At 44.7% G+C, this 1150000-nt stretch overlaps 4 protein-coding genes and 1 long non-coding RNA gene across 20 annotated transcripts; 3 read left to right on the forward strand and 2 right to left on the reverse strand.

The window, feature by feature from the left end:
- Positions 1–44674: 44674 nt before the first annotated feature.
- Positions 44675–542551, reverse strand: TANC2 (tetratricopeptide repeat, ankyrin repeat and coiled-coil containing 2). 12 transcript variants are annotated; one of them, XM_077252677.1, is made up of 30 exons: positions 542310–542551; positions 406183–406248; positions 403810–403930; positions 307942–308041; positions 203271–203342; positions 180382–180564; positions 98449–98559; positions 93312–93463; positions 92418–92586; positions 82274–82528; positions 80615–80740; positions 80177–80458; positions 76980–77101; positions 76268–76499; positions 74436–74602; positions 73659–74266; positions 70668–70776; positions 63369–63491; positions 61810–62046; positions 61149–61334; positions 60668–60761; positions 60416–60549; positions 60206–60329; positions 59094–59269; positions 58845–58977; positions 58042–58071; positions 55777–55868; positions 53457–53603; positions 52355–52455; positions 44675–52239 (listed from the first exon to the last, which is right to left on the reverse strand). In XM_077252677.1, the coding sequence occupies exons 4-30, from the start codon at positions 308006–308008 to the stop codon at positions 50313–50315; spliced, it is 6159 nt and encodes a 2052-aa protein (XP_077108792.1). In that variant the 5' UTR covers positions 308009–308041; positions 403810–403930; positions 406183–406248; positions 542310–542551; the 3' UTR covers positions 44675–50312. The 12 variants fall into 12 exon arrangements, with proteins under 12 accessions (XP_077108792.1, XP_077108787.1, XP_077108788.1 ...); XM_077252672.1 differs by lacking the exon at positions 403810–403930; XM_077252673.1 differs by lacking the exons at positions 403810–403930; positions 542310–542551 and adding an exon at positions 429443–429667.
- LOC143769149 (uncharacterized) lies at positions 531785–534983 on the forward strand. Its single transcript, XR_013214232.1, has 4 exons — positions 531785–532012; positions 533308–533440; positions 533521–533595; positions 534677–534983. It is a non-coding gene; the product is annotated as an uncharacterized LOC143769149 (long non-coding RNA).
- A 180481-nt stretch (positions 542552–723032) lies between the features above and the next one.
- On the forward strand, positions 723033–854334 carry MARCHF10 (membrane associated ring-CH-type finger 10). Of its 3 annotated transcripts, none has more exons than XM_077257730.1 (11): positions 723033–723187; positions 745774–745879; positions 752585–752737; positions 806203–806353; positions 823445–823594; positions 824587–825586; positions 826511–826677; positions 830166–830275; positions 831974–832078; positions 853377–853419; positions 853502–854334. In XM_077257730.1, exons 1-11 carry the CDS (start codon positions 723168–723170, stop codon positions 853528–853530), a joined length of 2034 nt encoding a protein of 677 aa, XP_077113845.1. In that variant the 5' UTR covers positions 723033–723167; the 3' UTR covers positions 853531–854334. The 3 variants fall into 3 exon arrangements, with proteins under 3 accessions (XP_077113845.1, XP_077113844.1, XP_077113846.1); XM_077257729.1 differs by having other exon boundaries at positions 752585–752743; positions 853502–853670; XM_077257731.1 differs by lacking the exon at positions 752585–752737 and having other exon boundaries at positions 853502–853670.
- An 84645-nt stretch (positions 854335–938979) lies between these two features.
- On the forward strand, positions 938980–945240 carry LOC143765720 (uncharacterized). Of its 3 annotated transcripts, none has more exons than XM_077252686.1 (3): positions 938980–941130; positions 943484–943532; positions 944271–945240. In XM_077252686.1, exons 1-2 carry the CDS (start codon positions 940405–940407, stop codon positions 943490–943492), a joined length of 735 nt encoding a protein of 244 aa, XP_077108801.1. In that variant the 5' UTR covers positions 938980–940404; the 3' UTR covers positions 943493–943532; positions 944271–945240. The 3 variants fall into 3 exon arrangements, 2 of the variants coding, with proteins under 2 accessions (XP_077108801.1, XP_077108802.1); XM_077252687.1 differs by having other exon boundaries at positions 944731–945240; XR_013213450.1 differs by lacking the exon at positions 938980–941130 and having other exon boundaries at positions 942231–943532; positions 944731–945240.
- A 16947-nt stretch (positions 945241–962187) lies between these two features.
- On the reverse strand, positions 962188–1084425 carry MRC2 (mannose receptor C-type 2). Its single transcript, XM_077252688.1, has 30 exons — positions 1084258–1084425; positions 1036297–1036689; positions 1033965–1034138; positions 1024711–1024875; positions 1022873–1022986; positions 1013827–1013964; positions 1002221–1002412; positions 999489–999643; positions 998527–998637; positions 994548–994663; positions 993699–993847; positions 993081–993295; positions 992188–992330; positions 991354–991456; positions 989985–990123; positions 983546–983578; positions 983257–983420; positions 981737–981804; positions 980466–980566; positions 978646–978791; positions 977957–978071; positions 977713–977870; positions 973744–973849; positions 973428–973666; positions 971330–971498; positions 970720–970869; positions 970073–970192; positions 967589–967768; positions 966270–966296; positions 962188–963312 (listed from the first exon to the last, which is right to left on the reverse strand). Exons 1-30 carry the CDS (start codon positions 1084364–1084366, stop codon positions 963089–963091), a joined length of 4416 nt encoding a protein of 1471 aa, XP_077108803.1. The 5' UTR covers positions 1084367–1084425; the 3' UTR covers positions 962188–963088.
- Positions 1084426–1150000: the final 65575 nt, after the last annotated feature.

The following is a 1150000-nucleotide window of genomic DNA, read 5'->3' on the forward strand; positions in this document are numbered from 1 at the left end:
ATCCCACCGCTACACGGGAGTGGGAAGAGAGTGGCCAAGTGCCAGAATAGGCGCATCTTCCAGATGTGCCTTTTCTGGGGTGGCTGGGGGCAGATGTTTTTAGCCACGGGGGGGCCAATAACCATGGACCCTCTCCTGGCTATTAATATCTGCCCTCAGTCACTGGCTTTACCATTCTGGCGGAGAAAATTGCGCGGGAGCCCACGCCAATTTTTTCCGCCATTTAACCCTTTATTTTAGCAGCTACAGCGGCCAAATTTTGCACATACACACTACTAACATTAGTAGTGTGGAATATGCAAAAAAAAGGGGGATATGAGATGGTTTACTGTATGTAAACCATGTCTCATATCCTGTCGGGTTTGTGAAGGAGAAATGCAAAGCCGGCAATTGAATTACCGGCTTTTCTATAGAACACCGCTGCGTATTTCTCGCAATGCACACGCATGGTCCGTGTGTAATCCGATTTTTTCTCGCACCCATAGACTTGCATTGGCGAGTCTCGGCCGAGATACGCTGACAATCGCAGCCTGCTGCGAGTTCCCTCGGATCCGAAATACGGTGGAGAAAATATCGGATGATGGGAGCTGAACCATAGATTAACATTGGGCCGAGTGCTATGCGATTTTTTATCGCATAGCACTCGTCCGTATTACGGTCTAGTGTGACCCCGGCCTTAGTGTTAGGCAACGAAGGCAAAGACACAAAGTGCGACATTTTTGAAAACTGATCAACAATCACCAAGATGACCGTGTTCCCAGCTGAGGAGGGCAAGTCAGTGATGAAATCCATGGAGATTTCCGTCCATGGCTTACTAGGTACCTCAAGAGGAAGTAGTGTGCCAACAGGACGGGAGCGGGACGTCTTCGCTCTAGCGCACGTGGTACAAGCTGACACGTATGAAACCACGTCCTGTCGGATCTTGGGCCACCAAAACTGATGTGACACCAACTCCAAGGTACCTCCAACCCCTGGGTGGCCAGCCAGGACAGCATCATGATGCTCCACCGAAACCTTTAAGCGGAGATGAAGCGGTAGAAAAGATTTGTTTATGGGAAGCTCAGATGGTACCTCCTGAGCCTCGGCAATCTCAGCCTCAACCTTGGTAGTGACAGCCGAAACCACAACACCCTTTTGGAGGATGGGTACTGGATCCTCCCGAGGTTCTCCCCCCCGGAAAACACCTGGACAGAGCATCCGCCTTAGTGTTTTTAGACCCCGGTCTGTAAGTGACAACAAAATTGAACCACGTGAAAAACAATGCCCAGCGAGCCTGCCTGGGGGACAGACGCTTGGCTGACTCCAAATACAGCAGATTCTTATGATCGGTAATAACAGTAACCTGATGTACCGACCCCTCCAAGAAGTGTCGCCATTCCTCAAAGGCCAACTTGATTGCCAACAACTCCCTGTTGCCGATATCGTAGTTACGTTCGGCTGACGACAGTTTCTTGGAGAAATAGGCGCAAGGACGCAAATCGCTCAAGGATGAGCCTTGTGACAGCACCGCCCCCACACCAACCTCAGACGCATTGACTTCCACAACAAAAGGTTTTGATACGTCTGGCTGCACAAGAATGGGGGCTGAAACAAAACTGTTCTTAAGAAATTCAAATGCGCGCACAGCAGCCTCAGGCCAAACAGAGAAATTGGTACCCTTTTTAGTCATGTCAGTTAGTGGTTTAGCAATGATGGAAAAATCCTTGATAAATTTCCTATAGTAGTTAGAAAACCCAAGAAACCGCTGAAGTGCTTTCAGGTTATCAGGACGTTCCCAATGCAGCACCGCTTGCACCTTAGCGGCGTCCATTTTAAAACCAGAAGCAGACACAATATAACCCAAGAAAGGCAACTCTTGAACAGAAAATACACATTTCTCAAGTTTAGCATACAGCTTATTCTCTCTGAGAAGCTGTAACACCTGCCTGACATGATCTAAATGAGCATCACGGTCGCAAGAATATATGAGGATGTCATCTAGGTACACTATAACGAATTTCCCCAAAACATGCGAAAACACCCCTTCCCGACCCATGACGCCTATGCGGCGTCATGGAATGATCGCATCCCTGCAGATCGGGTGAAAGGGTTAATTCCTATTTTACCCGATCTGCAGGGAGAGGGGGAGTTGTACTTCAGCCTAGGGGGGGTGGCTTTGCCCCCACGTGGCTACGATCGCTCTGATTGGCTGTTGAAAGTGCAACAGCCAATCAGAGCAATTTGCAATATTTCACCTATGAAAATGGTGAAATATTGCAATCCAGCCATGGCCGATGCTGCAATAGCATCTGCCATGGCTGGAAATCATGTTCTGGCCCCCCCCACCGCCCCCGATCTCCTCCCCAGTCCTCCGTTCTGTCCGGTACCCCCCTCCGTCCCCCTGTTCGCTCCCCCGTGCTCCTGTCCGCTCCCCCGTGCTCCTGTCCGCTCCCCCCGTCCTCCGCTCCCCCCCCCCCCTGTGCTCCGATCCACCCCCCCACCACCCCCGCATACTTACCGAGCCTCCCGAAGTCGGCCGGTCTTCTCCCTGGGCGCCGCCATCTTCCAAAATGGCGGGCGCATGCTCAGTGCGCCCGCCGAATCTGCAGGCTGGCAGATTCATTACAAAGTACATTTTGATCGCTGTGGTAGGTTCTACCACAGCGATCAAAATAATAAATAAACCCCCCCCTTTATCACCCCCATAGGTAGGGACAATAATAAAATAAAGAAAATATTTTTTTTTCTTTTTCCACTAGGGTTAGAACTAGGGTTAGAACTAGGGGTAGGGTTAGGGGTAGGGTTAGGGTTAGGGTTACGGGTAGGGTTAGGGGTAGGGTTATGGCATGTGCACACAGAGCGGATCGGCCGCGGATCCGCAGCGGATCGGCAGCGGATCCGCAGCGGATCGGCAGCGGATCGGCAGCGGATCGGCAGCGGATCGGCCGCGGATCGGCAGCGGATCGGCCGCGGATCCGCAGCGGATAGGCCGCGGATCGGCCGTGGATCCGCAGCGGATTGGCCGCGGATCCGCAGCGGATAGGCCGCGGATCCGCAGCGGATCTGCAGCGGATTGGCCGCGGATCTGCAGCGGATAGGTCGCGGATCCGCAGCGGATCGGCCACTGCGAATTCGAAGCAGTTTTCCATCAGGTTTACAGTACCATGTACACCTAAGGAAAACCAAATCCGCTGTGCCCATGGTGCGGAAAATTCCGTGCAGAAACGCTGCATTGTATTTTCCGCAGCATGTCAATTCTTTGTGCAGATTCCGCAGCGTTTTACACCTGTTCCTCAATAGGAATCCGCAGGTGAAATCCGCACAAAAAAACACTGGAAATCTGCTGTAAATCCGCAGGCAAAACGCAGTGCCTTTTACCTGCAGATTTTTCAAAAATCGTGCGGAAAAATCTCACACGAATCCGCAACGTGGGCACATAGCCTTAGGGTTAGGGTTGGAATTAGAGTTAGGGTTGGAATTAGGGCTAGGGTTTGAAATAGGGTTAAGATTAGGCTTGTGGTTAGGGTTACGGATAGGGTTAGGGGTGTGTTGGGGTTACAGTTGTGGTTAGGGTTGGGATTAGGGTTACGGTTGGGATTAGGGTTAGGATTAGGGTTGGAATTAGGGTTACGGTTGTGTAGCGGTTAGGGTTGTGGTTAGGGGTGTGTTGGGGTTAGGGTTGTGATTAGGGTTATGGCTACAGTTGGGATTAGGATTAGGGGTGTGTTGCGGTTAGTGTTGGAGTTAGAATTGAGGGGTTTCCACTGTTTAGGCACATCAGGGGTCTCCAAACGCAACATGGCGCCACCATTGATTCCAGCCAATCTTGCGTTCAAAAAGTCAAATGGTGCTCCCACCCTTCCAAGCCCCGACGTGCGCCCAAACAGTGGTTTACCCCCACATTTGGGGTACCAGCGTACTCAGGACAAACTGGGCAACAACTGTTGGGGTCCAATTTCTCCTGTTACCCTTGTAAAAATAAAAAATTACTTGCTAAAACATAATTTTTGAGGAAAGAACAATTATTTTTTATTTTCACGGCTCTGCGTTATAAACTTCTGTGAAGCACTTGGGGGTTGAAAGTGCTCACCACACATCTAGATAAGTTCCTTCGGGGGTCTAGTTTCCAAAATGGGGTCATTTGTGGGGTGTTTCTACTGTTTAGGCACATCAGGGGCTCTGCAAATGCAATGTGACGCCCGCAGACCATTCCATCAGTCTGCATTTCAAATGTCACTACTTCCCTTCCGAGCCCTGACGTGTGCCCAAACAGTGGTTTACCCCCACATATGGGGTATCAGCGTACTCACAACAAACTGGGCAACAAATATTGGGGTCCAAATTCTCCTGTTACCCTTGTGAAAATAAAAAATTGCTTGCTAAAACATCTTTTTTGAGGAAAGAAAAATGATTTTTTATTTTCACGGCTCTGCGTTGTAAACTTCTGTGAAGCACTTGGGGGTTGAACGTGCTCACCACACATCTAGATAAGTTCCTTGGGGGGTCTAGTTTCCAAAATGGGGTCACTTGTGGGGGGTTTCTACTGTTTAGGCATATCAGGGGCTCTGCAAACGTAACATGATGCCCGCAGACCATTCCATCAAAGTCTGCATTCCAAAACGTCACTACTTCCCTTCCGAGCCCCGGCATGTACCCAAACAGTGGTTTACCCCCACATATGGGGTATCAGCGTACTCAGGAGAAACTGGACAACAATTTTTGGGGTCCAATTTCTCCTGTTACTCTTGCAAAAATAAAAAATTCTGGGCTAAAAAAATATTTTTGAGGAAAGGAAACACATTTATTATTTTCACGGCTCTGCGTTATAAACTTCTGTGAAGCACTTGGGGGTTCAAAGTGCTCACCACACATCTAGATAAGTTCCCTTGGGGGTCTAGTTTCCAAAATGGAGTCACTTGTGGGGAGTTCCTACTGTTTAGGCACATCAGGGGCTCTGCAAACGCAACCTGATGCCCGCAGAGCATTCCATCAAAGTCTGCATTTCAAAACGTCACTACTTCCCTTCCGAACCCCGACGTGTGCCAAAACAGTGGTTTACCCCCACATATGGGGTATCAGCGTACTCAGGAGAAACTGGAAAACAACTTTTGGGGTCCAATTTCTCCTATTACCCTTGGGAAAATAAATTGTGGGCTAAAAAATCATTTTTGAGAAAAGAAAAATTATTTTTTATTTTCATGGCTCTGCGTTATAAACTTCTGTGAAGCACTTGGGGGTTCAAAGTGCTCACCACACATCTAGAATAGTTCCTTGGGAGGTCTAGTTTCCAAAATGGGGTCACTTGTGCGGGAGCTCCAATGTTTAGGCACACAGGGGCTCTCCAAACGCGACATGGTGTCCGCTAATGATTGGAGCTAATTTTCCATTCAAAAAGCCAAATGGCGTGCCTTCCCTTCCGAGCCCTGCCGTGCGCCCAAACAGTGGTTTACCCCCACATATGGGGTATCATCGTACTCAGGACAAACTGGACAACAACATTTGGGGTCCAATTTCTCCTATTACCCTTGGGAAAATAAAAAATTCTGGGCTAAAAATCATTTTTGAGGAAAGAAAAATTATTTTTTTATTTTCACGGCTCTGCGTTATAAACTTCTGTGAAGCACCTGGGGGTTATAAGTGCTCACTATGCATCTAGATAAGTTCCTTGGGGGGTCTAGTTTCCAAAATGGGGTCACTTGTAGGGGAGCTCCAATGTTTAGGCACACAGGGGCTCTCCAAACGCGACATGGTGTCCGCTAACGATTGGAGCTAATTTTCCATTCAAAAAGTCAAATGGCGCTCCTTCCCTTCCGAGCCTTACCATGTGCCCAAACAGTGGTTTACCCCCACATGTGAGGTATTGGTGTACTCAGGAGAAATTGCCCAACAAAATTTAGGATCCATTTTATCCTGTTGCCCATGTGAAAATGAAAAAATTGAGGCTAAAATAATTTTTTTGTGAAAAAAAAGTACTTTTTCATTTTTACGGATCAATTTGTGAAGCACCTGGGGGTTTAAAGTGCTCACTATGCTTCTAGATAAGTTCCTTGGGGGGTCTAGTTTCCAAAATGGGGTCACTTGTGGGGGAGCTCCAATGTTTAGGCACACGGGGGCTCTCCAAACGCGACATGGTGTCCGCTAAAGATTGGAGCCAATTTTTCATTGAAAAAGTCAAATGGCGCTCCTTCCCTTCTGAGCCCTGCCGTGCGCCCAAACAGTGGTTTACCCCCACATATGAGGTATCACCGTACTCAGGACAAATTGGACAACAACGTCCGTGGTCCAGTTTCTCCTTTTACCCTTGGGAAAATAAAAAAAATTTCGCTAAAATATCATTTTTGTGACTAAAAAGTTAAATGTTCATTTTTTACTTCCATGTTGCTTCTGCTGCTGTGAAACACCTGAAGGGTTAATAAACTTCTTGAATGTGGTTTTGAGCACCTTGAGGGGTGCAGTTTTTAGAATGGTGTCACTTTTGGGTATTTTCAGCCATATAGAACCCTCAAACTGACTTCAAATGTGAGGTGGTCCCTAAAAAAAATGGTTTTGTAAATTTTGTTGTAAAAATGAGAAATCACTGGTCAAATTTTAACCCTTATAACTTCCTAGCAAAAAAAAAATTTGTTTCCAAAATTGTGCTGATGTAAAGTAGACATGTGGGAAATGTTATTTATTAACTATTTTGTGTCACATAACTCTCTGGTTTAACAGAATAAAAATTCAAAATGTGAAAATTGCGAAATTTTCAAATTTTTTGCCAAATTTCCGTTTTTTTCACAAATAAACTCAGAAATTATCGACCTAAATTTACCACTAACATGAAGCCCAATATGTCACGAAAAAACAATCTCAGAATCACTAGGATCCGTTGAAGCGTTCCTGAGTTATTACCTCATAAAGGGACACTGGTCAGAATTGCAAAAAACGGCAAGGTCATGAAGGGGTTAATGAAATGTTGGAACACTGCAGGTGCGTTAGTCAACCCAAATGGCATCACCAAATTTTCAAAATGACCCTCAGGGGTATTAAAAGCCGTCTTCCACTCATCACCTTGACGGACTCTTATGAGGTTGTACGCCCCTCTGAGGTCAAGCTTGGTAAACCACTTAGCACCTGCCACCTGGTTGAACAAATCTGGTATCAGTGGCATAGGGTATGGATCACGAACCATAATCTGGTTCAATTCCCTGAAATCCAAACACGGGCGTAATCCGCCATATTTCTTCTTCACGAAGAAGAACCCTGCTGCCACAGGCGAGGATGAAGGCCTGATGTGGCCTTTGCTCAAACTTTCAGCAATGTAATCCTTTAATGCTTGTCTCTCCGGACCGGAGATGTTAAACATCCTTGCTTTAGGCAATTTGGCCCCTGGTTTAAATCTGATAGTACAGTCATAGGGGCGATGTGGCGGCAACTCTGAACAACCCTTCTCAGAGAACACATCCACAAAATCCAGAAGTGACTCAGGAACGCTTGAAGTCACAGCAGACACACGTGGCCAGGCAATTCTCCTGGCAGAATTCGCTCCTCTGAATTATGTCCTGAGTTTTCCAGTCAATTACCGGGTTGTGCATAGACAACCATGGAAAACTAAAAACCACCAGAGCAGGAAGATTCCTGAGCACCTTACCTGTAACCTGCTCGGAATGTAGAACCTCAATGTGGAGTTTCACCTCAGCCACAAACTCCGTAATCTGCCCCTGTGAGAGAGGAGCAGCATTGATGGTGACCACGCGGATAGGATGAGGCAGTTTTTCAATCCTAAAACCTGCTGTGCGCAAACTCCTCATCAATGAGATTTGTGGCTGAACCACTATCCACAAACACAGTAATTGGCAGCTCACTGCCAGCAATTATAACCTTAGCAGGGAGCATGCATTGAGAAACCACCATGGAGGATATACATAAGCTCAGATTGGTCTCCTCCACACCCTCTGAGCTTAGAAGTTTTCCGCCGTTGCCTTTTTCTTAGACAGTAGAGGACAGATGTTAATAAAATGACCAGTCTTACCGCAGTAAAAACAGGTTTCCTGAGCTCAGGGGCTCGATGCTTCACATGTGACACCCCTGCGACTTGCATAGGCTCCGTGGGCTCACCTGCAGCAACCACACGTGATCCTAAACCCTCTCCCATAGGCGGTGTCTCATGCTCCCCCTGACGCAAACGGCGATCAATGCGGACAACCAGACTCATAGCGGAATCTAGAGAAGTAGGAGTATTGTACATCAGAAGGGCTTTTTTAACCCTTCCAGAAACCCCATGAATAAGCTGACTCCGCAGCGCTGGATCATTCCACTGTGTATCGATCGCCCAGCGACGAAATTCAGAAAAGTAATCCTCTGCAACTCGCTCCCCCTGGCGAATAGTGCGTATCTTAGATTCTGCTAGAGCCATTCTGTCTGGCTCATCGTAAATATTTCCAAGAAAGGAAAAAAAACTGTCCACAGAGTCAAATGCAGCAGAATCAGATGGCAAAGAAAACACCCATGCTTGGGGATCTCCGCTTAACAATTATAACACCAGGCCCACACGCTGAGCCTCATTACCTGAGGAGATCGGGCGCATACGGAACTATAGTTTGCAAGCTTCACGAAAAGAAACAAATTTACTGCGTTCCCCAGCAAATTTTTCAAGCAAAGGAAACTTAGGCTCAGCAACTCTACCTGTCGCTCCAACTTGTACATTAGATACTGCTAGTCCCTGTTGCTGCACTGCCCTCCTCAACTCAGTGACCTGTAGGGACAGCGCCTCCAACTGGCGGGTTATGGAAGTCATTGGATCCATGACAAAACAAAAAAAAGGAAACCCTTTTTTTTTTTTCTTTGTTTTAAAGGCCGATTATAATGTCACGGGGAGACTAGGTGGGCAAGAGATAATAACCCGGGCCCCTGCAATTTCCCTCAGACTAGGGAAATCCTGACTGACCCTCTACCTAGAGTTTACACTGATGGTGTGCATGTCTAGGCCTCGACCGTCGCCCTGTCTCCTGTTTCAACCCTAGGCTGAAACCACCGCCCACCACCCAGTGAAAAGATACTACACCAATACCCACAGTAAGAACAGACAAGGATAACGGAAAATATACACCACGCCGCAGTCACTCAGGAATACACTATAAATGCGCAGGGCAAAATAAATACAAATATAGGAAGGAGTAAATAAGATAAAGGGAAATACACCACCAGCAACGATACTCCAACTACTAGCTCACCACTCCAGACCGAGATAACAACGCACAAGACAGAAGCTATAATCGGCGACGCCCAATGTTCAGAACTATATAAAGGCAGTGGGCATGGCCCAGCTTCCAATCCGAGCATCAGATAAATTAACCCCGGACCAGCTAGATAAAATCTAGCCGACGCCAATGAGCACATAGTGGTCAAAAGCGGAATTACCGCTGTCTGTCGAACGAGCTGGTCTGAACAGCGTCCGACATGACACACTGGCATTATAAGACAGACCCCCATTTAACAAAAAATTATTTTTTCCTCTTTCTTCACCAAATTTGGGGGTGCGTCTTATAATCAGGTGCGTCTTATAAAGCAAAAAATACTATATATATTATATAATATTATATTATATAATCTTGCAATATCGCTGATCTCAGTAAAAAATATTGAAGGAATTCTATACACACATATACGTAAACACACACAGTATATAATTAGAGCTGGGCAAAGTGTGTCCCTCCGGCCGTTCAATTCCTCCCCACAGCTACTGCCGATTGGCTGAAAACAGTGGTCCACGGGCTGCACCATGCCCGATGTCACAGCTATCCATATCCTCAGCATGGACACATCATCTCCTTTTTCCCCAATTGGCACAAGATGGCAGATGCAATGACATCATTACATTGCATCTGCTGTAGGCCTGTTTCACACGTCAGTGGCTCCGATACGTGTGGTGACAGTTTTCTCACGTACCGGAGACACTGACTCATGTAGATACATTAAAATCAATGTGTCTCTGCACATGTCAGCGTGTTTTCACGGACCGTGTGTCCGTTTGAAAAACACGGAGACATGTCAGTGTTCGTGGGAGCGCACGTATCACACGGACCCATTAAAGTCAATGGGTCCGTGTAAAACACGTACCGCACACGGATGCTCTCCGTGTGCAGTCCGTGTGCCATGCAGGAGACAGCGCTACAGTAAGCGCTGTCCCCCCAGCTTGTGGTGCTGAAGCCGCCATTCATTTCTTCTCTCCAGCAGCGTTCGCTGGAGAGAAGGAATGAAAAATCATTGCTTTTTTTTTTTAATTTTGCGGTTGAAATAAAGTTCCCGGTAACCAACCCCCTCCCACCCCCTGTGTGCCCGCCCGCTGGAAATAAAATACCCAGCTCCCTCGATACTTCCTCTCAGCGTCGCAGCTTGTCCTATATGAGCGGTCACATGGTGCCGCTCATTACAATGATGAATATGCGGCTCCACCTCCCATAGCAGTGGAGCCGCATATTCATCACTGTAATGAGCAGTACCACGTGACCGCTCAGAGGACAAGCTGCGACGTGGAGAGGAAGCATCGAGGGAGCTGGGTGAGTATTTTACTTCCAGCGGGCGGGCGCACAGGGGGTGGGAGGGGGTTGGTAACCGGGAACTTTATTTCAACCGCAAAAAAACAAAAAAAACATTGATTTTTCATTCCTTCTCTCTAGCGAACGCTGCTGGAGAGAAGAAATGAATGGCGGCTTCAGCACCCAAAACGGGACAGCGCTTACTGTAGCGCTGTCTCCTGCACGGTCCGTGTGGTACCCAGTCGGCACACGGCTGCCGCACGTGTGCCACACTGATGTGCCACGTGAGCACATGGACACGGATAACTCCGGTACCGATTTTTCCGGTACCGGAATTATCTGGACATGTGAGACTGGCCTTACAGAGAGTCAGTGCACCGGAGACAGGAACAGAGTGTGAAGGGAATGGGAGCAAGGTGAGTATGTGTTTGTTTTTCTTTCATTGTGTATGGGATGTTTGCATGTATATAGGAGGGCTAACACTGTATATCTGTGTATAGGTGGGTTACGTGGGTGCTCACACTGTATACATGGGGCTCACTTTATATAGTGGGCTATATTGGGGCTCACACTACATAGAAAGGCCATGTGGGGCTCTTACTGTATGTAGGAGGCTATGTGGGGGCTCACACTGTATATAGAGCGACTATGTAGGGGCTCACTGTAAGGGCTATGTGGATGCTCTTACTGTATATAGGACTATAATGATGCTCATATTGTATATAGGGGGCTGTTTGCTGGCTAATACGGTATATAGGAGGATGTCAGCATACTTAATTGTGCTCAATTAGGTGATTTTATTATAAATGTAATGAATGTTAATATTAATAATATCAGAATAAATTTCAGTCTATTGGTTAAGCCCTCCACAACAGTTTGTCTCTCGTGGCCTCTAAGGAAAGGAAACACTTAAAACAACAGAATATAACTCCAAGTAAATCAAACTTTTGTGAAATCTAACTGTCCACTTAGAAAGCAACACTGTTTGACAATCAATTTCACATGCTGTTGTGCAACTGGAATCGACAACAGATGGAAATTATTGGCAATTATCAAGAGACCCTCAATAAAGGAGTGGCACTGCAGGTGGGGACTACATCCCACATCCCACATCCCAGTACCAATGCTTTCTGGCTGATGTTTTGGTCACTTTTGAATGCTGGTTCTTTCACACTCGTGGTAGCATGAGATGGACTCTACAACCCACACAAGTGGCTCAGGTAGTGGAGCTCATCCAGGATGGCACATCAATGAGAGCTGTGGCAAGGTTTGCTGTGTCTGTTAGCGTAGTGTCCTGAGGCGCTACCAGGAGACAGGCGAGTACACCAGGAGACTTGGAGGGGGCCAGAGGAGGACAACAACCCAGCAGCAGGACCGTTACCTCAGCCTTTGTGCAAAGATGAACAGGAGGAGCACTGCCAGAACCCTGCAAAATGACCTTCAGCAGGCCACAAATGTGCATGTGTCTGCACAAACGGTTAGAAACCGACTCCGACTCCCAGATGGGGGTTGTGCTCACTGCCCAACACCATGCAGGATACTTGGCATTTGCCACAGAACACCAGGATTGGCAAATTTGCCACTGGCATCCTGTGTTCTTCACAGATGAAAGCAGGTTCACACTGAGCACATGTGACAGTCTGGAGACGCCGTGGAGAGCGATCTGCCTGCAACATCCTTCAGCATGACCGGTTTGCGGTTTGGCAATGGGTCAGTAATTGTGTGGGGTGGCATTTCTTTGGAGGGTCGCACAGCCCTCACTGTGCTCGCCAGAGGTAACCTGACTGCCATTAGGTACCGAGATGAGATCCTCAGACCCCTGGTGAGACCATATGCTGGTGCAGTTGGCCCTGGGGTCCTCCTAATGCAGGACATTGCTAGACCTCATGTGGCTGGAGTGTGTCAGCAGTTCCTGCAAGATGAAGGCATTGAAGCTATGGACCGGTGCCCGTTCCCCAGACCTGAATCCGATTGAACACATCTCGGACATCATGTCTCACACCATCCACCAACGTCACGTTGCACCACAAACTGTCCAGGAGTTGGCAGATGCTTTAGTCCAGGTCTGGGAGGAGATCCCTCAGGAGAACATACGCCACCTCATCAGGAGCATGCCCAGGCGTTGTAGGGATGTCATACAGGCATGTGGAGGCCACACACTACTGAGCATCATTTCCTTGTCTTGTGGCATTTCCACTGAAGTTGGATCAGCCTGTAACTTCTCTTTCCACTTTGATTTTGAGCATCATTCCAACTCCAGACCTCAGTGGGATATTAGTTTTGATTTACGTTGATCATTTTTCGGTTTTATTGTTCTCAACACATTCCACTATGTAATGAATAGTGTTGAGCGATACCGTCCGATACTTGAAAGTATCGGTATCGGAAAGTATCGGCCGATACCGGCAAAGTATCGGATCCAATCCGATACCGATACCCGTTACCAATACAAGTCAATGGGACTCAAGTATCGGACGGTATTCCTGATGGTTCCCAGGGTCTGAAGGAGAGGAAACTCTCCTTCAGACCCTGGGATCCATATAAATGTGTAAAATAAAGAATTAAAATAAAAAATATTGCTATACTCACCTGTCCGACGCAGCCTGGACCTCAGCGAGGGAACCGGCAGCGTTGTTTGTTTAAAATTCGCGCTTTTACTTGGTTACGTGAAGTCCCGGCTTGTGATTGGTCAGGGCGGCCATGTTGCCGGGACGCGGACCAATCACAGCAAGCCGTGACGAAATTACGTCACGGCTTGCTGTGATTGGTCCGCGTCCCGGCAACATGGCCGCCATTAACCAATCACAAGCCGTGACGTCACGGGAGGCTGGACACGCGCGCTTTTTAAAATACGCGCATGTCCAGCCTCCCGTGACGTCCCGGCTTGTGATTGGTTAATGGCGGCCATGTTGCCGGGACGCGGACCAATCACAGCAAGCCGTGACGTAATTTCGTCACGGCTTGCTGTGATTGGTCCGCGTCCCGGCAACATGGCCGCCCTGACCAATCACAAGCCGGGACTTCACGTAACCAAGTAAAAGCGCGAAATTTAAACAAACAACGCTGCCGGTTCCCTCGCTGAGGTCCAGGCTGCGTCGGACAGGTGAGTATAGCAATATTTTTTATTTTAATTCTCTCTTTTACACATTATTACATTAATGTTGTTGCGATACCCGATACCACAAAAGTATCGGATCTCGGTATCGGAAATTCCGATACAGCAAATATCGGCCGATACCCGATACTTGCAGTATCGGAATGCTCAACACTAGTAATGAATAAAGATTTACAACTGGAATATTTAATTCAGTGATATCTAGGAGGTGGGATTTTAGTGTTCCCTTTACTTTTTTGAGCAGTGTAGATAGATAGATAGAACTATGAAAATGGAAAAATTTCTACTTAAACATTTTAAAAAAACCAAAAACATTTAACATCAAAGTAATGGAAGTTAACGTTCCATAGAGGAGCCAAGTAAAAAAAAAAAAAAGTTAAAGGATTTTAAAAGATTAAAAATATGAAATGTAAAAAAATATACTAATAAATATGTATATTTATGTAAAAAGAGTTTTGTATCACCGCATCCTGGAGAAATCCAATCTATAAGACTGTGACACAATTTAAACCTTCAGTGAACACTGTAAAAAAAAATAAACGTTTCAAAATAATTATGCTTTTTCATCATATTGCCAAAAAAATTGCTTTAATCATACTGAACAAAAGAATAATGCTGCTTTATCGCTTTTACCACAGTTTTAACGGCATAAAAAATTAATTCCTGAATGGCTGGTTTTTGTTAATTCAGCCTCAAAAAAATCTGAATCGAAAGCAACTAATAATGCTGTGCTTGAAAATAGTACCAATAAAAGCATCAACTTGTACGAACTGAAGAATAAAGCAGTCCAATTGCTTATACGGCATGAGAAATGACGTAAAAATTAATAAAACCAATTCTTCACCTGCTGTGGATTTGTTCATTCTGCCTTCCAAAGTTCACAGTAAGGCTGAGCTCACATTTATTCAGCATTCTACGCCGAGAGCTTACATCAGGGTTTCCGTGTAAATCTCAAATTCGTGATTCAGATGGAACCTCCAGCAGAAGATTCCCTATAATGAGACAGATGGAGGCACTGTGGACGCAGTCTGGCCTATGAACTGGCTGTGCTGGTCTTTTTAAGCATGCATAAAAGCGCAGTCGGCCACAGTTTAGTGCATCTCCAGTCCAACTCAGTAACTCGGTTGCCTCATTATATTGAAAGGATCCCTTGGGGGATTCATCTGGATCACGTCATTCGGAGATTTAGATGGAAACCCTGTTGTAAGTGCTCAACGACGAGCACAGGCTAAATGTAATCCAAAATGTTATGTACATTTTCCCAATAAAAGCTCCAACTCAATCCACAAAAAACCCCACTGAGGCCCTTCATCTGTCAATGAAAATATAAGGCGCTTCCACATTACTGGTGGCACAACGGCTCTGGAAAAGTGCTATGGCTCCTCACCCCTCCAAAAGAAATCCAGCAAATTCCGCACTCCCAAATCCTAATGCCCCCTCCCTTCTGAGCCCCACAGTGTGTTTAAACTACATTTAGCATCCGCATGTTTGGCATTTCTGTAGCGATGATAGCTTTTTGGTGCATGTCTCCAGAAGCATGACCATGGCAGATTTGCAATTTTCACTTCTCGACATCCACTGCTGCTTGTTTTTGGAAAACACCCATAGTGAAATTGTGACTACATCTGTAGCTAAATTCCCAGAGAGGTGCAATTTCCAAAATGGGGTCACTTGATGGTGAAATCTGCTCTTTGGGCACTTAAGGGCTCTGTGTATGGAATCTGCAAACTATTCTACAATACTTTTTTTCTCAGAGTCAAATAGCGCTCTCTCCATTCCCCTCCCCCCCACGTCTAAGGCCGGAGTCACACTAGAGAGAAATACGGACGAGTGCTATGCGATAAAAAATCGCATAGCACTCCGACCAATGTTAATCTATGGGGCAGCTCCTATCATCCTTTTTTTCTCGTCCGTATTATACTTGCAAGTGAAATCGCAGCATGCTGCGATTGTCCACGTATCTCAGCCGAGAAACGCCAATGCAAGTCTATGGGTGCGATAAAAAAAATCGCACAGCACACGGACCATGTGTGTGACTTGCGAGAAATTCTCATGCATTGGGCAGGTGACAGGAAATTGGCTCAGCCATTATTTGCTCATTTTGCAAGTGTGTGAGAAAATCTCACCATACGGATGACACACGGATACTTTTTTGAGAAAAAAAAAGCATCCTGGCATTGCACACGGATGACATACAGAGGACATTTGTGTGATTTTCGGCAGACAAAATCAGATTTTTTTATACATTGTGTGTGACTCCAGCCTAACAGTATGGATAACAGTACTATACAGGCACATATGGGGTATGTGAAATCCAAGGCTAAAACAAATTTATTTGTGGTAAAACTGTAGTTATTTTTTCTACACTGCCATTTGGTATAAAATTCTGTGACGCACCCATGGTGTCAATATGATCACTGCACCCTTAGATAAATTCATTGAGGTGTAGTTTGTAAAATGGGTTCACCTATGGGGGATTCTAGTGTTCTGGCACATCAGGGGCTCTTCCAGTGGGTAATGGCACCATGTCAGCAAAGTCTGCACTATAATATGGCGCTCCTTCCCGTCTGAGCATTGTTGTGCAATTTCTCCTGCGTGTGCTATTACCCTACATGTAATCGGGAAATACTTTTCAGGCACAGTACAAACTATGAAGTCAATTTTATCCTATTAGCCCTCATAAAAAAAAAAAAAAAAAAAAAAAAAATTGGTGCTAAAATGACATTTTAGAGGTAAAAAATTAATTATGCTTATTATGACATAGCACCCTCAAACCATTCCAGCAAAATTCAATATGGCTTTTCTTCCCTTCTGAGATTTGCTTCAAAAGTAGTTTTCGACCACATATGGGGTATTGGCGTACTCAGGAGAAATTGTGTAACAAATTGTACCATTCAATTTCTCCTATCATTCTTTTTGAAAATTAAAAACTTGTGGCCAAAGCAACATTTTAGTGGAAAAAAATGGTAATTTTCCATTTATGCAGCCCAATATTATGCAATTCTGCAAATGGCCTGAGGGTTAAAAATGCTCACTACACCCATAGATGAATTCCTCAAGCGTGTAGTTTCCAAAATGGAATCACTTGTGGGGATTTCTGATGTTTTGGCATGTCAGGGGGCTCTTCAAATCTATTCTAGCCAAAATTGTGTTTTCCACCACATATGGGGTATTGGTGTACTTAGGAGAAATTGTACAACAAATAGTAAAGTCCATTTTTTTCTTTTACCCTTGTGAAAATGAAAAATTTGGGTCTGAAGCAACATATTTGCGGGAAAAATGTATTTTCCATTTTCACAGCTTTACATTATAAAATTCTGTGAAGCACCTTTGGGTTAAAGGTTCTCACCAGACCTCTAAATTCCTTGAGGGGTGTAGTTTTCAAAATTGAGTCACTTGTGGGGAGTTTTCCGTGGTTTAGGCACATCTGGCGCTCTGCAAACACGTGGCATCCACTATCTATTCCAGCCGATTTTGCATTCTAAAAGTAAAATTGTGTTCCTTCCCTTCTGAACCCTGCCGTATGCCCAAACAGTACCTTTTCCAGTCACCCATGACAGCACCAACGAGAGAGGTGATCTGCCCTTCTCTCTGCATCAGTGTTTTCCTGTCCCAGACCTGGGCCGGTCAGTTGCGGCAGGGCACAGTCTCTGCTACGGCCGGCGCCTGAGTTACTGGAAGCGCCGTGGGGGGCCCGATAGGCTCTCGGTCGTGCGGGAGTCTGCAGCGCCATCACTGCATAGTTAGCTGGCAGCCCTCCGTCTCGGCGCGTTCACAGGACACGGCCGGAAACCGGAAGACGCGCTCTGATGACACGGCCAGGACCTTTCACCCAGAAGAGCAGGTACAGGAAGCTGCAGGAGACGCCGGCCGGCAGATCCCCTACAAGTATACAATACTTAAGGGTAGAACGCCGGCCAGGCAGGGGCACCAGTGCAGCGCTGGATGCACCGCAGACCTCTCCACAATGGCAGCAACAGAGCCTGCAGCAGCATTTAGAGCCAGAACAGCTGCAGCGAGCCCAACGTCAGTTGTCACTGCACCAGGATAGGAGTTCTGGATGCTCCTTCTCTGTCTGGCCTTTCTGGTAGGATTCCCCTAGAAAATGTACAGGGAAATTGAAGCACAGAGCCTGCATTCTGTGCGGGCAGGATCTGGCTAGCACATGGCCCCAAAACATTATGCCAGGTGTGTATTAATGACATGGTGGCTAATGAGACCCCAGAATTCTCTTCCACCTTAAGAACCCTCATCAGAGCAGAGGTGGAGAACTCATTAAGTTCCCATTCCATCTCAGGGGAAACACCACGTAGGGATAGGGCTGAAGTGTCCCCTATGTTGTCGACTGCATATTCGGACTAGGGGGTTCTGCGAGATACTTCTGGATAATCCTTGTCAGAAAGCGACACGGGCTCGGGCTTTTGCTTCACCCTAGAAGAGGTGGACAATTTAGCTAAGGCCATAAGGTCCACAATGGGACTGGTCGGCTAGAAGGACAAAAAGTCTATCCAAGATATCATGTTTGGCACCTTGGACAAAAAAAACACAAATCCTTTCCTATGAATGAGAAATTGCTAAATCTCATTAATAAGGAATGGGAGAAGCCAGATAGGAAGCGTCTCCCTGCCATCCTCCTTTAAAAGGAAGTACCCTTTTGAGGAAGAAGCCACCTCGATCCTGGAGTAAAGCACCCAAATTGGATGTCGCCATATCCAAGGCCTCAAAAAGTTCATCCCTCTCCTTTGAAGACTCAGGATTACTGAAAGACCGTCTTGAAGGTTGACTCCTTTCTTAAAGCTATGTGGGATACATTGGCAGGGGCACTGAGGCCCGCCATCCTGGCAACCATCATGGTCTGGCTGAATAGATTGGAAGACCAGCTGAGCGAAAATCATCCAGAGACTCCATCAAGGGGGAAGCGACCTTCTTGGCGGATGCATCGGCTGACTCAGCCAGACTGGCTGCGAGATCTGCCACATTATCTAATGCAGGCTGGAGAGCGGTCTGGTTAAAGGGTTGCCCAGGGAAGTTACAGGCAAAAGGAAAACTGTGTTCTCTCTCCTGTGAAGGTCAATACTTGTTTGGCTCAGCTTTGGATGACATCTTAGAGAAAGCTGCCGATAAGAAGAAAGGGTTCCGAAAACCTCCCTTCTCTTCCTCCAGGCAGCCCTTTCGGAGGAAGAGATACAGCTGAAAGAGAATATCCACAGTACAGAGGAGGTGGGAGGATAAACCAAGGAAAGGCAAGGGGTTCCTGTTCTGTAATTCTTCCCAAAGTGGTAGAAAGCCCTCCAAATGACTCCTTACCCCAGGTGGGAGGCAGGCTCTCCTTCTTCCTTCCAGCCTGGGAGAAAATATCATCCAGCTTTTGGATTCTCAATCTGGTGAGGGCAGGGTTGAAGCTGGAGTTACGGAGACATCCACCAAACAGGTTCATCGTGACGGCCTCTCGAGCGTCCAGCTCGGAGCAAATAGCACAAGAATCAGAGGTATTGAGCCTCTGGGAGAAAAACGTTCTGCAGGATGTTCCAGCAGGAGATGAAGGGAAAGGCTTCTTTTCTCCCTGTTTCTAATAAAGAAGCTGGACGACTCATACATAACGATTTTCAACCTGAAGGGCCCGAACAAATTCCTGAACATTACAAAATTCAAGAAAGAATCAATAAAATCAGCAATACAACTGCTCTTTTCTGGTTTCTATATGGCCGTCCTGGACCTGAAGGACGCGTATTACCATGTGCCAACACACGTAGCGTTCCAGAAGTATTACAGAGTAGCAGTGCAATTAGGGGGCACCACAAGGCACCTCCAGTACAAGGCCCTCCCCTTTGGCCTGGCAGTGGCCCCTCGTGTATTCACAAAGTTAATACCAGAGATTACAGCCACCTCAGGGAAAGAAACAGACTGGTCATCCCATACCTGGAGGACTTCCTTATAGTAGGTCGTTCTTTCTTTTATTGCTGCAGTCAAGTGAGAGACATAACCACCATCTTAGAAAGCTTAGGGTGGTGTTTGAACCTAGAAAAATCAAGGTTAGACCCACAAAGGACACAAATCTTTCTAGTACTCTAAGCCCTCTTTCACACTTCCCTTGGTACGGGGCCGTCGCAAACCGTCGGCCCGACGGACATTGTGCACAATTGTGCACAACGTGGGCAGCGGATGCAGTTTTCAGACGCATCCGCTGCCCATTATGAGATCCGGGGAGGAGGGGGCGGAGTTCCGGCCGCACATGCGCGGTCGGAAATGGCAGATTCGACGGACGAAAAAATGTTCCTATGAACGTTTCCTCGTCACAACGGGCCACAAAATCACGACGCATCCATTGCACGACGGATGCGACGTGTGCCCATTCGTTGCAATCCGTCGTCAATAAAAGTGTATGGCAAAAAAACGGATCCTGTGGGCATATTTGCAGGATCCGTTTTTTTGCCAAAACGACGGATTGCGACGGATGCAAAAAAACAGAAGTGTGAAAGAGGGCTTTCTCGACTCGTGCCAGCAAGAGTCTCCTCTCCAGGTCAATACAAGATCCAGTGATGTCCCTCCAGGGCTCTCTGACCTCATGTATCCCAGCAGTGAAATGGGCCCAGATCCACTCAAGAAAGTTGCAGTTGTTCATGTTGGAAAGCCAACGTTCGTTGCAGGGGCATCTGGAAGGTATACTAATACTGCCTCGAGAGGTTATACATTCGCTCCACTGGTGGTTGGAGATAGAGTCCGTTCGGGAGGGGGTCCCATGGTTTCCTCATGTCACCAGGGTAGTTACCACAGATGCCAGTCCCAGGGGATGAGGAGCACATCTGGACAACCATCTGGTTTAGGGAACATGGTCAGCAGTAGAAAGGGAAGACTCCTCAAATATGTGGGAGCTTCTGGTGGTAGAGAATGTCTTACAGAGTCTCCTACCATTCCTACGAGGCCATCACGTAAAAATATTGTCGGACAACCAGGTCACAGTTGCATACCGGAATCATCAGAGGAGGACACAGTCCCGTTCCCTAATGTACAGTACAGACCAAAAGTTTGGACACACCTTCTCATTTAAAGATTTTTCTGTATTTTCATGACTATGAAAATTGTAAATTCACACTGAAGGAATCAAAACTATGAATTAACACATGTGGAATTATATACTTAACAAAAAAGTGTGGAACAACTGAAAATATGTCATATTCTAGGTTCTTTAAAGTAGCCACCTTTTGCTTTGATGACTGCTTTGCACACTCTTGGCATTCTCTTGATGAGCTTGAGGAGTGTGAATTTACAATTTTCATAGTCATGAAAATACAGAAAAATCTTTAAATAAGAAGGTGTGTCCAAACTTTTGGTCTGTACTGTATATTACCAAATGGATTTTCAGCCTTGCAGAGAGAAACATCCTTTCACCATCTGCACTTCACATCAGAGGAAAGGACAATATAACAGCAGATTTTTTTGAGCCGCAGACCACTTTTACAGGGCAAATGGTCCCCTTTTACAGGGCAAATCGACCTTTTCGCTACTCGGCAGAACAGCAAAGTGGAGAGGTTCTGCTCCCTGGATCCAAAAGAAAATCCTCAGGTGGTGGACGTCTTTAAGATCAGATGAGACTTCACCCTGTTCTATGCCTTTTTCCCAATTTAATACCAGCAGTTCTCAGGAAGATCAGGCAGGACAGGGCAAGAGTAGTACTCATAGTCCCATTTTGGCCCAAGACAAGAGGCCCTGGTTCTTTTGGCTGAGGAATATGTCAGTCACAGAACTGTGGGTCCTTCCAGAAATCCCGTACCTTATAGCTCAGGGGCCCGTGTTCTATCCTCAAGTGACTGGGCTGCACTTAACAGCCTGGAACTTGAGAGGCCAGTGCTAGAGGGTAAGGGGTTTTCTCCCAACTTGGTCTCTATCTTGCTTGCTAGTAGTAACTACAAGAATGTACGGTAGGACCTGGAAGAAATTCTTGTCATCTACAGGCTGTACTCTGGAAGGAAAGGTGCCCCGAAAAGAGATCCTGGAGATCCTTCAGAAGGGGCAGGAACAGGGCCTGGCAGTTAGTACCTTGAAAGTTCAGGTATCGGCCTTAGGGGCTCTGTATAATTACAACCTCGTGGGTAATCAGTGGATGGTCAGGTTTATTAAGGCATTTGCTAGATCCAGACCAGTCCCGGTGGCCAGGGTACTTCCATGGGACTTGAACTTGGTCTTGAATGCTTTGACCGAACCCCCCTTTGAGCCTTTAACTAAAGGGTCCATAAAGTTAATTACATTAAAGACTATACTCTTAGTAGCCCTAACATCAGAACGGAGAGTAAGCGATATACAGGTCCTATCAACAGACCCTCCCTTTACCATGGTGATGGAAGATAAAGTTTCAAAACCTGACTCAGCCTAAAGTAGTATCTAGGTTCCATAGGTCACAGGTAGTGTTGAGCATTCCGATACCGCAAGTATCGGGTATCGGCCGATACTTGCGGGTATCGGAATTCCGATACCGAGATCCGATACTTTTGTGGTATCGGGATCGAAACAACATTAATGTAAAAATGTGTAAAAGAGAGAATTAAAATAAAAAAATATTGCTATACTCACCTCTCCGACGCAGCCTGGACCTCAGCGAGGGAACCGGCAGCGTTGTTTGCTTAAAATTCGCGCGTTTACTTCCTTACGTGAAGTCCCGGCTTGTGATTGGTCGCGTGCCGCCCATGTGGCCGCGACGCGACCAATCACAGCAAGCCGTGACGTAATTTTAGGTCCTTCAGGATTTTAAAATTACGTTCTGGCTTGTGATTGGTCGCGTCGCGGTCACATGGGCGACGCGACCAATCACAAGCCGTGACGTCACGGGAGGCTGGACACGCGTGCATTTTAAAATGAGAGACTTTGCAACCAAAGGGGTTGAACATTGAATACAACCTCCAAGTATGTTTACCCTGAAGCCCCCTCCCTATATAGGGTTTGGGTCCCTCTTTTGTATTTTTGTACATATTTTTTGCTTGATATTGTATATTATGTATTTATGTTTTTTTCTTTTTCTCTTGTTTTTAGCTTACTATGGATTTGACATCCAGGGACATCAGGAGGATACAAGGGATATGCCTGTATTATTAGATCTGACCATGATGAGCGTTATGCTGTATCTTCTCCTTTTTCCTCCTTTCTCCTTGCTTGCCAAATCGTTGTGCGGCTATATTTTCAGTTTCAATCTTGTTTTCACACTATTACCCATGTATGTTTCAGTAGCCATGGATATGGCTGGTCCTTTCTCTCCCCGAGATCACGGGCCCAGCGCGGCCGGTGAGTGACAGGGGGTGTGGCTGAGTGCGTCACGCTCCAGCGCCTCCCTTCCTCATGTGTGTCTGCGTTGGGGATCAGGTGACTTGGGTGGGAGTGCTCGGCTCCTTGCTGCTGTGCGCGTGCGCGGTGGTTGTCACCTACGTTACGGTCATGTGACCGGTGACGTGGGTGTCCCTGTGCGCTTGCGCCGGCGTCCTGCAGCCGTTGGACTTCAGAAATGGGTTATGTGAGTTTTATGTGGCGCGCATATGATTGGCAATGTTGATTGGACAGCGTTTATACACAATATATGGTGGTCACTATGACAACAACGTAGCTAAGAGTGGATTGGTGGATTTTATCTTATGTGATGTCCTTTCTAGCTTTTATTCTTATGTATTTTGTCTAGTTTTTATATAATAACTATATTTCTGGTATGTTGAATTGCCGCTTTTATATTGATGTTCTATATATGTATATATTACGTGTTATTTGAGATATGTATTAAAGGCCGCCCTTATGTGGTGATTGGCCCAGATTTGGGCTCTGCACTATTTAAGATGGCCACTGGTGTTTTATTGTATGCTTGATAAAGGCTGGTTGCCGGCCGAAACGTTGCATCTTGTAATGGCAGAATAAAGACTTTATTTTTTCACCTGGATACGGATGCTGCTCCTTTCTTCATTATTTCTGTGTCCATAGAACAGATCTGTAAGGCAGCTATGTGGTTGTCACCTTCCACCTTTTATAGCCACTATAGACTGGTTCTTTCTGCCTCTTCTGATCTCACGTTTGGGAAGAGGGTTCTACAGGCTGTGGTCCCTCCCTAAGGCTAGGTTCACATTGCGTTAGGGTGATCCGTTTAATGGATCCGTTACTTAGCGGCACTAACGCAATGTAATGGATCCGTTAATGCGCCCTTAGACGTACATTATTGTAACGCATCCAAACACACTTCAAAATCGGCATGCATTAGCGGTGATGCGTTACTTTGTGACGCACCCTCGAACACGGTTTACCGCGTTTTGGGGTAAATTAGGTCTAATGCACAGCAAACAGATGCGTTAGGGCAATTGTAGCAAAATAGCGATTTTGGGCATCAGCATTAGCGCATGAGTTTAATGGATCCGTTAAATGGATGGCACTAACGCGATGTGAATCTATCCTAATAGAGTAAGTCTAGGTTCACATCGCATTAGTGCCATCCGTTTAACGGATGCACTAACGCTGATGCCCAAAATCGATTTTTGCTACAATCGCGCTAAAGCATACCACCATTACATTGGAATGCGTTCGCAATAGAGGTCTATGCACAGCGAACGCGTCCGTTTGCTGTGTGTTAGACATAATGTACCTGAAAACTTGTTAAACCACGTTCGAGGGTGTGTCTCAAAGTAATGCATCATCTCTAATGCATGCAGATTTTGACATGCATTAGGATGTATTACGATAATGTAAGTTTATTGGCGCATTAACGGATTCGTTACATTGTGTTAGTGCCGCTAAGTAACGCATCTCCCTAACGCAATGTGAACCTAGCCCAATTCTCTCGTTGGTGCGGTCATGGGTGACTGGAAAACACATATATTACTTACTGGTAATGTGTTTTTACGGAACCCATGACAGCACCCTTATATTCCATCCCGTTACTAAGCCATCAGCCTCTGGTTGATGGGTTATGGTATATACCACTTAGGGTGTGGTCAAGGATAATTTGTATAAATTTATACACATTTGTGTACACTAACTCAGAGGTCCTCTCATGCTCTGTAATCCACTGATGGGGAGAGAGGAGCCACCCTTTTTATCTTGAAGGTTTCCTGTCCTTGAAGGGCGGATCCCCTCTTTCGTTGGTGCTGTCATGGGTTCCGTAAAAACACATTACCAGTAAGTAATATATGTGTTTCCACTACATATGGGGTATCGGTGTACTCAGAAGAAATTGCAAAACAAAGTGTACAGTACATTTTCTCATTTTGCTAAAGCAACATTTTTGTTTGAAAAAAATAAAATTTTCATTTTTTTTTCTTCCACATTGCTTAAATTCCTGTGAAGCATCTAAAGGGTTAATACATTTCTTGACTAGAATGTGGTTTTGAAGGGTGCAGTTTTTAGAATGGTGTCACTTTGGGGTATTTTCTGTCATAGAAGCCTCTCAAAGTCACTTGGAATGCAATGTGGTCCCTAAAAAAAAAAGTCGTAGTTACTCACCGATAACGGTGTTTCTCAGAGCCCATGACAGCACTACCAGAGAGATGGAATCCGCCCTTCAGGGACAGGAAACCTACAGGATAAAAGGGCGGTACCTCTCTCCTGCCTCAGTTTAGTTTACAGAGCATCAGAGGTCCTCCAGGTTAGTGACAACAAGAAATACACATATATTTTTAGTAAAATACTTATGAAGATTACACCGTGTCTAAATGAAAATACACACTTCGTATAATAAAGTGCTCACCGCACACGTGATAAGGGGGGGAATAAGCAGGTGCTGTCATGGGCTCTGAGAAACACCGTTATCGGTGAGTAACTACGACTTTCTCAGTCGCCCATGACAGCACTACCAGAGAGAATTGCAGAGATTATTGCTTTAGGGAGGGACCACAGCCTGCAAGACCCTTCTTCCGAAGGTTAAGTCCGACGAAGAGGCTAAGTCTAAGCGATAGTGCCTAAAGAAGGTTGAAGGTGTTGACCAGGTGGCCGCTTTACAGATTTTATCTATTGGTATCTCCGACCTTTCGGCCCAGGAGGTCGCCATAGCCCTTGTAGAGTGTGCCTTGAGTCCTTCAGGAACTGCGTTCCCCGTGGACGAGTATGCCAAGGCTATCGCATCAGTGACCCAACGAGCTATAGTGCTTTTGGAGGCTTTGAGTCCTTTCCTAGGCCCCTGAAAACAGATAAAAAGACAGCCTTCCTTACTACACTGACGGGAGGACTCTAGGTAGTGTATTAGACACCTTCTTACGTCTAAGGTGTGGAATTTTTCCTCTTTTTGATTTTTCGGGTTTGGACAGAAGGAAGGAAGGATTATTTCCTGGGACCTATGAAAATTGGAAGGAACTTTGGGTAGATAAGCAGGGTCTGTCCTCAATACTACCCTATCTTCCATAATTTGTGTGAATGGAGGGTTCGCAGATAGGGCCTGAAGGTCACTAATCCTACGGGCAGATGTTAGAGCTGTAAGAAGGGCCATTTTCAGGGATAAGATTTTAAGCGGTATCGAATCTATGGGTTCGAATGGGGGTTCTGTCATAGCTGAAAGAACTAAATTTAAGTCCCAAGATGGAGGGCTTCTGATTTTTATTGGCCTAGAACGTGCAGCGGCTTTAACGAACCTTGCTACCCATGGGTTAGTGGCAACACTATGATTGTATAACGCCCCTAAGGCCGCAACTTGCACCTTTAAGGTGCTCACCGAGAGGCCCATATCCAAGCCTTTTTGTAGGAACTCTAATATTTTGGCTATTGGAACCCCATCTTGTAGTCTTACACCAGAGGTGGACAGGAACTTTTTCCAAGTTTTACCATAGATTCTAGTAGTTATTGTCTTCCTACTTTTTAACAGTGTGGAGACTAATTTATCTGAGAATCCTCTTGCCCTTAGCAGTGACCTTTCAAGTTCCACGCTGTCAAGTGTAGATTTGCCGACTGAGGGTGGAACACCGGCCCCTATGATAGGAGGTCCGGAAGATCCGGAAGAACCCAGGGATCTGTGATAGATAGGATTCTCAGCCAGGAAAACCAGGCCCTTTTGGGCCAGAAGGGTGCTATTAGAATGATTCTCGCCCTGTCCTGTCTTATCTTCCGCAGGACTGCCGGTATAAGTATATGAGGGGGAAAGGCATATGTCAGACCGTGAGTCCAGGGAATCGAGAATGCATCCAGTGTTCTGGGGTTCCCTCTGTGATCTAGAGAACAAAACTGTTTTACTTTCCTGTTCTCTATAGTGGCGAAGAGGTCTATTACTGGAACTCCCCAAATTTTTGTGATCTGATCGAAGACCCCTTGGTTCAGAGCCCACTCCCCCTGTTTTAGCTGGGTACGGCTTAGGAAGTCTGCCTTTTTGTTCATTACTCCTCTTATGTGTAATGCTGAGAGGGATAGGAAGTGATGTTCGGCTATGGTAAAGATTTGGGAAGTAGTTTCCATCAGGGCTTGGGATCTGGTCCCCCCCTGGTGGTTCAGGTAGGCCACCACTACTTGATTGTCCGAGAAAACCCGGACATGTTGTCCCCGTAGTTTGGGAAGAAAAACTGACAGAGCATGGTTCACTGCACAAAGTTCTTTTTGATTTGAGGATACCTGGTATTCTTGATCTGTCCAGACCCCCTGAGTAACGCTGTTTCCCAGGTGAGCTCCCCACCCCGTGGGACTGGCGTCCGTGGTAACTATTTGATGTACATCTATCACCCACGGAACCCCCTTTGATAGATTGTTGGAATCCAGCCACCAGTGTAGGGAACGAATAGCGTCTGAACTTAGAGTCATGCGATCTTCCAGGCGTCCCCTTAGTGTAACCTGATTTCTCAGGACATCCCACTGGAGGTCTCTCGTGTGGATCTGAGCCCACTGTACTGCCGGGAGACAAGCAGAAAGGGACCCTAGTAGAGACATCGCTCCTCTTAAGGTCATATGAGGATTTGAGCGAGCTCCAGACACAATGCTTAGTATTTTTTGTTTCTTCAGGTCTGGAAGGCGACATTCCTGTAAAACCGAGTCCAGAGTTAGGCCCAGAAACTCTTGCACCATAGTCGGTTCTAGTTTTGACTTCTGGAGATTTTGGAGCCAACCTAATTCTATTAGAGTTTTTATCACTCTGGTGCACTGTTGGCGACAATGTTGGGCTGTATCGCTGACAATCAGGAAGTCGTCTAGGTAAGGTATTATAATAACATCCTCCTCCCTTATATGGGCCATCATTTCAGCTACCACCTTGGTGAAAATACGGGGTGCTACTGAAATGCCAAACGGGAGGGCCTTGTACTGATATTCCTTCACTACTCCCTCCATGACTACTGCTAGTCTGAGGTATTTCTGTGAGTTTTTGTGGATGGGGACGTGATAGTACGCGTCGCTGAGATCCAACACTACCATGAAACAATTTGGAAACAGGTTTTTTATTGTAGATCTTATCGATTCCATTTTGAATGTTTGATTCTTTACATAGCTGTTTAATCTCCGGAGATTTATTATTGTGCGGAAGGAACCGTCCGGCTTTGGGATCAGAAATAGTGGGGAGAAAAAACCTTTCCCTCTTTCCGGTAGCGGAACTTCCCGGATCACATCTTTGGAGATGAGTTTCGAGATTTCTAGTTCCAAGGCCTGTTGTTGCCGCCATGAAGGTTTCAATGGAGTGACCACATAGTGTTGGGGAGGAAGGGTGGTAAAGTTTAATTGAAGTCCCATTTTTATTAGGTTTAAAATCCATGTATTGGAAGAGATTTTTTCCCAGGCCGGAAGGTATTGAGACAGTCTCCCTCCCACCCTGGGGGAGGTGTCACTTAGGGGCTTTTTTATTTCTGGGGGAGTTGCCAAAGAGGAAGCCCCTGTCTCTATTTCTCCCCTCCTCCCACCTGTTCTGTTCTTTAGGGGGGCGTCTGCGGAAAAATTTCCTGTTCCGAAAGGGCCGTCTGACATATGGTGGGGCCAGGTTAGGGAATCCCTTCTTTTTATCCCCTGCTTTTTGTAAAATGTCATCTAGGGCTTCGCCAAACAGAAATTTTCCCTCACATGGGATTGAGCAAAGTTTTTGTTTTGTTTGTAGATCGCCTGGCCAGTTTTTCAGCCACAGCGTTCTACGAGCTGCATTGGACAGGGCTGCTGATTTTGAAGTTAGTTTTATAGAGTCCGCCGAAGAGTCAGCCAAAAAGGCTGCCGCCCCCCTAATCATGGGAATTGATTCAATGATTTTTTGTCGGGATACTCCATCCCTTAACTGTTTCTCCAGATTGTCTAACCAAATCATTAAAGATCTGGAAGTACATGCGGCCGCTATGGCAGGTCTTAAACATCCCCCTGCTGACTCCCAGGCCCCTTTTAGGAAAGTGTCGGCTCTTTTGTCTAGGGGGTCTTTTAGCGTACCCATGTCCTCAAAGGGCAGAGCAAATTTCTTTGACGCCTTAGCGACTGCCACGTCAAGTTTAGGGGCTTTATCCCATGCTGTAGAGTCATCTTCCGCAAAAGGATATTTCCTTTTAAGGGAGGGTACAGATGAATTTTTCCTTTCTGGCTTCTCCCACTCCTTTTTAATTAGGGCCTGCACATTTTCATTAAGCGGAAAAACTCTGCTTTTTTTCTGGCCCAGGCCGCCAAACATAATGTCCTGAACCGTTTTGTCCGGACGTGGGTCTACAACCCCCATTGTAGATCTTACAGTCTTTACCAGGGCATCTATTTCATCTAAGGGGAAGCAGTGGCGGCCTCCACTCTCAGAGTCTGAGGAGGAGGAGGAACCTTTCTTGTCTGACACATCCTCACCAGAGCTAGAAGGATCAGAATGAGACAGGGAGACAGGTGTTCTCTCCTTAACCCCCTCCCCTTTAAGGGATTTGAATGCTGTTTCTACCTCTGATCTTATTACCGAGCGTAATTCAGAGGCAAAACTGGGGGTTTCTTCACAGAGGACTTGACCTATACAGGAACCGCATAGTTTTTTTTATCCCAGCTCTCTGACAGGGGTTCTCCACATAAGGGGCAGTCTCTATGTTTGTTTTTTTCCGTTTTTTTTTCTTGCCTAAAAAACAAACGGAAAGGGGGACCCTAATTATTTAGTGAACTTTCACGAAGATCACTCACCCATCTTGCGCAGCTACAAGTACCAGTTCTGGAGGAGGAACGGGATCTTGAATGAGACCCGAAGTAGAAGGTGTCGGCTGGCTGGACATATTGGAGGCTTTACTCTGCGGCGTAGAATGGCTCCTGGAGCGGGTACTTCGGGTGCCTGCAGAGGTCCTTCCGCCCGACTTGCCCTGGTGGTGACGCTGCTGTTGCTGCGGCGGTGGCTGTAAGGGCTGCGCCGGCTGGAGCTGCTGGTTGCTGTCCGCCATAGTGGGACTGCATGCAGCGACAGGTGCTCTCACAGCTGTGGTTTTTAAAAAGCGCGCTGATCACCCCTCCTCCAAGCTGCTTTGCAGGGAAGCGCTGGTCCCCAGTGCGCATGCGCGCTCCCCGGGACCCGGAAGTAGACGCATCTATATCCGGTGCGGCGGCCATCTTGGTGCTCTCACACACACCAGGCCGCCGCTCCGGACCAGGCCTCTCAGCAGAGGCACGCCGGGTCCCTAAAGCTCCTACCCCGATCCGGGGAGGCAGCGGCACTTCCCTCCGCTCGCTCTGCAGCCCCATCGGACCCAGAAGCGGCGGCGTCGGACACCAAGCCAGCGGTGACAGGGGCCTCCCCGCCGTCAAACCTCCACTGGTCGGCTCCGGATACAGGTACCGATCCTGAGGGTTCCCCTGTCAGGGACAGGAAACAAAACTGAGGCAGGAGAGAGGTACCGCCCTTTTATCCTGTAGGTTTCCTGTCCCTGAAGGGCGGATTCCATCTCTCTGGTAGTGCTGTCATGGGCGACTGAGAAATATTAATTTTGTTGTCAAAATAAGTTGCTGATAATTTTTTACCCTTCTAACTTTCTATCAAAAAAATTGTTTCAAAATTGGGCTGATGTAAAGAGCATGTGGCGGGGGTCGTGGCTTAACATGGCCGAGTAAAGAAGTGTTTTCTGCTGCACCTAACCACTATCCACCTTGCAATCTGTTCCAATACCTCAGCATGGGCAAATCAGCTGTTAAAAAGGCGAGGACCCGGTCCGCCACCTGTTCTGCATACCTCCCCAGGGTGATATTGAGCCTTTTCTCCCCAAGGCTCAGAGAACGGATTGAGCATCATCTCTGCCATCTCCACCTTTGCCCCCTGGAACAGAGGGAGTCAGGAGGACCTCACACACAGGGCGCAGCTTCTGCACCGGAGCCGGGGCACAAGTCTTCATTCATACCGTGAGGTAACTGAGGAGAGAGAAGGGTCTCCGGCGACATCCGGAAGTCCCAGCTGAGCAGAGCCCAGAAGACCCGGCGCCATTAAAAGATGGCCGGCCACCGCAGCAGTCCTGCAAGGTGTTACAAGCAGCGAGCAGGAGCTGCCAGTGTGTCGGAGCCACGGGCTGCCTGCTGTACCCGCTCTGACATGCTATGTGAGGGTGCTGGATCACACAATGAGGACATGAAGCAAACTGGGATACGAGGTGAGCAGAGGATTGATCACTTTAATCACATAACAACGGGCCAGCAATTTCAGGGGGACACACAGTCGTTGGGAAGCCCCACTTCTATGATTGGTGAGATATCTGGCTGTGCCTAAAGCACTCCACACCAGGAGTCTCCTCATGCTCCCCTCCCCACAAATTCCTTATATATCTACTGAGGGATCAAGCTTGCCCACCTTAGAAGGAGGAGAGCAACAGTGGATGAAGGCCCTGGATGAGACTCATCCTGCTTCCCCATCAAGATGGTCACATCAGCACATTCATCAGAAATGCTATAAACAATGTGGGCACTACTTCTTTAAATGCTTTGGACATTTTAAGGGGTATCATTTCTCCTTATGGAGAGTGACATACCATCTCTGGCTTGTCAAGGTAAGGAGGCTTATTTGCCGTACAATGCTCCTCTGGGAATTTAAATATGCAAATTGCCTCTTCTGAGAAAAAGAGGACTTAACTCTATAGCGCCACCTGTTGGAAGTAGCAACAAGTCACAATCAACCCTTTAACGAGTCGTGCAATATGACTTAGGATAAAAGCCAAATCAGTATCTCAATTCGCAGACACGGTGTTTCGGGCTGTTGGCCCTCATCAGTGCGAAGCATGAGAACTGATTTGGCTAGGTGAGAGGCTCTGGACTGGGGTCTAAGGGGTATCGTTTCTCCTTATGGAGAGTGACATACCATCTCTGGCTTGTCAAGGTAAGGCTTATTTGCCGTACAATGCTCCTCTGGGAATTTAAATATGCAAATTGCCTCTTCTGAGAAAAAGAGGACTTAACTCTATAGCACCACCTGTTGGAACAGGTGGCGATATAGAGTTAAGTCCTCTTTTTCTCAGAAGAGGCAATTTGCATATTTAAATTCCCAGAGGAGCATTGTAAGGCAAATAAGCCTCCTTACCTTGACAAGCCAGAGATGGTATGTCACTCTCCATAAGGAGAAACGATACCCCTTAGACCCCAGGCCAGAGCCTCTCACCTAGCCAAATCAGTTCTCATGCTTCGCACTGATGAGGGCCAACAGCCCGAAACACCGTGTCTGCGAATTGAGATACTGATTTGGCTTTTATCCTAAGTCATATTGCACGACTCGTTAAAGGGTTGATTGTGACTTGTAGGATTGCTACTTCCAACAGGTGGCGCTATAGAGTTAAGTCCTCTTTTTCTCAGAAGAGGCAATTTGCATATTGGACATTTTACCAATTCAATAACACACTCAACCCTCTGTAGCTATAGCTACATTGTGCAGGACATCAGAGCGATGCAAGCCTGATCTTTGAAACTCCACAACATAAAATGAATCACTACCCCTCCAATACACCTATGGTAATGACAGGCCTGTGTTTTTAGCAGATTTACAGGCTCTTCTCCAGACAATCCCAACTAAAAGTGACATTTCAGCCCTGACTTCTCAGGTGGTGGCAGAGTGTAAACAGCAGTTTGCACAATTTAGGTCCGATCTCTCCATCTCTTAATTCTAGAATTGATGTAATAACCCAAACTCAAGAGCCCAATGTGTCACCTATACAGGTCTTACAGGACACTGCACAAGCAGTCCCTACAACTATACTCACTTCAACAAATCTTCGATGATTTAGAAAACAAACAGGAGAAATAATCTCCGCATCAGAGGATTACAAGAGTCACTCAGTACTAAAGTTATCCCATTTTTTCAACCTTCTCAGATGACTCCAGGAACCCTAATAGAAATTGACAGAACGCACAGAGCCCTGTTCCCCCCATACCCAGATGCATCTCGCCCCAGGGACATTGTCTTGTCCATTTCTAGGTCATTAAAGAATCCATTCTTCAAGCTGCAAGGAGGAAGGCCAATCTTACATACCAAAATAAATCTATCAGAATTATGCCCGATCTCTCGCGTCATACCCTAGCACAACATTCAACGCTTAAACCCTTGCTGGATATCCTGCAGGAAAAAAAAAAAAAAGATTCCCTTTCGATGGGGTTTCCCCCTCTCTTTGGCAGTCAAAAGAGGATCAAAGTCATTTTTTTTCACTCACCTGAAGATCTACCGACATTTCTATCCAGTTTGGATTTGCCTAAAATTGTTATACGCCATTGGTCCAACTTTAGGGTTTAATTCAGCTTGCCCTGGAGGCGAGCAAGGAACACCTAGTGGTCCTTCCATGCATTCATTCATGCGACTCTTCATTTCATCCAGGCCTACCTCCTGGAATGGGGTGCCTGGGAGCTGGTTGCCATCCTCCTTCCGAGTATCAGGATTCAAGCAATACTGACTCTTAATTGCCCACTGTAAAATAACATACAGGACCACCTTTGCTTTTCATTTCCAAGGAACCTTTGGACTCTGGACATATGATGCCCATGCCATGTTTACATCCGTTAGGTTTAAATCGCCGATTGCTATTATTATCACTTTTTTTTTGTAGCAAATGACTTAAGGATTAGCTTATATATGATGTTTAGCTTTTGTAACCCTCATATAGGGTGGAAGCCTCTGACGTGCTCAATGCGGGCTCGCATACTCACGGTTTGAATTGTTTCCTACATAGTCTTCTTTGCAGAGGCTTTTCCTCTGTTCATGTTTGTTATTTCTTTGGTTAAGATTTTTTCCTCTCTAACTTTTCCTTCTCTGTATCTCCTTGACCATGAGGACAAGACAGTTTGGCCATCTCACATGATATCTATAGATGAAGAGTTTCATATTGGATATGAATGGCAGACCTAAATATCGCTTCTTTGAATGTGAAAGGATTCAACACACCTGAAAAACAAGCACAAATCCTTCACAATTTTCACAGGAGAAAGGTACATAATGTACTGTATGTTTCAAGGAGACACACTTTAAGAGGAACCATGCTCCTAAAATTAGACACAAATATTACACATTTTGGCACTTTGCTCATAACCCTGAATCTTGTTCAAAAGGAGTTGCTATGGCAATTCACAAATCGTTAACGCATCCGGTCATCAACTGTGTAGTAGATAAGGAAGCAAAGTACAGTATATTATCTTAGTGTTAGTTATAAGTGGCCAGTTATTCAAAATCATAAATGTTTCTACTCCTAATCAGGAACAAGCCAATGTCCTTGATAAGGTAGTAGACAATGCCCTCCCCTTAATCCAGGGTACTGTAGTATTTTGTGGGGACCTAAATGTTACCCTTGACCCGTGTTAGATAATTCTAAAAGTAGATCGCAACTTTCTTATGTGGTTATCAAGCATATCAGGAGAGCCTTTTTACTAATGCAGCTTTATGACATTTGGAGGCTCCAGCACCCATCAGATAGGGATTATAGTTTTTACTCCCATCCACATGATTCATATAGTAGGTTAGACTATATTCTCCTCCAACAAAATACCTTACCTTGGCTTTCAGATTCTTCTATTGGTAACATACTTTGGTCGGATCATGCCCCTGTATATTGCTCACTAAAAGTACCATCCCTTACCAAAACATCAGGGTCTTGGAGTCTCAATGAGTCGTTATTAGATACATTATGTGCCACGGACATACAAGCCTCCATCTCTAACTTTATTGTTGATCACAAAAATGACACAGCCCTCACAATTAAATGGGAAGCTCTCAAGTGTGTACTTAGAGGGGTATTTATTAAACAAGGGTCCTGAATCACTAAAGAGAGAAAGTCACTAATTTGGAGTTAATTTGTAGAAAGGCACTCTCCACTGGAACCCTCAAAGACCTTCTCAAAGCAAGATTAGAAGCTAAAAAGTTACTCATTCTTCATGTAAATGTTTATTTCAGCTAGGTCAGACTAGGTTCTACGAGTTTGTTAACAAACCAGGAAGAAAGCTAGCTGAAGCCCTTAATGCTAACAAGACCCAAACAAATATACCCAGTATTAAGAATACTCAAGATAAATTGGTTCATACCACCCCAGAAATTGCAGCTGTCTTCTATTCATATTATTCAAAGCTATATAAGTTGCCTACATCTGCTCTACATACGGGAAATTATATTAATACATCTACCCTCTCCAAAAAATTGGAAGATGAAACAGTAAAAATCCTGGAGATCCCTTTTCACATCAAGAACTAGAAGTCTCTGTTCATGATCTCCCTGGTAATAAACGTCCAGGGCCTGATGGTTTTACAGCTGAATTCTATAAAGTAATTTTTGAACAATTATCCCCGTTAATATTACAATAGTTTAATTCCATATCAAAGTCTACCTTCTTTCCTCCTCATTCCACAACAGCACATGGAGCAGTCATTCCCAACTCATGTAGTAGCTATATGTCTATATCTTTGTTAAATGTAGATTTAAAATTATATGCCAAGCTTTTGGCCAATTAACTTAAATCCCATCTTCCTCACTTACCGTATTTTTTGGACTATAAGACTCACCGGACCATAAGACGGACCTAGGTTTTAGAGGCGGAAATTTTGAAAAAAAAAATTGAAGCAAAAAATGTGGTCAATTATATACTTAATATCCCCATCCTGATACACATGGCCCCCTCATCCCTACCCTGGTATGCATGGCTCCTTTATCCCTATCCTGGTATGCATGGCCCTCATCCCCATCCTGGTATGCATGGCCAACTCATCCTTTTCCTGGTATGATTGTCCCTCACTCTCATCCTGGTATGCATGGCCCCATCAGAAAACTTTGAAAACAAAAACATTACACTTACCTTCCAGACGCTCCCTCGCAATATCTTGTTCCAATGCCAGCAGCTGCTTTATGCTTGTAAGCAGCGCATGGAAGGGGCGTTATGCGCTGCTTGTAAGCTGAAGGGCAGCTGCCAGAATACTCACTGCTCTGCACGTCGGGACTGTGTGCGCAGAGAGCAGTATTTATTGCTCTTTAGTAGCGCAGTGTCAGCTGGAGCCTTCCTGCAGCTGCCAGCGGTCACGTGTGCCGCCACTTATCAGAAATGAATATTCACCGCATTCCACTCCCATGGGCGTGGAATGCAGTGAATATTAATATCTCTTTAGCAGCGGACACAGGAGTTAGCTGCAGCAGCCGGCTCCCCTCTGTGTCCCTCTGCTCCGCCGCTACCTCTCCCCCACCACAGCCAGAGCTGGTACATCCAGACTATAAGACGCACCCTCCATTTTCCTCCACATTTTTGGAGGAAAAAAGCATGTCTTAGGCTAAGTTCACACGTTGCAGAATTGCCGCGGAAATTTCCGCGGCAATTCTGCGCCTCCTGCCGCGGGTATATCGCATGCAGAATTAGCATGCATATACCCGCAGAAAACTAGCGTTTTGCAAGCATAATTAGCTTGCAGAATGCTAGAGTTTTCCAAGCGATCTGTAGCATCGCTTGGAAAACTGATTGACAGGTTGGTCGCACTTGTCAAACATAGTGTTTGACAAGTGTGACCAACTTTTTACTATAGATGCAGCCTATGCAGCATCTATAGTAAAAGATAGAATGTTAAAAATAATAAAAAAAATAAAAAACATGGTTATACTCACCTGCAGACCTCAGCGGCGTCCGTTCCTATAGCTGTTGTGCGGTGAAGGGCCTGTGATGACATCACGGTTTGTGATTGGTCACGTGACCGGTCACATGCAGTCTCGCGACCAATCACAAGACCATGACGTCATCGCAGGTCCTTCACCGCCCAGCAGCTATAGGAACCGAAGCGGCAGCGTGCAGCGGAGAGGCCGGAAGACTGCGGGGGACATCGAAGGTGAGTATATCGCTATTTTTTATTTTAATTCTTTTATTTTTACCAATTATATGGTGCCCAGTGCGTGGAGGAGTCTCCTCTCCTCCACCCTGGGTACCAACCGCACATGATCTGCTTACTTCCTGCATGGTGTGCACAGCCCCGTGCGGGAAGTAAGCAGATCAATGCACTCCTATGGGTGCAGAATCGCCGCGATTCCGCAATTTTAATGAACATGCTGCGTTTTTTTCTGGAATGCGATTCCGCTCAGGAAAAAAATGCAGCATGTGCACAAAAAATGCGGAATGCATTCTGTTACATAGGATGCTTAATGGTAGCGTTTTTTTCGCGGTTTTATAGCGTTTTTATAGCGAAAAACCGTGAAAAAAACGCGAAAAATATGCTACGTGTGCACACAGCCTTATAGTCCGAAAAATACAGTAATACACTCAGACCAGGTGTGTTTTATACCAGGAAGGGAGGTGCGAGATAACACTTTGAAAACAATAGGTATTATTAATCATGCATCGAAAAACCCATTTAATGATCTTGTCATTTGATGCAGAGAAGGCTTTTGACAGGATCTCATGGTCTTCTCTCTCTCAAACCTTGAGTCACATTGGTTTGGGTCCCTAACCTAAAAAAATCTTAGCCCTCTGCCCTTCCCCCTCAGCCCAGGTCAAAATTAACAGCTTTGTATAAAGAATGGTACTCGACAAGGTTGCCCCCTCTCCCCAATGTTGTATATCCTGATAATGGAACATCTTATGGAGGCCATACATGCTAATCCTAACATACGGGGAATCAAGATAGCTCAGAGTATAAGTGTTTTGCATTTGCGGATGACCTGCTAATTTATCCAGCTAATCCACATATCTCGCTCCCTTTTCTGATGTCTGAGCTGGCACATTTTAGTAGATGGTCCAATTTTAAAATCAATCTCAAAAAATCTGAAGCCATGTTTCCCTACCCTTGCAAGTGGTGAATGTTCTGAAATCAAATTTTCCATTTAAATGGCCCTCAAATAATCATATTAACTACTTGGGCACCCTTATTTTGGCTGACTTATCAGAGTTGTTTGACTTGAACATTGGCCTTTTTTGTTCAGATTGAAGGGGGATCTTAATTCCTGGAACCGTGGAGAGTTCTCCTGGTTTGGCTGGGTTCACATCCTCAAAATGACTATTGCCTAGACTTTTGTATCTACTACAAACTATCCCGATATATATTCTATCCTCCTTCTGGAGGAAGGTCCAACGTAAGTCCAGTCAATTTATTTAGTCAACGAGCCATCCAAGAATTTGTAGCACTGTTTTGGTGCTAGGTTTGCCGGACTGCAGAACAGAGGTGTCAAACTGCATTCCTCGAGGGCCTCAAACCATGAGTGTTTTCAAGATTTCCTTAGCATTCCACAAGGTTCTGGAATCATTCTGTGCAGGTGATTAAATTATCACCTGTGCAATACAAGGAAATCCTGAAAACATGACCTGTTTGCGGCCCTTGAGGAATGCAGTTTGACACCTCTGCTGCAGAAGATACAATTTTGCATCCGTCCACCCATGCAAGAATTTTAGATCTTCTGCACTGCAGACAATCTAAACTGTGGGTGCGTATGGCCCATGAGTCTCGTCATACACCAGTTTCCACTCTACCATGGACGTGGCCTATTTTGGCCCGAAATAATATCCCTATTCCACTTAGACTCAGACAAACACTCAAAACTGTCCACATTCATAGTATAAAGGGAATTTTAACTGACCCATTAGGACCGTTATCCCCAATTACAGATGACCCAAAATAACCATCCGGTGTCTCCTCAAGCCCTTTTTTTGGGTAGTTCTAAGTAAAAGCCACTTGCGTCTTTGTCATGTGGCTCCTGAAGGTATATTGGTTCTCCTCTCAGTTATTTTAGATGATCGTCCACGGAAAGTGAGATATTTTGAATATATTCAACTAGGGCATTTTTTCTCTACATTTGCCAGTCACTTAGGATGGATGCGCCCCATTTCTTCGTTTGAATCTGTGTATGGCTCCCGCTAACCCTGTACATGCAATCTCAGATATCTATAAGCTTCTATTGGATAGTGATCCGGATAAGCTTCCCCCTTTTTGTAGAGCGCGGGAAAAGGAGCTCCATCAATCCTTTACAATATAACAATGGTATGTTTCCATCTCTCTCATAAATCTAATATAGCCACTAAAGCTCAGAAAACTAGTTACAAAATAGTGTCTAGGTGGTATCATGTTACTTTGGTCTTACATAAATGGTTCCTTGGAGTATTCAACTTGTGCTGGCAATGTGGGTTCGATGTTGCACATAGATGGGCGTGCCCAGCCTTGGCGGCCTTCTGGGAGGGTGTTCTTAAAGCAATTAAGGAAATGAAGTCAATCCCTGAAAGCACGGAAGCAATTTTACTATCATGTTTCCCATGCCTAGGAATGTTTTCAAGAAATATTTATTGAGGCACATTCTTCAGGCCGCTAAGGTGGTAATACCACGACAATGGAAATCATTTGACCCGCCTTTGCTAGAGGAATGGTGTGGAGAGGTGGCTGGAGTTCACCGGATGGAATCCCTGATAACCCATATGCAAACGGCAGCTAACAGAATGGTTGCAAAACGTTTTCATTGGGAATCCTTCTTATCCTCACCAATGTACCAAAATATGCTAAGATAATTTCTACCTTATTCTTCTACGATATTTGATATACCGGTATCATAGTACATACTCCGTCTGCCTCAGTGATTTGTCCTTGTTGTCCCTATCAACATTTCTTCTTTTCGCTTTTCCTTCTTGTTATTTAGTTTAAATAACAGGTTGTCAATTATATTCTGCAATCTACTGATGAAACCATATAGAGTTGCTTGATTTCTTGTAACTAAACAATTCTCTATTGAAGTAGCTAACATGCCATATAGTGTGTTCGTTTGAACCTGTTGATCTGATTCTTTCTGTTGTGTATTAGAAAATCAATACAAGTTTTAAATGAGAAAAAAGTTATTGTAAAGAACATATGTGGCAACTGCTTTATATTAACTAGTTTGTGTGATGTAACTACGGTATCTGGTTTAGGGGCATAAACATTAAAAATTTTGAAAAAATCCTAAATTTTCACCAAAATTCTGATATAAAATAAACGCAAACAAATATCGGCCTCAATTTACTACTGAGATAAAGTACAATGTGTCACAAAAACCAGTCTCATAATCAGAGGGATCCGTTGAAGCATTCCAGAGTTATTACGTCAAAGTGACACTGGTAAGAAATGTAAAATCTGGCCTGGTCACAAAGGATAAAACAGGCTCAAGGATGAAGGGGTTAATGTCACATTCCCTTTATTACCATCCATTGGAGTGCATTTAAAAGATTATTAGTGGAGTAATTACATATTATTTTGAGAAGCATGACATTCATAGAAGACACGAGTTTTGACAAATCAGGAATGTTCATTATTGTAGCAGAATTCACTTTGGCGTCTCGCCAGGTTGTTCACATTTATTTTCCATGCGTATGGGAATTGTGTGACTGTTACCCGGGTGGAAATGTGCACAGGAAGGAAAGTTGATCATACACAATAGCTGTTGATGATACCGTTCTTTGGCGGATAGCCATATACCGCAGCGACCTGATTTTTTTTTAACTTTAATAGCAAACGCTAATAAACAGTTATCAAACACTTCCTATATTACTTACCTTTTGATGAATCAAAGGATCAGATGGGTTAAAAAAAAACAATCTTTCTGACACAAGATGTGAGGGGACAGTCAGTGAAGCCTGCACCAAATAGCACCTCTGGAGTACCGCAAGACCTTATTAGACACCTTTAAGAGTATATAAATGCTAAATGTAAAAAAAAAATGTATTATGGAATTTTATATTTTTCTGTGTTTCTGTTAATTTGTAACTTTTTTTTCAGTGTTCTTTTGGCAAAAGTGTTAGAGAAAAAGTAATGAAACTTTGCAAGTGTGCAACCTTTTTGCAAAAAAACAAAACAAAAACCCAATAACACTATAAAAACTTGTGTTTAACCAGCCCCATTAGGACTGTGTAAGCCGCCTAAGTGTAAATGTAATTTAATGAGCAACAAATATAGAATTGTTACTGGGAATCAGAAACCAATAATGGTTGCTTAATTCAACCGTGCTAACGCCTACATAAAAGAAGCATTTCATTTATAAAGTTATGTTACTTATACACTTGGGTCACAACAGAGCTTTCTTCTTTTTGGATCCAATCCTAGACTTGGGAGCGATCAGGCACACTGGATTCTTTCAATAAATACTGATGGAAATAAATTGATAGAAATTTTTTTTAATATGATTAAAATTTGTAAAAATTCTGTAATCAACAGAAACTATGAAAAATATGTATGAAACAATGTATTCATTAATTCTAAAATAGTAATATTTCATATTTACTGTTTTGAAGGTAGAATTAGCCGATCCATTCTTACCGACTTAGGGCTAGTTCACACGGTGCGTTTTTTTTCTGCGTGTTTTTTTTTAAGGGTAAGAAAATGCTGCATTTTACAGTACTAGCCAAGTGAATGAGACTTCTCAAATCTCATGCTGCTAATAATTTCCTCCCAGATTTTAACCATTAGGCCACGTTCACACGTTCAGTATTTGGTCAGTATTTTACATCAGTATGTGAAAGCCGAAACCGGGAGAGGAACAATCAGAGGAAAAGTATAGCAGAAACACATCACCACTTCTGTATTTTTTTTACCCACCTCTGTTTTGGAATGAGCCTTCTATAAATCCCATCCACTTTCCGGGAACTGTAAAACGCTGTGTTTTTGATGTAGTGAATATGCAGCATAGAAAACTCACCGTGGCACACAGCCTAAGGGCCCTTTCACACGTCTGCTTAAAAAAACCGTACACCTGAGATTGTCCATTTTTACTATCAGTGTGTTTTTTTTGTTGGCCATCTGTGTGCACCATTCGTGTGTCATGTACCGGAATAGAACGCAGAATAGAAATTACAAATTTTTTTTATGTGTTCAAGATATTTAAAAATATATAAATAGATATCCGTGGCGAACGAGGGAAAGTGTCTTAGTTTAATTTATGCGTGTATGTGATCTTTTCAGGTTTCCATTCGATAGACTACATCAGACCGGTGTAGGATAGACATATATTTTTTTTAATACAGTGGTGAGCCAGGCAAAGTGTCGGGGAGTGTTTATTTCAATAAAGTATTTTGTGTGTGTTTGCTTTTTATTATTGGGTCAGTAATGGGGGTGTCTAAAAGACATCTCTCCATTACTAACACCAGGGCTTGATGTCAGCTGTGTTTTGGGGCAATTTACAGCTTTCATCAACCCCAAGCACCATTACCTCGATTGCCAATGCACCAGGACATTAGGAAGAGCCAAGGTGAAGCGCCAGAATCGGCACATCTAATGTGATACTCCACTTCTGAGACGGCTGCGGGCTGGTATGATGGGAAGGGCCCAATAATAATGGGTCTTCCCAGCCTGATAATATCAGCTCACAGCTGTCTGCTTTACCTTTGCTGATTTCAAAATGAGGAGGGACCCCAGTTTTTTTTTTCCCATTTATTAGGTTAATACGAAGCTGTACAATAGACTCCACATGCCAGGCACTAAAGGGTGCCATGTTATAATGTGTTGTGGGGTTGTGAAATTATATATGTGACATATCTATCTATATTTCTATTTATCTATTATCTTTGTATCCAGGTGAATGAACACGTAGGTGGCCTGCGCTGCTGGAGTAAATTAATTGTTCAGAAACGATGGTGAAAAAACGGCTTTTTTTTTCAGAATGCATTTCGTCGTCGTGCTGGCGTCTTTTTCAAGTGAAAAGAAAAAAAAACACAATCTTGCACATCTTTATCATATAAAATTGGTAATTTCATGAATTTATTCTATTCCCGTACATCAGATGGAAGGCCTACGGATGTCATCCATGTGTGGTACGTGTTTACACGGACCCATAGACGTTTACTGGCCTTTCTCATCCATCCTGCTGGTAAAAAACAGATATGTCATCATGTGGGTCACTTGGTGTGAAAACACGGACATCTGAGCAGCCCCATAACTTATGATGGGTATGTATAAAAACGGATGCCACACATACCGCAGAAATGTATGTGTGAAAGGGGCCTCAAATGCATTTTTTTCCCTTCAAATCTGCAGCATGTCAGTTCTTTCAGCTTGTAGCTTTTTTCACCCTTTCAAATGAAAAATACACAAGTAAAACTGCATCAAAAACGCACATAAAAATGCATCAACCTGTCACCACTGTGGTTCTTTGTGCAGAAAAATCTTCTGCAAGTGCTTAATGTGTTCACGTACCCTTGGTCTTCATACAAAATTTCCCGAGACTTCAAGGCCCTGTTCAGGAGTTAAACTCAATGTAATCCCTGAAACCATTTTTGTGGTGAGATGGCATGGCTCTGCCCTACAAGACCTGTACTACATAGTTCACATTTTTCTGGCAGAATTATTTTCTTACTGTTGGAAGACGTCACTTAAGATGTTACATAACCATTATCTGCACATAATCTTCTCCACATCCTGCAGCAACCTCTTATCATTCGGTTAGTTGTAGTTATTTCTGAAAACGTATCGAGAGATTTTTCTATTTAAAGAGAATCTGTCATTAGGTTTTTGCTAATTCATCTGAGAACAGCATAATGTAGGGAAATAGACCCTGATTCCAGCGATGTATCACTTTCCTGGCTACTTGCTGTAGTTTTCATAAAATCCCTGGTGTATCTGCTGCAGCTTTACCAGTTCTCTGAATGAAGAACTCTATATAACTCCACACACTGTGCATAGGCAGAAACCAACCAATCAGTGGTGGGTGTGTTGTTAGACTACATGAGAGCAGGTTCGCTAGTCCTCTAGGTTACCAAAGATTTTACTAAAACTACAGGAAGAAGCCCAGTAAGTGACATATTGTAGGACTTTAGCGTCTCTACATCACACTGATCTCAGATTAGACTGCAAAATCCTGGTGACAGATTGCCATTAAAATTTGTTAGAAAAAAAAGTTACCTCGAATACAACAAAAGATCCATTCGCAAACCAGCTCGTTTTACATCCATCAAAAACCGACGCTTTTTCCTCCAATGTGTCATGCGTTTTGCATCCATTTTGTTTCATAAGTATTTAAAAAATTGTCTGGCCATTTTTTTCATTAACACTTGGCAATGGATCAGTTCAAAACTGAAGTAAAAAGGATGTTTTTAGTTTTTTATTCATTTTTGATGGATCTCCATAAACTTGAGTCTGACTTGCAAAAACGGATCACAATAGGACTTGCTCCAAATTCTCTAAACTCGGTGGGTGAGTGTGCTCTTCATTTAAAAAAACGGACGCACACAGATAAGAAAAACAAATGTGTGAATGCAGCCTACGGATATCCTTAGGTGCTTTCTCTGGTCACTGAGCTATAAGGTCATAACACGTGAAGAGCCCACACGGACTTGCATACAAGCATATTCATTTGTATTCCATCCGTAATAAGGTGGAAATTCTAATTATAAAAATGCAGCATTTAAAAGGGTTTTCCACTTTCAGGAAAGTGGGCCACAAACTTTGTAAAATACCAAACCCAGCAGGTACATGCCCCCCCAGAGGCCAGAACTGCTGCTCCTGCCAACAGCGCGTCACCACTGTAGCTAAGCTCAGATGTAGTGCCAAGGTTGACGGCACGCATCAGAGATCAGTGCATAAACTGGCACTATACCTAGGGAGAGCGAGTACTTGACGAGTTTGGTATGTTCTGTGTTTTACAAAGTTTAGGACCCACTTTCCTGAAGTGGATAACCCCTTTCATAGAGTAAAGAACATACAAGAGGATCAAATACAAATCACATATGGATGCGTCAGTCAGTATGTCGTTCATACTGCCTCTATTTTTTGTAAAACTCCTTTGTAGTTCAGTTTCTGGCCTAGAACACAATCTAGCTCTAGTATTGATCAATCAAGTCCAATTTCATCAGTAATTCGTCAGTATCGCGGGTCCATAGTATAGACTGTTGGCAAGAGTGAAAGAGGCTTAACGGCTTACTCAGGTCTGACACCATGAAGAAAGTGGCCACCACGAGAAGTGCCACCGGGTATTGATCGTTTTCTGACAATCACGACACGCAGATAGTAGTTTGTTTTCAAGTGTAATTAACCATTTATAAATAAGTACATTTTCTCTTTGTCTCATACAGTTTTCTTATTAAATTTACAATTAAAGTCTGTATAGAGAAGGTGAATTTTAAAGGGGGGGAGGGGAGGAAAGACTTTTCACATCTATCTCACATCTCACATGTACAGACAAGAAAAAACAGAGCAAGCAAATACAGTGTAACTGAGAAAAAAAAAAATCAAAGAAAGAATAAAACCCAGGAGTGTTGAATGGAGGATGAAGTGGGTATTTTAATACCCAGCACCTTGAGTGCACCTCCCACCTCCTTTGCCATCAGTGACCGCTCTGCGCTGCATCGCAGTACATTCTGGAAGCAAAGGAGAGTTAATCAACAAATGAACAGAAATAAAACATACATTTTTTTGTCTTTTTTTCTTCACTTTTTTTCCCCCATTTTATTCTTATTTACAAGTTTAGTGCTCAAATCAGTGCTCCCCCCAGAGTCTGGGAGAGAAAGTGGGGTCACTGCATAAAAGAAACAAACAAAAACCAAAAAAAAAACAGACAAAAGAAACAAAATGTTTAACGGAAGAAAAATATTTAAAAAATGCAATAACCCCTTGACCTAAGCACCGCACAAAATATATATATATATGTATATATATATATATATGTATTTTATATACATATATATTAAACAATGGTTGTGTTCCGTATATTGATAAAGAGAACGGACCATGCATTGAATAAATAAATACACTGTACAGAGAAGAGTCCTTCTGACTTGGGGTTGAGAGGGCCGTGGGAAGGACGCCCCACACCCCTCACAAGGTTCCTTCAGTTTTTCTGATGTGTGCAATACAGCCGCAGCATGGAGGAGAAGGCAAGAGGGGTGTGCAGAGAGGAAGAGCAAGGGGTGGAGCGTTGGGGACGGCGTAGCCTGGGAGAATTTAAAAAAATAACTAGGAGTAAAACCAAACAATGTGATATGGACCTTGTGTGCAGTGCCATGTGCCTACAGTGAAGGCAACTCACTCTCCTACTTCAAGTAAATCATGCCCACTCTCACAAGCAATAAGGTCTGACTAGAGTAAAATATTTAGGGAATTATGAAAAAAGGACCCTGCCACAACCATGAAAATCCCTGAACTGTGAACTCTGAGGGCTTCATCTACTATAGGGCCATGAATACCCAAAAGTGCAGACATGTTCTCACATGGGGGTTACTGCGTGTATTGCTGTCAGCTGCACTCACGATACCTTCCTCCGACCTATAGGGAAAGTTATTATATGGTCACCAACTCACTGCCTAGAATTGTATGCATCAGGGAAGGCACCAAATGGGTTTTTTTTCCTTAAAGTAAGAAGATTAAAAAAAACTACTACCAACTAGCAAATGGAAGCCTGTTATGTACTGATAAGTGGTCCACGTCCATCACCCACGGCCAGGATGGGAGCCCTGCAAACCACATACCTGTTGGAATGGTCAACACTTTTTCCAATTTGTAAGCCGGGTACCACATCAACGTTACAGCATGATGCATGCGTTATGTAGTGCCAGGTCTACCGGATTCCGGTATGCAGGGCTCCCGTCCGGCCACCACGGACTACTTATATGGCTGCCGGACCACGGTCTTGGGAATTGATTTGGTCATCTCTGCTGCTAACTCTAGGTTACATAGTGGATACTCTTCAGTTTTTTCATCCAGATTTGCAGTTGGAAAGTCTGCAACCTATAACAGCAAAATAGATATTTTATGAAATCTCATCCAGAAAAATAAAAATCTACAGTGGAAGATGTGAAATCTCAATCTGCGCAAGTCAATTTAAGATGCAGATTTTTACAGTGGATTTAGCTCATTTGCAAAGCGCGTGGCAAATCTGGCAAGGCAAACAACAAGCAGATTTTTGTGTGAATTTAATTTGGATTCGAGGAAAAATCCGCAGTGAAAAATTTGCATGTATCAACGTACCATAAGACAAAGTCCCGTCTCCACAAAAAAAAAAACAGTACCCCTAGACCCGTGCCAATCTGTGCCATTCCATGTGATGAAAAGGGACGAGAACTCCAAAAAAGCTGGGGGGTTTTAGGGGTCTCTTGCTTTTAGACAAAATCAATTTGTGGCAAAGACGGTGACAGACTGGACTTACAGGTGGCACTAGAGAACCAGCTTTCTACCTTTTGAAAGAGCTAATTTGCATACTTTTTTCCCCAGGGAGCATTGTGTGATCTATAAATGTATGTATTTTCAGCTCTACTACATGCCCCAAGTGTAGATGGATAAATTCCCATTCTAATTGGGAATCCATGACAAGCGTTTGTTGTTTTTATTTTTTTTATTTTTGGGTGGGTAATATTTGTTATAACCCCCAAATTCAATGACAAATTTGCAACTGTTTTACCTTCTTCTTATGTCTTGCAAGCAAAACGATCAATTTTAATCCCTGCCAGAGAACACGATAATCAAAAAAATAGATACGGTATATATTGAATTTAGTAAGCAAATCTTGCCAGAAAAGTTGCTGCCAGACAAGTGTTTGCCATATAACACTGAAATATTGCAGTATGCTGTGATTTGCAGCACAAATCGGATGTCATGCACCCATTCATGTCTATGGGCGCGTTGAAATCATCAGACTGCGCTCAGACATACTCGATCCTATTCTCTCAGAGGAGAGAATATACGTTCGGGTGACTCCAGCCTCAAAGTGACAACCAATAAGGTTTCGAAAGAATATCGGCTGCAGAAAAAAGCCAATATTTGTGGAAATTAAAAAATTAATAAGTGTCGGCATCTGCTGCTTTAATGTTTTGGGGAGGAGATAATCATTTGGTGCGTTCCCCCTTTTATTCCACATACAATTAAATGACAGGTTACTTCCTTTTACCGAGTGTGATCAAGGGTTTTCCACCCCATAATTTATGAATGGAGAGTGACAATTAGACTTATCCCATAAAGTCGGACAATAGAAGTGTTTTTATTATTAGATCTTCCTTCTTGTAGAAAGCGTCATCGCGATGCGGCCCTGCAGTAAAGATGCCCTGGAACACATAAGCCCTTCTTGTTGAGCCTCTTATTACAGGCAATCAAGAACGGAGAACCTGCCGCTGTCTGTGGAAAGGTAACCAGACACCTGAGAACATTGGTGTTTGCAAGCAGAAAACCATGATGGGGTTGTAGCTGTATCTACTGCATGATGATGACTGCATGTGGCGCTTTCATCATTTGTTTATGCATCAAGTCTGGGCAAAATATGTCTGATTCATCTAAATAATCACAACTAAATCCACGCCATCTGTCCATGTGTACCTGTCCTAGGACACCTTGCTGCTGGAGAAGTCCAGGATCTTGAGTCACAAACCCATTTCTTTCAAAGGCCTGATTCAGTCAAGGTCTATAAGTAGACAGAAAGGAAAGGAGCTGCCAGTGCCCATGAGCACGCCGCAGCAGCCCCTCACCCGCTGTCTCTGGTGAAAGCGTTTTCCAAGAAATTTATGCCATTTATTTCTAATTGACATTGTGTGTTTAGCACAGATTACATTTTGTGATTGAGCCCATCATGTACCAGTAGGTAATTTTTCACTGCTCAGCTTTGAGTTTCGCATACTAAGGGCCGATTTTCTGGCCGGAAATTTAACTGCATATTTTAATATCAGCATTGTCAAAGTTATTTTCTGAAATCTTACCCACAAGCTTTGGAAATAATCCACAGCCTAAACTGACCTGTCGATTTAAGCTGTGAATTATGACTTAGGATTTCACGCACTGCAATGCAAATCCCCATAATTTCAGCAACCAATTTGCACCATTTCTTTGGATGTTACTGTGTGCACTTACTCATAAGTTTAAAGCTGGGAAAAGAAGTATCGCTTCTCCTTGCGGAGGGCGACATGTTAAGCATGTCGAGGTGAGGAGATTTAAAGCCGCAATGCTCCTCTGGGAAATATGCAAATTGTCTCTTCAGAGAGGAAGAGGACTAGAACTCTAGTGCCACCTATTGGAAGTAGCAATCCTAACAGTCAATGTCAACCCTTTTCACATGACTTAGGTTTTGCTTTTATCCTAAGTCATGTGACAAGACTCCTTAAAGGGTCAACATTGACTGTTAGGATTGCTACTTCCAATAGGTGGCACTAGAGTTCTAATCCTCTTCCTCTCCGAAGAGACAAGCTGGGAGAAAAAACACATTGGACAGCTGTTGGACAACTATCTCTTCCAACTGTCCCATATACATGAGCACTTAGCACAGCTGAGTGTTCATGTATTTTCAAAGGGCAGAGAAGAGAAAGCCACTGACAGATAGCTATGGCAGCAGCTTTTCTCACCTGAAAACAAATTGGCTGTTGAAATTCCCCCCTACACATCAGATCTCAATGAAAATCAGTTAGATTTGGCCAACTTTTATCGAATGTGTATGGGGGCCTAGAGTCACATTTAGTATCCAAAGACTAGCACCTCCCGTTAACCAAAGATTGCTATAAGCTTCTATGTAAGTTGGTGTCCCTGAACCCCAAAGCATTTAAGTCTTGCAGACATATGCCCATCTCTAAATGCAGCCTAGGACTTGAATCAGATATTCCAGGTAAGCGATGCAGGAAAGGAAAGTTGTGTGCCCCTCTTCCCTGTTGGTGTTGTTTTAGGAGGAAGATGCTCTACATCTTCTCTATTTAGCATGTATGACCTTAGACACAGCTATAAAGTGGATATCTGATTAGTCCATATAATTTTCTCAATCTCGACGGAATCTGTCACCAGAAATCTATTTGGAGACGTTTAGTTTGTCTTTATTTCTGATGCCAATTTGAAAGACTAGGGTTTGTAAAACAAGATCCAAACTGAGTAAAAACATTAAAAGAAAAAAAAAAAATCACACTACATGTACACAGTTAAAAAGTCTGTTATGGGGTAATTACATGTATGTTTAATGTTACAATGCGGAAATGTATAGAGCCCTTTGTTTACCAGGTTTCCAGATCCTTATTGTGCTGCAAGTGGCCTTAGAATTGGGTTTCCCTGTTCCCACATGCAGGGTAATAAGCAAGCCTCAAGCACATCGCCTGCTGAAGGGATATCACATGGAGAGAACACAATTTTGCTCCAACTAAGAGGGGGCTCAGTCCTGGAAGAATATCCTAGTGACCTAAGTGCAATTACTCAAAATTGAAATATAAAAACCCAAATTCAATTGGGCAGTTGAGAAAGCAAAGTGTCCATAAACATAGTCTGGGGACCCAAAGTGTTCATAGCACAATCTAAAGTACTAAAAGACCAGCTCTACCCAATGGGATAGGTCAGAGCAGGACACTAAAGTATAGGGACCGAGTGAGGAGTCCTAAGAAGAGTTGCTCAATTACCACCAGGTTTTTAGGGAGGTATTCGTACAGTGAAGGAAAAGAGTTGTATCGGAAAAGAAGGGAATAGGGAAAGGAAAGTATATTGTCCTACACGTTCGACTCCACAAAGGGTCTCTTTGGTTTGATGGGCGAAGTCTGGCCCTGCCGAGAGTCCCGAGACAGCTGCCTGTACAGGTTGTCCTGGTAAGCCTGTGCAACAGGCAGTGTTCTGGCCACCTTGACATCAGGATAGGAGGAGGCCTGTGTGACCCTCTCCAATATGTCCCCTCGAGAGCCATTAGCAAGCACACCGTGCGGACTATAGTAATCGTCTTCAAGCAGGTGCCCATTCTGTGCATTGTTGGTTTTGTTATAAAAGGCGATGTTGCTGATCGAGGAAGGGGGACTGAAGGATTCTTGTTGGGGCAAGATGCCAGGAGATGTGGGACTAAGAACAGTGTCAACAGAGGAGACAGCCCATGTCCGACTCTGCTGATGGTGGTGGGGGTGGGGGTACTGTTGAGTCCGTGCTGTCTTGTCAATTATGCCCATGAACGGGGTGGTCCTAGAGCGTGTTGGCTCACTGGGGTAACTTCCTTGGGGTGGGGACACAGGAGACAGCTCATCACAGAGTCTCTCATAAGCTGGCTTAAGTGGGATCTCCATCTGTTGTATAGATGCAGATGGTCGGAAAGTAGCAGAGAGGCTGGAAGAGGACGAAATACTGTTACTAGATGGAGAAAAACGGAGTCCTACACTTTGCGAGTGTAACAGTGGCCTTGGAGTAGGTGGATGTGACTTGATTTCCCCAGGGTTAATACTCACAGGCCTTCGTATAAGATGAGAAACATCTGGAGAACCTAGTTGGCTGGACTGGCGCTCAAGATCCAGCTTGGTGTGACATACTGGATAATAAGAGGCAGACTGACTGCGCCCTATTTGAGGAGTCTGGTTATATCTCATGCCACCTCGATAGGCTGAAGTTGGGCGCTGGGGTATGTCTTCCTTGGCAATACCACCATGCTGGCAAATAGCTCCGGCACTCAAACTAGCCTGCACATGCTGCATTGGACGTCCATCAGCTATAAGACCACCAAGAGAGGCTTGATATACTAATCGGCTTTGACTCATCTCTCCAGAAGATGTCTGGTATTTACTTGCCATACCATGTGCCACCTGTCCATATGTACCTCCGGGCATTACTGCACTAGAGTGCACTGCAGAACTGGGTTGGTTGCTACGTACTATTTGTGCCTTAGCTGGCTGCAATCTGTGTGCAGGTTGTGGAACTGGAGTGGGAAGCTGTGACATTTGGAAAGACCTCTGAGATATCTTGGACAGTGGAGACTTTGGTCTTCCAGGGTGCTGACTTACACATGGCTCTTGCTGATATCTAACTGGAGAACCAGATTGTTGTCTATACATACCAATAGTTTCACTAGGAGGGCTAGCTCTATACTGGGGGACCCTCCGTAAAGGGGAAGGTGGTGGGCTTGGATAGTCCATGATCTGACCACCTACAGGAGGTGGACTAAAGCGGTAGGAAGAACTCTGATGTGCAGGGGATGTTTGGGGAGGACTAGGGCGATAGTGCGAGTTCTGGTGTGTTGGAGAAAGTGATGGAGAGGTGGACTGATAGCCTTGCCGTGTGGGAGAACCAACAGAGCTATTTGATCTGAAGTCAAATACTTGATGTGATCCTGACATATAGGCAGAATCCCGATGTGCCGGAGACTGAGGGGGACTTTGCATGCCTGGAAGGCCCTGACATTGTCTTCCATCACTTTGTAACCCTACAGGAACACTGTCTAAGTCCTGTTCCAGGTATTCTTCCTCGTAGAGGTCTTCCTGTGTAGAGTCAATGTCCTCATTTTGTACTTCTGGTTCCGGCTCATCTTGAAGCTCCTGGACTTCCTCCTCTTGCTGGAGTTGCCTGCATTCCTCTTCCACTCGCATAAGAAGCCGCTGGATTTCTCGATTGTTAGGGCAGAGCTGGATTGCTTCATTCAGGTCTTCCAAAGCAGCTGTAAATTGTCTTTAAGATAAATGTGAAGAAAAAAACTATAATAATTAGACTAAAACCCAAGAAGAACCGAATGTACAGGTCATCAAAGTCAGATGTGATTGGTGTGGATCCAGTTCGGTCTTACCTGCTACTCCTTTTGGCTCTGGCACGAGCGTAGTACGCCTCATATGACTTTGGTTTCAATTCCAGAGCCTTGGTGGCAAATTCCTCTGCCATTCCAAAGTCCTGCAATATCAAACAGGTTATGAGAGCAAAGTCTTTCCATAAAGATACAGAGGAGAGCAAAAAATTCAGCACATAAGGAAATATGGAAGAGAGAATCAAAGGAATACAAAAGCATACTTAACTCCTAAAAACCTGAATAAAAAGACAAAATAACTTTACAAACCATAATAGAGAGGGCAGGGGAAACTAACACAGAGAAACAGACTACATTAACAATAAATTAAATGTATGTTTTAATTTTTGCTTTTAAAATTCCTTATGGCAAACAACTAACTTAGATGCAGCATAATGTCTCAGTAATGCAATACATAATGTTGGTGTACTGGGAAGGACATCTAGGTAAATTATCAAGTAGAACCATTTTTTTCTACAAGGATCTGTAGCTACATAAGACCCACATTAACAGAAAATATATTGTTCCTGAAGTGGAGGATCTAATTACATGACCACCGCAAATTTATCTTTATCAACCGATGCACAGACCATCCCAAAAAGGATCAAAATGCCTTCTTTGTCTTTACTACTCAAACAACTGACTTTCCTGCAAATTTATAGTCAATATTTGAATTACCTACTAGTGTAGTAAAAAAACACCAACCATACACATTAGCTGACTGTTGGCTAAACAATGCTTCAGCAGATCGTTCGTTCGACAGTCATCTTGGCCGCCTCTCCCATACACAGGAGCACTCATTCAGCTAATTACTTCTCTGTTCTCTATGAGAAAGCCATCGGCAGACACCTCTACCGGAGGCTTATCTCTGGGAGACCATGTGATCAGCTGTCAGAAATTAGATATGCCCAATTGGCATCTTCCATGACGATCAGTTGGCCAGCACCCTCATACACATTAGACTGTTGGCCAAACCAGACAATATCAATATTGGCTGATATTAATCTAATGTGTATGGAGAAGCTTCAGTACTCTTAGTGAGCTTGGTATGTAGAATGGAATAGAAGACAGACCGCAGGACGATTCATGCTATGAAGGGATAACTCACGTTCATCTTCCGACGACATCGGGACAGGTTGAGTAAAAGAGAAACCTTCAGTTCTCGAAAAGTCTTTAGATCTTCTCCAAAGCCTTCTCGAGGAAACTTCTTCATGGCGTACTGGTATCTCTGTGCAGCTTCTTTTACTTTCCCTTTCTGAGGGAGTAAAGGGATTCGATCTCACAAACATTATGTCCTTTATAAATACAACTCCTTCCTTACAAACAGGAAAAGTTTGGTTCATCGTTTTATCATCAGCCTTTCCCTGCTCCTCTTTTTTAGTAACTTTACCCGTACGGAGCCCAGATATCAATAATTCTGCAACTCATTTGTATCCAGAGGTTGGATCATCTCTAGGACTCTGTTCACAATGCATTAGAGCCTTCTGTTGGCGGTATATGTCAGGAGGATATGTGCACTGTAAAGGCGTACGGGGCAAAAATTGCCTGTAGTCTCCCATTAAAAAGAAATATATACCACGTGATACACATTTTTTTACCTTATGCCCCAGCATAGAATATCATAATTGTAAAAAATAAAAAGTATTATAAATATCAGCCTGATATTCAGTGGCAAATGTTCAGTGGCATACTGCGGCCAGAGTAACAGCCTATGGATACAATTGCAGCGTTAGTTGAATTCTCCCAGTATATAATGTAAACGTAGGGCTCTAATGCAATGCGACGAGAGACTACACTCCACCAATTCAAGCTCCCCCCCCAGTCCTCCTCTGCTTCTCATAATTTTGTGACTTAAAGGGAATCTGTCAGCAGGTTTATGTTACCCAATCTGAGTGCAGCATAAAATATGAACGCAGACACTGATTCCATAGCTTGGTCACTTACAGGACTTATTTTGTTTTTTAAAAAAATCACTTTCATCTGCTGCAGCTCTGCTAGTCCTCTCAGAGATTAGATCCATCTTACCCTGCGCATGCACCATGTTTTTTGCCGACACACTGAATACTTACCAAACCTACCAATTAATCAATGGGCTTGCGGATAGACAGAGATTATGGATATCGAATACTACATAGCAGGAGCTCACTGAGAACACTAGCAGAGCTGCATAAAGGCTTTATCAAAACTACAGCAAGGAGCTCAGAATATTATTCGTCATTGGAATCAGGGTCTCCCTTCAAAGGGCAGCAAAAACCTGGTGGCAAATTATCTTTAAGGTTTCTTTACCTGAGATGAATTTTCAAACCACTGCCGCATGTATGACTGTCTGTAAAGTCATGCACTGAGAAATTGATGGACATTTCCTTTAGAATAACGCCATTTGTGGGACAGCAAGGTTCCCATTTGCCTCGCAATGACCTTTGAGAAAGTTGTGCACTTGGCAGACAGTCTTCTAATAATGTGGCAATAATTTACTGATCATGCCGGTGATAATTTTATGATTTATTAATGTTTTTACTTCATCTACACTGACAATTATAAATCCTAAGAACTATTGGGCTTCGGGTGCCCGTACATGTGGCCATTATGAAACCAATTAATGCATGGCAAACACTGCCTGTTTTTTTGTGGCTACTACAGGAGTGAGGCCTGTGGTTCTCCTTGCTTCACCTGTATTTATTTTGGAAGTAGTAGAAATTATTAGTAAACTGAACACAGTTATGTCCTACAGCAATTACTGCGACGAAACCACCACTTGTATGGGTATGTTCTACAGTTTTTCACAAAATCACGGAGAATTGTCCAATTTTGATCAAAGTCATGAATCCTACTGCCCAATACAAGACTATAAGTCAGTGAAAAAAAATTGGACAGCACTCAGATGCCGTCTGTGTACTCTCCGATTCTGACATACTATTTGACAGGAGAGGCTTCATAACCCTAACTGATTAAACTCTGATGGTAAAAAAAACTGAGAAAGTGCCCAAACTGATGAAAATTGGATCAAAAACACAGATGAAACTGACTAATTTTTGTGTTCGAGAACAATCACTGACATCTGAATGAGACCTTACAAACTTAGTAACTTGTTTTAGCCAAATTATATTTATTCTTTGCCTTGAAACCGGGGTCATGTGTGGCACTGTATTTTCCTAGAAAGCACTGATTTGGCACAACTGGTAAAATAAATGTTGCATCAAAGCCATCTATAGCAGTCAAAGCCACCTCACAGTCTTTTAGCTGGACAACAATGACCCTTTTTCACTTAGCAAGAAGAAAGATCTTTCTGGAGGAAATGTACATCAGACTTACAGTATGAAGTACTTTATAGACCGAGCATAATTTTTCAGTGGCTGAAAATCTGTTGTGTGATCACCAACCTTTACCTTACACATTTCATCTTCCATAACCCAACCCACTCTTCTCACCTTGTAGAACATGTCTCCCTCCTCCATCAGTTTACTCAGCAGAATGACCATGATGTCTGGCTTGGACGTAGCCATGGCCCAGGTGGCTGGACCTGTAGTGTACAGGATGCATGATGGGTAAAAAAACTAATACAATGCAAGGGGAGAACCAAACAGGAGAAGGGAGGGAAAAAAATTAAGAGGAAGAAGAAGATACAACATTGGGATTCATACAAATGGGAGACAGAGAGGACCAGGTGAAACAAGAGAGACCAGGGCTAGATGTAGAATGGTGCAGAGATAAAAACACTGGGACCTGGGGCATAAATACACAGACAAGGGGCAAGAGAACCTCAAGGCCCCAATAAACAGAGTAGAGCAACGTTGGCAGAATTGACTCATTTTCATTTGCCGCAATTAAAGGACCATCTAATGTGTTTAAGGGACCTTTCAACAGGACGGGCATTTTTAAGGTTAATTTCCCTATCCTTTTATTCTCCCTGGAGATAAGCAGCTGCCCAAGGTGTCCGAGTGCAGCTTACGCAGAGAAGACATGCTTGCTCGGCAGGGCCCAGCGTCCATGCGAAAGGGGCCGGTCAGAGAAATAGCTGTATCTGTATGGTCAGTTTTAATGAAGAGATGGACAACCTCCACTAAAAGTGGCAAAAAAGTAAATTTCGGACCATAGTCATGACGACACATTTCTATCCTTACAAGATACATTTTGGCGATGTCAGGATTACCACTGGAAAGGCCAAGAAAATTATGTCGCAGGCCAATGTATTTGAGGAAATTACTCCAGAGTTTCACTGTTCATGGGATAATAGAAAAATTATAATTCAAATGATCTCTGCAAAACCAGCCCCATATAAATAAAGGCTTGGGCCAACAACATGATGCACCACAGGTACCAAAGCTATCCAATTCTGACACTAGTGAGTATTTAACACTTTTGTCAGGAATTATAATGCATATTTAAATCTCCAGAGGAGCACTGCATGGCATATAAGTCTTCTTATGATGGCTTGGCCACTCTCCACAAAGAGAAATGTTCCCCCTAAGACTCCCAGTAAGAGGCCTCTTATCCAACCAAATCAGATCTACTGATTTGCACTGATAAGAAGCAAACACCCCAAAAGATGTGTCTGAAAATGGGGTGTCTGGTTTGACTTCTTATCCCAAGTCGTGGCAAGGCTAGATAATGGGTCGATACTGACTTTTAGGATTTTTACATCCATTAGGTGGCGCTAACGTTCAAGAGCTCTTTCTCTCTGATGAGGCTATTTGCATATTTAAATTCCTGGAGGAGCATTGCATAGCCTACAAGTCTCCTTAAGTCAGCTTGGCATTCTCCACAAGGAGAAACGCTCCCCTTTAATCCACCAATCAGTGGCCACTCACCCAGTTAAATCAGATCTCCTTCTTTACACTAAGGAGGGGCAAGCATCCCGAAACACGTGTCTGCAAATGGAGTTTCTGATTTGGGTTCTTATCCCAAATCATGTGTTGACTGTTAAGGCTCAATAAAGGGAATCTGTCACCAGGTTTTTGATACCTCATCTGAGAGCAGCATGATGTAGCCATTCAGAGAATTTAGTGGCCCTCACCTGGGTGCCACCTCCCATCGTCCACAGCAGGGATATGGCTCTTTGTCTCGGTTTGTTTGCGAATAACCCATCACTAGAATGAAGCAGAGCTGAGAAAGCTAACCCCGCCCTCACCAGGCTCTCTATGTACATAGTCTATTGACAGTGAGCTGTTTATCACAGGAGGGGAGAGACAGACTAGCAGCTAGTCACAGCAATGATAATGTCCTAGTGATAAACCTGCAGTGCAGGTAAACAACTGCACACAGCTTCAGAAGTGTCACATCGTTGAATTCAGAATTTTAACCCTTCCTCCTGCTTTCCTCACATCACATAGCAAAAGCCTGCTGACAGATTCTCTTTAAAGGGTCGATATTGACTTTTTGGATAGCTACATCCAAATTGTGGTATTAAAGTTCAAGTCCTCTCCCTCCCTCTATTCTAAAATTAAAGTATCTGTAAGTCTGTCATCTCGCAAAATGGAGACACAAATATGGCCACTAGGGATCTAAAACAAACATGCAAAATGAATATCCGCCAGGGGGTTCATGTGCTTCCATATCATAATGCCTATATGTTAGATGCACCGGATGCTGCACCTATGTCAGGAGGTTAATGGGAAGATTAATTAGTCTTTCAGTGAATGGGTGCTTAGTATCTGGTAAGGCATGCGGAGCAAAGCTGTGAGCAAACTTCTAACCTTTTGGGCGGCTCGGTAAGGTCTGACAGCCTTAAAGCAGCAAATAGGGGCAGAATTGTGAATAAAACAGAAAAGTGAGAGAAAAGTGAGAAATGAGGAGTTAGACAAGAGGGGAAAGGGGATGGAAGCAATGTAGAATCATGAGAAAGACATGGTAGGAAGGAGTGAAGAGATATAGGCGAGGACATGGGAATTGTAGCAGAGAAGAGAGGTTGATTGAAGAAAAAACGGACAAAAAAGTGTAGCATTAAAAAAAAAAAAAGACAAAAAGGGGAGCAGAGAGAATAAAGGGAAGGGATGAGATGTTGACAAAAAGCAATTGTGACAAAGGTAGTGAGTGAGGGAGCGTAGGGAGTAACGGATGGAGTGACGGAGGAGAGAAAACAAACCATGTCGCAGGAGTGAGAAAGCAGCGAGCACAGAAGCTTAATGTCTGAGCAGCAGATAATAAACAAGCAGCGGTGACGCAGAGGGACGCAGCTAACCAGTGACGGACATTACAACACGCAGGGACGGAGATTAACAAGCGATCTTATTCTCCTCGGCCGATCACTGAATTGTGACTCGTATAGGGGCACTGCTGGCCAACATGCAATCCATGCTCTACTTAATAGCCGCTCTTCTGGTCTTTGGACCAAATCGAGACAGATCCACAATATGCGGCAGAAGCTGACAAGGACATGCAAGCCTGCGTATAGTGACATTAAACAGAATGGGAAACTTAACATCTGGACAGCTGCGTTTCCACTGTCTCCACCAAGGAGAAGGTGGCAGCGGTGGGAGGTCACCACGTTTCTCCATACCTATTTTGGCTCCTTTTTTCAGGAGAGCCACCACGACGGAAGTGTTTCTGCAGCCCACCGCTCTGTCGAGGGGGCGCATCCCGCTGTAGTCCACATGTTCAATCATCGCACCATGGTCCACTAGGAACTGCACCTGTATACAGAGGAAAGACCGGCTTTACTAATTCTATGTAACAAAGAATGGCGAGATCCATACGTAGTTAACGCCTTATCCCTAAAAGTTAGAGGAAGCAAAAAATATGGGCTTACCACATCAGCATCTCCATAAAAAGCTGCAAGATCCAGTGGCGTGCGTCCATTTTTATCAGCGTGGTCAGTGGCAGCTCCGTTTTCTACCAACAACCTCACCACGGCAAGATGCCCTTTTAGGCAGGCCCAGCTTAAAGCGGTCAATCCCTCCTTGTCCATGAGCCCGATGGAAGCCCCTTCAAGACAGGATGATAGATTAGCAAGTGGATAAAAGGACACAACCACCGCGTTCCCATTTCCCAGAGCTGTGCCAATATTAGAACAGAGTTAGCCAAACTCTTTTCTAACATGCTGTTAATTTCATTAGTTTGGCTTGCACAGCGAGGGTGGCGATATTTCATCTGGACAGAAAGATGAGGGTTTGGGTTTTTTGTGCACCATCCTCATGTGTAGGTTTTCTGCCCAACGGCTCCTTCACCTGTGCCATCAGAGAGAGATGGATTGGACAGGATGGATTTTTAAGTGGTTTCTGGCAGCCACTTATGCGTGATCAGCCAATCCGAGCATGAATGTTTATGGAGAACTTGAGCAGCATTGACAGTTTTCTCATGTCTAGGGCCAATTTGAATGTTTTTACATTTGACTAAAGAATGTACATTCATTAGGATGATATATGGCTCTGCTATCTCACCAAAAAATATAGTTGCAAATTTATAAATCTTCATTAAAGAAACAGGAAACTTTAGCATTTCATGACAGTAATAATAATAACAACCCTAACAGACTAACACCTGCATATAGGTTCCCCCATTTCATATAATTTTGGGGAATACAGACATTTTCTAAAAAGGCCTACAATCTCTATATAAAGCAGAATATCTCATCAAATGACTTTTTCTCTCCCTGCAGTCTTCCTTCGTTCTGTGTAACAATTATGCCTCATGACATTCGCAGTGACATAAGATCCCATGGCAAGCACTGGGCATATATGACCATGTAGTATTATGCAGTGTCACCTGATAAAATATTGCAAAATTATTATTTTTCTATTTTTCCTGGTACTTTTTTTAAATGTCAGATCTCAATGATCCATCTAGATGATTTGTCTTTGTTCTTAAAAAAACTCTTATGACTCTAGTGTGACAGTATTATAATCCTACAAGGACACCAACCTTGTGCCAGCAGAAACTCTACGGTAGCTACATGCCCCTCCGATGCTGCGGTCATCAATGGAGTACGACCCTGCTTGTCTGCCATGTTCACATCTGCACCGTGTGTGAGCAGCAAGTCCACAATCTGTAAGAGAGAAAAGATCGTTCTGTCCTCCACCCCGGCACTTTTATACGTAGGCACAAGGCATATTAATGAAGTCCTGTAATTACCTGCCAGTGTCCTTGTCGTACAGCGCTGAATATTGGAACTACACCCCTCCGGTTGGGTTGGGATACAGCTGCTCCTTGTTCTAAAAGTAGGCGGCAAACCTCGAGTTTTCCACGACCGGCAGCAGCTGTTAAAGCTGAAATCAGATGAAAAATCTTGTCAGAGGAGATTGAGATGGAAAGAAGAATCAGGTGGTGAGGGGCATACGAGAGGTGGCATCGCAAGTAAACATAAACCACTGCCCCGTCACTTACCCGTCTCTCCCCACAGACCATCAAAACTATTAATCTGAGCCCTCTGTTCCTCCTCCTCGTCTTTTTCTGGTAGATCCAGAAGATAGGAGACAATCTGGGGAAAAAAAAAATGTTGGGGATGTACTGAACATTTCATTACCTCGTGCAGCGGATCTGTGCACGGTAACAAAAGTCCCTTTAAGTTTAGAAGGAGAAGTCAATGTAGATTTGTGTAGTCGGAGAACAAGAAATGTTCTGTCTTGTTTTCAATTGTGCAGCTATTAGGATCTCAGGAGGTGGAAATGAGTTGTGTGTCTACCTGAATGTACGGCTACATCTCCCGCCATGGCCAGCATGAGCGAGCAGCGGGAACGGTCTTGTTCAGGCCTGATTGTTATTTCAGTCTTTGGTATATCTACCGAGGGGTGTGCAGGAAAAGCAGAGGCAATGTAAACCCTTCCTGGCAAGGAAATGTCCTATCTTTGGCCATGTTCCTTCTCACCTCGGAGTATCCCATGCTGGCCGCTGCGATCAGGGCTTGCTGTATGGCTTGACTTTTCTTTAGGACTCCGGATTGTTGTCCAGCCATTGTCCAGTCGCACTGGATGAGATATTTTACCACCTCCAGGTGGCCCCGGAGAGCGGCATGAACTAGCGCACACTGTCCGTTCTTATCCAGGAGATCCACCTATTGACACAGTACAGAGATGCTTAAGGGAGAAGGCAGAACACAATCTTGTGATCTAACGCTATTGTGTTTCCCTCTGTCTGGCTGCCAGAACGCCGTCAAGTGACTAACCTGCAAGTCTGGACAGGTTCCCAGGCTCTGGGACATGCGGGGGAGAGGACAGAATGCCTGTGCTGTATATAACCCCTCCAACTCCTGTCCTGCCATGGCCTTGCCAGTGTTACAGGCGTATACAGAGAGCGCATACAGCCGCCCAGAAATAAAACAAACCAGCTAATTAACTCACGGCAGCACGTAATTACGGCTTCTGCCTCATTAAAGACCTCGGGTAGGAATTGATCATTGTTTTATTTGGAGCGGATTTATCTATCAGAAGACCCTAAGGGATTTCTTTGCTGTAATTTGAGTTTAGAGAGTAGATTTCTATTCTGGGGACCTTTGTAGACATATTATTAATGACGGCTCATATACTAACCTTAGCTCTCCTCTTACACAGTAACATGACAATTGTCAGATGACCTGAGGCTGCAGCGTACGCTAGAGGGGTCATGCCACTCTCCGAACTGGCATCCACATTGACAAAGAACTCCAGCAGTAGCGCCACCATCTCTGTGTATCCCAGATGGGCCTGGACACACAGGATAGGGGCATTGTTCAGCACTTCAGTGCGGTAGTTCACGTTGGCTCCCCCCATGATTAGAAGGCGGCTCACCTGCAGGAGAATAGAAAGCTGGGTGAAGGCACTAGACAACGTAAAGGGGTTCATACTGATGACACTATCACTAGAATAGGCCATTAAAATCAGATTGGTCAGAGTCCGACTTTATATGGCGCCGTGGTGTGTGCGGTGCAGTCTTTTCAGTCTTTACATTGGGACAACGAAATAGATATGAATCTTAAATGTATATTCCCAGCCAGCTAATAAAATGAAGACATAATGAGCCCTTTGCTCTGTGCCACTGTAAATTGAGAGGTGGCAGCGGATGTGCGGCACTCCCCGTTTTTAAAAATAGCTGAGAAAGGCTATTTTTGGGCCACGCACGCTCAGCCATTCATAGCAGCGCTAGACAGGGCCCTGTTGTTGTTTTTCTTCTTTTTAATATTGTAGATGTGCTTTTCATAAATATCCAAAATCGGAATAACCCGTCAAAGGCCCAGTAACTTAAATGACTTGTCCCATAATCGTGACTGATGATTCGGCTGTTGGCGCGGCTGTGCTGCTGGTCAGAACTCTCCCAAAATGACGCAGCTCTGCTTCTGCGGTACTGAAGAAGTGCAGTAGCAGTGCAGCTGGCTAGGATTCAGTGCTAAAAGTGCACTCTTGTGATCCCCGCCTGCTTCAGTGCAGTGGCGGCTGGTAACCTAGACAATAAGCAGTAAACAATGTAATAAAAAAATCCCCCTGATCTTGGGAATGGAGAAGATTTTTAATGTAAAAGAAAATTGCAAAGTTACTTGTTTTAAAAAGAATTTAGCAATTTCTACATCTACATATATTGTTACATGGGACTAACCCGGCAAGTCCTGTTCTACTGTGTTTATTCATGAGCCAAACAACCAACACAATGACATGTGAGGACTCATAAAATCTAATAAGCTGGCACATTCTGCAGACTCAACTGCACACTGCATGCTGGCGCCAGGTTCACCTTCCCACATGAATAATGTAATAATCTTTTATTGTTCATTACACAGAGAGAACCTTAGCGGCAGGAATAATGCCGACATAACCAAAGTTACGTGTGCAGTTCTGGTAGGACGCGTGGTCGCAGGACAGGAGGACGCGTGGTCGCAGGACAGGAGGACGCGATGCTAGTATGGACCTTTATGATCTAGAACTACTACTGTAGTCTACCAGATGTGGTGTAAACTATGCACACATCTCCCAATGCGAAAAGTCTTGTACACATACCCCAGGTCATATACTGTTTAGTGAATGAGTCAGTAAGGCAGCAATCATTAGTCCCCAACAGAGCCGAGTGATTCGATTCATGCTGTCCAGTCCTAGGATCGTTCCCAGTGACCGTTTCTTACTTTGATGTTGGGAGTGTAGAGGTTTCTTAGAGATGCCAGTGCCATGGAAAGGCCGTCTGTGCTGTAGGAAATCCAAAGTGCTTGCAAGATAGATGAGGAGACACCGACCTTCTTACTAAGACCCTGAGTTAAGAGAACGACACTTGTCAGAATAGTCCTGTGCAAGGAATGTACGAAACATAAAATGGCAAATGCACATTGTGTACGTCCCAAATTTGCTTCTTCAGCAACACAAAATGTGAACATGTTGGATTCAGGATGATAAATTCCAGAATTGAAGCATATGGAATTGATACGACTCAGTGAATTTCTACAATGAATTTATTCAATAGAGACTGAGTAGTGACTGTAACCTCTGCCAGCACCTCCACCCCGATCATTGGCAGTAAGCAGCTGCAGGGAGAACAGAACGTCATTCTCTCCCTGTAGCCGCTGCTCCAGTAAGTCACTAAACGTACCTTCACACTAAGTGACGCTGCAGCGATACAGACAACGATGCCGATCGCTGCAGCGTCGCTGTGTGGTTGCTGGAGAGCTGTCACACAGACAGCTCTCCAGCGACCAGCGATGCCGAAGTCCCCGGGTAACCAGGGTAAACATCGGGTTGCTAAGCGCAGGGCTGCGCTTAGTAAGCCGATGTTTACCCTGGTTACCAGTGTAAAATGTAAAAAACCAAACAGTACATACTTAAATTCGCGTCCCCCGGGGTCCGCTTCCCTGCACTGTGTGAGTGCCGGCCCTAACAGCACAGCGGTGACGTCACCGCTGTGCTCTGCTTTTACTTTACGGCCGGCGCTCAGTCAGTGCAGGAAGCAGACGGCGATGGACGTGTGACAGACATCAGAAGGTGAGTATGTACTGTTTGTTTTTTTTACATTTACGATGGTAACCAGGGTAAACATCGGGTTACTAAGCGCGGCCCTGCGCTTAGTAACCCGATATTTACCCTGGTTACCATTGTAAAACATCGCTGGCATCGTTGCTTTTGCTGTCAAACACGACGATACACGCCGATCTGACGACCAAATAAAGTTCTGAACTTTCAGCAACGACCAGCGATATCACAGCAGGATCCAGATCGCTGCTGCGTGTCAAACACAACGATATCGCTATCCAGGACGCTGCAACGTCACGGATCACTATCGTTATCGTTTAGTGTGAAGGTACCTTACCTCAGGATTTACATGCCATTTACCTGCAAATTACTTCTGGACGTGACAGACTCCATTTAAACAGACAATTAACTTGAAGGCTGTGTATCTGCCCTCTTTGTCTTAAGGTACCTTCACACGAAGCGACGCTGCAGCGATAGCGACAACGATGTCGATCGCTGCAGCGTCGCTGTTTGGTCGCTGGAGAGCTGTCACACAGACCGCTCTCCAGCGATCAACTATGCCGAGGTCCCCTGGTAACCAGGGTAAACATCGGGTAACTAAGCGCAGTGCCGCGCTTAGTAACCCGATGTTTACCCTGGTTACCAGCGTAAAATCTAAAAAAAACAAACAGCACATACTTACATTCACGTCCCCCTGCGTCCACTTCCTGACTGACTGAGCGCCGTACAGTGAGAGCAGAGCGGTGACGTCACCGCTGTGCTGCTTTCACTTTCACTTTGCGGCGCTGAGTCAGAGGAGGAAGCAGACTGCAGGGGACGCAATGTGAGTATGTGCTGTTTGTTTTTTTTACATTTTACGCTAGTAACCAGGGTAAACATCGGGTAACTAAGCGCGGCCCTGCGCTTAGTAACCCGATGTTTACCCTGGTTACCAGTGTAAAATATCGCTGGTATCGTTGCTTTTGCTTTCAAACACAACGATACACAGCGATCGGACGACCAAATAAAGTTCTGGACTTTATTCAGCGACCAGCGACATCACAGCAGGATCCTGATCGCTGCTGCGTGTCAAACGAAACGATATCGCTAGCGAGGACGCTGCAACGTCACGGATTGCTAGCGATATCGTTATAATGTCGTTTCGTGTGAAGGTACCTTTAAGGCCCCGTCTCACTAAGCGATTTACCAACGATCACGACCAGCGATACGACCTGGCCGTGATCGTTGGTAAGTCGCTGTGTGGTCGCTGGGGAGCTGTCACACAGACCGCTCTCCCCAGCGACCAACGATCAGGGGAACGACTTCGGCATCGTTGAAACTGTCATCAACGATGCCGAAGTCCCCCTGCAGCACCCGGTAACCAGGGTAAACATCGGGTTACTAAGCGCAGGGCCGCGCTTAGTAACCCGATGTTTACCCTGGTTACCAAAAAAAACAAACACTACATACTCGCCTTTCGGTGTCCAGGTCCCTTGCCGTCTGCTTCCTGCTCTGACTGAGCCGCCGTACACTGAGAGCGCAGCGGTGACGTCACTGCTGTGCTCTCACTTCTCACTGTACGGCCGGATCTCAGTGAGAGCAGGAAGCAGACGGCAAGGGACCTGACGGACATCAGAAGGCGAGTATGTAGTGTTTGTTTTTTTTTACATTTACGCTGGTAACCAGGGTAAACATCGGGTTACTAAGCGCGGCCCTGCGCTTAGTAACCCGATGTTTACCCTGGTTACCAGTGAAGACATCGCTGGATCGGTGTCACACACACCGATTCAGCAATGTCAGCGGGGCCTCAACGACCAAAAAAAGGTCCAGGCCATTCCGACACGACCAGCGATCTCGCAGCAGGGGCCTGATCGCTGGTACGTGTCACACATAGCGAGATCGCTATGGAGGTCGCTGTTGCGTCACAAAACTTGTGACTCAGCAGCGATCTCGCTAGCGATCTCGCTATGTGAGACGGGGCCTTTACTTTAGGTCTTCTGGAATAGAAAGTAGGGGGTTGGTGTAGATTTGCTACAAATTTATCACTAATCTTATTAACCTTTCTCCTTTATTCCTACTATATGCCAGACTTTCCATATCGTAGCGGTACACTTTAATATGTTCTGTGTGAGGTTGATTTTTTTGTACATGGGGTATTTGGGTTTTTAGCATCTTCATTTTTATAAAATTGTTTAAGTTTGCAATTAAAAACACACACACACAAAAACAAATAAAATAAAAATAAATAAACACCTATCACCTACTTACGGGGGGCCCTGCATCCCCTACATCTTCTAACTTCTCCCATTGCAGCAAAGAGGAGCTTAAATCAACTATTACTCAAGTATGAGCTATGTTGCCCCATTCAGAGTCTATGGGGCTGCCATAAGTAGCGTGGTATTTGGCTGACTTGTCACCACTCCATTTATAGCTCTTACTCAGGTCAAACAGAGAGGAGGAATAGGGGGCTCAGGACCCCTGTACTGGGGATCAGTGGGGTTCTGTTAAATCATTTCCATTGTAAGAAAAAAAACTTTTTTTTGAAAAGTTGAAATGTTTTTAAAAGCTGTTTTAATATATACATACATACGCACACACACATATATATATATACAGTATATCACAAAAGTGAGTACGCCCCTCACATTTTTGTAAATATTTTATTATATCTTTTCATGGGACAACACTGATGATATGACACTTTGATACAATGTAAACTAGTCAGTGTACAGCTTGAATAATAGTGTAAATTGTGAAGCCCAAAGTGTCACTCTTGGGCATGGAGGTCACTAGAGCTTCACAGGTTGACACTGGAATCCTCTTCAACTCCTCCATGACATCATCACGGAGCTGTGGATCACGGTGGATGTCAGGGACCATGCGCTCCTCCACCTTCCGTTTGGCAATGCCCCACAGATGCTAAGTAGGGTTTAGGTCTGGAGACATGCTTGGCCAGTAAAGAACCTTTGCCCTCAGTTTCTTTAGCAAGGCAGTGGTGGTCTTGGAGGTGTGTTAGGGGTTGTTATAATGGCACAGGCCCTGCTATCCAGTTTCTGAAGAAAGAGGATCATGCCCTGCTTCAGTATGTTACAGTACATGATGGCATTCATGGTTTCCTCAATGACAGCCAGCAGCACTGATACAGTCTCAACCCATGACACTCCCATCACATGCTTGACTGACTGTAGGCAATACAAACTTATGTTTGTACTCCTCATCTGGTTGCAGCCACACACACTTGACACCATCAGAAGCAACTAAGTTTATCTTGATCTCATCAGACCACAGGACATGGTTCCAGTAATCCATGTAATTGCTTGTTTTCAGTGAAGTGTTTGCAGGCTTTCTTGTGCATCATCTTTAGTAGAAGCTTCCTTCTGGGACAACATTTACGCAGACCAATGTGATGCAGTGTGCGGCGTATAGTCCGAGCATTGACAGGCTGACCTCACACCCCTGTAACCTCTGCAGCAAGGATGCTGGCAGCACTCATATGTCTGTTTTGAAAAGATAACCTCTGGATATGATGCTGAGAACGTGCACTCAACTGTGGTCAACCATGGTGAGTGGAACCTATCTTATTAAACCACTTGGCCACCGAGCAGGAGCTTAGTTTCAAGGTGTTGACAATCTTCTTATAGCCTCTTTATGTGCAGCAACAATTCTATTTTTCAGCCCCTCAGAGAGTTCTTTGCCATGAGGAGTCTAGAGACCAGTATCAGAGAGTGTGAGAGCGACAAATGTTACACACGTGCTCCATATTCACACCTGAGACACTGGGAGGGAGAATGGCTATTTGGGCACAATTTGACCATTTTCACTTAGGGGGTACTCACTTTTGCTACCAGCGGTTTAGACATTAATGGCTGTGTAGAGGGCACCAAACTTTCACTGTTATACAAACTGTACACTACTTTACATTGTATCAAAGTGTCATATCATCAGTGATTTCCCATGAAAAGATAAAAAGATATAATTAAATATTTACAAAAATGCGAAACGTGTACTCACTTTTTTTAAACATACTGTATAGATGGATAGATACATAGAAAGATATGGAAATAGGACAAAAATTAAAACATAGCTGAGTCCTTAGGATGTTAATGACGCAAAACACTTTATAGGCAACCTCCACCAATAGCAACTGCCCCGATTATAGTAACGATGAGAGCAGCCTGCAAAAAGTTTAACCCTCCCATCTCCCCCCACTCAATCGGAGCGAGCAAAGGGAGAGCAGACAGAAGTGTAAATCATGGCTGCCAAACCTCTTCTGCAAAGCCACTAGTAAAACTAATAGGAGCCGCTGTGGGAGGCTTAGAGCTTAGTACCGCTGACGAGACCTCCTAATGCCCCTCACCCGGGAGATTTAATCTTTCGGCTCGTGTTCCGAATACTATGGAATCTTTCATATCCTCTTTGTATTCCAGCAGGCTGGAACCAGAGTACAGATACAGTACATGGAGATGTCAGATACACCGTACGGTCTCATACGACTCTTCCCACTGTCGTGCAATAGGGGGAGCTATTGCATCCCAATAACAGAAGAGAAGACCACTAATCGCTGCCAGCTCATCCCAGGAAGGTTATAGAGGAATTACGAGGAAATCACCTTTTACAATACCATAAGGTTTACTTAAGAAAGATGAATTACATGAACTTCTATTTTTGGGACATGTGACTGTATGTATAAAGGGTAATGTTCCTCTTTTTGGGCATAAGGAGATCTATAGGCCATGCAATACTCATCTGGGAACTTAAGTATCTAAATAGACTCCTCAGAGAGGAAGAGGACTTTAAGCGACATCAATTGGACTGCATATTTAAAGGGAACCTGTCATGTATAAAAACCACTATTACCCAGCAGATGTGGGGTTAATCTGTAGGTAATAGCATTCTGAAGCAGCCTGGGGCTGACACAAAGTCTGGCTACCTGGCAGAAATTCGCTTCATTCCTCTGGAATACATAGTGGTGAATGTAACTGTGCCCCAGCACTGACAGTCGCCTCTAATGCCATAACCTAACCGCTAAATCCCATATCTGCAAGTTAATAGCGTTTTTGTACATGACAGATTCTCTTTAATTTCCCAGAGAAAAATTGCATGGCCTATTAATTTTCTTACACCAGCTTGGCAACCTACACAAGAAGAAATATCCCCCTTTGGCTTCTTACCAGAGGTCTCTCATTTAGCCAAATCAAACCTCCAGCTTTGCAATGATGAGAGGCAAACACCCCAAAACAAGTGTCTGCAAATTGAATGCCTGGTCTGGCTTCTTATCTCAAGTCATGTGGCAAGGATCACTAAAGTATTGATATTAAAGGATATGTCCGGTCTTAATCGGCTTGTCCACTGCTAGGGACAACTCCTTCATCTAAATGTTTGACCCCGATAAAATAAAAAAGCCTATACACACCTCCTGTTCCGGCGTTTCAGAGGTGACGGTACTTGCGGTCTCAGGGCTCTCGTGCGGTTGTATGATACGTGGTGCCTGGCGCCCAATCAGCGCTGGAATCACTGACTCTGCTTTGGTACGAGGAAGGGAGAGATCAGCCACTGCCAAGACTTCCTCTTCACGTTCAATTCGTCCGAAGGTGTGGACAGTGACGCCAGCGCTGATTGAGTGCCGGGCACCACGTGTCATACAACCACACGAGAGCCTCGGGACCAAGAGTGCAGACACCGCTGGAACTGCACGGGAGGGGAATATAAGCTTCTTTATTTTATCAGGGCCCAACATTTAAATCAAGAAGGGATTGTCCTTGTCGCTGACAACCCCATTAAGCTACAAGTCTGCAGTCACTTTATGTGACTGCAGACTTGTGGATCCTCTTATCCCACGCACGGTGATATGCATACTCCCGGCCACATTACGACTAGATGGGTGCAGCCTCGACCTATGTAAGTGTATTGAGAGAGGCCAGAAACAGTCTAATCAGAATGTGGCCAGAGAATCCTCTCAGGGTTAACAAGTCTGCAGTCACATACAGCAACTGCAGACTTGTAGCTTCACAGTTTCATACCAGACAACCTCTAACGTCTAGGATTTCTACGTCCAATAGTTGGCGCTAGACTTCCTGTCCGCTTCCTCTCTGAATAGGGCTAGGTTGTTATTACCTCACACCTAAATATTCTCTTCATATGTCATGACTAGTACCTAAACCCTGCTGCCAGCATAACGTACATGTTGTAAGTAGTCACACTGCACGTCCCAGTGCTCATTTACGACAACATTGCACACAATGTGACAAGTGGCCATGGAGAACACTGGCAGTGTATCTGCACCAGTTCTGTCTGACAGCCATTGTATCAACGTAAATGAAGATTGTCTCAGAAGATCACATTTTATTGTTGTTCATACAGAAGGGAACGTCACCATGGTCTTATCCCTGCACTTGGGGAGATTCTAATCACTGTAATGAAAGTCAAGGTTACATATATGTAAAATACAGCCTGAAGTGAATGTGAATAGACTCCCAGCTCCGTACCTTGAAGATATGTGCTTTCAGGATGTGATGGCCGAGCTCGATGGTCTGTTGCCTGTTCAGCTTCCCCTCCTGACGAGAGAACCAGAAAGCCAGCAGGATATGTCCGCTCCTGAGGACAACATGTACGGTTATCACTTACATCCATCAGCAGCTCAGCATGGCGGTACATGGAGCCAGGCACCAGGCTGCTGGTGTGACCATTATGGCCATTAACACAACAGGGAGTTTTACAAGACCAGTGAACACTCCACTTCTCGGCCGGTCGTCCATTCTCCAGGATGACTCAGGTAACGTATACAACACAGCCAAACATAGCTGAAGGAAGCGTCGTCTTAGCACAGGATTTAATTAAGCTATTCATATGTGACCTGCAGGGTGTACACACAAATGATATATCCTGCGCTAAGACGACGCTTCCTTCAGCTATATATGGTTCTGTTGTATACATTACCTGATTATATATATATATATATATCGAGATTATTATACACATATATGTATGCATATTATACACACACACACACACACACACAGTGATGGTTAGGGAGAGGGATACATACATATACATTATATATATATATATATATATATATATATATATATATATATATATATATATATATATATAATATAACATATATATATAATCGTCTAAGGGGCACTTCCATCTGTTTGTCTGTCTGTCTGTCACGGAAATCCCAAGTCGCTGATTGGTCGCGGCCAGCCGGCTGCGACCAATCAGCAACAGGCACAGTCCGGCCGCGAAATGGCCGCTCCCTACTCCCCTGCAGTCAGTGCCCCCTCCATACTCCCCCCCCAGTCATCGCCCGCCACCCACATAGCGTTTTAGCAGTCCACTACACCGCGGCATAACGTGGTGTAACGCAGTCTGTTAACGCTGCTATTAACACTGTGTGACAAACTTTTTACTATTGATGCGGTCTATGCAGCATCAATAGTAAAAAGATATACTGTTAAAGATAATTAAAAAAAAATACAAAATGGTGCTATTAAACGCCACTTCGGTCATTGGTCATGCCCGGCCGCGACCAATCTGCGATATTGGCGCGGAATTTAAACACCGCTTCAGTGATTGGTAGCTCACGGCCGGCTGTGACCAATCAGCGATATTGGTGCGGCATTTAAACACCGCTTCGGTCAGTGGTCGTGCCCGGCCGGCCGCGACCAATCAGCGACAGGCGGAGTCCGGCCGCAAATTGGCGCCAGATTTGAACCACGCTTTGCTGATCGGCCAGCCGGGCACGACCAATCAGCGATACTGGCGTGGAGTTTAACCCCCACTCACAGCGCGACGTACATACATACATACATATTCTAGAATACCCGATGCGTTAGAGTCGGGCCACCATCTAGTACGTACATACATATATATATATATATATATATATATATATATATATATATATATATAGCAGTTATATATGAACAGCTAGAAAAAGAGATGTATAATATAAGCACACAAAGAGAAGGACGGGAGGGTCTGCATTGCTGTAGTCATAGCATTAATCATTGGCAATACATCTGCTCATCTCCCATCATTACATAATATGCTCGATGCCCATCAGTCAAGGTCCAATACAAGGAGGATCAGATGGATTAATAGCAGTTTATATACTCAATTTAATCTCTGTAATATTGCTGTGCTTATCTCTATGGAGGAAACCCTAGAACAATAATGACAGCGCATCATTGGCCGTATCACATGTGTAGATTTGATTCAAAACCCAACAAAAATGGTACAGAAGTCAATTTAGCTACTGCAGATTCTACTTCTGTAAGTATTTACAACGTGCACGGAGGTCGTCATCATGGCCCTAGTCACTGTATAGTCATAAGTATATTCCTGGCAGAGCTGCTGCAGACACAATGTGACGTGTTCACAATCCAGGGGGCATCATCATATGTGCTATAGCATATATCACTTGCCGATTATGTTCAATGCTCTAGAAATCAATGTGAGGGCCTTTCTTGAATACACTTCTAACTTTGGCTACAAAAATTGCAGTGGTGTTCCTTCAACCTCCACCCCCCCCCAAAAAAAAAAAACCCACATATATAGTGCTTGAAACCACCCCCTAAGGGTATATGCACACTTTCACACCCCACGATTGGCCCTCATAAAATGATAAAGCTTATACTCATCTCCCGTACCCGTGGTGTCAGCACTTCCGTGCTGTTGTTGTGACACCAGCGCCCAAACAGAGCTGGCGTCACTGTCCCCGTCTACTGTCGAATTGATCAGGAAGAGGAAGTCTGCTGCAGCCCGGACTTCCTCTTCACATTTGATGTATCCAAAGACGGGGCCAGTGGCACCAGAACTTATTGGGCGCCGGGCACCACGTGTCACAACAACTGCACAGGAGCCCTGGGAAAGCCAGTGCCGACATCGCGGGAAGGGGTTATATGCTTTATTATTTTACGGCGCCAAACAAGTCCTAGTAGCCAACATCCCCTTTAAGTATTTGCTTCAGACACTACTGCATCAAAAGCACCAGCACCACGACCTGGTACTTCTGCATTAGAGAACTACGGAATACTGTACAGACTCGCACACTAAATGTCCTTGGTACAGGAATGGATGTAGGAATTCACCAGGAGAAGAACAATTATTCTGAACACCCACTGTGGTTGTAAGATTAGTAATGACAGATCTAAGCCTAGTATAAGCATGCCAAGTATTTTTCTAGGAACTTAATTAGATGTAAAACATTTAAATTACACAATTTAAAGGAATTGTCCGGTCTTAAGATATCAAGGTTGTATCCTTAGACTGGAATAGGAGCTTTTCTGCTGTACTCCACAGTGTCCGTTCAGTTTCATATCTAACCAACGCCAGGGCTATTAACAGCTGATCAGTGAAGTATCACCGATCTGATAATGAGAAGTTATCTTGATGGGATACATCACCAATATCTTATGATCGGACAACCCCTTTAAATGTTTGTCAAAAATCATATAAGCCAGCGTTACCTGGGATCACAAAGAAACTTGGTTTTCTCTCCATCTTCTCTCCATATTAACCATTCTCTGAAGGATGGATGAACAAACATTCGGGTCAGGTCCCTCCTCTTAATCAAGAACATAGAAAGGTTCTCCATGCGCTGTTGAAAATCCTCCCACTCCAGACCTCCATCCACACTGCCCGCATTGATGGCCTGGAAGATGTGCTCATCCGTCAATGGGTGGAGAGAGGCCACAGCAACATTGAGAAGAGGAAGGGCCCGCTCAAAGGAGGATTGTGTTGGGAACCTCATATTACACTGCAGGAGATACACCTCGGACAGTGACACCGGAACCACTTTGTAGCTGGAGCTCTTAAGAACCAAGTAGCCCTTCTCTATGAGGTCAAACGTAAGCTTCAGGTATAGGTAGGAACCTTGGCTTAAGGTCTTAAGGTGGGAACTAAGTTTTCCAAATGTGGTGTTGTCCATTTTTCCATTGAGTGAGATATTGTTCTGGATTTCAGAGCTGCTGTGTATACGTTGCAGGATATAGGCCTGAAGATCCTGATCAATGGCCTCATTTTCTTCTAGTCGATCCAAGAAAATTCGGTGGAAGGGGAGAAGTTTGGTGATTTCCTGTTAGTGGACAATAAAAGATAATACATTGGAGAATCAAAGATGGACAAATAGTTAAGGATTATTCTGAAGATTTATGTAATTTGTGGTTGTAACAGGAGGTCAAATTCAGAACATGTGGAGAAATATGAAGACCATGAGATAGAATGGTAAGAAATGTCTGACCCACCTGTAGGGTGGTCCTCACAGTAACCATCAGCTTCAACCAGCGAGGGAATTTTCCTATCATCTTGCTTAGAAAGGACACAATGGTATCTCCGTAGTCTGGCTTGTGGAACTCGGCTTCATTCAGCCCATCGATCAGGATAATGTAATCCTCATCTGGAATCTTTCTCTCTAAATGAAAGTCAAAGTAAAAACAAAAAGTCATTAAATGAACACTAATTGCCAAATCTGTATTTCTGTAAGTACGTCTGGCACGGAAACATCCAGATGCTGAGCAGTTTGATTAATCCCTCTGCACGGTTTACAGGTCAAATCAGGGGCTTTGACTGCCTAGTCTCTGTACTCTCTTGTCCAAAATAACAGTATTAGTCAGTGGTGCCCATGTTAACCAAATCAGCCTTGTGGACGGATGCCAGATGACATAGGGAACGTCAAGAATCTGTAGTGTAAGCTGTCGCCTAAATGATGGTTCATCCGATCGTTTTGTTGGCAGCTCCCTTTCTCATACACTCGGCTGAGCGCTACCATGTTCCCTATTAAAGAGCCAGTGCCAGACATGCTGGATCCTTATCTCTCCTGAGAACATCTGTCGGGGACCCACATACATAAACTGGAGTCTGAACCCGTCAATATTGGCGGATTTGGCAGCCTATTCTACGGGTGCCTTCAAATATCATGCAATTTCAGCACCAGGCTGACAGGATAGGTGTTGCATAATTACAAGTGGAGGTCTGTTCCTTGGGACCCCTATGATCACTAGAATGGTGGATTCAGGTTTACCATTAAGAGTAATTTAATAGGTGTTGAAATTGAGGAAGAGAAGGAAGTGTAGGCGTATATGACAATAGTGATTACATAAAATGGGGAAGGGGCTTTTTGCAAAAAAAACAAAAACACATTGGGTTCGTCCCAACTAGATCTATATTGTCGTATCAAAGATATCAGGGACTTGGATACCGGGCAACCCTTAATGACAATACTGTAGAGGTTTAATCTTTTTTGGTCACCTTGGGATTCCTTTTAGGCCATGTTAAATATATATGACCTCTATGAGATGGATATTAATGTCAGAACATTCCACATATCCCTCCCTTTTCCTTTTGTCTGAGTCTGTGTTTGTTTGTGAGCTAAAGTATTATTATAGAATAAGATTGGTTGACAACCTATAAATGATAATGAAAAATTTTAAATGGCAAATTTTTCCTTCTTTTCCTGTAAAAAATGAAATTTGTATTTCAATAAAAATTACAATAATAACAAAAAATACATTGGGTTTGTAACAAATTAATAAGTAGTGATGAGCGAACGTGCTGGGATAAGGTGTTATCTGAGAATGCTCGTGTACTAACAGTGTCTTTGGCGTGCTCGAAAAATACATTTGAGTACCTGAGCCTGCATGTCTTGCGGCTGTTCGACAGCCATGAGACATGCAGCTAAGGGACTCAAACATATTATTCCAGCACGTTGAAGACATTCAGTTAGCACACGAGCATTCTCAGATAACACCTTATCCCAGCACGTTCACTCATCACTATTAAGAAGTAAAAATTAATAGACTGTGGGTTTTCCCATAAAAATAATTTCACTGATCTTTCAAGAGCAAGAATGATAAATGTATGATCACTGGGAGTCCGACCACTGGGCCCATCCATCAACACAATGGGTTCTTAAGTCTCCTATGTTATGTGTAATCACCGCTCCATTAACTTCTATGAGAAAGTGCTCAGCTCTACCTCCATCACTCCCATAATGATGCGTCTAGAAGTGTTATTTACATTGGTGGGGTAACCCCTTTAAATATGGTTCAGGGATACTAATAAAAAAGTGATCATTTACCTTTGTATAGATTTTCAAGTGGCTCAAGAACTCCCCTTCGAAAAGATGCAGCCGGGTCTTGCACGCAGGATCTTAGACTAAGCAGGCTCTGTAGATGTGGCTCACGTAGGAGCTGCTCCCGGTAAGCCACTAGCTGGGGTGCACGGCACAGCAGAGCAGCCACGTTGTGAACAAATTCAGGCACTAGGCACGTGTATGCATTGTCAGCCTGGCAGTAGTGATATGCCACCACCTAAAGGAGGAAAGCAGACAACACAGAAAAGAATAAAAGCAGACAACACAGAAAAGAATAAATTAATGATTACAAAAAACATAACACAATATGACAGTCCATCTGCTCCTGACCAAATCCATGTAATACTGCTATGATTTCATCAGAATATAATTTTCTCCCCTCCGCACCTAGTCTGTCAGCGCGCGTCATCTCAATTCATGGGCGCTCGTTAAATAGCACACTGCCTAACGAGCACCAGGACAATGCTGGGGATGTCACCCGCTAACTGGTCCATGAATGCAGAGGACGTTGTGCGATGTAAAGAGGAAGACAAGATACGATGAGAAGTAAAAAGGTTGTGTAAGAAAAATGTAGGGCTGATATCCTCCTTCATTCCACAATTATTATTTTAAGTCGTGAAATCATTGAGAAGGTTTTCTCTTTCAATATGTTCTAGACTTTCTTACTAAGAGGTCACCATATTGGGTAGTGGCATACCTGTGCTGCTATCCTCCGCATGGCTTCTTCTTGCCTCCTCCGCATCTCAGGAGTTCCAGGGCAGCTTCCACTAGAGATACCAGAATGTCCTGTCTGCGCCAATTCACGATTAGCCTCCGAATCTGAGTATGGAAAGAGAGAAAGATACATCCGGATGTATCACACCAAATATAAAGAGTAGCTCTACAGTGAGAGACCCCATTAAAGAGAACCTGTCCTGTCAAGAAATGATATTATTACCTGTAAGTATAGTAGTAACATAAAGATAAATAGAATTTAAAGCCTGTGTATGTGGCTGCAGGGAGGAAATTACATTTTATTTCCCCAGTAGCCGCTCTCTTCCAGTCATTGGGGCAGTGCAGGGTTGTTTTTTTACAGTCACCGAATACTATACTGTGAGTGCAGCTGTAATCCTCCAGACATTTTGATTGACAGCCTGCTCACACGCATGCTGCAGACACACTGCAGAGCAGGCTGTCAGTTACTGTTCAGGGCAGTGACTATAGCTGCACTCACAGTATTGTGAGTGGTGACTGTTCCCTGCACCGCCACCATGACTGGAAGCAAGTGGCTGCAGGGAGAAAAAACACCATATTCTCCATGTAGGTGCTGCTCTAGTAAGGCATCTAAATAGGATTTAAATGCTATTAACTGCACATTACTACTATATTTGCAGGTAAATAGCATTACTGGATGTAAAAAGGTTCCCTTTCAGCATTTCCCCATATCCCACTCCCTGGGGCCATTTGAATACACCACAGATAGGGAACCTTTCTTAGCTAAACTACAAAGTTGTAAAGGTGTTTAAAAAGTTTGACCCCTTTAAGACGTATATTTGTTACACCGAATGGAGTCTGGAGACAAAGGGACCCATAGGAAACCAAACAAATAGTTAAAAGGGCTTTCCCATAAATAGCAAGGTGATAACTTGGTAAATGTTGGGACCTGACAGCTAGGAGTCCCTCTGCATTGAGCACAGGGGCCTAAAATGCCCAGTAAGAATAGATCAATGTCAGCGCATATGAGCCCTGGGTCCATTCACAAAGTATGAGAGTGCAGGAGATGCTGAGTTCAGAACCGGCTACCTAACTGGGCATGTCAAAGTTCAGATCCGACAACTTAACTGGGCATGTCAGATTTCAGATCTGGCTACCTAACTGGGCATTTCAGATTTCAGATCTGGCTACCTAACTGGGCATTTCAGATTTCAGATCCAGCTACATAACTGGGCACGTCAGATTTCAGATCCAGCTACCTAACTGGGCATTTCAGATCCGGCTACTCAACTGGGCATTTCAGAGTTTGGATCTGGCTACCTAACTTGGCATTTCAGAATTCAGATAGGGGATACTTAATTGGGCATTTCAGAGTTTAGATCCGGCTACCTAACTGGGCATTTCAGACTTCAGATCTGGCTACCTAACTGAGCATTTCAGAGTTTGGATCCGGCTACCTAACTGGGCATTTCAGAATTCAGATAGGGATACTTAATTGGGTTTTTCAGGGTTTAGATCAGGCTACCTAACTGGGCATTTCAGATTTCAGATCCAGCTACTTAACTGGGCATTTGAGATCTGGCTACCTAACTGGGCATTTCAGATCCAGCTACGTAACTGGGCATTTGAGATCTGGCTAACTAACTGGGCATTTCAGATTTCAGATCTGGCTACCTAACTGAGCATTTCAGATTCGGCTACATAACTGGGCATGACAGAGTTCAGATCCGGCTACCTAACTGGGCATTTCAGAGTTTAGATCTGGCTACCTACCTGAGCATTTCAGATCCGGCTACCTACCTGGGCATTTCAGATCCGGCTACCTACCTGGGAATTTCAGATCCGGCTACCTACCTGGGCATTTCAGATCCGGCTACCTACCTGGGCATTTCAGATCCGGCTACCTACCTGGGCATTTCAGATCCGGCTACCTACCTGGGCATTTCAGATCCGGCTACCTACCTGGGCATTTCAGAGTTTAGATCTGGCTACCTACCTGGGCATTTCAGATCTGGCTACCTACCTGGGCATTTCAGATTTCAGATCCAGCTACATAACTGGGCATTTCAGAGTTGTAGTCGGGTGTAAGGGGAACAAGGCTTGTCCCACTGTCTCCCTACTTCTTCTATACCTCAGGTAATATAATCTGGATATGTTCAGCAACTATGCTTAATGTGGAGAAGGTCTTGGGATCTTTGTGGGATTGTGATGCCTAGGAAAGCCCTTTACATGCATGACTACTAAATGTGCAGCGTATGCTATGGCATCTTTGTCTCTGTCATGCCATACTCTTCACATTGCTTTTCTCCTTGGGAGCCTTATTCATGAGGATATTATAGAATAGCCATAGTTGCATTTACTCTCTCTAATTATTATCAACCTGCATTAAGGATTCCTTGGGAACGGCTCTTTTTGCTTGATACTGCATTTTCTATAGCATTTACCACTGGCTTTATATTTGACGGTTATAGGATGTTTCACCCCTAGCAGTTTGCCCCCAGCAGTTGGTCCCAGGGTACATCCTGTTTGTGACGCCAAGTTGAGTCGCCCGCCAGGGCAGTGGGGTACTCGGTACCGGGTCCGGTACTTGAAGGGGACGTCACGGTGGCTGCGACCCGGTCGGTGGCACTGGGTGCCCAAGTAAAGGGAAAGGTCTTTAAAGGGAGTTTAAGAATAAAGTTTGTTCGTGACGCCACCTGTGGTATTCGGGCAATAGGGAGCGACGCTGCTTTAAGGGGTCCTCTGGGGTAATGGTATGGCAGCTGGATGGTATAACTTCCCACAGGTGAAGTAAATGTACCAGGGGGCGAACTGCTGGCGGCGAATTGCTGGGGGAAAACTACTGAGGGCGAAACATCCAAATCCCATATTTGACACATCCATTGGCCCCCTCCTTTTTTCATTTCCTCAATTTTTGCTGTTTTTCCCCTTCCTTTTCAGAGTGTTTTTGACATGTCTTTTTATATTGATTGTTTTTATGTTTAACGAATGAAATTGAATGTTTTATACTGATCACTGTTGCAATCTCTTCTCATCTAACAGTCATATGCTCTATAAGATCATGTTGTATTGCTAATATCGAAGTGTCTAACATTCTCTGTTAGGACATATGGGAGAACATGCCACCAATGTATGAACTTATGTGACAATCCAGGTGTAGATATACAGGAAACAACATGCGAACATTGAAGGGTAACTTACGCTTTGGTGATGCATGGGGGCTGTCGGACGTGAGCTGCCTTAATCTTGTCCCATGGCAGCTAAGCGAGACCAGCCGTGAGATGATAGCAGTTTTCCCAAAACCAATATTTCCACAGATCACTACACCTCGGTTCACGCTCTCATCCTCACTCTGCAGTTGAGCATCAACCTCATGGAAAAGCCAATCTCGGCCAACAAACGTGGCATCGGTGGTAATGCTCGGCACCTCAAACAGTAGAGGTTTCAAGGAAATGTCTGGCGGACGGTAGGGAGCAAAGCGGACTGTAGGGGAAAACAGGAAAGATGTAATATGTGCTGCGTAATAACATTCTCAACTTACACCTGGTTAATAGCAATAAAGAAAATAATGTCATCTTCAACTAAGAGCACAATTCTATATCCAGTTTTATATGCGAGACATGTAAGACCTGCTCTGACCTCGGAGATCTTGTGGGGTGCGTGGCCCAGCAAGGGTCTGTCGTGGCATTCGTAAGGAGGTCCGCAGGGGTGTATGTCTCTGCTCATCCAAGTAAGCAAGGTCTTCTAAGTGTGCAGAGCTAGTGGCTGCAGACGAGAAAAGAATAGACGGAGGAAGAATTAAAAGTAGTGTTAAGGTGGGTTTACATTTCCTGATTTTGCAGTGTTAAATGACCGCCGATCGTTGAATATTTACCCACCGGCTGACGTATAATAGACTGTTTACACAGGCAGATCGTGCTTATTGCTCAGTGCGTATCATTGTGTAATAGATCAGTAAGTGTGCATAGGCTGCCATTGTTTCTCGGCAGCATAGGTCCTGTTAACACAAGACAATGCATTGCCAAGAACAATGAAAACCTAAAGATCATTTCACCCGACGAATGGGATTTTTGTTAATTCATCGGGTGATCGGCCGCCAGTTAAAACTGCGAAGTCATCGCGACGCAAGCATTCCCTGCCAGCGCTCCTTCGCGATAATCTTGCAGTGTAAATGCAGCTTTAGGACTCACTAACACAATGTGAATTTGATTATTATTTACATTTTGAAGCCAAAATTAGGAAGAAATTGAAAGGAGAAAAGTTGTATAAATCTTTCCAGTATATCTCCCATGTTTGGGATCCTGTACTGGTTTTGGCTTACAAATAGTTCCTAAGTCAGCTACTTAAGTTTAATCGTTTGCACCACGCTTATAGATTATTCCCTATCCATAGGGGATAACCTCCTGATTGCTGGAGTCTGACTGATGGGACTTGGAAGTATAGGTGCACATGCTCGACCCCCGTCCCTTTTACACAGGGAACGGGATCGCTGAGGATCGTAGAGATAGGATACACTAACGTAAAAACTCTTCACAAACCTAGGCAGTCAGCAAAAAATGAAGAGGGAAATAGTGATATACAGACACAGCAAACAACTCACTCTTTTTGCATATGTTCTCAGACAGAAAGGCCGGTGTCCTTGTACCTTGTAAAGTCTCCAGTATGGCCACAGACAGAAGATGCGGTAAGGGGTTTAGCGAGGCTTTCTGGGCACATTTACCATTTCTTGGTGTCCTATCTTTGGATGTATCAGATTTTAATGAATGATTCCTATCATGCAAAAAGTAAGTGGGGCTTCAAGGGGAATGCATTATTACGCCCGGATGCAGATCAGGTACATTTCAGTGGTTGAAGTCCTAGTCTGGGCTGGGGACTCCTTTAATCAGGCAATGTCACTGTGCGTCAAAGGCATTGCAGAGCATTAGCGCCTCCATCCACCTGCACTGCCGCATACCCCGTGCTGAGCTACAGACTGTTCTCAGCGATAAAGGGTATCCAGGACCAAGCCATTTCTCAGGAACAAGAGATGCAAGAGGTTTTTGTGCTCCTTGTTAACCTTTTCACTGCTATAGGGGACGGCAAAATAATTAACAGTAAAGGCTCATTTCGGCGTGCCTCGCTTCTCTCCCACCTTCTGCAGTCCTGGATCTTTTTCTTACTCCCCCTCACACCCACATAAAGTACGCGGCATTAACATTCAAGGCACATACATGGAGACTAGCGAGAACGCCACTACCCGACTCAACTTTAAGAGATAAAGAAGCAAAGCTAAAACTCGAAACATGCGTTTTTTCTCACCTGCGACAGAATTGGGCCGGGGCATGAGGTAGAGTGGGATGGACTGCACGGATTGGGAGAGGCCAGTGTCCAGTCCCCTCTCGGGGATTTTATTTAAGCTGAAGGTAGAGGCCATTATATTCTCATCCACCCGATAGAGACTTGAATCCATTGACTTCTGGCCCTGCTTAACGCACCCTCGAGAGCCAAGGTCCTTGTTGCTATCTGCGCCATACTTGGAACGGTCCATGTTCTCGGAGTAGCTGGTCAGGGTGGCTGCAGGTGAGTAGAGAAAGTCAGCATTATTATTCGAAGGTGCCACACACATAGGTTTACTGGATTCTGCCCTTTTCCCTCCAGGTTGGTAGCCGAGCCCATTCTATTGGGAACCCTGCAGATGGAAATTAAAAGCTAATATGTAACGCACACAGTCATGTGCCTGGTTTCTCATCATTGGCAAATTTACTAAGCAAAATAATGGGCCATGGAGGAATCTGACATATCGATTCATAATCTTCGATCTCCTGCTGCAACAAGAAGCTGAGAAGGAGATATTGTCACTGCTCTCCCCCTCCACTCCAGCAGCAGGAGGTGGAGAGGCAGATCGATGGCCTCTGAAGGCTGCTTCCCTGTTGAAATAACATTCTGTGTGCAGTAAAGGACGGCACACAGTGGCACAGACATTATACATCCAAGCCACGGACACACTGCGCACGTCAGTACATAGCGCAAAGCTAATAAAGGCTTCACCGGCACGTCCGACTAACCTTCTACTGACATCGGAGAGACGCAGAGAAGTACAATTCTGACATCTCCCCACTGCTACACAGCTCTGCAATATAATGCACCCATCTGCCATCACTAACACTATGTACCCTCTGGAATTACTCTCAGACATCAGTCTATTCCTATGCACCCCTATCAGATCATTCTAATCTAAGGTACCCCTGTGACATTATTCTAATTCAATGTTCCCCATTGTATTACTCTACAGACATTAGTTTAATCCTGAGCATCCCTCTCATATCATTCTAATCCAATGCACTGTGATGACATCATATAAAGCAATATACTGTGATGACATCATACAAACCAATGTACTGTGATCATATACAGCAATGTACTATGATTGCATCATGTAAAGAAATGTACTGTGATGACATCATATAAACCAATATACTGTGATGACATCACATAAACCAATGTACTGTGATGACATCATATAAAGCAATGTACTGTAGAATGTCCGCAAGAACAGGGTCTTCTCCCCTCTGTACCAGTCTGTCATCGTAAATTTGCTTACTGTTAACAATATCTATAACCCTGTATGTAACCCCCTTCTCATGTGCAGCACCATGGAATTAGTGGCGCTATGTAAATAAATAATAATAATAATACTGTGATGACATCATATACACCAATGCACTGTGATGACATCATATAAACCAAAGTACTGTGATGACATCATATAAAACAATGCACTGTGATGACATCATATACACCAATGCACTGTGATGACATCATATACACCAATGCACTGTGATGACATCATATACACCAATGCACTGTGATGACATCATATACACCAATGCACGGTGATGACATCATCTAAACCAATGCACTGTGATGACATCATCTAAACCAATGCACTGTGATGACATCATATAAAACAATGCACTGTGATAACATCATATCCACCAATGCACTGTGATGACATCATATAAACCAAAGTACTGTGATGACATCATATACACCAATGCACTGTGATAACATCATATACACCAATGCACTGTGATGACATCATATAAACCAAAGTACTGTGATGACATCATATAAACCAATGCACTGTGATGACATCATATACACCAATGCACTGTGATGACATCATATAAAACAATGCACTGTGATGACATCATATACACCAATGCACTGTGATGACATCATATACACCAATGCACTGTGATGACATCATATACACCAATGCACTGTGATGACATCATATACACCAATGCACTGGGATGACATCATATAAACCAAAGTACTGTGATGACATCATATAAACCAATGCACTGTGATGACATCATATACACCAATGCACTGTGATGACATCATATAAACCAATGCACTGTGATGACATCATATACACCAATGCACTGTGATGACATCATATACACCAATGCACTGTGATGACATCATATACACCAATGCACTGTGATGACATCATATACACCAATGCACTGTGATGACATCATATAAACCAATGCACTGTGATGACATCATATACACCAATGCACTGTGATGACATCATATAAAACAATGCACTGTGATGACATCATATACACCAATGCACTGTGATGACATCATATACAACAATGCACTGGGATGACGTCATATACACCAATGCACTGTGATGACATCATATAAACCAATGTACTGTGATGACATCATACTAATCTAATATACTGTGAGGTCATCATACTAATCTAATGTGCTGTGATGTCATCATACTAATCAAATGTACTGTGATGTCATACTAATCTAATATTCTGTGAGGTCATCATACTAATCTAATGTTCTGTGATGTCATCATGCTAATCTAATGTTCTGTGATGTCATCATGCTAATCTAATGTACTGTGATGTCATCATACTAATCTAATGTACTGTGATGACCTCAAACTAATCAATGTAATGTGATGTAATCATACCAGTCTAATGTACTGTGATGTCATCTTACTAATCTAATGTACTGTGATGTCATCATACTAATCTAATGTACTGTGATGTCATCATACTAATCTAATGTACTGTGATGTCATCATACTAATCCAATGTAATGCGATGTCATTATACCAATCCAATGTAATGTGATGTAATCATACCAATCTAATGTACTGTGATGTCATCATACTAATCTAATGTTCGGTGATGTCATCATGCTAATCTAATGTACTGTGAGGTCATCATGCTAATCTAATGTACTGTGAGGACATCATACTAATCTAATGTACTGTGATGACCTCAAACTAATCCAATGTAATGTATGTGATGTAATCATATCGATCTAATGTACTGTGATGTCATCATACTAATCCAATGTTCTGTGATGTCATCATATTAATCTAATGTACTGTGATGACCTCAAACTAATCCAATGTAATGTATGTGATGTAATCATATCAATCTAATGTACTGTGATGTCATCATACTAATCCAATGCACCCCACTGGTTTTACGCTACTCCAACAGACCCAGACACTGAGCCTTCTACCACCCCTTATTCAATGTAGCCTTCTGACATCATTCTAATACAATGCACCCATCAGAATGCTGTAATGCACCCATCAGAATGCTGTAATGCATACACTTGGCGTTACTCTTCTCTAATGGACCCATCACAAATCAGTTTAATCCAGTGCCTCCCTCTTATATCCTAAAATTGAACCCTTGTGACATCTTTCTAATACAATGCTCCTCCTTGATATCATTCCATACAAATATTCTAATATGATTCCCACCCCAAGATAATAAAAACAGCCATGTTTCAATCCACATTTATCATAGTTCCAATACATCGCAAAGTAGTGTTTCATACTCCTAACACTTAAGACAGGTATATATGCCAGCTAAGGGCAGCAGGGGCACACCAAGTAAATGAGCCCTAAATTATGTTTGTCAACACTGGCATGTTCCAACACCATGAGTGGCTAACCTCTTGAGAAACCAACCGAAGGTCTCAGCGCCAATGACTATCCAGAGATCCAACCACGTACCCCGCATCTTCTCCAACGCACAAAAGTCAGACCAAGCCTCACACAGATACCAGAACAAACGTATTTTCTAAAGAAAACATGACGGCCCACAACTTCCAGGTTAAGGACTATTTATCTCCCTTTCTTACAATTATGGATATAGCCGATCGTGCTTCTATAGAAAACGTGTATTTTCTGCGCACAGAGACATCACGTCTGACATATTTCCTGCTTCAATGGGTTAAAATAAAATTTTCCTCTATGATTGCAAACTAAAAAGAAAATTATAATAGCTGGGTGTACAAATTAATCTCATGCCTATTTAAGTGTGACAATGTACGTAAATTAGCCTCATGAATATGTAAATGTGCGTTGCCTGGTGTCGTGCATGGGGTAAGTCTACCACTGGGGAACAGCAGGAAGGAACAGGACAAGCCTGAAAATCACCGGGAATATTAAACGGTCCAGAGGAATTATGACAATGAGAAAAATGATGAGGAAATGAGCGATCGCAGATCCCTATGAACAAAAACAGAAAAAAAAACAAAAAAAAAAAACGTGTTTCTCCATTCTAAAAACTGACACCAGAACACAGAGGACCTCAATACTAATCAATGGGGTCCCTTCTGCTTCACTTTGCATCGGTTAACGGATGCATTTTGGACATAAATTCCATATGCCTGTTCTAGAACAAAACAGACAGATGTAGGTGTGAACTCAGCCTTAGGCCCCTTTCACACATCAGTTTTTTGCCATCAGTCGAAATTTGAAAGAAAAAAAAATGGATCCGGTGGACTGATGCCGCCGGATCCATTTTTTTCTCATAGACTTGTATTAGCGACGGATGGCCTCACGTTTCATCTGTCGGATCCGTCGAAAATTGTTTGTCCGGCGGCCAGAGACAACGGACAAAGTAACGTTTTTTGTGTACGTCAAAAAACCGGACAGCGACGGATCCATCGCTGTCCGTCGTTTGCTAGAATGAAAGCCTATGGCACTGGATTCGTCAAATGACGGAATGCGGTGACGGATTCAGTTTTTTTAACTGAGCATGCTCCGATCCAATTAGCCAGATCCGCTAAAAAAACGAATCCGTCGCATCAGTTTTTCACAAACTGCGACAGATCCGTTGAGCCAACGGATTGTGACTGCCGGCAAAAAACTGATGTGTCAAAGTGGCCTATTTGTACATATGTTTATGAATGATTACACAGAAGTTTAAGGTCTTGAAACATGAAGATAAGCTCTGCTACCTTTATCTGTGCCATCCACATGAATGGAGTAGTAAGGCGCATACTGCAGTTCCTTACATCCATTTTTGACCACAGCTTTGCCGCCAGGGGAAAAAAAAAAAAGGGAAACAAGTCCCACGTTCTGGCAACAGGTGGCGGTGTCAGCAATGGGATCCACACTGTCCTATCATATCACCTACAACCATGGTTCTAATTTGCCAAAATTTAACAGCAGGGCACCATATCCTACTTAAAGGGAATCTGTCACAAGGTTTTTTCTACCTAATCTGAGGGCAGCATAATGTAGAGACAGAGACCCCGATTCCAGTAATGCGTCACTTAGGCTGTGTTCACATGTTCAGTAATGGTCCGTCTGAACGTATCCAGCAGCAATTTGTTGGCAAAGAAGTTGTGCAGACAAAGCTTTTTAGACTATTTTTCAAAAACTGATCTCTGCTGGATTTGTTTTTATTTAACATTGAAGTCTATGGACAGCGGATCCGTTAGTTAGCCATCCATTGTTCTCCCATTTCTAATGGATCTACTTTTTGCTTGCTGTATCAGTTAGAAATGGAAACTAAGGGATGGCTATTTAACGGATGTTTTCCATAGACTTTAATTTTAAAATTTGGATCCATCAGAGATCAGTTTTTGAGAAACAGACTAAAAAGTTCGAATAAAAACTGGGAAAGAGAAAGAGCAATAGGGTCTTATCCAATCACAATGGGGTGTCAGGAAAAAGGGAGATACCCTTACCTTGCTGAGTTGCTAATTAGCAACACAAACGGCATCTAACAGCTGCTGCACAGATACCGGTCGAGAGGACGGCCCAGGAATAGAAGAAAATGAATGGAGGTATCACTTATGCGCCTCTGAGATGGAATATCCTTAGAATAAAAACATTTATTAGAACAGGCTAAAAGTCAACGTGTTTTGAGGTCACGCAGGACCTCTTCATCAGGACGACCTGGTCAAAGGTTTGTCCTGATGAAGAGGTCCTGCGTGACCTCGAAACGCGTTGACTTTTAACCTGTTCTAATAAATGTTTTAATTCTAAGGATATTCCATCTCAGCAGCGCATAAGTGATACCTCCGTTCATTTTCAGACTAAAAAGTTGTGTCTGCACAACTTTTTTTTACCAACAAATTGATCCTTCAACTGTTCCAACAGATCAGTACTGAAAATTTGAACACAGCCTTACTAGGCTGCTTGCTCTAGTTTTGGTAAAATCATGGTTTATCAGCAGGAGATTATCACTAGAAGACCAGTAAAACCTGTTGCCATGTAGTCCTCCATAGGCTTTCTGCCTATGAACAGTGCGCACAGAAATTTGCCAATCGGTGGTGTGGGCAGGGTTATACAGAGCTCAGCATTCATAGAGCTGCTAGATCTGCAACAGATAGAACAGTGGTTTTATCAAAACTGCAGTAAGCAGCCCAGTAAGTGACACATCGTTGGAATTAAGAGTTTCTTCCACTAGATCATGCTGCTCTCAGAAGAGGTAGCAAAACTTAGTGACAGCCCCCATAAATATTAGATAGTCATGAGCTCAATGATCATATGACACCTATTTTCCCTGAATACATGAACACAGCTCAGCAGTGGGCTCCCGTGTTCTGTATGAGAGAACCGCTGTCTGTCTCCTACAATAATGGGTTATCTCGTGGAAAATTTTAAAAAAGAATAGGCTTTTGGAAATCTAGCAGGCCAGATCATTCTCTCTTCTGACATCATCTGTTAGGGAAAAGTTTTTTTGGTCACTACAAAACCACACAAAACAACAATAAGGGTTCCTGTACACGTAGTTGTATGCCGCACTTCTAAGAACTGTACTGCAAAACCTCATGGGACTATACCGCAATTCACTAGAGTATTCTGCAGCCTGCACCGCAGCACAGTACCGCTACATGCATGGACACCCTAAGGGCGCTCCGTACAGAAGCTTGATGATGGTTTCAAGCTGCGGGAAAGAATTTATGTTACGCTTTGTACAAGCTGAAAACTGAATAAAACTAGAAAAAAAAACCATCAGTAGTCACATATTATAGAGGAACTAAAGTTTACAATCTAATTAGACAATAGCAGTGAGATGTGATAACATTTTAATGATGAAGGCGCAATTGAAATTCAGGAGATGTCTGCACATTTACATTGTGGTTAGCTAAAGTGAGCTTTGACAACAAATTTCCATAGAGATACGCTTCACCCCGCACCGGATCGTCTTCATCATTTATCAATCAAGTCAAGCCTCCTGACGAAGCCCAGTGCAGTGAAACGCGCGTCGAGGTGCTTGTGTGCCCCCTTCATTGTGTCTCACCCCGGTGATCAATACCACTGGCCTCATAATGTTTATAGGTAATGATCATACTTTATAGTTTTTTAAATCACATAGTTTTTATTAAAGCATATGACACGCCAGTAACGCAGTCTGACCCAATTTCCAGACAGGTACAATGAATACAAGACCTTTTAATCCATTTTCATTTTACTAAACACCCTTACCCCCTAACCAACCCCCCGACCCCCCTCCCTCCCCCCAATCCCTTGCCCGATATCCAATAAAATCATACTTAATAGTTATCTATTCCTTTGTACCTTATGTACTCTATGCACTTTATTTGACTGCTGCTATCAAGTGTGTTATTTATCTTAATACTCACTGCTATTATGACTTATGATGCACATAAGTTCCATATGACAGTGTTACTTTGTGTTTTGCTTTACTTAAACGCTAATGCCATCCTGTGTGCTTTATACCAAGACATTTTTTGTAGTGTACCTATGACATATACCTTGCCTGGGTTATATATAACAATGTTACTCACTTTGTTACATTATTCATTTGTTATCGCTTCACCTATTGCATCTGGATTATGACACATACGTCATTTTCTATACATGTTTCTATGGTGCTTTGAACACTGATATTTGCATTATTTCCTGCTATAGATCTCTTAAGGCCAGTTATTACTGTTCATATTGATTCATTGCATATATTATATACTGACCGGGGGCGTACTTTTCTTTGGGGGACCTATTGTATCTTTCTTTCAGTATAATTCTTTGTTCTTATATGTCAGCAGAGGGAAGCATTAAGTGCTCTAAAATTTTCTGGTAGACGGCTGCGCTGACTTTGGTCTTGATAAAACACAGTGGACCTACACCAGCAGATGACATGGCTCCCCAAACCATCACTCATTGTGGAAACTTCACACTAGACCTCAAGCAGCTTGGATTGTGGCCTCTGCACTCTTCCTCCAGACTCTGGGACCTTGATTTCCAAATGAAATGCAAAATTTACTTTCATCTGTAAACAACACCTTGGACAACTGAGCAACAGTCCAGTTCTTTTTCTCCTTGGCCCAGGTAAGACGCTTCTGGCGTTGTATATTGGTCATGAGTGGCTGACACAAGTAATGCGACACTTGTAGCCCATGTCCTGGATACGTCTGTGTGTGGTAGCTCTTGAAGCAATGACAGCAGCAACAGTCCAATCCTTGTGAATCTCCCCCAAATGTTTGAATGGCCTTTTCTTAACAATCCTTTCAAGGCTACGGTTATCCCAGGTACTTGTGCACCTTTTTCTACCACACTTTTTCCTTCCACTCAACTTTCCATTAATATGCTTGGATACAGCACTCTGAACAGCCAGCTTCTTTAGCAATTACCTTTTGTGGCTTACCCTCCTTGTGGAGTGTGACAATGACTGCCTTCTGGACATCTGTCAAGTCAGCAGTCTTCCCCATGATTATGGCGCCTACTGAAACAGACTAAGGGACCCTTTTAACGCTTAGGAAGCCTTTGCAGGTGTTTCTTGTTAATTATTCTAATTTACTGAGATAATGACTTTTGGGTTTTCATTGGCTGTAATCCATAATCATCAACATTAACAGAAATAAACACCTGAAATAAATCACTCTGTTTGTAATGACTCTATATAATATATGAGTTTCACTTTTTGTATTGAGGAACTGAAATAAATTAACTTTTTGATGATATTCTAATTTTGGGAGAAGCAACTGTAGGTAGTTTTTTGGTCATTTATAATCCATATTTTGGGGGATCACAATATATTTATAAGTGAAAAAACTTTGCAGGTTATGATTTATCTATCAAGTGTATTGTTTTCATGGTGGGATGCTTGGACATGGGGTCAGTAGTGGGGCGGCACACAGCTGGCTTAGTATTACACTTAAAAATGCTAAAGAGAGGGGTTCCACAATTTTATAAATGATTATAGTGTACCTCCCTCTTAAAGGGGGTGGTCAAGATATGGTATTATTCTTGGGATATGTCACCATTATTTGCTCAGCAGGGGTGTGACACGAAACAATCCCACCAATCAGCTGTTACCAGCTCTGCCATTGGATGCAAATAGTGACCAGCACAGCTCCATACAACATGTAGTGGCCATTCCTGAATACTGCAGATCAGCTCATAATGATATGGATGACCAAGCAGAAAGACTGTAATCTCAAATATGGATTAAAATATGTATGGTTGGCTACATCAACAAAATGGTAATGCGCCAGATGATTATTTGTTCAATGATTGTTCAAACGTCAACCTATTTTTATCTAATGTATAAGGCTTTCAAAATATAAACAAATGCAAGGTATGTCTGCTTGCCATGTGTAACACAAACATCAGCAATGGTTTCATCATATATACCGTATGTTGGGTGCAAAAGCGAAAATACTGTGAGATGGGAATAAGAAAGAAAACCCGGGGCATCGCAGAGTAAATCCAGAAAGGTAAGAGCATGCTGCGGCCACAAGAAAAACCGTTAACCTAAGGAGAAAGGGTAGGATAAACTGTATTGTGACTTGCCCTGTGTACAAAAGGGGTTACTCGCAGACCCTGCAGCCCTCTGGTAGAGAGAAATCAATCGTACATTGTAGATCTCTTTCTGCCTTACAAGTCAGGGCTCGGTGGGACCGCTCAGAGCGAGATGGGGCGTATGTGCGAAGACTGTTAATGTCAGATGAAGATGCAATGTGCAAGGACTAAGGTCATAGAAAGGGCTGGTGACTAACTACCAGTTCAAAGCCAGCTAAGCGCTTGGTAAAATAAGGACAGGAAACAGAATCCAGAGCCACAAATCAATATAAACAATGGAAATAGTGTAGCCTACAACCGCTCGGCACATCATGCCCGGCATTCGTATGAAGGTCCACTTACCAATAATGCCGCTGTCCCTGCTCTCCAGGGTGGAAGTGGGGCTGCAGTCTTTCGTGGGGACGGTGGTGTTGGGGGGCGGGAGGGTGGAGCATGGGCTGCTGGCCGGTGGAGAGGCAGTACTGCTGGTTAAGGTGGAACATGGACTAATCCGCTGGGTTACTGCCGAGCCCTGGGTAGGAGGCAAAAATTTCCCCATTCTTAGTGATTATGGAAAGCTATCAGCTATAGCATACTGCTGTCACAACTAAAAGGGCAACACATTTGGAAAGATCTGGATTTCCTCGTATTAGGATAATTGTACAACATCTTTCTCATGGCGGCACGTCCAAGTAATGTCACCAAGTACCTGGGTTACACAAATGACTTACCAAACCCCTGACAAATTATTACAAATTCTGCATCTGGCGAACATTTCTATAAGGCTATCCTCAGCTACTAGCAAGGATACCTCGTTCTGCCAGGCAGCAATTCCTTGAGTATTGGCGTACATCACTACAATTAACATTTGGTATAACAGAACTGATGAAGATGATTATTAAAGATGTGCTCCCACTAAGAAAATTCAATCAGAGTGGCTGTATAATGCTTTTTGAAAGTGCAGTGTAAACTGCGCCCATCTAGCCTGATTGACATTTCCTCAGTGTCCCTCCTGCCTGCTGCCAAGATCTCACACAGCTCAGTACAAGCTGCAGTTATCACGGAGGCTGCATAGGCAGAAACTGAATACTCAAACTCATGAGCTCTATCACTGGTCAGTTGGACATGAATATACGAAACAAGTACTCCAGTCTACGAAGGTCTAATATAGTTTGTATTGTGAAATCTGGTGACAGATCTGTTTTAAAATATAGTTTAATCGTCAATTTACCCATTATCACTAGATCCCTCTCTCACCTGGTTTTCTTCTTGTCCCTCCATGCTGTACTGGGGACCAGCAGCCTGGACTTCGCTGACTTTTTCACCCAGGAGGAAGCCCAGTCGGGTCATGAGGGTGTTGGCAGCCTCATCAACAGATGGAGGAGGGCCCAATACAGACTCCTCTTCCCCTAAGGAGGACAACATAGACAGTATCGATTAGTCTTGATCAGTGCAGGAACCTTAATAATGAGCTTTACTTTGCGTGAAAAGTAGGAATCGACTATGGGGCGCTCGAAAAACATGTGCAAATGAGGATGATCTGGTAACATATGAACATCATCACATTATATAGGTTAAACAGAACAGATCTCCATTTTATCAGTGGAATCTTATTAATGTGACTAGTGAGACCATCTACATTCATAAAAGTGGAAAATTGGGGATAGAGCATGTGTTAGGGGCTTAAGCCGCCCACTGAATCCATTAAAAAAATAATAGTTGTAGAAGCTCCATGTGCCACTGTATGGAGTCTCCAAGTAATGAACAACTTTCTGCAGAAGATTAAAAAAATTGAAAACATTATTTTCACGACACTTGTCAGATATACATGTACAAAAAGAAGTAGTTGACCTTTTTTTTTTGTTCTATTGAGAATAATTTTCTTTTACAGGCTTTCGAGGAAAGTTGTATTGAAACAAAGTGGTACGTTTCCACGTAAAGAGGGATTCCCATCTCAAAGATCCTATCCTCCAATATGTAGTAGGTGTAATAATAACAATATTAGCAAATGCCTCCAATTAGAAATGTAGTATAGTTATTCTGATTCGCTATGTCTCCTTTCTCATGTGCAAGCATTGCATGACCTTAGGTATCCATGGTTATGACCACTGATAGAGTGACAGGTAGCTGATTGCTAGTGGTTGTATCCATGGATACCTAAGGTCCTGCAATGCCTGCCCATGAGGAAAGACATAGCAAATCTGAAAAACTACACTATATACGGTATTTCTAATTGGAGGTATTTCCTAATAATATTATTATTACACCTTCTGCACGTTGGGATAGGATCTTGGCGATGGGAATACCTCCTTAGGTGGAAACGTACCACTTTGTTTCAATACACCTTTCCTCGAAAACCTGTAAAAGAAATTGTATGTTTTTGGTGGGTGAAAACAAGGTTTAGTCCGCTGTACCTCCCCTGAGAGCTGTCCCCAAACCCCCCCCCCCAAAAAAAATAATATATATATATATATATATATATATATATATATATATATATATATATATATATATATATATTACATATATATGTATGCACATATATATATATATTTTTTTTATAGAAAGTAATGACATTTGTAGATTAACTTATTACATACATTAAACTTATAAGTCAACAGTTAGACACACGTAGGTCGACGTATGGCACACGTCTGCATAACGTATATGTCCAATGTCTGCTGATACACAAATGTGAGCCCCAGCCTACCGCTATGACACAGCGCGCAGCAGGATGGGGCAAGTGATAACGGAGCAGTCCTGTAGACGTCTATGGGGTCAGCATTACATCCCTACGTGGGGACTACAGCAGTTTCTGAACCGTGTGACAAGATGTTCGCTCTCCAGCGCGAGTGATGAGAAAGACGACTAAAATGCAGGATGACTCAATCCTGCAGCAGTTGCAGGTCGAGTGACTGATGATCGGCCAGGAAAGCTGGATTCACTCGCTGCTGGTGGCTTATGGAGGTCAGTGACACTGACGTCTCTACAGACATCTTGCTGCTTGCAGCATATATTCTACGTAGTATACATGGTCACAGTGCATGGCCGCCCTTCTCCTCAGAAGAATGAATTCACAGCTAGAGCATGGCAGACCGGCCTTTATTTCTGTGATAACTGAATGATTTATTTAATCCTGCTCGTTTACAAAAATCAACTACTTGGTGTTGTCATCCCAGCAGTCGCTACCTCATGCGGGCCATCACCCAGAATGCTTCAGTGCTTGCCGCTGCTTGGTTACCATAGAAACTGTGCATATTTTATGCTGATTCACTTCGCAAGCTGTCGGTGTGAGAGCTGGGGTGAGGGATGAAGAGGGTGGGATGCGTCCGTTCCAACGTTACTTCCCTCCAAGGTGGGAGCTGGGAATGTGACTGTCGGCGAGGGCGACTTTTATGTGAACGGTCTCCAGGTTATGTGCTGGTGCAGCAGTAAAATAAAGGCGAGGTTCTGGTTTTAAGAATACATAAAAGCACATACAGTCAACACATTACAAAGTTCCCAGGTTTTGCTATTTTATTCCCGTTGCTCCTCTGAGTATTCTGTGTTTGTGTCTTTAAAATCCACCACACAGTGCCAGAGATATGGGCCTTTTTATTTAGTGCTACTTTTTATGATCTTTACCAAGGGGGAGTGTCTTTAGGCTGCTCTGTAATATTACCGTGGGCCACGCCCCCTCAGTAAAGGCCATAAAAATTAGCACCAAAGTTTTTATTCTCTTAATATATTGCAGTCATCATATTATATAGCACTGTGCACTTACAATTGCTCATTTTGCCTTTCTACCCAGTTAATTCTTCTCTCATCCATTAAGTCTATGACATCTCATGGTTAAAAACTGACTAGCTGAATCCTTCTAAGCTCTATGTAGAAACAGGAGGTCAATTTTCCCTGCATGAGTCATGAGTCCCTGCAAAAGTCCTTGGCAGGGGGAGGAGGTAGCAGCTGGGTCAGGAGTTGAAAAGGGGGGTGACAAATGAAGAGAAGAGAGACTTCCTGTTTCTACACAGAGCAGAGAAAAGATAAGAATTAGATGAGTAGAAAGGCAAAATGAGCAATTGTAATTGCACGGTGCTATATATTAAGATAAAAATTTTGATGGGTGTGCTTTAAAAAATAAATAAAACATTTCAGGGGAACAGTGGTAATAAAATGACATGGTGACAGGCTGGTTTTTCACATCTTTAACTCTTGTATCTGCCCATCTAAACTGGCAGTAATCACCTGATGAACGGCAAAACCAATTGTTCATTTGGTGGGATGATTTTTAGGCATGCATAAAAATTATAGGATTTGCAGCAATGGGGATGTGCTGCTGATAACACGTACTGTATTTGGGGACGAGACAACTGCATCAGCGATTGTTCTGTCGCCATCACAGTTAGGCCTATGCAAACAAACCAGTAAATGAGCACCAGATAATCTGCTTATAGCTGATCGGCGGTCATTAGTGTCCATTGGTCTGTCCAAATGGGCCAATACACTTGGATAGACTATTATCATTCCAAATTGATGCATATAAGTGGTCTATTGATCAGATTACAACCTGAGAAGCTTAAAAATCTGTCTGTTAATTACCACAAAGTAGAGCCGTGTGAACAGCATCTAAAAGAAACAACTCCGGTGTAAGGAATAGGACAATTTTCATAGAAGGCTGATCTGATGGTGGTAAATGTGTGAACACCCACCAATACCGTATAAGCATTAACACACATGTACGTCCAAAGAATCCTGCCTTTGTGATGACAGGGCTGTGCCAGTATCTGAAGTGTCAGCACTGCTTCTGCATTTGCTTTCATGCAGTTTGTAGACATCGATCGTAAGTCAACGCGTCACATAAACAGAATATTTTATTGCCTTCTCTGTCTTGCCCTTTTGAGGCGTATAAAAGTTATCTAGAGAACAACGTGATGTTCTCTCGCCTGCTGTCCCACCTCTGACCCCAATATTAATCTGGCCGCTCTCTTGTGGCATCATTATCCTTCATGGTGGAAAACTATCCAGTGTGTAGTCAGAAGTGCGTGCTCCGAATATACAGGAGGTGAAGGAAAGAGGATGACGGGGGAAGAAAAGGACAGGGATGATGAGGAAGAAGCTGCTACTGATCCACATTCATTTATTCCCTAAAATGCTTCTTAATGTAATTTACAAGTAATGAACATCTTAGGTTCCAGTTCTGTTTTTTTTGTCCCATATTTAAGCCATTACAGCTCTGCTGGATCCATTTTGATCCATTTCAGGTTATTAGGGTCCATTAGTGAATGGGCATTTTTTGGTGTCAAGAATAACAGTGCGAAATGTGCTACTCTTGGCATTAAAAAGGCTATTCCAATAGCATACCATCAATGTATGGTACAAGTGGGTCCAACCAATGGGACTTGCCTTTACCAAGAGAATGGGGGCACCATCAGTTGAAAGGTGGTCGAAATTCTCATATCAGTGAATAGGAATTACCATTCACTGCGTGTTGGTGGCACGAGAAAGAAGCAGGTCCCATCGGTGGAACTCACAGTGTGGCTATGCCATAAAAATAGGAGACTGCAATAACACTTCACAAATAACGGAAAGGCTAAATGTGAACAGAACCTACACGCTGGGAAAAAAAAACTGCACACGAAAACTAACACATTTTAAAAATTCCTATAGTCAAGAATTCAGTATGTGTGCACGGCATCTTTTTGAGTTATTAAAACAAAAGACACTTCGGGAACATGCCAGTGTTTTTCCTAAAGTATAATTTTTTATGGCAAAGTTGTTTTTTTTCTTTCAACTGTACCTATTGTTAGGGAGTGTCTTTCAAGTGGAAGCCACCAGAAGGACGGACCGTTCCCATCTTTTGAAGCCCCAAAACGGTTACAGAAATTAAAAAAGACTGAACAAACATACAGCAAGTTGTTTTTACATTGCAGTGCATATGTTCATTCTGTATGGCCTTTTTTCTTTTAGATTTTTTTTCCAAAAAGGTGGAATCCACCGGTAAACAAGACGTCATTGTGCACATATCTGTCATATGGAAGCTCTGACGGCTCAGCGTCCTGCAAGATTAAGATTACTGGGAGTATGTAATAGTCTGATCAGTAACCTACAATAAGTAGCGTTTCTTTTTCTAAGGATTTCCCAGGTGGCAAATACTCTCCTGGTATTTTAATGTGCTGCGGATATTGCCCCCACAGATGCAGGCAGATAATCCGCAAAGCGGATGAGATGGAACAAAATCTCATCCGCTCTGCGTAATAAATCTGCACAATAAACTGATGCTGCAGAAGCAGCAGCATTTCCACAGCCAAAAATCTGCAAAGAATCAGTCCGGTGTGGCGTATTCTTATCATACTGAAAATAGCTGTACTGTTCTTTTAGAATCAGTGGAAATCCACGTGGATGGGATCTCACTTACCCAACAGGTATGCATCGGCGTCCAGTTTCTGGGATGAGCCAAAAGTTGGGGATCCCAATTCAGATTCCGGAATTCTGGGGCTCTCCACAAACTTTGCTTTCCTCAGTGGAGCTGCGGATGTACAGATTGAGGGGTACAGATAAGGGAGGTAGGACGGATGGTAGGAAAAAGAGATTCATGGAACAGTAGGAATGACATATGATGAGAATAATGAGAAGAAGAGAAGTAGCAGAGTGGCAAAGAAAAGACAGATAACACAGAGGGGAAGAAAAGAAAATGCTCTGAGTTACTAGAATAGCCGGCAGATGGAAACCGTTAACAGCATGCAAGCAGTGTTCAACCAAGATCAAGTTACCCCTAATTTTTCCCCTTCTTTTGTGTACTGGAAAAAATAACATCGTCAGCCCTGCATTCTTTTCCAGGGGTGCGTAGCCCAAGGAAGAACGACCCTCTCCCCTCCCTGTGTCTGTGATGCAGGAATCGCAATGGTCTAATTGTACAGACACATCAAGAGAAACTGTTAATTAGGACTGTTTCAAAGAAAATATATCAGAAAAGGCGTCATGAGCCGGACTGCTGTGTCACTTCGTCCCTCCGGAGATGGAGCCAGAGATGAGCAGATTTAGGTACACGCAGCAAATTAATATTTTCCTTCTGGAGATATTTTGGCATGAATTAGTGAGATCCGGAGAGAACAAAGCGTAAAAATAAAAGATTCCCGAAAGTGCTAAACAACAGCTGCAACAGTATCTGTGAATATAAGGTCACCCTTATAATATGGTGACACCCCAACGATCTAGTCCAGTGTTTAGCAAACTCCAATCCTCAGGGGCTCCAACATATTGTGCTTTTAGGATTCCCTTAGTATTGCACAGGTGATGAAATTATTACTAAGGCATCAGAAAATTATTATTATTATTTATTTATACAGCACCATTAATTCCATGGTGCTGTACATGAGAAGGGGTTACATCAAAATACAAATATCACTTAGGCTACCTTCACACTAGCGTTAACTGCATTCCGTCACAATGCGTCGTTTTGCCGAAAAAACGCATCCTGCAAAAGTGTTAGCAGGATGCGTTTTTTCAACATTGATTTACATTAAGCGACGCATTGTGACGGATTGCCACACGTCGCACCCGTCGTGCGACGGATGCGTCGTGCAGTGTCGGACCGTCGGGAGCAAAAAACGCTACATGTAACGTTTTTTGCTCACGACGGTCCGCTTTTTCCGACCGCGCATGCGCGGCCGGAACTCCGCCCCCACCTCCCCGCACCTCACAATGGGGCAGCGGATGCGCTGGAAAAATGGATGTGCAGTTTGAAGGACAGGGCAGAGTCAAGGGTTACTCCAAGGCAGCGGATATTGGGGACAGGGGAAAGTGTGATTTCATTTATTTTGATAGATAGATCAGGTAGGGAAGATATGCGAGATGGGGGAAAGATAATTAGTTCAGATTTGTCTACATTGAGCTTGAGGAAGCGAGAGGAGATGAAGGAGGCTATGGCTCTCAATTCTAGATATTCTCTGATAGAAACTCTGGTATTCTGGACAGCAGAGAGGTGACATCTGGGCCCGAGAGGTAGATCTGAGTGTCCTCAGGATATAGATGGTACTGGAAGCCATAGGACCTTATGAGTTGTCCCAGGCCGAGTGTATAGATTGAGAAGAGTAAGGGCCCAAGGATAGAGCCTTGAGGGACACCAACAGAGAGGGGGTGAGATGAAGAGGTAGTATGGGAGTAGGAAACGCTAAATGTGCGGTTGGTAAGGTATGAGGATATCCAAGATAGGGCAAGATCTTTGACACCAAAGGAAGAGATGATCTGTAGTAGGAGGCAGTGGTCAACTGTGTCGAAGGCAGAGGACAGGTCTTGTAGACAGGACAGGTCTTGGAGGAGTATAGAGAATTGACTGTTAGCTTTGGCTGTAAGTAAGTCGTTAGTAATTTTGGTCATGGAAGTCTCAGTGGAATGGTGGGGATGGAAGCCAGATTGTAGGTTGTCGAAGAGAGAGTTATATGCAAAGTGAGAGGAAAGTTCAGCATGGACGTGCTGCTCAAGGAGTTTGGAAGCAAATGGGAGCAAAGATATGGGGCGATATCTGGACATAGCACTTGGGTCAAGGGACCGCTTTTTGAGGATAGGTGTGATTGTGGCATGTTTGAAAGCAGTGGGAAAGATACCAGAAGTTAGTGATAGGTTGAAGAGATGAGTTAGGGATGGGATTAGTGTGGTGGTGAGGTTGGGGAGGAGGTGGGATGGGGTCAAGTGCACAAGTGGTGAGGTGTGATTTGGAGAGAAGATGAGCAAGCTCCCCTTCAGTGATTTTGGAAAGGGAAGTTATGGGGTTTGGGCATCGGTCTGGTATACAAAGGGGTTGTGGTGGTTTGATAAAGACTTGCTTTGTTTGGTGAGACAAAATGTCACAGGTTTTCTCACCTGCGCAATACTAAAGAAATACTGAAAACATGATCTGTTGGGGGGGCCGTGAGGATAGGGTTTTGGAAACACTGATCTAGACGCACCATAAATCTTCCCAAGAGCAGGTTCCCAAGGCATGTCAGATAGTTCCTGTTAGGCAACCAACAGAAAGGGGCAAGAGTTATGCAGAGGCAATGGCAGCTAAGGGGTGCAATAATTGTGGTTTTGCCTTAAATTTTGTTTTTCCAACTTGCTTCTGTAACAGTTTAGATACTGGGGTACGATTACCTTTTTCTTTTAGTTCATCAATAAGCAAATGCTGAAGGTTACAGAAGATACTGACTTTCACTACAAGTAATCCACTGTGTACAGGTAAATAGAGGAAGGGAGTCTACACTATAACATGGCGGCAAGCCAGCACAATAGAGGGGATGAGAAAGTAAAGGGGGCCCTGCATCTTATATATCTCTTCAAATCCCTTACCATACATATGCACGTGCAGTTTGGCAGAGCATGCATGTGTTCTGCATAGGAAGAGTGCTTTCAGAAGCTGCTTCTGGCGACTTATTGTGTGGTAAAACATAAGTATCAGACATAAATATTCACTATGTCCAATACTTTAGTAGGGAGGTTTCAGATGCCTTTGTAAGGGTGGTGAACTTTGCTGAGGTGTTCCAACCCCTTAAGACACCAATCATGTCATGTGTATTGTGTAATATGTATTATATATTTTGTACATATTGTAATGCGGTAATGTACAGTGTTATAAGTGATGCACAGTATAGGGTGTATAGTGTAGGTCTAGGACATAGTGTATGAGATAAGTATTATAGGGATAAGTAAATGAATGTAGTATAGGTAGTGATGATAGGGTAATATAGGATAGAGTTAAGGTTTGGGATTAGCCCACAGTGGGAGGGGCTTTGTGTTAGGTCAAGTAACTGCTTTATGTAGTAAGACAGTGTTTGGAGTGAAGAGAGCAGTGCTGTCGTTGTGTGATCTACAGTAAACGGAGACTTAAAGGCAGGTATAGCGAGATCCTGAGGAGTCATAGTGGCCTTTTGGAGAAGGATCGGTGGATAGGACGCTGAGCCAACACAATGCTGGAGGTAATCTGCGTAAACAGGACTGAGCTTCATGGGACTAGTGGGGATCTGGAGAGGTAGATCCGGGGTGCCAGTAGTGGAAGAAACAGGATGCGGAACCGATGAGTGAGTAGACAGATTCGCTGATCAGGACTGTGGTGTTGAACATGGGTTGTGGTGAAACAGTGTGTTTCACCAGCCCTGGAGTAGACTACAAAGGAAGGATACTATGTGAAAGAGAATGCTGTATGCTTTAGAAGAAACAACTAAGACTTTGTACCAGCTATCCCATGTACATAACCGTTATCAAGTTATCTTTCAGTAAAGACTCTTATGTTTGTACGACGGTCTCCTTTATTGAACTGTGGAACCTATGGTCCTGGCCAGCCCATACCACTGGTTACATGTTTCCTACATAGGCGTGATGCCCTATCCGCAAAATTCACCACCCTTACACTTCCATACCCAACAGATGATTTGGGTATCAATTTTACACTAATGTACGAGCAAGAGAGAGAGGGAGACAACCTACAGTAGAGAGAGATAGGGAGAGTGAGACGACTCCGCTGACCATAAGAACGTACACTGCAGGAGAGAAATAGAGAGTGTGAGACATCTCCGCTGACCATAAGAACTTACACTACAGTAGAAAGAGAGATAGGGAGAGAGACAACTCCGCTGACCATAACGTACACTATAGGAGAGAGAGAAATAGGGAGTGTGAGACGACTCCGCTGACCATAAGAACGTACACTACAGTAGAGAGAGATAGGGAGAGTGAGACAACTCCGCTGACCATAAGGACATACACTGCAGGAGAGAAATAGAGTGTGAGACGTCTCCGCTGACCATAAGAACTTACACTACAGTAGAAAGAGATAGGGAGAGAGACAACTCCGCTGACCATAAGAACTTACACTACAGTAGAGACAGAGATGGGGAGAGTGAGACAACTCCGCTGACCATAACGTACACTACAGGAGAGAGAGAAATAGGGAGTGTGAGACGACTCCGCTGACCATAACGTACACTACAGGAGAGAGAGAAATAGGGAGTGTGAGACGACTCCGCTGACCATAAGAACGTACACTACAGTAGAGAGAGAGAGATAGGGAGAGTGAGACAACTCCGCTGACCATAAGAACGTACACTACAGGAGAGAGAGAAATAGGGAGTGTGAGACAACTCCGCTGACCATAAGAACGTACACTACAGTAGAGAGAGATAGGGAGAGTGAGACAACTCCGCTGACCATAAGAACGTACACTACAGGAAAGAGACAGATAGGGAGTGTGAGACAACTTTGCTGACCATAAGAACTTACACTACAGTAGAGAGAGAGATAAGGAGAGTGAGACGACCCCGCTGACCATAAGAACTTACACTACAGGAGAGAGAGACTTGCCCAGTGACTCTAGAGATGGACAAGGACTTTGCCGTACAAACTGTGCTCCATTGGGACCCGCTGATCAATAATGGCCAAGGGACTTACCAGCACTGTACAAGGTATGATAACCCGCTAGATGTCATAACTGCAGGGCATTATGGGAAGGCCGATGCGGCCACACAAAATGACAATAGCTCGCTCTGTATTCCTTCAGCAATGTGAGAAATGGTGCCAGGTAAGTTTTCTTCTTTTTTTTCGGTGAACAACAAATCAAATCTCAAAATGTTCGAATTCACAGTGAATTTGAGGAAATTCAACTCAAACTCATTCATCCGCAGATCGATCCGCTCATCTCTAACTGAAAGGTCTCAAAGATGTGCACCGACAGGTATCCGCAGACGAGACTTAATTAGCTCCACTTGTAAGCAAAGCCTGTACTTTAGGAACTGGTTGGAAATAAGGGGGGAGCATGGTGTAACTAAATTAATCTTTATGCAATTATCTAATAATCATGAACTTCAGGGGCCGATGATGATCGTTCTGCCTCAAACAGGCTCATTATACCTCGCTCTATCCACAGCTTTCTATCCTTACCTCTCACATTCTTTCCATACTCGGTCTCTCCATCTATAAATATACATAGCTGGAAGTGTACAATATCAGGAGTTTTTCCTTACCGCATTAATCAAAGTACAGATAGATTTCAGTGCTGGTATAGAGCATATCTTCTTCTCTACATGTGACTACGGCTATTATACCTTGTGGCTGGTGTCAAATGAGTTGTCACTCATTGGGATTTATAACCATGACAATCATAAGATACCTACAGCCATGGTAAATTGCTATTTGATTCTGGCTGTGCATTGCTGAAGCCTCCTGGCTAACGAGAAACCTCAATCATTTCTGGAGTCTTAGCCCTGAGAATACAGGAGGGTGATGAGAAAGGAAAGGAGAAGTACTCCAGATGTGTATATTAATGCAATGACCGATTCATTAATTTATGTAAAATCATATTACTGCAATTATCGCAGCTGTCTGACAGTTTAGGAGCTGAAAAACAATTAATAGTAAATGCAAATTGTATTTATAGTGTAAAGAAAAAGCCAAGTAATGCAACTGCCTCTTCCGCAAGCTTCCATTTCTGAGCAGTTGAATGGTGATGCAGATTTCTAGCCATTTCTTCAATTTTAAGAGCTTTAGAGGTTTTGATAAAAGACTGTATTAATAAACTATATATTCACTATAAGGAAAAAATAAGAGAAGGAGCACCGATACCAATGTGGGCTGTCACGTGGGTACTCCCATCTGTAAGAAACAGACAAAGAAGAGAGCAGATAGGAGTCTGTCTACACTTAAAGTAAAGAATTATATCGGTGGCTAAATTAAAGGTAGTCTTTGCAGAGGCGTAAAAGGAAGGGGAGTTTCCGGCGTCCATGAGAGAGGCAGTAGTTGTGGTTATTCTGAAAGAAGGTAAGGACCCGGGGTTGGCAGAATCTTATAGGCCCATTTCGTTGCTGACGGCAGATGTTAAGATATTGGCCATGTAGTGGCTAACCGCTTGGCGAGTGTGGTCCAGGACCTGGTCCATCCTGATCAATCCGGTTTTATGGCAAATAAGTCTACGGCGATAAATTTGTGTAGACTATTTTTGATCTTGCAGCTGCCGTCAGATAACGGGAGTAGTTGGGTTGTGGTATCGCTGGATGCGCGTGAAGTGTTTGACAGTGTTGAATGGTGTTATCTCTGGGAGGTATTAGGTTTTGGATTTGGGCCAACTTTTATATCATGGATGCGACTATTGTATACATCCCTGACTGCCAGGGTTAGGCCATGTGCACACGTTAAGTATTTTTCGCGTTTTTTTCGCGTTTTTTCGCTATAAAAACGTGATAAAAACGCGAAAAAAACGCTTACATATGCCTCCCATTATTTTAAGTGTATTCCGCATTTTTTGTGCAAATGTAGCCTTTTTTTCCGCGAAAAAATCGCATCGCGGAAAAAAAAGCAACATGTTCATTAAAATGCGGAATTGCAGGGGATTCCGCACACCTAGGGGTCCATTTATCTGCTTACTTCCCGCACGGGGCTGTGCACACCATGCGGGAAGTAAGCAGATTATGTGCGGTTGGTACCCAGGGTGGAGGAGAGGAGACTCTCCTCCACGCACTGGGCACCATATAAGTGGTCAAAAAAAAAGAATTAAAATAAAAAATAGCGATATACTCACCCTCGATGTCCCGCGCAGTGTTCCCGCCTCCACTGCATGCTGCCGCTTCGGTTCCTGTAGCTGATGTGCGGCGAAGGACCTTGCCGATGACGTCACTGTCCTGTGATTGGTCGTGAGCGGTCATGTGACCGCTCACGTGACCGTGACGTCACAGAAGGTCCTGCGCGCACACACCAGCTATAGGAAGACGAACGGACGCCGCTGATGAGATGTCTGGGTGAGTATAAGCATTTTTTTTATTTTTTTTATTATTTTTAAACATTCTCTCTTTTACTATAGATGCTGCATAGGCTGCATCTATAGTAAAAAGTTGGTCACACTTGTCAAACAGTATGTTTGACAAGTGTGACCAACTTGTCAGTCAGTTTTCCAAGCGATGCTACAGATCGCTTGGAAAACTTTAGCATTCTGCAAGCTAATTACGCTTGCAGAATGCTAAAAAAACACGAAAAAAACGCAAAAAAAACGCAAAAAAAAAAATGCGGATTTCTTGCAGAAAATTTCCGGTTTTCTTCAGGAAATTTCTGCAAGAAATCCGCAACGTGTGCACATACCCTTAGAGTTAATAGACAGTTGTCTGGAAGTTTTAATCTTTATAGGGGGATTAGGCAGGGGTGTCCACTGTCTCTGCTGCCTTTTGTGTTGGCACTGGAGCCCCTGGCGCAGACAATTAGAAATGCGGTCTCAGTTAGGGGGTTTAGGTATGGCCTAGTAGAAGAAAAAATAGCCCTGTATGCGGATGACCTGCTCCTTTTCTTGGAAGACTCTGGGGAGTCATTGCTGGGAGAGTTGAACACCCATAAGACATTTGGGAATGTATCAGACCTTGAAATTAACTGGGCCAAATCTAATATTCTGGTGGAGGATGGAAGTTGCGATGATATCCTGATAGCGGGGGAGGGTAGTAAGTTGGCAGTGGTCCAACAGTTTAAATATTTGGGTATCCAGGTGTCACTTCCCCTCTCGAGCTATGTGGACCTGAATTTATCCCCATTGCTGGATAGATTTAGAAGTAAAATAGGGTCATGGTGTACATTACCATATATCTCTCAGTGGTTGGAAGAATAAACCTGATTAAAATGATTCTCATGCCCCAATTACTGTACGTATTGCACAATACCCCCATATGGCTGCCCCAAATATGGTTTCGCACCATCAATTTTATATTTTGGGACCTTGTTTAGGGGAAAAAACAGCCAAGAATCAGGTTGAAATTACTGCAGAGGCCTAAGGACGGAAGGGGACTAGGCACTTCCGAACCCTTGTGAGATATGCTGTGTGGGTATCATTTTTGTGTATATAATAATAGTCTTTATTTTTATATAGCGCTAACATATTCCGCAGCGCTTTACACACATTATCATCGCTGTCCCCGATGGGGCTCACAATCTAAATTCCCTATCAGTATGTCTTTGGAATGTGGGAGGAAACCGGAGAAACCCATGCAAACACGGAGAGAACATACAAACTCTTTGCAGATGTTGTCCTTGGTGGGGTTTGAACCCAGGACTCCAGCGCTGCAAGGCTGCTGTGCTAACCACTGTGCCACCGTGCTACCCTTGCCCCCAGGTCCCCCGCCGTCCAGCCCCGCACTGTGCATAATGCATAACACACTGCGGGGCGGGGATTCAGTAGCTGGGTGGCCGCACTGCCAGCACAGGCGCAGTCTGCAACCCAGCAGGTGAGGTCAGACGGCCAATGCTCAATGCGCCTGCCCAAGGCCGAAGAGCACAGTGCAGGCGCCGGATTTCCGAGGAAAACAACGCTGAGGGGGCGGCGACCAGCGCCCCAGAAGATATGACTGACGGCAGTTTGGCGCTTCAAAGAGGGGGGTTCAGACCTGCCTCCAGCTCTAAAGAAAGGTATTTGGGCAGAATTATAAATACCTTTATTTGGGGAATAACAGCAACAAAAACTAAAAGAGCCACCCTGGTAGAATGCAGCATTACTGCTGCACAAGGTGGCTCTTTTAGTTTATAACGGCTGGAGGGGGTGACAGTGGCCCTTTAATATGGAGATTCATAAAGATATTCTGGTGGACTATGTGTGCGCGAAGGGGGGAACAAAAGGGGTGTTTTCAGATATTTACAAAGATTTGTGGTATACCTTTCTAAACAGGTACCCGATCACAACAAAAGAAAAATGGGAGGAAGAGTTGGGAAGGATAGAGGAGGATAAATGGGAAGATATTATGGAATATATCCCCCAAATATTATTAAGTGAGCCGGGTAGGCTCTCGCAGATATATGTGATCCATAGAATACATAGAACTCCAGATAGGCTGTATAGAGCCGGATTGAGACCGACCTCTGAATGTCCTAGGTGTCAGGAATTCTGCACATGTTATGGCAATGTCCGAGGCTGACCTCATATTGGTTAGATGTGGGGGAAGCAATTGAGAAAACATATGGTTGTAAAATTGAAAAGGACCCTGTGATATATATCTTAGATATCCGGGTGCATAATTGCCATAAAATGGCAATAGCCAGATTGCTGTATGTTGCGCGGAAATTAATCGCCAGACACTGGTGAAGAAGTGAAGAACCACAGACGCTGCAAGAATTTTATACACAGTCTGATATTATTGTTAATATGGAAAAAAGGAAAAAAGTATTTAAGAAAAAAGAAAAGAGGGGAAAACCTTTGAAACACTGTGGAAACCGTGGATGGAGAGGGGCTGATCCCAATAGGATGCTGTTTTAATGTATATTACTGTCCTGTTGCTGTTCATATATAATAAGGGGGGAGGGGAGGGGGGAGTAAGGGAATAATCGGAAATATGTAAACATGTGTATTTTGACAAAATTGCACTTGTCTGTTAATTTGAATTTTGTTAATAAAAATGTATCTGATTAAAAAAAAAGTAAAGACTTGCCATAAATATGTTGTTTTTTTTACCTGGTGTATATGCCGCTGTTCTTCTGAATCTGGCAATGTTTTTATATTGTTTCTGCGCCTCTGCATTCCTGAGATATGGCCCAGTCGTTCTTGCATGTAAATTAAGCCTTGTTGGCCAAGTCGGTGGGGTTCCCAACTTGTTTCTGTGGACTTAAGATAAACGCCCACTTGGTAAACAAGATTAAATTTATATATTTGAGAGGTCAATTTATTAGGAATGGTGAGGTACAGGAACCAAAGAAAAACAATGCCAGATTCAGAAGAATAGCAGGATTTACACCAGATAAAAAAATACAAATTGATTTCAAGTGGCCGGTCCTCTGATGGGTCTCTCTGTGATCAGCTTAATGTTGAAGGACCCTTTTAGCAAAAAGGGTGTTTGACATAGGTATCCACAGCACATGTTTTGGGGACAATGGTGCTCTTCGTGCCCACTGCCACTTCGCAAAGTGAACTCAGGATGCCAGTAGGTTGCCATGACTGTCAGGGGTGTGATGAAGACTCCTGTGCATGTTGTGATGGTTCACCTATGAAGACCTGTGGCTGGCGTTCATAGGAGACCATGATTTTTGCAGCATCTCTGTATATAGCACAAGGTTCAAGTCCCCTAAGGGGACTACAAAGTACAGTAAAAAATAAAAATTCTGAAAAATATGAAATTATTAAAAAAAAGTGAAATATATAAAAGCTTATAACGTCATATAGGATTAAAAAAAAAAAACAACAAAAAAATATATATGGTATTCCCACATCCGCAATAGTCTGATCTATAAAAAATGAAATTGATTAACCCAATCAGCAAACACTAAAATAAAAAAAATAAAATCAAAATGCTAAAATTGTGGGTTTTCAGCCACTACAATAGTGCAAAAAAACAAAAAACAACACAATCAACACACTGTATCTACCTCTAATGGCATCAATAAAAACAATCTCGCCAAGCAAGAAAAAAAACTAAAAAAACCATGCCCTCGCACAGCTCCACAGACAGAAAAAATTAAAACATTACGAGTCTCAAAAATGGAGACAAATAACTTTTTTATTTTACCAATTTCAAAATTTTTGTCACTTTTTAAAAATACACAAACTAAAAAAACTATGCATGTTTGGTATTCCCATAATTATACTGACTTGGAGAATGAGATTGCTGCATGATTTTTACTGCAAAAAAAATAATAAAACCCTAAAAACACAAGTGCGGAATTGTGCTTTTTTTTTTTTGCAATTTTCCAGTACTTGAAATTTTTTCTTGTTTTCCAATTGCATCGTAAAATGGGGAAGGGAATGGAGTAATTCAAAAGTACAACCTCATAGGGATATATTGAGGAAAAAATAAAAAAGTTACAGTCCTTGGAAAAAAAGACAAAAGCACAATAAAAAGACAATTGACCGGTGTGTAAGGTTTTTAAAATGCTTGGAAAACTCTTCCTACTCAATTCAATGGCAAACGCACCTTGCTTTTTGTATTAAGAGATGTTTGGGAAAAAAAAGTACAAGTCACTTCACTGAAACAGCTTCGGAAGGAAACGTCTCCAAACAGGGATACTGTTAGATCAAAAGGCTACAAAAAATGCTTCAGGGAAAAAAAAAAGTTTCCAAAACGTGATTCAGAAAAAAAAAAATGTCCCACAAATGGCAACAGCCTTAGATATGAATTATTTGATAATCTTCATTACGGACAACCTATATCTGTGGGCTCCAATCATTGTGGCTGCTTCAGAAGTCCGCAGCGTTCCCGAGTGCTTTTATCGATAATATCTAGCCACAGCCGTCAGCACAGCTCTGCTACTCCCCACATGAAAGCTTTAATGGAATTCTCCAACAGGTAATTGACTAATTAAAGTTGTTTTCCAGTCCACTAGACAAGTATTAAGCTATTTTTATTCCACTTAAAAATGGAAAATGCATTCAGCTAACACTATGTCATTTTCCTCAACTGCGGTTACCACCAATCCTGATGGGCTAGAGGAAAACCCCATCGGCAGGGTCATGCCAGTTATTGAGAAGAGTCTTCTGTAACACACTTCAAAACCCGAGTGAAGATGATCAGGTAATGACAGCAGGATGGCATCATCAATGCGGAAGCACAGGAGCCTCCCGCTGCCTGTATATGCACAATGGCAAAGGGAGAAATTAGCTGTTCTGGGGCCAATTGCTTTCAAGCAATAACATTATGTGCATCTCAAAATATAAGAGGCATCAGTCATACCCTCAGCACTGTGTTTGGCTGCATTCATGAATCCAACATGAAATGGACTGAAAAGTAAAAATATCTATACAGTACTCACCTATTCAATGCCCGGCGTTAAAGGGTGGGGGCACAAACTAAGCAATTGCTCTGGGCCCCCACCCCCTTAGGGCTCCATAGCATTTATAGCAGAAACTAAATTAATAGCAGTTCTGCATTAATCAGTGCAGTTTCGGATGTTGAGAGTGTTTCAGGACCTCTGGTTTCACCACTGTCATTTGTCAGGTTTGCTACCCTGCCGGAGTCTAGAAAAACTTAAGAAGAGGTGACAGTAGTAATTTCTCCACAGTGAGTGTATGTGCTCTGTGTTTACAAATCTCTGTATGTATGGTCTCCATGTACACAAATATCTCTGTATGTATGGTCTTCGTGTAGACAAATATCTCTGTATGTATGTGCTCTGTGTACATATGTATGTGCTCCGTGTACACATATACAGTATCTCTGTATGTATGTGTAAGGTGTAGACATATATATCTCTGTACTAGATGGTGGCCCGATTCTATATGTGTACATCGTGCTCCATATACATATATCTCTGTATGTATGTGTAAGGTGTAGACATATATCTCTGTATATGCTCAGTGTAAACATATCTCTCTATGTATGTGCTCCATTTACACAAATATCTCTGTATGTATGTGCTCCGTGTACACAAATATCTCTGTATGTATGGTCTCCGTGTACACAAATATCTCTGTATGTATGGTCTTCGTGTAGACAAATATCTCTGTATGTATGTGCTCTGTGTACATATGTATGTGCTCCGTGTACACATATACAGTATCTCTGTATGTATGTGTAAGGTGTAGACATATATATCTCTGTACTAGATGGTGGCCCGATTCTATGTGTACATGGTGCTCCATATACATATATCTCTGTATGTATGTGTAAGGTGTAGACATATATCTCTGTATGTGCTCAGTGTAAACATATCTCTCTATGTATGTGCTCCATTTACACAAATATCTCTGTATGTATGTGCTCCGTGTACACAAATAACTCTGTATGTATGTGCTCCGTGTACACAAATATCTCTGTATGTATGTGCTCCGTATACACATATCTCTCTATATAAACAAGAAAAGAGAACTGAGTCAATACTAGTTTAACATACAAAGTTAACAATATTTTATTTTGAACCCGTAAATCACACAAAGGTCAATACAAAATTTAAAAAAGCGACGTATAGAGCAGTACAAAGAACAACTGTATATACTGGGTCAGTGATAAAAAATCCAAGATGATGAGTACCGCTCACAATGCAAAGCACCATGGGCAAATATAGAAAAAAGAAAGGTATAATTACTGCTATAAATGTTAATTCATTAGTGGCTAATAAATTGGCTCAGCTGCGAGGCATATATTGGTCATAGTAGATTTCCAATAGGTGCAACCGGCTACCAGCAAAAAATTCAAAGAAAGGACCTCCTGACTCCAAACAGCTATATATATAGGCCACATTCACTATATACCACACATGAATAGACAGTAGCAAGATCAATAAATAAAGTTAAGTTTTATTACCCATAGTGGTGCAAAGCAGGTGAGCTGGGGCTCACTCCCCAATGTACGTTTCGGTACAGATCTCTTTCTTCAGGGGGTGGCTTGGAGAATGTTTTTCTATACATATCTCTCTATGTATGTGCCCCATGTACACATCTCTGTATATATGTGCTCAGTGTACACAAATATCTATGTGTGTATGGTATCAGTGTACACAAATATCTTTGTATGCATGTGCTCAGTGTACACATATCTCTCTATGTATGTGCTCTGTGTACATATATATGTGCTCCGCGTACACATATGTATGTGATCTGTGTACACATTTACCTGTATGCACGCTCTTTGTGTACACATATATCTCTGTATGTACGTGATCTGTATATATAACCCTGCCGCATCAAAACTGCCATTCCAGAGATGCTCGCCAGTCTCTCCTGAAGCAATCACATACTGTACAACATTCATGTGAGTGCTGCAGCGAATAACAGCAAGTGATTGGTTTCAGCAGTCACTTATAATATGTATGGCAGGAACTAAGCAGAGACCAGCAGGGACTGGAGAAGTGGTGGGGGACTGAGGAGGCGAGTATAGGTTGGTGTTTGTTTTTTTTAATCAATTTCTTGTTCTTCACTAAATTTTTTTTATAAATCCTGGAAAACCATTTCAAAAAAACAATCCGTACTCTAAAAAAAACAGGAAAGTAGTTGGCTTCCTTTAGGCCATTAATACAAGTTACTGTATAAAAACCACTCTGTCATATGGACGGGAAAATAGGAAAGAGCTTCAGCTGGGAAACGACAGATGTCCTAATGTGCATAGTGGCCTTTCAAAGGGCAGACTGGCAACAACTTTAGCTTAATGGCAAATGCCCTTTCTTGAGAAATGCCAACCTGTAGACAATAAATAAGTCTAGTTTAGCTTTGCGATGACATACGATAGCATCTCATTAAAAAGCTAGAATCCGTATGGCACTAAACCCTGTAATTCTTTCCACCTGTCGAACAGAATAAAGCTTGGCATGACAAAACAACAAACATGTCAACTGCTTGTGTCACCGGGAAATGCTGCCATGCAGGAACATTATAGAGGTCACCGGAGATCAGACAGAATACACATGGGTCACACCGCAAGGGACACAGTAACAGGTAAACAGCTGGAGGTGCATGGCAGTCTACCAAGAGCTTATTATTTCCCGACACAAGTGGCGGGTTGTCCAGTATGAAAAATAAACAATCATATTAGAGCACAGGGAGAGGAAGACGATTCTCAAGTCAAATAGTCTTTATAAGATGAAGGCCGAATTCAAAGGTTGACAAGAACACGGGAACATAATATATACAATCTCAAAATGTCCTCTACAAAGAGATACAGAAAACTCAAAAGTCCTTATCAAATACTAGTGAACAGGCATCCATCAAGTCCAATATTTCATGAAGATCATTATGTTACCCTATTGACCATTTTCACAATCAATTATTTCTTCTCATCGATGAGCATAAAGGTTGCCACCTTCTCTTCTTTTACATCAAATTCTTGTACCTCAAAAACTTTTTACATACACCAATCCCATTATAAGCAGCATTACGGTGTCACTGGCCGCCATTAAATTATCTTCCGTAAAAGATCCAAACAGGGGCTGGACAAGCTCTATCGGTATCCAGAACTCTAGGATTTCCTCCAACTCCACTAGTGTAGGTCAAAGCTCAACATTAAAGGAGTTGTTCAGTCTTCTGATAAAAGTCTGCAGTCACTTTATGTGCTGGTGAAAGCAGGCAGTCATGTGAATGCAAGTACACAATTTGCATATATGCGGTCACATGCCGACTAGACGTGCTTGGATTTACTCAACACAAGAGAAATGAGCAAAGCCGGACACTTCTAGTCGGACTGTGGCAGGAAGGATGCAAGTCGCAGAGTGGACACACCCTTTAAGCGTACCCAACCAACTGGTAGTCAGTGCCAATTTATTTATTTTTTATAGCGATCTTACAATTGGGAGCCTTATATGTTAAGGGGAAATCATCAGAATATTACACTTTCCTTTTAGCGTTCCTATAAGGGACATTCGGTGTATCCCATCATATAGTCCTAGTGAACCTACCGCCTCTTTATAAACAATAGCATTAATATTTGTCAGGTTTGTAATCACACCTGAGCCGGGTTGCCAACCGTCCAGGAATTCCAGGACAGTCCGTAAAAAGAATACACTTTTTTTGCCCTGTCAATAAAAAAAAAAATTAAGGGGGTTTGTGACTTCTTTGAATCTAAAGAAACTATTTTGACTGCGATTCTCAGCAATTTATAGTTTACAGTGAACGAAGCTGATGTCTTCACATGCGTATTATGGCCTGTAGACATGGCTCACCTACAATGATGATTTATTATGGTTTTCTAATGTGTCCATAAAATATTGCCTGAGTTTTTTTCTTCTGCATAGCTTCTCAAAAAAGGTCAAGTCTTGGATCTGACCTCCAGAACGCCCATGTGTTTCCCTACAATTTACCTAAGTACTCCATGGCGGCTCCGAGTTACTGTAGAACAAACGTGCTGTCACAAGGAGAATGTTATGAGGGTAAGAAATGCTGACAAAGCAGTAGCGCAATACAGGCAAGAAGATCAAAAGGAACATATAACAAAAAACAAAAAGGCAATGAGGGGAACAGAACTCAGACAAGATCACATAAAGCAACAGCGGAGAACAACATCTCTGCAAATTGTGCCGACAGCAACGGTGAGTTGTAGAGACAGACTGATAGATTTCCTACTCACACTGGTCTTCACCTTCAAGTACCAGATAAGATGATTATAACTGCACTAAAAGCGCATCCTGAAACATGTAGGACATATAATTAATAAGGACTTATAGGTTTAATTAATCTATAAAAGAATAAGACCCTGTGAAGCGACCGATTGTCTACTATTGTGTCTTTGGAGACATTATTATTTCCTCGATATCCAGAAATTACGGAAGTGAGGATGAACAAGATCAATATCAAGTGTAAGTGAATGCAATGAGATGAGCAGATCAGACCCACAATGTACTATACTGACAGTTTTTTCCTTAAATACATCCCCTTTAATGTTGCTTTTAAGAAAAGTTCAACTTTTCAATGGTGTTTTTCACAATACCATTTTTTGCCGTCAGATGTTGCTTTGTCTATGAGGAAACATAATATGTGCTGTATGCAATGCATATATGTCCACTTTTTTAAAGCAGATCTGTCAAAAGATTTCACAACATAAACTGCATACCTTAATAGAGATTTTGTAGACCTCATGAGACTCGTGTTCTTACTTTGAAAATCCATGTCAGAATGGCTGTATAATCTTTTATGAAAGGGTAGCTCAGTCTATGCCCACCTTTTCTGACTGACAGCTCCTCACTGTCCTTCCTCATGGCTGCTGCCGAGATCTGACCCTGCTCAGTACAAGCTACAGCTGTCAGTCTGCTGGGTGAGTGGAGACTGAATTCACTTGGGCTCATTAGCTCACTTTCTCTCTAAGGCCATGTTCAGTATTTGGTCAGTTTTTTACCTCAGAATGTGTAAGCCAAAACCAGGAGAGGAACAATCAGAGGGAAAAGTATAATAGAAACACGTCACCACTTCTGTTTTTATCACCCATTCCTGGTTTTGGCTTACATATACTGAGGTAAAATACTGACCAAATACTGAATGTGGGCTAAAATTCGATTTAAAATGCATCATGTAATATCAGGATTATACAGCTATTCTGACATGGGTTTTCACAATGAGTCCATCAGACTCATCAGGTCTTTAATCAGTTTGAATGATGAAATCTTTTTACAGTTTACACCAGTTTTTTATTGGTATTTATTTTAGGATAGGATAAAAACTGCTCCATGTTTTAAAGGACATGGGAAAAAAGAATTTGGAAAATACAATAAAAAAATGCCCAAAACAACAGTTTAGCACCTTAGCAGTTTGTTTTGTTCTATTAAAAAAAAAAAAAAGCCAAACATCAATGGAAGTAAAGTTAAATATAGCGGTAGAATTTATGGCTAATTATAGGGCAGAGGGTGGCAACCTGCGGCACAACACAGGGCCGGTATGGCGCAGCTTTTAGCTGGAGGATGACGGGAATGCAGGAAGGTGAATAGCGAAGAGCAAGTTCATTGTCAAGGTCACGGGTCACACCGCTCCCTAATGTAATCCCCTCCACACTGAATGTGACGTCAGTTATAATGTCAGTAATGAAGGGTCCACAGCATCTAAGATCAGCTAGACCAGAATGCAGAAGAAGAAACAAAAGACAATTCTGCAAAAGGAAATGGAGGAACTTACAGAAATAAATGCTGCCAGTCCACGTGCGGCACTCAGGCGCACTGCAGACAGATGGTGTCCTTGTATCTCCAGAATGTAACCCGCGCTGGATCCTAATAAGAGCAGATAATCACTTGATTGAAGTTGTATTAATGCATGTGGCTGGTCCGTGCAAACACACAGTAGCCGGCCGGCATTCCTATCAATCCCCTGGATGGCCACATAACCTTTCTCATCCGGGCGAGAACATTCCAGTCAAGCCCACAATTATTTATAGGACTCGTTGACTTACAAAAGACCATGGAAAGAGGCTCTTATGTTCGCCAAGGGCATTGTCATCACCTCCAAATCTGCAGAGGGGCGAGGACTCCGGAATGGATCCTATTAAAGTTGGTGTTGTCTTGACTTTTTAGAACATGATCAATAAGTTAACAAGTCATTTATGGGTATATAGCTGCCATTACATTGCCAGATATCTGAAAAACTATTCCTGGTAGGTATATAATGATATAATGCATTAAAATGCCAGGCAGAGGCCATAAACAGGCCAACATGGGCAACAGCCGGATCTCACTAACGCAATCCGTCATTTACGGGAACAGTCATATTGGCCGTGGTTGTCTGTGGGCAGTGTGGTATAATGAGGAGGAGATGAGCAGACGAATACATCAGTTTGTAAAAAAAAAAAGACTCAGGAGAACTTGTAATTTAGTAATATAAATCTCTGTCCACTCTAGGCTCAAAAGTCCAGTGGGCGGTCTTATCAGTGACATCGGTCCAAGCACGGACCGCTAATTAGCTTTATCGACCCGAGCCGGACAGATTCATATATTTTTATGAGGCTGTCAAGCTCGGGAAACCCACAGCAAATCAGTGTATTGCTTTCCGATATCAACTGAATATCCATGGACATCTGCATGAGACCTAAAAAAAGTGCATAAAGACCTTACTGTCAATCACTGATAAGACCGCCCACTGGACTACTAACCACAGAACAAGCAAAATGACTGCTTCTACTGAATATTATTCCACAAATCAATCTGCTCAACATGGCAGAGTCACATCGGGTCCTTATTGATTACGGTAACTCAATTAAAATATGCATAAAAGGCAAGAGCTCAATCGCATATGAAAATATGTAAAAATATGAGTACGCAAGGTAAATTACACTTTGACAATACAGAAATAAAAATTGAAGACTTTGTAAATCTTTGGTCCATGCTGCAACCCATTTCATCCATATTAGTTGTAATTTTAATTAAAAGAATTAACTACTTTCTTGCTGAATATGTAAAATGCAAGCCAGAAAAAAATAGAATTAATACATGTGATCTATGCAAACACCAAACATGCATCGTAGTCTTATTCGATATTATAGGATCTAACTTGTAGATAACCAAATAAAGGGGTTGTCCTTGATGTTTATAATGAATATTTTCTATGTCATTCTGCTCTTTAAGTTTCACCCTTTAAGGCATTTGCTGCATGAACAGCTCCTTTATTCTGTTTGGTGGAGGCCGTCGTTGATGTTTGGTACCATCAGTTAAAGAGTAACCCTCATTTAATTTTTATTTCATAAATGAATAGTACATATAGTACAGAATACTCTGTAATATATCTTATCCGATAAATCCATATTTTTCTGCCAAAACTGATCAGTCTCAAAATTCTCAATTCCATTTCCTTTCCTGAGATAGGAGATGGCAGTTGGTGCTCATAAGATTCTATGTAGAGGGAGGAGCTAGAGAAAGAGCTCCTCCTCCTCCTCTACCACCTCCCCTTGACATAGAATCTCATAGGCACCAACTGCCATCTTCTTAGCTGTCTTCACTGAATACAGATTTTACCCAGGAATTGAGAATTCTGAGAATAACTGATCGATTCTGGCGCAGATTTCTCTGATAAGATATATTACGGAGTTGTTTGTTTTCATGTGTACTGTTGATTTATAAAATTAAATTGACGGTTACTCTAAGTATTAATGACCTCTCACTAACATTAAGCCTGATTCATGAAGGTGTTTTCACCAGAATTCTGGCGTAAAACACCTTTTCATGTTGCAACCTGGAGCTGAGAACATTTGAAGCCTTTTTGTGGAGGGCTTTTGTACGCCAGTCCTGGCCGACTTTGTCTGTTTTGGCAGGTGAGTTGTGAAGTCCGCCTGTCAAATTCTTCAAAATTTACACAAATCTAGGTTTTTAAGTTACAATATGAAATGTACTCCTGACTGGAGGAACACTTCTGGCTGTGGCTCACAGCAGTTATAAGATGAGCTTAGAACTCGGGAACACGGGTGATGACACTGTTGGAACAGTGTCGGCACAGGAGGTGAATATAAAGTGTTTTTATTTTCTGGGCACCAAACACTCAGATCGAGAAGGTGTTGTCCTAGTAATGGATAACCCCTTTAATGAAGAGGGCCAAATGTGAGTTAAGTCTGACAGTCAGTGGTGACATCGCTTTCTTAATTCCAAGCCACTTTTTATTCACCGTACATGTGTTGTTCAAGTATGGTTTTCAAGGCACATTAGGGGCAGGTGAGGGACACTAGGGGACGTTCGCATCAACAGTTGATTCCAATTTAAGGATTCTTATCAAGAGGGCGACTTGTGCCCAACGCATGCTGGATATTGTCCTCACAGCAAATACACAAATCATATATGATAGGAACGCAAATGACTAATATCCATTTACCGCTAAGTGCACTGTAAGGACAGACAATGATTATCTATAAGCCTCAAGCAAGAAATTACAGGCTATTTCTGTAGATTCTGACAATGATTATAAAGAGCGCACAACAGTAAAAAGGTTTAGGTAGAAACATTACTGCTTTACTGGCAAATTGCATAAAAAACTCACATCCATAAAACACTTCATACTTTAATGGACTGTATAAATGAGTTAAAAAAAAAAAAACCGTATCAGTCCCATATACTAAAAACCACCTTCTTATCCTGGCCAAGTTACATCATGCATACTGGCCATCACTCTGGAGAAGACTACCTTTTCAGCAACTTTTTAATTGCTCATTGTCAATTGAACAAATTTTGCACAAATCAATAGTACAAGTGAATATAAGAAACTTTGCAATATATTTTTAATTGGAGAAATGAGCTTGTACTGCATTTGTGAGCCACTTTTTACCCTCCATCTGCCTCCTGAAATCATCATTCACTCTGAAAAACACCCAGGTCAATTCAGACAACTATTAGAGGCAAGACAGACTGCAAATACACTGAGGGGCCATATTATACAATCAATGAAAGGGGGAATGAGGAGCACTCCAAACACCAAGAGACCAGGCAGATCGTGTTGCAGTGTCTAGCGAATTTATTTTACTCCTGTGGTAAATTCACAGCCACACAGCTCAATACCTGCTGTATAATGTAACCTACACTGCTGCTGCTTCTCTCTGTATGCCATAGAGCCATAACAACAAGAATCCATCTCTCTATGTGGTACTGTATCTGAGAGACATCGTAGCAGCTAGCTTCCACCCACTAGCTGAAAGGCTACTAAAAATTAAAAACAGAACCTGCAGGGATGAAAACTGCCTGTTAAGAAAACACACTAAGTAACAGTGTCATTCTTCACATACACACATGACAGGTTACGGTATTTTAAAGAGGTGTTTGAAACAATAGGTACACTTTAATTACTTTTTTTGATAGCTGTCATCAAGTGGTTGAGCTGCATATATACAGTTGTGTGAAAAAGAAGTTACCCCAAGAGCGCAGCGACGACTCACCCAAGAGGTCACAAGAGACCCAACATCATCCAAAGAACTGCAGGCCTAACTTTCCTCAGTTAAGGTCAGTGTTCACGACTCCGCCATAAGAAAGAAACTGGGCAAAGAAGGCCTAAATGGCAGAGTGCCAAGGCGAAAACCACTGCTGAGCAATAAGACCATAAAGGCTCATCTCAGCTTTACCAGAAACCATCTTGATGATCCCCAAGACTTCTGGGAGAATACTATGTGAACTGACGAGACAAAAATTTAACTTTTTGGAAGGTGTGTGGCCCATTACATCTTTTGTAGAAGTAACACAGCATTTCAGAAAAGGAACATCATACCAACAGAAAATTTGGTGGTGGTAGTGTGATGGTCTGGGGCTATTTTGTTGAGGACCTGGAAGACTTGAGTCTACCAAAAAAAAAAAAATCCTGAAGGAGAATGTCCAGACATCTATTTATGACCTCAAGCTGAAGTGCAATGAGGTTATGCAGCAGGAAAATGATCCAAAACACACTAGCAAGTCCAACTCTGCATGGCTTAAGCAAAACAAAATTTAGACTTTGGAGTGGCCTAGTTAAAGTCCAGAACTTAATCCGATTGGCATGGACCTTAATAAGGTGGTTCATGCTCCGAAACCCTCCAATGTGGCTGAATTACGACAATTGTGCAAAAATTAATGGGGCAAAATTCCTCCAGAACGTTGCAAAAGACTCATTGCCAGTTATTGCAAACATTTGAATGAAGTTGTTGCTGCTAAGGGTGGACCAAACAGTTATTAGGTTTAGGGGGCAATCAATTTTTCACACAGGGCACTGTGGGTTGAATTTCTTTTTCCCTTAATAAAGACCGTCATTCAAAAACTGCTTTTCGTGATTACTTTTGTTATCTTTGTCTAATATTTAAATTTGTTTGGTGATCTGAAATATTTAAGTGTGACAACCATGCAAAAGAATAGGAAATCCGGAAGGGGCAAACACTTTTTCACACAACTGTATTTACATTCATTCACTCTTGCATTTACAACTTTGCAGACTATTGAATTAAAATCTCCAAGGATAAACTGTGCAGTGTCAATGTTTAAAGGGAACCTGTCACCTCCAAAAATGCTATTTACCTGCAGATATAGTGGTGATCTGTAGGCACATAGCATTAAAATCCTGTGTAGTGGCTTACTGGACCAGTGGCTACAGGGAGATAATGAAGTTATCTTGTCCCTGCAGCTGCTCATTTCCAGCCATTGGGATGGTGAATGAAGTATTGTGAATAACACAGTGAGCGCAGCTTTAGTCACTCTCTGGCACATTGAATGACAGCCTACTCTGAACACACACGGAGAAGCAGGTTGACAATATGAATGCAGGTGAGTGGTTATAGTGCACTCCCTGATACGCCCTCATGATGGGAAGAGGGCAGCAGCATGGCGAGTATAACTTCATTTTCTCTCTGCAGCCGCTGCTCCCGTTAGCTAGTTTAGGCATGACTCCAGTTATCTAGGTCAGTCATGACTTAAACGCCATTTAGCGGCATATAACCACTGTATCTGCAGGTGAATAGCTTTTCCGAAGGTTCCCTTTATAAAGCATTACAAGAGCTCCAGCTAGTGGAATTTCTGTTGATAAAGCAGAATTCTGAATGCAGCTGTGGGTTTGGACAACCTCCTCCAAGAATATCTGACTCAGAAGATCTACTTCCTACACCCCAAATTTCATAATCCTGTTTAACGGGGTCGCCCACTCTGCTGATCAATCAAGGAACATAAGGTCCCACCCTATTTGATACGACCCATCCTCTACAGTCTGACACAAGAAAAAGGAAGCGATGAGATGGAAATGAACAAATGTGTCATGTCCAAAATGAAATCACTGCAACCCCACCAATTAAGTGATGTAGGACTCTATCAACCAAATATTGATGATCTATAAGATATCCTGTGTTCTGAAGACATCTTTAAGTTCATAAAATGTAAATTGGCCACTGCTAATTCTGACTTTTCAGAAAAACAAAGTCTTCCAGACCAATTCACAACGTCCAAGAACACTTCAAATATACCCTACAGATAGATATCAATCTATTACTTTTATTCTCCATACATAGATACATACCTACATGCACATAGTACATCACCCAGCTTTGCACACAGACTTTCCTCTGCTCCTAGCATCCACATGGTATGCCTTTCAGCTAACCCCAGCTTTACCCCACCCGTGTTATTTATGACATTGTTTACTCTGGCTTGATTGTATGCATCTGAACCACTCTTAATTCTCTGACCATGATGAGCAGAGACCACTCCTCTCTGCCTCACACCTGACTGCACTTAGTTGTACATATATTGCATAGCTCAAGTCTGCATAGACTTCAGTCTGCAGTGTGATTCCTATAAGTATGTCCTAGAAGTGTGAAGATTAGAGTAGAATTAAAACCTGAATTGAACCTGAAGGGAACTGAAGGTAACTGGCAAGGCTACCTCCCCTAATCCCTACACCAAGTAAGCTGCCGCTCTATATAACACCACAATAGCTGTAGCTTTGGAATCTGCTGCCCCACTTACACATACCAAAGCTCGCAAAATCAACAGACAGCCCTGGCACACCAGCCTGACCAAAGAACTGAGGCAAGCTTCCAGGGCTGCTGAGCGCAGATGGAAAAGATCCCACTCCAACTAACACTTCATCGCATTCAAACGGTTCCTCACTACTTTCAAGACCACACTCGCCACAGCTAAACAAACCTACTTCTCATCTCTCATATCCTCCCTGTCTCACAACCCTAAACAGTTATTCAACACCTTCAATTCTCTCCTCCCTCCCCACTTATCTCAGCTGAAGACTTTGCCTCATTTTTCAAGCAGAAGATTGATAACATCAGAGACAGTTTTGGTCAACAACCCCTAGAGCCCTTCCTCCCTACTTCCCAGCCCTCCACCTCCAAAACCAACTTCTCCACCATTACAGAAGATCGACTCTCCACTCTACTCTCAAGATCGCATCTCACCACCTGTGCACTTGACCCGCTCCCATCCCACTTCATCCCAAACCTCACCAGTCTTCATCCCAACCCTAACCCATCTCTTCAACCTATCACTAACAACTGGTGTTTTCCCCTCAAGCTTTAAACATGCCTCCATCACACACCTATCCTCAAAAAGCCTTCTCTTGACCCATCCTCTGTATCTAGCTATCGCCCTATATCACTTCTCCCCTATGCCTCCAAACTACTGGAACAACACGTCTACCTTGAACTGTCCTCCCATCTCTCTTCTTGCTCCCTCTTTGACCGCTTACAATCTGGCTTCCGGTCACACCATTCCACTCAAACTGCCCTAACTAAGGTCACCAATGACCTCTTAACCGCCAAGAGCAAGTGACACTACTTTGTCCTCCTCGACCTGTCGGCTGCCTTTGACACAGTGGACCATTCCCTATTATTACAGACCCTCTCATCCCTTGGCATCACAGACTTGGCCCTATCCCGGATCTCATCATACCTAACAGACCGGACATTCAGCGTCTCCCACTCACACACCACCTCCTCACCTCGCCCCCTATCTGTCGGAGTGCCACAAGGTTCAGTCCTAGGGCCCCTGCTCTTCTCCATTTACACCTTTGGCCTGGAACAGCTCATAGAATCTCAAGGCTTTCAGTATCACCTCTATGCTGATGACACACAGATCTACATCTCTGGACCAGATATCACCTTCCTACTAACCAGAATCCCTCAATGTCTATCCGCTATTTCATCCTTCTTCTCTGTTAGATTTCTGAAACTTAACATGGACAAAACAGAATTCATCATCTTTCCCCCATCTCACGCGTCCCCCCCAAAAAAAACCTATCCATTACAGTAAATGGCTGCCCACTCTCCCCAGTCCCACAAGTTCGCTGCCTTGGGGTAATCCTTGACGCTGATCTCTCCTTCAAACCACATATCCAAGCCCTTTCCACTTCCTGCCGACTTCAACTCAAAAATATTTCACGAATCCGTACATTCCTCAACCAAGAATCTGCAAAAATCCTAGTCCATGCCCTCATCATCTCTCGCCTTGACTACTGCAACCTCCTGCTCTGTGGCCTCCCCTCTCTCGCACCCCTCCAATCTATTCTAAACTCTGCTGCCCGACTAATCCACCTGTCCCCCCGCTATTCCCCGGCCTCTCCCCTCTGTCAATCCCTTCACTGGCTCCCCATTGCCCAGAGACTCCAGTACAAAACCCTAACCATGAAGTACAAAGCCATCCACAACTTGTCTCCTCCTTAGATCTGTGACCTCGTCTCCTGGTACTTACCTGCACGCAACCTCCGATCCTCACAAGATCTCCTTCTCTACTCCCCTCTTATCTCCTCTTCCCACAATCGCATACAAGATTTCTCTCGCGCATCACCCCTACTCTGGAACCCTCTACCACAACACATCAGACTCTCCCCTACCATCGAAACCTTCAAAAAGAGCCTGAAGACCCACCTCTTCCGACAAGCCTACAATCTGCAGTAACCACCGATCGACCAAACCGCTGCATGACCAGCTCTATCCTCGCCTACCGTATTCTCACCCATCCCTTGTAGATTGTGAGCCTTCACGGGCAGGGTCCTCTCTCCTCCTGTACCAGTTATGACTTGTATTGTTTAAGATTATTGTACTTGTTTTTATTATGTATATCCCTCCTTACATGTAAAGCGCCATGGAATAAATGGCGCTATAACAATAAATAATAATAATAATATACCCCTATATAATGTGAAATAAATAACCTGAATTGTGAAGAGTGTCCTTAATGCCCGATTTGATGGCTTACTCCAGCCAGCTACATCCTAATGTCTGCACTAATTCAGCACAGCCACTACATCCTGTGTTTTTCTCCCAGATAAAAGTACTTTAAGTGCTGCAGTGTAATTGATCCTGAATATTCGGAAACAGATAACTGGTATTTAAAGCCAGTTACTTGGTAATCATTATGCGCAGGTCAATTGCTTATCAATCTGCACATCCTTTTCTGCAAGTTAACACTTTCTCATCTTCACAAGACAGTATTTCCGTCAGCAAGTAACAAGATTTTTCGATTGCATAGCCATTTCTGCTAATTTACTGGTGAATCTTTCACACACTTTTAATGGATTACTTTGTATAAGAAGTGCCCCCCCCCCCCCAATCCCAGCACACTTGGTCAGAGATGGACAAATATTGAGTAAGAATGCCAAAAGTCACAATATTTTAGCTCAGCCTCGAATTGTACCAAACACATGCGACTTTTTAAAGACTTTGATGAATCAAGCCTTATGTCTTTTTTCAACCTGTGGGAATCATCTTATTAATGGGGACAATGTACTACCCAAAGTGGACAATCACCTAAAAGTAACTGAAGCTAAATGAATATTCTAGAAAAGGTCTAAGCAAAGCTACGTGCAAAGAAAAAAGCTAAAAATATAGTAATACTGCATTCTCCTATGCTTATCAGAATAACCACATACTCTTTAAGGTACCTTCACACTAAACGATATCGCTAGCGATCCGTGACGTTGCAGCGTCCTGGCTAGCGATATCGTTTAGTTTGACACGCAGCAGCGATCAGGATCCTGCTGTGATATCGCTGGTCGCTGAACAAAGTTCAGAACTTTATTTGGTCGTCAGACCGGCGTGTATCGTCGTGTTTGACACCAAAAGCAACGATACCAGCGATGTTTTACACTGGTAACCAGGGTAAACATCGGGTTACTAAGCGCAGGGCCGCGCTTAGTAACCCGATGTTTACCCTGGTTACCAGTGTAAAATGTAAAAAAAACCAAACAATACATACTCACCTTCTCGTCCCCCGGCGTCCGCTTCCCACACTGACTGAGCGCCGTAAAGTGAAAGTGAGACATATGTAAGCGTTTTTTTCGCGTTTTTATCACGTTTTCATAGCGAAAAAAACACGAAAAATCCTGAACGTGTGCACATGGCCTAAATGTTTCTCTTTTCTTTGCTCTATGCTCTTTTTAGACTATTGTTGTCTATTGGTATTCTCAAATTGTCTCTTGATCAGCATACAAATCTACAGTCTCCTTACATTCTAGTTGCTGGGGTTGGCGGGTGCTCATCCTGCAGTGACAGTTCTGGTCAGTTTCCTTCTGATACTGTCATTGTCCTGAAGTCTACATTTGCATACAGTGATAACAGTGCATTTAAATAAGAACACTGTTAGGCCATGTGCACACGTTCAGGATTTTTCGCGTTTTTTTCGCGTTTTTTCGCTATAAAAACGTGATAAAAACGCGAAAAAAACGCTAACATATGCCTCCTATTATTTACAGTGTATTCCGCATTTTTTGTGCAAATGTTGCGATTTTTTCCGCGAAAAAATCGCATCGCGGAAAAAAAAGCAACATGTTCATTAAAAATGCGGAATTGCGGGGATTCCGCACACCTAGGAGTGCATTGATCTGCTTACTTCCCGCACGGGGCTGTGCACACCATGCGGGAAATAAGCAGATTATGTGCGGTTGGTACCCAGGGTGGAGGAGAGGAGACTCTCCTCCACGGACTGGGCACCATATAAGTGGTCAAAAATAAAGAATTAAAATAAAAAATAGTCCTATACTCACCCTCGATGTCTTCCCGCCTCTCAGCTGCATGCTGCCGCTTCGGTTCCTGTAGCTGATGTGCGGTGAAGGACCTGCGATGACGTCACGGTCTTGTGACCGTCCTGTGATTGGTCGAGACCGGTCATGTGACCGCGACGTCATGGAAGGTCCTGCGCGCGCACACCATCTATACGGAACGGACGCCGGTGAGGATATCAGCTGTCTGCGGGTGAGTATAAGCATTTTTTTTATTTTTTTTAAACATTCTATCTTTTACTATAGATGCTGCATAAGCTGCATCTATAGTAAAAAGATGGTCACACTTGTCAAACAGTATGTTTGACAAGTGTGACCAACCTGTCAGTCAGTTTTCCAAGCGATGCTACAGATCGCTTGGAAAACTTTAGCATTCTGCAAGCTAATTACGCTTGCAGAATGCTAAAAAAACGCGAAAAAAACGGAAAAAAAACGCAAAAAAAAAAATGCGGATTTCTTGCAGAAAATTTCCGGTTTTCTTCAGGAAATTTCTGCAAGAAATCCGCAACGTGTGCACATACCCTTAGGTGAGAGCAGTGATTAGGAGATCTTCTCTAGAGACTGTCAGCTCAGAAAAGTGAGAGCCATCATTAGGAGACCTGCTTTGGAAACAGATGCCAGAGGCCTGGATTTTGATTATGCAGGACTGATACCAGCTTGGTCTGGAGATGATGGGGAGATGTGAGCAGCTAAATGCTGTATAGAAATCAATGGGATGGAAAGATTTGACTGATATCTCATATGCTTCGCCTCTCCTGGAATGCAACTACTGTGCACACTGAGCCAGGCTCCTGTGGGTCTCCGTAGCTACAAGCTGTACACTGTGCAAGATAAAAGCTCTTACAGCAGGAGAATGCAGCAGATAGAAAAGGCATATCAATAGTAAACATTTTTTTTTTATTCTGTCTAACATACTACACCAATTTAATAGCACGTGACTAACGCACTGATTACACCCATAATCATATTAAAAAAAAAATAATAATCTACTATGACAAAATAAATGCAGATTAAATAAAATATGTATATTTATATCTAATAATATTTATTTGTAAAAAAAATAAATTATTATATGACATACATCACCTCTTAGGCTACTTTCACACTAGCGTCGGGCCGAGGTTCCCGACGCTAGCGTTGTCTCCGCCGCACAACGGGGGCAGCGGATGCATTTTTCCAGCGCATCCGCTGCCCCATTGTGAGGTGCGGAGAAGTGCGGGGAGGTGGGGGCGGAGTTCCGGCCGCGCATGCGCGGTCGGAAAAAGCGGACTGTCGTGAGCAAAAAACGTTACATGTAGCATTTTTTGGTCCCGACGGTCCGCCACAACACGGCGCAACCGTCGCACGAATTAAACAAAAATGATTAAATAAAAGATAGGTTAGTGTTTACCACCAACTTTGATAGACCAGCTCAGTACACAGTATCTGCAGAGTAAAGACAGCAGCTACGTCAAGGATTAAACCACTTAAAATGGTTTACCACATCCATGGTTACTGCATAATCAAAACTATACCTCTAATGATGCTGACCTACATTTACAAGATATCCTTGAAATCAAGGACTAACAAAAGCTTTCAATGATTAATGATTTCTTCTCGAAAATAACCTATTCTATTTCATATAGTCAACATTTCCAGGAGAACACATAACCAAGGGAGACCACTGAAGCCTCATCAGAAAGGCCTGATCTCCTACATAAAGCAGCAATAAAACGATGCAGCATACACAGTGCTACATGGGTGAAAGAGCAATGTGGATGGTCTTGGGTAGGCCTTGTGTATACCGGGTTTAAGTAATGTGCCATATTTGGCTTGTTTGCCATCTTGATTCTTTCTTAACCTCTTAAAATTCAATGTTGAAGTGAGACATTAAAGGACTTGTCCACTATTATAACATTGATGACCTTTCCGTAAGATCGATTGCCAATATATGGTCATGGGGGTCCAACACATGGCACCCCTATCAATCAGCTTCCTTTAAAAAAGGAGCCGATTTGCAGGACTTGGCTGTTACACCGTGTGAGAGCTGTGGCATTCGTTAAAATTCAGTCACTGCTTACACCCGGCCGGTGAAGGTGCCAGGTGTAGGACCTTTAACAATCGGATATTGATAACTTATCTTAGTTACAGGTCTTCAATATAAAAGTAGTAGACACAACCCTTTAAATACACTACAATGTCTACTCTTTAAAAAATGTAAGGTGGAGATTGTCCAAATTGGCATTTTGTGCTCCTATTTGCTTTGCCCTATGGTTAAAAATGTTTTTCTACGCATATTTCATATATGCGACTCTTAAGATAATCATTGGTAGTGGTGGGGTCGACAGCCATCTCTCCTAACTTCCCATACATCCTCAGCAACGCGTGCAAGGGTTTTCAATAGGGGGAGCATGGTAAGCCGTGGCCTGACATTTCTGACAGTAGCTTAGTTCTTAAAAGAACAATAGGATGGGGCACTGCAATTTGTTGTGCCCAGTACTTGTCAGATGATATCAGGAGGCTCCATACACATTTGAAGGATGACCTTTTCGGTCACAATCAGAGAGTTCAAACAATTTTTCTTGAGTGTATGGGAGCCTTTATGACATATCAAATAGACATCACAGAAGAAAGGCAGCCAAACATAGCAACACCAGGTCAGAATACTAGCGCACTACTAAAGGATGCGACCAAGATAAAGGTGGGGGGCAGCACAGGTGCAAAGTACTGATGAAACAGTTACTCACACGCCGACCAATTTATGGATTGCTGCCTGGTACACAGAAAAGGGGCCTGCTAATTTTGTGACCTGGTGTTGGTAAATTTTGGCAGCCTTTTTCTGTGGTATCTTTTAATTATATGTCCTATTCGGTGAGATGTGTTTCATTTTAATGTAGGGACTCGCAAGGCAATGAGTACTCTTGACGTACTTCGCGAGCTTGAGTATTTTTTTTTTTAAATATCGAAAAATACTTCATGCATCTTTTACATTTTTTGTCAAACATTCTTCATCATTTGTAGGGTGCAGACAGGCCCTATGGTGTTAGTTTGGGGGATTTTAATCAGTTCGCCTGATCAAATAGTATAGGTATTACTAATGGGTTGTAAACCAGACAACCCCCTCCATGATTGGTAGGTTTGCAGCCTCCACCTTTATAATAGCTCGCGCTGCATCCTGTAGTTAGTACATGTGACCTGGTGTTCGTAAATACAGCTGCCTTTTTTCTGTGAGGTTTATTGAATTTTATATCCTTATCGGTGAGCTGTCAAATAGACATGTCATAAAAAAGTCATTCAATTGGGGTCGAGTAGTTTGGACCTTCTCAGATAGAAAACTAGCAATTTTTAGTCTCCAGTCCTAGAAGTGAGGTGGCAACCATCGGCAAGAAGCGACGTCAAAGAAACCATCCAAGCTCAGACATGTACACATACATTCACAGTGGCTTGCAAAAGTATTCACGCCCTGGCTTTTCACCTATTTTGTTACATTACAACCAGTGTTTAAATATTTTTGTGTGTGATGCATCAGCACTAAAGAGTCTAAGTTGGTGAGATGAAGTGAGAAAAATATAGGCATAATTTACATTTATGGGATCAAATGACTACAAATTGTCATGTACATATGTATTAACCCCTTTTCCTATAAAGGCCCTAAAAATTCTGGTGCAAGCAATTACCTTCATAAGCCCCATGCTTAGTGAATATCCACCTGTGTGGAATCTAATTGTCACATGGGCCGTCAGTATATACACACCTTTTTTGAAAGGAAACTGAGGCTGCAACACCATTAAGCAAAAGGCACCACTATCCAACAACACAATGAAGATCAAGGAGATCTCCAAAAAAGTTAGGAACAAAGTTGTTAAGCACAAGGTTGGGTTATAAAAAAAAATACCAATCTCAGATGATCCCCTAGAGCATCATCAAATGGAAAGAACGTAGTACCACAACAAACCTGCCAAGAGAGGGCCACCCATCAAAACTCTAAGCCCGGGCAAGGAGGGCACTAATCAGAGCGGCAGCACAGAAATCAAAGGTAACCTTGAAGGAGCAGAAGAGTTCCTACGTAGAGACTGGAATATCTGTCCAAACAACCAAAATAAGTCATATATTCCATAGAGGTGACCTTTCATTAAAGAGTGGGCATAAAAAAGTTCTTTCTTACAAACAAAAACTGTGAGGCTAGTTTTGTGTTTGCCAAAAAAAAACATGTGGGAGACTCCTCAAATGTATGGAGGAAAATGCTGTGGTCAGAGAAGACAAAAACTGAACTTTTTGGCCACCAAGGTAAACGCTATGTTTAGCGCCAAACCAACTCAGCTCATCACCCAAAGAACACCATCCCCACAGTGAAACATGGTGTTGGCTTAATGCTGTTGGGATGTTTTTCAGTAGCAGGGACAGGGAAAGTGTCCTGGATATTATTGAGCAAAACCTGTTTCAGTCTGTCAGTGATTTGAGACTTGGACGGAGGTTCACATTACAACAAGACAATGACCCAAAGCATACTGCTAAAAGCAACAGTCGAGTGGTTTAAGGGGAACATGTAAATGTTGTGGAGCGGCCTAGTCAAAGCCCAGACCTTAATCCAATTGAGAATCTGTGGTCAGACTTGATTATTGTTCACCAGAGGAAACCATCTAAATGGAGCTGGAGCAGTTTTGCCTTGAGGAATGGGCAAAAATCTTAGTGACAAGATGTGGAATGCTCATAGAGACTTATCCAATGTGACTTGCAGCTATAATTGCACCAAAAGGAGGCTCAACAAAGTACTGACTTTATGGGGGTGAATAATTATGCACATCAAAGTTTTCAGTTATTTTGTTCTATTTGATGTTTAATTCACAATAAAAAAAAAATCAAATGGTCACAGTTGAAGGCATGTTCTTTACAAGACCTGATGCAAACCCTCAAGAAAACAGTGAAATTCCTGTTTGTGTATATAGTTATAACAGCTTTATATGAATAAACTCAGACATGCCTGATTTAATTTAACATTTGCATGTCCAACCCAAATGACTGATTGCTTTTAACTTTTAAATATTTTACAATAGATATTACAAGAAAGAAAAATAAAAAAAAGCCATTAAAAGAGCACTAAATTAATTCATAGCTCAAATAGAAATACAGCGTGTCCGTAAAGTCATGGTGCACTTTTGACCAGTCACTGGAAAGCAACAAAAAAAAAATAGAAATGTAAAATCTGCTCCAAATATAAGAAAAACTCTCCCAGTTTCATACCTATTCAGTGCAGTTCAATTTGGGCTCCATTTGTTGCCCTACACACATCCAAACAATAGCATAAGTTTGTGGTTGCATGATGTCACAGACCTGGCAGTGTATTAATCAGAGTTCAGTTTATCAGGGGTTAATCTGACTGGGGGCTCAGCAACAGCTTAAGGCCATGTGCACACGTTCAGTATTTTTCGCGTTTTTTTCGCTATAAAAACGTGAAAAAAAATGCTAACATATGCCTCCTATTATTTACAGTGTATTCCGCATTTCTTGTGCAAATGTTGCATTTTTTTCCGCGAAAAAATCGCATCGCGGAAAAAAAATCAACATGTTCATTAAAAATGCGGAATTGCGGGGATTCCGCACACCTAGGAATGCATTGATCTGCTTACTTCCCGCACGGGGCTGTGCACACCATGCGGGAAGTAAGCAGATCATGTGCGGTTGGTACCCAGGGTGGAGGAGAGGAGACTCTCCTCCACGGACTGGGCACCATATAATTGATAAAAAAAAAAAAGAATTAAAATAAAAAATAGTCATATACTCACCCTCTGATGGCCCCCGAAGTGTTCCCGCCTCTCAGCGCTGCATGCTCTCCCTTCCGTTCCTATAGATGCTCTGTGTGAAGGACCTGCGATGACGTCGCGGTCTTGTGATTGGTCGCGAGACCGCTCATGTGACTGCTCACGTGACCGTGACGTCACCGAAGGTCCTGCACGCACCATCTATAGGAACGGACGCCGCTGAGGAGATCGGCTGTTTGCAGGTGAGTATAACCATTTTTATTTTTTTTATTTTTAAACATTCCATCTTTTACTATAGATGCTGCATAGGCAGCATCTATAGTAAAAAGTTGGTCACACTTGTCAAACACTATGTTTGACAAGTGTGACCAACCTGTCAGTTTTCCAAGCGATGCTACAGATCGCTTGGAAAACTTTAGCATTCTGCAAGCTAATTTCGCTTGCAAAATGCTAAAAAAAAAAAAACGCGAAAAAAACGGGAAAAAAAACGCAAAAAAAAAAATGCGGATCTCTTGCAGAAAATTTCCGTTTTTCTTCAGGAAATTTCTGCAAGAAATCCTGACGTGTGCACATACCCTTAATGAGTTTGTGTTGTTTGATTTGTTCTTGTTATCTCTCCTCATGAACAGGTCTGATATAGTTGGGCCAGAGAAAGGGCGCCAAAATGTAAGCTATGAAAGTGTACCATGACCTTACGGACACACTGTATATTTGTATTCACGGTTTGTTAGTCTGCAGCATTTTCCACTAGGTCCTAAAATGTTCAGTCTTTTAGATATCCTGCAGAACATACAAAGGTCAAATCCTCTGATGGTCAGTTACATCTAATTTTCAGCCGGGGTAGGGGGGCTTAGCAATATTTTGTACTACTTTAGGCCGGTTTCACACGTCAGTGGCTCCGGTACGTGAGGTGACAGTTTCCTCACGTACCGGAGCCACTGACACACGTAGACACATTGAAATCAATGCATCTGTGCAGATGTCATTGATTTTTTGCGGACCGTGTCTCCGTGTGCCAAACACAGAGACATGTCAGTGTTCGTGGGAGCGCACGGATTACACGGACCCATTAAAGTCAATGGGTCCGTGTAAAACACGTACCGCACACGGATGTTGTCCGTGTGCAGTCCGTGTGCCGTGCAGGAGACAGCGCTACAGTAAGGGCTGTCCCCCCCACATGGTGCTGAAGCCGCCATTCATATCTTCTCTGCAGCAGCGTTTGCTGTAGAGAAGATATGAATAATCCTTTTTTTTTTTGTTTCTCGTGTTTAACATAAAGATCCATGTCCCCACCCCCCTCCCACCCCCTGTGCGCCAGCCCGCTGTTATTAAAATACTCACCCGCCTCCCTCGCAGTGTCCTGTCCTGGCCGCAGCTTCTCCTGTATGCGGTCACGTGGGGCCGCCCATTACAGAAATGAATATGCGGCTCCACCCCTATGGGAGGTGGAGCCGCATATTCATGACTGTAATCAGAGGCCCCACGTGACCACTCATACAGTAGAAGGTGCAGCCAGGACAGGAAGCCGGGTGAGTATTTTAATAACAGCGGGCGGGCGCACAGGGGGTGGGAGGGGGGTGGGGACATGGATCTTTATGTTAAACACGAGAAACAAAAAAAAAAAAAAGGATTATTCATATCTTCTCTACAGCAAACGCTGCTGCAGAGAAGATATGAATGGCGGCTTCAGCACCACGTGGGGGGGACAGCGCTTATCTCTAGCGCTGTCTCCTGCACGGTGCGTGTGGTACCCAGTCGGCACACGGGCGGCACACGTGTGCCGCTCGTGTGCCACCCTGATGTGCCACAGAAACGCACGGGCACACGGACACGAATAACTCTGGTACCGATTTTTCCGGTACCGGAATTATCTGGACGTGTGAGACTGGCCTAAGGCAGAGAGGGGGGAGAGGCTTCTGCTGCAGTCAGTTGACTTCCATCCACACACAAGACAATGCGGATGACGAAAAGGTTCTAGCAGAGCTGCTGAGATACCTAGAAAACATCCCTTCTGATTGCTTCTGCCTGATGAGTTGCTTCCTCCAGATTGCTTTTTGGGGAAGCAATTGGAGGGAATCTGAGCAACTAGACCCCCATAGATTGTTAGCATGTATGGGGGGGTGGGGATAAACAAAACATATACTTCATAAAAAGTGACAGAGCCTACCGCTCCTTGCCTCCATACTGCCATACTGACACATTAGTGAAAACTTTTGCCAAATCAGACGTCATCAGGAGTAGGAGGACATTATGCTCTGTTTACTTGCATATTTTTTTGCTACCATGAAGACTTTACATCTAGAAGATACTAGTTACATCGCTCTGACATTTCTTAGGTGGGGACAGAATGAATTTTGCATCTTATTATCTTTAAACTCCATTTACTAGAAACCAGACACATTGCTGGTGAACAACATTTCTGTTGTACTGACGGGTGGCAATCACAAAATGGTTGCCTCCGCTGAGAGTGGGCGTCAGGAGTAGTTTTTCCTGTACAGATTTTGTAGCTTGTATGTCTTCCTAGCTTGGTCCTTTCCTGCAGCAAACACCTGTCAGGGATTGAGCCGCCCTGAGCTGTGTAGGAGAAGAGAATGTTCATGTTCACACTACAGATGGCTGCTGGGATGGGAAAACATGCTGATAAAGTTCTCCTGACGGAGCGAAGAAATAGATATAGATACTCAGGGGATCCCTGAAGTTTTGGAGAAAGAAAGCTAAAGCTATGGTGAATAGGAATGATTAACTCCTACAATACAATAGTAATGGTGCTGCAAGGGCAATTTTCAAATTTGCCTCAAAATCGTATAAAACAGTAAATGATCAAATTAGTAAATCAAGCAAACAGCCATGTAATCTCCGAAGTGCTCAATGACTGACAACATGGCACTCGCAGAGGGCGTCATCTTCCCTACAAAGCCTTCTAGTCACATTTCTGCTCTTTTAAATCCGCTTTGGTGAATTCTATTGTTAAAAGTGAACCGGTTAGCAGGATTTTGCAAAGTAAACTACATGCATTGTCAGGCTGGCACTGTTAAACTGATTAAATGATACCTAGGGTGAAGAAATCCGTCTAGTGGTTCTTGTGTAATCAGTGTCAGCAGTTTTCAGTTAATGCCCCGCCCTCCGGGGCGGGACTGTAGACAGAGTCTTATCTTCCTGCTCTAAACCAGAGAAACCAAGGAAAGGCCTGCCCACAGGCTGCCCCGAAGCACGAACTTGTTCCTCATCATAGGAACTTTGGGGCAAGTCTCTTGGTTTTTCTGGCTTAGAGCACCACCCACATTCATAATGGGGTCGCCAATGGGCAGGATAAAGGAAGCGCTTCAGGGAAGCGTAAGTTAAATGCCGCTGTCAGAAATTTAACTAGTTAACAGCCGCGGCTTTTGCAGGCACCTGTTAGCTGTGTAGATCAGCTGTCGTGTGCCCGGAAAGGTGCGGCCTCAGTGCCACGCTGCGCAAGATTCCAATGATGTCTGCGCAATCAGGGAAATCAATCAAATGGAGTGGGCGGCAACGCCATGAATGAACAGAAACGAGCAGGTACTATATAACTATATAAAGTGCTTTTTGGACATCATTACAGCACTGTTTTTAAAGAAAAAAGTCTTTGTGGTACACAGTGCATCACGAACAACGCGCTGGGGATAGTTTAGTTGCTTTAAATGACGTGACAGGTTTCCTTTAAATATAGATACAGCTTTAGGCTATGTTCATACTGTTGTCTTGAGTTATGATTATATGACTGATATGACTTTTAATGGATTAAAACAATAACCAACTCTCTCCATTGCATTAGATTTGATCTACAGAGTTCTCTAATTTTTTTTTTCTTTACGACATGCAAGTTGTTCTTGATGTTAAAAATATTAGAAACCCCAATGGGATCACTACTGTTCTACTAAGCAAAGTCGTCCATAACAGAAGATTTCCTAGTAAGGAAAAACATGAGAGATATGGATAGGGACTCTAATCAGAACGACCACCTCATCAATCACCCCAAACTTTATTGATGTTTTTTTAGGTTGAATTATTAAGAAATCCTGTAGTTATGTTTAAAACTCTAGAGAAAAACTTTCCGACTAGGAATATGCAGCCCAGACTCATCGATGCTCAATGATCAGCGCATCAGGAAGGTCTTATGAATGTGAGATCCAGGTGTCCACAATCTTTCATGCCTTACTGTAAAAGGTTAAATCAATCTCCGATTACTTGTCTGTGACGCAGCGGTGTTCCCCTGACCCATGCCCATCTAGTCATTACTGAAAACTCAGCAGACAAGAAGCGATTAATCAGAGTGACGTACAATGGAGCAGGCGGGCGACAACACCAAGTGCGGAAGGGCGGCGTAAGACCAGAACGCCATCAATCTACCTGCCAAGGACTGTTCTGGGCACTTACTGTTCCAGCTTCTAGAGTTATATGTAGGACTCTGCTTTTCCGGTTGTTGATGTCCAAGGTGCCCCAGCAACCTCAAGATGACACTATGGAAAAATGATGAATGTACAGCTTCTGCAATCACATTACAAGGACACAGAAATGAGGCCATAACCACTACCCATGACCCGCCAACACCGCAACGTTAGAGCACTATATCAGTGACGAGGCTAGATCTGCCCATCAGCCAAACAAGCACAGAGCAGTAAGTCTATCACACCAATCCAATATAGTACATGTGCACTAGCAAAAAAAGAACCAGAATGCTCTGCTGGGGGTGCAAAGTGTGCACCTCATCCCGCAGATTATTCCTTTCCTTCTCTTCTAGAGACAGCCATCATGAGAGCATGTGTCAGAAGTAGCGAGTTCGGGTATCTGTGGACCTTCCCGTGAACTACCTAAGTGCTGACCAATAAAGAAGCTGTTACCTCTCTCGACATGTCTAAAATAATATTCAAATTACCCATGAAATCAATTCTGTTTTTTTATTTTATTTTTTTAAAGAATCCTGTGTTCTTATTCCTCCTGCTATAGTTTGATAGTGTAAGAAAATTTGGGCATGTGAATGTATTCCTCAAGTGGTCACTACTGTTTCAATAAACTCTGCATAAATCAATAGTACATGGGAAAATAACAGACTTTGATATATCTCTTATCAGAGTTCTACTTTTTTCTCCACATATGAGCCACTTTGATTTCTCCTCACTGCCTCTAAAATTCATTATTTTTGCTAAAAAACTGCTAAAAGCAATCCTGCGTAAGACTTCTTGCCAGCTCAACTGGGCATCAGACTGTTACTGCTTATTAAAATCTATAGAGAGAGGAGGGCAGGGACAGAGTGAGAGAGGTAGAGAGACAGATCCTTTTGCAGCTTTTCAATTAGAGTTTTTTCTCACCCCAGAGCTGGATTCACAACCACACTGCTCAATACTGATTTATAATGTCCTCCATGCTGCAGCTGCTTCTGAACATGTGCTACAGTCATGGCCAAAAGTATTCACACCCCTGCAATTCTGTCAGATAATACTCAGTTTCTTCCTGAAAATGATTGCAAACACAAATTCTTTGGTATTATCTTCATTTAATTTGTCTTAAATGAAAAACCATAAAAGAGAATAAAGCAAAAAGCAAAACATTGATCATTTCACACAAAACTCCAAAAATGGGCCAGACAAAAGTATTGGCACCCTCAGCCTAATACTTGGTTGCACAACCTTTAGCCAAAATAACTGCAACCAACCGCTTCCGGTAACCATCAATCAGTTTCTTACAATGCTCTGCTGGAATTTTAGACCATTCTTCTTTGGCAAACTGCTCCAGGTCCCTGATATTTGAAGGGTGCCTTCTCCAAACTGCCATTTTTAGATCTCTCCACAGGTGTTCTATGGGATTCAGGTCTGGACTCATTGCTGGCCACCTTAGAAGTCTCCAGTGCTTTCTCTCAAACCATTTTCTACTGCTTTTTGAAGTGTGTTTTGGGTCATTGTCCTGCTGGAAGACCCATGACCTCTGAGGGAGACCCAGCTTTCTCACACTGGGCCCTACATTATGCTGCAAAATTTTTTGGTAGTCTTCAGACTTCATAATGCCATGCACACGGTCAAGCAGTCTAGTGCCAGAGGCAGCAAAGCAACCCCAAAACATCAGGGAACCTCCGCCATGTTTGACTGTAGGGACCGTGTTCTTTTCTTTGAATGCCTCTGTTTTTCTCCTGTAAACTCTATGTTGATGCCTTTGCCCAAAAAGCTCTACTTTTGTCTCATCTGACCAGAGAACATTCTTCCAAAACGTTTTAGGCTTTTTCAGGTAAGTTTTGGCAAACTCCAGCCTGGCTTTTTTATGTCTCGGGGTAAGAAGTCGGGCCTTCCTGGGTCTCCTACCATACAGTCCCTTTTCATTCAGACGCCGATGGATAGTAAGGGTTGACACTGTTGTACCCTCGGACTGCAGGGCAGCTTGAACTTGTTTGGATGTTAGTCGAGGTTCTTTATCCAACATCCGCACAATCTTGCGTTGAAATATCTTGTAAATTTTTCTTTTCCGTCCACATCTAGGGAGGTTAGCCACAGTGCCATGAGCTTTAAACTTCTTGATGACACTGCGCACGGTAGACACAGGAACATTCAGGTCTTTGGAGATGGACTTGTAGCTTTGAGATTGCTCATGCTTCCTCACAATTTGGTTTCTCAAGTCCTCAGACAGTTCTTTGGTCTTCTTTCTTTTCTCCATGCTCAATGTGGTACACACAAGGACACAGGACAGAGGTTGAGTCAACTTTAATCCATGTCAACTGGCTGCAAGTGTGATTTAGTTATTGCCAACACCTGTTAGGTGCCACAGGTAAGTTACAGGGGCTGTTAATTACACAAATTAGAGAAGCATCACATGATTTTTCGAACAGTGCCAATACTTTTGTCCACCCCCTTTTTTATGTTTGGTGTGGAATTATATCCAGTTTGGCTTTAGAAGAATTCTTTTTGTGTTTTTTTCATTTAAGACAAATTAAATGAAGATAATAATACCAAAGAATTTGTGTTTGCAGTTATTTTCAGGAAGAAACTGAGTATTATCTGACAGAATTGCAGGGGTGTGAATACTTTTGGCCATGACTGTACATAGAGGCAGGAGAGCGGGAATCCTTCACATTTTGGTGTACTGCCTAACAAAACTGCTATTCTCCCCTCACTAGCTCAGGACAAAAGAATATTGGCAATATAACGTACAGAGGGGATAACTGGTGATAAATGCAGGATACAAGTCATACAATGGCCAGAAAGAGTGGACATGCAAACATACAATAGGCAATAAAAAAAAATCACCTAAAACAAGCATATTTAATCTACCTAGACATGCTTTGAACCCGAGATACTGTAGATTAGGTCATACTTCAGATACTTTATTACCGATAGAATCAAAGTTATGACTTGGGTGGTATTACGGGGGGTTAGCTGCGAAGAAACGGATCACCCATAAACAGTGATGATGTGTCAATGGAATACTATGTTCGAGTCCTTCTCCTGCATGTCTCGCGGCTGTTTGACAGCAGCAACATATGCAGGGATTGTCCGTTTGTTAGGCAATCCCCGCATCTGTTGCAGCTGTCGAAAAGCCGCAAGACATGCAAACGCGGGGACTCGAACATAATATTTGAACACGCTGAAGTCACTCTGCTAGCACTTGAGCATGCTCAGATAAAACCTTATTCGAACACGTTTGCGCAGCACTATCCCTTAATAAAAAAAACTAATAAAAAATAAATAAATCCATATTTTACTGTATCCTTCCAAGGTGTGTAGATGTCCATTAGACAGAAATAACAAAATAGCAAAGCCTTCCTTAGAAAATAGGTAAGCCAAATAATCAATTAAGAGGTCTTTATAAAATATCAGCGCTGCTGTTGTATCCCAGGCAGCAGTGTCATTACCAGGACCCGGCTGCTAGGCCAACACTAATCAGCTCAATGAGAGACAAACAAAAATCCTATATAACCATAGTAACCAGGACGGTCACCGATGAATGCAGGTTATTGAGGAGCGCTTTGTGGCCGCTTCTGTCACCACTGTGTTTTGGTCCAGTGAAGTCAATAAGAAAGCAATCATCGGGACATTTCCTGGACTCTTATATCTTCACACGTATGTATAGAAGAGTTCAGTTTGTCGTGTGCAACAGCTCCCAATTTTAGTAGTGTCATGTCACAGCGGACGCCATGTCTACACCACCCTCAGAGAATAATTCCCTACTCAATATAAGGGGGTTATCCGACGGCAGAAAAAGCCCATTATTGTTCCCAAATGTAAAATAGATACCGTACTTCTTGTAAGGGTGGTGCAGTACCTCGTGCTTCCAAGAGAGAAGCTGCAGCACCACGCCTGACAGTTGCTGACCTTTTGATTCTCGGCAGGTATCGTGCGCTTGCCTTATTAATTAAAATAGATCGTGTGCACAAGACCTGGTCGTCATCAGACGTCTGTCTCAACAACTCTTCAATTTGGCCAGCAGCATCCTCTCACCACATCTGTCAGAGTCAGTCCCTTGGTCACGGCTTTGAGAGAGGAGGGGGCTGGCTTAGTCCCCAGTTTCAGTCAGAACATTACTAATTAGAAGTTTAGAACTTCCGAAACTACATGACGAGCACTGGCGCTGAACATTTCTGGTCGGCACTTGTAGCAAGACAGCATTGCTCTGTAGTGGAGAATGTTCCTCCAAACAATAGCGCAAATTACCACTCAAATAGGCAACTAACATGTCAGCATGTGGAAAAAGACAGGACAGCTAATGTTTTGGTCTGTCCCAGAACTTCATCACGGCCTATTTCCTACTGTTAATAGCAGATACAGCGATTGACTAACTGCATATTTAAAGGGGTTGTCTCATGAACAAAGTAGATTTCAAATAGATAAATCATCTAATAAAAATAATTTCCACAACTGGATTTGTTAAAAAAAAAAAGTTCCTGTGCTGAGATAATCTTATAAATGTGCCCCTGCTGTGTACTGTGTAATGGCTGTGTCTGACCTTACAGGGACATGGTCTGATCATACCACATCTCCCGGCCAGAGGAGGATGCAAAGGTGTATACAGACAGGACAGCACGAGATCACAGCTGATTCTTTATGTGAGGTAAAACATTTCGCTGCTTGATTATAAACCTGTTTTACCTCACAGAAAGAATCAGCTGTGATCCTGTGCTGTCTGTCTGTGTACTTTCTTTTTCTTCCTCCCCTGCCCAAGAGATGTGGTATGACCAGACCATGTCCTTTAAGGTAAGACACAGCCATCACACAGCACGGGCACATATAAAATCTCAGTACAAGATTTTTTTTTTTTGTTCCAACTAATCCAGTTTTGGAACTTATCTTTATTCCAAGATCTAATAATTAAAAAAAGACTGTCTACAGGACAACCCCTTTGAGTATAATGGCATTTTGCACTATTTTTTGGGACAATGTTTATGCGAACACACCATGAGTAAATGTAAGCAAAGTGCCTGAAAAGCGGTGTTAAATTTTTCATAAAAATTCATGTTTCCTAAATAAAGTATTAAAGATTTGTTATCAACTTGTTGACCGGAACTTCTTGTCAGATTATTTATTTTAAGTTTACATATAGAAAACAATGATGAGCATTTTTTAGCTGGATAGACATCCGCTAAGTCACATCCATTACAATGTAATGCACAGTGCCGTCCCCCCAAATCTACCCTAACAATGCCAATCACACAGCGGAGCATGCCGGTTGCCAATAACTGGAACCACCTAATAGTGGAAATGTTGGAAGACCAACACATTATAAATCTGTACGTATACATAGGAGTGCAGGTAAAGCTTTCACCACAGACTATAGAACAGACTGATCAGTATACAGCCACATAATCGCCGGTACATATATAATTCACATAAAACATACAATGCTGGGGTCCTGGGTTCAAATCCCACCAAGGACAACATCTACAAGGAGTTTGTATGTTCTCCTCGTGTTTGCGTGGGTTTCCTCACACACTCCAAAGACATACTGATAGGGAAATTAAATTGTGAGCCCCAATGGGGACAGCGATGATAATGTCTGTAAAGCATTGTGGAATTAATAGCGCTAGTAAAATAAACAAATAAAAACCACACAAAAATACTAGCCACACAAAGGTCTGTTTAAAGGGTAGACCAACTCTCCAGAAAAAACAAACAATTTGAAACAATTCCTCTACAAACAAAAAAAGGTTAGTCCAAATGGAAACTTCATAGAACACAGCGACAAAACCCACGAGTCATTCATGTACGAGTCCTTCATGTGATGCCCATCCTCCTCCTTTGAAGGTGACCAATGACAAAGCTGTAAGAATAGATATAAAGCACTTCTGCATGAAGATATTGATATTCAGCTCATCATCTCTGCTACCACTTTCTATGTAATGACTAACCTCCTCCTTCCCATTATCCGTGCTCATCCTCCTCCTCCCACCAACACGATACAGAAGAACAGGAAAATGAGACTCGCTTGCTCATACTTCCAACCAGCAGTCCCCAGGGAATGCATCACCGATGTCCTACAGAGGCAGCCCACAAACCAAATCTAATGACCATCAGACAGTCCGGGAACTCAGCGCATCTCATCATTACTAACACAACCCATCAATCCTCAGTGTGCAATATGGACTCTGGGACAAGGATAACCACACAAGATAGAAACCCTACACCACAGCTTAAAGGAATTCCTTCAGCGTTACTAGAAATGTGCAAATTAATATTATAGAATTATTTTATTAGTAAGTACATTTGTGTCTGAAAGACAAATATGGCATATCAACGTGATTGATGGGCGCACAGCCACATGGAACTGGTCCGTACAGGAAAGTTCTATGGGAAATAAGGAAGCAACAAAGATCATTACTCATACTGTAGATGGTAATGGATGGTAATGGTCAGACCATCAGTAAAAGCAATTCTTGAACGATCGATCAAAGGACATGCTCTAACATGTAGCAATAATCGTATATTTGCTTGTTGATTGCTGTAGATTTGCTCATGCTTTTTCCCTTAAAAACAACATGTAGATACCGGTTTACAAGGGTGGATGTGCTAAGGAACAACAATGTTTAGGTCCAAATAAAACATGCAATCGACGATCATGAAGCAAATGATCGTCGCTCACTGAACATATTCACATCAATGATTGGGAACAATCATTCGGATGATTATTATCCGGTACTATTGCCCTTAATTTGCAGAACAAAGATTAGAAGGCAGGCACCCCGATTCTTCAAACAGTTTGCACAGATATGCTAGTAGAAAACTGTGAAATGGGGCTAACTTTTTCAGCAACTCACAGGTGAACAAGAATGTTGTCACTTTTAGCAATTTTTACGTCAGCTCACAGAACTTTTTAAAGAACAAATGGAGCTTAGTAAGGCTCAGCCTTGCTGAATACGGTCGACAAAATCATCATAATTTCATGGTATAAAAAGGGACCTTTCAGGTTGGATAATGCTATTAACCTGCAGTAATAGGGTTAATCTGCAGGTTAATAGTGTTATGAAAGTGCAGCACCAGGGAGAAAATGAATTTTACTCCTCTTGGAAGCCGCCGGCTTTCAGTCATATAAGTGTGGCTGCAGTCATCAAGTACTATACTGTGAGTGGCAGCTATGAGCATGTCTGGCAGCTTGCTCTGCACTGCTGAAGACCTGTCAGTCAGAGTGCCGATGCTTACTTACAGCCGACGATCACAGTGCTGTAGGCGGTAATTGTAGTCACGCTGGCACGACTTTGTGACTGAAAGCTGGTGGCTTCCGGGAGGAACAAAGTTAATTTTCTCCAGGGTTTAGGCACTTTCAGTACAATGGTTGGGCCCCTTCCTAGTGTAAACTGTAGATTAATCCAATATCTGCAGTTAACAGCGTTATCCGACCCGAGAAGTTCACAAAAGTCCATCAAGTTCAACTTGTAATCCACCATGATGATCCAGAGGAAGGCAAAAGGTAAAAATTCCCCGTATTAGGGTACGTGCCCATGATCAGGAACAGCAGCCTTTGACACAGGACACCTGTGTTGTGTCCAAAACGCTGCATTCTACGATATAAGCACAGTGGATGGGATTTGTAGAAATCCCAAGCCCACTGTGTTTCTATTTGACGCTGTGTAAACTCACCCGCGGTGCGGGTTTATGAAAAGCAGCATGTCAATTTCCACAATAGAATGTATGGGATGCGGTAATCTGCATTGTTCAACTTGGACGCAGCAAAAATACGCTGCGTCCAAAGCGCTGCTATTTTCTGATTGAGGGCATGTTCCCCCCTTAAGGAAAAAAAGCCTTCCTGGTGCCAAATATTGCAATCAAATTACTTCCCGTGGTCAACATCTTATCAGAAAACCTAGTACGCGTAACCTGTAAGGCATCCAGGTCCTCCTTGAACTTGTTTAGGGAATAGACCATTAGAAAACATTGCGGCAAAGAGTTTGATAGTTTACAAAAAGTAGTGTAAAATACAACAGAAATGGACCCCAGGCCTAGATTGGAGTATCGGATGTCTCTTATGCTGGTGCATGGCAGCTGAAAGATGTAGTGAATTCATTAAGAGGCACAAAACGTTTCACCCACCAGTCTTGATGAACTGGGGCCACAAATCTTTTTAAAACCACACGAGCCTAAAAACTTTTTCTAAATAAAACGAAAAAAAAAAAAAATTAATTAATTAAAAAGTAAAGAAATAATAATAATTACAAAATTATAGAATTTTTGTATAAAGTTGGATTTTGGCCCCTTTGTAAGATCCTTCCATCCAGTTTTCTCAGAATCAGACATACCAAAGACATGGCTTATAGTAGAATGTATTATTGCAGGTTGATGAATGGTAAATGTTAATTTATGGGGGTGAAATCTTGAAAATGACAGACATGAGAGTATAATAGGGTGAGTTCAACGCTGGTTTAAAGGACGCGTCAATTCATAACTGCATAAAAACAATTTTGCGATCGCTAATAAACTATCATTATCGGCCAGTATATAATATGGCCGACACTCAGCTACAGAAACTCCGAGATTAGAGTCCACTAAAAGCTTCAGTGCCTCTTTTGTGCCCTGTGCCAGTAAGATGTGACAGGCTCCATGTGTGAGAGGATGAAGAGAGTGGCAGAATTCACATTGTCAGAGGTGTGATAATAGGGTACGGGCGAGTCAGGCTGCAGCGAGCGCGGGGCTCTGAGGTTCCAGTGCCAAGCTGATAGCGGATCGGAAGAGGAGGGGGGTCTTCATTACAAACCGCAGCCTGTTGCTATGGAAAGGTCATGGAAGGACAACAGCATCTTCCAGGGAGAGTTGGCAATGTGTCCAATATTAGCCAGCAGAGTACTGACTCACCCCCAGCGCCATTCTGCAGTAATAGCTGGATCTTCACAGCCCATCGGATGCTCGTGTGTCTCGGAGCCGTAATCGAGGCGAGACATGACAGCCGCCTCTGCCAGGCCCTCACACAGCCCGGTGTTTCCTAGATCCGCTTCACCGACCCTATCAAATGGGATGAATGGAGGATGATTGAGACATTTTCCTCGGTGCAATTTAATGAGGCTTGTCACGCATCATGTACAGGACATGGGCCATGTCATCCTGTCATCTGTAAACCGCGCGGCCTGGAACGTGGTGGACACCGACAGGGTCTTAGCGACACTTGTTACGAAGAAGGCCAAGTGCATAAACCACAGCTATAAAAACGCACATCTCAACAGTATATGGACACAAAAGCAACACAACAACGACACAACAACTTGTGATTTCAGTACCTTATAGGCTGCCATAACAAAATCAGGTCCAGAACCTGGTAGTGTTACAAGGAGCCCAACATCTTTTATTAAAGGGAACCTGTCAACAAGAAAATGCCGTCAAGTCTGCCAACAGCTTTTTAGTGAGGAGATTGATATATAGGTTTATGGCAAAACGATTCGGTATGACATTCCATTAAATCTCTGCTCATTTGGTGCCGAGTAGTCTGGTGGGCGGTCCTAGTCAATAGGTGACACCACCCACTGGACTCCTAAACTTAAAATGAGCATAGATTAAAATTTATTTTTATCCCGAATCTTTTCCTACTTCAATATGTATCTCCTGCTCCTACACATTGGATAGTATGATTGTGAAGAAAAAGACGAGATGTGATTTTTAACCCTATTTACTGGAATTCCGCAGATCATTAAAATGCTTCCCCGGGGTCCATACAAGTCAATGGAACTGTAACCATTCTGTTAAAGCTGGTTAAGCAGAAGGAATTGAAGAACAGAAAAAGTACCTGTTCTTGAAATTGAGAGAGGAGTGCACAGTAACGCAACAGGTCAGCGCATTCAATAAAACTGAAAATTCTGGGGTGCGGCACTGTCCACACAATAGGAGGCTTTATGTACCTTAAACCAGGCGAATTAATCATTTCTTAGGAAAACAGTCCAGAAATAAACATTAGAATTACATCCAATTGTGGCCCACAGTAGTTCATGACCTCATGGTTATGTATAATAATGAGATATATAGAATTTTATCACCCAGAACAGTTAGAAATGTCAGATGATCAATCTGTACGCCATGTGGTTATAGAAGAAATAGAGCAGCGGTAGGTTCAGTCACGAGGCATAACCAGGTAATATTAGAGAAAAGATTAAAGCTTAATTCCTCTTAAAACTGAGCGCTCAGGTTTGAGAGCAGCTAAATGGGTTTTTCTACCATAAACACTGACGACATACGAATTACATGATCCTTAGGGGGCCAACTCGTGGTACAGGAGCGGCGATAAAACAAGGGAAAAAATGTAAAACAGCTGATGCATTTTACCAAATGATGAAGCCTATTTGATCTTGGAATCAATGGAAGTTTTGGTGATCGGTCGACTTTGAGTTTTAAGAAACTTAGAATATCAATATGCTATCAATGTTTAAGCTGTGAAAACCCCTCTTATCACAGTTGTCCCACACCAAGAGGAGGTAATCATCTAGCACAGTGTTCCCCAACTCCGGCCACCAACAGATCATGTTTTCAGGATTTCCTTAGTATTACACAGGTGATGGGATTCTTGGTCGTCCAGCTGATACAAGTATCACCTGTGTAATACTAAGGAAATCCTGAAAACATGACCTGTTGGTGGCTCTTGAGGACCGGAGTTGGGGGAACACTGATATCGCATGCACAGTGGGATTGGAACTCCAATTTTCTACACAATGCTTAGCTTTTAAGATGAGTAATCTATGGGAAAGATGAACAATAATACAGAAGCGGTAAGATGGGAAAATAAAGTGTAAGGTTCCCTTCAAACTAAAGGAATAATTTAGCTGTATGGAACAGAGTTGAAAGCATCTAGAATTTCCATGACTGGAAAAATAAGGGCTCAACAGGGTTTTGGAGTCAAATATAGGTTTCTCTTGATCTTTGTTAGTTGACATTTTGATAGTTAGGAAACTAACTTGCTGGTGAGAACATTGTTCCCACCAACACAGCTATATCAGGCCTTCATTGCATGGACAATGCAAAAAGGAGCCTATAGGCAAAGATTTCTGGACTGCTGTTGGCATAGGGAATGGTTCAGGCATGTACTATAGTACGTCTAAGCTATGTCCATGACCTTCTTACCCATTTAGCTGGTGGATCGGGTGCTCAGGGTGTATGCAATCATCCTATAGGTGGGGGACTAACCGGTGAAGACATTTATTGCATATTCTGTGGTTATATCAAATACCTGAGATGGAAACTCCCATTGAATGCAGAAAATTCAGAATTGTTGGACCTTTCGTAAATTAATATTGTTAATATCACAAACAATACCACACTGGCGCTAATGAGATAAGATATGTGCCAGCTGCTGATATCAGACGGGTGCCGTGACTCGCCCGTCAACCTAATAGTGAAATAAGAATAACGTCACACGCTGCAGTTCAGCAGCGGCGGCCATTCCTTCACACGCGCATCCAGGATCACTACCGGCCGGAGTGCTCCTGGCTCTGCGCGTTCGTAGAGCACACCCCTCTCCTTGGACACTCACTCCTGCCGCCGAGTGTTTAGCAGGTCCAGCTGCGGGCACCTTATTACCAGCATCGCTATATTAGTATAGTACGGGCTGACAATTGTCTCTGCCGCCTGGCACCGCAGGCTACGGACATCTACCACTTACACCGCTGTACCAGCTGGTACTTGCTTTAAGCTACCATTTAGGTAAGAAGTTTGGCTCTTAATTATTCATTCGTATTGTTCTTGGTATTTGAAGTAGTGGCATTCTACCATTACTGTTATCTAGTATTTCATATTATTATGATCTCATCATTTTCTCGTTAGTTTTATCATATTATTGTTATTTCTTCATTAGTTTATGGCATATTAGTGTAGGCTTCTATTGAATATAATAGGTGGGTTCAAATAAGCAGTGCTACAGCGCGATATCTCATTCTTTGATTATTGTTAATATCACATTCATTGAAGTAAACAACACTAATTACAGCAGGAAATAAGTAAATGCCAAGACCAGTGATCCTTTGAACATAACGCTTATGTATCAGGTGCACTGTCCGGCCCTTAGGGCTAAGGAGCTTGCAGTCTAGACTCTTCAGAGGTTAACATACATGGCTTTGCTTGTCCACAAAGCAACTGCAGTCTGCAGCTCCTATTATACTAATCTCTGCCCACTCACTTCTTTCACTGCATCAATAATTCCACCTACATCTCAGCTCCAGTCTTCTCTATACATCCACCCCCCTACCCTAATACACAAGCCTACATCTCTGGCCCTGACCTACATCGAGTCACCCCCCGAAGGCAAGCAACCAGAAATGCTGGTGTAAAGTGAATTGACAAAGAAGGAGCTATATGTGGAGTAGCGCTCGCAAGCGAGACATTTGTAGTGTACATCAATCTCTACACAAAGCTTTCAAGAGGGTAGATGTCTCTATTGTTTAAAGACGCAATCTACATCTCCTAAGGATTCATTTTGGCTATACATGGGCTGCATGCATCAGCCGCATTTCTTAGAGCTTGAGTGGCACAGAATGAATTGTCATCCGTCACTGTGCCTAAACAATGGGTGGCTTTATTGCTACTAATGAATTGTCTACTGCTCAAAGTGCGACCAATCCCATGGAGCAAGATCGATCAACCAACGTGCAAATCAAAAGGGATATACAGACGTGTGTATTATATACTTGTACACATCCTGGAAATATATAAGTCAACCTCATGGTGGATCATATGAGTAGCTAAACACTCACTGAAAACCCCCAGATGGCAGATGAACACCAAGATGCACATTCTGCTACGTCAAGATGCAACAGGTTAAGTAGCAGAACGTAAGCCTCAATGTTCCCGAGATGACAGAATCTGTATTCGATGGAAAACTACTGAATTTACAGATAATGGCAAAGGAGGGGGGGCTTGGTAGGTAATGAGGGGGTGGATGTCAACGGAGAAAAAGCTGTAACACAAATTGAATATTTTGGAAAGGCCTAGATCTCAAGATCTATGAATTTGTGTTAGGAGGTCTTTAGTTTTTGAAGAAAACAAATATGTTTGACCCAATGAGTTGACACAAAAGAATAGTGTACTGGTAAAACTCAAGAACCAACACCAGTTTTATCCGACCAGTGACAAACAGTCATTGACTGAAAAGAAGTCAGCCGTGGTTGACATTTACACCCAAAAGATGAAAGATCTTTCACTCATGAACGATCTTTGGTTGTTGAATTTCCCCAGAAATATTGTTCACCTCCAGGTGTCATTAAACATGAGGCACCAGACTGATCTACTGTAAGGGGCAATCTAGACTAAAAAGGAGTCTAGTTGCGTTGGCATACCAGAGGATCGTTGCCTCCTTCAATGGTTGTTCAACCATCAAACGACTTAATGTGTCCAATGGCAACAGAAGAAAGATGATTTTAAAGAAAGATATAGTTGGTAGATGAAAGTTCTTCACAATTTCAAACATGTCAGACCTCATGTAAAATTATCACCGTCTGTGGTAAAACAGTCTCTCCTAGTTAAATGTCACCTGACAAACGTTCATAATCAATAAGATTGTCACTTTTCAACTTTAGTCTCATGTATGGACGCTTCTACAGTCACACAAGGACTCCATATTTGCAGAGAAGTGCCCCCAAAAATGAAAAAGGGAATCTTTTTATGACATAAGAACATGGCAGATATTGACTAATTGAAGATACCTGTTGAAATGTTGTTCTGCCATTTTTCTTGTAGTTGAAAAAGGCCAAAAGACCAAAACATACCACAGATTATAAAAGATTGCCTCTTTGTTTTGTCCTCTCATGGCTACATCATCTAAGATATCAATGTTCAAAGACCAACAGCCAATCAGAAAACATCCATCTTAAAGGGTTGTTTATAAACCTGCCGACACTAGACGATTGACAATCAGCTACTTGCTTGGGGTTGTCTACTATTCATACAATCCCTATACAGTTGCTATATTCACCATTATAAAACAACAATCGCCTATACTCCCTGATGCACTGGCAAGGTCACACTAGCCCCTGTAATAGTATATGCTGCCATTGTTCTCGGCAGCACCGTTCCTGTTTACACAGGATAATTTGCTGCCGAGAACAATGATCTTGTGTGCAAATCAAAATATCAATTCTCCCAACAAAATACCCTCAGGTGATCGACAGCCTGGAGAAACTGCATGATTACTGTAAGACAATCATTCATGGGAACACCCTTTCACGATGATCGTAGTGTGTAAATGGACCTTTAAAACCAATTTATATTATTAACACTATGTAGTAATAAAGAAAACCATCAGACAAGATTAGAGTATTACTAATTTTATCTTTTTCTGTTAATTTCCACTTTAATGCAATTTCCATACTGTTCACGCCAGTGACCAGGTCCTGAGAAAAGAGGGGTTTAATCACACAATCTGTGAACTTGCTTCCACTAATGAGAATTTTCACAACACGGTAAATACATGTATGTAGATCCTCATTATCAAAAAGGTGACCCGAGGAACAGAGTGAAGATCGCAACTATAATAACCAAAACAAGGTCCCATAAATCTCCATCTCATTCATGTTCAAAGGCAAGATACATTATTAATATGACGGTCCACGACCAACCGATGCAGGCCAGGAATACATGATAATGCAGCAGATGTAGAAGACATTGTATTAAATGGGACCTAAGAAGAATCACAGTGAATAAGAATAAGGATAATTTATCTCCTATTTACCGTACTTCCCAAGTGCCGGGCTTACTCCTAATAAATGAATATAAATGCTCTCGGCTGATCTGTGTCACCGGCTGGATAGATTCACGCCACATGACCTTTAATCCGGCGCTGAGTATCTTGTATCTCATGGTGATCAATGAACCACTTTTACAAACATTCAGCAAGTGTTTATGGGCCAAGATCAATCCATCCGCATCTTACGAGCACTGTAAAAGCCTGAACCGGTTACTGGAAACAAGATCTGCTTTGTATGTGATCTGGAGGATTTCTTACACTAAAGACACAGAGGTATAAAGGAAAACAGGTGGGGGAAAATATTGCAGCACTGCCCACCACAGTCAGCTAGGCCTAAGTGGCAAATAGTGCAGCACTGCCCACTGCAATCAGCTAGGCCTAAGGGACATGTAGTGCCGATCTGACCACTGCAGAAAGTCAGGCCTTAGTGACACGTAGTGTAGCACTGTCCACTGCAGTCAGCCTGGCCTAAGAGACATGTAGTGCCAATCTACCCACTGCAGTCAGCCAGGCCTAAGTGACATGTAGGGCCAATCTACCCACTGCAGTCAGCCAGGCCTAAGTGACATGTAGGGCCAATCTACCCACTGCAGTCAGCCAGGCCTAAGTGACATGTAGTGCCAATCTACCCACTGCAGTCAGCCAGGCCTAAGTGACATGTAGTGCCAATCTACCCACTGCAGTCAGCCAGGCCTAAGTGATATGTAGGGACAATCTACCCACTGCAGTCAGCCAGGCCTAAGTGATATGTAGGGACAATCTACCCACTGCAGTCAGCGAGGCCTAAGTGACATGTAGTGCCAATCTACCCACTGCAGTCAATTAGGTCTAAGTGACATGTGGTGTAGCACTGTCCACCACAATAAGCTAGGCCTAAGTGACATTTTGTGGAGCTCTGCCCACTGCAGTCAGCCAGGCCTAAGTGGCAAACAGTGCAACACTGCCCACGGAAGTCAGTCAGGCCTAAGTGACATGTAGTACAGCTCTGCTCACCACAGTCAGCTAGACTTAAGTGACATGTAGTGCAGCAGAGTCCAGAAAGTAAAACCATGTACTAACCATGAACACTACCATTATTAAAATTAGGGTTTTACTGATAAATGCAACATTACATAATAAGATTCATATCTTTATGCACAAGGAACAAGATGTATATGTCTGGCCAGCATTGCCAAGATGTCAATAAATGTTACACCCTTTAATTTCCATCTGCATAAAATGGCATTTGCAGGCATAACTCACAATATACAATCACAGACCAATATTAATATAGAATTGCTCCCTACATCGTTGCTTTGGATATGGTTTTCCATCCCTTTAAATAAAACGTCAGTTGCTATTCTCGGGATAGTGTGGATGGATCTATGGCCTCGTGTGTTACAGACCGGTGTGTGCCTCGGTACATGAGCATATTCTCCCATAGAAGCATGTCTTTCAAAGGGAGATTTGTAGTTAAAATTCTGCGCTGCCGCTAAGATGAATTTCAGGAGAGTATAGTTGATTCACAGTGGTTTTATTCAACGCGTTTCAGGTGGTATTTCCTGATGAAGGGGGCATGAGACCCCTGAAACGCGTTGAATAAAACCACTGTGAATCAACTATACTCTCCTGAAATTCATCTTAGCGGCAGCGCAGAATTTTAACTACAAATTTCCCTTTGAAGACATTATTTTCTCTGGTCGGTGAAGACCTGTGGATCTGCAGCAGCCGCTATCTACATGCTCTAATCTCATCCTAACCAGGTGAACAAATTTGGTGTATATTCTCCTCTGTGTAACGTGGATAAGACCCTATTGCGCTCTTTGTCTCCCCATTGTTTTACAATAGTTACCCATAGAAGCATGGCATACCTGTATATTATGGCGAGTTCTGGAACAAGCCATGAAATCTAAGGGATATGACGGCAAAGAATGGCAGATTTCCATTGTCACCGCACAATGCAGACCTGTAATAAGACCGTGCGCACAAGGCTGAAGATGCCGGATTTCACTTGGCATCACCTGTTGGTCACAAGTGGTACTGCAGAATGGACTGAAGACCCTATATGTATGAGACTTCCATAACAATACCAACAATCCAAGGGGAAGCCATGAGCTAATGGAATTAATGAAGTAGGAGGAAGCTGGCTGTTAAACGGGAGGCAGGGTCCAGAACCACCAATACAGGGATTATTCCTAGAGCATTCTAGATAACAATGGAAGAACATTGCCGCCCAGCGTCGGATCATCGAGACAGACTGTAACCACATTGGACATCCTCCAAAGCACCCACACAAACACCAATTCAATATATAAAAGCAAATAGTACATACATGCTCCAATGTCGGCTTATCACATTATCTGTACTTGCCATCGTTCAGCTGAAATGGATTGTAAGGGAGCGCAGCACGCACTTCAATACCTCACTGGTGAATTACTGCCGGAGAGGAACATGAAATCATCCATCACTATATAAAATGTAATTTCAGCCTCAAGACCATCAGTTACGGAGCGTTAAGGAGCGCAGAGCCAGGAAAGGAGTAAAGCGGCTAATTATGTGAGTATATAGGATTGTATACCTATATAATATTATGTGAGACATCACAGAGGCACTTGGTGCCTCATCAATCAGATTGACGAATGCCTCCCAATAATTAATGGACAGGTTACACCTCTACACCTGTAGGTGACCACACCAACGTCAATTGCATGCGCCATAGATATGCCTATGCCTTTATGGCTGTGTTGATTGATGGCAGCATGATTTTTATCATAACTGCAGATTAAACATTCCATCTGAAAATGGTCAGAGGTCAGAGGTCAATAAAATGGCTGCCTCCAGAAGAAAGCAGCATAGCACACAGAAAAGGGGTAAAAAAAAATTGGTCCAGTTCCGGCAATGAAAAAAAAATAATACTATGCCACCAGTTAAAAAAGAAAAAAAAAAAAAAAGCATCCTTCACTTCCATCACATTGGCCCAGTGAATCTTTAAGGATTAGAAAATGGCTGCAGGGCCTTCAGAACAAGCTGAGGGTAGACTGATGTGCCTCCAGAAAACCTGAGGTAGGCATGCTGCAATAATGCAGGCATTTTTTTCAATGAGGCAGCAGTATGACAAGACAGAATATATAGCAAACATAAAGAGTTAATTTATATGTAAATCAGTAGCGGCCTTAACACGTAGGTGGCACCAACATCACGGTCAAGGTCCTATCACTTGTACAGAGCTACCTGGTCACAGATGGACCAAGTGGACGGACTCTGGCGTGCCGCACCTCGGTGCCTTGAGGTCCTCCAGAGCATGGAGTCCTTAAGAAGCAGTTCTGAGTTTTACATTGGCCTCCATTAAGCCTCGTGCTAACATCGGTCCATCTCATGAATAAGTCACCAAATTTCTATAGCCATGATGACTATCGCAGCTCAAGAGCAAGGTATGAAAAACCACGACTTGGAACAACTCATGCGTGAAATGGCAAGACATCCATCATCTCCCCGATCACATGTGGTTCTCCCACCCCACCATGTCCTAGAGAAATTACTTACACAGAGGGTGGCTACAGCAATCTTGGAAAATCCCAAGCTCCAGGATAGCGTCACTTGCTCCGTCCTGCCACTTTGGAAGACGCGGCAGTGGCGCCCGTCCTTGCTATGCACCCGAACCCACACATCTAGGTTGTCACCGGTCCAGCTGTGTCCTGACCTCCCACGGGTCAGTCCTGTCTCCAGCAGAGCAGGCACTGATGCTCAATCTGCAGACACATCTGTACCTTCTCCTCCGCGATATGACAAGCTAGCACTCCTCTTCCTCCAGCGAGGCTGCAGAGGGCATCAAAATTTGTATTACTGTCCCCCCTTAGTCCTCCTTCCTCCCCTCCTCCTAGGGCAGCACACAGGAGGGGAGTGGGATGGTGCAGAACAAGCACGGAGGGAGAGAGATGCAAAAGGCGGCGTAGGGATGCAGTTCGGTCCTGAGCTAATGAATGGTGCAGTGCTCTTGTTGTCATGGAAACGCAAAGAGGAAAAAATTATCGCCATATAAGGAGCGGTGACATGGATTCTGGGAACAAATTAGAATATATAAAATAAAAAAGGAGGAAAAAAAAAAAAAAGGAAGGCTGCCGATGTACGCTCCATGAATGTCGGATGGAAATCTTAACTTACTGACTGCAGAACGGTGAAGCTGAGGGAAGTGAGCGCACATCCCGGCACGGCTGTGCGTGCTAGCAAGGCCCTGCTGCGATCAGAAGGGAGCGATAGCACCAAAGGAGGGGGGGGGAGGTTTCTGCGACAGGTGGTCCGCTGACAGGGAGAAGCAGCCTGTCCACGCCACCACCGGCACAATGAAGCTGAAGGAATTTTAACCTCTTCCTAACCCATCAGCGACTTTTTTTTTTTCTCTGCACGATCAGATCTTCCTCGTGGGCATAGTATAAAGAGACTCGTCACAGTAGATATACACCACGAGGCGCTATCAGCCCCTTTTAGAAGTACATTTATTGGATTAGGCAGCCAGATCCATGTAGTCAAGGTTCCAGGGAGGAAGGAAAATAGTCCATTATGCCAAGATCAACCCTCCCATGTCTAACGCACGGGTAGCATGTACCGAGGGCAGTAATATCATCTGATAATGATGGAAGCCCAAGTGATGTCATATGGAGGCCGGAGAGGCGTCCTGGGGAGTCACTGTATGAACACAGCAATGCTTAATACACAGGATTCATGCTGCTCCAGATGAAAAGTAGTCAGAGTATTGTATGTGACTGGGAGAGCGGACATCACATAGGATGCTATGCCCCAGCACCGCTCTCCTGCAACACTGAGCCAGTACCACAAAGCTGCTGTCAGGACTCTGAACATTTTTTACCTTTTGTGCATTACTGCCCTCTTCCAAGATGGCATCTTTGGTCTCATGTGCACTGTGTCTTCCTGCTATAAAACTCCACCCCAGCCTTCAGTCTGTGCTAGAGTATTCTGCCTTGCATCCAGCTCCTGACCTCTGATTACTCCCTGGCTATACACCTGCTCCTGTGAACCTGTGTGGTGATCCTGCTACTCTGCTCTGAGTTCCTGCTGCATACACAAGTTTCAGTAATCCTCCTCCATCTGCTGTTCGTGTTTACTTCATCTGCATTTGCTGGACATGTAAGCTGCTGCTGCTTTGCTATAACCTGAGACTATTAACCAGGCCTCCCTGGTTGAGCTAAGATATGATTTGAACTGCCTATAAGCTTATCTATCTGTGTTTGGACTAAGACACGGATTTATTCGTGTCAAGTATCCTCAAGAATAATTGTGCTTCATAGACTTTCTGCGTGATTGCATTTTTCTCTGAAGACTGCTAAGCTGCGTTTATTATTTGCACCAAGTGTTGTGGACTTGAGTTTCTCTCTGCACCTGTTTGAATCACCGTGTGATAATATAGACTTTACCACTTATAAAACTGTGTCCTGTAGTTGTCTTGTTCCACGCAGAGTCTCCTAAGTTATCCCCTATAATTATTACAGCTGCCCTAAGGCCAGGTCTAAAACGTCAACCGAGACAGAGCCCATACTTGACTGCAGGACGCGACATTTTGACAAATTTACAGTGTGATTTGGATTAAAAAAATGCTCATTTTAAGACCGGAATTATACAGGCATGCTGACATAAATGTTCAAAGTAAATACAACAGCCTCTTCAGGTCTAAGAGACAACTTTTTAATATGTATGCAGTTGTATGTACGTTTCATATTTTAAGAAAAGTTCCTCTAATTTGAAGATATCAGTGCCGACCTAGTGTCCCAGCATTTCCAGCTCTGGCTTGTGTCTGACACAGGAGGATAGCTGATTAGCTCAATTTCACTTATAAGCCCACCCTCTTCTGTGTCTTTGCATCAACCTTGACATTGAAGGGGCTGGCTTAGCTACTGGAGTGAACCAGTCAGCCAATCTAATTTGTACACAGCACTGGTTATGCACAATCCCAGGAAGCTCTCTCCTGTGCCAACCTCAAACCTGCTGAGATCAGTAAGAGACAGCTTTATATCAGGGCTCATTTTTCAGAAGCACCTCCCATTTATCCTAAATATGTCAATTTTTCTATTGGATTTAAATGGTGCTATTCATTTTTTCTCCTGTCCTCACTGTTCCTGAGATAATGTTCCCCTGTTCCCTGTATATAAATCTAGTGTTTTTTTTTTTAATCCAACTGGGCGTGGTCCTCAAGAACACTCCCACAGAGTAGAGTTGAAGACCATGCCCACTTGGGGAAAAAAACCTAGATTTACATAGGGGGAACAGTGGGCCATATTTCAGGAACAGAGAGGCAGAGGAACAAAAGAAAAAATGCTGTATTCAAGCGAACAGTGGCATTTACAACATTTTAAAAATACATACCTATGGCAAAAGACGGGTCCTATTTAACACAGGTACATTCCAAATTCTACTATCCTAATTTCCTAAATTCTAACTATCCAAATTACTAAATGTCGATAGAGGATTTGTATTTATTCTTGTTATCAATAATTCTATTCACACTCGTTATTGGCCGCACGTTCTCAAATACTTGTACAAACCACAAAATGACAAATGTGTGCTGGTGGCAAATGCACGTAAAGGGGCAGTGTACTTAAAATCTATAGATTCTCATTAAGTCATAAAAATATAGTTTACATTCGTGCTTGTTCTGGGATTGCCATGGTGGTATAAACAGACTACGGTAATATGACTATAGACTAGACCTGAGTATCATTCGTACTGCTGATTTTCAACATTTCGCTTGATGTACACTAAGCTACATTTCTACTTTATTGTTGAACCAATTTCTACAAGATCTAGTTTGTTCGCAATTTGCGGTTACTAGCAGGTGATATTCCATGCAGTAGCTTCATTCTCTTCCCTCTAATAAAAGGAGCACCTAGTACAGTTGGGTCTGACAGCTGTGCAGCTTCTAGCAATCGTCCATAGAGGGGAGAATAGAATAGGATATCCAGGCACTTTTTTAAACATTTGGATCCCTTTTACCCGAAATATATCACCATGCTTTTGAGACCTAATCTAAGAGCAGCATAATGTAGCGGAAGACCCAGATTCCAGTGATGTATCACCTACTGGCTGCTTAGTGTAGTTTTCATAAAATCTCTTTCATCAGAGGACTAATAAACCTGCTGCCAGGTAGCCAAGCATATTCATGAGTTCTGCATAACCCTGCCGCCGCCATTGATTGGAAGCACAGCCTACACAGGAAGCTACCAATCAGTGGTGTGGGTGGGGTTATACAGGGCTCAGCATTCAGAGAACTGCAAGATCTACAGGAGATAAAACAATTATTTTAAATCAAAATTGCAGCAAGCAGCCCAGTAAGTGATACATCTTTGGAATCAGGGTCTCTTCCCCTACATTATGCTGCTTTCAGATAGGGGATGTAAAACCTTGTGACACATTCTCTTTAAAGTACAATAAGCCTTTATATTTTTTTTCTCTCCGCAAACTAGAGGACCTAATACTAAAAAGGTTTTAAGACACAAAAGCAATGAAGTAATAAACATGCGATGATGCATGAATGCTTCCTCCAAGCAGGCTTATAGCGGTGCGGTGCCATCATCTTGATTACATAAATTATTGTATAAAAGATTCTCGAAGGAAATGAAAGCAGAATACAATTGACAGGGAACAATCGGAGAGCACCGCCGTACGTGTGAGAAAGAAAGCCTAACGCAATAGAAAGCGCTCTTGCGCCAGTAGATTATGAGAAGGGTGTGGGTGAGGGGGTGACAGAAGACAAATAATACCACAGCAATGGAGGGAGGGCTGATTAATACCTCGGTGCGCACGATTCACTGCTCGCTGACACGCTCCTCATTTCTCTGAGGTCACAAACCTTGCCTGTCTCATTTTGCTGTAACACTGCACTTAGTAAATTATTCAGCAGGAGTTGAGAGAGGCTTTCGCCCACTGACGGTAAACCAGTAAACGAGTGTTAATAAAGTGGAGGTGCTCGATACGTTGTGCTGTGACCCTTGTGCCTGGCGAAGTCAGTCACCGATTGATGCAGTTGGACTGCGGTGGGCGAGCTTTCTTCACCAGACTCTATTCATTATACAGGATCCCAGCGACCCTCAGGTGGACCATGTAGAGACTCCACCAGTCTATGGTCACTTCCTCCAGATAGACTTACAGAATGAGCACACTTTTATTCAGGAGTCTTTCAGAGTGGGTCCGCTACAAAAGATGCCTCAAAAACGCAGGAAAGACACTCCCGATTAATTTCTACTATAAAATTACCGTACTTAGACGTCATACGTACAATCTTTGGAGTGTACTTTTTCCAGCTATAGAGATTGAAAAATGCCTCATGTGGGAAAAAAAAAACAAGGTGCAATTCAACTCTTTAGCCTTGTTCACATGCTGCTTTTTTTTTCACATACCCACACACACTTTTTTTCCTTGCGTACCCACACACACACCCTTTTAAGAAGTGTCTTCTGACGGTAAACACTTCAAACGGTCCTATCAAAAGGCCTTGACAATGAAAAACTAGAAAACTGCTCCAAAGGTGGAGTGTTCCCTGAAGCAGCTTCCACTAGAGAACTCGTCCTTTTAGACCAAACTAAGTAGGTGTTGGACCCCCTTCGATGTCATATTGAGGAGATATCCCACAAATAGCTCAGTAGGTTTTCATTTCCTGACAAACCCAGTAGGCTGACCATACACAATAGACAGAAGTAGGCGGATGGTTAAATAAACCAGCACCTGAAGAACAATCGTTTCGCCGATGCAGCCAGACATTTCAGTCCGTTGTTCTACCGGGTCATACATGTAAAAAATTACTTGGAAGAACTATTTTTCTGGGGCTTTAATGTCAAGGAAAGATAATTCTGGGTCAAAAGATTTATTTATAGGATCATTATATTTCACCAAAGGATCCCTATGCAGAAACAGCTTATTTTCAACTGTTTCAGTGAAATCTATGTGGGCACCTCACCTAAGCTACGTCACGTATGAGGTGGTGTCAGACACCAGATAATGATCATAGGAACAGCGCTCCCTTACGCAATGTAAGAACACAACTGCCAACCTGTCCTCAGCCCAAAGCTGCTGGTAAAAAGGGGGAAATCAATTGCATTGACCTGTAAAGCAGATATAGAAGAGATAGGTTAGAGGTGTAAATGTGTCACGGGAGACCTAGGTATGCAAGAGCTAATGACCCGGGCCCCTGCGATTTCCCTCAGACTAGGGAAACTCTGACTAACCCTCTCCCAGAGTTTACACTGATGGTGTGCATGTCTGGGCCTCCACCCTCACCCTGTCTCCTGTTTCAACCCTAGGCTGAAACCTTCACCCACCACCCAGTGAAGAGACCACACACCAATACCCACAGTTAGCACAGACAAGGATAATGGAAAAATATGCAACACGCCGCAGTCACTCTGGAATATACTATAAGTGCACAGGGCAAAATAAATACAAATATAGGAAGGAGAAAATAAGACAAAGGGAAATACACCACCAGCAACGATACTCCAACTCCTAGCTCACCACTCCAGACCGAGATAACCAAGCACAAGACAGAAGCCATAATCGGTGACGCCCAATGTTCAGAAGAACTATTTAAAGGCAGTGGGCGTGGCCCAGCTTCCAATCCGAGCACCAGCTAAATTAACCCCGGACCAGCTAGATAAAATCTAGCCGACGCCACTGAGCACATAGTGGACAAAAGCGGAATTACCGCTGTCTGTCGAACGCCCTGGTATGAACAGCGTCCGACATGACAAAATGGCGCTACAAGGGTAAAGACCCCAGGATCTGATGGGTGACCTTGATGGTTACTCATTTGATGACAATATTTGCAGGTCACATGAACATGGTCTCATAATCCCAAGGGGAAGTCTGGGTTTATTGCCATAGAACAGCCTAGACCTTCTCTAAAAGTAAAGTAGATAAATTAAAGGGACACTAAAATATTACCTATTTACTGTGAATCAAATAATTTTTTTTTTTTTTTTTTTTTTTTTTTCTCTGAGCTTAGTCTTCTAATGAGTGGTTATTGATGTTATTGATGGATATGTGATAGCCCCGTTTGTGCTTTTCTATATCTGTGTCGCTTGCCCACCTTAAGTATGGTGCCCCCTAAAAAATCCCCCTCCTCTCTTCTGCCCCTATTAGGGGATTGAAGGGTTTGTATTTCCAATCTGGGGTAATACCGTGGTTTGTTGGTGGGGTGTTTATATATTGTTCTCCTTTCTAAGTTCAGCCTTCTAAAGAGCGGTTGTTATTGATGGGTATTTGATAGCCTTGTCTGAGCTTTCTTTATCTGTGCCTCCTGCCCACTTAATGTACAGTATGGTGCCCCTAAAAATCCTTCTTATTTTTTCCCCCCCCCTCTTTTCTCTTCTTTCTGCCCCTATTAGGGGTTAAAAGGTTTTTATTTCTATCCTGGGGCAATCCCTTGGTTTGTTGGTGGGGTATATACATTGTTCCTTTTTTTCTTTTTACTATTTAGCATGTGCATTGTAGGTGCTTGTATGGCAACTGTTAAGTCTGCCTAAATAGTGGCAATATTCTCCAGCTGCCAAATATTACGCTAATACTTTAAGCGGATTCATGCTGCTATTCTAGTATTTGTCTTCTATTTCCTTCTTTGCGCAAGCGCTCCTCACCACTGTGTATGCGCCGCCATGGCAACCAAGAGCGGAGCTCATACTTCCGCTCTGGAACGCCGGCGCATGCGCAGTAACTAGATGCCGGGCCCGGCAGACAGACAAACGCCATTACCGCTGCTCCATGCGGCCCATCTGGCCGCTTACACAGCTGCATATTGGTAAGTCATTTTATGACTGTTATTTAAGCTGAAGGCAGGGCATGCAGACATCACCCCTGACGAAGCCACCGCTGTGTGGCGACACGCGTTGGGTGTCTGCCGCCCGCACCTCCCTTAGGGTATACATGCCCATGCTAGCAATCTGTGGTATTTCTGCGTTATTGCATGTGTTTTTGCGCTCCAGGTCATGATTCTCCCTCTACTGGTGGGTATTTCATCCATGGTTATTTACAGCATGCTGTCCTAGTCTGATGGTTTTTTTTTATGTGTAAAATTGTGTGCATTTTCTTCCTTTTTCAGATTGCATACCACTATTAGGTAGGCATTGCATTTTCACATCTTATTGACAGTCAGCATTCAGGGAGCTGGTTAATTTTATTCTTAGCCTTCACATGAGCCTGTGGGACAGATTTTGTATTATTTTGGGCATGTGCAAATAATACCCCTTTGGGAGTGATGCGGTGCTGTGGCCGTATTATGGGCCTTTGGTTTGTACAGGGATATGTCACATCCCTTAGTTTTTAATGTTTTTAAAATGTTCTGTCTTTTGCATATGTGTGGAATAAAGCTGCTTTTTTGTTATTTGTATGGTGGTGACTCCCGTTTTTTGTTAGGCCCATCTTTTTTCTCTTTATTTGCTATTTACTGTGAATGTTCACGATTATCAGCATTTCAAGTTGGGAAGAGGATGAATGTGATGTTCCTCAATGAAATTACTATGAAGAAGTCCCCAAAATCCCTGCCCCATTACATCACCCCATAAATCTCCAGTTCTTAACTCCTTCAGATACATTTTACAATTATATGATATCACCTCTTTCTATAAGCTGAATGTTTAGTAGCTGATGACTTCACTTTACTACTACTTTAATTAAGGGCAGTGATTACATGATGTCTTTGATTTTAAAAGTCATATCTTTCAGCATGACTGATCTTCCTTTCTCCTGCCATCAGAAGATACGCTCCCATATACAGTGGGGGAAATAAGTATTTGATCCCTTGCTGATTTTGCCCACTGACAAAGAAATGAACAGCCTATAATTTTAAGGGTAAGTTAATTTTAACTTTGAGAGATCGAATATCAAAAATAAAATCCAGAAAATCACATTGTATAAATTATATAAATGTATTTGCATTTGCAGTGAGAAATAAGTATTTGATCCCCTACTAACCATTAAGCGTTCTAGCTCCTACAGATCAGTTAGACGCTCCTAATCAACTCGTTACCTGCATTAAAGACAGCTGTCTTAAGGTACCTTCACACTAAACGATATCGCTAGCGATCCGTGACGTTGCAGCGTCCTGGCTAGCGATATCGTTGTGTTTGACACGCAGCAGCGATCAGGATCCTGCTGTAATATCGCTGGTCGTTGATTAAAGTTCAGAACTTTATTTGGTCGTCAGATCGCCGTGTATCGTCGTGTTTGACAGCAAAAGCAACGATACCAGCGATGTTTTACAATGGTAACCAGGGTAAATATCGGGTTACTAAGCGCAGGGCGGCGCTTAGTAACCCGATGTTTACCCTGGTTACCAGTGTAAAATGTAAAAAAAACAAACAGTACATACTCACCTTCGCGTCCCCCGCCGTCCGCTTCCTGCACTGACTGAGTGCTGGCCGTAAAGTGAAAGCAGAGCACAGCGGTGACGTCACCGCTCTGCTGTTAGGGCCGGCACTCAGTCAGTGCAGGAAGCGGACGCCGGGGGACGCGAAGGTGAGTATGTACTGTTTGTTTTTTTTACATTTTACACTGGTAACCAGGGTAAACATCGGGTTACTAAGCGTGGCCCTGCGCGTAGCAACCCGATGTTAACCCTGGTTACCCAGGGACCTCGGCATCGTTGGTCGCTGGAGAGCGGTCTGTGTGACAGCTCTCCAGGGACCAAACAGCGACGCTGCAGCGATCGGCATCACTGTCTGTATCGCTGCAGCGTCGCTTAGTGTGACGGTACCTTAACATAGTCACCTTTATAAAAGACTCCTGTCCACATCTTACGAAGACACGGCGAAAATGTGTGTAGGGGCTGCAAGTCAGGGTCTACTCCTTGTGTTATTATGCAAGTACTAGCCAAGCGCATGCACTTTTTCTACCCTGTTTTTTTTGCACAGCAAGCACTTTAGCACTTCCAGTAGCACTGGCTTAAACACATCCTATTTACATCTCCATCTCATATGAGCTGAGTACTCCATGTGAGACACTTGGAGCAAATGCTGGATTATGCTTGGACTTTCTCTATAGGTGATATTTTGCACCTTTCTACTGCTGCTTTGCCTTGTTGCATATTTATGTTTTTAATGAACTGTGTTTTGATACACTTGAATATACATTAATTTTACTAGTGTGGTTTTTGGTTATACTACTACTTATTATCATCTTACATTGTTAGTGCTTGGATAGTGATACTCTGATTCTTTGCACTTTTTTTTTAAATTGTCTAATTATTTAATAAATTGGTTTTATGGTTGAATATACTCTTGTACCCTTTTTGCTTTAATTATATGTATTGGGGAATTTTATGCCTACAAGTTCAGTCTCGCCTGAAGTTTGCCAATGAACACCTGGATGATTCTGTGAGTGATTGGGAGAAGGTGCTGTCGTCAGATGAGACAAAAATCGAGGTCTTTGGCATTAACTCAACTCGCTGTGTTTGGAGGAAGAGAAATGCTGCCTATGACCCAAAAAACACCATCCCCACTGTTAAGCATGGAGGTGGAAACATTATGTTTTGGGGGTGTTTCTCTGCTAAGGGGACAAGACTACTTCACCGCATCAATGGGAGAATGGATGGAGCCATGTCCCGTAAAATCCTGAGTCACAACCTCCTTCCCTCCGCCAGGACATTCAAAATGGGTCATGGCTTGGTCTTCCAGCAAGACAATGACCCAAAACAAATAGCCAAAGCAACAGAGGAGTGGCTCAAAAAGAAGCTCATTAAGGTTATGGAATGGCCTAGCCAGTCTTCAGACCTTAATTCCATAGAAAACTTATGCAGGGAGTTGAAGCTCCGAGTTGCCAAGCGACAGCCTCAAAATCTTAATAATTTAGAGATGATCTGCAAAGAGAAGTGGACCAAAATTCCTCCTGACATGTGCGCAGGCCTCATCATCATTAACAAATCGTCTGACTGCTGTGCTTGCCAACAAGGGTTTTGCCACCAAGTATTACGGTAAGTCTTGTTTGCCAGAGGGATCAAATACTTATTTCTCACTGCAAAATGCAAATACCGGAACATTTATATAATGTGATTATCTGGATTTTATTTGTGATATTCTATCTCTCAATGTTAAAATTAACCTACCCTTAAAAATATAGACGGTTCATGTCTTTGTCAGTGGGCAAACTTACAAAATCAGCAAGGGATCAAATACTTATTTCCTTCACTGTACATATAGTTTGTCATCCATCATCAGTGAGTATGCATGACTTCATCTAGTGTGTATGGCCGGATGTGCCTGTGCCCCATCATAACAAATTTCTATCTCATATCTCAATCATTATGTGGCAATACATATTTCTGTTTGATTTTTCTTGTATTTACAGAAAAAAACAATGCCAGACATATTAAAAGGAATGTTTTATCAGAAAATGACCCCTTGTTTATAAATATAAGGTCTGTGTATCACATATATTTAAAAAAATAAATAAAACGAACAACTGTATAAAACAATACACAACAAAGGATCTACCAATTGCAAAAATGAAAATGCCAATTCAGTGAGATTCCCCAACCATCAAACTTATATGAGGTCTCCTAGTTATCTAGTTTCGTCTCCTCTTCACAGAATGTTTACCCTAAGTCATATTGCAAACTCGTTAAAGGGAACCTGTCACCCCCCCAGGCGTTTGTAACTAAAAGGACCACGTTGTGCAGCACTAATGCTGCATTCTGACAAGGTGGCTCTTTTAGTTATGCTCCCTGCACACGCTGAAATAAACGCTTAAAAATGTGCCCCCTCATACCGTGAAATCATCCCGGGGGCGGGTCTTTCCCTCCTAATCAGACGCAGCACAGCCATCACTCATGGCTTCTGCGTGCTGGGCGCCGCCTCCTCTTCCTTCATTAGCGTCCCTGGGGCCTGCGCTGTAAGTTCGAAGGGCAGCGCGATTGCGCATGCCCGGAAAAAAAAACGCAGTTGCGCTGCCCTTCAAACTTACAGCGCAGGCGCCGGGGACGCTAATGAAGGAAGAGGAGGCGACGCCTGGCGCGCAGAGGCCCTGAGTGATGGCCGTGGTGCGTCTGGATTAGGGGGGAAAGACCTGCCCCCCGTGGCGATTTCAAGGTATGAGGGACAAATTTCATAAACTATTATTTCAGCAGTGGCAGGAACAAGAACTAAAAGAGCCACCTTGTCAGAATGCAGCATTAGTGCAGCACAAGGTTGTGTATTTTAGATACACACGCCTGGGGGGGGGGGTTTGACAGATTCCCTTTAAAGGGTTGATTGTGACTTGTAGGATCGCTACTTACAACAGGTGGCGCTATAGAGTTCAAGTCCTCTTTTTCTCTGAAGAGGAAATTTGCATACAGAATGTTATAGGCAGCAAACGTAATTTGATCCCGTACTGCAGACAGATTTGTAGACAGATTTGAGTAGCTTTTGACAGAGAATGGTCAATGCAGGAGACAAAAAGTTACCGATGAGTGGACAAAGCCAACAAGGTTACAACATTTTATCTTCACTTCTAATGTTGCTTTATAAAGAAAAGTGTAGTTACGAGTCAACTTTCTCAACTCCTAAAACTATTCAGTGTAATAACCTGATGTTCATAATAGTATATGAGCCTCAAACTATTAAATAATGGGTCTTTGAGTTATTTTGATGTTCCAATCCAGGAAAGGAGGAGTTGCAACCAACGCTGGTAATCGGGGACGAAACAAAGGGTCAATAATGGGTAGTAGATGTTGTCACGCTTATCCCGGCCTTATTTATGACAATCACTTATTGAAGGGCCAAATGAGTGAGACAAAGCACATCACGGAGCTCAGTCTGTGACCGCTGGAATTCAGTTTCCCATAGGGACGCCGACTTAATTAAGAAATACGAAGAAGCTAAAGTCACTGTATACATCACGGTAATTACATCAAAAGAAATTTACAACCAGCTCGTTTTTAATTACCCTGCAGTTAGTGTAATTAGTGGCACCTAACGCAATGTATTCTCTTGTAATCAATGATAAAATCTCAGTGAAAACAATGGAAAATCGGCTTGGGGATGAGAAGGTGACTGACTGCAGGGACACAATGGGACACCTGAGAAGGAAAATGACACTGGTGTCCCCAACTAGCACAAAGGGAATATTTCAAGGGTGGCGATATAGATTTCAGCAATGCTTTGACCACCACCAAATGCTTAACAAACCATGAATGGCAAGAACCAGTTACTAAAGAATCAGGAAAAGCAAGACAAATAGTGGGACAACATCTGTATCAGTCATGGCCACCTTTACTGTTCAACTGATGGGCAAACTATTGGAATTAAAAGGATATCAACCTTGGGACAAGAAGATAAAAACAAAACAGGTGGGTTAAGGATATGGGTTTGCCAGGTGCCCCATCGGCTGCTCTATTTCTCTCTATAAAGGAGTTTTTAGACAGAAAATACATATCAACTTTAAATGATAAGTTATATGACTTATCAATATAATTCAAATGAACCCCTATTGTCAGACATCTTTTTTGGCCTGTGGAGTTCAGCAGCTCTACTTTTGGCCCGATGCTCAACACAGAAGAGCGTTGTCCTGTGTCATCATATCACCTGTGCCGTGCATGAAGGGGGCTGGCTGCTTATAGTAATAGCTAAGGAGTCACCCATCAGTGTTAGCAGCAACCATAAGAAGGGGACTGGCTGTTTATTGTAATAGCTAAGGAGTCGCCCATCAGGGTTGGCAGCAACCACAAGAAGGGGGCTGGCTGCTTATAGTAATAGATAAGGAGTCACCCATCAGTATTAGCAGCAACCATAAGAAGGGGGCTGGCTTATTGTAATAGCTAAGGAGTCACCCATCACTGTTAGCAGCAACCATAAGAAGGGGGCTGGCTGCTTATTGTAATAGCTAAGGAGTCGCCCATCAGGGTTGGCAGCAACCACAAGAAGGGGGCTGGCTGCTTATTGTAATAGCTAAGGAGTCACCCATCAGAGTTAGGAGCAACCATAAGAAGGGGGCTGGCTGCTTATTGTAATAGCTAAGGAGTCACCCATCAGTGTTAGGAGCAACCATAAGAAGGGGGCTGGCTGCTTATTGTAATAGCTAAGGAGTCACCCATCACTGTTAGCAGCAACCATAAGAAGGGGGCTGGCTGCTTATAGTAATAGATAAGGAGTCACTCATCAGTATTAGCAGCAACCATAAGAAGGGGGCTGGCTGCTTATTGTAATAGCTAAGGAGTCACCCATCACTGTTAGCAGCAACCATAAGAAGGGGGCTGGCTGCTTATTGTAATAGCTAAGGAGTCGCCCATCAGGGTTGGCAGCAACCATAAGAAGGGGGCTGGCTGCTTATTGTAATAGCTAAGGAGTCACCCATTACTGTTAGAAGCAACCATAGGCTATGTGCACACGTAGGAAATGTGGTGCAGAATTTTCTGCACTAAATCTGCATCTCCTGGCAGAAAAAGCAGGTGCAGATTTGATGCAGTTTTTGTGCAGATTTTACCAGTGCGGATTTTAATCATGGAGGGGTGCAGAAACCCTGAAGAACTGCTCAAAAGAAGCGACATGCACTTCTTTGAAATCTGCAGTGTTTCTGCGCGGATTTTTCTGCACCATGTGCACAGCTTTTTTTTTTCACATTGATTTACATTGTACTGTAAATCACAGTGCAGATCTGCAGCACTTCTGCAGCAGAAAAAAACGCTGCAGATCTGCACTGAATCTGCATCGTGTGCACAGGCCCTAAGAAGGGGGCTGACTTAGCTATGGAAATAAGCAGCCATCCAGCCACCTTCACGCACTGCTTAAGTCATATGGCTACACAGGAATCACTATCCTGTATCAAGCACAGGACTAGAAGTGAAGCCACCAGGACCCGGGTGGAATGACTACTTCACGATACAGGCAACAAGCCTAACAGGACCATATTAGTATGTTATATAGTCTGCTATTTACTGCTGACTTATTTATATATTTTGGGACTCAAAAATCCCTTTAACCAGGAAGGTGTATTGAAACCCTTTACTTTCAGGATCCCCTGTGTAGTATGCGCACACCTGTATAGATAGATATAGGAAAACGCCTTACAAATCTATAGAGGTAATAAAAATATCAACTGATTGGAAAGCAACGGATGAGACTGCTGAGTGTTATAGTTCAGCTGCACCTGAAGCGAAACCCCTGATGTAAGGCCGCGCTTACCAGAACTGTGACTCTGCATTGATCAATGTCGCAGGGACCCCACCTCTTGCTTATAAAACGCTCTCCTCCCTCCGCCCACTCCTGTACTATTTTTGCTTCTCTCTCCCCCTCCTTTCTCCCCAAACTGTTCTCTCTGAGTTCCTGTGTGAAGATCCACTATAGCCAGGGACATTAATCTGGAGATAAAGCAGCAGTAAATTGCCATGATACGAAAGACATATTAAGGAGTTATTCTCAAAATCACAATGTGGTCTTATAATATTGTATATTCATTTGGGCTAAAATAATTAATTTTTAAATCTTCCCCGTTATGCACATATCAGCCCTCCATGGATGCTCCTCCAAGTTCTAGTCACATGCTAGTTTCCATTTGGACCTTCCTGCTGTAGTTCCAGTGCCCTTCATTAATTATACTCAGCGCAGTCTCTCACTCGGCTTCATGCCAATATAGCTCTGCTCGCCCCTCTGACGATATAGTGTGTCCTACTTAGATAATAGACTCAATACCTCAGTGCACTGACTGATCCTGTACAGCATTCTGCCTGACTGAATTTATCTTCTGCCATCTGCATCAGTATAGCGGCTTGTGTGATTTTACATAATTATTAGCTAGTTTGTAGCAGAGCTCAACTCTCCTGCATATGAGATATGAAACTGAACATTCTACTCCACTGGTGCACATGGCAGAAGATAATCCTGGCTACTAATTACAAGCTCCATTGTCAAGGAGTGTTGAGCTCTGCTAGAAACAAACCGGCAATAACAAAAACACACTACAGCTATACTGCCAGAGTTGACAGAAGATAAAATTGATCAGGCAGGGTACGGTACATGAGTAGATAGTGCACAGAAGCATAAGGTGAATTCTACACTTAGATTAGTTGATGATGGTGGGGCTAGACCAGAGCACATGAATGGTAAGGGGTCTGCAGAACTGAGGAGAAGCAAGTGCTGACAGGAAATTTACTTTTTGCAGTGTAATGGCAAAAAACTGATGTGTGAAAGGGGCCTTAAAGAGCAAGCAAGAAGATGCCAAAAGTACACCCTACATGAGAACCTTATGACAAAAGCTGAACATAAATTTACTTTTTAAAGGGACTCTGTCACCTCAAATTGGCGGGATATTTAAATGACATTTTGCCTGTCAGATGGGCGGCGTTTCATCTTCATTTCTCCACCCTGTCCGTCCCTGTTGTCCGCAATATGCTAGTGAATTAGAGAACTTGTGCTCCATAGTTGGCGTGTGTGCAATGCAATCTTCGGTCGCGCACGCGCAGTATGCTTTTCTCAACTGCGGGCAAAGCCGAAAAGCATTACTGCGCATGCGCCTGCGCACTATGTCCTGGGAGTATTTCACTGTGTTGCGGGACATAGTACACGGGCGCATGCCCAGTAATGCTTTTCAGCTTTGCCCGCAGTTGGGCAATGCATACTGCGCGTGCGCGACCGAAGATTGCATTGCGCACGCGCCAACTATGGAGCACAAGTAGGTACTCTAATTCATTAACATATTGCGGACAACAGGGACGGACTGGGTGGAGAAATGAAGATGAAACGCCGCCCATCGGACAGGTAAAAAGTCATTTAAATATCCCGCAAATTTGAGGTGACAGAGTCCCTTTAAGTGGATCTGTCATCACGCTTTGCTGCCCCATCTGTACAAACCCTCATCTGTCCATTATACCATATATTCTCAACTGGGAAGTTTCGGGTCACACTAGCGTCATAGCTTCCTTGGTGCTGAATTTCTTCAAGTGGATACTGGAGATCCTTGACAGACCCATCTGACCCGCACCCATCAAGGCTTCATTACAGGGTTTTTCCAATCTCTGGCATTCATTGCTAAGACAGGGGTAACGGTCTCTGCACCAGCCACAGGAGAGTGGGTCTCTAAAGCAACGGAGTACGCCATTTCTGTAACTCCCATAGGGAATGAAGGTTCTGGAAGCAGTGCGGCTCGCTCTACTAGGTGGTCTCCACAACTTCTATTGATATCTAACAGCACAGCCCTATCGGCAGTTTCCAAAGCCCTGGCCTCAGGTGGTACGGAAAGGCTGACATGGGATTAACCCTTAAAAAACCAGATCAGTGTTACAGACTTGGCTCTTCTTGCTGTCAAGCATACTGAAAAGCCTGACCAAAATCCCCAAGGACCCCATTAGCAAAAATGTGGCGAGAGCCTAATTAATTCCGGTTTTCTGACCAGTGAATGAAATCCGGGTCAATTGTTTTTTATCTGACCCCATGGAAGCCATGTACAAAGGACTGACCCCTATGGGTTCGCTGGGGCACGTGTCGCATTAGAGGAAATCAATAATTGGATTTTAAATACGGGATGCAGAACCAAAACATCACACTCACAGGTGAAATCAAAGCAAATGGGTAAATTGTACCCCAATGTGTCCCTGGGAGATGTACGAGACCTGTCACACCGAAAACTGATAGAAATATATGGCGAGTCTAGAGCACATCTCAGTCAGGCGCATACATCAGCATAAACGTCAAGATACATAAATCTTAACAAGACGGCTCTTTATTCCCAGTCTCCCATTCTAGCATAAAACCTAACAAACATGGAAAACAGCCGGGCCCAGTTCTCGCTGCGCTCCTCGTTCATCTCAGAGCTGATTTGAATGTCTCAGACTTACAGCCTGGAGGGCTGGAAACACAAGACGAGATGGTGCTGTGCGGAGCAGACACAGTAGCAATCATTTCCCCTAATTCTGATCACCAGAGACATGTCAGGCTTGTGTATGATCTCTGCTAGGGAAGCACTGAAAAGGGTTGCTGTGCGCTCCTCGCAATGCATCTGTATGTCTGGGACCATAATTGCACGAACACCCTACCCCCGACGCACGTCACTGGGACCCGCAGCTAGCCACGGAGCTAGAAACCAGCGCGTCACTCCTCCCGACTCTGACGCTCTGTTACACGGCAGGTCTTATTAATTCCTTACACAAACCTGCGCCGTGAGCAAAGCCTGCGCTCATGGACAGAATAGCTAATAAGCCATGCAGGAGCCGGCAGGTTACACTTACAATGTACCTTATAATAACGGCTGTGCTGACAATATGAGGCGTCTTAAGTTGCGTTTACGCCTCATGACTTACAACATTAAATGATCGCCAGTCGGTATACATTTATGGTCGTTTAATAGGTTGGCGGACTGTAACAGACCATTCAGTTCATGGTTCTCGGCAGCACGAGTCCGATTTACTCATGTGCTGCCGAGAATGATTATCTTTTGTGCAACACAAAACATACGGTAATTTCACCCGACGAACAAGAGTTTTGCACAGTGACCAACGGCCTGTTGAGACAACACAATTATAGAGAAACAAGTATTCCCCTAGAAACTAATGATGAGTGAACATGCTTGGATAATGTCTTATCCCAGCATGCTCTGGTGCTATCTGAGCATCTGGGAGTGCTCATATATTATGTTTCAGTCTCTGCGGCTGCATGATTTGCGGCTGTTAGACACAACGCATGTGGAGATTGCCTGTGGGTTAGGGAGTCCCCATGTGTTCAGGCTGTCTAGCAGCCACAAATCATGCAGCAGCAGGGACTGGAACATAATATATGAGCACTCCCAGAGCATGCTCTCAGATAAGGCGTTATCCGAGCAGGTTAGGTCATGGCTACTAGAACACTTGTTCACGGACCTTATGCCAGCCAATTATTACCCATTCCGTACTGGTACTACACACCTAAACCAAATCCCATATTCTCTACAACCATGTTCACCTAGGCAGCATATACAGGTCCTTCTCAAAAAATTAGCATATAGTGTTAAATTTCATTATTTACCATAATGTAATGATTACAATTAAACTTTCATATATTATAGATTCATTATCCACCAACTGAAATTTGTCAGGTCTTTTATTGTTTTAATACTGATGATTTTGGCATACAACTCCTGAAAACCCAAAAAACCTGTCTCAATAAATTAGCATATTTCACCCGTCCAATCAAATAAAAGTGTTTTTTAATAACAAACAAAAAAAAACATCAAATAATAATGTTCAGTTATGCACTCAATACTTGTTCGGGAATCCTTTGGCAGAAATGACTGCTTCAATGCGGCGTGGCATGGAGGCAATCAGCCTGTGACACTGCTGAGATGTTATGGAGGCCCAGGATGCTTCAATAGCGGCCTTAAGCTCATCCAGAGTGTTGGGTCTTGCGTCTCTCAACTTTCTCTTCACAATATCCCACAGATTCTCTATGGGGTTCAGGTCAGGAGAGTTGGCAGGCCAATTGAGCACAGTAATACCATGGTCAGTAAACCATTTACCAGTGGTTTTGGCACTGTGAGCAGGTGCCAGGTCGTGCTGGAAAATGAAATCTTCATCTCCATAAAGCATTTCAGCCGATGGAAGCATGAAGTGCTCCAAAATCTCCTGATAGCTAGCTGCATTGACCCTGCCCTTGATGAAACACAGTGGACCAACACCAGCAGCTGACATGGCACCCCACACCATCACTGACTGTGGGTACTTGACACTGGACTTCAGGCATTTTGGCATTTCCTTCTCCCCAGTCTTCCTCCAGACTCTGGCACCTTGATTTCCGAATGACATGCAAAATTTGCTTTCATCAGAAAAAAGTACTTGGGACCACTTAGCAACAGTCCAGTGCTGCTTCTCTGTAGCCCAGGTCAGGCGCTTCTGCCGCTGTTTATGGTTCAAAAGTGGCTTTACCTGGGGAATGCGGCACCTGTAGCCCATTTCCTGCACACGCCTGTGCACGGTGGCTCTGGATGTTTCCACACCAGACTCAATCCACAATCTTCCTCAGGGTCCCCAAGGTCTGGAATCGGTCCTTCTCCACAATCTTCCTCAGGGTCCGGTCACCTCTTCTCGTTGTACAGCGTTTTCTGCCACATTGTTTCCTTCCAACAGACTTACCATTGAGGTGCCTTGATACAGCACTCTGGGAACAGCCTATTTGTTGAGAAATTTCTTTCTGGGTCTTACCCTCTTGCTTGAGGGTGTCAATGATGGCCTTCTTGACATCTGTCAGGTCGCTAGTCTTACCCATGATGGGGGTTTTGAGTAATGAACCAGGCAGGGAGTTTTTAAAAGCCTCAGGTATCTTTTGCATGTGTTTAGAGTTAATTAGTTGATTCAGAAGATTAGGGTAATAGGTCGTTTAGAGAACCTTTTCTTGATATGCTAATTTATTGAGACAGGTTTTTTGGGTTTTCAGGAGTTGTATGCCAAAATCATCAGTATTAAAACAATAAAAGACCTGACAAATTTCAGTTGGTGGATAATGAATCTATAATATATGAAAGTTTAATTGTAATCATTACATTATGGTAAATAATGAAATTTAACACTATATGCTAATTTTTTGAGAAGGACCTGTACATGGCAAAATGCAATCGCCAACCAGGTCAGTCACATTGATTTTCCATTTAGAAGCTCCTGGCAAGAATGGGGTCTTCTGAGCACCACTTATAATCTGCTACACAGGGTGATAAATTATAGATTGTGTTATACTGGTCAGACGGTACACCCAGCGTAACACACTGATATATATTTCCTATATCTCAGCCTGTCAGAGATGAAATATTGATCATGGTGGGAGGTATTTATCTACAGAGAGTAGGATGAAATCCTTCTCTTCACTCCGCAATGACAATGACAGCGTTGAACGACAGTCAGTAACTGAGCGGCACATGAAGTGCTCCTAATGTATGGAAGCCGCTATACGTTACTGCATATCTCTGCTGTTATTGTTGGATACTGGGGCGCAACTCGCCTTAGGCTGATACATATTAAATCACTGATGGCCAAACCGGCTGACCATCTAATGTATATGAGGGTATGCCCTGCACTGCAGATGTCAGGAGATAGAAGGATCGGACAGTTGGATTTCATGCCCAATCCTTTTGTTCTAGAAGAGGTATGAGGCTGCTACAGTTGATTGACAGAAGCTTTAACATCTGTTTTAAATGACCTCTGATCATCTACTTGTTTGCTGATCGGTGGTCATCTGTCTACACTGGCTGATTGCTCTTCAGATGTTGACAGAACTCTCTGTAATTACAGATTATTATTACAGATTACCAGTATAATAGATCGCTCAGCTACTACTGTTCTCGGCAGCGCAGGTCCTGTTTTCAGTGCACAGGACAATGTGCTATGGAGAACAATGATCTTTTGGGCAAATCAAAGGCAAAAAGCTTGTTCGTAGGGCGATTGCCGGCAAGTTTACGTTGGTGGATAATCGGGAACAAGAGTTCTTACAGTTTGCCTAAAATAATCTTTACTCCCCTCTCCCCACAGAGAACACATGCACGCCAAGTCAAGCCAAACATGCATCTTGGGAGAGATTGCTTTCTCCAAATGTGGTTTCACGTGACAGCCATCCACTGTACAGCCGGAAGATGATCAAAGCAAACGACTTCATCACTCATCAGAAAAAACGAATAACAATTTACCATTTCAGCCGGCTGATGACAGACTGTTGCAGTGCTCTAAGATTCTGTCTGATAGTCACTAGTCTGTGCCCAGTGTTATTGAATATGTATGGCAACTATGGCTGTAATGGTCCGCATGGACTAAAATGTGCGTCAGGATGGTTCACCAATGGCTGGTTGACCATCAACCTACTTCCGGCTGATGTGTTTGGCCAGCTTTCATGTAACATCGAGACAGGGAAACATCTTTTAATGACTTTGGGTATGAAGAAAGACTGGGCAGTGGTCCAGGATCAAGGAGACATCTTACCGAGATTAGGTGTTGGTGAAGTAAACCCTTTGTCAAACACTACAGTGGGGGAAATAAGCATTTGATCCCTTGCTAATTTTGTAAGGTTGCCCACTGACAAAGACATGAACAGTCAATAATTTTAAGGGTAGGTTAATTTTAACATTGACAGATAGAATATCAAAATAGCACCATCTTATTCTGCAGCGCTTTACATACATTATTAGTGATGAGCGAATATACTCGTTACTCGGGATTTCTTGAGCACGCTCGGGGGTCCTCCGAGTATTTTTTAGTGCTCGGAGATTAGTTTTTATTGCCGTAGCTGAATGATTTACAGCTATTAGCCAGCATAAGTACATATGGGGGTTGCCTGGTTGCTAGGGAATCCATGAAACACATGGGCCCCGATGCAAAGCTCCAACGGGGCCCAAAAATATTTTAAATCTTTAATAGCAATAGTCTTTTTCTATAGGCCAAAGGGACTTTTAGGGCCCCCTAGGCTCCAGGGCCCGGGTGCGATTGCAACCCCTGCACCTGATGTAGTTACCCCTGCTGACAATCAGTAAACTGTAACCAATCGGCGTCAGTTTAGATGCCTGTTACACAGGCAGACCAACGTAAAAGATGTGAACAGAGTAATCTGTAATAGTACGCCCAGTGTGCAGCGGCTGCCATAGTTCTCGGCAGTGCGAGTCTTGGCTATACAGAATGATGCACCACCGAGAACAATAAGTTTTTGAGCTGCGCAAAACACTGTTGAAAAATGCTTGCTCATCAAGTGACCAGTAGAGTGTTTACATTGAAAGATAATGGTGAAATAAGCTTTTTAAGTAATGCTCGTTCACAATTGTCTTGCCGTGTAAATGCATACACGTTACCTTTTTTTGTCATACACATTAGAGTTATCTGCACCCACGTACCTTGGCGAGATACGATCAATAGTGGTCTCCAAGTAAATGGGGGGGGGCAAAGAAAGCATCAGGCATGTTTGATTCTAAAATGCCCCACCATTTGTTCCTATAGCAGATAAACCCCTGGCAGAGGTATACGCCAAAACAATGTTTTTCAGGGTTCGAACAAAAGTCCCAACAGAGTCAGTTACCGTAGGGTAAAACGCGACATAAACATAGAGCAGAGTACGAAGCGCGAGCTTGTATGGACTAAGCTGCATTGTTTTATGTATTTATTATAACTAATACCTATGCACATTTTACATTGCAGAGTGCAAAATAAGGTGACTAGGATACACAGCTTGTCAACGCAATCACTGCCGCTCAGCCACATGACCCCGGAATACACAGGCGTCTGTGCCATATTAAGAATTTAACACTGTCTGGTAGAAGCGCCCCATCACTTATATAACACAGTGCCTTACTGGGATAGATGCAGGTTGCAGAGTTCGCATCGATCCTTAAAGCTAAATTTATGGCGTAGTGGCCCCTGTGGGAGATGTATAACGCTCGGGCTCGCTGTGTGAGTCAGACCTGCACAGCCTCATTAGACAATCAAACCAGTTAACTCAATAAGCAAGTCTTTAAGCCTCTTAAGAAATCAAGAAATGTACCGCCGCGGCAGATGCGCTATAAACGCCAGCACTAGTCAGGGTTAATGCAGTTTTCTGCTTGTGTAGAAAATACAGAAGTATTATTACAGCAGCAAGGAAAATCAAGTGTCAAACAGCACCACCTAGCCAAGGATGGCGTGCAGGACGGCGCGCGGTGCCAGCTGCTCCACAGTAACAGTGCACCTGGCTGCAAGCATGAGAAGCAGCCATTTTTCAGCTTTTATTGTTCTACTGATTTATAACGAGTATGTGTGCTGCCACTAAAAATAAAGACATTTGTAACTATAACTGTCCCTGACATGAGAGTCTCATGCGGTATTAAATAAAGGAGTTTTCAAGGTTTAGAAAAAAAATATGTATTTTTCCAGAGTCAGGGTCACTCCATGGGCTATGTCGGGAGTCCCCATTGAAATGGTTTATATTGTTTCAATGCACTTAAGCCGGTCATTAGATGCCTATCGGGAAACGATGTGTGGGCCGATTGTTGGGCCGACAGCCATTTCATCTGACACTACCATGTACTCGGCCGAGCGCTCCTGTGACCTCTATTAGAATTGGCAATCCAAAACCAAACCAGCGTGATCGACATCTGTCCCGACCATCAGTCATCCGGCGCCCCCATGCACATTAGACCACTGTCCGAACCCATCGATATCAGCGGGTTTTTGGCATGGCTGCGGAGCCCATTTTGGTGGAGTCGGTGTTGTCATGTAAATTGAGAAGTTGGAGGTTTGGTTTACCAGTTTGGAGTCAGAGTCATGGAGTCGCAGCCTATTTTGGTGGAGTTGGAGCCATGGAAATTGAGGAGTCTGAGTCGGAGGTTTGACTTACCGACTCCACAGCCCTAGTTTTCAGCTGACAGTCTAATATCTATGGGGGCCTTTAGGCAAAGTATTTTGATTACCATAAATTACATTTAAATCATGAAAAAAAAAATCACACCAAAGTGCCCTATACTAAAAGTGGGGCTGTTTCTGGGAAAAAAAAAGTCCCTTCGTGACAAGGGTGTGTTAGGGGGGAGAACTGCGGCAGCCACGGCAACTAGGGTTTGCATATTAAATCATTCTCTGATTTTGTGACTGCAGAGGCACCAATTGAGTTTTTGAGCAATGCCAATCAAGATAGGACTGTGCTCAATATGAAATTTGATGGGGAGGAAGGGTGCACTAAGCTCCTGGTCTCCACAAGGGTGCACTGAAGCCCCCTCATGTAAATACATTTAAAAAAAAAAAGTATTTTTGGGGCAAATAAACAATTAAAATCTATACAACAGATATGATTTTTCTCGGAGCCAAGTTCCTTCTATAATTGGTTTAATTAGCGTTTTGGGGAAACAGCCTCCCTTTAATCTTGACGTCTGTTATAGAATAATGACCTGTAAATATAAAGGCGCGCTTCCATTATTCATGCGTGCAGAGAGAAGAGCAGCGAGCCTTACAACGAATCATAATGGGCTCTCACACCTCAGCGTCTCATATATATAATATATATATATATATATATATATATATATATATATATATATATATATATATATATATATATATATATACACACATCATTTATAGAAAGGAGCGGAGATACCCGATACACCCCAATCAGGCGCATCTGAAGGGTTGGTACCAGAATATTATGTTATTCTCTAGTGAAGCACTCCACAAAACCAAACATTAGAGAGATCCTGGAAATACGGCACAGAATTCAGGAGCAATGCATGATCCGTACAAGTCACATGAGATCTGCAGCGTAAGACCCCTTTATGCGGGCACTGCAGGAAGTATTGCCAGGATATAGTGGCACGCCATGGGAATACAGTCGCATAGGGGTTTGCAAAGTAACTTTTTTATCCGTTTAGAGAGACTATGGATTATTTTGCAGTGCGAAAACTTGAAGCATCTAGTTTATCTCCCCATGAAATAATATTAAACTCACGTTATATCAGACAGATGTCCCATAAGTGCGATATTAGCGTTGCCATATGAATAATCTTTACATAGCGCCAACACAATCTATAGCCATTTACCACCAGGGAGAACCAAACCTCCCAAGATATTACTGAACAGGACTTGGCCATGATCATGGACATCTTGGTCCAAGTACTGAAAGGGGGACATGGTGCTAAATTGCTAAAAAAAGAAATAATGAGTAAGATCCAATGCCAAACTCCTAAAAGCAGTGATTCATATACTGGTATAGGAATTTATATTGGTACTTGGGTTCTTCTTTGGTGGTCTTACCAGTTAGTTTCTTGACAGGTTGCAGCCGCACACTGATGGCTTGATGGGTAAGGAGGGGCGAGGAGGGTAGCGAGCGGGACATGCCCTCCATCATGCGTATATGTTGCATGCCCTCTGTCACAGGTAGGGGGGTGATGGAGTAGTCCGGCTCAAACGCACAGTCGTTTTCAGAAGAGGAGCCACCTGTTGGATACAAGCAGTAATTAATGAAAGATTCTCTAACATTTCCAGTACTCAGGTAACATGCAGAATAAAGTGCACAGCACATGAAAACCATGGGCCAGAGACACGAGGGTTAAAGCTCAAATCCAACCTAAAGCTGCATGAAAAAAGAAGTTTATGATTACAATCCACATATGCACTTGAAAAAAACAACAAAAAAACTTTCTTAGTATGTTAGCTAGATAGGGCATGTTTTAGCATAGATTTAGAAGTAGTTACAGTTTGCCAAGCCAGCAGCGGCACCCCCAGCCAGACAGCGGCGTCCCAGTCAGACAGCGGCTTCCCCAGCCAGACAGCGGCTTCCCCAGCCAGACAGCGGCTTCCCCAGCCAGACAGCGGCGTCCCCAGCCAGACAGCGGCGTCCCCAGCCAGACAGCGGCGTCCCCAGCCAGACAGCGGCGTCCCCAGCCAGACAGCGGCAGCTCCAGCCAGACAGCGGCAGCCCCAGCCAGACAGCGGCAGCTGCGGCAGCCCCAGCCAGACAGAGGCGTCCCCAGCCAGACAGCGGCAGCCCCAGCCAGACAGCGGCAGCCCCAGCCAGACAGCGGCAGCCCCAGCCAGACAGCGGCAGCCCCAGCCAGACAGAGGCGTCCCAGCCAGACAGAGGCGTCCCAGCCAGACAGAGGCAGCCCCAGCCAGACAGCGGCAGCCCCAGCCAGACAGCGGCAGCCCCAGCCAGACAGCGGCTGCCCCAGCCAGACAGCGGCAGCTGCGGCGTCCCCAGCCAGACAGCGGCAGCTCCAGCCAGACAGAGGCGTCCCCAGCCTGGCAGCGGCAGCTCCAGCCAGACAGCGGCAGCCCCAGCCAGACAGTGGCAGCTGCGGCGTCCCCAGCCAGACAGCAGTTGCCGCGGCATCACAAAAACCAGATAGAATGTTGCCGCACTTGCCCCCTTTACTACTTCCCCATTCTCTCCCCAAAGAAGTGGAAAAGCCTGTGACCCCAAATATATTAACAGTTACGATAACTCAAAATGGCAACCTTCAGTGAACTGCACTAATTTTATTAAAAGTCACATACCCCTTAAAAAATGTGGTGCCATTTTACGCCTCATTCAGATGGCCGATTTTTGTGTACAAATGCCATCCATAGTTTTCACAGATTACACTAGCACCCCTGATGGGTCTATGGGGCCCTTCACATGTCCATGATTTTTTTGTGGACTGCTCGGAAATAAGTCTGATTTTGATCAGACCCTCGTATCAAAATCGCAATGAAAGTCTATGGATCTGTAAAAAAAAAATTGACCACACTGAATGAGGTCAGATTTTCACGGACTATCACAAAGAAGAAGGTGGAGAAACTTTTTTCTCCATGTGTAAGAAACACTGGAGAACACTCAGACCAAACTTTGATCAAAGTCTGATCAAAATAATCAGACTGTTTTTCTTGAACATGAGAAAAACGGACGTCTGAATGAGCCCTATGTCTGCCCTAAAGTTAGAAAATGAAATGTATACCTTCTTTGAGTAGGTTTGGCTTTGCAAAAATGTTTTTACATTTTTATGTTTTAAGCTTATTAAAAGGAACCTATTACCTGATTCATGCTGCCCAAACCAAGAGCCGCATAAATCAGAACCTGGTTGCATGGTTGTAGTCAGATATGTTTTGTTTTCTGTGAAACGCAGAAGCATTTCAGAGAAAACAATTTGAGACTCGGTTGGGAACTATAGGGACCATAGGCGGATTATAAATAGGGCAATTTGGGATACCGCCCCGAGGGGGCCCATGGCTATTTCCAGGAGCTCAGCTGACAATACAGAATAGCAGCACAGCTGTTTTTTTTATTAATATGTGTATGGGATGTGTGCCTATACATATATATGGGCTATGTGAGGGTTCATACTGTATATAGTGGGCTATGTGCGGGCTCATACTCTATGTAGGAGGCTATGTGGGGGGTCATACCATGGCTCCCTCACTTCTGAGCATCTACATAAAGTGCAGCACAGATTCATCTCAACTAAAAGCAGAGATCCTTAGATCAGGAACAGAACAGACATTTATACGACATTTCATAACTTTTCGAAATTATTACGGAAAAATTTACAACTGACTCAGTTGCCCTTAGCAACCAATCAGATTACACTTTTCATTCTTCACACTCTTTGGAAAATGTAAGGTGGAATCTGATTGGTTGCTAAGGGCAACTGAGCCACTTTCACTTTACACCATGTTTGATAAATCTCCCCCTTCATAACCCTATTACATATACTGTCCACCTACTTTTGGACCACCCTGTATATATGTAGTCCATGTCCACAGACATGTGACTATGAGGCATATGGGTTTTTAAACTAACTAAATGAAGAGAGTATTTTTTAGAGGGTTTTTTTTTTGTTATGGTTTGCCCCATAGGTTAATCACTTTAGTTGTTGATCGAGGGTGCTATATGGGGGCTCATATTGTATGTAGAGGGCTATGTGGGTGCTTATACTGTGTATAGTGGAATTTCAGCATACTTAATTTTGCTCAATATTAACCCCTTAACGACTGCCGATACGCCTTTTAACGGCGGCAGTTAAGGGTACTTAAACCACAGCGCCGATCTCAATTCCAGCCAATTCTGCATTGAAAAAGGCAAACGGCGCTCCTTCACTTCCAAGCTCTGCGGTGCACCCAAACAGTAATTTACCCCCACATATGGGGTATCGGCATATTCAGGAGAAATTGCACAACAAAATTTATGGTTAAATTTCTGTTTTTACACTTGTGAAAATAAAAAAAAATGGTTCTGAAGTAAAATGTTTGCAAAAGAAAGTTAAATGTTCATTTTTTCCTTCCACATTGTTTCAGTTCCTGTGAAGCACGTAAAGGGTTAACTTCTTAAATGTGGTTTTGAGCACCTTGAGGGGTGCAGTTTTTAGAATGGTGTCACACCTGGTTATTTTCTATCATATAGACCCCTCAAAATGACTTCAAATGTGATGTGGTCCCTAAAAAAAATGGTGTTGTAAAAATGAGAAATTGCTGGTCAACTTTTAACCCTTATAACTCCCTAACAGAAAAAAAAAAATTTGTTTCCAAAATTGTGCTGAGGTAAAGTAGACATGTGGGAAATGTTATTTATTAACTATTTTTTGTGACATAACTCTCTGATTTAAGGGCATAAAAATACAACGTTTGAAAATTGCTAAATTTTAAAAATTTTCGCCATATTTCCATTTTTTTCATAAATAATCGCAAGTAATATCGAAGAAATGTTACCACTAACATGAAGTACAATATGTCACGAAAAAACAATCTCAGAATCAGCAGGATCCGTTAAAGCGTTCCAGAGTTATAACCTCATAAAGTGACAGTGGTCAGAATTGTAAAAATTGGCTCGGTCATTAAGTACCAAATTGGCTCTGTCACTAAGGGGTTAAGTAATGCAATTAAAAATAATTATAATTAACATGCTAACATTGAGCAGAATTAATTTCAGCCTATTGGTGCAGTCTCCACAGTCTCTCATGTGGCCCAACGAGAAAATTAATCTCCCACCCCTGATCTATTATGTATAGTGCTGTACATAAGGTAAAAATGTAAGCGGTGTGCTATGTGCACCGCTAGCTCTGTCATTTCCATCTACAGATGTCCACCAGAGCGCCTGGGTGTTACTCACATGACCTATCCTTAGGGATACATCGGGTACTTGGTGGGGTAACGCCTTCTAAACTGCCCTTGCTACTATTAATCCGCCCATGACTCGGATTATGCCCCTGGCCGGCTTCGCCCCACCATTCTCCAGTTGGTGGGCAGATCCCAATGTACACAAATAGGGGGAACCTGTCAATCAACTGGAGTATGGCGAAGAGAAGGCGGCCATGGACACATCAGACTAGTCTCCCGATAGCCCCTGGCCGGCTTTTTAAACTACGTTTTCTTGGAAAATTGCAGACTAAGAATAGAACAGTCTGTGGTTCGGGCGCTATGGATTTACTGGTCTTTTAATCTGTGTACCAGTTGTTGCCATTTACCATCTTAGCACTCCGCCTTTTCCAACTTTTGTCAGGCATGAAAATGTTCAACATCTGTAACGTTCTTGTGCATTTTGCTACATTTGGGGGTTTAGTTTACACCCAAACTGTTGTAAACTGCGAACTCCTCTGTCCTAAAGAGCTTCACAACTATGGACGATGCAAAAAGACGGCAAATGTAACGATATGGTAAAACTATAGACAATCTAAGAATGACTCACGGCTCCTTTTATTAGACAGATATACCGCCATCTGTTCCAGACAGAATAAAATCTCCCGGTTTTTATAGGACCACCTGCTAAAGAAGCAACAACCCTGTTTGCACTAAACACACAGCAAATATATTTCCATCTTCACCAGTAGCATCTCCACATCCTCTAGGTGGGATTATTTCTACAATTCCCGCCCGGGTTTAGGCTTATTGATTGCAAATAGCTACACATATGGATAGACTACAGAGGACTGTACACAAATAAGGGCCCCTTCACACTGTGCAATCAAAGTCTGAACGAGCGTTCGATTTGTGACGTTTATCCGTCCTCGTTCCGAGGTTGCAAAGTGTGACATGGCGTTACGATCTGCGACGCAGCCCAGCATCGTACGATGTGAAAGAAAGAGCAGAACTTTCTTTCGTCGTAAATGTCTCGCTGTGGCGGTCGAAATCGTAGTATGTGACGGCGGTCATACGAGCTCGTAATGCGACTACGTGGGTTGGGCTTCCGCATACCTGTCTCCTGATTGGGCGTGACGTTTTAGCACGCCCATGCTGGTAATACGTCACGCTCGGAGTCGTAGGACTATGGCGGTGTGAAGGGTAGCGTACGATTGCGACGCGTGACGTTCACATCGCAACTACGTCAGAAAAAGCGTTAACATCGTAGAGTGTGACCGCTGGCTGCGAGCTCGTACTGCGATGTCGAATATGACGCAAATGCGTCGTAATCGTAGCAGAATCGACCAGTGTGAAGGGGCCCTTAGACTTATCTTTCTTCTGCGGAAGATAAGACAAGGCATTGCTATAGCAGCAGTCTGGGAACTCCGCCAAGTGCTCGGTTCATCTTCTCCTTCCATTATTACCCCATCTTTACTACCAATTTTACTATTGTATTCACAAGCCTTGTATTAAAGGGAAAGCAAAATCAATGCTGCAAAGTGACAGTTCTATCAGTGCGGAACTTCACAGCTCCAAGTCTGTGTGTGTGTGACAATGCCAGATTACGGAAAGTACTGTGTGCGTGATACAGGAATGAGGTCGATTATAGCCAGATGGACTTTAAAGGGAATAGTTCACCATTTTGTTTCGCTACCGCATATGAGAGCAGCATGATGCAGGAGCAGAGACCCGGATTCCAACGATGTGTCACTTACTGAGCTGCTTGCTGCAGTTTTGATAAAATCACCATTTTGTCAGATGCAGATTTAGCAGTTCTCTGAATAACCCCTTCGCACCCCTAATCAGCAGCTGTCTATATAAACTGTGCATAGGCAGAAAGCTGACAATCAGTGGTGGGAGCAGGATTGTAAGGAGGTCATTACTATGGAGGGCTATATAGCAGCAGGTTTTCTAGTCCTTTATGGATAATCAGCTATTCTATCAAAACTACAGCAAGTAACCCAGTAAGTGATACATTATTCAGTTTTCAAATTAAGTGACAGATGCTCTTGAAAGGCTATACTTAGGGTACCGTCTCACAGTGGCACTTTTGTCGCTACGACGGTACGATCCGTGACGTTCCAGCGATATCCATACGAAATCGCTGTGTCTGACACGCAGCAGCGATCAGGGACCCTGCTGAGAATCGTACGTCGTAGCAGATCGTTTGGAACTTTCTTTCGTCGCTGGATCTCCCGCTGTCATCGCTGGATCGTTGTGTGTGACAGCGATCCAGCAATGCGTTCGCTTGTAACCAGGGTAAACATCGGGTTACTAAGCGCAGGGCCGCGCTTAGTAACCCGATGTTTACCGTGGTTACCAGCGTAAAAGTAAAAAAAAAAAAACAGTACATACTTACATTCCGGTGTCTGTCCCCCGGCGTTCTGCGTCTCTGCACTGTGAGCGCCGGCCGGAAAGCGAGCACAGCGGTGACGTCTGACGTCACCGCTGTGCTTTCCGGCTGGCGCAGACACAGTGCAGAGACGCAGAACGCCGGGGGACAGACACCGGAATGTAAGTATATACTGTTTTTTTTTTTTACTTTTACGCTGGTAACCATCGGGTTACTAAGCGCGGCCCTGCGCTTAGTAACCCGATGTTTACCCTGGTTACCCGGGGACTTCGGCATCGTTGGTCGCTGGAGAGCTGACTGTGTGACAGCTCCCCAGCGACCACACAACCACTTACCAATGATCACGGCCAGGTCGTATCGCTGGTCGTGATCGTTGGTAAATCGTTATGTGAGACGGTACCCTTAGACTCCTCTAACAGGGAAAATATATACAGTGCCTACAAGTAGTATTCAACCCCCTGCAGATTTAGCAGGTTTACACATTTGGAATTAACTTGGCATTGTGACATTTGGACTGTAGATCAGCCTGGAAGTGTGAAATGCACTGCAGCAAAAAAGAATGTTATTTCTTTGTTTTGTTTTTTTTTTAAATTGTGAAAAGTCTTTTCAGAGGGTCATTTATTATTCAACCCCTCAACCCACCAGAATTCTGTTTGGTTCCCCTAAAGTATTAAGAAGTAGTTCAGGCACAAAGAACAATGAGCTTCACATGTTTGGATTAATTATCTCTTTTTCCAGCCTTTTCTGACTATTTAAGACCCTCCCCAAACTTGTGAACAGCACTCAAACATGGTCAACATGGGAAAGACAAAGGAGCATTCCAAGGCCATCAGAGACAAGATCGTGGAGGGTCACAATGATGATGAGACCAAGATCGAGATCTTTGGTGCCAACCACACACGTGACGTTTGGAGACTGGATGGCACTGCATACGACCCCAAGAATACCATCCCTACAGTCAAGCATGGTGGTGGCAGCATCATGCTGTGGGGCTGTTTCTCAGCCAAGGGGCCTGGCCATCTGGTCCGCATCCATGGGAAGATGGATAGCACGGCCTACCTGGAGATTTTGGCCAAGAACCTCCGCTCCTCCATCAAGGATCTTAAGATGGGTCGTCATTTCATCTTCCAACAAGACAACGACACAAAGCACACAGCCAAGAAAACCAAGGCCTGGTTCAAGAGGCAAAAAATCAAGGTGTTGCAGTGGCCTAGTCAGTCTCCTGACCTTAACCCAATTGAAAACTTGTGGAAGGAGCTCAAGATTAAAGTCCACATGAGACACCCAAAGAACCTAGATAACTTGGAGAAGATCTGCATGGAGGAGTGGGCCAAGATAACTCCAGAGACCTGTGCCGGCCTGATCAGGTCTTATAAAAGACGATTATTAGCTGTAATTGCAAACAAAGGTTATTCCACAAAATATTAAACCTAGGGGTTGAATAATAATTGACCCACACTTTTATGTTTAAAATTTATAAAAATTTAACTGAGCAACAAAACTTTTTGGTTTGTAAGATTTATGCATCTGTTAATAAATCCTGCTCTTGTTTGAAGTTTGAAGGCTCTAACTTATTTGCATCTTATTAAACCTGCTAATTCTGCAGGGGGTTGAATACTACTTTTAGGCACTGTATATATTTTTTTACATAGGTTAGTCGTCACATTGAGTTAAAAATGTTGCACTACATTCCAGTCAGTAAGCTTTGTTCCCTTATTTCACATTCCATGCCCCCAGTTTCAGACTTTTCTCTTGTGAGCATGTCCGTCCCAAGAATACATGCTGGATTTGAGGACTCTGTGTTGAGGTGGCTGAAGTCAGAACTAGCTCTCAAGTATCAGCAGAGCTTCATACTAGAAGTGATTTACTTTTATACAGCTAATGAAGAATCGTATGCTTTCCAACCCATCCGACGACTGCCTTAGCTGCCCTTTCTAATCATTTAAGATTTTCCTCCTTTTTTTATTTAGATTTTTCACCTTAAACCTCCTCCCTCTTCCTGTTATCTCAAACCCTGAGAGAAGGGAAAAGGGAGCAGAAATCAGTCAGCGCCAAGATATCAGATGGCTAGGTGCAGCAGAACTAGGACAATTTGAAATGAAAACTATTTCAAAATTTGCTTAACCCCTTCTGGACATGACATGTTTCAGTCTTTAATCAGGTAGGTGCTTTCACAATTGGACACAGTGACGGGTTCAATCACAGCAGGAGCTTAGCAGCTCCTACAGGAAAAAAACGGGGTCAGTGACAGAACTAATCCTGCCACTTAACTCTTTAGATGCTGGGATCAAAATTGACAATGGTATTCACATGGTTTTAAGAGAGAAGAGGATCCCTCTAACTCCATAGGAACCCCCACGATGTGATTGTGCTGCTGCCAATGGTTGTCAAACACTGACCTATGGGTCTGCCAGGTTCAATGGCCCATTAGATCATGCCAGGGTCTAAAGGTCCCTATACAAATTAGACTTAAGTTGGCTGAACCCGACGATATCAACGGGTTCAGCTGACGATCTATAGTGTATGGGGGTGCCGGCCAACAGATAGTTGAGAAAGAGGTCAATCAATCTTGTGCGATTTTGGACTGCCGATCATATTGTTGTCTGAACGTGTATAGCTGTTGGCCAATGAGGCACAATGCTTTGGCTGATCGTTCGGCCGACAGCCATCTACTGTGCATGTTTATGTCCAGCTTAACAGAACTCATAGTACAGCTCACAGATCAAATGCAATGCAACATAATGCATTAGAACAGCAACCAGAGTATTCAATGTATTCAGAGAATTCCATTGATGTCCAAGTTCCAAAGAGAGACTGAGTAAGAAGAAAAAAAAAAAGTAAAACAAAACGTGAAAAATAATTTATTTAAAAAAAAAATGAAGGCAAAAAACATTATCAGGTTTCGCCATGAATGATGCATATTTTATTTGAAAATAATAAATGTGTATTTGGTATCGTTACATCCGGAATGATGCGAGCTTCTGCTGGGATTCCCCGAGTGTGGAAAGAACAGTGCTCCAATATTCTCGGAAGTCCCATAGAGGATGAAAGGAGTGAAGGTTGAGCATGTGCACTTTCGCTCCATTAAGATATGGTTCTATAGAGCGCAGGTCTCCAGACACAGAACCCCATACTTGTGATCACTAAAGGGTACAGTCTCGCAGGGATAGGAGATAACTTTTGATTCTAGGAATACACCTTTAATCTTGCATTTAGGTAACAAATGGACACAAAAAAAATAGATGAAATAGTGTAATGTATGTTTTGCTCATAGGGCCCATGGCTGCAGGCTTGTACAAGTACTGCATTGTCCATGAAGAACTAGGACAGGGATCAGCCACCTTCAACGCTCCAGCTGTTGTGAAATTACAACTCTAAGTCATTCTTGAAATATTAATACTTTCCAGGACGTCCCTCCTGACAGCACCACCAGGAGGTTGTCCTTCTTATCCTTGATAGGGACAGGAAACACAGAAGAGGTTAAATAGCCCCTCCCCACCTCCACCCCTCAGTGTTTTTCCTGTCCCTATCAGGGACAGACGCAGAGGAGCGTTGGCATGGCTTACCGTGCTGAAGATTCCAATAGCCAGTCGAGCAGGGCTCCCGGAGTGGCCTCATCCCTCTCCCGAGGGCTCTGAGCAAGCGGAGCATGGTAACTCCGCATGGTAGCGCTGATACCGAGGGAGGTCCCTCAGCGCTGGTTGAGCTCTGTGCTCCCGTCTTCGGCGCATCCCTCTCCAGAGGGCGCTGCGCCTCTAGCTGCACCCGGATACCGGCGGTGATCGTTCCTAAGCGCGCCAGTGGGCGCACCACGTTTCCCTGCGGGTAGTGCCTCTGCCGCGCTGCGTCGTTGGGGCGTGCCGCATCATCGTAGCGTGCCACATCATCGGGGCGCGCCGCGTCACCGAGCGCGCCGCGTCTCCAAGCGCGCCGCGTCGAACGCCCCTCATCAGCTATGGTGCTGACTTCCGGTGGCGTTCCTGGGCAGCCTGGACCTCGTGGCCATGGGGATGCCGAAAGACAGCCTCGGGCTGTGCCATGCAGCCGGGGGATGAGATTCCCGCCCATGAGTTAGTGGGCGTTGCAGGAACCCGCAGTGATCACCTGCAGCTGAGCTCGGAAGGAGGACAAGTCAGATGATTTGAAGACAGGTAAGATAACCTATTTAATCGCAAACATCTGACAGCACACTAGTCCTAGAGAGATGGAGGGTGCAAATCGTCCAGAGATCGAGTCCTCAGAGCTCGCCCCTGATCATGTAAGTTATACATAAGGTGATTGTCTCACATTTACAGAACACACACGAGCTATAGGGCTTCTCCGTATCTATTTCAGGATAAGGAGGCGTTCAAGCGTCCAGCAACAGCCCAAAAGCGCAAGACGAGTAAATGCCCTCTATGCTCTAACAGACTACCAGAGGGGCATACGAAGAAAGTGTGTGATAGATGTATGGCAGGACTGCTTAAAGGAGAACAAACTTCCTTTCTTGATAGTATAAAAACTATGATCATAAAAGAAGTACAGTCCACAGTATCAGCACTGATGCCAGTCGAATCCCCCCGCCCTAAGAAACCTAGGTGGGAACAGGATCTTAGTTCAGAAGAGAGTGAGCTTTCAGCTTACTCCGTATCTGACTCCATGGAGGGAGAATGCTCTTCAAATATCCTCCCAGAAGAAAGAAAGATATCTATTCTCTTCTGAGCACACAGACACATTACTACAGGCCATCAGAAATACCATGAAGGTAGAAGAGGCCACGGAACCCCTTACTGTCCAAGATGAAATGTTTGTTGGGCTTAGAGCTCGCAGAAACAGAGTGTTTCCCGTGAATCACCATATTCAAGAAATGATCTTGGAAGAATGGGGCGATGTAGGAAAGAAATTGGTAGTCCCAAGAGATTTTAAATGTCGTCTGCCCTTTGATCCAGATGAGACCAAAGTTTGGGAATCCGTTCCTAAAGTGGATATACCTGTAGCCAAAGTCTCAAAAAAGACCGCCATTCCATTTGAGGATTCCTCGGGTCTCAAAGACCCTATGGACAAAAGATCAGAAAATCTCCTCAGAAAGGCCTGGGAAGCTTCAGCCGCCATCATGAAGACAAATATTGCGGCCACCTCAGTTGCCAGATTAATGTCGCTGTGGGTAGAAAACCTAGAGACCCAGATTAACAATAAAACTCCCAGAGATGAAATCCTGAAGTCTTTACCACTCCTGAGGGTGGCAACAGACTTTATGGCCGATGCTTCGGCAGAATCGGTGCGGTTCGCTGCGAGAAACAATGCTTTATCTAATGCAGAAAGAAGAGCTCTATGGCTCAGATCATGGTCGGGTGATACGCAGTCAAAAAACAAACTGTGTTCAATACCCTTCTCTGGCCTCCATGTCTTCGGTCCAGTATTGGACGAATTGCTTCAAAAAGCAGCAGATAAGAAAAAGGGTTTTCCTGAAGAAAAACCAAAAAATACGCCGTCCTTTCGTAGGACTCGATCCCATCCCAGGCAAGACTATAGAGGGAAAGGGAAAGGCGGAAGATGGAGCTACCCGAAAGTGGGTAGAGGCAGGGGTACCTTTCAGGACCAGAAATCAAGAACTAACAAACAATGACGCCAACTTAGTGGGTGGAAAGCTTCAGTACTTCCTACATGGTTGGTAAAACATCACTCAAAACTCATGGATCTTAAGTTTGATAGAACGGGGGTACAAAATAGAATTCAGCCAAACACCTCCCAAAAGATTTTGTCTAAGGCTACTTTCACACTAGCGTCGGGAACAACCCGTCGCTGTGCGTCGGGCCGAGGTTCCCGACGCTAGCGTGGTCTCCGCCGCACAACGGGGGCAGCGGATGCATTTTTCCCACGCATCCGCTGCCCCATTGTGAGGTGCGGGGAAGTGCGGGGAGGTGGGGGCGGAGTTCCGGCCGCGCATGCGCGGTCGGAAAAAGCGGACCGTCGGGAGCAAAAAACGTTACATGTAACGTTTTTTTTTCCCGACGGTCCGCTAACACACGCCCAAGCGTCGCAAAACGGACGCGACGTTTTGCAATGCGTCGCAAATGCGTCGCTAATGTAAGTCTATGACGAAAAAACGTATCCAGCAAGAACTTTTGCTGGATGCGTATTTTCGGCAAAACGACGCATTTGCGACGTATTGCAGTTAACGCTAGTGTGAAACTAGCCTAACTCAGACACAGTCACTATCGGTTCATCAGAGACTTCTAAAGGATATTCAAGAACTTATCCAAATAAAAGCCATCATTCCGGTACCCCATGCCCAGAGGTTCAGAGGACACTATTCGAGTCTGTTCTCCATAAAAAAACCAAGCGGAGAATACAGTACGATTATAAACTTGAAACCTTTAAATCTGTCAGTTGCTTACAAGCAGTTCAAAATGGAATCCCTCAAATCTGTAATACCTCTGATCCAGAAAGGATCAGTAATGAGCACATTAGATCTAAAAAGTGCCTATTACCAGGTTCCCATCTTCGCCTCACACCAACAGTATCTCAGATTCGCCATAAAAGACCAGGGTTAGATTCTACATTATCAGTTCACGCGTCTGCCATTCGGCCTCTCGTCTGCTCCCAGAATATTCACCAAACTCATAGCAGAGGTGATGGTTTTCTTGAGAGAAAATGGGATACTCATCGTCCCTTATCTGGACGACATCCTACTCATAGCAGACTCTCCACAACAGATGGAATGGAACAGAACTTGACAACAACAACGTCACTCCTGGGAAGGCTAGGATGGCTAATAAACTTCAAGAAGTCAAACCTCAGACCCGAAACAAGGAAATTATTTCTCGGAGTAATCCTAGTCTCAGTTCAGGAATATACGTACCTCCCGCATCACAAGCAGGAATCATTCAAAAAAGAAATCCTAACATTACAGAAGCGGACATCCATAAGAAAGGCCATGCAGGTACTGGGCTTAATGACATCTTGCATTTCCAGCGTTCAGTGGAGTCAATATCACTCAAGAAATCCTCTCACTTTGGGACGGCAGGGATGTAACCCTGGACAACAAAGTGCGATTATCCCTAGATACAAAAAGTTCACTGTCATGGTGGACCATAACAAAAAATCTCGAGAAAGGAAGGCCTTGGAGAACATCTCCGTGTATAAGTATCACTACGGATGCAAGCCGCAGCGGCTGGGGAGCCCACATAGAAGAGAACTACTCTCAGGGGACTTGGCCTGCATCAGTACAAAGCAGGTCTTCAAATTACAGGGAACTCAGGGCAGTCTGGGAAGCCTTAAGGACATTCTAGGAAAAGTTAAAAGATCAACACATCCGTGTCTTTTCAGACAACTCAACAACAGTAGCCTTTCTACTTCACCAAGGAGGTCCAAAACATCGTCTCTTACAAGACCTATCAGATACAATATTCTCCTGGGCAGAACAGACAGACAGATCAATAACGGCAGTTCACCTGAAAGGCACCGAAAACCAGGTAGCCGACTTCCTAAGCAGACAGAAATTATGTCCCACAGAATGGTCCTTAAACGAGGAAATCTTCCTCCAAATAACCCAACGTTGGGGCTTCCCGGAAGTAGATCTATTCGCCTCAAGGAAGAATACAAAGACAGAAAGATTCTTTTCGCTAAACCCAGGAGACAGACCATAAGGAATTGATGCACTGGCTCAAAACTGGGACATGAAGTTGGCTTACGCCTTTTCTCCGTTGGCCCTAATACCAAGAGTATTCAGGAAGATTCAGGAGAGCCAGACATCAGTTATTTTGATAGTCCCATACTGGCCCAAAAGGAGCTGGTTTCCTCTACTGAAATGGATGTCCTTGGAGAATCCAATCCATCTAGCAGCAGTACCGGACCTTTTATCTCAAGGGCCCCTAGTCCATCAAAACCCGGGTCTACTACAACAGCATGGATCCTGAGAAAGAGATCCTAAGATCAAAAGGCCTCTCTGAGCAAGTCATTGCCACTATTCAAAACAGTAGGAAACCTGTAACTGCTGCAATATACAGGACGATATGGAAGAAGTTCTGCTCTCAGAGTACAGTTCCTGTATCGGTCTCTCACGGTCCAGATATTCCAAAAATTCTACACTTTCTCCAGTCGGGGTTTGATAAAGGACTAAGGCCTAGTACATTGAAGGTACAGATCTCAGCCCTCAGTTCCTCCTATGACTTCCAGCTAGCCTCTCATCCATGGATAATGAGTTCAGTGCCTCCCTGGGATCTAAACCTGGTCTTGAATGAACTCTGTAAGGAACCATATGAGCCACTAGCTCAAGCAGACTTGAGAGCTGTAACTTTTAAAGCTCTCTTCCTAGTGGCAATAACGTCAGTGCAACGTATTGGTGAGATCCAATCTTTATCTATTAAAGATCCATACTTAAAGGTCCAGGATGACTATCATCCTTAAACTAAATCCCGGGTTTCTTCCTAAAGTAGTCTCTGACTTCCACAGAAGTCAAGAAATTGTTCTGCCTACATTCTGCCAGAACTTTAGTAATGCCAAAGAGCGTTCCCTTCACGCTTTAGATGTAAAAAGGACAATTCTACACTACTTGGAGATCACAAATGGTTGGAGAATTGACTCCAACCTCTTCATCCAGATGGCCGGAAAGAATAAAGGGAAGAAAGCATCCAAAGCCACTCTAGCAAGATGGATTAAATCTACCATCACGGCAGCCTACATCTCGGCAGGAAGAACTCCTCCAGAAAGCCTCAAGGCGCATTCGTTGAGAGCAATCTCAGCCTCATGGGTAGAAAGCGCTGGGGCTTCTATGGACCAAATATGACGTAACAGTAAATCAACAGACTACATTTGGGAGGAAAGTCCTCCAAGCTGTAATCCCACCATAAAAAATAAGGAGTTATTTGGTATTTCTCCTGGTGGTGCTGTCAGGAGGGACGTCCTGGAAAGTAGGAATTAGTCCTACCAGTAAGTGTGTTTCCAGGAGTCCATCATAAGAGCACCCCTTATATTCCCTCCCTTGAGTTCCTGTCTGATATGTGATGTAAACATGTGTAGAGAGGAATTTCAATAAAATAGAGTTGCATCCATCCTGGTGTGGTACTTGGAAAAATCACTGAGGGGTGGAGGTGGGGAGGGGCTATTTAACCTCTTCTTCTGTGTTTCCTGTCCCTATCAAGGGTAAGAAGGACTCACGGATAAGAAGGTCAACCTCCTGGTGGTGCTGTCATGATGGACTCCTGGAAACACACTTACCGGTAAGACTAATTCCTACTTTTCTCTTGTTTACAGTTCGTTGCCTTGGAGACCGACCACCGTGCAACAAGCTGTAAGCCATCTGTTAATATCTCAAGAACAGTTGCAAAATTCAATATGCAGTAAGTAGCAAAAGTGCATGTTTTTATATCACTACCCGACATAATCCATTGATGGTGGTGGGAATAACCCCTTATGCACAGTATACATATGCTGAATTTGATATATTTTCCTTCTGAAAGGCTACACAGACAGAACTGTTTCTACCATGAAAACTATTTATCGGGGGAACTGTACAAATCACACAAACAATCAATAGGATTTGCTTTTTCCTGCTGGAGGCCAGTGTGATCAGTGTCCTGACATATGGAAGACATTTCCAGCATACTTCCATCAGGACTAATGCATCTCCATAGATTATTGGTATCAGCTGAATTATTGATGCGCTGATCTGGGATCTACGGTGGACTCCAGCTCGTCTACAACTCCTGATTAACATGCACTTATCACCACGGAGGTAGGAAACAAGCCACAGCCAGAACGTTCCGGCACGGATTGTCTAGGAAGGGAGCCGAAATGAGAAGGTTTGGAATGAAAGACGAGTGAATGGAAACGCAGGAACCTGGCACAGTGGCCACATTAGTAATCCGTGGCTGCTGGTCAGGAGCCCTCTTAAGGCTCCACACACATTAGAATAGGGTCGGCCAAATCTCACTGATATTGATGGGTTTGGCCGACGGTCTAACGTTTATGGGGCGCCAACCGACTGATGGTCATGAGAGATGTCGAACTCCCTGAGATAAGCCGCCGGCCAACGTGTCGGCTCCCATGTTTGGGAGAGACGGCTGAGATGGCTCCATTGGGTATCTTCGGCTTGCTGTACAGAAACTTATGGAATAGGTGAGAAGAGCCTGTCTGTCCACTAGGTGGCAGTATAGTTGAGCTTTTCACCAGCAGTTGCAGTATTTTATACAGGGGTCATACAGAGAAGCAGGAGCGCGCATCCTGACATCATCACAGCACTCACATGTATTAGCCGGCCTGGAAACATATCAAAGCTTTATCATCATCCAGCCTGAACTAGATGAAGCCAGCGCGCTGGGACTCACAAATGCATGTAATGCCACACATTTCAAGGAGCAGATTAGAAACTCATCCATGTCGCCCGCCCGCCTGTTCAAGATGAATTCCCAAAGTTTCTAGCTGTCAGATTTTACATGGAGTTTGTAACTAGAGAAAAGTTCTAACAAGATAATAAGCGCAGCCCTATACAGATGGCACGTCCAGGCATTCTGGGATCCGGCATCTTCTCAAAACTTTTTACGATTAAGAAAAAGTCAACGGTTGGTAGTAAAATACCAAATAAAATAAAAAATGAAAACACAAAAGTTCTCCCTAGGACAGAAAAAGCGCTGTGTATCTGGAGCTGAAGGTCTTCCTATAGTTTGCCAATTTGCATGGTCTCCTTTTCTATCCAAAGGACCTGTGCTGCCAAAAGAGGCATTTACATAGACATTGTGGAGTCTGCAAATCACTTGTATCAATAAGTCCATTGGTCTATTCGCTTAACTCCTTCATATTTATTTATTTATTTTTTTTAACTCTTGTTTCTTCCTCCTCTTCTTCTATAACTTTTTCACTTTCCCCACCTGTCTAGGTGTAATAGCAGGGCTTGTTTTTTATGTATAATATATGTATAATTAGTCGCTTAAAAAAAAGTTACATTTTGTAAATGAAAAGTTTAGCCTTTGTCGCCATTTTTGAAGATCCATAACTTGAAAAGATTTTTTTTATGTATATTTTTCGGCATTTTTATTCCCTGACGGAGACTTGAACCAGCGATCGTGTGAGTGCAAAAGTTGAGTGACATAAAACTGCAGCTGCCAGAAACTCAGTGGATAAATGGGAGTGGTCAGAGCTGCAGGACAGGTGATGAGTACAATGTAAGACCACCAAGAATGGAGAACAGTGACCAAGGCTGAAATGTAACTTTATGGTCAATGGGAAGAGGTGCTCTCCTATCACAATCAGTCCCATAGACAGTGAATGAGTCGGTGGTCTCGCATTCGCACTGCCGCTCCATTCACACAGGGGACTTTGGGAACCACGGCCTTGTGTAGTGGTCAGAGAGATACAACTTCAGTCATCAAACATTCATCACCTTTGTTTAGTTGGAAAAAGAACTTCTCCACTTTGGATAATTCTGACTTCTTAACAGTAAACTGATCAGAAAGTGGCTCTTTTTTTGGAAACTCCGTGAACAAATATCATTGGAGGGAAAAACCTGGTAGTGTTTAGTTTCCCTGCAGCGCCACCACAGGGGAAATTAAGAATTGCATGATGCCCACTGAAAATAATGGGATGTCTTGAGTAATGGAAAACAGGACAGGTTCTCCAGAGAGACTGATCCTCTCCACTCTGTACAAGAGGTGAGGATCTTGAATGTCGGACACGGCGTCACAATTCAGAATTTTGAAATAGATTACCGTAGATAAACTGACTTACTCTGCTGTTAATAACGTACTGTTATTCCAAGGCCCGGCACACGATTATGAGGCAGGACTAGTCCGGCTGAGTGTCTCGTCCACCACACTAGTCCAGCCTCCATACAATCCCAGTTCTGGTAGGACTGACAACAAGTCACGGCATATAATGGATTTCCAGCAGTTCTATGTAAGATGCCAATTACGCCTGCCCAATGTAAGCGTGATTAGAGAATCTGATGAGGAACTGATGCAGGACCAGTCTGGAGGAAGAGATGCTCCACTGGACTAGTCCTCGTTTATTAGCATGTACCGAGCTGAGAAACAAAAGTACATTGTAAATGGAATCTGTCACCACTTTTGAGCTATGAAACCTATAATTATGGGCATACAGGTTATAGACTGCCCAATGTAAGCGTGATTAAAGAACCCGATGAGGAACTGATGCAGGACCAGTCTGGAGGAAGAGATGCTCCACTGGACTAGTCGTCGTTTATTAGCATGTACCGAGCTGAGAAACAAAAGTACATTGTAAATGGAATCTGTCACCACTTTTGAGCTATGAAACCTATAATTATGGGCATACAGGTTATAGACTGCTGAAAAAAGTCCTACCTGTATGTCTCATATCAGACCCTTTGTCGTAAAGAAATCTGCTTTTATCACTTCATATAAATGAGTTTTTCCAGGATATGGGGAGGATGGTGCCCGGAAGATAACTCTGTCTTTCTACTTCATGATATGATTTTTTTAGGCTTTTTTTTATTTATTTTTTTACTGATGGGGCTTTTTAATTAATTGGGCATTTATTATGTTATTTTTATTAGTGTGCCCTCAGGTATACTGCTTTATTTTTCTGTTTTTGATGCAGATTTTAAAGCCAAAGCAAAGAGCATATAGAAAAGCGTAATATAGGAAACCATCTGCCTCTATTATCTTATTTTAATCCAAAACTGGCTTCCAAAACTGCAAGTACCCTAGTAATAAAAACTACTGGCATCAATCCATGCAAACGATCCTCTAATCTGTAGCAGGTAAATCCTAATTTTCTGCGGTTAGAATTTAGTTAAAGTGGGAAAAAAACTGATTAGAGAAAAAAAAAAAAAAAGTCTATTGATATGTATGATTGCTCCTCCGATGTAAGCCTCCGGGTCTACAGAGATGAATATTACACCGCCTAAAGTCAGCCGGCTTGAAATTCCTGGAGAGAATATGGCTGGGATTAGATTTCAGTATTGCGCCATGAAATATCTCGGGGAAGGGTAACCCAATTAGTGCGAGTTCCCGGATGATGGATGAGGACAGAGGAGGAAAGTCTCGGATTGCACTGAATGATCACAGTCACTGTGTCTATTAACCTTGGTAATACATTGGGGCATCCCTGGCCATGACTAGGGATTTACAGAAACTGTTCTTAAAGGGAAAGCTCACTGCACTCACGTGATGGAAAATATGTGTGCGGTGGACAAGAAATGCAGCTCCATTACCAAAAGAAACAGACGTTACAAATTCAGATCGGTATGCAAGTTTACTCACACATTAAAAAAAAAAAAAGAGAGGAAAAGGTGAAAAAACAAAAAACAAAACGTGTTAATGAAGCATGAAAATACCTAGAGTTTCCGACCACAAACAGTGGCCCCTGCAACAACACGTTCAGCAGGTTATAGGCTACAAGACTTTACGTATAGTCTAAAACCACGGAGATATATAGGTCTCCATCGGTGCAGCATACACAAAACGATAGGATATTTTTGATTCAATTTTGTTTCATTTTTGGTTTATTGAAAATGCACTGGAGCTACAACAATGGTGGCAGAGGTGGATATATCTATTAAATTGTCACTACTATTTTAATGCCTGCCTAAATCAATACTATAAAAAATATAAGAAACTGTAATATTTAGAGAAAAATGCCTCTTTCCCCACTTATGAGCCATTTCTCCCCATTGTGTAATATGTCGTGAGAGAGAAGATGTAAATAACATTGGGAAATTCTATTTACTACTACTATTTATTTCCTTGCTGTTTGTTTTTCTTGGGTTTTGTCTGTAAAATGGCCTCAGTATATAGTCCAGCTCACTTTGGTTTTGTGGTCATTTCTTGTACTTTGTACAAACAGGAGTTTGGCTCCTCTTTCTGGGCTAAGTATTTCATCTGTATAGCTTCCCATGGATGGGTGTCTTAGTCGGGCCCGTGTCCTGCTCTGCCCTTATTCACATTGACGTTGTATGACACATGGTAAGGTTTTAATACTAGACAGGATAGGACCGTCCCTATGGGTACACCTTGTCGCGGTCGGATGGCTTTTATGCTTTCTTGATCAAAATAGTGATACCAAAGCACCCTATGTTATTTACATGTACGATCACTATTTACTTGCTGTAGGGTATATGCTAAGGTTTTGTGTGTAAAATGGCCACAGTGTGAACATGCTCTTACACTTTGCAGATAAACCAGCTTATAGTCCGGCTCATTTATTTGGCTTTGCAAGACTTTGTTTATAGTCTGAAACCATGGAGACACATAGGTCTCCATAGGTGCTGCATACACAAAACATTATTTTATTTTTATTAAATTTGGTTTATTGTAATGCAATTGTAAAATTATTGTATAAGTCAATATAACTGTCACTACAATGTCAATGCTTACATAAATCAATGGTGTAATATACAAGAAACTGTGTAATATGCAATGGCATGTAAAAGTTTGGGCACCCCTGGTCAAATTTATTGTTTTTGTGAACGGTTAAGCAAGTTGAAGATGTAATGATCTCTAAAAGGCCTAAAGTTAAAGATGACACATTTCCTTTTCATTTTAGGCAAAAAATAAAAATAATTTTATACATAATTTTTTTTGCCTTAAATAAATATTATATATATATACATATATATATATATATATATATATATATATATATATATATATATATATATATATATATATATATATATATATATATATAGTCATTTTTTTTCCATATTTGGGCACCCTTGGAGATTTGTATGCTCAGATAACTTTGACCAAGGTTTCAGTCCTTAATTAGTCTCTTAGGGTTATGGCATCGCTAGGAAAGGCCAGGTGATGCAAATTTCCCAGCCTACTCTCACCATGTGCAAAACAGCTGCCTAGCACCATGAAAATGGTGGAGGCTCACAAAGCAGGAGAAGGCTATGAGAAGATAGCAAAGCATTTTCAAGTTGCCCTTTCTTCAGTTCGAAATGTAATTAAGAAATGGCAGTTAACATAAAAAATGGAGGTCAAGATAAAGTCTGGAAGACCAAGCAAAATGTCAGGGAGCTGCTCGTAGGATTGCTAGAGAGGCAAATCAGAACTCCCGCTTAACTGCAAAAGACCTTCAGAAAGATTTAGCAGACTCTGGAGTTGTGGGACATTGTTCTACTGTACTGAGACACCTGCACAAGTATGGCCTTCATGGAAGAGTCATCAAAAGAAATCATTTCCTGCATCCTCACCATAAAATTCTGCGTCAGAAGTATGCAAAAGAACATCTAAACAAGCCTGATGCATTTTGGAAACAAATCCCGTGGACTGATGAGGTTAAAAAAATAACTATTTGGGCACAATGATCAAAAGGTATGTATGGAGAAAAAAGGGCACCATATTTCAGAACATCTTGCCAACCATTAAGCATGGGGGTAGATCAATCATGTTTTGGAGTTGTGTTGCAGCCAATGGCATGGGGAACATCTCACGGGTAGAGGGAAGAATGGATTGAATGAAATTTCAACAAATTCTTGACAGAAACATAACACCATCTGTAAAAATGTTGAAGTTGAAAAGAAGATGGCTTCAACAAATGGATAATGATCCTGAAACACACATCAAAATCCACAACAGACTACCTCAAAAAGCACAAGCTGAAGGTTTTACAATGGCCCTCACAGTCTCCTGATCTGAACATCATTGAAAATCTGTGGCTAGACCTCAAAATAGCAGTGCATGCAAGATGACCCATCTCACAGAACTGAAAGAATTTTCCAAGGAAGAATGGATGAAAATTCCTCAAACAAAAATTGAAAGATTCTTGGATGGCTACAAAAAGCATTTACAACCTGAGATACTTTCAAAAGGGGATGCTACTAGGCACTAACCATGCAGTGTGCACAAACTTTTGCGTTGGCCAGTTTTCTTTCTTGCAGTTTTTAAAATGTAAAATATGAAAATTATATATATATATATATATATATATATATATATATATATATATATATAATATATATCGTGTATTTTTTTTGCCTGAAAACACAAACAAAATGCGTCATCTTTAACTTTAGGCCTTTTAGAGATCATTCCATCTTCAACTTGCTTAACTATTCACAATAACAGTAATTTTGACCAGGGGTGCACAAACTTTTACATTCCACTGTATATTAGAGAAAAATGTTTCTTTCCCACTCATGAGTCACGTCTCCTCACTCTGAAATATGTTGGGAAAGACAGACTTTTCAGCTTACTAAGGAATCCAGGTTACATGCTGCCCAGAGAAATCTATGGAGATGCGAGGAGAAGGAAGATGTGCAAATGGAGACTGTGCTCTTGCTTTCTAGTACATGGGATTTTTGCCCAGTGCTGAATTCCCAGCCACACTGCTCAGTACAGCTATAGTATGTCCTCTATGCTGCAGCTACTTCTGAGGATCTGCTACAGTGAAACAAGGGAACAGGATCTCTTCTTTTTTTTGTGAGTCCTACAAATAGTTATAGTAGCTAACACCCACTCTCGAGCTGAGCTTAGGAAAAAAATTAAAATTAGAAATGAAGCATGCAGATGGGGAAAACTGGTTAAAATGTGTTATACAAGTTATATAGTGAAAAGGAGACACAGTGCAAAAGACAAGGGGGAGCATAGAGGTATAAGTTAGAATTCTTGATCAATTTATAAAAATTGTTCAGTTTATTTTTTTTATGTGACTCGTACAATTCTGTTCATAGCAGAGGGTGTAACTGGGAGTGTTAGATCGTCTTGTAGAGCCAAAAATATATACTGTCCCAACTTACCTTGTGAAGCCCGGACGTGGCGCGAGTCTACACTGTGCTGCCTCCTCTCTTGTGGCTCCTCACTCCCCCCATCTAGAAGAGAAGAAATAGGTGAGCGAATGCGATAGAAATCTTCTTCCCACAATAAGACACTTAATGCCCTGAAATACACTAACTGGAAAATGTGAAACCAATGTCTGTCTAGTATTTCACAATATAAACTGGTTCTGGATGAACAATCTGAAACATGTTCAGGCACCTCTGATGATCTATTAGCTAGCACCATCGAAGATTCAGGTCAAGAACAACTTCAGCAAACAAGAAGCGAATGATGAGACTCCCTAACCCGTATATCAAAGAGACGGCGTGCTTCCTGGCTTGATTGGAACAATATACAACCTCATCTTTTAGATCAAGACCAAGGGCACCGAGCAAGAGATCAGACTATGAAGATCACTGACCAGGTATGAAACATTAGCCATGCAGTCCACACATTGGAGTCACTCGTCCTGCAAAGTCATCACAAAGTTGTTTGCGCCATAAAGTAATCCGCTCCACAACCTGTGTGCACAAAACTTCAATACCAAACAAAAAGCTAATAATTAACTTGGACTGGGCAGTTATTAGAGATCAGACAGAGGAAAAATAGATATATCCATGAATATTGGTTAATATTCTGCTCAGGAATAATTAAAAAAAAACAAGTTTCATGCCCTTTCTTTGCAAAAACAGCAGCAATGAACTTAGGAGTGTGGATGGCGGAGGGGCGAGCTGATTGATAGCGTGAGATCATGGCTGTACACAGAAACTCTGCAGTGCAGTCTGCCTAATCTATTCTGCTGCAGTTTCCTCTGTGTCTATGAAGACTGGAAGCACTACTAGAGGAATGGCGAGATTCGGCGACATGCCCTTCACAGTGATAACATCCTATAGCATCTAAATCTGACTGGGATACAAGGGGTATCGTTTCTCCTTGTGGACAATGACATGTCAAGACTGACATGCCAAGGTGAGGAGACTTTTAAGCTGCAATCTGGGAATATGTAAATTGTCTCTTCAAAGAAAAGGACTAGAACTCTAGTGCCACCTATAGGAAGTACTAGACATCTGGTCCTCTTCCTCTCTGAAGAGAAAATTTGCATAAATCTAACTGAGCACTGAACCTGGTAGGATCTGACTGCTGTTGGGACCCAATGTGAAGTGTAGCAGGACCCAGTTCACCTATTATGTGCCATTTAAGATCCCAGTGGCCCATGGGGTAACCTCACGCACAGGAGAATAGGGGTTGACTACCGCTTCTGTAATACCTATAATTAGTTTTGCCACAGCAATCACTTACGTTTCACACTTTCACAAAGTCTCATATGCTGCGAGATAAAATATTAAGTCAATTAAAGCCCCATATACTGTATCAGCCGACAATCTAATGTGCATGGGGGTTTCCCGACTCTCAAGGTACCATCACACTAAGCGATGCTGCAGCGATATCGACAACGATCCCGATCGCTGCAGCGTCGCTGTGTGGTCGCTGGAGAGCTGTCACACAGACCGCTCTCCAGCGATGCCGAAGTCCCCGGGTAACCAGGGTAAACATCGGGTTACTAAGCGCAGGGCCGCGATTAGTAACCCGATGTTTACCCTGGTTACCATTGTAAATGTAAAAAAAAAACAGTACGTACTCACCTTCTGATGTCTGTCAGGTCCCTGGCCGTATGCTTCCCGCACTAACTGTGAGCACCCATTAATACTGATTAACCAATAGATGGTACCAGAAGATGGACGGCCCGACCCACCATAGCAGACATGTTTGGCCGATATTAATTTTACGTGTTTGGGTACCTTTATAGTTCTCAAGTCACTAACTGATAAAAAAGAGCAGTGCATGGAAACCCAATTCAGATTTGCAAAAATTGCAGTTATTTAAAAAAAAACAAAAAAACAAATTCAACTAAAACATAAAAAGAAACTGGAGAAATGCTAATGCTTGTGTTCTGCAGTGAATACATTTAGTCTGGAATTTCTGTGACTGCATATTCATGAAATGAATCCACTCAGTGTTACGCGCTGGGTCTTGCTCTGTACTTTTAGTACAAAATTGCAGAGTGTCGTTTAAAAGAAAGGAGGCGCAGATGGGGAGCGAACGTCTCCCAGGAGCGTAAAGAGCACTGAGGTCACATACTTAAAAATTAAACAACTGGCTATTTCTTTGCATACCGACTCCCCAGCGATGTCCTGAGTAACCTTGAGACTTGTAGAAAACGAGATGTCTGCTCTGTTTACATGCAAACAGTATTACAGCCCGACAACTGTGTGCATAAAACATGTGTGAATGTAACATGTCCCCGCTGGTGGGGTGGGAGACAACATTGCTTTGGGGATAAACAATATGCCCTCCACTCCTTTTACCAAGCTGACTTAGGACTGCAGGGGAGACATTCTAAGCATCAGTTTTACCATGCAAAATTAAGGATCAGCCCACTGTCTAATGTGTATGAGGACCTCCCGACTTCCCGACTGCCCAACGACCGATTACGCCAGGGGTCAGTGGTTGGAGATTAATCTCAAAATCCTTGATTCTAGCAGTGGCTCTCTAAAGGAGAAGACTGGAAACCTTGGCTGATCGTTCCTGTGAAGAATAGATCTTTGAATGATCCTTTTTTTTACTGGGCATATCCCATGATTCCGGAGAAGACCACTCTTCCAGTGAGGGTTATATGAGTAATAGGAATACAATTGCTGTGATATGACAACTAATTTCAGATTCCATCTATGTACCAGGGAGTTGGCTAAAAAAAAAATCCTTGATCCTTATTTGCAGGGAGTTTTTTTTTTTTTAATTCATATGTGCGTGGTTCAGACACAGCACACGGAAGCAACACAGACATACTGTATGTGTACTGCTTGCTAGAAACTTGGACCCATTCAATAGACAAGAAGGCACCACACGAAAAAAAAATTAAAAATGTGTCTCCAGTTTAAAAAAAAGCGTGGCAAATGTGGAAAATACATGGATGTGTCAATTAGGCCTTGTTTAGATACCCAAATTTTTGGTCAGCGTGCTCACTAGGTATACAATGGACTGCACATGGCGAGAACACTGACCAATGTTAATGAAGAAGTGCACAAGCTACCTTAGGCATGTAACAGCAGGCCGCTCCTGCCTCTATTCGACGTGCGGACGAGCTACCTTTGGCATGAAACAGAAGGAAGCTCCTGCATTTATCTGCCGTGTGGACGAGCTACCTTAGGTAACCCCCATACACATTTGACAAGACAAGCATATACGGTAATTTGAAAGGACATCTTTAAATACCGTAACTAAATATTAAAGGGAGTCTGTCACCACAAAATGATGATCATACCAAGTTCAGAAGCTCAGAGCACCCTTGCAGTGGCCAAACAGTTCAGTGACATTTCCACTGACTTGTCCTGCATTTCTCTGCACCCTTCTCTAGCACATGTAAAGCCAAAGCTGTCAATCAAGAAAGAGAAAATGGGAAATAGATGGAAAACAAGAGAGTGGGAAAGTGCACTCAGCTGTACAGCCACAATGAGGGGTCTCAAGGAGACTATGCTTTGTTTCATCAGTCATTTTATGGTGGCAGGCTCCCTTTAATGTCTGGTTAGGTAAAAGTGGCCATACAAATTATAGACTTATCTGCAAATACTGCTGACACTGTGACTGGGTGACCATTATTTGCTTTGACCAAGTAGCCTTCATCTGGCAAGGGGTCTATACATTGTATAAACTGATGGATAAAAAGCAGGAAAGACTTCATACCATGAAGCATGGAAGGAACCAAAGGAAGGGAGGAGACAGAAAATAGTCAGATAAATACAGGAAACATTTCTAAGAAAGACCATAGAATGAAAGGTTCATGCTCAGAGTCTGGATTAGTCATAGGGATCATGGCCAGTGCCCACCAGAAGGAACAGGAAAAATCCCACAAGGCTATATACAAAGGTTTACTAAACGGGAGTTAAAAAAAGAGTTGTAGTTGATCTTTTCTAAGAGTCTAATACAGATATAAATATCCATACAAGGTCCAATACCCATCTCAAGAGTCATCCGTATGTTATAAAACCAAAGTATAGCATTTTATCTAGTGGTCGCTGACCTGCTACAAAACCACAACTATTAGGATGCTTTGAGAGCTGCAGCTTTCTGGGAGTTGTAGTTTTGCAACAGTTATAGACCGCAAATTGAATAGCAGATGTAAATAGTATAATTATGGAAGACATACACAGCCCTATGCTTATTACAGAGAAAACATGTAATACACATAGCAAATACAAATAAAACCCGAACACTGCTACAGAATAAACCACTTAACACATTAAAGTCCTCTAAAAAACAATGACATTTATCGATGGGCACATGTAATACGGAAAACGATTTTTCAGTCCAGAAACATAAAGACCACTTGATGTAGAGAATTCACACTTACACCTGAGTGCCAACACAGGTAGCAGTTCTTAAAAATCTATAGAACCAATAGACGGCTCATCATACCACGATTGTTAAAAATCCTTCCATAAAATAGATTTTATTCTTAATAATCTTTATTTTTATATAGCGCTAACATATTCCGCAGCGCTTTACAGTTTTGCACACATTATGGTCGCTGTCCCCATTGGGGCTCACAATCTAAATTCCCTATCAGTATGTCTTTGGAATGTGGGAGGAAACCGGAGAACCCGGAGGAAACCCACGCAAACATGGAGAGAACATACAAACTCTTTGCAGATGTTGTCCTTAGTGGGGCTTGAACCCAGGACTCCAGCGCTGCTGTGCTATCCACTGCGCCACCGTGCCGCCCAAAATCACCTAGAAGAATGGCCACCTGTCCAATTCAGAGTTTCGCCTCTAGCTGGCCCAAGAAGAAGCCGACAGGTGAAACTTGAAGTTAGTTAGCTGACCTGAAGGATGTTTTTATCTGAGATTTTTAAGGAATGTTTTTTGTTAGTGGAATCAAATGCCTTTTGCAGATCAAGTTTTGCTCATTGGTCTTCAGTTTTGGGGGGACATTTCCTAATTTTTTCTGCTTTAGGACATGGTGATACATCAAATAACCGTGTGGAATTTAAAAAAAAAATGCACTGGTCTCCGTTTCTGGACTGGGAAGTTAGCCAAGTTCTCATATTGTGCGCGCCTAGTGATAAAAAAGAAAACATGTACATTCATAAAGGTGTATAATGCTTTATTGGGAGAAGGAGGTGCATAATCGGCACTATAATTAACAATACCTCTTTCTAAAAGTTGGGTCACTGCTGCAATAAATTGCTAAATGACCTGCCGTAAAATCCAGTACTGAATTATGACTGTAATGTAGATATTTCTTTACCAACCTGAAAATTACATGAAATAAAAGGTCTTTATTCGTTTTATAGTAGCTAGTTGGCCAATATCAATATCCATTTAGTGCAGTTGGGGTAATGGCACCCCGGGTGGGCTGCTGGCTGTATACTCGCTTGCTCCGTCGGTCTGCATGCTTCTCACTCTGGTTAGGAGCACTTCTCCAGCAGCAGTGCTTGCGAGTCAGCACAACCATTAGTTATTCATTACTAAACTGTCACTAATTTGCTCTCTTGCTCCACTTTGATGTGTTTTTCTGGAGCCTGCCAGTTCTCTTTAAGGAGCAGAACTCATATAAAGTGTAATCCTTTTCATCACCCAAGTATTCTCAGGACAGACCGAGCGGCAATAGGCCTTTAACACTATATAGCACAGAAATAGCTTGTGCCTTTACCATCGGGCCTCTAACCCAATATGCTTTTAAACGCACAAATCCATCATAAATCAGAGCAACTAAACACTGAGCGGCTCTACAATAATGACAACCCGGTACAATGGGATATTATTTGTGTGCTCTCCAGTCACATTTACTGCCCAAGAGACTTCAATCACCTGAAACCGTTCTCACCCTAATCCATAATGTCAGCGGGTGAACAGGAGATAAGCCCCATAAGATTGACACTTTGCCACTGACAAGGTAATCCGCATAGCTAGTTGCGCGTTTCCCTTATGACTATTCTTTACATATGAGCGGATCTGGAAAGGAATGGCGCAAACCAGAATAAATCCGGAGAATTCAATGCTATTTATACACTTCCCTGTAAATGCAGCCTATTGTGTAGCTGCGGTGCAAGATGTAGGTCATACTGTAGAGATATATACGCTAGTTATACAATTACGTATATATAACGCCCAAGGCACCCAACAAAAGTGACCCTAAATATGAGGATACGTCTGGCAAAAGTTTGGTATTTGTGTTCAATTTTAAATCCTGTGGGGAAATATGCTTAAAGGGTTTCTTTCATCTTCTATCTTCAGAAGAGTAGTGCTCCCTGCCTCCTGCTTGTTGATGATGGAGCAGTGCGCTCCTGCCTCCTGCTTGTCGATGATGGGGCAGTGTGCTCCTGAAGATTGTCAGTTTGGACCAATAGCATAATTGAGTCACTGGCCCAAACTCTACACTCTCCAAAGCTGCAAGTAGAGGCAGTTGTAGCTGTGTAGCGGAGTATTAGAAGAGCATAGCAGCACGGAATGTGCCGGATGCAGCCAGCGTCAGTGCAGCACTTGCCAGCTGTACTGCAAAGGGCTAGTGTTCTAGATCCTATAAAGACTTAAGTGTTCACCCCACAAGTAATAATGTCCCCTGTCCTGGCTCTTTCTTGTAATAGTCTCTCTCATGCTGTAACATTTTTCCCCATCCTGAGTCCCTTCCTGGTATAATACCCTCATCCTGGTATAATGTTCCCATTCTTATCTGAGGACGCATTTCCAGGTGAAATTGACATTGGGGGCCCCATTCTCACACGGACCTGGTCGCAGTCGCACCCTCTGTAACTTCGATAGTTACTACCCTGATCTTTAGGGAGAACCAATGGGAAAAAGAAGGTGCCACTTAAAGTCACAATGTGTCTCCCTGCCCTAATGTGCCCCTGTACAATCGCAGAGGATCGATAAAAGGTACATCTGATCCTTTATTTGCACCTGTATCAGTCACTTGCCCTCAATAACAACTTAGATCGCTATGTAAAGAACAAGTAGTAGGAGAGGACTATATGTAAAACTATCATTCATACCTCTCAATCAATACAACCTCCGCTTACAAGACACTTTATGGTCTATTACAATGGTCTTTGCTCTTGACCACAGCCTAAAGTACTTAAATGAAAAGGTTTTATTAGGAGAACGATGTAAGCTAAGCCGACACCATCTCTGAGATTGGAGATGGTTGATTTTTACACAATTTCTAAAGTGATTCAGAGGTGAAATAAGAATAGACTTAGAAGCTCACAACTCACTTTCTTTCATCTATGTAAGTGACACAATAAGAAAAACGCATGGTTTATGGGATAAAGGCTCTTCGACGACAATTTATGTGGTCACAGATGATACAACATGTTCTTGGTTCAGGTTTCTGCTGATTTAATTGTGCAGGCATCTGTGGCTTTCTAACTTTCTACCTTGGCTGCCTAATAGATCTGGATATATTCCAGACCACTGCAGACCCAGAGTTGGTGTAAAGCCTTGCAGCCTGAATGCAGGAAACCATATTCCATTTTTTTAATGCAAGATCAGCTTCTCAGCAAGGAACGACAGCCCCTTTTCCTGGAACGACAAGGACCACATAAAGAAACGAGAACGAGACGAGCTTAATCGAACCATATAAACTAATTCTGAGCTGCAGCGAGTGACTAAGCAGTTTGTAGAAGGTCTGCGGAGGAAACAAAGAGTCCTCTCTTCCCTCCCTCCTTTCGTTTTCTGCCACCTTATTCAGAGGCGAAGATGAGGTGAGGTTTTACGCAACTCATAGCTCTGCTCTCATAGCAGCTGAACAATATGTAACATTGAACCCAAGGAGGAGACTGCCATAGACAGGAAGTGACTTTGCACATTGGCTGTGCGGAGAGAACAAAGACCTCAGCGATGGTGGTGTCATACAGCTCCGTGGATCAGACTCTACACGTACGGAGATGTAGAGCCATGTCTTCTGCATATAAGGCCATTCCTGGACATGAACTTGGATGATCATACATAACATAAGCAATCAATCAATGAAAACAAAATTATCATAATACCCAGACACCTGAATCTGCAGCCATCATCACATTGCAGCATTTAATATTCATAGGATATGTATTCGCGGCTCTGGCCAAGATTTCAGATCGATCGAAAACATTCCCACCTATATAATAGACAATCTAGAGATGAAGTGCAGCCTAAAAACAGCTCCTCAGCTCAGGTGAACCAGTACACATCTGCCAATGATCGAGAATCCTCAACTATTTTCTTCTGAGGATTTACTAGGTAGCCCAAGATGGAGCTTGGGCCACACTAGTAATGGTGCCAGGTAAAGATGGTGGAATTCGACTCACAGGACACAGTCAAGAGGCCACAGATTATGGAGGTAACAATGGGAGCCCTGAGAAATTCCTGCTCCTTCCTGGCATCCGCGGCTCTTCTTTTGATTATCCGATTTGGCGAGATGTCAATGACGTTACGCCAGGTCGGCTAGTCAAAATAGGACCCGGGGATGTCGTCAGGTAAGAGGTTGCTTGTAGGGCTCCCATTCAGAGGCTACAAATTACAGACGTAGCCGTGGGAGCAGGTTCGGCCAACTGAAATCACACCATCTTCTAGGGCCAGATTTTGCCAAAAGGAAAAATACTGCTCAATTTACATTTTTTGTTTCTTGAACTCCTTAGAAAACATTAAAAGTAGTACAAAATAAGTCATGTATGTTGACAAACTAGAGATTTCCACAGCCAGGAAAGCACTGTGCAATGCAGCTTGTAAGCACTTCTGTGAAAACGGACTCCCCAACTGAGCCGCACCAACAACTGAGCTGCGCTTCACTGGTTGGGCCATCCCACACAATTTAAGAGCGGATATATACGATTCCCACATACACAATCAGCTCAGCACAGAGTCCAAGAATTTTCAATGAGGAGAAAGCTGCTGCCAAATGTCAGTGGTTTTTATTCCCTGATGATAAAAGGATGAGGCGCAAATTCAGACTGCACAATCCCGCTCTTCTTCCACGATATCTGTCCCATACACAACAGTTAGTTGTTAGGTTCAATTTGACTTTAATCAACTGAGTATGAAGGCCTATAGGATGAGTTACCATTAGGTGTACATACTTGTGCAAAATTGTTTATTAACAACATGATTAGAAAAAGTAGGCAAAAGCCACCCAAATATTGAATTATTATTATTTTTTATTTTTTTTTTTACACTAAATAAGGGTCTGGGGGGATAAAACCACTGGGAACTGCAGAATGAGTGAAAGAACCCAGATGATAGCTGAATACTAGTACAAACATTATTTTAACCCAAACTGCCCATTATAGCCATTCAACCAGATATCGGGTGAAGGTCAAAAGGTCTTTTTGGGAAGTCTGTAAGCAGGGCTGTGGAGTCGGAGTCGTGGAGTCGGAGTCATGGAAATTGAGGAGTTGGAGGATTGGCTTACCTACTCCACAGCCCTGGCAGGGCTGTGGAGTCAGAGTCGGAGCCCATTTTGGTGGAGTCGGACTCATGGAAATTGAGGAGTCAAGAGGTTTAGCTTACCAACTCCACAGCCCTGTTTGTAAGGAAAGCTCATTCATGGACAGAAATATACCTCAAACCCCACATTAATTGCCTGCTGCAATCTTCTGATGAACATAATTGAATACCACTCACGTGTTTTGACGTTTAATACATTCAATGATGAATAGCTTAAAAGGCACATTAGCCGGCTACATAGAGCTAAGGATCTGCAGAACAGATGCCATTAGCCACAAGATCCATCTATTTAGAGGGACTGGATGCAGCTTATACAAATCTGTGAGAGACAAACGAGGGGAGGGTCCCTGAATCCCATGGCACTTACTCCCTCATGTCTACACAAGCAGTGAGTGTAACGGTAGTTGGGGTCAATACACAGCACGATGCCCACGAGGACTGTATTATGCAGACAGCTCACACCATCAGTAAATCATGTAAAGCTGGTGGAGACTTGTTAACCTTGAAAATCTGTTTTCATTTTGCTTTTTTTTTTTTTATTTTGTTTCTCGAGAAGCTATAAGATGCCTTTAAGTTGCAGAATTAGCCAGATAATATGCACTGGAGATGTCTTGGCTCTCTAAATTGACTCCGTGACATACGTTTGTAATGGATCAGGCTTTTTTTTTTTTTAATGGATTGGATACAGAGTAAAAACCATGCAAAACGGAAATCAAAGCTTCAGTCCTTGAACGGATCCAACTTTAAAAAAAAAAAAAAAGAAAAAGATTGGTTTAAGGCGTTACACTTTGGTTTCGGCTTTGCATCTGTTTTTCCTCTGTAACGGATCTCTTTTTTCTAGAGATCTCTCTATTCACCTCCAGTGTTAAGGGCATGAGCAGCGCTAAAAAACAGATCTGGTAAAGGACAGTCGTTGGTAATTATTTGTTTACAATAAACTTCGATTAAAAAAGAAAAATAGATCCAAATCGCTCTCCGTTATTGTTGCAGAAAAAAATGTTATGCAAAGTATTTTTTTTTTTATCCAGTTAAAAAATATATATATATAGCAGCTGGAAAGAAAGAAAGTCAAACGAATGGATCCTAGACTTAAGCATTTTATTTCCATTTTTACATTTCCCAAATATATACAAAAATGAAAAATTACTCTTGGACATGTGATCATAGCCCATACTCAATACTTCTGCATGTTGGCAAAGTTTGGATCAATTAGTGCTGGCATTGTAACTTTCATTGTATAAATCTAAACAGCGACCAACTGACCCCACTGATCTACCCATTAATTTTCCTCTGATTGTTCCTCTCCTGGTTTTGGCTTAGGCTAGTTTCACACTAGCGTTCGGCAGGGCTGCGGATGAAAGCCTTCTTCCTCCGTGAAGCCCCACCCACTGCCGCACCTCTTCCTTCAGCTCCGCCTACGTCTGCATGTGTCCTGCGTACCCTATCTTTAACATTGGGTATGCAGGCCATGCGGATGTACGCGGATGCCTCCGCATGCGTCCTTTTGACCCTGCACCAAGCAACAAAATACAACATGCAACATGTCTCCTTAATCCTGTAGAATGTAAGCCCGCAAGGGCAGGGTCCTCTTCCCCCTGTACCAGGCTGTCATTGTTAGATATGTTTACTGTAAGTGATATTTGTATTTTGATGTAACCCCTTCTCATGTACAGCACCATGGAATCAATGGTGCTATATAAATATATAATAATAATAACATGTTGCGTTTGACGCAGGTCAGCGCAGCGTCAAGACGACGCATGCGGAGGCATCCGCATACATCCGCATGGCCTGCTTACCCAATGTTAAAGATAGAGTACGCAGGACGCATGCAGATGTAGGCGATAAAATGATAAACTATACTGCTAGATACTGGTTTAATGCATATAATCATAGATTTCTCAAGTGCGGTAAGTTTTTCAGATAAAATTTGTTTTAGAGAAACACAACAACAAAATCAAAAAGTCTTTGTGAACATTTTCCATTAATCTCCTTTTTATATTCTGTCTCATAATATGCTTAAGGGTACCGTCTCACAGTGGCACTTTGATCGATACGACGGTACGATCCGTGACGTTCCAGCGATATCCATACGATATCGCTGTGTCTGACACGCAGCAGCGATCAGGGACCCTGCTGAGAATCGTACGTCGTAGCAGATCGTTTGGAACTTTCTTTCGTCGCTGGATCTCCCGCTGTCATCGTTGGATCGGTGTGTGTGACGTCACCCCTGTGATCTGCTTTCACTTTACGGCGGCACTCAGTCAGAGCGGGAAGCAGACTGCAAGGGACCTGAAGGACACTGGAATGTGAGTATGTACGGTTTGTTTGTTTTTTACTTTTACGCTGGTAAGCAGGGTAAACATTGGGTTACTAAGCGCGGCCCTGCGCTTAGTAACCCGATGTTTACACTGGTTACCCGGGGCCTTCGGCATCGTTGGTCACTGGAGAGCGGTCTGTGTGACAGCTCCCCAGCGACCACACAACGACTTTCCAACGATCACGGCCAGGTCGTATCGCTGGTCGTGATCGTTGGAAAGTTGCAGAGTGTGACAGTACCCTAAAACTGAAGACCATATAGATCATTTTTCTGTGTGCCCATTAGGAGATAAGCTGTGTCCTCATCACGGTCCTGTGTGCGGCTGTTAGACAACTACCTGCAGCAGGAGCCTTCTCCTCTTTGCCCTTGGATAACCGGTGAGGCTCATGTCAACCACAACCGAAGAGGGAACTGATAAACCTGTGTTTTCTGCCGGATTTCTCCCACACTGGCTGTTTCAAATGCACGTAGTAGAGATAGCAAATTAGTGAAGGGAATCAATATTCAATTCAATCAACAGCATCGTTTAACTTCATTATCCGGCTTGTAACCGCTGCATTGCTGAAGGACCCGATAAACACATTAGATATTGGTAGGATATAATCCCCCCAAACGGATTACACCATGAGCAGGTGATAACAGCCTAGATATATAGTATATTCTTTGCTATTAACATGACCTCATTTGGTACAAAAAAAAAATTTAGGGGGAAGAAAGAGGAGTACAAAAAATATAAAAGCTTTAACGCTTCCAAAAAAGGAAAGGCAAAAAAGAGCTTCTAATACTAATCATTAGCATTAATGAAAGCTATTAGGAGGTGGAGGGGTAGATTCAAAATCCGCAGCACTATTGTATCAAATCTCTATGAGTCATGGAAAGATCACAGCAGGTTCTATGTGCCACCACACCAGTGTCTCACTTTACCACCCCCAAAGACCCCCAGAGAGCCTGGTCTGCTTATAAAGGCTCCTCATCAGGCATGTGATTTCTTGTGAGTGGAGGCTTCTCGTTAGCATTTGCTAATTGCATCACAGAGAAATTTGATTAGCATAAGTGAGGGTTGTGTGACAGGACCACATTGCAGGCAGCTCTTGCAGTCTGATAATTCCTCCACAGCCAGTGTCGGACTGGGGTGCCAAGGGCCCACCAGTAACCAACCCCAGGGCCCCACTTTTCAGCTACATGCAAATATGACATTATCCTCAATCACAAATTTATATAACAATTAACTGGGTAGATTGTTAGATTAATAAGATTTGTCTGTACATAGTAACTCAAGTATATTGTTCCAAGTACTGCTCATATAAGAAGGTGGTGGCCCACTCTTGCACAAGGGCCCACCGGAGGATTCTCCAGTTCTCCTGTGAGCCAGACCAAGCCTGTCCACAGCCTTTATCTATGTCATACAGTATAAATGTCCTCCAGAGTCCCCACCATACAGTAAGACACCCCCTTCCCACAGAGTACCCCTTAAGGTCCCCACCATAAAGTACAATGCCCCCTTCCCCCAGGGTCCCCACAATACAGTATGATGCCCCCTCCCCCCCGGGGCCGCACCATACAGTACATTGCTGGTCCCCACCATACAATATGATGCCCCCTCCCCAGGGACCCCAGCATACAATATGATGTCCCCCTGCCCAGGGTCCCCACCATACAATACGATGCACCTTACCCCAGTGTCCCCACCATACAATATGATGCTTTCCCCCAGGGTCCCCACCATACAGTACATTGCCCCCTCCCCAGGGTCCCCACCATACAGTACATTGCCCCCTCCCCAGGGTCCCCACCATACAGTACATTGCCCCCTCCCCAGGGTCCCCACCATACAGTACATTGCCCCCTCCCCAGGGTCCACACCATACAGTACATTGCCCCCTCACTCCTATAATAGTACAATGCTGCCTCCCCAGGGTCCCCAACACACAGTACAGTGTCCCCACCACACAATGTGATGTCCTTCATAGTACCCACCACACAGTATGAAAAACAGCAGCTCCTCTCACTAAGCCGGTATCTGCGCCTTTTCCCTAAACCATAGAATGTCATGTGCTTGCAGGGCCTTCAGACTCTTCCTAGAGTAAGGCTCTGATGGCTCCCTGTTCCTTCACTGTATTTGGTACTGTATCTGTGTCCTATAGACACAGATGCAGCCGGGATAACCCCCCAACCTCTCAGGACAGCAGGACAGTTCCATGATCCAGGCTGGTTGGGAGGTATGAGGGGCTACCCGCAGAACAGTTCACCTTATATAACCTCCTCTCATGCCACTTTAAATATCTAATCAAACCTTACTGCATAAATATTTTAGAGGAATTGAACATCACAAGAAGTCATCTATTACATGAACTCCACTACACAAGGCTCAAGGGAACAAACTGCAAAGAATATCGGTATCATACACATAATTATAGAGGTTGTCAAGCTATAACTACAACGTCCAGCATGTCCTGCCCAACTGTGCATAAACATACTGGTAACTGGATTTACAACATTTCAGAAATTCACAAATGTCATTTGATTAGGCCAAATGTTTTCTGGGGGTCAGGTTTTGTTTTTCCCAAAACATAGCTAGAGTATTTGGACACATGCCTCTCGGTGTATTTCGCCTCTCGTGTAGATTTGCACTATTATTTCCACCAACTTTTGGCGTCAATATAATAATGGCCGCCATTAACATTAGATGGCCATCGGCCGAATAATTGGCCAGCCAACAGCTCGCTGTCCTAAGTCCCCCATAGAGCACATGGATTTCTGTAGGCCCTATTCAGATGAATGGGACAGTCGCAGATGTTCCTGCCCTGTGGGAAAGTTCATGTACCGAGCCATGGGCCGCTATTCCTACATATGGCTCCATGTAGTGGATGGACTGCAGTTTTCTTAGGTTTTACTGCAAATTGCTGCAGTTTTCGACACACGGCAAGAACAGCAGGGCCAACCAGTAAGTCTGAATGAAGTCTCATCAGGTTTTCGTCAGTGTGCTTGATTTTATCGTTATCCATTTTTGGCTCGTGTGTCCATCTTTACCAACAGGGTGTCATCGGTTTTTCTCACGCAGAAAAAATAAAATCCAAGCTTCTCCTACCCATTAAAGAATGGACAATACTCAGATGACATCTGGGTGCTTTTCTTCTTGGATCCATTGACTTGAATGGGCAAGTTTTGTTAGATCAGTGACGCGGGTGAAAAACGGACTCATAGGTCGCGAAGTAAAATATGGCCATGTGAACAGCCCCTGTGGAAGAAATTAAAAACTATAATGGAAACGTTTTTTATCTGTTTAAAAAAAAAATGGACATGAAGAGGGACATCCTAATGGGGCCTAAGCCCTTTTAGAACAGCAAAAAGATTTGGAGGTTCCTGGTCCATAAGCTACGGTGACCAGAACGCTGCCAGTCTCCTCCTACCTTGAGGCTTTCCCGATGCCTCTCCTGGTTAGTAGGCCTTGTGTGACGTCATCATTGTAACATATACATGACGCCCCATCTAGTAATCAGAAGAGGCGCCAATAGGCCAGCAGGTAAGAGGTGATTGGCAGGGCTCTCGTCCAGGGGCCATGGGCTACCAAGGGTCCTGTGGATCGTTTCGCTCCAGTCTATCCTAGAGGTCTTGCTCCTAGCACAGGGCAGCATTATAAGTAGCACTCAGCCCCATAGTATGCCTTGGCCATCTGGATGAACCCTACTAATGCTCCGCATCACTGGAAACGTAATGATAATTGCTACGTGTAATCCTCAAGATTAACTTCATTGTACGTTTATCCATTTTAATAAGTGTAGGAATTACCAGGCAATTCATAGCTCTGAAGATACCTGCAGGGAGAGGAAAAGTAGCAGGAAATGTATTCAATCTGTCAAGTCAAAATAAGGCGAAACTGAAGAAAGAGAAAGAATTGGGAGCAGAGGTTGCACGGGGTCAGGCGATGGGTCAGACAGCGTGGCCCATGGAGGCTTTATCTGCCAGGATATGCAGCGCTCCTACAGCTGCTGCCTGCTCAGAGCTCCTTAAATCAGAACTAATCTGATGTGGCAGGCTCATAAATATTCATATTCAATATATTTATGCCCGGCGTCACTGCACGTCTAACGGACAGCAGGGATATTAATGCGGATAAATCAGCGTGTCTCGCCCAATAATTATTCACAGAGGCATGTTGCAGGCCCAGCACTTTCTTTACTGTACAGAAAGGCCGAAAAAATTCACTAAAAGGTGTAAAACCCGGAATAGGAAACATATGACTGCGGTGGACGCAGCGTCCTAGTGTACCCGAGGACGGACCGCCGTACCGTGACATCAGCTACAGGATACAAGGGGGAATTGCTGGATTTGGAAGCATCCCTACATTCAGGGATTTCTTAGAAAAGAACGTCCAGGCTACAGAAAGCAACAGATTCCTTTTATCAGCCTTAAAGAGAATCTGCCCCCAGGTTTTTGCTACCTCATTTGAGAGCAACATAATGTAGGAAAAGAGACCCTGATTCCAGCGATGTATCACTTAGCTTACTGGGTGCAGCCATTCTGACACAAGAGTTTTTAGGTGATGAAGAGCTCTGAAAGCTGCGCCTGCCCACACAGCTTTTGTGTACATTGTATACTGACAGTAAGCTGCTTATCGGAGAAGAGGGCGTGGTCAGACCACTTGGCACAAGGGAGCTAGTGAGGGCAGTGAATCTCCTGGTGGTAAAACCTTCACTGTATGAAAACAACAGCACTCAGTCTAATAAGTGACACATCCCTGAAATCTGTGTCTCAGCTCCTACCTCATGCGGTCTTCAGATTACATAGCAAAAACCTGCTGACATATTCCCTTTAAAGGGATTGTATGAGAGATTATTTTTTAATTCCAGAAATAGCACACCACTGTTGCCCACAGACTGTTTCTGGAATTCATTTTGGTGACTGGGGTTATAGATAACAGTGGTGCGGTTTCTTTGGGGAAAAAAAAAATTCCCTTTTTTAAGAGATCATACTGTAAATATGCCTGTTTTTAAAAAAAAAAGCCATTTACTTCTGTGCACAGTAGCACTAGTTTGGCAATTTACAGGTTAAACTGGCTTTTCTCGGAGAAAACTGCTGGCCATATCTGGGTCTGTGCGCATATCTGCATTGTGGATCAGTTCGGGACAAGTGTCCCAAGGACCCATCACTTGTGCACTCAGCAACTAACTAAAGATCCATTTAAACAAATTCATAAATCAGTAAACCTATGCTCATAGGAATAACTGCTCCGGATCAGCAAAAATATTGTTTGATAATCTGTTGATCTGTCATGTCGGCATGAAAATCATCATTGTCGGCAGCACATCACCCTACAATATGCATGCTGTGTATGGACAGAACAATCATATTAGCCACCGTTCTGTCTCCGTTCACATTTTGCATAAAGGGGTCTTTTACAAGGAATCTGTCACCAGGGTTTTGCCATCTAATCTGACAGCAGCATGATGTAGGGGCAGAGACCCTGATACCAGCAATGTGTCACTTACTGTGATGCTGGCCGCTTGGATAAAATCACTGTTTTATCACTAGGAGGACTAGTAAACCTGCTGCTGGGTAGTCCTCCATATTCAGGTTATCTTTATAACCGCTCCCCCACCTCTGATTGGCAGCTTTCACTGTACACTATGCATAGGCAGAAAGCTGCCAATCTGTGTGGGGGAGGATGGGAGGAGAGAATAGACAGAGCTCATAAATATGGAGGATTACGTTGCTGCAGATGTCTTCTCAGCGAAAATCTCCTACTTCTAAAACACAGTTTTTACAAAAAGTACAGTAAATACCCAGCAAGTGACATCGCTGGAATCAGGAACTCTGCCTCTACATTATGCTGCTCTCAGACAGGAGAGCAAAAACTGGGTGATAAAGTTTCTCTAAATAATCATACCTTCCCTGTATGTGCCACAAAAATGAGCTTTTGAAGCGTACACAACATTCTAAATGTCCGGAGTGCGGACTACAGGTATTTCTAGGGCTGTGATCGCTCCCATTGTAATCATGGCGCTCACATATTTCATTACGGAGAACTCATCAGCACCTGTCATGTCCATTTATAAAAAAATGTATTCTCTATTAAATAAAATTGATGCACTTTTCTGCATTGTGTCATCCCTCCAGTATTCCTCCTGCAATGTACAAGCACGATTGGACAATACCATTCCAACGCTCCATAGCACAAGTTCTCAAGAATTATTAAAGGAAGTCTGTCAGCAGATTTTTGCTATGTAATCTGAGGACAGCATGAGGTAGGGGTTAAAACACTGAACTCAGCCATGTGTCACATGTCCAGCTGTGTGGTTGTTTACTTAGACTACAGGATTAATCACCTTCTGAGCCCTAATCTGACTCCGCCCCTCCTGTCATGAGCAGCTCACTGTTTATAGAAATTGTATGGAGAGTCTGGTGTGGGCGGGTTTAGCTCTCTCAGCTCTGCTGCACTGCTAAATCTAAAAACTCTGATTGTGTGAGAACTGCTGCACCAAGTGAACTAAGTGATACATCCTTGGATTCAGGGTTTCTTTACCTACGTCAGGCTGCTTTCAGATGAGGTAGCAAAAACCTGCTGACAGATTCCCTTTAAATAGTCAGCGCTTACAAGAGAAATGGTAACACCCCGGTTGTTAATTTATTCAGACATTTCCAGGAAGAATATCAGTGGAGCAGCACAATGCTCCAAAATGTTAATCTTACGGAGGAATTTACTAAATCAGACATGCGAGGAATGACCCAAAACCCTTTTACGATTTTGTGAATGGCTTGTTAATATCACCTCTTCTGCCTCTCCCCTCTGCCAACTCAATTAGTAGGCATTAGAAGAGGAAAGATGTCATGCTTGGCAAAGTTCCTCTCAAGATCTGCAAGTTTACCTTGTAAATATTTCAAAGCCTTCTGCCAAGGAGAGCACAGCGCCTGCGCAGTAACAGCAATCCCCCTGCCAGCTTGGCGTAAATAATGAATGGCGAAGGGCTGGCGTCTGCCTATGCCTCCTCTCATAGGGTTCCTCTGCTCAGAGGCAGATTCACCTCCCTGGGCCTGACTGCGGGGCACTGTCTGCCTACTGCATATAATGGAGAGCAGGCGTGGCGTTGGCAGCCACAGAGAGGCCGGCGGCTTTGTAGCCTCTTAGTAACAATTAACCGTATTTCCTCCGTGCGAGTTTGCCCAGTAATGTGTGAAGCGGGCAGACATGCCCCAGCACACTGGGATGCCAGTGAATGTAATTATCAGTGGGCACAGGATCACAGAAAGCAAAGAGCATATAGATGGCGCCAGTAGCCGGTGTACAGCCAGGCAGAGTGGCCATTTGCCTTCGGCATCTGCAAGTGAAGGAAACTCGGAGTAGGAAATCATTGATTCCAGCATAATCTGCAAACGAGCAGAGCCGTTACTGGGTCAACTCTAATTGTGCAAATGTGAAGAGATTCAGAGCGCGATTCCTGCTCTTCTCGGGCTACGATTATACACATGGCTATGTTCGGCTGTCATCTACACACAAGGATGCCAAGATATGGAAAGGAAAAAATGGCCATATTTTAGCTAAATAAATCCTTGCCCTTCCCTTCCATTGCGAAATAAAAGATTTTTCTGCTTTTGGGAAACACCTGTTCCCTAGCTGCAGTTTGTGAAAAAAGACAAAAACAAACTGTGCTTTTGTCACTCTCCCAGGGTCCAGCACTGAGTCTCCACCACTGCGCCCGAGATCGGTCACTATCTGCAGCGCCGACGTTACATTGCCAGTCCTATAGCTGGTATATGGGCTAAGCGGTACCGACACAGCTGACAGTACGAGTCATTCAGTGCTGCCGAATTCACTGATTGGCTGCAGCGCTGAGGATAAATAAAGCATGGTTTGTTTTTTGTAAATATCACCTCCACGTGTCACTCTATGCATCACTGAGCCACAGCCATGCTTCACTGTAGGCATCAGGGCTGTGGAGTCGGATTCATGGAAATTGAGGAGTCGGAGTTTTGGCTTACCGACTTACACTGTCCTTGTAGGCATCACTGAGCAACCATCATGCTTTCCTGAAAGCGTCAATGATCCACCACCATGCGTCACTGAAGACATCACCGAACCATCACTATGCGTCACTGAAGGCATCACCGAGCCAACACCATGTGTCACTGAAGGCATCTCCAAACCCCCACCATGCGTCACTGAAGGGGTCACCAAGCCACCACCATGCCTCATTGAAGGCATTATCAAGCCACAGCCATGCATCACTGAAGGCATCATCGAGACACCAATACGCGTCACCTTGAGCATCACCAAGCCTCCGCCATGCATATCTTTTCTTGTTGTTTTCAGCATATGCTTCTTCCTCCTCCATAGGCCGAAAAATTGCAGTCTTGTTTCAATGCTTCACTTTGAACTTGTGAACTCTTCTTCCAACTTTATTCCTAGGAACATTCAATGTCTTTATATTTTTTTGTGAAAGGTAACAATCTTAACTTTTTGCACCACTCTCTTGACATCCCAACACTGGCCATCTTGAGGAATTTTCATCTAGTTTTTTTTTTTTTTTTTTTTAATGTCAAGAGAGATGTAAAATAGCAAAAAGCCATCTTCTTATGCAAAAAAAACAGCATGTGACAATGTTTGCAATTATTATCTGATGCTAAAACACCAATGCAAAACCTTTGATAAATCCTCCCCAATAGGAGAACTGGAAGTGATAGAATTATAGGTGGGAGTCTCCTGGTCTGGTGGTTCTACTCCATACATAGCAAGCAGGAATATACTACATTTCGCCTTGGGTTTCTGATGCTGAACGAATGACAAATATGTTCATCATAGAATCGGCTTCAATTTCAAAAAGAGCATTTTAAAGTACCGTGTTTTTCAGAAATTTACACAACTTTCTGTAATGGAATAGATAGTTGAATGTCTACAGGAGTCCAAGCGCCGACTTTGAAATCTGCAGTAATTTACACTCCCACAATGGCCAATTCTAAACATGAAATCGGCAGAATTCTGACTTCATATCTACGCCATTCATATCTAATCATATGATTCTCAATCAGTAAAAGATAAATAACAGAAGTTTTGAAATATTAAGCGTTAACATGATTTTTTAAAAATTTTCGCCTGCATTTAGATCCCCACAGACTAGTGAGGAACACATTTACACAAATATTCATATATTATGGGTCCAAGAGTTCTAGTCGGACAGCATATGTGGAGACTCATTCCTGTATACTATTCATATGTTTACAAAATCCATCATCTTCCAAAATCAGCGGAATGTAAAAAAAAAAATCATTATTATTCCACGAACCAGTAAAGAGGAGTTTTTGAGAGAGATTATACAGAAACAATCTACATTTCAGTAAAACAAGGGTAAATCCCTCTTGAATTAATTCCCCTTTGCAACAAACGTTAAATAGGAAAATAAGGTATGCAAGACGTTTTGAAGGATGATGAATACTTTTTCCACCTCAGGGTGTCTTGATATACCCCTATATTATAGATGTTTGCTGACACCGCCAATTTGAGAGGACCAGCTGACTATCTATGGGTGTAAAGGGCTCTCTTAACTGTCCAGGTAGAAGATGTTGGAGGAAGAAGTGTGTGTCATTTTTCTTCAACACCTCTAACACGGTTCTCCTAATGCAGACTACATTTCCCATGATACCTTTGTCTTCAGCAGTGATAGACCAATGACATAAAACTGCTATGTTTTTACACTTCAGAGTGTCAGTGTATCTTATGTGATGCAGATTCTGTATGTCTCCCTTGCCTCCTGCTGGTGATAAGCTTCTCCCTGTCAGGTTTTAGCTGTGTGAAGCAGGATCTTATAGAAATACACTGGACATTCTCCAAAGAGTAATAGTTATAAACAATCAGTCATGGAAGTTTTATAACTTCAGTTGTATTGTAAGGACACTACTATATAACTGCTCATATAAAGCAGAAATACTATTGTCATCTGCATGGAGGACAATCAGATGAATAGGCAAGGCAGAAGTGGTTAGGAAGGGATCTGAGAGGTGATGACATTCTCCCTTAAATGCACAGGAAGCCAGTGACTTAACCCCTTGTCTAAAAAGAGGAGTATGTACCAGGCTGGCCATTTTTCATGTAACATGACATTTATCAATAATGAACATTACATCCACACCATCTGAACCTATAATGAAACAAATTATACTACTAGACTACATCTAGTGAGTAAGAATAATATGTAGGAAAGAAGAAAAAAAAAAGATGCTGCCATATTAGTTTCTATGGGGATGGTCACCCAGTTTGCCCATAATCCCAAAAGGGCACATATACTTAGCAGCAGGAGCAGAGGACATACACTGGAGGAAGGTATTTTCAAAGGTAAATCAAAAATTAAGCGCAAAATGCAAAACAAATGAACTCACTATCATGTGACGATTCATGTGAGTGATGGTTGATCCCATCTGTAAAATGTATTATCTGTTAATATGAAGGGATAGGTTACTGCTTATAGTAGATCCGGCGGCTGGCATCCCCACCGATCCAGAGCTCTGAACGCAGCAATGGAGCACCTGTGCTCCATTCATTCTCTACTGGATTGCCAAAAAAGTTGAGCGCTGTACTCATCTATCTCTGGAAGATCCATAGAAAATTAAAGGAGTGCTGGCGCACGTCCGCCCAACGCTCCATTCAAATGTGGATCCCAAAGCCTATCAACCAATACCTCATCTGAATGGAATTTCTCGGGATCGGTAGGGGTCCCAGCAGTCGGTCCTATGGATTTATGATAACTTCTAAAACCTGGGAATAACCCTTTAATTGGCGGTTTTGACATAGATATACACCTACTATAACCCTTCATTCTGCATAAGGTAAGAGACTGCTCATTTATTTTCAAGATTTCTGAAGATAGCGCTAAGAACTCATGTGCTGACCTAGCGCCATTAACCCAAAAATGACAATTATTTCAAATGTTACATCAACGTTCTTAAACCTCAATAGTGCACCGGAAATCAATGCAATTTACAGATCAATCACTTCCATTGGATGTCTACTCAGACATATGAACAGGGGGCTGTTGGGTTGTCCGCTGTTCCACTATGGCAGAGACCATATAGGTTGTTATTCAGACGGTGTGACCGAGGTGAGACTCATACCGCCTAACACAATGGTTTTTGACGTAGTTGCAATTTTAACAGATGAAAAACACATTTGATTTACATATCTGCACTGCAAAAATGCCATCTGAGCTGAAATTTGTGGCAAAACCGTACACATTTTTCCAGGTCTGGTGTTATTGTACCTTAACCGCACTAACTAGATAAACACTTACAGAGCAAATAGTTCCATGCTGAAAAAGGAGGCAGCAGACAGATTTTCTCCAGACGGGTGACCAATGATACAAAGACTAGTGAATCAGCAAAATTCGAGGGGACACCCAGACTGTGCAGAGTCTGCGCTATTTTGTATGCAGAGGTAAAAGTCATTCTCAGACCATGATGGTAGACACCTTAACGGTTCCCCAGAGGGAACAAATCACTAAGCGAAACGAGGCGTCCTTTTTCCAATCCCTGTTAAAAATTCTTCATACACATTAATATCAACGTCCATAAGGGAGGGATCATGGAGTACCAAAAAAAACAAGGGGGCACATCAGCTAATGGTGAATTGTTATGGGATGACCGGAATTAGGTGTGGACCGCCATTCAACCCACAGACAATGAAGTCCATATTCCGGAGGGCAATGACAACGTGCTGCATTGAACCTTCTCCGGAGAAAAGATGACTTTACGTACATGGAAATTTCATGGCTGCACCATCATCATTTCCAAACCGGAAAGCTCCCAGAGGTCGGCTGGTAAAGTACAAGTTATAATACACCTGAAATCCATTCATACATGCAGGACACATACAGGACACATACAGGACACATACAGGACACATACAGGAAAAGTAGGTTCTCACCTCAGCGCAAACTGATGGGAGCACTGCACCATTCTGCTGGGCTCATGAAGGACATCGGAGGAGGAGAAAGACAGAGCAGCACATTTGGTGCCAGCCTCATACTGCAGTGTGTGCACAGAAGCAGACGCACAGGTATCTATGCACCAGCCTTACAGCTGCAGACAGTGTGCCTCCTCCGCAGGGGGGTGGAGGGGACAGGGGAGGTGTAGACACTTTCGGTTTTCCATTAACCCATCAGTTTGAGCATCTCCTCTGCAGCTCGGGCTCCTTGAAATGCTACAGGGACCCAAGTAATTTAAGACGTGCCCAGTTTTCGCTTTGTGTAATCAATTATTAAAAATCTCATTGAGCAACATGATAATTTCTGCTGGCATTAAAAAAAATCATTATCAGCAGCATATCACCTCGATAACGTGCACACAACGAGCAGTGATCGACATGTACAGTATATAGCCGATTGGTGTTTAATAAGTCTTGATCGTCATGTATCTAGTTAATTGGGCCAAGATAGGCATGTCTCAATGCAACATTCCTCACGGTTATTGTACTTGATTTCTATCGGATGTTCCATACCCATGTTATGTATTGTTAGACATATGTTACGTGTGGAAATCCACGCTATCCATGGCCAAGAACCAAACATATTTCTAGGTTCGAAACGTGTAGGATTTTTTGCAGGATCTCCAGTTTTTACATCAGTGTAAAATTTACATCATTTATCAGTGTTTTTTCATATCTTTTTAATGGATCACTAAAGCCTTTTTTTTTTTAGCTCGGAAATTTGCCGATTCAGTGCTGGACAAGATTATCGGTTTTTCACATGGCCCAGGAATTAGGCCTGTTTTAAAAGAATAAATAAGATCAAGTTGTACTGATTTTCATGGAATTTTATGATTTATGTGATCGTGATCCATGCCAGCATCTAAAGAGTCACATTGTACCAAAGGCAAAGAAGCCTTGAATAAACAAGCCTTCCATATTTCCAGTCCCCCACTTCAGTTTTTTAGGCAGCCTCCAAATCGAAGATACATCATTGTCAGGAGAACAAGGATGAATTCTTATTGCCACACAATAAAAGAAAAATGAATAGATCTATCTCTTCTTTAGAAAGGTCCATAGTTGTGAACCAGTGTTCCTATGAATGCTCGTTTCCTTATTATTGGCCTGTCTAAATGGACCCCAGAGGCCTCATACACATTTAACCAATGGTGTCTGAACCTGTTGGTTTCCACAGGCTCAGCCAACAGTCTAATGTGTATAATGGCTCTTGAGAAATTATGTTGGGGTGGATAAGGATCCAGAATGTCGATTTTGGATTGACGACCCTTTAGCTCTTCAATAAATAAGTTGCCTCCAGAAATGTCTAGCAGTGGCTCTCTCGTAGAGACCATAGGAGCGCTCAGCAGAGCGAGTTTACCTGTGATTGGAACAGTCGGATGAGAAAGCTGCTGGCTGAACCATCGCTAGGCTGACCGCTATCTGAAGTTAATGGCGGCTATAATTTTATAGTTCTGAAAAACTAAAAAATGCGTATTTACATGGGCTCATAATAATGAGGGTTGCAACTTCCGATCACTCGCCAGAGAATGAGCATTAATCGCTGCCAACAATCTGCAAACTGTATGGAAAATTGACATGCTGCGGTATGGAAAGACGCGCCACATGTCTGTCTCCGCAGGGAAGCTGCGGGTGACAGTGCACGCATAGTGGACATGGGATTTCTTCAAATCCCATCCACTATGCTGTAACATCTGGCAGCTGCAGGTTGGACGCTGCGGATGTATGCAGCGTCCAACCCGCAGCGTTTACTGCCCGTGGGAACATACCCTAACTGATCCTATAGGCAAAAGTTTGTTGAAACTGACAACCAGTTTAATGATTGTTTGTCCATGTAAAGGCGCTTTCAAATGAGCGCTGCTTAACTGGTGGATCATTTTGGACAGAATGTATTTAGCCCGTGACGCCAGTACCACCTCCTCCATCCCCCCCACCTGGCACCGCACATTCAATAGTATCGCCTTCCTGGATGCCGATACCATTGGAAGAAATAAAGACAGAGAGAGCCATCACCTGATGCAACCTCTCCCATTATTCTGCCTCTGATGTCTAAGCACAGCGGGCACAATGACGTCACTACAATGCGCTTAACGTGCTAAGAAGTGCAGAGATTCAGAGCGTTCGTTGCTGAGCCCAGAGCAGTAGGTGATTGGGGAGAGGAGTATTTATTTTCTGTAGTGCCATGATATGTATGGAGGACTATATGAGCCCTTTATACTGTCTGGAGGACTATGTGGGCCATTATACTGTATGGAGGGATATGTGTGGTTATTACACTGTACTGAAGGCAATGCAGAGCGCAGTACGCTATATGGAGCACTATGTGTGCCGGTATACTGTATGGAAGGCAATGCCGGACCTATTATAGTGTATGGAAGACTATATAGGGCCAGTACATTGTATGGAGGACTATGTGGGGCCATTTTAATGTATGGAAGGCAATGTAGGGCCCATTATACTGTATGGAGGACTATGTTGAGCCCATTATAATGTATGAAAGGCAATGGGGGCCCATTATACTGTATGGATGGCAATGCAGAGCCCTGCATACAATTTTGTCCCTCTGTGTATTTCAGTTTGACATCCCTGGTTTAGAGCATAAATGTGTTAAAATAAAAGAAGCATAAAAGGTTAAGTTCTAATAAGGCATTCAGCCTTTAGTGATTTCAGGAGCCCCACAGATTATGCTATAAATCTGAAGATTTTGCTGTGGATTTCACTCTTTATATTTAATGGAGATCAACGCTAAAATTACAAGTACATTACAAGGAACGAGTAGACCAGGCTCAACAAATATTACGTAAACCTGATGAAACGGAAGACTGAACAGAGCTCAAGCTTGGCGGTGAGCTGCTCCATATGCTGAATGCATTTGCACCATTGAATTGTTATAAGTTCAGCAGACAGACCTGATAATGCTTAAATCAGGGATATGGAAACATCAGAACGAGACCTCCACTGTCATGTGCAGCCTACGCATTGGGCATAACACGGTAGCGTGTTGGCTTGACCGTTCCCTAAATATGTATATTTGTTAGCGTTACATATTTCCTACTTCTTTAAATAAAATCTCAACTCTCAGGGGATGTATGGGCTACAGTCTTGAGGGCCACCATAGGACTTGCTGGAAAGCCATAAGTCATTACTGGCCGAGGCAGTGATTCTGTACCATCACAATACGGAGGAATGAAGTACTCAACTTCTAGTATACTCTGTCCTGATTGTAGGAGTTTGTGCCAACTGATCTCACAAAGGACATGGCGAGCCAGAGACATCGCTTCCAGCCAAGATGTATAAAAATTATCCCAACCGGCTGCTCACTGCTGCTGGAAGCCGGATGAGCCTCGAAGAATGGATGGCCAGATGCCATCAGTAGCAAACTCACAGGACTGTTCAAGCCAAGTCATCAATAACAGAGTCTTGTGTAAAGTGAGGTCATCTTCTAAGCTCTGATTTCTTTTAAGATTTCAGCTGAGAATCCTCTTTAAAAAAAAAAAAAAATCCCTACCTAATCCCCATTTTACTAAGAGAAAACAAGCTCGATGACACAAAATCAATTTTGACAATTCTATGATGTAATCTTTCTGGGCTTCAGTAATGCACATGCACTGACTTGTCTGTATACACAGGGAACATCTAGAAGATTAGCACAATTTAAAGGGCACCTATCATCTAAATAATATAAATCATTGACAAGTCACAAGTTTATTTATCGGCAGCGACCAAGTAGCTGAGACCGCCATTGATTTCTACAATGAAGGCATTCAGAAGTGAGGAGGATCTTCAGAGATTGGCAAACTGGAGCTTTGGGATTTTACGCGTTAGAGTCTTAGTAAATTGCAGATATAAGTGGACCATTCTGTTAAGGGGGAAGAAATTACATGATCGGTCAACTGATGGCAATGCCCCCCCCCCCCCCCCCCAGCGATTCCCCGAGCCGCGGCGACTCGAGCAAGCCTAAGATACTCGATTAGAACACGAGCATGCTCGGGTAACACCTTATCCGAGCACGCTCGCTCATCACTAGTTGTGAACACTTGCCTATTATACATAGTATATATTCTATGAGTGGTATAAAAAAAGTGCCACCATATTGTTATGTTGGTTGATTGAACCATTTTTTCCCTGTAATAGAAATCAGCATAAATTCACCGTCTTCTTGTGCTTAAAGGTAACCTGTCAGCAGGTAATCTGAGAATACCATAATGTAGGAGCAGAGACACAGATTACAGAGATGTGTCAGTTACCGGGCTGTGTTTTGAGGTTTCAATACAATCAGTGTTTTATCAGAGGGAGATTATCACTGCAGGTCAACTGGCCTTGTGCCTCCTAGTCCAATCATTCCTCCCTCCACCTCTACTGATTAGCAGCTCTCTACTACTATACAATGTACAAAAAAAGCTGTGGTGTGGGTGAAGTTATCAAGCTCAACAACTGAGCTATGCTAGGTCTGCAGGAGGGAAACCCCGACTATCCAAACTGCTGCACCCAGTAAACTAAGCGATATATCACAGGAATCGGGGTCTCTGTCCCTAACTCATGGTGACAGCCTCCCTTTTAAACATCACATGGCAAAGGAGAGATGCAATGTAAAGCAAACGGGAAAAACAAAGCAGTAATTTACAATTTAGACTCTCAGCCTCCAAACCACAATGCAGCTGAAGTGAAAACATAGATCCTAGACATTTCCTAATGGATTTTTTCAAATTTTTTTTTCTGTGCTCCAACATACAGCAAATGACAATGACCAAACAATGACTATTAGCCCATTCTTCTCATTAAACCTCAATAGTTTTCATAAAATTACAGGATAACCAGGTCTACCATGATCTATTTTGTGAGTGATGCACTTACTATTGTGCCTAGGTGAGTGCTTTACCGCTCTCAGCCTGGCATTGTGCACTATCCCACTCAGTAAAGTCAATGCAATTAATTAGAAAGGCTTCTGGCCGTGGTCATCATTGCGTTAAACCCACTATCCTAAAATAATTACATTTGTGCACAGAAAAGGTTTCTTCCGATCAGTTTAACGCATTAAATAAGCTCCCATTCATTCATTAAAAAAAGCATTTCTCCTCATTAATAATGGCCTAATGTGATCTCCAGCAGGGCATGCAAAAGATTCGGGAAAAATATGAACTAATTGGTGTGCAAACAGCTGTATATTTGAACCCTGAGCGGGTACATTGCATAACCTCGTCTCATCATGCAAAAGGAATTATGGGAAATGCCCGTGGGCAGCAGAAGGGAAACACAGGGCATGAAAACATGCGCCAACTCTCACACACACACATAGCCAACTGGTAGGACTAATCAGATCTTCTCAGTAACCCACATGGCACCTGAGGGGAAGTAAACAGCAGCCGAAAAAAAAACCCCTTCTGCTTTGCTAAAAATATTATAATTGACCATCGCAAAGATCCTAAAGGGGACGGAGAATAACGCAAAAATAGGAACCAACGGAGTCTTGTGACTTCTAGAAGAAAGCAGAGAACCTCAGCATGAAGAAATAGATTGTTTCTATAGTATAAAGGTACTGCCACTCGCACCGGAACGGCTGTGGATTTTCTGTGGTGGAATAAAACACCAGCTGTGGAAATGTTCTTCACAGAAATTCACCTGCGGTGCGGAACTTTCACAATGTCAATTCTTCTCACTGATTGCTTTGAAACTCAATTGTGGAAAAGCCAAAACCAATCTGTCACCAGATATTTGCCTCTCCATCTTAGAGCAGCAAAATGTAGGGGCACAGACCTCGATTTCAGCGATGTGTCATTTACTAGGCTTAGGCTGTTTGAGAGCTCACGAATATGGAGGACTACATGGTAGCGGTTTACTAATCATATAGTGATAATCTCCTGCTGATAAAACAGTGATTTTTATCAGAACTGTATTTGTCTTTACATTACGCAGCTCTCAAATTAGGTGGCAAAAGTCTGGCGCAAGAATCCCTTTCACATCTCACCACTTGCACGCTTGACCTGCTCCCATCCCACCTCATCCTTAACCTTGCCACGGTCTTCATCCCAACCCTAACAAACCTCTTCAACCTCTCACTCACAAAAGGTATCTTCCCCTCATCCTTCAAACATGCCAAGATCACACCAATCCTCAAAAAGCCCTCCCTCGACCCATCCTCTGTGTCCAGCTATCGCCCGATATCTCTTCTCCCTTATGACTCAAAACTACTGGAACAACATGTCCATCTTGGACTGTCCTCCCACCTCTCCTCCTGCTCCCTCTTTGACCGGTTACAATCTGGCTTCTGACCCAACCACTCAACTGAAACTGCCCTTACTAAAGTCACCAATGACCTACTAACCGCCAAGAGCAAGTGACACTACTCTGTCCTCCTTCTCCTGGACCTGTCTCCTGCCTTTGACACCGTGGACCACTCCCTTCTGATACAGATCCTCTCATATCTTGGCATCACAGACTTGGCCCTATCCTGATCTCGTCATATCTAACAGACTGAACATTCAGTGTCTCCCTCTCCCACACCACCTCCTTATCTCACCCCCTGTCTGTCGGTGTTCCTCAAGGCTCTGTTCTAGGACCCCTACTCTTCTCCATCTACACCTTCGGCCTCGGACAGCTCATAGAATCCCACGGTATGCAGTATCATCTCTATGCCAATGACACGCAGATCTACCTATCTGGACCTGACCTCACCTCCTTACCAAAATCCCACACTGTCTGTCTGCTATCTCGGCCCTCTGTTCTGCTTGCTTTCTAAAACTAAACATGGACAAAACAGAATTCATCATCTTTCCCCCATCTCACTCTACCCCTCCACCAGACCTATTCATCAATGTCAATGGCTGCTCACTTTCCCCAGTCCCACACCCCCGATGCCTCGGGGTGATCCTCGACTCTGCCCTCTCTTTCAAGCCACATATCCAAGCCCTTGCCTCCTCCTGCCGTCTCAAACTCAAAAATATTTCCCGAATCCGAGCATTCCTTGACCATGACACCACAAAAACACTAGTGCACGCCCTTATCTCCCACCTTGACTACTGCAACCTCCTACTCTCTGGCCTCCCCTCTAGAACTCTGGCACCACTTCAATCCATCCTACACTCTGCTGCCTGACTAATCTACCTGTCTCCCCGCTATTCTCCCCTATGCCAAGCCCTTTACTGGCTTCCTATCTCCCAGAGACTCCAGTTCAAAACCCTTACTATGACATATAAAGCCATCCACAACCTGTCTCCTCCATACATCCTCCGATCCTCTCAAGATCTCCTTCTCTACTCCCCTCTCATCTCTTCGTCCCACAACCGCATCCATTACTTCTCCCGTGCTTCCCCCATACTCTGGAACTCTCTACCACAACACATCAGACTCTCGCCTACCATAGAAACCTTCAAAAAGAACTTGAAGACTCACCTCTTCCGACAAGCCTACAGCCTGCAGTGATCCTCAACCTACTGAACCACCACACAACCAGCTCTACCCTCTCCTTTTGTATCCTCACCCAACCCCTGCAGACTGTGAGCCCGCGCGGGCAGGGTCCTCCCTCCTTCTATACCTGTTAGTGCCTTGCTTTTTGCTCATGTTTAATGTATTTGTCTATATTTGGCCCCTTTTCACATGTAAAGCGCCATGGAATAAATGGAGCAATAAAAATGTTTATTAATAATAATAATAATAATAATAATAATAACAGATGATGTTGGAAGAGAGAATGACCAGGCCTGTTGAGTTTCAATGGCCAATCCTTGTGTTATCCGAGAGAGTAGAGAAAAAAATGACTTTCTGGGGGGAATCTACTGGTTTTGGCTTACAGATACTGAAGTAAAATACTGACCAAATACTGAATGTGTGAACATGGCCATAAGATGATGTCTGCTGGTAAAAGGATCTAGTATGTCTACTTTTGGACGACTTATCCCTTTGTTCTCTAAGAGATCAGCTGCCATCAGAATAGCCTGCAAACAGCTCACTTACAGAGAACGCAGGCGCAATTGACCAACTTAATCGATGACTCGGTCAAAATCTAAAATGTATTAGGGGTTAAGTTTAGGTCCTCATCTCTAAATTGGCCATGTGAACATAACCTAAAGTGTGTGGCCAGTACAGAGATGAGGAACTACACTTAACCCCCTCATAAAATTTCAAAAGCTTTTCAGCGAATCATAGTTTAGCCATCTCCCTCAGATAAACCGAAACTCTTCAGCTGGCCAATCATTCCTGCGTGCTCTGCAAGTGAGCTGTCAGACTATTCGAGCGGCGGTTTATCTCATAGACAACAAATGAATCGGTAGTCCAAAATCAGATATACTGGATCCTTCTACTGCTGGACAACATCTGTCAAGGAAGAGTCAGGGGGTTCCTCATACACATGAGACTGTCAGCCGAACCCATCAATATCCATAGGTTTGACCCACAGGGGTCTTTAGGCTGCCAAAAAGTTCATGATAATATATATGAACACTAATTAGTTGTATTAGTAAAAAAAAAATAATACTAATAATTCTGCTTGCCTAATTTGTTTTTAGCTAATGCGGCTTTATTTTAGGACTGAGCAATCATTCAACTTACACTCACACACAGGCAGGGGCATATTAACAAAAGAGAACAAGTATTTTGGTAAACTTCATGTATTTTGAGATACTTCCTAAATAAATTGTTGGAAATTCTCCTTAAATGCCATAGATGAGCAGCACAATCATTTCACAAGCAGCTTACGGTCTTCAAGCAGGTATCACTGTGGACAAGTCAGCATCACGGGACATAAAACAGACTATAAAAAGACCAGGCCAACAATATTGTACGTGGGAAAGATTAAAACATTCCTAAGCACATAACGGTCATGAATCACGAGAAGGGACCTGGACAGAGCTCAATGAACCTCCCCCTCCCAAAGAGCCAACTCGTCTCAGGTCTTCTTTACACGCTACGCTCCTTAGTATTATATTAGAAAATATTTACATTGCGCCAATAATTTCCACAGCATTCTACAGAGAAAACATTGATTTCATTTCTTTGCCCCCGAGGAGCCCGTAATCTAATTTTCCTACCTGAAGTGTAGAAGTGTACACAAGGCCAAGGGTCAATTTCATACTAAGTCAATTAAGTAACCTGAGAATTTGCATGTCAATGTTTGAGCGTGTTCTGAGGGGCTGAGATACCCAGAGGGAATAGGGGGGGAACATACGAATTCCATGCGGACATCTCAATGGTTGGATTCACACTCAGGCCATACCCAGTGCTGCAAGGCAACAGTACAAGCCACTACTGGACTTCATTATATCTGGTACGTGAGAAGACAAGGTATTCTCAACCCAAGAAGGAACTGTCATGGAAAATCTATAATTACATATGAAGAATTTCTAGGAGGCGGTATATCTAATCACCCAACACAGGTGTTCTACCGCAACCTAAAGAGAATGTGTCATCAGAAAATGAGCCATTCTTTAAATCGGATCTTTATCTTAATTTTTTTTTTATTACCGTATATACTCCAGTATAAGCCGACCCGAGTATAAGCCGACCCCCCTAATTTTGCCACAAAAAACTGGGAAAACTTATTGACTCGAGTATAAGCCTAGGGTGGAAAATGCAGCAGCTACCGGTGAATTTCAAAATTAAAAATAGATGCTCCATACCGTTCATTATGGCCCCATAGATGCTCCATATAAAGCTGTGCCACATATAATGCTCTGCACCGTTCATTATGGCCCCATAGATGCTCCATAGAAAGCTGTGCCATATACAATGCTCTGCACCTTTGATTATGGCCCCATAGATAGCTGTGCCATATACAATGCTCTGCACCTTTGATTATGGCCCCATAGATAGCTGTGCTATATATTACCTCTGCACCTTTGATTATGGCCCCATAGATAGCTGTGCCATATATAATGCTCTGCACCTTTGACCTTTGATTATGGCCCCATAGATGCTCCACATAAATCTGTGCCATATATAGTGCTCTGCACCGTTGCCCCATAGATGCTCCACATAAAGCTGTGCCTTATATGTAGTGCTCTGCACCGTTGCCCCATAGATGCTCCACATAAAGCTGTGCCCCATATACAATGCTCTGCACCGTTGCCCCATAGATAGTCCACATAAATCTGTGCCATTGCTGCTGCTGCTGCAATAAAAAAAACAAAACACATACTCACCTCTCTTGCTTGTAGCTCCTCAGCGTCCCGTCCCGGCGTCTCTCCGCACTGACTGATCAGGCAGAGGGCGGCACGCACACTATATGCGTCATCGCGTCCTCTGACCTGAACAGTCAGAACAAGAGGACGCGAAGACAGAGCGGCGCCCGGCGGGTGGAACGAGGGAAGGTAAATATGCGATACTTACCTGCTCCCGGCGTCCCGCTCCTTCCCCCGGACAGCTGGTCTTCGGTGCCGCAGCCTCTTCCTCTGTCAGCGGTCACCGGCACCGCTGATTAGAGAAATGAATTATGCGGCTCCGCCCCTATGGGAGGTGGAGCAGCCTATTCATTTCTCTAATGAGCGGTCCCATGTGACCGCTGAACAGGGGAAGAGCTGCGGCACCGAAGACCGTGGGACGGGCAGGGGGAGCGCCAGGAGCCCCGGAAGCAGGTAAGTATGCCTCAGCGCCCTCTCCCCCTCACCCGCCGACCGTGACTCGGCTTATACTCGAGTATATACGGTACTATCAACAGCTTTACGAAAAAAAATAATTTTGCAATGCTCACACTAACCACTGGGGCGATTTTAACCTCATACTTCCTGTCCTTTCAGGAAAAGTTTTCAGCAGATTCCTTATCCGCAGGGGCAGGATTACAATGGCAGGTAACTCCTCTTTAAACAACTGATAACTCAAGATCCACCAGCAATCAAACAGGTGATGCAATGTCACAGTTCCCCTTGCTCCCCCTTCCCTTCACAATGACCTTTGCACTCGCTCATTAGATGCTTCAATACAAAAGATAGAGCCGGTCATTGCTGGTAATGTGCATGTGACCTTCCTGAAACAACAGGAAGTTAAGGGCTTGTGCAAACGTTGCAGATTTGGCACATTTTTGGTGTGTATTTGCCATGCATATTTGCTAGCAAAACCTGAAGCAATCCTGATGCCAGCAAAGTGAATGAGAAAGCTAAAGTGTCATACACATGCTTGAGTATTTTTGACTGGCAGATGTTTATTGTCAGTACAAGTCCCCTCTAAAATGTAAAGTGCTGCGGAATATGTTGGCGCTATAGAAATAAAATTATTATTATTATTATTTGGTGCAGAAAATCTACAGCATGTTAATTCTCTGTGCGTCTTTGCCAACATTTTCATCATTGACCACACAAAAAAAAAAGCAGTGCAAAAACATATTAAAAAAAGTGCGTTTTTGCAGCTGCGTTTTTCCTGCTAAGAGATGCAGAAACGGAGCAGAAATTTCTGCATCCATTTACTTGAGTTTAAAAAGGCCCTAGTGGCCGATGTGAAAAATTGCACGATCTGTTATACATTTAACTAAATATTAACCAGTAGTCTAATGCATATGGCGGCCTGACTACACTCCAGACAGATAATTTCTGGGGAAGAGAACATCTGGCATGTTCAATTTCAATGTCTGATCCTTTTGTTCTCCAGAAGATAAGCTTCCACCAGAGGAGTCTACCAGGGGCTTTCTCGTAGAGAACACAGAAGCGCTCAGCTGAGTCAAGCATTAGGGTATGTGCACACGTTCAGGATTTCTTGCAGAAATTTCCTGAAGAAAACCGGAAATTTTCTGCAAGAAATCCGCATTTTTTTTTTTGCGTTTTTTTTCCGTTTTTTTCGCGGTTTTTTAGCATTCTGCAAGTGTAATTAGCTTGCAGAATGCTAAAGTTTTCCAAGCGATCTGTAGCATCGCTTGGAAAACTGACTGACAGGTTGGTCACACTTGTCAAACAAACTGTTTGACAAGTGTGACCAACTTTTTACTATAGATGCAGCTTATGCAGCATCTATAGTAAAAGATAGAATGTTTAAAAATAATAAAAAAAATAAAAAAAATGCTTATACTCACCCAGACATCTCCTCACCGGCGTCCGTTCCTCTTGCTATAGCTGGTCTGTGCGCACAGGACCTTCCGTGACGTCACGGTCACGTGAGCGGTCACATGACCGCTCACGACCAATCACAGGACAGTGACGTCATCGGCGAGGTCCTTCACCGCACATCAGCTACAGGAACCGAAGCGACAGCATGCAGTGGAGGCGGGAAGACATCGAGGGTGAGTATAGGACTATTTTTTATTTTAATTCTTATTTTTTTACCAATTATATGGTGCCCAGTGCGTGGAGGAGAGTCTCCTCTCCTCCACCCTGGGTACCAACCGCACATGATCTGCTTACTTCCCGCATGGTGTGCACAGCCCCGTGCGGGAAGTAAGCAGATCAATGGACCCCTAGGTGTGCGGAATCCCCTGCAATTCCGCATTTTAATGAACATGTTGCTTTTTTTTCCGCGATGCGATTTTTCCGCGGAAAAAAAAGGCTACATTTGCACAAAAAATGCGGAATACACTTAAAATAATGGGAGGCATATGTAAGCGTTTTTTTCGCGTTTTTATCACGTTTTTATAGCGAAAAACGCGAAAAAAACGCGAAAAATACTTAACGTGTGCACATGGCCTTACTGTGTATGGGAAAGGGAAGATATATATCTTTGTACGGTACCATGTTAGCCAGTAGATAGAAAAATATTTGAGTCCTCAGTGGTTGATACCTTTTAATGGCTAACTGAAAAGATGGTAACAAATTGCAGGCTTTCGAGACTGCTCATTTCTCCTCATCAGACATAGAATGATACAAAATCTGAAGAGTCAGATGTTTAGGCACAATGGGACACAGGAATAATGCAATAGATAAGACAACAGAGATGAACTATCATTATGGGAGAGGGATAAACAGTTGTGTCCATAAATATTGGAACAGTTCATAGATAAGGAGTGTGAAAGTTTTATTGTCTTCTGATTGGGGTCTGGTTCTGTGTTGTGATGACCCCACATGGTCGGAGGGGCAAATTCCTTAATTGACGTAAAAAGACATAAATCCATGCTACATACTCATTCCTGTCTCCGCAAGATAAATCTCACCCATACAATGTATTGGGTGTGGCGATTCCGCACGGTTCAATGAACACATGCGGAATCACCTATGTTCAAAAGTCGGCAGCGCTTTGGACGCAGCGGACATGTGCTGCGTCCAAAGTGCTACCTAATACTGAACGTCTGCACATACCCAAAGGCTATGTGCCCACGTTGCGGATTCGTGTGTGGATTTTTCCACACAGTTTTTGAAAAATACACAGGTTAAAACGCACTGCGTTTTTCCTGCGTTTTTCGTGCGGATTTCACCTGTGGATTCCTATTGAGGAGCAGGTGTAAAACGCTGCGGAATCCGCCAAAGAATTGACATGCTGCGGAAAATACAACGAAGCGCTTCCGCGCGGTATTTTTAAGCAGCATGGGCACAGCGGATTTGGTTTCCCATAGGTTTACATGGTACTGTAAACCTGATGGGAAACTGCTGCGAATCCACAGCGGCCAATTCGCTCCAGATCCGCAGGCAAATCCGCAACGTGTGCACATACCCTTAGAGTCCAGCCTAGCATGTAATGTGTATGGGGTGGGTTCACATACATTCTCCAGAAGAAAAAGGGTTAGACATGTTGGTTTTTAACATGGTCAATCTTTTTTGATCATGGGGAATTAGTGAGAGACAGAGGTATCTGGTAGGAGCTAATTCCCCTCTTTACATCAAGTACACATGCATACTCAGCTCTGCATACGCATGGGCAAAGGTCGGTAAAGTCTGGTTACACAGGCAGATTTCTGACCATAACAAGTGTCAATCAACTATACAACAAGAGCTGAAATGCATTGTATGAGGACAGAAGGATCACTCTGCTCCCATGCAGCAAGCCTATAGGCAGCAGCACATCCTCAAAGAATATTTGCCCAAAATAACCCAACTGGAAGGAAGCCTATATTTATTATTTTGTGTAATTTCATGTGTTGCCATATCAGAAGCATAGAAATCCCCTATTGTGAGGTCTGTATGGACAATAAATGGATTTTGTACAATAAAAATAAATAGGGTTATTGGGACAGGCTCTGGGGGATTACTACCAAGTCCACCCCCTATAATTTTCTGCTTTTGCTAACGATCCAGCCTATCTTGTCTCCGGCAGTACAGACCAGAGCAGTCAGACCCTACTGTAGCCTACTCTGACTTACCAATGGGAACACTGTGATATTCCTCTATTGTTATATGGACAGAAGCTCTTTTTTCTCTTTGCAGATTCCTAAAACATTATCAATTGACAACTGATACGATAAATTGACAGATCATCTCCTGGCACAGTTCAGACCCATCAGAGCAGGAGAGCTTTTTCACACCCAAAATGTCAATCTGTAGAGCGGAGATGGATGGCACATCATACATAGATTGTGGATTAAGATCTGTAGCCTGTACCAAGATCTGCACAGGCAGGTCAGCCAGGACCGCCTAGAACCCGTGCTCTAGAAATAACTTATTTTTAAATCATTAGAACAGAGATTCTGCATAATTACAGCCGCAGGGCCGTCGGGAGGATCGATAGCGCTGCAGGCAATAAAACAGTGAGGCGTCTTTGATTTCAAACTTCTGTTCAATCTCGTTACAACAAAGACTTTCACTTAATTAAAGGCCAGAAAACGTCAATTTGTTTTAGGCAAAGACTGATTTGTTTCAGTTGCGATCTTCACCGAGGAGAAAATGAACATTGGATTTATCAATTGAATCAGCTGCTGAAAAGTGGTTCACGTGTTCCAAAATAGAAGGAAAACGGGACAGTTCTTCTTGACAACCTACAGATCTGCGGTCACTCAGACTAGTTATGTATCACTCGTTCCCACATCCAAGCAGAACTTGATACATTCATTGCTGCTTTTGTTGACCATCCTGCCTATCTAGTCTCCAGCAGTACAGCACAGAACAATTAGTCTCTGTTCTCGCCTATTTTACTAGTTTCTGTGTTCGGAGTTTTTTTATTTTTATTGTCACAGTTGTCTGACCATGCCTGAGGGAACCTGGAGATGGTCTCTACTCACTATGCTTTCTTTGCTATTATTTTAGGGAACATGTCCTTTAAAACCTTTGCAGACACCTTCATATCTGTGTTTTCCAAGGTGAAGATAACTGCAGCACAGACACCTAACCTCCCCCTGATTCACACCAGTGTGTCACAAGAAACTAATTCCAAGTGTTTTCACACATTCTTCCCCCATCCCGGAGACTTCTAATTAAGTAAGGAGGGCGTCTATAACTTCACCAGAACTACGTACCAGGACATTTTAACATCAGTTTTGTACCAGCATACCCAATCACAAGGTCAGTCTCAGTCCACTACTGCATACATTCATGGCTGTGTTCACACTACATGTAGCTTTATTGCAATACAATGTGCTTTCACATCTGAATTAAAAGGGGTAATCCAGCTTCAAAACAAATACATACAAATTATTATCAGTGCATAAATTAGTAGCTCTCTCGATTTCCCCATGCGCAGGAAAGCTCGGCCTGGCTGGTCGCTCCAGTTACCAGACTCCACTCACCACTGATGGAGGCTTATCTCATGGAGAACACCGGGATCAAAGGTCCAAAATCAGACATACTGGTTCCTTTTCTTTCACGACAAGTGGGTTCGGCTGACGTTCGTCTTATATGTATAGAGGCCTTAAGGCTTGTTCTTCCGGTGCGATAATTTAGCGGAACACTGTCCAGTGCTACTGATAAAGTAGGAGTCCGAAACGCGCGTCGGGGCTGACGCACGCGGTCCGGTGGCGACAGAAACTTAGACGCTACTCACGGAGGGTAATTATGACATCCCATTGTATATAGGCCTCATGTGGGCTGGATGGGGACTATGCGATACAATTGTTAAGAGTGGTGGTTTATAGGGCAAAAGTATGCATTTATAACTACAATACACCGTGGTATCTTATTTGAATATTGCCCTGTAACAATACCTCGGTTAGTAGGATGCGGTCTGTCACATGACGCTGTGCGTCAACATTGGTGATGGTGTGATATATGTCGTTTGTTTCATCTCCCTAAGTATTGGCAGTATGTTTTAAATGAATTTATATTAATAAAATTATGGTTTTTATATTGATATTATTGCCTTCTGATCATCATTTGTCTGTTGGATCTAGATACCAAGAACAGTTGATTGGCAGAGGTGCCAGGTATCGGACCCCAACCAATGAGAATTGATGACGTATCCTAAGGATAGGTCCTCAATGATAACGTAGTGGACAGCCTCTTTAAATTTATGTATTTAAGGCTGAAAATAATTTTTGCAATTGGAATTTGGATATAAATTTTGCACTGTTCTGCTTTTACATGCTCTTTGTTTCCCTTCACATTCAACTTTCTTCAGCTAAGCTCAGAAAAGACGACAAAACTCCCTATCAGACGGTCATAGTGAGCTGACTGACAGTTTCTTAGTTAACTCATTCTGCAGCCAACATTAGAAGGCAAGGGTGCAAAATACCTAATAAAACTCAGATGCAAAATTATTTTTAGCCCTAATTAAATGCATTTAAGAAAAAAAAAAAAGTCTGTGAAGGATGAACAGAAATCATCAGGGCAGTTATTATGATCATTAGTCTTAGGCTGGGTTCACATTACGTTAGTGGCGTCCGTTAGACGGACTACGTTACACCGCGGCATAACGCGGTGTAACGTAGTCCATTAACGCCGCCATTGAGTCCAATGTCGGACGCATCGCTAGCGCATGCCCACAATGGGCGTGCGCTAGCCATGTGCCGTCATTGAGTGACGGACCCCGAGACGCGGGCTGCAGCGTTTCCGGGTCCCTCACTGCTAGCGCAGATAGCGCAGATAGAGCACCTGCTAGCTCTATCTGCTAGCGATATGACATATCGGCACTTGCGTTAACAGCAGCCCGTTAAAGTATGTGTTGAACGGGCTGCTGTTAACGCAATGTGAACCTAGCCTAACTCTCTCTGCGACATCAAATGATCATATATCTCAGTGAAAAAAATGTGAATCTATCACAAAACCGGGTTTGCTTATATACCCAGTAACCAAAAGTGATTTTGTATGCTCAATGCTATTTTACGGAAACAAAATTTCATTAAAAAAAAACAATTAAAAACAGAAAATGTGCGAGTTATTGAAGGACACAAATTCTGAACAAGTATAAACAGAAATCTATGTACGGTAATTTGTGGAAACAGATCTAAAACAGGTAGTTGCATTGGTAAGTACGGTAGGTACTTTCTACCACAGCTCAGAATTAATTAATCATAATCACTTAGTAAATATTTAGGATTTCATTATCCACTTTACTATTTGGAAAAATTCCAGAACACAAGGATTGAACAGTATTACTATATATTTATAAAAATAGTGGCATACAATGCATAGTCTCTGACAATGCAGGGTATACAATGCTACTTACCGTATATGAAAACAAAAAAACAATTATGAACTTTATATAGAGGTCGTCTTCTATACCTTTTACATCTATGCCCAAACACCATTTAATGGGAGGTTGTAAAGGAAGACCAGCCCTCAATGTAAGTATAATAGCATTGTATCATCCTCATATTGCCTGTGCTCGTGAATACAACAAATTGCATTCAGGACTTTTTTGTTATGAAATTAAAAATGTGAAACCTAAGAAGACTTTTTTTTCTAATACAGGTCTTCACAACAGGAGTATTGTATATATGGAAGGGAAAAGACAACGTACTGCAGCATTAGGAAAACACAAAGCAAGGACTATAAAATGTTTGAAGCACAGCAAAACAAGCTGCCGAGGGAAGAAAGTACAGCACAAAACGAGAAAGATTACTTGCAGATAAGAGATGGCCACTCATTTATCCCATAGGCACTGCGGGAGATTATGGCAGCCCGTTTCAGCAATGAAACTCATACTGTATAACATTAATAGTGATTCAAATGATCGGGATTTCTTGCTGTAAGGCCTGAACAAACCCAATATTTCCAAGGAAGATGAAAAATTTTTAATATGTAGTCAATTGTACTCGAAGGCTGGATCTAATGAACAGCGGAAGCAGGAAAATTCATGGCTCCCGGGCTCGAGATGAGAATGTTAAACTGATGATGACCGGATTCTGGTTTAATGAAGATTTAGAGATTGGGGAGCTGGTGTAGCACAATGACACCCAAGGGCCACAAGAAAGCGTAAAGGGGTATTACTTATTGAGAGGTTTATGGTTTATCAAAGTATATGCCAGAAATGCCTAAGAGATGCAGATTCTAGCACCAGGACGCCCACATATCTGGAGATTGGGGGTGCTCTTCTCCGCCAGTCAGCGCTGAAGACCCTGCACACATGAAACTCGCTCTCCATTGAAGACTATGGGTGTTGTAGTCTCGTGGGCAAAAAGGGGCCAAGGAACCCTACCTTTGATGTTTGGGGACCCAGTTGTGGCTAGATCGTGCTCTATATGTGCTAGGCCCATTCCTGCTCCTGAGCAGCGTGCTTTTCTTCTTCCCCCCAGACACGGAAACTAGTGCAGACAGAAGGTGAGGCCCAGTACAAAATGGCATGGTGGGCCGCATGTGGCCCACGGGCTGCAGTTTCTTAACCCCTGTTCTAGGCTGAGAACAATAAAGTTGTTGGTTGAATGTCCATTTGTCTCATAGCTATTCCTTCTCTCTCCCATAATACACATGCATGCTCAGCTCAGCGTGCAGCGTTTTCTGTAGGAAGAGCAGAGTAAGCTGCTGGCAGACTCCTCTAGAGGAGGCTGATTTCCGATGACGACTCTGGATCAGGCATCTTGATATTCGGTAGTCCCTGCTCGCCTGTATTCACAACACCGATAGCAATGAATGGAAAGAGCTGATGCATGCGCCTCCACCTCTCCACTCAGAATGGGGGACCCATATCTATCAGACACTTATGGCTATGTCGTTAATGTCTTTCATCAGACAACCCCTTTAAAGCTGTACTGTTAAATATATTCTAGGCAATTAGTTTCACATCTTATTTTTTTTCTATTTGGACCCAAATGAACATAAGAACATTTCATTGGATACTTCTTTTGGGCCAGTTTTGAGGTCTTTTTCCCTAGTGAACCATGGTGAGGATCCATATTCATGTCAGCCAGGGAGCTGCCAGTGCCAGTTACCTTTTTGCCAAAACCTATTTCTTTCTACCCTGCACAGTTGTTAATTTCTATAGCAAATACATTTTAATGACCATTTTTGGGAACAAACACAAAGATCAGATTTGCCTTGGGACCAGTGCTGTGACCGGGAGGCGAATTGATCTATTGTAAAGCTGCAGCACAAAGTGACAACTGCACAGCGATCAGTCGACGAGTAAATTACAGAGCGGCTAATGTCTTTATTACCTGAATAAACTCAATATGACGGGTATCATAAAGCCATGTGGGCACCAACCCCCATGACAGACTGCACAGTCCCAAAATGAATGTTATATGGGCACTGGTAAAAGAACAGCGCTTGTATACCGTCACTGCACCACTGGCAAGCACGTGTCGCCAGTACAATGCAATGTCACCTCCTCCCTCCACTATGATGTAGGTAGTAGCACTGCAGTAGGGCAGTGCCCAGGATAGGGTTAGGCTTACGGTCACCATGCTCATAGATTTAGCTCTGCTCTTTTTCTTCACTTGTGAAGAATAGTTCTGCACACCAGGATCTGGAATATTAAGAGTCAACCTTTTAAAATCCTGCCACGTGCAGGCTGCCATTGTTACGGCTGGTGAATGGAAGGAGTAGCAAAATAATGAAGTATTCAGGATTTGTCAGACATGACTACGTTCTTCTCTTTTATGCCTGGGGTTATGTTGTAGCCACATTATTTCCAGTCCATCCCATCGCTCACCTGCCCACCTCTCTGGTGTAACATCTCATTTACAATAGGCTGCACAACCAGAACCCATTAAGTAAAGCCCCAGCTGTTCCCCGTAAAATTTAACACATGTATAACAAATGTCTGTCTCGTAAGAGATCACAAACATCCGGGACGAGACGGAGGCATACCTGCACAATACCATGTCATTATTATAGCATGCCGGGACATCACTATCTGTAAACCTTCCTCGCCTGCAATAACCTGTGTGTGCTCATATGGTGGCTGCAGTATACCCTGCGAATGATCGCAACATTAGCGTATCATACAGGAGTACGAGCCGGACTATGGATGATCACAATGTGAGTGTATTATATAGAGGAATGAGCCAGACCATTGGTGATCGCAACGTTAATGTATTATATGGAGCCATAAGCCGGACCATCGATGATCACAATGTGAGCGTACTATAGAGATGTAGGTTTTCGGATCACTGATGATCACAAAGTGAATGTATTATATAGAGGTATGATAAAGACCATGGATGATCACAATGTGAGTGTATTATATAGAGGCATGAGCGGGACCACTGATGATCACAATGAGTGTATTACATAGAGGCATGAGCGGGTACCCACTGATGATCACAATGTGAGTGTATTATATAAAGGCATGAGCGGGACCACCGATGATCACAATTGTGAGTGTATTATATAGAGGCATGAGCGGGGACCACCGATCACAATGTGAGTGTATTATATATAGAGGCATGAGCGGGACCACTGATGATCACAATGTTAGTATTATATATAGAGGCATGAGCGTGACCACTGATGATCACAATGTGAGTGTATTATATAGAGGCATGAGCGGGACCACTGATGATCACAATGTGAGTGTATTATATATAGAGGCATGAGCAGGACCACCGATGATCACAATGTGAGTGTATTATATATAGAGGCATGAGCGGGACCACCGATCACAATGTGAGTGTATTATATATAGAGGCATGAGCGGGACCACTGATGATCACAATGTTAGTATTATATATAGAGGCATGAGCGGGACCACTGATGATCACAATGTGAGTGTATTATATAGAGGCATGAGCGGGACCACTGATGATCACAATGTTAGTATTATATATAGAGGCATGAGCGGGACCACTGATGATCACAATGTGAGTGTATTATATAGAGGCATGAGCGGGACCACTGATGATCACAATGTGAGTGTATTATATATAGAGGCATGAGCAGGACCACCGATGATCACAATGTGAGTGTATTATATATAGAGGCATGAGCGGGACCACTGATGATCACAATGTGAGTGTATTATATAGAGGCATGAGCGGGACCACTGATGATCACAATGTGAGTGTATTATATATAGAGGCATGAGCAGGACCACCGATGATCACAATGTGAGTGTATTAAATAGAGGCATGAGCGAGAACACTGATGATCACAATGTGAGTGTATTATATATAGAGGCATGAGCGGGACCACTGATGATCACAATGTTAGTATTATATATAGAGGCATGAGCGGGACCACTGATGATCACAATGTGAGTGTATTATATAGAGGCATGAGCGGGACCACTGATGATCACAATGTTAGTATTATATATAGAGGCATGAGCGGGACCACTGATGATCACAATGTGAGTGTATTATATAGAGGCATGAGCGGGACCACTGATGATCACAATGTGAGTGTATTATATATAGAGGCATGAGCAGGACCACCGATGATCACAATGTGAGTGTATTATATATAGAGGCATGAGCGGGACCACTGATGATCACAATGTGAGTGTATTATATAGAGGCATGAGCGGGACCACTGATGATCACAATGTGAGTGTATTATATATAGAGGCATGAGCAGGACCACCGATGATCACAATGTGAGTGTATTAAATAGAGGCATGAGCGAGACCACTGATGATCACAATGTGAGTGTATTATATATAGAGGCATGAGCGGGACCACTGATGATCACAATGTGAGTGTATTATATAGAGGCATGAGCGAGACCACTGATGATCACAATGTGAGTGTATTATATATAGAGGCATGAGCGGGACCACTGATGATCACAATGTGAGTGTATTATATAGAGGCATGAGCGGGACCACTGATGATCACAATGTGAGTGTATTATATAGAGGCATGAGCGGGACCACTGATGATCACAATGTGAGTGTATTATATAGAGGCATGAGCGGGACCACTGATGATCACAATGTGAGTGTATTATATAGAGGCATGAGCGGGACCACTGATGATCACAATGCGAGTATTATATATAGAGGCACGAGCGGGACCACTGATGATCACAATGTGAGTGTATTATATAGAGGCATGAGCAGGACCACCGATGATCACAATGTGAGTGTATTGAATGACAGTCCACCTTACTGATGATGACCCACATCCTGGGCTCATACACATGCCTTTCAAGATCTTTGTCTCTGGGTCTCTGCACACTATTTCTGCCATTTCATTAGTCTGCTCCATCAAATACGAGGATTATATTGCGCCTTCCACTGAATCGGGTTTTCAATTAATGTAATGCATTATACTAAACTGCAGGCAGTTATCCAATTACAGCCCTGTGAGCTTCAAAGGGAGTAAGACCTGAAGCTTAGGAAGTTGGATAAAATAAAAGAAAGGCACAGAAATCCCATAATGCCATTGTATTGAAAGAATGTAAAAACTTGGTACTGGGCAAGAGAAAAGGGAGAAGCAAAACCACATGAGAACAGACCTCTTACCCCCATGGACGGTACAACCTAAAGGCAGGTATTCCAGTTCTAGAAGCAATACCTGCTCCATGGTCATTGCATATTCCTCCAGGAAGCTTCGCTCCCTGAACATGTCAAGCAGGAGAAACCTGCCAGTAGTAATGCCAAGCTTGCCCCCTCTACCACCATGGGTGCCAGTGCCCACAAGCAACTTACCTGGAGGTGTGGAAGTAGCAAAGTGAGTCTGCAGAAAAGTGCACCGGTAATCCAACAAGTAAGGAAGACATTGAAGTCATGCAAAGCCTTGTATCCTTTCTCTGGCTGAGCATGCTGGTTTACAGGCAGGGCAGGAAAATGCAGGAATCTCTTCCTTGTCTCCCCCTCCTCCTCCTCCTCCACCACCTCCCCCCTCCCCCTCCTGCATCCTCCTCCCCTCCATCTTTTGTTCACTGTCTCCTCTGAGCACACACAATGTGCCTGACCCTCTGCCTACTGTACCTGCTGAAAGACCCCCAGTGATCCCTGACCCCTTGGAATACACATTTAGTATAGAGAACATGAGTACAGGAATCCTATACACCTCAGCTGGAAGGCTCATTTATGTCTCCTGCGGCTTTGGTGTTATTGTTTGTGTCATTATTTATGTTACTTTTCCTTTCTTCCTTTGTTGTACCACACTGCAGATATCCTGTATTGTCTACAAGGGAGCGAGATCAAGAAAAAAAAAAACTAGAATAAACTGGGGCAATGGATTCTACAGGGACACAAGCAGCCCACATCTGGGGGGATTATTGTATATAGGCTACGTTCACATTTGCGTTGTGCGCCGCTGCGTCGGCGCCACAACGCAAACAAAAACGCAACAAAACGCATGCACAACGCTGCGTTTTGCGCCGCATGCGTCCTTTTTTTCATTGATTTTGGACGCAGCAAAAATGCAACTTGCTGCGTCCTCTGCGCCTGGACGCGTGCGCCGCAGTGACGCATGCGGCGCAAAACGCAAGTGTGACGCATGTCCATGCGCCCCCATGTTAAATATAGAGGCGCATGACGCATGCGGCGACGCTGCGGCGCCCGACGCTGCGGCGCAGACCGCAAATGTGAACGTAGACTAAGTGGGGATGTAACCCATCTAATACGGAGGATTGTTGTGACGTCACAAGAAACAGCTCAGGAAAATGTAAACTGTGGAGTCAAAAAATTTACAGCGAGTCCGCATTGTCTGCTTCAGAAAAAAATGAAATAAACTAGTAGCAACCTAAACGCCACCCTAAAATGGGTATAATAGTGATTATGGTAAAACAGATCTGTAATCCCATCCTCAGTATAAGGGAATCTGTCAGCAGGTTTTTGATACTCCATCTGAATGCAGCAAGAGACCCTGATTCTAGTGATATGTCACTTACTGGGCTGCTTGCTGCAGTTTTGATAAAATCCCTGTTTTATCTGCTGCAGATCTACCAGTTCTCTAAATGCTGAGCTCTGAATAACCCCGCCCACATCACTGATTGGTAGATTTCTGTGTACACTGTGCATAGGCAGAAAGCTGCCAAACAGTGGTGGGGTGGAGTAATATCTTTATATTTTTCAGTGTTTTCTGGACGCTTTTTCAGGCAAATTTTCTAGCAGACCCTGCCAAAAAAGCACACAGAAAAGGCTCAAAAGAATGAACATGAGACTTTCGTTCTGATGACTTGTTCATATGTTCAGTCTCTTGAGCATCTTTTAACCGCTTCAGGTTTCCAAAGACACCAGGTGGTTAAAAAAGAAGCGAGCTGACCATTCTGAAGGCGGCTTCTGATTGAAAGACGTTCCATACTTTACAATACAGGCCAATGGGAAGGCTCAAAAGATGATTACTTGGGCGTCTTTTTGGCCGTGTTTTTGCTTTAAAAACAATTACTGGTTTCTTCATTGTTGAATGGACTAAAAAACGAAAAAATCCAGAACACGTCAGAAAACAAAGATGCGCAAAACACATCAACGGCAGTAAAAAAAAAAAAATAACGCTAAAAAAGACCCTTTAGGAAAAAAAAAAAAAAAAAAAGGTCAAACTAAGGGTAAGTTCACACAGGGCACTTTTTGCTGGAGCAAAACCTGATCTTCTTGGCAGGAAAGAAGCTGTAGCAAAAACGCAGGTTTAGGTGCATTTTTGGTGTTTTTTGTTGTTGCGTATTTGGTGCGTTTTTTTCCCTCTTTGTCCATGCTAATGTCCTTGAATTTTCAGCAGCAAAAACGCAACAAATAATGATACCTGCGTTTTTGCTGCCTTTTTTCAACACCCATTCAAGTCAATGGGTGAAAAACGCAGAAAAAACGCAGCAAAAACGCTGAAAGAAGTGACATGCTTTATGTCCAAAAAACGCAGCAAAGCACAAAATCCTGTGGACACAAAAACCCAATGTGAACTGTGATTTCTGTTATGCTGTAATGTCTATTGTCTGTACAAATCCCCTCTAGAATTTGTAAAGGGCTGCGGAATATGCTGGCGCTATATAAATAAAATTATTATTAATGTGTGTGAATGAGATTTCTGAAATCTCATAGGCTTTGCTGGTCCTGTAAAAAGCAACTGAAAATTAGCATTAAAAAAAGGCAGTAAAAAATGCAGAAAATAAACGCAGCAAAAACGCCCTGTGTGAACTTACCCTAAGGTGCAATTAGTAACTTCTTGCCATTTATGTCAATTGAATGTTGCAAGGGAGGAAAATGAGCAGCTCTGTCCGCAGGGCAGGCAGGGTGTATCTCCTCATTGTGTAGGAGACCATTGTTTATTTATCTAATCAGCATGTCCTGCTCCGAGATTATGTGAAATTGAGCTCTTAGATTACACAGCACAACCTGTTCCCATAAACAGCAGCATATAGGAAACAATGACTATCAGCGGTGATTACTGTTAAGGCCCCGTCTCACTTAGCGATTTACCAACGATCACGACCAGCGATACGACCTGGCCGTGATCGTTGGTAAGTCGCTGTGTGGTCGCTGGGGAGCTGTCACACAGACCGCTCTCCCCAGCGACCAACGATCAGGGGAACGAGTTCGGCATCGTTGAAACTGTCTTCAACGATGCCGAAGTCCCCCTGCAGCACCCGGGTAACCAGGGTAAACATCGGGTTACTAAGCGCAGGGCCGCGCTTAGTAACCCGATGTTTACCCTGGTTACCAAAAAAAACAAACAGTACATACTCGCCTTTCGGTGTCCAGGTCCCTTGCCGTCTGCTTCCTGCTCTGACTGACTGAGCCGCCGTACACTGAGAGCAGAGCGCAGCGGTGACGTCACTGCTGTGCTCTCACTTCTCACTGTACGGCCGGCAGTCAGTGAGAGCAGGAAGCAGACGGCAAGGGACCTGACGGACATCAGATGGTGAGTATGTACGGTTTGTTATTTTTTACATTTACGCTGGTAACCAGGGTAAACATCGGGTTACTAAGCGCGGCCCTGCGCTTAGTAACCCGATGTTTATCCTGGTTACCAGTGAAGACATCGCTGGATCGGTGTCACACACACCGATTCAGCAATGTCAGCGGGGCCTCAACGACCAAAAAAAGGTCCAGGCCATTCCGACACGACCAGCGATCTCACAGCAGGGGCCTGATCGCTGGTACGTGTCACACATAGCGAGATCGCTACTGAGGTCGCTGTTGCGTCACAAAACTTGTGACTCAGCAGCGATCTCGCTAGCGATCTCGCTATGTGAGACGGGGCCTTTAGTGATGAGCGAGCGTGCTGCGATAAGGTGTTATCCGAACATGCTGGTGTGGTAATATATGTTCGAGTCCCCGCAGCTGCATGTCTCCCGGCTGTTCGACAGCCACAACACATGTAGGGATTTCCAGTTTGGTAGGCAATTCCCGTGTGTGTTGTGGCTGTCGAACAGCTGGGAGACACACAGCCGCCCGGACTCAAGCATATTATTCGAGCACGCCGAAGACACTCGGTTAGCACATGAGCATGCTCAGAAAACACCTCATCCGAGGACGTTCGCTCATCACTAATTACTATGTTTCTGAAAAAGTAAAATGAATAGAGGTATTTACATAGCACAAGAAAATATGGACGCCCAAACCACTGCTTTCCCAAGAACCATCTTATCTGACCATAGGCCGGACAGTTTGCCCCAGTCCAAACAGAATTCTGAAGCTCTTCACTATTGTCATATTCTTAATTAAAGAGACAACCACTGTACCAGATTTACGGTGAACAATTCCTACTTAACTTGTATTTTCTTAAGGTTAAATTAACACAAGTTTTTTGATGCGCAAAAAAACACAGCGTCTTAAAACTACAGCAAAGTGGATGGAATTTGTAGAAATCTCCTGCCCATTGTGCTTTTTTTTATGCTGCGTAAAACCGACCCGCGGTGCGTCTTTGAAATTCACAACATGTCAACTTCTCTTGTGGGTAAGCTGAGTTATCTGCTAATTGTCCCCATAGCATGCATTAGATGCGAAAAATCAGCAGGTAAAAAATGCATGTAGGCCACACATGACTGGATTAATAAAGTTTTGTTGAAGTGAACACCAGGAAGTATCAAAAATAAGTGACTTTATTTAGAACAGGACATACTGACAAGAAACAAAAAACACAGCGTCACAAATGCATAAACACACATGTAAAAAAACAAAAACGCACTAAAAAAAACAACCCAATTTAGGCTTAAATTGGCGAAGAGAGCTTTCACACTGCATTTTGGCACCCGTTTTTTGGTCCCATAGGGGCGTATGCCCAAAGCCTACGAAAAACAAGATTCAGGCATATGCGCCAAAGGGGACATAGACTATAATGGTGCCGGCAGATCTGCCATGCATCATTTTCAGGAGTAGACATCTACTGGGGGTGGACACTCATTCGCAGTAGACTGAATGAAGGCACTGAGGTACCATCATGACAGGACGGACGCGGTGCCACTCTCATCTGGACGTAGTGTCTGGTATTGTACCTCAGTCCTGATTACTGAGGTACGTTACTTAGTACTGTTGTGGTAGGGTCATGGCTGACTGCTGTAGGTCCTGACTGAGTAATGGACCCTGCGTCCTAATTATAGGCAATGTAAAATTATGGGAATTTCCTTTTAGTAGGTACAATAATAACATTTAATCAGAGAGGACCTATGTGTGATACAATCAGTCCTCGGGCTTCACAACTGATCATTATTTATGCTCTAATATTGGGCTTATCCGAGTGTGCAGGTTAGACCCACAGTGGGGGCAGGTAATGAGGAGCTTTCCCCATAGATATGATATATAATGGTGCATGAATCCTTCTGTCCAGAGCTGGGATGGGCGGCGCATGTGCAGTGTGGCAAAAAAGGCAGCACACTATTTTATTGAAGACACTGTAAATGCAAATTCACAGAGGCAGTGTCTTAAAAAAATGGCGCCGGACAGTGCAATATGCGCATGTGCAGACTCTGGCACCATTTTATTGAAGAATTCTACTACAATGTCAACATAGCAGTGTGCATGCACCAACCATCGCCATTATCCCTATAACGCACTGCTATGTTGACATTGTAATACATTACTTCAATAAAATGGTGCCGGAGACATCGCGTGTGTATATCGCGATCTCTGGTGCCATTTTATTGAAGACACTGTATATATATATATATATATATATATATATATACCAATAAAAATGTTCTCCATCATGTAGAATGGGTTCAATAGCTCATATGATATAATCCAAATATCGAATGTGTACCGTCATATTTACAGGAATGGAGTCTATAGATTTCCCTCTGCTGCCCTGGCTCATTGTGTGTGATCCTAATACCAACTTATTGGAAAACTGTACATAATGTAATTTATCAATATACGGTAATTAAGGAGACTCATTATGCCGTAGTCCTAATGAATGCAATCGTAAGTGACAGAACAAGTCATCATACACAGTATATGTATATTACAAACGTGTGCATCTGCCTGGTTAGCCTGATTATACATGGCCCCGTATGGCGGTGTGCATGATGAAGCCAGAATAGTAAGCATGGAAAGACAGAGCCATTTCTTCCTCCCGAAGTCTGGGAACGGAGCATTTCCTTCTGAACTTGAATAAATAAACAATGTTTTAATACCCTTGAGAAATGAATGGAGTGCGCGGAAAGACAAACTCAATTTTTTTTCCCCTCTTTTAACCACAACATTACGGCCTGCATTGTTTGCAGTAGAATAGACCAGGAATAATTATATCCCCAGAGCCGGGGGCTGATAGATCCAAACTGATACTGACACCCAACTTTTCTCTGTGCAGTGTATAATGAGATTTCTTAAACTCCTGTCCCTGGGACTGCAGCGATGGACTTTGCTACACTCCAAAAGAGCGATGAGCTGCAGCATGGCTCAAAATAAAATCTGCATGTGTTATTGGGTAGATTTTGAAGCGGATTATGATACAGATTTTGTCACAAATATGGTCCCTTTAATATCAATGAGTGGTATCCAAAGCAAATCAGGAAAAGAAAATCTTGTACATACTGGTCAGGCAGCAGACTTTACAATTTTGAGCTTTCCCCTCTACCCTTGTTCTCTATAACAGGTACAATTTAAACTCTATTCACATGCATGGTGCTGTACAATAGTTGGAGAATTTAACAAGCACTCCTCCCATCAGTTTTTATCCCCTTATTATATTGCAGTCATATTATATAGCACTGTGCACTTACAATTGCTGTAATTCTTCTCTTTTCTATTAAGGTCTATGACATCAGTGATTGAAAACTGACTAGCTTAATCTTTCTATACTCTATGTAGAAACAGGAGGTCAATTTTATCAGCACAAGTCATAAATCATTGCAAATGTCCCTGGCAGGGGGAGGAGGAAGGAGCTGAGTCAGGAGTTGCAGAGGGGAATGACTCCTGCAGGGAATAGAGACTTCCTGTTTTTACACAGAGCAGAGAAAAGAAAAGAATTATCTGGGTAGAAAAGCAAAAAGAGCAATTGTAAGTACACAGTGCTATATAAATATGATGATGATTGCAATATATTAAGAGAATAAAAACTTTGACGGGTGCTTCTTGAAGAGGTTTTCCAGTTTTAACTTTTTTTTTTTTTTTTACTATAAAGGTTTGGTCTGTGTAAAAAGCAACAACGCTCACCCTTCTGCCACCCAAGCGCAATCTCTCTACCTCTGCCCTGATCTTTGTTAACCCCTTCATGACCCAGCCTATTTTGACCTTAATGACCTGGCCGTTTTTTGAAATTCTGACCAGTGTCCCTTTATGAGGTAATAACTCAGGAACACTTCAACGGATCCTAGCGGTTCTGAGATTGTTTTTTTCGTGACATATTGGGCTTCACGTTAGTTGTAAATTTAGGTCGATAATTTTTGCGTTTATTTGTGAAAAAAATTGAAATTTGGCTAAAATTTTGAAAATTTCGCAATTTTCAAATTTTGAATTTTTATTCTGTTAAATAAGAGAGTTATGTGACACAAAATAGTTAATAAATAACATTTCCAACTTGTCTACTTTACATCAGCACAAATTTGGAAAAAAAATTTTTTTTTGCTAGGAAGTTATAAGGGTTAAAATTTGCCCAGCGATTTCTCATTTTTACAACGAAATTTACAAAACCATTTTTTTTAGGGACCACCTCACATTTGAAGTCAGTTTGAGGGGTCTATATGGCTGAAAATACCCAAAACTGACACCATTCTAAAAACTGCACCCCTCAAGGTGCTCAAAACCACATTCAAGAAGTTTATTAACCCTTCAGGTGCTTCACAGCAGCAGAAGCAACATGGAAGGAAAAAATGAACATTTAACTTTTTAGTCCAAAAATTATGTTTTAGCAACAATTTTTTTATTTTCCCAAGGGTAAAAAGAGAAACTGGACCCCAAACGTTATTGTACAATTTGTCCTGAGTAAGCTGATACCCCATATGGGGGGGGGGGAACCACTGTTTGGGCGCACGACAGGGCTCAGAAGGGAAGGAGCGCCATTTGACTTTTTCAATGAAAAATTGGCTCCAATCTTTAGCGGACACCATGTCGCGTTTGGAGAGCCCCTGTGTGCCTAAACATTGGAGCTCCCCCACAAGTGACCCCATTTTGGAAACTAGACCCCCCAAGGAGCTTACCTAGATGCATAGTGAGCACTTTGAACCCCCAGGTGCTTCACAAATTGATCCTTAAAAAGAAAAAGTACTTTTTTTTCACAAAAAATTTATTTTAGCCTCAATTTTTTCATTTTTACATGGGCAACAGGATGAAATGGATCCTAAAATTTGTTGGGCAATTTCTCCTGAGTACACCGATGCCTCATATGTGGTCACAAACCACTGTTTGTGCACACGGCAAGGCTCGGAAAGGAAGGAGCACCATTTGACTTTTGAATGAAAAATTAGCTCCAATCGTTAGCAGACACCATGTCGCGTTTGGAGAGCCCCTGTGTGCCTAAACATTGGAGCTCCCCCACAGGTGACCCAATTTTGGAAACTAGACCCCCCAAGGAACTTATCTAGATGCATAATGAGCACTTTGAACCCCAAGGTGCTTCACAAATTGATCCGTAAAAATGAAAAAGTACTTTTTTTCACAAAAAATTTCTTTTAGCCTCAATTTGTTCATTTTCACATGGGCAACAGGATAAAATGGATCCCAAAATTTATTGGGCAATCTCTCCTGAGTACACTGATAGCTCACATGTGGGGGTAAACCACTGTTTGGGCACACGGCAGGGCTCGGAAGGGAAGGAGCGCCATTTGACTTTTTGAATGAAAAATTAGCTCCAATCGTTAGCGGACACCATGTCGCGTTTAGAGAGCCCCTGTGTGCCTAAACATTGGAGCTCCCCCACTTGTGACCCCATTTTGGAAACTAGACCTCCCATGGAACTAATATAGATGTGCGGTGACCACTTTAAACCCCCAAGTGCTTCACAGAAGTTTATAACGCAGAGCCGTGAAAATAAAAAATAATTTTTATTTCCTCAAAAATTATTTTTTAGCCCGCAATTTTTTATTTTCACAAAAGTAACAGTAGAAATTGGACCCCAAAAGTTGTTGCGCAGTTTGTCCTGAGTACACTGATACCCCATATGTGGGGCTAAACCACTGTTTGGGCACACGTCAGGGCTCGGAAGAGAAGTAGTGACTTTTGAAATGCAGACTTTGATGGAATGGTCTGGAGGCGTCATGTTGCGTTTGCAGAGCCCCTGATGTGCCTAAACAGTAGAAACCCCCCACAAGTGACCCCATTTTGGAAACTAGACCCCCCACAGAACTTATCTAGATATGTGGTGAGCACTTTGAACCCCCAAGTGCTTCACAGAAGTTTACAACGCAGAGCTGTGAAAATAAAAAATCATTTTTCTTTCCTCAAAAATGATGTTTTATCAAGCATTTTTTTATTTTCACAAGAGTAGCAGGAGAAATTGGACCCCAATAGTTGTTGCCCAGCTTGTCCTGAGTACGCTGATACCCCATATGTGGGGGTAAACCACTGTTTGTGCACACGTCGGGGCTAGGAAGGGAAGTAGTGACTTTTGAAATGCAGACTTTGATGTAATGGTCTGCGGGCGTCACGTTGCGTTTGCAGAGCCCCTGATGTGCCTAAACAGTAGAAACCCCCCACAAGTGACCCCATTGTGGAAACTAGACCCCCCAAGGATCTATCTAGATATGTGGTGAGCACTTTGAACCCCAAAGTGCTTCACAGAAGTTTACAACGCAGAGCCGTGAAAATAAAAAATCATTTTTCTTTCCTCAAAAATTATGTTTTAGCAAGCAATTTTTTATTTTCACAAGGGTAGCAGGAGAAATTGGACCCCAATAATTGTTGCCCAGTTTGTCCTGAGCATGCTGTTACCCCATATGTGGGGGGTAAACCACTATTTTGGGCGCACGTCGGTGCTCGGAAGGGAGGGAGCACCATTTGACTTTTTGAATACAAGATTGACTGGAATCAATGGTTGCGCCATGTTGCGTTTGGAGACCCCTGATGTGCCTAAACAGTGGAAACCCCTCAATTCTAACGCCAACACTAACCCCAACACACCCCTAACCCTAACCCCAACTCTAGCCATAACCCTAATCACAACCCTAACCCCCAACACACCCCTAACCCTAATCCCAACCCTAACCCAACCCTATCCCCAACACACCCCTAACCCCAACCATAACCCTAACCACAGCCTAATCTTAACCCTATTTCCAACCCTAGCCCTAATTCCAACCCTAACCCTAAGGCTATGTGCCCACGTTGCGGATTCGTGTGAGATTTTTCCCCACCACTTTTGAAAAATCCGCAGGAAAAAGGCACTGCGTTGGGAGTTGCGACTTCATCGATTGCAACCGTATCAACAAAGAAAGGCGAGGGAGAGGGTTAGAATTGGATATACAGGAATGGAGCAGCAGGGAGCTACTTAATTTTACACAGTCTAAGGTTTTAAAATACAAAAAAGCCTTAAAGCTGGAAATCTTCTTTAAAGGATTACCCCTTCTGCAACAGAAAAGGGGTGAAGCCAACAAGACCTGCCTCTTGGACTAGTCACCTCTTCCACAGTCCAGGCAGCAAAAATCTGGTGACAGGTTTCTTTGAACAGACTAAAACCTTTTTAAATTCGCATACTGACACCCTGTTCTTTTTGTTGGTGTCATGTAGACGACATTCACACCTTCATTTTTTTACATCAGCATCTGTAAGTGAAAATCAGGAGTGGAACAATCAGAGGAAAAGTATAATAGAAACATATGCACCACTTCTGTATTTATCACCCCCTCCTGGTTTTGGCTTACAGATACTGAGGTAAAATACTGACCAAATACTGCTAGTGTGAACGTGGCCTAAAACTAGTGGTTTTCCTCTTATACTGGAAGAAGTGCACATGACTATATACTGTATATGATGGTGCCCAGCTCATAATATAATCATGTGCCACTGGCGTTTTTGTGGTATAAAAATGTAATAAGCAGCAACTTTTCTGTCTGAATACGCTACATATACACCCCCTATATGTACACTGCGTGCAGAATTATTAGGCAAGTTGTATTTTAGAGGATTATTTTTATTATTGATCAACAACTATGTTCTCAATCAACCCAAAAGACTCAGAAATATCAAAGCTTAATATTTTTGGAAGTTGGAGTGGGTTTTTTTTAGGTTTGGCTATCTTAGGAGGATATCTGTTTGTGCAGGTAACTATTACTGTGCAGAATTATTAGGCAACTTATTGTTCAAAGGTGGTCGTTTTTCTGCCTTCCTTACCTTGGCCATGTCCCTGAGTATCGCACACCTTGTGCTTTTTGTTTCTCCAGTAACGTTGCAGCTCTGAAATATGGCAAAACTGGTGGCAAATGTCATCTTGGCAGCTTCACGCTTAATTTTCCTCAATTCATGGGCAGTTATTTTGCGCCTTTTTGCCCAACATGCTTCTTGCAACCCTGTTGGCTATTGGCCATGAAACGCTTGATTGTTCGGTGATCACGCTTCAAACGTTCGGCAATTTCAAGACTGCTGCATCCCTCTGCAAAACATCTCACAATTTTGGACTTTTCAGAGCCCGTCAAATCTCTCTTCTGACCCATTTTGCCAAAGGAAAGGAAGTTGCCTAATACTTAAGCACACCTTATATAGGGTTTTGATGTCATTAGACAACACCCCTCCTCATTACAGAGATGCACATCACATGATTTACTCAATTGGTAGTTGGCTCTCAAGCCTGAACAGCTTGGAGTAGGACAACATGTATAAAAAGTATCATGTGATCAAAATACAACTTGCCTAATAATTCTGCACGCAGTGTATCTACTCTAAATTACCGTAGATCCTATTCAATGGTTTCTTAGGTGCATTTATGTAAAAGCCATTAAGACACCATCTATTCACTATGGACACTGACGTAGGCCAGAATGTTCAGAATAGTCCAACTTTATCTTAAGTAAAGCGGATTTCCAGAAGTTCTTAATTGTAGGTCTGGGACCTAAAGAATTAAGAGATTAGAGAAAGATATATTAAGAAAATGCATACTTCTGCAAGAAAGAAACCCCCTCTTCTGCCAGAGACTCCGGTTACATCAGAGACTATTAACACAATGCAAGTTTGCCAGTTATTGGCCTCCTAATCAGTTCCAATGTCAATGGAGAAACAATACCTCCCCCACTTTTATAGGCCCCCATGGACAACCCAGTTGTAGAGAGAATGCAGGAAAGTATTCACGGAAAGAAAGTGCTGAGCACTCATTGTTTCAGCAGGCTCCCTGTCCAAGCCGCAAAACCTGGATTTACTTCCAATAACCAAATCTACAGCTCATTTGGACTGAAGTTTGATCGGAAAAACAGAAGGTGACAGGAGGCAAACTTGTAGAGCGGAGATGCAAGAAGCAGCTACTGGTGTCATCCAAGTGAACGTCCTGTCAGTGGCAAGAAACCTTATGCCTACAGCTAAGGCAAAACACATAAGTGTTCATGTGTTTTCAATGGGGAGAGAGGAAAAGCGGCAGCCACATACCTCTACCAGTGGGTTACATGTAGGGTGAACAAAAAGATTAGTTATTGAAATTGAAGTGCCCAATCCTTCTCTTCCCCAACATCATCTGTCAGCAGAAAGTTGGGTGCCACCCACACACATTAGATAATCGGTCACAACTTTAATGTGTGCGGAGGTATAATGCTTGACCTACTCTTCATTCATTGTCTAAGGGACTGCCAAAGAGAGCAGAGGTAGAGCTCAGCTGTTTCTGGCAGTCCCATAGACCATTAATGAAGTGGAGACCAAACCTCAACATCTTCGCTCCCTTCAAGATAGGTTTCTGCAGAGCCCAGCTCTCAGGATGATCCATGGGGGTCTAGATGCCTAGAGCCCCATAAATTAGCAAGTTATCGCCTATACTATGGCATTAGTGATAAAGGGTTCTTTCCTAAATCAAAAGTTACCTAAAATGAGCATAAATGTAGCTGCAATTTCAGTAAAGGTTTGATATGTTATCTAGACAGGTCAGAAATTTTTAAAGGTAGATGCCAAGGTATTCAGATCCTACCATCCTACCAATTGATAAAAAATAAAAGTAGAAAAAGCTCTCGGCCAGGCACTGTTCTCCCCTTGTGTGTTGAATAGAAAGTCTGAAGGCCACCCAATACACATTAGATAGTTGCAAGCCAAACTTTAGTACATCAGAGAGCCATCTTCCCGCCTTCCCATACACAGGAACACACTTGTTGGCAAAGTGTTCATGTTCTCTATAGAGACCCACTGGCAGATCCCCCTAAAAAAAAACACATAAGGCAAGCCACCACACACATTCACACATTGGCATGATCAATGTGTTTGGCCTACTTTAACGTAATGTGTATTGGGTCATTACAAAGGTCCCATCTCTTCCCATAAATACTGCTGTTCTCCTGAGTCAGACACAATTTCCTTCAGCTATCTATTCATGAGATACGGTAGAGGAAAGTTAGTCTTTTTTTAGCCAAGTGGGTGTAGTTCTCAACACTTCCCTATGGGAGTCTTCTTGAGGACCATAACCAGTTGGCTAAAAAAGTGATATTTATATACTGGGAAGAAGAGGCTATATCTCAGAAATGCAGAGGTGCTAGAACAAAAAATAAACTATACAATTCCAAATTCAGGAAAACAGCAGCATTTAACCAAGGTAAATTCAATATATACCAATTTATATGCCAAAAGGCTGATCTTTTGATAGGCATGGGGCAACTACATTGTAAGAATTTCCTTGCATACGCACACAATGTGGATCTTCAGTGATGAATAAACCTAGCCTACGCGTACTGACTAAGACCGGATTCACATTGCGTTAATGGCAATGCGCTGACGGCATCCGTTACATAGCGGCACTAACGCTATGTAACGGATGCGTTAGCGCACCCATTGACTGCAATTGTGTAGCGCATCACTAACGCATGTCATAATTGCCATGCGTTAGTGATGTGCCGTCATTCTGTGACGGACCCTAGGACGCGGTCTGCAGCGTTTCGGGGTCAGTCACCGCTAGCGCAGATGGAGCATCTGCGCTAGCGCGATCGCATAACGCGATCTTTAACGGCACTTGCGTTAAACAGACTGCGTTAAGGCATGTGTTGAACGGACTGCTCTAACACAATATGAACCTGGCCTAAGCCTGAATTCACACCTCCGTGTTTTGCGGTCCAATGAATGGAATGTTAACCGTAACTCTCCAATTTCATAGTCACGTACATGACTGTTGAGTTTGGGTCAGGAGACAGTATGCCACTAGTCCGTACATCAAGGTCCAAATCTGGATAAATCCAGCCAATTGAGAGCCAAAAGTAAATTTATAATAAACGATAACGCCCATCATCTCTCATTATGGCCTTAAACATCCCGGCTCCCCATTTTACTCCTCGCGGTGCAATCTGAATTAACCAGTGTATCTGATGTGTATGTCCTTGTTTGTTTTGACTGCAGTCTGAATTATTTAACATGAAAACCATTCATGCTTTATTACTTCCAGCACAGCACTATGGCCAATTAAAAGGTCTGAAACTGCCATCAGGCTGCTCGCTTCCATAGACCCAGTAATGTTTTACGCGCGTCCACCCTTTCTTCACCACTGTGAGGGCATCAAGGTTCTTTCAGCCACATAAAACCGCAAATGCTTGGAAATGAATCTGTCCAACTGAGGCGGAAACATTTGCTTTAAAAAATAAACAAAAAAATACAAGACCTGTCTGCTGAGACAGCGAAACACTTTCTAATCAACTACTTTTACGTGATCGTATACTGCTGACATCCAAACACTGTAAGAGCTGCAAACTGATCGGTGTGGGTGGTGAACCCAAAACAATCTGATATTGAGGAACCAGTCTAAGGGTACCGTCACACAGTGCCATTTTCATCGCTACGACGGCACGATTCGTGACGTTGCAGCGTCGTATAAGTATCGCTCCAGCGTCGTATACTGCGGTCACACGTTGCAATACACGGCGCTGGAGCGATAATTTCATGACGTATTTGCGATGTAGAAGCCATTGGTTACTGTGCGCACATCGTATACAACCTGTGTCACACAATGCAATCATGCCGCCACAGCAGGACACTAGACGACGAAAGAAAGTTTCAAACGATCTGCTACGACGTACGATTCTCAGCGGGGATCCGCATCGCAGTAGCGTGTCAGACACAGCGATATCGTAAATGCATCGCTGGAACGTCACGAATCGTGCCGTTGTAGCGATCAAAATTGCACTGTGTGACGGTACCCTAAGGCTCGCCACACACATTGGTGGCTGTCGGCCGATCGTTCGGCTGACAGCCATCTCGGCTATCTCTCCCACACAGACAGGAGTGTTTGTTCGGCCAAGTGTTCCCATGTTCACCGCTGACTGACCGGTCGTCCAGTCCGGTGGCTTATGTCTGGGAGAACAATGCGATTGGCAGTCTGGCATGAGCGATCAACATCTCACTCAAACACACATTAGACAGTCGTCCAAAACAGTTGATATCGGAGGGTTCAGCTGACATTTGTCTAATGTGTATACGGGTCTTAAAAATGCACTATTATCAAAATCAGAAACCCAAGAATTGTTATGTCATTGGGGAATGCAAACATTTATGACTAAAACCGGTCCTTGAATAAAGTTTATTAGAAATTGTAACAACTATAAAAAAGAAAATGTGGATTTGAAGAAACACATTGTGAGTTTAGCTGATGGCCAAGAACAGTGTCAAATTGATGCATTACTCATATGCACATACATACACACAAAAATAATTTTTCCATTTTTGGACATTCTTTTCCCAAAGTAGCCAAGTCTTCAAAAAATAGTCAAGATTTACTGAAATCCCAGTTTTAACAAATTCCCCAGCAAATGAAGCAAAAAAATTCCAGCAATTCTTCCTACTTCTATTCTGTCTGATATGAAGTTAAAACATCAAAATCTAAAAAGAATTCTTCTACTTGTACACAAGAAGATCAGACATTTCCCCGTCTTCCATCTCAAAAACCTCTTTATTGTTTTTAAGGTAACTGTCTGCAGGAGAAGCTCACCCTCAATGAGCTGTCGAAAAGCAGAAATAATAAGCCCCAGCCCTCAGTGAAGTATCAGCCCTTGACGAAGCCAGAACCCTTGACGAAGCCAGAACCCTTGACGAAGCCAGAACCCTGCACACTTAGGCAGCCAAAAATGGAGGAGATCATAAGGAAATAGAAAAAAATAAATAAGAATGAAACAGCCGCATTTTATAGGGGATTCATGCAGAATCATGGGCACATAATGTGGATATTTTTCTTCTTTTCACTTTTTTTAAAGGTTTTTTTTTCTACTTAATTGACCAGTCATGGTTATGGAAGATCAGTATGAACGGTATCATCCTCAATCCCAAGTTTACTGTTGCAATATGAAAACTGATGGGACACAGCGGAAAATACACTGCCAGATACATCCACTTCGCTTCTGCCAGCCATCACTGCTAAGGCCTTTGTCTGCTTTCATACATTTTCCTAGTGTCTTTCAGAAATGCTTGCAATGGAAAAATCAGGCATTGACTATAGGAAGATGCTTGAGAGTGCAGATAAGCAGAGTTTTTATAGACAGGCAGCAGCAGGACAGAGCTGGAATACTAATGCCTGGCTTGACAAAACCAAGTGTTTTTTTTCTCGTCTAGTAAATATTTTTGTGTGCGCAATTAATGGCACACTAAGCAGTCTCTTTCCCACAAGGGAGACAGGCAATTAATCAAGGCAAAACAGATACAATATTATAATAACCCAGAGACGTGAAGAGCAATTACAACTCTTCGCCCCATATCAGAATTTATAAATAGAAGAAAACAGCTGAATCCTGACGTAGGGAGCAAAAGTGCGCAAATAACGACAACATTACCCATAATGGGCTGGAGTCAAGGCTTTATGGGGTAAAAAAAAATCTGCTCTAGATATTCACAAATATATATGGTAAACAGAACTCAATATATCGTACCTACATTCGTATCGGAAGACACTGGCCCCAGTTAATTTGCAATTTATTGAACTCACTCACTTTTTTTTGGGCCAAATTCTTCAAAATGTCCCACGAGTTTCATGAATTTGGTGCAAAGTCAAAAAATACTATTTTTGCCTTTGACCAGTTTTTGCAACTTCCAAGCACCAAAAGTCGTAAACCCTTTAACAAGTCGCAAAAATGCATCAAATTGAAAGCTCCTCCAGGAACCTTACTCCATGCAGAGACATGAGAGATGCACCCCCCCAAAAAAGGCACATTTATATGGTAAAAGTAACAAACAAAACAAAAAAAGACTTACAACAAAAAAGCAACTTAAAGTGGCACAAAATGTATAGAGAATATGGCACAAATACTAAAGTCACGAAAAAAAGAGCAAATGACTCCACAAAAACTGCAAAAACAGCAATGATGAATTGAGCCATTGTTTTTATGTGAACACTTCTTGACACTAGCAGCTTTGTCCTTGCCCTGGTGGTGCCCACGGTGAAACGTCACTATCACGTCCAACAATGCCAAAGAGGCGGCACTCAATTCAAGGGTTGCAGAGTTTAATATTCATCACCAGCAACGTCATAACCAGACATTTCTAACATGACAGTCCTATTTCATGCAGATGTGTAGAAGGACATTGGGACCAGAGTTGAGCTGGTCTCACACGTCTAGGCAAACATGGGGATGAGAAGACTTGTGCTAGATTCTCGAGGAGTTTTTTTTATATATAGGGTTTTAAAATATGAGTTTTTGAAGTAGAATTTGCTTCAGGAAAAGATCCGTTTCTGGAGGATTTTTCTTTTTCTGAAGCGTTTTTTTGGGTGGGTTGAGGGACATGGTGTCTTTTGGGTGGATTCCACCTGAAAAAGCGCCACAAAAGTTCCTCATAAAACAAACATAGTGCACAGTAATTTCAAAATAATGTCATCTTATGTCACTTCTTTAATAGCTCCAGGGTTCGGAGACTCTGAAACAATCAAAAGAAGTGACATGCTCATTCTTTGGACTGTTTCCGCTGCGAACCACCTGCTCTTTATACTTGACTTTGTAGAGTGAAATCCTCCGTCAGTGACACAGTCTCTGGCAAATGACTACCGGCAGTTTTCTGAAGCAGCTTTGCCTAAGAAAACTAGGCATCTAAAAGACGCCGTGTGCAAAGAGCCTAAGGCTATGTGCACACGTTGCAGATTTGGGTGCAGAATTTTCTACACAAAATCTGCATCTCCTGGCAGAAAACGCAGGTGCAGATTTGATGCGTTTTTCTTGCGTTTTTTTTACCCCTGCACGTTTCTATAATGGAATGGGTGCAGAAACACTGCAGATCCGCACAAAAGAAGTGACATGCTCCTTCTTTCAATCTGCTGCGTTTTCCATGCGGAATTTTCCGCACCATTAGCACAGCTTTTTTTTTTCCTATTGATTTACATTGTACTGTAAATCACTTTTGCGGATCTGCAGCGTTTCTGCGCGGGAAAAAACGCTGCAGATCCACAGTAAATCCGCATCGTGTGCACATAGCCTAAAGGATTTTTTTAAAACTTTTTTCCGGCAGCATTGTTTTCTTGCAGTCTTTTGATTGGACAGTGACTAGTTTGGAGTGGGCTATCAGATTCTGCTCCAAAGAACTGACATGCACTTTAATTTTTCCCACCAGTTGTTTTTCATAACCTTTTCAGGAAAAAAAAAAGTTTAACTCCCCATCAGAACAACAAAGTGGATTTCCCACAGAAGTGAATACGTTTTTCCAACAATTGAAGCCATTTTTAGGCTGTGTGCACAAGTTTTTAACGTTGCATATTTTCGCTGAGCTACAAACGCAGCGTCTTACAGTTCCAACAGAGTGGATGGGATTTGTATAAATGTGCGAAATCTGCAGGTAAAAAACACATCTGCGTTTCTAGTGCATGTCCGTTGCGGAAACACTCTAAAAAAAGCTTGTAATGCGCAAAGACTTTAGCAATAAAGTTTTGTCAGAGCCAGGAAGTATAAAAAAGCAGCTTTATTTAAAACTGTTCATACCAAAAATAGAAAAAGTGTAGCGTTAAAAAATGCTATAAAAACCCACTAAAAAACACAATGAAAAAAAAAACACAAGTAACCAATCTACATAATAGACGTGCAGAAATTCAAAACATCAAAACCTCACCAGAAGTTCATCGTGGGAAAGTAGCCTTAAAGAGGTTGCCCTTTACTCAGAAAAATCTCTTAATTCCTAGGTTTCCCCCTCCCAGTAAAATAACATATACTCACCTCCAGTGATGGCACTCTTCCAGCAGTGTTGGCACAGGCTCCCCCATAGATCGCGTGACATTATGTCAAGAGATCCCTGTGGACAAACGGCAATGACTTCACTCTGACATCCGGAGGAAGTGGGAGCTGCGGCTGCTCTCTCACTTCCTCCGGAGGCCTTAATTTGTTGGAAGGAGAGGAAAGTGAAGACAGCATTGATTGGATTCAGGGATCTCGTGACATAATATCACATGATCCCCAGAGGAGCCAGTGCTGGCACTGCTGGAACGGCACTGGCACCGGAGGGGAGTATAAGTGTTATTATTTTACTAGGGAAAAAAACAGGGATTCAGAAGGGGCTGTCTGAACAATGGACAACCCCCTTAAAGAAGGTTTTGGATCGTTTCCACTTGAAATAACTCCTCAAAATAACCTGTGTGAACATGGTCTCATTCACATTGTATATCCACATGCTTCTCATCTCATATATTGTGATACAGAATCAACAGCATAAAATTGCTGCATATCTCAGAGAAAGCCATATTTTGGAGCATTGCTTCTTGGGGAGAATAATTCAGTAGAATGGTTCTGTAAGAACTGTAGTCAAAGTACTGCTGAGCTATTCTAATGAAAGAAAACGGATAATTATGCACGTCTAGACATCCAAAGGGTATACACAGTCTTCTTGAGCAGAAACTCAATACCCTCCTAAAAAAATTAACTCCAAAAACTCAGCAAAAAAAAGACTTCGGAGTCATTCACCCACTCGTAGACCATGTCTGCACGGTGCAGTGTTGTGCGCAGTTGCTGTATGCTTTTATTCTATTTATCTGATAAGTGGGAATCCATTTTCTTATTTGTTGTTTAGATGGAAGTGTTATACTGAATGGTAATGGTTTTCAAAAGGGGTACTGTGCAGGTCAGATCCAGAATGCACTCTTACTACAACATGGGTCTCAATTATAGATTATCAAAAAGATTCAAACTACCCTGGTCTGGCATCCAGCTTGGTCCTGCATTGTAACTGGAACAGGCCAGTGTTCATTACTGCATAGGAAACTATGTCCAACAGCATGGGCACTTCTGCTGCATATAAGGACCCCAAGACACTAGGCATCAAGCAATTCATGACATACAGTGGGTACAGAAAGTATTCAGAACCATTTAAAGGGAATGGGCGGGACCAGTTTTGGGTCATATGGGCGGGGTTTTCGGGTGTTTGATTCACCCTTTCCTTACCCGCTGGCTGCATGCTGGCCGCAATATTGGATTGAAGTTCATTCTCTGTCCTCCAGAGTACACACCAGCGCAAGGCAATATTGCAGTCATTTTCAGGTCTCTCAGAGATGCTCAATTGGGTTTAGATCAGGGCTCTGGCTGGACCAGTCAAGAATGGTCACAGAGTTGTTCTGAAGCCACTCCTTTGTTATTTTAGCTGTGTGCTTAGGGTTATTGTCTTATTGGAAGGTGAACCTTCGGCCAAGCCTGAAGTCCAGAGCACTCTGGAAGAAGTTTTCATCCAGAATATCTCTGTACTTGGCCACATTCATATTTCCTTCAATGGCAACAAGTTGTCCTGTCCCTGCAGCTAAAAAACACCCCATAGCATGATGCTGCCACCACCATGTTTCACTGATGGGATTGTATTGGGCAGGTGATGAGCAGTGCCTGGTTTTCTCCACACATACCACTTAAGAATTATCACCAAAAAGGTCTATCTTTGTCTCATCAGACAAGAGAATCTTATTTCTCGTAGTCTGGGAGTCCATCATGTGATTTTTTTTTAACAAACTCTAAGCGGGTTTTCATATGTCTTGCACTGAGGAGAGGCTTCCGTCGGGCCACTCTGACATAAAGGCCCGACTGGTGGAGGGCTGCAGTGATAGTTGACATTGTGGAACTTTCTCCCATCTCCCTAATGCATCTCTGGAGCTCAGCCACAGTGATTTGGGGGTTCTACTTTACCTCTCTCACAAAGGCTCTTCTCCCACGATTGCTCAGTTTGGCTGGACGGCCAGCTTTCACATTTCCGTCGGGACGATCCTGTACTGCTGCGTCGTCGAGACGTAGCAACGGATGTGTGTCAAAACGTATGTGACGGGTGCACTCAGCCCGTCTTTCTGTGGTTTTCCGCTGCGAAAACGCATACACAACACAAACCAGGTTAAAAAAACTAAAAAAATCGCAGTATTCTCACCTACCGGCATCCTGCGCAGCGATGCTCCCGGCAGCTGGCGTTCCTAGTAATACATTGCGAAATCTCGCGAGATTTCGCAATGTATTACTAGGAACGCTAGCTGCCGGGAGCATCGGTGACGCTGTGCGGGACGCCGGTTTTTTATTATTTTTAACATTATATCTTGTTACTATTGATGCTGCATAGGCAGCATCAATAGTAAAAGAGAAAGAGAGCGAGCGAGAGAGAATTTCCCTGATGGGAAATTCTTCCACGCATGCTCAGTTTGAAAAGACGGGACCCATCGCTGGATTTCTGCTTTTCACAGTCAGCGACGCATTCTGCGCCCATAGGCTTCCATTGTAGCCAGTGACGGGCAGCGCAGGATGCGTAGCTGACCAATTTTCTGACGTGCAGAAAAAAACGTTCCTCTGAACGTTTTCTCTGCCCGACGGACCGTTTTTTTACGCAGGATCCAGTGCATGACGGATGAAACGGATGGCCATCCATCACAATCCGTCGCTAATACAAGTCTATGACAAAATGCAGGATCCTGCATTCTCAAAAATCGACGGATTGTGACGGGAGCTGAAAGATGGAAGTGTGAAAGAGGCCGAAGACTTCTAGTGGTCCCAAACTTCTTCCATTTAAGGATTATGGAGGCCACTGTGCTCTTAGGAACCTTGAGTTCTGCAGAAATTCTTTAGTAACCTTGGCCAGATCTGTGCCTTGCCACAATTTTGTCTCTGAGCTCCTTGGCCAGCTCCTTTGACCTTATGATTCTCATTTGGTCTGACATGCACTGTGAGGTCTTATATAGACAGATGTGTCCAATGAAGGAGTAGAACCATCTCGAGGATCACAAGGAAATGGACAGCATGTGACTTAAATATGAGAGTCTGAGCAAAGGGTCTGAATACTTATGACCATGTGATATTGCAGTTTTTCTTTTTTAATAAATATGCAAAAATTTCTACATTTCTGTTTTTTTCTGTCAAGATGAGTTGCAGAGTGTACATTAATGAGAAAAAAAATGGACTTTTTTGAATTTACCAAATGGCTGCAATGAAACAGAGTGAACAATTTAAAGGGGTGTGAATACTTTCCGTACCCACTGTATGTCATGGTGGCCTAGTATATATCCCTTAAGGGATAGGGGCAGTGTTCTGGATCACTGCGTTCAGAAACACGTGATGGTGTCTCCGCGGTGTTGGATGTTTTGATCTCCCCGAGGTCATTCATCCTTATGTTTAAAGTCCTTTCACTAAGCACTGCTCCTAATAGCCAGTTTCCTACTCCACACTGATGAGGGGCAAATACCCCAAAACAGCTGTCTGTGGATGGATACCATGTTTTGGTATAGGTGGTTTTCCTTTATTGGACCCGTGGTTGTTCCTTCCCGGTGAAAGACCTGGCTATTCATTGCTTGCGTTGAGAAACACGTGATGGTGTCTCCGCAGCTTTTCTACATGCATTTGCATATTTCCCTTAAGGGATGGGGGCAGTGTTCTGGATCACTGCGTTGAGAAACACGTGATGGTGTCTTCGCGGTGTTGGATGTTTTGATCTCCCCGAGGTCATTCATCCTTATGTTTATAGTCCTTTCACTATTCACTGCTCCTAATAGCCAGTTTCCTACTCCACACTGATGAGGGGCAAATACCCCGAAACAGCTGTCTGTGGATGGAAACCATGTTTTGGTATAGGTGGTTTTCCTTTATTGGACCCGTGGTTGTTCCTTCCCGGTGAAAGACCTGGCTATTCATTGCTTGCGTTGAGAAACACGTGGTGGTGTCTCCGCAGCTTTTCTACATGGTGGCCTAGTAGGCACCACAGGTGCTCAGGATGCCAGGCAGAGGATTGCTGTCAAACAAGTCTGAGGACTGAACCGGACACGGATCAGATCAGATCTTTTTGTTAATCTCCAGTCTCAATCAAATATGGCATATGCCATGAACATTATTGGCCTGTACTCACTCTAAGACCAGCAACACATTAGATGGCTGTCAGCCAAGCGATGTTAGCAGACTCCCCATTACACAACAATGCATTACACAACAATGCTCACTTGGCAGAGTGCTCTTGTGTTCTGTATCAGAAAGCCACCAACCGACACATTGGTCGGCAAATTCTCTCATGAAGAACAAAATGATCCGGACATGCGCAATCAGCAACTCTTCAGACCATCAGTTGCGTGGCGCCCATATTCCCCATAGACGATTGGCCAATCTTGTCGATATTGGTGGGTTCAATCAACATTAGCCTAATGTGTACGAGGGCCCTAAGGTTATATTCACACATCTGTGTGAGTACTACTATCTGAGCAAAATTGACTGATTCTTTTTATCAGGTGTCATCCTGGTTGCTTCAGTTTTTTTTCTCATCCATTACTTTCGCTAACTCATGTAGACTGAACAGTTTCTCCATTGACTCTTACTTTACAAGTTCAAAACAGATGATACTATGAAAGCCAAAATCTGTCTTCTATGTTTCTGTAATGTGGCGCACGGCAGTAGCCGTTGGTGTGGTACTCTACTTTAACGCTCCGGCAAGCTACGAGGAGATGGGGGTCCTGGCTGGGTGTGTGAACTTGTGCTATGGAGGAACTACACTCTTGAAGGCTGCATGATGCCGGGGACTTCGGCTGGCCATGATCGGATGTTAAACAGTTCAATCAGGGAAACTACCACTCAAAAATTAAGTCTTTTACTTAACATAACATTAACTTGGTGGGAACTATGTACAACAGATAGAGGGATCACAACTTCACAAATGTTTTGTTACAACATGAAGCATCTTCACAAAAAGATCTCTCTACCTCTTCCAGGCTTACATGCTTCTTATCCCCAAGTTCCTTTGCCTTCACCACAATCCAGCATTTTACTTCAATCCAGTAAGTGAGTCCTGTTATCAACCCACAGTTACGCGTCCTCTTTTCCTTTTAGGGGAACTAGTTTGTCACTATGGCCACCCCAGTACTTGGCTTCACTGCTTGCTGATGCCTAGGAACTCCCAACAGTCTCACATTCCCTGTTCTGTCCTTGCCCTGAGTTGTAAACTCGTTGCCAAGGGGAAACGTGGGCAGTATGTCCATCTCCTTACAGGTCATCCGTGTTTAACGGATCCCCATAGACCTTAATGGCCAAATCTGATCTGCAAAACCGAAAATAGGACACGTTCTGAGTTTACCGCCCTGGACACAGGGATTCATTTTTTAAACCAATGTGTTTATGGATGAGTGAAACTGTATGGGTCCATGTTCTGCCTGAGAAACGCACAGACAGCACTAGGACATATGACACAGATGTAGGAGTGTAGCCTTAGGCACAGGTGTTGTGAATGGTGAACCTATTCCTTCCAAATGGCCTAGGATACAAACAAAACTTTTCATTCACGGCAGTGTTTTAGATTTGACGATCACGGAGTAAAATTAAAAGGATTAGATTTTGTGAGCAAAAAGTTTCAAAAGCTGTCGACGTATCTATAAATGATAGGACTGCTTGAAAAAAATAAATACGGTAAATAATAATAACTTTGCCTAAAATTAAGCTTTCAGCTTTGGTCCACATGACCCTTAAGTTTCCAATCTCCTCCCAGTAACATTTATGAAGTCACGTACCCACAAGATTTACATTTATAGATGCCACCTCTGCACCGTTTACTACAATAAGCCATTATGACTTTTCACTAAACAACCAGTTGGAAAATACTATAATTCTGTCAAGTTATTGTACTTATAGGGTTTTTGATCAAAACCAAATGTTTTGGCTGTGTTCTGTGATAACAGCCACAACATTTCTGCACCTGCACAGGTTTGGATAGACGTCAAATACAATTAGGAAATCCTGAGTCTACCACCAGCTGTAAATTAATCCTGCGGGCACCACGTGACCACAGACCATGGTTCAGTCATTAATAGCTGGCACCCACAGTCCTTAAACCAGCTTTCTCTAACTCCTGCAATCCATGACCCACATCCAAGGCACCGAAGATGTTTTTGGAGTTTTTTCTCCAGCACAGTGTTTTGCAGCCTTTTGAATTGGCATTGTGAAGTTTGGAGCCAATTCCACATCAAAGAAATGACATGTCCCTTTTTTTTTTTTTTTTTTTTTTTAACTTGGTTGGGAAAAAAACTTGCAAAAAAAAACTCCCTGTATGAACAACAATGTGGATTTCACGTTGAAGTCAATAGGAAGAGTATTCATAGAGTACTTGAAGTGAATCCTCTTCAAATTCCTCATCAAAACACTCGGAGCTCGTACTCACTAAGGGTATGTTCACACTAACGAAAGTAACATGTATAAGTACGTCAAAGGTCTTGTCCCTGCATTCCATGCAGGCTCCAGAGCTGAGCCTGCATGTATTCCAGCATACGACAGCTGATATCATCAGCTGACATGTGCCCCTAAAAGCCGAGGGTGGAATCGCGATTCATCCTCGACTGTTAACATGTTAAGTGCAGCTGTCAATAACAGACAGCAGCATTTAACATGGCCGGTCTGGAAGAGTGTCACTAATCCCACCCATCGGGTTCCTGTCACATGATTGTGGGGGGGGGCAATAGTTTGGCATGACAACCTGGGGTCCGCAGGAGATCACTGTGGTTGTCATTGCCGCTCTGCTATGAGCGTCGACCAGTGGCCGGCGTTCAAAGCAGATTGATCAATTCTGCTACACAAAGCAGAGCTTCAGCCCTGTTCATAAACGCCTGATCTGTCAGAATATAACAATAATTAATCTGATCGGTAAATGGCGTAATGAGAGAAAAAAAAAGCAAAAACACCAGAACTACGTTTTTTTGGTCGCCACAAGATTGCAATAAAATACAACAACAGGTGATCAAAAGAGAATATCTACATTGTATTAATAAAAACGTCAGCTCAGCGCAGCACAGAAAAAATAAGTCTTCACCCAGCCCCAGACGCTAAGAGTCTCGGAAAATAAAGCTTTTTTTTTTTTTTTACACAAATTTTGGACTTACTACTCAAGTAAAAAAAAAAACCTATACATGTTTGGTATATATGAACTCATACGGACCTGGAGAATCATTATGGCAGGTCAGTTTTAGCATACAGTACGGACTGCTATGTACGTCATGGCCATGGGTCACCAAACTGAACAGTGTACTAGGTCAGTCCCATCCATACAGAGAACCTGATAAAAGTGTGTGAAAAAGGTCTTATTCCTATTTTTCTTCCATCTAACTGATGACAGGAGACATCTAGTATTTGGAGGCAACTGGCACGTTCAATGTCATCTACGATCCCGGTAAGCAACTCCTCTTCTTGAGAGACATTATGTAAATGGTGCCATCATGCACCCAAGCCTGCAGACCAACCTTTCAATGTTCCTAAATGTGGTATGCTGGCAAAGAACAACCAGGGACAAGATATCAAAAAGTAAAAGATGGCCGCTTATTCACGATCCCGAAAAATAAGTTGGTATGATTATCCCCACCCTGTCCATTAAAACAGATCATGTGACATACAGCTCACTTCACAAATTCCCAAATGTCCATATTACATTAACTCACTTTTTTTGAGCTGAGAGAAATGCAAAAAATAAAGCAGAGGAGGGGAAATGGGATACAATTTGCTGAAAATCGTTTAAGTTGATGCGGATACTTGTGTGACCATCACTGTGTGTTCATTGTCTCCCCCTATATACAGACACACATCACATAAAAAATACAGACATACTCCCCTCGCTCCCGTTCCCCCAGCGTTCCACTCCAGTTTTTGCTGTGTGCACTCACTCTCCGCACAGCAGACACGATATAATGACGTTATAGCGTCTGCTGTCTCAGTTGCACACGCTGAATGATGGAAGAAGGAACCGCTAAGCTCCTACCTCCACCACTTTACTCACCGCTATCTACATTCAAAGGATAGGGTGAAATCAAGAAGGTGGGAGAAGGCGGCTGAATGGTGCGGCCTGTGGGCCAGTGTTTTCAGCCCTTCGGTTGTTGCAGCCCATGGGCCAAACTAAAACACCAGAGGGCCGGATTTAGCCCACGGGCCACATTTTGACCACGGCTGAATTAGACCCTCTTGCCAACTGTGTCCTGGCATCAGTAAAGGTTTGCTCATAGAGGCAATTTTTATCACAGCCTATGAATGTTGATTGGCAGCTAAGTAAAATAACTTTATAATAATTCTACAACTAGCCGATCAGTCCATATTGATAGTATGGCCTGGGCATGCAATAAAATTAAGCATCCATAACAACGCCGCAAAAAGTGCGTATGGGGGACCTTCAGGAAAGGAGAGGGCATCTTGAATTACAAACAATGATCCTTTGGTTTCTCTGGGGAATGAGCGCCTTACTCTGCTCTCCATCAACTGAAGTGTGAATGTGTCATCGGGAGAGATCCGTAGGCCAGTATGGGCACACAACAGATGTATGGGCACACAACAGATGTACAGTCATGAACAGCATTTTGGGCTCTAGTTTACCAGCGCAGGAGGAGAAAAAAACAACTATGCAGAAGAACAAAAGTGAACTACAGAGAACCTACACAAATAAAACCTGCTCAGCACGAGCCGTAAATGACAAATATTTCTAACAAACAGACACATGACCAAAACCCGCCACTGTTCAATCCCACAATGAGCGATAGCAGAGACATGCAAGGCTTAATTACTTGTATCGCAATTAGAAGAGAAGATTTCTTTAAACACATTACCAGCAGTGTAATGACAGTGACGTGTTCCATGAGTCAGACGCTGGTGAGAACGCTCTGTACTAATTGTCACTGGAAAACGAACATTCTTCATGTTATATTCAGGCAGGGCCGATCTATCATGCTAGTTTTTTATTTTTCACCTGTCATTATATAGCGGTATATAGCATTTTTGTAGCGGTCATATCTTTGTACAATAGACTTGAGTTTTCCACCACATTTCTGGTGCAGTGTCCTATGGTTGGAAAAACTAGAGGTACTTCTGTAAAAAACAGACCACAATGTTCTGTAGGTAATTATCAGCTAGGCATAGAGTATATGGCGTGAAACCTTATCAGTAATCAGTCTCTTCCATCACATAATAGCATATCAGTTTTTCATAAAATAAGCAGAGAACCTTTTTTGTAACCTAGTTTACTTCATTAGTGAGGATTACTTGGTGCACTAGCATCACGTTTCATCATAGAGCTTATATTTGATGAAAAGACTAGTTTCACATGTTCTATATTTAGGGTCCGAACATGGACCGTAATATCTGCAACAGCCGATGGCCTACTGACCCAAACTCAACAGGAGACCCATGGTCCATACTTGAATTGTGAATGCAGCTGTTAGCTGACATGTGCCGGAAAAGATGTGGGCTCACCGCTGGAGGGAGGGTGTGAGACATCGGCATATTATTACGCCCAATGTTGGAAAGGGGTTAATGGAAAGTTGAGCGGAAACAAAACGTGTGTTAGAAAAAGGTGCACAAGCAACCGGGATAACCGCAGCTTTGAAAGGGTCCATTCAAAAAATTTGGGGAGATTCTCTGTGGACTGCTGCTGGACTCATTGCTTTAAGAGCCACCACACACAAACGTATCCAGGACATGGGCTACAAGTGTTGTGTTCCTTGTGTTAAGCCAGTTATGATCAATAGACAACGCCAGAAGTGTCTTACCTGGACCAAGGAGAAAAAAGAACTGGACTGTTGCTCAGTGGTCCAATGTGTTGTTTGCAGATTAAAGTAAATTTTGCATTTCATTTGGAAATCAAGGTCCCAGAGTCTGGAGGAAGAGTGGAGAGGCCACAATCCAAGCTGCTTGAGGCCTAGTGTAAAGTTTCCGCAATCAGTGATGGTATTGGGAGCCATGTCATCTGCTGGTGTAGGTCCACTGTGCTTTATCAAGACCAAAGTCAGCGCAGCCGTCTACCAGGAAATTTTAGAGCACTTCATGACTCTCTCTGCCGACAAGGTTTTTGGAGATGAAAATTTCATTCTCTAGCAGGACTTGGCACCTGTCCACACTGCTAAAAGTACCAATACCTGGTTTAAAAACAACAGTATCACTGTGCTTGATTGGCCAGCAAACGCGCCTATTGTCAAGAGGAAGATGAGACACCAGACCCAACAATGCAGACTAGCTGAAGGCTGCTATCAAAGCAACCTGGGCTTCCATAACACCTCAGCAGTGCCACAGGCTGATCACCTCCATGCCACGCCGCATTGATGCAGTAAATGATGCAGTAAATGATGCAAAAGGAGCCCCAACCAAGTATTGAGTGCATTTACTGAACATACATTTCAGTAGGCCAACATTTCAGATTTTAAAATTATTTTTCAAGCTGCTGTTATAAAGCATTCTAATTTACGGAGATAATGACTTTTGGGTTTTCATTGGCTGTAAGCCATAATCATCAACATTAACAGAAATAAACACTTGAAATAGATCTCTCTATTTGTAATGAATCTATATAATATATGGTGTTTCACTTTTTGTATTGAAGAACTGAAATAAATTAACTTTCTAATGATATTCTAATTTAATGAGAAGCACTTGTATTTCTCCTCTCTCTTCTAATTCTCTAAAAGAGAACATATCATCCAATCTTTAAAGGAGTTTGCTCAAGTCTGGACGTTTACCCGGATAGTGAATAATTTCCTGATCGCTGGAGGGGCAACCACTGGGACCATCAGAGACACTAAGAACCAGGGTTCTTCATGGAGCGACAGTTGATCATGCGCACAGCCACTCCATTCATTCTTAATGGAACTGCGCTTTGCTGCCCTTCGACACTCCTGTAAGAACTAATGGAGCCAGTGCTCAACCACTGCTCCAGTCAAACAGTGCTCTTCTCAGGTTCGGAATAGGGTCCCAGGGGTCTGACTCCTAGGGATTGTGAAGTCCCATGGATAGGGGATAGCTTTGAAAACAAGCTGTGGTATTACCTTTTAAATGATGTCCATGTTGTAGGCTGGAAGCAGAAAACAACATTATAATACTGTTACGCCCTACTCAGCTGCTATCCTGAACGAAGCCCAAGATTCTGTTTGCATCTGGTCATTGGCTTTCTGCTAGGAAAACCTCCATAATGCACAATAAATGCAGCCATAGGCTCCTGTGAACCCAGCAAATGCCAGAAAGAGCATTGTCTGCTACAATGGAAGTCAACTGTACCAGCGCTTCTCTAATTGTGAGGTAGCAGCTAGTTGTTGGTGATGGTCATATAAGAGATTACAGGCTGTACTGACCTTTCTGTGACTGCAACTATTTCTAGTTCAACAACATAATTGACTCATGCTACATTTATTTTAGTGTAATTTTTGAGTTCAGAAAGCAAACAAATGAAAATTGTAAGGTTTTTTTTTTTTTTAGTTTATTTTAGCAATGACTTCCAGCACAAATGGCGACACGTTTGTCATCAGTCTGGCGAGATCCGGACATTATTAGAAGTGTCTGATGAAGTAGAATAAGTTTGAGAAGATCTAGGCTACACAGTAACAATACCGTACTTTGAAAGCATTCTTATTTTGCAGCATTTTTTTCCACTTCTGTCTTAAACTTTTGCTAATATAGTGTTAGTAGTTTATTTCTAAAGGTAATGAACAAAAGGGAAATCAATAGTTAATGAAACTGTCTTTGCTTTCTATACAACAGCATCAGTTCTTCCGGGTACACTTGCACAAGGCATATGAGTATTTATACCCAACTGCTGATAATGCTCATCATTTTCAAATGCAAGTCGAAACTCAATCATTAACTGAAGCAGAAACAGCAGTGTTGGGGGCTTAAAACTGGGTGAGGAACAGCCAAACTCTGCTACAAAAGGTGATGTTGTGTTAGACAATTTCACGTCGCAGGTCATACACCATGGCAAGACTGAGCACAGCAATAAAACACAAGGTAGTTATACGGCATCAGCAAGGTTTGTCCCAGGCAAAAGCAGACTGGGGTTTCAAGATGTGCTGTTCAAGCTCTCCTAAAGAAGCACGAAGAGATGAGCAACGTTGAGGACTGTAGACACAGAGGTCGCCAAAGTAACTTAATATAGCAGATGAAAAACACATTATCCTTCCCTTTGAAAACGGTAGATATCCACAATCCAATCAGCTCATGAATTGGCAGTAACCAGTGGTACCCAGTTATACCCAGTAATACTTCAACATGGAAACAAGTACAAGTGACTCATCTATTCATAAAAATATAACTGGGATACAGAAAAATGGCGGCAGGTGCTCCAGACTGAGAAGTCAAAATGTGAAATAAATGGCTGTAAAAGGCAGTTTGTTCACCGTAGGGAGCGGTACAATAATTAGTGTCAGCATGCAGCAGACCCTTGAGGAAGCGGCGTGTTAGCGCTGCGAAACGTGCGTCGGGGCTCTACCACCGGTGGGATCCCTTCTCCTCCGTCCCCCCTTATTGCATGGGTAAGCATACTCTTTATTTTCACCGCAGCTGCATCTTAGGTCTTTATACATAACTGAATAGGGCACTTGCCTCAGACCGTGCGTTGCATATTGATATAGCAGCTATATGCATTGGTTGTCTTGCTTCCCATGTTATAACCATCTTGCGCTATATTGATGTTTATTATCCATTTAACAGCCATTGGTTTATTTATACGATCATTCCCTATAGCGCTGGGGTTGGAGAGCAAGGGTTTCCTTTTCCCCTCCATGTATTGTTGTGGTATACTCATTATGATAGTTCTTGTCCTGATTTTTAATTTATTTTTTGTATAAAGATTTTCATATATTTGTACTCTGGGCTCCTGTTCCTCCTTTTTTGATATGCAGCAGTTAAGCATGGAGGAGGGTGCTTGCAAATTTTGGGCAGAATTTCAGTAAACGGAGTCTGGAATTTGGTCTGTATTAATGGTGTCCTCACTATAAAGAAATACAGACAGATACTTATTCACTTTGCAATACCAATCAGTGAGAGGTTTCTCTACTAAATTATTCTGCAGCAGGACAACAATCTCAAACAAAAAGCCAATATTCTTAAGAACTATTTTCAGCATAAAGAAGAACAAGGAGTCCTGGGAGTTACGATATGACTTCAAAGAGCCCTGATCGCAACGTCATGGAGTCTGCCTGGGATTACATGTAGATACAGAAGGATTTGCACAAGCGACATCAACAGAAGATCTGTGGTTCGTTCTCCAAGATGTTTGTAGCAACCTTATTGCTGAGTGCCTTCAAAAACCAAGTGCAAGTGTACGAAGGAGAATTCATCCTACAGGGTGGGCCATTTATATGGATACACCTACCGTATTTTCCGGCGTATAAGACGACTGGGCGTATAAGACGACCCCCCAACTTTACCAGTTAAAATATAAAATCTTCTTAAAAGTCGGGGGTCTTCTTATACACCCTATGTCGTCTTATAGGGCCGGTGAATATGTGCCTTTTGGGGGGGGGGGGGGGGAGTGATCCTGATGACGAGGGGGCGTCTCACAGGAAAGTGAGTATCCCCCATTACCTTATCGTAGCGGTGCAGCGTGGGGGTCTCAGTGCTGGGAGTGGCGGCGGCGGCTGCTGTGCTCTGCTGCGGCGGCTGCTGTGCTCTGCTGCGGCGGCTCCTCTTCTGTGTGGGGCCTCTGTGCTGTGAGGTGGCGGTGGCATATCTTTATCCAGTTGGGGCTCCTCCGGCATCTCCTTAGCCCTGGAGGCCCCGCCGCAACTCCATCGGTGCAATGCAGCGGCCATTTTCCCGGAGGCAGCTCAATAGGTGCGATGCGGTGGCCTCCGGGAAAATGGCCGCTGCTCAGATTCAGATCTCGTCCCGAAATCTCGGGACACGAGATCTGAATCTGAGCAGCGGCCATTTTCCCGGAGGCCACCACATTGCACCGATGGAGTTGCGGCGGGGCCTCCAGGGCTAAGGAGATGCCGGAGGAGCCCCAACTGGATAAAGATATGCCGCCGCCACCGCCACCTCACAGCACAGAGGCCCCACACAGAAGAGGAGCCGCCGCACCAGAACACAGCAGCCGCCGCCGCTCCCAGCACTGACACCCCCACGCTGCACCGCTAGGATAAGGTAATGGGGATTACTCACTTTCCTGTGAGACGCCCCCTCGTCATCAGGATCACTCCCCCTCCCCACCCACCATATACACCGGCGTACAAGTCGATTCCCGGCGTATAAGACGACCCCCGACTTTTAAGAAGATTTTCGGGGGTTAAAAAGTCGTCTTATACGCCGGAAAATACGGTAAATAAAATGGGAATGGTTGGTGATATCAACTTCCTGTTTGTGGCACATTAGTATTTGGGAGGGGAAAACTTGTCAAGATGGGTGGTGAACATGGCGGCCATTTTTAAGTCGGCCATTTTGGATCCAACTTTATTTTTTTCAATGGGAAGAGGGTCATGTAACTCAACAAACTTATTGAGAATTTCACAAGAAAAATAATGGTGTGCTTGGTTTTAACGTAACTTTATTCTTTCATTAGTTATTTACAAGTTTATGACCACTTATAAAATGTGTTCTAAGTGCTGCCCATTGTGTTGGATTGTCAATGCAACCCTCTTCTCCCACTTTTGACACACTGATAGCAACACCATAGAAGAAATGCTAGCACAGGCTTCCAGTATCCGTTGTTTCAGATGCTGCACATCTCGTATCTTCACAGCATAGACAATTGCCTTCAGATGACCACAAAGATAAAAATCTAAGAGAGTCAGATCGGGAGACCTTGGTGGCCATTCAACTGGCCCACGACGACCAATCCACTTTCCAGGAAACTGTTTATTAAGGAATGCTCGGATCTGACACCCATAATGTGCCCATAATGTGCCACATTATGGGTGTCATGTCCGAGCATACCTACATGAACAGTTTCCTGGATAGTGAATTGGTCGTCGTGGGCCAGCTGAATGGCCACCAAGGTCTCCCAATCTGACCCACCTTACATTTTTATCTTTGGGGTCATCTGAAGGCAATTGTCTATGCTGTTAAGATACGAGATGTGCAGCATCTGAAACAACGGATACTGGAAGCCTGTGCTAGCATTTCTTCTATGGTGTTGCTATCAGTGTGTCAAGAGTGGGAGAAGAGGGTTGCATTGACAATCCAACACAATGGGCAGCACATTGAACACATTTTATAAGTTATAATCATAAACGTATAAATAACTCATAAAAGAATAAAGTTATGTTAAAGCCAAGCACACCATTGTTTTCTTGGGAAATTCTCAATAAGTTTGATGTGTCACATGACCCTCTTCCCATTGGAAAAAATAAAGTTGGATCCAAAATGGCCAACTTCAAAATAGCCGCCATGGTCACCACCCATCTTGAAAAGTTTTCCCCCTCCCATATACTAATGTGCCACAAACAGGAAGTTGATATCACCAACCATTCCCATTTTATTTAGGTGTATCCATATAAATGGCCCACCCTGTATTTTGAATGCAAAAGGCGGTCACACCAACAACTGATTTGATTTCCTTTCTGTTCTTTCTGTTAGATGATAATAAACTATTTACACTTCTATTTTATAAAGCATTCTTAGTTGCAGCATTTTTTACACCCTTGATAAAAACTTTTCCACAGTACTGTACTTCGAGGCATGTATACATTGGGTAATATGCCAAACAAAAACATCCAAATTAAGCAAAAAATGACAGAGACTTAGAGCTGTACACCTTATGCTTCACAAAGACTCAGATGCAATTGTCATTTTGGTGGTAGTAGGATGTGTAACATCTGCACAGGTACAATCGAGGGATTTCTGTAGGAGTTTTGAAGCCAAATATTACATACTTACTCACTGCTACTCGCCTCAGTTCAATCCAATTCAAAAACCTTCCTCCTATCACAACTCCATAGTTTTATGTCAGAGCTACTACTAACCTTACTGAGATGTCATCCTACTTCTGGGAAGACCCATGAATGACATCATTAGACATGAGCTATGATGTCACCAGATGAGGAGAACAAAGAGCTCCAATCCTTTTATCATTGCAGACAGATAAGGCAGTAGACAATACCTGGAGCCTGTACTGGAGGATATCAATTGTTAAACAATGTCTCACATATATATGGCCTTTTCAGCACTTTTTTCTACTGCTATAAGGCCATGTGCACACGTCAGGATTTCTTGCAGAAATTTCCTGAAGAAAACCGGAAATTTTCTGCAAGAAATCCACATGGGTTTTTTTTTGCGTTTTTTTTGCGGTTTTTTTTTAGCATTTTGCAAGCGTAATTAGCTTGCAGAATGCTAAAGTTTTCCAAGCGATCTGTAGCATCGCTTGGAAAACTGATTGACAGGTTGGTCACACTTGTCAAACATAGTGTTTGACAAGTGTGACCAACTTTTTACTATAGATGCAGCCTATGCAGCATCAATAGTAAAAGATACAATGTTTAAAAATAATAAAAATAATAAAAAATATGGTTATACACACCTTCCGCAAACAGCCGATCTACTCAGTGGCTTCCGTTCCTATGTGACCGCGACGTCATCGCAGGTCCTTCACACACCATCTATAGGAACGGAAGCGGCAGCATGCACCGCTGAGGCGGGAAGACTCCGGGGGCCATCGAAGGTGAGTATATGACTATTTTTTATTTTAATTCTTTTTTTTTTACCAATTATATGGTGCCCAGTCCGTGGAGGAGAGTCTCCTCCACCCTGGGTACCAACCGCACATAATCTGCTTACTTCCCGCATGGTGGGCATAGCCCCGTGCGGGAAGTGAGCAGATCAATGCATTCCTAGGTGTGCGGAATCCCCACAATTCCGCAAATTTAATGAGCATGTTGCTTTTTTTTCCGCGATGCGATTTTTTCGCGGAAAAAAATGCAACATTTGCACAAGAAATGCGGAATACACTGAAAATAATTGGAGGCATATGTAAGCGGGTTTTTTTCGCGTTTTTATCACGTTTTATAGCGAAAAAACGTGAAAAAAACGCGAAAAATACTGAACGTGTGCACATGGCCTAAAGGGAAGACATTGCTTACTGCCTTTCTGTATAGGATTATAGTCCAAAAATCTTTCCTGCTACCAATGAAAATATTGTGTCCAGAGAGGAGGCTTGACACATTCATCATGTGCAGTCCTAAGTACACAGCTCTGGCAAAAATTAAGAGACCACCACATCAAAACCCTGTAATGGCAGCCCAATCTCCAGACCTGAACCCCATTGAAATCCTCTGGAATGTAATCAAGAGGATGATGGATAGTCACAAGCCATCAAACAAAGAAGAACTGCTTACATTTTTGCGCCAGGAGCAGTGTGAAAGACTGGTGGAAAGCATGCCAAGACGCATGAAAGCTGTGATTAAAAATCATGGTTATTCCACAAAATATTGATTTTTGAACTCTTCCTGAGTTAAAACATTAGTATTGTTATTTCTAAATGCTTATGAACTTGTTTTCTTTGCATTATTTCAAGTCTGAAAGCACTGGGGTTTTTTTTTTTTTTTTGTAATTTTGACCATTTCTCCTTTTCAGAAAAAAAATACAAAATGCATTGCTTGGAAATTCGAAGACATGTTCTCAGTAGTTTTTTAGAATAAATGAAAAATTTACATTTTACTCAAAAATATACCTATGAAGAGAAAAATCAGACAAAATGAACATTTTGCAGTGGTCTCTTAATTTTTTCCAGAGCTGTAGATTTAGTGGAGATGTCATTAGTCAAGAAATAGAATACCATTCCGTAAGCAATACTTTGCTTCTCCTGCCTGCTGTAGGGCATACACATTGCTTAATGGAAGAGAAAAATAAAAACATAAAAACAAAAACTATCCTAAAGAATAAACAAACAATAAGTACACATTCAGTTTAAGATTTAAAGAGGTTTTTTTTTATGGAAATAGCACCTATCTCATTTATATCTGTTGTTATATCTCCTCCCAATAACAACTGATGAAGAACTCAAATACCAGACTCATCCCCTGATAATGAGGGTTGCGGTGTCTGGGGATAAACCACAGTAGACTTTTTTTTTTTTTTTTTTTTTTTTAAAGCCAGACAACTCCAATTTTAGAAAAAATATGGGAGTGATCACTTCTGATAGACACCAAATAAACCTTTCATATTCAAAGCACTAGTCCATCGTATTCGACTTAATTAAACGTGGCTAAGGACGCAGTCAGACGACCTTATCGGTCTGAGATCAGACCGTAATGCACGGACTAGCCGGCGGCTCAAGCGCGGCTCTGCGCTTAGTAACCCGATGTTTACCCTGGTTACCCGGGGACTTCGGGATCGTTGGTCGCTGGAGAGCTGTCTGTGTGACAGCTCTCCAGCGACCACACAGCGACGCTGCAGCGATCGGCATCGTTGTCGATATCGCTGCAGCGTCGCTTAATGTGACGGTACCTTTACTCATTCTCCCCAGGGTCAACGCTGCGTCAGTTGCCCCTGCCCTAGTCTTTGCTGTCAGGCTGCAGGAGTCCCATGCACTGCAGTGACAGCACTGCAGCTTGTCAATAAAGACTGAGGAAGTGGCAGAGAGACAGTGCTGAACCTGGGGAACATGAGAAACACTAGAGTTAATTTTAACATGCTTGAAATGAATTGGGAGAGAAAAGTAAGTGACTGAAAATACCGTTAAAGGATTAGGCTAGGGGAAAAGGTTATTTGAAGATATATACTTTTCAGACTGAAGTCAGCAGTGTATAGACAAAGCCAACCTTTGCGTATTTTGTAAGGACGGACTATAAAGTTGCTCAAAACTTCAGTTCCCCATACACTTTAACCCAATGTTGGCAAAACCCGCCAATAATGACAGATTAAGCGTACAATCTAAAGGTACCGTCACATTAAGCGATGCTGCAGCGATATCGACAACGATGCCGATCGCTGCAGCGTCGCTGTGTGGTCGCTGGAGAGCTGTCACACAGACAGCTCTCCAGCGACCAACGATGCCGAAGTCCCCGGGTAACCAGGGTAAACATCGGGTTACTAAGCGCAGGGCCGCGCTTAGTAACCCGATGTTTACCCTGGTTACCAGTGTAAATGTAAAAAAAAACAAAACACTACATACTTACATTGCTGTCTGTCGCGTCCCTCGCCTTCAGCTTCCCTGCACTGTGTAAGCGCCGGCCCTAAAGCATAGCGGTGACGTCACCGCTGTGCTTTGCTTTACGGCTGGCACTGACCATTGTAAAACAATGCTGGCATCGTTGCTTTTGCTGTTAAACACGACGATACACGCCGATCTGACGACCAAATAAAGTTCTGGACTTTCAGCAACGACCAGCGATATCACAGCGGGATCCAGATCGCTGCTGCCTGTCAAACACAACGATATCGCTATCCAGGACGCTGCAACGTCACGGATCGTTGTCGTTCTCGTTGCAAAGTCGTTTAGTGTGAAGGTACCTTAATACGTATGGCAATCCCAGACAATTGATAAGGATCTGGCTTAACCAATTTTGGACTACTGATCCTTTTGTTCTCCTCGAGATAAGCTGGTAGACATGTCTGGTATTGGCTCTCTCAGAGTACTCGACCGAGCAAGTGCTCCTGTGTATGGGAGTGACGGATGCGTTAGCTGCTGGACGAACGATCAGGTGAAATATCGTTTGGCCATCTAATGTTTTTTGGGGACTTAAGACTCCTTATATATTATAAGAGTTCTTGGCATAAATGACCACCAATTAAAAGCCTATTTGCACAGGCTCATCCAACTTCAGATGAGCACTGAGCCAACTAGAATAGGTTGTTCAGTGTGCATTAGCTGCCATCTTTCTTGACAGCTCAAGTCCTGTTTACACAGGACAATGTGCTGCCGAGAAGGATGATCTTTAGTGTAAGCCAAAACATCATTTTACCCCAAAAACCTACGCATTGCTGGCTCATCTGGTGATCGTCAATAATCGTGAAACTAGTGTTTCTAGGATCTTTCGTTCACGATAATTTTGCATTGTGTATGGACCTCGGCACTACATGATACACAACAGAGTTACATCTGCAGCCCAAGGACTCCAGGTTTTTTAATGATTTGCATGGGGAGAGAGCCAATAAAACAGACTGAGCCACTGTAATAATGAGTGAGTCAGCGGTGCTGGGAATTTACTCAGATTGTGTTGGGAAATCGTGATGGGTTTTCACTTCTCGTCATCAAAAACTTATGTAATATTTTTCTTTTTTTCTAATCAAAACTTCATAATCCAAAAAACAACACAACATTGTCAGCATAAAAATATAGTACGTTATTATTGGCATAGAGAAAGTGCTTACAAGTACAGTAATATAGAACTTTTTCTTATGAACCACAACACTAAATTTCTATTCAATTTCCAGATTATGGCCGGAAAATACAGTCCGTTTTTTACGGCCGTAATACGCAGAAATGTTCCCAAAACAGTGATCCGTATGTCATCCGTAGGCAGGGTGTGGCAGCATATTTTGCGCATGTCATCCTCCGTATGTAATATTTTCTCGCAGGCTTGCAAAACCGACATACAATAGATCCATGGGCTCAAATATTCGTTAAAATATATATACAGTCAGATATATATATATATATATATATATATATATATATATACACACATACATACATACACACACACACACACACACATATATATATATATATATATATATATATATATATATATAGGTCAGTGAGACATATATATATATATTATACACACATATATATATATATACTAGATGGTGGCCCGATTCTAACGCATCGGGTATTCTAGAATATGCATGTCCACGTAGTATATTGCCCAGCCACATAGTATATTGCCCAGTGACGTAGTATATTGCCCAGTGACGTAGTATATTGCCCGGTCACGCAGTATACAGCACAGAGCCACGTAGTATATTGCCCAGCCACGTAGTATATTGCCCAGTGATGTAGTATACAGCACAGAGCCACATAGTATATTGCACAGCGACGTAGTATACAGCACAGAGCCACGTAGTATATTGCACAGCGACGTAGTATACAGCACAGAGCCACGTAGTATACAGCACAGAGCCACGTAGTATATTGGCCTGCCACGTAGTATATTGCCCAGCTACGTAGTATATTGCCCAGCCACGCAGTATATTGCCCAGCCACGCAGTATATTGCCCAGCCACGTATGTCTCAGGTTAAAAAATAAACATATACTCACCTTCCGAGGGTACCCTTGTAGTTCTGTCGCCTGTGTGCGGTGCAGGCGGCAGCTTCCGGTCCCAGGGTGTGATGACGTCGGGGTCACATGACCGTGACGTCACAGCATGTCCTTCTCGCGCAGGACCTGTGATGATGTCGCGGTCACATGACGTCATGGCAGGTCCTTGACGCATACCATTCTTAGCACCGGAACCTGCCGCTTGCATGGACCGGTCACCGGAACGTCGCAAGGAGCGGAAAAGGCGGCGGAAGGTGAGTATATAATGATTTTTTTTTTTTATTTTTAACATTAGATGTTTTTACTATTGAGGCTGCATAGGCAGCATCAATAGTAAAAACTTGGTCACACAGGGTTAATAGCGGCGGTAACGGAGAGAGTTACCCGCGGCATAACGCGGTCCGTTACCGCTGGCATTAACCCTGTGTGAGCCGTGACTGCGGGGAGTATGGAGCGGGCGCCGGGCACTGACTGCAGGGGACTGGGAGGGACTAATCGGACTGTGGCTGTCGCTGATTGGTCGCGGCAGCCATGACAGGCAGCTGGTGAGACCAATGACAGACTGAGGCCGCGACCAAGGAATATCCGTGACAGAAAGAAAGACAAACAGACGGACAGACAGAAAGACGGAAGTGACCCTTAAACAATTATATAGTAGATATATATATATATATATATATATATATATATATATATATATATATATATATACACACACATATATATATACTGTATTTATATTTAATTCAGCGCTAGATAGCAGAAAAGCCGGTAATTCAATTGCCGAATTTTCCTATCCTTCACAAACCCGACAGGATAGGAGACATACAGTAAACCATCTCATATCTCTTATTTTATTACATATTCCTCTTTACTAATGTAACAAGTGTCTTGGTGTCAAATTTGGGGGCTCTAGCTATTAAATTGTGGAAAAAACTGGCGAGGGCTCCCGCGTAATTTTCTCCGCCAGAGTGGGAAAGCCAGTGACTGAGGGCATATATTAATAGCCTAGAGAGGTACCATGGTTATAGGACCCCCCCTGGCTAAAAACTTCTGCCCCCAGCCACCCCAGAAAAGGCACATCTGGAAGATGTCCCCTGGACGAAGCATTTCAGTGCGAAACGCGCGTCGGGTGTGGTGGGTCTCCGGGGTCTCCCTATTGGTAACTATGCTTATACTTTTGCAGTGTTTATAAGTGTATTCTGTTAGGCTGTATTGCTGACTGTTTCACTTTTACATGGGGTCATGCTAGTTTCTTGGCATACAGACACATGTCTCATTCGATCATTATATTATCATTTTGATGTTATTTATGCAATATGTGCATTTATTGTGCATCCCATGTATGCTTACATGCATATTTAGCTGCATTTATGTACCATTGTTTGGTCTTCTACTTCTTATATTGAGGGGGGTTTTCCTGTGTGGGACCCACTGCTGCTGCTGCATTAGTGGTTACTGCCTTATGTGTTTTCATTGTTTTTATGTGTTAATAAAGGCTACATTCTTTTATGTTTTGGCCCCTATGTGAGGGTTCTTCTTTGGTAGTATATATATATATATATATATATATATATATATACATATATATATATATATATATACACACACACACACCTATTCTATGTGTACACATTTATTCTACCTATTCTATTCTATTCTGTCAGTGTGATTTTACTGTACACCACACTGAATTGCCGGCTTTTCTAGAGAACACCGCTGCGTATTTCTCGCAAGTCACACTGCTGGTCCGTGTGTAATCCGTATTTTTCTCGCCTCCATAGACTTTCATTGGCGATTTTTTGCGCAATACTCTGACAAACGCAGCATGCTGTGATTTTCTACGGCCGTACAAGACCGTATAATACGGATCCGTAAAATACGGCAGATAGGAGCTGGGCCATAGAGAATCATTGTACCGTATGCAATCCGTATTTTCTGCACCTCTCATACGTCTGTAAAACTCGCTAGTGTGACGCCAGCCTAAGGGTTAGAAATCTATGGGATATCATACAAAGTCATGGTGGTAAAGACAGTGATCAGGGCACCAGATTGGATAAGAATATATTATTTATCGAACTTAATGTTCATTTAGACATCAATTTTCATAGGTTGGACTATCCTTTTAATGTTATGCTTGTGGAGAATACCTTGGTTGTAGTGTAAAATCATTCATGTACTTTGTCCCAAAGAACTTTTTAGACCTCATCTGAAGGATCCTTATGTCCTTTTAGCAGAGTGGTCAAAGTGTACTGATGACATCATTGGGGTTATCATCTTGTTTGTGTTCACATCCTGCAATTTTATCTGCCTTGTTTCAATTAGCAGGATTAGTTGTGTATTTACTATACACTTTATTTTTATCTTATCCAATAAACACAACCTCCCCTCCATATCAACCCTCCATGAAAAGGACCTCTGTCCACTTATCATCCGTTTGTAAAGGATCCAGAATTTAAAAAGCTGAATAAGCTACAAACGGACCAACACTTTAATTTCCGTTTTCTATTCATTGTTTGTTCCGTTTGTAATCGACCTGTTACTAGAGAAGTCTCTGATCACCTCCAATGATCTGGTTATGTACAATACTTAAGACATTTTTTCTTTCTCATAGACTTTAGTGCAGAGAAAAAAAAAAAAACTGATCCATTGGCTGTTTTTTTTGTTGTTGCTTTTTTTTTTTTTTTTTGGAACACCCCCCCCCCCCACAAAAAAAAAAAAATTTGTTAAGTGTACAGTTTTTTTAACCAGCTAGAAAAAAAAAAAAAAAAGGAAAAATAATAAAATGTGAATTACAGCTGAATTGTAGTCAAACAGTAGACATTTTAGGACATTTCCATCTCAAGCTAAATGAATGGATCCTGATCAGGATTATTTTATTTCCAGATGGAAGAATGCAAATAATTACTGAATATGTGAACAGAGTATTTAATGACAACACACTAAACAATATCACACTAATTAACGCTTCATGTTGCCCAAGATATTGGTTATCAAATTGATCACTAGAGGGGCAAAATAATGAAAGAGGTTGTCACTATTTAGATATTGATGACCTTCCCTTGGAATTGCATGATAGGTCACTAATATTAGATGAGTGGGGTCTGACATCCATCACCTCCTCCCATGCTTCTGGTAGGCGGTTTGCAGCTTCTTGGGGGCGGGCAGATGAGAATGGTGTAGGAAGCCAAAACATTATAGCTCCATTCACTGTGCAGTGTTTATTCTTGGGTACTGCTGATCATCTCTGATTCACTCTGAAGGTGAGGAGGTATGGGTCGCCTGGGATTGCCATTCTAGTGGTCAGCGGGGATACCAGTGAAAAAAGTGAATTACATAGCCTGTGGTTAGGTGATTAATAGTGATGATCAAATATACTTGTTACTCGAGATTTCCCGAGCACGCTCGGGTGTCCTCCGAGTATTTGTTAGTGCTCGGAGGTTTTGTTTTCATCACGGCAGCTGAATGATTTACATCTCTTAGCCAGCTTGATTACATGTGGGGATTCACTAGCAACCAGACAATCCCCACATGTACTTATGCTGGCTAACAGATGTAAATCATTCAGCTGCGGTGATGAAAACCAAACCTCCGAGCACTAAAAAATACTCGCAGGACCCCCAAACATGCTCGAGAAATCTCAAGTAACGAGTATATTCGCTCATCACTAGTGATTAATGTATTTGGTTGGAAAAGTCTTTTTCATAGAGAGGATCTGCAAGTCTTTCTTGGAGTATTACAAGTTATTTACATTGATTGCATGTAATATGGAATTGATCCAGGGATTTTCTTCTCATATCTGCAGTTGGGAATTCTTTGTATTTCTTGGATAATGGAGGCCATCGGCTTCTTTCTCACATGGGGCTTCTTCTTGGTTTCCTCTAGATGACTTGCATAATACCAAATTAAACTAAATGGTCATGTGTTACTATGTGTTTTAGTGAACATCCTTTAGAGACGCTCTGACCTTGTTCACATAAGAACAAAAAGGCCCTTTAGGGGTGAAAGGACCCAGCAAACAAATTTACACAAGTGATAATTTAGCGGCATCACGTCATTGCTATGAGGGAAGGCCAGGCGTGAAATGTAGACTTACATGGAAAATGAATCCAAAGCGTAAAGTAATCTTCTTTGCTAATTACTCCAGGGAAGAGACAATTAGTGCTGCGGAGGGTCAAATCAGACGAAAGAATAAAACGTGAGCATGGAAATCGAGTTTGCAGCTAGTTATTAAGGATGTCCTCCACACTGCATCCAACGGAGCAGATATAGGAGATAAAAGTTTCTTAATATATGAAGACCCCTACAATTATAAATCGCTGACATTCTGCATTCACTGCAATATCGAACATCAAAAAGTAATTAAGAGGATAATGTTTAAAGGGGGAGTAGTCAGGAACACTAAAAATATATTCACAGAAAGGGATGAACAGGGGGATATAGAAAAATGCTGCAATATGTCTCAAGAGACAGAGGGAGCACTTATCATTGGTGCAACCGATGCAGCTGCACTGGGGCCCAGAGGTATGTCCGCTCCTGATCGGCAACGCATTACTCAATGCAAATGGAAGATGGGCTGCAGAGGGCAAGATGCTGTATGTAGGCAGAATGAACGTATAAAAAGGAATCTGTCACCAGGTTTTTGCTACCCCATCTGAGAGCAACCTTAAGTAGGGGCAGATATCCTTATTCCAGTGATGTATCACTTACTTGGCTGCTTGCTGTCATTTTGATACAATTTGTGTTTTATCTTCTGCAGGTCTAGCAGTTCTCTGAATGCTGAGCTCTGTGTAACGTCACCCACACCACTGATTGTCAGCTTTCTGAGTACACTGTCCATAGTCAGAAAGCTGTCAATCAGTGGTTTGGTTCTACAGAGTTCATAAATATGCTTAACTACCCGGTAGCAGGTTTACTAATCCTCTAGTGATAATCTCCTCCTGATAAAATGGCAAATTTTATGAAAACTACGCCTAGCAGCCCAGTAAGTTATACATAAATGATAACTGGGTCTGTGCCCCTAGATTATTTCTCTTAGATCAGTTGGCAAGAACCTGGTGACAGATTCCCTTTAATAATCCTTTTGCTGCCATCCTTGTCGACCAGTGTACATAGATCAGTAAATCAGCGCCGACTGACTTGCATATAGCCGATTGCTGCTCATTATTAGCCCAAGATTGGCCTGTCTGATTGCACTTCTGATAGCAGTCATTGGATAGCTATTGTTCCCGACCAAAAAGGGGTAGAGGAATAAACTGCTGCCAGAACAAAGGAGCAGTCATGTTGAAATCCAATATACCCGATCCTTTGCCTTCACAACATTTGCCATCTACACAGAATGGAGAGGACTGTAATTTTTATCGCAGGTACACTTCAACTGTGAGAGACAGAATCTTAAGAAAAATCCAGAAAATCACATTGTATGATTTTTACATAATTAATTTGCATTTTATTGCATGAAATAAGTACCCGTATTTTTCGGACTATAAGGCGCACTGGACTATAAGACGCACCCAGGTTTTAGAGGTGGAAAAAAGGGAAAAAAATATTTGAAGGAAAAAAATGTGGTAAAATATTTAATAACATAAATAACATACTATTATATGTGGTGTTATTATATATAATAGTATGTTATTATATTGGAAGCTGCGGGACCAGTGTGATGGCTGTGAAGTACTATATGAAGACGCTGGAGGGTGAGTATAAGAATGGGGGCACAGGGCTTATCTTGAAAGCACCACTCCAGCACTGCAAAATAACACTGGAGTGCTGCTTTAAAATCCCATGGGAGAACTAGAACTCCCAGCATGTCCTGCAGATCCTATGACATGCTGGGAGTTATAGTTCACCAAAGGAGTGGCAGAGTGCTTTATTGTGTGTTGTAAAGACTAACCTCTTAATTGTGGCAGCCAGCCACACTGTGGTAAGGTAAAAGCATCCCATGACTGCACACACAGAGCCCTCCCTCTTGTTGCCTTTCCACAGCACAGGTTATAAGAGGAAGCCAGCAGATTCTAGTGCGGAGTCTGAAGGACCTGTGATGATGTCAAGAAGAGGGAGGGCTCTGTGCTGCCATGTGATGCTCCAGCCCGCCCACTTCTGACATCACACAGGTGGTCCTTGTGCACAGCACTCAGCGTCCAGCCCAGGCAGGTATGCAGCGATCTCCTCTCCCCTGGCCCCTGCTGCTCCTGCCTCCTCCTCCCCCGGACACACAGATCTCCCCAGCTGCTGCAGGAATCCAGCGCTGAGGAAACCATGTGTGTCGCTGCTTAAGTGCAGTATTCATTTGCTGCTCACTGCTCACTGCCCCCCCACATGCTACATCCCTACCATAAGACGCACCCACACTTTCCTCCCAAATTTGGAGGAAAAAAAGTGCGTCTTATGGTCAGAAAAATACGGTATGTGAAATTAGAAAAACAGAACTTCATATTTGGTACAGAAACTTTTGTTTGCAGTTACAGAGGTCAGACGTTTCATGTAGTTCTTGACCAAGTTTGCATACAATGCAGCAGGAATTTAGGCCCACTCCTCCATACAGATGTTCTCCAGATCTTTCAGGTTTTGGTGCTGTCACTGGGCAACATTGAGTTTCAGCTCAGTCCAAAGATTTTCTATTGGGTTCAGGTCAGGAGACTGGCTAGGCCACTCCAGGACCTTGAAATGCTTCTTACGGAGCCACTCCTTAGGGTACTGTCACACAATGGCACTTTGATCGCTACGACGGCACGATCTGTGACGTTGCAGCGTCGTGTAATTATCGCTCCAACGTCGTAGACTGCTGTCACACTTTGCAATGCACAACGCTGGAGCGATAATTTCATGACGTATTTGCGATGTAGAAGCCGTTGGTTATTATGCGCACATCGTATACAATATCGTACACACCTATGTCACACGATGCAATCATGCCGCCACAGCAGGACATTAGACGACTAAAGAAAGTTTCAAACGTTCTGCTACGACGTACGATTCTCAGCGGGATCCCTGATCGCACTAGCGTGTCAGACACTACGATATCGAATAGATAATGCTGGAACGTCACGAATCGTGCCGTCGTAGCGATCAAAGTGCCACTGTGTGACAGTACCCTTAGTTGCCCTGGCTGTGTGTTTTGGGTCATTATCATGCTGGAAGACCCAGCCACGACCCATTCAATGCCCTTACCGAGGGAAGGAGGTTGCTGCCCAACATCTCGCGTTACATGACCCTATCCATCCTCCCTTTATTATGGTTCAGTCGTCATGTCCCCTTTACAGAAAAAAACCCCAAAGTATAATGTTTCCCTCACCATGCTTTATAGTTGGGATGGTGTTCTTGGGCTTGTACTCCTCAATTTTCTTCCTTCAAAACACGGTGAGTGGAGTTGATATCAAAAAGTTCCATTTTGGTCTCATCTGACCACATGACCTTCTACCATGCTTCCTATGGCTCATCCAGAGGGTCATTGGCTTACTTCAAATGGGCCTGGACATGTGTTGGCGTGAGCAGGGGAACCTTGTGTGCCCTGCATGATTTTAATCCATGATGTCGTAGGGTATTTCTAAATGGTAATGTTTGAGACTGTGGTCTCAGCTCTCTTCAGGTCATTGACCCAGTTCTCTCATGTAGTTCTGGGCTGATTCCTGACCTTTTTGCAGAATCATCCTTACCCTACAAGGTGAGATCAACTTGTGTTTCTTCCATTTTCTAATAATTGTACCAACAGTTGTTGCCTTATCACCAAGCTGCTTGCCTATTGTCCTGTATCCCATTCTAGCCTTGTGCAGGTCTACAATTTTGTCCCTGGTGTCCTCAGACAGCTCTTTGGTCTAGGCCATGGTGGAGAGTTTGCAGTGTGATTGAATGTGCGGACAGGTGTCTTTTATACCAGTAACAGGTGCAATTAATACAGGTAATGAGTGCAGAGTAGGTATTATATATATATATATATATATATATATATATATATATATATATATATACACACACATACATATATACATATATACACACACACACATATATATATATATATATATATATATATATATATACGGTATATATATATGTGTGTGTGTGTGTGTGTGTATATATGTATATATGTATGTGTGTATATATATATATATATATATATATATATATATACCGGTATATATATATATATATATATATATATATATATATATATATATATATATATATATATATATATATATATATATATATATATATATATATATATATATATATATATATATATATATATATCTCCTGAAGACAGTAAGGAAACTAAATCCCCGCAGTTTTTACAGCACCAGTGAGACAAGAGTGGGGGACTTAAGATCCGACAGGTGTGAGGCAGAGAAAAGGGAACGGTTTTACAAATGATACATGAAGTGGGCAGACAGGACTACATACTGGCCAAACCAGATTTTTTTTTAATTGGTATTATAGGGGAATAGTCAGAGTCTCAAAAGGTGACATTTCCAGAGGACAGATACACCTGTACTAACAGCCAAGCCCACATCACCAATGAATAGGTGGCTATTTCAGCTTCAAGTGCCACATCTCATCTTGACTTTTATTTTAGGCAAACTTTACGAACCAGAATGAACCTTTTTATTCTTTTTAGATAATTGGGATCAGTCATGCAGCACGTGATCCTTTTCATTTCACCATTTGCTATGTATGACTATGAGGACGGTAAAGACAGGATGTTCAGGATACAGCGCTTGGCCTTTATTAGAGGTTTCACCATTCACGACAACAATAGACGCTGCGGTTTGACCAAGGTCTGACAAAGGAGCCATTTTCCTCAGTGAATTGCTGACAATTATAGCTGTTCTGGTCCTGGCTGGTGGAGGAAGCCGACACTTCTATCTATTACTGCTCCTGCCCTGTAAACAACATACTGATGCGTATGAGCAGAAATCACCCAGAACTGGCTGTATTAACTGGATAAAGTTCTGGGGGAGACGGTGGGCTGAAGGCACTGATGGGAAGAAGACAGGCTCATTTATAAGATCGGGTTACTTTGGATCCAGATCTGTATATCACTGGTGGGGGTTATTGTAAGAATAATATAAGACGAAGAAGAAACAAATTCTACTAATGTTTATTACTAACGTATAAAAGACAGATTCCATCCAACCTCAAGCCTCGCTAAAAAGTAGTAATCCTGTGTACAGTAAAAACATTTTCTGATATACTTTGTCTGTTTCTCATGGAATTCACTTTTTTTTTTTTTTTAAAGAGGTGGTGCGAAATAAACACTGATTTTATCCTAAATGTCTATTTAAGGCTGGTTTCACATTTGCGGTTGTGTCCGCAGCGTTTGTGCCGCAATTTTCCGCATACGTTGTGTATGCCTATCTTTAACCCCTTCATGACCTTGGGATTTTCTGTTTTTCTGTGTTCGTTTTTCGCTCCCCTCCTTCCCAGAGCCATAACTTTTTTACTTTTCCATCAATTTGGCCATGTGAGGGCTTATTTTTTGCGAAACAAGTTGTACTTTTGAATGACATCATTGGTATTCATGTCGTGTACTAGAAAACGGGAAAAAAATTCCAAATGCGGTGAAATTGCAAAAAAAGTACAATCCCACACTTGTTTTTTGTTTGGCTTTTTTGCTAGGTTTACTAAATGCTAAAACTGACCGGCCATACCAGGTCATTAGACATCTAACATGTCTAGGTTCTCTTTTATCTAAGTGGTGAAAAAAATTCCAAACTTTGCTATAAAAAAAAAAAAAAAAAAAAAATAGCGCCATTTTCTGATACCCGTAGCGTCTCCATTTTTCATGATCTGGTGAGGCTTATTTTTTGCGTGCTGAGCTGGCATTTTTAATGATACCACTTTTGTGCAGATACGTTCTTTTGATCGCCCGTTACTGCATTTTAATGCAATGTCACGGCGACCAAAAAAACGTAATTCTGGCGTTTTTAATTTTTTTCTCGCTACGCCGTTTAGCAATCAGGTTAATCCTTGTTTTTTATTGATAGATCGGGCGATTCTGAAAGCGGCGATACCAAATATGTGTAGGTTAGATTTTTTTATTGATTTATTTGAATGGGGCGAAAGGGGGGTGATTTAAACTTTTATTTTTATTTTTTTTTCACATTTTTTTTTATTTTTTACTTTTGCCATGCTTCAATAGCCTCCATAGGAGGCTAGAAGCTGGCACAACTCGATCGCCTCTGCTACATAGCAGCGATCATCAGATCGCTGCTTTGTAGCTGAATTGAAGGTGTGCTATGAGCGCCGACCACAGGGTGGCGCTCACGGCTAGCCAGGATCAGTAACCATAGAGGTCTCAAGGACTTCTATGGTTACCATTCTGATGCATCGCTGACCCCCGATCATGTGACGGGGGTCAGCGATGCGCTCATTTCCGGCCGGATGCTCCGGTTAAATGCCACTGTCAGCGTTTGACAGCGGCATTTAACTAGTTAATAGCAGCAGGTGAATCGCGATTTCACCCGCCGCTATTGCGGGCACATGTCAGCTGTTCAAAACAGCCGACATGTCCCGGCTTTGATGCGGGCTCACCGCCGGAGCCCTGCATCAAAGCGGAGGATCTGACCTCGGACGTACTATCCCGTCCGAGGTCAGAAAGGGGTTAACATTAGGGACGCAGGTGTCTGCGATCGGTTGCGTTTTGCTGCGTTTGACGACGCATGCGGCTTGGCGCAGTAAACGCTAAATGTAGTAATTTTAGAGGCGTCAATTTGCCGCCTAGAAACGTATGCGATTGTTAGCGCTAGGAATGCGGCAAAAAAACGCATTACAATCTATGGGAACACATGCGTACACATGTCTTTGCGTACGCATGCGTTTGATGCGCTTGTGTACTTCGGACTGCGCATGTCCAGGAACTGATTTAGACACGCCCATTAAAGACACACACTCCTGGAAATATCAAACGCATGCGCATAAAAAGCGCAAACATGTAAAAACGCATGCAAACGCTGCGGGGTTTTTTACCATCATGTGTAAGCTGATGCGGATAAAAAATGCTGCGTTATCAGACGTTTGCATGAGTTTGCGGTTGCGGACAATATGCTGCGGACTTAACCGCAAATGTGAAACTAGCCTAATACAATAAACTTGCTTCTCTAATTCATTTTAATTAAAAATTCTTCCCTCACTATTTTTTTTTTGTTTTGTTTTTTTACACCAACTTCCTGATTGATGACATTTCATTTGAGAAACCCCACTGCATGCTGAAATGCTCAAATGAGAAGTCATCGGGGGCAGAGGCTGCCGTTACTGTCGCAGCTTCTGCCCCACCCTAAAATGAAGGGTCATCAGTGACATCCATTTCAGGAGCTGGGCTAATCCCTGCATGGGTCAGTTGTCAAGTCCAACAGATCTTGTCATTGTGCAATATTCTTTTTAATGCACAGTGACAGTGCGCTCCCTCACTGACAAGAGCACACTGTCAGTGCTCATTGTAAGGAGAAAAAGCATCGAAAAGCAGATACCAGCCCCACCCATGAAAGTGACGTTGGTTTTGGACACTGGGCCCAATCTATACTCAACATTTTCCTGTCACGGACAATTTGAGAGGTTTTACACATTTGTTTTCAGCCAACCCCATCTTCTCCCAAGAGGAATAACTTACTATTAACTTGTTATTTTTCCATCGACACAGCAATGATTGTTTTTTTTTTTTGCAGGATGAGATACAGTTTTAAATGACACCATTCACTTTACCAAATAATATACTGAAAAATCCAAAAGCAGATGAAACAACACCTTGTCATTTTGCCATTGATTTTTGGGTTTTATTTATTATTTTAATTTTAAAAAATTTGTTTATATGTCGTCATTTTCCAAGACCCATAAAGCTATTTCTCCTACGCTCATTCTGTCTGAGGTTTTTTGTTTGTTTGTTTGTTTTTTTAGCATAGCAACCTGACAGTTTTACTGATACCAGTTTGTAGTACAATGACTTTTATTGCATTATTTAGGAATGTGTTGCGACTGCAAAAACGCAATTCTGGAGTCTCAATTTTTTTTATGGTGTTTACTATTTAATATAATGGACTTTTAGGAATACAGCAATACAAAACATAGACATACACAAGACTATTACATCTGGTGGTCACTTCTGTTGCCCGCGTTATCAGGACCTACGGCTAAACTTTTTTTGGTTTAGCTATTTTAACAATCTATACAATCTATACAGACTTGATCATTCTACCAGTGTATTATTTAGCATTTAGCACGTGAATTGCTTTGTTTTCTGGATACAACCCATTTACTATTAAATAAATTGCACCTTACTTTCGTGCAGTGTTCCGCTAGCACTTACTAGACTTCTTGCTGATGATTTCTTATTAGAGTCCACAACTGGTTTCTACATATGTGGTATTGCATATATTGTCCTGCTATACAGTGGTGTATGCAAGCACTGCAGTGTTGCACAATTATGTAGCTATATCTTGGGAACGGACAGCGTACAAATCAGTTTTTCCTTAATTATGGATTTGGAGGAAGCGCTAGTGTTCAACCATATACAAGTAAAATGCTGAAAAAAAAGCAACAAAAACTTGTAGGTAGAAAAAAATAGCTGCTAAAAAGCAAAGAGTGAACATAGGGAGATAACGTGTATATACAAGGGATGACAAGTTTTAAGAATCTCCAGAACTCCGCTTAGTGAAATTTACATCCTGTCTCCCATTAACAATTCTGTGCGAACAGTCAGGACATAACGCCTCTCCTATTAATCATACACTTCTCATTAATAGAGGACAGCTGTACAAAGGGAGAAGTTACACCAGAAATAAGTCTTATTTGTTGTTCTCAATCAGATGCCAGACACGTCTGGGGCTACAGAACATGAAAACAGTGACACATCGGCAAGAATCCTCCTAAAATCAGTCCCTGTGACTAGGTAATCTAACATGGCAGCGTGCTGCCTCCTACTGGATACCGGAGGGAATGGACAGGTGGAATTTTATAGCTGAAGAGATTCTACAGCGACCAGAAGTCCATCCTGTCTGATCATACATTTATGAAGAACAGGATGAGGACATATGAGCAAGGTTTTTCCAAAATGATTGCCTTGCAGCCAACATGTAACAACAGTGGGTGAAATAAGCATTGAACATGTCACCAATTTTTTAAGTAAATATATTTCTAAAGGTGCTATTGACATGAAATTCTCAGTAGATGCTGGTAACAACCCATCCAATCCACTCAGGCAAAACAATCAAACCACGCCACAGGAAAAAAGTATTGAACACCCTTATTTAATACTTAGTACAAAACCTTTGTTGGTTGGTGATGAAGCTTCAAGACACCTCCTGTATGGAGAAACTAGTCGCATGCATTGCTCAAGTATGATTTTGGCCCACACGAACACTCTTCAAATCCTGAAGGTCCTGTGGGCTCCTTCATTGAACTCTAAGCTTTAGTTCCTTCCTTAAATGTTCTATTGGATTCCTTGGCTGTGTGTTTGGGATCATGCTCTTGCTGAAATGTTTACCTTCGTTTCATCTTCATCATCCTGGTAGATCACAGCAGATTTTTATCAAGAATGTCTTGGTACATTTGTCCATTCATCAATTTTTCAATTATATGAAGCTTGTCAGTGCAGTATGATGAAAAACAGCCCCACACCAACATGTTCCTACCATCAATCTTCACTGTTGGCATGGTGTTTAGGGGGTGATATGCAGTGCCTTTTGACCTCCAAACATGGTGTGTATTATGGCATTCAAAGAGTTCAATTTTGATTTCATCTGACAGACTATATTCTCCCAATATTGTACAGGTTTGTCTAAATGTTGTTGAGCAAACGTTAAACGTGCTTGAACATGCTTTTAGTTCAGAAATATGGTGTTCAGAGTATTGCAGGTTGAGCATGCATACAGGCCATGTAGGTTGAGTGAATTACTTATTGTTTTCTTTGAAACAATTGTACCTGCTAATTCCAGGTCTTTCTGCAGCTCTCCAAAGGTGGTCCTTGGCTCTGGGCAACTCGTCTGATAATTCTTCTCACCCTGTCTGAAATCTTGCGTTGAGCACCTGGTCATGGTCGGTTTATGGTAAAATGATGTTCTTTTCACTCCCGGATTTTGAACCCAACAGGGCTCACTGTAACCTTCAGTATTTTAGACATTCTTCTGTAACCAATGCCATCAATATGTTTTGCACCAATAAGGTTGTGAAGGTCCTGAGACAAGTCACTGGTTTTACCCATCATGGGATGTTTCATGTGTGACACCTTGGTAATGAGACACGTATTAACCATCAGTTTAACCAGCTGATATTTTTCACTAAATGGCAGGATTGCTTTCTAATTACTGATACAGATTTCAGCTGGTGACATGAATTTCCATGGCATTTTGCACCTCTTTCTTCATGTGTTTAATACTTTTTCCCTGTGTCATTTCTCATTATTACACAACTTAATTTATGGACATCTATGGTTTGATTTCTTTGCCTGTGTGAACTGGATGGGTTGTTACCAACATCTGGTGAGAATTTCATGTCAATAGCACCTTTAGAAATAAATATACTGTATACTTAGAAAACTGGTGACATGTTGAATACGTATTTCACTCGAGGTATATATAAACACATAATGTACACAAATATATAGACACACATTATATATTATATATACAAAACTATGAGCAAGGTCTTTCCAAATGATTGCCTTAAAACCGACATGTAACTTTTTATAACTATACATATCATCAGTTTCATAGAGCTGGAGAACACCTTTATGTGCCTTTGCAGTCTGGATTATAGAGTGTGGTCATGCATAAGACTTCAAAATTAACAATTCTCATATGGTGTAATTCAATTAGTGCTCTTATTTGGCAATTTTTCATTATAGTCTATTAAGGAAAAAAAGCTATAATTGGTGTGCTTTTTGTATGGTGTGTGTGGGTGTGTGGGTGTTTTGTATGGTGTGTGTGGGTGTGTGGGTGTTTTGTATGGTGTGTGTGTATGTGTTTTGTATGGTTTGTGTGTGTTAATTTTGAAGTCTTATTCATGACCACACTCTATAGCCCAGACTGCAGAGGCACCTAAAGGTGTTCTGCAGCTTTGTGATACTGACGATCTTTCCTTTGAAACCTAAAATCTGGAATCAGACACTCCGCCAATCAGTAGTTTACAGGTCCGGCCAGATTTTATACGGTAAAAGTAGCTGGTACGGCAGAGCATAGATTAAGTCAGCTGGTCGATGGGCGTGCCAATCATCAATATTCTTAGGCCAGACAACCCCTTTAAGGTGGCCATGCCCCTTAGATAATTGTCAGCTGACAGCCGTGTCTTCTGACTTCCTCATCCATATGGTTTGGCTGAGTGTGAATGTATATTCAACGGGAAAGTAAAGGTCCTCGTCCACATTAGATAACTATTGTCCGAACCCACCATTTCTAATGTGTGTGGGGGCCTTGTGTTTGACGGTGAATAAGCCCCTGCTATAGGAGCCTAGACGCGGTGCTCTCAGACAGTACATGAGCACTCGGCGGCCACCTGTGTTTGGAGGAGTCTTGAGTGATAGCGGTCAGCCAAAACATCATTTGATTGACAGCTATTTTAAGTGTATTGTAGGCTTAAAGGGGTTTTCCAGTTTTGAAAACCTTCCTACCAATACCCAACTGAAGATTTTTTTTTTTTTTAATATACTGTATATAAACAAACAACTTTCTTTACTTCCCCTACCAGGGTCCGGTGCCTAGTCTCCACCCCTGCTCCCGATGTCTGCTAATTTATGCAGCAATGACATCACGTCGACAGTACAGTAGCCAAAACCGGAGTTCGCAGCTCTGAGAAGATTGTGACTTCAATGCGGGCAGAGAGGAGCCTCCACCATTGATCCAAAGGCGGGCTACAGTCTGCAGCGCAGAAATCCCGTCATGAATGCTGCAGCCCATCAGTGGGCTCAGCGGCTCTGAATGGCTTGTGACATCAATTCGGGTAGAGCCGCAGAGGTCACCAATTACATCGTTAGATTTTGCCATTTTGTTTAGGCCAAATTCAAACAGATTTATATAATGTATGTAAAATAATTATTGAATTTTATGAAAAAAAGGTTTTATTTTAGGAACCTAATGACATAGCCAACAGGGGTCGTCTGGTTTAGAAAACCAATTCTTAATTACCTTATTAGAAAGGAATAAAGTCTCATATTCAAGACCCTCATTTATTAGCCAGAGCGAAAAGTGCCTTACACATAGCACCTCTGGGGAACCCAGTACATCACATGGCCAGCAATTAATTTAAATGAGAACTGTTCAAAGCATAAAGGGAAACAATCATCAGAAAATGGCCTATTGTGTTAAATTTAAAAAATTAATAAATTTTACACATTACAATCTTTACTAACCCGTTCAAGACCTATGACGTATACACAGGTCATAGGTCGTGTCCCTCCACTCCATGCAGGCTCCGGCGCTGAGAACGCATGTTTTCCAGCACATGTCTGCTGATTTCATCAGCTGACATGTGCCCTTACCTGCCCTTACCTGCCACGTTTGGAATCGCAATCCACCTGCAGCAGTTAACAAGTTAAATGCCGCTGTCAAACTCTGACATTGGCAATTATCATGGCCATGCCAGAAGCGTGTCACTAATCCAGTCAAGACCACGGGGGTGCCGATGGGTTGGCATGACAACCCGTGGGCTGCAGGAGTCTCCTGTGGTTGTCATTTCTGGATTGCTAAAAATAGAAATCTTACAATTTTCACACTGGGCACTTTGGCTTTATTTTTAGACACCAACTTCCTGTTTCAGGAAACAATACGTGCACATTAAACCCAATAGCTGGATCCCTATCTTTAGTATTAACGTGTCTAATGAGTGAGTGTAAACATCACTGCGAAGAGCGGGGGAGCAGGGTAAGCTGGGACATCACCTATTGTGATTGGTGGATCCTGTATTATCAACCCAGTATAGAAGTTTTATCTGTCATTGTAATCCTGCTTCTGCTGACAAGAAAACTTCAGCAAATTCTTTCTGAAAGGATGAGCAATATGAATGTAAAAGATCCCCAATGGCCAGTGTGCAAACTGCAAGGTTGCTAATTTTGCTTTCTTTCTCAGTTTTTAATACAGACCATTAATGAGCGGTACCATGTGACCGCTGAACACAGGAACAAGCTGCTGGCGCCAGAGACCATCGGAGAAGCAGAGACCGCGCCAGGAGGGGGTGAGTCATGCGATATTCCCCTGTCCCCGTTACACCGCCTCGCTGTGTCTTCCGCGTCCTCTGCCTATGACGGTCAGGTCAGAGGGCGCGATGACGTGGTTAGTGCGCGCCCTCTGCCTGAACAGTCACTGCAGAGACCCGAAAGACACAGCGGCGCGCGGAGGTGGAATGGGGACAGGTGAATATCACAAGTGCCAGTGTCCTGAGCCAGCGGCGACTCCCGCACCTGGCCCCCATAGCGCGCCGGTGTCCCCGCCTGCTCAGGACACCGGCACCTCTCTACCAGCAACGAGAGGGCAGTGTCTTTTTTTTTTTTTTTTTTTAATCGCAGCAGCAGCATATGGGGCATATTATTCTATGGAGCATCTTATGGGGCCATCATCCTTTGTGTAGCATTATATGGGGCATAATATTCTATGGAGCTTCTTATGGGGCCATCAACCTTTGTGCAGCATTATATGGGGCATAATATTCTATGGAGCATCTTATGGGGCCATCATTAACCTTTTATGCAGCATTATATTAGGTTCCTGATTCAATATGGATATTCAAAAACACTTAACCTACTGATGTCTCAATCAATTTTACTTTTATTGGTATCTATTTTTACTTTTTAAATTTACCGGTAGCTGCTGCATTTCCCACCCTAGGCTTATACTCGAGTCAATAAGTTTTCCCAGTTTTTTGTGGCAAAATTAGGGGTCTCGGCTTATACTCAGGTCGGCTTATACTCGAGTACATACAGGTATATATTTTTTTAAACTACAGTTAAAGTCTTACCACTGGAACGATTTTTCCTGTTGGATTTTCCGCCACTGAGAAGCATTTTCAGACTGTTCCGGAACATGTCTGCACTACTAGTACCTCGTCAGGCAGAGACCTGAAAAACAAGAGACTTCTGGTCAAAAATTGCAATATGTACATATACACACACACACACATTAAATGCATATGTATATTTATTATGCATACATGCTACACACACACATCGTATAAATATAATAATGGTCACCATTTTACTATATATATATATATATATATATATATATATATATATATATATTTTTTTTTTTTTTTCTACTTTAAGACAGCTTATCGTGCGGTCTAGAATCAGCTTTAAGGTGGCTCATAGCTTAGTAAGATGTGAGGTTAAAAAGAATAAAGAAGCAAGACCCAAGAAGTTTGCTCCTCGCCTGGTTGCGCGCCCGTGAGGTGTAATTACATAGCCTTTGCTTTTTGAAAAGGGGAACGTTAATAGAGGGATCAATTACACAGATATCCCCTGCCAGTCACTCTACTGCTGTAAAATACGGATTAAGTGACACACTTCAGAATTAGGAACTATTTTACTACCGTTCCGCCTCCTTTGGATGTGGCCATCTAGGCTCAATGCCAGCGCTTAAAGAGAACACACAGCACGGGCAGCGAGGACTGTTTAGTCCACGGAGACGGGAAGATTAATCCTTTCTGACATGAGATGACAGCACACAGAGGCCAATAACTCAAGTCCCAACCAAACCTGCAACTTCCCTCACCGAAGTTCCAGCATTTCTAGCCACAGACGATCTCATCATCGAGCTACAGAATTCAAACTACAAAAAAGCAAGCTAAAGCCCCACCGAGCGCACAGAGTGTCCTTAACCCTTTAAGAAACCGGCCATGTTTTATTTCTGGGCTTTTGTTTTTTCCTCTTTGTTCCAAGAGCCCTAACCTTTTTTTTTTTTTTTTTTAATTTTCACTCAACACAGTCATAGGGGGCTTTTTTCACGGGACGATTTGTATTTTTCAATGGCCCAATTAATTATGCCATATAATGACTTGGAAAAAAAATCCAAGTAGGGGGGAATGTGTGAATTGAGTTTTGTGGCATTCATTGCGCAGACACACTTATTTAAAAAAAAAAAAATCAGAACCTTGTAAAAACAGATGAACAAATGAGAAAATTGCTTGTCGACATTTTCTATGACCAAAAAACGTTAATCAACTACTTCTTTTCGACATTTAACATGCGATTTAAATAATGTTCTATTCTGACAGATCACAATACTATGTTTTATTAGCAGGAGATTATCAGTCGAGGACTACACATTATGTGCAGACCAGTCAAGCTATTCTATGTAACCACACCCCCACCACTGATTGGCAGCTTGCTGACAATGTACTATGTACTAAGGAAGCTGCCAGCCAGTCAGGAATGTGGGCGGGGTTATACACAGCCCAGAGGTCTTAGCTCTGCTGCTTCTGGGTCAATTATAACAGGGATTCGATCAAAAATGAACCAAGCAAGCCAGTAAGTGAAAAGTCCCTGGAATCAGGCTCTTTGTGTCTACATCATGCTGCTATCAGACTGCATAGCAAAACCCTGTTGACAAATTCCCTTTAAAAAGGATGTGGTTTTCCAGGCCCAATGCAGGAATGGGTAGGGGAATGGACTTGGTGGACAGACTTTTCTATACCTTCCAGATTCCCAACATTTTTTAACATTGAGGAACCCTGAAATAATTCTTAACTATGGAGCCTAACCATTTAGTTTACTTAAAAAAAAATGTGGAAAAATGGCTAAAAACCAAGCATACAGCAAAATCAATACAGACCATTATATAAATTCAGACTTTAGACGTCAGAAGCCACAATTAATTTATACTTCAAAATTAATTCAAACCATGTATAGCAGAATTAAAGCAGATCGAAGACCCCAAATTTATTCACACTTCGAACCCTAAAATCAATTTAGATTCCCATACAGAAAAATTAATTCAGATCCTGACCCTTAAATATATTCAATCCCCAGACTAGACAACTAAATTAATCAGAACTGAGATGTACCCAGTGTGGAGGACTCCATATGTTACAGCTGGTGACAGTGCCAGTAGTGTTGACTTTGCATAACCCTGGTATTCTTGTAATAAGTCTTTTAGCCTGTAGTCATGTTTCCCACTGCGGGCTACTAATGGAGATTGCAGAGTGCTGCATACATACATCCTGCAGACTTTAATGCAGTCTGTCATCACAAAATGACTGTTCAAGCCAGTTACACGAGCTCTGCGCATCCTCCCACCTACTTGCTTTCCCTCTATCTCTGTCCCCCCCCATCCACCTCTTCGTTGATTGCCAGCTTTGGTTTTATTACAGGAGTCTAGATAGAAGGCAAACAAGTAGCTGATAAGGTGCACAGAACAGCACAGCCACGCCAAGGGTGCATAGAGCGCCTGTGCTTGGTTTGAACAGTATGTAATTTGCACAGACAGACTTTATCCATTCCAGTGTTAAGACAATGCACTCCAAAAATACAACTCTCCATTCACAAAAAGTTTCTGACTTCAACTAACTAAAGGGGTTTTCCAAAAATGTAATAAAATGGTCAATGTCAGGTAATTCAAATGGCAGCTGATCCTAGTCATGTGTCAGAACATGCTGCTGTCTGAAGAAATACTGTCTGAGACCCATGTCTCAACTGTCAGAAGAGCTGTATCCTAAGCACACATATCTCCAGTGAGCTGAGGAGAAAGACCTGTGCCATCAGAAGAAATAAATCTTCTCCTCAGCTAACAAAGCACAAATAATTTTTTTGCTAGCCTCAATCCTCCCTGCTCAGTCAGCCAAGGAGAAGATTTATTTCTTTTGATGTCACAGCCTTTCTACTCGGCTTAGGGAGGTAAGAGTGCTTAAGATATAGCTTCTCTGTCAGTTGAGACTTACATTATTGGAGAACCCCTTTAAGAAAATGCTCAAGATTCAAGATGTTGGTATAATGCCATGTGAAGGTGGCGCAAAGTTCATTACCAGGTAACAAAGGTAGAGTTACAACCTGCAAAGTCAAACCTGATGCAGGTGGTCTCCTTCCGCTTTGCCCCTTATAATTGTCCTCCCCACCTATCCTTTATTTGCACCAGTGTTACCAAGGAATTTTGGCCAGCAGCAACAGATGTCACTAGTGTCACCAGTCATCAGCTGACTGTGCCAGTGATGTCTATTGCTGCTGCCCAGCAGATACTACTTGAAGCTCTGATATGAAAGGAAGTGAAATCAGATTCATTTTAGGATTGCTACATACAATAGGTGGCATTATATGTCAAGTCCCCTTCCACTCTGAAGAGGCTATTTGCATATTTAAATTCCCAGAGAAGCATTGTATGGCCTGCAAGACGTCTTACAACGACGCAACACTTACCACAATGAGAAACTTTCCACATGGGTTCCAAACCAACCCAATCAGATCCCCTTTGCACTGATGAGGGGCAAACCACTCAAACACGAGTTTGTAAATGGAGTTTATTGTTTGGCTTGTTAACCCTTTAACAAGCGTGCACATGACTTAGGATGATATTGACTTTTTTTATTATTGCTACATCCAATAGTTGGCACTAGAGTTGTAGTTCTCTTCCCCGCTCTGCTATTTTCATGAGTACCGACATGCAAAACACTGATGAGAAAGAGTGCCACTGTCGTTCCAGATATCAATTCTGCCCATAGAGACATTACAAATATCATAATTTTTCTGATTAGCCAATAAAGGCATCACGCCTATAACACTTTCAGGTTTTGGGGGGGCATAAAAGAAGTTCCAAACTATAAATATATATATATAAAAAAAAAAAAAAAAAATAGAAAAAAGAAGACAAGAAACCTGTTTTACTAGAAACGCCATACTGAAATCGTCAACTGGCGACTTGATATGCACTTCAGTAATCAACTGTCTTCATGTTTTTAGCCGCATTTGTATCTTAAAATATAATGCAACAGATGCAATATGACAATTAGTCCAATTTGTACGCACAGCAGGCAACGGCACAATTTGTTTTTACTAAGAAGAGAAAACCCAAGACAGTGGCGATAATTGTGCAGCTTGTGGGCCATGGAAGAACATCCTGTCAAGAACAAACCAGTAAAATGATCATTTGTGTAAAAACACTGCAGAGAGCCATCTGAAGCCGAGCCCCAGCTCAACACTGCTCTCAGCTTATTCACATATGGAATTCGGCGCCATCACAGCTATTTTCACATCATATTACAGATGGCGGTTCCCCAAACATTAGGAGCTACTAGAACGTATGGCTACACAGCAGATGTAGTACATAGAACACGTCATAGTAAAGGGAACTGGTACGAAAAGCAGCAGAGGAATAGAATCCAGACTTTGCGTATTATATTACGGGCTTCATGGGATCGATGTCATCTACAGTGGGTACGGTATTCAGACCCCTTTAAATTTTTCACTCGGTTCCATTGCAGCCATTTGGTAATTTCATTTTTCTCATTAATGTACACTCTGCACCCCATTTTGACTAAAAAAAACAAACGTAGAAGTTTTTGCAATTTTATTAACCCCTTAAGCCCCGAGGGTGGTTTGCACGTTAATGACCGGGCCAATTTTTACTATTCTGACCACTGTCCCTTTATGAGGTTATAACTCTGGAACGCTTTAACGGATCTTGGCGATTCTGACATTGTTTTCTCGTGACATATTCTACTTCATGTTAGTAGTAAAATTTATTCGATATAACTTGCGTTTATTTGTAAAAAAAATGGAAATGTGGCGAAAATTTTGAAAATTTTGCAATTTTCCAACTTTGAATTTTTATGCCCTTAAATCACAGAGATATGTCACACAAAATACTTAATAAGTAACATTTCCCACATGTCTACTTTACATCAGCACAATTTTGTAACCAAAATTTTTTTTTCTTAGGGAGTTATAAGGGTTAAAAGTTGACCAGAAATTTCTCATTTTTACAACACCATTTTTTTTTTAGGGACCACATCTCATTTGAAGTCATTTTGAGGGGTCTATATGATAGAAAACACCCAAGTGTGACACCATTCTAAAAAATGCACCCCTCAAGGTGCTCAAAACCACATTCAAGAAGTTTATTAACCCTTCAGGTGTTTCACAGGAATTTTTGGAATGTATAAATAAAAATGAACATTTAACTTTTTTTCACACAAAATTTATTTCAGCTCCAATTTGTTTTATTTTACCAAGGGTAACAGGAGAAAATGGACCCCCAAAGTTGTTGTACAATTTGTCCTGAGTACGCTGATACCCCATATGTGGGAGTAAACCACTGTTTGGGCGCATGGCAGAGCTTGGAAGGGAAGGAGCGCCATTTTACTTTTTAATGCAAAATTGACTGGAATTGAGATGGGACGCCATGTTGCGTTTGGAGAGCCCCTGATGTGCCTAAACATTGAAACCCCCTACAAGTGACACCATTTTGGAAAGTAGACCCCCTAAGGAACTTATATAGATGTGTGGTGAGCACTTTGACCCACCAAGTGCTTCACAGAAGTTTATAATGCAGAGCCGTAAAAATAAAAAATCATATTTTTTCACAAAAATGATCTTTTCGCCCCCAATTTTTTATTTTCCCAAGGGTAAGAGAAGAAATTGGACCCCAAAAAATGTTGTGCAATTTGTCCTGAGTACGCTGATACTCCATATGTGGGTGTAAACCATTGTTTGGGCGCATGGCAGAGCTTGGAAGGGAAGGAGCGCCATTTGACTTTTCAATGCAAAATTGACTGGAATTGAGATGGGACGCCATGTTGCGTTTGGAGAGCCCCTGATGTGCCTAAACATTGAAACCCCCCACAAGTGACACCATTTTGGAAAGTAGACCCCCTAAGGAACTTATCTAGATGTGTTTTGAGAGCTTTGAACCACCAAGTGTTTTACTACAGATTATAACGCAGAGCCGTGAAAATAAAAATTCTTTTTTTTTCACAAAAATGATTTTTTAGCCCCCAGTTTTGTATTTTCACAAGGGTAACAGGATAAATTAGACTCCAAAAGTTGTTGTCCAATTTGTCCTGAGTACGCTGATACCCCATATGTGGGGGGGAACCACTGTTTGGGCGCATGACAGAGCTCGGAAGGGAAGGAGCGCCATTTGGAATGCAGACTTAAATGGATTGGTCTGCAGGCGTCACGTTACATTTGCAGAGCCCCTGATGTACCCAAACAGTACAAACCCCCCACAAGTGACCCCATATTGGAAACTAGACCTCCCAATGAACTTATCTAGATGTGTTGTGAGAACTTTGAACCCCCAAGTGTTTCACTACAGTTTATAACGCAAAGCCGTGAAAATAAGACATCTTTTTTTTCCCACAAAAATGATTTTTAGCCCCCCAAATTTTTATTTTCCCAAGGGTAACAAGAGAACTTGGACCCAAGAAGTTGTTGTTCAATTTGTCCCGAGTACGCTGATAACCCATATGTTGGGGTAATCCCCTTTTTGGGCGCACGGGAGAGCTCGGAAGGGAAGGAGCACTGTTTTACTTTTTCAACGCAGAATTGGCTGGAATTGAGATCGGACGCCATGTCGCGTTTGGAGAGCCCCTGATGTGCCTGAACAGTGGAAACTCCCCAATTCTACCTGAAACCCTAACGCAAACACACCCCTAACCCTAATCCCAACGGTAACCCTAACCACACCCCTAGCCCTGACACACCCATAATTCTAATCCCAACCCTAATCCCAACCGTAAATGTAATCCAAACCCTAACCCTAACTTTAGCCCCAACCCTAACCCTAACTTTAGCCCCAACCCTAACCCTAACTTTACCTCCAACCCTAGCCCTAACCCTAACTTTAGCCACAACCCTAGCCCTAACCCTAGCCCTAACCCTAATGGGAAAATGGAAATAAATACATTTTTTTAATTTTATTATTTTTCCCTAACTAAGGGGGTGATGAAGGGGGGTTTGATTTACTTTTATAGCGTTTTTTTATATCGGATTTTTATGATTGGCAGCTGTCACACACTAAAAGACGCTTTTTATAGCAAAAAAGTTTTTGCGTCTCCACATTTTGAGACCTATAATTTTTCCACATTTTGGTCCACAGAGTCATGTGAGGTCTTGTTTTTTGCGGGACGAGTTGACGTTTTTATTGGTAACATTTTCGGACACGTGACCGTTTTTGATCACTTTTTATTCCGATTTTTGTGAGGCAGAATGACCAAAAACCAGCTATTCATGAATTTCTTTTGGGGGAGGCGTTTATACCGTTCCGCGTTTGGTAAAATTGATAAAGCAGTTTTATTCTACGGGTCAGTACGATTACAGCGATACCTCATTTATATCATTTTTTTATGTTTTGGCGCTTTTATACGATAAAAACTATTTTATAGAAAAAATAATTATTTTGGTATCGCTTTATTCTCAGGACTATACCTTTTTTATTTTTTTGCTGATGATTCTGTATGACGGCTCGTTTTTTGCGGTACAAGATGACGTTTTCAGCGGTACCATGGTTATTTATATCCGTCTTTTTGATCGCGTGTTATTCCACTTTTTGTTTGGCGGTATGATAAAGCGTTGTTTTTTGCCTCGTTTTTTTTTTTCTTACGGTGTGTACTGAAGGGGTTAACTATTGGGGCAGTTTTATAGGTTGGGTCGTTACGGACGCGGCGATACCAAATATGTGTACTTTTACTGTTTTGTTTTTTTTATTTAGATAAAGAAATGTATTTATGGGAATAATATTTTTTTATTATTATTATTATTTATTTAGGAATTTTTTTATTTTTTTTTACACATGTGGAAAAATTTTTTTTTTACTTTTTTACTTTGTCCCAGGGGGGACATCACAGATCGATGATCTGATAGTGTGCACAGCACTCTATCAGATCACCGATCTCACTGACAGGGCTGCAGGCTTACCAGCGTCTGCACTGAGCAGGCACTCGGTAAGCCACCTCCTTCCCTGCAGGTCCCGGATGCCGCGGCCATCTTGGATCCGGGACCTGCAGCGAGGAAGGAGGTAGGAGACCCTCGGAGCAACGCGTGTTGTGAATTTGCTTTTTGCTCCCTCTAGTGGTTACTAGTTTTTTGACTCTGGTTTTTCTGTCATTCCTTTTATCCGCACCTGGGTCGTTAGGGGTGTTGCTATATAAGCTCCCTGGACCTTCAGTTCAATGCCTGGCAACGTGGTTATCAGAGCTAGTCTGCTGTGCTCTTGTCTACTGATCCTGGTTCCAGTTATATCAGCTAAGTCTGCCTTTTGCTTTTTGCTATTTGTTTTGGTTTTGTATTTTTGTCCAGCTTGTTGCAAATCTATATCCTGACCTTTGCTGGAAGCTCTAGGGGGGCTGGTGTTCTCCCCCCGGACCGTTAGACGGTTCGGGGGTTCTTGAATTTCCAGTGTGGATTTTGATAGGGTTTTTGTTGACCATATAAGTTACCTTTCTTTATTCTGCTATTAGTTAGCGGGCCTCTCTGTGCTAAACCTGGTTCATTTCTGTGTTTGTCATTTCCTCTTACCTCACCGTCATTATTTGTGGGGGGCTTCTATCCAGCTTTGGGGTCCCCTTCTCTGGAGGCAAGAAAGGTCTTTGTTTTCCTCTACTAGGGGTAGCTAGATTCTCCGGCTGGCGCGTGTCATCTAGAATCAACGTAGGAATGATCCCCGGCTACTTCTAGTGTTGGCGTTAGGAGTAGATATATGGTCAACCCAGTTACCACTGCCCTATGAGCTGGATTTTTGTATTCTGCAGACTTCCACGTTCCTCTGAGACCCTCGCCATTGGGGTCATAACAAACGCGATCACATCGCGTTGCTCCGGGGGTCTCAGGGAAGCACGCAGGGAGCCCCCTCCCTGTGCGATGCTTCCCTATACCGCCGGCACACCGCGATCTTGTTTGATCGCGGTGTGCCGGGGGTTAATGTGCCGGGGGCGGTCCGTGACCGCTCCTGGCACATAGTGCCGGATGTCAGCTGCGATAGGCAGCTGACACCCGGCCGCGATCGGCCGCGCTCCCCCCGTGAGCGCGGCCGATCGCGTATGACTTACTATCCCCCTCCCCACCTTGACGGGATAGTACGTCAGATGGGATTAAGGGGTTAAAAAAGAAAAACTGAAATATCACATGGTCATAAGTATTCAGACCTTTTGCTCAGTATTGAGTAGAAGCACCCTTTTGAGCTAGTACAGCCATGAGTCTTCTTGGGAATGATGCAACAAGTTTTTCACACCTGGATTTGGGGATCCTCTGCCATTTTTCCTTGCAGATCTTCTCCAGTTCCGTCAGGTTGGATGGTGAACGTTGGTGAACAGCCATATTCAGGTCTCTCCAGAGATTCTCAATTGGGTTTAGGTCAGGACTCTGGCTAGGCCAGTCAAGAATGGTCACAGAGTTGTTCTGAAGCCACTCCTTTGATATTTTAGCTGTGTGCTTAGGATAATTGTCTTGTTGGAAGGTGAACCTTCGGCCAGGTCTGAGGTCCAGAGCACTCTGAAATAGGTTTTCATTCAGGATATCTCTGTACTTGGCCACATTCATGTTTCCTTCAATGACAACCAGTCGTTCTCTCTCTGCAGCTGAAAAACACCCCCATAGCATGATGCAGCCACCACTATGTTTCACTGTTGGGATTGTATTGGGCAGGTGATGAGCAGTGCCTGGTTTTCTCCACACATACTGCTTAGAATGATCACAAAAAAGGTCTATCTTCATCTCATCAGACCAGAGAATCATATTTCTCATAGTCTGGGAGTCTTTCATGTGTTTTTTAGCAAACTCTATGCAGGTTTTCATATGTATTGCACTGAGGAGAGGCTTTGTCGGGCCACTCTGCCATAAAGGCCTGACTGGTGGAGGGCTGCAGTGATAGTTGACTTTGTGGAACCTTCTCCCATCTCTCTACTGCATCTTTGGAGCTCAGCCACAGTGATCTGGGGGTTCTTCTTTACCTCTCTCACCAAGGCTCTTCTCCCACGATTGCTCAGTTTGGCTGGACAGCCAGGTCTAGGAAGACTTTCGGTGGTCCCAAATTTCTTCCATTTAAGGATTATGGAGGCCACTGTGCTCTTAGGAACCTTGAGTTCTGCAGAAATTCTGTTGTAACCTTGGCCAGATCTGTGCCTTGCCACAATTCTGTCTCTGAGCTCATTGGCCAGTTCCTTTGACCTCATTTTTTCTGACATGCACTGTAAGCTGTGAGGTCTTATATAGACAGGTGTGTGTCTTTCCAAATCAACTCCTATCAGTTTAATTAAACACAGCTGGACTCCAATGACGGAGTAGAACCACCCCAAGGAGGATCACAAGGAAATGGACAGCATGTGACTTAAATATGAGTGTCTCAGCAATAGGTCTGAATACTTATGACCTTGTTCAGTCTTTCTTTTTTAATAAATTTACAAAAATTTCTACTTTTTTTTTGTAAAGATGGGGTGCAGAGTGTACAATAATGAGAAAAAATGAACTTTTTTGAATTTACCAAATGGCTGCAATGAAGCAAATAGTGAAAAATTTAAAGGGGTCTGAATACTTTCCGTACCCACTGTACTTGGCCCTATAGAGTAATGACAAAACTAATCTGGGAATAAGGTCTACCTGTCACAACCTTAAAGGGAACCTGTCACCCCCAAAATCGATGATGAGGTAAGCCCGCCGTCATGAGGGGCTTATCTACAGCATTCTGTAATGCTGTAGATAAGCCCCTGATGTAACCTTAAAGAGGAGAAAAAGACGTTCGATTATACTCACCCAGGGGCGGTCCCGCTGCAGTCCGGGTCCAATGGGTGTCTCAGGTACTGCAGTGCGCAGGCGCCGGGCCTCTCTGACCTGTCCTGGCGCCTGCGCACTGCAGTACTTTGCTCTGCCCTCAACAGGGCAGACAAAGTACGCCTGCGCCAGAGCCGCGGCGTTGAGACCAGAAGAGGACGTCATGGAATGAAGATGGGAGGCTCTGGACCGGACTTGAGACACCCATCGGATCCGGACCGCAGTGGGACCGCCCCTGGGTGAGTATAATCTAATGTCTTTTTCTCCTCTTTCAGGCTACATCGGAGGCTTATCTACAGCATTACAGAATGCTGTAGATAAGCCCCTGATGACGATGGGCTTAACTCACCATCGATTTTGGGGGTGACAGGTTCCCTTTAACCTATCAATCAATGCCACTTGTACAGGTATTAGGGGAAATAAAGGCTGTGATGACATCTGCATTAGGTATGGACTACAATGGGGTTTATGGTGCTCATGGTGTCACCATCTTACCAAAAGAGGTATTGCAGAGTACTTCCTCACTTACTTTATCAAGCAGTCCTCTAGAAGTTATTTGATAGAGTTTAAAACACTTTTTATACAGAAGGAACCCACAGATTTCTACACAAATGATACCGGATAGTCTTTAAACTTCCATCTAGACCAGATATTTTAAGTGTTAATCTCTAAATACATAATGTTTATATTATGTCCATATGTCAGGTGTAAGGCAGAGGCTTTCATGACAGTGCAATAAAGAGGCAGTGACTCAGGTTAGTCCAACTTACACATCTTCATCTTGGCAACTTACAAAAATTACTCAAACTTTATCCTCCAGTTCACAGCCAGATTATCCATAAGCGTCCATATCAAATCTGTTGTCGTGGGTGACTGCACCGCCATGTCACTCGTGGGTGCATCAATGACTTTGCTTTCTCTGGCCAGTGTTCAGTCTCACACAGAGCCAACATACGTAGAGCCTCCTGTTCTGATGTTTGCAAACCAAAAACGGACACCAAAACCTTAACTGAAAGTTTAAATGGGAAAAGTGCTAAAAGAGCCCAATCTAAATCGCTAATCTGCAATCTATAAACCACGCAGCAGCAGATGCAGATCACAGTGTGTCCACTGACACTATTACTAAAAAAATCCATCTATCAGTACGTTACTGATGAAGGTCCAGATATAGGACCGAAACGTTTTGGGTACTACAATTAAACCTCTCACAAGCATTTAGTTGAGTGCCGGGTTCTTTCTTTTGAGTTTCACATGGTGTGGGAACCTACCCAGACACCAAGTTGAGTAGTGCACACGTTTCTACCTCTCATAAATGGGAATCGTGGACATGGGACACTCCCAAGACCCGGAGTAGAGGGAGAGCTCCACCTCACTACCATCCTTCAGATCGCTCCAAAAATAAAAGCCCATGTCAGGTTTTCCAAAATCTGACTTGGTTAAATAGCTTGACTAAATCCACACTCTTATTAATTAATAATGTAACCACAGATGTAGCTGTAATTACAATGCTCTCCAGCGGGTTTAGTATGCCTCTATGTGCATCCTGGAGAACACAACAACCATCCTATAGGATTCACCTCACTGACTCACACAGGCCATATACAAAACATGGACAAAAGTGTTGATAATCCTCTTAAAACCTTCCTCTAGTGTTAGGGTCGTGACCGACCCGTTTTAGGTTTTAAATGCATACAAATTCTACATACATTTGTTTATTGCATCAAGACTTTTTGACTTTTTCAGGAACTTATTTTAAAACAAAATACAACTATTTTACTAAATTGTAAAATGCTCTTATTAAAATTATAACATTTGTGTTGTTGGGGTCAATTTCAACCCAGATCTAATATAAGAGTAAAAAAACAATAATAAGTCCCAAAACTGAACTCATAAACACAATATAAACCAACAGCCCACAGCGAGCTCTACCTCCAACAACTTGAGTTAGGGACATGTCCAGGCATGTATGGCTAAATCAGCTTAGAGTTGGTACTTTGCAGATTATATATCTCCAGTTTACACATGCAACAATGAGGAGAAGATTAGATGTAAGCCAATTTCTGGATTATATTTTAAATGATAATGAATCAGAGGACACACAGCAGCAAACTGATACAGATGAACAGGTTTCTGAGGAGGAAGATGATGTGGAGTATCAACCGGAAGACACAGACAGTTCTGATCAGGCTGATGAGTGGTGCTGAAGCTGCTCCCGCTGAAAGATTCAAATACAAAAGTGGCAAGATCAGTTGGAGCTCAGTACCTCCATATGTACATGGCAGGGCAGATGCTGCAAATGTCATAAAAATGACCCCTGGGATCACAAGGTTTGCTGTGACAAGAGTAAGTGACATCAAGACATGTTTTGATCTGTTTATGCCATTGTCAATAAAAAAAAGTTGTTATTGCTAAGACAAACCTTGAAGGAAAAAAAGTCCACGGCAACATGTTGAATGACCTTCATGATGATGTCCTAGACGCCTACATTGGTGTTCTTCTCCTTGCTGGAGTGTACAAATCCTGCAATGAGGCCACTGATAGTCTCTGGGATGCATCGACAGGCAGGAATATTTTCCGGGCAACAATGTCACTTCAAAAGTTTAAAATGATATCAAGAGTCCTCAGATTTGACAACAGAGACACCAGAAAAAAAATCTGACAAACTTGCTGCCATCAGGGATGTTTGGGAAAAATGGGTGCAGCTCCTTCCACTGATGTTCAACCCAGGGCCAGAGGTGACAGTAGACGAACGTTTTCTCCCTTTCCGCGGAAAATGCCCCTTCCGGCAATACATGCCAAGTAAGCCAGGCAAATACGGCATAAAAATCTGGGCAGCCTGTGATGCAAAAACTAGCTATGCATGGAATCTACAGATTTACACAGGTAAGTCTGCAAGCGGCATCCCTGAAAAAAAACCAAGGAAAACGTGTAGTCCTCGATATGACTACTGGACTGCAGGCTCACAACATTACTTGTGACAATTTTTTTACCAGCTATGACCTTGGACAAGAACTTCTCAAGAGGAAAATCACCATGGTGGGCACAGTGAAAAACAAACAAACCTGAGCTGCCCGTTGAATTGTTGCAGATTAAGGACAGGGCTCCACTTTCCTCAAAGTTTGTTTTTACAGATACCACCACTGCTGTTTCATACTGCCCCAAAAAATGACAGAATGTGGTACTGATGTCCACACTTCACAAAGATGCAGCTGTGTCATCAGGAAGTGACAAAAAGCCCAGAATCATCCTGGACTATAACAAAAACAAAGGAGGAGTGGACAACCTGGACAAGCTGACTGCCACCTACACTTGCCAGCGAATGACTAGGAGATGGCCAATGGTTGTATTTTACAACATCCTTGATGTGTCAGCATGCAATTCATTTGTGTTGTGGACCCACATTCACCAAGGATGGAATTCAAAGAAAAAAAACAAGCGGAGGATGTTTCTTGAGGAACTAGGAAGATCCCTTGTCAAGGCGCACATTGACCAAAGGGAACGAGTGTCCCAAGACCCAGCCGCTGCAGCCTTGGTCCGACAACTCCAGAGCTCAACAAGTGCTTCGTCCACACCCACAGCAACACAAAGAGCATCATCACCAGCATCCTCCTCAACCTGCCCTGCCTCAACATCAACCACAACAGCCACAACCCCAGTGAGACCACCTGATTCTAAAAGAAAGACGTGTCAGGTCTGCCCTAGCAATAAGGACAGAAAGAAACACATCGTGCTTCGCCTGCAAAAAATACCTCTGCAAAGAACACACAAAAAGTGTCACTTTTTGCCACACATGCATCTAAAAACTAGTACTTGATTTCTGTTGATTTGATTTGCTTGCTTGATTGTTGTTTGTTTGTTTAACCTAGAAAAGCTACTTTTTATTATTATTGCTATTAATGTTAATATAATTTTCATCTTTTATTTGTATTAAAGTTCTATAAAGTTGCCTTTTTCATAAAGTAGTTAGATATGGGTCAAAATTGACCCGTAACACCATAGATGTTACTAGAGTTAATAATATAAAATATATATATGTATATATTTTTTTACATTTAAGAAATGTGTTCTAAAACCCTTCAGTAATAGTCAGGTAATATAACAAACTTTTTTAAGTTTATATTATTCTGTTGAGGTTCATTTGACAATATTTGTATATTGAAAATGAAGGGTATCTCCATGCTTTGTTTGTACGGTTTGGAGTAAATAACATGTTGAGCACAAATTGTAATACTCAACTATACATACAATGTACATGTTCTATATTGAATTGAATGTAATACTAATGAGCATAAATGTGTATATTGTATATTTCTACTTCTTCGGTTAACCCCTTCACCCCCGGAGCTTTTTCCGTTTTTCCATTTTCGTTTTTCGCTACCCTCCTTCCCAGAGCCATAACTTTTTTATTTTTCCGTCAATTTGGCCATGTGAGGGCTTATTTTTTGCGGGACGAGTTGTACTTTTGAACGACATCATTGGTTTTAGCATGTCGTGTACTAGAAAACGGGAAAAAAATTCCAAGTGCAGTGAAATTGCAAAAAAAGTGCAATCCCACACTTGTTTTTTGCTTGCCTATTTTGCTAGGTTCACTAAATGCTAAAACTGACCTGCCATTATGATTCTCCAGGTCACTACGAGTTTATAGACACCTAACATGACTAGGTTATTTTTCACCTAAGTGGTGAAAAAAAATTCCAAACTTTGCAAAAAACAAAACAAAACAAAATTGCGCCATTTTCCGATACTCGTAGCGTCTCCATTTTTCGTGATCTGGGGTCAGGTGAGGGCTTATTTTTTGCGTGCCGAGCTGGCGTTTTTAATGATAGCATTTTGGTGTAGATACGTTCTTTTGATCGCCCGTTATTGCATTTTAATGCAATGTCGTGGCGACCAAAAAAACGTAAATCTGGCGTTTCGAATTTTTTTCTCATTACGCCATTTAGCGATCAGGTTAATGCTTTTTTTTTATTGATAGATCGGGCGATTCTGAACGCGGCGATACCAAATATGTGTAGGTTGGGTTTTTTTTTTATTGATTTATTTTGATTGGGGCGAAAGGGGGGTGATTTAAACTTTTATATTTTTTTTATTTTTTTCACATTTTTAAAAACTTTTTTTTTTTACTTTTGCCATGCTTCTATAGCCTCCATGGGAGGCTAGAAGCAGGCACAGCCCGATCGGCTCTGCTATGCAGCAGTGATCATAAGATCGCTGCTACACAGCAGATTTGCAGGTGTGCTGTGAGCGCCGACCACAGGGTGGCGCTCACAGCCACCGGCAATCAGTAACCATAGAGGTCTCAAGGACCTCTATGGTTACCTTCCTGACTCATCGCCGACCCCCGATCATGTGACGGGGGTCGGCGATGCGCTCATATCCGGCCGCACGGCCGGATGCGGTAGTTAAATGCCGCTGTCTGCGCTTGACAGCGGCATTTAACTAGTTAATAGCGGCGGGTGATCGCGATTTCACCCGCCGCTATTGCGCGCACATGTCAGCTGTAAAAAACAGCTGACATGTCGCGACTTTGATGTGCGCTCACCGCCGGAGCGCACATCAAAGCGGGGGTCCCGACATGTGACGTACTATACCGTCACATGTCGGGAAGGGGTTAATAAACTAATTTAAAAAAAAAAAAAAATGAAGGGTATGCTCTCAAATGAAAGGCCCAGGGGGCCACAACAAAAATATTAAAATCAATCCTTCCATGGATGAGAAACCCTAACAAGGTAACTAAGAGGTAAGAAACAAATTGGATCATAAATAACTGTTTTTAGGGTATCCTAGGGGTGATTTAAGACACGGGTCAAAACCGACCCGTTAACATAAGAAAGAGTAACAGAAAGCTAACACTAGAGGAAGGTTAAATCATTAAATTCTGGTTTGTTCTGTTCCACCGGTTTATAAAATGGAACATCTAGATCACTGAGGCCCTACTGTATTCTCACCCATCCCTTGTAGATTGTGAGCCTTCGCGGGCAGGGTCCTCTCTCCTCCTGTACCAGTTATGACTTGTATTGTTTAAGATTATTGTACTTTTTTTTAATTATGTATACCCCTCCTCACATGTAAAGCGCCATGGAATAAATGGCGCTATAAAAATAAATAATAATAATAATAGAGCATACAAATCGCCAACTGATACCAACTCAAAGTTACTTTTGAGTCTACTGTTGGCTCAATAACTGCAGCCCTCCAGACCTCCTGTGGCATTAACATCAGCCCAAACTGTGCATCAGAAGTGGTTTCTATTGCCAAGCAGCTGCCTTATATCACCAAGCACACTAACAAGTTTCAGTTATAGTGATGTAAAGAATACCGCCACTGGAGTCTAGAGAAAAGCAAAAGTGCAGTGGTGTGACGATGCTCCTCTATCAGGCAGTCTGCTGGACAAGTCTGGGTTTGGTAACTGCCAGGGCAAGGTTACCTGCCTGACTGTATTGTGCCAGGTGTTACGTTTGGTGGAGGTGGAATAATGTTATGGGGCTATCCAGTACTACCCAGTACTAGATTCGTTTTGACCTTTGGCCTACAGTCAAACCTGAATGGTCTGGAAGTATTAAATGTATCATAATATACACGTCATCCCTTTTTTTGCAACCTCATTTGTGGCAATTCATTTTGCAGAAAACCTGATAAAGAACCGTATGTTTACATTAATATACAACTTTGTGAAAATGACGCTCGTTAGAAACAAGATGCAGTGATTTCCAAATTAGAAGGGATTCTCCGCTCAGAAATAAACAGGAACGGGAAATTTCAGGGAATCTGGTATAATAATTATTCAATAAGCAAAAACACAGCTGCTGGAAGCAGAAGCACATCTTCTCGAGAAGATTTCTTGAGAAACGGATAATTGAAATAAATATGTGATCTATATATAAAGTAAGATATCCAGCGATGAAACTATTAACTCTAAAACTATTGGGATCACCCATGTAAGTGAATGATTAGAAGTCTCATTACTGTTATAACGACCTTTGAACTCAGTTGAAAATGTTCAATTACTTCTCTTTCCATGGGTTTCTTGCCCCCAAATTGGAAGCCTCATACAAGTCAATGAAGCTGTTGCGTTTGGGTCAGGAAACCCATGGCCAGATCGGACATAGTGACCCTGAATGTTGACTAGGTGAAACTGGATATAGGATATATTCTCACAGGATACTTCTTCCGTGGTCCATTTTATTAGTGTGAATTTCATTGGGGTCAAGTCTTACATTTCCTCCTTTAATCAAAAGATGAAAAAAAAGCTGTAGTATTCGCAAGCATTCCTTACAGGTAACTTTAAGTTCACTCATCAAGTCTCCCGACCAGACCGTTATAGTAAACACGTGTATTCACCATAAAACAATTTTGGACCAAATTATTATCCAATCCCAGTGCCAAACGGGCGCCATTCTTCTCATCAACATTCAGGATGTGTGGCACCCAATTATCCGTACACTCATAGGTTTCCAAAAGGAATAAGGGGCACAGCACAATGAACAGTTTTAAGAACGGAGACCCCAAACATGATGTCTTATGAGGAATACAAAGAGCCAAGAAGCCCAGAATGTAATTATTATAGCTGATGCCAGTTTCCAGTTCTTTGATCCACCATTGAGTCAGGTCTATTTTCAAGGAACGTGTGATCAGAAAATTATCTTGTGTTTAAATATGATTTCTAGGTTATTTGTTTATAATGATTTTTAATCAATTAATCATTTCATTGACATAAATTTAACAGATAAAAAAATACATCTAATATTAAACTCCTACTTCCTGTTCTGTACAGAAGACTTTATAGTGGCCGCAACCGGGTGCTGCATCCCCATCCCTTATTCAAATCAATAAGGGGTGGATGTGCAGTACTAGGCCAAGGCCACTAAGCAGTTGATGGAGCTGTGCTGTGCAGCTCTGTAATAGAGCAGTTCCATCCAACACTGAGAATAGCTAAATGGCGGGGGTACCGGGTTTCGTATCCCCATCGATCAGACATTGATGACCTATAATAATAATCTTTATTTTTATATAGCGCTAACATATTCCACAGCGCTTTACAGTTTGCACACATTATCATCGCTGTCCCCGATGGGGCTCACAATCTAGATTCCCTATCAGTATGGCTACAGAGTATAAGAGGAAACCGAAGTACCCGGAGGAGACCCACACAAACACGGGGAGAACATACAAACTACTTGCAGATGTTGTCCTTGGTGGGATTTGAACGCAGGTCTCCAGCGCTGCAATGCTGCAATGCTAACCCCTGAGCCACCATGCTGCCCTGTCCTAAGCATAAACCATCATTGTTAATGTCCAGGTCAACACCAATATTTAGGGTATGTGCAAACATTAGGAATTTGTAGCAGAAAATTCTGATACATTGGCAGAAAGAAAAAAAAACGCAGAGTGAAATAAGCATGGGTTTTTGTTGATATTTTACTCCGCTCAATAGTATGGGAGAAATCTGTTGAAAGAATTTACATGCCTAAAATTTAAATCTGCTGCAAATATGCAAGGAAAAAGTAAGAAATGTGTGCATGAGACTTCAGGGATCTCATTCACTTTCCTGGGACTCAGAAATGTGCCAAAACGGACCGCCAAAAAATGCAACATGTGCACATAACAGTCTGTTCCCCGAAAAAAAAATTGTATGGAATATGTAACCCCATATTTGTGCTATCCGGGCACAGGTACAGCTCCGTATCAAAGAACGCATGGAAGTTCTCATTCCATCAAGGGAAAATCATTGCCACGTCCAATATCTCTATGGAGTTAGATCGTTCTGACAGCAGCCACTACACGCAGAGTGGAAACTTTTATCTTGCCCGACACATGTTTTAATGCCATGTGAAGTGATTACCATAGAGAATTGCTTCAGCTTTCAATAGTGCTCACATTCCTGCAGAATCCACTAAGCCAAAAGAAACACGAAACGTAAATGGAGACTGTAGCTATTGGTGGTGCACATACTTGATTTTCCTGACCTGTGTCATTCACAGTGTTCCCGGATTAGAGAGGAACTCCCAGCGCCTCGTCTACGTTCAGTGAAGTCAAGTTACAAGCATAGTTTAGTAAGGATGTAAACACAAACAACCAAGAAGAAAAAGTGTCACTGTTGTGAGAAGCTCGGAGACCAGAATGTACACAGAGCAGCTCTGAGACCAGAATGTACAGAGCAGCTCTCTCCCACCTCCCTCAGCACACAGTCACAGCACAAGCATTGATTTGCAAAAGATTAACGTTTCAGCTAAATGACCAACATTGGAACAAAAATATTGTAGCAGTTGGCTTTACAGCAGGTACTGAATAAATAGTTGCAATGTAATAATGTTATTACAGCACTAAAGTAGTATGGAAAATTCAGATTGCACAGTGATCTGCTCTAAACGTAACTACTGCTTCATCTGTTTAGTAATAATTTGCGCAGAGCCCAGATGCCAGGATTATGTGACTGAACACCAATTCTGGAAATCAACTCAAGGAAAAGTTGTATAACAGCAGTTAGTAGTTGAATATACATCTGTGAAAATGTTTTACAGTGTTTCTAAATGGCTTTCTCATGCCCAGCTTTTTGAAAGATTGATACATCATAGCCAGAGCGTAAACTATTACTATATTTTAAGTGTTCAGGGTTACTAAACATCATTCGAAAACACAGATGGTCAATGTATTAAAAATAGTGTACATTAAAAAAAGTAAAAAAAAAATAAAAGATTACGCGGTTACATGAATAGGAAATTCAAACAATTTAGCCTTAAAAAGGGACATTTTTACCAAATGTTTCAAGTTGAACTGGACACAAGATGTAATAGTGGCTGCAGAGCGGAATCAAACTTTTTTTATTATTATTTCTACTCTAAGTTGCAGAGATATTATGAAAGTATTTGATCCCTAATGAGTTAATTTTAGTTACATCCATGTGGGTGTTATCAGATAGTTTTCACTGAGAGGGTGTACTTCTTCTTCCTGGAAGATGTTGCCCAATCATAAGCAGGCAGCAAGATTCAGGAGAAAGAAGAAAACAACCCCACAACAGCAGGTTCGTCGTTTGTTTAGTGGGGTAAAAAAAAATCCCAGCATGCATAGGCTGTGAAGTATATTTTCGACAAATGATACAGCTAGTTGTTATTATCCAGCAAAAAAAATCCAACATGCAGGATCAGGCTTTTAAATAATAAGAATAACGTTCATCGGTCAGTCATTGGTTAAAATGAACAAATTGTAATTTTACCACACTGCCAGCGATTGTTCATTGTGCTAGAAATTGGCCTTTCAATGGCTTATCTAATGTGTATAGAGACCATTAGGCCAGTTCCACAAGGTGTTTTCAGTGGCATCCTAAGGGTATGTTTCCACGTTCAGGAAACGCTGGGTGTTTGACGCTGCGTAAAGTCAAACACGCAGCGTCCAGATGTTACAGCATAGTGGAGGGGATTTCATGAAATCCCATCTCCACTATGCATTAAAAGACGCATACGGCAGACCCGCTGAAACGGACATGCGGCGCGTCTTTTCAGAACGCAGCATGTCCTTACAATGCTCAAAACGCATGAACACCGCAGGTGACCTGCCAGTGACCTCAGGGGCAGATTTTACCTGCGTAAAATCCTGACCAAATCCTGATGCAATCCTGAACGTGGACACATACCCTTACTGTGCTTTTTTTAATCTCTATAGTGAAATATGAAAAAGTGTACACACGGCATCTTGTTATTTGTGGCAATGGAGTTACGTTTTTATGAAAATGCAGCATGCTATAGGTATGGCATTCTTCAAGGACTTCTCTATAGATCTATCTATCCTGGATCTCTCTCTCTTTATATATATATATACAATGTAGTATATAGCACAGCCATGTAGTATATTGCACAGCCCACGCAGTATTATTCCACAGCCCACGTAGTATATAGCACAGCCACGTAGTATATAGCACAGCCAGGTAGTATATAGCACAGCTACGTAATAATATATTGCACAGCCCACGCAGTATTATTCCACAGCCATGTAGTATATTACACAGCCCACGTAGCATATTGCACAGCCCACACAGTATTATTCCCCAGCCACGTAGTATATAACACAGCCCATGCAGTATATAACACAGCCCACGTAGCCCTACATAGTATATACTGTAGCACAGCCAAGTAGTATATTGCACAGTCCACGTAGTATATTGCACAGTCCACGTAGTATATTGCACAGTCCACGTAGTATATTGCACAGCCCACGTAGTATATAGCACAGCCACGTAGTATATTGCACAGCCACGTAGTATATTGCACAGCCACGTAGTATATTGCACAGTCCACGTAGTATATTGCACAGTCCACGTAGTATATTGCACAGTCCACGTAGTATATTGCACAGCTGACGCAGTATATTGCAGAGCCGACGCAGTATATAGCACAGCCCACGTAGTATATTACACAGCCACACAGTATATAGCAATGTCCAGCCCACGTAGTATATAGCACAGCCCACTGTTGTGAAATTGGATTCTGGGCTCCCCCGGTGGCCACTTGTGGAATTAACTTGTGTGCATCATCCCCTCTGTTCACCTGCTCCTATCAGGATGTGGGAGTCGCTATATAACCTTGCTCCTCTGTCAGTTTCTTGCCGGTCAACAATGTAATCAGAAGCCTTCTGTGCTTGTTCCTGCTACTAGACATCTCCCAGCTAAGTTGGACTTTTGTCCTTGTGTGTTTTTGCATTTTGTTCCTGTTCACAGCTGCTGTTTCGTTACTGTGTCTGGAAAGCTCTTGTGATCGGAAATTGCCACTCTGGTGTTATGAGTTAATGCTAGAGTCTTAAAGGAATTTCTGGATGGTGTTTTGATAGGGTTTTCTGCTGACCATGAAAGTGTCCTTTCTGTCTTCCTGCTATCTAGAAAGCGGACCTCGATTTTGCTAAACCTATTTTCATACTACGTTTGTCATTTCATCTAAAATCACCGCCAATATATGTGGGGGCCTCTGTCTGCCTTTTGGGAAAATTTCTCTAGAGGTGAGCCAGGACTGTCTTTTCCTCTGCTAGGATTAGATAGTTCTCCGGCTGGCGCTGGGCATCTAGGGTTAAAAAACGTAGGCATGCTACCCGGCCACTTCTAGTTGTGCGGCAGGTTTAGTTCATGGTCAGTATAGTTTCCATCTTCCAAGAGCTAGTTCTCATATATGCTGGGCTATGTTCTCTCGCCATTGAGAATCATGACAGTTTGACCAGCCAAAAAAAGGGTTAAATTACTGGCTGAGAAAGGAGAGAAAAAAGAAGTCTGCTACAATCTTTTTTTTTTTTCCTCTAGTTCTGAGTGTGCTCTTAATTGAATCACTTGCTAGTCTGCCTATACTGCAGCCTTCCTCTCTTTCTCTCCTTCTAATCCTTGAATGGCTCTGTGTTCACCTGTTTCAAATGGATCTTCAGAGTGTAGCTACAGGTTTGAATAATCTCGCCACAAAGGTACAAAATTTGCAAGATTTTGTTGTTCATGCACCTATGTCTGAGCCTAAAATTCCTTTGCCTGAGTTCTTCTCGGGGAATAGATCTCACTTTCAAAATTTTAAAAATAATTGCAAATTGTTTTTGTCCCTGAAGTCTCGCTCTGCCGGAGACCCTGCACAGCAGGTCAGGATTGTAATTTCCTTGCTCCGGGGCGACCCTCAAGACTGGGCTTTTGCATTGGCACCAGGGGATCCTGCGTTGCTCAATGTGGATGCGTTTTTTCTGGCCTTGGGGTTGCTTTATGAGGAACCTCATTTAGAGCTTCAGGCGGAAAAGGCCTTGATGTCCTTGTCTCAGGGGCAAGATGAAGCTGAAATATACTGCCAAAAATTCCGCAAATGGTCTGTGCTTACTCAGTGGAATGAGTGCGCCCTGGCGGCGATTTTCAGAGAAGGTCTCTCTGATGCCATTAAGGATGTTATGGTGGGGTTCCCTGTGCCTGCGAGTCTGAATGAGTCCATGACGATGGCTATTCAGATCGATAGGCGTCTGCGGGAGCGCAAACCTGTGCACCATTTGGCGGTGTCTACTGAGAAAACGCCAGAAAATATGCAATGTGATAGAATTCTGTCCAGAAGCGAGCGGCAGAATTTTAGACGAAAAAATGGGTTGTGCTTCTATTGTGGTGATTCAACTCATGTTATATCAGCATGCTTTAAGCGTACTAAGAAGCCTGACAAGTCTGTTTCAATTAGCACTTTACAGTCTAAGTTTATTCTATCTGTGACCCTGATTTGTTCTTTGTCATCTATTACCGCGGACGCCTATGTCGACTCTGGCGCTGCTTTGAGTCTTATGGATTGGTCCTTTGCCAAACGCTGTGGGTATGATTTGGAGCCACTGGAGGCTCCGATACCTCTGAAAGGGATTTACTCCACCCCATTGGCTAGTAATAAACCACAATACTGGACACAAGTGACTATGCGTGTTAATCCGGATCACCAGGAGGTTATTCGCTTTCTGGTGCTGTATAATCTACATGATGTTTTGGTGCTGGGATTGCCATGGCTGCAATCTCATAACCCAGTCCTCGACTGGAGAGCTATGTCTGTGTTAAGCTGGGGATGTAAAGGAACTCATGGGGACGTACCTTTGGTTTCCATTTCATCATCTATTCCCTCTGAGATTCCTGAATTCTTGTCTGACTTTCGTGACGTTTTTGAAGAACCCAAGGTTGGTTCACTACCTCCGCACCGGGAGTGCGATTGTGCCATAGACTTGATTCCGGGTAGTAAATACCCTAAGGGTCGTTTATTTAATCTGTCTGTGCCTGAACACGCTGCTATGCGAGAATATATAAAGGAGTCCTTGGAAAAGGGACATATTCGTCCTTCGTCATCTCCCTTAGGAGCCGGTTTTTTCTTTGTGTCTAAGAAAGACGGCTCTTTGAGGCCGTGTATTGATTATCGACTTTTGAATAAAATCACGGTTAAATATCAATATCCGTTACCACTGCTTACTGATTTGTTTGCTCGTATAAAGGGGGCCAAGTGGTTCTCTAAGATTGATCTCCGTGGGGCGTATAATTTGGTGCGAATCAAGCAGGGGGATGAGTGGAAAACCGCATTTAATACGCCCGAGGGCCATTTTGAGTATTTGGTGATGCCTTTTGGTCTTTCAAATGCCCCTTCAGTCTTCCAGTCCTTTATGCATGACATTTTCCGCGATTATTTGGATAAATTTATGATTGTGTATCTGGATGATATTCTGATTTTTTCGGATGACTGGGACTCTCATGTCCAGCAGGTCAGGAGGGTTTTTCAGGTTTTGCGGTCTAATTCCTTGTGTGTGAAGGGTTCTAAGTGTGTTTTTGGGGTTCAAAAGATTTCTTTCTTGGGATACATTTTTTCCCCCTCTTCCATCGAGATGGATCCTGTCAAGGTTCAGGCTATTGGTGATTGGACGCAACCCTCTTCTCTTAAGAGTCTTCAGAAATTTTTGGGCTTTGCTAACTTTTATCGTCGATTTATTGCTGGTTTTTCTGATGTTGTAAAACCATTGACTGATTTGACTAAGAAGGGTGCTGATGTTGCTGATTGGTCCCCTGATGCTGTGGAGGCCTTTCGGGAGCTCAAGCGCCGCTTTTCTTCCGCCCCAGTGTTGCATCAGCCTGATGTTGCTCTTCCTTTTCAGGTTGAGGTCGACGCTTCTGAAATCGGAGCTGGGGCGGTGTTGTCGCAGAGAAGTTCCGACTGCTCCGTGATGAGACCTTGTGCTTTTTTTTCCCGTAAATTTTCGCCCGCCGAGCGGAATTATGATATTGGGAATCGGGAGCTTTTGGCCATGAAGTGGGCTTTTGAGGAGTGGCGTCACTGGCTTGAGGGGGCCAGACATCAGGTGGTGGTATTGACTGACCACAAAAATTTAATTTACCTTGAGTCTGCCAGGCGCCTGAATCCTAGACAGGCGCGCTGGTCGTTGTTTTTCTCTCGGTTTAATTTTGTGGTGTCTTACCTACCGGGTTCTAAGAATGTTAAGGCGGATGCCCTTTCTAGGAGTTTTGAGCCTGACTCCCCTGGTAATTCTGAGCCCACAGGTATCCTTAAAGATGGAGTGATATTGTCTGCCGTTTCTCCAGACCTGCGGCGGGCCTTGCAGGAGTTTCAGGCGGATAGACCTGATCGTTGCCCACCTGGTAGACTGTTTGTTCCTGATGATTGGACCAGTAGAGTCATCTCTGAGGTTCATTCTTCTGCGTTGGCAGGTCATCCTGGAATCTTTGGTACCAGGGATTTGGTGGCAAGGTCCTTCTGGTGGCCTTCCCTGTCACGAGATGTGCGAGGCTTTGTGCAGTCTTGTGACGTTTGTGCTCGGGCCAAGCCTTGTTGTTCTCGGGCTAGTGGATTGTTGTTGCCCTTGCCTATCCCGAAGAGGCCTTGGACGCACATCTCGATGGATTTTATTTCGGATCTGCCTGTTTCTCAGAAGATGTCTGTCATCTGGGTGGTGTGTGACCGTTTCTCTAAGATGGTCCATCTGGTTCCCTTGCCTAAGTTGCCTTCTTCTTCCGAGTTGGTTCCTCTGTTTTTTCAAAATGTTGTTCGTTTGCATGGTATTCCTGAGAATATCGTTTCTGACAGAGGGACCCAATTCGTGTCTAGATTTTGGCGGGCATTCTGTGCTAGGATGGGCATAGATTTGTCTTTTTCGTCTGCTTTCCATCCTCAGACTAATGGCCAGACCGAGCGGACTAATCAGACCTTGGAGACATATTTGAGGTGTTTTGTGTCTGCGGATCAGGATGATTGGGCTGCTTTTTTGCCTTTGGCGGAGTTCGCCCTCAATAATCGGGCCAGCTCTGCCACCTTGGTGTCCCCGTTTTTCTGTAATTTGGGGTTTCATCCTCGATTTTCCTCCGGTCAAGTGGAATCTTCGGATTGTCCTGGAGTGGATGCTGTGGTGGAGAGGTTGCATCAGATTTGGGGGCAGGTGGTGGACAATTTGAAGTTGTCCCAGGAGAAGACTCAGCTTTTTGCCAACCGCCGTCGTCGTGTTGGTCCTCGGCTTTGTGTTGGGGACTTGGTGTGGTTGTCTTCTCGTTTTGTCCCTATGAGGGTTTCTTCTCCTAAGTTTAAGCCTCGGTTCATCGGCCCGTACAAGATATTGGAGATTCTTAACCCTGTGTCCTTCCGTTTGGACCTCCCTGCATCCTTTTCGATTCATAATGTTTTTCATCGGTCATTGTTGCGCAGGTATGAGGTACCGGTTGTGCCTTCCGTTGAGCCTCCTGCTCCGGTGTTGGTTGAGGGTGAGTTGGAGTACGTTGTGGAAAAGATCTTAGACTCTCGTGTTTCCAGACAGAGACTCCAGTATCTGGTCAAATGGAAGGGATACGGTCAGGAGGATAATTCTTGGGTCACTGCCTCTGATGTTCATGCCTCCGATCTTGTTCGTGCCTTTCATAGGGCTCATCCTGATCGCCCTGGTGGTTCTGGTGAGGGTTCGGTGCCCCCTCAGGTACTGTTGTGAAATTGGATTCTGGGCTCCCCCGGTGGCCACTTGTGGAATTAACTTGTGTGCATCATCCCCTCTGTTCACCTGCTCCTATCAGGATGTGGGAGTCGCTATATAACCTTGCTCCTCTGTCAGTTTCTTGCCGGTCAACAATGTAATCAGAAGCCTTCTGTGCTTGTTCCTGCTACTAGACATCTCCCAGCTAAGTTGGACTTTTGTCCTTGTGTGTTTTTGCATTTTGTTCCTGTTCACAGCTGCTGTTTCGTTACTGTGTCTGGAAAGCTCTTGTGATCGGAAATTGCCACTCTGGTGTTATGAGTTAATGCTAGAGTCTTAAAGGAATTTCTGGATGGTGTTTTGATAGGGTTTTCTGCTGACCATGAAAGTGTCCTTTCTGTCTTCCTGCTATCTAGAAAGGGGACCTCGATTTTGCTAAACCTATTTTCATACTACGTTTGTCATTTCATCTAAAATCACCGCCAATATATGTGGGGGCCTCTGTCTGCCTTTTGGGAAAATTTCTCTAGAGGTGAGCCAGGACTGTCTTTTCCTCTGCTAGGATTAGGTAGTTCTCCGGCTGGCGCTGGGCATCTAGGGTTAAAAAACGTAGGCATGCTACCCGGCCACTTCTAGTTGTGCGGCAGGTTTAGTTCATGGTCAGTATAGTTTCCATCTTCCAAGAGCTAGTTCTCATATATGCTGGGCTATGTTCTCTCGCCATTGAGAATCATGACAGCCCACGTAGTATATTGCAAAGCTGATGTATTAAATTGCACAGCCGATGTAGTATATAGCACAGCCCACGCAGTATATAACACAGCCCACGCAGTATATAGCAATGTGGGCACCATATCCCTGTTAAAAAAAAATAATTAAAATAAAAAAGTTATATACTCACCCTCCGACGGCCCCCGGATCCAGCCCAGGCCTTTCCCGCTCCTCGCGCGCCGCTGTGGTCCCAAGCGGCAATAACACGTGATGATGTAGCGGTCTTGCGAGACCGCTACATCATCTCCGGTCATTGCCGCAATGCATTCTGGGGACCAGAGAGGCGCGCGAGGAGAGGGAAAGGCCTGGGCTGGATCCGGGGGCCGTCGGAGGGTGAGTATATAATGATTTTTTAAAATTATTTTTAACATATGTTTTTACTATTGATGCTACATAGGCAGCATCAATAGTAAAAAGTTGGTCACACAGAGGGTTAATGGCCGCGTTAACGCACTGCCTTACACCGCGCGTTAAGCCGCGGTGTAAGGCAGTCCTTTTAACACTGTGGGCGCTGACTGGGGAGGGGGGGAATGTGTGGAGGGGGCACTGACTGCAGGGGAGTAGGGAGGGGCCAATTCACGGCAGGACTGTGGCTGTCCCTGATTGGTCGCGGTCTGCCGCCCGCGACCAATCAGCGACGCGGGATTTCTGTGACAGACATACAGACGGAAGTGGACCTTAGACGATTATATAGATAGATATACACACACCAACAACCTAAAAAATAACAAAATCACATTAAGAGAACTAGAAGCAATAAAAAGGGTTGCCTCATGTCAGGCGACACATTAAAAAGCCACAGAGATGGGTCGATATTTTGACCTCTTTAACGAGCGACGATCAACTATATACCAGTAGAACAGCACTTATTTACTGGCCTGTTTACACAGGCCAACAAATTCTAATGGGGACAGAGTGATCATTGAAATGATTATTCAGTCTACATACAGCATCGTATTATCAGAAGCACTTCACCCCACGTAAACAAAGAATGTGTTGCCGATTATTTTTATGCCGGCATAAACGAAGCAATCACACTGCAAATTAGGTTTATTAGCATATAATTTGCTGTTTACAATAAACCATTGAAACTAGAATGACTGAAATACCTCAAGACAACCAATATAATAAGTGGTTTCTCCAAACTTAAAACACAAAATGTTCTTTTATCTACAGTCTCAGAATTATTCAACACTTTCTTGACAAGCACCTTTATTAAATAAAAGTGCACCCTTCGGCTCTTATGACCTGCCGCAAATATGGCTTGCTTTCAAAAATCAATTTCTTCTTGCAACTCTTTCATAAAGGCCAGATTTGTGGAGTACACAACTACCATATTTTTCGGACTATAAGACGTGCCGTACTATAAGACGCACCCCAAATTTGGGGTGAAAATTGCAGAAAAAAATATTTTTTATAAGATGGGGGTACGTCTTATTGTCCGAATTTAAGATCTCTTACCTGAGGGCAGGCAGTGGCAGAGCAGGGTCACAGGAGGCATGGTGGTGGCAGAGGTGAGGTGATGCTGAGGTGCGGTGGGCGGAACGGCGTGCACCTGAGCAGGGTCCCATCCTGCTTAGGTGGGCGACGCCATGGCCTGGTGTCCATGGGGAGGTTGCTGTGGCGGCGGCAGATGTGCGGTCACTTCCTCAGGTGGCGGCGGCCAGGGTCCCTTCCACATTTGAGGTGACGCCACAGCAGTAGTGAAGGAGAGCAGCAGAGCTGGGTGAGTCACGGTTTTCCTGGTGGTGGCAGGCTTACCGGCATTGTGGCGGCGACAGAGGTGCGGGGATGATGTGGCGCGGTGAGCTGTATGGCGTGAGCAGGGTCCCGTCCATATTTGAGGTGAATCCGCGGCCCGGTATTGATGGAGAGCAGCAGAGCTGGGTGAGTTAAGGATTTTTCCGGTGGCGGCGGCCATCTTGCTGAGGCCGCGGGTGCGCAGATTCACTACTCTGCGTCCCAGGGCTTCAGGAAAATGGCCGTGGGAGGCCGCGCGTGCGCAGATGGAGATCGCGGCGGCCATTTTCCTGAAGCCGAGATCTCAATCTGCGAACTCGGCTTCAGGAAAATGGCCGCCGCGATCTCCATCTGCGCACGCGCGGCCTCCCGCGGCCATTTTCCTGAAGCCCTGGGACGCAGAGTAGTGAATCTGCGCACGCGCGGCCTCAGCAAGATGGCCGCCGCCACCGGAAAATACCGTAACTCACCAGCGCTGCTGCTCTCCATCAATACCGGGCCGCGGATTCACCTCAAATGTGGACAGGACCCTGCTCACGCCATACAGCTCACCGCGCCACATCATCCCCGCACCTCTGTCGCCGCCACAATGCCGGTAAGTCTGCATTCCAAATATAAGACGCACCCCCCATTTTCCTCACAATTTTTTGGGGGAAAAAGTGCGTCTTATTGTCGGAAAAATACGGTAATAGTTGTCCTGTGGACAGATTCTCCTACCTGAGCTGTAAATCTCTGCAGCTCCTCCAGAGTAACAAGAGTAACCATAGGCCGCTTGGCGGCTTCTCCAAATAGTGTTCTCCTTGCTTGGGAGGTCAATTTAGTTGGACAGTCATGCCTTGATAGGAAACCTTTTTTGGACGATGGATTGAAAAGTGCTCCTTGAGATGTTCAGAATTTTTTTTTTTTTTGATAACCTAACCCTGCATTATTCTTCACCACAACTTTATCCCTGTCATGTCTGATGAGTCCCTCGGTTTTCATGATACTGTTTGATCCCTAATGTTCTCAAACAAACCAATGAGGCCTTCACAGAACAGCAGTAGTTATACTGAGAATAAATGTGTTACACCCGGTTCTGGCGCTGCCCCCAGTTCTGGTGCCTCACCCGCTCCTGCTCCCAAGGCTGCCTCTGCAAGGTCCCTGTCTGGATCCTCACTCTGTCTGTCCCTCGGCATCCTGCTGCTGCTTCTCTCTCCCCCACTTCCTGGCACGCTGCCAGCAGGCCTCCAGGGAGAATGCTTAGCACAAGCGCGCTTACCTCCAGTCTCTTAAGGCCCCGTCTCACTAAGCGATTTACCAACGATCACGACCAGCGATATGACCTGGCCGTGATCGTTGGTAAGTCGCTGTGTGATCGCTGGGGAGCTGTCACACAGACCGCTCTCCCCAGCGACCAACGATCAGGGGAACGACTTCGGCATCGTTGAAACTGTCTTCAACGATGCCGAAGTCCCCCTGCAGCACCTGGGTAACCAGGGTAAACATCGGGTTACTAAGCGCAGGGCCGCGCTTAGTAACCCGATGTTTACCCTGGTTACCAAAAAAAACAAACAGTACATACTCGCCTTTCGGTGTCCAGGTCCCTTGCCGTCTGCTTCCTGCTCTGACTGAGATCCGGCCGTACAGTGAGAGCAGAGCGCAGCGGTGACATCACTGCTGTGCTCTCACTTCTCACTGTACGGCCGGCAGTCAGTGAGAGCAGGAAGCAGACGGCAAGGGACCTGACGGACATCAGAAGGCGAGTATGTACTGTTTGGTTTTTTTTACATTTACGCTGGTAACCAGGGTAAACATCGGGTTACTAAGCGCGGCCCTGCGCTTAGTAACCCGATGTTTACCCTGGTTACCAGTGAAGACATCGCTGGATCGGTGTCACACACACCGATTCAGCAATGTCAGCGGGGCCTCAACGACCAAAAAAAGGTCCAGGCCATTCCGACACGACCAGCGATCTCGCAGCAGGGGCCTGATCGCTGGTACGTGTCACACATAGCGAGATCGCTATGGAGGTCGCTGTTGCGTCACAAAACTTGTGACTCAGCAGCGATCTCGCTAGCGATCTCGCTATGTGAGACGGGGCCTTTAAAGGGACAGCGCGCATTTAAAAAAAAATTCAATAAACCAATGGCAGCGCACTGATTAGTACTTCTGGCCCCTCCGTCATACGGAGGGTGCCGGAGCAACTACTGTCTACTCTTGCTAATTCCAGTTTTGTTCCTGTTTTATCTGTGCTGTTATAGCATTACGTTTTGCACTCTGCTTATACTGTTTGTTTCCACAGAAAATCAGTGACCAGTGGTTCGGCTATCCTAAGACGACACCTGTACCTTCATACCTTCAGTGCCATCCCATTCCACCACTCACCATCCGAGCCACCGGACAACGCTAAAGGTGCTGGAGCCAGCTTCCTCCCATCTACCTGGAATCTGACTTGCCTAGCCAGAGCCAGCTTCATATCTCATACCCGGTGTCTGCCGGTCAGCTCCACCATATCAGTTATATCTGTTTATCCCTTTGTCCCGCTGGGATAGCTGCCACGTGTCCGGGGTCTAACTGGAGGTAGCACCTGTGTCCCCCAGGTATTCCATTCTGGTCCTGTTCGAGGGATCTCACTACAGATACCTGGGGTGCACTAGTTATGCCCCCTTCGGAGCCCCCCGGACTGAGGTCCCGCTTAAAAAATAAAAGACAAATGTGAACTTCATCACTTGTGCCTCCGCATCCATTCATTGCAAAATGACACACAGGTGAACTAATTATGTCACTTCTGGTGGCAATTGGTAACTCATATTTTATTTAGGGGTATCAGATTAGAGGGGGGCTGAATGCACTTCCAGATTTATATTATAAAATAATTAGAAAACCATGTATCATTTGCTTTAAACTTTACAAATACTTGCTGCTTTGTGTTGGTATATCACAAAAATCCAATATATGACATTTAAATTTGTGGGTGACACGTGAAAAAAAAGATGGACAAGTAAAAGGGGTATGAATCTTTCAAGGCACTATACTTCTCTTGCTGCTTATTAAAGCCTCTTTTTGGTGCATGATAATATACAGGACTATCTTACATTCTCACATATCTACTAAATAATTGTCTAAGGGTCACTTCCGTCTATCTGTCCTTCTGTCTGTCACGGATATTCATTGGTCGCAGCCTCTGTCTGTCATGGAAATCCAAGTCGCTGATTGGTCGCGGCAAAACGGCCACGACCAATCAGCGGCGGGCACAGTCCGGCGGCAAAATGGCCGCTCCTTCCTCCCCGCAGTCAGTGCCCGCTCCATAATCCTCTCCAGTCAGCGCTCACACAGGGTTAATGGCAGCGGTAACGGACCGCGTTATGCCGCGGTGTAATGCACTCCGTTACCGCTGCTATTAACCCTGTGTGACCAACTTTTTACTATTGATGCTGCCTATGCAGCATCAATAGTTAAAAGATCTAATGTTAAAAATAATAAAAAAAAATAAAAAATCGTTATATACTCACCCTCCGTCGGCCCCTCGGATCCAGAACCGGCCTTTCCCGCTCCTTGCGACGTTCCGGTGATCGCTCCATGCATTGCGGTCTCGCAAGATGATGACGTAGCGATCTTGCGAGACCGCTACATCATCATCTCGTGAGACCGCAATGCACTCTTGGGACTGGAGCGCACGAGGAGCGTCGGTAAACGCTTCGCCTGGATCCGGGGCCAACGGAAGGTGAGTATATAACTATTTTTTATTTTAATTATTTTTTTTAACAGGGATATGATGCCCACATTGCTATATACTGCGTGGGCTGTGCAATATAATACGTGGGCTGTGCAATGTACTACGTGGGCTGTGCAATATACTACATGGGCAGTGCAATGTACTGCGTGGGCTGTGCAATGTACTACGTGGGCTGTGCAATGTACTACATGGGCTGTGCAATATACTACGTGGGCTGTGCAATACACTACGTGGCCTGTGTTATACACTACGTGGGCTGTTATATACTACGTGAGCTGCTGTGTTATATGCTACGTGGGCTGTTATAAACTACGTGGCTGTGTTATTTGCTATGTGGGCTGTTATACACACCGTGGGCTGTGCTATATACTACGTGGCTGTGCTATATACTCCGTGGGCTGTGTTATATACTACGTGGCTGTGCTATATACTACGTGGCTGTGCAATATACTACGTGGCTGTGCTATTTACTATGTGGGCTGTTATATACTACATGGCCGGCGGCGAACAATCCTGTGTATTCAATGTATTATTCTAAAATCTTCATAAATAAACTACATATATATTCTAGAATACACGATGCGTTAGAATCGGGCTACCATCTAGTATATCTATATTCAGCATTAAGCCTCACAAAGCTGGTAAAATAGTGAGACCGTGGAGAGCCTTACTTTATCACACCTAGGTCTCTTCTTAAATGGCCAGAACTTTACTTACCATTTTTCATTTTTTACTTTTCCTAATATAGACCTACATTTCATAGATTTATCTGACAAGTCTTCAGCAAACATGCCACTCAAACTTAGGGCAAGTCTGGAAGTAAACAGAATTTTGGACAGCTATATCCTAATACACCTACCATAAAAGTTATTGCAATTGTAGAGTCCAATAGAAGAACATTTTGTTACACGTGTGGCACTTTATATCATGCCAAGTACGTTGGATGTATGTTGTTTAATAGGTACTTTATATTACTTGACCTTAGGGGCTACAACACCCCTTTCATGTCAACAAGCCGTGCACTTGTAGGCTTATAGAACTGTCATTATCTGGCAAGTAGAGACCTTAAAAATAGCAGAGAAATCTATTTCTAGACAAGGATACCGCCAGCGGGGTGAGGAGAGTTGGCTGAAGGGAGGGACGCATAAGATGCTGAGCTGGTCAGTAGGAGACTGTAACCTGAAACTGCATTGCTGGGAATGTCTACCACAAAAATGAGAGGGGCAAGTCATACGCGGGTCAGCTTAAGCTCTTCTTTTTTGGGTGTAGGATTTCCATCAGATCTATGCGGGGGCTGTTGATTGCAATATTGATGTAACATTAATAAGTGAAGAGGAAGAGCTGTTAATATTGATAGAAAGTTGAAACACAAAATAATTAAAACTTCCAAACACATTGCGCTAGAACTGTGAAGGCAATAATAAGTGTCAACACGGAGGGGATTTACCAGTTCTGTGCATTAATTTACAAGGAGGAGAGACAGGCCTGGGCCACTACACGCTCCGTGTGCATGAAGTCCGCCATACACAGACAGCTGATGGTTGAACGATCGCTCACCCGGAAGCTTCCTACAGAGGCCCTCATACACCAGGCAAGAGCGCCTACGTTCTCTAAAAGAGATGATGCCAAAACAGATCGGTCATCAGAAATCCAACTTCTGTCTCTGACACCATCTGTCATTGTAGTGTGGAATGGCCCCATACAGATTAGACTGTCAGACGATTCCACCGCCATTGGTGAGTTCAGTCAACTTTGGTTTTATGTTCGTGGGGGAGTGTAATAAACTCCAGGCCCCTGGGATGTGGGCCACATTTACTATGCCAGAAACACGTTTGGATTAAGTAGACTAATGGAAAATGGCTCTGGCCATACAGCTGGTAGCTCCAAGGAGTTTTAGTAGGGTGTGAATTTCAGAAGTCGTATGAAATGAAAGTGGAAGGCAAGTTTAGAGGGTTTGTGCACATATCAACATAGTCACCTATAACCTTACGAGGAGAAATCAGCTACTCTCCCTCTAAGGCCGGAGTCACACTAGACTGTAATACGGACGAGTGCTATGCGATAAAAAAATCTCATGGCACTCGGACCAATGTTAATCTAAGGGGCAGCTCCCATCATCCGTTGCTTTCTCGGCTGTATAAGGCGGCTTTCACACTAGCGTCAGTACGGGGCTGTCGCGCTGCGTCGGCCTGACGTACCGACGCATACTGTGAAAAAAATGCCCGACGTGGGCAGCGGAAGCAGTCTTACGACGCTTCCGCTGCCCCATTGCAAGGTCCGGGGAGGAGGGGGCGGAGTTTCGGCCGCACATGCCAGGTCAAAAATGGCAGACTCGACGCACAAAAAAAACATTACATGTAACTTTTTTTGTGGCAGCGGTCGGCCAAAACACGACAGTTGCGACGTGTGGCAATACGTCGCAATGCGTCGGTAATGATAGTCTATGGGGAAAAAACACATCTTGCAGACAACTTTGCAGGATGCGTTTTTTCTCCTGAACGACGCATTGCAACGTATTGCAAACGACGCTAGTGTGAAAGTAGCCTTATACGTGCGAGAGAAATCGCAGGATGCTGCGATTTGCTCCATATATCGTCCGAGACTCGCCAATGAAAGTCTATGGGCGCGAGAAAAACTCGCACACCACACGGACCATCAGTGTGACTTGCGAGAAATACGCACCGGTGTTCTATAGAAAAGCAGGTAATTCAGTGCGGTGTACAGTGAAATCACACTGACAGAATAGAATAGATATATACACATAGTATAGGTAGATAGATTATATTATATTCAGAGCTATGGATACCTATTCACCAGTAAGGTAAATTACATGACTTTATCCAGTATTAAGGTGTATTTTTTGGTATGATCTCGAAGCATTGCTCTGAGTGGCTATAAATCTGAAACGCTGAGATTTTTTGACACAAATTGTTTGCGCAAATAACTATACATTCATTTACAGCATCTTACAGATGCGCCTTTTCTGGGGTGGCTGGGGGCAGATGTTTTTAGCCGGGGGGGGGGGGGGGGGGGGCAATAACCATGGTCCCACTCTAGGCTATTAATACCTGCCCTCAGTCACTGGCCTTCCCTCTCTGGTGGAGAAAATTGCGCAGGAGCCCACGCCAGTTTTTTTCATGAATTAATCCTTTAACACCTACAGCTCCCAAATTTTACACACACACACACACTACTAACATTATTAGGGAGGGTACATAAAAATATATCGGATATGCAATGGTCTACTGTATGTAAACCATGTCTCATATCCTGTCGGGTTCGGTAATGATTTAGCAAAAGCCGACAATTGTATACATACATACATACACACACATATATTCACACCTATATACACACACTAGCAGTCTGTCCAAAAAATTAGTGGTGTACTGATAGTTGAAGTTTTAAAGGTGCTAAATTTTTATAGCCCATTCCGGCGACGTTTCGGCTCATGGAGAGAAACGTCACCGCAATGGGCAATTAAAATTTAGCACCTTTAAAACTTCAACTATCCGTGTTGTGCTGCCTCTAATTTTTTGGACTCCTATGACAAGGTTTGGTATATGCCTGGGGGGCTCTGCACCCTAATTTTGTTTATTGTGCTGCTCTTAACCCTTTATGTATACAACCCTTTATATATAAAATATATTTTTTTTTTCACGAATATTTGAGCCCATGAATGCATTATATGTCCATTTTGCAAGTCAGCGAGAAAATTTCACCATACGGATGTCATACGGATGCTTACATGTGAGAAAATCGCATCCTCGCACTGCGCACGTATGACATACAGATCATGTTCAGGGAACATTTCTGCGATTCTCGTCCTTGTAAAACGGACCGATTTTTTCATACGTTGTGTGTGACTCCAGCCTTATACTTTAAATTTTGATGTTGGGTTGCAATACTTCAGACGCTTATTGGTGGTTTACAGCCTGTGCCAGGCATACCACTAACTTACCAGCAGAGTAAAAGTGACAAATTTTTGTGCAACATGTAGTTGTGCAAAATTTTGTAGAATTTTTACCCCAGCTCTGCTAACTTTTTGACAAATGTAGAGAGCTTAGTAAAAGGGGGCATGATCCAACAAATTCTGAATAACTTATATATATATATATATATATTAATAGTAGAAATGTTTTGAGCCCCAACACATGATCATTGTACAAATACAGCAAAACTATACAAACCAAATGCATTGAATACAATAAATTTGGGAAATGTCATACTTTTTGTGACTGGAAGACTCTCCTAAAGGAAACAGACACCAAGATAACTCATCTTGGACAGTTGGCAGAATTGTTTTGGGACAGGTCCAACGATCATAAAACTGGGTTGTGAAGCTCGAAGAGAACGCCAAGCCATGCTGCAGGAGGATATTGGTGACCGGTGTCCTTTTAATTGATGTCCTGTACAATATGATTATTCTTGTATATGCACAACTTTACAAAATCCAGGAATTACTTGACGTAACGATGCGCTATGGCAAAGACCAATAATCGAGACTAACAGTTGCTGGCACAGATGTCAAACGTCCATTTATTATTTTTATATTAAAAAAACAAAACTGCAAAATTAGACTAAAGACTAAACTAGACAAATACAATCTGATTTATGTATTTTTCCCCTAATTGTGATTTTTTTAAATAAAAAAAAAAACGTGTAAAAATGAACGCTACATATAATGTAAAAAACTGCAAAACAGATCTCCTAAACATTTAATAAAATACAACACAACTGATAACTTTATATTCATGTACTTGGAATTACCTTAAGAATGACATCTTTTTATACTGTACAATTGGCCTCTTTGAATCACTCCTCTTTTTACAGTGAAAAAATGAGAAATATAATAATAATAGCAATAATAGTCAGATTGTATTTCATTTTTTTGACCTAACTATCCAAAAAGTTTCTAGGAGTTCTGTAGGTTTAGATCAAAACATTAAGCAGTGCTACCATAGCTGCTAACAATAAGCACAAAATTTGCTGGCGTATGCGCAGAACTCAAATTATGTATCTTTTGTATTCCTAGATTGCTTCAATTAGTCAAACGGCACAATATTTTGACTATTAGGAGTACAAGCCTTTAGCTGTAATTTGCAGCTCTTGCAAGGGAAAAGGATAATAACGGACAGATCCACTTTTAATTTATACAGTCCACTCTTATAGAACGATGTCAGAGCAAAGCCCATGTGGTGCGGTTATTGTGAAGAGTATAGATCACTTACAAGTGATAAAGGGTTAGTCCTGCTCTGCTTACTTCCACATCGGGGGTTGACGGGGCGTGTGGCGTCATATCTTCTGACGGGGAATGTGGCCTCATGGCTTCTGACGGGGCGTGTGGCCTCATATCTTCTGATGGGGCGTGTGGCCACATGGCTTCTGACGGGGCGTGTGGCCTCATGGCTTCCGACGGGGCGTGTGGCCTCATGGCTTCCGACGGGGCGTGTGGCCTCATGGCTTCCGACGGGGCGTGTGGCCTCATGGCTTCCGACGGGGCGTGTGGCCTCATGGCTTCCGACGGGGCGTGTGGCCTCATGGCTTCCGACGGGGCGTGTGGCCTCATGGCTTCCGACGGGGCGTGTGGCCTCATGGCTTCCGACGGGGCGTGTGGCCTCATGGCTTCCGACGGGGCGTGTGGCCTCATGGCTTCCGACGGGGCGTGTGGCCTCATGGCTTCCGACGGGGCGTGTGGCCTCATGGCTTCCGACGGGGCGTGTGGCCTCATGGCTTCCGACGGGGCGTGTGGCCTCATGGCTTCCGACGGGGCGTGTGGCCTCATGGCTTCCGACGGGGCGTGTGGCCTCATGGCTTCCGACGGGGCGTGTGGCCTCATGGCTTCCGACGGGGCGTGTGGCCTCATGGCTTCCGACGGGGCGTGTGGCCTCATGGCTTCCGACGGGGCGTGTGGCCTCATGGCTTCCGACGGGGCGTGTGGCCTCATGGCTTCCGACGGGGCGTGTGGCCTCATGGCTTCCGACGGGGCGTGTGGCCTCATGGCTTCCGACGGGGCGTGTGGCCTCATGGCTTCCGACGGGGCGTGTGGCCTCATGGCTTCCGACGGGGCGTGTGGCCTCATGGCTTCCGACGGGGCGTGTGGCCTCATGGCTTCCGACGGGGCGTGTGGCCTCATGGCTTCCGACGGGGCGTGTGGCCTCATGGCTTCCGACGGGGCGTGTGGCCTCATGGCATCCGACGGGGCGTGTGGCCTCATGGCATCCGACGGGGCGTGTGGCCTCATGGCATCCGACGGGGCGTGTGGCCTCATGGCATCCGACGGGGCGTGTGGCCTCATGGCATCCGACGGGGCGTGTGGCCTCATGGCATCCGACAGGGCGTGTGGCCTCATGGCTTCTGAAGAATATACTTACAAGTTGAAGGGTTAGTCCTGCTCCGTTCACTTCTGCATCGAAAATGCATCTAATTTTAATGGATGAGGAAAGACCACAGACAAATTCAACCTGTCAAGTACCAGTAAACGTGACTTCATTTTCGCTGACCTCCCAATGCAGAAGTGAGCGAAGTAGGACTAACCCTTTTGTTGCATTGGGTGAGTAATTCGAAAGCCATATAGATTTCCAACTCTCAGACTACACTGAGAATAATTGACATTTTTCACTTTAGTGTTTGTTGAATCCTGGATTCTTGCATCAGATATGCATGTAATGCAATTGGTAGGACACTAAGGCCGGCGTCACACTAGCGAGGTTTACGGACGTATGAGCGCAGAAAATAAGTCCAGAAAATACGCATTGCACACGACCCAATGATTCTCTATGGGGCAGCTCCTATCTGCCGTATATTACGCATCCGTAATATACGGTATGTTACGGGCGTAGAAAATCGCAGCATGCTGCGTTTGTCAGCGTATTGCGCAAAAAATCCGCCAATGAAAGTCTATGGGGACGAGAAAATTACGGATTACACACGGACCATGCGTGTGACTTGCGAGAAATACGCACCGGTGTTCTATAGAAAATCCGGCAATTCAGTGCGGTGTACAGTAAAATCACACTGACAGAATAGAATAGGTAGAATAAATGTGTACACACATATATATATATATATATATATATATATATATATATATATATATATATATATATATATATATATATATATATACATATATACATATATACAGTACTATATATAGGAGATGACATACAGGAATATACTATATACAGGAGGAGATGACACGTATATACTATATACAGGAGGAGATGACATACAGCAGGTATATACTATATACAGGGGAGATGACATACAGCAGGTATATACTATATACAGGGGAGATGACATACAGCAGGTATATACTATATACAGGGGAGATGACATACAGGCATATACTATATACAGGAGATGACATACAGGTATATACTATATATAGGAGATGACATACAGGTATATACTATATACAGAAGAGATGACATACAGGTATATACTATATACAGGAGGAGATGACACATAGGAGTGAGGGGGAAAATAAGAGGAGTGAGGGGGGAAATGAGAGATGTGAGGTAGAATATGAAAGATGTGAGGGGCAAAATGAGAGGCGTGATGGGAAAATGAGAGAAGTGAGGTGCTATAACTAACCACAGATATTTACTATGCCCAGGCAACGCCGGGCTCTTCAGCTAGTATATGATAAATGTAGTCCAGTTTCTCACCAAAGAATATTTCTTGCAGTGACGTAAGCATTCCTCTTAAAAATTTGGCAAATCTTAGGCTGGGGTCACACATGGCGTAAGAAAATACGCCACGTATTATACGTCCGTACTACGGCCGTAATACGGAGAAATGTCCCCAAAATATTGATCCGTAGTCAGGGTGTTTCAGCGTATTTTGCGCATGGCATCCTCCGTATGTAATCCGTATGGCATCCGTACTGCGAGATTTTCGCGCAGGCTTGCAAAACCGACATCTAATGGATTTATGTGCTCAAATGTTAGGGAAAACATATATACAGTATATATATATATATATGTCATTGAGACACATATATATATATTCTGTATTTAGATTTCATTCAGCGCGATATCTGTGAACAGCCGGTAATTCAATTGCCGGCTTTTCATTTCTCCTGCACAAACCCGACATGATATGAGACATGGTTTACATACAGTAAACCATCTCATATCCCCTTTTTTTTTGCATATTCCACACTACTAATGTTAGTAGTGTGTATGTGCAAAATTTCAGCGCTGTAGCTGCTGAAATAAAGGGTTAAATGGCGGAAAAAATTGGCGTGGGCTCCCGCGCAATTTTCTCCGCCAGAGTGGTAAAGCCAGTGACTGAGGGCAGATATTAATAGCCAGGAGAGGGTCCATGGTTATTGGCCCCCCCTGGCTAAAAACATCTGCCCCCAGCCACCCCAGAAAAGGCACATCTGGAAGATGCGCCAATTCTGGCACTTGGCCACTCTCTTCCCACTCCCTGTAGCGGTGGGATATGGGGTAATGAAGGGTTAATGCCACCTTGCTATTGTAAGGTGACATTAAGCCAGATTAATAATGGAGAGGCGTCAATTATGACACCTATCCATTATTAATCCAATTGTAGGAAAGGGTTAAAAAACACACACACACATGATTACAAAGTAGTTTAATGAAATAAACACAGCGGTTGTTGTAATAATTTATTGTTCTCCCATTCCATTTCCAGGACCTCGCTTGGCAACATAATAAACGCACAAGATACATACCTTCTGCTGTCAGATCTCGTCCCACGAAGTAATCCATCTGAAGGGGTTAACTAATATTACAGGCAGGAGCCCTGCTATAATGCAGCTGTGCTCCCTGCCTGTAATCCCCAGCGAATGAATGAAATGTAGGTCATTGACCTACATTTCCTTCAGTCGCGGTGATGCGCCCCTGCTGGATGTTCTCATGAACTGCAGCCTGGGAACTTTTTCCCACGCTCCAGGTCATATGAGGACATCCACCAGGGGGCGCATCACCGCGACTGAAGGAAATGTAGGTCAATGACCTACATTTCATTCATTCGCTGGGGATTACAGGCAGGGAGCACAGCTGCATTATAGCAGGGCTCCTGCCTGTAATATTAGTTAACCCCTTCAGATGGATTACTTCGTGGGACGAGATCTGACAGCAGAAGGTATGTATCTTGTGCGTTTATTATGTTGCCAAGCGAGGTCCTGGAAATGGAATGGGAGAACAATAAATTATTACAACAACCGCTGTGTTTATTTCATTAAACTACTTTGTAATCATGTGTGTGTGTGTTTTTTAACCCTTTCCTACAATTGGATTAATAATGGATAGGTGTCATAATTGACGCCTCTCCATTATTAATCTGGCTTAATGTCACCTTCCAATAGCAAGGTGGCATTAACCCTTCATTACCCCATATCCCACCGCTACAGGGAGTGGGAAGAGAGTGGCCAAGTGCCAGAATTGGCGCATCTTCCAGATGTGCCTTTTCTGGGGTGGCTGGGGGCAGATGTTTTTAGCCACGGGGGGGCCAATAACCGTGGACCCTCTCCTGGCTATTAATATCTGCCCTCAGTCACTGGCTTTACCACTCTGGCGGAGAAAATTGCGCGGGAGCCCACGCCAATTTTTTCCGCCATTTAACCCTTTATTTCAGCAGCTACAGCGCTGAAATTTTGCACATACACACTACTAACATTAGTAGTGTGGAATATGCAACAAAAAAGGGGATATGAGATGGTTTACTGTATGAAAACCATGTCTCATATCCTGTCGGGTTTGTGAAGGAGAAATGCAAAGCCGGCAATTGAATTACCGACTTTTCACTAACAGCGCTGCGTATTTCTCGCAAGTCACACTGCAGGTCCGTGTGGAATCTGTATTTTTCGCGCCCCCATAGACTTTCATTGGCGTATTATTTGCGCAGTACGCTGACAAACGCAGCATGCTGCGATTTTGTACGGCCGTAGAAAGCCGTATAATACTGAACCGTAATATACGGCTAATAGGAGCAGCCCCATTGAGAATAATTGTGCCGTATGTAATGTGAGTTTTACGGACGTAGTTTCTGCGCTCTTACGTCCGTAAAACTCGCATGTGTGACCCCAGCCTTACTCTAGCGCAATCTTCTTTCAGACTGGTGCACAAAACAGATGAATTGTGTAACTCGTGTATCAATTATGCCCAGTGTGTTTGTGGAAAAGTATTTGCTCAAAACACAGAAAAAAATAATGAAAACAATCTAAACCCTTAAGGACTGCTGATACACCTTGTAATAGCAACAGTTAAGGGTACTTATTCCTCAGCGCCGCTTTTTAACGGCACTGAGAAATAAGTGTATAGCCCCCCAGCATCGGAAGATCTCCGGGGTCTTGACTACCGGGGATAGCTGAGACCCCAGAGAACATCTTTTCGGTTCGGTTTTTAAAGTTCCTTGTCTTGTGATCAACGTTACTTACGGTTATATGTCCAGTTTTCCATTCATTTATCTCTCCTCTGATATGGCCTAGCATATCAGAGGTGAGAGAAATGGTGTCCCCTAAGCTGCCCCAGTACCTCTGCCATCCCCGGATCCTCCTGCTCCAACCCCAGACCTCCATTTCATCTTCCTGGTAGAAAATGGGGGATGCATGCACAGTGCGCCCGCCGAGATCTGCTGGCCGGGACCCGGCAACAATAAGAGATTTTTCCTATTGGCTCATTTTGATCACTGTGGTAGACCCTATCACAGTGATCAAAATAAAAAAAATAGTAACTCAACCCCCCCCCATTTGTCACCCCTTAGGGAAAAAAAAAATCCCATTCTTTGCAGTTGGGGTTAGGGTTGAAGTTAGAATTAGGGGGTTTCCACTGTTTAGGCTCATCAGGAAGTCTCCAAACGCGACATGGTGCCTGCCATTGATTCCAGCCAATTTTGCGCTCAAAAAGTCAAACGGTGCTCCCTCCCTTCTGAGCCCAAACAGTGGATTTCCCCCACATATGGGGTATTGGTGTACACAGGAGAAAATAGACCACAACATTTGTTGTGCAATTTCTCCTGATACTCTTGTGAATATAAAAAAAAGTTGGGTCTAAGGTAATTTTCTTGTAAAAAAAAAAAAAAAAAAAATGTTAATTTTTTTCTTCCACATTACTTTAGTTCTTGTGAAGCACCTGACGGGTTAATAAACTTCTTGAATGTGGTTTTGTGCACCTTGAGGGGTGCAGTTTTAGAATGGTGAAACATTTGGGTATTTTCTGTCAAAGTAACTTCAAATGTGAGTTGGTCCCTAAAAACAATGGTTTTATTAATTTTGTTGGAAAAACGAGAAATCACTGGTCAACCTTTAGCCCTTATAACTTCATAACAAAAAAAAATGTTTCCAAAATTGTGCTGATGTAAAGTAGACATGTGGGAAATGTTATTTATTAAGTATTTTGTGTGACATGACTCTCTGATTTAAGGGCACAAAAAGTAAGAGTAAAAAGTAACATTTTGGACAATTTTTTTTTTTTTTTTTTATAAAACAGGTCTTATCGAAATTTTTTTACCACTAACATGAAGTACAATATGTCATGAATAAAACAGTCTCAGAATCAGTGGGATACGTCGAAGGTTTCCAGAGTTGTAACCTCAAAGTGACAGTGGTCAGAAATATAAAAATTGGCCTGGTCATTAAGGGGCTAATATTTAATTTGGTTATTAAAAAAAAAAAAAAAAGAAACAACACAAAATATAAACCATTACATTCACAGGATGCCCGTATCAGATTACGGGAAGCTGAGTCATGGAATTTTTAATTTCATTTGCACATTTTTTAAGGCAAGGGTGATTTTATTTGAAGCATGCTAAGTGCTTTTAATCATTGTGCCAAAATAGTTCACGTTTTGCAATACGAATACCTAACCTGATTACATTCAGTTAGCAGTTGACCTGTGCCTCGCTAAACCGAGCATCTTCTATGCAATAATGATCTTCAGAGATCCTGCAGCTGCTCACAATCTTTAGGGACAAACAGACCAATCAAGAAACCAATTTGTCACATAAATGACCAAGGCTTCACTCAGAACGGAAAAAAAAAACAATACTGATTTTCATCAGTACTTGGTCATTGTGTAAAAAAAAATTGCAAAGCTTCTTCTACCTATTACAATGAACGGCACAGGAGTTTCATATGTGTGCTATCTGTGATTTTCATAAATTCATAGAATTGTACGGGTGATTTTGACAGGTGACTACCGTAGCACCAAACATGGACATATCTTCGTGATTATTATTTTTTTTTTAACATACAGTCCAGTCCCCCTCACAAAAAAAAAAAAAAAGACATGTGCCAAGTCAAATAGATTATAAAGCCGGCTTCATACATCCATACTAAATTGTGGACATGACTGGCTCGATGTGTTCTATACTGGACCAGCTTACTACATGCTGCAATATGCTGTCTATAGATAGCAGCAGGGAAGAGGTTGTACACCAATCTCCACAGTTTAGATAGGGAAACAAGTACTTACAGTCTCAGGGAGGGCAGACAAAAAAACTGTAGAAAAGGAGGGAAACACATGAAGAACAAAAACACAGTATTGGAAACTTAAATCATGCTACAAACTGCATATCATGAGGTCTGAAAATGAATGAAGGATTGAAGATTGCAGAGTTATTTTATTATTTACAGGGGTTCACTAAAATACCTAAAAATCATTATTTCCCTATCGAAAATGTCCACAGTTCTAAGACTGGGGCTAGACAGCAACTTTGGCAGTGACTGACTTTTTTTTCATAGCCCCAACATCTTTCCTTCCCATTTCTTTTACGTACAAAACCAATGAACAAATAACAGAGTAGCTGGAATATTAGGATGCAGTGGAAACAAAACAAGCAGCTGGTCATAATTACATTAGCACTTTTAATAATTGCATAAAGCACAGAGTTGGCTGTAAAAAAAATAATAACAGCGTTACATTGTGTATATGTAGAAAAAAAAATAACATAATTAAGAGGATTTCAAAAGGACCCAAATTACAAAGAGAAGACATCAAAATCTAATTACTTTTTGCTGGGTAATCTGTAGTATTTCCATTGTTCTGTACTGAACACACAGTTTAATGGAAGGGGGAGGAGGAAGAAAGACAGATAATAAAATTAATGAGTTCTGCTGCCAAACCCAATTTTGGAGATGTTGTTCCATCCATCACTCTGGAGAGAGTCTTGAGAGAAAGGGGGATTCTGAGCCGCGGCACACCAATGCATTTAGCAACACAGTGTCTCTTCCAATGTTTATGTGTTTCGCCAATTTGTGGAAGACTGGAAACAGACTGGAAGCCGCTCCTTCGATGCTGAAACACTTCCCACTGACTATTTTAGATTGGTCTGACCAAGAAAGACTTGAGAATGTCTTGGTACAGTATAAACCTTGTAAGTTTTAAAACAGCAACTAAAAACAAGCTAACATAAAGGCCAAAACAGAGATACAAAAGTGAACGAGGAGAGGTTGGGAGACAGGAGAGATGTGCTGGATCCAAGACTAAGGGCTCATTTCCACTTGCGAGAAAAACGGACGAGTGCAATACGATAAAAAAAATCGGATTGCACTCGGACCAATGTTATTCAATAGGTGACATCTCATTTGTGATTTTTTTCTCAGCCGAAATCGGACTGAGAAAAAAATCGCAGCATGCTGCGATTTGCTGCGACTCTCGGACGAGACTCGCCAATGCAAGTCAATGGGTGCGAGAAAAAAAACGCACGGAATACGGACCATTCATATTCCGTCTGTTTTTTATGGATACCTTACTATTCTGTGGCCTAGAACACTGTAAATGGTCCTGTAAATGACTGTATAAAAATAGTTGCAGAGAAAAAAAACGGATTGCATACGGATGTCATACGGATGTAAAACGGATGGTGTGATTAAAAAAAATCACACTGAACTCGCATGACAAACGTATACTTTTTATTGGTCCAGATTACGGACCTTTTTTTTTTCTTGCAAGTGGAAATGAGCCTTAAGGGCTCATTTCCACTGGCAAGAAACAAATCGGTCCGTAATCTGGACCGAAAAAACGGATGTAGCGTATGCGATTGTCATGCGAGTGTAATGCGAGTGTAATGCGAGTGCAATGCGTTTTACATCCGTATGACATCCCTATGCAATCCGTTTTATTTCTCTGCAACTATTTTTATACAGTCATTTACAGGACCATGGACAGTGTTCTAGGCCACAGAATGGTGATGTATCCGTAAAAAATGGACGGAATACGGATGGTCCGTATTCCGTCCGTTTTTTTTCTCGCACCCATTGACTTGCATTGGCGAGTCTCGTCCGAGACTCGCAGCAAATCGCAGCATGCTGCGATTTTTTTCTCAGTCCGATTTCGGCTGAGAAAAAAATAGCAAATGAAAAGACACCTATTGAATAACATTGGTCCGAGTGCAATCCGATTTTTTATCAGATTGCACTCGTCCGTTTTCCTCGCCAGTGGAAATGAGCCCTAAGGGATATTCATCTGCGTGGAAAACAGATGAGTGCACTCAGGAAAAAAAAAATCTGATTACACGCTGACCAATGTTAATCTTTGAGTCACTGTCATCTGCAATTTTTTTGCCAGCCGAAATCAGATTGGAAAAAAAAAAAAAAAAAGCGCATCATGCTGCGATTGTCCTGGTATATTGGACGAGACTCGCCAATTTAAGTCAAGGAGTGTGAGAAAAAGGTTGCAAAGCACTATGACCATGGGAGTCCTGACCGATTTTTGCACACTAATGTCATTTGAAAAAACAGCAATTAATCTCCCGCGTACAGTAAAATCACAGCGTGACCCCACAGAATAGAATAGATCTATACACATAGAATAGATAATATAAAGAAGTCAGTCACATATATAATTAATACAGTTCTAGTGTAGCTTACTGTACACGTGCTTTTTTTTTTTTTTTTACATACTAAATTATTTTTCAAAAAATTTTTTGAAAAAAACATGGCGTGGAATTCCACAACATTTTATCAACCAGCAGAGGGAAAGGGGACAGCTGAGGGTAGATGTATAGCCCGGGAAGAGGGTAATACACATGGAGCTTCCCGGGCTATACAGCTGTATATTACAGTGGGTACGGAAAGTATTCAGACCCCTTTAAATTTTTCACTCTTTGTTTCATTGCAGCCATTTGGCAAATTCAAAAAAGTTCATTTTTTTCCCTCATTAAATGTACACTCTGCACCCCATCTTGATTAACCCCCCCCACAGAAATGTAAGAATTTTTGCAAATTTATTAAAAATAAACACTGAAATATCACTTGGTCATAAGTATTCTGACCCTCTGCTCAGACACTCATATTTAACCCCCTCATGACCTTGGGATTTTCCATTTTTCCATGTTCGTTTTTCGCTCCCCTCCTTCCCAGAGCCATAACTTTTTTATTTTTCCGTCAATTTGGCCATGTGAGGGCTTATTTTTTGCAGGACGAGTTTTACTTTTGAACGACATCATTGGTTTTACCATGTCATGTACTAGAAATGGGTAAAAAATTCCAAGTGCGGTGAAATAGCAAAAAAAAGTGCAGTCCCACACTTGTTTTTTGTTTGGCTTTTTTGCTAGGTTCACTAAATGCTAAAACTGACCTGCCATTATGATTCTCCAGGTCAGTACGAGTTCATACACACCTAACATGTCTAGGTTATTTTTTATCTAAGTGGTGAAAAAAAATTCCAAACTTTGCTTAAAAAAAAAAAAATTTGCGCCATTTTCCGATACGCGTAGCGTCTCCATTTTTGAGGGCTTATTTTTTGCGTTTTTAATGATACCATTTCAGTGCAGATACGTTCTTTTGATCGCCCGTTATTGCATTTTAATGCAATGTCGCGGAGACCAAAAAAACGTAATTCTGGCGTTTTGAATTTTTTTCTCATTACGCCGTTTAGCGATCAGGTTAATGCTTTTTTTTTATTGATAGATCGGGCGATTCTGAATGCGGCGATACCAAATATGTGTAGGTTTGATATTTTTTTATTGATTTATTTTGAATGGGGCAAAAGGGGGGTGATTTAAACTTTTATATATTTTTTTTTTTTTCACATTTTTTTTACTTTTGCCATGCTTCAATAGCCTCCATGGGAGGCTAGAAGCTGGCACAACACGATCGGCTCTGCTACATAGCTGTCCAATTCCTTGTGATCCTCCTTGAAATGGTTCTACTCCTTCATTGGAGTCCAGCTGTGTTTAAATAAACTGATAGGACTTGATTTGGAAAGGCACACACCTGTCTATATAAGACCTCACAGTGCATGTCAGACCAAATGAGAATCATGAGGTAATAGGACCTGGCCAAAGAGCTCAGAGACCAAATTTTGGCAAGGCACAGATCTGGCTAAGGTTACAAAAGAATTTCTGCAGTACTCAAGGTTCCTAAGAGCACAGTGGCCTCCATAATCCTTAAATGGAAGAAGTTTGGGACCACCAGAAGTTTACCTAGACCTAGCCGTATAGCCAAAGTGGGCAATCTTGGGAGTAGAAACTCTGTGAGAGAGGTAGAAAAGAACCCCAAGATCACTGTGGCTGAGCTCCAGAGATGCAGTGGAGAGATGGGAGAAAGTTCCACAAAGTCAACTATCACTGCAGCCCTCCACCAGTCAGGCCTTTATGGCAGAGTGGCTCGACGGAAGCGTCTCCTCAGTTCAAGCCATATGAAAACCCGCATAGAGTTTGCTAAAAAACACATGAAGGACTCCGAGACTAGGAGAAATAAGATTCTCTGGTCTGATGAGAAGAAGATACATTTTTGGTGATAATTCTAAGCGGCATGTGTGGAGAAAACCAGGCACTGCTCATCACCTGCCCAATACAATTCCAATAGTGAAACATGGTGGTGGCAGCATTATGCTATGGGGGTGTTTTTCAGCTGCAGGGACAGGACAACTGGTTGCCATTGAAGGAAGCATGAATGCGACCAAGTACAGAGATATCCTGGATGAAACCCTCTTCCAGACTGCTCTGGACTTCTGACTTGGCCGAAGGTTCACATTCCAACAAGACGATGACACTAAGCACACAGCTAAAATAACAAAGGAGTGGCTTCAGAACAACTCTGTGACTATTTTTGACTGCCCCAGCCTGAGCACTGACCTAAATGCAATTAAGCGTCTCTGAAGAGACCTGAAAATGGCTGTCCACCAACGTTCACCATCCAACCTGACGGAACTGCAAGGAAGAATGGCAGAGGATCCCCAAAACCAGGTGTGAAAAACTTGTTGCATCATTCCCAAGACGACTCGTGGCTGTACTAGCTCAAAATGTGCTTCTACTCAATACTGAGCAAAGGGTCTGAATATATCCATGCGATATTTCAGTTTTTCTTTTTTAGTAAATTTGCAAAAATTACTACATTAGTTTTTTTCAGCCAAGATGGGGTGCAGAGTGTACATTAATGAGAAATAAATTAACTTTTTTTGAATTTACCAAATGGCTGCAATGAAACAGAGTGAAAAATTTAAAGGGGTCTGAATACTTCCCATACCCACAGTAAACCTTTACCGGTTATTAAATTGAAGGACCCCCCACAAAAAAAAAATTAAGTAAAGTCCCCCTATAATTAGAAGACAGCAAAGGCTAGGCAGACAGCTGCGGGCTGATCTTAATGGCTTAGGCCGGTTTCACATTAGCATTTGTAGCAGCTGCGGAGGGCTGCGGACTTCCTCCTTGAAGCCCCGCCCTCGGCCGCACCTCCGCCGCTAGCTCCGCCTAGTTCTGCATGCGGCCTGCGTACCTATCTTTACCATTAGGTACGCAGGTCGTGCGGCTGTATGCAGATGCTTCCGCATGCGTCATTTTGACGATAGAAACAAAAACCTCAATAACATATTGTAATCATTACAATAGGGCCTAAAAATAGCCCACTCCAAAACAAAAGAAACAGCAAAGCAAACCAACTCCAAAATATATATATATATCACACGGAGAAAATAGGAGTCATTAGGTATAAAAACAGTAAATTTATTTGTACTTCAAAAAAATCAACATACTAAATCCATTACATCAAAGAGAAAGGGGGAGATGTTTAAATAAAACAAAAAAATTGAAAGATCAAACTTTTGCAAACACGGTGATGCTGAATTTTTATTATGTTTTTCCATTTACTTCCCATTGGGAACAAGGGGACGATTCAAACTGTCATATTTTTTTTTTACATTTTTAAAACTTTTTTTTTCTTTGTATTATTCACCTTAGGTTTTAGAAAATGTGTTTTATAGCTTATACTATATACTGCAATACCCAAATATTTCAGTATTTAGTAAAAATCACAGTCAAAGATTTTCAGAGTGAATGTACATTTGTATTGGAAAATTGAGTACAGCAACCTTAAAAAAAAAAAAAAAAAAAAAAAAGGAAGGAAAGGAAAGCTGTCTCCGTAAGATAAATAACAGTCAACAGTCTGGATAATAACACAGTTTATGTATAGGATGTGGCGATTCATTGAACACAGGCGGAATCACAGAGCATACAAAAGGGGGCAGCGCTTTGGACGGAGAGGGGTATCCTCTGTGTCCAAAGTGCTGGGATTCCAGACCGTGGACACATTCTTATTTGCACATGGAAACACGAGAAGCAATGGAATGAAACTTAAAGGGAGAACATTCAGATAGATATCATAAAAACTTTTTGACACAGAAATTCTCCTTCAATGAAAGTCTTCAAACAGAGGCTGGACAGACATCTGTCTGAGATGGTTTAGTGAATCCTGCATTGACCCTTGAGGAGCCTTCCAACTCTAACATTCTATGATTCTATCAGATCAATCGCAATGAAATATATCTATGGGTCTGAATAAAAAAAAACTATATATGTGTCTGTTCATGTGATGTCCGTTTATCATGGACTATTTGATATGACAAAGTTGAGAAACCTTCATTATTATTTGTTTTTTTTCATCCGAGAACAACAGAAGAAATAGTGAAAACTGAATGCCCAAACCAACTCGGAACATATTGTGCAACGATTCCAACTGGGAACAATTGTTGGAAAACCATTTCCGGTGACTACCTCTTGAAGCTCATCAAGAGAATGCCAAGAGTGTGCAAAGCAGTCATCAAAGCAAAAGGTGGCTACTTTGAAGAACCTAGAATATAAGACATATTTTCAGTTGTTTCACACTTTTTTGTTAAGTGTATAATTCCACATGTGTTACTTCATAGTTTTGATGCCTTCAGTGTGAATTTACATTTTTCATAGTCATGAAAATACAGAAAAATCTTTAAATATATAGCATAAAATTGGTTTTCTAAAAAGATATATGTTTTTAATGCCTTCTCTTCTCTGCTTTTCCCATTCAATATGACAGGTATGAAGCGGATGAACCTCAACACCTTTTCACAATGTGGAGGTGAAGACACATAAGAAGCTCCCTTCCAAATGACACTATTTTAATGGACCTGGGCAGATCTCTCTGGGAGACAATTACACATGTGAATTGTTTTCCTCGCAGAGGCTTATATCAAATTCGAAAATGCGGCCGGCCATCTGCCGTAATTTATACACAGAGATGGCAATAGGGGAGAAAACAATTGTACGGACCGCACGGAGGGAACCGGAAAATTACACTTCAGGTCCTTGCTGCTCATTTCTCACAAGGGCACACACATTACACAAATTTACAGGCCGGGAGTATTCGGCAGACGCTACCCATCAGGATCATCGAGCAATTGGTACCTGGGAGACAGAAAATAAGTACATGACACTTTCATCAAAAGCTGCAGATATAATATACATAATTTACTATGCAGCAAGCCATTTTTTACTCAACTTCTGTTCAAGGTGCCAGAAAGCAACAAAAATTGGAGAGAAATCCTTCAGATATCTGTACGCCAGGAATGACTATGTCAACTTGTCCATGAGGATCTATTAGATCACCGGATGGATCATGTCAAGCAGGTCCCAGTCAGGATAGATTAGTGTAATCCAGTGGACAATCAGAAAAGCAGTGAACCAATATTCCAGAAGTTAGACTATGTTCACAAGCAGCGCTTGTTCTGCAGCCAAAATGCTGCATCCAAAATGCCCGAATTTCAGCATTTTCGTAGCATTTTGTACGTTTTTTTTTGTCCTACTAGTGGACAAGCCATTTAAAGCCTGCAGCATATCAATTTATGCTGCGGATTTTCACCATAGAGATCACCCTTTGTAATGTATCACAACGCGAAGGGTGAAATCTGCAGCAAATGCACATAACATGAGTCTCATGCTGCGGCGGAAAGCCCATGGTGGATCAGTGTGTGATCGGACACCGAATATTAAAATGACACGCAGGGGAGGTTTATGACTTATGTCTATGGTAATAACAAGCGCGGAGGTATTATGTTATGCACACGTGTATATGATGGTTATAAGTGGTATTTCTGAAGAAAACATAGAAATGAATAATCTTAGCCTGACAGCAATGACAATTATGGGATGTTACAGCAAGTGAAAACAATAGTTGTTTACTTCAGTAAAGGAGATGCCTACAAAGCACTTCAATTACTTATTATTCATTGTTTTCACAGGGTCAATATGAAAATGTTCTCAGCAGGCCATAATCCTTCACAAGGAACACAGGAGAGATGCTTTTCTCTTTCCGCGTGTTCGCATGCTGCTTAGTAGTCAGGGTATCGGCACAAGAGTTATCCTCACAGGTGCATTATACAATATTAGCAAATACACAGAAGCAACAGAACTGTGCAGATTACAGCAGAAGAAACCTCTGCATGTATGGACTGCATACAAATACTAAAAACAGGACTGGAAGACATGAACTGGTTAGCTCGCAATTCAAGACCTTTATTACATGCCACTAGTCCTGGAGAGTAAACCACATGTGTGAACACAAGAAAAAAAAAACATGCCTGACGTGCCAGTGTAAGGACATACAAACAAAAAAGGCAGCACTCTGTAGTGCCATAGCATGCAAATATGAAATATGAAAATTGAATTGCATTACTGCACTAGAAATATGAAAAATTGATAAAGCTTAGCGCATAAATTGGCCAATTCATGTGTACCTGGTAGCCACGGTAAGGTGTTTCTCTTTCACCAGGACCTAACACTGCCATTCCACTCTTATAATAAAGTCTTCATCTGAATGGGAACCTAATGCAAGTCCTCTCAGACTAAAATCTCTCTCTCTGTGGAGGGGTAGTGGTCCTGCTGTAATTAAAACACCTGTGGCTAAAAGGCGGAGTGCTCAGTCAGAAGGCTAATGACCTAACACTGCAATTCCACTTAGAATAAAGTCTTCATCTGTTCAACCTTTCTCCACCAATTGTACATATTGTCATTAATCTAGCTATAATCTGCAATGTTATGTGTATCAAGGAAATAATTCGGCTCTTTTTTTAAAGCTGTTATAGTGTCAGTCATTACTACGTCCTGTGGTCGGGCAGTCCACAGTCTGACTGCTCTAACTGTAAAGAACCCTTTCCTGTTTAGCTGTCGGAATCGCCTTTTTTCACCAGTAATGAGTACCCCCTAGTCCTCAGTATGGTCCTTGGAAGGAACAAGTCATGTGCCAATGTTTTGTACTTGCCACACATATATTTATACATTTAATGAGATTTCCTCTGAGGAGTCTTTTTTCTAAGCTAAACAAGACCAACTTTTCCCACCTTTCCTCATATGAGAGGCCTTCCATCGCTTGTAATTTTCTAGTTTCCCATCATTGAACTGATTCTAACTTCTGAATATCCTTTTTAAAATGTGGAGCCCAAAACTGGATCCCATACTCTAGATGTGGCCTCACAAGTGATTTATAAAGGGGTAACAATATGTTGGGATCACGGGATTTACTCTCTCTTTTTATACATCCTAAAATCTTGTTTACTTTTGCAGCTGCTGCTTGACATTGAAAACTGCTGCTCAGCTTTCTTGTAACCAGAATACCTTGTAGTCCTTCTCCTGTTCTATAGTCCAGAGTATACTCCCAGTTAACGTATATGTAGCAATAGGATTACTCCGTCCTAGATGCCAGGTCCTCCAGAAAGAACTGCTATTTCATTCAATCTGGAAGCTTCTGAAAATTGTGATTTCCCCACTAGTTTTAGAAAAATAAATTCTACATTTATCTTTTTATAAAACATCACTTCTTAGAAAAAAATGTTAAAATTACTGACATGGATTAAACTAAAATCATCATATTCTTATTCTTGTATAGTCCGCTTTTTTGGAAGATGCTGCCAAATATTCTTTTGATGACTAATAAAGGCCAAAAGAAACATCAGAGGCAACAATCTCCTTTCTAATCTCGGTTCTAAACCCTTTTAATCTCTGACTCTGGGTAGGAGGACAGGAATGTTATCTAATTGAGCAAAAGTATTTTGTGGTGGGTTAGTTGCTTCATTCCCAGGCCCTGAACTCACTAGTGATCAATTTGATCAGGTCTTCACATGTTCACTGAGGAAGTGATATGGGTAAGATTTGTCAAGCAAAGTTTTATAGAATTTGGTATCATTTACCAAATTGTCTCTTCAGAGAGGAAGAGGACTAGAACTCTAGTGCCACCTATTGGAAGTAGCAATACTAACAGTCAATGTCGACCTGACATTGACTGTTAGGATGGCTACTTCCAATAGGTGGCACTAGAGTTCTAGTCCTCTTCCTCTCTGAAGAGACAATTTGCGTAGTTCCCAGAGGAGCATTGCGGCTTTACGTCTTCTCACCTCAACATGCTTAACATGTCCCCCTCCGCAAGGAGAAACGATACTTCTTGGATCCCGTATCATTTACCGTACTTATTTGATCGTCAGTGAGAAACCAGCTAATACAGAACACTCACATCAAAATGGGCATTTTTGAACAACTAGAGACCAAAGCCAAGTTGCTATTCTAGCCGACCCTTTTTAGGCTAAAACTTAATACGGCAAGAAAAATGGCATCATGATATATGGGACAGTGATGTGATGTAAAGGAAAAAAATGTAAGCTGTAAGTTACACCTAATACATTATGCAATGTGCGGCATTGTGATAAATTTGAGAGACTTGACTCTTTTGTAAAGTGCCAATCTTTTTTCACTACTAGTAAATGTGGCTCATTGGTGACAATTTACATTTTCACTAGGTATTTCACTGGGTTAAATAAACCATTAATTTTCCCTGTCCTCCTCCATCCTGCTGGTCTCCTCTCCTTTAACTCGGTCTTGCTCAGCATGTGACCACTGCAGTATTCAAGCACTTGTAAAGGAGTGGAGAAGCTCTCGAAACCACTCCTGAAGATCTAATAGTAAAGTGGTGCATTGTTTTATGCATTTTGTCTTAATTCGTTGTCTGCGGCATTTCGCTGGAAAGTAGACAATTGACTATTGGGGACAGCCCATGGTGGGAGGGTTACATGGGCAAAGAAACTTACTTAGGCGGTCATTGGAAAGTACAGGAAAGAGAAGGACCTACGGTTTGCAGACCACCACTGATTACGGGTGATGTGTGTGAAGAAGGAAGAGGAGACCATTCTTGGGTAGCAAGTTATAAAGTGAACAAGTGTCAAGTGGCTGAAGGATTCTTTCGGTCAGGCAAGTGGGGGCTTACAGCAAGTGTTAGCTATACTATTATTCATTTTTATAGCACCATTTATTCCATGGTGCTTTACACGTGGAAGGGGCAATTATAGACAAGTACAATAAACATGAGCAAAACAAGGCACACACCAGTACAGAGGGAGAGAGGACCCTGCCCACAGGGCTCACAGTCTGCAGGGGATGGGTGAGGATACACTGGGAGAGGGTAGCGCTAGTTGTGCGGCGGTTCAGCAGACTAAGGATCACTGCAGGTTGTAGGCTTGTCGGAAGAGGTGGGTCTTCAGGTTCTTTTTGAAGGTTTCCGTGGTAGGCAAGAGTCTGGTGTGTTGTGGTAGAGAGTTCCAAAGTATGGGGGAAGCACGGGAGAAGTCTTGATATACTAGATAAGAAGTTAAAGTAGCAAAACCTGAGGGTCATAGTGAAGACTGGCCAGGCTGGGACATGTGTTCTCCTAAGGAAATTGCAAAAAAGTGTGAACAGATACGAAGATGCAGCGGCACACCAAGAGGTGTGTGGCCCACACGAGAGCGAAGTTGAGAATAGTTGTTAGGGATTGTAGCAATTCACTTCGACCCACGAGGTCCTCAGAAACTAAAGGAGGTGGTACCCCCATAACGATCTGTTAGTTTATTGCAGGGTTAGAAAACTTTTTTCTGCCAAGGTTCATTTGAATATTTATACCATCATTCAGGGGCCGTACAAAAGTATCACCTTGAAAAGTTCCCTGATCTATTTGATCAAACATTTAATTAACTCACCTCTAAATGTGATGGCGGAAACTGCTTTTCTTTGGTGCGGCTGTGATGTTAAGTGGTATGGATGATGGTGCTACTCATAACTGCTTTTCCAGTTTGTCTGGAGCGCCAGCGACTCTTTGCAATGATAAGTTTTGCTAAGAGCTTGCACCTAATATAGATGTATATTATACTGCAGGTCTCCTCACAGTGGGAAATCCATCACTGCTCACATTACATTTTTAGAACACAATCAGTGGGAGATTTGCAGTATATACATGATACAGGAGACTCCAACACTGCGGTATATGCATCACATATAAGGCTGGGGTCACACATGCGTGTTTTACGGACGTAAGAGCGCATAAACTACGTCCGTAAAACTCGCATTACATACGGCACAATGCTTCTCAATGGGGCTGCTCCTATTAGCCGTATATTACGGTTCAGTATTATACGGCTTTCTACGGCCGTACAAAATCGCAGCATGCTGCGTTTGTCAGCGTACTGCGCAAATAATACGCCAATGAAAGTCTATGGGGGCGAGAAAAATACGGATTCCACACGGACCAGCAGTGTGACTTGTGAGAAATACGCAGCGCTGTTAGTGAAAAGTCGGAAATTCAATTGCCGGCTTTTTCCTTCTCCTGCCTAAACCCGACAGGATATGAGACATGGTTTACATACAGTAAACCATCTCATATCCCCCTTTTTTTTGCATATTCCACACTACTAATGTTAGTAGTGTGTATGTGCAAAATTTCAGCGCTGTAGCTGCTAAAATAAAGGGTTAAATGGCGGAAAAAATTGGCGTGGGCTCCCGCGCAATTTTCTCCGCCAGAATGGTAAAGCCAGTGACTGAGGGCAGATATTAATAGCCAGGAGAGGGTCCATGGTTATTGGCCCCCCCGTGGCTAAAAACATCTGCCCCCAGCCACCCCAGAAAAGGCACATCTGGAAGATGCGCCTATTCTGGCACTTGGCCACTCTCTTCCCACTCCCTGTAGCGGTGGGATATGGGGTAATGAAGGGTTAATGCCACCTTGCTATTGTAAGGTGACATTAAGCCAGATTAATAATGGAGAGGCGTCAATTATGACACCTATCCATTATTAATCCAATTGTAGGAAAGGGTTAAAAAACACACACACACATGATTAAAAAGGATTTTAATGACATAAACACAGCGGTTGTTGTAATAATTTATTGTTCTCGCAATCCATTTGCAAACCCTCGCTTGGCAAAATAATAAACGCACAAAATACATACCTTCTGATGTCAGATCACGTCCAACGATGTAATCCATCTGAAGGGGTTAACTAATATTACAGGCAGGAGCCCTGCTAAATGCAGCGGTGCTCCGTGCCTGTAATCCCCAGCGAATGAATGAAATGTAGGTCATTGACCTACATTTCCTTCAGTCGCGGTGATGCGCCCCCTGGTGGATGTCCTCATATGACCTGGAGCGTGGGAAAAAGTTCCCAGGCTGCAGTTCATGAGAACATCCACCAGAGGGCACCTCACCGCGACTCAATGTAAGTATAGATCACTGCTTTCCTTTCAGCACCCAGGGGATTACAGGCACGAGCGAGTGGTTTATCGCAGCTCTGCCTGTAATATTAGTTAACCCCTTCATATGGATTACTTCGTGGGACATGATCTGACATCAGAAGGTATGTATCTTGTGCGTTTATTATTTTGCCAAGCGAGGGTTTGCAAATGGATTGCGAGAACAATAAATTATTACAACAACCGCTGTGTTTATTTCATTAAACTACTTTGTAATCATGTGTGTGTGTGTTTTTTAACCCTTTCCTACAATTGGATTAATAATGGATAGGTGTCATAATTGACGCCTCTCCATTATTAATCTGGCTTAATGTCACCTTACAATAGCAAGGTGGCATTAACCCTTCATTACCCCATATCCCACCGCTACAGGGAGTGGGAAGAGAGTGGCCAAGTGCCAGAATAGGCGCATCTTCCAGATGTGCCTTTTCTGGGGTGGCTGGGGGCAGATGTTTGTAGCCAGGGGGGGCCAATAACCATGGACCCTCTCCTGGCTATTAATATCTGCCCTCAGTCACTGGCTTTACCACTCTGGCGGAGAAAATTGCGCAGGAGCCCACGCCAATTTTTTCCGCCATTTAACCCTTTATTTCAGCAGCTACAGCGCTGAAATTTTGCACATACACACTACTAACATTAGTAGTGTGGAATATGCAAAAAAAAAGGGGATATGAGATGGTTTACTGTATGTAAACCATGTCTCATATCCTGTCGGGTTTGTGAAGGAGAAATGCAAAGCCGGCAATTGAATTACCGGCTTTTCAGATATCGCGCTGAATGAAATCTAAATACAGAATATATATATATATGTGTCTCAATGACATATATATATATATACACTGTATATATGTTTTAATGAACATTTGAGCACATAAATCCATTAGATGTCGGTTTTGCAAGCCTGCGCGAAAATCTCGCAGTACGGATGCCATACGGATTACATACGGAGGATGCCATGCGCAAAATACGCTGACACACCCTGACTACGGATCAATATTTTGGGAACATTTCTCCATATTACGGCCGTAGTACGGACGTATAATACGTGGCGTATTGTCTTACGCCATGTGTGACCCCAGCCTAAGACACCAAGACTGCCATATACATCACATAGTATATACTAGGTGAAGTATACAACCAATCTTAGTGTGTCCTATGTGTACATCATAGGAGACATGGGGGATACAGTGAATACATGACAGGAGACATGGGGGCTGCGGTATACACATCACATAGGAAACACAGAGACTGCTGTATATGCATTACTTAGGAGACGCCATGGCCGGAGTATATACACATCATATGGGATACACCAGTGTTGGAGTATATTTAGCACAGGAGACGCTGGGCTGCGGTATAGACATCACAGACAGCCAACTCCGCAGGTTAGTGTACAGAAAAATAATACATCCTATATGGTTCTATTCACCAACACCCGGGGGAGTGTATAATACAAATAACGGTAATAATGCACCCAACTAATGATGTGATCAACGGGGGTGGGAATATAAGGGTGCCGTCATGTCTCATGAAAAAACACATTACCAGGTATGTAATACCCGTGTTTTTCCATCATACATGACGGCACCACGAGAGAGTTACAGAGATTTGTATTCTCTTTTAGGGAGGGATCACTGCTTGTAACACTCTTCTCCCAAATGTGAGATCAGAGGTAGCAGATAGGTCTAGCCTATAATGTTTAAAAAATGTAGACGGAGAGGACCAAGTGGCCGCCTTACAGATTTGGTCGATGGTAGCATCTGCTCTCTCCGCCCACGACTTCGCCATGGCCCTCGTGGAGTGGGCTTTCAGGCCCTGTGGAACAACCCTGCCTGCACTACTATACGCTAGAATAATGGCCTCTCTCACCCATCTAGCAATAGTTTGCTTTGAGGCTTTAAAGGTACCTTCACACGAAACGACGCTGCAGCGATAGCGACAACGATGCCGATCACTGCAGCGTCGCTGTTTGATCGCTGGAGAGCTGTCACACAGACCGCTCTCCAGCGACCAACGATGCCGAGGTCCCCGGGTAACCAGGGTAAACATCGGGTTGCTAAGCGCAGGGCCGCGCTTAGTAACCCGATGTTTACCCTGGTTACCAGCGTAAAATGTAAAAAAAACAAACAGTACATACTTACATTCGCGTCCCCTGGCGTCCGCTTCCTGCACTGACTGACTGAGCGCCGGCAGTAGCAGGGCACAGCGGTGACGTCACCGCTGTGCTGTGCTTTCACTTTCACTTTGCGGCGCTCAGTCAGTGTGGGAAGCAGACGGCGGGGGATGCGAATGTAAGTATGTACTGTTTGTTTTTTTTACATTTTACACTGGTAACCAGGGTAAACATCGGGTTACTAAGCGCGGCCCTGCGCTTAGTAACCCGATGTTTACCCTGGTTACCAGTGTAAAATATCGCTGGTATCGTTGCTTTTGCTGTCAAACACAACGATACACGGCGATCGGACGACCAAATAAAGTTCTGAACTTTATTCAGCGACCAGCGACATCACAGCAGGATCCTGATCGCTGCTGCGTGTCAAACTAAACGATATCGCTAGCCAGGACGCTGCAACGTCACGGATCGCTAGCGATATCGTTACAAAGTCGTTTCGTGTGATGGTACCTTAACCCCTTCCCGACATGTGACGGTATAGTACGTCACATGTCGGGACCCCCGCTTTGATGTGCGCTCCGGCGGTGAGCGCACATCAAAGTCGCGACATGTCAGCTGTTTTTTACAGCTGACATGTGCGCGCAATAGCGGCGGGTGAAATCGCGATCACCCGCCGCTATTAACTAGTTAAATGCCGCTGTCAAGCGCAGACAGCGGCATTTAACTACCGCATCCGGCCGTGCGGCCGGATATGAGCGCATCGCCGACCCCTGTCACATGATCGGGGGTCGGCGATGCTCCTCCATTGTAACCATAGAGGTCCTTGAGACCTCTATGGTTACTGATTGCCGGTGGCTGTGAGCGCCCCCCTGTGGTCGGCGCTCACAGCACACCTGCATTTTAGCTACATAACAGCGATCTGATGATCGCTGTTATGTAGCAGAGCCGATCGGGCTGTGCCTGCTTCTAGCCTCCCATGGAGGCTATAGAAGCATGGCAAAAGTAAAAAAAAAAAGTTTTTAAAAATGTGAAAAAAATAAAAAAAACATAAAAGTTTAAATCACCCCCCTTTCGCCCCAATCAAAATAAATCAATAAAAAAAACCAAAAACCTACACATATTTGGTATCGCCGCGTTCAGAATCGCCCGATCTATCAATTAAAAAAAAGCATTAACCTGATCGCTAAATGGCGTAATGAGAAAAAAATTCGAAACGCCAGATTTACGTTTTTTTGGTCGCCACGACATTGCATTAAAATGCAATAACGGGCGATCAAAAGAACGTATCTACACCAAAATGCTATCATTAAAAATGCCAGCTCGGCACGCAAAAAATAAGCCCTCACCTGACCCCAGATCACGAAAAATGGAGACGCTACGAGTATCGGAAAATGGCGCAATTTTGTTTTGTTTTGTTTTTTGCAAAGTTTGGAATTTTTTTTCACCACTTAGGTGAAAAATAACCTAGTCATGTTAGGTGTCTATGAACTCGTAGTGACCTGGAGAATCATAATGGCAGGTCAGTTTTAGCATTTAGTGAACCTAGCAAAATAGGCAAGCAAAAAACAAGTGTGGGATTGCACTTTTTTTGCAATTTCACTGCACTTGGAATTTTTTTCCCGTTTTCTAGTACACGACATGCTAAAACCAATGATGTCGTTCAAAAGTACAACTCGTCCCGCAAAAAATAAGCCCTCACATGGCCAAATTGACGGAAAAATAAAAAAGTTATGGCTCTGGGAAGGAGGGGAGCGAAAAACGAAAACGGAAAAACGGAAAAAGCTCCGGGGGTGAAGGGGTTAAGGCCTTTCCTTGACCCCTGGAATGAAGCAAATAAAGCCCTCAGTTTCCTCCAGGATTTTGTCATCTCTAAATACTGTAGGATACATCTCCTGACATCTAGGCAATGGAGTCTCTCCTCTTTCTTGTTACTAGGATTGGGACAGAAAGAGGGTAGGGTTATATCCTGAGCCCTATGGAATCTCGATACCACTTTGAGGAGATATGCCGGCTCTAATTTTAATAGTGCCACTAACAAAGCTGTCTTTAATGTTAGTATTTTATCTGATGTTGTATTTAATGGCTCAAAGGGGCTTTCTGTCAAAGCTGTCAGCACTAAATTTAGATCCCATGGTGGAGGTGTAGATAATGGAACAGTCAGCTCTACTACAGCTACTACAGGCTTCAGAGTTGTATTTGCGTCGGATTGCGCCTGATGGCCACACGTTTCATTCGTTTTTTGCTGGATCCATCAAAAAAGCTGTTTCCGACAGACGGAGAAAACGTGCAGAGGAAAGTTTTTTCTGTCCGGCGAAAAAACGCCCAGCGACTGATCAGGCGAAAAACGTATGAAACTGAGATGTGAAATGTTGAATCCGGCCTCCGAATCCAGTTTCTCATGCATTTTTCCATTCAAATCGTGCACATTTTTCGTTCTCTCTCTCTCTAAAAAAAAACGCATGTTTTTCACAATTTGCAATGGATCCGATTTTTCAAAAATTCGCCGGATCCTGCCTGATGGAAAAAAAACTGATGTGTGAAAGTAGCCCACCTATCCATATATCTATCTACATCTATCCATAGATATATCTATCCATACATATATCTATAGATCTATCTATATATCTCATTCCTTCTATCGATAGGTAGATATGGGATAGATAGATAGATAGATAGATAGATAGATAGATAGATAGATAGATAGATAGATAGATAGAGATGGGATAGATATGGGATAGATTTGTAGATTGTAAGCTCTCACGAGCAGGGTCGTCTTATTTTGTCTTATTTTTGCGTTATTACTGTATTGTTAATGTTGTTACCTATGACTGTTGTGTTTGAAACTGTTAAACTGTAAAGCGCTGCGGAATATGTTGGCGCTATATAAATAAAGATTATTATTATTATTATTATTATAGATAGATAGATAGATAGATAGATAGATAGATAGATAGATAGATAGATAGATAGATAGATAGATATATGAATAGATCTATCTAGCTATAGATCTATCTATGGATAGATGTAGATAGATATATGGATAGTTAGATAGATATATGGATAGATAATAGATTTCTCTCTCCATATAGCTATCTACATCTATCCATAGATATATCTATAGATAGAAGGAATGAGATGGATATATCTATTCATATATCTATCTATCCCATTCCTTCCATCTATCGATAGATAGAAGGAATGAGATAGATAGATTATAGATATAATAGATAGATAGAAGGAATGAGCTAGATAGATAGATGACAGATAGATCTATAGATAGATAATATCTATCGATCTATGTATAGATCTATCTATCTATAGATCTGTCATCTATCTATCTCTCATTCCTTCTATCTATTCTATCATCTATCTATCTCATTACTTCTATTTTCTATCTATATATCTATCTATTATCTACATATCTATCTATCTATCTATCTGTGTGTAATGGAGTTGGACAAATGTAAAGGAGGAGAGGTAGGACAAGAATCGACATCACAAATCTTGTTTTTTTTGTTGTTCAATGATACATCTTTATTTAGCTTTCAAAAACGCATCAAAATAGCACCTGCGTTTTCTGCCAAGAGCTGCGGATTTAGTGCAGAAAAATCGGCAGGCAAATCTGCAACGTGTGCACATACCCAAAGCGTTGCTTCATCATCACATGGAGCAGGTCATGAAGACTGTGTGAAACCCATGTAAATGGGTTGTGATTATGGTAAATTTTCAGCAGCACCTCCAAGACGACCAACTCTTAGGGGACTGTTATGACCCCAATGGCAGAGGGTCTCAAAAGTACATACCAAGTCTGCAAACACAAAAAACCAGCTCATAGGGCAGTGGTAACTGGGCTGATCATATATCTAATCCTAGCACCACAAATAGCAGCAGCCGGGGAACGTGCCTACGTTGGTTCTAGACGTCTCGCGCCAGCCGGAGAACTAACTAACCCTAGAAGGGAAAAGATAGACCTTTCTTGCCTCCAGAGAAAAGACCCCAAAAGTTGGATACAAGCCCCCAACAAATAATAACGGTGAGGTAAGGAGAAAAGACAAACGTAAGAATGAACTAGATATTTAGCAAAGAGAGGCCCACTGACTAATAGCAGAATATAGTAAGATGACTTATATGGTCAGCAAAAACCCTATCAAAATTTCCACGCTGGATATTCAAGAACCCCCGAACCGTCTAACGGCCCGGGGGGAGAACACCAGCCCCCTAGAGCTTCCAGCAAAATCAGGAATCACATTTAGTACAAGCTGGACAAAAAATAAGAGCAAAGCAAATAACCAAAAAACAAGGAAGCAGGACTTAGCTTAATTTTGCAAGATCCAAGACCAGCAGACAGGAGCAAACAGAAAGGAACTGATTACAACGATGCCAGGCACAGGACTGAGAAACCAGGAAGTTTATATAGCAACACCCCTGGACTAACGACCCAGGTGGGTGCCAAACTGAGGAAAGACAATCCCAGAGTCATATCACCAGTGACCACAAGAGGGAGCCAAAAAAGTCTAATTCACAACAGTACCCCCCCTTTAAGGAGGGGTCACCGAACCCTCACCAAGACCACCAGGGCGATCAGGATGAGCAGCGTGAAAGGCACGAACTAAATCGGCCGCATGCACATCAGAGGCAACCACCCAGGAATTATCCTCCTGACCATAGCCCTTCCACTTGACCAGATACTGAAGCCTCCGCCTGGAGAGACGAGAATCCAAGATCTTCTCCACCACGTACTCCAACTCGCCCTCAACCAACACCGGAGCAGGAGGCTCAACAGAAGGAACCACAGGTACAACGTACCGCCGCAACAAAGACCTATGGAACACGTTGTGAATGGCAAACGACACCAGAAGATCCAAGCGAAAGGACACAGGATTAAGGATTTCCAATATCTTGTAAGGACCGATGAAGCGAGGCTTAAATTTAGGAGAGGAGACCTTCATAGGAACAAATCGAGAAGACAGCCATACCAAATCCCCAACACGAAGTCGGGGACCCACACCGCGGCGGCGGTTGGCAAAACGCTGAGCCTTCTCCTGTGACAACTTCAAGTTGTCCACCACATGATTCCAGATCCGCTGCAACCTATCCACCACGGAATCTACCCCAGGACAGTCAGAAGGCTCCACATGTCCCGAGGAAAAACGAGGATGGAAACCAGAGTTGCAAAAAAATGGCGAAACCAAAGTAGCGGAACTAGCCCGATTATTAAGGGCAAACTCAGCCAACGGCAAGAAGGTCACCCAATCATCCTGATCTGCAGAAACAAAACACCTCAAATAAGCCTCCAGAGTCTGATTAGTTCGCTCCGTTTGTCCATTAGTCTGAGGATGAAAGGCAGACGAAAACGACAAATCAATGCCCATCTTAGTACAAAAGGATCGCCAGAACCTGGAAACAAACTGGGATCCTCTGTCAGACACAATATTCTCAGGAATGCCGTGTAAACGAACCACATTCTGAAAGAACAAAGGAACCAGATCGGAAGAGGAAGGCAGTTTAGGCAAAGATACCAAATGGACCATCTTGGAAAAGCGATCACATACCACCCAGATGACAGACATGCCCTGAGACACCGGAAGATCTGAAATGAAATCCATGGAAATGTGTGTCCAAGGCCTCTTCGGGACAGGCAAGGGCAAGAGCAACCCGCTGGCACGAGAACAGCAAGGCTTAGCTCGAGCACAAGTCCCACAGGACTGCACAAATGACCGCACATCCCGTGACAAGGAAGGCCACCAAAAGGACCTAGCCACCAGATCTCTGGTGCCAAAAATTCCCGGATGCCCTGCCAACACCGAGGAATGAACCTCGGAAATGACTCTGCTGGTCCACTTATCAGGAACAAACAGTCTGTCAGGTGGACAAGAGTCAGGTCTACCAGCCTGAAATCTCTGCAACACACGTCGCAAATCCGGAGATATGGCTGACAGGATAACTCCCTCTTTGAGAATACCAACTGGTTCTGCGACTCCAGGAGAGTCAGGCACAAAGCTCCTTGAAAGAGCATCAGCCTTCACATTCTTTGAACCTGGTAAATACGAGACCACAAAGTCAAAACGGGAGAAAAACAATGACCAGCGGGCCTGTCTAGGATTCAGGCGTTTAGCAGACTCGAGATACATCAGATTTTTGTGATCAGTCAAGACCACCACACGATGCTTAGCACCCTCGAGCCAATGACGCCACTCCTCAAATGCCCACTTCATGGCTAACAACTCCCGATTGCCAACATCATAATTCCGCTCAGCAGGCGAAAACTTCCTAGAGAAAAAGGCACATGGTCTCATTACAGAGCAACCAGGGCCTCTCTGCGACAAAACGGCCCCTGCCCCAATCTCAGAAGCATCCACTTCAACCTGAAAGGGAAGTGAGACATCAGGCTGGCACAAAACAGGCGCCGAAGTAAACCGGCGCTTCAACTCTTGAAAGGCTTCCACGGCTGCAGGAGCCCAGTTAGCAACATCAGAACCTTTCTTGGTCATACCCGTCAAAGGTTTAACAACGCTAGAAAAATTAGCGATAAAACGACGGTAGAAGTTAGCAAAACCCAAGAACTTCTGAAGACTCTTAACTGACGTGGGTTGAGTCCAATCATGAATAGCTCGGACCTTGACTGGGTCCATCTCCACCGCAGAAGGGGAAAAAATAAAACCCAAAAAGGGAACCTTCTGTACTCCAAAGAGACACTTTGAGCCCTTAACAAATAAAGCATGCTCACGCAAAACCTGAAACACCATCCTGACCTGCTCTACATGCGAGTCCCAATCATCAGAAAAAACCAGAATATCATCCAGATAAACAATCATAAATTTATCCAGATACTTCCGGAAAATATCATGCATAAAGGACTGAAACACTGAAGGAGCATTAGAGAGCCCGAAAGGCATCACCAAGTACTCAAAATGACCTTCGGGCGTATTAAATGCAGTTTTCCATTCATCTCCTTGCTTAATGCGCACAAGGTTGTACGCACCACGAAGATCTATCTTGGTGAACCACTTGGCACCTTTAATCCGGGCAAACAAGTCCGACAACAGAGGCAAAGGATACTGAAATTTAACAGTGATTTTATTCAGAAGCCGATAGTCAATACAAGGTCTCAAAGATCCGTCCTTCTTGGCCACAAAAAAGAATCCCGCACCAAGAGGGGAAGAGGATGGACGGATATGCCCCTTCTCCAGAGATTCCTTGATATATGAACGCATTGCGGTATGCTCAGGTACAGACAGATTAAATAATCTTCCCTTAGGAAATTTACTACCTGGAATCAAATCTATAGCGCAGTCACAGTCACAGTCCCTATGAGGAGGAAGAGCACTGGACCTGGACTCACTGAATACATCCTGGTAATCAGACAAATACTCAGGAACTTCCGAAGGAGTAGAGGAAGCAATAGACACCGGCGGGGAATCACCATGAACTCCCTGACAGCCCCAACTTGACACAGACATTGCCTTCCAATCCAAGACTGGATTATGGGTCTGTAACCATGGCAGACCCAAAACGACCAAATCATGCATTTTATGCAGAACAAGAAAACGAATCACCTCCCGATGTTCAGGAGCCATGCACATGGTTACCTGTGTCCAAAACTGCGGTTTATTTTCCGCCAATGGCGTAGCATCAATACCTCTAAGAGGGATAGGATTTACCAACGGCTCAAGAACAAAACCACAGCACTTGGCAAACGACAGATCCATAAGACTCAGGGCAGCACCTGAATCCCCAAACGCCATAACAGGGTAGGAGGACAATGAGCAAATTAAAGTTACAGACAAAATAAATTTAGGTTGCAAATTACCAATGGCGACAGGACTAACAAACCTAGTTAGGCGTTTAGAGCATGCTGATATAACATGTGTAGAATCACCACAGTAAAAACACAACCCATTCCGACGTCTATGATTTTTCCGTTCATTTCTAGTCTGAATTCTACCACCTTGCATTAAATCAGGTGTTTGTTCAGACAACACCACCAGAGGATTCGCGGCTTTGCGCTCCCGCAAACGCCGGTCAATTTGAATAGCCAGCGCCATGGAATCATTCAGACCTGTAGGAATGGAGAAACCCACCATCACATTCTTAATGGCTTCAGAAAGGCCATTTCTGAAATTTGCGGCCAGAGCACACTCATTCCACTGAGTAAGCACGGACCATTTCCGAAATTTTTGGCAATACACTTCAGCTTCATCCTGACCCTGAGAAATAGCCAGCAAGGCTTTTTCTGCCTGAATTTCAAGATTGGGTTCCTCGTAAAGCAATCCGAGCGCCAGAAAAAACGCATCAATATTTGCCAATGCCGGATCTCCTGGCGCTAGCGAGAAGGCCCAATCCTGAGGGTCGCCCCGTAAGAAAGAGATAACAATTTTTACTTGCTGAGCTGAGTCTCCAGATGAACGGGGTCTCAGAGATAGAAACAATTTACAATTATTCCTGAAATTCCTAAACTTAAATCGGTCTCCAGAGAACAGTTCAGGAATAGGTATTTTAGGTTCAGACATTGGACTACTGGTAACAAAATCTTGTATGCCCTGCACATGAGCAGCAAGCTGATCCACACTTGTAATCAAAGTCTGGACATTCATGTCTGCAGCAAGCACAAGCCACTCAGAGGTAAAGGGGAGGAAAAAAGAGAGGAAAGAAAAAAAAAAAAAAAACTCAAGACTTTTCTTTCTTGTAATCCAACTTCTGCAATGCATTAAACATTCAACCTTGGCCTGGCATACTGTTATGACCCCAATGGCAGAGGGTCTCAAAAGTACATACCAAGTCTGCAAACACAAAAAACCAGCTCATAGGGCAGTGGTAACTGGGCTGACCATATATCTAATCCTAGCACCACAAATAGCAGCAGCCGGGGAACGTGCCTACGTTGGTTCTAGACGTCTCGCGCCAGCCGGAGAACTAACTAACCCTAGAAGGGAAAAGATAGACCTTTCTTGCCTCCAGAGAAAAGACCCCAAAAGTTGGATACAAGCCCCCGACAAATAATAACGGTGAGGTAAGGAGAAAAGACAAACGTAAGAATGAACTAGATATTTAGCAAAGAGAGGCCCACTGACTAATAGCAGAATATAGTAAGATGACTTATATGGTCAGCAAAAACCCTATCAAAATTTCCACGCTGGATATTCAAGAACCCCCGAACCGTCTAACGGCCCGGGGGGAGAACACCAGCCCCCTAGAGCTTCCAGCAAAATCAGGAATCACATTTAGTACAAGCTGGACAAAAAATAAGAGCAAAGCAAATAACCAAAAAACAAGGAAGCAGGACTTAGGCCCCCGTCTCACATAGCGAGATCGCTAGCGAGATCGCTGCTGAGTCACAAGTTTTGTGACGCAACAGCGACCTCCATAGCGATCTCGCTATGTGTGACACGTACCAGCGATCAGGCCCCTGCTGCGAGATCGCTGGTCGTGTCAGAATGGCCTGGACCTTTTTTTGGTCGTTGAGGCCCCGCTGACATCGCTGAATCGGTGTGTGTGACACCGATCCAGCGATGTCTTCACTGGTAACCAGGGTAAACATCGGGTTACTAAGCGCAGGGCCGCGCTTAGTAACCCGATGTTTACTCTAGTTACCAAAAAAAACAAACAGTACATACTCGCCTTTCGGTGTCCCTTGCCGTCTGCTTCCTGCTCTCACTGACTCCCGGCCGTACAGTGAGAAGTGAGAGCGCAGCACCGCTGACGTCACCGCTGCGCTCTGCTCTCAGTGTACGGCCGGATCTCAGTCAGAGCAGGAAGCAGACGGCAAGGGACACCGAAAGGCGAGTATGTACTGTTTGTTTTTTTTGGTAACCAGGATAAACATCGGGTTACTAAGCGCGGCCCTGCGCTTAGTAACCCGATGTTTACCCTGGTTACCCGGGTGCTGCAGGGGGACTTCGGCATCGTTGATGACAGTTTCAACGATGCCGAAGTCGTTCCCCTGATCGTTGGTCGCTGGGGAGAGCTGTCTGTGTGACAGCTCCCCAGCGACCACACAGCGACTTACCAACGATCACGGCCAGGTCGTATCGCTGGTCGTGATCGTTGGTAAATCGCTTAGTGAGACGGGGCCTTTAGCTTAATTTTGCAAGATCCAAGACCAGCAGACAGGAGCAAACAGAAAGGAACTGATTACAACGATGCCAGGCACAGGACTGAGAAACCAGGAAGTTTATATAGCAACACCCCTGGACTAACGACCCAGGTGGGTGCCAAACTGGGGAAAGACAATCCCAGAGTCATATCACTAGTGACCACAAGAGGGAGCCAAAAAAGTCTAATTCACAACAGGGGACGTGCCCACGATCAGGAATTGCTGCAGGTTTGACGCTGCTTACTTATGCAATAGCAATGATAAAATCATGAATATATGAGGCTTGCAAAAAAATTAAGACTTTTCCACTTAAATCTTTTCTGGAGGTTAGGCGGATACTTGTTATTTTTCTATATTCTTTTGGACGACAGGTTAGAGTTCGCACCATCTAGAATCCCAAGTGGACAATATGACAGACAGTGACTTTACTCCATGTCCTGTTAAGTGTTAAAAAATCAGAGCGTTTTTTTTTTTTTAGCTGCAAGCAAGTAACAGGAAAATCCATTGTAAGCGTGATGAATAGGGGGAGTGTTTGGTGAAAGAGATCTGAGAGAGAAGGACATCAAGGCTTCACACTTCCAAAGGTTTTTTTTTAGTAGGTCCCTAATAAAGCCAGATATTCAGCTACTGTCAGAGATGACAGCTCCCCAAACTGACAAAGCGGCTGCTGTTTACCAAAAATGGAACCCGCCTCTCCATTCATACCAGCGCTTCCCTCACCGTGGGTGAAACGGTTCTGTAGGACAACGAGCCTCGTATAACACAACGGGAACTGCAAGATGTAACAAAGACAGATTCTGCCAAATCATGACAGTCATCTCCGAGGTGGAAAACATACCAAAAGGGCCAAACTCTCATAATTAGGAGAAAAGGGTGATAATGGATCTAGGGTGAGTGAGCACCCAATAAAAGTGAATAACAGCCCAACAATGAATCGAGACAACTGCAGACAACTCCATGTGGAAAAGTCGCCTGCAAGTGCCTATGGGCTTCTCCCCTGTGGCATGGCTGTGAGCGGAGGAATAACTTGTAGCTCCCGGGCCACAAGGCAAAACCTGTAACTATGTCCCATTCATAGTACTGATCTCTTCGCGAGAAGTCGAGGAACCTATTGCATCCCTTTAGGATTTGGGTGAGATGTCTCTAGTTACTCCCCATACTTGCAAGGTTCTTATATCTTTTTAACCCCGTGGCAAATATTGCAGTCCTACTTGGCAGCACTTTGCCTTAGAAATACCCTCCCAATATGTGTCCTTACAAGTCTGCCATTAACAACCCAACAGGATTGCCGGGACCAAAATCATACCGTGTGCAAAGAAAGAAGGATCAGAACAGACTTTACCATTTGTTGGATGGGCGTATTCTGATTGATGTTCTGACACAGAATGGTCTTATGTCACAGAAAAAAAGAAAAGAATCAGATCATCACTGTACCTCTAGACATACACTTCTCTTGATGATGCTTGGTTCAGTGGATTCAGAATAAAAAAAATAAATTCCCTTCAGCCATTTTACAAGAAATCTTATTTTAAAGGATGGGATTAAACCTGTAAAGAACAAAGATGGATTCGGCAGGACAATTGATTGTTGGATGAGTTAAAGGGGTTGTCCAGGCCTATTTAATCACCAACAGAGTAGCGACTTCTCTTCTGCTCTGCTTTGCTGATGGGGCATGATTGCAGATGTCATGCTGATTTACAGGCCATAACTGCGGGTCAGCTGTCAATCAGCATCACGTTGGCATTCATGACCCGTCGAGAGAACAACCTGGAAGAATAAGAACTATTGACGTGGAGCAGATGAATAATCGGTGATCACTCTGAACCTGTCCTGGGTAGAACAGGCAGGTAGTTGACTGTTAGCAACTGATTGCCGGTGATTTCGTTTTTACCATGATCCTAAAAATTAAACCCTCAACAACCCCTTTAAGAACCTGGCATATTTGCTTTTCAACTGCGGATCCTATTCTCCCTGAAATAGAATGCGGCCAGGAATATATGGCAGTGGCTTTCTTATGGAAAACACAGGAGCACTCCAAGCGAGAACTCCTGTGTATGACTGATGAGACAGCGGATGGCCATCGGCCGAACCATCGGTCAATCACCACCATCCATTAATGCATAAGGGGGCGTGGAAAATTGCAGAATACCTGTTAGTAACACTGCAAACATTATAATACTTTATAAAGCCCATCCTATTAACACATGACCTAACAAAGAGAAATTGAAATTCTGTCTTTACCATCAAACTTTCAACTGGTGTGTGATGTTTAAAGGGGTTTATAAACAACAGCAACAAAAAAAGGAAACGAGAATATACTTACCCACTGATCAGTGGCCACAGCGGTAAGGAGACCGGTGGCCCTGACACTTGGAGTCCAGTATTGATCATTGCAGCGAGGAGCGGATATTTGGGGTTAGTATAGCCTCTGTTTAGTTTTATCAGCATGGCTCCTCACGGTCAATTAAAAAAAAAAAAAAAGGCCAGAAAACACCTTTACGAACTGTGAATATTCTTATTTGCTAATTTTATCCTAGGCAATGAACTAACATATAAAAGGTTATGTAAAAGTCTGGCAGCGGACAGGAATATTTCATACACGATTTCTTCCCATGTTTTACCCATTTATGAAGAGCATATATACAGTTGTGCTCAAAAGTTGACATATCCCAGCAGAGTTTTTACTTTCTTGGTCTTTTTTTCCAGAGACTATGAATGATAACACCAAAACTTTTTCTCCACTACTTTGTTTTCTCTTTTTAAATCATAATGACAACCCAAAATATCCAAAAGACCCTGATTAAAAGTTTATAATCCACATTTCTTAATACCGTGTATTGCCCCCTCTAACATCAACCACAGCTTGAAGTCTTTTGTGGTAGTTGTGGATGAGGTTCTTTATTTTCTCAGATGGTAAAGCTGCCAACTCTTCTTGACAAGAAGCCTCTAGTTCCTGTAAATTCCTGGGCTGTCGAGCATGAACTGCACGCTTGAGATCTCCCCAGAGTGGCTCAATGATATTGAGGTCAGGAGACTGAGATGGCCACTCCAGAACCTTCACTTTGTTCTGCTGTAGCCAATGAAAGGTCGACTTGGCCTTGTGTTTTGGATTGTTGTCATGTTGGAACATCCAACTACATCACATGAGCAGCTTCCGGGCTGAGGAGTGTAAATTTGCCTCCAGTATTTGATGATAATGTGCTGCATTCATCTTTCCTTCAACTTTGACCAAGTTTCCTGTGCCTTTGTAGCTCACACATCCCCAAAACATCAGCAATCCACCTCTGTGCTTTACAGTAGGAATGGTATTCTTTTCATCATAGGCCTTGTTGACCTCTCTACAAATGTAAAGTTTACGGTTGAGGCCAAAAAATTAAATTTTGGTCTCATCACTCCAAATTACCTTGTTCCAAAAGCTTTGAGGCTTGTCTGTGCTGTTTTGCGTATTGTAGGCAAGATACTTTGTGGTATTTGAGCAGTAATGGCTTTCTTCTGGCAACTCGACCATGTAGCCCATTTTTCTTCAAGTGCCTCCTTATTGTGCATCTTGAAACAGCCACACCACTGGTTTTCAGAGAGTCCTGTATTTCAGCTGATGTTATTTGTGTGTGTTTCTTTGTATCCCGAACAATTTTCCTAGCAGTTGTGGACGACATTTTTGTTGGTCTACCTGATCATGGTTTTGTTTTTACAGAGCCCCTTATTTTCCATTTGTTAATCACAGTTTGAACACTGCTGACTGGCATGATTATTTCCTTGGATATCTTTTTGTATCCCTTACTGTGTTATACAGTTCAAATACCTTTTTCTGTAGATCCGTTGACAATTCTTTTGCTTTCCCCATGACTCACAATCCAGATATGTCAGTGGCTGGATGAAAGGTGCAAGAGTCTGTCTGGATCCCAGAAACTCACTCTGCTTTTATGCACACACACTGATTACAAGCAAACAGGTCACAGGTGAGGATGTTACCATTTCGTAGCCATTCAAACCCATTTGTGTCAACTTCTGTGCATGTTATCAGGCCAAAATCACCAGGGTATGTAAACTTTTGATCAGGGTCATTTGGATGCATTGGGTTGTCTTATGATTTAAAAAGAGAAAACACAGTAGTTTGACAATAAATGGCTTCACCCAACCACTAACCATGAGTGAAGAAAAAGTTTTGGTGTTATCATTCATATTCTCTGAAAAAAAGGCCAAGAAAGCAAAAATTCTGCCGGGGTATGTAAACTTTTGAGCACAACTGTAAATGGGTATTGGTGAAGTCCTCGAATACACAGCATGAACGGCGAGATTTTAGCAGGACCATTTCATGTATATGGGGGACCCTACTGTTCGATGGCGATGGGAGATGGGAGATGACGTAGAATAGAACAGATTGCATTGAATCACTTTATCCTAGGTTAGACAAAAAGTGGCAATGTATAATATCCCTTGGTTTGCATGTTTTGGAGCTATACATTTCGTATATACAAAGTGTGAAAATAGAGTAGAATTAGTAGAACTTCTCCGCGCATATAAAATTGGTGACCAACATTTTCTGCTTATCCAAAAATGAACTTCATGACATACAGAATTGAAATTCGCTCCCAGCTTCTAAAATAAAGGCTTTATTTGTAGTGACAAACGAAATGTATCTGCCCGTGACATTTAGATGATCTGAGTAACAGTCAGGGCTTGTATTGTGTTCACTACAATTCTGCCACCCTGCTTCCAAATGCCAGGCCGAGCTCTTAGGGGCATGACCCAGAGGCAGTAACCATATGTGTGCATCGGGGTCCTGAAAACAATATAACTGATATAACAAATGAGTTTCATTGCTGGGACATCATTCAGTCAGAGTGACTATGGTGACATCACAAAAGTGTGGTAAGTAGCTATGACATCACAAGTTGGTTTTCTATATATATAATTGTCTAAGGGTTTTTCTGTCTGTCCTGGAAATCCCGCGTCTCTGATTGGTCGAGGCCGCCAGGCCTCGACCAATCAGCGACGGGCACAGTATCGACGTAGATGTCATAATGATTGCCATGGTGACGATGATGTCATAAAGGTTGCCTCGACCAATCAGCGACGGGCACAGTCTGCCGTGAATTCTGGAATCATCATTGTCCATATACTACGGGGACATGCATATTCTAGAATACCCGATCCGTTAGAATCGGGCCACAATCTAGTAGTTATATAACTGGCTACTGTGACACCAGGGGCCGACAGACAGAAGAGGGCCCCTGTGCAAGAGCAATATATGGGCCCTTTGTAGTCCAATATCTTATCATAATGCACAATTCCACCTGCTTTGGAGGCGTTAGTGCCCCCCATACCTCCTAGGCGGCTGCACAGGTTGCACCATTGGTATGTCTGCCCCTGGTTCATCACAAGTGAGAAGCTGTGAACTCACCATGCTCATCACTCAAACTGCGGGACTTCACCACTAGTGCCGTACACAGTAGATGACAGGCGTCTCTCCCATACACAGGCGAGCTCACTCGGGAAAGTGCTCCTGTGTTATTTATGAGAAAGGACAAAGGAATCTGAAATCGGACATGTCTGATAAATAACTCTCCCGAGTGTCTGTTTTCCAGGGCCTCAATACACAGTAGCCTGTTAGCCGAACCAGACTATTCTTTACTGTAAAAGCAATGAGATTAGTGAATCAACCATTACAAAATGGTTCGTGAGAGAGGTCCATAAACAAGTTTAAAGAGGGCCTGGATACCTTCTTGAAAAATACCAGGTTCAGGGTACTAGATTCCGGATATGTGATGTTGGAGGAACTAGTCATATGGCCGTAATTGGAGTCAAGAAGACTTTTTTATAATATTATTTATTAATAGAGCACCATTTATTCCATGGCTCTTTACTTGTCAAAAGGGTTATACATAAAAACGAGTACAGTAATCTTACACAATACAAGTCACGACTGGTACAGGAGGAGATAGGACCCTGCCCGCGAGGGCTCACAGTCTACAAGGGATGGGTGAGGATCCAGTAGGTGAGGATAGAGCTGGTCGTGCAGCGGTTTGGCCGATCGGTGGTTACTGCAGGTTGTAGACTTGTCGGAAGAGGAGGGTCTTCAGGTCCCATAACATGGGACAATTAGCATCAGCCTCGTAAATTATTGCCTTCCTCTGTATCAACATGTTGGGTTAAAGATTGAACTTTATGGACTTGTGCCTCCTTTCAAGGTGTAAACTATGAAACAGATGCTCAGGGCTTAAGTACATCTTCATGGCGTCCTATACTAATAGTCCATATTTCAAAAAATGTAATGAAACGGACACTTGGCACGCGCCCAGAGCTGTATCACATCTAAAACTTTTCAGGATAAGCCAGCTCAAGTCCATAGACGATACCAAAAGATCTAATTACCAGAGAGCTACTGTAATTATTACCTAATGTCACACCGCTGAAGGATCACATGTTGCATCCATAAAATCACATTTTTTTTTTGTTTTTTTTTCTTTCTTTCTTGCAAAATAGGAATACAAAACTACGATTTGAATATGATCTGTCAGCACAGCCATTATAGGGAATCAGTATGTAGGTTTTGCAATTTAATCTGAGAGCAGCATAATGGAGCCAAGACCCCGATTCCACGGATGTGTTACTTACTGGGCCATGGGATGTAACGTCAATGCAATCAGTGATGATCTCCTGCAGATAAAACACGAACGCTATGTGCACACATAGCGGTTTTTACCGCGGAACCGCAGCGTTTCTGCAGCTGCGGGTCCGCAGCAGGTTCCATTGCGTTTACAGTTACATGTAAACCCTATGGAAACCGCAATCCGCTGTGCACATGATGCGGGAAAAACCGCGCAGAAACACAGCGGTTTACATTCCGCAGCATGTCACTTCTTTTGTGCAGAATCGCTGCGATTCTGCACACATAGGAATGCATTGATCCGCTTACTTCCCGCATGGGGCTGTGCCCACGATGCGGGAAATAAGCGGATAATGTGCAGATGGTACCCGGGGTGGAGGAGAGGAGACTCTCCTCCAGGCCCTGGGAACCATATTTGTGTAAAAAAATAAATAAATTAAAAAAAAAAATAATGATATACTCACCTCTCAGCGCTGCACGCGGCCGTCTGGTCTCAGGGTTGCTGTGCGAGCAGGGCCTGCGATGACGTCGTGGTCACATGACCGTGATGTCACGAAGGTCCTTCTCGCACAGCATCTTTGGAACCGGACCGCCGCGTGCAGCGCCGAGGAGATCGGGACGTCGGAGGGTGAGTATAACAATTTTTGTTTTATTATTTTTACATTACTATTGATCCTGCATATTGCAGCATCAATAGTAGAAGTAAACCCGCAGCGGAAACCGCAAAACAAACCGCGATAAATCTGCGGTTTATGGCTGTGTGTTTGTTTATTTATTTTTTATTTTTTTAACTCTTTCACTACTCTAGGATTAAATAATGGATAGGCGTCTTATTGACGCCTCTCCATTATTAACCGGGCTTACTGTCACCTTACAATAGCAAGGTGACATTAACCCCTTATTACCCCATATCCCACAGCTAATCGGGAGTGGGAAGCGAGAGGCCAAGTGCCGGAATTGGCGCATCTCTCGCCTATGTGGCGTCATGGAATGATCGCGTCCCTGCAGATCGGGTGAAAGGGTTAACTCCAATTTCACCCGATCTGCAGGGACAGGGGGAGTGGTACTTCAGCCCAGGGAGGGTGGCTTCACCCCCCCGTGGCTACGATCGCTCTGATTGGCTGTTGAAAGTGAAACAGCCAATCAGAGCGATTTGTAATATTTCACCTATGAAAATGGTGAAATATTACAATCCAGCCATGGCCGATGCTGCAATATCATCGGCCATGGCTTCAAAACCTCATCTGCCACCCCCCCCACTGCCACCGATCGCCTCCTCAGTCCTCCTTTCTGCCCCATACTGTGGTGCGCTCCTGTCCGCTCTCCCCCGTGCTTCGATCCACCCCCCCCCCCCGTGCTCCGATCCCCCCCCCCCCCGTGCTCCAATCTCCCCCCCCCTCATACTTACCGAGCCTCGCGGTGTCCGTCCGTCTTCTTCATGGGCGCTGCCATCCTCCAAAATAGCGGGCGCATGCGCAGTGCGCCCGCCGAATCTGCCGGCCGGCCGATTCGTTCCAGGTACATTTTGATCACTGTGATAAAACCTATCACAGTTATCAAAATACAAAAAATAGTAAATGAACCCCCCCCTTTATCACCCCCATAGGTAGGGACAATAATAAAAATAAAGAAAATATTAATATTTTTTTTTTTACTTCCCCCACTAGGGTTAGGGTTAGGGCTAGGGTTAGGGCTAGGGTTAGAATTAGGGTTAGAACTAGAGTTAGGGTTAGATTAGACTATGTGCACACATGGTGCGGATTTGGCTGTGGATCCGCAGCGGATTGGCAGCTGCGGATTTGTAGCAGTTTTCCATCAGGTTTACAGTAACATGTAAACCTACTGAAAACCAAATCCGCTGTGCCCATGGTGCGGAAAATAACGCGCGGAAACGCTGTGTTGTATTTTCCGCAGCATGTCAATTCTTTGTGTGGATTCCGTTTTACACCTGCTCCTCAATAGGAATCCGCAGGTGAAATCCGCACAAAAACACTGGAAATCTGCGGTAAATGCGCAGGTAAAACGCAGTGCCTTTTACCTGCATATTTTTCAAAAATGGTGCGGAAAAATCTCACACGAATCCGCAATGTGAGCACATAGCCTTAGAGTTAGGGTTGGAATTAGGGCTAGGGTTGGAAATAGGGTTAAGATTAGGCTTGTGGTTAGGGTTAGGGGTGTGGTTAGGGGAGGGATTAGGGTTAGGGTTGGGATTAGGGTTAGGGGTGTGTTGGGTTAGGATCAGGGGCGTAACTACCGCGGTCGCAGCGGTCGCCATTGCGACCGGGCCCCGCAGGTCAGGGGCCCCACGCCGGCAGGTCTGAGCAGGGCCAGGCTGGCCATCGGGCACCTCTGGCAAATGCCAGAAGAGCCGATGCCAGTAGTGGGCCGCTGCACTGTTCCTCCCCCGGAACCCCCCCCAGTGCCGCCGCCGCCGCCGCCGCATTTAACTATACCGGCGTCTATGACACCGGTATAGTTCAATGCAATGATGGGAGGAGAGAGCGTCACCTGACGCTTCCTCTCCCATCATTCCCCGCTCTGCCTCTGACAGTACACTGCGGGTGCGCGATGACGTCATATCATCGCGCACCTGCAGTGTCCTGGGCAGACTGCAGCCGCCAAGAGCAGCGCGGGCAAAAGGAAAGGTGAGGAGAGTTTTTTTTTTTTTTCTTTTTAACCGGACTGTGGGGCCATTATCGGGGGGGGGGGGGGGGGGGGGGGATGAGATGAGATGTGGGCTGTGCTCTATATATCCCTGTACGGGCTCTGCTGTATATACCCCTGTGGGGGCTGTGCTGTATATATCCCTGTGCGGGCTCTGCTGTATATATCCCTGTGCGGGCTCTGCTGTATATACCACTGTGCGGGCTCTGCTGTATATACCACTGTGCGGGCTCTGCTGTATATAACACTGTGCGGGCTGTGCTCTATATACCACTGTGCGGGCTCTGCTGTATATAACACTGTGCGGGCTGTGCTGTATATACCACTGTGCGGGCTGTGCTGTATATACCACTGTGCGGGCTGTGCTGTATATACCACTGTGCGGGCTCTGCTGGATACACCACTGTGCGGGCTGTGCTCTATATATCCCTGTGCGGGCTCTGCTGTATATACCACTGTGCGGGCTGTGCTGGATATACCACTGTGCGGGCTGTGCTGTATATACCACTGTGCGGGCTGTGCTGTATATACCACTGTGCGGGCTCTGCTGTATATACCACTGTGCGGGCTCTGCTGTATATACCACTGTGCGGGCTGTGCTGGATATACCACTGTGAGGGCTGTGCTGTATATACCCCCTGTGCTGGCTGTGCTGTATATACCCCTGTGCGGGCTGTGCTGTATATACCCCTGTGCGGGCTGTGCTGTATATACCCCTGTGCGGGCTGTGCTGTATATACCACTGTGCGGGCTGTGCTGTATATACCACTGTGCGGTCTGTGCTGGATATACCACTGTGCGGTCTGTGCTGGATATACCACTGTGAGGGCTGTGCTGGATATACCACTGTGCGGTCTGTGCTGGATATACCACTGTGCGGTCTGTGCTGGATATACCACTGTGCGGTCTGTGCTGGATATACCACTGTGAGGGCTGTGCTCTATATACCCCCTGTGCTGGCTGTGCTGTATATACCCCTGTGCGGGCTGTGCTGTATATACCCCTGTGCGGGCTCTGCTGTATATACCACTGTGCGGGCTCTGCTGTATATACCACTGTGCGGGCTCTGCTGTATATACCACTGTGCGGGCTGTGCTGGATATACCACTGTGAGGGCTGTGCTGTATATACCCCCTGTGCTGGCTGTGCTGTATATACCCCTGTGCGGGCTGTGCTGTATATACCCCTGTGCGGGCTGTGCTGTATATACCCCTGTGCGGGCTGTGCTGTATATACCACTGTGCGGGCTGTGCTGGATATACCACTGTGCGGTCTGTGCTGGATATACCACTGTGCGGTCTGTGCTGGATATACCACTGTGAGGGCTGTGCTGGATATACCACTGTGCGGTCTGTGCTGGATATACCACTGTGCGGTCTGTGCTGGATATACCACTGTGCGGTCTGTGCTGGATATACCACTGTGAGGGCTGTGCTCTATATACCCCCTGTGCTGGCTGTGCTGTATATACCCCTGTGCGGGCTGTGCTGTATATACCCCTGTGCGGGCTGTGCTGTATATACCCCTGTGCGGGCTGTGCTGGATATACCACTGTGAGGGCTGTGCTGGATATACCACTGTGCGGTCTGTGCTGGATATACCACTGTGCGGGCTGTGCTGGATAGACCACTGTGCGGGCTGTGCTGGATAGACCACTGTGCGGGCTGTGCTGGCACCCAACACCATGTTGCAGTGCAGGAGATTCCTGCAACAGTCCGAGGCGTATCTAGGGGAAGCGGGGCGGGGGAAGGTGGGGGGGTTGTGGGGGCGGGGGAAGGTGGGGGGGGGGTAGGGGGGGTAGGGGGGGGGCCCCATTTGGAAGTTCGCACCGGGGCCCATAACTTTGTAGTTACGCCACTGGTTAGGATTGTGGTTAGGGGTGTGTTGGGGATAGTGTTGGAGTTAGAATTGAGGGGTTTCCACTGTTTAGGCACATCAGGGGTCTCCAAACGCAACATGGCGCCACCACTGATTCCAGCCAATCTTGCGTTCAAAAAGTCAAATGGTGCTCCCTCCCTTCCGAGCCCCGACGTGCGCCCAGTGGTTTACATCCACATATGGGGTACCAGAGTACTCAGGACAAACTGGACAACAACTATTGGGGTCCAATTTCTCCTGTTACTCTTGCGAAAATAAAAAATTGCTTGCTAAAACATAATTTTTGAGGAATGAAAAATTATTTTTTATTTTCACGGCTCTGCGTTGTAAACTTCTATGAAGCACTTGGGGGTTCTAAGTGCTCACTACACATCTAGATAAGTTCCTTGGAGGGTCTAGTTTCCAAAATGGGGTCACTTGGGGGGGGGTTCTTTTGTTTAGGCACATCAGGGGCTCTGCAAACGTAACATGATGCCCGCAGACCATTCCATCAAAGTCTGCATTCCAAAATGTCACTACTTCCCTTCCGAGCCCCGGCATGTGCCCAAACAGTGGTTTACCCCCACATATGGGGTATCATCGTACTCAGGACAAACTGGACAACAACATTTGGGGTCCAATTTCTTCTGTTACCCTTGGGAAAATAAAAAATTCCGGGCTAAAAATCATTTTTGAGGAAAGAAAAATTATTTTTTATTTTCACGGCTCTGCGTTATAAACTTCTGTGAAGCACCTGGGGGTTTAGAGTGCTCATTATGCATCTAGATAAGTTCCTTGGGGGGTCTAGTTTCCAAAATGGGGTCACTTGTAGGGGAACTCCAATGTTTAGGCACACAGTGGCTCTCCAAACGCGACATGGTGTCCGCTAACGATTGGAGCTAATTTTCCATTCAAAAAGTCAAATGGCGCGCCTTCCCTTCCGAGCCTTGCCGTGCACCCAAACAGTGGTTTACCCCCACATATGAGGTATCGGTGTACTCAGGAGAAATTGCCCAACAAATTTTAGGATCCATTTTATCCTGTTGCCCATGTGAAAATGAAAAAATTGAGGCTAAAATAATTTTTTTGTGAAACAAAAAGCGCTTTTTCATTTTTACGGATCAATTTGTGAAGCACCTGGGGGTTTAAAGTGCTCACTATGCTTCTAGATAAGTTCCTTGGGGGGTCTAGTTTCCAAAATGGGGTCACTTGTGGGGGAGCTCCAATGTTTAGGCACACGGGGGCTCTCCAAACGCGACATGGTGTTTGCTAAAGATTGGAGCCAATTTTTCATTCAAAAAGTCAAATGGCGCTCCATCCCTTCCGAGCCCTGCCGTGCGCCCAAACAGTGGTTTACCCCCACATATGAGGTATCAGCGTACTCAGGACAAATTGGACAACAACTTTTGTGGTCCAGTCTCTCCTTTTACCCTTGGGAAAATAAAAAAATTGTTGCTAAAAGATCATTTTTGTGACTAAAAAGTTAAATGTTCATTTTTTCCTTCCATGTTGCTTCTGCTGCTGTGAAACACCTGAAGGGTTAATAAACTTCTTGAATGTGGTTTTGAGCACCTTGAGGGGTGCAGTTTTTAGAATGCTGTCACTTTTGGGTATTTTCAGCCATATAGAACCCTCAAACTGACTTCAAATGTGAGGTGGTCCCTAAAAAAAATGGTTATGTAAGTTTTGTTGTAAAAATGAGAAATCACTGGTCAAATTTTAACCCTTATAACTTCCTAGCGAAAAAAAATGTGGTTTCCAAAATTGTGCTGATGTAAAGTAGACATGTGGGAAATGTTATTTATTAACTATTTTGTGTCACATAACTCTCTGGTTTAACAGAATAAAAATTCAAAATGTGAAAATTGCAAAATTTTCAAAATTTTCGCCAAAGTTCCGTTTTTTTTTTACAAATAAACTCAGAAATTATCGACCCAAATTTACCACTAACATGAAGCCCATTATGTCACGAAAAAACAATCTCAGAACCACTAGGATCCGTTGAAGCGTTCCTGAGTTATTACCTCATAAAGGGACACTGGTCAGAATTGCAAAAAATGGCCAGGTCATTAAGGTCAAAATAGGCTGGGTCATAAAGGGGTTAATAGCCAGTAAAGGCTACGAAGACAGCCTGGAAGGGGGCCATGGGTATTACCCCCTTCCCAGGCTACAAATATTGGCCGTCTGCTTTCCCCCTCTGGCACAGAAAATTGCGCGGGAGGCCACGCCATTTTTTTCCATTTTTTTTTAATTAAACGTTCATTAAGAAACATAGGCATCGCTATTATATATTATCTCTCTCAATAAAACGGATCAGTTACATCAGTTTTTCACTATTTGCAATGGATCCGATTTTTCAAAAATTCGCCCGATCCTGCCTGATGGATAGATGTAGATAGATATATGGATAGTTAGGCTACTTTCACACATCAGTTTGTTTCCGTCAGGCAGGATTGGGCGAATTTTTAAAAAAACGGATACGTTGCAAATAGTGAAAAACTGATGCACCTGATCCGTTTGTTTTTTTAGAGAGAGCGAGAGGGAGAACGAAAAATGTGCATGATTTCAATGGAAAAAATGCATGAGAAACCGGATTCGGAGGCCGGATTCATCATTTCACATCTCAGTTTCATATGTTTTTCGCTGGATCCTTAGCTGTGCGCTTTTTCGCCAGACAGAAAAAACTTTCCTCTGTAAGTTTTCTCCACCCGCCGGAAACAGTTTTTTTTTACAGATCTGGCAAAAAACGGATGAAAATTAAGGCCATCAGGCAATATCTGGCGCTAATACAACTCTATGAGAAAAAAAAAACGGATCCGGTGAAAATAAAAAAACGGATCCGTTTTTTTTCAAAACACGCCAGATTATGCCTGACAGCAAAAACCTGATGTGTGAAAGTAGCCTAACTATCCATATATCTATCTACATCTATCTTATTATATCTATCTGTGTGTGTAATGGAGTGTGGGATGGACAAATGTAAAAGGAGGTTGGACAAGACATGACATCACAAATATTTTTATTTTTTTGCTCAATAATACATCTTTATTTAAGCTTTCAAAAACGTATTAAAAACGCATTAAAACCGCATCAAAAACGCACCTGCGTTTTCTGCTAAGAGCTGCGGATTTAGTGCAGAAAAATCCGCAGGCAAATCTGCAACATGTGCACATACCCTAAGTGTTTTATGCAAACCAGACAAGCTAATCTGTGGAACCCCGCCCCTACCACTGATTGGCAGCTTCCTGTGTGCATTGTCAGCAAGCTGCCTATTAGTGGTGTGGGCGGGATTATACAGAGCTCAGCATTCAGAGCATTGCTACATCTATAGCAGTCAAAACAGGGATTCTATCAAAACTACACCAAGCAGCTCAGTCAGTAACACATCGCTGGAATCAGGGTCTCAGCCATTACATGATGCAGTTCTCAGATTACATAGCAAATCGTACTAAGAGATTCCCTTTAAAGTCTATTTATCATTCACTCAATCTAACTAAAAAATGCAAAACAATATAAATGTAAGCAGGTGAAGGGAAGCAGTAACGCAGGGAATGCAGAGCAAGGATTACCAACAGTGTGGTTTAATTTATAACAATAATGAGCTCCTCGCAGGAAGGTAACGGGTAATTAACAGTTGAGTTATGGTATAACACAACAGTTCTATTATTAAACTTCACTTATCGTGACTTCTCTGCTCCTCATTCACATACAGTCTGATGAGAGTTGAAATCCCGGCAGGGGCCAGCACTGCATCTTCAGTCATAACCCGCCTACACGCGATCCAACTTCTGGTGGCAACGGGCGGTCACTGGTTTTGCCCATTGAGCAACTAGTCCATTAATCTGTAAAGCTGGGGTGGGAAGTGTCCTAGAAGTCTCTGGTGCGTGCTCCGTTGCACGCCTGTCAGTGAGGAGGAACACACCTCACAATCCGGCACCAGGCACTCGCTTCTCAATGCGGGCACAACACTGTTTCGCTAAACGCTCGACGCTCTGCGCGCTCTCTGAATCTCGGAGGCCCTCAAGTAACTTCGGCCGGGTCTCAGCTCGCACCTTATCTCGCTCTGCAGCGCACAAAACATGTCTCCTCCCTTTCTCTGCCGGCGGGAAACTTCCCCCTTTTCCCTCACTTCCTGCTCTCCGCCCGGTCTCGCCACGCCCCCTCTCACCAGGTCATGGGTCCTGTCCAGTTCCCCATTTTCCCCCCCCCCCAGCAACACTGGACGCAGCCTCGACAGTTCCAGACCCGGCATCGCACAGGGACCCGCAGCCCGGTCTTCCTCCGAACATACACAATCCAACAAACAATCATCTACCACTATCCCTACTGACAAGTTTCCGCGTCATCTGAAAAATATGTTCAAATATATTAATGAAAATTGAGTAAATTTGATCAAGAAAGGCTCCAAGTATGATTACGGCAAATTTGACAGGATATTTCCTCTTTATGGAAAGACTCCGCTCAGACACATTAGATGTCCCGGTGGGAACGTTCTGTGCAGCCATACTTCTTTCATCAATGTCTCTATGCTACATTAACCTTTTATTCTGACGTTTCTTTGTTACACCTTTCATGTGCAGTTTTAAACCTGCTCACATCAAACAGAACCGAGGCTTTCAGGGAGGGGAGAGTTAAATCGAATACAACTCAAAGCGCAGCTATTATTCCTCATGGTGATTATATTCTGAGGGATAATGACAGCAGAATCAAAGTCAAACTAGGGTAAATAACTAATCTTCTTAACAACTCAATCTCGTATTTGTCATTGTAGTTTAGAAGACATTACTAAAGAAAAAGGACCACATTATAGGTCTCGTCCCCTAAAGGATGTGGTCATTTTCCATTATGTCTTTACACCCCCGCCTTCCAAAAGCCATAACTTTTTACTTTTCTACGGTCACGTAAGGCAGTGCGCGATTAAATCCTGTGGAGGCCACTAGGCCGTCTTAATATTGGAGCTCCTAGAGCAAGTTATTTCCTAATGAATTATTACATTTGCCAACAAGTCTAATACACCAATTACATTTTATTAAACAGATCAAAAGTTAAACAAACTTTATTATAACCCAGAAAAGGTAATTAACATGGACCTAGAGCACCCGCCTACATGTACTCGTCTGTGTTCCCGGAACTTCTACTCATGAATGTTCTACAACCCCTGGCAAAAATTATGGAATCCCCGGCCTTGGAGGATGTTCATTCAGTTGTTTAATTTTATAGAAAAAAAAAAGCAGATCACAGACATGGCACAACGCTAAAGTCATTTCAAATGGCAACTTTCTGGCTTTAAGAAACACTGAAACAAATCAAGAACAAAAAATGTGGTAATCAGTAATGGTTACTTTTTTTGACCAAGCATAGGGCAAAAATTATGGAATCACTCAATTCTGAGGAAAAAATTATGGAATCATGAAAAACAAACAAAAAACACTCCAAAACATCACTAGTATTTTGTTGCACCACCTCTGGCTTTTATAGCAGCTTGCAGTCTCTGAGGCATGGACTTAATGAGTGCCAAGCAGTACTCTTCATCAATCTGGCTCAAACTTTCTCGGATTCCTGTTGCCAGATCAGCTTTGCAGGTTGGAGCCTTGTCATGGACCATTTTCTTCTACTTCCACCAAAGATTTTCAATTGGATTAAGATCCGGACTATTTGCAGGCCATTACATTGACCTTACGTGTCTTTTTTCAAAGAATGTTTTCACAGTTTTTGCTCTATGGCAGGATGCATTATCTTAAGATGTAGTGCAGACCTAGGAAAAGTGCAGCCTGCGGGCCACATCTTACCCTCTTGGTTGTTCCAGTCATGATAATATACAGCAGTGTACTTACAATTGCTCATTTTGCCTTTTTACCCAGCTAATTATTCTCTTTTCTCTGCTCTATGTAGAAACAAGAAGTCTCTTGACCCTGCATTTATTATTCCTCTCTTCATCTGTTGACCTAGCTGCTCCCTTCTCCCTTTGCCAGGAACTTTTGCAGTGACTCATGACTCATGCAGGGAAAATGGACCTCCTGTTTCTACATATAGCTTAGAAGGATTCTGCTAGTCAGTTTTTAATCATGTGATGTCATAGACCTAATGGAAAAGAGAAGAATTACCATAGCTGGGTAGAAAGGCAAAATGAGTAATTATAAGTACACAGCGCTAAATAATTTGATTACTGCAATATATTAAGAGGATACAATTTTTGAGGATAACATTTTTTTGATTGGAGTGCTTCTTTAAGTGATACAATTGTACATTTAAAATAAAGATATGTTAATTTTAAATATTGAGCAGAATTAATTGCAGAATTAATTGAGTCTCGGTCTCATGTGGCCCCTCACAAAAATTAAAGGGAATCGGTCACGAGAAATAACGCTGTTAACCTGCAGATATGCGGTTAATCTGCAGGTTAACAGCATTATTTCTGGTGACTGGTTCCCTTTAATTCCCCACCCCTTGATCTAGAGTCAGCGAGATCTCACGGCCACTTACCTTTCCTCCATGCACACTCACCATTTTGGCCAATCAGGCAGTTGCCACACCTGATTACACACATGACCCTCCTCTATTACTCAAGAAGTCTCGAATATATGCAACAACCGCTGAAACAATTTCACTGCCGCTTGCGGTAATGTTCACATCGGAGCGCCGTTGCTCCAGCTAGCCTCCATTGTCAGCCGGCAGGGCAAATCAATATTATTTTTCACTTACAGCTCAGGGAATACTATGCTATGTTATAATATAACATAGCATTCCCTGAGCTGTAAGTGAAAAATAATATTGATTTGCCCTGCTGGCTGACACATATATATATATATATATATATATATATATATATATATATATATACACACACATACACACACACACACACACACACACACACACACATATATATTTTGGATCAGGCAAAATCCCAGCTATTGTCACCTTTTTTATTTAAATTAGTAAGCCATTACTTGTTCAATAAAGATGAGATTAACTTAAAGAAGTTGTCTGATTAAAACATAAATAACTTCCTGATCGGTGGGTATCCGACTGCTGGGAGCTGAACTGGGAAATTACAAAATGGAGTGGCACAGCTCCATTCATTCAATATTGGGATGCCAGGAAGAGTGCAGCACTCGGTAACCCCATTGGGAATAAGTAGGGCAGCGGATAAACGTGCCCCGCAGCTCCGTTCTAACAGCGAGAAAACCTCTCTGTTCTGTTGATCGATCTTGGACCTAGTGGTCAGACCCTCAAGATCAATAAGTCATCCCTTATTGCATAGATAGGAGTTAACTTGTTTTAACCCAACAACCCTTCTCATGCTGTGGGCCAGTGCAGATACTTTGGAGCCTGTAAACCCACTTTATAAACTCTGTAACCTGGTGGCTTTGTTTCATATCAGTCCAAACGCTTCCTGCTATAGAGCCAGGAATATAGAAATGCAGATAAAGACAGATTTTATTCCTACTATTACTGAGTGGGGGAAAAGCCCAAGAAATGAGACTTGCGTTAGTACTCTCAAATACCGGAAAGCAGACTTCTGTAATCGGTAAAATTGATTCCGACGTCACGGTTTGTCCCCAGACATATACTAAGCCCGCGTCTCAGCAGCTGCAGTAATGTAAGAGTCCGCAGAACATCCAGCCATCCCGCTGCACAAATCTAAATCGCTTTTCCAGGCAGGGTGCTGATATTCCACAGGCTTGGGCTGAGCTGCGCACACAAATACTCAAGTAAATCTGAGGCTGAGAAGAGGCATAAGGTTTCAAAGCAGAGAAATCACATGGGAAAAGCCCAAAGGATTGTGTGTGTTAATGAGCTGTCACTTTGCCATTGACAATGCCTATTCCCCCAGCGAGGTGCTACAGTCCTTGTCATGTCAGTGCTGCCGCAGAAACGAGAACCAGAGTCTGTAGAAACAGGTGACCCAGCGCTGCGTCCCGCTTACTGGAGTCACTGGTGGTATTACCAGACCACACAACCTGGGCCACTTATAAAGACCGGACACACCGGAACATTTCTCTAGATCAGCTATCTTACTGCACTGATAAGACTCCAAACATTCTAGAAAAACTGAGAACTGGCATTTGATTGGTTGGTATGGGCAATTTCTCTATTACTTGCAGTTTTTATCATTTTTTTATTTTTAAAAGGGAATCTGACAGTAGAATCAACCCTCCTAAATAGTCCGTATTGGCAGGTAGGTTAAAACAAGAGCAGTTAAACAAGTTGTCCACTACTTGGACAACCCCTTGTCATAGCCCACACTTGGCGCCCCTATAAAAAAAAGCGTATACTCACTTCCCATAATGGCGCTGTTCCCACAGAGTTGGCACTTGCTCTTCCCGGGGATCTCATGCGGTTGCTATCACATGTGACCCCGGCGCCCAATCAGTGCTGGCGTCACTGTCACTGCCTCCTGTCGAATTGAACATGACGAGGAAATGAGGGAAGTTGCAGCCCGAACCTTCTCTTCATGTTTAATTTATATGTAGGAGGGGACAGTGACGCCGGCGCTGATTGGGCGCTGGGGTCACATGTCAGAACAACCACACGACAGCCCTGGGACCGCGAGTGCTGACACCGCTGGAACGGCGCCAGCACAGGAGGAGAGTATCGACTCTTTAATTTTATTGGGGCCAAACCGTTACATCAAGAAGGGGTTGTCCAAGTAGTGGACAACCCCATTAAGATCTATTGATGCAGATTCTCAGGGAGATATGTGTCCGTCTCAGAGCATATTTTTAAAGTAAGGGGGAGTTACCAGTGTGAGACATATGGACCAGGAGAGCAGACTGTCAGTCATTACATGTCTCACACTGGTAACTCCGCATTTCATTTAAAATAATCTCTGGAAGCAGATTCTCAGAGAGATCAGTGTCCGACCAATAGATCTTAACCGCTCATTTGCATATTAAGAAAAACATGGATTTCTCTGGAATAAAACATTGCATCACAAATATCAAGATATCATGTTATTCAGCTTCCTATGACCTGCATGCCCATATAGATAATTTAGGAGGCTGATCCTACTGACAGATTCCCTTTAAGCTGCTGATTTTTGTGAGTCTCAGTTTTGCACCCTACAGGAAGACTATTGTCTACAGCGACTACATTTTTAACCATTTAATGAATCGTTCATATGTAGGTCTATAAATGGAGAAAGGTGGGGGGTGGAGAAGACCTGAACAGTGGAACGTAAACTTTCATACAATTACCAATTTTGTAATTTTAATTTTTAATGGGTAGGAAAATTGCACATGAAAATGACTTGTTTGGATATTCCCGTAATTTACTACTATTGGGCTGTCTTATGCCACACTTCCAAATCATCCAGGGAAAACTACAAAACATTACCTGTGTTGAAGCGTTGTTCACAATGTGCTTGCAGCCCTTTATTCTCCAGCGAGCGCACATAGCTTCCTCTGTCATCCTGGCTAATCCCAAATTAAAGCTGTGACATCATTTCTTGGACAGGAGAGGGCAGGCAGGTTGGAGAAGTGGCAGGTGCTGGCACTGGAGCCCTGCCAACAAATGAGCAGTTTTCCCTTTCTCCCCTGAGGCACGGTAATGAAAGGCACAATAAAGAGGTGATACATATTACCTTTCACTACTAAAATATGAATATGTAATTAAAGGTCAGCCATTGCGGGTCTATCCTGGAACAATCCGCCCAAGGAGCAACCAAAGACAGGAGGACAGATGACAGCTGCTATGCAGAGCGCACGAGTCAAACGCTTTGTATATTGTAGAAAGCAAGGTAAATGCCACCATGTTATATTAATGTGTGGAGCTGAGAAAGACATCTAGATGAAGTCTGACTACAAGTATCCACAGGTGGAAGCTGCTCGCCAAGTGGCTCTGAACCTGAAAGGGTTATGATCCCTCTGGTAATGCTGCCATCTATATAGTCGTCACATTACACACTTCATACTCCATGATGTTGATTGTGCGGATAACCAGACACATGGAACATCTAAAAAATGGCTACTAAAATCTGAGATGTGAGCTGCTGACACATCCACCCAGTGACGGTGGTTCATGTATATGTACACTAATGCTACATATAGGGTTGGGGCTCATAGCGCAGTAGGCGCACGTGGCAAATGCACACCCACGAGTGAGGCCAAATGAGCACTATGGCTATATCTATTTGGCCGACCAAAGAACCGTTAACCAAAGAGTGGTCCTGGCTCTGGTTGCCCTCAGCCAGGTCAGCTAGTACATGGCTCGCCCTTAAAGAGGTTGTACAGGTTTCAAATAACAGCGCCTCACCTGTCTATTGAGTGTACTTGGTATTGCAACTAGTACATGGAGGAAGCCTTATTCTATACTTCCAAGATATTGCAAGCCTTCTTGATAACATCACTATGGCATGGTCAATTCTGAAACTAATTGGAGGGATAAATAAATCAATCACTGTGCTCCAATGGTTTGTTAAAGGGAGTTTGTTAGCACTGGTGCACCCTTAGTGTGGCCAAACAGATCAATGCACCTTCCCAATTACTTGTTCTTCATTCATCGCTATCCTCCTCTGGTTCTTGTGAAGCCAGAGCTGTCAATCAAGGAATTAGGAGGGTGAAGATAGGAGTATAACAAGAAGGTGGGAAGGTGCACTGAGCTGTTTGGCCACACCAAGGGTGCACCGAGTGTCTGGCTTAATTTTGCGCTCAATGACTATTTAAGCAATGGGTTGTCAATGAGAGTTTTGAGCTGCTATCGTAGAAAAAAAAATGTGCTAATAATAACAATAATTTCAGACAGTAGATTTCTATGCCTAGTTAAATCCATCTTTAGGTGCATTAAATTTGGTTTCTGTCCTTTGTAGAGGATAATGGGACAAACACAGGAGCATCGATCTAAGCCTTCGCCAGTTTTGAGGATTTTCGCAGAAGAATAGGGCAGTTGGCTGCAGCAGGACGGCAGGATGTCAGCCAGTGAATGTTCACAATGTTGGGAGGAAATCACATTCTGGAAGGATTTTTTCCTTGGCCTCGTCATAGTGCACCGTGCCCCTTATCTCTTCAGACAGGTACAGTTAAGTCGTCCCTGGGTACTAGTATCCTCACTGACCCTGTAACAAAAGCACGCATCAAAATGTGCGCACACAGAAGGGGAGCGAGCGGTTACTGCACCACATCTTTGTGTATCAACCGAATGACTCCTTAAACACACAATGACAGCCTATGTACACACCGACACTAGCGCCACGCCTGTATAAGTAACTGCAGCGTTCCCTTGTTCCCATCTCTATGGTAAAGAATAGTTTTATCCGCTCATTATAGTCACTTCTATCAGTTACTTGTACAAACACCAATGCTGACGGGTGCAGCGCCTGCTGAGCCTCGGGGGGCATGGTGCCCAAGGTTATGCTCCATGAAGGGTCCTTTAAACACTTTAGATTTCCAAATTAATCACAGATTTATCCACGCTGACCTGGGCGGCACTGCAGCCAATCACGCTACTTTACATTTCTACTGAAGTCACAAAATCAAGCAGTTTTAGGGTTAATGGATTAGGTCTGGAATATGAATAACACATGCGGCTGGGGCTGCAGGCAATTAGCTGACAGACCGCCACACTGGAGTAAATACCCTGCAGACATGCTGTATACATGTGAAGCGCGTGGTATGAAGCTGTGAAAAACATGTTTATGTACGTGATTTACACCGGTCCGAATAATCTAAACAGAGGCGCAACAATGAAATCAGATAGGCCACCAATGTCTGATTGGTGGAGGTATAGGGTTTACTTTGTTATTTTTTAATTAGAGGTTTTGCAGCAAATCCTCCCCTCCCAAATGGCTAGGTAATGAGTTTCTGATCACCGGAGGTCCCGCCACTAGGACCCCACCAATTCTGAGAACCAGACTCTGCAGTGTCATGCAAAAGGCCAGTTGTGTTTTTCCTGAAGTGTCTTTTCGGTTGTTTTTGCAATTTTCGCCTGTGTATGTTTTTTTTTTCACTTTATATATCAGCAAGTGAGCATCTTCCAAACGAGCACTTGAAGAATGGATTGGTCACTTCTATTAGCTGCTTCACGACTTTGGGAGCCTGAAGCAGGTAATAAAAGAAGCTCAGAAAGACTATATATACGCACTACAATGTAAAAACGAATTGCTTGTGCATATGTTGATTCTTTGCAGCATTTCGTTAAAGGGAACCAGTCTTGTCCCCAAACGCTATTAATGTGCAGATATGGGGTGAATGTGCCGTTAAAAGCTTCACAATGTAGTCGAGCTTACTGAAAGAGAGACTACCAGAAGAGAACAAACCGCCAGAAACCGCCAGCTTTCAGTCATTGAGGTGTGCTGGTGATACCGTCACGGCTCAGTACACAGTGAATAGAGACTATAAGCATGCGCCAAAACTTTCACAGCTTGCCCTGCAGCACTTCTCAGGAGTGAAAGTGACAAAAACTGCTTAGAGCTGTCACCAACTATATACGGAGCAGTGACTTCGTTCCACAAATGCCTTCCCTTTAAATAGAACCTGTCTGCACAATTTTGTAATGTAAAGTAAAGACATAGCTGTAATGGCGCTGTAATACTGATTACATCGATACCTTTGGTGAAGAAATCCGATTTGTGGCTCTTCTTTATTCACCATTTGAAGCTTTCTGATAATTAGATTTCGGTGCACAGAGGCTGGACTGTGCACGGGGTCTTCTACCTGGCTGATTCCCCGGCCTATCCGCCTGCCTCTGGGCTTTAGATAACAAGCCGCTGCTTTTTCAGTGACATGCCTCATCTGTTTGAAGAGGAGAGTTCAAACACAGGAGGCAGGTGGAGAGGCTGGGGAATCAGACGGAGGAGAAGATCCAGTGCACCGTCCGGCCCCAGTGCACCGAAATCTAATTATCAGAAAACTTCAAATGGTGAATAAAGAAGAACCACAAAGCAGATTTCTTCACCAAAAGTATCAATGTAATCAGTATTACAGCGCCATTAGGGTATGTGCACATGTTGCGGATTCTGCTGCGGATTTTTCCGTAGCGGATTTGGAAAATCCGCAGTGCAAAACCACTGCTGTTTTCACTGCGGATTTTCTCGTGGTTTCTTCTGCGGATTCCTCTGCGGTTTTTCAACTGCACTTTCCTATTGGGGCAGGTTGAAAATCGCTGCGGAATCCGCACAAAGAATTGACATGCTGCGGAAAATAATCCGCTGCGTTTCCGCGCGGATTTTTCCGCAGCATGTGCACAGCGTTTTTTTTTTCCCATAGGTTTACATGGTACTGTAAACTTTGGGAAATCTGCTGCGGATCCGCAGCGGATCCGCAGCAGATCCGCAGCAAAATCCGCAGCGTGTGCACATACCCTTACAGCTATGCCTTTACTTTACAAAATAGTGCTGAATCTGCCAGAGAAAAGACATCATGTATACATACCCCAAAAGCCAACATGAACTAAAATCTGCATGGTTACATCAGCACGACTGCTCCCCAGACTATTTGTTCAACGTTCCTTCTATCTAATGTTTACAGCTACCATGATGGGGTTATTCAACTTCTGAAAAAAAATTCAAGATAGTTGCAAGTGTAATCTACACAAAAAAAAAAAATTGCAACTTTTTTTTTTTAAATTTATTTTTTAGTTTTAGAAGCATTTTAGAAATCCCTTCAAGAGGGGTTGTCCACTATTTCACTTATTTTTTGTACATTTATCAATAAGCCCTGCATGCAGCACGATCCTTGCACAGATGTACCATAGTGTTTTATCATGTGATGGTTTAGAGAGAAGCATTACTGGAGGTGCAGAGATAGGTAAGGGATGAGCAGATGGAACCAGCGGGGACGTCTCGTGTCGCCTGCTGTGTGTGAATAAATTCACCGTCTCCTAGCGTAATGTCAGGACATAACAAGCAGCAAATAACCGCAGACAGTACTTCATATATACTTTCCACTTAATATAAAAAAAAAAAAAACTGTTATCCTAGTTACTAATTTTCCCTGCTGCTGTATCTGGTCAGGAAAAAAAAATGTCATGTCCGCCATATACCTGGTAGTGTGGTGTAGCTGGTCTCCGGTGCACGGTGTAGTCAAGGCCACAGCACATAACAGATGTAGGAGAGTAGCACCATAAGGAAGTCATAACGCACATGAAAAATCTGTTCCAATCTGATCCCTGCACACCTAACAGATCACAACGGCCTCTACTGGGTCCATTATGTTTCCCATTTTAGATTACAGGACAGAACGGACAGAATTGTGACTATATGCTAAGGGATCATTTGGATGTTTGCTTTTTGTTTCATGCACAGGAAAAAAAAAAAAAAAAACTGTCCAAGGTTCATCAGTACTTTTATACCGAGTGTGGTATGAGTTCTCAAAAAGAGAGAAAAAAAAATTCTACACCTTTTCCTATCTAACTACCTGTATGATGCTGACCAATTATAAGTAGGCAGCAAAGCAGAAGAAAAAGAACACGTACACACCACAGCTTAGCGCAGGTTTCTCAGTGTGTGAGATGTAATGATAGAGCGTTGATCTCCTGATCTAAACTCCTGCATGAGTCAGTGCGTGTGGAGGGGGCAGTGCAGCTAAGCTTAGCTGTGTCACATTGCAGACCCTTCTATCAACTCTACTCCAGCACAGTCACCTCCGCTTTACTGCCCATCCTCCCCCCTGCCTATCTGGAGATGTGTCAGTAACTAGACTTATTGGTGCTGTTCTCAGGCAACTGTACTCACTTTGCAGTGAGATCAGGGCTGTCAATATGTCTCAAACAGGAGTAAATTGCCTGTTCTGGGCACCTCCAGTGTGAAACATTGACAGCTCTGATCTCACTGCAGAGCGAGTACAAGCTGCCTGAGCACAGCAGATACAAGTGTGGTAGTGACATCTTCAAACAGGCAATGTGGGGTGAGGGGCAGCACAGCAGAGGTGACAGTGCTAGGAGATGAGGAGAGCTGATTGAAGGGTTGGTTCTGTGAGCTGCACCGTCTCTCCCACCACACGGACTCATGCAAGAGTTTTCACCAGGAGATCAGAGCTGTATCATTACATATAGCACACTGAGAAACCTGCTCTAAGCTATGGGGGGGAGGGGGCGTGTGCTTTCTCCTATGTTGCTGCCTGCTTATAATTGGTCAGCATCATACAGGAAGAAAAAGTACACACCCCCAGAAAAAAAATGACAACACCCAACTTGGACCGGTTGTATGGCACTCTGCAGTCGTGTGTCAAGTTCAATATGATAAATTTGGTAAAATTTGGTCCCCTTTAAGGGTACATTCACACAGCTAATTAGTAAGACTCAATGTAGGTTTGTACTGGCCCCAGCAACAGAAATCCAATGATTTGCAGTTTGAACTGTCATGTGTCTGCATGAGTCTTAACCCCATGTAGCCAATTTTTCTTTTGGATAGAAGCCGCTTCAGTAAAGGACAGGATACTTATTGAAGTATTTATCTACATCCTTGGTGGATAATAGTATAAATCTGCAATGCAGATTTCCCATTTAAAAACAGGAGGCAGTGCATGGGCATTTTGCTGATTTTAGTGCGGTATTGCTAATGATTTCTATGATGATGCATGGTGACCTGCCACCACTGCGACAGTCACAAACATGTTCACTTTTCTGTCACTGGTCACAATTCGCACATGACTCACTTTCCATCGATATCAATACAAGTTGCATTGTGACTTGACTAATTTGGCTTCTTTTTAACGACAAAATCGCAGCTACTATTACGCGCAAGGAATACATAAATCCATTTTGTGCAGAAAGCATAAAAAGATGAGGTGTGATACTAGGCCTACCTTGGAAACCAGGATCCAGGTGGTGTCCGTAAAACCCTGAAACTCCCTCCATACACAGCAGAAATCCTAGCAGACAAAAAAAAAAAAATAAAATAAAGGAATGAAATGCTGATTTTCTGGCTCTCGTCCCTTCCCTCTCTGTTTCCTACACCTGTTTTGAATAATTTCATCAAGAAACAATGGTCACATTTAATGCAAATTCTCTGCATGGCGCCGAGTCCCCACATTCCCAAAACTCAGCAGAGTTTTTCCTTTTCACACCATCTTAAAAACGGGGTAGTACTAAAGCTGACACATACAAGCATCTGCAATGTGCTACAAACTCAGCGTGGAACCCGGGAGCGTCTGTTCAGACTGCAGATTGGTCTTTTTATGTTTCAAGGAAAACAGTAAAATCCACATAAATAAATTAGAACATAGAAATAAACTGCATGAAAGCTGCATAATTATCAGATAATCACCTCTAAGGTTGTTATTGGAATTGGCATTATTTATTTTATTTTTTGGATCACTTTGAACTTTGTATCTGGATGTATTAAAGAGGACCTATCAATTGCTCAAACAAATTGCATGAAAGGGTTGACCAGGAGTACAAGTCTGCAGTCACTATGTGACTAGTGCACTGTGAAGACTCTACAGTGCCGAGAAAGGCAGGCACATGACAGCAAGTATGCGATTTGCGTACATGCGGTCACGTGACGACTAGACGTGCGTTGCCTTGCTCTATGCAAGGCTATTGACAGAGACCAGACAAGTCTAGTCGGAATGTGGCCTGAAGTATACTAATCAAGTATACTAATCATGCAATACTCCATCACATTTGTGTCGCTTGGAGAGCAGTATGTGAAATTTGTACTTGCAGTCCAACAGGGCGTTTCTTCAGAGTCTTCTCTGGGAGTGTTTTTTTTCACAAACCCCTACTAGACACCTACCAATCACAGCTGGGCAGCTAATCTAGCAGTCTAAGGCCTCATTCTGATGTGAGTTTTGCATGTACGTGTTCCAGCAGTAATTTGCACGAATACACCTACCCATTATAATCTATGGTGCTGTTCATACACTCACCGGCCACTTTATTAGGTACACCATGCTAGTAACGGGTTGGACCCCCTTTTGCCTTCAGAACTGCCTCAATTCTTCGTGGCATAGATTCAACAAGGTGCTGGAAGAATTCCTCAGAGATTTTGGTCCATATTGACATGATGGCATCACACAGTTGCCGCAGATTTTTCGGCTGCACATCCCAAAGATGCTCCATACAAGGCAGGATGGATCCATGCTTTCATGTTGTTTACGCCAAATTCTGACCCTACCATCCGAATGTCGCAGCAGAAATCGAGACTCATCAGACCAAGCAACGTTTTTCCAATCTTCTACTGTCCAATTTCGATGAGCTTGTACAAATTGTAGCCTCAGTTTCCTGTTCTTAGCTGAAAGGAGTGGTACCCGGTGTGGTCTTCTGCTGCTGTAGCCCATCTGCCTCAAAGTTCGACGCACTGTGCGTTCAGAGATGCTCTTAGGCCTACCTTGGTTGTAATGGGTGGCGATTTGAGTCACTGTTGCCTTTCTATCAGCTCGACCCAGTCTGCCCATTCTCCTCTGACCTCTGGCATCAACAAGGCATTTCCGCCCACAGAACTGCCGCTCACTGGATTTTTTTTCTTTTTCGGACCATTCTCTGTAAACCCTAGAGATGGTTGTGCGTGAAAATCCCAGATGATCAGAAGTTTCTGAAATACTCAGACCAGCCCTTCTGGCACCAACAACCATGCCACGTTCAAAGGCACTCAAATCACCTTTCTTCCCCATACTGATGCTCGGTTTGAACTGCAGGAGATTGTCTTGACCATGTCTACATGCCTAAATGCACTGAGTTGCCGCCATGTGATTGGCTGATTAGAAATTAAGTGTTAACAAGAAGTTGGATAGGTGTACCTAATAAAGTGGCCAGTGAGTGTATGTCTGTGCTTTTTCATGAACCTTTGTGTCTGTGCAAAACTCATGGAGACATGTCCTTTTTTCCCCCCGGTATCATGGATGCCAATACAAGTCTATGGGTTTGTGAAGAATACTTACACATCTGTGCCATCCGTGTGCAATCTGTGAAAATCACTTATGATGTAAAAATAAACAGACCAAATACTGATAACACCTGGACCCTTTTTTCACGAACGTGTGAATGAGGCTTAAGTCGAAGTTCAGCTGTGATTGGCAGCATCTGGGAGGGACTGATAAGAGCCCCAGAAAAGACTGAATGCTCAGCTGCACTACAAGCAGAGATTTCCCATACCGCTCTCCAAAAATCAACAAATTTGTAATGGAGTGATGCAGTGCAAAAAAAAAAAAAAGTTGCAAAATCAGTAAAGCACCGACTTCTGACGCTGGCATAGAACAGATTTAACGACAAAATCAACAATCATATACCCATTCACTCAATGTATCCAACCAAACATACTGGTCCCTATGGCCATCCACCTCCCTCTCTCGATAGGTCAACAACTATAAAGTTAAATATTCAGAGAACTCTTCGGGGAAACTATTGGGTAGTGTCTGCCATTTTTTAACTACCGTCCCCATTTCTTATCAAATTTATAAGCACGTCTCCTGTCCATATAGAGGACAGCGGTAAGTGATAGGTAATCTTTAAAGGGAATTTCCATAGCTTTGGTATTGCATAGTTGGCAACATTTCTTTCTGGGGATGTTTAAGCACCACCCAACATCACCCCGTTAGCATCCCCGGCTGACCCAGACTGCCCACTTATGGGTGAGGCTTATATAACCTCTGTCCAAGTAGTCTTGAGAAATTTGGCACAATAAGCTAATATGATACTCATTGATTGGGGTTTGACACACGACACTCCCACCAATCAGCTGGGATAATATACTGGTATTACACGCAAGTCAACCACAAACAGGCTGAAAGGAGCTGCATGAGAATTGGAAAAAATGATTACCGTATGTCTTTACAAAACACGGCGCTACTTGTAATGTAATGAGTTCAGAGCTACAGCGGCCATTGTAGAAAGACACAAATGGGGGAACAAAACTCTGCAAGGTTGGCACCACCAGTCCCTAGGAGGTATGGTATAGATTGGGCAAGTGTAGTTCACTTTAAAGTACCTACACATATGATTTAATGTACATGGGGATCTTCAGTCCTTGCCCGAAAGATGGTTTTAGGAAAAATCTAAGTGTACAGGTTTATGAAGGCTGTACGAGGAAGTGCAGCCAGACGACCTATATCATGTATTTCCCACCTTTAGTGAATGTGGTTCACAAATTCTTATTCACACAGGAAAACCCTCTACAGTGTTGAGGTAGTACTCTGTTGACACCTGTCCAAGATTTTCCAAATTTTCGGGTTCAAAAGAGCGCAGGGTATACAGTCATGGCCGAAAGTGTTGGCACCCTTTAAAATGTTCCAGAAAATGAAACATTTCTCCCAGAAAATTATTGCAATTACATGTGTTTTGTTATACACGTGTCAATTTCCATTGTGTGTATTGGAACAATAGGAAAAAAAAGAAAGAAAAAAAAAGGCTAATTGGACATCATTTCACATAAAAACCCCCAAAATGGTCCAGACAAAATTGTTGGCACCTTCCAAAATTGTGGATAAACATCTTTGTTTCCAGCATGTGATGCTCGTTCAAACTCACCTGTGACAAGTAACACGTGTGAGCAATATGAAATCAGATAAAAAGGGGAGACGTTGACTCAATCTTTGAAACGTGTGTCTGTGTGTGCCCCACTAAGCATGGAGAACAGAAAGAGATGAGTAGGGTGCCAACACTTTTGGTCATGACTGTATGTAAAACACATCTAAAAGGTGGTGTTCTGGGGGCATTACTCGGAGGGGCTGAAGGCAAGGCCTAACATCTGCAAAAATGACTGCAGCTTTAAACTAGAACAATGTGGGAAGGGAAGCAAAAGGCCAGAAAAATCCATACACCTGACAACTACTATTGAGAACTCTGCTATTAGAAGTGGAAGGGAGGAACAAAGACAAAAAAAATCTAAATAATAAAAATATTAGAGAAAGAGAAACCAATCACAAGCTTAAATGTTTCTATACAAATGCACAAAGCATGGGCAACAAACAAGGAGAATTGGAACTATAAAAGCAGGAAAGAAATATGATGTCATTGGAATCACTGAAACTTGTGGGACGATACACATGATTGGAATACAAGACTAGAGGGATACAACTTATTTGCAAGAAACAGACTTGATAAACGAAGAGGAGGTGTTGCATTGTATGTTAGAAAAGCATATATCTGCACAGAGATTGAAGCTTCAGAGACTGGGAGTTCTGTGGAAACTGTTTGGGTAAGAATACAAGTAGAGAACAACGGAAAGGACACCATTGTAGGCATTTACTACAGGCCGCCTGTGCAAGCTGAAGATATGGATGAACTCAATATGCATCAAATGGCCAAGTTCCCCAAAAAATATGACATAGTGGTCATGGGAGATTTCAACTATCCAGACATTTGTTGGGAATGTCTCTCAGGCAAAATTAACAGGTCAAGCAAATTCTTATCCTCTCTTGCTGATAATTTTATCTTCCGAAAGGTAGAGGAGAAAACAAGGGGATCTGCTACCTTGGATCTAATCCTTATAAACAGGGAGGAAATGGTTGAGGAGGTAAGAATGGCTGGGACCCTAGGAGGTAGCGACCATGCTATTTTAGAATTTTGGATAACTAGAGGAGGAAGACCTGTGAAGACTCAGACTTCAAAGTAAGATTTCAGAAAGGCAGATTTTAAGGGACTCAGAAGGAGAATCAGAGGGATCCAATGGCTGGATAGCCTTAAGGACAAAAATGTCCAGGAAGGATGGGAAATCTTGAAAAATTAGATTCTCAAAGCACAATCGTTAACAATTCCGAAAAGAGGGAAGAATAGGAAGCATTTAAGGAAACCAGGATGGATGAACACAGAACTTAAACACATGCTAAAAAGGAAGAAAGAAATGTTTATCAAATGGAAAGAGGGAGGCATATCTAAAGAAGAATATAATGTTGTCTGCAGAACCTGCAGGGCACAAATCAGATTACCTAAAGCTGACAATGAATTAAGGCTTGCAAGAGATGTCAAAAGCAATAAAAAAGGATTTTGGGGATATATCAAAAGTAAAAGAAAAGTCAAAGATGCTATAGGATTTGTACAGGATGAAAATGATAAAATGGTAAGAAAGGAGAGAAGGCCGAACTTTTACATTCTTATTTTGCATCTATTTTCTCTCAGAAAGGAAATGTAACATCAACTGATTTTCACTGTCCTATTAAGGATGAAGGAAATAGAAGAATCCAGGATATCTATAAACAGAAAGATAGTGAGGAAACACTTAGCTAACATAAATTAATTAAAGTCTCCAGGTCCAGATGAATTACACCCCAGAGAACTGAAGGAGATAGCAGAAGAAATTTTTGAACCACTCTCCATAATCTTGGAGAACAAGTGAAGTCCCAGAAGACTGGAGAAGAGCAAATGTTGTTCCTATCTTTAAAAAGGGGAAGAAGGTGGACCCAGGGAACTATAGGCCGGTGAGTCTGACATCTATACCAGGAAGATCTTTGAACAAATTATAAAACAACATGTATGTAAGTAACTGGATAAGAATGAAGTGATTAAACAGAGTCAGCATGGGTTTGTAACTAATAAGTCATGTCAGTCTAACTTAATTTCCTTCTATGGCAGAATCACTGACTGGGTTATCAGGGAAATGCTGTAGATATAGTATATCTTGACTTCAGCAAAGCATTTGACAAAGTATATCACACCATCCTTATTGAAAAATTATTAAGCATGGAATGGACAAGGCAACTGTTAGGTGAATTCATAACTGGCTTAGTGATTGGACCCAAAGAGTGGTCGTAAATAGCTGCACATCCAGTTGGAAGAATGTCTCAAGTGGGGTATCACAGGGCTCTGTCCTGGGCCCTGTATTGTTCAACATCTTTATCAATGATTTAGATGAAGGAATTGAGGGTAAACTGATTAAATTTGCTGATGACACAAAGCTAGGAGGGAAAGCTAATACTAGAGAAGAGAGAGAGGATTCAAAAAGATAGAAATAAACTGGAGCAGTGGGCAGCAACTAACAGAATGGATTTTAACAGGGAAAAATGCAAAGTACGACATCTGTGCAATAAAAGTGAAAACAGCATATACAGAATGGGAAGAATAGGGCTAAGTAACATCACATGTGAAAAAGACTTGGGTATACTAATAGATCAGACTGAACATGAGTCAACAGTGTGATGCAGCAGCAAAAAAGGCAAATACAATTCTGGGATGTAATAACAGAAGCATACAGTCTAGATCATGTGAAGTCATTATTGCCCTCTACTCCTCTTTGGTCAGACCTCATCTGGAATACTGTGTCCAGTTTTGGGCACCACGTTTTAAAAAAAGGACATCAACAAACTGGAGCAAGTTCAGAGAAGAGCGACCAGAATGGTGACCGGTCTGCAAACCATGTCCTATAAGGAACGTTTAAAGGATTTGGGAATGTTTAGCTTGCAAAAAAGAAGACTGAGAGGAGACTTAATAACTGTCTACAAATATCTCAAGGGCTGTCACATTGTAGAAGGATCATCTTTATTCTCATTTCACAAGGAAAGACTAAAAGCAATGGGATGAAACTGAATGGGAGGAGACACAGATTAGATATTAGAAAAAACTTTTTGACAGTTAGGGTGATGAATGAGTGGAACAGGCTGCCACCAGAGGTGGAGAGTTCTACTTCAATGGGAGTCTTCAAAACAGAGGCTGGACAGACATCTGTCTGGGATGATTTAGTGAATCCTGCTTTGAGCAGGGGGTTGGACCAGATGACCCAGGAGGTCCCTTCCAACTCTCCCATTCTATGATTCTATAGCAGCAGTGTGCAGTAAACCCGGCCTCCTCTGGGTCCTTCATAGCATTACCACCACTTCCGAAAAGTCTACGTGACTACTTGTGAGACCATACAAAGGATTTTCCATGACAAATGTCCCGTTCTCTGTCTGTCTGAAGCGTTAATAGCAAAACTAAAAATTTTATCTTAAAATAATGAAAAAATAAATAAAAAAATCACACGAGCAAATAAAAATCATCATTTGATTTTCATCCCGAACTAACGAAGGTTTATCCATCCGTAAGCGATCTGTATGGCATCCATTATTATACATCAGCAGTTATTAAAATTTACAAGACCAAAAGTTGTTTCCTAGGTTAATAATTACAATGAATCAGGAAAAATCAGATGGATAATTATAAATTGGATCCCATATGGATCAACAAGAAAGGGTTAGGCAACATTGATATGAACATGTTTCTAGTCTGAATGCTGAAAAAACGTTCAAAACTCAGGGTAATGTTATTCCATAGGGCTGTTCTTTTTTTCTTCTTTTTGCATTTTATTTTTTCAAATTCAATATTTATTCGAAGATTTTAACATTTTCATCACAAAAGATAAAATAAAAGTCAGAGGGTAGCATAACTCTGAAGGTGACATCACAGAAGTGCAATGTAATAGGGGTGTGGGGAAGGAGTGGATGGAGGAGAGTAAAGGGTGGATGGGGAGTAAGGAGTGGATGGAGGGGAGTAAGGGGTGGATGGGGGATATCTAATGAAGCGTTTCTTCTTCTATGGAGGTGAGAGTGAACAAGAGGAGCCTATGGGTTGGCATTTCTGTACTTTAGATGAAGCTTGCCTATGCAAGTCTATGGGTGCGCATAAAAAAATGGATTCCATACGGATCAACTGTATAGCACCTAATTTTTAGTGATACATTACAGCTTAATACAGAAACTGTATTCATTCTTGTAACTTTTAATAACTGGCGATGTATAAAAATTGACATCATACAGATGACAAAACCTTTTTTTTCCCTCATACTATTTTTTCCACTGAGGCAAGTAGACAACTTTTTTCATTGACTCTCAATGCATCGGTTAAAAACAGATGAAACGTGGATGAAGTACAAAGTCCGTCTTCTGTGCATCATCTGTTTTACACAGATCTCCATAGACTTTAATAATATAAGAAAGTTTGCAACATATCTTATCAGAGAAATCGGCTTCTTTGTTCACTTATGAGCCACTTCTTCATCCCTGCCTCCATCCCTGAACGTATCATTAGTATTAAAATACAGCTGATATCTGTCTTGGTCAAAAAGGGATAGCAAGCCCACTGATGTGTCAGAATACAGCAGCCGATGGAACTCTCTGGAAAGAAGAGGAAGGAGGAGCAGAGCGAGAGAAAGGTTGAGAGACAACAGAAAGATATCCATCTCTCCCTAGAGCGGGATTCTCAGCCACTATCTCCCCTTAGAGCTGGATTCACAGCCACTCGGCTAAGATATCCTCCATGCTGCTGCTGCTTCTGAACTTGTCTTACAGAGAGAAAGAAGAGCCGGAATCCCTCATCCCTGTGTGTACTGTTTATAGGAGACACCAGAGGTGCTAGTCTCCATCCACTATCTTAGAGACAACTAAAATTATAGGTCATACTATGGGAAGAAATCCTGTTACATCTCATATGCTCACACAATAGCCTGCTCTGAAAAGTCACCTGAAATGACAGTATTAGAATCAATGATCCCAAGTGATAGTTCCAGAGATTGTCTATAATAGTATTAGGCAGGTATGTACGCCAAACGAGACGGCTGGTCTCTTAAATGGGTGCTTGAGCAGAGTTCCACACCATATGCATCAGAAGAATTACTCGGCACTCCAAAGTAATAGAGGCAAACTATTAAAGATGTTAAAATCCCAGAAACCCCCTTAAAGTCTTAGGCAATCCAGAATAATACAGACGTTTCAGACCCCAATTCTGGACCTTCATCAGGGTCCAGTATTAAATCCTAGTGACCGGTCTCAGCTACACCAGATCCTTCAATACTATTTTTCATGTTCTCTTTATATATCTGCAATACGCCTGATGAAGGTCTGGAATTACAGACCGAAACGTTATTATTTTCAACTGCATAAGAATTGAAAGTTTGCATATAATACATTGGAGCGCAGAGTTATTCTTGTGGAGCTCAGGGTCAGGACCATCCCTCAGAGCGGGCCGTCAAGAGAGGCACAAGAAAGACCCCTGGTCAGAGCTGTCCTGTAGGCCATAATATGAATGAAAACATTGCAGTTCTGGTATGTTTAATAGCAATATTTACCTTTTCAAACTGCATAAATCACAGAAAAAACAGACTAAGGCTACTTTCACACTAGCGTCGGGCTCGGCCCGTCGCGGTACGTCGGGCCGAGGTCCCCGACGCTAGCGCTGTCTCCGCCGCACAACGGGGGCAGCGGATGCATTTTTCCAGCGCATCCGCTGCCCCATTGTGAGGTGCGGGGAAGTGCGTGGAGGTGGGGGCGGAGTTCCGGCCGCGTATGAGCGGTCGGAAAAAGCGGACCGTCGGGAGCAAAAAACGTTACATGTAACGTTTTTTGGTCCCGACGGTCCGCCACTGCACGACGCACCCGTCGCACAACGGGTGCGACGTGTGTAAATCCGTCGCAATGCGTCGTCTAATATTAGGCTATGGGGAAAAAAACGCATCCTGCAAACACTTTTGCAGGATGCGTTTTTTCGGCAAAACGACGCATTGCGACGGATTTCAAAAAACACTAGTGTGAAAGTACCCTATTTCACAGGGCTGTCAGGAAGACATAATATACATGATCTACTCAGAAGAAGCAGAGGGGTCTGGCCAAGCACTGAACTCTCCTGTCATAATGTGGAAGGTAGTGAACCACAGAGACTTGTCATGGTCCATTTCCGCTCACATTCTAGTGTATTAAGTAAAATAGACTATCCGCCCCGTCCAACATAAGTTACATACTCTGATATAGCACAAATACTGTACATACAGGTCACATTTGTTACCGAAAATTTCCCAAAATCCACAGTGACAAACCCATATCAAATCTTGAGGATTTTGGTGCAGATTCTAATACATTAAAAATAATAATCCAGTGCTGTTATTTACTGGGCTTCTTGCAGTAGTTTTGCCAATATCACTAGTTTTATCTGCTGCATTTCACCCTCTCCGTGATGTGCTCTGTCTAACTACATCTGTTCCATTAATTGATAGCTTCCTGTCTATGCTGTGCAAAGGCAGAAAGCTCCAATCAATGGTAAAGCACATAAATATTACAGACTACATAGCAGCAGCAGGAGCTCATTATTGAGAGGACTAGCAGAGCTGCAGCAGGTAAAATGGGTTTATCAAAACTATAGTAAGCAGCCCAGTAATTCATAAAACACTGGAATCACTGGTGATGTCTTCTCCTCCAAATCTCATCCAACTGTCCTCTAGTGTTTTGTTCTGTATAATTGCAGATGTGCACTGAAATATCATTCCTGTGCAATTACCTTTGTATTTTATGAACAAAAAAAACTGATCTGTAAGTAAAAAAAAAGAAAGAAAAAAACACTACAAGACAAATCTAGAACAAATAGGAAGGATACACTTAAACAAATAATTATATTTTGTTATTTGGTGGGAGTGCTTTACGCCAGCGCTGCAAAACAAGAGAACATAAGCCAAGGTGCAGATGGGCTCCTCCATGTGGACCTACCGCTGCCATCCAAGATCCTCAGTCATGCTTCACTTCCACAGAAAACATCTACTTAACTTTAGGACACATTTTAGACAGTATACTCCATTTCTGAAACTTTTTTACCATATGGGCGAGATGCAAATAAGCTCATCTCCCCAGATATGGCGATAAGCTACCGGCTCTGTTCTGGTACACAGAATCTCGATTGCACCGACGACAGATGGACCAGTTTTCCATTCACCTTGTCATACATCTGCCAATATGTTGGGCGGGTTAATATTAGGCATAAAATATATACATATTGTGTTTATGCAAAATTATATATATATATATATATATATATATATATATATATATATATATATATATATATATATATATATATATATATATATACACACACACACACACACACACACACAGAGTACACATATACAGGTCCTTCTCAAAAAATTAGCATATAGTGTTAAATTTCATTATTTACCATAATGTAATGATTACAATTAAACTTTCATATATTATAGATTCATTATCCACCAACTGAAATTTGTCAGGTCTTTTATTGTTTTAATACTGATGATTTTGGCCTACAACTCCTGATAACCCAAAAAACCTGTCTCAATAAATTAGCATATCAAGAAAAGGTTCTCTAAACGACCTATTACCCTAATCTTCTGAATCAACTAATTAACTCTAAACACATGCAAAAGATACCTGAGGCTTTTAAAAACTCCCTGCCTGGTTCATTACTCAAAACCCCCATCATGGGTAAGACTAGCGACCTGACAGATGTCAAGAAGGCCATCATTGACACCCTCAAGCAAGAGGGTAAGACCCAGAAAGAAATTTCTCAACAAATAGGCTGTTCCCAGAGTGCTGTATCAAGGCACCTCAATGGTAAGTCTGTTGGAAGGAAACAATGTGGCAGAAAACGCTGTACAACGAGAAGAGGTGACCGGACCCTGAGGAAGATTGTGGAGAAGGACCGATTCCAGACCTTGGGGAACCTGAGGAAGCAGTGGACTGAGTCTGGTGTGGAAACATCCAGAGCCACCGTGCACAGGCGTGTGCAGGAAATGGGCTACAGGTGCCGCATTCCCCAGGTAAAGCCACTTTTGAACCATACACAGCGGCAGAAGCGCCTGACCTGGGCTACAGAGAAGCAGCACTGGACTGTTGCTAAGTGGTCCCAAGTACTTTTTTCTGATGAAAGCAAATTTTGCATGTCATTCGGAAATCAAGGTGCCAGAGTCTGGAGGAAGACTGGGGAGAAGGAAATGCCAAAATGCCTGAAGTCCAGTGTCAAGTACCCACAGTCAGTGGAGTGGGGTGCCATGTCAGCTGCTGGTGTTGGTCCACTGTGTTTCATCAAGGGCAGGGTCAATGCAGCTAGCTATCAGGAGATTTTGGAGCACTTCACGCTTCCTGGCACCTGCTCACAGTGCCAAAACCACTGGTAAATGGTTTACTGACCATGGTATTACTGTGCTCAATTGGCCTGCCAACTCTCCTGACCTGAACCCCATAGAGAATCTGTGGGATATTGTGAAGAGAAAGTTGAGAGATGCAAGACCCAACACTCTGGATGAGCTTAAGGCCGCTATTGAAGCATCCTGGGCCTCCATAACATCTCAGCAGTGTCACAGGCTGATTGCCTCCATGCCACGCCGCATTGAAGCAGTCATTTCTGCCAAAAGATTCCCGACCAAGTATTGAGTGCATAACTGAACATTATTATTTGATGTTTTTTTTGTTTGTTATTAAAAAACACTTTTATTTGATTGGACGGGTGAAATATGCTAATTTATTGAGACAGGTTTTTTGGGTTATCAGGAGTTGTATGCCAAAATCATCAGTATTAAAACAATAAAAGACCTGACAAATTTCAGTTGGTGGATAATGAATCTATAATATATGAAAGTTTAATTGTAATCATTACATTATGGTAAATAATGAAATTTAACACTATATGCTAATTTTTTGAGAAGGACCTGTATATATATATATATATATATATATATATATATATATATATATATATATATATATATATATATATATATATATATATATACCCACACACACACTTTTCTCTAAAAAATAAAGGGAACACTTAGGGTACTGTCACACAGTGGCACTTTGGTCGCTACGACGGTACGATCCGTGACGTTCCAGCGATATCCATACGATATCGCTGTGTCTGACACGCAGCAGCGATCAGGGACCCTGCTGAGAATCGTACGTCGTAGCAGATCGTTTAGAACTTTATTTCGTCGCTGGATCTCCCGCTGTCATCGCTGGATCGTTGTGTGTGACAGCGATCCAGCGATGCGTTCGCTTGTAACCAGGGTAAACATCGGGTTACTAAGCGCAGGGCCACGCTTAGTAACCCGATGTTTACCGTGGTTACCAGCGTAAAAGTTAAAAAAAACAAACCGTACATACTCACATTCTGGTGTCCTTCAGGTCCCTCGCAGTCTGCTTCCCGCTCTGACTGACTGCCGGCCGTACAGTAAGAGCAGAGCACAGCGGTGATGTCGCCGCTGTGATCTGCTGTCACTTTACGGCGGCACTCAGTCAGAGCGGGAAGCAGACTGCGAGGGACCTGGCGGACACCGGAATGTGAGTATGTACGGTTTGTTTTTCTTTACTTTTACGCTGGTAACCAGGGTAAATATCGGGTTACTAAGCGTGGCCCTGCGCTTAGTAACCCGATGTTTACCCTGGTTACCCGGGGACTTCGGCATCGTTGGTCGCTGGAGAGCGGTCTGTGTGATAGCTCTCCAGCGACCACACAACGACTTTCCAACGATCACGGCCAGGTCGTATCGCTGGTCGTGATCGTTGGAAAGTTGCAGAGTGTGACAGTACCCTTAAACAACAGAATATAGCTCCAAGTTGATCAGCATTCTGTGGAATTAAACTGTCCACTTAGGAAGCAACACTGTTTGACAATTCAATTTCACATGCTGTGGTGCAAATGGAATAGACAACAGATAAGAGACAATAGTGTCCAGAGGCGCTACCAGGAGACAGGCCAGTACACCAGGAGACGTGGAGGGGGCCGTAGGAAGGCAACAACCCAGCAGCAGGACTGCTACCTCAGCCTTTGTGCAAGGAGGAACAGGAGGAGCACTACCAGAGCCTTGCAAAATGACCTCCAGCAGGCTACAAATGTGCACGTGTCTGCAAAAACAGTTAGAAACCGACTCCATGAGGATGGTCCGAGTGCCCGACGTCCACAGATGGGGGTTGTGCTCACAGCCCAACACAGTGCGGGATGCTTGGCATTTGCCACAGAACACCAGGATTGGCAAATTCGCCACTGGCGCCCTGTGCTCTTCAGATGAAAGCAGGTACACACTGAGCACATGTGACAGAGTCTGAAGACGCCGTGGAGAGCGATCTGCTTCCATTAAGTACAGAGATGAGATCCTCAGACCCCTTGTGAGACCATATGCTGGTGCGGTTGGCCCTGGGTTCCTCCTAATGCAGGACAATGCCACTCCTCAAGTGGCTGGAGTGTGTCAGCAGTTCCTGCAAGATGAAGGCATTGAAGCTATGGACTGGCCCGCCCGTTCCCCAGACGTGAATCCGATTGAGCACATCTGGGACATCATGTCTCGCACCATCCACCAACGTCACGTTGCACCACGGACTGTCCAGGAGTTGACGGATGCTTTAGTCCAGGTCTGGGAGGAGATCCCTCAGGAGACCATCTGTCTCCTCATCAGGAGCATGCCCAGGCGTTGTAGGGAGATCATACAGGCTTGTGGAGGCCACACACACTACTTAGCCTCATTTCCTTGTCTTGAGGCATTTCCACTGAAGTTGGATCAGCCTGTAACTTCATTTTCCACTTTGATTTTGAGCATCATTCCAATTCCAGACCTCCGTGGGATATTAGTTGTGATTTACGTTGATAATTTTTAGGTTTTATTGTTCTCAACACATTCCACTATGTAATGAATAAAGATTATAACTGGAATATTTCAATCAGTGATATCTAGGATGTGTGATTTTAGTGTTCCCTTTATTTTTTTGAGCTATATATATATATATATATATATATATATATATATATATATATATATATATTAAGAAATACCTATGGCCATTGTTTGGTATTGCACTATTTAAAGGGGTTCTCCATCCATCTTGTAAGACCTCTTCTCATTGGCCAATTTTCAATGTGTTTTCCACTTTAACAAAACACATTCATGTAGAATAACAAAACACAGCAGGTTTCTCATCCTTCCCAGGTAACGGTTCTCCGTCGTTGTTCCAGGACTCTATATTTGCTACATTGGTGACTTCACAAATGCAGCACATATCACCGCTGCAGCCTATCACTGAGCTGAGAAGTTTGTGCTTTCTCCATCAGGAGATCTGCTGAGATCAGTGACTGGTTTCAGCAGTGATGTGCACTGTAGTCATGATATCTCTGATCCAGCCAATACACTGGCTACAGCGCACATCACCACTGCAGCCAGTCACTGCTCTACTGATGTAGAAGGCACAACCTGCTGAGCTCAAGGATAGACTGCAGCGGTGATATATGTTGTCATCATGGCATCACAGCTGCACTTAATACACAGAGACAGAAGCAGCAGCAGAGAACGGGATCTGGCTTTGGAACGGTGACGGCATACTATGTTTGATAATTTACATGTATTTGGAGAGCACCTTTATAAAAATGGAAAACCCATTAAATAAAATAAAATAAAGTTGCTTGACTCTGAACCTCAGCAGCTCCAGCACAGGCACAAGTGTAGTCTCTGAATGGACAGGACATCACTGTATCCAGGACCAACCGCCACCTGACCACTGAGGCCATTGACCACTGCAGGTGATTGATGGATCAGACATCATCCATAAAAGTGATGAAGTAATGATATTGCACCCATCCTGCATTGACCTTAGTAATGCGGTGACTCAGTGGTCTGAATGTCACAACTTCCAGTTCCAGTGGAGTCAATCAGAGCAAAGGAGGTTCAGAATGGTAACAATTATTACCGTATATTCAGTTCCTTTCTCTCTGACCAGTTTTAAAAGAAGGATGGAAAAACCCTTCCAATGAAGGAGCCTGTGCAGGAATACTGGATAAACACCATGATCAAAGAGCGGTGCTGTCTCTGGGAGATCATGATCACCAACCAGAACCCTCATCTGAGAACTTTGATGGATTTGCTGGATAGTCTCTCCAACTGACCGCACAATCAGCAGCTAAGAAGATATGGGGACGATGAATGTTCTATAGTTTTAGATTTTTTTAGTAGACTGCAATTAATCTTACACTTGTAGAAACCATTTGGTGTCCGAATACTCAAAACTGATCCCCAAACCAAAGCCCCCTTAACCGGATTCAAACCTGGTAAATGCCAACAGCCCTCTGCTATGCAGTCCTTCCCGTTCTACAACGTGTCACTGTCGGCTTATGTGCGAATACTACAATTATGCGGCCAGTGACACATTACTGACAGATGGGATTTGTGGCTAGGTCACTAACAAAGTAGCGAAAATATTTCAGTAACTGTTTATTGTAGGAGGCAGGGAACCGCACGGGAAACAGAATAAATCAAGTGAACAAATTTAGGACCCCTCGGTGGCCTCAATTTTAGGATCTACTCCCCCCTCTTCCATGTTTGTGGACAAAGACTGAGATGTCGCTACTACATCAGTGCACAACCACATTGCCATTCAAAAGGAGGACGCATGACCCACATTCTCATGATCAATGGGTGCCCAAGTGGTCGCTCCTCCAAAAATCAGCAAGTTATCACCTATCCTGTGAATAGGTGACATTTTGGAATCTTGGTACAAGCTCTTTGAGAGACTTTTACTCAGGGTGATCATTGTGAAAAAAAAAATATTCTTATCTTACAAAGGTGGATTTTAGACCTCCTCAAGTAAGCAGGCACCAACTAATCTTTAGCAGTGAAAGCAGAAGGAAAGACAAGTGACTTGAAAACACAATGCAAAAGCAAAATCAATGAAGTTCATTGGGGTGGCGCTCTGTGATGAAAAAATAGCCTGCCCCCCTGGTGCACCAGCCGGGATCCAGCACGCCCCCGATGCACCAGCCGGGAACCAGACCGCCCCTGATGCACCAGCCGTGAGCCAGACCGCCCCTGATGCACCAGCCGGGAACCAGACCGCCCCCGATGCGCCAGCCGGGAACCAAACCGCCCCCGAGGCACCAGCTGGGAACCAGACCGCCCCCGATGTACCAGCCGGGAACCAGACCGCCCCCGATGCACCAGCCAGGAACCAGACCGCCCCCGATGCACCAGCCGGGAACCAGACCGCCCCCGATGCACCAGCCGGGAACCAGCCCGCCCCCGATGCACCAGCCGGGAACCAGCCCGCCCCGATGCACCAGCCGGGAACCAGACTGCCCCCGATGCACCAGCCGGGAACCAGACCGCCCCCAATGCACCAGCCGGGAACCAGACCGCCCGCCAGTGAACTAGCCTACTCCTCAAACCAAGCCTCTTTTCCAACATGGTTATTGGTGAAGCAATTGGCACAGAGGATTCACAAATATGAATTTAGTAATTTACACCATGAAACAGTAAAATAGGTTGATAAATGGCACTTTTGGTTTGTATGTCTTATTATTTAGGACAATATGCAGATGACATAACCCTTAAGAGTTATTCCAATCATAATTTAAGACTTTTATCACTTATCGAAAAAATAGATGATAACTCAGCGATCAGTGGGGGAGGTCTGACCTATGCGACCTCCAACAATTCAGAGAATGCCCAATTTGAATGGAGTAGTGTTTGTGTAAGTGTGCCAGCACTCCATTCATTCTCTATAAGACTTCAATTCACTGTCTATGGGACTGTTGGGGTTTTCTGAGTACAGCACTCTGTTGTCATTTTTTTTATGGAACAATGGCTCATGCAAGGTGACCACTCCAACTGAACGCTCTCACTGGCCATCTCCAGCAACCCCACAAAGAATGAATGGGGCATTTCACAGCCCTGTACTTGGCATGGGTGGGGTTCCCAGTGTTCAAATCCCCACAAATCAACATTTATTTATTGGATAGGTGATAATTTCAAATGATGAGAAGAACACATTAAACTACAGTTTACAGTTTTCTTATAAGTACTAATGTTTTATTTTATGACCAGTAACATTTAAAGAGGCCGAGCAAATTCTCTGCAATGCAAATAAAGCATACTGTAAAGCCAAGGTAAATTTAACCGTACCCTAAAATAGAACGCTATTTTGATTTTCAATGTTCTGGATGATTCAGTCACAAAAAAAAATTGGAAAAATCAAGAACTTATTTACATCACAAAGAAGAACCCAAATCCCCAAACAACTGCATCGACATCTGATCCTGATTTATGTAAGCAAAGGAGAAAAAAAATAAAAATAAATTGAGAGCCATACATTCCAGGAAGCAGAGCAATTAGCCTGCACACGCATGAAAGCCATCAGGACAAAACAAAACTTGCTGCACCAAACACTTGGACTATGAAAAATGGCAACGGACGCAGCTCTGGGCAGAAGGAGATCACTGCTGAATAATTCTGCAGTCTGAGCAGCCAGAGGATGAAGACCCCCGGTGAATTCCTACATCTATATCTCAATTGACCATTGGCCTCATCTCCAATTAAATATCCACAGCCATCAGAAAAACACACTAAATAAGAGGAAATACAACTCACTAGATCCCCCGCCAATGCCATGAAACAATGGGGACACAATGTATGACACAATAGGTGTTGAAAATCTAGAAATAAAATAAAGAGATATGGAAACAAGCTTATAGGGAATCTGTCAGCAGATTCTACCCAATCTGAGAGCAGCATGATGTAAGGGCTGAGGCCCTGATTCCAGTGATGTATCACTTATTGGGCTGCTTGCTGCAGTTTTGATAACATCACTGCTGCAAATGTAGCAGCTCTCTAATGCTGAGCTCTGTATAACCCGGCCCACGCCACTGATTGGCAGCTTTCGGTAGGCAGGGAGATAGCAATCAATCAGAGGTAGAGGTGTGGTTATAGAGAGCTTGTGTATAGGGAGGACTATCTGGAAGCAGGTTTACTAGTCCTCTAGTGATGAAAGAATGACTAAACGAAAGTGAGCAGAACAGAAGGTGACCTCGCAGAATTAGGGTCTCTACATTATGCTGCTCTCCGATTAGGCAGCAAAAACCTGGTGACATTTTCCCTTCAATCATTTAGCTCTATACTCGTGGACATAATACAGACAGTATTAGTAGAGTAATAAAGATATTCAGGATCATTAGGAAAAAAGACGGCATCAGTCCTCCATGACACATTATGAAAATACATTCCTCATAGAAACTGCTCCTCAGGCTTTGGTAGTTACAGTATTATCACTTGCTTGGGCCCAATAAAGGCCTCCCCATTCCCAAGAAACATATTTTTGGAAGGATCATCTGAAGTTTGTGACGCACCCAAGCGAGGAGAGGTGGATCCGTTCTGTTTCATTGTATAAAGACAGAGAATTATGTTCTCCAGGAGATGATTCGCGGCCAGGAATCCGGCACTAGCTCTCTCATCGTGAATACAGGAGCCTTTGGCTGAGATGAACATTGCTGTGCGGGCAGCGATCGTCCGATAGCTATCTAATCGGGGCATTATCTCTGTACTGGAGCTTGTAAGAGCTGAGACAGAATAGTAGTGTTGGGTGGGGGTGTCAACGTCTGACTGGGAAGGAGGGGGTGCAGCTGCAGCATCTCAATCTTCTCTAAAGGCCTAATGTAGACATCAGTTTTTCAATGACAGAACACATGGCCATGTTTTGGGACATGCTCACTTTTAATTCAAGGTTGGATTTCTGATGGTTCATTCTTTTGCTCTCCAGGAAATAGGTTGCCACCAGAGAAGTCTGGAAGTGACCCCTTCATAGAGAACCCAGCAGTACTCGGCCAAGTTGAGCGGAATCGGGAAGGATTATTTTGTATGGGGGACTTAACATTACCTGATCTCCTACCAATGCTGGACACCTGATCGTCACATAGTTTCTCCTATTGCAATAACGACATATGACGAGTGACAAATGTCAATTTTTCTTAAAAATCACTAGGCATTAAAGAAAAATTAATTCCAGGCTCTTGTCACCACCATGACAGGGGTCTCGGAGTGACACCGATCTGTTCTTCAGGTCAGTACGCTACAAGGTCACGCCACTGGTTTCTTTTCCCTGCTCCGCTCATTGATAGGAGTCGGAGCACCAGTCAATCTTCGGTGATAACCTTCCTGCTGAGTGTTGTGGCAGAGCAATCACGAACATCACTTAGATCTCTGAATACACAACAGGAAAGACCTTATCACAAGAGAGACAAAGCCATGAATTTTCCCAGAGCAATTAGACAACCACACAGCGACAAGCTCCACTATTCTAGCTGACAACGTTCCCATGTACTAAAAGGCTTTTCCCTATAAACACCACTTAACTATCTACAAGAGAAAAAGCCAATCCTATGATTGTGTGAGGGTCCGACCACTGTTGCCAATCTTGATCACAGGGGTCAGATAGATTTCTTGGTGAAATGAGCATCACTGTGTATATGCGACCGTAATCACCGTTTACGGGACTGAAGCAACCTGGCCATCTCCATCACCCTCATTCACAAAGATCATGGCCCCATCAGCCAGACCCCCTGCAACGACACATTTAACTTACCTGTTTATTGCCCATAAATGTTTTTTGAAAATCCCTTTTTAGAAAGAAAAGTAGATGTACACTACACGTCTTTGAGCACCAATATCCATGCGATCGAAGATGGATGTAAGACAAGGAAAACTAATGGTGCAGTTACGCTGGCCGATAATCGGGACTGATTGTTTCTAGGACTGCTCATTTCCTAATAATCGACCATAGTAAACAAATGAGAAAAACACTAAGAACATAGTGTATGTATCTCTGGTTATCAATCTATGGAGTCGGAAGTTTGGTTTGAAATGGCGATGACTTCATGCTGGACAGAGGGATCAGTATCCACTATGGATAAAGCAAAACTGATCAGTCCTCGGAAGCGGTGACAGAAAGCCACCGGCCCTGCTGCCCCAGAGGGGCCGTGTACACAGCAAACATACCTAAATGACTTGAAAAGGAACATAAAGTCACAGGGTGTTGGGTTTTTTTAATCTCAAAATGGAATGTTTATTTTCATTGGTTGTGCAGTACCGAAAACAAAACCACAAAAGTAAAATCCCGAGCCTTGTCCAGGCGCTACACTACAGACCCTGGCTACTCAGACACGGCTCAGCTAGTCTCCGTTTCGGCCACATAAAACAGCTATCGTCAATACTAACAAGTGATACTTGCAGTTTGGTGCACTGTTTTCAGAGAGATTCTGGCTTGTCTCTCTTCAGCTTCCAAACACAACCCACTCTGCTCAGTTTCCCCAGCTGACTGCCAACAGTTAACACAAGGCCTTATTCTAGTCATAGCTATCTAGAGGCACCTAATCAGGACCTGTAGTGCTCGGATTTAACCCTAGCCTATGTACTATTGCTGGAACCTACACCTCCGGGGCTTACATCACCAAGGCTATATGCAGTCAAGGCTGAAAGTGTTGGCACTCTTGAAATTGTTCCACAAAAGGATATAATTCTCCCCCAAAATTATACATATTTTGTTTTGCATATGCTTACTTCCGTTGTGTGTACTGGAACAACACAGAAAAAAAAAGGTAAATTGGACATAATTTCAAGCTAACCACAAAAAAGCTGAACAAAATTGTTAGCACCTTTCCAAACACAGTGGGTAAACAACTTCATTTCAAGCATGTGATACTCATTCCAACTCACCTGTGGCAAGTAACAGGAGTGGGCAATATGAAAAATCACACCTGAAACCAGATAAAAAGAAGAGAAGTTGACTCAGTCTTTGCATGGTCTGTCTGTGTGTGCAACACTAAGCAGGGAGAATAGAAAGAACAGAGAACTATCTGAGGACTTGTAACCAACAATTTTCGTTCTCAAGTCCATCTCCAGAGATCTTCATGTTCATCTGTCCACAGTGCGCAACATAAATCAAGAAGTTTACAACCCATGGCACTATAGCAAATCTCCCTGGATGTGGACGGCAGAGAAAAATTGATGAAAAGTCGCAATATAATCTTGATGGTGGATAAGTAGCCCTAATCAAGTTTAAAAGAAATTCAGGCTGACGTGCAGGGTGTATCAGTGTTAGAGCGAACTATCCATCAACATTTGAATGAAATTAAATGCTATGATAGGAGACCCAGAAAGACCGCACTGCTGACAGACATAAAAAAAAGCTAGACTGCAGTTTGCCAAATTCCTTTTGGGAAAGCGTCTTGTGGACAGATGAGACCAAGATAGAGCTTTTGGGTTAAGCACGTCTTTCTACTGTTTACTGAAAACAGAATGAGGCCTACAATGAAAAGAACACAGTACCTACAGTTAACTATGGTGGAGATTCAAAGAGGTTTTGGTGTTGTCTTGATGCCTCTGGCACTGGGTGCCATTATTGTGTGCAAGGCATCATGAAATTCTGGTAGATTACTTAAGGATTTTGGGTCACAATGTAGTGTCCAGTGTCAGAAAGCTGTTTAGCGTTCTAGGTCATGAGTCTTCCAGCAAGACAATGACCCCAAACATACTTCAAGAAGCACCCAGAAAAGGATGGAAACTAAGCAATGGAGAGTTCTGAAGTGGCCAGCAATGAGTCTGGATGTAAATCCCATTGAACACCTGGGGAGAAATCTTAATATTGCTGTTGAGAGAAGGCACCCTTCACATACGAGAGACCTGGAGCAGTTTGCAAAAGAACAGTGGTCCAAAATTCCGGTAGAGAGGTGCAAGAAGCTTGTTGATGGTTCTAAGAAGCGGCTGAGTGCAGTTATTTATTCCAAAGCGTGCGCAACCGAATAATAAGTTGCTGGTGCCAACAATTTTGTTCTGCCCATTTCTGGGAAAAATACCTCATTTTCTGGAACAATTTCAAGGGTGCCAACATTTTTGGACATGAGTGTGTGTGTGTGTGTGTGTGTGTGTGTGTGTGTGTGTGTGTGTGTGTGTGTGTGTGTGTATACACACACACACACACATACACACATTACATATATACACACACACACACACACACACACACACACACACACACATATATATATATATATATATATATATATATACACACACATACATACACATACACACATTACATATATACACACACACACATTTATATACACTCACTGTTTGTCATATATATATACACACGATATAATATATATTGAACACACGTCACTATACACAGACACATACATTGTAGGACATATCTGTATATAGTATATCGAATTCCATTACATGTGTATGTGTGTATACATATAATGGAATTAGAAACAGTCATGGCTCTGCGCAGACCATCGGGCGGACATAAACAGCACGTACCTTCTAAACAAGATGCACATTTTTCCATGCGAAAGAGGAAAGAAAGAACTAAACACAGTACATTTTAGGGACCAATTTACAAGTGTTGTTTGAAAGTAGAAATACAGCGCCACACTTGTCTATTGGTATTGCCTGGTATTGCAGCTAAGCTCTGTAGTCACTGCAATGGGGCCAGTCATAAACCATAGAAAAGAGAGGTGCTGTTGTCTGCATTGAGCTGCACTTGTAGGATTGCTCCCGTAATCCCGCACACCATTACCACACTGGCTTAATCCCTCTATACTCACTTATTGCCGCTGACGGGAAATATTCCAAGCTGAATCCGCGCCTCTCCCAGCACAGACTGCAGCGCATAGACAAGTCACAATAGCAGAAAGCAGCCTATGTTCAGCGAAATGTGAGCTGCTACATTTTTTTCTTCCTCTCTATGAAAACAATGGTGTTGCGGCTGTTTGGTCAATCTGGAGAGGAACAAACCAGAGTTGCTGGTTCTGTCATCTTTTCTTAACCGATTCATTGACAGAACTCTCCCCATAGCATTATTCTAGAGGGAAAACACACAGACAGAGCTGCCAGACACACAGACAAACATAAAGCCTTATCTGTACAGAACCGACATCCACAGCCCGCTAGGTGGCGCTGTTGCAGATATGGACTTGATATAGGGCTGGATGCACATTGCTGCTGCCAGGAGGCGGGCAGCACTTTATGCCATAAGCCCCATCATGCTGGTTAGCCACAAATACATACAGTACAGACCAAAAGTTTGGACACACCTTCTCATTTAAAGATTTTTCTGTATTTTCATGACTATGAAAATTGTAAATTCACACTGAAGGCATCAAAACTATGAATTAACACATGTGGAATTATATACTTAACAAAAAAGTGTGAAACAACTGAAAATATGTCTTATATTCTAGGTTCTTCAAAGTAGCCACCTTTTGCTTTGATGACTGCTTTGCACACTCTTGGCATTCTCTTGATGAGCCTCAAGAGGTAGTACTGTATATAATGGAAAAATGCCAAGAATCCAAAGAAACACGAATGCACGGAGAACGTCTGTGGTTTGGATTCTCCTTTATAGGCTTACAGTAAATACTTATTTCTATACACCACTATTTCAGCTACAGTACAAAAAAAAAAGAAGAAAAAAAGCTCAAAGCAGCCAGGAAATAGGGATCTGCATAAAGTTAACTGGCATACCCAGATGCTGCCAGAATAGGTCAGTCAGCCTAATGTGTCTTCCAAAAATGAAGACTGCTAAGGGCAGCTACCCTTGTCATAGGTGTCTGGGATGGGACTGCTGTAGCTAACTTTGTGGTCACGTGCCGGACTACTGGCATCAAGGCTCCAATCGCAGATCAGTGATGCCATTAGTACAGCACCTGACAGCTGTGGCCACTAATTGGTTTCATAAGTCCCATTGTTAGTAAAGGGCTGGTCAGGGTTTAGAGTGACTGCAGACTTGTAGCCTATGCGACTGCACACTTGCAAATCCTCACATCGTGCTGTGCAGATTGTATGGTATCAAGTAAAAACAAATATGCGATTTGCACGTCTCACTTAAGGCCCCGTCTCACATAGCGAGATCGCTAGCGAGATCGCTGCTGAGTCACAAGTTTTGTGACGCAACAGCGACCTCCATAGCGATCTCGCTATGTGTGACACGTACCAGCGATCAGGCCCCTGCTGCGAGATCGCTGGTCGTGTCGGAATGGCCTGGACCTTTTTTTGGTCGTTGAGGCCCCGCTGACATTGCTGAATCGGTGTGTGTGACACCGATCCAGCGATGTCTTCACTGGTAACCAGGGTAAACATCGGGTTACTAAGCGCAGGGCCGCACTTAGTAACCCGATGTTTACCCTGGTTACCAAAAAAAAAAAAAACAGTACATACTCGCCTTTCGGTGTCCAGGTCCCTTGCCGTCTGCTTCCTGCTCTCACTGACTCCCGGCCGTACAGTGAGAAGTGAGAGCACAGCAGTGACGTCACCGCTACGCTCTGCTCTCAGTGTACGGCGGCTCAGTCAGAGCAGGAAGCAGACGGCAAGGGACCTGGACACCGAAAGGCGAGTATGTAGTGTTTGTTTTTTTTGGTAACCAGGGTAAACATCGGGTTACTAAGCGCGGCCCTGCGCTTAGTAACCCGATGTTTACCCTGGTTACCCGGGTGCTGCAGGGGGACTTCGGCATCGTTGAAGACAGTTTCAATGATGCCGAAGTCGTTCCCCTGATCGTTGGTCGCTGGAGAGAGCTGTCTGTGTGACAGCTCCCCAGCGACCACACAGCGACTTACCAACGATCACGGCCAGGTCGTATCGCTGGTCGTGATCGTTGGTAAATCGCTTAGTGAGACGGGGCCTTAAGCCTGGCCACATTACGACTAGACATGTCCGGCCTCACTCAAGATACTTGCATTAAGTGAGGTTGTACACGTCTAGTCGGCACGTGACCGCATGTATGCAAATCACATACTTGCGAGCATGCTCCCTCCGCTCCCAGTGCATGAACAGGAGAATCTTCGCAGCGAACAGTGCGCGCAATGTGAGGATTCGCAAGTCTGCAGTCACACAGAGTGACTGCAGACGTGGAGCACAAGGCCGGACCACACCTTTAACAAAGAACAGGAGCATTAACAGAGCTCCAATGCTAGGATAACTAAACAATGAATATAATTTATTCTTCTTTATTTGGTTACATCTGTTATAGCTTTTAATGTTTATTTTTTTCACTGCTCAATAGTGCAGTATAATATTCTCCATGCCCCTGAACGTGTACTACATAAGGCAGGAATCACTTACATCTGTGTGTGCTGTATATAGGAGACATCATAGCAGCCAGTCTCCACCCACTAGCTCAGAGACCACAAATATTAGAAACAGTCTGCAGAAGGAAAAACTGGTGAAAACAAAAGCTGGATGCAGTCATATAATGGGTAAATAGTGTGTTATTCCTCATGTACACAAGCAGGCTTATGCTGAAACAGCAGGCGCGCTTTCACCCTGCAGTCCATGCAGGGTATTTGGAGCTCTATGTAGTGCGTCCATCAGACATTTCGGGTGGGCATTAGCGGTCCCTGGCTTTTGTGAAGCTAGCAAAAAAATTAGCATTACCTAGAAGCATGATACATTTCTCTAATAATTTAGGTCATACACAGTGTAATATTTGCACAAATTTTCTTTTTTTTTCCCCCAAACATTTCAGTGCACAACATTTCACCATCACTCCACGCCATGTTTCTGTACAATCTGAATACTCCACGGCATTCATATCCTCTCAATAACAAGTGGAGCCGGAGCAGACGCTTTATCTTCAGGTTGATGAGTATCAGGGAAGAGGTCCCTGCGGTTTACACAACCGCACTGTGAAGCTGACGAAAGGCCTGTTACTCTCCCTAATTGCTGACATTCGCAGCAGCCCTCCGATACAGCAGGGATTTATCTTTGCAAACCTGCATTTAGATCCCATTCAGGTTTTTCAAAAGGAACTTGATTCACACTTTCCCTAACACAGTTCTCCCAGAGGAAGCGCATTTCCAGACACTGCACCAGGGGCATGAGCAGCGTTAGAAGGAAAGTGGAGTGCCGTAATTAAGATCAGGCCACGGAAACACAAAAATAATACATATATATTATATATATACACACACACAGTATATATATTTATTTTCTCATCACCTTGAGGGGGTAGCTAAAATAACGCTTCTAAAAGATGGAGAAAAATACAAAAAATAAATAACAAAAAATACAAAAATACAAAAAATAAATTACCGTAATGTCATACTTTCTAAAGGAATTACTGTAAAACTGAAAAGGTGGCCATATGCGTTAGATGAATATGGGCCTTACCACCAATTTTGGGAATGGTATTAGGGTGTCCTGACTTTCTCCCAATGGCAGCCAAAGATAGCTCGGGCAAGCCAGCCCGTTTGTTCCTTATGCCTTACTTAACATGATCATTTCCTCACTTTTCCAGTCTTGAATGTCAAAACTGCTTAACTGTATGCGGATTTGGGAGCAGGGGAAACACTAGAACATCACTAGTAGGATTTGTCCGTATTAAACTGTCTTCCATGATTTCTATATTTTCAATAAGAAGTGCATTTACCTCCTTGGTAACAGCCAGCACCACAACCAGGTCATTTTCTGGGACCTGCTCTGCCCCATCTATTTTGAGGTCTGCTGACACAGTAAGGTGAACTACAAGAGTTAAAGACCATCCCAATTAGGTACACCTTGTCGCGGTGGGATGGCTTTAAAACTTTTGTTCATCAAAATAAGTGTCAGCTAAGTACCCTATATTATTTGCACGTATGATTACGGTACTATTCATTTCTTTACTTACTTCTTTTTTTATCTTAGGTTCTGTTATCTGGACAGGCGAGATCCAGTGACCAGATCCACAACAATTAGGCCCACTGACATGTCATGAAGCACTACTTTGAAGGAACCAAAACACATATTAGGCTAGGTTCACTTAGCCTACAGGATACATTGGCAACTTTAGCCAACATAAACTGTAAAGTTTTCATAGACCTACATTCGCCAGACTGAGGCCAAAAGTCTGTTCCTTTGTTCCTCAGTCTGCTGCACTTTCCTATGCAGTTAAACAAGACCGTTTTCTTATTCCGAGGGTTACTGTAAAGAAATGAATACCAAGTGGTGTATGTTTCTTTAAAATGGATCCCTATGGAGGGACTGATGCCTTGGCACCCATCTTGACTGTGCCCACCGTTGTGTGCCTATTTCCTGTGTACAACAGTGCACATAAACGCTATGCGTACCTAGCCTTAAAGGGAATCTGTCACCTGCTTTATATGTACACTGTATATTGACATTAAGCAGCTAATCAGTGCTGAGGGTTTGGTTGGACCAGAAGGCAAGCGAGTCCTGCCGTGATAATCTCCTGCTGAGAAAACATTAATTGAATTGAAAAACAACAGCGCACAGCCTAATAAGTGACATCAGAGAAATCAGGGTTTCAGCCCCTACCTCATCCTGCCCTCAAATTACCCAGCAAAAACCTGCTGACAGATTCCCTTTAAATACTCATTTAGACAGGACAATATTTAGGAACGAGTGCTCATTTGAAGGGTCGTTCATTGTTTATAGGTTTGTGGAAACATTGTGGGAATATGATGAATGAGCAAAGTGCTAGTTTGTTGGATTATTGATGGCGGCATTAAAATCATTGTTCTCTGCAGCACATCGTCCTGTGTAAATAGGCACTGCTGCCGATAACGAGGATATTCTACACAAGCGGGCAATCATTATGTCAGTATAGAACCCTGCTTGGCCTGTCTAAACAGACTGTTAAATGATTGTGGATCGGCTTGTAAATATTCAGTCAGCGATCATTTAACGGCCCCCTGTTTGGCTCATTTAAATGGGCCCCTAAGGAAAAACAATGATACTACATTTACAGAAAGGGATTGACGACATCTATGATAGCCCATGCCTTTACTTCAGAAAGTGAGCAGCAAGATGTTTGCAAAGATCACCCTACCTAATTGCATTTTTTAATCCAAAGGTATAAATCCTAAAGCAGTTTACAGTGATCTAAGCACAGAAGAAACATTGTAATTGTAGACAGGGCTCATTAATGTGCAGGTCATTCCATCACACAGACAATGCGGAGAACCTCTCTGATGCCATCGGTGCGTGTTCGGTAACTTTCGCACACGGCGCGGTGGGGATCGCAATAACCTGCATTCCCCAGAAATGACTCACTTGGGATGCAGACAAGAAAAATACCAATATGCAAGTCAAGGAATTACAATGCTGAACGGAGTGACATCACCAGGGCAAGTGAGCTGCGGATTTATGGAATGTGCTTCCAGTATAGGTGGTCGGAGTGGGACAGATCGGGAATGCTAACAATGTTTCCTTACTCATAAAAATACACTATTTGATCCCAGAATTTACAATAGCACTTAGAAATGTACTTTTACAGTAGAGAGCTATAAAAACCTAAATAAGACATCTAGTCTTTGTTCATGTAAATCAAATACTACTTTTTTCACAAAACCCAGCGAGTCTGTTATGAACTGGTGGTTTAGGAGCAACATGGGACGTGCTCTGGAGAAGGTGGTACCTGTACTGATCGCAGTTCCTGAGCTTAACACAACACTAGAAGTAGCCGTGGGATGTTTCTGTCACTCCCTAGACACCTCTTCACAGCCGGAGGACTAACTACCCCTAAAGATAGAAACAGGAAAGCTATCTTGCCTCAGAGAAAATCCCCAAAGGATAGGACAGCCCCCCACAAATATTGACTGTGAGTGGAGAGGGAAATGACATACGCAGAATGAAACCAGGATGTAGCAAAGGAGGCCAGTCTAGCTAGATAGATAGAACAGGACAGAATACTGTGCGGTCAGTATTAAAAACTAGAAAAATCCACCACAGAGTTTACAAAAATCTCCACACCTGACTAAAGGTGTGGAGGGTAAATCTGCTTCCCAGAGCTTCCAGCTTAACTGAATAAATCCATACTGACAAGCTAGACTAGAAAAAACATAGAAAGTGCAGAAAGATTAAGTCCACAACAAGTGGACTACAAAAGAACAAAGCAAGGACTTATCTTTGCTGAACTGGTCAGAATATCAGGGAAATCCAAGCAGAGATGTGAATCCAACCAGGAACCATTGACAACTGGCACAGGCTGAAGGATAGAACCAGGCTAAATAGCCGAGCCAGAAAGACAATCAGTGGAAGCAGCTGCTGACTACTAAATCCAAGGAGCAGCGGTACCAATTAAAACCACCGGAGGGAGCCCAAGAGCAGAACTCACAAAAGTGCCACTTACAACCACCGGAGGGAGCCCAAGAGCGGAATTCACAACACGAGTCCTCTTCTTTGAAAGGTTTGTTTGGGTAGGAAATTATTTTATTAAGCATTTGGAGGGAAAGAAAAAAAAAATAGCAATTCACTGATTCCCCGATGCTCCTATTATAAAACAGTTTAGTCTCTTGCTGGCCTCTACTTCCAGGACGACAACCCAAAAACTGGTCGCGTCACTGATCCCCGCATTAGACAAAGTAGGGACCATCGGGAACCATGTGACAACACTAATCCTCGCCCTAGACAATGTAGGTACCATTGTGAACCAGGTGGAGTAACTGATCCTCGCCCTAGACAAAGTAGGGATCATTGGGAATCCGATGGCGTCACGGATCCCAAACATAGACAAAGTAGGGATCATTGGGAATCAGGCGGCATCACTGATCCCAACTCTAGATAAAGTAGGGATCATTGGGAATCAGGTGGCCTCACAGATCCCAAACATTTACAAAGTAGGGATCATAGGGAATCAGGAGGCGTCACTGATCCCAACCCTAGACAAAGTAGGGATCATTGGGAATCAGGCCGCGTCACATATACCAAACATAGAGAAAGTAGGGGCCATTGAGAATCAGGCAGCGTCACTGATCCCAACCCTAGACAAAGTAGGGACCATTGAGAATCAGGCGGTGTGTCACTAATCCCTGCCTTAGACAAAGTAGGGACCATTGGGAATCAGGCGGTGTGTTACTAATCCCTGCCCTAGACAAAGTAGGGATCACTGGGAATCAGGCGGTGTGTCACTGATCCCTGCCCTAGACAAAGTAGGAACCATTGGGAATCAGGTGGTGTGTCTCTGATCCCTGCACTAGACAAAATAGAGACCATTGGGAATCAGGCGGCATCACTGATCCATGCCCTAAACAAATTTGCCATTATGCCCCACACAAGTCCTTAGTTCTGTAGAGCTCTAATATGGCACCTATTGACGTATTTGGAGGATACTGTACTTCTATGTCATGGATTCTATGCAGACTTTATTATTACTATAGAGACACATTCTCTCCTAGAAGCAATGCTATTATATGCGCATATAGTCCTACATGCCGGCAGAATATCAAGCATGCAGAAATGCCATAGGGAGGCAATATGTCTCCATGGATATAGCTCTTTCACATACTCATGTACATTATAGTAAATAATGATAATTATAGTCAAACTTTTAGTTACAGTAGTTGTGTTTTTGCAAAAAATGAAAATAGGGCCAAATTCACATAAGGCTTTTTGAATTTGGATTTTTTTTTTATTTCTGTAGAAAAAACGGGGGAAGTCAGATTGTTACTTGCAGTACATGATATTTTAAGAATTCTCATTAACACAATAAATTTAATAAAAACAACAAATTTTTTTTACATTTTTCAGGCGACACCAAGTGTTCTGTTTCTTTGCAGTTTTTCGCCCATCGACTTCAATGAGAATTAATACTAAACCCAAGTCCTTTATTTTGTACTTATAATCCATCCCGACATATCAAAAGGTACAGAGGTGCTGCCCTAATGCTGCCAACCCATTTTAACATGTATTGTAAAGCAAATGTTTTTAGGGAAAAAAAAAACCACAAAGAAGTCAGAGAATTTATGTATGTAAATATGGTTATTGGAAATAATGAAGGCAGCTAATCTGGAAACCGTGGCAGAACAATAAGCATTTAATCCCTTTCCTTAAGCAGCGGGAGGAAACTGTGGCACTGGCTTTGACAGGCAGAATAATATCCTATACTTTGCATAGCAGCGAGGATTTACATGACTGGGACGAGCGTTAGTCAGCAAAATACGCTTTTCTTACCAAATACATACAGTTCTACAATGTGGAGTCAGACAATAGAAAAAGGAAATACAGAGGGTTTATTATCAGGTCTGCAATTACTGAGTCAATGAGGTATAATAAAGAACATTTCTTAGACCAGTACTGGGCACAGTGTAAAGTGTGGAGTCTCCTGATGTCACTGTACAGTTTACATCTACCTAACCTTTCTGAATCCCAAAATAATGCATCATTCAATAGAATATATTCGTAAAAACAAGAAGTAAAAATATAAACATTGCTCAGGTTTATGAACATGACTATGGTACACCACCCTCCATAAGCCTGCAGAGGCTTTCTCCATCTTAAGCATTACATATTTGTTTGAACGGCCACATGTAATACTATATTTCCCCTCTTGTGGATGCTGCATAGGAAATTAGCAGCATTACTAACTTAGCTTTGCTGCTTAAACCTGGAACTACACACTTCTTATGTACAGTCACCCTACCTGGTGCCTTCCATTTGCCCTCCACTGCCTCCTCTGCTCAGATCGGCGTTCCGTTCCTTCTGCTTCCAATAGGGAGCAGTGATAAGTTTACAATCACACTGCACAGGAAAGGCACGGGGAGCCATTCTGGATGTAAAAGGAACAAAAAGCCAATATGAGCAGAGGAGGCAGTAGGAGGCAAATCGTGAGCACCAGGTAGGTTGCTGGCTATATATGTGAAATGTATAGTCACTTTTTTATTCCTAGGATGGAGTGTCATTTTAAGCAGAAAAGCTAAGCTAATATATTTAGGATGTCTAGTGCTGTTTCCAGATAACAGTGTCAATTGACCCTCAAAAAATGACTGATGTTGCCACTGGCTGTTAATTTCCTCTTCAACGGCCACTAAAGTGGAAATCTAGTCTTACATGTGGTCACTCAACCAAGTATGTGATACTTGGATAAATAAAATCCCTAAGAGAGAAAGCCAATGCAGGCTCATGGAGGGAGGTGTGCCGAGCCGGGTCTCCACTCTGATGTCCATAAACCTGATCAAGGTATAGTTTAATACTTTTTTTTAGGCAAGGGTCCTATTGAATTATCATTATACTCACAAAGGTTAGATAGATGTAAATTGTATAAACAAATGAATCAGTGATTCCCTACTTTATACTGTGCCCAGAAATGAAATAACGGTGACTACATATGAAATGTATAGTTAGAGTGGGGGGTCGCTTTAATTCGTGAGTTATATTTCATAGTTCATTTGCACTCAGAGTTTTGGTCTTTGTGCGAATTCTTCAGCACCAATCTTATCTGAAGAGTTAGGGAAGCTTATACTACACTATAGCAAAGATTTTTTTTTCCAAAAAGCCAAGTTACGCCACATACCACTGTATGCCTAAGGCTGGTTTCACATTTGCGTTTAAAAACGCAGCGTTTCAAAAAAAAAACGCATGTGGTGAAAAAACGCATTTAAGGCTGGTTTCACATTTGCGTTTAAAAACGCAGCGTTTTTTTAAAAAAACGCATGTGGTGAAAAAACGTATGTAAACGCGTGCAAATGCTGCGTTTTTGCATGCAGAAAAAAAACGCAACGTTTTGCCGCGTTTACATGCGTTTTTTCCTGCGTTTGCGTTTTTTAAACGCATGCTGAGAAGTGTGTGACAGCTGCCAATCATCAAAATCAACTAGAAAACCCACTATAAACCGAAATAGCTAGGGTTAGGGTTAGGATCCCTAGGGTTACTAGGGATCCTAACCTTAGGGTTAGGGTCCCTAGTAACCCTAGGGTTAGGGTTTTCTTGTGTTTTCTTGTGTTTTTCTCTAACGCAAGCAAACGCATGTGCTTAAAAACGCATGCGTTTACATAGACAGCAATACGTTTTTTTGCAGCAAAAAAACGCCACTAGAAATTACTACTGGTTGCATTTCTGCAACAAAACGCAAGCATAAAAAACGCATGCGTTGCCAAAAACGCGTCAAAATGCATGCAAAAAACGCATGCGTTTTTAATGTTAAGTATAGAAAAAAAACGCATGCGTTTTTTAGCGCTAAAACGCAGCGGCAAAAAACGCAAGTGTGAAACCAGCCTAAACGCGTGCAAACGCTGCGTTTTTTAGACGCATGCGTTTTTGCATGCAGAAAAAAAATGCGGCGTTTTGCCGCGTTTACATGCGTTTTTTCCTGCGTTTGCGTTTTTGAAACGCATGCTGAGAAGTGTGTGACAGCTGGCAATCATCAAAATCAACAAGAAAACCCACTATAAATAGAAATAGCTAGGGTTAGGGTTAGGATCCCTAGGGTTAGGTGTAGGGTTAGGGGTAGGGTTAGGATCCCTAGGGTTAGGGGTAGGGTTAGGATACCTAGGGTTAGGGGTAGGGTTAGGGTTAGGATCCCTAGGGTTAGGGGTAGGGTTAGGATCCCTAGGGTTAGGGGTAGGGTTAGGATCCCTAGGGTTAGGGGTAGGGTTAGGATCCCTAGGGTTAGGGGTAGGGTTAGGATCCCTAGGGTTAGGGGTAGGGTTAGGATACCTAGGGTTAGGGGTAGGGTTAGGATACCTAGGGTTAGGGGTAGGGTTAGGGGTAGGGTTAAGGGTAGGGTTAGGGGTAGGGTTTTGATCCCTTTATCACCTTGATGGTGGGGGGTGGCTTATAAGTGTGTATTCTTGTTTTTTTTCTATAAAAACGCATGCGTTTTTAACACAAACGCATGTGCTTAAAAACGCATGTGTTTACATAGACAGCAATACTTTTTTTGCCGCGAAAAACGCATGCGTTTTTTTGCGGCAAAAAAAGCCGCTAAAAATTACTACAGGTTGCATTTCTGCAACAAAACGCAAGCATAAAAAAACGCATGCGTTGTCAAAACGCGGCAAAACGCATACAAAAAAACGCATGCGTTTTTAATGTTAAGTATAGAAAAAAAAAGCATGCGTTTTTTAGCTCTAAAACGCAGCGGCAAAAAACGCAAGTGTGAAACCAGCCTAAGGTCATACTACCGCCAAATGTAGTCACATCATGATCATCTACAAATTCAAGCATGGAATGGGCTGTGCAGACACTGAACCAGTACCAATACAGTTCAGGGTATGAATACATCGCAATGAAGTAGATGAAATTGGCATAGCCCAAGAGAAGACACAATTCTGCACCACCCCACTGCTGCCTTTGATGGGCTTATTAACAAGCCCTTTAAATGGTAATCGCAGGTTTAATTTAAAAAAAAAAAAAATTAAACACATCTATTAATGGGATTTTTGCTCTGGCCACTTATAAAACAGGAGATTAGCATCAGATCATCATGTCTAAACTATAGGTAAAGGGGAACTATGAAACAAATACTGGAGATTAACATATACACATGCTGGGATTGTAAAACGGTCATTTTTGTAGAATTACCTTCAGGTCTACAAGGGGTTTACAAATTGCGAGGAACATGGAAGACAAAATGGAGGTAAAAAAGGACCTAAATGTATCCTAATCTAATCATTGGAATAAATGAGGCAGTTATCGGGAAAAGGAAAACTACACGGTGTGAATTCTTGCATCACTACAGGTAAAGAACATGGCTGTTGCCAAAGAGCACACTGTTAGAAGTTGGCCAAAGAGGAATTTTACCATAGAGTCAAGTGGTGCAACATGCCTTTAAAAATACCCACATCTCGAGACCCGTATGGCGGTTTTTTTTTTAGTCCACACAATTGTTATGGCCTTTACCAAGAGTAATAATGCAGAATAACCTAACAATACGGCCCCTAGAAAATAACGTAACGATACAGCCCCTAGAAAATTCAGTGAGCACCGTCCCCTTGTAGAGACCATAAAAGATAACATATTGGGTGTAAAAAATAAAAATGCCCATTTCTCTAAAAAAAATAAAAATAAAAAAAAAATAAAAAAAAAACATGGTGGATTAAAGAGAAAGACCCCAAACAATACTCTGAAGAGTAGGACTTGGACACTTAACCAGGCATCCAGGCGCTTGCTTTGATACCTTGGTCAGTGCCACTGCAGCTTAGGAACTGGAGGTGCACTTCATAGGCAACGGCAGGTGACACATCTCTCAATAGAATATTGTCATCTCAGTCACTGCCTATGCAGAGTGCAGCAGTCAAACTGAGATGCCATCTGCTGCTGCACTCTGCATAGGCAGTGACAGACGATAAAGCTTTTTTCATTATATTGAGAGTGCAGCAGCTGATGGCAAAAGCAATTTGTCAGGTTGCGCTCTGCATAGGCAGCAACTGAAATGACTAAAGCTGCAATGTTCTCCCACAGCTTACCATCTCACTTGTAATGTGAGAGGAGACTCAGACATGCTTGGGGAGCTTTCCCCAAGGTTACAGTTAAGACTAGGGTTAGGCTACGTTCACATTTGCGGTCAGCGCCGCAGCGTCGGGCGCCGCAGCGGCGCCGCATGCGTCATGCGCCCCTATACTTAACATGGGGGCGCATGGACATGCGTTGTGCTGCGTTTTGCGCCGCATGGTCGCAAGCGTTGGACGCAAGAAACGCTTCAAGTTGCATTTTTTTTGCGTCCAACTTGCGGGCAAAAACGACGCATGCGGCGCAAAACGCAGCGTTGTAGCGTGCGTTTTGCCGCGTTTTTGTTTGCGTTGTGCGCTGCGGCGCACAACGCAAATGTGAACGTAGCCTTAGAGTAAGGCTGGCGTCACACTAGCATAAGGCATCGGACGCGAGAGCCGCAATCAGGACAACATAGGGATCTTCTCTGTATACATACAGCCTAATGCAAGAGGTAAGTAACAAGTTTAAACTAATAGCACCAAATACCCCAATACTGAAGAAATTTAGAGCTGCAGGCATCACTGTGACACTTGTCAGGTGTTTACCATCATATAAAGGAGGCTCTTATTCATGCATATATTGGCAAACATTCACATACATTTACCCAGATAGGTTTTCTTTATAAAATAGTGAAGAAAAGGAAACAACTACAATTTTTGAAATATTCAGAAAATATAAAAAAATCCATAAGACCGATCAGATTTGAATAGTGTCTTAGATGAGCATTATTAACAGCGTGTAATTGTTACATCTAAGCCTTGGCACCATATTGACATTTGGCCAAGTGTAAGTCACAGTAAAATTGCTAAATATCTCCTCAGGCTTTTAGTGTCAGACGCACACAGAAACAATGAATGTGACAATTCCATTATTGTATTGCACCCAAGTGTTGCACTGAGGCACCAGCCCTATGGCCTGATATTATATTGCTACATTAAAGGGAATCTGCCACCAGACTTCTGCTATGTACGGTAATCTGAGGGCCAGAGACCCGGGTTCCAGTGATGTGTCAACTTACTGAGCTGCGTTTTGCTGTTTCAATAGAATCAGTGCTGTATCAGCAGGAGATTATCACTACAGGACTACTGCCTGGTGCCTCCTAGTCCAACCTCACCTCCAGCACTGATTAGCAGCTCTTAGTCAATAGACAGTGTACACTGTGTATTGACTATCAGAGGCGTGGGCGGAATTATACACTGCTCAACAACTGAGCTCAGCTACATCTGAACCAAAGAAAACTGTTCTGTCACCGCTGCACCCAGTAGACTAGGTGATACATCGCTGGAATCAGTGTCTCTGTCTTTATTTAATGTCAGATAACATAGCAAGATTCCCTTTATAAAAAATTGACTTTAAAGAAAAAAAACAAACAACTCTTTACCTGCAATGGCTATAATAATTTTTATTTCTATAGCACTAACATATTCCGCAGCATGTTACATTCCAGAGGGGACATTACAGAGTAACACATCAATCATCAGATACCAAGTGGTATTTATTGGAAAAAAATGATTTTTTTTATTTGAGGAGTTAAAAAAAAAATTATAATAATAATTTTACACTTTTTAATTTAAATTTTTTTTAAAAAAAACTTTACATTGTTCCATCCTGGGACATAACTGTATAGTGTCAGATCGCTGATCTGATACTCTGCAATGCTTCATTGTACTGCAGAGTGTCACATCAGCATCTGACAGGCAGGGAAGGAGCCCACTCCCTGCGCGATGCTCCTTGATGTCACTGCCACTACTGACAATGGCATCCGAGGGGTTAAGTGCCCGCGATCGGTGCTAGCTCGTGGACGTTGCTGCAGTGTGTCAGCTCTCATACAAAGCCGACACCCGCACGCGATCACCGTGGCGCTCAGCGTGATCGTGCGGTCATACATATACTGCCGTTTTCGGGAACGCAGCTCCCACAGAGCAGCATATGTACGGGGCATGTCGAGAAGGGGTCAAAGAGGTTGTCCACTAGTTTATCACTGATGACCTATACTTTGGATAGGTTATCAATGTCTGATCGGTCAGGGTCCGACACCCGGCATCAGCTGTTCTTGGTGGTGACCACCGGCCGGATATGCTCAGTTGCGGAGTCGCTCCGTCTTCTGACAATGGCCGAGGCTGGGTACTGCACATCCTCCTCCTATTCAAATCAAGAGGAGGTAGATGTGCAGTACCCATTGCAGCCACTATCAGCAGATGGAGCAGCTCCACTATTGAGCATATCTGGCCAGCAGCCTACTACGCCGAGAACAGCTGATCGACGGAGGTGCCGGGTGTCAGACCCCGACCAATCAAACATTGTTGACTTATCCTAAGGATACGTCCTTAATAATAAAGTAGTGGGTATCTTTAAGTGCATGTAGGCTGATTCTACGAGGGACCAGATTTGGAGGAAAAATTTTGGAAGGGCAAAAAGGGAATAGTTAGATAAGTGAGATGAGGCGATAGGCCAGTCCTAAAGAAATGCATTTTTAGGGCACGCTGAAAACTGTGGGTATTGGGAATTAATCTAAATTGTCCGGGGTAGTGCATTCCAGAGAATTGGCGCAGCTTGCAAGAAGTCTTGGGAGTTGGAAGTGTGGATTATTAAGGATGTTAGCCTTATGTCATTAGAACAGAGGGCATGGGTAGGGTGGTAGACTGAGATGAGGGAGGAAATGTAGGGCGGTGCAGAACTGAGGAGAGCTTTGTGGGTGAGAGTGATAACTTTATATTGGGCCCTGTAGTGGATGGGCAACCAGTGCAGTGACTGGCACAGGGTAGAGGCATCGGTGTTGTGGTTGGACAGGAATAAGATCCTGGCTGCTCCATTCAGGATAGATTAGAGATGGGAGAGTTTAGCAAGAGGAAGACCGATTAGTAGAAAGTTGCAATAGTCCAGGCAAGAAAAAGTAACAGCTTTTGCAGAGTCAAAAAGGTTATAAAAAGGCTGTAAACTGTTAAACACTAGTCTAGCAAATATCTTGATGTTCACATTATAAAGGCAAGGTTGTTTTCTGATCAACTGGCTGAGACTGGCAGAGCTACCTGCTGGCATTGAAGGTTAGTTGGGACATCCATGTGGGATTTACCTGCAGCAACAAAATCCAAAGCCAAACATCTGGATTCTGGATTTCACCACAGAGAGGAGCGATACTCACAGCATAAGGCTACATTCGCACATGGTTTTGGTGCAGATATTATGCACATTATTATTAATAATAAAAGTAAATATAAAATCTGCAGCACTTGAAAGAATCAGCAAAGTGGATGAATTTTAATATAATCTCATGAACATGTGATTTTAATTTTTTATGTTTTTGGGGTGGGGGAGATTGAAGAATCTGAGCAGAAATTTATTTTTCTTGATATAGAGATATATATATATATATTATACACATACATACATACATACAGGTCCATTCTTTGTGCAGAATCAGTGCATCGCATTGACAAAGCCGACATCTGCCCCAATTCTGCATGTGACACTAGTGGATTCTGCTGGAGGCAAGGTTAGGAAAGTTCTGCAGTAAATGCGCCCTTTGTGAGCCCAGCCCACACGGACATGTTTGGGGTGTCAAATTTACAGCACCAGTCTGCTTTTGCCATCACTGGATAGCGAACGTCTAGGACACCTTCCCGACGGTCGCATGTAGCACAAGTGCAGTCCGTGTCGTTGGAATGGGGTGCAATTTAACATTTCGCTAATCTTAAAGGAGCGGATCAAAGATCATTGTTCTAATATTACCCCGGGTACAGCGTCTGCGAATGATCAGCATGAGCCCGGGCCACATTCCTGAGTCAGGAAATGGCAATCTTATTTCGGAGGATGGCCAGAGGGCTGTATGGATGTGAAATATCTGCTTATTAAAGAAACATTCTGGGTCGATCTTGTAAATCTCCTATTTCTTTCTGCAAGAATATAAAGCTGCATTACCTAAAGTGTAATAGCCAGCGTGCCATCATTAACCCTTATGCCTTAAAGTTGGCACACTATACACAGCGTACCGTTTAAGAACGGTCTATTAAATTCTAGACACTCAAATTATCTCTATGACTTTTAATTTGTCGCAGAAATTAAAGGAGCAAACATGACGGCAGGAAATAAAAAGGTCTACAGCAAGGTGCCATGTGGTGTTCCCGTCTCAGGTCTGTTACGAGCGCTTAGCACCCATTACAGGTGGCCTACGGATAACGACATCTTATCCTATTTTAGAAAGTAGGTTTCCAATCTGGAATCCTCCCCAGCTCAGCTAATCTCACCAGCTTCTCTCGCTGTCTGGAGCTAAAGATTTCTCTCAATCTTCCTCGTCCACCTGATTTACTCTGCCACCACTGTCATAATCGAAGCTTTACCAGTCAAGCCTGGCATCACCATCTGCATGCTGAAGTCTGGTGGCTTAGTGATGTACATGACTGCTTCCAGTTTACCACTGTATGTTAAGTCTTGTGAAAGCCACGAGGTCCCTTATTAAGATATAAGCCATACTGAATGATGTATTATCAGACACATTAATACATTTTGCTGCCCAGGAAATCATTATTTATAACGGTCTGCACTCAGTGGACTGATGGGAGGATATATTGTATCCATCACACCATATCAGCATCGGGGTATAAGCAAGTCATCAGCATTCCTTTACTTGTTGCAATGGATTTAATTACTTAACACCTTAATCAAAAGTATTGTATATTAGTCCAAATTAATAGAGGAGTGGAGCCCGCGACATACATGGCAGGTGCCTGCTGTGTTATACAGCCAGAACCTGCCTCCAACAGCAGCAACAGGAGCTAGCTCCGATCGCTGCGGTTTGACAGAAAAATCTAAACGATGAATCTCCAACAGTGGGAAAAAAATGGTTGCTCAGTGGTGGCATGCCGGTTTGGGTGCTTTTGACTCCGTTACCCACCAAGACATAATTTCAGTGTGCCAATGTACAGGTAGGGGCCTTTTTCAGATTCCAGTCCCTGTTCTTTTCACAATTCTAGTTTGTAGTAATGATCCTCTATCCTATCCAAAAATAAAGAAGAAAACTCTGTTCTTTTCACAATTCTAGTTTGTAGTAATGATCCTCTATCCTATCCAAAAATAAAGAAGAAAACTCAAAAACACATACATGCTACTGCTGGGCACAGAAAAGTTAGATCTATAAAATAATCCCCGAAACACCAGCTTGGGACGCAAAAAACCAACCTTTTCCACATGTTCACAGACAGAAAATTAAAAACATTCTAGGTATGAAATGTTACAAATTTCTGAAATGTTTAGCTCTGTTCACCATGAAGTGAATACGCCCAGGTGCTGCAGATCAGTTACGGTAATTTACATCCATAGGGATCTGAATAGCTGATCGCTGTGGAGGGAGGGGTGCCGTGTGTCAGACCCTCGCTGATCTGATATGGATGACCTATGACTTTGCTAAAAATAGGGAATCAATATCCTACTGCCAGACAACACTTTCACACAGACCTTCTCATGTGCCATATAAAGAGTGCTGTGAATCTGGTTTCCAAATAGGTGCGGGTTCTCCACAAATTTGTGTCCCTACTTTGATGTACAATAATAAATTATATTGTGGCACCGTGTTAGCCAGAAAAACCGATGTGAAAACTTTTCTGCCCAATGATGACAAAAGTATTCTAGGAGTAATACCTTTATTGGCTAACCAGAGAATAATATATGATGTTTGCAGCATTCAGAGCACAGAGGCTCCTTCAGGCAGGATTATAAATTGTAAAGGGTGAAATTTGTGGCGACATCTGCAAAATATTTAGAATTGAGAGTCCTCAGTGGTTGAAACCTTTTAATGGCTAACTGAAAAGATGGTAACAAACTGCAAGCTTTCGAGACTACTCAGGTCTCCATCAGGCAAAGACAAACACATTCTGAAGAATCACATATTTATGCACAACACAGCACAGAAAAATCTGGTGACATCTGCAGCATCAACTGACAAGCTGCTGATCCAATCTACTTCGCGGATTTTGTCTGCACCATGCATATGACGTTTCTTGAACTACCAATCACAAAACCACTACTGTAATGTTCATCAGATTTTCTGCGGATCAGAAGAGGAAAAATCTGCTGCGCAGTGGTCCATTGGGATCGTGCCCTTATGGGACAGTGGTTACAGAGTAGGTAAACTATAGGTCTGTAAGAAGGAAACAGAAATTCAACCCAATAAAGTGTTATTCTTAAAAGGGGTTGTCTGGTCATGCGACACTGATGACTTTAGGCTAAGGGCCATACTCTTTCATCCGAGAAAATTGGTCAGATTATTCCGCTCACACTCTCAGATGAGGAGACCATCTTCTCCATTCTGTCAATGCATGAAAATCGGACCGCACTCATATGCCATCTGACGACTGTCCCGATTTTATCGACAGACTCATTGGCGGAGTTCAATCCAAATATTAGATGCAAATGCTGCATTTTGAGATTTTTTTTCCTTGGACAGACTGTCCGAAGTAAAAAGAAAAAAATCTGACATGTGCATGGCCCCATAGAATAACATTAGTTTGAGTGTGATCCAATGTTTTGTTAGAATGCACTCTGACTGAAAATACAGTCGCCTGCACGAGCCCTTAAGTTAGGTCATCCATATTGGATCGTTGGTGGCCCAACACCCGGCAAACTAACATCTCCGGTGGCACCCGGATCATTGCGGAAAGCTGCACTGTACAACCATCATCAATGTTGCAGTATGCCTGCATAGGTCCTTTAATATTCCTAATAAACAAGAAAAGTTTCATAAGAAAATAAATCCTCTACATATTGTGGATTAAGGAGATCTATGCAAGTCAATAAGGCATCATCCATATACACACTTAGCAGCCTAGATTTACCTATCCGGTAAGCCCCTAACCACACCAGATCTTACGGCATGCATCAATATTATCATACAAGACATCGCTCTCAGGAGAACAAGTTATTTCAGAATTACAAGCAGCAGACAAGGGAAAAATAACACAATGATAGTCGGAGACAGGAATCCACTGTAAGATTAATGCACTAGGAAAACACGCAAGATAAAATTGTGAACATAAAGCTAGACCTTCCGACTGCACAAATGTGAGCTGAGGATATTACTGGAGCAAAGCCAAGTCCAAACTGGCCCCAAATGACTGCATGTGGTGGAGACACAAACAATTCTAGGTCGGATTATGAAGGACTAGATGTCAAGGAAAGAATAGCCCTGAAGATATGGAAAAAAAACGCTCAGGACATGTGTCACCGGGGGTACAATGAGCATTTTCCCTTTCTGTAAAGAATTCCGTTATATTTGGCACCAAGAACAGTGTAGATTACAGCAGTATTGGTATCAAAAACTCAACAGGACCATGGTGTCCAACAAAATATGCAAGGCTACGATCAGAAATAGATCCATCAGGTCCATCATTGCCTTAATATGAACAAGAACTAGGACACATGCGTGACCACAGCCCAAAACTGCTATATGTCTTCCAGTCCCATGTTTTATCCATTTCTTTCCGTTACGCCCCAGGTTGACAGCTACATTGTCTTTTTCGAGCCCAGGTATTAGTAAGGCTAGGGTCACGTGTCCAGTTTTTGGATCCATTTTGGGATAACAAAAACCAGAAATAAAATGATCCAATGCAGGGTCCGTCCATTTGAAAAAGGATGGAAATGTCAAAGTGTTTTGCATTTGACTATAATACTTTTTTTTAGCTGGATCAATAAAATGTGGTCTTCACAACTTGTATTTGTCTGGCCAAAAGATCTAATAGTAACTGGGTCCATTTTTTCACTCTTAATATTGAAGTCAATGGAAATGGATTATAATGGATGGTCATCTGTGATCACACGCAATAAGGGATCAGTTTTTTGGCCCTGAGAATATGAAGAACATTAATCATGTTCATGGACCTCTAGTAAAAACCAAATCTGTTTTTGCTCCATTTGTAACGCATACAATATTTAAAAAAAAAAAAAAAAGATGGATGACAACTGGACATATGAGGAGAGCCTTATACCAGCAAATCCCTCCTCACAATAGTAACTTTTAGGTATCTGACTATTCCAGAAACTATCAATGGCCATACACACCTGACTAAGCTAAAAATGGTCCAAAACGATTATCAGGTTAAATTTACCAAATACGGTAATTATTGGTTTATCTGACAGATAACATCCCATTCACCATCATCGCCTGGGAAGAGGTTGGAAAGGTCAGAATGTCATTAGATAGATAAAAGATTTTTTTTTTATCCAAGAAAGAATGGCTCCAGAAAGATCTGTGAAACTGAACAAGAAAGACCAGGCTGAATGATTAATGGCCAATAAAGCCCAACATGAACTCATCAGTTCCACCTTCCACCTACTTCATGTCATTGATTGGCCACCTACAATTTTTCACTAGCCAAAACAACCCTGAATTTTTCCTACTAAACACCTTCAGATCCCTTTCCCATGCGTTTTTTTTGTTGAGGGCAGAGCAAAGTACTGCAGTGCGCAGGCGCCGGGAAAGGTCAGAGAGGCCCAGCACCTGAAAGTCCTTTACTCTGCCCTCAACAGGGAGACAAAGTACGCCTGCGCCGGAGCCGCGACAGGAAGCAAAGAAGAGGATGTCATCGTAAGAAGATGGGAGGGACCGGACCGCGACGCCCATCGGATCGGACCGCACCGGGACCGCCCCTGGGTGAGTATAATCTAACGTGTTATTCTTCTCTTTCAGGTTACATCGGGGACTTATCTACAGCATTACAGAATGCTGTAGGTAAGCCCCTGATGGCGGTGGCCTTAGCTTATAGGCTTAAAATGGGATGACGGATTCCCTTTAAAACAATTGTTCACAAAAGTAACTGATTACGGTACCTAGTTTTAGGATACAGAGAAAAAAAAGAAAAAAAAAAAGACTTATCGAATTATTATAAAAAGATTAAAATCCCCGATTCTTCAACAGAGATATTCACGTCAGTCTTGAGGAGGAGGTGTGCTCAAGTCAGGCACTCCTGATTAAATAAAAGGTACATGCTTGTTAATGAATCAGTATTGTCGGACAAGTGGAATGTGCAACTCACCATAAATCTTTATTCCAGTCTCTACTAGAGTAAGATTTGTGGCAAATTGAACATCACTGCTCATCAGGGGTTTGACAAGCGGCAGTCACCCCACCCAGTTATGCACACTTCCTTACAGATGGGTAAAAATGGCGTGAGAACAGCAATCGGTAGCATAGCCTCAAAAATTCTAGTGTAAAAGCTTTGATGAAGACTTTAAAAGTTGGATTTTCACAAATGACTGAGTGTGGTATTGATTCTATTTCAGGTTATTAGATCGGTGGGGTCCTACACCTGGTACCCACCAACCATCTGTTTATATCAGATCAGGCAAAGGTGGATATAAACAGCGTACGGCGTAGAACAGCACCGCTATGTCACACGTATTGGCCGCTTCCAGGTCCTGCAGTTCTTCTCCTACTCTTTTGATTAGCTCATAAGTAATGCAAAGTTTGGTAGAGATATGGCAAGACGTGAGTATCTGAATTCTGGCGTGACTTGCGTCTTTTTCCTGTCTCTCTATAAGTAACGCGATCAGAGCGCTGACTTTGCAGATAATATTGCACCCATTTGTTAGAGAAAATCTCCCTAAGGCACCATAGTGTCCTCCCATTAGATTAGTGTAGGCGTGCTGGCGTAACTAAGCAGCCAGCAGATGTCAATGGTGAGGGACCAATGAAGTAGATAAGGTTGGGGAGGAAGATGTCCCGGGGCGGCTACTGTAGCTTATATAAGTGGTGTTCATCATCTCTCCTGTATGCAATTCACCTGGTTTCACCTGCCAGCACAACACACAGTTACGACACAGGATACTCATTATCCCACCATTGTGTGCAGCCCAAACAGAGAAATAATAATAGAAGTAAATGGCTATTCACCCTACAGCAGTGTATTTGTGGGGGTGGGGAAGAGGCTACCAAAATTAGTCGGTGACTTGGGTACAATGGTACTGCTACTAAGAAGATCGGTAATACTTCAACAGATTTTTATCTGATAATGCCATACAGGGTTATTTTTGGTTGATTAGTGATATACATGACAGGCCTCTTGTAATACACAGAGCCTTTTTACCAGCAATAATTGAAAATTGGTTTCTAAAGGAGTAATCAACATATATCAAAAATTTACAGCATATCCTAAGGATAGTCCATAAATGTGTGACAAATTGGGACGCACCACTAGGACCCTCACCTTTCACAGGACATGGTCTTGCTCTGTGGGGTATAAAAAGGTGGCCGGGTCTGTACATGCGTGGAGGTGCATTTAGTTGGGAGGAGGACTAGTACACAGACCCAAAACATATACGGTAATTATTTATTCCTTATAATGTCGAGGCTTATGTATATAAGAAGTAACATAACAAAGGAAAAAGGGAGTGACGTCTTCTTTGGAGCACGTCCACTCAACCCCATTTACATTTTTTTTACTAAATCACTTTTAAATGCAGAATAATTGCACAAGAAATTCTCCTTATTGCATTTGAACGTTAATGCCCTTTTTATGATCACGAAGCCACTCAAAACCCTTATTCTCTCCGAGTCATCAAATCCAAAGCCCAATATGTAAAAATCTCCCATAATTTGCCTTTACAGTTTATGACAGAACATGACCCTATATTTAGTGTCAATGTAGGGATTTGATTCACTTAAAAGTGGTTCTCTGAGAATACATAAAGAAAATGTCATCATAACTATCTTTAATTAGGAAATAGCAAAAAGGGACCTAAAATATAACATGAATCAAACCATTAAAATGACCTAACACAACACAAAAGGACAAACATGTATATCAACCAATAGTTGATCAGAAAATAATCTGATAATAAGTCCAGAGACAAAGAAATATTAGTTTAGACTAGTTCGCTGCACTCTCATAACAGTGTCTATATCAAAGAAGTCCAATTCAGACACAGCAGAAGAACCAGATGCATAAAACACAATGATATTAATGCGACTGTCAGATACCAGCATGTATGAAATAATAAATCAGTACCACTGATAATCACCCATATTATGCTGCCACAAGTAGGGATACATAAATAAATAGAACGGTCTCCCCAAATGATGAAAATGCCGCATAGGAAATGTATCCTCTCATTTGAATTAAACAGAAATCCAATTGATCATCTCACGATCACATAGATTATCTATATTCCGGACCACCTCCCTACGCGTTTCATCCCAGAAGGGAATCATCAGGGGACAGGGCAGTCAGTCTATGGTCTTGATGGAGTGCTCCGCCATTATTGGCACCTTCATAGAGCCTCTCAAGGTGCCTTTTCTAATCAGGTCACCACTGTAGTACTTTAAAACGGCTGCTGTCTTTTTCGAGATACGAGGATTGCTGAGGTGTGAAGATACTGTTCACAATGCTGTCCACCAAGTCTATCTAACCTAATTCTGGAGATACCAGGAGTGCTGAGGTAAGAAGAGTCTGCTCACACTGCTGTCTACTCTGTCTATCTAATCTAATACTTCAGATGCTAGGGTGCGGAGGCAAGAGTAGGTAGCACTCACTGCTTTCCACCCTGTCTTTCTAATCTAATACTGGAGATACCAGAAAAGCTGAGAGGCAGCTGCTCACATTGCTGTCCACCTTCTCTAATCTAATACTGGAAATACCAGGGGTGCTGAGGTAAGAGGCGGCTGCTCACACGGTGGTCCACCTGTCTTATCTAATACTGGAGATACCAGGAGTGCTGAGGTAAGAAGAGGCTGCTCACACTGTGGTCCACCATGTCTTATCTAATACTGGAGATACCAGGGGTGCTGAAGTAAGAAGAGCCTGCTCACATTACTGTCCTCCCTTTCTTATCTAATACTGGAGATACCAGGAGTGCTGAGGTAAGAAGAGGCTGCTCACACTGCTGTACAACATGTCTGATCCAATACTGCGGATACCAGGAGTGCTGAAGAAACAAGCTGCTCACATATGATTACCTCCCTGGACAAAACAAGTGTGATTTGCTAATTAAAGGAAATTTATAATTATATCTACTTTAATGTATTCTTTTTCTACTCCCAGAGAGCCCAATGAAGACAAAACAGAAAAATAAAACTTGTCAAAAACCCTTTTTGAACTTAAATATACAACTACTGAACTGATCCTAATAATGGCCGTCAATCCTGTGAACACACCGGACTGACTGCATGCAACTCCGCTTCTGATTGGTGCTTGATCTCATGCTGACACTTCCTGCTGCGGGAGGAGAGAGGATGCTGCTCCTTCCAAGGTTCGTTCACAGAGCTGTACAGAACTAATAAAGCAAAACCGGCTAATTTTACACCAGGGAGAGATTAGTTCCCATGCATATTATGAGCTTTGGCGTTTTAATTGTTTTGCGTGGCGTGGGAGTAAATTGATGTGTTTTGTGTATGTCTTATAAGACATATAGATACAAGATACATTAATATACAGACCATATGCACCGCTGTATGTGCCTACCAACTGTTCTCTCTCCATTCACCTGTGTAATGAACTGGTTAACAAAGAGTGAGCATAATCCCCAAATCCAAGGCCATCTGTTGTATTTACGAGCCATATAACGACTATATAGGAGCACACAACCGCTGCTTTTACTGCTGTTCACGTACAGAGGATTTTACACTTCTATAATCCTGTAACTGGATATGCAGGTACGAGAACCTTCACATAAACCAGACATTATCAATGGCGTGCGTTATCAGATGGAAACCTTCACATTATATAGGCGGCTCTGGCTACGATATAGCCCGATGACACAGGCAGACATTAATTACCAATGTCTCCTAATGGCTCACTGCAGGTTAGAGGTTCTTGGAAACCCCCCAAAATGTGTCTGACATCCTGGTCAAAAAAGAAAGCAGCTGATCCACAACTACGGACCACCGATAAGTCGTAGCTACAATAAGGATAAACTAATATAAGACATTATATGGTACATTCTGCATAGGGTTTTGTTCACACAATGCATTTTTTTGTGGAAAATAAATAAAAACTGTGCATCACAGTATCAGCAAAATGAATGAAATTTCTAAAATCTCATGCATACGTTCATTTTTTCACAGCAGATTTCAATTATTAAAGGGAACCTGTAACCCCCAAAATCGATGGTGAGGTAAGCTCACTGTCATCAGGGGCTTATCTACAGCATAGCAGTGTGGGCACCATATCCCTGTTAAAAAAAACAATTAGAATAATTGTTTTTATTTAGTGATGCTCCTCGCGACGCTCCGTTCCCAGTAATGCCTTTCGGCAATAACTCGTTATCATGTAGCGGTCTCACGAGACCGCTACGTCGTCATCATCTCGCGAGACCGCTACGTGATCTCGAGTCGAGCCGGAGCGTCGCAAGGAGTGGAAAAGGGTGCCGAGGACGCCGAAACGTGAGAATATAATGGGTTTTTTTATTATTATTTTTAACATTATCTGTTTTTACTATTGATGCTGCATAGGCAGCGTCAATAGTAAAAAGTGAAGGGGTGTTTAACTCCCTCCCCAATATCGCTGATTGGTCGCGGCCGACCAATCAGCGACCCGGGATTTCCGTGACGGAAGTTACAGACAAACAGACGGAAGTACCCCTTAGACAATTATATATATAGATGAAGAAAAACACTCCGTGGCTGGTGGATGAGAAGAATAAGGGTTTTTTTTTTTATTCACAACACGTTTCAACGCTGTACAGGCATCGTTATCAAGAGCAAAAACCAAAAACATGTTGTGAATAAAAGGAAAAAATAAACCTTATACTATGTGCACACATTACAGATTTGTTGTGGAATTTTCTGCGCGGTTTCTGCATCTCTTGACAGAAAACGCAGTGGAAATTCCATGTGGATTTTATGCGTTTTTCATGCGTTTTTGTAGATTCATAGAGCTAAATAAAGATATATTAAAAAAAAAAAAGAATTGTGATGTAATTTCCGTGTTCAACCTCTTCAGCCAGATACCCACATTGATATTAAATAAAGACACAGCAGCACCCCCCCCCCCCCCACACACACACACACACACACAGTCACCAGCCTATGTAGGAGCATTAACATAATTAACCTACATAGGCTGTAACAAAACAGCAACTGTTATCTGCGTGAAATGCAATACATATTTAAAAAAAAAATGTGTTGGCTCCTGTGTAATTTTAATAACCAGCATAGGGAAAGCCGACGGCTGAGGGCTGATGTTAATATTCTGGGAAGTAGCCAATAGCCATAAAGGTTCCCAGGCTATTAATATCAGCTCACAGCTGTTTGCTTAGCCTTTACTGGCTAGTTTACAGGGGAACCCCAGAAAAAAAATTGACATGGGGTCCCCCTATAAAAATCAGACCAGCAAAGGCTAGACAGACAGCTGTGGGATGCTATTAATAGCCTGGGAAGGGGCCAGGAATATTGGCACCCCCCCTTCCCGGGCTAAGATCATCAGCTCTCAGGCGCCCCAGAAAAGGAGCCAATTCTGGCACGTAGCCTCGCTCTTCCCACTTGCCCTGTAGTTTTTTTTAAAGCACTTCAAATAAATAAATCCCTCTACCTCTGCGCCCTCTATACAGTAACTTTCTGGGTTTTTTTCCCCTCAAGTCTCTCAGCATGCATTGGGTATTCTCTAACAGACTGTCATTAGTGGGACGGGGTTAACATTACTCTACTGCTTCTTTTTCCACAATGAAAGGAAGCAACATAGGGGGCAACTCTGCAGTCAATTACTACAACTTCTGTCACTGCCTTTACCAGATGACGACCTATTTCAGCAGCGGTAATGCAGAACTGACTGCAGCTTCTCTCACACCACCCACAACTTCAGCCCACACTGCTTTTGTCCCCAACCGCATGGTTCAATGAATTGAGAGGTCATACGAGAATGGTGATAGAAGCAGGGTAAGGGACACCAGTGCTGCCATCTGATGATGATTCATTTAAGGGCAGCGATAGAATCAATTTGAGTGATAGCAGCGCTATCATATAGCTTCTGTCACTGCCCTGAAATGAATAGTCATCAGGGTACGGTGGTAGAAGTGCCCTCCTACAGCTTATATCACTCACATTGCTTCCACCACCATCCCCTGATGACTATTCGTTTCAGGGTGGTGACAGAAGCTGGGGGATGGCACTGCTTTCACTCACTCTGCTTCTTACACTGCTACCGACGATGTCTTGTTTCAGTTATTGAGGTGGCAGGGACAAAAGCAAGCTGGACAGAAGATTGAGGGAGGTGTCAGAAGCTGTGGCAACTTCTCCATTACCATCACTGAAACAGAACATCACCACGATATGGCGATGACAGTAGCTGTAGTACGTGACCACAGTGATGATGCTTTGTTTCAGGGTGAAACAGAATGCAGGGGGAGCGACAGCAAACTCTGGGTCCTGACGACGGATCTGTTTGAGGCCCCCAGTATGCACTGGGTATTTTCAAACCAGTCATTGTCGGAATTAAAAAAAAACAAAAAAACAAAACACAAGATAGGAAGTTAGAGTAGAGAGGGAAAGGTGGGGGATTTTTAATTAAAGCACAATAGAATAGTGGTAAAAATTATTCAATTAAAAAGACAAGAAATTCACTGTTAGTTTCGGACAACCCCTTTCAATAGCCTCTCCTCTGCCTTCACTTATATTTCAGATTAATTTCCCCTCCAAGTTACCCAAAATGGCCTCATGCTAGCACTTTATCTCTAAAACAGCATAAATCTCACTTGAAATGAAAAAAAGAAGTTTCCATTCTGTTATGTGTCTCTATAACGAGTAATTTTAGCCATATGTTGGTCTAATAAAAGGCTATCAGACAAAGTCTTCCATCTACATGCAGTACTTTCATTCCGCTTCAAAGTAGAAGGGGAAAAAAAAAAAAAGGGCCGCTGCAGTCGCACACCTTCTGAAATGTTCCTGGTGTTTGATGAGGTGGCTGAGAATTGAGCGGAGTCTAATTATTACATTTCCATATTTCAGATCTAAGAAGAATAATCAGAAGTCTGGGGCCTGTACGTATAGTTAAAAGTCCATCCGGTACACCTAGAAAAAAAAAAATCCAGCATAATCCATCAGTAAGGTTATATCGGTCACACCAAGCGTTGAGATCAAGGCATGGCCATAATAGAGCAAAATGAAATATAGCAAATTATTAATCCTATGCTATTAGCTAAGCAGAGGCTCATTAAAGCTAATATTTCATCTAAGCTGAGATTTTAGACACCTTATTGGCCCAATTAGGGAAAAGTTTCCTATAAAGTATTTTAATGCACCAGCATGGTTAACGATAGCTGTAAACGGAACTAATGAACCAACTATATAAGTAATGAACAACATTTGGGCCTACACTGAAAGGTGAGCCATCATCCTACATGCTGTCCTGTCTGTATCCTCTCTTTAGCTTCCTCCCCTGCCCTTGAGCTAAGCTATGATCAGACTATGTCCCTGTATGGTCAGACACAGCCATTACGTAATTGCACAGCTCCCCCCTCACTCTTTAATCACCTTAAGGCTGTGTGCACACGATGCGGAATTTGTGCAGATCCGCAGCGTATTTTTCCGCGCAGAAACGCTGCAGTTCTGCACAGTGATTTACAGTACAATGTAAATCAATAGAGGAAAAAAAAAAGCTGTGCTAATGGTGCTAAAAAATCCGCACTGAGTCCGCTGAGGATTGAAAAGAAGTGCATGTCACTTTTGTGTGGAACTGCAGCGTTTCAGCACCCTTCCATTATAGAAATCCAGTGTGGTAAAAAACGCAGAAAATACGCATTAATTCCGCATCAAAACCGCACAAAATCCGCTGCAAATCCGCACCTGCGGTTTCTGCCAGGAGATGCGGATTTTGTGTGGAAAATTCTGCACCCCAATCCGCAACGTGTGCACATAGCCTTATACACGCTCATTAGATGCTTCAGTACAAAATAGAGGGTCACAGTCTGATTATTGCGGCTAATGTGCATGTAGATTCCTGAAACAGAAAGTTTAGAACTAAAAAAGCCCAAGTGTCCGGAATGGAAAAAAAAAACCTCACAAAAACCTGATTTAAACAATAGGTCATTTTCCGATGACATATTCCCTTTAAATCTCAAGCCAGATGCAGGCCCCAATGGTGAGACATATGCCATGTGTGACCATTATGGTATATTCTGTGGATACTCCTTAAATATACCAGACATAAATACATCTTAAAAGGAAATATTTCACCAAATTTTTGTTATCTAATATGAGCAGAAGCATTATAATCGGGGCAGAGCCCCCGATTCTAGAAATTTGAGACTTATTGGGCTGCTTAATGTAGTTTTCATAAAATCACTGTTTTACCAGCAGGAGATTATCACTAAGGACTAGTAAACCAGCTGTGATGTAGTCCTCCATATTCATGAGCTCTGTATAACCCAGCCCCCACCACAGATTGGCAGCTCTGTACATGGGTAAAAAGCAGCCAATCAGGCGTGTTGGTGACTAGATCTGCAGCAGATAAAACAGGGATTTTATCAAAACTGCAGCAACCAGCCCAGTAAGTGATATGTCTCTGGAATCAGGGTTTCTGGCACTACATCATACTACTCAGATGTAGCAAAAATCTGATGGCAGACTCCCTTTAAAATTGACCATATATGTAAGCATAGGGTGGTCGAGACACCCGCGTAAGAAAATATTGTACACATATGTACATGAACTGAGATGAAGACAGAACCATATGTGAAAAGCAAGGGCAGCCACTTCTAGAGTTACACCCAAAAAAAATTGAATTAAGGGCCGAGATAAAAGTTTCAAAGTGAAAACTACTCAGATTCACTGCTACATAGCAGCTGACAGAGGTGATAAAATTGGTGCTAATGTCAGCATTTCTTACACCACACAAAGAAACTGTCATTATCTATAAGCTTCCAGACAGAAAAGGTCTTCAATGTGATCCAGAAAAAAATGCATCAAATCAGCAGTAAGGAAGCATTCCTCTGTTCTTCTATTACACAAAGCCTCTGCAGAATATCTTTGTACCCCCAAAATAAACTCCACAACGCCAGCACAGATGGTGACAGAAGTAGAAAACCAAAGACACGTGAAAAATCAGATTAGAACGTTCTTCAAGAGGAAGATAACGGGAAAGAACATTTTAGGCAGAATGAATAGCTATATATTCTAGTACAGCTTATTGATCTGCAAATGGGAGAGGGGGAATTCAGCAAGGAACAATCTAATATGGGGGAGGTGTGCCCAGATAGGTGGGAGCTAAGACATATGATCCTCATCACTAGAGGAAAACAGGGGTCTCTAAAAAGCACCTTACACAGGAGATGTGGCCTCAGCAAGGCAAATAGAGAGGATGCCATGAGTGCGTGAGCCCATCTCCATTCAAAACTATCATACACATATATATATATATATATTATATATATACACATATATATATACACATATATATATATATATATATATATATATATATATATATATATATATATATATATATATATATATATATATATATATACACACATATATATATATATATATATATATATATATATATATATATATATATATATATATATATTACATCTTTATTAATTATCCTACCTAGTGAATTCAGTACTTATGTATTCTTTGCCTTGAGGTTTTATCTTATGGTTAAAAAGTTTGTAACTACCAACGAAATGGAGCATATCACCACAAGAGAATAATATCATAAAAAATAACACATTTTTATTTCACAATACATTATGACATATAATAAATATAAGTCACAGAGTAATCATTTAAAAACAAAGCAATTTGACTACCACCCTGGCCCCCCGAGGAAGCTGTTGCGAAACGCGCGCAGTGGCACGCGTTTATCCCCATGGGCGCTAATATGGGTAAGAACTAATGGTTGGGACCATGTTTCTCTTTACTATTTAGGCTATAATAGCTAAATAGTCACTGACCAGTGATAATTCTTATGACTATAATTTAGCTAATTAATAATGTGGTCCATCCCATCTAGGACTTTATAGCTTGGATAGAACTCAGTGCACTGTCACTTTACACTTTGCATATAAGCTAGGACTTTAGTCCTGTGAGATATTTTCTCCCCATGTTTGTGTTTTTGGGGCAACACCTTGTTTTTTTGTGCACCCTTAACCATAGTCAAATTGTTCTTTCGAAATGATTACTCTGTGGCATATTTATTATGTGTCATAATGTATTGTGAAATAAAAATGTGGGGTTTTTTTAATGACTTTATTCTCTTGTGGTGATATACTCCATTTTGTTGGTAGTTACATGTTGTTTGAGAGCTCCATTGGATACTATCCATGTTAGTCCTGGTTGACGACCTTGGGACTGTCTTTTTAATACAATATGGTATCTGTATTTGAGATTTTATATCTAATAGTTTAAAAGTTTGTTCACACATTGCATTCTTTTTTTTCTTTGAGGTTCTACAGTGAGAAACAAAAAAAAACCAAAAAACACTGTGTTTTACAATACCAGCAAAGTTAATGCGATTTCTGAAATCACACGCGCATGCAGCTTATGTTTTTTTTACCTGTGGCTTTCAAATCAAAACATTTTTTTTGTTTGTTTGTTTTTTTTAAATCTGTAGCATGTCAATTCTTTCAGTATTGTTTCAGTCATTTAGATGAGGAAAGAAATGGCCATTAAAAAACCGCTCATTTTGCACAGCATTTTTCCTGCCGAGACACTTTTTTTTTTGCAGAAAAATCTGCTGGAAACACTAATATGTGCACATACACTGCGAAGAATAAGGGAGATATAATTACACGCCAATCAGTTGTATCACATCTGGTCCGAGATTATAGATCTCAGCTGAAACAGGACACCTGGCTCAGCATGAGGTCCAGCTTCAAAAGCTCCAAGTGGAAACTCGCACCCCTAGCAGCCCAGCTGGGAAAAGGCCCTTCTGGGAGGAAAAATCCCTGCTGCAAGCCCAAGCTGCTTAACTGATTAGAAAAAAACCCAGATGCAAGGAGCAGTAATTTTATAAGGAGTTATGGAGCTAGTAAGTCCTAGCTAAATACCGGTTACATTTCCGAGATTACGGGAACGAGACAAACATCTGCCTGGGTCTTGACCCATTCTAGTACCTAGGGTGGGAAGCTACGTAGCAGCCAGGTAGCAGAGCAGTGTTTCGTCTCCAAGAGTAATGGGGGCCCGGCTAGATCAGATGGTGCCAAAACCTCCACCCGATGAACGTCAGTTGAGAAGTTGTGATCCATAAAAGTTTTTGGAGTTTCAGCTACCAGACCCAAGGAGAGGGAAACGAGGACCTTTCCGGGGGTGGGAAAGGGAATGACTAACCAAGGTGTTGGGAGGTCACTCAGTCATATTGTGTTGGAAGAAACCAGAAACTGCTGCCACGCCATGTGGCTGTGCAGGACCAAGACCTCGCATCGAACTGGTAACTGACTTTTGTATCATCTACTCGTACTTATTGCACTACCACCTGTGTTTGCATATCTGATCATCGTATACAGTGTTTTCCACACTGTGTACGATGTATTTGATATCCTGACAATTTTTCCCACTTACAAAAAAATGGAGAGGTCTGTAATTTTTATCGTAGGTACACTACAACTGTGAGAGGCAGAATCTAAAAATGAAAAAAAATAAATAAATACAGAAAATCACATTGCATGATTTTTAAATAATTAACCCCTTAAGCCCCGAGGGTGGTTTGCACGTTAATGACCAGGCCAATTTTTACAATTCTGACCACTGTCCCTTTATGAGGTTATAACTCTGGAACGCTTCAACGGATCTTGGCGATTCTGACATTGTTTTCTCGTGACATATTGTACTTCATGTTAGTGGTAAAATTTCTTCGATATAACTTGCGTTTATTTGTGAAAAAAACGAATATTTGGTGAAAATTTGGAAAATTTTGCAATTTTCCAACTTTGAATTTTTATGCCCTTAAATCACAGACATATGTCACACAAAATACTTAATAAATAACATTTCCCACATGTCTACTTTACATCAGCACAATTTTGGAACCAAAATTTTTTTTTGTGACGGAGTTATAAGGGTTAAAAGTTGACCAGCAATTTCTCATTTTTACAACACCATTTTTTTTTAGGGACCACATCTCATTTGAAGTCATTTTGACGGGTCTATATGATAGAAAATACCCAAGTGTGACACCATTCTAAAAACTGCACCCCTCAAGGTACTCAAAACCACTTTCAAGAAGTTTATTAACCCTTCAGGTGTTTCACAGGAATTTTTGGAATGTTTAAATAAAAATGAACATTTAACTTTTTTTCACACAAAATTTATTTCAGCTCCAATTTGTTTTATTTTACCAAGGGTAACAGGAGAAAATAGACCCCAAAAGTTGTTGTACAATTTGTCCTGAGTACGCTGATACCCCATATGTGGGGGTAAACCACAGTTTGGGCGCATGGCAGAGCTTGGAAGCAAAGGAGCGCCATTTGACTTTTCAATGCAAAATTGACTGGAATTGAGATGGGACGCCATGTTGCATTTGGAGAGCCCCTGATGTGCCTAAACATTGAAACCCCTAACAAGTGACACCATTTTGGAAAGTAGACCCCCTAAGGAACTTATCTAGATGTGTGGTGAGCACTTTGACCCAACAAGTGCTTTACAGAAGTTTATAATGCAGAGCCGTAAAAATAAAAAAATCATATTTTTTCACAAAAATGATCTTTTCACCCCCAATTTTTTATTTTCCCAAGGGTGAGAGAAGAAATTGGACCCCAAAAATTGTTGTGCAATTTGTCCTGAGTACGCTGATACCCCATATGTGGGTGTAAACCATTGTTTGGGCGCAGGGCAGAGCTCGGAAGGGAAGGAGCGCCATTTGACTTTTCAATGCAAAATTGACTGGAATTGAGATGGGACGCCATGTTGCATTTAGAGAGCCCTTGATGTGCCTAAACATTGAAACCCCTAACAAGTGACACCATTTTGGAAAGTAGACCCCCTAAGGAACTTATCTAGATGTGTGGTGAGCACTTTGACCCAACAAGTGCTTTACAGAAGTTTATAATGCAGAGCCGTAAAAATAAAAAATCATATTTTTTCACAAAAATGATCTTTTCACCCCCATTTTTTTATTTCCCCAAGGGTAAGAGAAGAAATTAGACCACAAAAGTTGTTGTGCAATTTGTCCTGAGTACGACGATACCCCATATGTGGGTGTAAACCATTGTTTGGGCGCATAGCAGAGCTCAGAAGGGAAGAAGCGCTATTTTACTTTTCAATGCAAAATTGACTGGAATTAAGATGGGATGCCATGTTGCGTTTGGAGAGCCCCTGATGTGCCTAAACATTAAACCCCCCCACAAGTGACACCATTTTGGAAAGTAGACCCCCTAAGGAACTTATCTAGATGTGTTTTGAGAGCTTTGAACCCCCAAGTGTTTCACTACAGTTTATAACGCAGAGCCGTGAAAATAAAAATTATTTTTTTTTTTCACAAAAATGATTTTTTAGCCCCCAGTTTTGTATTTTCACAAGGGTATCAGGATAAATTGGACCCTAAAAGTTGTTGTCCAATTTGTCCTGAGTACGCTGATACCCCCTATGTGGGGGGGAACCACTGTTTGGGCGCATGACAGAGCTCGGAAGGGAAGGAGCGCCATTTGGAATGCAGACTTAAATGGATTGGTCTGCAGGCGTCACGTTGCATTTGCAGAGCCCCTGATGTACCTAAACAGTAGAAACCCCCCACAAGTGACCCCATATTGGAAACTAGACCTCCCAAGGAACTTATCTAGATGTGTTGTGAGAACTTTGAACCCCCAAGTGTTTCACTACAGTTTACAACGCAGAGCCGTGAAAATAAAACATATTTTTTTTCCCACAAAAATGATTTTTAGCCCCCCAAATTTTTATTTTCCCAAGGATAACAAGAGAACTTGGACCCCAGAAGTTGTTGTTCAATTTGTCCCTAGTACGCTGATACCTCATATGTTGGGGTAAACCCCTTTTTGGACGCACGGGAGAGCTCGGAAGGGAAGGAGCACTGTTTTACTTTTTCAACGCAGAATTGGCTGGAATTGAGATTGGACGCCATGTCGCGTTTGGAGAGCCCCTGATGTGCCTGAACAGTGGAAACTCCCCAATTCTACCTGAAACCCTACCCCTAACCGTTTACTGAACATTTTCTGACAGTCATAAGTGCCACGTATATAAGTGCCACGTATATAAGTGCCACGTATATAAGTGCCACGTATATAAGTGCCACGTATATAAGTGCCACGTATATAAGTGCCACGTATATAAGTGCCACGTATATAAGTGCCACGTATATAAGTGCCACGTATATAAGTGCCACGTATTTAAGAGCCACGTATATAAGTGCCACGTATTTAAGAGCCACGTATTTCAGTGCCACGTATTTCAGTGCCACGATATTTCAGTGCCACGTATTTCAGTGCCACGTATTTCAGTGCCACGTATTTCAGGCACTGAAAAATACGTGGCACGTAAATACTTCAGTGCCACGATATTTCAGTGCCACGATATTTCAGTGCCACGATATTTCAGTGCCACGTATTTCAGTGCCACGTATTTCAGGCACTGAAAAATACATGGCACGTAAATACGTGGCACGTAAATACGTGGCACTTAAATACGTGGCACTTAAATACGTGGCACTTAAATACGTGGCACTTAAATACGTGGCACTTAAATACGTGGCACTTAAATACGTGGCACTTAAATACGTGGCACGTAAATACGTGGCACGTAAATACGTGGCACTTATATACGTGGCCACTGAAATATCGTGGCACTTATATACGTATATACGTATATAAACGTATATTTCAGTGCCACGTATTTCAGTGCCACGTATTTCAGGTTAGGGGTAGGGTTAGGGTTTTTTGTTTTTTTCTTGTGTTTTTCTATAAAAACGCATGCGTTTTACCGCGTTTACATGCATTTTTTCACACATGCGGTTTTTTTAAAAAACGCATGCAGATAAAAACGCAAGTGTGAAACCAGACTAAAAGACGCTTTTTATAGCAAAAAAGTTTTTGCGTCTCCACATTTTGAGACCTATAATTTTTCCACATTTTGGTCCACAGAGTCATGTGAGGTCTTGTTTTTTGCGGGACGAGTTGACGTTTTTATTGGTAACATTTTCGGACACGTGACCATTTTTTATCACTTTTTATTCCGATTTTTGTGAGGCAGAATAACCAAAAACCAGCTATTCATGAATTTCTTTTGGGAGAGGCGTTTATACCGTTCTGCGCTTGGTAAAATTGATAAAGCAGTTTTATTCGTCGGGTCAGTACGATTACAGCGATACCTCATTTATATCATTTTTTTATGTTTTGACGCTTTTATACGATAAAAACTATTTTATAGAAAAAATAATTATTTTGGCATCGCTTTATTCTGAGGACTATAACTTTTTTATTTTTTTGCTGATGATGCTGTATGGCGGCTCGTTTTTTGCGGGACAAGATGACGTTTTCAGCGGTAACATGGTTATTTATATCCGTCTTTTTGATCGCGTGTTATTCCACTTTTTGTTCGGCGGTATGGTAATAAAGAGTTGTTTTTTGCCTCGTTTTTTTTTTTTTTTCCTTACGGTGTTTACTGAAGGGGTTAACTAGTGGGCCAGTTTTATAGGTTGGGTCGTTACGGACGCGGCGATACTAAATATGTGTACTTTTATTGTTTTTGTTTGTTTTTTTTAGATAAAGAAATGTATTTATGGGAATAATATTTTTTTTATTATTATTATTTATTTAGGAATTTTTTTTATTTTTTTTTACACATGTGGAAATTTTTTTTTTTACTTTTTTACTTTGTCCCAGGGGGGGACATCACAGATCGCAGATCTGATAGTGTGCACAGCACTCTATCAGATCCGCGATCATACTTTCATCGGAGCAGGCTGCAGCTTTCATCTGCAGCCTGCTCCGACCCGGAAGTGCTCCCTGCAGGACCCGGATACAGCCCCTCGGCCATTTTGGATCCGGGGCCTGCAGGGAGAAGACGTTCGGTACGAGGTGAGTACATCACCTTGTACCGATCGTCTCAGGGAAGCCCGCAGGGAGCCCCCTCCCTGCGCGATGCTTCCCTGTACCGCCGGTACACCGCGATCATGTTTGATCACGGTGTGCCGGGGGTTAATGTGCCGGGGGCGGTCCGTGACCGCTCCTGGCACATAGTGCCGGATGTCAGCTGCGATATGCAGCCGACACCCGGCCGCGATCGGCCGCGCTCCCCCCGTGAGCGCGGCCGATCGCGTATGACGTACTATCCCGTCACCGGGAATTAAGGCCCACCCCACCTCGACGGTATAGTACGTCATACGGGCTTAAGGGGTTAAATTGCATTTTATAGCAAGAAATACCTCAAGTATTTGATCATCTACCAACCAGCAAGAATTATGTCTCTCACAGACCTGTTCGTTGTTCTTTAAGAAGCCCTCCTACTCTGCACTCATTACCTGTATTAATTGCACCTATTGGACCACAGTCTCAAACATTACCATTCATAACACACTACTTTGTCATGAAATTAAATCCTGCAGAGCACGCAAGGTCCCCTGCTCATGCCAGCACATGTCTAGGCCCATTTGAAATTCACCAAAGACCATCTGGATGATCCAAAAGGGGCATGGGAGAAGGTCATGTGGTCAGATGAGGCCAAAATAGAACTTTTTGGCATTTACTTCACTCGCCGTGTTTGGAGAAAGAAGAAGGAGTACAACCCCAAGAACACTATCCCAACCGTGAAGCATAGTGGGGGAAACAACATACTTTGGAAGTGCTTTGCTGTAAAGAAGAAAGAACAAGTGCACCACACTGAAGGGAGAATGGATGGGGTCATGTATTGCAAGATTTTTTTTTTCCAACATCCCTATTACCTCATTAAGAGCATTGAAGATGGGTCATGGCTGGGTCTTCCAGCATGACAATGATACAAAACACACAGCCAGGGCAACTAAAGAGTGGCTCCGTAAGAAGCATTTCAAGGTCCTGGAGTGGCTTAGCCAGTCTCCAGACCTCAACCCAATTGAAAATCTTTGGGAGGCAGCTGAAACACAATGTTGCCCAGCAATAGCCTGGAAACCTGAAAGATCTGGAGAAGATCTGTATGGAGGAGTGGGACAAAATCCTTGTTGCAGAGTGTGCAAAATTAGTCAAGAACTACAGGAAATGTCTGCCCTCTGTAATTGCAAACAAAGGTTTTTGTACCAAATATTAAGTTCTGTTTTTCTATTGTATCAAATGCTTATTTCATCCAATAAAATGAAAATTAGTTATGCAAAAATCATAGAATGCGATTTTCTAGATTTTTTTTTTTTTTTTTTTTTTTAAGATTGTGTCTTACACAGTTGAAGCGTACCTACGATAAAAATTACAGACCTCTCCATTCTGTGTAGTTGGGAAAACTTGCAAAATCGACTGTATCAAACACTTATTTTCCCCCACTTTATGTATATCCATTGTCCATATAGTGCATTGTCTAGCATGCCCTTAAGGTGATTAAATCTCCAATTTAACCTTGGGCTGCTCTTTTATCTCAATCCACACATCCATGTTCTTGGTTTAAAGTCACATGCTACCGGGGTTGGTTTCTGGCCCATATAATCTCGTTAATGGATGGGGCTTATATCTAATGAGGAACTGGTGGCAGTCCTACCATGCTGGCAACGCTCTGTCTCACTGGTAATAGTGAAAGGGGTCTCTCAATCATCAGGGTTGTGAGCGACTGTTGTGCCACACTGGCGGTCGCGTGGGCCATCCTCGCTCGCTCTCCGTGCCTCCTTGTGCCCGTATGGACGGGGAGGTCTGTGCAAAACTGTGCCAAATTGACACTACGTATCCCAAGGGGGGTGAAAGTGGGAAGGCCGTACCGTGTGACCCCTGACTTATTAGTGACGTCAGACTGGGTTGCGAGGTGCGCGGTTCTTCACATACCCCAATACAATATCTAGCCAACTATTTATATACAACATAAAAGAATAATATAGAATAGTGCAGCAACAGACACGTGATGTGAAACAGAACTATCAATATGGGAAGGGGAGACAGTTATCACAGTAAATATCTGGGCAATTCGTAGATAAGGAGTGTGAAAATTTTAATGTCCACTGATTGAGGTCTGGTCAGGAGTTGTGATGCCCCCACTATGGTTTGATGGGCAAATTACTTAAGGAGGACCTGCACCAGGTTTCTGCCCTCTAATCTGAAAGCAGTATGAAGTAGGGACAGAAGCCCCAATTCCAGAGATGTGTCACTAACTGGACAGCTTACTGTAGTTTTCATAAAGTTAAACTTTCTGCCATAGTCCTCAAGATTTATGAGGAGGTCTGTATAACCCCCTTGATTATTAGCTTTCTGCCTATGCACAGTGTCCACAGAAAGCTGCCAATCAGTGGTGTGGGCAGGGTTATACAGAGCTCAGCATTCAGAGAGCTGCTAGATCTGCAGCAAATAAAACAGGGATTTTACAGGAAGCAGCCCATTAAGTTACATTACTGGGAATCAGAATCTCTACCCCTACATTATGCTGCTCTGAGATGAGGTAGCAAAAACCTGGTGACCGATTCCTAACTGATGTAGAACGACCCTCTCTTTGATTACTCTATTGCTTTTTTTTCGAGGTTTAACGTCACCATTTTCTATGGGTGAAGTCTCAATTATGACATTACGTCTAATATAAGCTTCCCAATCGCTTACAAGCACGATAGCAATTTGATAGACATGTCTCATTACCCTGCAATTCTAACTGCATAAGGTAAAAAATAAAGTCAACACTGCTCCACGGGACGCCGTCTGGATTGTGACAGCTGGTTCCTGATACACTGGCAATGTCACCCCGCCTTCTGCATATATTAAGTGATAACCAGAGATGAAAAACAGTCATGTGTTACATCAAAGGAAGAGGAACACAAATATTCCAGTGCACACAGGATCCTGTTATCTTTGCCATTTTAATTCGCTTTCCATCCGGCAAAACAAGCATTCCTGGCTGTCAGAGCGCAGAACTGTGCTGAATTATCCATGAAGGTAATCTAGAAGCAAAATGACAGCGATGCTGCAGATCTCTGTGAACAAGATAAGGAGAAAGATAAAAATCTTGTTTGTTGGCTGATCGCATCTTTTTTTGCAGGCATGCAAAATAATTGTTAGTCGGCAGCACATTTCCCAATATGTGCTGCTGACTAAACTGACGGGGGATGGCAAGATTATTCATACAAACCCCCTCCTGAATAATGCTATGTGAAAAGTATACTTAAAGGGGTTGTCCATCATTGGACAACCCTTGTTATTAGCCCCAAGGTGTGTACTTACCTCCCAGACTGTCGCTGCTTTGAGTCCTGTGTTCTCCACTGGTTTCGTGACATAAATAAAAGACAGGTGACCGCTGCAGTCAATCAGAATAGTGAAAGCTGCAGTTTATCACATGACAGTTTATATCATGAAACCAGCACAGCACACAGGACTCAGCGTGATTCCGTGAATAGGAGGGAAAGGGTTTTTGTGGGGTTTTTTTTTGCAATTTTATGCAGAACTCAGGACCATTCATTAGAGGGCTGTTCAGCAGTTGTCAACCCTTTTAAAGTGGATCGGTCACCAGATTTCCTAATTCAATCTTTCATAAAAAGATTGTATCCCCATTCCGACAAGGATTTTCAAAGTAAATACACCAGTCTGAGATTTATATTCTGAAATATGGTGATCCGATGACAGATTTTCTCTAACAATCAACTTCCTAGATCTTTGATTGCTAATAGGATATGTGCAGATTATATTCCCAGCCTGGTCCTTCCATATTTAAGAGGGCAGATCAAAAGCATAAATTGTATTACAGAAATACCATTACCTTTTCATTTACAGGGTCTGATGATTTTAAGTCATGCATGGTGGGCAATGAATAATAAAGAAGTTTCTTTTGATAACTGTGCATTTACAGAGGGCAGCGAATATCGACATCTTTGGAAACTGAGAAATTGGATTGATGAATGCCCAAGGAAACAGGTCATTGGTACAGGACTCTGCAGACAGACAATCCTGCAACCCATCTAAAATCCTACATTGTACTTGCATCTAAAATGCCCCCAGATTGTCAATTAGGCTATGTGCACAAGATGCGGATTTATAATGTAAAATCAATAGGAAAAAAAAATGCTGTGCTAATGGTGTGGAAAATTCCGCATGGAAAAAGCAGCGGATTAAAAAAAGGAGCATGTCACTTTTCTGCACCCATTCCATTTTAGAAATCAGCAGGGGTAAAAAACGCATGAAATCAGCAGTAAATCCGCAGGAAAAACACATAAAATCTGTATCTGCGTTTTCTGCCAGGAGATGCAGATTTTGTGCAGAAAAGTCTGCACCCGAATCTGCAACTTGAGCACATACCCTTAACCCCTTCCCGACCTGTGACAAAGCGTATGCGTCATGAAAGTCGGTGCCAATCCGACCTGTGACGCATATGCTGCGTCACAGAATGATCGCGTTCCTGAAGATCGGGTGAAAGGGTTAACTCAAATTTCACTCAACCTGCGGGGACAGGGGGAGTGCCCCCATGTGGCTGCGATCGCTCTGATTGGCTGTTGAAAGTGAAACAGCCAATCAGAGCAATTTGTATTATTTCACCTATGAAACTTGGTGAAATATTACAATCCAGCCATGGCCGATGCTGCAATATCATTGGCCACGGCTGGAGACCCCGACCTGCCCCCGCCACAGACTGACGGCAGCAATCTGCAGCCGCCGTCAGTTTCCCCCCCCCCCGTCCTGTCCTCCGCTGCCCTCCCCCCCCCCCCCCCCCCCCGCTGTCTGATCCCATCCCCCCTACTTACCGAGTCCTGGTGTCCCTCCATCTTCTCCTACACAGTGCGAATTTGGCTGCGGATCCACAGCGGATTGGCCGCTGCAGATTCGTAGCACTTTCCATCACGTTTACAGTACCATGTAAACCTATGGAAAACCAAATCCGCTGTGCCCATGGTGCGGAAAATACCGCTCGGTATTTTCCGCAGCATGTCAATTCTTTGTGTGGATTCCGCAGCGTTTTAAATTTGTTCCTGTATAGGAATCCGCAGGTGAAATCCGCACAAAATACACTGGAAATCTGCGGTAAATCCGCAGGTAAAATGCAGTGCGTTTTACCTGCGGATTTTTCAAAAACGGTGCGGAAAAATCCGCACACAAATCCACAACGTGAGCACATAGCCTTAGGGTTAGGGTTTGAATTAGGGTTAGGGTTGGAATTAGGGTTAAGATTAGGGTTAGGGGTGTGTTGGGGTTAGGGTTAGGCTTGTGGTTATGGTTAGGGTTGGGATTAGGGGTGTTTTGGGGTTAGGGGTGTGGTTCAAGTTGGGATTAGGGTTAGGGGTGTGTTGGGGTTAGGGTTGTGGTTAGGGGTGTGTTGGAGTTAGGGTTATTATTAGGGTCATGGTTAGAGTTGGGATTAGGGTTAGGGGTGTGTTGGAGTTAGAATTGAGGGGTTTCCACTGTTTAGGCACATCAGGGGGACTCCAAACGAGACATGGCGCCACCATTGATTCCAGCTAATCTTGCATTCAAAAAGTCAAATGGTGCTCCCTCCCTTCCGAGACCCGACGTGTGCCCAAACAGTGGTTTACCCCCACATATGGGGTATCAGCATACTCAGGAAAAACTGGACAACAACTTTTGGGGTCCAATTTCTCCTGGTACCATTGTGAAAATAAAAAACTGCGTGCTAAAAAAATAATTTTTGAGGAAAGAAAAATGATTTTTTATTTTCACAGCTCTGCGTTACAAACTTCTGTGAAGCACTTGGGGGTTCAATGTGCTCACCATACATCTAGATAAGTTCCTTGGGGGGGTCTAGTTTCCAAAATGGGGTCACTTGTGGGGGTTTCTACTGTTTAGGCACATCAGGGGCTCTGCAAACGCAATGTGACACCCGCAGACCATTTCATCAAAGTCTGCCCAAACAGTGGTCTACCCCCCCCCACATATGGGGTATCAGCGTACTCAGGACACACTGGACAACTTTTGGGGTCCAATTTCTCCGGTTACCACTGTGAAAATAAAAAATTGCGTGCTAAAAAAAATCATTTTTTTTTTTTTTTTTTAGGAAAAAAAAGGATTTTTTATTTTCACGGCTCTGCGTTATAAACTTCTGTGAAGCACCTGGGGGTTTAAAGTGCTCACTATGCATCTAGATATGTTCCTTGGGGGGGTCTAGTTTCCAAAATGGGGTCTCTTGTGAGGGAGCTCCAATCTTTAGGCACACAGGGGCTCTCCAAACGTGACATGGTGTCCGCTAAAGATTGGAGCCAATTTTTCATTGATAAAGTCAAATGCCGCCCCTTCCCTTCCGAGCCCTGTCGTGCGCCCAAACAGTGGTTCTCCCTAAATATGGGGTATCGGTGTACTCAGGACAATTTGTACAACAACTTTCGGGGTCCAGTTACTCCTTTTACCCTTGGGAAAAATCAAAAAATTGTTGCTAAAAGATCATTTTTGTGACTAAAAAGTTAAATGTTCATTTTTTTCCTTCCATGTTGCTTTTCCTGCTGTGAAGCACCTGAAGGGTTAATAAACTTATTGAATGTGGTTGTGAGCACCTTGAGGGGTGCAGTTTTTAGAATGGTGTCACTTCATGACTATGAAAATTGTACATTCACACTGAAAGCATCAAAACTATGAATTACCGTAACACATGTGGAATTATATATAACAAAAAAGTGTGAAACAACTGAAATTATGTCTTATATTCTAGGTTCTTCAAAGTAGTCACCTTTTGCTTTGAAGACTGCTTTGCACACTCTTGGCATTCTCTTGATTCGCTTCAAGAGATAGTCACCAGAAATGGTCCTCAACAATCTTGAAGGAGTTCCCAGAGATGCTTAGCACTTGTTGGCCCTTTTGCCTTCACTCTGCGGTCCAGCTCGACCCAAACCATCTCGATTGGGTTCAGGTCTGGTGACTGTGGAGGACAGGTCATCCGGCTTAGTACCCCATCACTCTCCTTCTTGGTCAAATAGCCCTTACACAGCCTGGAGGTGTGTTTGGGGGTCATTGTACTGTTGAAAAATAAATGATGGTCCAACTAAAACGCAAACTGGATGGAATAGCATGCCGCTGCAAGATGCTGTGTTAGCTATGCTGGTTCAGTATGCCTTCAATTTTGAATAAATCCCCAACATTGTCACCAGCAAAGCACCCCCACACCATCACACCTCCTCCATGCTTCATGGTGGGAACCAGGCATGTAGGGTCCATCCGTTCACCTTTTCTGTGTCGCACAAAGACACGGTGGTTGGAACCAAAGATCTCAAATTTGGACTCATCAGACCAAAGCACAGATTTCCACTGGTCTAATGTCCATTCCTTGTGTTCTTTAGCCCAAACAAGTCTCTTCTGCTTGTTGCCTGTCCTTAGCAGTGGTTTTCTAGCAGCTATTTTACCATGAAGGCCTGCTGCACAAAGTCTCCTCTTAACAGTTGTTGTAGAGATGTGTCTGCTGCTAGAACACTGAGGCATTGACCTGGTCTCTAATCTGAGCTGCAGTTAACCTGCAATTTCTGTGGCTGGTGACTCGGATAAACTTATCCTCAGAAGCAGAGGTGACTCTTGGTCTTCCTTTCCTGGGGCGGTCCTCATGTGAGCCAGTTTCTTTGTAGCGCTTGATGGTTTTTGCCACTGCACTTGGGGACACTTTCAAAGTTTTCCCAATTTTTCAGACTGACTGGCCTTCATTTCTTAAAGTAATGATGGCCACTCGTTTTTCTTTACTTAGAATTTGTATTATGGCAAGAAAAAAGCAGCTAACAGTCTATTCAGTAGGACTATCAGCCGTGTATTCACCAGACTTCTGCTCAACACAACTGATGGTCCCAACCCCATTTATAAGGCAAGAAGTCCCACTTATTAAACCTGACAGGGCACACCTGTGAAATGAAAACCATTCCCGGTGACTACCTCTTGAAGCTCATCAAGAGAATGTCAAGAGTGTAGAACCTAGAATATAAGACATTTTCAGTTATTTCACACTTTTTTGTTAAGTATATAATTCCACACATGTTAATTCATAGTTTTGATGAATTCAGTGTGAATTTACAATTTTCATAGTCATCAAAATACAGACAAATCTTTAAAAATGAGTGTGTCCAAACTTTTGGTCTGTACTGTAACTCTCTGGTTTAACAGAATAAAAATTCAAAATTTGAAAATTGCAAAATTTTCAAAATTTTAGCCAAATTTCAATTTTTTTCACAAATAAAAGCAAAAATTATCGACCTATATTTACCACTAACATGAAGCCCAATATGTCACGAAAAAATCTCAGAATCGCTAGGATCTGTTGAAGCGTTCCTGAGTTATTACCTCATAAAGGAACACTGGTCAGAATTGCAAAAAATGGCCAGGTCATTAAAGGAATCCTGTCACCCCCAAAATCGATGAGGAGGTAAGCCCACTGTCATCAGGGGTTTTTCTACAGCATTCTGTAATGCTGTAGATAAGCCCCCGATGTTACCTGAAAGAGGAGAAAAAGAGGTTAGATTATACTCACCCAGGGGCATTCCTGGTGCGGTCTGGTCCGATGGGCATGTCAGGTCCACTCCGGCGCCTCCCATCTTCATTCCATGACGTCCTCTTCTGGTCTTCACGCCTCGGCTCTGGCGTACTTTGTCTGCCCTGTTGAGGGCAGAGCAAAGTACTGCAGTGCGCAGGCGCCGGGCCTCTCTGACCTTTCCGGCGCCTGCGCACTGCAATACTTTGCTCTGCCCTCAACAGGGAGACAAAGTACGCCTGCGCCGGAGCCGCGGCGTGAAGACAAGAAAAGGACATTATGGAATGAAGATGGGAGGCGCTGTACCGGACCTGAGACGCCCATCGGAGCGGGACTGCCCCTGGGTGAGTATAATCTAATGTCTTTTTCTCCTCTTTTAGGTAACATCGGGGGCTTATCTACATTCAGTGGTCCCGTTGATCCTTGTACCCGAACCCCCCACCCAACCCCGGCAAAATGGGATTCGGGCGTATGCACTGACAGGGCCATAGACTAAAAATGATGCTGACAGAGTCAACCTGTGCCATGACCTGCATCATTTTCGGGCGTAAATGTCTACTGGAGACGGACACCCAGATGCATAAAACTTGGTGTACCCGCAATAGAAACTGACATATTGTGGATTTATAAAAAAAAAAAGGCACCACAGGTGAGCGTATACAGCACAACAAAAGCACAGTGGGGAAGCGAGTTCTAGAAATTCCATCCACTTTGCTGGAACTGTAATACGCTGTGCTTATTTTGCACAGCAAAAATATGCAACGTGAAAACTTCACCAAAAATTGATCATGGGAACTTATATGGAATCTGTCAGCAGGTTATTGCTATGTAATTAGACAGCATCATGATGTAGTGACAGAGACGACAGAGATTCCAGCAATGTATTAGTTTACTGGGTGCAGCAGTTGTCATACAAAAGTTTTCTCTGCTGCAGATCCCGAAAGAGGCGAACGCAGACAGAATAGGGCCCCTGTGCAAGAACAGCATATGGGCCGCCTGCAGTCCCAATAATGTCTGTGACAGAAGTTGCTTGCTACTTTGGAGATGGAAGTGGGCCTCCTTACCTTATGAGGGTCAGTACAACTGCTCAGGCTGCACCAATTATAAGTCCCCCCCTTGGATTTAGCAGAACTCTGAGTGCTGAGCCCTGTAGAAGCCTGTCCACACCCTTGACTGGCAACTTTCTTTGTACAATATATTGACAGAAATACACTAATCAGTGGTGGTGCGGGGCTGGACTAGAAGGCACGAGATACTCAGTCCTCTAGGTATAATCTACTGCGTATAAGGCCTCTTTCACACTTCAGTTGTTTGGCGTCAGTCTAAATCCGCCATTTTCCTCAAAAAAACGGATCCGTTTTTTTTTTTTCAACGGATCCGTTTTTTTCCCCATAGACTTGCATTAGCGACGGATTGTGACGGATGGTCGTCCGTTCCATCCGTCATGCGACGGATCCGTCAAAATTTGGCGGACGTCATCTAGACATTGACGGTCATTGCAATGTTTTTTTGTCTGCGTTGAAATGGCGGATCGCGACGGATCCGTCGCGTCCGTCATTTCATAGAATGGCCACCTATGGGCGACGGATCCGTCGCGACCGTCATTTCGGCGGATCAGTCGCCCCAATCCGTTTTTTCAATTTTTTTCAATTGCGCATGCTCCAAAAAGTATATACAACCCCCGAGTAACGGATCCGTCAAAAAAACGGATCCGTTACATCAATTTTTTCAACTATTGTGACGGATCCGTCGATCCGTCATTATGTCGGAAGTGACTGACGCCAAAAAACTGAAGTGTGAAAGAAGTCTAAGGGTATTTCCCAAGGTCAGGAATGGCTCAGCATTTGCTCAGGATTTGACTCAGGTGAAATCTGCACCAAATCTGCATCTGAGGTCACCTGCGTTTTTGTGTGTTTTTTTATTGCATGCATTTTTTTTTGTCACTTGAAATAAAGCTACCGTAATTGAAAGTTGGCTTCTGGGAAGGAAAAAAATAAAGTGATTTCCTGTTTGCAGATATATTACAGTATGTTCCCACCGTCAGTAAACGTTGCGGGTTGGAAGCTGCGTACAGTCACAGCGGACAGATTTTACAGCATAGTGGATGGGATTTCAAGAAATCTGGATACCTTTGGTTGAACAGTGGCACTATGCCACTATCCAGCCTGACATTGAGACACAGCAGAGCTTGTAGATGACCACCGGAGACAACTCGGTCCCAGATGGTCACCAGCACTGCAGTTCTCACAGTCAGCTGACGTTGATAACTTTGCAAGTGACCGGCGAGAACCCCGGCTGCCACGTGCACGGCAGTTCTCACGATCAGCTGACGTTGAGAACTTTGCAAGTGACCGGCGAGAACCCCGGCTGCCACGTGCATGGCAGTTCTCACGATCAGCTGGCGTTGAGAACTTGGCAAGTGACCGGAGATAACCCCGGCTGTCACGTGCACGGCAGTTCTCGAAGTCACCTGAGCTCATTGTAAAAACCGGAACGGATGCAAAGTTTCGGCTGTGCCACAAGGTAGGACATCATTTAAATTAGTTCACATGCGTAGTAAGCTGCATTTCTGCACTTACTACGCATGTGACTATAAAGATAATGCGGTTTTACCGCATGTAATGATGGTGAATGGGAAATTTACACTGTGGAGACTGAGCATCTCCACATCGTAAATAGACATGCTGCAGTCTGGAAAGACGAACCGCATGTCTGGTTACGCAGGGCTGCCGGGGGCATCTCTGAACGCATAATGGAGATGGGATTTCTTGAAATCCCATCCACTATGCCGTAACATCTGGACGCTGCGGGCTGGACACTGAGGATGTACGCAGCGTCCAACTTGCAGTGTTTACCGACCGTGGGAACATACCCTTAAACTCTGGCTTCACTGAACACAGCAAAACACAGCTTAGTAAGTGACACATCGATGGAAGCAGGGTGTCTGCACCTACATCATGCTGCTCTCAGCTTACTAACACCTGCTGACAGATTCCCTTTAACTTAAAGGGTTTGCTTAATTATTAATGATGAGCGAATGTCTTCGGCTAAGGTGTTATCAGAGCATGTTTTGGGTGCTAAACGAGTGTCTTCAGTGTAATCGAATTAGAGTGCCCGTGGCTGCATGTCATGTGGCTGTTTGATGCCTTGTTTGTTAGGCAATCCATGCATGTCTTGTGGCTGTCAAACATCCATGAGACCATGCAATCACAGGGACTGAAACATTTTTCGAGCACGCCAAAGTCACTCAGATTAGTAGCAGAGCATGCTCCGATAACACCTTATCTGAACACATTCGCTCATCACTCGTGATTATCACATTTCTGGAGGATGAATTTAAAATGGACACTAAAAGGCATTATCTAACTGAATGTCCCCATTATAAATGCCAAATTGCTTTGTAGATTTGCTTAGAAAAAAAAAAGCAAATAAAGGAAGTAATGACGAAATGCTGTCTTCAACCAGCATGTGAAATAAACACTTTAGAGTTTTGCCCAGTAGGTGGAATATAAAAACCCTAAGGCCACGCTCACATGTTCAGTATTTGGTCAGTTTTTTACCTCAGTATGTGTAAGCCAAAACCAGGAGAGGAACAATCAGAGGGAAAAGTTTAATAGAAACATGTCACCACTTCTGTATTTATCATCCACTGCTGGTTTTGGATTACAAATACTGAGGTAAAATACTGACCAAATACTGAACGTACATGTGAACGTGGCCTAACTCGTGCACATACAGCAACCTGAAGAGCAAACCCATTGTTTCAACTTCTGTAACAAGTGGAAACATTGGATTTGTACGGTTCTCCATCACGCTGACTAAATGTGTGGTTAAAACAAAATCTGTCTTCTCAGTGCAGATAAATAACACTTCCTCTTTCACAAGTTTATCTTTACCCTTGTATCTGACAGCAGTTTAGTGATTGCAGTACCACGAGGGTCTGAATAAGCCAAGGGAAAGGCTAAAACTCAGGAACGTTTGTGCGGTTCAGATGAGAACATTCTCTCACATCTACCATCCATTTCTGTCTGCGGAGAGGTTGACTGTAGGGTCTTTTTTAATCAATAGGGTGGAACTATTGAAAATAAACACAGCAATACTCACCCCACTCTCAAGTCCAGTGCTGTCACTCCAGTCTTTGTTGACAGACTGCAGCGGTGACTTCACCACCACAGGGCATGTGACTGCTGCAGCCAAATCACTAGGCTAAGTGTCTCTGCCAATGTATATTGCAGGAGTCATTGCTGCAACCAGTTATCAAAAACCAGTTCAGCATCAGAGGATGATAAGTATTGCTGTACTGGTTAGGCCACGTACACACGTTCACTATTTGGTCAGTATTTTACCTCAGTACTTGTAAGCCTAAACCAGGAGAGGGTGATAAATACAGAAGTGGTGACGTGTTTCTATTATATTTTACCTCCGATTGTGGCTCTCCTGGTTTTAGCTTACACATACTGAGGTAAAATACTGACCAAATACTGAATGTGTGAACATGGCCTTATTGTCATCATCTACAAGGCTACAAATAAAAATAAATAAAATCATGAACAACCTATTTAATGGCGGTTGAAAAATTACTGTTCCAACCTATTATATGGCTGAAGGTGACCATACAAGATGGGCAAAGAATCCATTTCTACCTATTTCCTCTTCTTTCCCAATACACACAACAATGTTTTCTCATTGGGTGATGGAAAACAAATATCTGCTAGACATCCCTCTGCCACTCCTGAATTAATTGAGGGTCAAGTTGGGTGTAAAATGTGTTTACAGTTCTGGCTTAGGCTACTTTCACACATCAGGTTTTAGCGTTAAGGCCCCGTCTCACACAGCGACGCTGCAGCGATACACACAACGATGCTGATCGCTGCAGCGTCGCTGTGTGGTCGCTGTCACACAGACAGCTCTCTCCAGCGACCAACGATCAGGGGAACGACTTCGGCATCGTTGAAACTGTCTTCAACGATGCCGAAGTCCCCCTGCAGCACCCGGGTAACCAGGGTAAACATCGGGTTACTAAGCGCAGGGCCGCGCTTAGTAACCCGATGTTTACCCTGGTTACCAGCGTAAATGTAAAAAAAACCAAACAGTACATACTCACCATCTGTTGCCCGTCAGGTCCCTTGGCGTCTGCTTCCTGCTCTGACTGAGCCGCCGTACAGTGAGAGCAGAGCGCAGCGGTGACGTCACTTTACGGCGGCTCAGTCAGAGCAGGAAGCAGACGCCAAGGGACCTGACGGACATCAGATGGTAAGTATGTACTGTTTGGTTTTTTTTACATTTACGCTGGTAACCAGGGTAAACATCGGGTTACTAAGCGCGGCCCTGCGCTTAGTAACCCGATGTTTACCCTGGTTACCAGTGAAGACATCGCTGGATCGGTGTCACACACACCGATTCAGCGGGACCTCAACGACCAAAAAAAGGTCCAGGCCATTCTGACACGACCAGCGATCTCGCAGCAGGGGCCTGATCGCTGGTACGTGTCACACATAGCGAGATCGCTACTGAGGTCGCTGTTGCGTCACAAAACTTGTGACTCAGCAGCGATCTCGCTAGCGATCTCGCTATGTGAGACGGGGCCTTTAGGCACAATCCGGTGAATTTTCAAAAAAACGGATCCGTTTTTTTCCCAGTCGGATCCAGTTTTTTCCCCATAGAGTTGCAGTAGCGCCTAAGGCTACTTTCACACTAGCGTTAACTGCATTCCGTCACAATGCGTCGTTTTGCCGAAAAAACGCATCCTGCAAAAGTGTTTGCAGGATGCGTTTTTTCGCCATTGATTAACATGAAGCGACGCATTGTGACGGATTGCCACACGTCGCACCCGTCGTGCGACGAATGCGTCGTGCAGTGGCGGACCGTCGGGAGCAAAAAACGCTACATGTAACGTTTTTTGCTCCCGACGGTCCGCTTTTTCCGACCGCGCATGCGCGGCCGGAACTCCGCCGGAACTCCGCCCCCACCTCCCCGCACTTCCCCGCACCTCACAATGGGGCAGCGGATGCGCTGGAAAAATGCATCCGCTGCCCCCGTTGTGCGGCGGGGACAACGCTAGCGTCGGGGACCTCGGCCCGACGCACGGCGACGGGCCGAGCCCGACGCTAGTGTGAAAGAAGCCTAATGCCAAATCCGGCCACCGGTTCTCTCTCGATCTCTCGTGTAAAAGTAGCCTTAGGCTAGTTTCACACTAGCGTTAACTGCATTACGTCGCAAATCCGTTTTTTACCGAAAAAACGGATGCGTAAAAAAAGTGAAAAACGTATGCAACGCATACAGCATTTCGACGGATCCGTCGCAAATCCGCTAAACGTTTCCGTCGAAATACTGGATGCGTTGCATACGTTGCATCCGTTTTTACCATCCGTTGCATCCGTTTTTACGATGGATCCGTTTTTAAAATGGGAGGCTCCCAAATTTGATTGGCTACTGGAAAATATGGAAAACTATATAGTTACTGTTTTTACAGCCCATCTTTGAGGGTTTTAGTTTTGTGGCAGCGATGGAAGGTGTTCTTGTGAGGATTGCTAGCTTGGTTACCGACGTTATGTTTGAGACGAATCGCCTGGATATCATAGTGCGGGAGAAGGAGGCGGCAGCGGAAAGACGTAGGATGCTTCTGCAGCAACGGAGACGGAGGCGACTCTGGATACATCAGATTAATGAACTACGGATGATGATAAAGGGATCCAAACCCTAACCCTACCCCTAACCTCACACCTAACCGTTTAATGAACATTTTCTGACAGTCATAGTGCCACGTATTTCAGTGCCACGTATTTAAGTGCCACGTACTATAAATACTATAACTACGTGGTTATACGTGGCACTGAAATATCGTGGCACGTAAATACGAGGCACTTAAATGCGTGGCACTGAAATACATGGCACTGAAATATTGTGGCATTTACGTGAAATACGTGGCACTTATGTACGTGGCACCTATATACGTGGCACCTATATACGTGGCACCTATATACGTGGCACCTATATAGGTGCCACGTATATATAGGTGCCACGTATATATAGGTGCCACGTATATAGGTGCCACGTACAGAAGTGCCACGTACAGAAGTGCCACGTACAGAAGTGCCACGTACAGAAGTGCCACGTACAGAAGTGCCACGTACAGAAGTGCCACGTACTTCACGTAAATGCCACGATATTTCAGTGCCACGCATTTAAGTGCCACGTATTTACGTGCCACGATATTTCAGTGCCATGTATAACCACGTGGTTATAGTATTTATAGTACGTGGCACTTAAATACGTGGCACTGAAATACGTGGCACCTATATACGTGGCACCTATATACGTGGCACTTATATACATGGCACTTAAGTTCGTGGCCATATATGTGGGGTTGAAGGCCCAGGCCAGGTTTATATAGATTTGGGGGTGTCTGGCCAATTGGCAACAAAATCCAGCTTCTGAGCATGCTCAGTGTAAAAAAACGTATTGCAGCGCTGCATTGCGTCGTACGACGTGTCCCGACGCATCCGTCGCTCATAGGCTTCCATTGTAGCCAACGACGCATGCCGCAGGATGCGTCGCGACACGTTTTTTAGGCGGAGACAAAAAACGCTACAAGCAACGTTTTTTGCCGACGACGTGTCGCCAAATTTCGACGCATCCATCGTACGACGCACACGACGTATGCCAATCCGTCGCAATACGTCGCCAATACAAGTCTATGGGGAAAAAACGCATCCAGCAAAAACTTTTGCTGGATGCGTTTTTTCTGAAAAAAGACGTTTTGAGACGTAATGCAGTTAACGCTAGTGTGAAAGTAGCCTTAGGATCTGAATTAACTTAAAATGGGGTCTGACCTAAAGGCCCCGTCACACATAGCGATTTACCAACGATCACGACCAGCGATACGACCTGGCCGTGATCTTTGGTAAGTCGCTGTGTGGTCGCTGGGGAGCTGTCACACAGACAGCTCTCTCCAGCGACCAACGATCAGGGGAACGACTTCGGCATCGTTGAAACTGTCTTCAACGATGCCGAAGTCCCCCTGTAGCACCCGGGTAACCAGGGTAAACATCGGGTTACTAAGCGCAGGGCCGCGCTTAGTAACCCGATGTTTACCCTGGTTACCAAAAAAAAAAAAAACAGTACATACTCACCATCTGATGTCCGTCAGGTCCCTTGCCGTCTGCTTCCCGCTCTCACTGAGTGCCGCCTTACAGTGAGAGCAGAGCGCAGCTGTGACGTCACTGCTGTGCTCTGCTCTCACTGTACGGCCGGATCTCTGTCAGAGCAGGAAGCAGACGGCAAGGGACCTGACGGACATCAGATGGTGAGTATGTACTGTTTTTTTTTTTTTACATTTACGCTGGTAACCAGGGTAAACATCGGGTTACTAAGCGCGGCCCTGCGCTTAGTAACCCGATGTTTACCCTGGTTACCAGTGAAGACATCGCTGGATCGGTGTCACACACACCGATTCAGCGATGTCAGCGGGACCTCAACGACCAAAAAAAGGTCCAGGCCATTCCGACACGACCAGCGATCTTGCAGCAGGGGCCTGGTTGCTGGTACGTGTCACACATAGCGAGATCGCTACTGAGGTCGCTGTTGCGTCACAAAACTTGTGACTCAGCAGCGATCTCGCTAGCGATCTCGCTATGTGTGACGGGGCCTTAACACTCTGGTCTGCTCAGTTATCAGGAAAAGGCATCATAACAGTCTGGGCGAGGTAGAGAAGAAAACTGAACAAATCCAATCAGATCAGATATTACCTTTGAGTCGCTGGATGTTTTTATTCTGTATTTTGCTTTTATTTGTTTTGGATCAGGATGGTCTCTCGTATGGCCTACAGGGTGGTGATATCCAACCATCCTCTAGCACAATATGGTGGCTACAAACCACCCCGCGCTCCCCAAGACTGACAGAGAAAAACCTATTCAAATTGCCTCTTCTGAGAAAAAGAGGACTTAACTCTATAGCGCCACCTGTTGGAAGTAGCGATCCTACAAGTCACAATCAACCCTTTAACGAGTCGTGCAGTATGACTTAGGATAAAAGTCAAATCAGTATCTCAATTCGCAGACACGGTGTTTCGGGCTGTTGGCCCTCGTCAGTGCGAAGCATGAGAACTGATTTGGCTAGGTGAGAGGCTCTGGACTGGGGTCTAAGGGGTAACGTTTCTCCTTATGGAGAGTGACATACCAGCTGGCTTGTCAAGGTATGGAGGTTACCCCTTAGACCCCAGTCCAGAGCGAATAAGCCTCCTTACCTTGACAAGCCAGCTGGGATGTCACTCTCCATAAGGAGAAACGTTACCCCTTAGACCCCAGAGAAAAACCTGTCAGGAAAAGGGAATCGGGAAAGGGACTGAGGTAGCATGAATCAGATGACAGTGTCTCTTGAATTGATTTGTCTATTCCACACCAAAATACTTTGCCCCTGCCTAACTCCTAGATAGTCAGCTGGATTGGCCGACATTTATTTCTATAGGCACCTTTATCAAGAAAAATGTTTAGCAATAATCGTATAGCAATTTGTGAATGACTGCTAGTCATGAGCGAACGTGTTCGGATAAGGTGATATCAGAGCAGGCCCGGGTGGTAACAGTGTCTTCGGCGTGCTCGAAAAAAAGTTCAAGCCCCACAGCTGCATGTCTCACGGCTGTTTGACAGCCACAATACATGCAGGGATTGCCAACAGCCGCGACTCATGCAGGCGCCGTGGTTCAAACATATTTTTGGCGCACACCGAAGACATTCGGTTAGCAATGGAGCATGCTCAGATAAATACTATCTGAGCACATTCGTTCATCACTAATAACTGCCCTTTTTGGAAACCTTTAAAAAAAATAAAAAATAAAATGACATTCTTAAGAGCTTTATTGTTCATTCTGGTCTGTATCTAAAATAAAACATACACGATACTGGTCATGCATAAATTGGGGATGTGAGCCATCATATTATCTACCTAGAATGCAATTATATAACCACAGATGGCATGAAAAAGGAGGATGTTCTGTTTCACCAATGTAATTATCAGATTTTAAAAAAAACAACAACAAAAAAAAAAAACTATAAAGGCTAAATGACGAGAAAAAGAATAAAACTAAAAAATCATGCATCAATGCAGGAATAAAATCATAAAGCACCTGATTTATCCCGCTGCCACAAAGCCGCATTAATTGGATAAGAAGAGTATTAATGAGAGAAAGGAGTCCATTATAAATTCCCAATCGTATAATGACAAGAGTCATTTCTATCCTTGAAGCATTTCGTTTCTATGCCCCATTAAGTTGAAATCCAGCATTTGTCTCGCAGCCAAAGAATATTAAACTTTTAAACCAAAATCCTGCCTGTCAGGCACAAGAATAACATTCATTGTATGATGGATGGGGCGCACTCATAACATTATATCTAAGACTAAGTCAGGGCCGGGGCCGCAAGCAGTTTTCTGGGATATAAAGCGCATATTTCATACCAAGAGAAAAGGAAAAACAATTTTAGGGTATGTTCACACTGCATCTTTTTCTGCTGTTTTTTGAGCGGGTCTGGAAAAAAAAAATTGGAGGATAAAGTGCTAACACAAAACGATCAGGAGAATGGTCCCAATAATTTGCATGGGAAAATGACTTGCCGCCCAAAATGTTCAGGCCTTTGAACGTTTTTTTTCTTTGCTATTGCTTCATATTTTTAAAATTTGCCAGGCATATAAAGAAATCAAATTATATATATATATATATAAACAAACAAAAAAAAACAACACATGTCCATTCTTCTGATGCTTTCTGCTAGTAAAACACTACATATTCTACAATAGAAGGCTACAAAGACAACAGGGTGTCTTTTTACCTCAAGAATGTCTATAGTTTTCATTATTATTTAATGGATAAAAAAAATGCCCAAAAAGAGTCATTACAAACAAAGATGCACCCCCATTCCCCCAGAAAAAAAAGGGTGCAAAAAGTGAATATACCAGGACTGTGGAGTCAGAGTTGTGGAGTCAGAGCCCAGTTTGGTGGAGTCGGAGTCATGGAAACTGAGGAGTCGGAGGTTTGGCTTACTGACTCCACAGCCCTGGAATATACCCCATGTTGGATTTCACAAACAAATTGAGTTTTCTTTATGAAATATGGTTGTTGTTTTTACATTTTATAGCAAAAAAAAAAAAAAAAGCTCTGTCCATATCTTTGTTTAAAGTAGAAGCGGGAAATGTGAAAACCTACAGGCTGAGTGGGGTCTTTGTTGTTTTTTTATGCATTTGTGCTTTTTCCTGGCTTTGGCAGTTTTTTGTCTTGCTTCTTTTAAAAAGCAGACTTTAGGTATAACATTTTTCCTTTCAGAAGTTTCCCCATTGAAAATATTGTATGTATGTACGTACGTACGCATGTACAGTGGGAAAAATAAGTATTTGATACACTGCCGACTTTGCACGTGTTCGAATGGAGAGGTCTGTAATTTTTATCGTAGGTACAATTCACCTGTGAGAGACAGAATCTAACAATAAAAAACAGAAAGTCACATTGTATGATTTTGACTTACCGTATATACTCGAGTATAAGCCAACCTGCATATAAGCATCTAAATTTTGCCACGGAAAACTGGGTAAGCTTATTGACTCGAGTATAAGCCAGGCATGCATTGTCCCCTTATCCCTGTCCTGCTATGTGTGTCTCCCCCCCTGTCCTGTCATGCTATGTGTGGCTCCCCCTGTCCTGTCATGCTACGTGTGGCTCCCCCTATCCTGTCATGCTACGTGTGGCTCCCCCCATCCTGTCATGCTACGTGTGGCTCCCCCTATCCTGTCATGCTACGTGTGGCTCCCCCTATCCTGTCATGCTACGTGTGGCTCCCCCTATCCTGTCATGCTATGTGTGGCTCCCCCCATCCTGTCATGCTACGTGTGGCTCCCCCCATCCTGTCATGCTACGTGTGGCTCCCCCCATCCTGTCATGCTATGTGTGGCTCCCCCCATCCTGTCATGCTATGTGTGGCTCCCCTCATTCTGTCCTGCTATGTGTGGCTCCCCCCATCCTGTCCTGCTATGTGTGGCTCCCTCCACGCAGTCCTGATATGTGTGGCTCCCCCCACACAGTCCTGCTATGTGTGGCTCACCCAGTCCCGCATGGCTCACCCCGCCCCGTCCTACTCACCCTCCTCGCGCCGTTGCTTCATCTCAGTTCTCCCGGCGCGGCAGCTCTTCCTGTGCTCAGCGGTCATGTGGTACCGCTCATTAAGGAAATTAATATGCGCTCCACGCCTATGGGAGTGGAGACGTGTGCATATTCATTACCTAATGATCGGTGCCACTTGACCATTGAGCTGCCGCGCGGGGGACAGAGATGCGGTGATGGAGATGCAGCGACGGCGCGAGGACGGTGAGTATGATGTCTTCTGTTAGCCGGCGGCTGCAGCAGTCACTGTGCCACAGCCACCGAATCCTGCCGCTGCTCCGCTGTTCCCCCTCCGGCTTTCTGGACAATGACTCGTGTATAAGCCGAGGGGGGCGTTTTCAGCACAAAGAAAATGTGCTAAAAAATCTCGCCGAATACACGAGTATATACGGTAATTAGTTTGCATTTTTTTACATGAAATAAGTATTTGATACAATAGAAAAACAGAACTTAATATTTGGTACAGAAAAATTTGTTTGCGATTACAGAGGTCAGACGTTTCCTGTAGTTCTTGACCGAGTGTGCACTGCACACAATACAGCATGGATTTGGATTCATGTTGAAAATGCCATCAGTGAGGTCATTAAAGGGAATTTGTCACCCCATTTTAGGCCTAAAATCTCAGGACACCGCCATCAGGGGCTTATCTTCAGCATTCTATAAATGCTGTAGATAAGCCCCCGATGTAACCTGAAAGATAAGAAAAATACTTTATATTATACTCACCCAGGGGCGGTCCCGATGCGATCCGGTCCGATGGGCATCGCGGTCCGGGTCCAGCGCCTCCCATCTTCATACGGTGACGTCCTCTTCCTTGCTTCTGTCGCGGCTCCTGCGCAGGCGTACTTTGTATGCCCTGTTGAGGGCAGCGTAAAGTACTGCAGTGCGCAGGTGCTGGGCCTCTCTGACCTTTCCCAGCGCCTGCGCACTGCAGTAATTTGCTCTGCCCTCAACAGGGCAGATAAAGTACGCCTGCGCCGGAGAAGACAAGAAGAGGACGTCATCGTAAGAAGATGGGAGGCGCCGGACCGCCACTCCCATCGGACCGGACCGCCCCCTGGGTGAGTATAATATAAAGTGTTTTTCTTATCTTTCAGGTTACATCGGGGGCTTATCTACAGCATTACAGAATGCTGAACGTAAGCCCCTGATGGCGGTGGCCGCAGCTTATAGGCGAAAAATGGGGTGACAGATTCCCTTTAATGGTTGTCTGAGGAATGTTCTGCTGTGTTAAGTGAACTTGGGTTCTTCCACACCTGCCTAAAACTTTTGCAAAGTATTGTGTGTGATAAAATTAGAGGATTTTTGAAACTACTTCTATGTAGGCCGTTATCGACAGCCGATCGGTTGTATATAGACTTTTACTGATCTGTTTAGACAAGGCAATGAACATTACTTGCTCAGAACGATAAAAAAAAATCTTTCCGTGCCCATAGAATATGATGTTAATGACAACAAATCACCAGTTGCTGGTATCAATGATTTTTAAGGCTGCTTGAAAATCATTGCACCCGACGAACAAGCATTTTGCTCCTTCATTGGCCTGTTTATACAGGACGACAGAGGTTAACGAGAATTTATACAAACTATTGTCACAAATTATTGGCCAATTTAAATTGGCCTTTAGGGTGCTTTTACAGATATCTGCCCTCCTTCTTTCCATTCCAACCAACATCAATCCAAATTGTGCTGTGAGACGGCCAACTGAAGTCTGTCATCTGCCAGAAGACTTACCGTATTTGAGGAGTATAATATTCCTCTGTCAGCTGACATGATTGCTGCATGTGAACCGCATCTAAAAGACAACTGCATTATGAGGAATCCTAAGCAATGAGGAAGAAGACAATCGGTTCCACCCCAACAAATATCTGTGACGTTAAATGTCCAACTCAAACCAATTCAGTTATCTGAACATTCGGACCAGCTTTGGGAGGAAGGGGGGGGGGGGAGAGACTATAGCATTGACACAGATTTCTGACCATACACATTAAACTAAAAATCGCTCAAAATTGCTGATATCGAACGGCTCAGCTCTTAATTCCTGGGGAGGGAAGGATCTGGGATGTCCAATTTTGGATTGTTGACTCATTCTCCCTGAGGTAAGCCACTGCCAGCGATGTCTGGCAACGACTTTCACGGAGAGCACAGGAGCACTTGGCCAAGCAAGTATGGCTGATGTATACAGATATGTCCAGAAATATTTGACAAGTTTAGGCATTTTAGTTGTTTACAAAACTATATTCAAGATACGATTTTATAAGCAACTAGATGGAGGCCCGATGCTATCTCATCGGGAGGGTGGTAATGTCACGATGGAGGCAGGCTTTGCAGCGTTGAGCATCTCTCCCCCATGTGGTCACCCACCTAGCCACTCTCTCTTTCCCCATGTGCTGACTTCTCCTGTCTGTGCTCTCTTCTTTGACCTGTCTACCCCATGTGCTATCCCACTTGTCTGCGGTCTCTCTCCTTCCTGTGCTGTGTTCTCCCCTCATGTGCTGTCTCGTTTGAGAAGTCTCTCTCACCCCTGTGCGCTTTCTCTCTCCCCCATCTGCTGTCTTCTCCTCTCATGTCATTTCTTCTTTGACCTGTGTCGGTGTTCCGCTGGCGGTACCGCGTACGGCTTATACAGTATGTGTGTGTGTGTGTGTGTGTGTGTGTGTGTGTGTGTGTGTGTGTGTGTGTGTGTGGTGCGACGGTGTTCCGCTGGTGGTGGTACCGAACAAGAGGCTGGAACCTACAGCAGCGGAATCCGCAAAAAGAATTGACATACTGCGGAAAATAAGCTGCAGCGTTTCCGCGCGTGTGCACTGCGGATTTGGAAAACTGTAAAACATGTAAAACTGCTGGGGATCCACAGGGCCAAATCCACTGCGGATCTGCAACCAAATTCGCAACGTGTGCATATACTCTTAAAACATATAGGGTAGTGGAAAACGGGGAAAAAAATTCCAAGTGCGGTGAAATTGCAAAATAAGTGCAATTCCACAATTTAATTTTTTTTATTATGTTCACTAAAATGAAAAAACTGACCTGCCATTATGACTCTCCAGGTCATTACGAGTTCGCAGATACCAAACAAGTATAGGATTCTTTTTTTTATTTAAGTGGTAAAAAAAAATCCAAAGTATATAATTTAAAAAAAATTGGCGCCATTTTCAGAGACTTGTAGCTTCTTCACTTTTGGGGTTCTGTGGCTGTTGAGGGCTTATTTTTTGTGCGCTTAGCTGACATTTTTTATTGATACCATTTTGAGGTACATACAATGTTTTGATTGCCTGTTATTGCATTTTATTGAAATGTTGCATCGACCAAAAAAACAAACAAACCTTAATTCTGGCGTTTTTATTTTTCTCCTTACACAATTTACAGATCTGATTAATTATTTTTATATTTTGATAGATTGTGTGTTTCTGAATGCGGCGATACCAAATATGTGTACTTGATATATATTATTATTATTATTATTTTGAACAGGGCAAAAGGTGGGGAGGATTTCCACCTGCCATAGACTTTTGCAGTGACTCATGACTTGTGCAGAGAAAATTTACCTCCTGTTTCTACCTAGAGATTAGAAGGATTCAGCTAGTTAGTTTTTATCTTGTGATGCCATAGACCCAATGCTACTACCTAAAACATCATGCGAACGGGACCTCAAAGATTGTCCAGGAGTAGAACTGCCCCACATTCATCTACAGGTTTTGTCTGGTACTGCAGCTCAGTGCCTTTAAAGGTGAATTTACTGCATTTCAGCAGATGGTGGTTCACCTTTAAATATAAACTTGGTACATGAGACCATGTGACTTAAATGGAACTAAAAACTGTGCGCCTGGTTTCTCTATTACCTGCTAGATCCAGGCCTTAGGAAAATCAATCTGAATGGAGAAGGCTCATAGGTGGTTTATAAACTCATTTTCACTTGTGGTTACTGCACAGTAATCCTTCCTTTTCTGTTGTCCCAAATGAGTTTTTCGTGGCTCGGCGCGAGGTGATAGGAGCCAGATGATTACAGGAACGGGTGGAATAAATGGCAGTGAATGGTAGAAAATGAAATGATTTTTTGCTGTTGTTTATGAAAAGTGCATATGCCAGGAGAGATTGGAGACGTTCCTCAACGCTCGCCAGCATGGAAACATGACGACTCCTGAGAAACATATTTCACAAGGAAAACAACCTTGTTCAGAAGCTGTCAGACTTGGCAATCGGGAAGGAAGAAGTATTGCCTGCAAAATCCACTCTGGAGCCACACAATTACAATTACATTGTGATTTCTCAAAAACAGGTAACTGAGGTAAATGATCACAGGAGGTTCCAAAGGTGTAAAGTACCACGTCTGAAACACCTTCCCGTTCCCATCCATTATACTACCTGTCTGTAACTGGGAGCAGGTAGAGAGAAAAAGATATCACGAGAAAAGCAAGGTAGAAACCAGACGGTCCCCATTAAATTTGCCCTCCAGAATTACAAGGGACATACAGGTACGACGTTCCTATGTCCAAATTATCCGCTGAGAATTTGGGTCAAATCTGCAAGTATCACACAAAGCGCGTTTTACGGGCAAAGTTGACTTAGATTTTAAGATGATTTCATCTAATAATTTGTAAAAGGGAGAAACCTGTAGTGAAAATTTGCGGAATAAATAGACATTTCGGCTTTGTTCCCACAATGAGTTTTTGAAGTGGAGTATTTTTGAGGTGTCAGATGCGTCTTACAGTTCCAGCAAAAGGGCTAAGATTTATAGAAATCTCAAGTCCATTGTACTTTCTTTTCAATTCTGCATAAACTGACCTGCGGTGCGAGTCTCCAATTTCTCATGAGGGTATGGTGAGTTTTACTTGCAGATTTTTCCCATAGACTTACATTATATGTTGAAAATCGCAGATGCGTTTTTAGTGCGCTTCTGTGGCACAAACAAACTAAAAGTAATCTGCACCTCCCGTGATGGCGCCGTTCCAGCGTCACATGAGCCTTGCGCCCAATCAGCCCTGACGTCACTGTACCCGCCCTCAGAAGTATGGAACATCAACAGGAAGTCAGATCAACAGCAGACCTCACTTCATGTTGATGTTCGATACATCCACAGGTGGGGACAGTGACTCCAACGCTGATTGGCCGCCGGGCTTTAATAATATAACCTCACTTGAGCTCCAGGAACGCGAGTGCCGACAACGCTGGAATGGCGCAGGCAGCACGGGATGTGTTTTTATTTTAACAGGGGATACATTCAGACTGAGAATGGGTTGTCCGAGTGGTGGACAACCCCTTTAAACAGGTTAAATTTTTTTTTTATTTTTTTTTTAACACATTTTCTTTAAATTTTTTGTTTCCTAAAAATACATCCCAAAAATAGATGTTTTTTAATACATATCCACATAATCATGGTACAAATAAGGGCATTTTTTATGACTTCTTAAATGTTACAGGTAATTTAAGCACTTTTAAGTAATGCTAACAATATCTATATTTATTTAATGGAAGTCTATAAAAAAATAAAGAAGAAATGTGCATTGTTCTCCTACACTATAACGTGGCCAGAGAAGAATAATGGTAGGTGCTCAAGTAGATAAACTCTCCCAGAAGAGCTGCCATACATTAGTAGCTAAAACCTTTTTAATAGCAGCAGTAATGGCCTACCTGGGAACACGAGATACGTACCGGCCTGTGCATCACCACTAATGCACTGGTATACAAAAGGGGACCACAGGCCAAGACCACCGAATAGTGTTTCTTCTGCATTTAGGTTTTATATTTAGATTCGAAGGAAAGCAGAAGTTCCTCTCATTCCGCCGTGTCTCTTCCATTACACGTTCTCATTTCGGAGCTATTTATGCTGAGAGGCTTTTTTACAAGTTGTTAGATGAAAAAGCCTCAACTCCGAAACGGAACCAAAATGTATAATAAAGCCATTTCCTCAGAATGGACATCATCACCGTGCTCAAAGCACAGACTTAGGTTGGACTTCCCTGTTGTATTTAAAGGGACACAGCAGCAAAACAAAGGTACACAGCTCCATACAGCCCGTGTGCTGACGTATAGGGTGAGGTGCAGTATGTACAGCGGAAGGACGGTATACAGCTCCGTACAGCCCCTGTGTGCTGACGTATAGGGTCAGGTGCAGTATGTACGGCGGAAGGAAGGTACACAGCCCCTGTGGGCAGATGTATAGGGTCAGATGCAGTACGTACAGTGGAAGGACGGTATACAGCTTGTGTGTGCAGACGTATAGGGTCAGGTGCAGTATGTAAAGCAGAAGAAAGGTACGCCGCTCCGTACAGCCCGTGTGCTGACGTATAGGGTCAGGTGCAGTATGTAAAGCAGAAGAAAGGTACGCCGCTCCGTACAGCCCCTGTGTGCTGACGTATAGGGTCAGGTGCAGTATGTACGGCGGAAGGAAGGTATACAGCCCCTGTGGGCAGATGTATAGAGTCAGATGCAGTATGTACAGTGGAAGGACGGTATACAGCTTGTGTGTGCAGACGTATAGGGTCTGGTGCAGTATGTACAGCGGAAGAACGGTATACAGCTCCGTACAACCCCTGTGTGCTGACGTATAGGGTCAGGTGCAGTATGTACGGCGGAAGGACGGTATACAGCTCCGTACAGCCCGTCTGCAGACATATAGGGTCAGGTGCAGTATGTACAGCGGAAGAACGGTATACAGCTCCGTACAACCCCTGTGTGCTGACGTATAGGGTCAGGTGCAGTATGTACGGCGGAAGGACGGTATGCAGCTCCGTACAGCCCCTGTGTGCTGACTTATAGGGTCAGGTGCAGTATGTACAGTGGAAGCACGGTATACAGCTCGTGTCTGCTGACGTATAGGGTCAGGTGCAGTATGTACGGCGGAAGGACGGTATGCAGCTCCGTACAGCCACTGTGTGCTGACGTATAGGGTCAGGTGCAGTATGTACGGCGGAAGGAAGGTATACAGCCCCTGTGGGCTGATGAATAGGGTCAGGTGCAGTATGTACAGTGGAAGGACGGTATACAGCTCCATACAGCCCCTGTATGCAGACCTATAGGGTCAGGTGCAGTATGTACGGCGGAAGGACGGTATGCAGCTCCATACAGCCCCTGTGTGCTGACGTATAGGGTCAGGTGCAGTATGTACGGCGGAAGGACGGTATACAGCTCCATACAGCCCCTGTATGCAGACCTATAGGGTCAGGTGCAGTATGTACGGCGGAAGGACGGTATGCAGCTCCATACAGCCCCTGTGTGCTGACATATAGGGTCAGGTGCAGTATGTATGGCGGAAGGATGGTATGCAGCTCCGTACAGCCCCTGTGTGCTGACATATAGGGTGAGGTGCAGTATGTATGGCGGAAGGACGATATACAGCTCCGTACAGCCCCTGTGTGCTGACATATAGGGTCAGGTGCAGTATGTATGGCGGAAGGAAGGTATACAGCCCATGTGGGCAGATGTATAGGGTCAGGTGCAGTATGTACAGTGGAAGGACGGTATACAGCTCGTGTGTGCTGCCGTACACGGTCTGTCAGGTGCGGCATGTACATGGCAACACAAGCATCATTCATTCAATAAAATAAATAAAATAAATAAAAACACGACAAGGCTTTCATAGTGGAAAAATAAGGCCGTGATGTTTATTTTGGGTAACTATAAATTTCATAACCAACAAACCAAATAAATAATCCATTAAATTGACCAATCTTCCATAAACCACAAAACCATCCACCCAGAAAAACTGGGCGATTTTCCCACAACATAAACATCACGACAAAGTACATTTTTAAGGGAGGGAGGGTGGGGTCTTCTTATCTTGACTGTCGCCTCAGAATGCCCGAAACTTGCCAGAACCTGGCCATAAATAACCCAGCGACTGTACAGCAACGCACTGACAGCCAATAGTCAGCCGTTAAATGACCGCCAAAAAAGATGATAGGAGCTGGATTTACCAATCCAAAACTTAATATAAATAACCCAAATTACTATTCTGGCTAGTAACCTGTTTTAGCCAATCATATTCAGATGCTGTGTGGCCATGTGACCCCCCCTATATTCCCTACGTAAAGTAGGGGGGGGGCTTCCATGGCAACACAAGCATCATTCATTCAATAAAATAAATAAAATAAATAAAAACACGACAAGGCTTTCATAGTGGAAAAATAAGGCCGTGATGTTTATTTTGGGTAACTATAAATTTCATAACCAACAAACCAAATAAATAATCCATTAAATTGACCAATCTTCCATAAACCACAAAACCATCCACCCAGAAAAACTGGGCGATTTTCCCAACAGCCTTGACTCAAAGAGGAAAGGCCCCCCCCACACCACAGAGCCATTTTTCCACTATGTTTTGCATATCAATATTGAAAATATCACAACCAATGTTAGACAAATGAACTGAGTCTTGTTTAAAGAGACCAGGTAGAAAACCCTCGAGATCAATGTGCCTGTAAGAGAAGCCATTAATTAAGGGAAAAAATTTTTCCATGCCTTTGTTCACTCGTTTACGAATCTTATCCATAAACCTGGATTCTGGAGATTGCCATAATAGCCTAGGTATGATCTCAGAAAACACAAAGCCCGGAAAAGGAAAGGATTGTTTAAGCTTAGCCAAGTCAGTTCGCATTAGAGCGAGCAAATCCAGGGTTCTGTATTTTCCAAGATCATTGCCACCTACATGCAAGATTACTAGATCAGGAAAAGGAAATAAATCAATACAGTGTTGAAATTCAAATTTTAAATTATACCAACTCAGTCCACGGACACCATGCCAAAAAATTTGGACCAATGCCGGGTCGAAGGACAAATTCTCCGTGTAACATCTTTGGGAAGCTCGTCTTTGCGCCCAGAAAATAAAAGAATGACCGATTATCCAAACTATTACCGGACCTGAAAACAAATCAACAATTAGTAGTCATATAAATTGTGACGGATATAAAGCTTAAACCTCCCCGATTCCCATCTCCCAATTCGCTTAATTTGAGAATCACAGAGGCCAGCCCTAGAGGCCTCAGTTGCAGCACCAATCCGAAATGAGTGCGAAGATATTTTGAGATGATCTTTGCCGACGGCTTTTAGGCATTTTTTCAAGATAAAGTTAAACTGGAACACTGTAGCAGGTGAACCGTCTTTATGAATAAACAACGGACCTTCTGTAAGTGCTCTAGTGCGTAACCAAAGCCCAATACGCACAACAGGGCAGATGAATGGATCCGGAAAAGATACGATTTTAATAGTTGTTCCTCTAGATAGCTGGTCAGTCTTAGATCTCCAAATAAACAGTGTGAAAAAACCGTCAAATAACTTCAGATCGGACAACCTAAGACCAGACGGATGAGACTTCTTGGCAGAAACTAATTCGCCTACTCTAAGTGCCCCAAAAAATGCTAAACAAAAAGCTGTGTGGAACAGTAACACTTCATCCGAATTTAAACAAACCTGGCCCAAAGCCGAACACAAATCTTTAAGCAGAGGCAAAGAAATAGGCCGTCTGGTATCAGGTTGAAAAGTGCATCTCCTAAGGCCTTTTAGGAATTGTTTAACTGGGAAAAATGAGGTTAGTGGTGATCCACCGAGAAGCTTAATAAAAAATGACACCCCTGCTAAATTTTTGGACACTGCAGAATAGGTTAGACCTTGAGAAACTAATGACTCAGAAAATTTTAAACTAGTAAAAGCATTCGGTGCTCTATGGTTAAACGAGTGCAAACTGCAAAAATTCAGCCAAGCTAGCCATGCGGCCGAATAACTGGCCCATGATCTACCAGACAATGACTCTTTAATATAATGCGGGATCAAACCGAAATCACTTCCCAGATTGAAGGCGGGCAAGGGGTTTCCTCCGTGTCCGCTTCTGGAACCTGTGAACGAAAATTCGACCAATGACCAGCACATAGGGCATCAGTAGCGGCATGAAATCTACTTCTACCTGAGTTTGCTTTAAGCCAAATGTTCTGCCTAAGGCAGGCCAGAACCAGATGTCTCAAAATGCTCGCTGCCCATTTGTTTCTGGATGATAAGGTGTTAATCGAGAGAATCACGCCAGGGTCAAGAGACAGAAGGACAATTCTGGAATTTTGTAAAAAAGGACCCCAAGTGTAGATGCCTAAAAAAATAGAAAAAAGTTCCAAGACCATCATATTGTTGGTAACACCCGCAGAGACCCAAGTAATTGGCCATTCTTGAGCTAACCAATGTGAGGAAAATAACATACTGCAGCCAGTAGTGGCATGAACTGAAAACACTAAAGGTAGAGAATCTGCAGAAATGAAGGGCGTCTGCCAACACGATATACCATTAAAATCAGACAGAAAAGATAGCCAGACCCTAGCATCCTCTTTTAAAAATGAAACGATTCTCACATGAGAATTAGGACCAGAAATACCTTTCGTGGCGTCATAAAGGCGGCGGGAAAATGCTCTACCGATTGGAATAATTCTACTCGCAAAATTCAGCAGGCCCAATAACGATTGTAACTCCTTAAGTGTAGCTTTCGGCTTGGAAATAAATTTAAGTAAAGCAGAACGCAATTTGGAAATTTTATCAGCAGGAAGTCTACACTCCATAGTGGAAGAGTCCAAAATGACACCCAAAAATTCAATTGTTGTAGTGGGCAAAACAGTCTTTTCTTGAGCCAGAGGCACACCAAAATGACTACATAGATTAACAAAAGAATTCAACGTATTGAGGCATTCGTGTGAAGAAGGAGGGCCAACAAAAAGAAAGTCGTCCAAATAATGTAAAATGCCTGCCCTAGGTAAATTAGACTCCAAAACCCAATGTAAGAATGAGGAAAAACTCTCAAAATAAAAACAAGACAAAGAAAAACCCATCGGGAGACATTTATCAAAGAAAAAACAATCCTGGAAATGAAAGCCCAAGGAGGAAAAACCGTCAGGATGAACAGGAAGAAGACGGAAAGCAGATTTAATATCAGCTTTAGACAATAATGCATCCCGTCCAAATTGTCGTAAAATGTCAATTGCTTTGTCAAACGAAGAGTATGACACAGAACAGCTAGAACTGTCAACTTCATCGTTTAAAGAGGAACCAGCAGGAAAAGAAAGATGGTGAATAAGCCGAAAAGAACCAGGATCTCTTTTGGGGACGACACCTAGCGGAGAAATTCTAAAATTTACAAACGGAGGAGAAGAAAAAGGACCTGCTATCCTACCAAGATCCAATTCATTCCTGATCTTATCTAACACGACATCAGGATATAGATCCACTGAGCGTAGATTATCAACAACGTTACACCCCGAACCTTGAAAAGGGGGAACAAAGAAACCAAATGAAAAACCTCTAAAAAGCAGGTCACTGCTCGCTCGGTCTGGGTATTGATTTAGCCACGAAACCATGTTTTCCACCTTCACTGGTGTCACTGCTTTTTCCGTTAGATTCTTTAGACACGGCAGCAGCTGATTGCTTCTTGAAGCATTTAAAAGCGGGGTGTGTGTTCCCACAGAAGGAACACTCGTGGCGAAAGCGACAGTTGGAACTCCATTTACAAGTAGATTCGTTAAAAGCAAAACAGAAACCTTTCCTAGAGACTGGAGCAGAAGAGGATCTGGATGAAAAATGCCTCTGAGGGAGCATTAAATTAAGCCATAAGCCTACATCCTTACTACCCCAGTGGACTTCAGGGTGAACTGCCAGCTTCTGGCGGAAGGCCTCGTCGTAGTGAAGCCAAGCCACTCCGCCGAAATTGCGATATGCTTCCAAAATAATGTCTATATGTTGGAACAATTGACTACACAACTGAGGCGACTTCTCTCCAAGGACAGCCGAGTAAATAGCAAAAGCCTGAAGCCAATTGTTGAAAGACTTAAATGTGCGTTTAGCATCTTCTGAATCAGGCTTTTCATCTTTTTTATCAAACCTACTCGGCTGTTCCCTACGAGGAAGTAACGAGAATAATTCAACATAATGGTTATTCCAAATAAGCTCCTTAGTGGAGGAGCTCAAGTGGAATCCTAATGGAGAAAGCTGGCATGTTAACGCTTCTTTAAAAACATTCTTAGGGACAGAAGCAGTTAAATCTATATGAGGGGTGGAGTGGGGACTAGTAATTAAAGAGCCGCCTAGGGCTTCAGAAAGAGCATTCTGAACCATGCGTTTTATGTCACAATTAATTAAAGATAACTGAGTGTCCGCAATCTCACCCCTTCCAGAGCTCCTGACATCCGATGGCGACTCCGTTGCGCAGCCTGCACTCAAGCCCTCCAAGTTAGGCGAATGCAGCTGCGTGGGTAAGGCAGGCAGGCAATCCGGATCCTGGATATGAGCTGAAGACATCCTGGAAGCCGCTGGAAAAGTGAAGTCCGCAGCCGCTGCTAAAGGGGAACCGGCATTTGAAATTGGCGCTCTCACCGCTTGGTTCTTCCGGCCGCGACTGCTTCCGGCTTTGCTGGCGGCGCCTGATGACGAAGGCGGTGACTCGTCGCGACGTCTCTGCACAACGCGAGATGGACTTCGGGATCTTCTAGCCGTGGTGAGGCGGGACTTCCTGTTGTTCTCCATCGTAGAATGCCTGGGTGCTGGAGAAGAGTGTGAAGGGGAATATGCCGTTCTTGGTTTTCTTTTTCTGGCGCTGCCGCGGTGGACCGGGGAAGACCCTGGAGGCAAAGGTATGGGCTGCGGCATTGTGCTGGGATCCGGTTGTACACGAACGCCCTCCGGCGCTGCCGCCACAGGTTTTGGAGCGAGGCAGGACAGCAGCCAGGCAGCCCCATCGTCCTCCGCTGCCCTCGCAAGCACTTGCTGTAATAGCGTATCCATATCGCGACGTGGGGTCTTCTTATCTTGACTGTCGCCTCAGAATGCCCGAAACTTGCCAGAACCTGGCCATAAATAACCCAGCGACTGTACAGCAACGCACTGACAGCCAATAGTCAGCCGTTAAATGACCGCCAAAAAAGATGATAGGAGCTGGATTTACCAATCCAAAACTTAATATAAATAACCCAAATTACTATTCTGGCTAGTAACCTGTTTTAGCCAATCATATTCAGATGCTGTGTGGCCATGTGACCCCCCCTATATTCCCTACGTAAAGTAGGGGGGGGGGCTTCCAGAAGCTAATCTCTCCTAAAAGCAAGGCCAATAAACTGACTGTATGCCGCCACTTATGGAGATGCAGTAAATGCCCGTTACTGGAGGTCTAACTCACATAAACTTGAATGGGCAGAGCAGTGCACATGACCACAAAACTTCCTCATTCGTCACTTTTGAAGGACGGTATACAGCTCCGTACAGCCCCTGTGTGCTGACATATAGGGTCAGTTGCAGTATGTACAGCGGAAGGAAGATATACAGCTCCATACAGCCCCTGTGTGCAGACGTATAGGGTCAGGTGCAGTATGTACAGCGGAAGGACGGTATACAGCTCCGTACAGCCCGTGTGCTGACGTATAGGGTCAGGTGCAGTATGTAAAGCGGAAGAAAGGTACGCCGCTCCGTACAGCCCGTGTGCTGACGTATAGGGTCAGGTGCAGTATGTACGGCGGAAGGAAGGTATACAGCCCATGTGGGCAGATGTATAGGGTCAGGTGCAGTATGTACAGTGGAAGGACGGTATACAGCTTGTGTGTGCTGCCATACACGGTCTGTCAGGTGCGGTATGTACAGAAGCTAATCTCTCCTAAAAGCAATAAACTGACTGTATGCCGCCACTTATGGAGATGCAGTAAATGCCCGTTACTGGAGGTCTAAACTCACATAAACTTGAATGGGCAGAGCAGTGCACATGACCACAAAACTTCCTCATTCGTCACTTTTTCCTGGTTTTGGGTAGGACACCCAGACGCCAGACATCTATGGCATAAATGAGGCTCTCATATAAATTGCTAAAATGATTAAAAATAAATAAATTATATATATTATAATATAATATTCAGTCATGGCCGAAAGTGTTGGCACCATTGAAATTGTTCCAGTAAAATGAAGTATTTCTCCCAGAAAATTATTGCAGTTACAACTTGGGCTACAATCCTTATTTACAAAGGTGAAATCACTGAATAACTGGCATGGTTCCCATGTGCTGTATATCAGGGCTTCTTTTTCCAAAGGGTGTGAACACTAATCTTCTCAGCATTTGGGTTCTTTTCACACATTTTCAAACCATTCTAGACTATTCTGATCAACCTTTGCACAGGAAACTTTATGAATAATTGCCAAGAAAAGCACTTTTTTAAATCCCTCTGTATTTCAAAACTACTCAAAAAAGGAAATACTGAGCTAGAGGCCAAATATTTTGTCAAACCCATTTCCAAACTCCATATACCTACAGCTATTTCACTGAAATATATAAAGAAAGGTTATTTTCCATTACATACAAAAGCGTGATATCCACCTGAATACCACCTCCCTAAGTTCGGGTTAAGATGGCCATACTGAAACGCGGGATGGTCACGACTGCAAAATGCTCTGAGTGCTTGTCTGCGCCGATGCTTGGTTTGAACAGTCATTTTGTGCTGACCAACTCACTATAAAATCTGAATGGGCAAATCCAACTATGGAGCAGAGTTACCAATGACAGATCTAATGAATGAATGGTATAAAGGCGTGCGACAGGCATTATAGGAGAAAAATGAATAATCCAGATGACATTATGCCAAGATTCGGCATATAATAAGATATGGGCGGACTTCATTCCTAAATCTGTCTGTGATGCACTGGCTGAGAGGCGGTTAATGAAAGAAATGATTGAAGCTCATGTTTAATAAATGTGACATTTATTTCCAGCGTGCCTGCTAAGTCCACACTCCTTTATACATCAATGCCCTTTCCCACTGCGCCATTCTCACTTCACGGACAGTGGTCCCTCTAAAGGTTACCACCCGCAGAGCAAATTAATGACACTTAGCGTCTTTATGTGATGTGCAAGTAAGGGGGAAAGAAGGTGACATTTCCGGGACCCGGACGTGACACAAGCCAGAGGTTAGTTGTAAGCATGACAAAAAAAAAAAAAAAATTGGAAAAAGCATAATACATGCAAACAGGAGCGGGCACAGACAGAAGAGGGCCCCTGTACAAAAGCAGTATATGGGCCCTTTAATAGCTCATCATAAGGCACAGTTCCACCTGTTTTATAAAGTAGTAACGGCCCCCTTACCTTTTAGACTCCCTAGGCAGCAGCAGAAATGTACATCAATGGTATGTCAGCACCTGTCCTGCATGTAAATATAGTCTGTGTTGTAACAGGTATAACTATAGAAAAAGTAGACCACAAAAGGGCTAAAATAAATCTTCCATAAACACACATGCAGTCAGATCAGTCCAGATGGCTCGCACCAACCCTTTCACAGTCAAAACTCAGTCCCATATTTGGTCCATTTTACAGACACGTATAAAGTCAGCCTACTACACCTGAAAACACCTAGACCCTGTATATGTCTACGGCTGTGCCTACACTGTGACCTTGGCCATGGCACAGGCCACTATGTGCCACTGCTACACCGCAGAGTAATGCAGGCGACGTCACATTGTGCACCCTAGGGTAGCAATTTCATCAGAGGGGTGTGGGTGGGAAACCTTTCCTAGATTGAGAAGATTGGAGACCACCTGAAACCTACCACGTGCATTGCGAATATTGGAGACTTTGAGCCATGTAGACACCATGTGCCCAGACCGCCTCTGCACCACTTCTAGCCGAGCCCCATAACTATAACTAATCTTTTTGACTATAAAGCCAATGTTAATCTATGATAAAATGTTCAACCTTTGCTTTGTAATAATATTGGAATTACACTGTAATATTTGATGTGAGGATATCCGCAGATTCTCCCTTTTTTAGCTAGTGGGTATTATGTGGACCCATAAGGTCAGTGGAATCTAGACCATTTGGTGGTGATCCACTTTCTAGGTACCAGAGAAAACCTTGACTAAAGTTAAAGGGAAGCGGACACTTAATTTCCTACCGTTCTACCATATTGGTACGCCGCTTTCCAATAGCTTTATTAATACCTCTCTGTATAACTGATGCATCTCAGCATTACAAAGAAAATAATGTCCGAATTTTGAATATCCCATATGCTATATTAACCCTCGAGTGTCTTCTGGACGGTGCCATTCATGTCAAAAGTCAGCACTACACAGCCTGGCGCAGTGTGCAGATACAGCAGATGCCAGAACACCTCACATCACTGCTGTACACGCGCCAGAGGCACTTTGCAACGACGTTCTGCGCTCCCCCTCCCTATGATAATGGTGCAAATGACCCTTCATTCAACTGGGTTTGAACCAGAAAACTTCTTAGTGGGCGGGGAGCTTTACATTGTCTTCTATGATGCTGGCCAATCAAGACGAAGCCCTGCCCACATAGTTGTTCTGTGGTATACACCCAGTTGGTTGCAGGGAACATTTACATCCATATTACTGGGCAAGCATTACTTTGGAATGGAGAAGCACAGAAAAAATAAAAAAATTAAAAACTGTTCCCGAAACATAGGAGCGGTGCCAATCGAAGGAGATGCTCAGAATAAATTTAAATCCAGTGAAGTCAAGTGGTCAGTTGTTGTTGTTGTTGTTGTTGTCTTTAATTTATTGCTGCTACTTCCCTGAGCAGGTTCGGTTTTTAAGTCCGCCATACAGTTAAAGTTATGGGTCTTTTTTATTTAGTCCTCATTTTTGTCATTCCTAGGAGGCGTGGCTCACAGGATCCTCTGGGGCGTGTCTTTAGGCTGCTCTATTATTCTAGCATGGTAGAGTTGGAAGGGATCTACTTTCTGATCTGATCCAAACCCCTACTCCATTTACTATCCTCAAAATACTCTGTAAGCCACGCTGCCTTAGCAAAGACCATAAAAACTGCCACTAAATAAAATATGAAATATCTCTGGAGCCACATGGCAGATTTGAAAAAAAAAAAAAAAGAAAATGCCAATTATTATGGTCTTTACAACAGGGCGGTGGAGTTTGCAAGCCAAACCACCGACTCGGACTTAATTTCCCCGATTCCAACTCAGATTCCTGACTGACTCCACAGCACTGGTCACTACTGAGCATCTGCATTAAGTGCAGCACAGATTCATCTCAGCTAAAAGAAGAGATCCTTAGATCAGGAACAGAACAGACATTTATAGGACAATTTTCCTAAATTATGAAAACATTTGCAGCACATCCTGCATTGTACTACTGTACCCAATTTATTATATATTTTAGGATTCAGGCCATTTTATACCGACTACAACTGAGACTCCACCAAAATGGACACCGACTCCACAGCCCTTCTTTGCAAGTGGGCGTATTCACAAGGTTCTATGGGGCCTTTTTTTATTTAGTGCTAATTTTTACAGTCTTTCCTAGAAGGTGGAAGGGACTCACTGGATTCTATCAGGGTACGATTTTAAGCTCCTCTGCATCATTAGTCTGTAAGCAACACCCCCGGGTAACCTTAAACATTAACACTATGTAAAAAATATATAAAGGCCCTCATCCCTAGAACTGTAAGACAAGTTAAAAACAAACAAACAAAAAAAAATTAATAATAACATTATTAAAATAATCACGCATCCCCAGCCACTAATCTCAGAAGGCTCCTTGTAATAGAAAAAAAAAGGGGGAAACAGCACAGAACTTCCAGAAAAAAAAAAGGTGATGTTTATTTGCCCAAAAGGCGTGGCGACGTTTCGGATAGAATCCTCTCAGAGCAAAGTACTGCATTGCGCAGGCGCCGGGCCTCTCTGACCTTTCCCGGCGCCTGCGCACTGCAATACTTTGCTCTGCCCTCAACAGGGCAGACAAAGTACGCCTGTGCCGGAGCCGCAGCGTGAAGACAAGAAGAGGACGTCATCATAAGAAGATGGGAGGCCCCGGACCGGACGGCGACGCCCATCGGACCAGAACCGAACCGGGACTGCCCCTGGGTGAGTATAATCTAATCTCTTTTTCTCATCTTTCAGGATACATCGGGGGCTTATCTACAGCATTACAGAATGCTGTAGATAAGCCCCTGATGACGGTGGGCTGAGCTCACCTTCGAATTTGGGGGTGACAGGATCCCTTTAAACATCCCAAGGAGCACTGCGCAAGCGATCATATTGAAATGGAAGGAGTATCATACCACTGCAAATCTACCAAAACCCGGCCTTCCCTCTAAACTTTCATCTCAAACAAGGAGAAGACTGATCAGAGATGCAGCCAAGAGGCCCATGATCACTCTGGATGAACTGCAGGGATCTACAGCTGAGGTGGGACAGTCTGTCCATAGGACAACAATCAGTCGTACACTGCACAAATCTGGCCTTTATGGAAGAGTGGCAAGAAGAAAGCCATTTCTCAAAGATATCCATAAAAAGTGTCATTTAAAGTTTGCAACAAGCCACCTGGGAGACACACCAAACATGTGGAAGAAGGTACTCTGGTCAGATGAAACCAAAATCGAACTTTTTGGCAACAATGCCAAACTTTTGGCATAAAGGCAACACAGCTCATCACCCTGAACACACATCTTCCCCACTGTCAAACATGGTGGTGGCAGCAAAATGGTTTGGGCCTGCTTTTCTTCAGCAGGGACAGGGAAGATGGTTAAAATTGATGGGAAGACGGATGGAGCCAAATACAGGACCATTCTTGAAGAAAACCTGTTGGAGTCTGCAAAAGACCTGAGACTGGGACGGAGATTTGTCTTCCAACAAGACAATGATCCCGAACATAAAGCAAAATCTACAATGGAATGGTTCACAAATAAACGTATCCAGGTGTTAGAATGGCCAAGTCAAAGTACAGACCTCAATCTAATCGAGAATCTGTGGAAAGAGCTGAAAACTGCTGTTCACAAACAATCTCCATCAGACCTCACTGAGCTCGAGCTGTTTGCCAAGGAAGAATGGGCAAGAATTTCAGTCTCTCGATGTACAAAACTGGTAGAGACATACCCCAAGCGACTTGCAGCTGTAATCGCAGCAAAAGGTGGCGCAACAAAAGTATTAAGTTAAAGGGCCCGAATAATATTGCATGCACCACTTTTCTGTTTTTGAATTTGCACACAAAGTTAAAATAACCAATAAATTTCGTTCAACTTCACAATTGTGTTCCACTTGTTGTTGATTCTTCAACAAAAATTTACATTTGGTATCTTTATGTTTGAAGCATGATATGTGGGAAAAGGTGGAAAAGTTCCAGGGGGCCGAATACTTTCACAAGGCACTGTACATACCCATTTGATCTTAAAATACTGCCCAGGAGAAAGTGTTGAGAGTAGTTGTAGTTCTGCGCATTTATAATCACAGAAGACCATCCAGCATTTAATGAAGCCTCTTTATTAACCTCTACGTTCTGCAAGTTTCATCACTGCTCGTCACCAGCGAATTCTTATTACTTAGGTGAGCCATTCGGAGAAAGTCACAGCGCCTGAATGATGAGAACAGTCCCTGGCCACCATGGGAACTAAAAATGATATTGTATGGCAAATACCGCCAGAAGCCAAGGTACATCAATTTTGCTAAGGGACATCCAACATATAGATTTACGATTCCACCACATTCCAATTATTTTTAGACATATATACAGACATTCTGAGAAAGAAAGTGTAAAGGCAATGACAGACATCAAGTCTGAGGCAGGAAGGACAAGACAGTGCCCATGTCCTAGAGCCCCAGGCAATGAAATTAATTTACAAACTCAATTCAGGAGGGAGGATCTGCCTAGAAGACAGAGTTCATTCTTGTTATAAGAAGATAAAAGAAGCACACAGCAGGAGTCTACGCAGACAACGTCTGGAGATGGACAGTTGAGAAGCCAGTAGGTCGGCTAAGTATCAAGACAGTGATTTACATTTAAAAAGGGGCTGCCCGCCTTTGGGGGACATTTTTTTTTTACTTACCTAAATGCATGTGGTTTTGGCTTAAAAAAACATTTGTAATTGGATTTAAATAAAAAGTTTGCACCAGTTTTGGAATCCCAAAGCTCTTCATTCCCACAGCACAGCCCGCTTCCATTTTTTCTATTATAACTCTTATCTGTCTTTTTCTGAGCTCTTCTCAGTTAATTTATGGCTACAGACCACACTATAGTTGAATGTTCAGTGACACAAATCCTGTAAAAGCAGAAGCTGGCACTGCACAAGTTTTAATGACACTGAATAGCAAAAATGATTTTTTCCCATCCTATGATTTCCATAAGTCCATGACTTTTCCTTCTTGGAGTTTCAACGTTGAGTGACTTATTCCAGAACGTTAGGTAGTAAGCAAAGATTCAATAGTGGTCACAAAGTACAATCAAAAAGGGATTTAGATAGGACACTGGGACCCAGGATTGATGCACACAAACATTTCCTAGTATGCGAACTTACAGTGCCTACGTCGCCAAACATTGCCAAACATTGCCATAGGAGGATGAATACAGCAGATGAAAAAGGATAATGTAGAAATGAAGGTGTTAAAATCAGTAAGAAAAGCAAAAGTAAAGTCATGTTGAGACCTAGCATTAAGTGACCTAATAAAAAAGTTAGCGATCATAGTTACAAATCAAAATACGGAAATTATTAAAGGCCAATCATACCCAGTACTATAGACTTCCTATATGAGTATTGGGAACACTGTCAAAATCTCACAATATAAAAAATGGTTAATGGAAAATACTTTCTAAGTTACAATGATCTAAATCAGAATAATGTTAGAAGCCCTAGTGCCACAATACAAAGCTAATCACTGGATCAATGTACGGTCCAAGGTATGAGTTATGAAAATAGTCATATATTATCTCTTAGATAATTGATCATTAAAAGGGAATCTGTCAACAGGCGTTTGCCATGTAATCTAAGGACAGAATGAAGTAGGGGTTAAAACACAGAATTCAACGATATATCACTTATCAAGCTGTGTGCTGTTTACTTACAGTGAAGGTTTTATCATTAAGACATTATCATTGATTAGATGATAGCTGACATGTGCCTCCTGGTACAACTCTGCCCCTTTCAGGGACAACCACCTCACTGTCAATAGACAATGTACATACAGAGCTCGGTGTGGGCAGGGGAAGCTTTCTCAGTTCTGCTTTATGCTGCATTCAAAAATTCTGATTGTGTCACAACTGCTGCACTTGGTAAACTAAGTGACACATCGCTGAAATCAGGGTCTCTGTCTTTACATCATGCTGCTCTCAGATGAGGTAGCAGAAACTTGCAGACAGATTCCCTTTCAGTTTAGTGTAACACAAGTGCTGTGTTTTTGGAAGTTACAGCCATAAAACAGATTCTAAAATAGGCCTATAATATGGCAGTGGAAAACTAGCTTCAGCACATTCAGGAGCCAATGTCCATGTATTACATGTAGTGATGGTGATACTATGAAGCTAGGATGAGAAAACGTTCTGTAACATGAATATATCCGGTTACGTTGTATTGCAGGTCGACATTTACTGGAGAAAATCTAGAATAATGGAAGTGCACTGCCGTGTCCTGATCCACATCTGCAGGCAGGTGGTTTCACAAAGGATTCATGTCAAGCAGCAAAACTCCCATCCAAAGGCTGAGCAAGAACGTGCGCTACTTCATGGTCAGAGTCAGGGAGGACACAAAGGGCGTTTTACGCTATTTGTTGTAACATTTCCAATGTGGATTACAAATACAATAAATCATTTTATGACATTTAGTATTACCACTATCATCTGGTAATTACTTGGCCTCATTTAGACATATCCGTTTTCTGTCCGTGTTTTATTATTATTAATAGTTTTATCCATTATAGGTTATTATTATTATTTATATAGCACCATTGATTCCATGGTGCTGTACATGAGAAGGGGTTACATACAAATTACAGATATCACTTACAGAAAGCAAACTTACAATGACAGACTGATACAGAGGGGCGAGGACCCTGCCCTTGCGGGCTTACATTCTACAGGATGGTGGGGAAGGAGACAATAGGTTGAGGGTTGCAGGAGCTCCGGTGTTGGTGAGGCGGTAGCTTCGGTAGTGATGAGGAGGCAGCGGGGTCACTGCAGGCTGTAGGCTTTTCTGAAGAGATGGGTTTTCAGGTTCCGTCTGAAGGATCCGAATTTGGTTGATAGTCGGACGTGTTGGGGCAAAGAATTCCAGAGGATGGGGGATATTCGGGAGAAGTCTTGGAGGCTTGAAGGAGGTCTTGGGAGGATCGGAGATTACGTGAGGGAAGATATCGGGAGATTAGTTCAGAGATATATGGAGGAGACAGGTTATGGATGGCTTTGTAGGTCAGTATTAGTAACTTGAACTGGATACGCTGAGGGAATGGGAGCCAGTGAAGAGATTTGCAGAGGGGGGAAGCGGAGGAGTAGCGAGGAGAGAGATGAATTAGTCGGGCAGCAGAGTTAAGGATGGACTGGAGAGGTGCAAGGGTGTTAGCAGGGAGGCCACAGAAAAGGATGTTGCAGTAGTCAAGGCGGGAGATGATGAGGGCATGCTCAAGCATTTTAGTAGATTGACGGTTGAAGAAAGGACGGATTCTAGAAATATTTTTGAGCTGGAGGCGACAGAAGGTGGAAAGAGCTTGGATGTGTGGTTTGAAGGACAGGGCAGAGTCAAGGGTTACTTAGAGGCAGCGGGTTTCCGCTACAGGGAAAGAGTGATGTCGTTAATTGCGATAGATAGATCAGGTAAGGAAGATCTGTGAGATGGAGGAAAGATGATGAGTTCAGATTTGTCCACATTGAGTTTGAGGAAGTAATACGAGAAGAAGGAGGATATGGCCGATAGATACTCTGGGATTCTGGACAGCAGAGCGGTGACATCTGGGCCAGAGAGGTAGATCTGAGTGTCATCAGCATAGAGGTGGTACTGGAATCCATGAGACTTTATGAGTTGTCCCAGGCCAAGTGTGTAGATTGAGAAGAGTAAGAGTCCTAGAACAGAGCCTTGGGGGACTCCAACAGAGAGAGTGGGATGAGGAGGTAGCGTGGGAGACACTGAATGTGGGAGGCAGTGGTCAACTGTGTCGAAAGCAGAGGACAGGTCTAGAAGGAGGAGTACAGAGTATTGTCCGTTAGCTTTGGCTATAAGTAGGTTGTTAGTAATTTTGGTCAGGGCAGTCTCAGTTGAGTAATGGGGGCGGAAACCAGATTGTAGGTTGTCAAAGAGCAGGTTAGATGAGAGGTGGGAGGGAAGTTCAGAGTGGACGTGCTGCTCCAGGAGTTTGGAAGCGAATGGGAGCAGCGATATTGGGCGATAGCTGGACATAGCAGTTGGATCGAGGGTTGGCTTTTTAATGATAGGCGTGATTGTAGCATGTCTGAAAGCAGAAGAGAAGGTGCCAGAAGTTAGTGATAGGTTGAAGAGGTGGGTCAGGGATGGGATAAGAGTGCTGGTGAGATTGGGGGGGGGAGGTGGGATGGGATGGGGGTCGAGCGCACAGGTGGTGAGGTGTGATTTGGAGAGGAGACAATTAAGCCCCCCTTGTTGGACAGGGAGGTTATGGGGTTTGGGCATTGGTCTGGTATACAAAGGGGTTGTGGTGGTTGAACAATGAAGACTTGCCTTGTTTGGTCGATCTTATTTTTACAGTGTGTGGCAAAGTCCTCAGCAGCGATGAGGGAAGTTGGAGGGGGCAGTGGGGGGCAGAGGAGGGAGTTAAAGGTTTTGAATAACTGTTTGGGGTTGTAGGATAGGGAAGATACAAGAGTTGTGAAGTAGGCCTGTTTAGCAGAGGTGAGAGCACATTTAAAAGAGAGTGTTGCCTGTTTGAATGCAGTGAAGTTATCTTGCGAATGGGTTTTCTTCCAACGCCGCTCTGCAACCCTGGACACTTGCCGGAGCTTTTTAGTGGTGTTGTTTTGCCAGGGTTGTCTATTGATACATCGCACTCTGCCATGAACGAGAGGGGCAACCGTGTCAATAGCTGATGTGAGAGTGGCATTGCAGAAAGCAGTGGCACCGTCTGTGTCGTGGAGTGAGGCTATGGATGCCAGTGGTAGGATAGAGTCAGAGAGTGTGTGGGTGTCTAGGTGTGCAAGGTTTCTGCGTGGGTGCGCATGTTGCTGGACATGGGTGACCAGTGAGGAGGACAGGGATGAGAAGGTGAGCAGATGGTGGTCAGAAAGAGGGGAGGTGGTGAAGTTAGAGAGCAGAGACAGGTGAAGACCAGGTCTAGTGTATGTCGGTCTGTGTGGGTGGCTGCGGAGGACCACTATGTAAGTCCAAAAGATGAAGTAAGGGACAGGAGTTTGTGCACATTGCGTTGTGCACATTTTTTATCTGCAAAAAGAATCATGTAGAAATGACCGCTTTGATCAGCGTCATGGATCAAAATCACACATATACAGTATGTGGATGGATCTGTGAAAATCTAGGACCGCACATGGATGTCATCTGTGCAGTCAATTAACTACGTAATGGGCAGCAAAAGCTTTGCAAACGTATTTTGTGTTTTTGGAATAGAATGGTAAAAACTGGCACATTGGCTGAGTCCTGATGAAAATCTGACCCGAAATACTAATGAAAATAGGTCTACTTTATTCCTTTACAGTAGCAAGGATCTTTCACACAATAGCACTCGCTCAGTCTAAGGCTATGTGCACGTGTAAGAAAAGAGGTGCAGAATTTTCTGCACAAAATCCGCATCTCCTGGCAGAATCCGCAGCCGCGGATTTGCTGCGGTTTTTATGCGGATTTTGTGCAGTTTTTATGTGGATTTTCTGTGGTTTTTGCCACTGCAGATTTTTACCATGGAAGGGTGCAGAAAGGCTGCAGATCCGCACAAAAGAAGTGACATGCACTTCTTTGAAATCCACAGCAATTCCGCACTGATTTTTCCACACCATCTGCACAGCTTTTTTTTTTTTACCATTGAATAAGATTATACTATACACCACAGTGCGGATCTGCAGCGTTTCTGCGCGGAAAAATCCGCTGCGCATCCGCAGCAAATCCGCATCGTGTGCGCATACCCTAAAGAGTCATATTTCATTGGAAAAAGTTTACTGTGCACCAGTCTTTATATGGTTGTTAAACGGAATCCATCAGCAGGCTTTGCTACGTAATCTGGTGTAGGGACAGAGACCCCGATTCCAGCGATTTATTGCTCACTGAGTTACAATATAATCAGTGTTTTATCAGCAGGAGATTATTACTAGAGGATTGTGCCATGTAGTCCTCCTGCAGTATAATCCTGCCCATCACTGATTTACAGCTTTCTGCCTATGCACAGTGTACACAAAACTGCCAATCGGTGGTATGGGCGTGGTTTAACTGGGCTCAGCATTCAGAGAACTGCAATATCTCCAGGGGCGTTATCAAAACTGCAGCAAGTGACACATTGCTGGAATCAGGGTCTCTGCACCTACATACATCATGCTGCTCTTGGGTTACGCAGTAAAAAACCCACTGACAGATAGAGAATATCCGCACTGGACATTAAAGCGAGCCCGCAATACTGTAAAAAATAAAAAAGTCATGAACTTGTTTCTTCTAACAAATCTCAGTCTCCCAAAATACACAGTTAATAATTCCGTCCCAGCCCTTTGCTACAATATAGCCCATTATCCAGAAATATATAATTGGAATATGATACATTGGCCTCTGTGTTGGCTTGGTTGTAATGTTGTGGGTAAAGAGTAGAAGACACTTGGGGGAATGGATTTTTTTGGTGCTGGCTCTTCTGTGCTCACCTGAAATCCACCCTGCTGAATGTATATAAGGTGGGAGGGGGATGAGACCACCCAAGGATTTGCAGTCTCCGTCCAGTCTGTTGCAGGCCCATCTGCTGTTTTATTCTCCGCTATCCAGACTGCGACCTGCCGCAGTATTGGTGATTAATGCTAGACAGCGCTCGGTGTCCCTCGCCCTTCTCCCTCCTGTACTCATTACTTGCATTACATCACTCGCTGCTGCATATGTATTTCTCCAAAATCAGACAAGGTGCTGCTAGAGATGGTCTCCGTACAGCAATCAAGCTGCACTTTTGTTAATTAGCCCGCATTATGGGTTTATGGCTGATTGGTGTATTCTGTGCTTCTCATTTAATGATAATGGTTCATCGCAAAGAACGTGCTCCTCGGGAGAAAAATGAGTGTATTCAGATGTGTACTAGTCTCATGTGGAGCACCGTGTCAGCGAAGACATATCACCTCCATCACATCAATACATCACTGACTGCTCGTTTAAAGCAGTAAGAAAAAAAGTGCATCAGAAGCCAGAATTGTTCTACCATAAGTATAAAGCCCAATTACTGATACTTGGGGTCTTTCTAACGCATTGTTTCCTAGTTAACGTTAATGGGGCAGTGTGGAGCAGCACACAAAAAGGACAAAAATAGGGTCTGACAACAAGTACCCGGTGGTCCCTGGGCTTTGGATTGGCGGTAGGTCCCCTCTATGGTAGCAGCTATATAACCCAGGACTGAGGAGCCAATTTTAGATCACATAAAACATTGTTTTTCTTTGATTTTGCAGCAATTTTAATGAAAAAAAATATAAAATAAAATAAAAAAAATGCCATTACAACAAGAACAATTGGGAAATTCATAAAGCCAAACATTTTATACCGTACATGCCATTTCCCCTTTCGTTGTGCTGATTGGCGGGGGTTTCCGTAATGAGGCCCCTATTGAGCCCACATTGAGGGCTTATCCCGGTAGAGCATCAGGGTTCTGGTGCACTTAAACTACCCCCGATCGGCTGTACATTTGTTGATTGGTCGTTTGATAACCTGTTTAGGCAGGCCGACCACACTTCCCATTTGCCCAGAATGACGGGTAATAGATCCTTCACTGTGCATAGGTTGTCATTCGTACTCGGCAGCACATTGTCTTGTTACTACATGATGGTGTGCTGCCAAGAAAGATGATTTTTAAGCTGTGCTGCCAAGAACGATGATTTATGTAAAAGGAATCTGTGAAACAAGGTGGATGATTCAGCTTCTGGCTAAAATGTCAAAATTTTAGTAAATTATTAAAATTCCATTCCAAAGAATATGAGTAAGCAAAGCAGAAAAATCCAACGAGTTTGAAACATAATTCTGCTTTCTTATTCAAACCCTGATGGTAAGAATTTCGCATCTAACCGAAATAGAACAATTGAGTGAAAAAAGGAAAAATAAAAAACATATTGGTGAGAAAAGACATACGGTAGTTCATAGTTATACACAAGGCTGTGGACTCGGTAAGCCAAATCTCCGACTCCTCAATTACCATGACACTGAGTCCACCAAAATGGGCTCCGACTCTGACCCCACAGCCCTGGTTATACAGACATAGTACTGGACTGCGCTGAAAGTTAAGGCTGGAGATTTTGTTCAGCTCTATTATAGAAAAAACAGCTGGAGGCTTAAAACCAAGATGAAGAACGCTGAAAAAAAAGCACACACACAAAAAAAATGTATTCTGCAGTCTGAATCCAGAAAATAAAAGTGTACGTTTAATAACACTTGCATGTATTACTTTTTCACACTTCCAGATCATACCATGATTTTTCCTTTCATTCAGCCAAAAATACATAAGTTTTGTCCAATAATATCATACATCACAATGAGAGGGCAGAAGCAGAAAATGTATACAGTCCACAGTTGGCGCCTGTCATTGAGGCATTTTTCCGGAACAACTTTTCAATTATGCCAATCACTTCCCCCAACACACCAGGACTTTCTCCACAGACATCTGGCTTTGTTTAGTATCTTTTGGGCTCATTCGGCTCATGAAACGGCGCCAGTGGCCATCAGGAAATAGTCTACATTGGCCTTTATGTACAGCTTAAAAGGGGTGTCCAGTCTTAAGCTACAAGTCTGCAGTCACTATGAACCCTCACTGCATGCGGTGAAGATTCTCCACTGGGACCGGACTGTCATGTGTATGCAATTTGAATACACTTGGCCACACTCCGACTAGTCTTGCACTGAGGGAGGACACGCCCATCTAGTCGGCATGTGACCGCATATACGCAAATAACATACCTGCAGTCAACCGTCAGCACTAGAGAATCATCACATCGCGTAACGTGAGGACTCACAAGTCTGCAGTCAGAATGGTTGCAGGAAAGGGACCTTATTCCTACCGGCAGCGGTCACTGGGATGGTGCCAGCATGGTTTCGGTCACCACTCTCTGTATAAGGAGCGGCAGCTTTAACTGCGACCTCGGCTCTGACCGACAGCCGGCTCATTAGGGTCAGCTGTTATAGTTAACGCTCTCTATACACAGAGTGGTGACTGAAACCATGGCAGCACCATCCCAGTGACTGATTGCTGCTGGGAGGAATCAAGTTCATTTCCTCCCGGCTCGAAGTGCCGATGCCGAGCAGGTTCAGAACGCTAACAACCTGGAGTATAACAGCGTTTTTTCACGTGACAGGTTCCCTTTAATGGAGCGCTGAACCTTGAAATTAATGTTTAAATGAAACAAGAAACATTCTTACCCCAATGTTTGTTATTCTACAGCACCATCCTCAAATAATCAGTTATGTGTTATCCTGCAGACAGCACAGGAGTTAAGTTGGGTCCGATCTTTATCTGGTGACCAACAGAACCATCAGTGTTGGATCTACTGAATGGGTCTAAGTGATCTCTTTTTCCTAGGTCACACATTGCATGGATGATTCTGCTGCAGCCAGTTGTCTTACAGCCACATACACGACAGTGAAGAGGAGAACAAGGCTGATCTCTGGTCTTCTGAGACACCTATTTCTGGGTTCAGTGTTACTTTAAAAAAGATGTTAGTAATTGTGGCTGGGTAAAAAAACAGCACAGGATAAGTGATAATTTACAGATTGCTGAGTGTCCACAGTTAGGAGCCCCCGATCCAAGATAGGGAGCATTTATCTGTTAAGGTACCTTCACACTAAACGATATCGCTAGCGATCTGTGACGTTGCAGCGTCCTGGCTAGCGAGATCGTTGAGTTTGACACGCAGCAGCGATCAGGATCCTGCTGTGCCATCGTTGGTCGGAGCAGAAAGTCCAGAACTTTATTTCGTCGCTGGATCTCCCGCTGACATCGCTGAGTCGGCGTGTGTGACACCGATCCAGTGATGTCTTCACTGGTAACCAGGGTAAACATTGGGTTACTAAGCGCAGGGCCGCGCTTAGTAACCCGATGTTTACCCTGGTTACCAGTGTAAATGTAAAAAAAAAAACAAACACTACATACTTACATTCCAGTATCTGTCCCCCGGCGCTGTGCTTTCCTGCACTGTCGGCGCCGGCCAGCCGGAAAGCAGAGCACAGCGGTGACGTCACCGCTGTGCTTTCCGGCTGGCGCTTACACAGTGCAGAGAAGCACAGCGCCGGGGGACAGACACCGGAATGTAAGTATGTAGTGTTTGATTTTTTTCACGTTTACGCTGGTAACCAGGGTAAACATCGGGTTACTAAGCGCGGCCCTGCGCTTAGTAACCCGATGTTTACCCTGGTTACCAGGGGACTTCGCATAGTTGGTCGCTGGAGAGCTGTCTGTGTGACAGCTCTCCAGCGACCACACAGCGACACTGCAGCGATCGGGATTGTTGGCTAGATCGCTGCAGCGTCGCTAAATGTGACGGTACCTTTAGCAACTTTGCAACGATAAAGATAGCGATCCGTGACGTTGCAGCGTCCTGGATAGCGATATCGTTGAGTTTGACATGCAGCAGCGATCTGGATCCTGCTGTGATATCGTTGGTCGTTGCTGAAAGTCCAGAACTTTATTTGGTCGTCAGATCGGCGTGTATCGTCGTGTTTGACAGCAAAAGCAACGATGCCAGCAATGTTTTACAATGCGGCCCTGCGCTTAGTAACCCGATGTTTACCCTGGTTACCCGGGGACTTCGGCATCGTTGGTCGCTGGAGAGCTGTCTGTGTGACAGCTCTCCAGCGACCACACAGCGAAGCTGCAGCGATCGGCATCGTTGTCGATATCGCTGCAGCGTCTGTTGTGAATTCTGCTCTTGGGTTCCCCCCGGTGGTTGCTGGTCGTAATGCAGTTGTCCCTGGGTTGCAATCCTGGGCAGGTGTCCCTGCTGATTGCAGCTCTGACTGGGGTATTTAGGTTTGCAGGATTCATTAGCCTTTGCCAGTTGTCCATCGTTCTTGGAGGTTTTGAATCTCTGTCTGGTTCCTCCTGCCCTGCTGTCAAATCAGCAAAGATAAGTGTCTGGTTTTGTTTCTACAGCACACATGCTGTGTGCTTTACAATTCAGTGCTATTTATTGTTTTTTCTTGTCCAGCTTAGACTGTGTTTGGATTTTTTCAGTCTAGTTGGATTCTCAGGAGATGCAGATATACATTCCATGTCTTTAGTTAGATGGTGGAATTTTTGTATTATCTGCTGTGGATATTTTAATACTGACCGCTTAGTATTCTGTCCTATCCTTTCCTATTTAGCTAGCTTGGCCTCTTTTGCTAAATCCTGATTTCTGCCTGCGTGTGTCTTTCCTCTAATACAGTCAATATCTGTGGGGGGCTGCCTATCCTTTGGGGTTCTGCTCTGAGGTAAGATAGAATTCCCATTTCCATCTATAGGGGTATTTAGTCCTCCGGCTGTGTCGAGGTGTCTAGGATGTGTTAGGTACACCCCACGGCTACTTCTAGTTGCGGAGTCAGTTTAGGGTTTGCAGTCAGTACAGATTCCACCTACTCCTGAGAAAGTCTCATGCTGCTCCAAGGTCACCGGATCATAACAAGCGTCGCTAAAGGTACCGTCACATTAAGTGACGCTGCAGCGATATTGACAACGATGCCGATCGCTGCAGCGTCGCTGTGTGGTCGCTGGAGAGCTGTCACACAGACAGCTCTCCAGCGACCAACAATGCCTAAGTCCCCTGGTAACCAGGGTAAACATCGGGTTACTAAGCGCAGGGCCGCTCTTAGTAACCCGATGTTTACCCTGGTTACCAGTGTAAATGTAAAAAAAAAAAAATACTACATACTTACATTCCGGTGCCTGTCGCGTCCGCTTCCCTGCACTGTGTGAGCGCCGGCCCTAAAGCACAGCGGTGACGTCACCGCTGTCCTTCGCTTTACGGCCGGCACTGACACATTCAGTGCAGGAAGCTCTGAGCAGCAGCGCGGACGCCGGGGAAAGTGACAGACATCAGAGGGTGAGTATGTACTGGTTTTTTTTTTTACTTTTACAATGGTAACCAGGGTAAACATCGGGTTACTAAGCGCGGCCCTGCGCTTAGTAACCCGATATTTACCCTGGTTACCATTGTAAAACATTGCTGGCATCGTTGCTTTTGCTGTCAAACATGACGATACACGCCGATCTGACGACCAAATAAAGTTCTGGACTTTCAGCAACGACCAGCGATATCACAGCAGGATCCAGATCGCTGCTGCTTGTCAAACACAACGATATCACTATCCAGGACGCTGCAACGTCACGGATCGCTATCGTTATTGTTGCAAAGTCGTTTAGTGTGAAGGTACCTTTAATGTGACGGTACCTTTATGGGGCTGCCAGAAAAAACTGAGCATGAATGAATGGTGTATAGGCGCACTGCCACATGATTCTTCCATAGATAAAACGACACCATTCTCACGATCAGTGCAGGTCCCAGAAGTGGCATCCCTACCAATCAACAAGCCGTCATCTATCCTGCGGACAGGTTATAACTTATATTAGCCAGACAACCCCTTTAATAATAAACACAATCCTCAGATCAGAAAACATTCTCAATCCATCATACCCTTTACTCACCGATAAGGGGGGCTACAGTAGCCAAGGACACTCTCAAAGAATATAGCAACACAAAAAAGAAAAAAAAAAAAAAAAAAAGGAGAGCACAAAAGTCCCAGAATAAAATAAATACCTATTTTATTCAATAAGAATACAAATAAAAAAATAGTAATAATCTGTTGAAGATAAAGCTAGATCGTAAATGTCCTAGATGTCAAGCACTGGATCCACCAATATTCTAGTGGAGGGGGGTAGTAAAGTAAACAGCAGCATAAAAATTGGAATAATGTACAAGTGCTACCCAACACTGGGTGTTCCCATATTATTATTATACGTCCAAGTAAAGACAAAAAGCTCACACACTCTAAAGCACACCTAAGGTCAGATAAACACAGAAAAAACATGTGGAATATATAGAAAGCACATAGAGCCAAAAACCAGGGAGTCAGATAAGATCTCCTAGAAAAAATGTGTATGTCACTTTAAGGAAACAATAAACATTTTAAAATGCGCCCAAAACTACCCTTACCCATATTCACCACCTGGGGACCCAGTGTAGCAGCCCCAATATGGTGTCTGATAGCAGCATTATGTAGGGTCAGTGGGCCCGCTTGTGGCGATGTATCACTTACTGAACGGCTTGGTGCAGTTTCTCTGTTGTTGATGTAGCAGAGGTCAGATTGCGGAGCTGTATAACCCCACCCATGCCATTGATTGGCAGCTTCCTGTATACACTGTACATTCATGCTGCCAATCGGTGGTGAGGGCGGGTTATACAGATTACACTGACTGGTTTGCACAGGACATGTAGTCCAGTAATGATAATCTCCTGCTGATAAGACACTGATTGTATTGAAACTGCAACACTTCCTATTAAGTGAGATATCCCTGGAATCAGGGCTATTTTATAATGCGCTTAATTTGAATTAAATAGAAAAAAACCTGCGGAGAGTTTAATTCAGCCCAAAGCCCCTGTGTTCTCTAGGAGAGGGCAGATTTCCACACTCCTCTGGCAGTGGCTTACGTTCAAGAAAACAAAAGGATTGGCTGTAGGAAATGATGGATTCTTTGCTCCCATGGCATCATCTGTCCGGGGAGAGTCAGGAGGCTTCAACCCATAATAGACTCTTGCCTAATCTCGCTGGTATTAGCATTTGGCTGACTTTAGTCCAGTATGCATGGTGGCCTAAAGGTGCAGCCTGAAGAAGGCAACTCCTCTCTAGGAGAATATGGATACCAAAATTATTCAGAAAATCCCTTCAGCGGCCATGGTTGCTAACAAAATTTGGGGGGTTTCAATGCGATACTCTCATAAGGAAATGTATGGCTAGCCACAGAAATAAGGGGGAATTACCGTAGGTCTTTTATTTCTATACTGTGAATGTATCAGCAACGCATAAGTTGGACCACCTCCATATTCATGATTGGTACTGGTCCCAGCGATCTGACGCTCATCACCTATCCTAACAATGGTTTTATTATAAAAAGGAGAGGAGCAGTACAGACAAGAATCATCCACACACCATCACAAATAAAAGTCCATTATCTAAATATATACACATCACAAACCTTTAACACAGACACAAAGTTAATGCAAAAAAGACAGTATTTCTTTAAATCAAGGTAAATAAAACACTAATTTAGATGAAGAACAAATGCAGTACAAAGTCCTTAATATGGAAGATGCAGTCCTAGTATGAAGCAACACCCAACCACTCCTTCATTTTTTCATATCTAAATTAAATCTGTTCATTAATTAGTTCAGCACTTGGGGAAGTCATGAGGAGTTTATTCCGTTCTGCTAGCAATCAAGCATAAGGTGCGGTGGAAAATGGAAGAACACAAAAGATTCCGGAAAAAAGGAATGCGCCAACCCTGGACTCCGCCTAGGTCACAACAAAAAAGGGCACCGACAAAGTACAAAAGGGCACAGGGGCAAACACAGCTACAGCTATCCCGTACATCAGAATCAATATAATACAGCAATGAAACGTGAAGACTATAAATGACAACAGCTACAATAGTATAAAAAAAAACGGATAAAAATATACATGGCCATCCTGGCATTAAAATGTACACCTACCCCTTGTAGTTACAGATTTGCAGCATAAAACAGTAAATCAGATCTTTTAAAAAAAAAGGTCATTTTCTCCATATGGAAATTGACAGTTATAAATAAAAAAAAAATAAAAAAAATTATATATATATATATATATATATATATATATATATATATATATATATATATATATATATATATATATATATATATATACATACATACACAGTCATGGCCAAAAGTATTCACACCCCTGCAATTCTGTCAGATAATTCTCTGTTTCTTCTTGAAAATGATTGCAAACACAGATTCTTTGGTATTATTATCTTCATTTAATTTGTCTTAAATGAAAAAACACAAAAGAAAATGAAGCAAAAAGCAAAACATTGATCATTTCACACAAAACTCCAAAAATGGGCCAGACAAAAGTATTGGCACCCTCAGCCTAATACTTGGTTGCACAACCTTTAGCCAAAATAACTGCGACCAACCGCTTCCGGTAACCATCAATGAGTTTCTTACAATGCTCTGCTGGAATTTTAGACCATTCTTCTTTGGCAAACTGCTCCAGGTCCCTGATATTTGAAGGGTGCCTTCTCCAAACTGTTATTTTTAGATCTCTCCAAAGGTATTCTATGGGATTCAGGTCTGGACTCATTGCTGGCCACCTTAGAAGTCTCCAGTGCTTTCTCTCAAACCATTTTCTAGTGTTTTTTGAAGTGTTTTTTGGGTCATTGTCCTGCTGGAAGACCCATGACCTCTGAGGGAGAAACAACTTTCTCACACTGGGCCCTACATTATGCTGCAAAATTTGTTGGTAATCTTCAGACTTCATAATGCCATGCACACAGTCAAGCAGTCCAGTGCCAGAGGCAGCAAAGCAACCCCAAAACATCAGGGAACCTCCGCCATGTTTGACTGTAGGGACCGTGTTCTTTTCTTTGAATGCCTCTTTTTTCTCCTGTAAACTCAATCTTACCCCGAGACATAAAAAAGCCAGGCTGGAGTTTGCCAAAACTTACCTGAAAAAGCCTAAAATGTTTTGGAAGAATGTTCTCTGGTCAGATGAGACAAAAGTAGAGCTTTTTGGGCAAAGGCATCAACATTGAGTCTACAGGAGAAAAAAGAGGCATTCAAAGAAAAGAACACGGTCACTACAGTCAAACATGGCAGAGGTTCCCTGATGTTTTGGGGTTGCTTGAGTATTATCTGTATTAGTATTAATGAGTATTATCTGACAGAATTGCAGGGGTGTGAATACTTTTGGCCATGACTGTATATATATACACATACACACACACACATATATATTTCACCAAAACCATACAAGTATATGGGAGAGTCAGTAAACCAAACCTCCGACTCCACCAAAATGGGCTCCAACTGACTCCACAGCCCTGGGGCCGCGTCCATTGCCCAGGAGTGTCTATAACGCATACGGTACATAACCCTCCCGGTTCCAGGTCAGAAACTGGAGAATCCCTGAAACAGTCCGTGTGCTGAGGGATAAGTCTGCGGTCACAGCAGATGGGAGGACTCAGAGTGCAGACAGTCCTGGTCCATCTCCCTGGCACATACAAAGCAACTGGGACACTGACATTTGGATTTCACTGTCAATCCCATCACATATGTTTACACCCCCCATTCCCATCCTCTCTTTAAAAAAAGAAAAAAAAAAAAAACATTTATTCAGTCTGTTTCACATCTCAGGTTCTGCGTTTTTATGTGGCCCAATAGCCGTCTAAACTCCAATTGCTCCATAACAAAGAGTATCGGAACTTGTATGCTTTACTTTTTTACAGCCTACTGTGAAGGAGAACATTTTTAAGATTTTGCACTTTTTATTTTTTTTTTTTCCCATATGAGAAAAACAAAATGACACTCACAGTAAATACAGAGATCATAGAGAAAGATTAAAATCCGTGAGACATCTCCAGGGAAGAGGCAAGCCACCACCACCCCTCACTTTGGACATACGGTGAAGAAGGAAAATTACATTTAGCTAGGAAGTGAGCAATACTAACTAAAATGGCAGCGGGATGCCGCGCGTGCGCAGATGGAGATCGCGGCGGCCATTTTCCTGAAGCAGAGTTCGCATCTCGGCTTCAGGAAAATGGCCGCCACAATCTCCATCTGCGCACGCGCGGCATCCCGCGGCCATTTTCCTGAAGCCCCGGGAAGCAGAGCACTCCATCTGAGCACGCGCGGCCTCAGGAAGATGGCCGCCGCCACCGATAACCAGGGGAATAGCACAGATCGCGCTCTTTTTCGGCTGTTACGCATGCGAGAACCACTACGCCAACGCCGGGAAGATAAGCAAGAGGTGGGGGAGAAACAGCCATTTTACCACGCCCTTTTGACCAGACCAGCATGATTGACAGGCGAAAACGGCGACTTTTGTAAGGTATTTCGGCAGCATAGGTGGGGAATCAGGGGACAAAAATTACACTATTGTAAAGCACAGCTCAGGCCCTATTTAACGGTATTTTTATCTCATACTGAAAAAACGGGGTGACAGGTTCCCTTTAATTTCCAATGATCAGGGCTTGACTTTCTGAATGACTGCAATCAAAATCACCCTTTTGTCTGGAGAAATAATCCATAAAAATCAGGGGGGGGCAGGAGTATCTTTCAGCATCAAATACAGACTACAGGCAATGTCTTAATATTAGAGGAGATATTCTCTGTACACCAAAGAGACAAACACTAGGGCGCTAACAGATTAACATTCACGCGCACGTATCTGTTATAGAAGCTTTAAAGTTTTAGCCAAAGGTTAAATGAGCTGAAAAACCTAAAAGTAAATACTTTACCGGTATCCTATTAAACAGAAAGCTCAGACGCCACCAGCAGATAAAGCACCAGGTCCTCCCGCTGTATACCGCCTGGAAAACCTCAGACGCTACATTATCATTAGCTTTCTTCCACAGCCACCAATTATACCAGAGCGGTCTGTCATCAATGTCTGATTATAGAGAGGGTGACGGACGCTAATTATGGAAAAAAAAAAAATACTATTATGCCTAAAAGCATGTGCTCAGCTGATCAGCCTGTACGTTTACCTCTCCATACCGAAAAGAATACTTGGTGCAGTGCAAAACATCAAGTTATCAGTCTAAAACCACCAATAAAAGGTTCTCCACTCCTAAAGCTGCCCTCATGCAAGGTTTCACTATCATGTCCTATACACGGAGTAAAGCAGAAGCATGCATTCATAACCACAGCTCCATCCGAAGAGGAACACCAGACCCCCATTCTTGTGATCAGTGAAGGTCCCAGTAGTTGAACCCTCAGTGATCAGAAACTTGATAATGGGGGTTACTCCAGAACAACAACTTATGGAAAATGAGAACAGAATTTAGATCAGAGAAAAAGGGAAATATTCCCAGTTACCTAAGGAAAAGGAGAACAGATCTTCTAAATATAAGGGTGCCTCCAGCCTAAGCCCCAATTCAGATGTCCATTTTTCACAGCTAGAACACATACCCACTAATTTATGGTGCTGTTCACAATACATGGCCAAGTTTTTTTGCAGACGGTCTACAAAAAAAAAAAAAATCCACAAAGAACTGTCTTATTTGGATAAGAGAAATGGATCAAAACCACTCCACTAGTCTACAGGTCCATTAAATTAACCAACAGCATATTGATACCATTCATGTGCAATTTTTTTTTCATGCACTAGAAAGACAAATTAAATTGCACATGTGAATGAGGCCTAAGGGTGAATTTACGTGATGCACATTTACCATGGACGTTGTTTGCAGAAATCTACGATTGTACATCAATCACTCATTTACTGTATGTAACGGTTTCCACTACTCAAGATTTGTGGCATAAAGCAATCATGAGAGAGTTTCTTCCTGTGAATCATACAGTGAACAACACTACAATGGGGTTGAAAGTGAGCACAAAAATAAGAGAATACCTAAGGATGACCTGTCACATGCCATAAATATGTAATTTTTATTTTTACCTGGTTTAAATGCTGTTGTTCTCCAGAATTCAGGGTTTTCTATTTTGCTCCTGTGCCCCTCCATCCCCGAGATATAGCCCAATCTTCCCTACATATAAATCTAGTCTTGTTTAACCAACTGGGTGTGGTCACCAATAATACACCCTCAGAGAAGAGTTTAGAACCACACCTACTTGTAAAAAGACTGGGACAAGGATACGGTGATGAGGAGGCCATATCTCAAGAACAGATAAAAAATAAATATGTCGGATCAGGAGAAAAATCGGCATTTACAAGATATAAAACTAATAGGGAAAAAGAAAAAACATTTTTTGCCAAGTGACAAGTACTCTAAAGGCAAAACCTTTTTTTTTTCTGGTGTCTGACTTCTACAGTCATTTATCAAATCCATATCTACCCTCCATGCTTACAATGTTGCTGAAGATTGTTTCTGTCCTATGTAAGCAACCAGGAGTGCAGTGATATACTGTAGTAGTTGGGTCCACACAATGATTAGTTACAGTTATAAAATTCCTGTCTCAATCTGTCTGTCTATAGTATCTGTATGCGCATTCTTCCCTGAATAATTTGAAATGCAACATCAGCCTGTCCAACCTGACTCCTGCTTGTAACTGGGGACAGAGAGAACCTATCACAAGCAGCAGGCAGGGGTGACAGACTGTCTGCAACACATACTATACACCAAAAGTCTGAGTCCAGAGACTGCAGTTCTATGTCACTCATCGACCACTTTTTGCCAATGTTTTTCTGGGATAGGACTTTTGATGGCCTATCAGACCATCAAGATCAATGAGCATTCGACTCTTGGCACCCTCACCAATCAGCTATTTGAAGGGGTCCATGGGATGATGTGAGCAGTGCAGCCTCTTCGATGTTTACAGTTTACATTGTGCCTTCTATCTTCATGTCAACTACTTATTTTCAGCTGTTCAGGGTATCGTAGCATACTTCCATTTCATATTGGTAGGGATATGTATTCAATAGTCTGAACTTGAAAAAAACGTCAATAAAGAATTATATATCCTTTTTTTTCAGATTTCATATGGCACTTCCATGCAGAATCCGATTTTTACAGATAGATTACTATTGTAAACCTAGGAAACCATATTTGATCATGTTTTGATTTGATTTTTTAATGTACTTGAAAACAGATCGCACATGGACGTCACACAGACATGAGAAACAAGACACACGGATGGCACGATGAAAATTAAAAAAAAACAAAAAAAAAACAAACATCCGAGTTTTCTGGATGAAACTAGAGTGATTTCTAAAAGGAGTCTGCTCATATCATGTACAGGTGCTCGGTGCACCCTAAGTGTGGCCAAGCAGTCCAGCGCACCTTCCCACCTGCTTGTTTTGCCTCTCTCACCCCCACTATTTTTATTGACAGCTCTAGCTTTAGAGAGCCAGAGATAGAGGGAAAACAAGTACCGTAGGTTAGAAGGTGCTCTAAATTGTTAGGCCACTCTAAGAATTCACCGAGAGTCTGTGCTTGGTTTGAACAGCCATCTGTGCTGATAAAGTCTCTTTAAAAAGGACTGTCAGCACACAGAATGTCTGTTGAAACCAAGTCCTGACGCTTGGTGCACCCTTGGTGCGGCCAACCATTTATATACACCTTCCCACCTGCTTGCTTTCCCTCTATGTCCACTCCCCTCTTATTTGATTGACAGATCTGGTTTCATAAAACCAGAGAGTGGAGAAGATAGATGGAAACCAAGCAGGTGGGAAGGTGTATATAAATGTCTGGCCCCGTCGCGTAGCACCAAGCGCCTGGACTTGGCATGAACAGTCATTCTGTGCTGACAGCGTCCCTTGAGCCCACCCTTGGTGACAGGAATAGATGTGGATAATAACAGTGTTTGTACAACACTGCGGAATATGCCAACGCTATATCAGGGAAGCCAAGCTAAAATACACAGAGGGGCAAAATGAAAAGTTTGGATAAGGTCATGGGCCAAACTTGTTATTTATTAAAAAAAAAATGTCTACAATCGAGGAAGTCAAAAACAACAATGAACTTAAAAGCGTTTTCCTATGAAGAAAGTACAATTTACTTAATAGATCTTAAAATAAAATATTGGAATTATGCAAGTAATGGAAGTGCACTAAAAAGCATAAGGCCTAATTTAAATGTGTTAACAAAGGATAATAAATGTTGAATAATACAGATAATATAATAAAGTAAGATGCAAACAAAAGTGACCTCCCAAACACAGTGCGATGCCGCCAGAATGAATTCCAAAACACGCACGGTATGATGTGATAACCCTACGCCCCCTCTACAAAGAATGGTGACCCCATCACAGAATGATTTACCAAGTGTAATCCTCACACAGGCCTCCACACAGCATCACGGGCCCCACATAGGCCTCCACATAGCATCATGGGCCCCACATCCTGCTCCATACAGTATAATAGCCCTGTGTAATGCTCAATACAGTATAATGGTCTCACATTAAAAAATAAATAAATACTCACCTCTGCCTGTTCCCCTGTTGCACCGGTCTCGTATGCCAATATAGGTGAAAGTGTGATGCCGGGAGGGAGACCTGCCGGGTGACAAGGGCATAAAATACTTGGGTGACCCACCTGGCGTCACAGACCAAAACATGCTCACCCCGCGAGTTTGACATATGTGAAGTATATAGAGACAAAAGTAGATAAAATAAACAGTTAAAAGAATAAAACTTTATTTACTTATACTTTTGTTTCCGCCTATACTTCAACCCTTGCTGCATTTGTGCAGTAAGAATGTGCAGACGCCATCCATTACTGCACCGGCCATACATATGGGTGTCAGCTATGACTGCTCCATGTGAAAGAGGTCAACCATGACCCACTGAATGTGTGAAACCTGTCCGGTCGATTTCAGATTTCTCAGGCAAGAAGACTGTTCCTTAATCGCAGATGGTAATAAAAGGCCAATACGCCCTACAAATCCTGAGGCGAGTCTACAGAATGAAATGGAGTGCAAGCGTATGTCGGGTGCAGCGGGCTTTCTCCTTACATTTGTAGATAGTAATTATGCCAGCAGTTGTTTTGACTGATAAGAGATTAGAGGCAGCCGCTCACTTTTGAGTAGTAAAAATAGACAAGATAATGCGCTTTGTGATTAGTAACCCAAGGCAAAAAAAAAGGAGAAAAACCAGACAGGACCAATGATTTACATGGCCACAAATCCTGACAAGCAGGCTGTTCTCGCACTCCTTACTACAGCACTGGTGACTGACGGAAACCTATTCTGTGTCCATATTGATTATTTCTCTACCACAGTGCACACTAAATAAACTCGACACTCCCAGTGTAACGTGTAAGAAGGAGGGCTCATCATCAATAGCATTTTTTTTCTTTGCCTTAGGGCTCAATCATACATGGTGCATCCATGTGCTGTCTGCATTAAACACGGACGCCTGAAATCGGCCCAATTCAGTCAATTAAAAATCTCAGACCATATTTAGGGCAGGCAAACAATGCAGCTTTTTCCACCTATTTGTGAACACCAAAACACGCAATATCAATCTGCTAGGATTATCGCTCTTTTTTTTTTTTTGCGATTTTCTTTCTGCATTTCTGGTGCAGATTTGCACAAACATATTTTTTATACATTATTTAGTGCAGAAACGCGGAGATTCATCTCTAGTGAAACAATAGGCTGATATTCACATGTTCAGTTTTTTGAAAGTTTTTTTTTTTCTTTTGCTTCAATTTTTGGTGGGAGGAAAGTACGTGCATCGTACGTTTCCAAACTAGGCACTGTCCAAGCAAAAGGCTACAGGTAAAACAAAAAAAACACACACACCTCTCCAAAAACACTTGAAAAACTCTTAAAAAAGAGGAGCATTTCTGCAAGTGGTTTCCACTAGAAAACATCTTGTTTTTTTGATCACTTAAAAATGAATAATCCAGGTGCACGCACACACGCACACACACACACACACACACACTTGCAAAAGAACACCTATACCTCCCTACCGTGCTGGCGCTGAGAGATATTGGAAATTGATATTTTAATATCTGATAGAATTCCCTGTCAGATACATTTTGACCCAAAATATTTGCTCCCAAACTCAGCCCCCACCATTGGGATACCCCAACACCAATGTTTTTCTATAATTAACTCAAGAAAATAGGCCTTTTAAGCTCTCTCCGGGGGAAGGGTGAAAGACCATAAGACCCGGTGTCTCCCAGCACCAAGTTCCGCAATTATCACAGAGGTGTGAACTATTGTGCAGCTACGAGCCAACTGGCTTCTTTGTTTGACTCAGCAGACATTGTGGCACTACAGATACCAGACCAGCAAGAGGCTCTGAGATATGGAAACTAGAAAATGACCTATAATAACAGAATGCAATATCTCTGAGCCTAGCCGGGCACATAATCTGAATACACATTCCTTCCCCCACACGCGCATTATTGAGTTATAAAGCATAGCTACCAGGAATTACATACGGTAGGCATATTTGATCTTCCTGCACAGATAAAATCCATATATATAAACCCAGACTCATGTTAAAGAGTATCCAGGAACCATGTCCTGGCACCCATATATATAACTCCAGACAATAGTTTAACCAAATAGAGGAGAAAAACAGGAGCGTTTTTAACAACGTGGATATAGCAAACGGTGTGTGAGATATGGGTATAATAGGGCCAAAAACACCCCACGGAACCAATTGCTGTATTCCAAAAAAGACAAAAAGAAGACGGATGAATCAATTCATTTCTGAATTTAATCATGAGTGGGACAATATTCGACATATTCTGAACAAACATTGGCGGATCTTAAGTACTGAGCCCTCTTTGGGTCCATTTCTGTCTGACCGTCCTATGATGACACCTAGGAGGGCTAGGAACTTGAAAGACCTGCTGGTCAAGAGTCACTATGTGGCACCAACAGTTAAGGCCCCGTCACACACAGCGACGCTGCAGCGATACAGACAACGATGCTGATCGATGCAGCGTCGCTGTTTAGTCGTTGTGTGGTCGCTGGGGAGCTGTCACACAGACCGCTCTCCAGCGACCAACGATGCCGAGGTCCCGGGTAACCAGGGTAAACATCGGGTTGCTAAGCGCAGGGCCGCGCTTAGTAACCCGATGTTTACCCTGGTTACCAGCGTAAAAGTAAAAAAAACAAACAGTACATACTCACCTTCGCGTCCCCCGGCGTCCGCTTCCTTCACTGACTGAGCGCCGGCCCTAACAGCAGAGCGGTGACGTCACCGCTGTGCTGTACTTTCACTTTATGGCCGGATATCAGTCAGAGCGGGAAGCAGACGGCAGGGGACCTGACGGACACCGGAATGTGAGTATGTACTGTTTGGTGTTTTTTACATTTACGATGGTAACCAGGGTAAACATCGGGTTACTAAGCGCGGCCCTGCGCTTAGTAACCCGATGTTTACCCTGGTTACCAGTGAAGACATCGCTGAATCCGTGTCACACACACCGATTCAGCGATGTCAGCGGGACCTCAACGACCAAAAAAAGGTCCAGGCCATTCCGACACAACCAGCGATCTCGCAGCAGGGGCCTGGTCGCTGGTACGTGTCAAACATAGCGAGATCGCTACTGAGGTCGCTGTTGCGTCACAAAACTTGTGACTCAGCAGCGATCTCGCTATGTGAGACGGGGCCTTTAGCCTCTTTGGTTCAATGCGCCGTACGACGGGCTGCTATACGTGTGGACACTGTCTTGCCTGCGCCAATGTCCTGCGCAGTGCTTCCTTTTCCTCGGCTGATGGAAAAAGGGAATTTCAAATTAGGAATTACATTTCTTGCAATAGCAAGAATGTGATATACTATGATACGTGTAGCTGTAACCTTATTTACATAGGTTTAACATCTAGAGAATTAAGAGTGAGGGTTCGGGAGCATGTGCGGGACATTGGCGCAGCCAAGACGGTGGAGGATGTCTCACAATTAAAAACTATTCAGAGGCATTTTAGAAAATGTCATGATTGTGATCCGAGAGAGTTCATGGTGAGAGGGATAGACCTTATTCATATGGGTATACGAGGTGGCAACGTTAGGCAGCTTCTTGCGCAGCGAGAACTTAAATGGATCGTGACCTTGGGTACCGTGAGACCAGGTGGTCTTCATGAGTCTCTTAATTTTGCCCCCTTCTTGTAATGATAGTAGAATTGTATTTACATAGCTCCTATTCCCCTTCACTTGGTGTTTATTCACCTTTTTAATAAAAATATGTGTTTTACTATTGTTTTAAATTTTGTCTTATAGCTTTGTATATATCCTTGAAATCTTGGGAAAACGGACTCCACACTGGCACATTGGAGGAGAAATTTTGATGGACTGCTTGTCATCTTTTGTATATAATCATTTCCTATATGATATTCATGTATATATTAAAAGTTTATTCTGTTTCATTACCGTATGGTGCCCATTATCTTTTCATCAATATACTTGGAAGGAATCCTCCTGCAGTTGCTTGGCTGTAGTGCGCGTGCGCCCGCTTGCTCCTGGCTCCGTCCCTCCTCTGCTCGGCCGCTTGGTTTCTTCGGCCGGCGACTGGGAGTCATGGCAACGCTATGCTCACACTCGCGCGGCCTCGGATCCTGGCTGGGCGGGGTGGTTGTGGCGCCGGGGGCCGCTGACGCATGCGCCGTTCATATGCAGCCAGATCAACCTTTCCGGTCACATGATTAACATGTGACCGGATTTTCCAGGATAAAAGGTCCTACTTGGTGAGGATTAAGCACTACCCCTTGAGAAAGCAAACGAATATCGGAGCGAAACGCGCGTCGGGGGTGTCTCCCTATTCATTCCACCTCCTGTTCATCGGTAAGAGGGTTAACTTAGGATTATGGGACTCCCTTACGCCAGTGAGCATATTACTTTAATTTTTCTGGGGGAGTTTTCTCATGGTCCGTTCTGAACCCAGGATCACAGACTAAATATACTTATCACAGTCAGTGTCTGTACGTTGATCCTTGTGTGGGTTCAGAATTGCGTACTCTCCCACTTTTTAGTGGAATTCTAATGGTTGGTTAGTATTTATGGTTCTACTGATTTACAGGAGTTTTGTGGTTGGTGTCCGTAATTTTATGTATGTATGTATGTATGTATGTATGTATGTATGTATGTATGTACACTCACCGGCCACTTTATTAGGTACACCATGCTAGTAACGGGTTGGACCCCTTTTGCCTTCAGAACTGCCTCAATTCTTCGTGGCATAGATTCAACAAGGTGCTGGAAGCATTCCTCAGAGATTTTGGTCCATATTGACATGATGGCATCACACAGTTGCCGCAGATTTGTCGGCTGCACATCCCAAAGATGCTCCATACAAGGCAGGATGGATCCATGCTTTCATGTTGTTTACGCCAAATTCTGACCCTACCATCCGAATGTCGCAGCAGAAATCGAGACTCATCAGACCAAGCAACGTTTTTCCAATCTTCTACTGTCCAATTTCGATGAGCTTGTACAAATTGTAGCCTCAGTTTCCTGTTCTTAGCTGAAAGGAGTGGTACCCGGTGTGGTCTTCTGCTGCTGTAGCCCATCTGCCTCAAAGTTCGACGCACTGTGCGTTCAGAGATGCTCTTAGGCCTACCTTGGTTGTAACGGGTGGCGATTTGAGTCACTGTTGCCTTTCTATCAGCTCGAACCAGTCTGCCCATTCTCCTCTGACCTCTGCCATCAACAAGGCATTTCCGCCCACAGAACTGCCGCTCACTGGATTTTTTTTCTTTTTCGGACCATTCTCTGTAAACCCTAGAGATGGTTGTGCGTGAAAATCCCAGTAGATCAGCAGTTTCTGAAATACTCAGACCAGCCCTTCTGGCACCAACAACCATGCCACGTTCAAAGGCACTCAAATCACCTTTCTTCCCCATACTGATGCTCGGTTTGAACTGCAGGAGATTGTCTTGACCATGTCTACATGCCTAAATGCACTGAGTTGCCGCCATGTGATTGGCTGATTAGAAATTAAGTGTTAACAAGAAGTTGGACAGGTGTACCTAATAAAGTGGCCAGTGAGTGTATGTATGTATGTATGTATTTCAATAAAATGTTGATATTTTTATGATAAATTTTGAAAACTCCTGTTTTTCTCCTCTATTTGGTTACAGATAAAATCCAGCAGAATCCAGTGGCGCCGCCGCCATTGTAGTTAGACCCTCGGTCGTAAAGTTATGAGCATCCACGGTTCTGGACAGAAAACCATACTCTCAGATTTGGGAGAGAGGCTGCACAAGACCAGGGGTAGGCGCAGCATGTGGGAGGGGACAGCTTAGGGGATAATAGGCAGCTCCTCATTTTGGACTTGGTTTTTCTACTGGCAGGAGGCCCGTTACCTGACGCGGCCAGGGAATAACGTAACAAAGATTTGGACCTGTGATCACATGCTACATAACACGGTAATTGCAATCTATCTGTACCCCTACCCTTGTACTCCTGACTGTATACCTGTATATCTGCTTTTGTAAATATATACCTGTATCTTTGTAGTGCACCTTTCGGCGATTAAATATAAAATTAATCTTGGGCTGCTCTTATCTTGATTCACGAATCTGCAAGCTCGGTTGGTCAATATATGCTACCCTGGGTTGGTTTCTGACCCGACATAAGCCTGTTGTCGGACGGGGCTTATGTATAATGAGGAACTGGTGGCAGCATACCGTACTGTGTTAGTGAGGAACTCTGACAGTGACGGCCAGGAGATTTACATATACGTCCCCAGCCTGGACTGGTGATATATATCCCTCCTCACTGGGACCTCCTCAATAACTTATACCTATAAGGGAAGCCTCTCTGGTGACTATTTGCCCTTGTTGCAGTTCTCTGATTGACCTGGGGTAAGTGGCGCCAGAGAGCCGATCCCTGCTGGATCCTTCACTCCCCTCCGCCAGAAGTGAGTGAAGTCAACACACCCCTTCCCCTGTGAGATCCGTCACACAGCGGTGTTAGCGCTGGCTTGCCCATAAGTCAGGCAATCCCTGTGATCAAGCAACCCTGGCTTCAATCTCCCTATCTTAGGACAAATTGCATACATCCAGAGGAACGGAGAGCCCACAATCCCCGGGAGGGCCCACATAGGTGTCATTATAGTGTTTGAGAAGGGGTTGTCTGAGTAGTGGACATCCCCTTTAACAGATTGCCTCTAGCAGGCTTGTGGAGGAATACTAAACATGGATCCTAGACCTATTAATCATATCCCATTTATTTCAGGCAAAGCAATTACCAGAACGTTCAGGCTTTATACACACCAATACCTCATTCACCGAGAAGTCAGGTAGAGATATCATTACAAAGAAAAGCCGTAAACTGAGCTGAACCTACATTAAAATACATGGAATGACTTTAGATCCACTGCCCAGCCGCACTTTGTTCCCATAAATGTCAAATTACTCAGAGACAAGAAAAACATAAAATGACCTTCCGAGCTGATGATTACAATTTATTTCTGTTTAATTGGATTTTTTGTTTTTTATATTCCAGCATGGAAAACCTAGATACTTGTGACATATGGATGCAGGCTACAGTATAGATCCATATGGAACATGGATCATTAATCATGTTACTTATTCTGTCAAACTACTATTGACTGGAGAACGTCCTAACACAGTAGGTCCCCCAGAACCATTTTACTCCATGGTGTCTCATTTCGAGGACCCCAACAGTCAGCTTTTATTGCAGAGTATCTACTCAGAAACTAAAATGAATGGACTGCTCTTGTAATCCTTGATGCACCGGGTTCTCTAGGAAAAAAAGTTGCTCATTGTGGTGGATCTTGGCTTCTCCTAAAGGCCACTATACATATTGGAAGAAAGTCTGTCAAACCTGGATGGACCGGCCAACCACCTGATTTATATGGGGACCTTCCAACTCTCCCTTGACAAATGATGTCAAAGGGGAGAGAAAGCTCAATGGACAATCTTTAATTTTTAGAGGTGTTAAGCAGCTGTCAGAGGTGTCGGCAGAGTTTTTCATCAATTTGGCTTTTCTTAGTGTTCATGTGCATGGGGTATGTCGAGAAAGATAGCGGTTAGCCTAACATTTGTGGCAGGTGGCATCTCATATGCATGGCCAACTTTTGGATAGGCCACCAACGTTTGATTACTGAAGGTCTGCCTTTCGGGACCGAAGCTAATCAATGTACAAGGTACAAGCGCGCTGAGCCTCCTTCACTTTGGAACCCCAATGGTCAACGACTTTGGCCGTGATGATACTTGTCACACGAAAAAGGTTCGCTTGGCAATGCTGCTACATCGAAATCCAATACAGGTAAACGGGGGCCGGAAAAGGCCCAACAATGTTGGACTTCTTGTGACTTGCTTGTTGCAGTATACTCGGGGGTCACAATGCTTCTCCCATTCGCTTGTACTGTGCCGTGATGTAGCCAAGGTTCAGTGCGAACCTTGGTAACACAAGTGTCACAGCCAACGTCCCCGTGTAGCTCAAGTCAATGGTTTATACTAAGGACAGGTCATAAATGTTGGTGCAAATGCTCACACAAAGATTTCTTGGGCAAATCCTTTCACAGAAAATTCACAAGACAAATTTGACCACATGGTGGGGATTCACACAACTGAAGTTACAAAATAAAAAAAAACAAAACACAACACTCACCTGAACAATCACTTTCCACCACTTCTGATGTGCGGCTGTTCTCGGCTTCCCCAGCTCCTGCGATGAAGTGTTGACATGTCACGTCATCACAGAGACCAGGGCAGTGGGGGACTGGGGGAAGTGGCGACAGGAGATTGGTAAGTTAACTATTTATAGTGCTTTGGAACAAAGCACTATACTGTTATTCCATCGTGGATAACTTCTTCTTCTTATTATTATTATTATTAGCAATTAATGCGGCCCAAACCCTAAAACGCACAGACTCCAGTGAGGTGTCATTTCGAAGCCAGCGTCCACGAGAGGTGTGCTAAGTTATTTTCATGTCGATCGGATTTGTAGTTTTGGTGCAATTTGCATTTGAAAATTGTTTCCCCCTCATTGGAAAGCATTGTTTCAATGCATTTCAATAGGGAAATGTTCCTATACGTTTAAAATGGGCTGGTTTCTGAGGCAATTTCTAAAAATAACTTAACTGCCAAATGCCACCTGGCTGATTAGCTCATTGATATGCGCAGTCAGACACAGTTACTATGCCAACGCCTGCCAAGTCCACCAGGTCACAGTTTTGTCAGATAATATCAGCTCTTAAAGTGACAGCACAGCACAATTTCAAAGCACTATCTGTAGTCTTATTATTATTACAGTATACAGCACGGAGCCGCGCAGCATACAGCGCAGAGCCCCGCAGCATACAGCGCAGAGCCCCGCAGTATACAGCGCAGAGCCCCGCAGTATACAGCGCAGAGCCCCGCAGCATACAGCGCAGAGCCGCGCAGCATACAGCGCAGAGCCGCGCAGCATACAGCGCAGAGCCCCGCAGCATACAGCGCAGAGCCCCGCAGCATACAGCGCAGAGCCCCGCAGCATACAGCGCAGAGCCCCGCAGCATACAGCGCAGAGCCCCGCAGCATACAGCGCAGAGCCCCGCAGCATACAGCGCAGAGCCCCGCAGCATACAGCGCAGAGCCCCGCAGCATACAGCGCAGAGCCCCGCAGCATACAGCGCAGAGCCCCGCAGCATACAGCGCAGAGCCCCGCAGCATACAGCGCAGAGCCCCGCAGCATACAGCGCAGAGCCCCGCAGCATACAGCGCAGAGCCCCGCAGCATACAGCGCAGAGCCCCGCAGCATACAGCGCAGAGCCCCGCAGTATACAGCGCAGAGCCGCGCAGTATACAGCGCAGAGCCGCGCAGTATACAGCGCAGAGCCGCGCAGTATACAGCGCCCACCAAATCGGCCCCTGAGGGGCCCCACCCACCAAATCGGACCCAGAGTGGCTACAACTACCAAACCAGCGCCTGAGGGGCACCCAAGTGTGAAAGTCTTGCTGGGGCAACCCGGGCACCATTCCAAAGCACTATCTGTAGTTCCTTCAGGAAATACCCATCTATTTCTCTCTGTTATCAGCCATTCCCCGTACTGCTGTCAGTCTATTTATCTCTTATCAGCCATTCCCCGTCCTGCTGTCAGTCTATTTCTCTCTGTTATCAGCCATTCCCCGTACTGCTGTCAGTCTATTTCTCTCTGTTATCAGCCATTCCCCGTCCTGCTGTCAGTCTATTCTCTCTGTTATCAGCCATTCCCCTGTCCTGCTGTCAGTCTATTCTCTCTGTTATCAGCCATTCCCTTGTCCTGCTGTCAGTCTATTCTCTCTGTTATCAGCCATTCCCTTATCCTGCTGTCAGTCAGAGTGACCCGGCCCACCAAATCGGACCCAGAGTGACCCGGCCCACCAAATCGGACCCAGAGTGACCCGGCCCACCAAATCGGACCCGGAGTGGTGCCGCCCGCCAAATCGGACCCGGAGTGGCGCCGCCCGCCAAATCGGACCCGGAGTGGCGCCGCCCGCCAAATCGGACCCGGAGTGGCGCCGCCCGCCAAATCGGACCCAGAGTGGCGCCGCCCGCCAGAGTGGCGCCGCCCGCCAAATCGGACCCGGAGTGGCGCCGCTCGCCAAATCGGACCCGGAGTGGCGCCGCCCGCCAAATCGGACCCGAAGTGGCGCTGCCCGCCAAATCGGACCCGGAGTGGCGCCGCCCGCCAAATCGGACCCGGAGTGGCCCCGCCCGCCAAATCAGACCCGGAGTGGCGCCGCCCGCCAGAGTGGCGCCGCCCGCCAAATCGGACCCGGAGTGGCGCCGCTCGCCAAATCGGACCTGGAGTGGCGCCGCCCGCCAAATCGGACCCGAAGTGGCGCTGCCCGCCAAATCGGACCCGAAGTGGCGCTGCCCGCCAAATCGGACCCGGAGTGGCGCCGCCCGCCAAATCGGACTCGGAGTGGTGCCGCTCACCAAATCGGACCCGGAGTGGCACCGCCCGCCAAATCGGACCCAGAGTGGCGCCGCCCGCCAAATCGGACCCAGAGTGGCTACAACTACCAAAACAGCACCTGAGGGGCACCCAAGTGTGAAAGTCTTGCTGGGGCAACCCGGGCACCATTCCAAAGCACTATCTGTAGTTCCTTCAGGAAATACCCATCTAGTTGTCCATGTTAATACGTCTTGTAAAACTTACACTTTGGTATTGGCTGACAACCTGCAACAAATCTACACACATTTTTCATGCAGAATTTGCTGTGGATTTGGTCACCGATTTTGACCTAACACATTGGAGCTGGTGGAATCGGCGTCAAAAAACGCGCAGAGTAATGAGCATGAAACAGATTTGGAAATCTGCAGTAATACTCATTTTCGTGCAGATTGGGTCTTTAAAAACCCCACTGATCTGTATTGTGAATTGCTGATTTGCCATGTGGCTGCCACACAATTCCTGAACATATCCAACAGGTTTTTCCCCATTTTTGTCAAAGGCAATTATCTGCAACTAAAGATTGGCTGTGGATCTGCAAATAAAAATCGGCAGCACAGCAAATTATCAGTGGATTTTACTGCAAATTTTGTCTTCCGAGATAAAAAAAAAAAAAAAAAAAAGAAATCGGCCAATCTGTGGTCAGTACGCATCAGAAACTGACACGGTCTGCAGCAATTTCCACGATGAACCTTTCTACAGTATGTAGATGAGATCAGGTAAAATCTCATCTATTTGCCATGTACTGAATTCCACCCTACATTTTCCCCCGCACACACCCAGAGGAAAAACCTGCATTATTTCCATCCTTAGGCTACATCCACACGACCTAAAAATCCACTGTACGTACATCGCAAATGTGAATTTTCTCCTATGTATATCAAATTGTGAAATTCACTGTTAAAATCCCCAGAAGGATTGACATGAATCCCTGCAGACTAGGACCACAAGATTTTCTGCAGCATTTTACAGCAAGAGCAGAGTGGACAAGTTTTCACTTATTCTGATTCACGTGCTGCGTTGTTTCTTGGTGCGGAATCGGTAAGAACATTTTGATTTTCTTGCATTTTTTTTTTTCTTAAATTCGCAACATGATGATTTCTGTTGCGGAAAGAAACGCACCTTTAATGAGAACCCAAAAATAAGCTTGCATAAACATGAATTAGGGCAAAAAAGCCACATCAAATATGCAACGTATGAATCCGACCTAAAGGGCTATTATTCCGTAGATATGCCACTAGCGTCTGATAGGTGGGGGTCCGCCCATCACAGTGCTAAAACTGCAAAGAATAGCTTACTAAATAATCCAGTATGTAAAGGATAGCGCACGGCATGTAGAGCCACACAAACATGATCTTCTCTACACATGAACGTCCTCGGCTATGGGAACCTGAACAGCCCAGGGTCTGGAGAACCTGCTCCTTGTGGCGTCAGCAGCAGAGTGGGGTCACACAGGGTGCCCCAAACACACACACACGTTCCTGGTCACACACGGTCCCTGATTCTTCCCCTTCATAAACCGCTTACAGTGCATTACACCCGCGCAGTCCTAACAGGCCGTCCCTAGACATTCCTGCGGATCCTCCTGACATGCTTGACATTCACACACAGACAGAAGTGCTGACTACAGGGCAATGATCGAGCAGATCACAATGCAATACCTGAATTCTGCTGGGCCCTGGGCGGACATATCATTGGTGCAACCACACAGGGGCCCAGGAGGTAAGGGGCCACTACCACCTCCAAAACAGGTGACATTTTGCATTATGGTGAGTTATTGGACTGTAAAGGGCCCATATACTATTCTTGCACAGGGGCCCTTTCTGGTCTGTGTCCGGGCAGAGACAGGGACAAATAATAGGCAGCAGTCATTTTACAGCACATGCATAGAAAGACACAGATGAGCCACATCCACACTGTGACATGTGCAACCTACATACAACCATCCACTAGCTGAATAAAAAAATTAAAAAAAAAAAATGTATTGCTTCAATAAATGTCACTGACTAAATCGTAACACTAAGTGCTATTAAGTGAGTGTCGCAATATGGAAACAAGCCTTTCTATGCAATGTATCGTGACCCATAAGGTGTTGTGACCGCAAGGTGCCGCAACAAGTCGCAAAAAGCCTGAACCGGTTGGACTTATTACCACTTACATGTCACGGTACCGTCCAGGTCACAATTCAACTCCATGGCACTATGCTGCGATGTAGCAGTGACATATAGAGAAGTGTGACTGTATAATGGCCAAAGTCACGGTGTGCCCCCTGGTGACAACCAACATCCCCCATATACAATCCAACACTTCAATACTGTGCTGCTCACTGCAGTGACACCTGTCACCATGCACCTGACAGCCGGCACCATAGTCCTACCAAATCAGCAGGAACCGCAGGATGTGCCCCCTACAGCACAGTCGTGAGTAGCCGGTGCACACTGTATAGTGTGTACAGGACCAGCACTGACCGCACAGCGCCAGGTCACCCAGAGGACAGCCATTACAGTATATACAGGCGGAGGACGAATGTGCCCCCTACAGAAAGGGTGTGTGTAGCCCATGCACATCATATAGTGAGTATAGGACCAGCAGTGACCGCACAGCGCCAGGTCACCCAGGACACAGCCATTACAGTATATACAGGCGGCGGACGAATGTGCCCCCTACAGAAAGGTTGTGTGTAGCCCGTGCACATCATATAGTGAGTATAGGACCAGCAGTGACCGCACAGCGCCAGGTCACCCAGGACACAGCCATTACAGTATATACAGGCGGCGGACGAATGTGCCCCCTACAGAAAGGTTGTGTGTAGCCCGTGCACATCATATAGTGAGTATAGGACCAGCAGTGACCGCACAGCGCCAGGTCACCCAGGACACAGCCATTACAGTATATACAGGCGGCGGACGAATGTGCCCCCTACAGAAAGGTTGTGTGTAGCCCGTGCACATCATATAGTAAGTACAGGACCAGCACTGACCGCACAGCGCCAGGTCACCAAGAGCACAGCCACTACAGTATATACAGGCGGAAGACGAATGTGCCCCCTACAGAAAGGTTGTGTGTAGCCCGTGCACATCATATAGTAAGTACAGGACCAGCACTGACCGCACAGCACCAGGTCACCCAGGACACAGCCATTACAGTATATACAGGCGGAGGACGAATGTGCCCCCTACAGAAAGGTTGTGTGTAGCCCGTGCACATCATATAGTAAGTACAGGACCAGCACTGACCGCACAGCACCAGGTCACCCAGGACACAGCCATTACAGTATATACAGGCGGAGGACGAATGTGCCCCCTACAGAAAGGTTGTGTGTAGCCCGTGCACATCATATAGTGAGTACAGGACCAGCACTGACCGCACAGCGCCAAGTCACCCAGGACACAGCCATTACAGTATATACAGGCGGAGGACGAATGTGCCCCCTACAGAAAGGTTGTGTGTAGCCCATAAACATCATATAGTGAGTATAGGACCAGCAGTGACCGCACAGCGCCAGGTCACCCAGAACACAGCCATTACAGTATATACAGGCGGAGGACGAATGTGCCCCCTACAGAAAGGTTGTGTGTAGCCCGTACACATCATATAGTGGGTACAGGACCAGCAGTGACCGCACAGCGCCAGGTCACCCAGAACACAGCCATTACAGTATATACAGGCGGAGGACGAATGTGCCCCCTACAGAAAGGTTGTGTGTAGCCCGTGCACATCATATAGTAGTAAGTACAGGACCAGCAGTGACCGCACAGCGCCAGGTCACCAAGAGCACAGCCATTACAGTATATACAGGCGGAGGACGAATGTGCCCCCTACAGAAAGGTTGTGTGTAGCCCGTGCACATCATATACTGACCGCACAGCCCCATGTACACTCATGTACAGTATATACAGGCGGGGGAAGGAATGTGCCCATAGCAGTGACAATGGTGGCGGTGTGCGCACTAATGATCAGCATGTGCGCCCATACACACACTGCAATAGGATCTGCCCCGGCTGTCCTATGTACCCGCTGCCCTGTGTGCACTGATCAGCATGTGCGCCCATACACTGCTACCCGGGCACAGGCTGCCTGTACTACACTGCCCAGCATACAGACCACATGGGCAGAGGACAGCCGTGCACCGCACACCAGGGCGGTATACCGGGCTCTGCAGCACATTACCGGGGATGCACCGCTCAGTCTCACCTGCAGCCGCCGCCTCCTCCACGTCCCTCCTGGCAGTGTCCTCAGCCTCTTCCCCAGGCCGGCTCCCTCTGCAGTACTGGGAACCGGCCCTGGCGATATGATTGCCCGCCCCGGGGCCTCCCCACGTCCCAAACCGCTGACACTGATTCCAAGCCCCGGCTTCTTATCTACGGATCTGTCCTCCAGGTACTCCAGAACCGATAGCCGCACAGAACCGCCGCCGCCGACCGGGACCAGTGACCACGCCCACCGCCATATTACATATTCACGAGGGTGACACGTGGACACGCCCCTCTTATTACCTATTAATAAGATATACAGTGTGTATCTGTATATATATATATATATATATATATATATATATATATATATATATATATATATATATATATATATTGTGTGTGTCTGTGTATATATATATATACTAGATGGCAGCCCGATTCTAAAGAATCGGGAGTCTAGAATCCATATATACTTTATTTATTCAAATGTAAGAATAATACAATTAATAAATAATAGTAAGAAAGAACAAAAAATGGCTGCACTCACCAGCTCTTGACAATTCTTGTTATTTAAGGTACAGTTACACAGGATCCATGACCATGCTTATGAGGGGAGTGATGAAAGACATCAGACAACAACTTTGCGTGTTGTGGCAAATGCCACAACAAGGCTATGTTCACACGTTCAGGATTTCCATCCTTTTTTTTTCCTGACTGAATCTGCAGGTCTCTGCAGAAAACGCAGGTGCGTTTTTGGTGCGTTTTTGGTGCGTTTTTGGTGCGTTTTTTGGTGCGTTTTTTAGTGCGTTTTTTTGTGCGTTTTGTATGCAGTTTTCTCTGCAAATTGTCTGTGTTTGACACAAATAAAGCTTTAACTGCAGTGGGGGAAAAAAAAAAAAGAAATGATGTCATTTCCTTGGCCAACCCTTTTCTTCTTCCATCCTCCATTTTGGGACTAAACACCAAAATGAGTGGACGTGTTTTGAATGACAGCGCTCCGCGTTTTGCGCCGCATGCGTCACTGCAGCTCACGCATCCGGGCGCTGAGGACGCAGCAAGTTGCATTTTTGCTGCGTCCAAAATCAATCAAAAAAAGGACGCATGCGGCGCAAAACGCAGCGTTGTGCATGCGTTTTGCTGCGTTTTACTTTGCGTTGTGTGTTGCGGCGCCGACGCTGCGGCGCACAACGCAAATGTGAACATAGCCTAAGTGCCACATATTTCAGTGCCACGTGCCACGTATTTAAGTGCCACGTATTTAAGTGCCACGTATTTAAGTGCCACGTGCCACGTATTTCAGTGCCACGTATTTCAGTGCCACGTATTTCAGTGCCACGTATTTCAGTGCCACGTATTTCAGTGCCACGTATCACGTATTTAAGTGCCACGTGCCACGTATTTTAGTGCCACGTGCCACGTATTTAAGTGCCACGTGCCACGTATCTCAGTGCCACGTGCCACGTATTTAAGTGCCACGTGCCACATATTTAAGTGCCACGTGCCACGTATTTCAGTGCCACGTATTTCAGTGCCACGTGCCACGTATTTAAGTGCCACGTGCCACATATTTCAGTGCCACGTGCCACGTATTTCAGTGCCACGTATTTAAGTGCCACGTGCCACGTATTTCAGTGCCACGTGCCACGTATTTAAGTGCCACGTGCCACATATTTCAGTGCCACGTGCCACGTATTTCAGTGCCACGTATTTCAGTGCCACGTATTTAAGTGCCACGTGCCACATATTTCAGTGCCACGTGCCACGTATTTCAGTGCCACGTATTTAAGTGCCACGTGCCACGTATCTCAGTGCCACGTGCCACGTATTTAAGTGCCACGTGCCACATATTTAAGTGCCACGTGCCACGTATTTCAGTGCCACGTGCCACGTATTTCAGTGCCACGTGCCACGTATTTCAGTGCCACGTGCCACATATTTCAGTGCCACGTGCCACGTATTTCAGTGCCACGTGCCACGTATTTAAGTGCCACGTGCCACGTATCACGTATTTCAGTGCCACGTATTTCAGTGCCACGTATTTAAGTGACACGTATCATGTATTTAAGTGACACGTATCACGTATAAGTGACACGTGTCACGTATTTAAGTGACACGTATCACGTATAAGTGACACGTGTCACGTATTTAAGTGACACGTATCACGTATAAGTGACACGTGTCACGTATTTAAGTGCCACGTATCCCACGAAGATTTTCCATGGAGAACAGACACATCCAGAGATATGTCTGCTCTCCACGGATGCAGCAACACACTGACAGGAGCCATAGTTCCTGTCGGTGTGTCACTGCGCATGCGCGAGCGAGTTTACCGGCGGTCATTGACCCCGGCACTCTCGCTTAACGGCAGTGCTGCGTGGGAAAGTTCAACGCAGCTGTACTGCTGTTAACCGAGACGCCGGAGTCATTGAACTCCGGAACAGTACGCGACACACTGCTAGGAGCTTCGCTCCTGGCAGTGTATCGCCGGAGAGCAGCCGATCGGCGTGGGACACTCGTTTTATGGATTCTGCGGACAGGGAGTATGGATTTGGTTTATTATTTTGCGATTTTTTCCTGGAGGATCGAGGGCTTCGCCTACAAGTGTGCTGTTGGTGAGTATATACTCTGTGTTATATGTTGTATGTACTGTACTGTGTGTCATGTATGTGTACTTTGTGTAGGTGTTTGGTGTAACTTTACCATTGTGCTAAGTCGCCGGACACAGGGACAACTCTCCCATCCTAATACCGGATGGGAGTAGTAGTCCATACGGCGACTTAGCACAATGGTGGCACTAGCGTCGCATGGGGACACGCACACACACACGCATACACACACACATACACATACACACACACACACAGACACACACACACACACAGACACACATACCAAATCAATCAAACGGCCGACACGATCCCCATGCGCCGGTATGCCTCCATGTCTCTCCGCCCACGCACTTCCGGCCCCGCACTTCCGCCGGCTTCCCCGCACTTCCGGCTGCAGCGGTTCTGCACAACAAACCGCAGTAAAACCCGCAGATATATTTTTGATCTGCGGGTTTTACTGCGATTTTGACCTCACAATGGAGGTCTATGGGTGCAGAACCGCTGCGGTTCAGGAAGAAGAATTGACATGCTCCTTCTTTTTTCCGGGAGCTATTCAGCACGGCTTTTTTTTTAAATTTCCGGACCATGTGCACAGTGTGTCCTGTTTTCCATAGGGTACAGTGTACTGTACACTGCATGGAAAACAGCTGCGGAACCGCAGCGGCAAAACCGCCGCGGTTCCGCGGTAAAAAACGCACTGTGTGAACATGGCCCAACGGTTCTTTGCTTAAGAACAATAATGTAAATAATAAATAATATGTATCAATAACTATGTATATTGGTATGTTCTTTCTTGGCACAAATTGCAGGAAGTAGTATTCTAGGCAATTATATATTAGATGGGCATTTCCTGAAGGAAATACATGGTGCTTGAACAGCGCTACCAGCTTTACAGCAGCACTTTTCACACACGGGACTGGGGGGCGCGCTTACTTTTTGCACCCGGGGCCGGGGGCGTGCTTACTTTTGCACCCGGGGGCGCACTTACTTTTGGGGCCGCACTTACTTTTGGTGGGCGGGGCTCCTCGGCCTCCGATTTGGTTGGTGGGGCCCCTCGTCCTCCGATTTGGTGGGCGGGGACCCTCGGCCTCCGATTTGGTGGGCGGGGACCCTCGACCTCCGATTTGGTGGGCGGAGACCCTCGGCCTCCGCTTTGGTGGGCGGGGACCCTCGGCCTCCGATTTGGTGGGCGGGGTCCCTCTGCCTCCGATTTGGTGGGCGGGGACCCTCGGCCTCCGCTTTGGTTGGCGGGGCCCCACGGCCTCCGATTTGGTGGGCGGGGTCCCTCTGCCTCTGCTTTGGTGGGCGGGGCCGCTCGGCCTTCGATTTGGTGGGCGGGGCTCCTCGGCCTCCGATTTGGTTGGTGGGGCCCCTCGGCCTCCGATTTGGTGGGCGGGGCCCCTTATCCTCCGATTTGGTGGGCGGGGACCCTCGGCCTCCGATTTGGTGGGCGGGGCCCCTTATCCTCCGATTTGGTGGGCGGGGACCCTCGGCCTCCGATTTGGTGGGCGGGGCCCCTTATCCTCCGATTTGGTGGGCGGGGCCCCTCGGCCTCCGATTTGGTTGGCGGGGCCCCTCGGCCTCCGACTTGGTGGGTGGGGCCCCTCGGCCTCCGATTTGGTGGGCGGGGCCCCTCGGCCTCCGATTTGGTGGGCGGGGCCCCTCGGCCTCCGATTTGGTGGGCGGGGCCCCTCGGCCTCCGATTTGGTGGGCGGGGCCCCTCGGCCTCCGATTTGGTGGGCGGGGCCCCTCGGCCTCCGATTTGGTGGGCGGGGCCCCTCGGCCTCCGATTTGGTGGGCGGGGCCCCTCGGCCTCCGATTTGGTGGGCGGGGACCCTCGGCCTCCGATTTGGTGGGCGGGGACCCTCGGCCTCCGATTTGGTGGGCGGGGACCCTCGGCCTCCGATTTGGTGGGCGGGGACCCTCGGCCTCCGATTTGGTGGTCGGGGACCCTCGGCCTCCGATTTGGTGGGCGGGGACCCTCGGCCTCCGATTTGGTGGGCGGGGACCCTCGGCCTCCGCTTTGGTGGGTGGGGCCCGTCGGCCTCCGCTTTGGTGGGTGGGGCCGGGCCCCTCGGCCTCCGCTTTGGTGGGCGCGGCCGGGCCCCTCGGCCTCCGCTTTGGTGGGTGGGGCCGGGCCCCTCGGCCTCCGCTTTGGTGGGCGGGGCCGCTCGGCCTTCGATTTGGTGGGCGGGGCTCCTCGGCCTCCGATTTGGTTGGCGGGGCCCCTCGGCCTCCGATTTGGTGTGTGCTCTGCCTGGGGCCACTGTGCTCTGCCTGGGGCCCCATATGCTGCCTGGGGCCCCTGTGCTCTGCCTGGGGCCCCATATGCTGCCTGGGGCCCCTGTGCTCTGCCTGGGGCCCCATGTTCTGCCTGGGGCCCCTGTGCTCTGCCTGGGGCCACTGTGCTCTGCCCGGGGCCCATGTTCTGCCTGGGGCCACTGTGCTCTGCCTGGGGCCCCATAAGCTGCCTGGGGCCCCTGTGCTCTGCCTGGCACCACTGTGCTCTGCCTGGGGCCACATATGCTGCCTGGGGCCCCTGTGCTCTGCCTGGGGCCACTGTGCTCTGCCTGGGGCCCCATATGCTGCCTGGGGCCCTTGTGCTCTGCCTGGGGCCCCTGTGCTCTGCCTGGGGCCCCATGTTCTGCCTGGGGCCCCTGTGCTCTGCCTGGGGCCACTGTGCTCTGCCTGGGGCCCCATATGCTGCCTGGGGCCCCTGTGCTCTGCCTGGGGCCCCATATGCTGCCTGGGGCCCCTGTGCTCTGCCTGGGGCCACTGTGCTCTGCCTGGGGCCCCATAGGCTGCCTGGGGCCCCTGTGCTCTGCCTGGGACCACTGTGCTCTGCCTGGGGCCCCATATGCTGCCTGGGGCCCCTGTGCTCTGCCTGGGGCCCCTGTGCTCTGCCTGGGTGTAGGACACTGGTGACGTCACTTATCTCCGGACATTAGCTCCGGACATTAGCTCCGGACAAAGCCACGGAAGTTGGCACAAATTGCAGGAAGTAGTATTCTAGGCAATTATATATTAGATATATATATATATATATATATATATATATATATATATATATATATATATATATATATATATATATATATATATATATATATATATATATATATATATATATAGTGTGTGTACATATATATCTATATAGTGTGTATGTCTGTGTCTCTATATATACAGTGTGTGCGTGTATATATAGTATGTGTCTATATATATATAGTGTGTGTGTATATATAAATATATATAGTGTGTGTGTGTGTGTGTATATATGTGTATGTATATATATATATATATATATATATATATATATATATATATATATATATATGTATATATATTAGCTATTGAACCCATTCTACGCCCGGGTGGCAAGCATTTATATTGGTATATGGTCTCCATCCTGGTATGTGGTGCTTCCATCCTTCGACCTAATCTTGTCATGTGCTGCTACCATCTTGCGCCCCCATCCTGTCATGTGCAGCCCCATTTTGTCATGTACTACTCTCTTCCTGAGCCCCCATCCTGTCATGTGCTCCCCTCCTGCACCCCAATCCTTTATGTGGTGCTCTCATCCTGCGCCCCCATCCTGTCATGTGGTGATCCTCATCCTGCACCCCAATCCTGTCATGTGCTGCTCCCATCCTGCGCCCCCATTCTGTCATGTGGTGCTCCTCATCCTGCACCCCCATGCTGTCATGTGCTGCTCCCATCCTGCGCCTCCATTCTGTCATGTGGTGCTCTCATCCTGCGCCCCCATCCTGTCATGTGCTGCTCTCATCCTGTGCCCCCATCCTGTCATGTGCTACTCTCTTCCTGAGCCCTCATCCTGTCATGTGCTCCCGTCCTGCGCCCCCATCCTGTCATGTGATGCTCCCATCCTGCACCCCCATCCTGTCATGTGGTGCTCCCATCCTGCACCCCCATGCTGTCATGTGCTGCTCCCATCCTGTGCCCCCATTCTGTCATGTGGTGCTCCCATCCTGTGCCCCCATTCTGTCATGTGGTGCTCTCATCCTGCCCCCCCATCCTGTCATGTGCTGCTCCCATCCTGCGCCCCCATCCTGTCATGTGCTCCTCCCATCCTGCGCCCCGCTTCTGTCATGTGCTCCCATCCTGCGCCCCCATTCTGTAATGTGCTGCTCCCATCCATATGCCCTGTACGCTGCTCCATAAAGGTTGATGGCCCCCATAAGATGCTCCATAGTATTATATGCCCCGTATGCTGCTGCGATATAAAATTAAAAAAAAAACATACTCACCTATCGTCGCTGGGTGCCGATTGCCAGGGGCCTGAGCAGGCGGGGACACCGGCACGCTATGGGGGTCAGGTGCCGGTATCGCCGCTGGCTCAGGCCCCCGGCACTTGCTCTATTCACCTGTCCACCGCAGTGCGCCGCGCCGCTCCTTCTTCCGGGTGCTCGGGCTGTGACTGTTCAGTCAGAGGGCAGCACCGGCGCGCACTAATCGCGTCATCGCGCCCTCTGACATGAATGTCACAGGCAGAGAACGCGGAAGACGGCGGCACGCAGCGGTGGAACGGGGGACAGGTGAATATAGCATACTCACCCTCCTGGCACATCCCTGCTTCTCCGTCGGAGACTGCGGTATGCGTTCAGTGCTTACGCATACCGCAATCTCCTCTGGGCTGCGTCACTCTGTAGGGTCCAGACTGCGCAGGCGTTTGTGCTTGCACAGTCTATAAAGCGGTGGGACAGAGTGACGCTCCCTGGGTTGTATTATAGATATAATGTCTGTGTGTGTGTGTGTGTGTGTGTGTGTGTGTGTGTGTGTGTGTGTGTGTGTGTGTGTGTGTATATATATATATATATATATATATATATATATATATAGTGTGTGTATATATATATATATATATATATATATATATATATATATATATATACCTATATAGTGTGTGCGTCTCTCTCTACTATATAATTCTCTAAGGGTCACTTCCGTCTGTCTGTCTTTCTGTCTGTCACGGATATTCATTGGTCGCAGCCACTGTCTGTCATAGAATCCAATTCGCTGATTGGTCTCGCCAGCTGCCTGTCATGGCTGCCGCGACCAATCAGCGACGGCCACAGTCTGATTAGTCCCTCCCTACTCCCCTGCAGTCAGTGCCCGGCGCCCGCGCCATACGCCCCGCAGTCAGTGCCCGCTCCATACTCCCATCCAGTCACCGCTCACACAGGGTTAATGCCAGCGGTAACGGACCACGTTTTGCCGCGGGTAACTCACTCCGTTACTGCCGCTATTAACCCTGTGTGACCAAGTTTTTACTATTGATGTTGCCTATGCAGCATCAATAGTAAAAAGATCTAATGTTAAAAATAATAAAAAAAAATAAAAAATCATTATATACTCACCTTCCGCCGCCTTTCCCGCTCCTCGCGACGCTCTGGTGACTGCTCCATGCACGCGGCAGGTTCCGGTGCCAAGGATGGTATGCGAGTAGGACCTGCCATGACGTCACGGTCATGTGACCGCGACGTCATCACAGGTCCTGCGCTCATACCAACCCTGGGACCGGAAGCTGCGGCGTGCACCGCACACAGGGCCAGGACTTCAAGGGGCCTTCGGAAGGTGAGTATATGTTTATTTTTTATTTTAAGTCTGTATACTACGTGGCTCTGTGCTGTATACTCCGTCGCTGTGCAATATACTACATACGTGGCTGGGCAATATACTACTTGACTGGGCAATATAGTGCGTGGCTGGGCAATATACTACGTGGCTGGGCAATATACTACGTCGCTGGGCAATATACTACGTCGCTGGGCAATATACTACGTGACTGGGCAATATACTACGTGACTGGGCAATATACTACGTGGCTGGGCAATATACTACGTGGCTGGGCAATATACTACGTGGCTGGGCAATATACTACGTGGCTGGGCAATATACTACGTGACTGGGCAATATACTATGTGGGCTGTGCAATATACTACGTGCTCTGTGTTATATACTACGTGGCTGGGCAATAAACTACATGGACACGCATATTCTAGAATACCCGATGCATTAGATTTGGGCCACCATCTAGTATATATATATATATATATATATATATATATATATATATATATATATATATATATATATATATATATATATATATATATATACTGTATATATATATATACATAGTGTGTGCATATGGAGCGCCCCCACACCGCCGCAGGGCCTAGGGGTACCCGGAGCCGGGCCTCTGGGTCTCAGTCCTGGGGTTGTCACGGTGGCTAGACCCGGTCCGCGGCCCTGTCTGTCAGGCTACGTTCACATTTGCGTTGTGCGCCGCAGCGTCGGCGCCGCAACGCACAACGCAAATAAAAACGCAGCAAAACGCATGCACAACGCTGCGTTTTGCGCCGCATGCGTCGTTTTTTTCATTGAATTTGGACGCAGCAAAAATGCAACTTGCTGCGTCCTCTGCGCACCGACGCGGGCGCCTCAGCGACGCATGCGGCGCAAAACGCAAGTGCGCCGCATGTCCATGCGCCCCCATGTTAAATATAGGGGCGCATGACGCATGCGGCGCCGCTGCGGCGCCCGACGCTGCGGCGAGGACAGCAAATGTGAACGTAGCCTCAGTGGGGAACGTCCAGTGCAATAAGTGGTGATAATGGTGCAATTGTGGGGTGCAGGTCGCGGTAAATAATGAGGACACCAGGTTGCAGTCTCTTTACCTCTTTACTGAAGGTTTTGGAGACCTCAGTCCAGAGTGCTGTTAACTGGGTTGTCAGAGACCGGCCGGTCCAAAGGCACATCAGGAGTTCTCTTTACAGGTGGGAATCAGTGTCTACCTTCTAGCGCTGGGTGTTGTAGTTCTTCCCAGCTGAGCTCCCGGGATAGTCCTCACAACTGTTTCTGTCTGTCTCTACTGTTCGTTCTCTCCGTCCCCCAGGTGATATGGTAGGACGCACCCGTATGACGGGGTAGGCCTGGAGTTCTTCCGGGACCCTAGAGTCGCCCCTCTCCCACAGCTGCCTCCGTTGTCTACTTAGGTGTTAAGTGAGACAGCCAACCTGTAATTAGCTGTCCGGCCGTGGTTTGCAGTAATACTTAAAGTCTCTTACTTGCTCGGCGTTCCGGCCACCGACTGTTTGCGCCTCAGAAGGATGTTGCCTCGGTCTAACAGCACGACCCCTTCTGGTCCCAATTCCTCTTTGCTGTATTCCCGTTGCGCACTGGTTAGTCCTGCTCTGAGGAGTCTGCCAGGATCCCATCCCTGACAGGTCCTCTCACTAGCTCTTCCCAGTTACTTCTCTCCCTGTCTTCCTGTCCAGCCCCCAGTTTTACCAGAGTGTGAGGAGTGGCCTACTAGATAGGACCACCCCCCCTGGTGGCCGGAGTGTGAAGTGTAGTGAGGTGTTACCTGATCAGAGAAACTCCCTTAGTGCAATCAGACGTACCATAGCTCCCCATAGTGGCGGAGCCACAGTACTGCAACAACCAGGACTCTGGGGCGCTGCACATACATGGTGTGTGTGAATATATCTGTGTATATATATATATATATATATATATATATATATATATATATATATATATATATATATTTATTTATTTATATATATAGTGTGTATATATAGTGTATGTGTATATATAGAGTGTGTATTGTGAGATAGCGCTCACTAGCGGGTAGGGGAATACTCCGCAATGGGATTCAAGGTACACAGGAACACTTTTTGCACATAAGTCTATGCAGTTTATTATAGAGTCATAAACGGTACCCGAACAGTCCATTACACACTGTATCAGGACATGACATTAGGTTTCACATCATTAGTTTGCGGCAACTAAACATGCTGGTCCTCCTCTGACCAGTTGCAGTGGGTGACTGCACAGTTCATAGAACATAATAAGCCCCAACAGTCTGTGGAGGTACCTTACGGGAGCTCCTGCTCCACCTGCTGACTCCTTGTCAGTCCTCGCTCCCTCCCTGGGAAAGCTGCCTTACGGGAATCACCAAATTGCCTGACAGGCATACACCAGTCGGTTCCAGACCCACTGAAGGATGGTATCTTCCCCAACACAGTAGCCGTCACTGGCTCTGCAGGTCCTTGGCCTCACCTCGTGCTCTTCAGGGATCCGGTCCACACACAGGACCTCCCAATACAGAGGCCACTCAGGACTACGGCCTTACCAGGTGCTCTTCAGGGATCCGGTCCCCACTCTGGACCTCCCAACACCCAGGCCAGGACCACGGCCTCACCAGGTGCTCTTCAGGGATCCGGTCCCCACTCTGGACCTCCCAACACCCAAGCCTCTCAGGACCATGGCTTCACCAGGTGCTCTTCGGGGATCCGGTCTCCACCCTGGACCTCCCAACACCCAGGCCACACAGGTCCACGGCCTCACCAGGTGCTCTTCAGGGATCCGGTCCACACTCTGGACCTTCCAACACTCAGGCCTTTCCTCTCACAGGACCTTCCAGCCTTGAACCATTCAGGTCCGTACACAGGAACCATGTGACCCACATCCTGGTCACATTACATACTTGTACCCACTCCCATAGATGGGTGGTGTGTGTGTGTGTGGCTAGTTCGACCCACCCAGCTCTCAAACTAGCCCTGCCAGCCTCCCTCTCAAACAACATAATTACTTGTGGGACTACAGGTCCCAGAACAACCTTACTACAGGCTTGCAGTGCAGAGTATCTTCCTCTGCTACACACATACCGGCCATTCACAATAATGCCGGACTGTGTCTCATCACCACAGTTATGCCTGCGATTGCCATGCATTCCTATGGCCTCAATACACCTCCATGCATATTCTGGGGCCACCATGCAGCGCCCCTACCTGAAACAGGAGTCACTGCATCACATATCCCCCCCTCTGTTCAATCCTGTGGGTTGAAGGTGGCTGCCATCTTCCGTCAATTGGGCACAGCAGTCCTGTAAGGCGCTGTCTTTCAAGCCTTAACTGCTCTATCTCCCTTAGATACGCCACATGGTACTCCAGCAGAGTCTGTACATTTCCAAGACTCTCCTCTGTTCCCACAACGAAGAAGGGAACCATACTCTTTTCCCAGGGTAACTGGTCTTCGTGGACACCTGGTATTCTCATCCTCACCACTCCAGTCTTATCCACCATCTCTTGCATGGCTTGACCATTCCTTCCAATGACTTTCTTCACCATAGAGATGGGCACCTGTATTACACCTTCCTGAGGATTTCGCGCTTTTTTCACATGCTCCAGCCGCCTAGCAGCATCTTCATTCCTCAATTGAACCATCCACTTTGTGCGCACATATCTCAATTGCATGTCACTCAGGGTAGCTACTTTCTTCGCTGTGACATCAGTTGTGGACAGTATCACTAACTGACTAGTTTCCGGGGTCCAGTTCACCTTACATGTCCCCACAGCCTTCGTGAACTCTTCATGCATAGACTCTCTGACACATGCCTCTCTCAGGTCTTCAGGTACGTCTATCAAACATTTAAACAGAGATGTCTCTTTCTCTCCTGTTGTCATTAGACACCATCTTGTTCAGTTCTCAGGGCCATCTTCATCTGAATGTCACCTGGTTCCAGATGTTTGGCCAAGATAGACACCTGACGCTCCATCTTCTTCAAGGCTGCCATATTCATCGACTGGATTTCTGCTAGGCGACCCTGAGCTCCGCCACCTCTTTCTCTAAGGCACCCACACAGCACTCAGCAGCCTGTCTCCGAAGCTCCTCTTGCTTCAACCGGGGTTCTACAGTCTCCTGGACCCTCCTTAGCTCGCTTCCTCCATCCTCTGGATTGGTTGAGCTTTCATCACTTGAGGAGGTATCTGCTTCAGGCGCCACTTCTTTGGTGGCCCCCTCCACTTCTGCACCCTCGGACTCAGCACTTTCAGCGTCAGCCCTCTCTTGGGTATCTGAGTACCCCAGCTCTTCCGCATCAGGTACTATGGAGTCTTCACCATACTCCGCTACAGTATTTCATCCCTCTCTGTCACCGCAGACGTGGGTCTACAACAGGTCAGTTCCTCATTACCTCCGTGTATTCTCACTCCACCAGCGCTCTCCATGTTTTCTTCTCCTACAGCGCCATCAACTGGCCGGTCATCCGACTCCAACCTAGCGGTTGCTAGGGGCAACATGAATGCATCTATGTTCCTTGTACAGCCTGGAAGAGAATTCACATCTTGAACAAAAGTACAAGACACTGTTTTTCCTTTATAACTTTCTTCACTAGGTGCAACTGGTTCAACTTCATTGCGCCCTTTACTTCTCTGGCAGCGGGATGACTTGCCCTTCTTGTGGGGCTCTTCTTTACTGTACTCACTTACTTGCTCAGAATCACAGTCACCCCCGGAGTCTTGTGTCACACCCCACAGTATGGTGAACCCCAGGGGTGAACCTAGCCTCTCTGCTGCCTGAGGCAAACTGCAAAATGGAGCCCCCCCCGTCATAAACTCAGTACGAATAAATCTGGTTTACTCTTTACTAGCCTAACCTGACGCACATGTAAAATACATACACTTTTAAATAGGAATATATTTAGGAAATAGGAAAGATTTTTTAAGCCTCCACCACGACAAGGTAGACTCTTTTGGCCTAGCTCTACTCTACTCTAATGTATTAAACATTTGTTAAAATATCCAATACAATTTAGGTATATTTTTATTTCTCAACTTTTAAAATGATCAGTAATGTTACCTAAAGGGGACAAATACCACCGCACCATGACCAAACCATATGTTACCACCACATAGTGACCTATACCACCACATACAAAGGAACAAATACCACCACACGATGTCCAGACAACATACTAAAACACCACATAGAGACCTACAAAACCACATACAAGGAACAAATACCACCACACCATGACCAGACCACATATTACCACCCCATGGTGACCGAATAATACCACATACAAGGGACAACTACCACCATACCATGACCAGACCACATATTACCACCACATAGTGACCAAATAATACCAAATAATACCACACCATGACCAGACCACATATTACCACCACATGGTGACCAAATAATAGCACATACAAGGAACAAATATTGCCACACCATAGCTGAACAACATATTACCACCACATAGTGACTGAATACTACAATACTGATCATTAACAAAAAAAACACAATACTAATATCACCTTAAGTGCCATTATACACAGGAGATCTGTACTTAGTATGCAGTGTCTGTGTACAGGTAATACAGTGATCACCGGTGACATTATACACAGGAGCTCTGTCTATAGTGTCAGTGTACAGGTAATATAGTGATCACCGATGACATTATACACAGGAGCTCTGTATATAGTGTACAGGTGATACAGTGATCACCAGTGACATACACAGGAGCTCTGTATATAGTGTCAGTGTACAGGTAATACAGTGATCACCAGTGACATTATACACAGGAGCTCTGTATACAATGTCAGTGTGCAGGTAATACAGTGATCACTGGTGATATTATACACAGGAGCTCTGTATATAATGTATAGGTAATACAGTGATCACCGGTGACATTATACACCGGACTGCTGTATATAGTATGCAGTGTATAGTGTGCATGTACATGTAATACACTAACTCACCAGTGACGTCTCTAGGTGAAGTCCTTCATCTTCGCTTTTAACCCCTTCGCGACATGCGCCGTACTAGTACAGCGCTGCCGGCACTGCATTTGTGCCAGCAGCAGTACTAGTACGGCGCACCGATCACCGCGGTCTCACGCTGAGCACCGCGGTGATCGGGTGCGGGTGTCAGCTGTATATGACAGCTGACACCCCGCAGCAATGCCCACGATCGGCGCTAGCGCCGATCGCGGGCATTTAACCCCTCTGATGCCGCTGTCAGTAGTGACAGCGGCATAGAGGGGGATCGCGCAGGGACGGGGGCTCCCTGCGCTCTCCCACCAGAGCAACGCGATGAGATCGCGTTGCTCCGGTGATACGGAAGGAGTCCCCAGATCCAAGATGGCTGCGGGACTCCTTCCGGGTCATGAAGTGACCTAGCTAGCCGGCACCTGCTGAGAGCTGCTGAGAGCAAGCGCCGGAAAGCCTCTTAACCTTCCTGTCAGATCGTTGATCTGACAGAGTGCTATGCACACTGTCAGATCAACGATCTGATGTAATACAGTGATGTCCCACCCTGGGACAATAGTAGAAAGTAAAAAAAAAAAAAAATAGAATGTATAAAAAAAAAAAAAAATCCCCAAATAAAGGAAAAAAAAACATTTCCCAGTAAATCCATTTATGTAAATTAAAAAAAACAATAAAAGTACACATATTTGGTATCGCCGCGTCCGTGACGACCCGCTCTATAAAACTATCTCACTAGTTAACCCCTTCAGTGAACACCGCAAAAAAAAAAAAAACAAGGCAAAAAACAACGCTTTATTATCATACAGGCGAACAAAAAGTGGAATAACACGCGATCAAAAAGACGGATATAAATAAACATGGTACCGCTGAAAACGCCATCTTGTCCCGCAAAAAAAAGCCGCCATACAGCATCATCAGCAGAAAAATAAAAATGTTATAGCTCTCAGAATAAAGCGATGCAAAAACAATTATTTTTTAATATAAATTGGTTTTTATTGTGTAAAAGCGCCAAAACATAAAAAAAATATATAAATGAGGTATCGCTGTAATCGTACTGACCTGAAGAATAAAGCTGCTCTATCAATTTTACCACACGTGGAACGCTATAAACGCCCCCCCTAAAAGAATTTCAGGAATTGCTGGTTTTTATTCATTCCGCCTCCCAAAAATCGGAATAAAAAGCGATCAAAAAATGTCATGTGCCCGAAAATGGTGCCAATAAAAACGTCAACTCGTCCCGCAAAAAACTCACATGACTCTGTGGGCAAAAATATGGATAAATTATAGCTCTCAAAATGTGGTAATGCACAAACTATTTTTTCCAAAAAAAAGCATCTTTTAGTGTGTGACGGCTGCCAATCATAAAAATCCGCCAAAAAAACGCTATAAAAGTAAATCAAACCCCCCTTCATCACCCCCTTAGTTAGCGAAAAATAATAAAATTTAAAAAAATTTATTTATTTCCATTTTCCCATTAGGGTTAGGGTGTTATGACCCCAGTGGACAGGGTCTCAGAGGAACGTGTAAGTCTGCGAGATTCAAAAATCCAGCTCATAGGGCTGTGGTAACTGGGTTGACCAAATAGCTACTCCTAACGCCAACACTAGAAGTAGCCGGGGATCATGCCTACGGTGATCGCTAGATGACTCGCGCCAGCCGGAGAATCTAACTACCCCTAGGAGAAGAAAACAAAGACCTCTCTTGCCTCCAGAGAAAGGGACCCCAAAGCAAGATACAAGCCCCCCACAAATAATAACGGTGAGGTAAGAGGAAATGACAAACACAGAAATGAACCAGGTTCAGCAAAGAGAGGCCAGCTTACTAATAGCAGAATATAGCAAGATAACTTATCTGGTCAACAAAAACCCTATAAAAATCCACGCTGGAGATTCAAGAACCCCCGAACCGTCTAACGGTCCGGGGGGAGAACACCAGCCCCCTAGAGCTTCCAGCAAAGGTCAGGATACAGATTGGAACAAGCTGGACAAAAATACCAAACAAAACAAAAGCAAAAAGCAAGGAAGCAGACTTAGCTTGAAATACAGGAACCAGGATCATAGGACAAGAGCACAACAGATTAGCTCTGATTTCAACGATGCCAGGCATTGAACTGAAGATCCAGGGAGCTTATATAGCAACGCCCCTGAACTAACGGCCCAGGTGAGGATATAGGAAAAGACAGAAGCTCCAGAGTCAAATCACTAATGACCACTAGAGGGAGCAAAAAGCAAAATCACAACAGTACCCCCCCCTTAGTGAGGGGTCACCGAACCCTCACCACGACCACCAGGGCGATCAGGACGAGCGGCGTGAAAGGCACGAACTAAATCGGCCGCATGAACATCAGAGGCGACCACCCAGGAATTATCTTCCTGACCATAGCCCTTCCACTTGACCAGGTACTGAAGCCTCCGCCTGGAGAGACGAGAATCCAAGATCTTCTCCACCACGTACTCCAACTCGCCCTCAACCAACACCGGAGCAGGAGGCTCAGCAGAAGGAACCACAGGCACAACGTACCGCCGCAACAAGGACCTATGAAACACGTTGTGGATAGCAAACGACACAGGAAGATCCAGGCGAAAGGATACAGGATTAAGGATTTCCAATATCTTGTAAGGACCAATAAAACGAGGTTTAAATTTGGGAGAGGAAACCTTCATAGGAACAAAGCGGGAAGAAAGCCACACCAAATCCCCAACACGTAGTCGGGGACCCACACCGCGGCGGCGGTTGGCAAAGCGCTGAGCCCTCTCCTGTGACAACTTCAAGTTGTCCACCACAAGATTCCAGATCCGCTGCAACCTATCCACCACAGAATCCACCCCAGGGCAGTCAGAAGGTTCCACATGACCCGAAGAAAAACGAGGGTGGAAACCAGAGTTGCAGAAAAACGGCGAAACCAAGGTGGCGGAACTAGCCCGATTATTAAGGGCAAACTCAGCCAACGGCAAGAAGGTCACCCAATCGTCCTGATCAGCAGAGACAAAACACCTCAAATAAGCCTCCAAAGTCTGATTAGTTCGCTCCGTCTGTCCATTAGTCTGAGGATGGAAAGCAGACGAAAACGACAAGTCAATGCCCATCCTACTACAAAAGGATCGCCAGAATCTGGAAACGAACTGGGATCCTCTGTCTGACACAATATTCTCAGGGATGCCGTGCAAACGAACCACGTTCTGGAAAAACACAGGAACCAGATCGGAAGAGGAAGGCAGCTTAGGCAAAGGAACCAAATGGACCATCTTGGAGAAGCGATCACATATCACCCAGATAACAGACATGCCTTGAGACACCGGAAGATCAGAAATGAAATCCATGGAGATATGTGTCCAAGGTCTCTTAGGGACAGGCAAGGGCAAGAGCAACCCGCTGGCACGAGAACAGCAAGGCTTAGCTCGAGCACAAGTCCCACAGGACTGTACAAATGACCGCACATCCCTAGATAAGGAAGGCCACCAAAAGGATCTGGCCACCAGATCTCTGGTGCCAAAAATTCCTGGGTGACCTGCCAACACCGAGGAATGAACCTCGGAAATGACTCTGCTGGTCCATTTATCAGGCACAAACAGTCTGTCAGGTGGACAAGAATCAGGCCTATCAGCCTGAAATCTCTGCAACACACGTCGCAGATCAGGAGAAATAGCTGACAAGATAATACCATCCTTAAGAATACCAACAGGTTCAGCGACTCCAGGAGCATCAGGCACAAAGCTCCTGGAAAGAGCATCGGCCTTCACATTTTTCGAACCTGGTAAATACGAGACAACAAAGTCAAAACGGGAGAAAAACAATGACCAGCGGGCCTGTCTAGGATTCAGGCGTTTAGCAGACTCGAGATACATCAGATTTTTGTGATCAGTCAAGACCACCACACGATGCTTAGCACCCTCGAGCCAATGACGCCACTCCTCAAATGCCCATTTCATGGCCAACAACTCCCGATTGCCCACATCATAATTTCGCTCCGCAGGCGAAAACTTCCTAGAGAAAAAGGCGCAAGGTCTCATAACAGAGCAACCAGGGCCTCTCTGCGACAAAACGGCCCCTGCTCCAATCTCTGAAGCATCCACCTCAACCTGAAAGGGAAGCGAGACATCAGGCTGGCACAAAACAGGCGCCGAAGTAAACCGACGTTTCAACTCCTGGAAAGCCTCCACGGCAGCAGGAGCCCAATTAACCACATCGGAGCCCTTCTTGGTCATATCCGTCAAAGATTTCACAATGCTAGAAAAGTTAGCGATAAAACGACGGTAGAAGTTAGCGAAACCCAAGAACTTCTGAAGACTCTTAACTGACGAGGGCTGAGTCCAATCAAGAATAGCTCGGACCTTGACTGGGTCCATCTCCACAGCAGAAGGGGAAAAAATGAACCCCAAAAAGGGAACCTTCTGTACACCAAAAAGACACTTTGAGCCCTTGACAAACAAAGAATTTTCACGCAAAATTTTAAAGACCATCCTGACCTGCTCCACATGCGAGTCCCAATTATCAGAAAAAAACAGAATATCATCCAGATAAACGATCAAAAATTTATCCAGATAGTTCCGGAAAATGTCATGCATAAAGGACTGAAAAACTGAAGGGGCATTAGAGAGCCCAAAAGGCATCACCAAGTACTCAAAATGACCTTCGGGCGTATTGAATGCGGTTTTCCATTCATCCCCTTGCTTAATGCGCACAAGGTTGTACGCACCACGAAGGTCTATCTTGGTAAACCACTTGGCACCTTTAATCCGGGCAAACAAGTCAGACAACAGCGGCAAAGGATACTGAAATTTGACAGTGATCTTATTTAAAAGCCGATAGTCAATACAAGGCCTCAAAGATCCGTCCTTTTTAGCCACAAAAAAGAATCCCGCACCAAGAGGGGAAGAAGACGGACGGATGTGTCCTTTCTCCAGAGACTCCTTGATATATGAACGCATAGCGGTATGTTCAGGTATCGACAGATTAAAAAGTCTTCCCTTAGGAAATTTACTGCCTGGAATCAAATCTATTGCACAGTCACATTCCCTATGAGGAGGCAATGCACTGGACCTGGACTCGCTAAAGACATCCTGATAATCAGACAAATACTCCGGAACTTCCGAAGGCGTAGAAGAAGCAATAGACACAGGCAGGGAATCCTCATGAATACCACGACAGCCCCAACTAGACACTGACATAGCCTTCCAGTCAAGGACTGGATTATGGGTCTGTAACCATGGCAGCCCCAAAACAACCAAATCATGCATTTTATGTAGAACGAGAAAACGTATCACCTCGCGGTGTTCAGGAGTCATGCACATGGTAACCTGTGTCCAATACTGCGGTTTATTTTCTGCTAATGGCGTAGCATCAATACCCCTAAGAGGGATAGGATTTTCTAATGGTTCAAGAATAAAACCACAGCGCTTAGCAAATGAGAGATCCATAAGACTCAGGGCAGCACCTGAATCTACAAACGCCATGACAGGATAAGATGACAGTGAGCAAATCAAAGTTACAGACAGAATAAACTTAGGATGCAAATTACCAACGGTGACAGGACTAACAACCTTAGATATACGTTTAGAGCATGCTGAGATAACATGTGTAGAATCACCACAGTAGTAGCACAAGCCATTCCGGCGTCTATGAATTTTCCTCTCATTTCTAGTCAAGATTCTATCACATTGCATCAAATCAGGTGTCCGTTCAGACAACACCATGAGGGAATTTGCGGTTTTTCTATCACATTGCATCACATCAGGTGTCTGTTCAGACAACAACATGAGGGAATTTGCGGTTTTGCGCTCCTGCAACCGCCGGTCAATTTGACTAGCCAGGGACATGGTATCATTCAGACCTGTGGGAATGGGAAAATCCACCATAACATTCTTAATGGCCTCAGAAAGGCCATTTCTAAAATTAGCGGCCAGTGCACACTCGTTCCAATGTGTCAGCACGGACCATTTCCGAAATTTTTGGCAATACACCTCAGCCTCGTCCTGGCCCTGAGACATAGCCAGCAAGGCTTTCTCTGCCTGAATCTCAAGATTGGGTTCCTCATAAAGTAAACCGAGCGCCAGAAAAAACGCATCAATATCAGCCAATGCCGGATCTCCTGGCGCCAACGAAAAAGCCCAATCTTGAGGGTCACCCCGTAAGAATGAAATAACAATTTTTACTTGTTGAGCAGAGTCTCCAGACGAACAAGGTTTCAGGGACAAAAACAATTTACAATTATTCCTGAAATTCCTAAACTTAAATCGGTCTCCTGAAAACAGTTCAGGAATCGGAATCTTGGGTTCAGACCTAGGATTTCTGGTAACATAATCTTGTATACCCTGCACACGAGCGGCAAGCTGGTCCACACTTGTAATCAAGGTCTGGACATTCATGTCTGCAGCAAGCTTAAGCCACTCTGAGGTAAAGGGGAAAAGAAAAAAAAAAAAAAATGAGAGAGGGAAAAAAAAACTCAAAATTTTCTTTCTTATAATCCCACTTCTGCAATGCATTAAACATTTAATACTGTCCTGGCATACTGTTATGACCCCAGTGGACAGGGTCTCAGAGGAACGTGTAAGTCTGCGAGATTCAAAAATCCAGCTCATAGGGCTGTGGTAACTGGGTTGACCAAATAGCTACTCCTAACGCCAACACTAGAAGTAGCCGGGGATCATGCCTACGGTGATCGCTAGATGACTCGCGCCAGCCGGAGAATCTAACTACCCCTAGGAGAAGAAAACAAAGACCTCTCTTGCCTCCAGAGAAAGGGACCCCAAAGCAAGATACAAGCCCCCCACAAATAATAACGGTGAGGTAAGAGGAAATGACAAACACAGAAATGAACCAGGTTCAGCAAAGAGAGGCCAGCTTACTAATAGCAGAATATAGCAAGATAACTTATCTGGTCAACAAAAACCCTATAAAAATCCACGCTGGAGATTCAAGAACCCCCGAACCGTCTAACGGTCCGGGGGGAGAACACCAGCCCCCTAGAGCTTCCAGCAAAGGTCAGGATACAGATTGGAACAAGCTGGACAAAAATACCAAACAAAACAAAAGCAAAAAGCAAGGAAGCAGACTTAGCTTGAAATACAGGAACCAGGATCATAGGACAAGAGCACAACAGATTAGCTCTGATTTCAACGATGCCAGGCATTGAACTGAAGATCCAGGGAGCTTATATAGCAACGCCCCTGAACTAACGGCCCAGGTGAGGATATAGGAAAAGACAGAAGCTCCAGAGTCAAATCACTAATGACCACTAGAGGGAGCAAAAAGCAAAATCACAACATAGGGTTAGGGCTAGGGTTAGGGTTGGGGTTAGGGCTAGGATTAGGGCTGGGGTTAGGGCTAGGGTTAGGGCTGGGGTTAGGGTTGGGGTTAGGGTTTCAGTTAGAATTGGGGGGTTTCCACTGTTTAGGCACATCAGGGGCTCTCCAAACGCGACATGGCGTCCAATCTCAATTCCAGCCAATTCTGCTTTGAACAAGTAAAACAGTGCTCCTTCCCTTCCGAGCTCTGCCGTGCGCCCAAACAGTGGTCCCCCCCATATACGGGGTATCAGCGTACTCAGCACAAATTGGACAACAACTTTTGTGGTCCAATTTCTCCTGTTACCCTTGGGAAAATAAAAATGTGGGGGCTAAAATATCATTTTTGTGGAAAAAAAAATATTTTTTATTTTCACGGCTCTGCGTTATAAACTCTAGTGAAACACTTGTTGGTTCAAAGTTCTCACAACACATCTAGATAAGTTCCTTGGGGGGTCTAGTTTCCAATATGGGGTCACTTGTGGGGGGTTTCTACTGTTTAGGTACATCAGGGACTCTGCAAATGCAACATGATGCCTGCAGACCAATCCATCTAAGTCTGCATTTCAAACGGCGCTCCTTCCCTTCCGAGCTCTGCCGTGCGCCCAAACAGTGGTTCCCCCCATATATGGGGTATCAGCGTACTCAGCACAAATTGGACAATAACTTTTGTGGTCCTATTTCTCCTGTTACCCTTGGGTAAAAAAAGTTCCTAGATAAGTTCCTTAGGGGGGTCTTCTTTCCAAAATGGGGTCACTTGTGGGGGGTTTCTACTGTTTAGGCACGTCAGGGGCTCTCCAAACGCGACATGGGTTCCGATCTCAATTCCAGCCAATTTTGCATTGAAAAGTCAAACGGCGCTCCTTCCCTTCCGAGCTCTGCCTCTGCCATGTGCTCAAACAGTGGTTTATCCCCATATATGAAGTATCAGCATACTCAGGACAAATTGCACAACAACTTTTGGGGTCCAATTTATCCCTTACCCTTTTACCCTTGGGAAAATAAAAAATTTGCGGTGAAAAGATCATTTTTTGTGAAAATTAATATGAATTTTTTTTTTAATGGCTTTACATTATAAACTTCTGTGAAGCACTTGGAGGTTCAAAGTGCACACCACACATCTAGATAAGTTCCTTAGGGGGTCTACTTTCCAAAATGGTGTCACTTGTGGGGGTTTCCACTGTTTAGGCACGTCAGGGGCTCTCCAATCGCGACATGGGTTCTGATCTCAATTCCAGCAAATCTTGCATTGAAAAGTCAAATGGCGCTCCTTCCCTTCCGAGCTCTGCCATGTGCCCAAACATTGGTTTACCCCAACATGTAGGGTATCAGGACAAATTGTACAACGACAATGACTTTTGTGGTCCAATTTCTCCTGTTACCCTTGGTAAGATAAAACAAATTGGATCTGAAGTAAAAATTTTGTGAAAAAAAAGTTAAATGTTCAATTTTTTTTAAACATTCCAAAAATTCCTGTGAAGCACCTAAATGGTTAATACAATTTTTGAATGTGGTTTTGAGTACCTTGAGGGGTGCAGTTTTTAGAATGGTGTCACTTCAAGTGTGAGGTGGTCCGTAAAAAAAATGGTTTTGCAAATTTTGTTGCAAAAATGAGAAATCGCTGGTCAACTTTTAATCCTTATAACTCCCTAACAAAAAAAAATTATGTTTCCAAAATTGTGCTGATGTAAAGCAGACATGTGGGAAATGTTGTTTATTAACTATATTATGTGACATAACTCTCTAATTTAAGGGCATAAAAACGAAAAATTTGAAAATTGCAAAATTTTCATAATTTTCGACAAATTTCTGTTTTCTTCACAAATAAATGCAAGTCATATCGAAGAAGTTTTACCACTATCATGAAGTACAATATGTCACGAGAAAATAATGTCAGAATCACCAGAATCCGTTGAAGCGTTTCAGAGTTATGACCTCATAAAGTGACAGTGGTCAGAATTGTAAAAATTGGCCCTGTCACTTAGGTGAAAACAGGCTTCGGGGTGAAGGGGTTAATCTTCATCCAGCACAGACCACCATCACATCTTCCAAAGTTCTCTAGAGCACCGCTTCCAGAACACATTACTTAATTTTATCCCAAATTCTAAACTACACCAGATGAAGAAAAAAAGCGACAGTGTTGCTCTGCACATTAAGAGGACCGCATCCCCCATTTAAAACAGTATCCTCAAAAAAATAAAAAAAATACATCACTACAGTAATAATATCCCTTAATTAGCATATAAATCAGGAATAGAACAATCCACAAAATAGATTATCTGTGTAGAAAGGTGGATATTAAAACTTGTGCTTTATTAGGTAAAATTGTAAAAAGCCAAATTAGTCAAACAAAAACAAAGGGGTACCACAGTGAAGGAAGTGCCCTATAACCAACGAATAGAAAAAGGGAGGGTTGTTAAAAAGGTACTACTGGCCTCTCAGATCCTCGATATTAATCTGACCTGATAGCAAAATTACTACACTGTGTGCAGAATTATTAGGCAAGTTGTATTTTAGAGGATTATTTTTATTATTGATCAACAACTATGTTCTCAATCAATCCAAAAGACTCATAAATATCAAAGCTTAATATTTTTGGAAGTTGGAGTGGTTTTTTTTAGATTTGGCTATCTTAGGAGGATATCTGTTTGTGCAGGTAACTAATACTGTGCAGAATTATTAGGCAACTTAATAAAAACCAAATATAATCCCATCTCACTTGTTTATTTTCACCAGGTAAACCAATATAACTGCACACAATTTAGAAATAAACATTTCTGACATGCAAAAACAAAACCCAAAAAATTAGTGACCAATATAGCCACCTTTCTTTATGATGACACTCAACAGCCTTCCATCCATAGATTCTGTCAGTTGCTTGATCTGTTTATGATCAACATTGCGTGAAGCAGCCACCACAGCCTCCCAGACACTGTTCCGAGAGGTGTACTGTTTTCCCTCCCTGTAGATCTCACATTTTATGAGGGACCACAGGTTCTCTATGGGGTTCAGATCAGGTGAACAAGAGGGCCATGTCATTATTTTTTCTTCTTTGATACCTTTACTGGCCAGCCACGCTGTGGAGTAGTTGGAGGCATGTGATGGAGCATTTTCCTAATGAAAATCATGTTTTTCTTGAACGATACCGACTTCTTCCTGTACCACTGCTTGAAAAAGTTGTCTTCCAGAAACTGGCAGTAGGTCTGGGAGTTGAGCTTCACTCCATCCTCAACCCAAAAAGGTCCCACAAGTTCATCTTTGATGATACCAGCCCATACCAGTACCCCACCTCCACCTTGCTGGCGTCTGAGTCGGAGTGGAGCTCTCTGCCATTTACTGATCCAGCCTCTGGCCCATTCATCTGGTCCATGAAGAGTCACTCTCATTTCATCAGTCCATAAAATCTTTGAAAAGTCAGTCTTAAGATATTTCTTGGCCCAGTCTTGACGTTTTATCTTCTGCTTCTTGTTCAAAGGTGGTCATTTTTCAGGCTTCCTTACCTTGGCCATGTCCCTGAGTATTGCACACCTTGTGCTTTTTGTTTCTCCAGTAACGTTGCAACTCTGAAATATAGCAAAACTAGTGGCAAATGGCATCTTGGTAGCTTCATGCTTGATTTTCCTCAATTCATGGGCAGTTATTTTGCGCCTTTTTTGCCCAACATGCTTCTTGCGACCCTATTGGCTATTTGCCATGAAACGCTTGATTGTTCGGTGATCACGCTTCAAAAGTTTGGCAATTTCAAGACTGCTGCATCCCTCTGCAAGACATCTCACAATTTTGGACTTTTCAGAGCCCGTCAAATCTCTCTTCTGACCCATTTTGCCAAAGGAAAGGAAGTTGCCTAATAATTAAGCACACCTTATATAGGGTTTTGGTGTCATTAGACAACACCCCTCCTCATTACAGAGATGCACATCACCTGATTTACTTAATTGGTAGTTGGCTCTCAAGCCTGATCAGCTTGGAGTAGAACAACATGTATGAAAAGTATCATGTGATCAAAATACAACTTGCCTAATAATTCTGCACACAGTGTATAGTTGCCCATAATAATAAATAATAATGATAATTTTTTATTTATATATATTTATATAACGCCAACATATTCCGCAGCACTTTACAATTAAGCGGGGACATGTACAGACAATAAATTCAGTACAAGTTAAGACAATTTAAACGGTGACATTAGGGGTGAGGTCCCTGCTCGCTAGCTTACAATCTACAAGGAAATGGGGGGACACAATAGGTGAAAAGTGCTTGTTATTTCAGGTCTGGCAATTATAATAAATAGGTATTTTCATATAAAGCTGCATGATCCGGTCATCAGCCCGTGTGTTTAAGTGCAATAGTCAAGAATCAAGTGCAGTTATCATGTGCATGGAGGGTGTGGAGACAGATGAATAGTAGGGTGCAGATTCAGAATAATATTTGGAAGGAGGGAACAGGGCAAAGTTAGTTTACTGAGTAGGTGATGTGGTAGGCTTGTTTGAAGAAATGGGTTTTCAAAGCGCGCTTGAATAGGTCGGGGCTAGGTATCAGTCTGATCGTCTGGGGAAGTGCACTCCAAAGAGCTGGCGCAGCACGAGAGAAGTCTTGGAGACGGAGGTGGGAGGTTCGGATTACGGGGGATGTAAGTCTTAGGTCATTTGTAGAACAGGGGGCACGTGTAGGGCGATAGACATAGATGAGAGAGGAGATATAAGGTGGTGCAGAACTGTGGAGGGCTTTGTGGGTGAGAGAGATGAGTTTATACTGGACCCTGTAGTGAATGGGTAGCCAGTGTAATGACTGGCACAAGATGGAGGCATCGGTGAAGCGGCTGGACAGAAATATGACCCTGGCTGCTGCATTCAAGATGGATTGGAGAGGAGAAAGTTTGGTATTAGCAGTTTCAAAGGTGAGAAAAGGTCGGATTCTGGAGATGTTTTTAAGATGCAGGTGACAAGAGCGAGTAAGTGATCGGATATAGGGAGTAAAGGAAAGTTCGGTGTCGAATATGACCCCAAGACAGCGGGCATGCTTCTTGGGAGTTATGGTTGAACCCTCCAGGGTAATTTCGATGTTAGACAGAGTGAGGTTAGTAGAGGGGAGAAACACAAGAAGTTCAGTTTTGGAGAGATTTAGTTTCAGATAGAGGGAGGACATGATGTTCGAGATAGCAGACAGACAATCCTTGGTATTTTGAATTAGGGTAGGGGTGATGTCAGGAGAAGAAGTGTATAATTGGGTGTCGTCAGCATAGAGATGATACTGGAACCCAAATCTGCTGATTGTTTGTCCAATAGGGGCAGTGTATCGAGAGAAGAGGAGGGGACCTAGGACTGAGCCCTGCGGAGCCCCGATAGTAAGGGGACGAGGAAAGGAAGAGGAGCCGGCAAAAGATACAGTGAAGGAGCGGTCAGAGAGTTAGGAGAACCAGGAGAGGGCTGTGTCCTTGAGGCCTATAGAGCGGAGCATAGTGAGGAGGAGCTGGTGATCCACAGTGTCTAATGCGGCAAATGCGGCAAGAGATATGTCCTCCACTTGCCCAAGTAAGTCACAATAACATGTATGGGTATAACATCCTTTTCTTATAAGCACCACTTATTTGTACCATATCAATGAGATCATGTATACACTATTCATCCTATGCCCAACTATAGTCATTTTGCTATCAGGTCAGATTAATATTGAGGATCTGAGAGGCCAGTAGTACCTTTTTAACACCCCCACTTCCTTTTTCTGTTCATTGGTTATAGGGAAAGGAAGAACATAGAGAGAGAGAGAAAGAAAGGAGAGAGAAAGAAAGAACAGAGAGAGAAAGAAAGGAAGAACAGAGAAAGAAAGAGGGGAAAGAAAAAGAAGAGAGAGAGAAAGAAAGAGGGGAAAGAAAGAAAGAAAGAAAGAAAGAAAGAAAGAAAGAAAGAAAGAAAGAAAGAAAGAAAGAAAGAAAGAAAGAAAGAAAGAAAGAAAGAAAGAAAGAACAGAGACAGAAAGAAAGAGGGGAAAGAAAGAACAGAGCGAGAGGGAAAGAAAGGGGAAAGAAAGAAAGAACAGAGAGATAAAGAAAGAAAAAGAAAACAGAGAGAGCGAGAAAGAAAGGGGAAAGAAAGAAACAAATGAGAGAGAAAGAACACAGAGAAAAAAGAAAGGAGAGAGAAATAATAGAGAGAGAAAGAAAGATTCTATAAAGATACTACAGCAGCCCAGCTCCCATTGTAATGCCCACCTGAGCCTCCCGATGCAGGACACATCATGATCTGCTCACATGGCCGGCATCCCCGATTCCAATGCGATCCCACTGTCCGCGCTGTCGGAGGAGGACATGGTGATGGATCTGAAGCATTCCCTGAAGTACCTCCATGGTTCCTCTGCAATCTCCTCCCGAAATTACCTCATTTCCAGTCAGCTTCCAGTATGTCACTTCAGGTAGAACATCACATGCGAGTTTTAAAGTGCTCCTCGGGGCTCCGCCGTGTACCCGTGTCCACTGGAAAAGTAAGCTCCTGGCCAGGACAGTGGGGCAGACTCTCAAAATCGGGACTGTCCTGCTGGATCCAGGACAGTTGGGAGGTATGAAATTTGCTCCCCACCATTCACCGACTTCGTACACGCACGGCTCTGCACACCTCGTACACACGCGGTTCCGCTTTGTATGCCTCGTACACACACAGCTCCGTACACCTCATGCACACGCACGGCTCCACTCAGTACACATGTGGCTCTGCTCCGTACACCTTGTACACATGCGGCCACACTACGTACACCTCGTACACACGTCTCCACTCCGTAAACCTTGTACACATGCGTCTCTGCTCCATATGTGGCGCCCCAGGGTCCTGATTGTCACAGTAGCATTGCTTCCCTCATGGGGAGAGTGATGTTACGTTTGGAAGTGATGAAAGATAACTCTCATCAGGTAACCACCATACACACAACATGTTCACACTCCAGGCCACAAGGGGGAGCTTTTGATCCTATTTACTAGGTGACTCCCCTATATACATTGTGGTTTGGAGGGAAAGAGAGGTCAGATTGTCAGAAGAGAGCAGACCGACCTAGAGGGTCAGAAGGTCTGAAGGGGCCGTGTGGTCTGAAGTACCACAGCTCCTGGAAAGAGACATACAGAAAGCCGAACATTGTTCAGTGAGCGTGCAGGAGAGCGAATCACAGGAGAGTGATATCAGGGAAGACCAGCTAAGAGCAGGCTGCCTCCCTCTAAGGTGCAGAAGACCGGTAGCCGAACCACCGAGGTTATAAGGAACTCTACGACTTACAGCAGAAACCGGCAGGACAGCTGAACTGCAAGTTACCTGTCCGCCTTAAAACCCAGGAGACACGGTGACACCTGTAGAGCCCAGGGCGTGCTAGAGTCCCCGTAAAAAGGCTCAAGTCACCAGTCATCCAGGTATTGTCCTATCCTATATGGGGGACAGAGAGGGAGAACAACTGTGAGGATCTTATGTGAAGCCATAGGCAGTAAGGGACTACAACACCACCGCGCTAGAGGAAGGCTTTTAACTCCCACCTGGTAAAGGGGACTCTGGATTCGCTTCCAAGCCGGCTGGATCCTGCCTGTCCTGTGATCTGGTGCCCTGGACTGTGGCTGCCTGAAGTCTTCAGTAAACCAGGTAAAGAGACTGCAAACCAGTGTCCTCGTTCTTTACTGCGCCATTCACCATCTTCCATCTACACACCGGGAGCCCTGGGGACACACTTCACCTGTGGGAAGTTATACCATCTGGCTGCCATAACATCACCCCAGAGGACCCCTTAAAGCAGCGTCGGTCCCCACTGACCGAATACAGGTGGCATCACGAACATAAACTCTATTCACCAATTCCCTTTAAAGGCTTTCCCCTTTTACATGGGCGCCCAGGGCCATGGACCGGGTTGCGACCGTGACATCCCCCTGTGAACACTGGACCTGGTACCGAGTACCCCACGGCCCTGGCGGGCGACTCACATACACCCCGTACACACAAGGCTCCGCTCCGCTCTGTACACACATGGCTCAGCTCTGTACACTTCGTACACACAGAGCTCCATTTTGTACACCCCGTACAGACGCGGCTCAGCTCCATACACCAAGTACACACACGGCTCCGCTCCGTACACTAAGTACACACATGGCTCCGCTCCATACACCTTGTACACACACGGATCCCCTCCGTACATATGCGGCTCCGTGCCGTACACCCACGGATCTGTTCCGCTCCAGTACACACAGGGCTCCGTTTCGTACATCCAGGGCTCCGTTTAGTACACTCTGTACACACACGGCTCCTCTCCATACACCTCGTACACATGCGGTTCAGCTCCGCACACCTTGTACACACCAGGCTCCGCTCTGTACACCTCGTACACACACGGCTCCTCTCCGTACACCTCGTACACACACGGCTCCGCTCCGTACACCTCGTACACACGGCTCTGCTACATCCACACTGTAAACCCCTTCTGACCCCACACATAAACTTCCCCTCATCCAGCACCATGACAACCAGCCCAGCAGAGTCCTGCATACACTGAGGCCACTGATCATGTGACCCCTGACACCTCCCCTCTTGTGACGTCATCACAGGTCCTGTGCTCAGAACAGCCTTCTATGAGCAGCCCGAGCAGATGCAGAAAAGGAGCGACTTCAGCTTCAGGACCTGTGATGATGTCATGATCACGTGACCTGTCACGTGAGTCGGGGAAGGCTGGATGAGGGTATTCGGGACGGTTGGGAGCCCTGAATAGAGTAGTAACTAAACCTGCGTCTACAATGCAAATTCAGTTACTACACCGGCAGAATCTGATGCCCCCCCTCTTCATTGAAGGCAGTGCCACCTGAGGCAAAGTACTCAACTTGCCACATGGTAGCGGAGCCCCTGGTGAACCCCCAAGTCACTCTCTATCTGGGTGTCAGCTCCACTCTGTTTAACAACCACATCATTATCAGTCACATTGTGGTACACTTCAGGGGACCTCAGATCAGTAAGTTGGGCACACACATCTTTTCCTCTGGTCACCCGTATGTCTGACCTGTCAGTTTTCGGAGGTGTTACTGCCACCGTCGTGTCACTAAGTTGGGCCTGTGCACCATTTTCCTTAGTCATGCCTACCTTAGGACTGTCAACTCTAGGGGGCACATTCTCCATATTACTGCCTCCCATACACAATATTTCTACCGAAACTTTCCCTTTTATCCACCAATCCCATAACGCTTCCAAGTCCCGCCCTATTACCATCCTGTATAGTAAGTCTGGGACTACCATCACTTCCTGGCACGTGGACCCCTCAGTCACGTCAATGTAGAGGTAGGCTGTCAAACGTCTTTTAACGTCCCCACTGGAGCCATTCACTCTCGACCCCATTCCAGGCGACAAAGAACGTTCAGGAGGGATCCTCAGCAAAGACACTCTACTCCCAGGGTCTATCAGCCCCATCACAATTTCCCCATCTAGCCAGAAGTGTCAGTATTGTGTCAGTTCACCGACTGAGCTATCCACTGTATAGCATGGTCCTGCAAAGCAGGAACTTCGCTGCTCCTGGCTATAGTCTAATGGCGCATTCACCACCACCTCGTTTTTTGCTACTACCCCAATTTGGGTTACCGCCCCCTTTTTGGACACCACCCTCTTTTGGGATTCCACCCCTTTTTGGGCAACTATCCCTGTTCGGGTTACCACCCCCTTTTGGGACTCCAACCCTCTTCTGGCAACTATCCCTGTTTGAGTTACCGCCCCCTTTTGGGACTCCACCCCTTTTTGGGCAACCATCCCTGTTTGGGTTACCACCCCCTTTTGGGACTCCACCCCTCTTCGGGCAACTATCCCTGTTCGGGTTACTGCCCCTTTTGGGACTCCACCCCTTTTTGGGCAACCATCTCTGTTGTGTTACCGCCCCCTCTTGGGACTCCACCCTTTTTTGGGCAACCATCCCTGTTTGGGCCAGCCACCCCTTTTAGGGACACCACCCTTTCCCTGGGGTACACACCAATATGTCCCTGGGCTTGCACTGGCCCTTTAAGAGTTTGTACCACCAATGTCCTTACGATACGTCACCAGCTCCTGCTGGTACTACCACAGCTCCTGCTGCAGTCACAAACCGCCGGCACCTCCGGCTGCCGATCACAAACCGCTGCTGCTGCCACTGCTGCTCCGGCTGCTGCAGAACCTCTTGCTGCACCTGCAGCTATTCTCCACAATGCTCTGCACGGCTCCGCACTGTAGACTTCGTGGACCCGCCGATCCACAGCAAATCTTCGTAACCACGCCGAGTTACAGCCAGATGCTTGTAAGCTTCGTGGACCCGCCGATCCACAGCAAATCTTCGTAACCACGCCGAGTTACAGTAATTACCTCCACACGTGCTTCCAGGACCGTTGCCCACAGTCTAGCACCATATGTGAGATAGCGCTCACTAACGGGTAGGGGAATACTTGCTTAGCAACGGGATTCAAGGTACACAGGAACACTTTTTGCACATAATAGTCTATGCTATTATAGAGTCATAAACAGTACCACGAACAGTCCATTACACACTGTATCAGGACATGACATTAGGTTTCACATCATTCGTTTGCGGCAACTAAACACGCTGGTCCTCCTCTGACCAGTTGCAGTGGGTGACTGCACAGTTCATAGAACATAATAAGCAACAACAGTCTGTGGAGGTACCTTACGGGAGCTCCTGCTCCACCTGCTGACTCCTTGTCAGTCCTCGCTCCCTCCCTGGGAAAGCTGCCTTACGGGGATCACCAACTTGCCTGACAGGTATACACCAGTCGGTTCCAGACCCACTGAAGGACGGTATCTTCCCTAACACAGTAGCCGTCACCGGCTCTGCATGTCCTTGGCCTCACCTCATGCTCTTCAGGGATCGGTCCACACACAGGACCTCCCAACACAGAGGCCACTCAGGACCACGGCCTCACCAGGTGCTCTTCAGGGATCCGGTCCCCACTCTGGACCTCCCAACACCCAGGCCACTCAGGACCATGGCCTCACCAGGTGCTCTTCAGGGATCTGATCCCTACTCTGGACCTCCCAACACCCAGGCCTCTCAGGTCCATTGCCTCACCAGGTGCTCTTCAGGGAACCGGTCCACACTCTGGACCTCCCAACACTTAGGCCTTTCCTCTCACAGGACCTTCCAGCCTTGAACCATTCAGGTCCATACTTTGGTCCGTACTGTGGTGATGAGACTTTGTCTCATCACCACAGTTATGCCTGCGATTGCCATGCATTCCTATAGCCTCAATACGCCTCCATACGTATTCTTGGGAGACCATGCAGCGCCCCCTACCTGTAACAGAAGTCACTGCATCACAGTATATACAGTTAGGTCCATATATATTTGGACAGAGACAACATTTTTCTAATTTTGGTTATAGAAATTACCACAATGAATTTTAAACAAAACAATTCAGATGCAGTTGAAGTTCAGACTTTTAGCTTTCATTTGAGGGTATCCACATTAAAATTGGATGAAGGGTTTAGGAGTTTCAGCTCCTTAACATGTGCCACCCTGCTTTTAAAGGGACCAAAAGTAATTGGACAAATGACTCCAAGGCTATTTCATGGACAGGTGTGGGCAATCCCTTCGTTATGTAATTCTCAATTAAGCAGATAAAAGGCCTGGAGTTGATTTGAGTTGTGTTGCTTGCATTTGGAAGGTTTTGCTGTGAAGTAAACATGCGGTCAAAGGAGCTCTCCTTGCAGGTGAAACAAGCCTTCCTTAAGCTGCGAAAACAGAAAAAACCCATCTGAGAAATTGCTACAATATTAGGAGTGGCAAAATCTACAGTTTGGTACATCCTGATAAAGAAAGAAAGCACTGGTGAACTCATCAATGCAAAAAGACATGGGTGCCCACAGAAGACAACAGTGGTGGATGATCGCAGAATAATCTCCGTGGTGAAGAGAAACCCCTTCACAACAGCCAACCAAGTGACCAACACTCTCCAGGAGGTCGGCATATCAATATCCAAATCTACCATAGAGAGAAGACTGCATGACAGTAACTACAGAGGGTTCACTGCACGGTGCAGCCACTCATAAGCATCAACAATAAAAAGGCTAGACTGGACTTTGCTTAAAATCATCTAAATAAGCCTGCACAGTTCTGGAAGAACATTCTTTGGACAGATGAAACCAAGATCAACCTCTACCAGAATGATGGAAAGAGAAAAGTATGGCGAAGGAGTGGTACAGCTAATGATCCAAAGCATACCACATCATCTGTAAAACACGGCGGAGGCAGTGTGATGGCTTGGGCATGCATGGCTGCCAGTGGCACTGGGTCACTAGTGTTTGTTGATGATGTGACACAGGACAGAAGCAGCCGAATGAATTCTGAGGTCTTCAGAGACATACTGTGTGCTCAGATCCAGCCAAATGCAGCAAAACTGATTAGTCGTTGTTTCATACTTCAGATGGACAATGACCCAAAACATAAAGCCAAAGCAACCCAGGAGTCTATTAAAGCAAAGAAGTGGAATATTCTTGAATGGCCAAGTCAGTCACCTGATCTCAACCCAATTGAGCATGCATTTCACTTGTTAAAGACTAAACTTCAGACAGAAAGGCCCACAAACAAACAGCAACTGAAAACCACCGCAGTGAAGACCTGGAGTAGCATCAAAAAGGAGGAAACACAGCGTCTGGTGATGGCCATGAGTTCAAGACTTCAGGCAGTCATTGCCAACAAAGGGTTTTCAACCAAGTACTAAAAATGAACATTTTAGTTAAAATTATTGAATCTGTCCAATTACTTTTGGTCCCTTTAAAAACAGGGTGGCACATGTTAAGGAGCTGAAACTCCTAAACCCTTCATCCAATTTTAATGTGGATAACCTCAAATGAAAGCTGAAAGTCTGAACTTCAACTGCATCTGAATTGTTTTGTTTAAAATTCATTGTGGTAATGTCTGTAACCAAAATTAGAAAAATGTTGTCTCTGTCCAAATATATATGGACCTAACTGTATGTGTGTATATATAGTGTGTGTGTGTATAGTATGTGTGTGTGTGTGCGTATATATATATACAGTATATATATATATATATACACTCACTGGCCACTTTATTAGGTACACCTGTCCAACTTCTTGTTAACACTTAATTTCTAATCAGCCAATCACATGGCGGCAACTCAGTGCATTTAGGCATGTAGACATGGTCAAGACAATCTCCTGCAGTTCAAACCGAGCATCAGTATGGGGAAGAAAGGTGATTTGAGTGCCTTTGAACGTGGCATGGTTGTTGGTGCCAGAAGGGCTGGTCTGAGTATTTCAGAAACTGCTGATCTACTGGGATTTTCACGCACAACCATCTCTAGGGTTTACAGAGAATGGTCCGAAAAAGAAAAAAAATCCAGTGAGCGGCAGTTCTGTGGGCGGAAATGCCTTGTTGATGCCAGAGGTCAGAGGAGAATGGGCAGACTGGTTCGAGCTGATAGAAAGGCAACAGTGACTCAAATCGCCACCCGTTACAACCAAGGTAGGCCTAAGAGCATCTCTGAACGCACAGTGCGTCGAACTTTGAGGTAGATGGGCTACAGCAGCAGAAGACCACACCGGGTACCACTCCTTTCAGCTAAGAACAGGAAACTGAGGCTACAATTTGTACAAGCTCATCGAAATTGGACAGTAGAAGTTTGGAAAAACGTTGCTTGGTCTGATGAGTCTCGATTTCTGCTGCGACATTCGGATGGTAGGGTCAGAATTTGGCGTAAACAACATGAAAGCATGGATCCATCCTGCCTTGTATGGAGCATCTTTGGGATGTGCAGCCAACAAATCTGCGGCAACTGTGTGATGCCATCATGTCAATATGGACCAAAATCTCTGAGGAATGCTTCCAGCACCTTGTTGAATCTATGCCACGAAGAATTGAGGCAGTTCTGAAGGCAAAAGGGGGTCCAACCCGTTACTAGCATGGTGTACCTAATAAAGTGGCCGGTGAGTGTATATATATATATATATATATATATATATATATATAGTGTGTAAATATATATATAGTGTATGTGTGTATATATCTATATATAAAAACGAGTGTATGTGTGTGTATATCGACGATGATGTCATAATGGTTGCCATGGCGACGATGATGTCATAATAGGTTGCAATGGTGACGGTGATGTCATAAAGGTTTCTATGGTGACGATGATGTCATAAGTTGTAATGGTGACGGTTATGTCATAATGGTTGCCATGGTATATGTGCCCATATACTCATCACACATCCTCCATCCCATGTACCCATTATGACATCATCTTCGTCATGGCAACCATTCTGACATCATCGTCGGCATGACAACTTATTATGACATCATCGTCACCATGGCAACCATTATGGCATAACCTCACCATTACAACCTATTATGACATCTTCATGACCATGGCAACCATTATGACATAACCGTCACCATTGCAACCTAACATGACATCATCGTCGCCATTGCAACCTATTATGACATCATCTTCGCCATGGCAACCTTTATGATATCATCGTTGTTACACACACACACAAACTCGCTTATATATATATATACGAGTATATATATATATATATATATATATATATATATATATATATATACTGCTAAAAAAATAAAGGGAACACTAAAATACCACATCTAGATATCACTGAACGAAATACTCCGGTTGCAATTATTTATTCTTCGCATAATGTAATGCGTTGAGAACAATAAAAAATAAAAATGATCAATGGAAATCAAAATGAATATCCTATGGAGGTCTGAATTTGGATTGATACTCACAATCAAAGTGAAAAATCAATTTACAGGCTGATCAAGCTACAGTGGAAATGCCTCAAGACAAGGGAATGAAGCTCAGTAGTGTGTGTGGCCTCCACGTGCCTGTATAACCTCCCTATAATGGCCAGACATGCTCCTGACGAGGCAGCGGATGTTCTGCTGAGTGTTCTCCTCCCAGACCTGGATTAAAGCATGAATCAACTCCCGGACAGTCTGTGGTGCAATGTGGCGTTGGTGATTGGAACGAGACATGATGTCCCAGATGTGTTCGATTGGATTCAAGTCTGGAGAACGGACAGGCCAGTCCATAGCATCAATGCTTTCATCATGCAGGAACTTTAGCCACATGAGGCCTATCATTGTCATGCATCAGAAGGAACCCAGTGCCCACTGCACCTGCATATGGTCTAACAATGGGTCTGAGGATCTCATCCCGATGGCAATCAGGGTAGCTTTGGTTAGCACATGGAGGGCTCTGCGGCCCTCCAAAGAAATGCGTCCCCACACAATTACTCTCCCACTGCCAAACCAGTCATGCTGGAGGATGTTACAGGCAGCAGAACGTTCTCCATGGTGACTCTGTCACTTTTGTCACATGTGCTCAGTGTGAACCTGCTCTCAACCGTGAAGAGCACAGGGCACCAATATCGAATCTGCCAATCTTGGTGTTCTCTGACAAATGCCAATCACCTTGCACTGTGTTGGGCTGTAAGCACAAAACCCACTTGTGGACTTCAAGCCTTCATACCACCCTCATGGAGTTTGTTTCCAACAATTTGACAGACACATGGATGTTAGCGGCCTGCTGGAGGTCATTTTGCAGGGCTCTGGCACTGCTCCTTCTGTTCCTCCTTGCACAAAGAAGGAGGTACTGCTGGGTTGTTGCCCTCCTACGGCCCTTTCCACGTCTCCTGGTATCTCCTGGCTTGTCTCCTGGTATCTGCTCCATGCTCTGGACACTGTTGCGCGCCCCCCCCCCCCCCCGCACACATGAACCGTCAGCCCCATGAAAAGGAATGGGACAGAGACTAAGGTAACAGTACCCTAAGGTACCCCCCTTTCCCGCAATGGCTCAGGTAACAAGCTCTGATGACCACTTCCACTAGAATTGTTACCTCACCAGCAAAGGTTAAAAAAGTGTGTGACGCCCGGGAGACCGAGGTAACCAGCACCAGATCAATGAGGTCTGTCTCTTGAGGGGGATGTCACTAGTGGCTTGACCCGGTGCTGTGGCCTCAGGCGATGCACAGTGCAAGGGATATCATGAAGGAACAGACACTTACTTGATCAGCAGCAGGTCCTCTCAGTTGTGATGACCCCGATCCTGGATCGATGGCTATTGTCCAAATGAAAGACTGAGGCGCTGAAACGTTTAACCAGTTTACTTCAACAAAAAGGGATTTGCAACCAATACTGTCACCGGAGTCTGTATAAGAACTCTGAATTACTTTGACCCTGTTAGGATTTCCACCTCTTATTATGCGCAGTTTCTGTATGGCCCTGCTGCTGTTTGTGAACTGGCTGCCGACCCAATCTGTCTCTTCTATGCTCTGGTTCGACGGACAACCCGAGTCCTTTTTGTCGGCTTACCCCCTCTGGGAGTACCGCTGAACTCTGTGTCTGTTGCTGCGTCTTACCCTGGTGAAGCTGATATCACCTCACTTCCTTCCGGTTGCTGTATTATATGTAATGAATATAGCCACGGATCTGGTATCCGTCTCTGCGCCTATTCTGGGTAGAGGTTATTGCTACCCGGTTCTCACAATGTCCTTTTTCTCTATTCCTCTTTTCCTACTATGGGTATTACGGGCCTATAATCCATCATAGGACTGTTAGGAGTTCAGTTATACGACCTCTCACTTTCAGCTCCTCAACCCAACTGCCAGTCCTTCACTCAGACCAGAATAGATCAAGGGGAGTCTCTGGAGCTCCCCCTTCTGGCTGGAGATGGTAGTGCAGTCTTGCTATTCTAGTATTTGTATTTGGTGTCAATAACTATTTTTGTGGTAAATACCCCTAGGGGCGCCACAAGTGCTTAAAGGGACTCTGTCACCTGAATTTGGAGGGAACAATTTTCAGTCATATGGGCGGGGTTTTCGGGTGTTTGATTCACCCTTTCCTTACCCGCTGGCTGCAATATTGGATTGAAGTTCATTCTCTGTCCTCCATAGTACACGCCTGCGTAAGGCAAGATTGCCTTGTGCAGGCATGTACTACGGAGGACAGAGAATAAACTTCAATCCAATATTGCAGCCAGCATGCAGCCAGCGGGTAAGGAAAAGGTGAATCAAACACCCGATAACCCCGCCCATATGACTGAAAATTGTTCCCTCCAAATTCAGGTGACAGAGTCCCTTTAAGAGCTTTAGAGGTGAGGCTCAACAGGTAATGTGATTTCATAGATATGGAATCATTCATTGCTTGCAGACCATTTGCACTATACCATGGAAAAATAGGGATACTCACCCCTAACATCCTATGTTTTAAATGTCAAACCCAAGGACAGTAATGGAAACTAATATTATTTAACCATAATGGGGGCCGTTTGGTTTCATTCAAGGTGCGCAGCATTTGCCGGATATCCCAATAGAAGCTAAATAGACCCCATTATACAAGTATAAGTAAGATGGTTTTTATATCCGTCATGCAACAAATACAGTTTGCAATAAAACTGGCTCTGGTGCCATATTCCTGTATGGTGTATGTATGGTGGTGTATATGTACTGAGGGTGGTTCTGGTCACGTATTTCTGTACTTATGTTGGTTGTGGTGATATCTTAATGTATTGATGGTTGTCCTGGTGCTTTAGGCTACTTTCACACTAGCGTCGTGCACTGCACGTCGCTATGCGTCGTTTTGTAGAAAAAACGCATCCTGCAAAAGTGCTTGCAGGATGCGTTTTTTCTCCATAGACTTGCATTAGCGACGCAGTGCGACGCTTTGCCACACGTCGCAACCGTCGTGCGACGGTTGCGTCGTGTTGCGTCGGTCCGTCGCCACCAAAAAACGTTGCATGTAACCTTGTTTAAAGCTTGAGGGGAAAACACCAGTTGTTAGTGATAGGTTGAAGAGATGGGTTAGGTAGATTGTGGTGAGGTTTGGGATGAGGTGGGATGGGAGCGGGTCAAGTGCACAGGTGGTGAGATGCGATCTTGAGAGTAGAGTGGCGAGTTGATCTTCTGTAATGGTGGAGTAGTTGGTTTTGGAGGTGGAGGGTAGGGAAGTTGGGAGGAAGGGCTCTGGGGCTTGTTGACCAAAACTATCTCTGATGTTATCAATCTTCTGCTTGAAGAATGAGGCAAAGTCTTCAGCAGAGATAAGTGAGGAGGGAGGAGGTGCTGGGGGACGGAGGAGAGAATTGAAGGTGTTGAATAACTGTTTAGGGTTGTGAGACAGGGAGGATATGAGAGATGAGAAGTAGGTTTGTTTAGCTGTGGCGAGTGCGGTCTTGAAAGTAGTGAGGGACTGTTTGAATGCGATTAAGTGGTCGTTGGAGTGGGATCTTTTCCATCTGCGCTCAGCAGCCCTGGAAGCTCACCTCAGTTCTTTGGTCAGGCTGGTGTGCCAGGGCTGTCTGTTGATTTTGCAAGCTTTGGTATGTGTAAGTGGGGCAGCAGATTCCAAAGCTACAGCTATTGTGGTGTTATATAGAGCGGCAGCGTCATCCGCGTTGTGTATGGAACTTATGTCTGTGAGAGGGAGGAGGGATTCAGAGAATGAATGTAGGTCAAGATGTTTAAGATTTCTGCGAGGGTGTGAAAGTTTGTGGGGTGGGGACTCTAGACATGGAGTGAAGAGAGATGAGAATGTGAGAAGGTTGTGGTCAGAGAGAGGAAGAGGTGAGTTAGAGAGGTTAGATAGGGAGCAGAGGCGGGTGAAGATGAGGTCCAGTGTGTGACCATCTTTGTGAGTGGCTGCAGAAGACCATTGAGTGAGGCCGAAGGAGGAAGAGAGAGATAGAAGTTTAGTGGCAGCTGAGAGGGAAGTGTCAATGGGGATGTTGAAATCGCCCATGATGATAGTGGGGATGTCTGCAGAAAGGAAATGAAGTAGCCAGGTGGTGAAGTGGTCAAAGAAGATGGTGGCTGGCCCTGGGGGGCGGTAAATGACAGCCAGTTGGAGGTTGGAGGGGGAGTAGATGCGCACAGAGTGCACCTCAAAGGAAGGGAGGGTAACAGAGGGTGGCAGTGGGATTGGGGTGAAGGAGCAGTTATCTGACAGGAGAAAACCAACTCCTCCACCATGCTTGCTGCTGGGGCGGGGTGTGTGAGAAAGGTGGAAGCCACCGTAAGAGAGTGCAGCAGGAGAGGCTGTGTCAGAAGGGGTGAGCCAGGTTTCGGTGATGGCGAGGAAGGAAAGTTTGGTAGTAACAAAAAGATCATGGATGTAGGAAAGCTTGTTACAGACAGAGCGAGCGTTCCACAGAGCTCCTGTTAGTGGGACTGGGGAAGCGGGGGCTGGGCGAATGGGTATAAGGTTAGAGAGGTTACGGAAGTTTGTGATGGAGCGTGGATGGGAGGTAGAAATGACTGTGGGAATGTGGTGAGGAGGACCATGATTTGTAGAGATATCACCAGCAGTGAGAAGGAGCAGAGATAGTGTTAGCAGGTGGGAGCAGGAGAGAGCATGAGGGGGCTGCCTGTGCTTTGAGACAGAGGATTGTATGTTAAGGAACAGTTCAGAGGAGGAGGTGAGATGGATGGGGAGGATTGAAGAGGAGATGAACAGTTCCTTACTTGGTGTGGGGATTGGGGGAGGTAGCAGAAAGTGAAAGATTATAGGGGTAAAAGTGACAACAAACAGAAACATTGTTTACAGTGACTGGCCAGTTACCTTCAGTTCCAATTCAGGTTTTAATTCTACTGTAATCCACACTTTTAGAACACACTTCTAGAAATCACACTGCAGACTGAAGTCTAGCAGACTTGTGCTATGCAATATATGGAAAACTAAGTGCGTTCAGGTGTGGAGCAGAGAGGAGTGGTCTCTGCTCATCTTGGTCAGAGAATTAAGGGTGGACCAGATGCATACAATCAAGACTAAGTAAACAATGTCATAAATAACACAGGGCAAGCTGGGGTTAGCTGAAAGGCATACCATATGAAAGCAAAGAGCAGGGAAGTCTATGTGCAAAGCTGGGTGATGTATTATGTGCACTTCATAGGAGAGCTGGATGAACATACCATATGAAAGCAAAGAGCAGGGACTTGTTGTTTATTATGTATACCACTCCTCACATGTAAAGCGCCATAGAATAAATGGCGCTAAAATAATAAGTAATAATAATAAATATTTATGAACTTGTTTTCTTTGCATTATTTGAGGTCTGAAAGCACTGGGTTTTTTTTTGTAATTTTGACCATTTCTCCTTTTCAGAAAAAACAAAACAAAATGTATTGCTTGGAAATTCAGAGACATGTTGTCAGTTTATAGAATAAATGAAAAATTTATATTTTACTCAAAAATAGTTATAAAGAGAAAAATCAGACAAACTGAACTCTTAATTCTTGCCAGAGCTGTATATGACTATATGGGTGCATTATACTACTATGGGGGAGCATTATACTGCTATATATGACTATGTGGTGCATTATATTACTATGGGGGTGCATTATACTTCTGTATAGCACTATGAGGTGCATTATACTATTATACATGACTATTGAAGTGCATTATACCAGTATATATAACTATTGGGGTGCATTATACTACTATATATGACTATAGGGGTGCATTATACTACTATATATAACTGTGGGGCGCATTATACTGCTATATATGACTATGGGGTGCATCATACTATTATATATGACTATGGAGGTGCATTATACTACTATATATAACTGTGGGGTGCATTGTACTACTATATATAAATATGGGGTGTATTATACTATTATACTACTATTTATGACTATGGGGTGCATTATACTACTATGGATGACTATGGGGTGCACTATACTACTATGTATGACTATGGGATGCATTATACTGTTATGAATGACTATGGGGTGCATTATACTACTATGGATGACTATGGGGTGCATTATATTACTATATATGACTATGGGATGAATTATACTGCTATGGATGACTATGGGATGCATTATTCTACTATGAATCACTATGGGGCAGTATGGAGAGACATAGGGGCAATATGGAGAGACATGAGGGCAATATGGACAGACAAGGTGGGCAGTATAGAGAGACATGCGGCAGAATGGGAGGATACGTGTGGTCCAGAATGGGAGGACACTTTGGGTCTAGAATGGAAGGACACTTTGGGTCCAGAATGGAAGGACACTTGGGGTCCAGAATAGGAGGACACATGGGGTCCAAAATGGGAGTACACGTGGAGTCTAGAATGGAAAGAGATGTGGGGTCCAGAATGGGAGGAATCTTTGGTTCCAGAATGGGAGGAATCTTTGGTTCCAGAACGAGAGGACACTTGGGGCCCAGAATGGAAGGACATGCGGGTCCACAATGGGAGTACATGTAGAGTCCAGAATGAAAAGACACGTGGGGTCCGGAATGGGAGGACAGGATGTGGGACATTATTACTTTAGGGGCTAATTAAAGGATACTTTTTTTTAGGCTACTGTTTTCAATGTGGGGGAGGAAAGGTCCTGTTACTGTTCAGGGCGTCACGGTTGCTTTTTTTCTTCATCTGGCGTAGTGTAGAGGTTGGGGAAAAATTGGGGAATGTGTTAGATAACTGTGTTATTTTCCGCAGATACGAGTCCTGGCTGGAAGAAGTGATGGTGGTCTCTACTGGATGAAGATGAAGGACCTCAACTATAGACATCACCGGTGAGTCAGTGCGTTACCTGTACACTGACACTATACACTGATACTATATACAGAGTACCTGCGTATAGTATAATGTAACCGATGATCACTGTATTATTTGTGCAGTGACACTATATACAGAGCTCCTGTGTATAATGTCACTGGTGATCCCTGTATTACATGTACACTGACACTATATACAGAGCTCCTGTGTATAATGTCATTAGTTTAACAACGTATTGTACACTACACTCACCGGCCACTTTATTAGGTACACCATGCTAGTAACAGGTTGGACCCCCTTTTGCCTTCAGAACTGCCTCAATTCTTCGTGGCATAGATTCAACAAGGTGCTGGAAGCATTCCTCAGAGATTTTGGTCCATATTGACATGATGGCATCACACAGTTGCCGCAGATTTGTCGGCTGCACATCCCAAAGATGCTCCATACAAGGCAGGATGGATCCATGCTTTCATGTTGTTTACGCCAAATTCTGACCCTACCATCCGAATGTCGCAGCAGAAATCGAGACTCATCAGACCAAGCAACGTTTTTCCAATCTTCTACTGTCCAATTTCGATGAGCTTGTACAAATTGTAGCCTCAGTTTCCTGTTCTTAGCTGAAAGGAGTGGTACCCGGTGTGGTCTTCTGCTGCTGTAGCCCATCTGCCTCAAAGTTCGACGCACTGTGCGTTCAGAGATGCTCTTAGGCCTACCTTGGTTGTAACGGGTGGCGATTTGAGTCACTGTTGCCTTTCTATCAGCTCGAACCAGTCTGCCCATTCTCCTCTGACCTCTGGCATCAACAAGGCATTTCCGCCCACAGAACTGCCGCTCACTGGATTTTTTTTCTTTTTCGGACCATTCTCTGTAAACCCTAGAGATGGTTGTGCGTGAAAATCCCAGTAGATCAGCAGTTTCTGAAATACTCAGACCAGCCCTTCTGGCACCAACAACCATGCCACGTTCAAAGGCACTCAAATCATCTTTCTTCCCCATACTGATGCTCGGTTTGAACTGCAGGAGATTGTCTTGACCATGTCTACATGCCTAAATGCACTGAGTTGCCGCCATGTGATTGGCTGATTAGAAATTAAGTGTTAACAAGAAGTTGGACAGGTGTACCTAATAAAGTGGCCAGTGAGTGTATATGCTATATACAGAGCTCCTGTGTATAATGTCACTGGTTATCACTGTATTATCTGTACACTGACACTATATACAGAGCTCATGTGTATGTCACCGGTGATCACTGTATTACGTGTACACTGACACTATACTGTCACAGGGTTACCGCAACATAGAGGAGCCAGAAGACTGCAGCGTCTGATTGCTTCTACTTCTGCGCTGAAAAGAAGCACTTCACCTTTTTAAATGGTGTTTATTTTGGCATGTTGGGAGCTCTGAGAGTCTGAGCTCTCTGCTGAGCTCGGTTAGCCACTCCTATCCCCTTTGTAATCTGGGTCCTGATTGAAACACGTCATAGTTAGCTTATGCTGCATGGCTTGGAGGACAGGTGTTTTGGTGCTTATATGAAGAGTTTGAAGGAGTTAGGAGTTACTGTGACTGTTGTGTGAGTTTGTAAGTGTGATAATTCCCTTTCCTCCTCTTACGTTGTTTTTTTCCCATCCTCCACTCCCAGGTGTATTCCTCTGTTATATGTGAGTGAATATTTGTATGCCTGGTATTTTCAGTTACCCTTGTTCGTTGGGTTGGTGTACTGCAGTGCACGGCAGCTCCCCTCTTCCCTGGGTGGGGGAAGAGAACAGATGGAGGGCTGATTCAGGAGATAAGGCAAGATACGTGGCCCTGGCATCTTCACTAGGGTTGAGCGAAACGGATCGTTCATTTTCATAAGTCGCCGACTTTTGGCAAAGTCGGCGTCTCATGAAACCCGACCCGATCCCTGTGTGGGGTCGGCCATGCGGTACGCGATCTTGGCGCCAAAGTCGCGTTTCGTATGACGCGTTTAGCGCCATTTTTTCAGCCAATGAAGGAGTGTGGGCAGAGTGATGACATAAGGGTTAGGGGCGTGCACGGCTATCATCATTTTATCGCTTGTGCGCAGTAGGGATTTGCAATGTGTAACACGAGATTTTCTGTGCTGGGACGGAGGGGAATATGGGACGGAGGAGGGAGAGGGAGAGAGAGAGAAAAAAAAAAATCCCCATTGACGTGCATAGGGTTTTGTGTTCCGGCCGATCCTCGACTTTTCGCAGTAATCGGCCGATTTCGCCCGACTCGACTTTTCAAAAAGTCGGGTTTCGCAAAACATGACTCGACCCTAAAAAGGTCAAAGTCGCTCAACCCTAATCTTCACCATCAGAAGTATCCCGGGGAACAGGGTGAGCTAGGGTTCCCCCTAGTGTTAGAGACAGGGAAGGAACCCCTGGTCCTGGGCACCCGACAGCTGAGTCGTGATATTAGCTCTTACTGTAACCATTTTTTTTCTATCCATTTTGGATCCTATTACTGCTCTTACAGGGCAACTGCAGCAGCTCAGCCTTGGGCTGGCAGATCTACGCACGGTTGTTTTGCAGCACCATAAAATACATCTGGTGTAGGTATCACGTCTCCTAGGCAAACCGTAGTGGAGCCCAAGATCGCTTTGCCTGACAGGTTCTCAGGAGGGCGTGGCAAGTTTGTTGTTTTCAGAGAGGCCTGTAAACTGTACTTTAGATTACATCCTGTTTCCTCAGGTACAGAGGAGCAACGCGTGGTGATAGTAATCTCGCTCCTACACTCCGTAGCCAGTTCTGTAAGAGGCTTTCATTAAGGGTGAAGGATGCTTTGGCCCTGTATGAGACCCCAGTCTCCCTTGAGGCGGCCACGTCTCTGGCAATCCAGGTTGATCGCCGTCTTCGCCGGAGACTTAGGGAGACAGCCCTGAATGCTGGAGGTCCTGGGCCAAGGGAGATTGGGACTGAGTCATCTGAGGAACCCATGCAAGTGGGTGTGGCAACTCATTCTGGAAAACTTGTTCGGTGAAAAGGGAGAGTGTGTTTTCACTGTGGTAAAAAGAGCTATTTTGTGGGCACATGTCCTTCCTGACCTCACAGTAAATGGCCGCCGGAAAACTAAGAGGCCTGGATTGCATGGTGGTTAGCAACCCAGGTGTACTCATCACCTCCGTGGGTAGGACACAATTTTTTCTGCCAGCTAAAATTCACCTGGGTGAAATTAAGGTAGATGTGTCTGCATTTCTGGACAGTGGGGTGAGGTTTAACTTGATCTACGCTAAGTTCATCCAGGTCCGAGGCCTCAATCCACACACTCTGTCCAAACGTATACCCATAATCTCCATCGACTCCACTCCTTTGAGACAGGGTTATTTTACTCAAGTTGTCAGATTTTTACATCTTCAAGTAGGGGCCATGCACTCTGAGGTAACAGACTGTTATGTGCTAGAGGGTCTGTGGTTTTTGGACATCCTTGGTTCACGCTGCACAATCCTGTGGTAAATTGGCAGACTCAGGAAATGGAGTGAGTATTGTCAAGGACACTGCTTGGGTACTCGGCTTGCTAGGGTAAATACCCAATCTGTGCCGAAATACCTTTCTGACTTTGGGGATGTATTCTCGGAGCAGGGGTGCCAAAAACTTCCTCCCCATCGTCGTTATGACTGCACTGTTAATCTTGTTCCTGTTGCCAAGCTGCTTAGAGCAGACTGCATAATATCTCAGGTCCAGAAAGGCAAGCCATGCAGGACTATATTGCAGAAAGTTTGGCAAAAAGTCATATCTGACTATCCTTATCCCCCATTGCCGTGGGGTTCTTTTTTGTAAAGAAAAAAGATGAGGGGTTACGCCCATGCCTAGATTTCCACAAATTCAATATGATCACGGTCTGGGATCCATATCATCTCCCTCTCATCCCGGACCTCTTTAATCAGATTGTAGGAGCAAAATGGATTTCAAAACTGGACCTCAGGGGGGCGTACAATCTCATTCGCATTAATGAGGGGGATGAGTGTTAAACAGCATTCAATACGCCTGAGGGACACTATGAGAACCTGGTGATGCCATTTGAGTTGACGAACGCGCCTGCCGTCTTTCAGCACTTTGTAAATGACATCTTTACTCATCTAGTAGGCAGATTTGTGGTTATCTATTGTGAGATAGCGCTCCCTGAGTGTGTTGGGGGACACTCGCTTGGCAACGGGATTAAGGCACTCAGGCACGGTTTCTCACGAAAACAGTCTATTCCGGCTTATTTAGACTCATAAACTGCGTCACAAACAGTTCATTATATAAATCAACGAAACGTAATAACCACCGACAGTCTGTTCCAATTGTAGATATTTCTCTGCCCATAACCCACTTTATCTGGAGTTACCTTCCTGGAGCTCCTGCTCCACACGTTGACTTCTTGTCAGTCCTTGTTCCCAGGAAAGCTGCCTAACTGGGATCACCGTCCCGGACGATGCCTTGCTCACCAGGACACCCAACAGTCTCAGACGGTAGCTTCCCCAATACAGTAACGTCACAGACTCTGCACATATGACCTCTCCATGTGCTATTCAGGAGGACCAGTCCCAGGAACTTCCAACGCACACAGGCCTTCAGTCCATGGCTTCACCATGTGCTTCCAGGAATCCAGTCCACTCCAAGACATTCCAACACACAGGCCAACCAGGACCTCACACCCTGACCATTCAGGTCCATACACTCTGATCATGTGACCCAAACCCTGGTCACATTATGTACCTGTAACCACCCCCATAGGTGGGAGGTGTGTGGTTAGTCAGTCCCGCCCTGCTCTCCAACTAACCCTGTAAGCCCCCTTATAACAAAACAAACACTTGTGGAACTACAAGTCCTGGAACAACAATTCACAATGACGCCAGTCACTGTATCATGCTATCTGGATGATATATTAATTTATTCAACTGACCTTGAGTCACATCAGGTATGTGTCAGGCAGGTCTTACATCGTACTCAGATACAATAAATTATTTGTCAAACTAGAGAAATGTATGTTCTCGGTTGAGGAGATTCCTTTCCTAGGATATGTGTTGTCATCCACCAGTTTTCAAATGAATCCGGCGAAAGTCCAGGCGGTATTGGATTGGGATTGTCCTGAGGATTTGAAGGCATTACAAAGGTTTTTAGGTTTCACCAAGTTCTACCATAAGTTCATCAAAAACTTTTTGGCAGTAGTCAAACCTCTGACAGATATGACTAGTAAATGGACAGACTTTTCCAAGTGGTCCAGTCTGGCCAGGGAGGCTTTCGATACTTTGAAGAGGTGTTTTTCATCTGCGCCGATCCTCATACAGCCTGACATCTCTCAGCCTTTTATCATCGAGGTTGACGCGTTTGAGGTGGGAGTGGGGGCTGTGTTGTCGCAGGGTGCGTCTCCTGGTAAGTGGCGTCCATGCACATATTTAAAAAAAAAACTGTCATCTGCAGAGAAAAATTATAGCATCAGTACTCTTGGCAAGTGGGCTTTTGAAGAGTGGCGTCATTTTTTGGAGGGAGCGGTTCATCCAATTATGGTGATCACGGATCATAAGAATCTTGTATATTTGGAATCGGCGAAACATCTAACGCCTCAACAGCTAAGATGGCCATTGTTCTTTACCAGGTTTAACTTTTTTGTCACATATAGGTCGGGGAACAAGAGCTTTAAGGGAGATATGTTATCTTGTTCTTTTCCTGGGGGAGGAAATAATTGTGAACCTATTCTACAAAAAGGGGTGGTTATAGCGTCTGTATGCTCCGATCTTGAAAGAGAGGTCGTTGATGCTCAGGGGGATGTCCCTGCTGCCTGTTCATTAGGTAAACTAATTTGTTCCTGTTAATCTTTAACTAAGAGTCCTTAGTGAACATCATGATTCGGTCTTGGCCGGACATCCTGGTAAAAAAAAACACAACTGATCTTATTACTTGGCTTTTTTCTTTGGTGGCCAGGGGTTCATCAGGATCCCCAGGAGTATATAGCCGCCTGCAGTGTCTGTGCGCATTCTAAGACCTCTCATACTCGTCCGTCGGGGGTTCTCCAACATATGTAGATTCCCAGTAGACCTTGGACTCATTTGTCGGTCGATTTTTATCATGGATCTACCCGTGTTGGTGGGGAATACAGTAATTTTGGTGGTCGTGGGTAGATTCAGTAAGATGTCTCATTTTATTGCATTACCAGCTTTACCAAATGCCAAGTCTTTGTCGCAAGTTTTCATCAGGGAAATTGTAAAATTACATGGGATTACATGTAAAATTACATGGGATCTTGACCGACATTGTTTCTGACTGGGGTGTACAGTTTGTTTCCAAGTTTTGGAGGGAATTTTGCATTCGTCTGCGGATCCACTTGTAATTTTCTTCTTCTTTTAACCCACAGTCTAATGGGCAGACTGAACGGGTTAACCAGAATCTAGAGACGTACCTCAGGTGTTTTGTATCTGAAAATCAGGAAGACTGTGTTACCTATTTACCATTAGCCGAATTCGCAGTAAATAATGGTTGTCGTGAATCTACTGCTAAGTCCCCGTTTTTCAGGGGTGTATGGGTTTCGTCCTCAGTTCAGCTCATTTAATAAGAATCGTTCTTCTGAACTACCTGAAGAGGAACGGTTTTCATCATCTATTACATCCGTATGGCGGGGAATTACTAATAATTTGAAGAAGATGGGATCCAAATATAAGAGTGTGTCTGATCGGAGACGTTTGGTGGTGTGTGACTTGGTGTGTTTGTCCTCTAGGAACATTAAGTTGAAGGTTCCATCTTGGAATAGGGTGAGCTAGGGTGCTCCCTAGTGTTAGGGACAGTGAAGGAGCCACTGGTCACCCGACAGCTGAGTCGTGACATATACACTGTGTATTATATACAATCTCCTATGTATAATGGCACTTATGGTAAAATTAGTATTGTGTTTTTTTTCATTAATGATCAGTATTGTAGTATTAGGTCACTATGTGGTTGTAATATGTGGTCTGGCCATGGTGTGGCCGTATTTGTTTCTTGTACAGTACAGACCGAAAGTTTGGACACACCTTCTCATTAAAAAATTTTTCTGTATTTTCATGACTATGAAAATTGTAAATTCACACTGAAGGCATCAAAACTAAGAATTAACACATGTGGAATTATATACTTAACAAAAAAGTGTGAAACAACTGAAAATATGTCTTATATTCTAGGTTCTTCAAAGTAGCAACCTTTTGCTTTGATGACTGCTTTGCACACTCTTGGCATTCTCTTGCTGAACTTCAAGAGGTAGTCACCAGAAATGGTCTTCCAACAATCTTGAAGGAGTTCCCAGAGATGCTTAGCACTTGTTGGCCCTTTTGCCTTCACTCTGCGGTCCAGCTCACCCCAAACCATCTCGATTGGGTTCAGGTCTGGTGATTGTGGAGGACAGGTCATCCGGCTTAGTATCCCATCACTCTCCTTCTTGGTCAAATAGCCCTTACACAGCCTGGAGGTGTGTTTGGGGTCATTGTCCTGTTGAAAAATAAATGATGGTCCAACTAAACGCAAACCAGATAGAATAGCATGCCACTGCAAAATGCAGTGGTAGCCATGCTGGTTCAGTATGCCTTCAATTTTGAATAAATCCTCAACAGTGTCACCACCAGCAAAGCACCCCCACACCATCACACCTCCTCCTCCATACTTCACGATGGGAACCAGGAATGTAGAGTCCATCCGTTTACCTTTTCTGCGTCACACAAAGACACGGTAGTTGGAACCAAAGATCTCAAATTTGGACTCATCAGACCAAAGCACAGATTTCCACTGGTCTAATGTCCATTCCTTGTGTTCTTTAGCCCAAACAAGTCTCTTCTGCTTGTTGCCTGTCCTTAGCAGTAGTTTCCTAGCAGCTATTTAACCATGAAGGCCTGCTGCACAAAGTCTCCTCTTAACAGTTGTTGTAGAGATGTGTCTGCTGCTAGAACTCTGTGTGGCATTGACCTGGTCTCTAATCTGAGCTGCTGTTAACCTGCGATTTCTGAGGCTGGTGACTCAGATAAACTTATCCTCAGAATCAGAGATGACTCTTGGTCTTCCTTTCCTGGGGCAGTCCTCATTTGAGCCAGTTTCTTTGTAGCGCTTGAAGGTTTTTGCAACTGCACTTGGGGACACTTTCAAAGTTTTCCCAATTTTTCGGACTGACTGACCTTTATTTCTTACAGTAATGATGGCCACTCGTTTTTCTTTACTTAGCTGCTTTTTTCTTGCCATAATACAAATTCTAACAGTCTATTCAGTAGGATTATCAGCTGTACATCCACCAGACTTCTGCTCAACACAACTGATGGTCCCAACCCCATTTAGAAGGCAAGAAATCCCACTTATTAAACCTGACAGGGCACACCTGTGAAATGAAAACCATTTCCGGTGACTACCTCTTGAAGCTCATCAAGAGAATGCCAAGAGTGTGCAAAGCAGTCATCAAAGCAAAAGGTTGCTACTTTGAAGAACCTAGAATATAAGACATATTTTCAGCTGTTTCACACTTTTTTGTTAAGTATATAATTCCACATGTGTTAATTCATAGTTTCGATGCCTTCAGTGTGAATTTACAATTTTCATAGTCATGAAAATGCAGAAAAATCTTTAAATGAGAAGGTGTGTCCAAACTTTTGGTCTATACTGTATGTAGTATTATTCATTCACTATGTGGTGGTGATATGTGGTCTGGTCATTGTGTGGTGGTATTTGTTTCTTGTGTGTGGTGGTACTATATGGTCTGGTCATGGTTTGGCGGTATTTGTTTCTTGTATGTGGTATTTGGTCACTATGTGGTGGTAATATGTGGTCTGGTCATGGTGTGGCAGTATTTGCTCCTTGTATGTAATATTATTTGGTCACTGTGTGGTGGTAATATATGGTCTAGTCATGGTGTGACGGTATTTGTTCCTTGTATATGGTATTATTGTTCATTTTAAAAAATGTATGTAACACATTCCTTTGAAGAAATATACATAAAAAGATACCTTTAAAGAGTACAGGATATATTAACAAATGTTTAATAGTTTAGAGTAGGGTGCTGCCAAAAGAGTCTACCTTGTCGTGGTGGCGGCTTAAAAGATCTTTTGGCCAAAACAAAAGTTGCTGGTTGTGTATGTGATCTGGTGTTAGATGGGAACTGTTAATATGTGATTGATGAGGATGTGGTGCAGAAGTGGAGTATTTCCAAGACTGTGTAGTGGGACTGTGGAAGGTTGGAAGCAGAGCTAGGGTGGAGCCTGAGCGGAGTCTCAAGGGGGCCCGAAAATGTTGCCAGTATAAGGCCCTGAAATTCCTGGTGGCAGCCCTGGGTGAAATCTTCTCTGAATAGTTTCTATCTTTCCGTCTCCATCGTGTACAGATGCGATGGTGACTTTTCACTATCACATCTCTTCCCTGCAGAATCCCTTTTCTCCGGTCTTCTGCGCTACATCCCGACATGGTGCCCTTAAAAATAAGAGTGTCATTGAAATGCCCTCTGCATAAAAATATCTGTCCATATTATTACCTAAACAAGCCTCCTATGTATATGGTGTCCAAAATGTCTGCTCTTATGAGCTGCACCCTCCACACTGTCCACCTTATTGATGTATAACTACACTGTCTGCCATTATCAGCTACTGTGTAATCACCACACCGTCTGCCCCAATGATCCATGGCCAATGCTATTGCTGTCCCCTCTCCAATGTTGTCTCTTACACTCTCTATAGCTGCACAAAGTCCCCCCACCATGCTATCCTCTCTCCATACTGTGCCCCCATTTCATGCTACCCCCTCTCCATATTCATACTGTGCCAGTTTTTCACACTATGTCTTTTTCCTGCCCACCATGTTGTCCTCTCCAAACTGTACCCCCCTTCACACTGTCCTCTTAAGCAGTATGATAATTACTGCAGCTGCCCATTATTATTATTATTATTATTATTATTTATCTATATAGCACCATTAATTCCATGGTGCTGTACATGAGAAAAGGGGTTACGTACAGGGTTATAGATAACGTTTACAGTAAACAAATTTACAATGACAGACTGGTGCAGAGGGGAGAGGACCCTGTCCTTGCGGACTTACATGTAACACAACAGCCCCCAAATATTCACTATGATGTCCATCACAGCTCCCCATGCAGTATGATCTCCACCACAGTTCCCCATGATATAGAATGATGGTCCCCAAAATATCCAATACAGTATTATGGCCACCCAGTCACCGATACAGTATAATGGCCCCAAAGCCCCATATATACAATATAATTTCCCCACAGCACCCCAAACAGCATGATATCACTGCTGCATGCTACTCTCTGATGCATTTGCTACTGACCCAGGCTCACTGAATAACACAGTACCATCTTAATTAGTCTAAAGTATGTGATCTCTCCACTCAGCAGAAAATATATTTATCTTGCACTTCCATTATGTCAGATACCAGTAAAAATTTCAGACAATATTAAATGGCCGTCATCTTTGGCCTACTTTTAACTCCCTCTGGAAATGCTACAGAGAAACATCAAAAGGAGGTCTCTGTCTGCTCCCTAACGTGCTATACAGTACAGGCCCCCTGCCATTCAATTCAGAAAATATCTAGGGCATTGATTCTTACTAAAAAAAAAAAGACCTATAGAATTTGAGAAGCTTTTGATCATTGCACATGTATGTGACTGATACAGCTACTTTAATATATATGACTAAAGGAAATGGGATGAAACTATTCTCTTCAGATACGTGAGAAAATAGGTGACTTTCATGTTATATTCAAGGATTGGCCAAACTAATCTAGTATTGGATCTACATTTCGAAAAGCCTGTTAGGTTATCAAGCATGAGGAGGAGACCTAAGTGGTCTCGAAAGCTTGCTTTTCAACACAATTTCATTTTGTTAGCCATGTAAAAAGTATTAGATCTACAAGAATATTACTTTGTTTTTCATTGATTAGTTTCACACATCCGATATTCTTGATCCAAGTATGGACCACAGTGTTAAGAATGGTGGCTTTCCTGACCTGAACTCAGCAGCCTCATCTACACCTATAGTTAGGTCTAGAAATATTTGGACAGTAACAGCAGTTTGGCATTTTAGCTGTTTACCAAAACATATTCAAAATACAATTCATAGGCGGACATACCGTCGGTTCAACCGGTGTGGCTGCACCGGGGCCCGGAGGCTCCTGGGGGCCCCTGCAGGGTGGCTAATAATGAGGGCAATCTGGCCAGTTTATCCATCCCCTGGATTGGGATGGGAGGAAGGGGGATTTATAATGGATTTAGGAACAGGGGGAGGTGGAGGAAGATGTTATTATTATGTCTAACACAGTCCCTTAGTATAAAGTGTACTCACTTATTATGTATAGCACAATCCCTTAGTATATAGTGTACTCACTTATATATAGCACAGTCCCTTAGTGTATAGTGTACTCGCTTATTATGTATAGCGCCATCCCTCAGTATATAGTGTAGTCACTTTTTATGTATAGCACAATCCCTTAGTATATAGTGTACACACTTATTATGTATAACACCATCCTTAGTTACATAGTTTCCTCTTTTGTTATGTATAACACCGTCCCTTATTACGTACCATCCTCTCTAGTTATATATGATGCCCTCCCTTATTATATAGCTTCCTGTGCTGTTATGTACAGTGCTGTCTCTTACATAGTGTATTCTTGTTATTTTTGTTATTCACAGCGCCTTCTTTTATTACATAGTCCCTCTCTTGTTAGATATAAAATGACTGCTGATGGAGGGGCTGGTGACCAGACGACCAGTCCATCAGCTCCTCCTTTAGAAAAGAAGCTTTTCCATGCTCCATCAGCCATCATTGCATTATACAGCTAACAAGACAGGACAGTATGTAATAAAAAACAGGGCTCTATAAAATCCAATATGTAAGGGACGGTGCTGTACATAACGAGAGGGCACTGTATAATAAGGGACTGCAATATACATAATAAAGGAGACCATGTAATATGTACATGTATTGTGTGTGGCTATATTACCGTGTGTGTATATATATATGTATATATATATACATACATATGTGTGCAGCTTTGTCGCCTTAAAAGCAGGGGGGCCCAGACACATTTACTGCGCAGAGGCCCCAAGCTGTCTGTGTCTGCCTATGATACAATTGCATAATCATTGTAGACTTAAAGTGCAGACTCACAGGCTTAATTTGAGGGTATTCATATCCTAATTGGAGTAAGAGTTTAGGAAGTACAGCTCTTTAATATGTAGCTGCCTCTTTTTAAAGGGACCAAAAGTAATGGGACAGTTATCTCAAAAGCTCTTTAATGGGCTGCGTGGGCTGTAGTGGATAATCGTAGAATTGCGCCGGACACCAGATTATTGGGAGCGCTCCAGGTATCTGGGTTCCCGCTGCAGCTATTCGGTAAGCTCTATTAGCGAGCCAAATAAGGAGGGATCTGACGATATTCGCTCATGTCTATTTACAACAAGGTGAAAACCATTAATCAGCCTTAAAAATAGAAATGCCAGTGTAGTAATGGCATGTATGCCTCCTGCCTCTCGGCCCTGGCAGAGATGCTGACTCACTCACCATCGTGGCTTCCTTCATGCTCTTCCTGCTCCGGCTGCCGATGCTGGCGTGCAGGTTCCCTGATCACTCGCAAGGTCCTGTCCTCTTAAAGTGACAGCACGCGCTGTCTTAAAGTGTCCCCAGCCAATGACTGGTAGACACCCATTATATAAAGCACCTCCATCTGATGAGTGTCGCCTGTGCAATGTTGTAATTTTGTTCCCAAACACTCTTGTTAGTTGTCAGTTCTCAGTGGTCGTATTCCGGTATATCTGCCTGTCTATCAGTCTTGGAGTAGCACCTAGTCCCACCTCCTTTGTCCCTCCTAGGATCGCAATGTCTTCAGCCACCATGTATCTTGTGTCAGACTTCGTGAGGCACCTAGTTACACCCCTCCAGGCTTTCCTTAGGTCTCGGCACAGTGGTTCCACCACCCAGCCCGTTACAGCCAAATAAGATTTTTGCCAAAAATCCAAAGCTGCCAGCCCAGTTCTGGAAAAACATTATTTGGACAGATGAAACTAAGATCAACCTGTACCAGAATGATGGGATGAAGAAAGTATGTAGAAGGCTTGGCAAGGTTCATAATCCAAAACACACCACATCCTCTGTAAAACATGGTTGAGGGAGAGTGATTGCATGGGCATGAATAGCTTCCAATAGCACTGGGTCACTAGTGTTTATTGATGATATGACTGAAGACAGAAGCAGCTGGATGAATTCGGAAGTATAGAGGGCTATATTTTCTGCTCAAATTCAACAAAATGCGGCAAGGTTGATTGGACAGTGCTTCACGTATGAGAATCCACCTCAAAGGCTTATTTTACATGAAAGGTATGTTACCAGAATGATGTGTGATGGCTGCTCTCTTTTGACCTCACTGCAGAGTTGTGTGTGATTATAATTAACACATCTTAAAGTTACCTCTCAGGGCTTCAGCTTCTATCTCACAGGCAGACAGGGTTGCAATATTGTTACAATTTAGCAGAGCTAAGAGCTGCAAAAATGTGCTTTTGCAAGGCTAATTTAGCAACCGCTGTGTTCGCCTACTATTCACCTTGCTTTTGCCTTGTAGCGCTGTTTTCACAGCGATCTGCAAGGTCTGTGTGTGTGTGTGTGTGAGTGCAGCCCACTCTCTAGTCTGAGTGCAGCCACATAGGCCATCCATAGCTGGTTGTATTCAGTTCAGGGAGGGTGGTTCATTGCCTCATACTGTTCTTTTTTTTTTTTTTCAAGTAGTGTAGTCTGCTGCTCATTTTTTCTAATAATTCCTATTAGTGACTTTCCACCCGTATCCAGCTAACTTGTGGAAAAACACTACATAGGATAAAGTAGAGGAGGTTTTTTGGGCCTTGCAGCGCCGTTTACGGCTGTCTGCACGGTCTCCGTGTGACTGCAGCTCGCCCTGTAGTCTGTGAGCAGCCATAGCCTGGTTGTATCCAGCTCAGGGTTGTTCACTGCGTCATACCGTAAAATCAATTTTCCTTTTGTTTTAAGTAGTGCAGGCTGCTGCACATTTTTTCATAAAATTCCTATTAGTGTCTTTCCACCCGTATCCAGCTAACTTGTGGAAAAACACTACATAGGATAAAGTAGAGGAGGTTTTTTGGGCCTTGCAGCGCCGTTAACGGCTGTCTGCACGGTCTCCGTGTGACTGCAGCTCGCCCTGTAGTCTGTGAGCAGCCATAGCCTGGTTGTATCCAGCTCAGGGTTCTTCACTGCGTCATTCCGTAAAATCAATTTTCCTTTTGTTTTAAGTAGTGCAGGCTGCTGCACATTTTTTCAAAAAATTCCTATTAGTGTTTTTCCACCCGTATCCAGCTAACTTGTGGAAAAACACTACATAGGATAAAGTAGAGGAGGTTTTTTGGGCCTTGCAGCGCCGTTTACGGCTGTCTGCACGGTCTCCGTGTGACTGCAGCTCTCTCTGTTGTCAGTTCAGCCCCCAAAAAATAAATAAATAATAAAGTTCACCAAACACACCACTTTACATTTGTGTAGGCCACATTAGCTCATATTAAAGTCTAGTCCACACTTTAGAAAATTAGTGTTTCCTATACCTGTTAGGACTCGGAGCTTTTCAGGAATAAGCACACAAAGCCGTGTGTACTTTTCTGCTTATCTTTATCAGTCAACCAAGATGAAGAAGGCAGGGAGTAAGGCACGTGGGCATGGGCGCGGAGCAGGGAGAGGACGTGGGGATTCTGTGCCTGCTGCGGGCACCGGTGACTCCTCAGCACCCAGTTTCACCAGGGAACAGTCCTTCATGCGCAGCTTTGTCGCAGAGCGCCGTACACCGCTGCTGCGTGAAGACCAAATTGAAGCCGTTGTCGGATGGATGGCAGCTAACGCATCGACTTCAATTAGTGCCACATCCTCTCAGACACAGAGCACTGGAGAGCAGCCATCTGTCTCTTCACAACCTGCCAAATTGGCCAGGCAGACAGAGAGCCCAGGACAGGAGCCGTCTCTACTTCTGTTCTCTGAATCTCTTGGCTTGGAAACAGGGGGCCAGCCAAGCAGCATTGGAGAAATGGAAGAAGAGGCAGGGTGCAGTGATGCCCAACAGCTTTTTCTCTCTGAGTCTGAAGAGGCGGGTGGGCCAGTGCCTCCGGTCACCACATCGCAGGCCGCATCCGCTGATGATGACACTCAGGTGCCACTTTCTGGTGCGTGCTCTGCTGCTGAGACTACCCAGGAGGAGCAGTTGGTGGCAGAGGGTAGTGTAGATGATGAGGTCCTTGACCCATCGTGGCGTGAGGGACAGGAAGGTGGTGGGAGCAGCTCCGAGGAAGAGATTCCTAGAACGGGCCAAAGAGGTAGAGGGAGAGGGAAGACTACGCAGCCTGTAGCCTCCACTTTGGCACCCGTTAGGAGCATGTCTGTTCCAAAAGCCAAAAAGGGCGCTCCCAAGACTTGCACTGTCTGGCCCTTTTTTGACACAGTTGCAGATGACATTTGCTATGTCAAATGCAAGGTGTGTCATCACAAAGTCAAAAGAGGTCGAAATGTCAGCAACCTCAATACCTCCAATATGTGGAAACATGTGCGCAACAGGCACGCGGCGGAGTTAGAAAAACACACTGAAGAGCTAGGCCAACCAACAGAGGCAGCTACCACCTCTTCAGCTCGTGTTGCCTCTTCCTCCAGCTCACATGCAGCTGGTACGGCTTCCTCCCAGGATCGCCGTGGAAGAACCTTTGGCCCTGTTGTCCAGAGACCCACTGTAATTCCACCCGCAGCACCACGTTCCTAGTCATCCACACACTCCCAGCCCAGTCTACAGCCTTCGGTAGTACAGGCATGGGAGAAAAGGCGGCCTTTCTCGTCAAACCACCCACGAGCACAGGCTCTGACTGCAGGCATTGCCAAACTTCTGTCACTGGAAATGCTGTCATTCAGGCTGGTGGAGACTGACAGCTTCCGTGACTTGATGTCATTGGCAGTCCCACAGTACAATGTGCCCAGCCGCTTTTACTTCAGCAGGCAAGCTGTCCCTGCCCTGCACAAGCATGTGGAGGGACACATAAAACACGCGCTACTGAACGCCGTCAGTAGCAAGGTCCACCTCACCACCGATGCGTGGACCAGTCAACATGGACAGGGGCGATACCTCTCCCTCATTGCCCATTGAGTTAATGTCGTTGAGCCGGGTACAGATCGTGCGAGTGGCGCAGGCCGTGTCCTGCCCACTCCAAGGATTGCAGGAATCCATTCTGTACGCATTGACTCCTCCTCTTACACCAGTTCCTCAGAATCATCGCAGCAGGAGCCGTCACAGTCCACCTCCACATGGACCCGTGATGAACGTTTACCTGTTACGACCGACATGAGCACAGCCGTGGCCAAACGTCAACAGGCCGTCTTGAAATTAATTTCTTTGGGGAATCGAAGCCACACAGCACAGGAGCTCTGGAATGCCATCAAGCAGGAGAGCGATGTGTGGTTTGTGCCAGCGAATCTCCAGCCAGGCATGGTAGTGTGTGATAATGGCCAAAATCTGGTGGCAGCTCTGGGCCTCAGCAACCTCACTCACATCCCATGTCTGGCACATGTGCTCAATTTGGTCGTGCAGAGTTTTTTGAGGGACTATCCGGATCTTGATGCACTGCTGCACAAGGTCCGCTGTTGTGAATTAGACTTTTTGGCTCCCTCTTGTGGTTGCTAGTGATATTACTCTGGGAGTTTCTTCCCTCAGTTTGCACCCACCTGGGCCGTTAGTCCAGGGGTGTTGCTATATAAACTTCCTGGATCCTTAGTCCAGTGCCTGGCATCGTTGTAATCAGATCCTTTTTGTTTGCTCCTATCTGCTGGTCCCGGTTCATGCTAAATTAAGCTAAGTCCTGCTTCTTTGTTTTTTGGGTTATTTGCTTGCTCTCATTTTTGTCCAGCTTGTACTAAATGTGATTCCTGACCTTGCTGGAAGCTCTAGGGGGCTGGTGTTCTCCCCCCGGGCCGTTAGACGGTTCGGGGGTTCTTGAATTTCCAGCGTGGATATTTTTGATAGGGTTTTTGCTGACCATATAAGTTATCTTACTATATTCTGCTATTAGCTAGTGGGCCTCTCTTTGCTAAATACCTAGCTCATTCTTACGTTTGTCTTTTCCTCTTACCTCACCGTTATTATTTGTTGGGGGCTTGTATCCAACTTTTGGGGTCTTTTCTCTGGAGGCAAGAAAGGTCTTTCTTTTCCCTTCTAGGGTTAGTTAGTTCTCCGGCTGGCACGAGACGTCTAGAATCAACGTAGGCACGTTCCCCGGCTGCTGATATTTGTGGTGCTAGGATTAGATATATGGTCAGCCCAGTTACCACTGCCCTATGAGCTGGTTTTTGTGTTTGCAGACTTAGTAAATATTTCTGAGACCCTCTGCCATTGGGGTCATAACAGTATGCCAGGCCAACACTGAATGTTTATGCATTGCAGAAGTGGGATTATAAGAAAGGAAATTCTGAGGTTTTTTTTTTTTCCTCTCTTTCTCCCCTTTACCTTTGAGTGGCTTGTGCTTGCTGCAGACATGAATGTCCAGACCTTGATTACAAGTGTAGACCAGCTTGCTGCTCGTGTGCAGGGCATACAAGATTTTGTTACCAGTAGTCCTATGTCTGAACCTAAAATACCTATTCCTGAACTGTTTTCTGGAGACCGATTTAGGTTTAGGAATTTCAAGAATAATTGTAAATTGTTTCTTTCTCTGAGACCCCGTTCATCTGGAGATTCAGCTCAGCAAGTTAAAATTGTTATTTCTTTTTTACGGGGCGACCCTCAGGATTGGGCTTTCTCGCTAGCGCCAGGAGATCCGGCATTGGCAAATATTGATGCGTTTTTTCTGGCGCTCGGATTGCTTTACGAGGAACCCAATCTTGAAGTTCAGGCAGAAAAAGCCTTGCTGGCTATTTCTCAGGGCCAGGATGAAGCTGAAGTGTATTGCCAAAAATTTCGGAAATGGTCCGTGCTTACTCAGTGGAATGAGTGTGCTCTGGCCGCAAATTTCAGAAATGGCCTTTCTGAAGCCATTAAGAATGTGATGGTGGGTTTCCCCATTCCTACAAGTCTGAATGATTCCATGGCGCTGGCTATTCAAATTGACCGGCGTTTGCGGGAGCGCAAAACCGCTAATCCTCTGGTGGTGTTGTCTGAACAAACACCTGATTTAATGCAATGTGATAGAATTCAGACTAGAAATGAGCGGAAAAATCATAGACGTCAGAATGGGTTGTGTTTTTACTGTGGTGATTCTACACATGTTATATCAGCATGCTCTAAACGCCTAACAAGGGTTGTTAGTCCTGTCGCCATTGGTAATTTGCAACCTAAATTTATTTTGTCTGTGACTTTAATTTGCTCATTGTCTTCTTACCCTGTTATGGCGTTTGTGGATTCAGGTGCTGCCCTGAGTCTTATGGATCTGTCATTTGCCAAGCGCTGTGGTTTTGTTCTTGAACCGTTGGTAAATCCTATTCCTCTTAGAGGTATTGATGCTACGCCATTGGCGGAAAATAAACCGCAGTTTTGGACGCAGGTAACCATGTGCATGACTCCTGAACATCGGGAGGTGATTCGTTTTCTTGTTCTGCATGAAATGCATGATTTGGTCGTTTTGGGGCTGCCATGGTTACAGACCCACAATCCAGTCTTGGATTGGAAGGCAATGTCTGTGTCAAGTTGGGGCTGTCAGGGAATTCATGCTGATTCCCCGCCGGTGTCTATTGCTTCCTCTACTCCTTCGGAAGTTCCTGAGTATTTGTCTGATTATCAGGATGTGTTCAGCGAGTCCAGATCCGGTGCTCTGCCTCCTCATAGGGACTGTGACTGCGCCATAGATTTGATTCCAGGTAGTAAATTTCCTAAGGGAAGATTATTTAATCTGTCTGTACCTGAGCATGCCGCAATGCGTTCGTATATCAAGGAGTCTCTGGAGAAGGGGCATATCCGTCCATCCTCTTCCCCTCTTGGTGCGGGATTCTTTTTTGTGGCCAAGAAGGACGGATCTTTGAGACCTTGTATTGACTATCGGCTTCTGAATAAAATCACTGTTAAATTTCATTATCCTTTGCCTCTGTTGTCGGACTTGTTTGCCCGGATTAAAGGTGCCAAGTGGTTCACCAAGATAGATCTTCGTGGTGCGTACAACCTTGTGCGCATTAAGCAAGGAGATGAATGGAAGACTGCATTTAATACGCCCGAAGGTCATTTTGAGTACTTGGTGATGCCTTTTGGGCTCTCTAATGCTCCCTCAGTGTTTCAGTCCTTTATGCATGATATTTTCCGGAAGTATCTGGATAAATTTATGATTGTTTATCTGGATGATATTCTGGTTTTCTCTGAAGATTGGGACTCACATGTGGAGCAGGTCAGGATGGTGTTTCAGGTTTTGCGTGAGAATGCTTTGTTTGTTAAGGGCTCAAAGTGTCTCTTTGGAGTACAGAAGGTTCCCTTTTTGGGGTATATTTTTTCCCCTTCTGCTGTGGAGATGGACCCAGTCAAGGTCCGAGCTATTCATGAGTGGACTCAACCCACGTCAGTTAAGAGTCTTCAGAAGTTCTTGGGTTTTGCTAACTTCTACCGTCGTTTTATCGCTAATTTTTCTAGCGTTGTTAAACCTTTGACGGATATGACCAAGAAAGGTTCTGATGTTGCTAACTGGGCTCCTGCAGCCATGGAGGCGTTCCAGGAGTTGAAACGCCGGTTTACTTCGGCGCCTGTTTTGTGCCAGCCTGATGTCTCACTTCCCTTTCAGGTCGAAGTGGATGCTTCTGAGATTGGGGCAGGGGCCGTTGTGTCACAGAGAGGCCCTGGTTGCTCGGTAATGAGACCATGTGCTTTCTTCTCTAGGAAGTTTTCGCCTGCTGAGCGGAATTATGATGTTGGCAATCGGGAGTTGCTGGCCATGAAGTGGGCATTTGAGGAGTGGCGTCATTGGCTCGAGGGTGCTAAGCATCGTGTGGTGGTCTTGACTGATCACAAAAATTTGATGTATCTCGAGTCTGCTAAACGCCTGAATCCTAGACAGGCCCGCTGGTCATTGTTTTTCTCCCGTTTTGACTTTGTGGTCTCGTATTTACCAGGTTCAAAGAATGTGAAGGCTGATGCTCTTTCAAGGAGCTTTGTGCCTGACTCTCCTGGAGTCGCAGAACCAGTTGGTATTCTTAAAGAGGGAGTTATTTTGTCAGCCATTTCTCCTGATTTGCGACGCGTGTTGCAGAGATTTCAGGCTGGTAGACCTGACTCTTGTCCACCTGACAGACTGTTTGTTCCTGATAAGTGGACCAGCAGAGTCATTTCCGAGGTTCATTCCTCGGTGTTGGCAGGTCATCCGGGAATTTTTGGCACCAGAGATCTGGTGGCTAGGTCCTTTTGGTGGCCTTCCTTGTCACGGGATGTGCGGTCATTTGTGCAGTCCTGTGGGACTTGTGCTCGAGCTAAGCCTTGCTGTTCTCGTGCCAGCGGGTTGCTCTTGCCCTTGCCTGTCCCGAAGAGGCCTTGGACACACATTTCCATGGATTTCATTTCTGATCTCCCGGTGTCTCAGGGTATGTCTGTCATCTGGGTGGTATGTGATCGCTTTTTCGAAAATGGTCCATTTGGTGCCTTTGCCTAAGCTGCCTTCCTCTTCCGATCTGGTTCCTGTGTTCTTTCAGAATGTGGTTCGCTTACACGGCATTCTTGAGAATATTGTGTCTGACAGAGGATCCCAGTTTGTTTCCAGGTTCTGGCGATCCTTTTGTGCTAGGATGGGCATTGATTTGTCGTTCTCGTCTGCCTTTCATCCTCAGACTAATGGACAAACGGAGCGAACTAATCAGACTCTGGAGGCTTATTTGAGGTGTTTTGTTTCGGCAGATCAGGATGATTGGGTGACCTTCTTGCCGTTGGCTGAGTTTGCCCTTAATAATCGGGCTAGTTCCGCTACTTTGGTTTCGCCATTTTTCTGCAACTCTGGTTTCCATCCTCGTTTTTCCTCGGGACATGTGGAGCCTTCTGACTTTCCTGGGGTAGATTCTGTGGTGGATAGGTTGCAGCAGATCTGGAATCATGTGGTGGACAACTTAAAATTGTCACAGGAGAAGGCTCAGCGTTTTGCCAACCGCCGCCGCGGTGTGGGTCCCCGACTTCGTGTTGGGGATTTGGTGTGGCTGTCTTCTCGATTTGTTCCTATGAAGGTCTCCTCTCCTAAATTTAAGCCTCGCTTCATCGGTCCTTACAAGATATTGGAAATCCTTAATCCAGTGTCCTTTCGCTTGGATCTTCCGGTGTCGTTTGCCATTCACAACGTGTTCCATAGGTCCTTGTTGCGACGCTACGTTGTGCCTGTGGTTCCTTCTGCTGAGCCTCCTGCTCCGGTGTTGGTTGAGGGCGAGTTGGAGTACGTGGTGGAGAAGATCTTGGATTCTCGTCTCTCCAGACGGAGACTTCAGTATCTGGTCAAGTGGAAGGGCTATGGTCAGGAGGATAATTCCTGGGTGGTTGCCTCTGACGTGCATGCGGCCGATTTCGTTCGTGCCTTTCACGCTGCTCATCCTGATCGCCCTGGTGGTCTTGGTGAGGGTTCGGTGACCCCTCCTTAAGGGGGGGGTACTGTTGTGAATTAGACTTTTTGGCTCCCTCTTGTGGTTACTAGTGATATTACTCTGGGAGTTTCTTCCCTCAGTTTGCACCCACCTGGGCCGTTAGTCCAGGGGTGTTGCTATATAAACTTCCTGGATCCTTAGTCCAGTGCCTGGCATCGTTGTAATCAGATCCTTTTTGTTTGCTCCTATCTGCTGGTCCCGGTTCGTGCTAAATTAAGCTAAGTCCTGCTTCTTTGTTTTTTTGGGTTATTTGCTTGCTCTCATTTTTGTCCAGCTTGTACTAAATGTGATTCCTGACCTTGCTGGAAGCTCTAGGGGGCTGGTGTTCTCCCCCCGGGCCGTTAGACGGTTCGGGGGTTCTTGAATTTCCAGCGTGGATATTTTTGATAGGGTTTTTGCTGACCATATAAGTTATCTTACTATATTCTGCTATTAGCTAGTGGGCCTCTCTTTGCTAAATACCTAGCTCATTCTTACGTTTGTCTTTTCCTCTTACCTCACCGTTATTATTTGTTGGGGGCTTGTATCCAACTTTTGGGGTCTTTTCTCTGGAGGCAAGAAAGGTCTTTCTTTTCCCTTCTAGGGTTAGTTAGTTCTCCGGCTGGCGCGAGACGTCTAGAATCAACGTAGGCACGTTTCCCGGCTGCTGATATTTGTGGTGCTAGGATTAGATATATGGTCAGCCCAGTTACCGCTGCCCTATGAGCTGGTTTTTGTGTTTGCAGACTTAGTAAATATTTCTGAGACCCTCTGCCTTTGGGGTCATAACAGTCCGCCTAGAGTGTGCTCACTTGCGGCGTTCCAGCACGGCAAAATCGCGCATTGCGGCTCTGCAGCGCCGACACCGCCTGCCGGAACATCGCATCATATGTGACCTACCTACCAGGTGGAATTCCACGTTACATATGTTGGAGCGGTTGTGTGAGCAGCAGCAAGCTGTAATGGAGTACCAGCTGCATCAGGCGCAAAGAAGTCGCACTTCGCGCCGTTCAGACTTCACAACCACAGAGTGGGCCACTATGAAGGACGTCTGCCAGGTTTTGCGTCCCTTCGATTATTCCACGCGGATGGCGAGTGCAGATGATGCACTAGTCAGCATGACTGTCCCCCTTATCTGCCTGCTTGAAAAATCACTGCAAGCGCTAAGGGATGATGTTGTGGAAGAGGTGGAGCATGAGGATTCACCATTTCCATCATCTTCTGGACAGTCAGCGCCACGTGGTTCCTCACAAACGCGTAGGCAGGGGACACTTTGTGAGGAGGATGAGGAGGAGTCAATGGAGGAGGAAGACATCTGTCCAGAGGAGGGAGTTACACAATTGTCCAGTACTCAGTATGTACAGCGAGGGTGGGGTGATACGAGCGGGCAGAGATCACGCCTCCAGCAGGGGACAGCGTTTCTTGGCCAGTTGGCAGTCTGCAGCACATGGTGGATTACATGCTGCAGTGCCTGAGAAACGACCGCCGCATCGCCCACATTCTCAACATGTCTGATTATTGGGTGTTCACCCTCCTCGATCCTCGCTACCGGGACAACGTAGAAAGCCTCATCACACCGTTGAACCGGGAGCGAAAAATGCGGGAGTACCAAGACACACTGGTGAATTCCATCATCTTCTCCATTCCAACTGAGAGAAGTGCTGCTAGTGCATTACAAAGCAGCTCAGTGCGTCCAGGCAGTGGAGGAGGCTCTGCACAAAGAGGGAGCAGAAGCAGTGCCTCTGCCCAAGGCAAGACCAGTATGGCCCAACTGTGGCACAGTTTTTTGTGCCCGCCACAAAAGTCTACACCATCACAGACGGCTCCAGTCAGCAGGAGGCAACGGTTCCGTCAGATGGTGACAGACTACATGTCTTGCCCTCTTGCTGTACTCCCAGACGGCTCTTCCCCTTTCAAGTTTTGGGTCTCAAAGCTGGATACATGGCCAGAGCTAAGCCAGTATGCATTGGAGGTGCTGGCTTGCCCTGCGGCTAGTGTATTATCGGAACGCGTCTTTAGTGCTGCAGGTGGTGTACTAACTGACCGTCGCATGCGACTATCCTCCGATAACGTTGACCGGCTTACTTTCCTGAAAATGAACAAGGCCTGGATCTCGCAGGAATTTGCCACTCCTCTTCCTGATTAAATAATTAGGTGACTGTCTACAGTATCCAGGTCTCCTGTTGTGTTATCTTTCTACCACCTGAACTTTAATTCCTGGGCTCCAACACCGCCAGTTGAGGCTCAGAAGTGCCGTCTGCACAGTCAAAACATACGACCCAGTGTTATTGGGTTTCAGTAACGTCAGCTGATCCCCAGCTGTGTAGCCGGCAATGTGTCCTGCGACCGCCACGCTGACACAACAACTGAAATGTAAGGGAACCTGTCCCCCCCCCCAAGGCGTTTGTTACTGAAAGAGCCACCTTGTGCAGCAGTAATGCTGCACAAGGAAAAGGTAGCTATTTTTGTTTAGCTCCTTGCACACGCAGAACTTAACACTTATAAAATGTGTCCACTGATACCGTAAAACCGTCCTGGAGGTGGGACTTTCCTTCGTAATATGACGCAGCACAGCTGTCATTCCTACCCCCTTGGCGCCGTGCCCCAGCTCCTCAGCGTTGTTTGATTCCGTCCCGGAGCCTGCGCTGTTATGTTATCCCTTGGCCACCTCCTCCTCCTGCCGTCCCTGGGCTCCAACACCGCTAGTTGTTGCCTGGTAGTGCTGTACGCACAGTCAACAGTCGCTCCTCTGTTATTGGGGTTCAGTAACGTCAGCTGTTCCCCAGCTGTGTGTGTGGCAATCCCTCCTATCTCCTCCACCTCCTCCTCCTGCCGTCCCTGGGCTCCAACACCGCTAGTTGTTGCCTGGTAGTGCTGTACGCACAGTCAACAGTCGCTCCTCTGTTATTGGGGTTCAGTAACGTCAACTGTTCCCCAGCTGTGTGTGTGGCAATCCCTCCTATCTCCTCCACCTCCTCCTCCTGCCGTCCCTGGACTCCAACACCGCTAGTTGTTGCCTGGTAGTGCTGTACGCACAGTCAATAGTCGCTCCTCTGTTATTGGGGTTCAGTAACGTCAGCTGTTCCCCAGCTGTGTGTGTGGCAATCCCTCCTATCTCCTCCACCTCCTCCTGATGTCCCTGGGCTACAACACCGCTAGTTGTTGTCCAGAAGTGCTGTCTGCACAGAGCCAAACACCTCGCCAATGTGTTAGTGGGGTTCAGTAATGCCTGCTGCTCCCCTGCTGTGTATACGGCAACGTGTCATGCGACCGCCACGCAGGCACAACAACTTAAATTTAAGGGAACCTGTCCCCCCCCCCCCAGGCGTTTGTTACTGAAAGAGCCACCTTCTGCAGCAGTAATGATGCAAAAGGAAAAAGTGGCTCTTTTTGTGGTGCTCCTTGCACACGCTGAACTTGACACTTATGAAATGTGTCCCCTCACACCGTTAAACCGTCCGGTCGGAGGGACTTTCCTTTGTCATGTGACGCAGCACAGCTGTCATTCTTACCCCCTTGGCGCCGTGCGCCGCCTCCTCAGCGTTGTTTGAATCTGTCCCGGAGCCTGCGCTGTTATGTTAGCCCTTGTCCATGCACACATTTTGCGCTGCCCATCTTCTGACATCATTTGGTGTCAGGCTGGCTGCGCCTGTGCGGCCGCACTGGACGAGATCCCGCCTCGTAGTGTCTTCTGATTTAATCCCACTGCGGGCCTGTGATCCATGGACATGCGCAGTGCATATCTTAACATCCGCCTCTCTCTCATCTCCCTCAGCCTTCTTCAGACTGTGCGCCGTCAGCTGATCCCTAATAGCATGCCACGGCCATGACGCCGCACAGTCTGAAGAAGCTGGAAGGAGGGGAGTGAGAGGCAAGGATATGCACTGCGCATGCCCATGGATCACAGGTCCCCAGAGTGATTACATTAGATGACACAGCGAGGCGGGATCTTGGCCAGCGCAGCCGCACAGGCGCAGCCAGCCTGACACCAAATGATGTCAGAAGATGGGCAGTGCAAAATGTGTGCATGGACAAGGGCTAACATAACAGCGCAGGCTCCGGGACAGATTCAAACAACGCTGAGGAGGCGGCGCACGGCACCAAGGGGGTAAGAATGACAGCTGTGCTGCGTCACATGACAAAGGAAAGTCCCTCCGACCGGACAGTTTAACGGTGTGAGGGGACACATTTCATAAGTGTCAAGTTCAGCGTTTGCAAGGACCATAATTAAAAGAGCTAAGTTTACCTTTTCCAGCATTAGTGCTGTACAATATGGCTCTTTCAGCTACAAACCCCTGGGGGGGGGTTAAAGGTTCCCTTTTAACTTGCTCCAGTGCAGGCTTAGGCCTACACTATGCTCCTCCTGCTGACCCTCGGCTCTAACACCGCCAGTTGGCGCCCAGATGTGCTAGCTGCACAGAGAAAAACACCAGCCAATGTGTCAGTGGGGTTCAGCAACGCCAGCTATACCCCTGCTGTGTAGCCGGCAACGTGTCCTGCAACAGCCATGCAGACACAAAGCTGTCGCCAGTGCAGGCTTCGGCCTACACTCTGCTCCCTCTCCTCCTGCTGACCCTGGGCTCTAACAACGCCAGTTGGGGCCCGGTACTGCTAGCTGCACAGAGAAAAACACCAGCCAATGTGTCAGTGGGGTTCAGCACCGCCAGCTGTTCCCCTGCTGTGTAGCCGGCATCGTGTCCTGCAACAGCCACGCAGACACAAGAACTGAAATTGAAGGAAACTTGTCCCCCCTCCCCCAGGCGTTTGTATGTTTCACAGCAACCTTGTACAGCAGTAATGCTGCATGTGTGCAAGGTGGCTCAGAAACTTATTCCCCTTGCACACGTGGAACTGAACACGTCTAAAATGTGTCCTCTGTGACCATTAAATCGTCCCTGAGGTGTGACTTTCCTTTGTAATTACACGCTGCAACCCCCATGGTAGCGCTGCCCGTCTTCTGGCATCATTGTTTGGCTGGCTGCGCCTCTGCGGCCTCCCTGGCCCACACAACGCCCCTCGGTGTCTTATTTATTTTGACTGCGAGGGTGTGATTGATGGGCATGAGCAGTGCATATGTTCGCCTGTCCCTCATCTCCTTCGGCCTTCTTCAGACTGTGCGGCTTCATGGCCGTGGCATACGACAAGGGATCAGCTGACACCGCACAGTCTGAAGCAGGTGTAAGGACCCGAGTGTGAGAGGCGAACATATGTACTGCGCCAGGCCATGAATCCCAGCCCCGCAGTGTTTTAACAATGTAAAGACACTGCGGGGCTGGGATTCATGGTCATCGCGAACCGCACCGGCCAACATTAAATGATGTCAGAAGATGGGCAGCGCTAACAGCGCAAGGCCAAGGGATAACACGACAGCGCAGACTCCTGTGCAGCAAATAACGACGCTCAGGAGGCCGCGCCCAGCACCAAGGTGGGATTTTTGACAGCTGTGCTGCGTCTCATTACGAAGGGAACTCACGCCTCCAAAACAGTTTGACAGCTTAAGGGCCTAAATGTTATACGTGTTTCTTTCTGCGTGTGCAAGGAGCAAAATTAAAAGAGCAACCTTTGACTTGTGCAGCATTACTGCTGCCCAAGCTGTGCCTCTTGTAGTTTGTAACCCCTGAGGGGGGGTTAAAGGTTAACTTTAAAATCGGTTCAATTAGGCTTCGGCCTACACTCTGCTCCACCTGCAGAGCTCGGGCTCCAACACCGCTAGTTGCTGTCCGGAAGTGCTGGCTGCACAGAGCAAAACACAAGCCACTCTGTCAGTGGGGTTCAGCACCGCCAGCTGTTCCCCTGCTGTGTAGCCGGCATCGTGTCCTGCAACAGCCACGCAGACACAAAGCTGCCACCAGTGCAGGCTTCGGCCTACACTCTGCTCCCTCTCCTCCTCCTGCTGACCCTGGGCTCTAACACCGCCAGTTGGTGCCCGGTACTGCTAGCTGCAGAGAGAAAAACACCAGCCAATGTGTCAGTGGGGTTCAGCACCGCCAGCTGTTCCCCTGCTGTGTAGCCGGCAACGTGTCCTGCAACAGCCACGCAGACACAAAGCTGCCGCCAGTGCAGGCTTCGGCCTACACTCTGCTCCCTCCTCCTCCTGCTGACCCTGGGCTCTAACACCGCCAGTTGGTGCCCGGTACTGCTAGCTGCACAGAGAAAAAACCAGCCAATGTGTCAGTGGGGTTCAGCACCGCCAGCTGTTCCCCTGCTGTGTAGCCGGCATCGTGTCCTGCAACAGCCACGCAGACACAAAGCTGCCACCAGTGCAGGCTTCGGCCTACACTCTGCTCCCTCTCCTCCTCCTGCTGACCCTGGGCTCTAACACCGCCAGTTGGTGCCCGGTACTGCTAGCTGCACAGAGAAAAACACCAGCCAATGTGTCAGTGGGGTTCAGCACCGCCAGCTGTTCCCCTGCTGTGTAGCCGGCATCGTGTCCTGCAAAAGCCACGCAGACACAAGAACTGAAATTGAAGGGATCCTGTCGCCCCTGTTATGATCCTAGTGGCTTAGGATCACAAATCTAACCAGCTAAGTAGAAAATAATAGGACGAGCTCTGGGGATGTGGTAACTGGACTAACCGCAAACCTGATCCTAACCGCACACACTATAGGCAGCCGTGGAACGTTTCCTGAAATCCTAGACTTCTCTTCACGGCCTGAGAAACTGACTACCCCTAAAGAGAAAGTAAAGACCTCACTTGCCTCAGAGAAATCCCCCAGAGATATAGATGCCCCCCACAAATAATAACGGTGAGTTAAGAGGAAAAGACAAACACAGAGATGAAACAGGTTAAGCAAATGAGGCCCGCTAACGCTAGATAGCAGAAAATAGCAAGGGATCTGTGCGGTCAGTAAAAAACCCTATGCAAAAATATCCACACAGAGAATGCGAGAACCCCCACACCAACTAACGATGGTGGGGGGAGCAACTCAGCACCCCAGAGCACCAGCAAGCAGGGAAATCACATATTAGCAAGCTGGACAAAAACTCATCATATACTAGGAAACATCTTGAACACAGATGAGCAAAAATAAGCAAACAGAACTTAGCTTCTCTTGGAGAGACTGATAACGGATGTAGACAGGAGCAATCAGAATAGCACTGAATACAACGGCAACAGGCAAGGAATGAAGGACCAGGTGGATTAAATAGGAAACCTAACTAGCAGATGACGAGACAGCTGATCCTGCCAGAAACCTGCAAAATAACAAAAAGAGCCACCAGGAGGAGCCCAAAGAGAGAACTCACACAGTACCACTCATGACTACAGGAGGGAGCCCGGAAACAGAGTTCACAACAGGCACGAACCAAATCGGCCGCATGAACATCAGAGGCGACAACCCAGGAATTATCCTCCAGACCATAGCCCTTCCACTTAACCAAATACTGAAGCCTCCGTCTTGAAATACGAGAATCCAAGATCTTCTCCACCACGTATTCCAATTCTCCCTCAACCAGCACCGGAGCAGGAGGCTCAACAGAAGGAACCACAGGTATCACATACCTCCGCAACAAAGACCTATGGAACACATTATGGATGGTAAACGATGCCGGGAGGTCCAAGCGAAATGACACAGGGTTGAGGATTTCCAAAATTTTATAAGGACCGATAAAACGAGGTTTAAACTTAGGAGAAGAAACCTTCATAGGAACATAACGAGAAGACAACCACACCAAATCCCCCACACGAAGTCGGGGACCCACATAGCGACGACGGTTAGCAAAGCGCTGAGCCTTCTCTTGTGACAACATCAAATTGTCCACCACATGGTTCCAAATCTGCTGCAACCTATCCACCACAGAATCCACCCCAGGACAGTCAGAAGACTCAACCTGACCCGAGGAAAAACGAGGATGAAAACCAGAATTACAAAAAAAAGGCGAAACCAAAGTAGCCGAACTAGCCCGATTATTAAGGGCAAACTCGGCCAATGGCAAAAAAGCCACCCAATCATCCTGGTCAGCAGAAACAAAACATCTCAAATAAGTTTCCAAGGTCTGGTTAGTTCGCTCGGTTTGGCCATTCGTCTGAGGATGAAAGGCCGACGAAAAAGACAAATCAATGCCCATCTTAGCACAAAAGGACCGCCAAAATCTGGACACAAACTGGGATCCTCTGTCAGACACAATGTTTTCAGGGATGCCGTGCAGACGAACCACATTCTGAAAAAATAACGGAACCAAATCGGAGGAAGAAGGCAACTTAAGCAAGGGCACCAAATGGACCATTTTAGAAAAACGATCACAAACCACCCAGATGACAGACATTCTCTGAGAGACCGGAAGATCCAAAATAAAATCCATGGAAATATGCGTCCAAGGCCTTTTAGGAACCGGCAAAGGCAAAAGCAAACCACTGGCACGAGAACAGCAAGGCTTAGCCCGAGCACAAATTCCACAAGACTGCACAAAGGAACGCACATCCCGCGACAAGGAAGGCCACCAGAAGGATCTAGCCACCAAATCTCTGGTACCAAAAATCCCAGGATGACCCGCCAACACTGAAGAATGGACCTCGGAAATAACTCTGCTGGTCCATCTATCTGGGACAAACAGTCTCTCTGATGGACAACGGTCAGGTCTATCCGCCTGAAATTCCTGTAACACCCGTCGCAAATCTGGGGAAATGGCAGACAAAATTACCCCCTCTTTGAGGATACCAACCGGCTCAGAAACTCCAGGGGAGTCAGGCACAAAACTCCTAGAAAGAGCATCAGCCTTCACGTTCTTCGAACCAGGAAGGTACGAGACCACGAAATCGAAACGTGAGAAAAACAACGACCAACGAGCCTGTCTAGGATTCAACCGCTTGGCCGACTCAAGATAAATCAAATTTTTATGATCAGTCAAGACCACCACACGATGCTTAGCTCCCTCTAGCCAGTGTCGCCACTCCTCAAATGCCCACTTCATTGCCAACAACTCCCGATTACCAACATCATAATTTCATTCAGCCGGCGAAAATTTTCTTGAAAAGAAGGCACATGGCTTCATCACAGAGCAATCAGAGCTTCTCTGTGACAAAACAGCCCCTGCTCCAATTTCAGAAGCATCAACCTCGACCTGGAAGGGAAGAGAGACATCTGGCTGACATAAAACTGGAGCCGAAGAAAACCGGCGCTTCAGCTCCTGAAAGGCCTCAACGGCCGCAGGAGACCAGTTAGTCACATCAGAACCCTTCTTGGTCAAATCCTTCAAAGGTTTAACCACACCAGAAAAATTAGCAATGAAGCGACGGTAAAAATTAGCAAAACCAAAGAACTTCTGAAGACTCTTAACCGATGTAGGTTGAGTCCAATCATGAATAGCCTGGACCTTGACTGGGTCCATCTCAATAGAAGAAGGAGAAAAAATAAAGCCCAAAAGGGAAACTTTCTGGACTCCGAAGAGACATTTGGAACCCTTCACAAACAAGGCATTGGCACGCAGGACCTGAAATACCATCCTGACCTGCTTCACATGGGATTCCCAATCATCTGAAAAGACCAAAATATCATCCAGATACACAATCATAAATTTATCCAGATATTCTCGGAAGATATCGTTCATGAAGGACTGAAACACAGAAGGGGCATTAGAAAGTCCAAAAGGCATCACCAAGTACTCAAAATGGCCTTCGGGCGTATTAAATGCTGTTTTCCATTCATCGCCCTGTTTTATACGCACAAGATTATACGCACCGCGAAGATCTATTTTGGTGAACCAACTAGACCCCCTAATCCGAGCAAACAGATCAGACAACAATGGCAAGGGATACTGGAATTTGACCATGATTTTATTTAGAAGGCGATAATCTATACAGGGTCTCAACGAACCATCCTTCTTGGCCACAAAAAAGAATCCCGCACCAAGAGGGGACGAGGAGGGGCGAATATGTCCCTTCTCCAAAGACTCCTTTACATATCTCCGCATAGCGGCATGCTCTGGTACAGACAAATTAAACAGTCGTCCCTTAGGGAACTTACTACCAGGAATCAAATTTATAGCACAATCACAATCCCTATGAGGAGGTAGGGCACTGGATTTGGGCTCATCAAATACATCCTGGTAGTCCGACAAAAACTCAGGGACTTCAGAAGGAGTAGAGGAAGCAATTGATACCAAGGGAGCATCGCCATGAATTCCCTGGCAACCCCAACTCAACACAGACATAGCTTTCCAATCCAGGACTGGATTATGAGCCTGCAACCATGGCAGACCCAACACGACAACGTCATGCAAATTATATAACACAAGAAAGCGAATCACCTCCTGATGTGCAGGAGTCATACACATGGTCACTTGAGTCCAGTATTGAGGTTTATTCTTGGCCAATGGTGTTGCATCAATTCCCTTCAATGGAATAGGGAACTGTAATGGCTCAAGGATAAAACCACAGCACTTGGCAAATGACAAATCCATCAGATTCAGGGCAGCACCTGAATCTACAAAAGCCATAACTGAGTAGGATGACAGAGAGCAAATCAAAGTAACAGACAAAATGAATTTAGGCTGTACAGTACCAATGGTGACAGATCTAGCAAAGTTTTTTGTGCGCTTAGAGCATGCTGAGATAACATGAGCTGAATCACCACAGTAAAAGCACAACCCATTCTGACGTCTATGATTTTGCCGTTCAATTCTGGTCAGAATCCTATCACATTGCATAGACTCAGGTTTCTGTTCAGAAAACACCGCCAGATGGTGCGCAGGTTTGCGCTCCCGCAAACGCCGATCAATCTGAATGGCCAAAGCCATTGACTCATTCAGACTCGAAGGCGTGGGGAACCCCACCATAACATTCTTAATGGCTTCAGAAAGACCTTCTCTGAAATTTGCAGCCAGGGCACACTCATTCCATTGAGTAAGCACCGACCATTTCCGAAATTTTTGACAATACACCTCAGCTTCATCCTGACCCTGAGAGAGAGCCAGCAAGGCCTTTTCTGCCTGGTTCTCCAGATTAGGTTCCTCATAAAGCAATCCAAGCGCCAGAAAAAACGCATCCACATTCAGCAATGCAGGATCTCCTGGCGCCAGGGAGAAGGCCCAATCTTGAGGGTCGCCGCGTAACAGAGAGATAACAATTCTAACTTGCTGAGCGGAATCACCAGAGGAACGAGGTCTCAAAGAAAGAAATAATTTACAATTATTCTTAAAATTCAGAAACCTAGATCTATCTCCAGAAAAAAACTCAGGAATAGGTACTTTTGGCTCAGACATAGGACTGTGAACAACAAAATCCTGAATGCTTTGCACCCTTGCAGCAAGATGATCCACACTAGAAGTCAGACTCTGAATATCCATGTCTGCAGCAGAACTCAAAGCCACCCAGAGATTAAGGGGAGGAGAGAAGCAGGACAGACTGCAGAGCAGAAAAAAAAAATTGAACTCAGGATTTCTCTTATCCCACTTTTGCGATGCATTTAACACTTTTGGCCTGTTGCACTGTTATGATCCTAGTGGCTTAGGATCACAAATCTAACCAGCTAAGTAGAAAATAATAGGACGAGCTCTGGGGATGTGGTAACTGGACTAACCGCAAACCTGATCCTAACCGCACACAATATAGGCAGCCGTGGAACGTTTCCTGAAATCCTAGACGTCTCTTCACGGCCTGAGAAACTGACTACCCCTAAAGAGAAAGTAAAGACCTCACTTGCCTCAGAGAAATCCCCCAGAGATATAGATGCCCCCCACAAATAATAACGGTGAGTTAAGAGGAAAAGACAAACACAGAGATGAAACAGGCCAAGCAAATGAGGCCCGCTAACGTTAGATAGCAGAAAATAGCAAGGGATCTGTGCGGTCAGTAAAAAACCCTATGCAAAAATATCCACGCAGAGAATGCGAGAACTCCCACACCAACTAACGATGTGGGGGGAGCAACTCAGCACCCCAGAGCACCAGCAAGCAGGGAAATCACATATTAGCAAGCTGGACAAAAACTCATCATATACTAGGAAACATCTTGAACACAGATGAGCAAAAATAAGCAAACAGAACTTAGCTTCTCTTGGAGAGACTGATAACGGATGTAGACAGGAGCAATCAGAATAGCACTGAATACAACGGCAACAGGCAAGGAATGAAGGACCAGGTGGATTAAATAGGAAACCTAACTAGCAGATGACGAGACAGCTGATCCTGCCAGAAACCTGCAAAATAACAAAAAGAGCCACCAGGAGGAGCCCAAAGAGAGAACTCACACAGTACCACTCATGACCACAGGAGGGAGCCCGGAAACAGAGTTCACAACACGCCCCACCCCCAGGTGTTTGTATGTTTTACAGCCACCTTGTACAGCAGTAATGCTGCATGTGTGCAAGGTGGCTCATAAACTTATTCTCCTTGCACCCGTGGAACAGAACACGTCTACAATGTGTCCCCTGAGACCATTAAAAAAGTCCCTGAGGTGTGACTTTCCTTTGTAATGACACGCAACGACCCCCTTGGTAGCACAGCCCTTCTTCTGACATCATTGTTTGGCTGGCTGCGCCTCTGCGGCCGCCCTGCCCCACACAACGCCCCTCGGTGTCTTATTTATTTTGACTGCAAGGGTGTGATTGACGGGCATGAGCAGTGCATATCTTCGCCAGGCTGTCACTCAGCTCCTTCCGCCTTCTTCAGACTGTGCGGCTTCATGGCCGTGGCATGCGATAAGGGATCAGCTGACGCCGCACAGTCTGTAGCAGGTGTAAGGACACGAGCGAGAGGCGAACATATGTACTGCGCCAGGCCATGAATCCCAGCCCCGCAGTGTGAAACACTGTAAAGACACTGCGGGGCTGGGATTCATGGGCATCGCGAACCGCACCAGCCGACGTGAAATGATGTCAGAAGACGGGCAGCGCATGGCCAAGGGATAACGCAACAACACAGACTCCTGTACATCAAAATGCGATGCTCAGGAGGCCGCGCCAAGCACCAAGGTGGTATTTTTGCCAGCTGTGCTGCGTCTCATTGTAAGAGGGTGAACTGTAGTCCCACTGAGAGGGCACTAGGACCCTGTGGTTTTTGCTTGCTGCAGCACAGGACAGACCCTGCAAAACTCCCAGAGACAATGTGTGCTGGGGGATGGGGTCTGGTGTCTCGTGTGTAAAGTGAAACAAGGAAGTGAGAGCTGAGAGAGGAAGGCGGGAAGAAAAGGCAGAAGCTGCTGTGATATAGAAAGAGACTGGACTGTGTGTGGATTTTACTGCGAGTGTGTTGGAGAAAAAGAAGCTTATGAGAGTCTTTCCGTTGCTAACGTTTTCCTGGAGAAAAGCTAACCTTTTGTTCAACTCTGTGAGAGACCTTTGGTTGCTAACATTTTCTGGAGAGGAGCTAACCTTTATTTTGAAAGACTGAAACTTTACTGTAAACCCACTACATATTTGAGAGTCTGTGGAATCCCTGTGCATTTAGTGGAGAAACAAGTTTGGACAGACTGCTGATATAGAGACGGACGGGTTGTTGTGGAAGCATTCCTAGGAGCTACAGAAGAAGAGACAACATCGTGAGGCCACTAACTAAGTCCCCGGCGTTTGGGCTCGGCATCGGCCGATAAGACAAGAGGAGCTTGCTGTAACTTATTGGCGCTGAAGATATGGACTGGCTGCAGCCTGTGCAGATTCCTGCCTGAGAGGAGATCTATCTCAGGATACGGTACCAATAGTTATAGATACCCGGGTATCCCTGCGCAGAGTGTTTAATTGTTACTTAGAGGTGTATCTCATATTAGAGTTGTGTAAGTTATACTCAGTGTGCCGTTCCAGGGGCTCCCTTGACAACACTACATTCAATTTACACTTGTTCCTGTTTTCAGTTGCCCTGTTAGGTAAATTTCTTATTAGTCTGTTGTAGCATACAGTTCTCAGGAGACCTTGGAGTGGCACAGTGATTTCAGCTGCTGCTGAGCTAGTGTATCTTTGGGGTGCATCTGCCTTAATATTCTCCATATTACTTTTATTATTTTGCCTTTGAGTAAATACCGTTGGAGATTTCTGCCTTGGTCTTGGTTTATGACTCACTGGATCTTATTCGGACCTCTGGTCATTACATTTTTGGCGTAGTCGGCAGGATCCAGTGTTTGTCATGGACGGGTGTGAGGGTGGAAATGACCCCGCTGTATCCGCATCCTCCTCGGGGGTTGGGGTTCCCCTGGCAGCCGCGGCGACTCCGGGAGGGTATGTGCCTGTAGGAGCTTTACTTCAGCACATGCCGAAATACGATGGGCGCAATATGGCGTTGCAAGATTGGGCTGAGAGAATCCGGAGTATTCTGCGCATGTGTAATTTGACCCCCGCATTACGCGCTGAGCTGGCATTAAATGCACTGGAGGGTGATATTAGGCGTATGGTGATGGTGCGCCCAGAATCAGAGAGGGATACGTTAGAAAAGATTTTGGAACTGTTAGAGGGGAGTTTGGGGGGCCGAGCACGTGTGGCCCAGCTTCGGTCCCTATTCTTTAATCGTCCCCAGAGAGAGTGTGAGTCCCTGATGCACTATTCTAATATCTTGCAAGAGACGCTGAATGAGATGCAGCGACTAGACCAGGGGGCCATGGGGGCGTTCCGGGAGGTAGACCGCTTGCTCCGGGATCAATTCATCACCGGTTTAGCTAATAGACTTCTCCGAGACAAACTGTTGGAAATGGCCCGGGCTGCACCAGAATTATCCTTCTGGCAGATTTACCGAGCTGCAGTGGAAAGAGAAGAGAAATCTGCCCATGTGCCCGAGGGGTCAGTGAACAGTGCCCAGCTGGAGGAAGGTGGGTCATCAGGGTCAGGGGGAGAGGGGCTGGTGAGCGTGGTACAAGCTTTGCGTGCTGAGGTGAAGGAGTTGAAGCTGAAATTGTCTCAACTGACAGTTGATCCCGCCTCTACCCCCTCACGGGGGCCTCCTGCCCCACCCCCTGGAACGGTGACCCCACAGACGGCCAGGTCGTCCTATCAGAATGAGTCAAGCCCTCGTCCAAGAGGAGCAATCACCTGCTGGAAGTGTGGGCGCCAGGGACACATCTCTCTTTACTGCCGGACGCTTGCAGCCCCAGAAACCCCGTCGCCGGCTTTAAACTTCTGGCCGCTGCCATGAGAGGGCAAGCAGCAGCGGCCCCACCCACACCAAGCCCTCGACGGAATGAGCAAGATTTGTTTGCATGTAGTCCAGTGATAGAAGCAGAGTTTGAAGGGCGGAAGATGAGGTGCTTGGTTGACACGGGATCCGAATGTACTATAATGCCACTAGAAGTATATGAGAGATACTTCAGTTGACTAGTGATTCCAGAGGATGGCCGAGTGATACGACTGACCGCCGCAAATAATGGTCAACTGTCAGTCAAGGGAATCGTGTGGATGCAACTAAAAATGTTTGGTCAAGAGCTGGGGCAGAAAGGAGTAGTACTGGTGGATCACCCCCCTAGAAGAGGGATGGAAGTGACGCTCGGAATGAACGTGCTGCGAGACTTGAATCACCAGATGTATGCCAGTGAAGGACCCCGATACTGGGCCCGTGCGACAAGACACCGACCCACACAGAGAATTCTACACCGTCTAGTGCTGAGTTGCGACTTACTGAAAAGTGCGGTCCCAGGTGGCCGGGTGGGCCGGGTCCGAGTGCCATCGAGGGCCCCGATCCTGCTGGGACCAAGACAAGAGGAACTCTTAATGCTGCCTGTGGGAGCTGCACAGAGATTGAATGGGCTTGAAGTGCTACTTGAGCCCGCCCGAGAGGGTTCCTCATTTGCCAAGGTACATGTGGCCCGGTCTCTGGCGATTGTGAAGAATGGAAGAGTGCCGGTCCGATGCATCAATGTTTTAGATGAAGCTGTTGCAATTCCCGCTGGAACCATACTGGCTGAACTGTTCGTGCCGGCGGAGAAGGTGCCGGAAAATGCAGAATTCGAACTGCGACCAGACCAACAGTCATCCTGGACCTTTGCGGTCGAGGTAGGCCGGACTGAGCCTCCTACGGAGGAATGGAATGGTCATGTGATCATGGAGCAGATGGGAGTGGATCGGGAGAAGCTGACCCCCGTGCAGTTGGAGCAGTTGGAGAGAGTTTTGTGGGAACATCAAGAGACCTTTTCCCGACATGGAGAGGACTTCGGGTGTACCCAGATGATTGAGCATGAGATTCCAACGGGGGATACTCCACCCATTAGAGAAAGATATCGTCAAATTCCTCCAGCGCTTTATCAAGAGGTGAAGAGCATGGTGGCCAGTATGCTGGACAACCAAGTGATCCGAGAGAGCCGGAGTCCCTGGGCGGCCCCTGTAGTCTTGGTCCGCAAGAAGGATGGGACACTCCGATTTTGTGTGGACTATCGAAAATTGAACGCCCACACCGTACGGGACGCATATCCTTTACCCCGTATTGAAGAATCCCTGTCGGCCCTGGGTCGGGCCAAGTATTTCTCAACGTTGGATTTGGCAAGCGGGTACTGGCAGGTCCCAATGGCTGAAAAAGATCGGGCCAAGACGGCGTTTGTCTTGCCAATGGGGCTCTTTGAGTTCAACCGGATGCCCTTTGGCCTCGCTACCGCCCCGGGAACCTTCCAACGCCTGATGGAACATTGCTTGGGCGATCTAAATTTTGAATCAGTCCTGATATATCTAGACGACATTGTGGTGTTCGGAACCTCATTTGAAGATCATCTGGAAAAGCTGCGTCAAGTTTTCCGGCGGCTCAAGAGCTACGGCATGTAAATAAAGCCAAAAAAATGTCAACTGTTACAAAACCAGATTGAATATTTGGGGCATCTGGTGACCCCGGACGGGGTACTACCTTTAGACAGTAAGATCAAGGCGGTACAAGAGTGGCCACCTCCTTGTGACCTGCGAGAAGTGCGGGCCTTCCTGGGCCTAGCAGGATACTATCGGTGGTTTGTGCCTAAATTCTCACAAGTGGTGAGTCCCTTGAATGAACTTTTGAGAGGGACAGCGCTGGGTCCTCGAAATCGCCCCATTCCATGGGGGCCCATACAGAAAAAGGCATTTGATGAAGTGAAAACCGCCCTAACGAGTGCCCCATTGCTGGCCTACGCCCGGTTTGACACCCCTTTTTTGTTGTATACCGATGGTAGTCTCCATGGGTTGGGGGCAGTACTAGCACAGGTGCAGGACGGCCGAGAGCGAGTGATTTCTTATGGCAGCAGATCTTTAAGAGACTCCGAGCGAAATCCGGCTAACTACAGCTCATTCCGGCTGGAATTGCTGGCTCTGGTGTGGGCAATGACAGAACGCTTCGCCGAGTATCTAACAGGAGCTGAGGTGCTAGTCATGACAGATAACTACCCGCTAGCTCACTTAGAGAATGCAAAACTGGGAGCGTTAGAGCAGCGGTGGGTCGCCAGACTAGCCAAGTTCAATTACCGCATTAAATTTCGCTCTGGTCGAGAAAACGGCAATGCAGATGCATTGTCAAGAGTGCCCCTTGGGTCATCAGGGGAAGATGTTGACGAACAACTTGAGGATACTGAAACTCCAGCTTTGGGGCAGATACCTATCTTCCAAAGTGTGGTACACTCAAGTGGGGTGGCCACCGGGATGCCCTGTGTCCTGGGTAAAACATCCTCAGATTGGACAAGAGTCCAGGATGAGTGTCCGGACGTTGCACTTGTGCGCCGTTGGGTACAAAACAAGGCCTGGCCCAGTGCAGAGGACAAGGCTCAGTTGTCCATGGAAGGGATGAAACTCCTTCGACAATGGGATAAATTGTGTGTGGAACAAGGTCTTTTGTATCGTAAGGTGTACCTGCCATCGGAGCTGCAGCATCGGTACCAACTGATAATTCCTGTGGGGATGGGTCCAGTGGTCGCTCGTGAGGCGCATGAGAAGGGGGCCCATTTTGGAAGTGAAAAGACACTTCAGTGGTTGCAGCGAGTCCTCTACTGCCCTGAGTTGGGAGGGATGGTGGCCGACGCGTGTCGGCAGTGCCGAATTTGTGGGCTCAACAAAAGCCCTGAGCAGCGGGCTCCCACACAGTCTATTAAGACTTCAGCTCCACTGGAGCTACTCATGATTGACTACGTGTTGATAGGGTACTCTACGTCAGGGTACTCCTATTGCCTGGTGATGACAGATCACTTTACCAAGTATGCTGTAGCGGTGCCGACAAGAGATCAGACGGCCAAGTTGGCGGCTGAGGCAGTGTGCTGACATTTCTTCCAAGTGTTCGGGTGTCCGCAGAGAATACATTCAGATCAAGGGGCCTGCTTTCAGGGGACGCTGATGAAAGAGTTGCACCAGCTCTATGGTATCGAGCAGGCGAGAACAACGCCTTACCACCCTCAGGGTAACGGGGTGTGTGAGCGTTTTAATCGGACCTTGTTGCAAATGTTGAGGTCCTTAGAGAGTCAGCAACAGACATGCTGGCCTGAGTATCTCCCCGAATTGATGTGGGCTTACAATAACAGGGTGCACAGTACTACTGGTTACTCACCACACATGTTGATGTTTGGTAGACCTGGCCGAGACATTGAGGATTTGAACATGCCAGATCCCTCCTCTGCCCCCCCTCGGACTGCATCCGAGTGGGTACGAGAGCATCGGCGGCGGTTGAGGGTGGTGCATCAGGTGGTGGGCGACCGCCTTCGCCAGGTGGTCCATAGGGACACGCAACCTGTACAAACAGAGTTGTTCTCTCCGGGAGACAGAGTGTTGGTGAGGACAAAACGACAGTCAGGAAAGCTGAGTGACCGATGGGAGGCGATACCGTATCTGATAAAAAAACAGGTGAACCCTGAGATTCCAGTGTACGAGGTCGAACCGTTGGGGACAGGGGGGCCAACCCGTAATTTGCATCGTAACATGTTACAACGGTGCTGGTTTGAAGATTCGGCGCCTACCCCCCTAGAGCCAGAGGTCATGTTCCAAGGGGCGGGAACTCTGAATGATCTTGAGTTTGATGGTGTACTTACTCCTGTGCCTGCTTATTTGCCCCCTGTGACCGATCTGACTTCGGGTGATGAGAATGTTGGGGATATGGAGGATGTTGTTGAGGAGAGTGCATCAGGTCAACTGCTTGGGCCTGACGCTGTATCACAGGACATCGAGCCGCAGGAGGAGACAACTCCACTTGCGCCCACTAACACGACCACGGAAGAGACTTTAGCTCCCTCTAAGGTTGCACCTGTTGATGTAGGACTCAGGAGAACTACACGATCTACGGCAGGAATACCGCCTCAGCGATATGCTCAAGATGACTTTGAGTGGGAAGGTATGTCGAGGACGCCAACCTCTAGTGGGGTGGCATGTAAGAGGGTGAACTGTAGTCCCACTGAGAGGGCACTAGGACCCTGTGGTTTTTGCTTGCTGCAGCACAGGACAGACCCTGCAAAACTCCCAGAGACAATGTGTGCTGGGGGATGGGGTCTGGTGTCTCGTGTGTAAAGTGAAACAAGGAAGTGAGAGCTGAGAGAGGAAGGCGGGAAGAAAAGGCAGAAGCTGCTGTGATATAGAAAGAGACTGGACTGTGTGTGGATTTTACTGCGAGTGTGTTGGAGAAAAAGAAGCTTATGAGAGTCTTTCCGTTGCTAACGTTTTCCTGGAGAAAAGCTAACCTTTTGTTCAACTCTGTGAGAGACCTTTGGTTGCTAACATTTTCTGGAGAGGAGCTAACCTTTATTTTGAAAGACTGAAACTTTACTGTAAACCCACTACATATTTGAGAGTCTGTGGAATCCCTGTGCATTTAGTGGAGAAACAAGTTTGGACAGACTGCTGATATAGAGACGGACGGGTTGTTGTGGAAGCATTCCTAGGAGCTACAGAAGAAGAGACAACATCGTGAGGCCACTAACTAAGTCCCCGGCGTTTGGGCTCGGCATCGGCCGATAAGACAAGAGGAGCTTGCTGTAACTTATTGGCGCTGAAGATATGGACTGGCTGCAGCCTGTGCAGATTCCTGCCTGAGAGGAGATCTATCTCAGGATACGGTACCAATAGTTATAGATACCCGGGTATCCCTGCGCAGAGTGTTTAATTGTTACTTAGAGGTGTATCTCATATTAGAGTTGTGTAAGTTATACTCAGTGTGCCGTTCCAGGGGCTCCCTTGACAACACTACATTCAATTTACACTTGTTCCTGTTTTCAGTTGCCCTGTTAGGTAAATTTCTTATTAGTCTGTTGTAGCATACAGTTCTCAGGAGACCTTGGAGTGGCACAGTGATTTCAGCTGCTGCTGAGCTAGTGTATCTTTGGGGTGCATCTGCCTTAATATTCTCCATATTACTTTTATTATTTTGCCTTTGAGTAAATACCGTTGGAGATTTCTGCCTTGGTCTTGGTTTATGACTCACTGGATCTTATTCGGACCTCTGGTCATTACATTTTTGGCGTAGTCGGCAGGATCCAGTGTTTGTCATGGACGGGTGTGAGGGTGGAAATGACCCCGCTGTATCCGCATCCTCCTCGGGGGTTGGGGTTCCCCTGGCAGCCGCGGCGACTCCGGGAGGGTATGTGCCTGTAGGAGCTTTACTTCAGCACATGCCGAAATACGATGGGCGCAATATGGCGTTGCAAGATTGGGCTGAGAGAATCCGGAGTATTCTGCGCATGTGTAATTTGACCCCCGCATTACGCGCTGAGCTGGCATTAAATGCACTGGAGGGTGATATTAGGCGTATGGTGATGGTGCGCCCAGAATCAGAGAGGGATACGTTAGAAAAGATTACTTTTTACTTATTACTTTTATTATTTTGCCTTTGAGTAAATACCGTTGGAGATTTCTGCCTTGGTCTTGGTTTATGACTCACTGGATCTTATTCGGACCTCTGGTCATTACATCATTACGAAGGGAACTCCCGCCTCCAAGACAGATTGACTGTATAAGGGCCAAAATGTTGTACGTGTTTCATTCAGCTTGTGCAAGGAACAAAATTAAAAGAGCAACCTTTGACTTGTGCAGCACTACTGCTGCATAAGGCGTGGCTCTTCTAGTTTGTAACACCTGAGGGGGGGTTAAAGGTTACCTTTAAAATTGGTTCAATTAGGCTTCGGCCTACACTCTGCTCCCGCTGCAGAGCCTGGGCTCTAACACCGCCAGTTGGTGCCCGGTACTGCTAGCTGCACAGAGAAAAACACCTCGCCAATGTGTCAGTGGGGTTCAGCACCGCCAGCTGTTCCCCTGCTGTGTAGCCGGCAACGTGTCCTGCAACAGCCACGCAGACACAACAGACCTACAAATGCCTCCAGTGAAGGCTTCGGCCTACACTCTGCTCCCCCTGCTGACCCTTTGCTCCAACACCGCTAGTTGGGGCTCTAGGAAGACAAGCTTGAATAGGTCCCCATCCTGGTTTCAGCACCGTCAGCTGGTTCCGGGCAGAGCCTTTGGCTTAGGTGCCTCCTTCTGGGTATCCGAGTTCCACCAACGTCAGGTGGTCCTTGGTAGTGCTTTCAGGCACGGGTACCTCCTGCTTAGTAACCGGGTTCCAGTAACGTCAGCTGGTCCTCGGTAGTTCCATTGGCTTTTGGACCTTCGGCTACCCATCCGGGTTCCAGTACCGTCAGCTGGGTCTCGGCAGTGTCTTTTGCTCTTGTACCTTCTGCTCCCCATCCTGGTTCCAGTACCGTCAGCTGGTTCCAGGCAGAGCCTTTGGCTTAGGTGCCTCCCTCTGGGTATCCGAGTTCCACCAACGTCAGGTGGTCCTTGGTAGTGCTTTCAGGCACGGGTACCTCCTGCTTAGTAACCGGGTTCCAGTAACGTCAGCTGGTCCTCGGTAGTTCCATTGGCTCTTGGACCTTTGGCTACCCATCCGGGTTCCAGTACCGTCAGCTGGTTCTCGGCAGTGTCTTTTGCTCTTGTACCTTCTGCTCCCCATCCTGGTTCCAGTACCGTCAGCTGGTTCCGGGCAGAGCCTTTGGCTTAGGTGCCTCCCTCTGGGTATCCGAGTTCCACCAATGTCAGGTGGTCCTTGGTAGTGCTTTCAGGCACGGGTACCTCCTGCTTAGTAACCGGGTTCCAGTAACGTCAGCTGGTCCTCGGTAGTTCCATTGGCTCTTGGACCTTCGGGTAGCCATCCGAGTTCCAGTTCCATCAGCTGTTTCTCGGCATTTTCTCAGCCTTCTTGTACCTTCTGCTACAGTTCCAAGTTCAAGACCCTAAAGACGACGACCCGGAAGACCACCCCTAAGATGACGACGACACCAGAGACGACAACCACTGAGATGACGACGACCCTGGAGACGATGACCCTGAAGACCACCCCGATGACGACGATCCCGGAGACGACGACCCTGGAGACGACGACGACATGGGAGACCGAGAAGCAGAAGAACAAGAGGCTGCAGAACAAAGAGCAGAAGAACATTAAGCATAACACTAAATATCAGAGCAAAAGATATTATCTAAATTATAAGCAGAAGAAGACTAAGCAGTGTATGGGGGTGAGTCCGTTCCTCCTCGTGGTGCCCCTGGATAAAGCCTGATGCTGCAGGCCAAACTGAACGGGGACAAATGTAACTCTTTTGTGACAGGCAGAACGGAAGGTGTAATCTTCAAACTTTTATAGATAACAACTACGGGAATGCCTGTCACAAATAAGAATATGATGAAGAAGTTGAATATGAAGAAGATAATAGTTAAATGAAAAGAATATGAACAATGTAAAAAAAAAAAATTATAGGTAGAAGATGAAGAAGAAGATGAATAAGGTGAAGATAGTTGATGTCAAAGAAGCTGATGATGAGGATAATGAAGAAGAAAGTGTGGGAGAAGTAAAAAAGAAGGTGAAGGGCGTGGAAGTAGTGAAACATCAATATCTGACAAAATAAAAAAAAAAAATAACATAGTCAAAATCTTTCTAATGCCGAACGTCATAAAAAACAAACAAAATCCTGCTATTCTATTTGATTGGGATAAACCTCTGTGCCTTTAATGTCTCCGCCACCTCCCCCAATACATCCTACATTATTCTTAGTTGTTTTCCTTCATGTTGAATGAACCTACAAGGAAAGAAAGGGTTTATTTTAATTCCGATATTTTCGTCCCATTGACTTGCATTGGGATCGGGTATCGGTATCGGATTAGATCCGATACTTTGACGGTATCGGCCGATACTTTCCGATACCGATACTTTCCGATATCGGAAGGTATCGCTCAACACTAGGTATGATACAATATTTTACATTTTGCTAAATTTTTGATATTTTTTATAAATAAACGCAAAACATATTGACATAAATTTACCATTATGATAAATTATAATGTGCCACGAAAAACAAATCTCAAAATCACTGGGATTTAAGCGTTCCAGAGTTATTCCCATATAAAGTGACAGTGGTCAGATTTCAAAAATTTACTGTCCACAGGTAGGAAAGGATTTTATCCTGCTGGTCTTTCTGGTGGGAGACCTACTGGTAAAGGTCAGTAATAGATGAAGCCTGGAAGCCAGCGGATTTCATGGCCTGTGCAAAGTGTAACGGACTGTGTGCTAGAACCACTGTGTCATGGTCCAGGGAGAGCCTGGAGGGGAGTGACTAGGTTGGTCACCAAGTCCAACCTTGAGTGCATGGTGGCTGACAATACCGCGATCCGAGGAGGAGCGAGGAAGGCCGAACCAGGTGCTACACACAGGCTGACAGGTACTGATGGGCAAGACTAGTATTTTGGCAGACAGGTGAAGGCAGGCACATTTGATAGGCAGGTTGGCATGACTGATAAACACGCAGATGGGCACGGCTGATAGACATGCAGGTGGGTATGGCTGAAAGATAGGCAGGTCGGCATGGCTGACAGACAGGTTGGCAGGCTTGGCTGATAGACAGGTATACTGGGATATGAGCACTGGGATCTGAGAACTAGCAAGCATGTTTTGGAAACGGACTAAATACATTGCACAGGCACCTCCCATCAGGTGGAGGTGCCTTAAATAATAATTGTCTCCCAAGATGGCACACAGTCCCTTTAAGAAGGTGGGACCATGTGTGCCCTAAGCACAGTGCCTGGGGATCTGCGAGCAGTACACAGACCCCGAACAGCAGCAACAGGAGTAGAAGGAGGAAGTGCGAGGCCGCAGCTTTGAGTGAGTCGGTGTCTCTGCAGGGGGAGAGGGGCAGCACGCAAAAATGCTTCCTATAACCTACATGTCCATATAGATGGCTAAGGAGAGTTGATCCTACTGACAGATTCCCTTTAAGACAAAATGTAATGCAGAAAGACCCACAAACAAGCAACAACTGAAGTCAGCTGCAGTAAAGACCTGGCTGTCATGGTTAGGACATGGTTAATGTCCTGTTCTCTCAGGGTTAATATTGTTGGCCTCTTTTTCAAGATGGGAGGGGTATTTATACTCACTCCAAACTGGGTTTCTCTATCAGCTATACGCTCTGCTTTAGTCTGTGTGCTTGACCCCTGGAGTGTGTGCTCGGTTTGCATTGTGTTTCTCTTGCTCTCCGTGCGTTACTCTGTTTGTTCTTCTGGATTACTGAACTCTGGCTTCACTTCTGACTATACCCTGTCTCCCCTTTGGTACCTCGTGATCTCCTGCCTCCAATCTTTGTTTGTTTGATCATTCTCTAGTGTTTAACCCTTCTCTGTACCCCGGCATCTGGCTCCGCCCCCTGACCTCCTCCGACTATGTCACATGTTTCATGTCCTGTTGGTTACCTGGTTAGTAACCCAGCATTTAGCTCAGTTCCTTTGCTGCTGTGTGCAGCTCTCCCCGCTGCATTAATACCCAGGAGCCGTGACATTATTGCTGACCATACAGTCTTTTTCCCTGGTGGGGGCGTGTTGGTAAGCCATGGATCCGGTACAGGCTCTCACGGGACAGATTAATGAGCTTTCCCAGCTTTTGCAGAAGCTGTCCTTGGAGCAACAAGCCCTGGTCCACTCGGTGCAGAGGAATGTGGCAGGTGCTTTACAGATGTCTGCTCCATTGGGGTTCTGGGATGGTGACCCCACTGATGTATCCCTAGCGAACCCCGAACCACCGATAAAGTTACCCGATAATTTTTCTGGAGATAAAAAATTGTTTAGGGTCTTTAAGTAGGGATGCAAGTTGTTTTTTGAGTTGTGTCCCCGGGCCTCTGGTAATGAAAGGCAGAGGGTGGGGGTAGTAATGTCCCTGTTAAGGGAGGCTCCACAGGCATGGGCTTTCTCTCTCCCTTCTGTCTGTGAACCTGTTCTTTGAGGCTCTGGGGCACATTTATGATGAGCCTGATAGTGTGCGTCTGGCAGAGGATATGGTGATGAGTGTGACACAGGGGAGGCACTCCGCTGAATGGTTCTGCACAAAGTTTAGGCGTTGGGCAGCCGAAGTTTCTTGGAAAGACGCAGCCCTGAGGGGGTTGTTCCGCAAGGGTCTGTCTGACCGTCTGAAGGACGCTCTGGCACTTCATCCTCCTCCTGATACCCTGGAGGATGCCATGACACAGGCAGTCCGAATAGATCGGAGACTCCGTGCTAGAGGAGTGATGCAACAAGAGACTTCCTTGTACTCCCAATTGTGTGACTCTGCACCTGTATCTGATCCCATGGAGATTGGGTCAGTCTCAATTAAGGAGAAAGAGAGAAGGCACCGTAGAGACAACCAACTGTGCTTTTACTGTGGAGCCTCTGGACATTGGAAAAGGAACTGCCCCTCCTGCCCTTCTTCTGTGAAACTGTCAGAGAAAAGACTGAGTCTGGGCAACAATCGAGGAGCTTGTCCAGACTCCCACTTACATTTTTTCTCGCTTGCAAAAATTGTGCTCCAAGTGGAATTGGAACTTTCTGGTGGTTCTGTGGTGACCACCGCCTTCGTTGACTGCGGTTCTTCCATTAATTTGATTGATGCCCAAGTTGTGACTCGTAATAAGATGCTGTTGTTATGGAAATATTAGGGTTGGATAAATATATCCCTGTGTGTGCTGTGGCCGCTCCCAATTAGACTGAGTATTTTGAGCGCTCATCAAGAATGGACTGTACACAACTGTGACAGAACAACATTCCATCAATACTGATACTTTATTGTACATACATAGTTTTATATTTTCACATAGAAAGGAGTGGTTAGGGGTTGTCAGGGGTGGTTAGTTAATTACCATATTGTCTAGCTCCTCTGTCATTGGTTATCTAAACATATATGGAATATTGTGATTAATGCTCATATGACTGCTGATCAAGCAACTAAACTCGAGTTCTCTGTCTAGGACAAAGTGGAGACACCTGACACTGTTGGTCTGCTGTTTCAGCAAGATTCAGCTAGATTCTAGGCATTATCTCAGACATCTGACCCGATTTCCTGTTTTTAAGATGGAAAAACACCATATGATCTGTCTGGGTTATATCAGGCTTATATCAGTTCAGTTTGTGTCAGCCATTTTAAACCATTGATTATAATGTATATATTAGTTGTGAGCATATAAGTATATATTTGATTATAGAGGAGTATACATGCAAGTGAGATCTACATGATATATATATTTCTATCACAAGCCCCCCTTAGATATTACTTGCCCTAATCCTAGCCTCCTGTCCCAAAGCGCTGCAACTCTTTTGTGCTGTTGGCGAACTGACACAAGCCTAACGCCTGTGCCCCACTCCATGGGCGGTCAGGAGATCTGTCCCTAACGGGGGTTCGTTGCAATCAGTCTCTTAGTCAATAGCATGTGTAGTGAGCGATGTGCAGTCTTTATCAGGTAGGTCATCTCTTCGGTCAGGCAGGGCATCCACGACATCATTCTGGCTTGGGTGTCATCTTCTGGTAGGGGAGCTTTCTTGCCATGCGATGAGTGGATCCAAGTGGGTCTTCCCTCCAGTTTCACAGAGTTTGGTGTCATCAGCAGCACTTGAGCAGGATCATCAAATCTGGGATCGAGTGGTGTTCTCCTTACAAGCTTTTTCACCAACACCCAGTCTCCTGGCTTCTAGGAGTGCATACCGGACACTGAATCTGGATCTGGCAATGAAGAAAAAAACTCGAGAATGGATGTTAGCAAGTTTCTTGGTGATTTCAATTACATAAGCAGACAAAGTATCATATTGCATAATCAGCTGCTAAGGGAAAGGATACCCCTAACCTGGGACTAGACACAAACAAAATTTCATATGGTGACAGCTTTTCTGGGCCTCTGGGAGTGTGCCTAACACTGAGTAGTGTGATTGGGAGTGTGTAGGCCTAAGTCTGATCCTACTGCTGACTAGATCTCTCATGTGAGGTTTGCTGTGAATGCAGGTCCCTGGTCACTCTCTATCACTTCTGGGACCCCATAGCTGCATATCTCGTATCTGAGAGTAGCTTCTTTGCAGTAGTCTTTGCTGACTGGTTCCTCACTGGGAAAGCTTCTGGCCATCCTGAGAACACGTCCGCGACCACAAGGGCATATTCGAATCCTCCACTTGGCGGCATCTGGATGTGGTCTATCTGGATCCTCTGGAAGGGGGTACAGTGGTCTGGCAAGTTGATGTGTGGGAACTTTCTTCATTCTTCCAGGGTTGCATTTGCCACAGGTCAGACAGCTGTTTATGAACTTGGCTGTTAGGGTGGAGATTTCTGGAGTGAACCAGTAAGCACCAATCGGATCATTCATCTGTGTCTTTAATCTGTGTGTGGGCCCATGTGCCCACTGGACCACCATAGGGTACATGCTTCGGGGTAAACAGGGTTTGTAGTCCATTTAGTATACCCTTCCTTCTTCATGTGTTGCTCACTTCTGCATCCAGCATTCCATCTTGTCCTTTGGGGCTTGCTCTTGCAACTTTTTTGAGCAGATCCCAGGATGTCATTTTGTCAGGTTTCCTGTCTTCAGCCGTCCTGTAGTAGCCGTCCGGCTCTACGACCTCTTCCACTTGTCCATATTGTCTTTCCTTGACTGTTTCTTTGGCTGCCATATCCGCCATGTTGTTGCCTCGTGCCCCTACTGTGTCCAGTTTTCCATGCGCCTTGACTTTTAGCATTGTCACCACTTTTGGAAGTTGAAGTGTGTTCAGCAGGTCCTTAATGGCTCCATTGATACTTCACGGTTGTTCCGCTGGCTGTTATGAAGTCCCTTGCAGCCCAGATGGGTCCAAAGTCGTGTGCTATGCCATGCCAGTACCTTGAATCGGTAAACATTTTCTCAGTCTTGTCTTCTGCCATCTGGTAGGCCTTCATCAGCGCTATCAGTTCTGCTTCCTGGGCTGACAGACTGGGCGGCAGACTTCTGGACCACAGGATCTCTTGATTGCTGGTCACTGCACATCCCGTGTGAAATATTCCTTCATCATCTGCGAATCTGGAGCCATCCACATAGAGGATCAACTCTGGGTTGGTCAGTGGCTCTTCTGTCACCTTGGGTAGTCCTGCTGTTTCCTCTTGCATGATGCTGAAGCAATCATGGTCATCCGTCCGGAGCAAATTCAGATCCCTGCAGAAGGTATCATGCAGATTTTGATCAGACTTTTTATCTGAGGATCCGTATCTGTATCCCCCCTTGGGAGTGGGAGTAGAGTGGGCGGATTGAGGACTGTGCATTTGGAGATGGTGACATTGTTGGGCAGGAGTAGAGAGCACTGGAGGCGAAGATGCCTGGCGGTGGAGAGATGTTTTAGCTGGGTTTGGTTGAGGATTGCTGAGATGTCATGTAGAGCCAGGATTTCCAATGGTTTTTCCACTGATGTCAGTAGTCCTGTCCAGGAGGGCGTGTGCTGCAACTGCTGCTCTCATGCGGGAGGAAGAGGCTTCCCTTGCAACTGGATCCAGGCAAGCTGAAAAGTAGTCCGAAAGTCTCTGCTTTCCCCCCTGAAGCTGTGTCAGGACTCCAGTAGCAAGGCCTTCTCTTCTCATCAAGTAGAGACAGAATGGCTTCTTGTAGTCAGATAGGCCTAGTGCTGGCGCTGAGACTACAGAGCCTTTTAACTTCTTGAACGAACTGAAGGCCACATCTGTCTGGAGGAACGGGGTCACACTGACGTATTCACACAGAGGCTGCATTAGGACGGAAGCATCAGGGATCCAGGCTCTGCAATATGAAACTAGACCAAGGAAGGCCTGTAGCACCTTTGGAGTTGTCGGAGGGACCATCTTCTCCACTGTGGTCTTCCGGTCATCTGTCAGGTGTTTTGCCTGGTGAGCAATACAGTGTCTCTGGAACGTAACTTGCTTCAGACACCACTGGACTTTGTTCTTTGAGATCTTGCAGTGCTGCTCCGCCAGGTAGAGTAGGAGATACAAGGAATGGGCTTTACACGTGTCAAAGTCAACTGCACAAAGGAGTAGATTGTCCATGTATTGTAGCAGGGTTACTTCTGCTTGTTCTGTGACTCAGTTGGTGAGAACTGTGGACATTGCTTTGGTGAACTGTGAAGGGCTGTTCTGGGCCCACTGTGGCATCACTGTCCATGTGTGGTGTCCCCCCTGGTGCACTAAGGCAAACAGGAACTGGTCATCCGGGTGAAGGGGGAACACTGGAGAAAACCTTAGTCAGGTCGGTCACTGTGAACACTTTTGCTGTGGCAGGCACATTCGAGAGCAGAGTGTGCGGATTCGGCATAATTGCAGTTTCAAACACTGTGGCATCATTCACAGCTCTCAGGTTATATACCATTCTGAACTTGGCTGGCTCTCCTTTTACAGTCTTTTTCTTGACGGGGAAAAGCGGGGTATTGCAAGGCGATTTGCGAGGAACAATGATTCCTATTTCCAGGTGGACCTTCAGTTGGTCAGAGGCAGCTTGACTCTAGGCCTGGCCTGGGCCTTACGAGGGTACGGGGTACATGGCTTGAGTGACACCCGTACTGGGGCAACTTGAGGTTTTTCTCACGTGCTGGGGTCCCTTAGACCATAGACTTTCTGGTACTACATCCAGTACCTCCTTGGGTAGGCCTCATTGGTTGCTTAATGTTCTTGTAGGGCCGCCAGCATGACTCTTCTTGGGTCAGGGATGAAGAAAGTGTCACTGTCCCATCTTCGTGGAACACTGTGGTTGCCTTCAGCTTCTGCAGTAGGTTCGCTCCCAGCAGGTTGAGTGGAAGTTCCTTGACACCACAAACTGGGACAGGATAGAGTGTCCTGGCTGAGTGCACACGCTCAGTGGCTTTGTAAGCTGAGAAGGTCTGACTTGACCATCAATGCCCATGCGAGACACAGAGAATTCTGATAGGCAGGTGGGATCAGCGAGTTCCACAGGTGTCATCACACTTCTGGCTGCACCACTTTGGATCTGACAACGCCATCCATTTTAAGGGTAATTTGAGGTACTGGTCTTGCAGATGAAGTTTTACATGTCAGGAGCGTAGTGTCTTGCAGACCTGGCTTGCTTGCCTCTGTCCTATGGACGGGGTACTTCACTGCTTTCTGCACTTCCTCCTTGACCTGTTTCTCTGGACCAACTCTTGAGTTGCATGGGTCCAGTCTCTTCGGGGGCGTGAGTGCCTTGCACTGGTTCTGGAAATGGCCAAACTTGCCACAGATGTAACCCTTGACACTTCTTCTGTCTTTGTAGGGTGGTTGATCTTCCAGGTCAGTGGTCACCATGAGAGGGGCTGTCTTCTGCACCCCTGGTTGAGACTCAATCCTTTTGGCTACTGTGGACAATGGCATGATGGGTACTGTAGCGGCAGCGGGGTCCGGCCTGCTGATTGAAGCTGCGGTGGTAAGACGGGGCCTGCAGGTGCATTCGTGACGAGGCCCGGGGTGCCATGAGACCGGCGGCTGCATCCAACCCAAGGTCTTGGGGCGTTACAGGGGCTGCGGCTGCATCTGCCGTCACTTCTTACCCCTGGTCTGACATAGCTTCTCCCCTTTGCTAACCTTATTGAGGTCGGTGTCTCCTCTCTGGAGTCTGCAGCGGTTCTTCCGGTGTGTCGATCGGCACTTTGTAGCGTCTTCACCTCTGGCTCCCCTTCTGGTGTTCTCAGCAGCACGGCACCCTTTTCCTTCTTTGCGCTCTTTGTGGTGCTATAATGGCGGCAGTTTTGGTGACAATCGGCAATAAACAGTCTCCTAGGCGCACATAAAACATTTTGCTGGGTCAGTCCACTGTTATTGACCTGTTCTCAGGCCTAGCCACTATCAGTGGTTTCCTAATTGGCTGTCTCAGTCCATGCACAAAGGCCTGTGTATCTGGTCATGAATGGTGAAGCCCAAGTCTTGGAATACTTGCATTACTCTGCAATGAAACTTCTTTACAGACTCTGTCTTTTCTTGGCTCATGTCATGTAAGCTGAGGGCCTGTCCGGCCAGCCTGCCTTTGGCCCACTCTCTGAGTTGTTCAATTAGCTGTGGCCCTGACTTCCAAGCATGTACGTCTGATTCTGCTGGAAGTTTGAATTGTTCCTTCATGATTGGCCAGAGTGCATCACCTGCTTCTATTCTCATTCATGGCCCAGAGATCATTCCAGGTGGCTGCATATGTTTACTGCTTCTGCTACTTTCTTCGGTAAAATGGCATGGGATGCATCCCTGGGTCTGGAAGATTGTCATCTGACTTGAAGTGCAGTGCACATAGTGTAATGGTGGTGCCTCTATCTGCCCCTGCATTCTTGGTGCCTGTGGGTTTCTTTTCTAGTACTAGACAGCATGTATGATGTTCCCTCTTCATCTTCATCAGAGGAATAGTTGTGATAGCTTGTACTGGGGTCGTACACTGACTGATTTTGGACTTAGAAGTTGCTTTTTTATGTGAGGATGTCTCCCCCCTTGCTGAAGCTATGATGGATTAGGATTATAGTTTCATGTTGGTGTGAATGTGGATGTAGGCAGCTCTGACCGGTGCTGAAGCTGTACATTATCAATACATGGTGATATCAAAGTTCATGTAAAACCTTAAGGGTTACAATATTGTTGACTGTGAAATGAGGTAACGGAGGATCTGTCAGTGAGCTCGTTCTGATATCATTCCTCCCCCCTCTGCACCCAGGGCTGAGCTGACTGCTGCCTGATATGTCTGGGGCTGCCCACTGTAGGGGGGGCTTTCACCTTCTTTCCCCGATATCACAACTGGCAATGGCTGGACTGTGCCAGGGACACCTTGTGCTGTAAGCACCATATTGTTTGAATTGGGCGTTGGCCCAGCCGGCAACACGGAGGAAAAAAGAGGAAGAAGAAGGAGGAGGGGGTGATGAGTGAGACAAAGGAATAGTAGGAGGGGAGAGAGAGAATGTGGAGAGAGAGGGAGGAGAAGATGGAGGGTATGGAGGAGAGAGATAGAGAGGGGAAGAGAGAGAGAGAGAGAGAGAGAGAGAGAGAGAATGCGGAGAGAAAAAGACTGACAGAGAAAAAAGGAGGATAGATGAGAACAACAAGAATAATAGAGAGGAGCAATTATGCCTTCTCCCTGTAGGGAGAGACGGGGCGCACCACATACTGTGCAAAAATAACTACCTAAACCATGGATTCTGCTAAAAGCAGACTGCGCAGATGTCTCATACCCACAAAAATCACTTCCTGGTTTGCTCACATAACTTTCTGTACCATCTAAACGATGTAAGCTCTGCTGCCACTTCATACCATGTATTAGTATTCAGCAATCTAACATCAGCTAACTTCCCTTATTTTCCTTTCTACGTCATGCCACTCTGCAGCTTGAAATCTGCCATTCTAATGAATTTCACGTACTTTATACCTTCCAAAAATCTTCACATACTTAACACCTTCGTATTCTGTCACTATCTACTGACTTTCCTGTTGCTCGGCCACTCTATTCCCCATGGCAAAAGCAAAAAATGAAAATGAAGAACACACAAAAATGAGAAAAGAAAACAGTACTAAAAAAAACTTCTAAAAATGAGTATATAAAACACTAAGTAAAACCCAAAACGATAAGAAAAACCGTCAAAAACTTAGTTCACAACCAAAAACTCAAAACTTTGATACAATAGTAAAGAAAAAAAAAACTTTTTCAAAAATATATATATATAAAAAATAAAAAGGTAAAGAGATTGAAGATTGAGGAAAACTTAATTAAAAACTTTAAAATGCCGCAAAAAGAAAGACCCTTTAAGAGAGTAAAAAAAATTAAAAATTAAAACGGCTGTCAGTCAGAGACACACTTCCTCTTTATTCCGTATGAAATTGCAATAATATCAAATGTCACTAAAATCACGTTTCTGAAAACACTTATGTCACATCAAAAATGATAGATACAACTTAAATTTCACTTCTTCACAAAAAAAACTACACATACCCAGCACTGCAGCTGAAAACAGTCCGGAAAAAAAATGTGACAGTTTGATTTACAATGCATATCTCTCTGCTAAACAGCACGGAGAAAGAGGAAGTTCGGACAAGAGAACTATTTCTGCTTCTTAAAGCGGCAATAGTACATGACACAAACAGACAGATAGACAATCCGAGAGATGCCCTTTTAAATTCTGTGACACATGCAGGTTGCGCTGGGAACAGACTACTGCCAATCGCACTGGACGCACCTGCGCCCGGGCCACCTGAGTGCTTGAGAAGCACAACAAGCGGGAAATCTACCACCCCGGTCCGGACGTCCTGACTGGATCGCCGGCACTACGGGAATCTGTGGCAGCCCCTGTAATCTATCACCATCCGAGCCTGGATTCTGGAGCCACCTGCTCCGGAACTACCTGTTCCTTTCCTCTTGCACGGGAATCTGTGATAGCTTACTCAGCGATTTGACCTCCTGCGGTCTGTTTCTCAGCAACCACAAACAAAAGTCACTTTTTCCTTCTTCTCTCGGATTTTACACAAAACACATACACGGTCCACAGCAGACACCTCCCAGGGTGGATTCGTGGCTACGGATTTTTTTACACTACCTGGGAATTTGTGACCTCATCTTACCGGCAAGAGGCATAGACAAGGACTGGGCACAGGGGACTTTCAGGTAAGATGATAAGATTTTCTTACCTTACTTATGGAGCTGCGCAGTCTCCTGCCCCTGTGCCAAGGCCACCGCTACACTTCCGTATCTCCGGTTAGAAGGATCCCGTGCTTTCATCCGTGCCTCGCTGTTGGGGGCCATTCTGTTATGGAAATATTAGGGTTGGATAAATATATCCCTGTGTGTGCTGTGGCCGCTCCCAATTAGACTGAGTATTTTGAGCGCTCATCAAGAATGGACTGTACACAACTGTGACAGAACAACATTCCATCAATACTGATACTTTATTGTACATACATAGTTTTATATTTTCACATAGAAAGGAGTGGTTAGGGGTTGTCAGGGGTGGTTAGTTAATTACCATATTGTCTAGCTCCTCTGTCATTGGTTATCTAAACATATATGGAATATTGTGATTAATGCTCATATGACTGCTGATCAAGCAACTAAACTCGAGTTCTCTGTCTAGGACAAAGTGGAGACACCTGACACTGTTGGTCTGCCATTTCAGCAAGATTCAGCTAGATTCTAGGCATTATCTCAGACATCTGACCCGATTTCCTGTTTTTAAGATGGAAAAACACCATATGATCTGTCTGGGTTATATCAGGCTTATATCAGTTCAGTTTGTGTCAGCCATTTTAAACCATTGATTATAATGTATATATTAGTTGTGAGCATATAAGTATATATTTGATTATAGAGGAGTATACATGCAAGTGAGATCTACATGATATATATATTTCTATCACACTGTTGATTCATCCCCTCTTACCCGGGATGGAATTTGTTTCAGCACTGATGTCTTTTCTCTGAAAGTGGGTTTCACTCACGTGGAAAAATTAAGTTGTTTTGGTATGAAAAATCTGCCTACAGGACTGGTACTGGGAATGCCTTGGCTGCAACGCCACAATCCTGTCATTGATTGGGTGGCGGGGGAGATCACTCAATGTGGATGTAAAGGTAATGGTCCGTGTTGTAACTTGGGACCTTTTGTTAACCCGGTGAAGTCTGTATCTGTGTCGTCTGTCGGTCTGGAGGGTATTCCAGAGTACCTGAAAGACCTCGAAGACGTGTTTTCCGAAAGCGAGGCTGAGGCGCTTCCACCTCATCAACCCGGTGATTGTGCTATTGATTGAGTCCCAGGAGCCAAATTACCCAAGGCTTGTCTGTACAATTTGTCTAGGCCTGAGCGCCAAGCCATGAAAAAGTACATCACAGAAAGTCTCCGCAAAGGGCATATTCGGCCTTCTGTCTCACCCATGGCAGCGGGGTTTTTCTTTGTGAAGAAAAAAGATGGTGCGACCGTGCCTCAACTTTCAGGAACTGAATAAGATTACTGTGAAAAACATGTATCGTCTTCCTCTGATTCCTGATTTATGTAATCAACTTACTGGGGCCAAGTGGTTTTCTAAACTTGACTTATGAGAGGCTTATAACCTTATAAGGATCCGAGAGGGGGATGAATGGAAAACAGCGTTTCTGACGACCGAGGGCTTATTTGTAAATTTTGTTATGCCCTTCGGTCTCACTAATGCCCCTGCTATTTTCCAGAATTTCATTAATGTTGTTTTTTCTGACCTGGTTGGGCGCTATGTTGTCATTTACCTGGATGACATCTTGATATACTCAGAGGACAGTCAGTCACACCTACACATCTACATACGGTTCTTGTGAGACTCAGGGAGAACCATTTATACGCTAAGCTGGAGAAGTGTTCATTCTTTATGCAAGAACTGTCTTTTCTGGGTTTAATTGTGTCAGGGGAGGGATTCCACATGGATCTGGGGAAGGTTCAGGCCATTTCTGATTGGGCGCAGCCTCATGACCTGAAGGGGTTGCAATGATTTCTGGGCTTCGCTAATTATTATAGGAAGTTCATTAAAGGGTTTTCGCAGGTGGTGAAACCCTTAGTAAACCTCACACTCAAAGGGGCAGATGTAAATAAAATTGGTTCGCAGCCGCAAAAAATTCCTTCCAGACACTGAAGAAATGTTTCGCTTCTGCCCCCGTGTTGATACAACCCGATCCGTCGAGACCTTTTAGTGTTGATACAACCCGATCCATCGAGACCTTTTATCGTGGAGGTCGACACTTCGGAGGTGGGGGTGGGAGCAGTGTTGTCTCAGGGCCCGTCCACCCTTACTAACCTTAAGCCCTGTGCTTTTTTCTCTAAAAAATTATTTTCGGCCGAGAGAAATTATGATGTTGGCAATAGGGAATTGTTGGCAATTAAATTGGCAATTAAATTGGCCTTTGAAGAATGGAGGCATTTTCTGGAGGGGCTGTTCATCCTGTTACAGTCATCACTGATCATAAAAATTTGACCTATATCGAGTTCGCTAAGAGATTGACCCTCAGCCAGGCTCGGTGGGCATTTTTTTTTCTCGGTTTCATTTTACCATTACATTCCGACCAGGGTCTAAAAATGTAAAGGAGGATGCCTGGCCTTTTCCTGACAGGAGGACTGGTGTGAGGTATTACCCATGGCAGAATTTGCATTCAATTGTCGTATTAATCAGTCTACTGGCAAATCTCCCTTTCAGGTCAATTATGGGTTTGTTCCGCAGTTTGGAGAATTTTCCCGCATGGATTCTGGTTGCCCTGATGCTGAGGGTTTGGTGCAACAGTTATGAATCCTTTGGAGGGAGGTTCAGGGGACATCGCCAAAGCCCAAAAGAGGTACAAACATTTTGCGGACAGAAAAAGGGGGTCAGCTCCTACCCTAACTGTGGGGGAGAAGGTGTGGTTGTCTACCCATAACATCAAACTTAAGATACCCTCTATGAAGTTGGGCCCCCGGTTTATATGTCCATACAAGATTATGATCAACCCGGTGGCCTATGGATTACAGTTGCCCACCTCCTTCAAAATATCTAATGTTGTCCACAGGTCCCTATTAAAACCTGTGGGGACAGTTAGAGAAGATTCCTCATCCAATGTTCCGCCAGTATTGGTTGAGGGTCAGCTGGAGTATGAGGTAGGGCACATCATTGATTCACGGTGGATGCGTCGAAGGCTTCAGTACTTAATACATTGGAAGGGATATTCTATTGAGGATCGGTCATGGGTTCCGGACAGTTCTGTGCATGCTGATCGACTGGTGCGAACTTTTCATGCCAGATACCCTGAGAAGCATGGGGGTCCAGTGGCCCCCCTGTTAAGGGGGGTACTGTCATGATTAGGACATGGTTAATGTCCTGTTCTCTCAGGATTAATCTTGTTGGCCTCTCTTTCAAGATGGGAGGGGTATTTATACTCACTCCAAACTGGGTTTCTCTGTCAGCTATACAATCTGCTTTAGTCTGTGTGCTTGACCCCTGGAGTGTGTGCTCGGTTTGCATTGTGTTTCTATTGCTCTCCGTGCGTTACTCTGCTTGTTCTTCTGGATTACCTAACACTGGCTTCACTTCTGACTATCCCCTGTCTCTCCCCTTTGGTACCTCGTGATCTCCTGGCTCCGATCTTTGCTTGTTTGATAACTCTCTAGTGTTTATCCCTTCTGTGTACCCCTAACCTCCTCCCACTCTGTCACGTTTCATGTCCTGTTGGTTACCAGGTTAGTAACCCGGCGTTTAGCTCAGCTGCTTTGCTGCTGTGTGCAGCTCTTCCCGCAGCATTAATACCCGGGAGCCGTGACACTGACAAAGCATCACAAAGGAGGAAACCCAGTTTTTGGTGACATCCATTGCTTTCAGATTTCAGGCAGTCATTGCCTGCAAAGAATTATGTACAAAAGTATTAAAAATTAACATTTTATTTAAGGGAAAGTTAATTTGTCCATTTAGTTTTGAGCCCCTGAAATGAGGAGGCTTTGTAGAAAAATGGTTGCAATTCCTAATCATTTCACATATTTTTTTTTGTCCATCCCATTTGATTAAATCTGAAAGTCTATACTTAAATTGCAACTCAGTTGTTTCATTTAAAATAAAAAATAGTGTCATGCAGAGCCCAAATCATGTCGATTTGGTTACTGTTAAAATATTTCTGGACCTAAGTTAAAATTAAATTTGCTGATGATACAAAGATAGGAGGGATAGCTAATACTAGAGAAGAGAGAGGATTCAAAAAGATATAAATAAACTGGAGCAGTGGGCAGCAACTAACAGGTTGGTTTTTAACAAGGAAAAATGTAAAGTACTACATCTGGGCAATAAAAATGAAAAAAGCATTTACAGAATAGGAGGCATAGGGCTAAGCAACAGCACATGTGAAAAAGACTTGGTTATACTAATAGATCATAAACTGAACATGAGTCAACAGTGTGATGCAGCAGCAAAAAAGGCAAATGCTATTCTTGGATGTATTAACAGAAGCATACAGTCTAGATCATGTGAAGTCATTATTGCCTTCTACTCCTCTTTGGTCAGACCTCACCTGGAATACTGTGTCCAGTTTTGGGCACCACATTTAAAAAAAAAGACATCAACAAACTGGAGCAAGTTCAGAGATGAGCAACCAAAATGGTGAATTGTCTGCAAACCATGTGATATGAGGAAAGTTTACAGGATTTTGGAATGTTTAGCTTGAAGAAAAGAAGACTGAGAGGAGACTTAATAGCTGTCTACAAATATTTCAAGGGCTGTCACATTGTAGAAGGATCATCTTTATTCTCATTTGCACAAGGAAAGATTAGAAGCAATGGGATGAAACTGAATTGGAGGAGACAGATTAGATATTAGAAAAAAACTTTTAGACAGTTAGGATGATCAATGAGTGGAACAGGCTGCTACGAGAGGTGGTGAGTTCTCCTTCCATGGAAGTTTTTAAACAGAGGCTGGACAGACATCTGTCTGGGATGATTTAGTGATTCCTGCATTGAGCAGGGGGTTGGACCAGATAAGGAGGTCCCTTCCATCTCTATCATTCTATGATTCTAAAGGCCCCATCTCACTAAGCGATTTACCAACGATCACGACCAGCGATATGACCTGGCCGTGATCGTTGGTAAGTCGCTGTGTGGTCGCTGGGGAGCTGTCACACAGACCGCTCTCTCCAGCGACCAACGATCAGGGGAACGACTTCGGCATCGTTGAAACGGTCTTCAACGATGCCGAAGTCCCCCTGCAGCACCCGGGTAACCAGGGTAAACATCGGGTTACTAAGCGCAGGGCCGCGCTTAGTAACCCAATGTTTACCCTGGTTACCAAAAAAAACAAACAGTACATACTCGCCTTTCGGTGTCCAGGTCCCTTGCCGTCTGCTTCCTGCTCTGACTGAGCCGCCGTACACTGAGAGCAGAGCGCAGCGGTGACGTCACTGCTGTGCTCTCACTTCTCACTGTACGGCCGGCAGTCAGTGAGAGCAGGAAGCAGCCGGCAAGGGACCTGACGGACATCAGAAGGCGAGTATGTACTGTTTGTTTTTTTTTACATTTACGCTGGTAACCAGGGTAAACATCGGGTTACTAAGCGCGGCCCTGCGCTTAGTAACCCGATGTTTACCCTGGTTACCAGTGAAGACATCGCTGGATCGGTGTCACACACACCGATTCAGCGATGTCAGCGGGGCCTCAACGACCAAAAAAAGGTCCAGGCCATTCCGACACGACCAGCGATCTCGCAGCAGGGGCCTGATCGCTGGTACGTGTCACACATAGCGAGATCGCTATGGAGGTCGCTGTTGCGTCACAAAACTTGTGACTCAGCAGCGATCTCGCTAGCGATCTCGCTATGTGAGACGGGGGCTTAACTGTGTGAGACTGTTAAGTTCTGTGGGACCGTGACCAATCCAGATATTGTGGACCATACTCAGATCGGAGTGACTAGTGTATGAAACCAGCATTAATATCTTTTTCCCAAATATTCAAATATTTGAATGGAACTCATTTTGAAGAAAAAAAAAAGACTATTCAAAAAGTGAGATATTGCTGTGATAGAAATATGCAACAGAAGCAGCAACGTATGAATTCAGTGTGTAACTGGTCAGTTTAAAAGAATCCCTCCAAACTATGGAATCTGTCTACACAGGACTAAATACACTGTAGATTTTCCAAATAATGTTGTTTTTTTGTAGCAGATTTTATTGTGAAAATACTGCACTGCAAAGTTGAAATTTCCAGGGACTTTTTTTATGCACTGCAGTTTTTTTTTGTACTTTGCAAATAAGGTTTTGTAAAATCACAGCCATATTGCTGATACTGTAATAGACAGTGGCTATTCTGCACACACTACTACTTGGGAATCTCAAGCTAGACTTCAGGGCTCGGGGGCACACTCCTTCTGCAAAGCTGCAGGAGATATTGGACTCAAGCGCTCAGAGGCAGAGTGAGATGTAATCCAAATATACAGCTACAAGTAGAGAAGATTCCCTAGGGCTAGAAAAGATAGTAAAAGGAATGCTCTACCTATACCAAGAACTAGGACTGAAGTTGTATTTGGTATCTGTTGGAAAGATGCCTCCCCATTGGGCCTTTTCCTCTATATCTAACTGCAAATACTGTAAATACTACAATTTGCCAAGTAAAAGTTCAATTGTTTTTATGGAATCTGTGTCCCCTGGAGTTATTACTGCCGAGGCTACAGAAGAGGAAAGCCTGGAGCCCATGGAGGCCTGCAGCCTTGAAGTAAGTGTGATGCACTCCACACAGCAGTGCACCAGGACAGGGACACATGTTGTTTGTAGGATGCTGGATCGAGAGGGAACAGGAGCTTGCCCATGGCTCCCTCGCATGGACATCTTACACATGCACAGTATGATGACCCTACTGTACCTCACCTCAACTCCCACTCCAAAGTGTGGTGACATCAACACAGTATGATCCCCCAACTGTGACCCCACACAGTCCTCCATGCAGCATAATGGGCCCACATACAGTATAATGGCCCCACGCCTCACCACACTGTATAATGTCCCCCACTAGCCCTCCAAATAGTATAATGAGCCCCACACAGCCTTCCACACAGTATGATGGATTACACACAAACCTTCACACTGTATAATTGCTTGCATATGGTATCATGGCCCTCACATAGCCCTCTATAAAGTGTAAAGGCTCCCTTATAGCTCTCCAAATATTATAATGGCCCCATATAGCCCTCCAAATATTATATTAGCCCTTCATGTAGTATAATGGGCCCCATAGTCCTCCATACAGTATATTACACCCCATAATTCTCCATATAGTATACTTCACGTCATAGTCCAAGATACAGTAAAATGAGAACCATGAATAACACTCTTCGTCAAAACGCGTAGGTCTGTGACCTCCTATTGCACTATATTGCCAAATAATTTACTATGGGGCATTCTTTTTATGGCTGAAATAAAAGCTATTTTTTAATTAAACTATTTTTCTTGTTGAACACTTTTTGCTTTTGGATATTTGCATGTAGCTGTTCTGGGTCCATTTGTGCGGAAAATGTGAAGCTCCATACCCTGAAAGGTGAGTGCACTAATTTAAAATAAGCTCTGGATGCAGATTATTATGGAAATCTATGTCCCATCTATAGTTCAAATAAAATATTGGATCAAGGTATCTTTTTATTCTTCTTTCTATGACTTACATGCCCATATACAGGTGCATCTCACAAAATTAGAATATCATCAAAAAGTTAATTTATTTCAGTTCTTCAATACAAAAAGTGAAATTTATATATTAGATATAGTCATTATAAATAGAGTGATGTATTTCAAGATTTTATTTCTGTTAATGTTGATGATCATGGCTTACAGCCAATGAAAACCCAAAAGTCATTATCCCAGTAAATTAGAATACTTTATAACATCAGCTTGAAAGAATTATTTTAACATCCGAAATGTTGGCCTACTGAAATGTATGTTCAGTAATGCACTCAATACTTGGTCAGGGCTCCTTTTGCATCAATTACTGCATCAATGCGACGTGGCATGGAGGCGATCAGTCTGTTGCACTGCTGAGGTGTTATGGAAGCCCAGGTTGCTTTGGTAGCAGCCTTCAGCTCATCTGCATTGTTGGGTCTGGTGTCTCTTATCTTCCTCTTGACAATACCCCATAGATTCTCTATGGGGTTAAGGTCAGATGAGCTTGCTGGCCAATCAAGCACAGTAATACTGTTGTTTTTAATCCAGGTATTGGCATTTTTGGCAGTGTGGAGAGGTGCCAAGTCCTGCTGGAGAATTAAATTTCCATCTCCAAAAAGCTTGTCGGCAAAGGAAATCATGAAGTGCTCTAACATTTCCTGGTAAACGGCTGTGCTGACTTTGGTCTTGATAACATACAGTGGACCTACATCAGCAGATGACATGGCTCCCGAAACCATCATTGATTGTGGATACTTCACACTAGACCTTGGAAAACAAGGTCCCAGAGTCTGGCGCAGGTCTGGCGGGTGGACACCCCCGTCTATGCACATAGCTCCAGCTATATTGATAGGCCATTAAACGGCCCTCTACAAATCAGTACGCCTGGCTTATCATATGAATTGATCCCAGCGCATTCCTAATGGGTGAAAATCGTATACCCAGCTCTTTCTTCTAAGAGTACACTGATGAAGGTCTTACAAGACCGAAACGTTTGTTGTGACTACTGTATGTACTGTATCTCACAATACATTAAAACTGTTTTTTCACCATATCTACCCGAGTGTGCCAAGTATAACTATACACTATAGTTTATGGTTTGGGAACCAAATTACTCTATATGCTCAGTGTCATCCCCTCTATCTTATTTATCCTATCTGGCTGTATATCTCTGTTACAGCAGCGCTTCCGACACTCAGAGGAGGCGCCTGTACGCATGGAGACACCGTTTGGCGTCCCTAGCAGTAGGAACCACTTCAGATGCTATTGCAGCCATATCAGTCACCCTCCGGCACCCGCCCCCCCCCCCCCAGCAGTAAGCGCCGGGACTCAGGCTTCTGGTACACACTGCCTGCTAGCATCTCTAGTTACAGCAATATTGCTGCTACTGGGGATTCCCCTGTTTCAGGAGCGCATGCGCAGTGTCCAGCTGGGTACTTGGCTCTACCCGTGTCTACTCCCCTGCAGCACCTGCTGCTTATTTGGCTCCCACTTCCTAAACATTGTGGCGATCACCGGTTATTAATTTATTCTTATTAGTCAATGTACTTATATCGGACATGCATTACTTGTTTCCAGCACTTTCCTTGATGAAGCTGTGTTTCACAGCAATATGCATAGGGTGTCTGGGATAACCTGTACCATGGCCTCTGTTGGGTGAACCTGCCCTATATGTAGGGCATATAGCGTATAATTTGATCAAGCTTCTTTTATTCTTCTTAGGCCGGTGTCCCACTTGCAACTGCAATGAGAGAAACTCACCTCCATACCCGGCACTGCCACCGATACTTCTGCCGGCACTTGGGACCAGAGTGTGCGGTTGCATGTATTTCTATGCAGCTGAATGCTCCGGTCCGAACCACCGGCGGCAGTGCCGGGTATTGAGGCGAGAGACTCGTGTGAGTTTCTTGCATTGCAGTTCCAAATTGGACACTGGCCTTATACTAAATTAAATGCCATTTACAGTTGTGCCCCAGTTGGGTCACTAACTACACCGCATATAGATTTACTATTGCTACATGATTGAGAGTTAGGGTATGTGCACACGTAGAAAGGAGCTCTGCAGATTTTTCCGCATCAGATTTTAGAAATCTGCAGGTAAAAGGCACTGCGTTTTACCTGTGGATTTACTGCGGTTTTTATGTAGATTCCACCTGCGGTTTTACACCTGCGGATTCCTATTATGGAGCAGGTGTAAACTGCTGCGGAATCCGCACAAAGAATTGACAAGCTGCGGAATGTAAACCGCAGCGTTTCCGCGCATTTTTTGCCGCAGCATGGGCACTGCGGATTGTGTTTTCCATAGGTTTACATTGTACTGTAAACGCATGGAAAGCTGCTGCGGACCCGCGGCTGCAGATCTGCTGTGGATTTGCAGCAAAATCCGCAACGTGTGCACATAGCTTTACATTGTACAGTCACAATTGACTGTCCTGTACAGTTTTACTCTGTGATGGTATTGCTATGTAGGTGTTACACACTGTATATATGATTGTTATTACTGTACATTACTGTCAGGGAGTACCGTATTTTCTGGTGTATAAGACAACTGGGCGTATAAGACGACCCCCAACTTTTCCATATAAAATATGGAGTTTGGGATATACTCGCAGTATAAGACGGGGGTCATCTTATATGCCCAGTCGTCTTATACGGCGTGTGCGGCGTGACCGCGACGTCATCGCAGGTCCTACGCTCAATGCATCCTTAGACTGGGTTCACATTGCGTTCAGTGATGCGGTGTAACGTAGTCCGTTAACGCCGCCATTGAAAGCAATGTCGGACGCATCGCTAGCGCACGCCCACAATGGGCGTGCGCTAGGGATGTGCCGTCATTGAGTGACGGACCCTGAGACGCGGACTGCAGCGTTTCCGGGTCCGTCACTGCTAGCGCAGATGGAGCTAGCAGATGCTCTATCTGCGCTAGCGCGCTGCAAACGTCGGCACTTGCGTTACAGCAGCCCGTTAGCGTATGTGCTATCTGAGGGGAAACTGATGAACCTTGGAACTGCCAGCTCTTAGACTTTTGGGAGGAGATGTCTGTGCAATTTCGGACTCTCCTATGCTTGTGCTGGACATTTTCTTAAGGACTGCTCGATACACCCTCAAGCAAGCAAATTGTCTGGAAACTCCTGTTTGAGTGATTCTCCAGGCGATAACCCGGAACCAGTTGTTATTAGCGTTATCTTTCATTAACTGTGGGTCTGCAGCCAACTTCATCGATTCTGGACTAGTTCTGAAGTTAGGATTAGGGACAGTTAGGTGGACAAGATCCATTCAAATGTTTACTATTGACAAGACACCATTACTTCAGAATTTTGTCCAACTGGTAAAGGTGGAGTTCACACTTGGAATGGCAACACTTCACTCTGAGTCCATCTCCTGCTTTGTTTTCAATACTTTACCTGCTGGTTTGGTATTGGGGTTTCCTTTGCTGCTTATGCACAATCTTTTTTTTGATCGGTGTCATAATGGTAATGTGGTATTCTCAGAATTAGAAGCGGAGATCCAAATAGTCCAATTGTTGACTCCTTCTGACACTCCAGGGTCCAAATTATTCGTTCCTGTGTACTTAAGGTTATGTCTGCTGCAGGCGTTTCAAAATTCTGTTTTGAGTGGTCATCCCGTATCAAAGCTATTGCTAGACTCATTTGGAGGTCGTCAATGCTTATTAAATATTTTTATCCATTTATGAAGCTTGCGCACACACTAAAGTCTGTCATAACCAGCCGGTCGGGAAAAAGGCTCCATTGCCAACTCCAGAAAGACCATGAACTCATTTGTCGATGGATTACATTACAGATTTGCCTTTGTCTGGAGGGAAAAGTGTTATTTGGTTGGTAGGTGACTGATTCAGTAAACAGGCTCATTTTGTTCTGTTATTGGGGTTACAAATGCTGAAACACTCTCCCAGTTGTTTATAAATCATGTGGTGAGATTGCATGGAATCCCTCTAAACAGTGTATCTGATAGATGGGTGCAATTTGTCATCAAATTCTTTAGAGAGTTTCGTAGGAAATTGGGGATTGATTTATCATTTTCCTCTGCCTATCACCTGAAACCAACAATCAGACAGAAAGTACAAATCAATAGTTGAACAAATTTTAAGGTATTTCATTGCAGCTCAGCTGGAGGACTGGTCCTCATTTTGACCTCTTGCTGTGTTCTCCTTTAACAGTCAAGTCAATCAGTCTACTGGAACCTTGCCTTTTTTGTAATTATGGTTTTCATTCCCATTTTGGTGAATTTTCTAGGATGAGTTCAGGTTGCCCTGGAGTAAAGGTTGCTAAACAGAAACTAGGGGATTGCTAGAAGGAGGTTCAAAAGATTATTGGGTGGCTCAGCTTTGCCAAAAGTGAAAGGACAATTGGAAAGTTTGACGGTTCCAATCTTCAAAGCAAGGTTGTGTTGTCATCCAAAAATATTAGCTGAAAATACCATCAGTGATGTTGGGTCCTAAATTTATTGGCCTGTATGAGATTCTGGAGGTAATTAATCCGGTGGCTTTTAAATTAATACTTCCTCGGTCTCTTTGCATCCTGAACGTGTTCCACAAATCTCTGCTAAAAGAGTTTATCCCTTTGGTATAGTCTGCTATGTCCCCGCCTCCTCCGTTTTCTGTAAATGGAGGTTTAGAGTATGAGGTGAGAAGATCATGGATTCTTGAAGAGTTCGTAATGCCCTCCAGTATCACCATAATGGAAGGGGATTTGGACGAGTTCCTGGGTTCCAGCTTGTTCGGGGATGGCCAATAGCTTGGTCAGGGCCTTCCATCGTAGGTTTCCTTGGAAACCTGAGGGTCCGATGGCCCTCCTAGAAGAGGAGGTACTGTCACGATTCTTCCACTCAGTGTGGTGAGTGGCAGCTCAGCCTTCTAATCTGGGGCAAGGGTGCACTGAGCTGTCAGTGTTGTAAGTGATAGTCCAGTCACCCAATGAGGGCTGGGGTGTGCTGGTTTTCCTACAGGTTGTGAGCTGAGTTACTACTCATGGGCAAACCATGAGACATGGTAGTCAGGAGGTTCAATGTCAGATACCATGAAGGCTTGAAGTACAGAGGGATAAGTCAAAAGTGTGGTCATAAAACAGTCCGGGGTCAAATATAGGAGGCTACATCAAAACCAGGGAGTACAACAAATGGATAGTCAGAGGCCAATTCCAGGGTCAGATGCCTAAAGTCAGAGAGTCAAAAGCAGAAGGGGGAATCCACAAGAGAAGTCATGAGAAATCCAAGGCCGCCATTTTTATCATATGGGCTTTCTGTATCCTGGGAATGCACTAGTTCAGACACCTGAACAGGTAAGGACTGCAATCTCTTTGTGCTGTTTTAATTCTTGAATTTTTGGAGAATTTTTTAGTCCTCTTTTTGTGTTTTTTACTATGAAGTTTAACGTTAGAACTCGCAAATATAAGGACTATTGGCGTGGGCTGCAGGCTTACACATCTTGGCCAAAATATCAACTAATACCTCATATATTATTTATATACATGTTTTTTGCACTTAATTTTTCAGGGTGCAGCCAGGCCCAGTATTTTTGTCCCTGTAAACCAGGGTGTCTGCCCTCATGGGATGCATCTAGATAGTGCTGGGCAGCCCGCCTGATCTAATAGCATGGGCTTCACTAATGGGCTGTAAGCCAGACACTGCATTACCTGTGTGTGACCAGCGCCCTATATAAGCCTCTTTTGGCAATTATATACTAAGCAATCTCCCCCTCTATGAGTTGGTAGGCTGTGAGTGGTTGTCCCATCAGTATTTTGCACCTGTATTACCGCCATTTTTATCATATGATCTTGCTGCATCCTGGGAGTGCACTACTTCAGACACCTGAACAGGTAAGCACTGCAGTCCCTTTGTGCTGTTGAATTTTTAGAGGATTTTTAGTCCTCTTTTTGTGGAAATCCAAGGTCCAGTAACAGGGTCAGAAGAAAGAGATAGAAAGCCAAACAAACACATCCAGCTTAGGGAAAGCTACAATTGACCCTGACTACTAACAACTAGCCACAGAGGTGTATCTAGGTCTTCTGGCACCCAGGGCAAGAATTCAGTTTGGTGCACCCCCTCCTCAAGCACATATGCGATTTGCACACTTTACATGCTCGCCCTATTTCAATGTTCAGTGGAAAAACAGAGAAGCAGGAAGAAAAGCTTGTTGTCTCGTGACCTTACGTAAGTATGAAAATCGCATATAAGTGAAGGGGCCATATGATGACTGCTGCAACCTGCAAGCAGAGCTGAATCATGACAGTAAGTATATTATAGGCTGTTAGGATCGGCATGCTACACATGTTACAGGGCTTCATTTTATAATTAAAGGGTGTGTCCAGGTTTGAGCTGAAAGTCTGCAGTCAATATAGGTGGCTGCAGGCTTCTGAATTCTCACAACGCATGCACAGCACACTTTTAGGATTCTCCCTTGCACAAGTATGTGATTTGTATACTTTATGCCACGTTTCGACTAGACGTGTCTGGCCTCGCTCGATTTATTTTCATTGAGTGAGGTTGAGTGAGGCCACACATGTCTAGTTGGCACGTGACCACATGTATGCAAATCACTGGCACGAGAGAATCCTGACGGCGTACACTGCGCACTGTGAGAATTCAAAAGTCTGCAGTAATATAGAATGACTTTAGACTCATCACAAGCTTGGACAATCCCATTGATGCTCCGAGTCCTAACATAAATAAAAATATTAGAATTAGTTAGTAACACAACAAAAATGTACATCCAGGTACCTGATAGATGACGTTGTCTCTGGAGTCGTCTCTTTCTTCTTCACCTTGTCCAGACCCCATGATGAGTTTTCTCATTCACAGCTCATCCCTGCAGACTTCCATCTCCTCCGGTCTTCTGCAGCACATCCCCACATAATGCCCTTAAAGATAGCAGTGTCATTATAATGCTCCTGAATAAAAATATCTGCCCTACACTGAGCCCCTGAATAAATAATTGCACACTCCCTATATTCCCTGCATAAAATATGAACCCCATACTGTCCTTCTTGTGGTACATGCTATCATGCCTTTGCCTTACCCCTTTGTTTATGATGATCCCTCTTATTATTTGACCCCGGACCTCTTGACCACCCATCTTCACGGCCTGTTCATGAGTAGTGACTAGCTTCACACAAGGAAAAGGGACCATGTCTCAGGTCTACAGAGGCACAAAAACAAAAGTGAAGCAACTTCAGATTCATGAGAACAGCAGCATTTGCACCGGGATAAAATGACACATTTTTTGCAAGTGACCTAACCTCATTAAGACAGATATGAATAAGACTTACAATGCATATTGGAAATAAAAAAATGTCTTTATGATATAGTAGCACAGTAAAAAATGTGTATATTGTAAAAGAAGCATACGCAATATATCTTTTAGCCTTGCACATAGAATAATATACATTTATAAGAATGTGTCATATTTCGCTTTTCAGTCTGTGACACTTAAACATCATCCCACCGGGTTTGTGATAAGTGAGCTGCTTCACAGTAGAGATGGCAGGGGCAGGCGTCATCACCACTGATTAATGGCCTTGAATAAACCACAAGACCAAATCAATTGTTCCGGCCAGTAGGGAAAAACTACAATACTTTATACGCTATGCAACGGCACAGACCAATTGCCCCTGTCACTCCCTGTCTTCTTCATTTTATTTAGTGCCCATGACAGCTTGTTGTGGTGCTTCTATCCTTTGCTGCCCAGTTTCACATCTTAGTCTCTTGAGCTCGGCCCTACAGAGCCCAAACTTCTTTATTATAAAAAGAGAAAAAAAGTTCTACATTTGGCTCTGTAGACATAATTCTTCATAGACCACCAGTGCTGCGCAAAAGGCAGGACACAGAGCACACAGCTGCTCACATATGACAGACATATGATATATGAGTCTAACAAACCTGAAAGTCACTATGAAATGTACTGGAATAATATTGAGATAGAAAGAAACACACTGACAATAAACCCTTCAACCTTTATAGTGTATTTTACTGTGAGTGTGCATGTGCCTGATAAAGACATAGTACTTACAGAAAATACATTTTAATGTCTGAGGTATGTGCACACGTCAGGATTTCTTGCAGAAATTTCCTGAAAAAAAACGGAAATTTTCTGCAAGAAATCCGCATTTTTTTTTTTGCATTTTTTTCCCGTTTTTTCGCGTTTTCTTTTAGCATTTTGCAAGCGTAATTAGCTTGCAGAATGCTAACGTTTTCCAAGCGATCTGTAGCATCGCTTGGAAAACTGATTGACAGGTTGGTCACACTTGTCAAACATAGTGTTTGACAAGTGTGACCAACTTTTTACAATTGATCCAGCCTATGCAGCATCAATAGTAAAAGATAGAATGTTTAAAAATAATAAATAAAATAAAAAAAATGGTTATACTCACCTGCAGACAGCCGATCTCCTCAGCGGCTTCCGTTCCTATAGATGGTGTGTGTGTGCAGGACCTTCGATGACGTCGCGGTCACGTGACCACGACGTCATCGCGGTCATGTGACCCCGACGTCATCGCAGGTCCTTCACACACATCAGCTATAGGAACGGAAGTGGCAGCGTGCACCTGAGAGGCGGGAAGACTTCGGGGGCCATCGAAGGTGAGTATATGACTATTTTTTATTTTAATTCTTTTTTTTTACCAATTATATGGTGCCCAGTCCGTGGAGGAGAGTCTCCTCTCCTCCACCCTGGGTACCAACCGCACATGATCTGCTTACTTCCCGCATGGTGGGCACACCCATGCGGGAAGTAAGCAGATCAATGCATTCCTAGGTGTGCGGAATCCCCGCAATTCCGCAAATTTAATGAACATGTTGCTTTTTTTTCCGCGATGCGATTTTTTTCACGGAAAAAAATGCAACATTTGCACAAGAAATTCGGAATACACTGAAAATAATGGGAGGCATATGTAGGCTTTTTTTTCACTTTTTTTCCGTTTTTATCACGTTTTTATAGCGAAAAATACTGAACGTGTGCACATGGCCTTAAAGTAAAGTAATGTGATATTATCAATTAATATCCAACTGTATGATAAGTCTTCTCTTGACATAAAATATTGCATGCTTAATTAAATAATGTAATAATAATTTAAAAGGACCTGTCACTCCTTGTTGTGCATGCCCACCATACACTTTAGGTAGCTATCAGCTAGAGGATGGTTTCGCTGACTGGCTAGCTGCTATCTCACCCTACTCCTCCATACAAGGAAACACTCACTGTGCTGAGCGCGCACTTTTGCTCAATGAGAGAGCCGCTGGTAGACATTTCTGGTGGTGGGTTATGTCTTAGATAAGAAAAGGATCGGCAGTCCGAATTCAGATGTGTCAGATTGTTATCTCCCCCAACATTATCTGTCGAGACCCCTGTAGAAGGTAACTGCCACAAAATGTATATATATATATATATATATATATATATATATATATATATATATATATATATATATATATATATATATATATATATACTAGATGGAGGCCCAATTCTAACGCATCGGGTATTCTAGAATATGTATGTAGTTTATTTATGAAGTTTTCAGAATAATGCAATTTACACACAGGATTCGGCTGGCCGGCCGTGACCAATTAGTGAATCGTGGTTCAAATTCCGTGCCAATTCGGGGGCGGACTGCACCTGTCGCTGATTGTTCGCGGCCGGGCGTGACCAATCAGTGAAGCCAGGGGTGGCTCCAGGTTTTTGAGGGCCCTGGGCGAAAGAGTCTCAGTGGGCCCCCCTCTTTAACACATACCACGATTCATGATGCACAGATAAAGCAGAGAAATATAGCACAGCCAAGTAGCGTATAACACAGCCCACGTAGTAATAATAATAATAATCTTTATTTTTATATAGCGCTAACATATTCTGCAGCGCTTTACAGCTCTGCACACATTATCATCACTGTCCCCATTGGGGTTCACAATCTAAATTCCCTATCAGTATGTCTTTGGAATGTGGGAGGAAACCAGAGTATCCGGAGGAAACCCACGCAAACACGGAGAGAACATACAAACTCTTTGCAGATGTTGTCCTTGGTGGGGTTTGAACCCAGGCCTCCAGCGCTGCAAGGCTGCAGTGCTATCCACTGAGCCACCGTGCTGCCCAACACAGCCCACGTAGTATATAGCACAGCCATGTAGTATATAGCACAGCCACGTAATATATAACACAGCCACATAGTATATTGCCCAGCCACGTAGTGTATAGCACAGCCCACATAGTAAATAGCACAGACACGTAGTATATTGCCCAGCCATGTAGTATATAGCACAGACACGTAGTATATTGCCCAGCCACGTAGTATATTGCCCAGCCACGTAGTATATTGCCCAGCCATGTAGTATATTGCCCAGCCACGTAGTATATTGCCCAGCCACGTAGTATATAGTGCAGACACATAGTATATTGCCCAGCTACGTAATATATTGCACAGCCACTTAGTATATTGCCCAGCCACGTAATATATTGCACAGCCATGTAATATATTGCACAGCCATGTAGTATATAGCACAGCCACGTAGTATATAGCACAGCCACGTAGTATATAGCACAGAGATGTAGTATATAACACTGCCCATGCAGTATATAACACAGGCCACATAGTATAGAGCAGAGCGATGTAGTATATTGCCCAGCCACGTAATATATACCACATCCACGTAGTATATAGCACAGCCCACATAGTATATAGCACAGCCCATGCAGTATATAACACAGCCCATGCAGTATCTAACAAAGCCCACGTAGTATATAGCAATGTGGGCACCATATCCCAGTTAAAAAAAGAATTAAAATAAAAATTAGTTATACACTTACCCTCCGTCGGCCCCCCAGATCCAGGCGAGGCATTTACCGATGCTCCTCGCGACGCTCCGTGTTGTGAACTCCGTTTTCAGGCTCCCTCTTGTGGTCACAGATGGTATTGTGTGACTTTGGTTTTTTGGCTCCCCCTGGTGGTTTGGTTTATTATCCTGCGGGTCTGCTGGATCAGCTGCCTCTTTATTCACCAGGGAGGCTCCTATTTAGCTCTGCTTCACTTCCACTTGTTGCCGGCTGTCAATGTATTCAGTGCTATTCTGATTACTCCTGATTATCTCGTTTTCTGCCTCTTCAGGATAAGCTAAGTTCTGTTTGAATATTTTTTGCTCATCTGCCTGCAATATGATTTCTGTGTATGATGAGTCTAGTCCAGCTTGCTAACATGTGATTTCTTTTTGCTGGTAAGCTCTGGGGTACGGAGTTGCTTCCTCTGCACCGTTAGTTGGTGCGGGGGCTCGAGCAATCTCTGCATGGATTTTTTGAATAGGGTTTTTTATTGACCGCACATTTTCTGCTATCTAGTATTAGCGGGCCTCATTTGCTAAATCTGATTTCATCTCTGCGTTTGTGCTTTCCCCTTAACTCACCGTTAATATTTGTGGGGGGCTATTCTATATCTTTGGGGTCTTCCACTGAGGCAAGTGAGGACTTACTTTCCCTCCAGGAATAGTCAGTTTCTCAGGCCGTGACGAGACGTCTAGAATTTTTTAGGTAACGTTCCACGGCTGCCTATAGTTGTTTGCGGATAGGATTAGGTTGCGGTCAATCTAGTTACCACTTCCCCAGAGCTAGTAGTCTGTTCAGTTACTTAAGGTACCTTCACACGAAACGACTCTACAACGAGAACGACAACGATCTGATCGCTGCAGCGTCGCTGTTTACATCGCTGTAGAGATGTCAAACACAGCAGCTCCAGAACGACGCAGGAGCGATCCTGTGACATAGCGGTGACGCACTTATCGTTCTCACAGGTCGTTAGCTCCATGTTTAACATTGCTGGCATCGTTGCTTTTGCTGTCAAACACGACGATACACGCCGATCTGACGACCAAATAAAGTTCTGGACTTCTAGCTCCGACCAGCGATATCACAGCAGGATCCAGATCGCTGCTGCGTGTCAAACACAACGATATCGCTATCCAGGACGCTGCAACGTCACGGATCGTTGTCGTTCTCGTTGTAAAGTCGTTTCGTGTGAAGGTACCTTTAGCTAGTCCGACCTGCGATCCTTGCCACTAGGATCATAACAGTACAGCCGGCCTATAAAGTGTTAATTGCATGGCAGAAGCAGGAGAAAAGAAGCTTGGAGATATTTTTTTTTTTTTTTTTGCTGCCGTGTGTCTAGCTGCTGTGTGTCTGGCTTCTCTCCTCCTCTTAATCTTGGTGTGGCTCTGAGTTCAGCTGCTGATATGGATATCCAGAGTTAGATAGATCTAGGTTCCTGAATTTTAAGAACAATTGCAAGTTGTTTCTTTCTTTGAAACCTCGGTCCTCTGGGGATTCTGTTCAGCAAGTTAAGATTATTATTTCTTTCTTGCGTGGCGATCCTCAAGAATGGGCTTTCGCATTGGCTCCAGGGGATCCTGCGTTGCTCAGTGTGGATGCGTTTTTTCTGGCCCTTGGATTGCTCTATGAGGAACCTAATCTTGAGAACCAGGCTGAAAAAGCGTTGTTAGCCCTCTCTCAGGGGCAAGATGATGCAGAGGTGTACTGCCAGAAATTTCGGAAATGGTCGGTGCTTACTCAATGGAATGAGTGTGCCCTGGCTGCAAATTTCAGAAAAGGTCTTTCTGAAGCCATTAAGAATGTCATGGTGGGGTTCCCTACGCCTGCAGGTCTGAATGAGTCAATGACTCTGGCCATTCAGATTGATCGGCGTTTGCGGGAGCGCAAACCTGCGCACCATTTGGCGGTGTCTTCTGAACAGACACCTGAGTCTATGCAATGTGATAGAATTCTGACCAGAAGTGAACGGCAAAATTATAGACGGCAAAATGGGTTGTGCTTTTACTGTGGTGACTCAGCTCATGTTATCTCAGCATGCTCTAAGCGCACAAAAAAGATTGATAAATCTGTCACCATCGGTACTTTACAGCCTAAGTTTATTTTGTCTGTTACCCTGATTTGTTCCCTGTCATCTTACCCGGTTATGGCTTTTGTGGATTCAGGTGCTGCCCTGAGTCTGATGGATTTGTCATTTGCCAGGCGCTGTGGTTTTGTTTTGGAGCCTTTAAAATTCCCTATTCCACTAAGGGGAATTGATGCTACACCATTGGCTACGAATAAACCTCAGTACTGGACACAAGTGACCATGTGCATGACTCCTGTTCATCAGGAGGTGATTCGCTTTCCTGTATTGCATAATTTGCATGATGTTGTCGTGTTGGGCCTGCCATGGTTGCAGACTCATAATCCAGTCCTGGATTGGAAAGCAATGTCTGTGTCAAGTTGGGGTTGTCAGGGAATTCATGGCGACGCTCCTGTGGTGTCAATTGCTTCATCCACTCCTTCTGAGGTCCCTGCGTTTTTGTCAGATTACCAGGATGTATTTGATGAGCCCAAACTCAGTTCTCTACCTCCTCATAGGGATTGTGATTGTGCTATAAATTTGATTCCTGGTAGTAAGTTTCCTAAGGGACGACTTTTCAATTTGTCAGTGCCGGAGCATGCTGCTATGCGGAGTTATATAAAGGAGTCTTTGGAGAAAGGACTTATTCGCCCCTCCTCCTCCCCTCTTGGTGCGGGGTTCTTTTTTGTGGCTAAGAAGGATGGTTCCTTGAGACCTTGTATTGATTATCGCCTTCTAAACAAAATCATGGTCAAATTTCAGTATCCTTTGCCATTGTTATCTGATCTGTTTGCTCGCATTAAGGGGTCTAGTTGGTTCACCAAGATAGATCTTTGTGGTGCGTATAACCTTGTGCGTATTAAGCAGGGTGATGAATGGAAAACTGCATTTAATACGCCCGAAGGCCATTTTGAGTACTTGGTGATGCCTTTTGGACTTTCTAACGCTCCTTCTGTCTTTCAGTCCTTTATGCCCGACATCTTCCGCGAATATCTGGATAAATTTATGATTGTGTATCTGGATGATATTCTGTTTTTTTCAGATGATTGGGAGTCCCATGTTAAGCAGGTCAGGATGGTGTTTCAGGTCCTGCGTGCCAATGCTTTATTTGTGAAGGGCTCAAAATGTCTTTTTGGAGTCCAGAAGGTCTCTTTTTTGGGTTTCATTTTTTCTCCTTCTGCTATTGAGATGGACCCAGTCAAGGTTCAGGCTATTCATGACTGGACTCAGCCTACATCTGTTAAGAGTCTTCAGAAGTTCTTGGGTTTTGCTAATTTTTACCGTCGCTTCATCGCTAATTTTTCTGGTGTTGTTAAGCCATTGACAGATTTGACCAAGAAGGGTTCTGATGTTACTAATTGGTCTCCTGTGGCTGTGGAGGCCTTTCGGGAGCTGAAGTGCCGGTTTTCTTCGGCTCCGGTCTTATGTCAGCCAGACGTCTCCCTTCCTTTCCAGGTCGAGGTTGATGCCTCTGAGATTGGAGCGGGGGCTGTTTTGTCGCAGAGAAGCTCTGATGGCTCTGTGATGAAGCCATGTGCTTTCTTTTCAAGAAAGTTTTCGCCTGCCGAGCGGAATTATGATGTTGGTAATCGGGAGTTGTTGGCTATGAAGTGGGCATTTGAGGAGTGGCGACATTGGCTCGAGGGAGCTAAGCATCGTGTGGTGGTCTTGACTGATCACAAGAATTTGATTTATCTCGAGTCGGCCAAGCGGCTGAATCCTAGACAGGCTCGTTGGTCGTTGTTTTTCTCTCGTTTTGATTTCATGGTCTCATACCTGCCTGGTTCGAAGAATGTGAAGGCTGATGCTCTTTCTAGGAGTTTTGTGCCTGACTCTCCTGGTGATTCAGAGCCAGCTGGTATCCTCAGAGAAGGGGTGATTTTGTCTGCCATCTCCCCAGATTTGCGACGAGTGCTGCAGGAGTTTCAGGCGGATAGACCTGACCGTTGTCCACCGGAGAGACTGTTTGTCCCGGATAGATGGACCAGCAGAGTTATTTCCGAGGTTCATTCTTCGGTGTTGGCAGGCCATCCTGGGATTTTTGGTACCAGAGATTTGGTGGCTAGGTCCTTCTGGTGGCCTTCCTTGTCGTGGGATGTGCGTTCCTTTGTGCAGTCTTGTGGAATTTGTGCTCGGGCTAAGCCTTGCTGTTCTCGTGCCAGTGGCTTGTTGTTGCCTTTGCCTGTCCCGAAGAGGCCTTGGACGCACATTTCCATGGATTTTATTTCAGATCTCCCTATCTCTCAGAGAATGTCGGTCATTTGGGTGGTGTGTGATCGTTTTTCTAAAATGGTCCATTTGGTGCCCTTGCCTAAGTTGCCTTCCTCCTCCGAGTTGGTTCCTCTGTTTTTTCAAAATGTGGTTCGTTTGCACGGGATCCCTGAAAATATTGTTTCCGACAGAGGATCCCAGTTTGTGTCTAGATTTTGGCGGACCTTTTGTGCTAAGATGGGCATTAATTTGTCTTTTTCGTCGGCCTTCCATCCTCAGACGAATGGCCAAACCGAGCGCACTAATCTGACTTTGGAAACCTATTTAAGATGTTTTGTTTCTGCTGATCAGGACGACTGGGTGACTTTTTTGCCATTGGCCGAGTATGCCCTTAATAATCGGGCTAGTTCTGCTACTTTGGTTTCGCCTTTTTTTTGTAATTCAGGGTTTCATCCTCGTTTTTCCTCGGGTCAGGTGGAGTCTTCTGACTGTCCTGGAGTGGATGTTGTGGTGGATAGGTTGCATCAGATTTGGAATCATGTGGTGGACAATTTGAAGCTGTCACAAGAGAAGGCTCAGCGCTTTGCCAACCGCCGTCGCTGTGTGGGTCCCCGACTTCGCGTTGGGGATTTGGTGTGGTTGTCTTCTCGCTTTGTTCCTATGAAGGTCTCCTCTCCTAAGTTGAAGCCTCGGTTTATTGGTCCTTATAAGATTTTGGAAGTCCTTAACCCTGTGTCATTTCGTTTGGACCTCCCGACATCGTTTGCTATTCATAATGTGTTCCATCGGTCGTTGTTGCGGAGGTATGTGGTGCCTGTGGTTCCTTCGGTTGAGCCTCCTGCCCCTGTGCTGGTTGAGGGAGAATTGGAATACGTGGTGGAGAAGATCTTGGATTCTCGTATTTCTAGACGGAGGCTTCAGTATTTGGTTAAGTGGAAAGGCTATGGTCAGGAGGATAATTCCTGGGTTGTCGCCTCTGATGTTCATGCGGCCGATTTGGTTCGTGCCTTCCATGTGGCTCACCCTGATCGCCCTGGGGGTTTTGATGAGGGTTCGGTGACCCCTCCTCAAGGGGGGGGTACTGTTGTGAACTCCGTTTTCAGGCTCCTTCTTGTGGTCACAGATGGTATTGTGTGACTTTGGTTTTTTGGCTCCCCCTGGTGGTTTGGTTTATTATCCTGCGGGTCTGCTGGATCAGCTGCCTCGTTATTCACCAGGGAGGCTCCTATTTAGCTCTGCTTCACTTCCACGTGTTGCCGGCTGTCAATGTATTCAGTGCTATTCTGATTACTCCTGATTATCTCGTTTTCTGCCTCTTCAGGATAAGCTAAGTTCTGTTTGAATATTTTTTGCTCATCTGCCTGCAATATGATTTCTGTGTATGATGAGTCTAGTCCAGCTTGCTAACATGTGATTTCTTTTTGCTGGTAAGCTCTGGGGTACGGAGTTGCTTCCCCCGCACCGTTAGTTGGTGCGGGGGCTCGAGCAATCTCTGCGTGGATTTTTTGAATAGGGTTTTTTATTGACCGCACAGTTTCCTTCCTATTTTCTGCTATCTAGTATTAGCGGGCCTCATTTGCTAAATCTGATTTCATCTCTGCGTTTGTGCTTTCCCCTTAACTCACCGTTAATATTTGTGGGGGGCTATTCTATATCTTTGGGGTCTTCCACTGAGGCAAGTGATGACTTACTTTCCCTCCAGGAATAGTCAGTTTCTCAGGCCGTGACGAGACGTCTAGGATTTTTTAGGTAACGTTCCACGGCTGCCTATAGTTGTTTGCGGATAGGATTAGGTTGCGGTCAATCTAGTTACCACTTCCCCAGAGCTAGTAGTCTGTTCAGTTACTTAGCTAGTCCGACCTGCGATCCTTGCCACTAGGATCATAACAGCTCCGGTTCTAAGAGTGCATTGCGGTCTCGCGAGACCGCAATGCATGGACCGGTCACCGGAGCGTCGCGAGGAGCGGGAAAGGCACCGGAAGGTGAGAATGTAATGATTTCTTATTTTTTTCTTATTTTTAACATTAGATCTTTTTACTTTTAATGCTGCATAGGCAGCATCAATAGTAAAAAGTTGGTCACACAGGGTTAATAGCAACGTTAAAGGACTGCGTTACACCGCGGCATAACGAGGTCTGTTAACACTGCCATTAACCCTGTGTGAGCGCTGACTGGAGGGGAGTATGGAGCGGGCACTGACTGCGGGGAGTAAGGAGCGGCCATTTCGCTGCCGGACTTTTCCCGTCGCTGGCCGCGACCAATCAGTGACTTGGGATTTCTGTGACAGACAGACAGAAGGACAGACAGAAAGACGGAAGTGACCCTTAGACAATTATATAGTGTATGTATATATATATATATATATATATATATATATATATATATACACTCACCGGCCACTTTATTAGGTACACCATGCTAGTAACGGGTTGGACCCCCTTTTGCCTTCAGAACTGCCTCAATTCTTCGTGGCATAGATTCAACAAGGTGCTGGAAGCATTCCTCAGAGATTTTGGTCCATATTGACATGATGGCATCACACAGTTGCCGCAGATTTGTCGGCTGCACATCCCAAAGATGCTCCATACAAGGCAGGATGGATCCATGCTTTCATGTTGTTTACGCCAAATTCTGACCCTACCATCCGAATGTCGCAGCAGAAATCGAGACTCATCAGACCAAGCAACGTTTTTCCAATCTTCTACTGTCCAATTTCGATGAGCTTGTACAAATTGTAGCCTCAGTTTCCTATTCTTAGCTGAAAGGAGTGGTACCCGGTGTGGTCTTCTACTGCTGTAGCCCATCTGCCTCAAAGTTCGACGCACTGTGCGTTCAGAGATGCTCTTAGGCCTACCTTGGTTGTAACGGGTGGCGATTTGAGTCACTGTTGCCTTTCTATCAGCTCGAACCAGTCTGCCCATTCTCCTCTGACCTCTGGCATCAACAAGGCATTTCCGCCCACAGAACTGCCGCTCACTGGATTTTTTTTCTTTTTCGGACCATTCTCTGTAAACCCTAGAGATGGTTGTGCGTGAAAATCACAGTAGATCAGCAGTTTCTGAAATACTCAGACCAGCCCTTCTGGCACCAACAACCATGCCACGTTCAAAGGCACTCAAATCACCTTTCTTCCCCATACTGATGCTCGGTTTGAACTGCAGGAGATTGTCTTGACCATGTCTACATGCCTAAATGCACTGAGTTGCCGCCATGTGATTGGCTGATTAGAAATTAAGTGTTACCAAGAAGTTGGACAGGTGTACCTAATAAAGTGGCCAGTGAGTGTATATATATATATATATATATATATATATATACACACTGCTCAAAAAAAATAAAGGGAACACATAAACAACAGAATATAACTCCAAGAAAATCAAAGTTCTGTGAAATCAAGTGTCCACTTAGGAAGCAACACTGTTTGACAACCAGTTTCACATGCTGCTGTGCAAATGGAATAGACAACAGATGGAAATTATTGGCAATTATCAAGACACACTCAATAAAGGAGTGGTTTTGCAGGTGGGGACCACAGACCACATCTCAGTACCAATGCTTTCTGGCTGATGTTTTCATCATTTTTGAATGTTGGTTGTGCTTTCACACTTGTGGTAGCATGAGACAGACTCTACAACCCACACAAGTGGCTCAGGTAGTGCAGCTCATCCAGGATGGCACATCCTTGCGAGCTGTGGCTAGAAGGTTTGCTGTGCCTGTCAGCGTAGTGTCCAGAGGCTGAATGCGCTACCAGGAGACTGGCCAGTACACCAGGAGATGTGGAGGGGGCCGTAGGAGGGCAACAACCCAGCAGCAGGACCACTACTTCAGCCTATGTGCAAGGAGGAACAGGAGGAGCACTGCCAGAGCCCTGGAAAATAACCTCCAGCAGGCCACAAATGTGCATGTGTCTGCACAAACGGTTAGAAACCAACTCCATGAGGATGGTCTGAGTGCCCAACGTCCACAGATGGGGTTGTGTGTTATGATCTGGTGGCCTAGGAGCAGCATGAGACGTACTCTGGAGAAGGTGGTACCTGTACTGACCGCAGACCCTGAACCTAACACCGCAACTAGAAGTAGCCGTGGAATGTACCTAGCGCTCCCTAGACATTTCGACACAGCCGGAGGACTAATTACCCCTAGAGATACAAAAGGGAAAACTATCTTGCCTCAGAGAAAATCCCCAAAGGATAGGCAGCCCCCCACAAATATTGACTGTGAGAGGAGAGGGAAAAAACATACACAGACTGAAATGAGAATTTAGCAAAGGAGGCCACTTCTAGCTAAATAGAAAGGATAGGACAGAGTACTATGCGGTCAGTGTAAAAACACTAGAAAATATCCACCACAGAAAATACAAAATCTCCACAGTTAACTAAAGATATGGAGGGTATATCTGCATCTCCAGAGATACCAGCTAGGCTTAAAAAATCCTTATACAGACCAAGCTTGACAAGACAAAGCATAGAAAAGAACTGAACAATAAGACCACAGCATGTGGACAGCAAAATCAAGGCCAGAACTTATCTTTGAAGAAATGAACTGCAAAGCAGAAGAGAGCAGGCAGGGATGTGAATCGTCCAGGAACAATGGACAACTGGCACTGACTAAAGGGTGAAGCAAGACTAAATAGCCCAGTCAAAATTGCACAAAGTGAACACACCTGATAAATGCTGCGATTCAGAGACAGCAGCGCAACCACTTACAACCACCGGAGGGGGCACAAGAGCAGAATTCACAACAGTTGTGCTCACAGCCCAACACCGTGCAGGACAATTGGCATTTGCCACAGTACACCAGGATTGGCAAATTCGCCACTGGCGCCCTGTGCTCTTCACAGTCTGGAGACGCCGTGGAGAGCGATCTGCAACATTCTTCAGCATGACCAATTTGGCAGTGGGTCAGTAATGGTGTGAGGTGGCATTTCTTTGGAGGGCCACACAGCCCTCCATGTGCTCGCCAGAGGTAGCCTGACTGCCATTAGGTACCGAGATCCTCAGACCCCTTTTGAGACCATATGCTGGTGCGGTTGGCCCTGGGTTCCTCCTAATGCAGGACAATGCCAGACCTCATGTGGCTGGAGTGTGTCAGCAGTTCCTGCAAGATGAAGGCATTGAAGCTATGGACTGACCCGCCCGTTCCCCAGACCTGAATCCAATTGAACACATCTGGGACATCATGTCTCGCACCATTCTCCAATGTCACGTTTCACCACAGACTGTCCAGGAGTTGACGGATGCTTTAGTCCAGGTCTGGGAGGAGATCCCTCAGGAGACCATCCGCCCCCTCATCAGGAGCATGTCCAGGCATTGTAGGGAGGTCATACCGGCACATTGAGGCAAAACACACACAACTGAGCATCATTTCCTTGTCTTGAGGAATTTCCACTGAAGTTGGATCAGCTTGTAATTTGATTTTCCACTTTGAATTTGAGTATCATTCCAACTCCAGATCTCCGTGGGATATTAGTTTTGATTTACATTGATCATTTTTATGTTTTATTGTTCTCAACACATTCAACTATGTAATGAATAAAGATTTGCAACTGAAATATTTCATTCAGTGATATCTAGGATGTGGTATTTTAGTGTTCCCTTTATTTTTTTGAGCAGTATATATATATATATATATATATATATATATATATATATATATATGTGTGTGTGTGTGTGTGTGTGTGTGTGTGTATATGTGTATATATATATATATATACACACAGTATATAGCATGTTAGACCATGTATGCAAATATTATATATATATATATATATATATATATATATATTTATATATATATATATATATATATATATATATATATATATATATATATAATCCCCTCACACGTATTCCACATGAATAATGCCCCCACTGATATAATTACCCTCCTGTATAGTAGTGTCACAGTGTGGTTGCTGATGGGGGAGAAGGGGAGACAATAGGGATGTCCAGTCAATTGCTGAAAAACAGGTTTAGCTAGTTATGAACCTTAGCCAGTTGGTGGGGTGTAAACTCTAAATAATAAACTGTCACGCCAGCACAGGATGTACTCCGTTTTATTTTATCAGGGCCAAACATTTAGTTAAAAAAGGGGTTGTCCTAGTAGAGGACAACCCCTTTAAATAATGATCAATCTCCAATTACATAATGTTATAAAGGCCCTTTAATACATACATTGTGATCACCAGCTCAGGTAAATATTAGTCTTTGCATATCTGGAATACATTATTATGATTGGAGCTCCCTGTGTGCTTGCAGGTAGTCCCTCTGTGGTATTTAGGTTATAATACCTGAATTCATTAACTGTCTGGCCCTGCAGGAATTAGCTGTCAGTTAATTAGTAAAGCACATAGTTATGTTCAAGGATGATTTTTATGAAGAGTCTAGAAAGAGTTCATGCTCTCAGTTTCTGACCACTTCAGCCTTGACACATACAGTACAAAGTGTTGGACGGCAGCTAATGGTCTCCCTGTTCCATAATTGAAAAAAGAAAGCATAGACAATTATGGTTAAAGGGGTTATCCGCTACTAGGACAATCCCTTCTCAATCTGAGTGTTTGCCTCAGTTAAAATAAAAACACTTATACTCCCCTCTGGTGCTCATTCTCGGAGCTCATGTGAGGTTTTCACATCAAGTGAGCCCTGAGCCCAATCAGTGCTGGCATCTCTGTTCCCGCCTTCATATAAATAAATAATCAAGAGGAAGTGACAGATGCGGCTGGCTGGTCACTTCCTCTTGAATACTTAGACATCCAAAGGCAGGAACAGAGCTTTGGGTGCAGGGCTCACATGACATAACAAGCTCACATAAGCCCAGGAAAGCGAGTGCCAACAACACCGGCACGGCGCACAAGGGGTTGTCCTAATAGTGAACAACCCCTCTAATAAATTTGGCCACGCATTCACAGAAGTCACCTCATACACAAGTCAGCTGAACCCACCATTATCACAGGTTAAATTTTTTCTGGGGAAACTAAAAAACTCAATGTCTCCTGTTATGTGTGCAGCTGTATCTATCATGGACGGGGAGACAACAAGGACTCCGGAACGACAAGTGAGTACAAAATGCAACCTACAGCACAACACACACAAGTCAGATTCCTGTTTAAGAGCAGGCTTTCAGGGTGAAGATAACTCAGTTTCGGCCCAAAGCAACCGGCCCTGGCCCCACCTTCACAGGCATGAGACTTTGAGCAGATTGTGGATGACAGACATTATCCACTTCCATCCAGATAGAACAGGTGGTGTTTGAAGGGACTGGTGTGGCACGGTGTCTGGCTCATCGGACTGGACCACATGATTTACATGTAGTGCGGGACATGATTAAAGCAATTTTTTGGAGGTATGCAGAGGCCCCTCTGAAGGTATAAAAGGGAACCCCATTTACATACTTTTAAAGGTGATGAGCATGGTTTCTAAGGCAAAAAATGATGAAAGGTTCTTTCTCAAACCAAAGAGAATAAAGAAAATTTGGTATCGCTGCTTCCACTATGGTATTTAAACGATAAATGTATAAAAAGTAAATAAATAAAATAAAAAAGCAGAATTGCTGTATTTCAATCACCACACAAAAACAATGACATAAAAAATGATCAATACTTCCTATGTACCCCTAAAATGGTACAAATAAAGACTACAGCTTGCAATGAAAAAAAAGAAAGCTCCATCGACAGAAAACCAAATTTTTGGGACACGAACCAAATTTTGTTTGCAAAGCTTTGAATTCTTTAAAGCTAGTAAAACATTAAAATAAAGTATATGTTTCGTATCTCTGGAATTGTATTGCTTGACAGAAAAATAAACAGCTATGGCTCTTGGAAGAAAAAAACCCCAAAGTGCATAAAAGAAAATTGAATTGGATGGGAAGAGGATAGGGAGCATAGACATCTACTGGAAATATTAGGAAAGAGAGCAGTGACAAGAATGTCAACTGATGTAGTCAACTACAGCAATGTGAACGTAGTACAATCATTCTTTTCAAGTTCTGCCTTACAAGTTGGTGTAAACACTATTGAATATCATTACTGATTGTCATTTATCATAGTCAATAAGTGTCAAGAATGGAAAAACATTCCCTTGGTAATTTCTCTATCTTTATTCCATTGCTTACTACACCCAGAGAACTATAGGTATGACATTATCTATGGTGACTGGCAGAGAGACTGCTGACATTGAGGGAAACTAATAGAGAACAGATTCAACTGCAGCCAAATAGGGCACTACTTCAACTTTAACCAATTTCATGTCACATATTAGGCCAACCTAAACAAGGATGAGGGTAATCATGATAAACTTTAGCTGATTAACTGATAGGTAAAGTGACTGCTTGGCTGACATGAATTTTATCTCTCTTTCTATCTACAAGTACTCTTTTTAATGCCTAATCTGACTTCAGACAAAGAGAGACACAACTACACGCTGGGCCTAGACAGCCATATGACATTCATTCAGCAAATACTGTATTATGCATTGCTTGGGTTTTTCAAGATTCTGTTACATGCCCTGTCCCAAGCATCCCGGTCTCTGTGTCCTTCACCCAGTCCGCTGCCCTCTGTTGTGCTCCACGTCGGGTTTTGTAGGTTACCCAGTTTGGGTCAGTGATGTAATCTTCCTAATGCTATTTAAACCTCATTAGGACTCACAACTCTATGTTTAGTATGCTTTACCTTCTGTGCATACTATGCTTTAACTTGCTTAGATCCCTCCTGGGTTTCACTTTATCCATCCTACTGCTCCTGAGATTTCTGAGTGTGCTAAGTCCTCACTGTCCACATACCTTCTAGCTCGCTGCATTGACGCCCGGGATCCATATGCCCACCTGGACTTGAAGCTTAATGGATGCACCTCACCAGGTGAGTCTAAACATGTTATATCAACATTCGTATCACAGCATACAGTGGCCATAGATACTAGATATGGGCAGGTGAGAGAACCATCTATCAGTTAGTTGTTATCTCTCCTGCTTCCCAGTACAAGCTCTCTGTCAGCAGTTTATCTGTCAGCAAAACAAAAGACTGGGCATTTTGAAGTTCAACATGACCATCCTTTTTATCTTAAACACAACAAACAAGTTGTGTGCCACACTTAAGGCTATGTGCACACGTTGCGGAATGTATGCGGTTTTGCCACGTTTTTTCGCCGCGAAATCGTGGCGAAAACACATGCACAACACAGCCCATTGAATTCAATGGGATTCCGCAATCCTGTGCTAATGCTGCGTATTTTTCTGCAGCGGAATCGCATTGCGGAAAAATATGCAGCATGCTCATTCTTTGTGCGGAATCGCGGCGATCCCGCACACATAGGAATGCATTGATCCGCTTACTTTCCGCATGGGGCTATGCCCACCATGCGGGAAGTGAGCGGATCATGTGCGTTGGTACCTGGGTCTGGAGGAGAGGAGACCCTTGGGAACCATATTTCTGTTAAAAAAAGAATTAAAATAAAGAATATTGATATACTTACCTTCCGATGGCCCCCGAACCGGCCGCCTCTGTTGCAAGGGATGCATTGCGGAAGGACCTGGGATGACGTTGCGGTCACGCGACATCAGAAATGTCCTTTGTGCAATGCATCCCTGGGAACGGAAGCCGCCGGGAGCGCCACTGAGGAGATCGGGGGCAATCGGAAGGTGAGAATAACTTTTTTTTTTTTTTAATTATTTTTAACATTCTATCTTTTACTATTGATGCTGCATAGGCAGCATCAAGAGAAAAAAGTTGGTCACACTTGTCAAGCACTATGCTTGACAAGTGTGACCAACCTGTCAATCAGTTTTCCAAGCGATGCTACAGATCGCTTGGAAAACGCTAGCATTCTGCAAGCTAATTACGCTTGCAAAACGTTAGTGTTTAGTGGGAAAACGCATGCCAATTCTGCAGCAATTCTGCAACGTGTGTGCAGCGCCCCAGAGTCCTGGTCGTTGCAGTACTGTGGCTCCGCCACTAAGGGGAGCTATGGTACGTCTGATGGCACTGAAGGAGTTCATCTGATCAGGTATCACAGACACCAATACATTTCACAGCCGGGCCTCCGGGGGGAGCTAAGGGTTCTATTCACTAGGCCACTCCCCACCATAGTGGGTAAACTGGGGGTCAGGCAGGAAGTTAGATCAGAAAGCTGACTGGGTTGGAACCAGGCAACACCTTGTGGCAGAGGGTGTTGTGGGGGAAGATACAGTAGGGTCTCTGTCAGGGGTGGGATCCTGACAGAGGCTTGGCAACTTGAACGAACGTAACGGGACCGTGCCTGCTCAGCATAGCGGCGGTGCCCAAGGAAGGATTAGAAGCGAGATAGATTGTGCTGAGTGAGAAACGAGATCACGCAAAAGGAGAAATACCAGTAGGAGTCGTGCTGTAAGACCGAAGCAACATCCTACTGAGGCGCACTACCGGTGGCCGGAACGCCGAGGGAGTATCATAACATTCAGCTTCAAGCAATACTCCAAACAGCGGCAGGACAGTCAGTTTAAGGCGGGCTGTCTAACTTAAATCACCTATGCAGTCTTGGGGGGCAACTTGTGGAGAGGGGCGACTCTAGGGTCCCGGAAGAGCTCCGAGCCTACCCGTCAAATGGGTGCCGTTCCAACCAGAACATCAGGGAGGGACGGAGGATTAGCAGAACATCATCTAATCGAGTTGTGAGGGAACTTAAGAAACAGACACAACAGTTGTGGGGACTTTCTGTAAGCACAGCAGGGAAGGACCACAACACATAGCGCTAGAAGGAAGGCACCGATTTCCACCTGTGAAGAGAACTCTGGAGGTGCCATTGGACCGGCCGGACTTGCGCAGCCTGGTGAACCGTGTTCTGGACTGAGGACCCAGAGACCTTCAGTAAAGAGGTAAAGAGACTGCAACCTGGTGTCCTCGTTATTTACTGCACCGCACTACTACAGCATCACCGCCGTCACCCGTCACATCATTCATTGTGCGCCCCTCGGCAGGGTCACGGACCGGGCCTAGCCACCGTGACAACCCCAGAGCAGAGACTCACAGGCCCGGTACCGGGTACCCCTCGGCCCTGCGGCAGTGGGGGCGCTCCAACTTGGCGTCACGAACAGGATCTACTTAAGCCTGAAGAATCAGGTCATGTGTGCCTTGGAACTGTGATTTACTGTGCTTGGACTGTACTTTATTGCAAAGACTGTGGATTGCCACTTGCCGCCAAAAGTTCCCGCCAAAACCGCCGCCATTACAGCGCTAAGGAGAGCGCAGGAGAAGATGAAGGGCGTGGAAGTGGGCGTGAACAAGCTGGAGAGCGCGAAAGACAATGGCCGCCCAGTCTAAATATTTCCGCCCCTTGAGGACGTGTCCGTCAGCAGCCGAGATCCGCCTACTAATCCTCAATGGGGGGCGGAGACAACGAAAGCGAAACCGCCCACGAAGGAGAGAGCGGGAAAAGGACCAGGAAGAAGAATTCAGCGACATGGAGGACGCCATGGCCAGCCGCCTGGAGCCGGAGTGTGGGGTCGGAGCCGAGGACTCCCCCAGCTACCCGGAGAGGCACCGCAGCCAGACCTCCACAGCTGACGCTGACCTCCTGCAGACCAGAGCGGACGGGCTGATCCGCCAACCCCTGCAGACGCAGCTGAGCGCTGAGGCCGGGTGGAAGAAGACCATCATCGGGAGCCTCGCCAGACGTCTGTCGGCAGCCTCGTCTGGTCCGGAGCAAGAAGGAAGTTACAGCGCTCCGAAGCCAGAAGGCAAGGCCCAGCCGGAAAGCGAGATGCTGCAAACGGAGATGACAAAGCCGCAGCGCAAGGCCCCGCAACCAGCGTTCCAGACCCCAGCGGAGGCGGAGCAGACTGGCACCGGAGGGACCGCATCTGAAGCAGGTATGAAGGAAGACCCTGCCCTGACGACCGACACCACTCCAGTGACTGCTAGTGCCACAGCTGCTGATTCCATTCCAGTGACTGATCTTGCAGCAGCCGCTCCCTCTGCTGCAGCAAATGCCCATACTCAAGCTGCGCGGACCTCCATCGCTGCGCATGATTTAACTGTACATGAAAGACGGATTAACGGCATTTGTCCAGCACTGGGTGTAACCCTGGACCTCACTTTGCCAAGGCCAAGAAGGGTTAAGTGCCAGGTGCAGCCCTGGAAGCCGTCCAACTAAACCTCGGAAACCTGAAACTGTACATAGTTAACTGTTTGTTTCCCTGCTTTTTGCTACTTTAAACCCGACCTGGGTTATTCTTAAAGGGATCCCTTTGTTTACCCGGGATCCCTTCTTCTGCTTTTTGTTTTGTTTCCTGTTTATTCATCACTGAAAGAACTGCTGGATCATGAACAATGCATGATACAAACTTCTTGTAAATAGTTTGCACCTTCTTAAAGGTGCTCCTTACTGGTTTTACATAAAAGAAGGACTCTTTGTGAAGATACCGCACCAGAGTCCTTACTGTGTACGGACTGGTAGCTGGAGAAACTGCGCTACCTCATAAAGACTTGGTCCCCTCTTAAAGGGGATGTTCATATGTTGCACTTACGAGTAGTATTGCCTTAAGACAGTTAGCTGGCAATAATGTTTTGAAAGAAGAAGTGATAATGTTTTGATATAGTGAGTTATATGTGGTCAGTTAGACAATTATAAGAAATGTTGATAATGTGCTCTGGAATAAAGTAATTATTGGAAAGGTGCAGTAGACCCGTAGGGGTAGACATAAAGTCCTGCATAAGTGAAAGCTAGAAGAAAGATGCAGCAGACCCGTAGGGGTAGACATAGTGTCCTGCATACATGTTAGTAAGAAAAGTAGTGAAGAAGGTTTAATGTTATATAGGAAATGTTTGATAATGTTGATAGACAACGAGGACAGAAGGTGAACCCTGAGTCCTCCTAGGAGTCATGTAGAGATGGCTCGGTGCTCTTAAATTGAAAGTAATGTTATGTTCTATCCTGTGTATAGTAGTTGAAAAGACAGAAGGCTCGGGCTGAAAGGAGCGGTCCTGTAAGAAAGGAGAGGCAGTAGGTCTGGTGCCGTTAGGACAGGCGGTCCTGCAGATTTAAAGAAGGGGAATGTAAAAGTTAAATTGCCTTATAATGTGATTATAAGAAGGTCTTTAGCGGATTCAGAGTGTACATCCTTAAGGACAACGTTAACTTATTATTCAAAAGTTTGCACTTAGTAGAATACCCGGTTGGGTAAAAGAAAGTTATTTATAGCATGTTGCTATGATATTTAACCATGTTTGTAACGTTCAAGTGTCCTCACCTCCCATAAAGGGAAGCTCTGTTCAAGTATACTTATTGTTATTGCACTCAACAAAATTGTATGTCTTTTTGCTAACCTGTATTGTTGTTTTCTTCCCAGTCCCGGAGTACTGTGTTTAACCAGGGGGGAGTGCAGCGCCCCAGAGTCCTGGTCGTTGCAGTACTGTGGCTCCGCCACTAAGGGGAGCTATGGTACGTCTGATGGCACTGAAGGAGTTCATCTGATCAGGTATCACAGACACCAATACATTTCACAGCCGGGCCTCCCGGGGGAGCTAAGGGTTCTATTCACTAGGCCACTCCCCACCATAGTGGGTAAACTGGGGGTCAGGCAGGAAGTTAGATCAGAAAGCTGACTGGGTTGGAACCAGGCAACACCTTGTGGCAGAGGGTGTTGTGGGGGAAGATATAATAGGGTCTCTGTCAGGGGTGGGATCCTGACAGAGGCTTGGCAACTTGAACGAACGTAACGGGACCGTGCCTGCTCAGCATAGCGGCGGTGCCCAAGGAAGGATTAGAAGCGAGATAGATTGTGCTGAGTGAGAAACGAGATCACGCAAAAGGAGAAATACCAGTAGGAGTCGTGCTGAAAGACCGAAGCAACATCCTACTGAGGCGCACTACCGGTGGCCGGAACGCCGAGGGAGTATCATAACATTCAGCTTCAAGCAATACTCCAAACAGCGGCAGGACAGTCAGTTTAAGGCGGGCTGTCTAACTTAAATCACCTATGCAGTCTTGGGGGGCAACTTGTGGAGAGGGGCGACTCTAGGGTCCTGGAAGAGCTCCGAGCCTACCCGTCAAACGGGTGCCGTTCCAACCAGAACATCAGGGAGGGACGGAGGATTAGCAGAACATCATCTAATCGAGTTGTGAGGGAACTTAAGAAACAGACACAACAGTTGTGGGGACTTTCTGTAAGCACAGCAGGGAAGGACCACAACACATAGTGTAGCGCCCCCACCGCCGCAGGGCCGAGGGGTACCCGGTACCGGGCCTACGAGTCTCTGCTTCTGGGGGTTGTCACGGCGGCTAGGCCCCGGTCCGTGACCCTGCCGTGGGGCGCACAGTAAATAATAGGTGTGGATGTTGGTGGTGCAGTTGTGGGGTGCAGGTCGCGGTAAATAACGAGGACACCAGGTTGCAGTCTCTTTACCTCTTTACTGGAGATCTCTGAGTCCTCAGTCCAGAATATGGTTCACCAGGCTGCGCAAGTCCGGCCGGTCCAATGGCACCTTCAGAGTTCACTTCACAGGTGGAAATCGGTGCCTTCCTTCTTAGCGCTATGTGTTGTAGTCCTTCCCTGCTATGCTTACGGAAAGTACCCCACAACCGTTGTGTCTGTTTCTTAGGTTCCCTCACAACTCGATTAAATGATGTTCTTCTAATCTTCCGTCCCTTCCTGATGTTACAGTTAGAACGGCACCCGTTTGTCGGATAGGCCTGGAGTTCTTCCGGGACCCTAGAGACGCCCCTCTCCCGCAATTGCCTCCCAAGACTTCATAGGTGATATGTGTTAGACAGCCCGCCTTAAACTGACTGTCCTGCCGCTGTTTAGAGTATTGCTTGAAGCTGGTTATTGTAATACTCCCTCGGCGTTCCGGCCACCGGTAGTGCGCCTCAGTAGGATGTTGCTCCGGTCTTACAGCACGACCCCTACTGGTATTCTCCTATTGCTTGATCTCGTTTCTCACTCAGCACAATCTATCTCGCTTCTAGTCCTTTCTTGGGTCCCGCCGCTTCCCGGAGCTGGCGCGGACCCGTTACGTTCTTTTCAATGCCAAGCCTCTGTCAGGATCCCACCCCTGACAGAGACCCTACTGTCTCTTCCTCCACAACACCCTCTGCCACTAGGTGTTGCTTCGTCCAATCCAGTCAGCTTTCTGATCTAACTTCCTGCCTGACCCCCAGTTTACCCACTATGGTGGGGAGTGGCCTAATGAATAGCACCCTTAGCTCCCCCCGGAGGCCCGGCTGTGAAATGTATTGGTGTCTGTGATACCTGATCAGATGAACTCCTTCAGTGCCATCGGACGCACCGTAGCTCCCCATAGTGGCGGAGCCACAGTACTGCAACGACCAGGACTCTGGGGCGCTGCACTCCCCCCTGGTTAAACACAGTACTCCGGGACTGGGAAGAAAACAACAATACAAGTTAGCAAAAAGACATACAGTTTTGTTGAGTGCAATAACAATAAGCATATTTGAACAGAGCTTCCCTTTATGGGAGGTGAGGACACTTGAACGTTACAAACATGGTAAAATATCATAGCAACATGCTGTAATTAACTTTTCTTACCCAACCGGGTATTCTACTAAGTGCAAAAATTGTTGAACAATAATTTAACTTTGCCTTTAAGGACATACACTCTGAATCCACTAAAGACCTTCCTATAATCACATTATAAGGTATTTTAACTTTTTCATTCTCCTTCTTTAAATCTGCAGGACCGCCTGTCCTATCGGCACCAGACCTACTGCCTCTCCTTTCAGTTACAGGACCGCCCCGTTCAGCCAGGGCCTACTGCCTTTTCAACTACTATACACAGTATAGAACATAACGTTACTTTCAGTTTTAGAGCACTGAGCCATCTCTTCTTGACTCCTATGAGAACTCAGGGTTTACCTTCTATCCCCATTAACTATCCATCAGCATTATCAAAAAACATTTTCTATCGAACATTAGCCTTCTCATTATCTTTCTGTCTACTATGCATGCTGGACACCACGTCTATCTTTACGGGTCCCCTGCATCCTTCTTCTATCTTTCACCTTTTTCTTCTCAGAGCACATTATCAATATTTCTTCACATTTAACCAGTTAAACACATATAACTTTTCTCATATAAACATTATCATCATTTCCTTTGGTCAAGACATTATTGCTACTCATCTTAAGCAATATTACTATCGAAGCGTGACAAATGAACATCCCCTTTAAGAGAGGACCAAGTCTCTGTGAGGTAGCGTATCTTCGCAAAGAGTCCTCCTTTAAGTAAAACCAGTAGGGAGCGCCTTTAATAAGGTGCAAACTATATACAAAAAGTTCGGATCATGCACTGTTCATGATTTCAGCAGTTCTGTAAACTTTGTGCAAAAACTTGAAAGACAAACAAGAAAACAAAACAATAGGGATCCCAGGTCCATAGAAGGATCCCCTTTAGAGTTAACCCTGAACGGGTTTAGCAGCAACATAAAAGCAATAAAACAGTAACTATTTACAGATTCAGGGTATCGAGGTTTGTTCTTCTAAGTCTGGGGGCGGTTGCCGCGAGTACCGGCCTCCCCCCGCCACCACATAGAGGGCGTCCGCACCCTGGATAGGGGTCTGGGTACTCACGGTTCTCCTTGGAGTGATGGCCCGCAGGCATTTGGCGCACAGGGAAATCGGGGCAATAGCCGCCGGCCTTGAGGAATCATCAGAGGATGGTACGGTCACTTCCAGCTTGTATTTGCGTACGTGCAGGGCATACCACCCCTTATCCCCCCAGTGGCGGGTGTACCGATCCCGGTCTCCTGGGTAAAGATCCCGGCCTGGGTGTCCTTCAATGAGGTGCGCCTCTACATCCCGCCGGTTTACAAACACTTCCAAGGCAAGACCGGGCTCCTTAATGAAGCCCCAACCTCCCTGCAGTCGGAAGGTATTGATCACGCCATAGCGCTGCGGCCCCCAGTTCTCCTCCGCAACTTGCCTGACTTGGGCTTTATTCTGAAGGTCCTTCTCTCGTTCAGCCTGACGCCGGAGCTCCTTCTTGCGGGCCCACTCTTCCTCTTGCTGGCGCAGCTGTTGGCGGTACTCCCTCTGGCGGATGACTTCGATACTCTCCCCCTCCTCTTGGGCATCCCCTGGAAACCCCATCAGATTGGTAGTGGCCGCGCGGGTCCATTTGAAGGTTACCCATTCTCCCTGGAGCTGTGTGGGTTGTCTAATGGGCCGTAGGGGGCGATCGGTCGTCTGCAGGGTCTCCCAGGGCCTCTCGCACTCAATGCGGCTACACACTCGCCCGGGTGGTCGTGGTGGGGGTGAGTCCACGTCCACCAGCAGGGGCTCTTCAACCGCCTCGCCGGGATCGGCGCGGTTACCTGCCTCCGATGCAGCTCCGGTGTCGGCCTTCTCCGTTGTCGGTTGCGGGACCGCTACCTGGTGCAGCTCCTCGCCAGGGGTGGTTGCTCGCTGGCACAGGCTCCGGAACTGTCGACACAGCTCCTCCACTTCTGCCCCGAGGATTTCCTGATTAGCGCAGCCTGGTAAGGATTCCGCTGGCTCCCATTGGTAGAACCTGGCAGAGGTCTTCTCTCCCTCCCCGGGGTGACTTCCGCGCTTCATGCTGCCAATCGGATTCTGCCTCGTGGTCTCCAGAAGTTCCTGCCCCTCCCCGTCCGGAGGGCGGCCTTTCTCTCCTCCACCATCCCACACTAGGAGGCGGGCCCTCCTCCTTGATGGGCATATTCTCTGGACATAGTAATATCGGTGAGGGGGGGGGCTCCATTTTCGCGCCACTCTTCCAAGCTACGCCCACGAGGACACGCCCCATGCTCCCTGCGCGCCACATAGTGTTATAATGGCGGCGGTTTTGGCGGGGAATGTCGGAACACAGTCTTTGCAACATAATACAGTCCAAACACAATAAATCACAGTTCCTAGGCACACATGACCTGATTCTTCAGGCTTTAGTAGATCCTGTTCGTGACGCCAAGTTGTAGCGCCCCCACCGCCGCAGGGCCGAGGGGTACCCGGTACCGGGCCTACGAGTCTCTGCTTCTGGGGGTTGTCACGGCGGCTAGGCCCCGGTCCGTGACCCTGCCATGGGGCGCACAGTAAATAATAGGTGTGGATGTTGGTGGTGCAGTTGTGGGGTGCAGGTCGCGGTAAATAACGAGGACACCAGGTTGCAGTCTCTTTACCTCTTTACTGGAGATCTCTGAGTCCTCAGTCCAGAATATGGTTCACCAGGCTGCGCAAGTCCGGCCGGTCCAATGGCACCTTCAGAGTTCACTTCACAGGTGGAAATCGGTGCCTTCCTTCTTAGCGCTATGTGTTGTAGTCCTTCCCTGCTATGCTTACGGAAAGTACCCCACAACCGTTGTGTCTGTTTCTTAAGTTAATATGAAAAAAACACAAACAAGTTTGTAAGCCAGCTCACCGTTAATGAACGCAGGTGCAGGGAACTCCGCTTGCAGGAAGTCGAGTAAGATCCACAGAACAAAAAAAAAAGATTGAGTTCCAGCTCCGTAAAACATCCAGAAGTTTATTTAGTCCAACATTAAAAATAAGACAGATGCTCCCTAGCATGTGATAACTCCCAAAGAGAGGGGCACACGGCAACGCGTTTCGATCCTAAGATCTTTTTCAAAGCCAAAAAAAGCTTTGAAAAAGATCTTAGGATCGAAACGCGTTGCCGTGTGCCCCTCTCTTTGGGAGTTATCACATGCTAGGGAGCATCTGTCTTATTTTTAATGTTGGACTAAATAAACTTCTGGATGTTTTACGGAGCTGGAACTCAATCTTTTTTTTTTGTTCTGTGTTTCTTAAGTTCCCTCACAACTCGATTAAATGATGTTCTTCTAATCTTCCGTCCCTTCCTGATGTTACAGTTAGAACGGCACCCGTTTGTCGGATAGGCCTGGAGTTCTTCCGGGACCCTAGAGACGCCCCTCTCCCGCAATTGCCTCCCAAGACTTCATAGGTGATATGTGTTAGACAGCCCGCCTTAAACTGACTGTCCTGCCGCTGTTTAGAGTATTGCTTGAAGCTGGTTATTGTAATACTCCCTCGGCGTTCCGGCCACCGGTAGTGCGCCTCAGTAGGATGTTGCTCCGGTCTTACAGCACGACCCCTACTGGTATTCTCCTATTGCTTGATCTCGTTTCTCACTCAGCACAATCTATCTCGCTTCTAGTCCTTTCTTGGGTCCCGCCGCTTCCCGGAGCTGTCGCGGACCCGTTACGTTCTTTTCAATGCCAAGCCTCTGTCAGGATCCCACCCCTGACAGAGACCCTACTGTCTCTTCCTCCACAACACCCTCTGCCACTAGGTGTTGCTTCGTCCAATCCAGTCAGCTTTCTGATCTAACTTCCTGCCTGACCCCCAGTTTACCCACTATGGTGGGGAGTGGCCTAATGAATAGCACCCTTAGCTCCCCCCGGAGGCCCGGCTGTGAAATGTATTGGTGTCTGTGATACCTGATCAGATGAACTCCTTCAGTGCCATCGGACGCACCGTAGCTCCCCATAGTGGCGGAGCCACAGTACTGCAACGACCAGGACTCTGGGGCGCTGCAATAGCGCTAGAAGGAAGGCACCGATTTCCACCTGTGAAGAGAACTCTGGAGGTGCCATTGGACCGGCCGGACTTGCGCAGCCTGGTGAACCGTGTTCTGGACTGAGGACCCAGAGACCTTCAGTAAAGAGGTAAAGAGACTGCAACCTGGTGTCCTCGTTATTTACTGCACCGCACTACTACAGCATCACCGCCGTCACCCGTCACATCATTCATTGTGCGCCCCTCGGCAGGGTCACGGACCGGGCCTAGCCACTGTGACAACCCCAGAGCAGAGACTCACAGGCCCGGTACCGGGTACCCCTCGGCCCTGCGGCAGTGGGGGCGCTCCATGTGCACATAGCCTTAGTCTAGGTTTAGATCTAGCAATCCTACCACAGCTATATGGAATTACTATAGATTTGCAGGCAAGACATCCTGGAAGACTGGGAACAGGTATCAGAGAACCTGAAAGACCAGGGATAGTAACAGAGATCCTAGAAACATCCAGCAGACAGAAGATATCCTGAAAGACCAGGAACAGGTAACATAGGTCTGAAAGACAAGGAACAGGTAGCAGAGGTCCTGGAAGTCCTAAGCAAACAGGAGACGTCCCGGAAGCCGCAGTCGGATGTGTAGTAGAGGTCCTGTAACACCAGTAACAGGTAGCAGGTAGCAGTAACAGGTAGCAGAGGTCCGGGATGACTGGGAACAGGAAGCAGAAGTTCTGGAAGACAAGAAACAGGTATGCAAATTGCCTCTTCAGAGAAAAAGAGGACTTGAACTCTATAGCGCCACCTGTTGGACGTAGCGATCCTACAAGTCACAATCAATCCTTTAACAAGTCTTGCAATATGACTAGGATAAAATACAAAATCAGGTAGAAGTCCTGAAAGCTGCTGGCAGACAGGAGGCATCTTGGAAGTCTGGTAACAGGTAGCAGAGGTCCTGAAAGCCTGGTAACAGGTAGCAGAAATCCTGGATGCAGCTGGCGTACAGGAGACATTCAAGAAGCTGCAGGCGGAGACGCAGAAGGGGCCCTGGAAGCCACAAGTGGACAGGAGACTCTTGGAAGTTGCAGGCAGAAACATAGCACAGGTCCTGGAAGACAGGGAACAGGTAGCAGATTCCTGTAAGACTGCAGACAGATAACAGACATAACTCTGGAGCAACTGAAAAGTCTTACTAGAAAGTCTTAATACCAAGAACCATGTTTGTTTTGGTAGGTCTCATATAGGCTCAGGCAGATGATCACATGGCATCACGCCAAGCCATTTGCAAAGCCCAACGTGGAGCATAACAACATAACAGAATTCAGTGGACCAGGGAGAGGGGAGGAAAGTCCGAGTCTGGGACAGGTGCCTAACAAGCCAGAAGTCTAAGAAACAATATTTTGCGGATGGATGAGACCAAAATAGATCTTTTATGGTTTAAATTAGAAGTGTTACGTATGGAGAAAGAAAAATACTATATTAGAGCATAAAAACCTCATACCATCTGTGAAAGCTGATGGTTGTAGTATCATGGTTTGGACCAGGACGGATTGCCATCATTGATAGAACAATTAATTCTAAATTTTACCAGTAAATTTTGACAGAAAATGTCAGGACATCTGTCCATGAGCTGAGTCTCAAGAGAATATAGGTTGTGCAGCAAGACAATGATTAAAAGCACACAAGTCGTTCTACAAATAAAAGGTTAAAGAAGAATAAAGTTAAAGTTTTGGAATCTGCAAGTCAAAGTCCTGACCTTAATTGAATAGAATCGTTGTGGAAGGACCTGAAGCGAGCAGTTCATGGGTGAAAACTCACCAACATAACAAAGTTGAAGATGTTTTTTGAGGTGGAATCGGCAAAAATTCTGTCAAACTGATGTGCAGTGCTAATCAACAATTACTGGAAACCTTAAGCTGCAGTTATTGCTGTACAAAGGAGTCACAACAGATACTGAAAGAAAGACGACTGCATTTTATTTGGTTATCTTTGTCTACTTTTAGGACCTTTGTGAAAACCTAATGTAATTTTAAGTCATACTTCTGCAATTCTGAAGGGTTCACAAACTTTCAAGCACAATTCTATAATTCTGCTACTATTACCATATTTAGTTATTTTCTTTATAAAAATAGATGGTAACCTTCTTGAGTTATATGATCTCATGGTGGCTCCCTGGGTATTACATAATATTTCATATTATATTTTATAGGGCGTCACCATCTCAGTCACCAGAACTTCTTGTATGATAAAAAACAGAAGCACCCATCACAGTTTTTGATGATGATTAGGCAGCTCTTTTCAAATAGTTATAGTATAGAAGATGACTGTCAGACCGAGGAGGTGAGGTGGATTCTCCAAGCCCAAGGTCCAGGTGGGAAAACGAGCCACAGTGGTCGGTGCAGCAACTACCGTGTTTCCCTGAAAATAAGCCCTAGCATGATTTTCAGGATTTTTAGAGTATGCTTGAAATATAAGCCCTACTGCAAAAATAAGACCTAGTTACAATCAGGACTGGCGTTTGGGTGTAGGAGGCAAACCAGCCAATTGCCAAGGGCCCCCAATCTCTTAGGGGTTCCCAGCATTTCTATTCATAGATTAAAACTGCTTAAGTATCTTTGATGACATCACGGTCATGTGATCATGATGTCACCAAAAGTCCTTTAACTGCAAGAGTCTAGAACAGGGATGGACAATTACATAGTTACATAGTTACATAGTTAGTAAGGCCGAAAAAAGACATTTGTCCATCCAGTTCAGCCTATATTCCATCATAATAAATCCCCAGATCTACGCCCTTCTACAGAACCTAATAATTGTATGATACAATATTGTTCTGCTCCAGGAAGACATCCAGGCCTCTCTTGAACCCCCCAACTGAGTTCGCCATCACCACCTCTTCAGGCAAGCAATTCCAGATTCTCACTGCCCTAACAGTAAAGAATCCTCTTCTATTTTGGTGGAAAAACCTTCTCTCCTCCAGACGCAAAGAATGCCCCCTTGTGCCCGTCACCTTCCTTGGTATAAACAGATCCTCAGCGAGATATTTGTATTGTCCCCTTATATACTTATACATGGTTATTAGATCGCCCCTCAGTCGTCTTTTTTCTAGACTAAATAATCCTAATTTTGCTAATCTATCTGGGTATTGTAGTTCTCCCATCCCCTTTATTAATTTTGTTGCCCTCCTTTGTACTCTCTCTAGTTCCATTATATCCTTCTTGAGCACCGGTGCCCAAAACTGGACACAGTACTCCATGTGCGGTCTAACTAGGGATTTGTACAGAGGCAGTATAATGCTCTCATCATGTGTATCCAGACCTCTTTTAATGCACCCCATGATCCTGTTTGCCTTGGCAGCTGCTGCCTGGCACTGGCTGCTCCAGGTAAGTTTATCATTAACTAGGATCCCCAAGTCCTTTTCCATGTCAGATTTACCCAGTGGTTTCCCATTCAGTGTGTAATGGTGACATTGATTCCTTCTTCCCATGTGTATAACCTTACATTTATCATTGTTAAACCTCATCTGCCACCTTTCAGCCCAAGTTTCCAACTTATCCAGATCCATCTGTAGCAGAAAACTATCTTCTCTTGTATTAACTGCTTTACATAGTTTTGTATCATCTGCAAATATCAATATTTTACTGTGTAAACCTTCTACCAGATCATTAATGAATATGTTGAAGAGAACAGGTCCCAACACCGACCCCTGCGGTACCCCACTGGTCACAGCGACCCAGTTAGAGACTATACCATTTATAACCACCCTCTGCTTTCTATCACTAAGCCAGTTACTAACCCATTTACACACATTTTCCCCCAGACCAAGCATTCTCATTTTGTGTACCAACCTCTTGTGTGGCACGGTATCAAATGCTTTGGAAAAATCGAGATATACCACATCCAATGACTCACCGTGGTCTAGCCTATAGCTTACCTCTTCATAAAAACTGATTAGATTGGTTTGACAGGAGCGATTTCTCATAAACCCATGCTGATATGGAGTTAAACAGTTATTCTCATTGAGATAATCCAGAATAACATCCTTCAGAAACCCTTCAAATATTTTACCAACAGTAGAGGTTAGACTTACTGGCCTATAATTTCCAGGTTCACTTTTAGAGCCCTTTTTGAATATTGGCACCACATTTGCTATGCGCCAGTCCTGCGGAACAGACCCCGTCGCTATAGAGTCCCTAAAAATAAGAAATAATGGTTTATCTATTACATTACTTAGTTCTCTTAGTACTCGTGGGTGTATGCCATCCGGACCCGGAGATTTATCTATTTTAATCTTATTTAGCCGGTTTCGCACCTCTTCTTGGGTTAGATTGGTGACCCTTAATATAGAGTTTTCATTGTTTCTTGGGATTTCACCTAGCATGTCATTTTCCACCGTGAATACCGTGGAGAAGAAGGTGTTTAATATGTTAGCTTTTTCCTCGTCATCTACAACCATTCTTTCCTCACTATTTTTTAAGGGGCCTACATTTTCAGTTTTTATTCTTTTACTATTGATATAGTTGAAGAACAGTTTGGGATTAGTTTTACTCTCCTTAGCAATGTGCTTCTCTGTTTCCTTTTTGGCAGCTTTAGTTAGTTTTTTAGATAAAGTATTTTTCTCCCTATAGTTTTCCCGAGGGGCCACATAAGAGACCATGACTGTTGTGGAGGGACGAACAAATAGGCCAAAATTAATTCAGCTCAATATTAATATTGATATTTTATAATTATTATATTATTGATAATTTTATTAATATTAATTATATCACTTAATATTGAGCAGAATTAAGTATGCTAACATGCTCCTATATATATCGTTTGAACCCAAGCACAGCCCGTTCTGTATATCATATGAGCCCCCAACAGCCCCACACAGCCTCCCCCATATGTGGCATGAGCCCCACAAAGCCTCCCTATATACTGCATGAGCCCCACAAAGCCTCCCCATATAGGGCATGAGACCCACACAGCCTCCCTATATACTGCATGAACCCCACACTGCCTCCCTATATACTGCATGAGCCTTCACAGCCTTCCCATTTACTGCATGAGCCCCACACAGCCTCTCTATGTACACTGCATGAGCCCCACACAGCCTCCCTATATACACTGCATAAGCCCCACACAGTCTCCCTATATACACTGCATGAGCCCAGCACAGCCTCCTTATATACACTGAATGAGCTCCAGACAGCCTCCCTACATGTAGTGAATGAGCCCCACACAGCCTCCCTATATACACTGCATGAGCCCCACACAGCCTCCCTATATACACTGCATGAACCCCACACAGCCTCCCTATATACACTGCATGAGCCCCACACAGTCTCCATATATCCATATATACAATATATACACAGCATGTCACCCCCATAGCCTTCCCATGTGCAGCATGTTGCCTCCATATGCAGCATCATGTGCCGCATGTCGCCCCCATATGCAGCACCATGTGCCGCATAAAGCCCCCATATACAGCAGCATGTCGCCCCCATATGCAGCATCATGTGCAGCATGTCACCCCCATAGCCAGCACCATGTGCAGCATGTCACCCCTCCATATGCAGCACCATGTCACCCCCCATGTCCTGCACCATGTCACTCCCCATGTGTAGCAACATGTTATCCCCTATGTGCAGCACCATGTGTGCAGCACCATGTCATCCCCATGTGCAACACCATGTCCCCCCATGTGCAGCACCATGTGTGCAGCACCATGTCATCACCCCATGTGTGCAGCACCATGTCATCACCCCATGTGTGCAGCACCATGTCATCATCCCATGTGTGCAGCACCATGTTGTCACTCCATGTGTGCAGCACCATGTCGTCACTCCATGTATGTGGAGCGCCCCCACGTTAAGGGCAATGGGGTACTCGGCACCGGGTTCTTCGGTTCGGTAGGGATGTCACGGTGGCCCGACCCGGTCCGTGGCCCTTTGAGGGACGTCCAATAAAGGGAAGAGTTTTTATGGTTTTGGGAAAGGTCTTTAAAGGGGAAGTTTGTGACGCCACCTGTGGTATTCGGTCAGGGTGACCGACGCTGCGGTGAGGGGTCCGCTGGGGTGATGTTATGGCAGCTGGATGGTATACCTTCCCACAGGTGAAGTGTGTCCCCAGGGCTTCCCAGAAGTGTAGATGGTGATGGTGGACGATGTAAGGCGCAGGGAATAACGAGGACACAAGGTTGCAGTCTCTTTACCTTTTACTGAAGACTTCAGCATCCACAGTCCAGGGTACAGACCACAGGGTAGGTAGAGTCCAGCCGGTCCGAAGGCAAATCCAGAGTCCCCTTATCCAGGTGGAAATCAGTAGCCTTCCTACTAGCGCCTGTGTGTTGTAGTCCCTCCCTGCTGAGCAACTCGGTAAGGTCCTCACAACTCTTGAAGATGTTCTAGATGTTATTTCTTCCTCTCTGTCCCCCAGATGGTATGGATAGGACAAACCCGTATGACTGATGGCCTGAGGCTTGTTTATAGGGACCCTAGAGACGCCTCGACCCCCCCAATTTGCCACTGTGTCTTCTTAGGTATTAAGGTCGGGCAGCCAACTTGGAATTGACTGTCCTGCCGGTCTCTGAAGTAATGCGTAGAGTCAATTACTCCCTCGGTGTTCCGGCCACCGGCTACGCGCCTCAGAAGGAGGCAGCCTATTTCAGGGCAGAACTCCTCCCCGCTTTTTCTCCTTGTGATGTGACTTCGTTTCTCACTCTCTACAATACAATTCTTTTCATGTCCTGTCTTAGGATGCTGCCGCACGTGGGGCAGGCACAGCTCTGTAGCTTTCTGTCTCGCTAGGCCTCTGTCAGGATCCCACCCCTGACAGGGACCCTCTGTCTGCAGCTCAGATGTTCCTCCTTTCCCCCTGTCTGCCTGACAGGTGTTGCCTGGGCAAAGCCCAGCCAGCGTCTCTCTAACTTTCTATCCAGCCCACCAGTTTTACCCTTCTGTGTGGAGTGCCCTAGTAGATAGGAGCAAGGCTCCCCCTGGTGGTCTGGAGTGTGAAGTGTAGTGCATGGTTTGTGATACCTGGTAGGTAAATCTCCTTTATTACCTTCAGACATAATATCACTCCCCCTGGTGGAAGAATGACATTACTGCAACGACCAGGACTCTGGGGCGCTGCATATGCAGCAAAATGTCGTTCACCCCATGTGTGCAGCACCATGTCGTTCACCCCATGTGTGCAGCACCATGTCGTCACCTCATGTGTGCAGCACTATGTCACCCCATAGCCTCCCCATGCCCACCCAAATAGCCCATACACATGAGGAAAAAAACACCACATACTCACTTCGGTTCCATTCCCTGGCGCTTTGCTTCTCTCCTTGCTTCCAGTACGCGGACTCTCCAGAGTACACAGCTGACGCAATGAAATTACGTCATCATGTCAGCTGTTTCACACGCTGATTGGTGGAGGTAGTGGCTGGAGGCCCCTCCTCCACCAAAGGAGTCAGTGGCGCAGCGCAGAGCTGCAGCGCACATGGAAACAGCGAGCGGGCGGGCATCGTGCAACCCGTGGACCTCTGATTTCTAGACCCGCAGCTGTCTTGGTCCACAGGCGGGACTGAGACAGTCAGAGGGCTGGATGTGGCCCGCGGGCAGCAGTTTGCCCAGGTCTAGTCTAGAAGAACTAAAGAGGGGACAGGCTGGTATTCAGGGGGGACATTAGGGGGATGCAAAGTGGTCATTTTCTCAAGACCCCCACTCTCTTAGGGGCCCCCAGCATTTCTATACTGAGTTTAAAACTGCTTAAGGACCTTTGGTTTACACTTTTCTGACAGTAGATGGCGATGTTACTGTTATATGCTTAGTTGAATGTAGTGCATATACTTGTTGTACTTTGGTTTCACTTTCTCTCTGGTAAAAGGTCTTTTAGATTTCCAGTTATGCTGTATTAAGAAGCTGATACATGTACCTCATATTCTGTGTAGATAAAAGTTGAATTACCCCATATAATCTACTCTCACAAGTTTCTTCTGTGACCAAACTATGCAAAAGGTTATGGGCCCAGCACAGCATAGAAGACAAAAAGGACTTGGTGAATGCAAAAGAATACGTCAGAGCAATTCTCTCCAAACAAGTAAGACAATTAAGTTAAAGAAGAGCAGAAGTTTAGAGCTGAGACTCACGGTAGCTAAGCTGAACAATGAGAACTATCAGTCATGGACATTGAAAGTGGAGATGTTATTGTCTAAAGATGATTTATGGGAGGTAGTCACTACAGACAGACCCAATGATAATAATCAGACATGGGATAAGAAAAACAGACAAGCAAGAGCTACCATCAGTTTATTAGTGGAAGATGATCAGTTAATCCACATAAGGAATAAGAATACAGGAAAGGGAATGTGGGAAACATTGAGAAAGCTACATTAAAGAACCAGCTTAAATCACAAACTATTCCTGCTAAGAAAACTTTACAAGATGAGATTAAGTGCAAGGAAAGACACGCAAGAGCATATAAACTCCATGATGGAGGTGGTAACACAGCTGAGATCAGTTGGTGAACACATTAAGGAAAGCCATATAGCAGTAATATTATTGTGCAGTTTACCATATTCATACACTGCTTTGATAAATGCACTAGAGACAAGACCTGAAGCAGACATTACACTAGAGTTTCTGAGGGTATGTGCACACGTTGCGGATTTCTTGCAGAAATTTCCTGAAGAAAACCGGAAATTTTCTGCAAGAAATCCGCATTTTTTTTTTTGCGTTTTTTTTCCGTTTTTTTCGCGTTTTTTTAGCATTCTGCAAGCGTAATTAGCTTGCAGAATGCTAAAGTTTTCCAAGCGATCTGTAGCATCGCTTGGAAAACTGACTGACAGGTTGGTCACACTTGTCAAACATACTGTTTGACAAGTGTGACCAACTTTTTACTATAGATGCAGCTTATGCAGCATCTATAGTAAAAGATAGAATGTTTAAAAATAATAAAAAAAATTAAAAAAAGGTTATACTCACCCAGACATCTCCTCACCGGCGTCCGTTCCTCTTCCTATAGCTGGTCTGTGCGCACAGGACCTTCCGTGACGTCATCGGCAACGACCAATCACAGGACAGTGACGTCATCGGCAAGGTCCTTCACCGCACATCAGCTACAGGAACCGAAGCGACAGCGTGCAGTGGAGGCGGGAAGACATCGAGGGTGAGTATAGGACTATTTTTTATTTTAATTCTTATTTTTTGACCACTTATATGGTGCCCAGTGCGTGGAGGAGAGTCTCCTCTCCTCCACCCTGGGTACCAACCGCACATAATCTGCTTACTTCCCGCATCGTGGGCACAGCCCCGTGCGGGAAGTAAGCAGATCAATGGACCCCTAGGTGTGCGGAATCCCCTGCAATTCCGCATTTTAATGAACATGTTGCTTTTTTTTCCGCGATGCGATTTTTTCGCGGAAAAAAAGGCTACATTTGCACAAAAAATGCGGAATACACTTAAAATAATGGGAGGCATATGTAAGCGTTTTTTTCGCGTTTTTATCACATTTTTATAGCGAAAAAACGCGAAAAAAACGCGAAAAATACTGAACGTGTGCACATGGCCTTACAGTAAACTTGTAAGATGATAATTGTACAATCCTAGGGGGAGATAAGGTAATAATTAATGTCAAAGCAGTTGAACAATTCTATCATCTAAACAAATTAAAGGAACAGATGGAGTTATGTACACATGATCACAAGAATTGTATTCACATGTGGTAAAGACATCTAGGACACAGACATCCTGAGGGTATAATGGTGTTACAAAAGAATTTGACAAAAGACCTATTGATATCTGATTGCTCAATTACCGTAAAATGTAAATGTTGTATAAAATATAAAGCTACAAGAGTATCTATACCTAAAGAGAGTGAGACAAGAAGCTTAAAACCACTTGACCTGGTGCACACTGATGTATATGGACCCATGAAAGTGACCACATCAGGAGGTAATAGATGTATGGTGACCTTCATAGATGACTACTCAAGATACATAGTAACGTACTTGATAAAGAACAAAAGTGATGTTTTTTAAAAATTAGAAGACCGTGACAAAGTCAAATAACAAGTTTCAGAGGAAGCCAATCATCATCAGAAGTGATAATGGAGGTGAATTTACAGGACACCAAATAGAAAACTACTTAAGACAGAATGGACTAGACTAGAGCATCAAAAGTATATTCCATACACACCTGAACAGAACGGGGTAACAGAAAGGAAAAGCAGGACTCTGACTGAAATGATAAGATGTATGCTAACAGACTCCAAACTACCAGAGAAATACTGGGGTGAAGGAGCAATGGCAGCTACTTATCTGCAAAACAGACTTTTTTCAAGAAAACTGAAAAAAAACATATTAACTGTGGCAAGGTAAGAAACCAAGTTTGAATCATTTAAGAGTTTTTGGTTGCAAAGTTTTTGTGTTTATTCCAGAAGAAAAACACTGAAAACTTCAAAACAGAGCCATTGAAGGAACATTTGTCAGATATAGTGACTATTGCAAAGGATACTGAATCTGAGATCCCAAGACAGACAGAATCACAGTGAGTAACAGTGTAGCATTCATTGAAGATCTAAATGATGACATACTGACATCACTCAACACTCTCACGAACAATGAGAGAAACGACAGTGATAAAACTGCAGGAATATCTGATGAGAAAGAAATGGAAATCGATGAAAATCAAAAAACTGAAAGTCAAGAGATACTGCTCCATACAGACACAGAACCAAAAAGCTAAATAAGAGAAAACAAGGGAAGACCACCTCAACATCTTTCATACAAGGCAAGTACAAATACAATTTATGAACCTACATCTTGGGAGGACATATCTCAACTTTCAGAAGAAGTGGCCAACAAATGGATAAAGGCTGCAAAACAGAAATAAAATCCATGCATGATTCAAAGACATGGACACTGACAGAACTACCAAAAGAAAAAAGGCTATAGGGTGTAAATGGGTTTTTAAAGTAAAATACCAAGCAGACGGCACAGCTGATCGATACCGAGCAAGACTCGTAGCTAAAGGCTATTCTCAGAAATATGGAGAAGACTATGATGAGGTATTTGCTCCAGTTGTCAAACACACCACAATCAGAACTTTGCAGCTGCAGCAACAAAACAAATGCACTTGAATCATCTGGATGTAAAGGCAGCATTTCTGAATGGAGACTTAACAGAAGACATTTACATGGAACAACCCTCAGGATTGAAGGATAAAAGGAAACCAAACATGGTGTGTAAGATATGGAAAAGTATATATGGTTTAAAACAAGCCGCTAAAGCATGGAATGATGAAATCATAGAAGTACTCATAAACGAACATTTTCAAAGAAGAAAAGCGGATCCTTGTCTATATACAAAGAGACTGACAGACAGATGGATCTATGTGCTGATATAGGTGGACGATATTTTAGTTTGTTTTGAAAAAGAAAGGCATGAAGCGGAGATAGTGAAAACTTTGGATCTGAGAACAAAGATCTGGGAAATGTGGAATAGTACCTAGGAATACAGATAGAAAAAGAAGAAGACGTGAGTTTCCTTCTTAATCAAAATCACTGATTCAAGACATAATCGAAACATTTGGATTGAAAGATGCAATTCAGGTTCAGTGTCAGCACCTGGGCAAGTGCTGGGGCCCTGCTTGCTCAGGGCCCCTGCACTTGGGATACTAACCTCTCCCTGTTCCTCTGCTGCGGCGTCTTCCATGTCTTCTGACTGTGACTTTTCAGGTTAGAGGGCACAATAATGTCACTAGCATGTGCCCTCTGCTCTGGCCCGTCACAGTGCAGAGACCCAGAAGACGGTGACTCTGAGGAATCTGGAGCGGAGCAGAGCAGAAGCCAGCAAGGAGAGGTGAGTATTTTAATTTTTTTTGTATTTGGAGCAATATATGGGGCCCATCATATATTGGAGCATCACATGGGGCCCCTCATATACTGGAGCATTATATGGGGAACATTATGTATGGAGCAATATATGGAGCTCATTATACTGTATGAAGTGTTACATGGGGTTCATTATACTGTTTGGAGCACTATATGGGGTTCATTATACTGTATGGAGCAATATATGGGGCTCATTATTCTGTGTGGAGCACTATATGGTGCCCATAATACTGTATGGAGCAATATATAGGCCTCATTATTCTGTATGGAGCACTATGTGGTTCCCATAATACTGTATGGAGGACTATACTGTCCGGTTTCTGAGCTAATGTAGAATGTACCACATGTATCACTCATGTAATGTAAGAAGTGAAATATTTGGCACAGTACTATAACTATATTTCTCTACCATATCTGTGCCTCATAAATCGTGGTACGTGTTAAAGGGGTCCACTGAGACTCTTTCACCTGGGGTCCACGAAAACCTGGAGCTGGCTGTGTATACACTGCACAGTACAACTTCTCCTGTCCTGTATATATACAATGTACAGTTCCACTTCTCCTCTCCTGTTGTCGACGAGGTCACATTGGACTTTGGGAGGGTCAATATTGGTTTAGTGTTTTCAATATTACTATGGCCAAATAAAAATAAAATATTGGAAAACCTGTTTTAACCCCTTCCCGACCTTTGACGCATACGCTGCGTCATGAAAGTCGGTGCCAATCCGACCTGTGACGCAGCGTATGCGTCATGGAGGGATCACGCTCCTGCAGATCGGGTGAAAGGGTTAACTCCAATTTCACCCGATCTCCAGGAACAGGGGGAGTGGTGCTTCAGCCCAGGGGGGGTGGCTTCACCCCCTCGTAGTGAAACTGCCAATCAGAGCGATTTGTAATATTTCACCCAAAAAAACGGTGAAATATTACAATCCAGCCATGGCCGATGCTGCAATATCATCGGCCATGGCTGGAAAACCTAATCTGTCCCCCCCCACACCCACTGATCTCATCCCCCGTCCTCCGTTATGTGGTCCACCCCCCTAAGTCGTCCTGTCCGCTCCTCCGTCCTCCTATCCGCTCCCCCCGTGCTCCGGTCCCCCCTCCCTGTGCTCCGGTCCCCCCCCCCCCCCGTGATCCGATCACCCCCCTTTCATACTTACCGGGCCTCCCGGTGTCCGTCCGGCTTCTCCATGGGCGCCGCCATCTTCCAAAATGGCGGGCGCATGCGCACTGCGTCCGCTGAATCTGCCGGCTGGCAGATTCGTTTCAGATGTATTTTGATCACTGCGATATAGCCTATCACAGTGATCAAAATAAAAAAAATAGTAAATGACCCCCCTTTATCACCCCCATAGGGACAATAATAAAAATAAATAAAATATATATATATATTTTTTTCTACTAGGGTTAGGGTTAGAACTAGGGTTAGAATTAGGGTTAGAATTAGGGGTAGGGTTAGGGTTAGGGGTAGGGTTAGGGCATGTGCACACAGTGCGGATTTGGCCGCGAATCCTCAGCGGATTGCCGCGGATCCGCAGCGGATTGGCCGCGGATCCGCAGCGGATTGGCCGCGGATCCGCAGCGGATTGGCCGCTGCAAATTCGTAGCAGTTTTCCATCAGGTTTACAGTACCATGTACACCTATGGAAAACCAAATCCGCTGTGCCCATGGTGCGGAAAATATCGTGCGGAAACGCTGTGTTGTATTTTCCGCAGCATGTCAATTTTGTGCGGATTCCGCAGCGTTTTACACCTGTTCCTCAATAGGAATCCGCAGGTGAAATCCGCACAAAAAAACACTGGAAATCCGCTGTAAATCCGTAGGTAAAGCGCAGTGCCTTTTACCTGCGGATTTTTCAAAAATGGTGCGGGAAAAATCTCACACGAATCTGCAAAGTGGGCACATAGCCTTAGGGTTAGGGTTGGAATTAGAGTTAGGGTACCGTCTCACAGTGGCACTTTGATCGCTACGACGGTACGATCCGTGACGTTCCAGCGATATCCATACGATATCGCTGTGTCTGACACGCAGCAGCGATCAGGGACCCTGCTGAGAATCGTACGTCGTAGCAGATCGTTTGGAACTTTCTTTCGTCGCTGGATCTCCCGCTGTCATCGCTGGATCGTTGTGACAGCGATCCAGCGATGCGTTCGCTTGTAACCAGGGTAAACATCGGGTTACTAAGCGCAGGGCCGCGCTTAGTAACCCGATGTTTACCGTGGTTACCAGCGTAAAAGTAAAAAAAAAAAAAAACGTACATACTCACATTTCGGTGTCCTTCAGGTCCCTTGCCGTCTGCTTCCCGCTCTGACTGTCTGCCGGCCGGAAAGTGAGAGCACAGCACAGCAGTGATGTCACCGCTGCGCTCTGCTCTCACTGTACAGCGGCACTCAGTCAGAGCGGGAAGCAGACGGCAAGGGACCTGAAGGACACCGAAATGTGAGTATGTACGTTTTTTTTTTTTTTACTTTTACGCTGGTAACCACGGTAAACATCGGGTTACTAAGCGCGGCCCTGTGCTTAGTAACCCGATGTTTACCCTGGTTACCCGGGACCTTGGCATCGTTGGTCGCTGGAGAGCGGTCTGTGTGACAGCTCCCCAGCGACCACACAACGACTTTCCAACGATCACGGCCAGGTCGTATCGCTGGTCGTGATCGTTGGTAAATCGTTATGTGAGACGGTACCCTTAGGGTTGGAATTAGGGCTAGGGTTGGAAATAGGGTTAAGATTAGGCTTGTGGTTAGGGTTAAGGATAGGGTTAGGGTTGTGTTGGGGTTACAGTTGTGGGTAGGGTTGGGATTAGGGTTAGGATTAGGGTTGGATTTAGGGTTACGGGTGTGTTGGGGTTAGGGTTGTGGTTAGGGGTGTGTTGGGGTTAGGGTTGTGATTAGGGTTATGGCTACAGTTGGGATTAGGGTTAGGGGTGTGTTGGGGTTAGTGTTGAAGTTAGAATTGAGGGGTTTCCACTGTTTAGGCACATCAGGGGTCTCCAAACGCAACATGGCACCACCATTGATTCCAGCGAATCTTGCGTTCAAAAAGTCAAATGGTGCGCCCTCCCTTCCAAGCCCCGACGTGCGCCCAAACAGTGGTTTACCCCCACATATGGAATACCAGCGTACTCAGGACAAACTGGGCAACAACTATTGGGGTCCAATTTCTCCTGTTACCCTTGCAAAAATAAAAAATTACTTGCTAAAACATAATTTTTGAGGAAAGAACAATTATTTTTTATTTTCACGGCTCTACGTTATAAACTTATGTGAAGCACTTGGGGGTTGAAAGTGCTCACCACCATCTAGATAAGATCCTTTTGGGGTCTAGTTTCCAAGATGGGGTCACTTGTGGGGTGTTTCTACTGTTTAGGCACATCAGGGGCTCTGCAAATGCAACGTGACGCCCGCAGACCATTCCATCAAAGTCTGCATTTCAAATGTCACTACTTCCCTTCCAAGCCCTGACGTGCGCCCAAACAGTGGTTTACCCCCACATATGGGGTACCAGCATACTCACAACAAACTGGGCAACAAATATTGAGGTCCAATTTCTCCTGCTACCCTTGTGAAAAAAAAATTGCTTGCTAAAACATCTTTTTTGAGGACAGAAAAATGATTTTTAATTTTCACGGCTCTGCGTTGTAAACTTTTGTGAAGCACTTGGGGGTTGAACGTGCTCACCACACATCTAGATAAGTTCTTTGGGGGGTCTAGTTTCCAAAATGGGGTCACTTATGGGGTGTTTCTACTGTTTAGGCACATCAGGGGCTCTGCAAATGCAATGTGACGCCCGAAGACCATTCCATCAAAGTCTGCATTTCAAATGTCACTACTTCCCTTCCGAGCCCTGACGTGCGCCCAAACAGTGGTTTACCCCCACATATGAGGTATCAGCGTACTCACAACAAGCTGGGCAACAAATATTGGGGTCCAATTTCTCCTGTTACCCTTGTGAAAATAAACAATTGCTTGCTAAAACATCTTTTTTGAGGAAAGAAAAATGATTTTTTATTTTCATGGCTCTGCGTTGTAAACTTCTGTGAAGCACTTGGGGGTTGAACGTGCTCACCACACATCTAGATAAGTTCCTTGGGGGGTCTAGTTTCCAAAATGGGGTCACTTGTGGGGGGTTTCTACTGTTTAGGCACATCAGGGGCTCTGCAAACGTAACATGATTCCCGCAGACCATTCCATCAAAGTCTGCATTCCAAATCATCACTACTTCCCTTCCGAGCCCCGGCATGTGCCCAAACAGTGGTTTACCCCCACATATGGGGTATCAGCGTACTCAGGAGAAACTGCACAACAACTTTTGGGGTCAAATTTTTCCTGTTACCCTTGGGAAAATTAAAAAATTCTGGGCTAAAAAAATATTTTTGAGGAAAGAAAACACATTTATTATTTTCACGGCTCTGCGTTATAAACTTCTGTGAAGCACTTGGGGGTTCAAAGTGCTCACCACACATCTAGATAAGTTCCCTTGGGGGTCTAGTTTCCAAAGTGGGGTCACTTGTGGGGAGTTCCTACTGTTTAGGCACATCAGGGGCTCTGCAAACGTAACATGACGCCCGCAGAGCATTCCATTAAAGTCTGCATTTCAAAACGTTACTACTTCCCTTCCGATCCCCAACGTGTGCCAAAACAGTGGTTTACCCCCACATATGGGGTATCGGCGTACTCAGGAGAAACTGCACAACAACTTTTGGGGTCCAATTTCTCCTGTTACCCATGGGAAAATAAAATTTGTGGGTTAAAAAATCATTTTTGAGGAAAGAAAAATAATTTTTTATTTTCATGGCTCTGCGTTATAAACTTCTGTGAAGCACTTGGGGGTTCAAAGTGCTTACCACACATCTAGATTAGTTCCTTGGGAGGTCTAGTTTCCAAAATGGGGTCACTTGTGCGGGAGCTCCAATGTTTAGGCACACAGGGGCTCTCCAAACGCAACATGGTGTCCGCTAATGATTGAAGCTAATTTTCCATTCAAAAAGCCAAATGGCGTGCCTTCCCTTCCGAGCCCTGCCGTGCGCCCAAACAGTAATTAACCCCCACATATGGGGTATCATCGTACTCAGGACAAACTGCACAACAACATTTGGGGTCCAATTTCTCCTATTATCCTTGGGAAAATAAAAAACTCCGGGCTAAAAATCATTTTTGAGGAAAGAAAAATATTTTTTTATTTTCATGGCTCTGCGTTATAAACTTCTGTGAAGCACCTGGGGGTTTTAAGTGCTCACTATGCATCTAGATTAGTTCCTTGGGGGGTCTAGTTTCCAAAATGGGGTCACTTGTGGGGGAGCTCCAATGTTTAGGCACACAGGGGCTCTCCAAACGCGACATGGTGTCCACTAACAATTGGAGCTAATTTTCCATTCAAAAAGTCAAATGGCGCGCCTTCCCTTCCGAGCCTTGCCGTGCACCCAAACAGTGGTTTACCCCCACATATGAGGTATCGGCGTACTCAGAAGAAATTGCCCAACAAATTTTAGGATCCACTTTATCCTGTTGCCCATGTGAAAATGAAAAAATTGAGGCTAAAAGAAATTTTGTGTGAAAAAAAAGTACTTTTTAATTTTTACGGATCAATTTGTGAAGCACCTGAGGGTTTAAAGTGCTCACTATGCATCTAGATAAGTTCCTTGGGGGATCTAGTTTCCAAAATGGGGTCACTTGTGGGGGAGCTCCAATGTTTAGGCACACAGGGGCTCTCCAAACCTGACATGGTGTCCGCTAACGATGGAGATAATTTTTCATTCAAAAAGTCAAATGGCGCTCCTTCCCTTCCGAGCCTTACCATGTGCCCAAACAGTAGTTTACCCCCACATATGAGGTATCGGCGTACTCAGAAGAAATTGCCCAACAAATTTTAGGATCCATTTTATCCTGTTTCCCATGTGAAAATGAAAAAATTGAGGCTAAAAGAAATTTTGTGTGAAAAAAAATGTACTTTTTTTCATTTTTACGGATTAATTTGTGAAGCACCTGGGGCTTTAAAGTGCTCACTGTGCTTCTAGATAAGTTCCTTGGGGGGTCTAGTTTCCAAAATGGGGTCACTTGTGGGGGAGCTCCAATGTTTAGGCACACGGGGGCTCTCCAAACGCGACATGGTGTCCGCTAAAGATTGGAGCCAATTTTTCATTCAAAAAGTCAAATGGCGCTCCTTCCCTTTCCGAGCCCTGCCGTGCGCCCAAACAGTGGTTTACCCCCACATATGAGGTATCAGCGTACTCAGGACAAATTGGACAACAACATTCGTGGTCCAGTTTCTCCTTTTACCCTTGGGAAAATAAAAAAATTGTTGCGAAAAGATCATTTTTGTGACTAAAAAGTTAAATGTTAATTTTTTCCCTCCATGTTGCTTCTGCTGCTGTGAAACACCTGAAGGGTTAATAAACTTCTTGAATGTGGTTTTGAGCACCTTGAGGGGTGCAGTTTTTAGAATGGTTTCACTTTTGGGCATTTTCAGCCATATAGAACCCTCAAACTGACTTCAAATGTGAGGTGGTCCCTAAAAAAAATGGTTTTGTAAATTTTGTTGTAAAAATGAGAAATCACTGGTCAAATTTTAACCCTTATAACTTCCTAGCAAAAAAAAAATTTGTTTCCAAAATTGTGCTGATGTAAAGTAGACATGTGGGAAATGTTATTTATTAACTATTTTGTGTCACATAACTCTCTGGTTTAACAGAATAAAAATTCAAAATGTGAAAATTGCAAAATTTTCAAATTTTTCGCCAAATTTCCGTTTTTTTCACAAATAAACTCAGAAATTATCGACCTAAATTTACCACTACCATGAAGCCCAATATGTCACGAAAAAACAATCTCAGAACCGCAAGGATCCGTTGAAGCGTTCCTGAGTTATTACCTCATAAAGGGACACTGGTCAGAATTGCAAAAAATGGCAAGGTCATTAAGGCCAAAATAGGCTGGGTCATGAAGGGGTTAACCCCTTCACGTCGCAGCCCTTTTTCGTTTTTGCGTTTTAGTTTTTCGCTCCTTCCCAGAGTCATAACTTTTTTATTTTTCTGTCATTATGGCCATATGAGGTGTTATTTTTTGTGGGACAAGCTGTACTTTTGAATGTCACCATTGGTTTTACCATGTCTTGTACCAGAAAACGGGAAAAAAATTCCAAGTGTGGTGAAATTGCAAAAAAGTGCAATCCTCAGACCACCTCCAGAGAGCTGCAGCATAAACTTGCTGCAGATGGTGTCACTGTGCATCGGTCAACTATACAATGCACTTTGCACAAGGAGAAGCTGTATGGGAGAGTGATGCGAAAGAAGCCGTTTCTGCAAGCACGCCACAAACGGAGTCGGCTGAGGTATGCAAAAGCACATTTGGAGAAGCTAATTTCTTTTTGGAAGAAGGTCCTGTGGACTGATGAAAGAAAGATTGAGTTGTTTGGTCATACAAAAAGGCGTTATGCATGGCGGCAAAAAAACAGAGTGCGTTGTATAGTTGACAGATGCACAGTGTCACCATCTGCAGCAAGTTGATGCTGCAGCTCTCTGGAGGTGGTCTGAGGATTGTCCTTGACTTATCTCACCATTCTTCTTCTCTGCCTTTCTGATGTTTTTCTTGGCCTGCCACTTCTGGCCTTAACAAGAACTGTACCTGTGTTCTTCCATTTCCTTACTATGTTCCTCACAGTGGAAATTGAAAGGTTAAATCTCTGAGACAGCTTTTTGTATCCTTCCCCTGAACAACTATGTTGAATAATCTTTGTTTTCAGATCATTTGACAGTTGTTTTGAGGAGCCCATGATGCCACTCGTCAGAGATTCAAACAGGAGAACAACTTGCAAGTGGCCACTTTAAGTAGCTTTTCTCATGATTGCATACACCTGGCTATGAAGTTCAAAGCTCAATGAGTTTACAAAACCAAAAAAAGTGCTTTAGTAAGTCAGTAAAAAGTAGGTAGGAGTATTTTAAACAAGAAAATGATAAGGGTGACCATACTTATGCACCTGTCAAATTTTGTTTGAATGCAGATTGCACATTTTCTGTTAGTACAATAAACCTCATTTCAAGGCAGAAACATTACTGTGTCCAACAGTTATTAGGAATATGAAACTGAAATAGCTGTTGCAAAAAAAAACTATTTTTATAAAACATTAAGCTTAAGATTAATAGGGGTGCCCAAACTTTTTCATATGACTGTAGTATATGTAGATGTGCCTGTGTGTATATATGGCTGTGTGTATATATAGTATATGTAGATGTGCCTGTGTGTATATATAGCTGTGTGTATATATAGTATATGTATATATGGCTGTGTGTATATATAGTATATGTAGATGTGCCTGTGTGTATATATGGCTGTGTGTATATATAGTATATGTAGATGTGCCTGTGTGTATATATGGCTGTGTGTATATATAGTATATGTAGATGTGCCTGTGTGTATATATGGCTGTGTGTATATATGGTATATGTAGATGTGCCTGTGTGTATATATGGCTGTGTGTATATATAGTATATGTAGATGTGCCTGTGTGTATATATGGCTGTGTGTATATATGGTATATGTAGATGTGCCTGTGTGTATATATGGCTGTGTGTATATATAGTATATGTAGATGTGCTTGTGTGTATATATGGCTGTGTGTATATATAGTATATGTAGATGTGCCTGTGTGTATATATGGCTGTGTGTATATATAGTATATGTAGATGTGCCTGTGTGTATATATGGCTGTGTGTGTATATATATATATATATATATATATATATATATATATATATATAGTATATGTAGATGTGCCTGTGTGTATATATGGCTGTGTGTGTGTATATATATATATATATATATATATATATATATATATATATATATAGTATATGTAGATGTGCCTGTGTGTATATATGGCTGTGTGTATATATAGTACAGTACATGTAGATGTGCCTGTGTGTATATATGGCTGTGTGTATATATAGTATATGTAGATGTGCCTGTGTGTATATATGGCTGTGTGTATATATAGTATATGTAGATTTGCCTGTGTGTATATATGGCTGTGTGTATATATAGTATATGTAGATGTGCCTGTGTGTATATATGGCTGTGTGTATATATAGTATATGTAGATGTGGCTGTGTGTATATATGGCTGTGTGTATGGAGCACCCCCACGAGTAAGGGCAATGGGGTACTCGGTACCGGGTCCCTCTCTGTTCTGGGGATGTCACGGTGGCCCGACCCGGTCCGTGGCCCTTCTGAGGGGCGCCCAATTAAAGGTGTAGTTGTTTGTATGGTGTTTGTGACGCCACCTGTGGTATTCGGTCAGGGTGACCGAAGCTGCTAGGGGTCCGTTGGGGTGATGGAATGGCAGCTAGCGATGGTGTACCTTCCCACAGGTGAAGTATGTCCCCAGGGCTTCCCAGATGTGTAGGTGGTGATGGTGGACGTCGTAAGGCGCAATGAATAACGAGGACACAAAGGTTGCAGTCTCTTTACCTTTCACTGAAGACTTCAGAGTCCACAGTCCAGAGTACCGTTCACAGGGCTGGCTGAATCCGGACGGTCCGAAGGCACATCCAGAGTTCCATTTGCAGGTGGAAATCAGTAGCCTTCCTACTAGCGCCTGTGTGTTGTAGTACTTCCCTGCTGAGCACCACGGGATAGTCCTCACAACTTTCGTGGATGTTTCTGCTGTTCTCTCTCTCTGTCCCCCAGATGATATGGATAGGAAAACCCGTATGACGGGGTAGGCCTGGAGCTATTTTATAGGGACCCTAGAGACGCCCCTCTCCCACAATTTGCCTTGTCTTCATAGGTATTAAGGTCGGGCAGCCAACTTGGAATTAACTGTCCTGCCGGTCTCTGAAGTAATGCGTAGAGCCTATTACTCCCTCGGTGTTCCGGCAACCGGCTGCGCGCCTCGGAAGGATGTTGCCGGTCTTAAGGCAGGACTCCTCCCGGTGTTATCTCCTTGTGCTGTGATCTTGTTTCTCACTCTCCACAATATACTTCGCTTCGTGTCCTTTCTTAGGATGCTGCCACAATGAAGTGCAGGCGCAGCTCCGTAACATTCTATCTCGTGCTTGGCCTCTGTCAGGATCCCACCCCTGACAGGGACCCTCTGTCTGCAGCTCAGATGTTCCTCCTTCTCCCCCTGTCTGCCTGACAGGTCCTCTCTGGGTCTAACCGAGGCAGATTCTCTCTCACTTCCTATCCAACCCACCAGTTTTACCCATCTGTGAGGGGTGGCCTAGTACATAGAACCTTTGCTCCTCCTGGTGGACTAGAGTGTGAAGTGTAGTGTGTGACTGTGATACCTGGTCAGGTGAACTCCTTTAGTACAGTCAGACGTAATATCACTCCCCCTGGTGGAAGAGCGACATTACTGCAACGACTAGGACTCTGGGGCGCTGCATGTATATATAGTATATGTACATGTGCCTGTGTGTATATATGGCTGTGTGTATATATAGTATATGTAGATGTGCCTGTGTGTATATATGGCTGTGTGTATATATAGTATATGCAGATGTGCCTGTGTGTATATATGGCTGTGTGTATATATAGTATATGTAGATGTGCCTGTGTGTATATATGGCTGTGTGTACAGGTCCTTCTCAAAAAATTAGCATATAGTGTTAAATTTCATTATTTACCATAATGTAATGATTACAATTAAACTTTCATATATTATAGATTCATTATCCACCAACTGAAATTTGTCAGGTCTTTTATTGTTTTAATACTGATGATTTTGGCATACAACTCCTGATAACCCAAAAAACCTGTCTCAATAAATTAGCATATTTCACCCATCCAATCAAATAAAAGTGTTTTTTAATAACAAACAAAAAAACCATCAAATAATAATGTTCAGTTATGCACTCAATACTTGGTCGGGAATCCTTTGGCAGAAATGACTGCTTCAATGCGGCGTGGCATGGAGGCAATCAGCCTGTGACACTGCTGAGATGTTATGGAGGCCCAGGATGCTTCAATAGCGGCCTTAAGCTCATCCAGAGTGTTGGGTCTTGCATCTCTCAACTTTCTCTTCACAATATCCCACAGATTCTCTATGGGGTTCAGGTCAGGAGAGTCGGCAGGCCAATTGAGCACAGTAATACCATGGTCAGTAAACCATTTACCAGTGGTTTTGGCACTGTGAGCAGGTGCCAGGTCGTGCTGAAAAATGAAATCTTCATCTCCATAAAGCATTGACCCTGCCCTTGATGAAACACAGTGGACCAACACCAGCAGCTGACATGGCACCCCACACCATCACTGACTGTGGGTACTTGACACTGGACTTCAGGCATTTTGGCATTTCCTTCTCCCCAGTCTTCCTCCAGACTCTGGCACCTTGATTTCCGAATGACATGCAAAATTTGCTTTCATCAGAAAAAAGTACTTGGGACCACTTAGCAACAGTCCAGTGCTGCTTCTCTGTAGCCCAGGTCAGGCGCTTCTGCCGCTGTTTATGGTTCAAAAGTGGCTTTACCTGGGGAATGCGGCACGTGTAGCCCATTTCCTGCACACGCCTGTGCACGGTGGCTCTGGATGTTTCCACACCAGACTCAGTCCACTGCTTCCTCAGGTTCCCCAAGGTCTGGAATCGGTCCTTCTCCACAATCTTCCTCAGGGTCCGGTCACCTCTTCTCGTTGTACAGCGTTTTCTGCCACATTGTTTCCTTCCAACAGACTTACCATTGAGGTGCCTTGATACAGCACTCTGGGAACAGCCTATTTGTTGAGAAATTTCTTTCTGGGTCTTACCCTCTTGCTTGAGGGTGTCAATGATGGCCTTCTTGACATCTGTCAGGTCGCTAGTCTTACCCATGATGGGGGTTTTGAGTAATGAACCAGGCAGGGAGTTTTTAAAAGCCTCAGGTATCTTTTGCATGTGTTTAGAGTTAATTAGTTGATTCAGAAGATTAGGGTAATAGGTCGTTTAGAGAACCTTTTCTTGATATGCTAATTTATTGAGACAGGTTTTTTGGGTTATCAGGAGTTGTAGGCCAAAATCATCAGTATTAAAACAATAAAAGACCTGACAAATTTCAGTTGGTGGATAATGAATCTATAATATATGAAAGTTTAATTGTAATCATTACATTATGGTAAATAATGAAATTTAACACTATATGCTAATTTTTTGAGAAGGACCTGTATATATAGTATATGTAGATGTGCCTGTGTGTATATATGGCTGTGTGTATATATAGTATATGTAGATGTGCCTGTGTGTATATATGGCTGTGTGTATATATAGTATATGTAGATGTGCCTGTGTATATGTATTTGTGCCTGTCTATACTGTATATATAGTACTGTATGTGCTTGTTTATCTGGTATGTTTGTGCCTGTATACATGGTGTGTGTATGTGCCTGTGATAAATATTCTTAGCAGTGTGACTGATTTGTTTATGATGTAGTTTGTGCAGTAATTATTGTGCACATGTTGTGTGCGTTTGTACTTGTCCGAAGTATGTGTTTATTGTGTGTCCTGCGCTCATGTGATGTCTGCGTTTCGCTCTCGTGATGTTTATGATTTGTGCACTTTATGTAATGTGTGCGCCGTACTCGTGTGCTGTTTATATGTGCACTTTATATGTGTGCTATGTATTGAATGGGTGATCTGTACTGATGTGATGTGTGTGCATTGTACTTTGTACTTATACGACATGACATGTTTTTGTTGTATCAAATAATGTTACTTAAAAGGGTTTCCTGGTTTAATTTTTTTAATGCCCTAAGACTAAAGGTACCTTCACACTGAACAACTTTCCAACGAGAACGACAAAGATCCGTGACGTTGCAGCGTCCTGGATAGCGATATCGTTGTGTTTGACACGCAGCAGCGATCTGGATCCCGCTGTGATATCGTTGGTCGGAGCTAGAAGGCCAGCACCTTATTTAGTCGTTGGATGACCAGCTGTCATCGCTGGATCGGCGTGTGTGACGCCGATCCAGCGATGTGTTCGCTTGTAACCAGGGTAAACATCGAGTTACTAAGTGCAGGGTCGCGCTTAGTAACCCGATGTTTACCCTGGTTACCATTGTAAATGTAAAAAAAAAAAAAACAGTACATACTTACATTCCGGTGTCTGTCACGTCTCTCGCCATCAGCTTCCCGCACTGACTGTGAGCGCCGGCCGTAAAGTAAAAGCAGAGCACAGCGGTGACGTCACCGCTGTGCTGTGCTTTACGGCCGGCACTGACACAGTCAGTGAGGGAAGCTGACGGCGAGAGACGTGACAGACACCGGAATGTAAGTATGTAGTGTTTTTTTTTTTTTACATTTACAATGGTAACCAGGGTAAACATCGGGTTACTAAGCGCGGCCCTGCGCTTAGTAACCCGATGTTTACCCTGGTTACCCTGGGACTTCGGCATCGTTGGTCGCTGGAGAGCTGTCTGCGTGACAGCTCTCCAGCGACCACACAACGACTTACCAACGATCACGGCCAGGTCGTATCGCTGGTCGTGATCGTTGGTAAATCGTTTAGTGTAACGGTACCTTTACGCTAGGGAAAAACAATAAAATTAGGGCTGCTAATTCTCCTTGGGGCCAGCAATTCCTCCTTACACTGTTATTGTCTTAAGGTACCTTCACACGAAGCGACGCTGCAGCGATAGCGACAACGATGCCGATCTCTGCAGCGTCGCTGTTTGATCGCTGGGGAGCTGTCACACAGACCGCTCTCCAGCGACCAACGATGCCGAGGTCCCCGGGTAACCAGGGTAAACATCGGGTTGCTAAGCGCAGGGCCGCGCTTAGTAACCCGATGTTTACCCTGGTTACCAGCGTAAAAGTAAAAAAAACAAACAGTACATACTCACCTGCGCGTCCCCCAGCGTCTGCTTCCTGACACTGACTGAGCTCCGGCCCTAACAGCACAGTGGTGACGTCACCGCTGTGCTTTCACTTTCACTTTAGGACCGGCGCTCAGTCAGTGTCAGGAAGCAGACGCTGGGGGACGCGCAGGTGAGCATGTACTGTTTGTTTTTTTTACTTTTACGCTGGTAACCAGGGTAAACATCGGGTTACTAAGCGCGGCCCTGCGCTTGGTAACCCGATGTTTACCCTGGTTACCAGTGTAAAACATCGCTGGTATCGTTGCTTTTGCTTTCAAACACAACGATACACGGCGATCGGACGACCAAATAAAGTTCTGGACTTTATTCAGCGACCAGCGACATCACAGCAGGATCCTGATCGCTGCTGCGTGTCAAACACAACGATATCGCTAGCGACGACGCTGCAACGTCACGGATCGCTAGCGATATCGTTACAAAGTCGTTTCGTGTGAAGGTACCTTTACTGCAACCGTTATCTCATGTACTCATGACTTAAACATCTAAGTACTGGAACTAATCACTGAGCTCAGCAGTCATGCCAAGGTAGATGGAACAAGCTGCTGAGCCCTGTGATTGGCTAAAGTGGTCACGTGTGACATTACCACTGTAACCTGTAAACATAGATGGAGCAGTAGCAGAGAGATATCACTGGACCAGGTGAAAATTAGTAACTTTAATTGTATGATTTGTTTTCCCTAGCACAAGCCCATGAGTACAAAAAAATGAAAATGGAAGATCCCTTTAAAAGAAGCGGGGCCAATACACAGTTCTTACACAGGGGCCTTTTGCTCTTTGTGTTCGCCCCTGACTCCTTTATATACTCACCTACCGTCTGTGGTGTCTAGCGCTGTTCGTCTCCTCTTCTCAGGAACGTCACGGCTATGCAGAGCGCAGCGTCACCCGGATGTGCCTTTTACAATGTAAGTCTATGGAGCGTCAGAATGGGCTTCATAGGCTTCCATTATAAAAGAGACTTCCAGCTCACCCGTGGAGCATAGAATGAGCCAGCTAGTCACAATTGTGGTGATATCGCTCAGAAGAAGAGCAAAGCGGTGCTGGACAATGGAGAAAGCGGCAGTAGGCGAGTATCATGATGACTTGCGTTTACAGGCTATTTAGAGCCATTTTTGCATTGTTATTATCGGCTGTCATTCCATATTTCTGTGTGATTTTGGCCTCTGAGCACAGGCAACATCACACTGACTAAACTTGAAACCACGTGGATGGCAGTTGCTAGGTAACAGGATAAGAGATTCTAGTTTGGAAAGGATTCCCAAGTGATACAGGTATCCCATCTCATTGCTGGTTTCCATGGTGACCAGGGCAATGGAGACCAAGGATACACAACCCTAATTTTTAAACTATTTTTATGGCAGAATTGGATAATAGAGAGGATTAAGGACTGAAAACACAGGAATGGGGTGGAACGTTTCATGTATGAAGAGTATTGATATTATTGAAAGGATAGTACTGATTGGATGATAGGGACAAAGTAAAACATGTCATAGCGATGATGGATAGAAATACCACGTAAGAAAAAAAAAATCTATCAATCTTTATTCACAGCTGCAGTCTCAATATACAGAGTTTACAGAGAAATGCATTGAGAAGAACTTTTCTGTTAATTCATGCTGCCCAAACCACATGCAGCATGAATCAGAGCCAGCGTGCATAATTGCAGCCAACGGACCAGAGGCGCTCATTACAGGTGGAAGAAAGGCGATTCCAGCAGCTAAACAGGAAAGGGTTCTTTACAGTTAGAGCAGTCAGACTGTGGAATGCCACAGAGGTAGTAATGGCAGACACGATAACAGCTTTTAAACAACGACTCAATGCTTTTCTCAAACAAATGGCATTGTGGGATCTAAATAATAAAAAAACCATACACACTAGAGAATGTAAGAGGAACAAAAAAACCAAAATATTGGCTATCAAGGCAATATAATTAAAAATGATAAAAATATAGTAAAACAAAACATACTGGAATGATACAATAAAAGAATGCCTTTATTATATATTATTTGGCAGACAGTAGCACTAATACAACCTGCCAGTACTCGGAGAGCAAATACAATAGTTTAAAAATACATATGTATTATTATACAAATGAAAAAAATAATAATAAATAATAACAACATGGCGGACAAAAAAAGGGGGATGCAAAATGGAGTATAACTCATGCAAAAATTCTATAACCATCAGAAAAATTCTACTATGGTGTGCACAATAATCTATCTGAGAATATATATTAATATAATATATGCATGTGTGAAAAAACACCGATCAATATATACTAAGTGTGCTCAAAAAAGTGCATGTGTGCAATATAGAAATGTATATATAGTATAAAATAGGTGGGAAAAGGATCCAAATGTGATGACAATATAGTCAAAAAAAATAAAAAAAACACACAAGTGTGGGTGATATAACATATATGCATATATCCCCAATACATATATTCAGTGCGCACACCAAATTATATATAGGATTAAAAGATGGTATGTACCTTTAACCCCTTTCTGACCTCGGACGGGATAGTACGTCCGAGGTCAGAAGCCCCTCTTTGATGCGGGCTCCGGCGGTGAGCCCGCATCAAAGCCGGGACATGTCAGCTGTTTTGAACAGCTGACATGTGCCCGTAATAGGCGCGGGCAGGATCTCGATCTGCCCGCGCCTATTAACTAGTTAAATGCCGCTGTCAAACGCAGACAGCGGCATTTAACCTGCTCTTCCGGGCGGCCGGAAATGAGCGCATCGCCGACCCCGTCACATGATCGGAGGTCGGCGATGCTTGTACATTGTAACATAGAGGTCCTTGAGACCTCTATGGTTATTGATCCCCGGCAGCTGTGAGCGCCACCCTGTGATTGGCGCTCACAGCACACCTGATTTTCTGCTGCATAGCAGCGAACAGCAGATCGCTGCTATGTAGCAGAGGTGATAGTGATGTGCCTGCTTCTAGCCTCCCATGGAGGCTATTGAAGCATGGCAAAAGTTAAAAAAAAGTAAAAAAATGTGAAAAAAATAAAAATATAAAAGTTTAAATCACCCCCCTTTCGCCCCAATCAAAATAAATCAATTAAAAAAAAAATCAAACCTACACATATTTGGTATCGCCGTGTTCAGAATCGCCCGATCTATCAATAAAAAAAAGCATTAACCTGATCGCTAAACGGCATAGCGAGAAAAAAAATTAGAAACGCCAGAATTACGTTTTTTTGGTCGCCGCGACATTGCATTAAAATGCAATAACGGGCAATCAAAAGAATGTATCTGCACCGAAATGATATAATTAAAAATGCCAGCTCGGCACACAAAAAATAAGCCCTCAACCAACCCCAGATCATGAAAAGTGGAGACGCTACAAGTATCGGAAAATGGCGCAATTTTTTTATTTTTTTTTTTTTTTTTTTTTTTTTAGCAAAGTTTGGAATTTTTTTTCACCACTTAGATAAAAAATAACCTAGTCATGTTAGGTGTCTATGAACTCGTAATGACCTGGAGAATCATAATGTCAGGTCAGTTTTAGCATTTAGTGAACCTAGCAAAAAAGCCAAACAAAAAACAAGTGTGAGATTGCACTTTTTTTCGCCTCACTTGGAATTTTTTTCCTGTTTTCTAGTACAGGACATGGTAAAACCAATGATGTCTTTCAAAAGTACATCTCGTCCCACAAAAAATAAGCCCTCACATGGCTAAATTTGACAGAAAAATAAAAAAGTTATGGCTCTGGGAAGGAGGGGAGTGAAAAACGAAAACGGAAAAACGGAAAATCCCAAGTTCATGAAGGGGTTAAAGCCCGCCTCTCCAAGTACAACACACCCCAATGCGCATTTCAGATAAATCCTTCTTCAGAGGGTGGTGGCAAAGGATTTATCCGAAATGCGTGTCTGGGTGCGCTGTACTTGGAGAGGCGGGCTTTAAAAGTACATACCATCTTTTAATCCTATATATAACTTGGTGTGCGCACTGAATATATGTATTGGGAATATATGCATATATGTTATATCACCCACACTTGTGTGCCAGCTCTCTGGAATACACTTCCCCAGACGATCAGACTAAGGGTATGTGCACACGTTGCGGATTCTCTGCGGATCCGCAGCGTTTTTTGAGGTGCAGAAACGCTGCAGATCCGCAATTGATTTACAGTACAATGTAAATCAATGAGAAAAAAACAATGCTGTGCACACTTTGCGGAAAATCCGCTGCGGAAACGCTGCGGTTTTAAAGAAATAGCATGTCAATTCTTTTTTGTGAATCTGCAGCGTTTTTGTACCCACTCCATTATAGAAAACCGCAGGGGTAAAAAACGCAGCAAATCTGCAAGAAAACCGCAGCAAAAACGCACAAAAAAACGCTGCGGAACCGCACAAAAAACCGCAGGTGCGTTTTCTGCCAGGAGAGACAGAATCCGCACCAGAAATTCCTAAGCCGTATCTGCAACGTGTGCACATAGCCTGATACCTAGCCCCGACCTATTCAAGCACTTTAAAAACCCATCTCTTCAAACAAGCCTACCACATCAACTACTCAGTAAACTAACTTTACCCTGTTCCCTCCTTCCAAATATTACTCTGAATCTGCTCCCTACTATTCATCTGTCTCCACACCCTCCATGCACACGATAACTGCACTTGTTACTTGACTATTGCACTTAAACACACGGGCTGATGACCGGATCATGCAGCTTTATATGAAGATCCCTATGTATTATAATTGCCAGACCTGAAATAACAAGCACTTTTCACCTATTGTGTCCCCCCCATTTCCTTGTAGATAGTAAGCTTGCGAGCAGGGACCTCACTCCTAATGTCACTGTTTATATTGTCTTAACTTGTATTGAATTTATTGTCTGTACATGTCCCCGCTTAATTGTAAAGTGCTGCGGAATATGTTGGCGCTATATAAATAAAAATTATTATTATTATTGTTATTATTATAAAAGTCTGTGATGGGTCAAAACGTTGGCTCTTAATGAAATTATGGATCTATATGGATATAAATAAAAATTATTATTATTGTTATTATTATTTTACTATATTTTTACAATTTTTTAACTATATTCCCTTGATATCCAATATTTTTTTTTTTTTTTTGCTCTTAGTGTTTCGAATGGTCTGCCATTCATCTTTTTAGCAGTCACATTTTCCTTTATCTGACTTTATTAATAACATAATTTTTTAGATATTATATTTATCTTTATTATTGTCTGGCTGGGAAATAGGGCTGCTATATTTTATTTGTTGACCATAGAGAATGTGTAACTGGTGGATAAAGGTTGATGTTGCAAAGTCTCTTTTTCAATGTATAGAACTATGTAACAATATGTGTAACTATATCTAAGGGCCCCTTTCCACTTGCGAGGAAAACGGACGAGTGCAATCCGATAAAAAATCGGATTGCACTCGGACCAATGTTATTTAATAGGTGTCTTTTCATTTGCGATTTTTTTCTCAGCCGAAATCGGACTGAGAAAAATCTGTATTGGCTGAGAAAAAAATCGCAGCCTGCTGCGTATTGCTGCGATTCTCGGACGAGACTCGCCAATGCAAGTCAATGGGTGCGAGAAAAAAATCGCACAGCACTCGCACCATGCGAGTTCTGTCCGATTTTTACGCACCGGTGTCCTTTAAAAAGCCGGTAATTCAGCGCGGTGTACAGTAAAATCACACTGACAGGTTAGAATAGAGTAGATATATACACATAGAATAGGTATATATACATATATATATATATGTCAGTGAGACACCTATATATGTATATTTATATTTAATAAAGCGCTAGATAGCATAAAAGCCGCTAATTCAATTGCCGGCTTTTGCTCTCTCCTTCCCAAACCCGACATGATATGAGACATGGTTTACATACAGTAAACCATCTCATATCCCTTATTTTTTGCATATTCCACACTACTAATGTTAGTAGTGTGTATGTGCAAAATTTAGGCGCTGTAGCTTGTAAAATAAAGGGATAAATGGTGGAAAAAATTGGCGTGGGCTCCCGCGCAATTTTCTCCGCCAGAGTGGTAAAGCCAGTGACTGAGGGCAGATATTAATAGCCTAGAGAGGGTCCATGGTTATTGGCCCCCCCCTGGCTAAAAACATCTGCCCCCAGCCACCCCAGAAAAGGCACATCTGGAAGATGCGCCTATTCTGGCACTTGGCCTCTCTCTTCCCTCTCCCGTGTAGCGGTGGGATATGGGGTAATGAAGGGTTAATGTCACCTTGCTATTGTAAGGTGACATTAAGCCACATTAATAATGGAGAGGCGTCAATTATGACACCTATCCATTATTAATCCAATAGTACTAAATGGTTAATAAAACACACACACATTATTACAAAGTCCTTTAATGAAATAAAGACACAGGTTGTTGTAATATTTTATTATTCTCTTAATCCAGCTGAAGACCCTCGTTCTGTAACAAAGTAAAAATAAACAATATCCCATACCTTCCGTCGTTCCGTCAGTCCCACGAAGTAAATCCATCTGAAGGGGTTAAATCATTTTACACCCAGGAGCTATGCTAATGCAATTGTGCTCCTGTGTGTAAAAACCCCGGCGAATGAATGAAATGCAGGGTGACCTGTAGTTACCTTGAGTTGCGGTGAGGCGCCCTCTGCTGGATGTCCTCATATGAACTCGAGCGTGGGAACTTTTCCAAGGCTCCAGTTCATGAGGACATCCAGCAGGGGGCGCATCACCGAGAATGAAGGTAACTACAGGTCATTGACCTACATTACCTTCATTCCCCGGGGTTTACAGGCAGGAGCACAGCTGCATTATAGCAGAGCTCCTGCCTGTAAAATATTTTAACCCCTTCAGATGGATTTACATCGTGGGACGTCACAGATCTACGGAAGGTATGTATATTGTTGGTTTATTATTTTTAATTTGTTACAGAATGATGGTCTTCAGGTGGATTGAGAGAGCAATAAAATATTACAACAACCTGTGTGTTTATTTCATTAAAGTACTTTGTAATAATGTGTGTGTGTGTTTTCTTAACCATTTAGTACTATTGGATTAATAATGGATAGGTGTCATAATTGACTGCATAATTGATGCAGTTCATGAGAACATCCAGCAGGGGCGCATCACCGCGACTGAAGGAAATGTAGGTCAATGACCTACATTTCCTTCATTCACCGGGGAATTACAAGCACGAGCACAGCTGCATTTGCAGGGCTCCTGCTTGTAAATTATTTTAACCCCTTCAGATGGATTACCTCGTGGGACGTGACGGGTCAGCAGAAGGTATGTATTTTGTGGGTTTATTGTTTTGCCAAGCGAGGGTCTGCAAATGGATTGAGAGATCAATAAAATATTAAAACAACCGCTGTGTTTATTTCATTAAAATACTTTTAAATCATGTGTGTGTGTGTTTTTTAACCCTTTCAAACAATTGGATTAATAATGGATAGGTGTCATAATTGACGCCTCTCCATTATTAATCTGGCTTAATGTCACCTTACAATAGCAAGGTGACATTAACCCTTCCTTACCCCATATCCCACCGCTACACGGGAGTGGGAAGAGAGTGGCCAAGTGCCAGAATAGGCGTATCTTCCAGATGTGCTTTTTCTGGGGTGGCTGGGGGCAGATGTTTGTAGCCGGGGGGGGGCAATAACCATGGACCCTCTCTAGGCTATTAATATCTACCCTCTGTCACTGGCTTTACCACTCTGGCGGAGAAAATTGCGCGGGAGCCCACGCCAATTTTTTCCGCAATTTAACCCTTTATTTTACAAGCTACAGCGCCTAAATTTTGCACATACACACTACTAACAGTAGTGTGGAATATGCAAAAAAATAAGGGATATGAGATGGTTTACTGTATGTAAACCATGTCTCATATCATGTCGGGTTTGTGAAGGAGAGAGCAAAAGCCGGCAATTGAATTAGCGGCTTTTATGCTATCTAGTGCTGCATTAAATATAAATATACATATATAGGTGTCTCACTGACATATATATATATATGTATATATACCTATTCTATGTGTATATATCTATTCTTTTCTAACCTGTCAGTGTGATTTTACTGTGCACAGCACTGATTTGCCGGCTTTTCAAAGGACACCGGTGCGTAAAAATCAGACAGCAATACGGATGTCATACGGATGTGATACGAATGTTGCGATAAAAAATCGCATGACACTCGCATGACACTCGCATGATTTTCCTCCGTTTTTTCGGTCCGTTAATCGGACCGATTTTACGCTCGCAAGTGGAAAGGGACCCTAAAGGGCTAAAACGTATCATAGAAACCATGGTGTGAAGAGCCAGCTAGGGACTATAAAGAGAGACGAGACTAATCCACTGATGCCCCAGGCCAGCTTGTCCCTGCACCACTCCAAGTGATTGATAGGTCTCTCCCGTGTGTGTATGTACGTAGAGAGAGACTCGTCAATCAACCATAGCATGGTGTCTCTCCATATAGTCCCTAGCCGGATTTGTTATTTGTTTTTCTTACCATGTTCCCAAAATGCTAAAACTGACCTGCCATTATGATTCTCCAGGTCATCATGGGTTTTCAGATATCAAACTTGTCTAGGTTCTTTATAATTTATGATGTGAAAAAAAAATCCAAAGTTTGTAAACAAAAAAAAAAATGGCGCCATTTTCCGAGACACGTAACGTCTACATTTTTGGGGATCTGGGGATGGCTGAGGGCTTATTTTTTGCATGCCGACATGACATTTTTATTGATACAATTTTGGGTTAGATACGATCTTTTGGTCACCTATTGCATTTTATTGCAAAGTTGCGAGGACCAAAAAACATATCTCTGGCGTTTTGATTTTTTTTCTTATTACACCACTTACCGATTGGATTAATTATTTTTATATTTGGATAGATTGGGGGTTTTCTGAACACGGCGATATCAAATATGTGTATTTTTAATGTTTTTATTGTTTTATTTTGAATGGTGCAACGGGGGTGATTTGAAATTTTATATTTTTTCCATTTTTTTTTATACATTTGTTTCTACTTTTTACTTGCTTCAATAGTCTTCTTAGGAGACTTGAAGCTGTGATACTCCGATCACATGTGGTACCCATAGGAAAGCTTCAAACCTGCTATTTGCAGCAGAATTCATCTGTATGAGGGCCGGTCAATGGGCGGCACTCATAGCAGAGTGGCACTGACAACCATAGGAGGCTCCTGCAGACCCTGGGTTGTCATGCAAACCCATGGGCGCCCATGTGACAAGGGCACCGATGGGCGGGAATAGTCACGCGCTTCCAGCGCGACCATGTTAAATGCAGCTGTCGGAGATTGACAGCGGCATTTAACATGTTAACAACCGCAGGTGGATCATAATTACACCCGCTGCTGTTAGGAGCACATATTCGGTGATTAAATCAGCTGTCATGTGCCGGAAAACAGGTGGGCTCAGCACTGAAGCCCACATGGAATGCAGGGCTAAAAATAGGGCTGTGAAGGGGTAAAAAATACCCCTTTCCCACAATAAAGTGCAGAACTTGCCTCATTGGTATTTAGTTACCATGGTCAATCAATTATCTTTACCAATTGAACAAAAATATTTTTTTATTTAAATAGCAAAAAGGAAAAGAGGTTGCCATTCACACCTGGAACTACTTATCTCATTATGCGTAAAGGATCAAACTGATTAAAATCTAATTAAAATGTGCAATCCTTCTTTTCCTTGATAAGTGGCACCAGCGGATTGCTATACAATTTACTACTTTTCAGTAAATTATGCTAGTTATTAGACAGTCTAAGGCCCCGATTCATCATTTGTGGTTTGTTTTTTAAGTCATTTTCCTTTTTTGTCTTGTGGTATTAGTTGCCAATTTTTTTGCCTCAGATTTTTCAAAATTTCCCACACACTTCATGAATTTGTCGAAAAATCAAAATGGTCTTTTCGTTTTCTCTTAAACTTTTTTTGCAACCATCTAGCACAAAAAGACACACATTTTGAAGAATGTAGGAAAAACTGAACCAAATTACTGGTGTACCCAAAAACATAAAGGGGGAAAACTTGAGTGGATTTGAGACAAATTTTGTTACCTTTTTCAAAAGTCATACATAAATAGTTAGCTGAAAACAGCCGGAATTGCTAAACTCTGTCCACAAATTGGAGAAACAAACAAACCATAAAATAGACTTAAAAGAGGAGCAAATAAAATAATGAACTGGAATATAAAAAAGGTGCAAAATACATAAAAATAGTCAAAAAAACAGCCGCAAAGGGTTTAATCAGGGCCTAACAGTTTTGGGGAATACAGAGGCTTTCTGATACCAGACAATTATTTAAACTCAACTGTGAAGATATTTATTGGCAAGTTTGGCACTAAAATTTTTATTACTATGATTATTGGTTTTTAACATGTTTTAAATGACTAAGGGGCTAAGTTCCCACGATGAGTATTTGGTGCAGATTTTCTGCCTCAGTTAAATTAGGTTACTTGCATTTTTTCATTGGATTTTTTTTATATGAGTTTTAAAACTTTTTTTTTTCTTAAAGCTGCTTTGTTCTGGATACTTCACGTTACTTAACTTTCATAAAACTTTATTGCTAAATTCCTATGCTGATTACACATGGTTTTACTGCCTTTCCGCTGTTGAAATGCAATAAAAACACGTGCATATGTTTACCTGAGTTTTATCCTCATCTAATTCAAGCCTATGGGGAAAATGCGTAAAAAAGAGTCAGATTTACCTTGAGAGAAATTGACATAATACAGGATTCAAACGCAGTCAGCAGGTCATATTACGCTGTGTAAAAAAAATGACTGCACAGTGGGCATGAGATTTAGGCTGCTTTCACGCATCAGTTTTTTGCTGTCAGGCACAATCCGGCGAATTTTGAAAAAAAAGGATCCAGCTAAAGTTGCCGCAAGATACGTTTTTGCTCATAGACTTGTATTAGTGACGGAGTGCAACGGATGGCCTCACGTTTCATCCGTTTTCGCTGGATCCGTCGAAAATTGTTTTTCCGGCGGCCGGAGAAAACTGACATAGTTACATTTTTTGTGTCCGTCGAAAAAACGGACAGCGATGGATCCATCGCCGTCCGTCATTTGCTAGAATGCTCTGATTTTTTAGGATCCAATTAGCTGGATCAGCTAGTCGGATCCGTCAAAAAAACCGGATCCGTCGCATCAGTTTTTCACAATCTGCGACGAATCCGTTTTTTTCAACATTCGACGGATTGTGGCGGCAAAAAACTGATGTGTGAAAGCAGCCTTTAGGCCGGTGTCACACTTGCGAGTGCAATGTGAGAAACTTGCGCGAGTCTATCACATCAATACCCGCCGCTGCGACCGGCGGTTCGGACCGGAGCATTCAGCTGCATAGAAATACATGCAGCCGCACACTCTGGTCCCAAGCGCCAGGGGCAGTGCTGGGTATTGATGCGAGAGACCCGCCCGAGTTTCTCACATTGCACTTGCAAGTGTGATGCCGGTCTTACCTGGACTACTGGTGGTGCAAGGAGCAGAGGGCTCTCTGCTCCGCTACTGGTTTTTAACTGTCTCCGCACCATGAAAATGTGGATATAATTAAAAGCAGCACCTACTCCTGGAATTGTGTGTGCTTAACTTTCCCTCCAGGCCCAATCATGATCACGTTCCCCAGGCACAGTGAGGGTATGTTTCCACGGTCAGGAAACGCTGCTTGTTTGACGCTGCGCAGAGCTGCAGCGTCAAACAAGCAGCGTCCAGATGTTCCAGCATAGTGGAGGGGATTTTATGAAATCCCGTCTCCACTATGCGTGGAAACCCGCACGCGGCGGCCCTGCGACTACGGACATGCTGCGCGTCTTTTCAGATCGCAGCATGTCCGTACACCTTGCGGGGACGCAGTGTCCCCGCAAGGCATATCACAGGGCCCTATGGGAGAGAGCGATCATCCCGGATGTGAAGAGTTAACACATCCGGCATGATCGCGTCCCAGAAAGGGGGCGGGGCTTAGCGCCGAGCGGCTTCGCCGCTGCGGCGATACCGCCGGCCATCCTGACAGTGGAAACATACCCTTAGGGTATGTGCACACGTCAGGATTTCTTGCAGAAATTTTCCTGACAAAAACCGGACATTACTGCCAGAAATCCGCATGCGTTTTTTCGCATTTTTTTCTGCGGTTTTTTCCACGTTTTTTTGTGCATTTTTTTTTGCGTTTTTTCCCAATGCATAGAATAGGGGGAAAAACGCGGAAAATCCGCAACATTAATGAACATGCTGCTTTTTTTACCGTGATGCATTTTTTTCATGGAAAAAAACACATCATGTGCACAAAACATGCAGAATGCATTCTAAATGATAGGATGCATAATTCCTGCGTTTTTAATGAGTTTTTATAGTGTTTTTATAGCGACAAACTGCGAAAACCTGAACGTGTGCACATAGCCTTAGAGCGAACGTATTTATTTTTGTCATTTGTTTTTATGTGTTAGAAAAATTGTTCTGTGCATTTTCCACATCTAAATCACAGCAAATCTAAGATTTTTCTCACAGTTTTAACCATTTTTTTTGTAAAATTTTAAACTTTGCAATTGCTGCAAAAAAAAAAAAAAAAAACACAAAAAAATTAATGCTCCACCCCATAATGAAATGCATAAAAAATTCTGAAAAACTACATCTTAGGCTGGTTTCATATGTCAGTGCCTCCGGTACATGTAGTGACAGTTTTCTCACGTACCGGAGACACTGACACACCTAGACGCATTCAAATGAATGGGTCTATGCAGATGTCAGCGTGTTTTCACGGACCGTGTGTCCGTGTGCAAAACACGCAGACATGTCCATTTTTATCCTGACACACGACCCGCCAAAAATCCCACACACGTGCACACGGAGAGCTGCGTACACTGTCCTCCGTGTGCATGGATGGCCGCAGGGGGAACAGCGCTACTGCAAGCCGCTGTTCCCCTGCGTGTGCTGCTGAAGCCGGTTTTCATCCATTGTCCCCTGCTCTGGTGGCAGCAGAGCGAGCCGGGGAGAATGAAAGAAAAACCAACGTGGGGTCCCCCTATATTTTACAACCAAGTTGGCAAAACTCACAGGTGCGGGCTGCTATTCTCAGGCTGGTAAGGGGCCATGGATATGGGCCCCCCAGCCTAAAAAAGGCAGCCTGCAGCTATTAGATGCACCAATTCTGGAGCTTTGCCCGGTTCTTCCCACTGCCCTGTAGCGGTGGCATATGGGGTAATGAGGGGTTAATGTCACCTTCCTATTGTAACAATATTGTACAATGGGAAGGTGACATTAAGCCGGCTTAATAGTGGAGAGGTGTTGATAAGACACCTCTCCATTACTGATCCTACATTTGTTAAAGGGTTAATAAAACGCACACACAGTAAGAAAAGTATTTTAATGAAATAAAACAATATGCACAGTTTTTCCATCTTTATTCTTCTGCCATTCCAAGCGAAGCCATCAATCTCCTGTAATAAATCATAAAATAAAAAAACAACAATATACCCATACCTGTCCGGCGTACAGTCAAGTCCCTCGCAGTAATCCATATCTAGGGGAATTTACAGTTTACAACCGGGAGCGCTGCTAATGCGACTGCTCCCGGCTGTAAACTACTGGGGAATGAATGAAACGCTGGGAATGGAGCTTCGGTGACTAGCGGTGACGTCACAGCTATTCACCAAACTGGTGGTCACACGGACATCTCCGGTACTGTGTTTACCGGTACCGGAAATATCATGACGTGTGAAACCGGCCTAAAACTCAATAAAAGAAAGCGTAAAAACCTGCATGCTCTTACAAAACTGTGTAAAAAAGAAAATACAACCAACATTTTTCAGATATATTTTTTTAATGTAGATATTTCAGCTGGAAAAATCCACCTCTGTGTCAACATACCCTTAAAGGGACTCTGTCACCTGAATTTGGAGGGAACAATTTTCAGTCATATGGGCGGGGTTTTCGGGTGTTTGATTCACCCTTTCCTTACCCGCTGGCTGCATGCTGGCTGCAATATTGGATTGAAGTTCATTCTCTGTCCTCCGTAGTACATGCCTGCACAAGGCAATCTTGCCTTACTTTAAGTAATTGTGTGAAAGTACCCTCATTAGTTTTATTTAGCAAAAAACACACACAACAAAATGTCACCCAATCATAATTTGTTTTGTAGGGGTTAACCAATATGCAAGGCTTAAACCAATAAAAACGACATATTTACATAAATTAATTTGACATTTACGGTATTCTTCAGGCAATGCACACTAAACCAAAAAGCCCCAATAAGGGTAAGTTCACAAAAAGCATTTTTTTTTTTACACGTTTATGCCAGAAAATTGGTGTGAAAATTATGCGTGTTTTGGTGCAAGATTTTATAAGATTTTGATGCGTTTATGATGTGTTTTGGTGCTAAGTAATTTCAATCTCAATGGGGAAAAATTGCAGTAAATACACTGGAAAAATTTACATGGTACATTTAAAAAAAAAAACAACCCACACCATATATTAAATAATAAAGAGGAAAAATATGTATGTTAGATATTGAAGTCATTTTCCAATTAAAGTAAACATAAGCTTAAAAATACATGTATCAAAAAGGCTATTTATGTACAAACCCTAACTTTTATACAAAGCTTTATTATTTCTCTGGGTATTTGCAAGCACAAATAAGAAATGTGCTAGTACAATAAAGACACGTGGAGGTGACACAGCCCTGACACTTCACTCTGCAGCAGGCTGTTTGTGTGCGCAGGTTAGGACAGGCCTCGTTGCTATGGAGACCGTGGCTTCTTCCATTACTACTTTTAGCTCCCCCTACCATTACCATGGACACTCAGGGACGCTGTGTTTTTCCAGCAGAGCAAAACCTGTAGCAAATAATCATGCTGGAGAGCTGAGATGGGCACACAGCAGCTACTGTAAGTGCCAGGCTGGCATATGGGATATCTGCATTGGTAAAATAGATTTTATGGTGAAGAGCGACCTCCTTAGCTTTGTCAGGATTGCCGACCACCCAGAAATATCTGAATAGTCTATAAATACAGAGCACACTTTTCCATAAATATAGACCACTTTCCTGATTTTTTTCTGTAAATATAGGGCCTTTTTTCCATAAATATAGGGCACTTTTTTCTGTAAATATAGGGCACTTATTTCCATACATATAGGGCATGTATTTGGGCCCTTTTTTCTATAAATATAGGATATTTCTGTAAAATGGGGCCCTTTTTTCCTTTAACATAGGGAACTTTTTTCCATAAGTATAAGCCACTTTTTTCATAAATGTAGGGAACTTATCCTGTAAATAAATGGCTGCGTTTTCCATCAATTTATGTGACTTTGTTCCATAAATATTGGCACTTTTTCTGTAAATATAATGCCCTTTTTTCTGTAATTATATAGCACTTTTCCATAAATATAGGGCACTTTTTTTCCATAATTATAGGGCAAATTTTTCTGTAAATATAGAGGACTTTTTTTTAAAATTGTTGAAGCTGTGATTTTTTTGAAGCTGGCGGTTCTGTTATAGATTATTATAACTGTAATTTAAATTTACAATAAGTTCACATTAATAGTATAGGCTGTAGATATACAGTATAATATTAAAATCTTAATGATGTGTTATGGGTTTCTAAAGTGTCCTCAAAGTGTTGACTGTCCTTCACAAGTTGCAATGTAATCTTGCTGTGTGTAATGATATGTAAGGGCTCGCTCACTCCACTGTATAAATCGGATAAGTGCTATCTGATTTTTTATCAGATAGCCCATTATCCAATGGGTCAGTACTGAGGACCATTTTTTTTTTCACTGACAGAATCTGTCTGAAAAAAAATTGCGATTTTGCTCTGAAGTTGAATGGATGCAAGAAAAAAAAAAATTGGATGCCGTACAGAACCACAGTATTACACCCAATTTTTATGGATAAGCTGCAGTTTTGTAACATAGGAAACAGTAAGGCCATGTGCACACGTTCAGTATTTTTTGCGTTTTTTTCACGTTCTTTCGCTAAAAACGTGATAAAAACGCACAAAAAAGGCAAAAAAAAAGCTTACATATGCCTCCCATTATTTTAAGTGTATTCCGCATTTCTTGTGCAAATGTTGCATTTTTTTCCGCGAAAAAATCGCATCGCAGAAAAAAAAGCAACATGTTCATTAAATTTGCGGAATTGCGGGGATTCCGCACACATAGGAATGCATTGATCTGCTTACTTCCCGCACGGGGCTATACCCACCATGCGGGAAGTAAGCGGATCATGTGTGGTTGGTACCCAGGGTGGAGGAGAGGAGAAAAAAAAAAGGGGGTTGTGGTTATATAAACCTCAGCCAGCTCACCGATCAGACGCAGGTGCTCGGAACTTTGTCCAGGACCACGACGAGAGAAGATACAGCAACAAAAGGAAAGCGTTCCGGCTCCATAAAACAATGTTTCTTTATTCTTTCTTTAAAATTCCTTCAATTCCATAATTCCTTGCTATTATGCAAATGCTTAGGTACAAAAAAATATGCAACGCGTTTCGATCGTATCAGATCTTAGTCAATGCATAATCCTAACAGGCATATACTGATTCTTTTATATTGTGCTTGGACCAATGCCAAGAACAGTCCAAGTCACCTGACTGGAACTGCAGGTCCTAAACAGCAATTCTACCCCTTGCATATAAATGTAACAGTTAATTTGTACAAAACTATCTATTAAATTCACAAAGATTAAAATTTGACAATAGTAATATATTATTTTAATTGTTCGAAATCAGCAGTTGCCAAACACTTTGCTATACATCACGCAGGAAGCACGTCTAGTATGAGGATTCAAGGAATTGAACATGTTAAAATGTCGCAGCGTGGAGGTGATGTCAAAAGACGGCTTCTCACTAGAGAAGCCTTCTGGATATACCATTTACAAACTAGATATCCATTAGGTCTCAACCGAAAAACTATCACTATTGTTAAATTGCATTATGTGTTTATATTTTAACTTTTGTAAATTGAACTAATAGTTTTATACAAAATGAAGTGTTATATCTACATTTATATATGCAAAAGAAAGAATTTCTGTTTAGGACCTGCAGCTCCAGTCAGGTGACTTGAACTGCCTCTGATATTGGTCCAAGCAACACATACAAAAAAAAAAAAAAAAAAATCAAATCAGATATTTATTAGATTTCAATCGAACAATTAAAATAATATATTACTATTGTCAAATTTTAATCTTTGTGAATTTAATAGATAGTTTTGTACAAATTAACTGTTACATTTATATGCAAGGGGTAGAATTGCTGTTTAGGACCTGCAGTTCCAGTCAGGTGACTTGGACTGTTCTTGGCATTGGTCCAAGCACAATATAAAAGAATCAGTATATGCCTGTTAGGATTATGCATTGACTAAGATCTGATACGATCGAAACGCGTCGCGTATTTTTTTGTGCCTAAGCATTTGCATAATAGGAAGGAATTATGGAATTGAAGGAATTTTAAAGAAAGAATAAAGAAACATTGTTTTATGGAGCCGCAACGCTTTCCTTTTGTTGCTGGAGGAGAGGAGACTCTCCTCCACGGACTGGGCACCATATAATTGGTAAAAAAAAATAATTAAAATAAAAAATAGTCATATACTCACCTTCGATGGCCCCCGGAGTCTTCCCGCCTCTCAGGTGCATGCTGCCGCTTCCGTTCCTATAGATGGTGTGTGTGAAGGACCTGCGATGACGTCGCGGTCACATGACCGTGATGGCGTCGCGGTCACGTGACCGTGACGTCATCGAAGGTCCTGCACACACCATCTATAGGAACGGACGCCGCTGAGGAGATCGGCTGTCTGCAGAGGGTGAGTATAACCATTTTTTTAAATTATTTTTAACATGATATCTTTTTACTATTGATGCTGCATAAGCAGCATCTATAGTAAAAAGTTGGTCACACTTGTCAAACAGTATATTTGACAAGTGTGACCAACCTGTCAGTCAGTTTTCCAAGCGATGCTACAGATCGCTTGGAAAACTTTAGCATTCTGCAAGCTAATTTCGTTTGCAAAATGCTAAAAAAAAACGGGAAAAAAACGGGAAAAAACGCAAAAAAAAAATATGCGGATTTCTTGCAGAAAATTTCCGTTTTTCTTCAGGAAATTTCCGCAAGAAATCCTGACGTGTGCACATACCCTGAGTGGTCTTGTAAATTATTTATAGCTGCTGTGTAAAAAAAAACAAATTGTATACGGACTGCACAAAGATGACAATTGAGAAATTTTTTTTACTACGTTTCTGTATGAAAACCGTACCGATTTTTTTCTATACTGTGTGACCTTAAACTATGGCCACATTCACACATTCAGTACTTGGTCAGTATTTCACATCAGTATTTATGTTTCAAAATAGTTATTGGAGTTTTAGATTTTTTTGAAACAAGTAAACAAATATATACATAAAAAATGGGGGTAAGGCAAAGGGGGGAAGGAAGGAAACAAATATTTATTGGGGAAAGGGAAGCTGGGATGGAAGTGAAATAAAGGGAAAATGAAGTGTACGTAAACACTACTTTTAGTGTATACATATAACTAACAATTGCTAAAATTATCTCTGGAATCTTGGTGTAAATTGTAAGCTTAAAATAAAAGACTGAAGGTTAGCAACACACACATAGTAACATACAATAAGTACTGTATTTTTCAGATTATAAGACGCTCCGGATTATAAGACGCACCTCAAATTTTGAGGAGAAAAATAGGAAAAATTTATTTTTTAACAAAATGGTGGTGCTTCTTATAATCCATACGTCTTATTGCTTACCTAGGGTGGTGGCTGCTGTGAAGCGGGGTCCCAGGGTCGCTGCTGGAGGAGGCAGGAGTGGGGTGATGCTGCAGGCTGGGATGAGGGGGTGTCCCGATGAGCGGCGCGCCGCTGCTGGTGTCCGGTGCTGCTACGGGTGTCCTGAGATCTTGGTGCCGAGATCTCCATCTGCACATGCGCCGCCCCCCAGTGGCCATTTTCTCTGAGTCAACCGCACAGGAAACCATGGAACTGCTGGGGCTCTGACCTTTCACAAAATGTTGGCAGAGCCCCTGCAGCACTGGAGACCACGTCAGCAGCACCAAACACCACCGCAGCACTGCCGAGCACCCCCGCAGCGCCAGACACCTCCTCATCCCAGCCTGCAGCAACGGTTCCATTAAGGTACTGTATATCTGCATTATATTATAAGGAAGAGAGAAAAAAGCATTACTGCAAAATATGCACACTACACCTTAAAATTTTTAAAAAAATATCTAAATATTATTGGCACAAGATACAACACATAACATAAAACATAATTAAAAACAACTGTGGATACAACCACTCAGCATCCTGGAAAAACAACTGTCAAATCAAGAGCACATAATAACATATAGCCTTGTGCTTGAACCTATGGTACATTCTATAAATAATACAGTAACCAATATCCCATATAATTCAGGGTATGTATGACCATAGATTGTGTCATAGATCTGCTCCCTATAATCCGAAAAATACGGTACATAAAAGCTTAGTTGTATATGAACACTTATTGGTTTCTGGGATTCCCATCAACCCTATTGGGAGGAAAGGTCTAATATTTGTAATCCTGGTTCCCTTGAGAGTCGTAATCTTGTGATTAACTTGTTTGTAATTCAAGAAAGTTTGTAGTTGTAATCCAAAGAAGACTTCTATTCATAATCCAATTACAGTCCAAAGGATGTAAACATGTAGCCTGCATTCCTGGTTATTCCAATTCAAGAGTCATTGAAATGGTTGATGTTTTGCATGCATTGGAGTAGAGATTGAAGTCTTGGATGATGTATACCTAGTTGTCGCAGAAGGTCAGGGGCTTCATCGGGAGGAGAAATGAAAAGAGTTCTTTTTAATGCTTTTACTTGGAGAGTCGTACCAGCGATAGGTTAATTCAACACAAAGATGTTCTTTGGTGGTTTGTGAGAAGGCTTTTCTTGCTTGAAGGCTAGAGTTTAAGAGGTTCCTGAATAAAAGAATGCCATCATAGAGAAAAGGAAGTTTCTACGGGTCCCTAGTCAATATAAATAGATAATTTCTTATCGTTGGAGAATGAAAGGAGACTATCATGTCTCTTGCAACTTCTGGTAAAAATGTGGGTTTGGAGATTCTGTTGGCCTTAGAGACGATTTTGTCTGTATTAAGCTTAGGGATTAATTGCACCAACATTTTTGAGACATAATCTTTCAATTGGGAGGGTAACATTGATTCTGGAATTCTTCTCATTTTTAAATTGTTCTTCCTATTGCTATCCTCAAATTTGGCCAATTGGAGTTTAAATGCAGATATTTCATTTTTTTTATCAAGTTCAGGGAGTTGGTAATCTCAGCTTTGTACTGATGTGGACTTTCTAGTGGGTTTTCAGTTATTTGGTTCTTTTTATTAATAGTAGAAGTTATATTGGGAATGTCAGGAGATTGTGGCTTAAAATTTCCATGAATAGACATTTTATACATCTTTTAGGAGTTTTTAATAAAGTTTTCAAATGCCGTTTCCCTGTTCAATGGGGAGTTTTCCAGCTTGTTTAAAGTTACGTCAGACTTCTTATTTTCTGCTTTGCTTGCGAATATTGCCAGAAGAGCAAAACCTATATTTTGCATGAATTCTTTAGAGAGTGAGGCATCTGTAGCATGTATATCATCAATAAAATTCTTGTTGTTTGTGTCTAATTTTGGTACTGTTTTTACTATGAAATTCCCCTGGTTGAAGTGGTTCTTGGTCTGTGGAACTATTATATTCACTACTTGATAATAACTCACTTAAATTCTCTGGAACGTATTCAGGTGATTAATCTGAGGAGCAAATTTTATTTAAATCCAGTTCTAAGGAGTCGTAATAATCAAAGTGAGGATTCAGATTAAGATTTGCAGAAGTTTCCCTATGTGAGTTAACACTGACAGTATAACTTAACATCAGTATCTGTAAGCCAAAGCCAGAAGTTGGTGAAAAATACAGAAGTGGTGACTTGTTTCTATTATACTTTTCCTCTAATTTTTCCACTCCTGGTTTTGGATTACAAATACTGATGTAAAATACTGACCAAATACAGAACGTGTGAATGTGACCTTAAGGTGGTAGTATATAAAGGTGAAATTGTTTAAACATACTAGTTTCATGTATTATGCAAATAATAGGACAGATATTCTACTTACAATGTGTCAGAATTCTGTCTCAAATTGATCCCAAAATCGAATGTACATGACCTGGGCCACATTAACTAAAAATTGTACAGGGTGGGCAATTTATATGGATACACCTAAATGAAATGGGAATGGTTGGTGACCCAGATCAGCGCTGAATTTTCCGACCGGGCAAAACAAAAATTGGAACAGGACCCTCAGTTTACACAGAACATTATGTTCAGTGATGAGGCAAACTTTTTTGGGTGGTCCATTTATATGGATACACATAAATAAAATGGGAATGGTGACAGTTTTCCTGCATAGGGTGTATTGCATTGAAATCTGTTGCAATGACCTAGTTACTGCGTTCACCAGACATCAACACAATTTCTATCCGCTCCTCATGTGTTAACCTCTGCAACATGTCAATGGCTGTAAACAAAGAGAAAAACTTGTAAATAACTCATGAAAGAATAAAGTAACATTAAAACCAAGTACAACATTGTTTTTCTTGTGAAATTCTCAATAAGTTTGATGTGTCACATGACCCTCTTCCCAATAAAAAAATAAAGTTAGATCCAAAATGGCCAACTTCAAAATGGCCGCCATGTTCACGACCCATCTTGAAAAGTTTCCCCCTCTCATATACTAATGTGCCACAAACAGGAAGTTAATATCACCAACCATTCACATTTCATTTAGGTGTATCCATATAAATGGCCCACCCTGTAGACAACATCTGTGTTTTACTAATCACTTAAAGAAGATGTTCACTACTTGGACAACTTATTGTCATACCCCTCGCTTGGCCCCCATAAAATAATAGAGCCTATACTCACCTCCCGTGTCGGAGTCATCCCTGCCGTGTTAGCACTCGCTCTCGTGAGGTTGTTGTGACACGTGACGCCGGCGTCCCTGTCCCCGCCTCCTGTTGAATTGAGCAGGAAGAGGAAGTCAGAGATCAGCTGCTGCCCAGACTTCCTCTTCATGTTCGAAGTCGGGGACAATGACACCAGCGCTGATTGGGCGCCGGCATCACGTGTCACAACAACCACCTGAGAGCGAGTGGCGGCACCGCAGGAACAGCGCTGGCACAGGAGGTGAGTATAGGCTTTATTATGGAACCTAATCTGCAAGGTTGCAAGGTAAGTGCCTATTATTATGTAAGAGTAAACGCAAAAGGCGAAATGCGCATTGGGATGAAGGGGGAACGTCCGGATTTTCCTGCTTGTGGCTCTTATGTTATGAGGTAATATAACCTAAATCCGTTGCTATTCAGCGTTTACTCTTAGGCTACTTTCACACTAGCGTTAACTGCAATACGTCGCAAATGCGTCGTTTTGCCGAAAATACGCATCCAGCAAAAGTTCTTGCTGGATACGTTTTTTCGTCATAGACTAACATTAGCGACGCATTTGCGACGCATTGCCAAACGTCGCGTCCGTTTTGCGACGCTTGGGCGTGTGTTAGCGGACCGTCGGGAGAAAAAAACCTTACATGTAACGTTTTTTGCTCCCGACGGTCCGCTTTTTCCGACCGCGCATGCGCGGCCGGAACTCCGCCCCCACCTCCCCGCACTTCTCCGCACCTCACAATGGGGCAGCGGATGCGTTGGAAAAATTCTTCCGCTGCCCCCGTTGTGCGGCGGACACCACGCTAGCGTCGGGAACGTCGGCCCGACGCACAGCGACGGGTCTTTCCCGACGCTAGTGTGAAAGTAGCCTTACATAATAATAGGCACTTACCTTGCATATTAGGTTCCATTGGGTCACCTTTTCTTTACGTTTTCATTCTTTACAGTACCCATCTATTCATCATGTATCCTTTATAGTTTTCATAATCCTCTGATTGGTGTATTTGGTATTTGATAATATAGCTTGGGACTTGTTATATAAGATTGGGTTACTGATAGTATATTGTTACTTTATTTACTGATCAGGATAGTACTAGAGTTCCCCATACAGGGTATGCCGCGCGTTCTATTGTTTTAAACCGTTTCATTTTAGCTTAGATGTTGATAATAACGTTCTCTAGTTTTATACATAGCTTGGTTCTCTTCTTTTGACCAGCCCATTTAGCTAGTCTTGGTTGTTGTTGCATAGTTATTTGAAGTGCCTGCTCGGTCATTTATGGACATTTTTTGAATTACTGGTCCGAACAATGAAAGCAATTGTTACCATCCACCTTTCGTGTCTCCCCTATTTCCTCATAGATTGCAAGCTTGCGAGCAGGGCCCTCAATCTTCTGGGTATCTGATTTATGTTATTATTGTTATGCTGTAATGTCTTTTATTGTCTGTACAAGTCCCCTCTAAAGTGTAAAGTGCTGCGGAATATGTTGGCGCTATAGAAATAAAATTATTATTTTATATATATACACTATATAATATTGATTAACTCAAACATTAAAAAGTACCTTATTTTTTTTTTACTCAAAACTACCACTCGCCCTACAAAACAATGTAGACAGAAAAATAAAAAAGTTATGGATCTTGAAAGAAGTGGAGGAAAAATTCAAAAAGTGCAAAAACAAAAGGAGATAATGCATTTGTCCCAATGTGAGCATAATACTGTATGTAAAAAAGTGAAATATGTACAGGATATGCCTTGGTTATCAATTTACCCTAAAACAAAAAATTAAAGAACACGCTTAATTGAGGTGGAAAAATTGAGTCTTTGTACACAGCATTATAGAAAATTAATATGGCATGATGCAGGATACACATAAAATATGTTCATTTCAAGAATGTATGTTAAACTCCACTGGTACAAGTTACCATAAAAAAGTACCAAGCTTTATGTGTGCTGTGTGTCTTCATTTTGAAGGACAAAGATCTAAAAACTACCAGATGTAAAGTATATTTAATTGTCCAGACTAAAAAGTCACAAGTTTTCTGAAAGATAAAATTTGAAGGTACCATTAAAATACCCATTAATGTCATTTTTCAAGTTAGAGCCCATTGGCATTTATAGTACGGTAGTCATAAACAGAGATCCCTTTGGGTGAAACATGACTGTAGCGATCCTCTGTTGGAGGATGTGGTGACATGACTAATAGCCTGCAGATGACATCTCCAATGAGAAGAGATAAGCGGCTCTAGATGCATTTGGTCACTGGTAATCTCCCCCATTAAGGTAACATGCATGTTAAGCTGACTCGCATGTTCAAATTAATGGGGTGGGTGGACGAAAGACGATAGTGTTATAATTGTTTAGTCAATTACTATCTTATGTCTATATTCAGCTTTTGGTAAAAAATTGAATATTCTAACCACTGTAGTTTTCTTAATATAATGACAGTTATTCTTTAATGCAGGAAATCACATTACCAATTGATTATTATTGTTTTTATATGTCTAACCGAGTATTCGTAGATTTTCACTATCCTCACTATCCAACCACAATTGTCATTACAACTGCATTCTAAAATCATAAGCCATGCATTGTACATTTTTAATAGCCCATGGTAGACATATGCAACCAACTCTATAGAGAGAGATTATGGTTTGTCACTTAAGTCTTTGAGTGGCATGCAAAAGTTTGGGCACCCCTGGTCAAAATTACTGTTATTCTGAAAAATTAAGAAAGTTGAAGATCTCTAAAAGGCCTAAAGTTAAAGATGACACATTTCCTTTTGTATTTCAGGCAAAGAAAACAAATTGTTTTTTTCTTACATTTTAAAAATTACAAAAAGGGCCGATGCAAATGTTTGGGCGCACTTGGAGATTTGTGTGCTCAAATAACTTTGACACAGGTTTCAGACCGTAATTAGTCTGTTAGGGTTATGATTTGTTCTCTATCATCATTAGTAAAGGCCAGGTGATGCAAATTTCCCAGCTTTATAAAGACCCAGCCTCTTCTAACCCTGTGCCAAAAAACAGCAGCCATGGATTCTTCTAAGCAGCTGCCTAGCACTCTGAAAATGAAAATGGTGGAGATTCACAAAGCAGAAGGATACAAGTTGTCCTTTCCTCAGTTTGAAATGTAATAAAGAAAGGGCAGGTAACAGGAACAATGAAGGTCAAGATAAGGTCTGGAAGAGCTTGCAAAATTTCAGTGAGAGCTGCTTGTAGGATTGCTAGAGAGGCCCATTAGAATCCCTGCTTGAGTGCAAATGACCTTCAGAAATATTTAGCAGACTCTGGAGTTGTGGTACATTGTTCTACTGTTCAGAGACACCTGAACAAATATGGCCTTCATGGAAGAGTCATCAGAAGAAAGCCTCTCCTGCATCCTCACTATAAAGTTTAGAGTCAGAAGTATACAAAAGAACATTTAAACAAGCCTGATGCATTTTGGAAACAAGTCCTGTTGACTGATGAGGTTAAAATAGAACTCTTTGGCCACAATGATTAAAGATATGTGTGGATACAAAAAAGGGCACAGAATTTCATGAAAAAACTATTACGCAAGGGGGTGAATCAATCATGCTTTGGGGTTGTGTTGCAGCCAATGGCAAAGGGAACATTTCACGAGTAGAGGGAAGAGTTAATTCAATGACATTTCAACAAATTCTTGATGCAAACATGACATGATTTGTAAAAAAGTAGAAGTTGAAAAGAGAATGGCTTCTACAAATGGATAATGAAAAGGGGGTGCTACTAGGTACTAACCATGCAGGGTACCCAATCTTTTGCATTGGCCCATTTCCTTTTTGTAATTTTTAAAATGTAAAAGATTAAAATGTATATATTTTTTTGCTTACAATACAAAGGAAATGTGTCATCTTTAACTTTAGTCCTGTTAGAGATAATTTCATCTTCAATTTGCTTAACTGTCCACAATAACAGTAATTTTGACCATGGGTGCCCAAACTTATACATGTCACTGTATCCAGGTAGGTGCTCAGTGGTAGGATACTGGAGAATGTGGGATAATATAAATAGGAAACCAATGCACTAATGGAGGCATCAATACATACAGTACATGTGATACTGTGCATAGACCTCGATAAACATCTGCTGTCTCTAACATCATGTCCTCCCTCTATCTGAAACCAAATCTCTCCAAAACTGAACTTCTTGTGTTTGTCCCCTCTACTAACCTCACTCTACCCAACATCGAAATTACCCTGGAGGGATCAACCATAACTCCCAAGCAGCATGCCCGCTGTCTTGGGGTCATATTCGACACAGAACTTTCCTTTACCTCCCTATATCCGATCACTCACTCACTCTTTTCACCTGCATCTTAAAAACATCTCCAGAATCCAACCTTTTCTCACCTTTGAAACTGCTAAGACTCTTACTGTCGCTCTTATTCATTCTTGTCTGGACTACTGCAACTCTCTTCTGATCGGTCTCCCTCTTACCAAACTTTCTCCTCTCCAATCCATCATGAGGCAGCCAGGGTCATATTTCTGTCCAGCTGCTTCACCGATGCCTCCATCTTGTGCCAGTCATTACACTGGCTACCCATTCGCTACAGGGTCCAGTATAAACTCATCTCTCTCACCCACAAAGCTCTCCACAGTTTTGCACCGCCTTATATCTCCTCTCTCATCTCTGTCTATCGCCCTACACGTGCCCTCCGTTCTACAAATGACCTAAGGCTAACATACCCGTAATCCGAACCTCGCAGCTCCGTCTCCAAGACTTCTCTCGTGCTGCACCAGCTCTCTGGAATGCACTTCCCCAGACGATCAGACTGATACCTAGTCCCGACCTATTCAAGCGCGCTTTAAAAACCCATCTCTTCAAACAAGCCTACCACATCAACTACTCAGTAAACTAACTTTGCCCTGTTCCCTCCTTCCAAATATTATTCTGAATCTGCACCCTACTATTCATCTGTCTCCACACCCTCCATGCACATGATAACTGCACTTGATACTTGACTATTGCACTTAAACACACGGGCTGATGACCGGATCATGCAGCTTTATATGAAAATCCCTATTTATTATAATTGCCAGACCTGAAATAACAAGCACTTTTCATCTATTGTGTCCCCCCATTTCCTTGTAGATTGTAAGCTTGCGAGCAGGGACCTCACTCCTAATGTCACTGTTTAAATTGTCTTAACTTTTGTTGAATTTATTGTCTGTACATGTCCCCGCTTAATTGTAAAGTGCCTCGGAATATGATGGCGCTATATAAATAAAAATTATTATTATTATTGTTATTATTATAAAAGTCTGTGATGGGTCAAAACGTTGGCTCTTAATGATATTATGGATCTCTACCTCATCTTGATCTCCCAATCAAAGCACATTTATTTTGCATTGCATATATAAACCATGATTTTCTGCTTCTGTATGAAACTATATAGGTATACAACTGCATACAACTTCAACATACACTGTTTGGACAAAAGTATTGGGACAAATACACATTACACTTACACAATCTTTTATGATCTCCCATTCTAAATCCATAGGCATTAATATGGAGTTGTTCCCCCCTTTGTCACTATAACGACTGTCTACAAGATTTTGGAGGTGTGTTTGGAATTATTTGCCCATTCTTTCAGAAGACCTTTTGTGAGGTCAGATATTGAGGTTGCATGAGAGGGCCGAGTTCGTAATCTCCACTGTAGTTCATGCCAAAGGTTTTCGATGGGGTTGAGGTCAGGGTTCTGTCACGCTATTTCACACCAAACTCCCCCAGCCATGCCTTTATGGACTTTTCTGTTTAAGCCTAGCTGTGCCCAATGTACAAAGCAAAGCTCTTTATCCACTCTGTATTCACAAAGTTGGAAGCTACAATTGTCCAAAATTTCTTGGTATGCTGAAGCATTAAGATAATCCCTAAAACTAAGGAACCAAGTCCAACCCCTAAAAAACAACTTCATAGCATTATCCCTTCTCCACCAAGCTGTACAGCTAACAGAAAGCAGTCAGGTAGGTAATGTTGTCCTGGCATTCACCAAATGCAAACTCGTCTATCAGACGCCTGAAAGAGATGTGTAATCCGTCACTCCACACCACAGGTTTCCACAGCTCCAGGGGCCATTGGTGGCAGCTTTACACCACCCCATCTGACACTTGGCACTGTGTGGCAGCTGCTTAGTCATGGAAACCCATACCATGAAGCTCTCGATGCACAGTTTTTGTGGTGAAGATAATACCAGAAGAGGTTTTGACTCTGCAATTATTTAGTCGGCAGAATGTTGGCGATTTTTATGCAGCATAAGGCTGCCATCACACTAGCAGTATTTGGTCAGTATTTTACCTCAGTATGTGTAAGCCAAAACCAGGAGTGGATGATAAATACAGAAGTGGTGAGTGTGACGTGTTTCTATTATACTTTTCCTCTATTTGTTCCACTCCTGGTTTTGGCTTACAAATACTGATGTAAAATACTGACCAAATACTGCTAGTGTGACGGCAGCCTAAGTCTCAGCACTCGGTGACCCCGGTATGTAATGTTACGCTGTCTCCACTACATGGATGATGTACAGTGGTTCCTAAATGCTTCCACTTTCCAATATCACTGTCCATTGCCGAATTTTTAGAAGGGAGCAAATTTCTTGAACTGACTTATTACAATGGTGGCATCCCATTCCAGGACCACGCTGAAATTCAGTGACCTCTTAAACCATATCCACAAGATACATTTGAAATGCACTTTTTTTTCAGCGATTTTCCAAAAACCGTTCGATGTTATCTTAGGAAAATTGCTGCAAAATAATGCATCAGGTGAACACGGCCTAGGAATAAGCTCACACTAGGTGTTTTTTTTCAGGTTTTTTTTTCTACCGCAAAACCTGATCTCTTGGCAGGAGAGAAGCTGCAGAAAAAAAGCATGTTTTCCATAATTTTTCTTGAGCTTTTTTGCGGCATTTTTAATGCATTTTTTTAGCGTTTTTTTTGCAGCGGTCTTGGCATGCTAAATTTGATTCTTGTGCTTGCTGATAAAGTGTAGTGTTGAAAAAAGTCCTATTCCATACAATCAGGTTTTGGCACAAAAAATGCAGTAAAACATGATGTGTTTTTGGTGCGTTTTTTCAGTATTTTTTCACCACCAATTCAATTCAATGGGTGAAGAAAGCTGAAAAAACGCTGAAAGAATGACATACTCTATGTCCAAAAAAACATGCAAAGCACAAAATACTGATGACAAAAAAAACAATGTATGTGCATGAGATTTTTGAAATCTCATAGGCTTTGCAGGTACTGCAAAAAGAAGCTGAAAATTCGCATTAAAACGCAGCAAAAACACCTTGTGTGAACTTAGCCTAAGGCATCCTTCACATGTCTGTGTTTTCAGTAAGTGTGGTATTTGTTTTTTGCACGGATACCACACTTACCCATTATAACTTATGGTGCTATGCACATGTCCATTTTTTTCCTGCAGCATGGTTGACAAAGGCCAATACAAGTCTATGGCCCAGTGAAAAACATGTACAGCACACGGATTGCATTCGAGTGCCATCTGTGTGCTGTTTGTATTTAACATTGCAAAGCTTTGTAGTTTATTTCTTTCGTTATCCATACAAGAAAAACACTGATGACACAGTGATGGTGTGAGCAGGTTGCGGGATGCAGTAACAGACAGGAGACAGAGCAAGAGTTAACTTGGTTTACTAGAACAGGGGTATACTCCATGCAGGGAGGAGGTTTGATAAAACTGGGGTTTAACAGTTGGTATACGGGATGGGGTAAAGTATATAATAGAGATAACAGTTCTCAAGGGTTAACTTATCAGTCTGATGGCTTCCCAACTGGAGTCCACAATAGGTACGGTGGCGCCACCAGGGTCAGCGTGGGATGGATCCGGTGTCATCCAGTAGGTGTCCTTGAGTCGAATCCTGACGGCACTGGCTTGTTCTCCGCATCTTTAATGAGTTCCTTGGTCAGGGGTTTGCTGCGCCGGGTGCAGTACAGTCCACAATACTAACGGAGCCTAACGTGACTCGACAGATGTACACCGGGGGGTTAGAGCACAGTTGTTGGTGAGTCACCCGGTCCTTCCTCAGCGGTGCGCGCACGTTACTCATGGGCCCGGAGCGTCTGGCACCTCGTGCCACAGGAGCCTGCGGGCACACGGCAAGATACTGGTCACAGTCTTTGTGAGTTACCGCAGGGAAGCACGAGCGCAGGCCTGCATTATTTCACTGTTTTTTCCTGCCAAGTCCCTCTGCTTATCCACACACTCAGGTTTTTTCTTAATAGCCACGCCCCCTTTCTCTGTCATGCAAAGGTCGGTCCGGATTTCTAAACTTTCCCCAGACAATAGAGGAGACAACCCCGGCAGTTCCAGACCCGGCACAAGACAGGTACTACCGCGGTCCAGTCATTCTTACAATGGTAAAAACAGACACACAAATGACACTGAAGAAAACACTGATGGCACCAGTACGTTTTTTTTCACGTACATGTTTTATACGGAGGGCTAAGTGCAAGCCATTCTTTCACAAATGTTAGTAAAAACAGACTACATGGCGAGGGGCTCGATTATACAATACAAACCAAAAGTTTGGACACACCTCATTTAAAGATTTTTCTGTATTTTCATGACTGTGAAAATTGTACATTCACTCTGAAGGCATCAAAACTATGAATTAACACATGTGGAATTATATACTTAACAAAAAAGTGTGAAACAACTGAAATTATGTCTTATATTGTAGGTTCTTCAAAGTAGCCACCTTTTGCTTTGATGACTGCTTTGCACACTCTTGGCATTCTCTTGATCAGCTTCAAGAGGTAGTCACTGGGAATGGTTTTCACTTTACAGGTGTGCCTTGTCAGGTTTAATAAGTGGGATTTCTTGCTTTATAAATGGGGTTGGGACCATCAGTTGTGTTGTGCAGAAGTCTTGTGGATACGCAGCTGATTGTCCTACTGAATAAACTGTTGGACTTTGCATTATGGCAAGAAAAAATCAGCAAAGTAAAGAAAAACGAGTGGCCATCATTACTTTAAGAAATGAAGGTCAGTCAGACTGAAAAATTGGGAAAACTTTGAAAGTGTCCCCAAGTGCAGTGGCAAAAACCATCAAGTCCTACAAAGAAAGTGGCTCACATGAGGACCGCCCCAGGAAAGGAAGACCAAGAGTCACCTCTGCTTCTGAGGATAAGTTTATCCGAGTCACCAGCCTCAGAAATCGCAGGTTAACAGCAGCTCAGATTTAAAGACCAGGTCAATGCCACACAGAGTTCTAGCAGCAGACACATCTCTACAACAACTGTTAAGAGGAGACTTTGTGCAGCAAGCCTTCATGGTAAAATGGCTGCTAGGAAACAACTGCTAAGGACAGGCAACAAGCAGAAGAGACTTGTTTGGGCTAAAGAACACAAGGAATGGACATTAGACCAGTGGAAATCTGTGCTTTGGTCTGATGAGTCCAAATTTGAGATCTTTGGTTCCAACCACCTTGTCTTTGTGCGACACAGAAAAGGTGAACGGATGGATTCTACATGCCTGGTTCCCATCGTGAAGCATGGAGGAGGAGGTGTGATGGTGTGGGGGTGCTTTGCTGGTGACACTGTTGGGGATTTATTAAAAATTTAAGGCATACTGAACCAACATGGCTACCACAGCATCTTGCAGCGGCATGCTATTCCATCTCGTTTGCGCTTAGTTGGACTATGATTTATTTTTCAACAGGACAATGACCCCAAACACACCTCCAGGCTGTGTAAGGGCTATTTGACCAAGAAGGAGTGTGGCGCCCCCACCGCTGCAGGGCCGAGGGGTACCCAGTACCGGGCCTCTGAGTCTCTGCTCTGGGGTTGTCACGGTGGCTAGGCCCGGTCCGTGACCCCGCTGGTGGGGAGGCGACGTACAGTGAATGATAGATGTGGATGGTGGTGGTGGTGCGGTGCAGTAAATAACGAGGACACCAGGTTGCAGTCTCTTTACCTCTTTACTGAAGATCTCTGGGTCCTCAGTCCGGATTCCGGATAACCAGGCTGCGCAAGTCCGGCCGGTCCAATGGCACCTCCAGAGTTCTCTTTGCAGGTGGAAATCTGTGCCTTCCTGCTAGCGCTATGTGTTGTGGTCCTCCCCTGCTGTGCTTACGGAAAGTCCCCACAACTGTTGTGTCTGTTTCTTATGTTCCCTCACAACTCGTTCGGATGATGTTCTTCTCCTCCGTCCCTCCCTGATGTTCTGGTTAGGACGGCACCCGTATGACGAGTAGGCTCGGAGCTCTTCCGGGACCCTAGAGTCGCCCCTCTCCTAGTGCGCCCCCCATGTCTTCATAGGTGATGTATGTGAGACAGCCCGCCTGAGACTGACTGTCCTGCCGTTGGTTTGAAGTATTGCTTGGAGCTAGATATATAAATACTTCCTCGGCGTTCCGGCCGCCGGTTGTGCGCCTCAGTAGGATGTTGCCTCGGTCTTACAGCACGACTCCTACTGGTATTTCTCCTCTTGCTTTGATCTCGTTTCTCACTCAGCACAATCTATCTCGCTTCCAATCCTTCCTTGGGCACCGCCGCTATACTGAACAGGCACGGTCCCGTTACGTTCTCTTCAATTGCCAGGCCTCTGTCAGGATCCCACCCCCCGACAGGGGCCCTACTGAATCTTCCCCCACAACACCCTCTGCCACAAGGTGTTGCCTGGTTCCAACCCAGTCAGCTTTCTTCCCAACTTCCTGCCTGACCCCCAGTTTTACCAGTATGTGAGGAGTGGCCTAATGAATAGAACCCTTAGCTCCCCCTGGAGGCCCGGCTGTGAAATATATTGGTGTCTGTGATACCTGGTCAGATGAACTCCTTCAGTGCCATCGGGCGTACCATAGCTCCCCTTAGTGGCGGAGCCACAGTACTGCAACGACCAGGACTCTGGGGCGCTGCAGGAGAGTGATGGGGTGCTACGCCAGATGACCTGGCCTACACAGTCACCAGACCTGAACCCAATCGAGATGGTTTGGGGTGAGCTGGACCGCAGAGTGAAGGCAAAAGGACCAACAAGTGCTAAGCATCTCTGGGAACTCCTTCAAGATTGTTGGAAGACCATTCCCAGTGACTACCTCTTGAAGCTCATCAAGAGAATGCCAAGAGTGTGCAAAGCAGTCATCAAAGCAAAAGGTGGCTACTTTGAAGAACCTAGAATATAAGACATAATTTCAGTTGTTTCACACTTTTTTGTTAAGTATATAATACCACATGTATTAATTCATAGTTTTGATGCCTTCAGTGTGAATGTACAATTTTCATAGTCATGAAAATACAGAAAAATCTTTAAATGAGGTGTGTCCAAACTTTTGGTCTGTACTGTACACCTGTGACATGGGGACTGAATAAAAATTAATTCAATGATTATAAGGCTTGTCCAGGATGCCCTTATATGTAGTGCTTTGTTTTACAGTTATATGAAAAAGCTTGGGCACCCCTATTAATCTTAAGCTTAATGTTTTATAAAAATTGTTTTTTTTTAAACAGCTATTTCAGTTTCATATATCTAATAACTGTTGGACACAGTAATGTTTCTGCCTTGAAATGAGGTTTATTGTACTAACAGAAAATGTGCAATCTGCATTCAAACAAAATTTGACAGGTGCATAAGTATGGGCACCCTTATCATTTTCTTGTTTTAAATACTCCTACCTACTTTTTACTGACTTTCTAAAGCACTTTTTTTTGGTTTCGTAACCTCATTGAGCTTTGAACTTCATAGCCAGGTGTATGCAATCATGAGAAAAGCTACTTACAGTGGCCACTTGCAAGTTGTTCTCCTGTTTGAATCTCCTCTGAAGAGTGGCATCATGGGCTCCTCAAAACAACTGTCAAATGATCTGAAAACAAAGATTATTCAACATAGTTGTTCAGGGGAAGGATACAAAAAGCTGTCTCAGAGATTTAACCTGTCAATTTCCACTGTGAGGAACATAGTAAGGAAATGGAAGAACACAGGTACAGTTCTTGTTAAGGCCAGAAGTGGCAGGCCAAGAAAAACATCAGAAAGGCAGAGAAGAAGAATGGTGAGATCAGTCAAGGATAGTGTTGAGCATTCCGATACCGCAAGTATCGGGTATCGGCCGATACTTGCGGGTATCGGAATTCCGATACCGAGATCCGATACTTTTGTGGTATCGGGTATCGGTATCGAAACAACATTAATAAAGAGAGAATTAAAATAAAAAATATTGCTATACTCACCTCTCCGACGCAGCCTGGACCTCACCGAGGGAACCGGCAGCGTTGTTTGCTTAAAATTCGCGCGTTTACTTCCTTACGTGAAGTCCCGGCTTGTGATTGGTCGCGTGCCGCCCATGTGGCCGCGACGCGACCAATCACAGCAAGCCGTGACGTAATTTCAGGTCCTTCAGGATTTAAAAATTACGTTCTGGCTTGTGATTGGTCGCGTCGCGGTCACATGGGCGACGCGACCAATCACAAGCCGTGACGTCACAGGAGGCTGGACACGCGCGCATTTTAAAATGCGCGCGTGTCCTGCCTCCCGTGACGTCCCGGCTTGTGATTGGTCGCGTCGCCCATGTGGCCGCGACGCGACCAATCACAGCAAGCCGTGACGTAATTTCAGGTCCTTCAGGATTTTAAAATTACGTTCTGGCTTGTGATTGGTCGCGTCGCGGTCACATGGGCGACGCGACCAATCACAAGCCGTGACGTCACGGGAGGCTGGACACGCGCGCATTTTAAAATGTGCGCGTGTCCTGCCTCCCGTGACGTCCCGGCTTGTGATTGGTCGCGTCGCCCATGTGGCCGCGACGCGACCAATCACAGCAAGCCGTGACGTAATTTCAGGTCCTTCAGGATTTTAAAATTACGTTCTGGCTTGTGATTGGTCGCGTCGCGGTCACATGGGCGACGCGACCAATCACAAGCCGTGACGTCACGGGAGGCTGGACACGCGCGCATTTTAAAATGTGCGCGTGTCCTGCCTCCCGTGACGTCCCGGCTTGTGATTGGTCGCGTCGCCCATGTGGCCGCGACGCGACCAATCACAGCAAGCCGTGACGTAATTTCAGGTCCTTCAGGATTTTAAAATTACGTTCTGGCTTGTGATTGGTCGCGTCGCGGTCACATGGGCGACGCGACCAATCACAAGCCGGGACTTCACGTAAGGAAGTAAATGCGCGAATTTTAAGCAAACAACGCTGCCGGTTCCCTCGGTGAGGTGAGTATAGCAATATTTTTTATTTTAATTCTTTCTTTTACACATTAATATGGATCCCAGGGCCTGAAGGAGAGTTTCCTCTCCTTCAGACCCTGGGAACCATCAGGGATACCGTCCGATACTTGAGTCCCATTGACTTGTATTGGTATCGGGTATCGGATTGGATCCGATACTTTGCCGGTATCGGCCGATACTTTCCGATACCGATACTTTCAAGTATCGGACGGTATCGCTCAACACTAGTCAAGGACAATCCTTAGACCACCTCCAGAGAGCTGCAGCATCAACTTGCTGCAGATGGTGTTACTGTGCATCGGTCAACTATACAACACACTTTGAACAAGGAGAAGCTGTATGGGAGAGTGATGCGAAAGAAGCCATTTCTGCAAGCACGCCACAAACAGAGTCGGCTGAGGTATGCAAAAGCACATTTGGAGAAGCCAATTTCTTTTTGGAAGAAGGTCCTGTGGACCGATGAAACCAAGATTGAGTTGTTTGGTCATACAAAAAGGCGTTATGCATGGCGGCAAAAAAACACAGCATTCCAAGAAAAATACTTGCTACCCACAGTAAATTTTGGTGGAGGTTCCATCATGCTTTGGGGCTGTGTGGCCAATGCCGGCACTGGGAATCTTGTTAAAGTTGAGGGACGCATGGATTCCTCTCAGTATCAGCAGATTCTTGACAATAATGTTCATGAATCAGTGACAAAGTTGAAGTTACGCAGGGGATGGATCTTTCAGCAAGACAATGATCCAAAACACCGCTCCAAATCTACTCAGGCAATCATGCAGAGGAACAATTACACTGTTTTGGAATGGCCATCCCAGTCCCCTGACCTAAATATCATTGAACATCTGTGGGATCATTTGAAGAGGGCTGTCCATGCTCGGTGACCATCAAACTTAACTGAACTGGAATTGTTTTGTAAAGAGGAATGGTCAAAAATACCTTCATCCAGGATCCAGGAACTCATTAAAAGCTACAGGAAGCAACTAGAGGCTGTTATTTTTGCAAAAGGAGGATCTACTAAATATTAATGTCACTTTTCTGGTGAGGTGCCCATACTTATGCACCTGTCAAATTTTGTTTGAATGCAGATTGCACATTTTCTGTTAGTACAATAAACCTCATTTCAAGGCAGAAACATTACTGTGTCCAACAGTTATTAGATATATGAAACTGAAATAGCTGTTGCAAAAAAAACAATTTTTATAAAACATTAAGCTTAAGATTAATAGGGGTGCCCAAACTTTTTCATATAACTGTATGTGGCTGGAAGCCACCTGGCAAAAAGACCAATAGGCAACGCCAGAAGCGTCTTACCTGGGCCAAGTAGAAAAAGAACTGGTCTGTTGCTCAGTGGTCCAAGGTGTTGTTTTCAGATGAAAGTAAATTTAGAGTTTCATCTGGAAATCAAGGTCCCAGAGTCTGAAGGAAAAGTGGAGAGGCCACAATCCAAGCTGCTTGAAGTCTAGTGTGATGTTTCCACAATCAGTGATGGTTTGGGGAGCCATGTCATCTGCCGGAGTAGGTCCACTGTGTTTTATCAAGACTAAAGTCAGCGCAGCCGTCTACCAGGAAATTTTAAAGAACTTCATGCTTCCCTCTGCTGACAAGCTTTTTGGAGATGGAAATGTATTTCTCCAGCAGGACTTGGCACCTGTCCACACTGCCAAAAGTACCAATACCTGGTTTTAAAACAACAGTATCACTGTGCTTGATTGACCAACAAACTCGTCTGACCTTAACCCCATAGAGAATCTATGGAGTATTGTCAAGAGGAAGTTGAGAGACACCAGACCCAACAATGCAGATGAGCTGAAGGATGCTATCAAAGCAACCTGGGCTTCCATAACACCTCAGCAGTGCCACAGGCTGATTGCCTCCATGCCATGCTGCATTGATGCAGTAATCGATGCAAAAGGAGCCCCGACCAAATATTGAGTGCATTTACTGAACATACATTTCAGTAGGCCAACATTTCTGATTTTAAAATAATTTTTCAAGCTGATGTATTAAAGTATTCTAATTTACTGAGATAAAGACTTTTGGGTTTTCATTGGCTGTGAGCCATAATCATCAACATTAACAGAAATAGACACTAGAAATAGATAACTCTGTTTGTAATGACTCTATATAATATATGAGTTTCACTTTTTGTTTTGAAGAACTGAAATAAATTAACTTTTTGATGATATTCTATTTTTGTCAGAAGCACCTGTATTTCTGTGTTTCACCTCTTCTACGGACACCTTTGAGAAATTCTTGTAAATAATTAAAATGTGTACAGAAAATGTTGACACTGTTTTTTTTTTTTGCACTTACAGGTTAGAGATAAAATCATCAATGGATAAGACCTGGGATAGACGTAGATCAATTGTTAATAGGCATCACATGAAAGATGTGCAGCAAAAAATGGATTCGGAATATAAGGTACGGTAAATATCCACTCCGCCATAAACAGCCAGTGATGTCCTCCAGGAAATAATACCGTTGGTAGTACTGTAGTGTTTGCAATGGAAAATGCCACAATTGTTTTGTCATGGATTCTGTGTCATAATAGGGTACGTGGAACCAAAGCAAAATGTAGTGATTTATGGATTCTTTCCAACTGATCCATAAAGACAGCAAAGACCAGTGCAGTTCTACATAATGCAAATTAGGAAGCATTTGCTTATGGACTTAATGCTCCAATGTCAAATAACTATCTAAGTCTAGCCATTGCACTTTCCTGTATAATGGACTTCATTAACTGTGAGTCAGCTATAAATAAGGCTATGCTTGCTTGGCACAGATCTGTATTAGCACAAGCTGTCTGCTACCTTGGCACAGATAAGAAAGGCAGAAGATGTTAATTGCCTCTGTCCTGTTATAACTTATGCATATTTCATTGTCCCATTAAGTTACTGCTTATCAGATCATATGTGATAGATTTGTTTCTGAATATATAAAACCTTCAAATTAGTATTTGCCGCTTCCAGAACAGACATTTTAAAATGTACTTAATTAATACAAGTCACACATTTTGCTTCTGTGCCAGTTTTAACAGGAATAATATTCTCATAGTGTATCCCGAGAACCATTTTGTACATCTAAGAGGCCGAAGCTAACCCTTGAAAATCAAGTTTTATTCCTCCCCCCACCAAACTTTACAGTTGACACAAGGAAGTCAGGCAGGCAGGTAACATTCCTCTGGCATTCCCCAAACCCAGACTGTCCATCAGGCTGTTAGCTAGAGAAACAAGATTTTTGACTCCACATGACATGATTTCACTGCTCCAGAGTCCAGTGGCATTGTGCTTAACACCACTTTATCCGACACTTGCCATTGTGCTTGGTAATGTAGGACTTGCATAAAGTTGTTCAGCCATGAATCCCCATGCCATAGAGCTGCCAGCGCACCTTCAATGCCAGAGAAGATTTGGAGCCAGTGGAGTTTTGGTGACTTTTTATCCATATGCACCTCAGCAGCCCGCTCTGTAACTTTACATGCTCTGCCACTTTGTGACTGAGATGCTATGGTTAAAGGGGTTGTCCACTACTTTCAGTTAACCCCCCAATGTATCCCCCCGGAGCCCCTAATGAAAATTATAAATACCTTCTGGTGCCATTTTCGCCTGTGAGTGGCACTATGGCAGTGGCTGAGTCCGGGTCACGTGACCCCCAGGCTGCAGCCGCCGCTAATTTCGGCCGACGTCACGTCAATTTCCAGACTCTGGAAATTGACGTGACGTCAGCAACAGGCGTGACCCAGCTTCCACAGACAGCAGTCACTCAAGAGTGACTGGGCTGTGGGCAGGACTGGGGACTGCCTGCGGGGCTGTGCTGGGGGCGGGCGGGGCTGTTCTGGAGGTGGGCGGGGCTGGGATGTGGGCGGGGCTGGGGTCTACTGGCCGGCTGCGCTCATGTGCGGAGATGTGCGACCGGTGCGGTGGCGGCGGCCAATGTGGTGCTGGCGGCGGTGGCGGTGGGGGGTGGGGGTCTGTGTGGTGAATCTGCCAAAGATGCTGGAGTGTGTGGGCGGGGTTCTATGTGTCATAAGGTGGCAATTTTCCTTGACAAAATTCTACGCTGCTATGCTACTTCGGCCCGGTCATACATCAGGGATACCAGTGATTTTCTGGACAAATTGAAGGATATCAGGGTGGGTGCCTCTACCATCTTGGTATCCTTTGATGTTGTTTCTCTGTATACATCTATTGAACATGAGAGAGGTCTTAATGCTGTCGATGTGGTGCTATCGGGCTCGGACGTGGCCCCAGCTTGTGCACAGTTGGTCCTCTCTTTGCTGGAGTTCATCCTCAGGAGGAATTATTTCCTCTTTGGGGATGACTACTATCTCCAGCTGAGGGGTACCGCCATGGGGTCCAATGTGGCCCCCACGTACGCCAACATCTACATGGCGGTACTGGAGGACCAATTTGTGTACAGTTCCATCTACTGGCGCCACGTCCGATCCTGGTGGCGCTACATCGACGACATTTTTTGTATCTGGGAGGGGCCTCAACATGATCTTTTTGAGTTCTTATCGGAACTGAACAATGTGCATCCACAATTGAAATTTACTATCTCATATTCTATGGATAAAGTTCAGTTCCTAGATACCATGGTATATAAATGTGATGATAAGCTATGCACTGACTTGTTTGTGAAGGCAACGGACAGGAATAGCCTTCTTGAATATGGCAGCCATCACCCAAGGAGGATGATGGACTCTCTCCCGTGGAGTCAATTGCTGCGGGTTCGTCGCATTGTCTCTGATGATGATGTATGCAATGTTAGGTTGGACGAGATGTGCAACAAATTTATACGTAGGGGTTACCCCAAAAAGAAAGTGATGTCTCAGAAAAATAGGGTGACCGAATTGACAGTTGGGGATTTACAAACACAAAAAAATAAGAATACACAGAAACGGATCCCCTTTGTGTCGACCTATAGTCCAGCGAGTGGGGGGATTTCTAGTATTCTAAACAAACATTGGGGTCTTTTGAATAGAGGGCTACCACAGATTGAGGAATTTCACTCACGACCGATTCTTTCTTATAGGCGGGGACGCAATTTAAAGGACAAACTGGTTAAGTCTGATGTTGGGACGAGGAAGGTTGCCCTCCAAAGGACCTTGTGTCCACCTAGGATGGGCAACTTTCCTTGCCTCAACTGTGCTTGCTGCGGCAACATGTTGAAGGGTGATAGTTTTTTTCACCCTCAAACTGGAAAAAATTTTTTGATTAAAGATAGATATACGTGCTCCTCAAACTATGTAATTTACACAATAGTGTGTCCCTGTGGACTGATATACGTGGGGGAGACCACGATGGAGATTCGAGCGCGTATAAGCAAGCATAAAAGCACTATAAGAACTAAACAACTGGAATTACCAGTTCCTAAGCACTTTAATGAATGTCGACACTCGGTTAACCAACTGAGATTCAGAGTGATTGACGGGGTTCCTGCACTAAGAAGGGGTGGTAATAGGGTGAAATTGCTAAAACAGAAAGAACTGAGGTGGATTTCTGTTTTGGAGTCTCTACAACCAAAGGGGCTCAATATTGAATATAATTTACAAATATGTATTTCCTAAATCCCCCTTGATTCTGATGGTGTCTGTAATCTGTATATTTGTTTTTAATCATGTGTCATCTGTATTATATTCACTGTGCCCTTTATGGGACTTTTTTATAAAATTTCCCCTCTGTTTCAGTGGGGTCATATGGGTATCCGATCTATTTATATGCTACCTGCTTGTTTCTGTTTTTTTGAAGTTTTTTGTCCCTCCCCTTTGTTCATATGGCAAACCGCCAACTGCTTTGATTGCCATGGAGTTGGCTGAGTTTACACCCTTCGTGCTGTGTGGGGAGTGACACTGCGCCGCTCAGAGGCTTGGGATAGGACGGTTTTCCGCCCCCTCCTCCCTCTGATGTGTACGTATGTGAGCTCCTACACCGCTGATAGTGTAACTGGGTCTGATGCGGCCGGCGCTTGCATTGGGAGGCGTGTCTGTGCTGCGGTCATGTGACCGCTTGCACGTGATGAGCCCCCGCACTGTCTCCGGCGGCATCGATCGGCGGTTCCTAAGGTGACGGTGCAATAGTCTATGATGAGAGGTGTTTGTTACTTTGCAGGTGGCGTGTATAGCGTGAAGACAGCGTCGATCCGATGATGCACACCCCAGAGATGGGAGTAGAACGATCGGTGGTTGGTTACTATGACTACCGAAGCAACAATGCTGTGATTGGACTGCAAGGTTCACAGCTGATTGGACCCACTTGGATATATTATTTTTTTTGTATATCTTATGCGAGTTTCATAATACACTGTTTATGATGTGGTGTGGATTGATGGTTTACATGTATTTTTTGTATTTTTTGTATTTATTTATAGAATTGTATTAGGACTGCCCTTCGTATGTGATTGGTGCTGGTTGCAGCTCCACACTATTTAAGGCGGTCAGGTGTGGTATATGTTATACTTGATAAAGGCCAACATGGCCGAAACGTTGTATGTTTCTATGGCAGAATAAAGACTCCTTTTGATACAACTTCTTTCACCTGGAACGGATGCTGCTTCCTTTTTCTACAAGTGTGTGGGCGGGGGGTCTGCGGGGCTGTGCGGTGGGATCATTGGTGTGTGTGTGTCTCTGTGTGCAGGCATCGTCCGATGGGACTACAAGTCCCATTGGGCTCTGCCAGCTACAGTGACAGTGAGTGACACATTAGCCAATGATGGGACAGTAGTAGTCCCATCATCCGGCTAATGTGTTGAATGTAAAAAACAAACAAACACATAAACTCATATACAATACATACAGTGCCTACAAGTAATATTCAACCCCCTGCAGATTTAGCAGGTTTACACATTTGGAATTAACTTGGCATTGTGACATTTGGACTGTAGATCAGCCTGGAAGTGTGAAAGGCACTGCAGCAAAAAAGAATGTTATTTCTTTGTTTATTTATTTTTTTTAAATTGTGAAAAGTCTTTTCAGAGGGTCATTTATTATTCAACCCCTCAACCCACCAGAATTCTGTTTGGTTCCCCTAAAGTATTAAGAAGTAGTTCAGGCACAAAGAACAATGAGCTTCACATGTTTGGATTAATTATCTCTTTTTCCAGCCTTTTCTGACTATTTAAGACCCTCCCCAAACTTGTGAACAGCACTCAAACATGGTCAACATGGGAAAGACAAAGGAGCATTCCAAGGCCATCAGAGACAAGATCGTGGAGGGTCACAAGGCTGGCAAGGGGTACAAAACCCTTTCCAAGGAGTTGGGCCTACCTGTCTCCACTGTTGGGAGCATCATCCGGAAGTGGAAGGCTTATGGAACTACTGTTAGCCTTCCACGGCCTGGACAGCCTTTGAAAGTTTCCTCCCGTGCCGAGGCCAGGCTTGTCCGAAGAGTCAAGGCTAACCCAAGGACAACAAGGAAGGAGCTCCGGGAAGATCTCATGGCAGTGGGGACATTGGTTTCAGTCAATACCATAAGTAACGTACTCTACCGCAATGGTCTCCGTTCCAGACGAGCCCGTAAGGTACCTTTACTTTCAAAGCGTCATGTCAAGGCTCGTCTACAGTTTGATCATGATCACTTGGAGGACTCTGAGACTGACTGGTTCAAGGTTCTCTGGTCTGATGAGACCAAGATCGAGATCTTTGGTGCCAACCACACACGTGACGTTTGGAGACTGGATGGCACTGCATACGACCCCAAGAATACCATCCCTACAGTCAAGCATGGTGGTGGCAGCATCATGCTGTGGGGCTGTTTCTCAGCCAAGGGGCCTGGCCATCTGGTCCGCATCCATGGGAAGATGGCTAGCACGGCCTACCTGGAGATTTTGGCCAAGAACCTCCACTCCTCCATCAAGGATCTTAAGATGGGTCGTCATTTCATCTTCCAACAAGACAACGACCCAAAGCACACAGCCAAGAAAACCAAGGCCTGGTTCAAGAGGCAAAAAATCAAGGTGTTGCAGTGGCCTAGTCAGTCTCCTGACCTTAACCCAATTGAAAACTTGTGGAAGGAGCTCAAGATTAAAGTCCACATGAGACACCCAAAGAACCTAGATAACTTGGAGAAGATCTGCATGGAGGAGTGGGCCAAGATAACTCCAGAGACCTGTGCCGGCCTGATCAGGTCTTATAAAAGACGATTATTAGCTGTAATTGCAAACAAAGGTTATTCCACAAAATATTAAACCTAGGGGTTGAATAATAATTGACCCACACTTTTAATTTTAAAATTTGAACACCTGGAGACAGTCAGCACCTCCCAGTCTCAGATTGGATGGCCTAGCTATCAATCAACACATTGACAGCTCAGCACACCCCTGCACCACACTGGACGACTGATCTGTCAATCAAAGTACTGACAGCTTCAGCACGCCCCTGTACTAGACTGGACGGCTAAGCTGTCAGTAACTGCATCTTAGACACACTGAGGGGTGGGACTATGACACTATCAAGTCCAACCAAAAATGGTCATATATGGTGAAATCTAATGTCCATGGATAGTTTCACTTTTGTCCAAAATGGCTCTATTCCCAAGCAACACCAATTTCATAAGTATGTTTTTAAATGGAGTCTGTCAGTCACAAGAATGTCTGTTCAAACCAAGTACAGGCATTCGGTACACCTTTGGAATGGCCAAATAGTTCACTGCATCATCCTACCTACTTGTTTTCCACCTATCTACACCCTTCTCTGGCTCCTGTAAAGCCACAGCTGTTAATCAAGAAAGAAGAGGCCAGAGATAGATGGGAAACAGGTAGGTGGGAAGGTTCACTGAACTGTTTGGCCACACCAAGGGTGCACCGTGTTCCTGTGCTTGGTTTGAATACTAATTTTGTGCTGACATTCTCCCATTAAATTTTATTTTTTCATTTAGACTTCAATAAGTATAAAAAAGATAAAATATTTTGGCAATCGGGAGAATTGAAAAATGTTTAGGTAAGTTAAATATTAGAAAAATAATAAACTTTGGTTCAGCAAATGAAACGTGCACAGTTGTTTAGATCCTGTTGATCCCACAGATTAGTAAAGAACTAGCTGAGATCTTCTTATGAGCCCTGTGTCCCTTTAACATCCGGAGATGAATCAAATGTATTTACTGCTAAAATAGTTGCAATGTTCCATTCCAGGCCCATCTACGCCACCAGGAGCAGGTAAGAGAGCTTACTGAGCGAATGAGAGAGAAGCAAGCTTTATCCCAACGTGCCCCAAATCTTTTCAACTTGTACTCCACGCGAAGTTACAGTAAACCATGGCAGAAGGGGATGAACACAAAACCAGTGGTAATGGTACACAGATTATTTATTAAAGCAATGTACTGTAGTTACTTTATATTATCTCTAATTATAATTATTATATTACTCTTTTGTGTACAATGGACATCACCATCGCAGTAATTTCTTCTAGGCACTTAAAGGGAATGTGTCATCCCAAAATTACATATTTCTTAAACCAGGGTTTATGTTAAATGTATTTTTTAAAATGTTGTGAAATAGTTTGATATATATTTATTATCACTCTCTGTAATAAAAAAAAAACAAAACACAATTTTCACACTGGCCACTCTACTTAATACTAAATTTGCATCATCCAGCGAATAGCACTGGGGTCTTCCTATTCTTTCAGGAATCCTATATGGACATTAGCAGCAATAGACTGATCCAGTCACTACTTAGTTGCATGGCAGTATGTAATAAGCGTGATCTGATTGGGCAAAGGAAGGGAGGAGGAGGTGAGCTGTGACATCACCTATTGTGAATGGTGGATCCTGGGTTATCAGCTGTACAAAGGGATCCTACAAAAAAAAGAGAAGTTTGTTCCAACTCTTTGGGATAAAACATTCTTGTATTATGATTAAAATTTCATAGCACTCAAAAAAGAAACACCTTAAAAGAGGAAAAGTGACGTGTTTCAATCATACTCCTACGATCTTAATCAGAAATGTTATTGTTGAGCTGGTTTCATTGCTTTTTTGATTTCCTATGAAGTGGTGTTAACTTTTATTGTAATTTTGTCTGTGATGATAATGAGATCTTCTGAAAAGTCATCTGCAAATAACAGGATATATGTGTCTATTATACAACCTAATTGCCAGTGTATAAATTGGAAGATTTCAGTTTTTGTTTTTTTGTTTTTTATAGAAATAGGGATAAGGGATTTTTTTTTAACCAAAAATAAAATAAAAAGAACATTTAGTATATAAAAAAATGATTTAAAACAATAGGTCATTTTCTGATGACACATTACTTTTAAACTCCAGCAACATGCATACATAAGCTTGATTTTGCTTTTAATACATGTACGTTAATGCAGTGGGATGACAACTGCTGTGCGCAGTATAGTAATTAGCGATAACCAGATAGAGACAGTAACACAAAAGAGGAAAAAAATTATACCGCTAATGGAAATGAGGCGGAAATTTTTATAAAGAAAAGTAGTGATGGGCATATTTCCTGAATAGAAGTCAATAACAGCTTTTTATTTTTTTTTTATCTTATGTTCCAAAGGATTGTATCATTTCCCGAATATGCTGATTCACTGTAGCCCTGAATCACTACAGCTCACATCATAACAGAACATGTCTAGAAAAAAAAAATCTGTTATCTGCTCAAAGATTTTCCCATCATCTATATCATTGAATCAATATTCAGGGCCAGGCTATACATGTAGTTTTTAAGGGGAGTGGGTGGCGTTTAAAGGTTTATCGACCACAAAATGTTTAAGTATTAAATCGGTGGCCATGGTAGTGTACGATTTTAACCATATATTTTTACGGGAGATATAGAAACCGACTAGTGTGTCTTCCTGTGTGTCGGTGATAATTACTTATTAATAGGAAAATCCATTTATTCTTTCTACTAAAATCTAAAATGACCACACACCAGTTTTGGAGGTTATTCTTGGCCAAAGGATTTGCTATATTAACGGCTAATGATTGCAATCTCACTTGTGATTGTCAGCAGTGAAAAATTAATTGCTTTTTAGAGAATAGAAGCAATTTATTAGGTTATTCTTCATCACTGTAATTATTATGGTTATATCTGGTTATAGTTTGCATTAGCAATTTTGTAAGTATTCATCTCTTAACCTAGTGAATTGAATTTTATGGAATTAGAAAAACAAACAAACCTGTCTAATCAGAAAATAACTATCCTAACTGTATATCCTTCATCTTGTGCGTACCTGTAATACTACATCCTTAGAAGTCTATATTATTATTATTATTATTATTATTATTTGTTTATATAGCACCATTGATTCCATGGTGCTGTACATGAGAAGGGGTTACATACTAATTACAATAAACAGGCTAACAATAACAGACTGATACAGAGGGGAGAGGACCCTTACATTCTGCAGCATGGTGGGGAAGGAGACAGTAGGTTGGGGGGTTGTGGCAGCTCCGATGTTGGTGAGGAGGCAGCAGGGTCATTGCAGGCTGTAGGCTTTCTTGAAGAGGTGGGTTTTCAGGTTCCGTCTGAAGGATCCGAATGTGGTTGATAGTCGGAAGTGTTGAGGTACAGAATTCCAGAGGATGGGGGATATTCGGGAGAAGTCTTGGAGGCGATTAGGTGAGGAGCGAATAAGTATGGAGGAGAGATTGAGGTCTTGGGAGGACCGGAGATTATGTGAGGGAAGATATCAGGAGATTAGTTCAGAGATATATGGAGACAGGTTATGGATGGCTTTGTAGGTCAGTATTAGTTATTTGAACTGGATACGCTGAGGGAATGGGAGCCAATGAAGAGATTATCAGTGGGGAGAAGCGGAGGAGTAGCGAGGAAAGAGATTAATTAGTCAGGCAGCAGAGTTAAGGATGGACTGGAGAGGTGCAAGAGTGTTAGCAGGGAGGCCACAGAAAAGGATGTTGCAGTAGTCGAGGCAGGAGATGATGAGGGCATGCACAAGCATTTTAATAGATTAAGGGTTGAGGAAAGGACGGATTCTGGAGATATTTTTGAGCTGGATGCGACAGGAGGTGGAAAGAGCTTGGATGTGCGGTTTAAAGGACAGGGCAAAGTCAAGGGTTACTCCAAGGCAGCAGACTTCTGGTACGGGGAAAGCGTGATGTCATTGATTGGGATAGATAGATCAGGTAAGGAAGACCTGTGGGATGGAGGAAAGATGATGAGTTCAGATTTGTCCACATTGAGTTTGAGGTAGAGGAGAAGAAGGAGGATATGGCTGATAGACACTCCAGGATTCTGGACAGCAGAGAGATGACGTCTGGGCCAGAGAGGTAGATCTGAGTGTCTTCAACATACAGGTGGTACTGAAATCCATGGGACTTCATGAGTTGTCCCAGGCCAAATGTATAGATTGAGAAGAGTAAAGGTCTTAGAACAGAGCCTTGGGGGACTCCAACAGAGAGAGGGTGGGATGAGGAGGTAGTATGGGAGTGGGAGACGCTGAATTTACAGTTGGAAAGGTATGAGGAGATCCAGGATAGGGTGAGGTCTTTGATGCCAAAGGTGGAGAGGATCTATAGTAGGAGGCAGTGGTCAACTGTATCAAAAGCAGAGGACAGGTCTAGAAGGAGGAGTATAGAGTATTGTCCGTTATTTTCCTATATTGCTCTACTATGCTAATGTATAGGGAAAATATACAGGGTTTGGCCGGGGTCTCACTAGCGACTCACAGAGCATGGGATGCGATATGCTAATGACCCGGGAGCTGAGTGTCAGTGCTCTGTGCTCCAATCCTCTCGCATGACAAGATCATGACAATGACAATGAATTTCTCCATCTCCTCTGCTGTCAGCGTCAGAGGGAATCACACTGCACTCAAATGATATCCAAATGCAGTGCAGGTTTCACACACACACACACACACACACATACACACACACACACACACACACACACACACACACACACACACACTCATAGCCTTATGTGTGTGTGTGAGATCCGATTCTCAGGTGCAATCAAAGCCATGAAAAGTGAGAACGAACCCTTTCTCTTCTATTGGCTTACATATTAGGATATAGACAGAGGCACACAACATAGCCATTCCACAAGAAAACAGTATATTTGGTCATCGGATGAAAAACAGAGACACAAATTAGCTGATCCACAGTTTTTTTTCGTGAAAATCTTCTGCTTCACCTCTGGACCAAGTATATTTGGTGGGGATATTAATTTATCTATCTATCTATCTATCTATCTATCTATCTATCTATCTATCTATCTATCTATCTATAGTGGCATGTAAAAGTTTGGGCACCACTGGTCAAGATTACTGTTAATGTGAACTGTTAAGCAAGTTGAATATGAAATAATCTCTAAAAAGCCTAAAGTTAAAGATGATACATTTCTTTTGTATTTTAGGCAAAAAATATAGTCATTTTTTACATTTTAACACTCACAAAAATGAAAATGGGCCAATGCAAAAGTTTGGGCACCCTTGGAGATTTGTGTGCTCAGATAACTTTGACCAAGGTTTCAGACCTTAATTAGCCTGTTAGGGTTATGGCCTGTTCAGTATCATTGTTAGGAAATTTCAGGTTATGCACATTTCCCAGCTTTTTAACACACCAGCCTCCTCTAACCTTGGGCCAAAAAAACGCATCCATGGGTTCTTCTAAGCAGCTTCCTAGCACTATGAAAATGAAAATGGTGGAGGTCGACAAAGCAGGAGAAGGCTATAAAAAGATAACAAAGCATTTTCAAGTTGTCCTTTCCTCAGTTCGAAATGTAATTAAGAGATGGCAGTTAACAGGAACAGTGTAGGTCAAGATAAGGTCTGGAAGACCAAGCACAATTTCAGTGAGAGCTGCTTGTAGAATTGCAAGAGAGGAAAATCAGAACCTCTGCTTGAGTGCAAAAGACCTTCAGAAAGATTTAGCAGACTCTGGAGTTGTGGTACAATGATCTACTGTTCATAGGCACCTGCGCAAATATGGCCTTCATGGAAGAGTAATCATAAGAAAATCTCTCCTGCATCGTCACTGTAAAATCCAGCTTCATAGGTATGTAAAAGAACATCTAAACAAGCTTGATGCATTTTGGCAACAAGTCTTGTGGACCGATGAGGTTAAAAAATAACTCTTTGGCTACAATTATCAAAGGTATGTGTGGAGAAAAAAGGGCACAGAATTTCAGGAAAAGAACATGACACCAACCATTAATTATGGGGGTGGATCAATCATGCTTTGGGGTTGTGTTGCAGCTAATGGCATGGGAAACATTTCATGGTAGAGGGAGGAATTGATTGAATGAAATTTCAACAAATTCTACATGTGAACATAACTCCATCTGTGAAAAAGCTGAAGTTGAAAACAGGATGGCTTCTACAACTGGATAATGATCCTAAACACACATCAAGATCCACAATAGACTACCTCAAAAGTCGCTAGCTGAAGGTTTGACATTGGCCCTAACAGGCCCCTGATCTGAACATCATTGAAAATCTGTGGCTAGACCTCAAATAGCAGTGCATGCAAGATGACCCAGGAATCTCACAGACCTGGAAACATTTTCCAAAGAAGAACGGATGAAAATCCCTGAAACAAGAATTGAAAGACTCTTGTCTGGGTACAAAAAGCATCTACAGGATATGATACTTTCAAAAGGGGGTGCTACTAGGTACTAACCATGCAGGGTTCCTAAACTTTTGCATCGACCCATTTTCTCTTTTATAATTTAAAAAATCTAATATATATATATATATATATATATATATATATATATACATATATATATACAGTGGGTACGGAAAGTATTCAGGCCCCTTTAATTTTTTCACTCTTTCTTTCATTGCAGCCATTTGGTAAGTTCGAATAATTTTTTTTTGCTTAACATACAAATGAAATGTGTCATCTTTAACTTTAGGCCTTTTAGAGATCATTTCATCTTCCGCTGTACAATTTTTCCTACAGGTTTGGTGGCTAAGAGTTTAGTGATAGGTGTGGTGTTGGGTTTGTGGGTTCAACTTCTCCCCTTTCTATATGGTTTCAAGTGTTATTTTCATATTGCCCATACCTGCTTCTTGCCACGGGGGAGTTTGAACAAGCATCATATGCTTGAAACAAAGTTGTTTACCCACAATTTTGGAAAGGGGCCAACAATTTTGTCCAGACAATTTTGGGTTTTTTGTGTGAAATTATGTCCAATTTCCCTTTTTCCTCTTTTTTTTTTTTTTTTTTAGTTTCTTTTAATACACACAAAGGAAATGTATATACACTGACGAGCAAAAGGGTAACAATGTTATGAACTTTTGACTTTCAGGTGCCATATCTCACCGTCCACTACTGCTTCAAATGTGAGACTACCATCATTTTATAGACAATCATCTTGTTTATCTCATACATAAACTTAACTTGCAACTATTTTAGCATGTGATTAGTTATGTAGATTCTGGTCAAGTCACTGCATTGTTACTGTTTTGCTCCTAAGAATCAAAGTTTGTATTATTTTGTAAATCTTCCTTTGGCTTTCAACACTGCTTGAATCCTTCTGGGCATGCTCTCAGTCGAAATCTGATACCAGGTATCTTGTACATGTTCTCAAAGTTGGTGCATACTGGTCCACTGACTTGGTTATGTATACAGTTTTTTCTTCAACTCTACCCACAAGTGTTTGATTGGGTTGAGGTCTGGGGACTAATCTACCATCTGATGGCAGCAGTAGTAACATCAGCCAACACCAATGACCAGAGGTAAACTTTATACCTCCAATCACAGCTGTAGGCTCATGCTGTCATTTGACAGCGTGGGTTCTAAGAGGAAAGGTGTGCACTCTGGGAGTATGGAGCTGGCGCAGGCTGAACCTGGATTGAATCCAGACAACTCAAAATTGAAGAAAACAACCGCACTCAGAATATGAATTTGCGTCATAAACGTGAAATTTTTAATAGGGAACACCACAGTGATTTAATCAAGTGTTGAGGTAACATTTCGACCCCTTGATGGGCCTTTATCAAACCTCACTTTCAAGTGAAGAGCAATGGAAGGAGAGGAGAACAATGTCCAGGACGGACGCAGCAGCTCCACTGGAGAAAAGAAAATACGAGGATCCGGGAATGGCACGGACAGGGAGTAAGATCCCTAAAAGCAGTGGTGTGACCACCGCCAACATTCCTGCCTCTGGACCCACAGTGCTTTTAGGGATCTTACTTCCTGTCTGTGCCATTCCGGATCCTCGTATTTTCTTCTTTTCTCCAGTGGAGCCGCTGCGTCCGTCCTGGACATTGTTCTCCTCTCCTTCCATTGCTCTTCACTTGAAAGTGAGGTTTGATAAAGGCCCATCAAGGGGTCGAAACGTTACCTCAACACTTGATTAAATCACTGTGGTGTTCCCTATTAAAAAATTCACGTTTATGACGCAAATTCATATTCTGAGCAGGTTTGATAAAGGCCCATCAAGGGGTCGAAACGTTACCTCAACACTTGATTAAATCACTGTGGTGTTCCCTATTAAAAAATTCACGTTTATGACGCAAATTCATATTCTGAGCGCGGTTATTTGACAGCGTGGGAACTGCAGCTGTCTGACCGGAGGTGATGATTTTACCGCCGATCAGAAGCAGCGACAAACACCCGATGTTCAGGGGGCCGAATCCAAACAGTAACACAAACTTCCTGGTGAAGTCTGTGTTTTGTGTCCATGCCCGAAAAGTAGGTGTTTGGGTTCGCCCAGCTCTCTCTCTCTCTCTCTCTCTATACTGTATATATGTATATAAATAATATGACACTGTAGATTATATATAGGATGTGATAGATAATGGATGAATAGGTAAATAGACAGAGAGGCAAATAGGAGAGAGATAGAGAAATAGATATCCCCACCAAATAAAAATGGCGATACTGACGCCTGGTCCAGAGGTGAAGCAGGGGGAAATTGTTTTTTTTATTCATTCATGGTGGTTCTGTCCCCTGCAGCCTTCCACCCTAGACACCCACCCTCTGGTGCCTAGTGACAATACGGCCCTGAGTTGGGCCACATTTTCTTAATATGTGACGCCATGTCCCTTGTTCAGCCAACCTGCCCTGTTGGAATGTCGTTCCCATCTATAAGATGGCTGCAGATGCCTGCCAATCATAGCGCATTCTTACCGATACATACAAATGAGTTGGTGGGAAAAAGAAACAACCAACGACTTTTCAGCGAATTTCTCCTAAATATTCAGCAGGTTTGTCCATATTATCGTGTGTGGCATACTCTTCTTTTGGTTTTCTTATGGAATGTCAGCGGTGAGTGCCGCTTTCTACGTTTTTTACTCTCTACAAGTTTCATGTTTGTTTAAGCTGAGCAGTCCAGTATCTGAGCATGTACTCTGAATATACTTGTTCACGGGATAATTCCCTTGTGGATTTACAGGGAGTCTTTCATAAGAATAAATGCTAGTTTGCCTTATTAACATGTCAGTTTTTTTTCACTTAAGAGAAAAACTGACAGTTTCATCAGTGATTTTTGGTCGGAGTTTTATCTGAGTTTGGAGTCTCATCAGTTTCTCTCATATGTGAAAAGGAAAAAATGATTTCCATTCTTTTCATATGCAATAGTCCGTGAAAATCGGACGGCTCTTAGGTGTCATCCGAGTGCTTTCCAAATTTTCATGGACCCATAGACTTGCATTGCCAACTCTGATCTGACAAAAGGATCAAAATCGAACATATCTCCATGATTTTGCTTGGACCACTCGGTCTGCAGAAAATCACGGAAATGTGAATTACTCACTTTTAGAGCTATGAGTGCTATCTGTGAAAAACACAGATAGCACTTACATTTAAAAAATGGTCGTCTGAATGAGGCCTTAACCTGCAGACATGGGATTAATCTGCAGATTAATAGTGTTCTAAAGCCATGCAGCTGCGCCGCTCTGAAATTCTGACTGCTGGAAGTTAATCAACTTGGCAGCCTCCAGCTTTCAGTCATATAAAAGCGGCCAGCATGGCTTCAGTCACTTCTCAGGACATAGTGAGCTATGGCTGTAACCACACCCCACACTATGACTGACAGTCGGCTTTGTAGTGATGCACTGTTGAACCAACTGTCAGTCAGTGTGAGGGGCATTGTTAAAGCCGCTACTCACTATTTACTGAGTGGTAACTGAAGCTGCCACCTCTATGACTGAAAGCTGGAAGCTGCTGGGAGGAATAAAGATTATTTCCTCCCAGTAGCTGTGCTTTCAATACAGTTGCGGCATGGCTTTAGAACTCTATTAACCTGCATATTAACTCCACATCTGCAGGTTAATAGTATTTTTCTCATGACAGGTTTTAATGGTGTGGTAAGTAATGCCAGAGTTTTTCTTTTTTACTACTATGTATTTGGTCATACGCTTGCACATCATAAATACTGCCTTTTATGGTACAGAAAATCTACATTTAACAGTTCAAGCAAAGTGGATCTGATTTAATGAAAACGCTTACCCACTGTGTGTTTAAAGATGCTGTTGAACTATGTGGACCCTGAAAGTAAAGCATATAAAAACGTAACTGCGGTTTTAAGTGCAGTATCCCAGCATTTTGAAACTCAAAAAAAGCTTTGAAAAAAAAAATATGAACAAAAAACCCCTCAAAACATAACAAAGAGAAGGCTACTACTGTACATTTTGTTATATAAACTGATCAGAAAAAGGAAGCAAATAAGCGTGAAAAAATGTATAAATAAAACATATACTGTACTTTATTGATACAAATAGACACTCATAAAAGCACCAATGAAAACAGGGAGAAGTATCTCTAAGTAAACACGGCACCAGGGATACAGTGTAATCCCCACAACTAGGGTGAATACCAACACGCAAAGTAGCGGCCTGCTAGAAATATGGGACTCCTGCAAGTAAAGGTGCTATCTATCTAGGGGTGGAGATAAGGTTGAGGTCTGATCATAGACATAGTGCTGACAGTAAAAAATACTTATGTAACCATTTTTCAGCCTAGTGGACATAGGTGAACCAACCTACCACAGTCTCTATTAACGTGCATGGAGAGGTCCCATAAGGTGGCAGAGCTCAAGAATATATAACTTATATTACCTGGTGCTGGAAAGTGACAGACCCCAACGCGCGTTTCGCGTCATCTTCTTTGGTGCTAACACCTACACAAAAAAATGCAACGGTTATAACGCAGTGTTTGCATACAAGGCAGCATGTCATAAATCAGATGTAAGAAAAATCGCGACTCCATGCACCTAAACAATGCCGTGTGTATAAAGCTTTCTGAATTTAGCTCATAATGGCCGTCACAACGCTATGATGTAGCCATCGTCCAGCGAATACTCCTGGTGCCCATTGGAACCCAACTGATCCCTTTTAACTTATAATAGGGTACACTGAGTTTTCATGAAATTTCCATCATTTTGATGGGAAGAATAGCTCTACATGGTGCGGAGCCTCTAACGGCGGTGTGAACAGTCTCGGTATATTTTCTTTTAACATGCTTCACATCTTTGTAGTTAATAATTGCTCCTTTAAAATTTCTAGTAATGGCTTAGCAGAAAGCAAAGCTTATAATAGACTTGTAAAGTTAAGAAAATAAAGTAAATCTGTGAATGTAACACATTTGGAGCAAATTGTTTGTGATAAGAAATGCACTAAACTAAAATAGATGTTGTGATTTTAAAAGAAACTTGTCGCACAAGCAATGAAAAGTCATTTTAACAGATTATTACCCATTATTAAGGAATCAATAGGATATTTTCTGATAAATCATAATAGAGTGCCTATGTACAGTCAGGCTGGCCACAAATGGGAGACAAAGGCTGACCGAAAACACAGCTTTCAATGGTTTTTACAATAATTGTTGGCCATTGTTGGCCTTGCTCTTACCTATGAATGACTGATAAATAACATGCCTGCCTGAATTTTGATCTGGAGTGTTTTTAGTCAGTGTTCAGTAGTAACTTGAGCTTTATTCGCAACTATATTTAATGGCACATCAATATTGTGCTGTTTGGTTAATAGTCCGCTATATTTATGAGCCCACTAACAGATGATCATGGTCCTGATTTGTCTTTCAGTGGGGCTATCAGAGAATGTGATGAAAGTTCTGCTTTAATCAATGACTGGACATTATAAAATGGCGGATTTATTTTCTTTCCTCAATTTTTTTTACTGCATCTTCAAAATTGTCCTGTTTTGCAAACACTACGAAACAAGTTTAATACTCAGCCCTTTTAAATGCTAGATTGTGGGCCAGTTTTATTTTACATGGCAGAAACTCATTAGGAACCTCCGTCCGTAACATAGCACTGTTCTACAGCCAAGTTGGTTCAGAGTCAAAAACAGTTGAACTTAAACTAATTTTGTGGTGCTGAAAATGAGGATGATGCTTAAATTTGCTGATTGACTCTACTTTTCAAGATCCAAAAGGAAATTGTAATTATGACACCTTTCATGCAGGCGCAAAGAAAAATTGCGCCATTATTATTTCATCATCATTATTGCATTGTTAGTAGCTCATTTATTACACTACCTATTTACCATATATACTTGAGTATAAGCCGAGTATTTTAGCACATTTTTTTGTGCTGAAAACTCCCCCTCGGCTCATACTCGAGTCATTGTCCCAGAAGATAGAGGGGGAGCGTCAGAGGTGGAGCAGCGGGCACAGGAGGCAGGAGCCGGCTGCTGCGGCTAACTCCTGTGTCCGCTGCTAAAAAGAAATGAATATTCACTGTGCTGGTAGTGAATATTCATTTCTCTGTAATAGTGTGCACAGTGTCAGCCGCAGCAGCGGGGTGATCCCGTGTGCCCACTACTTAAGAGAAATTAATATTCACCTCTCTCCACTCTCATGGGCATGGGAGAGGTGAATATTCATTCCCTTACGTAGCGCGGACCCGTGACACTGTGTGCGTTACTTAATAGCAATAGATACTCACTGCCCTCCACGCACATAGTCCTGGCGTGTAGACTAGACCAGTGAGTATTCCGGCAGCTGTCATCTGCTTGTAAGCAGCACATGACCTCCCTGCCACTCGCTGCTTACAAGCATAAATCAGCTGTTGGCACCGGAACAATACGCTGCGAGGGAGCGCAGGAAGGGCGTATCCTGGGGGGGCAGCCGGGGCATGTGCCCTGGGCGCAGCTGACAGGGGGGCGCCAGCGGGCCGCCTGATGCAGCGATCCAAGGTGGAGGCTCCCTGTCGGCGGAATTCTGCCGCCCCCACACTGAGATGCTTCCGTTCTCTGAGCCAGCTGTCAAATTGACAGCCGGCTCAGAGAAAGTGCTGCGCATCGGTTTCCAAGCATGCGGCCCCTGAGGCAGGCATCTGCGGCCCGAGGTGCATGCTAGAAGAGAGGAGGCAGCACAGAGCTCTGCGACTTTTGCAGCTGCTGGAGAGCCCGCGGTGCACGCTAGAAGAGAGGAGGCGGCATGGAGCTCTGGGTCTTTCGCAGCTGCTGCTGAGCCGCCCACAATGCGTCGCCATGGATACGCAGAGTGACTTCCGACCGTCCAGTGCCCGGAGAATGAGCCGCGTGACGCCAAACAGGAAGTGTGCTGCACCTGCCACCTGGAGCAAAGGATTGCGGGGGGATGCAGAGCCTGGCTGGGAGGACAAGGTATGGGCTCTTATATACGGCGTGGGCTGTGTTATATACTACGTGGGCTGCTATATACTACATGGGCTGCTATATACTATGTGGGCTGCTATTTACTACGTGGGCTGTGCTATATACTACGTGGGCTGTGCAATATACTACGTGGCTGCTATATACTACGTGGCTGCTATACACTACGTGGCTGTTATATACTACGTGGGCTGTGCAATATACTACGTGGGCTGCTATATACTACGTGGGCTGCTATATACTACGTGGCTGCTATTTAATACGTGGGCTGTGCTATATACTGCATGGGCTGTGCAATATACTACGTGGCTGCTATATACTACGTGGCTGCTATATACTACGTGGGCTATTGTATACTACGTGGGCTGTGCTATATACTACGTGGGCTTCTATATACTACGTGAGCTGTGCAATATACTACGTGGCTGCTATATACTACGTGGCTGCTATATACTACGTGGCTGCTACATACTACGTGGGCTGTGCTATATACTACGTGGGCTGCTATATACTACGTGGGCTGTGCAATATACTACGTGGCTGCTATATACTATGTGGCTGTGTTATATACTACATGGCTGCTATTTACTACGTGGGCTGTGTTATATACTGTGTGGGCTGCTATATAGTACGTGGGCAGTGCTGTATACTACTATGTGGGCAGTGCTATATATACTACTATGTGGGCAGTGCTGTATACTACTATGTGGGCAGTGCTGTATAGTACTGTGTGGGCTGTGCTGTATACTACTGTGTGGGCTGTGCTGTATACTGCTGTGTGGGCTGTGCTGTATACTACTGTGTGGGCTGTGCTGTTTACTGCTGTGTGGGCTGTGCTGTATACTACTATGTGGGCAGTGCTGTATACTACTATGTGGGCTGTGCTCATACTACTATGTGAGGACTGAAGCAAGGCTAGGGGGCTGGATGGGTGCAATGTCCTGATTTCTGCCCCCATAATGTGCTCAGATGTCTTCTGCCCCCTAATGTCCTGATTTCTGCCCCCATCCCCCCATATGTTCCTCAGATTTCTCCACAACATGCAACTGCACCCGGAAAGGGAGGGGATGGGGCAGGAATCAGGACATTATGGGGGCAGAAGAAATCTGAGGACATTATTGGGGCAGAAATCTGAGGACATTATAGGGGGCAGAAATCTGGGGGGGGGGGGGGCGCCAAACTTATCCTTTGCCCCGGGTTCAGGAAGGATAACATCCCTACAGATACACCTCTGTAGGGATGAGGGTACAATGCATACAAGGATAGGGATGAGGAGTCATGCATACCAGGATGGGGAAGAGGAGGCCATGCATACCATGATAGGGATGAGGAACCATGCAAGCCAGGATGGGGATGAGAGGGGCCATGCATACAAGGATGGGGATGAGGAGGCCATGCATACCAGGATGGGGATGAGGAGGCCGTGCATATTAGGATGGGGATGAGGAGGCCGTGCATACCAGGGTGGGGATGAAGAGGACATGCATACCAGGATAGGGATGAGAGGGCCATGTGTTATGACCCCAATGGCAGAGGGTCTCAGGAATAAATACCCAGTCTGCAAACACAAAAAACCAGCTCATAGGGCAGTGGTAACTGGGCTGACCATATATCTAATCCTAGCACCACAAATAGAAGTAGCCGGGGAACGTGCCTACGTTGGTTCTAGACGTCTCGCGCCAGCCGGAGAACTAACTAACCCTAGAAGGGAAAAGAAAGACCTTTCTTGCCTCCAGAGAAAAGACCCCAAAAGTTGGATACAAGCCCCCAACAAATAATAACGGTGAGGTAAGAGGAAAAGACAAACATAAGAATGAGCTAGGTATTTAGCAAAGAGAGGCCCACTAGCTAATAGCAGAATATAGTAAGATGACTAATATGGTCAGCAAAAACCCTATTAAAATATCCACGCTGGATATTCAAGAACCCCCGAACCGTCTAACGGCCGGGGGGAGAACACCAGCCCCCTAGAGCTTCCAGCAAAGTCAGAAATCACATTTAGTACAAGCTGGACAAAAATAGAAGCAAACAAGTAACTCAAAAAACAAAGAAGCAAGACTTAGCTTAATTTTGCAAGAGCCAGGACCAGCAGACAGGAGCAACAGAAGGATCTAATAACAACGATGCCAGGCACTGGACTAAGGATCCAGGAAGTTTATATAGCGACACCCCTGGACTAACGACCCAGGTGAGTGCCCAACTGAAGAAAGACAATCCCAGAGTCATATCACTAGTGACCACAAGAGGGAGCCAAAAAGTCTAATTCACAACAGTACCCCCCCTTAAGGAGGGGTCACCGAACCCTCACCAAGACCACCAGGACGGTCAGGATGAGCAGCGTGAAAGGCACAAACTAAATCGGCCGCATGCACATCAGAGGCAACCACCCAGGAATTATCCTCCTGACCATAGCCCTTCCACTTGACCAGATACTGAAGCCTCCGCCTGGAGAGACGAGAATCCAAGATCTTCTCCACCACGTACTCCAACTCGCCCTCAACAAACACCGGAGCAGGAGGCTCAACAGAAGGAACCACAGGTACAACGTACCGCCGCAACAAAGACCTATGGAACACGTTGTGAATGGCAAACGACACCGGAAGATCCAAGCGAAAGGACACAGGATTAAGGATTTCCAATATCTTGTAAGGACCGATGAAGCGAGGCTTAAATTTAGGAGAGGAGACCTTCATAGGAACAAATTCGAGAAGATAGCCATACCAAATCCCCAACACGAAGTCGGGGACCCACACCGCGGCGGCGGTTGGCAAAACGCTGAGCCTTCTCTTGTGACAACTTTAAGTTGTCCACCACATGATTCCAGATCTGCTGCAACCTATCCACCACAGAATCTACCCCAGGACAGTCAGAAGGCTCCACATGTCCCGAGGAAAAACGAGGATGGAAACCAGAGTTGCAGAAAAATGGTGAAACCAATGTAGCGGAACTAGCCCGATTATTAAGGGCAAACTCAGCCAACGGCAAGAAGGTCACCCAATCATCCTAATCCGCAGAAACAAAACACCTCAAATAAGCCTCCAGAGTCTGATTAGTTCGCTCCGTTTGTCCATTAGTCTGAGGATGAAAGGCCGACGAAAACGACAACTCAATGCCCATCCTAGCACAAAAGGATCACCAGAACCTGGAAACAAACTGGGATCCTCTGTCAGACACAATATTCTCAGGAATGCCGTGTAAACGAACCACATTCTGAAAGAACACAGGAACCAGATCGGAAGAGGAAGGCAGCTTAGGCAAAGGCACCAAATGGACCATCTTAGAAAAGCGATCACATACCACCCAGATGACAGACATGCCCTGAGACACCGGGAGATCTGAAATGAAATCCATGGAAATGTGTGTCCAAGGCCTCTTCGGGACAGGCAAGGGCAAGAGCAACCCGCTGGCACGAGAACAGCAAGGCTTAGCTCGAGCACAAGTCCCACAGGACTGCACAAACGACCGCACATCCCGTGACAAGGAAGGCCACCAAAAGGACCTAGCCACCAGATCTCTGGTGCCAAAAATTCCCGGATGCCCTGCCAACACCGAGGAATGAACCTCGGAAATGACTCTGCTGGTCCACTTATCAGGAACAAACAGTCTGTCAGGTGGACAAGAGTCAGGTCTACCAGCCTGAAATCTCTGCAACACACGTCGCAAATCCGGAGAAATGGCTGACAAGATAACTCCCTCTTTAAGAATACCAACCGGCTCTGCGACTCCCGGAGAGTCAGGCACAAAGCTCCTTGAAAGAGCATCAGCCTTCACATTCTTTGAACCTGGTAAATACGAGACCACAAAGTCAAAACGGGAGAAAAACAATGACCAGCGGGCCTGTCTAGGATTCAGGCGTTTAGCAGACTCGAGATACATCAAATTTTTGTGATCAGTCAAGACCACCACACGATGCTTAGCACCATCGAGCCAATGACGCCACTCCTCAAATGCCCACTTCATGGCCAACAACTCCCGATTGCCAACATCATAATTCCGCTCAGCAGGCGAAAACTTCCTCGAGAAAAAGGCACAAGGTCTCATCACAGAGCAACCAGGGCCTCTCTGCGACAACACGGCCCCTGCCCCAATCTCAGAAGCATCCACTTCAACCTGAAAGGGAAGTGAGACATCAGGCTGGCACAAAACAGGCGCCGAAGTAAACCGGCGCTTCAACTCCTGGAAAGCCTCCACGGCTGCAGGAGCCCAGTTAGCAACATCAGAACCTTTCTTGGTCATATCCGTCAAAGGTTTAACAATGCTAGAAAAATTAGCAATAAAACGACGGTAGAAGTTAGCAAAACCCAAGAACTTCTGAAGACTCTTAACTGACGTGGGTTGAGTCCAATCATGAATAGCTCGGACCTTGACTGGGTCCATCTCCACCGCAGAAGGGGAAAAAATAAACCCCAAAAAGGGAACCTTCTGTACTCCAAAGAGACATTTTGAGCCCTTAACAAATAAAGCATTCTCACGCAAAACCTGAAACACCATCCTGACCTGCTCTACATGCGAGTCCCAGTCATCAGAAAAAACCAGAATATCATCCAGATAAACGATCATAAATTTATCCAGATACTTACGGAAAATATCATGCATAAAGGACTGAAACACTGAAGGAGCATTAGAGAGCCCAAAAGGCATCACCAAGTACTCAAAATGACCTTCGGGCGTATTAAATGCGGTTTTCCATTCATCTCCTCGCTTAATGCGCACAAGGTTGTACGCACCACGAAGATCTATCTTGGTGAACCACTTGGCACCTTTAATTCGGGCAAACAAGTCTGACAACAGAGGCAAAGGATACTGAAATTTAACAGTGATTTTATTCAAAAGCCGATAGTCAATACAAGGTCTCAAAGATCCGTCCTTCTTGGCCACAAAAAAGAATCCCGCACCAAGAGGGGAAGAGGAAGGACGGATATGCCCCTTCTCCAGAGATTCCTTGATATACGAACGCATTGCGGTATGCTCAGGTACAGACAGAGTAAATAGTCTTCCCTTAGGAAATTTGCTACCTGGAATCAAATCTATGGCACAGTCACAGTCCCTATGAGGAGACAGAGCACTGGACCTGGACTCGCTGAACACATCCTGATAATCAGACAAATACTCAGGAACTTCCGAAGGAGTAGAGGAAGCAATAGACACCGGCGGGGAATCACCATGAATACCCTGACAGCCCCAACTTGACACAGACATTGCCTTCCAATCCAAGACTGGATTATGAGTCTGTAACCATGGCAAACCCAAAACGACCAAATCATGCATTTTATGCAGAACAAGAAAACGAATCACCTCCCGATGTTCAGGAGTCATGCACATGGTTACCTGTGTCCAAAACTGCGGTTTATTTTCCGCCAATGGCGTAGCATCAATACCCCTCAGAGGGATAGGATTAACCAACGGCTCAAGAACAAAACCACAGCGCTTGGCAAATGACAGATCCATAAGACTCAGGGCAGCACCTGAATCCACAAACGCCATAACAGGGTAAGAGGACAATGAGCAAATTAAAGTCACAGACAAAATAAATTTAGGTTGCAAATTACCAATGGCGACAGGGCTAACAACCCTTGTTAGGCATTTAGAGCATGCTGATATAACATGTGTAAAATCACCACAGTAAAAACACAACCCATTCTGACGTCTATGATTTTTCCGCTCATTTCTGGTCTGAATTCTATCACATTGCATCAAATCAGGTGCTTGTTCAGACAACACCACCAGAGGATTAGCGGTTTTGCGCTCCCGCAAACGTCGGTCAATTTGAATAGCCAGCGCCATGGAATCATTCAGACTTGTAGGAATGGAGAAACCCACCATCACATTCTTAATGGCTTCAGAAAGGCCATTTCTGAAATTTGCGGCCAGAGCACACTCATTCCACTGAGTAAGCACGGACCATTTCCGAAATTTTTGGCAATACACTTCAGCTTCATCCTGGCCCTGAGAAATAGCCAGCAAGGCTTTTTCTGCCTGAACCTCAAGATTGGGTTCCTCGTAAAGCAATCCGAGCGCCAGAAAAAACGCATCAATATTTGCCAATGCCGGATCTCCTGGCGCTAGTGAGAAAGCCCAATCCTGGGGGTCGCCCCGTAAAAAAGAGATAACAATTTTAACTTGCTGAGCTGAGTCTCCAGATGAACGGGGTCTCAGAGATAGAAACAATTTACAATTATCCCTGAAATTCCTAAACTTAAATCGGTCTCCAGAAAACAGTTCAGGAATAGGTATTTTAGGTTCAGACATAGAACTACTGGTAACAAAATCTTGTATGCTTTGCACACGAGCAGCAAGCTGGTCCACACTTGTAATCAAGGTCTGGACATTCATGTCTGCAGCAAGCTCAAGCCACTCAGAGGTAAAGGGGAGGAAGAGAGGAAAAAAAAACAAAAAAAAAACCTCAGAATTTCCTTTCTTATTATCCCACTTCTGCAATGCATTAAACATTCAATGTAGGCCTGGCATACTGTTATGACCCCAATGGCAGAGGGTCTCAGGAACAAATACCAAGTCTGCAAACACAAAAAACCAGCTCATAGGGCAGTGGTAACTGGGCTGACCATATATCTAATCCTAGCACCACAAATAGAAGTAGCCGGGGAACGTGCCTACGTTGGTTCTAGACGTCTCGCGCCAGCCGGAGAACTAACTAACCCTAGAAGGGAAAAGAAAGACCTTTCTTGCCTCCAGAGAAAAGACCCCAAAAGTTGGATACAAGCCCCCAACAAATAATAACGGTGAGGTAAGAGGAAAAGACAAACATAAGAATGAGCTAGGTATTTAGCAAAGAGAGGCCCACTAGCTAATAGCAGAATATAGTAAGATGACTTATATGGTCAGCAAAAACCCTATTAAAATATCCACGCTGGATATTCAAGAACCCCCGAACCGTCTTATTAGGGTTGAACAATTAATATAAATGTTCAATTCTCTAGTTGCCTACTCCTGGCCTAATGTATATTGATCATGTGTACTAAAGAAATACACCAGACACAGTCAGCTGTAACTCTCCTTGATCAATGTGTGGCACAGCTCCAAGAAGGGATTTATTAGTCAAACACAATGTTATATATCTCCTGTAAGGGGGCTCGGTTAGCTCTAAAATGGGAGTGATCGGATGTATTCCATTGGTTAGTGGGTTGGGCATGAGCAAGTCCATGGGCGGATCCATGAGGTCATCAAGGTGGGTTGGTCCGTGAGGTCATCAGGATGGGCGTCACTGTGGGTGGATCCATGAGGTCATCAGGATGGGCGTCATCTTGGATACCAGACCATGCGGCATGCTAAAACAGGAAATGGCGGCCATCTTCAGTGTCTTCATTGTTCTTCTTGGATACCAGAGCACATGGCTCTGGTATAGGAGATGGCAGCCATCTTAAGTGTCTTACTTTGTCTGAGGAAAACTTATGTAAGGTTAAACAATACATGTTATGGGTTACTTCTCTCAATTACCTTATGTGTTGAGGTTAATTAAGTATTTGATCTTATGGCTCTCCTCAACAGTCCCCCCTAAATACTTTATTAACCTTTTCTTTTATCTTGATCCCACCGTGGTTCCCTAACCCATCGATGTTAAGTGTTATTATGACATCAGAGGCTTCATGACAATATGGATGCTATAGACACCAGAGAATGTGTGACCGATTATGGGTATACTGCGGAGGTATATCGGAGCGTGTTACCAGTGTCCTCGGGACTTCCCAACCTGCTGGATCTATTACTCTCCAATCTCCCATCTCCATGGTTACTTAGAGTAAAATACACATGTGACTAACCCTGATGTACACATCCTAGATCTGACCGTCTTGCCCGGGAGGGGGAGTTGGAGTTTTCACCAGTTTGAGACAAGTTTTCCCTTGTGGAAAACCTCCCTTTGTAGCTGGACTTTGACAAGCAGGTCAGATCCTACTCTGTCCCTAACTGTCTAACAAGTTTACAATGTGAGAGATGGATCCAGGAGGCGCTCAGCAACCCTGACCGAAGTAGGAGTAGTCAGGAGCACTTGGTAGGGACCCTTAACTCTCGACTCCAGGAATGTCTTTTCTGATGCACTTCTTTACCAGCATGTAGTCACCAGGTTAGAAAGTATGGGTACCGTCACTGGAATCTGGACCTGGAATGGATGATAAAACTCGTACATGTGTTACTGACAGTTCTTTAGTAACAACAATTGCATAATTTACAAGAGTATCACTTCCTAAGGCTAGCTGTTGTGGAAAATATTGACCCAATCTTGGAGGCCCCCCAAAAAGAATCTCGTATGGTGTGAGTTTAGTGGAACCCCTTGGAGTGTTTCTGACTGAGTATAAGGCAACGTGCAAAATGTCTGTCCAAGTCTGACCTCCTAACTGGCTTTCAGTATTTTAATTTTGAAGGCGTCATTCAGTGTTTCTACTTTCCCACTGCTGTGTAGGTGATATGGAGTATGTAAACCCAAATCAGCTCCCACCAATGTCCATAGTTCCTTAGACAGTGCTGCAGTGAACACAGGTACTTGGTCACTCTCAATTACCTCTGGGACCCCATATCTGCTTACTACTTCAGTCACCAGTCTCTTAACAGTCACTCTGGCAGTCATGTTGGTTACTGGATAGGCTTCGGGCCATCCTGAGAACATGTCAGTCACTTCCAGTACATACTCGTACTTCCCTACTTTTGGCATTTGAATGTGGTCAATCTGAATTTTCTGAAAGGGATAAAGTGGTTTAGCCAAATGTTTCTGAGTAACTTTCTGAGGTGTTGCTGGATTGCATGTTGCACACACAAGGCAGGACTTGAAATAATTTTGGGTGACAGTAGAGATCTCAGGTGCCATATAAATCTTCCAAATTAGGTAATTCATCTGATTCTTGCCTCTGTGGGTGATACCGTGTGCCCATTCTGTCACTGAGGGGTACAGATTACGGGGTAGACCTTTGTGTTCACCCTCCAGACTCCATCTTCATCCTTTTTTAGCTCCTCCTTCTTGCCATGACTTCTTTTCATCATCTGATGTCTTGTCTTGATGTAGATGGATAATCCTCATAAGAGAGGCTTTAGTCCCTTCTTCAGTGTCTTGTGACACGTACACCGCTGCTTTCTCTTTCCCAAATGGATCCACAGCGTAGGTTTTTGCTGTTTTGTCAGCAAATAAGTAGTTTCCCCTTGCTTCTGGAGAATCCAGTCTCCCGTGAGCTTTGATCTCGATCACTGCAACCTCTGAAGGTGGATCTAGAGCGGCCACAAGTTCTTGTATGATAGCAGCATGTTTTACAGGAGTTCCACTGGACGTTAGGTATCCTCTGGCTGCCCAGATACTGCCGAAGTCATGAGCCTCTCCAAAAGCGTATCTTGAATCCGTGTAGATGTTGACCACCTTCTCCGTCGCTTCCTGACAAGCCAGTGTCAAAGCTTTAAGTTCCGCTTCTTGTGCAGACATGTGCGGTGGTAGCGATCCAGCTGAAATGATCTGGTCTGGTCATGTGTAACCACGGCATATCCCGTATGGAATCTTCCTGTTTCATCTGCAAATCTGGAACCATCAGTGAAGAACGTCAGGTCAGCATGTGGGAGTGGGTCTTCAGACACGCTTTTCTGGGAGGCTACTTCTTCATGCATTTGTTCAAGACAGTCATGATCCTCTGAGTGTGTAGAGGCATCTTCTCCGAGAGCATCAGTATCATCCACATCCCCCCTGGAAAGAGGAAGCAGCGTGGACAGTTTGAAGATGCTGCAGCGGACAAGAGTGACATTATCCGGAACCAAGAGCCAACATAGGAGTCTCATATGATGCTGTACCAACAGATGTTTAGGTTCCAACAATAGCAATTATGTCGTGTGGAGCCATTAAGAGAACTGGATGTCCTCAGATGATATCAGAAGTTTTGTCCAGAAGCGTATGTGCAGCATGAACAGCTCCGAGGCAAGTCGGGGAAGCTTGAGACACAGAGTCCAGGCGGGCAGAGTAGTAGCCGATTGGTCTTGTTCTTCCCCCATGTTTTTGTGCTAGGACTCCGGAAGCATGTCCTGCTACTTCACTGACAAACAAGTAAAAAGGTAGTTGATAATTTGGGATTCCAAGAGCTGGTGCAGACTGTATGGCCTGTTTAAGAGCGTAGAAAGCTTCCACGGATTTAGTACATAGTGGAAACGCTGACGTCTTGAGGTCATCGTACAATGGCTGCATCAGCTTTGAGGCATCTGGAAACCTTTGGCAACAATAATAATTGATAGGTCAGCCAACTCATCCAAGGCCCTTGTCTTAGGTTCTTGGCAGAACTCAACACCAGAGTCCCATGTCTCGTCATGCTCCTGTAGAAAGGCATCGGCTGTTTTTCTGGATCTAGAACTTGGTTCAACAGAGTAGCAGCGTGCCGGGGTGTAAACTTGACACAGACGGTGGGCTCCTCAGACATGAGCATTGGCACTGTTGGCGGTGGCACCTGAGGCGGGAGTAGAGATGGCACCGGGAGTGCAGATGTAGTCCCTTGTGTATGAGGAGCAGGAGGAGTCTTGGAATGAGGAGCTCTATTTGGGCAGCTCCAGTATCATGGTGTGGGGTCCAGGTGACACAAGCAGTCTTAAAAGCTTTAACAGTCCTGTCCTCATTAATGCGAGTTATCGCTGCACGAAGTTGTTGAGCACTAACGTCTGGATGAATAGGGTCATAAGTAGGGGTCACAGTGTGTATGATCATTCTACACAGGAGATTGCCAGCTTTAGTCACCGCTATATCCCCAACAGCTATCTGACCACGTGACTCAACAATGATTCGACTGTCAGCTTGAATAGTCGCCCCTCCTGCTTCCACTATAGCTCTAGCTACACCTCCATTGTGCTCTAACCGAGAATTGGCAGCATTAACAATAGTGTCTGTCTCCATTGTTATGTCACCCTTTCCCACCACTAACAAGGGTCCCTCAGGAAGTTCTTTTTCAAAAATAGGTTGCCAACATTCCCTCCCCTTTGTGCTTCCTGTGCTATTGGTATCCCCCTCCCACATTGAGCCCCCCCTTGATACAGTCGCCACCGTCCCATACAGGTATGCGCTTGGCTGCGAGACAGCCTGTGAGGTACTGGGCATAGGGTTATGTAGGCTGCGTGAGAGTGCTGTTGTGGAAGCATTGGGAGGAGAGGCTGCTGCTTGGAGCATCTCATGTGGGTGTGCGGCTAAATTGGCAGTGGAAGTGACAGTAGAAAGGGTAGGTGCTGGGGACGATCCAGGTGGGAGGACTGCTGGATTCACAACAGGAGTGATAGAGGAAAGGGTTGGTGCCCCATTGGAAACAACTGAGATAGGAAACATGGGTAAAGCCTGTTCACTTCCCGAAGGAATATAGTATTGGCCGTTAGTGGTCATTACTGGGTAACAAGGATTTGGTGATGTGGCGTGTAGCCTTAGTCTGAGATGTTCACCACCAGAACCAGCACATTCGCCATCCACAACATGGCCGCCGTCAGAATTATATTTACCACCAACAAGATGGCCGCCATCAGAATTATATTTACCACCAACAAGATGGCCGCCATCAGAATTGTATTTACCACCAACAAGATGGCCGCCATCAGAATTATATTTACCACCAACAAGATGGCCGCCATCAGAATTGTATTTACCACCAACAAGATGGCCGCCATCAGAATTATATTTACCACCAACAAAATGGCTGCCGTCAGAATTATATTTAGCACCTGGCTCTGGGCCACCATTTTGGCTGCTATTACATTTAACACATTGGCCATTAACAAAATGGCCACCATTACATTTACCACATGGCTCTGGGCCACCATTTTGGCTGCTCTTACATTTAACACATTGGCCATTAACAAAATGGCCACCATTACATTTACCACATGGCTCTGGGCCACCATTTTGGCTGCTATTACATTTAACACATTGGCCATTAACAAAATGGCCACCATTACATTTACCACATGGCTCTGGGCCACCATTTTGGCTGCTCTTACATTTAACACATTGGCCATTAACAAAATGGCCACCATTACATTTACCACATGGCTCTGGGCCACCATTTTGGCTGCTATCACATTTAACACATTCGCCATTAACAAAATGGTTTTGTAATACACAACTCAAAACTCTATTCTTTCTATTCCTTTTCTCTTCTACCCAATTTCCAATTTTTCCTTTTTTTTTTTTTTTTTTAATACAGACTTTCAGAGACTCTTTCTCCTGCCCTAGCAATAGACAACAATCCATTATCTTCTAGGATACCTTTTCTTTCTTTCAAGACAAGCTTCCACTCCAGGGGCTGTAACCATCCCCCTTCTGGCATTCCACACAATTTCCACTAATGTGCATGAGTCTAACTTGCCATCTGAATTTGGCTTAGTGCCCATACGGCAGAACTGCATTACTTTCTCCATCTTTCTATAGATACACAGTATATATATCTATCTATCAAGATAACAAACACCAAACAAACAATAAGACGGGGGAGATGACTCAAACCTGAGATTCTAAAGGGAACTGAGTCTGCAGTACCCAGCTCCTATTGCTTATTGTCACGTGGTCCCTGTCTGACTTCCGTGCTCCGTACTTTACAAACCAATTCTTCCCTACTTTGTCAAATTGCTCCCTAACTTACCGGTCCCCGTGCAGAGTCAACTCACTCGATGTCACGGGGCAAAAAAAGAAAAACTATAAATTTAATTGGCCCAAACTGAGCCAACTCGCTCCAAGTTTCAATGAGCCACTACACAATTTATTATGCCCGAACTGAGCCAATTCGCTCCAAGATTTACCGGGCCCCCCTAGGCCGAGTCAATTCACTCAAGGTCCTAGTCTCTCTTGTACAGAACTGAAAATCTTATCACAGGCGACAACCGTATACCACAGACAAAAATTATTTTTCTACACTTGCTTGCTTTCCTTCTCTATAAAAAAACCTGCTTATCCCGTTCTCCACATGCTTTTCTTGCTCATCCTGTTCCAAACACAATGCTTTTCCTAACTACCAGCCATCTCCTTCTGTAAAAACCTGTTTTATCACTTGCCTATAGCCCTCTGTAGAGAAAAAAAAAAACTTGCATCTTTTTAACTTTTAAGTCATCTCCCCTCTTCACAACATGTAACAGGCAGTAGACAACTAAAACGTGACGGTTCTTGCAATTAAATGACCAGCAGCGGAGATACCCTTTCTGCCGTCTTACAGATACCAAGAAAACCGGACACGGTCAGGCAATCTGCACAGGATACCCCGAAAGACACAGGTAAAGACTACAGATTATAAAAATCAGCAGACTTACCGTGTTCTGTTCAGGAGTTGATCAGTCTCCAGGTTCGGGGTACTCAGTGCATCCAGCCGTTCCACTCGCCGGTTTTTCAGGGTTCAGGGCTCTCCTCTGCTGGCCCCAGGTTGGGCGGCCAAATATTAGGGTTGAACAATTAATATAAATGTTCAATTCTCTAGTTGCCTACTCCTGGCCTAATGTATATTGATCATGTGCACTAAAGAAATACACCAGACACAGTCAGCTGTAACTCTCCTTGATCAATGTGTGGCACAGCTCCAAGAAGGGATTTATTAGTCAAACACAATGTTATATATCTCCTGTAAGGGGGCTCGGTTAGCTCTAAAATGGGAGTGATCGGATGTATTCCATTGGTTAGTGGGTTGGGCATGAGCAAGTCCATGGGCGGATCCATGAGGTCATCAAGGTGGGTTGGTCCGTGAGGTCATCAGGATGGGCGTCACTGTGGGTGGATCCATGAGGTCATCAGGATGGGCGTCATCTTGGATACCAGACCATGCGGCATGCTAAAACAGGAAATGGCGGCCATCTTCAGTGTCTTCATTGTTCTTCTTGGATACCAGAGCACATGGCTCTGGTATAGGAGATGGCAGCCATCTTAAGTGTCTTACTTTGTCTGAGGAAAACTTATGTAAGGTTAAACAATACATGTTATGGGTTACTTCTCTCAATTACCTTATGTGTTGAGGTTAATTAAGTATTTGATCTTATGGCTCTCCTCAACAGTCTAACGGCCGGGGGGAGAACACCAGCCCCCTAGAGCTTCCAGCAAAGTCAGAAATCACATTTAGTACAAGCTGGACAAAAATAGAAGCAAACAAGTAACTCAAAAAACAAAGAAGCAAGACTTAGCTTAATTTTGCAAGAGCCAGGACCAGCAGGCAGGAGCAACAGAAGGATCTAATAACAACGATGCCAGGCACTGGACTAAGGATCCAGGAAGTTTATATAGCGACACCCCTGGACTAACGACCCAGGTGAGTGCCCAACTGAAGAAAGACAATCCCAGAGTCATATCACTAGTGACCACAAGAGGGAGCCAAAAAGTCTAATTCACAACAGCCATGTATACAAGGATAGGGATGAGGAGGCCGTGTATACCAGGATAGCGATGAGGAACCATGCATACCAGAATAGGGATGATGAACCATGCATACCAAGAGAGGGATGAGGAACGATGCATACCAGGATAGGGATGAGGAACCATACATACCCGGGTAGGGATGAGGAACCATGCATACTAGGATGGGGATGAGGGGACAATGCATACCCAACTTATACTCGAGTCAGTAAGTTTTCCCAGTTTTTCGTGGCAAAATTAGGTGCCACGGCTTATACTCAGGTCGACTTACATCAGAGTATATACGGTAATTTATTGAGCTTTTAGTATTCACTCATCTTAGAGTATGTGTCCACCTTCAGGATGGCCGGCGGTTTGGACAGAGCGGCAAACCCGCTCTGCCCTAAGGCCCGCCCCCTTCTGTGACGCGATGATGCCGGATATGTTCATTGCACACATCCGGCATCATCGCACCCCACACATAGGGCCCTGTGATATACCTTGCGGTGACGCAGTGGCGCCGCAAGGTACACGGACATGCTGCGATCTTAAAAGATACGCCGCATGTCCGGAATCGCAGGGCCGCCGGGTGCGTGTTACCAGGCATAGTGGGGACGGGATTTGATAAAATCCCCTCCACTATGCTGTAACATCTGGACGCTGCGTGTTTGATGCTACGGCTCTGCGCAGCATCAAACGCAGCGTTTCCTGCACGTGGAAACATACCCTTAGGGTGACCAATCATAAAACTCCATCTCAGCTCCTATGAAGTTTTTGTAATGCTTTTTTTATGCAAATTTTCAGCTTTGATTAACAGTACCAGAAAAGTCTATGAGATTTTCAGAAATCTCATGCACACAGCTTGTTTTTTTTGTCATCAGGATTTTGTACTTTGCATTTTTTTTGTAAAATGGAACATGTCACTTCTTTCAGAGTTTTATCACCCATTGAAATTAATGGGTGGTGAAAAAACGCACCAACAAATGTAGGTATCAGGTTTTGCTGCATTTTTTTGCACCAAAACCTGATTCTATAGAATAGGACTTTTTTTCAACACTAAACTTTAGGCCGGACTCACACTACCGTAGAATATGACCTAGTGCTATGCGAGAAAACATTCAGTGTTAATCTATGGTAAATGAGGGAAAAAGGGAAAAGGAGATTGTCAGCTCTCCAGCAGTAGCAACACCTTGTTCGGCAGGTAGCTCGCAGGGAATCATCTCAGTCTCAGAAAAACACAGGAAATCCTCCAGCGATTAAACCAATTGAGCAGATGTAAAAATGAAGAAGCTTTATTGAACTATACACAGACATGAAAACTGGACATCAATCAACATCTGGATAGATAAACCGACGTGTTTCATTAATCATTAATCATGGTACCGGTTTGTCTATCCAGGTGTTGGTTGATGCCCAGTTTTAATCATTGTGTACAGATGATTCCCTGTGAGCTACCTACCTGCTTTCTGCTTTATCCAGTGTTAATCGATGAGGCAGCTCACATCAGCGTTTATTTTCTCAGGCATATTTGGCATGTGTGTAAAACCGCAGCATGCTGCGATTAGCACTGAGACTCGGCCGAGACTCGCCAATGCAAGCCTATGTGTGCGAGAATAAAATTGCACAGCACCCGGACCATGTGAGTGCTGTCCAATTTATATGCATCGGTGTCCTTTGAAAAACCGGCAATTCATCTGCCACATACAGTAAAATCACAGAGTGACAGGTTGGAATAGAATAGATAGAATAGATATATACACATGGAATACGGATCCTAGCGGTTCTGAGATTGTTTTTTCATGACATATTGAGCTTCATGTTAGTGGGAAATTTAGGTCGATAATTTTTGCGTTTATTTGTGAAAAAAATGGAAATTTGGCTAAAATTTTGAAAATTTCGCAATTTTCAAATTTTTTATTTTTATTCTGTTAAACGAGAGAGTTATGTGACACAAAATAGTTAATAAATAACATTACCCACATGTCTACTTTACATCAGCACAATTTTGGAAACAAAATTTTTTTTTTTGCTAGGAAGTTATAAGGGTTAAAATTTGACCAGCGATATCTCATTTTTACAACGAAATTTACAAAACCATTTTTTGTAGGGACCACCTCACATTTGAAGTCAGTTTGAGGGGTCTATATGGCTGAAAATACCCAAAAGTGACACCATTCTAAAAACTGTACCCATCAAGGTGTTGAAAACCACATTCAAGAAGTTTATTAACCCTTCAGGTGCTTCACAGCAGCAGAAGCAACATGGAAGGAAAAAAATGAACATTTAACTTTCTAGTCACAAAAATGATCTTTTAGCAACAATTTTTTTATTTTCCCAAGGGTAAAAAGAGAAACTGGACCCCAAAAGTTATTGTACAATTTGTCCTGAGTACGCCGATACCCCATATGTGGAGGGGAAACACTGTTTGTGCGCACAACAGGGCTCTGAAGGGAAGGAGCGCCATTTGACTATTTCAATGAAAAATTGGTTCCAATCTTTAGCGGACACCATGTCGCGTTTGGAGAGCCCCTGTGTGCCTAAACATTGGAGCTCCCCCACAAGTGACCCCATTTTGGAAACTAGACCCCCCAAGGAACTTATCTAGATGCATAGTGAGCACTTTGAACCCCCAGGTGCTTCACAATTTGATCCGTAACAATGAAAAAGTACTTTTTTTCACAAAGAATTTCTTTTAGCCTCATTTTTTTCATTTTCACATGGGCAACATGATAAAATAGATCCTAAAATGTGTTGGGCAATTTCTCCTGAGTACACCGATACCTCATATGTGGTCACTAGTGTTGAGCGATACCTTCCGATATCGGAAAGTATCGGTATCGGAAAGTATCGGCCGATACCGTCAAAATATCGGATCTAATCCGATACCGATCCCCGATCCCAATGCAAGTCAATGGGACGAAAATATTGGAATTAAAATAAACCCTTTATAAACTTGTAGGTTCATTCTACATGAAGGAAAACAACTAAGAATAATGTAGGATGTATTGGGGGACGTGGCGGAGACATTAAAGGCACAGAGGTTTAGCCCAATGTAATAGAATAGCAGGATTTTGTTTTGTTTTTTATGACGTTCGGCGATAGAAAGATTTTGACTATGTTAATTTTTTTTTATTTTGTCAGATATTGATGTTTTACTACTTCCACGCCCTTCACCTTCTTTTTTACTTCTCCCACACTTTCTTCTTCATTATCCTCATCATCAGCTTCTTTGACATCAACTTCTTCACCTTATTCATCTTCTTCTTCATCTTCTACCTATTATTTTTTTGGTTACATTGTTCATATTCTTTTTATTTTACTATTATCTTCATCATATTCTACTTCTTCATCATATTCTTATTTGTGACAGGCATTCCCGTAGTTGTTATCTATAAAAGTTTGAAGATTACACCTTCCGTTCTGCCTGTCACAAAACAGTTACATTTGTCCGCGTTCAGTTTGGCCTGCAGCATCAGGCTTTATCCAGGGGCACCACGAGGAGGAACGGACTCACCCCCATACACTGCTTAGTCTTCTTCTGCTTATAATTTAGATAATATTTTTTGCTCTGATATTTAGTGTTATGCTTAATGTTCTTCTGCTCTTTGTTCTGCAGCCTCTTGTTCTTCTGCTTCTCGGTCTTCCAGGTCGTCGTCGTCTCCGGGGTCGTCGTCTCCGGGGTCGTCGTCATCGGGGTGGTCTTCAGGGTCGTCGTCTCCGGGGTCGTCGTCATCGGGGTGGTCTTCAGGGTCATCGTCTCCAGGGTCGTCGTCATCACGGTGGTTGTCGTCTCTGGTGTCGTCGTCATCTTAGGGGTGGTCTTCCGGGTCATCGTGTTTAGTCTCTTGAACTTGGAAATGTAGCAGAAGGTACAAGAAGGCTGAGAAAATGCCGAGAACCAGCTGATGGAACTGGAACTCGGATGGCTACCCGAAGGTCCAAGAGCCAATGGAACTACCGAAGACCAGCTGACGTTACTGAAACCCGGTTACTAAGCAGCAGGTACCCGTGCCTGAAAGCACTACCAAGGACCACCTGACGTTGGTGGAACTCGGATACCCAGAGGGAGGCACCTAAGCCAAAGGCTCTGCCCGGAACCAGCTGACGGTACTGGAACCAGGATGGGGAGCAGAAGGTACAACAGCAAAAGACACTGCCGAGAACCAGCTGACGGTGCTGGAACCCGGATGGGTAGCCGAAGGTCCAAGAGCCAATGGAACTACCGAGGACCAGCTGACGTTACTGGAACCCGGTTACTAAGCAGGAGGTACCCGTGCCTGAAAGCACTACCAAGGACCACCTGACGTTGGTGGAACTCGGATACCCAGAGGGAGGCACCTAAGCCAAAGGCTCTGCCCGGAACCAGCTGACGGTACTGGAACCAGGATGGGGAGCAGAAGGTACAAGAGCAAGTGTCTGCGTGGCTTTTGCAGGACACGATGCCGGCTGCACAGCAGGGGAACAGCTGGCGGTGCTGAACCCCACTGACACATTGGCTGGTGTTTTTCTCTGTGCAGCTAGCAGTACCGGGCCCCAACTGGCGGTGTTAGAGCCCGGGGTCAGCAGGAGGAGGAGATGGAGCAGAGTGTAGGCCGAAGCCTGCACTGGCGGCAGCTTTGGGTCTGTTGTGCCTGCGTGGCAGTTGCAGGACACGTTGCCGGCTGCACAGCAGGGGAACAGCTGGCGGTGCTGAACCCCACTGACACATTGGCTGGTGTTTTTCTCTGTGCAGCTAGCAGTACCGGGCCCCAACTGGCGGTGTTGGAGCCCGGGCTCTGCAGGGGGAGCAGAGTGTAGGCCGAAGCCTAATTGAACCAATTTCAAAGGTAACCTTTAACCCCCCCTCAGGGGTTACAAAGTAGAAGAGCCACAGCTTATGCAGCAGTAGTGCTGCACAAGTCAAAGGTTGCTCTTTTAATTTTGCTCCTTGCACACGCTGAATGAAACACGTATAACATTTAGCCCTTTATACAGTCAAACTGTGTTGGAGGCGCGAGTTCCCTTTGTAATGAGACGCAGCACAGATGTCAAGAATCCCACCTTGGTGCTGGGTGCAGCCTCCTGAGCGTTGTTATTTGCTGTACAGGAGTCTGCGCTGTCGTGTTATCCCCTGGCCTAGCGCTGTTAGCGCTGCCCATCTTCTGACATCATTTAATGTCGGCCGGTGCGGTTCGCGATGACCATGAATCCCAGCCCCGCGGTGTCTTAACATTGTTAAAACACTGCGGGGCTGGGATTCATGGCCTGGCGCAGCACATATGTTCGCCTCTCACACTCGAGTCCTTACTCCCGCTTCAGACTGTGCGGCGTCAGCTGATCCCTTATCGCATGCCACGGCCATGAAGCCGCACAGTCTGAAGAAGGCGGAAGGAGATGAGGGACAGGCGAACTGATGCACTGATCATGCCCATCAATCACACCCTCGCAGTCCCAATAAATAAGACACCGAGGGGCGTTGTGTGGGTCAGGGCGGCCGCAGAGGCGCAGGCAGCCAAACAATGATGCCAGAAGACGGGCAGCGCTACCAAGGGGGTTGCAGCGTGTCATTACAAAGGAAAGTCACACCACCGGGACGGTTAAATGGTCACACAGAGGACACATTTTAGACGTGTTTTCAGTTCCACATGTGCGAGGAGAATACGTTTATGAGCCACCTTGCACACATGCAGCATTACCGCTGTACAAGGTGGCTGTAAAACGTACAAACGCCTGGGGGAGGGGGGACAGGTTCCCTTCAATTTCAGTTCTGGTGTCTGCGTGGCTTTTGCAGGACACGATGCCGGCTGCACAGCAGGGGAACAGCTGGCGGTGCTGAACCCCACTGACACATTGGCTGGTGTTTTTCTCTGTGCAGCTAGCAGTACCGGGCCCCAACTGGCGGTGTTAGAGCCCGGGGTCAGCAGGAGGAGGAGATGGAGCAGAGTGTAGGCCGAAGCCTGCACTGGCGGCAGCTTTGGGTCTGTTGTGCCTGCGTGGCAGTTGCAGGACACGTTGCCGGCTGCACAGCAGGGGAACAGCTGGCGGTGCTGAACCCCACTGACACATTGGCTGGTGTTTTTCTCTGTGCAGCTAGCAGTACCGGGCCCCAACTGGCGGTGTTGGAGCCCGGGCTCTGCAGGGGGAGCAGAGTGTAGGCCGAAGCCTAATTGAACCAATTTCAAAGGTAACCTTTAACCCCCCCTCAGGGGTTACAAAGTAGAAGAGCCACAGCTTATGCAGCAGTAGTGCTGCACAAGTCAAAGGTTGCTCTTTTAATTTTGCTCCTTGCACACGCTGAATGAAACACGTATAACATTTAGCCCTTTATACAGTCAAACTGTGTTGGAGGCGCGAGTTCCCTTTGTAATGAGACGCAGCACAGATGTCAAGAATCCCACCTTGGTGCTGGGTGCAGCCTCCTGAGCGTTGTTATTTGCTGTACAGGAGTCTGCGCTGTCGTGTTATCCCCTGGCCTAGCGCTGTTAGCGCTGCCCATCTTCTGACATCATTTAATGTCGGCCGGTGCGGTTCGCGATGACCATGAATCCCAGCCCCGCGGTGTCTTAACATTGTTAAAACACTGCGGGGCTGGGATTCATGGCCTGGCGCAGCACATATGTTCGCCTCTCACACTCGGGTCCTTACACCCGCTTCAGACTGTGCGGCGTCAGCTGATCCCTTATCGCATGCCACGGCCATGAAGCCGCACAGTCTGAAGAAGACGGAAGGAGATGAGGGACAGGCGAACTGATGCACTGATCATGCCCATCAATCACACCCTCGCAGTCCCAATAAATAAGACACCGAGGGGCGTTGTGTGGGTCAGGGCGGCCGCAGAGGCGCAGGCAGCCAAACAATGATGCCAGAAGACGGGCAGCGCTACCAAGGGGGTTGCAGCGTGTCATTACAAAGGAAAGTCACACCTCCGGGACGGTTAAATGGTCACACAGAGGACACATTTTAGACGTGTTTTCAGTTCCACATGTGCGAGGAGAATACGTTTATGAGCCACCTTGCACACATGCAGCATTACCGCTGTACAAGGTGGCTGTAAAACGTACAAACGCCTGGGGGAGGGGGGACAGGTTCCCTTCAATTTCAGTTCTGGTGTCTGCGTGGCTTTTGCAGGACACGATGCCGGCTGCACAGCAGGGGAACAGCTGGCGGTGCTGAACCCCACTGACACATTGGCTGGTGTTTTTCTCTGTGCAGCTAGCAGTACCGGGCCCCAACTGGCGGTGTTAGAGCCCGGGGTCAGCAGGAGGAGGAGATGGAGCAGAGTGTAGGCCGAAGCCTGCACTGGCGGCAGCTTTGGGTCTGTTGTGCCTGCGTGGCAGTTGCAGGACACGTTGCCGGCTGCACAGCAGGGGAACAGCTGGCGGTGCTGAACCCCACTGACACATTGGCTAGTGTTTTTCTCTGTGCAGCTAGCAGTACCGGGCCCCAACTGGCGGTGTTGGAGCCCGGGCTCTGCAGGGGGAGCAGAGTGTAGGCCGAAGCCTAATTGAACCAATTTCAAAGGTAACATATAGTTATTAAGGTTGAAGGAAGACTGTAAGTCCATCTAGTTCAACCCATAGCCTAACCTAACATGCCCTAACATGTTGATCCAGGGGAAGGCAAAAAAACCCCATGTGGCAAAGAGTAACTCCACCATGGGGAAAAAAATTCCTTCCCGACTCCACATACGGCAATCAGACTAGTTCCCTGGATCAACGCCTTATCAAGGAATCTAGTGTATATACCCTGTAACATTATACTTTTCCAGAAAGGTATCCAGTCCCCTCTTAAATTTAATTAATGAATCACTCATTACAACATCATACGGCAGAGAGTTCCATAGTCTCACTGCTCTTACAGTAAACTGAACCCCACTGACACATTGGCGAGGTGTTTGGCTCTGTGCAGCCAGCACTTCCGGACAGCAACTAACGGTGTTGGAGCCCGGGCTCTGCAGGCTGAGCAGAGTGTAGGCCGAAGCCTAATTGAACCGATTTTAAAAGTAACCTTTAACCCCCCCCTCAGGGGTGAAAAACTACAAGAGCCACAGCTTGGGCAGCAGTAATGCTGCACAAGTGAAAGGTTGCTCTTTTAATTTTGCTCCTTGCACACGCTGAAAGGAACACGTACAACATTTAGGCCCTTACACAGTCAAACTGTTTTGGAGGCGTGAGTTCCCCTCGTAAGGAGACGCAGCACAGCTTGCAAAAATGCCACCTTGGTGCTTTGCGCGGCCTCCTTAGCATCGTTATTTGTTGCACAGGAGTCTGCGCTGTCGTGTTATCCCTTGGCCTTGCGCTGTTAGTGCTGCCCGTCCTCTGACATCATTTGATGTCGGCCGGTGCGGTTCGCGATGCCCATGAATCCCAGCCCCGCAGTGTCTTGACATAGTTAAAACACTGCGGGGCTGGGATTAATGGCCTGGCGCAGCACATATGTTCGCCTCTCACACTCGGGTCCTTACACCTGCTTCAGACTATGCGGCGTCAGCTGATCCCTTATCGCATGCCACGGCCATGAAGCCGCACAGTCCGAAGAAGGCGGAAGGAGATGAGGGACAGGCGAAGAAATGCACCGTTCATGCCCGTCAATCACACCCTCGCAGTCAAAATAAATAAGACACCGAGGGGCGTTGTGTGGGGCAAGGCGGCCGCAGAGGCGCACCCAGCCAAACAATGATGCCAGAAGACGGGCAGCGTTACCAAGGAGCTTGTTGCGTGTCAATACAAAGGAAAATCACACCTGAGGGACGTTTTAATGGTCACAGAGGACACATCTCGCCTCTCACTCCCCTCCCTACGGCTTCTTCAGACTGTGCGGTGTCACGGCCGTGGCATGCTATTAGGGATCAGCTGACACCGCACAGTCTGAAGAAGCCGTAGGGAGGGGAGTGAGAGGCGAGGATATGCACTGCGCATGGCCACGGATCCCAGGCCCGCGGTGGGATTACATTAGACGACACTGCGAGGCGGGATCTCGGCCAGCGCACCCGCACAGGCGCAGCCAGCCTGACACCAAATGATGTCAGAAGACGGGCAGCGCAACATGTGTGCATGGCCAAGGGCTAACCTAACAGCGCAGGCTCCGGGACAGATTCAAACAACGCTGAGGAGGCGGCGCACGGCGCCAAGGGGGTAAAAATGATGGCTGTGCTGCGTCACACGACAAAGGAAAGTTCCACCTACCGGACGGTTTAACGGTGTGTGGGGACACATTTCATAAGTGTTAGGTTCAGCATGTGCAAGGAGCACCACGAAAAGAGGCACTTTTTCCCTTTGCATCATTACTGCTGCACAAGGTGGCTCCTTCAGTAACAAACGCCTGGGGGGGGGGGACAGGTTCCCTTAAATTTAACTTGTTGTGCCTGCGTGGCGGTCGCAGTACACGTTGCCGTATACACAGCAGGGGAACAGCTGGCGGTGCTGAACCCCACTAACACATTGGCGAGGTGTTTGGCTCTGTGCGTACAGCACTTCTGGACGGCAACTAGCGGTGTTGCAGCCCAGGGACAGGTGGAGGAGGAGGAGGTAGGAGGAGGTAGGAGAGATTGCCACACACACAGCAGGGGAACAGCTGACGTTACTGAACCCCAATAACAGAGGGACTGTTGGGACTGTGCGGACAGCACTTCTGGACGGCAACTAGCGGTGTTGGAGCCCAGGGACAGGTGGAGGAGGAGGAGGTGGAGGAGGTAGGAGGGATTGCCACACACACAGCTGGGGAACAGCTGACGTTACTGAACCCCAATAACAGAGGAGCGACTGTTGGGACTGTGCGGACAGCACTTCTGGACGGCAACTAGCGGTGTTGGAGCCCAGGGACAGGTGGAGGAGGAGGAGGTGGAGGAGGTAGGAGGGATTGCCACACACACAGCTGGGGAACAGCTGACGTTACTGAACCCCAATAACAGAGGAGCGACTGTTGGGACTGTGCGGACAGCACTTCTGGACGGCAACTAGCGGTGTTGGAGCCCAGGGACAGGTGGAGGAGGAGGAGGTGGAGGAGGTAGGAGGAGGTAGGAGGGATTGCCACACACACAGCGGGGGAACAGCTGACGTTACTGAACCCCAATAACAGAGGAGGGACTGTTGGGACTGTGCGGACAGCACTTCTGGACGGCAGCTAGCGGTGTTGGAGCCCAGGGACAGGTGGAGGAGGAGGAGGTGGAGGAGGTAGGAGGGATTGCCACACATACAGCTGGGGAACAGCTGACGTTACTGAACCCCAATAACAGAGGAGCGACTGTCGGGACTGTGCGGACAGCACTTCTGGACGGCAACTAGCGGTGTTGGAGCCCAGGGACAGGTGGAGGAGGAGGAGGTGGAGGAGGTAGGAGGAGGTAGGAGGGATTGCCACACACACAGCGGGGGAACAGCTGACGTTACTGAACCCCAATAACAGAGGAGGGACTGTTGGGACTGTGCGGACAGCACTTCTGGACCGCAACTAGCGGTGTTGGAGCCCAGGGACAGGTGGAGGAGGAGGAGGTAGGAGGAGGTAGGAGGGATTGCCACACACACAGCAGGGGAACAGCTGACGTTACTGAACCTCAATAACAGAGGAGGGACTGTTGGGACTGTGCGGACAGCACTTCTGGACGGCAACTAGCGGTGTTGGAGCCCAGGGACAGGTGGAGGAGGAGGAGGTGGAGGAGGTAGGAGGGATTGCCACACACACAGCAGGGGAACAGCTGACGTTACTGAACCCCAATAACAGAGGAGGGACTGTTGGGACTGTGCGTACAGCACTTCTGGACGGCAACTAGTGGTGTTGGAGCCCAGGGACAGGTGGAGGAGGAGGAGGTAGGAGGAGGTAGGAGGGATTGCCACACACAGCAGGGGAACAGCTGACGTTACTGAACCCCAATAACAGAGGAGGGACTGTTGGGACTGTGCGTACAGCACTTCTGGACGGCAACTAGCAGTGTTGGAGCCCAGGGACAGGTGGAGGAGGAGGAGGTAGGAGGAGGTAGGAGGGATTGCCACACACACAGCAGGGGAACAGCTGACGTTACTGAACCCCAATAACAGAGGAGGGACTGTTGGGACTGTGCGTACAGCACTTCTGGACGGCAACTAGCGGTGTTGGAGCCCAGGGACAGGTGGAGGAGGAGGAGGTGGAGGAGGTAGGAGGGATTGCCACACACACAGCAGGGGAACAGCTGACGTTACTGAACCCCAATAACAGAGGAGGGACTGTTGGGACTGTGCGTACAGCACTTCTGGACGGCAACTAGCGGTGTTGGAGCCCAGGGACAGGTGGAGGAGGAGGAGGTAGGAGGAGGTAGGAGGGATTGCCACACACACAGCAGGGGAACAGCTGACGTTACTGAACCCCAATAACAGAGGAGGGACTGTTGGGACTGTGCGTACAGCACCTCTGGACGGCAACTAGCGGTGTTGGAGCCCAGGGACAGGTGGAGGAGGAGGAGGTGGAGGAGGTAGGAGGGATTGCCACACACACAGCTGGGGAACAGCTGGCGTTACTGAACCCCAATAACAGAGGAGCGACTGTTGGGACTGTGCGGACAGCACTTCTGGACGGCAACTAGCGGTGTTGGAGCCCAGGGACAGGTGGAGGAGGAGGAGGTGGAGGAGGTAGGAGGGATTGCCACACACACAGCTGGGGAACAGCTGACGTTACTGAACCCCAATAACAGAGGAGCGACTGTTGGGACTGTGCGGACAGCACTTCTGGACGGCAACTAGCGGTGTTGGAGCCCAGGGACAGGTGGAAAAGCAGAGGAACACAATGTAGGCCGAAGCCTGAGAAAGTCGAAAGGGAACCTTTAACCCCCCCCAAGGCGTTTGTAGCTGAAAGAGCCAGCTTGTGCAGCACAAAAGATGCAAAAGGAAAAGGTGGCTCTTTTCATCATGCTCCTTGCAAACACAGAACTAAACACTTATAAAATGTGTCCCCTGAAACCGTGAAACCGTCCCGGAGGTGGGACTTTCCTTCATAATATGACGCAGCACAGCCGTCATTCCTACCCCCCCGGCGCCGTGCCCCGGCTCCTCAGCGTTGTTTGATTCCGTCCCGGAGCCTGCGCTGTTATGTTATCCCGTGGCCAGGCACACTTAGCGCTGCCCATCTTCTGACATCATTTGGTGTCAGGCTGGCTGCGCCTGTGCGGCCGCGCTGGCCGAGAGCCCACCTCGCAGTGTCTTCTGATTTAATCCCACTGGGGGCCTGGGATCCATGGCCATGCGCAGTGCATATCCTCGCCTCTCACTCCCCTCCCTACGGCTTCTTAAGACTGTGCGGTGTCACGGCCGTGGCATGCTATTAGGGACCAGCTGACACCGAACAGTCTGAAGAAGCCATAGGGAGATGAGTGAGAGGTGGAGGTTCAGATATGCACTGCGCATGTCCATGGATCCCAGGCCCCCAGTGGGATTAAATCAGAAGACACTGCGAGGCGGGCTCTCGGCCAGCGCGGCCGCACAGGCGCAGCCATCCTGACACCAAATGATGCCAGAAGACGGGCAGCGCTAAGTGTGCCTGGCCACGGGATAACATAACAGCGCAGGCTCCGGGACGGAATCAAACAACGCTGAGGAGCCGGGGCACGGCGCCGGGGGGGTAGGAATGACGGCTGTGCTGCGTCATATTACGAAGGAAAGTCCCACCTCCGGGACGGTTTTACGGTATCAGTGGACACATTTTATAAGTGTTAAGTTCTGCGTGTGCAAGGAGCTAAACAAAAATAGCTACCTTTTCCTTGTGCAGCATTACTGCTGCACAAGGTGGCTCTTTCAGTAACAAACGCCTTGGGGGGGGGGACAGATTCCCTTACATTTCAGTTGTTGTGTCAGCGTGGCGGTCGCAGGACACATTGCCGGCTACACAGCTGGGGATCAGCTGACGTTACTGAAACCCAATAACACTGGGTCGTATGTTTTGACTGTGCAGACGGCACTTCTGAGCCTCAACTGGCGGTGTTGGAGCCCAGGAATTTAAGTTCAGGTGGTAGAAAGATGAACACAACAGGAGACCTGGATAACGTATACAGTGACCTAATTATTTAATCAGGAAGAGGAGTGGCAAATTCCTGCGAGATCCAGGCCTTGTTCATTTTCAGGAAAGTAAGCCGGTCAACGTTATCGGAGGATAGTCGCATGCGACGGTCAGTTAGTACACCACCTGCAGCACTAAAGACACGTTCCGATAATACACTGGCCGCAGGGCAAGACAGCACCTCCAATGCATACTGGCTTAGCTCTGGCCATGTATCCAGCTTTGAGACCCAAAACTTGAAAGGGGAAGAGCCGTCTGGGAGTACAGCAAGAGGGCAAGACATGTAGTCTGTCACCATCTGACGGAACCGTTGCCTCCTGCTGACTGGAGCCGTCTGTGATGGTGTAGACTTTTGTGGGGGGCACAGAAAACTGTGCCACAGTTGGGCCATACTGGTCTTGCCTTGGGCAGAGGCACTGCTTCTGCTCCCTCTTTGTGCAGAGCCTCCACCACTGCCTGGACGCACTGAGCTGCTTTGGAATGCACTAGCAGCACTTCTCTCAGTTGGAATGGAGAAGATGATGGAATTCACCAGTGTGTCTTGGTACTCCCGCATTTTTCGCTCCCGGTTCAACGGTGTGATGAGGCTTTCTACGTTGTCCCGGTAGCGAGGATCGAGGAGGGTGAACACCCAATAATCAGACATGTTGAGAATGTGGGCGATGCGGCGGTCGTTTCTCAGGCACTGCAGCATGTAATCCACCATGTGCTGCAGACTGCCAACTGCCCATGAAACGCTGTCCCCTGCTGGAGGCGTGATCTCTGCCCGCTCGTCATCACCCCACCCTCGCTGTACACACTGAGTACTGGACAATTGTGTAACTCCCTCCTCTGGACGGATGTCTTCCTCCTCCATTGACTCCTCCTCATCCTCCTCACAAACTGTCCCCTGCCTACGCGTTTGTGAGGAACCACGTGGCGCTGACTGTCCAGAAGATGATGGAAATGGTGAATCCTCATCCTCCACCTCTTCCACAACATCATCCCTTAGCGCTTGCAGTGATTTTTCAAGCAGGCAGATAAGGGGGACAGTCATGCTGACTAGTGCATCATCTGCACTCGCCATCCGCGTGGAATAATCAAAGGGACGCAAAACCTGGCAGACGTCATTCATAGTGGCCCACTCTGTGGTTGTGAAGTCTGTACGGCGCTGAGTGCGACTTCTTTGCGCCTGAAGCAGCTGGTACTCCATTACAGCTTGCTGCTGCTCACACAACCGCTCCAACATATGTAACGTGGAATTCCACCTGGTAGGTAGGTCACATATGATGCGATGTTCCGGCAGGCGGTGTCGGCGCTGCAGAGCCGCAATGCCCGCTTTTGCCGTGCTGGAACGCCGCAAGTGAGCACACTCTAGGCGGACCTTGTGCAGCAGTGCATCAAGATCCGGATAGTCCCTCAAAAAGCTCTGCACGACCAAATTGAGCACATGTGCCAGACATGGGATGTGAGTGAGGTTGCCGAGGCCCAGAGCTGCCACCAGATTTCGGCCATTATCACACACTACCATGCCTGGCTGGAGATTCGCTGGCACAAACCACACATCGCTCTCCTGCTTGATGGCATTCCAGAGCTCCTGCACTGTGTGGCTACGATTCCCCCAAAAAATTAATTTCAAGACGGCCTGTTGACGTTTGGCCACGGCTGTGCTCATGTCGGTCGTAACAGGTACACGTTCATCACGGGTCCATGTGGAGGTGGACTGTGACGGCTCCTGCAGCGATGATTCTGAGGAACTGGTGTAAGAGGAGGAGTCAATGCGTACAGAATGGATTCCTGCAATCCTTGGAGTGGGCAGGACACGTCCTGCGCCACTCGCACGGTCTGTACCCGGCTCAACGACATTAACCCAATGGGCAGTGAGGGAAAGGTATCGCCCCTGTCCATGTTGACTGGTCCACGCATCGGTGGTGAGGTGGACCTTGCTACTGACGGTGTTCAGTAGCGCGTGTTTTATGTGTCCCTCCACATGCTTGTGCAGGGCAGGGACGGCTTGCCTGCTGAAGTAAAAGCGGCTGGGCACATTGTACTGTGGGACTGCCAATGACATCAAGTCACGGAAGCTGTCAGTCTCCACCAGCCTGAATGACAGCATTTCCAGTGACAGAAGTTTGGCAATGCCTGCAGTCAGAGCCTGTGCTCGTGGGTGGTTTGACGAGAAAGGCCGCCTTTTCTCCCATGCCTGTACTACCGATGGCTGTAGACTGGGCTGGGAGTGTGTGGATGACTGGGAAAGTGGTGCTGCGGGTGGAATTACAGCGGGTCTCTGGACAACAGGGCCAGAGGTTCTTCCACGGCGATCCTGGGAGGAAGCCGAACCAGCTGCGTGTGAGCTGGAGGAAGAGGCAACACGAGCTGAAGAGGTGGTAGCTGCCGCTGTTGGTTGGCCTAGCTCTTCAGTGTGTTTTTCTAACTCCGCCGGGTGCCTGGTGCGCACATGTTTCCACATGTTGGAGGTATTGAGGTTGCTGACATTTTTCCCTCTTTTGACTTTTTGATGACACACCTTGCATCTGACATAGCAAATGTCATCTGCAACTGTGTCAAAAAAGGACCAGGCACTGCAAGTCTTGGGAGCGCCCTTTTTGGCTTTTGGAAGAGACATGCTCCTAACGGGTGCCAAAGCGGAGGCTGCAGGATCCGCAGTCTTCCCCCTCCCTCTCCCTCTTTGGGCCGTACGGGGAATCTCTTCCTCAGAGCTGCTCCCACCACCTTCCTGTCCCTCACGCCAAGATGGGTCAAGGACCTCATCATCTACACTACCCTCTGCCCCCAACTGCTCCTCCTCGGTAGTCTCAGCAGCAGAGCACGCACCAGTAAGTGGCACCTGAGTGTCATCATCAGCTGATGCGGCCTGTGATGTGGTGACCGGAGCCACTGGCCCACCCGCCTCTTCAGAGGAAGAGAGAAAAAGCTGTTGGGCATCACTGCACCCTGCCTCTTCTTCCATTTCTCCAATGCTGCTTGGTTGGCCCCCTGTTTCCAAGCCAAGAGATTCAGAGAACAGAAGTAGAGACGGCTCCTGTCCTGGGCTCTCTGTCTGCCTGGGCAATTTGGCAGGTGGTGAAGAGACAGATGGCTGCTCTCCAGTGCTCTGTGTCTGAGAGGATGTGGCACTAATTGAAGTTGATGCATTAGCTGCCATCCATCCGACAACGGCTTCAATTTGTTCTTCATGCAGCAGCGGTGTACGGCGCTCTGACACAAAGCTGCGCATGAATGACTGTTGCCTGGTGAAAGTGGGTGCTGATGAGTCACCGGTGCCCGCAGCAGGCACAGAATCCCCACGTCCCCTCCCTGCTCCGCGCCCACGCCCACGCCCACGCCCACGTGCCTTACTCACTGCCTTCTTCATCTTGGTTGACTGATAAAGATAAGCAGAAAAGTACTAACGGCTTTGTGTGCTTATTCCTGAACAACTCCTCCTAACAGGTATAAGAAACACTAATTTTCTAAAGTGTGGACTAGACTTTAATATGAGCTAATGTGGCCTACACAAATGTAAAGTGGTGTAACTGGTGTGTTTGGTGAACTTTATTATTTATTTATTTTTTGGGGGCTGAACTGACAACAGATAGAGCTGTAGTCACACAGAGACCGTGCAGACAGCCGTAAACGGCGCTGCAAGGCCCGAAAACCCTCCTCTACGTTATCCTATGTAGTGTTTTTCCACAAGTTAGCTGGAGACGGGTGGAAAGACACTAATAGGAATTTTTTGAAAAAATGTGCAGCAGCCTGCACTACTTAAAACAAAATGAAAATTGATTTGGCGGTATAACGCAGTGAAGAACCCTGAGCTGGAGACAACCAGGCTATGGCTGCTCACAGACTACAGGGCGAGCTGCAGTCACACGGAGACCGTGCAGACAGCCGTAAACGGCGCTGCAAGGCCCAAAAACCCTCCTCTACGTTATCCTATGTAGTGTTTTTCCACAAATTAGCTGGAGACGGGTGGAAAGACACTAATAGGAATTTTTTGAAAAAATGTGCAGCACCCTGCACTACTTAAAACAAAATGAAAATTGATTTGGCGGTATGACGCAGTGAAGAACCCTGAGCTGGAGACAACCAGGCTATGGCTGCTCACAGACTACAGGGCGAGCTGCAGTCACACGGAGACCGTGCAGACAGCCGTAAACGGCGCTGCAAGGCCCAAAAACCCTCCTCTACGTTATCCTATGTAGTGTTTTTCCACAAATTAGCTGGAGACGGGTGGAAAGACACTAATAGGATTTTTTTGAATAAATTAGCAGCAGACTACACTACTTGGAAAAAAAAAAAAAAAAAAGAACAGTATGAGGCAATGAACCACCCTCCCTGAACTGAATACAACCAGCTATGGATGGCCTATGTGGCTGCACTCAGACTAGAGAGTGGGCTGCACTCACACACACACACACACAGACCTTGCAGATCGCTGTGAAAACAGCGCTACAAGGCAAAAGCAAGGTGAATAGTAGGTGAACACAGCGGTTGCTAAATTAGCCTTTGGAAAGCACAAAGAAGCAAATCGCTATCTCTAAACTGGCCCTCAGTCAGCAAACAGCGTCCTGTCACTAACTGAATTCACAGCAGAGTGATCGCAAAATGGCGCCAGCGACTTTTAAACTGCATCATGACATCATTTCAGCAGCCAATCACAGCCTTGCCAGTAGTTTCATGCCCTCCATGCTAAACAGGATGTGCCCACACTTGGAATCATTCTCATTGGCTGAATTTGTGCATTTTGAATCTGGGAACTTCCGATTCCGGTATCCGATACGCGGCAAGTATCGGAATCCCGGTATCGGAATTCCGATACCGCAAGTATTGGCCGATACCCGATACTTGCGGTATCGGAATGCTCAACACTAGTGGTCACAAACCACAGTTTGTGCACACGGCAAGGCTCGGAAGGGAAAGAGCGCCATTTGACTTTTGAATGAAAAATTAGCTCCAATCGTTAGCGGACACCATGTCGTGTTTGGAGAGCCCCAGTGTGCCTAAACATTGGAGCTCCCCCACATGTGACCCCATTTTGGAAACTAGACCCCCCAAGGAACTTATCTAGATGCATAGTGAGCACTTTGCACCCCCAGGTGCTTCACAAATTGATCCGTAAAAATGAAAAAGTACTTTTTTTTCACAAAAAAATTCTTTTAGCCTCGATTTGTTCATTTCCACATGGGCAACAGGATAAATTGGATCCTAAATTTTATTTGGCAATTTCTCCTGAGTACACCAATACCTCACATGTGGGGGTAAACCACTCTTTGGGCACATGGCAGGGCTCGGAAGGGAAGGAGCGCCATTTGACTTTTTGAATGAAAAATTAGCTCCAATCGGTAGCGGACACCATGTAGTGTTTGGAGAGCCCCTGTGTGCCTAAACATTGGAGCTCCCCCACATGTAACCCCATTTTGGAAACTATACCCCCCATGCAACTAATCTTGATGTGCGGTGACCACTTTAAACCCCCAAGTGCTTCACAGAAGTTTATAACGGAGAGCCGTGAAAATAAAAAATCATTTTTCTTTACTCAAAAATTATTTTTTAGCCCTCAATTTTTTATTTTCACAAGAGTAACAGGAGAAATTGGACCCCAATATCTGTTGCTCAGTTTGTCCTGAGTATGCTGATACTCCATATGTGGGGGTAAACCACTGTTTGGGCACACGTCGGGGCTTGGAAGGGAAGTAGTGACTTTTGAAATGCAGACTTTTATGGAGTGGTCTGCGGGCGTCACGTTGCATTTGCAGAGCCCCTGATGTGCCTAAACAGTAGAAACCCCCACAAGTGACCCCCATTTTGGAAACTAGACCCCCCATGGAACTTATCTAGATGTGTGGTGAGCACTTTGAACCCCCAAGTGCTTCACAGAAGTTTACAGCGCAGAGCCGTGAAAATAAAAAATCATTTTTCATTCCTCAAAAATGATGTTTTAGCAGGCAATTTTTTATTTTTGCAAGGGTAACAGGAGAAATTGGACACCAATAGTTGTTGTCCAGTTTGTCCTGAGTATGCTGGTACCCCATATGTGGGGGTAAACCACTGTTTGGGCACACGTCGGGGCTCGGAAGGGAAGCAGTGACATTTTGAAATGCAGACTTTGATGGAATGGTCTGCGGTCGTCACGTTGCATTTGCAGAGCCCCTGATGTGCCTAAACAGTAGAAACCCCCCACAAGTGACACCATTTTGGAAACTAGACCCCCCAAGGAACTTATCTAGATATGTGGTGAGCACTTTGAACCCCCAAGTGCTTCACAGAAGTTTACAATGCAGAGCCGGGAAAAGAAAAAATAATTTTTCATTCCTCAAAAATTATGTTTAGCAAGCAATTTTTTTTTGCAAGGGTAACAGGAGAAATTGGACCCAAATAATTGTTGCCCAGTTTGTCCTGAGTATGCTGGTACCCCATATGTGGGTTTGGGTACACGTCAGGGCTCGGAAGGGAGGGAGCACCATTTGACTTTTTGAATGCAAGATTGGCTGGAATCAATGGTGGCGCCATGTTGCGTTTGGAGACCCCTGATGTGCCTAAACAGTGGAAACCCCTCAATTCTAACTCCAACACTAACCCCAACACACCCCTAACCCCAACACACCCCTAACCCTAATCCCAACCCTAACCCTAGTCCCAACCCTAACCACAACCCTAACCCAAACACACCCCTAACCATAACCCTAACCACAAGCCTAATCCTAACCCTATTTCCAACCCTAGCCCTAATTCCAACCCTAACTCTAATTCCAACCCTAACCCTAAGGCTATCTGCACACATTGCGGATTCGTGTGAGATTTTTCCGCACCATTTTTGAAAAATCTGCAGGTAAAAGGCACTGCGTTTTACCTGCGTATTTACCGCGGATTTCCAGTGTTTTTTTGTACGGATTTCACCTGCGGATTCCTATTGAGGAACAGGTGTAAAATGGAATCCGCAGAAAGAATTGATATGCTGCGGAAAATACAACACAGCGTTAACGCGCGGTATTTTCCGCACCATAGGCACAGCGGATTTGGTTTTCCATAGGTTTACATGGTACTGTAAACCTGATGGAAAACTGCTACGAATCCGCAGCGGCCAATCCGCTGCGGATCCGCAGCCAAATCCGCACCATGTGTGCACATAGCCTAATCTAACCCTAACTCTAGTTCTAACCCTAATTCTAACCCTAGCCCTAACCCTAGCCCTAACCCTAGCCCTAACCCTAGCCCTTACCCTAACCCTAGCCCTAACCCTAGTGGGGGAAAGAAAAAATATATATTTTCTTTATTTTATTATTATCTCTACCTATGGGGGTGATACAGGGGGGGTTCATTTACTATTTTTTTATTTTGATCACTGTGATAGGCTTTATCACAGTGATCAAAATGTACCTGGAACGAATCTGCCGGCCGGCAGATTCGGCGGGCGCACTGCGCATGAGCCCGCCGTTATGGAAGATGGCGGCGCCCATGAAAAAGACGGACGGACACCGCGAGGCTCGGTAAGTATGAGGGGGGAGATTGGAGCACGGGAGGATCGGAGCAAAGGGGGTGGATCGGAGCACGGGGGAGCGGACAGGAGGACGGGGGAGTGGACCGGAGGACCGAGGGGAGCGGACCGCAGTATGGGGCAAAAAGGAGGACTGGGGAGGCGATCGGTGGCGGTGGGGGGGGGCAGATCAGGGTTTCTAGCCATGGCCGATGATATTGCAGCATCGGCCATGGCTGGATTGTAATATTTCACCATTTTCATAGGTGAAATATTACAAATCGCTCTGATTGGCTGTTTCACTTTCAATAGCCAATCAGAGCGATCGTAGCCATGACGGGGTGAAACCACCCCCCCTGGGCTAAAGTACCACTCCCCCTGTCCCTGCAGATCGGGTGGAATTGGAGTTAAGCTTTCACCCAATCTGCACGATCCCTCCATGACGCCACATAGGCATCACAGGTCGGATTGGCACCGACTTTCATGACGCCTACGTGGCGTCACAGGTCAGGAAGGGGTTAATAAATCTTAATTAAACCATACTTATGACCTCACCCATTCCACCGATGCCATTGTCTTCTGAAAAAGAGTTAAAAAAACAAACAACAATATTCCTCACCTTTCCACAGAGATGATAACCCATTTGTCATACGATAGGTCTAGCTCTGCTACATCTAGATAGCAGGCTGCATGGTTGCATGATGCAACCATACAGCCTGCCATCCAGCAGAGACACTGAGCAGCATGTGCTAAGTGTCTCCCTGTGAACTCCTATTCCCTGTCTGACAGCACAGCGAGCATGAGAAAGTTCTCCTGCTCGTGGTGTTGTCAGACCAGTCCTGCGAGTTCACAGCCAATGAGCTCACTTCACCTAACTGACGTCAGCGGGAGCGCTGTGCACTTTTTTTGCAATTTCACCGCACTTGGAATTTTTTTTTCCCGTTTTCCAGTACATGATATGTTAAAAGCAATGATGAAGTTCAAAAGTACAATTTGTCCAGCAAGTCATCACATGGATATGTTGACTGAAAAATCAAAAAGTTATGGCTTTGGGAAGAATGGAAGCAAAAAACTGAAATTCAAAAACTGAAATACCCCTAGTCATTAAGGGGTCATTAAGCGATTTTCTTACAAATGCGAAAAAGTCACTTTTGCATCACAAAGGTGAAACTTGGCTACCATGATAAGGAAAGCCTACAACCTGTATTTTGGCACACTACCAATTGCTATTTCTGCATGGTGCCCCCATTAGTAAAATAATTTAAAGGAAGAAGTGGACTATATAGTATCCAAACATTCCATAGTCTGCAAAAACCTATGTTATAGCTCTGTCAAAGTCATGATGTAGCCCCAGTGTTACAGCAGGAAAGTGTAAACAGATGTCCTGTATACCAAACTATAAATAAATAAAATGGTCGTAGGCCATTATGGACTAGAAGTCATATTCTAGTGTCAGATGTGAAGATACAGTTGAATGTTAAAGTGGATCTGTCATCAGACTGCATAACACAAACTGATACTGGCTGCACTCAATTTTACTATACTAAAGCAAGGAAATGTGCGATACATGAAATGTGAATAGCATAATGGCTTGTGAAATCTATGAAAAAACACATGAGATGCTTAGCACAAGATTTGGCCAAAAATTGTGAGCCCATCCACCAAACGTCAAGGTAATCTCAGATCGGATGGGTAACTAACCTGTCTGCCTAGTGTGAACATTTACCTATGGCTAATAACATGGTAAAGCCTGCATTTATAGGAAGGCCGGAACCAACTGTGTTTGGATGTAATTAAAATCATAGCATGGTGAAGGGCGGGGCGTTCAAGTCAGAAAAAATAGTACATAGTAAATATAGGAAAACTGACTGAACAGCAATCTAGTCTGAACTGGTGCATAACCAAAAAAAACTTACATAGAAAATAAATCAATGGCTGCACTCAATTTTACTGTACTAAAGCAAGGAAATGTGCTATACATGAAATGTGAATAGCATAATGGCTTGTGAAATCTATGAAAAAACATATGAGATGCTTAGCACAAGATTTGGCCAAAAATTGTGAGACCATTTTTGGTTATGCACCAGTTCAGACTAGATTGCTGTTCAGTCAGTTTTCCTATATTTACTACAAACTGATACTGTACATTATTAATTAGATCCCTTAGACATGATGCACTTACTTTGAAAATCCATGTCAGAATGGTTGTACCCTGTCCCCGGCAAGCAAAAGTGTAACAATGTTTTGAACTTTTGACTTTCAGGCTCTATATCTCACCATGCACTATTGCTTCTAACGTGAGACTACCATCATTTTATAGACAATCATCTTGGTTATCTCATACATAAATTTGACTTGCAACTATTTAGCATATGATTAGTTATGCAGATTTTTGTCATGTCACTGCATTTCATAATGTTTTGCTCCTGGTGGTGGAAAAATCTTTTTCTTCCTGTAAAATACAAAATACAACCTGTCTTCACATTCTGTAATAGCTCAGTGTGTTATATGGTGTGAAGAAACCAGATTGTATCTTAATTTCCCAGACAACCATGTTTTTGCAAAACCAAAAGAACTGGCTTTTTATCTGTATATTGGCTTGTGAATTTAAGTGTTTATGTCTGGTGGGTTAAGAAGACAGACTTGCCAACTGATATACTATCTAACATACTGTGTAAGTCTGTAATAGTGACTGTACATAGAGTGTGTTAAGCTTTGTTTATTGATGTGTGCTTATATGCTAATAGTGCTACTTAATCCCATCACCATTGTTTACCTTATCTTGATGTTGGACTGAAAGACCCTGGGTAATTCTAAAAATAGCTTACATGCCTTGGGTATAAAAAGACTCAGAGATCACATCCTGGGAGACTGAAGTAACACAGAGCTATCAGCCAGACATTCTGCAAACCACCCAACAGACAAGAGAAAGGACTGCAGCCAATTCATCATGGCACCATCACGAGGGACACTGATCTATGATTCTATAGGAAACAACCCAGGGGTTTTCGGCTCCGGTTGGAAGGACACAGATCTGATCCAGTGACCATCTCTGAACCATGGATATTTGGAGAAAGCCAGGTTTGGGACCCGCTGGTCGCCTGGTTCAATGGGGATGGTCAGATAAGCCAGATGGTGACTCTCGTGTCAACTGGCTTTGGACCTTGTATGGACTCTATGGACAGTTCTAGGTCATCTCCCTATGCTTGTCGTTACCCCTTCTCTGTGCGTGCATCCACAGATGGAGTAGAGACCCTGGGAGCTCTGACATCATGTCAACTGGCTTTGGACCTTGTATGGACTCTATGGACAGTTCTAGGTCATCTCCCTATACTTGTCGTTACCCCTTCTCTGTGCGTGCATCCACAGATGGAGTAGAGACCCTGGGAGCTCTGACATCATGTCAACTGGCTTTGGACCTTGTATGGACTCTATGGACAGTTCTTGGTCATCTCCCTATGCTTGTCGTTACCCCTTCTCTGTGCATGCATCCACAAATGGAGTAGTGACCCTGGGAGCTCTGACAAAACATCTACCATTATCTCGGCAAGTCAGCGGAAGGGTGAGGCCCTGTAATGTGCACCATCTTGGGGTAATTGGTGGGATTGTTCTGTTTGCTATTGTGTGTTGTGGTTCAATAAAGTATTGCCACACTGCTTTACCTTAACCCTGTGTTGTCTGTGTAGTGTATTGCCCACTGGGAGATAGAGCGGGCGTTCAATGGTATGAGCTGTGGTCCATGCAGTCTTGCTAAAGACAGCCAGCGGACGAGAGCACCCACTGACCCCGTTTCTCCACATATGGTAGAATCCAGATCTTGTAGGGCAGCACAACGATTCAGTGGTTAGCACAGCAGTTTTACAGTGCTGGCGTTCTGGCTTCAAATCCCACCAAGGATAACATCTGCAAGGAGTTTGTATGTTTGCGTGGGCTTCCTCTGGGTACTCCGGTTTCCTTCCACACTCCAAAGACATACTGATAGGGAATTTACAGTTGTGCTCAAAAGTTTACATACCCAGGCAGAACTTTTGCTTTTTTTGCCTTTTTTCAGAGAATTTGAATGATAAAACCAAAACTTTTTCTCCACTCATGGTGGTTAGTAGTTGGGTGAAGGCATTTATTGTCAAACTACTGTGTTTTCTCTTTTTAAATCATAATGACAATGCAAAACATCAAAATGACCCTGATCAAAAGTTTGCATACCCCATTTCCTAATACCGTGTATTGTCCCCTCTAACATCAATGACAGCTTGAAGTCTTTTGTGGTAGTTGTGGATGAGGTTCTTTATTTTCTCAGATGGTTAAACTGCCCACTGTTCTTGGCAAAAAGCCTCCAGTTCCTGTAAATTCCTGGTCTGTCTAGCATGAACTGAGCACTTGAGATCTCCCCAGAGTGGCTTAATCATAGGCCTTGTTGACCTCTCTCCAAATGTTCTGTATATTGCTGCTGCTAAGTGTCTGAATACTAGACAAGCATGGTGGGCTCACTTTTTCACTTGGTTTGATTTCTCTGTGACATGTCTGTCTGGTATTAAGAATGCCTTATCACGTAGTTTCATGCTGGAGTTGAGGGACAAAAATCTAGTCAAAATGATGGATGGAGGCACTGGAGGGCTACTCACCTGGCAAGTTTTTTGAACCTGCCATGCTTCAAACTGATCTTCTTAACAAAATACATGACTCGGTGCTGGCTGGACATCCTGATTCTTCTGCCACCTGGAGAGCTGTTTTCAGGTCCTTTAGGTGGCAGAACACTCAAAAAGATGTGGATGAGTATGTCCATAAGTTCTGGATTTGCGCCAGATCTAAAGCTTCACGTTAGGCAACGGCAGGGTTTCTTTTGCCTAACAAGGTTGCTTCTCAACCTTTGACTCATTTATACATTATTTCCGATAGAGGGGTTCAGTTTGTGGCTAGCTTTTGGTGTAGGTTTTGTGGTAAGTTGGGAATTAAGCTTTCACTTTACCCAGGTTATCATCTTGAGATTAATGGTCAGATGGAGAGAACGAACCAGGAATTGGAACAATATTTAATATGTTTTGTGTCATCTAATCAAAAGGATTGGGTGGATTTTCTTCCTCTGGCTAAATTTGCACTCAATAACCGCACCTCTACTGCTACCAGTACCTTGGCTTTTTTTGTTGTAGGGGATTCCATACAGTTTTCGTGGAATCTTATGGTTTACGGTCTGCGGTTCAAGAGGAGGAAATATATTTTTCTTGTTTATTTAAGGTTCGGGGAGAGGTAAAAAGAGGCCTTTTGATAACTTGTGATTAGAATAAGAGAACTGCCAACCGCAGAAATAGGAGGGCCCCTGTCTTTAGGGTGGGAGATTTTGTCTGGTTATCTTCTAAAAATCTCTATCTTAAAGTTCCATTCAGAAAATGTGGTCCTCAATTTGTTGGACCATATAATATAATCAAGACCATTAATTCGGTGATAGAGAAACTCCCTGCATGAAGGATTAATAATTCCTTAAATGTCTCGCGTCTTAATAAGTTGGAAGGGATGCCAGGCCCTCAGGACAGTATTGAGGTAGACTTGCAGGAGGACAAGGAGTATGAAGTGGAACGAGTCTTTAAATCCAGAAGTGTCAGATGGCGACTTCAGTTTCTTGTCAAGTGGCAGGGTTTTGGTCTTGAGGATAACTCCTGGGTGGATGCTAAAGATCAACATGCTGATCTTCTAGTGAGAGAGTTCTATCTGCATTGTCAACAGTTGGAGATCTCGGTGGGTCCAGAGGCCCCTCCTCGAAGGTGGGGTTTTCTTTTGCTCCTGGGTTCGAACCCTTGATTCTGTGTTCTGTTGTTGGCGTCTCTCTCCTGAGCTACAGTAGATTCACCTTTTCTTTGGGTGTTTTAGTTCTGTTGTCTTTGCTTCTATTGGTTTTGGTTAACAGGTGTTTTTCTTTTACTCTCTTTGTCTGTCCAATCACCTTTCGGGTGCATTCCACATGTGTTCACAAAATACAGTTTATTCTGAAAGAAATATTCCTTTAAAGTATGGTTACTCTTTAAAAAGAGAAACATTTACAAAGGATCATACAGTAATTCTTAGATGGCTTTTCAAAGTAACACCAGCCTCATCGGGTCTAAGAGATCTGTTTAATAAATCCAGTTTTTATTGTCAAATATGGTGACAGATGTGCTTTAAAGGGTAACCAAAATTGTAAACTTTATTGAGAGGTCCAGGTCCTAAAGCCACCCAACAATCACTTCAACACTTCAACCAAAGGGCAGAAGCACCCAGATTATCCTTGTGCAGGAGCAGAACTGGGTACAGTAACATTTCTATTGAGTCCATACACTGCTCTGTTTGCAATTGAAGATCAGGTGAAAACTTCTGCCCATTGGATTGCACCCCCACTAATTCATCATATTAAGAAACATGTTCATGTTTATTTACCCTTTAAGAAGTGACAAATAATATTCATAACTTTTTCTTATCCTTCTGAAAAGAAACCAACAATGTCAAGACCAGAGGAGAGACAAAACAGAGAACATCAGTATAAAAGCACCGTTTCAAAGCTACCTGCCATAAAAAAGGACAAAGACATTTTAAGTAACAAGACTGCATACAACCCACATCAAACACACAAACTAATCACAGGTAAATTGCTGTGTGGATCAATGGCAAATATGAAAGTCAGAAGTGGATATTTTACTTTTGTGTTACCTTCCGCTTATTTTAAATGCAAAAGAAAACAATGCCAATAGTCTCCTAATAGTGTAATAATACTTGTGACAAGAGCACTTGTAGCATATGATGGTCAGATTCTGACAATTCATTAATTGGTTTCCGGGTTGCGTGTTTCTCGTGTGTTACTCAATTACATCTGTCTTCGATTTGCTAACCTACTGTAAATTTGGCAAAATAATAAGTAGGGGAATAGTAGAGGAATAGTAATAAATAGGGGACAAATGAACGACTGGGTCAGACTACACTTGAGGTTATTGGCAGGCTCTAACTAAAAACATGGGTTTGCATAAAAGTGGATTTACAATGCATGAGTATTGGGAAAGATCATTAGAAACTCCCATTTTTCAATCATCTAGTGAAGGGGTGGGCAATTCATTTTCACAAGGGGCCACATGAAAAACCGTGACTGTTGTGGAGGGTTGAACCAATTGGCTCAAATTAATTATGTTCAATATTAATATTAACATATTATAGTTATTTTGTTTTAAAATGAATTGTATTACTTAATATTGAGCAGCATTATGTATTTTCACATCCCATTATGTACCATATGAGCCCACACACAGCCCCTACATAACGCAAGAGACCCCACATAGCCTTTTATATACACTATGAGGTCCCACATAGCCTCCTATATACAGTATGAGCCCCCACATAGCCTCCTATATACAGTATGAGCTCCCACATAGCCTCCTATATGCAGTATGAGCCCCCACATAGCCTCCTATATACAGTATGAGCTCCCACATAGCCTCCTATATGCAGTATGAGCCACCACATAGCCACCCATATACATCATAAGCTCAACATCTCCTCCCTATATACAGCATGAGCCCACATAGCCTCCCATATGCAGTATGAGCCACCACATAGCCACCCATATACATCATAAGCTCAACATCTCCTCCCTATATACAGCATGAGCCCACATAGCCTCCCATATACAGCGTGAACCCCCACATAGCCTTCCATATACAGCGTGAGCATCCCATAGTTTCCATATATAGAGCATGAGAGCCACATAGCTTCCATATATAGAGCATGAGAGCCACATAGCCTCCCATATACAGCATGAGCCCCACATAGCTTCCCATATATAGCATGAGTCCCATATCGCCTCAAAAAACAGCTATAGTGTACTGTTTCAGAATCCACTATTTGATACACCCTTAGGACTAGTAGTAGTATAGCGTGGAGAGTCTCCCTTAATATAAAATATAAACTTTATTTGAATAAAAGATAAAACAAATAGTTTTGGACACTACCAAAAGTGATATAAACTACAATAAACGCATAAAATGCTAGTGCTTAAACCAGTGCTCAATAAAAAATGGTTTGGTCTCACCAAAATGTTGAATGTTCTTTGTAGCAGGTTCATGTTGTACAGGAACAACGGATATATTCCATATGTAAGGGGGAGGGGAATATTCCCTGTCGTGCCACTGCATTGCTCCTGTCTTCACAAGGACAGTCACCAAGTGTAGGCTGCTACAGGTTACCCACCAATGGTGTAAACAAGTTAATCCCAATGTGAACCTGCTACAAAGAACATACAACATATTGGTGAGACCAAACCATTTTTTTTATTGAGCACTGATTTAAGCACTAGCACTTTATTTATGCGTTTATTGTAGTTTGTGTCACTTTTGGTTGCGTCCAAAGCCATTTGTTTTATCTTTTATTCAAATAATTAGTTATATTTTATATTAAGGGAGACTCTCCAAGCTATACTCCTCCCATATAGCCTCCTATATACAGCATGAGCCCCACATAGCCTACCATATACAGAGTGAGCCCCGCATAGCCTCCATATATACCGCATGAACCCCACATAGCCTCCCATATAGAGCATGAGTCCCACATAGCCTCTCATATATAGTGTGAGCCCCACATAGCTTCCTTATATACAGCATGAGGACCACATAGACTCGCATTTACTACATGAGACACACATAGCCTCCTTATATACAGCATGAGCCCCTCATAGCCTCCTTATATACAGCATGAGGACCACATAGTCTCCCATATAGAGCATTAGCCCCACATAGACTCTCATATACAGTGTGAGCCCCACATAGCTTCCTTACATACAGCATGAGGACCACATAGCCTCGAATTTACTACATGAGACACACATAGCCTCCCTATATACAGCATGAGCCCCTCATAGCCTCCTTATTTACAGCATGAGCCCCACATAGCCTCTCATATAAAGCATAAGCCCCACATAGCTTCACATACACAACGGGAGCCCCACATAGCCTCCTATGTACATAAAAACACCCCATACACATGGCGGTGGGGTGGGCAGGTTGTGACCCGTGGGCCACTGTTTCATCCCTTCAAGCGGATCAGCCCTTGGGCCAGACTGGAACAGCCAGAGGGTTGGATTTGCCCAAGTCTGACCTAGTGAAACAGGCTGCCAATATCGTGGCTAATGAGGAAAATACTCGTTTATCAAGTGAAATGATTGTTTTGAAACTGATTGAAAAATTCTCATTAGGACTTTGTCCTGCCCTAAACAGGACATGTGGTTCCGAGAACAATCGCAGTCTATGCAGACAGGACAAACTATGACAGGTCCCTCAGTGCACATCTGAAGAGCGGACTGCCTGTCTAAGCAGGCTATTAAATGGCACTGGCTACCCGCAAACATCTTGCTGATCAGTGGTCATTAGTGTTGAGCATTCCGATACCGCAAGTATCGGGTATCGGCCGATACTTGCGGTATCGGAATTCCGATACCGGGATTCCGATACTTGCCGCGTATCGGATACCGGAATCGGAAGTTCCCAGATTCAAACTGCACGAATTCAGCCAATGAGGATGATTCCAAGTGTGGGCACATCCTGTTCAGCATGGAGGGCATGAAACTACTGGCAAGGCTGTGATTGGCTGCTGAAATGATGTCATGCTGCAGTTTAAAAGTCGCTGGCGCCATTTTGCGCTCACTCTGCTGTGAATTCAGTTAGTGACAGGACGCTGTTTGCTGACTGAGGGCCAGTTTAGAGATAGCGATTTGCTTCATTGTTCTTTTCCAAGGCTAATTTAGCAACCGCTGTGTTCACCTACTAATCACCTTGCTTTTGCCTTGCAGCGCTGTTTTCACAGCGATCTGCAAGGTCTCTGTGTGTGTGTGTGTGTGTGTGTGTGTGTGTGTGTGTGTGTGTGTGTGTGTGTGTGTGCAGCCCACTCTCTAGTCTGTGTGCAGCCATAGGCCATAGCTGGTTGTATTCAGTTCAGGGAGGGTGGTTCACTGCCTCATACTGTTCTATTTTTTTTTTCAAGTAGTGCAGGCTGCTGCACATATTTTCAAAAAATTCCTATTAGTGTCTTTCCACCCGTATCCAGCTAACTTGTGGAAAAACACTACATAGGACAACGTAGAGGAGTGTTTTTGGGCCTTGCAGCGCCGTTTACGGCTGTCTGCACGGTCTCCGTGTGACTGCAGCTCGCCCTGTAGTCTGTGTGCAGCCATAGCCAGTTGTATCCAGCTCAGGGTTCTTCACTGCGTCATACCGTAAAATCAATTTTCCTTTTGTTTTAAGTAGTGCAGGCTGCTGCACATTTTTTCAAAAAATTCCTATTAGTGTCTTTCCACCCGTATCCAGCTAACTTGTGGAAAAACACTACATAGGATAATGTAGAGGAGTGTTTTTGGGCCTTGCAGCGCCGTTTACGGCTGTCTGCACGGTCTCCGTGTGACTGCAGCTCGCCCTGTAGTCTGTGTGCAGCCATAGCCGGTTGTATCCAGCTCAGGGTTCTTCACTGCGTCATACCGTAAAATCAATTTTCCTTTTGTTTTAAGTAGTGCAGGCTGCTGCACATTTTTTCAAAAAATTCCTATTAGTGTCTTTCCACCCGTATCCAGCTAACTTGTGGAAAAACACTACATAGGATAACGTAGAGGAGTGTTTTTGGGCCTTGCAGCACCATTTACGGCTGTCTGCACGGTCTCCGTGTGACTGCAGCTCGCCCTGTAGTCTGTGTGCAGCCATAGCCGGTTGTATCCAGCTCAGGGTTCTTCACTGCATCATACCGTAAAATCAATTTTCCTTTTGTTTTAAGTAGTGCAGGCTGCTGCACATTTTTTCAAAAAATTCCTATTAGTGTCTTTCCACCCGTATCCAGCTAACTTGTGGAAAAACACTACATAGGACAACGTAGAGGAGTGTTTTTGGGCCTTGCAGCGCCGTTTACGGCTGTCTGCATGGTCTCCGTGTGACTGCAGCTCTCCCTGTTGTCAGTTCAGCCCCCAAAAAATAAATAAATAATAAAGTTCACCAAACACACCACTTTACATTTGTGTAGGCCACATTAGCTCATATTAAAGTCTAGTCCACACTTTAGAAAATTAGTGTTTCTTATACCTGTTAGGAGCTGTTCAGGAATAAGCACACAAAGCCGTTAGTACTTTTCTGCTTATCTATATCAGTCAACCAAGATGAAGAAGGCAGGGAGTAAGGCACGTGGGCGTGGGCGCGGAGCAGGGAGAGGACGTGGGGATTCTGTGCCTGCTGCGGGCACCGGTGACTCATCAGCACCCACTTTCAGCAGGGAACAGTCGTTCATGCGCAGCTTTGTCGGAGAGCGCCGTACACCACTGCTGCGTGAAGACCAAATTGAAGCCGTTGTTGGATGGATGGCAGCTAATGCATCGACTTCAATTAGTGCCACATCCTCTCAGACACAGAGCACTGGAGAGCAGCCATCTGTCTCTTCACCACCTGCCAAATTGCCCAGGCAGACAGAGAGCCCAGGACAGGAGCCGTCTCTACTTCTGTTCTCTGAATCTCTTGGCTTGGAAACAGGGGGCCAGCCAAGCAGCATTGGAGAAATGGAAGAAGAGGCAGGGTGCAGTGATGCCCAACAGCTTTTTCTCTCTGAGTCTGAAGAGGCGGGTGGGCCAGTGCCTCCGGTCACCACATCGCAGGACGCATCCGCTGATGACACTCAGGTGCCACTTTCTGGTGCGTGCTCTGCTGCTGAGACTACCCAGGAGGAGCAGTTGGTGGCAGAGGGTAGTGTAGATGATGAGGTCCTTGACCCATCTTGGCGTGAGGGACAGGAAGGTGGTGGGAGCAGCTCTGAGGAAGAGATTCCCCTAACGGGCCAAAGAGGGAGAGGGAGGGGGAAGACTGCGGATCCTGCAGCCTCCACTTTGGCACCCGTTAGGAGCATGTCTCTTTCAAAAGCCAAAAAGGGCGCTCCCAAGACTTGCAGTGCCTGGTCCTTTTTTGACACAGTTGCAGATGACATTTGCTATGTCAAATGCAAGGTGTGTCATCACAAAGTCAAAAGAGGTCGAAATGTCAGCAACCTCAATACCTCCAACATGTGGAAACATGTGCGGACCAGGCACCTGGCGGAGTTAGAAAAACACACTGAAGAGCTAAGCCAACCAACAGCGGCAGCTACCACCTCTTCAGCTCGAGTTGCCTCTTCCTCCAGCTCACACGCAGCTGGTTCGGCTTCCTCCCAGGATCGCCGTGGAAGAACCTCTGGCCCTGTTGTCCAGAGACCCACTGTAATTCCACCCGCAGCACCACGTTCCCAGGCATCCTCACACTCCCAGCCCAGTCTACAGCCATCGGTAGTACAGGCATGGGAGAAAAGGCGGCCTTTCTCGTTAAACCACCCACGAGCACAGGCTCTGACTGCAGGCATTGCCAAACTTCTGTCACTGGAAATGCTGTCATTCAGGCTGGTGGAGACTGACAGCTTCCGTGACTTGATGCCATTGGCAGTCCCACAGTACAATGTGCCCAGCCGCTTTTACTTCAGCAGGCAAGCTGTCCCTGCCCTGCACAAGCATGTGGAGGGACACATAAAACACGCGCTACTGAACGCCGTCAGTAGCAAGGTCCACCTCACCACCGATGCGTGAACCAGTCAACATGGACAGGGGCGATACCTTTCCCTCACAGCCCATTGGGTTAATGTTGTTGAGCCGGGTACAGATCGTGCGAGTGGCGCAGGACGTGTCCTGCCCACTCCAAGGATTGCAGGAATCCAGTCTGTACGCATTGACTCCTCCTCTTACACCAGTTCCTCAGAATCATCGCTGCAGGAGCCGTCACAGTCCACCTCCACATGGACCCGTGAACGTTTACCTGTTACGACCGACATGAGCACAGCCGTGGCCAAACGTCAACAGGCCGTCTTGAAATTAATTTCTTTGGGGAATCGAAGCCACACAGCGCAGGAGCTCTGGAATGCCATCAAGCAGGAGAGCGATGTGTGGTTTGTGGCAGCGAATCTCCAGCCAGGCATGGTAGTGTGTGATAATGGCCGAAATCTGGTGGCAGCTCTGGGCCTCGGCAACCTCACTCACATCCCATGTCTGGCACATGTGCTCAATTTGGTCGTGCAGAGTTTTTTGAGGGACTATCCTGATCTTGATGCACTGCTGCACAAGGTCCGCATAGAGTGTGCTCACTTGTGGCGTTCCAGCACGGCAAAATTGCGCATTGCGGCTCTGCAGCGCCGATTCCGCCTTCCGGAACATCGCATCATATGTGACCTACCTACCAGGTGGAATTCCACGTTACATATGTTGGAGCGGTTGTGTGAGCAGCAGCAAGCAGTAATGGAGTACCAGCTGCATCAGGCGCAAAGAAGTCGCACTCCACGCCGTTCAGACTTCACAACCACAGAGTGGGCCACTATGAAGGACGTCTGCCAGGTTTTGCGTCCCTTCGATTATTCCACGCGGATGGCGAGTGCAGATGATGCACTAGTCAGCATGACTGTCCCCCTTATCTGCCTGCTTGAAAAATCACTGCAAGCGCTAAGGGATGATGTTGTGGAAGAGGTGGAGGATGAGGATTCACCATTTCCATCATCTTCTGGACAGTCAGCGCCACGTGGTTCCTCACAAACGCGTAGGCAGGGGACACTTTGTGAGGAGGATGAGGAGGAGTCAATGGAGGAGGAAGACATCCGTCCAGAGGAGGGAGTTACACAATTGTCCAGTAGTCAGTGTGTACAGCGAGGGTGGGGTGATGACGAGCGGGCAGAGATCACGCCTCCAGCAGGGGACAGCGTTTCTTGGCCAGTTGGCAGTCTGCAGCACATGGTGGATTACATGCTGCAGTGCCTGAGAAACGACCGCCGCATCGCCCACATTCTCAGCATGTCTGATTATTGGGTGTTCACCCTCCTCGATCCTCGCTACCGGGACAACGTAGAAAGCCTCATCACACCGTTGAACCGGAGGCGAAAAATGCGGGAATACCAAGAGACACTGGTGAATTCCATCATCTTCTCCATTCCAACTGAGAGAAGTGCTGCTAGTGCATTACAAAGCAGCTCAGTGCGTCCAGGCAGTGGAGGAGGCTCTGCACAAAGAGGGAGCAGAAGCAGTGCCTCTGCCCAAGGCAAGACCAGTATGGCCCAACTGTGGCACAGTTTTGTGTGCCCGCCACAAAAGTCTACACCATCACAGACAGCTCCAGTCAGCAGGAGGCAACGGTTCCGTCAGATGGTGACAGACTACATGTCTTGCCCTCTTGCTGTACTCCCAGACGGCTCTTCCCCTTTCAAGTTTTGGGTCTCAAAGCTGTATACATGGCCAGAGCTAAGCCAGTATGCATTGGAGGTGCTGGCTTGCCCTGCGGCTAGTGTACTATCGGAACGCGTCTTTAGTGCTGCAGGTGGTGTACTAACTGACCGTCGCATGTGACTATCCTCCGATAACGTTGACCGGCTTACTTTCCTGAAAATGAACCAGGCCTGGATCTCGTAGGAATTTGCCACTCCTCTTCCTGATTAAATAATTAGGTGACGGTCTACAGTATCCAGGTCTCCAGTTGTGTTCATCTTTCTACCACCTGAACTTTAATTCCTGGGCTCCAACACCGCCAGTTGAGGCTCAGAAGTGCCGCCTGCACAGTCAAAACATACGACCCAGTGTTATTGGGTGTCAGTAACGTCAGCTGATCCCCAGCTGTGTAGCCGGCAATGTGTCCTGTGACCGCCACGCTGACACAACAACTGAAATGTAAGGGAACCTGTCCCCCCCCAAGGCGTTTGTTACTGAAAGAGCCACCTTGTGCAGCAGTAATGCTGCACAAGGAAAAGGTAGCTATTTTTGTTTAGCTCCTTGCACACGCAGAACTTAACACTTATAAAATGTGTTCACTGATACCGTAAAACCGTCCCGGAGGTGGGACTTTCCTTTGTAATGTGACGCAGCACAGCCGTCATTCTTACCCCCCCGGCGCCGTGCGCCGGCTCCTCAGCGTTGTTTGATTCTGTCTCGAAGCCTGTGCTGTTATGTTATCCCTTGGCCAGGCACACTTAGCGCTGCCCCTCTTCTGACATCATTTGGTGTCATGCTGACTGCGCGTGTGCGGCCGCGCTGGCCGAGATCCCGCCTCGCAGTGTCTTCTGATTTAATCACACTGCGGGCCTGGGATCCATGGGCATGCGCAGTGCATATCTTGACCTCCGCCTCTCACTCATCTCCCTTCGCCTTCTTCAGACTGTGCGCCGTCAGCTGATCCCTAATAGCATGCCACGGCCGTGACACCGCACAGTCTGAAGAAGCCGGAGGGAGAGGAGTGAGAGGCGAGGATATGCACTGCGCATGGCCACGGATCCCAGGTCTGCGGTGGGATTACATTAGACGACACTGCGAGGCGGGATCTCGGCCAGCGCGGACGCACAGGCGCAGCCAGACTGACACCAAATGATGTCAGAAGATGGGCAGCGCTAAGTGTGCCTGGCCAAGGGATAACATAACAGCGCAGGCTCCGGGACGGAATTAAACAACGCTGAGGAGCCGGGGCATGGCGCCAAGGGGGTAGGAATGACGGCTGTGCTGCGTCATATTACGAAGGAAAGTCCCACCTCTGGGACGGTCTCACGGTATCAGGGGACACATTTTATAAGTGTTTAGTTCTGTGTTTGCAAGGAGCATAATGAAAAGAGCCACCTTTTCCTTTTGCATCCTTTGTGCTGCACAAGCTGGCTCTTTCAGCTACAAATGCCTTGGGGGGGGTTAAAGGTTCCCTTTCGACTTTCTCCAATCAGGCTTCGGCCTACACTGTGTTCCTCTGCTCCTCCTGCTGTCCCTGGGCTCCAACACCGCTAGTTGGTGCCTGGAAGTGCTGTCCGCACAGTCAACACTTGCTGCCGTGTTATTGGGGTTTAGTAACGTCAGCTGTTCCCCAGCTGTGTGTGTGGCAATCCCTCCTCTCTCCTCCACCTCCTCCTCCTTCTGTCCCTGGGCTCCAACACCGCTAGTTGTCCGGAAGTGCTGTCCGCACAGTCAACAGTCGCTCCTCTGTTATTGGGGCTCAGTAACGTCAGCTCTTCCCCAGCTGTGTGTGTGGCAATCCCTCCTCTCTCCTCCACCTCCTCCTCCTCCTTCTGTCCCTGGGCTCCAACACCGCTAGTTGTTGTCCGGAAGTGCTGTCCGCACAGTCAACAGTCGCTCCTCTGTTATTGGGGTTCAGTAACGTCAGCTGTTCCCCAGCTGTGTGTGTGGCAATCCCTCCTCTCTCCTCCACCTCCTCCTCCTCCTTCTGTCCCTGGGCTCCAACACCGCTAGTTGTTGTCTGGAAGTGCTGTCCGCACAGTCAACAGTCGCTCCTCTGTTATTGGGGTTCAGTAACGTCAGCTGTTCCCCAGCTCTGTGTGTGGCAATCCCTCCTCTCTCCTCCACCTCCTCCTCCTCCTTCTGTCCCTGGGCTCCAACACCGCTAGTTGTTGTCCGGAAGTGCTGTCCGCACAGTCAACAGTCGCTCCTCTGTTATTGGGGTTCAGTAACGTCAGCTGTTCCCCAGCTGTGTGTGTGGCAATCCCTCCTCTCTCCTCCACCTCCTCCTCCTCCTTCTGTCCCTGGGCTCCAACACTGCTAGTTGTTGTCCGGAAGAGCTGTCCGCACAGTCAACAGTCGCTCCTCTGTTATTGGGGTTCAGTAACGTCAGCTGTTCCCCAGCTGTGTGTGTGGCAATCCCTCCTCTCTCCTCCACCTCCTCCTCCTCCTTCTGTCCCTGGGCTCCAACACCGCTAGTTGTTGTCCGGAAGTGCTGTCCGCACAGTCAACAGTCGCTCCTCTGTTATTGGGGTTCAGTAACGTCAGCTGTTCCCCAGCTGTGTGTGTGGCAATCCCTCCTCTCTCCTCCACCTCCTCCTCCTTCTGTCCCTGGGCTCCAACACCGCTAGTTGTTGTCCGGACGTGCTGTCCGCACAGTCAACAGTTGCTCCTCTGTTATTGAGGTTCAGTAACGTCAGCTGTTCCCCAGCTGTGTGTGTGGCAATCCCTCCTCTCTCCTCCACCTCCTCCTCCTCCTTCTGTCACTGGGCTCCAACACCGCTAGTTGTTGTCCGGAAGTGCTGTCCGCACAGTCAACAGTCGCTCCTCTGTTATTGGGGTTCAGTAACGTCAGCTGCTCCCCTGCTGTGTGTGCTGCAATACCTCCTATCTGCTCCTCCTGCTGTCCCTGGGCTCCAACACCGCTAGTTGTTGTCCAGAAGTGCTGTCCGCACAGTCAACAGTCGCTCCTCTGTTATTGGGGTTCAGTAACGTCAGCTGTTCCCCAGCTGTGTGTGTGGCAATCCCTCCTCTCTCCTCCAAAAAAAAAAAAAAACACCAGAACACAGGCATGCTTACCTGTTCAAGGCCTCCAACAATTGCACTACCCAGGGTGCACCAGGCCCAAGTAAAGATAGCAAACAACACAGGTGCAAATAATACCGATGCAGCCAACCTACAATCAGGAATTGGCTGCTTGGAGCACCCATGCAAAAAAATAGTCTGTATGTGGCATGTTCACACAGGACTGCAAAGTATATGGTGAAAAGCCTATTAATGACGCCATAAATATAGCGGGCTAACCATGATGCATCCTGTGTGAACAGAGGCCACAGTGTACAGAGCCATCTAGGGCCCAGGCGCACCCTGGAAAAATGTACAGTGCACCAAAAACATAACAATGTATGCAAGGTATTGGTTGATATTATGGCCACAATATTGAAGCTGCCAACCCACGTCAAGGGTCCTTGTATCTTGGCAGTCCTAATCTAAAAAAACACCATTGGAGGAAAACCTCCACTAAACTCAAAAAAAAAAAAAAAAAAAAAAAAAAAAAAAACCCCAGAACACAGGCATGCTTACCTGTTCAAGGCCTCCAACAATTGCACTACCCAGGGTGCACCAGGCCCAAGTAAAGATAGCAAACAACACAGGTGCAAATAATACCGATGCAGCCAACCTACAATCAGGAATTGGCTGCTTGGAGCACCCATGCAAAAAAATAGTCTGTATGTGGCATGTTCACACAGGACTGCAAAGTATATGGTGAAAAGCCTATTAATGACGCCATAAATATAGCGGGCTAACCATGATGCATCCTGTGTGAACAGAGGCCACAGTGTACAGAGCCTCTCTCCTCCACCTCCTTCTGTCCCTGGGCTCCAACACCGCTAGTTGTTGTCTGGAAGTGCTGTCCGCACAGTCAACAGTCGCTCCTCTGTTATTGGGGTTCAGTAACGTCAGCTGTTCCTCAGCTGTGTGTGTGGCAATCCCTCCTCTCTCCTCCACCTCCTCCTTCTGTCCCTGGGCTCCAACACCGCTAGTTGTTGTCTGGAAGTGCTGTCCGCACAGTCAACAGTCGCTCCTCTGTTATTTGGGTTCAGTAACGTCAGCTGCTCCCCTGCTGTGTGTGCTGCAATACCTCCTATCTGCTCCTCCTGCTGTCCCTGGGCTCCAACACCGCTAGTTGTTGTCCAGAAGTGCTGTCCGCACAGAGCCAAACACCTTGCCAATGTGTTAGTGGGGTTCAGTAATGCCTGCTGCTCCCCTGCTGTGTATACGGCAACGTGTCATGCGACCGCCACGCAGGCACAACAACTTAAATTTAAGGGAACCTGTCCCCCCCCAGGCGTTTCTTACTGAAAGAGCCACCTTGTGCAGCAGTAATGATGCAAAAGGAAAAAGTGCCTCTTTTCGTGGTGCTCCTTGCACATGCTGAACCTTTCACTTATGAAATGTGTCCCCTCACACCGTTAAACCGTCCGGTAGGTGGAACTTCGTAATGTTAATGTGACGCAGCACAGCCGTCATTCTTACCCCCTTGGCGCCGTGCGCCGCCTCCTCAGCGTTGTTTGAATCTGTCCCGGAGCCTGCGCTGTTATGCTAGCCCTTGGACATGCACACTTAGCGCTGCCCGTCTTCTGACATTATTTGGTGTCAAGCTGGCTGCGCCTGTGCGGCCGCGCTTGACGAGATCCCGCCTCGTAGTGTCTTCTGATTTAATCCCACTGCGGGCCTGTGATCCATGGACATGCGCAGGGCATATCTTAACATCCGCCTCTCACTCATCTCCCTACGCCTTCTTCAGATTGTGCAACGTCAGCTGATCCCTAATAGCATGCCACGGCCGTGACGCCACACAGTCTGAAGAAGCCATAGGGAGGGGAGTGAGAGGCGAGGATATGCACTGCTCATGCCCACGGATCACAGGTCCGCAGAGTGATTACATTAGATGACACAGCGAGGCGGGATCTTGGCCAGCGCGGCCGCACAGGCGCAGCCAGCCTGACACCAAATGATGACGGGCAGCGCAAAATGTGTGCATGGCCAAGGGCTAACATAACAGCGCAGGCTCCGGGACAGATTCAAACAACGCTGAGGAGGCGGCGCACGGCGCCAAGGGGGTAAGAATGATGGCTGTGCTGCGTCACATTACAAAGGAAAGTTCCACCTACCGGACGGTTTAACGGTGTGAGGGGACACATTTCATAAGTATCAAGTACAGCGTTTGCAAGGACCATAATTAAAAGAGCTAAGTTTACCTTTTCCAGCATTAGTGCTGTACAAGATGGCTCTTTCAGCTACAAACGCCTTGGGGGGGGGGGGGTTAAAGGTTCCCCTTCAACTTGCTCCAGTGCAGGCTTCGGCCTACACTCTGCTCCTCCCGCAGAGCCTGGGCTCTAACACCGCCAGTTGGCGCCCGGTACTGCTAGCTGCACAGAGAAAAACACCAGCCAATGTGTCAGTGGGGTTCAGCACCGCCAGCTGTTCCCCTGCTGTGTAGCCGGCAACGTGTCCTGCAACAGCCACGCAGACACAAAGCTGCCGCCAGTGCAGGCTTCGGCCTACACTCTGCTCCCTCTCCTCCTCCTGCTGACCCTGGGCTCTAACACCTCCAGTTGGCGCCCAGTACTGCTAGCTGCACAGAGAAAAACACCAGCCAATGTGTCAGTGGGGTTCAGCACCGCCAGCTGTTCCCCTGCTGTGTTGCCGGCATCGTGTCCTGCAAAAGCCACGCAGACACAAGAACTGAAATTGAAGGGAACCTGTCCCCCCTCCCCCAGGTGTTTGTGTGTTTTACAGCCACCTTGTACAGCAGTAATGCTGCATGTGTGCAAGGTGGCTCATAAACTTATTCTCCTTGCACACGTGGAACGGAACACGTCTACAATGTGTCCCCTGAGACCATTAAAACGTCCCTGAGGTGTGACTTTCCTTTGTAATGACACGCAATGACCCCCTTGGTAGCACAGCCCTTCTTCTGACATCATTGTTTGGCTGGCTGCGCCTCTGCGCCTGCCCTGCCCGACACAACGCCCCTCGGTGTCTTATTTATTTTGACTGCGAGGGTGTGATTGACGGGCATGAGCAGTGCATATCTTCGCCAGGCTGTCACTCAGCTCCTTCCGCCTTCTTCAGACTGTGCGGCTTCATGGCCGTGGCATGCGATAAGGGATCAGCTGACGCCGCACAGTCTGTAGCAGGTGTAAGGACACGAGCGAGAGGCGAACATATGTACTGCGCCAGGCCATGAATCCCAGCCCCGCAGTGTGAAACACTGTAAAGGCACTGCTGGGCTGGGATTCATGGGCATCGCGAACCGCACCGGTCGACATGAAATGATGTCAGAAGACGGGCATCGCATGGCCAAGGGATAACGCAACAACGCAGACTCCTGTACAGCAAAATGCGATGCTCAGGAGGCCGCGCCAAGCACCAAGGTGGTATTTTTGCCAGCTGTGCTGCGTCTCATTACGAAGGGAACTCCCGCCTCCAAGACAGATTGACTGTATAAGGGTCAAAATGTTGTACGTGTTTCATTCAGCTTGTGCAAGAACAAAATTAAAAGAGCAACCTTTCACTTGTGCAGCACTACTGCTGCATAAGGCGTGGCTCTTCTAGTGTGTAACACCCGAGGGGGGGTTAAAGGTTACCTTTAAAATTGGTTCAATTAGGCTTCGGCCTACACTCTGCTCTCCCTGCAGAGCCTGGGCTCTAACACCGTCAGTTGGTGCCCCGAAGTGCTGGCTGCACAGAGAAAAACACCTCGCCAATGTGTCAGTGGGGTTCAGCACCGCCAGCTTCGGCCTACACTCTGCTCCCTCTACTCCTCCTGCTGACCCTGGGCTCTAACACCGCCAGTTGGTGCCCGGTACTGCTAGCTGCACAGAGAAAAACACCCACCAATGTGTCAGTGGGGTTCAGCACCGCCAGCTGTTCCCCTGCTGTGTAGCCGGCAACGTGTCCTGCAACAGCCACGCAGACACAACAGACCTACAAATGCCTCCAGTGCAGGCTTCGGCCTAAACTCTGCTCCCCCTGCTGACCCTTTGCTCCAACACCGCTAGTTGGGGCTCTAGGAAGACAAGCTTGAATAGGTCCCCATCCTGGTTCCAGCACCGTCAGCTGTTTCCGGGCAGAGCCTTTGGCTTAGGTGCCTCCCTCTGGGTATCCGAGTTCCACCAACGTCAGGTGGTCCTTGGTAGTGCTTTCAGGCACGGGTACCTCCTGCTTAGTAACCGGGTTCCAGTAACGTCAGCTGGTCCTCGGTAGTTCCATTGGCTTTTGGACCTTCGGCTACCCATCCGGGTTCCAGTACCATCAGCTGGTTCTCGGCAGTGTCTTTTGCTCTTGTACCTTCTGCTCCCCATCCTGTTTCCAGTACCGTCAGCTGGTTCCAGGCAGAGCCTTTGGCTTAGGTGCCTCCCTCTGGGTATCCGAGTTCCACCAACGTCAGGTGGTCCTTGGTAGTGCTTTCAGGCACGGGTACCTCCTGCTTAGTAACCGGGTTCCAGTAACGTCAGCTGGTCCTCGGTAGTTCCATTGGCTCTTGGACCTTCGGCTTCCCATCCGGGTTCCAGTACCGTCAGCTGGTTCTCGGCAGTGTCTTTTGCTCTTGTACCTTCTGCTCCCCATCCTGGTTCCAGTACTGTCAGCTGGTTCCGGGCAGAGCCTTTGGCTTAGGTGCCTCCCTCTGGGTATCTAAGTTCCACCAACGTCAGGTGGTCCTTGGTAGTGCTTTCAGGCACGGGTACCTCCTGCTTAGTAACCGGGTTCCAGTAACGTCAGCTGGTCCTCGGTAGTACCATTGGCTCTTGGACCTTCGGGTAGCCATCCGAGTTCCAGTTCCATCAGCTGTTTCTCGGCATTTTCTCAGCCTTCTTGTACCTTCTGCTACATTTCCAAGTTCAAGACCCTAAAGACGACGAGCCGGAAGACCACCCCTAAGATGACGACGACACCAGAGATGACAACCACTGAGATGACGACGACCCTGGAGACGATGACCCTGAAGACCACCCCGATGACGACGACCCCGGAGACGACGACCGTGGAGACGACGACCCTGGAGACGACGATGACATGGGAGACCGAGAAGCAGAAGAACAAGAGGCTGCAGAACAAAGAGCAGAAGAACATTAAGCATAACACTAAATATCAGAGCAAAAGATATTATCTAAATTATAAGCAGAAGAAGACTAAGCAGTGTATGGGGGTGAGTCCGTTCCTCCTCGTGGTGCCCCTGGATAAAGCCTAATGCTGCAGGCCAAACTGAACGCGGACAAATGTAACTCTTTTGTGACAGGCAGAACGGAAGGTGTAATCTTCAAACTTTTATAGATAACAACTACGGGAATGCCTGTCACAAATAAGAATATGATGAAGAAGTTGAATATGAAGAAGAATAATAGTTAAATAAAAAGAATATGAACAATGTAAAAAAAAAAAATTATAGGTAGAAGATGAAGAAGATGAATAAGGTGAAGAAGAAGTTGATGTCAAAGATGCTGATGATGATGAAGAAGAAAGTGTGGGAGAAGTAAAAAAGAGGGTGAAGGGCGTGGAAGTTGTGAAACATCAATATCTGACAAAATAAAAAAAAATCTTAACATAGTCAATATCTTTGTAACTCCGAACGTCTTTAAAAAAAAATAAAATTCCTGCTATTCTATTTGATTGGGCTAAACCTCTATGCCTTTAATGTCTCTGCCACCTCCCCCAATACATCCTACATTATTCTTAGTTGTTTTCCTTCATGTAGAATGAACCTACAAGGAAAGAAAGGGTTTATTTTAATTCCGATATTTTCGTCCCATTGACTTGCATTGGGATCGGGTATCGGAATCGGCGAGATCTGATACTTTGACGGTATCGGCCGATACTTTCCGATACCGATACTTTCCGATATCGGAAGGTATCGCTCAACACTAGTGGTCATACAACGCTGGGGTTGGCTGGTCTAAAGCCAGTCTAAGAGCAGTAGGCACTGCACTTCCACACGGGAATTAAGATGAAATCAATGGGCTAGACAGAGCAATTGTCCAGATTCTCACTAATAGATGATTGTCAGTAAAAAATGGAGAATGTCCTCTATTAACTTCAGATGCCATAATAGGAAATTTGAACATTGAAAACCAGACAACACTAATTGCATGACTGCAAGCTGCAATTCTGGAGGACTTGTACAAAGTACCAGCATGTTAACAAGGTCAGGCACTGACAGTAAGTAAGGTATATCATATATATTTTGGATTCCATGGTGATAAATGGTCATTAAAATGAATTTTATGTGTTAAATTAGCCTCGGGCAAGTGACATGCTAGTGTTAAAGTGAAATAACATGCATTACTGTTTCTAATTTGCTGGATGTGCAATGTGATTGCCCCAAGGATCTCTCAATGTAGTGACATATTAACATTGTTATCATTGAAGTTTTTGTACAATTTTTAAATTGCTAGTGTCACAACCCCGGATCACAGTGGAAAAGAAAAGATTACACGTTCATCAGCTTTCTGCCAAGTCCAGAATTACATGTGCTGCTGGAGACACCTCGAGGAGTAAAAATGCACTTAAATTGCAGACAAAAGCTAAAGAGCCAAAAAGACCAGGTACAAATTTTACTATTAATATGTCTAATTTATCACCACCATTTATTTTCACTTTCATGTCTTTTATGTGTCCTTCTTTCACAGACGCATGCCAGCTATTTTGGTGTATCTTATTTCAGTGTGCAAAAACGCCACTCTTGATAAATCGAGGCCGTAGACTAAAATGATTGAAAGCAGACTAAGAGGATTATTTCAGGATAATCTTCATTAGCAGACACTTTCCCAGGTCTGAGTCCATATGCTTTCATCTATTAAAGTAAATCTGTCACTTTTTCTACCTGCATGTAGCACTTTTAAAGAAAAGTCCATCAATACCTTTACATGGCCAGTCCTGTGCTTCGTTACTGAGAAATCAGCATTCAAATTGATATGCAAATGAGGTTTAATATCTGAAGCCTCTATCATTCCAGCTCTATTCCCTGTCCAGTGCCACCTCCTCCTGCTTGACTGACAGCCTCTGTGCTGTGTAACTTCATGGAAAAGAGTTATCAGTCAAGCATATGGAGGTGGCACTGGGCATGAAATAGAGCTGGAATGACAGAGGCTTCAGCGTTTGAATTGATCATTTAAAATAAACTCTGGAGGCATATTCACGGGGAGATCTATGTCTGGCCCATAGTCCTTAACAGCTCATTTACATATAAGAAAAACATGAATATCTCTGGAATAAGACATTGGATTGCAGGTATCAAGGTATCACTTTATTTTGTTCAGCTTCCTATCACCTGCATGCCCATATAGATGGCTTAGGAGGCTTGATCCTACTGAGAGATTCCTTTTAATTAAATGAATTCTACATGTAACCCTCAGACACTGCTGCAGTATTACTGAACTGAACTGACAGCATATGATCCATATGTTCCGTAGACTGCCGGGGTTCAGAGAACATGGATGGTTAAATATGGGTTTAATACATTAAATTAGGCCTTACTGCTAGGGATGTTTTATTTTGTTCTGACTAGGTCAATAATTTACCATATAATTTTTTTCAGTTAAACATCAGAAACAAACACTAAAGGAAAAGGCGTTCACAAATGCAACAGAACAGCCATATATAGAGCAATATATGGTCCCTACATATGACGTGGACCACCATGATTCAGCTCTTCCTACAATATTAAATATGAATGAATCAGCAGAAGAACCTCAGATCACTAGAAGATCATCAAGTTCTAGCTGGTCACATTTACAGGAACCTGACAATGTATTTATTGAGCAATCACAAAGAAACATGGATCAATTTGGTGAGGCTTTTGATGAAGATAACTTGTCATATGTTTCTGATATCATATCATCTGTAAGAGCCCATTCGTCTAATACTTCATTGACTGGACTCATCGCTGGAGGCTCAGATTGTGCAGACTCACCTGAAGAGGACAACATCAACAGTGACATTGATGAATATGCTAGTGCTTACAGAGAAGACGAAGAACCAAACACAGGCATTTCTCATTCTACGATACATGGTTTGGACATTAGCCCAGGAAATAATTCTTATTTTGGACAATCAAATCTAGAACCATTGCATACATCATGGAGCTTGCAAGAAATCAGTCCACCAACAGGCACAGAAGTAGCAGATCAGTCCCCAAACTCTCCACAAAATCTGAGGGATACAGTAGAGATTCCAAGGATTAATGCATCTATAACATTGCCTCAAATATATGCTATTATTCCAAATACCAATGTACAAAACCATGAAAACCATGCACTTCCACAAACAGCACTAAGAGATCTTGATGAAAGAGAGATGGATAGATTGAGCAGGGAGTACCCGGCTGTCCCTAGCTCTCCTGCTCCCCAGAGACTCAGCATTTCTTCTACAGCTCCCAACATTGCACTTTTACGTGAGAACTTGGATCTGGTCTTTAACACCCTCTCAATGCAGAGACAATCTAGAAGAAGTCTGGAAAATATTGTACCTACATCAAAAAATGAAGAAGCTGAAAAGCCAAGATCTGACCCCGAGAAGCTAAAGATGATACAGGCGAGGTGAGTAAAATGTGCTTTAGCCAAAACGCAACCTATTACTCCTTGGTACAGGTCACAGGCTGCTTTTTATGTTCCGTGTCTTGGCAAGTGTGCGTTTTAGTAATGTCATCAACACTGCTCATGTCTGAACCGGAATCCCTTTAAAGACCATAAACATTATATTAAAGTTTTCCAAACCTGTCAAATTCTGCGAGATTGGCCAAGTAAACAGCTCTCAACTGACAAGTGATGTAGAAAAAGAGAACAATTGGGCTTCTTGAACTTCATCACCTAAACCTTTAGTTCTCCAGGAGATAAGCCAACACCAGAGGTGTCCACTAGTGGCTTTATCTCCTTTCTCCACTGGAAACACATGAATGCTTGAATGAACCAAGTGTATGTATATACTGAGGTCAGGAGATACAGCTATTGGCATTGTGAACGTTTGTTCATTTGCTTCCTAAAGTTGCATTAACATTGCACGATTATCAAGAAAGAGAATTCTCAGGGAACTATTGTTTCCCAATAATCTGACAAAGTAAACTGCCTGCCAATCACCCGATGAAAGTTTTGCAGAAAATGATTTTTAAACCCTCGGCAGCACATCGTTTTGTGTAAACAGAACATGTGCTGCCGAGCAATAGCAGTCTATGCACACATAACGATTTATTATTTGTCGCTCTGTGAGGATGGAAATGGTCCTTTATGTCTAAACAGCTCCCAGATTATGATACTAATTTGTGGTCATTTAATGCCGCAGGTCGGCTGGTTTAAACCCAGAATCTTAACACCAAATATTGCAGCAGTCCAAGATAGAAAAAAAAGATTTATAATTAGCTTAAGCAGATTTTGCAATTATCTGTTGCTGAGAAACATCTTTTGTTCAGGAGGATACAATACAGAACACCATGTTCATGATGTCAGATAACATGTTTCATTTCACAGTTTGCTACAGGAAGACTCAGAAGAGGAAGGAGATCTATGCAGGATCTGTCTCATGGGAGGTGAAACCACAGAAAACCATTTAATAGCACCTTGTCAATGCTCTGGGAGTTTAAAGTATGTTCACACTGAATGCATGAAGAAATGGCTGCTGGCTAAAATTAAATCAGGTGAGAGAAGCACAGCTACGGTATATCCCCAGATAAACAATTTGTTAAAGATACATGCAAAGAAAAAAAACAACTGTACTATGGGTCTGTAGAAACTCAGAACCGTATGTAGATGTATTACTGCACCTATGCAAGTCTAGGAGGCATGCTGCATCCTTGTATGTTTATGGCTTCAGTTGTGGTTTTTTTTCTGCTGAATCATATGAATTTCACATATATCTCTTACATTGCATATGTTGCCCATGGGTACAAATGTGTTTCACAGATATGTGCAGAACCATAAGGTGTACATGTTATTTTTAGCAACTTTTCAGAATAAGCTGTCCCATGTGTGTACATGAGGAATAACACTTTCTCCTCAACTATCTACATAGCACACAGACAGAATGAGCAGCATGGAGGACATTACACAGCAGTACTGAGCTGTGTGGCTGTAAATCCGGCACTGAAATGAAATACATTTGCTGAAAACTGTTGCTCAATCTACTTGTGGCTGCTTGGTCTTTCATAGTTCAGAGTGCTCCTCATTCCTTCACCTCAGTATAATGTAACCTGACATCTCATTGTGCTGCCAGTTCCTCGTGCTTTGACTAAGATGGATTTGAGCTGGGGTAAGATTCGGAGTGATTGATGAAGAAGCAGATTTAATTAATTAATTAATTTATTTATTTATTTTACTCACTTATATAGCGCCATTAATTCCACAGCGCTTTACAGACATTATCATCACTGTTCCCATTGGGGCTCATCATCTAGAATCCCTATCAGTATGTCTTTGGAATGTGGGAGGAAACGAGGGAACACAGAGGAAACTTACACAAACACGGGGAGAACATACAAACTCCTTGTAGATGTTGTCCTTAGTGGGATTTGAACCCATAAGATATATCCCAAAATTTCTTATTTTCACTTGTATTACTGATTTATTTGAAGTTTGTGGAAAAGACAACGATGAGAGACTTTGATCAAATAAACCCATATTAAGAACTTAAACCTTTATTAGTTATGCTAGGCCAATGTAAAATAAGAAACCACTTGGCACAATCAGGATGTAAGGAGAACCATCTTGTTTAAACTCAAATTTTCAAACGGGCCCCATGGTGCTCTACTTCCCACATACAGTAGCAACATCAAATCCAAATATATTACCATATTTTCCGGCGTATAAGATGACTTTTTAACCCCTGAAAATGTTCTCAAAAGTCGGGGTTGTCTTATACGCCGGGTGTCGTCTTATAGGGTGGGTCGGAGCAATCTGCGGTCTCCGCATATGGTGGGGGAGCGGTCCCAATGATGAGGTGAGGGGGCCTCCTCACCGGGAAGGTGTAAGTGAAGCAAGCTGCAGGCGTCCGGAACGCTCGGAGTATGGAAAAAAGAGAGAGAGCGGCGCTGTGCCCAGAAAAACATGCCTCTTTCACCCGTCTAGCCCGCCCTTGTATCCTATTACCTCCTTCTCTGCCTTTCAGATCTCACACATGCGTGCCTGTGCCGCTTCACTACAGTCCTCGGCAGAAGACAAAGATTAGATATCTCTCTTTTTTCCATACCCTAGGCATCCTGGACCCCTGCAGTTCACTTCACTTACACCTTCCCGGTGAGGCGCCCCCTCACCTTATCATTGGGACCTCTCCCCCCACCATATGCGGTGACCGCAGATTGCTCAGCACCCGCCCTATAAGACGACACCCAGCATATAAGACGACCCCTGACTTTTGAAAAGGTTTTATATTTTAACTGGAAAAGTTGGGGGTCATCTTATACACCCAGTCGTCTTATGGAAAATACGATAGTATAGAAGTGAGTTGGCACTCACCATCGATCAAAAATGGTCCATTTATGAAACATCCATAGAAAAGATAGGCAGCACGAGAGCCCACAGGATGTGTGCTGACGATGGATATTTCACTTATCAAAATGCGTCTACGGGTCTGGAAACGGCATGACGCATCATGCTACTTTTGAGCAATCCCTAATTGCAGACTTCGTGGTAACCGATGAACAAATAAAATTATGCTGATAAAAAATTAAATAAATCATGAATAATTCATTATAAATAGTATTACAACAATTCTGAAAAATAATTTTTAGCATTCATATTATTTATTAGAGAAACTGTATGTCAAAATTCTACCAAATCCACAATGGACCCTGACATGAAAAGTAATAACCCAAATATATTAATTTTAAATTGTAGGGGGTAATAGTAGGCTCAGACTGGCTAACAGGGGAACAGGAAAATCCTCCAGGGGGCCTCTTCTGTGTAGTTGATGGCACAATACACTTCCTTCACTATTTGCAGACAAAAGAAGCATCTCATCGTTCATTTAACAAATGACCCAGTTCATTATTATATAGAAGCATAGGCAAATTTGTGAATCAGGTACCAGGGCTCAATAAGGTAGCATACATAGGTAGCAAACATAGCTGTGTATACTGCCTGTTGTAATAATAAACACAGCACTTCGGAAGAGAAAGGTGCCAAAGTAGGATCCAAAGCCATCAGTTATGATGCAAAAAGACTTGACACTTGTATTGATTCATTCAACTAAAATAGTATAATTTTATTGTAGAAAATTCCAGACAAAATAAAGAAACGTTTCAGTCAAAGCTAGACCTTTATCGGTCTTCTGGAAGTAGTGAAATCGTATGGGGCAGCGCCCGGAGAGAGTCTGCGGTATCCACTGCTCATTCTAAGGGCACCCTTAGTCTGAGTGGTGGATACCACAGACTCTCTCCTGATTTTGGCACTTCCAGACGACTGATGAAGGTCTAGCTTTGACTGAAACGTTTCTTTATTTTTTCTGGAATTTTCTTCAATAAAATAATACTATTTTCTTTGAATACATCAATACGAGTGCCAAGTCTTTTTTAATCATATACTACCTGTTGAACCCTAATACCTGTTCTTGTGTTGTACTTACCCTACGATTCCTGATCCCTTACCTACAATATAAAATTAAAATATTTTTGTTAATACTTTTTATGCCGAGGGGCCATTGTGGATTTGGTAGAAGTTTTATCTATATCTAATAAAGGTTTAAGTTTTTAAAGCGGTTTGTTTTCTCAAAATCTCTTTTTACTTTTGCCCCTTTCAGTACTATTTTTTCTCTATTTTCTCTTTTAGTCTTCTGTATCGATGGTGACCATTTAAAGGAGGATCATTTGGCAAAAGCATATGTCTTTGAATTCTGCGTTTTGCTGTACCTCTGTTCTTCCTAGTGCAAATTTATAGATAAATTGAAAAATGGATGTTACCAATCCCCTTGTCAATGGATCTTGTCTCTCCATGATGTTACACAGTCCACTCAGTGATGACAGTATCACATTTTGTAGGGATACATGCTTTTAGAAGCGTCTCATCCAGTTGTCAATTCATTAATACATTTCCATAAGGAATTAAAGAGAAATGGCAGAATTTAGAGTATTTGGTGGGTGGCGAGATCTTCTTTAAGGGGGTAAAAAGCCTGACAAATGCATTTCTTTTCCAGGCACAGAGCTGAACATAGTAAGTACATGCGAGATGTGCAAACACAAGCTGAAGTGTGAAATTGAAGGATTCGACTTGAGGGAGCATTACAGAAAACACCAGGAGACTCAGGTAGGCAATGATGACAATATAAACCAAGGGCATTGGGGGTGAATGAGGGTCCAAGGTCCTGAAGTAGCGACTGCTAACTATTTAAAGTAAAGCAAAAAAATCTGCATCCATATGCTTACAGATAGCATGTATCACATGCAAAATAATGTACCTAAGAACACTTAGCTTTACTTGCGGACCCTGAGGCTGTATAATTTACTTCTTTCTTTTTACTATTTACTAAATATATACAGACTTAAAAGGTTGGAACATGAGCTCCGAATCTGCTTGGCTAGGAGGGAGTAGGTACATTTACTTACAGAGGGGAAAATAAGTATTTGATTCACTGACAATTTTGCAAGTTTTCCCACGGACAAAGAATGGAGAGGTCTGTAATTTTTATCGTAGGTACACTTCAACTGTGAGAGATATAATCTAAAAATAAAAAACAGAAAATCACACTGTATGATTTTTACATAATTAAATTGCATTTTATTGCAGGAAATAAGTATTTGATCACCTACCAACTAGAAAGAATTCTGGGTCTCACAGACCTGTTAGTTTTTCTTTAAGAAGCCCTCCTGCTCTGCACTCATTACCTGTATTAAATGCACCTGTTTGAACTTGTTACCTGTATAAAAAACACCTGTCCACACACTCAATCACACTCCAGCCTCTCCACCATGGCCAAGACCAAAGAGCTGTCTAAGGACAACATGGACACAATTGTAGACCTGCACAAGGCTAGGATGGGCTACAAGACAATAGGCAAGCAACTTGGTGAGAAGGCAACAACTGTTGGCACAATTATTAGAAAATGGAAGAAACACTAGATGACTGTCAATCTTCCTTGATCTGGGGCTCCATGCAAGATCTCGCCTCGTGGGGTAAAGATGATTCTGAGAAAGGTCAGAAATCATCCCAGAACTACACAAGAGGACCTGGTCTATTACCTGGGACCACAGTTTCAAACATTACCATTAATAACACATTATGCCATCATGGCTGGGTCTTCCAGCATAACAATGATCCAAAACACATAGCCAGGGCAACTATGGAGTGGTTCCGTAAGAAGCATTTCAAGGTCCTGGAGTGGCATAGCCAGTCTCCAGAACTGAACCATATAGAAAATCTTTGGAGGGAGCAGAAACTCAATGTTGCCCAGCGACAGCCTCAAAGCCTGAAAGATCTGGAGAAGATCTGTATAGAGGAGTGGGGGCCTAAATTCCTGCTGCAGTGTGTGCAAACTTGGTCAAGAACTACAGGAAACATCTGACCTCTGTAATTGCACACAGAGGTTTCTGTACGAAATATTAAGTTCTGTTTTTCTACTGTATCAAGTACTTATTTCATGCAAGAAAAAGCAAGTTATTTATGTAAAACTCATACAATGTGATTTCTGGATTTTTTTTAAGATTCTGTCTCTTGCAGTTGAAGTGTACCTATGATAAAAATTACAGATCTCTCCATTCTTTGTAGGTGGGAAACTTGCAAAATTGGCAGTGTATAAAATACTTATTTTCCTCACTGTTTATACAACACACTAAAACATGGAGCGCAACCTATGGAATAATAGGGAAAGGATATTTAGTTAGTGCAGTGTACTGACTAATCTCTATGCATTGGAGCATCTTACAGATTCTCTGATATTATATGTGTCTTATATGTGGATCAGTAGACTATTAGCATACTAATACAACTATTTCTCTGTGCGTCCAGGCCTCACTAAATCCCAGTCTGTACCTGGTGCTACTTCTTCACCTCTATCAGCAGAGATATGAAGAACTACTACAGCTGTCACACTCTCGAGACCGGATATCTGAGGTGAATACATTTGTATAAGTGCAAAAAAAACCAAAAACTTAAAAAACTGTTGCACTCACCCCGTGGGTGAAAAGTTATTTCTTTATTACATAACGGATGGAGGATATAATAAGAGATGGGCGGACCCCTGGATGTTTGGGTCCAGCGGGTTCGGCCAAACAGTTAAACAAACTTTGGGTTTGGGTACCTTAACAGTACCCGAACCTAGACCCCATTCACTTGAATGGGGGTTCGAACATCCAGTGTTTGTCATGCTGTCATTTGCATGACAGAGCGGCAAACACGGCTTCTGATTGGTGGTAAAATCATTACCGCTGGTCAGACAGCCGCTGTTCCCACTCTGTCAAATGACAGCATGAGCCCGCAGCTGTGATCGGAGGTAAACAGTAGAGCCGGCTGATGGGACTACTGCTCCCACTGGGAGTATTCATCAGCCAGCGCCTACAGGCTGAATAAATAATTAGCAAAAAACCCGTCATGGGATCCCTTGTATTTTTGATAAACAGCCAGGCAAAATTCATAGCTGGGGGCTTCATCCCTCAGCTGACAGCTTTAGCAAGGCTGGTTATGAAAAATAGAGGGGTCCCCACGCTGTTTTTTAAAAAATTATTTAAATAAAATTTTTTAAAAAACAGCTTGGGGTCACCCACATTATTGACAACCAGCCAAGCTAAAGCAGACAGCTGGGGGCTGGTAAGGGGCCATGGACATTGCCCCCCAGCCTAAAAATAGCAGCCCGCAGCTGCCCATAAAAGGCGCATATCTTAGATGCGCCAATTCTGGCCCTTTGCCCCGATCTTCCTACTTGCCCGGTAGCGGCGGCAAGTGGGGTAATATTTTGAGGGGGTTGAAGTCACCTTTGTATTGTCTGGTGACATCAAGCCCATGGATTAGTAATAGAGTGGCGTCTATAAGACACCTATCTGTTATGATCTGGTGGCCTAAGAGCAGCATGAGACGTACTCTGGAGAAGGTGGTACCTGTACTGACCGCAGACCCTAACCCTAATGTAGCGCCCCCCACCGCCACAGGGCCGAGGGGTACCCGGTACCGGGCCTCTGAGTCTCTGCTCTGGGGTTGTCACGGCGGCTAGGCCCCGGTCCGTGACCCTGCCGTGGGGCGCTCAGTGAATAGCAGGTGTGGATGATGGTGGTGATGCTGTGGTGGTGCGGTGCAGTAAATAACGAGGACACCAGGTTGCAGTCTCTTTACCTCTTTACTGAAGATCTCTGGGTCCTCAGTCCGGAACACGGTTCACCAGGCTGCGCAAGTCCGGCCGGTCCAATGGCACCTCCAGAGTTCTCTTCACAGGTGGAAATCGGTGCCTTCCTACTAGCGCTATGTGTTGTGGTCCTTCCCTGCTGTGCTTACGGAAAGTCCCCCACAACTGTTGTGTCTGTTTCTTAAGTTCCCTCACAACTCGATTAGTTGATGTTCTGCTAATCCTCCGTCCCTCCCTGGTGTTCTGGTTGGGACGGCACCCGTTTGACGGGTAGGCTCGGAGCTCTTCCGGGACCCTAGAGTCGCCCCTCTCCACAAGTTGCCCCCCAAGACTGCATAGGTGATATGTGTTAGACAGCCCGCCTTAAACTGACTGTCCTGCCGCTGTTTGGAGTATTGCTTGAAGCTGAATGTTATGATACTCCCTCGGCGTTCCGGCCACCGGTAGTGCGCCTCAGTAGGATGTTGCTTCGGTCTTACAGCACGACTCCTACTGGTATTTCTCCTTTGCGTGATCTCGTTTCTCACTCAGCACAATCTATCTCTCTTCTAATCCTTTCTTGGGCACCGCCGCTACCCGGAGCAGGCACGGTCCCGTTACGTTCGTTCTTGTTGCCAAGCCTCTGTCAGGATCCCACCCCTGACAGAGACCCTACTGTATCTTCCCCCTACAACACCCTCTGCCACAAGGTGTTGCCTGGTTCCAACCCAGTCAGCTTTCTGATCTAACTTCCTGCCTGACCCCCAGTTTACCCACTATGGTGGGGAGTGGCCTAATGAATAGCACCCTTAGCTCCCCCCGGAGGCCCGGCTGTGAAATGTATTGGTGTCTGTGATACCTGATCAGATGAACTCCTTCAGTGCCATCAGACGCACCATAGCTCCCCATAGTGGCGGAGCCACAGTACTGCAACGACCAGGACTCTGGGGCGCTGCACTCCCCCCTGGTTAAACACAGTACTCCGGGACTGGGAAGACAACAACAATACAAGTTAGCAAAAAGACATACAGTTTTGTTGAGTGCAATAACAATAAGTATACTTGAACAGGCTTCCCTTTATGGGAGGTAAGGACACTTGAACGTTACAAACATGGTTAAATATCATAGCAACAGGCTATAAATAACTTTTCTTACCCAACCGGGTATTCTACTAAGTGCAAAATTGTTGAACAATAATTTAACATTGCCTTTAAGGACATACACTCTGAATCCACTAAAGACCTTCCTATAATCACATTATAAGGTAATTTAACTTTTTCATTCTCCTCCTTTAGATCTGCAGGACCGCCTGTCCTATCGGCACCAGACCTACTGCCTCTCCTTTCGGTTACAGGACCGCCCCGTTCAGCCAGGGCCTACTGCCTTTTCAACTACTATACACAGTATAGAACATAACATTACTTTCAGTTTAAGAGCACTGAGCCATCTCTACATGACTCCTATGAGGACTCAGGGTTTACCTTCTATCCTAACTATCTATCAACATTATCAAAACATTTCCTATTGAACAGTAAGCCTTCTCATTATCTTTCTATCATGCATGCTGGACACCACGTCTATCCCTACGGGCCCACTGCATCCTTCTTCTATCTTTCACCTTTTTCTTCTCAGAGAACATCATCAGTATTTCTTCACAATTAACGAATTAAATACATACAACTTTCTCATGTAAACATTATCATCACTTGCTTTGGTCAAGACATTATTGCTCCCAGTCTTAAAGCAATATCACGGTTTAAGCGTAACAGATAAACATCCCCTTTAAGAGGGGACCAAGTCTCTATGAGGTAGCACGCCTTCTCAAGCTACCAGTCCATACTCAGCAAAGGTTCCAGTGTGGTATCTTCACAAAGAGTCCTTCTTTAAGTAAAACCAGTAGGGAGCGCCTTTAATAAGGTGCAAACTATGTATAAGAAGTTCGGATCATGCACTGTTCATGATTTCAGCAGTTCTTTTCAACTAAAAACTTGTGCAAAAACTTTAGAAAAACAAACAAAAGCAAACAGTAGGGATCCCAGGTCCACAGAAGGATCCCCTTAAGAGTTAACCCTGGACGGGTTCAGCAGCAAAACAGGAAACGAACAAACAGTTAAGAACTATGTACATTTTTAAAGCATTATACGGGAACGTCTACTCAAAACCACCCAGGAGGCAGCACCGGCGGGGGCAACCCCTTTGGGTATTGCGAGCCGCCCGGTACTGCATAAGGGGGTCTGTCGTCCCATCTGGGGGTCTGTGTACCCACAGTCTTCAGTTCTGCAGCGGTGCGGGCAGTAGACACGCTGGTCACTTGAGGAGGTGCCTGCGTGGCCACGACAGCGGTGGAGGTCATGACGCGGCAAGTCGTGGTCTTCACAATTGTGCCCGTTGGGGTGACCACGGTGGTCTCAGTGGTAATCGTAGGCCGGTCACAAGGGGGCACCCTGGCCACGGGGGACATGGGACTGTGCCTCTTGTGGACGTTCAGGGCAAACCACCCCTTCTCTTCAAGGTGCCGGGTGTAGCTGACATTATCCCCTGGATACAGATCTCGGCTTGGGTGGCCCTCTCTAAGATGCGACTCTACATCCCGCCGGTTAACAAAAACTTCAGCATATAGACCCGGCTCCTTTATAAAGCCCCAGCCCCCGCGGAGTTTAAAGTCAATGACGGTGCCCTGCTTGCGCGGGGGCCTGCTGAGCAGTGGAATTCTTGCGGGCCCGGTCTTTAACCGCCAAGTCTTTTTGATGGTGGGCCTCCCGCCCGGCCTGGTGTGTTTTCTCCTCCTCTTTCCACTGTTGTTCTAGCTGGACCCGGTATTCCTCCCAGCTTAGGGCCTGTACCATCTCCCCCTCTTGGGTCTCCACCCCGGGGAACCCCATAAGATTGGATCCGGGGTTCACCCAGCGGCACACCGTGCGCTCCGCGTGGACCTCACACAGCAAGGGAGTAGGGGTGATTGGGGCTCGCATACGGTGTTCCATGCCCGTGGCTTCCTCCCACGGTAGCAGGCGCTGGAGTCTATGGGTTCCCGGGAGAGGTGGTGCTGCTACGGGACCCACCAGCAAACCCTCGGCCAGCGGGACGGGGTCGGCGGACTCACCAGCCGATGCAGGTTCCTCCTCCGCGGCGGGTTCTTCCGGCGGTGTCGGCGAGGATCCCAGCGTTTGCTCCGGTAACGGTGCAGGATCCGACGCCCGAGGACCTTCTTCCGGCGCTGCCTGGTGCGGAGCCTGGGCCTTCATGTTCAGTTGGAGGAGTTGGTCGATCAGGCTCTCCATCTCGACCCGCAGAAGTTCAGTGCTGTCCACGGAGAACGGGCTGCTGGGCTCATCCGGGTAGTTGGGGGAGACTTCCACTTCAACCCCACTGTCGGGTTCGGAGCTGCTGGCCATAGCGTCCTCCACGTGGGTCACTTCCTGGTCTTTTTCCCGCTCTCTCCTTCGTGGGCGGTGTCGTTTTCTCGGTCTCCGCCCTCCATTGAGGATTAGGAGGCGGATCTCTGCTGCTGACGGACACGTCCTCACAGTGCAGAAATATTTAGACTGGGCGGCCATTGCTTTTCGCGCTTTTCAGCTTGCCTACGCCCACTCCACGCCCCTCTTCTTCTCCTGCGCTCTCCTCAGCGCTGTAATGGCGGTGGATTTTGGCGGTAAATGGCGCAGCACAGTCTTTGCAATAAAGTACAGTCCAAGCACAACAAATCACAGTTCCAAGGCACACATGACCTGATTCTTCAGGCTTAAGTAGATCCTGTTCGTGACGCCAAGTTGTAGCGCCCCCCACCGCCGCAGGGCCGAGGGGTACCCGGTACCGGGCCTCTGAGTCTCTGCTCTGGGGTTGTCACGGCGGCTAGGCCCCGGTCCGTGACCCTGCCGTGGGGCGCTCAGTGAATAGCAGGTGTGGATGATGGTGGTGATGCTGTGGTGGTGCGGTGCAGTAAATAACGAGGACACCAGGTTGCAGTCTCTTTACCTCTTTACTGAAGATCTCTGGGTCCTCAGTCCGGAACACGGTTCACCAGGCTGCGCAAGTCCGGCCGGTCCAATGGCACCTCCAGAGTTCTCTTCACAGGTGGAAATCGGTGCCTTCCTACTAGCGCTATGTGTTGTGGTCCTTCCCTGCTGTGCTTACGGAAAGTCCCCCACAACTGTTGTGTCTGTTTCTTAAGTTCCCTCACAACTCGATTAGTTGATGTTCTGCTAATCCTCCGTCCCTCCCTGGTGTTCTGGTTGGGACGGCACCCGTTTGACGGGTAGGCTCGGAGCTCTTCCGGGACCCTAGAGTCGCCCCTCTCCACAAGTTGCCCCCCAAGACTGCATAGGTGATATGTGTTAGACAGCCCGCCTTAAACTGACTGTCCTGCCGCTGTTTGGAGTATTGCTTGAAGCTGAATGTTATGATACTCCCTCGGCGTTCCGGCCACCGGTAGTGCGCCTCAGTAGGATGTTGCTTCGGTCTTACAGCACGACTCCTACTGGTATTTCTCCTTTGCGTGATCTCGTTTCTCACTCAGCACAATCTATCTCTCTTCTAATCCTTTCTTGGGCACCGCCGCTACCCGGAGCAGGCACGGTCCCGTTACGTTCGTTCTTGTTGCCAAGCCTCTGTCAGGATCCCACCCCTGACAGAGACCCTACTGTATCTTCCCCCTACAACACCCTCTGCCACAAGGTGTTGCCTGGTTCCAACCCAGTCAGCTTTCTGATCTAACTTCCTGCCTGACCCCCAGTTTACCCACTATGGTGGGGAGTGGCCTAATGAATAGCACCCTTAGCTCCCCCCGGAGGCCCGGCTGTGAAATGTATTGGTGTCTGTGATACCTGATCAGATGAACTCCTTCAGTGCCATCAGACGCACCATAGCTCCCCATAGTGGCGGAGCCACAGTACTGCAACGACCAGGACTCTGGGGCGCTGCACTAACACCGCAACTAGAAGTAGCCGTGGAATGTACCTAGCGCTCCCAGGACATCTCGACACAGCCGGAGGACTAATTACCCCTAAAGATAGAAAAGGGAAACCTATCTTGCCTCAGAGAAAATTCCCAAAGGATAGGCAGCCCCCCACAAATATTGACTGTGAGAGGAGAGGGAAAAAACATACACAGACTGAAATCAGAATTTAGCAAAGGAGGCCACTTCTAGCTAAATAGAACGGATAGGACAGAGTACTATGCGGTCAGTATTAAAACACTAGAAAATATCCACCACAGAAAATACAAAAACTCCACAGCTAACTAAAGATATGGAGGGTATATCTGCATCTCCAGAGATACCAGCTTGGCTAAACAAATCCTTATACAGACCAAGCTGGACAAGACAAAAAAACATGGAAAAGAACTGAACAATAAGGCCACAGCATCTGGACAGCAAAAAATCAAGGCCAGAACTATCTTTGTTGAAAAGAACTGCAAAGCAGGAGAGACCAGGCAGAGATGTGAATCCTCCAGGAACAATGGAGAACTGGCACTGACTAAAGGGTGAAGCAAGACTAAATAGCCCAGTCAGATTTGCAAAAAGTGAACACACCTGACAAATGCTGCGACTCAGAGACAGCAGCGCTACCACTTACAACCACCGGAGGGAGCCCAAGAGCAGAATTCACAACACCTATCCATTACTAATCCTATAGTTGTATAGTAAATAAACACACAGCCAGAATAAAGTCCTTTTATTGAAAGAATGAAGATTTCACCTGACAACGTGGATGACACGAGGCGTCATTCACATCAATTAAAGAAGCAGGATGGCGATCAGCAGCCGGAAGGAGGGATGGAGAGGACCAGATCGATCGAATTACCATAAAGCAGTAGAGAACTTAAAAAGGCTTTTGGGGCTATACAGGGGGAGTCAGGCAAAAAGCATTTATGGAATGCAGCACAGGCGCTGAATAACGTGATAGTTTTAGTTGATATATGGCAAAACTGGTGACAGGTTCCCTTTAAACAATGATATATTTCATTCTCCATATGTTACTCCATTAATTTGATTGCAAAGATTTAGGCTATGTGCACACGTCCGGAATTGCTGCGGAAATTCATGCGTTTTCCCGCTAAACACTAGCGTTTTACAAGCGTAATTAGCTTGCAGAATCCATCGCTTGGAAAACTGATTGACAGGTTTGTCACACTTGTCAAACATAGTGCCTATGCAGCAGCAATAGTAAAAGATAGAATGTTAAAAATAATTTAAAAAATGGTGATATTCTCACCTTCCGGCGTCCCCTGCAGCCTTCCCGCTCCTCGCGATGCTCCCGGCAGCTTCCGTTTCCAGTAATGCCTCGCGGCAATGACCCCAGATGACGTAGCGGTCTCGCGAGACCGCTACGGCAACACAGGTCATTGCCGCAAAGCATCCCTGGGATCGGGAGCATCGCGAGGAGTGGGAAGGCTGCCGGGGACGCCGGAAGGTGAGATTATAATGATTTTTTATTTGAATTCTTTTTTTTTACAGGTATTTGGTTCCCAGGGCCTGGAGGAGAGTCTCCTCTCCTCCACCCTGGGTACCAACCACACATGATCCGCTTACTTCCCGCATGGTGGGCATAGCCACATGCGGAAAGTAAGCGGATCAAGGCAATCCTATGTGTGTGGAATCCCTGCGATTCCCCACAAAGAATGAACATGCTGCAATTTTTTCCAGAATGCGATTCCGCTGCGGAAAAAAACGCAACATGTGCACAAAAATTTGCGGATTGCATTCTAATAATAGGATGCTTAATGTATGCTTTTTTTTCGCAGTTTGATCGCTTTTTATAGCGAAAAAACGCGAAAAATCCTGAACGTGTGCACACAGCCTAATACTGTCGACCTACCTTCTTTTCATTTGTTTGCAAAAAAATAGCAATTTGACATCAATGAGCAGACTGTACAGACGGGACTTGAGTTCTCAGACATGTAACATTAATGTCATGTCCAAGACATGTATCTGTGTGTGATCTGTGAGGTTCTGTCTCCACAACTCCTAAATGGCTTCAGTTATCTTTTATGGATAAAATTATGCAACCACTGCAGAAGTTCAAACATAAAGGGAAGTTTTGCAGTCGCCAAGTAGGGAAAAAAGAACTATGCATTTTCTAGCTTTTAACTTTGCAGCCTGAACTGATACGATTTACATGGACTGCTTTAAAGGTTTTGTCGGCAACTCGGACAACCCCTTTTGAATTCCTATGTTTCCTCCCAGTAAAATACCGTAATAATATTAAGGCCTCGCTCATATCAGCGTATGAAAAATCGCTTCGATGTTCATCATGCAAAGTTGGACGAGTGTCATACCAGTGTCTTTGTATGCCACTCCGTATGTCATGCATATCGTATGTCATACAATTCTTTTTCTCGCCTAGCATCCGTATTACATGCGCATACAAAGGTATGTGATATGTTTTTAACATCATCTATTACATACTATAATGCTCTATGTAACTTAAAACTAGTTTACAAACTAATATAGCAATGTTATATAATGAGATAGATAGATGATAGAAAGATCTTAGATATCCTGTAGATATATAATTTCTAGTGATGAGCAAACGTACTCGGATGTTATCCGAGTATCTTGGGCGTGCTTGAATAATATATTTAAGTCCTTGCATGTGTTGAGGCTAACTACCACCGCAAAACATGCAGCCGCAGGGACTTGAATATATTATCCGAGCACGCCCAAGAAACTCCGATAACACCCGATCATGCTAAGATAACACTCTTGCTCATAACTATCGTAGTAATTTTACAAGACCTGTAATTATAATAAACTTGCACCCTTTAGTGCATTTTATGTGGCAGTAAAGGGTACTGTTTAGCCTTTTTTACCTATTAAATAAATAATTTTATTATTTAAACAGCAAAGGTAAAGCAGACAGCTGTGAGCTGAAATTATCAGTCTGGGAAGGTTCAAGGTTATTGGGCCTTTCCCAACCTAAAAATACCAGCCCGCAACCACCCCAGAATTGGCGCATCACATTAAATGCACCAATTCTGACGCTTTGCCTGGTTCTTCCCGATTACACTGGTGCATTGGCAATCAGCGTAGTGGTATTTGGGATTGATGTCAGCTGTGATTTGTCAAAAATCACACCCGACATCAAGTCTGGGGTAAGTGATGGGGAGGTGTTTATCAGACACCCCCTTTACTAACCCAATAGTTATCCATATAGTATAATGCCTCCACATAGCCCTCCAAATATTATAATGGCCCCAAAATAGCCCTTGAAATATTACAATGACCCCCACATAGCCCTCTAAATATTATAATGGCCTCCACATAGCCCTCCAAATATTACAATAGCCCCCACATATCCCTCCTGATAGTATAATGCACCCCAGTTATTAGTATTATTTTATTATTATTATGAACTTTTATAGCTCCATTTATTCCATGGCGCTTTACATGTGAAAGAACCCCATAGTCCTCCATATAGTATAATGCACTCCCCATAGGTCTCCATATAACATAATGCACCCCGTAGTCCTCCATTTAGTATAATGCACTCCCCATATTCCTCCATATAGTAAAATACACGCCCCATAGTCCTCCATATAGAATAATGCACCCATAGTCCTCCATACAGCATAATGCACTCCCCATAGTCCTCCATATAGTATAATGGACTCCCATCCCTCCGTACAGCATAATGCACCCCATAGTTCTCCATGTTGTATAATGCACTCCCCATAGTCCTCCATACAGTATAATGCACCCCATAATCCTCCATGCAGTATAATGCACCCCCCATAATCCTCTATAATGTACTCCCCATAGTCCTTTGGTGCTGGTGCTGTTCCAGCAGTTTTGGCACTGACTTTCCTGGGGATTGTGTAATATTGTATTATGTGATCCCTGTGTCCATTCAGCATTGGCTTTACTCACTTCACTTTCGGACAAATCAAGACATCTGGATGAAGTGACAGAGCAGCCACAGCTCTCACTTCCTCCAGATGTCAATTACGTCTGTAGGAGAGGATGGTGAAGCCAGTGCTGATATCACATGACATTACAATCCCCGGGAGAGTCAGTGCCGACACTGCTGGAATGCATCAGCACCTGAGATGAGTATAAGTGCTATTACTTTACTGGTAGGAAAAATAGAGATTCAGAAGGGGTTGTGCCTTTTGTTCTTCACCAAAAGGAGATGGTGACATTGTTCACAATTTACATGTAAATTTTAGTCGTCTAAAGATGATGCTACTCACAAACTTCATTTCAACATACCCTTAGGTCACTTTCCTTTTTTGTCCTGGAGGATTAGTTGCCATTTTTAGCACCAAATTCATCAAAATGGCACACGCACTTCATGAATTTGGAGCAAAGTAAAAACAAAATCAGCTTTTTTCCTGTCTAAAGTCCCGATTTGACTGCAGGAAGTCACAATTATGCAATTCCCTGAAGCACAATGGGGAACCGGAGGGAAATTGCACCAAATTTTGTGACTTTTAAAAAGTAGCAAAATCATCTGGAATTGCTAGACACAGTGGAAAACTAAAAAAATAGGCTTAAAAAAAGCAAAAGCAGAATAATGAATTAGGTGCAAACAAAAAAGGTGCAAACCTCACGAAACTAGGCACACAGGCAATGATGAATCGGGGCCTTGTCACGCTGCAAAAAAAGTCTTTGAGAAGCTTCAAACCAAGGTGGAACAGTGAGCCCAGGAGCCTTGCCAAGGTTCATCTAGTACGCTAATTGCATGTTGATTATGCAGAGTTCTGGACACTATAAGTAAGGATTAATACATTAAAGATGAACGTTTTATATGGATTAAAACCCACCATGCAGACTAGATGGCTGTCGGCTGAACCACTGTTTGTCTGGCAGCCATCTTGGCAGCTCTCTCTGTTATACCGTGGAGCAAAGAAGTTATCAGTCAAGCAGGAGTAAGCAGTTATGGGCGGGAAATAGAGCCGGAATGACAGAGGCTTCAGATCTACCAAAGTCCTTCAGCCTCATTTGCATATCAATCCAAACACTGATTTCTCAGTAACGAAGCAAGGAACTGACCATGAAAAGGTATTGCTGGACTTGTCTTCGAAAGACCTACATGAGCATATAAATACTCTGAAGTACTGCAGACAGATTCCCTTTAATACGTATTAATAGTATTACAAAAAGGTACAATATTCTATGAAAAAATGGGGTTGAAATTCCTTTTTGAATTATATAAGAAAGTTGTGTTTTCACTATTGCAAGTGGATCTCAGGTAGAAAAAGGACTCTTTCATTTTGTACAATCGGGGTGACCTTGACATACATTGTTTCAAGACTTTGAGGCCCATCTAGGCCGCCTTCCAAATAACAGGTCAGGGAGTCTTCAGAAAAACTTTACACACATTTGATGATGAGTGCAAAAATGTTCTGCCGTGTCATTTATCTTGTTAAACAAAGAGAAAATCTGCCGTTACATTGACTTGCATTGAGCCTAGTCCGATGCTGCACTTGGGGCTATATAAATAATGGACTTATACATGTCAAACAAATCACCCTGCGGAGTATTAGTGTTTGAGCAGGAATTATACCTTCTTAGGACATGTTTATTCCCAGTATAGTGCCCCCCTATCAGCTAGTCAGACATCCACCTTCACAGCTGCAAGGTCTTCAATAAGAAAACAAGGGGCACAATGGACTTCATTGGATTTGGTGCTAGGCCAAAAGTCCTGCCCAGGAGGGCCGGGACATGCTGCTTCAATAAAGCTGAAGGATTATTATCGGCTGCCTATGGAAATCATACTTTCTAAGCATTTGAAATGGATATCTGAGGTCTCAGCAGGTAATGAGGTCCCAAAAAAAAGCGAAAATATTACATCAATTTCCAAATCAGGGTGACTTCTATTTCATTCACTAGTTGTCCACGAAAATGGCCTAGTGCAGAATGGCGACCCATGAGGGTCTTCTTTCTGAATGCCTAAAGAATGGTATTTTTAAGGTGTTATCAGAGCATGCACGTGTGCTGACCGAGTGTCTTCGGCGGGCTCGAAAAATATGTTTGTGTCCCTGCAGCTGCATGTCTCGCGGGTGTTCGACAGCCACAAAACATGCGGGGATTGCCTAACAAACAGGAAATCCCTACATGGGTTGTGGCTGTCGAACACCCGCGAGACATGCAGCCACGGGGACACAAACATATTTGTCGAGCACGCCGAAGACACTTGGATAGCACATGAGCATGCTCGGATAACACCTTATCTGAGCACGTCCGCTCATCACTATTAGTAACTCTTGTATCTATATCTGTCTAAACTCCTCTGTCCTGATGATTACATGTCCCAAAAAAATTTGACCATGTCAAAAATGAGGTGACCTGAGAGGACTCTAGTTAAAGACAGATAAGAGAGTTACAAACTCCTTGTTAGATTGAGCTCACTGATGGATCCTCGGTTAACTCATTCTGCACCCAGGCAGCCCCTAAAAGCCAAATGCCCCTAAAAGCCCCTAAAAGCCAATTGCAAAATTGATTTTCTTTTTTAGCCGGACATGTAAGCATTTCATTGATTTAAGTCTCTAAAAATGACCATATATGCCATAGGTTTTAAAATATTATAGTATGAAACTCCCTTAAAATGGCAGGAATAGATTATTTTCTGCAGACCCATGACTACACTGATGCATTTGTGTCACCGTCAATTGTTCCAGCACAACTTCATCTAAAGTATCCTATTCCCGCTTACTTCATTTATTAGAGTCTCTTTGAAGTATAAACTTCAGTTTCCTAACAGATATAGGAGGGTGATCATCATCCAGGCAGCAGTAATATAAGCTGGAACTGGTGATTTCCCACAAGAGTGGTAATAACAATGTGAGAATACAATTTACAGGCCACTTTTTGCTCATTCTGAACTAAGTAATGATACCTGACGAGTGCGAAGATACGGAAACTATGATGGCCCAGACCAAAACCTAGAAACGAAAACATTAGGCAGCGGCAACTGCTCATGGACAGGGACAAAGCGCACAAAAAGGGAGTGGGATATTGAGGGATCACGTCAATTGTAGGAGGTGAATGACCGCCCAAGGAAGGGGTTGCAAAAAGCAGATGAATATAGCAAAAAACACTGATTTGTACTAAAATAAAAATTTATAATAGATTATATAGATATAAATAAACAACCGAACCAGAACTGTGCAGCTATTTTACGCTATTATTACAAAGTCAACTTCTAATGTGCCTGTGGTACGGTCTGGCAGCAGGCACCAAGCACCACTGATGGATTTGGTCTGCCCTCTGGTGCTGATAATGAGACAACATACTTTAAACCTGCTATACAATGATGCCACGTGTCACTTACAATTGACTATCCACTAGTAAGAGGACTGTGGGCAGAATATGTAATACTCAGGACCCTTTTTTTTGCTAAAGTAGGAAGCTACAAAGAGCAGCTCTCTCACAAGTGGCCCTGTCTGTTATCTGGATAACTATAAAGGACATGGACACCTGTAGGTGAAGCGTTTGTTCATTAAATGCATATACAGTTGCATGTAAAAGTTTGGGCACCCCTGGTCAAAATTACTGTTATTGTGAACAGTTAAGCAAGTAGAAGATGAAATGATCTCTAAAAGGCCTAATGTTAAAGATGACACACTTCCTTTATATTTTAGGCAAAACAAAGCATTTTTTTACATTTTAAAAATTACAAAAGGAAAATGAACCGATGCAGAGGTTTGTGCACCCTGCATGGTTAGTGCCTAGTAGTACCCCCTTTTGAACGTATCGCAGCTTGTAAATGCTTTTTGTAGCCAGACAAGAGTCTTTCAATTCTTGTTTGAGGGATTTTCGTCCATTCTTCCTTGGAAAATTCTTCCAGTTCTGTGAGATTCCTGTGTCGTCTTGCATGCACTGCTATGTTGAGGTCTAGCCACAGATTTTCAATGATGTTCAGATAAGGGGATTGTGAAGGCCATTTTAAAACCTTCAGCTAGCGACTTTTGAGGTAGTCTGTTCTGGATTTTGACTTGTGTTTAGGATCATTATCCATTTGTAGAAGCCATCTTGTTTTCAACTTCAGTTTTTTTTTACAGATGGTGTTATGTTTACATCAAGAATTTGCTGAAATTTCATTGAATCCATTCTTTCATCTACCCTTGAAATCTTCCCCCTGCCATTTGCTGCAACACAACCCCAAAGCATGATTGATCCAACCCCATGCTTAATGGTTGGCGAGATGTTCTTTTCCTGAAATTCTGTGCCCCTTTTTCTCCACACATAACTTTGATAATTGTGGCCAAAGAGTTCTATTTTAACATCATCGGTCAACAAGACTTGTTCCACAACTCCAGAGTCTGCTAAATCTTTCTGAAGGTCTTTTGCACTCAAGCGGGAGTTCTGATTTGCATATCTAGCAATCCTATGAGCAGCTCTGACTGCAATTTTGCTTGTTTGAAGAACAAGACGAGCACTCTCGCTAATGGTGGTGCAGACTGTACATGGAGGGATACTCCAGACTGTAGTTATATAACAACAGTCGCACTCAAAGAAAGATATTCAAAGATTCTGACTGAAAAAACGTAGTTTTCTTTATTACAAACACCAAAATAAAGTATCACCGCAGTGTTTCAAGGTAGGTAACGTTTCGACCCGCAGGGTCTTTTTCAAACCTTAATGAAACAAATAAAAAGTACAAGGTATCACTAAATCTGAATATACAATATGTACAAAATGTATACAAAAATTATAACAAATAAACAAACAAAAGTCCCTATAAATTAGAGGTACATGCTATGTCACTTTGAGAAAACTCTAAGACAAGGCGACATACTAGGACTAAAATGGTACACAGGTGTATGGTTTCAGGTTAAACCTAGACCAATGGTCTAGGGATGAGATAACATAAATAGATAACCGAAAGGCGGAGGGCTGTAGGAGTGAGATACGTCATGGCGACACTGGCGTAAGGAAGCAGGAGTTCAAATCAAATATATCCGGATATCACATAGCACAGCAATAGATAATGTACAGCATAATACATAAACATGATAAACTGGTACAGTTTTGTAGAGTTACAAATGAGACTGAACAACCCAGGTGGTGGAGTTTCTAAAAGGCAAAAGACTAACCTTTAGACTGTAGGAGCAGAGTGGAGGGCAAAGGTCCCTGGACAAGTGCAGGAGTCCCGTTTTGGGGCTATGAAAAAAGAGAGAGGAGGAGGGGCCACCGCATTAAGATGGCAGTGTGGAAATACAAGGTCAAGAAAAGGACAGCGGTACGGTATAATTACCTATAGCAGCGGAGGTACTGGTGTCTGCGGTGGTGGTGTGTGGAGAGCCAGGGAAATGAGCGCCCTTAAGTGCAGGGCGACAGGAAGTGAAGACTGCGCAGATGCATGGAGTGTGCGGCGAGGACGAGGTGTGGAACGCATAGAGCCAGGTGGCGCAGGCATTGAAGAGCCGAGAAAAGCGCCTGAAGCAATGGGCAGGGTGGGAGCGCCGAGAGCCGTGCCGCGCATGCGCACTAAGGGAAGAGCTGCGTTGAAGGAGTAGGAGTGGAGGGAACAGGAAAAGTAATCTGCACTAGAGCAGGAGGCACAGAGGAGTCTAGAGGAGAGCCCTGATCCTCAAGTGTGGGCTGGAGTATGTAAGATGTGCAAAATACTTGTTTGGATGAGGGGAATAGAGGGATGGAACAAAATGGGGGCCCGGTGGGGGCTCATAGATTATGACATGATATATGGGCAAAAATGAAGGGCAAAAATGCTAGAGGGTAACATTGTGCATGAAAATAAAGGGAATAAATCATGAGATAAGTACCACGGCAAAAAGATGGTGAGAACATAAATATAAAAATAAAAATAAGAAAAATAATAAAAATAAGAAAAACAAAATAAAATAAAACAAAAGTAAAATGGAATGATGAGTGGAACATGAAGATTGAACGACAAATGTAGAAAATGTAAAAATAATAAATAATAAAAAAATGAAAAGATGAAAAACATGAATGAAATGAATGAAAAAATGAAAAAAACGAAAAAAAACGAATGAACTGAAGCAAAAAAATGATGAAAATAATGAATGAAATAAATGAAAAAAATGAAAAAAATGATGGGACTTTTGTTTGTTTATTTGTTATAATTTTTGTATACATTTTGTACATATTGTATATTCAGATTTAGTGATACCTTATACTTTTTATTTGTTTCATTAAGGTTTGAAAAAGACCCTGCAGGTCGAAACGTTACCTACCTTGAAACACTGCGGTGATACTTTATTTTGGTGTTTGTAATAAAGAAAACTACGTTTTTTCAGTCAGAATCTTTGAATATCTTTCTTTGAGTGCGACTGTTGTTATATAACTGCAATTTTGCTTGGTCTTACAGACCTTATCTTGACCTCCACTGTTCCTATTAACTGCTATTTCTTAATTAGATTTCGAACTGAGGAAAGGGCAACTTGAAAACACTTTGCTATCTTCTTATAGCCTGCTCCTGCTTTGTCGGCCTCCACCATTTTTATTTTCAGAGTGCTAGGCAGCTGCGTAGAAGAACCCATGGCTGCTATGTTTTGGCACAAGGTTAGTGGAGGCTGGATTTTTATAAAGCTGGGAAATTTGCATCACCTGGCCTTTCCTAATGATGATAATGGACAAGCCATAATCCTAACAGGCTAGTTAAGGTCTGAAACCTTGGTCAAAGTGATCTGAGCACACAAATCTCTAAGGGTGCCCAAACTCTTGCATCGGCCCATTTTCCTTTTTGTAATTTTTAAAATGTAAAAAAATAGTAATATATTTTTTTTGCCTAAAATACAAAGGAAATGTGTCATTTTTACTTTAGGCCTTTTAGAGATCATTCCATATTCAACTTGCTTAACTGTTCACAATAACAGTAATTTTGACCAGGGGTGCACAAACTTTTACATGCCACTGTATTTGGGCCTAAAAAATAAATTTTGCATTTGGGTTGCATGAAAGATTTGCTCTCTGTGTCCATACTCACTGCTGGCTGCAGAATGTGTTAAATGAATTATTGGGGACTATTTTCTTTTATTACTAGGGGCCTGATAGTTCTTAATAATAAGCTAACTATATGCCTGTTCTCCCTGCCACTGATCTCTCCCTTCTCAAAGTGGTCACAGACCGTTCATGCTGGTGATTCTGCAGCTTCCATCATCGTCATGTCGACAGAGCAACTGCTTTTCTTCCACTCTGCTATGTTGATACAGCGTCACTGCCAATGTCATGCTGACTGACAGCTGGCTCCCATCTGCCTAACTGTGCAGAGTTGGCTGTCAATGTGCATGATGCCAATAGTCACGCCCCTTCGGCAGGGCAGCCTGGAAGATGAAGAGCTGTTCTGTTGATGTGAAGCAGGAGAATCGCTGGCAGGAGCGGTGACGACCACTCAGTGCCAGCACGGGGTAGAACAGGTAGGTAGTTAATAACTACCTACTTGTTAGTTCTCAGGCCAGTAGTAAAAAAAAAAAAATAGTCCCGAAAAGCCTATTTAGCTGAAAATCCATCAGTGGGCACTGGGCTGGTTCCTACTGAAATTCTTTTTTTTGTGTTTTTTTTTTCTGAGATCTTCTCAGATGATCATCTCAACATTTATGCTGTCTGTAGTCATAAATTAGTACAGAGGAGTTCATAAAAACACAGATATAAGAGTTAAAATTTCTGGCTCAGAACAAGCTCACTCATAGATTGTGAGGTATCTCATTCTGCAGTCAGCTATAGACAGTAAACCCAGAGTCTATGGAAGGCAACTGGTACCAAACTTTTAATGATGCCCCATTACAGAAATGATCTTTAGACCAAAATACATACATTGAAGTAAAAAGAACATAGAATCATACAATAATAGAGTTGGAAGAGTCCTCCAGAGTCATCGTATCCAACCCCCTGCTCAATGCAGGATTCACTAAATCATCCCAGACAGATGTCTGTCCAGCCTCTATTTGGAGACTTCCATTGAAGGAGAACTCACCACCTCTCATGGCACCTCACTGTCAAAAATATCTAATCTGTGTCTTCTCCAGGTGTCCCTAAAGGTGTGTCTATCCTTTATTGCTTTATTTGCCTTGCCTGCTTAGGCTGGTTTCACACTTGCGTTTTTGTCTGCAGCGTTTTTTGCACAAAAAACACATGCGTTTTTTCTCCTATATTTAACATTGAAAACGCATGCGTTTTTTTGCACATGCGTTTGGTCGCGTTTTCAAACGCATGCGTTTTTTGTCTGCATGCGTTCATTTTCAAAAATGCTACCTGCAGTATTTTCTTGCGCGTTTTTTTGCCGCGAAAAAACGCATGCGTTTTTTCGCGGCAAAAAAATGCATTGCTGTCTATGTAAACGCATGCGTTTTTAAGCACATGCGTTTGTTTGCGCTAAAAACGCATGCGTTTTTATAGAAAAAAAACAGAAAACACACTGAAAAGCCACCCACCACCATCAAGGTGATAAAGGGATCTAAACCCTAACCCTAACTCTACCCCTAACCTCACCCCTAACCGTTTAATGAACATTTTCTGACAGTCATATTGCCACGTATTTAAGTGCCACGTATCACGTATTTCAGTGCCACGTGCCACGTGCCACGTATTTAATACGTGGCACGTGGCACTTAAATATGTGCCACGTGGCACTTAAATACGTGGCACTTAAATATGTGGCACGTGGCACTTTAATACGTGGCACGTGGCACTTAAATACGTGGCACGTGGCATACGTGGCACTGAAATACGTGGCACGTGGCACTTTAATACGTGGCACGTGGCACTTAAATATGTGGCACGTGGCACTTTAATACGTGGCACGTGGCACTTAAATATGTGCCACGTGGCACTTAAAGTGCCACGTGCCACATATTTAAGTGCCACGTGCCACGTATTAAAGTGCCACGTGCCACGTATTTCAGTGCCACGTATGCCACGTGCCACGTATTTAAGTGCCACGTGCCACGTATTTCAGTGCCACGTATGCCACGTGCCACGTATTTAAGTGCCACGTGCCACGTATTTAAGTGCCACGTATTTGAGTGCCACGTATTTAAGTACCACGTATTTCAGTTGCACGTATTTCAGTGCCACGTATTTCAGTCACGTTTAGGGTTAGGGTTAGGGGTAGGGTTAGAGTTTTCTTGTTTTTTCTTGTGTTTTCTTGTGTTTTCTTGTGTTTTTCTATAAAAACGCATGCGTCTAAAAAACGCATGCGTTTTACCGCGTTTACATGCGTTTTTCACACATGCGTTTTTTTTTAAAAACGCATGCAGACAAAAACGCAAGTGTGAAACCAGCCTTAGCTCATCATCAGGGAAACTTATGATGGGAAAAAATGAAAGTCAAAACTGACATCCGACTTAAACGAGTCATTAGCGTGACAATAAATTCTTGCAAATGCCAATAGCCTAAAGCCTCATTCAGACGTCCAATTTTCACATACATTTTCTACCTGTATTTTTGCTGACCATGTGTCTGAAAAAAAAACTACAGTCTGGTTTTGAGCAAAGTCATCCATACAAGTCTACAGGTCTGTGGAACTCATTGGCTTGCGAGAAACTCACTGATGGTAAAAACTGACACAATGACCAAACACTGGTAGAAATCGGTCATTGATTTCACCTTCATGGAAAAAAACAGATATCTGAATGATGCCTTAGGGTATGTGTCCACGTTCAGGAAACGCTGCGTTTTTGACGCTGCGTTTTTCCGCAGCGTCAAAAACGCAGCGTCCAGATGTTACAGCATAGTGGAGGGGATTTCATGAAATCCTGACTCCACTATGCGTTAAAAAACGCATGCGTTTTTGCCGCGAAAACGCATGCACGGTGCATTTTTTCAAAACGCAGCATGTTGCTACAATGAGCAAAACACGCAGGTACATCGCAGGTGACCTGCCAGTGACCTCAGGTGCAGTTTTGGTCAGGATTTTACTTGCATAAAATCCTGACCAAAGCCTGAAGCAAACCTGAACGTGGACACATACCCTTAGGGTTAGGTGCACAATACCAGTAATAGGACAGGCCGGAGCGAGCCGCCCCCTCCCCCCGCGGCCTAAGTGAAGGCCATCATGACATGGGTTAGGAGAGGAGGAGGTGGGCGTTTTCTAGGGAAATTAATGGGGGGTGGCTTGCCTCAAGGGGGGTAGTGTAGAGGGCAGGGGGTGGGGGCTGGCAGTTTCCCGCTCACCTCTCCTGAAGCGTCCCTCCCTCCCGCCCTTAATATTTGGTTATTTGGGGTGACATGGTGAATGGGGAGTGGTTAGTTTTATTTGTATTTAGTTTTGGTAATGTTGGGTCATTGCGGCCTAGGCGGCTGGGGGGAGTCCTTGGAGTTGGTTAAAATTGGTTTGGGGGGGTCCATTGGCATAGGGCTCCCCTGTTTTGGTGTTTAATATTTTTCGGATCTGGTGAATGGTGGTGGGGAGTTCCGGCAGGGGGGCTCGGAACTCCAGATTATTAACGTGAACAGTGAACCCACTTGTGGGTTTTTTGGTGCTCCCGAGCCAGGTTTACAACGGCTGGGAGTAAAAATCATTGTTTTTTTAGTTATGTTCACGTTATGGGTTGTTAAATCACCAGATTCGTGTGGGGCTCCAAGGACTTCTCCTAGTTTTAAATAAAAGGAATGTTAATGTTAATGCTTTTACATTTATTGTTAATTGTTGTTATGTTAATAAAAGAGGCTGCTGTGGCCTATATTATTCCAACTAAAATTTGGTCTCTGTCGTTAATCAGGGTACGGGGTGGGGGGGGGAATAATGGTTGGTTGTCATTTGCTAGTTCACGGAGCGTCTTCGACTATACCAGTGTCATGTGAGCTGTAGGTTATGGAGCACTGATGTGAAGGTCATGTGCACACGTTGCGTTTTTGCCACGTTTTTTCCCACGTTTTTCCCACATGTTTTTCCACCAAAAGCACAGCATTTTACTGTAACAGCAAAGTGACTGAGACTTCTGAAATCTAATATATACATTGCTTATTTTTTCCTTGCAGAGTTGAAGCAGTGTCATATCTTCAGCATGTCAATTCATTCAGCGTTTTTCATCCATTCTAATGACTTGGGAAAAAAGCATTATTTTTATGCAGCATTTTTCCTGCCAAGAGACCTGTTTTGATGCAGAAATGCCTGCATAAATACTGAACGTGGGCACATACCCTAACATATCTTTCTTTTCTTTATTTTAAAGCTGTCAAGAAGATTTTTACATTTGGGCTTAGGAAGACGTGAACGTAAGTTTAGTATTTAGTCTTCTTTCATAGACTGGATTATTACATTTCATTCTGACATTGCAAAATAATTCTCTCTCTTCAGATGCAAGAGATGACGAGCAGAACTCCTAAATTCCATTTTACACGAACCAACATCTAATATTCCTGTGCTTAGAAGTCTCATCAAGATACTACTGCATTTACCTGTCACTGTCAACCTCTTCATGGATTTGTACACTCACATTCATGATAAAGAATGGTTACTTAAAACCAGATCTCACAATATTGACCACATACTTTAGAAAGGAGATCTTTTAGTCCTGACAGGGCCGTTGTACTTACTATTAAAAATCCATGTCAGATCCTCTTTCCTACATATATTAACAAAGAGCATTACATCTACTTTTAAGTTCTGGCAAATAAAAGTAACTGAAATGCAAAGTAAAAGTTAACGAATTATGTCTACAATGCAGTTGAAGAGGATTTATATTAGAAGCGACAAAAAAAACCCATTTGTAATGATGATTCACACAAAGCTGAGCAACAAGAAAGCTCTTTGTAACAGATACAGTTCACTTACAACAAGGGCTTCAATATGGAACACTAATATAATTATCTCTAATGACTCATAACTAGGCTATAATTTCATTTTTTTATATGGCCTCTTTATATTGTCTGATCCTGCGTGCTTCCTTCTTTTTGTGTACTTCTACTTGCTAACCTAATAAATGTATGTGTGCAGTCTGTAAGATCTATGTATACATATACGGTAGATCTGCAGAGATGATGTAGACTCAAAATGGAAGGATATTTTCAATCAAGACTTTTTATAAAGTACATTGGCGACATAAAAATTGGCTGCAAATGTGAACATAGCTTGTAAAGGGTTCTTGTAAAAACAAGCAAATTTGCAATATACTTCTGATTTCAAGAGTTGAAGGATTTTTAATTTCATAGTTTTCTGATCCAGGTTGCCGACCATCTCAGCAGTCTATCAGGTTTCCTAGGTAAGGAGCACAGCGCTTACAAGCTCCATCCTATACAGCTTTTAATCACTTTTCTGAAGCTGGCTGGACCATGGGATCAAAATGCATCAGCTTCAAAGCCCCTGCGGGCTAGTGATGTTGCATAGGCAAAGCTGTCTCTGCTTGTATCATCAGAGAGCGCGTAGTTCGGGCCAGTGGCACAACTATGTTACTAGCCTGACTTGTCAATACACAGTATTTATCCAAAAATTCCAGATGATTGACCGGTCATAGTTGTGCCACTGGCTCGACTTGTTAATCATCTGGAATTTTTGGATAAACACTGTGTATATTCCTTAAAACTAGTACTAATTAAGTCAGAATTCACTGTGATAAATTACTGCAGGACCTGTTTTAGGCTTTATGTAAAATGCATTTATGGTATACATTTTTTATTTTTTTTTCTGCAGAATTACAATGAGCTAAGTGCAAAAAAAACATTTGAATTGGAATATTCGATACATCTGGCCAATTATTTTCTTACTGAAGCTGTTTCTGGATAGTGCTGCAGGCTTTGTACATGTACTCAATAGAAATCAATGGCAACGTCAAAGTAGACACTCAAAGTTATTTTTTTGGGACATGTTGGCGGCTCTGTGTTTCCTTCCTACAGCAATAATTTTGTGAAAGAATGGCTAAAGCTATGTTCACATTTACGTTCAGATATTCCATTTGTCCGTTCAGTTTTTGGGAACAGGCAAACAATTAATGCCCAAAACCGTCTGTCACAGAAAGGGTGCAAACAGAAGCAGAGGGGCCCCATTGATTATTATGGGATCCATCTGGGTTCCACTTTGTTTGTTTTTTAGAATTCAATTAAAGGTGCAGCATGCAGAGCTTTTTCCTGTTCTAAAAACTGAAACAATATGGAAGCCAGTCGGATCCCACAATAATCAATGGGGACCTCTGCTTCTGTTTACAGCAGTTTGCAGCAGTTATGCAACTGATCCATCTTAGATATTAATTCCGTTTGTTTATAAAAACAGAACATCAGAAAAGAGGTGTGAACGGAGCCTTACTGAAATATGTGTATTAAGTAGATTCAGTAATACCAACCATAACCAGAACTGAAGGGTGTGAATACTTACAGAAGAGAGAAAGTTACTCATAAAACATTCTCTATTTAAAAAAATTATAACCAAGAATTTGAAATCATTATAAGCGCTATTAATAACGTGAAAATTAGTGTGGGTTGAAGTGTAAAATGATCACTTACTGATAAGGAAAAAGGTGTTTGTAAATTAATGTGAGTATTAGTACCGTCCATCCGATGTAAATATAAAATAGTATGCTTTGGGTTTTTTAATGCTGGAAGTGTATCGCCATCTAGTGATTATATTATGAACTCTACAACTAACAAGTGTATATCTATGTTGGACAGAGGGGAGATGTCTGTATCAAATCTGGTGCAAAGCAAAAGTGAAGTAGCAACCAATCAGGTCACTGCTTTCAGTTTTAAGAGGGTCTCTGCTCAAAACAGTAAAGGAAACACTTAAACGATACAGTGTAACCCCAAGTCAATCTGTGAAATCATCCAGTCCAGTTATGACGCAACACCAATTGTGAATCAATTTCTCCTGCTGTTGTGCAAATGAAACAGGTAGAAATGATAGGCAATTAGCAAGACAACCCCTATAAAGGAGTGGTTCTGCAGGGGGTGACCACAGACCATTTCTCTGTTCTCATCTTTTTTGCCAGTTGATTTGGTTACTTTTGCATTTTATCACTGCTCTCACCTCTAGAGGTACTGTACAGTAGCATGAGGCAATGTCTACAACTAGAGATGAGCGAGTATCTTCGGCTCCCTCCTTATTCTGCAAGCTATAGCGTTTACCAAATAAGCTGCATATGGAACCCGGCTAACTGGAGCGCTCTGATAATCAGCTGTTCTGATCCACAGCTACATGTGTCGCAGCTCTGTGACAGGCACAACACATGCATTGATAGCCTGTTTGTTGGGCTCTCCGTGCATGTGTTGTGCCTGTCACACAGCCACGACACATGCAGATGCGGCTCGGAGCAGCTGATTATTGGAGCGCTCCATTTAGCTGGCTTCCCGATGCAGCTTATTCCGTAAGCCCTATAGCTTTCTGAATAAGGAGGGAGCCGAAGATATTCACTCATCTCTATCTACAACCTACAGACGTTGCTCAGGTAGTGCAGCTCATCCAGGATGGCACATCAATGCTAGCTGTGGCAAGAAGCGTAGCTGTGTCTGTCAGCACAGTGTCCAGAGCATGGAGCAGATACCAGGAGACAGGCCAGTACACCAGGAGACATGGAGGGGGCCATAGGAGGGCAACAACCAAGCAGCAAGACAGCTAGCTCCTACTTTGTGCAAGGAGGAACAGGAAGAGCAGTGCTAGAGCCCTGCAAAATGACCACTAGCAGGCCACTATCATCCATGTGTCTGCTCAGATTGTCAGAAACAGACTCCATGAGGGTAATATGAGGGCCGAACGTCCACAAGTGGGTGTTGTGCTTACAGCCCAACACCGCGCAGGGCGATTGGCATTTGCCTGAGAACACCAAGATTGGCAGACTCGACATTGGCACCCTGTGCTCTTCACAGATGAGAGCAGGTTCACATTGAACACATGTGACAGAGTCTGGAGACGCTGTGGAGAACGTTCTGCTGTCTGCAAAATTCTCCAGCATGACTAGTTTGGCAGTGGGTCAGTAATGGTGTGAGGAAGCATTTATTTGGAGGGCCGCACAAGTCCTCCATGTGTTAGCCAGAGGTACCCTGACTGCCATCAGGTACCGGTATGCAGATGCAGTAGTAGGCCCTGGGTTCCTTCTGATGCATGACAAAGCTAGGCCTCCTGTGGTTAAAGTGTGTCAGCAGTTCCTGCATGATGAGGGTATTGATGTTATGGATTGGCCTGCCCATTCCACAGACCTGAATCCAATCAAGTATATCTGGGATATCATGTCTTGTTCCATCCACCAATGCCACGTTGCACCACAGACTGTCCAGGAGTTGACTGATGCTTTAATCCAGGACTTGGAGGAGATCCCTCAGGAAAACATCCGCTACCTTATAAGGACCATGCCCAGGCATTGTAGGGCGGTCATACAGGCACGTGGAGGCGACACACTACTGAGCATCATTTCCTTGTCTTGATGCATTTCCGCTGAAGTTGGATCGGCCAGTAATTTGATTTTGCACTTTGATTTTGAGTATCAAAATTACAAGGAACCTCCACCTTCAGATAACAAACTGCTTTTTGTTATTGACAGATATTTCACATTTTGATCAGTCATCAGTCCAGAGAATCTGCTGCCATTTTCCTGTATCCCAGTTCCTACTGTATGTGTTCGTGAGTTTCTTGGCCTTGTTTCCATGTCAAAGGTTTATCTTTTAAGGGACTTTTCAGTTTGGGGCTAATTTTCTTCAGGCCATAAGATACACAGTGTTAGGATTCGGCTCTGCTTGCTGGATCTATTTATCATCACATGATCTCTCACATGCGATTTACATCAGAGGTGTCAAACTGCATTCCTCGAGTGCCGCAAACAGGTCATGTTTTCAGGATTTCCATAGCATTCCACAAGGTGCTGGAATCATTCTGTGCAGGTGATTAAATTATCACCTGTGCAATACAATGAAATCCTGAAAACATGACCTGTTTGCGGCCCTCGAGGAATGCAGTTTGACACCTCTGATTGACATATTTGTGGTCATGATCTGAAAAGCTTCTTTCCCTGCATCTCTGAATGTTAATTTTAAAACACTGAAAGAAGCAGGGGAAGAGGTTAGTTGGCATATGACAAGTATGCAAATTTCATATGAGGGATTACGTGACAGCTGATCAAATCAGCAAGCAGAGTTGAATACTACAGTAAGTAGACTACAAACTGTTAGGATTCAGCATGATAAAGTATCTGATGATTAGCCATGGCTTGGAAAACACCTTTAATGGCAATGGAAAATGACACATTGGAGACAGCTGTGCAACGTAGCTGTATACATTTTTTAATTCGGCCGCTGACAGAGACTATTGCAGCTGATTAGCAGGGGTACTGGATGCAGGACGCCCACTAATCCAATATTGATGACCTATCCGAGGGATAAATCAACAATGTAATTTGTCCAGAGAAACTCCTTAGTGTTATCTTCTACTATGATACTGATTTCATGGCTCCCTTTGAGTCTGATGTACGCCAAAATGACCGCCGACATACAGTATGATAACTCCAGATTAGCAGTATGATGACCTCACAGCACCCTATATACAGTATGGGACACAGCTCCCTATATACAGTATGATGTCCTCTGCAGCCCTCTATACACAGTATAGCTCACAGACCCCTATGAACAATCAGAAGGTCCACATCCTCTCTATACACAGTATAATAGCCCCCATAGCTTACAATATGATGTTGCCGCAGCCCCTTATACACAGTGAGATGTCCCCCCACAGCCCACTATATACATTATGATGTCCATAAAGCCCCTCTACAAACAGTATGATGGCTCTCACAGTTACTTATATACAGTATGATTTCCCCCACAGCTCCCTATACAAATTATGATGCTCCAACAGTTTCCTATATATGGTAGTGTAGCTCCCCAGGGTCCTGGCCGTTGCAGTAATATCATTCTCATCTAGGGGGGAGTGATGTTATGTTTGGAGGTAATGAAAGACAACTGAATCCAGGTATCACAAACATAAAACACATTTCGCACTCCAGGCCACCAGGGGGAGCTATGCTCCTATTTATTAGGGCACTCTTCACACTTAGGTAAAACTGGTTGCCCGGATAGGAAGTTAGTGAGTTGCTGGCTGAGCTTTGCTCAGGTAGTTGGTCCCTGACAGGGGTGGGATCCTGTCAGAGGCTGAGACAGAAGGACACGGAGCTGTGCCTGCCCTGAGTGTGGCAGCTTCCAGAAAGAGACACTGAAGGAGAATTGTATCGTAGAGAGGGTGAAGAAGTCGTAGCAATGGAGTGGATATCAGTGGAGTTCTGCCCTGCACAGGCTGCCTCCTTCTGAGGTGCAAGATCCCAGTAGCCGGAACACCGAGGGAGCAGCAGTCCTTTATGCCTTGCTCCAGAGACTGGCAGGACAGCTAAGTTCACGTTACCTGCCCGCCCTATACCCAGGAGGCAAGGTGGCACCAACGAGAGGCTGGGGCATGATAGAGTCCCTGTAAAAAGCCTCAAGCCACCGGTCATACAGGTTTGTCCTATCCTATCCAGGGGACAGAGAGAGACATAACATCTGAACATCTTCAACAGTTGTGAGGACCTTATGAGAAGCTTAGCAGTAAGGTACTACAACACACGGTGCTAGAGGAAGGCTACTGATTTCTACCTGGATAAGGGGACTCTGGATTTGCCTCCAAACCGGCCGGACTCTGTCTGCCCTGTGGTCTGTGCCCTGGACTGTGGATGCTGAAGCCTTCAGTAAAAAGGTAAAGAGAATGCAACCTTGTGTCCTCGTTCTTCACTGCGCCTCTCACCATCCACCATCTACACACTGGGAAGCCCTGGGAAAACACTTCACCTGTGGGAAGGTATACCATCTAGCTGCCATAACATCACCCCAGCAGACCCCTTAAAGCAGCGTCAGTCATCCTGACCGAATACCACAGGTGGCACGAACATCCTCTTTAAAGAACTTTCCCCTTTTACAAAGGACGTCACAAGGTCCACAGACCGGGTCAGCCACCGTGACATCCCCCTTTGAGAACCGAAGAACCCGGTACCGAGTACCCCCTAGCCCTTGGGGGCGCTCCAGTAGGGTAGTCTCCTATATATAGTTTTAGGGCCCCCACAGATTCCTATGCACAATATGATATTCGTACAACCCATATTTACTCAATGAGGTGTCCCCCACAGACCACTAGGCAGTATGATGCTCCCTATATACAGTATAATGGTCTCCACAGCCCATCTATACAGTGTTATGTCCCCCATTGCTGCCTATACACAGCTTGATAGCTCCCTCCCCTCTCTATACATGGTATGATGGCCCCTACAGCTTCCTACCTTCAGTATCATGTTCCCTCAGCTCTCTATATACAGTATAATGGTCATTACAGCCCCTTAAACACAGTATGATGACCCTCACAGTTCCCTAAACACAGTATGATGGCTTCCACAGCTCACTAGATTCAGTATAATGGCCTCCACAGCCCCATATATACAGTATGATGGCCTTCAGAGCCACCTATTTACAGTATGATGGCTCCACAGCTTGCTATATGCATTATGATTGCCCCACAGTTTCCTATACACAGTATGACATCCCCACGTGTAGTAGAGAGGTTTTGAGAGCTGTCAACGTAATCCAAACATCCGACCATATGAGGCTGAGTCCAATCTGGAGAAACAAGTGGGTGCCAGTCCCGCTGATGAGCACAGCCCTAACAGGAAAGACAAAGGGATTTGTGACGGCGCTCCAACCCGTGAGATAAAATATCAAAACTTTATTTCTGCATGTCAAGCCATGATTAAAACCATGAACAACAACTGATGCGTTTCTAGCCCGGTAAAAGCTCCCTTAGTCATAGGATATAACAAACACATTGACCTAGCCTTAAATAGAAAAACAAAGAACCAATCAGAGCAACGCGAATAATTGCATTAGTATGCACAAGATGTTGAAAAGTGCAGGTAACTGAAAAAACACAAAACATTAATAAAGGTAAAATAAATAAATTCTGAAATTCATGCCCTTTCGATATTTAGCATCCAAGTTTAGGATCCAAAAGGCTTCCCGTGTAGTCAATAATTTTTGTCTGTCCGATTCGTGGCATGCCTGCATATCAGCTGTGCTCGCTAGCACCTGTCTACACTTGCCGTGCCTGCCTGCACCTGCCTGTAAACCAGCCATACCTGCCTGCATCTGCCATGCCTCTCTGTATTTCATAGAAAAGACTTCAACTATCTGCGCTGGGATCAGTGAGGGAACTATGTATAAGACCTATAATAAATATGATCAGACTGCTGCGAATAAATATATTAAAAACCAAAATGTATAATAACCTGATGATGAATGCGGAAGCCTGACGCTGAGACCGTTGATGTAGATGTCTCTCTCCGCTGTGTCTTTCTGCTGATTAATCCATTCCCTTGGTCCGGAAAGAAGGGTAATAAGATGTAAACTTGCTTGAATCTTCAGGGGTATGAGCTGCAGGTGCTGTCCCGGCCGGTAACAGAAACTCCTGCGCTCTATACCTCCGTACAGTCTCTGCACGCTGTTCGGCTTGGATAGGTGCTCTGCTTACCGCAGGACCTTCCGTGACGTCACGTACACGTGATTCCTCACGTGACAGCCTATGGATAGTGAGAAGGACCAATTCCTACGCGTTTCGGAGCAAAAACGTGCTCCTTCCTCAGGGATGGTCCTAATTCAGCAATACCTTCCTTTTATAGCATGCAGCGATCATATGACTGTACTATGTATTAAATGCAAATAATTCTATTTCGCTATTCAAACCCTTCGGGACCAAGGTGTCAAATTTAAAGATCATTTTCGTTTCCTCCCTTGACATTTGGCGAATATAATCACCCCCTCTCCAGCACTCCTGTACTTTCTTTAGACCTGTGATGGTAGTGCCGTGTATTAATCCATTATGATGAGTCAAAAAATGCTTTGAAAGCGGATGACCCTCAAATTTTTTCTGAATGTTTCTAATATGTTCATTAATTCTAATTTGAAGGGCCCGCTTTGTTCTCCCGATATATATTTTATCACAGGGGCACCTGATGGAATAAATCACCCCTTTGGTGTTACAGGATATAAAGTCCTCGATTTTCCACTCAACTGTTCCTTTAGTCAAAATAAATTGTTTTTTCGTTTTTAATAATTTGCATGGTTTACATTTTAAACAGGGGAAGAAACCTTGATGTTGACAAAAAGAGTGTTTCAATAAAGAAAACGGACGTGGTACTGTAGGAGCTATTCTGTTCCCCAAGTTTTGGGCTTTTTTGTAAACAAAAAGTGGATGTTCCGGGAGTTTTTCTCCAATTATTTTGTCTTCCTTCAGAATATTCCAATGTCTCTTGACTATTTTCTGAAAAAGATACGTATTAGCACTGTATCTAGTAATAATGGGAACAATTTCCCATGGTGGTTGTTTTTTATTTCTTTCTTTTTTCTGAAGAAGACGTGATCTAGGTAATTTTTCAACTTGATTTTTTGCCAAAGATAGGGAACTAGCCGAATAACCTTTATTGATAAATTTTTTCATTAGAGTTTCTGTTTCCCGATCGAAATCTTGTGTTCGGGAACAATTCCTCTGCGCCCTGATCATCTGACTCTTAGGGACATTGAGCAGCCAATTAGGGAGATGACAGCTTTTTAGAGCAATATAATTGTTCCCATCTGTTGGTTTATGGAATGTTTTTGTGTGGATTTTTCCTTCAGCAATAAAAATACTAAGATCCAAAAAGTTGATAGCTTCGGTACTGGTGGTTCCCGTAAATTTTAAAAAATAAGAATTTTTATTTAAAACATTTATAAAATCAGACAAAGAATCGGGTCCACCAGACCATATAAAAATAATATCATCAATGAACCTCTGCCAGAGCACCAGGTTCGCACCCCAAGGGGCATTTTCATAAATGGTGTCATGTTCCCATTTACCTACATAAAGATTAGCATAACTTGGTGCGAACCTGGTGCCCATAGCAGTACCCCACTGCTGGGAGTAGTAGTGCGTCTGGTATTTAAAATAATTATGAGTTAATATAAAACGCATGCAGTCCAAAATAAATGAAATTTGGTCTCTCGGAAATGTTCCCTGTTTCTCCAAGAAGAATTCTGTCGCTGAGCATCCTTTATCGTGCTGAATAACCGTATATAATGAAGTGATGTCCAGTGTGCCCATGATATAATGGTTCTTCCATTCCACATGTTCCAGGATTCTAAGAATATGAGTACTGTCTTTCAAATGTGAGGGGAGTTCTGGAACCAGTTTTTGTAAATGACAGTCCACGTATTTTGACAGGTTTGCTGTTAAGCAGCCCACCCCGGATATAATCGGTCTTCCGGGGGGGTTTAATGGATTTTTGTGAATCTTCGGTAGATAGTAAAAATATGCTATCTTTGGATGATTTATATTAATAAAATCCACCTCCCGTTTCGTAATGATTCCTCGTTCAAATCCTTTTTTAATTAGACCCTTCATTTCTTGAATAAATACATCAGATGGGTCTCTGAATTTCAGCCATAACTGCAAGTACCCGTCATGCCTGTCTGCACTAGCCAAGTCTACCCATTCCTGGACCTTTGGGGGACAGCTGCTGTGTCTCCGAGGTCTGTTCCTGGAGTAACACCTGGCATCCATCTGTAGCCAAGTCTAACCCCACCATCAGGAGCTCTAGCGAAGATTCAGATTCCACCTAGTCATGCAACTCCAGGCTTTCCTCGGTCAACGGCACAGTGGTTCCATCACATCTGTTACAATATGCAGCATTGTATCCCCCACATCTCCATATAAACAGTATAGGGATAACAGCTCACCAATATAGTATCAAGCACCCAAACCTTGCTTTATGCAGTATGATGCCCCCACAGCTCACCTGTATGCAGTAAGAGGGTCTCACACCTCCCCTATATACATTTTGGGCCTCACAGACCACTTTATATACATTGTATGGGTCACACAGCTCTCTTATATAGCATACAGGGCCGGACTGGCCATAGGGCACTTCTGGCAAATGCCAGAAGGGCCGGTGCCAGTGGTGGGCCGCTCAATCCGCCGCCCCCGCCGTCGCATTCAACTATACCGTTGAATGCAATGATGGAGGAGAGAGCGTCTACAGACGCTCCTCTCCCATCATTCCCCGCTCTGCCTCTGACACTGCGGGTGCGCGATGATGTCATATCATCGCGCACCTGCTGTGTCCCGGGCAGACTGCAGCTGCTGAGACAGGAGCAGGAACCAGGAAGCAACGCTGGGCACGAGGAGAGGTGAGGAGAGTTTTTTTTTTTCTGGACTGTGGGGCCATTCTCGGAGGAGGTGAGGGGAGGAAGAGAAGAGATGTGGGCTGTATATAGTTCTCTGTGGGCTGTGCTCTGTGCTGTATACTGCTGTGGGCTGTATATAGTTCTCTGTGGGCTGTGCTCTGTGCTGTATACTGCTGTGGGCTGTATATAGTTCTCTGTGGGCTGTGCTCTGTGCTATATACTACTGTGGGCTGTATATAGTTCTCTGTGGGCTGTGCTCTGTGCTGTATACTGCTGTGGGCTGTATATAGTTCTCTGTGGGCTGTGCTCTGTGCTGTATACTGCTGTGGGCTGTATATAGTTCTCTGTGGGCTGTGCTCTGTGCTGTATACTGCTGTGGGCTGTATATAGTTCTCTGTGGGCTGTGCTCTGTGCTATATACTACTGTGGGCTGTATATAGTTATCTGTGGGCTGTGCTCTGTGCTGTATACTGCTGTGGGCTGTATATAGTTCTCTGTGGGCTGTGCTCTGTGCTGTATACTGCTGTGGGCTGTATATAGCTCTCTGTGGGCTGTGCTCTGTGCTGTATACTACTGTGTGCTCTGTGCTATATATAGTTCTCTGTGGGCTGTGCTCTGTGCTGTATACTGCTGTGGGCTGTATATAGTTCTCTGTGGGCTGTGCTCTGTGCTGTATACTGCTGTGGGCTGTATATAGTTCTCTGTGGGCTGTGCTCTGTGCTGTATACTACTGTGGGCTGTATATAGCTCTCTGTGGGCTGTGCTCTGTGCTGTATACTACTGTGGACTGTATATAGTTATCTGTGGGCTGTGCTCTGTGCTGTATGCTACTGTGGGCTGTATATAGTTCTCTGTGGGCTGTGCTCTGTGCTGTATATAGTTCTCTGTGGGCTGTGCTCTGTGCTGTATACTACTGTGGGCTGTATATAGTTATCTGTGGGCTGTGCTCTGTGCTGTATGCTACTGTGGGCTGTATATAGTTCTCTGTGGGCTGTGCTCTGTGCTGTATATAGTTCTCTGTGGGCTGTGCTCTGTGCTGTATACTACTGTGTGCTGTATATAGTTCTCTGTGGGCTGTGCTCTGTGCTGTATACTGCTGTGGGCTGTATATAGTTCTCTGTGGGCTGTGCTCTGTGCTGTATACTGCTGTGGGCTGTATATAGTTCTCTGTGGGCTGTGCTCTGTGCTGTATACTGCTGTGGGCTGTATATAGTTCTCTGTGGGCTGTGCTCTGTGCTATATACTACTGTGGGCTGTATATAGTTCTCTGTGGGCTGTGCTCTGTGCTGTATACTGCTGTGGGCTGTATATAGTTCTCTGTGGGCTGTGCTCTGTGCTGTATACTGCTGTGGGCTGTATATAGTTCTCTGTGGGCTGTGCTCTGTGCTGTATACTACTGTGGGCTGTATATAGTTCTCTGTGGGCGGTGCTCTGTGCTCTATACTGCTGTGGGCTGTATATAGCTCTCTGTGGGCTGTGCTCTGTGCTGTATACTACTGTGTGCTCTGTGCTATATATAGTTCTCTGTGGGCTGTGCTCTGTGCTGTATACTGCTGTGGGCTGTATATAGCTCTCTGTGGGCTGTGCTCTGTGCTGTATACTACTGTGTGCTCTGTGCTATATATAGTTCTCTGTGGGCTGTGCTCTGTGCTGTATACTGCTGTGGGCTGTATATAGTTCTCTGTGGGCTGTGCTCTGTGCTGTATACTGCTGTGGGCTGTATATAGTTCTCTGTGGGCTGTGCTCTGTGCTGTATACTACTGTGGGCTGTATATAGCTCTTTGTGGGCTGTGCTCTGTGCTGTATACTACTGTGGACTGTATATAGTTATCTGTGGGCTGTGCTCTGTGCTGTATGCTACTGTGGGCTGTATATAGTTCTCTGTGGGCTGTGCTCTGTGCTGTATATAGTTCTCTGTGGGCTGTGCTCTGTGCTGTATACTACTGTGGGCTGTATATAGTTATCTGTGGGCTGTGCTCTGTGCTGTATGCTACTGTGGGCTGTATATAGTTCTCTGTGGGCTGTGCTCTGTGCTGTATATAGTTCTCTGTGGGCTGTGCTCTGTGCTGTATACTACTGTGGGCTGTATATAGTTATCTGTGGGCTGTGCTCTGTGCTGTATGCTACTGTGGGCTGTATATAGTTCTCTGTGGGCTGTGCTCTGTGCTGTATATAGTTCTCTGTGGGCTGTGCTCTGTGCTGTATACTACTGTGGGCTGTATATAGTTCTCTGTGGGCTGTGCTCTGTGCTGTATACTACTGTGTGCTGTATATAGTTCTCTGTGGGCTGTGCTGTATATAGTACTCTGTGAGCTGTGCTGTATATAGTACTCTGTGGGCTGTGCTGTATATAGTACTCTGTGGGCTGTGCTGTGTATAGTACTCTGTGGGCTGTGCTGTATATAGTACTCTGTGGGCTGTGCTGTATATAGTACTCTCTGGGCTGTGCTGTATATAGTACTCTCTGGGCTGTGCTGTATATAGTACTCTCTGGGCTGTGCTGTATATAGTACTCTCTGGGCTGTGCTTTATATAGTACTCTGGGCTGTGCTGTATATAGTACTCTGGGCTGTGCTTTATATAGTTCTCTGTGGGCTGTGCTGTATATAGTTCTCTGTGGGCTGTGCTGTATATATTACTCTGTGGGCTGTGCTGTATACTACTGTGTGGACTGTGCTGTATACTTCTACGTGGGCTGTGCTGTATACTACTGTGTGGTCTGTGCTGTATACTACTGTGTGGTCTGTGCTGAATACTGCTGTGTGGGCTGTGTTATCTACTACGCGAGCTGTGCTATAGTATGCAGGCTGTGCTGTATACTATGCGGTTTGTGCTATATAATATGCGGGCTTTGCTATATACTATGGGGAGTATATTATATTCTATGGGGGAGGCCATGTTATGTACTATGTGGCTGTGTTATATACTATTGTGGGGGTATATTATATTCTATGGGGGAGGCTGCGTTATATACTATGGGGGGCTGCATTATATTCTATGGGGGGCTACATTATATATTATGGGGAGGTGGGCTGTATTATATTCTATGGGGGTTACATACTCTGGGGTGGCTGCATTATACTCTGTGGGGTGGCTGCATTATACTCTGGGGTGGCTGCATTATACTCTGGGGTGGCTGCATTATACTATATGTGGGCTGCATTATACTGTATCGAGGACTATGGGGAATACGTTATACTATATAAAGAACTATGGGGTGCATTATACTATGGGAAGTGAATTGTACTACATGGATGACTGTGGCGGTGCATTATACTATATGGAGCACTATGAGGATTGTATTATGCTATATGGAGGACTATGAGGATTGTATTATGCTATATGGAGGACTATGAGGAGTGTATTATACTATGTGGAGGACTGAGCAGTGTATTTTAATATATGGAGGACTATAGGGAGTGTATTATACTATATGGAGGACTATGGAGCACATTATAATATATGGAGGACTATGGGGTGTATTTTACTAAACAAGTAAAATGCTGCATATTCGGATTGTTTTTGCTGGAACAAAAAGCCTTGTTGTCAGCAGCACATTGCCAGTGTAAACTGTAGATGTGCTGCTGAAAACATGATACTGTATGGTGATCTATTAGTGATCGTTCTGTCTCATCATTATTCCTCAGCTGGTGGAAAGAGGCCGGGAAACAAGCGTTGAACAACTTCAGTATTGTCGATCAAACTCGTTTAGCGGCCTGAACTCAGCGCACGTAAATACAACAGAAAGGCTTCTGTGTGATGTGCAATATGTTAGCATTTGCGGACCCATTTTAAACTTTGCCTAGGGCCCCACTTTGCCTAAAACCGGCCCTGCCTACAAGTGTACAAAGATATTATACAGTCACCATGTGACAAGTGGGCCTGTGTAACTTCAAATGCCAGGGCTGAATTTTAGTCCCAGTCCGGCCCTGATAGCATATGATTTCCCATAAGTAAAGACTGGTAAAATAATGATAACATAAATTCTAACTGCTTTCCCCCAGTTAGCTGCTCCTGTCTCTGCAGCATGACGTCTGAATCTCACGAAGTTCAATCTAGTGAGGTCATCACACCTGCCACATCCAGTCTGAGTTGCACAAGCTGAATTGAGAAGGACGGAGACATCGGCTCTCTCCTCCATAACTGTATTCAACAGTATTTCCAACTTTGGGATGCAAACACCATTGACATCCAGTCAGCTATGCCATATCGCCTAGCCGGCATTTGGCACCAGGTTTTCCCTAACTCAGTGTTCCCATAGTGGCTCTGAGGTCTGCTGCTTTGGAGCCCCAAAAGGCCCTCCAGAGAATGATCCAGTTCTCCAAACATCCAGTCTAATCCTGCATGTAGGTGGGTCCCACTGGTCACTGCCAGTTCTGAGCTGAAGGCACTATTGAAAATTTTACAAATTCTAAAGTAAGTACCTAAGTAAGTATGATGTGTCTTTCATGAGCTACACCAGTTTTCTGTGCTAACCACTGCTTTTACTGTCCTCAATGTTGGCCTTTATTTGGTACATTTTCTAAAGAGCTTAAACTGCATAGCTTAAACCTCCAGTTTGCTTTGAAATATTTGCCAGGGAGAGACCTTGCTGATGCAGTGTAACTACCTAGTCTCTTGCTTCTGTGCTCAGTCTTGCCATTGTGTGTGACCTGTGACTTGAAATTGTTTCACAACCTCACTTTTGTAGCAGAGTTTGGCTGCTCCTCAACCAGTTTAAGCCTCTAACACAGCTGTTTCTGTTTCAGTAAATGATTCTGTTTCAACCTACTGTACATATGAAAGTGATGATTAGTGTTGAGAGATACCTTCCGATATCGGAAAGTATCGGTATCGGAAAGTATCGGCCGATACCGTCAAAGTATCGGATCTAATCCGATACCGATACCCGATCCCAATGCAAGTCAATGGGACGAAAATATCGGAATTAAAATAAACCCTTTCTTAACTTGTAGGTTCATTCTACATGAAGGAAAACAACTAAGAATAATGTAGGATGTATTGGGGGACTTGGCGGAGACATTAAAGGCACAGAGGTTTAGCCCAATCTAATAGAATAGCAGGATTTTGTTTTGTTTTTTATGACGTTCGGCGTTAGAAAGATTTTGACTATGTTAATTTTTTTTTTATTTTGTCAGATATTGATGTTTCACTACTTCCATGCCCTTCACCTTCTTTTTTACTTCTCCCACACTTTCTTCTTCATTATCCTCATCATCAGCTTCTTTGACATCAACTTCTTCACCTTATTCATCTTCTTCATCTTCTACCTATTTTTTTTTTTTGTTACATACATTGTTCATATTCTTTTTATTTTACTATTATCTTCTTCATATTCAACTTCTTCATCATATTCTTATTTGTGACAGGCATTCCCGTAGTTGTTATCTATAAAAGTTTGAAGATTACACCTTCCGTTCTGCCTGTCACAAAACAGTTACATTTGTCCGCGTTCAGTTTGGCCTGCATCATCAGGCTTTATCCAGGGGCACCACGAGGAGGAACGGACTCACCCCCATACACTGCTTAGTCTTCTTCTGCTTATAATTTAGATAATATCTTTTGCTCTGATATTTAGTCTTATGCTTAATGTTCTTCTGCTCTTTGTTCTGCAGCCTCTTGTTCTTCTGCTTCTCGGTCTTCCAGGTCGTCGTCGTCTCCAGGGTCGTTGTCTCCGGGGTCGTCGTCATCGGGGTGGTCTTCAGGGTCATCGTCTCCAGGGTCGTCGTCTTCTCAGTGGTTGTCGTCTCTGGTGTCGTCGTCATCTTAGGGGTGGTGTTCCGGGTCGTCGTCTTTAGGGTCTTGAACTTGGAAATGTAGCAGAAGGTACAAGTAGGCTGAGAAAATGCCGAGAAACAGCTGATGGAACTGGAACTCGGATGGCTACCCGAAGGTCCAAGAGCCAATGGAACTACCGAGGACCAGCTGACGTTACTGGAACCCGGTTACTAAGCAGGAGGTACCTGTGCTGAAAGCACTACCAAGGACCACCTGACGTTGGTGGAACTCAGATACCCAGAGGGAGGCACCTAAGCCAAAGGCTCTGCCCGGAACCAGCTGACGGTGCTGGAACCAGGATGGGGACCTATTCAAGCTTGTCTTCCTAGAGCCCAAACTAGCGGTGTTGGAGCAAAGGGTCAGCAGGGGGAGAGCTTTGGGTCTGTTGTGTCTGCGTGGCTGTTGCAGGACACGTTGCCGGCTACACAGCAGGGGAACAGATGGCGGTGCTGAACCCCACTGACACATTGGCTGGTGTTTTTCTCTGTGCAGCTAGCAGTACCGGGCCCCAACTGGCGGTGTTAGAGCCCAGGCTCTGCAGGGGGAGCAGAGTGTAGGCCGAAGCCTAATTGAACCAATTTTAAAGGTAACCTTTAACCCCCCCTCAGGTTACAAAGTAGAAGAGCCACAGCTTATGCAGCAGTAGTGCTGCACAAGTCAAAGGTTGCTCTTTTAATTTTGCTCCTTGCACACGCTGAATGAAACACGTATAACATTTAGCCCTTTATACAGTCAAACTGTGTTGGAGGCGAGAGTTCCCTTCATAATGAGACGCAGCACAGATGTCAAGAATCCCACCTTGGTGCTGGGCGCAGCCTCCTGAGCGTTGTTATTTGCTGTACAGGAGTCTGCGCTGTCGTGTTATCCCCTTGCCTAGCGCTGTTAGCGCTGCCCATCTTCTGACATCATTTAATGTCGGCCGGTGCGGTTCGCGATGACCATGAATCCCAGCCCCGCGGTGTCTTAACATTGTTAAAACACTGCGGGGCTGGGATTCATGGCCTGGCGCAGCACATATGTTCGCCTCTCACACTCGGGTCCTTACACCCGCTTCAGACTGTGCGGCGTCAGCTGATCCCTTATCGCATGCCGCGGCCATGAAGCCGCACAGTCTGAGGAAGGCGGAAGGAGATGAGGGAGAGGCGAACATATGCACTGCTCATGCCCATCAATCACACCCTCGCAGTCCAAATAAATAAGACACCGAGGGGCGTTGTGTCGGGCAGGGCGGCTGCAGAGGCGCAGGCAGCCAAACAATGATGCCAGAAGACGGGCAGCGCTACCAAGGGGGTTGCAGCATGTCATTACAAAGGAAAGTCACACCTCCGGGACGGTTAAATGGTCACAGAGGACACATTTTAGACGTGTTCAGTTCCACATGTGCGAGGAGAATAAGTTTCTGAGCCACCTTGCACACATGCAGCATTACTGCTGTACAAGGTGGCTGTAAAACATACAAACACCTGGGGGAGGGGGGACAGGTTCCCTTCAATTTCAGTTCTTGTGTCTGCGTGGCTGTTGCAGGACACGTTGCCGGCTACACAGCAGGGGAACAGCTGGCGGTGCTGAACCCCACTGACACATTGGCTGGTGTTTTTCTCTGTGCAGCTAGCAGTACCGGGCCCCAACTGGCGGTGTTAGAGCCCAGGGTCAGCAGGAGGAGGAGAGGGAGCAGAGTGTAGGCCGAAGCCTGCACTGGCGGCAGCTTTGTGTCTGCGTGGCTGTTGCAGGACACGTTGCCGGCTACACAGCAGGGGAACAGCTGGCAGTGCTGAACCCCACTGACACATTGGCTGGTGTTTTTCTCTGTGCAGCTAGCAGTACCGGGCCCCAACTGGCGGTGTTAGAGCCCAGGCTCTGCAGGGGGAGCAGAGTGTAGGCCGAAGCCTAATTGAACCAATTTTAACCCCTTCATGACCCAGCCTATTTTGGCCTTAATGACCTTGCCGTTTTTTGCAATTCTGACCAGTGTCCCTTTATGAGGTAATAACTCGGGAACGCTTCAACGGATCCTAGCGATTCTGAGATTGTTTTTTCGTGACATATTGGGCTTCATGTTAGTGGTAAATTTAGGTCGATAATTTCTGCGTTTATTTGTGAAAAAAATGGAAATCTGGCGAAAATTTTGAAAATTTTGCAATTTTCACATTTTGAATTTTTATTCTGTTAAACCAGAGAGTTATGTGACACAAAATAGTTAATAAATAACATTTACCACATGTTTACTTTACATCAGCACAATTTTGGAAACAACATTTTTTTTTGCTAGGAAGTTATAAGGGTTAAAATTTGACCAGTGATTTCTCATTTTTACAACAAAATTTACAAAACCATTTTTTTTAGGGACCACCTCACATTTGAAGTCAATTTGAGGGTTCTATATGGCTGAAAATACCCAAAAGTGACACCATTCTAAAAACTGCACCCCTCAAGGTGCTCAAAACCACATTCAAGAAGTTTATTAACCCTTCAGGTGTTTCACAGCAGCAGAAGCAACATGGAAGGAAAAAATGAACATTTAACTTTTTAGTCACAAAAATGATCTTTTAGCAACAATTTTTTTATTTTCCCAAGGGTAAAAGGAGAAACTGGACCACGAACGTTGTTGTCCAATTTGTCCTGAGTACGCTGATACCTCATATGTGGGGGTAAACCACTGTTTGGGCGCACGGCAGAACTCGGAAGGGAAGGAGCGCCATTTGACTTTTTGAATGAAAAATTGGCTCCAATCTTTAGCGGACACCATGTCGCGTTTGGAGAGCCCCCGTGTGCCTAAACATTGGAGCTCCACCACAAGTGACCCCATTTTGGAAACTAGACCCCCCAAGGAACTTATCTAGATGCATACTGAGCACTTTAAACCCCCAGGTGCTTCACAAATTGATCCGTAAAAATGAAAAAGTACTTTTTTTTCACAAAAAAAATATTTTAGCCTCAATTTTTTAATTTTCACATGGGCAACAGGATAAAATGGATCCTAAAATTTGTTGGTCAATTTCTCCTGAGTACACTGATACCTCACATGTGGGGGTAAACCACTGTTTGGGCACATGGTAAGTCTCGGAAGGGAAGGAGCGCCATTTGACTTTTTGAATGAAAAATTATCTCCATCGTTAGCGGACACCATGTCGCGTTTGGAGAGCCCCTGTGTGACTAAACATTGGAGCTTCCCCACAAGTGACCCCATTTTGGAAAGGAGACCCCCCAAGGAACTTATCTAGATGCATAGTGAGCACTTTAAACCCTCAGGTGCTTCACAAATTGATCCGTAAAAATGAAAAAGTACTTTTTTTTCACAAAAAAATTCTTTTAGCCTCAATTTTTTAATTTTCACATGGGCAACAGGATAAAATGGATCCTAAAATTTGTTGGACAATTTCTCCTGAGTACACCGATACCTCATATGTGGGGGTAAACCACTGTTTGGGCGCATGGCAAGGCTCGGAAGGGAAGGCGCGCCATTTGACTTTTTGAATGGAAAAGTAGCTCCAATCGTTAGCGGACACCATGTCGCGTTTGGAGAGCCCCTGTGTGCCTAAACATTGGAGCTCCCCCACAAGTGACCCCATTTTGGAAACTAGACCCCCCAAGGAACTTATCTAGATGCATAGTGAGCACTTTAAACCAACAAGTGCTTCACAGAAGTTTATAATGCAGAGCCGTGAAAATAAAAAATAATTTTTCTTTCCTCAAAAATGATTTTTAGCCCAGAATTTTTTATTTTCCCAAGGGTAACAGGAGAAATTGGACCCCAAATGTTGTTGTCCAGTTTGTCCTGAGTACGATGATACCCCATATGTGGGGGTAAACCACTGTTTGGGTGCATGGCAGGGCTTGGAAGGGAAGGCACGCCATTTGGCTTTTTGAATGGAAAATTAGCTCCAATCATTAGCGGACACCATGTCGCGTTTGGAGAGCCCCTGTGTGCCTAAACATTGGAGCTTCCCCATAAGTGACCCCATTTTGGAAACTAGACCTCCCAAGGAACTAATCTAGATGTGTGGTGAGCACTTTGAAGCCCCAAGTGCTTCACAGAAGTTTATAACGCAGAGCCATGAAAATAAAAAATATTTTTTCTTTTTTCAAAAATATTTTTTTTTAGCCCTGAATTTTTTATTTTCCCAAGGGTAACAGGGGAAATTTGACCCCAATAGTTGTTGTCCAGTTTCTCCTGAGTACGCTGATACCCCATATGTGGGGGTAAACCACTGCTTGGGCACACGTCGGGGTTCGGAAGGGAAGTAGTGACGTTTTGAAATGCAGACTTTGATGGAATGCTCTGCGGGCGTCACGTTGCGTTTGCAGAGCCCCTGATGTGCCTAAACAGTAGAAACCCCCCACAAGTGACCCCATTTTGGAAACTAGACCCCCAAATGAACTTATCTAGATGTGTGGTGAGCACTTTGAACCCCTAAGTGCTTCACAGAAGTTTATAACGCAGAGCCGTGAAAATAATAAATACGTTTTCTTTCCTCAAAAAAAAATTTTTTAGCCCTGATTTTTTTATTTTCCCAAGGGTAACAGGAGAAATTTGACCCCAAGATTTGTTGTCCAGTTTCTCCTGAGTATGCTGATACCCCATATGTGGGGGTAAACCACTGTTTGGGCACATGCCGGGACTTGGAAGTGAAGTAGTGATGTTTTGAAATGCAGACTTTGATGGAATGCTCTGCGGGCATCACGTTGCTTTTGCAGAGCCCCTGATGTGCCTAAACAGTAGAAACCCCCCACAAGTGACCCCATTTTGGAAACTAAACCCCCAAGGGAACTTATCTAGATGTGTGGTGAGCACTTTGAACCTCTAAGTGCTTCACAGAAGTTTATAACACAGAGCCGTGAAAATAATAAATACGTTTTCTTTCCTCAAAAAAATTTTTTTAGCCCTGATTTTTTTATTTTCCCAAGGGTAACAGGAGAAATTTGACCCCAAGAGTTGTTGTCCAGTTTCTCCTGAGTACGGTGATACCCCATATGTGGGGGTAAACCACTGTTTGGGCACATGCCGGGACTTGGAAGTGAAGTAGTGATGTTTTGAAATGCAGACTTTGATGGAATGCTCTGCGGGCATCACGTTGCGTTTGCAGAGCCCCTGATGTGCCTAAACAGTAGAAACTCCCCACAAGTGACCCCATTTTGGAAACTAAACCCCCAAGGGAATTTATCTAGATGTGTGGTGAGCACTTTGAACCCCCAAGTGCTTCACAGAAGTTTATAACGCAGAGCCGTGAAAATAAAAAATCATTTTTCTTTCCTCAAAAATAATTTTTTAGCCCGCAATTTTTTATTTTCCCAAGGGTTACAGGAGAAATTGGACCCCAAAAGTTGTTGATCAGTTTCTCCTGAGTACGCTGGTACCCCATATGTGGGGGTTAAGCACTGTTTGGGCACACGTCGGGGCTCGGAAGGGAGAGAGCACCATTTTACTTTTTCAACGCAAGATTGGCTGGAATCAATGGTGGCGCCGTGTCGCGTTTGGAGACCCCCTGATGTGCCTAAAAAGTGGAAACCCCTCAATTCTAACTCCAACACTAACCCCAACACACCCCTAACTCTAATCCCAACCCTAACCACAACCCTAACCCCAACACACCCCTAACCCTAGTCTTACCCCTAATTCCAACCCTAAGGCTATGTGCTCACGTTGCGGATTTGTGTGGATTTTTCCGCAGTTTTTGAAAAATCTGCAGGTAAAACGCACTGCGCTTTACCTGCGGATTTACCGCGGATTTCCAGTGTTTTTTGTGTGGATTTCACTTGCGGATTCCTATTATGGAGCAGGTGTAAAACGCTGCGGAATTGCACAAAGAATTGACATGCTGCGGAAAATACAACGCAGCGTTTCCGCGCTGTATTTTCTGCACCATGGGCACAGCGGATTTGGTTTTCCATAGGTTTACGTGGTACTGTAAACGTGATGGAAAACTGATACGAATCCGCAGCGACCAATCCGCTGCGGATCCGCAGCCAAATCCGCACCGTGTGCACATAGCCTAATTCTAACCCTAATTCTAACCCTAATTCTAGCCCTAAGTGCAACCCTAGCCCTAAGTGCAACCCTAAGTGCAACCCTAAGTGCAACCCTAGCCCTAAGTGCAACCCTAAGTGCAACCCTAAGTGCAACCCTAGCCCTAAGTGCAACCCTAAGTGCAACCCTAAGTGCAACCCTAGCCCTAAGTGCAACCCTAAGTGCAACCCTAAGTGCAACCCTAGCCCTAAGTGCAACCCTAAGTGCAACCCTAAGTGCAACCCTAAGTGCAACCCTAGCCCTAAGTGCAACCCTAAGTGCAACCCTAGCCCTAAGTGCAACCCTAAGTGCAACCCTAAGTGTAACCCTAAGTGCAACCCTAGCCCTAAGTGCAACCCTAAGTGCAACCCTAAGTGCAACCCTAAGTGCAACCCTAGCCCTAAGTGCAACCCTAAGTGCAACCCTAGCCCTAAGTGCAACCCTAAGTGCAACCCTAAGTGCAACCCTAGCCCTAAGTGCAACCCTAAGTGCAACCCTAAGTGCAACCCTAGCCCTAAGTGCAACCCTAAGTGCAACCCTAAGTGCAACCCTAGCCCTAAGTGCAACCCTAAGTGCAACCCTAAGTGCAACCCTAAGTGCAACCCTAGCCCTAAGTGCAACCCTAAGTGCAACCCTAGCCCTAAGTGCAACCCTAAGTGCAACCCTAAGTGCAACCCTAAGTGTAACCCTAAGTGCAACCCTAGCCCTAAGTGCAACCCTAAGTGCAACCCTAAGTGCAACCCTAAGTGCAACCCTAAGTGCAACCCTAGCCCTAAGTGCAACCCTAAGTGCAACCCTAGCCCTAAGTGCAACCCTAAGTGCAACCCTAAGTGCAACCCTAGCCCTAAGTGCAACCCTAAGTGCAACCCTAGCCCTAAGTGCAACCCTAAGTGCAACCCTAAGTGCAACCCTAGCCCTAAGTGCAACCCTAAGTGCAACCCTAAGTGCAACCCTAGCCCTAAGTGCAACCCTAAGTGCAACCCTAAGTGCAACCCTACCCCTAACCCTACCCCTAACCCTAACCCTAATGGAAAAACAAAAATAATTATATTTTCTGTATTTTATTATTATCCCTACCTATGGGGGTGATAAAGGGGGTGATTTATTCACTATTTTTTTTATTTTGATCGCTGTGATAGAACTTATCACAGCGACCAAAATGTGCAGGAACGAATCTGCCGGCTTGCAGATTCGGCGGGCGTACTGCGCATGCGCCCGCCATTTTCCAAGATGGCGGCGCCCATGAAGCAGACGGCCGGACACCGGGAGGGACATCGGAGCTAGGTAAGTATGGGGGGGTGGGACCGGAACACGGGGGGGGGATCGGAGGACCTGGGGAGCGGACAGGAGGACCGGGGGAGCCGACAGGAGGGAGGAGGGGAGCGGAACGGAGATCGGGGCAAATAGGACGACTGGGGGGGCGATCGGTGGGCTGGGGTGGGGGCAGATCGGGGTCTCCAGCCATGGCAGATGCTATTGCAGCATCGGCCATGGCTGGATTGTAATATTTCACCATTTTCATAGGTGAAATATTACAAATCGCTCTGATTGGCAGTTTCACTTTCAACAGCCAATCAGAGCGATCGTAGCCACGGGGGGGTGAAGCCACCCCCCCTGGGCTGAAGTACCACTCCCCCTCTCCCTGCAGATCGGGTAAAATAGGAGTTAACCCCTTCACCCGATCTGCAGGGACGCGATCATTCTGTGACACAGCATATGCGTCACAGGTCGGGAAGGCACCGACTTTCATGACGCATACGCTGTGTCACAGGTCGGGAAGGGGTTAAAGGTAACCTTTAACCCCCCTCAGGTGTTACAAAGTAGAAGAGCCACAGCTTATGCAGCAGTAGTGCTGCACAAGTCAAAGGTTGCTCTTTTAATTTTTCTCCTTGCACACGCTGAATGAAACACGTATAACATTTAGCCCTTTATACAGTCAAACTGTGTTGGAGGCGAGAGTTCCCTTCGTAATGAGACGCAGCACAGATGTCAAGAATCCCACCTTGGTGCTGGGCGCAGCCTCCTGAGCGTTGTTATTTGCTGTACAGGAGTCTGCGCTGTCGTTTTATCCCTTGGCCTTGCGCTGTTAGCGCTGCCCATCTTCTGGCATCATTTAATGTCGGCCGTTGCGGTTTGCGATGACCATGAATCCCAGCCCCGCAGTGTCTTGACATAGTTAAAACACTGCGGGGCTGGGATTCATGGCCTGGCGCAGTACATATGTTGGCCTCTCACACTCGGGTCCTTACACCCGCTTCAGACTGTGCGGCGTCAGCTGATCCCTTATCGCATGCCGCGGCCATGAAGCCGCACAGTCTGAGGAAGGCGGAAGGAGATGAGGGACAGGCGAACATAAGCACTGCTCATGCCCATCAATCACACCCTCGCAGTCCAAATAAATAAGACACCGAGGGGCGTTGTGTCGGGCAGGGCGGCCGCAGAGGCGCAGGCAGCCAAACAATGATGCCAGAAGACGGGCAGCGCTACCAAGGGGGTTGCGGCGTGTCATTACAAAGGAAAGTCACACCTCCGGGACGGTTAAATGGTCACAGAGGACACATTTTAGACGTGTTCAGTTCCACATGTGCGAGGAGAATAAGTTTCTGAGCCACCTTGCACACATGCAGCATTACTGCTGTACAAGGTGGCTGTAAAACATACAAACACCTGGGGGAGGGGGGACAGGTTCCCTTCAATTTCAGTTCTTGTGTCTGCGTGGCTGTTGCAGGACACGTTGCCAGCTACACAGCAGGGGAACAGCTGGCGGTGCTGAACCCCACTGACACATTGGCTGGTGTTTTTCTCTGTGCAGCTAGCAGTACCGGGCCCCAACTGGCGGTGTTAGAGCCCAGGGTCAGCAGGAGGAGGAGAGGGAGCAGAGTGTAGGCCGAAGCCTGCACTGGCGGCAGCTTTGTGTCTGCGTGGCTGTTGCAGGACACGTTGCCGGCTACACAGCAGGGGAACAGATGGCGGTGCTGAACCCCACTGACACATTGGCTGGTGTTTTTCTCTGTGCAGCTAGCAGTACCGGGCCCCAACTGGCGGTGTTAGAGCCCAGGCTCTGCAGGGGGAGCAGAGTGTAGGCCGAAGCCTAATTGAACCAATTTTAAAGGTAACCTTTAACCCCCCCTCAGGTGTTACAAAGTAGAAGAGCCACAGCTTATGCAGCAGTAGTGCTGCACAAGTCAAAGGTTGACTTTTAATTTTTCTCCTTGCACACGCTGAATGAAACACGTATAACATTTAGCCCTTTATACAGTCAAACTGTGTTGGAGGCGAGAGTTCCCTTCGTAATGAGACACAGCACAGATGTCAAGAATCCCACCTTGGTGCTGGGCGCAGCCTCCTGAGCGTTGTTATTTGCTGTACAGGAGTCTGCGCTGTCGTTTTATCCCTTGGCCTTGCGCTGTTAGCGCTGCCCATCTTCTGGCATCATTTAATGTCGGCCGTTGCGGTTTGCGATGACCATGAATCCCAGCCCCGCAGTGTCTTGACATAGTTAAAACACTGCGGGGCTGGGATTCATGGCCTGGCGCAGTACATATGTTGGCCTCTCACACTCGGGTCCTTACACACGCTTCAGACTGTGCGGCGTCAGCTGATCCCTTATCGCATGCCGCGGCCATGAAGCCGCACAGTCTGAGGAAGGCGGAAGGAGATGAGGGACAGGCGAACATATGCACTGCTCATGCCCATCAATCACACCCTCGCAGTCCAAATAAATAAGACACCGAGGGGCGTTGTGTCGGGCAGGGCGGCCGCAGAGGCGCAGGCAGCCAAACAATGATGCCAGAAGACGGGCAGCGCTACCAAGGGGGTTGCAGCGTGTCATTACAAAGGAAAGTCACACCTCCGGGACGGTTAAATGGTCACAGAGGACACATTTTAGACGTGTTCAGTTCCACATGTGCGAGGAGAATAAGTTTCTGAGCCACCTTGCACACATGCAGCATTACTGCTGTACAAGGTGGCTGTAAAACATACAAACACCTGGGGGAGGGGGGACAGGTTCCCTTCAATTTCAGTTCTTGTGTCTGCGTGGCTGTTGCAGGACACGTTGCCGGCTACACAGCAGGGGAACAGCTGGCGGTGCTGAACCCCACTGACACATTGGCTGGTGTTTTTCTCTGTGCAGCTAGCAGTACCGGGCCCCAACTGGCGGTGATAGAGCCCAGGGTCAGCAGGAGGAGGAGAGGGAGCAGAGTGTAGGCCGAAGCCTGCACTGGCGGCAGCTTTGTGTCTGCGTGGCTGTTGCAGGACACGTTGCCGGCTACACAGCAGGGGAACAGCTGGCGGTGCTGAACCCCACTGACACATTGGCGAGGTGTTTTTCTCTGTGCAGCTAGCAGTACCGGGCCCCAACTGGCGGTGTTAGAGCCCAGGCTATGCAGGGGGAGCAGAATGTAGGCCGAAGCCTAATTGAACCAATTTTAAAGGTAACCTTTAACCCCCCCTCAGGTGTTACAAAGTAGAAGAGCCACGCCTTATGCAGCAGTAGTGCTGCACAAGTCAAAGGTTGCTCTTTTAATTTTGTTCCTTGCACAAGCTGAATGAAACACGTACAACATTTTGGCCCTTATAGAGTCAGTCTGTCTTTGAGGCGGGAGTTCCCTTCGTAATGAGACGCAGCACAGCTGGCAAAAATACAACCTTGGTGCTTGGCGCGGCCTCCTGAGCATCGCATTTTGATGTACAGGAGTCTGCGTTGTTGCGTTATCCCTTGGCCATGCGCTGCCCATCTTCTGACATCATTTCATGTCGGCTGGTGCGGTTCGCGATGCCCATGAATCCCAGCCCCGCAGTGTCTTTACAGTGTTTCACACTGCGGGGCTGGGACTGATGGCGTGGCGCAGTACATAGGTTCGCCTCTCGCTCGTGTCCTTACACCTGCTACAGACTGTGCGGCGTCAGCTGATCCCTTATCGCATGCCGCGGCCATGAAGCCGCACAGTCTGAAGAAGGCGGAAGGAGCTGAGTGACAGCCTGGCGAAGATATGCACTGCTCATGCCCGTCAATCACACCCTCGCAGTCAAAATAAATAAGACACCGAGGGGCGTTGTGTCGGGCAGGGCGGCCGCAGAGGCGCAGCCAGCCAAACAATGATGTCAGAAGAAGGGCTGTGCTACCAAGGGGGTCGTTGCGTGTCATTACAAAGGAAAGTCACACCTCAGGGACGTTTTAATGGTCTCAGGGGACACATTGTAGACGTGTTCTGTTCCACGGGTGCAAGGAGAATAAGTTTCTAAGCCACCTTGCACACATGCAGCATTACTGCTGTACAAGGTGGCTGTAAAACATTCAAACACCTGGGGGTGGGGCGACAGGATCCCTTCAATTTCAGTTCTTGTGTCTGCGTGGCTTTTGCAGGACACGATGCCGGCTACACAGCAGGGGAACAGCTGGCGGTGCTGAACCCCACTGACACATTGGCTGGTGTATTTCTCTGTGCAGCTAGCAGTACCGGGCACCAACTGGCGTTGTTAGAGCCCAGGGTCAGCAGGAGGAGCAGGGGGAGCAGAGTGTAGGCCGAAGCCTGCACTGGCGGCAGCTTTGGGTCTGTTGTGTCTGCGTGGCTGTTGCAGGACACGTTGCCGGCTACACAGCAGGGGAACAGCTGGCGGTGCTGAACCCCACTGACACATTGGCGAGGTGTTTTTCTCTGTGCAGCCAGCACTTCCGGACAGCAACTAGCGTTGTTGGAGCCCGGGCTCTGCAGGTGGAGCAGAGTGTAGGCCGCAGCCTGCACTGGAGCAAGTTGAAAGGGAACCTTTAACCCCCCCCCCCCCAGGCGTTTGTAGCTGAAAGAGCCATCTTGTACAGCACTAATGCTGGAAAAGGTAAACTTAGCTCTTTTAATTATGGTCCTTGCACATGCTGAACCTAACACTTTTGAAATGTGTCCCCTCACACGGTTAAACCGTCCGGTCGGTGGAACTTTCCTTTGTCATGTGACGCAGCACAGCCGTCATTCTTACCCCCTTGGCGCCGTGCGCCTCCTCCTCAGCGTTGTTTGAATCTGTCCCGGAGTCAGCGCTGTTATGTTATCCCTTGGCCAGGCACACTTAGTGCAGCGCCCCAGAGTCCTGGTCATTGCAGTACTGTGGCTCCGCCACTATGGGGAGCTATCGTACGTTTGATGGCACTGAAGGAGTTCATCTGATCAGGTATCACAGACACCAATACATTTCACAGTCGGGCCTCCGGGGGGAGCTAAGGGTTCTATTCACTAGGCCACTCTCCACCATAGTGGGTAAACTGGGGGTCAGGCAGGAAGTTAGATCAGAAAGCTGACTGGGTTGGAACCAGGCAACACCTTGTGGCAGAGGGTGTTGTGGGGGAAGATTCGGTAGGGTCCCTGTCAGGGGTGGGATCCTGACAGAGGCCTGGCTACAAGAAAGAACGTCACGGGACCGTGCCTGCTCAGCATAGCGGCGGTGCCCTAAGAAAGGATTAGAAGCAAGATAGATTGTGCTGAGTGAGAAACGAGATCAAAGCAAGAGGAGAAATACCAGTAGGAGTCGTGCTGTAAGACCGAGGCAACATCCTACTGAGGCGCACTACCGGTGGCCGGAACGCCGAGGGAGTATTACAATATTCAGCTTCAAGCAATACTCTAAACAGCGGCAGGACAGTCAGTCTAAGGCGGGCTGTCTCACTTAAATCACCTATGCAGTCTTGGGGGGCAACTTGTGGAGAGGGGCGGCTCTAGGGTCCCGGAAGAGCTCCGAGCCTACCCGTCAAACGGGTGCCGTCCCAACCAGAACATCAGGGAGGGACGGAGGATTAGCAGAACATCATCTAATCGAGTTGTGAGGGAACTTAAGAAACAGACACAACAGTTGTGGGGACTTTCCGTAAGCACAGCAGGGAAGGACCGCAACACATAGCGCTAGAAGGAAGGCACAGATTTCCACCTGCTAAGAGAACTCTGGAGGTGCCATTGGACCGGCCGGACTTGCGCAGCCTGGTTAACCGGATTCCGGACTGAGGACTCAGAGATCTTCAGTAAAGAGGTAAAGAGACTGCAACTTGGTGTCCTCGTTATTTACTGCACCGCACCACCACCACCATCCATATCTATTATTCACTGTACGCCCCTCAGCAGGGTCACGGACCGGGCCTAGCCACCGTGACAACCCCAGAGCAGAGACTCAGAAGCCCGGTACCGGGTACCCCTCGGCCCTGCGGCAGTGGGGGCGCTACAACTAGCGCTGCCCGTCTTCTGACATCATTTGGTGTCAGGATGGCTGCGCCTGTGCGGCCGCGCTGGAGGAGATCCCGCCTCGCTGTGTCATCTAATGTAATCACTCTGCGGACCTGTGATCCATGGGCATGAGCAGTGCATATCCTCGCCTCTCACTCCCCTCCCTACGGCTTCTTCAGACTGTGCGGCGTCACGGCCGTGGCATGCTATTAGGGATCAGCTGACAGCGCACAGACTGAAGAAGGCGTAGGGAGATGAGTGAGAGGCGGAGGTTCAGATATGCACTGCTAATGTCCATGGATCACAGGTCCGCAGTGGGATTTAATCAGAAGACACTACGAGGCGGGATCTCGTCCAGCGCGGCCGCACAGGCGCAGCCAGCCTGACACAAATGATGTCAGAAGACGGGCAGCGCTAAGTGTGCCTGGCCAAGGGATAACATAACAGCGCAGACTCAGGGACAGATTCAAACAACGCTGAGGAGGAGGCGCACGGCGCCAACGGGGTAAGAATGACAGCTGTGCTGCGTCACATGACAAAGGAAAGTTCCACCGACCGGACGGTTTAACCATGTGAGGGGACACATTTCAAAAGTGTTAGGTTCAGCATGTGCAAGGAGCACCACGAAAAGAGGCACTTTTTCCCTTTGCATCATTACTGCTGCACAAGGTGTCTCCTTCAGTAACAAACGCCTGGGGGGGGGGACAGGTTCCCTTAAATTTAACTTGTTGTGCCTGCGTGGCGGTCGCAGGACACGTTGCCGTATACACAGCAGGGGAGCAGCAGGCATTACTGAACCCCACTAACACATTGGCGAGGTGTTTGGCTCTGTGCGGACAGCACTTCTGGACGGCAACTAGCGGTGTTGGAGCCCGGGGACAGGAGGAGGAGAAGGTGGAGGAGATAGGAGGGATTGCCACACACACAGCTGGGGAACAGCTGACGTTACTGAACCCCAATATCAGAGGAGGGACTGTTGGGACTGTGCGGACAGCACTTCTGGACGGCAACTAGCGGTGTTGGAGCCCAGGGACAGGAGGAGGTGGAGGAGATAGGAGGGATTGCCACACACACAGCTGGGGAACAGCTGACGTTACTGAACCCCAATAACAGAGGAGGGACTGTTGGGACTGTGCGGACAGCACTTCTGGACGGCAACTAGCGGTGTTGGAGCCCAGGGACAGGAGGAGGAGGAGGTGGAGGAGATAGGAGGGATTGCCACACACACAGCTGGGGAACAGCTGACGTTACTGAACCCCAATAACAGAGGAGGGACTGTTGGGACTGTGCGGACAGCACTTCTGGACGGCAACTAGCGGTGTTGGAGCCCAGGGACAGGAGGAGGAGGAGGTGGAGGAGATAGGAGGGATTGCCACACACACAGCTGGGGAACAGCTGACGTTACTGAACCCCAATAACAGAGGAGGGACTGTTGGGACTGTGCGGACAGCACTTCTGGACGGCAACTAGCGGTGTTGGAGCCCAGGGACAGGAGGAGGAGGAGGTGGAGGAGATAGGAGGGATTGCCACACACACAGCTGGGGAACAGCTGACGTTACTGAACCCCAATAACAGAGGAGGGACTGTTGGGACTGTGCGGACAGCACTTCTGGACGGCAACTAGCGGTGTTGGAGCCCAGGGACAGGAGGAGGAGGAGGTGGAGGAGATAGGAGGGATTGCCACACACACAGCTGGGGAACAGCTGACGTTACTGAACCCCAATAACAGAGGAGGGACTGTTGGGACTGTGCGGACAGCACTTCTGGATGGCAACTAGCGGTGTTGGAGCCCAGGGACAGGAGGAGGAGGAGGTGGAGGAGATAGGAGGGATTGCCACACACACAGCTGGGGAACAGCTGACGTTACTGAACCCCAATAACAGAGGAGGGACTGTTGGGACTGTGCGGACAGCACTTCTGGATGGCAACTAGCGGTGTTGGAGCCCAGGGACAGGAGGAGGAGGAGGTGGAGGAGATAGGAGGGATTGCCACACACACAGCTGGGGAACAGCTGACGTTACTGAACCCCAATAACAGAGGAGGGACTGTTGGGACTGTGCGGACAGCACTTCTGGACGGCAACTAGCGGTGTTGGAGCCCAGGGACAGGAGGAGGTGGAGGAGATAGGAGGGATTGCCACACACACAGCTGGGGAACAGCTGACGTTACTGAACCCCAATAACAGAGGAGCGACTGTTGACTGTGCGTACAGCACTACCAGGCAACAACTAGCGGTGTTGGAGCCCAGGGACAGCAGGAGAAGCAGAGGAACACAATGTAGGCCGAAGCCTGATTGGAGAAAGTCGAAAGGGAACCTTTAACCCCCCCCCCCCAAGGTGTTTGTAGCTGAAAGATCCAGCTTGTGCAGCACAAAAGATGCAAAAGGAAAAGGTGGCTCTTTTCATTATGCTCCTTGCAAACACAGAACTAAACACTTATAAAATGTGTCCCCTGAAACCGTGAGACCGTCCCGGAGGTCGGACTTTCCTTCGTAATATGACGCAGCACAGCCGTCATTCTTACCCCCCCGGCGCCGTGCCCCGGCTCCTCAGCGTTGTTTGATTCCGTCCCGGAGCCTGCGCTGTTATGTTATCCCTTGGCCAGGCACACTTAGCGCTGCCCATCTTCTGACATCATTTGGTGTCAGGATGGCTGCGCCTGTGCGGCCGCGCTGGAGGAGATCCCGCCTCGCTGTGTCATCTAATGTAATCACTCTGCGGACCTGTGATCCATGGGCATGAGCAGTGCATATCCTCGCCTCTCACTCCCCTCCCTACGGCTTCTTCAGACTGTGCGGCGTCACGGCCGTGGCATGCTATTAGGGATCAGCTGACAGCGCACAGACTGAAGAAGGCGTAGGGAGATGAGTGAGAGGCGGAGGTTCAGATATGCACTGCTAATGTCCATGGATCACAGGTCCGCAGTGGGATTTAATCAGAAGACACTACGAGGCGGGATCTCGTCCAGCGCGGCCGCACAGGCGCAGCCAGCCTGACACAAATGATGTCAGAAGACGGGCAGCGCTAAGTGTGCCTGGCCAAGGGATAACATAACAGCGCAGACTCCGGGACAGATTCAAACAACGCTGAGGAGGAGGCGCACGGCGCCAAGGGGGTAAGAATGACAGCTGTGCTGCGTCACATGACAAAGGAAAGTTCCACCGACCGGACGGTTTAACCATGTGAGGGGACACATTTCAAAAGTGTTAGGTTCAGCATGTGCAAGGAGCACCACGAAAAGAGGCACTTTTTCCCTTTGCATCATTACTGCTGCACAAGGTGTCTCCTTCAGTAACAAACGCCTGGGGGGGGGGGACAGGTTCCCTTAAATTTAACTTGTTGTGCCTGCGTGGCGGTCGCAGGACACGTTGCCGTATACACAGCAGGGGAGCAGCAGGCATTACTGAACCCCACTAACACATTGGCGAGGTGTTTGGCTCTGTGCGGACAGCACTTCTGGACGGCAACTAGCGGTGTTGGAGCCCAGGGACAGGAGGAGGAGGAGGTGGAGGAGATAGGAGGGATTGCCACACACACAGCTGGGGAACAGCTGACGTTACTGAACCCCAATATCAGAGGAGGGACTGTTGGGACTGTGCGGACAGCACTTCTGGACGGCAACTAGCGGTGTTGGAGCCCAGGGACAGGAGGAGGAGGAGGTGGAGGAGATAGGAGGGATTGCCACACACACAGCTGGGGAACAGCTGACGTTACTGAACCCCAATAACAGAGGAGGGACTGTTGGGACTGTGCGGACAGCACTTCTGGACGGCAACTAGTGGTGTTGGAGCCCAGGGACAGGAGGAGGAGGAGGTGGAGGAGATAGGAGGGATTGCCACACACACAGCTGGGGAACAGCTGACATTACTGAACCCCAATAACAGAGGAGGGACTGTTGGGACTGTGCGGACAGCACTTCTGGACGGCAACTAGCGGTGTTGGAGCCCAGGGACAGGAGGAGGAGGAGGTGGAGGAGATAGGAGGGATTGCCACACACACAGCTGGGGAACAGCTGACGTTACTGAACCCCAATAACAGAGGAGGGACTGTTGGGACTGTGCGGACAGCACTTCTGGACGGCAACTAGTGGTGTTGGAGCCCAGGGACAGGAGGAGGAGGAGGTGGAGGAGATAGGAGGGATTGCCACACACACAGCTGGGGAACAGCTGACGTTACTGAACCCCAATAACAGAGGAGGGACTGTTGGGACTGTGCGGACAGCACTTCTGGACGGCAACTAGCGGTGTTGGAGCCCAGGGACAAGAGGAGGAGGAGGTGGAGGAGATAGGAGGGATTGCCACACACACAGCTGGGGAACAGCTGACGTTACTGAACCCCAATAACAGAGGAGCGACTGTTGACTGTGCGTACAGCACTACCAGGCAACAACTAGCGGTGTTGGAGCCCAGGGACAGCAGGAGAAGCAGAGGAACACAATGTAGGCCGAAGCCTGATTGGAGAAAGTCGAAAGGGAACCTTTAACCCCCCCCCCCAAGGCGTTTGTAGCTGAAAGATCCAGCTTGTGCAGCACAAAAGATGCAAAAGGAAAAGGTGGCTCTTTTCATTATGCTCCTTGCAAACACAGAACTAAACACTTATAAAATGTGTCCCCTGAAACCGTGAGACCGTCCCGGAGGTCGGACTTTCCTTCGTAATATGACGCAGCACAGCCGTCATTCTTACCCCCCCGGCGCCGTGCCCCGGCTCCTCAGCGTTGTTTGATTCCGTCCCGGAGCCTGCGCTGTTATGTTATCCCTTGGCCAGGCACACTTAGCGCTGCCCATCTTCTGACATCATTTGGTGTCAGGATGGCTGCGCCTGTGCGGCCGCGCTGGAGGAGATCCCGCCTCGCTGTGTCATCTAATGTAATCACTCTGCGGACCTGTGATCCATGGGCATGAGCAGTGCATATCCTCGCCTCTCACTCCCCTCCCTACGGCTTCTTCAGACTGTGCGGCGTCACGGCCGTGGCATGCTATTAGGGATCAGCTGACAGCGCACAGACTGAAGAAGGCGTAGGGAGATGAGTGAGAGGCGGAGGTTCAGATATGCACTGCTAATGTCCATGAATCACAGGTCCGCAGTGGGATTTAATCAGAAGACACTACGAGGCGGGATCTCGTCCAGCGCGGCCGCACAGGCGCAGCCAGCCTGACACAAATGATGTCAGAAGACGGGCAGCGCTAAGTGTGCCTGGCCAAGGGATAACATAACAGCGCAGACTCCGGGACAGATTCAAACAACGCTGAGGAGGAGGCGCACGGCGCCAAAGGGGTAAGAATGACAGCTGTGCTGCGTCACATGACAAAGGAAAGTTCCACCGACCGGACGGTTTAACCATGTGAGGGGACACATTTCAAAAGTGTTAGGTTCAGCATGTGCAAGGAGCACCACGAAAAGAGGCACTTTTTCCCTTTGCATCATTACTGCTGCACAAGGTGTCTCCTTCAGTAACAAACGCCTGGGGGGGGGGACAGGTTCCCTTAAATTTAACTTGTTGTGCCTGCGTGGCGGTCGCAGGACACGTTGCCGTATACACAGCAGGGGAGCAGCAGGCATTACTGAACCCCACTAACACATTGGCGAGGTGTTTGGCTCTGTGCGGACAGCACTTCTGGACGGCAACTAGCGGTGTTGGAGCCCAGGGACAGGAGGAGGAGGAGGTGGAGGAGATAGGAGGGATTGCCACACACAGAGCTGGGGAACAGCTGACGTTACTGAACCCCAATATCAGAGGAGGGACTGTTGGGACTGTGTGGACAGCACTTCTGGACGGCAACTAGCGGTGTTGGAGCCCAGGGACAGGAGGAGGAGGAGGTGGAGGAGATAGGAGGGATTGCCACACACACAGCTGGGGAACAGCTGACGTTACTGAACCCCAATAACAGAGGAGGGACTGTTGGGACTGTGCGGACAGCACTTCTGGACGGCAACTAGTGGTGTTGGAGCCCAGGGACAGGAGGAGGAGGAGGTGGAGGAGATAGGAGGGATTGCCACACACACAGCTGGGGAACAGCTGACATTACTGAACCCCAATAACAGAGGAGGGACTGTTGGGACTGTGCGGACAGCACTTCTGGACGGCAACTAGCGGTGTTGGAGCCCAGGGACAGGAGGAGGAGGAGGTGGAGGAGATAGGAGGGATTGCCACACACACAGCTGGGGAACAGCTGACGTTACTGAACCCCAATAACAGAGGAGGGACTGTTGGGACTGTGCGGACAGCACTTCTGGACGGCAACTAGTGGTGTTGGAGCCCAGGGACAGGAGGAGGAGGAGGTGGAGGAGATAGGAGGGATTGCCACACACACAGCTGGGGAACAGCTGACGTTACTGAACCCCAATAACAGAGGAGGGACTGTTGGGACTGTGCGGACAGCACTTCTGGACGGCAACTAGCGGTGTTGGAGCCCAGGGACAAGAGGAGGAGGAGGTGGAGGAGATAGGAGGGATTGCCACACACACAGCTGGGGAACAGCTGACGTTACTGAACCCCAATAACAGAGGAGCGACTGTTGACTGTGCGTACAGCACTACCAGGCAACAACTAGCGGTGTTGGAGCCCAGGGACAGCAGGAGAAGCAGGAGCAGGAACCAGGAAGCAACGCTGGGCACGAGGAGAGGTGAGGAGAGTTTTTTTTTTTCTGGACTGTGGGGCCATTCTCGGAGGAGGTGAGGGGAGGAAGAGAAGAGATGTGGGCTGTATATAGTTCTCTGTGGGCTGTGCTCTGTGCTGTATACTGCTGTGGGCTGTATATAGTTCTCTGTGGGCTGTGCTCTGTGCTGTATACTGCTGTGGGCTGTATATAGTTCTCTGTGGGCTGTGCTCTGTGCTATATACTACTGTGGGCTGTATATAGTTCTCTGTGGGCTGTGCTCTGTGCTGTATACTGCTGTGGGCTGTATATAGTTCTCTGTGGGCTGTGCTCTGTGCTGTATACTGCTGTGGGCTGTATATAGTTCTCTGTGGGCTGTGCTCTGTGCTGTATACTGCTGTGGGCTGTATATAGTTCTCTGTGGGCTGTGCTCTGTGCTATATACTACTGTGGGCTGTATATAGTTATCTGTGGGCTGTGCTCTGTGCTGTATACTGCTGTGGGCTGTATATAGTTCTCTGTGGGCTGTGCTCTGTGCTGTATACTGCTGTGGGCTGTATATAGCTCTCTGTGGGCTGTGCTCTGTGCTGTATACTACTGTGTGCTCTGTGCTATATATAGTTCTCTGTGGGCTGTGCTCTGTGCTGTATACTGCTGTGGGCTGTATATAGTTCTCTGTGGGCTGTGCTCTGTGCTGTATACTGCTGTGGGCTGTATATAGTTCTCTGTGGGCTGTGCTCTGTGCTGTATACTACTGTGGGCTGTATATAGCTCTCTGTGGGCTGTGCTCTGTGCTGTATACTACTGTGGACTGTATATAGTTATCTGTGGGCTGTGCTCTGTGCTGTATGCTACTGTGGGCTGTATATAGTTCTCTGTGGGCTGTGCTCTGTGCTGTATATAGTTCTCTGTGGGCTGTGCTCTGTGCTGTATACTACTGTGGGCTGTATATAGTTATCTGTGGGCTGTGCTCTGTGCTGTATGCTACTGTGGGCTGTATATAGTTCTCTGTGGGCTGTGCTCTGTGCTGTATATAGTTCTCTGTGGGCTGTGCTCTGTGCTGTATACTACTGTGTGCTGTATATAGTTCTCTGTGGGCTGTGCTCTGTGCTGTATACTGCTGTGGGCTGTATATAGTTCTCTGTGGGCTGTGCTCTGTGCTGTATACTGCTGTGGGCTGTATATAGTTCTCTGTGGGCTGTGCTCTGTGCTGTATACTGCTGTGGGCTGTATATAGTTCTCTGTGGGCTGTGCTCTGTGCTATATACTACTGTGGGCTGTATATAGTTCTCTGTGGGCTGTGCTCTGTGCTGTATACTGCTGTGGGCTGTATATAGTTCTCTGTGGGCTGTGCTCTGTGCTGTATACTGCTGTGGGCTGTATATAGTTCTCTGTGGGCTGTGCTCTGTGCTGTATACTACTGTGGGCTGTATATAGTTCTCTGTGGGCGGTGCTCTGTGCTCTATACTGCTGTGGGCTGTATATAGCTCTCTGTGGGCTGTGCTCTGTGCTGTATACTACTGTGTGCTCTGTGCTATATATAGTTCTCTGTGGGCTGTGCTCTGTGCTGTATACTGCTGTGGGCTGTATATAGCTCTCTGTGGGCTGTGCTCTGTGCTGTATACTACTGTGTGCTCTGTGCTATATATAGTTCTCTGTGGGCTGTGCTCTGTGCTGTATACTGCTGTGGGCTGTATATAGTTCTCTGTGGGCTGTGCTCTGTGCTGTATACTGCTGTGGGCTGTATATAGTTCTCTGTGGGCTGTGCTCTGTGCTGTATACTACTGTGGGCTGTATATAGCTCTTTGTGGGCTGTGCTCTGTGCTGTATACTACTGTGGACTGTATATAGTTATCTGTGGGCTGTGCTCTGTGCTGTATGCTACTGTGGGCTGTATATAGTTCTCTGTGGGCTGTGCTCTGTGCTGTATATAGTTCTCTGTGGGCTGTGCTCTGTGCTGTATACTACTGTGGGCTGTATATAGTTATCTGTGGGCTGTGCTCTGTGCTGTATGCTACTGTGGGCTGTATATAGTTCTCTGTGGGCTGTGCTCTGTGCTGTATATAGTTCTCTGTGGGCTGTGCTCTGTGCTGTATACTACTGTGGGCTGTATATAGTTATCTGTGGGCTGTGCTCTGTGCTGTATGCTACTGTGGGCTGTATATAGTTCTCTGTGGGCTGTGCTCTGTGCTGTATATAGTTCTCTGTGGGCTGTGCTCTGTGCTGTATACTACTGTGGGCTGTATATAGTTCTCTGTGGGCTGTGCTCTGTGCTGTATACTACTGTGTGCTGTATATAGTTCTCTGTGGGCTGTGCTGTATATAGTACTCTGTGAGCTGTGCTGTATATAGTACTCTGTGGGCTGTGCTGTATATAGTACTCTGTGGGCTGTGCTGTGTATAGTACTCTGTGGGCTGTGCTGTATATAGTACTCTGTGGGCTGTGCTGTATATAGTACTCTCTGGGCTGTGCTGTATATAGTACTCTCTGGGCTGTGCTGTATATAGTACTCTCTGGGCTGTGCTGTATATAGTACTCTCTGGGCTGTGCTTTATATAGTACTCTGGGCTGTGCTGTATATAGTACTCTGGGCTGTGCTTTATATAGTTCTCTGTGGGCTGTGCTGTATATAGTTCTCTGTGGGCTGTGCTGTATATATTACTCTGTGGGCTGTGCTGTATACTACTGTGTGGACTGTGCTGTATACTTCTACGTGGGCTGTGCTGTATACTACTGTGTGGTCTGTGCTGTATACTACTGTGTGGTCTGTGCTGAATACTGCTGTGTGGGCTGTGTTATCTACTACGCGAGCTGTGCTATAGTATGCAGGCTGTGCTGTATACTATGCGGTTTGTGCTATATAATATGCGGGCTTTGCTATATACTATGGGGAGTATATTATATTCTATGGGGGAGGCCATGTTATGTACTATGTGGCTGTGTTATATACTATTGTGGGGGTATATTATATTCTATGGGGGAGGCTGCGTTATATACTATGGGGGGCTGCATTATATTCTATGGGGGGCTACATTATATATTATGGGGAGGTGGGCTGTATTATATTCTATGGGGGTTACATACTCTGGGGTGGCTGCATTATACTCTGTGGGGTGGCTGCATTATACTCTGGGGTGGCTGCATTATACTCTGGGGTGGCTGCATTATACTATATGTGGGCTGCATTATACTGTATCGAGGACTATGGGGAATACGTTATACTATATGAAGAACTATGGGGTGCATTATACTATGGGAAGTGAATTGTACTACATGGATGACTGTGGCGGTGCATTATACTATATGGAGCACTATGAGGATTGTATTATGCTATATGGAGGACTATGAGGATTGTATTATGCTATATGGAGGACTATGAGGAGTGTATTATACTATGTGGAGGACTGAGCAGTGTATTTTAATATATGGAGGACTATAGGGAGTGTATTATACTATATGGAGGACTATGGAGCACATTATAATATATGGAGGACTATGGGGTGTATTTTACTAAACAAGTAAAATGCTGCATATTCGGATTGTTTTTGCTGGAACAAAAAGCCTTGTTGTCAGCAGCACATTGCCAGTGTAAACTGTAGATGTGCTGCTGAAAACATGATACTGTATGGTGATCTATTAGTGATCGTTCTGTCTCATCATTATTCCTCAGCTGGTGGAAAGAGGCCGGGAAACAAGCGTTGAACAACTTCAGTATTGTCGATCAAACTCGTTTAGCGGCCTGAACTCAGCGCACGTAAATACAACAGAAAGGCTTCTGTGTGATGTGCAATATGTTAGCATTTGCGGACCCATTTTAAACTTTGCCTAGGGCCCCACTTTGCCTAAAACCGGCCCTGCCTACAAGTGTACAAAGATATTATACAGTCACCATGTGACAAGTGGGCCTGTGTAACTTCAAATGCCAGGGCTGAATTTTAGTCCCAGTCCGGCCCTGATAGCATATGATTTCCCATAAGTAAAGACTGGTAAAATAATGATAACATAAATTCTAACTGCTTTCCCCCAGTTAGCTGCTCCTGTCTCTGCAGCATGACGTCTGAATCTCACGAAGTTCAATCTAGTGAGGTCATCACACCTGCCACATCCAGTCTGAGTTGCACAAGCTGAATTGAGAAGGACGGAGACATCGGCTCTCTCCTCCATAACTGTATTCAACAGTATTTCCAACTTTGGGATGCAAACACCATTGACATCCAGTCAGCTATGCCATATCGCCTAGCCGGCATTTGGCACCAGGTTTTCCCTAACTCAGTGTTCCCATAGTGGCTCTGAGGTCTGCTGCTTTGGAGCCCCAAAAGGCCCTCCAGAGAATGATCCAGTTCTCCAAACATCCAGTCTAATCCTGCATGTAGGTGGGTCCCACTGGTCACTGCCAGTTCTGAGCTGAAGGCACTATTGAAAATTTTACAAATTCTAAAGTAAGTACCTAAGTAAGTATGATGTGTCTTTCATGAGCTACACCAGTTTTCTGTGCTAACCACTGCTTTTACTGTCCTCAATGTTGGCCTTTATTTGGTACATTTTCTAAAGAGCTTAAACTGCATAGCTTAAACCTCCAGTTTGCTTTGAAATATTTGCCAGGGAGAGACCTTGCTGATGCAGTGTAACTACCTAGTCTCTTGCTTCTGTGCTCAGTCTTGCCATTGTGTGTGACCTGTGACTTGAAATTGTTTCACAACCTCACTTTTGTAGCAGAGTTTGGCTGCTCCTCAACCAGTTTAAGCCTCTAACACAGCTGTTTCTGTTTCAGTAAATGATTCTGTTTCAACCTACTGTACATATGAAAGTGATGATTAGTGTTGAGAGATACCTTCCGATATCGGAAAGTATCGGTATCGGAAAGTATCGGCCGATACCGTCAAAGTATCGGATCTAATCCGATACCGATACCCGATCCCAATGCAAGTCAATGGGACGAAAATATCGGAATTAAAATAAACCCTTTCTTAACTTGTAGGTTCATTCTACATGAAGGAAAACAACTAAGAATAATGTAGGATGTATTGGGGGACTTGGCGGAGACATTAAAGGCACAGAGGTTTAGCCCAATCTAATAGAATAGCAGGATTTTGTTTTGTTTTTTATGACGTTCGGCGTTAGAAAGATTTTGACTATGTTAATTTTTTTTTTATTTTGTCAGATATTGATGTTTCACTACTTCCATGCCCTTCACCTTCTTTTTTACTTCTCCCACACTTTCTTCTTCATTATCCTCATCATCAGCTTCTTTGACATCAACTTCTTCACCTTATTCATCTTCTTCATCTTCTACCTATTTTTTTTTTTTGTTACATACATTGTTCATATTCTTTTTATTTTACTATTATCTTCTTCATATTCAACTTCTTCATCATATTCTTATTTGTGACAGGCATTCCCGTAGTTGTTATCTATAAAAGTTTGAAGATTACACCTTCCGTTCTGCCTGTCACAAAACAGTTACATTTGTCCGCGTTCAGTTTGGCCTGCATCATCAGGCTTTATCCAGGGGCACCACGAGGAGGAACGGACTCACCCCCATACACTGCTTAGTCTTCTTCTGCTTATAATTTAGATAATATCTTTTGCTCTGATATTTAGTCTTATGCTTAATGTTCTTCTGCTCTTTGTTCTGCAGCCTCTTGTTCTTCTGCTTCTCGGTCTTCCAGGTCGTCGTCGTCTCCAGGGTCGTTGTCTCCGGGGTCGTCGTCATCGGGGTGGTCTTCAGGGTCATCGTCTCCAGGGTCGTCGTCTTCTCAGTGGTTGTCGTCTCTGGTGTCGTCGTCATCTTAGGGGTGGTGTTCCGGGTCGTCGTCTTTAGGGTCTTGAACTTGGAAATGTAGCAGAAGGTACAAGTAGGCTGAGAAAATGCCGAGAAACAGCTGATGGAACTGGAACTCGGATGGCTACCCGAAGGTCCAAGAGCCAATGGAACTACCGAGGACCAGCTGACGTTACTGGAACCCGGTTACTAAGCAGGAGGTACCTGTGCTGAAAGCACTACCAAGGACCACCTGACGTTGGTGGAACTCAGATACCCAGAGGGAGGCACCTAAGCCAAAGGCTCTGCCCGGAACCAGCTGACGGTGCTGGAACCAGGATGGGGACCTATTCAAGCTTGTCTTCCTAGAGCCCAAACTAGCGGTGTTGGAGCAAAGGGTCAGCAGGGGGAGAGCTTTGGGTCTGTTGTGTCTGCGTGGCTGTTGCAGGACACGTTGCCGGCTACACAGCAGGGGAACAGATGGCGGTGCTGAACCCCACTGACACATTGGCTGGTGTTTTTCTCTGTGCAGCTAGCAGTACCGGGCCCCAACTGGCGGTGTTAGAGCCCAGGCTCTGCAGGGGGAGCAGAGTGTAGGCCGAAGCCTAATTGAACCAATTTTAAAGGTAACCTTTAACCCCCCCTCAGGTTACAAAGTAGAAGAGCCACAGCTTATGCAGCAGTAGTGCTGCACAAGTCAAAGGTTGCTCTTTTAATTTTGCTCCTTGCACACGCTGAATGAAACACGTATAACATTTAGCCCTTTATACAGTCAAACTGTGTTGGAGGCGAGAGTTCCCTTCATAATGAGACGCAGCACAGATGTCAAGAATCCCACCTTGGTGCTGGGCGCAGCCTCCTGAGCGTTGTTATTTGCTGTACAGGAGTCTGCGCTGTCGTGTTATCCCCTTGCCTAGCGCTGTTAGCGCTGCCCATCTTCTGACATCATTTAATGTCGGCCGGTGCGGTTCGCGATGACCATGAATCCCAGCCCCGCGGTGTCTTAACATTGTTAAAACACTGCGGGGCTGGGATTCATGGCCTGGCGCAGCACATATGTTCGCCTCTCACACTCGGGTCCTTACACCCGCTTCAGACTGTGCGGCGTCAGCTGATCCCTTATCGCATGCCGCGGCCATGAAGCCGCACAGTCTGAGGAAGGCGGAAGGAGATGAGGGAGAGGCGAACATATGCACTGCTCATGCCCATCAATCACACCCTCGCAGTCCAAATAAATAAGACACCGAGGGGCGTTGTGTCGGGCAGGGCGGCTGCAGAGGCGCAGGCAGCCAAACAATGATGCCAGAAGACGGGCAGCGCTACCAAGGGGGTTGCAGCATGTCATTACAAAGGAAAGTCACACCTCCGGGACGGTTAAATGGTCACAGAGGACACATTTTAGACGTGTTCAGTTCCACATGTGCGAGGAGAATAAGTTTCTGAGCCACCTTGCACACATGCAGCATTACTGCTGTACAAGGTGGCTGTAAAACATACAAACACCTGGGGGAGGGGGGACAGGTTCCCTTCAATTTCAGTTCTTGTGTCTGCGTGGCTGTTGCAGGACACGTTGCCGGCTACACAGCAGGGGAACAGCTGGCGGTGCTGAACCCCACTGACACATTGGCTGGTGTTTTTCTCTGTGCAGCTAGCAGTACCGGGCCCCAACTGGCGGTGTTAGAGCCCAGGGTCAGCAGGAGGAGGAGAGGGAGCAGAGTGTAGGCCGAAGCCTGCACTGGCGGCAGCTTTGTGTCTGCGTGGCTGTTGCAGGACACGTTGCCGGCTACACAGCAGGGGAACAGCTGGCAGTGCTGAACCCCACTGACACATTGGCTGGTGTTTTTCTCTGTGCAGCTAGCAGTACCGGGCCCCAACTGGCGGTGTTAGAGCCCAGGCTCTGCAGGGGGAGCAGAGTGTAGGCCGAAGCCTAATTGAACCAATTTTAACCCCTTCATGACCCAGCCTATTTTGGCCTTAATGACCTTGCCGTTTTTTGCAATTCTGACCAGTGTCCCTTTATGAGGTAATAACTCGGGAACGCTTCAACGGATCCTAGCGATTCTGAGATTGTTTTTTCGTGACATATTGGGCTTCATGTTAGTGGTAAATTTAGGTCGATAATTTCTGCGTTTATTTGTGAAAAAAATGGAAATCTGGCGAAAATTTTGAAAATTTTGCAATTTTCACATTTTGAATTTTTATTCTGTTAAACCAGAGAGTTATGTGACACAAAATAGTTAATAAATAACATTTACCACATGTTTACTTTACATCAGCACAATTTTGGAAACAACATTTTTTTTTGCTAGGAAGTTATAAGGGTTAAAATTTGACCAGTGATTTCTCATTTTTACAACAAAATTTACAAAACCATTTTTTTTAGGGACCACCTCACATTTGAAGTCAATTTGAGGGTTCTATATGGCTGAAAATACCCAAAAGTGACACCATTCTAAAAACTGCACCCCTCAAGGTGCTCAAAACCACATTCAAGAAGTTTATTAACCCTTCAGGTGTTTCACAGCAGCAGAAGCAACATGGAAGGAAAAAATGAACATTTAACTTTTTAGTCACAAAAATGATCTTTTAGCAACAATTTTTTTATTTTCCCAAGGGTAAAAGGAGAAACTGGACCACGAACGTTGTTGTCCAATTTGTCCTGAGTACGCTGATACCTCATATGTGGGGGTAAACCACTGTTTGGGCGCACGGCAGAACTCGGAAGGGAAGGAGCGCCATTTGACTTTTTGAATGAAAAATTGGCTCCAATCTTTAGCGGACACCATGTCGCGTTTGGAGAGCCCCCGTGTGCCTAAACATTGGAGCTCCACCACAAGTGACCCCATTTTGGAAACTAGACCCCCCAAGGAACTTATCTAGATGCATACTGAGCACTTTAAACCCCCAGGTGCTTCACAAATTGATCCGTAAAAATGAAAAAGTACTTTTTTTTCACAAAAAAAATATTTTAGCCTCAATTTTTTAATTTTCACATGGGCAACAGGATAAAATGGATCCTAAAATTTGTTGGTCAATTTCTCCTGAGTACACTGATACCTCACATGTGGGGGTAAACCACTGTTTGGGCACATGGTAAGTCTCGGAAGGGAAGGAGCGCCATTTGACTTTTTGAATGAAAAATTATCTCCATCGTTAGCGGACACCATGTCGCGTTTGGAGAGCCCCTGTGTGACTAAACATTGGAGCTTCCCCACAAGTGACCCCATTTTGGAAAGGAGACCCCCCAAGGAACTTATCTAGATGCATAGTGAGCACTTTAAACCCTCAGGTGCTTCACAAATTGATCCGTAAAAATGAAAAAGTACTTTTTTTTCACAAAAAAATTCTTTTAGCCTCAATTTTTTAATTTTCACATGGGCAACAGGATAAAATGGATCCTAAAATTTGTTGGACAATTTCTCCTGAGTACACCGATACCTCATATGTGGGGGTAAACCACTGTTTGGGCGCATGGCAAGGCTCGGAAGGGAAGGCGCGCCATTTGACTTTTTGAATGGAAAAGTAGCTCCAATCGTTAGCGGACACCATGTCGCGTTTGGAGAGCCCCTGTGTGCCTAAACATTGGAGCTCCCCCACAAGTGACCCCATTTTGGAAACTAGACCCCCCAAGGAACTTATCTAGATGCATAGTGAGCACTTTAAACCAACAAGTGCTTCACAGAAGTTTATAATGCAGAGCCGTGAAAATAAAAAATAATTTTTCTTTCCTCAAAAATGATTTTTAGCCCAGAATTTTTTATTTTCCCAAGGGTAACAGGAGAAATTGGACCCCAAATGTTGTTGTCCAGTTTGTCCTGAGTACGATGATACCCCATATGTGGGGGTAAACCACTGTTTGGGTGCATGGCAGGGCTTGGAAGGGAAGGCACGCCATTTGGCTTTTTGAATGGAAAATTAGCTCCAATCATTAGCGGACACCATGTCGCGTTTGGAGAGCCCCTGTGTGCCTAAACATTGGAGCTTCCCCATAAGTGACCCCATTTTGGAAACTAGACCTCCCAAGGAACTAATCTAGATGTGTGGTGAGCACTTTGAAGCCCCAAGTGCTTCACAGAAGTTTATAACGCAGAGCCATGAAAATAAAAAATATTTTTTCTTTTTTCAAAAAATTTTTTTTAGCCCTGAATTTTTTATTTTCCCAAGGGTAACAGGGGAAATTTGACCCCAATAGTTGTTGTCCAGTTTCTCCTGAGTACGCTGATACCCCATATGTGGGGGTAAACCACTGCTTGGGCACACGTCGGGGTTCGGAAGGGAAGTAGTGACGTTTTGAAATGCAGACTTTGATGGAATGCTCTGCGGGCGTCACGTTGCGTTTGCAGAGCCCCTGATGTGCCTAAACAGTAGAAACCCCCCACAAGTGACCCCATTTTGGAAACTAGACCCCCAAATGAACTTATCTAGATGTGTGGTGAGCACTTTGAACCCCTAAGTGCTTCACAGAAGTTTATAACGCAGAGCCGTGAAAATAATAAATACGTTTTCTTTCCTCAAAAAAAAATTTTTTAGCCCTGATTTTTTTATTTTCCCAAGGGTAACAGGAGAAATTTGACCCCAAGATTTGTTGTCCAGTTTCTCCTGAGTATGCTGATACCCCATATGTGGGGGTAAACCACTGTTTGGGCACATGCCGGGACTTGGAAGTGAAGTAGTGATGTTTTGAAATGCAGACTTTGATGGAATGCTCTGCGGGCATCACGTTGCTTTTGCAGAGCCCCTGATGTGCCTAAACAGTAGAAACCCCCCACAAGTGACCCCATTTTGGAAACTAAACCCCCAAGGGAACTTATCTAGATGTGTGGTGAGCACTTTGAACCTCTAAGTGCTTCACAGAAGTTTATAACACAGAGCCGTGAAAATAATAAATACGTTTTCTTTCCTCAAAAAAATTTTTTTAGCCCTGATTTTTTTATTTTCCCAAGGGTAACAGGAGAAATTTGACCCCAAGAGTTGTTGTCCAGTTTCTCCTGAGTACGGTGATACCCCATATGTGGGGGTAAACCACTGTTTGGGCACATGCCGGGACTTGGAAGTGAAGTAGTGATGTTTTGAAATGCAGACTTTGATGGAATGCTCTGCGGGCATCACGTTGCGTTTGCAGAGCCCCTGATGTGCCTAAACAGTAGAAACTCCCCACAAGTGACCCCATTTTGGAAACTAAACCCCCAAGGGAATTTATCTAGATGTGTGGTGAGCACTTTGAACCCCCAAGTGCTTCACAGAAGTTTATAACGCAGAGCCGTGAAAATAAAAAATCATTTTTCTTTCCTCAAAAATAATTTTTTAGCCCGCAATTTTTTATTTTCCCAAGGGTTACAGGAGAAATTGGACCCCAAAAGTTGTTGATCAGTTTCTCCTGAGTACGCTGGTACCCCATATGTGGGGGTTAAGCACTGTTTGGGCACACGTCGGGGCTCGGAAGGGAGAGAGCACCATTTTACTTTTTCAACGCAAGATTGGCTGGAATCAATGGTGGCGCCGTGTCGCGTTTGGAGACCCCCTGATGTGCCTAAAAAGTGGAAACCCCTCAATTCTAACTCCAACACTAACCCCAACACACCCCTAACTCTAATCCCAACCCTAACCACAACCCTAACCCCAACACACCCCTAACCCTAGTCTTACCCCTAATTCCAACCCTAAGGCTATGTGCTCACGTTGCGGATTTGTGTGGATTTTTCCGCAGTTTTTGAAAAATCTGCAGGTAAAACGCACTGCGCTTTACCTGCGGATTTACCGCGGATTTCCAGTGTTTTTTGTGTGGATTTCACTTGCGGATTCCTATTATGGAGCAGGTGTAAAACGCTGCGGAATTGCACAAAGAATTGACATGCTGCGGAAAATACAACGCAGCGTTTCCGCGCTGTATTTTCTGCACCATGGGCACAGCGGATTTGGTTTTCCATAGGTTTACGTGGTACTGTAAACGTGATGGAAAACTGATACGAATCCGCAGCGACCAATCCGCTGCGGATCCGCAGCCAAATCCGCACCGTGTGCACATAGCCTAATTCTAACCCTAATTCTAACCCTAATTCTAGCCCTAAGTGCAACCCTAGCCCTAAGTGCAACCCTAAGTGCAACCCTAAGTGCAACCCTAGCCCTAAGTGCAACCCTAAGTGCAACCCTAAGTGCAACCCTAGCCCTAAGTGCAACCCTAAGTGCAACCCTAAGTGCAACCCTAGCCCTAAGTGCAACCCTAAGTGCAACCCTAAGTGCAACCCTAGCCCTAAGTGCAACCCTAAGTGCAACCCTAAGTGCAACCCTAAGTGCAACCCTAGCCCTAAGTGCAACCCTAAGTGCAACCCTAGCCCTAAGTGCAACCCTAAGTGCAACCCTAAGTGTAACCCTAAGTGCAACCCTAGCCCTAAGTGCAACCCTAAGTGCAACCCTAAGTGCAACCCTAAGTGCAACCCTAGCCCTAAGTGCAACCCTAAGTGCAACCCTAGCCCTAAGTGCAACCCTAAGTGCAACCCTAAGTGCAACCCTAGCCCTAAGTGCAACCCTAAGTGCAACCCTAAGTGCAACCCTAGCCCTAAGTGCAACCCTAAGTGCAACCCTAAGTGCAACCCTAGCCCTAAGTGCAACCCTAAGTGCAACCCTAAGTGCAACCCTAAGTGCAACCCTAGCCCTAAGTGCAACCCTAAGTGCAACCCTAGCCCTAAGTGCAACCCTAAGTGCAACCCTAAGTGCAACCCTAAGTGTAACCCTAAGTGCAACCCTAGCCCTAAGTGCAACCCTAAGTGCAACCCTAAGTGCAACCCTAAGTGCAACCCTAAGTGCAACCCTAGCCCTAAGTGCAACCCTAAGTGCAACCCTAAGTGCAACCCTAGCCCTAAGTGCAACCCTAAGTGCAACCCTAAGTGCAACCCTAGCCCTAAGTGCAACCCTAAGTGCAACCCTAGCCCTAAGTGCAACCCTAAGTGCAACCCTAAGTGCAACCCTAGCCCTAAGTGCAACCCTAAGTGCAACCCTAAGTGCAACCCTAGCCCTAAGTGCAACCCTAAGTGCAACCCTAAGTGCAACCCTACCCCTAACCCTACCCCTAACCCTAACCCTAATGGAAAAACAAAAATAATTATATTTTCTGTATTTTATTATTATCCCTACCTATGGGGGTGATAAAGGGGGTGATTTATTCACTATTTTTTTTATTTTGATCGCTGTGATAGAACTTATCACAGCGACCAAAATGTGCAGGAACGAATCTGCCGGCTTGCAGATTCGGCGGGCGTACTGCGCATGCGCCCGCCATTTTCCAAGATGGCGGCACCCATGAAGCAGACGGCCGGACACCGGGAGGGACATCGGAGCTAGGTAAGTATGGGGGGGTGGGACCGGAACACGGGGGGGGGATCGGAGGACCTGGGGAGCGGACAGGAGGACCGGGGGAGCCGACAGGAGGGAGGAGGGGAGCGGAACGGAGATCGGGGCAAATAGGACGACTGGGGGGGCGATCGGTGGGCTGGGGTGGGGGCAGATCGGGGTCTCCAGCCATGGCAGATGCTATTGCAGCATCGGCCATGGCTGGATTGTAATATTTCACCATTTTCATAGGTGAAATATTACAAATCGCTCTGATTGGCAGTTTCACTTTCAACAGCCAATCAGAGCGATCGTAGCCACGGGGGGGTGAAGCCACCCCCCCTGGGCTGAAGTACCACTCCCCCTCTCCCTGCAGATCGGGTAAAATAGGAGTTAACCCCTTCACCCGATCTGCAGGGACGCGATCATTCTGTGACACAGCATATGCGTCACAGGTCGGGAAGGCACCGACTTTCATGACGCATACGCTGTGTCACAGGTCGGGAAGGGGTTAAAGGTAACCTTTAACCCCCCTCAGGTGTTACAAAGTAGAAGAGCCACAGCTTATGCAGCAGTAGTGCTGCACAAGTCAAAGGTTGCTCTTTTAATTTTTCTCCTTGCACACGCTGAATGAAACACGTATAACATTTAGCCCTTTATACAGTCAAACTGTGTTGGAGGCGAGAGTTCCCTTCGTAATGAGACGCAGCACAGATGTCAAGAATCCCACCTTGGTGCTGGGCGCAGCCTCCTGAGCGTTGTTATTTGCTGTACAGGAGTCTGCGCTGTCGTTTTATCCCTTGGCCTTGCGCTGTTAGCGCTGCCCATCTTCTGGCATCATTTAATGTCGGCCGTTGCGGTTTGCGATGACCATGAATCCCAGCCCCGCAGTGTCTTGACATAGTTAAAACACTGCGGGGCTGGGATTCATGGCCTGGCGCAGTACATATGTTGGCCTCTCACACTCGGGTCCTTACACCCGCTTCAGACTGTGCGGCGTCAGCTGATCCCTTATCGCATGCCGCGGCCATGAAGCCGCACAGTCTGAGGAAGGCGGAAGGAGATGAGGGACAGGCGAACATAAGCACTGCTCATGCCCATCAATCACACCCTCGCAGTCCAAATAAATAAGACACCGAGGGGCGTTGTGTCGGGCAGGGCGGCCGCAGAGGCGCAGGCAGCCAAACAATGATGCCAGAAGACGGGCAGCGCTACCAAGGGGGTTGCGGCGTGTCATTACAAAGGAAAGTCACACCTCCGGGACGGTTAAATGGTCACAGAGGACACATTTTAGACGTGTTCAGTTCCACATGTGCGAGGAGAATAAGTTTCTGAGCCACCTTGCACACATGCAGCATTACTGCTGTACAAGGTGGCTGTAAAACATACAAACACCTGGGGGAGGGGGGACAGGTTCCCTTCAATTTCAGTTCTTGTGTCTGCGTGGCTGTTGCAGGACACGTTGCCAGCTACACAGCAGGGGAACAGCTGGCGGTGCTGAACCCCACTGACACATTGGCTGGTGTTTTTCTCTGTGCAGCTAGCAGTACCGGGCCCCAACTGGCGGTGTTAGAGCCCAGGGTCAGCAGGAGGAGGAGAGGGAGCAGAGTGTAGGCCGAAGCCTGCACTGGCGGCAGCTTTGTGTCTGCGTGGCTGTTGCAGGACACGTTGCCGGCTACACAGCAGGGGAACAGATGGCGGTGCTGAACCCCACTGACACATTGGCTGGTGTTTTTCTCTGTGCAGCTAGCAGTACCGGGCCCCAACTGGCGGTGTTAGAGCCCAGGCTCTGCAGGGGGAGCAGAGTGTAGGCCGAAGCCTAATTGAACCAATTTTAAAGGTAACCTTTAACCCCCCCTCAGGTGTTACAAAGTAGAAGAGCCACAGCTTATGCAGCAGTAGTGCTGCACAAGTCAAAGGTTGACTTTTAATTTTTCTCCTTGCACACGCTGAATGAAACACGTATAACATTTAGCCCTTTATACAGTCAAACTGTGTTGGAGGCGAGAGTTCCCTTCGTAATGAGACACAGCACAGATGTCAAGAATCCCACCTTGGTGCTGGGCGCAGCCTCCTGAGCGTTGTTATTTGCTGTACAGGAGTCTGCGCTGTCGTTTTATCCCTTGGCCTTGCGCTGTTAGCGCTGCCCATCTTCTGGCATCATTTAATGTCGGCCGTTGCGGTTTGCGATGACCATGAATCCCAGCCCCGCAGTGTCTTGACATAGTTAAAACACTGCGGGGCTGGGATTCATGGCCTGGCGCAGTACATATGTTGGCCTCTCACACTCGGGTCCTTACACACGCTTCAGACTGTGCGGCGTCAGCTGATCCCTTATCGCATGCCGCGGCCATGAAGCCGCACAGTCTGAGGAAGGCGGAAGGAGATGAGGGACAGGCGAACATATGCACTGCTCATGCCCATCAATCACACCCTCGCAGTCCAAATAAATAAGACACCGAGGGGCGTTGTGTCGGGCAGGGCGGCCGCAGAGGCGCAGGCAGCCAAACAATGATGCCAGAAGACGGGCAGCGCTACCAAGGGGGTTGCAGCGTGTCATTACAAAGGAAAGTCACACCTCCGGGACGGTTAAATGGTCACAGAGGACACATTTTAGACGTGTTCAGTTCCACATGTGCGAGGAGAATAAGTTTCTGAGCCACCTTGCACACATGCAGCATTACTGCTGTACAAGGTGGCTGTAAAACATACAAACACCTGGGGGAGGGGGGACAGGTTCCCTTCAATTTCAGTTCTTGTGTCTGCGTGGCTGTTGCAGGACACGTTGCCGGCTACACAGCAGGGGAACAGCTGGCGGTGCTGAACCCCACTGACACATTGGCTGGTGTTTTTCTCTGTGCAGCTAGCAGTACCGGGCCCCAACTGGCGGTGATAGAGCCCAGGGTCAGCAGGAGGAGGAGAGGGAGCAGAGTGTAGGCCGAAGCCTGCACTGGCGGCAGCTTTGTGTCTGCGTGGCTGTTGCAGGACACGTTGCCGGCTACACAGCAGGGGAACAGCTGGCGGTGCTGAACCCCACTGACACATTGGCGAGGTGTTTTTCTCTGTGCAGCTAGCAGTACCGGGCCCCAACTGGCGGTGTTAGAGCCCAGGCTATGCAGGGGGAGCAGAATGTAGGCCGAAGCCTAATTGAACCAATTTTAAAGGTAACCTTTAACCCCCCCTCAGGTGTTACAAAGTAGAAGAGCCACGCCTTATGCAGCAGTAGTGCTGCACAAGTCAAAGGTTGCTCTTTTAATTTTGTTCCTTGCACAAGCTGAATGAAACACGTACAACATTTTGGCCCTTATAGAGTCAGTCTGTCTTTGAGGCGGGAGTTCCCTTCGTAATGAGACGCAGCACAGCTGGCAAAAATACAACCTTGGTGCTTGGCGCGGCCTCCTGAGCATCGCATTTTGATGTACAGGAGTCTGCGTTGTTGCGTTATCCCTTGGCCATGCGCTGCCCATCTTCTGACATCATTTCATGTCGGCTGGTGCGGTTCGCGATGCCCATGAATCCCAGCCCCGCAGTGTCTTTACAGTGTTTCACACTGCGGGGCTGGGACTGATGGCGTGGCGCAGTACATAGGTTCGCCTCTCGCTCGTGTCCTTACACCTGCTACAGACTGTGCGGCGTCAGCTGATCCCTTATCGCATGCCGCGGCCATGAAGCCGCACAGTCTGAAGAAGGCGGAAGGAGCTGAGTGACAGCCTGGCGAAGATATGCACTGCTCATGCCCGTCAATCACACCCTCGCAGTCAAAATAAATAAGACACCGAGGGGCGTTGTGTCGGGCAGGGCGGCCGCAGAGGCGCAGCCAGCCAAACAATGATGTCAGAAGAAGGGCTGTGCTACCAAGGGGGTCGTTGCGTGTCATTACAAAGGAAAGTCACACCTCAGGGACGTTTTAATGGTCTCAGGGGACACATTGTAGACGTGTTCTGTTCCACGGGTGCAAGGAGAATAAGTTTCTAAGCCACCTTGCACACATGCAGCATTACTGCTGTACAAGGTGGCTGTAAAACATTCAAACACCTGGGGGTGGGGCGACAGGATCCCTTCAATTTCAGTTCTTGTGTCTGCGTGGCTTTTGCAGGACACGATGCCGGCTACACAGCAGGGGAACAGCTGGCGGTGCTGAACCCCACTGACACATTGGCTGGTGTATTTCTCTGTGCAGCTAGCAGTACCGGGCACCAACTGGCGTTGTTAGAGCCCAGGGTCAGCAGGAGGAGCAGGGGGAGCAGAGTGTAGGCCGAAGCCTGCACTGGCGGCAGCTTTGGGTCTGTTGTGTCTGCGTGGCTGTTGCAGGACACGTTGCCGGCTACACAGCAGGGGAACAGCTGGCGGTGCTGAACCCCACTGACACATTGGCGAGGTGTTTTTCTCTGTGCAGCCAGCACTTCCGGACAGCAACTAGCGTTGTTGGAGCCCGGGCTCTGCAGGTGGAGCAGAGTGTAGGCCGCAGCCTGCACTGGAGCAAGTTGAAAGGGAACCTTTAACCCCCCCCCCCCCCAGGCGTTTGTAGCTGAAAGAGCCATCTTGTACAGCACTAATGCTGGAAAAGGTAAACTTAGCTCTTTTAATTATGGTCCTTGCACATGCTGAACCTAACACTTTTGAAATGTGTCCCCTCACACGGTTAAACCGTCCGGTCGGTGGAACTTTCCTTTGTCATGTGACGCAGCACAGCCGTCATTCTTACCCCCTTGGCGCCGTGCGCCTCCTCCTCAGCGTTGTTTGAATCTGTCCCGGAGTCAGCGCTGTTATGTTATCCCTTGGCCAGGCACACTTAGTGCAGCGCCCCAGAGTCCTGGTCATTGCAGTACTGTGGCTCCGCCACTATGGGGAGCTATCGTACGTTTGATGGCACTGAAGGAGTTCATCTGATCAGGTATCACAGACACCAATACATTTCACAGTCGGGCCTCCGGGGGGAGCTAAGGGTTCTATTCACTAGGCCACTCTCCACCATAGTGGGTAAACTGGGGGTCAGGCAGGAAGTTAGATCAGAAAGCTGACTGGGTTGGAACCAGGCAACACCTTGTGGCAGAGGGTGTTGTGGGGGAAGATTCGGTAGGGTCCCTGTCAGGGGTGGGATCCTGACAGAGGCCTGGCTACAAGAAAGAACGTCACGGGACCGTGCCTGCTCAGCATAGCGGCGGTGCCCTAAGAAAGGATTAGAAGCAAGATAGATTGTGCTGAGTGAGAAACGAGATCAAAGCAAGAGGAGAAATACCAGTAGGAGTCGTGCTGTAAGACCGAGGCAACATCCTACTGAGGCGCACTACCGGTGGCCGGAACGCCGAGGGAGTATTACAATATTCAGCTTCAAGCAATACTCTAAACAGCGGCAGGACAGTCAGTCTAAGGCGGGCTGTCTCACTTAAATCACCTATGCAGTCTTGGGGGGCAACTTGTGGAGAGGGGCGGCTCTAGGGTCCCGGAAGAGCTCCGAGCCTACCCGTCAAACGGGTGCCGTCCCAACCAGAACATCAGGGAGGGACGGAGGATTAGCAGAACATCATCTAATCGAGTTGTGAGGGAACTTAAGAAACAGACACAACAGTTGTGGGGACTTTCCGTAAGCACAGCAGGGAAGGACCGCAACACATAGCGCTAGAAGGAAGGCACAGATTTCCACCTGCTAAGAGAACTCTGGAGGTGCCATTGGACCGGCCGGACTTGCGCAGCCTGGTTAACCGGATTCCGGACTGAGGACTCAGAGATCTTCAGTAAAGAGGTAAAGAGACTGCAACTTGGTGTCCTCGTTATTTACTGCACCGCACCACCACCACCATCCATATCTATTATTCACTGTACGCCCCTCAGCAGGGTCACGGACCGGGCCTAGCCACCGTGACAACCCCAGAGCAGAGACTCAGAAGCCCGGTACCGGGTACCCCTCGGCCCTGCGGCAGTGGGGGCGCTACAACTAGCGCTGCCCGTCTTCTGACATCATTTGGTGTCAGGATGGCTGCGCCTGTGCGGCCGCGCTGGAGGAGATCCCGCCTCGCTGTGTCATCTAATGTAATCACTCTGCGGACCTGTGATCCATGGGCATGAGCAGTGCATATCCTCGCCTCTCACTCCCCTCCCTACGGCTTCTTCAGACTGTGCGGCGTCACGGCCGTGGCATGCTATTAGGGATCAGCTGACAGCGCACAGACTGAAGAAGGCGTAGGGAGATGAGTGAGAGGCGGAGGTTCAGATATGCACTGCTAATGTCCATGGATCACAGGTCCGCAGTGGGATTTAATCAGAAGACACTACGAGGCGGGATCTCGTCCAGCGCGGCCGCACAGGCGCAGCCAGCCTGACACAAATGATGTCAGAAGACGGGCAGCGCTAAGTGTGCCTGGCCAAGGGATAACATAACAGCGCAGACTCAGGGACAGATTCAAACAACGCTGAGGAGGAGGCGCACGGCGCCAACGGGGTAAGAATGACAGCTGTGCTGCGTCACATGACAAAGGAAAGTTCCACCGACCGGACGGTTTAACCATGTGAGGGGACACATTTCAAAAGTGTTAGGTTCAGCATGTGCAAGGAGCACCACGAAAAGAGGCACTTTTTCCCTTTGCATCATTACTGCTGCACAAGGTGTCTCCTTCAGTAACAAACGCCTGGGGGGGGGGACAGGTTCCCTTAAATTTAACTTGTTGTGCCTGCGTGGCGGTCGCAGGACACGTTGCCGTATACACAGCAGGGGAGCAGCAGGCATTACTGAACCCCACTAACACATTGGCGAGGTGTTTGGCTCTGTGCGGACAGCACTTCTGGACGGCAACTAGCGGTGTTGGAGCCCGGGGACAGGAGGAGGAGGAGGTGGAGGAGATAGGAGGGATTGCCACACACACAGCTGGGGAACAGCTGACGTTACTGAACCCCAATATCAGAGGAGGGACTGTTGGGACTGTGCGGACAGCACTTCTGGACGGCAACTAGCGGTGTTGGAGCCCAGGGACAGGAGGAGGTGGAGGAGATAGGAGGGATTGCCACACACACAGCTGGGGAACAGCTGACGTTACTGAACCCCAATAACAGAGGAGGGACTGTTGGGACTGTGCGGACAGCACTTCTGGACGGCAACTAGCGGTGTTGGAGCCCAGGGACAGGAGGAGGAGGAGGTGGAGGAGATAGGAGGGATTGCCACACACACAGCTGGGGAACAGCTGACGTTACTGAACCCCAATAACAGAGGAGGGACTGTTGGGACTGTGCGGACAGCACTTCTGGACGGCAACTAGCGGTGTTGGAGCCCAGGGACAGGAGGAGGAGGAGGTGGAGGAGATAGGAGGGATTGCCACACACACAGCTGGGGAACAGCTGACGTTACTGAACCCCAATAACAGAGGAGGGACTGTTGGGACTGTGCGGACAGCACTTCTGGACGGCAACTAGCGGTGTTGGAGCCCAGGGACAGGAGGAGGAGGAGGTGGAGGAGATAGGAGGGATTGCCACACACACAGCTGGGGAACAGCTGACGTTACTGAACCCCAATAACAGAGGAGGGACTGTTGGGACTGTGCGGACAGCACTTCTGGACGGCAACTAGCGGTGTTGGAGCCCAGGGACAGGAGGAGGAGGAGGTGGAGGAGATAGGAGGGATTGCCACACACACAGCTGGGGAACAGCTGACGTTACTGAACCCCAATAACAGAGGAGGGACTGTTGGGACTGTGCGGACAGCACTTCTGGATGGCAACTAGCGGTGTTGGAGCCCAGGGACAGGAGGAGGAGGAGGTGGAGGAGATAGGAGGGATTGCCACACACACAGCTGGGGAACAGCTGACGTTACTGAACCCCAATAACAGAGGAGGGACTGTTGGGACTGTGCGGACAGCACTTCTGGATGGCAACTAGCGGTGTTGGAGCCCAGGGACAGGAGGAGGAGGAGGTGGAGGAGATAGGAGGGATTGCCACACACACAGCTGGGGAACAGCTGACGTTACTGAACCCCAATAACAGAGGAGGGACTGTTGGGACTGTGCGGACAGCACTTCTGGACGGCAACTAGCGGTGTTGGAGCCCAGGGACAGGAGGAGGTGGAGGAGATAGGAGGGATTGCCACACACACAGCTGGGGAACAGCTGACGTTACTGAACCCCAATAACAGAGGAGCGACTGTTGACTGTGCGTACAGCACTACCAGGCAACAACTAGCGGTGTTGGAGCCCAGGGACAGCAGGAGAAGCAGAGGAACACAATGTAGGCCGAAGCCTGATTGGAGAAAGTCGAAAGGGAACCTTTAACCCCCCCCCCCAAGGTGTTTGTAGCTGAAAGATCCAGCTTGTGCAGCACAAAAGATGCAAAAGGAAAAGGTGGCTCTTTTCATTATGCTCCTTGCAAACACAGAACTAAACACTTATAAAATGTGTCCCCTGAAACCGTGAGACCGTCCCGGAGGTCGGACTTTCCTTCGTAATATGACGCAGCACAGCCGTCATTCTTACCCCCCCGGCGCCGTGCCCCGGCTCCTCAGCGTTGTTTGATTCCGTCCCGGAGCCTGCGCTGTTATGTTATCCCTTGGCCAGGCACACTTAGCGCTGCCCATCTTCTGACATCATTTGGTGTCAGGATGGCTGCGCCTGTGCGGCCGCGCTGGAGGAGATCCCGCCTCGCTGTGTCATCTAATGTAATCACTCTGCGGACCTGTGATCCATGGGCATGAGCAGTGCATATCCTCGCCTCTCACTCCCCTCCCTACGGCTTCTTCAGACTGTGCGGCGTCACGGCCGTGGCATGCTATTAGGGATCAGCTGACAGCGCACAGACTGAAGAAGGCGTAGGGAGATGAGTGAGAGGCGGAGGTTCAGATATGCACTGCTAATGTCCATGGATCACAGGTCCGCAGTGGGATTTAATCAGAAGACACTACGAGGCGGGATCTCGTCCAGCGCGGCCGCACAGGCGCAGCCAGCCTGACACAAATGATGTCAGAAGACGGGCAGCGCTAAGTGTGCCTGGCCAAGGGATAACATAACAGCGCAGACTCCGGGACAGATTCAAACAACGCTGAGGAGGAGGCGCACGGCGCCAAGGGGGTAAGAATGACAGCTGTGCTGCGTCACATGACAAAGGAAAGTTCCACCGACCGGACGGTTTAACCATGTGAGGGGACACATTTCAAAAGTGTTAGGTTCAGCATGTGCAAGGAGCACCACGAAAAGAGGCACTTTTTCCCTTTGCATCATTACTGCTGCACAAGGTGTCTCCTTCAGTAACAAACGCCTGGGGGGGGGGGACAGGTTCCCTTAAATTTAACTTGTTGTGCCTGCGTGGCGGTCGCAGGACACGTTGCCGTATACACAGCAGGGGAGCAGCAGGCATTACTGAACCCCACTAACACATTGGCGAGGTGTTTGGCTCTGTGCGGACAGCACTTCTGGACGGCAACTAGCGGTGTTGGAGCCCAGGGACAGGAGGAGGAGGAGGTGGAGGAGATAGGAGGGATTGCCACACACACAGCTGGGGAACAGCTGACGTTACTGAACCCCAATATCAGAGGAGGGACTGTTGGGACTGTGCGGACAGCACTTCTGGACGGCAACTAGCGGTGTTGGAGCCCAGGGACAGGAGGAGGAGGAGGTGGAGGAGATAGGAGGGATTGCCACACACACAGCTGGGGAACAGCTGACGTTACTGAACCCCAATAACAGAGGAGGGACTGTTGGGACTGTGCGGACAGCACTTCTGGACGGCAACTAGTGGTGTTGGAGCCCAGGGACAGGAGGAGGAGGAGGTGGAGGAGATAGGAGGGATTGCCACACACACAGCTGGGGAACAGCTGACATTACTGAACCCCAATAACAGAGGAGGGACTGTTGGGACTGTGCGGACAGCACTTCTGGACGGCAACTAGCGGTGTTGGAGCCCAGGGACAGGAGGAGGAGGAGGTGGAGGAGATAGGAGGGATTGCCACACACACAGCTGGGGAACAGCTGACGTTACTGAACCCCAATAACAGAGGAGGGACTGTTGGGACTGTGCGGACAGCACTTCTGGACGGCAACTAGTGGTGTTGGAGCCCAGGGACAGGAGGAGGAGGAGGTGGAGGAGATAGGAGGGATTGCCACACACACAGCTGGGGAACAGCTGACGTTACTGAACCCCAATAACAGAGGAGGGACTGTTGGGACTGTGCGGACAGCACTTCTGGACGGCAACTAGCGGTGTTGGAGCCCAGGGACAAGAGGAGGAGGAGGTGGAGGAGATAGGAGGGATTGCCACACACACAGCTGGGGAACAGCTGACGTTACTGAACCCCAATAACAGAGGAGCGACTGTTGACTGTGCGTACAGCACTACCAGGCAACAACTAGCGGTGTTGGAGCCCAGGGACAGCAGGAGAAGCAGAGGAACACAATGTAGGCCGAAGCCTGATTGGAGAAAGTCGAAAGGGAACCTTTAACCCCCCCCCCCAAGGCGTTTGTAGCTGAAAGATCCAGCTTGTGCAGCACAAAAGATGCAAAAGGAAAAGGTGGCTCTTTTCATTATGCTCCTTGCAAACACAGAACTAAACACTTATAAAATGTGTCCCCTGAAACCGTGAGACCGTCCCGGAGGTCGGACTTTCCTTCGTAATATGACGCAGCACAGCCGTCATTCTTACCCCCCCGGCGCCGTGCCCCGGCTCCTCAGCGTTGTTTGATTCCGTCCCGGAGCCTGCGCTGTTATGTTATCCCTTGGCCAGGCACACTTAGCGCTGCCCATCTTCTGACATCATTTGGTGTCAGGATGGCTGCGCCTGTGCGGCCGCGCTGGAGGAGATCCCGCCTCGCTGTGTCATCTAATGTAATCACTCTGCGGACCTGTGATCCATGGGCATGAGCAGTGCATATCCTCGCCTCTCACTCCCCTCCCTACGGCTTCTTCAGACCTGTGCGGCGTCACGGCCGTGGCATGCTATTAGGGATCAGCTGACAGCGCACAGACTGAAGAAGGCGTAGGGAGATGAGTGAGAGGCGGAGGTTCAGATATGCACTGCTAATGTCCATGAATCACAGGTCCGCAGTGGGATTTAATCAGAAGACACTACGAGGCGGGATCTCGTCCAGCGCGGCCGCACAGGCGCAGCCAGCCTGACACAAATGATGTCAGAAGACGGGCAGCGCTAAGTGTGCCTGGCCAAGGGATAACATAACAGCGCAGACTCCGGGACAGATTCAAACAACGCTGAGGAGGAGGCGCACGGCGCCAAAGGGGTAAGAATGACAGCTGTGCTGCGTCACATGACAAAGGAAAGTTCCACCGACCGGACGGTTTAACCATGTGAGGGGACACATTTCAAAAGTGTTAGGTTCAGCATGTGCAAGGAGCACCACGAAAAGAGGCACTTTTTCCCTTTGCATCATTACTGCTGCACAAGGTGTCTCCTTCAGTAACAAACGCCTGGGGGGGGGGACAGGTTCCCTTAAATTTAACTTGTTGTGCCTGCGTGGCGGTCGCAGGACACGTTGCCGTATACACAGCAGGGGAGCAGCAGGCATTACTGAACCCCACTAACACATTGGCGAGGTGTTTGGCTCTGTGCGGACAGCACTTCTGGACGGCAACTAGCGGTGTTGGAGCCCAGGGACAGGAGGAGGAGGAGGTGGAGGAGATAGGAGGGATTGCCACACACACAGCTGGGGAACAGCTGACGTTACTGAACCCCAATATCAGAGGAGGGACTGTTGGGACTGTGTGGACAGCACTTCTGGACGGCAACTAGCGGTGTTGGAGCCCAGGGACAGGAGGAGGAGGAGGTGGAGGAGATAGGAGGGATTGCCACACACACAGCTGGGGAACAGCTGACGTTACTGAACCCCAATAACAGAGGAGGGACTGTTGGGACTGTGCGGACAGCACTTCTGGACGGCAACTAGTGGTGTTGGAGCCCAGGGACAGGAGGAGGAGGAGGTGGAGGAGATAGGAGGGATTGCCACACACACAGCTGGGGAACAGCTGACATTACTGAACCCCAATAACAGAGGAGGGACTGTTGGGACTGTGCGGACAGCACTTCTGGACGGCAACTAGCGGTGTTGGAGCCCAGGGACAGGAGGAGGAGGAGGTGGAGGAGATAGGAGGGATTGCCACACACACAGCTGGGGAACAGCTGACGTTACTGAACCCCAATAACAGAGGAGGGACTGTTGGGACTGTGCGGACAGCACTTCTGGACGGCAACTAGTGGTGTTGGAGCCCAGGGACAGGAGGAGGAGGAGGTGGAGGAGATAGGAGGGATTGCCACACACACAGCTGGGGAACAGCTGACGTTACTGAACCCCAATAACAGAGGAGGGACTGTTGGGACTGTGCGGACAGCACTTCTGGACGGCAACTAGCGGTGTTGGAGCCCAGGGACAAGAGGAGGAGGAGGTGGAGGAGATAGGAGGGATTGCCACACACACAGCTGGGGAACAGCTGACGTTACTGAACCCCAATAACAGAGGAGCGACTGTTGACTGTGCGTACAGCACTACCAGGCAACAACTAGCGGTGTTGGAGCCCAGGGACAGCAGGAGAAGCAGAGGAACACAATGTAGGCCGAAGCCTGATTGGAGAAAGTCGAAAGGGAACCTTTAACCCCCCCCCCCCCCCAAGGCGTTTGTAGCTGAAAGATCCAGCTTGTGCAGCACAAAAGATGCAAAAGGAAAAGGTGGCTCTTTTCATTATGCTCCTTGCAAACACAGAACTAAACACTTATAAAATGTGTCCCCTGAAACCGTGAGACCGTCCCGGAGGTCGGACTTTCCTTCGTAATATGACGCAGCACAGCCGTCATTCTTACCCCCCCGGCGCCGTGCCCCGGCTCCTCAGCGTTGTTTGATTCCGTCCCGGAGCCTGCGCTGTTATGTTATCCCTTGGCCAGGCACACTTAGCGCTGCCCATCTTCTGACATCATTTGGTGTCAGGATGGCTGCGCCTGTGCGGCCGCGCTGGAGGAGATCCCGCCTCGCTGTGTCATCTAATGTAATCACTCTGCGGACCTGTGATCCATGGGCATGAGCAGTGCATATCCTCGCCTTTCACTCCCCTCCCTACGGCTTCTTCAGACTGTGCGGCGTCACGGCCGTGGCATGCTATTAGGGATCAGCTGACAGCGCACAGACTGAAGAAGGCGTAGGGAGATGAGTGAGAGGCGGAGGTTCAGATATGCACTGCTAATGTCCATGGATCACAGGTCCGCAGTGGGATTTAATCAGAAGACACTACGAGGCGGGATCTCGTCCAGCGCGGCCGCACAGGCGCAGCCAGCCTGACACAAATGATGTCAGAAGACGGGCAGCGCTAAGTGTGCCTGGCCAAGGGATAACATAACAGCGCAGACTCCGGGACAGATTCAAACAACGCTGAGGAGGAGGCGCACGGCGCCAAGGGGGTAAGAATGACAGCTGTGCTGCGTCACATGACAAAGGAAAGTTCCACCGACCGGACGGTTTAACCATGTGAGGGGACACATTTCAAAAGTGTTAGGTTCAGCATGTGCAAGGAGCACCACGAAAAGAGGCACTTTTTCCCTTTGCATCATTACTGCTGCACAAGGTGTCTCCTTCAGTAACAAACGCCTGGGGGGGGGGGGACAGGTTCCCTTAAATTTAACTTGTTGTGCCTGCGTGGCGGTCGCAGGACACGTTGCCGTATACACAGCAGGGGAGCAGCAGGCATTACTGAACCCCACTAACACATTGGCGAGGTGTTTGGCTCTGTGCGGACAGCACTTCTGGACGGCAACTAGCGGTGTTGGAGCCCAGGGACAGGAGGAGGAGGAGGTGGAGGAGATAGGAGGGATTGCCACACACACAGCTGGGGAACAGCTGACGTTACTGAACCCCAATATCAGAGGAGGGACTGTTGGGACTGTGCGGACAGCACTTCTGGACGGCAACTAGCGGTGTTGGAGCCCAGGGACAGGAGGAGGAGGAGGTGGAGGAGATAGGAGGGATTGCCACACACACAGCTGGGGAACAGCTGACGTTACTGAACCCCAATAACAGAGGAGGGACTGTTGGGACTGTGCGGACAGCACTTCTGGACGGCAACTAGTGGTGTTGGAGCCCAGGGACAGGAGGAGGAGGAGGTGGAGGAGATAGGAGGGATTGCCACACACACAGCTGGGGAACAGCTGACATTACTGAACCCCAATAACAGAGGAGGGACTGTTGGGACTGTGCGGACAGCACTTCTGGACGGCAACTAGCAGTGTTGGAGCCCAGGGACAGGAGGAGGTGGAGGAGATAGGAGGGATTGCCACACACACAGCTGGGGAACAGCTGACGTTACTGAACCCCAATAACAGAGGAGGGACTGTTGGGACTGTGCGGACAGCACTTCTGGACGGCAACTAGTGGTGTTGGAGCCCAGGGACAGGAGGAGGAGGAGGTGGAGGAGATAGGAGGGATTGCCACACACACAGCTGGGGAACAGCTGACGTTACTGAACCCCAATAACAGAGGAGGGACTGTTGGGACTGTGCGGACAGCACTTCTGGACGGCAACTAGCGGTGTTGGAGCCCAGGGACAAGAGGAGGAGGAGGTGGAGGAGATAGGAGGGATTGCCACACACACAGCTGGGGAACAGCTGACGTTACTGAACCCCAATAACAGAGGAGGGACTGTTGGGACTGTGCGGACAGCACTTCTGGACGGCAACTAGCGGTGTTGGAGCCCAGGGACAGGAGGAGGAGGAGGTGGAGGAGATAGGAGGGATTGCCACACACACAGCTGGGGAACAGCTGACGTTACTGAACCCCAATAACAGAGGAGGGACTGTTGGGACTGTGCGGACAGCACTTCTGGACGGCAACTAGCAGTGTTGGAGCCCAGGGACAGGAGGAGGAGGAGGTGGAGGAGATAGGAGGGATTGCCACACACAGCTGGGGAACAGCTGACGTTACTGAACCCCAATAACAGAGGAGGGACTGTTGGGACTGTGCGGACAGCACTTCTGGACGGCAACTAGCGGTGTTGGAGCCCAGGGACAGGAGGAGGAGGAGGTGGAGGAGATAGGAGGGATTGCCACACACACAGCTGGGGAACAGCTGACGTTACTGAACCCCAATAACAGAGGAGCGACTGTTGACTGTGCGTACAGCACTACCAGGCAACAACTAGCGGTGTTGGAGCCCAGGGACAGCAGGAGAAGCAGAGGAACACAATGTAGGCCGAAGCCTGATTGGAGAAAGTCGAAAGGGAACCTTTAACCCCCCCCCCCAAGGCGTTTGTAGCTGAAAGATCCAGCTTGTGCAGCACAAAAGATGCAAAAGGAAAAGGTGGCTCTTTTCATTATGCTCCTTGCAAACACAGAACTAAACACTTATAAAATGTGTCCCCTGAAACAGTCCCGGAGGTCGGACTTTCCTTCGTAATATGACGCAGCACAGCCGTCATTCTTACCCCCCGACGCCGTGCCCCGGCTCCTCAGCGTTGTTTGATTCCGTCCCGGAGCCTGCGCTGTTATGTTATCCCTTGGCCAGGCACACTTAGCGCTGCCCATCTTCTGTCATCATTTGGTGTCAGGCTGGCTGCGCCTGTGCGGCCGCGCTGGCCGAGAGCCCGCCTAGCAGTGTCGTCTAATGTAATCCCACCGCGGGCCTGGGATCCGTGGCCATGCGCAGTGCATATCCTCGCCTCTCACTCCCCTCCCTACGGCTTCTTCAGACTGTGCGGCGTCACGGCCGTGGCATGCTATTAGGGATCAGCTGACGGCGCACAGTCTGAAGAAGGCGTAGGGAGATGAGTGAGAGGCGGAGGTTCAGATATGCACTGCGCATGTCCATGGATTTCAGGACCCCAGTGGGATTAAATCAGAAGACAATGCGAGGCGGGCTCTGGCGCAGCCAGCCTGACACCAAATGATATCAGAAGATGGGCAGCGCTAAGTGTGCCTGGCCAAGGGATAACATAACAGCGCAGGCTCCAGGACGGAATCAAACAACGCTGAGGAGCCGGGGCACGGTGCCAAGGGGGTAGGAATGACAGCTGTGCTGCGTCATATTACGAAGGAAAGTCCCACCACCGGGACGGTTTTACGGTATCAGTGGACACATTTTATAAGTGTTAAGTTCTGCGTGTGTAAGGAGCTAAACAAAAATAGCTACCTTTTCCTTGTGCAGCATTACTGCTCCACAAGGTGGCTCTTTCAGTAACAAACGCCTTGGGGGGGGGGGGGACAGATTCCCTTACATTTCAGTTGTTGTGTCAGCGTGGCGGTCGCAGGACACATTGCCGGCTACACAGCTGGGGATCAGCTAACGTTACTGAAACCCAATAACACTGGGTCGTATGTTTTGACTGTGCAGACGGCACTTCAGAGCCTCAACTGGCGGTGTTGGAGCCCAGGAATTTAAGTTCAGGTGGTAGAAAGATGAACACAACAGGAGACCTGTATAACATAGACAGTCACCTAATTATTTAATCAGGAAGAGGAGTGGCAAATTCCTGCGAGATCCAGGCCTTGTTCATTTTCAGGAAAGTAAGCCGGTCAACGTTATCGGAGGATAGTCGCATGCGACGGTCAGTTAGTACACCACCTGCAGCACTAAAGACGCGTTCCGATAATACACTAGCCGCAGGGCAAGCCAGCACCTCCAATGCATACTGGCTTAGCTCTGGCCATGTATCCAGCTTTGAGACCCAAAACTTGAAAGGTTAAGAGCCGTCTGGGAGTACAGCAAGAGGGCAAGACATGTAGTCTGTCACCATCTGACGGAATCGTTGCCTCCTGCTGACTGGAGCTGTCTGTGATGGTGTAGACTTTTGTGGCGGGCACAGAAAACTGTGCCACAGTTGGGCCATACTGGTCTTGCCTTGGGCAGAGGCACTGCTTCTGCTCCCTCTTTGTGCAGAGCCTCCACCACTGCCTGGACGCACTGAGCTGCTTTGTAATGCACTAGCAGCACTTCTCTCAGTTGGAATGGAGAAGATGATGGAATTCACCAGTGTGTCTTGGTACTCCCGCATTTTTCGCTCCCGGTTCAATGGTGTGATGAAGCTTTCTACGTTGTCCCGGTAGCGAGGATCGAGGAGGGTGAACACCCAATAATCAGACATGTTGAGAATGTGGGCGATGCGACGGTCGTTTCTCAGGCACTGCAGCATGTAATCCACCATGTGCTGCAGACTGCCAACTGCCCAAGAAACTCTGTCCCCTGCTGGAAGCGTGATCTCTGCCCGCTCGTCATCACCCCACCCTCGCTGTACACACTGACTACTGGACAATTGTGTAACTCCCTCCTCTGGACGGATGTCTTCCTCCTCCATTGACTCCTCCTCATCCTCCTCACAAAGTGTCCCCTGCCTACGCGTTTGTGAGGAACCACGTGGCGCTGACTGTCCAGAAGATGATGGAAATGGTGAATCCTCATCCTCCACCTCTTCCACAACATCATCCCTTAGCGCTTGCAGTGATTTTTCAAGCAGGCAGATAAGGGGGACAGTCATGCTGACTAGTGCATCATCTGCACTCGCCATCCGCGTGGAATAATCGAAGGGGCGCAAAACCTGGCAGACGTCATTCATAGTGGCCCACTCTGTGGTTGTGAAGTCTGAACGGCGCTGAGTGCGACTTCTTTGCACCTGAAGCAGCTGGTACTCCATTACAGCTTGCTGCTGCTCACACAACCGCTCCAACATTTGTAACGTGGAATTCCACCTGGTAGGTAGGTCACATATGATGCGATGTTCCAGCAGGCGGTGTCGGCGCTGCAGAGCCGCAATGCGCGCTTTTGCCGTGCTGGAACGCCGCAAGTGAGCACACTCTAGGCGGACCTTGTGCAGCAGTGCATCAAGATCCGGATAGTCCCTCAAAAAACTCTGCATGACCAAATTGAGCACATGTGCCAGACATGGGATGTGAGTGAGGTTGCCGAGGCCCAGAGCTGCCACCAGATTTCGGCCATTATCACACACTACCATGCCTGGCTGGAGATTCGCTGGCACAAACCACACATCGCTCTCCTGCTTGATGACATTCCAGAGCTCCTGCGCTGTGTGGCTTCGATTCCCCAAAGAAATTAATTTTAAGACGGCCTGTTGACGTTTGGCCACGGCTGTGCTCATGTCGGTCGTAACAGGTAAACGTTCATCACGGGTCCATGTGGAGGTGGACTGTGACGGCTCCTGCAGCGATGATTCTGAGGAACTGGTGTAAGAGGAGTAGTCAATGCGTACAGAATGGATTCCTGCAATCCTTGGAGTGGGCAGGACACGTCCTGCGCCACTCGCACGATCTGTACCCGGCTCAACGACATTAACCCAATGGGCAGTGAGGGAAAGGTATCGCCCCTGTCCATGTTGACTGGTCCACGCATCGGTGGTGAGGTGGACCTTGCTACTGACGGCATTCAGTAGCATGTGTTTTATGTGTCCCTCCACATGCTTGTGCAGGGCAGGGACGGCTTGCCTGCTGAAGTAAAAGCGGCTGGGCACATTGTACTGTGGGACTGCCAATGACATCAAGTCACGGAAGCTGTCAGTCTCCACCAGCCTGAATGACAGCATTTCCAGTGACAGAAGTTTGGCAATGCCTGCAGTCAGAGCCTGTGCTCGTGGGTGGTTTGACGAGAAAGGCCGCCTTTTCTCCCATGCCTGTACTACCGATGGCTGTACACTGGGCTGGGAGTGTGTGGATGACTGGGAAAGTGGTGCCGCGGGTGGAATTACAGCGGGTCTCTGGACAACAGGGCCAGAGGTTCTTCCACGGCGATCCTGGGAGGAAGCCGAACCAGCTGCGTGTGAGCTGGAGGAAGAGGCAACACGAGCTGAAGAGGTGGTAGCTGCCGCTGTTGGTTGGCCTAGCTCTTCAGTGTGTCTTTCTAACTCCGCCGCGTGCCTGGTGCGCACATGTTTCCACATGTTGGAGGTATTGAGGTTGCTGACATTTCGACCTCTTTTGACTTTGTGATGACACACCTTGCATTTGACATAGCAAATGTCATCTGCAACTGTGTCAAAAAAGGACCAGACACTGCAAGTCTTGGGAGCGCCCTTTTTGGCTTTTGGAAGAGACATGCTCCTAACGGGTGCCAAAGCGGAGGCTGCAGGATCCGCAGTCTTCCCCCTCCCTCTCCCTCTTTGGGCCGTACGGGGAATCTCTTCCTCAGAGCTGCTCCCACCACCTTCCTGTCCCTCACGCCAAGATGGGTCAAGGACCTCATCATCTACACTACCCTCTGCCCCCAACTGCTCCTCCTGGGTAGTCTCAGCAGCAGAGCACGCACCAGAAAGTGGCACCTGAGTGTCATCAGCGGATGCGTCCTGCGATGTGGTGACCGGAGCCACTGGCCCACCCGCCTCTTCAGAGGAAGAGAGAAAAAGCTGTTGGGCATCACTGCACCCTGCCTCTTCTTCCATTTCTCCAATGCTGCTTGGCTGGCCCCCTGTTTCCAAGCCAAGAGATTCAGAGAACAGAAGTAGAGACGGCTCCTGTCCTGGGATCTCTGTCTGCCTGGGCAATTTGGCAGGTGGTGAAGAGACAGATGGCTGCTCTCCAGTGCTCTGTGTCTGAGAGGATGTGGCACTAATTGAAGTTGATGCATTAGCTGCCATCCATCCGACAACGGCTTCAATTTGTTCTTCACGCAGCAGCGGTGTACGGCGCTCTGCGACAAAGCTGCGCATGAAGGACTGTTCCCTGGTGAAAGTGGGTGCTGATGAGTCACCGGTGCCCGCAGCAGGCACAGAATCCCCACGTCCTCTCCCTGCTCCGCGCCCACGCCCACGTGCCTTACTCACTGCCTTCTTCATCTTGGTTGACTGATAAAGATAAACAGAAAAGTACTAACGGCTTTGTGTGCTTATTCCTGAACAACTCCTAACAGGTATAAGAAACACTAATTTTCTAAAGTGTGGACTAGACTTTAATATGAGCTAATGTGGCTGTCACGATTCACACCGTGACTGTCACCAATTGTCAAGATCCCTTAGCCGCTGCCCACAATATGTCACGGATTGGGGTGACTTTAGACCAGCAGACGGCTATCACATGTGCAGGGGGGCTTATCCTAGTTATCCCTCCACTGCCACAATGTGATGAAAAAAAACACACACGAGGCTATTGACCTCTTAGTTTACAGCAGGGGCTTATTTTAGGTATCCCACTGCTCTTCAGTATACCATGAACTGCAGGGATTTGTGTCTATCCCGCTTACAGTTCCACTTAACACTTGCAGCTCTCTGGCGCCCCCCTTACTCTCAGGTCAGATTAGGTACTGCACCTGGGGTAATTAGTCGCCAGAAAGGCTGCCTGCTATGTACTGGCTATTGGGCGCACTGCAGCAACGCGATAACTACTCCCACTCAGGCAGGAACAATAATTATCAAGCCGCAGTCGCTACAGTGACCCCCCCAAAAAGCCGGCACACGGTAAGCTGCCACCAGCTCCGATCAAACAGGTCCGGAGCTAACCCCCAAAATAGTAGCGTAATTCCCTTCAGAGACAGGGTACGGTTTAGGGCAGGAAGAACGAACTAGTATTAAATATTATACTCCATAAATGATTTTTAGGCAGTGTTTATAAAATATTTTACAAAGATGTTACAAATGAGACAATTGCAAATATGTACAAGGTAATTATGAAAATAAAAGGATTAAAGGAAGAAAAGGTAACACTCACATATTCTCAGATCATTGCATTGCAGGCTAGGCGAGCTTTCCATCTATCCCAGTGCATTGGCACTCGCAGTCTGGTCGCTTCAGGTAAAAACTCACAACTCCCCCCCTGGAAGCCTGCCAGCAACTTTATAACCTACAGCCTGTGACCTCACAGAAAGGGCTGGCTTTTCCAGATCCTCCTACCTTTCAGTCTGAGTACTTTGAATACAAATTGGTCTAATGCTTATAACTCCGTTCCAGTACATATCAGAATCATATCACACCCAGCATTCAGCTTGTATTAACATGAGCTTTCTTATGAGATCAAATATGTCCTATTATTTACAGAGCAATCCCTACTTCTTCCCCCGATGGAGTTAGACGACTGTGTTTAGAGTGATGGGTAGATGCTTCGATGGAGATCAAGAATATGTATTTATCATTCTACTATCCTAAATAGTTTGTCTAATATCTCACAATAACAGAACAAAGGACCGCATGGTTCTAGAAGTTTCTCTAACAGTTCCTGCTAGTACAAATTTCCCTTGCAGCTATGGCAGTCGTAAATACCTTTCGTCAATAAAACTCCCCCACAAGGCAAGCTCTTCTACACAGACAGATCGAAACACAGGGAAGGAAAGAGAAAAAGAGAGAGGGGGGTTTTAGCCCCCGCATGCTAGCAAGAAACTAACTTATGATATTTCATACCATATCGTGACACCTCCCCCTTTTGGCGTGCGCTACGGCGGCAGAACCTCTCGGTATGCCTCCATGCGCACCTCCGTGGGTTCACCCTGGCGGGAGAGTCCATCTGCATTCCCATGCTCTCTGCCCGCTTTGTGTTTAATGGTGAAGTCAAATTGCTGAAGGGCAAGGCTCCAGCGCAGCAACCTGCCATTGGTTCCACACATGGTGCTTAGCCAGCGCAGAGGGTTGTGGTCGGTCACCACGGTGAAGGTGCGACCGTACAAGTAGGGCTGCAAGCGCTGCAGGGCCCAGACTATGGCCAGGCACTCCTTCTCAATGGTGGAGTAGGCCACTTCCCTCGGCAAAAGTTTCCGGCTCAGGTACAACACGGGGTGCTCTTGGTCCTCCGAGTCAACCTGGCTGAGCACAGCACCAAGGCCAAACTCGCTGGCGTCGGTCTGTACCAAGAACGGTCGACTGCTGTCGACTGCTTTCAACACAGGGGCGTTGCACAGTGCTGTTTTCAACGCCTGGAAGGCCCCCTCACAGCCATCTGTCCAGTTGACGATGTGGGGTAGCTTCTTCCTGGTGAGGTCCGTCAAAGGTTTTGCCAGGCTACTATAGTGCTGCACGAAGCGCCTATAGTACCCTGCAGTGCCCAGGAAGGACATCACATGTTTCTTGGTCCTGGGAGTGGGCCAGTTCACGATCACGCCCACTTTGTCAGGCTCTGGTTTTAGGGTGTTTCCGCCTACCCGGTGCCCCAGGTAGTGAACCTCCCTCATGCCCATCTGGCACTTTCCCGGCTTGATAGTCAGTCCTGCTCGGTGAATTCGCCCGAGCACCTCCTCGAGATGCTGCAGGTGTTCATCCCAGGAGGGACTGAAGATGGCAATGTCATCTAAGTACGCCACGGCGTACTTCTCCAGTCCCTGAAGCAGGAGATTGACCATCCGCTGGAAAGTGGCAGGGGCATTCTTCATGCCGAAGGGCATGACCGTGGACTCGTACAGTCCAAAGGGCGTGATAAAGGCGGACTTCTCCTGCGCCTCGGGGCTCAGGGGAATCTGCCACTATCCGCGACTCAGATCCATTATTGTCAGGTATTTTGCGCCCGCTAGCTTCTCAAGCAGCTCTTCGATGCGCGGCATTGGGTGCGCGTCAGAGGCTGTAATGGCGTTGAGCCCCCTGTAGTCCACGCAGAACCGGGTGGTCCGGTCCTTCTTTGGCACGAGAACTACAGGTGAGGCCCACGCGCTCTTTGACCGTCGAATCACCCCCAGCTGTAACATCTCATCGATCTCCTGGCACATAATCTGCTGCACCTGGTCAGAGATTCGATAGGGTGTTCGCCGTAGTGGGGCGTGATTCCCGGTGTCCACCTCGTGGACGGCTAACTCAGTCCTTCCAGGCCGGTTGGAGAACACGACCCGGAAGGGTTCCAGCATGGTTTGCAACTGCAACCGCTGTGGTTCATCTAGCGAGGCGCTTACCTCCACGTCCTCAATGGACCCACGGGCCTTGGCTTGGGCCAGCATGTCCAGGAGGGTGTCTTCCTCTCCTTCTTCAGGTGCGCTGCAGACCGGTAGGACGAAAGGTTCACGTTCGTGATGAGCTTTCATCATGTTGACGTGAAAGGCCTTTCGCCTACCCCGAGTGTGGTCAAGCGTGACCACATAGGTGACCGGGTTGAGCTGTTGGTGGACGACGTACGGGCCCTCCCAGGCTGCCTGAAGCTTATCCGTTGGTACAGGAACCAGCACCCACACCTTTTGACCCACGTGGTAGGTCCGCTCCCGGGCGTTCTGGTCGTACCAGTGCTTCTGATCAGCCTGAGCCTGCGTCATGTTGTCATGCACCAACTGCGTCAAGGTCTGCATCTTGTCACGGAAGCGCATGACATACTCCACTATGGACACTTCAGAAGGGTTCGGCTCCTCTTCCCAGGATTCTCTTACCAACCCAAGGGGTCCCCGGACTCGCCTGCCGTACAGGAGCTCAAAGGGGGAGATCCCCGTCGAGGCCTGCGGAACCTCTCTGTAAGCGAATAGCATGTGTGGGAGGTACCGCTCCCAGTCGCGCCCTTGTGTCTCAACCAGCATGCGTAGCATCTGCTTGAGGGTACCATTGAAACGTTCACACAAGCCATTGGTCTGTGGGTGATACGCACTCGATACCAGGTGCTTCACCTGCATTTTCTTACAGAGAGCCTCCATTAGGTGAGACATAAATTGGGTCCCTCGATCAGTAAGCATTTCCCTGGGAAATCCTACCCGTGAAAAGATGGCCAACAGGGCATCCGCCACCTTATCTGCCCTAGTTGACGACAGAGCTACTGCCTCTGGGCACCGGGTAGCGTAGTCTACCGCAGTAAGAATAAATCGCTTTCCAGAGCTGCTGGAGACGGCCAGCGGGCCCACAATGTCCACCGCAATCCTCTGGAAAGGCTCCTCTATCACTGGCAAAGGGATCAGGGGAGCCTTAAGAGCAGGCCCCGCCTTCCCCACTCTTTGACAGGTGACACAGGAGCGGCAGTAGTTTGACACATCTGTCCCCATCTTAGGCCAATAGAAGTGTTGAGACAGCCGGGCCTTAGTTTTGCTGATACCCAAGTGTCCAGCTAGCGGGATCTCATGGGCAATCCGCAACAACTCACCCCGGAATTGCTGTGGGACGACCAGCTGTCTTTCCCTCAACCACTCCTTTTGTGATTCTCCGGGTACTGTCTCCCGGTACAACCTTCCTCCTTCCCAGAACACCTTCTCCTTATCAGTTTCAGAGAATGACGTCCCGGCGAGTTGTCTCAAACTCTCTAGGCTCGCATCTGTGTGCAGAGCGGCCTGAAACTCCTGGCTAGGGGAAGCCAGAAGTGACGTTAGGGTCCCTTCCCCACGGGAGCCCTCTGGGACCTGTTCTGGGTCCACCTCTGGTTCAATCATACTGATGACTGAGGAGGGTCCGGGAGGCAGACAGTTATCTGCGTTCCGGGCACTCTGACTGCGGGTGACAGCAGCTACGTAGGCTGTCTCCCCGGGGATTTCTACAGACCCAACAGCCGACGCTGCTATGGGCTCTACCTCCCCATCCACCCCCATTACCTCAGGAGCATTGCTACTTATGGGCCAGTTACCTTCCTCGGTGGCACTGGTCAATTGCCTGGCATCACCTTCCTCACGGTTCCCATGTATTTCCCCATTTCCGGTAGCACCGACACTTGCCCCTGCTAGGGGTTCCTCAGCCGTCTCACTCCGCAGAGCGACGTGGCTGAGCACTCCTGTACCTACGGACACATCAACTTTCATAGAAACAGCGTTATCAGGTACAGTTGGCACAGGTACAACATTTTCACCATCAATCCTAGGGAAAAAATGGTTAACAGATGCATCATTACAAGATAAAGCATGGTCAGGTAACACATGCGATTTCCCATCATCATCATCATCAGGGTTAACGTTACCCTTATTAGCAGATTGGGGAGGGGTGTCAGGGACGTAGTATGCAAACAACCTCCCCAAATCAGTCCCCAACAAAACATCAGTGGGCAAATTATCAGACAGCCCCACTTCTTTCACCCCGCTCCTGGCACCCCAATCAATAAAAACCCGGGCCATCGGTAAGGGACAGCTGATGCCCCCAATCCCAGTGACAGTTAGGGTTTTCCCCGGAATGATTTCTTCAGGGGCCGCCAGTTCGGGTCGGATGAGGGTTCGTTCAGCCCCGGTGTCCTTGAGGCCGGTAGCAACACGACCTCCCACAGTGACGGGTTGTACGTTGTCACACACCCTCCCAACCACACCACCCACCAAAAGAACAGCTGCATTAGGCCCTGGGGCCTGGGATGAGGGGTTCTTCTGCTTGGCTGGACATTGGTGACTGAGGTGTCCAGTCTGCCTGCAGTGGTAACACTGGCGAAGTTCGGTGGTAGGTCTGGTGCTGTTGGCCACGGGGACAGGACCTCTGGTGTGTTGGCTGGCAGGGGTACTGGCGTTGGATGCAGGCTTACCCCCTCTCCAGCTGGAGGTGACTGGCTTCCGCACTTCCGATCTACGGTTGGCCTCATAGGCATCGGCAATCTGCGCTGCTTTCGTCACGTCTTTGGGTTCTCTGTCCATCACGAACTGTCGCACCTCAGTTGGGCAAAGACGGAAGAACTGGTCTTTGATCATCAGGTCTCGCAGCTGTGCAAAGGTGGTCACTGACAGTCCTTGGGTCCACTGGTCAAAGTGGGTCCCCAGTCCATGCACCACATCACTGTAACTGTCGTGTGGGCCACGTTGGAGGGTCCGAAACTTTTTACGGTACACCTCGGGTGTAAGCTGGTACTTGGCTATCAGAGCCTGCTTGATGGCCTCATAGTCACCATCTTGTTCTTGAGGGAGTGCAGCAAACGCTTCCAGAGCTTTTCCTCTCAGCCCTGGTGTCAGATACCGTGCCCATTCTTGTGTAGGCAGCTGGTACTGCCTGCAGGCTTTCTCAAAGGCCCACAGAAAAGTGTCCAAGTCCCCATCCTTTTCCATAACCGGAAAGTGGTCGGGCCGGGGCTTTGGTGTCTGAGCGCTGCTGGGCTCACGGCTCTGAGGCGACCGCTGCATTTGCAGTTGGGCCATCTGCAGCTGGTACTCCCGCTGCGCTTGGGCCTCTCGCTCGGCTCGCTGGGCCTCTCGCTCTGCTCGGGCCTCTCGCTCGGCTCGCTGGGCCTCTCGCTCTGCTCGGGCCTCTCGCTCGGCTCGCTCTTGGTATTGCTGGATCAGCTGCAGACGTCTCTCTAGGTCATCTGCGGGGCATTGTTGCAGAGCCAGCTGCAGGAGGAGGTCTGCGCCCCCTTGGTTGCCAGTAGGGCCCGTATTCTGTGGTTGGACCTCTGCGGCAGCACCATGTTCGCTTGCGCCGGCTTCTGCGGCCTCTGGGCTCTGTGAGTGGTCTAGAGCGGCTTCCCATTGCATCAGGGCTGCGACCAGTTCGCTTTTGCTTTTGCTTGCATAGTCAATGTGCTGTGACTTGCATAAGGCAACAAGGGTGTCTCTGGTCTGCTGTTCATAAAAGGCTTCTCCTAGCCCAACCATGGTTGCCAAATAAAAGAGAGAATAGAAAAACAAAGAGAAAGGGAGGGGATAATTACCAGTACACAATTGTCTCACAACTAATAAACACTGAGTTCGTTCTCCAAACTTATTTGCGCAGAGTTCTCGCAAGAACTTTCTGCAAGTTTTTAGTGAGAGGAATGATTGCTCAAACCAAATCACTAATGCTCTAATATCCCACCGCCTTGCCACCAATATGTCACGATTCACACCGTGACTGTCACCAATTGTCAAGATCCCTTAGCCGCTGCCCACAATATGTCACGGATTGGGGTGACTTTAGACCAGCAGACGGCTATCACATGTGCAGGGGGGCTTATCCTAGTTATCCCTCCACTGCCACAATGTGATGAAAAAAAACACACACGAGGCTATTGACCTCTTAGTTTACAGCAGGGGCTTATTTTAGGTATCCCACTGCTCTTCAGTATACCATGAACTGCAGGGATTTGTGTCTATCCCGCTTACAGTTCCACTTAACACTTGCAGCTCTCTGGCGCCCCCCTTACTCTCAGGTCAGATTAGGTACTGCACCTGGGGTAATTAGTCGCCAGAAAGGCTGCCTGCTATGTACTGGCTATTGGGCGCACTGCAGCAACGCGATAACTACTCCCACTCAGGCAGGAACAATAATTATCAAGCCGCAGTCGCTACAGTGACCCCCCCAAAAAGCCGGCACACGGTAAGCTGCCACCAGCTCCGATCAAACAGGTCCGGAGCTAACCCCCAAAATAGTAGCGTAATTCCCTTCAGAGACAGGGTACGGTTTAGGGCAGGAAGAACGAACTAGTATTAAATATTATACTCCATAAATGATTTTTAGGCAGTGTTTATAAAATATTTTACAAAGATGTTACAAATGAGACAATTGCAAATATGTACAAGGTAATTATGAAAATAAAAGGATTAAAGGAAGAAAAGGTAACACTCACATATTCTCAGATCATTGCATTGCAGGCTAGGCTAGGAGAGCTTTCCATCTATCCCAGTGCATTGGCACTCGCAGTCTGGTCGCTTCAGGTAAAAACTCACAACTCCCCCCCTGGAAGCCTGCCAGCAACTTTATAACCTACAGCCTGTGACCTCACAGAAAGGGCTGGCTTTTCCAGATCCTCCTACCTTTCAGTCTGAGTACTTTGAATACAAATTGGTCTAATGCTTATAACTCCGTTCCAGTACATATCAGAATCATATCACACCCAGCATTCAGCTTGTATTAACATGAGCTTTCTTATGAGATCAAATATGTCCTATTATTTACAGAGCAATCCCTACTTCTTCCCCCGATGGAGTTAGACGACTGTGTTTAGAGTGATGGGTAGATGCTTCGATGGAGATCAAGAATATGTATTTATCATTCTACTATCCTAAATAGTTTGTCTAATATCTCACAATAACAGAACAAAGGACCGCATGGTTCTAGAAGTTTCTCTAACAGTTCCTGCTAGTACAAATTTCCCTTGCAGCTATGCCAGTCGTAAATACCTTTCGTCAATAAAACTCCCCCACAAGGCAAGCTCTTCTACACAGACAGATCGAAACACAGGGAAGGAAAGAGAAAAAGAGAGAGGGGGGTTTTAGCCCCCGCATGCTAGCAAGAAACTAACTTATGATATTTCATACCATATCGTGACAGTGGCCTACACAAATGTAAAGTGGTGTCACTGGTGTGTTTGGTGAACTTTATTATTTATTTATTTTTTGGGGGCTGAACTGACAACAGAGAGAGCTGCAGTCACACGGAGACCGTGCAGACAGCCGTAAACGGCGCTGCAAGGCCCAAAAACCCTCCTCTACGTTATCCTATGTAGTGTTTTTCCACAAGTTAGCTGGAGACGGGTGGAAAGACACTAATAGGAATTTTTTGAAAAAATGTGCAGAAGCCTGCACTACTTAAAACAAAAGGAAAATTGTTTTTACGGTATGACGCAGTGAAGAACCCTGAGCTGGACACAACCAGGCTATGGCTGCTCACAGACTACAGGGCGAGCTGCAGTCACACGGAGACCGTGCAGACAGCCGTAAACGGCGCTGCAAGGCCCAAAAACCCTCCTCTACGTTATCCTATGTAGTGTTTTTCCACAAATTAGCTGGAGACGGGTGGAAAGACACTAATAGGAATTTTTTGAAAAAATGTGCAGCAGCCTGCACTACTTAAAACAAAAGGAAAATTGTTTTTACGGTATGACGCAGTGAAGAACCCTGAGCTGGAGACAACCAGGCTATGGCTGCTCACAGACTACAGGGCGAGCTGCAGTCACACGGAGACCGTGCAGACAGCCGTAAACGGCGCTGCAAGGCCCAAAAACCCTCCTCTACGTTATCCAATGTAGTGTTTTTCCACAAGTTAGCTGGAGACGGGTGGAAAGACACTAATAGGAATTTTTTGAACAAATGTGCAGCAGCCTGCACTACTTAAAGCAAAAGGAAAATTGTTTTTACGGTATGACGCTGTGAAGAACCCTGAGCTGGAGACAACCAGGCTATGGCTGCTCACAGACTACAGGGCGAGCTGCAGTCACACGGAGACCGTGCAGACAGCCGTAAACGGTGCTGCAAGGCCCAAAAACCCTCCTCTACGTTATCCTATGTAGTGTTTTTCCACAAGTTAGCTGGAGACGGGTGGAAAGACACTAATAGGAATTTTTTGAAAAAATGTGCAGCAGCCTGCACTACTTAAAACAAAAGGAAAATTGATTTTACGGTATGACGCAGTGAAGAACCCTGAGCTGGAGACAACCAGGCTATGGCTGCTCACAGACTACAGGGCGAGCTGCAGTCACACGGAGACCGTGCAGACAGCCGTAAACGGCGCTGCAAGGCCCAAAAACCCTCCTCTACGTTATCCTATGTAGTGTTTTTCCACAAGTTAGCTGGAGACGGGTGGAAAGACACTAATAGGATTTTTTAAAAAAAATGAGCAGCAGACTACACTACTTGAAAAAAAAAAAAAAAGAACAGTATGAGGCAATGAACCACCCTCCCTGAACTGAATACAACCAGCTATGGATGGCCTATGGCTGCACTCAGACTAGAGAGTGGGCTGCACTCACACACACACACACACACACACACCTTGCAGATCGCTGTGAAAACAGCGCTACAAGGCAAAAGCAAGGTGATTAGTAGGTGAACACAGCGGTTGTTAAATTAGCCTTTGAAAAGCACAAAGAAGCAAATCGCTATCTCTAAACTGGCCCTCAGTCAGCAAACAGCGTCCTGTCACTAACTGAATTCACAGCAGAGTGAGCGCAAAATGGCGCCAGAGACTTTTAAACTGCATCATGACATCATTTCAGCAGCCAATCACAGCCTTGCCAGTAGTTTCAGGCCCTCCATGCTGAACAGGATGTGCCCACACTTGGAATCATTCTCATTGGCTGATTTCGTACAAATTTGTGCAGTTTGAATCCTGGGAACTTCCGATTCCGGTATCCGATACGCGGCAAGTATCGGATCTCGGTATCGGAATTCCGATACCGCTAAGTATCGGCCGATACCCGATACTTGCGGTATCGGAATGCTCAACACTAGTGATGATCGTTAGGTATAATTGATTACTCATACACCTGACTTTAATTCTACAACATCCCTTATTTTATGCTAGTGTAATGAGAAGAATTGGTGCTATTTTGAAGGCAAAGGGCGGTCACACTAGATATTGACTTGATTTAGATTTCTCTGTTATTTACTTTGCATTTTGCTGATTGATGAAAATAAACTCTTTTCACTTCTATATCTTAAAACATTCGTACTTTGCAGCATTTTTTCCTTACTTGCTTAAAACTTTTACATGGTATTGTATATACTGTAGATAGAGATTTGTGTGTTAGGGCTAATTATACAAACTTTGGATCACTGTGAGACAATATTATTATTATTTATTATTATAGCGCTATTTATTCCATAGTGCTTTACATATGAGGAGGGGTATACATAATAAAGACAAGTACAATCTTAATCAATACAAGTGACGACTGGTACATGAGGAGAGAGGACCCTGCCCGCGAGGGCTCACAATCTACAAGGGATGGGTGAGAATACAGTAGGTGAGGGCAGAGCTGGTCATGCAGTGGTTTGGTGGATCGGTGGTTACTGCAGGCTGTTGGCTTGTCGGAAGAGGTGGGTCTTCTGGTTCTTTTTGAAGGTTTCGATGGTAGGCGAGAGTCTGTTGTGTTGTGGTAGAGAGTTCCAGAGCATGGGGGATGCGCGGGAGAAATCTTGTATGCGATTGTGGGAAAAGATAAGAGGAGAGTAGAGAAGGAGATCTTGTGAGGATCGGAGGTTGCATGCAGGAAAGTACCGGGAGACGAGGTCACAGATGTATGGAGGAGACAGGTTGTGGATAGCTTTGTATCCCATGGTTAGGGTTTTGAACTGCAGTCTTTGGGTAATGGGAGCCAGTGCAGAGATTGACAGAGGGGAGAGGCCGGGGAATAGTGGGGGGGACAGGTGGATTAGTCGGGCAGCAGAGTTTAGAATAGATTTGAGAGGTGCAAGAGTGTTAGAGGGGAGGCCACAGAGCAGGAGGTTGCAGTAGTCAAGGCGGAAGATGATGAGGGAATGGACTAGGGTTTTTGCAGATTCTTGGTTGAGGAATGTACGGATCTGGAAAATATTTTTGAGTTGGAGACTGCAGGAAGTGGAAAGGGCTTGGATATGTGGTTTGAAGGAGAGATCAGTGTCAAGGATTACCCCAAGCAATATAAAACCCGGCACTCAACTTCAATATGGCTGCTGTAAGGTTTATTGTGTAGTATCAACAATAAAACGTTTCGGTCCTGTGGACCTTCCTCAGTTACTACATTGTGAGAACAATAAAGAAATAAACATAATCATTCAACAAAAGTGAAAAAAACTAAACAAAAAAACAGGTATATACAACTATATGTACAAGGCATGGAAATGGTCATGTATCAAGGGGAACATGTACAGTATAACGCTTGGAGACCGAGGCATACCTAATTATGAGGTGAGTAGAGAGAAGGCTTCTTTGCCAATAGAGCCCTATTGGTGTGACTATAAAGACAAAAAGAAGAAGGAGGAGAGGGGCCATCTCCATTATCCATCTAATCTCACCAACACAGAGCAACAAGCTCTACGGTCATTACAATCAGACACTAGTCTGATAATTAAACCCGCGGACAAGGGGGGAGCTATAGTTATTATGGACAAGAAAGATTACCTGAAGGAGGCATTAAGACAACTCAACAACTCCACGGTCTACCATAAACTTGAATCCAACCCCACTGATTCCATTCGCAATAGGATTTCCAATATTCTTAAGAGGTACACCGAGATGGGGGTTTTAGACATGAAAACATGTGTCTTCCTCACCATTGAACATCCGGTCACCCCGGTGTTCCACATACTCCCTAAGATACACAAAAACTTGGAACATCCCCCAGGACGCCCCATCGTGGCCGCCACAAATTCTATTTTGTCCCCCATCTCTATTTTTTTAGAGAAAGTATTGACCCCGCATATTCGCTCCACACGGTCATATCTCCTCGACACAGGGGCCTTCCTTAACATCATACGCTCAATGGGGCACATTCCATCGGATGCCATACTGGTGTCTCTAGATGTCAAAGATCTATATACTTCGATACCACACACGGAGGGCATCAACTCTGTGGAAAAACTTCTAACAATGGCAGGGACAGATCACAGACAAATTGCCCTATGTATAGATCTTCTCACAGTAGTGCTTGATTCCAACCACTTCCTGTTTCAGGATGAGTTCTTCCTACAGACACGCGGGACCGCAATGGGCTCCAATGTAGCGCCCCCGTACGCAAACTGTTACATGGCAGACTTCGAGGAAAGCCATATTTACCCCAACACACTATTCAAGGACAACGCACTGTTGTGAAAACGCTATATTGACGACATTTTTTGCGTCTGGGGAGGCTCATTGGAGTCCTTGCTACAATTCTTCGAATTTCTCAATGTTTCATGGCCCGGTATCACATTCACAATAGCCCATGACCTCTATAGGATGAACTTCCTAGACACAACCGTGATCAAGGACCCAAATGGTGTTCTGAGCACAGACTTGCATACAAAGGACACGGACCGGAACAGCCTACTCCATTACGATAGCCTGCACCCGCAGGCAGTCAAAAGGTCCATCCCTAGGTCTCAGATCCAGAGGGTAGCCCGCATCGTGTCAGATGAGAATCTGCGGGCACAACGGGTCTCTGAAATAAAAACCAAGTTCCGTACTAGGGGCTACCCAACATCCATTCTGGATGACACAGAAGGAACCCCTAGAGAAATGAGACAGAAAAAAGACCGAATCCCATCCGTGCATTCTTTTCATCCGTATGCGTACATATTGCACAGGAAAATCCGCCAGCACTGGCACCTTCTGGCTACTGCCCATCCCAACATCAGGGAGTTTAGGGAACCCTTTCTCCCCTGCTTCAGGAGGGCAAGGAACATCAGAGATACCCTCATTCGCGCAGACTTGGGAACAGGCAAACAATACCCCAAACAACGGTTCTTACAAAACCCAAAATATGGTACTTTCCCATGCCTTCACTGCGCCCAATGCAGCAATGTACTCAGGGGCAGTTGCTTTAACCATCCACACTCGGGCAAGAATTTCCCTATTAAACAGTACTACACGTGTGACTCCACACACGTCATTTACCTTATCAAGTGTCCATGCGGACTTATGTACGTGGGGGAGACCACTCAGCGAATACGAGAACGGATCTCTAAGCATAAGTCGACCATCAGATGCAGGAATACATTGTTACCCATCCCACAACACTTCATCACTATGGGACATAACATCTCCCAACTCAAATTCTTAGTAATAGAACAGGTGGAGACACCAAGGAGAGGGGGGACAAGATAGCTATCCTCAAACGCCGGGAGGCGTATTGGATCCACACTCTTGATACCCTACACCCCAAAGGTCTTAATAGAGACTATGACCTCTTGGCTTTCAATCAGTAAATCCAAAAACAATATCCACCAAAGGAAGCCCCGCTTGGGGTTACTAGAAGATTACAACTCAAGTTTTTTAGCCCTGGGCCAATAAAGAGACTGCATAATCTCTGCAATTAATACTCCTTGCTGTTTGGGAGGTGTATACCTATCTGTATATGCTGTAACTTAACACTGTACAATGTTGTTCATCACCAGATTGTTTGTATCCGCAGCTCTCTGTATTATGATGTCAAACAACATCCCCGGTTTTGATTAAGGGATTGCATTATCGCTGCAGCTGTGCTCTTCTTGCCACCTGGTTTGTGTTTGATGTGACACCTCTCCGTATAGGCTCTAATATCATACTGTACCATATTGTTCACCAGCGACTTGGATGTATTCTATATTTTATGAATATTTTATGTATATTAGGACACCCTATTAACATCTTTGTCTATTCTCCTAGAGCCGCCTTTACTGAGTCTTCGCCTCTCACCACTGAGATGGACACTCGATCACCACCTTAAGAGCACCTCTCATCGCTATAAATCTAGGATCCACCATCACCATCTATTGCGCAATGTTCTGTTTACAGCTCCACCTACAATACCGGACTTTGCTTTCTATTTGCTTTCTACTTACTGCTGGGCAACTACATTCACGCACAGTCCCGCCCATAACCACACTCCAGGCTTTTCCCATTGGGCGCCCTTTGACTGCCAGTCACGACAGTCCGATGACGCACTTCCGGTGCGTCTTTTCCGGCGCTCCACGCCACTCACATAAATGAGCGCTCACACCGGTCTACTTCACTCCGGTATAGGATTGAGACTAGCGGTGGACACCGCGTCTACACCCGGACACAGCACAGGTAACGAACGCAGCATTCATAGCGGCTCCACCATATCGGTAATTAGCCACGCCCACCGGACTCCGCCATACGGCGCACTCCGACTCACAAGGACTTTGTCCTTTATTATTTTCCAGCCTCAACGCTGTAACCAGGAGTGTTTCTGGGCATTAAGGTACTCACCATTGGGCTAGTGCAGAAGGATCACTGGACCACACCAGCCCGCAGCTCAGTAAAGCCACCACTCTCCTCCTTCTTCTTTTTGTCTTTATAGTCACACCAATAGGGCTCTATTGGCAAAGAAGCCTTCTCTCTACTCACCTCATAATTAGGTATGCCTCGGTCTCCAAGCGTTATACTGTACATGTTCCCCCTGATACATGACCATTTCCATGCCTTGTACATATAGTTGTATATACCTATGTTTTTTTGTTTAGTGTTTTTCACTTTTGTTGAATGATTATGTTTATTTCTTTATTGTTCTCACAATGTAGTAACTGAGGAAGGTCCACAGGACCGAAACGTTTTATTGTTGATACTACACAATAAACCTTACAGCAGCCATATTGAAGTTGAGTGCCGGGTTTTATATTGCTTAGTCATAGGGTGTGGGAGCCTACCCGTGCACCTACGTCAGCAGTGCTCACGTTTAAACTCACCGCAAGGATTACCCCAAGGCAGCGAGCTTGTGGGACTGGGGAGAGTGGGCAGCCATTTACTTTAATGGATAGGTCTGTTGGGGGAGTCAAGTGAGATGGGGGAAAGATGATGAATTCTGTTTTGTCCATATTAAGTTTTAGAAATCTAGCGGAGAAGAAGGATGAAATAGCAGACAGACATTGTGGGATTCTGTATTCAAAAGACATGAAATACAGAAAATCAAATGTCATTAGCAAGGTGATCAGACAACAACAGTGACGGATTTAGGTGAATCCTGACAAGTAGCGTGAGATGTGAGCTTCTTATTGGAGAAACCGGGAGCTGTGCCTGTGTTTGGTAAGAGGATTACGAAAGGGTGCCCATGCTGGGTATGGGCAAGGGCCTGCCAGAGTAGGGAGATAATGGTGAAATTACCCCTGAATCATGCAGGGTGAGCTGCCTAAAACACAAGAACACAGATACGTAAAACATGTAACAATACATGAATATACAACCAAAAGTATACTAAAACATCGAGCTGCCGTGTGTTAGAGTGAGTAACGAGGTATATAGCGTGTGTGACCACCGGACCTGTGTATACACCCCAAAGAATCAAGATGGCTGCCAAACCACATCATGCTGTGTGTAGATGTAAGCAGTCCCCCCACTCGGAGTAATTCTGTTATATACCTGGAATACACAGTGTGTCTGTATGGGCCCACGTGAGGAGCCAGTGTCAGACAAAATCCAGGAGGTATGGTCCCGCCTATGGAGAAGGACATATTGCGGCAAATGTGAGTGCATGCCCGTAGGAACTATAGAGGACCTCCTGGTAAGTCTAGGGCAGAGGGACAAATTACCTTATGCAGTATGTGAGAATGCGCTGCCAGAGGGCGAGATGCTCGCTGATGCAGAGAGCGCTGCAAGATATGAAGATGGTGCCAAATAACTAGTCTAGGCACGTTAGGTAAAGTCACAAGGAATTGCCAATAAGAACTATAGAGGAGCTATCATAGACTGAGGGACACAGTACCTTATGCAATGGACGGGTCTGGGCTGCAGAGGGGCGAGGTACTCGCTGTGGATGAGAGTGCTGCAGAGGATAAAGGGGGTGCTAATGAGATGAGCAATCCGGGTATGGGTAAGGGGAGCAGGAGTGTGGCAGAGCGCTCTCCCCCAGTCTGCGCATGCGCGGCCGACACAGTCAGGTGACGCCGATGACGCAGCGGGTCAGCTGACCCCCTGTCGGCGCCCATAAACCCGGAAGTAACGCTGGAACACCAGCGTCTCCAGGAGGACACTCTGTACGGCGCCTTTCTCTACTGCAGCATCAGGTAAAATAGCGCTCTGCCACACTCCTGCTCCCCTTACCCATACCCGGATTGCTCATCTCATTAGCACCCCCTTTATCCTCTGCAGCACTCTCATCCACAGCGAGTACCTCGCCCCTCTGCAGCCCAGACCCGTCCATTGCATAAGGTACTGTGTCCCTCAGTCTATGATAGCTCCTCTATAGTTCTTATTGGCAATTCCTTGTGACTTTACCTAACGTGCCTAGACTAGTTATTTGGCACCATCTTCATATCTTGCAGCGCTCTCTGCATCAGCGAGCATCTCGCCCTCTGGCAGCGCATTCTCACATACTGCATAAGGTAATTTGTCCCTCTGCCCTAGACTTACCAGGAGGTCCTCTATAGTTCCTACGGGCATGCACTCACATTTGCCGCAATATGTCCTTCTCCATAGGCGGGACCATACCTCCTGGATTTTGTCTGACACTGGCTCCTCACGTGGGCCCATACAGACACACTGTGTATTCCAGGTATATAACAGAATTACTCCGAGTGGGGGGACTGCTTACATCTACACACAGCATGATGTGGTTTGGCAGCCATCTTGATTCTTTGGGGTGTATACACAGGTCCGGTGGTCACACACGCTATATACCTCGTTACTCACTCTAACACACGGCAGCTCGATGTTTTAGTATACTTTTGGTTGTATATTCATGTATTGTTACATGTTTTACGTATCTGTGTTCTTGTGTTTTAGGCAGCTCACCCTGCATGATTCAGGGGTAATTTCACCATTATCTCCCTACTCTGGCAGGCCCTTGCCCATACCCAGCATGGGCACCCTTTCGTAATCCTCTTACCAAACACAGGCACAGCTCCCGGTTTCTCCAATAAGAAGCTCACATCTCACGCTACTTGTCAGGATTCACCTAAATCCGTCACTGTTGTTGTCTGATCACCTTGCTAATGACATTTGATTTTCTGTATTTCATGTCTTTTGAATACAATACATTGTATGCTCAGAGTGCATCATGAATTTTGTCTCTAAAAAATATATTTTTTTGTATGTATATATTACAGTATTCAAAAATCCTGTCTGATGAAGGTCCTATGTTTGGACCGAAAACGTTCATGTTGAACTGGATGCACTGAATAAATGATGTTTTGACTTCACTACAAAAATTCTCTTGAGTGCCAAGTATATTTTTTGATTTACTACGGGTTGGATACCTAACTTGAGCACCTCTCAGATACCCGGAGTGCCGTGTTCTACTATACTATATATTGGATCCTTTCACGAGCACCTGGGACGATGTCAAGTGAAACCTTCTCCTTCAACGCAACAGAAGTGGCAGATATCCTTTCCAAAGTGACCGCACCCAACGACTTTCTTCAAATCCCTACTAAAGAATTAAAGAACCGTGACCTGGAGCGTGAGTCCAGACGAGCGGTTAACCTAGAACTACATATCATCACAATAGCTGAGTACCTCCGAGTCCAGAGGATCCCACGGGGCCTGAGGGTCTCTCTACAACCAACTTTTTTTAGGGAAGATAAAGATTATTGCACTAAGTTCGAACACATCCTGAACAAATGTTCTGCAGATCTTATGACTCTGACTCTTTCTTACCTCCAAAAGAACCTGGAAACGGTGAACACTCAAATAAGTGCCATAGAAAACCAATTGATCAGCACCATGCCACAGGAAGAGTACCAGGAACTCAAACTGAAGAATCAAGATCTTCTAAAAACACACAGGGTGGAAGTGGAAAAGAGGAAACGATCAAAATTTTTACGGGACACCGAGGACTATCTGCAGAACCGGGTCTATCAATGGCGAGATACTCGGCATTCCTCCAGACGACACAGCTCTTTAAGCTCATCTGGCTCTGTCGACAGCAGACCTGGCACCTCAAACTCTTCCACTTTCCACTCTTCTTCTTTTTTAGGACACAGTCGTGGCCGTCAAAGGGGAAGACGAGGCGGGGGGGCCAATGCCGCCGTGGAAAACAGAAACCAGATGGCGACACGCTCGCAGGTAAGGATCTCCCTCTGGTAGTCAACATTTCCTCAAAAACCCTGGACACTCATCAACTGGCTGTACTCCAGAAAGGTCTTTCCTTCTGCCCAATGTATAAGTTCAACTCGTTTGAGCTTAATATGGACCTCCAGAGGTTTTTTCGGAACCTCAGACTGCGTGTCCATTTTTCGCAACTGCCTCCCACATTGAATCCTCCAAGGCAGGATAAGACCCTACTTGAACTTCACGATCTAGGGCTACGAAGCCAAAGTGGATACATGCCTCCACGATCGAACCCACCAGTGGAAACTTTTGTTTCCCTTGTTGAAAGAGACATCTACACGTTGACCCGCAATATGGACCGGGGGAGATTCCAGTTCCAGACTAATCTTTCACACCTGGAGAAACTCTCTTTGGAGCAACTAGCGTCTGATAAGTCTCTTGTAATCAAACCAGCTGATAAGGGCGGGGCGACAGTGGTTATGGACAGGACTGACTACATTGAGGAGATCACTAGACAGTTAAGTGACACCACGGTTTACAAGGTAATACCCCACAATCCCCTTAATCGACTGGTCCAACAAATTGCACCCGTTATAGATTTTCATTTCCAAACAGGTACGATCGACAGTAAAATGAGGGACTTTCTGATCAAAAAAGACCCTATCACCCCCATATTCTACGTCCTGCCTAAAATTCACAAAAGACTGAACAAACCACCAGGCAGGCCCATTGTCTCCTTGACTGACTCAGTCCTGTCTCCTCTATCTATGGTACTTGAAAAAATCTTAACACCTCTAGTTAAAACCACACGCTCCTTTGTGTTGGACACTAATGACTTCATACAGGTCATTAGATCCTTGGGCCCTATGTCCTCTTCCTCCTTGCTAATCACCTGGGACGTTAATAGTCTCTACACGTCAATAGTGCATGAAAAAGGTATGGCAGCCACGGACAGACTTCTGAGCGACAACAAGGTAGACTTTAAAATACGTCATCTCTGCGCTGACCTTTTAGGTTTGGTACTTAAAGAAAATTATTTTATGTGTCAGGATACCTTTTATGCCCAGCAACAAGGCACTGCAATGGGCGCGAACGTGGCACCCCCTTATGCCGTGGCGTATATGGCTGCCTTTGAAAGCGACTACGTGTACGACCATCCCCTCTTCAAAGACCATTGCAAGGTATGGCGGAGATATATCGACGATATATTCTGCGTCTGGGACGGCCCTATTGAGTCGCTCCTTGTTTTTGACCAGCATATCAATAACATCTGGCCCGAACTTAAATTCTCTATTCAACACGACACACATAGGATCAGCTTTCTGGATACCCTGGTTTACAAGGAGAGGGATGGCACCCTAGCAATTGACCTATTCACCAAGCCCACTGACCGTAATAGCCTCCTACATTTCACCAGCTGTCACCCACCCTCGGTTAAAAACTCGATTCCAAAATCGCAATTCCACAGGGTAGAGAGGATTGTCTCTGATATGGAAATTAAAAAAGTTAGACTGACTGATATGGAGCACAAGTTCCTAGAGAGGGGTTATCCCCGGGGGGTCCTGACAGAGGCCAGAAGAAATCTATCCAACACTAGACCCAAGGACAACCAAAAGAGGATTCCTTTTGTTTCCACTTTCCATCCATTCTCGGCTTTAGTACAGTCTACCATCAAAAAACACTGGAATATCCTAACAAAGAGCTATCCTGATATCCCAGAATTCACGAGACCGTTCCTCCCCTGCTTTAAACGAGCAAAAAACCTTAAAGATAGACTTGTCAAGGCTGACGTTGGGTCAAGCACAATGGTCCCCAGGCAGACTTTCCTACAAACTCAAAGACAGGGGACATTCCCCTGCTTGAATTGCCTTCAGTGTGGCAACATACAGAGGGGCTCCTCTATTTATCACCCACAAACGGGCAAGGCAATTCCCATTAAAGGATTTTATACTTGTGAATCCACGTTTGTGGTATATCTTATCAAGTGCCCATGTGGTTTAGCCTACGTGGGGGAAACCACTCAGATGGTGAGGGATAGAGTGGCTCAACATAAGTCCACGATCAGATGTAAAAAAACACATCTCCCCCTCCCACATCATTTTTCTGAACAAAACCACAGCATCGCTCAGCTCCGGTTCCAGGTTCTGGAGCAAGTCGATACCCCTAGGAGAGGTCAGAACCGTACCAAAATGCTCCAGAAAAGGGAAGCTTTCTGGATCTACACGCTGCAGACTTTAGAACCTAAGGGACTGAATAGGGACTACGACGTCTCAGCTTTCTTGTAAAATTGCTGTGTATACTGCATTGTGATTTCAATTTATGCTGTATAAGTTATATTAACTTCTTCTTTTCCTTTATATCCTCACAGAATCGTTAGCTGCACCACTATGCACTGAGCACCGACTATCCTTCACATGGTATAGTATTTCCACACCATGCCGTTTTAATATAGAGTATTAGCTTTGTCTCTATATTACAGTTGTGTGACCACCAATGGGATTGCCCCGGGGTGTTTACTTGTCTACCCCTTATACGTGCTTGTAACTCCTAGATACAGCACCTCTGCTGTCCTTTACACTTCATTACCAGTTCTCATTTTCTTCTCATTTACATACTGCAGTGTCCACTAAATCTACCCCCTTTTGCGGCTTTAACATTATAGCTGTGCGGCGCTATCAGCACACTCTATGTGACACACACAGGCATCATTTGGCCTGCAGATCTCCCCAGCGCTCTCCCCCAGTCTGCGCATGCGCGGCCGACACAGTCAGGTGACGCCGATGACGCAGCGGGTCAGCTGACCCCCTGTCGGCGCCCATAAACCCGGAAGTAACGCTGGAACACCAGCGTCTCCAGGAGGACACTCTGTACGGCGCCTTTCTCTACTGCAGCATCAGGTAAAATAGCGCTCTGCCACACTCCTGCTCCCCTTACCCATACCCGGATTGCTCATCTCATTAGCACCCCCTTTATCCTCTGCAGCACTCTCATCCACAGCGAGTACCTCGCCCCTCTGCAGCCCAGACCCGTCCATTGCATAAGGTACTGTGTCCCTCAGTCTATGATAGCTCCTCTATAGTTCTTATTGGCAATTCCTTGTGACTTTACCTAACGTGCCTAGACTAGTTATTTGGCACCATCTTCATATCTTGCAGCGCTCTCTGCATCAGCGAGCATCTCGCCCTCTGGCAGCGCATTCTCACATACTGCATAAGGTAATTTGTCCCTCTGCCCTAGACTTACCAGGAGGTCCTCTATAGTTCCTACGGGCATGCACTCACATTTGCCGCAATATGTCCTTCTCCATAGGCGGGACCATACCTCCTGGATTTTGTCTGACACTGGCTCCTCACGTGGGCCCATACAGACACACTGTGTATTCCAGGTATATAACAGAATTACTCCGAGTGGGGGGACTGCTTACATCTACACACAGCATGATGTGGTTTGGCAGCCATCTTGATTCTTTGGGGTGTATACACAGGTCCGGTGGTCACACACGCTATATACCTCGTTACTCACTCTAACACACGGCAGCTCGATGTTTTAGTATACTTTTGGTTGTATATTCATGTATTGTTACATGTTTTACGTATCTGTGTTCTTGTGTTTTAGGCAGCTCACCCTGCATGATTCAGGGGTAATTTCACCATTATCTCCCTACTCTGGCAGGCCCTTGCCCATACCCAGCATGGGCACCCTTTCGTAATCCTCTTACCAAACACAGGCACAGCTCCCGGTTTCTCCAATAAGAAGCTCACATCTCACGCTACTTGTCAGGATTCACCTAAATCCGTCACTGTTGTTGTCTGATCACCTTGCTAATGACATTTGATTTTCTGTATTTCATGTCTTTTGAATACAATACATTGTATGCTCAGAGTGCATCATGAATTTTGTCTCTAAAAAATATATTTTTTTGTATGTATATATTACAGTATTCAAAAATCCTGTCTGATGAAGGTCCTATGTTTGGACCGAAAACGTTCATGTTGAACTGGATGCACTGAATAAATGATGTTTTGACTTCACTACAAAAATTCTCTTGAGTGCCAAGTATATTTTTTGATTTACTACGGGTTGGATACCTAACTTGAGCACCTCTCAGATACCCGGAGTGCCGTGTTCTACTATACTATATTGTGGGATTCTGGTTAGTAGGGTGGTGATATCTGGTCCAGAGATGTAGATCTGTGTGTCATCGGCATAGTGATGATCCTGAAAACCATGGGACTCTGAGAGTTGTCTAAGGCCAAAGGTATAGATGGAGAAGAGCAGAGGCCCTAGGACTGAACCTTGCGGGAATCCGACAGATAGGGGGCGAGGTGAGGAGGTGGTGTATGAGTGGGAGATGCTGAATGACCGTTCTGTTAGGTATGACGAAATCCAAGATAGGGCCAAGTCAGTGATGCCAAGAGATGAGCAATAGACGAACAATAGATGTTCATTTGTAATAAGTGCAATCAACAGAAAATAGACATAGTTTCTCCCACGGCCCAGGTGGCAATGTCTCCTTAACATCTCAATAACGTCTCACCCTACTTTGTGCATCTGCTGCTTTCATCTTAATTACCGCCAGATCCTTGTGGTGACAAACGTGCATGATGCTTGTAGTTATCACCATCTAGTGGTCATTGTAAGGCACTGCCCCATAAAATGTGTAGCCTCCCTGCTTGGATATTCCTAAAGGAAAACACCATTTTTGAACTATAATCCACAAAATGCTGTCATTACAATTTATTTACAATTATTAGCAAGGCTTCATTCATACATCCATTTTTTTGTCATACAAGGAAAAACAGGATTATTTTACAATTGCACAACCAAAGACTCGGTGCCGCTGCTACATCACGGCACTATTGAAGTGAATGGGGTCAATACTTACTCTAACCACACAATGCAACCTCATTCATTTGCGCGACGGCTGTCACAATCAAAATCACCGTGTAGCCTTAGCCTTAAAAGGGTTGTCCACTACGTGGCTAACTCCTTCTTATTCCTCATGTTTAGCCCAGTTAAAATAAAGACACTTGTACTCACCTCTGTTGCCAGCACCGTTCCAACAATGTCGGCACTTGCGTTCCTGGGCCTCACGTGAGGTTGTTATGTCACGTGAGCCCTTGAACCTAATCAGCTCTGGCGTCACTGTAACCTCCTTCGGACAAATCGAACTGTAAAAAGGTCACTTGAATGCAACAGCGCAGACAATGAGGAGACAGTGGTACTTAAAGGAGTATTCCCATCTCCAAGATGCTTTCCCAATATGTAGTAGGTGTAATAACAATAATATTGTAAATATCTATCTCCTGGGACAACACGTTGGAGGTGACCATCTGGAGCACAAACTCCTTAGTGAAATCTGGTGCAACCAAGACCAGCTGTCTGCACAGTGCGAGCATAAACTCCTGGAATGCCATCTCAACTTCAGCGGACCATTCGACCATCGACGACTTTGTGCCCTTGAGAAGATCAGTCAGGGGGGCTGCTATCATGGTGAAACTGAGGATAAATTCACGATAGTATCCCATAATTCCCAGAAATGCCCTGAATTGCTTTTTGGAGACTGGTTGTGGCCACTTTTGGGTTGTCTCCACCTTGTCTACTTGCGGCTTTATCTTGCCCCTCCGGACGATGTAGCCTAAGTGTTTTGCCTCGTCTTTCCCCATGGCGAACTTCTTTGGGTTTATGATAAACCCTGCCTTCCTCAGTGCATCCAGGACTGCCTGGACCTTCTGCAGATGACTTCCGCAGTCTGTGCTGAATATCACAATATCGTAAGCTGCAGCATACTTTTTGTGAGCGGCTAGGATCCGGTCCATGGCTCTCTGGAAGGTAGCTACTGCTCCTTGCAGTCCAAACAGCATCCGGTTTTACTGAAAGCAGCCATCAGGTGTAGAGAAGGCCGTCTTCTCCTTGGCACTTGGGGACAGGAGAATTTGCCAGTACCCTTTGATTAGGTCCAGGGCGGTGATATATCTGGCTGACCCTAGACTCTCTATGAGCTCATCGACCCAGGGCATCGGACATGCGTCAAACCTGGACACCTTATTTAGCCTCCCGTAGTCATTACAGAACTGCCACTCTCCATCTTGCTTAAGCACAAGGACAATAGGGCTGGACCAGCTGCTCTTTGACTCCTCAAAAACGCTCTGGCTCAACATCCTCCTCACTTCTTTGCAGATCACCTCACGGCGGGCTTCAGGAATCCGATACAGCTTTTGGCTCACCCTCACATGCGGTTCTCTCAGTATTTAACCTGAGCACAACCTGCCAACTTCAAAAACAGGTACCGGTTCCGCTGAAACAGCTCACGTCACTGTTGTTTCTGGGCCGGCGACATCCTCGACCCTGGCTTCAGGATGGGCCCCTAGGCATGTTGCTTCTACTGGATCCCTGTCTCGCCACGGTTTCAGCAGGTTAATGTGGTACACCTGGTAAGGCTTTCTTCTCCCTGATTAGTAGACCTTGTAGTTGACGTCACTCAGTTTTTCGACCACCTTTTTTGGCCCTTGCCACTTTGCCAGGAACTAACTTTCAACTGTGAGGATCAACCCGGTCTCCAGGGCTAAACTGTTTCAGTCTTGCTGACTGATTGTAGACCCTTGCCAGGGCATCTTGGGCTTGAAGGAGGCTCTCCCTCACAATCGGCATCACACTCACGATTCTGTCCTGCATTTGGGCTTTGGTGGGGTGTTACCTCTGCTTCCCAGGTCTCCTGTGCAATGGCCAGAAGTCCCCTAAGATGTCATTCGTATAACAGTTCGAATGGTGAGAACCCATAGAGGCCTGTGGGACTTCTGTAATGGAGAACAGTAGGTGCAGTAACAGGAAATCCCAGTCCCGGTCATCCTTCTCCACGAGCTTCTTCAGCATAGACTTCAAGGTCTTGTTGAATCTTACCATGAGGCTGTCCATCTGCGGATGGCACACAGATGTCCTCAGTTGGGTAATCTGGAGGGCTTTACATAACTTTCTCATTACCTTGGACATGAACGGTGTTCCTTGGTCCGTCAGAATCGCTCTGGGCAGGCCCGTACAGGAGAAAATATGGACTAGCTCTTGAGCTATACTCCTGACTGAGGAGTTTCTCAGTGGTATCGCCTCCACGTACCGTGTCGCATAGTCCATGATCACCAAGATGTATTGGTGGCCTCAGGCAGATTTAACTAGAGATCCTACCAGAAAAAAACCAAAAGGTATGAACTGGGACATAAACTGGTGTGCATGCAGCATGTAAGCAAATGTTCACACAGGCCAGTAGGCTGCAAGTCCTAGATATGCGAGTCACTGGGAATACAGTGTGCTCATCGCACTGTCAGTCTCCATTTCCATCAAGCACGGTCCCAGTTCACCCTGTATTGTACGTCTACGCTGGAAGTAACGGCCCACAGGAATGGTCCTCTGCTACAGTCAGATCATCTCCTGACCCTGGTTCAGATCTGGGCAGTCTTCTACTAGTGCAGCTTATGGTCTTCTTTTGGCACTGCTTATGGTCATCTCTTGGCACTGCTTATGGAATTCTACTGGCGCTAGTCACATCTGACTGCTGTTGGACCCTTTTGTGGCAATGCTGGTTGCAGCCCACATCGCAGCCACACAACCTGCTCTGGTACAGATTCTGATGCCAACTCCTCCCTTCACAGCCCACCCAGGCCTTTTATAATTAGTAACTGCGACACAGGTGTCACCTGACCCGGTGTCATCTTCCATCGCTTCCCCCAGGAACATACTCTTCCACTCTTTAGGGTTCCTACTACTATAATGCATTCTTTACTTTCGCCTTTGTCCACCAGATGGTGGTGTTCACTTGCAGTTACTCAGACATCACCTGTACTCATCTTCTCTCTTGTCCACCCCCTTACAGAACATCAAGAGGAAGTCAGAGACCAGCCGCTGCCCTGACTTCCTGTTAATGTTCAATACGTCCAAAGTCGGGGACAGGGACATCAGAGCTGATTTAGCACAGGGCTCGTGTGACGTAACAACCTCATATGAGCCCTGGGAATGCAAGTGACGACATCCGTGAAATTGCATTGGAGGTGAGTGTAGGTGTTTTTAATTTAACTGGGCCAAACATGAGCAATGAGAAGGGGTTGTCCAAGTAGTGGACAACCCCTTTAAGTCTGCACTGCAGATCAATTTCCTCTGCAGATTTTTTTTTTCATTTTATTGCTCACATTATAAAGTATAGATTTTCCACCAGGCTGGTTTTATATATCCAACATTCTTGGATACATGCAGTAATGTCTAGCTCTGCAGTGACTGTGTCTAGGATCACTAGTGGAGCACCCGCTAGGACCGTGGGGTACTCGGGCCGGGTCCGACGGTTCTTCAAGGGGGGTTGTCACAGCAGCAGTGACCCGGTCCGTGGCCCTGAGCGTCCAATGAAAGAAAATTAAAGGTCAATAAAGTCTTTAGGGGATTTGTTCGAGACGCCACCCGTGGTGTTCGGCAATGGATAGCCAAAGCTGCAGTTCCGGTCCACTGGAGCAGTTGGCGACGCAGCAGAGTTGGTACAGCTCTCCACAGGTAGAGCTAGGCTCCAGGGCAGTGATGGTGTTGAATGTGATGGTGGATGTTGTGGTGCAGGGCAGGTGGCGCAGCAATAATTCAGAGGACACAGAAGGGTGCAGTTTCCACACTTTACTCACAGTTATTTATGCAATCCCCAGCCGGGTGTTGTGTCCTCCGGGTCTGTGGTCCAGTCAGCTGTCAGGTAAATTGGGGTACATTTTGCCAGAACCCCCTTATGTTCCTTTCCTGGCCGTCTCCCTTCACTGGCTCCCCGCCTTTCCTGCCCTGCACCTTCACACACAGAGTCTCAAGCCAGCAGCCTCGGATCCTGTCGGGCGACGTCCTCTTGATCCTATATGGCCGCCTTTTCAGCAGGTGTGTTGTTGTGGCTGTGGCACGTACAGTTACCACAGCCTCCGGCTGGCTAGCTGAGCCTTGTAGTTCTCCACTAGTCTGGGGGCCAGTTCCTCCCACTGTGACCTGGTCCCTCCACTTAACAACAGTCAGAATAGATATAGCCCCCACGGGTGGATTCCTCACTACCCGTGCCCTTTGGACCCCTTTTTCCTCTCTCACTCTCTGGAATTTCTCTCTCTCTGTCCTCTGGTGCTGGGATGAGCTCCTCATTGCTCAAGTCCCCAGCTCCAACTGTCTAATACTCTAACTAACTCCTCCCTCTTGTTTCCATGACAACTCCTCTCTCTCCACCCACACCCTCTACCTAGTCCCTCCCTGGCCTGGAGAGGTCTAGTGTTGGATGCTAGTGTGTGGGTACTGGGTAGTGCCCCCTCCTTACCCGAGAGCAGAGTACCACACCTCTGGCTGAGGTGCAGTACCTCTGTGGCAACTAGACCCCCAGTGGCGCCACACTAGCCCGAGGCAGGTCCACGGCAACTTCTCCCTGTCCTGCTCACCTAGACTGATACAGTAGGTCTCTTCCTATGTGTATGTATCAAGTTACAAACAACTGCCAATCAAAGGGATTGGTGTAAGGCTGGGGACCTGCCTTGCACTAGTCATCAGAGACGCATAGTTCCCGCCCAGCTTTTCAAAGCATATGTTCTCTAAAATTCCACAATATTTCAGAGTAAAACAGACACTGCTGCAATAACGTGTCTGATTCTTGCTGCTCATGGTTCCTGCAGCATGAATCAGATGACAGTTTCCCTTTGTCTGCAAGTTACAGACAAAAAAAATAGCACATAGAAACGTAGTACCAGTGATGTAACTTGAAGCTTGTGGGCATCAGTCCAAGTGTTTCAATAGGGCCCCAAACTATCAGATCACAAGCCATAATAGTATTGGTCTTCTCATATAGGCAAAAGGGACCTTTTAGTCCCTCAAAGTTCCAAGGCCCTCTGGATGTTACTGCATCCCGTGCTCCCATTATAGTTATGTCTCTGCATAGTAGCCTTCATGGGTGACGTGAGAAGCTGCAATATTTTCATGGTCTTGCAGTGACACAGCATAGGCAGTCTTCTATAATATCTTCTCCAGGATAAAGACACGGCATGGATCCTGCTGCTCCTGTGCTGAACACACTGGCTCTGTATTGTGGTAAATGTCAGATAACGCTTGCTGATAAATATTAGGTGAGATTAATTATAGTTACAGATAGAGGAGAAGACCTGCGGCTCTCCAGCTGTTGTTGAATAGTATCTGGCACGGTGTGCGCAACGTTGTACTACATCAGCAGATGGATCACCTCCTGTTACCAGAGAAATATCTAAATATCACTGAACAGAAAGTCTAGAAATGCGATCTACATTCATCATGCAGTCACAGATTATCACAATTCTAGAAGTGTCACAACAGAGAAAATATGCACTTCTGCTTATTGGAATTTTTATTTGGTTGAATTCCTCGATATATTTTCTTTTCATCCTTCAATTTCCTAAAGAGGACATCTCAGTCTCCAGGTGGCAACACCATCGGCACCCCATTTCCAACTTCTTAAAGGCAACAACTGATTTAGGCATCTAAGGGGTTAAACTACAGCAATCTGAGCTAATTGGCACCCCATCTTGGCATCTGCCAGCTCCCTTAAGCATAAGCTTAGGGATTACTTAATTTTTCAGGTTTCAAATGAGCTATTTCTTGAGTTTAAAAATGATAGGTTATCTAGATTAAAGAGGTGTTCTGTTTTTTGAAAACCCCTTTTCCTGGACTACATTATGTTTTTAAAAAACTGTGCTTTACTCACCCTCCCCGAGCCCAGCATTGAGTTTCCACCACCACTACTCCTGGTGTCTGTTATTGTCTGCAACTCTAACCTCACGTCAACAGCACTGCAGCCAAAGACAGACATCAGCGGTTCTGCCTGAGTTGGTCATATGAGCTGCTGCTGAATGGTTTCAGAGCTAAATAACAGGCAGATACAATCCACACAGACAAATAAATCAAAGACGTCCATAAATTAAGTTTCAGTTGAGACCAGAAGTTTACATACACTACATAAAAAGACACATTTGCATGTTTTTCTCAATATCTGACATGAAATCAGAATAAACCTTCCACGTTTTAGGTCAATTAGGATTACCATAACTATTAATATTTGCCAAATGTTAAAATAATGAGAGAGAGAATGTTTTAAGGCATTTTTATTACTTACTGCTAAGTCAAAAGTGTGCATACAATATGATTACTATGCCTTTAAACAATTCTGGACTGCCCATACGATGATGCCATCTGGAAGCTTCTGATTGTTTTTTTTAGCAATATCTGAGTTAATTAGAGACTCACCTGTGGATGTATTTTAATGCACACCTGAAAGGCCATGTGCACACGTTAAGTATTTTTCGCGTTTTTTTCGCGTTTTTTCGCTATAAAAACGTGATAAAAACGCGAAAAAAACGCTTACATATGCCTCCCATTATTTTAAGTGTATTCCGCATTTTTTGTGCAAATGTAGCCTTTTTTTCCGCGAAAAAATCGCATCGCGGAAAAAAAAGCAACATGTTCATTAAAATGCGGAATTGCAGGGGATTCCGCACACCTAGGGGTCCATTGATCTGCTTACTTCCCGCACGGGGCTGTGCACACCATGCGTGAAGTAAGCAGATTATATGCGGTTGGTACCCAGGGTGGAGGAGAGGAGACTCTCCTCCACGCACTGGGCACCATATAAGTGGTCAAAAAATAAGAATTAAAATAAAAAATAGCGATATACTCACCCTCGATGTCTTCCCGCCTCCACTGCATGCTGCCGCTTCGGTTCCTGTAGCTGATGTGCGGCGAAGGACCTCGCCGATGACGTCACTGTCCTGTGATTGGTCGTGAGCGGTCATGTGACCGCTCACGTGACCGTGACGTCACGGAAGGTCCTGCGCGCACACACCAGCTATAGGAAGACGAACGGACGCCGCTGATGAGATGTCTGGGTGAGTATAAGCATTTTTTTATTTTTTTTATTATTTTTAAACATTCTCTCTTTTACTATAGATGCTGCATAAGCTGCATCTATAGTAAAAAGTTGGTCACACTTGTCAAACAGTATGTTTGACAAGTGTGACCAACTTGTCAGTCAGTTTTCCAAGCGATGCTACAGATCGCTTGGAAAACTTTAGCATTCTGCAAGCTAATTACGCTTGCAGAATGCTAAAAAAACGCGAAAAAAACGGAAAAAAAACGCAAAAAAAAAAATGCGGATTTCTTGCAGAAAATTTCCGGTTTTCTTCAGGAAATTTCTGCAAGAAATCCGCAACGTGTGCACATACCCAAACACACTGCTTCTTTGTGTACCTTCATGGGAAAGTCTAAAGAAATCAGCCAAGATATCAGGAAGAGAATTGTGGACTTGCACAAGTCTGGCTCATCCTTGGGTACAATTTTAAGATACCTGAAGGTGCCTTGTTCATCTGTACAAACAATTATACGCAAGTACAAACAAGATGGGAATGTCCACCATCATACCACTCATGAAGTAGACATGGTTCTGTGTCGCAGTGATGAACGTGTTTTGGTCCGACAAGTGCATGTCAACCCAAGGACAAAAGCAAAAGACCTTGTGAAGATGATGGCAGAAGCTGATAAGCTTGTGTCAATATCCACAGTGAAACGAGTGCTGTATCAACATGGGCTGAAAGGCCACTGTGCCAGGAAGAAGCCATTACTCCAAAAGAAACATAAGGGTATGTTCACACGATCCTGATTTCAATCCTTTTTTTTCAGGACAAAAACCGCAGCTCTTGGCAGAAAACGCAGGTGCGTTTTTGGTGCGTTTTTTGATGCGGTTTTTAGTGTGTTTTTTTATGCAGTTTTCTCTGCAGATTGTCTGTGTTTGACACAAATAAAGCTTTAACTGCAGTGGGGGAAAAAAAAAAAAGAAATGATGTCATTTCCTTGTCCAACCCTTTTCTTCTTCCATCCTCCATTTTGGGACTAAACACCAAAATGAGTGGACGTGTTTTGAATGACAGCGCTCCGCAGATTGCTGAGCGTAGGCCAGATCACAGCCCGCGGATCCAGCTCTATCCAGCTATGCGTCCCTATATTTAACATGGGGGCGCATGGACATGCGTCGCACTTGCATTTTGCGCCGCATGCGTCACTGCAGCGCACGCATCCGGGTGCAGAGGACGCAGCAAGTTGCATTTTTGCTGCGTCCAAAATCAATCAAAAAAAGGACGCATGTGGCGCAAAACGCAGCGTTGTGCATGCGTTTTGCTGCGTTTTTGTTTGCGTTGTGTGTTGCGGCGCCGACGCTGCGGCGCACAACGCAAATGTGAACATAGCCTAAGTGCCACGTATTTAAGTGCCACGCATCACGTATTTAAGTGCCACGTATTTAAGTGCCACGTATTTCAGTGCCACGTATTTCAGTGCCACGTATCACGTATTTCAGTGCCACGTATTTCAGTGCCACGTATTTCAGTGCCACGTATTTCAGTGCCACGTATTTCAGTACCACGTATTTCAGTGCCACGTGCCACATATTTCAGTGCCACGTATTTAAGTGCCACGTGCCACGTATTTAAGTGCCACGTGCCACGTATTTCAGTGCCACGTATCACGTATTTCAGTGCCACGTATCACGTATTTCAGTGCCACGTGCCACGTATTTCCGTGCCACGTATTTAAGTGCCACGTGCCACGTATTTCAGTGCCACGTATTTCAGTGCCACGTATCACGTATTTCAGTGCCACGTGCCACATATTTAAGTGACACGTATCACGTATAAGTGCCACGTGTCACGTATTTAAGTGCCACGTATCCCACGAAGATTTTCCATGGAGAACAGACACACTCAGAGACATGTCTGCTCTCCACGGCTGCAGCAACACACTGACAGGAGCCATAGTTCCTGTCGGTGTGTCACTGCGCATGCGCGAGCGAGTTTACCGGCGGTCATTGACCCCGGCACTCTCGCTTAACGGCAGTGCTGCGTGGGAAAGTTCAACGCAGCTGTACTGCCGTTAACCGAGACTCCGGAGCCATTGAACTCCGGAACAGTACGCGATACACGGCTAGGAGCTTCGCTCCTGGCAGTGTATCGCCGGAGAGCAGCCGATCGGCGTGGGACACTCGTTTTATGGATTCTGCGGACAGGGAGTATGAATTTGATTTTTTATTTTGTGATTTTTTCCTGGAGGATCGAGGGCTTCGCCTACAAGTGTGCTGTTGGTGAGTATATACTCTGTGTTATGTGTTGTATGTACTGTACTGTGTGTCATGTATGTGTATTGTGTGTAGGTGTTTTGTGTAACTTTACAATTGTGCTAAGTCGCCGGACACAGGGACAACTCTCCCATCCTAATACCGGATGGGAGTAGTAGTCCCATACGGCGACTTAGCACAATGGTGGCACTAGCGTCGCATGGGGACACGCACACACACACGCACACACACAGACACACACAGACACACACATACCAAATCAATCAAACGGCCGACACGATCCCCATGCGACGGTACGCCTCCATGTCTCTCCGCCCAAGCACTTCCGGCCGCTTCCCCGCACTTCCGGCTGCAGCGGTTCTGCACCACAAACCGCAATAAAACCCGCAGATATATTTTTGATCTGCGGGTTTTACTGCGGGTTTGACCTCACAATGGAGGTCTATGGGTGCAGAACCGCTGCAGTTTCGGGCAAAGAAGTGACATGCTCCTTCTTTTTTCCCGCACCGATTCATCGCGGCTTTTTAAGGGAAATTCAGGACCGTGTGCACAGTGGTTCCTGTTTTCCATAGGGGTACATTGTAATGTACCCTGCATGGAAAACAGCTGCAAAACCGCTGCGGTTCTGCAGTAAAAAACGCACTGTGTGAACATGGCCTAAAAATGCCAGATTAATGTTTGCAAATGCACACAGGAAAAAAGACCTTAGTTTTTGGAGACCTGTCCTGTGGTCTGATTAAACTAAAATGGAACTTTTGGGGCATAATAACCATCATTACGTTTGGAGGAAAAAGGGAGACGCTTGGAAGCCTAAGAACACCATCCCAACTGTGAAACACGGGGGTGGCAGCATTATGTTGTGGGGTTGTTTTGCTGCAGGAGGGACTGGTGCACGTCACAAAATAGATGGCATCAACAGAAAAGAAGATTATGTGGCAATACTGAAGCAACATCTCAAGACATCAGCCTGGAAGTTAAATCTTGGGCAGAAATGGGTCTTCCAAATCGACAATGACCCGAAGCATACTGCCAAAATGGTAACAAAGTGGATTAGGATAACAAAGTCAATGTTTTGGAGCAGCCATCAAAGCCCTGATCCAGTAGCGTAGCTACTGGGGGGGCAGAGGGGGCCATTGCCCCGGGCCCAGTCACCTCAAGGGGCCCACCGGGAGATCCACTGCCCAGTCTGAGGTGTCAGGGAGAGAGCAGCACAATGCCGGCTGCAGAGCCTCCCTCCGTGCAGAGTGCAATGTGGTGTCACCTGAGGAATCTCTTCCTGGCTGGCAGCAGCAGCTGCAGATACTTTCTGGCAGTGTGTGCACGCTTGGTTTGGCTGAGGCAGCTGGGTCCTAGTGCCCTCCTTCTATCTGGTCACTTCCTGGTTCTCCTCACTGTCTGCCTGAAAACGTCATCAGTAAGTGGGGATGGAATTTATTACAGTAATTCGATTTAGGCATATCATGGTCACTGTGGGGGTGAATGTGAGAGGATTGTGGTATTGTAGGGGCTGAAGTGGGAGAGGAGGACAGGGCACTGTGGGGTAAATGTGAAACGATGGGGGTTATTGTGGGTGTGCAGGGGAACAGGGCACTGTGGGGGTGAATGAGAGAGGCTGGTGGTATTGTGGGAGGGGGACAGGGTACTGGGGTGAATGGGAGAGTTTGAGGGTATTGTGAGGGCTGATGTGGGTGAGGGGGCACTGGGGGGCTGATTATTATTATACTGTTAAAAGGGCCACTGTCACCCCCTCCAGCCGTTATAGACTAAAAGAGCCACCTTGTGCAGCAGTAATGCTGCATTCTAACAAGGTGTCTCTTTTAGTTTTTGTTGCTGTTATTCTCAAAATAAAGCGTTTTATAATTTTGCCAAATACCTATCTTTATACCTGGAGGCAGGTCTTTGAAGCGCCCAACTGCCGTCAGTCATCTCTTCTGCGGCGCTGGTCGCCGCCCCCTCAGGGATGTTTTCCTCTGAAATCCGGCGCCTGCGCTATGCTCTTCTGCCTGGGGCAGGCGCATTGGGCATTGGCCGTCATAGCTCAGATGCCGGGTTCCGGACTGCGTCTGTGCCGTGCCTAGGAATCCCAGCCCCGCACTGTGCATAATGCATAACACACTGCGGGACGGGGATTCAGTAGCAGGGTGGCCGCAGCCGACCAGCGCCACAGAAGATATGACTGACGGCAGTTGGGCGCTTCAAAGACCTGCCTCCAGGTATAAAGATAGGTATTTGGCAAAATTATAAAACGCTTTATTTTGGGAATAACAGAAGCAAAAACTAAAAGAGCCACCTTGTTAGACTGCAGCATTACTGCTGCACAAGGTGGCTCTTTTAGTTTATAACGGCTGGAGGGGGTGACAGTGGCCCTTTAATGTTATGAGATATTCCCTCCATCATATGTGAGGGTATGTGTCCTCGAGGTGTACTGGCAGCGCTTTGGACGCAGCAGATACCCCGCTGCACCCAAAGCGCTGCCCCTGTTGTACGTGCGGTAATTCCGCATATATTCATTGAACACAGGTAGAATCACCGCATCCTATTCATAGACTGTTTTATTTATCTTGTGGAGACGGAGCTTCTCCACAAGATAAATAGACATGCTGTGGTCTAGAAAGACGCGCCACATGTCCGGTTACGCAGGTCTGCCACCTGCGTCTATGTACGCATAGTGGAGATGGGATTTCATAAAATCCCCTCCACTATGCTGTAACATCTGGAAGCTTCGACACTGTGGATGTACACAGCATCCAATCCCCAGCAAAAACCCAAGCAATATTCCCCGTGGAAACATACCCTAATAGTTGCTGTCTTGGGGGCTGGAGATGGGGAGGTCGGGGGCTTTTTATTATTGCGAGCTGGGTGTTTTATAAGTATTAGTAAAACAGGCATAGCAAAGAAGGTTAGTATTACTATAACAAGGATAAGTATTAACATAAGGTCGCAGACTGACACTGTATAACTCATGCGACGATCGCATTGCAATCCTCGGACTGGCCCTGACACCCCTCCTGACATAAGCTTGACAGCGTGATAGATTACTATGCAACTGTCAGCCTCAGGTCAGGAGAGCCGACGGTCAGTCCGAGGATTGTGATGCGATCCTCACATGAGAAATACGTCCGTCTGTCTGCCCTCTAACAAGTATAACGATACAGTAACCACGGGCTGCATTCTATGTTATAAGAATACATTGCTTATAATTAAATTATTAAAGGGAACCTGTCACCCCCCAGGGCCTATTAAGGTAATATAGCCGGCCACCTTCAGCAGCACTAAGGCTGCATTCTGTGAAGGTGGCTCTTATGTTTTTGATCCCTAATAATACTGAAATATTCACTTTTATAAATTGCGCGCCATACCTGTATTGAGTCCGGGGGTACGTCTTTTGTCCCCGGACACAACCGCCTAACAGCCGTCCATCATCCCACCGGGCGCCGATGCCTGGGCTCTCATTTTTCGGGCTTGCGCTGTGTGCGCTGCCCTGGAACACACATCAGCTGATGTAGTGATATCGCGCCTGCATGTAGCGGAGGACCGAGATCCCACCCCGCAGTGTGTTATGATTTATTCACACTGCGGAGCTGGGAATCTGGCGCTGTGCGCAGGTGCGATCTACTTACATCACTTGATATAAGTTCCAGAGCAGCACGCACTGCGCATGCCCGAGAAATAATTGCAGAGCGCCGGTAACGGCACAAGACAGAAAGGAGGCGCCGCCCGGTGGGATGATGAACGGCTGCGAGGCGGCTGAGTCAGGGGGAGAAAACGTACCCTCAATACAGGTATGGCGCACAATTTATAAAAGTGAATATTTCAGCGTTATTAGGGATAAAAAACATAAGAGCCACCTTCACAGAATGCAGCCTTAGTGCTGAAGAAGGTGGCTCTTTTACCTTAATAGGCCCTGGGGGGGGGGGTGACAGTTTCCCTTTAAGTTATTAAAGGCTTGGGATAATTGTCTGCAGTCACTCTACAGACTGCCAAATCCTGATGGGGTGCACCTGCCGTCATGAGACCCCAAGACCACTGGTGTGATCAGGTGGTCATGCAACTACGTTTGCTGTTTGCACATGTTGACTAGACAAGTTTGACTTCTCTCAATAGAAGAAAATTGTCACATGACCTCCTGCTCTCATCAGCGATGCTGGGGCCATTATTACTGTACATAGGGGGACTCCTAAATATTAAGTAGGCACTTACGAAGCCACTGGGTGGCAGATAGTTCTGTACCGGCTGTCAGTCTGTCCCGGGGCATCAGTTACAGCCGCCACTCTCTATACACAGAGCGGTGACTGAAAAATGTTGAAGTAATAGTATACACAGTTTGTCAGTCTGGGCCAGGTGGAAAAGATGGGAAAAGTGAATGGCTCCACCGGAAAGAACGTCCTCTGTAAGTCACCATCTACAACTGTACTGGGATCTCTCTATGTCATGCAGGACTGGTATCTACCACTATATGGTATTACCGTATGGCGGTAATATCAGTGCTGGTTATTGTATAGAGATTTATTTTCAATAACAGTGCGGTCATCTCCTGAGGTTCCCCTATACCCACCGTAGTTACAATCATGGTTACCTGGTTAAGGGCCACAGGTGGACACAGACAGAAAAGGGCCCATGTGCAAGAACAATATATGGGCCCTTTGCAGCCCAAGAACTTCTAAAAATACAAAATTGCACCTTATTTAGAGGTAGAAATGGGCCCCCTTAACTCTTGGGCCCATGTGCTGCCGCATAGTTTGCACTAATGATATGTCCGCCTGTTAGGGGCCCACTCACATGTTTCGCCCCCCCTGAGCTGAACCCCTAGCTACGCCTCTGCCCTGATCTCAATCCTATTGAAAATTTATGGGCAAAGCTGAAAAGGCAGGTGCGGGCAAGGCAACCTACAAACCTGGATCAGTTACACCAGTTTTGTCAGGAGGAATGGGCCCATGTTCCGACCAACTATTGTGAAAGTCTTGTGGAAGGATATCCCAAACGTTTGACCCAAGTAATTCATCTTAAGGGCAATGGTACCAAATACTAATGAAATGTATGTAAACTTTTGACTTTGCAGTAAGTAATAAAAATGCCTTAAACCATTTTCTCTCTCTCATTATTCTGGAGGTAGAAAGAAACTGGGGAATGAGACAGCGCAATAAGGTCTTATCCAATGTAACAAAATTCTTAGAAAGTGAAGAAATGTCCTGATGAAGAGGTCCTGCGTGACCTCGAAGGGCGTTGACTCTTAAAACCTGTGTGTCTGTTTATATAGTGTATGTGAATGTCTAATTTCAACTGTATGTGTAATAATGAGAAAAGACACAGGGAAAAAGTTTTGAACACATTAAGAAAGACAGGTGAAAAAAACCTTGAAAAAGCCATGACACCAGCTGAGATCTATCAGTAATTAGAAAGCAATCCTACCACTTAGTGAAAAATAATATCAGCTGGTGCAACTGATGGCCTATATAAAGGTGTCTCTTTACAATGTGCCTCACAAGAAACATCTCATTATGGGTAAAACAAGTGAGCTCTCTCAAGACCTTTGCAACCTTATTATTGCAAAAGATACTGATGGCATTGGTTACAGAAGAATTTCTAAACTACTGAATGTTCCAGTGAGTACTGTTAGGGCCATAATCTGGAAGTGAAAACAACATCATTTCACGATAAACCGGCCACAGCTAGGTGTTCCCAGCAGCCTTCAGAGAGAGGAGTGGAAAAAATTATTAGAAGTGTTGTGCAAGAGCCAAGGACCTCCTGTGTACAGCTACAGCAAGACCTGCAGGTACAATTATTCCAAAGAAAACTATAACTAATGCACTCAGGACTTGAAGAGTGTTTGTGTGGATCAATGGGCCAAAATCACACCTGAGCAATGTATGCGACTAGTTTCTCCATACAGGAGGTGTCTTGAAGCTGTCATCACCAACAAAGGCTTTTGTACAAAGTATTAAATACATTTCAGTAAGTGTGTTCAGTACTTTTTTCCCTGTGTAATTTCTCATTATTACACTAAATTTAAGGACATCTACGGTTTGATTTCTTTGCCTGTGTGGATTGGATGGGCTGTTACAGACATCTGGTGAGGATTTTATGTCAATAGCACCTTTAGAAAAATATTTACTTAGAAAATTGGTGACGTGTTCAATACTTTTTTCACCATCTGTATATGTCGTCATTTTATGTATAACAAGAGAGGACGCTATGTAATAAAGAGCTTGCGATATTGCTATAAATAACAATAATACCAAAATAATAAATAACTTATTGTCACCCTGCCTCTTGGCTTCTGACGCCACTTGCTGCACTTCCGGATATGTTAGTATAGCAAGCGGTGTCAGAAGAGAGGAGGCATGGAGGTGAACAAGTGCAGCCACTGCGTGCATGGGTGTGACCGTGCACACGCTGGCAGCATTCAATGCTCGTTCTGATAAGCGAGTATTCTCAATCAGAGGCTGACGAAGAGCCCCAATATGCAAATGAGGAGGCACAATGGTGCATCAATACATTGGTCAGGCCAAGGGTGCAACTGAAGTACCAGGGACAGGTACTGTGCTAGTGTGGTTGATATAGGGGGTGATGGACTCCCTTTAAATACATCCAAACTGAAACAAGATCTGTCAACAGCAGCTTGTTGACTGTTTTCAGATAGACATTTTTTTTCTACACTAAGTGAATATGTGATAATAAACTATATCTTGGTATGTATTAAGGTGGCCAATGTGAGCCAATGTCCAAGCCTATACTGACGACACATACAAGCAATACCTGTGTGCAGTGCAAAGATGGAAGGCTGCAAAAATTGTGAAATTTGTTTTTTGGATGTTTATGTGGCAATTTTGTACAAAGCTGAAATGACATGCTGTCTGGTGAGATGCAGTGACCACACCAAAAACACACAGAGGGACATCACTTCACCCACACGTCACACATATAAGAGATAATTATACAAGTAATTGCGTTCATGTTTATTATCTTTGGCCACATACCTATATGCCAGCCCTGGACATATGGGCATACATATATAGTCCTCTCATGACTAGCGCCCCACAGAGTTTAGCACACGGTGCTCTCACATTTGGGACCCCTGGACTATTTTTCTCCTTCGCTCCAGAAGATGCCCGAACATTGGAGATGGAGATTGTGGGCAAAACGTCCTCTCTGATACCACAGCACCGCAGCAGAGAGGGGATATCCTACATATTCCGAACCATACCTCAAACACTTCTTCCTGTGGTTGGTGAGGTTTTATCAAGGTGCGTTCACTCTTCTATGTGCAATTTAATATAATTGCCGAAAAAGTGCAGTATAATGTTTCCATCCCGCAGAGGCACGAGGCACATTTTTGGTCCGTATTTTACAAAAGGCAAAGATAGAGAATAAGCTACTTACTAATGAGGCAGATGAAGAATAAACAGAGGAGAAGAAATGCAAAGGATTTACAGCGTACATGAGATATAGCCAGTTTGGTCACAGTACACATGTACACTGCCAATGTAACCCCCCAAATCCCCATATTTATCACCTCCTAATTCTAAGAGTGAACGCACCTTGAGCTAGTTGTTGCTAATGTAGGAGGCACAGGTTGGCACAAAGGGGGCTATTTTCAGGGTATGGGGACTTGCCCATAATTATGGCTTCTTGATGTTGGAGTACCATACCATACATTGCTCAGCAATGCTTGACAGCCCCCAAATAACACTGACAGTGTACACATTCAATTTCAGAAAGGGGCATCCTGCACCCTCTGTGTAATTAAACACCACCTCCATCATAAGGTGGCTAGCAGAAGTAAAAGTCTTGATGACCCAACCCCGACATTTTTGTTTTACTGATGTCTGGACTTCAACTCTACTAGTCTTGTTGTTCGTTCATTTCCATATCTGACACCAGAATGTTTTTCTCAATGGATTCCTCTGGGCCGGTACTGGTGCGGCTGTATCTGGCACTCTCAAAGGCTCCCTGCTGGGCTGCGAGTTTTCGGCGGCGGTACAGGTAGATGATGACAACGATTAAGATACACAAAGCGAAGGTGGAGAGCACTACAACCGCCACCGCCGTGCTGTGCTGTGGTAGAACTGCAAGGAGAGAAAACTAGTTAGGTTCTTGGATTTACTACACGCTGCAACTTAATGGAGAACAGAACCTTGGGCAATACTGGATAAGATTTAGATCCATCTACTAGAAAATCATAAGGAAGGTCTCATGAAGAAAGGGGTTATATAGGGTCATTTAAAAAGAAAAAAGATGTCTTTCTCCAGAAACATTGCCACACTTGTTAGTAGGTCGGCCCATAATTAGGGCTTCTTGATGTTGGAGTACCATGCCATATATGGTATGTCTCTTTCCTCATGTGCAGGACCTTAGGTATCCATGGATATGACCACTAGCAACTAGCTACCTAACTGTCACTATGAGTGGTCGTAACCATGGTTATCTAAGGTCCTGCAATGCCTGCACATGAGGAAAGAGACATAGCGAATCAGAAAAACTATACTACATTTCTAATTGGAGGCATTTGCTAATATTATTATTATTACACCTTCTACATATTGAGATAGGATCTTGGAGATGGGAATACTCCTTTAATTGCTTATGAAAAATGTCAACCATTCTTGAAATATTAACACTTTTTCTTTACAGCTCATTGCTTTGGAGACCGACCACCACTGCTAGACAGTAGAACAAGCACTGTACATACAAGTTCATTTCTATTGAGCTTGTAATCACGGTTTTGAAACTGGCCTGGATCACTGTTGCCTCCTAATTTCAGCTCAGTGATTGTTGATATCTCTAGAACGACTTAACGACTTCAATATTTAATAAGTAGTAAATTAAGAAAGTGCTTATATTTACAAAGACAATCTGACAATATATTCCTCTTTAAGAATGCAAATGTTGCAACTAGTCATGTGATCATACAGAAATCCAGCAGTAGGAGCTATGGACGCAGCAGCTTGCAGATCACAAAAGGACTACATGTACGATCATTTCTTAGAATGTGGTAAGGAGACACTGCCATCTTATGTCGCTAACCTACAATTTGCCTTGTAGTCCTAGCCTGAACCTAAGGTGCGGGTCCTATTAAAGGGAATATGTCAGCAGGTTTTGCTAGGTAATCTGAGAGCAGCATATCGTAGGGGCAGAGAGCCCGATTCCAGCGATGTGTCACTTACTGGGCTGCTTGGTGTAGTTTGGTAGAATCCCTGTTTTCTCTATTGTAAATGTAACAGTGGTCAGAATGCTGAGCTGCGTACACCCCTGATTAACAGCTTCCTGTGTACACCGTGCATAGGCAGAAAGCTGCCAATCAGTGGTAGGGCGGGGTTTCACTGAGAACACACCCGTAGGACTAAATTGATACAAATTCAATCCGATTTTTAATCAGATTGCATTCTTCCGATTTAATTAAAAGTGGGAGCGAGCCCTAATAAAGATTTCCTTTTCCTATTGGAGATAATGTGGCTACTACACAGCACTGTGAAGTCCCTACATTCCTCTGTAGGATCAGGTGGGCTAATATAGCATTTCTCCACAAAACTCGTTCAATAGGTAATGGAAATGGGATGCTATTTTGCAATCACTTCTTCTATAGGGCTGATTAGAGGACAGAGTTTGGGCTATTTTACATATTAATGCAGCGCCCCAGAGTCCTGGTCGTTGCAGTACTGTTGCTCCGCCGCTAAGGGGGGCTATGGTACGTCTGATGGCACTGAAGGAGTTCATCTGACCAGGTATCACATACACCAATACATTTCACAGTCGGGCCTCCAGGGGGAGCTAAGGGTTCTATTCATTAGGCCACTCCTCACAGTCTGGTAAAACTGGGGGTCAGGCAGGAGGTTAGGGAGAACGCTGACCGGGTTGGAACCAGGCAACACCTTGTGGCAGAGGGTGTTGCAGGGGAAGATTCGGTAGGGTCCCTGTCAGGGGTGGGATCCTGACAGAGGCCTGGCAAACAGAGAGAAAGCTACGGGACCGCGCCTGCACTTCATAGCGGCGGTGCCCTAAGAAAGGACAAGAAGCGAGATTTATTGTGCTGAGTGAGAAACGAGATCAGAGCAAGAAGGAGAATACCAGTAGGAGTCGTGCTGTAAGATCGAGGCAACATCCTACTGAGGCGTAAACAACCGGCGGCCGGAACGCCGAGGAGGTACAGAGCTCTAAGCCATACTTCAAACCAACGGCAGGACAGTCAGTCACAGGCGGGCTGTCTCACTTAAATCACCTACGCAGAGATAGGGGGCAACCTGTGGAGAGGGGCGACTCTAGGGTCCCGGAAGAGCTCCGAGCCTACCCGTCATACGGGTGCGTCCCAACCATAACACCGGGAGGGACGGATTAGCAGAAGATCATCTAATCGAGTTGTGGGGGAACACGAGAAACAGACACAACAGTTGTGGGGACTATCCCGTAAGCACAGCAGGGGAGGACCACAACACATAGCGCTAGCAGGAAGGCACCGATTTCCACCTGCAAGGAGAACTCTGGAGGTGCCATTGGACCGGCCGGACTTGCGCAGCCTGGTGAACCGTATTCCGGACTGAGGACCCAGAGACCTTCAGTAAAGAGGTAAAGAGACTGCAACCTGGTGTCCTCGTTATTTACTGCACCGCACCACCACCACTATCCACATCTATTAATGTACGCCCCTCAGCAGGGTCACGGACCGGGTCTAGCCACCGTGACAACCCCAGAGCAGAGACTCAGAGGCCCGGTACCGGGTACCCCTCGGCCCTGCGGCAGTGGGGGCGCTACATTAACCTTAAATGGGCTGTTCTGTGAAAAAAGTTATCGCGTATCCTCAGGATCCCTAAGCGCTGTTCCATTCATTCTGTATGGCGCAGCTGGAAAAATTACAAGCACAGCACATGGCAGCCTCATAGGAAATGAATGGAGCGGTGGTCCAGCTGCCATACAGTCTTTACAAGGGGCACTGTTGTGCGGTATTATTGAGGACAGGGATCTGAATAGCTCGTGGACAATGGCTACAACTTTTGTGGTTGCACTTTAGTGTGTAAGTGTAGTTACTTACCAGATCTGTCCAGTTTAATTTCTTCCACTAAAAAAGGATTACATAAGAAATAGATTATTTTCTGCTACAATCATTGCTAAATGCACTTTAGACTTTGCACATAATATGGCTCTGATTATTTTACATCACCTCTGCTTATTAACATTTGCTCCACGACTGCTTGACAACTATTATATATGTAATTATCTATCTTTTTAGATCTTTTTTCTTCTTCATTCATTACATTGACCAAATATAAATCAGCATCTGAAACGGTTAATTTTGGATCTATCTTAGGCTTGCATTATCAAATAATCCATTTTCTTAGCGAAGATATCCATCAATACTCTGACAACAGGATATCCCAGTGCTGGTACCAATGATCTCTTGTGATCTGAAGGGGATTGCCTGAAGACCACATACACATTAGACCAAGGTATTCTGAACCCACTGGTATCTTTGGTATTGTCCAACAGTCTAATGTATATGGGGGCCTCCAGTGTCTTCCCTCATAAATGATCTCATGGGAGAGAAGGATATGGCACGTCTTATTTTAGACTGTCGATACTTTTGTTCTCCCCGAGATAAGCCACAGCTGAAGGAGGCTGTCCACGGCTCTGTTATAGGGTACACAGGAACTGAGTGCTGTTATTGGGGAGCGATACATCGTATATGCGGGCTTTTAATCAAATTCCTCCTCACTGGTGATAAAACGATGTATTACAGTCGTTCTCACAGAAATTGATGAGTTGCTGGTGTATTACATATTACTTACATGGGACTTCCAAAGAGGGAAAACAAACATTTGTAGCTACTCTCCACTTGGGCTAATAAATGAGTGTTCTTAGGTCTACGGCCCTCTTTACTACTTTCTAATTTCCTAGCAGGGTATTTCTGAATTTCTTTAACCAGTCAACACCTTTATAAGATAACCAGGTTATGTATCACACTCTTCAGGGGTGGTCAGTACGACAGAACCGTTGATGCACAGGCTGTCAACCCTAGATTAATAGATTATATCAGTATGAGATTTACAAGAATTTGTTACTGTCCCTTAAGTGATAACTATGCAATCATTGTGGTTTGGTCCTGATGAAGAGGTTTGAAAACCATGAAATGCATTGGCACAATAAACTGCATTCATGCCTCACCTTTGTGTATGACTATACCTCAGGCACTGCAGACTCTGATCCACCATATTCCTCATTTGTTGCATCGTATCCCATTGGTGGTCCTGCAGCAGCCCTTACATGTTTCTATATTGGCCCATTTCTGGTGGCCAAAAAATTTAGGCCATGCGTGACCAGTTTAAGATTTGGGATAGTAAAATTCTACCTTACCTCTAGATAGTTTGCAAATAACTCCTTTGCTGATGTTGGTGCAAGAACCCAGACTCCACACGCCATTGCTTCCTTCAATCCAGTAGCAAGAGTTTGGGCTTAATAGACTGGGTCCTGAGTCATGTTGCCCCCAATTGGAGTAATTAACCGGTGTGTTATCATTCCATAAAAGTGAACCTTCTACAACAGAAGACGACAAACAGCACACATGCTCAGAAGTAAGTAAGGGTCTCCAATGCAGCTGCTGAAAGTTGTGCAATCATTTTAACTCACAAGTGATACAAATGATGACACTCCTGTGTAGTAGATTCACCAGAAGATGTTAGGATGGTATGCAAGTTTTTCCTGGTCCCTCCTCTAAATATGTGTACGAGTGTGTACTGGTCCCATCTCTAAATATCAGACACAAAGATCAAATCTCCAGTCATATCTGGATACAAATTTCCACTGATCTAATAGTATGTGGAAAGCCAAAAGGAGACTCCAATAGTGAAAGACCACCAGTAATGAGGCACAGGACCCCAATGCTTTTATTATAATCACAACATTCCAATGAATAAAGATAGTAAAAAGCAGTTTCCAGCACTTAATCCAAGTGGTGTGCGTATTGGACATCTGCTAAACACGAGTTTCGCCAGAACGGCTTCATCCGGGGCGTGACAACATCTGCTATGTAGAGCCTGGTGAGACCTGGAAACACCCATAACACATCCTGACATCTTCATCTAAGTCTTTGTTACCTGCATGGTGTATCTACAATTTGATTATTCGACTTTGCGCATTGGCCTGCACTCCCCACACCTGCTGAGGCTATTTTAAAGGGAACCTGTCACCCCGTTTTTTCGGTATGAGATAAAAATACTGTTAAATAGGGCCTGAGCTGTGCATTACAATAGTGTAGTTTGTGGACCCCGATTCCCCACCTATGCTGCCGAAATACGTTACCAAAGTAGTCGTTTTCGCCTGTCAATCAGGCTGGTCAGGTCGGATGGGCGTGGTGTCTTCCCCCAGATCTTGCGTAGTTTTCCGTTGGTGGCGTAGTGGTGTGGTGCGCGCATGTCCAAGGTCCCGAATCCTGCACAGGGGTGTGAAAATAGCAGCGATGTCCGTTATTCCATTGGTGGTCGGTGGGCGCGGCCATCTTGCTTTGGCCGCGCGTGCGCAGAAGCGGCGCTCTGCTGGCCGCGGCTTCAGGAAAATGGCCGGGGGCATCCGCGCGTGCGCAGATGGCTATCGCGGCGGCCATTTTCGTGAAGCAGAGTTCGCATCTCGGCTTCACGAAAATGGCCACCGCGATAGCCATCTGCGCACGCGCGGATGCCCGCGGCCATTTTCCTGAAGCCGCGGCCAGCAGAGCGCCGCTTCTGCGCACGCGCGGCCAAAGCAAGATGGCCGCGCCCACCGACCACCAATGGAATAACGGACATCGCTGCTATTTTCACACCCCTGTGCAGGATTCGGGACCTTGGACATGCGCACACCACTACGCCACCAACGGAAAACTACGCAAGATCTGGGGGAAGATACCACGCCCATCCGACCTGACCAGCCTGATTGACAGGCGAAAACGACTACTTTGGTAACGTATTTCGGCAGCATAGGTGGGGAATCGGGGTCCACAAACTACACTATTGTAATGCTCAGCTCAGGCCCTATTTAACAGTATTTTTATCTCATACCGAAAAAACGAGGTGACAGGTTCCCTTTAATAGACGATGACTGTTTGAACATTTTATTTTAATCCTGTGTAGATTTGCACATGGAAAATAAGCAGGAAGTTATAATACAAGCCATATGCTGTGGAATTTTCCTGCATGGAGATTACTGTAACTTGCAGAGCAAATTTTAAAAATAAAATTCTCAACAATTTTACTTATTTCAATGTATGGGTTATAATGTGCACCAAAGTCCTCTATAAATGCTTAAAAATAGATTTGTGCAAAGTCTGTAGGCAGATTTGCATTTGATGTTTTTATTTTTTCCAGAACAGAAATGGGAGATGCTCCTGGTCTTGATGTGTAGGAGATCATATGATTTTGGCTTTGCAGGAGAGGCTTCAGCTGCCTAATTACTGACAACGTTTGTTTCCATTGTCACATCTCCCACCAACACTTTTTCATTTTTATGACTGGAGAAGGGGTTGAATAACTGCAGGTGTCCTCGTATCTTCGTTACCCAGAAATAAAACTGGGAGCCTGATCATAGTCAGCTGAACGTTCATTTGACTGAGAGTTCCTGTGTTTTCAAGAGAGTGAGAGTGGAGAAATTCTTTGAAGGACCTCTTTTATTTACCATGAAAATAAAAGAACTGCTTGATCCTTCATTAAAGGACAGTCGATAAGACCCTATACACATTGAATGGTCTGCTGGTCCCACCCAAAACTGTCAGGGTTTGTCCAGCTTTCATCTAATGACTATGGGGGTCTTAAGATGTCTGTTTCCATCCTCCCATCAACAGAACAATATACTTCAAAGGATTCAAACCTCTGGTGCTGAAGGACATGCCCAACCAGGCTCCCTTGGCCAGACTCTCATATGTCTGCAGGTGCTCCCATACGAATAGGTTTTCAGTTTCATCGACAATTGTCAGCACCTCACCTCCAACTGCAAGACAACAAACAGCGTTCAGCACTTTAATAATCCTATATAGGGATCTCCACTCTTCTTCTACAGCAAACAAGACAATTTTGGGGGCAAAATATACACTCGGACAAAGAATAGTATATCACATGTTCCATTAGATGTAGCATTGCAGATGCGTTGCTTCTAAGGGAGAACATCTGCATAATAGGGTATCAATCTTCATACAATGGTATGATATCAATCGCCATACAAAATGGGTTAGTAACTTCTGGTGCTCCAGCCGTCGTGAAACCACAATTCCCAACAGGCTATTAAGGCATGAAGTTATACATAGGTTGCTGACTCCTGGCCTACAGCTTTGTAGTTCAGAACTGAAGTGTGCTTACTCTAATAGAATGTAAAGGAATTAGCATGAAACAACAGACAGCACCTTACACATCGATAGATGTATATATGGCAATAATAGCTCTAATTAATGTGGTTCTTGTGCTTGGTGTAGGTATATTTTTCACATACTTGTGAGGCTGGATGCAAAACTGATTGGTTACCTTTCTGGCACCTCTTGGCAGCATCCTTCTGGCCCACAGTGACCTCCATGTGGAAGGAGTAGCAGTAGTCACGGAATGGGATCCAGTCAGAGTCCCCTACTGCATTCGGACAAGTGCTGTTCAGGCTCCACTTGTGAGGTCTGGATGATGCTGTCCCAAAGAAGAGAGAATGTGAGGACATTGGGGTGATGGAGAACTCCAAAGTTTCCATTCTCGCTCCCTATTGTGCCCTTACTAGAGATGAGCGAATTAAATTGCAGATCAGTATTTTGTGGCCGCAGGACGGAACCCTTGGAACCATCTCCTACCTGCCATCAATCGTGGCTCCTCTTTTGATTAGTGGGCCTGGTGCAAAGTCTTGAGTGCATCGTGCTGCAATGATGATGTCGCACCAGACTTGCTAATCAAAAGAGGAGCCGCTTATGCTGGCAGGTAGCAGATGACTCACAGGGTCCTGTCTAGTGGCCACGGAATACTGACCTGGCACTAGATTCCAGCGAATCAATTCGCTCATCTCTAGCCCTTACACATTCCTTCCCTGTTGTGACTTCCAAGAACTTAATATTATAATAGAACTGTCAAAGCTTGACAATAAAGCAGAAAGACTCACGAGTATTGAAGCTGCAGACTGCACCAGGCAATTTGCGATTACAATCTGATGGGCTCCATGTTCCCTGCTCGTCCATGTACACACAGCTACTCATGTATTGGGGTTCCCCATCTCTCCAGTTGGTGTATGATAATCTATCATTTGTGAGCCAAGAGTATGATCGACTCCCCTATAATAACCAGAGAGATCTATTACAGTGAGCTGATACATAGCATAGAGTTTATATACCTATACCAATGATGTCTGCTCGCAGTCACCACTAGGAGGAAGGGAGAAAATCACAGTATAATTTAGACATAAAACACAATTCTAAATCTAAATCTGGCCTGCAGGGTGATTATATTTGGTCCACGACGCCATAGGGAGGACTATGTGGGGCCATTATACTGTATGGAGGACTATATGGGGCCATTATTCTGAATGAGGACTATGTGGGACCCATTATACTGTATGAATGACTATGTGGGACCCATTATACTGTGTGGGGCCCATTATACTGTGTGAAGAGCTGTGTGGGGATCACCGTTGGGGCAATATACTGTGTTGAAGTCACCATACCTTGCCAGGGGAGTTGAGGGGGTGGTTGTACAATAGGGTCATCATGTAGTGTGTGTGGAGTGTACTGTGAAGGAATTCACTGTGGAAGGTATCATACTGTGTTTTTGGGGCACTTTTGTTGGCATTAAGGCTTTTTGTGAGAGGGTGGTGGGGCCAAACTAGAACATCTATGGGACTCCATGATTTTGATATATGCCCCTGCCAGAGAGGAAATACCGCATTCTCTGGTCAGGTGGTCTGTCTCAAGATTTATTAAATAAAATTTACTTTGTTTGTGGGAGAACTCCTTTAAATTTGTTTCCATATTTGATGATAAGGAAAAACTTCCTTAACTGAACACATTCTTTTACACAGATATCAAGATTGGCCCACGACCTTGTCCAAGTTTTTCATTTTGTCCCTCTGTGCATTGGAGTTTTATATCCCTGCCCTAGTGGCAGACAGAGTCAGACACCCAGAATTATGTAATTAATAACTCGTATTCCTGCCACGTTCAATTCTTGTTTTTGTGTTTTTATTTTTTCCCACCCTTTTTTCAAGTCATAATTTTTTTTATTTTTTCTGTTGATGCAGCCATATGAGGGCTTGTTTTTTTAAGAGATAAGTTGTTTGAATAGCACCATTCATTTTACCATACAATGTACTGGAAAATGGGAAAAATACTGCAATTGCTTTTTGGGTTTTTCTTTTACGGCTTTCATTATTTTGCAATAAAAACCTGACAACAAAATTAGTGAGGTTAATACAAATAGAGCAATATCAAAGTTGTATATATATATATTTTTTTTTAATTTAAAGAGGTTGGCCACTACTTTTTTATTCATGGTACACCGATCAACTGTTACCAGTGCCCTTGGTGGCCAGAAGTTCTCGGATGCTGATGAAAAACTATAATGCCTGCGGCCGGGTACTACAGATCTATCCCACTTCCTTTGATTAGGGGGTGGGTGGATCTGCAGTCCTCTGTCGAACCACTATAGAAATGACGGAGCTGCTGTATTCCGGCAGCATCCAAGGACTTCTGGCCGTCGAGGGCACTGGTATCAGTTTATCGGCTGGGGTGTCGGGTGTTGCACCCTCACCGTAAGATATTGAACAAAAAAGTAGGAACCAACTCCTTTAAGTAATTAAAAAAAATCAGAAATTAAAAAAAAAAAAGAGTTAGGGCCATCGATTGCTTTGCACGAGGACTAGCGCACCAGGAACCTAGCCATTTAAATGCCAGTGTCAATGATTGACATTTAATGGTTCATCAGCAGTGATCGGATCTCACTCTTGTTGCTGCTGTTAGAGGTAGATGCTAGCTGTATAATACAGCCACCATATATTGGCTATTGTGTGGACTCCTATGTGGGGAAGTGGTTAAAGAGGTTGCACTAAGATTTGCAGCTATTATCGGCACATTAGGAAATAATTTCCTCATCACTGAGGCTCCCACCTCTAGGACCCCCACCATTTATGAGATTAGTGGTCCCAAGTCCCCTGGTATGTTAGGACATATATAAAAGTAGAAATAAACCTAAGAAACATTGTAATTTACATCTTCATTTGAAAGCCCGATCCATAGTGGAGTTCTCTGTCCGGTGGCAGCCAGGGTTAAATAAGCCTGCTGGAATGGATCAATGATGCTGGCCAATGTTGCATTGCGAGTCTCACACAGGAGTCGAGCATCTGACCAAGTCATTGGTTTCTGCAGAATCAAGTAAGAGTTGTTCCTGTAGCGCAGAGTAGACCCTGGTGGAAATGGAAACGTCTCTGAAGAAGGACCCAGGGCAGCCACTACAAAAAGAGGGATAGGATTATTTACAGCATGAACCTCATGTTTAATTCATCAGTGAATAATCATTAGCGCAAACCTTTGTTTATCTGGCAGATATAGCCATACTTTTCCAGGCAGAGTTTGTCTTCCCATCGTCCAGTGAATTGAGGTGGAGATCCATGCCAGACCGCAGCACAGCTAATCTGCACATAAATACATGAAAAAACACATTACGGTGCCATCCAGTTCACATTTATTTATTTTCTAACAGTTTCTTTTATCTGAATGGGGTTGTTAGATATTGATGGGAAATATTGTTGGCCAATCCTTAGAATATGTAATCGATATAAGATCAGTGTGGGGTCCAACATATAAGGCCCCCAGCAACCAGCCAACATCAGTGCCATGTGTGGAGCTGAAGCACTACAGCTCCTTACATAATGTAGGTCCATCGTTGGGTATTTCACCAATAGAAGCTGAGCCACTACATTGGACAGAGCTGTGGTGTTTTGGCTCCCTGCAGATTTTTCTCTACACAGAGGCACTACCGGTCAATTTCCATGCAGAACACTACGGTACAGTTTCATTCAAGTGTATGGGATGGAATTTCAGGTCCCTACACAGAGGGTGGACAGGAGCGCGCTGTGTAAGAAACTTGAAAAAGCCATCCACTGGATTGGAGGGGGTCCAAGCAGTCAGACCCCCACCAATTCGGAAGTGATGGCTTTTGCTTGCTTTATGTAGTTTTGAAGGTGGAAGACCTGAGTTTTAAGAGGACTTTGAATGGACTTCAGCAATGTTCAGTGGCAGAAGAGGGCAACTGTGTAAGAGCAGTATATGGGCCACCCGTTTTTGAATGTGGAAAAGCTGCTTGATGTTTTGGAAGTTGAATTGTCCCTCTTACCTTCTGGGCCCAAAGTTGCACCCATGGTATCTCTGCCTTTGGTTTACAACTTGCCATTAAACATATCTTTCTATTAGAAGCTTACCGTACTTCTATTATCTCTAGAGACCTATAAAAATAAGATAGCTACAAAAATTGAAAGGAACGGATGGCACTCACCGGTTAAAAAACATCTTTATTCCAATACTTTAAAACATTGGCGTCGGGAGGATGGGAGCAGGAGTGGAATGGAAGACAGCCGTTTCGCGCTGCAGTGGTTCTTCTACTGGTCACACAGGTGAGTGAGACTGACATCACCTCTTAACAGAGGGACGGCAGCTAAACCCCTAAACCCCACCCCCGGTGCTTGAACACATGTGCAGCAGCTATACATAACAATTAAAATGCATTTAGAAAACAAATGAAAACAATACAAAAACACAATAAAACCGGCTTATTACAGGAAAATGGACATATCCAATCTTTCATTCAAACCAGCGGATTCTTGCGTTCGAGTGCGCATAATCCATATGGCCTCTCTTTTTAGTAGAAGCTTGTGCAGATCTCCTCCTTGCACTGGAAGAGACACCCTTTCTATGCCAGCAAAAGAAAGCATCTCTGGGTTTCCTCCATGGAATTCCCTAACATGTTTAATCAAATATGGAACCCCCTTGCCTGAAGCAATCGAGTTGTAATGCTCTCTGAACCTCACATAGAGGGGGCGAATGGTCTTACCAATATAGAAGGACTTACAACAACATAAAACCACATAAACCACATGGGTCGTTTTGCACATGATGAAATCTTTAACAGTATGAGACACACCTCCAATGCACAGTGTTTGATTTACACCATGGAAATTACAAAAAGGACAATGTCCACACTTAAAATTACCATGAGGAACACTTTTACTTAACCAGTTACTTTATTGCTTCATCATCCGTTTTTTCACTATTATGTCACCCAGAGTGGTACTGCGTCTATTAGAAATAATGGGACCCCTTGCTGCCACCTCCACAATATCTTTATCATGTTCTAGAATGTGCCAATTCCTGCGAATAGCAGACCGTATGATACCGTCCATAGGGCAGAATTTAAAACAAAAAACAAATCTCTTATCGCGTTTGTGGGCAGAACCACAATTATTGTCTCTTGCCTGATTAACCCTATTGTTAGCCTCATTGAAAAGTTAATTGGGATAACCCCTACAGTGGATCCTGTCACACAACTCTTCTGCCTGCTGAGTGCAGCTCTCCTGAGTATTATTAATCCTCTTCAACCTTAATCAGGTACGGCCTGGGGCTGAAATTTAGCCCTGGCATTTGAAATCACACAGGCCCATGCTGTCCCCATCCCCAAGCACCAGATGGGATATATTACTATTATTACCCTGTGTGGAGGAAAGCAAGATTTACTACAAGGCTAATATTTCATTCTTATGATACCTCCGCCATAACTCCTAACAGTATGGGTGCCTTGAGAACACTGATTCTGTTAACAACATAGCAGACAAGGTGGCCTAGAACCAGACAGGCCCTTCTGGCATTTGCCAGAATTGTCAGATGGCCAGTCCGGCCCTGATCTTAATAATTGGTTATAAGGGAGGGAGCATTTTACATGAGCCGGATGGAAACTATCAAAATGTAGGACAGAGTTCGTAGCAGACGGTTTTCAAAACACTGTGGTACAGATCGCACCATCCACAACGTTAATTTGTACATCTAAAAAATCCAGATCGCAGGAACTGGCACATTCTAGAACGTGATAAAGATGTTGCGGAGGTGGCAGCAAGGGGTCCCATTATTTCTAACAGACGCAGTACCACTCTGGGTGACATAATAGTGAAAAAACGGATGGTGAAGCAATAAAGTAACTGGTTAAGTAAAAGTGTTCCTCATGGTAATTTTAAGTGTGGACATTGTCCTTTTTGTAATTACCATGGTGTAAATCAAACACTGTGCATTGGAGGTGTGTCTCATACTGTCAAAGATTTCATCACGTGCAAAACGACCCATGTGGTTTATGTGGTTGTAAGTCCTTCTATATTGGTAAGACCATTTGCCCCCTCTATGTGAGGTTCAGAGAGCATTACAACTCGATTGGTTCAGGCAAAGGGGTTCCACGTTTGATCAAACATGTTAGGGAATTCCATGGAGGAAACCCAGAGGTGCTGTCTTTTGCTGACTTAGGCTACTTTCACACTTCCATCGGTACGGGGCTGTCGCAAACCGTCGGCCCGACGTACCGACAGACAGTGTGCTAAATGAACCACAACGTGGGCAGCGGATGCAGTCTTACGACGCATCCGCTGCCCAGTGTGATGAGCGGGGAGGAGGGGGCGGAGCGGAACCGACGGACAAAAAAACGTTGCATTGAACCTTTTTTTGTGTGTTGCGGCCGCCAAAACACAACGCATCCGTCGCACGACGGATGCGACGTGTGGCCATACGTCGCAATGCGTCGCTAATGCAAGTCTATGGAGAAAAAACGCATCCTGTGGGCAACTTTGCAGGATGCGTTTTTTCTCCAAAACGACGCATTTCGACATACGCCATAAGACGCAAGTGTGAAAGTAGCCTTAGAAAGGGTGTCTCTTCCAGTGCAAGGAGGAGATCTGCACAAGCTTCTACTAAAAAGAGAGGCCATATGGATTATGCGCACTCGAGCGCAAGAATCCACTGGTTTGAATAAAAGATTGGATATGTCCATTTTCCTCTAATAAGCCGGTTTTATTGTGTTTTTGTATTGTTTTCATTTGTTTTCTAAGTGCATTTTAATTGTTATGTATAGCTGCTGCACATGTGTTCAAGCACCAGGGGTGGGGTTAGCTGCCGTCCCTCTGTTAAGAGGTGATGTCAGTCTCACTCACCTGTGTGACCAGTAGAAGCGCCACTGCAGCGCGAAACGGCTGTCGTCCATTCTACTCCTGCTCCCATCCTCCCGACGCCGATGTTTTAAAGTATTGGAATAAAGAAGTTTTTTTAACCGGTGAATGCCATCCGTTCCTTTCAATTTTTGTATCCATTGTGGCTATTTTCTTTGGAGTGGCACCCCGGCTCACGGAGCACTTACTGCTGTATACACGCTTGCAGCATCAGTTCATGCAATTACCTGTGCACTGAGGGGGCTTCCCCACTGTGCGGATTAACACTTTGTTGGAGCTAAAAATAAGATAGCACTCACCATTTTGCCATTGGATGCACTCTGTCTGGATGGAGCACGGGGGGCCCAATTCACATAGGACAGCGGCTGGCCTTCCTCCCATTGGAACCGCTGTCGACCATTATGAAGACCGATCCAAAGGTCAGTGGTAATATTTGGAAGAATAGACGTAATGAAAGCTGAAAAGAAACAAAGAACAGTTTAGAGGTCCTTATCATCGAAGGACAAATCGATATTCTTATGTGATGAGCAAAGACCTGTTTACCTTGTTCCAAGTAGTTATCAATTGTGGCAATTTCTGCTGAAAGGATTTTGCAGGAATCTCGAGCCTGTTGCCATGTCTTAATATCGACCTTATTGTCTGCTCTCACTCCAAAACACTGTGATGAATATGATCAATGACAAAGCCTTTAGATGAGGCAAATTTACGAAAATAACGCATAGAACTCGGTTCATTATTGCATTTGCACATTTTTATGTCTGATTTTTAGTGTTTTTTTGTTGTTGTTTTTCATTTGCCTTTCAATTTGTGCCTTTCTAAAGTCTTTTTTATGTGCGATTTCCTGTTTTTCTATGGGGTTATTTAATGTACTGGAATACTTGAGCAAATTTTGCAACATTTTAGCAAAACTTGCAACGTTTTGTGCTAACAAGTTTGCAAAAACTATTAAAGATAATCTAGAGAGTTTTTAGTTTTGCTCAAAATTCATGAACTGCAAAAAAAAATTGACAATCGAAGTGTAAACGAATACCACATGTAAGAAAAAAGAAAAGTAACTTAAAAATAGCAAATTATGAATTGGGCCCATAGTTTAAAGGAATAAAAAGCTAAAATAGACTTGATGACAAACATCTGCCAGTATACCTTTCCTGTTTATCCCTCTTTCTGGATGACAACCACTAAACTGCGAGAGTCCAATACAGAGAAGTGGTTTTGTGTTTTCTGTAACTCACCTTGTTCAAGAATGGCAGCCAGCCCCTCGGGCACCCTCCAGCATTGGGTGACGGTAGAGGAGGTGGGGTGGGTGTTGGCGTTGTGGATCCGTTGCTCCTTTTACAGATATAGGGCAGAGCAGTGATGCATTTCTGATCACCCCACTCTGTTTTACGAACATAATGTCAGTAATATGTTGGAGTTTTTCCTTTTGTACAATATACTCAGAATATTCCACAAGTTATCAGATGCTAACACAACCATACAATATCAAAACGTTTAGACATTATGAATTTTTTAATTCTATAGTGCATAAAATTGTACATTCTTGCTATCCAGCATGCAATGCCGTGTTTCCCCATGGCAATCTATAAAAGGAACCTGTCATCATGTGTTTTTATTATTATTATTATTATTATTATTATTATTATTATGGTAGTAGTTGTATGACTGTAGGAGCTTGTACTGTAATAATAATGATGATTCCTTTTTTTGTAGAGATCTGATGTGCCAATGAGAAATTGTCACCTGGGAGACCTGGAGTTAGAAGGTCACAACGGGTAATGAATCGCAGGTCCCCTTTAGTGATGGTGTTATTTGTGTCCTTTTTTAAATGGATTTATGTTCCATCAGTGCTGAAAGGGATAAGGACTCTTTCCATGGTAGCTGGGAACATACAGCTTTGTTGCTCTCAGCTACAGCTTTCAGTTCCTCTCCCTACATATACCAACTCTGGGCATTTCTTCCTTGCTGGTGAAAGAATCTTCTTCCTGGAAGTGTTGAGCTGTGTACTGTTGGAGTTGGGAGTAGTTGCCGGAGTGTTTTGTGTAAGCAGCTTTGTGAGTGTTGTTTATCTCCTCACCCTTATTCCTATTTAGTGATTTATTCCTCAATTTCCCTATCCTCCTCTCTATTTTTGGTGAGTGTTTTGTATGATAGTCGTTTTCAGCTACCCCTGTCTTTCTTTCTCGTTTCCCTTACATTTCAGTCCCATGCCTCATGGGGTGTGGGAGGAGACAGATTAGGGTTTAACAGGAGCATAATAAGGTTGGAGACTCAGGCCTCTCTACCTCAGGAGTGCCCCTGGGACAAGGATAGTTAGGATCCCAATTCCAGGTACAGTTTTAGGCCCCTCTCCGTTACTTCAGACCATCACATCATGACAGAAATCTAGTGTAAATGCCATATGCAGATCAGGCTACAAGTGTCATGTGGGTGCATCAGAGAACTTTAAAGAAGCCGTCAGTCCATCAACATGCCCCCAGTACACTTTCAGACTGATTTTCATATGGCTTCTAAGCAAGATTTCTCATGGCTGGCACAAAATATGATTTTTATTGAGGGGCAAGTGCCAATAGGGACTGAACAAAAGTGTCTTGTAAAAAAAAAAAAAGTTTTTAAAAAATATATATTAAAAAACAAAACATAAAAATTTGAATCACTCCCAGTTAAATCACTCCCAGTTTCACAGTTAAAAATAAAGGAGTAAAAAATAAGCACATTTGGTTCTACTACATCCATAAACATTATATCCTATGAACATATAAAATATAACCCCTTCGCTTAATGCTGTTAAGAAAAAAAATTGAAATGCTGAAATTGCCATTTTATTGCGGTCGTATACCGCAATAAAAAAATGCAATATGTAGTGATCAAAAAGTCATATCTACTCCAAAAGTACAGCTTGGTACGCACAAAGCAAAGCGTTTCAGTAAAAAAAATGCCCTGAAGGTGTCCACACCCTTTAACTATATCAAATTATATGCTAATTCTTTTACAAATATGAATTAACAAGATGTGTATTATAATATGAAACATTTGCATTGTGCCATGTACTTACCACGGTTCACCATTGTGTATACACATTTCTTCTCTCTTGTAATGGGACCTGGACGTCCTTGAGCCCAGTTTACAAAATTGAGAACAGACATATCGGACCATCTGGAAGGAATATAGACAAGATTATATTAATTTCTTAAATGCCTTGTATACCTGCAGTTTATGATGTGAATCCGTGGCATGGTGCGGTGGGAGATGGAGACCAGGGGCCCCAAAGTCTATGAGGGTGCAAAATGTTGTCACCATCTCTCCCACATACTGACCCCAATGACAAATGATGAGGGCAACTTCTTGGAGCAGTGCAGATACTGCTTGCCGGCAGAGCTGCTTCATGATTTTACACTTTTTTTCTAAATCTATTCATATAATTTGAAGAAAATACTAATGTAATTATTGTTAGTGCTTTGTTCTCCAAGTATATTTTCAGCTTTTTGCTGAAATCAGAAGTAAACATTTTTTTTAAGTTATACGTTGTTATATTTTTTTTTTGCGCATTTTTTTTTTTTACTGAATTTTTTGTCTTTTTTTGTATATAACAATTTTATTAGCGTATCCCTATACCTAACCCTATCTCTAATCCTATCACTAGCCATAGCCTATCCCTAACCTTAAAGGGGGTTGTGCTACGAACAAAAGTATATTTTAATCAACAGATCTTGGAATAAAAGTAAACTCCATAATGTGTTTTTGGTTTTTTTTAATATTCCTGTGCTCAGATAATCTTATAAATGTACCACTGATGTGTACTGTGTGATGGCTGTGTCTGACCGTACAGGAACATGATCTGATCATGCCACAGCTCCTGGGCAGGGGAGGAAGCAAAAGAGTATACAGACAGGACAGCAGGGGATCATAGCTGATTCTTTCTTTGAGGTAAAATATTGTTTAAAAATAGGCAGGGAAAGGTTTTATCTCACAAAAAGAAACAGCTGTGATCCCATGCTGTCCTGTCTGTATACTCTTTTTTGCTTCCTCCCCTTCCCAGGAGATGTGGTGTGATCAGATCATGTCCCTGTAGGGCCAGACACAGATATTACACAGTACACAGCAGGGACACATTTATAAGATTATCTCAGCACAGGAACATTATTTTTAAATATCCAATCGTGGAACCTATTTTTATTTCAATCTATTAATTAAAATATACTTTTGTTCATTGGACAACCCCTTTAAGCTTTACTCTAAAGATTGGAAAATCAGAAACTATGCTTTTACATATTCAGGATGTCTAAACCTATAACTATTTTCGCACTGAGACAAAAAATTATTTACCTGAATCTTGGATCATTTTCATAAGTGTGAAGTCCAATCCACCAGTGCTGCTCTTGTCCACGAGAGAACTTGAAAAGAAAAAGGGAGTCAATGAGAATGATACTAAAATATAACGTTAGGGCTACATTGCCTTCTCAGTAATTCTCAGAAACGCCCCACAACATAACATCTGACAACTTGTCTGACTTGCTGTCAAGTTACACCATAGGAAATCATTTGATGTGATATCCGACAACAAACAAACAAACATCACTGTGTAGCTCTAGCCTAAATGATAAAGCACCATTCTAGCATTTTCCTTATTTCACAGCTGTAGTGGCATCAGTAATATATGTTCTTTAGTAAAACACCAGCTCAGGTCTTCTGCTCTTCTTGGCGCCGCTCTGGTCCCATTCCGCCATCTTGTGAGTGAAGCTTCTGACTAGCCAGAAGTCAGAGATAATGGTCACAAACTCACAGTGTAAGTCTATGAAGGCCTCATTCTGGCTCTCATAGAATTTCATTGAGTTGTGCCCTCCGGCTCGCCCAGAAAACACTGGAGTGATCCAGCAGGCCACAACCTGCAGAAAAACGACCGGAGAGGAGCCAATAAAAAATAAGACAGCAACTGGTAAGTACAAAACTAGGGGCAGGAACTCACCACTGACACTACTCCAGCGCTAAAATAAAAGGATTGCTGGAGCTGTGCTTTAAAGAAAGAAGATACAGTCAAATCATAAAAAAACTATAGGACATAAGTCATGTCCTGAAAAATCTAATAGAAATCTAATTACCTATAGTATGCAGTAAGCTCCCTCTTCTGCTGGCTTCAGCGAACCAACATTTTATGCTTTAAAGTAGAGATGAGTGAATCAATTTGCAGGACCCTGGTGCAGTGGCCATGATAATGACGCTACACAGGGTCTTCATATCAGAAGAGGCGCTGGAGATTCTGGCTGATAGCTCACATCCATTGGCCACAAAATACTAATGTGGCCATGGGACCAGGGCCCTCCAAATCGATTTTTTCATCAAAGGGTTATTCTCAAAATAGTAAGTTATTCCCTATCTATATGCATGGAGCAGTGGTGGACCCTGTGCATCTCCTCTCCATTCAAAATGGGGCTCTTACTATTTTAGGAAAAACCCTATAATTCCATGTCTATGCAATGGATTATGTGCTAAGTATCAGTAAAAAAATCTCCAACCCCTATAAAATTAAATGAAAATGTGATCAGAACAGAATGTTGGACATAAAAGCATTTTCGTCCACTCTGCCTCTCCTCGCATGCGTCTGTATCCTGCACCTCTTTTTTTCATGTCCAGATCCCAAGTTATGGAATAAAGGACTAGCATATTTTTTGAATTGGTGAGTGCCGCATATGTTCTTAAATGTACTAATGTTAAATAGAGGGACTTTTCCTTTTACAAGTGCAATTTGGGTCTGCAGAAGGTTTGTGAACACAGACCGAAATTGGCTTAACAAGAGTTGTTAGATTAAAGTACAATTCATTTGAAATCAGAAATGTTGTATTATTTACCTTTTGTAGATTTTGCCCTAGGAAATCCAGCTCCGCCTGACTGTGAACAGACACCAACTCAGCCCTAAACCACGTGCAAATTCGCTGAGCCTGCAGCCATGTGGAGCGATGTTCAAAAAATTTGTACTCTGAGTTCTCAAATTTGACCCACTCTGTGTTTCCAGCTGGGAAAACATTGATACAGAATATTAGAAAGTCTATTATACAATCAACTATGGAAGAAAGGCAAAACCATGCACTACATAGGAGAATACATGGCGTAAAGAATAATAAAGGAAGGAACGCTCACCCTTTGGAACGTCTGGCTCTTTAATGCTTGTTCCTAGAGAAAGAACAAGACAGCAGAATATGGATACATTCAATCCAAGGACAAGTACAAAAGGAATAACAGCAACTAGCCATCTTGTGATTAGAAACCATACAGTATGCATGTAAGCCAAAAGTTTCCAAACTGTAACCCTCCAGAGGTTGCAAAACTACAATTCTTAGAATACGGCAGAGTTGTAGCTTTGCAACAATCGCATGGCCACAGTTAGGAAGCTGCTGGTATAAGCCATGTTGCAGTTTATTATCTGCACTGCTTGTCTGCATTGGTTTAAGGGTTACTTCCAAAATTCTTAGTTATTCCCTCTCCTCAGGATAGGGCACAGAGTGTAGATCACTGGGGGAACCCATCAATCCCAAGAGAGCGGCTATGGAACCCAAGAATGGGGCTCTGCCGCTCCATCTTGAATGGACCAGAGATGATGCTCGTGCTCAAATTCTACTCCAGTTACGTCTATGAGACTATCAATGAAAGCAGAGTACAGCCCTCCACTATTTCTGGAAGTGGAGGTCAAGATTACTCACCCCCAATATTTTCAAGATGGGGCTCTGCAGTGCCCTGGTCTTAGGGAACTAGAGACCTGATCTTAGTGGAGCGCCCCCACACCGCCGCAGGGCCGAGGGGTACCCGGAGCCGGGCCTCTGGGATCTCAGTCCTGGGGTTGTCACAGGGCTAGACCCGGTCCGTGGCCCTGTCTGTCAGTGGGGGACGTCCGTTGCAAATAGGTGCTGTTAACGGTGGTGTAGCGGTGCAGTTGTGGGGTGCAGGTCGCGGTAAATAACGAGGACACCAGGTTGCAGTCTCTTTACCTCTTTACTGGAGATCTCTCGGTCCTCAGTCCGGAATCCGGTCCACCAGGCTGCGCAAGTCCGTCCGGTCCAATGGCACTTCCAGAGTTCTCCTCACAGGTGGAAATCAGTGCCTTCCTTCTTAGCGCTTTGTGTTGTAGTCCTTCCCTGCTGTGCTTACGGAAAGTACCCCACAACTGTTGTGTCTGTTTCTTAAGTTCCCTCACAACTCGATTAACTGATCTTCTGCTAATCTTCCGTCCCTTCCTGATGTTACAGTAAGAACGGCACCCGTTTGTCAGGTAGGCCTGGAGTTCTTCCGGGACCCTAGAAACGCCCCTCTCCCGCAATTGCCCCCCAAGACTTCATAGGTGATATGTGGTAGACAGCCCGCCTGAGACTGACTGTCCTGCCGCTGTTTGGAGTATGGCTTAAAGCTGTATATTATTCCACTCCCTCGGCGTTCCGGCCACCGGTAATGCGCCTCAGCAAGGTGCTGCCTCTTTCAACAAAACCCCTGCTGGTATTCTCCTTCTGCTTGATTTCGTTTCTCACTCAGCACAATCTATCTCGCTTCTAATCCTTTCTTAGGGCACCGCCGCTATTCTGAGCAGGCACGGTCCCGTTACTTTCTTTCAATGCCAAGCCTCTGCCAGGATCCCACCCCTGGCAGAGACCCTTCTGTCTCTTCCTCCACAACACCCTCTCTCACTAGGTGTTGCTTCGTTCGATCCAGTCAGCTTTTTCTACTAACTTCCTGCCTGACCCCCAGTTTACCCACTATGGTGGGGAGTGGCCTAATGAATAGCACCCTTAGCTCCCCCCGGAGGCCCAGCTGTGAAACATATTGGTGTCTGTGATACCTGATTGGAGGAACTCCTTCAGTGCCATCGAACGCACCATGGCTCCCCTTAGTGGCGGAGCCACAGTACTGCAACGACCAGGACTCTGGGGCGCTGCACTCCCCCCTGGTTAAACACAGTACTCCGGGACTGGGAAGAAAACAACAATACAGGTTAGCAAAAAGACATACAAATTTGTTGAGTGCAAAACAATAAGCATACTTGAACAGGCTTCCCTTTATGGGAGGTGAGGACACTTTAACGTTACAAAACATAATCAAATATCATAGCAACAGGCTACAATTAACTCTCATTACCCAACCGGGTATTCTACTAAGTGCAAATGCTGGAACAATAAATTAACATTGCCTTTAAGAAACATACACTCTTAGTTTATCAAAGGCCTTCCTATAATCACATTACAGGGCAAGGTAACTTCACATTCTCCTACTTTGAACCTGCAGGACCGCCTGTCCCTATGGCACCAGACCTACTGCCTCTCCTTTCTTTTACAGGACCGCCCCGTTCAGCCAGGGCCTACTGCCTTTCTCTACTATACATAGTATAGACATAACATTCCTTTCAATTTGAGAGCATGGAGCACACTCTGCTTGGCTCCTGTAAGGACTCACTCACTAACCCCTACGGGTCTACTTTCTGTCCTTAGTAACGAACTAACTTTCTATGGGGACGCAGGGTTTACCTTCTATCCTCACATTCGTTATTACTTCTTTACTTTCAGTTAAACGGAACTCTACATCTACCCCTACGGGCTTTCTGCATCTTTCTCTTCAAAGAACATGATCTAGGTTTCACATTTTAAACAAATTAAACACACATAACTTTTCCATGAAAAACAGTTACATTTCCTTCAAAGCATTATCTCGACATTACTGTTCTAAAACAGTATCACTTTCAAGTTCAATTCTAACCTCCCCTTTAAGAGGAGATCAAGTCTTTCTGAGGTAGCTCTTCTTCTCAGCCTACCAGTCCATGCAAAGGCTCCGGAATGGTATCTTCGCAAAATGTCTTTAAACAAAACCAGTAGGAAGCACCTTTAAGAAGGTGCAAACTATTTACAAGAAAGTTCAAATCATGCACAGTCCATGATTTCGCAGTTTGTGTAACTTTGTGCAAAACTTCAAGAAAACAACAATAGTGACCCCGGGTCAACAAAGGGGTCACCTTTTTAAAGTTTACCCTGGACGGGTTTAGCAGCAACTTAAAGAACAAACAGTAACTATTTACATTTTAGAAGCAATAAAATCTTACTGGGGTTCTGCGGAAGGCGACCTCTTATCCGGCCTCACCAGGCCAACAGATCGCACCGGTGAGCCAGGACGCCGTTCCGGTCCCAGTAACGATAAAATCCCTCGCCGGGAGGTCCTCCTTGTCGGCAGGTGCACCCGTCCCTCCGGGGCACGGCGAGGCCGAGCTTCTCGCGATTCCTCGGGGCCGGGTCCTGCTGCCTTCCCTACGAGATTATCTCCTTCCGGTGCTCCCGCCGCAGCCTGGAGGGCGACGCATCGTTGGACACCTCGGGCGAACCAGCCCGTCTCTCCAGTGCCCCTTCTCCACCTCGTGTAGGTGACGGCGTCTCCCGGCTCCAGGTCACGATCGAACCTTCCGCTGCAAGGCTCCACCTCCTCCCGGTCCACGCGGATCTGCAGCGGCTCTCCTATTTCCTGGATCACCCCTCTTCCATACCGGGGGTTGAAGGCCACCACCACACCCCAGTGTGAGGACGGAATCTCCGGAACACTAATCAAATTAACTTGCTCCGCCTGGGGCCGGCTCCGCCACTCTGCCATAAGACGCCGTAAGTGCTCAGCATCCGGCATGATTTTCAGGCCCGGTGCGGGTAGCGTACCTTCCGCCGCGGCCGGGTAAGCAGCAACAGGAGACAACTTGATCTCGGTGGGCTGGCCCACCCGGGTGAGGGCACGGGCATCAGCCTTCAGGCGGCGGGCCAGCTGTCGGGCCTCGGCTGCAGCCACACATTCTTCGGACAGTGGCACAGGGGGTCGGCCCAACAGTGGCTCGGTGAGGGTCAGACCCCGCAGCGTTGGCGTTTCGGAGCCTGTCCCAGCTTGTGCGGCCTCGGACTGGGCCGGGTCAGCTCCGCGCTGTGCTCCTGGTGCCGCCATTTCTTGTTCTTTTCCCGCGTCTTCTTCCCGCGGTCTCTTCCGTGGGCGGCCCCGTCCCCATGGTCTCCACCCTCCGGCCAGGATCAGGAGGCGGACCTCTGCTGTTGACGGGCACGTCCTCAACACACAGAAATATTTAGACTGGGCGGCCATTGCTGTTCGCGCTCTCCAACTTGTCTACGCCCACTCCACGCCCCTCTTCTCTTCCTGCGCTCTCCTCAGCGCTGCAATGGCGGCGGATTTTGGCGGCAAATGGCACAACACACAGTCTTTTCAATAAAGTACGGTTTAAGTACAGTAAATCACAGTCTCTAGGCACACATGACCTGATTCTTCAGGCTTAAGTAGATCCTGTTCGTGACGCCAAGATTTGGAGCGCCCCCACACCGCCGCAGGGCCGAGGGGTACCCGGAGCCGGGCCTCTGGGATCTCAGTCCTGGGGTTGTCACGGTAGCTAGACCCGGTCCGTGGCCCTGTCTGTCAGTGGGGGACGTCCGTTGCAAATAGGTGCTGTTAACGGTGGTGTAGCGGTGCAGTTGTGGGGTGCAGGTCGCGGTAAATAACGAGGACACCAGGTTGCAGTCTCTTTACCTCTTTACTGGAGATCTCTCGGTCCTCAGTCCGGAATCCGGTCCACCAGGCTGCGCAAGTCCGGCCGGTCCAATGGCACTTCCAGAGTTCTCCTCACAGGTGGAAATCAGTGCCTTCCTTCTTAGCGCTTTGTGTTGTAGTCCTTCCCTGCTGTGCTTACGGAAAGTACCCCACAACTGTTGTGTCTGTTTCTTAAGTTCCCTCACAACTCGATTAACTGATCTTCTGCTAATCTTCCGTCCCTTCCTGATGTTACAGTAAGAACGGCACCCGTTTGTCAGGTAGGCCTGGAGTTCTTCCGGGACCCTAGAGACGCCCCTCTCCCGCAATTGCCCCCCAAGACTTCATAGGTGATATGTGGTAGACAGCCCGCCTGAGACTGACTGTCCTGCCGCTGTTTGGAGTATGGCTTAAAGCTGTATATTATTCCACTCCCTCGGCGTTCCGGCCACCGGTAATGCGCCTCAGCAAGGTGCTGCCTCTTTCAACAAAACCCCTGCTGGTATTCTCCTTCTGCTTGATTTCGTTTCTCACTCAGCACAATCTATCTCGCTTCTAATCCTTTCTTAGGGCACCGCCGCTATTCTGAGCAGGCACGGTCCCGTTACGTTCTTTCAATGCCAAGCCTCTGCCAGGATCCCACCCCTGGCAGAGACCCTTCTGTCTCTTCCTCCACAACACCCTCTCTCACTAGGTGTTGCTTCGTTCGATCCAGTCAGCTTTTTCTACTAACTTCCTGCCTGACCCCCAGTTTACCCACTATGGTGGGGAGTGGCCTAATGAATAGCACCCTTAGCTCCCCCCGGAGGCCCAGCTGTGAAACATATTGGTGTCTGTGATACCTGATTGGAGGAACTCCTTCAGTGCCATCGAACGCACCATGGCTCCCCTTAGTGGCGGAGCCACAGTACTGCAACGACCAGGACTCTGGGGCGCTGCATTAGCGTTTCAGACCCACAATCTTAGGAGTGATGTCGATCCTAGAGGTTGGACCCCCAGCAATCAGCAAGTTATCCCATATATTATAAGTTATCCCATATCTTACCCTTTAAGAAGGGTTGTTAATGATTAGAAAGATATGAATACTTTCTTCTAGGTACAGCTCCACACATATCTTGTCTATAATTGTGAACAGTCCAGAATTGGACTTGTCTATCCCATTTTCAGATCCAATCCCCACAAATTCAGAGCTGTCCTGGGCCACAAAAGAGTGGAGCTTATGTAAACCAGTGTTTCCCAAACTCCAGTCCTCACAACCACCCAACAGATGATGATTTCAGGATTTACTTAGTATTGGATGCATTATTAAAGCATCAGACATTGTCACAGGATGTCTCACAATTGCAATTGAAATCCTAAAAACATGATCTGTTGGGGGCTGTGAGGACTGGAGTTTGGGAAACACTGATGGTAAACCATGTAAAAAAACACTAATACTCACCTCCAGTGCCAGCGCCATTCCACCACTGTCAACGCCATTCTACCAGTGACAACACTGGCTTCCTGGGGCTCATGTGACATTGTTATGTCACGCAATCCCTGCAGCCAATCAGCGCTGGCTTCACTCTCCCCTCCTTCAGACAAATCAATACATCCGGGGAAGTGGGAGCTGTGGATGCTCTCTCATTTCCTCCAGATGCCAATTACATCCATAGGAGAGGAGAGGGAGCCAGCGCTGATTGGGCCACATGGATCACGTGACATAACAATGTCATGTGAGACCTGGGAGAGAAAGAGCAGACATTGCTGGAATGGCTCCGGCACCTGAAGTGAGTATAAGTGTTGTTATTTTACTAGGGAAAACATAGGGGTTGAGAAGGGGTTGCCTGACTAGTGGACAACCCCTTTAAACATCTATATTATGCCAACCGCAATGTTGGTAAGTATTCATGTTAACTACTGCAGCTTTTATCCATTGAAGTGAATAAGTAAATCAGGCTGCAATACCTGACACAACCTGTGGTCAAATAAACAAATGCATAATTTTATAATAAGAATTAAAATATATCTAAATAATTAATTCATAGGACTGTACCTTTGGGAAGTTTACAAATCCAATCTGTTGGCGACTCACATTCGAGGGCCACCCACTGCAGGGATGAAAGGTTTAACACTGCGCATCTCCGGATGTCATCATTGTCCTGATTGCTGCGGTCGAAATTGTGGTACGCATACTAAAAAGAGAAGCAAACTAGATGACAAGATTTGTTGCAAAGTTCTCCATCTTCTGAGGAAACAATTTTTTGGACTACATCAATATTCATGAGAATGGATCACAGTACATCATTCACATGTAGGCAAATTCAAGTTTGCTGATGCATTTTTTCTCTCTAGCCTCAGCTGACTGATACATTGCAGCCATGCACATCTATCTGTCTCTATGGTAACAGACTACAAACCAACTCTGTGTAGTCTGATTTTAAAGCTACTGTTACCATCTGTCTAATATATCTTGAAAACATAAATTTAATAGTTCGGCAAGTCATAAGGGATGTTTAGAAGGGAGTGTGTCTGTGATTCTAGTCAGGGATGCTTAACGCTGCATAGAAGCTGTACATGCAATATAAAAATGTTATTGAACATACAAAATAGTAGTAAAATATTAACAAATACAAGTTCATTTTATTTATTTTTCAATAATAACAAAAACAGACAGTGTTATAAAGGTGTTATCCTTGTTTGTATAATTAAAGCTTAGTTAACCTTATTAAAGACCAAGAGATGTACATTTATGACGCTAGGTCCTTGGCTTTAACGTCTCTCCATTGTAAATTTAGTGTGCAGAGTTAAAGATCCTGCAATCTCGAAGGAGCAGGTCCAGTTCCAAGCTGTTAGACACGTTCACTAAACACTAGGAAGAAGATAGAATGAGTTTATCATTGCTTCCATCTCCTTTTCTGCCGGCTACATGGTGCTCCTTGAGCATTATGCAGCGAAGAAAAGCATCTGCTAATGGTTCTGTAGGACCTAACAATCACATGATTGCTGGGTCTCTGCTCAGCAACTGAAATTAAGTCTGCTAGTGACTTCTATCACTGCCGTGGACCGTTGTCCCCTGTAACTGGGGTTCCTATGGAAGCCCCAGTTACAGTGAAAAAAGGAGCAATTAAAAAAGGTGATCCCTAGAGATCTTTTATAATCACTTGAGGACAAATTATGTTAAAATGTATATATTACACAGTAATTAATATGTACGTCAAAACAGTGTTAAAAAAATAAAAGAAAACCTCTTGCAGCCACGTCAATGAAAAAATAAAAAAGTTATGGTTACTGAAATTGGGAGATTCAAAAATGGAAAAAAAATCATTAAGGCCCATTCAGGTCTGGTCATATTATCTGCCGAAAACTTTTTTTTTCAAAATAATAGTTACATTTTCTTATTGGACTGAATATTTTTAACTTACCCCTAGTCCATCACTCCAAACCCAACTGTGGTCACCACTGGGATCTCCTCGGTAAAGGCCAATCCAAAATAAGTGTTGTTCGTGGGCTTCAGGATCTGATTCACTGAGAGAGACATCATCAAAGCAAATATTCAAAAATCTTTAGAATGCCAGGATCTCAAATTGATACCGACTGCGATCAATTTTAATTGCTAGAATTAGTTATGTGCAGCCACACATCTAACATGCAGTATTGGGCTCTGTTCACAGTATTGTCAAGGGTTGAAATTTCATACAATACATAAAAATATGATGATTCAGAAATGATCCAATTTGTAATGGGTCCAAACCGATCACATCGACTTATAATGAGTCTGTCATGTTTCTGTCTTACATAGCCGCCCTGCAGCATCATTTATTATGTTATGTCCATAAAAAAGCAATGAAAACCTCGCAGAAAATGAACGTGTGAACAGAGAAGGACATGAGGACCATTCCAATGATTGGTAAGTTATGTCATCCATGATCGCATTCTCCACATTGTGGCCATTTTTTGTTGCATCAATCCTGCTCTGTTTAAAAAGATAAAAAAGGAGGATCTTGAGTAGAGGATTGCCATTATGATATCCATGTGTGATAACATGGGTTGAGTATTTGGGAGACCCCAAAAGTCCTGAAATGTTATTTCTACAAGCCAGAAGCTAAAAAAAGAAACCAAAACGTCAGATTGCTGTTTTTCTACTCTTATTGTTTATAGGTGAAATTGCCCTACTTTTTAAAGATGTGTACGAATAGAGTCTAAGACAAGGCGGAAAATGGAGTTTCTGGCCAGTCAGAGATACAGATACTACTTACCCGAAGATTTTGCTTAGTATTTGAGCGACATGCTGCTCCTCAGCAACACTGGAGATACTAAGTAACTGAGCCCCGATTTCTCGACAGGATTGTTGAGCTGAGCCCCAAGTCTTTTTATCCTGGGAATTCTCTGAATGAAAAACCTATTTGAGAAATAAGAGGCCTGTCATTAGTAACAACTACAAGTAACTTATGATTGAGTGATAGCGAAGGGGTACCTATACAGACAGCAAATCAGGGCTTAGTATCCATAGGTTCCTCTGACTATGGGAGCATTCACAATTGCATGTCTCACGATCCAAGCATGAACCATCATGCATGGACTTCTGTGGGTCTTCTGACCATACCTGGAAATGTCTCATATATGTCTATTTGGCTGCCAAGTTTTGGGTCGGGGCCAGTGGGGTAACTTAAAGCTTGTGGGTCCCAATGCAAAATTGACTACAGGGACCCTAAATATTATGGGTTTGTAAGAGTATTTGTGTTCCCATATGGACAGTTCTCAGTTTGGGCAGCTTAGGCTCCAGGGCACAAGTGCGACTGCAACCGCTACACCTACTATAGTGACGCCCATGGTCAGGACACTTGCGGCCAACCTGTGCTTCATGGCCTATGCTTGGACCATGACACACGGATGTGTGAATATAGCTTTATAGAAAGACATCAGAACTATAAGTGACACAGAGTAGGTGGAGGCCTAAATACGTCTCTGCCTGTCATCTGATAGGATTTCCTTATGATTGATCTGTGGAACATTATGTAGCAGGGCCTAGTAAGATTGACAGAACAGGAACCCCGTAGAATCCTGTGTCGGGCGTGTGACTCAAAACTAGTCTTCATCAAGGCAAATTAAGCCATTGCAGTGTTTTGTGAGAACCTCCTCTCAGGCTCACCTTGTAGCAGTGCCTTAGCGTCGGGGAAGAGCTCCAGTCATCAGGACAACTTCCATTAACACTGGGCGTTGGCCGAGCTGCGGGTAACAGAGGGACCATTGGAAGCAGAGTCTGCATACAGATGTACTTTGATCTGAACGAATCGCAGTCCTTTACCTCCCACAAACCGAGGGATCTTCCTGTAGCCAACACTACACATCCCCCTTTATCGTAACCTGATGGAAGAAAACACTATGAAGAAAAAGTATGTGGTTGCAGTGAGCAGATTATTACTTGTGCTAAGTCTTCCCAGTCATCAGAGATAAGCAATTAAATTAGCATGACCCTGGTCAGTATTCTACTGGACAGGACTCCTACAATCCGCAACTTACCTGATGGCATCCACGGATCTTCTTTTGATTAGCCGCCCTAATGTGTGTGCGTCACGGCGCACTCATGATGTCACACCAGGCCAGCTAATCCAAAAAGGAGCTGTGGATCCCGTCAGGTAGGAGGTGATTCGTAGGTTTCTTGTGGCCAGGTCCGTATTCCATGGCCCCTGGACCAGAATCCTGAAACTTATTTCCTCCTCTCTACCATGTGAAAATGTATAGGATTCCTCATTATCTTTTTACTTACCAGGTTCACCTCTGTTCCAGTGAGTGTAAGTCACTTCTTCCCCATTATACCAGCGAAAAATCCCAGTACGATTTATATCCTGCAGAGCTGTCCAGGAATAGCTTCCTTCAGACTCGTAAAGAAGACTATTAACAAAGGCCTGGTCAAACCTATGTAAGACGAAAGGAGGATTAGAGTAGACATAGATGTACAAAAACTCATCATGGTATATGCACCTAGGGAGAAGAGACAGTAGATTTTCCATCTTAATTTTCCAGGCAGATATTACTGTATGTGGATAAGATTTCTTAAAATGTCAACTACGCATTGCAGGAAAAATCTTCTGCATAAATTGACCATTGGTGTTGATTTTCAATCTATATAATGTCAATTTTTGCTGTGGATTTAAAAGGTTATTCTCAACACTTAACCTCTATCTCCCGAAGGTGTGCGCTCCAGAACTGTGCACATGGAAGTGGAGGTAGCTTTGCCTCTGCAGCAATGGAGTAGTTCAGTGCCACCAAAGACTATAGCAAAGAGCATGCAAGAGCAGCACTCCTTGCCAAGGAAACCCTCCACCACTGTTAGACTGCAGAGGTGGCCAGTAACCTAGGCGACGAGCAGTAAACTACAAAATTAAAAATCCTTCTGTTTTTGAGAACGCAGATGATTAATAAGAAACAAATTGCAAAGTTGATTGTTTTTTTACAGGCATTCTGCAATTTTAATGAAAACCCCTTTAACCCTTTACAATGTAAAAGGTGACAGTTGTAGCATTGCCGCAATAACCTCTGCGAGGGAAACCAGAAGTGGATAAGTCCTGTGTGCACATAGCTTCAGTATCCTGCAACTTCATGACATAGGTCCTACCTGTTCTGGATAATGAGCAGTCTAGAAGCTCGGCCGGAACAAGATTTAATCGCCTCATTGTACGTCACTTGTTCATCGCTGAGCCAGTAACAAGATGGCATGTGCCAGCTCCAGCCCTAAAGAAGGAAGGAAGGACATGGTGTAAATCACATAGATCATGCCAAATATATGGAAACACTCCTTTAATGACCAAATAATAAAAAAAAAGATTACAAAAACAATAATGATTTTTGGCTAATATGTAATGGGACCTCCTGACTGAGAAAGATCGGGCAGGTGGTTTTCAACATGTCCAATCTTTTTGTTCTACAGGAGCCAAGCCACCATAAGAGTTGCCAGAGTCGTCAGGTTCCCCATTCAGATCACATACACACTTTGTCGAGCAGTGTATGGGGAGAAGATGTATGGGGAAAGAGAGCTGTTGGCATACAGATATCATCTATGGCCAGACTTTAGAGTTCACTGACAGGAACAGATAATCATTTAAACAATGAAGTCGTTGGAACTGAAGACAAGAAAACAATGCCAGACAAGTGTTTATACAGGACGAGAATCGAGAATTAAATGGTTTAAAAGGGGTCGGTACAGCGTAACATCGGGCATCGTGAGCTGTGTTCACTCAGACAGAGATCATAATCCAGAGTGTGTTTCTGTTGAACGTTCAATCCCATAGGTGATACTAATAGTTTCTAATACCTGAATTCATAAAATATTGTACAGACATTCCCGCTGATTCTGTGCAAAGAAAATGTAGTAAAATTAGCGATAAAATGTTCGATAATCAATTTCACAAGTTTATATGAACAGCGGCATTTGCAATAATGCCAATGAAGAATGTGACAAGAATAAGTATTCGGTCCAGTGCTCCAATGGCTACTGTACAATTACCGCAGAACATGATCACCCAGTCACTGAAAGCCAGACCGATTTAGGTTTGGATTTCCACTTCCCTTTTTGCTGGTGTAATCGTTGAATGAGAGAAGAATCTCCATTTCCATTACACAATTTTCAAAAGTTCAAACAGAATTTTATCGCTCGCCTAAGTGATTTAATGCGCGATGAAAGAGCGTTTTTGGACACATTGTCCCTCAACCCATTCACATTACACAATTATTGTGAAAGATGTTGTTAATAGTGATGAGCAACGCATTTGGGATATCAGTCCCCTGGCCTCGGCGAATTTTCCGCACGAGTTCGATTCGCAGCTAATACATTGGTCACGAATTGAATGATCCTTATTATGTTCTGGGGTCTAGAGAGAAATAACATTATAAATGTGAGATGTTAAAATAAAAAAAAAATAATAATACTTACTTAGGGTATGTGTCCACGTTCAGGTTTGCTTCAGGCTTTGGTCAGGATTTTATGCAAGTAAAATCCTGACCAAAAATGCACCTGAGGTCACTGGCAGGTCACCTGCGGTGTTCCTGCGTGTTTTGCTCATTGTAGCAACATGCTGCGTTCTTAAAAAACGCACCGCATGTGCGTTTTCGCGGGAAAAACGCATGCGTTTTTTCCTGCACAGTGGAGACGGGATTTCATTAAATCCCCTCCACTATGCTGTAACATCTGGACGCTGCGTTTTTGACGCTGCGGCTCAGCGCTGCGTCAAAAACGCAGCGTTTCCTGAACGTGGACACATACTCTCTTTCTCATCGCTTACCTGTTTGGTCTTTTCACTATAGGCCAGCACTTCTGGCCCAGTCGCTGTGCGTTGCTAGGTCACGGAGCACGTTGACGTCATGATGTTGAACCTCACGATGCGCAGTGACCCCTGAGGCCTAGTGTCGAACCTTACCATGTGCCGTTACCCCTGAGGCCTGGTGTCAAACTTTACAATGCACAGTGACCCCTGAGGCCTGATGTCGAACCTTACCATGTACGGTTACCCCTGAGGCCTGATGATGAACCTTACGATATGCAGTGACCCCTGAGGCCTGGTGTTGACCTTTAAGATGCGTAGTGACCCCTGAAGCCTGGTGTCGAACCTTATGATGTGCACTGCCCCTGAGGTCTGGTGTCAAACCTTAAGATGCGCAGTGACCCTAAGGTCTGGTGTTGAACTTTATGATGCGTAGTTACCCCTGAGGCCTGGTGTTGAACCTTGCGATGCTCAGTGACCCCTGAGGCCTGGTGTCGAACCTTATGATGCGTAGTGACCCCTGAGGCCTGGTGTCGAACCTTACAATGCGTAGTGACCCCTGAGGCTTGGTAGCAAATAGATCAATGGCTGCACTCAATTTTACTGTACTAAAGCAAGGAAATGTGCGATACATGAAATGTGAATAGCATAATGGCTTGTGAAATCTATGAAAAAACACATGAGATGCTTAGCACAAGATTATGCACCAGTTCAGACTAGATTGCTGTTCAGTCAGTTTCCTATATTTACTATGTACTATTTTTTCTGACTTGAAGGCCCTGCCTTTCACCATGCTATGATTTTAATTACATCCAAACACAGTTATTCCGACCTTCCTATAAATGCAGGCTTTACCATGTTATTAGCCATAGGTAAGTGTTCACACTAGGCAGTCAGGTCAGGTACCCATTTGAGATTACCTTGACGTTTGGTGGATGGGCTCACAATTTTTGGCCAAATCTTGTGCTAAGCATCTCATGTGTTTTTTTCATAGATTTCACAAGCCATTATGCTATTCACATTTCATGTATCGCACATTTTCTTGCTTTAGTACAGTAAAATTGAGCGCAGCCATTGATCTATTTGCTATGCAAGTCCTTTTTTGGTTATGCACCAGTTCAGACTAGATTGCTGTTCAGTCAGTTTTCCTATATTTACCCTGAGGCCTGGTGTCGAACCTTACAATGTGCAGTGACCCCTGAGGTCTGGTGTCGAACCTTACAATGTGCAGTGACCCCTGAAGCCTGGTGTAGAACCTTACGATGTGCAGTGACCCCTGAGGCCTGGTGTCAAACCTTAAGATGCGCAGTGACCCTAAGGCCTGGTGTCGAACTTTATGATGCGTAGTGACACCTGAGGCCTGGTGTTGATCCTTACAATGCGCAGTGACCCCTGAGGCCTGGTGTCGAACGTTATGATGCGTAGTGACCCCTGAGGCCTGCTGTCGAACCTTACAATGCATAGTGATCCCTGAGGCTTGGTGTCATACCTTACAATGCGCAGTGACCCCTGAGGCCTGGTGTCGAACCTTATGATGCGCAGTGACCCCTGAGGCCTGGTGTCGAACCTTACGATGCACAGTGACCCCTGAGGCCAGGTCGCGGCCGGAAGTCCTTGCCTATAGTGAAAACGCTGGATATGTGGCACATGATGGAAGAAAGAGGACTGCAAGGTGGCCAGTAAGCAGTTGGGTATCCGGAGAGGTGAGTGATGAGGTATGTTTTTTTTCTTTACTATCTGTCAGCTTTATAGGATTCACCAAAAGGCTGGAAAGGAATTTTTTTGTGCAATCCTCACAAATTAAATTGAAAATTATTTGAATTCACATGGAACTGTTGATTTCAGGAAAAAACTTGGTCCTTCTCTCATCACTAGTCGTTAATGTCAGAATTCGAAGGTTTATGGGCCAGTGTATGGATATGGTGAGATTGTGATGAGAAGAAGCCAAGATGCAACAACTATTCCGCTCTGAAGTGGTGGGCTGCACACACCGAGACCCCTGTCCTCAGAGAACCGGACCGTGAGCCGGATCTTATGTGCTCTGTAAGTGGATGTGAATAGTAGCAGGAGAGGAGGAATAACTGTGCGTTCTTGTCCGTGGTTTTAGACAAGGAGGGATGTTCACCAGCTTTGTGTGATTACAGCTGCATTAGTTTTCAAAAAGCTGGCAGAGAGAAAAATGGCTTATCCCTGGTCACTTGGGGATGTGTGATTAATGTGAAGTGAATCTTACTGTGAGCCTACAAGATTTAGTGTAATCTGCCAGTGAACAATGCATGCAATTTAGAGACTGGAACACCTCTTTATAATAATAAATAACAGCATTTCTGTTTGTACCTTTTGGCAGGGTTCATGGTGGTCCTCAGTGGTCCCCTCTATGGGTTGCCCAGGCTTCTTGCAGATAAACGGGCTGGTCTGATTACATGGGCTGTCATTCCATTTACCCTCCTGTTAGAAAAAATATTCAAGATCAACAGTCTGTGCATACTATTTGAGAAGCAGTGAAATATTATATTGATTTTGGCCTCTATTCCAGCCCCCTGAGAACGACATAACTGTGAAGCGCCCCTAGTGGTCACCTAACAAGGAACTTGCCAAGTGGAAAGTTGTCTGCATGTACAGAGCAAAACTGCCGATATGTTTTTTTTAAACCTTTTTTACCCAACCACAAGTATTTACTATTGTTGTAGAGAGAAAAAAATACTTCACACTTCTTTTTTTTTCCCAAAACATAAATTATTACACACCACACAATATCCTGCCAGGGAACCCACATTTCATAAAACTGCCGATATGTTTTTTTAAACCTTTTTTACCCAACCACAAGTATTTACTATTGTTGTAGAGAGAAAAAAATACTTCACACTTCTTTTTTTTTCCCAAAACATAAATTATTACACACCACACAATATCCTGCCAGGGAACCCACATTTCATAAAACTGCTGATATGGTAAAAAGGGTTGTACAACATGGAGGTTTCTTCTAAAAACACTGCCACACCTCGGTTGTATGTGGTATTGCAGGTCAGACTTTTCTTCGATAGAGCTAAGCTGCAATACCAGACATAACCAACGGATAAGTGTGGTGCTATTGCAGCGAAATAGCGGCTATGTTATTTTTTAAAATAATTTACAACCCTTTTTAGGCTCCGTTATTTCTTTAGATCATCCCTTTTTGGGGAGGCACAAACTATTTTCATTCAAGTTCAATGGTTTGGATTTTGCATTAATAAGAACTCTGGGAAATGACAATCACAAGGAAAGCTATTTTCTCTATAAAATAAGAATCCTTTTCTCACCGGTCCCCAGATAGTGACACAGTCCTCCATGCTATCCCGGAAGTTGTTGGGCTCAAAGGGATGCCATGATGTAAAAGTGACAGCACTGCCATCTGACCACTCAAAATTCATCTGGTGCTTGATATCATTCAGTCCGATCCACAGCTCTTCTACGTCTGAAGGAAAAAGTATGCTATAATCCTGGGGCAATTTCTGATTTGTTTCCTTTTTGGCTGTTAAAGGGGTTGTATTGTCAGCCACCTAGATGGACTAAAGGGGTGTCTCCATCCGGAATCCTACTTTATGAGCCACAGCTCTTGGGGACTGGAGTAATCCTTGTAGTACAACGATGGCTATTAAGGCCGGTGCAGACGACCGTATAATCTGTCATCTGAGAGAATCGGGCCGATTATGCAAATGTAAATCTGATCAGAGTGTGATCATAGTGTGAACCAATTCTCTCAGATGAGGAGAAGATGGAGAAAAAAAATGTCTCCATCTTCAACATTCTTTAAGTCTTTGGAAATTGGACTGCACTCAGATGTCATCCGAGTGCAGTCCGATCATTTCCATGGGCTCATTGACTTGCACAGTCAAGAGCAATCCGAACATTGGATCAAACTCAGCCATAAAGCTATTTTTTGTCAGACTGGCTCGGTCCGAGGAAAAAAAAAATTGGATATGTGCACAGCCTGACAGAATATCATTGGTCAATGTTTTTTGGCCCGAAAAATACAGTCGTCTGCATAAATCGTTAATCTGAATGATGGCTATGTAATGCTACATTTTCTTTGCACCTGCTGCTCCTACTAAGGCCGGAGTCACACTTGCGTGTGTAATGCGAGAAACTCGCATGAGCCTCTCGCATCAATACCTGGCACTGCCGCCGGCACTCGGGACCGGAGTGTGCGGCTGCATAGAAATACATGTAGCTGAATGCTCCGGTCCCGAGTTCTGGCGGCAGTGCCGGATTTCTCGCATTGCACACGCAAGTGTGACCCCGGCCTAAAGTGCATAATAGGTTAACTCTTTCCCCTACTGTTTAACATGGGTCATCGATGACCCTCAGTTAAAGGGGTTGTTCACCTTTTTGGGACAATTTTTCTTTAAGGCTAAGTGCACAACTCCTGCCGTGGATATATCGCATGCGGAATTGGCATGCATATTCCTAGCGTTTTGCAAGCATAATTAGCTTGCAGAATGCTAGCGTTTTCCAAGCGATCTGTAGCATTGCTTGGAAAACTGATTGACAGGTTGGTCACACTTCTCAAACATAGCGTTTGACATGTGTGACCAACTTTTTACTATTGCTGCTGCCTATGCAGCATCAGTAGTAAAAAGATATAATGTTAAAAATAATTAAAAAAATGGTTATACTCACCTTCTGATGGCCCCCGATCTCCTCAGCGATGCACGCGGCGGCTTCCGTTCCTATAGATGCTTTGTGTTCAGGACCTGCGATGACGTCACAGTCACGTGACCGAGACGTCATCGCAGGTCCTTCACACAAAGCATCCATGGGAATTGAAGTGGCCGCGTGCACCACTGAGAGGCGGGAAGACTCCGGGGGCCATCAGAAGGTGAGTATATCACGATTTTTTATTTTAATTCTTTTTTTTTACCAATTATATGGTGCCCAGTCCGTGGAGGAAAGTCTCCTCCACCCTGGGTACCAACCACACATGATTTGCTTACTTCCCGCATGGTGGGCATAGCCCCATCCGGGAAGTAAGCAGATCAATGGACTCCTAGGTGTGCGGAATCCCCGCGATTCCGCAAATTTAATGAACATGCTGCGTTTTTTTCTGGAAAGCGTTTCCGCTCAGGAAAACAACGCAGCATGTGCACAAAAAATGCGGATTGCATTCTATTAAATAGGATGCTTAATGTGAGCTTTTTTTTGCGTTTTTATAGCGAAAAAACGCGAAAAAAAAGCGACGTGTGCACAGAGCCTAAGGCTAGGTTCCCATTGCATTTTAGTGTGAGCGCTAACGGACAGCATTGCACGGCGAAATTAACGCCGTGCAACGCGTCCGTTAGCGCTCCCATTGCCAGCAATGTTAAAGCGCATTGCTAGCGCGTGTCATTTTCGGCACGCGCTAGCGATGTGCCGTTCTTTTGTAGCGCGCCTCGGACGCTGCTTGCAGCGTCCGCGGCGCGCCCGAGGTCCGTTACCCGCTCTCGCAGATCGGGGATCTGCGCTAGCGGGGACGTTTAATGCGACCCCTTAAAAGACATTGCGTTAGCGCAATCCGCTAGCGCTTAGAGCTAAACGGATTGTCCTAACGCAATGGGAACCTAGCCTAACACTTAAATGCATGTATCTGAGGCTAAAAAGGTAATTTTGGGGTTTCATAAAAAATTGCGCAGCGTCCGGCTTTTACAGTGTCATGTTTCCCTACATATTCAGTTTTAACATGGTCCGTGGTCATAAATCAGCCGAGAGGAGCTCAGAAAAGGAGATATAAAAGAGTTACCGACTTCCTGTAAGACCACCATTGCAGGCTGACTGACGGATTCTCAGTTAACTCTTTCTACAGCAGAAAGAACCCTGAAAATTTTTCATTGAAACCCAATTGTAAAAAAATATTTTTAGCCCCAAATTGCATGCATTTAAGAAAAAGAAAAACGTCCAAAGGGTAACTAACCCTTTTAAGACAACAAATTGAAACATTTTAAGACTGGAGAACGCCACTATGGAAGTTATCACAGATTAGACATTGCCGCCAGGGTATATCTTCCAGATCTTTCACCTTGTTTTATCTGCTTGGTGACGAACTCCAGCTCCAGTAGGCTGTGGACGCTGACGAGGTTGCCCTCACTCCGCACACATGTCTTTTTTGCTTCCTGCCAGCTCTTTTTCTCATTAGTTAGCCGGTAGCAGTTTGTGCCATAACTCTGCCATCCAGGATCACACTTTACAACATCTGGCTCCACCACAGGCTCTGCAGCGAAAAGGAAGGCAGTTCATCAAAGCTGACAAGTATCAGTAATACAAGCTTAGAGCCAAGGTAACTTTACTGGCCAAAAATAAAATGTTATTGCAGTCGTAATATAAAATAGATTGAGAAATCTGATGTCCCTTGTCTTCTGCACCAATATAGTGACTTCTCAATCAGCCTGCAAGATGCTTCCTGCACATTCATAGGACCCACAAATGTTCTAAGACTTGCACAACTCTGACAGTGCGGACATTACATGAGCAAAAGTATTATACATCATCCACATTACACCTACAGGAATATTTAGGATGTCCCAGTCTAAATGTATTTAGCTTACTTATATAATGACATCTTATTCCACAGCACTTTACAGGCATCACTGTCTCCATTGGGGCTCACAATCTAAATTCCCTACTAGGATGTCTTACAAGTGTGGAAACAAACCAAGATACATACAAACCCCTTGCAGATGTTGTCTTTGGTGGGACTTTCTACAAGATGTTGGAGGTGTTTGTGGTAATTTTTCCCCATTCATCCAGAAGAGCAATTGTGAGTGATGTAGAGAGGGACGGGCTGACGATCTATGCTGGATGGGGCTGAAGTCATGGCTCTGTGGCCAGTCATGATTCTCCACATTAAACTCCCCCAACCATGTCTTTGTGGACATTGCTTTGTGCACTGTGGCCTAGTCACGAGGAAGAGAAAATGACTATCCCCAAACTGTTCCCACAAAGCTGGAAAAACACAACTGTCCAAAATGTCTTGTATAATGAAGCATGAAGATTTCTCTTCACCAGATCTAAAAGGCCTAGACTGACCTGTGAAAAACTGCCCCATGGCATTATTCTTCCGTTACCAAATTTACAGCCGGCACAATGCCTTCAGGCAGGTGACATTCTCCTGGCATTTGCTAAACCCAGACTCCTTCATCAAATTCCAGATAGAGAAGTGTTTTATCCAGGGCCGCCATCAGGGCATTACAGCCGTGACTGGCGTATGGGGCCTGGTGGGCAGAGGGGGCCCTCTCATCTGCTCACCGGGCCCCTACCGGCAGCCGCAGGCTGAACCGGGCCCTTAGCGGCGGCCGGCGCTGCAGCTGTTTAACGCTATTGACGTGCGGGCCCGCGCCCGCATGTCAATAGTTAACAGCCGCCAGCCAATCTGAGACTGGCAGCTGACGTCAGCCGCAGCGTGCATGTCACTGGCGTCTGACGTCATTGTCAGTCGCCGGCGATTGCACGCTTCAGCTGCGTGGAGAGAGCAGGAGCGCGGCAGGTAAGCAGAACTTGTTTTTTTGTTTTTTTTTTTAATTTTGAGCGGCGATCCGGGGGGCCCAGGGTAGAATGCTGGACACACTGGGGCAGAACGCTGGACACACTGGGGCAGAACGCTGGACACACTGGGGCAGAACGCTGGACACACTGGGGCAGAACGCTGGAGACACTGGGGCATGATTGGAGACAGATGGGGCATGACTGGAGACAGATGGGGCATGACTGGAGACAGATGGGGCTTGACTGGAGACAGGGGGAGCATGATTGGAGTCGGGGCAGAATGGTGATACGGGCATGATTGGAGACACTGGAGGCAGGATTGGAGACGGATGGGGCAGGATGCATATGGAGCGCCCCCACACCGCCGCAGGGCCGAGGGGTACCCGGAGCCGGGCCTCTGAGTCTCAGTTCTGGGGTTGTCACGGTGGCTAGACCCGGTCCGTGGCCCTGTCTGTCAGTGGGGGACGTCCGGTGCAATAAGTGGTGTTGTAACGGTGCAGTTGTGGGGTGCAGGTCGCGGTAAATAATGAGGACACCAGGTTGCAGTCTCTTTACCTCTTTACTGAAGATCTCTGGGTCCTCAATCCAGAATACGGCTCACCAGGCTGCGCAAGTCCGGCCGGTCCAATGACACTTCCAGAGTTCTCTTCACAGGAGGAAATCTGTGCCTTCCCCCTAGCGCTATGTGTTGTAGTCCTTCCCTGCTGTGCTTACGGAAAGTACCCCACAACTGTTGTGTCTGTTTCTGATGTTCCCTCACAACTCGACTAGATGATGTTCTGCTAATCCTCCGTCCCTCCCTGAGGTTCGGGTAGGAACGGCACCCGTTTGACGGGTAGGCCTGGAGTTCTTCCGGGACCCTAGAGACGCCCCTCTCCCACAATTGCCTCCCAAGACTTCATAGGTGATTTAAGTTAGACAGCCCGCCTGAGACTGACTGCCCTGCCGCTGTTTGGAGTATTGCTTGAAGCTGAATGTTATTCTACTCCCTCGGCGTTCCGGCCACCGGTAGTGCGCCTCAGTAGGATGTTGCTTCGGTCTTACAGCACGACTCCTACTGGTATTTCTCCTTTGCGTGATCCCGTTTCTCACTCAGCACAATCTATCTCTCTTCTAATCCTTTCTTGGGCACCGCCGCTACCCGGAGCAGGCACGGTCCCGTTACGTTCGTTCTCGTTGCCAAGCCTCTGTCAGGATCCCACCCCTGACAGAGACCCTACTGTATCTTCCCCTACAACACCCTCTGCCACAAGGTGTTGCCTGGTTCCAACCCAGTCAGCTTTCTGATCTAACTTCCTGCCTGACCCCCAGTTTACCCACTATGGTGGGGAGTGGCCTAATGAATAGCACCCTTAGCTCCCCCCGGAGGCCCGGCTGTGAAATGTATTGGTGTCTGTGATACCTGATCAGATGAACTCCTTCAGTGCCATCGGACGCACCATAGCTCCCCATAGTGGCGGAGCCACAGTACTGCAACGACCAGGACTCTGGGGCGCTGCACTCCCCCCTGGTTAAACACAGTACTCCGGGACTGAGAAGAAAACAACAATACAAGTTTAGCAAAAAGACATACAATTTTTGTTGAGTGCAAATAACAATACGTATACTTGAACAAGCTTCCCTTTATGGGAGGTGAGAATACTTGAACGTTACAAAACATGGTTAAACATTAAACATTATAAATTACAGGCTATAAATAACTCCTGTTACCCAACCGGGTATTCTACTAAGTGCAAAAATTGCTGAACAATACTTTAACATTGCCTTTAAGGACATACACTCTGTATCCACCAAAGACCTTCCTATAATCACATTATAAGGTAAATTAACTTTTTTCATTCTCCTTCTTTGAATCTGCAGGACCGCCTGTCCTATCGGCACCAGACCTACTGCCTCTCCTTTCTGTTACAGGACCGCCCTGTTCAGCCAGGGCCTACTGCCTTTTCAACTTCTATACACAGTATAGATCATAACATTACTTTCAGTTTTAGAAGCACTGAGCCGTCTACGTATGGCTCCTAGGAGGACTCACTACCCAACCCCTACGGGTTCACTTTCTGTCTTCTGTAACACATTATTAACTCTTTCTTTACAATAACTAACTTACTATGGAGGACTCAGGGTTTACCTTCTATCCCTAGTTTCTTATCAACATTCTCAACTATCCCCTTATAACATCAATCTTCATTACTATTTTCTTTCTGGAAACATCATCTGCATTTCTCTACATTTAACCAATCAAATACATATAACTTTTACATGTAAGAATTATCATCACTTTCGCTCATCAAGACATTATTGCTATCCATCAATCTTAAAGCAATACGATTCTTCAAATATACACGTGGATGTCCCCTTTAAGAAGGGACCAAGTCTTCAGGAGGTAGCATTTGTTCTCTAGCTACCAGTCCATACTCAGCAAAGGCTCCGGTGCGTATCTTCGCAAAGAGTCTCTTTCTAAGTAAAACCAGTAGGAAACACCCTTAAGAAGGTGTGAACTATGTACAAGAAGTTTGTATCATGCACTGTTCATGATTGCGGCAGTTTTTAAGACTTGTGCAAAAACTTAGAAAAAATAAACAAAACAACAAGGATCCCGGGTCAACAAAGGGATCCATAAGGAATTAACCCTGAACGGGTTTAGCAGCAACAGTAAACAAACAGTTAAAAGAAGAACTATTTACACTTTCTTAAAGCATTCATGCTTACTCTTTCGGCGCAGCAGGTGGTTTCCTTCCGGGCCTCACCAGGCCAACGGGCCGCGCTGCCTCACCAGGAAGTGGCTCTGGTCCCAGCAACGACAAGATCCCCCGCCGTGATGTTCTTCTCACCGAGGATCCTGCTCGCCCCCACGGCACATGGTGGGTCCGGGTTCTCTGCTGCTCTGCTGGGTCGGGTTCTTTGGCCTTTTCGGCAGGGGGTTCATCATCAGCTGTTTCAGCGGCGGCCTGGAGCGCAACGCATCGCTGGACGCCCCGTGCCATCCAGCCAGCTTCGCCAGTTGCTCTCCTCCACCGGGTGTAAGTCACGGCATCACCGGGCTCCAGGTCGCGAGCAAACCTTCCTCCGCAGTGCTCGACCTCCTTCCGGTCCACGTGGACTTGTAGCGGCTCCCCGATCTCCTGGATAACCCCTCTTCCATATCGGGGGTTGAAGGAGACCACTACACCCCAGTGGGACGAGGGGACCTCCGCGACGGTGGTTAAATCGATCTGGGCTGCCGGTTGCGGTCGGTTCCGCCATGCAGCCATCAAGCGCCGCAGGTGCTCGGCCTCTGGCATAATCTTCAGGCCTTGTGTTTGCAGCGCACCTTCAGCCGCGGCCGGGTCAGAAGGAGCAGGGGACACCGGAGTTAGACGGACCTCCGTGGGTTGGCCCAGCCGAGCGAGCACGCGGGCCTCGGCCTCCACGCGGCGCGCTAGCTGGCGGGCCTCGGCTGCAGCTACACACTCCGCCGACGGCGGCAAGGGGGATCGGCCCATCGGTAGCTCCGTAAGGGTCAGCTCCCGCAACGCTGGCGCATCTGGGGCTGTGTCGGGTGGTACAGCCTCAGGCTGGATCGGGGCAGTCCCACGCGGTGCTCTCGGTGTCGCCATCTCTTCTCCTCCTTCGGTGTCCTCTTCCCGCGGTCTCTTTCGTGGACGGCCCCGTCTCCATGGTCTCCACCCTCCAAACAGGATCAGGAGGCGGACCTCGGCCGTTGACGGACACGTCCTCAGGACCAGGAAATGTTTAGACTGGGCGGCCATTGCCCTTCGCGCTCTCTAGCTTGTCTACGCCCACTCCACGCCCCTCTTCTCTTCCGGCGCTCTCCTCAGCGCTGCAATGGCGGCGGATTTTGGCGGCAAGTGGCGCAGCACACAGTCTTTGCAATAAAGTACAGTCCAAGCACAGTAAATCACAGTTCCAAGGCACACATGACCTGATTCTTCAGGCTTTAAGTAGATCCTGTTCGTGACGCCAAGTTGGAGCGCCCCCACACCGCCGCAGGGCCGAGGGGTACCCGGAGCCGGGCCTCTGAGTCTCAGTTCTGGGGTTGTCACGGTGGCTAGACCCGGTCCGTGGCCCTGTCTGTCAGTGGGGGACGTCCGGTGCAATAAGTGGTGTTGTAACGGTGCAGTTGTGGGGTGCAGGTCGCGGTAAATAATGAGGACACCAGGTTGCAGTCTCTTTACCTCTTTACTGAAGATCTCTGGGTCCTCAATCCAGAATACGGCTCACCAGGCTGCGCAAGTCCGGCCGGTCCAATGACACTTCCAGAGTTCTCTTCACAGGAGGAAATCTGTGCCTTCCCCCTAGCGCTATGTGTTGTAGTCCTTCCCTGCTGTGCTTACGGAAAGTACCCCACAACTGTTGTGTCTGTTTCTGATGTTCCCTCACAACTCGACTAGATGATGTTCTGCTAATCCTCCGTCCCTCCCTGAGGTTCGGGTAGGAACGGCACCCGTTTGACGGGTAGGCCTGGAGTTCTTCCGGGACCCTAGAGACGCCCCTCTCCCACAATTGCCTCCCAAGACTTCATAGGTGATTTGAGTTAGACAGCCCGCCTGAGACTGACTGCCCTGCCGCTGTTTGGAGTATTGCTTGAAGCTGAATGTTATTCTACTCCCTCGGCGTTCCGGCCACCGGTAGTGCGCCTCAGTAGGATGTTGCTTCGGTCTTACAGCACGACTCCTACTGGTATTTCTCCTTTGCGTGATCCCGTTTCTCACTCAGCACAATCTATCTCTCTTCTAATCCTTTCTTGGGCACCGCCGCTACCCGGAGCAGGCACGGTCCCGTTACGTTCGTTCTCATTGCCAAGCCTCTGTCAGGATCCCACCCCTGACAGAGACCCTACTGTATCTTCCCCTACAACACCCTCTGCCACAAGGTGTTGCCTGGTTCCAACCCAGTCAGCTTTCTGATCTAACTTCCTGCCTGACCCCCAGTTTACCCACTATGGTGGGGAGTGGCCTAATGAATAGCACCCTTAGCTCCCCCCGGAGGCCCGGCTGTGAAATGTATTGGTGTCTGTGATACCTGATCAGATGAACTCCTTCAGTGCCATCGGACGCACCATAGCTCCCCATAGTGGCGGAGCCACAGTACTGCAACGACCAGGACTCTGGGGCACTGCACATACGATGGAGACAGATGGGGCAGGATGGGGAGATCATATGGGGCAGGATGGATACTCATTAGGGCAGGATGGGAGAACATATGGCTGACGCCAGGAATGAGACACAGGGGGGCTAGGATGGCGAATATTATTACCATATGGGCTAATTAAGGGATATTATTACTGCAGTGATGTATTTATTTTATTTTTTGAGTACACTGTTTTAAATGGAGAGGCGGTCCTATTACTGTGTAGAGTGATACTATGTCGCCTTCTTCATGTGGTGTAATGTAGAAGTTGGGAAAATTAAGTAATGTGTTCTGCAAGTGGAACTCGAGATAACTGTGTTATTTCCTGCAGAGACGAGTCCTGGCTGGATGAAGTGATGGCGGTCTGTGCGGGATGAAAGATGAAGTACTTCACCTAGAGACGTCACTGGTGAGTCAGTGTGTTATCTATACACTGACACTATACACTGTATACTATATACAGAGGTCCTGTGTATGTCACCGGTGATCACTGGATTACCTATACACTATATACAGAGCTCCTGTGTATAATGTCACTGGTGATCACTGTATTACCTGTACACAGACACTGCATACTAAGTACAGATCTCCTGTGTATAATGGCACTTATGGTGATAGTATTGTGTTTTTTTTTTATTATTGATCAGTATTGTAGTATTCAGTCACTATGTGGTGGTAATATGTGGTCTGGTCATGATGTTGTGGTATTTGTTCCTTGTATTTGATATTATTCGATCACTGTGGTGGTAATATGTCATCTGGTCATGGTGTGGCGGTATTTGTGCCTTGTAGATAGTATTATAGGTCACTGTGGTGATAATATGGTGTCTGGTCATGGTGCTGTGGTATTTGCTCCTTGTATGTGGTATTATAGGTCATTTTAAAAATTGAAAAATAAATAAAAATATACCTAAATTGTATTGCATATTTTAACAAATATTTAATAGGTTACAGTAGAGTAGGGCCTGGCCAAAAGTGTCTACCTTGTCATTTTGGTGGCTTAAAAAATCTTTTGACCAAAACAAAAGCTGCCGGCTATATGTGTGATCTGGTGATGGGAACTGTCAATGTGTGATAGGTGAGAAGTGGAGATTTTGCAAGAGAGAGCGGTGGGACTGTGGACAGTTTGAGGGGTGGATCGTGGAGGCGGGGCTGGGGTGGAGCCTGGGCGGAGTCTCAAGGGGGCCCCGGAAGTTTTGCCAGTATGGGGCCACGAAATTTCTAGTGGCAGCCCTGGATTTATCCATCATTCTACAGAGTATGTTTCCACTCCTCCAGAGTCCAGTGGTGGCAGCTTTAGGGTATGTGTCCATGTTCAGGATTGCCTCAGGATTTGGTCAGGATTTTATGCAGGTAAAATCCTGACCAAATCCACACCTGAGGTTACTGGCAGGTCACCTGTGTTGTCCTTGCGTTGTTTCTGCATTGTAAGGACATTCTGCGTTCTTAAAAGACGCGCCGCATGTCCGATTCCGCGGGTCTGCCACATGCGTCTTTTAATGCATAGTGGAGACGGGATTTCATGAAATCCCCTCCACTGTGCTGTAACATCTGGACGCTGCGTGTTTGATGCTGCGGCTCTACGCAGCGTCAAACACGCAGCGTTTCCTGAACGTGGAAACACACCCTTACACTATTCCATCTGACGCTCAGTATTGTGCTTGGTGATGTAAGGCTTGCAGTCAGATGCGTGGTCATGGAAACCCATGTCGTGAAGCTCCAGGTGCACAGTTTTTGTGCTGATGCTATTCTACAGTAACATCACATATTCAGTCAGCAAAGCATTAGCAACTTGTATATGCCTCAGCACTGGGTGACTTTTGTTAAGGCGGCGGTGTCAACAGAGAAGTGACAGCTCTTTTTTTTTTACTTCACAATAAGTTGATTGCACAGTTCAAACAGTAATGACGGCTCACTTTTTTTTTGCATTCATTAGTATGGACCTTTTTCTGTAGCACCACCTGTACTGCCCTGATGACAGCCTTGCATACAGCAGCATTGATTTTTCCTAAATTTTTGTCATCTGCATAGTTACAGATAGTGAACAACCAGTCTATGCTACCCATATAGGAGGGACATGATATAGAGGGACAGCAGTTTATGGGTTGTGCACAGTGATGCAATCATGTAATACTGGCTATACCCTTACACATCTCCAGAGACACTGCGGGTACAGTGTCTGACATAAGGAAACATCGTCTACAGTAAGGGATATTCTCTGTAATACTGCACTTACTATATTTTGGTAATATGGCTTGCAATGGTGAGCATTAGCTATGAACCAGTATATACCTGACTATATGAGACACCATTATCAGAATCATTTCCACTTCATATGAATTTCCAGTTTCTGTCTGAAGATTGCCGCCTCTGCAGGGTGCAAGGAAAGTGACGTAATACCCATCCTGAGAGTGGCCAACTGAGAAAAAAAAGCTGAACCCCTGCTAAGCAATGTTGTATGTGATTGTACCAGATACTAAATTCTGCTCACACTGAACAATTCAGCATTTGGGTGGCCAGACCATGATTTAATAATGTGTAAGACCTTCCTAAGTGATCACCTAAACGTGTGTAAAGAAACATTGGGAAAACATCCAGAAACAAACATCAGCTCAGTCGGGTAATATGTTTTTTTCCCATTGCTAATGAGTTTGGGCATGACCTAAAACCGATAAATAAATTAGGATAACAAAAAAACAGCAACATTTTATCCCAAATCTTAAAATGTATTATTAAATGTATATATACAATATATTAATTGTAATAAATGTTCATTTTGGAATTAACCTATTATTAGAAAAAAAATACCAGTTTTATTTGAGAAATTTTAAAAAATCATCTACAAAAATATTATTTTTTTAAATGAATCATATCTACATGTTTTGTACATATGATTAATAAAAAAAAGTTAATTTTTACAATCCTGGCATGCATCCCACAACGTACCATAGCACCATACACTACTGAGATCGCAAGACCTTGCAGCTCTGCACTTATCGATGTATGTATTTATACATACGGTATATATTCTTATATACAGTTATGGCTGAAAATGTTGACACCCTTACAATTGTCCCAGAAAATGAAGTATTTCTCCCAGAAAATTATTGCAATTACAAATGTTTTGTTATACATATGTTTATTTCCTTTGTGTGCATTGGAACAACACAAAAAAACTGAGAAAAATAGGCAAATTGGACACAATTTCACACAAAACCCCCAAAATGGTCTGGACAAAACTGTTGGCACTTTTCCAAAATTGTGGTTAAGCAACTTTGTTTTAAGCATGTTACGCTCGTTCTAACTCACCTGTGGCAAGTGACAGGTGTGGGCAATATGAAAATCACACCTGAAACCAGATAAAAAGGGGAGACAATGACTTAATCTTTGCATTGTGTGTCTGTGTCTGCAACATTAAGCATGGAAAATAGAAAGAAGAGAAGAGAACTGTCTGAGGACTTGAATCTCAAGGTTACATGTCCGTCTCCAGAGATCTTGATATTCCTTTGTCCACGGTGCACAACATAATCAAGAAGTTTATAACCCATGGCAATGTAGCTAATCTCAATGGATGCGGAAGGCAGTAAAAAATTGATGAAAGATTGCAATATAGGATAACTGGATGGTAGATAAGTAGCCCCAATCAAGTTCCAAAGAATTTCAAACTGTCCTGCTGGCTCATGGTGCCTCAGTGTCGGCATGAAATATCCGTCAACATTTGAATGAAATGAAATGCTATGGAAGGAGATCCAGGAGGATCCCACTGCTGACATAGAGACATAAAAAAACTAGACTGCAGTTTGCCAAAATGTACACGAGTAAACCAAAATCCGTCTGGGAATGCATCTTGTGGGCAGATGAGGCCAAGACAGAGCTTTTTGGTTAAGCAAATTATTCTACTGTTTACTGAAAACAGAATGAGGCCTACAAAGAAAAGAACACAGTACCTACAGTCAAGTATGGTGGAGCTTCAAAGAAGGTTTGGGGTTGTTTTGCTGCCTCTGGCACTGGGTGCTTTGACTGTGTGCAAGGCATCATGAAATGTGAAGATTTCCAAAGGATTTCAGGTTGCAGTGTAGTGCCCAAACATACTTTAAGAAGCACCAACAAATGTATGGATACAAAACACTGGAGAGTTTTGAAGGGGCCAGCAATGACTCCGAATCACCCTTCAAATATAGAGGGACCAGGAGCATTTTGCAAAAGAAGAGTGGTCCAAAATTCCAGTTGAGAGGTGTAGCTTGTTGATGTTTATAGTAAGCAATTGATTGCAGTTATTTATTCCAAAGTGTGTGCAACAAAATAATAAGTTGAGGGTGCCAACAATTTTGTCCAGACCATTTTGCGGGTTTTGTGTGAAATTATGTCCAATTTGTCTTTTTTTTGTCTGCTTTTTTTGTGTTGTTCCAATATACACAAAAGACATAAATATGTGTAATTGCAATAATTTTGTGGGAGAAATACTTTATTTTCTGGAACAATTTCAAGGATGCCAACACTTTCCGCCATGACTGTATATGTACATATATAATAGAGTTACATTTCGCATTTCGGCGGTATATGGTGCTGTAGAGGGTTGTAGGAAGGTGCTGGTCCCATCGAAGTTCATGGTCAAGTTGGCCATTTATATACTGGAATTCACCATCTGTTTTTTATGACTCATATTTAAAATACCGTAATGCCTTTTTTTTACAGCTAAAATTTTTAAAATAAAACTAATAACCAGTTTGTGGTGGTAGGTCCTCTCTAGGATGGCCATCCACATTGAAGAAAATGTGTTGCTACAAGAGATTTCTGATAGTGGTTTATAACCCAGTCCCTATTGAGAATACATCTGCATGCTCAATGTAATTGAGTGTGCATGTGTATGGGAGCTGCCAGGAGTAACAGCGTTTGACAGAGATCTGATGTGCATATTCAGCAAAAATGGTGCAGAAACTCTGCAGTGTCAAACGCTTTTCAAAGGCTCATCATGGGAACATAGCCCTAAATTTTAGACACCATTATACTCACCTATAGGGGGAAGATTCTTCTTGGAGCTTTTCTTGCATACATAGGGTAGAGCATTATAGCAGTTTCGGGTCTGCCAAGCACCAGACATCTCAGTACGAACCACTGCACAATTTTCTTCTTCTGAATTGCTTGGCTCATCTAGAAAAACAGTAAAGTATAAAATTAAAGTAAGACAAGGAAAGATAAGATTATATAAAGATAAACATAAATATACAGTATTTCTCTGTTAGTGAAAAATGAAGAAAGCTCGTACAAAGGATGAAATAGTATTCCAAGAAGTATTCAATAAATGGATCTCTCAGTTAATAAAGAAGGCACCTGCATGATTAAAATAAAGCCGGCCATACACATTAAATGGCTGTTGGTTGAACGATGCTCCAGCTGATCGTTCAGCCGGTAGCCAGCTCTCCCATACACAGGAGGACTCGTTCGGCCAAGTGCTTGTGTTCTCTATGAGAAAGTCCCTGGCTGACATGTTGGCCAGCAGTTTATCCCAGGAGGACAATATGATCGTCAGTCTGAAATCAGACATACCCAATCAACATCTCTTCCGACCATCAGTCGGCCAGCACCCCCATAGTAATTAGAATGTCAGCTGCACCCCTCGATGTGGGCAGTTTCTGCCATCATTAGTCTAATGTTTATAGGGGCTTTAACTGGGAAGGTGAAATCTGTTTCCAGTCAACTTACCCCGGCAATATCAGTTGCTAGTCACAGAAATCAGACCCATGTGATCCCTTGATCAGCACCAAAATCAGACCCATGTAATCTGCTGATTGCCAGAAAAAGCAGTCCAATGGTGATGCTCAGATCACCATAGGAACCAGACTGATGATGACCATCTGGTCACCAGAAAGCCAGGCACATGGTAACCCTGTCATCACAAAAAACAAACCGATATGATCACCAGGGAATAATCAAATAAACCAGATGATCCTCTGGTCCCCAAAGAAATTAGACAACATTTTGACAACCAAATAAACACAGAAACCAGAACCATAGGGATCCCCTGAGCACTGGGCAAGTTTAACATTTCGGCCGGTCTTTGCTTAAGCAGCTAGGTGGTTTTGCATTTTTTTTGCGGATGATGCTAGGCACCAATCCTATATTATTACTGGGACTTGTGGCTCTGGCCAGTTCAGAGGCTACAGGAATAATCTGGTTAATTTAGTTTTCTATCTGCTGTCAGCACTGAGTGTGGCTGTTACTATATAAACCTTTGAGAGACAGTTCCCACTGCCAGTCAGTAGTTCTGTTATCCTGGTTTTTACCTCCATGCTGTACGCCTGTATTTTGTCCAGATTATTTCCATTCTTTGTCTTCGGCTTGACATTTGACTACTCGCTTGTCCAGGATCTCATCCAGCTACCTGACTATCCTTCTTGACAGCTTGCACCGCCGATCAGAAGCTGACTCTGTGCCCCTAGCTCAGGGAACCCTGTATATGTTCAGATTTCTGCACAAGGGTTAAAAGGTGAAGGCCAGAACAAACCATGGGCTCTGGGAAACAGAGTAGCTTACTGCATGCCTGTTCATGGTAGCTATTTTGGAGCTGCCAGGTGGCTTTGAACAGTGCTCTTGTGACAGCAAGATACAGTCGAAAAGGGAGTTTTCATTATGAAACAAGTCCTTTATTAACCAGACAGGGAAAAAGAAAATTTCTATTTTTCAACATTTATTACATTTTCTTTCAATAGAAAGCTGTTTCTTTACATAATACCGATAGACTTTACCGGAAAAAGGTGGAGGCACAAGCGTGGCACCATTTAATTGACAGCAGCGTCCTTGACTGTCTGCCTTAATAAACTTTATAACAATTTTAAGAAATCTCTCTAAAAATGTAATTTTATCAAATATCTAAAGTATTGCTCAACAACACCTAATACCTAGCTGTTAACCCCTTCATGACCCAGCCTATTTTGACCTTAATGACCTGGCCGTTTTTTGCAATTCTGACCAGTGTCCCTTTATGAGGTAATAACTCAGGAACGCTTCAACAGATCCTAGCGATTCTGAGATTTTCGTGACATATTGGGCTTCACGTTAGTGGTAAATTTAAGGCGATCATTTTTGCGTTTATTTGTGAAAAAAATGGAAATTTGGCGAAAATTTTGAAAATTTCGCAATTTTCAAATTTTGAATTTTTATTCTGTTAAACGAGAGAATTATGTGACACAAAATAGTTAATAAATAACATTACCCACATGTCTACTTTACATCAACACAATTTTGGAAACAAAATTTTTTTTTGCTAGGAAGTTATAAGGGTTAAAATTTGACCAGCGATTTCTCATTTTTACAACCAAATTTACAAAACCATTTTTTTAGGGACCACCTCACATTTGAAGTCAGTTTGAGGGGTCTATATGGCTGAAAATACCCAAAAGTGACACCATTCTAAAAACTGCACTCCTCAAGGTGCTCAAAACCACATTCAAGAAGTTTATTAACCCTTCAGGTGTTACACAGCAGCAGAAGCAACATGGAAGGAAAAAATTAACATATAACTTTTTAGCCATAAAAATGAACTTTTATCAACAATTTTTTTATTTTCCCAAGGGTGAAAGGAGAAATTGGACCCCAAAAGTTATTGTACAACTTGTCCTGAGTACGCCGATACCCCATATGTGGGGGGGAACCACTTTTTGGGTGCACGACAGGGCTCGGAAGGGAAGGAGCGCCATTTGACTTTTTCAATGAAAAATTAGCTCCAATCATTAGCGGACCATGTCGCGTTTGGAAAGCCCCTGTGTGCCTAAACATTGGAGCTCCCCCACAAGTGACCCCATTTTGGAAACTAGACCCCCCAAGGAGCTTATCTAGATGCATAGTGAGCACTTTGAACCCCAAGGTGCTTCACAAATTGATCCATAAAAATGAAAAAGTACTTTTTTTTCACAAAAAAATTATTTTAGCCTCAATCTTTTCATTTTCACATGGGCAGCAGGATAAAATGGATCCTAAAATGTGTTGGGCAATTTCTCCTGAGTACACTGATACCTCACATGTGGGGGTAAACCACTGTTTGGGCACACGGCAAGGATCGGAAGGGAAGGAGCGCCATTTGACCATGTGGCATTTGGAGAGCCCCTGTGTGCCTAAACATTGGATCTCACCCACATGTGACCCCTGTCATGATTCCCCAATGGCATGGGAACATCAGAAACACAAAAATAACAGACTAGCTCTCGGGTGATGGAAACTCAAGCTGACCGTGACCTAAATCTACCACACAACTAACAGTAGCCAGGAAGCATTCCTACGGCTGCCTAGATGCCACGCGCCAGCCGGAGAACTAACTACGCCTGGAAGAGGAAGGAACAGACCTGGCTTACCTCTAGAGAAATTCCCCAAAGATGATAGTAGCCCCCACGTATATTAACGGTGAGTTCAGAGGAAAAGACATACACAGTATGAAGGTAGATTTAGCAAAGCGAGGTCCACTTACTAGATAGAGGAAGGATACAAAAGAGGACTTCACGGTCAGCTGAAAAACCCTTTCAAAAACCCATCCTGAAATTACTTTAAGACTCCTGTGTCAACTCATGACACAGGAGTGGCAATTTCAGTCCACAAGAGCTTCCAGTAACAGGAAATGATAAAACTGTAAACTGGACAAGAAAAACAAAACAATAAGGACAAGAGTCCACTTAGCTGATCAGCAGACTAGTAGCAGGAACATGCAACAGAATGACTCAGGTTACAATGATGACCGGCAAGGAAGTGACTGGAGAGCAAGGCTAAATAGGGAACTCCCAAAACTGATGGAAGCAGGTGAGCTGAGGCAGAAAAGCACACACAAGTCTCCAGTACCACCAGCCACCACCAGGGGAGCCAAAAAGCGGATCACAACAGACCCCATTTTGTAAACTAGACCTCCCATGGAACTAATCTAGATGTGTGGTGAGCACTTTAAACCCCCAAGTGCTTCACAGAAGTTTATAACGCAGAGCTGTGAAAATAAAAAATCATTTTTCTTTCCTCAAAAATTAATTTTTAGCAAGCAATTTTTTATTTTCACAAGAGTGACAGGAGAAATTGGACCCCAAAAGTTAGTTTGTCCTGAGTACACCGATACCCCATATGTGGGGGGGAACCAGTGTTTGGGCACAAGTAGGGGCTCGGAAGGGAAGTAGTGACGTTTTGAAAGGCAGACTTTGATGGAATGGTCTGCGGGTGTCACGTCGCATTTGCAGAGCCCCTGATGTGCCTAAACAGTAGAAACCCCCCACAAATGACCACATTTTGGAAACTAGACCCACAAGGATCTTATTTAGATGTGTGGTGAGCACTTTTTACCCCCAAATGCTTCACAGAAGTTTATAACGCAGAGCCGTGAAAATAAAAAAATCTTTTTTTTCTTCAAAAATGATTTTTAGCCCGCAATTTTTTTATTTTCACAAGGGTAACAGGAGAAATTGGTCCCCAAAAGCTGTTGTCCAAAGTACGCTGATACCCTATATGTGGAGGGGAACCACCATTTGGGCGCATGGCAGAGCTCGGAAGGGAATGAACACCATTTGGAATGCAGTTAGATGGATTGGTCTGCAGGCATCACATTGCGTTTGCAGAGCCCCTAATGTACCTAAACAGTAGAAACCCCCCACAAGTGACCCCATATTGGAAACTAGACCTCCCAAGGAACTTATCTAGATGTGTTGAGAGAACTTTGAACCCCTAAGTGTTTCACTACAGTTTATAATGCAGAGCCGTGAAAACAAAAAAATCATTTTTTTTCCCACAAAAAGGGTTTTTTAGCCCCCCAAATTTTTATTTTGCCAAGGGTAACAAAGAAATTGGATGAAAAAAGTTGTTGTCCAATTTGTCCTGAGTACGCTGATACCCCATATGTTGGGGTAAACCCCTGTTTGGGCGCATGGGAGGGCCCGAAAGGGAAGGAGCACTGTTTTACTTTTTCAACGCAGAATTGGCTGGAATGGAGATCGGACGCCATGTCGCGTTTGGAGAGCCCTTGATGTGCCTAAACAGTGGAAACTCCCCAATTCTATCTCCAACCCTAACCCCAACACACCTCTACCCCTAATCCCAACCCTACCCCTAATCCTAACCCTACCCCTAATCCCAACCCTAATCCCAACCCTAATCCTAACCCTACCCCTAATCCCAACCCTAATTTTAGCCCCAACCCTAATGGGAAAACTGGGGCAGGGGGGAGATCTGCGGGGCAGGGGGGAGATCTGCGGGGCAGGGGGGAGATCTGCGGGGCAGGGGAGGACATCAGCGGGGCAGGGGAGGACATCAGCGGGGCAGGGGAGGACATCAGCGGGGCAGGGGAGGACATCAGCGGGGCAGGGGGCAATCCACAGGGCAGGGGGAGATCTGCAGGGCACGGGGGACATCAGCAGGGCAGGGGGCGATCCACAAGGCAGGGGGGAGCTCTGCGGGGCAGGGGGGAGATCAGCGGGGCGGGGGGACATCAGCGGGGCAGGGGGGACATCAGCGGGGCAGGGGGGACATCAGCGGGGCAGGGGGGAGATCAGCGGGGCAGGGGGGACATCAGCGGGGCAGGGGGGACATCAGCGGGGCAGGGGGGGCATCAGCGGGGCAGGGGGCGATCCACAAGGCAGGGGGGAGATCTGCAGGGCAGGGGGGACACCAGCGGGGCAGGGGAGGGAGATCTGCGGGGCAGGGGGGACATCAGCGGGGCAGGGAGGGAGATCTGCGGGGCAGGGGGGACATCAGCGGGGCAGGGGGAACATCAGCGGGGCAGGGGGCAATCCACAGGGCAGGGGGGAGATCAGCAGGGCAGGGGGGAGATCAGCAGGGCAGCGGGAAGATCAGCGGGGCAGGGGGAAGATCAGCGGGGCAGGGGGGAGATCAGCAGGGCAGGGGGCGATCCACAAGGCAGGGGGGAGATCTGCGGGGCAGGGGGGACATCAGCGGGGCAGGGGGCAATCCACAGGGCAGGGGGGAGATCTGCAGGGCAGGGGGGAGGGAGCGAAGGTCGGGGGGCATGGAATCGCAAGGCAAGGGGGTGAAGAGAAGCTGAGGGGAGCACCTGGCGGTGGCGGCCACTGCAGCGGTGGCGGTGACTGCAGCGGCGGCGATCGCTGTATGTGGCAGGGCAGTATGCAGGCACCTCGCTGTTCAGCTTCCACGGAAGGCATGAAGCTGGACAGCGAGGCAGCCATGGTTTTCTCCGCCCCCCCACATCTGAATGGAGAGCTAGCGTCACATGGACGCTAGCTCCAATCAGATCTGGGGGGTGGTGACAAAGTGGTCACCAGGGCGATCGTAGCCAAGTGGGGGCTGAGCCACCCCCCCTGGGCTAAAGTACAAGATCCCCTGTACCTTCAGGTCGGGTGAAATTTCAGTTAACCCTTTCACCCCACCTGCAGGAACGCGATTCCGCCATGACGCATACGCTGCGTCACAGGTCGGATTGGCACCGACTTTCATGCTGCAGCGTATGCGTCATAGGTCGGGAAGGGGTTAAATGTACACTTATATAACAACTAGATGGTAGCCCGATTCTAATGCATCAAGTATTCTAGAATATGTATGTAGTTTATCTATGAAGATTTTAGAATAATACATTGAATACACAGGATTCGGCCAACCGTGACCAATTAGCAAAGCGTGGTTCAAATCCCGCGCCAATTCGCGGCCGGACTGCGCCTGTTGCTGATTGTTTGCGGCCGGCCACGTAGTATATAGCACAACCAAGTAGTATATAACAGCCCACATAGTAAATAGCACAGCCACGTAGTACATAGCACAGCCACGTAGTATATTGCACAGCCACTTAGTATATAGCACAGCCCACGGAGTATATAGCACAGCCAACGGAGTATATAGCACAGCCCAAGGAATATATAGCACAGCCCACGGAGTGTATAACAGCCCACATATAACATAGCCACGTAGTTTATAACAGCCCACGTAGCATATAACACAGCTCACGTAGTATTTAACAGCCCACACATGCAGTATATAACACAGCCCACGTAGTGTATAACACAGCCCATGTAGTGTATAACACGCCCATGTAGTGTATAACACGCCCATGTAGTATATAACAGCCCACGTAGTATATAGCACAGCCCACGTAGTATATAACAGCCCATGTAGTGCATAACACAGCCACGTAGTATATAGCACAGCCCACGTAGTATATAGCACAGCCACGTAGTATATAGCACAGCCACATAGTATATTGCACAGCCACATAGTATATTGCACAGCCACGTAGTATATAACACAGCCCATGTAGTATATAGCACAGCCACGTAGTATATTGCACAGCCATGTAGTGTATTGCACAGCTACGTAGTATATTACCCAGCCACGTAGTATATTGCACAGCCCACGTAGTATATTGCACAGCCCACGTAGTATATTGCACAGCCCACGTAGTATATAACACAGCCCACATAGTATATAGCAATGTGGGCATCATATCCCTGTTAAAAAAAAATAATTAAAATAAGTCGCGAGGAGCAGGAAAGGCCTGTTCTGGATCCGAGGGGCCGATGGACGGTGAGTATATAACTTTTTTTAATATTTTTTATTATTATTAACATTAGATCTTTTTAATATTGATGCTGCATAGGCAGCATCAATAGTAAAAAGTTGGTCACACAGGGTTAATAGCAGCGTTAACGAAGTGCGTTACACCGCAGCATAACGCGGTCCGTTAACGCTGCCATTAACCCTGTGTGAGCGCTGACTGGAGGGGAGTATGGAGCGGGCACTGACTGCGGGGAGTAAGGAGCGGCCATTTTGCCGCCGGACTGTGCCCGTCGCTGATTAGTCGTGACTCGTGACTGTTTTGCCGCGACCAATCAACGACTTGGGATTTCCGTTACAGACAGACAGAAAGACGGAAGTGACCCTTAGACAATTATATAGTAGACTAGATGGTGGCCCGATTCTAACGCATCGGGTATTCTAGAATATGCATGTCCACGTAGTATATTGCCCAGCCACGTAGTATATTGCCCAGTCACGTAGTATATTGCCCAGCCACGTAGTATATTGACCAGCCACGTAGTATATTGCCCAGCCACGTAGTATATTGCCCAGTCACGTAGTATATTGCCCAGTCACGTAGTATATTGCCCAGCCACGTAGTATATTGCCCAGCCACGTAGTATATTGCCCAGCCACGTAGTATATTGCCCAGCTACGTAGTATATTGCCCAGCCACGTAGTATATTGCCCAGTCACGTAGTATATTGTCCAGCCACGTAGTATATTGTCCAGCCACGTAGTATATTGCCCAGCCACATAGTATATTGCCCAGCCACGTAGTATATTGCCCAGCCACGTAGTATATTGCCCAGCCACATAGTATATTGCCCAGCTACGTAGTATATTGCCCAGCAACGTAGTATATTGCACAGCGACGGAGTATACAGCACAGGGCCATGTAGTATACAGACTTAAAATAAAAAATAAACATACTCACCTTCAGAAGGCCCCTTGAAGTCCTGGCGCCTGTGTGCGGTGCACGTGGCAGCTTCCGGTCCCAGGCTTGGTATGAGCGCAGGACCTGTGATGATGTCGCGGTCACATGACCGTGGCGTCATGGAAGGTCCTTCTCGCATAGCATCCTTGGCACCGGAACCTGCTGCTTGCACTGCTGAGGACAGCTGCCACGTCGGAGGGTGAGAATAACCTTTTTTTTAAATTATTCTTATTTGTAACATTAAATCTGTTTACTATTGATGCTGCATAGGCAGCATCAATAGTAAAAAGTTGGTCACACAGGGTTAATAGCAGCATTAACGGAGTGCGTTACCCGCGGCATAACGCAGTCCGTTAACGCTGCCATTAACCCTGTGTGAGCGCTGACTGGAGGGGAGTACGGAGCAGGCGCCGGGCACTGACTGGACGGAAGTAGGGAGGGACTAATTTTCGGCCGGACTGTGCTCGTTGCTGATTGGATCAGAGACGAGGGATTTCCGGGACAGACAGACGGAAGTGCCCTTAGACAATTATATATATAGATTACAGCACACCGTGGTATCACAAAATTACCAAAACCTTAGATGGCAAACAGATAATGGCATTCTGTACTTACCAATCTCCCAGTTCAAGAATTTTAATGGTGATCCATCAGACCATTGCCAGACCCCATTAATGTTAATGTCATTGAGTCCTATCCAAAGAGTTGAACTGTATCCTGTCAGGAAGCCTGTGAGGAAAGGTTGCACAAAGTAAGTCATGTCCTGCGACAATCATAACCAGACATGTTGAACCCTAATAATACCCAGAACTGAGTGAACTATGGTGATGTGACCTGGTTAAAGTTGTAAATAATTCAGTAAGTTTTATGAAACATAGTGTAAGCAGGTGACACTTTCTAGAAACACATTATTATCACCTATCCACAGAATAATTATAAGTTGTTAATCAGTAGGAGTCTCACCGCTGGGACCTATGCCGATAGGTAGAAAGTGGAACTTTTATCCCTGGTAGAATGGAGCTGCAGTGTCAATGCCCAACCCTTCATTCCCTGTAGGATGCGCTCTGCTTTTTCCGACATCCCCATAGAAAATGAATGGAGCAGCAGTTGGGCATGTTCATTGCTGCTCCTTTCTTATAGGAATATAAGTGCACCACCAGGGATAAAAATTCCCTATTCTGCCGATCAGTGTGAGTCCCAGCAATTAGATTGCCCCTAACTGGATAGGTCATAACTTGCTTTTACCAGACAATCCCTTTAAAGCCTCCATTCATATTAGATAGTTGGTGGCTGAAAGATCAATCATCCAACAGTTATTTCCCCTGACTCCCCAATACATAGGAACACTCAACTCAATCGAGCGCTCCTGTGTTCTTTGTGAGAAAGCCGCTGACAGACTCCTCTGGCATTAGCTTATGTCCCACTGAACAAAGGAACCGGCTGTCGAAATTCAGTAGGTTGGATCACCCCTCTCTCCCATCTGTCAGGGGAGAGTCAGGAAGCCCCCATAGAAATTAGTTGTTTGGCTGATCCTGCTGAACCCAACGGGTTTTGCCGTATTTTATCTAATCTGTATGGAGACCTTTAGCATGGCATTTTAATATACATCCTACAACTTCAATATATGAATTAGACTTTTACCTGAAGCATTGGGGACACATTTAATAAGAGCGCACTTTGACTTGACTCTGGTGTATCTAGTTTTATACCAATTTATTATGTGTCTAAACATTTATTGTGGCTTACTTGAAAATGGGTAGGGGGAATGTTCTGGAAAGGGGTGAGGCAAAAAAGTAAAAACAATTGTGTGTGCCATATTATGCCAAAATAAAGGTGCAAAAAAGGGTCACAAAGTACGGTAAGTCAACTAAGAGGAGGTAAAAATAATATAATATAAATAAACTTCCCTCAAATTTGATAGGAAGAATAGTGCTACATTTAATGCCATTATTCCCGACAAAGTGATGGCGACCACAATAGAATTGAAAGCAAAGAACATGTCTGAATGAAGCTTAAAGGGGTTCTCCAAGAATAAGTTTCTTCAGCCTACCACTTTTTCTAGGATGAGAGCTGTTACCCTCTGCTGCTCCAGGGCCGCCTCTCTGCTGCTGCTCCAGTCTTTGTTTACAGGCTGCACATGTGACATCATGACTACAGTGCACTTGACTGCTGCAGCTCTGCCAATGTACGCGACTCGGGCTACTGAAATTAGTGATTGGCTGCAGCAGTCTTGTATGTTGTAGTCTTGATGTCACATTTGCAGCATGTAAACAAAGACTGAAGCAGCGGCAGACAGGCATCCCTGGAGCACTAACAGCTTTTTTGCTATTTTAACCTGGCGCAAGATGATAACCTCAGGCAACATACGGTAAATTGCCTGAAACCAAAATATTTGCATCCTCATGGAGTTTAATAAACCTCCAAACACTATGTATACGAATATAACAACCCACCATTAATATATGTCTGTTCGTGGATCTCGTTAATGCTGAGGAGATTGGCATCTTGCTGTAAGCAACTGGTCCACGCTTCTCCCCACGACAGCGCCGACTGGGGATTAAACTGGTAGCAGCTGTTGGTCAGTGGATCCTTATCCCAGAATGTTTCACAATCAGGGCCTGTAACGGGCACAAATTAATTACTAGTCTATCAGCCTGAGAAACGATCGCTCAATTACATGGCATCGAGGAAGTCAATCTACAGTAAGCCCGTTAAAACCATCTGAACTAATATAGAGCAGATAAGATCTGCACATTCCAGCCTCATCTCCATTGTACAAGTAATGTATGTATTTCTATACCTCCATGTCAGGCACAACAGCCAAGCGTAAGCAGGGAAGGAGAAGATTTATGGTGTATTCCTTGCAGAATACACTGAAAAAGCTAGCAAGAATTTACATTAAAAAAAAATCAGCACAAATGATATTGCAAAAATGCAATAGACAAGCAATGCATAATGGCAAGCAATGCAGATCAAAGTGAAAAACACCCAGCATAATGGGTTAAAGGTTTCAAATGTGCATTTATGAGATTAGGTCATACATAGTACTGAAATGAATACGTCTGAATTTCATGAAATTTGACTACTTGAGAATGAACACTCCCATGTCCTTTTTTTTAAAAGGAAAATTGAATACAAAAAAAAAAAAAAAACCACCTTGTTTTTAGTTAAAAAACAAAATAATAATAAATATTGTGCTCAATACAATTCTTCTGAGCTGCAGTACCCAACTGCGGCCACTTGAAAAGTATGGCGCTGTGCTGTTGTGGTCCATACACTGTTTACATCTGAGCTGATAACTGGTCAATGTGGATTCTGGGTGTCAGACCCCCAATCCTGGGGATGGGTATTATAGCACTGGACAACCCCTTTAATATAGCTATAGAGCAGTGGGAGCTGTTTTCCTGATACAGAGCTCCAAATTCCTTGCTGTAGACATTCATTTATAAGATAAGATGCTGGCTGTCTTCTGATGCTACCAAAGGGACATACTGTATACCAGTAATAACAAGGGTGACGTATAACAGCATGCAGTAATCAGCTAAGACCCCTATTAGGACACACAGAAGTGATTAATTAATAAAAAAAGGATCAGTGTAGCTGTGGTGGAGGCGACCTGGCTGTGTATTACACGGCGTCTATTCACTAAACAAAAAATGTTAAAGAGAATTTGTCTCAAGAAAATACCTATGGTTTAAATAAGGCATTAATGCTAAATGTATTTAATAAAAAGTGTTCATAATATTATCTTTTTGTAGTTTTTTATTTTCCATGTCATTATATATACAGGAAAGATATATATATTGGTACTGTGTTAGCCAGTAGATAGAAAAATAGTTAGAATTGAGAGTCCTCAGTGGTTGATACCTTTTAATGGCTAACTGAAAAGATGGCAACAAATTGCAAGCTTTCGAGACTAAAAGAATAGCTGGAGAATCACATGTTTTAAAACCTGTCCATTTATAATGACCATAGACATGATAAAGATCCCCAATTCACATCAGGACTACAAGATCCCAGGTACTTTCAGCTGCGTCACTTCTAATGTGTACTTAATTATTTGTACTAAATGTCCAACTGGGGGTCTTCATGTGGGGGAGACAGGGCAAAAACTGAGGACAAGGATGAATTCTCATCGCCACCCAATAAGAGAAAAAAGAATGGATCTACCTGTGGCAATACATTTTTGTCTCCCAAATCATAGCATTATGGACATGAAATTACTTGTTTTAAAAGGTAACTTCAAATCTCAAAGAGACAGAAGAATATGGGAATATAAGCTGATGATGACCTTTGACACTCAGTGCAGGAATGAATGTGTCGCATGGATTTATGTCTTTTTACATCACCTAGGGAACTAAGGAATTTGCCCCTCAGACCATGTGGGGTCATCACAACAGAACCAGACCCCAATCAGAGGACAATAAAACATTTCTTCTCTAAGAACTGGTCCAATATTTATGGACATAACTGTTTATCACTCATGGTAATTATACTTCATGTCACCTGTCTTATCCATGTTTTTGTTTTTTTTCTGTGATGTGTAGTGCATAAATATGTGATTCTCCAGAATTTCTTTTAGTCTATGCCTGATGAAGAGACCTGAGTAGTCTCGAAAGCTTGCAATTTGTTACCATCTTTTCAGTTAGCGATTAAAAAGGTATCAACCACTGAGGACTCTCAATTCTAAATATTTTACTATATATACAGTTATGGCCGAAAGTGTTGGAACCCTTGAAATTGTTCCAGAAAATGAAGTATTTCTCCCAGAAAATTATTGGGATAACACATGTTTTGTTGTGTGAAATTATGTCTAATCTGCCTTTTTTTTCCTCTGTTTTTTGTGTTGTTCCAATACATGGAAAGGAAATAAACATGTATAACAAAGCATGTGCCAACACTTTCGGCCATGATGTGTGCGCTAAACCATTTGTCCTGTTCTGCCAGATAGGGATGACATTCCCGGCTGTCATTAACCATTAGCATAGGCAGCGGTCCTCATAACAAATAAATCTACCAAAGGCAGGTTAGGGACATAATACTATCCTCACCCCGTATATTTTAAACTTATTCATAAAAGCTAAGTTTGATGGATGTTGGAGAGGGATTTAATTATGGGGTTCTCCCCTTATGGTCACTAATATAAATATATTTCCCCCCACCCTCCCCCAAGTCATTTCTTCCCCTTTTGTGCTTTTTTATATCATTTTCACTCTGGCCATTAGGCCTCCTATTAAATGAAATCTGTCAGCAGGTTTGTGCTATGTAATGTGACAGCAGTATGAGGTAGGGACAGAGACCCTAATTAGAGCGATGTATCACTTAGTATACTGGGTGCAGCAGTTGTGATAGAATCACGTTTTTTCTGCTGAAGAACTAGCAGAGCTCAGAATTCTGAGCTCTGTATAACCCAGCTCACACCACTGATTGGCAGCTTTCTGTGTATACTGTATAGTGACAGAGTGGACTATGTGGCATAAGGCAGTTTGTCCTGTAGTGATAATCTCCTGCTGATAAAATACTGATTGTATTGAAACTGTAAAACACAGCACAGTAAGTGACACATCCCTGTAACCAGGCTCGCTTCTTTTACATCATGATGCTATCAGATTACATAGCAAAAACCATTTGATAGATTAAGCCCACCCTTTCAGCTTCCATACACAAACAGTAGCTTGGCCAATCTTTTTGTCTAAAGCGATCTGTCTGGCTCCTGTGTTCTCTATGAGAGAGCTGATGCCAGATCCTAATGACTACAGAACATAAGGATTGACAGTCTGAAGTTGGACACGTTGGATCCTTGTCTCCACCCTGACATCATCTGTTTGAAGGAGCCGGGAGGCCCCCATAAACTTTAGACTGTTAGCTTAGGCTACTTTCACACTTGCGTCGTTTTAGATCCGTCGCAATGCGTCGTTTTGGGAGAAAAACGCATCCTGCAAATGTGCCCGTAGGATGCGTTTTTCCCATAGACTTGTATTGCCGACGGATCGGTCCGTCGTGCACTGGATGCGTCGTGTTTTGGCGGACCGTCATCACGAAAAAACGTTCAAGGGAACGTTTTTTCGTACGTCGGGTCCACCATTTCCTACTGCGCATGCCCGGCCGGAACTCCGCCCCTTCCTCCCCGGGACTTTAGAATGGGCAGCGGATGCGTTGAAAAACTGCATCCGCTGCCAACATTATGTCGAATTTTCACAACATCCGTCGGTACGTCGCGCCGACGCTTAGCGACGGCTGCATACCGACGCAAGTGTGAAGGAAGCCTTAGCCGGCAGATAATGCCAGGTTCAGCTGATGTCAGACTAATGTCCACGGAGGCCTTTAGATTTATAGTTCCTGGTCTGCTTAAAAGACTTTAGTAGCCTCATTGTTATCATAGACATGATTACAATTAACGGTAACACCCGTATATACAATATATAACTCAAAAACCACAATTTGCAACAGGTTCTTTCATAGTTGACCGTCCCTTCACAAATTTACATTTGCCCAGATTAGAGCATGCTCAGAAAACACATCTATAAAAACAAATAGAGTCTAAGACATTATGTTGCTGCTTGTGCACATGTGAAGAATAGAAAGTAGGAGTCTGATATTAAGCCTTGTGGCCATTGTAAAAATAGCAAAATATAATATGACACATGATAATGACATGAAATTTGTCAGTGCTGATGCTCAAAAACAGCCCCACACTATGATGTTCTCATCTCAAACTTCACTGCTGGCATGTGGATTTAGAGTGATATGCAGTGCCTTTTGGCCTCCAAACATGGTGTGTATTATGGCATCCAAAGAGTTCAATTTTGGTCTCATTAGTTCAGACTATATTCTCCCAGTATTTCACAACCTTGTCTAAATGTTGTTGAGCAAACGTTAAGCACTCTTGATCATGCTTTTTGTTGAGCTATGAAGTCTTACGTGGTGAGCATGCATATAGGCCATGGAGGTCGAGAACATTACTTATTAGTATCTTGGAGATGGGAATACCCCTTTAATTTACAGTCATCTATGGGTTGATTTCTTTGTCTGTGAGGATTGGATCGTTTGTTACTGGCATCTGGTGAGAATTTCATGTCAATTGCACCTTTACCTCTGCAGCAAAGCATCACTGCAGCTAAGCATCGAGAAGCTGCAGTTATTTCAATGGCAGTTAGTCATGGCAGGAGTCAGGACCCCACACTATGTATCTGTCTCTTTTGGGTATGTCTGCCGAGAAAGCACTTCTTATTACTTGGACCTAGCTTTTCTTTTAACCCATCTTACTCCTTCACCATGTTTACATATGAACTTACAGCGTTTGCTCCATTAATCCTCACTCTTTTTCGCTATCCCCAAACTCCAGCACCCTCTAACCAAATAATCATCTGCCCTTCCCCTTACCTCCCCACCTGACCTCCTCTGCTGACCTGCTCCTCAGCCTCAGATCTCTCCTAATAAAACAAGCCAGCCACTCTCCTTCTCCCACCTGCTCTCCCTCTCTCTGCTTCTCACTGCTGGTGACATATCTCCCAATCCTGGACCCTCACAGCTCATACTTCCAATTACTACCCCCTCCTATTGCTCCCTATCTAATATGAACTACCGCAATATTTCCAACGTAAAACTCATGCCCCTGACGCCCACCCCCCTGCTCCCTCTCTCTGGAGCACTCTGGAATAAGTTTCATGTGATTCATGACCTCTTTCTCTCTCGCTCTCCGACATCTCTTTCCCTTCTGCACTATGTTATGGCGGCTTCCACTTCACCCACACACCTCACCCTGGCAACAGACATGGTGGAGGTGTCTGTCTTATCCTTTCCACTAACTGCACCTTCAACCCAATCCCACCTCTACCCTCCCTTATCCTCCCCTCTTTTGAAGTCCACTCTGTCCACATCTACTCTCCCTCCATCCTCCAAGTAGCCGTCATATACCGACCTTCGGGCCTGGCCACTGCCTTTATTGACCAATTCTCTACCTGGCTTCTTTACTTTCTTTCCACTGACATTCCTACCATTATCATGGGTGACTTCAACATCCCCACTGATACCCTTCAGTCAACAGCCTCCAAACTTCTGTCCCTTACTTCATCTTTTGGATTTACTCAGTGGTCCTCCGCAGCCACCCACACAGACGGTTATACACTAGACCTAGTCTTCACCCGTCCCTGCGCCACGACCCAGACAGTGCCACTGCTTTCTACAATGCCACTCTCGCATCAGCTATTGACATGGTCGCCCCTCCCATTCATGGTAGAGTGCGACATATCAATAGACAACCCTGGCACAATAACATTACTAAAAAGCTCTGGCAAGTGTCCAAATTCGCAAGATGATTTCACTGCATTCAAACAGGCAACGCTCGCTTTCAAATCTGCCCTCACCTCTGCTAAACAGGCCTACTTCATAACCCTTTTATCTTCCCCATCCTCCAACCCCAAACAGTTATTCAAAACTTTTAACTCCCTCCTCCTCCCACCACTTCCCCCTCCAACCTCCCTCATCTCTGCTGAGGACTTTGCCACTCACTTCAAAAATAAGATTGACCAAACAAGGCAAGACTTTATTGTTCAACCACCACAACCCCTTTGTATACCAGACCAATGCCCAAACCCCATAACCTCCCTGTCCAACATCACTGAAGGGGAGCTTAACTGTCTCCTCTCCAAATCACACCTCACCACTTGTGCACTAGACCCCATCCCATCCCACCTTCTCCCCAACCTCACCACCACACTTACCCCATCCCTAACCCATTTCTTCAACCTATCACACTTCTGGTACCTTCCCTTCTGCTTTCAAACATGCTACAATCACGCCTATCCTTAAAAAGACAACCCTAGACCCAACCGCTATGTCCAGCTATCGCCCAATATCGCTGCTCCCTCTCGCTTCCAAACTCCTGGAGCAGCAGGTCCACGTTGAACTTTACTCCCACCTCTCCTCTAACTTTCTTTTTGACAATCTACAATCTGGTTTCCGTCCCTATCATTCCACTGAGACTGCCCTGACCAAAATTACTAATGACCTACTTAAAGGACAATACTCTATACTCCTCCTTCTAGACCTGTCCTCCGCTTTCGACACAGTTGACCACTGCCTCCTACTTCAGATCCTCTCCTCCTTTGGCATCAAAGACCTCGCCCTATCCTGGATCTCCTCATACCTTTCCAACCGCACATTCAGGGTCTACCACTCCCACACTATCTCCTCATCCCACCCTCTCTCTGTTGGAGTCCCCCAAGGCTCTGTTATAGGACCCTTACTCTTCTCAATCTATACACTTGGCCTGGGACAACTCATAAAGTCTCATGGATTCCAGTACCACCTGTATGCTGATGACACTTAGATCTACCTCTCTGGCCCAGACATCACCTCTCTGCTGTCCAGAATCCTGGAGTGTCTATCAGCCATATCCTCCTTCTCCTCTCGCTTCCTCAAACTCAATGTGGACAAATCGGAACTCATCATCTTTCCTCCATCTCACAGATCTTCCTCACCTGAACTATCTAATCACCATTAATGATATCACGCTTTCCCCTGTACCAGAAGTCCGCTGCATCAGAGTAACCCTTGACTCTGCCCTGTCCTTCAAACCGCACATCCAAGCTCTTTCCACCTCCTGTCGCCTCCAGCTCAAAAATATCTCCAAAATCCGTCCTTTCCTCAACCCTCAATCTACTAAAATGTTTGTGCATGCCCTCACCAATCTCCCGCCTCAACTACTGCAACATCCTTTTCTGTGGCCTCCCTGCTAACACTCTCGCACCTCTACAATCCATCCTCAACTCTGCTGCCCAACTAATTCATCTCTCTCCTCGCTACTCCACCACTTCTTTCCTCTGAAAATCTCTTCATTGGCTCCCATTCCCTCAGTGTATCCAGTTCAAATTACTAATAATGACCTACAAAGCCATTCATAACCAGTCTCCTCTATATATCTCTGACCTAATCTCCGGATATCTTCCCTCACGTAATCTCCGGTCCTCCCAAGACCTTCTCTCCTCCACACTTATTCACTCCTCACCTAATCGACCTCCAAGACTTCTTCTGAATATTCCCCATCCTCTCGAAACCTGTGCCCCTACACGTACGACTATCAACCTGTTGTGAATTCCGCTCTTGGGCTCCCTCCGGTGGTTGTAAGTAGCACTTTTGTGAATTCTGCTCTTGGGCTCTCTCCTGTGGTTTTGAGTGGTATAGCTGCTTCTTGCATTTAGCATTAGCAGCTGCTTCCACTGATTTTCTTTCTGCTCGGCTATTTTAGTCTCCTTTATCCTTCAATCAATGCCAGTTGTCAATTGTTCCTGCCTGGAGGCATGGCTCTTGGATTTCCCTGACACTCTGACCCGTTCAGCAAAGATAAGTCCTTGCTTGTCCTTTTGCAGTCCACTTGTTGTGGACTTATTGTTCAGCACATTTATGTTTTGTTCATTTGTCCAGCTTATCAATATGGATCTATTTGGCTAGCTGGAAGCTCTGGGCTGCAGATTTTGCCCTCCACACCTTTAGTCAGGTGTGGAGATTTTTGCATATCTCTGCGGTGGACTTTTTCTAGTTTTTATTACTGACCGCACAGTGTTTCTTTCCTTACTGTCTATCTAGCTAGAATTGGCCTCCTTTGCTAAATCTTGTTTCATACTACGTATGTCATTTCCTTCTCCTCTCACAGCCAATATTTGTGGGGGGCTGTCCTGTCCTTTGGGGATTTTCTCTGAGGCAAGATAGCTTTCCTGTTTCTACCTTTAGGGGTAGCTAGTTCTCCGGCTGTGACGAGATGTCCAGGGAGTGACAGGAACATTCCACGGCTACTGCTAGTGTTGTGTTAAGATCAGGAACTGCGGTCTGTATAGTTACCACCTGCCCAGAGCTAGTCTCATGTCGCTCCTAAATTACCAGTCCATAACACAACCACATTCGGATCCTTCAGACAGAACCTGAAAACCCACCTCTTCAAGAGAGCCTACAGCCTGCAATCACACCGCTGCTGCCTCCTCACCACCACTGGACCTACCCCCTCACCAACACCAGAGCTCCCGCAACCCCCAACCTATTGTCTCGTTATCCTTTAGAACGTAAGCCCGCAAGGGAAGGGTCCTCACCCCTCTGCATCAGTCTGTGATTGTTAGTTTGCTTACTGTAAGTGATGTCTGTAATTTGTATGTACGGCAACATGGAATCAATGGTGCTACATAAATAAATAATAATAATATTTACTTAGAAAATTGGTGACGTGTTAAATATTTATTTCACCCATTGTATATACATATGTATATTGATATATTAAAAAAAAATTATTTTTTTTCTAAATCCATTTAAATAAAGAAACTTGATTTAAACAATATGTTATTGTCTGATGACATACTCCCTTTATAAAATATGCATATTCAATAGCATATGATCTGGATCTGGCAATCAGCTTATCAGAGTACATGGATGAGACTACTTCTAACTCCAGTATACCATATCCATCTAGTCATTTTCACACTAGTCAGGGAAGCTAATATATGATGGTCCAAGCAATGTGCAGCCATTGTAGCCATCCCCATGTCTGCCAGTAACATAAGAGAATCGTGATTATATCATTCTTCGGTTTCTTTTTAAATATTAGCAATATTGTATGGTTTTGCCGAACAGTTTTACCTTGCAGGACCAATCTAAATTTGACAAGACTGCAAAGATAATATATTGGGGTTATCTCAATTCACAGTTCGGACCAACTTACTTTTTACGGGACAGAAACCCCATTTTTCGTCTCTCCCATAGTCAACAGTGGTTGCGCACCAAAGATGTCCGTCTTCCCGCGCCGTTCTAGTGCAGCTGTAGAACCATTGATTGTTGTACTTAAAAGGGATTGCACAGGGGCGACCATTGGAATTTCCTTGAATAGTGTAAATATCTGGGTAAAGAAAGAGAAGATTATATCCATAGTTTGATAACACTACAAGAATAGAGTCAATGAGGAAGATTAGTCAATGTGGAAAGGAAGGTAAAGCCGCCCACAGGAGTATTAAACCATTGCTCAGTAGAGAGGTAGGAGATTCGAATCGCAGTACTCCGGTCTATCAGGTCAGCAATCTGCGACCACTGGATAGGAAGTCTGCAAATCTCCTTCCCTCCTTGCATTCCCGGCTCTTATTTTGATTTTCCAGGTTGGCGTGGCATCATCATTGTGGTGTGACGCACCCATGATGTCGTGTTAGGGTACCGTCACACAGTGGCATTTTTATCGCTACGACGGCACGATTCGTGACGTTGTAGCGATATCGTTACGATCTCGCAGTGTCTGACACGCTACTGCGATCAGGCACCCAGCTGAGAATCGTACGTCGTAGCACATCGTTTGAAACTTTCTTTCGTCGCTGGATCTCCCGCTGTCATCGCTGGATCGTTGTGTGTGACAGCGATCCAGCGATGCGTTCGCTGGTAACCAGGGTAAACATCGGGTAACTAAGAGCAGGGCCGCGCTTAGTAACCCGATGTTTACCGTGGTTACCAGCGTAAAAGTAAAAAACAACAAACCGTACATACTCACCATCTGATGTCCGTCAGGTCCCTTTGCCGTCTGCTTCCTGCTCTGACTGAGATCCGGCCGTACAGTGAGAGCAGAGCGCAGCGGCGACGTCACCGCTGTGATCTGCTCTCACTTTCCGGCCGGCAGACAGTCACAGCGGGAAGCAGACTGCAAGGGACCTGACGGACATCAGATGGTAAGTATGTACGGTTTGTTGTTTTTTACTTTTACGCTGGTAACCACGGTAAACATCGGGTTACTAAGCGCGGCCCTGCGCTTAGTAACCCGATGTTTACCCTGGTTACCCGGGGATTTCGGCATCGCTCCAGCGCCGTGATTGCAACGTGTGACCGCAGTCTACGACGCTGAAGCGATAATCATACGACGCTGCGACGTCACGAATCGTGCCGTCGAAGCGATGTAAATGGTACTGTGTGACGGTACCCTTAGCCTGGCTAATTAAAAGAAGAGGCGGGAATGCAAGGAGGGAAGGAGATTTACAGGCCTCCTGTCCAGTGGTCGCACATAGCTGACCTGGCACAGGGCCATCATAACTCATGGGCATATAGCCTGAAATAGAAGAGATTTTTATCTCAGCTAACAGAGCTCAGATAAGATTCCAGGTTCAACCATCCTCTGTCCCAGAAGTAAACTGTGAAATGGTAGCATATTATGCAGGGAGGTCAGAGCAGGGGAAAAGGAGCAGTTTCCTCACTACTGAATGTGCTCCAAGCCTAGAATATATGGGCTCCACTTCTGCCACCAGGTGAATAACCCTTTCAGCAGAAATGAAACATAATGTTTTGAATGGAGCACAGAAGAGGCATCTTTGTTGCCACGAATCTTCCTAAAACCTATCTTCAGGAAAAAACAGGAACGAAAATGAATCGTGCTTCTTAGTAGAAATGATAATGATGGATCAGGAAAAAAGTGAAAAACTCAAGGTGGACACTTTCCTCCCCATTATGGACAGTCTAATTTTTGAACTGACAAAACATGGAGAAGCATTATCTGGCATGTCAACTTAAAGCAATCTATAGCTGGATGCCAGATGCCCAGTTACCAAATTTGGAGAATCACTTGGCACAAGTGCCTGGAACCAACTGTTATCTTTTTTGGAGCTACCATTACCCTCAAAATATTACCCTTGTTTAAATTAGCACGTTTGGTGTGGAGACAGGCGAAGAATTGAATTGGCTTTACGTATATTATAGCTGAAATGCCGATATGGGGGAATCTATATTTCCTGACACTGATGAATTTATCTGCCCTTTTCTGCACAGGTAAAATGTAGAAATACATGGTGCCCATATTGTCCACTGTATGGAGAAGCCATATCTTCCAGAGAAAGAGATGGTCTCCTCTCTGGCTAATAGGTGAAGATACGAAACAGGGATCCTCCTATAACTCTAATAGAAAAAATTTTTTCATATACAAAACTAAACAATAACTTTAATAAGTATAATGGCACCTACCAATTATTTCCAAAAAGTTGATGACTATACTTTTGGGTTTATTAGAAATAAATTCTGCAAGACCTTACCTCGAAAAGTGGCAGGACAGATGCTCTGGTTAGTTCCATATATTAGCCATTGGTTTTTCACTTTAGCTGGCGGCAGTAGTAGGCTGGTGGTATTAGAGGTCTGTGGTAGAAAAGCAGCATTGAATACCTCTAGAAAGTATTCACATCTCCCAATATAGAAAAGGTTCTCATCACATTGGTGGGTGGAGAGGGTATTCATGGAGTAGCTGGAGTAGTTGGTAACAGATATTAGGCATTGGAAGTTGCCAAGATTGAAGAGCCGCCTTTTTGAAACCCAAACCCATTGCTGTGCAGGTGAGCTGGTGTTACACGGCCGGGTGATGCGAACCACAGAGTTCTGAACTTCCAGGCATCCTTCAGTGCCAGAGCTGTATATAAGAAACGGGGTTGGGTCTACGAAAAATAAGAAAGAAGACATCACTTATGTGGCAAGAAGTATATCTAATGTAAAAGCAATGTTAGGGTAAGGTATTTCTGCAGTCAAATGTTTCATAACATATAATGGGGAGCAGAAAAAAATGTTTTCATTGCGCCTGTGACTAGTCTAGTTTTTCATAAGGCTACCTGAACATGGCCTTGTTTATATTTTCTTTCTGTCAATTTTATGTCATTACGTGTTGTTTTTCCATTTGTATAAATACTTATGAAATATTTTTTAGTCCTTTGCTCATGAAAGATTAAAAAGGAATCTGTCAGCATAAAATGACTCTTCACACCAGGAAAAGGTGCTCGGTGCACGCTTGGGGTAGCAGAGTTCAGTGCACATTTGGGGTGGCAGAGTTCAGTGCACCCTTGGGGTAGCAGAGTTCAGTGCACATTTGGGGTGGCAGAGTTCAGTGCACATTTGGGGTGGCAGAGTTCAGTGCACCCTTGGGGTGGCAGAGTTCAGTGCACATTTGGGGTGGCCGAGTTCAGTGTACCCTTGGGGTGGCAGAGTTCAGTGCACCCTTGGGGTGGCAGAATTCAGTGCACCCTTGGGTTGGCAGAATTCAGTGCACCCTTGCGGTGACAGAATTCAGTGCACCCTTAGGGTAGCAGAGATCAGTGTACCCTTGGGGTGGCAGAGTTCAGTGCACCCTTGCGGTGACAGAACTCAGTGCACCCTTGGGGTGGCAGAATTCAGTGTACCCTTGGGGTAGCAGAGTTCAGTGTACCCTTGGGGTGGCAGAGTTCAGTGTACCCTTGGGGTAGCAGAGTTCAGTGTACCCTTGGGGTGGCAGAGCTCAGTGTACCCTTGGGGTAGCAGAGTTCAGTGTACCCTTGGGGTGGCAGAGTTCAGTGCACACTTGGGGTGGCAGAGTTCAGTGCACCTTCCCACATACTGTTTTTTCATCAACCTCTGACCCCCTATTTTTTGTTTGACAGCTCTGGAGCTAAAGGAGGATTATGATATATGGAAAACAAGTAAATAAGATAGTGCACTGAAATATTTGGCCACACCAAGGGTGCGCCGAGCACCTGTACTGGGTTTGAACAGTCTTATTGTGCTGACAGACTCCTCACGTTAGAAAAGGTTACTTGCCACATAAATTTAAAAATAAATTGTATACTTAGAGAAGTATTGCACTCAGCTCACAAGATTCCCAGTTACTCCAGTTCTGACGTTTCCCAGTTCCCCCCTCCCCAGTCTCTGTACTCACTGCTGTATCTTAAAGGACAAGTGACTGCTGTATCACAGGTCTATTCAAATGGAGCAGAAAGTGCAGAAAAAAAACAGTGGAGAACATGAGAAGTTTCTTAATGGGGTGAAATGGGATCGGTAAGGTTAGAATCTTAGCTTTCTGAATTTAACTTTAGACATGAAAAAAGAAGAAATACTGAAACATATCTAAATTATTAATATGGGCATACAGGTTATACACTGCTGAAAAAGGGTGTCTGATAGCAGTTGCCTTATTGCTGATAGTTCATCTTGTATCACTTTAGGTAAATGATCTCTTCCAGACTATGTTGCCTGGAAATAACTCCAGAGCTCATTTTACACAAAGCCCCCCTTACCAGTGTGATAAGGCTCCTCTCCTGATCTCACTGCAGAGCTGTGTGTGATTATACCTGACACATCTGCAGGTTCCTCTCTTCCATCTCACAGGCAGACAGGGCTACAATATTGTTGTAGTACAGCAGAGCTCAGAGAGCTGCAAAAAATGTGTTTGTAGGAAGACAAATTTAATTTCTCTTATTCTTTGATAGTTATTTATCTCACACTGGTAATTCCTCCTTCATGGAAAATAAGCTCTGGATGCAGAGTTATCTTACAGACCGCATCCTCCCATAACCTGAAAGGGACATTTACAGTTTGGACACCCCTGGTCAAAATTACTGCAATTGTAAACAGTTAAGCAAGTTGAAGATTAAATGATCTCTAAAAGGGCTAAAGTTAAAGAAGACACATTTCCTTTGTATTTTAGGCAAAACAATATATATAATGTTATTTTATACATTTTAAAGGGAACCTGTCACCCCGTTTTTTCAGTATGAGATAAAAATACCATTAAATAGGGCCTGAGCTGTGCTGGACAATAGTGTATTTTCTGTACCCTGATTCCCCACCTATGCTGCCGAAATACCTTACCAAAGTCGCTGTTTTCGCCTGTCAATCAAGGTGGTCTGGTCAAATGGGAGTGGTGAAATCGCTTCTTCTCCCCCAGATCTTGCTTATCTTTCCGTTGGTGGCGTATTGGTTTGCGCATGCCCAACAGGGGAATGCACTGCGCAGCTGAAGAAAAAGAGCACGATCTGCGCTATTCTCCGCTTTTTCGCTGGCGGCGGCCATCTTCCTGAGGCCGCGCGTGCGCAGATGGAGCACTCTGCTGCCCGGGGCTTCAGGAAAATGGCCGCGGGATGCTGCACGTGCGCAGATGGGGATCGCGGCGGCCATTTTCCTGAAGCCGAGATGCGAAGAATGGATGAAAATCCGTCAAATAAGAATTGAAAGACTCTTGTCTGGCTACAAAAAGCATTTACAAGCTGTGATACTTGCAAAAGGGGGAGTTACTAGGTACCAACCATGCAGGGTGCAAAACTTTTGCATCTTTGTATTTTCCTTTTTATAACTTTTGAAAAATGTAAACAAAAATGTATATATATTTTTTGCCTAAAATACAAAGGAAATTTGTAATCTTTAGGCCTTTTAGAGATCATTCCATCTTCAGCTTGCTTAACTTTTCACAATAACAGTAATTTTGACCAGGGGTGCCCAAACTTTTACATGTCACTATAATAAAGACGTGTCTTTCTCTGGACTAAGACATCCGATTGCAGATATCAAAGGATCACTTAATTTAGCTCCCTATGACTTACATGCCCACAAAGGCGGCTAAGGAGTGTTGATCCTACTCACAGATTGAAAACTATAGACTACAGACTAGCAGGTCTGTTTCTAATCTCATATAGCCTTTAAAATCAACATTTTTACCCCTCAAAAAAGCTCTTGTTTTTTTTTTACAAACATATCAAATAGTTCAGAAACTTAAGTATTAACATGGTCTCCATGATTATAGGATTTATATTGTTATGCTAAAAACAATAGAAAAACGTAAAAAGAAGGGGTTTATACTGGCGTAGTTCGGTTATAATTAGTTGTCTGTACATGTCCACAGTCAAAATTATAATGCAGTCATGATGACTCAATTCAAGTTACAGTATGCCAGGTTTAATTGTTCCTTCACCAGCAGTGAGATCATATGTATGTTAAGGAAGCACTCCCATTATCCTCTTAATATATTGCAGTTATCATATTATACAGCACTTTGTACTAACAATTGCTCATTTTGCTCTTCTACCCATTAAATTCTTCTGTTTCCACTGCTCTATGTAGAAACAGGAAGTCTCTTTTCCCTGCGTTTATCATTCACCGCTTCAACTCCTGACCCATCTGCTTCCTCCTCCCCCTGCCAGGGACTTTTGCAGTAACCCATGACTCATGCAGGGAAAATAGACTTAATGTTTTTAGAAGGATTCTTAGAAGGATTCAGCTAGTAAGTTTTTAATCATATGATGTCATAGACCTAATGGAAAAGAGAAGAATTAGCTGGGTAGAAAGACAAAATGAGCAATTTTAAGTACACAGGGTTATATAATATGACAATTGCAATATATTAAGAAGATAAAAACTTTGATGAGAATGCTTCTTTAACCCCTTAATGACCACCAATGCGCCTTTTAACGGCAGTGGTTAAGGGGCCTTATTCCTCAGCACTGCTTTTTAACGACGCTGAGGAATAAGAGTAAAGCGCTGCCTGGCAGCAGCAATTCTCGGGGGCTTCGGCTGTATCTGACAGCTGACACCCTGCGGTATCGGACCCAGCCGGTTTAGCGACCGATCTGGGCCAATTAACCCCTTAAATACCACTTTAAATTGCAACAGCTGTATTTAAGTTGTTGGAAGGGGGTCACAAGACAAGAGTCGAGGGTCCCGATGGTTAACATTGTACCTTGAGGTCATGTGATGACCCAAGGGTATGGTGACCTGTGAGATCCAGCTATAAGCTAGGTCTCAGGCTGGGTCAGTGAGACACACTGAGTACACGAGTACTGCAGTGTAGTATGAGATCAGGATTCAAAATAAAAATTATACATGTACCACAGTGGAAAAAACACAAAAATTGAGCTTGACTTGAGGTGGTACACATGCAGCACATAAACGCATGTTCACATTGGCCATAAAACATATTAAACCTACAAGAGAAAAAAATAGCAAAAACCCTGCTGTAACTAAGTAAATGAAAAGCAAAAAGTGCATTTAAATAACATAGAGTTTTTAGTAATACTTTTTTTCATCAAAAATAGCATAAAAGCCATCCCACCACAACAAGGTAACTCTGATCGGGACAGTCCTACACTGTCTAATATTGAAAACCTTACCATGTGTCAATGTTGACCTCAGTGTATGAATAAGGGCAGACAAAAGGACTGGGCCCAACCAGTGGAACACTAGTCTGGGAAAGCCTTATATACAATTTCCTGCTCAGAAAAGGGAATCCACAGGTGTATGGGTGTAGTTTCCAAAATGGGGTAATTTGTGTTTATTTTCCCACTGTTTAACCACCTCAGGGGCTCTCCAAACACAACATGATGCCCGCAGACCATGCTATCAAAGTCTGCACTCCGAAACGTCACTCCTTCTTTTGCGAGCTATGCCATGCACCCAAACAATAGTTTTCCTCCACGTATGGGAAATCGGTGTACTCAGGAGAAATTGCACAACAAATTTTCTGGTCAATTTTAACCTTGTGAAAATAAAAAAATTGGTCCTAACAGTAAATTTTTGTGGATAAAATGTGTTTTTTTATTTTCACAACTCTATGTTATGATCTTTTGTGAAGCACCTGGGGTTTCAAGGTGCTCACAACATAGATACATTCCTTGAGGGGTTTATTTTCCAAACAACATGGCATCTGCTCTCGATTGCAGCCATTTTTGTGTTCAAAAAGTCAAACGAAAATATTTGTGACATTATTATTGTTGTTGGAGGATCTTGTTCTCAGTATAGGTTCTCTTCTATCATGGTCCTCCGTGTTATTGTGTAGGGAACAATAGGCTCTTACCCTCAAGGATTGTATCTAGATGTGTGATGAGCACCTTGAACCCCCAGAAGTTTATAACGTAGATCTGTGAAAGTAAAAAAAAATCACATTTTACCCATAAATATGTACGGTACTTTTAGCCCCAATTTTTTTATTTTCAGAAGGGTAACAGGAGAAAATTCACCCCAAAACTTGTTGTGTAGTTTCTCCTGAGTACGCCGATACCCCATATGTGGGGGAATACTACTATTTGAGCACACGGCAGACCTCGGAAGGGAAGGAGCATCAAACGATGAAGTGATAACCTTATTTTATATGGTCCACATTTTTTGGCTGACATAGAGATTCCATAAGGACACCATGATATGGTGCATAGCATTAAGAACCCACCCTTGACCAAACTCCTGCACAGTGTTTGTCTTTTTTTTGTACCGTTTGTTTGACATCTCTGCTTTTTAAATAGTTTTTATGCTTTATCTGTCAATAAAATTGAAATATTTGTGATCATTAGTAATGTTGTTGGAGGATCTTGTTCTCAGTATACATTCCTTGAGGGGTCCAGTTTCCAAAATATGGTAACTTATGGGGGGTTTCCACTGTTTAGGCTCATCAAGGGCTCTCCAAATGCGACATAGCGTCCACTCTCGATTCCAGACATTTTGTATTAAAAAATTCAAATGGTGCTCCTTCACTTCCTCTGCCGAGCTCTGCCATGCGCCCAAACAGTGGATGCCCCACAAATTTGGGGTATCAGTGTACTCAGGAGAAATTGCACAACAAATTTTAGGGTCCATTTTCTACTGTTACTCTTGTGAAAATAAATTTGGGGCTAAAGTAACATTTTTATTGAAAAAGTTTAATGTTCATTTTTTCTTCCACATTGCTGTAGTTACTGTGAAGCAGCTGAAGGATTAATAAACTTCTTGAATGTGGTTTTGAGCACTTTGAGGGGTAAGAATGGTGTCACTTGAGTATTTTCTGACATACAGCCTCCCCCAAAGTCACATCAAATGTGATGTGATCCCTAAAAAATGGTTATGCAAATATTGTTGGAAAAATGAGAAATTGCTGATCAACCCTTATAACTTTCTAAGGAAAAAATTGTTTAAAAATGATGCAGATGTAAAGTAGATATGTGGGAAATGTTATTTATTTGCTACTAGATGGAGGCCCAATGCTATTGCATCGGTAGGGCGGTAATGTCACTATGGGGGCAGGCTTTGCAGCGCTGAGAATCTCTCCCCCCATGTACTCACACACCTATTCACTCTCTCCCCATGTGCTTACTTCTCCCATCTGTGCTTCTCCCTTGTGCTATCCCCCCTTGTCTGCTGTCTCTCTTCTTCCTATGCTGTGTTCTCCCCTCATGTGCTGTCCCATTTGAGATGCCTCCCCCCTTTGCTCTGTCTCTCTTTCCGTCCTGTGCTGTGTTCTCTCCTCAAAGATAATACTTACTGACATTACAGCAGGAGATCACAGAAGATAAATTTTGTGAGGTAAAATATTGTTTAGAAAAAGTCAGTGAAATATTTTACCTGACAAAATGAATCCAATGTGATCCCCCTGCTGTAATGTCAGTATTGTCTTTTGCTTCCTCCCCTGCCCAGGAGATGTGATATGCTCCGTACACGGTCAGACACAGACAATTTTTAAAATGAACTTTCGTTTGTGGGAAAACCCCTTTAACGTGGCTGGCTTCCTCTGCCTGTAGACACGCCGCGCATCTGCTGCCGGGATCAGCCAAATGAGTCACTGTGCCTGTGTGGAATTCGCGCAGGCGCAGTAAATCAGACCGCTGCCATCTTTGTGCACACAGATAGCGACGGTCACATTAAAACTGCGCATGTGCTCCTCCTGTACAAAGATGGCGGCAGTCAGTGAATCGGCTGATGCCGGCGGCGGTGTGTTCGCGATGGTGTTCCACTGGTGGTACCTTGCAAGATGCTGCATATGACGTATACAGTGTGTGTGTGTGTGTGTGTGTGTGTGTGTGTGGTGCGTACGGCGTATACAGTGTGTGTGTGTGTGTGGTGCATACGGCATATACAGTGTGTGTTTGTGTGTGTGTGGTGCATACGGCATATACAGTGTGTGTGTGTGTGTGTGTGTGTGTGTGTGTGTGTGTGTGTGTGTGTGTGTGGTGCATATGGCATATACAGTGTGTGTGTGGTGCGTACGGCATATACAGTGTGTGTGTGGTGCCACGGTGTTCTGCTAGTGGTACGGCGCAAGAGGCTAGTACCACCAACAGTTTACATATTGAGACACCCATCACTTGGGGGTCCCAATATGGCGGTCAGTGAACTTCCGTCGCTTGGAATTCTGGGATCCGGACACATCTGGATGGAACAGGATGTGAAGACATTACAAGGTAAGTATATATTAATATTTTGACAAAAACCCTTTTTTGTCCCATTCCCTTTCTACAGCTACGTTAGAATTACTGTGATTTAATTTTAAACTCAACGGGAAATCAAAACCAGAATGACTGCAGCAGGAAGGATAAGAAATACACTCAGGAAATGGTGTGCGGAGCTTATTCCTAGATGACACCAGAAGGGATGAACCCGTCACGCAGGTCAAAGCAATTATGTGCAAATTTATAGTATAACTTTAACCTACAAAAATGGTGACAAAAACTTGGAATAATGAACTGTAGAAATGTAAAACCTGTAGTATTGCATGTTCATCTATATGGACACTGGTAGCCCACCAATGTATCTTGTTAGTCGCTAATAGAGGAAGAGGAAGGAGAAAGGGTCCATGAACCCTCTACAATGTCCACATGTACTAATGAAATGCCACAGGTGCTGACCAAAAGTAGATATTTGTAGAAGATTGATCTGCCAGTTCTCTGAATGCTGAGCTCTGTAAAACTCCACCCACATCACTCATTGGCAGCTTTCTGTGCACACTGTGCATAGGCAGAAAGCAGCCAATCAGTGGTGGAGGCAAGGTCATACAGAGCTCATTAATATGGACAACTGCATGGCAGCGGGTTTACTAGTTCTCTAGTAATAATCTCCAGATGATAAACCAGTACTTTTATCAAAATTACAGCAAGCAGCCCAGTAAGTGACACATCGCTGTAATCAGGGTCTCATAATAGACGGCAGAAACCTGGTTACAAATTGCCTTTAAGGAAAGAAAATCTCCAGCTTGAAACTCCATTATAGAAAAAAATCCAATATTTTATTGATAACAAACTTAAAAATCCAGCATTAAAAATTGAAAGACATGATGACAAATGGGGTCCCTGGTGGTCTGAAACCGACGCGTTTCGACCGTTCAGGTCATACTGATGGCATCAATAAAATATTGGACAATTTTCTATAATGGAGTTTCACGCTGGAGATTTTCTTTCCTGCATTTGCTACAGACAACACCCTTAATCAAGGTGGCTCCGTGCGTGGACCAGCAGAGGAATATTCAGAGACTGGTGCGCTGACTTGGTTCCCTCTTTTCCCTTTTTCCTCCCTATAAATTGCCTTTAACCCCTTCACCCCCGGAGCTTTTTCCGTTTTTCCATTTTCGTTTTTCGCTCCCCTCCTTCCCAGAGCCATAACTTTTTTATTTTTCCGTCAATTTGGCCATGTGAGGGCTTATTTTTTGCGGGACGAGTTGTACTTTTGAACGACATCATTGGTTTTACCATGTCGTGTACTAGAAAACGGGAAAAAAAATTCCAAGTGCAGTGAAATTGCAAAAAAAGTGCAATCCCACACTTGTTTTTTGCTTGCCTATTTTGCTAGGTTCACTAAATGCTAAAACTGACCTGCCATTATGATTCTCCAGGTCAGTACGAGTTCATAGACACCTAACATGACTAGGTTATTTTTCACCTAAGTGGTGAAAAAAAATTCCAAACTTTGCAAAAAACAAAACAAAACAAAATTGCGCCATTTTCCGATACTCGTAGCGTCTCCATTTTTCGTGATCTGTGGTCAGGTGAGGGCTTATTTTTTGCGTGCCGAGGTGGCATTTTTAATGATAGCATTTTGGTGCAGATACGTTCTTTTGATCGCCCGTTATTGCATTTTAATGCAATGTCGTGGCGACCAAAAAAACATAAATCTGGCGTTTCGATTTTTTTTCTCATTACGCCGTTTAGCGATCAGGTTAATGCTTTTTTTTTATTGATAGATCGGGCGATTCTGAACGCGGCGATACCAAATATGTGTAGGTTGGGTTTTTTTTTTATTGATTTATTTTGATTGGGGCGAAAGGGGGGTGATTTAAACTTTTATATTTTTTTTATTTTTTTCACATTTTTTTTTACTTTTTTTTTTACTTTTGCCATGCTTCTATAGCCTCCATGGGAGGCTAGAAGCAGGCACAACGTGATCGGCTCTGCTATGCAGCAGCGATCATAAGATCGCTGCTACACAGCAGAAATGCCGGTGTGCTGTGAGCGCCGACCACAGGGTGGCGCTCACAGCCACCGGCGATCAGTAACCATAGAGGTCTCCAGGACCTCTATGGTTACAATGTACAAGCATCGCCGACCCCCGATCATGTGACGGGGGTCGGCGATGCGCTCATATCCGGCCGCACGGCCGGATGCGGTAGTTAAATGCCGCTGTCTGCGTTTGACAGCGGCATTTAACTAGTTAATAGCGGCGGGTGATCGCGATTTCACCCGCCGCTATTGCGCGCACATGTCAGCTGTAAAAAACAGCTGACATGTCGCGACTTTGATGTGCGCTCACCGCCGGAGCGCACATCAAAGCAGGGGACCCGACATCTGATGTACTATTACGTCAGATGTCGGGAAGGGGTTAAAGAAGCACTCCCACTAAGTTTGTATTCATTAAATGTTTGTATATGTGCATGTAATGTGTGAGTGTATTAATATACTCACCTACTGCCGCTCTCTCCGGTGTCTAGCTAACATTCTGCTCCTCTTCTCAGTGACTTCACTGGTCTGAGGACTCTCCGAGTCACGCTGGCTCTGTGACTTTTACAATGTAAGCCTATGAAGCATCAGAACGAGTCTCCTTAGACTTACATTGAAAAAGAGACTTCCAGCTCATGCATAGAGCAAAGAATGAGCTGGCTAGTTGCAATTGGTGACGTCACTCAGAAGAGAAGCAAAACGGCGCTGGAAACTGGAGAGAGCGGTAGTAGGGGAGTATATTAATACACTCACACAGCATTACTTGCAGAAACAGTAGGATCAATGCTCCTAAACCGCCTATGTGGGCATGTAGGTCATAGGGAACTGAAAAAAATTATACCTTTATATCTGCAATCTGATGTCTTATTCCAGAGACAGACACATTTTTTTTTACAGTGACATGTAAAAATTTGGGCACTCCTGTTTAAATTTACTGTTATTGTGAACAGTTAAGCAAGTTAAAGATTAAATTATCTGTAAAAGGCCTAAAGCTAATGTTTTTTTGTGGCCAGACAAGAGTCTTTCAATTCTTGTTTGAGGGATTTTCATACATCCTTCCTTGTAAAATTCTTCCAGCTCTGTGAGATTCCTCGGTCATCTTGCATTCACTGCTATTTTGAGGTCTAGCCTCAGATTTTCAATGATGTTCAGATCAGGGGACTGTGAGGGCCATTATAAAACCTTCAGCTTGTGCCTTTTGAAGTAGTCTATTTTGGCTTTTGATGTGTGTTTAGGATCATTATCCATTTGTAGAAGGCATCCTCTTTTTAACTTGAGCTTTTTTAGCCCTTTTAGAGATCATTTCATCTTCAACTTGCTTAACTGTTCACAATAACAGTAATTTTGACCAGGGGGTGCCCAAACTTTTACATGACACTGTATGCACACATTTAAAGTTAATCTGACAGGTCCCCCATGCCTTCCAAACCACCAACATTTGTATATGTGTTGCTAAATACCCTGCCTAACCAGCTATTTACAGTGTTTAACACCTAAATACATGTTTAACCCCTTCATGACCCAGCCTATTTTGGCCTTAATGACCTTGCCATTTTTTGCAATTCTGACCAGTGTCCCTTTATGAGGTAATAACTCAGGAACGCTTCAACGGATCCTTGCGGTTCTGAGATTGTTTTTTCGTGACATATTGGGCTTCATGTTAGTGGTAAATTTAGGTCGATAATTTCTGAGTTTATTTGTGAAAAAAACGGAAATTTGGCGAAAATTTTGAAAATTTTGCAATTTTCACATTTTGAATTTTTATTCTGTTAAACCAGAGAGTTATGTGACACAAAATAGTTAATAAATAACATTTCCCACATGTCTACTTTACATCAGCACAATTTTGGAAATACATTTTTTTTTTGCTAGGAAGTTATAAGGGTTAAAATTTGACCAGTGATTTCTCATTTTTACAACAAAATTTACAAAACCATTTTTTTTAGGGACCACCTCACATTTGAAGTCAGTTTGAGGGTTCTATATGGCTGAAAATACCCAAAAGTGACACCATTCTAAAAACTGCACCCCTCAAGGTGCTCAAAACCACATTCAAGAAGTTTATTAACCCTTCAGGTGTTTCACAGCAGCAGAAGCAACAAATAGGGGAAAAATTAACATTTAACTTTTTAGTCACAAAAATGATCTTTTCGCAACAATTTTTTTATTTTCCCAAGGGTAAAAGGAGAAACTGGACCACGAATGTTGTTGTCCAATTTGTCGTGAGTACGCTGATGCCTCATATGTGGGGATAAACCACTGTTTGGGCGCACGGCAGGGCTCGGAAGGGAAGGAGCGCCATTTGACTTTTTGAATGAAAAATTGGCTCCAATCTTTAGCGGACACCATGTCGCGTTTGGAGAGCCCCCGTGTGCCTAAACATTGGAGCTCCCCCACAAGTGACCACATTTTGGAAACTAGACCCCCCAAGGAACTTATCTAGAAGCATAGTGAGCACTTTAAACCCCCAGGTGCTTCACAAATTAATCCGTAAAAATGAAAAAGTACTTTTTTTTCACACAAATTTTCTTTTAGCCTCAATTTTTTCATTTTCACATAGGCAACAGAATAAAATGGATCCTAAAATTTGTTGGGCAATTTCTCCTGAGTACACCAATACCTCATATGTGGGGGTAAATTACTGTTTGGGCACATGGTAAGGCTCGGAAGGGAAGGAGCGCCATTTGACTTTTTGAATGAAAAATTATCTCCATCGTTAGCGGACACCATGTCAGGTTTGGAGAGCCCCTATGTGCCTAAACATTGGAGCTCCCCCACAAGTGACCCCATTTTGGAAACTAGACCCCCCAAGGAACTTATCTAGATGCATAGTGAGCACTTTAAACCCTCAGGTGCTTCACAAATTGATCCGTAAAAATGAAAAAGTACTTTTTTTTCACACAAAATTTTTTTTAGCCTCAATTTTTTCATTTTCACATGGGCAACAGGATAAAATGGATCCTAAAATTTGTTGGGCAATTTCTCCTGAGTACGCCGATACCTCATATGTGGGGGTAAACCACTGTTTGGGTGCACGGCAAGGCTTGGAAGGGAAGGCGCGCCATTTGACTTTTTCAATGGAAAATTAGCTCCAATCGTTAGTGGACACCATGTTGCGTTCGGAGAGCCCCTGTGTGCCTAAACATTGGAGCTCCCCTACAAGTGACCCCATTTTGGAAACTAGACCCCCCAAGGAACTAATCTAGATGTATAGTGAGCACTTAAAACCCCCAGGTGCTTCACAGAAGTTTATAACGCAGAGCCATGAAAATAAAAAAAATATTTTTCTTTCCTCAAAAATGATTTTTAGCCCGGAGTTTTTTATTTTCCCAAGGATAATAGGAGAAATTGGACCCCAAATGTTGTTGTCCAGTTTGTCCTGAGTACGATGATACCCCATATGTGGGGGTAAACCACTGTTTGGGCGCACGGCAGGGCTCGGAAGGGAAGGCACGCCATTTGGCTTTTTGAATGGAAAATTAGCTTCAATCATTAGCGGACACCATGTCGCGTTTGGAGAGCCCCTGTGTGCCTAAACATTGGAGCTCCAACACAAGTGACCCCATTTTGGAAACTAGACCTCCCAAGGAACTAATCTAGATGTGTGGTGAGCACTTTGAACCCTCAAGTGCTTCACAGAAGTTTATAACGCAGAGCCATGAAAATAAAAAATTATTTTTCTTTCCTCAAAAATGATTTTTTAACCCACAATTTTTTATTTTCCCAAGGGTAACAGGAGAAATTGGACCCCAAAAGTTGTTGTGCAGTTTCTCCTGAGTACGCTGATACCCCATATGTGGGGGTAAACCACTGTTTTGGCACACGTCGGGGAGCGGAAGGGAAGTAGTGACGTTTTGAAATGCAGACTTTAATGGAATGCTCTGCGGGCGTCACGTTGCATTTGCAGAGCCCCTGATGTGCCTAAACAGTAGGAACTCCCCACAATTGACCCCACTTTGGAAACTAGACCCCCAAGGGAACTTATCTAGATGTGTAGTGAGCACTTTGAACCCCCAAGTGCTTCACAGAAGTTTATAACGCAGAGCCGTGAAAATAAAAAATGTGTTTTCTTTCCTCAAAAATATTTTTTTAGCCCAGAATTTTTTAATTTTCCCAAGGGTAACAGGAAAAATTTGACCCCAAAAGTTGTTGTCCAGTTTCTCCTGAGTACGCTGATACCCCATATGTGGGGGTAAACCACTGTTTGGGCACATGGCGGGGCTCGGAAGGGAAGTAGTGACGATTTGGAATGCAGACTTTGATGGAATGGTCTGCGGGAATCATGTTACGTTTGCAGAGCCCCTGATGTGCTTAACAGTAGAAACCCCCCACAAGTGACCCCATTTTGGAAACTAGACCCCCCAAGGAACTTATCTAGATGTGTGGTGAGCACGTTCAACCCCCAAGTGCTTCACAGAAGTTTACAACGCAGAGCCGTGAAAATAAAAAATCATTTTTCTTTCCTCAAAAAAGATGTTTTAGCAAGCAATTGTTTATTTTCACAAGGGTAACAGGAGAAATTGGACCCCAATATTTGTTGCCCAGTTTGTTGTGAGTACGCTGATACCTCATATGTGGGGGTAAACCACTGTTTGGGCGCACGTCAGGGCTCGGAAGGGAAGTAGTGACATTTGAAATGCAGATTTTGATGGAATGGTCTGCGGGCGTCACGTTGCATTTGCAGAGCCCCTGATGTGCCTAAACAGTAGAAACACCCCACAAGTGACCCCATTTTGAAAACTAGACCCCAAAAGGATCTTATCTAGATGTGTGGTGAGCACTTTCAACCCCCAAGTGTTTCACATAAGTTTATAACGTAGAGCCGTGAAAATAAAAAATAATTGTTCTTTCCTCAAAATTATGTTTTAGCAAGTAATTTTTTATTTTTGCAAGGGTAACAGGAGAAATTGGACCCCAATAGTTGTTGCACAGTTTGTCCTGAGTACGCTGGTATCCCATATGTGGGGGTAAACCACTGTTTGGGCGCACGTCGGGGCTTGGAAGGGAGGGCGCACCATTTGACTTTTTGAACGCAAGATTGGCTGGAATCAATGGTGGCGCCATGTTGCGTTTGGAGCCCCTGATGTGCCTAAACAGTGGAAACCCCTCAATTCTAACTTCAACACTAACCCCCAACCCTAATCCCAACTGTAGCCATAACCCTAATCACAACCCTAACCCCAACACACCCCTAACCACAACCCTAACCCCAACACACCCGTAACCCTAAATCCAACCCTAATCCTAACCCTAATCCCAACCCTACCCACAACTGTAACCCCAAGACAACCCTAACCCTATCCTTAACCCTAACCACAAGCCTAATCTTAACCCTATTTCCAACCCTAGCCCTAATTCCAACCCTAAGGGTACCGTCTCACATAACGATTTACCAACGATCACGACCAGCGATACGACCTGGCCGTGATCGTTGGAAAGTCGTTGTGTGGTCGCTGGGGAGCTGTCACACAGACTGCTCTCCAGCGACCAACGATGCCAAGGTCCCGGATAACCAGGGTAAACATCGGGTTACTAAGCGCAGGGCCGCGCTTAGTAACCCGATGTTTACCGTGGTTACCAGCGTAAAAGTAAAAAAAAACAAAAACGTACATACTCACATTTCGGTGTCCTTCAGGTCCCTTGCCGTCTGCTTCCCGCTCTGACTGAGTGCCGCCGTACAGTGAGAGCAGAGCGCAGCGGTGACGTCACTGCTGTGCTGTGCTCTCACTTTCCGGCCGGCAGACAGTCAGAGCGGGAAGCAGACGGCAAGGGACCTGAAGGACACTGAAATGTGAGTATGTACGTTTTTTTTTTTTAACTTTTACGCTGGTAACCACGGTAAACATCGGGTTACTAAGCGCGGCCCTGCGCTTAGTAACCCGATGTTTACCCTGGTTACAAGCGAACGCATCGCTGGATCGCTGTCACACACAACGATCCAGCGATGACAGCGGGAGATCCAGCGACGAAAGAAAGTTCCAAACGATCTACTACGACGTACGATTCTCAGCAGGGTCCCTGATCGCTGCTGCGTGTCAGACACAGCGATATCGTATGGATATCGCTGGAACGTCACGGATCGTACCGTCGTAGCGATCAAAGTGCCACTGTGAGACGGTACCCTAACTCTAATCCAACCCTAACCCTAAGGGTATGTGCCCACTTTGTGGATTCGTGTGAGATTTTTCCGCACCATTTTTGAAAAATCCGCAGGTAAAAGGCACTGCGTTTTACCTGCGGATTTACAGCGGATTTCCAGTGTTTTTTTGTGCGGATTTCACATGCGGATTCCTATTGTGGAACAGGTGTAAAATGCTGCGGAATCCGCACAAAATTGACATGCTGCGGAAAATACAACACAGCGTTTCCGCACGGTATTTTCCGCACCATGGGCACAGCGGATTTGGTTTTCCATAGGTGTACATGGTACTGTAAACCTGATGGAAAACTGCTACAAATTCGCAGCGGCCAATCCGCTGCAGATCCGCGGCCAATCCGCTGCGGATCCGCGGCCAATCCGCTGCGGATCCGCGGCCAATCCGCTGCGGATCCGCGGCAATCCGCTGCGGATCCGCGGCCAATCCGCTGCGGATCCGCGGCAATCCGCTGCGGATTCGCAGCCAAATCCGCACTGTGTGCACATGCCCTAACCCTACCCCTAACCCTACCCCTAATTCTAACCCTATTTCTAACCCTAGTTCTAACCCTAACCGTAGCAGAAAAAAAAATACATATATTTTATTTATTTTTATTATTGTCCCTATGGGGGTGATAAAGGGGGGGTCATTTACTTATTTTTTTATTTTGATCACTGTGATAGGCTATATCGCAGTGATCAAAATACATCTGAAACGAATCTGCCAGCCGGCGGGCGCAGTGCGCATGCGCCCGCCATTTTGCAAGATGGCGGCGCCCATGGAGAAGCCGGACGGACACCGGGAGGCCAGGTAAGTATGAAGGGGGGTGATCGGATCACGGGGGGGGGGGGACCGGAGCACAGGGAGGGGGCACCGGAGCACGGGGGGAGCGGACAGGTGGACGGAGGAGCGGACAGGACGAATTAGGGGGGCGGCCACGTAACGGAGCACTGGGGGGGGATCGGTGGGGTGGGGGGGAGGCAGATTAGGTTTTCCAGCCATGGCCGATGATATTGCAGCATCGGCCATGGCTGGATTGTAATATTTCACCGTTTTTTTTGGTGAAATATTACAAATCGCTCTGATTGGCAGTTTCACTTTCAACAGCCAATCAGAGCGATCGTAGCCACGAGGGGGTGAAGCCACCCCCCCTGGGCTGAAGCACCACTCCCCCTGTTCCTGGAGATCGGGTGAAATTGGAGTTAACCCTTTCACCCGATCTGCAGGAGCGCGATCCCTCCATGACGCATACGCTGCGTCATAGGTCGCATTGGCACCGACTTTCATGACGCAGCGTATGCGTCAAAGGTCGTGAAGGGGTTAAAAAAAGTATTTCTAAACTTTGATTTAATATGCTAATTAGCCCTTTAACTAGTCGTTGGGGTGTTCGTTTCTCCAGACTAATTGTCCCTCTCTGTGTGTTATCTCAGCCCTGTGGGTATGATAACATGATTTTCAAGAACCAGCATAATTGCCAGCTCTGTGCAAAATTCGCGCATGCACATAATGAGTTCTTCAGATTACAAGATTAAAGCAGAAGTACAGTTGTGGCCTTAAAAATGAAAGAAGATGAAGATCACTACTTGTCTAGAAGCTCAGATAGCTGCAGCTTTTCCTCTATATTATAGAGTGCACCACCATATTATGGGTGTCAGGTCTGAGCATTCCTACATGAACAGTTTCCTGGAAAGTGAATTGGTCGTCGTGGGCCAGTTGAATGGCCACCAAGGTCCCTTGATCTGACCCCCTTAGACTTTTATCTTTGGGGTCATCTGTCTATCCTGTGATGATACGAGATGTGCAGCATCTGAAACAACGGATATTGGAAACCTGTGTTAGCATTTCTTCTGCGGTGTTGCTATCAGTGTGTCAAGAGTGGCAGAAGAGGGTTGCATTGACAATCCAACACAATGGGCAGCACTTTGAACACATTTTGTAAGTGGTCATAAACTTGTAAATAACTCATGAAAGAATAAAGTTACATTAAACCCAAGCACACCAATGTTTTTCTTGTGAAATTCTCAATAAGTTTGATGTGTCACATGACCCTCTTCCCATTGGAAAACATAAAGTTGGATCCAAAATGGCCAACTTCAAAATGGCCGCCATGGTCACCACCCATCTTGAAAAGTTTTCCTCCTCCCATATACTAATGTGCTACAAACAGGAAGTTGATATCACCAACTATTCCCATTTTATTTAGGTGTATCCATATAAATGTCCCACCCTGTATATATACACTGCTCAAAAAAAAAGGGAACACTTAAACAACAGAATATAACTCCAAGTAAATCAAACTTCTGTGAAATCAAACTGTCCACTTAGGAAGCAACACTGTTTGACAATCAATTTCACATGCTGTTGTGCAAATGGAATAGACAACAGATGGAAATTATTGGCAATTATCAAGACACACTCAATAAAGGAGTGGTTCTGCAGGTGGGGACCACAGACCACATCTCTCTACAACCCACATAAGTGGCTAAGGTAGTGCAGCTCATCCAGGATGGCACATCAATGCGAGCTGTGGCAAGAAGGTTTGCTGTGTCTGTCAGTGTATTGTCCAGAGGCTGGAGGTGCTACCAGGAGACAGGCCAGTACACCAGGAGATGTGGAGGGGGCCGTAAGAGGGCAACAACCCAGCAGCAGGACCCCTATCTCAGCCTTTGTGCAAGGAGGAGCACTGTCAGAGCCCTGCAAATGACCTCCAGCAGGCCACAAATGTGCATGTGTCTGCACAAACGGTTAGAAACCAACTCCATGAGGATGGTATGGGTGCTCAACGTCCACAGATGGGGGTTGTGCTCACAGCTCAACACTGTGCAGGACGCTTGGCATTTGCCACAGAACACCAGGATTAGCAAATTCACCATTGGCACCTTGTGCTCTTCACAGATGAAAGCAGGTTCACACTGAGCATATACGACAGACGTGACAGAGTCTGAGAGGATATGGAGAGCGATCTGCTGCCTGCAACAACCTTCAGCATGACTGTTTGGCAGTAATGGTGTGGGGTGGCATTTCTTTGGAGGGCCATACAGCCCTCCATGTGCTCGCCAGAGGTAGCCTGACTGCCATTAGGTACCGCGATGAGATCCTCAGACCCCTTGTGAGACCATATGCTGATGCGGTTGGCCCTGGATTCCTCCTAATGCAGGACAATGCCAGACCTCATGTGGCTGGAGTGTCAGCAGTTCCTGCAAGAAGAAGGCATTGAAGCTATGGACTGGCCTGCCCGTTCCCCAGACCTGAATCCGATTGAAGACATCTGTGACATCATGTCTCACATCATCCACCAACGTCACGTTGCACCACAGACTGTCCAGGAGTGACGGATGCTTTAGTCCAGGGTCTGGGAGGAGATCCCTCAGGAGACCATTCGCCGCCTCATCAGGAGCATGCCCAGGCATTGTAGAGATATCATACAGGCACGTGGAGGCCACACACACTACTGAGCATCATTTCCTTGTCTTGAGGCATTTCCACGGAAGTTGGATCAGCCTATAACTTCATTTTCCACTTTGATTTTGAGCATCATTCCAACTCTAGACCTCCGTGGAATATTAGTTGCGATTTACGTTGATAATTTTTAGGCTTTATTGTTCTCAACACACTCTACTATGTAATGAATAAAGATTTACAACTGGAATATTTCATTCAGTGATATCTAGGATGTGGGATTTTAGTGTTCCCTTTATTTTTTTTGAGCAGTGTATATATATATATATATATATATATATATATATATATATATATATATATATATATATATATATAATCATCTAAGGTCCACTTCCGTCTGTTTGTCTGTATGTCTGTTTCTCTGTCATGGAAATCCCGCGTCGCTGATTGGTCGTGGCCGGCTAGGCGCGACCAATCAGCGACAGGCACAGTCCGGCCGCGAATTTGCCCCTCCCTACTCCCCTCCAGTCAGTGCCCCCTCCATACTCACATCCAGTTAGTGCCCCATCCATACTCCCCTCCACTCAGCGCCCACATAGCGTTTCAGAAGTCCTTTCAACGGACTGCGTTACTACACCGCGGCATAACGTGGTGTAACTCAGTCCTTTAACGGTGCCATTAACCCTGTAAGTGTGACCAACGTTTTACTACTGATGCTGCCTATGCCGCATCAATAGTAAAAACGAATCCTGTGTATTCATTGCATTATTCTGAAATCTTCATAAATAAACTACATACATATTCTAGAATACCCGATGCATTAGAATCGGGCCACCATCTAGTATATATATATATATATATATATATATATATATATATATATATATATATATATATATATATATATATACACTGTATATACACATATTTAGGCAGGAGCCGGGTGTGTACGAGGTGCACGGAGCGGAGCCGGGTGTGTACGAGGTGCACGGAGCGGAGCTGGGTGTGTATGAGGTGTACGGAGCGGAGCTGGGTGTGTACGAGGTGCACGGAGCGGAGCTGGGTGTGTATGAGGTGTACGGAGCGGAGCCGGGTGTGTATGCGGTGTATGGAGCGGAGCCGTGTGTGTATGAGGTGTATGGTGCGGAGCCGTGTGTGTATGAGGTGTACAAGGCGGAGCCGGGTGTGTACGAGGTGTACGGAGCGGAGCTGGGTGTGTATGAGGTGTACGGAGCGGAGCTGGGTGTGTATGCGGTGTATGGAGCGGAGCCGTGTGTGTATGAGGTGTACAAGGCGGAGCCGGGTGTGTACGAGGTGTACGGAGCGGAGCCGGGTGTGTATGAGGTGTACGGAGCGGAGCTGGGTGTGTATGCGGTGTATGGAGCGGAGCCGTGTGTGTATGAGGTGTACAAGGCGGAGCCGGGTGTGTACGAGGTGTACGGAGCGGAGCCGGGTGTGTACGAGGCGTACGGAGCGGAGCTGGGTGTGTACGAGGTGTACGGAGAGGAGCCGGGTGTGTATGCGGTGTATGGAGCGGAGCCGGGTGTGTACGAGTTGTACAAGGCAGAGCCGTGTGTGTACAAGGTGTACAAGGCGGAGCCGGGTGTGTACGAGGTGTACGGAGCGGAGCCGCATGTGCAATGTGTACAGAGCTCAGCCGCGTGTGTAGGAGTAACTATGTGTGGCCATTATACTGTAGGCAATATCATGTGTGGCCATTGTACAGTATGGAGCATCATGTGTGGCCATTGTACAGTATAGAGCACTATGTGTGGCCATTGTACAGTGTGGACAGGGGCGTAACTACCGCGGTTGCAGCGGTCGCCATTGCGACCGGGCCCGGCAGGTCAGGGGGCCGGCAGGTCAAAGCAGGGCCGGACTGGCCATCGGGCACTTCTGGCAAATGCCAGAAGAGCCGGTGCCAGTCATGGGCCGCTCGATCCGCCTCCCCCCGCCGCCGCCGACTCACCCCCCCTGCCGTCGCATTCAACTATACCGGCGTCTATGACGCCGGTACAGTTGAATGCTATGACGGAGGAGAGAGCGTCTACAGACGCTCCCTCTCCCATCATTCCCCGCTCTGCCTCTGACACTGCGGGTGCGCGATGACGTCATATCATCGCGCACCTGTTGTGTCCCGGGCAGACTGCAGCCCAGCCGAGCCTGAGACCGGAGCAGGAAGCAACGCTGGCAAGAGGAAAGGTAAGGAGAGTGTTTTTTTTTTGTTTTTTTTACTGGACTGTGGTGGCATTCTCGGGGGGGCGATAGATGCGGGCTGTGCTGGATAGACCACTGTGCGGGCTGTGCTGGATAGACCACTGTGCGGGCTGTGCTGGATAGACCACTGTGCGGGCTGTGCTGGATAGACCACTGTGCGGGCTGTGCTGGATAGACCACTGTGCGGGCTGTGCTGGATAGACCACTGTGAGGGCTGTGCTGGATAGACCACTGTGCGGGCTGTGCTGGATAGACCACTGTGCGGGCTGTGCTGGATAGACCACTGTGCGGGCTGTGCTGGATAGACCACTGTGCGGGCTGTGCTGGATAGACCACTGTGCGGGCTGTGCTGGATAGACCACTGTGCGGGCTGTGCTGGCACCCAACACCATGTTGCAGTGCAGGAGATTCCTCCTGCACGGCAACAGTCCGAGGCGTATCTAGGGGAAGGGGGCAGCCGGGGCACGTGAGAGACAGGAAGCAGCTCCAGTCATCACGATGAGACAGCCTCTCAGTCTGTATTTTTCCCCCCTCATACATCTCATGTACGTCTGAATGAGATCGTATTTAAGAGAAAGCCAAAATAACCCCGGGATAGAAGGCGAGAGCAGGGGGGAGGTGCGGGACAGAGCCGCTTTAGTCAGGAGAAGCTGAGGAGCTGCAGCCGGTTTACATAAGCCACCCCTGTACCAGAGAGGAGATTGTGAGTTGTGTATATGAGCTGGTATCTCTGGTGTGTGTGTGTGTGTGTGATATCTGTAGTATGTGTGTGTGTGATATCTGTAGTATGTCTGTGTGTGTGTGATATCTGTAGTGTGTGTGTAATATGATGTGTGTGTGATATCTGTAGTGTGTGTGTGTGTGATATCTGTAGTATGTCTGTGTGTGTGATATCTGTAGTGTGTGTGTGATATCTGTAGTGTGTGTGTGATAACTGATGTGTGTGTGATATCTGTAGTATGATGTGTGTGTGTGTGTGTGTGTGTGATATCTGTAGTGTGTGTGTGATATCTGTAGTATGTGTGTGTGTGTGAGGCAGCGGCGTAACTACCACGGTCGCAGCTGTAAGCGGCTCTGGCAGGTCAGGGGGCCGTGTGTCCCCTTGAGCCTGTCTCCCTTATGCTTGTGTCCCCATGTGCCAGTCTCCCTTGCCCATTAGTCCCTGTGTGTCCCCATGTGCCTGTCTCCTTTGTCCCCTTGTGCTTGTGTCAGTCTCCTTTGTCCCCTTGTGCTTGTGTCAGTCTCCTTTGCCCACTAATCCCTGTGTCAGTCTCCCTTTCCCACTTGTCCCTGTGTGTCCCCTTGTGCTTGTATCCCTTGTCCCCTTGTGTCAGTCTCTTGCCCACTAGTCCCTGTGTGTCCCCTTGTGCCTGTCTCCCTTGTCCCCTTGTGCTTGTCCCCGTGTGTCCCCTTGTGTCAGTCTCCATTGCCCACTAGTCCCCTTGTATCAGTCTCCTTTGCCCACTATTCCCCGTGTGTCAGTCTCCCTTGCCCACTAGTCCCTGTGTCCCCGTGTGCCAGTCTCCCTTGTCCACTAGTCCCCGTGTGCCCTTTGTGTCAGTCTCCCTTGCCCACTTGTCCCCGTGTGCCCCTTGTGTCAGTCTCCATTGTCCCCTTGTGTCCGTCTCCCTTGCCCACTAGTCCCCTTGTAACCTTCTCCCCTGCCTCCTAGCCCCCATGTGTCCCCTTGTGCTTGTCTTCCTTGCCCCCTTGTGCCCTCTCCCCTGCCCCCTCATCACCATTTGCTCGTGTCTTTCTCACTGCCCCTGTATGGAGGGGCTGCATTATACTATGAGGGGGGCTGCATTGTATTCTATGGGGGTTACATTGAATTTTATGGCGGGGGGGGGGGGGCCCATTTGGAAGTTCGCACCGGGGCCCATAACTTTGTAGTTACGCCACTGTCTGGAGCTATCCGTATGTAAGGAAGTAAAGGTGGACTCAAGTTATCCTCATATCAGTTAGGTTGCTATGATTATGTTCTGCACGTTGCCCCCTTGATTTTGCAGTATTCTTTTATACTGTGTGTTTCTAAATGCCATTTTATTTTATTGCCAGGCCACTGAACTGCTGGACCGATGCAATTAAAGATGAGCGAGTCTCCCGAATTTAATTGCAGGCAGATTTGCTAAAATTGGCCATCAAATTATATTAGCTCAAAATAAAATTGTTTAACCCCTTAATGACCGCCAATACGTCTTTTAACTGACCTGAGATATAAGAGAATAGCCTCCCCATACAGGTGACAATACAGCAGCTGTCGGCTGTACATTATAGCTGACAACTTGCTGCATCAGCCATGATCAGTGTTTGCACCATCCAAATCTGTTTAACCCCTTAGATGCTGCTGTCAATAGTGACTACATAATATAAATGGTTAACAGAGTGTGGGGGCTTCTTCTTTATCCCAATTGGTGCCCTCCGATCACGATTTTGTGGTCCTGATGTTTGCCATGTCAATTCACGACCAAATAGCGGCCTTAGAGTCTGTCGGCTGTAGTAATCTGTTTAGAAGTTAGTGACATTTAGGTGGTAAAAATACACATTATCATTTCTGTCATGCCACTTTGCATTAATTCCTGAAAAGCACCTGAAGGGTTAATAAACTACCTGACAGCAGTTTTCAGTATGTCAGGAGATGCGGTTTTTAAAATGGTATAACTTTTGGGGGTTTCCCAATATATGGAATCCCTAAAGGCACTTCAAATATGGATAAGTCCTAAAAAAATAAATTTTGTACATTTTCTTGAAAAAATTAAAAATTACTGCTACATTTTTAAACCTCCTAAAATGCTAACAAAATAAAAGACCATTTTACAAATGGTACTGATGTAAAGCAGACATGTGGGAAATTTTATTTATTAATATTTTGCTGTGGTATGACTATCTAGATTAAAGGGATAATCATCCAAAGTTTAAAAATTGCTATTTTTTAACATTTTTCTCAAATTTCTGATATTTTTTATAAATAAACACAAAACATATCGACCTAAATTTACCATTATCATAAAGTATAATGTGTCACGAAAAAACAGTCTCAAAATCACTGGGATTTGTTGAAGCCTTCCAGAGTTACCGCCACATAAAGTGACACTGGTCAGATTTCAAAAATTTGGCTCCGTCACTAAGGGGTTAAAAAAACAAAAGTGCCCCAACTGCCATGAAAAGATATTTAGTAAGCTCAGAGGACTCTGCAGACCCCAAACCATAATAAACAGAAGAGAAGAGAGAGGTTAAAAACATAAAAACACATTATACTCACCTATCTGAGGCCTTCACCTTCCTTGTTATGCTGCCTATACCCTTCTGCAGCTCCTTGATATTCTAAGCAGGTCTTTTTGTTCTTCCACTGCTGAGACTCGTGCAGAAATGTGGAGGAAGACACCCATCCTTGACTTCATTTCTCTTAGAAGAATTCAGAATAATGTCGGACGGCCATTGTGCTAAATTCATGTGAACCAAAACCTAAGATTTCAAATTTGCCAAAACCACAATTTTCTATAAATTATAACAAATTCGATTTGTTGCAGATCAATTCACTCTTTTCTAATGATGGCCTGTGAAACTTGTATTTTTCCAGACATCATATCAACTTAAAGGAATTGTCCCATATCCAAGATCGTATGCCAATATGTAGTAGGTGTGATAATATTATTAGCAAATACCTCACAATAAGAAATGTAGTATAGTTCTTATTCACTATGTCAATTGCCCCATTAGAAGAACTATACTACATTTCTAATTTAAGGTATTTGCTAATATTATTATACCTACTACATATTGGGATAGGATCTCAGAAATGGGAATAGCCCTTTAAATTCAGTGAACTTGTCTATGTTTTAAAGAGGTGTTCTCAAGTTCTTAAATTGCTTTAATTAGTTACACAGAATGAAAATAAGCAAGTTTGCAATTTACTTGCTTTTTATATTTGCAGTTATTGTCCTGCAATGATAGATTTTATCTGTTATAGTGCACAGCTGGTTTCCATGGAGCCCGGCCTGTAGTGACTGGCTGAGAATGTAGAGTAGTTACATTCCAAGAGAGGGGTTAACTCTTAACATCCCAGTCAGCTTTCTACAGATCACTGATACAGCAATTCCTGCTCACCTCCCTCTCCCTTCTCTCATCTTCGGAAGAGAGATGCAGTTATGAAATTACCAGCTCAGCAGCTTTCGCAGCAGGTCTCCTAGTCATGGCTCCCGACCCTTCCCGTCCACAGCTGTGTGCTTGTTCAAATGCCCTGTTATCTCTATGTGTAATTAATAGTGTAGACTCAGAACAAAACACTGAGAGCTGAATGTGTTACAGCAGAACTCGTGCTGAGCTTTATAGTTCTGCTAATTCTACAGCTTTATTGCACAGAGCTATCACTCGAAGAGGAGCCCACCCAGCCAGAAACCAGGAGATAAGGAAACTGGAAGGAGATTGCATTGCTCTGAACTGCTCAAGAGAAAACTTTAGAATACCCCTTTAATGGCCTTTTAAATTTCAGCAATGCACTCTGTGTGTGTTGTGTGCCTGTGAGAAATGCTGAGTCATGCAAATGATGCAGAAGTTTAGGAGTTAAAATTCAATGTCCAGGAGACAGAGAGGTTGGGCAGAAAGTGTGAGCAACAGACAGAGATTATTTAGGGCCTGGTTGTCTCTCATCCAGAGTCAGTTGCAGAGGGAATCTGTCAGTTGTGTAGAAGATCTGTGTAGTGAGAAAGAGCAATGTAATCAAGTAGTGGAAAGGTCTTGAACAGTGTGCTGCACCAGGTTATAGAGGAGAAATTGCCTCTTTGCCTGACGCAGGTGTAGGAGACGGAGTGTCCCTAAAGGAGAGAAGCAAGAGACTACCCTGACTGAGAGTGCCCCCATGACGACATAGGAGCTAGGAGGAAGGGTGGCGAGATAATGCATGCTGTCTAAGTAGCTCTAACAATCAGTTTTGGTGAAAAATGCTGAGTCAAGAACCACCCAGGTCAGATAAGAAAAGTCGATTTATTCAGCACACCACGCGTTTCAGGGACGATCCATCCTCTTCATTAGGCATTTACAAAATATATACCAGGCTCAGTGCTTTAAAAAGACAGGCACTGACGTGATTGGTTAATAATTAGTGACAAGTGACCGCGCTTGGATAAGGTGTTATCTGAGCATGCTCATGTGCTAACTGACATGCTCAAAAATATGTTCGAGAGAGCCGCAACACATGTAGAGATTGCCTGTTTGTTAGGTAATCCCTGTATGTGTTGCAACTGTCGAACAGCCGTGAGACATGTAGCCACAGGGACTCGAACATATTTTTCGAGCATGTCGAAGTCACTCGGTTAGCACACGAGCATGCTCGGATAACACTTGGGCAGGACACCACGAGCAGACGGAAGGTGCTGCAGCGCTCCAGGACCGCCGTCATTTCACCTACCATCAGCATTGTGCCTGAAATGCACAACTACCAAAGGTGAGTTGAAAGTTGAACACCTCTTCCCCCTCATTATGTGCTGTGATATTCTTCACATGGAGTGCCCGCTCTTTTGGTTTATTTTCACAGTCAGTCTGGGTGGGTAGAGCTAACAGAAAGTGTAAGTACTTCCTGAGGTACAGTAGCTACCATAGCCAAAGTTAGGTGAGTGCAGCAGTAAGCAACAGAGAAGCAGATAACTGAACCTGATGTACTCAATGACCCCAAAACATATGGAAGGGTGTAGAGATCCACGAGAGTATGTCTGGTTGTGCAGCTGGCCTGTGAAGACAAAGGGCCTGGAGTATATATTCAAAAGTGGACCATGCCTTTGTGCAAGTGGGCATTATGAGGCTGAGGGCCTTGAGTGCAGAGAGCAACTGGTGCGGACAACAGCTCCAATGCCGATGCGAGAATAAGCTTCAAGCAGAGAATGGGGAAGTGGGCCTGAGAGAGTGGATGTAAGTCCACTGGGACTCAGCACAGAATGTCTGCTGAAACCAAGCCCAGGTGCTTGGTGCATCATGGCAAGGCCAGTCATTTATATACATCTTCCCACCTGCTTGTTTCCATCTTCCTCCCTTCTCTGGCCCTATGAAGCCAGAGCCGTCAATCAAAGAAGAGGGAGGCGGAGATTGAGGAAAACAAGCAGGTGCGAACCAAGCTCAGGTGCACTAGACAGACCATAATTGTGTATATTTTTGTTATAGTTCTACTGTTGCAATGTGTCTCACATATAAAGCACAATGGAATAAATGGCACTATAATAGTAAATAATAATAATAATAGATGATTGTAAATAAAATCATGTTAGGCCTCATTCACGCGTACATGTTGTATCTGTTTCTTTCAACACATTCGCAATATAATCTATGGGTTATTCACATGTCTGGGTTTTTACATGGATCGTGGTTCTGTGAAAATCCATAGAGACACGTCTGCTTTTTATCCAGGCCAATAAAAGGCAGTGGGTCCGTGAAAAACACATACAGAACATGGATGGCATCAGTGTGACGTCTGTATGCTGTCCGTATTTAACATTGATAAGGATAGGAGAAGCTTTGGGCATCATGATGGCTCACTAGTTAGTATGGTAGCCTTGTAGCGCTGAGGTCCTGGGTTCAAATCCCACCAAGGACAATATCTGCAAGGAGTTCGTATGTTCTCCGGTTTGCTCTCACACTCCAAAAACATACTGATAGGAAATTTATATTGTAGGGACAGTGATCATAATATCTGTAAAGTGCTGTGGAACTAGATGGTGCATAATAATAGTGAAAAAAACTGATGACACACTGATTTTAAGCACAGACCTGACACTGATATTAAAAACGGGCACACTGATGACACTGGTATCATCTTTTCTCGTGTATGTGTGAATAAGACCTTAGACCGTACCTGCAGTTCCGTTTTTGGTCGAGGTCTGAGTGAAAGCCGAGTACACACTACAAAAGACACAGTGCCTCTGCAGCGCCCCAGAGTCCTGGTCGTTGCAGTACTGTGGCTCCGCCGCTAAGGGGGGCTATGGTACGTCTGATGGCACTGAAGGAGTTCATCTGACCAGGTATCACATACACCAATACATTTCACAGTCGGGCCTCCAGGGGGATCTAAGGGTGCTATTTATTAGGCCACACCTCACCGTGTGGGTAAAACTGGGGGTCAGGCAGGAAGTTAGACAGAAAGCTGACTGGGTTGGAACCAGGCAACACCTGGTGGCAGAGGGTGTTGTGGGGGAAGATTCGGTAGGGTCCCTGTCAGGTTTGGGACCCTGACAGAGGCCTGGCAACAAGAAAGAACGTCACGGGACCGTGCCTGCTCAGCGTAGCGGCGGTGCCCTAAGAAAGGAACAGAAGCGAGATATATTGTGCTGAGTGAGAAACGAGATCAAAGCAAGAAGGAGAATACCAGTAGGAGTCGTGCTGTAAGACCGAGGCAACATCCTACTGAGGCGCACAACCGGCGGCCGGAACGCCGAGGAAGTATTCATACATCTAGCTCCAGGCAATACTTCAAACCAACGGCAGGACAGTCAGTCACAGGCGGGCTGTCTCACCTAAATCACCTATGCAGACATGGGGGGCAACCTGTGGAGAGGGGCGACTCTAGGGTCCTGGAAGAGCTCCGAGCCTACCCGTCATACAGGTGCGTCCCAACCATAACACCGGGAGGGACGGAGGATTAGCAGAACATCATCTAATCGAGTTGTTGTGAGGGAACACGAGAAAGAGACACAACAGTTGTGGGGACTATCCCGTAAGCACAGCAGGGGAGGACCACAACACATAGCTCTAGCAGGAAGGCACAGATTTCCACCTGCAAAGAGAACTCTGGAGGTGCCATTGGACCGGCCGGACTTGCGCAGCCTGGTGAACCGTATTCCGGACTGAGGACCCAGAGACCTTCAGTAAAGAGGTAAAGTGACTGCAACCTGGTGTCCTCGTTATTTACTGCACCGCACCACCACCACCACCACCATCCACATCTATCATTGTGCGCCCCTCAGCAGGGTCACGGACCGGGTCTAGCCACCGTGACAACCCCAGAGCAGAGGCCCGGTACCGGGTACCCCTCGGCCCTGCGGCGGTGGGGGCGCTACAACTTGGCGTCACGAACAGGATCTACTTAAGCCTGAAGAATCAGGTCATGTGTGCCTTGGAACTGTGATTTACTGTGCTTGGACTGTGACTTATTGCAAAGACTGTGGATTGCCATCTGCCGCCAGAAGTTCCCGCCAAAACCGCCGCCATAACAGCGCTAAGGAGAGCGCAGGAGAAGAAGAAGGGCGTGGAGTGGGCGTAGACAAGCTGAAGAGCGCGAAAGACAATGGCCGCCCAGTCTAAATATTTCTGCCCCTTGAGGACGTGTCCGTCAGCAGCCGAGATCCGCCTACTGATCCTCAATGGGGGGCGGAGACAACGAAAGCGAAACTGCCCACGAAGGAGAGAGCGGGAAAAGGACAAGGAGGAAGTCAGCTACATGGAGGACGCCATGGCCAGCCGCCCGGAGCCGGAGCGTGGGGTCAGAGCCGAAGACTCCCCCAGCTACCCGGAGAGGCACCGCAGCCAGACCTCCACCGTTGACGCTGACCTCCTGCAGACCGGAGCGGACGAGCTGATCCACCAACTCCTGCAGACGCAGCTGAGCACTGAGGCCGGGTGGAAGAAGACCATCATCGGGAGCCTCGCCAGACGTCTGTCGGCAGCCTCGTCTGGTCCGGAGCAAGAAGGAAGTTACAGCGCTCCAAAGCCAGAGAGCCAGGCCCTGCCGGAAAGCGAGATGCTGCGAGCAGAGATGACAACGTCGCAGCACAAGGCCCCGCAACCAGCGTTCCAGACCCCAGCGGAGGCAGAGCAGATTGGCACCGGAGGGACCGCATCTGAAGCAGGTATGAAGGACGACCCTGCCCTGACGACCGACACCACTCCAGTGACTGCTAGTGCGGCAACTGCTGACTCCATTCCAGTGACTGATCTTGCAGCAGCCGCTACCTCTGCTGCAGCAAATGCCCCTACTCAAGCTGCGCAGACCTCCATCGCTGCGCCCGATTTAACAGTACATGCAAGACGGATTAACGGCGTTTGTCCAGCACTGGGTGTAACCCTGGACCTCACTCTTCCCAGGCCAAGAAGGGTTAAGTGCCAGGTGCAGCCCTGGAAGCCGTCCCACTAAACCTCGGAAACCTGAAACTGTACATAGTTAACTGTTTGTTTCCCTGCTTTTTGCTGCTTTAAACCCGACTAGGGTTAACTCTTAAAGGGATCCCTTTGTTTACCCGGGATCCCTTCCTCTGCTTTTGCTTTTGTTTCCTGTTTCCTCATTGTTGAAAAGAACTGCTGAATCATGAACAGTGCATGATACAAACTTCTTGTATATAGTTTGCACCTTCTTAAAGGTGCTCGCTACTGGTTTTATATAAAAGACGGACTCTTTGCGAAGATACGGTTATTGGAACTTGTACTGGAGTCCTTGCTGCATACGGACTTGCAGCTTGAAAAGTTGCACTACCTCATAGAGACTTGGTCCCCTCTTAAAGGGGATGTTCATCGATAGCACTTAAGGAATGATGATGCTTTGAAAGAAGAAGTAATAATGTTGATATGTGAAAGTTAAATGTAACCAATTAGTTGATTGTAAGAAATGTTCAATAATGTTAATAGAAGGATGAGGACAGGAAGTGAACCCGTAGGGGCTAGTGGTGAGTCCTCTTAGGAGCCATATGGAGATGGCTCAGTGATCTCAAACTGAAAGAAAAACATGTTCTATACTGTGTATAGTAGTGGAAGGACAGTAGGCTCGGGCGGAAAGGAGCGGTCCTGTAATAGAAAGGAGAGGCAGTAGGTCTGGAGCCGGTAGGACAGGCGGTCCTGCAGATGTAAAGTAGGAGAATGTAGCACAGTTGCTTAATCCTTATAATGTGTTATAAGAAGGTCTTTAGTGGATTCAGAGTGTACATCCTTAAAGGCAATGTTGAATTAATGTTTAAAAATTGCACTTAGTAGAATACCCGGTTGGGTAAGAAAAGTTATTTAAAAGTATTTAACCATGTTTGTAACGTTTAAGTGTCCTCACCTCCCATAAAGGGAAGCTCTGTTCAAATATGCTTATTGTTATTGCACTCACAAAAATTGTATGTCTTTTTGCTGACATGTATTGTTGTTTTCTTCCCAGTCCCGGAGTACTGGATTTAACCGGGGGGGGAGTGCAGCGCCCCAGAGTCCTGGTCGTTGCAGTACTGTGGCTCCGCCGCTAAGGGGGGCTATGGTACGTCTGATGGCACTGAAGGAGTTCATCTGACCAGGTATCACATACACCAATACATTTCACAGTCGGGCCTCCAGGAGGAGCTAAGGGTGCTATTTATTAGGCCACTCCTCACCGTGTGGGTAAACTGGGGGTCAGGCAGGAAGTTAGACAGAAAGCTGACTGGGTTGGAACCAGGCAACACCTTGTGGCAGGGGGTGTTGTGGGGAAGATTCGGTAGGGTCCCTGTCAGGTTTGGGACCCTGACAGAGGCCTGGCAACAAGAAAGAGCGTCACGGGACCGTGCCTGCTCAGCGTAGCGGCGGTGCCCTAAGAAAGGAACAGAAGCGAGATATATTGTGCTGAGTGAGAAACAAGATCAAAGCAAGAAGGAGAATACCAGTAGGAGTCGTGCTGTAAGACCGAGGCAACATCCTACTGAGGCGCACAACCGGCGGCCGGAACGCCGAGGAAGTATTCATACATCTAGCTCCAGGCAATACTTCAAACCAACGGCAGGACAGTCAGTCACAAGCGGGCTGTCTCACCTAAATCACCTATGCAGACATGGGGGGCAACCTGTGGAGAGGGGCGACTCTAGGGTCCCAGAAGAGCTCCGAGCCTACCCGTCATACGGGTGCGTCCCAACCATAACACCGGGAGGGACGGAGGATTAGCAGAACATCATCTAATCGAGTTGTTGTGAGGGAACACGAGAAACAGACACAACAGTTGTGGGGACTATCCCGTAAGCACAGCAGGGGAGGACCACAACACATAGCGCTAGCAGGAAGGCACAGATTTCCACCTGCAAAGAGAACTCTGGAGGTGCCATTGGACCGGCCGGACTTGCGCAGCCTGGTGAACCGTATACCGGACTGAGGACCCAGAGACCTTCAGTAAAGAGGTAAAGAGACTGCAACCTGGTGTCCTCGTTATTTACTGCACCGCACCACCACCACCATCCACATCTATCATTGTGCGCCCCTCAGCAGGGTCACGGACCGGGTCTAGCCACCGTGACAACCCCAGAGCAGAGACTCAGAAGCCCGGTACCGGGTACCCCTCGGCCCTGCGGCAGTGGTGGCGCTACAACTCCCCCTCACTGCAGCTCGTTCTGTTCAGCTTAGCTGCTGTGTATTAACACAAGCTCATCAGTAACTTAGTCATCAGTAACAGTGCTTCCAGGATAAAAATAAAGAACTTAAAACAAATTGCAGAGAGAAAATTATAAAGTGTTTCTCTCACACTTTTTGAGATTAACAAGCCTTAATAATTAGTTCCAGTGGCCTATAAAGTGGTAACATATTATAATTAAAAGAATAAAAGAGACTGCCTCATAAGTAAAACTTAACGTTTTAAAAATACTTGACGAACAGAGAGAAAAGAAAGACCTTTCCCATGATCAACCCTCTAGAAACATGTCCTTCCTTAAGGACAAAAATGTCCAGGAAGGATGGGAAATCTTGAAAAATTAGATTCTCAAAGCACAATCGTTAACAAGTCCGAAAAGAGGGAAGAATAGGAAGCATTTAAGGAAACCAGAATGGATGAACACAGAACTTAAACACATGCTAAAAAGGAAGAAAGAAGTGTTTATCAAATGGAAAGAGGGAGGCATATCTAAAGAATAATATAATGCTGTCTGCAGAACCTGCAGGGCACAAATCTGATTAACTAAAGCTGACAATGAATTAAGGCTTGCAAGAGATGCAAAAGCAATAAAAAAGGATTTGGGGGATATGTCAAAAGTAAAAGAAAAGTCAACGATGCTATAGGATTTTTACAGGATGAAAATGATGAAATGGTAAGAAAGGATGTTGAGAAGGCCGAACTTTTAAATTCCTATTTTGCGTCTGTTTTCTCTCAGAAAGGAAATGTAACATCAACTGATTTTCACTGTCCTATTAAGGTAATAGAAGAATCCAGGATATCTATAAACAGAAAGATAGTGAGGAAACACTTAGCTAACATAAATGAATTCAAGTCTCCACGTCCAGATGAAGTAGTACTGAAGGAGATAGCAGAAGAAATTTTTGAACCACTCTCCATAATCTTTGAAAATTCTTGGAGAATAGGAGAAGTCCATGACAGAATCACTGACTGGGTGGATCAGGGAAATGCTGTAGATATAGTATATCTTGACTTCAGCTAAGCATTTGAGAAGGTATCTCACACAATCCTTATTGAAAAAATGACTAAGTATGGAATGAACAAGGCAACTGTTAGGTAGATTCATAACTGGCTTAGTGATCGGACCCAAAGAGTGGTCGTAAATGGCTGCACATCCAGTTGGAAGAATGTCTCAAGTGGGGTACCACAGGGCTCTGTCCTGGGCCCTATATTGTTCAACATCTTTATCAATTATTTAGATGAAGGAATTGAGGGTAAACTGATTAAATTTGCTGATGACACAAAACTAGGAGGGATAGCTAATACTAGAGAAGAGAGAGAGGATTCAAAAGTATATAAATAAACTGGAGCAGTAGGCAGCAACTAACAGAATGGTTTTTAACAGGGAAAAAATGCAAAGTACTACATCTGGGCAATAAAAATGAAAAAAGCATATACAGAATGGGAGGAATAGGGCTAAGCAACAGCACATGTGAAAAAGACTTGGGTATACTAATAGATCACAGACTGAACATGAGTCAACAGTGTGATGCAGCAGCAAAAAAGGCAAATACTATTCTGGGATGTAATAACAGAAGCATACAGTCTAGATCACGTGAAGTCATTATTGCCCTCTACTCCTCTATAGTCAGACCTCATCTGGAATACTGTGTCCTGTTTTGGGCACCACATTTTAAAAAAACATCAACAAACTGGAGCAAGTTCAGAGAAGAGCGACCAGAATGGTGACCGGTATGCAAACCATGTCCTATGAGGAACGTTTACAGGATTTGGGAATGTTTAGCTTGCAAAAAAGAAGACAGAAGAGACTTTATAGCTGTCTACAAATATCTCAAGGGCTGTCACATTGTAGAAGGATCATCTTTTTCTCATTTGCACAAGGAAAGACTAGAAGCAATGGGATGAAACTGAATAGGAGGAGACACAAATTAGATATTAGGAAAAACTTTTTGACAGTTAGGGTGATCAATGAGTGGAACGGGCTGCCACGAGAGGTGGTGAGTTCTCCTTCAATAGAAGTCTTCAAACAGAGGCTGGACAGACATCTGTCTGGGATGATTTAGCAGGGGATTGGACCAGATGACCCAGGAGGTCCCTTCCAATTCTACCATTCTATGTTTCTATGATTCTAGACATGTTTTCCATATCCAGTATCAAGCACAACAGCTTGAAGAAGTGAGACAGGTAACCAGTCTGATAAATGTCATATGTTTGAAAGGTCGACATATATGGATAAGAAGCAGCTTTTGATTAATAAACAGGTCACAAAAGTTTATTGAATAAATAGTCAAATAACCCAGGGTGGCTGAATGGGCAACGAGGTTGTCTTATGAAGGCATGCTTGCCAATAAAGCATATAAACATTATGGAAGACCCCCCCATCTGAATAAGGCAGGAGAACAGCACGGTGGTCTGCCAGGCCATTCTTCAAATGTGCATGGAACGCCTGCCAGGGCCATGGGGTACTCGGCACCGGGTCCGGTACTTAAGGGGATGTGTCACGGTGGCGGCGACACAGTCCGTAGCGCTGGGTGCCAATGTAAAAGGGAATTGAATAAAGTTTGTGTTCGTGATGCCACCTGTGGTGTTAGGTCATTGGTGACCGATGCTGCTTAAAGGGGTCCTCTGGGGGTGATGTTATGGCAGCTAGATGGTATAACTTCCCACAGGTGAAGTTGGGTCCCCAGGGCTCCCGGTGTGTAGATGATGATGGTGAGAGGTGCAGTAAAGAACGGAGGACACCGGTTTGCAGTCTCTTTACCTGGTTTACTGAAGGCTTCAGGCAACTGCAGTCCAGGGCATCAGATCACAGGTACAGGCAGGGTCCGGCCGGCTTGGAAGCGAATTCAGAGTCTCCTTTACCAGGTGGAGTTAGAAGCCTTCCTAATAGCGCAGTGATGTTGTAGTCCCTTACTGCCTATGGCTTCTGGCAAGGTCCTCACAGTTCTCTCTGTCCTCAATGACGGTTAGGACACACACCCATATGACAGGTGGCTCGAGCCTATTTATAGAGTCTCTATCATGACCTGGGCTCTATGTGCCACTGTGCCTCCTGGGTATTAGGGCGGACAGGTTACTTGTAATAATCCAGCTGTCCTGCCGGTTTCTGCTGTGCCTCCTAGAGTCCGACACAACCTCGGTCTTCCGGCTACCAGAATCTGCGCTCGGCCAGGGAGGTAGCCCAAACGATGCTATGCTCCCCTGGTGTCACACTCCTGTGTTCCTCTCTCCTGCATGCTCACTAACGCTGTTCTTTCTTTCTTGTTCTCTCAATCCTGGAGCTGCAGCCCAAAACACGTCTCTCTGCCTCAGACTGCTCCAGTCTGCTGTTTGGCACTAAGTGTCTCAGAACTCTCCTTCCCTCCAAGCAAGAATGAATTTATAGGGGAGTTCCCCCTAAACCAAGTTTAGAGCTCCCCCTTCTGGCCTGGAGTGCGAACATGTTGTCTGCATTGTATTTACCTGATAAAAGAGATCTTCCTTCGCTTCCAAGCGTGACATCTCTCCCCGTTAGGAAAGCAATGCCACTGTGTGACGACCAGGACCCTAGGCCGTCACAGCCACCTTGTCATGCTGTTTTTCCTGCAGCGTCTGCTGCAGAATAAATATGTACCTATTAAAGTCTGTTATGGATAATAACAATTGATCTCTGGGGGTTAAATAAACCAAACTTTCAATCAGCTGGATTCTTTTCAAAATGTGGTTGTTCTTTAAGGCCTCATTCAGACATCCATTTTTCTCACATGTGAGAAAAACGTACCTATTATTTTGATCAGAGTGTCGTCAGTGTTTCCCGTACATGGAGGAAAAAAACGTTTCTCCACCTTCTCCTTTCTGACAGTCCATGAAAATTGGGCCACACTCTGATAGCATCTGAGTGTGGTCCAATTTTTATCTCGGACCCGTAGACTTGCATTGACGATTTTGATCAAAATCGGAAATGTGTCCACAATTTTCCCCAGTCCAAGAACAAAATTACAGACATGTGAATGGCCCCAAAGAATGTCACAAGTAAGAGTGTTATCCATGAAAACCACAGATAGCACTTGTATGAGAACATTGGAAGTCTGAATGAGGCCTAATATGTTGACCTTCTACCCTAGGATCCCAAGAGATGTCTACTACGTACATGTTCTTTTTGGCAGACATAATCGGTGGGGGTCTGACCTCAAGTGAATGGGTCCTTGCAGGTAAAAAGTCTAATTAAGATGAACAGCAGACAGAACACCCGCTGAGGACTACAGTAGAATAATTGAAGATGAAATTTTAGAAAATGGTAAGTTGAGATCATCTGCTGTGGACATTAATCATTGTTGGATATTTCAATGCAAAGTTTGTAATTTTCCAGCAAATCCAAATAATTTGCACTAGGGAATTGCAGTTCTCAGATGTTCTCCTGGAGAAATTTTGACATGGATAATTCACATGTGCTAAGTAGTGAAGGGTCCTTCATTCTGATGAAGAATAGGGTCTCCAACAGTTGGACCCTCTAGTGATGGATATACTAGTCATAACTTCTAATAGTGGAATAGTGGGTTCCTTACATAGGCAGATTATAATGGGGGCAATCTTGGTTACCGCCTGGGGCCCCATTGGCAGACTGCCCTCATTATAATATTTTGTGTGCCACCTTTGGCAGCGCTAATCCTGCAGGGAGCCTTCCTGAAGCTCCTGTCAGCAATAGAAGATGGAAGCAAAGCTACAGGGAGCTCCCATCGACTTCTCTATTATGTGACTCAGCTGGCACTGTCACAATGACATCGCGCCAGCATGTATGCACAAGCCTCAAGAGCTGCAGGAGATTTTATGGAGAGGTTAAGTATTAAAATCATCTTTTTTTTTTTTTTTTTAAACTAAAGTGAATGAAATGAAGATAGGAGATAGTAAATTATAATGAATTGAGGGTGGGGTTGGGAGAGAGGATATGACATAATGAATTGGGGGAGGGGGCATGTGAGTATAATTAATTGGATTAGCGGGAGATGTGAAGTGGTGAGGCATTGAGTACACAGTAGAGTGACTGGTAATGAATTGGGAGGATAAGTACATTGGCAAATTAATTTAGATATTTATTGAGAGGGGAAAAGTGACTAATTATAGTTAATGGGGGGGCACTTTGGTGGATTATCAATTTACATTTGGTATGGTGGATTGCAGAATACCCAATATTAATGGTGTGTGCATGTCTATATTCAGAAGCGCAGTGTAGAGGGATTTCTGATACAGGAAACAAATGTGTACATATATGTGATCTTTTTTTATTTTCAGAGATGATCAGTGTGGCAAACCCTGTGCTAACGAGTCACCACATGAGGTCATCGACATGAAGGTTTGACAAGATGAAGAAGAAAAAGGCAGTAATCAGATGAGATGTCAGCGGTAAGTTACTGGATGTAAACATTTATTCCGTATCTACACTGTATAGGGGTACGTTTACAAGGATTGACTGGTTGCACTAAGGGACTACCAATTGGTAAACCACTATGGCTCCACAGCTGTTTACTGCGGTCTGGCTACACAAACAATCTATTAAACGATGCACACAGAGCGCTCCAGCACCTTATTATATAGCATCCCTTTTTGTTTTGTATAGCGTTGTCCCTTATTACATAGCATTCCCTTATATTTATAGCATAGTCCCTTATTTTATAATGTGCTCTTGTTATATATAGCGCATTTTCTTATTATGTATTATCCTCTATTATGTATAGTGTTATGTTATGTATAGCGCTGTATAGAAGAGAAAAAATTGCACTACGCACACAGCTCTCTCACCTGTGTGTTAATCATGTGACCTATCACATGATCTCTCAAAGGAAATCATGTGACATGTCATGGTGAGATATCAGATGCTGGGGGGCCCACGCCAGTCTAAAACAGTCCAGAGCCCTGGCTACTCTTATTATACTCCTGGTTCCTTACACTCATCATGGGGTAATGAATTCTATCTGTGGAGCACTTTTGCACTGGACTAACAAATGTCTATGGGCATTTTTATTATTTTTGCCAAAATAACGCTGCAATGAAGCCAAAAAACTGTTTGGAAGAGTGCACGACTGAGGATAAAGGGTTAAAAAAATGTACAACCTCCTTCTCCCAAGTGTCTGATTGAGGGATTAAAGGAGCCTGTCCTTTGGACAAAGTCACACCCATCTCCAAGAGAAATGTAGAACACAGACCCTATTATATCACTAGTGACCAGAGAGCTGACCCGCTAGGGAGCTTGTAAAAACCTTAGCTGTGTTTGGTGGGGTGTGAGGGAGGAGACAGAATGAGGTCAAGAGCCCGATGTGCTGCTGAACATGAGGGCAGTCTATTAAATAATTTCACCAGTTAACTCTTTCAGTGCTAGAATTGATCTAAAATCCGAAATATGTTGAATTCCACTTACGCAAAAGTAAAGGAGCCAAGTAAAAATACCAAGGCAAACAAGTAGTGCAGGTCATACATTCAGAATTCTGCTTGAGGGATTGATAAGCAACTCCTTTCCTATGCTAACCATCATAAATGAATCCAGACCACCCATGGTTTTTCAAGGTTCAGGATTATTGTCTGGAGTTTATGAAGAATTAAAAAAGACATTAATAAATGTTACAGCTCTGAACTTCAGTCATGTATTCGGCCATTCCATACAGGAATTGTGCTCGCAGCTGTAAGATGTGCCACCAGTAAAAACTTTACATGTACATATTGTAATTGCATAAATGTTATATATTTACTTTAGTCGCTTTATGCTTTAAAGAGCTTCATGGCTTTATTATTTTCAGCAAGGTCAGCATAGATGGTAGAGGCTCAGAAGTAGGGTCTTAAATCAATACCTTAAAAGAAGAGGCCCTGACACACAGTGAACCTTAGGCCAGGGTCACACCAGTGTATTTTCTTTCATCAGAGAGAATTGGGCCAATTATACTAATAACATTCTGTTCAGAGTGTCAGTATAGTGTCAGCATAGCGTGATCCAATTTTCTCGGATGTGGAGAAGATGGAAAAAAATATTTCCCCCTCTTCATCATACTGTCAGTCCTTAAAAGTCAGACTGCACTCATATGCCATCTGAGTGAAGTTCGATTTTTTTTCCACGGGCTCAAAATGTCACAAAATAGAACGACTCAACAGGGGGGGTCGGTCAGTGGACGGCACAACAAACACTCAGCGGGATGGAAATGTGAAGAGGAAGGCCCTACCAATAGGGAATGAGGGATGGACACCTCCTGCTCCAACCTGAGCCTGTCCCTGCACTCCCCTAACACCCTAAGTGGGTCCTTCCCCCCCACCGCCATCAGGAACCTTGTCCCTCGCTGTCACCTAGCACTGCCTGGCAAGGGCGCTAGCCTCACCACTGCAGATGCAAAAACACAGGGAACTGTGACAAACACGAGACAGACAAGGAAAAAATACCAAACTTAGCTTAATAGCCTTCTCTGCTGCAAAGCACTGCACAGCAGAGGAAAGACAACCAGGTCACGAACTCCACAAAACCAGCTGATTCACCACTGCAGCCAGAGAGCTCCTTACTACAGGCTTGGTCAACATAGATTGCTCTATAACCGACAGTCAGCTGATGCATCAGGTGACCATTTAAAGGATGATGGGAGTGGTCACCACCCACATCAGCTGATCTAGAAACTGCAGGCTGCCAGCAGGGTGTCAGCAAGGGAAACTGACATTAAACCCAACTGGCCTGAAAGGAAAAAAGCTACGTTTAAAACATAGTGAAACCAGAGCTGCAACAAATCCAAAAATGGATCATGACACAATGACTTGCATGGCGGAGTGCGATCTGAGTAAAAATTGGGACATTTGCATGGCTAACATTGGTCCAAGCACAGTCCGATGTTTTGTGGAATCGCACTTGGACAAAAAATATGGTCATGTGCACAAGCCCTTACACACAGACTCTGATCCTTGTAAATACAAAATCCATTTAATTCAATAGAGTTCAGCTGGCCTCATGCTTTATATAGCTATCAGCCCAGAGTGCATGTGTTCTGAAAAAGTTGGTGGAATAAGGCAATGGTGGACATCTCTGGAAGCGGCGTATGTCTCTGAGAACAAAAGGATCAGACCAGTTGAAAATCAACAGCCTAATACTTTTTGCCCTGCTTCTTTGGGGTGCGTGTCAAAGCGTGCCAAGGAAACAGGGTGAACACATTAGGGTGGCGGCACACGGGGCTATTACTTGTCGTGATTGTTATTGATCTAAAGGTAACCCTTTATATTAAATTAGAAAAAGCACAAAAAGAAAATTTGAGAAAAGCCTCACCATTTGGTAAATGTAGACACAGCATGGATCTAATACCGTTGACCACCGGAGAAAATTGACAAAAAAGGAAGAAAAGGATTCAGATGGCCATATGGATAAAAAATATGTAACTTTTAGGTTATTATAATTTCATAAATAATACCCTGCTATATAAATCTCATTGCTGCAGTATTCTACATTACCTATTTTCATATTGGGCCTATAAATATCTCCCCAGTCATGTTGGCACATTTTCTATTTTCACATGTTTTTATCGGTATTGTATTAAATAATTATTTATTTTAATTATCTTCCATATTCACTTCTTTAGCTCTGAGAGTTATGTCTCTCAGACTTTTGGTTATTTGCTTGTATTGGAAGGTTTACCCTAATAAGGTGTAATCGTACTAATGGGGCATTAGTCAATGGAATCAAAATGTTTTTGCAAAAATAAGGTTACAAAGGTCTTGAGCAAGCTCATTGGTTTGCCACTTTGGTAATGAGACACCTTTTTATAGGCCATCAGTTGAGTCAGCTGGTGTCGTGAGTTTCCATGGCTTTTTGCACTTTTGGCAGTGTGGACAGGTGTCAAGTCCTGTTGGAGAATTAAATTTTCATCTCCAAAAAGCTTGTCGGCAGAGGGAAGCATTAAGTGCTCTAAAATTTCCTGGTAGATGGCTGTGCTGAGTTTGATCTTGATAAAACACAGTGGACCTACACCAGCAGATGACATGTCTCCCCAAACCATCACCGATTGTGGAAACTTCACACTAGACCTCAAGCAGCTTGGATTGTTTGTCTCTCCACTCTTCCTCCAGACTCTGGGAATTTGATTTCCAAGGTCTAGTGTGAACTATCCACAATCAATGATGGTTTCGGGAGCCATGTCATCTGCTGGTGTAGGTGCACTGTGTTTTATCAAGACCAGTACCTGGTTTAAAAACAACAGTATCTCTGTGCTTGATTGGCCAGCAAACTCGCCTGACCTTAGCCCCATAGAAAATCTATGAGGTATTGTCAAGAGGAAGATGAGAGACACCAGACCCAACAATGCAGAAGAGCTGAAGGCTGCTATCAAAGCAACCTGGGCTTCCTTAACACCTCAGCAGTGCCAGAGACTGATCATCTCTATGCCACGCTACATTGATGCAGTGATTAATGCAAAAGGAGCCCCGACTAAATATTGAGTGCATTTATTGAACATACATTTCGGATTTTAAAATCATTTTTCAAGCTGGTGTTATAAAGTATTCTAATTTACTAAGATAATGACTTTTGGGAACAAACACTTGAAATACATCACTCTGTTTGTGATGACTCTATACAGTATAATATATGCGTTTCACTTTTTGTATTGAAGAACTGAAATAAATTAACTTTTTGATGATATTCTAATTTTGTGAGATGCACCTGTAAGTTTGGTATCGCTGTAATTGTACTGATCTGGAGAATCACATAGTCAGATCATTTTGACTGCAAAATAAAGGCTGTAAACACGTAACCCCGAAGAAAAATGCAGATTTTTTTTTTTGCTCAGTTTGAAATTTCTGCCAGTTTTGCTACTACATTGAATAGTAAAATGAATGGTGCCATTAAAACTACAACTTGTCCTTCAAAAAAGAAAAGCCCTCATATGGCTATGGGGACAAACAAAATGTATGACTCTTGGAAGAAGAGAAGGAAAAAACTAAAACATGGAGAATCGCATGCTCGGGAAGTGGTTAATGAATACATTTGTCAAAATTTGATTTAAAAAAATCAACATGGAAGATTTTTTTCCCCCCATCATTATGGAAACATTCCCTACATGGAGAATACAACAAATATAGCCTGCTCCTACACAAACACATCCGGAGTTACAGGGTAAGCAGGGTGGATACTGAGACAACTCTTTGATCATCCTGATGACAGAAGAACCACAACACAATTACTCCGAACAGTGAGAATTGTACAATAAATCTCCAGAAATACTTGCACTTGCAATTGTGACTGTCTTCCTGTAGTAATATATGAGTAGCCCAGGGGGAAATCACTAGCCACGTTGCTTTTTCCATACTTTTCTGTTCAATCCTACAGCAAGATGATTGGCAAATGTGCTGAATAATTGTAAAATATCAGATTTCTGTGCCTCCATATTTGCAGGCTGAGAGTTGTAGTTTTGCAAATTACGGAGAGGTGCAGGCTGGAGACCAAAATATTGGAGTCTTTATACTGTATGACACATTTGGCCTCTCAGGTATAAGGCCTGGGTGTGACAGTTACGTCTACATCCCCTATAGCTACATCCCTGGCTGTTTCGCCAGGGTTTAGGGAGCTACACCCATACCCCCGATACCACCTGATGCAGCAACGTGCAGACATGCTCTTATACATTGATATACAGTACTGTATATGGTATGATATTTCCACCCCTGGCATGGTACTGATATAAATGGAGCATGCTGGATTTTGGGTGGCATCTTTGGCCTGCCCCATGTTGCTTGCACCCATGCTTTTACGAAATAAGTGTACATAAGAATAGTCCGCAGATCCAGGGCCTATTGCAAAAGAATAGAGAAATATTTAACTGCTGCTATTTCTGTAACCTTCAGGAAATAATAATGTAGCACTCACGAGAAAGGCATGTCGGCTTCCCAGATGTGCATGGAGCTCAGCGCCTTATGACTTTTATGTTGATATAAAATGCAGTAAAGATGGAGAGACTCTGGCCACTCACATGTTACATATACAGGACGTCCGTTCACAGTCAGCGACATGTAAACCTCTGTCACTGAAATGGAAGAGTAATCCAGCTGTTTTACTTTTCAGTTTTACTGGTCGTTTGTCACAAATTTGTAGAAACCGTTTTTCATCACCAAAGATGACAAAGTATAAATCCAACCCAATGACAACTAGTCGGACTGGATGTAGAAACAAAGTCATGCAATTAAAAAAAACCTATTCTCCCCCTAAGATCCTGCGCAGGCGTATTTCTCTGTCCTGTTGAGGGCAAAGCAAAGTACTGGCGCCGGGCCTCTCTGACCTTTGCTCTGCCCTCAACAGGGCAGATAAGTACGCCTACGCCGGAGCGCGATGCCGAGAAGTCTGTGTGGATGACACAGGGACGTGTCATCCACATGAAGCAAGGAGGGCGACATCACAAGAAGATGGGAGGTGCCGGACCAAGAAGAGCAACACCCCTCGGACCAGACCACCCCCGCAGGTGAGTATACTAAAAATTATTTTCTTCTCTTACAGGTCGGGTTGTAACCAGTTTTGGCCAATATAAGTTACCACCTTCAACTTTCAGGGCTGATATACAGCATTCTATAATGCTGTAGATAAGCCCCCAACCCGACCTGTAAGAGAAGAAAATAATTTGTTAGTGTTCTGTTTATCATCTGTTTAATACATCAAAAATAAAAAAAATAATATAAGGCGACGTACAGTTTCCTATATTTTTAATCGCAATAGATCCATTAAAAGCGGATGCCATAAAGATGGTGTCTGTAAGATATTAATTTTTTTATGCACTCATTGAGTTTAATTATTATTATTATTATTATTATTTATTGTTATAGCGCCATTAATGGGTGAGTCTGATCCGAAAGGGGATCAGAGTAGTGCACGTATCTGAGTTAGCCCATTTACTTGCATTGATCCACGTGCTGTCAGTTTGGCAAATGGTCAATAATCTGTATACAGACCAAAAATTGTTCGTCTAAGCATGTCCTAGCAAATTTAATGAATCCGGAAGAAGTTTTGTTCATCCAAATTTGTGCTTAAAAAAGTTAAATTAATAATACATAGAGGCCAATTCATTAACAATGGCATAGCGCATGGTGGCTACCCCAGCCTTGACAGAGCATCCAGCACCAAATGAATTTGGCATCTTTAGTAAGTGGTATGTTGTGCCTCCATGAAGTGCGCTAGAAATTTTGCTCGAGTCACGGACTGTAGTAGTATTTCTGGTGCAGAAAACATCAGCAGATTTGATTAATTCGATGGGGGCTTAACCACACAACTGCTCCTGCCCTCTCCCCAGTTCTGCCCATTTTGGCAATGTTGATCCAAAGTGGCGTTAAAACAGCAAAAGTCGCAAAATATTTGCGCACCTCCGCATTGCAACAAAATTTTGAGACTTTTCAAAGCTTTTACACCACATTTGTAGTATAAAAGTTTTGATGAATTGGCCCTATAGGATATGTAGGATGGAAAAGCTGGACTTCTGCCAAGATGTGTTTCCAATTTTTTTTATTTTATTTAGATTTTTGCAAAGTTGAGAACTCCTTTCACTGGTTCTGGCTTCTATAAAGTACCAAACTTTTCTCATAAATCTGAAATATTGCAAAGTTTAAATGACACTGGGGGAGTAGAATCAAAACTGATATACTGAATTGTGAAAATGGAATTTTTGCCCAAGGCAACCAATCAGGTCACTGAATAAACATCCCAAAGGGGTTTTGAAAAATGCAGTGGATTCTGGATGCCATGGACAAATAGTTGTCCTTTACTATGGGGATTTCTATCCTCTAATAGAGTACTGATTAAAGAAGCATTACCATCAAAATTTTTATCCTCTTAATATATTGCCATCATAATATATAGCACTGTGTACTTAGAATTTCTCATTTTGCCCTTTTACCCAGCTAATTCTTCTGTTTTCCATTAGGTCTGTTACATGATGTGATTAAAAACACTAGCTGAATCGTCTAAGCTCTGTGTAGAAACAGGAGGTCAGTTTTCCCTGCATGACTCATGAGTCACTGCAAAAGTCCTTGGCAGAGGAAGGAGGGAGCAGCTGAGTCAGGAGTTGAAGAGGGGAATAATAAAAGCAGAGACAAGATACTTCCTGTTTCTACAGAGCAAAGAGATGAATTAGCTGGGTAGAAAGGTAAAATGAGCAATTGTAAGTACACAGTGCTATATAATATGATGATTGCAATATATTAAGAGGATAAAAACTTTGATGGCAGCACTTTTTTAATTGCACTGTTATAGGGTCGACATTGACTGTAAAGATTGCTACTTCCAATAGGTGGCACTAGAGTTCTCTTCCTCTCTGAAGAGACAATTTGCATATTTCCCAGAGGAGCATTGCGGCTTTAAGTCTCCTCACCTCGACATGCTTAGCATGTCACTCTCCGCAAGGAGAAATGATACAGACTGCTGCAAACTGTATGGGAATGAATGATCAATAACTCAATTATTCGGTCCCCGAATTTCTTTTAAATGATGCGATGAGCTAATAAAGAAGAATTTGCTCTTTCATCAGCTGTATACATGGGCCATCCATTGGGATGAAGTCGTTTTATGAATGCTTATCCAAATCATTATCAGCAGGGTGGGCGTCACCACCCGCCGCACCTGGGCAAGTGGCAGGCGCCCTGGGAAAGCTGGGGGCCCACTCGCCGTTGGAGACACCGAAACGCTATATGACTTGTGAGTCGGGCTTTAAATTGTTTGAAATACTTACCTCTCCTCGATCACTGCTGGCTGCAAGTCCGGTCTCTTCCACATCTTGTGACTCTGACATCTCAAAGCAGTGCAGAGAGGCAGAATAGGCTGACACTGGAGTTGCGGCCAGCAATAAACAAGGAGAGATAAGTATTTGATTATTTTTTATGTATGGTGTCCATTCTGTATTGAGCATTATATGGGGGCCATTCTGTATGGCGTAAAATATGGGGCCCATCATATACTATATGGAGCAATATATGGGGCTCATTATACTGTATGAAGCATTATATGGGCCTATTATTCTGTGTGCAGCATTATATGGGGCCCATTATTCTGTATGCAGCATTATATGGGGCCCATTATTCTGTATTGAGCATTATATGGGGTCCAATATTCTTTATGGAGAAATATATGAGGCTCATAATTCTGTATGCAGCATTATATGGGGTCAATTATACTGTATGGCGGATTATATGAGGTCCATTATTCTGTATGGAGCATTATATGGGGTCCAATATTCTGTATGGAGCACTATATGGGGCCCATTATTCTAAATGGCGTAATATATAGGGCTCATTATATTGTATTTAGATTGACCTATTACCTGCTTTGTAATTCTGGACTATACTTTCCAAGAAAGAGACGCTTTGACCATGATCAAATGACAAAAAAAAAGACAAAAGGGAGGAGCGTATCCCATCAAAAGGGGAGTGAGAAATCCCAGAAATAATCCAAGTGAGCTGATGACTTGGTCAACTCAAAAAAACGAGCACCGTCTATTCCACAAGTCTTATGGTATACAGGAATTACATACACAACCCAATTCACAACCGGTATCCCGTCCTCTGCAAAACAGATGGCAAAAATTCTTCAAGTCCCACAGCGTGCCGAAAAGAGCTAAACGCCGGTTATACTTCAGTGTCGATGTCAGAGTGAATAACTTCAAAATGTTCATTTTTACAGTGCCCCCTACAGTTTTCACAAATGACCAAGTGAGTTCAAACCCCCGCCACACCACTCCACACTGCAAGAAGGAACTGTCCAGTGCACATCTGCTTTTACTCAGTTCTTTCCTTTTTTCTATCCCCCCTACTAGGCCACCCTGCCCCCTTTGTGCCTTATACTAGTAGACATTTATTCAGCAGAGCTAAATGGAAAAAAAGAGTGTAGAACAACCCCTTGCACAGCACATTCCCCACTCAATCCAAACAGCCAACCTTCCAAAAGTGAACAATGAGAAGTTATGAGGAGCAGCTGGGTAACCATCAGAGGACAGCTCTTACCTGTGTTGGCACAGCCAAGGTGCAAATCAGTGATTAAGACCAAGAGGGTACATTTGAGAAGGAATGTGATCCAGGGGCAGATAACTGGATGCCTGCTGCTGAAATACATTCTAAAACTAACCTCCAGCTCTCCTGCAAAAGATGCAGGGGAGAGAGTGGGAGAAAAGGAGGGAGGGAGGAGTATCCCAAAAAAAAAAAAAAATCAGGGAGGGCTAAAGTGAACAGATGAAAAACGTCTGTATGTCTCAGCTTGTGTGAGTGTTAAGTCAATGGGCTGGATCAGACATTACGTAAGCAAGTGTGAAATACTGGGGGAAGATCTAAAGGAAGGAGCAGAAACTTTCAGAAACTTTTCTTACTTTTGTCTTCAAGCATTTTGTTAGTGAAGTCAGGACAGCATTTCCTAATAGATGTACTTCCTCTGGTTCAGATTGTGTTTTTCCCTTCTTATTTTTATATTTACTGTTCTTACCACAAAATCCGCAAGTAAATTACAGTACTTGGAGGCACCGAGCAGGGGTGTCCTAAAGGGAAAACAGAAATAAAATTAGACCAGACGGGAAAATGGTCACCCTTGAATGAAACCAGTCTACACACTGGTACTGGGTAGAAAAAGCGACTCCCCTGATAACTCCACACATAAACATGATATATAGGCAGTATACCGTTATATAGTAATGGAGGGCACGCACACACTCACAGCTTTGTGTTGGATGGTAATCTGTTTGATACCATCTTTTGTTGCTCCCACCCATGATACTGTGTACAGTCATATGGTGTGAAAATAACAATATAGATGGGGGCAGGAGTAGGGCGCAGCTGGACGGAAGCCCCCCATGACTGCTTTTGGTTGGGCGGTCTTTTTGAATAATGCCTCGGGTCGTGATAGGAAGATGGCAGTGGGGGAGGAGCTATAGGGAGGGAGGAGCTATAGGGAGGGGGGAGTTGGGAGGAAAAGTGTGGGAAAACCGCCATTCCATCCCATAATCCAGACTTAGGCAGACCCACCCACCCTCCCCTTTTTTGCTTTTTGCCTGGGGGGTTTTTGATGGGGGGGGAATTCTCATGTATATTTTATATATCGATTTGTTTCTGTAAGTTATATAAAAAATAAAAAATAAAAAAAATGGGGGGTATGGGCATATACTTTATATGCGTTTGAGGGAAGAATGTTGGGTATCACTCTGTATATATTTATTTGTGTTATTGTCACAGTGGCAGTGTGGTGGGGGGGTGGGGGTTCTTGGAGTTGACACTGATTGGTAAGGGGAAGGAATTGGAACATAATTACAGGCAATTTAAAATGTTGTGGGGTTTGATTTGGCATTTTGGTATGGGCTCTGGACGGGGTTTTACCCTGGGAGCTGTTGGTGGTTTTTCTCTTCCCGGAACGGGATGTACGGTGCCCTCGAGCTGGTGATGTACGGCTGAGGGTAATATGGTGGTCTATCTTCTTTTGTGGGGTTTTGCCAGATCTTTTAGCTCCAAGAACCCTCCCCTCGAATTTATATATTGTTGTATTAATGTTTATGTTATTTTTGTTAATAAAAGTTGGCCGCTGTGGCCAAAATATCCAAAAGAATTTAATTGGTTGTGTTTTTATTTAAGGAATGGGTTGGGACGGTGGGTCAGGTTTTGGCGGTTTAGGATTACACATGAAGGAAAAGACCGTACTCGGCATACGCGGTCAAGAGTATATTCGGCATGCTCGAATACTATGTTTGAGTCCCCGGCAGCTGCATGTCTCGTGGCTGTAACATGCAGGGATTGCCTGTTTGTTAGGTAACCCCTGCATGGGTTGTGGCTGTCGAACAGCCGCGGGGACTCGAACATATTATTCTAGCACGCCAAAGATACTCTGTTAGCACTCGAGCATACTTACATAACAGCTTATCCGAGCACGCTTGCACATCACTAGTGCCAAAGTATTGCCAGACTGTAAAGCAACCAAATAAGAATGCAACATGTAGGCCAAATAATATTGATTCCATATATCTGCCAAATGCTACTATACAGTTCTGCTAAGCAATATATTGCAGAAATAATAATTGGCCAAAAATTGTAATCCTAGAAAGTATTAAATATTAATGTCCCAAGTAACACTGGAATAGAGAACCGGGAAAAAAAATGTCTGCCTGGAAAAAATAAATGACAGAAAAAAGACTCGCACATCCAAACTAGTGTGAATAGGTGCATACCAGGAGCAGCTGGAAAAAATAAATGCCACAAGTTACTAAAAAGTAATAAACTTAGGTAGAAGATATTACAGCAATAAGTACAGAAAATTCCAACAGTACAGACATGGACTGAAACTGGTGGGTGAGCAACAGTGGGGACCACCAATAGTAAAAAATATAAATCACATATGATATGTGTTATATAGATTTATAGCAATGACATTGCATATGAATAAGTATTCAATAGTATATAAACATATACCTATAGCATACGTGACTATACAGCAATACCAGTAAATGAATACCCCAAAATGATAGATCCAGGTAATAGTAAACGTGCGTTTCACTATTACTTCGTGAAATATAACCATACAGTTCTGCTTTACAATATATTGTAGGAATAATACTGTAACTGGTTTAGTTCCTAAGCAGAAGTGGCACACAGCGTCAAACTAATGGTGATGGAGTATTCATGACCGATACCGTACAAAAAGCTGGCTCCTTTCTGTCAATCATGAGAGTCACTTGCAGTCTCCGAATGGCTCTAACTGGGGGCTCAACATCTGTGTTTAGCTGCCGATGAGACCGAATCCACCCAGCAAGCCTGATAAATGCTCTGTGTTTGGCCGGCTGCATGGACAATTGCATGGTGATTTTACCTTTAAATATGTGTTCACCTGCATGTTTTTTTTTTTTTGGTAAGCAAAGAAGTGATCCACATCACGAAAAAGAGCCAGACTGCCCATCACTACGAAGTCATACAGTGCCAACATATCTGAGGGCTGCCAATGCATAGTTTAGTTTAGTTTTTTTTTTGTTTACTGTAATGGCTGATAAAGGAAAATCAGTGATAAGATCCAGACTGTTATCAGTGATCCTAATGAGAATTATTGTGCGGTCCTCTCCAGCATAAAGACTGATTGACAACTTGTATCTGGCTTTGCTTTACTTCTAACTAGTCACATTTTGGGCAGCAGATAGGATGAATCTGTAAAAAAAAGTTTGAGTCAGAGGACGGAAATTATTTAAGTTGGCTAACGCCATAAATTAACTATTGTCTACAGAGATTCTGGTGTTAACATGCTTGGCCTGGCTGCATGTAGAAAATGGGGTCAAAATGGAAACTTTTTAGGTCAGGCATATCTTCCTGAAGGTTTGTGTCATTCGTCACAATTGAAACAGGCACTGTCATGGCCAAGACTAAAGGCCACTATTCACACTAGATGACTGGAGGACGAACAATGTTTCAACCGATTGTTTGTCCAACAGCTTTCTCAGACGTAGGAAATTGGACATGCCCAAATGACATCTTCCCCCAACAATCAGTTGGCTGGCGCCCTCATACTCGTTAAGAGTGTCATCTAACTCATCAACATTGGTAAATGTGGCCTACATGAGTATAAAGAGTACGGGGGCTATACTGTATGCAAAAGGTTCATGGAGAAAAACACTCATACGAATTTCCCATTGACTTGTTTTTGTCTCTGTGCTTCCATTGCATACACAGACTTCATATGCACAAACCAATATTACTCTGGACCAGAATAAGTTCTGCAAGAGAAAGCACCTCCTGCATCCATCCCGACATGCACATACAGCCAATAATATCTGTATTTTGTAGACTTCACTAGCTGATTTTGTTTGATACACCCGCCTGAATCCAACCTCTTGGCCATTTATCTTTGCGAGAAGCAAAATGGAAAATTGGACAGTAAAAAAATCTATACAGTGCTCAGTGATTGGCTGTAGATGTGTGTATGATTATAGGTGACCCAATGCAGCATTAAAGGGGTTATCCAGCCTTAGGGTACCAGTCTGCAGTCTCCATAAATGTGGTCACATGCCGACTAGACGTGAGCGAACTTGCTCAATGCAAGTGTATTGAGCAAGCCCCGACTCGTCTAGTCGGTCAAGTGACCACATGCTCCAGGCATCAAAGAATCCTAACATTGTGCAGTGAGAATTCACAAGTATGCAGCTACCTACATAAAGTGATTGCAGACTTGTACCCCAAGGCCGGACAACCCCTTTAAACGCAATCTGCAGGTGTCCTCTCAGTGCTTATGCTTCCATCTCACAGGCAGTCAGTGTTGAAATACAGCAGAGCTGTGAGACCTGCATCAAAAATGTTAGTAATGAGACAAAGTTCAGTTCTACTGTCCTGTGTTAGTTACATGTCTCACACTGGTATCACTCCCTTTCATTTATATAGCAAATCCTGGAGGCTGATTCTCAGGGAGATCAGTGTTCGGTCTATAGAATCCTACTGACAGATTCCCTTTAATCCCTGCTGGAAGCATTTGGCAGTCAGCTGATAAAAAACCCACAAGCCCAATTTCAGAAATACATATTCCTGGTTTAATGATTCAGTGAACTAGTTTCAAAATGAAGAGAAAATTTAAAGAACTATACTGATCTAGAGAGCTCTTATCCATATACATTCAGACTGACATTCTGGCTTATCAAAAGAAGAAAATGGCCAAGGAAACCTTTCTTTGCACTGCCTGTCAGCTGGCAGAGATGATTTGATACTGCTTAAGCCATATGTTAGCTGTAAAAGGAAGGGGGAAAAGTTGCCTCTATTGTCACATGTATGCTAAGCATATGTTTGAAGTTAACATGTATATGTTAACCACTAACACATGATAAAGAATGGCAACCTAAACCATGGCTATCTGACACAAACAGTCTAGCCACAGGAGTCTATGAAATGTAGATCATATAAATGCTATGTATTACAGCTCCTTACCCCATGAGTACTGGTGTAAAATAACCAGGATCCTGAAGTGAAAGAATGGAATATTATAATGTCCGCCCATCCTCTTAGATTAGCTCAAATATATAACCTGTAAAATTTGGGTAGATAAGCCACTAGTCCTGGTCCCTCTGGTACCTAGGAATTGATGGTGCCTTAAACTAAATAGTATTAATACTTTGGCATTTTCTAAATTTTTTAAGCAGAAAGGCTACAGTCAGTGTATTTACAGCAGATTTTATGATTGCGAATCTGCACCAAACATCTGTAATAAAATAGAGTACAATGAATACAAGTCAAAAGGAATTTCCAGAAACGTGTGCTTTCTCCTTCGGTTGCGTTCACACGGAGTCTAATTGCTGATTTTTTTGCTACAAAAAGACTTAGTGTGAATATACCCTTAGTGTATAAGCACAGAACTTCTTTTTTTTTTTTAAATTCAGGAGAATCAGCTGTGTTTTTTAAGTAGAAGACGCACCAGGAAACTGGCGTTTTTTCCTGATGCATCTCCTCTGTCGTTCTTTCAGTCGTTTTCTGAGCGTTTTTCCAACTATTTTGTCAATTGCTTGGGTTTTTCCCATTATTTTTGTAACATCTTTTTTACTGTTATTATTTGGTCATTTTTAAATATTCCATTGAATAATTGACAGACCACTAGTGTTTTCATAAAGCAAAAACAATTTCAAAGGCGTTCGTCCCATGCGAACATATCCTAAGAGGGAAAATTTTATGTTTTGTCCAGGTTTTCAATGATATTGAAAAACAGGCCAAACTCTGATGGGAAGGTAAAGTTAGGCTAAATTTAAGCACTTCGAAACTTTTCCACACCAGACCTCACAGTGGATTTTACCCTGATAAAAGCTGCTAAAAAAAAATCAAACTAATAAAGAAATATGCACCTCTAAATTCTAGTGAAATTTTTTTCTTTTCCCACACAATCTTCAACACTTACGTCATGTGTGAACACTGGCAATAGCCCTTCACTAGTTTCCTATTGTCCAGAGGCTCCAGTTCAAATCCCTAACTATGACATACAAAGCCATCCACAACCGGTCTCCTCCATACATCTGTGACATGGTCGCCCGGTACTTACCTACACACAACCTTTGATCCTCTCATGATTTCCTTCTCTACTCCCCTCTTATCTCTTCTTCGCACAACCGCATACAAGACTCCTCCCGTGCTTCCCTATACTCTGGAACTCTCTAACACAACACATCAGACTTTCGCCTTCCACGGAAACTTTCAAAAGAACCTGAAGACCTACCTCTTCCGACAAGCCTACAACCTGCAGTGATGCTCAGTCTACTGATCCACCTCACAACCAACTCTACCCTCTCCTAGTGTATCCTCACCCACCCCCTGCAGACTGTGAGCCCTCGCAGACAGGGTCCTCTCTCCTTCTATACTTGTGTGTGCATTGTATTGCTCATTTTTTGCAGGGCTATAGCCTTTTCCGGACTGACCGTACAGATAAGCGAGGGGGAGGGGTGTGTCTGTATGTAAAATCGTCCTTAAAACCCATCCAGTGTGATAATATAGGTGAATTTAATGAAAATGTAGAGTCCCTGTGGGTGGAGATAAGGGGAGGGGGAAAAAATAATAAATTACTGATAGGGGTTTGTTATAAATCTCCAAAAATAATGGAATCAATGGAGAATATCCTCGTAAAGCAAATAGATGAAGCTGCGACTCAAGGAGAAGTCATTATTATGGGGGGCTTCAACTACCCTGAAATAGATTGGGGAACAGAAACCTGCAGTTCCAGCAAAGGTAATCGGATTTTGACAACTATGAGAGACAATTACCTTTTACAACTGATTCAGGACCCAACAAGAAGGGGGGCACTGCTAGACCTAATATTAACCAACAGGCCAGACCGCATATCAAATATAAGGGTTGGGGGTCACTTGGGGAATAGTGATCACAAAATAATTAAGTTTTCATGTATCCTTTAATAAGATGTGTAGTAGAGGGGTTACAAGGACACTAAACTTCAGGAGGGCAAATTTCAAACTGATGAGAGAGGATCTTGGTGCAATTAACTGGGACGATATCCTGAGACATAAAAATACACAAAGAAAATGGGAGACGTTTATTAGCATCCTGGATAGGACCTGTGCACAGCATATACCGTATGGGAATAAACATACTAGAAATAGGAGGAAACCAATATAGCTAAATAGAGCTGTAAGGGGCACAATAAATGATAAAAAGAAAGCATTTAGAGAATTAAAGGAAGTAGGTAGTGATGAGGCATTAAATAAATACAGAAAAGGCACAGATGATTGGCCTCGGGGAGACCAAAACATCCAACACCGCGGAGACACCATCACGTGTTTCTCAACGCAGTGATCCAGAACACTGCCCCCAGCCTTTTACTAGGCACTGCTCCTAATAGCCAGATTCCTACTCCACACTGATGAGGGGCAAAAACCCCGAAACAGCTGTCTGTGGATGGATACCATGCTTGGCATAGGTGGTTTTCCTGTATTGGATGTTTCCTTTATTGGATGCTGCCCTTCCCGTGGTTGTTCCTTCCCAGGGAAAGCTCTGGCTATTCACTGCTTGCGTTGAGAAACACGTGATGGTGTCTCTGCAGCTATCCTACATGCGTTTGCATATTTCCCATAAGGGATGGGGGCAGTGTTCTGGATCACTGCGTTGAGAAACACGTGATGGTGTCTCTGCGGTGTTGGATGTTTTGGTCTCCCCGAGGCCAATCATCTGTGCCTTTACAGCCTTTTGCTAGGCACTGCTCCTAATAGCCAGATTCCTACTCCACACTGATGAGGGGCAAACACCCCGAAACAGCTGTCTGTGGATGGATACCATGCTTGGCATAGGTGGTTTTCCTGTATTGGATGTTTCCTTTATTGGATGCTGCCCTTCCCGTGGTTGTTCCTTCCCAGGGAAAGGTTTTGCTATTCACTGCTTGCGTTGAGAAACACGTGATGGTGTCTCCGCAGCTATCCTACATGCGTTTGCATATTTCCCATAAGGGATGGGGGCAGTGTTCTGGATCACTGCGTTGAGAAACACGTGATGGTGTCTCCGCGGTGTTGGATGTTTTGGTCTCCCCGAGGCCAATCATCTGTGCCTTTACAGCCTTTTACTAGGCACTGCTCCTAATAGCCAGATTCCTACTCCACACTGATGAGGGGCAAACACCCCGAAACAGCTGTCTGTGGATGGATACCATGCTTGGCATAGGTGGTTTTCCTGTATTGGATGTTTCCCTTATTGGATGCTGCCCTTCCCGTGGTTGTTCCTTCCCGGGGAAAGGTCTGGCTATTCACTGCTTGCGTTGAGAAACACGTGATGGTGTCTCCGCAGCTATCCTACATGCGTTTGCATATTTCCCATAAGGGATGGGGGCAGTGTTCTGGATCACTGCGTTGAGAAACACGTGATGGTGTCTCCGCGGTGTTGGATGTTTTGGTCTCCCCGAGGCCAATCATCTGTGCCTTTGTACCACAGGACTGGCGTATAGCAAATGTGGTGCCAATATTCAAAAAGTGGACAAGAACTGAACTCGGTAATTATAGGCCAGTAAGCTTAACCTCTACTGTGGGTAAAATCCTGGAGGGCGTTCTAAGGGATGCTATACTGGAGTATCTGAAGAGGAATAACATCATCACCCAGTATCAGCATGGGTTTACTAGGGACCGTTCATGTCAGACTAATTTGATCAGCTTCTATGAAGAGGTAAGTTGCGGACTGGACCAATGGAACCCAGTAGATGTAGTGTATATGGACTTTTCAAAAGCTTTTGATACGGTGCCACACAAAAGGTTGATACAGAAAATGAGAATAATGGGGATAGGGGAAAATATGTGTAAGTGGGTTGAGAGCTGGCTCAGGGATAGGAAACAAAGGGTGGTTATTAAAGGAGCACACTCGAACTGGGTCGCGGTTAGCAGTGGGGTACCACAGGGGTCAGTATTGGGCCCTCTTCTTTTAACATATTTATTAATGACCTTCTAGGGGGCATTCAGAGTAGAATTTCAATATTTGCAAATGACACTAAACTCTGAAGGGTAATCAATACAGGGGAGGACAATTTTATATTATAGGATGAGTTATGTAAACTAGAAGCTTGGGCTGATAAATGGCAAATGAGCTTTAATGGGGATAAATGTAAGGTCATGCACTTGGGTAGAAGTAATAAGATGTATAACTGTGCTTAATTCTAAAACTCTGGGCAAAACCGTCAATGAAAAAGACCTGGGTGTATGGGTGGATGACAAACTCATATTCAGTGGCCAGTGTCAGGCAGCTGCTACAAAGGCAAATAAAATAATGGGATGCATTAAAAGAGGCATAGATGCTCATGAGGAGAACATAATTTTACCTCTATACAAGTCACTAGTTCGACCACACTTAGAATACTGTGCACAGTTCTGGTCTCCGGTGTATAAGAAAGACATAGCTGAACTGGAGCTGGTTCAGAGGAGAGCGACCAAGGTTATTAGAGGACTGGGGGGTCTGCAATACCAAGATAGGTTATTACACTTGGGGCTATTTAGTTTGGAAAAACGAAGACTAAGGGCTGATCTTATTTTAATGTATAAATATATGAGGGGACAGTACAAAGACCTTTCTGATGATCTTTTTAATCATAGACCTGAGACAGGGAAAAGGGGGCATCCTCTACGTCTGGAGGAAAGAAGGTTTTAGCATAATAACAGACGCGGATTCTTTACTGTAAGCGCAGTGAGACTATGGAACTCTCTGCCGTATGATGTTGTAATGAGTGATTCGTTACTTAAATTTAAGAGGGGACTAGATACCTTTCTGGAAAAGTATAATGTTACAGGGTATATACACTAGATTCCTTGATAGGTCATTGATCCAGGGAATTAGTCTGATTGCCGTATGTGGAGTCGGGAAGGAATTTTTTTCCCCAATGTGGAGCTTACTCTTTGCCACACGGGTTTTTTTTTGCCTTCCTCTGGATCAACATGTTAGGGCATGTTAGGTTAGGCTATGGGTTGAACTAGATGGACTTAAAGTCTTCCTTCAACCTTAATAACTATGTAACTATGTAACTATGTTGATTGTACTTGTCTATGTATGCCCCTTTTTTCACATGTAAAGCACCATGGAATAAATGGCGCTATAAAAATGAATAATAATAATAACTAGATGGGCATTTCCTGAAGGAAATACATGGTGCTTGAACAGCGCTGCCAGCTGCCAATGAACCTCAGGAGCAAGTCTGGCATGCAGGGCCCTGCCTCTGGGTAGCTATTTTGGCCCCTTGGTAGCCACTTTGATGTGCTGGGCCCCTTGTTAGCCACTTTGGCCCCTTGGTAGCCATTTTGGCATGCAGGAATCCTTGGTAGCCACTTTGCTGCACACAGTTCCTCGGTAGCCACTTTGGCCACATCCCCCTATATACAGGCACCACTCCTATATACAGACACCATTCATATATACAGACATCCCCCTATATACAGACATTCCCCTTATATACAGACATCCCCCTTATATACAGACATCCCCCTATATACAGACATCGCCCTATATACAGACATCCCCCTTATATACAGACATCTCCCTATATACAGACATCCACCTTATATACAGACATCCCCCTTATACACAGACATCCCCCTATATACAGACATCCCCCTTATATGCAGACATCCCCCTTATATACAGACATCCCCATATATACAGACATCCCCCTTATATACAGACATTCCCTATATACAGACATCCCCTATATACAGACATCCCCCTTATATACATATGTAGCGCCCCCACTGCCGAGGGGTACCCGGTACCGGGCCTCTGAGTCTCTGCTTCTGGGGTTGTCACGGCGGCTAGGCCCCGGTCCGTGACCCTGCCGTGGGGCGCACAGTGAATGATAGGTGTGGATGTTGGTGGTGCAGTTGTGGGGTGCAGGTCGCAGTAAATAACGAGGACACCAGGTTGCAGTCTCTTTACCTCTTTACTGGAGATCTCTGAATCCTCAGTCCAGAATACGGTTCACCAGGCTGCGCAAGTCCGGCCGGTCCAATGGCACTTCCAGAGTTCACTTCACAGGTGGAAATCGGTGCCTTCCTTCTTAGCGCTATGTGTTGTAGTCCTTCCCTGCTGTGCTTACGGAAAGTACCCCACAACCGTTGTGTCTGTTTCTTAAGTTCCCTCACAACTCGATTAAATGATGTTCTTCTAATCGTCCGTCCCTTCCTGATGTTACAGTTAGAACGGCACCCGTTTGTCGGGTAGGCCTGGAGTTCTTCCGGGACCCTAGAGACGCCCCTCTCCCACAATTGCCTCCCAAGACTTCATAGGTGATATGTGTTAGACAGCCGGCCTTAAACTGACTGTCCTGCCGCTGTTTAGAGTATTGCTTGAAGCTGAATGTTATAATACTCCCTCGGCGTTCCGGCCACCGGTAGTGCGCCTCAGTAGGGTGTTGCTCCGGTCTTACAGCACGACCCCTACTGGAATTCTCCTATCGCTTGATCTCGTTTCTCACTCAGCACAATCTATCTCGCTTCTAGTCCTTTCTTGGGCCCCGCCGCTTCCCGGAGCTGGCGCGGACCCGTTACGTTCTTTCCAATGCCAAGCCTCTGTCAGGATCCCACCCCTGACAGAGACCCTACTGTCTCTTCCTCCACAACACCCTCTGCCACTAGGTGTTGCTTCATCCAATCCAGTCAGCTTTCTGATCTAACTTCCTGCCTGACCCCCAGTTTACCCACTATGGTGGGGAGTGGCCTAATGAATAGAACCCTTAGCTCCCCCCGGGGGCCCGGCTGTGAAATGTATTGGTGTCTGTGATACCTGATCAGATGAACTCCTTCAGTGCCATCGGACGCACCATGGCTCCCCATAGTGGCGGAGCCACAGTACTGCAACGACCAGGACTCTGGGGCGCTGCACATACATCCCCCTATATACAGACATCCCCATTATATACAGACATCCCCCTTATATACAGACATCCCCTTATATACAGACATCCCCCTATATACAGATATCCCACTTATATACAGGCATCCCCCTTATATACAGGCATCCCCCTATATACAGATATCCCACTTATATACAGGCATCCCCCTTATATACAGACATCTCCCTATATACACACATCCACCTTATATACAGACATCCCCCTTATACACAGACATCCCCCTATCTACAGACATCCCCCTTATATACAGACATCCCCTTATGTACAGAAATCCCCCTATATACAGACATCCCCCTATATACAGACAGCCCCCTTATACACAGACATCCCCCATATACAGACATCCCCCTTATATACAGACATCCCTCTTATATACAGACAACCCCCTATATACAGACATCCCACATATACAGACATCCCCCTATATACAGACAGCCCCCTTATATACAGACATCCCCATATATACAGACATCCCCCTTATATACAGACATCCCTCTTATATACAGACAACCCTCTTATATAAAGACATCCCCCTTATATACAGACATCCCCCTATATACAGACATCCCCCTTATATACAGACATCCCCATATATACAGACATCCCCATATATACAGACATCCCCCTTATATACAGACATCCCCTATATACAGACATCCCCCTTATATACATACATCCCCCTATATACAGACATCCCCATTATATACAGACATCCCCCTTATATACAGACATCCCCTTATATACAGGCATCCCCCTATATACAGATATCCCACTTATATACAGGCATCCCCCTTATATACAGACATCCCCCATATACAGACATCCCCCTATATACAGACATCCCCCTTATATACAGACATCCCCATTATATACAGACATCCCCCTTATATACAGACATACCCCTATATAGACATCCCCTTTTATGCAGACATCCCCCTATATACAGACATCCCCTTATACACACAGACATTCCCCTACATACAGACATCCCCCTTATATACAGACATCCCCTTATATACAGACATCCCCCTATAAACAGACATCCCCCTTATATACAGACATCCCCCTATATACAGATATCCCACTTATATACAGGCATCCCCCTTATATACAGGCATCCCCCTATATACAGATATCCCACTTATATACAGGCATCCCACTTATATACAGGCATCCCCCTTATATACAGACATCACCCATATACAGACATCCCCCTATATACAGACATCCCCCTTATATACAGACATCCCCCTTATATACAGACATCCCCATTATATACAGACATCCCCCTATATACAGACATCACCCTTATATATAGAGATCCCCCTTATATACAGACATCCCCCATATACAGACATCCCCCCATATACAGACATCCCCCTATATACAGACATCCCCCTTATATACAGACATCCCCTTATATACAGACATCACCCTATATACAGACATCACCCTTATATACCATTACTACCCCCTGCTATCGCTCCCAACCCAATATAAATGTCATGCAGCGCTCGCCCCCGGCTTCTGCAGCTCGCCGGGTGCGCGCGCACGGCGCATTCAGCTCTGCGCGTGCGCACATCTGATTCCTCTGTTGGCACTCCTTCCTGTCCTCTCCGTCATCCTGGAGGACTGTAACCCGGAAGTAGCTCTCATGCTGGTATATAAGCTGCTTCCTGCTGCTCCTCTGTGCCTGATGATCATTTGTGTTTACAAGTGCTTCTGGTCACCTGTGGTCTCTGTGCATTCCTAGCTTTCTGACCTTGGGACTCCTCCTTCCTCTGCAGTACCTGCCTGATTTTCCTGTGTTCCTGCTTTGTTCCTTCAGTTCCTGTTTCTGTGCGGTACCTGCCCGGCTCCTTTACCATTTCCTTGCTCCCGTCAGCCTCTGTGTCTCCATATTGTCTCGTCAGCCTCCGTGTCTCTGTAGTATTCCCATCTTCTCCCTCGTCTCAGTAGTTCCTTGCCATTCCCTCTGTTTCCTCCGCTGTTTCCTTCGGTCCCTGTGTTCCTGCAGTGTACCCTTCTTATCTCAGTCGACCCTCCAGCTTCCGTGGCGATAGTCCCTCACGGGCCTGCCCCTAACGCTCCCTGTATAGGGGGCGGTCCACCTGGTCAGCTCGTCCGAGAGGGGTTCGTCGTCACGGTCCAGTGGGTCCACTCTCCGTTGTCCCTGTTTGAATCCACTCTCTCAAATGGGACTGCACTCGGATGACATCTGAGTGCAGCCTGATTCTTACAGCATCACAGTATCATCAGGCCATGGACCCCGCTGGAGCTTCCGCTACTCAAAAAGACTTACTCTTTTTGCGTGAAAACCAAACTAGGATCATGTCGTTTTTAAAAAATATGGAGTCTCGCCTAGCGGCTTTACAGCCTTCTGATCCTGGTATTGCTCCGCAGTTGGTTGCCCTTCAGCTGGAGCTAGGTCTACAATGGGACACTCAGTCCCATATTTCGAATTTTTTGGCCTCTATTAATGATCGGCTTCTCGCCCTCCAGAATGTGGCCTCTGTCTCCACTCCTGTCTCAGCGCCACAACCCTCGCCCCGACTTGCTAGACCTCCTCGGTATGGTGGGGATCCTAAAGCATGCCGCGGCTTTCTTATTCAATGCCAGTTGCATTTTGAATTGTCTCCGCTACTTTATCCCACCGATCGAGCTAAGGTTGTTTTTATAGTATCCCATTTGGAGGGTGAGGCTTTGGCGTGGGTTAATCCCCTCTGGGAGCGTAATGATCCTTTGGTCTCCCAACTCAATCCGTTCCTGGATACCTTCCGCAAGGTTTTTGATGAACCTGGACGTCTGGTCTCTACCACAGAGTCCCTCTTTAACCTTAGCCAGGCCACTCTCTCTGTAGCTCAGTACGCCATCCGTTTCCGGACTCTGTCTTCAGACCTTGGGTGGAATAATGAGGCTTTGGTTGGAGCGTTTTGGCGTGGTTTGTCTTCACGGATTAAGGATGAGCTGGCAGGACGGGACACTCCCACCTCTTTGGATGATCTTATCTCCTTGGCCATACGCATTGATCTGCGCTTTCAGGAGCGCACTCGCGAGCTTGCCAGAGAAAAGAGACCTCTTCGCCAGACCACTATTGCTCGAGGGACTTCTTTTTCTCAAACAGCCCCAGTGGTTTCTTCATCTTCTCCTGAACCCATGCAGGTCGATCGCTTTGAGTCTTCCGAGCAGCGCCGCAAGGAGAGACTCGCACAAGGTCTCTGTTTTTACTGCGGTAGTGCCTCTCATCTCTTACACGCCTGTCCTCAGAGGTCGGGAAACGCCTCCGCCTAGGACAGGTAAGAGAGGCCTTCCTAGGTGGTTATGACTCCTCTCCACCTCTGGTTTTGTCTGTTATTCTACATTTAGGTTCCCGTCACTTTTCTCTGGAGGCTTATGTTGATTCAGGAGCGGCTGGGAACTTTGTTCAGCTTGAGGTTGTAAACAGGCTTGGGATACCTGTTAGACCCTTGGAGACTCCTAGACAAATAGCTTCCGTCGATGGTCAGCCTTTGCGGGAGACCGTCAACTTAGTTACGGAGGAAGTTGAACTTCAGATTGGAGCTCTTCATCGTGAGAAACTGGCCTTTTATGTTTTACCTTCATTGTCTCATTCTTTCCTTTTGGGTCTTCCTTGGCTGAGAGATCACGAACCCACTCTGGACTGGCGCACTGGAGATGTTCTACGGTGGGGACAGTCTTGTCTGAACAGGTGCCTGCTTCCTGTCAAGCCTGCGTCCTCCTTTCGGTCTGCTTCGGAATCCACGGGAATTCCTCCAGCCTATTGCGCCTTCTCGGATGTCTTTAACAAGAAGGAGGCGGAGATCTTGCCGCCGCACCGCTCTTATGACTGCCCGATAGACCTTGTTCCTGGTTCTACTCCACCTCGAGGACGGATTTACCCATTGTCTCCTACCGAAACTCAAGCCATGTCCGAATATATCCAAGAGAATCTGGCCAGAGGCTTCATTCGAAAGTCCTCCTCACCTGCAGGAGCTGGGTTCTTCTTCGTCAAGAAGAAGGACGGTTCTCTTCGCCCATGTATAGACTATCGGGGTCTCAACACTATCACGATCAAGAACAAGTACCCACTTCCTCTCATACCTGAACTCTTTGATCGTCTACGTGGAGCACGAATCTTTACCAAATTGGATCTCAGAGGAGCTTATAATTTGGTCCGTATCCGTTCCGGTGACGAGTGGAAGACTGCGTTTAATACCAGAGATGGTCATTATGAATATTTGGTTATGCCATTCGGTTTATGCAACGCACCCGCAGTCTTCCAGGAGTTTGTAAATGATGTTTTTCGGGATCTACTTTACACCTGTGTTGTAGTGTACTTGGACGATATCCTTGTGTTCTCTCCAGATCTGTCTACTCACAGAAGAGATGTACGGCAAGTACTTCAGCGTTTGAGAGAGAATCGGCTGTACGCAAAACTGGAAAAATGTGTCTTCGAACAGTCATCTCTTCCCTTCTTGGGTTTCATCATTTCCGACGCTGGTTTGTGTATGGATCCAGGAAAAGTTTCTGCCGTGCTCAACTGGCCACGTCCTCTTGGAGTGAAAGCAATTCAGCGATTTCTTGGATTTGCTAACTACTATCGGCAGTTTATCCCTCACTTTTCCTCCCTTTCTGCTCCAATCTCCTCCATGATTCGGAAGGGTGCCAATCCTCATCTATGGTCGTCTGAGGCCGAAGAGGCTTTCCGGTCCATCAAGCAGGTCTTCGCCTCCGCTCCTATTCTTCATCGTCCTGTGGCCAATAAACCCTTCATCCTTGAAGTAGATGCTTCTGCAATTGGAGCTGGAGCTGTGCTCTCGCAGAAATCCTCTTCTGGTCGTCTTGTGCCCTGTGGTTTTTTCTCTAAGATCTTCTCCTCCTCTGAAAAGAATTATTCTATCGGTGATAAAGAACTTTTGGCAATCAGGTTGGCATTGGAGGAGTGGCGGTACCTCTTGGAGGGGGCTTTACATCGTTTTGTAATTTACACAGATCACAAGAATCTGGCATATATCCGCTCTGCGCAAAGACTAAATCCTCGGCAGGCCAGGTGGGCCTTGTTTTTCGCCAGGTTTGACTTTGAACTTCGTTTCCTGCCAGGAGATAAAAACTCCAGAGCCGATGCTCTGTCTAGGTCATTCCAGGCGGTGGATATGGAGGAAGAACCTGCGCACATCATCGATCCTGCAAGAGTCATCACAGTTGCTCCTCTCTCTCTTTCCTCGTTGCCTCCGGGTAAGACCTTAGTTGCTGAAGAGAACAGAGAACGCGTCTTACTTTGGGGTCATGCCTCCAAATTAGCTGGACATGTTGGTCTCAAAAAAACCCTCCGTCTGATCTCTCGCTATTACTGGTGGCCTACGTTGTCCAAGGACGTCCAAAGTTTTGTCGCCTCTTGTCCCTCCTGTGCCAAGAATAAAATTCCCAGGCAACTACCTTCCGGGCTTTTGCATCCTTTACCGGTACCCTCCACTCCGTGGCAACATTTATCGATGGACTTCATCACTGACCTGCCTTCTTCATCTGGTTGTACCGTCATCTTCGTGGTCATGGATCGTTTCTCCAAGATGGCTCATTTCATTGCACTACCTGGTTTGCCTTCTGCTCCCGAATTGGCAAAGATTTTTGTTCACCATATTTTTCGTCTTCATGGTCTTCCTTTACATATTGTTTCTGACCGAGGTGTTCAATTCACCGCCCGCTTCTGGAAATCCCTCTGCAAATCTATGAACATTTCGCTTGACTTTTCTTCAGCCTACCATCCGCAGTCCAATGGCCAGGTGGAACGTACTAATCAGACCTTGGTAACTTATCTCCGTCATTTTTCCAATTCCCATCAGAATGATTGGTCTGACTTGCTGCCATGGGCTGAGTTTTCTTACAATAACCATTCCAGCGAAGCTACTAACAAATCTCCATTTTTTATCGTCTACGGTCAACATCCTGGTCTTCCTCTTCCGGTTCCTCCTGTCTCTACTGTACCAGCGGCTGATCTTCTGTCTAGAGAGTTCTCCAGGGTCTGGCAGGAGACCAAGTCTGCCCTTGAGTTGGCTCAAGTCAGGATGAAGAGACATGCGGACAAAAGACGCCTCGATTCTCCTATATTCCATCCTGGGGACAAGGTTTGGGTTTCTTCTAAATTTATCCGTCTCAAAATTCCTTCACATAAGCTGGGTCCTCGCTATATCGGTCCATTCGAAGTTTTGTCTCGTATTAATGACGTTTCTTACAAACTTAAGTTGCCTGCCTCTCTGCGTATTTCTAATTCTTTTCATGTGTCTCTCCTTAAACCCGTAGTTTTTAATCAGTTTCATTCTTCTAACCTTTGTTCTCCTTCGCCTGTTTCCGAGGATGATGTCTTTGAAGTTAGGGACATTTTAGCCATGAAAAAACTTAGAGGGAGAACTTTGTTTTTGGTTGACTGGAAAGGTTTTGGTCCTGAGGAGAGGTCCTGGGAGCCTCGTGAGAACATTCAGGCCCCTCGCATTTTGTCCCGGTTTCTTTCAAGTCTTAAAAAGGAGGGGCGTAAAGACGGGGGTACTGTCATGCAGCGCTCGCCCCCGGCTTCTGCAGCTCGCCGGGTGCGCGCGCACGGCGCATTCAGCTCTGCGCGTGCGCACATCTGATTCCTCTGTTGGCACTCCTTCCTGTCCTCTCCGTCATCCTGGAGGACTGTAACCCGGAAGTAGCTCTCATGCTGGTATATAAGCTGCTTCCTGCTGCTCCTCTGTGCCTGATGATCATTTGTGTTTACAAGTGCTTCTGGTCACCTGTGGTCTCTGTGCATTCCTAGCTTTCTGACCTTGGGACTCCTCCTTCCTCTGCAGTACCTGCCTGATTTTCCTGTGTTCCTGCTTTGTTCCTTCAGTTCCTGTTTCTGTGCGGTACCTGCCCGGCTCCTTTACCATTTCCTTGCTCCCGTCAGCCTCTGTGTCTCCATATTGTCTCGTCAGCCTCCGTGTCTCTGTAGTATTCCCATCTTCTCCCTCGTCTCAGTAGTTCCTTGCCATTCCCTCTGTTTCCTCCGCTGTTTCCTTCGGTCCCTGTGTTCCTGCAGTGTACCCTTCTTATCTCAGTCGACCCTCCAGCTTCCGTGGCGATAGTCCCTCACGGGCCTGCCCCTAACGCTCCCTGTATAGGGGGCGGTCCACCTGGTCAGCTCGTCCGAGAGGGGTTCGTCGTCACGGTCCAGTGGGTCCACTCTCCGTTGTCCCTGTTTGAATCCACTCTCTCAAATGGGACTGCACTCGGATGACATCTGAGTGCAGCCTGATTCTTACAGCATCACAGTAAACACCCGAAATCTTGCTCACCTCAAATCCGTGCCCATGATGCCCACCCCCCTGCACCCTCTCTCTGGATCACTATGGAATGCCCGCTCCATCTGCAATAAACTCCGCGTGATTCACGACCTCTTTACCTCTCGAAATCTTTTCTTTCTGGGCATCACCGAAACATGGCTGACACCCTCTGACACAGCCTCCCCTGCTGCACTATGTTATGGTGGCCTCCACTTCACCCACACTCCTCGCCCTGGCAACAAACATGGTGGAGGAGTGGGTCTTCTCCTTTCTTCCAACTGTACCTTTAAACCAATCCCACCTCTACCCTCCCTTATCCTCCCCTCTTTTGAAGTCCACTCTGTCCGCATCTACTCCCCCTACAACCTCCAAATGGCCATCATATACCGACCTCCAGGCCCGACCACTGCCTTTATTGACCAATTCTCCACCTGGCTCCTTCACTTTCTCTCTGCTGACATTCCCACCATCATCATGGGTGACTTTAATATCCCCATTGACACCCACCAATCAGCAGCCTCCAAACTCCTGTCCCTTACTTCATCTTTTGGACTTACTCAGTGGTCCTCCTCAGCCACCCACACAGACGGACATACATTAGACCTGGTCTTCACCCGTTTATGCTCCCTATCTAACTTCACTACCTCCCCTCTCCCTCTATCTGACCACCATCTACTCACTTTCTCATCCCTGTCCTCTTCACCTGTCACCCATGTCCAGCACCATGCGCACCCACGCAGGAACCTCGCACACCTAGACACCCACAGACTCTCTGACTCTATCCTACCACTGTCCTCTATATCCTCACTCCACAACACAGACACTGCCACTGCTTTCTACAATGCCACTCTTGCATCAGCTATTGACACGGTTGCCCCTGTCATGCATAGCAGAGCGCGACGAACCAATAGACAACCCTGGCACAATAGCATCACTAAAAAGCTTCGGCAAGTATCGAGATTTGCAGAATGGCGTTAGAAGAAAACGCACTCACAAGATGACTTCAGTGCACTCAAACAAGCAACACTGGCATTCAAATCAGCTCTCACCTCTGCAAAACAGGCCTACTTCACATCCCTTGTATCTTCCTTATCCCACAACCCCAAACAGTTGTTCAACACTTTTAACTCCCTCCTCCGCCCACCACTGCCGCCTCCGAGTTCCCTAATCATTGCCGAGGACTTTGCCACGCACTTCAAAAATAAGATAGATCAAACAAGGCAAGTCTTTGTTGTCCAACCACCACAACCCCTTTCTGTGAGAGACCAATGCCCAAACCCCATAACTTCACTCTCCAAAATCTCTGAAGAGGAGCTTGCTCATCTTCTCTCCAAATCGCACCTCACCACTTGTGCACTTGACCCCATCCCATCCCACCTCCTCCCCAACCTCACCACCACACTAATCCTGTTGTGAACTCTGTTTCCGGGCTCCCTCCTGTGGTCATGAGTGGTACTGTGTGAGTTCTCTCTTTGGGCTCCTCCTGGTGGCTCTTTTTGTTATTTTGCAGGTTTCTGGCAGGATCAGCTGTCTCGTCATCTGCTAGTTAGGTTTCCTATTTAATCCACCTGGTCCTTCATTCCTTGCCTGTTGCCGTTGTATTCAGTGCTATTCTGATTGCTCCTGTCTACATCCGTTATCAGTCTCTCCAAGAGAAGCTAAGTTCTGTTTGCTTATTTTTGCTCATCTGTGTTCAAGATGTTTCCTAGTATATGATGAGTTTTTGTCCAGCTTGCTAATATGTGATTTCCCTGCTTGCTGGTGCTCTGGGGTGCTGAGTTGCTCACCCCACATCGTTAGTTGGTGTGGGGGTTCTCGCATTCTCTGCGTGGATATTTTTGCATAGGGTTTTTTACTGACCGCACAGATCCCTTGCTATTTTCTGCTATCTAGCGTTAGCGGGCCTCATTTGCTTAACCCGTTTCATCTCTGCGTTTGTCTTTTCCTCTTAACTCACCGTTATTATTTGTGGGGGGCTTCTATATCTCTGGGGGATTTCTCTGAGGCAAGTGAGGTCTTTACTTTCTCTTTAGGGGTAGTCAGTTTCTCAGGCCGTGAAGAGACGTCTAGGATTTCAGGAAACGTTCCACGGCTGCCTATAGTGTGTGCGGTTAGGATCAGGTTTGCGGTTAGTCCAGTTACCACATCCCCAGAGCTCGTCCTATTATTTTCTACTTAGCTGGTTAGATTTGTGATCCTAAGCCACTAGGATCATAACAGTGCAACAGGCCTAAAGTGTTAAATGCATCGCAAAAGTGGGATAAGAGAAATCCTGAGTTCAATTTTTTTTTTCTGGTGCAAAGCATTCAGGATTTTGTTGTTCACAGTCCTATGTCTGAGCCAAAAGTAGCTATTCTTGAGTTTTTTTCTGGAGAAAGATCTAGGTTTCTGAATTTTAAGAATAATTGTAAATTATTTCTTTCTTTGAGACCTCGTTCCTCTGGTGATTCCGCTCAGCAAGTTAGAATTGTTATCTCTCTGTTACGCGGCGACCCTCAAGATTGGGCCTTCTCCCTGGCGCCAGGAGATCCTGCATTGCTGAATGTGGATGCGTTTTTTCTGGCGCTTGGATTGCTTTATGAGGAACCTAATCTGGAGAACCAGGCAGAAAAGGCCTTGCTGGCTCTCTCTCAGGGTCAGGATGAAGCTGAGGTGTATTGTCAAAAATTTTGGAAATGGTCGGTGCTTACTCAATGGAATGAGTGTGCCCTGGCTGCAAATTTCAGAGAAGGTCTTTCTGAAGCCATTACGAATGTTATGGTGGGGTTCCCCACGCCTGCGAGTCTGAATGAGTCAATGGCTTTGGCCATTCAGATTGATCGGCGTTTGCGGGAGCGCAAACCTGCGCACCATCTGGCGGTGTTTTCTGAACAGAAACCTGAGTCTATGCAATGTGACAGGATTCTGACCAGAATTGAACGGCAAAATCATAGACGTCAGAATGGGTTGTGCTTTTACTGTGGTGATTCAGCTCATGTTATCTCAGCATGCTCTAAGCGCACAAAAAACTTTGCTAGATCTGTCACCATTGGTACTGTACAGCCTAAATTCATTTTGTCTGTTACTTTGATTTGCTCTCTGTCATCCTACTCAGTTATGGCTTTTGTAGATTCAGGTGCCGCCCTGAATCTGATGGATTTGTCATTTGCCAAGCGCTGTGGTTTTATCCTTGAGCCATTACAGTTCCCTATTCCATTGAAGGGAATTGATGCTACACCATTGGCCAAGAATAAACCTCAATACTGGACTCAAGTGACCATGTGTATGACTCCTGCACATCAGGAGGTGATTCGCTTTCTTGTGTTATATAATTTGCATGACGTTGTCGTGTTGGGTCTGCCATGGTTGCAGGCTCATAATCCAGTCCTGGATTGGAAAGCTATGTCTGTGTTGAGTTGGGGTTGCCAGGGAATTCATGGCGATGCTCCCTTGGTATCAATTGCTTCCTCTACTCCTTCTGAAGTCCCTGAGTTTTTGTCGGACTACCAGGATGTATTTGATGAGCCCAAATCCAGTGCCCTACCTCCTCATAGGGATTGTGATTGTGCTATAAATTTGATTCCTGGTAGTAAGTTCCCTAAGGGACGACTGTTTAATTTGTCTGTACCAGAGCATGCCGCTATGCGGAGCTATGTAAAGGAGTCTTTGGAGAAGGGACATATTCGCCCCTCCTCGTCCCCTCTTGGTGCGGGATTCTTTTTTGTGGCCAAGAAGGATGGTTCGTTGAGACCCTGTATAGATTATTGCCTTCTAAATAAAATCACGGTCAAATTCCAGTATCCCTTGCCATTGTTGTCTGATCTGTTTGCTCGGATTAGGGGGTCTAGTTGGTTCACCAAGATAGATCTTCGCGGTGCGTATAATCTTGTGCGTATAAAACAGGGCGATGAATGGAAAACAGCATTTAATACGCCCGAAGGCCATTTTGAGTACTTGGTGATGCCTTTTGGACTTTCTAATGCCCCTTCTGTGTTTCAGTCCTTCATGCACGATATCTTCCGAGAATATCTGGATAAATTTATGATTGTGTATCTGGATGATATTTTGGTATTTTCAGATGATTGGGAATCCCATGTGAAGCAGGTCAGGATGGTATTTCAGGTCCTGCGTGCCAATGCCTTGTTTGTGAAGGGTTCCAAATGTCTCTTCGGAGTCCAGAAGGTTTCCTTTTTGGGCTTTATTTTTTCTCCTTCTTCTATTGAGATGGACCCAGTCAAGGTCCAGGCTATTCATGATTGGACTCAACCTACATCGGTTAAGAGTCTTCAGAAGTTCTTGGGTTTTGCTAATTTTTACCGTCGCTTCATTGCTAATTTTTCTGGTGTGGTTAAACCTTTGACGGATTTGACCAAGAAGGGTTCTGATGTGACTAACTGGTCTCCTGCGGCCGTTGAGGCCTTTCAGGAGCTGAAGCGCCGGTTTTCTTCGGCTCCAGTTTTATGTCAGCCAGATGTCTCTCTTCCCTTCCAGGTCGAGGTTGATGCTTCTGAAATTGGAGCAGGGGCTGTTTTGTCACAGAGAAGCTCTGATTGCTCTGTGATGAAGCCATGTGCCTTCTTTTCAAGAAAATTTTCGCCGGCTGAACGAAATTATGATGTTGGTAATCGGGAGTTGTTGGCAATGAAGTGGGCATTTGAGGAGTGGCGACACTGGCTAGAGGGAGCTAAGCATCGTGTGGTGGTCTTGACTGATCATAAAAATTTGATTTATCTTGAGTCGGCCAAGCGGTTGAATCCTAGACAGGCTCGTTGGTCGTTGTTTTTCTCACGTTTCGATTTCGTGGTCTCGTACCTTCCTGGTTCGAAGAACGTGAAGGCTGATGCTCTTTCAAGGAGTTTTGTGCCTGACTCCCCTGGAGTTTCTGAGCCGGTTGGTATCCTCAAAGAGGGGGTAATTTTGTCTGCCATTTCCCCAGATTTGCGACGGGTGTTACAGGAAATTCAGGTGGATAGACCTGACCGTTGTCCATCAGAGAGACTGTTTGTCCCAGATAGATGGACCAGCAGAGTTATTTCCGAGGTCCATTCTTCAGTGTTGGCGGGTCATCCTGGGATTTTTGGTACCAGAGATTTGGTGGCTAGATCCTTCTGGTGGCCTTCCTTGTCGCGGGATGTGCGTTCCTTTGTGCAGTCCTGTGGGATTTGTGCTCGGGCTAAGCCTTGCTGTTCTCGTGCCAGTGGTTTGCTTTTGCCTTTGCCGGTTCCTAAGAGGCCTTGGACGCATATTTCCATGGATTTTATTTCGGATCTTCCGGTCTCTCAGAGAATGTCTGTCATCTGGGTGGTTTGTGATCGTTTTTCTAAAATGGTCCATTTGGTGCCCTTGCCTAAGTTGCCTTCTTCCTCCGATTTGGTTCCGTTATTTTTTCAGAATGTGGTTCGTCTGCACGGCATCCCTGAAAACATTGTGTCTGACAGAGGATCCCAGTTTGTGTCCAGATTTTGGCGGTCCTTTTGTGCTAAGATGGGCATTGATTTGTCTTTTTCGTCGGCCTTCCATCCTCAGATGAATGGCCAAACCGAGCGAACTAACCAGACCTTGGAAACTTATTTGAGATGTTTTGTTTCTGCTGACCAGGATGATTGGGTGACTTTTTTGCCATTGGCAGAGTTTGCCCTTAATAATCGGGCTAGTTCGGCTACTTTGGTTTCGCCTTTTTTTTGTAATTCTGGTTTTCATCCTCGTTTTTCCTCGGGTCAGGTTGAGTCTTCTGACTGTCCTGGGGTGGATTCTGTGGTGGATAGGTTGCAGCAGATTTGGAACCATGTGGTGGACAATTTGATGTTGTCACAAGAGAAGGCTCAGCGGTTTGCTAACTGTCGTCGCTGTGTGGGTCCCCGACTTCGTGTGGGGGATTTGGTGTGGTTGTCTTCTCGTTATGTTCCTATGAAGGTTTCTTCTCCTAAGTTTAAACCTCGTTTTATCGGTCCTTATAAAATTTTGGAAATCCTCAACCCTGTGTCATTTCGCTTGGACCTCCCGGCATTGTTTACCATCCATAATGTGTTCCATAGGTCTTTGTTGCGGAGGTATGTGGTGCCTGTGGTTCCTTCTGTTGAGCCTCCTGCTCCGGTGCTGGTTGAGGGAGAATTGGAATACGTGGTGGAGAAGATCTTGGATTCTCGTATTTCAAGACGGAGGCTTCAGTATTTGGTTAAGTGGAAGGGCTATGGTCAGGAGGATAATTCCTGGGTTGTCGCCTCTGATGTTCATGCGGCCGATTTGGTTCGTGCCTTCCATGTGGCACAGCCTGATCACCCTGGGGGTTCTGGTGAGGGTTCGGTGACCCCTCCTCAAGGGGGAGGTACTGTTGTGAACTCTGTTTCCGGGCTCCCTCCTGTGGTCATGAGTGGTACTGTGTGTGTGAGTTCTCTCTTTGGGCTCCTCCTGGTGGCTCTTTTTGTTATTTTGCAGGTTTCTGGCAGGATCAGCTGTCTCGTCATCTGCTAGTTAGGTTTCCTATTTAATCCACCTGGTCCTTCATTCCTTGCCTGTTGCCGTTGTATTCAGTGCTATTCTGATTGCTCCTGTCTACATCCGTTATCAGTCTCTCCAAGAGAAGCTAAGTTCTGTTTGCTTATTTTTGCTCATCTGTGTTCAAGATGTTTCCTAGTATATGATGAGTTTTTGTCCAGCTTGCTAATATGTGATTTCCCTGCTTGCTGGTGCTCTGGGGTGCTGAGTTGCTCACCCCACATCGTTAGTTGGTGTGGGGGTTCTCGCATTCTCTGCGTGGATATTTTTGCATAGGGTTTTTTACTGACCGCACAGATCCCTTGCTATTTTCTGCTATCTAGCGTTAGCGGGCCTCATTTGCTTAACCTGTTTCATCTCTGCGTTTGTCTTTTCCTCTTAACTCACCGTTATTATTTGTGGGGGGCTTCTATATCTCTGGGGGATTTCTCTGAGGCAAGTGAGGTCTTTACTTTCTCTTTAGGGGTAGTCAGTTTCTCAGGCCGTGAAGAGACGTCTAGGATTTCAGGAAACGTTCCACGGCTGCCTATAGTGTGTGCGGTTAGGATCAGGTTTGCGGTTAGTCCAGTTACCACATCCCCAGAGCTCGTCCTATTATTTTCTACTTAGCTGGTTAGATTTGTGATCCTAAGCCACAAGGATCATAACATAATCCCATCCCTAACCCATCTCTTCAACCTTTCACTAACTTCTGGTACCTTCCCCTCTGCCTTCAAACATGCCGCAATCACACCTATCCTCAAAAAGCCATCCCTTGACCCAAGCGCTATGTTCAGCTATCGCCCCATATCATTGCTCCCATTTGCATCCAAACTCCTTGAGCAGCCCATCCATGCTGACCTTTCCTCTCACTTTGCATCTAACTCTTCGACAACCTACAATCTGGCTTCCGTCCCCACCATTCCACTGAGACTGCCCTAACCAAAATTACTAACGACTTATTTACAGCCAAAGCCAACAGACAATTCTCTATACTCCTCCTCCTAGACCTGTCCTCTGCCTTCGACACAGTTGACAACTGCCTCCTACTACAGATCCTCTCTTCCTTTGGTTTCAAAGACATTGCCCTATCTTGGATCTCCTCATACCTTGCCAACCGCACATTTAGCGTTTCCTACTCCCATACTACCTCTTCATCTCGCCCCCTCTCTGTTGGTGTCCCTCAAGGCTCTGTCCTAGGACCCTTACTCTTCTCAATCTATACACTCGGCCTGGGACAACTCATAAGGTCCTATGGCTTCCAGTACCATCTATATGCCGATGACACTCAGATCTACCTCTCTGGCCCAGATGTCACCTCTCTGATCTCCAGAATCCCAGGGTGTCTATCAGCCATATCCTCCTTCTTCTCCTCTCGCTTCCTCAAGCTCAATGTGGACAAATCTGAACTATTTATCTTTCCTCCATCTCGCATATCTTCCCTACCTGATCTATCTATCAAAATAAATGAAATCACACTTTCCCCTGTGCCCAAAATCCGCTGCCTCGGAGTAACCCTTGACTCTGCCCTGTCCTTCAAACCGCACATCCAAGCTCTCGCCACCTCCTGTCGCCTCCAGCTCAAAAATATTTCCAGAATCCGTCCTTTCCTCAACCCACACTCTACCAAAATGCTCGTGCATGCCCTAATCATCTCCCGCCTCGACTACTGCAACATACTCCTCTGTGGCCTACCTTCTAACACCCTCGCACCCCTCCAGTCCATCCTTAACTCTGCTGCCCGACTAATTAATCTCTCTCCTCGCTACACTCCTGCTTCCCCTCTTTGCAAATCCCTTCACTGGCTCCCAATTTCTCAGCGTACCAGTTTAAACTACTAACACTGACCTACAAAGCCATCCATAATCTTTCTCCTCCGTATATTTCCACACTAATCTCTCAATATCTTCCCTCCGGTCCTCCCAAGACCTCCTTCTCTCCTCCACACTTATTCGCTCCTCATCCAATCGCCTCCAAGACTTCTCCCAAATATCACCCATCCTCTGGAATTCAGTGCCCCAACACATCCGGTTATCCACTACTTTTGGATCCTTCAAAAGAAACCTGAAAACCCATCTCTTCAAAGAAGCTTACAGCCTGTAAAGACCACACAGCCACCTCAACACCATTGGAGCTACTGCAACCCTCGACCTACTGTCTCCTTCCCCATAATCCTGTAGAATGTAAGCCTGCAAGGGCAGGGTCCTCGCCCCTCTGTACCAGTCAGACATTGTTAGTTTTGTTTACTGTAAGTGATATTTGTATTTTGATTTAACCCCTTTTCATGTACAGCACCATGGAATTAATGGTGCTATATAAATAAATAATAATAATAATTATAATATACAGACATACCCCTATATAGACATCCCCTTTTATACAGACATCCCCTTATACACACAGACATTCCCCTACATACAGACATCCCCCTTATATACAGACATCCCCTTATATACAGACATCCCCCTAATATACAGACATCCCCCTTATATACAAACATCCCCCTATATACAGACATCCCCCTTATATACAGACATCCCCTTATATACAGACATCCCCCCTATATACAGACACCCCCTATATACAGACATCCCCCTATATACAGAGATCCCCCTTATATACAGACATCCCCCTATATACAGACATCCCCCTTTTATACAGACATCCCCCTATATACAGACATCCCCTTATACACAGACATTCCCCTATATGCAGACATCCCCCTTATATACAGACATGCCCCTTACATACAGACATCCCCTATATACAGACATCCCCTATATACAGACATCCCCTTATACACAGACATTCCCCTATATACAGACATCCCCCTTATATACAGACATCCCCATATATAGACATCCCCCTTATATACAGACATCCCTCTTATGTACAGACATCCCCCTTATATACAGACATCCCCTATATGCAGACATCCCCCTATATACAGACATCCCCCTATATACAGAGATCCCCCTTATATACAGACATCCCCCTATATACAGACATCCCCCATATGCAGACATCCCACTTATATGCAGACATCCCCCTTATATACAGACATCCCCTATATACAGACATCCCCCTTATATACATACATCCCCCTATATACAGACATCCCCCTTATATACAGACATCCCCTTATATACAGACATCACTCTATATACAGACATCCCCTTTATACACAGACATACCCCTATATAGACATCCCCTTTTATGCAGACATCCCCCTACATACAGACATCCCCTTATACACACAGACATTCCCCTACATACAAACATCCCCCTTATATACAGACATCCCCTTATATACAGACATCCCCTATATACAGACATCCCCCATATACAGACATCCCCCTTATATACAGACAGCCCCTATATACAGAGATCCCCCTTATATACAGACATCCCCTATATACAGACATCCCCCTTATATACAGACATCCCCTATATACAGACATCACCCTATATACAGACATCCCCCTTATATACAGACATCCCCCTTATATACATACATCCCCCTATATACAGACATCCCCATTATATACAGACATCCCCCTTATATACAGACATCCCCCTATATACAGATATCCCACTTATATACAGGCATCCCCCTTATATACAGGCATCCCCCTTAAATACAGACATCCCCCTATATACAGACATCCCCCTTATATACAGACATCCCCCTTATATACAGACATCCCCCTTATATACAGACATCCCCATTATATACAGACATCCCCTATATACAGACATACCCCTATATAGACATCCCTTTTATACAGACATCCCCCTATATACAGACATCCCCTTATACACACAGACATTCCCCTACATGCAGACATCCCCCTTATATACAGACATCCCCTTATATACAGACATCCCCCTTATATACAGACATCCCCCTATATACAAACATCCCCCTATATAGACACCCCCCTTATATGCAGACATCCCCCTATATACAGACATCACCCTATATACAGACATCCCCCTTATATACAGACATCCCCCTTATATACAGAGATCCCCCTATATACAGACATCCCCCTATATACAGACATCCCCCTTATATACAGACATCCCCCTATATACAGACATCCCCCTATATACAGACATCCCCCTATATACTGACATCCCCCTATATACAGACATCCCCTTGTACACAGACATTCCCCTTATATACAGACATCCCCCTTACATACAGACATCCCCTATATACAGACATCCCCTATATACAGACATACCCTATATACAGACATCCCCTTATACACACAGACATTCCCCTACATACAGACATCCCCCTTATATACAGACATCCCCCTTACATACAGACATCCCCTATATACAGACATCCCCTACATACAGACATCCCCCTTATATACAGACATCCCTCTATATACAGACATCCCCTTATACACAGACATTCCCCTACATACAGACATCCCCCTTATATAAAGACATCCCCCTATATGGAGACATCCCCCTTATATACAGACATCCCCCTATATACAGACATCCCCCTTATATACAGACATCCCCCTATATACAGACATCCCTCTTATATACAGACATCCCCTATATACAGACATCCCCCTTAAATACAAACATCCCCCCTAATATACAGACAACTCCCTTATATACAGACATCCCCCTTATATACAGACATCCCCCATATACAGACATCCCCCATATACAGACATCCCCCATATACAGACATCCCCCTTACATACAGACATCCCCCTATATACAGACATGCCCCTATATACAGACATATCCCTTATATACAGACATCCCCTTATATACACAGACATCCCCCTTATATACATACATCCCCCTATATACAGACATCCACCTTATATACAGACATGCCCCTTATATACAGACATCCCCCTTATATACAGACATCCCCCTTATATTTGTATGTTAGTTTGTTAGTATGTATGTTTGTTAGTATGTATGTTAATTTGTTAGTATGTATGTTAGTTTGTTAGTATGTATGTTAGTTTGTTAGTATGTATGTATGTTAGTTTGTTAGTATGTATGTATGTTAGTTTGTTAGTATGTATGTATGTATGTATGTTAGTTTGTTAGTATGTATGTATGTTAGTTTGTTTGTATGTATGTTTGTTAGTATGTACGTTAGTTTGTTAGTATGTATGTTAGTTTGTTAGTATGCATGTTACTTTCTTAGTATGTATGTTAGTATGTACTGTATGTATGTGTTTGTTTGTTCGTATGTATGTTAGTTTGTTAGTATGTATGTATGTTAATTTGTTAGTATGTATGTTAGTTTTTTAGTATGTATGTTAGTTTGTTTGTATGTATGTTAGTTTGTTAGTATGTATGTATGTTAGTTTGTTTGTATGTATGTTAGTTTGTTAGTATGTATGTATGTTAGTTTGTTAGTATGCATGTTAGTATGTATGTATGTTAGTTTGTTAGTATGTATGTTAGTTTGTTAGTATGTTAGTATGTATGTTAGTTTGTTAGTATGTATGTTAATTTGTTGCACCCGCATGGCAGCCCAGGAAAACAAACTTGCTGGCATAGAGTCCCAGTATGGACAGGCTTTTCAGGACATAAGTAGCAAATAGCTGCACAAGCAACTTTTCCCTCTGGGCAACCGTGTGTAATAATGCTGCTGACCGCACGAGCGCTCGCCTGGGCGAATACGATGATTGAGTCTCGTGACCCACGGTTAAATAACTTGGATAATTTCTTGGCCACTATGGCATTAATGTTTGATGATCCTAATCGCCGTGCAACCGCTGAATCTGCTTTATTGTCTTTACGCCAGGCAAAATGTTCTGTTATTGAGTATGCTACTGAATTCAGGAGATTAGCGGTAGATACCAATTGGCACAGTTATGCACAATTGCCTATTTTAAAAGGGGTCTGTCTAGTATTGTAAAAGATGAACTAGCTCGCTCTGAGTCACCACAAGAGCTAGAGACATTTAACATACAAACTAACAAACTAACATACAAACTAACAAACATACTAACAAACTAACATACAAACTTCCAAACATACTAACAAACTAACATACAAACTTCCAAACATACTAACAAACTAACATACAAACTAACAAACATACTAACAAACTAACAAACATACTAACAAACTAACAAACATACTAACAAACTAACAAACATACTAACAAACTAACAAACATACTAACATACATACTAACAAACTAACATACATACTAACAAACTAACATACAAACTAACAAGCATACTAACAAACTAACATACAAACTAACAAACATACTAACATACAAACTTACAAACTAACAAACATACTAACAAACTAACAAACATAATAGCAAAATAACAAACATACTAACAAACTAACATACAAACTTACAAACTTACAAACATACTAACATACTAACAAACTAACATACAAACTAACATACAAACTAACAAACATACTAACAAACATACTAACAAACTAACAAATTAACAAACATACTAACAAACTAACAAACATACTAACAAACTAACATACAAACTAACAAACTAACATACAAACTAACAAACATACTAACAAACATACTAACAAACTAACAAATTAACAAACATACTAACAAACTAACATACAAACTTACAAACATACTAACAAACTAACAAACATGCTAACAAACTAACAAACTAACAAACATACTACCAAACTAACATACAAACTAACAAACTAACATACAAACTAACATACAAACTAACAAACATACTAACAAACTAACAAACATACTCACAAACTAACATACAAACTAACAAACTAACATACAAACTAACAAACATACAAACTAACAAACATACAAACTAACAAACATACAAACTAACAAACTAACATACAAACTAACAAACATACAAACTAACAAACATACAAACTAACAAAACATACAAACTAACAAAACATACAAACTAACAAACATACTAACAAACTAACAAACATACTAACAAACTAACAAACATACAAACATACTAACAAACTAACAAACATACTAACAAACTAGCAAACATACTAACAAACTAAAATACAAACTTACAAACATACTAACAAACTAACATACAAACTTACAAACATACTAACAAACTAACAAACCTGCTAACAAGCTAACAATCTAACAAACATACTAACAAACTAACATACTAACATACAAACTAACATACAAACTAACAAACTAACGTACAAACTTACAAACATACTAACAAACTAACAAACCTGCTAACAAGCTAACAATCTAACAAACATACTAACAAACTAACATACTAACTAACATACAAACTAACAAACATACTAACAAACTAACAAACATACTCACAAACTAACATACAAACTAACAAACTAACATACAAACTAACAAACATACAAACTAACAAACATACTAACAAACATACTAACAAACTAACGAACATACTAACAAACATACTAACAAACATACTAACAAAACTAACAAACATACTAACAAAACTAACAAACATACTAACAAACTAACAAACATACTAACAAACTAACATACAAACTTACAAACTAACAAACATACTAACAAACTAACAAACATACTAACAAACTAACATACAAACTAACAAACATACATACAAACTTGCAAACTAACAAACATACTAACAAACTAACAAACATACTAACAAACTAACATACAAACTAACAAACATATTAACAAACTAACAAACATACTAACAAACATACTAACAAACATACTAACAAACTAACAAACATACTAACAAACATACTAACAAAACTAACAAACATACTAACAAACATACTAACAAACTAACAAACATACTAACAAACTAACAAACATACTAACAAACTAACATACAAACTAACAAACATACTAACAAACTAACAAACATACTAACAAACTAACATACAAACTAACAAACATACTAACAAACTAACATACAAACTTACAAACTAACAAACATACTAACAAACTAACATACTAACAAACTAACAAACATACTAACAAACTAACATACTAACAAACTAACAAACATACTAACAAACTAGCAAACATACTAACAAACTAGCAGACATACTAACAAACTAAAATACAAACTTACAAACATACTAACAAACTAACATACAAACTTACAAACATACTAACAAACTAACAAACCTGCTAACAAGCTAACAATCTAACAAACATACTAACAAACTAACATACTAACATACAAACTAACATACAAACTAACAAACTAACGTACAAACTTACAAACATACTAACAAACTAACAAACCTGCTAACAAGCTAACAATCTAACAAACATACTAACAAACTAACATACTAACTAACATACAAACTAACAAACATACTAACAAACTAACAAACATACTCACAAACTAACATACTAACATACAAACTAACATACAAACTAACAAACATACTAACAAACTAACAAACATACTCACAAACTAACATACAAACTAACAAACTAACATACAAACTAACAAACATACAAACTAACAAACATACTAACAAACATACTAACAAACTAACAAACATACTAACAAACTAACAAACATACTAACAAACATACTAACAAACTAACAAACATACTAACAAACTAACAAACATACTAACAAACTAACATACAAACTAACATACAAACTAACAAACATACTAACAAACTAACATACAAACTAACAAACATATTAACAAACTAACATACAAACTAACAAACATACTAACAAACATACTAACAAACTAACAAACATACTAACAAACATACTAACAAACATACTAACAAACATACTAACATACATACTAACAAACTAACATACAAACTAACAAACATACTAATAAGCTAACATACAAACTAGCAAACACACTAACAAACTAACAAACATACTAACAAACTAACAAACATACTAACAAACTAACAAACATACTAAAAAACATACTAACAAACTAACATACAAACTAACAAACATACTAACAAACTAACAAACAAACTAACAAACATACTAACAAACTAACATACAAACTAACAAACATGCTAACAAACTAACAAACATACTAACAAACATACTAACAAACTAACATACAAACTAACAAACATACTAATAAACTAACATACAAACTAACAAACATATTAACAAACTAACAAACATACTAACAAACTAACAAACATACTAACAAACTAACAAACATATTAAACTAACAAACATAATAAACTAACAAACATACTAACAAACTAACAAACATACTAACAAACTAACATACAAACTAACAAACATATTAACAAACTAACATACAAACTAACAAACATACTAACAAACTAACAAACATTCTATCAAACATACTAACAAACTAACATACAAACTAACAAACATACTAATAAACTAACATACATACTAACAAACTAACAAACATACTAACAAACTAACAAACATACTAACAAACTAACAAACATACTAACAAACTAACAAACATACTAAAAAACATACTAACAAACTAACATACAAACTAACAAACATATTAACAAACTAACAAACATACTAACAAACATACTAACAAACTAACAAACATACTAACAAACTAACATACAAACTAACAAACATACTAACAAACTAACGTTCCTACGAATGAGCGCGTGAAGGACCTTCGATTACGTCGCGGCTTGTGATTGGTTGCGTGAGCTCTGCTGAGGTTAGTCTATGGGAAAAGAAAGCACAAGGATGTAGCAGACCCTTCTCTCCAGTTCTTTGGGAGAGAATAGCCCCCAAAGCATTATCAGAAGCGTTCACCACCACAATGAAAGAAAGTGTTGGATCTGGGTGTATCAACAGCGGTGCTGAGGTGAAACAGATCTTAAGCCGATCAAAAGCTTCTTGAGCCTGTGATGTCCACTTAAAGGGCTTTTCCTTCTTTGTCAAGCAAGTAATGGGACGGACAATATCAGAAAAATGTTGAATGAAGCGTCTGTAGACATTTGCAAAACCAATAAAACGTTGGACCTCCTTAATGTTCTTGGGTACCGGCCAGTCAAGGATAGCCTGAATCTTACCAGATTCCATGTTCAGCCCCTGGGGAGAGATGATATAACCTAAGAACTGTATCTCAGAACGATGGAACTCGAATTTCTCTGGCTTAATATACAGATGGTTCTCTTTCAGACATCTTAAAATAGTTTTGACATGTTCTTCATGTTCCTGTAGAGAGTCAGAAAAGATTAGTATATCATCCAAATAGATCACTACAAACTGGTCCAACAAATCTCTGAAAATGTCATTAGCAAGGTGTTGAAACGTTGCAGGGGCGTTACAAAGCCCGAAGAGCATCACAAGATATTCAAAGTGTCCATACCGGCATCTGAATACTGTCTTCCACTCATCCCCTGGACGAATACGCACCAAATTATAAGCCTCACGAAGATCCAATTTAGAGAACACCTTAGCATGACGGACTCTTTCCAGTAATTCGGGAATCAGAGGCAAAGGGTAACGGTTTCGTACAGTTACCTTATCGAGTTCCCGATAGTCAATACAGGGTTTCAGGGTCCCATCCTTCTTCTTTACAAAAAAGATAGGTGCCCCTGCTGGTGAGGAAGAAGGACGTATGAAGCCTTAAGCCAGATTTTCATCAATATACTCCTTTAAGGCTTGAAGCTCGGGTGCCGCCAAAGGGTATACGTTACCAAAAGGAATAGCTGCCCCAGGAAGCAACTCAATGGGACAGTCATAATGCCTGTGTGGATGCCTGTGTGGAGGAAGCTGATCTGTAGTGTTGAGCGATACCGTCCGATACTTGAAGGTATCGGTATCGGATAGTATCGGCCGATACCCGAAAAGTATCGGATATCGCCGATACCAATACCCGATACCAATACAAGTCAATGGGACACCAAGTATCGGAAGGTATCCTGATGGTTCCCAGGGTCTGAAGGAGAGGAAACTCCCCTTCAGGCCCTGGGATCCATATTAATGTGTAAAATAAAGAATAAAAATAAAAAATATTGATATACTCACCCTCTGACGCGCCCTGGTTGTAACCGCCAGCCTCCGTTCATAAGAATGTTAGTTTGTTAGTTTGTATGTTAGTTTGTTAGTATGTTTGTTAGTTTGTTAGTATGTTTGTAAGTTTGTATGTTAGTTTGTTAGTATGTTTGTAAGTTTGTATGTTAGTTTGTTAGTATGTTTGTAAGTTTGTATGTTAGTTTGTTAGTATGTTTGTTAGTTTGTTAGTATGTTTGTAAGTTTGTATGTTAGTTTGTTAGTATGTTTGTTAGTTTGTTAGTATGTTTGTAAGTTTGTATGTTAGTTTGTTGGTATGTTTGTTAGTTTGTATGTTAGTTTGTTAGTATGATTGTAAGTTTGTATGTTGGTTTGTTAGTTTGTTAGTATGTTTGTAAGTTTGTATGTTAGTTTGTTAGTATGTTTGTTAGTTTGTATGTTAGTTTGTTAGTATGATTGTAAGTTTGTATGTTAGTTTGTTAGTATGTTTGTTAGTTTGTATGTTAGTTTGTTAGTATGTTTGTTAGTATGTTAGTATGCTTGTTAGTTTGTAAGTTTGTATGTTAGTTTGTTAGTATTTTTGTTAGTTTGTTAGTATGTTTGTTAGTTTGTATGTTAGTTTGTTAGTATGTTTGTTAGTTTGTATGTTAGTTTGTTAGTATGTATGTTAGTTTGTTAGTTTGTATGTTAGATTGTTAGTATGTATGTAAGTTTGTTAGTATGTATGTTAGTTTGTTAGTATGTTTGTTAGTTTGTATGTTTGTTTGTATGTTAGTATGTTAGTTTGTATGTTAGTTTGTTAGTATGTATGTTAGTATGTTTGTTAGTTTGTATGTTAGTTTATATGTTAGTTTGCTAGTATGTATGTATGTATGTTAGTTTGTTAGTATGTATGTTAGTTTGTTAGTATGTATGTATGTATGTTAGTTTGTTAGTATGTATGCATGTTAGTTTGTTAGTATGTATGTTAGTTTGTTAGTATGTATGTATGTATGTTAGTTTGTTAAATCCGATTGGCCGGAGCAATGGACGACAGCAATTTGGGGGCGGCACGCCGGCCCTATGGGAAATGTTTGCGGTTGTGGCAGCGATCGAGATATGGTCCGATCAGTTGAGAAACATGAACATTAGTTTCCAAACAAAAAAATGCGAAAACAGCAGGGAGTATATATCACATGTCTTCCTCATCCTTGCCTATACTCGCTCTCTTATGTTGGCTAGCGCTGCTATGCCTTGAAAACAATATTTGGTGTAGAGCTACAGTGGTGGCGGAAACAGACGAAATTATCGTTAACCCACTGTTATTTTCCAATTGGCAGGCTTTCAGAATCCAGCATCCCAATGCACAGCCCCAGTGTATTCAGTGCCCAGTGTCCCTTTGGGACACAGACGCCAATCATTGATGCCATTAATCCGGGCCTCCATTTCGCCAGCTACCTGGCAGGTCTATGGTAAGGCTTGGGAGGAGTGGTGCTCATTAATTCGGGGTAGGCCAGTTGATAAATGCGACCGAGCTCGAAGCTCAGTAACGACTGCTTTTCTAACAGGATGAGGGAAGGCTGGGCGTCGGTGACATCGGCACAACATAAATTATCGGGATTAGCATTTTTCTTTCAACTATTGGGATGGGCAGACGTTGCTAAGTTCTTCTTCATTAAACAAGCCATTAAAGACTGGAAAAGGCTTCAACCAAGCCAAGAATGTCGCCGCCCCATTTCACTAAGACTATTGCATGACCTGATTTCGATGTCACTATTAGTCTGCTCATCACAATATGAGGCGGTCCTCATATCGGCAGCTTTTGCGATCGCCTTTTTCGGAGCACTGCGCATTAGTGAATTACTACCATGGTCAAAAAACGCGTCAGAAGGAGGCCTAATCAATGAGGACATAGTCATATGCTGTGACACTCTGCGCATTTGGGTAAGAAAATCCAAATGTGATCCCACCGGTAGGGGCACATGGGTCCTGGTTAACTCTACAGCTGGCCCAGTTTGCCCGCTAAAAATCGTAAAAAAATACGCCATAATAAGACACACAAGTAGATTTTTCTTCGCCTATAGAGACGGGTCCCCTCTAACCAAGTACCAATTTCAGGCAATGTTCAAGTTATGCTTGGAAAAAAACGGGGCAAATCCAAAGGAGTATGGAACACATTCTTTCTGGATCGGGGCGGCCACAGAGGCAGCTAAGGCAAGAGTATCTGAGGCTGAGGTGCAGAGAATGGGTCATTGGAAATCCGCATGCTTCGCCAGATACATAAGACCTGACTTGCTGAATTAACATATGTTGTCTCTTACAGGGGTTGAAGTTTGGGTTGTAGGACATTCCTATGTATACTGGGCCGAAAAGAGGGCAAGACTGCAGCTGGGAGGAACAAGTCTCGGCCTCCCGGGCATAGAAATTAACTGGAGGGGTATCAGAGGCCTCCAGTGGAAACAGGTGTTCAAAGAGATAGTTGGCATAGCAAGGAGGGCGGAACGCCCTGTGATAATGGTGCTGCACGCAGGTGGCAATGACCTAGGCAAACAAAAGGTGGCCGATCTGTACAAATGGATGACAACGGATATGGAACGGTTCAGCTGTCTATTCAAGAACATAATACTAGTGTGGGCGGATACAATACCACGGGCTGTCTGGCGAGGCGCAAGAGAGAAAAGAGCCATAGAGCGAACAAGAAGGAAATTCAATGCTCGGATGGGAAAATTTGTGAGAGGAAAAGGCGGTATCGTGATTCGTCATCGCCAACTGCAAGGGGATAACACGCCACAATTAAGACCGGACAGAGTTCACCTGATGGACATTGGCCTCAATATTTTTCTGTCTGGTTTATAGGATGGGGTTGAACAGGCCCTAATGGTGATGGGTGGGGTCGGAGTTCTGCGTAGGTAATACACGGGATCCTCCATGGTGGAAGATGCGGAGAAGGGCAAAGGTCGTAACCGCTCGTTTGGCCAATTCATCTGTCAATCAGGGACAGGAGCTCGGCGCGAGCTACCCGTTATGACATGTAATTGCCTTTCTCTGCTTATGTAATTAATAAACTGTGACCGACCTGTTCAACCCAGCTAGGACTGTGTGTGTTTCATTACAGGATTGATGGGAGGGGGGAAGGCACTGGTTACGACACCCAGGTCTCCACAGTCTGGCAGGCGCGGTACTGTATAAAGTGCGCGCCTCTGACTGGGGAGCACACAGAGAAAGCATCAGTAAAATGATGTCAGTGCCCAGTTCCCCCCTAACATCACTCCCCTTTGGTGATGCACTAATTAGGAGACCTGTTGTGAATTTGGATTCTGGGCTCCCCCGGTGGCTACTGGTGGAATTGAACTGGTGTTTTCATCTTCTCTGTTCACCTGTTCCCATCAAGATGTGGGAGTCGCTATATAACCTTGCTGCTCTGTTAGTTGCTTGCCGGTCAACAATGTTATCAGAAGCCTCTCTGTGCTTGTTCCTGCTCCTAGACAACTACTAGATAAGTTGGACTCTTGTCCATGTTTGTTTTTGCATTTTTGTTCCAGTTCACAGCTGTAGTTTCGTTACTGTGTCTGGAAAGCTCTTGTGAACAGGAATTGCCACTCTGGTGTTATGAGTTAATGCCAGAGTTTTAAAGTAATTCCTGGATGGTGTTTTGATAGGGTTTTCAGCTGACCATGAAAGTGTCCTTTCTGTCTTCTGCTATGTAGTAAGTGGACCTCAAATTTGCTAAACCTATTTTCATACTACGTTTGTTATTTCATCTTAATTCACCGCCAATACATGTGGGGGGCCTCTGTCTCCTTTCGGGGTATTTCTCTAGAGGTGAGCTAGGACTAATATTTTCCTCTGCTAGCATTATTTAGTCCTCCGGCTGGTGCTGGGCATCTAGAATCAACGGAGGCATGCTACCCGGCCACTGCTAGTTGTGCGTTAGGTTTAGTTCATGGTCAGCTCAGTTCCCATCTTCCAAGAGCTAGTTCCTATATATACTGATGCTATGTTCTCTTGCCATTGAGAACATGACAGTTTGACCGGCCCACAAAGTGTTAATTGTTTGGGCTGAAGCAGGAGAAAAAGAAGTGTTTAAGGGAATTTTTTTTTTTTTTTCCCCTCAGAGTTTTGCTGCCTAGCCCTTAATTGCTGTCTAGCTGCTTCTTACCTCCTCTTAACCCTTGAATGGCTCTGTGTCCACCTGTTTGTAATGGATCTTCAGAGTGTAACTGCAGGTTTGAATAATCTCGCCACGAAGGTACAAAATTTGCAAGACTTTGTTTGTCATGCACCTGTATCTGAGCCGAGAATTCCTTGGCCGGAATTTTTCTCGGGGAATAGATCTGGGTTTCAGAATTTTCGAAATAATTGCAAATTATTTTTGTCCCTGAAATTTCGCTCTGCCGGAGACCCTGCACAGCAGGTCAGGATTGTGATTTCCTTGCTCCGGGGCGACCCTCAAGACTGGGCTTTTTCATTGACACCAGGGGATCCTGCGTTGCTCAATGTGGATGCGTTTTTTCTGGCCTTGGGGTTGCTTTATGACGAACCTCATTTGGAGCTTCAGGCAGAAAAAACTTTGATGTCCCTATCTCAGGGGCAAGATGAAGCGGAAATTTACTGTCAAAGATTCCGTAAATGGTCTGTGCTTACTCAGTGGAATGAGTGCGCCCTGGCGGCGACTTTCAGAGAGGGTCTCTCTGATGCCATTAAGGATGTTATGGTGGGGTTCCCTGTGCCTGCGGGTCTGAATGAGTCCATGACAATGGCTATTCAGATCGATAGGCATTTGCGGGAGCGCAAACCAGTGCACCATCTGGCGGTGTCCACTGAGAAGTCGCCAGAGAGTATGCAGTGTGATAGAATTCTGTCCCGAAGCGAGCGGCAGAATTTTAGACGGAAAAATGGGTTGTGTTTCTATTGTGGTGATTCTACTCATGTTATATCAGCATGCTCTAAGCGCACTAAAAAGCTTGATAAATCTGTTTCCATTTGCACCTTACCGTCTAAGTTTATTCTATCTGTGACCTTGATTTGCTCTTTGTCATCTATTACCACGGACGCCTATGTCGACTCTGGCGCCTCTTTGAGTCTTATGGATTGGTCCTTTGCCAAACGCTGTGGGTATGATTTAGAGCCTTTGGAGACTCTTATTCCTCTGAAGGGGATTGACTCCACCCCATTGGCTAATAATAAACCACAATACTGGACACAAGTAACTATGCGTATTAATCCGGATCACCAGGAGATTATTCGCTTTCTGGTGCTGTATAATCTACATGATGATTTGGTGCTAGGATTGCCTTGGCTGCAATCTCACAACCCAGTCCTCGACTGGAGAGCTATGTCTGTGTTGAGCTGGGGATGTAAGGGGGCTCATGGGGATGTACCTGTGGTTTCCATTTCATCATCTATTCCCTCTGAAATTCCTGAGTTCCTGTCTGACTATCGTGACGTCTTTGAAGAATCCAAGCTTGGTTCATTACCTCCGCACCGAGAGTGCGATTGTGCCATAGATTTAATCCCGGGTAGTAAATACCCAAAGGGTCGTTTATTTAATCTGTCTGTGCCTGAACATGCTGCTATGCGAGAATATATAAAGGAGTCCTTGGAAAAGGGACATATTCGTCCATCGTCATCTCCCTTAGGAGCCGGTTTTTTCTTTGTGTCAAAAAAAGACGGCTCTTTGAGACCATGTATCGATTATCGGCTTTTGAATAAAATCACTGTAAAATATCAATACCCATTGCCGTTGCTGACTGATTTGTTTGCTCGCATAAAGGGGGCCAAGTGGTTCTCTAAGATTGACCTTCGTGGGGCGTATCATTTGGTGCGAATCAGGCAGGGGGATGAGTGGAAAACCGCATTTAATACGCCCGAGGGCCACTTTGAGTATTTAGTGATGCCTTTTGGTCTTTCAAATGCTCCGTCAGTTTTCCAGTCCTTTATGCATGATATTTTTCGCGATTATTTGGATAAATTTATGATTGTGTATCTGGATGATATTCTGATTTTTTCGGATGACTGGGACTCTCATGTCCAGCAAGTCAGGAGGGTTTTCCAGGTTTTGCGGTCTAATTCTTTGTGTGTGAAGGGTTCTAAGTGTGTTTTTGGGGTACAGAGGATTTCCTTTTTGGGATATATTTTTTCTCCCTCTTCCATTGAAATGGATCCTGTCAAGGTTCGAGCTATTTGTGATTGGACGCAGCCCTCTTCTCTTAAGAGTCTTCAGAAATTTTTGGGCTTTGCTAACTTTTATCGTCGATTTATTGCTGGTTTTTCGGATATTGCTAAGCCATTGACCGATTTGACTAAGAAGGGTGCTGATGTTGCTGATTGGTCCCCTGACGCTGTGGAGGCCTTTCGGGAGCTTAAGCGCCGTTTTTCCTCTGCCCCTGTGTTGCGTCAGCCTGATGTTGCTCTACCTTTTCAGGTTGAGGTCGACGCTTCTGAGATCGGAGCTGGGGCAGTGTTGTCGCAGAAAAGTTCTGACTGCTCCGTGATGAGGCCTTGTGCCTTCTTTTCCCGTAAATTTTCGCCCGCTGAGCGGAATTATGATGTTGGGAATCGGGAGCTTTTGGCCATGAAGTGGGCTTTTGAGGAGTGGCGCCATTGGCTTGAGGGGGCCAGACATCAGGTGGTGGTATTGACTGACCACAAAAACTTGATTTATCTTGAGACCGCCAGGCGCCTGAATCCTAGACAGGCGCGCTGGTCATTATTTTTCTCTCGGTTTAATTTTGTGGTGTCATACCTACCGGGTTCTAAGAATGTTAAGGCGGATGCCCTTTCTAGGAGTTTTGAGCCTGACTCGCCTGGTAACTCTGAGCCCACAGGTATCCTTAAGGATGGAGTGGTATTGTCAGCCGTTTCTCCAGACCTGCGGCGGGCCTTGCAGGAGTTTCAGGCGGATAGACCGGATCGTTGCCCACCTGATAAACTGTTTGTTCCTGATGATTGGACCAGTAGAGTCATCTCTGAGGTTCATTCTTCTGCGTTGGCAGGTCATCCTGGCATTTTTGGTACCAGGGATTTGGTGGCAAGGTCCTTCTGGTGGCCTTCCCTGTCACGAGATGTGCGAGGCTTTGTGCAGTCTTGTGACGTTTGTGCTCGGGCCAAGCCTTGTTGCTCTCGGGCTAGTGGATTATTGTTGCCCTTGCCCATTCCTAAGAGGCCTTGGACGCACATCTCGATGGATTTTATTTCAGATCTGCCTGTTTCTCAGAAGATGTCTGTCATCTGGGTGGTGTGTGACCGTTTCTCTAAGATGGTCCATTTGGTTCCTCTGCCCAAGTTGCCTTCTTCTTCCGAGTTGGTTCCTCTGTTTTTTCAAAATGTTGTTCGTTTGCATGGTATTCCTGAGAATATCATTTCTGACAGAGGGACCCAATTCGTGTCTAGATTTTGGAGGGCATTCTGTGCTAGGATGGGCATAGATTTATCTTTTTCGTCCGCTTTCCATCCTCAGACGAATGGCCAGACCGAGCGGACTAATCAGACCCTGGAGACATATCTGAGGTGTTTTGTGTCTGCTGACCAGGATGATTGGGTTGCTTTTTTGCCATTGGCAGAGTTCGCTCTCAATAATCGGGCCAGCTCTGCCACTTTGGAGTCCCCGTTTTTCTGTAATTCGGGGTTTCATCCTCGATTTTCCTCTGGTCAGGTGGAATCTTCGGATTGTCCTGGAGTGGATGCTGTGGTGGAGAGATTGCATCAGATCTGGGGGCAGGTGGTGGACAATTTGAGGTTGTCCCAGGAGAAGACTCAGCTTTTTGCCAACCGCCACCGTCGTGTTGGTCCTCGGCTTTGTGTTGGGGATTTGGTGTGGTTGTCTTCTCGTTTTGTCCCTATGAGGGTCTCTTCTCCTAAGTTTAAGCCTCGGTTCATCGGCCCGTATAAGATATTGGAGATTCTTAACCCTGTTTCCTTCCGTTTGGACCTCCCTGCATCCTTCTCTATTCATAACGTTTTTCATCGGTCATTATTGCGCAGGTATGAGGTACCGGTTGTGCCTTCCGTTGAGCCTCCTGCTCCGGTGTTGGTTGAGGGTGAGTTGGAGTACGTTGTGGAGAAAATCTTAGACTCTCGTGTTTCCAGACGGAGACTCCAGTATCTGGTCAAGTGGAAGGGATACGGCCAGGAGGATAATTCTTGGGTGAATGCATCTGATGTTCATGCCTCTGATCTGGTTCGTGCCTTTCATAGGGCCCATCCTGATCGCCCTGGTGGTTCTGGTGAGGGTTCGGTGCCCCCTCCTTGAGGGGGGGGTACTGTTGTGAATTTGGATTCTGGGCTCCCCCGGTGGCTACTGGTGGAATTGAACTGGTGTTTTCATCTTCTCTGTTCACCTGTTCCCATCAAGATGTGGGAGTCGCTATATAACCTTGCTGCTCTGTTAGTTGCTTGCCGGTCAACAATGTTATCAGAAGCCTCTCTGTGCTTGTTCCTGCTCCTAGACAACTACTAGATAAGTTGGACTCTTGTCCATGTTTGTTTTTGCATTTTTGTTCCAGTTCACAGCTGTAGTTTCGTTACTGTGTCTGGAAAGCTCTTGTGAACAGGAATTGCCACTCTGGTGTTATGAGTTAATGCCAGAGTTTTAAAGTAATTCCTGGATGGTGTTTTGATAGGGTTTTCAGCTGACCATGAAAGTGTCCTTTCTGTCTTCTGCTATGTAGTAAGTGGACCTCAAATTTGCTAAACCTATTTTCATACTACGTTTGTTATTTCATCTTAATTCACCGCCAATACATGTGGGGGGCCTCTGTCTCCTTTCGGGGTATTTCTCTAGAGGTGAGCTAGGACTAATATTTTCCTCTGCTAGCATTATTTAGTCCTCCGGCTGGTGCTGGGCATCTAGAATCAACGTAGGCATGCTACCCGGCCACTGCTAGTTGTGCGTTAGGTTTAGTTCATGGTCAGCTCAGTTCCCATCTTCCAAGAGCTAGTTCCTATATATACTGATGCTATGTTCTCTTGCCATTGAGAACATGACAGAGACCCCCAGCCGGCCAGTGGTCACTGGAGGGGAGGGGTCCTACGGACACTCCTACAGGGGTTAAATCCAGGTGTCCGGCCAGGAACTTCTTTTCCTCCCGGCGGACACCTGGAAGCTTTTATCCCACCCTCCTTCCCTTTTAAAGGCTAATGGCGATACTAACTAGAGCAATAATGTAAATTTGAAAATTTTATTGCAATATTTAAAAAAAAAATTAAAAAATTGTATATACGTACATAGATGTAACTAACCATAGTTATCTTTATTAAGTCACAGCGGAAGAAGCGGAGGAGGGCAAAGGTCGTAACCGCTCGTTTGGCCAATTCTCCTGTCAATCAGGGACAGGAGCTCGGTGCGAACTGCCCGTTATGACATGTAATTGCCTTTCTCTGCTTATGTAATTAATAAACTGTGACTGATCTGTTCAACCCATCTAGGACTTGTGTGTTTCATTACGGGATAGATGGGAGGGGGGAAGGCACTGGTTACGACTCCCAGGTCTCCAGTCTTATATACAGACATCCCCCTTATATAAAGACATCTTCCTTATATACAGACATCCCCCTTACATACAGACATCCCCCTTACATACAGACATCCCCCTTACATACAGACATCCCCCTTACATACAGACATCGCCCTATATACAGACATCCCACTTATATACAGACATCCCCCTATATACAGATATCCCCCTTATATACAGATATCCCCCTATATACAGACATCCCCCAAATATACAGACATCCCCCTTACATACAGACATCGCCGTATATACAGACATCCCCCTTATATACAGACATCCCCCTTACATACTGACATCCCCCTATATACAGACATCCCCCTTATATACAGACATCCCCCTAATATACAGACATCCCCCATATACAGACATCCCCCTTATATACAGACATCACCCTATATAAAGACATACCCCTTATATACAGACATCCACCTATATACAGACATCCCCCTTACATACAGACATCCCCCTTATATACAGACATCCTCCTATATACAGACATCCCCCTTACATACAGACATCCCCCTTATATACAGACATCCCCCTAATATACAGACATCCCCCTTATATACAGACATCCCCCTAATATACAGACATCCCCCATATACAGACATCCCCCTTATATACAGACATCACCCTATATAAAGACATACCCCTTATATACAGACATCCCCCATATACAGACATCCCCCTTACATACAGACATCCCCCTTTATACAGACATCCCCCTTATATACAGACATCCTCCTATATACAGACATCCCCCTTACATACAGACATCCCCCTTACTGTTGTGTATCCGCTTTTTGGGCTCCCCTGGTGGTTGCTGGTGGTACTGGTGACTTGTTTGCACTTTGCTTCTTCTGTTCACCTGCTTCCATCAGTGTTTGGGAGTTTCCTATTTAGCCTTGCTCTCCAGTCATTTCCTTGCCGGTCATCATTGTAACCAGAGCCTTCGGTTGCATGTTCCTGCTACTAGTCTGCTGATCAGCTAAGTGGACTTTGTCCTTTTGTTTTGTACCTTTTGTCCAGTTTGCAGTTTTTGTAATTCTCTGTAGCTGGAAGCTCTTGCGGGCTGAAATTGCCACTCCTGTGTCATGAGTTGACACAGGAGTCTTAAAGTAATTTCAGGATGGTTTTTGAAAGGGTTTTCAGTTGACCGTGAAGTCCTCTTTTGTATCCTTCTGCTATCTAGTAAGTGGACCTCTCTTTGCTAAATCTACTTTCATACTGTGTATGTCTTTTCCTCTTGATTCACCGTTATTACATGTGGGGGGCTGCTATCATCTTTTGGGGTATTTCCCTAGAGGTAAGCCAGGTCTGTTTCTTCCTCTACCAGGCGTAGTTAGTCCTCCGGCTGGCGCGTGGCATATAGGAAGCCGTAGGTATGCTCCCTGGCTACTGTTAGTTGTGTGGTAGATTTAGCTCACGGTCAACTCGAGTTTCCATCACCCGAGAGCTCGTTCGTTACTTATATGTTTCTTACGTTCCCTTGCCATTGGGATCCATGACAGTATGACCGGCCGCATGTGTTAAACTTATTGGCAGAAGAAAGGAGAGAAAAAAGAAGTCTGTAAATTTTTTTTTTTTTTTTCCCCTTTTTCCTCTATGCTTGCTCCATATTTGGATCTGTTGTATTTCAGCTTTAATTACAGCCTTTGCCTTTCTCTCCTTATAATCCTTGAATGGCTCTGAGCTCACCTGTTTAAAGATGGATCCTCAGAGTTTGGCTGCAGGTTTAAATAATCTTGCTACGAAGGTTCAAAATTTACAAGATTTTGTTATACATGCTCCTATTTCTGAACCTAAAATCCCTACACCAGAGGTGTTTTCCGGAGATAGATCTCGGTTTTTGAATTTCAAATATAATTGTAAATTATTCCTTTCTCTCAGACCTCACTCCTCAGGAGATCCTGTCCAGCAGGTTAAGATTGTAATCTCTTTGCTGCGAGGTGATCCTCAAAATTGGGCATTTTCATTGTCACCAGGGGATCCTGCGTTGCTCAATGTGGATGCGTTTTTCCTGGCGTTAGGGTTGCTTTATGAGGAACCTAATTTGGAGATTCAAGCTGAAAAAACTTTGATAGCCATATCTCAAGGGCAAGATGAAGCGGAGATATACTGCCAAAAATTTCATAGGTGGTCTGTGCTTACTCAGTGGAATGAGTGCGCCTTAGCGGCAAATTTCAGAGAGGGCCTTTCTGATGCCGTTAAAGATGTTATGGTCGGGTTCCCTGCGCCTACAGGTCTGAATGAGTCCATGACAATGGCAATTCAGATTGATCGGCGTTTGCGGGAGCGCAAACCCGTGCACCATTTGGCGGTATCTTCTGAAGAGACGCCAGAGAAAATGCAATGTGACAGAGTTATGTCCAGAAGCGAGCGGCAGAATTATAGGCGTAAAAATGGGTTATGCTTCTATTGTGGTGATTCTGCTCATGTTATATCGGCATGCTCTAAGCGTGATAGGAAGGTCTCCAGAAATTCTTGGGCTTTGCTAATTTTTATCGTCGATTTATAGCTGGTTTTTCTGGCGTTGTTAAACCTCTGACGGATTTGACTAAAAAGGGTGCTGATGTTGCCAATTGGTCCCCTGCTGCCGTGGAGGCCTTTCGGGAGCTTAAGCGCCGCTTTTTGTCTGCCCCTGTGTTGCGCCAGCCTGATGTTTCTCTTCCCTTTCAGGTTGAGGTCGATGCTTCCGAGATCGGAGCGGGGGCGGTTTTGTCGCAGAAAAGTTCCGACTGCTCAGTGATGAGACCTTGTGCGTTCTTTTCGCGAAAATTTTCGGCCGCCGAGCGAAACTATGATGTTGGTAATCGGGAGCTTTTGGCCATGAAGTGGGCATTTGAGGAGTGGCGTCATTGGCTTGAGGGTGCCAGACATCAGGTGGTAGTTTTGACTGATCACAAGAATTTAATTTATTTGGAGTCTGCCAGGCGCCTGAATCCTAGACAGGCACGTTGGTCGTTGTTCTTTTCCCGGTTTAATTTTGTGGTCTCGTACTTACCGGGTTCTAGGAATGTGAAAGCAGATGCTCTTTCTAGGAGTTTTGAGCCTGACTCTCCTGGGAATTCTGAACCTGCTGGTGTCCTTAAGGATGGAGTGGTTTTGTCTGCTGTCTCTCCAGATTTGCGACGTGCTTTGCAAGAATTTCAGGCGGATAGACCTGATCGTTGTCCGTCTGGTAGACTGTTTGTTCCTGACGAGTGGACCACTAGAGTCATCTCGGAAGTTCATTCTTCTACTCTGGCAGGTCATCCGGGAATTTTTGGCACCAGAGATTTGGTGGCTAGATCCTTCTGGTGGCCTTCCCTGTCTCGAGATGTGCGTGTTTTTGTGCAGTCTTGCGATGTGTGTGCTCGGGCCAAGCCTTGTTGTTCTAGGGCTAGTGGGTTGTTGTTGCCCTTGCCTATTCCGAAGAGGCCTTGGACGCACATCTCTATGGACTTTATCTCGGATCCCCCTGTTTCTCAGAAGATGTCTGTCATCTGGGTGGTGTGTGACCGTTTTTCTAAAATGGTTCATTTGGTGCCATTGCCTAAGTTGCCTTCCTCATCTGAGTTGGTCCCTCTGTTTTTTCAAAATGTGGTTCGCTTGCATGGTATTCCGGAAAACATCGTTTCTGACAGGGGTACCCAGTTCGTGTCTAGATTTTGGCGGGCAGTCTGTGCCAGGTTGGGCATTGATTTGTCCTTTTCGTCTGCATTCCATCCTCAGACCAATGGCCAGACGGAGCAAACTAATCAAACTTTGGAGACTTATTTGAGGTGTTTTGTGTCTGCGGATCAGGATGATTGGGTTGCCTTTCTGCCATTGGCGGAGTTTGCTCTTAATAATCGGGCTAGTTCTGCCACTTTGGTTTCTCCTTTCTTTTGCAATTCAGGGTTTCATCCGCGTTTTTCATCTGGTCAGGTTGAATCTTCGGATTGTCCTGGAGTGGATGCGGTGGTGGATCGGTTGCATCGGATTTGGGGACAAGTGGTGGATAATTTGGAATTGTCCCAGGAGAGGACTCAGCAGTTTGCTAACCGTCGTCGTCGTGTTGGTCCCCACCTTCGCGTTGGGGACTTGGTGTGGTTGTCTTCCCGTTTTGTCCCTATGAGGGTTTCTTCTCCCAAATTTAAGCCTCGGTTCATTGGTCCTTATAGGATTTTGGAGATTCTTAACCCTGTTTCCTTTCGTTTGGACCTCCCAGCATCTTTCGCTATCCATAATGTGTTCCATCGGTCGTTGTTGCGGAGATATGAGGTACCGGTGGTTCCTTCTACTGAACCTCCTGCTCCTGTGCTGGTGGAGGGTGAATTGGAGTACGTCGTAGAGAAGATCTTGGACTCCCGTATTTCCAGACGGAGACTTCAATATCTGGTTAAATGGAAAGGCTATGGTCAGGAAGATAATTCTTGGGTAACTGCCTCTGATGTTCATGCCTCGGATTTGGTTCGTGCCTTTCATAGGGCTCATCCAGATCGCCCTGGCGGTTCTTGTGAGGGTTCGGTGCCCCCTCCTTAAGGGGAGGGTACTGTTGTGTATCCGCTTTTTGGGCTCCCCTGGTGGTTGCTGGTGGTACTGGTGACTTGTTTGCACTTTGCTTCTTCTGTTCACCTGCTTCCATCAGTGTTTGGGAGTTTCCTATTTAGCCTTGCTCTCCAGTCATTTCCTTGCCGGTCATCATTGTAACCAGAGCCTTCGGTTGCATGTTCCTGCTACTAGTCTGCTGATCAGCTAAGTGGACTTTGTCCTTTTGTTTTGTACCTTTTGTCCAGTTTGCAGTTTTTGTAATTCTCTGTAGCTGGAAGCTCTTGCGGGCTGAAATTGCCACTCCTGTGTCATGAGTTGACACAGGAGTCAAAGTAATTTCAGGATGGTTTTTGAAAGGGTTTTCAGTTGACCGTGAAGTCCTCTTTTGTATCCTTCTGCTATCTAGTAAGTGGACCTCTCTTTGCTAAATCTACTTTCATACTGTGTATGTCTTTTCCTCTTGATTCACCGTTATTACATGTGGGGGGCTGCTATCATCTTTTGGGGTATTTCCCTAGAGGTAAGCCAGGTCTGTTTCTTCCTCTACCAGGCGTAGTTAGTCCTCCGGCTGGCGCGTGGCATATAGGAAGCCGTAGGTATGCTCCCTGGCTACTGTTAGTTGTGTGGTAGATTTAGCTCACGGTCAACTCGAGTTTCCATCACCCGAGAGCTCGTTCGTTACTTATATGTTTCTTACGTTCCCTTGCCATTGGGAACCATGACACCTTACATACAGACATCCCCCTTATATACAGACATCCCCCTAATATACAGACATCCCCCTTATATACAGACATCCCCCTTATATACAGACATCCCCCTATATGCAGACATCCCCCTTATATTATTATTATTTATTTATATAGCACAATTGATTCCATGGTGCTGTACATGAGAAGGAGTTACATACAAGTTACAGATATCACTTACAGTAGACAAACTTACAATGACAGACTGATACAGAGGGAAGAGCCCCCTGCCCTTGCAGGCTTACATTCTGCAGGATTATGGGGAAGGAGACAGTAGGTTGGGGGTTGCAGGAGCTCCGGTGTTGGTGAGGCGGTAGCTTCGGTAGTGATGAGGAAGCAGCGGGGTCAGTGCAGGCTGTAGGCTTTCCTGAAGAGATGAGTTTTCAGGTTCCGTCTGAAGGATCCGAATGTGGTGGATAACCGGATGTGTTGGGGCAGAGAATTCCAGAGGATGGGGGATATTCGGGAGAAGTCTTGGAGGTGATTGGATGAGGAGCGAATAAGTGTGGAGGAGAGAAGGAGGTCTTGGGAGGACCGGAGTTTACATGAGGGAAGATATATGGAGATTAGTTCAGAGATATATGGAGGAGACAGGTTATGGATGGCCTTGTAGGTCAGTATTAGTAATTTGAACTGGATACGCTGAGGGAATGGGAGCCAGTGAAGAGATTTGCAGAGGGGGAAAGCAGAGGAGTAGCGAGGAGAGAGATGGATTAGTCGGGCAGCAGAGTTAAGGATGGACTGGAGAGGTGCAAGGGTGTTAGCAGGGAGGCCGCAGACATCCCCCTTACATACAGACATCCCCCTTATATACAGACATCGCCCTTATATACAGACATCGCCCTTATATACAGAGATCCCCCTTATATACAGACATCCCTCTTATATATAGACATCCCCTATATACAGACATCCTCATATACAGACATCCCCTTATATACAGACATCCCCTTATATACAGACATCCCCCTTATATACAGACATCCCCCTATATACAGACACCGTACATTTCCATAGCTGCCATCTTTGTAAGGTCAGTGCACCTGCGCTGTGGCTTCAATTCATGTGAGTTGGGGGTCATGGAAAGGTCGCCATTAATTCCTATGGGAATTTTTTTTTTAAATGCGATTTTAAAAAAAAACTACAAATCGGATCGACTCCAAAAATTCATAGCACACCTGTCCCCACCGAGGGCTTCGAAACGCCCCCTGAACGGGGTCTCTGTGCCGAGCAGTTCAGGCCGCATTAATTGCGGAAAACGCGGAGAAGAAGAATAATAAAATATAAGAAATCGGATTACAATATGTTGCTTGAACCTAGAGGGTTCAAGCACCATAATAATAATACACATCCAACATCTTTCTGCTAACTACACCATAAAATTGGCTATATCAAATACCTAAATGTTTGATCCTTCCTTCCTGATAATCCAGCATATCACGCAACAGCATATCACGCAAAAAATGCTGGAGCTCTCAACTGCTGCAGAGGGGAGAGTCATGAATTGGAGAACACCATCCGTCCTGTCCACAGAGACATTCAGAGTCACAAGCAAGCAATTGCCACCTTACTGATCAAGACTGATGATCTGAAGAATCACCTTCATATTAAGCTGGCAGGTGCCCTTGAAAAGGTAGAAGGGAGAGACCTGGATGGCTGCTAGATACCGCAATGAAGTCCTCACTCCTCTGTTTGCAGTGGAAAGGGCCCACATAGTTCCCATTAAACTCCTCCCAGTGGGAAGTCCTACTAGCCCTATCCTAATTAAAATCTTACATTATAAAGACCGGGATATCATACTAAGGAAGTCACGGGAGAAACAGGACACATCACTTGGAGGGCAGAGAGTATTCTTTTTTTTCAGACTTCTCTGTTGAAATCCAGTGCAAAACATCCCTGTACATGGACACTAAAAGAAAAATGAGGATACTTGGGCTGCAATATTCCATAAATTATCCAGCAAAACTGAAAGTGATTGCGCTGGGTTCCACCTTTTTCTTTGAATCCCCTAAAGAAGCTCTGAGATGGCTGGACTCTCAAAAACGGCAGATCCAACAGGAGGTTCCGCAAGCTAAAAGGGGCTGAACTTATTCAAATTCTGGGGAACGCTGGTGGTTTGGTGACTTAAATATGTTGTGATTGAAGTCTATGTCACATATGTTTTCTCCCTGACACGTTCAATATGAAAGTTGTGAGTAATAGTGTGTTTTTGTTAATGACACATATATTCAAGTTATATGGTTTATCTTTAGTGCAGCACACTCTTTGTTGGTGATAATAGATACCAGGTGGGCTTGGTTGATATCTGGAAAGAGAGGTTTCCTAACTCAAAGGTTTACTCCTGCGCTTCATCGACATATCGATCATTCTCAAAAATGTATTTGGTATTATGTAATCCTTCTATGATTCCAGGGCTCATTAATATAGAATACTCTCCTAGGTCATTATCAGATCACTCTCCCCTACGGTTTCAGCTACAGGTGGATACGATGGGGTCTAGGTTCTCTGAGGGGTAGAGGTGCAATCTTCTTTTTGTTTAGGATTATTGACTGTAACAATGTCAGGAGGAAACTGTCAGAATTTGTTTTCCACTGATTTGGGCTCGGCACACATAAGTGTGTTATGGGATGCAATGAAGGCCTTCTTGAGGGGCGAGTTAATAAAAGAAATAAAGTGTAGACCTGGAAATCAGAGAATTGCTGTTTATTCAAAATAATAGCCCTGAAAATCTATAACAGTGGAAGGAATAGCAAAAGTAGCTTCAGGCATTCCAACTAGAACAGGCAGACAATAAAAGTATGTTTTTAAAACAGCAATTATATGAGGACGGATAAACCACAGGTTGGTTACTTGCAAAGATGGTCCAGGCCCAAAAACAATTTATATATCAATTGAGAGATGTAGAGGACAATATGGCCTTAGGATCCCAGATAGATTAAAATAGAAGCTATGCAAGACTTTTAGTATAAGTCTAAAGTCAATTACTTGCAAGATGATTTGTCGGACTACCTCTCGCGGATAATTCTCCCTTATCTGGAGGATGAAGACAGATTTTTTAGATCAGCCAATTTCATTGGAAGAAGTTAGACAAGCTGTTGGGAAAATTGCTAATGATGAGGCCCCTGGATCGGATGGTCTTCCCATTGAAATCTATAAACATTTTGAGAAAGAAATATTACTCAAACTATTTGGAAATGAATGATTAATAATGGATTTTTATCAGTGGTGTTACCAAAATCGATATATGAGGCGGTAATACAGTAATTGTCCTGCCCAAGAATGGAACAGACAGAGAACTGCCTGACACTTACAAACCTATCTCATTGCTGATAACAGATCTTAAGATATTGGTTAAAATTATGGCCTCCCGACTGAGTATGGTTATTGAATCAGTAATTCATCCAGACCAGGCTAGCATTATATCGTCTAAGTCAACTGCCATAAACCTATGTAGGCTCTTTTTGAATTTGAAAATGGTGGATCCTAGTCGGAAGGGCATCTTATCCTTAGATGCCATTAAAGGGAACCTGTCACCCCCAAAATCGAAGGTGAGCTAAGCCCACCAGCATCAGGGGCTTATCTACAGCATTCTGTAATTCTGTAAGGGCAGACAAAGAACGCCTGCACCAGAGCCGCAGCGTGAAAACCAGAAGAGGACGTCATCGTAAGAAGATGGGAGGCGCCGGACCGCGACGCCCATCGGGCTGGACTGCAGCGGGACTGCCCCTGGGTGAGTATAATCTAACCTCTTTCTCATCCTTCAGGATACATCGGGGGCTTATCTACAGCATTACAGAATGCTGTAGATAAGCCCCTGATGCTGGTGGATTTAGCTCACCTTCAATTTTGGGGGTGACAGGTTCCCTTTAAAGCATTAAATAGTGTTGAATGGGGTTATATTTGGGTTGTGCTAAAGAAAATGGGGTTTGGCCATAACTTTCTAAAATTGGTTATGTTAATGTATAAAGAACCACCTGCTAAAATAAGAGCTAATAGAGATGTTTCTGGAAACCTTGAGCTTCACATTTGGACTGGAGTAACTTGGGCCCACCAGAAAAAATCATTCTTGGGTCCTACAATGTAGCTACATAAAAATAAATGCAAGGAGACCACCAATTGTGTGATAACGCACATTAATATCAAGGTATAATATAAAGTAGTACACTTCTTATTGTTTTAGAAAGAGCTGGTGCCTACATTTTGGTGCAACAAAATAAAGTAGCACTCTTTAACGCTATGTCATGCAAAAATATATATGAAATTTGAATTGCATTACTGCACTAGAAAATATGAAAAATGACTACTTAGCGTATAAATTGGCCAATTCATGCGTACCCAACAACCGCGATAAGGCAATTCTTGTTCCTGGGACCTATTCTTCTTGAGACTCCTTCACATGTACGTGTTTCCGGTATGTGTGGCATCCATTTTTTTCACGGATACAAGTACCCATTATAATCTATGGTGATCTTCACATGTTCATGTTTTCACACTGACAGTGTGTCTGTGCGAACCACACAGAGACATGTCCTTTCTTTTTGGCAGCATGGATGACAAGGGTCAATGCAGTCTATGGGTCCATGAAAAACATGTACAGCCCACAGATGGCATCCATGTGCTGTCATTTGCTGTATGCGTTTAACATTGCAAAGTTTAGGAGAAGTTTTGTAGTTTCATTCTTTCTTTATCCATACCGGAAAAACACTGATGACACACTGATCCAAAACACTGATAACACCGGTACTGTTTTTTCCAGTACTGATTTTATACAGAGGTTTGAAAGAGGCCTAAAACAACATGAAACCAACTCTAGAATGATTAGGGCTTTAAAGGGGTTGTCTGGGCTCAACAGGTTACAGATAAGATATCAATATCAGATTGGTGGTGGTAAATAATAGGAGCTGTTCTGCAGGACCCAACAGCGGCTGCTACATATTGAATGGAGCTTCATTTTGCAGCTGCAATAAAAGTGTACACATCCAGTGGCCACCAGGAGCAAATAACAGCTGACTAGTGGGTGCTGGTTGTCAGATCCTTACTGATCTGATATTGATGATCCATCCTACATATAGCCCATCAATACGTTATGTCCAAACAACCCTGTTAATCTCTGGATTTTATTTGGAAGTGAGAAAATTATTTTTACTTCTAGATAGTAATAAAACCTTCCCAGAAAATACTACAATAGTACTAGTTTTTGCTGGCTATTAACAGCATTGTATATTACATTGGTCCAGTTTATTTAACTTTCTTTCAGATATATACAGCTATCAGGCTTTAACACTGCCCTGAATCATGTAATCCACCTACACACGGCTGCAGCGCCAACACTTAACCCCATTTTCCGGAACTTTCCTCCCACTGATTACAGCCCTTGACATGACCTAGATCACCTCTCCACATTGCTTCACTTCCACTTTCCTTATAAAAAAAATGACCTTTGTGAAGTTCAATGAACAATCCACTGCTTACATTAATCATTGTAATGTACATTATCATCTGTGGGTATATTGGGCCATGCAAGTAGCACAGACATCATTTCACCATAATAAATTCTGCACACTCGTATCTTCTAGATGACAAGCCCTGTGATGTGTTGCATGGATCCCTATACTGTACAGCTTCACAACCAGCGGCTCTCACCCCCTGCTGAATTGTTACAGGAAGCTCTGTCTCTCCTCTCTCCTCCCCCCCATTTGGCTTCCTACAAGGCATCAAATAATACTTTATTAGAACCAGATGGAGATTTTGGGATGGGGCGGGGAAATGTGGGGGAATGTAGACACCATTAGAGCAAACGCTGCAGTTTTTGTAATCTTCACTTTTTTCCCATTATCAGCCACAGGCGAGGAGACCGGTATCTGCTGTTCACTTGAGGATAGACCATTAAATTAGTTTTATTTTTTTTTAATAAAAACTTAGTCTCTTATGTGTGTAGGTATCTTTAGCAAAAAGAAATATGCTGCTGGATGAGGATCTTGATGCTTAAAACAGATGTGAGCAAAGCCATCAACTTAAATCTTGTCTGCCAAAGGAAAAGAGGGGGGTGGCAGGCTCTGATGCTACAGATAGGTTTCCAGCTGTTGCAGCTCAACTGTGGCTTCACCACATCGGCATGGCGGCCATGTGGGACCAAAGGGTGAACCGACAACCTGATAATACCATTAATATTCCTTAGGCCACGTGCAGATGTTGAGTATTTGGAGATTTTTTTACCTCAGTAAGCCAAAACCAGGAGTGGAACAGTCAGAGGAAAAGTATAAGGCTTCGTTCCCACAATGAGCTTTTGGTGCGTTTTTCCTGTGTCAAAAATGCAGCATCTTAAAGTTCCACCAAAGTAGATGGGACTTATAGAAATCACATGCCCACTATGCTAGTGACCTGGGGTGCGTTTTTCAAATTTGCAGCATGTCAATTTCATTTTTCTGTGCAGATTTTCCTCCTATATTGCATTAGGTGTGGAAATTCCACAGGTAAAAAAACCGCACATGCGTTTTTAGTGCGTTTCTGCTGCAGAAACAAATCAAAAACATATGCAATCCGCACCTAGGTATGTCAATAAAGTTTTGTCAAAGCAAGAAACCGGGAAGTATCAAAAACAAAGCAGCTTTATTTACAACATGACACACCAAACAAAGACAAAAACTATTATGGTTCTCAATGGCAAGAGAACATAGCCCAGCAAACATACGAACTAGCTCTTGGAAGGATGGAAACTAAACTGACCATGAACTAAACCTGCCGCACAACTAACAGTAGCCGGGTAGCGTAGCCTGCGTTTTATCCCTAGACGCCCAGCGCCGGCCGGAGGACTAACTAATCCTGGCAGAGGAAAATATAGTCCTGGCTCACCTCTAGAGAAATTTCCCCGAAAGGCAGACAGAGGCCCCCACAAATATTGGCGGTGATTTTAGATGAAATGACAAACGTAGTATGAAAATAGGTTTAGCAAAATTGAGGTCCGCTTACTAGATAGCAGGAAGACAGAAAGGGCACTTTCATGGTCAGCTGAAAACCCTATCAAAATACCATCCTGAAATTACTTTAAGACTCTAGTATTAACTCATAACATCAGAGTGGCAATTTCAGATCACAAGAGCTTTCCAGACACAGAAACGAAACTACAGCTGTGAACTGGAACAAAATGCAAAAACAAACAAGGACTAAGTCCAACTTAGCTGGGAGTTGTCTAGAAGCAGGAACATGCACAGAAAGGCTTCTGATTACAATGTTGACCGGCATGGAAGTGACAGAGGAGCAAGGTTAAATAGCGACTCCCACATCCTGATGGAAACAGGTGAACAGAGAGGATGATGCACACCAGTTCAATTCCACCAGTGGCCACCGGGGGAGCCCAAAATCCAATTTCACAACAAAAAACGCAGTGTCAAAAACGCGATGAAAACTCATGTTAAAAAATGCACTCAAAAACGCAAAGAAAAAACACAGGTAACCTAATTTAAATAGGAGAATAAATTCAGGAAAATTAAAAATGCACCAAAATCCCTTTGTGTCTAATAGAGACACGTGCACCACTTCTAAATATTTTACCCACTCCTGGTTTTGGCTTACAAATACTGAGGTTAAAAACTGAGCAAATGCTCAACATGTGTACATGGCTTTATAAACATATACAGGGCTCGCTCACACTTGCATATAAATCGAACGAGTGCAATCCAATAAAAAAATCGGATTGCCCTTGGACCAATGTTACTCAATGAGGCAGTGCAGATCGGCATATTTTTTATCAGCTGTATTCAGCATGAGAAAAAAAATTGCTGCCTGCTGTGATTTCACTCCAAAATTGGATGCGTGTGGGGAAAAAAAAATCGTATGTCATACTGACCATCAGTGTGTTATGTGATTTTTATGGATACATTACAGTCCTGTAGCATAGGAAACTGTAAATGGACAGCACACGGATAACAAGTGAGAGAAAATCGTCCTACTCTACTGGATGAGAATGGGACCGAATTTTTATACACAAAGGTGATCGAACCCATAAAGGAATTACCAGACACCAAAAATGGCAACATTATTCAGACCACTGTTTCACGATTGTTATCCAGCCTGTGCGGCAACATATAGAGTTGTCTCCACTGTGTGTGTCATCATATGGTGCTTCTCTAAGGAAGGATATCTCTGCAATACAGCAATAATAAAATGTGGCACCTATGTGTGACATCAGAGGTGCATACAAAACTTTCGTCCTTTTTAAATCTGACCCTAAAGGAACCTGGGCAGACCCCATAATGGGGTGCATCTGCTTCCATTTGCATCAATAATGCAATTTACATAGCTTGCAATCTTGCGAGTTGGACTCACTCCTTTTGGTTTCTGCTGAATCATGTCTTACTCTGTTATGTCTTTATTGCCTGTACAAGTCCCCTCTAAAATGTAAAGTGCTGCCAGATATGTTGGCGCTATGGAAATAAAAATTATTATTATAATGCAACAGATCTGTTTTGAGGTGACCTAAGGCCAAGGAAGGCAAGATTGTGAGAAAGTGGTTATGAATCACATGAAGCTTATTGCAGATGGAGCGGGCATTCCAGAGTGCTCCAGAGAGAGGGAGCAGGGGGCTGGGTGTCAGGCGCACGGGTTTTACGTTGGAAAGATTGCGGTAGTTCATATTAGATAGGGAGCGGTAGGAGGTGGTAGTAAAGGGAGGTATGAGCTCTGGGGGTCCAGGATTGGGAGATATGTCACCAGCAGTGAGGAGAAGCAGAAAGAGGGAGAGCAGGTGGGAGAAGGAGAGTGGCCGGCTTATTTTATGTTTTATTAGGAGAGATTTGAGATTGAGGAGCAGGTCGGCAGAGGAGGTCAGGTGGGGAAGTAAGTGGGAAGGGGAGATGATTATTTGGCTAGAGGGTGCTGGGGTTTGGGGATAGCGAAGGAGAGTGAGGATTAGTGGAGCAAACACTGTAAGGGCATATGTAATTATGGTGAAGGGGTCAGATGGGTTGAAAGAAAAGCTAGGTCCAAGTAATAAGAAGTGCTTACTCAGCAGACATACCCAAAAGAGACAGATAATAATAAATAATAATAATCTTTATTTTTATATAGCGCTAACATATTCCGCAGCGCTTTACAGACATTATCATTGCTGTCCCCATTGGGGCTCACAATCTAAATTCCCTATCAGCATGTCTTTGGAATGTGGGAGGCTTACGGAGTGCCCGGAGGAAACCCACGCAAACACGGAGAGAACATACAAACTCTTTTCAGATGGTGTCCTTGGTGGGATTTGAACCCAGGACTTCAGCGCTGCTAACCACTAAGCCATCGTGCTGCCCCTGACACATAGTATGGGGTCCTGAATCCTGCCGTTACTAACTGCCATTGAAATAACTGCAGCTTCTCGATGCTTATCTGCAGTAATGCTTTGCTACAAGGGGATGTGTGCCGGACCCCACACTGTGTGCATCCCATAGGGTACCGTCACACAGTGCCATTTTCATCGCTACGACGGCACGATTCGTGACGTTGCAGCGTCGTATGATTATCGCTCCAGCGTCGTAGACAGCGGTCACACGTTGCAATACACGGCGCTGGAGCGATAATTTCATGACGTATTTGCGATGTAGAAGCCGTTGGTTACTGTGCGCACATCGTATACAACCTGTGTCACACGATGCAATCATGCCGCCACAGCGGGACACTAGACGACGAAAGAAAGTTTCAAACGATCTGCTACGACGTACGATTCTCAGCGGGGATCCGGATCGCAGTAGCGTGTCAGACACAACAATATCGTAATGCTATCGCTAGAACGTCACGAATCGTGCCGTCGTAGCGATGAAAATGGCACTGTGTGACGGTACCCTTAGGTTGCTACTAAATTGATAGTAATGAGTAGAGGATCAAGTGAAAAGGATTGTGGGAGCTGGTTTGGGATAAATTAGCAGTTGGCTAGCACACCAGGGGAGGTTAGATGATCAAAGGTACTGGGCCTGGCTACATCTATATGCTAGAACATCTTGCACCAGATAACATCTCTAGTGACCCCAGCATGGGTAGACAGCAGGGAGTATTGAATACAATGCAACAAATGAATTTAGCAAAGATTCAGCAGGCATTGTTATATACCATTAAAGGAAGTGTTGCAGGATGGTAAACAGCAGATGAAAACAAGCAGAGGTTGTACCATTAAAGGAAATGTTGCAGGATGGTAAACAGCAGATTTTCATCAAAGTTTCGCTGAACACAGATGGATGTGTATCACAGCCAGGGTACAGATCTCCTGACTGCACCTTGACAGCCTAATATATGCCTATGAACCTGTCAGGTTCAGTTCAGGAGACCCGCCGCATCTCCGTGCACATGGAAGTCTGAGTTCGGATTTTGGTTAGTGTGTCAATTTTTACCATCAATGATTCATAATTTTCCCTGGTATGCAAAAAAAAAATCCCTAAATAAATAATGGAGTTCATTTGACTTACATAGTCATTTGGCGCCAGAATAAGGCCATAGAAGCCACTCCCAGAAAAGGGGGATGGGGTGGGTCTTTTGTATATTAGTCCCTCATTTTTGGGGTGTGGCTTCTATGATCTCATTCTGAGGCCAACTGACTATGTAAATCATTTGGATTTCATATATAATGCTTCTGTTTACCAGTACCAGGTTCCCTAAAACACATTGTTTTATTGGACGTGTTTCCGCTGCCACGGCGGACATCCTTTTGCCGTGATATACTCATCTTTTCCAGTGGTATCATACTATTTGGATAGCGCATTCGTATCCATATGTTTTTAGGGGAGAATTCTGCTACTTTCTAGGTTACAAGAACATAAAAAGCTCAATGGAGTTGAGCCCTCATATTTGGGGAGAGACAGGAGAGATAGTGGTTTGCCTAACGCACATTCTGTGGACAGCTCTCTCATGTGTATGGTCAATTGTAGCAGCTTAACTGAGCTGACTTATTGTGAGACAGTCAGGGTATGTTCAGAGTGCATCATTTTTTAAGTATTTTTTTAAGTGCTTCACTCCAAAAACACTGAAAAAGTCGCTCTCAAAACGCCAAAAATAATGTTTCTATTCATTTCAATGCAAAAACAAATTGCTGCTTATATGTTCAGGCTTTTGAGCATTTTGTTTTAATTTTTCAAGCTTTACAAAATGACAAAGAAGTAAAAGGTCCATTCTTTAGGCATTGACCAATAGGAAGACCCTCTAAAACTTACAATATTAGTCAGTCTATAGGAAAGTTAAAAAACGCCCCAAAGATGCCTTAAAAATGCTACTGTTTTATTCATTGTGTAATAGATTAAAAGAACTCAGAAATAAGCCAATAAAAAGGATGAAAAAGACGCCCAAAAAACAAAAAAAATTACTGTTGAAAAAATAAAATATCACTTCAAGAAACAAACAAAAAACTTTAATAAAAAATACTTGAGATTTCATACTTTGCACTGAGGAGGGGCAACATCCCAAAACACTGTCTGCAAATTGAGATTCTGGTTTGTCTTTTATTCTAAATCATGTAGCAAGGCTCGTTAAAGGGTCGATAGTGACTTTTAGGATCTTTACTGAGAATAGGAGGCAATAGAGTTCTAGTCCTCTTCTTTTCTGGACAGGCATTTTGCATATTTAATTTCCCAGAGGAGCATTGCATGGCTTATAAACCTCCTTACAGAGCAGCAGTCCAGTAACAAAGCTAAATGTACTTGTACTACACGCATTAAGCGCCACCGCAGCCCTCATATCTATTCTGCAAAAATGTTTTTTTTAAAGATGGTTATGTGTTTTAAATTGAATTTGGGACAAAAGCAGCAAGAAGAAATAAAACAGGCAAGAGGTACAGTTCATGAAATGCAGAATTCATGTCATTATAATTAAAAGCAAAGCTACAGAAAGAGGAATTAAAATTCCTCTAAAAATTGAAGATTTAACAAACGTCATGTCATTATAGCTGCAACTATTTAGCTGCAACTATTTAGCTGCATGCAATAGTAGTGGTGTCAAAACGGTCGTATTGTGTTCTGTGTAAGCACAGCTAAATTAATCTGGGAGCAATATCTACCGAATGCCAAATGTCCTTTAAAAAGGGACTGGCCTTCCTCCATAAAATGTATATTTCTATATCAACATGAACTGTCTGTAAAATCACTGGTGGTTGCAAAACAAAGAGGAAATAATTACATTCCATTTTAATAAAGAGCCGGCTTTCATGGTATTTCTCTTCTTCAGAGCTCGTGCAGACGAACGTATTTTCGGTCCGAGTGTCATCCGACAAAGGATCACAATTCACAATCAGGCAAATGTTATTCTATTATTGGTCTGTGCACATGTACGGTTTGTTTCTCTGTCTGTTAGAGGAAAAAAAATCACGGCATAATCGACTTGCATCCAATATTCGAATTGCACTCGGCCATGCCAGTCAATGAGTCAGAGGAAAAAATTGGAGCACAGTCAGATGACATTCAAGTGCGGTCCGATTTTCACGGACTGACAGAATAGAGAAGATGGTGACTTTTTTTCTCATCTTCTCTTTACCCGAGAAAATCAGATCAGAGTGTGATTAGCATAATCGGACCGATTTTCTTTTATGAGAGAATATACGCTCATGTGACCCTCGCCTAAGGCTAAGTACACTGTGTCCGATGTCAGACGCATACACTTAGGAGATATGCACTCCACATCTGTCCACCATTGTAAAAAAAAAAAAATGGCTGCAGGGTATAATATATCTCTTTCCAATGGCCTTCTGTACATGAATGAGCAATCTGCTGTGCTTTCTTATACAGTGAAGCAAACACATACCAGCAAGACAGAAGCCGAGGAGAGACACGATTGTGGCAACGTTACAGCACACGCATGAAAAGCTCCGAGGTATCCTGTAGGCCAAGTACAGAGATATGGGGAGGACTTAGCCTGACTTTGTATTTTCTTCATTTGTCTTTGTGTTTTCATGTCCTATATAAGGCTGGACAGCCCTTTTATTTTTTTTTTTAATCACTTTCCATTTTTGTCTTGTTTATTAATTGACATTTTTGGCACCAAATCCATCAAAATGGCACATGCGATTGATGAATTTGATGCAAAGTAAAAAATGGTATTTTTTTCCTTTTCTGAACCGTTTTGCAACTTTTGATGCCAAATGTTGCGTGAATTGGGCCAAAATACACAAAACTAGGCAAAAAACAGGCGCAAAGTTAATGATGAATGGAGGCCAAAGTATGTTTTCTGGAGGTGTAAAAATCAGATTAGTTTTTTCAAGAGGAATCCACTTCAAGAAACAGTAGCTTTTGAAGAAGATTCTTCTTGGAATTCACTCCAACGAAGTCACTTTCTTTTCCCGACAAAGAAAAACACGAAAAAAAAAATTCCCCGGTGGATTTTCCTTTGAAATGAATAGTAAGAGCATTCAAAGCATATTTATGTGGATTTTGGAGCAGATCTGCTTTAAAATCCATAAAAAAACACTATGTGTGAACACACCCAAAGCTGAAGTTAACCAAGTTACTATTAGCGTTATGAATGAACACACTGCAGTAGTACAACCACAAAAAATGCTGCAATAGCACCATGACTGATTGAAAAGTCCTTATGTGTAGCCAAAATACTAAAAGTAAATAAATATTAAAGTTACATTTTACTTACCTGATACCCGCTTACAACACTTGACCATGGGGGCAAACATTCCTCACTGCAGTAAATATGTATTGCACTAATCCTGTAGACATGACCAATTTCATGTCTTCTATCAGGGCTTAGGATGAGATCTCCAAGCATGGTGGATGCTGCTGAGCATTTACCCACATTGCCCTCATTATAAATTAGCCCTGGAGAGACTGTAGAAGGGGTCACACAGCTGCCAGGGGGGAAAAAAAAACAAAACACTTTTTGCTCTACTTACTGGAAAACTGTACATTTTTTTTCATACTTTTGCGGATAATAATGCCAACAGTGGTTTAGAAAAGAGTTGTAAAATTTAAATGGCCAAACATCGTTCCTGAACATGGCCAGAAGAAGCATCGTTGGTGCCCAAAGGATGTATAAAAATTCATTTTGTTTGCTAATGTTTAAAGAATAAATTTACAAGGTCTCACTTGGCTTCTACCTTTGCACTCATTTTTTTTTCACTTATTGCCCATAGTCAGACCTCCAGCAGTTTTATGGACAAGTTTTCAACTGGAAAAAACATAGACTAACCCAGCTTAGTGGATTCTCATCCAGGTATTTCACTTTGCAGTGACTATACTAATCACAGATAGGACAGATATTAATGTTCAATAACTGAATATTCTCGCTTTATGGGACGTAAACAAACAGAAGTTTATTATATTACATAACTGCAAATGTTTTTCCAAATATGGGTGCAATAATAATTATTAAATCCCGCAAAGTCATCGCCTTTGCCTTTGTAAAACAAGAAAAC

The sequence above is a fragment of the Ranitomeya variabilis genome, chromosome 4, assembly GCF_051348905.1.
Source record: "Ranitomeya variabilis isolate aRanVar5 chromosome 4, aRanVar5.hap1, whole genome shotgun sequence".
NCBI classification, from domain to species: Eukaryota; Metazoa; Chordata; class Amphibia; order Anura; family Dendrobatidae; genus Ranitomeya; species Ranitomeya variabilis.

Bases quoted from the DNA above. Each gene is read 5' to 3' on its own strand.
- TANC2 (XM_077252678.1), bottom strand. From the start codon at position 308,008: ATGTTCCGGAACAGTCTGAAAATGCTTCTCAGTGGCGGAAAATCCAAC. The intron at 80,459-80,614 runs GTCAGAGCAGGT...TTTCCCCTACAG, and splicing joins CACCCCACAAGATCTCCGAG to TCCGCTTTGCTCCCTACCGT. The intron at 76,500-76,979 runs GTATGCCACTAC...TTCCTCCTTTAG, and splicing joins TGCGGAGGATAGCAGCACAG to GTGGTGGCATATCACTACTG.
- MARCHF10 (XM_077257729.1), top strand. From the start codon at position 723,168: ATGGGCACACAGCAGCTACT. The intron at 723,188-745,773 runs GTAAGTGCCAGG...TTGCACTTACAG, and splicing joins ATGGGCACACAGCAGCTACT to GTTAGAGATAAAATCATCAA. The intron at 823,595-824,586 runs GTACAAATTTTA...AATTTTTTTCAG, and splicing joins TAAAGAGCCAAAAAGACCAG to TTAAACATCAGAAACAAACA.
- MRC2 (XM_077252688.1), bottom strand. From the start codon at position 1,084,366: ATGTATTTCAGCAGCAGGCATCCAGTTATCTGCCCCTGGATCACATTC. The intron at 990,124-991,353 runs GTAAGTTAAAAA...TTCTCTTTTTAG, and splicing joins TTTGGAGTGATGGACTAGGG to TATGCGTACCACAATTTCGA. The intron at 967,769-970,072 runs GTTTGAATCCTT...CTTCTGTTGTAG, and splicing joins CATGTCCTTCAGCACCAGAG to AAGGTTCACTTTTATGGAAT.
- LOC143765720 (XM_077252686.1), top strand. From the start codon at position 940,405: ATGTCAAGTGAAACCTTCTCCTTCAACGCAACAGAAGTGGCAGATATC.